A 1,063,282-nucleotide genomic window follows, 5' to 3' on the forward strand; every position below is an offset into this window, starting at 1 on the left:
TAAAGCTAGTATTTTTCTTAATATCGGGAAACAAGTCGTTTTCCGAGTGATTTTTATAAGAAAAATCAAATGTTAAGAGCTGTTACAAAGAAGAAGGTTTAATAATTATTTGGTAATTTTGGGAGAGTTGCGTTTTATCACCAAAAAAATTGGAAACCACCGGCCACATATTTAAGTGATCAATATCTTTCATGTAAAGGATCAAACTTATTCCTTAATTTATCAAATAATGCACTTTACTCAACTTGTGAAGCATGTACTGTGCCTTCAAAGGTGTCTCCTCAGATACAGAGAGCAGTTGATAACCTCCTGGGGCTAACCTGGTTTGCGAGCCAGAAAAATAACTATTATATATAAAAAAACTTTAACCTCCATTTTCTTAGAAAATGTATTATTTTTATGATTAATTTTTTTAAAAATTCGAAATTAATTTTTTTTTTTAAGCAATAGCTACGCTTTAACGTGCAGTTTTTGGAGATAAACATGTTCTATCAGAGTTGGTAATTCATAATTTTCCAGTATAATCTATTGGTTTACCCTGAACATAACAACATACTGTATATAGTCAGCTTGTGTTTTCCCTGCAATGCTTAACATCCTTTAAATAAACACAAACAATTATTGTAATTACAGTGAAAAAACAAACATTAATGCGTAGCAATATAATATTTAAATTTACGAGTATATCACAATATAATATTGTAAATTATTATTAATGTAAAATGTCCATCTGAGCTCGCAATAGAATATTATATTTATTTATGCATAGTTATTTTATTAGCTCATAATTAAAACAGCTAAATCATTGTTTTTTTATATGAGAACTTATTTTAGAAGTGGGCCGCAACTCAGTAACAAAAATTGCTTCAAAGTGAAACGCCACTCTCAACCACTTGTTCAATTTTATGCTATTTTGAATCTTTTTTCTTTACTCCACATTAATCTGAGAGGTTACACTGAAGCTTAAAAATACTCTTTAATGAATCACTTTTTTTAGGGGGCCGTGGATTATTATTTGTTTAAAATTTAATAGCTAAATCTGGAAATAAGAAGGCCGATATCGGCGCAAAACTGGCCATCCATCTCGGAGAAACACCGATAGAATCACTAACAATCTCAGATAAAACAGAACTTCTACAAACGTAGATGCTACTGTAAATGGAGTAAACTTAACTCGATTTCTAAAATCGTTAAAGGAAAATTCTACTTCTCAATCCTGGTAAAACCGAGATCCACTGAATATTCAGGAAGTAGAGTATTTTACATTGCCATAAGTAGGTTGAGATTCAATCGTAATTGCTTCTATTTAGCACTTATTGGTATCCAAACCCCATATGCTTGACCTGCAGTAAATAAACAAACGGTAGGGATCAGCTGTGAAGAGCAATATTACAGACGAACTACCCACATCCGACCAACTTGTCTGAGTCTGAGCAGTTAAAAGACTCCCAGTACAAACCTCAAGTGTCAAAAATTCAAAATCTAAATTTAAGAAACTTATTTCAATTCTTCTTAAAACTATAAAAAAAATTTAAATTATATTATCTAAAACAACAATTAAGGAGAGATATCCATCCCAGTCTTCCTGAAAAGGCTCTGGGCGCATGATCTCAAATGTACATATATGCGCTTATAAAAAAAAAGAAGTCGATTTAAAAAATAAAATCTTGAAAAAAATGATCCGGAAGTTAGATATCATTTTTCGGTTATCCGTGCATACCTCTTTGCCAAGCTCTGCTATATACTCGTAATCCAAAATTGACCCCAAATTAACAAGTTCGGACTTTCATACCCTTCCGACCTGGTTAATCATGGGATTAGTAGGAAAGTACCAGAGACTATTTTACATTATTCTTAATTGGTCAACTGCCCTACAAAGAAATGCTATTAACTTCCGAGAGTGTTCCCGATTTTTCGGAGGTTCCATTTTCAGCCCAGTCATCTCTGGGCCATGCATACATCAGGAATAACAAGACCATGATACCTTGGATTGGGCTAAGGAATCGCTGGTAAAGGTAGTGAGCAAAAGTCTTGGATATTATCTCGCTCTTTTGTACCTTAGCTTCCTTCTTACCTCCACAAACATCCTGCCTTTGTCCCCTTTGCAGTAAGATTAAATAAAATGAGATTGAGGGTTATCACAATACCAATTGTAGGATAAGTCCTTGTTGTTCCGATTGTTCGGAGTCATACAGCGAGTAGGTTGAGAACGGATTTGGTCTCCGAAATAAAAATGATAAGACATATGATCAGTTTTTAGTATCTAAAATTAGAATTTGTACAATATCGGTGGTACCATTTTTCTTAAAAATTACAAAAACAAAATATTTATATTTATTCGCAATTTTGGTTATCCAATTTTCTCCTGAAAACCTGGTAATAGTGAAATTACATTTAATGTATCTTAATAGAAGGTAGGACCGTATAGTTTTCCGATGAAAAAATTTAATTGGAAGGTGCAGTTCCTACAAAACGCTAAAAAATAAATTTCCATTGAAACTGTTTCCAATAATTAGGAAAGATCTGCAAGTGCCTTTTCATGGTCATTATCAGTAGTTTTAAAAAAATTCTTTTTTTTTTAAATCGTAAAACGCTGAAAACATGTTTTTTTATTTATTTAGAAATTTACGTTTTTGCATATAAATATACATATACAGTAAGTGAATCTGATGAGGTTAGAATATCGATGAAGGGTGATGCTCTTCAGCAAGGAAGTCCCAGGTTAACTGGCGATTTATTCCGGAATGACTGTACGAAAGTATTAGAGCTAGTAGTGAGAGCAGTATGGAACATACAATATTTTATCAATTATAGAAATTGAATGTTGACTGAAAATATTCAGTTTTCAGTTCACATATTGTGATGGAAACTTTCGAGACATGGTATTCAGTAGTAATATTGATCTTATGTTTATTTATGTATGCTCGAGGGATCTTGTAAAAGGGATGCAAGAATGAAGTACTTGACAAATTTATGTCAAAGCTTTTATCCGTCATATATGTTAGTCTTTGATATTTTGACCGCAATAGAAAATTAATCTTAATTTGCAGTTAAATTCTTTTGAAGTATTTTTACTCTAGGGGGAAGTATGCCTATTTTTGATTGTATTAATTACAATGTAACCAGAACTTTCTGAAAAATGTATATTTCTCGTACGAAGTCAGTATCGAAAACCCGAAAAAAATCGCAACACTTCTAATCTAATACTAAATTTTGAATCAATTGTCCCAAGAAGAAGAAGACACAGTTATCACTTTTACCTACAACTGATGATTCTCTTTAGTTCTTTAATATTCGATGCTTAGATCTACTCCATTGAGCCCTCATTGAAACGATCTCTTGCTTTTATCATCTAAGGCAATTGTGTTAAGTTTATATTCTGGTGGCACTGCTTACCTAAATATTCTTAAAAATTAATTTGGTGACTGTGACACCCGTTTCCTTTATATGTTCTTTCTATATTATCTTTAGATTGAAAATTGCTGAACATTCTGTTGTAGATTCTAAGAGTAAATAAATCTCTGAAGAGAAACTACAACCCTGCCAGAACAGACTCATGATAGTAGGGATTCAGGTTTTCTAAATTGTTATGTATCTTCTGTGAAAGGTGGATGTATTTTCAATCTTTTTTTCTTTCATGGGTGAGGAATTCCAAAACTTATCTTGTAACATGGTGTGCAGACGAGCCACTATTGCATTGCGTTGTACATTCGCTGGGTCACTTTAGTGTTGGTAGTACACAATGGGCGGCATGGTATAAGATATAGCGTGCCATTCTTGATGGGGTTGACCTACCTACAAGGAGAGTATTCTGTATATACTCTCCCTCGGCCATAGTAGATGTCATGTAACATGTTTCCTCACACAAATATTGGATGCATTTACGTGTCCGTAGGTTATGGCCTTCCATTGTGTATTTTACACTTTTAATAATATCTGTACCCTCTTATAGATATAAACTGGATTGACGACCGGTTATTGAATCTTTTCACCACGTCTTTTACTCTAGATGATCTTCCACGTTTAATAATTAAAAGCTAAAAAGAAGAAGAAAAAAAACAGAAGCTACGAGGGCTACGCTTAGTTTAGTGATAGAGGTTATGGTGCTGCTCTATTAGAAGTATGAGAATGTAAACAAATTTCAAGTAAATAAGGATTGTTTTTGTTTAGATTTTAATTATTTTCGTGATGAGATCTGAATAATTAATTTGGTACACTAACTGAAAGAGTGTGAGTTTATATGTGCGTTTAGTGTATTAATGCGTTCATTTTATAAGTATATCAAAATACAAAAACCTTTTTGAACCCAACTTTGCCTATTATTGGCTTCTTACCTTACTTTATGATTAGAAAACGCTTTAAAGTCTATGAAAATATCTTTAACATCGGAGAAATTAATTATAATTCTTATCAGGTAATCATCTAGAGGAAGGGAAAAAAGAAGCCAAAAAAGGAGTCCACGCAAAGTGTAATTCCAAGTCGGAAAGTTACAAATAGGTAATATATTTTGTTTTATTTATTCAGCAGAGGGCGTAACTGTCTTTGAGAAAAGTAATAGGATGTATTTTGTTTAAATGAGAGCAGATAAAACAAAAAAAAACTAGAAATCTCAGAACTGTAAGAATGTATTGAAGTACCACACCTCCTGTCAAGTTTATAAGATTGTTGGTCCAATCTGTTAAGTTAATTTTAAAGCAGTTTTATAACAGAACAGTGTTATTAATGGAAGTTGATACCATGGGTTCTGAAATTTTCCATGTATCACAAGAACCTTATTTACAACAAACATGTCACCTCTTGATTGTGGTGATTTACCCATTTTCTCCTTCAGGGGTCGAATCTTTTACGATTTCGTTGATTCTTCTAAGCAATGAGGAACTAAATTCAGCTGCTAGCTTTTTTAGGGATAGTTTTATACGTTCTCAGGTGTTGGCTCAATAGATATACCACCAATTAAAAAACAATTCAGTCCTCTACAGTCTAGACAGCGGTCAATAAGACCCTTTTAAATTCAAAATTAAACTTTAAGCATTAAAACATATTCGCACAATTTACCATTTCCTGGCAACATTTTTTTCAGTTTGTCCCTCATTGCTTCAATTGCATCAGCCTTCTTATGGAGACCTTCAATTGTAAGGTATGGTGTAGGTAGATCAATTATTTAATTTAGGAAGTGGCAGCTCTGGCTGGAGGATTGGACCCGTTATCATTGTTACATTTAGAAGCCAAAAAGCCAAATCTTGTTCTTCAACAATTCAATTGAACCCGCTATTGGGCAATATCCATACGGTTCTAACCATGTTCATTTGAATAATAATTCGGATGTTATAAAAAAAAAAAATTAAGCAATTCTTTTTAGTATTAGCCATTCAATTAAAGGTCTACTTCTGTCTCTCTTAACAGAATAAATTGTACCTGGTAATATTAGGTAGTATTTAGTTTTTGTAATATTATCCTCGTTCGAAGATCACAACAGTAAATCATTATGTTCTTATGAAAATAAGAGATTACCTTATTAAGTACACGCAATAAAAGGGAATGTCAAAAATAGTCGAAACTATGGACACTAACTTGATATTTGAATCAAAGATCATTATGAAAATATGAAATACTAGAAATTTTTTAACTAATAGAAATCATGGGAGGATGAAAAAGTTGTTTATAAGTCTAGTCGTTGTTTATGTAAATGTAAATTTACATTTCTACAAATACCATTTTGTAGAGACAAGATAAATTATAATTTTTATTCCTACATAATTTTTATGTCTTTAGTAAAATAAAATATTTTGTTCTTAATCAACTGCTATATGACTTTATTTTCAATAATTATATAACCTCATTTTATTTTTAACATCGCATTTCAGTTCATAACGTAGAATAATAGAATAATTATTGGTAATAGAATGTTTTTTTTTTTTCCAATCGATTGTAATAGCTTTATGTTTTAGGAACTGTTAATATTATTTTTAACCCTTTTATTAAAATTGTAATAAACGTTTTCAAAATAAACCCATATTAGTTTAAATTTATTTGTATATAATACGGGCAAGAAAGTAACTTTAAGATAGAAAATTGGACAGAATGTATAAGTAGCGAAGTTAGGTATCCAGGGCTTCTTAGAGGGCTGTTTTGCTTGGACTTTAACTCCAATCTTGTAAGTCTGCAAGATGTGGTGAGAAAGGGAATGGCTGGAGCCATAAATAGCTATACAGGTGAAAGGAAATGTTTGAAATGGTCTTGAAATCCCTCTGAGCTTACACATAAGTATACATTTAAAAGGAGACATTTTATTTAGGTTCATATAGATATATATATATATAAGAGAGAGAGATAAGAGGGGCGACGAAGCGGAAGGCTGCTTGATGTTTTCCAAAGAGTAAGAGAGTAGGAAAATAAGTGTGAAAGAGAAATGGAGGAAGAAGTCGGGCGTACGACGTGGGGTAATGCAGTGTTCATAGCAACAGTTCCAGAGTGAGACTGCTTCTTGCTTTCTAGTAAACTGCTAGTGGTCTCGGACTCCTGGGGATATGTGACACCCTCTTCCTTTGGCTGTAATGAACCTTCTGAACTGTAAACTACAGCAGCTTGTGTGCTCTCCCACACACCTGGAAGTATTCTAACGCACACAACTTACTACACCAACGGACCGACTGAAAATAGGCTTCTTCAGTTTTCCTTAATTCACTCCATTTGTTTTTCAGTCCCATAGTTTTACTTATACTTTAGAAATACATATATAGTATTCTGGAGATAATTATTCCGGATTGGATACTGTAAACTTTTATGCAGTATTTGAAATCTATAATCTACAATCAGTATATGAAGTCTATTGCTGTAAGGTGCTTTCAATTCTTTTTCAAATCTTATTTACAGTTACTGCACCACTGTCTCTTATTCTAAAATTTTAAGGTATAAAAGGATTGTCTCAACAGTTAGCAAGGAAAGTTAACTTGAAAGAAAAAGAGGCTCCCGTTGCAGTAGCGTCTTTTAGACTAATCACTGGTCAAGACTTTACTCCAGTTCCATTTCCAGAGAATCATCTCTACAGTTGTTCCCTGTTACAATATATGCATCCTGACGAGCCATTCTAATAGAATTGCACAAATACTTTCAATGGAGAATGAAACGAAATATAATATAATACAATTAACTTAATAGATCATAATGTTCTATATTTTGCGAAGTTGTTAACAGAAAATTATAACCTTAACCTTTGTTTTAATAACTGGAAACTAAATATTAGTATCACACTCTTGCTTTTAAGGGGTTATAACACACTTGCTTTTAAGGGGTTATACATAGTTCGTAAAAACTCATAGAATAAAACTTATAGTAATTTATTATTAGTGCATTCAGAGGAAGCAGTGTTGAGAGCAGTAATAGTGGAAGCAAAGCAGATTTATACAGAACAAGAACCAGGCAAAGTAAAGTATTATACGAGTATGTTTAAAGTGGATTTATTGTTACAGTTGAGGTTTAAGTTTTTGTCATTCACAACTGTCACATATTTTACTTGAATGGAAATAGAACTGTAAGCAAACTGGAAAATATTTCGAAGGAGAGGAAAAAAGTACAATTTTTCAAATACTTTTTGGCATTTAATATATAACCATTCTTTTGTCATTGTATAATTGATTGAAAGTATTTTCTTATAATCTTTTCTGTTAATTGTAATATTGTGGGTTCCTGTAGAGAATTTTTTAATATTTTATTAAACCAATTTCTACAACAAATACTTCTGGTAAATTATGTTCAAATGAGTCACTGTCTAGGAGTGAAGTTTATTTTAATACATCGTAAGTTTTCTTATCAGAGTTGTGATCTTAATCTTCTGGAAACTTGATGAGCTCTAAATAGACTAGCTGAGTAATGACCATGTTATATATAAACCATGCAAAAAACCAATGTACAATAGCATCAGACTTTGATTTTACAAAGAAATTTATAGCAGCGATTTTCACATAAAGATTTGTCCGAGCTAGAGGGAGTTCACTTAGTATACATTAAAGTTTTATTGAATAGTTCAATTTTTGATTTGTTATTAATTTAATCACATTCATTTAATAAGCAAAAAAAAAAAAAAAAACGGTACTTTTCCGTTAGCCGGGCGCAAATGTCACCAATTGTGAACCAAACCCGAGCCAAGTCAACGGAATAAAATTAGAAAACGTTCAACTATAAACAAATATTAATTAATAGAAAGCAAAACAAGTTCAACTATAAACAAATATTAATGAATTGTAAAGAAAACAGTTTTACCCAAAACTGTTAACCTGTTTGAAATAACTAAATTCATTTATCAGTAGACATGAATCTATTTATAATTTCTAATAACTTCGACATATTGATATAACTCATTGAAATGTCCAATTAATTAATTAAATATTGTACCGAAGTTCTCACTGTGTAAATATTCCTGGGGGTAAATACTCCTCTATGCCACCAAGAAAAATAACCTGCACTATATAAGTAACTCTTATGGCCAGTGTTGGACAAAGTTTGCAAATAGAAAACTAAAAGTAACCGAAGCGAATAAAAAAGAAAAAGTGGTACTGCCGGAGAATTGCTGCACGTCATACTTGAGCCAATTACTTGGCCAGTCTGTCAAGAGGTATTACTAGTCCACTGGATGTAGTCTAATGTTTGGTCGTACTGGTTCGAGAGCCCACAAAGAGGGTCGAGTTAAGTACTCTTGATGCCGGGACAACCGCACTTCCTTTTAGATACTTCAAGTTATAATTATATTAAAGGACCATGGGAATATTGAAAATAAACTTTGCAATTTTCTTTATGTTATTTTATCTTGTTTTAGAATAGTTATTCATTGCGCATGCTACATCCATCATTAAGAGTATTTTATGGTTAGAGGAATTTTTATTCAAGAAATAAATCTTTGAGCTGCTTGTAAAAAGATCAAACCCAAAACAAAGCATCAAGAGCATTGTCTGGAGAATTATGTTTCAGTAATCAGAGGTAAAACTTTTAATAAATTTCCAAGTTCTATAAAAAAAATTTGGTAAAATCCAACAAGTATCATGTATTTTAACATAAAGGTTAACTGTATAACAGTAACTGTTCTTTACTGAAAAACGCAGGTACTTTTGTAAACAGAACTCAGCATATCAGAATCTTGCACCAACAAAAAAAGGTTTTCAAAGCCGCTATTTGAGCAAAATAAATTTTGAATGCAACTATTTATCTCGGACTACAAAACAAAAATAAACTATAGTTAGAAAAAAGTTGATATGTTTTTAGCGAACTAGTTTTATGACACCTGTATTTTAGGAATCTAATTGGTTAATTTTGTTAACATAAACTGATATTTAATTATTAAAGGAATACCAAAATAAAAAGGTGCTTTAAATGTAATACTATAAACTACTGTAACATTTGTGTTTCTCACCTAAATTAAAACGTTTCTATTATCATTATTGCGTATAGACTACTGCGTGCCTTCATTTGTGTTATCATTAATATAGTTATAAATTTAGTTCAGTTCTCAAAATAATTAATTAAAAAAAAGAGAGTGAGTTAAGATAATAGATTTCTCAATTTTCAAGGTTATTGCAAAGATAATCTTCATGAAACGTGCAGAACAAGTGGATGTTTGACAGCGCAGACTGTTAAGTGGGAGATCTGACAACCTCCGACCTTTGTCTTCTTTGAGAATAAACATTTATTTCTCTTCATTTCTTACCATTAGCACCATCTCTGATATACTCGACTGTGGTTCTCTCTTGTTATTCGTTTTCTTTAAAGTCAGCTCTATAGTTTGCCCTCTAGTAGGACAATTAGTTTATTATTTTCAGTCGCATTCAGACTCGTAAGATTACTGCTTTGATAATGAAGAAGTATACAGTGTTAATGTTGTCTTTACTGATAGTTTACAGTGAATGTTTACCATTCAAAGATTTATCAAAAGAAGTGAAAATCAACGCTGATACGGGTCTTAGTGAATTTTATCCAGAAACTGATGATTCGCCAAGGGCAACCACAGTTGAGACATTACTAGAATCTACTACACTGTCTGCTCTAGTAACTGAAGAAACCACCTTTGACTTGGAATCTTTGAGAAATTATCTCCGGAGAATAATGGAACGAACGGGAACACTACCTCCACCCGGGGCAGCTATAAACGCCATTGATCTCTGTGATTCTGGTTTTCAAAAAGGTCCAAGTGGTAAATGTAGACGTGTTTTTGGTTAAAGTTTTGTTAGCTAGTTTTTCCAGAATGTTATTTTAATCACTTTTATTAGTACTAATAAGTAAATTTATAAAACACTAGATACAATAAAACATGTATTATTTCTTGTCGTGTCTATAATTTAATAATGCAAGTTACATCTACAATTAACTTACATAATTATTGATTGCTGTTTATTTAAATCGATTTTTAACAGTGCTAAAAGATTTCATGAAAGCTCATACTTTACTTTCTATTTCAATACTATGTTTAAGTTAACTATTTGTTTGTTTTTTGCACCAAAATAGTTAATTAAAGTTTTATTCATTTTGTGTGATGAGACATTTATTATTTACCTATCATTTTTACTGTCTGCTAACCAGTTCTGAACAGCAACGCGTCCATAACAGCTCAAGACAATTTAACAGAATTCAAAACTTTGGCTGTGCTCATAGTCATGAATGACAAGAAAAGAGAAATAAGCTTTGTTTATTTAAATAAAAAGATTCCTAGCTCTTCTACAGGAAAAGCAAGCACGCAGAGGATTGCAGTTATTCGAATTCCCCTTTATTACAGTAAGTACGTATTTTAGGCCAATACTATTACTCTAAAACTATATTTGTCTGTGAGGTATTTTGGAGAAAGCATTGAAAAACTTAAGTATCCACATAGTACTTTTGGAGAAGAATTTTATTGAGCTCGGAATTTTGATAATTTATCTAAATGTTGTGAGACAAGGCCATACACCAAAATGACATTTTGGAGGTAAGTCTAACAGCCATTTTCCCCCGAAGTGAAACTTGATCAAAATTCCTTGGATAAAAGTTTTAAACCAAGTTAAGTAATCTATACGATACATATATGTAGTTTTAGTGTCGAACCCCATATATTTTCTGACCACTTGCCCCTGGTACTGAACTGTAAGTTTAATGGTGAGGATGTAAAACGGCAGGTATTCCCTTTATTATATTGATGGATAGATCAATATAAAGATAAATATACGGTGAATTTGGACGAGAAGCTGCAAGATTGTGATTTCGAGTCCCTGACTGTGGAGAAACAATTAAATTATGTAATTCAAATAATTAAGGATTCATCTAATAACAGACTATACAGTGTTAGGGGTTCTGGTAATCTCCCGAAGAACAGATGGTTCGATAATCAATGTTCGAGAGCTAGGCGCGAGGTTTTTAAACAAAAAAATACCGAACTTCTGGATTGGAAGAAGATAAAACTCTCTAATTAAAACTTAACAAACAATATAAAAACGTATGTAAAACAAAAAAGAAGGAGTTTTATGATGATTCTATAAAGAAGTTGAGGTGCATTAAAGATTCTAAGAGTTTTTGGGAGGTTATTAAGACCATTAGGGGAAGTACAGTTAAATCTGTCGGTAATATTTCAGTTCAAGATTGGGTAGACTACTCTAGTAATTTGTATAATCCTCCACTGCTTTCGGAATGTGTAAGTTATGCTCAACCACTCATCTTAAATAATGAATTAGATAAACCGTTTACTATTGAAGATCTGAAAAATGTTTTAACTAGTGTTAAAAATAATAAGGCTCCGGGTATTGACCGAGTACCCTATGAATTTTTCAAAAACAGTTCGGAACTTTTCCAAAAAAAATTACTTAGAACGTATAATACTATTTTTGAAACAGGTGAAATTCCTACAAACTTTAAAGAGGGAATTATTTTTCCTCTTCATAAAAAAGTTAATTTAAACTTGGTGAGCAACTATAGAGGAATTTCCTTTATTTACTGGTCTGCTCTTAAACAAATTACAAAAATGGGTTTGTTGAGGATAATAGATTGAGGGAGTCATAGGCTGGTTTTCGTCCAAACTATTCTGCAGTCGATAATGTGTTTAATTTAGTTAGTTTAATTAAAATAAAACTAAAACAAAAGTAAAGTGTTTACGTTTTTTATAGATCTGTCCGCTGCTTTTGATTCTATTGACCGCCACGCTCTGATTTATACTCGTAAGTTATGTGAGTTAGGTCTCTCCACAAAGATGGTGCGTGTGATTGAACGGTTGTATCAGGAGTCGGCCAGTGGTGTATGGTGCGGAGAAGGGATCTCGGAATTGTTTGAAACTAAGATGGGGGTAAGGCAGGGCTGCCTGTTGAGTCCTTTATTGTTCGCTTTGTTCATTAATGACCTCGAGGATCATCTTCCGGATGGTTTATACATTGGCAATATCCATATAAAGTTGTTAGCGTATGCAGACGATATTGTTTTGATCTCCTCAGATGTAAAATCTTTACAAAAATCTATCAACGCATTTGAACGTTACTGTGAAAAATGGAATTTAAAACCTAATCTTTCAAAATCTCAAATCATGGTTTTTAGACAAGGGGGAAAACCAGTAAAATTCGAGAAATGGTGGTACGGAAAAGAGAAAATCCTGGTCGTTAATTGCTATAAATATTTGGGTGTCTTACTAACTCCAACTTTGAACTTTAAAAAGCATTTATTTGCGAGGCTTTCTAAGGCGAAAACTGGGCTTAATTCTATTTGAAAGAAGGTAATGTTGGATGCAAACGTAAGTTTTCTAGCAAAACACAGAGTGTTTAACTCAGTGTCCCCGTGCTGTCCTGTGTTATGGAGCTCAGGTATGGGATGGTAACTTGTATGTTGAAGTAGAGAAATTGCTGAGGTTTTTTATTAAGAAAATATTACAGTTGCCTCAGCATACGCCAACATATTTTATACACCTCGAAACAGAAATATGGCCGCTCTATATACATACTCTTAAATTGCACCACGACTACATAATTAAATCGTTAAATCTTGCTACAGATAGATTAGCCCGGTTACTGGCACAAAAAACTTTGATAGTAATACATATTGGTTTAAAGATATTCAAGATACATTAGTCAAATCTAACATAAACATTCAAATAGATTTTAGTGATACCATTTCTTTGAAAAAACAGTTCAAACAATTAAGGGATGAAGTTCTAGAAACTGCAGCTAGAAACACAAATAGATATTTATTGTATAAAGATTTAGATTATAATAAAAGTTATCTATATGATCTACCACTAAGTGATGCGATATGGGTTGTAAAAATCAGAGGAGAAAGTCTAAATGTAAATGCTAAACCAATTTCTTCTGTGATAGAGAAGATGTCTATAATCATTTCATAGCAATTTGTCCAAGGCTAGCCGGTGTTAGATCTAAATGGTTCAACCAGCAGTATTTAGAAGGGTATCTGTTGATGAACTATGTTAACGGAGATGACTGGTGTAGGCTTATCGGCTACTGTAAAGAGGCATGGATGTTAAGGCAGAGTTTATTGTAAAGTCTTCATCATGCATAACTTTGTTTTCTGATTATTAGGGAACGGATTCGTATGTATTTACATATTTTTGTCTAGACAATTTACAGACGTTTTTCAACTAGAAGTATTCATACTGACACTTTTTAAGCCGTTTCAGTCTACTTTTATTTCACATATTTCCACATATTTGGATGTTATCGCATATTTATACATATTTGATTAAAATAAATAAATATTTCTACATATTTAATCAAAATATGTACATATTTTTTCATATTTTTCATTTTGGGCATATTTTCTTAATTGGGAGGTGGTTGACAGGAACTGTGAACCACAGACTGTAGGGCTGTGAATCACATTGGGTACAATGGTTATTGTAATTTACACAGAATGCTGCTAAACAGTGACGGGCACTTGTTAGTTCTTTGAAGTTGTCTGTTCTTTCAGCTCGTTCGTTGAAGTGTCCAATTCATTTCGTTCGGTCACTTAGTGTATTCTTTTTTGGGTGAAATGCCTCAAACAAACAACAGGTTGCTAAATATCTTCGCGAGTTTCCAGCAGAACTTTTTCGAAGTGATGGAGACATTTTGTACTGCACAGCTTGTGACAAGCGCGTTTCTTGCTCTCAACGTTCCCAAGTCACCCAACATATTGCCACCGGATCGCACATAGAGAATAAAAACAGAAAGAAAGAGAGGACGTCCTATCAAGCCTTCCTTACATCTCCATGATCAAGTAAGTCTACTCTGAGTACAGATCTGTGTCGGGCTTTGGTTAGAGCAGATATCCCTTTCCACAAACTTAAAAATCCTCATTTCAAAGGATTCTTAGAGACCTATATTGGGAAAAAAATGCCTGACGAGGGCATTCTGCGGAAAAACTACCTGGAAGATATCTATAAAGATTTCATGTGGTTGCCAACAATTTCGAAGAGTGAAGTTTTCAAAATTGAAAATTTAACACATCTTTTTATAAACAGTAAAAATGTTCTTTTCTTGTATAAATAATTATAACCTGCCCCCCCCCAAAATTCCATTTTCATAAAAAAAATGTCCATTTTACTTAAATATTCCAGAAAATATTTTAATAAAATCACATATTTTCCACATAATTGACGAAAATAAATGCATATCTTAATTAAATATTTGGCATCTTTAAATACATAAAAATCCGTTCCTTACTGATTATACTGTTGATTTCGTTAGGTTTTGGTTTAAAAAAAAGAAAAAGTTATATTAAGTTGATGTGATTTGGAAGATTGTTTATTTGCTTATTTATTTGATTTGATTTGATTTGATTTTTATTTTTTGCAATTTATTTATCGTTCGCTTTTTCCTGTATCATAGAGTTGCAGCACCCTTGAACCCCCTCGGACGGTCATTTGACCATGTAGTATATTGTCTTGTTTTTATGTATTAAATTGAGATTGTAAATTCTTTTAAATAAAGACAATTTATTATTATTATTATTTATAAATTAGTTCAGTTTTCAAAATAATTATTTTAAAAAAAGAGAGTGAGTTAAGATAATAGATTTCTCAATTTTCAAGGTTATTGCAAAGATAATCTTCTTGAAACGTGCAGAACAATTGGATGTTTGACAGCGCAAACTGTTAAGTGGGAGATCTGTCAACCTCCGACCTTTGTCTTCTTTGAGAACAAACATTTATTTCTCTACATTTCTTACCATACCCACACTCTCTAATATACTGGACTGTGATTCTCTCTTGTTATTCGTTTTCCTTGAAGTCAGCTCTATAGTTTGCCCACTAGTAGGACAAGTAGTGTAATTATTTTCAGTCTCATTCAGTCTCTAAAAGTACTGTTTTGATAATGAAGAAGTATACAGTGTTACTGTTGTCTATACTGATGGTTTACAGTGAATGTTTACCATTCAAAGATTTATCAAAAGAAGTGAAAATCAACGCTGATACGGCCTTAGTGAATTCCGTCCAGAAACTGATGATTCGCCAAGGGCAACCACAGTTGAGACATTACTGGAATCTAATGAACAGCCATCTGAAGAAACAGCCACCTTAGCCCTCAAAGATTGGATCAAATCTCTCCGGAGAATGCAGGGAGGAGTGAGATACCCAGCTGTACCTGCGGCAGCTATAAACGCCATGGATCTCTGTGATTCTGGTTTTCAAAAAGGTCCAAGTGGTAAATGTAGACGTGTTTTTGGTTAAAGTTTTGTTAGCTAGTTTTTCCAGAATGTTATTTTAATTAAAACTGTCCGGTAGGACAGTTGTATAAGGGTTGACCATCAAAAACTGCACGAAAAAGTGTAACGTTGAAAAACACCCAACTTTGACAATTTTTTTCTATTTTTCTATAAAAGATAAAATTCCCAAATTTTCTTTATAATATAGGGCAAATCCTCCTTTATAACTGTAATTTTTTTGCAACCACCCAGATCTAATAGGTTTCGAGAAAAAAGTTGCCGAAAATGAGCAAAAACGGCTTTTTCAAAAAATGTTCTTGTTCTTGTTCTTGTTCTTCTTCTTCTTCTTCTTCTTGTTCTTGTTACCTTTTTTGTAAACAACGTAGCGCCTAAACGCGTGAACCGATTTTCATGAATGAGGTGTCATTCGATTCGGAATTTTATGTAGATGTGCCTTTTGGGGGTCTCGGCCCTGTACATCGAATGGGAGAGGAGTTAGCCCCCTTTATGTAAGGCCCCCTCCAAAATTATTATTACTAATTACTCTGTAAATCTTGGCCCGATTTTGATAAAATTTGGTAGGATGATAGGGTTAGGGCTCCCCTACCTAACAATAAAGCGACGATCTGCTCTTACACTTGTTAAGGGGAAGTATAGCAATCGTTTCAAATTATCGACACGTGAACCGATTTTCATGAATGAAGTGTCATTCGAATCGAAATTTTGTACAGATTTGTACTTTAAAAGTCTCGACGCTATGCCTCATAAGGAGGGGAGTTCGCCCCACCCAAATAAGGCCCTTTCTAAAACTATTATTACCAATATTTCTACAAAGCTTAGTCCGATTTTGATAAAATTTAGCTCAAATAAAGTGGTTAAAGCTCCTCTACGTGGCTGTGAAGTGCCACGCTTCACGCCATCACTCCCCCTATGGGTGCCCTCTCGCCTAAGCACATCCTTGCTGTTATGGCCTGCAGGGTGGCCGGCGTCAACCTCACCGGCCCCTTCGCCAGGTCTATCGCGCAATTGCGCAGTGACACATTACCCAAGGGGCATCCAGGATCTTTTCACAGCTTCACCACCTTCGCAGCTTCGCTGTGCAAGAATGCCTCCGCGCTGTTCACATCCCCTGTCACCGCTGCCTCTCAACGCTGTGTTGCCCCACGTAGCTTACCCTTCACGATGTGTTCCGATATCAAAACTAATTTCGTGTACGCACAAAACTCACTGTGCGAGCTGGGAAATCACCTCCATCATCAGCAACTTACGTTAACCATGAGGTGTACTCCCCCTGCCACAGTGAATAGCGGGCGGGTATATCCCTCGCAAGTCTGCAGTGTGGGCGACATGAAAGAGGCTCCATCTCAGTCCACGAAGCAACACCTCACGCACGCTATCAGTGATCTCCGCTTCTCATGTGAGAGATTGTTAAACATGGTGTTCAGGGTCGAGACCATCCGGAACTCCCCACCGCTAAGCGCTCCATCCTCGGATCCAGCCGCTTCTAAATCCAAGACTCCAGGACCACACTGGTTGCCTTCTCTAACTGCATCTCAAGGACGAGACCCCTCTACGGTCCATCCCGATCGCACCCGCCAGGAGAATCTCCGTAACCTTATCCCGCAGGCCTTCGGGAACCTTCCCCCGTTCAAACAGCTACGTACCACCGCCAACCGCTTCAGGGGTCACCCGCCGCATCTAGGCCAGACTCCGCTCCCCGCTCACGTCAAATTCACTGAAGCCAAGCCTTCAGGGCGGGCGGGATGTTCGGTCGTGACCGAGACCATTCGGCCAGTTTGACTGGCTTCCGACTCTCGCGGGTCAGCATTGCGCCCGCGCGCGTACTAATGTCCGCATCCGCCTTAATTTCCTTCTATCACTTATCACCAATTACTAAGTTATTATTTTACACTTTTTTATTCTCTTAAACTTTCTGTCTATATTAACCTGTTTCCGTTTCTTATGCCAAATGCGTCACTACCTATAGCTGCTATTTCCTTTATTTGTGTTTCTATATTCTAGACCCTTTACCCCACTACTTCCTTTGGACCATGTGGTCACCTTTCCAGTCTACGCAGTTCCCTGCTAGTCCTTGCTTAAGACGCCTCTCTGCTCACGCTTTAGCAACTTTTAACGCATCTCAGCCCGCTTCACTTCCGCTGACACCTAACAGTACGCATCATCCGCATCTAAACGCCTCTCCCGAATATCGCTTCACGCATATTCCACCGCTTATAGTGCACTTATTGCACTATTCCCCCTTTACTCTTCCGCTTACCTCATTTCCACTTCCGGTACGCTTCTCTGAGCCTGAGCCCAAATATTGCCTCCCTTTCTCAGAGCTCAACACACACACACACACACATTTACATAAACATATATACACGCTTCCGCTCCACAGCTTCCTTTCCTCTCATCGCTTCTCAGGCAGATTATCGACATACCTCACGCACATCGCTCCTTGCAAAGGGTAAGTACCTTCCCCTTTTTCTTTTATTTCTCTTTATTTTTTCTATTCTTCTTTGTCTACTATTATTACGCACAGCGCCCACTTGGGCATTTGGGTGTAGGCGTACTCGAGCGCCTACATTTTGGTCCTCCGGGCCGGATTCGGGGCCCATATACAGTCCACTTCTTCCGCATCGCTTAATAAAACCCACTATGGCGCCTAAAAAAGGGAAAGGCACTGCAGGTGCATTATCGATGGTTGCCCTCACTCGCTTAATCAGAGCAACTAAATTGGCCCTGGATCGCCATCTCGAGGACTTTGTCCAACGACTCAGAGTCGCTCCTCTGTCCTCAACGCTCATAGCTTCGATGACGAGATTAGTCGAGACCGACTTCGCCACCTTCCGAGAGCGAGTTGAGCCGTATCTGGATGCGTACCGGCCTCCTGAGGGCCTCTCGGAATGGCATTTGATAGACGGGTTCCAGCAGGTGCAAAATTTACACCTCGAAATTATCGATATCTTTGCGAAGGCTAATTCTGCTTCCTTGGTCACTACGCGGCCATCCACGCCTGCCAGCTCTCCACCGTCGGCAACCCCTGCTTCAACAGCCTCTCCCACGCCTCGCCTTGCTGCATCACTCCCTCCTGCGCTTCCAGCGCACCTGCAGCCTTCAGGTCTTCTCAAGGTCTCTGATGAGGCCGTAGGCATCCCTGCTGCTCGCCCCGGTTCTCCGCGCTCACCTGTTCGCCCCGCTGCCGAGAAGTCACACTCCTCATCTCCTTCACCTCACATTAGTGGGGTTGAGTACCCGTCTCCTCCGCCTTATATTACCAGAGTTAAGTGCGCTTCTCCTCCGCTTCACATCACTGGAACTGAGAACGCTTCTCCTTCGCCTCCTATCAGTAGGGCTGAGTACTCTTCTATGCCTCATATTCCTGAGGCTGAGGATGTCTCTCCTTCGCTCCCCTTATTTGAGGAGCTGCCCCCCGCATCTCCTCCGTCTTATAGTAGCGGAGTTGAGTGCACTTCTCCTTCACTGTACAACAGTGAAGTTGAATGCTTATCTCCTCCGCCTCATCACACTGAGGCTGAGGGCGCTTCTCCCCCGCAATCACCTTTACTTCCCACTTCGGAGGAGCCGCCTATTACGTCTCCTGCATCTCTTCCGCCTCTTACCGCTCAGGCAGAGGACGCCTTTCCTCCGCAATCAACTTTACTCACTGCCTCTAAGGAGTCACGCCCCGCACCTCCTCCATCTCGCATCAGCGGAGCTGAGTGTGCCTCTCCACACCGTGAGGCTGTGCGCCCCCCTCCTCCACTCCATGTCATCCGGGCAGAATGCCCTCCGCCATGCTGCACGGTAAACGCAGAACCTGTCTCAGGTTCCGTGTGTACATCCACCGCAGATGATCCAATTGATAGCGCCTTGCACAGTCTTACCCCGCCTCATCTTCAGGAATGCACCCAGGGGTCGAGCGGACCTGCTAGGCTTTCTGAGCCTCTAGACAATGGGCCTAGACGCCCCGCATCACCTGATTCAACCGCAATGTGTATGTATCAGGAAGCTAAACCACCAGTCAAGGTGGCTCTAGTGACCACTGCTCCTGAGGACAATATTATTTCCCAGTTCTCTTCATTGCTCCACCGCCAACGCATTACTGCGTATTGTTTACGCTTCGGGTTCAACTGCAGGAACCCCACCACGCCTCGCCATGGTGAGCTATCATCCTTGGAGCTACAAAACGCCTTAAGTCATATCATCCGGGTCATACATGAAGAGTATCCTGCTAAGAAATTACTAGAGGTTCATACTCCTTCCTCTCCGCCTTGCTTAGATCTGCAATTAAACCGCTCCTCGAACTCCAAGGATCCGCTGCGCGTACGTGGTCCTCTTACTGATGCACCACTACCCTGCGCGTTTCTCTATTCTATGCGAATGCCCGGGAATCAGTATCGCCCCCGGCTCATTCTTGATGCTACGCTGCACCGTCTGCTTCCCACTGGTGCCTTAGCCCCCAATGCTTTCGTCCACTGCCACTGCGCCATACCGGATGGGCGCAGAGGTAGCTGGCGCTGCCTAAACAACTGCAGCCAGTGCTGCCCCGCCACGCTTCACGCCATCACTCCCCCTATGGGTGCCCTCTCGCCTAAGCACATCCTTGCTGTTATGGCCTGCAGGGTGGCCGGCGTCAACCTCACCGGCCCCTTCGCCAGGTCTATCGCGCAATTGCGCAGTGACACATTACCCAAGGGGCATCCAGGATCTTTTCACAGCTTCACCACCTTCGCAGCTTCGCTGTGCAAGAATGCCTCCGCGCTGTTCACATCCCCTGTCACCGCTGCCTCTCAACGCTGTGTTGCCCCACGTAGCTTACCCTTCACGATGTGTTCCGATATCAAAACTAATTTCGTGTACGCACAAAACTCACTGTGCGAGCTGGGAAATCACCTCCATCATCAGCAACTTACGTTAACCATGAGGTGTACTCCCCCTGCCACAGTGAATAGCGGGCGGGTATATCCCTCGCAAGTCTGCAGTGTGGGCGACATGAAAGAGGCTCCATCTCAGTCCACGAAGCAACACCTCACGCACGCTATCAGTGATCTCCGCTTCTCATGTGAGAGATTGTTAAACATGGTGTTCAGGGTCGAGACCATCCGGAACTCCCCACCGCTAAGCGCTCCATCCTCGGATCCAGCCGCTTCTAAATCCAAGACTCCAGGACCACACTGGTTGCCTTCTCTAACTGCATCTCAAGGACGAGACCCCTCTACGGTCCATCCCGATCGCACCCGCCAGGAGAATCTCCGTAACCTTATCCCGCAGGCCTTCGGGAACCTTCCCCCGTTCAAACAGCTACGTACCACCGCCAACCGCTTCAGGGGTCACCCGCCGCATCTAGGCCAGACTCCGCTCCCCGCTCACGTCAAATTCACTGAAGCCAAGCCTTCAGGGCGGGCGGGATGTTCGGTCGTGACCGAGACCATTCGGCCAGTTTGACTGGCTTCCGACTCTCGCGGGTCAGCATTGCGCCCGCGCGCGTACTAATGTCCGCATCCGCCTTAATTTCCTTCTATCACTTATCACCAATTACTAAGTTATTATTTTACACTTTTTTATTCTCTTAAACTTTCTGTCTATATTAACCTGTTTCCGTTTCTTATGCCAAATGCGTCACTACCTATAGCTGCTATTTCCTTTATTTGTGTTTCTATATTCTAGACCCTTTACCCCACTACTTCCTTTGGACCATGTGGTCACCTTTCCAGTCTACGCAGTTCCCTGCTAGTCCTTGCTTAAGACGCCTCTCTGCTCACGCTTTAGCAACTTTTAACGCATCTCAGCCCGCTTCACTTCCGCTGACACCTAACAGTACGCATCATCCGCATCTAAACGCCTCTCCCGAATATCGCTTCACGCATATTCCACCGCTTATAGTGCACTTATTGCACTATTCCCCCTTTACTCTTCCGCTTACCTCATTTCCACTTCCGCTACGCTTCTCTGAGCCTGAGCCCAAATATTGCCTCCCTTTCTCAGAGCTCAACACACACACACACACACATTTACATAAACATATATACACGCTTCCGCTCCACAGCTTCCTTTCCTCTCATCGCTTCTCAGGCAGATTATCGACATACCTCACGCACATCGCTCCTTGCAAAGGGTAAGTACCTTCCCCTTTTTCTTTTATTTCTCTTTATTTTTTCTATTCTTCTTTGTCTACTATTATTACGCACAGCGCCCACTTGGGCATTTGGGTGTAGGCGTACTCGAGCGCCTACACTTATACTTAACTTTTAAAACTGTAAGTTTTTGTTAAGGAGATTACTTTTATTAGTACTAATAAGTAAATTTATAAACACTAGATACAATAAATTATGCATTATTTCTTGCCGTGTCTGTAATTTAATAAAGCAAGTTACATCTACAATTAACTTACATAATTATTGATTGCTGTTTATTTAAATCAATTTCTTTTTAGCTGTGCTAGAAGATTTCATGAAAGCTCATACTTTACTTTCTATTTCTATGCCATGTTTAAGTAATCTATTTGCTTTGTTTTTTGCACCAAAAGAGTTAATTAAAGTTTTATTCATTATGTGTGATGAGTCATTTATTATTTACCTATCATTTTTACTCAGAGTCATTAATGACAAGAAAAGAGAAATAAGCTTTGTTTATTTAAATAAAAAGATTCCTAGCTCTACTACAGAAAAAGCAAGCACTTTAAGGATTGTAGTAATTAGAAATCCCCTTTACTACATTAAGTACGTATTTTAGGCCAATACTATCACTCTAAAACTATATTTGTCTGTGAGCTATTTTGGAGAAAGCATTGAAAAACTGAAGTATCCACTTAGTACTTTTGGAGAAGAATTTTATGGAATTCGGAATTTTGATAATTTATCTAAATGTTGTGAGGCGAGGCCATACACCAAAATGACATTTTAGAGGTAAGTCTAACAGTCATTTTCCCCACGAAGTGAAACTTGATCAAAATTCCTTGGATAAAAGTTTCAAACAAAGTTAAGCATCTATACGATGTATGTATGTACAATGAAAAAATTATATATAACTGAATTAAAAACTTTAACAAGTTTGCCATGCACAATTTAACAGTTTTTATATATTTAGTGGATTAGAAAATTTTAACATACTTGTTTATTTAATTTGCCTTCAGAAAGTTTTGACACTTCAGTTTGAAACAATGTTTCTTCTGGTTTTCTTGTTTCAATTTTCGCGGAACATAAGGCCAATAAAGGAGAAAAAAATAATTAATTTATATACTATATATCCCAGACAGATTTTTGGTCAGAAGGATATAAATCAAGGTAGGTTACCCCTTTTGTGTGCCATCAGTCTGCGAATATTCTCCTCTTCATATTTCTTTCAACATTATGACGTTTTAACGATTTTAATGTTTTTAAGCTTTTCATTGCTATTTTACTAATACCAACTAGTACTTACTACCGCTTGTCTTCACCATTCTCTTTGAATAGTTCGAGTATATGCTGGTATTATGTATATATAAATTTCCTTACATTCACTCTTCAAAACATTAACATTTCCTGCTCTATATTACCACCGGATTCCTCTCTCAACCTCTGATGTCGTCCGCTACCTTTCGACAAGAAATAAACACACGATCCAGACATCTAGAGAACAAACGTCTTTCTTTAGAAAAGTTTACTTTTTTTTACAACACAGATTACACATACATTAGTTCATTAGAAATGACTTAATTTCATACTGATAATTTAAAATTGAGTCCTAAATGAACTAAATTGTAAGTAGGGCAGTTGTATAAGGGTTGATCGTCAAAAAGTGCACGAAAAAGCGTAACGTTGAAAAACACCCAACTTTGACAATTTTTTTCTCTTTTTCTATAAAAGATAAAATTCCCAAATTTTCTTTTAAATTAAGGGGAAACCCTCCTTTATAACTGTAATTTTTTTGCAACCACCCAGATCTAATAGGTTTCGAGCAAAAAGTTGCCGAAAATGGGCAAAAACGGCTTTTTCAAAAAATGTTCTTGTTGTTCTTCTTCTTGTTACCCTTTTTTGTAAACTGCGTAGCACCTAAACGCTTAAATCGATTTTCATGAATGAGGTGTCATTCGATTCGGAATTTTATGTAGATGTGCCTTTTGGGGGGGTCTCGACGATGTACATCGATTGAGAGAGGAGTTAGCATCCTTTATGTAAGGCCCCCTCCAACATTATTATTACTAATTACTCTGTAAATCTTGGCCCGATTTTGATAAAATTTGGTAGGATGATAGGGTTAGGGCTCCCCTACGTAACATTTAAGCGGCTATCAGCTCTTACACTTGTTAAGAGGAAGTACAGCAATGTTTCAAATTATCGACACCGGAACCGATTTTCATGAATGAAGTGTCATTCGAATCGAAATTTTGTACAGATTTGCACTTTGAAAGTCTCGACGCTGTGCCTTATAAGGAGGGGAGTTCACCCCACCCAAATAAGGCCCTTTCTAAAACTATTATTACCAATATTTCTATAAACCTAAGTCCGATTTTGATAAAATTTAGCACGAAGAAACGGTTAACGCTCTTCTGCGTGGCTTTAAAGTGCCATAATGCTCTTAAACCTACCAAGTGGAAGTACTGCAATCGTTAACATTATCAATGAGTAAACCTATTTACATTAATGAATTGTCGTTCTATTCAAAAAATTTGCCTCTTTTCTTTTAGGGAGAAGTACTGTATTCGCAGTTTATTTTTCTTACTCCTCTTAAAAGGAAGTACTGAAATCGCAGTTTAATTTTGCTATTTACGTACCTTCCTATTTTATTCAAAACGCTTTCTCAAAAAAGTTGTTGTTGAGGGTAGTTTGGGAACCGCAATTATAATCATTTATTCCAAATTAAAAAAAAAATCTATAAAGCAGAAACGTAACTTTGCAAAATATACAAAAAGGAAAAATCTATCCAAAAGGTACAAAAATCTCCTTAATAAAAACTTACTGTTTAAAATGTTAAGTATAAGGATTGATTAAACTACCTTTTGGCGTTTTAAGAAAATCGGTCAGTAGAAAACGAGATATTTAGAGTTAAATTTCAGTTTCGTTTGAAACAGTGAAATCATTAACTTCAAATATCTCGTAAACTACTCAATAGATTTTGTTTATATTTTACCTGTATATGAAGACAACTTTATTATTTAACTGTATCAAATTTAGTAAAAATCTATCCAGCAGAAAACGAGATATTTAGGGTTAAAGTTTGTTTTCGTTTTACAGAGTAAAACTTGAAATTCAAATATCTCGTAAACTGCTCGATAGATTTGGTTTATATTTTACCTTTATATGGAGACAACTTTTGTCTATAATTGTGTAAATTTTAGTAATAATTAGACACGTACAAAACAAGATATTTTTGGTTAAAATTTGGTTTCATTTTATTCAGAGAAAACTTTAACTTCAAATATCTGATAGATTTAACTATAGAGGTTTTGAATACAACTGTTATCACGAACTAGTTTTATGCCACCTGTATTTTTGGGATCTAATTGGTTAATTTTGTTAATATAAACTGATATTTAATTTTTTAAGAAATACAAAAATAAAAAGGTGCTTTAAATGTAATACTATAAACTACTGTAACATTTGTGTTTCTCACCTAAATTAAAACGTTTCTATTATCATTATTGCGTATAGACTACTGCGCGCCTTCATTTGTGTTATCATTAATATTATTATTTATAAATTTAGTTCAGTTCTCAAAATAATTATTTAAAAAAAAAAGAGTGAGTTAAGATAACAGAATTCTCATTTTTCAAGGTTTTTGCAAAGATAATCTTCATGAAACGTGCAGAACAATTGGATGTTTGACAGCGCAGACTGTTAAGTGGGAGATCTGACAACCTCCGACCTTTGTCTTCTTTGAGACTAAACATTTATTTCTCTTCATTTCTTACCATTAGCACCATCTCTGATATACTCGACTGTGATACCCTCTTGTTATTCGTTTTTGTTAGTTTGCCCCCTAGTAGTTCAAGTAGTGTAATTATTTTCACTCTCATTCGGACTCTAAAAGTACTGCTTTAATAATGAAGAAGTATACAGTGTTACTGTTGTCTATACTGATGGTTTACAGTGAATGTTTACCATTCAAAGATTTATCAAAAGAAGTGAAAATCAACTCTGATACGGCTCTTAGTGAATTCCGTCCAGAAACTGATGATTCGCCAAGGGCAACCACAGTTGAGACATTACTGGAATCTAATGAACAGCCATCTCTAGTAACTGAAGAAACCACCTTTGACTTGGAATCTTTGATAAATTCTTTCCGGAGAATAAAGGTAGAAGTGGGAACACTACCTCCACGCGGGGCAGCTATAAACGCCATTGAGCTCTGTGATTCTGGTTTTCAAAAAGGTCCAAGTGGTAAATGTAGACGTGTTTTTGGTTAAAGTTTTGTTAGCTAGTTTTTCCAGAATGTTATTTTAATCACTTTTATTAGTACTAATAAGTAAATTTATAAACACTAGATACAATAAATTATGCATTATTTCTTGCCGTGTCTACAATTTAATAAAGCAAGTTACATCTACAATTAACTTACATAATTATTGATTGCTGTTTATTTAAATCAATTTCTTTTTTGCTGTGCTAAAAGATTTCATGAAAGTTCACACTTTACTTTCTATTTCTATGCCATGTTTAAGTAATCTATTTGCTTTGTTTTTTGCACCAAAAGTGCTAATTAAAGTTTTATTCATTATGTGTGATGAGTCATTTATTATTTACCTATCATTTTTACTGTCTGCTAACAAGTTCTGAACAGTAACACGTCCATAACAGCTCAAGACAATTTAACAGAATTCGAAACTTTGGCTGGCCTTTTAGTCATTAACGATGAGAAAAGAGAAATAAACTTAGTTTATTTAAGTATAAAGACTCCTAGCTCTACTACAGGAAAATTTTTTAAATAAAATTATCAATCCTAAATTAATAATTGGAAGTGATTCTGATTCGCTGTTACCTCACATAACCTGCCAGATTGAAATGTAAATATAAAATAAATATCTTTATATTTAAATTTGAATTTGGCGTGTTATATGGTATCAGTGAATTAGAATCACTTCGAATTAGGCCATACCTCCGGTCGCTATTCTTGACATTTACCGTAAAAGCAAGCATGTAGAGCAGCGTTTCCCAAACTTTTTTGACCGCGGCCCGTTACGAGATTTTAAATTTTTTCGCGACCCACCTTATAAAAAAAACATTTATTTACAAAACAAATTTTATTTTTTAATAAAAATCAAAATTCAAGTTATTTGTTTGTTTATTTCATACACAAAAATTGCAAAATAATTACAAATATAACAAAAACCTAAGTAATTAAAGACAATCCTTTATCTTCATTTAAAACTTAAAGTAAATTTTGTTTTACATATTTTGACCTTAGTGCGAAGGATGATGTTGTTTTTCATCACATAGTAATTTCAAATTAGGACTTAATGATGTTAATTTGTTGTTTTGATAAACGTGAGTTTACGGCGCATGTACCGGAGAGGGCACTGAATGACGAATCGAAATCAGCTAATCAGAGCATCCGAATTTAAACGGTCCGGTAAGAAACGGTGGTAAAGGGTTGCCACCTGCAGTACTTGAAAAAGTTTCGAAAAATATTAAATTTAGAGCAAAATGTTATAGATTTTTGTGTGTTTTTACAATTTTTGGCACGACCCAGCTGAATTTTTCCGCGACCCGGTGCCGGGACGCGACCCACATGTTTGGGAAACGCTGATGTAGAGGATTGCAGTTATTCGAAATCCCCTTTACTACATTAAGTTCGCATTTTAGGCCAATACTAATCACTCTAAAACTATACTTGTCTGTGAGGTATTTTGGAGAAAGCATTGAAAAAGTGAGGTATCCACTTAGTACTTTTGGAGAAAAAGTTTATCGAACCCGGAATTTTGTGTGCCGTCAGTCTGCGAATATTCTCCTCTTCATATTTCTTTCAACATTATGACGTTTTAACGATTTTAATGTTTTTAAGCTTTTCATTGCTATTTTACTAATACCAACTATTACTTACTATCCCTTGTCTTCACCATTCTCTTTGAATAGTTCGAGTATATGCTGGTATTATGTATATATAAATTTCCTTACATTCACTCTTCAAAACATTAACATTTCCTACTCTATTATTACCACCGGATTCCTCTCCCAACCTCTGATGTCGTCCGCTACCTAGGGACGTACTTCCATAGGAGACTAACATAGTATACCTCATTAATTAATTTAAGCAACAAGAAATGAACACACGATCCAGACCTCTAGAGAACAAACGTCTTTCTTTAGAAAAGTTTACTTTTTTTTACAACACAGATTACACATACATTAGTTCATTAGAAATGACTTATTTTCATACTGATAATTTAAAATTTAGAGCTAAATGAACTAAATTGTAATAAATAAATGCCAAACTAAGTCAAGGAGTCCTCATTGAGAATTGAATTGATTTTGTTCTATAAACAGACAATTTTTTTTAGGTGAGTGGAAATAATCTTTTACGATATATGTATAGTATTATTATCATAAGAAAATAAGATAAAATTTAAATATAAGTATTTATTTAACACAGGGATTCCGTAAACTGTTTCTAAACTTGAGATAATAAATGACAATGTTTTCCTTCTTATTTTTTGACCGTTCTATATTTACATTATGTTTGTTTTTTGTCTATATTAATAAATTCTTAAAAGATTCACAAATTCGTTAACTTAAGCACAATTTTTTTTAACGTAGATAAGACACATATTTAGGCCAGAAAAGAATTAAATCTACTCCTGTTATTTTATTAATTTGTAGTTAACAAAAAATATTAAAATTCTCTTTCCGCTTAATAGAACTTCGTTTACGACAAGACTAGAGGGAAGGAACAATAAGACAGTGGTGAATTCTGTGGCGATTAATTTAGGAACACCTTGGCTGTCCGGCAGCGGGTGAAGTAGAATGACAGATTTGCATTTCTGATAGCGGTCTTTATTACAAACCTGGTAGGAAAATACCAATCACTTTGGTACTTGGAAAACTCTGTAAAAGTAAAAGCCGTTTTTAAAAATGGGGGCTTTTTGGCTTGTTGTAAACAGACGATTTAGTTTGAGTACAGAAAGTGAAACTATTTCAAAATCAGGTTGTATTTCTCTACATAATTGTAGTTACGACAAAAACAATTTTATAGATAAATTTGATTACATTATTATAAGCTATACATTGTCATGAGACCAATCTGTAACCACATCCTCTACTAAAACGTCAATATTGTAAAGTTTTCTCTAAAATAACTTTACTTACACAACTAATGCCTGCCACTAGTTATTAAATATGTGGGTTTGATTAAATAATAAAACTCGCTAAAGTTGTAAGTAATAACCTGATTTTAGGGAAGGGATTAGCTATGCGGTTAGCATGCTGGACTCCCTCGCGGAGGTCCCGGGTTCGAATCCAGCAGCTGACCCTTAGATTTTCTCTTCCTAGGAGCTTCTTACAGCTCACTGTCCGGTGATGGACAGTGTTGTCTGTAACGAGAGAACACTGTCCGGAGGCCGGCAGTGCACTGGAAAAAGCTCCGGGCGCTAATAACCTCAGCTGTTGATGCGCAAAAAAAAAAAAAAAAAAAAAAAAAAAAAAAAAAAAAAAAAAATAACCTGATTTATTCACACATTAACATTAACTAACATTAACATTTACTAGCAACTAACGCTATTCATTACAGTCACCATTTACAACAGTCACAACAGTTTACTGTTACTTACTCACTTCGTAACGCCACAAAACTGTTCCCCGACTGACCACTGGTCCGCACTGCACCGAATTGCACTAGTCTCAGCTGCACTAAAACAGCTCTACTCATCAACTGACTAATTTCCCAACTAGCTACCACTGAAGCACTCCACAACACTGACTCTCTCTAACTATGTCTCAACACTGACTCTCCAAGACTAACTCCAAAACTAACTGATTAACAACTCGTTAAGAACTCCTTAAAACTTGATTAAAAACTCTTAAAAACTGACTTCTCCAGCTGTGTCGGCCTCCTTTTAACTGCGTGCCTCCCTCCAACTGGGACTGCCCTCCTCCAACTCTCTGAGCATAAGTTTCCACGCCCTCCTGACGTTCATTGGCTGGAGTAAACATACTGCTACCACCTCAGCTGTGAGCCGCCTCCTCCCATTCTCCGTCTCTCTCCAACTCCGTCTGTCTCACTCTCACCTGTCAATCACTGGCTGGGAAACACATATGCCACCACCCCAACTGAGGCCTTTCTCTTGGCTGGCTTTTACACAGGTCACTAACTCCTTGAACAATCTAGCCCTTTCCTTTCTAGTTCAGGTATAGACCGGCCCTTTTGTCTACACAGTGGTGGCCTGATACCGACTTTGGTCGCTTAACCCCTAGAACAATCTAGGCCTTTCTTCTCTGCCACAGGTAGACACCGCCCTTTTGTTAATGCAGTGGCGGCCTGTTACTGACTTTGATCGCTCAACCCCTAGAACAATCTAGGCCTTTCTTCTATGCCCAGGTCAACTTCGTTACAATATGTTAACAGGCGTTTCAAGCTATTTCTAAACTGATTACTGCAGATCAAATTTCGATTTGTATCACAAACTAAGCAGCAAAAAGACCGATATGGTCATAAGGAGCAGAAGTATAGGACTTAACCAAACACAGAAATTCCAAAATCTTTCAAAAAAGATCCTCAATGGACCTTACTACATAACAAAGCTTAAGATTTACACTGACCAGCATAACCCTTTTGTCTCAGATCTAATTAAGTCTCGTTACCGCAAATTTCATAGCCAACTAGCTCTCCATCCTAATCCTCTCGTACAGCAGCACTCCTATCCTCTTTTTCTGGATAATTCTCCTCGACTTTTGAAGTTAAGAGTTAAGATTTGAACTTTCACAACTTGTTAAATCAGGCGTATATGTAGTAATAAAATGGAACTCCCTCTGTATTATATAATTCACAAATACTTATATACAATGTTTTAATAATATATTTTCTTCCTTTAAATTTAAAAGCTCTTCAAAAGAGCAAGATATTGTTCGCATAAAATACTATTATTTATTTAATTGAAATCAATAATCTCAGGGGACTATATTGAACGCCTAAATCCAGATTATCTTAAGTGAACAATTCATATTTAGCAAGAGGTTGCCTGGCAAGATAAGATCATAAATAGCTTTTCTTTCCTGATTCACGAATTATTATTAATTAACAGTGTTACTGCCAAGAGTGAAACCCTTTGATTTAATAAACTATTTTTACTAATAGAATAAATTGAATGATGTTTAAATGCAATTTAAAAAAATTAAGTTTATTCTCAGTTTTCAGTTAAATTACATTTACAGAAAGACCGAACAAAATCATGGTTGAAAACAAGTTTATAATGAAAGAAGTATTAGTTGTGGAGAAATTACAAAGGTATTTTTTGAAGAAATTGTACAAACTGCCCAACATCACGCCTAACTACATGTTGTTTCTAGAAACCTCTAGTCAGCCACTCTACAATTATACACTCAGGTTACATATTAATCATTTAAACAAAGTACTGAACCAAAGCCCTGATCGCTTAACTAACTTTCTTGCCAAAATCATTATCGAAAACAAGTTGTCCTGGTATAAAGCTTTATTGGTACAAGCAGGAAAATGTAATTTTGAAATCTCTGTTTCACTTCTAATTGACCGTCATTTGAAATGGTTGAAAGAGTTTATTGGCAAATTATGTGAACAACAGGCAACAATACTACAGGAAAAAGTTATAAACAGCGAATTCCACCATCAGTATAAATGTTTAAATTTGGAAAGTGCAAAAAGGTACATTAACGATACTAGTAATTTCCACCTGATCCAGATTATTTTCCGAGTCAGAGGGGAGTTATTGGAACTAAATTACCAACCGTGGAAAAGAGACAGAATCTTCATGTGCTCCCTCTGTAACATGGATGTGAACGAGGACACCTACCATTTTGTATCAGTATGCCCTGGACTAATTGAGTTTAGGTTACGGTTTTTTGGGAAAAAGAGATTGGAGTGGCAGGAATATGTTGATATATTAAATGGAAATAACAATGTCAATAGCTTATATAATTTATATAAATATGTCCGCGATGTATATCGTTACAGGAAAATGTTATGCTCTGAATTGGATTATAATAAATAATATAAAAATAAAAAATAAAAAAAAATTAATAATACGCAATTATAACATTATTATTATATTGTTTAGCCCCTCATCGCTTGTTGTGCACATTATTATTCTTTTAGTTTACATATATCATCCACTTTCAAACTTATATTTATAAACTTAAATAGAACTACTCGACAGACGGCCTACGAGCCATTGTCTAAGATGCGAAATTTATTTGATTTGAAAAGTTATTTTTGAATAGTGTACTTTTATTTATTTTTACATTGTTTATAATTTAATTTATGTTCAGTTGGATATCATTTTGTGATAAGTATTACTTTTCTGTTTATGTATTTTCATATATTTTGTAAATATACATCATTCATTCATTCATTCAACTACAGTTCGAAAAAAGTTCAAATGTTTTTAGCGAACTAGTTTTATGCCAACTATATTTTTGGGATCAATTGGTTCATTTTGTTTACCTAAACTGATATTTAATTTTTTAAGAAATACCAAAATAAAAAGGTGCTTTAAATGTAATACTATAAACTACTGTAACATTTGTGTTTCTCACCTAAATTTAAACATTTCTATATCATTATTGCTGCGTATAGACTACTGCGTGCCTTCATTTGTGTTATCATCAATATTATTATTTATGAATTTAGTTCAGTTCTCAAAATAATTATTTAAAAAAAAGAGAGTGAGTTAAGATAATAGATTTCTCAATTTTCAAGGTTTTTACATAGATAATCTTCATGAAACGTGCAGAACAAGTGGATGTTTGACAGCGCAGACTGTTAAGTGGGAGATCTGACAACCTCCGACCTTTCTCTTCTTTGAGAATAAACATTTATTTCTCTTCATTTCTTACCATTAGCACCATCTCTGATATACTCGACTGTGATTCTCTCTGGTTAATCGTTTTCCTTAAAGTCAGCTCTATAGTTTGCCCCCTAGTAGGACAATTAGTTTTTTATTTTCAGACGCATTCAGACTCTAAAAGTACTGCTTTGATAATGAAGAAATATACAGTGTTAATGTTGTCTATACTGATAGTTTACAGTGAATGTTTGCCACTCAAAGATTCATCAAAAGAAGTGAAAGTCAACGCTGATACGGCACTTAGTGAATTTCGTCCAGAAACTGATGATTCGGCAAGGGCAACCACAGTTAAGGCATTTCTGGAATCTAATGCACAGCCTGCTGTAGTAACTGAAAAAACCATCTATGACCATGAATTTTGGAACAATTTTGTTAAGGCAATGAAGGTAGACGAGGTATCACCACATCCAGTCGGGGCAGCTATAAACGCCATTGAGCTCTGTGATTCTGGTTTTCAAAAAGGTCCAAGTGGTAAATGTAGACGTGTTTTTGGTTAAACTTTTGTTAGCTAGTTTTTCTAGAATGTTATTTTAATTACTTTTATTAGTACTAATAAGTAAATTTATAAAACACTAGATACAATAAAACTTGTATTATTTCTTGCCGTGTCTACAATTTAATAAAGCAAGTTACATCTACAAATAACTTACATAATTATTGATTGCTGTTTATTTAAATCGATTTTTAACAGTGCTAAAAGATTTCATGAAAGCTCATACTTTACTTTCCATTTCTATGCCATGTTTAAGTAATCTATTTGCTTTGTTTTTTGCACCAAAAGAGTTAATTAAAGTTTTATTCATTATGTGTGATGAGTCATTTATTATTTACCTATCATTTTTACTGTCTGCTAACCAGTTCTGAACAGCAACGCGTCCATAACAGCTCAAGACAATTTAACAGAATTCAAAACTTTGGCTGTGCTCATAGTCATTAATGACGAGAAAAGAGATATAAGCTTTGTTTATTTAAATAAAAAGATTCCTAGCTCTTCTACAGGAAAAGCAAGCACGCAGAGGATTGCTGTTATTCGAATTCCCCTTCACTACAGTAAGTACGTATTTTAGGCCAATACTATCACTCTAAAACTATACTTGTCTGTGAGGTATTTTTGAGAAAACATTGAAAAAGTGAAATATCCACTAAGTACTTTTGGAAAAGAATTTTATGGAACCCGGAAGGCGCCACGGTTAAGAGGCGAGACCTGCAAAGGTAATATGCATTGTGGTACTGGGTTCGATTCCCGGTCTTGGCCTTGGATTTTATTTATTGGTTAAAAGAGAAATAGTAAAGTATGTATGCTAGTCGCCTTCGTCCACACCTAGTAAATGGCAGTAGGACGTTAAGCCCCGCCTGAAAATATAGTCGATTACTTTACTTTTTTTACTTTTTTATCGAACCCGGAGTTTTGATAATTTATCCAAATGTTCTGTGACTCCGCCGCATAGTAGACGCTCCGATTCTGTGTTAGCAACCACACAATTCATACAGATCTCCAAATTCTACTCAACACCGAACTTGCCAAAATTCGATATAAAAATTTTCACCAAAAACTCTCACTTCATCCCAACCCTTTAGCTGCAAACTTGTCTTCAACTACGCTACCCTCCAATCCTCGAAGACGGCTGAGGCGCCGTTGGCCCCGTGACCAACTGGCGGCCATCACTGGATGACCGTCATTCACGTTTGCCACGCTGTTCACATACGAGGTGTGTTCAAAAAGTAACGGGAATTTTCTTTTTTGAAAAAAATATTTATTTATTCATCTACATTAATATTGTCGCCTTCAAAGTAGTCCCCTTCGCATACAATACACTTGTGCCAGCGCTTTTTCCAATCCTCGAAACACTTCTGAAACTCGATCTTTGTGATAGCTTTCAGCTCTTTCAGCGATTCGCTTTTAATGTCATCTATGCTTGTAAAACGACGGCCTTTTAATGTTCTCTTTATGTTTGGAAATAGAAAAAAGTCACATGGAGCCATGTCTGGCGAATATGGAGGCTGGGGTATCGTTAAAGTTTTGTTTTTGGCCAAAAATTCACGAACAAGCAATGAAGTGTGAGCAGGTGCATTATCGTGGTGCAAAATCCATGAATTGTTTTGCCACAAATCCGGGCGTTTTTTTCGGATTGCTTCACGCAAACGGCGTTGAACTTGTAGGTAGTACTCCTTATTGATTGTTTGACCTTGTGGCAAGAATTCATGATGCACTATGCCATTAAAATCGAAGAACACAGTGAGCATAACCTTCACATTCGACCGCACTTGTCGAGCCTTTTTCGGTCTTGGCGATCCAGAATGCCTCCACTGGGACGATTGAGCCTTAGTTTCGACATCATATCCGTAAACCCATGTTTCGTCACCTGTTATAACACGTTTCAGTAGATCCGCATCGTTGTCGACTTCATTGAGTGACTCTTGAGCAACTTCCATTCTCCGCTGTTTTTGTTCGAAATTCAACAATTTTGGAACAAATTTTGCTGCCACACGTTTCATACCCAAAACATCCGAAAAAATTTCATGGCATGAGCCAATTGATATGGCAACATCATCAGCGACTTCTCTGATTGTGATTCGGCGATCGTTCATAACCATTTCTTTCACTTTTTTCACGTTTTCATCGGTTGTTGATGTGCTTGGACGTCCAGGTCGTTCGTCATCTTCAACGTTTTCGCGGCCATCTTGGAAACGCTTATACCACTCGTAAATCCTTGTTTTACTCATAGCAGACTCACCATATGCCTTTATTAACATTTCACACACTTTATTTCATTTTTTACGCAAAATTTAATACAAATTCTTTGATCCATTTTTTTTAACAAACAAAAATCGCCAAGCTCGAAAAACACGTCTAACCTTAACGGCTGCCACTTAAGAAGTAAACAATGAATATTACTGAAAATTTTATCGTACTTCAGGGGCATGTGTACCAACATAATAAAAAAAATAATTTTACAATCAGACTCTCCAAACCCGCGAAATTTAAAAATTCCCGTTACTTTTTGAACACACCTCGTACACTTATCGCATTTACCTATTGTACCCTGTAGGGTACAATAAAACAGCCAAGGTGTTTAAAACGTTTTCATTGTAATTATTATTTTGTCGCATCGATTGCAGCAGTCTGTTGCACTTTTATTAGCATTATTATTTGTGAATTTTAGTTCAATTCTCAAAAATAAAAAAAAGAATACAATAAAGCGAGTCAAGATAATAGATTTCTCATTTTTCAAGGTTTTTATAGAGATAATCTTCATGAAACGTGCAGAACAATTGGATGTTTGACAGCGCAGACTGTTAAGTGGGAGATCTGACAACCTCCGACCTTTGTCTTCTTTGAGAATAAACATTTATTTCTCTTCATTTCTTACCATTAGCACCATCTCTGATATACTCGACTGTGATTCTCTCTTTAGTTATTCTAGTTTTTCTAGCTCTATAGTTTGCCCTCTAGTAGGACAAGTAGTGTAATTATTTTTAGTCGTATTCAGACTCTGAAAGTATTGCTTGGAAAATGAAGAAATATACAGTGTTAATGTTGTCTTTATTGATAGTATACAGTGAGTGTTGGTTAATAAATGATGCATTGAAAGACGTCAAACAGAAAGTTGATAATATTCTTAGTGGAATACGTCCTGAAACTGATGATTCGCCAAGAGCAACCACAATTGAGACATTACTGGAATCTAGTAATAAGCCAGCTGTAGTAACTGAAGAAACAACAGCAACAACAGATGATAATATGAACCAGTTTTCTTCGACAGCGAAAGTAGAACTTACAACCCAAGAGACTAGGAGAGCTATAGATGCCAAGGAGCTATGTGAATCTGGTTTCCAAAAAGATCCAAGTGGTAAATGTAGAGGTGTTTTTGGGTAAAATTTTTGTTAGCTATTTTTCAAAAAATTTATTTTGATTACTTTTCTTTAAGTAACTAAAGTTATTGAACAAACCATATGATAAACTATGTACTATGTATTCTCCTGTCTATTACTTAATAAAGCCAGCTAATTCTATAATGAACTATTATTGATTCCTATTGATTTGCTCCATTTCTATTGATCGAATTGATCAATTTATATAGATTCATTTCTTTTTTGCTGACGATTTTGCTTAAGTAAGCTCAAAATTTCTATTATAATAGCATGTTTAAGTAAACCATTGAGTTTACAATAATCAGCTAAATTTAGTAATTTGGATGTGCAAATAATAATTTGTGATGAGAACTGAGAAATATTTCATTTATTTAAACATAAAGATTTTCTTGCCCAACTGTCAGTTATTGGGTCTTAAAGAAGGCTACTGTTACTCGAATTTCCCTCACTACATTAGGTATTTATAGGAAGATATAATCTGTCTAAAACAATATTGTTCTGTGAAATAAATAGAGAATTTAGGAGAAGATATTGAAAAAATCCATTTTTACATCACTTTTTTCTTAGTACCAACTATTACAAGTTTTACTGATCTTCAAAATTCTTTTTGAAAAGTTTAAGCATATTCTTGCATTGTGTAAGTTATTAGTTTTCGTCGCCATATTTTTTAATGAAGAATTTGTTTCCATTACGTTTGCACAAAAAATTGTGTCACTGTTAAATGTTTCTTTACCCTATGTTGAACTATCCTTTCACCAATTGAACAGTTAATTTAAATTTAAAAGAAAACTTAATTCGACTGCAATATGAAAATCAGAAGAAAATTTCTTAATTAGAAATAAATGCAAGCTAGTAGTTTTTCTTTGATTCTGGTGATTCACCATACACCCAGCCGTGTGGTTAGTATTTAAATTATTAATTAAAATATTCCACTTTTTTTTTTATATAATTGAATTCCTGGTGTAGCATATATGAATTGTTTACGGACTTTATTACATAATCCATTTTTTCATTTTTTTAACATTTCAGCTAATTTAATACCCTAACTTGTTCTAATTAAAATTTTAAACTTTCACAACTTGTAAAATCAGGCGTGTAGTATTAAAATGGAACTCCCTTTGTACGATATTATATAATTCACAAATACTTATATACAATGTTTTAATAATATATTTTCTTCCTTTAAATTTAAAAGCTCTTCAAAAGAGCAAGATATTGTTCGCATAAAATACTATTATTTACTTAATTGAAATCAATAAACTCAGGGGACAATATTGAACGCCTAAATCCAGATTATCTTCAGTGAACAATTCATATATAGCAAGAGGTTGCCTTGCAAGATAAGATCATAAATAGCTTTTCTTTCCTGACTCACGAATTACTATTATTTAACAGTGTTACTGCCAAGGGTAAAACCCTTTGATTTAATAAACTATTTTTACTAATACAATAAATTTAATGATCTTTAAATGTAATTTAAAAAAATTAAGTTTAATCTCAGTTTTCAGTTGAATTATATTTACAGAAAGACCGAACAAAATCATGGTTGAAAACAAGTTTATAATGAAAGAAGTATTAGTTTTTTAACCTCAAGATGCTTAGGGAATCCCCAACTTGACCAGCATGAGACTATTGCTCTCACTGCCCTGTCTAAAAGATTCTTATATGAAATAAATAAAAGTATAAAAGGCTTAACTTCAAACTCCCAATTAATAAACTGTCGTGGACGGATATATATATATTTGTTAATACTTCCCACGAATAAATTGTCACAAATTAAGTAATGTAAAAGCATTGAACGACAATCCATGATTTTAAAATTCTTCTTTCATTATTAATATTGTATTAATATAATATTAACTATAATGGAAATAGTTATTTAACGTTTTGAAGTAGCATATTATTTTTTCCAAGATATTGTGTAATAATTGGATTTTCCGAAATTTGTATTTAGCAATGTCCTACAAGTGTAGATAAATGTCATTTCCTTATTCCACACATTACCTGTCGTAGCAAAAGAAAAATGAAATTATTAATCATTAATTGCTAGTAATTGTGAGCTGTAAATTTTTCCTTGGTTTCTAAAATTGAATAAGTTTATATTTTGAAGGTTACGTTATTGTAGTGTTTACACTTTACTATTTTTCTTATAAATGCAAAAGAATTTGCAAAATTGAGAAATACATTATTGTTATATGTTATGCAGGAATATTGTGATTATAAGACAAGAACATCGAATGGTGATGGTTCACAATTATTGTAGAGGGAATGAATAAAAAATAGTTTAAACATGTAGAGTTAATAAAAACAAAAAATAAAAATAATTATTAAGGAATAAGGAGTAAAAAAGAAACAAAAATATATCAAATTGCAGTAGCATAAAAAAAGCAATTAAATGTTGTGCTCTGAAATAAAACATTGACAGCGATAATATAAAACCGCACTCTATTTAGGGTCAATTATTCTTTTGATTATTACATTGATCAGCTATCATTTAGAGGGCAAATTCATTTATTTACATTCATCCTAAATGGTATGAATAATGAAGTTTTGTATAAACACTCCTACAGAAATATGTTATCATGAAATACTAACCAGTAAATTAGATAACGTAGACACACCTGATTAAAGTGGGCAAGGCTTTTATCATTCGCCGTGTGTAATAGTGACCAGTATAACAGAAATGATTGAAAACTATGCTGAAAATTATTTTTTTTTTATTTTATTTTATTTGTTTTATAGGTTATAAACCTGTAACAAAAGGAGTTGGTTTTATCCTTAACAACAATGAATACAACTTGGTACAAAAAATACAAACAAAATAATAAGAATCTAACATACAACCAAATTCAAACTTTACTCATTCAACAGAAATGACCGTAACATTAGTATATTTTTAACATATTTGTACACGTTGTGAATGTTTGATTGAGAATAATCATTCGCTAATATTTCCATTTCTCTCGCTAAATTGTTGTTATCAAGGTTTAAACTTTGCCTATAAATGCTATATGCAGGACATTCTAAAAACAAATGAGCGATATTTTCACGCTGACCTCCATTACAAACCATACAAAATTTATTTGAATCTATTGTATATATAATATTTTTGACAGTAAACTTCAGTACATAAGGTCCTGACATTCTGAATTGAAAGAATAATTTAATAATATGAAATGATAATTTGTTATTAAGATATGGTTGTATTATTTGTTTATTAAGATAAGAGTTTTTAGTAAAAGTAAGAAAACTAGAATTTATCATTTTGTCATAGTCCATGGAAATTAAACTTTCTTTATACTTCTCTAACAGCGTGCGAACATGGGACTTATCTTTTATAAAGGATACCAAATCGTTTACATTTTCTAGATTTACGAGTACATTCAGCAATAAATTTGACAGTTGCGAATACCAATTATACTTTAGTTTATTATTAGATTTATCGTTAAATAAAACTAACTGAGAAAGACACAATTTAGAATAGTTCTGAGTATTAAGGTTTACAATTTTTAACAACAGATTAAGAGCAGATTTAACTATAGCATAATGAATCTTTAACCGTCCAGTCTCCAAACGAACAAGATAACCTGGTGTGTTACGAGGAATTTGGAATAGTCTTTTATAAAAATTTAATTGCACCCTTTCCAAGTCCTCTAAATGCCTGAGTGCCCATACCGGTGAACAATATATCAATGTATTTCTCACCAGAGAGTCAAACAGATACACCTGGGAATCCCACGATTTGCATTTACCTCTACATAATATTTGCATTACTACACTGGTTACTGCGTTACACTTACAAATAAACGCCTGAGAAGTTTGATTGTACAAAGCAGATTTAAAAAATGGTATACCAAGATATGTAAACCGATTTACCAATTCTATTTTAGTATTATTATAATAAAACTGTCTATGTCTGGCCGGACTTCTACCTTTACCAAACTTTAATATTTTCGATTTATTTACATTCACAACAAGCCTATTAATAGAACAATATTCCTCTAAAATCTTAATTTTTTGTTGTAAGTCAGTGAAACTATCACCAAAAATTACCAAATCATCTGCGTATGATAACAATATTACATCCGATTGGTTATTTATTCTAATTCCACCAACGTTCTTTTCTCTGAAAAAAGTCTCAATATCCACCAAATATAAGTTGAAAAGCATCGGACTTAATATCTCGCCCTGTATGACACCTCTGGAAAGGACCATCTCTCCAGTTCTGAACGTATTGCCCCTTATGCTTACCCTCATATTTTCATAAAGACACTGCATTATTCTAAACATTTTCCCATATAAGCCTATGGAACGTAATTTTTTCCAAAGTAGATCGTGAGGTATGGAGTCAAAAGCCTTTTCAAAATCAATAAAAAGACAGTAGAATTGCTTATTTTTTATTCCAAAGTGAATTTGTATAACTGAATTTAATATAAAAATGTTGTCAATACAACCCCTATTTTTCCTAAAGCCACTTTGGCTCTGTGGGATAATATTGTAAATTTGATCCAACTCTTCCAATCTAAATAAAATTACTTGTGTGAAAATTTTTGTAATACAATTAACTAAACCTATTGATCTATAATTATCCGGCAAATTTCTATCTCCTTTTTTAAATAGCATATATAAAATAGTATGTTGCCAATCATCTGGCAGTTGTTCGGCTTCTAAGATTTTATTAAAAAATACCTCAATATAAAGCAGCCAATTGCCAGGCAAGTATTTGAAAAATTCATATGATAATTGATCAACTCCAGTGGCCTTATTTTCCCTACATTTTTTAAGTGAACGTAAAATATCATCAGATGTAATATATCTATCTAAAATTTCATTTGCAGGATCAAAAAAAATTTCACGATTTACATTAGTTGGACTTAATTTTGCAAGTAAATACGCCTCCCATGAATTCGCGTTTATTGAATTCTTATTACAATCTTTATTTTTTATTTTCATATTATTTACAATTTTCCAGAACTGGGCAATATCTTTACAATTACTAAGTTGATTAGAAATAGTATTAAAAAATTCGGTTTTCTTGAATTTTACAAGTGACCTATAAACTTTCTTTTCATTAAGATAACGTTTTGTTACTTCATCGTTGAAATTTCTTTTCTTACATAAAAGTAGTAGTTTCTTAACTTCTTTCTTTGATCTGGCACAGTCATAGTCATACCAGGGATTTTTTCTTTTAATTTTATAAACCGAAGTACCGGTAGAACTAGATACTTTATTCCGTACCATTCCCAACACTTTTGCTGTTTCCCTAATTGTAGAAATTAAATTACAATGGATGTCCTCAACAGTTTTATCCCCAAAATTAATAGCTAAATTACCGCTTAACATCATGACATTTATATAGCGCTCAACCAAATTCGATTTCCATTTGATTACCGATTCATGTATCAAAGTTGCTTTTTCTGCAGGCAATTCAACTTCTTTTTGTATCCCCAGATTTAAACTAAACTGTAGAGGAAAATGGTCCGATTGCGAAACAAAATCAAGAACCTTTAAGTCACGAAAACATGACAGGCTGCAAACATCCATCCAAACCAAATCAATGACTGACCTACCGAGAGGTGTCACACAAGTAAACTGACTAGGATTGTCCGATACCGATCGACCATTCAATAATACAAACGATCTTTCATCCATAAAATTCATTAACTGACAGAATGATTGAAAACTATGCTGAAAATGAAGTATAACATTTTTTTAGTGATTTTTTGGATATTAGTGATAAGTATTGTACAATCAATAATCTTTAGACGTATATTAAAGTTTCAAGATTTATACGAATTGGAAGGCAACAAAATAAGTCTTGTTAGGCTAACTCACCCGCGCACCAGTTTCAGTATGATAAACGCACCTGTTATTCCACAAAGTTGTGAAAGAGGTTACAGAAAAGATCCTCGAGGACGATGTCGACTTGCTTGGTGAACTTACAGGTATGACATTCTCAAATTCTCGTACTTAATTTTACATAATTTGTCTATAGGTTAGAAAGTGCAATTATTATTATTATTTTCATTACATAAATCACTTTGAAAAATGTGACATAAACACTTCGTAAGAGTTTTATAACCTTAATTTCTGGGAACAAGGTGTGCGTTCTAAAAAGATACTTTACTTCAGTATTATGCTTCTTCGCTATAAAAAAAAATTATTATTACCCAAAGAACACCCTCAGAAAGTTACAATTTTCTTCAAGTGAAAGGTTTCATTTCTAACTGATAAACAAGTTTAAAACCTGTTAGCTCACGTTCAAATGAATCTCTCATAACTGCCTAGGAAATAGCGGTAAATGAAGAAGTCTTTGTGTAAAGTCGCAATACATTACAGTTTGACATTTCATAGTCAAATATTACACGGCTTTTTAGTACCATAATGCATTAATACAGCTGTATGGGAAAATGTTTTGTTTTAAATGTACTAGTTCTAGAGAAGGAAAGGTGTACTATACCACAGTCTGTGAATAAAAAATGTAAATCTCTTCAATAAATTTTCAGTTCCATTTAGTCGGTTATCTTCAATTTGAATTATGGTTACATTCTTACCTCATTAATATTGACTTAGTCCTTAAATCACACTGAAATGACCTTTAGAGAAAAAGCCAACCACCACACTAAAAGTAATCACTTTCTAACTTAGAGGACATCAAAGCGGATATTTCCATGAAAATTAGATATAAACTAGATTGGAAATTTTGCAGGAAAGAAATTAAAATGTAATTTTAATAAATTATTAATAATTTGTATTATATTGTTTACATTTTGGGCAAAGTCACCATAGCATTTTTAAGATTATTTATTAAATAACCATTTTTTTTTTGTGATTTTATTGCTACGCGGAAGTAAAATTTTTTTAAAAATGAATGGTAATGATTTTATAAAAAAAAAAAATGCAATTTTTTTGTAGGTATATATGTTCATAGATAAAGCAAATAAATGTAGAAATGGAACTAGCCTGACGGGCTGTGACGTTTAAGTTTTATGTAATATTTACATTGCACATAACCATTATTTCATTATATAAACAGATTATTACTCGTATTATTATAAATATAGTTCTGATAACTGTCATTTGTGCACTTTACAAAATAGCCGCTCATACATAAATAATATATACTGTACCTCGGAGGGAAAAGGCACCATGTCCATTTTTTTCGATTTTCAGATTTTGGCATCATTTTACAAATTTTTTGTTGCTCTTTCTACAGGTGTAAAGCACTATGTCCTATGTTTACTATTAAGCGATATATGTGTTTTTAAAAAGCGCTATGATACTTCATTGCTTAAGGGTAAAAGGCACTACATGGGCATAAATGTTTTTCACAATGGAGATCAAAATAAAATATTTTAAAATATGGGAGTTAAAGTGGCCATACCAACTATAATAATTATGGTGAGAAGTACAGGAAAGAGTACAACCGGAAAAGTGGAACAAAAAATGAATTTGGAAAAATATCTTTATTTGGCTCCCCTGTAAAATTTACTTTTTGTGACATGGTGCCTTTTCCCTCCGAGGTACTATATATATGAGATAAGAACTTGAAAATGGTTCCTCTTCTAATTATACACTTATCAAGGATTCTTCGATCGACATTTTATTGTTACTATTTTTTATTATTATAGGAATAGAGCCCTGTACCTCCAAGCATTGCAGGGCACAGCGGCTTGTTGTACGCTTCTCTTGTTATTTTAATATATCAAGGTTCTGCTCTTTACGTGTTCCAAATTTCTATTCATTAGTCGTTTTTGGGACATCTCCACTGGTCCCTATCATGCCAGATATGTATGTCGTAGCTTTGCGATGGTAATTCTCTGGCAAATAAGTAGGCCATCTTCTCCTTTTTTCTGATACAGTTTGCAAAGAATAAATCAACCCTTCCCAATTAAAATAATTTTAAATTTAAATAATAACCCTCGTTGAAACGATCTACTTTACAGTTGTAATAAAAAAGTAATCTCGCCATTTTACAAAGCCCAACAGATACACACCAGTTATTTTATACTTCAGTTTACTTTCATTTTATGTAAATAGAAGTAATGGTATTGCAAATAAAGGAAGCGCTATCAAATATCGTACATTAACAATTATAGTTTAAAGTGACGCAATATCAAGTGTAAAAATAGCACAATGCTCAAACTGTCCAGGTTTTAGCTTGACTATTATTATTTTCAAAAGCGCAAGAACCCAGTCAGTAGCGTCAGGAGCCTTTGCCAAGGCACTGCCATTCTAGGTTAGCCTTCTCACAATGCAATGTAAAAAGAGGCTTAGTTCATGGTTAATAATTAGTGATAAAAAATTATCAAATACAATTTTTCTATTTCTTACAGATGTTTCTTAACGTTGCGTAAACTTTTTATTTTTTATTAAAAACTGGTGAGTTAATTAATTTAAAAACAAATAATTTCAGGTACCAATCCCATGACGAAATAAAATACAAATTAAATTAAAATCTAACAAACAGGGACACAAAAGAAGATTAACCCTTACTGAATGTGGAAGGTGAAATTGGAAAATTTTGATTTCCCAAGGGATTTTAAAAAAGGAAAAATAAAATATGTAGAAGCAAGTTAGTTTAATTTTTTTGTTTTTGTTTTGAAATTATACTCTTTTTTTTAGAATCAAGAAACTGATATGAATTTAAAAAAAGATAAAAATAAATAAATCAACTTTTAAAATGAGTTAAAAGCAAACAACAGTGATGTGAAATCAATTTAGAAATTATTATCACCACAAGCAAAGAACTTAACATTTCTATTTTTTTAATTTGTTTAAGTGATTTTCATGGTGTAGACTGTTGTATTCTTTGGCCATTTTCACTTATATCAAAAGGTGTGAACTTAAGCAAGACTCATATTTATTGATGTGTGTGATCATTCATACTTCGCAGAAATAAATTGCGTAATTCAACAACATTTCGCCCTTTTAAATAAACACTTTGTATCTTTTTAAATACTCAATCAAATCTCTTATCTTTATGTCTGATTCTCTCTTTCTCAAATTAAGCTGAAAGGCTATATTGCTTTCGCGCATTAGCCTGTTTCCTGCAGGTACTCAGCAAATAACGTTCACCAAAGCTTTCACATTAAGGAGTTCTAGTCCATTAAAGAGATTCTAGGCTTTGAGAACAACAATTGTTGAATTTTTACTCGTACTGTTCTGGAGTCTCAGACTTCAGGCAGCTTGCTGAATTTTCCTTATCAGCCATCTCATTCCCTGCAATTCCAACCTAGCTAGGAATCATACAAAGATAAAATGGTATTGCCCTCAGATAATTAGTGATATCGTGACAGTCTTTGACCGAAGGTTTCACTAAAAAAAGTTTTAATTGAGATTCTGGGTAAGGATACAGTGAATCTAAGGTAACAAGAATTTGTTAGTGTTTTAGGAGATTTTGCAGTATAATAATGCTTGCCAAAGTGCATAATGTCCAGTTAAGTTTAATCAATGAATTACCTAAGGATCCTTGTGGCACGTTTTCTGCTACAAAAGGGCCTGGCTACTTCCTTACGTTTTTTGGAAGCTATAGGTACAAAAATGTAACATTCTGGTTATTATTTTTGTTACAATTTAATAAATCTCATCTTTTTTTTTCACTTTATTATTATATTTACAACTGCAACAAATGTTGCATCAAGTAAATTTGATAAAACTGGTTAAGTTCTCATGAATGTCATGTAAGAGCAACCACCCATTGATGGAACTCTTTCTCAGTGGATATTACACTCACATCAGTAGGTCTCTAGGCCACTTCCTTTGTCTGGAAGGTGAGAAGAGGGGAGTTGTTGTACAAGAGGATTAGGATGGAGAGCTAGGAGGCTGTGAAAGTTGCGGTAGGGAGACTTTATTAGATCGGTGGAGGTCAGTGTGACTGGTAAGGTTAGAAATGTAGTATAGAGCATTCAGGATTTCAGATTTTAGTGTCTGCAGGCGTTTGGAGTTGAGGTTGAACCCCACACTTCTGCTCCGTATATCCACATGGGTCTTAACAGTGTCTTGTAAATTGTTAGTTTGTGATTCAAGTCGAGTTTAGATCTGCGGTCAAGTAGTCTAGTAAGTAGCTTGTAGTGTCTATTCACGCCTTGTCGTTTCAGTCGAATATGTGGGTTCCACGTGAGTCTCTTGTCAATGTACAGTCCTAAGTATCTAAAGCCAAAATTTAGTTGTCTCTTTACCAGTGCTAACTATTAGGTCGGTTCTCTAATACTAGATTAATCAACTTGACTGATTAAGTGTTAATAAGTCCATGTACTTCGGAATTAGTTGCTCTGATTAACATTACTTACTCAGAAATCTACAGCATTTTGGGCGAATTTAATAATTATAGTTGATTATATTTGATTTACATTCCTTTACTGTACACTGTTCAAGGATAAATGTATAAATCTGTCTTAATTTTTGCAAATAAACATTTGAAATCTCTAAAAAACAAACCTTCTTTGGTTATAATTGTGTCTCTTCTTTTAAAAAATAAATTATTATAAATATTAATTTAATTCAAGTAAAAAATAAATTATGAGTAACTTTATCTCCTAGCATATTTATGCAACAAAAATATAAAAATATTCATAAATACGAAGTAAATAAGATCTGAAATATTTAATGTAAAAATTTAATTGAATGTTCTTCATATTTACTAAAAAATCAGACAATTAATGGTACTTTCTGTCTTATTAATAAATTATGTTGTTTTAACTATTTTAACTAAGTATTTTATTGTACATTAGTTAATGTGAAATGTAAAAAAAATAAAACTTTTGTGTGAGCAAATGTGGGTATTTTTTTGAAAAAGTATGTGAAGTATTTATCCTTCACTTGTATGATACCTCGTATAAAGGGCAGAAAAGAATCATAATTATGATAATTTTATGAACTACTTTTTTTTTTTAAAGGCCAACAAGGGCTTAGATATAAGAACCTCAAAATTTAATCAAATTGTAAATCGGGAAAGCATATTGCATTGTATCAAAAATATTGAAAAACACCTTCATGTTCTGTGGTTCCACATTTGGACTATTGTGGGCAGAGCGTGGTTGAGGATTTCTTCTGTCAAACAATTGTCAAGCAAAGTAGCACTATATATTTAGAATACAAGTAAAAAATGCTAGGCACTTGTTCACAATGGAAAGTATGAAGAGGTTATAAATCATAACAGAAGGTAGCAAAAAGCAGTGTTGCATTATAGTCTTTCACGGACTGATTAAAAACGAACAATAACTTTTATAGTATTCTTAACCATTTACAAGTTACATCTGGTTATGATTAATTCCGGAAAAAATAAAAATAAAAAAGTCGGCTTTAGCACACTTTTCTATAAAACATGACTTCACTGTCACTCTGAGTAATCAAATGAATGCGCTACATTTATTATGTGTTGCCAAGAATCATTTTGAAGATGCTACAAAGAAGTGTAAAAGGATTTCAATAATTAGGATAGTTCGAATTACTCATCCTTCCGTTTCTTACAACAAGCTACGATTAAAGAAGGCTAAATAGAACTGATCTGATCTTTATAATATTATCTGTTTGTCTTGTCAACTGTTTTAAATATTCTTCTGATATTCAACTATTAATAATAAATTTTAGTTGTAGATTTTCATATATTTATTTATTCATTCCTTTCCCTGATTTGTAAATATTGCTTAATATTTGTATTACTTTTATCTGTACAAAATATTTTGTAAATATTGGAGAGATGTTTATTTAAGGCGTTTGGTTATTCAGTACTATAGTAAATCCACACAAATGAATATGAATCAATAAAAAAAATGATCAAACTTGTTCATAAATTATTTAAAAAATATTTCTTTTTTTTCGATACTTAAAAGATTAAAAATGCGTGCTACGTGAGATAAAATTGCCGATTATATCTTATTAGCTTTAAATAAAAAGAAAATGGGCAAACAGTGGGTTCCATTGAGTTTCAAATTGCTGCTCTAGTAGGCAAGGATTCGACCAATTTTGAAGGTGGAAGTATCATCTATTGTCCTGCACTCACTGAAACAGTACGAAGTCCATCTTATGAAAGGATTAGCAAGGTTAATAGCTAATCAATCTCACTGCTCATAGAAGTCTAATAGACTTAATTGAGGAAAACTACCAAGAGTGTTGTTTTTTTTAAGATTAAGCAGGCATTAGAAGGTTTGCAAAACTTTTTATGGCTTATTATCCCAAAAGTACGATGATTATAGTACACTGTGATGGTGAGAGTACAGAATAATTCAAACATTCTGTATCCATTTTCTCATTAAAAAACATATATTTGTTATATTAATAAAACATCATTTTCAAGATAAAAATTAAAATCTAAAGATAAAGATTAATTTGTGGAATTATATTATCTTTGTATTTATGTGATGCTTATCAATTAAATTTAAAAATTATTTAGCAATTGGTTATCTAAAATTACTATTTCTTGTGAATGAATTAAAAAATAAAAAATGGTAAGGCCTTGGCATTATTAATCAGCACAAATTTAGTAAAGTTATTACTATTAAATTTATTGCGTAGGAGTAATAAAAATTTAGTATAATAAACATACTTTTTAATAAGCCTCTGATTTCAAGATTTACAAATTGTTCTTATATCTTTTTTTAAAAAAATTTGAGAACATAGTTTTTATAAGTATTGAGTCAATTTTTGGTCTTGTTGCATCATTTTATTTTATTGATCTTCCGTTTTTTTATTGGTGTTGCCATCGCTTGAACATACTAGATAAGAAAAATGACTCTTCAGCTTGTACTATTAATTATTGTCTTTACGAAGGTTGCCTTTATTTATTTGAAAACAGTATTCAAAAATATAAAAACAAAAATTTCAGCTGAATCCAGAGTTTTGAACTTAATTAGCAAATTAACAAATGAACTAACTACCAATGTTTCTTCAAAAGGAAAATATCAGATATGTTATTAAAGTGTTTGATTTTATTTACTTTAGCTATCACCTTGGTTTGCCCTTCAATCCCTTAAGAAAATGTTTCATTACCAATCTAGGATGTTTCTTTGATCTGGGGTTAGATAGATAGATAGATAGATAGATAGATAGATTAGATTAGAGCGGCCTCAAGGCCTACGCCATTGCGACCCCTTTGGATCTATTGTGGCTCCCCTCACTCTAAAGCTCACCTTCCAGACCTGTCCTTTTGATCTGGAGAGCGACTCTTGGGTAAAGCTCACAGGCCTTGGTTTTTCCTCTCCGAGAAGTAACATCCTTAGCCACACGAGCCCTTCGCACTGACACAACACGTGCAGTGCCGTTTCCTCCTCTTCCTGACAGAACGTACAGAGGCTATCATCTGCCTGGCCCATGCGATGCATGTGTTTTCTGAGCCTGCAGTGGCCGGTTAATAGACCTACAATCATCCTTATAGCCCCACGGCCTTGACGGATTATTGCTGCAGTCAGCCTCGGCGAATAGCCTTTAATGAACTCCTTCGCCTGTCTGTGCCCAGTGGTGGCAAGCGCTACCACTTCTGAGGCCTACTCTGCACCCATAAGTAATTGGCCGCCGTCTTAAGACACTTGGAGACCACAAAACAGGGCTTCGGGCTAACGAAGTGTCCCGCAGAGCCTTCCCGGGCCAATATATCTTCCACTTCGTTTCCCTTATGTCCTGAATGACCAGGTACCCAAATCAGAAAGACCTTATTTAGTTCACTAATTTCCTTCAGGGCACCTAGACAGTCCCAAACCAGCCTTGAGTTGACCTGGTAGGAACCAATAGCTCGTAGAGCAGCCTGACTATCCGAGAAAATCACGACCTTAGAATCAATAATTCCTCGCCCATTAATCTCGGTTGCGCAGAACCTAATTGCAGCTAGCTCAGCCTGAAAAACCGTAGCTAGTTTTCCTAGGCTAACCGAAAAGCTACATTTCGGCTTCACCCCGTACACTCCCGTTCACACACCCTCCTCCTTCTTGGAGCCATCTGTATACCTTGGATCTGGGGTGGATGTAGTAAAAGGCAAATTTTAGTAAGAATTTTCTGCCTAAAAAAATTGGTTTTGGATGTTCAGCAATATTCAACCATCTGGCGATTAAAACGTTTTATTTAATACCGCACCAGAAAACTGTTATCTAAAATCCAAACAAAATAAGCATACTAAGTGGTGTTAAATTAACAGAATAAGGAAAACCGGCCGACATAAAGCTAGTTGTAGATTAGGTACTTTGGTAAGTGTATAAGCAAGATTGTAAATTCATCTAAAACTATTTCTTCGAATTGAACGCACAGTCATTTTGAGAAGCAATTATTAGAAGCCGCCATTGAAACTGAAAACATGTGGGATAAAGGAAATATACCTAGACGCACAAATCATCAGTTGTTTAGGGTAATCATTATATAATGGTAATTTCCATACAGGAAAACCTAGCTGACGCTATTCTTAAATTAAATATGTTGTACGAATAAAACTGGTTTGATTTAAATTAATGAGAAGATGCGCAACTTTTTTCCCTCTTACAATGGAAAATTTCCCCATTTATAAATTATTTAATAATAGTTCATAAATAAGGGAATATGAGGTAATTTTCTGTCATCGGGGTAACAAGGTCAACCACTTTCATGGACAGTTCTATTCTCTTATTGTTAACAAAGTAAAGTTCACTAACTTCTCATTTAAAAAAAAAAATAAGAAACTGCAAATAAATAGTTGATATTTGTACTCTTTTAATGAAAGTCTAAACTCTGAAACTAAGAACACCAACAGCAACACTGGCATAATACAGCATAGCCTACGCGTAACGGTGCTCTTGTTTACATCCTGGAGTGGTAGGGATTCCAACGGTCAGTCTCCGTCCAGAAGTGTACACGATAATATGCTTTTATACCACAACGTTTCACTATAAACTTATTTCCATTGTGCTATTGTTTCTAGTAAGTTAGTTTGCTCGTAAAAAAATTTCAATTGATTATAAGTTAGCACCAATCAGTGTACAGTGTTTGTGTTATATTAACAATTAACAACCAAAACTGAAAGCTTTGTGCTTTTAAAAGTAAGACATCTTTTATTTAATTTGATTTCTTTAACAAGTACAGCATTGAAGAGTCTATATGTTCAATTTTCTGCGTAACTTTTGCCTGTTTATTAAATAAAACAATACTTTCACAAATTAGCATAAAATTTGTTGCAATAAGTAGATCATATAGAGAACCAATATTTAAAACCCAAACAATTACGAAATGGGCCTCAGTTTTGTACAGTAATCTTCTTAGAAAATCTTCCATATTTCAATTAGCAAGTTTTTTAGCTCAGATTGTCCAGTTCATTATGAGCAACAATAACTTATTTAGAGAAATATCAAAAATCTTTTGCAGAATATGAATAATTTTCACATAATCCAATATAAGTTTGGTCCATAGTTAAATATTTATTTTAATAAAAATTCTAAAGTGCACAAATTGTCTTTAAAGACAAATCTTTAAAATGATGAAGTTTTCGTTACTTTTAAGATTATAGAAACCAAATTTGCAAAGTTCCCAAAATTGTCACTATTGAGTGAAACCAGGATATCCTAGCTTTCTTAAAAAAATCACTGAGAGATAAATTCATTTTAAAAACAAAAAGAAACTCTATGTATGAACAGATTCCATTTTAAGTTTCAAAGAAACCCTTTGAATATTCTCAGCACAAGAAGTGCACTTTTGATTGACCTATTTTTTTTTTTCCTTATTTGCAATTCGATGCTACATTTGATTATACTGAATATTAGTTGAAGTGGATGATAAAATATTTTAAAATATATAATAAATAATTTTGATAACAGATTGCAGAGAAATGCTCCTTTTGTCACAGGAATTTTCAAGTACTCTGTATATTATGGAAGCTTTACAACTATAAAGTAATAATTTTTTTTAAATCAGTTTCGTGAAAACTAGAAAATCATGAAATACTGAAATTAATTCATTAAAGTAACCTGAATACTCCTATTTCTGGAACTTTACGAAACTGTCTTACTGGTTCCGGTTACTGAATATCCCCACGGAATTTGTAATAATAATTTTTGTTTGAAAATAAATTTTATGGAATTTGTTAAAATCTCAATTTAGTCCGAATTTTATTTGAATGTTTAATATTGCCTGTGCTTTTTTTACCTAATTTTTATTTGATTATTTGAGAATTTATCGTATTAAAATTAAAACGGAATTAACCTTTTAAATATTATGTTAATATTATATTAATTAAAAACCATCTTAATTATCTGTGAATGAAATCAATGGAATCATATTTCTTAGTTAATTCCGTTGACCTTTCAAACATTGTTTACATTAACCAAGCCTGTAAAGGAAGTTTCAAAATAACAGTTGTTAATTATTTCCAATCATATTTTACATATTTAATATTTAAAAACGGAAATTAAATTAATAAATTATTCGAGGACATTACATCTTGACTGAGTTGGTGCAGCATTAAATTCACTTTTCTTTTACTTGAATACTCTCATTTAAACAAATTTAAGTTTGTTACTTAGTTATCCACTATACTTATAACATGTATTTATGCAATTAGATTAAAGAAAGAAAGGTAACCTTATAAAATAAACTGTATACTCTCCTGGCAAAGTAGAAAAAGATTGATATTTGACATTTTATTGCTACGTGGGAAGTTAATTATTGCCAATAATAAATGGATTTTAAGCAAATCAAGTTGTGATATTCTAGTGTCCATTCCAAATTGTCCATTTTTTTTCTTCTTCTTTTTTTATATAACGTTTTATGTTTTATATAATTCTGTTTGCTAATTTTGGTAAATTTAGAATCTATTCCGGTTCAAAACGCCCTTAATCTTCTAAATGCTAGAACTTCTTAAATATTGATTATTACTAAAGAGAGAAGCAAAACTTTTAGTCCCCAGTAAACCCTTTATAATTTTTGCAACATTGAGAGTTTAAACCATTGTAACCAACCTATTTTCAATCGAATGAATTTGTGCTTTGTTTTATTAAGTAAACGTTTTTGGTAATATAATATGACGTGATTAGAAATAAGATATTTTAGAAATAATTAAAACATCTCAACGTTGGGTATTTTTTTACATAATATTAATTTAAACATCTCACTTTGGGTATTTTTTTTTAGCGTCAAATTAAGGAATGAATAAAGAAAGGTTGTTGACCGAAAACTTAATGCCTCAAGGATAGTCAGTTGTTCGAAAGTGCAGTCATTTATTTCAGCTTATTGACAAATTTTTTTCATATCACCTAAAAACAAATAGACTAAGGCCGTAAAAGTCTAATTTCTTTTATTTTGCCTTTCCTTTGAAGGGTCAGCCCTCTCCCCTTTTAGCCTTGAGAGCCCTATAAGTAGGCATTAAGGCTTGATAAAGTTAGCACTCGGCCTAGTCCGGGTTATAGCCAGCGTCAGTTGTCAAGCAAGATTTGCTTGACCGGCAGTGGTGAGTATTTACTTATAAATCGATTCCTGGCTAGGGTGTAGGTTGGAGGTTTCCCTTAGAACAGCTACTGCGTCCAAGAAGCCTCCACATTTACTCAAATTTAGGTCAGACATCCCAAACTGAAACGTAGTTCTAAAAACTAGTCTGATATTTCTTCCTGTTTTTTCCACCAGAGTCCCTCTTCATAGTGGATGGTTCCAATAACTGAGCGGCAGGGCATACCAGTTATTATGATATCAATGAATTGGCCTGAGAATGTTCTAGTAAATCTCTCATGAGACTGGAAAACGTTTGTTGTGTGCGCCAGGTTTGTGGTGAAATTAGTTATTTATGGCCACAGCGAATTTGCAGGCGGAGCATAACGTCCAACCACCTAATTAGGTGTCGTGGACGGAGGGAGGAAGCTCATACTTTACTATAAACAATTTTTTCGCACAAATAAAAAGTAGTCGTACGCGGGATTCGAACCGGTGATCTCCTACACACAGAGCCACGCTCTTGACCACTAGACCAACACTCACCTCATAGATGCCTAGTGGCGTGAACGGACCTTGGGCAAAGTTAATAGTGGGATCTGGTTAGTCAGAACCGAGGGATCTAATGAGCCTTAGTGGGTCTGTTAATTGGACGGGGGGGCTAGCTCAAAGAGTCTGATCGATGATAGTCATTGCAGATTTTGCTTGACTGTGGAAAAGACAACCGTTCCATGTGACAGGTACTACTCTGGACTGGGCGTTCAAACGGCGGCGTTGAGCTCTGCGAAGACGTCTCTCAAATCTGTGCATTTAATGGCTATCGCGTACTTTTAATAATTAATCATACAAAAATATATTTTCCAAAGTTTGCTTATTTGTTTTTATGAGGCTAAAATAAGTTGAGCGATTACAAATAAAGATGTTTTTCCTTTTGATTCTGAGAAGATTTTTAAAAAAAGTAAACAGTTCTAAGTAATAAGATGTCAATGAAACCTGCTTGTTCGACCTGCTTCTGATTCCAACCGGAATTCAAAATTGAACTCTCTAATTTTTTCGTATGAGTCAGAATGTGAAACACATATATGTTTCAGACAAAAAAAGTCCCCAGTTAACAAATCAACCTCTTAAAATCTTTTTCTTAAAGCGAGATGCAAAACGTGCTGGTATTTCCGATAAAATTCAAAATCGCAAATCTTTAGATCACATTAAGGTTGCTTAGAAGAAGAAGCTGGTAAAACTACATATTTTATGCTAATGAAGTATATTTTATGCACAATTTTTAAAGAAATAATTCTATCTACTTAAGTTGGGCTATAATCCAATAAATTATACAGATTTATGCGCATTCTATAGGTATAATCTAAGAAACAAGAGTCCGCTAAGTAATCGATAAATTATTTGAATTATCGTTTAACTTCTACAAATCATTCTTTCACGGAAAGATACAAACATTAACAAAAACAAAAACAATGGATTAATTCGGAATATCTTATTGTTGAATGAATGTTGATTTCACATAATTTAACTTCCTATTTCTTGGTCATTATTTCACTGAATTAAATATCTTAACGCCTCATTCATTCTTAGAAATTCAAACAATAAATATAAATAAAAACTGTTGCTAAAAACAACTTTACTTTTTTAAAAAAAAAGAACCTGGTCTGAGAATTGACGTCATTAGAACAGATGAGATCGTTTTCTCGAAGGCCAGCCTATTTCATTTCAAGGTACCATAACTTTATTTTTTTTTTTAATTTTTATTTTCTATTTTATCTTTTAAATGTAGTTAATCAGATCATTCTAGATCAATTAAATCTAATTGAACATGTGGACTAGCTATTAGTTTTGAGAAATAATTTAAATGAATTATTTAAATGAAAAAACAGCTATTAAATTAAATTGTTATTCAGAAAAATTGTAAGTTATTGCTTCTTCGGCAATATTTTAAATTAAAAAATTACAGTACCTTGAATTAAAAATTTTTACTGTCTAAATAACCAGACATTGTTCCCTAAATGTTTCAATAAAATGGAATGTCTATAGTCGCTTGTGGCAGTATTGGATAGATAGATTAAACTAGGGCGGCCTCAAGACCTACGCCACTGCGACCCCTTTGGATCTATTGTGGCTCCCCTCACTCTAAAGCTCACCCTCCAGACCTGTCCTTTTAATCAGACTCTTAATTCTGGAGAGCGACTCTTGGGTAAAGCTCACAGGCCTTGGTTTTTACTCCCCGAGAAGTAACATCCTTGGCCAGACAAGCCCCTTACACTGACACAAGTGCAGTGCCATTTCCTCCTCTTCCTGACAGAACCTACAGAGGCTATCATCTGCCAGGCCCATGTGGTGCAAGTGTTTCCTGAGCCTGTAGTGGCCAGTTAAAGTAAAGTAATCGCCTATTTTTTCAGGCGGGGCTTAACGTCCAACTACCAATTACATGTCGTGGATGGAGGCGATTAGCAAACATACTTTACTGTAAATTTCTTTTATTAACCATTAAAGGCCTAAGACTGGGAATCGAACCCAGTACCACAATACATATTCACAGCTTCGCAGGTCTCGCCTCTATCCGCTCGGCTACCGTGGCGCCCAAGTGGCCAATTAATAGGTCTACGGATTAATCCTTATAGCCCCACGGCCTTGACGGATTAATTCTGCAGTCAGCCTCGGCGAATGAACTCCTTCGCCTGTCTCTGCCCAGTGGTGGCAAGCCACCACTTCTGAGACCTCCTCTGCACCCATAAGTTAATGGCTGCAGCCTTCACACACTTCGGAACCCCAAAACACAGGGCTCCAGGCCAACGAAGTGTCCCGCAGAGCCTTCCTGGGCCAATAAATCTGCCGCTTCGTTTCCCTTATATCCTGAATGACCAGGTGGCCAAACCAGAAAGACCTTATTTTGGTCACTAATTTCCTTCAGGGAATGTCTGGGTAGACATTCCCAAACCTGCCTTGAGTTGACCTGGTAGGAACTAATAGCTCGTAGAGCAGCCTGACTATTCGAGAAAATTACGACCTTAGAATTAATAATTCCTCGCCCAGTAATCTCGGTAGCACAGAACCGAATAGCAGCTAGCTCAGCCTGGCAGTATTGGATTGGTAGACCCAACTTCGGAGTGCATTATACAAATACAGCTGCATTGGCATTGAAGTAACTCACTTAAGACTATATCTTTCTGAAGACCTCAGTGAGTGAACTTTCTCTAAGGCTTATGTGCCTAAGTTTATTATACCCGTTCTGGGAGGAAGGATTTCTCTGTTGACTTACTAACTGCTGGCAGCTAATGAGGCGTAAGGCCAATGTAGATCTTCCCAGATGCAAGGGCTTTACAGAGTCTTTCTTCTTATTCCAGTACACATACATAATAAGATAATGCAATAAATATGTTTATTGCTGTTGTTTATTTAAGGCTGTATAATATGTTACATGCGATGTTTTGCAAAACAATTAATTTGTACATATTGTAAAGTTTTTCCAAAAAAAAAAAACTTTACTTACACAACTAATGCCTGCCACTAGTTATTAAATATGTGGGTTTGATTAAATAATAAAACTCGCTAAAGTTGTAAGTAATAACCTGATTTATTAACACGTTAACATTACTCACATTAACATTTACAAGCAACTAACGCTATTCATTACAGTCACCATTTACAACAGTCACAACAGTTTACTGTTACTTACTCACTTCGTAACGCCACAAAACTGTTCCCCGACTGACCACTGGTCCGCACTGCACCGAATTGCACTAGTCTCAGCTACACTAACACAGCTCTACTCATCAACTGACTAATTGCCCAACTAGCTACCACTGAAGCACTCCGCAACACTGACTCTCCAAGACTAACTCATAAACTTGACTAATAACTATAAACTCTAATAACTCCTTAAAACTCGCTTGAAACTTGATTAACACTCAATTGAAAACTAGATTGAAAAACTGACTTCTCCAGCTGTGTCGGCCTCCTTTTAACTGCGTGCCTCCCTCCAACTGGGACTGCCCTCCTCCAACTCTCTGAGCATAAGTTTCCACGCCCTCCTGACGTTCATTGGCTGGAGAAAACATACTGCCACCACCTCAGCTGTGGGCCGCCTCCTCCCATTCTCTGTCTCTCTCCAACTCCGTCTGTCTCACTCTCACCTGTCAATCACTGGCTGGGAAACACATATGCCACCACCCCAACTGCGGCCTTTCTCTTAGCTGGCTTTTACACAGGTCACTAACTCCTTGAACAATCTAGCCCTTTTCTTTCTAGTTAAAGTAAAGACCGGCCCTTTTGTCTACACAGTGGTGGCCTGTTACCGGCTTTAGTCGCTTAACCCCTAGAACAATCTAGGCCTTTCTTTTCTGCCACAAGTAGATACCGCCTCTTTTGTTTATGCAGTGGCGGCCTGTTACTGACTTTGGTCGTTCAACCTCTAGAACAATCCAGGCCTTTCTTCTCCGCCCAGGTCAACTTCGTTACAATATGATAGATGTTCTGCAGATTACCTACTATTTACAAAACTAAAATGAATCTATTTTGCGCATATTAATTCATTTAGGTAATTTGTAGCTTTTGGCCCCAGTCTACACAACTTTGTTTGAGTTAAGGTTTGAAATTCGTTCTTGATATTGAAATGTATCGCAAAGAAGTGTACTTGCCAGAAAAAAAATCTATTGTACAATTTAAAAAAAAATCTGCTTACCTTCGACTATTTTATTATTTATTGATAGAATGAAAAATATTTTTTAAAATTTTATTTTGACATTCAGTCACCGTTGATTTGTAAAGTTTTGCCAATCCAAACATTATGTTGCTAATGTGTGAATGAAAGATCTTTTGTTAATTTAAGTTCCTAAGATAGTCTCATAGACAGGATATTGCACGGAAGTAGAAGATGAAGACGCCAGTTTTGGCCGTTTCTAAGCTAGATTATGATAAATGATATGACCAAAGAAGATGAATTGGAAATGAAGTTGAGGAGTATACGAGGGTCTTTGATAAGTCCGTGCAAAGTAAGAGAGATAGCACCACTGGCGCGTATCGAGGTTATGTTTACTTAGTAGCATCTCTTGGAAGAACACACACCAAGTTTCAGCCAGATCGGTCTATTTCTTTGTGTTTGGCATTCGTTTGAATCGAGGAAGTCGAGTGATTTTCAAAAAATGGACGAAAAAGAATTTCGTGTGTTGATTAAACACTACTTTATGAAAGGCAAAACGCCTCAGGAGACTAAAGAGAAGCTTGATAAACATTATGGTGACTCTGCACCTTCGATTAGAATAGTTTATAAGTGGTTTCAAAATTTTCGGAGTGGCCATATGGGCACAAGTGATGCTGAACGTTCTGGACGGCCTGTTGAGGTTACTACTCCAGAAATCATTGATAAAATCCATGATATGGTGATGGATGACAGAAGAGTGAAGGTGCGTGAGATTGCTAGTGCTGTGGGCATCTCGAATGAACGGGTACATAATATTTTGCATCAACATTTGGACATGACAAAGCTATCCGCAAGATGGGTGCCTCGATTGCTCACGCTTGACCAAAAACGAAATCGTGTAAGGACGGTTTGCTGCTGTTCCAGAAGAATGCGCAGGACTTTAAGCGTCGTTTCGTCTGTGGATGAAACATGGATACATCACTACACTCCTGAGACCAAAGAACAATCTAAACAATGGGTTACCAAGGGGAAATCTGCGCCAAAAAAGGCGAAGGCCGTTCCTTCGGCCGGAAAGATTATGGCGACTGTCTTTTGGGATTCGCAAGGAAGATGGGCGTCAGTTTATATGCGCAAGAGGCAGTCGACATGCAGGATCATATTATGGATTTACAGAAATCTCTGGACCACTAACTTTACTTAAGAATGCAGGTCGTTTAAGCGCGCTGAAATAATGATAAGAAAAGATCATCTCCAATCATTTTTCCATACCCTGGCTCTGGCCACTCGAACTGGTACGGGACTTCTACCGCACAGTGCGGCCAACAAAGCATACTAAACTAAAGTAGTCCTAGCATTGGTGAGTGTCAACTCAGGTCAGAGGCTGTCGAAAAATTCTTAGTAATCCCAACAAATTCCAGAAACTACTCAGACAATAACAATAATTTAGGCTACTTGACGACCGACAGCCGACTGAATTAACAATCCACAAGAAAAATTTCTGTTTACAACTTATCCTTTTCCTTTTCTGGTTTAAGTAGAATAACATTCTTAGGTCTAATGAGACAGGATGAAAGAAATGGTTCCAAATGAATGGTTATAAAACAAATCCACTGATGGCAAAGACTGATTGGGAAATCCCCAATGAATCTAACTTAATCTTCGATTCAATTTTTAGGTTAGAGAATTATGTTTAGAATGCAAAAACCAGATGGATTTATTTTTCTACCCAGAATTGAGTTTAATTTCCTAAATAATGCATATAGTTTATATTACAATTATACATTTTTTAGATAATATTATTTAAGTAAGATTGTTTATATTTATTTTAAAAATAATAATGGCCTTCATCAATAATAATTAATGAAATTCAAAGTAATTATCTTATAAATAGTCACTTTCATTGCAAAAAAAAAGTTTTATAATTCAAAGACCTTGATAAATACATACATATCGTCTCATTTCTATATTTATAACTTTATTTGTAGCCGAACCTATCAATAATTTCAGGTAATTTACAATTCAATATGACTAAGTAACTGTTCGGTAGTTTATTGAGTCATCTTCATTAAGGAATAAAAAACCGGATGTATTTTATCTGCCCTTTTAATTCAAAATCTTTAGAAAGAAAAAGGCAATTTGTGTTATACTAATGACCATCACCGTTGTTAACATTATCTCAATTTTATTGTATTGATATTTTATTTATTCATATCTAATTAAATACCTGTGGAATTCTCTCTTGTGCTCATATTGCTTAGTTTATACCCATAATATTGTTATTGTTGTTGCTGTTTTGATTGTAAGTTAGTCAAGTGTGTAGGTTGGTTGATAGAAGACATCCAGTACGCCATTGTGATATTTATCTCCTATTTTGTACCCTACATATGTAACCTTAATATAACCTATCCATAACTACTAAGCTCCATTATTATGATTTCACGATGTGTGACTAACATCAAAACACAAATCCCTAGTTCGCAAGAACTGATGGACAAGGCTGTTGATGTCCGAAGATGCTGCGATTGAACTTAGCTCTATTATTCAAATTCTTTAGTAAGGAATTATTATACTATTGTTAGATTTTTGAATTGGTATTTCGGTAGTAGAATAGCTTCATCTTTTAATTTCTTGATATACTGGATATCTTATCTTCCCCAGTTATTTTTAAAAAAGTTTGTTTACTTCAAATAGCTTCTTCATAATGATGGGAGTGGCCTCTCTCACTCTAGATTTGGTTAAATTTAGTCTATATATAGTCTATAAAAGTCTGTGCGAATTCTTTGAGGCCTAAAGAGACCTAAAAGTGGTTTCCCTTATACACAGATTGTAAGGGCGAGATGAGCTCCAGTTTGCTTGTTAGGTTTCGATAATAATCCTGTAGATTCACTCATAACTTCCTTCTTGTGTGCTACGTGATAGTGTTATTCTGAAGATACGAGGTCTGTAAATTAAGTGATGAGACTGATTTTTTTATTCAAAAAGAATTACAATTCTATATTGTCACCTTCAAAATAACTTCCTTCTGAAGCCACGCAGCGCTGGAGACGTTTCTTCCACTCCTCATAGCAGTGCTCGAACTCCGATACTGGAATAGCCTTCAGCTGGTCGGTTACAGCCCTTTTAATTTTTTTTCTACTGTCCCAAAATGAGTTCCCTTGAGGTGATTTTTCACTCGTGTCATTACTGGTGACGAGTCTTGGGTGTTTGAGTACGACCCAGAAACCAAGCACCAGGGCATGGAGTGGCGCACATTTCAACCTCTCCAAGGCCCCAAAAAAGCAAGGATGGCAAAGTCGAAGATCAAATGCATGCTGATTTCTTTTTTCGATATCCACGAAATCGTCCACAAAGAGTTTCTTACCTCAAGGTCAAACGGTCAATCGAACACTTTTACCGAGAGAGGTTCTTGAAAAACTTCGAAAAAAGGGTCATTCGTGTGACGACCAAACATCAAGAACAAGTGGGTGTTGCATCACGATAATGCTCCTTGTCCCACAGCAATTTCAATAAACCAGAGTTTTTGGCCAGTAGAAACATTCCTGTGGCTCCTCAGCCTCCTTATTCGCTTGAGTCCTTGTGACTTTTTTCTCTTCCTGAACTTGAAAAATCACCTCAAGGAAACTCATTTTGGGGCAGTCGAAAACATTCAAACGGCTGTAACCGACCAGCCGAAGGCTATTCCAGTATCGGAGTTCGAGCACTGCTATGAGGAGTGGAAGAAACGTCTGCAACGCCGTATGGCTTCAGAAGGAAGTTATTTTGAAGGTGACAATATAGAATTGTAATTCTTTTTGAATAAAAAAATTTAAAAAAATCAGTCTCATTACTTAATTTACAGACCTCGTATGTAAACCCAAAGTAATGCTAAGGTGTTAGAAGAAGTGGTTAGAAATTCTTTCACCTACGCCAGGGTCATTCCATGTCAAATCAACACGGGGTCTGAACCTCACCATCTCGGATTTTCTTGAAATTTGGCACATGTGTACTATTGGTATAGACTTGGAAAAATATGAAATTTTACTGTGATATGTCAACTGGTTTATGAGTTACAGGGCTGTAAAGTTGCCAAAAATGGGCCGAAAAACAGGGAACCCCGTGTTTTTGAATTACTGTAGAAGCTTTCCTAATTGAGCTATAGACTTGGGATTGGTGTCATTTTATAGCATATATAATGCCCTTTCCTGTGATATGCGACACCATATGGGTTAGGATTAATAAAGTTTGTTAAATTTAAATTTTAAATTTTTTAAAAAGTACATATTTTAAAATTTTAAAATTAATTCTATGAATAGCTAATAGTGGTATGAATCACTGGGCAAAATATTAATTTGGGACGACAATGGCTTCATTGTTAAAAAAAATTAAGTCTAAAGCTCCAATCCGATTAATTCAACTCTGAATTCATGTTAATATAATAATGCTAATAATAATTCCACTAATAAGTCCAAAGTAAAACATACTGTTAAGTAATAGGATCTCTTTATTATTTTAAGCTTAAAAAGGCTTCATTTGTTTGATATGCATCACTTTCTAGAAGGACATATGTAAGTTCTTCCTGTCAGAGTCACAGGATCAATTTTTATCAAAACATCCACTACTGAGACCCAAAGAATATCAGCATTTCTTGGATACGAGATAATTTAGAGGGTCCAGCTGGATGAAGAAAAGTTACTTTTACTTCATCAAGTTCTTCATTTTTCTCTAAAACATATCCAAGCCACCAGTTTCTTTATAGACTACACTGATATAACCTGAAATGTCGGCTAATTTTAGTTTATCAGGGAATTTTGAAACTTCGCAAGCTTCTGATTTCATAGAAACGTTTTTAACCAATATTTTGGATTGACTTCTGGGAATGAAAGCATGGTATTGCTGTGTTCCTTTAATAGCCAATGCTTGAGCAAACCGATTTTTTAAAAAACACTCAGATTCAACATAGTCTTCCTGGGTTGAATATGCAAAGTCTATGTTGGTGATGTTTTCTACTGCCCACTCAAAAAGTTGTAGTGAAGTTTGGATTTGATTTCCATAGGGTCGTTGCAAACTGGCACGAGCTGCCAGTCTCTTTACCGAACCCCCTACGCCATCACAAGGCCCTTTGCCGACTTAAACCAACTTAAAGAGGCTGTTATCTCAGCCAAAGAAGACTGTTCTTAAACAAAGATATTGAATTGAATTATTTTTGTATAATTTGATTAACTGCATAATTTCATTAAAATAATATATTATAATTAATATGAATAATTACTGTAATCATAATTATTAATTCTAAAAATGATTTCAAAATCAATATTTTAAAACTTAATAATTATTAATTATGATTCATTGATTCATTATTACTATTTTCAATTTATTTATTACTTTAATTTTATTAAAATATATTTTCCATGAAAAGGAGCTTTAGTCTTAAATTTTTTTAACAATGAAGCCATTGTCGTCCCAAATTAATATTTTGCCCAGTGATTCATAACACTATTAGCTATTCATAGAATTAATTTTAAAATTTTAAAATATGTACTTTTTAAAAAATTTAAAATTTAAATTTAACAAACTTTATTAATCCTAACCCATATGGTATCGCATATCACAGGAAAGGGCATTATATATGCTATAAAATGACACCAATCCCAAGTCTGTAGCTCACTTAGGAAAGCTTCTACAGTAATTCAAAAACACGGGGTTCCCTGTTTTTCGGCCCATTTTTGGCAACTTTACAGCCCTGTAACTCATAAACCAGTTGACATATCACAGTAAAATTTCATATTTTTCCAAGTCTATACCAATAGTACACATGTGCCAAATTTCAAGAAAATCCGAGATGGTGAGGTCAAAAATGGTCTTTTTTTGTGTTGATTAGACATGGAATGACCCGCCAGGCAATTATGTTTATCACTAAGCAAATTATTCAATAAAGTACTTATTATACGTAAGTATAAAGTTCTTAAAACTGAAAAAATAATTAAAGAAATTTAAAATGAAATACAATTGAATTTGTTAATTTGATTATGCCTTTTTTTTTATTATTTTATTTAATTATTTTCTTTATTATTATTTCAGCAGTGATTTTTTTAAAAATGCTTACCCATTAAACCTTCAAAATATAGTTGAATAATGTTGTTAAGTATAATAATTAATCGATAAATCTGGGTAACTATAGGTATGTTGTTCAGGCGGATGGAGACAACCTCAACACAAAGATGTACTTGTTGAACGTGTTGTTCTGGTTCTACGCCGTCCTAGCCATAACTTCCTGTATAAATCTATTCCCGGAAATAGATCGTAATGAAGAAAAAGGAAATGTAGAGGATAATAATGCTACAACGTTGCAGATAGTTACAGCACCAGTTAGAGACTGCCCGCCGGGAGAAAAACGACTAAATGGAAATTGTCGTAAAGTTTTCCAACCAAAAGGGTTTGTATTATTGATTATTATTTTGCTTATTTTAATCATTACTACCATATTTTATGTAAGATGAAGTTAATTGGTGACAACTTTACTTTTAAAAATAAGAGTTTTAGAGAGATTATATTAACTAGTGCAAGATTTTTTTTAATCTATTCGGCTTTCTACGACGTTAAAGCCGTACATACAGAACATTTTCTGGTTCTAAACACATCCACTTTAGGTTTGCTCTGAAGTATTATTAATGATACTTAGTTTGATCTTGTCATCTCTCATTTTTACTGGTTGTAGAACAGATAATCTATGTTAATAACCTGGAAGAATATATCTAAAGAGACATTCTAAGAGTCAGTTCCTAAAAATCTTAGGCTTACTTCGAAAAATCAACTTCAATGTATGCATCGATAACCTTGTAAGCAGACTTCTTAGCTTCGTAAAATGATTTCAAGTTGATTAGAAGTACTTTGATGCAGCAAGTGTCTGCAAAAGTATGAGAATTAAGACTTTAAAGAAGTGATTAGACTAAGTGTAGACTAGATTTCAATGCGGAGATCCAAGATTTGAATGCAGTAGCTGGCCTCTTAGATTTTCTCTTCCAAGGAGCTTCTTACAGCTCACTGTCCTATGATGGTCATTGTAACGAGAGAGCTTTGTCCGGAGGGTGTCAGTTCATTAAAAAAAAAAAAGCTCCGGGCGCCAACGATCTCAGATATTGACGCGCCTTAAATTAAAAATAAAAATTCTTGAAGTCGTTGGGATACAGGTATGCAAGTAATTGCAATTATTATTTGGTTTATTGTAAATACAATTTTTATAATCTTTTATTGTAATTTATCACTGCAACAGTTGTAGCAACAAGCAAATATGGTGAAAGAAAAAAGAAATAAAAGAAAATCATGAGTGGAGAAGGCACCCAGTGGTGCCACTCCAGTAACGTGCTTTGCTCTCACGATAAGAGAAGATCACGAGGCCATCTTCTCTTCAATCTCCTTAGAGGATTACCTGGTAATGTGGAGGAAGATTGGTGTTCTATGAGAGGGTTAGGATGAGCTGCTGTAGAGGAGTGAAATTTGAGGGAAACGAGTGTTAGCAAGAACCTGTAATGAAAGGGATTTTGAGGTCATTTAGTAAGGTTAGATACATAGAACGGAGCGTTAAGAAGTTTTCGAAGTATTTTTGGACTGTAATGCCTGGAGGCGTAGTGAGTTGGAACGCTTAGTCGATCCCCATACTTCGATGCCGTATGACCAAATAGGTCGCAGTAACAGAAGATATAAGAGTCTTTTGTTATGTAGGTTAAGTTTCTAATGTTTGTCAAGTAGTCTGGCGAGAAGTTTTGTAGCGTTGGTTAGTTTCTTGTCTTTTCAGTCTAGTATGGGGGTTCCTTGTCAACCATTTGTCTAGGTGCAGTCCAAGGTAGCGTACTTTGTCCACAGCTGGTATAGGAGTTTGGTTCAAGATGATGGGAGGTAGGATTTTCCGTCTGAGAGTAAATACTATAAACTTTGACTTTGTAACTTTGGTTTTGATTTGCGTATATGTTGTTTAAATTGTTCGTCTCTGTTTTGAAATTTAAACTGTTTTCTGTCTTAGATATGTACGAGGGTCGTTTGAAAAGTCCGTGCAAAGTCAGAGAAATAGCACCACTGGCGCGTATCGAGGTTATGTTTAGTTAGTAGCATCTCTTGGAAGAACACACACCAAGTTTCAGCCAGATCGGTCTATTTCTTTGTGTTTGGCATTCGTTTGAATCGAGGAAGTCGAGTGATTTTCAAAAAATGGACGAAAAAGAATTTCGTGTGTTGATTAAACACTACTTTATGAAAGGCAAAACGCCTCAGGAGACTAAAGAGAAGCTTGATAAACATTATGGTGACTCTGCACCTTCGATTAGAACAGTTTATAAGTGGTTTCAAAATTTTCGGAGTGGCACAAGTGACGCTGAACGTTCTGGACGGCCTGTTGAGGTTACTACTCCAGAAATCATTGATAAAATCCATGATATGGTGATGGATGACAGAAGAGTGAAGGTGCGTGAGATTGCTAGTGCTGTGGGCATCTCGAATGAACGGGTACATAATATTTTGCATCAACATTTGGACATGACAAAGCTATCCGCAAGATGGGTGCCGCGATTGCTCACGCTTGACCAAAAACGAAATCGTGTGAAGTGTTGCAAGGACGGTTTGCAGCTGTTCCAGAAGAATGCGCTGGACTTTAAGCGTCGTTTCGTCTGTGGATGAAACATGGATACATCACTACACTCCTGAGACCAAAGAACAATCTAAACAATGGGTTACCAAGGGGGAATCTGCGCCAAAAAAGGCGAAGACCGTTCCTTCGGCCGGAAAGATTATGGCGACTGTCTTTTGGGATTCGCAAGGAATAATCCTCATCGACTATCTGGAAAAGGGTAAAACTATTACAGGTTCATATTATTCATCGTTATTGGACCGTTTGAAAACCGAGCTGCAAGAAAAACGCCCACGATTGGCCCACAAAAAAGTCCTTTTCCATCACGACAACGCACCAGCTCACACCTCAGCAGTTGTGGTCGCAAAATTAATAGAAATAGGGTTCCAACTCGTTTCACATCCCCCATATTCTCCAGACTTGGCTCCCTCGGACTACTATTTGTTCCCCAATATGAAGAAATGGCTGGCGGGAAAAAGATTTTATTCAAACGAGGAGGTGATTGCAGAAACGAATGGCTATTTTTCAGACTTGGACAAATCCTATTATTCGGAAGGGATCAACAAACTAGAGCAGCGTTGGACGAAGTGTATAAGCCTAAAAGGAGACTATGTTGAAAAATAAAAAAGGTTTACCCCAAAAAATTAAGTAGTTTTTATTTTTGCACGGACTTTTGAAACGACCCTCGTATATCATTTCTTGCACTTTTCCTTTTTTGTGTGTTGGTTTCTGATTTAAGTATCTTTGTGTTTAGGAGATCGAAAGTGTACTTAATCGAATTTAAGTAAAATTTAAAAAAAGGAAAAATATTTTGGCAAAAAAAGAAAATGCTGCTTCTGTCTTTATTTTGATCTTATTCCAAATTAGACTGCGCTTTTCCTCCTGGTTTCATCAAAAAATTTTCGTAAAATTCGAAATACGAACTCGTTCAGAAGAACAATAGGAACTGTTCTTTTTTACTGAATACAAATAAACTGCCACTGCTTTATTGCGTTTTTTAATGCATGTACAGGACAAAATCAAGTCTTCATTTTCATCAATATTTCTAAAATTTAATTTTTTTTTTAATTTTTTACGGCTTTAAACTAAATTTGTGAGGTATCTAATTGAGTATAATAGTATGTAGAATGACAATGTTAAATTAATTTGCGATTATTTCTTATCTATAAGCAAAAAAGGTGAACAATATATTATTAATTGTAAAACTGCTACTAATCAACTAAACACTGATGCAGAACATATAAATATGCCCATTTAAGCACCTCACAGTACTTGATATCAGTGCCTCATTTTGGCACCAAATTTTAACCCCTCCTCAACTGGTATCGTCGGGTCAAATTTGACCCTCGCGTTTTTCTTTTGAGTGGCATTTTGTGAGGAATTATCTATAAACATCTCCCATTTCTCTGAATTCTCCTCTTTCATCCTCACCAACAATCGACCAGACAAATCAGTCGTTCTTGAGCAGTGCAAGTAAATAAAATATAGGTTTTGAATCAAATTTGACCCGTCAATACCATTTACGTTATAACTTTTTTCTTAATAGTTTCCTATTTTTATGTTTTGGAGTTTGTTTTCTGTTCTATTTTTTAATATTATTGCTAATAATTGGTTCTGTTCAGTTAAACTGGTTAACTAGGAAAGCTAAATTTGACTTTCTCGGGGACATTACGAAAAAATAAAAAAGAAAACCCCTCATATAATTCCAAATAAAAAAAACTACCGTCGGAGCTTCATTGTTTGTTTTTACTGGCAACAAAACGGTGGTGTTTTGTACCAAAACAAAGCCAGTAGGTTATACTCGCAGCATGATAATTCAGTACTTGCAGAATTATGCAGGTTATTATTATAGGACTTTTCTTGGAATGAACATCTAACTTTAAGAAAATAACGTTTTTCAGTAAATATTATTTTTTGTTTTTAGTTGCATTTTTTAACTTATTTTGTTTTTCTTAATCTTAAAATTCTGAATTTAATTTTCTTGCCTAATAATTTACCAAGACTTTGCTTGATTAACAGTGATACCAATAACAATGGCAAGACTAGAAATGTGTCCAAGTTGTATCTTGAATCCAGAGCGAACAAATGGTCAAAATTAGATTAAATCGTCGTTTAATCATAGGAAGACAAATTAATTTGCAACCAAAGGATGAATAACTGTTACAATAAGATCATTTATTTTTTTTTGTCTTTAGATTTTAGATATTATTAATGTTAATTTTGTCACAAAAATTTGTTGTATTTGTTTCATAACCTCATACTCTATTTTAAGCCTGCCTCCTAGATCACTTTATTTACTTCTCTAATAGAATTGATAACTTAGAAATGTCTAATTGACATAGTACAGGTTCAGGTACAGGTAACTTAACCGTATTCATCATGAAAAATAAAGGGAAAACTCCTGTTTTATTACATGATCTTGCTTTAATTTTCATGTTGAATTGGGCTAAAGTTACTTGAGGAAAAAACCCGTAGACTTCGCTGTTCGGTAATGTGCAAAACAAAAGCTACCAAAGGCTCATTAGGCGTCAATGAAATTAATCTGTTTTTATAATTTGAAAAAAAAAAGTTATCAGTAATGAAAACATTTAACTTAATGAACTTAAGCTATTATCTTGTGATAGAAACTCAGAATTGACCATTCTGTTGTTTCTCTAAGGGTTACTTTTTACCTTGGAAGTCTAGTTCTTAACCTATCAACAACAAAATATATTTAGCTATTAAAATTCTCGAACGCTTAATGTTTAATAAAGTAAATATGTGATCAATAATATTTGATACTTACGACTTTGGTGAACATAATAATTGTGACAGAAATTGATGACTGATATTATTTAGATAATTTTGTATTATAGTTTTAATTGAAATAATATTTGTTTATATTTTGTATTTGTTTATAAATTGTAAAAATTAATTTTAATATAAGGTTATTAACTTGCATTTATTGTTTTTTAATGAACTTAGTGTGGTTGGTTAAAACAAATTTTACATGTACGAGTATAGTCCCGGATTGATGAAAGAGCGCTCTCTTACACGATCTGGTGAGAGAATGAGGAACTAGACTGATAATACCGTCTGTATATTACTTTGGGCTGTATAATACATAAGTAAAATGGGTAGGGAGAACTAATGGTGTTCAGGGCAAGTTGGAAAGCATTTGTCCACAGAGAAAGGGATCTGATGTATGTTTCCTCCTTTAGCTAGTGGACGGGCCAAGTATAGTATCCAAGACTCCCGTGACCCGTCCACTTTAATGGAAAACTCTCTGGACATAATTTTCCTGTCAGTTGCGTCGTGGTGGAGGCGTGAAGAGTTTCCTAGTGAGTGAGTGAGATAGAAATTTTACAGTAAAGGCTTTCCCACGGGCGAACTGAGACGGTGTCTTTTCCAAACTCCTCTTCTTTGCTTTGGCACCATTACTTACTACGAAGTGGTTTCCATTGTACAATATAAAATGGTTTTCTGAGTGCATTTTTCAGAAATTTAAAGATTAATAATTAAGAAGTTGTTTTAACCATTTAGTAACCTACCAAGAGTAGGTGAGAAAAAGTCAGTTTTTTTTGTAAACAGAGCGTTACATTTAATTACTTCTGAAGTTGATTACCCAAGAAAGATATAAAATTTACTATCTTCTTTTGTGACACAGCAATACATTTAGACGGAATTATAAACAAAGATATTTGATATGTTAAGAAACAAAGACATAAAATTGAATTTTGGGGAAAAATTTAAAAATAGAATGATAGATTTGTATCTGCTTCAAACTTAAAAGAAATTCTGTCAACCCATTAAGGACCGTAACTATTTTATACAATTTATAATGATATTTTGTCAGATACTTCATAATAGTGAAAAATGTTTAAAATGATAGGTGGTAGGATTTTCCGTCTGAGAGTAAATACTATAAATTTTGATTTCGTAATGTTAGTTTTGATCCTCCAGTCCTGTAAGTGGTTGATGTGTGTTTGTAGAGCTCGTGTAGCGATAAGAGGATCGGAATGAGGAGATAAGACTGCTGTATCGTCAGCAATTTGACGACGGTATTTGGATGTTGAGGTATGTCTGCTGTATATAAGGAGTAAAGAAGAGGACCTAGGACACTGCTCTGAGGAACACCAGCTCGAGCTAGATGGATATCAGAGTCTGCTGCTCCACAGTTGACTCTGAAATATATCGATCTTTTATGTAGGATTATCCCATCATCTTGAACCAAACTACTGTACCAACTGTGGACAAAGTTGGACTGCCCCTAGACAAATGGTTGACATGGAATCCCCCATACTAGACTGAAAAGACAAGAAACTAACTAACGCTACAAAACTTCTCGCCAGACTACTTGACAAAACGATCGAAACTTAACCTACATAACAAAGAATTTTATATCTACTGTTACTGCGACCTATTTGGTCATATGGCATCGAAGTATGGGGATCGACTAAGCGTTCCAACTCACTACGCTTCCCAGACATTACAGTCAAAAATACTTCGAAAACTTCTTAACGCCCCGTTCTATGTATCTAACCTCACCATCCATAATGACCTCAAAATCCCTTTCATTACAGATCTTGCTAACACTTGTTTTCCCAAATTTCATTCCTCTACATCAGGCTCATCCTAACCCTCTCATAGAACACCTATCTTCCTCCACATTACCAGAGTAATCCTCTAAGGAGATTGAAGAGAAGATGTTCTCGTGATCTACTCTTATCGTGAGAGCACGTTACTGGAGTGGCACCACTGGGTGCCTTCTCCACTCGTGATTTTCACGTAATCTTTTTATCAGGTACCATATTTGCTTGTTGCAACAACCGTTGCAGTGGTAAATTCCAATAAAAGATTAAAAGCAATAACAAAAAATGTTTAAAAAAAGTTATTTTTGGAAAAAGTATGTTTTTCTCAATGTTTCCTTTCTTTTTTTTTTATAGGAATAATAAATATTTTATTAAACAATAAAACCTAATTTAATTACTAAGGAACGGATTTTTATGTATTTAAAGATGCCAAATATTTAATTAAAATATGCATTTATTTTCGTCAATTATGTGGAAAATATGTGATTTTCTTAAAATATTTTCTGGAATATTTAAGTAAAATGGACATTTTTTTTTATGAAAATGGAATTTTGGGGGGGGGCAAGTTATAATTATTTATACAAGAAAAGAACATTTTTACAATTTATAATAATTTATTAGGAACAAAATAATTTGTTTTTACAAGTTATAATGATTTATACAACAAAGAACATTTTTACTATTTATAAAAAGATGTGTTAAATTTTCAATTTTGAAAACTTCACTCTTCGAAATTGTTTGCAACCACATGAAATCTTTATAGATATCTTCCAGGTAGTTTTTCCGCAGAGTGCTCTCGTCAGGCATTTTTTTCCCAATATAGGTCTCTAAGAATCCTTTGAAATGAGGATTTTTAAGTTTGTGGAAAGGGATATCTGCTGTAACCAAAGCCCGACACAGATCTGTACTCAGAGTAGACTTACTTGATGATGGAGATGTAAGGAAGGCTTGATAGGACGTCCTCTCTTTCTTTCTGTTTTTATTCTCTATGTGCGATCCGGTGGCAATATGTTGGGTGACTTGGGAACGTTGAGAGCAAGAAACGCGCTTGTCACAAGCTGTGCAGTACAAAATGTCTCCATCACTTCGAAAAAGTTCTGCTGGAAACTCGCGAAGATATTTAGCAACCTGTTGTTTGTTTGAGGCATTTCACCCAAAAAAGAATACACTAAGTGACCGAACGAAATGAATTGGACACTTCAACGAACGAGCTGAAAGAACAGACAACGTCAGACAACTTCAAAGAACTAACAAGTGCCCGTCACTGTTTAGCAGCATTCTGTGTAAATTACAATAACCATTGTACCCACTGTGATTCACAGCCCTACAGTCTGTGGTTCACAGTTCCTGTCAACCACCTCCCAATTATGAAAATATGCCCAAAATGAAAAATATGAAAAAATATGTACATATTTTGATTAAATATGTAGAAATATTTATTTATTTTAATCAAATATGTATAAATATGCGATAACATCCAAATATGTGGAAATATGTGAAATAAAAGTAGACTCAAACGGCTTAAAAAGTGTCAGTATGAATACTTCTAGTTGAAAAACGTCTGTAAATTGCCTAGAAAAAAATATGTAAATACATACGAATCCGTTCCCTATTAATTACCATTTACACGAATAAAATCATTAATTACCTACTTGAGAATGAAAATTAAAATGTCAGAATTCCGTAAAACAAGTGATACATAGAACGATATTACATATTTTGCACTTTGTGCGGATAATTGATTTACTTCCGGTGGCTGCACATCTCCTTTTCTTTTTGCCTTCCGTTTGCGCTACAAAAGGCCCTATTTTGGGCATACCTAACTGAATGTCGAGGAACTAATTCAGCAGGAGCTAGTAACTGACAACCGGGTAAATGGGTAATATTCCCTCCTCCTCCTCCTCACCTGAATCTTCGTCTGTCAAAACAGAAGGCGCAGGGGATTCAACAAAAATTTATTCGGGGAACAACCCATCGTCGTAACTTCAACAGAAAAACCAGGCCTAAAATAAAAGAAGTTGATGTAGCACAAAGGCTCTTCGTTGCCATATGGCAACAGCAAACTTTAACTTGTAAATCCAATGTAAACATTGCAAAATTATTTTTTTGTCTAGAGGTACACCTACATCCACCAAAACGAAAAACTTTGAGAAATTTCTCTTAAAATTAAACAGTAAACAATTAATAATTAACTAACTCTAGGAGCTGCTGGAGATATTGGAGATCAGCCATTATTTTATCATTTTTCTCACTTAGTTACTCGTCATAAACTAAAACCAAACCTCTAATCACAAAGAAAAAGGTTTCCTCTAAACACCAATAACTGCTAATAATCGACAAACCTATCACAAGATGGGTGGTAACTTACGAAATTATAAAGAATTTTGCGTTGCCATTTGGCAACAAAGTTCCTTAATGGGTTGATACCTGAGTATTTTAGTCAGCCAGTCTTAAACTATAACAAACTACATCAAAGGTGACGAGAAGTAATTAGGGTCTCTTTCTTAAATATTTCAGTTTGCAGAATTCAATTATTCCAATGAAAATTGAAAGTGTATATAATCTAATATAATATAGTCTGTCCTAAGGCAGCGTTACCCAACTTTTTTTTGGCTCGCCTACCACTTGGTAGTATATCATGCTAAATTGTACCACTTCGTAAAAATTATTGTATTTCGAGAAAATTTGTTATTCCGAGTGTGTTATTTTATTATTATTATCTTTATTTGTAAAAATATACAACGTATCTGCTACAAAGGAGTTCATGTTCACTTTATAAACTTTGTGAAGTGTAAGATCTTAGTTTTAAAACTTTTTAAATAATTAAAAATTGTGTACATGTTTTTCTCTTCAAAATTATTAATTAATTAACAAAGTTCTACTTTAAGATTATTATATTTGTACCCAAATCTTATAAATTAATTTCTTTTAAGCATTCAACTACTGTAAGTACCAATTAAATTTAATGTTGCTTGGATAGAGCTTACTCATTACAATCAGTTATCATTTTCTGTCACATGATAATTCTATTAAATTTTCTTTATCTTTTATTGATAATGATGTAGCTTTTCCTAAATTTTCTTAATAGAGAGGACCTGAAATTCAATTATCATTTGTGTTTTCGGGTTTTGGAAAGTACTCCATGAAAGACAATTTTAATCCTGTTAAATGTGCTATTATATTTTCTCGTATATCTTCGAGACAGATTAACCTTATCACTATACACATTAACAACTTTACTGTATAATATTATTAATTAAAATAATTTTTATGTATTATAGGGAAAAAAGTTTCTATATTTGTATGCTTTAATTTTTAATTTTATTTTTTATGTCCGCCATTATTGATTATTTTTCGCGTACCACTAGGTTGGGAAACGCTGTCCTAAGGGATAGATAGCGCTGGTAGTACTGTCGACCCTATTCATTGCCAAACACTATTCTGGCAATTAGTGGTGCGATCTGGAGTTTAGGGTGTAGATTTTGTAACCAAAAAACCGAATCCACTACCAACTAAAAGATCTATTGTGGCACCCAAAGGTGTTACTATTTATATTTTTGAAAATACAACACTGGATGATATCTTTGCATGATACGATAATATCTTTTATTTTAGGCACACAGATAGGGATCATTAAAAGAAAAAATTTTTCGGATAAAGCTGACTCTAAAACAGAAATTTTACGTTGAAATATCAAAATCAAAATTCTGCACGATTACAAAAACTATTACTTAGTAAAGTGAGAGAAAGCAAAATGTTTTTTTATATGAAAAACAAATCCAGAATTTATGTACGAATTTAGAATGAATTCAATCGAAGCAGTTGGACTAATTAAAAAGATCGGTGAAGAAGAAGAAAACAGATCTAGTTAAATTACGAAGCAGGGTACGTGCCTCCTTGATTTAAATTATGTTTAGCAGCAGTATTTCGTCATAAGTTGGCGTGAAATGGTAATAAAAATAGATAAGAAAATTATCAAGAGAATACAAACATAAAAAGAGAACCAAAATATCTCCTAATCAGTTGTTCGTTTGATGCGCTATTGTATACAAAAGATAAATTGAATGAATAAAATGTCTTTTTGTATTTTTATATTTACTGTCGGTTTCTTGTGCATAATTCAGCAGATAAATGGCCATTCATATGAGGAAACATTAGCATCCTATCGCTCGTACGCACCACACAGTGATTCTAATATCACTAAAGTGAACTTAGTTCCGTATTCTAGTGAATTAAAAAAAACCTATAGTGATGAAATTCCTTCAGAAAAAAAGAAAGATTTTGAATCAGTATTACAAAGTTACATCAGTTATCAACAACCAAATGAAAGAAATAGAAGAAGTTATAACACCTACAATCGGTCGCAGAATAGAAGATTAAACAGTACAGGTAGAGTGGATAATTTTAAAACTCATGAAATGTACAATACTAATTTGCTTAGTGCTAGAAATAATGCCACATGGAATAGAAATGTTAATAACCGAAGCGTTCATTGTTGTAACAGTAGTAACCTTCAACGGAGACGGCAAGATGGAATGTTTTTAAACACAACTGCACCAGTTCGCAAGATAAATTCATCACATAATTTCAATTACGGCAGTTCATATCCAAGAGACAATCGTACATACAGTTCAAATTCTTATAATTACCAGCTGAATAATCGTAGCCATCCGTATAGAATAAATAATACTTCGCTGAATAACCGATGGTTTAGAAAGAAACGCTCTCAACCGAACAGTTATTATAATACTTTAAGTTACATCAATCAAGAACAATTATCAAAACATCATCAAGCTCAGGTTAAATATTCTAAATTAAGACATATCAAGAAAAGGGAACTAAATAATAACCTTGTTGTAGAAGACAACAGTAAGTACACATTGTCATTGTTAAAAAAACTGACAACACCAACAATTTTAAGCACCACTAAACAAACAAAGATAAAGAATGTGTTTATGTATGACGAAGTAAAAAACATGCATACTCTTCCACAATTTACAACACTATCCACTGAGAACAAACCTCATGATGATACTGTGTTAATACAAGTACCGCCTAGAGCTATCCATTGCAGCCCGCGAATGAAATTTGCAAATGGTCGATGCAGACACGTCTGGTAACCTGTACTAAATGGTATTGAGGTATGCATTCGAATTCAGCTCTGTTTTTTTGGGGGGCAGAAGTAATTAAGAGAGTGATTCTTCGATATTATTTCAATTGATTTCTTTATTTAAATGGGACAAACAAAAAATCACAAAATACAGATATTTTTTGGAGGGGAGGCGCCATATTTGCCCCCAAAAACATTATTTACTTCGATACTGGTCATACAAAACTTGGTTGATTCTTCTGTATTTTTTCATCTACTTTAGCACCTTGGCAAGTAAGAAGTGAAAGAGCCTCAAGCGGTTTAATTGGTGTCCACTTACCTCATCATTAAAATTGTCGAGGAGGAATGCGGTAACCTTGGTTGGTTGGAATGATTGATATTAATTAAACGACTTCCTCGAATTTTTTTAAGTACCAAAAATGTGTATGTATTTATTCAAGTGTACTGTTCAGTACAAAATTTTGAACAGATATGCGTATTTCTTTGGATACCAAATGTCCTATCCTTTGTGTAGACTCACTCATATGGCAGTTAAATTTCATTTATTGTTATTTTTATTTGGATGAAGTACTTTCATGAATACACTTTATCTAAAATACCAAATTATTGACTGTTATCATTGGTACTCCCTGAACCTCTTAAAATATTCTAATCTATAGGTTATTCACTAATTATATTACATAGTTATTACTGTAAAAATTTTGAATTAAAAAAGTAAGTAGGAATTATACATTCTTGTTAATAATCTCACAATTGGTTAGCAGCGCTGTGATAATCGATTTAAATACAAATATCGAATCAAATCCAAATAAATTCCAATTTTTCTATCTTGCAGCCCTTTTCAATTAAAGTTGAATAAAAAAATTAATTTGTCTTTGGCCTTTAATAATAATAATAAGTTACCTAATGCTTTCATGTCCTTTAGCAATAACTTTCTTTCGGTGACCTGCATTCTATGCTTTCTCAGAAGACTCTGCCCCACACTTCTATTTTATTATTAACAAATAGGAATAGATGCTCTATAAAATGGATGCCAAAACATAACCCTTGAGTAAACGGTAGCTTACATGAACTATCGAATGTCCACAAAGCCTAATCTAATCCAAAACTTGTCTTTTACTTATACTAAGACAGCCTATTTTAGGATTAGATGACCCCTCATGTGGTACAGATCAGGGAATTAAAATATAATTTGACTCCCACATCAGCTGTTCTCACTAATTGAGCTACAAATACTTGTGTGCAAGTTTATAAAAGTATTACATTATTCACGTTTTTGTAAAAATTATTTATAAAACAATGAATGGACTATTAGGTTATTAAGCAACATTGCAATCACAAGACGCATGCGTCATTGTAAATTATTGTAAGAAAATAATTAGTAGTTGTTAATTGCTAACTATAAAACATTATAACCAAATTCAATTCACTTTTTAAGTCGCAGTTTTGGTTTATTTAGTAAACATACAATGACTGAGAACAATGACAAATATTTAGAGGAATGCCTATGCCTTATCCATAACAATAATAATGAAACAGTTGGAATAATACCTCTAAATGTACAAAGTAATGTAAATAAAATAATTATTATGTATATTTATTTTTGATGAAATTCATTGACCTTGTTTCTGTGAAGGTTATGATGCCTTTTATCACTATTCTATTCTTTAAACTTTATCCATAGTTTTGAATATCACAATCAACATTAGAATGTTAAAATCTAGGATTCTTGAAAGTAAAATAAATTTGAAATATTGGTTAAAGTATTAAAGCATTATTTAGAATTTTATAATAAGTAAAAAAGTAATAAATAATAAAGTAAAAGACTTAAATTCCTTGCAAGTGCTATACATTCTGACGAAAAGAAATGCAATTAATATTAACTGAAAGATTGTTATATTGATTCCAACACCATCTTTGCGTAAAAGGATCATTTTTGAAGTAATAAGTGGTACCTAATCATTGGTGAAAGAAATGTTTTACATATTAACATTATTAATTCTTTTCAAGAATTATGGATTATTTGTACCACATATTTTGGTTATTTTTATGAGAGTTTACTACTCGAGAAAAGATTTAGAACAATCTTCTTGTTCTCTGGTTTCGAACAAAATATAATTTCACGTTGAGTAGAAAGAACATTGTTTTTCGTTTTTTTTTAATTAGCCAAGTTAGAAATAAAATATTGCTTTGAGTCTTAACAATCAGCCAAAGAAAGCCAGTGGATCTGAAAAAGTGTCAGATAATTTAGTGTAAGTGATTTAATCAATGTTTTCTTCAGTTATTCACATTCTGTTGTAACAATTAATTTCAAATTTATGTAAATAAAATAGTCTAAATCAATATTATATTTGAAATATAACTTTCTGGGAAACCTATTTCGTAGATTTCATGGAAAGAGATTTTTTCTTTTATTGTAGTTTCATTTTATAAGCTACTTATACTTTTAAAGTTTAAAGAAGAACGTTTAAAGAACTGCCACCATTTTTATTTATTAAATCACATTATTTTCTACAAAAATTTATACTTTTTTACAGTAATATGAAGACAATTTAGAATACTTTTTTCTTTTAAATAAAATTAAAACCTATATGAAATTTTTGGATTCACATTTGCGACGATTCGTTCAATAAATCAACTTTATCAATCGAGTTTACCATTTTACTTAAAGTTTGTTCTAGTGTGGTGAGTAGGTAGTGAGTTAAAAAACTGAGGTCTTTTTTGGAAGGCGCATAACGGCTCATGCGAAGAACATGTCCAAACCACAATAACCTTCTTTCGTCTACCCTATCCAGGAAGGTTCTATCTATATTGACGGCTTCCCTTATGACCCGTATTTAGGACTCTGTCAAGGACTGTCATAAAGGTTTTTTGCATTCAAAATCACCGCAGTCAGTGACTTTGACTTTCCAAAGACTGCCCCACTTTTACTACCTCTCATCGAGTAGCTGAAATTATCAGCAAGCTCATTCTTAAATGCCTAAAAAAAGAATCTAATTGGCTTTTTTTTTAACGAGTAAATTGTTTTGAGGAAAACAAAAATCATACTGAAGATGGGAATTTGAATAAAAATAGTACAACGACAAAAACTATTATCTCACTAATTAATTTCAGATTTTCAAGATATGATAGAAAAAATCAGTGACCTTTTAAGAGGAACGCTTTTATTTGAATTTATTTTAGGTCAATTGATTCCCAATAAATATCGAAGTCAGTGAAATATTTAGTAAAGATGTCAAATCAGAAGAAGCGCGTCCTTTAGGACCGATCAAAATTGAAGAGGAAGTCGCATAATTGTTCAGAAATTACTTAAATTACTCTAAAATAGCGAGAGAATTATTGGAATGGACACTGCGTACTGCCTCATTAATTGAACTGTGAGGTAAAAACTGATCCGTTCCTGAACGAAATGATCACGGCTACGATTATTGTTAAGTTTAGAATATGGTTGTCCTCATCGATAGTGAAACATGCGTGGATATCATGTGAACAATCCGTGACACATGTAATTATCTGTACACGAAGTAACAAGGAATGACATTGTGACATTATCTTTTTTGTAAAAATTATAAAATTGCATAGCATTGTTTTTAGTAATAAACTAACAATGTTACTGGTGTCTAGGTTATTATTACTATCGTTACTACCTTTGGCCGTTGTTTTAATAGAAATTGATAAGTAAGTGTTTAATATTTGTTAATTTTAATACAAATTATTAGTAAATCTGTTTATGGAATTAGTAGAAAAAGTGCAAACTTGCAGAATTCTTGGCAAATCCTTTTTAATTTAAAAGTCACTTTGCCGTGTATGTACGCTCAAATTTCATCCACTTCCTAATTTCAGCCCTCTGTAGAAACCATTAACTATTGTAATGTAGCAAAATAAACTTGCCATAACTAATCTTTTTAACCAGATTAACTTATAAAAATAAAAATTTACATATGTATACAATTAATAGCGAACAATCGAATGTCCTTTGCACCGGGAGTTCTGATTTTACAATAACTTACCTTTGAAGAATAATTTATCAAAAACTAAAATAATAAAGCCAAATGTCCGTATTTAGTACATTTTAGTGTCTTCGAGGATTGAACAGTATGAACACAGACGATAAATAAATAATTCGCTTTTGAAGTTTCTATTTTTTGTAAATTATGAAATACTAAAAACAAAAGGTAACTATTAGGTTACTAATTTTGAAATTTTGGAACTCGATGTTATTATTTAAGATAAATAAAGGAAAAAGCAATATTTTTTAACCAATTTTGTTCCTTTTATTATATCCAAAAACACGTGAATGTCCTTTTTACCTTCAGTTAAATTTAAAATAACAGGCGGAGCGTCCATTTTACCAAACTTTATTACTTTTTTTTTTTTGGAACCCTTGGTTTTTTAAAATTATTTTTTCTGCCAACATTAAATAAGGAAACAGACAATTATTTTAACTTTAAAACTCGTAAGTCTTCTTTAATTTTTAAAACGACAAGAAGTCTTGTTTGTTAATAAAACTTAAACGTAAACTGTTTTAATTTGAAATTGCACTGTTCACTTATTCTTTAATGGCACTTCGGCCTTCGAAGGACCTTGGCCTCTTCGATCACTCACATTCACTCCTGTCCACCATAGCAGCGACTCTTCACCACCTTCACTCTCTTAGCTGGTTATCTGCTCTTTGGCGTCATCTGGCTATCTTTTCCTGGTTCTTAATCCTGGTACTTTCCGTTGCCACCTTTTTCCTGGATCAACAATTTCTTCTTCTTTCGTAAGCTCCACCAGCAATTCCTAATTGACACTAGATTTCTGCATTCTTAAATTGCTTTTCCTAGCCATTTTAATCTTGCTCTTCTTATTCGACCCACCAAATTCAGCTCCAAATTCAGTATCATAATGCTTCAACTTTAGTTAACCTGTACCTAAGTTTCTCTTTCTTGATGAGCGAAAGATTTTTCTAAAGATCTTTCTTTTCAGAAAATTCAACAATTCGTTCATCAACTTTTGTGAGCACCGTTGCCTAATTAGCGAATGTTATGCTTGAAACTCAATATGGTTCTAGAAATTATCAATTTCGCATCTGTCGCTAGCCTTCAAACACTGATATTTTCAATTATTTATCGAAAGAAATTGATTCTCAAGAGTTGTAACATAATCTTGCTTTAATAATCAAAATCTTTGATAATAACACTGCAGCAAATTTATTATTTTGAAACAAATTAACCTTACACTTAACAGACAAATAGAAAACTGTTCAGCCACTCTTTTTTTTAAATGTTAATTGTTTCTTAAGGTTCCGGCAGACAAAACGTGACTTGTAGCGACGATCGAGAATATAACATTTCATTGAAAGCAATATCTTTGGCCAGCGATCCAGTGCTGTTAGTTTGCTCACTGGCCGTCAGATGATGCTACGTTTCTTTTAGTTTTGTATAATTTTTGTTACAATGGGCGCATTCAGCAGACAAGAGCGCTACGGAACTATCCGCTGAATGGCGCACTTTTAACATCGCTCTCACATGTGGCAGCGGACGCCATCTTATGGAGCGGAAATTTTCTATGCCACTTCGACGGAGCGGTGATCGCTACTAATTTTTAACCTTTTTAACTGTTATAATTAAAAATATCTAATTATTTATTAAAGTATTATTTTTATTTCTATATTCCTTTCAATTTTTATTTTATTTTTTAATATTCGTTTTTTAATTATTTAAATAAAATAAATTTAAATAAGCTTATTAGAGTTTTACAGAAAATATTTATGTTAATAACAAAACTTCTTATATCAAGGAAGCACAATAAAGTTTTTCCACTCACTTGTGCGGAAAGTGACACTAATGGGAATTTCCCCCCACTAGTGTGGAAAGTTGGGCATTACACAGCTGATTTTAATTGAGTAATGAGAACTTCCCTACATGGTTGCAGAAAAACGTATTTTTGCCTGACAAATTTTTATATCATTCAACGAATTGCAAAATAAACAAAGATCTAAACTAGGAATCGAACCCTGTACCGCAAAACATCTAACTTTGCGGCGAGTCGCACACTCTCTCACTTATAATAGAAATAAAACAGATGCCGAATATTTTCACTTAAAATATTTATTTCATGATTTAGCTTTTTGATTAAATTTATAGTTATTATCTGCATTTTTTTTTTTACTCAAGGTTTTCAAAAAATGTCCGGAATTAATTGATATTAAAAAACAAAGTAGTCTGTATTTTGTTTTCCTTCCTAGTAATAGTAAAGTAATAGACCATCTTTACGTCTAACTACCAAATTAGGTGTGGTGGACGGAGGCGACTAACAAACATACTTTACTGTAAAATTTCTTTTTATTAACCATTAAATAAAATCCAAGGCCTAAAGACCGGGAATCGACCCGCACCACAAGCTTCGCAGTCCTCGCCTCTAACCACTCGGCTACCGTGGTGTCTCCTTCCTACCTTTTCTTCTTTTTTCCTTTTGTTTCAGTTCGACACATAAATTTATCACTCTTTTTTTTTTTTGGTTACTAACTTTAAACAATTTGTTTCAAACGCAGAGCACTAATACAAGTACCAGATCGCAATTGCCAACAAGGTTACAAGAGAGATTCCAGGGGTAAATGTCATCGAGTCTTTATGCCAAAAACACCACCTCCTGAAGAATATAGTGAAGTGTATAGGACCATTTTTGGAAGTAGTAGTAGCACTTAAGGAATTTAAATTTTTTTATTCGCAAAATCAAATAAGGGACCAAAATAACGGACAACTTCTGGAATTTAGTAATTATACTATCTGTAGGAGTTATCAATGTACCTGCTTCTCACCACAAAGTGATGTTTTTAATTAGTGCTTGACATGATTTTAAAAATCAAAACTATAAAGTTAATTAGTTTATATAACCGGTTATGAATAATTATAGCAAGCTCTAACATTTATGTAAATAAATGCACGAGAGATAAGAATTTAAAAGAGAATGAAATAATTAATTTGTAAATCTCTCTTTTGTCTTACTTTTGTATTAAAATAAATAAATATTGCTCTGAATAGATCCATTTTATAATATTGTTATCCTTAAGAGTCTTAAAAGACTTTTCTTATTATAGAATCTTATTTAATAAATAACATTTCATAAATCTTTTGTATTCATTGTTTAGTATTTATTGAAAGAAAAGTTTATAAGACATTAAGTTGTCAATAAGTTCATGCTATTATTCATTCCCTCATAATTCTGTTTGTATTATTGTTTATTCATTTTCATTTTTGTTTTGTTTATTTGAGAATAAAATAGAAATCTACTAATAAAAAAAAAAACATTGGCAATACTTAAATGACCTTCAAAAATATTTATGAGTGTAACTTCATATAACATTGCACAATTGTATGACAGTAACCTTGTGTGTATCATCGCACGTTTATGTGGCGCATATTTTTTTTATGAACTGTTAATATTTTTCATTCATTCTTTTTTCTTATCTAACACTTGATGTTGGCAATTGCAACATTACATGAGTATTACACGAGGTGTGGCTATTAAATAACGAGACTGATGGTGTAAAACATTTTATTTTAAATTTATACATATTTAGTTATTATCACCTTCAATATACACCACTCCCCTATCCCTACAACGCTCCATGCGAATTTACCATTGTTCGAAACAGTGCTGGAAGTCTTATTCTGTGAGCTCCTGCATGACGCGTGCCGCTTTTTCTTTCACAGCTTCAACGGACTGAAATCGTGTTCCTTTTAATGCAGATTTGACTTTGGGGGAACAGATAAAAGTCACATGGGGAGCCAGATCAGGCGAATAAGGCGGATGGCCTAAAACTGGGATGTTGTACTTGGCTAGAAACGGCCTTGACAGACAATGCAGTGTGAGCCCGGCGCGCTGTCTTGATGGAGAACCCCGTGACTTGTTCTTCCACAAACTGGGTCTTTTTTTTCCTTATTCTTTCACGGAGTTGAGCAAGCACCTCACGGTAGTAATGTTGATTAATTATAATCGATATTTTTAATCTGTTTTGGACGTGGAAGGGCGACCCGGGCGGTCATCATCTCCGACGTCTTCTCGGCCATCTTGGAAACGCTTGAACCACTCAAAAACTTGTGCACATAATAAACATTCATCACCATAAACTTCTTTTAATAAAAGAAAAGTTTCAGTAGCGGTTTCACCAAGTTTCATGTGAAATTTCACGACCATTCGTTGCTCTACTACATGTGGAGCATCATGTTTTTCGGCAAAACGAAACTAACACCTCTTACACAAACGACGGTTCCGGTCAGACAGATTTCTCTACAAACATGTGAGACCGCTGCAATCGAAAGAGAAGGCTTTACACTGCAGAGCTGTCGGTCGTTAGGATTTGGCGCATGCATACGTAGTTCTTCTGTAGCAGCATCAGCCTCGTTATTTAATAGCCACACCTCGTATATAACTTAAATTAATAAGCTTCAGCGAGGGAAGGGATTGGCTCCGTGAAGATCGACTCCAACCTTGTTTTTTTTTTTATTTTTCCCTTAATAAAAGCTTCTTATAACTCACTGTTCAGGGATGTTGTATGTCCGAAGGATGGCAGTGAACTGAAGAAGGATTCATGCTCAAATGGACCGCAGATGTTGACGCGTCTTTAATTAAACGAAACAAAAATAATAAAAACTTCATCGAGGAATGAAATTATCTAGCGGTTAACTTCACGTTCCTGGCTTAACGCAAGGGGGTTCCACATTCAATGTACCGTCGTTGCAAAGTAGCCAGGTATAACTTGCTTTTCTTCAGAAGGCAACATTTTCCTCTCTGTTTAAGCACATCTGTCTGTTTAATAGCAGTAATACGAATGCTTTGCTCCATTTTGCAGAGTCAAATTTTTATTCTTAATTTACTTTAATTAATTATCGCTACACGAGCTCTACAAACACACATCAACCCTTACAGGACTGGCTTTTCAAATGGCGAATCAAAACTAACGTTACGAAGTCAAAGTTTATAGTATTTACTCTTAGACGGAAAATCCTACCTCCCATCATCTTGAACCAAACTCCTGCACCAACAGTGGACAAAGTACGCTACCTTGGACTGTACCTAGACAAACGGTTGACATGGAATCCCCCAGACTAGACTGAAAAGACAAGAAACTAACCAACGCTACAAACTTCTCGCCAGACTACTTGACAAACGATCTAAACTTAACCTACATAACAAAAGACTCTTATATCTACTGTTACTGGGACCTATTTGGTCATACGGCATCGAAGTATGGAGATCGACTAAGCGTTCCAACTCACTACGCCTCCAGGCATTACAGTCAAAAATACTTCGAAAACTTCTTAACGCTCCGTTCTATGTATCTAACCTCACCTTCCATAATGATCTCAAAATCCCTTTCATTACAGGTTCTTGCTAACACTCGTTTTCTCAAATTTCATTCCTCTACAGCAGCTCATCCTAACCCTCTCATAGAACACCTATCTTCCTCCCACATTACCAGAGTAATCCTCTAAGAAGATTGAAGAGAAGATGGCCTCGTAATCTACTCTTATCGTGAGAGCAGTATAGCAAGAGCACGTTACTGGAGTGACACCACTGGGTGCCTTCTCCTCACGTGATTTTCACGTATTTTGTTATCAGGTACCACATTTGCTCGTTGCAACAATCGTTGCAGTAGTAAATTCCAATAGAAGATTTAAAAAAAGTACTAAGTTTTTTTGTAATTAAGTTTGATTCATGGCGACCAGTGCTCTTTAGGCAGGCAATGTTCACCTGTTACAAAAATTTGTAAATGCACTGGAAATCTCAGTTATCGCTTGGGCTAGATTCTAACATTCTTGGCACCTTATTTAGCTTTTATTTCAGCTCCTGAATTAAGTTTAATCAATATTTCTTTATAATTAGATTAGATATGTTTTGGTTCAGAAATGGGAGATTTCATATCAAACTTTTAACAATATAATATAAAATATTCCCATCCTAAAGTACGAATAAACTAATTTTAATGAACCAAAATAATAATAAAAGTAATTTTTTTCTTCGGAAGAGTTTGAAAAATGAATAAAAAGACGTGCAAACAATTATTAGTTATCTAGCGCAAATATCCTTATCTTTAGAAGGATTAGCTATTTTTAGACGTCCGAATAGTTTTAAAAAGCATATTTCTTACATGACAAAATAATTCATTTTTTCTGCAACCATGTAGGGAAGTTCTCATTACTCAATTAAAATCAGCTGTGCAATGCCCAACTTCCCACACTAGTGGGGGGAAATTCCCATTAGTGTCACTTTCCGCACCAAGTGAGTGGAAAAACTTTATTGTGCTTCCTTGATATAAGAAGTTTTGTTATTAACATAAATATTTTCTGTAAAACTTTAATAACCTTATTTAACGTAACTAAATAATTAAAAAACGAATATTAAAAAATAAAATAAAAATTTAAAGGAATATAGAAATAAAAATAATACTTTAATAAATAATTAGATATTTTTAATTATAACAGTTAAAAAGGTTATAGTGTTACCTTATAGAAATTTAAAATGGATTCTTGTGATTCCTGTTTAGAAAACACTCCTCCATCAATAAAAGAAACAGCAGAAAATGTAATAAGTAATGTAAATACGTAAGTAATGTAAATAATTGTAATATAACAATAAATGTTTATAATAAATAAATTACTTTTTGTAGACTGTAAAAATGAAATTTTTAATTTTATTAGTTAATAAATGGTTGCAGAAAAAATATAATATTTAACTCTAGTGTAAAGTATTTTCCTCACACTCGGCAATTTGCACTTGCATCGCTTCGCTCGCTCGTGCGTGCAAACCCTGCCTCGCGTGAGGAAAAGTACTACTTTCCACACTTGTTAAATAAATAACTATTAATGCATAAACAAAACTTGCAACTTCAAACAATTTTAAGACTTAATCTAACAAAATAGCTTACAGTTTTACGTTATTTAAAAAATTATTTTCTGAAACGAAGCAAGGAAGAGACGAAAGGAAAAATGTGATTATTTTGCTTAAAATTAGTAGGGAAGTTAGTTACTAATTGTTAAAGTAGGATAATTGGAACAGTACAAGTTTTCTTATGAATTATTTAAACAAAAACTTCTACCAAAAATAAAAAGATATTAAAGACTTTATTTTTAAAATAGTCTCAAATATTCAAAAGCATGGACTTTAAAATAAAAAGAAATGTATTTGCTTGCCACATAATTTGATAATACTAGATAAAGCAACACTCGATATCAAAATTTTATAAAAATTTCCATAAAAAATGACAAAAGACTAGTCCATTTTAAGTACTGCGCAATATACAATATTTCCAAGTGTAATTCCAGTAAGAAAAAGTATGTTTACATTTTGGTGCTGTCATTTCTTCTTCATGATCTGAAAAAAAATAAATAATAATAATATAAAAATATAAATAGAATGTAAATGACTCTCTTGTAACAGTTAAGCCAGCTGAGTTTTCAGACATTTTGCTATTTACTTTGAACAGCAACGACTTCGAATTACAAAAAACTATAACTTGTTTCAATGTAAAAATTCCTTTGTGTAAATATGCTATAAATATACAGGGTGTTCATTTTAAGGCGGCTCAAATGCATTTTATGCTTAAACGGTTGATCTGAGCGAAAAATGGTAGAGGAAAAATTTGTTGCCCGTCAGGGGCCGTACTTAAATTACGTAACGCAATTTAAAGAGCTTTTTAATCCCTCCCCCCCCGATGTAACAGATCGTAACAAAATGTCAACCTCCCCTCCCCCCCTAGCCAAATGTACGTAATTTTTTGTTATGGAATATCGTCATTGCATAGTATTTAATTAAAATCAAACATATATTCTTTATTTATTACTTATTTAATTACATTATCACTTAGTATGAAGGTTGGCTATAGTAGAATTTGGCGCGAAAAATATCGTTAGTATTTTTCCATTAATGACCAAAAAATTATAGATTCAATTGGAAAAATTACGTACAAGCATTAAAAAAACCCCTCCCCCGAACCATAACAATGGTAACAATCGAGCCTTACCCCCCTCCCCCCTTGCGTTCGTTACGTAATTTAAGTACGGCCCCTCACCTCTAGTTTCAGAATATGTGACTTGATTTTAGATTCCTGCCCGCATACGTGGCTGACGCGCGACCAAAAGTGAGGGTTCGCAGTTGACCCCCATTTTCATATACACCGTTTTAAAGAGTATAAAAAGTTATGAAAGAAACCGGAAACCGCAATTCGATATCTTCAAAATTAAAGGTGCTGGGCCATTTCAAAAATCTGGTATTTATTAATCATATTTCAATTTTTTAACTTGTTATCAAAGAGAAAGAAGAGCACGCGATAGGTCATTTTTATGTATTTTTTCATCCCCTTTCTACTAAAAATATTGCCAAGGCCGTAAAGCTAGTATTTTTCTTAATATCGGGAAATAAGTCGTTTTCCGAGTAATTTTTCTAAGAAAAATCAAATGTTAAGAGCTTTAAATGTTCTCAAGCATACACAAAATGGCTAAAAATTAATTTTACATCTGTTACAAACAAGAAGGTTTAATAATTATTTGGCAATTTTGAGAGAGTTGTGTTTAATTAACAAAAAAATTGGAAACCTCCTGCCATATATTTGAGAGATCAATATCTTTCATGTAAAGGATCAAATTTATTCCTTAATTTATCAAATAATGCACTTTACTCAACTTGTAAAGCATGTACTGTGCCTTCAAAGGAGCCTCCTCAGACACAGAGAACAGTTGATAACCTCCAGGCTAACTTGGCTCCTATCAGGTTGATAATGAAAGTGCTTTGGCATTTCTCCTTTAAGTAGATTTATACTAATTACACATATTTACGCATATTTACACAAAGGAATTCTTACATTGAAACAAGTTATAGTTTTTTGTAATTCGAAGTCGTTGCTGTTCAATGTAAATAGCAAATGTCTGAATTCTTTATCCTTGGGCAGTAATAATTAGACCAACACAAAGGCACCAGAAAAATGGTTTCTTCGTAAGTTCGCCTACTTGTTTTGAAGAAGTATTGAAGAATTGATCAAATGATGGAAGTATATTCCAGCTTGGAGTGCTATAATGTTAGCTGTGTTTTTAACACTAAACCTACCACGACCGGTCAATTGACTGTTTTTTAAATTTGGTTTAAATTTTCTAATTACAGCGTCATCATACCGCCATTAAACTGCACGACTTTTCCTAAAATATGTATACAATTGTTTTTTTAACCCCTTAACGTGCACGCTCGAGTTAACTCGAGCGCGCTAAACTGGCCAAACTGTTCACACTCGAGATAATTCGAGCGGCGTTGCACTTTATGCTACTATAATTTTTCACTCTCGAATATAATCGAGAATTGAAAATAATGTGAAAGCAAAGAAAAGCAATCGTTTTATAGATATTTATCATTTACATGGGATTGTAAGCTATAACACTTACTTATTCAAATATAAAATATAGCGGTTTTTTTAAAAAAAAACTGTGCATTAAGGGGTTAATATTCACTTCTTTTCCTAATATTTGATTTTTGAGAAAAATATGTAGTCCGCCTTAACTACCGCGACCGGTCATTTGACCGGCTGAATATTTTCATTTTATTTACTTATTTTAATATTTTATTTTATTTATTTATTTTTGTATCAGAATTCTCTCGAAAACTCAATTTGATAATGCATTTATCGGATTATTGTTTGCATGTGGTGCACATGAGGCAAAAAATGTACGATATTGCCCTTTTCTATGGAACAAAAAATAGAGACGAGCATTCTTCTCAAACACTGTGAGCAGAAATGTGTAGACGGAAATTATGAGGTTTATTCGATTGGATCAAAGAAATCATCGCTTACAAACCGATAAATTTGCTTTGATTTCTAAATTTTGGAACAAATTCGTAGAGAACAGTCAAAACTGTTCTAACCAAGAGCATATATCTCTTCCAAGGACATTTGTTCCCAACAAAGTCAAGATGCAGATTTACTCGGTACATGCCAAATAAACCGGACAAATTTGGTATCAAATCTTGGCTAGCGTTCGATGTAATAAAAAGGCTTTCCCATATTTGGGAAAACGTGAAAGCAGAGAACCTTCAGTTCCGCTTGGCGGTGTTTGTCGCACTGAAATTAGCAGAAATGTATACAGCTCGTGAAAGAAATATAACCGTGGAAAATCTTGGAGATGGCCTCAACAAATAGTTTTCAATATCCTAGACTTAGCCTCGGGATAAATGCATGGATTTTGTATTAAAAAAAAACTACCGGAAGTGAAATTTTAAGGCAAAACTTTGTATTACCATTGGAAAAGCATGACAAATATTAGTACACGAACAAATGGTCGGAAAATAGCCAAAGTGCTGTCTAAACTGTAAAAAATACGTACGCGAGAAATGTGCAATTGAGAAGCCAATAATTATAAAAAATGATGCAATAAAGAGTAAAATCTACGAGATTTATTTTTAAACAAAAGAAACTAAGCTTTTTCATTGTTAAATAATTATTATCTTTATTCTATAATAAGGAATTTAAGTGATTTTAAAGTGCGGTCATTTGAGCGGTCATGGTAGGAATAGTTATGCATAAATGTCGGTAGGTTTAGTGTTAAATATCTGATATTGCCTTCACCGAGAAGTCTTTGACGATTCAACGCTTGCTTGTTTACAAATTCAATATAATAGTTGTGAAAGTCAAGCTTAAGTCTTGCTTAACATTCAAATCTCGGGCATCATCGAGTTTATTTAAACCATTACAATATTCAGATAACAGACCAGCGGATCTTTCATGATTCTAAATACTAAATTTTTAAAGCTTTTCTACATCGCAACTTCTCCTCATTCTGAAAAGTATGGGAAAGTAGAACGAATTCATCGTAACATGTATTGGTACTTGTTGGGTTACCAATTTTACTTTGCTTTATAAGTACATTTTTTTTTTTGTTAACTTGAATGACGATCGTGGACGGAAACTTCATCAAAAGAGCAAACTCTATTATAAATATTTCATATTACCAAATTAAAGCAACCCCAAGAGAAAAAAACACCAAGAATCAGATCATTACCACTTAAACAACTTTGCTCAGCTGTCCCATGTCTCTGATCATTCCAGTTCGCTTCTCTTTGACCGGATGGTGGTCCTGAAAATGAGGCAATATAACCATCAAACGATCTCTGACTAACCAGTCTTGTGTATCCAAGTAATGAAAACCCATTTTGGGCTTATATTCTCGTATAAAATGGGCTATTTGGTCCTAATCATTGTAGATAGGTTTGACGATGGCATATTTGCCGTCCATCTAATTAGTAAACGCACATTCTTTTATCGCGATTGCATTATTAACAAAGCGCCACGGTAGCCGAGCGGTTAGTGGCGAGAAGAAGTAAAGCTAATATGTACGAGGGTCGTTTGAAAAGTCCGTGCAAAAATAAAAACTACTTAATTTTTTGGGGTAAACCTTTTTTATTTTTCAACATAGTCTCCTTTTAGGCTTATATACTTCGTCCAACGCTGCTCTAGTTTGTTGATCCCTTCCGAATAATAGGATTTGTCCAAGTCTGGAAAATAGCCATTCGTTTCTGCAATCACCTCCTCGTTTGAATAAAATCTTTTTCCCGCCAGCCATTTCTTCATATTGGGGAACAAGTAGTAGTCCGAGGGAGCCAAGTCTGGAGATTAGGGGGGATGTGAAACGAGTTGGAACCCTATTTCCATTAATTTTGCGACCACAACTGCTGAGGTGTGAGCTGGTGCGTTGTCGTGATGGAAAAGGACTTTTTTGTGGGCCAATCGTGGGCGTTTTTCTTGCAGCTCGGTTTTCAAACGGTCTAATAACGATGAATAATATGCACCTGTAATAGTTTTACCCTTCACCAGATAGTCGATGATGATTATTCCTTGCGAATCCCAAAAGACAGTCGCCATAATCTTTCCGGCCGAAGGAACGGTCTTCGCCTTTTTTGGCGCAGATTCCCCCTTGGTAACCCATTGTATAGATTGTTCTTTGGTCTCAGGAGTGTAGTGATGTATCCATGTTTCATCCACAGTGACGAAACGACGCTTAAAGTCCTGCGGATTCTTCTGGAACAGCTGCAAACCGTCCTTGCAACACTTCACACGATTTCGTTTTTGGTCAAGCGTGAGCAATCGCGGCACCCATCTTGCGGATAGCTTTGTCATGTCCAAATGTTGATGCAAAATATTATGTACCCGTTCATTCGAGATGCCCACAGCACTAGCAATCACACGCACCTTCACTCTTCTGTCATCCATCACCATATCATGGATTTTATCAATGATTTCTGGAGTAGTAACCTCAACAGGGCGTCCAGAACGTTCAGCGTCACTTGTGCCCATTTGGCCACTCCGAAAATTTTGAAACCATTTATAAACTGTTCTAATCAGTCACCATAATGTTTATCAAGCTTCTCTTTAGTCTCCTCAGGCGTTTTGCCTTTCATAAAGTAGTGTTTAATCAACACACGAAATTCTTTTTCGTCCATTTTTTGAAAATCACTCGACTTCCTCGATTCAAACGAATGCCAAACACAAAGAAATAGACCGATCTGGCTGAAACTTGGTGTGTGTTCTTCCAAGAGATGCTACTAACTAAACATAACCTCGATACGCGCCAGTGGTGCTATCTCTCTGACTTTGCACGGACTTTTCAAACGACCCTCGTATTGTGGTACGAGGGGCACTACTTATATTTTGAGCCTTGGCAACACTGAGTGTTGTCAGGTGCTATCTGACGTTTCCACTTGAAAGTTTCGACATTTTTGACCATAACCTTCTTCAGAACGTTTTGTTACTTGAGCGCGATTTGTGTTGCTTACAATCACTTGAAAATTGTGTCTCAGCGAAAAAATGGAATTAACTCGTGAAAATTTTCGTGCAATGATTTATTACGACTTTCGACGTGGATTATCAAAACAGGAGTGCATCGATCAACTTACTTCCACTTTTGGCGATAAAGCCCCATCCTTTGCCACTGTGAAACGCTGGTATAACGAATTCAATCGTGTTCGTCGTTCGCTCACCTGACGAAAGTCGTGAAGGTCGTCCAAAATCAGTTGTTGTGTCAGAAAACATTGATGCTGTGCAAAAACTAATAATGCAAGATCGTCATGTGACATACTGTGAGATTGAGGCAACCTTAGGCATTAGTTCCACCAGCATATATAAAATATTGCATAATCATTTAGCCGTGAAAAAGGTTTGTTCTCGTTGGATCCCACATAATCTGACAAAATCTCAAAAAGATGCTCGTGTCGATTTGGTGCAAACAAATGCTTAAAAAATACAATGGCGGTGCTTCAAAAGACGTGTATAAGATTGTAACAGGTGACGAATCATGGATATATGCGTATGAATCCGGAAACTAAACAGCAGTCGACTGTATGGGTGTTTCAAGATGAACCAAATCCAACAAAAGTTGTTCGCGCTCGAAGCACTTCGAAACAAATGGTCGCCTGTTTTTTCGGAAAAACTGGTCATGTGGCAACAGTGCCTTTAGAGGAACGTAGAACGGTCAATTCTGAATGGTACACAACCATTTGTTTGCCGGAAGTCTTCGATGAAATAAGGAAAACAAACAAGCGCCGTCGGATCATTCTTCATCAAGACAATGCCAGCTGTCACACATCTCGTCTAACAACCGACTATTTGAGCACTCAAAAAATCGAATTAATGGGTCATCCGCCGAACAGTCCTGATTTAGCACCAAATGACTTCTTTTTGTTTCCGAACGTCAAGAATAAATTACGTGGACAACGATTTTCGTCGGCAGAAGAAGCCGTTGATGCATTCAAAAACCATGTTTTGGAGGTGTCTCAAGCGGAATGGGAAAAATGTATTGACAAGTGGTTCGAACGCATGCAGAAGTGTACAGATCATAAAGGAGAATATTTTGAAAAACAAAAGTCATTTTCAGTGACAAATTACTGTTTTTTTTATTACTAGTCTCAAAATATAAATAGGGCCCCTTACTGGGTTCGATTCCCGTTCTTAGGCCTTGGATTTTATTTAATGGTTAATGAAAGAAATTTACAGTAAAGTACGTTAGCTAGTCGCCTCCGTCCACGACACCTAATTGGTAGTTGGACGTTAAGCACGCCTGAAAAAATAGGCAATTACTTTACTTTATTAAGGTGCCATAAAAATTTCTTACTGTTAATAAATAATCAATCCCTAGTTTGAAACTAAAGTACGTATACAACTTTTAATTTGGTAATTAGAATTAGTTATTTTAGCTGAAAAAATTAAAATTAAACAAGATTTAGTAGAGAGTTTTACAATTAAGTGAGATGGTAAGTGGATTGAAACTGAGTTTACAAAGACAAATTTAAACAAACTTTGTGAAAATACATTCAGTAATAATTAAGTGTAGTATAATAATTATCTGTAGAAACTCTGAAATTATAATCCCAAGTATCGAATATCAAAACAATTTATAAATAGATTCTAATTAAAGCAAATAATAAAATTATCATTATAATTAAGAATACAACGGTTAATTATGTTCAATTAGCTTCACCAAACTAGCAACCTGTTACATAATACTTCGGTCAGCAACGAACTGGGCCAATTAAATGCGCAGGAATACTTTTTCTTTTTTCTCTTTATTTTTGTAACTGTAGTATTATTTATTTACTGATTTGTTGAAGTAATACGAGGGTCGTTTGAAAAGTCCGTGCAAAAATAAAAACTACTTAATTTTTTGGGGTAAACCTTTTTTATTTTTCAACATAGTCTCCTTTTAGGCTTATACACTTTGTCCAACGCTGCTCTAGTTTGTTGATCCCTTCCGAATAATAGGATTTGTCCAAGTCTGAAAAATAGCCATTCGTTTCTGCAATCACCTCCTCGTTTGAATAAAATCTTTTTCCCGCCAGCCATTTCTTCATATTGGGGAACAAATAGTAGTCCGAGGGAGCCAAGTCTGGAGAATAGGGGGGATGTGAAACGAGTTGGAACCCTATTTCCATTAATTTTGCGACCACAACTGCTGAGGTGTGAGCTGGTGCGTTGTCGTGATAGAAAAGGACTTTTTTGTGTGCCAATCGTGGGCGTTTTTCTTGCAGCTCGGTTTTGAAACGGCCCAATAACGATGAATAATATGCACCTGTAATAGTTTTACCCTTTTCCAGATAGTCGATGAGGATTATTCCTTGCGAATCCCAAAAGAAAGTCTTATAATCTTTCCGGCCGAAGGAACGGTCTTCGCCTTTTTTGGCGCAGATTCCCCCCTTGGTAGCCCATTGTTTAGATTGTTCTTTGGTCTCAGGAGTGTAGTGATGTATCCATGTTTCATCCACAGTGACGAAACGACGCTTAAAGTCCTGCGGATTTTTCTGGAACAGCTGCAAACCGTCCTTGCAACACTTCACACGATTTCGTTTTTGGTCAAGCGTGAGCAATCGCGGCACCCATCTTGCGGATAGCTTTGTCATGTCCAAATGTTGATGCAAAATATTATGTACCCGTTCATTCGAGATGCCCACAGCACTAGCAATCTCACGCACCTTCACTCTTCTGTCATCCATCACCATATCATGGATGTTATCAATGATTTCTGGAGTAGTAACCTCAACAGGGCGTCCAGAACGTTCAGCGTCACTTGTGCCCATATGGCCACTCCGAAAATTTTGAAACCACTTATAAACTGTTCAATCAGTCACCATAATGTTTATCAAGCTTCTCTTTAGTCTCCTCAGGCGTTTTGCCTTTCATAAAGTAGTGTTTAATCAACACACGAAATTCTTTTTCGTCCATTTTTTGAAAATCACTCGACTTCTTCGATTCAAACGAATGCCAAACACAAAGAAATAGACCGATCTGGCTGAAACTTGGTGTGTGTTCTTCCAAGAGATGCTACTAACTAAACATAACCTCGATACGCGCCAGTGGTGCTATCTCTCTGACTTTGCACGGACTTTTCAAACGACCCTCGTATTTAGTTCATAACCTATAAATCATATTACTGATTTAAATTATTATAATTAGTTAGTTATTTTGATGAAAAATGATTTTGTTTTTATTTACAGAGATGGTGATGAAGAAGAGAAAATTGAAGTAGATGAATACGAAATTGAATAATAAAATCCTACAAATGTTTGAAATGGCTATTTTACAATTTATTAAAAATTTTAAAAAATGGAAATTTTTGTAACTTTTCTAAATTAATTTAATTACCGCATTAATTTATTACATCCAATTTATGTTCATATTTAATAAAATTTTGTTCTAATTTTAATTTTAATTTTTTATAAAATTTAACCAAAACCAACTGGACACATGAATGTTTTTTGACTATTTCTTCTTTATTTTTTAAATAGAAAAAAAAGTGCTCCTAACAATCAATCAAGAAATCATCAATAATCAGCAGTCTTGAAATAAGGAAATTTCAGCAGTAATGCAATAAATATTTGCTGCTATCCGAAAATCATGTCTATCAATTTTGACTTTCACTCTTTATTGGAATTGTCCAAAATTATTTTCACTTTAGGAAATATAACCTGCGCACAAATTCATTACAATGCAGATCAAAGACTTACGATAGACATTGTCGGAATAAGAGTAGGTTACAAACACATTACTATAGATTACTCTCCTAACATTAATTTTACTCAAATCGTGAAAAAGCTTTGTATCTTTTGCGTAATTCCACTGTTCAAAAGTGAAGCCAGTGCATTATAACGAGGCTAATGTTTGCTTTTGGAAAAGTTAGCCTTGTTTGTATACAATGGGTTCTAATTTTTGGCAAGTTTCAGATTGTCTATTAAGTAAGTAATCGCCTATTTTTTCAGGCAGGCTTTACGTCCAGCTACCAATTAGGTGTCGTGGACGGAGGCAAACATACTTTACTGCAAATTTCTTTTATTAACCATTAAATAAAATCCAAGGCCTAAGAACGGGAATCGAACCCAGTACCACAATACATATTACCTCTAACCTCTCGGCTACCGTGGCGCCTAGATTGTCTATTTTTTGGAGGCTTCTAACTGACATAACCTAGAAGGTGTCTATAAACGAGAGATCGCAAACCAGGCCCACGTTATTCCGACAAAAAGTTCGATTAAGAAAAAATATTGCAGCCTTAATGTTGAGATTGTTTGCAATTTTGCAATGTTATAAATAAAATTTTCTACAAATCGGGTGGTCTGCAAAAAAAAGATGCTTGATGATATCGTCCAAAAACACAGCAAATAGGAACCGTGACTATTATGATAAAAGAATCTGAGCACAGAGCTTGATCACTCACTGCATTGCAAAAATCCGGAGCCAATTTGACTCCAAAAAAAAAATAGGAATGGTCTCTGTTTCCCCACATCTCATAGCTATCCCGAAATGCTCTTAGTTATGCTATAAATTATGGAGTCAATATGACTAAGTTCACCATTTGGTAGTCACGAGCTGAAGACCAATGGAATTCTTAGTTTCTTTTTGCAGATTAGTTTACTTGAACCATAAGAGTCATTTTGACTCCAGATTGGCATTACACGTAAATATATCGAAGTCATTTCAACTCCTGATTGGTAATATAAGTAGATTTTCTGTTATTAACTTGACTCCAGATTATTGCCTAAATGCTTATTTGATAAATTTACATAGAAAGTATCAAGGTACAAAAAATAGCCTCTTTCTACGATTGATTTTCTGTCCGAAATGCAGCAAAAACTTGCAAGGAAATTGGGTTATTTCCAATCCGTGTCAACAGCGAACAGTAATTGAAAAAATAGTAAATGTAATTAAAAAAATGAAAATGTCCCTGATCAGAAGGCAGTCAATCAGGGTTCTAGAAAATACTGAAATTACTGCGATCCTAAGTTGAAGTTAATTCCTTCTGCGTGAAATGTTAAAGCCGATTTGTGGACAAAATTTGTTTTTCCGTTCTTAATTCCTATTCTTTCTCATCCTTCAATGCAAATAACTGACTAAGTTCGAGCATTGGCAATGCAGTGTTAATCACTGATTGATATTCATGTAATTGTAAATTCACAGAGCACCCAGTAAGTATTCAACTCAATATGAAGCGAATATTATCAGCAAAAGTTCATTCTACGGTGTGCAAAATAATCATAATAATATATGCGCGGAGACACTCTTTCATTTTTTACGAATGTCTATGTGCTCACTATTTTATATTACCCAAGTTTTATTTTTAGGCTTAAAAAGGCAAACTTTAAGTCATCAAAATAATTTAGTACTATATTCAAAGTAGATCCATTTAAAGAGTTATTTTATTCAACCTAAATATACTTCCACAGAACTTTACCTATAAAAATAAAGACTTCCATTAATTCAAAAAAACGGGAAGAAAGTGTTACTTATTTATTATTTATACCTTTTAAAATAATATTTTTCTATGGAAAATGAAAAATCTATATTTTTTAGAGGAAAAACAAATTGTAAAATTGAAAATTATAACCCAAAAACTTACTTTAAATTGGTAGAAATGTTGCAAATTAAAAAAGCCACAGACATCAAATTCAACTAAAATTAAATTATGCTTATTTGCTATAATTATTTATTTATAAAACAAATTTTAGTTAATGACTCCTTAACAAAAACTTACAGTTTAAAATGTTAAGTATAAGGGTTGATTAAACGCCAAAAGGTATACAAATATACTGATAAGGTGTTAAGTTGGAACCGTAACTACCACTGGAGAGATCTTTTTAAAGAATGATTATAGTTGCGGTCCCCAAACCACCCTCAATAACAATTTTTTTGAGAAAGCGTTTTGAATAAAATAGGAAGGTATTTGTACGTAAATAGCAAATTTAAAACTTCCTTTTAATAGGAGTAAGAAAAATAAACTGCGATTACAGTACTTCTCCCTAAAAGGCAAAGAGGCAAAGATTTTGAATCGAACGACAATTCATTAATGTAAATCGGATCACCCGTTGAAAATTTTAACGATTGCAGTACTTCCTCTTAGTCGGTGTAAGAGCATGATGGCACTTCACAGCCACGTAGAGGAGCTTTAATCACTTCTTCGTGCTAAATTTTATCAAAATCGGACTAAGCGTTTTAGAAATATTGGTAATAATAGTTTTAGAAAGAGCCTTACCTGGGTGGGGCAAACTCCCCTCCTTATGAGGCGTAATGTCGAGACTTTGAAAGTGTAAATCTGTGCAAAATTTTGATTCGAATGACCCTTCATTTATGAAAATCGGTTCACGTGTCGATAATTTGAAACGATTGCTATACTTCCCCTTAACAAGTGTAAGAGCAAATTGTCGCTTTGATGTTACGTAGGGAAGCCCTAACCCTATCATCCCACCAAATTTTATCAAAATCGGACTAAGCGTTTTAGAAATATTGGTAATAATAGTTTTAGAAAGAGCCTTACCTGGGTGGGGCAAACTCCCCTACTTATGAGGCGTAGTGTCGAGACTTTTAAAGTGTAAATCTGTGCAAAATTTTGATTCGAATGACCCTTCATTTATGAAAATCGGTTCACGTGTCGATAATTTGAAACGATTGCTACACTTCCCCTTAACAAGTGTAAGAGCAGATCGTCGCTTTAATGTTACGTAGGGGAGCCCTAACCCTATCATCCCACCAAATTTTATCAAAATCGGGCCAAGATTTACAGACTAATTAGTAATAATAATTTTGGAGGGGGCCTTACATAAAGGGGGCTAACTCCTCTCCCATTCGATGTACAGCATCGAGACCCCCATAAGGTACATCTACATAGAATTCCGAATCGAATGACACCTCATTCATGAAAATCGGTTCGCGCGTTTAGGCGCTACGTTGTTTATAAAAAAGGTAACAAGAACAAGAACAATTTTTGAAAATGCCGTTTTTGCTCATTTCCAGCAGCATATTTCTCGAAATCTATTTAATCTGGGTGGTTGCAAAAAAATTACAGTTATAAAGGAGGATTTGCCCTATATTATAAAGAAAATTTGGGAATTTTATCTTTTATAGAAAAAGAGAAAAAAATTGTCAAAGTTGGGTGTTTTTCAACGTTACACTATTTTCGTGCAGTTTTTTACGATCAACCCTTATACAACTGTCCTACCGGACAGTTTTAATTAATATGCTGTCCCATCCTACTGACTAATTAATTCATAAAGAAAAATATAATTGTCAATTTCAAGCTTTCGGCCTAGGTCATCTTCAGGGTTTATGCTTGTCGACAATTTTAATGTTTACAAACCAGAAAATTTTAAAGCCAACCACACTCAGTAGGTAAGCCTAAACAGTAAAGGACAGAAGTCACATCAAAGCTTTGACGTTAAAAATTGTAAAAAAAAAATACAGTTGTCAACAATCCCTGAAAGATAACCTAGTCTCTATGACGAAAACTTAGAAAAGAAATACAAAATTATTATTATTTGCAATGTAACGAAAGAAATAAGAATCACAGTTAATCATCCGTAATAAATTGTAACGAATTAAAAATTAAATAATATTTTAATTGTTATGTCTCGTCAGCATAATGTCTTCTAAATTCGGGTATAATTTCACTCGCTGCTGACGACATAGTTCTTCAGTTATTTGAGCCAGACTCATGGATAAAAATATATTTATATGAAAATGAACACTCCTTGTTTTCTAACTTTATCTTAAATCTCAACTCAACTGACTCTTTCTAATTAAATAATCACAAATAAAAACTTAAAAGGTAAAATAAAATAAATAATAATATTAATAATAAAAAGAAATCTACTAACATAATCGTTTTCATCTGACAAATCAGCGACTGACATTCTTTGAGGGCTGAAGACCATCCTGCAGTTACCATGTATATCTCTTCGATACCCTTCAGGACATCTTAAAGTCCTCCTTGGGAAATACTGTGGTAGAGCGACTACTACTGCATTACTGAACAATGTGAACAACATAAAAATGAAAATTAAGCTTAAGTATTTCATTATTATTATTATTATTTTTTTTAAATTCTGGTATGAACTATCAACTAAGGCTTTCTCTGGCTATAGAAATACCAGCCTTGTTATTCCCTATATATAGAAGTTTCTGTAAAAACATACAAACACACCTACACAAAATACACAATATCACAATGTACAAATTACATCCTTGTGGTATTTACATTTGGTGAGCTGGTCACCGAATATTTCCTGTGATAAATAACCACCACTGTTAGAAATGATTCAGATATCTGTTCCTGCGTCATTAGTGAAAGAGAAACGTTTGACGTCATAATAGCTAAACAAAGAAAAAAAAAAAATTATTTTTAACGTTAAGATTGGTGAAGAAATTCAGTAAGGCCTATGGAATTAATACGATTATTTTGTTCAGTATTGTTAATAGTTTTTTGGTGTCTGATTCTATATACTAAAGGGAAGAAAGAATTTTTATACAATAAAACAAATGTTTAACAAAATATTCTTCCTTCCTTAGTAAAAAAAAAAAATTCGGTTGTTCAGAGCCATAAAAATTGTTTATCATAACTAGGGAACGGATTCGTATGTATTTACATATTTTTTCTAGCCAATTTACAGACGTTTTTCAACTAGAAGTATTCATACTGACACTCTTTAAGCCGTTTGAGCCTACTTTTATTTCACATATTTCCACATATTTGGATGTTATCGCATATTTATACATATTTGATTAAAATAAAAAAATATTTCTACATATTTAATCAAAATATGTACATATTTTTCATTTTGGGCATATTTTCATAATTGGGAGGTGGTTGACAGGAACTGTGAACCACAGACTGTAGGGCTGTGAATCACAGTGGGTACAATGGTTATTGTAATTTATACAGAATGCTGCTAAACAGTGACGGGCACTTGTTAGTTCTTTGAAGTTGTCTGTTCTTTCAGCTCGTTCGTTGAAGTGTCCAATTCATTTCGTTCGGTCACTTAGTGTATTCTTTTTTGGGTGAAATGCCACGAACATCGGCCTCAAACAAACAACTGGTTGCTAAATATCTTCGCGAGTTTCCAGCAGAACTTTTTCGAAGTGATGGAGACATTTTGTACTGCACAGAGAATAAAAACAGAAAGAAAGAGAGGACGTCCTATCAAGCCTTCCTTACATCTCCATCATCAAGTAAGTCTACTCTAAGTACAGATCTGTTTCGGGCTTTGGTTAGAGCAGATATCCCTTTCCACAAACTTAAAAATCCTCATTTCAAAGGATTCTTAGAGACCTATATTGGAAAAAAAATGCCTGACGAGAGCGCTCTGAGGAAAAACTACCTGGAAGATATCTATAAAGATACACTAACCAAAATTCGAGAACATATCAAAGATGGACCGATTTGGGTGTCAATTGATGAAACCACTGACGTTGAGGGCAGGTATATTGCCAATGCAGTTATTGGAAAACTTGACAGTGATGCTGATGTGGATTCAAAGCCATTCCTTTTGAACTGTGAAGTTCTCGAAAAATGCAATCATTCCACCATTTCACGATTTTCATAAAAAAAAATGTCCATTTTACTTAAATATTCCAGAAAATATTTTAAGAAAATCACATATTTTCCACATAATTGAAGAAAATAAATGCATATTTTAATTAAATATTTGGCATTTTTAAATACATAAAAATCCGTTCCTTAATCATAAGTCATGCAATTGTTACACACGCGCAATTATCATATCTCTAAATTTTGGAGGATTAATTTTATGTTATTTACGATTAATTGTCATATGCAGTTATAACTCCATTATATAATGCCAATTCTAATAAAATTTAATTTTCTTCAAAATTGGCTGCGTAATTAAGCTTTCACTTCCTTCTAAAGAAGTCATTTTTATCACTAATTACTCAATAAACACTGCCAAGCTGTGAGTTTACTTCTTTATAGGCATAAGTTACTCTTAAAGAAATGAATATTTAATTACTATTAAACTATTCTATGTCACTTACTCAATTCAATATCAGGCAGACCAACATAAAGTTAGAAAGTGTTAGCAAGTTGCAGTTGTCTAATACCCAATTGTGCGTCTCACAATCCAGTCATTGAGGATAGTTCGGAGATGTAAAACACTCCGCCTAATATAAGTTAGAAAGCAGTAGTTAAGTTAAGGAAACAGTAGGCAGAAGGTATTCTGAAACACACTACTGTTTAATATTTGTTTGGGTAACCTGGCTTGTCTTGCAGTAACCTTCCCTTGTTTTATTCTAAGTTTTCTGACTTATTGAAAACTCTAACAGAAAGTGTTCCTTAGCCAATGAATAGCCATTCAGATTTCGCCAGAGACCACAATGGATCGGTATCCAATGAGCAGACTACTCAATTAGCTGACCTGCAGCCAAGGATGTATAGGGTACGATTGCAACGGTAATAATTGCTAGACTCTTTCAATTTGCCCTATGAGTTCCTATAAAACTTTTTCCTAAGCCAGTTGGTGTCTGATTATTTTTTTTTTCTAATTTAATAAACTAATGATATGCAACTAAACAATTGAAATTGTGATTTAATGGAACTATAAAATGGCTCAAATGATGTTATGAAGCTTGAGCTGCTAAGAAATCATCTCATTTATTTGTAAGAAACTGGTCGTTTTAAATTGAAATAAATTAAAGGCACAACTAAATATCTTACTTTATGAAGGTGCTAGATTTATTATTATCTTTTTGATTGCACATTGCATCAACTGTTGGGAATTTTATTGAAATTTTATATTAAATAGCCGTATCTTCAACGCTTCTCTAAGTTAAAAGTTCCTTTTTATAAAAGGCAATTATTAGCTTTAATCAAATTATTTATTTGCAAACGTTGTAATAAATTTAATGGATCTATTAATAAATTCGTTTTAATTTCTGTACAAGTTATCCATGTCACTGACCCACCTACACTTAATGTAAAAGGTTGGTAAATTTACATAAAATAATTTGATGTAGGCGTAATATACTAGCAATGACCTATAAACTGAAGGAAATTCTGTAACAATTTAGTCTTAATTTTCTATACACCGTAATTCTTTAAACAGTGAATGGAAGTTCAACTAAGTGATAATTTTTATTGTTAAGTAAATTACTATATTGAAAAAAGTTGTTGACTTAAAACTGACAATGTGAAGTGTTATTTTTCATTCCATAAATAAGTCAACAGGTATATGATCTAGCACTGATTGGTTAAAAATTGGAGTCATTTAGGGCTATAAAGATTATTACAAAAGAATTAGTGAACTAAATAAAATAAAAAAACTGTCCAATTTACAGATTTGTATTCTATTTGACAATACGAAGACAAAAACAGATTAAAAGGATACAAAAGAAAGGAATTGTGGAAAAATGAATCGAATAGGAAACGTCTAAAATATGGTATTAAAAATTTAAGAATTGCTACAAAATTTACCAAATTAAAACTGTCCGGTAGGACAGTTGTATAAGGGTTGACCATCAAAAACTGCACGAAAAAGTGTAACGTTGAAAAACACCCAACTTTGACAATTTTTTTCTCTTTTTCTATAAAAGATAAAATTCCCAAATTTTCTTTAAATCTAACTCCAAACCATCCTTTATAACTGTAATTTTTTTGCAACCACCCAGATCTAATAGGTTTCGAGAAAAAAGTTGCTGAAAATGAGCAAAAACGGCTTTTTCAAAAATTGTTGTTGTTCTTGTTCTTGTTGTTCTTCTTCTTCTTCTTGTTGTTGTTACCTTTTTTGTAAACAACGTAGCGCCTAAACGCGCAAACCGATTTTCATGAATGAGGTGTCGTTCGATTCGGAATTTTATGTAGATGTGCCTTTTGGGGGTCTCGGCCCTGTACATCGAATGGGAGAGGAGTTAGCCCCCTTTATGTAAGGCCCCCTCCAAAATTATTATTACTAATTACTCTGTAAATCTTGGCCCGATTTTGATAAAATTTGGTAGGATGATAGGGTTAGGGCTCCCCTACCTAACAATAAAGCGACGATCTGCTCTTACACTTGTTAAGGGGAAGTATAGCAATCGTTTCAAATTATCGACACGTGAACCGATTTTCATGAATGAAGTGTCATTCGAATCGAAATTTTGTACAGATTTGTACTTTAAAAGTCTCGACGCTATGCCTCATAAGGAGGGGAGTTCGCCCCACCCAAATAAGGCCCTTTCTAAAACTATTATTACCAATATTTCTACAAAGCTTAGTCCGATTTTGATAAAATTTAGCACGAAGAAGTGATTAAAGCTCCTCTATGTGGCTGTGAAGTGCTATCATGCTCTTACACCTACTAAGAGGAAGTACTGCAATCGTTAAAATTATCAATGAGTGAACCGATTTACATCAATGAATTGTCGTTCGATTCAAAATCTTTGCCTTTTAGGGAGAAGTACTGTAATCGCAGTTTATTTTTCTTGCTCCTCTTAAAAGGAAGTACTGAAATCGCAGTTTAATTTTGCTATTTACGTACAAATACCTTCCTATTTTATTCAAAACGCTTTCTCAAAAAAATGGTTATTGAGGATGGTTTGGGGACCGCAACTATAATCATTCTTTAAAAAGATCTCTCCAGTGGTAGTTACGGTTCCGATTTAACACCTTATCAGGTTATAATGATAGAATAGCTTATTCCAAATTTTAAAAAATCTGTAAAGCAGACGTAACTTTGCAAATAGACAAAAAGGAAAATCTATCCAAAAGGTACAAAAATCTCCTTAACAAAAACTTACAGTTTTAAAAGTTAAGTATAAGGGTTGATTAAACGCCAAAAGGTACACAAATCAGCAGTTCCCAACATTTCATTAATACTTCATTGATATAATTTAAGTAATTTTACTGCATTAACTTTTCCTTCACATTTTTTAGAATTTATTAGATGTCACAGACCCTTATGCTGGCCAGTTCATTCATAATATTTTTTTATTATAATTATGATAAAATGAGTGATGAATTATTCTGAGTAGTCACATATACATGCATGTTAAAGTAGAAAAAAACAAAGTTAGAGTCGGCCACTTTTTAAATTTCAATCACGGAGGATTCAAAACAATATTTCAGTCTTAAATTCGTCTTACCGAAATATTCGTGAGCACAAATAACATACATTTAATAACAAGTAGATTATTCAACAATATTTACTCATTTCTCAATTGTAATTTAATTTAGTCCCCCTAATTTTACTTATGGTAAAATACTGGAATAATTAGCTGTCCTAAAAATATGCATATCTTTATTTTCTTTATTTTATATTACATATATATAACATTGTGGGAAGAACACCTAGATTGAGAATGTAATTGAAGAAAACTATATTATTTGCGATAAAGCCAGATTATTTATTACTTATTATTACAAACGTTTGACTACAACATAAAATAACAATTACTTTAATCAAAGAATGAACTTAAACCAATGATTTTTATTTAAAAATAAAAATAAATGCATAAAATCATTGATGTAAAAAAAGTTTATGAATTTTTTAGCCTCTTATTTTTTTTATATTTTTTATAACGTTTTCTTTTTCACCTGTGATTAATAGTTTGATTATTATAGATAAATAGATATTACAGTCAATCTAAGTTAAATGGTGTGCTACTTGAGTAAATATTTTGTAGACGAAAATGGCCAGCATAAGGGTCTGTGACATCTAATAAATTCTAAAAAATGTGAAGGAAAAGTTAATGCAGTAAAATTACTTAAATTATATCAATGAAGTATTAATGAAATGTTGGGAACTGCTGATTTGTGTACCTTTTGGCGTTTAATCAACCCTTATACTTAACTTTTAAAACTGTAAGTTTTTGTTAAGGAGATAGAATGTAATGAGAGTGAAGAAATGTGAATGCTGTTGCAATTGCATTCATTTTTAAAGAAATCTAGTTACTGAATAAAAATTTTCGGAATTCAAATATATGTAAATATGCTGAACTCTTATATCATTATAAGAAAGAAAATATTAAGTTAAACCCTTACCTAATTAAAACTGTCCGGTAGGACAGTTGTATAAGGATTGATCGTCAAAAAGTGCACGAAAAAGCATAACGTTAAAAAACACCCAACTTTGACAATTTTTTTCTCTTTTTCTATAAAAGATAAAATTCCCAAATTTTCTTTAAAATATAGGGCAAACCCTCCTTTATAACTGTAATTTTTTTGCAACCCCCCAGACCTAATAGATTTCGAGAAAAAAGTTGCCGAAAATGAGCAAAAACGGCATTTTCAGAAATTCTTCTTCTTCTTCTTGTTGTTGTTGTTGTTGTTACCTTTTTTGTAAACTACGTAGCGCCTAAACGCGAGAACCGATTTTCATGAATGAGGTGACATTCGATTCGGAATTTTATGTAGATGTGCCTTTTGGGGGTCTCGACGCTGTACACCGAATTAGAGAGGAGTTAGCCCCCTTTATGTAAGGCCCCCTTCAAAATTATTATTACTAATTACTCTGTAAATCTTAGCCCGATTTTGATAAAATTTGGTAGGATGATAGAGTTAGGGCTCCCCTACGTAACATTAAAGCGGCGATCTGCTCTTACACTAGTTAAGGGGAAGTATAGCAATCGTTTCAAATTATCGACAAGTGAACTGATTTTCATGAATGAAGTGTCATTCGAATCGAAATTTTGTACAGATTTGCACTTTAAAAGTCTCGTCGCTACGCCTTATATGGAGGGGAGTTTGCCCCACCCAAGTAAGGCCGTTTCTAAAACTATTATTACCAATATTTCTATAACGCTTTGTCCGATTTTGATAAAATTTAGCACGAAGAAGTGATTAAAGCTCCTCTACATGGCTGTAAAGTGCCATCATGCTCTTACACCTACTAAGAGGAAGTACTGAAATCGTTAAAATTATCAATGGGTGAACCTATTTACATTAATGAATTGTCGTTCGATTCAAAATCTTTGCCTCTTTGCCTTTTAGGGAGAAGTACTGTAATCGCCCGTTTATTTTTCTTACTCCTCTTAAAAGGAAGGTCTAAAATCGCAGTTTAAATTTGCTTTTTACGTACAAATACCTTCCTATTTTATATAAAAAGGCTTTCTCAAAAAAATTGTTATTGAGGATGGTTTGGGGACCGCAACTATAATCATTCTTTAAAAAGATCTCTCCAGTGGTAGTTACGGTTCCTACTTAACACCTTATCAGGTTATAATGATAGAATTGCTTATTCCAAATTTAAAAAAAACAGTAAAGCAGATATGTAACTTAGCAAAATAGACAAAAATGAAAATATATCCAAAAGGTACAAAAATCTCCTTAACAAAAACTTACAGTTTAAAAAGTTAAGTATAAGGGTTGATTAAACGCCAAAAGGTACACAAATCAGCAAGTACCCAACATTTCATTCAATCTTAGTTGATATAATTTAAGTAATTTTGCTGCATTAACTTTTCCTTCACATTTTTTAGAATTTATTAGATGTCACAGACCCTTATGCTGGCCATTTTCATCTACAAAAAATTTGTTCAAGTAGCACTGTAGATTGACTGAATATCTATTAATCTATAATAATCAAACTATTAATTACAGGTTAAAAAGAAAACGTTATGAAAAATAAAAAAAAATACGAGGCTACAAAATTTAAAAACTTTTTTAAAAAAATGCTTACACCAACATACATCAATGATTTCGATTATTTTATTTTTAATAAAAATCGTCTGTTTAAGTTTATTCTTCGATTAAAGTAAATGTTATTTTATGTAGTAGTCAAACGTTTATAATAATAGGTAATAATTATCTGGCTTTATCGCAAATAATATAGTTTTCTTCAATCACACTCTCAATGTAGCTGTTCTTCTCACAATGTTATATATATATGTTATGTAATATAAAATAAATAAGTATTGCATACTTTTAGGACAGCTAATTATTCCAGTATTTTACTGTAAGTAAAATTAAATTACAATTGAGAAATGAATAATTGTTGTTGAATAATCTACTTGTTATTAACTGTGTGTTATTTGTGCTCACGAATATTTCGGTAAGACGAATTCAAGTCTGAAATATTGTTTTAAATCCTCCGTGATTCAAATTTAAACAGTAGCCGACTCTAACTTTGTCTTTTTCTACTTTAACATGCATGTATAAGATGTGACAACTTCAGAATAAAGGGCATATTAAAGATAAATCAGAAGAATAATTTGGAATAGAGTTAAAATAAAGTACCTATTTAAAAACGAAGATATAATATACATTTTATCATAATTATAACCAAATAATATTATGAACGAACTGGCCAGCATAAGGGTCTGTGACATCTAATAAATTCTAATAAATGTGAAGGAAAAGTTAATGCAGCAAAATTACTTAAATTATATCAACTAAGCTTGAATGAAATGTTGGGTACTTGCTGATTTGTGTACTTTTTGGCGTTTAATCAACCCTTATACTTAACTTTTTAAACTGTAAGTTTTTGTTAAGGAGATACTGAACAAGTGATACAGATGTATTGGGGCTCCCCTGACCCCTTTAGAAATCTTCAAATCCACAATCAGGAGGAATGAAGTTAGTAAAAATGTTTAGCGAGTTATTGTTCAATAAAAGATTAATTTTATGGATAAAATCACAGAAAAGTAGCTACTAATTCTTTAGGTATCTTGCAGGAATCACTTTTAGCTACTGGTACACTTACATTTTAATATATCAACACTCACTGTTAGGCACATCGTATATTTAGGGAAGGATGAAATATTGATTGTGCTGTTAGCTATCGATATTGTCAAAATTGAATGCTAGTTCGGAAAAATAGGATTTTCGATAACGTTGTATTCGATGAATGTTGAATTAATTTGAAAATATGTGTTCCTTGGATAATATCTTTAAAAATTCTTATTCCATTAAATGTATTGCTCTCTTACAGAATAATTAAAAATATACTTAACAATTTAAATAAGCATTTACAATACACATTTATCTACTTACGTCATATTTGAGAGGAAATGAAAATAATTAAGAATTGTTTGACGTGAGTCGAAAGGAAGTTTTATAACGTTAACAAAATTTCCCTAAAATGATTACCGTTTCCGATACAGCTTTAGCTATCATTTACCAACCAGGATGTTTACAAATTAAAAATAAATGAAAAAAACAAAATATTCATTTCAACTTATTTAGAAAATATTCTTTTTATAGCTAGAAACGTATTTTAGGAGGTACTAATAATATTTTAAATTTAGAAAACTTGATGGAAGAGATTTTTGAAATAACAAATGATAAAAGAGGACTTCGAGCGTGTAATTGCCATTGTTTGTTTGTCACATACAATGCAGAAGTTGTCCTTGATTTTATTCTCGCATACCATTTTTAAATTAATCTGGTAATTAGTATTAATTATTTTACCTAATACACGAAAATATAGTAGCAAAATTTCATATTCAATACAATTAAATATTATTGTTTTTTAAGTCATTTAAACAAACATATAAATCGATAACTAATATAAAATTCATCTACGCTGCAATTATTCATCAAAGATTACAGAATATTATTAACAGTATTTTAAATATCTCGAAAAAGAATCAATATTACCAGGACATGGAAGACATCATGGAAAGATAAGGCAATATTAGATGGAGTTCCGAGGATTACTTTGGGAGATATGGAGGTGTAAAGTTAGAGTAAGTTGTAAATCCTGCGAAATTTCAATCTGGTGTATCTGCACTTCTAATGCAACCACAATGTTGATATTATTACCAATAGCGATTTGCAGTAAAAACTGAAGGTTTAGTATCAAACCGGTAATCAAAGATGAATGAATGAATTCACATATTACAGGAGATATCAAAGGCTGTGTTTAATATTCTGAATCGTAACATTCAATTTAAAAACAATTTTAATCATAAATAGAAATTTTAAACAATTTTAGTTTCCTGTTTTTAATATTATTATTTTTTTAATCTTATAAAAAGAATTATAGATATGATATAATTATCAAATATTTACTAGTGTGGGTATCGCTGCATATATTTATATGCGGTAATTGTGGTTATTCTCCTTTTAGGGAAACCACTGCCCATTAACTGACATTTCAGACTACGGTCGTATCTAATCATTTGTTCCCAAGTTATTAAATGTTTATCAACTAAATGGTTTTTTTTTTGTAACTAAAATTAGTATTTAGTTACGGAAATAAATTGTCTGAATCAAAGATAGCCTAGTGTCCTTTTTTAGGCTTTCAAAATCATGAATAAATATGGTAATGGAGTACTACTACAATTGGGAGACTATCCCAATTCACTAATCCAGCGTTTCCCAACCTTTTTTTATTTCGCCTACCTCTTAGTAGTACATTATGCTAAATTTTATCACTTCGTAAATATGATTGTCTTTCGTGAAATTTGTTAATCCGAGTGTGTTATTTTTATTATTATTATCTTTATTTGTATAGAGATACAATGTATCTGTTACAAAGGAGTTCAAGTTCATGTTCACATTATAAACTTTGTAAATGTAAGTTTTAAAACTTTTTTTAAATAATTAAAAATTGCGTAAATATTTTTCTCTTCAAGATTATTAATTAATTTACAAAGTTCTTCTTTAGGATTATTATATTTTTTTATATGGAGTGGGATTCTAAAACTTTCATAGACTGGGCAGCTGATAAACAATTAATGTTTCCGGCTCGTTCTTATTACACATTAAACAATGATCTTTGGGGTTTGATTGTATAAATTACATTATTGATTTTAAATTTAATAACACAAGGGGGCCACCCAATCTTATTTCAGAAAGAATTCTTATAACTTGAAAAGAAATGAATTTATCTAAATATTGTTGACCACCATTTTGTAATAAATTTTGAGAATTCCGAAATATATTATACATAATGTTATTTACTTTTTTTAAAATCAGTTAAGGGCAAATGTTCCCAGTTTTATTATAGAAATATTAGGTTTGTGATATAACCATTCTAATGAGCAATTCTAATTCTAGATGAGGTTTGGAATTCAATAATTATTTGGGTTTTCGGGTTTTGGATAATACTCCATGAAAGATAATTTTAATCCTGGTTAATGTGCTATTTTATTTTCTCGTATATCTTGAGACAGACTAAATCACTACTATTATTACTGTAGATATTAACAACTTTACTGTACAATATTATTAATTAAAATAATGTTTATGAATTATAGGAAAAAACGTTTATATTTATATGATTTATTTTTTTATGTCCGCCATTATTGATTATTTTTCGCATACTACTAACTAGCAACTCGCGTACCACAGGTTGGGAAACGCTGCACTAATCTATAGTGATTTAGTTTGTATAGTTCGAATGAGTTTTGCATTAATCGGAATATAGAATTAGCAATATAAAAAAAAAAATTGGAAAGAGATTTCATTTTTAGGAGCATTTTATCGCATGATCTTAAGTGTTTTCTTGCATCTTATTTATCCGTGGCAGTTGACATTATGGCAAACACCGAGTGTGCATTAGTAGGCAAGACCAGTATTAGAAAGAAGTAACCCACCTCTAGTGGAAAAAGCTACAAAGCTGAAGTGTGTTGTAACTTCTACTACTAAAAGCAAGAAGAGCTATCTCTATTCTTCCCAAAGATTGCTTTAGGCTATGAATTTATCTTTAACCAGTTGGAAACAATGGTATTCGATATTCCTTATTCATAGGGTGACTGGTGTGCGGCAGGAGGTTTAACATCGGTTTCCTTAAAGAGAAGTAACGTGTGCTCTTGACTGAAATATAGCTTTGATCGTAAATCATAGGATTGGCATGCAAAGAGCAAGCGAAGACTACCGTGCTACCTATCAGGAATAGATACTGTTTGTTAGAGTGGTTAGAAAAACAGTTATTTTATTTCTGCCTGAGAAGGAAGAGGTACGAGGTAGTTTCTGTGGTTTCGAGGACTATATTGAGGACATTTCTATATATTTTTATGTATTTATTTAAATAGTATGGTTGAATTTTATATTGGCTGTAAAATCAAAAGTATTTTTTGATTTGTTATTTTTAGTACTCTGTGCACTGCATACAAGGTAAATAAATGATTTTTACTACCTTTACTGCTGAGGTAGATCCAATAGAATACATATTTATTGGTCGCATCCAAAACCTTTTTCAACTGAGGGGGGTTTGCAATGCAAGTAAATGCCATGCTTCTACATTTTAAAACTACTCTTTCGATTCGGGTACATTACAATTATTTTCTAAATGAGATTTTATCTCAAATGTTTTTACATAATAATTTTAATACATAATAATAATAATTTTAGGCAACAAGATCACTTTAACCCATATGTGTGATTGGTGAAGAAGGTTGTACGCCAATTAAAGCATAACATAACCTGCAAGCCTGGAATTCTAACGAAGTCTTACCAGTGAGTGCAGGTTGCTGTTCAATTATGTTGCTTATATTGTTAATGGAAAACAATAATCAATACCAGAGTCATAATTATCTCAAACATCCAAGCAATTTTACTAGCTATCAAGTGCACCAGATACAAAAAAAAAATTCAAGGCAAGGTTAGTCTGCCAGCATAGACTTGTTGATAACAACTAATAATATTGTATGTCTGCCCCGACAAAAGCGTTTTGTGACTGCCAAGTCCGATAGGTTCTTCAAGGTACCTTCACAGAAGAGCCATTAAGAACATTTACCGTGCATTCCAAAAATCGTGGATGCACAAGTTTCAATGGTGGGCCAGTTGCAGGCGAAAATGTCAATTTATTCAGATAAAATGTCACACTATGAATATAATATATATATGTGAACTCTCGCAGAAATATATCATACCAACGTGAAGTCGATAGTTTGTTCATTTTTAAGGAAGAATCAACGAGATAATATCTCATGATTTGTCTAAATTTACTAATAAACATAAGTCATCTTTGACACCTAATTTGGTAGTCGGACGTAAAGCTATCCTGAAAAAATAGGCTTTACTTATGTTAACTATACATAAGTTTACTGTTTCCGCCATTATACATATAATGAATTTGGCTATTCAAAGATATTTCTTTACTTTGGTCCACTTTACGATATTCTAAAAATTAAATCAAACCGAATGTATTATTATTACAGATAACGATATCCTGTTAAATTGTGTAAATGTACTCGTAATACAAATAAAATCTGTAGCTACTTTCATCAAATCTTGTTTAATAATAGAAGAAGAAATCCAACGGTGCCTTTCAAACTACTCAACATTAAGTAGAGTAAATGAGTAAATAATGTATTATATTGATAGTTAATAAATAATAATTGAATTAATTAAAGTAATGCTTTTGTTTATATGCTATATTTTTGGTAATAGGTATTTATTACTAGAAGAGTGAATATTATTAGATATTTATGCTAGACTCCTGCTTTTTATAAAAATTGTAATTTTTTTTTTTTAAAGCTAATAAACCTATTATAGTTGCGGTCCCCAAATCATCCTCAATAACAATTTTTTTGAGAAAGCCTTTTTATATAAAATAGGAAGGTATTTGTACGTAAAAAGCAAATTTAAACTGCGATTTCAGACCTTCCTTTTAAGAGGAGTAAGAAAAATAAACGGGCGATTACAGTACTTCTCCCTAAAAGGCAAAGAGGCAAAGATTTTGAATCGAACGACAATTCATTAATGTAAATAGGTTCACCCATTGATAATTTTAACGATTTCAGTACTTCCTCTTAGTAGGTGTAAGAGCATGATGGCACTTCACAGCCATGTAGAGGAGCTTTAATCACTTCTTCGTGCTAAATTTTATCAAAATCGGACAAAGCGTTATAGAAATATTGGTAATAATAGTTTTAGAAACGGCCTTACTTGGGTGGGGCAAACTCCCCTCCTTATGAGGCGTAGCGACGAGACTTTTAAAGTGCAAATCTGTACAAAATTTCGATTCGAATGACACTTCATTCATGAAAATCAGTTCACTTGTCGATAATTTGAAACGATTGCTATACTTCCCCTTAACTAGTGTAAGAGCAGATCGCCGCTTTAATGTTACGTAGGGGAGCCCTAACTCTATCATCCTACCAAATTTTATCAAAATCGGGCTAAGATTTACAGAGTAATTAGTAATAATAATTTTGAAGGGGGGCCTTACATAAAGGGGGCTAACTCCTCTCTAATTCGGTGTACAGCGTCGAGACCCCCAAAAGGCACATCTACATAAAATTCCGAATCGAATGTCACCTCATTCATGAAAATCGGTTCTCGCGTTTAGGCGCTACGTTGTTTACAAAAAAGGTAACAACAACAACAACAACAACAACAAGAACAACAATTTCTGAAAATGCCGTTTTTGCTCATTTTCGGCAACTTTTTTCTCGAAATCTATTAGGTCTGGGGGGTTGCAAAAAAATTACAGTTATAAAGGAGGGTTTGCCCTATATTTTAAAGAAAATTTGGGAATTTTATCTTTTATAGAAAAAGAGAAAAAAATTGTCAAAGTTGGGTGTTTTTTAACGTTTCGCTTTTTCGTGCACTTTTTGACGATCAATCCTTATACAACTTCCTACCGGACAGTTTTAATATTATTATAACTTTAGATTAAATTACCTAAGAAACGAAGGTTTTCTAATATTAATAAAATAGATAAGCGAACCTCTCCATTTCCAATTGAACAGATAACTTATCTAACTTATAATCCAAATTGTAATTACAAAATTTAAAAAAGAAAAAGAAATTAATCATCCTGCTATCTGCTGGCAAAAAATGTAGGCATGAACACTATCAATTGGGAAGGTATTAGCCTATTGTATGTTCTTCTGGACATCCAACTGTTTCACTGTTTGCTCTTGTAATTTGTAAGTAAACTTAAAGTCATAAAGAGTTTAATATTTTCAAGCGGACTGTACTTCCAACTAATGATGAGTAGTCAAGAGAATAGGCGAAGTGATTGCTTATTTGACTATACTTTCACTTTTAACAATTCCTTTACGGCCCCTCGCTTCAAATGCCCAGCCACGTAACACTATTGCTGGTTTCTTATGTTCACTTCTTTGCAATTTATTAAGATAAGAGCAGCGGCCAATTGAAAGAGATTTTGGTCCTAATTCGACAGCAGGCTACAACAGTCTCTACATTTATAACCTTCCAATCCAGAACAGTTTGTTATTTAGTAAATCTTTTTGTTGAGTCACAAATCCAAGAAAAGATCAAAGTGCAGAAACCTTTTCTCACACTTGGAATTTCCAGGAAAAAAAACTCTCTTAGTGTCTCGAATAAATATTGTTTTAAAAAAAGATAAAAAAAAAAAAATTAAACATTAATAACAGCAGGATGTAGAGAAACCGTGACTACTGTCTACATAAAGAAAGATATTAGATAGAGATATTGCGTTCTCCAAACCATTATTCAAATTCGCATTAATACAGGAGTAATATTATAGAGATAGCCTGTCTACAACCTGAATACAGTCATATTCAGTGCTGCTTATATCTCTGGATAGATAAGTATTAGCCTGTGCTATACACTTCTTGCTACACTCAACTCTGCCGTTAGTATTACCTTTTATGCAGCAAATGAATTATTGATAACACGCCAACCTAGCTCATTGACCGTCTCCGTTTGTCTGCCGCCTCTGGCTGCTTTTACACTAATGTCGGACAGTTTCTAGTTTTTATTACTTTTTATTTTATAGCACCATCCTTCTTCTAGGAGGGGGAAAAAAGTTACTTACGTTAATTCGATCCATTCTTTTTTTCTATTATTATAATAAAAGATCAAGAAACATTCACTATCTGTGTACACACGTACCAGAGTTGGGCTACAGCTGTGCCACAATGGCACCTAATTCTGCCACCAATTATGAGCAGAAATACTTATTTTAATGGAGAATTCTGGATAAAAAAAATTAAAGAAATAATGATAACCATGTCGGGAACATTCTCGTTTATACAAAATACTGAATAGGAAAACAAAATTATATATTTTTCCTGCAACCATGTAGGGAAGTTCTCATTACTCAATTAAAATCAGCTGTGTAATGCCCAACTTCCCACACTAGTGGGGGGAAATTCCCATTAGTGTCACTTTCCGCACAAGTGAGTGGAAAAACTTTATTGTGCTTCCTTGATATAAGAAGTTTTGTTATTAACATAAATATTTTCTGTAAAACTCTAATAAGCTTATTTAAATTTATTTTATTTAAATAATTAAAAAACGAATATTAAAAAATAAAATAAAAATTGAAAGGAATATAGAAATAAAAATAATACTTTAATAAAAGGGAAGGGATTAGCTATGAGGTTAGCATACTGGACTCCCACGCGGAGGTCCCGGGTTCGAATCCAGCAGCTGACCCTTAGATTTTCTCTTCCTAGGAGCTTCTTACAGCTCACTGTCCGGTGATGGACAGTGTTGTCTGTAACGAGAGAACACTGTCCGGAGGCCGGCAGTGCACTGGGAAAAGCTCCGGGCGCTAATGACCTCAGCTGTTGATGCGCCAAAAAAAAAAAAAAAAAAAAAAAAAAAAAAAAAAAAAAAAAAAAAAAAAAAAAAAAATACTTTAATAAATAATTAGATATTTTTAATTATAACAGTTAAAAAGGTTATAGTGTTACCTTATAGAAATTTAAAATGGATTCTAGTGATGCCTGTTTAGAAAACACTCCTCCATCAATAAAAGAAACAGCAGAAAATGTAATAAGTAATGTAAATACGTAAGTAATGTGAATAATTGTAATATAACAATAAATGTTTATAATAAATAAATTACTTTTTGTAGACTAAAAATGAAATTTTTAATTTTATTAGTTAATAAATGGTTGCAGAAAAAATATAATATTTAACTCGAGTGTCAAGTATTTTTCTCACACTCGGCAATTTGCACTTGCACTCGCATCGCTTCGCTCGCTCGTGCGTGCAAACCCTGCCTCGCGTGAGGAAAAGTACTACTTTCCACACTTGTTAAATAAATAACTATTTATTGTATATTCAATTTAAATAGTATAGTTTAGTTTAGTTTTATTTTATTTTGTTTTATTATGTTTTCTTGGTTAAAGTACTTTTTATTTTTGTATTTTACAATTACATTTTGATTTTTGTTATTATCAATTACTTAATTTATAAATATTAGTATTAATACTTTTGAGTTGTAACAAAATGTAAGTCACAGTACCACTGTACCATCTATATTGTACAAATTCGTATTTTTTATAGATGTAATAAAATAATAACAATAATAATAATTTAAATATATTGACTGCTGTATATGCTTTTATTCAAAGCATAAATTATTATTATTTTGTACATTATGCCACAATCTAATTTTAATTTTTGATATATTATTTATAAATTTGTCAAAACACAACTTTTGTAACTTGTAATGTTATATTTCATTGAAATAAAAATTATTCGAAACAAAATTTATATATTTATTAAGTGACAGAATAACAAGTAGGTTGTTTGGCCATTATTAAATATTTATTGATCCATATTTAACATATTTTTATTAAAAGTGAAATTAGATTTGTTTCAACCTTTGGTGACCTTTACAAAGACTGAAATGGATGTTGCAAGAAGAATAGATGTTTAGGACACTAAATTCAGTTAGAAAACGTTGGCTTATGGAATTTTAATTTTCTGAAACTGACCAAAACGCAAAAAAAAAAAAAATCTTTTCTAAGACTGGGCAATAACTGTTACTACGAGGGTCGTTTGAAAAGTCCGTGCAAAAATAAAAACTACTTAATTTTTTGGGGTAAACCTTTTTTATTTTTCAACATAGTCTCCTTTTAGGCTTATACACTTCGTCCAACGCTGCTCTAGTTTGTTGATCCCTTCCGAATAATAGGATTTGTCCAAGTCTGAAAAATAGCCATTCCTTTCTGCAATCACCTCCTCGTTTGAATAAAATCTTTTTCCCGCCAGCCATTTCTTCATATTGGGGAACAAATAGTAGTCCGAGGGAGCCAATTCTGGAGAATAGGGGGGATGTGAAATGAGTTGGAACCCTATTTCCATTAATTTTGCGACCACAACTGCTGAGGTGTGAGCTGGTGCGTTGTCGTGATGGAAAAGGACTTTTTTGTGGGCAAATCGTGGGCGTTTTTCTTGCAGCTCGGTTTTCAAACGGTCCAATAACGGTGAATAATATGCACCTGTAATAGTTTTACCCTTTTCCAGGTAGTCGATGAGGATTATTCCTTGCGAATCCCAAAAGACAGTCGCCATAATCTTTCCGGCCGAAGGAACGGTCTTCGCCTTTTTTGGCGCAGATTCCCGTTTGGCAACCCATTGTTTAGATTGTTCTTTGGTCTCAGGAGTGTAGTGATGTATCTATGTTTCATCCACAGTGACGAAACGACGCTTAAAGTCCTGCGGATTCTTCTGGAACAGCTGCAAACCGTCCTTGCAACACTTCACACGATTTCGTTTTTGGTCAAGCGTGAGCAATCGCGGCACCCATCTTGCTGATAGCTTTGTCATGTCCAAATGTTGATGCAAAATATTATGTACCCGTTCATTCGAGATGCCCACAGCACTAGCAATCTCACGCACCTTCACTCTTCTGTCATCCATCACCATATCATGGATTTTATCAATGATTTCTGGAGTAGTAACCTCAACAGGGCGTCCAGAACGTTCAGCGTCACTTGTGCCCATATGGCCACTCCGAAAATTTTGAAACCACTTATAAACTGTTCTAATCGAAGGTGCAGAGTCACCATAATGTTTATCAAGCTTTTCTTTAGTCTCCTGAGGCGTTTTGCCTTTCATAAAGTAGTGTTTAATCAACACACGAAATTTTTTTTCGTCCATTTTTTGAAAATCACTCGACTTCCTCGATTCAAACGAATGCCAAACACAAAGAAATAGACCGATCTGGCTGAAACTTGGTGTGTGTTCTTCCAAGAGATGCTACTAACTAAACATAACCTCGATACGCGCCAGTGGTGCTATCTCTCTGACTTTGCACGGAATTTTCAAACGACCCTCGTATCTAATTACAAATATTTATGTTTTTAAAGAACTTTTAATTTATTAACTCGTTAAAACAATTATTTTCTGATGTTGTAGTTGAAGATATTAAGATTAATATGTTTGCTTAGAATAAAAGAGCACTGTGTTATTGCGAGAGAGATATGAAATGTGAAGTCTTGTTGATATGAAAGATAAATTATAAATACTCGTGAAGAATCGAAAGAAACTAAGCTATATGATATAAATAAATACAAATGCTATGTTATGACATAATTATACAATCTAATTAAGGATTCTAAAGCAAGTGATAGACATAGTGGGATTGTTCTATGAGATGCTGAAGATGCGAAGTGAATGGTTGAATTGGTGAAGATTTTTGGTCAGTTTGTAATAACAAGAGAATATGATATGTTTTCTCAAGATTACCTATTTTGAAAGAAAAAGCTACAATGATTTTTTATCTTAAATTACCCAAATTAAGTGGTAGTCTATCTTCTTATTGGAAACAATTACTGAGTATTTGTAAATGATTTTTAACATTTCTGCTTCACTCAGGATATTAAGGACAATTAATAATTGTTGTTCGAAGAAACTTTGACCTTTAGAAGATTAGAAACATACCAAAGGAGGTATAAGTTTGTTTACCTTTCTGATTTTCTAAAGACTTGTCCACAGAGACCAGATTAGATGTTCTTTTGATGTTGGTCAAGCTATAGAAATGACTTTAGATGGAGAAACCAGGTCATATCACAAACCTAGAGATATCGGTTTTACCCAGATAATTGTTATTGGCCTTCCCCCTTACCATTGCCTCTTCACTGGATCCGATAAGGAACTAGCAATTACCCAACAAGATATCTCTCTTGTTCGCTCACTTGAAAAACTTCCATGGATTAGTTCTTTTCCAGGCAACGATTTGATACATGATTAGAGTCATTTTTGTGGTTATGGTAGGATTCAGTGAGTATTGGTTTGAGCGAAAAAAAAAAATTAAATAAATAAAAGATACGAGAGCGGTATGCGGAAATGGGTAGAGGTAGGTTTCATTCCCCATTCTACTGTTCCCATAACTTGGTTTCCAATTCAATACCAGTACGCACACAGCGAAGCCATGGACGATAAGGAGAGCCCAATCTGTTACAGTGATCATTTACCCATTCCAATCTCCTTTGGGTCTGTAGGCTTACAAACTGTCTAGACTCAATTATCGGTCTGTTCTCTTAGACAAGCGGTAATTGTGTTGTATCGTACAACAAGTCCGCTATAACAAACCAACAGAACAAGGTAATATTAAAGCGTCAACTATAACCAGCCCAACCATCCTTTGTGACATCTACTAGCTTAGATAAGTAGGGATAACACAAAATTGCTTTAACCAATCAATGTTATTTTCCTCTTACAAAATTCATTTTAAGATAGTTAATTAAATTAAATTTTTATCATTAATTCTGTAACAGTAATCTAAGTAAACATTTTTGACATTTACATAATCATATTGTGCCCACAATTTTAAAAAAATTTGCTTGCAATTTAAGATCGATTAGTTGTAAATTTATGCAAATAAAGTGTGAGAGAATTCTAGGTTGCGTTGTACCAATTTTAGCTTTAAGCAACGGCCTATTATATTCCGAACTGAAACAAAACACGCCGTCAAATTAGCATGCGTACCACAAGTGGAGAAATTTGCACTTACCTTTGCTTAAGTTTACTTAAAGTTGGCTATTTATTTAAGTCTATTTTCTTTTATATTGTGATAATTTGTACTTTGTTTTAGGGGTAATTACATGACGTATTTTTTTAATTGTATTTTAGAGGGTTTCTTTTGTCTTTGGCTTTATGTGTTAGGTTGTTACAATAAATATATATTATTTAATTGATTAAACTCATATTATGCAATATTTCACAACTCGTTTTTTATTTTAGAGAACTTAAGATACATTTGTACTATTTTTTCAGGTGAATAGTTTGTTTCCTTTTTAAACTTATTTTATTTTTTTTATTTTGCTAAGTATATTTTTTTGTCAGAACATAGTTTTAAGTCCTACATTTCTCGAAGTACAAGAATTTAATTCTACAATTACTAGATGGCGGTAGCAGCATTTCAGTTCAACAAGTTTAAATTGGAGACAATTTGTATAAATAGTATTTTGTATGAACAAAATTATACTGCAATTCCTTATACTGATTATTATTATATTATACTGATATCTAACTACATGTTAAATGTTGCTAAATTCTACGGTGAAATTAATGTTTGTTATTATTTTTGTTTTAATTTAAGATACCTCTGAGGACATTAGCGCTCTTTCTGTGCCCTGTCTGCCTCAGTGTAGCGTTCTACGAGAGTCGTTTGAAAAGTCCGTGCAAAGTCAGAGAGATAGCACCACTGGCGCGTATCGAGGTTATGTTTAGTTAATAGCATCTCTTGGAAGAACACACACCAAGTTTCAGCCAGATCGGTCTATTTCTTTGTGTTTGGCATTCGTTTGAATCGAGGAAGTCGAGTGATTTTCAAAAAATGTACGAAAAAGAATTTCGTGTGTTGATTAAACACTACTTTATGAAAGGCAAAACGCCTCAGGAGACTAAAGAGAAGCTTGATAAATATTATGGTGACTCTGCACCTTCGATTAGAACAGTTTATAAGTGGTTTCAAAATTTTCGGAGTGGCCATATGGGCACAAGTGACGCTGAACGTTCTGGACGCCCTGTTGAGGTTAATACTCCAGAAATCATTGATAAAATCCATGATATGGTGATGGATGACAGAAGAGTGAAGGTGCGTGAGATTGCTAGTGCTGTGGGCATCTCGAATGAACGGGTACATAATATTTTGCATCAACATTTGGACATGACAAAGCTATCCGCAAGATGGGTGCCGCGATTGCTCACGCTTGACCAAAAACGAAATCGTGTGTTGCAAGGACGGTTTGCAGCTGTTCCAGAAGAATCCGCAGGACTTTAAGCGTCGTTTCGTCACTGTGGATGAAACATGGATACATCACTACACTCCTGAGACCAAAGAACAATCTAAACAATGGGTTACCAAGGGGGAATCTGCGCCAAAAAAGGCGAAGACCGTTCCTTCGGCCGGAAAGATTATGGCGACTGTCTTTTGGGATTCGCAAGAAATAATCCTCATCTGGAAAAGGGTAAAGCTATTACAGGTGCATATTATTAATCGTTATTGGACCGTTTGAAAACCGAGCTGCAAGAAAAACGCCCACGATTGGCCTATAAAAAAGTCCTTTTCCATCACGACAACGCACTAGCTCACACCTCAGCAGTTGTGGTCGCAAAATTAATGGAAATAGGGTTCCAACTCGTTTCACATCCCCCTATTCTCCGGACTTGGCTCCCTCGGACTACTATTTGTTCCCCAATATGAAGAACTGGCTAGCGGGAAAAAGATTTTATTCAAACGAGGAGGTGATTGCAGAAACGAATGGCTATTTTTCAGACTTGGACAAATCCTATTATTCGGAAGGGATCAACAAACTAGAGCAGCGTTGGACGAAGTGTATAAGCCTAAAAGGAGACTATGTTGAAAAATAAAAAAGGTTTACCCCAAAAAATTAAGTAGTTTTTATTTTTGCACGGACTTTTCAAACGACCCTCGTATAGTTGCAGAGAACACTGTACATAACCAGACAGTGAGCTGTAAAAAGTTTCTGGAATGAGAAAATCTAAGGGCAGGCAGATGGTTTTAATCCGGGAGCTACTCGTAGGAATTTAGGACTCTTAATACTGAGTTAATCCATTTTCTTATTGTAATCATTATCTTATAATTTATATCTTACGTAAATAAGATATAATATCTTATAATTAGTTCCTACCAGGTCAACTCAAGGCAGCTTTGGGACTGTCTGGGTGCCCTGAAGGTAATTAGTGACCAAAATAAGGTCTTTCTAGTTTGGGTACCTGGTCATTCAGGACATAAGGGAAGCGAAGTGGCAGATTTATTGGCCCGGGAAGGCTGTGCGGGACACTTCGTTGGCCTGGAGCCCTGTTTTGGGCTTTCGAAGTGTGTTAAGTCTGCGGCCATGGGTGCAGAGGAGATCTCAGAAGTGGTGGTTGGCCACCACTGGGCAGAGACAGGCGAAGGAGTTTATTAAAGGCTATTCGCCGAGGCTGACTGCAGAATTAATCCACCAAGGCCGTGGGGGCTATAAGGATAATTGTAGGCCTATTAACCGGCCACTGCAAGCTCATGCATCGCATGGGGCTAACAGATGATAGCCTTTGTAGGTTCTGTCAGGAAGAAGAGGAAACAGCACTGCACGTGTTGTGTCAGTGCGAAGGGCTTGTCCTGGCTAAGGATGTTACTTCTCGGGGAAGAAAAACCAACACCTGTGAGCTTTACCCAAGATTCTGATCAAAAGGACGAGTCTGGAGGCTGAGCTTTAGAGTGAGGGGAGCCACAATAGATCAAAAGGGGTCGCAGTGGTGTACGCCTTGAGGCCGCCCTAGTTCAATCTAATCTAATCTAATTATCTTATAATTATAGCGCTTCAGCTGTCAAGGCTATTAGCCCTTCACTTCAGTACTAGCATCATAAATAATCATTGTTGTCACGAACCAATCCACTATCTATCACCAGAGATTCATTTCATCCTATATCCAACACCCAACCTTAGTACACAACCAGAGTGGAATTATTATATTTCTGTAGTGATAGTTGCTCCAATACCTGTCTCTGCAGATCCAGTGAAAACTAAGTGAACGTGTTGGCCTGTTGGAGTCTGCAAAAACACCAAAATCTTCGCCGAATTATTCCACTTTCCGTTCAGCGTCGCAGTGGTTGTTAACTGTTCAAGGTAGATAAGTTTTTCTTTTTGTATTTTACCAGAGAAAGGTCAGTTTTAAGATAGAAAATGATGGTAATATTTACCCTTAAATGCATTAAGAGAAATAACTAAAATTTCAGGTTGGAAAAAATGTTTAAGATTAACCATAATCTGCAACAGCTAAACATCTTAGAAGTTTACTAAGCGAATGAAATAATAAATAACGGTATTTATTTGCATTTATTTGGAAGATACAATAAAATTTTAAAAATTTGCTGAATTATATCTGTTATTTTTGGCAGAGTACAAGCCATGCTGCAAACAGTATAAAGTAAAGCTGAAGTGAGATCTAAGATCCAATATTTACCGTTTAAACTCCCTAACCAGGACTTATGTCTCTGCCCTGGGAGGTCTGCCCTAGCCCAACCCCTTTATATGTGTTTATATACATCTATATATATAGCTGTTAGGAAAACTAGCGCTGGAGGTGGTTGGATGAAATAAGGAAGGTTTGGACTCTAAAAATATATATATCACCCCTCTGTTGGGGGCTCACTGTACGCCTTAAAAATCCCTTAGACTAGAAGGTAGAAGCGTATAGCCATAGCCCTGGCTGTTTGCAAAGAACCTCCCAGGTGGGCCTCCCAGTAGGATTAACCCAAGATATTTATCACTTGTCAACTATTATATGGTTCACACCTTCTTGGTTGTTGGAGGAGACTCCTGGCGGAAGAGAGGCGAACCTTATACCAATCTTAATGCTGCAATGTAACCAGCCCAAACTCTATCACTAAAATGCTCTCCCTTGCAGTTACTTCTTGTATTTTTATTTTTACTATCAATCCATGAGTAACCGCACATTTTCTTTTTAACGCCTGGTTAAATGTTGTTATTTTATTAATAAACGTCAACAAAATATACTCATCTCATTCTATGGCAACATAATACCTGTATGTAGTTAACATTAACCAAACAACAAACCAAAGTTGTTAACCATACTTCAATATAGTTCCCTTAACTGTGTCAACATTACTGTAACCGTTCCCCTACAAGGTAGATGAGTAGGTGGGTAATATTACCATATGGGACAGTCTTTTTATTTTACCTTGCATATTTTGAACACTACAGAATTTAAAATCTACTCTGTAGTAAAATCATGGGCATACATTATTTGTCTTTGTAAATTTGTATAAGTCCTGAGTGGATCACAGCAAGGAGACTGGAGTTACACTGAAAAAGCTTGTTGTGGTGCCATATTGGGTTTTCAGAAAGTGTGGTCGTAATATGGGATATCCGTAATAATTATAGTTAATGTTCTCATTTCTCCATGAATTGTAATAATAAGCCTTAAATATGCCACAAAACTATATTTCACACAATTATCGTATATTAAGGATAAAAATTAGGGTGTAATCAGTTTTCTTAGAGGAATGTCAAGACATCTTTGAAATGATCTTTTTAGGCCCTTTATAGTACGCTGTAGAAAAAAAATATTTATAAGACACTAGTTTCGTCTTATAACAATATAACCTCATTTTTTTCCCCAATATACATTCATATTTGAAATCCATAATACTGGCCATTAAAACTCTCTACTTTCAACATTTTTAATGTCTAAGGGAAATTATTCTAACTTTCCTCGGTATTAACCAAAAGCAGAGGAAAATCAACCTTAAGAAAACTTTTTAGCATTGACAAAATCAACATGGTCCTCTCTTGGACAAAGCTGCCTTCTACAGCAGACAAAGCCTACCCCAAAGAGTAGTAAGGCACCAAAAACTAACAGATAGCACTACAGGGTTTCACAAAAACAGGGGTGTCCCAAATTCCAACCCCGTCCCAAATTAGCACCTTCTCCTCTACTGGTTCGCATTTATTTCCTGCTAAAGAGGAAAATAATTTCCCGCTTCACTAATTATAAACTGGGGAAGAAACAGAGAGATAGGCTTTCAAAAAGAAAAGGGCTGAGGATAATGCTAAAATTCCTAAAGTAAGAATAACTAAATATTACTTTACAAAAATGGTTGTATAAACATTACAGTAAAAGCTCTTTATTCGCGGGGTATATGTTCCATAAATATGCCGCGAATACAGAAACCGTGAATACGGAATGGTAATTTATATGGGATTATAGGGGATACTATATTAAAGTGTGTTCCTAGGTGACAAAATAAAAAAAAAAATATATAAAAATATCAATTTAATTGAAGTTTTTGAACATTTTGATTAATTATCTTAAGGCTTAGGCAATGGTTTGAAGAATTTTGTAATTTTCTCTTGCTTGGCAGTTTTTAAAAGCTTTTGTTTGCAGTCAAAGTTTGAACTTGCCACTACAACTACCATCAGGTTCTTTAAAATGAGCGTAAAGATACTTTGCCTTCACCCGGACTATTGGACCACTCAGGGGCACCCTTTTTTGATTGCGGTCTTCGATCCATAATGGCAACGCCACTTCCATTTTTTCTATTGCTGGATCACGAACAATTGCTTTCATTCTGTGCGTTTACATTCTCAAAAACACCGATCGCGGCGAAGGCGGCTTATGTCAAAGTCCTCGGCGATATCATTTAACAACATACTTTAGGCAAAGTTGTAATAAGATCTATTTTACTTTTTTTATTAGTCCATTTGACGGCAAAGGATATTGGGTTGGATACCTATTGGAATCCTTTTATTATCATAGTGTACTTCCGCGAATATAGGAATTGGGTCGCATTTTTTTAATCCGCGAATAGTGAAAACGCGAATGAAGGAAGCGCGAATAAGGAGCTTTTACTGTACTTTTATTAATTGTATAATACAATACAGTTTGTATTTAAAGCAAATGTTCATAGTATATTTCAAAGTTTTGTCCAATACACGTTTAACAAAACTTCTCGACTTCTTTTCTTGCTGTGACTGAATGACGTCCTCTGAGTCAAAGTATTTTGAAGAATCGAACAGTCTCAAAGGCATACCGACAAGTTTGCTTTATTGTCTTAGTCTTCAACGAAGCTCTTATTGAAATGGCAATTATAGGTTCATCTACGAAAACCTGCGTTCACATTCACTTTCAAGATATTGGAATGATAAATCAAAATGCATATAAAATGCAATAGTTTTTTCTGGATATCTCTTTTCAAGAATGCAATCACGGAATGCATGAATCATTTCCTTTGCATTCAGTTGCAGTCTGATTGACATGTTTCTAATTTCCATTTCTCCGAATGTCAGTTAAGTAAGTAATATCTTTATGGCCAATATTTTTGCTCTAGTACATGAGACCAATACGTAAACTTATCGTCTTCCCTATTAAGCAATCTTCTTTCTACTGACTGTTGTAATTTTGTACAAAATGTATTTGGGTCGATGCGAGGGACCTTTTAAAATCTGTCGAAAAACGCTATTCCAAGGCGTTCTATGATAAACCAAAAAGCACTGAGCCCAAGAATATATTAAATTGCTAACTTGGTTAAAAAAAACTATGCAATTTAAAAACAATAATATATGTCTTTTTTTTTTCTTTTTTTTATTCTTTTCATCATCGAGTGTTTCATTTTGTGGATGTCATTCGTGTTTTTCAATCTATCGTCAACGATGCTATTTTTAACGATGAACCACTTAAATGTCTATTTGAAAGCAGATTGTCAATATCTTCAGTACAGAGAGTATATAAAGGGGAATTTTGGGATTCTAGTTACAAATATTTTATGATAACAGCTGATAAATTTATAATATTTTATGCATATAAATGTTAGATTTCAAAACTACTACATAATATAATATACTATACTACTACATACATATATATAACTATATTTCATTTTTTTTTTTTAATTTTATTTTATTGCCTGAACATATAAAAAATACAAAAGGCATGTCAAAAATGTTACATATACATATATATCAAATGGCCTTGTCTAATTAAATATAATAATTTACGACAAACCAAGATAACATTTGTTATATTCTTTATCTCTATTTTTATTAAAATCTTATATTTATTATTACTTTAAAATTGTATTTGCAAGTAAGTTTGATTATAAAGGGTTTAATTTTTAATAGTGTATTTTAGGCTGTATTTTTAGGGTAGCATTATTAGGCCAATTCTCTGGCATCACACTCATTGCCTTCTGTCAATATAACGTTCATTTTTTGAAGATAACAAAGAATCGTCACTCCATATCTCCTATTCTATGGAAGCCATCCGTGAATTGTAACTTCAATTACCCACTCTACTTCTTAAGCGATAGTTCATTAAATGAGACATAAAAATTAATGTTCAAAAGTGCTAGAATATAAAATATTAACCTTGGACGAAGCATAAGCTCTCCTGAAAATAAATATTTTGTATTGGACTGTATCTGTTCGAACCTACTACTGAACAATACCCTACAGTCTCACTGTAAACAACGACTGGCACAGGGCCGGCTCCAGGATTTTGTGGGTCCTTGCGCAACAGAGCCACAACGGGCCCCTTTGTAAAGGAAAATCATGGTGCTTCTTGATACAACTGCTTGATTCCCTTTAATCGCTCCTTCAAGGTTCTCCATCCGAGGGGGGGCCCACGTTGCTTCTCGGGGCCACCGGCACTTACCTGGGTAAGCCGGGTGCTAACGTCGGCCCTGCGAGGAATCCAAGTACAGTGGAACCTCGCATAACGAGCACCTCTCTTAACGAGTAATTCGCATAACGAGTAAAACAAATTGATTCTTATAGCGAGCGATGTTTCGCATAACGATAGTTTTCTAATGACATTTCGCTGACTGCGCAGTTTTCGCTGACTCATCGAAAACTGCGCATTCTTCGATTAGTCATCCCTGTTTACGCATATGCGTTTCATATTCTCCACGTATCTAATGCATTGATACAGTCGAAACCGAACTTCACCGAATGAGTGGTGTATAGGGGAAGTCCATATAGTGATATTTGTGTTTAAATATTATTGTGTTTATTTTGTTATCCCTCTAACAAAATGGTTTCGAAAAGAATTAAAATAAAGTTAGAATTGAAACGTAAAATCATTGAGAAACGAGAAAATGGTGTAAGTGTGGCTGATCTAGCAATTATCCCCTTTTATTTTAATTTATATAAAAAAATTGTTTCGCTTAACGAGTATTTCGCGTAACGAGTAAGGTTCTGGAACGAATTATGCTCGTTAAGCGAGGTTCGACTGTACTACATTCAAAAGACATGTTCCCCTCCAAAAAAAAACGTGACCACTTACTAGGTTCACTTTTGACAGATCATAAAAACTGCAGAATAACAATTTTAAAAAGCATACCTGAAACTGACGCGAGTTTAAGAAATCGAACTGATTTTGAACAGACAAGAATTTCTTATTTTTCCTTTTATTTTTGAATCGTAACTTCAAATACGTAGTACCCAGTTTGTACAAACCAGTTCACACCTGAAATTCAAATTACATTTTGAATTTAAATGAAATGAAATGAAAGCCATTTTTTAAATACTATACACAATACATTTAAATATTTACCCCAAGGGTAATTGGAGTTGCTAATTATAACATTTAAAGATAAAAATTTATCTATTCTTAGCTATCTATTTATTCTAAATTATTATCTTTAACTTAATCTGTATGTATTTTTAATTCAAAGTTATTTAAATTTAAATAAATTTACAAAAAATAAAAATATTATTAATTTAACAAAATTATAGTTATTACAACTTCAGAGGTGATCATTAACATCTTAATTTACATACAGCACTGCACTAACACACTAACACTAACCCAACATATTTTATTTTTATCAAATTTATCTCTGATTTAATTGTTTTAATTATTTATCTTGTGGTAGCCAAGCTTCTGCATACACTGAACTCATTCTTCACCTTTAGAATCATTCTGAATTACCATTACAAAATAATTGGAAAAATAAATAATTTTTGTCTAGTTTTGAACAAACCTTTTTGATTGCTGCTTCAGTGATTAATAACTAAGACAAAAATGTATTGTACTCACAGTTAAGCCTTTAATTAGAAGTTACGATTGCAGAATTAATGGGAAAATAGGTAATTCTCGTCTAGTTTCGATTGGAATGATCGATGTTTTAGTTTCAGTGAAATAATAATCAAACCAATGGAAGGTTATACAAGGTAAACCTAATATAAACTTGCAGAAGTGCCGGTAGCCCCTAGAAGCGTTTGTGGGCTTCAGCACACGACCGGTTAAGCCGGATGAGTTTTCTAGTAACTAAGTCTAACGCCGGCCTTGCCGGGAATTCATGTACTGCACTCAAAAGATATGCTCTCAAAAAAAATTACTCATTTACTAGTTTAACTTTTGTGAGATGATCAAAACGACAATAAAACAAGGTTTAAAAAAAAAACTCTATAATAGGGGTCTTTAAACTACAGCCCGCGGGCCACATGCGGCCCCCTGACACCATTTATCTGAAGGGGCATCTCTTTCATTGGTTGGTCAGTGAGAGGAGCACAGGATGCATCCGCAAAGCGTGGCGTCACTTACGTACAGTGTTACTTCCGATGACGCGGGACGCAAGCTTCAAGGCTCCGGAAGCAGTGTGAAATAACATCAGAAGTGGGAAGAAAGGCATTGCACTATAACTAAACCGGATATTGACCATCTAATTAGCCAAAAGCAGGTCCACAATTCCCACAGAAATACTGGGCAGTTTGGTGATTTAAATTTACTTGTTCTTTATTTGAAATATTCTATTTGTTCCCGTTTTGTTTTTTGTTTTTTACTTTAAAATAGTTTGTTTTATAGTCCGGCACTCCAACGGTCTGAGGGACAGTGAACTGGCTCCCTGGATAAAAAGTTTAGGGAACCCTGGTCTAATACATCACTTCTCTTTTATGTTATTTCTAAACAATGGCGGTGGCCATTCGATTTTTTTCGAAGATAAAGATTAGACCGTTTATTTTGAAAGTGGTGTAAGTCCATTTTTGAAAAAAATGAGATATCACGTAATTCACGCTTAATTTTATGTTAATTTTTTATGTTTAACTAGTCCGTGTTTAATTTCTTAAAAAATTCCCATGATTTGTAGAATTTAAAATTGGGCGGTAAATGAAATTGCATAATCATTGATTGTGAAAGTGGTGTAAGTCCAATTGACAGAGGTAGGCGGCTTAGCAGATGGTTGCCGATCAGTAGCCTGTTATTTTACATTTGTTTTATATTAAATACTATCAATATCTTGTAATTTTAACAATGTAATTAGCGTCTAAAATTAAAAATATTACTTCTATTTTATGTCGTGTCATTATTATTTGTAAACAAAATTGGATTAATATGAAGTATATTATTATTTATTAACATGAAATATTATTATATATTAGTAGGTATATTATTATTTGAAAATATATATTATTTGATTTTTCAAAATTGAAACTAAACGATTTTTACAATTGTCTAATTTGAAAGTGGTGTACGAGGGTCGTTTGAAAAGTCCGTGCAAAAATAAAAACTACCTAATTTTTTGGGATAAACCTTTTTTATTTTTCAACATAGCCTCCTTTTAGGCTTATACACTTCGTCCAACGCTGCTCTAGTTTGTTGATCCCTTCCGAATAATAGGATTTGTCCAAGTCTGAAAAATAGCCATTCGTTTCTGCAATCACCTCCTCGTTTGAATAAAATCTTTTTCCCGCCAGCCATTTCTTTATATTGGGGAACAAATAGTAGTCCGAGGGAGCCAAGTCTGGAGAATAGGGGGGATGTGAAACGAGTTGGAACCCTATTTCCATTAATTTTGCGACCACAACTGCTGAGGTGTGAGCTGGTGCGTTGTCGTGATGGAAAAGGACTTTTTTGTGGGCCAATCGTGGGCGTTTTTCTTGCAGCTCGGTTTTCAAACGGTCCAATAACGATGAATAATATGCACCTGTAATAGTTTTACCCTTTTCCAGATAGTCGATGAGGATTATTCCTTGCGAATCCCAAAAGACAGTCGCCATAATCTTTCCGGCCGAAGGAACGGTCTTCGCCTTTTTTGGCGCAGATTCCCCCTTGGTAACCCATTGTTTAGATTGTTCTTTGGTCTCAGAAGTGTAGTGATGTATCCATGTTTCATCCACAGTGACGAAACGACGCTTAAAGTCCTGCGGATTCTTCTGGAACAGCTGCAAACCGTCCTTGCAACACTTCACACGATTTCGTTTTTGGTCAAGCGTGAGCAATCGCGGCACCCATCTTGCGGATAGCTTTGTCATGTCCAAATGTTGATGCAAAATATTATGTACCCGTTCATTCGAGATGCCCACAGCACTAGCAATCTCACGCACCTTCACTCTTCTGTCATCCATCACCATATCATGGATTTTATCAATGATTTCTGGAGTAGTAACCTCAACAGGGCGTCCAGAACGTTCAGCGTCACTTGTGCCCATATGGCCACTCCGAAAATTTTGAAACCACTGTTCTAATCGAAGGTGCAGAGTCACCATAATGTTTATCAAGCTTCTCTTTAGTCTCCTGAGGCGTTTTGCCTTTCATAAAGTAGTGTTTAATCAACACACGAAATTCTTTTTCGTCCATTTTTTGAAAATCACTCGACTTCCTCGATTCAAACGAATGCCAAACACAAAGAAATAGACCGATCTGGCTGAAACTTGGTGTGTGTTCTTCCAAGAGATGCTACTAACTAAACATAACCTCGATACGCGCCAGTAGTGCTATCTCTCTGACTTTGCACGGACTTTTCAAACGACCCTCGTAAGTCCATTTGCAGCCCGTAAGTATACATCAGTTTAGTAAAATACGCCTAAAACAAATTTATATAACCAAATTACATATTGATAAAACAGTAGAAACATTGCCAGACTTCATATACTTTGTCTAAATTTTAAAATTAACAGATATGTTAACCTTTAATTTTCTCGAAATAACAGAAAATGGACTTACACCACTTTCAAAATAAACGGTCCAGTTAATAAAAATTACTCGTACATCCGGAGAGTAACCGCTAATGATAACTCAAATTTTACATCACTAATGATCCACTATTTTCTTATTGCAGGAGTTCCTGCTCTTGCTGTTCTAAATTAAAAAAAGAAAAACGATTTATATTTAAGTGGTTTTGGTAAGAGAAATGGAACTATCGTAAAGTCAATTACACAATAGACCTCTTTTAATATCCTAAGAAGCGTGTGAGTAATGTATACTTCAAGAGCTGAAAGATCCATTCTCACAAAATAAGTTAGAACTACGTACAAACAAAAAAACAAAAACAGAAAATAAATAGCAAGCGAGAATTGGGAAAATAGATGGTATCCTGAATGAGATGCAATGAGAAATAAACCGGTGCGATGCATGTAAGAGAACAAGCTCGAGATACGTTTTAATTAGTGGAAAATCGGACATGTTCCATCAGTCTCTTTCTGGGAAGGCAGACGAATGGGAAACTGAACGCAATGCCCAAAAAGAGATTAAAAAAAAAATAGAAAGAAAAGGAAAATAGCGACCCTAGAGAGAAGAAATTGAAAAAGCGTTAGTACAACACCACCGACGTTAACCACAACTTTCAATTTACTGTTAACCAGAACGGACTGGTCCATTTAGATGGGTCTGACTAGGCTAAGAAGCAACGGCAAACTTCTGTAAACAAACACCATCCAAACTCCTAATAGCTGTTGAAGAAAAATAAAAATAAAAAAAAAAGTAGAAAGTAAAACGATTACTAATTATTCTTTTCTTACTTTTTCTTTAGGATAGACAAAGTCAAATATTGTAAAATTAAACTTTTATCTATTAAACTAAAAGAAAGTGGAAAATATCGTCAGTTTGAGCAAACGTAATCAAAATATCAAAATTATTAATAATGAAAAAGAAGCGAGTAGCTTTAATAAAATATTTCAAATTTCTGAATAGATATTCATTTATTAATGATAATAAATAAATAAATAATGATAATAAATAAATAAATAATGATAATAAATAAATAAATAATGATAATAAATAAATAAATAATGATAATAAATAAATAAATAATGATAATAAATAAATAAATAATGATAATAAATAAATAATGATAATAAATAAATAAATAATGATAATAAATAAATAAATAATGATAATAAATAAATAAATAATGATAATAAATAAATAAATAATGATAATAAATAAATAAATAATGATAATAAATAAATAAATAATGATAATAAATAAATAAATAATGATAATAAATAAATAATTAATGATAAAGGATTATTTTACCATCCATTTAAGGTGATGAACGATTATTTATTTATTATCATTATTTTGGTTCATTATACAGATTGGTTTCCATTTTGAACAGCAGAATCCTATTCTGCAAACACAGGTAAGTTTGTCATCTTCTTATCAAGGCAAAAAAAAATGCACATTTTTTCCATTTAGAAGTTGTTTCCATCCTAAAAAACATTATATAAATAAAGAATCCTAGATAATATTTAAAAAAAAAATAAAATAAGTGTGTAGTACAAGAAAAAAATACAATTATAAACGAGGATATGTACAACATTTTAAAGAGAATTTGGGAATTTTATCTTTTGTAGGAAAAGAGAGAAAAATTGTCAAAATTTGGGGGTATTTCAACAATACGTTTTTTCGTGCACGTTTTGGACAAATAATCGTTATACAGTTTTAATGCATTTTCTATCAAAAAAAGCTATAAACCTCTAAGCCAGCGTTTTCCAACCTTTTTTGGCTCGCGTACCACTTGGTAGTAACAACATGCTAAATTGTACCACTTCGTAAAAATGATTGCCGAGTGTGTTATTTTATTATTATTATCTTTATTTGTATAGAGATACAAATGTATCTGTTACAAAAGAGTTCAAGTTCATGTTCACTTTATAAACAGTAAGATCTTAGTTTTAACACTTCTTTTTTTTTTTTAAATAATTAAAAATTGCGTACATATTTTTCTCTTCAAAATTATTAATTAATTTACAAAGTTCTGTCGAGCGGTTAGAGTCTAGACCAAAGCAAATATGAATTGGTAGTTGGACGTTAAGTCCCGCCTGAAAAAATAGGCAATTACTTACAAAGTTCTGCTTTAGGATTATTATATTTGTGCCCAAATCTTCTAAATTAATTTCTTTTAAGCATTCAACTACCTGTAAGTACCAATTAAATTTAATGTTGCTTGGATAGTGCTTACTCATTACAGTCTCTTTAAGCAGATTTTTACTCAGTTATCATTTAAGTTCTGTCACATGTTATTCTATTAAATTTTAGGGTTTGGGTGAGTAGAAATTAATTTTTTAATTGGTGCTTATAAAAATAGCAAATGCGAAGATTCTTTCAGAACTTCTGTGGGGAATTCTCTTAACAGGTTTTCGTTTGCTTTGCTGTATCATTTTACATTCTCCATTACCGTTGTTTGTTTCTTTCTCCACAATTAGTTAGCAAAGTCGATCTTTTAGTGTAATATCTTAACGAAGATTGTAATCTAAGTAATGTTTTTATTGATTTTTAAAATTACAGTAAAGGCGCTGAACAAAACTTTGATAAATGTGTTTAGTAAAATAGAGAATACAATGACGTCTAGAAGAGAGCAGAGAAGAACAGTGTGGGAGTAATGTGAGAGATAGCTGGCGAGAGAATTTATAGATTTGCTTCTGAATACGAAGAAGGAACGACTGCAGTTACCCTGGGCACCATGAATGCGAAGCTGTACGCCCTTCTGTAAATGAAAGCTTCAGCTAGAGCAACAATATGTAGTAGTGTGGAGGACAAGTGAAAAGGCAGTCATTCGCTTCCATCTAGGTTTTGATAGAAGCACAGCTTTTTGGGCGGGAGTAGAACGAGGAGTGCTCAGGTTTTCATAACAATACCACATTGTTGTTTGATTTATTGCGATCGTATAACATTGCATTCATGCTCTACCATTGTCTTAGATCTCTTTCACTCGATTTAAAAAAAACAAAGCAGTTTACATTTTGTTTTATTATTTATTCTGCTTTAATAGGAGGTGATTCAGTCGCTGAGAAATTATCGATGCAAGCAACTATTTCATTAGACTTTTAGTTTTCTTTTAAATGCATACATACATGAGACAAAAACTGGTTGGACATGTATAATTTTAGATTGAGTGTGCTCTAAGCTATGACATTGAAAGGGCACCTCACTCAAACGTTGCAGTAGAATGTACTGTGGACGTTTAAATTTTTAAAAATTAAATGCAAATAACTTTTCTGTCAGCAATTATGATTATTTCTTTTTTTTTTAAAGACACGTCAACATTTGAGATTATCTCTCGTTAGAGACAACACTGACCATCACTGAACAGTAAGCTGTAAGAAGCTCCTAGGAAGAGAAAAATCTAAGGGTCAGCAGCTGGATTCGAACCCAGGATAAACGAGTTAGAATTCAGTATAGGTATGCTACCCATTGAGTTAATCTCTTTTCTGGCAATTATTATTATCATTACCTCCTTAACTTGTGTTATTTTATAAAACTTTACTTTATTAAATACTTACAAATAATGGAGATTGAGAAATTTTTAAGCTAAGATTCACTAAGGCAGCAACCGAAGAAATATTAACCTGCACAAATATAACCCTACCCAAATTGTCTAACTAGAAGGTTATATATTTTGGCCATTAAGTTTGAGCTGGTCTTAGCTAACCTTTTAGGTGATAAGTTTATATCATTTTTGTTTCGTGCTTTATATTAGGAGTGATTTGTGTTGTTCTTATTTCTTTACTTAAGAACTTGTTTGTTTTACAATGCATGGTAACCATGTTTTAAAAAAAACTACTTTTTCACTTTCACGTGATCTTCAAACATGAGTTTCTGGTAGAAAATCAAAAATAGAAATCCTGCACGATTACGATATTTCCTTCAAGAAGAGTTAAAGAAAATAAAATGTGAGATTTTATACACTTAGAAAACCATCTGTAGGAAAGCAAAGAAAAGAGCACAATCATATAAAAATAATATTAGCAAGGTGAAGAGAGTGGGTCTGAGTGCGAGGGGTTGGAGGAAGTGAAGATTGTAGTCACGTAAAAGGCATATAAGAATCAAAAGTGTAAGAAAGGGTGGTTCTGGGGCGAGGAGGCCAGTCTGGAGGGTCTATTACTCCCATGTTAGTGCCCTTTCTGCGCTAGCAAGCACCCCCCACACAGAGAACCTAGTAAATACTCCCAACCCTAGTGTACTTAGAGCACCACCATACATGGAATAGAATCGCCAGAGCGGAGGAGGTAGGTGTAGCTTAAGATTTGTTATAATTTGATTAGTGTTGAAATTGAAATCCGCTGGCAAGAGGGGTAACGAGTTCCGTGCGTGACCCGGAATGTTTTATGGCTGGTCGCTTTCTTCTTTGCGCCATCAATCGATGATCCCAACATTAACTCTCCAGAGATTATACTCACACTCCTTACCACATGCCGTTAGTATAACTTTTTCAACTATCAACTTATAAAGATTTAATAACAATTTTATACCATTTTTTTACCACTTTATTTTTTATCTATTTATATTTATAAATAGAATTGAACTTTTAATTTCACCAACCTTTGAGAGTAAGATAGAACTACAAAATAAAACAAAAAGTACAAATATCGCGAACATTAATCGAACTACCAATGAAGGGATCCTTTCAATAAACTACCCCTTTCATGTCTACACAAACATGAAACTATCATTGCTTTCGAGATTTGAAAAAATAAAAATGGTACATTGATGCTACCTCGTTGAGGTTTTTTTTACTAATCAATCTTGAAGTGAAAGCAATATTATCTTAAGGGTCTCTCTCAATATTGCTTTAGGATTCCATCAAATTCTATAACACAACCAAACCCTTTAATTCTAACTCTTTTTGACTTTCTTTTTTTTTTAAACGTTATTGAGAAAACATCCATGTTCGTATTTAATAAAATCATTTCAAGCAGGATTTTGATGGCCAGTATTCTCGGCCCTTTACTGAACTGCAAGGCCCTTAATACTACAGTTAATAATTACACCAATAAGAATAAAATAAAAGGAAGGTGTTTAATAGCTCAGCGTTTAACGATTACTGAATTCCAACGGGAAGATCCCTTAGATTTTTTTTCTTTCTTAACAGCTTCTTGCTGGAGATGGACAGCGTTGTCTGTAACTTGAGATCACTGTTAAAAGCTCCAGAAAATGATTTCTGAATAACTATTCTCCTACAAGATTACCACTTTTTTTTTCCAATAGAATGAAAAAAATAACTGCCAGTTTCAGTCAAGATATATTTTTATTAAGCCGAGCTTTCGAGCTAGTGACTAGATCATCTTCAGGGCTAATTTACAAAGTAATATTTTACATCATGAAAAGGGTTGGTGTGCCTTCTGTCTTGTCTGTTCATGGACTTAATGTTGTAATTAACCCTTTAATGATGCAAAATATTACTTTGTAAATTAGCCCTGAAGATGATCTAGTCACTAGCAGTTATTTTTTTCATCCTATTGAAACTATGAATCAGTCACCAAAAATAATGAACACCTTTTTTTTTACTTTGCTACATCTTGCTTAGTTTATGTTGATTATTAAATAATAATTTTAGACTCGGAGAACATCACTTTTTTTCTTGTAACTTTCATTTCTGATCATTTCTGTTTTCTTGTGATTGGAAATAATTAGTGACATTGCCTCTGTTTAAAAGTAATAAAAACATTAAAATTTACTGTTTACTCATTTAAAATACATTTTATTAAAGTTATTTTCAAATTAAGAGGACAGTTGTTAAATCTGAATTTCAATGTTACCAGAGATGAAACTGTAGATTTGTGTTCCATGTGTAACCAGTCTGTTATTGAAGATACCTTTCATTATGTAAGTGTCTGTCTTGAACTATCTGAATTCAGTGTAAGATGGTTAGGAAAGAAAGCGTTATCTGAATCAGAGTGTATTGAATATTTAAATGGTCGTGACTGGGATAAGCTATTTAATTATCATATTAGAGCTTGGAAATACAGAAGTTTCCTCACACAAGAATATAACTGAAATTATGCGATAAGTTCTGGCTGCCATTGTAAATTGTAAATTTTTAAATAGAATATGGCCAAGCAGATGGACTGCTGTCCATGCTTTGTGTAAATATGATTTTCTGGTTATAAGATTATGCATATATTAACTAAAAATAAAACACTTAATTATTAAATATTATTATTACTGTTTACTCAGAATAATATAAAATTAAAAAAGAATAAATAAATAAAAAAGACATTGCCACCAAGTTACTGTTGGATTTTGTTTTTAATAAAAATTGCAAAAAGTCAGACTTTAAATAATAATTAATTCATATTAAATTTTAATCAAACTTATTAAAAGTTAATAATATTTTAATAACACTAATTATTATTAAATTGGAAGAAAATATTAAATAAAATACCTACTGCATATTACCAGCAATAATGCACGATTTTTTGTTTATTTCTGTCAAAAGAGTTTTTCATAAATAACTCTTAAAAATTGATGAAAATTAAGGTAATTAATCTTCAACTCTTTTGTTATTAAAAAGTAATTGTATTTTAATTATCGGAAAATTAGAATAAAGTTAATTATGTTTTGCTAGAGTTTTATTAGATCAATTAAGCTTATTCAGCTGATTTTCACCAATGACAGGCATCATTAAATCTTGACAATAATTCTGCATAATCATCTTATACCATCTAGCTTAATCTTAGTTGCCTTATACGGTATCTTATAGCATAAAATATTAATGGGTACATACGAGGTGTGGCTATTAAATAACGAGACTATTGCTGTAAAACATTTTATTTTAAATTTATACATATTTAGTTATTATCACCTTCAATATACACCGCTCCCCTATCCCTACAACGCTCCATGCGAATTTACCATTGTTCGAAACAGTGCTGGAAGTCTTTTTCTTTGAGCTCCTGCATGACGCGTGCCGCTTTTTCTTTCACAGCTTCAACGGACTGAAATCGTCTTCCTTTTAATGCAGAATTGACTTTGGGGAACAGATAAAAAGTCACATGGGGCCAGGTCAGGCGAATAAGGCGGATGGCCTAGAAACTGGGATGTTGAACTTGGCTATAAACCAATGCAGGGTGAGTCGGCGCGTTGTCTTGATGGAGAACCCGTGACTTGTTCTTCCACAAATCGGGTCGTTTTTTTCCTTACTCTTACACGGAGTTGAGCAAGCACCTCACGGTAGTAATGTTGATTAATTATAATCGATATTTTCATCCGTTTTGGACGTGGAAGGGCGACCCGGGCAGTCATCATCTCCGACCTCTTCTCGGCCATCTTGGAAACGCTTGAACCACTCAAAAACTCGCGCATGTGATAAACGTTCATCGCCATAAACTTCTTTTAATAAAACATAAGTTTCAGTAACGGTTTTACCAAGTTTTGATGTGAAATTTCGCGACAATTCGCATGTGTAGTATCATGTTTTCGGCAAAACGAAACTAAACACCTCTTACACAAACGACGGTTCCGGTCAGACAGATTTCTCTACAAACACGTGAGACGCTGCAATCGAAAGCGAAGGCTTTACGCTGCACAGCTGTCGGTCGTTAGGATTTGGCGCATGCATAGTTCTTCTGTAGCAGCATCAGTCTCGTTATTTAATAGCCACACCTCGTAGTTTCTATTTACGAGAAAGCTTTGAAAAAAATTAAATAAAATCATTTCTTTTTTGTATTCTCTCACAATTTTTATGCTAAATATGAGGTTTCATCTTACAAAACGTAGATGCTCTGCTTGTTTTCATAGCATAATGTATTGATGCCATTTTGTGAGATGTCGGCAATACTGCTTATCAATACAGATTTTTTTTTTTAGGTAAAAATGTCGAAAAAGAGACAACAGATTATTAAAAAAATAAGTCTTCAACTATTTATAGTTTTTTAAAAGCGAAACAATTAGAATTTTTTTATAAATAGTGAAATTACAGTAAAACTTTGACTTTAAAAGGCATATACTCGTAAGTTCTCTTATTTTCTTATTAGCAGTTTATGAAAATGTAAATATGCCTTTACAAAGCAAAACAAGAGATGCGATGATCAAATTACATTTTGCAAAAAAAGTGTTGGAAAAAATGTAAACAAAACAGATTTTCAAGCTAACTTGAAAGATTTTAAAGTATGATAAGTTGAGGAAGGCATATAATATATTCTACAGAATATTTACATAAGTTACTTATAAACTTGAATCTTACACACTCCGCCTGGATTTAAAGAGATGTTCTGAAGGATGGTTGGTCCAAGGATAATAAAACCAGCGCGTTAGATGAACTCAGTTCACTTAACTCTCTACTTTGTTTTCATAACCAGCCCCAATGTATATTCAAAATTATATTTTTAAGTGGATTAATTTCGTTATTATTTCATTTTTTTAGAAGAAAAAGTGCGAAACAGAAATTTGTAAAACCAAAATAAAATAAAAATTACCATGATAAACAAATAAAAATATAAAAAGTCGATTTATTTTATTTTGTGTGCCTTTAAGGATAAAAAATTTCCAAGCTTTCAGAACTTCTAAAATAAAATTAAGTTATTTACATCTGAAACGATGATATTGTTGGTCGTTGGGCAACTTAAAACATTTTTATAGCTGTGTGGTTGGGTAAAACCCAAAAACTGAATATTTTTTTCCCCTTCCACGAAGTTTGAGTCCTTAAAATTGGGCAGTCTTCACATAATATTTTTTTTTATTAATTAGCTCCTGAAGAAAATAATCAATGATTGTCAAAACATTGGGAAAATAAATAACATATAAAAACAATAATTTTTTGTGTACTGACTCAACAACACAATGTTTAAGAAGTAATCAATAATTAAATAATAACCTATTCGTAAGTTTCTATTTGTATTATATTTTTAAGGCTCAATAAATGTACAGTACTGTGATGAATTAATCAATAATTAAAATGAAGATGGTTATAGTTTAAGTAAGACCACCATCTTTATGCTGTATTCATTGGTGCATCTCTCTTGTCTAGTTTTGTATCACAATGGCGAAACTTGTCTTGAAGTTTGTGTATTCATCCCACTTCTTTTTTCTTTTGAATAAGGTACAATACATACTCTTTAGGAAGCAAGCAATCCGATATAATATTAATGTACCTGACTGTCCAGCCTGTCCATGCAGTGATCATTTCATTTAGAACAGGCTTTGTCTTAAATCAAGAGAACCTTTTATCTACAAACCACATTGCAGACTTTATTTTCCAGAATCTAAGCGTAGGCATCCTTAAGAAGCAGTCTTTTGGGATACTGCTTGAGAAAAGAACAAAAAACTAACCTCCCCAATAATGCAGCAGCTAAAATTTTGTAGTCAGAACTCAATTTCATACAATTCCATGTAGCAGTTAGGGAAAAAGAACAAAGAAGCACCAATAGAATATTATGTACTACGATGAAAATAAAATAATTAAGTATTCACATGATAATCAGACTTATAAGGCGGTCCACACTTAATGAGGGCTAATAAATGCTGTTTTTAAAAAATCAGTATCAGTATAAAATAAATGTGTATGGGGTCAGTGAGTGTTTGGGTAAGAGTATATTTTGTGAAGCAAATGGAAACGATTGATCTGAAACACTTACCTTCTAGTTTTAGCAGAAACTTAAATAAAATCCTTCTGAAATAATACTGTCCTCTCTTAGGTTGTGAGATTAAGTAAGTTGAAGTAACTGACTGGGCCATTACCTATCCACTAGTAGGCAATAGTTTAAATTATGCTATTTTACTAAAAATGCCTCCTAAAAGAGTTGTAAGATATTTGTATAATGTACGGGACAGCCATTTAAGTTTTCACCACTGTATTTACAACTATTTTTATTATCTCTTACTACACTATTTCTAAAATCTAAGCTGATCAGAAAAAGGGAATTTATCAACGTAGGCTGAATTAAATATAACATTACCAAAAATAACAGATCACCAAGTTTTTTTTTTTTTCTGAAAAACTGAGGTTTAAGATTTACGAAATACAGGCCAATTGCTGTTAGTAACAGTTGTAAGTTCCGAGGCCTTCTAAACGATATAGCAGCGCTATCTATTCCATTCTCCCTGTAACTACTATTCAATGTCTAAGTTTAAAGTCGGCCATTATTGAGTTTATAAACACATGGTGAGAAATAATAAGTATTAATCAGTGGCTAATCATTATGAAAGCGAAATTACTGTTTTTATGAAATTGTTCTTTATTGATTAGATAGTAAAAACAAATCTGAAAAGCCTTTCAAGGAAGTGTTGTAAGTATTTAACATTGATTGTATTGTTGATTATTCTCGTAACAAGAATATAATTGTAAAATCATTTTCTGTTGGTCGATAACAATTGTGCCTCTACTACAAGGAATTTCCTCAATATAATCACAAAAATTAATTCCTCTATAATAATATCAATGCAAGTCTTCTCACATGACCAATAGATCAGAGAAACAATCTCTACTGGGTTTCTGCTGTAGGTGGGTTCAGGCCCTTTGGAGTTGGCGTAAATGAAAAGTCTCTAAAACCCTGTCAGATTTCATCGCTACCATGCAGTATAAGGCATTTAATTATTAATAACAAGTAGTTGTCTCCATTAAATGTACAGTAATTCTTGAAGTTACCAAATAATGGAAAATATTGAGCTAAGATGAATGATATGAACTAAACCGTAAAATTGATGGTATAATTTATTTTTGTGTAGCATTCAGTTATCACGACAAATACAGAAAATATAAACTGACTAGCATCTCCTTTAATAATCACATCATTAACGACTTAAGAGAAGCTGCGGTCTATACCGGTTAAAAGAGAAGGAGTATGGTTCTTAATGATAGCCTAAGTTCACTTGTTCACTAGCAAAGATATTGTCAAGGATATTCCGCTATGTAAATACTGTTCATTGAAATGTGAATTACAAGTTTACAAGCCTAACCTATACGTGTGTATGGACTCATTTTGGAATAGAGAAAGAGAGGATATGTTGATGTTACAATCTGAGATTAACACATGTTAGAGGTTTTAGCAAAGATTTCTAAACCAAATTTGTTTATACACATACTCTACATCTCTCCATGATCTCACTCATCCCATCGGGATACGTATTTTAATGACGTAAACACTTAAGTAGTAAAACCATCTTATGCAAATAATTTACCAACAAGCAAAATCAATTCCAAGTCACGTATTTTGTTAACTATACTCATAATATGCAATCCTTAAGATAAATGTAATTAAAATTAATATAAAAAACTAAATTACAGAAAAAATAATTTGTTGTTACTATTAACTAAATTTTAATTAATATTTGAGTGAATATTACGAATTATTATTGTGTTAGTGCCTTTTCTGCTTAAAAAAGAAAATTAAAACCAGACAAAAAAATTTGTAAAATTAAAAATATCAAGAAAAACCGGGTTGGTTGATTTAATTAAACATTTTTAATTTGTTACCTTTATCAGTGATAACTAAGGAACGGATTTTTATGTATTTAAAAATGCCAAATATTTAACTAAAATATGCATTTATTTTCGTCAATTATGTGGAAAATATGTGATTTTCTTAAAATATTTTCTGGAATATTTAAGTAAAATGGACATTTTTTTTTTTTATGAAAATGGATTTTTTTGGGGGGGGGGCAAGTTATAATTATTTATACAAGAAAAGAACATTTTTACAATTTATAATAATTTATTAGGAACAAAATAATTTGTTTTTACAAGTTATAATGATTTATACAACAAAGAACATTTTTACTATTTATAAAAAGATGTGTTAAATTTTCAATTTTGAAAACTTCTCTCTTCGAAATTGTTTGCAACCACATGAAATTTCAAATGTTGGAACGTAAAGTGACGACGATCTGGGCGTAAGATGGACTTGTAACGACTAAAAGATCGTTCAACATCTACAGATGTTATAGGTGCCTTGCTGAAAGAAGTTATCTCGTTGGTTGTAAAGGGTACGCGATGTTCTGAGGTGACTTCTGTTCCACTGATAATATCAGAAATCTGGCAGATGGTCTCCCACCCTTTGTTCTTGCTCAGTACTTCTACCAGTTTTGATCTGATCAGATCTCCCTTACTCCCAGGTATTCCTTCCACCTTTTCGATGACTTTTTTAACGTTGGACACGTTTTCTGTCAGTCGAACATTTTGGGACTCAAGTTGGGTAATGGCTTGTGCAAGAAATACGCAATTGTCAGAAATGAATGCAAGGTCGTTCCTTAAATTAGGTTTCTCGAATAAAGACTTGGCTGTATTTATCGCTACTGCTTCGTCTTCGAGATGTGAAAGGACATTCTTGATTTTATTGTAGTTTTCATAGTAATACTGAGCTGCTTCCAGCCAAGTACCCCATCTTGTCAATATTGGTTCTGGCGGAAGGCACAAGTCTGGATAGAGATCTTTTAGCATTTTAATGCGACTTGGTGCTTTTAAAAACACTTTTTTAACCACTGTGATTCACAGTCTGTGGTTCACAGTTCCTGTCAACCACCTCCCAATTATGAAAATATGCCCAAAATGAAAAATATGTACATATTTTGATTAAATATGTAGAAATATTTATTTATTTTAATCAAATATGTATAAATATGCGATAACATCCAAATATGTGGAAATATGTGAAATAAAAGTAGGCTCAAACGGCTTAAAAAGTGTCAGTATGAATACTTCTAGTTGAAAAACGTCTGTAAATTGCCTAGAAAAAATATGTAAATACATACGAATCCGTTCCCTAGTGATAACAAATTAATTTCAGAAAGATTTAAAAAGAATGTGATAGGTGTTTTCTTATTAGACAAATGTTAAAAATCGGCTAAAAAGTAAGAATAGGAACAAGTTGATGTTTTTACTCGTATGTTGTTCTTGGTATCGAGAATGTCAAGCTTCTTTCGAAGTATCACATCTACATTGTTGAATAATTAAAACGTTTTTTTAGGATAGAATATGCACTGTCCGATTTATAATGAAAATACAAAGCTAATGAACTGTGAAAACGTGGAAATACAATAAATAATAAAACAAATACAATTTTTAATTTTTCTTATTATTTTACTTTCCAGTCAATTTCTGTATACATAGGCGCATACAAAGAAGTTTTATGGGTTGAAACCTCCCTTGAAAATATATGAAAAAGCAATAGTTTTTCGATAATAAGCTGTAAAAAAAGTAATTGTAACTTTTCACATTATTTTTTTTAATGTGTACAAAATGGAAAGATTATTAAGAAAATATTTTTACAAAAATATGAATTCATCTGTTACTATATTCTAAATATAATTCTCAAATCTAAAAATTGGACGCATTTAGATTAGATTCCTGGGATTAGCTAGTCAGTTGGCCCCCCTGTGCGCCAGGTGGGGGATTTATTGTGAAACCTTCTAGTTGCAGCACCCTCCAGTTGTTTGATTGAATAGACTTATTCAACACGAGGTTTTCTTATCCAAAATACTGAACGCTCAGCCTTAAACACTCTTCACTTCGATTGGAAATACTATTTATTTTTTCATTCTTTCAAAGCAATACTGGCCGTCCCTTGTTAGACGCACAGATTCATGTGTTCAGACATTCTGCGATGGCCTTTCAGAAAGTCTAAGATCGTCTTACTGGCCATTCACCTTAGAGCAGTGGTCGCCAAACTTTTGAGCGTGTGAGCTAGCAAAGCATTTATAAATCTTCTAGTGAGCTACCAAGGAATACAGGACGAAAGAAAGTACGCAAAACGGAATTAACACACGTTTATTGCCTACAAACATACATTTCTTGTATTAAAATCTACATATCTGACAGTAACAGTAAGTGTAACAAAAAGTTAAAATGTACATTTCAATGAGAGGAGTTTTTGGTCATCAAGTATTTTCTTGAAGTTTGGAGAGTATGTTGTAGCAACCATTCTGATGCAGTTGTCCAAATGTTCATCGGTCAGTCTGTTTCTATATTTGCTTTTTATGAACTTCATACTTGAAAAAGATGCTTCACACAAGTAGGTAGAGCTGAACATAGCTTTCAACCTCAATGCAACTTGAATTACAATTGGATATTTTTCTTTGGGGACTAGAGGCCAAATATTTGCAGTGGTAGAAAGGGTTCTTAGAGACAGATCATTTTGAAAATCGACAAATTCCATTTCAACTGCAGCCTGATCTCCACCCAAATGTTTTACAACACAAGCTGAGAAATCTTCTGCATCGATCTCTACAAAAGGAGAGTTGACGAATTGTGCCACAATCAATATGCTTTTAAAATCTTGGAATCGTTGATCGAATTGTTGTCTTAAGTCTGAAAGAATTTCAACGTATTCTTGGTTATTGCCGAGGTGCTGGGGAGGATTTTGTTTGTGGCCGTGAGCTACCCAAAATTACCCCGCGAGCTACCGGTAGCTCGCGATCGACTGTTTGGCGACCACTGCCTTAGAGCGATGCCATGGTAAACTAACGATTACGTAAGAAACTTTTTTGCCTTCATCTGGCTGAGGTTTTCCCCAACCTGGGTCATGGTTGTTGGTAAGTTTTTGCTTTTTTTGTCTGACTTGACAGAGATAAACTTTCTGAAGAAAAACAATTTCTGTTTTCATATTGTAGTTTAAAATTACTTCTTTTTAAATGTTTTTTTAAAGGATATTCTGTTTATATTTGGCTTAATATATGTAATATTATTAGCAGATGTCAACCACAAAGATGTAAACAGTTGGACATAAAATAATAATTATACTAATTATAATAAGAATATCTAGCCAGGGTGTTGGTCTAGTAATCAAGAGCGTGGCTTTGTAAGTGGATGGTCCCCAGTTCGAATCCCACGTATGACTACATTTTATTTAAAAAAAGTGTTATGATGTATTAAGTATTGTGAATGACTGCACCCACGAGATTCGAACTGGGAATCTCCCACTTACAAGACCACGCTCTTGACCACTAAACCAACACCTGGCAAGCTAGTCTTACCGTAAATCATAGGTCAAGAAGTCTTACATACGGGGTACATTAAAATGATGTGATGATTGCTTTTATTTGATGATAAAACAAATTTATCCTGATTCTCCCACAACCATTACATTAATCTACATTCTTTAAAATATTCAATTATTATTATTTTTGTTCTTTGCGTCAAAAATAACAAATTTTTTTTGCAGTCAGAGGACCTCCCAAAACGTGTATTTCTGGTGGAAAATTAATATTGAAAACCGTTCACGAATAAAGATAAAATTGTAACTTTGATCTTAAATATCTCGACTAATGTTAGGGATGTCGAAACGGGGTTAAGGTCATTTTTCACAATTTTTTGTGTAGTTTTCATAATCATTGTCAAAACTAGTGGTCCTTATGAAACCTCAATTAGGTTTTTGCTCGTAACTCCGCTAAAAATGAAGATACAGCATCGGGGTTGGAAAATTTGAAAACTAGACCAAAAAATAAATGGCTAACTCTGCCGAACTCCGACTCAACTCTGACTCTCTCCAACCGAGACTGACTGCAACTCTGTCTGGCTGCAACTCCAACTGCGACTCCCCCACTCCAACTGGGACTGCCCCACTCCAACTACGTCTGTCTCACTCCCACCTGCCACTCACTGGCTGGGAAAACACATGCTGCCCCCCACCCCAACTGGGGCCGCTCCCTTAGCTTGCTTTTACACAGCGGTGAACCGTTATAGGCTACGGTCACTAAACTCCTTGAACAATCTAGCCCCTTTCTTCTCCGGCTCAGGTAAAGTCTGGCCTGTTGTTTACACAGTGGTAGACCGTTATAGACTTCGGTCACTCCACTCCCAGAACAATCTAGCCCTTTCTTCTCTGGCTCAGGTAAAGTCTGGCCTTTTGTTTACACAGTGGTGGACCGTTATAGACTTCGATCACTAAACTCCTAGAACAATCTAGCCCTTTCTTCTCCGGCTCAGGTAAAGTCTGGCCTTTTGTTAACACAGTGGTGGACCGTTACCGACTTTGGTCGCTCAACTCCCAGAACAATCTAGGCCTTTCTCCTCTGCTCAGGTCAACTTCATTACAATATGCACCCCTGCAATTCTGATTAGAATAATATATTATAATGATAGCTCCGCAAAGCAGGTATGCTTCAGAAAAAACATCCGCTTTACTAGGCTTTCTTAGATTTTAGAAATGTAATAAATATAATTTGAATTACCATTGAGATTTTTATCAGCGTTTTTTTGAAGAATGACATCTAATTTATAAAGATTTAGCCTTAATTATAAAGACTCTCTTTCTTCCGAACCATTTTGTTAATGTTTGCCACTAAAAAAAAAAAAAGAAGAAGAAGATTTTACCTTATATTGTGAGCTTTATTTGTTTTAACTTTTATAACAGAGGTTACAATTCAAAGGGAACCCTTTGAATTACAAAGTGAAATTGTAGCTAACTGATACATGCAAACATATACATGAACAAAAGTTACTAACTCCATACATAACATATAACATTCTCACATACAAAATAATCTCTACAACCCCTTGTTCTCCAATCTAAATGGCTGGCACATATACACTCGTGGATGTATGAGTAGCCACACCGCCTGTGTGTCTAGCCAACCAAGCCACTGTGGCGGGTGGAATGAAGAAGGCCCTTGCCCAAAAACAAACCTGTGTGCTCACTCTTCAGTTACTTCTGACCGCCCTTTTCGCTCAATTAAAATTCCAATTAATACACTCCACTCAGGGAAGGCTTGGTGCTGTCAAGCCATAGATAGAATGGTGGCCAAAGCATGTGAAGAGAGAGGGTTTAGGTAATTTCTCTGACCCAGAGCCTGCTCCGATGGCCTGCTTTACTACTGTTCTGTTTTATTCTGAAGTGGTTGGCGAGCCGCTTCACTGCACTTCTAGGGTTCATTGACTTTTTCTCTGTTACAGTTACAAAAAACGATCTCTTTGCCTTGCCAGTAATTTATTAAGTTTAGAGTTACTAACCTCTCTTTCCAGTTAAAAAACAGCACAATTAGTCTCACAAACAGTCTCAATTAGCCAAGCTTTCTCGTCACAGATATAACATATTTCCACATAATTCAAAGGAAACGATAACCTCTTTGAGTTATTATCTAATTTTTATTTATATATTTTATTTAATTTTAATCGGTGTTTTCTACAATAGAATTCCAGTACTACATTTAAATGACCAAACTTTAGAATAGATACTATGAGAGTACAGTCAGCTGAAACTCACCCTTCCACTATTGCACTGTCCTCCAGAATAGCATTTATATCGATTTTATTTTCTAGAGTTGGAATTGCTCGATACAACTTTATAACCTCTCTGGTAGGTTTTGTTGAATGTTTGTTTATTTTTTTCAAAGTCAACTTTAATAGTTTTGTTTTTATATTTAGAATACTATTATCATTTACTATGTGGATATATTGAGTTTTCCTCACTTCAGGTTACCTTATTGTATCAGAATATTAATTTTAATGTACAGTTTTCAAAATAATAATGAATGATTTTTGGGGAATATCGATGTGCAGTCATCAATAAATAATGTAGAGCTATGTATGTAAGATTAAGATTAAGATTAAGATAGTAGACGGGACGGGACCTACGCCCCACGGCACCGCAGCCACAGAAGACTTATTGTGCCAGCCCCTTCTTAGTTCTAGTAAGCGAACCCTCTCCTACTAAAGAGGTTGAGGACTTTCCCTACTAGTTCTTTTTGCGCTACTATCTCCTTAGGCCTCAGCGTTCCAAAGGTTTCATAGCGCAAACGCTCGATTGCAACGCACTCGAACAACAGGTGGGAGGCCGTTTCCTCCTCTTCCTGACATAATCTGCACAACGGCTCCGAGCTGATAAGCCCCACCTTGCGCAGATGCTTCTTAAACCTACCGTGCCCCGTGAATAGGCCTGTAATCAGAGTAATCTGATTTCTGCCCAAACACAGGGTCTCTTTGGATCTTTGCTTACACAGCCAAGGCAGCAAGGTCTTGCTGTGTTTAACCCCAGGACACATCACCCAGTTCTTTTCGTGCTCCCCTCCAGATCCAACCTCTCTGAGAGCCGCACGAACCGAACCCCTGGTGATCCCCAGGACAGGCTCTGGGGCCGATGAAAGGAGTGTTAGCTCCATTCCTGGCCAGCTTTTTCATTCCCTCCACATGACCCGGCACCCATTCCAACCGAACTTTGTTGTGCCGCGCCAGTAGTTCTAGGGCCTTCCTACATTCCCAAACCAGGGAAGAGGTCATTCTGAAGGAATACGAGGATACTACAGTGCAGCCTGGCTGTCCGAAAAGATACGAATCTCCCTATTTCTAGGTTCTATCCGCAGGTTTTCCTCAGCACATATTTTAATAGCAAAAACCTCGGCCTGGAAGACTGTGGCGTATCTCCCAAGAGATCTTTCAATGAGTACCTCGGGTTTAACCCCATAGACTCCAGACCCAGTCCCACAGTCCATCTTGGAGCCATCAAATAATACCAAATAATGTAGAGCTATGTATGTATATCATCATAACTGTTGACAACAGTACATTAAACTTCATAAACCTTTTTATAATACCCAGAAGAAGGTAGTAAAATTACCGAAACGTTGATATAAAGCAAAAAAATTTGTATTTATTGATGACCGCACCTCGATGTCCCCCAAAAATCATCCATCAACAACGGCCGAAAAAACCAAAACCATCCATCGTATTAAATATTAAACCAACCTTCAATAAATTCAATTTTTTAGAGGAATGTCTAGAAAAGTAGAACTAGAACAATCTTGATTAGCTTTTTAGGTAAAATAAGGAAAAAAATTTTTTGTTTATATTTACGTATTTAAAATCTCTACATTTTTTTTTCTTGTGTTACAACCACTTAAACAAAATAATCTTCTTGAAATAAGGCTGAAATGCTCGGCTACCTAATTTTCACTTCACTCAAAATGAGTTTTATAATAATACTTTCGGTTATACTCCAGATTCAGTGCTAGCATGAACGTTGTTTATTCGTCAGATGTTCTGTTAAAATAAGAAAAACTCTCTAATGTAATTGTGAAAAGTAAGCATTTGAAATCTTGACTAATTCTATAAATAATTTAATTAACTTTCCCATCGTTTAGTTACGAATTTTTTAAACTCAGACTTGGCAAAATAATTTGATGCATTTCCCTAGCAAATTTCAAGTTCATCATAAAGTTTGTAATTTAGATTAGATTTAGAATTATTACAGTTAAATTATTAATTTGTCCAATTCACCTGACTCCACCTAAATAATGAAGAATAAACAAATAATCTTTTTTGATAAAAACTCATTATCAGCAATATTTAAAAAAAAAAAATATATGTAGACAGTTACAATGAAAATCCAAACCCACTGACCTGCGAAGTAACAGGTGGATCCATAGTACACTAGAAAGGGCACTGTGTCAAACTGACCCTTATTTCAATTAAGTTAGAAACCAATTGATTTAACCAAATAAGGCTTTTAAAAACCAAAACATTTTTGCTAAATTTACGTGTTATTTAAAATTAACTACCATTAAAATTGGCTTCTGAATTTATAAATAGACAGTTTTAGTGAAGATTATAAAAGAAGCAATTTGTCATCCAAGCAATCTAAATTTCATTGAAAGCAAGATGAACTTCTAAAATTTGGGTTCATCACATTTGTATTTTAATTTGAATTTTTCTGAATATTATTATTAAAAATGAGGTGGAAAGATGGAGAAAAAGTTGGAATTAGATGGAGAAATGGAAGGAATTGAGAATGTTCTTGTTGGAAGTTGAAATGATCGTTTATTTTTTAAGTTGAATCGGGGACAATGAAAGGATTGTGATGTATTGATTACTTGGTATCGATTGCTGAAATTAGAGGAAAGAAATAGGAAGCGAAGAAGGCAGGAACTAAAAAGAGATTTATTATTTTGATACTGCGAGTTTACTCCTCTACCTGAGGAGACTTGGACGATCTTTTAGAAAAAGGATATCCATGAAGAAGGCCGGGATGGTTGGAGAAAAGCATGAGAAGTTTAGGAAATAAGGTGGTCATTTAAGAGGATAAATAGTTCATCCAATTTAGTTAATGAATACGTACTGAGAAAAGGACATACAGAATATACAGGTTGTCCCAAGCTATATGGATAACGACTTTTTCTCGGAAACTAAGATAGCTAGAAGAAAACTAAAAAATACGTGTTCCCTTAGTTTTTTGTTAGAAATCCAAATTTAAGTTGTAAATTCTTTTTCGGTGCTTCCAGAAGCGAGATACAGGCATCAACTTCATTTTTTCAAATGGGGAGGTGGGGTTTTTATTTCAGAAATAGATTCCTCTATTTTTTTTTAAGAAAAATTTACTTGAACGGTTTTTTTTTATGAACAATATTTTAGAAGTTATGAATGAAAACATGATTCTTATAAAAAATTTCAAATAAGAATTGAAGGAATTGAAGGTGGTTTATGGCTAACAAGGCTTGAAAAGCTGATAATTGTTGGGAGTTGCACTTTCATGCACGTCAATCAATTCTTCAAGCATTTGGCAATAGTAATCAAGGATCGTAGAAGTACATATACGAGGGTCGTTTGAAAAGTCCGTGCAAAGTCAGAGAAATAGCACTACTGGCGCGTATCGAGGTTATGTTTAGTTAGTAGCATCTCTTGGAAGAACACACACCAAGTTTCAGCCAGATCGGTCTATTTCTTTGTGTTTGGCATTCGTTTGAATCGAGGAAGTCGAGTGATTTTCAAAAAATGGGCGAAAAAGAATTTCGTGTGTTGATTAAACACTACTTTATGAAAGGCAAAACGCCTGAGGAGACTAAAGAGAAGCTTGATAAACATTATGGTGACTCTGCACCTTCGATTAGAACAGTTTATAAGTGGTTTCAAAATTTTCGGAGTGGCCATATGAGCACAAGTGACGCTGAACGTTCTGGACGCCCTGTTAAGGTTACTACTCCAGAAATCATTGATAAAATCCATGATATGGTGATGGATGACAGAAGAGTGAAGGTGCGTGAGATTGCTAGTGCTGTGGGCATCTCGAATGAACGGGTACATAATATTTTGCATCAACATTTGGACATGACAAAGCTATCCGCAAGATGGGTGCCGCGATTGCTCACGCTTGACCAAAAACGAAATCGTGTGAAGTGTTGCAAGGACGGTTTGCAGATGTTCCAGAAGAATCCGCAGGACTATAAGCGTCGTTTCGTCACTGTGGATGGAACATGGATACATCACTACACTCCTGAGACCAAAGAACAATCTAAACAATGGGTTACCAAGGGGGAATCTGCGCCAAAAAAAGGCGAAGACCGTTCCTTCGGCCGGAAAGATTATGGCGACCGTCTTTTGGAATTCGCAAGGAATAATCCTCATCGACTATCTGGAAAAGGGTAAAACTATTACAGGTGCATATTATTCATCGTTATTGGACCGTTTGAAAACCGAGCTGCAATAAAAACGCCCACGATTTGCCCACAAAAAAGTCCTTTTCCATCACGACAACGCACCAGCTCATACCTCAGCAGTTGTCGCAAAATTAATGGAAATAGGGTTCCAACTCGTTTCACATCCCCCTTATTCTCCAGACTTGGCTCCCTCGGACTACTATTTGTTCCCCAATATGAAGAAATGGCTGGCGGGAAAAAGATTTTATTCAAACGAGGAGGTGATTGCAGAAACGAATGGCTATTTTTCAGACTTGGACAAATCCTATTATTCGGAAGGGATCAACAAATTAGAGCAGCGTTGGACGAAGTGTATAAGCCTAAAAGGAGACTATGTTGAAAAATAAAAAAGGTTTACCCCCAAAATTTAAGTAGTTTTTATTTTTGCACGGACTTTTCAAACGACCCTCGCATTTTAAGGGCTTACTTTAAGATTTACTTGTTATAAAATTAATTGTTTTTAAAGTATAAATGATTTTTTTTTATAAGGAAAGTATTAATTTTTTATAATTAATTAAATAATTATTAACTTTAATTCAGCTTGAAGCTTGATTTCAACCTGACAGTTTTTTGTTCAGAGTAAATATAGTGGCCCAGCCGATATAAGTTCGGTTTGATTTATTAAGTCTGTCTCGGTAGGAGATAAAAATGAAAAATAAATAAATACAAAACTGGAAGAAATAAAAAACTACCTCTCCACACAGAAAGTTAATATGGAGTGAGGGCTATTGATAGAATAATTAAACGCTCAGGTAGATTAATAGTTGCAAGTCTGTTAGTGACGCATATGGAGTTGAAGGTTTCAATCTGGTTTCAATATAAGCAGCGAGATGTGACAAGTGGTCAAGTGCTAGCCAGAAATTTATTTCCTAATTCCGTTGACATTTCTCTATTTCTGTACCTTCCACTCGTCCAATTTATCTAATGTTTTATAATCAATCACTCCTAATTGCAACTTCACTTGCTATTTAATATGGTTTAACTATCTTTATTTCATCACATTGTTCAAAATATTTATTCAGTATTTATTTTTATTTCCTTTTTACTAAGTATTAAAATCTAAAAAAGGTATCGGCACAAAACATTTGGTTTAAGTGGAACAGCATGAAAACATAAGCATTACAATAAATAGAGGATCACATAATCCATACTCCGAAGAACATAGTGAAATATGTGACTGTGCTTATCAAGTTGTAACGCCAGAAACAGCCAAGACCATCCAAACAAAATGAGATATCTCGTAGATTTTTCTTCAAGTAATACTTACAGGTAGGACTGTTTTTCTTTTTTACTTGTTTTAATTAAGGACTAACATGATGACCATTCGCGGTTGGAACTATTCTGGGCACTGGTGGATAGTTTTAGAAATCTCCCGGAATCAATAAACAAAATCTAAAAAGCACCTTAGAGACTTTGTGGTAAATCTTTACAATAGCCCACGGAGGTGTGGCCTAATATCGAACTGATTCTGATTCGCTGTTACCATATAACCCGCCAAATTCAAATGTAAATATAAAAATATTTCTTTATTTTATATTTACATTTAAATTTGGCGGGTTATATGGTAACGGCGAATCATAATCACTTCGAATTATTAATTCAAGATTGATAATTTTATTTAATTTACCCCCTTTTTGTGGGGGCTTTGCCCCACGCCCCTGATCTATTTTTTATTTTTATGGGGGCTTCGCTCCCCACACCCCCCTCACTACCCAACTAATCCAAACACAACACTAATTTGTAATTCAGACACATGAAAAACAAAAGAAAAGAAGCCTACCTTATTCAATGCAATCCCTATCCTTCTGTTTCTACACTTTATTTACTCCCTTAAATAATGCTCTCATTTGATCACCCATGGAATAATGACTCCAATTCATACTTATCACTAAGGAACGGATTTTTATGTATTTAAAAATGCCAAATATTTAATTAAAATATGTGATTTTCTCAAAATATTTTCTGGAATATTTAAGTAAAATGGACATTTTTTTTTTATGAAAATCGTGAAATGGTGGAATGATTGCATTTTTCGAGAACCTCACAGTTCAAAAGGAATGGCTTTGAATCCACATCAGCATCACTGTCAAGTTTTCCAATAACTGCATTGGCAATATACCTGCCCTCAACGTCAGTGGTTTCATCAATTGACACCCAAATCGGGTCCATCTTTGATATGTTCTCGAATTTTGGTTAGTGTATCTTTATAGATATCTTCCAGGTAGTTTTTCCGCAGAGTGCTCTCGTCAGGCATTTTTTTCCCAATATAGGTCTCTAAGAATCCTTTGAAATGAGGATTTTTAAGTTTGTGGAAAGGGATATCTGCTCTAACCAAAGCCCGACACAGATCTGTACTCAGAGTAGACTTACTTGATGATGGAGATGTAAGGAAGGCTTGATAGGATGTCCTCTCTTTCTTTCTGTTTTTATTCTCTATGCGCGATCCGGTGGCAATATATTGGGTGACTTGGGAACGTTGAGAGCAAGAAACGCGCTTGTCACAAGCTGTGCAGTACAAAATGTCTCCATCACTTCGAAAAAGTTCTGCTGGAAACTCGCGAAGATATTTAGCAACCAGTTGTTTGTTTGAGGCCGATGTTCGTGGCATTTCACCCAAAAAAGAATACACTAAGTGACCGAACGAAATGAATTGGACACTTCAACGAACGAGCTGAAAGAACAGACAACGTCAGACAACTTCAAAGAACTAACAAGTGCCCGTCACTGTTTAGCAGCATTCTGTATAAATTACAATAACCATTGTACCCACTGTGATTCACAGCCCTACAGTCTGTGGTTCACAGTTCCTGTCAACCACCTCCCAATTATGAAAATATGCCCAAAATGAAAAATATGTACATATTTTGATTAAATAAGTAGAAATATTTATTTATTTTAATCAAATATGTATAAATATGCGATAACATCCAAATATGTGGAAATATGTGAAATAAAAGTAGACTCAAACGGCTTAAAGAGTGTCAGTATGAATACTTCTAGTTGAAAAACGTCTGTAAATTGCCTAGAAAAAAATATGTAAATACATACGAATCCGTTCCCTAGTTATCACACTTCGGACCTACATATCTATTACTAACGAAACCAACACCCATTCAAAATTTTGAAACTTTCATCTCCATCCTCACTCATACATTCATGCTTTAAATAAAAGAAAAACTGTGGATTTTAAACGTTCATGTTTTATGAACTTTCAAAAAAAACGCACCTAAAGTTACACACGGGACACTGGCGGGAACTGATAATACGTTGAAAAGGAAGAAGTCACTTTGCAGTAAGTGTACTGCGCATGCGCGCTTAACATTTAATAGGTAAAAAATTCAAAAAAAAGTATCTACAGCACATTAGCGGGAAGTTGAAAAATTTAAAAAGAATATATTGTGAACATTGGCGGGAAGTAGTTTAAAAAGTCAACGGTAAGTGTGCTGTACTGCGCATGCGCTTAAAATAAATAGGCCACACCTCCGTGGGCTATTGTAAAGATTAACCCAGAATTTTTTTATTGGTAGACTTTAAATTAAAATGTTTAATCTTTCAAAATTACTGCTTGCTTCTGCATATCCTCGATCCTGCAAATCTTGATTCTTTCTTTGAAAGGAAAATAATGTTTTCTTTTATTTCAAAGGAGAAGGAAACAGAACAAAAATTGCATCTTTTTTGAACATCTTAAGTTTTATTTGCATTTATTCATTGATTCCATTTTTACATTTCACACAAAAGCGCTTTGGTTTTTTAAAATTATTTTTTTCTGTACAAAATATAAATTTATTGTATTTTTACTACAAATATTTTCAATTACATCGATTCTCATTAACAAAGAAATATTGCATCATTTTTACAAATGTAACAAACAAATAAAATTTTCTTTATTAAGTAATTTTGCATACTAAAATTTACTTTAAATTAAAAAAACATTTATTTTTAAAAAACTGTACTACCAAATTAGTTATTTTACTGAGAATTTCAACCAAATAAAACGATAAAATATTAACATAACTAACCAATACAAGATAATTCTTCTATTTTATTTCCTCTCATTTATTACAAGAAGTAATACTTCTTCATTACGTTCTGAAAAAAGGCTTTTGAAAACCTAGCTGTTTCTAAACAATGGTCTAGAGTTGCAGGAGGGCTCTTGTGGTGGGGTTATATCCAGAAATAAATAAAAACAATATCTGGTGAAGTGTGCTCTCGAAACATGACGCATGTAGGGTAAAAAAATAAAAAAGTTAAACGCGACAAAGTAAGTAATTGCCTATTTTTTTTCAGGCGGGGCTTAACGTCCAACTACCATTTACTAGGTATCGTGGACGGAGGCGAATAGCAAACGTACTTTACTATTTCTCATTTAACCATTAAATAAAATCCAAGGCCTAAGACCGGGAATCGAACCCGGTCCACACAATACATATTAGCTTCGCAAGTTTAAAGCACTCTCTAAAGGAGGTTACTTGCTTGTTTATACAACCAATTATATTTATGTTTAAATACAATATCACGTATAATTCATAAAACAACTTTTACTGTTTTCAATTTATACTATCCCTTAACTGTACTAAGAGAAGATATTGTAATCGTGCATTTTTAGAGATCCTGCAGATAGAGATATTCCATGTAAACATAACCTGACACTACTTTCTCAAAAAATATGGAGTAAAATTTGTTACATGTTTGTTAAAGTAGATGAATTACCACTACTTCATATTCTTGAAGTGTGATGTATTTTCCAGATAAACTGGATAGGTGTTATCTTTTGTTTCAGCACAAACGTTTGATAAATGGAACATACTGAAGCGGGAATAAAAATAGGAAGTTATTGTCCAGGTGCATTTATCTTCCTTCTAAACGAATGAAAATTCTAAGCGCCTGACAAAATGTTTGTAAATTCACCAAACTTTATAACCCTACCTTTATTGTAATATTTATTTTTTTTGTATTATCTTGTTAGATTTTGGTTCTATATTAGCAGTATTATTCTAACGTTAGTAAGAGTGTTATGTTTTAACTTAGATCAATAAGTAACTGTTACAAGATAACATAATGTTTATACCAACAGAGGATCTAGCCTAATATTTTGTAACTAATGAGTATTGAAACTTCTTTGATGTTTATTGACCTGAGTTTAAACAATTATAATAATTTATTTCATGAATACTGATTTTATTTTCATTAATGTTAAATCTTACAAGAATACAATAACACAAAATTGAATAACTTACCCACCAACAGTCCTGGATATAATAAGCTAGTAACTTAAGCTGCTGCACAGGTACATGCGAGTATATTTCAACTCTATCCTTAACACAAATATGAACGCTTGGTTAAAATCAATCAAGTTATTTCTGAGTCCATACACAAGTTAGCAACTTCAGGTGCATTAAAGGGTCCTCAATGCATGAATCCATCGAAAAACATTCCAGTCTAACAATTTATGGAATGTAGTCCAATTCAATGCAGTTCTTTCCGAGTGGATGAGCTTCAATTCATGGATTGAAAAAAAGCAAAACAAAGAAAAGGCTTTACTAAAGATGTGGGAAGAAGATGACCACCCACCGAACTATCTGTAGCTATCTGCCAATGCCTCTACATCCCCATAGGTAACTAGTAACTTAGATTGAGTTATGTTAGGGTTAAAAGGGAAAATAATAATAGTATATATGAACAAACAACACTTTAACTAGAAATGTTATAATTATAAACAAACTGAACACATTTTAAATATTAAACTTAACCTCAAAGGCATGTACAATCAGCACAGACAACGGTAGATATAAGGACTCCCTCCACATATATAAACCCCCACTCTTCCAATTGTACCAACCCACCAGACTTGCTGAAATACTAAATATTTTATTTCCTTAACAATTTCAATATCGAGTTAGATTAAATTAAGAACTATACCAAGTGTTAAAGCTATTTCCTGCATTTTTTTTTTTTATCATAAAACACAATTTGCCAATAAAAAATAATAATAAAATAAATATATATTACTTAATAAAATAATAGAACTCAGAAGCAACTCAGCATAATTTCTCTACATCTTCTATAGATACCAACAAATGTATTAACAATATCCTATTTTCGTTTCAATACTAAACAGCCTAAGTATCCAATTAACAACACGTAAATTATATATACAATTTTTGTTTTTGTTATATATGATATGTTTTTGCTTTATAAGCTGCATTAATTTTTTTTTTTAATTTCAATTTTTTCCTTCGCGCATCATATTTTATTTAGTTATTTGTCAGCAGGCTAAAAGCTAACAATTTATTTCAATTGCAGTATTTAAATAATTGTAACTTTTCGTTGATAATAAGGAAATAATTGTATTGTAAATTGAAGACTTTTACTTAAGTGGTTTCATTGGTTATTTTCTTTTGTTTACTAATTTGATTTTACATTGTAAACCTTTGTTACATTGTATTAAATTATTACAGACATCTTAATACCTAATATATTACATCGATTATGTTATATATATGTTAATATACCTGTCTCAAGTTTCAACATAAATTAAAAATTTATTGAAAATATATTATATTTACATTATTATAATATATATATTTATATAAATAAAAGGAGACAAGGCATTACAAATAAATAAAACTTAGAGGTTATTTTTATTTTCTTCTTTATTACACAAGAGATTACAATTTTCTATTTTCCTTAATTAGAATATTTATATACATATATATCTTTTATTATTATTTTTTGTAACTTATCTCTTTGTTTATTATTTCCATATAATAAATTTATTGCAGCAGTTCCTTTTTTTAATTAATTATAATTTTTTTTTACAAATTTATTAAAGCTATCCTAATCGAGTCTTAAACCTTGTTTATTTTACTTAAAAAAAAAATAAAAGTAAAATACAGTGAGATACGGGGGGTGTTAATTTACATTTTACTTTAATAGGCATAATTACCTTATGTCTATCAAAAGTTTAATGAGTTAATCAGAATAGTTCTTTAGATTTATGTAATAAAACTGGTCTGAAATTTATTCTGTTTGAACGGGTTTACTGACTTTTTTATGCAATTGTATACAGTTGTATTCAGTACTACAATTTTCCTGGTGTTTGAAACTGGGAACTGTGTATATTCATTCAGTTTTTTTTTGGCAATTTGTTGAGAGATTTTTAATTTAATTGAATTTAAGTAATCAATTCATTTTGGCATGATACAGAGTGCCTTCTAACATAATCTTGTATTTGTTACGTCAATTAGAGATATCTAGAAAATCCAAACAAGTTAACAGTTAACACTCCACAAAGAATTAGCTTAAGCTGATAATTGACAGTAACGCATATACTGTGCAGGTACTTTCTAAACAATGGAGGACCAGTCAGGACGCTCGGTTTGCTATTGCTTTGTAACCCTCAAGAAGGTTCTTCTATTTTGCTTTGTCTGTGTTTACTCTTCTGCATCTTATTCATCTTACCAATGTTTCCATTGTCATTCCAACATTCCACGGCCTGCCAAATATTCTTTCTCTTTCTCTTAACCTAACACAAAGATGTTTACATCTTCTTTTAAACCCATTTCGTAAATCTTCTGATCGTAACTTGTTTGAATGCTCACAATTTTCTGTTTATTTTTATTCTCGGTTTATAACCTCGCTTCTTTTAATCCTTTCATAAACAAATTTAGGAATGAAATTGAAAAGGTATTATGAATAATTTTGATTCGACAGGTATTGATTGCATGCTTAGTATATTACGGTATCCCTCGTAGTAGAAATAATTTCAACTCGAAACAAAAATGTGGAAAAAAAGGTGCTAAATGGAGAGAAATTATACAATTTTAGCAGTATAGCAGAATATAGCAATCTGATCAAATAACCAAGGTCGTGAATTGTCCTTCAAACTCCAGAAACGTATCAGTTGAACATCAGGATCATAAAGTAATCAATTCAGGACTTGGGAGATGAATGATCAGAAATCGGAACTGAAGGTACTTAATTTTAAAATTACTTAAATTTTAGTTTTCTAAATTCCATACGATTTAGTTTTTTTTTTTTCACCCGAACAAATAAATATTTTTTTTTTTGCAATCTAAAACTTATTAATTTAAATTAAATATGGGTTAATGCCAATTTAAAAATAATTTGCTTGAAGAATTTAATAAGAATGAATTTGCAATTACAAAATTTAATTTAAGCAAACCTTTTTTCCTTATAAGAGGCAAAAGTTATTAATTTAAATTTAAATATGGACTAGTTTTTAACAAGGTAACATCAATTGATTATTTTACTTCTAGCTGAGTTATTACTGTTTTGTCTAGGTATAGAATTAACGGGAACAGATGAAATAATATTATTCGTTCTAGTGAAAATATCTGAGCATTGATATCGATCAAAATAAAAGCTAGTATTACTAGTACTATTCATTAGATAGAAGAACTATTCCATCAACTCATTGATACTGAAACTAATAAACTAGTATATAATTAATACTGCACAAAATTAATTATTAAAAAGGAACATTAAATAAGCAAACTGAACTATAATTTGTTGTTGTCTCTAGAAGTTAATTCATTTCACGATAGAGGGCGTTCGAAATATCTTCTTTCTATTTAATTATTATACACATTTCATTAATCTGCTCACCAGAAATATATATATCACTATCATAATTATGCAATGATCTTTGTTGAAAATAAAGGAAATCAAATTGAATTTTTTATGCAATAACTGTCCCAAGAGTTAATAGTTTTTTCACTTGCAATAGAATTGACGAGTATTATTTTGTTTAATAAATTTTTGTTTTCTTTATAGTTTATTTATTATTTACAAAATGTTAATGCAGTTTCCAGTTGTTAGCTGTAAAAATTAAACATTAACAAAAAAAAACGTAAGTAAATCAGTTTTTGAATTGCTTTAAGCAAATTTTATTATTAATAAAGGGTTTATAATAAGAAGTAATTTTACTTCTTATTGATGATATTAGTACCTTTGTAATAGACTTCTTTGTACATGCTAGGACACTGTTTAGCTCCAGCCTGTAATTAGAAATACATTTATTATTAAATCGTTATTTTTTTTTGGAATATTATTTATAAAACTAAATTGGAAAATAAATCATTTTTCTGGATAAATTAATTCCTTCCGTTTCTTGGTTGTTTCTTTCTGCGACTCACTTAAAGGAAATTGCCATCAAAATAAAAATTAGGTTAATAGGAATTCATTGATTGTTCCTTAACTTAATTGGCTTTTTGATGATCAGGTGAAATGCCCTAAAAGAGGATATATTTTTCAATAATACAAACATTCTCCTTTAAATAAAAATAACTTTTGTATTTTACGAGGGTCGTTTGAAAAGTCCGTGCAAAGTCAGAGAGATAGCACCACTGGCGCGTATCGAGGTTATGTTTAGTTAGTAGCATCTCTTGGAAGAACACACACCAAGTTTCAGCCAGATCGGTCTATTTCTTTGTGTTTGGCATTCGTTTGAATCGAGGAAGTCGAGTGATTTTCAAAAAATGGACGAAAAAGAATTTCGTGTGTTGATTAAACACTACTTTATGAAAGGCAAAACGCCTCAGGAGACTAAAGAGAAGCTTGATAAACATTATGGTGTTGAAGCTGAACGTTCTGGACGCCCTGTTGAGGTTACTACTCCAGAAATCATTGATAAAATCCATGATATGGTGATGGATGACAGAAGAGTGAAGGTGCGTGAGATTGCTAGTGCTGTGGGCATCTCGAATGAACGGGTACATAATATTTTGCATCAACATTTGGACATGACAAAGCTATCCGCAAGATGGGTGCCGCGATTGCTCACGTTTGACCAAAAACGAAATCGTGTGAAGTGTTGCAAAGGACGGTTTACAGCTGTTCCAGAAGAATCCGCAGGACTTTAAGCGTCGTTTCGTCACTGTGGATGAAATATGGATACATCACTACACTCCTGTGACCAAAGAACAATCTAAACAATGGGTTACCAAGGGGGAATCTGCGCCAAAAAAGGCGAAGACCGTTCCTTCGGCCGGAAAGATTATGGCGACCGTCTTTTGGGATTCGCAAGGAATAATCCTCATCGACTATCTGGAAAAGGGTAAAACTATTACAGGTGCATATTATTCATCGTTATTGGACCGTTTTAAAACCGAGCTGCAAGAAAAACGCCCACGATTGGCCCACAAAAAAGTCCTTTTCCATCACGACAACGCACCAGCTCACACCTCAGCAGTTGTGGTTGCAAAATTAATGGAAATAGGGTTCCAACTCGTTTCACATCCCCCCTATTCACCAGACTTGGCTCCCTCGGACTACTATTTGTTCCCCAATATGAAGAAATGGCTGGCGGGAAAAAGATTTAATTCAAACGAGGAGGTGATTGCCGAAACGAATGGCTATTTTTCAGACTTGGACAAATCCTATTATTCGGAAGGGATCAACAAACTAGAGCAGCGTTGGACGAAGTGTATAAGCCTAAAAGGAGGCTATATTGAAAAATAAAAAAGGTTTACCCCAAAAAATTAAGTAGTTTTTATTTTTGCACGGACTTTTCAAACGACCCTCGTAGACTCTTTAATAACCATTAACAACTTGTACCGCATTAAACTTATATTTTGTTAAGATGAGATTGGCTTTCAATTCTTAACACAGCAATGCCATTCTAGAGTCAATTTGGCTCCAAAAAAATAGGAATACCATTCCTACATCCCACATCTCATAGCTATCCCGAAATGCTCTTAGATATGCTATCCCCACTCTCTCACCATTCGATAGTCACGAGCTGAAGACCAATGGAATTCTTAGTTTCTTTTTGCAGATTAGTTTACTTGAATCATAAGAGTCATTTCGACTCCTGATTGGTAATATAAATAGATTTTCTGTTATTAACTTGACTCCAGATTACCAATTTGGACTGCCCATATAGGGAAATTTACTTCTACTTCAAACCTTCTGCTGTCTTCCTCGCGAAGAATTCTGAGATTTTCCTCGTGATATTTTTGAGTGTCATAAAACTTATATTTCCATAGATTATGAAAATCGAAAGCAAGATTCATTCATGTTTATTATTTTTTGAGCTAAATGTTACAGCGGTATCGCACAGAGGGAAGCTCAATAAACTGGGTTGCTACACTCATCTTTACATAATGATTCAGTGAATCGAAATTTGTGTGCTAATCGTAAAACTTGAAGGTAGTCATTGTGTTTCTTTTTTTGATATGATCAACATTTATTGCCTAAATGCTTGTGTGATAAATTTACATAATTTATGTATCAAGGCACAAAAAAAAAGCCACTTTCTAGAATTTGATTTTCTGCCCGAATTGCAGCAAAAACTTTGCAGCGAATTGGGTAATTTCCGATCCTTGTCAACCAGCGGCACAGTAATTGAAAAAAATAGTGAATGTAATTAAAAAAATGAAAAAGCCCCTGATCAGAAGGCAGCCAATCAGGATTCTAGACAATACTGAAATTACTGCGATCCTAAGTTAAAGTTAATTCCTTCTGCGTGAAATGTTAAAGCCGATTTGTGGACAAAATTTGTTTTTTCGTCCTTAATTCCTATTCTTTCTCATCCTTTAATGCAAATTTTATTATTAAAATTGAAATCAATATAATAAAATATAAAAAATAATTTATAAAGTCAATAAGTTCGAGCATTGGCAATGCAGTGTTAAATAAGTTTCCCTCCAGGGATACTAAGGAAAAGCGAGGTCTAGGAAACAGTCGAAGTGAATTCGACGGAAAAGATTCTTTAGATAAATGAATCTTGATTGCAGTAATTGTAATAGTTAGAAACCCATTTCAGTTTTACATCATAATGTAATTACCGGAAGGCTGCCTTATCCCAAGCTCATTTCCAGCGATGATACTAGAAGAATTTAACAGCAATCAGTACTTGGGATTTCAAACAGAAATACAATCTTAAACTGCTTTTACATGTATAGCTTTCTGATGAGATAGCAGAAGATTGGTTTTTAACTTGTGAAATGTACGGAATCGATTGTTCATTAACGAAATGTTCATCTTATAAATTTCTGCATTTTAAAATTCCGCAAATTCAGTTACAAAGAAAGTGAATAAAAATAAAATCTAAATGAAGCCTAAATACTGGTTTCAAAACTGCTTGTTTTCAACATTCAGATTCTCTAAAGCAGTGCTTCCCAACCTTTTTCTGGTCATGGCAGTAAACGGCACACTGGAACTGTAATGCTCCCATTTCATTTTAAAATGACGTATTTTGCTTAACTAGTGCTGTAATAACAACACTATTACAATCCTACAAAAATACAAGTTTTCGTGGCAGGCTGTAACATTAATAACAAACCCAATCATTCACCCGTCTCTACCGTTCTCTGTCAATACAATTAACTACATGTACGAGTATACAGTAGCAATGAATCTTATGACAAAGAAATTCTTTATTTTAATGCCATTATTGATGTCAATAAGCAGGCTGAGAGCGAACCACGCGGTGTGCGGATCGTATCTACACAGGATCAACAAAAGGTCCTCTCCTCTTTGCGTAGATTGCAATGAGGAGGAGGATTTCAAACATGTAATAATGATATGTCCACGTTATGTGGTAGAAAGGAAACGAATGTTTGACGATATATACAGGTATTTAGATGCACCATTTCGCTACGAAGACATTATATTCTCCACCAACATTTATGTGCTTAAGTCGATAGCAGAGCTAGCAATGAAATATGAATGTATTTAAAAGCTATAGCCGAATTAGAATGAATGGAAGAAAATGCTTAGAGAAGGATTACGTGATTTTAATTTTGGTTAAGCTATAAGGATGGCAGGAGCACAGAGTGCTCCTGCCATCCATTAGCAGTAGTTTATGTAAATAGTTGTATATAGTAGAGGGATGAATGTGTGAAGCGAATAAGTAAGAATGGAGAGTGAGTGATATTCTAGTGATAAGCACCTAGACCAGGGGTCGGCAACCTACTTTAAGTAGAGAGTCATTTTTCCTTAAATAATTTTAATAAATCTTACCAAGAGCCGCAAGGATGATAGTGTGTAAACAAACTCTATAGATCATTTGTATTCATAAATTATTATTTGATGATATTCAATAACATTTAAATGCTTTAAAACTGTCCGTTTTATCGTCAAAAACTGCACGAAAAAGCGTAACGTTGAAAAACATCCAACTTTGACTATTTTATATATTTATTTTCACATATTTCAAAGTAAATAAACAAATAAATAATAACTAAACCTGTGATTGAATGAAAATGGCGGCAGTCTTTTATAATTACGTACTGTATTTTAATATAATTATATTCAATTTCAAACCAAATCTCATTTAAAATTCTTTTTGAAAAAATATCTTTTTACTTTAATAAATGAAATTTTCATTTGTTTCAATAAAATTGAAATATACAATATATTTTGGACAGGCTGAAGAGCCACAAAATTTGGATAAAAGAGCCGCATGCGGCTCGCGAGCCGCGGGTTGCCGACCCCTGACCTAGACGATGCTGGCTGTATGGCGAAAGCCAATGCCAAAAAAATGTAACAAAAAAAAAAGTGCCCGTAAAGTGATTAAAAGCCCCTCTAAATGAGATTAAAGTTACCAAAAACTAAACAGTCAATAAATAAGAACGAAAGCTGTGGACATATTTTACTAATTCTCTATCTTGAATCCTCTTGAAGCAAGTTAACTCCAGTCTTCCAGTGGTCAAGCTAGATAATGACAAAACTGCATTGCTTTAATTTATATTTGAGTAGCCTATTTTTGTATTACGTTGTTAATTTTATATTTATCAGAGCAATTGGAAATTAGGGAACTACTTAATGTGTGTTAAAGAAATATAGTTTTGTTATTAACTCGGAAAGCTAACTTTTAATGATATATTTTAGTAAATTGCGTGACATTTGTACTAATGCATAGGCCAGGGGGGTGGCGAACCTTTTTGAGACATGGATCAAATTTTGTTCTTTTATTTTTTAGTACTAGCTCTTGGGTCACTAATGCCCATTTGCACAAGAGTTAAGTTTAAAAATTTTTAAACTGAATATTTTCAAAACTAAACATCTTTAAAATTCAGTTGGCTTAACGGGGGTAAAACGGGACGAAACAAGTGCTATGGAAGTCTCTTTTTACAAACATAACTGAACAAAACCTTACAAAAGTGTGTTTTATCTGAAGAAAAATCTAAATATGGTTATTTGCTTTGGGTTGTCGATTTTTTTTTAACAAACAAAATATGAGTAAAATTATACATTTTATTTGATATTTTTGTAAACACTTTTGCTTTATTTCAAATACTACAAAAGCATTTGTCGTCATTTGCGTTTTAGAACTGTAATGATACAAACTAAAGGTTATAGATAGCATTTAAATTGCTTTTGTGTCAATGCGTGATTGAAAAAAATACAGATAGAATATAAATTATCCACCACAATTAGAAAATCTAAATCAACCCGCGTAAACAAACAAATGGTTGCCTAGCAATTGTGGGACAGTGAAAAAAGCTTGCGCGGGTCAGTGCATGACCCGCGGGTCATAGGTTCACCATCACTGGCATAGGGTAAGTACAGTAACTGGAATCAGTGAACGAGTTGTTGGAATCGATTCCAACCCTGGAGCTGATTCAAATCCAACGACTCCAAAGGTGGACTCGTTCTGCCCATCACTATTGCAAATTGTTATGGATCGCCACCGCCAAGCAGAACTGATGAAGTGAGGTTTGTTTTGTGTAGAAACTAATGGTATGTCCGCATCATTTTGTGTTTTATTTCATTATAGGAGTATGAGGTTATAATATTCTAACTTATAATTAATTTTAATGCAACGCCATTATAATTTTATATTTTTTGCCACGGCACACTTCTACCGTAGTCGCGGCGCATAGGTTGGGAAGCACTGCTCTGTGCGATACGATTAATAAAGTGGATCACAACATAATGGATATAACTTGAATATTATAAACAAAAGCTCTTTACAAAATTGAGAACAGATTAGAGTGGAAAAGTAAATGTAAAAATCGATTTCACTAATCTGATAGAAATAGAAATTTATTACCCAGGATACACGAGAGGAACAAAGACTCTACCACAGTAAATTTACATAAATAAATAATAATAACAGGGCTTACAATCCAGTGAAACATGACAAAAAGATACTTCCGTAAAGTAAATGGTTAAATTGTAGTGTTTTACTAGTGTGGCAACACACATACAAGAGAATTTATTTGTCATTTCATGTACGGAAGTTGGGTTGGTGTGCATTGTCTTAATAAAATATCCTTCGTACATAAATTTATGGAGATATAGTTAGCAGAAGGAAATGGAAACGTTTGTGTACAAAGTGTTGAACAGTTACATGTATTTTGTACTATAATGATAAATTCATATAGAAGAGGTAAATTAGTTGTCGTGGTGACAACTTATCTGTTTTACGGAGAATTACTCACATTCTACAATCTGTTTTACAATTAAAAATTTATTTTTTCTCTTTACTTGAAAATAAAAAATGCTAATTTTAACTAGTGATTTTATAAAGCTGCCAGATCTATTCTATTATTTTAACTTCATACGATTTTCCTATTTTAAGCATCACTGATCCGTTCTTAAAGATCCGTTCCTTGCCTATCGCTCCCTTCAACCCCATATAGCAGAAGTGGCCAACAAGTCGATCGTGAGGCCAGTTTTGATCGATCGTCGATCCCAGTATCACCAAACGTAGCGAATTATTCTTGTTTCGGATCTACCATACCTAAGCGAATCGGCATTTTTCATACTTGAAGCTAACGAAGACTAAACAACGTTCTGTCCCTGACTGATTCCCTTTACTGAAGACTCATTATTATTATCATTGTCCAGGATATACTCGTACAACTAATATAACCTTCCTTGGTTAGAGACATGCAAACTCAGTCTTCCCATTAATGTTAAGGTAACAAAGTAAATTCTAAATATGTCTTTATCTGTAGCTACTTTGAATTAATAAATATTGTTAATAATTATCCATGTTCTTTTAATTCCCCTGGATGTGAGTTTTTTGGCCCTTTAAATAATTATTGTTGTTGTTTTCTATCTATATTTCAGTACGAGCTGTACTCAGCGAGCTATTGATAGATTAGCAAAAAGTAAGTCACATTATTCTTTCACGATAAATTTTCCTGGCCCCAAAAAAACGCGAAAGTGAAATATTGAAATCAAATTATCAGCCATACTGTGCATTTTTATAACAACTTTTCCATATTTACGAACAAATAGTACAACTTATACATTGCAGTTGATAAAATGAATAAACTTGAATTTTAAGTTAGTAAAAATCTATCTTGGAAAAGTGTCGGAAAAATCGAATTTTTTAGGTACCGCATGTACGGAATGCTGCTATCAAAAGTTGGGTCTGGAAATATATTTTCTTCTTGAGCCTGTATCTCGGAAACTTTTTTTTTTTTTCACTTTATTTGTATATTTACAACTGCAAAAATTGCTGCATCAGGTAAATTTGATCTTACTGGTTCAGTTCTCTTGTAATGACATGGTTAGAGCAATCACCCACTGGTGAAACTCTTTCACAATGATTAATCACAACAGATCTCTAGGCCATTTTCGCTTCAAGCGACGAGGAGGATTGTCGGGAAGGTGAGGAGAGGAGAGTTGTTGGACAAGAGGATTAGGATGGAGAGCTAGGAGGCTGTGAAATTTGCGGTAGCGAGACTTTATTAGGTCAGTGACGAAAGGAATGAGAAGGTCAGTGTGTATTGTACGGTTAGAAATGTAGTATGGAGCATTCAGGATTTTCCGTAGGATTTTAGACTGTAGTGTCTGCAGGCGTTTGGAGTTAGAAGGTTTGGTTGAGCCCCACACTTCTGCTCCGTATGTCCATATGGGTCTTAACAGTGTCTTGTAAATTGTCAGTTTGTGATTCGAGTCGAGTTTGGATCTGCAGTCAAGTAGTCTAGTAAGTAGCTTGTAGCGTCTGTTCACGTCTTGTCGTTTCAGTCGAGTATGTGGGTTCCAGGTGAGTCTCTTGTCAATGTACAGTCCTAGGTATCGTACTACGTCAGCTGGAGGAATCGTTACACCGTTCAGTTGAACTGGTGGACTTGCAGATTTTCGTAAAGTAAACCTAATGTGCACAGATTTTTGTTCATTAATTTTCATTTTCCATTTTCGGAACCAGGTTTCGAGAAGATTTAAATGGATTTGAATGTTCTGACTTGCTTGTACCGGATCGGAGTGGGATGTAAGAACAGCAGTATCGTCAGCGAATGTTGAAACTATTGTATTTTGGGAAAGAGGTAAGTCAGCAGTATATATTAGAAAAAGGAAAGGGCCTAGAATGCTTCCTTGAGGGACTCCAGCTTTTATGGGTATAAAGGATGAGAGGGCCTGCCCTTGACGAACGCGGCAGTACCGATCGGTTAAGTAAGATTTTAAGATCAGATAGTAGGTGAAAGGAAGATGATTTTTAAGTTTGTGCAGTAAGCCCGAGTGCCAGACCCGATCAAAGGCCTGAGCCACATCGAGAAAGACACCCGAACAGTACTGTTTACGCTCCAAGAAAGAGAACCTAATAAGTGATTTAAAAAATAATATATTTTACTTATCTACCCATACCTCGCTGGAATGCACCTTATACTGAAACACAGTGTATAAACATAGTATGCATTTCACACCCCTTCTTCCCCCTTAGACTACGCCTATGACAACAAGTCGATTGCGACACACTTTTAAGATAAAAAGTAGATCTTATATACAGTAAAGTTGGCCACCCCTGCCGTATAGAAATCCCTTGAACCTTGGCTATAGAAATGGAGAATTGAAATAAATGAAAACAAATGTAATTGCATTTCATTCTCTCTAAGGCAAACTATTCTTCTAAACCACACTCCTCTTCACACAAAAGATTCTTTTGAGTACCTAGGACTCTTCATTAACAAACACCTAAACCTAGAATCCAAATACTAGACTTAAAAACAGATTTGGACGATGTGAAACTAATTCCCTTTGAAGGATTACTCAGAAATGGGATTAATTGGATCCCAAGAGGAGCCAGTATTAACAGTTCACATAATGTGGAGGAGAATAATCTTCTCCGGACTGGTATAAGGGATGGCAAACACAATAACGAGCAATGGACTTGGATGAAGTCCTGCAGTAGATCGGTAATATGTCTGTGACCAAAGAGCAAGGTGATTGAAATTACGAAAATATTTGTTTTCAATTTGAAAAATGTTAATACAGGGTTGGCAAATAAGTTCGTTCGGTTTTTGAGAGTGGAATAAATATCAATTTTTTTGATACACAGAATAAATTTTAATCAATTATATATTCATTATTCTTATTGATAACCTCTTGCCATCTTTCCACCAACTTCATTATACCACGTTCATAGAACGTCTGTGACTTATCGTCGAAAAACCAATCAAAATGTTTTTTGACAGTCTTCTCATTATCGAAAGTTTTTCCGTTCATGGAGTACTGCAACTATCAGAATAAATGATAATCAGAAGGTGCCAGGTCCGGTGAATACGGAGAATGAGGCAAAACATCCCAGCAGTTTATTCCGAGTGGTCAATGACGTACGCGGTCTGGCGTCGTCGTGGTGGGAGACGACACCTTTGCGATTTGCCAATTCTGGACGTTTAGTGCGGATTGCATGGTCCAGTTTGGTTAACTGCTAGCGTTATGCAGTTGAATCAATTGTTTTGCCTGACGGTAACAGCTCGTAATAGATGATACACTTATAATCCCACCATACGGAGAGCATAATCTTCTTCGGATGCAATTTCGCCTTCGAGCTTGTTTGCGGCGGCTCACTGCAGTGCTTCCATGATCTTTTGCGCACTACATTATCGTAGACGATCCGTTTTTCATCTCCCGTTACCACCCGCTTTAAAGATGGGTATTTTCTTGACGTTTCCGCAGCGAATCGCAAATGGATATGCGAGTGGCTAAGTTGGCCTCGGTTAATTCATGCACTACCCAAAAATTGAGCCCAGAAACGTATCCCAGCCGGCGCAAAGATCTTTGGAGCTCGTACAGGATATATTAAGTGCTGTTGTTATCTCTCTCACCGATTGGCATGGATCTTTATCGATTACACCCTTGTCATCATCTGAATTAATCTCAGTCGGGCGACCGGAGCGGGGCGCATCATTAATGTCAAAATCTCCAGAACAGACATTGACAAACCACTTTTGGCACACGCGTTCTGTTAGGGCATCATCACCATAAACACAACATATCTTTTTATGAGCCTCTGCAGCTCGTTTGCCCTTTTTAAAATAATAGAACAAAATATGACGAAAATGCACTTTATTTTCCTTCCATCTTTACTGCTACGCAGCAAGCGCAATAGTAAAGCTTGTTAAACCGAAATCCATAGAAAGGTTAAGCTTAACATAATCTTTCAAATGAACAATCGAGTTGTGCGCTTGCGCCGAGAATAAAAAAAGAAAATCCGAATGAATCTGTACCAAAATAAAAACCGAACGAACTTATTGGCCAACCCGATAATAATGATCAAAATTTTGACAAGCTTGTATTCAGAAAGTTGAACAACTTTGAAACCAAAAATTAGATTATTATAAACATACATTATACTTCTAGTTTATTATATAATACAATAATTCCCCACTCGTACTCTCCGTTTCTTTCAGCGAAGTGAGGACAATCGTATGAGATTTAAGTGCTAAGGAGGTCAGAACTTCCAGTCCAGAAGGGCAGAAAGATAACTAGGTAAATACAGTTAAAGTGAGTTAACCATGAGTAGTACGCTGCATTAACTCAGTAATGCAATTGGTTTAGGACTACAGGTCAACCATGAACCTCTTCCAAGTCCAAACCACCCAGTCAACTTTTAAAATTAACTCTCTTCACTAAATCTAAATTACCCTCTACTTTATTAGTTGGTATATAACAATTTAACTGTTTCAATAAACATAAACTTTATTGTTTCAATATTTAGCATTTATTTCATAAATATAATGGTTTAAATTTACAAACTAAATGATTTAATTAAATTTTGAAACAATAGACATGCGATGTTTAAAACAAACGAAGATATTTCAAGCATTATCAAACAAATTTTAGCTTCCCCCAAAAAATAATAAAAGTATAGCTTTACCTGTTTGACGTTGAAATCAATATTGGTCCTGAGCGGCCGGTGATGAAGCGGTTGCGGTGGCCTGTAATTGTTGCCTAAAGGTGCGGTAGCGTCATTACCTTGCATCAATCTTCTGAGTCCATGCAGCTGTCAACAATAATAGTTCATGAATTACTCACTTAATGAGCATTTTTAATTTTTTTTTTTTAAATTACTTTTATTCTGGGAAAGAATTTGAAACTACGAATTTGAAAACATAAAAATGAGTGAATTTTTTTTTTTTTTGAAAAGGTAAGTTTAAGTAAGGTTAGAATCAGAACAAAGGGGAATTTAGAGTAGGAACACAAATTTTAGATTTGCTTCATTTATTATTAAAAAGCTGCTGCTTATGGTCTAATTTTTGTTTAATTATCTTGGAAATTATTTCTGCGATCTTTGCAGAATCACAAGCGTTAGAATCGTAGAGCACTAGCAAAGACATTCTGTAATAAATTATTATATTATTGTAATTTATTGGGTTGTCCAGAAAATAACGCAGGATTTTACGTTTTCTTTAAAATACCCCTCCAAATACTAAACTTTTTATGTTTGTTGGACTTTTGACTTTTATAAATGTAAACACTTATTAATCCTCTTTCAAACAAAAATGTTTGTTTACCTCTGTAACATTTTGCTACTTGGAAATAATTCAGTCTTTACTAAGATGTCAAAGCGTGATTTTCGCATAATTTTGTTTTACAAGTTCAAACTATGCCGGAACGGGGCTAAAACGGCCAGAAATATCAACGATGTCTGGGGCGAAGGCAAGTATAAGTGAGAGTGTATTGTTCAACGGTGGTTCCAGAGATTTCGAGTGGGAGACTTGAGCCTTGAAGACAAAGAAGGAGCCGTGGAAGAAGTTCTGCCCTTGTGGACGATGTTCTCCGAACTTTGGTGGAAGAAAATCCTAGGACAACTGTTCCAGAGAACTGGCAGAGAAACTCGAAGTCAGCAAATCAACACCGTCGATGACCATCTCAAGGTGATTGGGAAGGTGAAAAAGCTTGAAAGTTGGGCTCCTCATACATTAAACGACCTCCAAAAAAGGTATGAAATTTGTGCTTCACTTCTTCGCCGAAACAACAGCGATCCTTTTCTGTCCAGAATTGTGACTTACGATGAAAAGTGGATCCTCTACGACAACAGCAGACGCTCAGGACAGTGGCTTGACAAAGGAGAAGCACCACGACATTTTCCAAAGCCCACAAATCATCAAAAAAAGGGTGATGGTTACTGTTTTTGGTGGGCTTCATTTGGTCTGATTCATTACAGCTTCATGAATCCTGGCGGAGCCATCAATGCCGAATCGTATTGCAACCAAAATTGACGTAATGCGGTCAGAAATTGGCAATAATGAAGCCATCTTTCGTCAATTCTGTTGCATGACAACGCTCGGCCACATATCTCACGTTTGACTTCCCGATAAATTGTTGGAGCTTGGCTATGAGACTCTGCCACACCCCCCTACTGATTACCATTTTTTTTAGATACCTGGACCGCTATTTACAAAATAAAAAATTTATTGACCAAAGAACATTAGAAAATGCATTTCCTGCATTTATAAATTCTAACGATTCCAAATTTCTATACAGAGAGTATGGAAAAAGTTACCCACACGTTGGCAGAAATGTATTGAAAGTAATGGAGACGACTATTTTGATTAATAAAAACAGTTATAAATAATTAATTTTTATTTTTTTTATTTTAAAACCACAATCCTGCATTATTTTCCGGACAACCCAATAATAACAGTGCTAGGGAAGGGATTAGCTATGAGGTTAGCATACTGGACTCCCACGCGGAGGTCCCGGGTTCGAATCCAGCTGCTGACCCTTAGATTTTCTCTTCCTAGGAGCTTCTTACAGCTCACTGTCAGGTGATGGATGCTGTCTGTAACGAGAGAACACTATCCGGAGGCCGGCAGTGCACTGAAAAAAACTCCGGGCGCCAATAACCTTAGATGTTGACGCGCCTTAAAATCATTTAAAAAAATAAATAAATAAAAATAAAATAACAGTGCTGACATTTTTCAATTTTATTTAAGAAACTAAGTAAGTAATGTACTTAATTAAAACTTGATAACAGTAGATTACCTCAGAATGAAATAGGTTACGTTCGAACAACTCATTTATTGTCATTTACATACTACTGGTAAATTGATGTGATCTATATAGCGAACATAAAACAAAGTGAATCAAGATTTATGGACTCCATGTATTACACCACCAAACTTCTAGGTAGTAAATGCTTGCACCATGTACCTGGTATACATGCAAGACACACCAGGAGTTTATACTTAGAGGGTTGATACAAGTCAGTAGAATGTGGAGGGAAGTAACCAACCGAAGCGAAGGCTAAACTTTTCCAACTAAATCCCTGGACAATGGAAATTGTAGTTTGAGAGAAGTGGAGACTGTATCTCAAAATCTCTTGGTTGACTCCTCCCCGTAGAGAGTATTATATAGTGTGTAGCTTTTGTGTCTGTATTAGTTTGAGAGGAAAAGTTTATTTTGGCGGGAAAGCTGCACCCTCCATTCTATAGTTTCGTTGTAAACTATGAGAGTATTTGCAATAGTTGTCCATTTAACTCAGACCGCACCTCGGATCCAGATTTTGTCGGCCAAGCTATGGCGTAAAGGAACCATATATTTGCTGTGCATTTTAGCTATACACCATGTGCCTAAAGGCTTTGTACACTGTCTAGTAGGAGTTTAATACAGGGTCTTTCTTACACCTGGACGAAAGGATTTTTAGGGCATATTTAACCGTTTAGTTTATTAGGAGCATTTGTAATATTTCTTAGACATATACTCGTACAAACACGTTCTTTGTTCACATCTTCTTTTTTCCACAAATAACACCGTTTTTTTCATAACCAGCAGCGCTGATTGCATACAGGGTGACCAGAGTTATATGCTCCACCCACTTTTTTTTTTAAAACGGCGGGAAATTTCGAAAAAATAAAAAACACTTATTTAATCATTTTTAGTCTAGTTTATTTTCAGTGATTGCCCCATTTTTTTAAACCCCTGTATCTCGAGATACAGTATCCAACTTTGTTTTTTCAAATGAAACGTTACATTTTTTTGTTGCATATTGTTATAGTATTTGAGCTCCTAAAAAAAAACAAAAAAAAAATTTAGTTTATTGTCAAAATTACGTTATTTTTTTAAAATAATCTGTTCAAACTGGACACAATCAACGGATAGGCAAGCCAAAACTTTGGACTACCACACTCTGCTTGTAGCAGCACTTATGGTGGCGAATTCAAGATCTAGGCAGGCTAGAGTTATTCGACGTTTCAGATCATCGACTGAAGCCACGTAGATTAAGGTTACTGTACACTTTATTTTTTAGATATCCCCACAAAAAGTAGTCCATTGGGGTTAAGTCCAGAGATCGAGGTGGCCATTGGATGGGCCAATGAGTCCCTAAGCACTTTTCATGGTAATTTCTGCCCAGGTAACCTTGAACAACTCTCGCATTATGTGCCGGGCAACCATCTTGTTGAAAATACATATCTAGCCGACGTTGTAGAGGAACATCTTCAAGCAGAACTGGCAAAATGTCTCTTAAAAAAAGTTAGATATCTTGCACTAGTTAAGTTCTCTCTGTAGAAATATGGGCCGATTAGTTGATTTCCTAAAACTCCACACCAAACGTTTGTAGAAAAAACAACCTGAACGTTGAATAACTCTAGCCTGCCTAGATCTTGACTTCGCCACCGTAAGTGCTCCTACAAGAAAAGCGTGGGAGTCCAGACTTTTGGCTTGCCTATCCGTTGATTGTGCCCAGTTTGAACAGATTCTTTAAAAAAAATAACGTAATTTTGACAGTAAACTGAAATTTGTTTTTCATATTTTAAATTACCATAACTTTTGAAAAACCTAACTGATTTCAAAATTTTTTTGTTGTTTTTAGGAGCTCAAATACTATAAAAATATGCAAAGAAAATATAACGTTCCATTTGAAAAAACAAAGTTGGATGCTGTATCTCGAGATCCAGTGGTTTAAAAAAGTGGGTCAATCACTGAAAATAAACTAGACTAAAAATGATTAAATACGTGTTTTTTATTTTTTCGAAATTTCCCGCCGTTTTAAAAAAAAAGTGGGTGGAGCATATAACTCTGGTCACCCTGTATATACACCTACTACATTTTAAGCAAATTTCTGTTTGTATCTATCGGCTGTAAATGGAATGTTTTTACACTTTCCACCAAACCGTGCCACCACCAAATGAAGCGCTACAGTAAATTTAAAGTTTGGCACACAAACTTTTCGAGTCTATACAACTTACATAGTGTTATTAAGGGATAGCGCAGGCAAGAGGGGCTCCTCACCCTGGTTGGGGTCGGTTCGCCAAGAGGACCCGCCGAGAAGTGTGGAAGCAAGTTTTCCAAAACATTAAACCCAAGTTACGATTAAACTTTCTCGCTTACTTCCAATATTATCACTTAACCTAATATCGGCAAACTTTATTTAAATTTACTAACGAGTTATGTATTATATATATTCCATATGAAGTAAACAACAGTAATTATAAAGTTTATTGATTCTATGGCTGCATATAAAGTAGGAAAATTATGCATTACATTGTGTATTAATGTTCAATTAGAAATATGAACTTATATAATATACTGAAGAGTATTGCCAATCGTTTTTGGTGACTGATTCATTAATACAAAAGGAAGAAGCAGTATTGCCAATTTTAGTCATTATTTTTTCTATACAGAGTGAAGCAGTAAGTATTGTCCATAGGCCTACTGTGTGTAGTACATCTAAAGTGGAGTTCAATGACGTATTAGAAAAGCTCTTTTTAGAAAAGCTTTAAATTATTTGTTTTTAATATTAACTAATATTAATGAGTGGTGTGTGAATAGATTTTAAGAGACGTTGTTTGCTTTTTTTACCCAATTACTTTACCCAAATTTTATTTCTAATTGGTTGCCCTTTTGCTTTGGAAAGTTCGAATAAAGATTTTTTTGGGTTAAAAAAAAGAACAAATTACTGAAGAGCGTTTTAGAAGAAACATTGCAGTTAATTGTTAAACAGCGGGTGAACGTAAAAAAGTGAGAAATTGGAAAAATATACAAAAGCGGACAGAATTTACCTCTTCTTCTTTCTTTTTTTGTGCAACATTTTAGCACAACCTCTCTGACAAGAGTTCCACAAAATAAAAATAAACCATTTTGTTGGCAAAGCCCATAAATGAAGCAAGTTAGGCTGGTTGGAGGCGGTAGAAATGTAGAAGAAGCTAGCGATGAAGAGAAAGAGTCCCCGGGTCCGCCAATCACGTCTAATTGCAAACAGTGCTCATGGGGGGTGTATGCTTCTGGTGCTGTTTGACTCGCGTGACCCGAACACATAAGTATGCCGAGCGCCTCATGTCCTTCACCCTTTCTCTGGTCCGAGTTCTTCTCCTCCAGCTAGCTAGCTGCCTCTTACCCATTCTCTGCTCGCTTACCTCTTTATCTTTACTACCTCATCCACATCATCTCTGTGGGACTATCCCCTAGACAACATCTAGTCTGTACACAGTTATTTACAGTGTTGATGTTTTTATATAGGTGAAACTTACGCGCTTTGAATTTACAAAATAACTTTTGATAAAAATAAAGTAACAATAAAAAAAATATGTCAAATATGATTTTTGTTTCATCCTTAAAAAGTTTTAACCACAATTTTGCACGCCCCCTCCAAATAAATAAATTTAACAGTTACTGATCTAAATCAGTGGTCGGCTCGTAGCAAGTTTTGAGCGGCGCACCCAGCAATAAAATTTGTTTATGGTAAACTAAAAATTAGGATTATTTTATTTATTTTTTATTACATTATTATTACTTATTATTTTTCAAAAATGAATTTCATAAATTCAAAATATAGAACGAGATTGACCAATGAAAATTAGAAAATACATTTTGAGGATTTCAGTTTCTCAAACCCAACTAGTGTTGTTCAAGAGCTGAGCTATAAGGCTATAAGGTTCCAGCCTTGAGCGCTCGAGCTCTTAGGGCTCAGCGGGTGGCTCGAGTCAGAGCACGAGCTGAAGTCTCCCAGTGAGTTCGGTGAGCCTCCAAGGCTCTGCTCAAAAGGCTCGAGCTTTTTTTTTATATACAGGGTGACCAAAGTTATATGCTCCACCCACTTTTTTTTTAACGGCGGGAAATTTCGAAAAAATAAAAAACACGTATTTAATCATTTTTAGTCTAGTTTATTTTCAGTGATTGACCCATTTTTTTAAACACTTGTATCTCGAGATACAGCATCCAACTTTTCTTTTTCAAATGGAACGTTATATTTTTTGTTGCATATTTTTATAGTATTTGAGCTCCTAAAAAAAACAAAAAAAAAATGTTTTAAAATCAGTTAGGTTTTTTCAGAAGTTATGGTAATTTAAAATATGAAAAACAAATTTCAGTTTGTTGTGAAAATTACGTTATTTTTTTTTAAAGAATCTGTTCAAACTGGGCACAATCAACGGATAGGCAAGCTTAAACTCTGGACCCCCCACTCTTTGCTTGTAGCAGCACTTATGGTGGCGAAGTCAAGATCTAGGCAGGCTAGAGTTCTTTGACGTTCAGGTTGTTTTTTCTACAAACGTTTGGTGTGAAGTTTTAGGAAATCAACTAATCGGCCCATATTTCTACAGAGAGAACTTAACTGGTGAAAGGTATCTAACTTTTTTTTTAAGAGACATTTTGCCAGTTCTGCTTGAAGGTGTTCATCTACAACGTCGGCTAGATATGTATTTTCAACAAGATGGTTGCCCGGCACATAATACGAGAGTGGTTCGAGGTTACCTAGACAGAAATTTCCAAGAAAAGTGCTTAGGGACTCATTGTCCCATCTAATAGCCCCCTCGATCTCCAGACTTAACCCAAATGTACTACTTTTTGTGGGGATACCTAAAAAATAAAGTGTACAGTATCCTTAATCCCATGGCATCAGTCGATGATCTGAAACGTCGAATAACTCTAGCCTGCCTAGATCTTGACTTCGCCACTATAAGTGCTGCTACAAGCAAATCGTGGGAGTCCAGAGTTTTGGCTTGCCTATCCATTGATTGTGCCCAGTTTGAACAGATTCTTTAAAAAAAATAACGTAATTTTGACAATAAACTGAAATTTGTTTTTCATATTTTAAATTACCACAACTTTTGAAAAACCTAACCGATTTCTAAAAAATTTTTGTTGTTGTTTTTAGGAGCTCAAATACTATAAAAATGTGCAACAAAAAATATAACGTTCCATTTGAAAAAGAAAAGTTGGGTGCTGTATCTCGAGATACAGGGGTATAAAAAAATGGGTCAATCACTGAAAATAAACTAGACTCAAAATGATTAAATACGTGTTATTTATTTTTTCGAAATTTCCCGCCGTTTAAAAAAAAAGTGGGTGGAGCATATAACTCTGGTCACCCTGTATATGAAGCATTTTATTGGTACTAATTAATAAATTCATTTCTTAAAATAAAATCAAGCTATAGCAGCTAATGAATTTTTCAAAAACATATTTTTTGTATAAATGAATACAATAATTTTTAAAATGTTCTTTGTTCATTGATTACTCGTCATTCCTTAAGAATTGAAAAAGGCTTGCACTTTATGTGAGCGAGCCTTCAACTCCAGGTTTATGAGCCTCCAACTTGAGCTTCGAGGGCTATAAGGCTCGAGCACTGAAGGCTCGAGTCGAAGCTCGACTCGGTTCAGCCTTCAGCTCGAATCTCAACTGAACATCACTAAACCCAACCCGACATAAATGAATTAAAAGTAAAACATGCAAGAAAAAAAATCTATTTAATTTTAATGTTATTTCTATGTGAATCAAATAATTATTTTCTTATTTAAGAACTAGCTGTACCCGTTCACACGTTGCTGTGTTTGAACAAAAAGGCAGTTTTGATACCTCAAACATAATTTATTAATGACCAAATGTATACAATACATCGAAATGAAAATTAACAATAAAATTACCCCTACCTCAGAGTACAGTAGTGTCCTTGCAAAGGTAGCATTTCTACATAATGTGAAAAATTCAGTTAATGTTGTTGGCGGTGGTGACGTTGCTCTTGCACGTACATTTTCTGATGTAAAATACACACGCTGTCCATTTTCAAGATGTACAGCTAAATGAACAACCGTTGAATATCGTTCATGAATGGAAAATGATATACAGGTAATACGCCATACAGCCTCATTGCTACTTATGAAGCGTCCCAGTTTATATTGGGTGACTTCATCGTTAGATGCAGTTGTATTTTCCACTCCAAACACTCCCATATCGCTTCCTTTGTTCACATATTTGCAAATATATTTTCTAGCTTTCACTGAATTGCAGTACTCAGCATTTATGTGCGCGTTATACGTTTTTAGTACTAATGGAGAATATGGTACTACCCAACGATTATCAACGTCAATAGTATTGTTGAGTTCTTTTAGTTTAACTGATTTTCCACCATCTTCGGTATAATTTATTCTCGTATTAATAATTGCAAAAAACTGTTTTTAATGGTTTTCATGGTTACACTTTCAACAAATATTACTAATTAAATGTTATTTTGATATTTTTGGGATATTTGTTCGGGTGTACCTAGAACCCCAACTCTGATTTTAAAAAAACTTTGCAAAAACCTTCCCGGGGATAATATACTACCACGATCAATACTCAAAACGTAAACTCTCTCAAAACAAAGCTATCCACAATGTGCTACTACAAATCTTCACACCAAACCTTGCAGGACAAGATTTTTTGTTTGATGCTCCATAGGTAAATAGAATCCCAATTTGAGTGGAAAACGCAAGTGAAAAGAACCAAATGTTCGGGCTGCTAATTGGACAAAGACATAAAAAAAAATCAAAGCTCTAGTTTAGTTCGTCTAACTAAGGGAGAATGCTTGTTTTTAACCCATACTTTTAATTACAATCGACTGATTATCGATCGATATAAAATTTTTGATTAATAAATTATCTGTCTATTTCTCAAGCGGGGCTTAATGTCCAACTAATTATTAGATAAATTTAAGAATAATAAAATCGATAAGCAAATGATGTAATAGTAATAAATGAAATGGAACGATTAATGAATCATTCTAATCGAACAGGACTTTAGAGATAGAAGCCTTACCCTAACCCGTAAATTTAAGTTCCAGTTTTTCAGAAATATTATATCAAAGAAATACTGGAGAACTTCATGAAGCGTTCTTGGTTAAATAAAATCAAGTTTACCTCAAAAATGTTCCATCAATAAAATGCTACTTTCAGATGAGCGATTTTAATCGCTTGGTGACCCTTAATATGGATAAAAAATCAGTTCAGAATAATTGATACGATAGTAATATTTGTTTTCAACAGTAAGAATGCAGAAGTAGAAGACACGAGCTGTTATAAATGAAAAATTATTGCTATCAGTCAAACATTTTAAAAAGATAACCTCTAAATAATCTTTCGTCACAAAAATAACAATTAAATATCGTCAATAACGATTGATATCACATAAAAAGATATATGTACATTTTAATGTAATAAGTAAATGTTTACCTAGCCGAGTGTGTGACCGTCGTGTATATCTTGCGTCATAATGCAATATCAATATGTACTTAATGATCAATGTACTTGCACATGCTTGATCAATAGTTCGTGTGCAATACTACAGCAAGCTTAATGTGTATTTAGCTTAAACGTCTAGGGTTATGTAAGTAGTTTAAGCAGCCAGGAGCAAGTTGTACTTAGCATGTTCCTGAAGTAAAAGTAATTTCAGTCTTTTAATATCTAGAATCAAAACAATTGTTTTTTATAAATTCCCTACAATATTTAACTAAATTGTAGCAAGTTTCCACCTTAGTATTTCCTGTTGGGGTGTTGTCATATTTCCTGCGTTATCTCCTGCGAATCTGCTATAATGAACACTCACTTGACTTTGCTAACTACTGTCCTTCAGTCTTGAAATGTTCTAACTTATAAATTATTGTTTAACTTTAATTTTTTACTGTTTAATTTTTATTCACTAATTTTTTGTATTCAGCGTGAAACTGGTTAATGGAGCAGCATCCAAAACTAACAAAGTTTTAGTATATAACATAAATTTAAAATAGTTTAGCCTAAATTTTAACAGTCATACTGCAATTATTAGAACTTAATGACTGTAATTCAAGTAAGTATGTAAATTGTACGTATGTTATTCAAGAAATTTCATATCCACATTTTATTACTAAGCAATTAACCAGTAACCAAGCTCTTTCAGAACCAATAAATTAGAAATTACTTTGTTTACAAGGTAAAAAGTAAGTAAAGTAAAGTAATCGCCTATTTTTTCAGGCGGGGCTTAACGTCCAACTACCAATTAGGTGTCGTGGACGGAGGCGACTAGCAAACATACTTTACTGTAGATTTCTTTTATTAACTATTAAATAAAATCCAAGGCCTAAGACCGGGAATCGAACCCAGTACCACAATGCATATTAGCTTTGCAGGTCTCGCCTCTAACCGCTCGGCTACCGTGGCGCCTATTGTTTAAGAGGTGTGGCTATTAAATAACGAGACTGATGCTGCTACAGAAGATCCGATAGCTGGGGCAGCGTAAAGCCTTTCTCTTTCGATTGCAGCGTCTCACGTGTTTGTAGAGAAATCTGTCTGACTGGAACCGTCGTTTGTGTAAGAGGTGTTAGTTTCGGCTCATTTTGTTCGTCTGACATTTATAACTACAAACACACACAAGTTGAGTACGCCAAAAACTAGCGTCTTTGTTTTATCGTTCAGTGATCATGTCGAGTTTTGTGCCTGAAGAAAGAACATTTGCGGCACGCATTGCTTTTTCTTATTTAATCAAAAAGAAAAAGGCTGTTGAAAGTCATCGTTTGCTGGTAGAAACATATAGGTGAACACGCTCCATCGTCTTTAGAACATGTGAGACATAGTTTCGACAATTTAAAAGTGGCGATTTCAATGTGAAAGACAGTGAGAGCGCTCTGGTAGACCAAAAAAATGCGAAGAAAAGCAATTGTAGGAGTTATTGGATGATGGCCCAACTCAAACTCAACGGCAATTAGCAGAAGCATTACATGTATCACAAGAAACAATCAGCAGACGTTTACGAGCAATGGGAAAGATCAATAAACTCGGTAAATGGGTCCCACAAAATTTGAATGAACGTCAAATGGGAAATCGCAGTCACTTGCTGCTTCAACGCCACGGAAGGAAGTCATTTTTGTATCGAATTGTGGCGGGTGAAGAAAAATGGATTTATTTTGAAAACCCGAAGCGAAAAAAATCGTGGCTTTCACCTTGGCGAAGCCGGTCCATCAACACCAAGGCAAAACCGCTTCGGCAAGAAGACAATGCTCTGTGTCTGGTGGGACCAGAGTGGTATTGTGTATTATGAACCGCTTGAAGCCCGGCGAAATTGTTAATACAAAACGTTATCGCCAATTTAAACCACGCATTAATCGAAAGACGGCCGGAATGGGTCAGAAGACACGACAATGCGCCGTCTCACACAGCAAAACCAGTGAAAGACACCTTGAAATCGCTTGGATGGGACATCCTTCCGCACCCGCCGTACTCCCCAGACCTGGCGCCATCTGACTATCACCTCTACAGCATCAGTGGGACCACGCGCTCGCAGAGCAGCACTTCAGCAATTTCGAGGAAGTTGGAAAATGGCTGGACGAATGGTTTGCCGCAAAAGACAAGCAGTTTTTCTGGCATGGTATTCCTAAATTACCTGAAAGATGGGCGAAATGGGTAGAAGCCGATGGCCGATATTTTGAATTAAAAAAACAAAATCAATTCCCTTGAAAATTACGTGGTTTTTTTTTTACCAAAAAAACGGAAAAAACTTATGCATACACCTGTTTGTATACGAGTTTCGTAGAGTCCTTTAAATAAGTTTCCAAACAATGTATAATCAAAGAAATCTAACCTCACTACTAAAAAATAATTTAGAGTGTTGACGGGTATCTATAATAATAAGTAGGGAACGGATTCGTATGTATTTACATATTTTTTTCTAGGCAATTTACAGACGTTTTTCAACTAGAAGTATTCATACTGACACTCTTTAAGCCGTTTGAGCCTACTTTTATTTCACATATTTCCACATATTTGGATGTTATCGCATATTTATACATATTTGATTAAAATAAATAAATATTTCTACATATTTAATCAAAATATGTACATATTTTTCATTTTGGGCATATTTTCATAATTGGGAGGTGGTTGACAGGAACTGTGAACCACAGACTGTAGGGCTGTGAATCACAGTGGTTAAAAAAGTGTTCTTAAAAGCACCAAGTCGCATTAAAATGCTAAAAGATCTCTCTATCCAGACTTGTGCCTTCCACCAGAACCAATATTGACAAGATGGGGTACTTGGCTGGAAGCAGCTCAGTATTACTATGAAAACTACAATAAAATCAAGAATGTCCTTTCACGTCTCGGAGACGAAGCAGTAGCGATAAATACAGCCAAGTCTTTATTCGAGAAACCTAATTTAAGGAACGACCTTGCATTCATTTCTGACAATTGCGTATTTCTTGCACAAGCCATTACCCAACTTGAGTCCCAAAATGTTCGACTGACAGAAAACGTGTCCAACGTTAAAAAAGTCATCGAAAAGGTGGAAGGAATACCTGGGAGTAAGGGAGATCTGATCAGATCAAAACTGGTAGAAGTACTGAGCAAGAACAAAGGGTGGGAGACCATCTGCCAGATTTCTGATATTATCAGTGGAACAGAAGTCACCTCAGAACATCGTGTACCCTTTACAACCAACGAGATAACTTCTTTCAGCAAGGCACTTATAACATCTGTAGATGTTGAACGATCTTTCAGTCGTTACAAGTCCATCTTACGCCCAGATTGTCGTCACTTTACGTTCCAACATTTGAAATTTCATGTGGTTGCAAACAATTTCGAAGAGTGAAGTTTTCAAAATTGAAAATTTAACACATCTTTTTATAAATAGTAAAAATGTTCTTTGTTATATAAATCATTATAACTTGTAAAAACAAATTATTTTGTTCCTAATAAATTATTATAAATTGTAAAAATGTTCTTTTCTTGTATAAATAATTATAACTTGCCCCCCCCCAAAAAAAAATTCCATTTTCATAAAAAAAAAGTCCATTTTACTTAAATATTCCAGAAAATATTTTAAGAAAATCACATATTTTCCACATAATTGACGAAAATAAATGCATATTTTAGTTAAATATTTGGCATTTTTAAATACATAAAAATCCGTTCCTTAATAATAAGTGTTTAGCAAAGTAATTAGGTCATTTTGTAATTCAGAGCTTTGGGGTTATTGTTGGGAGATAAATTCACACTCACATATTTACTGAATACTAAAAATATTTTTACTAAGTAAACCTTTAAAAAATATTTTTTTCTTTACTAAATCCTTAATCTAGGATGAAAATATTGATAAAAAGAGAAAATTGATAAAAAAAATAAAAGAAAAACGTTTCATCTGGCGCCCTGGTATTCATCATAAACGTTTTAATTAACTTCAACTCAAAGGAAACCGCTTCTTCACTAACTATGCAATTTAATATGTTTTCTTTTCAAACGAAAGTCAGACAGGGAAAAAAGTTGATAAAAAACACAGATTATTTAATAACCATGATTTGTACGTTTGCTTTTTTTTTACCTTTATTTAGAAATCAGGAGATTAAAGTTAACAAATCAATTATAAACATTTTCCTAATTGCCGATGTGGTCAATCTCACTCATAGTTTATTAAACTGTTTTTTCACAACGAATTAAACTTTTAAAAAAATGAATTTTTTTTAAAGGTATACAGTTGCTTTGAAGCTACACTAATTACCTGTTCAAAAAAATAAGATAATAGCGATAATAAGTGAAAACAGTGTACCAAAATTTAAAAAAACAAACAAAATTGGTCGAACTTAATGAACTGGATCTCATTCAGGCAGGACAAGGAGTGCTCGAATCGATTGAATGGAGCTCAAAGACAGCGTTAACATGATCGTATAAACAGGTTTGCCAACAAAGGTGTAATAAAAAAATTTCAAGAAAGTGAAATTATATTCAATTTCAGTATTAATATGAGGAATTCATAGTAAATTAAGTTCGCACCGTTCACGGCACCTAAATTAGGTATTTCGACGTAAAGCCCATCTTGAACAATAAAACATTTTTACTTCCTTTACTTAAGACGCGCCATTTTTGGATATTTAACGGAGATCTCTCACCCATAGATTGTTAATTAAGTTTTTAAATATGCAGTTAAGTATGGTTATGGATCGAAGAAAAAGGCGATTGAGTCTTCAAAGATACTTCACATTGCGTTCTTCCTTTTTATTCTTAGGAAGGGCAAGAAAAAGTAATATTATTACCTACAACCATTGGTAGGATTGTTTGTTATTATACTGAAATATTTATATGAACTACGAAGTATAAAGTGCAAGTTAGAAGAACGGTCTAAGAGAAAATAGGATGTAAAGTTTAAAATTTTTGGTAAGCCTTCGACCTAAAGCACTCATCTTCAGTCATATGAATGCTTCATTTGCCAAATCGATTAACCCCATAAAACAAAAAAGTTGAGAAAAATGAGAAACTAGTATAATACTGTTTTTTTAAAATTCCAGTTAAACAATAGATTCAAATAAACTATGTAGACTGTATTGCTACAGATGTATCTTTTATCTAACGACATATTGAAAGTATAAGATGGTATACGAGGGTCGTTTGAAAAGTCCGTGCAAAAATAAAAACTACTTAATTTTTTGGGGTAAACCTTTTTTAATTTTCAACATAGTCTCCTTTTAGGCTTATACACTTCGTCCAACGCTGCTCTAGTTTGTTGATCCCTTCCGAATAATAGGATTTGTCCAAGTCTGAAAAATAGCCATTCGTTTCTGCAATCACCTCCTCGTTTGAATAAAATCTTTTCCCGCCAGCCATTTCTTCATATTAGGGAACAAATAGTAGTCGGAGGGAGCCAAGTCTGGAGAATAGGGGGGATGTGAAACGAGTTGGAACCCTATTTCCATTAATTTTGCGACCACAACTGCTGAGGTATGAGCTGGTGCGTTGTCGTGATGGAAAAGGACTTTTTTGTGGGCCAATCGTGGGCGTTTTTCTTGCAGCTCGGTTTTCAAACGGTCCAATAACGATGAATAATATGCACCTGTAATAGTTTTACCCTTTTCCAGATAGTCGATGAGGATTATTCCTTGCGAATCTCAAAAGACAGTCGCCATAATCTTTCCGGCCGAAGGAACGGTCTTCATCTTTTTTTGCGCAGATTCCCCCTTGGTAACCCATTGTTTAGATTGTTCTTTGGTCTCAGGAGTGTAGTGATGTATCCATGTTTCATACACACTGACGAAACGACGCTTAAAGTCCTGCGGATTCTTCTGGAACAGCTGCAAACCGTCCTTGCAACACTTCATACGATTTCGTTTTTGGTCAAGCGTTAGCAATCGCGGCACCCATCTTGCGGATAGCTTTGTCATGTCCAAATGTTGATGCAAAATATTATGTACCCGTTCATTCGAGATGCCCACAGCACTAGCAATCTCACGCACCTTCACTCTTCTGTCATCCATCACCATATCATGGATTTTATCAATGATTTCTGGAGTAGTAACCTCAACAGGGCGTCCAGAACGTTCAGCGTCACTTGTGCCCATATGGCCACTCCGAAAATTTTGAAACCACTTATAAACTGTTCTAATCGAAGGTGCAGAGTCACCATAATGTTTATCAAGCTTCTCTTTAGTCTCCTGAGGCGTTTTGCCTTTCATAAAGTAGTGTTTAATCAACACACGAAATTCTTTTTCGTCCATTTTTTGAAAATCACTCGACTTCCTCGATTCAAACGAATGCCAAACACAAAGAAATAGACCGATCTGGCTGAAACTTGGTGTGTGTTCTTCCAAGAGATGCTACTAACTAAACATAACCTCGATACGCGCCAGTGGTGCTATCTCTCTGTCTTGGCACGGACTTTTCAAACGACCCTCGTACATCGTTATTAACACGACAATTTTTACGTGATTAAGGAAGTTAATCGATTCGGCAAGTGAAAGAAAATGATTAATTTAAATTCAGTCTTAAATTTATATTTCTATTACAGGAAAACTTCATTATATACAATTTTTTATTAAAGATTTTAGCAAAAATTAGTAATAACTGTTCTGTTACAAATACTACAAGTATTATTACTTAGTTTAAATTGATTCTTCAGCATTATAAATGATGTCTTCTTCGTTAGGTGTATTTGAGCTCCCGTCATGTCGATTTTTCCTTAAATTTTTATTAATTAATTAGATTTTTATTAATTTTTTCCATCTTAATGTTATAACGGTTTATTTTTTGTTTAAAAAGACTACTTACAGTGAAATTGAAATTCATAAGTACTTGCTTCTGTGGAAATTAGAATACACCTTATTAATCTTTTTTTTTGTGATAGGACAACGACAATAATTAGTCTCATGTTACATTGTAGCATTAAAAAGCAAAGTATAAGGTAAGTGGGGGGAAGATGCCACACTTAACACTTATTTCCGTTTTGTAGGAAACTGGGTTATCGAAAAACAAGACCAAATGTATCAACGTCCAGGTTATTTTTCGTATATATATTTCGTATATATATTAGTATATTTAATTAAATGCAAAACCGATAAAAATGCATTTGAATGAAATCTGGCAAAACTGGCGTCTTCCCCCATCATGTGGGGGAAGATGCCAGTTGATGCGGGGGAAGATGCAACAATATCTTAAGATATAAATTGAGAAAGAAAAAATTACAAATTTAATGTTAGGTAAACAGCAAAATATTCTCATTAAACACTGAGGGGAAGGAACACCGAACAAAAGACATTTTTTGTTTAATTTTTAACATTTTTTGCAATGCAAATTGTCTTTGCTGCAAATCTCTTGCATGTTATGCATTGAAGCCAATCGCATTTTGGGCCCTTCCTATCAGAAAAATATCCTTTACACTCAATACAAAAATCATCGTCCTCCTCTTCAATGTCACTCTCACCACTGGTCATTACCAAATTATCGGGAGCGGAGGATGATGAAGATGAACTGTCCTTCCTTTCATTTTTCTGCTGTACTTTCCCCCCCCTTTTTTTTTGTCGGCAGAGTAGCCTTTCTTCTCGATGCCTCCCGTTTCTCCACCGTCGTAAGGACTTCAGCAGTTTATTTCTTTCTTCGAGTTTGCTTTGGTTTCTGAAATCTGGGGATAGGACTAATTTATTCAAAAGAAGTGATGGCACCGCTGCTGCTTGTTGAAGCTATTGCCAGAGGTGCGTTAACTTCTTGTGTGGCATTCAAATTATATGTATATAAGAAGTCGTCAATTGCGTTTTATGAAGTGATTTAACTAAATTTTTATTACAATTTACAAATAGAGTATAGAGTTTTTAATCAGATTGGCTTCTTATTTCCGTTTTGTAGGAAACTGGGTTATCGAAAAACAACACCAAATGTATCAACGTCCAGGTTATTTTTTATTCTTTAATTACATATATATATTAGTATATTTAATTAAATGCAAAACCGATAAAAATGCATTTGAATGAAATTTGGCAAAACTGGCATCTTCCCCCATCATATTTAAAATATTTAATTATTCAATGGCTAAAATATTTTTTGTCATTTATTAGTGTTAATACTTATTATCAGCGAAATTTGTTTTGATTATTATACAGTTAGCGAGCCAATAAAGTGTTCAGACATTAAAATGTAATAAAAGTTCGAAAATTGGAGTTAATCGATTTGGCTAGTGAAGCATGCATATTCCGATTTTAATTAACAATTACAAATGGTTTTCATTAAATAATTTAAAACTACATTTTTATCGCTTTTTTATATGATAGCTAGCATTAAAATTGTGTTAACTTTACGGTTCTCTGTTGATAGTTTCTTAGGTTAAGATATTGGGAATATGGCAGAAAACACGAGCTATGCGATTTCGTCTACCTTGTGACGTAGCGTAAGCAATTTCTAAACCAAATTGATTAATGGATGATTAGATTAATATTTCAAGTTACTAAACGCCAAGTCTATAATAATAACATATACCTATTTATTACTATAGGGACGTTACGTCTCTAAAACCCTCTCTTATATTAATCTTCCACAACTGCAACCTTTTACAGACGACGCTGCTGTTGTTACCTGAGCTGGGTTAGCTTCCCGCTTCATCTGTTTTAATTACCCATGAGCACGCATTAAACAACCCTTTATCTAAATATTACCTTCCAGTTTTCCTCTGGGGCATTTACTGCCTTTTACACATCATATTACATGTTTAAATTATTTGATCTTTCATTATTATTATTATTATTATGCAATGAAATATAATGAAGCCTACAGTTGATAACTTGAAAAAAATCTGATGCTAATACGATTACGAATCTCTCTTACCACAATTAACGTAATAAAATGTTATTTAAAGCTGAAATTTGAGCGAAGAAATCGCTTAAACTATAATACTTATTCTGCAATACAGATTTTGAATTTCCGTAAGTATTATTCAATAATGTGATCTACCAATTCACTTAAAAGATACTTAAAGAGAAGCTTTACGTCTCTAACTTCTCTCCAAGAACTACCTTACGAAGCATTATCCTGCGAGATTGATTTAAGTAAAAGTTATGGGATTTACATGCATTGCAATATGCGCATACAAAGTGTGTTCAAATAAAATATGTTGGCCCAAATTCTGTTTTGCTTAAATTGCTATAAAACTAAGAGGAGTGACTGCTTAAGGTGATGTAATAATAACAAAGACATCAAAAATTCTAAAACAATTAGATTAGGATGTCCTACAAAACAGCTTACTGTTGACTGCCGCTCTGTAATCCAAAATGGAAGTAAAAGCGGTCCACATCATGTATAAGCTGTAGAAGATACGAAATTAATTTGCAAGTACAAATTGAAATCCATGTTCTCCATTAAATTTCCTTAATCCGTGTTTTTACACACTGTGTACAGACAAAATTGTAATTATAAACTATAACTGGCTTTCCCAGCTCTTTTGTGCATTTAACTGGATTGATAACCTGGCCAACCAAGATTTTGAGCAGTTCAGAAATAAAAAAGAAAAGAAAATAAGTCTGTCAGCGCGCTACTGCGCAAATAGAGGTTACGAAAAACTCACAATATGCCCAATTAAAATAATATTCAAAATTCATTAATTAAGTAATTATTAGCAGTATTACTTACACAATAAATTGCACATAATTGTGTAACATTTGCATTAGACTTATTCGACCTTAATAAGGTCTTTATAAGGGTTTCATTAATTGTAATTATTTGTAAATATACGAGGTGTGGCTATTAAATAACGAGACTACTGCTGTAAAACATTTTATTTTAAATTTATACATATTTAGTTATTATCACCTTCAATATACACTCCTCCCTTATCCCTACAACGCATGACACGTGCCGCTTTTTCTTTCACAGCTTCAACGGACTGAAATCGTGTTCCTTTTATTGCAGATTTGACTTTGTGGGGAACAGATAAAAGTCAAATGGGGCCAGGACAGGCGAATAAGGCGGATAGCCTAAAACTGGGATGTTGTACTTGGCTAGAAACGTCGTCTTGACAGACAATGCAGTGTGAGCCGGCGCGTTTTCTTGATGGAGAACCCCGTGACTTGTTCTTCCACAAATCGGGTCGTTTTTTTTTCCTTACTCTTTCACGGAGTTGAGCAAGCAACTTACAGTAGTAATTATAATCGATATTTTCATCCGTTTTGGACGTGGAAGGGCGACCCGGGTGGTCATCATCTCCGACGTCTTCTCGGCCATCTTGGAAACGCTTGAACCACTCAAAAACTCGCGCACGTGATTGCCATTCATTGCCATAAACTTCTTTTAATAAAAGATAAGTTTCAGTAGCGGTTTTACCAAGTATCATTTGAAATTTCACGACAATTCGTTGCTCTACTACATGTGTTCTAGTATCATGTTTTCGACAAAACGAAACTAAAATCTCTTACACAAACGACGGTTCCGATCAGACAGATTTCTCTACAAACACGTGTGAGACGCTGCAATCGAAAGAGAAGGCTTTACGCTGCACAGCTGTCGGTTAGTTAGGATTTGGCGCATGCATAGTTCTTCTGTAGCAGCATTAATCTCGTTATTTAATAGCCACACCTCGTAGTTAGTAGACAATTTTATTCTCTTGATCTTCAACCAACGGAAGAAGAAATCTTTTTTAATATTTTGCAGTAATGGATAACATTAACATTATTTCTGGTGAATGAGTTTTATTTTTAAATTTAAAGATTTGAAAAAAGAAGTTCATGTAATTCAAACCAAACAATTTATATAAAGCGAACTCCTTATAACAAATAAAGTTATTTTTATAGAGTTTTGGAACCATATTTCTTATTTGCTAGTTGTATATTATAGATATTTCAAGGAACTAGGTTATTTCGCTTTCCTATAAAATGAGGTTTCAACATTATTGGTTTAAATTAAGGGTACACAATCTATATACTAAATAGAGTGATCAAGAAAAACTAATACATCGTGGATACGCCTCTATATACCTGATCGACCGAACAGCCCGAAGCTTAAGCTAAGTTTAACTTAATATTCAATATTCTGTGTTGTCGGCTCTCTGCTACAAATAATCTGCTTAATCAATCAAAAGCCAATCTAAATCTTAACTAACTTAACTAAACACCTACCCAATAACTTCACGGTTTTACATTTAATGCTACGCTTTCTAGATGGTGGTTCATCAAAAAGCTTTTATATTAATTTATGATCAATAAAACAGGATCTGGTAAAAAAAAAAAAGAAGGGAATTATTAAGAGTTTAAATTTTTAGACACATCTTTGGAAATAAAATGTTGGAGTTATCTTCACAACTCGCAAGGAGAGTTTAAGATCTCAATAGTTTTGCTGGCGATATTATTTTCGATTGATACAATATGCTGAGATGGACTGATATTCTTTGGGGCCCTGCGATGTGTGATCTTTAAGGGCACAACTGTTACATTACCAGAATCTCACACGACCAATATTACTAATATTCTATCGAGATTCTAACTAACAAGAAAAGTATTTAGTTTGCCTCAGAATACTCATGTTTTTTTTTTGGTCTAGTTTTCAAATTTTTCACCCCCGATGCTGTACCTTCATTTTTGGCGGAGTTACGGGCAAAAACCCAATTGGGGGTTACATAAGGACCACTGGTTTTGACAATGGGACTAGGTCATCTTCAGGGCTAGTTTAGAAAGTAATACTTTTACATTTCAGGGTTGGTGTGTGACAGAAGACACAAGTAAAAGTATTACTTTCTAAACTAGCCCTGAAGATAATCTAGTCCCTAGGTCGAAAGCTCGGCAAAATAAATTTTACTCGACTGAAATGGCATTTATTTTTTCATCCTATTTTAAAACATGTAGTGCAATGTAATGGTTGTGAGTGAATCAGGATAAATTTGTTTTATCATCAAATAAAAGCAACCATCACATCATTTTAATGCACCCAGTATGCAAGACTTCTTGACCTATGATTACGGTAAGAATATCTTGCCAGTGAGGGGCGGGTGTTGGTCTAGTGGTTAAGAGCGTGGTTTTGTAAGTGGGAGGTCCCCAGTTCGAATCCCTCGTATGACTACATTTTATTAAAAAAAGTATTATGATGTATTAAGTATTATAAATAATTGCATACGCGGGATTCGAACCGGTGATCTCTCACTTACAAAACCACGCTCTTGGTCATTAGACCAACACCCTGGCAAGATATTCTTACCGAAATCACAGTTCAAGAAGTCTTGCATACGAGTACATTAAAATGATGTGATTACAGACTTGATTGTGATAGCAGATTTGATTACATGGACAAAGTTTACTTTTTGAGAATAATCAATCAAAGCTTTGTACGTTAAATAGATCACAAGACCACGCTATGCCATCTTGTTCGGCCAGTTTTTTTGGTATTTTCTTTATTATATTTTGAGTGTGGTTTTGACACTTATCTGAACAGTCTGCGCCTTACTATTCAGATAACTGCTTATTTGAAATTAAGCTAGAAATATTGATAAGTATGATTAGCTGTTAAACAAAAATAAACAGAAATAAACATAAATATCGCAAAAGACTTGCGAAGTTCTTACGTACTTTAATGAAGTCTTTATTAACCAATAAAAACGGCCCCTTTCACTTAGCGCAGCATAGAAGCTGGGTACTGTTTCATTGCAGGCAACAAGTGTGCATTATGGTTCTGCATTAAACAAAACCCTCCCTCCACTTATACTGCAAAATATTCAACTTCCGTTTAGCTCACTGTTTATTAAATATTTAATGCAAAGACAATTTTCAAAGTGATTGTTACAATGTTATTTTCATTATTATTGAAGCATCATCTTAAATTGATGCTGCTGGGATATTATCATCAATAATATTTTCTAAATGCAAAGAATTTCAAAAAGTAAAAAAAAAAAAATCTTGAATGAAATATTCACCTATTCTTTCTATTACTGCACGTTTAAAGAGGCATTGCAACTGTACAGTTTTATTTTAACAATTCTGGGCCCCCCCTGAGCCAAAAATGCAATAAAATAAAATATATACAGGGTGATCCATTTAAAACGCACCAATCGCAAATAGCTTTTTAGAAAAGCGGAATTTTGAAAAAACCCACGAAGTAAACTATATGTTTTTTTTTATCTAGTTTTCAAATTTTTCACCCCAGATGCTGTATCTTTATTTTTAGCGGAGTTACGGCCAAAAACCCGATTGGAGTTTCATAAGGACCACTGGTTTTGACAATGATTATGAAAACTACATAAAAAATTGTGAAAAACGACGATGACCCCGTTTCGATATCCCTAATATTTGACGAGATATTTAAGATCAAATTTACTATTTTATCAACTCGTGAACGGTTTTCAATATTAATACTCCACCAGAAATAGACGTTTTGGGAGGTCCTCTGACTGCAAAAAATGTTATTTGAGACGCAAAGAACCATAATAATAATAATTAAAGATGTAGTGTAATGTAATTATGCATCAGGATAAATTTGTTTTATCACCAAATAAAAGCAATCATCACATCATTTTAATGCACCCAGTATGCAAGACTTCATGGCCTTTGATTGCGGTAAGAATATCTTGCCAGTGAGGGGCGGGTGTTGGTCTAGTGGTTAAGAGCGTGGTTTTGTAAGTGGGAGGTCCCCAGTTCGAATCCCTCGTATGACTACATTTTATTAAAAAAAGTATTATGATGTATTAAGTATTATAAATAATTGCATACGCGGGATTCGAACCGGTGATCTCTCACTTACAAAACCACGCTCTTGGTCATTAGACCAACACCCTGGCAAGATATTCTTACCGAAATCACAGTTCAAGAAGTCTTGCATACGGAGTACATTAAAATGATGTGATGATTCCTTTTATTTGATGATAAAACAAATCCAAAATTTATGTACGAATTTAGAATGGATTTAATCGATGCAGTTGGACTAATTGCCAGGGATGGGCGGGTGTTGGTCAAGAGCGTGGCTTTGTAAGTGGGAGATCCCCAGTTCGAATCCCTCGGGTGCAGTCATTCTTATTACTTAAAAACCATAATACTTTTTTAAATGAGTAAAAAAAAAAGTAAAAGTAATCGCCTATTTTTTCAGGCGGGGCTTAACGTCCAACTACCAATTAGGTGTCGTGGACAGTGGCGACTAGTAAACATACTTTACTGTAAATTTCTTTTATTACTGGGAATCGAACCCAGTACCACAATACATATTAGTTTTGCAGGTCTCGCCTCTAACCGCTCGGCGCCCCACTTTTTTAAATGAAATGTAGTCATACGTGGGATTCGAATTGGGGATCTTCCAATTTACAAAGCCACGCTCTTGACCACTATGATTCATGATCGATATTTCGATACCAAGACTGGAAAATGTAAGATTTTGGTTAAACTTTGTCCATTAGAAATGCCACTTTACTGTAGAGATTTTTAAAATTCTTGAGCAAAATTTCGATTTCATCAGCTCGAAAAATGTGTTTTTTTTGGGGGGGGGATAAAGCTCAACAAACTGAATGAACTAGGCAAAACAATAAAATAAATTACTGTTTATTATTTCTGGTGACTGAATCATAGTTTCAATAGGATGAAAAATTAATGCCAGTTTCAGTCATGATAAACTTTATTCTGCCGAGCTTTCGACCTAGGGACTAGGTCATCTTCAGGGTTAATTTACAATATACTCGTACGAGGGTCGTTTGAAAAGTCCGTGCAAAAATAAAAACTACTTAATTTTTTGGGGTAAACCTTTTTTATTTTTCAACATAGTCTCCTTTTAGGCTTATACACTTCGTCCAATGCTGCTCTAGTTTGTTGATCCCTTCCGAATAATAGGATTTGTCCAAGTCTGAAAAATAGCCATTCGTTTCTGCAATCACCTCCTCGTTTGAACAAAATCTTTTTCCCGCCAGCCATTTCTTCATATTGGGGAACAAATAGTAGTCCGAGGGAGCCAAGTCTGGAGAATAGGGGGGATGTGAAACGAGTTGGAACCCTATTTCCATTAATTTTGCGACCACAACTGCTGAGGTGTGAGCTGGTGCGTTGTCGTGATGGAAAAGGACTTTTTTGTGGGCCAATCGTGGGCGTTTTTCTTGCAGTTCGGTTTTCAAACGGTCCAATAACGATGAATAATATGCACCTGTAATAGTTTTACCCTTTTCCAGATAGTCGATGAGGATTATTCCTTGCGAATCCCAAAAGACAGTCGCCATAATCTTTCCGGCCGAAGGAACGGTCTTAGCCTTTTTTGGCGCAGATTCCCCCTTGGTATCCCATTGTTTAGATTGTTCTTTGGTCTCAGGAGTGTAGTGATGTATCCATGTTTCATCCACAGTGACGAAACGACGCTTAAAGTCCTGCGGATTCTTCTGGAAAAGTTGCAAACCGTCCTTGCAACACTTCACACGATTTCGTTTTTGGTCAAGCGTGAACAATCGCGGCACCCATCTTGCGGATAGCTTTGTCATGTCCAAATGTTGATGCAAAATATTATGTACCCGTTCATTCGAGATGCCCACAGCACTAGCAATCTCACGCACCTTCACTCTTCTGTCATCCATCACCATATCATGGATTTTATCAATGATTTCTGGAGTAGTAACCTCAACAGGGCGTCCAGAACGTTCAGCGTCACTTGTGCCCATATGGCCACTCCGAAAATTTTGAAACCACTTATAAACTGTTCTAATCGAAGGTGCAGAGTCACCATAATGTTTATCAAGCTTCTCTTTAGTCTCCTCAGGCGTTTTGCCTTTCATAAAGTAGTGTTTAATCAACACACGAAATTCTTTTTCGTCCATTTTTTGAAAATCACTCGACTTCCTCGATTCAAACGAATGCCAAACACAAAGAAATAGACCGATCTGGCTGAAACTTGGTATGTGTTCTTCCAAGAGATGCTACTAACTAAACATAACCTCGATACGCGCCAGTAGTGCTATCTCTCTGACTTTGCACGGACTTTTCAAACGACCCTCGTACTATTTTACGAATATGAATATATAGGTTTCGTGACCGTAAATTGTTAAACTTAGGATGGATGATTTGCGAGGAATCGGTCAAATAAAACAACTCGCCTCTTTGCCAACGTTTCGACAGATATATTGTCCTCTTCAGGGCCTGGATATTACAAGTAATAGTAATTACAGGTTTACAATAGTAAAATACTATTTTACATCATTAAAGAGTTGGGTGTGCCTTCTATCTTGTCTGTTCATTGGTCGAAAGCTTGGCAGAATAAAGTTTTTTAATGACTGAAACTGGCATTAATTTTTTTTCATCCTATCAAAAAAATAAGGTTATCCTATTTTGGGGTGCCAGGGGCATGTTGGCGTGCAAGGAGATAAAGCGACATCTCAACTCCTTCAAATATCCGTTTCAAACTCTCTAATTTTCTAATTCATCTCATCTCTCACAACCGCAATAAATGTTTGCAAAGAATTGTTGTGAATTGACCAGGATTAATAAAAAAAGTAGTAGAAATAAACTTTTGGAACTAAAATTACTTTTCTCAAAAGCTCTTAATGAATTCCTTTATCGAAATAAACTGTTCGTATTCATTTTAAGTCAAATAAAAATGAAACCGGCTTTCTGTTTAGTAAATTTATATTTTGTATTTTAGTAAGAATAGAATAAAAGTGAAATAGACAAAAAGGAGAAAAACCTACTGTAAGTACTTTCGGAGTAATCCTGAGACCAATTTCAGAGCCGTTGTGGGAAAAAGTTGGTTGCTAGTTACAGGTTACTAGAAAACAGCACTCAATTTTAGAGTAGACGGTTACCAGTTGTTACACCTGCCTCTAATTCCGGAAGTACTGAGAAAAAACCTTCCTCTCATTCTCACTTGTTTAGTGTTTCCTTTAACTGTAATTCCAGCATCACTGCTCCTTCTTTAGGAGTTAGCAAACGTGTTTGTTCTATTGCTCCATTATCATTAACATCCACACTACTGGCTCAAACTGCAAAATAGTGATTCTCTTTCATGACCAGCATATATCCCGGGAAATATAATTTTCCAAGCACCATTTCTTTTTCCCATTCAGTTTTCTTCAAGTTATTTAAAAGTGTTCTTCTCCATTAATCTTAAATTTTGTTTTGCTTTATTCTCCATGTTTATGACCTATACTAGCAATGTAAATACTTCTTCAACATGTTTACAATATTTATTGGTTAAATAAAAAGTTAAATTAAACTGTGAGATGAAGAGGGCATTTTCTTGTCGATAGCAACTCAAATATTTCTTAGACTGAACCATGTCTTCAGTAGTTTCCTCTTTTACCTTCTTCTAGTCGAACGGCCTGTCCATGTTTTGTAATCTTACTTAGCGTCCGCGTCTTGTCAGATTAGTTGAGTCCGATGGTTTTATTTTTAGTGTATTGAAATTTTTTAAGTTTTCTTATCAAAAACTATTAAAAAGTACATTATTATCACTTAAAAGACAGTTTCCCATTCATTGATTATTTTTTTAATGAGTCTTTTTTGTAGAAAAACATTGAATTGAAAGTATGAGAAGGAGATTCGGACTTAAAACAATACTTCTCCTAACAAATATCTCCCTAACATTTTCTCAAATATTTCAGTGAGATCAGAAGTAAATGTTTAAAGTGCAATTTGTAACTTTTGGACTTCCTTATTTTAAGACAGCCTACTTTATTAAAATTGACTACTGGTCCATCTAAAAGAGTTTTCAATGAATTAAACAACTTGATAAACTAACACTTGTGTGCTCGTGAACACGTTTTCTTGTAAAAACAAACGTAATTTCTCGTACGAAGATAAAAGGAATCCTGGAAAATGATATACCGTTTGAAAGCCCATTAGACAAGGAAACTTTTACTAAAAAGTGGCCAGCACTTTGGTCGGATAATGATCACATAAGGGCCTAATGAGTTTTTCTTAAAAATTTCGATTACTTTTATTTTTCCAGTATCCAGGAGAAGATTGAGGCTGTTTGGACAATAACTTATGCTTCGAAATGGTGTCAATTTTTAGAAAATTTATCTGTCTTTCTAACCGTGTCAACAAGAATCGAATTCGGACTAAAACTTTCTGAGTAATAACATTTTTATTGGAAAAAAGTAATGATTTTAGAAAAAAAAACCTTAAAGTGACGTCACTCAAGAACAGTGGAAAATACGAAGTTGGCCAATACGTCATTGAACTCCACTTTAGATGTACTACACACAGTAGAGCCTATGGACAATACTTACTGGTTCACCCTGTGTATTTAGTTATTATTCAGATAATTAACAAACAAAACTAAATATTTAATCAAAAAGAGGAAAAAACAAACAAAATCACTTCTTTAAACGCCAAATAAAATAAAATATCATTGTTCCTCTTCATATTGAAACCAGATCCAATCATTGAGCATAGGCCTCTCCATCTCAGTCCATTCGCCTCTATTGTAGACTCTTTTGTACCACTTGTGTCCGGCTACCTTTACAATGTCATCCTGCCGTCTCATTTTATGCCTTCCTTTCATCCGGCTGTCATAAAAGGGCATCATCCATAATGTTGCATGTCAAGAACCATCTTCCATCATTACATTGCACAACGTGGCCAGCCAGTAGGGTGTTTCAAAAAATGATGACTTTTAAATTTTAAAGAGCGCCGGGCGGAAAATCAAAGTTCATTTAAAGACAAAAAGTTTCGTCCGTAGTAGAGCGAAATCGATTAATATTTAGAGGTCGCTACCATTGATCAAAAAATTTTTGTTTTGCTTTTTTTTTTTTTTATAAAAAATATTAATTCAATGTTTTGTATTTTTTCAAATTATTAGCGAAACATGTAATTGTACAAAGTTTATTTAAATATAATTTGCTATAAAGACAATGCAGTTGGAATCATTTAAATGGCCTTTTTACTTTCAAAGTTATGAATAATTAAAGAAGCTGTATTAAAAAAAAAAAAAAAATATTAAGAAAAATATACATTTTTGAAAAATTTCGATTAATTAACGTTAAAATCACTTCATTTTTTATGTGTTTCGAACAGAATTTAAAAAACAAATAATTTTAGTTACTGAAACGTCTAAATTAAGGAATATTTTGCATTTATTGTTATAATTTGAAATTAATTTACTATCAATCAATCAATTTCAAATTATAACAATAAATGCAAAATATTCCCTAATTTAGACGTTTCAGTAACCAAAATTATTTGTTTTTTAAATTCTGTTCGAAACACTGACATTTTTCATACGTTTCTAAAAACTTATTCATGAATATTAACAGATATTTGGGTCATTAATCTCACAGATTAGTTGCACCAGATGGGTGTTACAAAAATATTGCATCCGATGAAGGGTAAATAGTGAGTTATATTACTGTTCCAATACTGAAAAATACGAGCCGGAAAGATTATGGCGACTGTCTTTTGGGATTCGCAAGGAATAATCCTCATCGACTATCTGGAAAAGGGTAAAACTATTACACAGGTGCATATTATTCATCGTTATTGGACCGTTTGAAAACCGAGCTGCAAGAAAAACGCCCACGATTGGCCCACAAAAAAAGTCCTTTTCCATCACGACAACGCACCAGCTCACACCTCAGCAGTTGTGGTCGCAAAATTAATGGAAATAGGGTTCCAAATCGTTTCACATCCCCCCCTATTCTCCAGACTTGGCTCCCTCGGACTACTATTTGTTCCCCAATATGAAGAAATGGCTGGCGGGAAAAAGATTTTATTCAAACGAGGAGGTGATTGCAGAAACGAATGGCTATTTTTCAGACTTGGACAAATCCTATTGTTCGGAAGGGATCAACAAACTAGAGCAGCGTTGGACGAAGTGTATAAGCCTAAAAGGAGACTATGTTGAAAAATAAAAATGGTTTACCCCCAAAAATTAAGTAGTTTTTATTTTTGCACGGACTTTTCAAACGACCCTCGTATGCATTCAATTTTATGTATGTGCATAAATTGGTTGGAATAGAACAAGGTTCAAACTGTGTTTCAAAAAAAAGTGAGGGGATATATTTGCTTTACTAACCACATTTATAAATTATTTATAGAATAGCAACGATTAGGTAATTAAATTAGATTAGGTATATTCGTGAGTTAGTTATCAAAGGAATAAAATGGTGTAAATTTAAAATGAACAAATTACTTTTATCAGAGAGCATGCAATAAGTTGGTTCAAAAACAAGTAACAATTATAGTTCTTTGTTTTTATATAAAAAAAAGCCATTAGGATATTGTTAATTACTAATTTTAATTGTTACAAACAATTCGAGCATGTTGCATGCATACCGCTACTAATACTTGGTGCTATTTTAAATTGACTTATATAAATATGCCCCTTAATAACTAACCCTTTTGAGTATAAATAAAATTATTCATATTTTCTGAACTAATATGTAAATATGGCGTAAAAACAGGGAATTCAAATTCACTCATTCCCTTTTAAAGTGCTATTTAGTGCCTTATTTAATCTGGTAAACATTATTTATACAAACAAACTTGAAGGTTACTTTATTATTTACAATAATTAAATATGTTATTTTAACTTACATATCTCTTTGTAAAAATATTTTCTTCTTTTACAAACATAATAATGGAAGAACTATGCTTTTATGGAGGGAAATAGTTTTAGTACCACTAAAACTTTGAAGGGATGGTGAAAATTTTCTTTACAGGAAATAGCAGAAATAATCATATAAATGATAAAAGAAAAGGTTAGAATAAATACTATACAGGGTGAACCAGTAAGTATTGTCCATAGGCCCTACTGTGTGTAGTACATCTAAAGTGGAGTTCAATGACGTATTGGCCAACTTCATATTTTCCACTGTGCTTGAGTGACGTCACTTAAATTTTTTTTTTCTAAAATCATTAATTTTTTGGCAATAAAAATGTTATTACTCAGAAAGTTTTAGTCCGAATTCGATTCTTGTTGACACGGTTAGAAAGACAGATAAATTTTCTAAAAATAGCCTAAGCATAAGTTATTCTCCAAACAGCCTCAATCTTCCTCCTGGATACTGGGAAAAATAAAAGTAATAGAAATTTTTGAAGAAAACTCATTAGGCCCTTATGTGATCATTATTAGACCTAGGTGCTGGCCACTTTTTATAAAAGTTTCCTTGTTTAATGGGCTTTCTAACGTGGTATATCATTTTTCAGGATTCCTTTTATCTTCGTATGAGAAATTACGTTTGTTTTACAAGAAAACGTGTTCACGAGCACACAACAGTGTTAGTTTATCAAGTTGTTTAATTCATTGAAAACTCTTTTAGATGAACCAGTCAATTTTTACAGTAGATTGTCTTAATATAAGGAAGTCAAAGGTCACAAATAGCACTTAAAAAAAAAATTCTGTTCAATCTCTCTGAAATATTTGAGAAAATGTTAGGAAATATTTTAAACAAGTTCTATTTTTATAAACAAAAATTCATATAGTTTGTATTTACTCCAAATTACAATTTCACACACAACTACACTGCTGAAAAAGAAAAGAGAGCGAATAAACCTTAAACTTTTTTCTTTTTTTTTAAGTGCAATTTGTGACCTTTGACTTTCTTATTTTAAGACAATCTACTTTAAAAATTGACTACTGGTCCATCTAAAAGAGTTTTCAATGAATTAAACAACTTGATAAACTAACACTGTTGAGTGCTCGTGAACAAGTTTTCTTGTAAAACAAACGTAATTTCTCATACGAAGATAAAAGGAATCCTGGAAAATGATATACCGTTTGAAAGCCCATTAAACAAGGAAACTATTACTAAAAAGTGGCCAGCACCTAGGTCTGATAATGATCACGTAAGGGCCTAATGAGTTTTCTTCAAAAATTTCGATTACTTTTATTTTTCCAGCATCCGGAGGAAGATTGAGGCTGTTTGGAGAATAACTTATGCTTCGAAATGGTATCAATTTTTTAGAAAATTTATCTGTCTTTCTAACCGTGGCATCAGAATCGAATTCGGACTAAAACTTTCTGAGTAATAACATTTTAATTGGAAAAAAGTAATGATTTTAGAAAAAAAACCTTAAAGTGACGTCACTCAAGAACAGTGGAAAATATGAAGTTGGCCAATACGTCATTGAATTCCACTTTAGATGTACTACACACAGTAGGCCTATGGACAATACTTACTGGTTCACCCTGTGTAGAAAGCAATGCTAAGGTAAACTAGGACAATAAAATAGCAGGAATATATTGCAGTAGACTGAATGATAATACCGAGAAAATAATAAGTAATGAGTGACCTGAAATTAATGTGGTTAGTTGGTAGCGAATACAACAAAGGCTTAGATGCTACCTTCTGTCAGGTTATCTGCTGACTATTATAATTATTTTAAAGCGCAATCTTTTCTTAAACTGGCTAATATTTGTTAATCTATTGCCAAAAGAATCACTTTGTGAAACTGATTTTTTTTTTTAAAGCTATAAATATTTTCCAATTGATTCAAAATAGTCCACTACCAACAGCCAAGCGGTTAGAAGCGAAGCCCGCCAGGCTGTGATATATTGTGGCACTGGAATCGATTCACCGGTCCAGGCGTTCGATTTTATTTAATGGTATAAAAAGGCAATGTAATTAAGTATGAGTTATACGCCTCCATCCACGGTACCAAATCAATAATTAAATAAATAAACGTAAAGCTGTCTGAAATATGTTAAAAGATTTTTAATATTTAAATATTAAATAAAAATATAATAAAATAATAAATTACTAATACAATAAAAATGATTATAGTAGCAGTGGATTAATAGAATCTCGTCTTTGACATTTTAATGTGTGAATAAATAATGTGCGAATGGTTTATGGCCAAGTTATTATTGTGGGCAGAAATTATTAAATTATCTGACGAAAAATGATATAAATAAATAAAAAAAATACGAGTTTTGGTAAATCTTTAGAATAGCTCCCCAGAGGCGTGGCCTAATTCGAAGTGATTCTGATTCGCTGTTACTATAGAACCCGCCATATTCAAATATAAATATAAAACTATTTCTTTATTTTATATTTACACTTAAATCTAGCGGGTTATATGGTAACAGCGAATCAGAATAACTTCGAATTCTTTATTTATTTCTTAATGGGGGGCTTCGCCCCCCATACCCCCCTCCTAACCTACCTAATCACCCTCAATTTTTTAATTTGTGTCACACCATTCATTACAATAATTACACAGAACAACAAAAAAGAAACTACCTTATTCTGTGGAGTCCTTTTCCTGAGGAGGGTATACTTGTCGAACTCCATTCTTACTCACACTACAATCATGCTTTAATTTAAAAAAACCCGCAAATTTAAAACGCTCATACTCATAAAGTTACAAAAAAACGGCACCTCCGGTCACATACAGAACACTCGCGGGAACTATTAATACATTAAACAGGAAGCAGTTGCTATGCAGTATGTGTACTGCGCATGCGCGCTAAACATAAGCGCTACGAAATTCGCACCATCCGCACATTGGCGGGAGGTAGTTTTAATTTTCCCCGGTAGGTGCGCTGTACTTCCCACCCCCTAAAAATAAACAGGCCACGCCTCTGGGGCGCTATTCTAAAGATTAGCCCGAGTTTTAGTTCAATAAGGAAATGAATAATAAGTAAAACGGAGACTGACGTAGATCAATGTAAATCAGAAGGGATCATACTGTGACGACGAGATGAAGTGAGAAGTTTAACAGTAGTAAGTAATAACAAGTTGAGTTAACAGCGTTAATAGTGAAGTGTCTGGTGCCTAGTTAACATCACTAGTATTCGTTCGACTGGAATTAAATGTCATTAATTTGGCGTTAAGTGTATTAGAGCAGTTTTAATTAAATCTGTTTTGCTCTAGCGCAAAATCCAATAATGTTTTAATGAATTTTAGACAAGTCAGTATATATTACAGGTAAATAGTGGTTGATAAATGTTTAAAAAGGAGTAAATGCATTAAATGCATTTCTGTACAATTAACAGAAGATTATTTCATTTTGTTTATTTTGTAAAATAGAAGTTGTTTTAATGATGACACCAAATCAATTTCTTGTTATTTGCTCAGGTATTTGTAAAAAGGTCTAACTTAAAATTTTAAAGTTATATTTTTTTTGTAAGAGATAAGGGTCATAAAAAGATTATAATGGTCTTGGACAGGGGTCGGCAACCTATTTCAAATAGAGAGCCATATTTCCTTAAATAATTTTAATAAATCTTACCAAGAGCCGCAAGGATGATAGTGTAAAAAACTCTGAAGCTCATTTGTATTCGCAAATTATGATTTTATGATATTCAATAACATTTAAATGTTTTATATATTTATTTTCACATATTGCAAAGTAAATAAACACATAAATAATAACTAAACCTGTGTTTGAATAAAAGTATTATATACATACATTATTTTAATACATTTCTATTCAATTTCAAACCTATCACATTTAAAATTATTTTTGAAAGAATATCTTTACTTTAATAAATGAAATTTTCATTTCATTTGGCTCCTCGGATACAGAGAGCAGTTGATAACCCCTGGCTAACCTGTCTTGCGAGCCAGAGGAGGCACCTTTGAAGGCACAGTACATGCTTCACAAGTTGAGTAAAGTGCATTATTTGGTAAATTAAGGAATAATTTTGATCCTTTACATGAAAGATATTGATCACTTAAATATGTGGCAGGAGGTTTCCAATTTTGATGGTAATTAAACGCAACTCTCCCAAAATTACCAAATAATTATTAAACCTTTTGTTTGTAACAGATGTAAAATTAATTTTTAGCCATTTTGTGTATGCTCGAGAACATCTAAAGCTCTAAACATTTGATTTTTCTTAGAAAAATCACTCGGAAAACTACTTATTTGCCGATATTATGAAAAATACTATCTTTACTGCCTTGGCAATATTTTCAGAAGAAAGGGGATGAAAAAATACATAAAAATGACCTATCGCGTGCTCTTCTTTCTCTTTGATAACAAGTTAAAAAATTGAAATATGATTAATAAATACCAGATTTTGAAATGGCCTAGACCCTTAATTTTGGAGATATCGAATTGCGGTTTCCGGTTTCTTTCATAACTTTTTATACTCTTTAAAAGTGTGTATATGAAAATGGGGGTCAACTGCGAACCCTCAACTTTGGTCGCGCGTCAGCCGCGTATGCGGGCAGGAATCTAAAATCAAGTCACATATTCTGAAACTAGAGGTGACTGGCAACAAATTTTTCCTCTACCATTTTTTGCTCAGATCAACCGTTTAAGCATGAAATGCATTTGAGCCGTCTTAAAATGAAAACCCTGTATATTGGACAGGCTGAAGAGCCACAAAATTTGGATAAAAGAGCCGCGGGATGCCGACCCCTAGGGTGTGCACATTTAAGTTAGACATCAATGTATGCATTTCTTTTTCAAAGCAGTGGAGGAGCCAATATAACAAACAATTGGTCAGTGAATCTAAGGAGTTTAAATCAAAAAAGATGAATCGCATTTTCGGGGGGTTGAACGGTCCAAAAAAAATTTACTTTAAAATGTACTAATCACGTGTAAGACCATCTGTAACTGTAATTTGGAACATTATTGCCTGAAAAATTCATATTATTCAATTCAAACTTTATTTGAACAGAGATTCAATGTACCTGTTACAAAGGAGTTCCAAGTTCATGTTCACTTTATAAACTTTGTAAAGTGTAAGATCTTAGTTAAATAATTAAAAATTGCGTACATATTTTTCTCTTCAAGATTATTAATTAATTTACAAAGTTCTTCTTTAGGATTATTATATTTGTTTATATAGAGTGGGATTCTAAAACTTTCATAGACTGGACAGCTGATAAACAATTAATGTTTCCTGCTCGTTCTTATTACACATTAAACAATGATCTTTGGGGTTTGATTGCACAAAATTATTATTGATTTTAAATTTAATAGCATAAGGGGGCCACCCAATCTTATTTCAGAAAGAATTCTTATAACTTGAAAAAGAAATGAATTTATCTAAATATTGTTGACCAACATTTGTAATAAATTTTGAGAGTTCCAAAATATATTATACATAATGTTATTTTTCTGCAACCATGTAGGGAAGTTCTCATTACTCAATTAAAATCAGCTGTGTAATGCCCAACTTCCCACCCTAGTGTGGGGAAATTCCCATTAGTGTCACTTTCCGCACAAGTGAGTGGAAAAACTTTATTGTGCTTCCTTGATATAAGAAGTTTTGTTATTAACATAAATATTTTCTGTAAAACTCTAATAAGCTTATTTAAATTTATTTTGTTTAAATAATTAAAAAACGAATATTAAAAAATAAAATAAAAATTGAAAGGAATATAGAAATAAAAATAATACTTTAATAAATAATTAGATATTTTTAATTATAACAGTTAAAAAGGTTATAGTGTTACCTTATAGAAATTTAAAATGGATTCTAGTGATGCCTGTTTAGAAAACACTCCTCCATCAATAAAAGAAACAGCAGAAAATGTAATAAGTAATGTAAATACGTAAGTAATGTAAATAATTGTAATATAACAATAAATGTTTATAATAAATAAATTACTTTTTGTAGACTGTAAAAATGAAATTTTTAATTTTATTAGTTAATAAATGGTTGCAGAAAAAATATAATATTTAACTCTAGTGTAAAGTATTTTCCTCACACTCGGCAATTTGCACTTGCACTCGCATCACTTCGCTCGCTCGTGCGTGCAAACCCTGCCTCGCGTGAGGAAAAGTACTACTTTCCACACTTGTTAAATAAATAACTATTACTTTATTTAAATCAGTTAAATGCAAATATTCCCTGTACCTGTCTAAAATTATAGATATATTAGGAAAAATTCATATTAAGGAACGATTAATTGCAAACGTCCCTCTAACGTGCAATTTCAGAAAGTAACGGCCTCATCAACTACATTAAATATGAAACCACTAAATTTGAAGTATATCGCCCATTACTGGATGTGCCAATTACGGAATAATTTTTTTTTTTTTTCAGTTATTTGCGTTTTTATGAAGTTAAGTTATCATCTAAAAGTACAGCACAGTTCTATTACATCTATGGGATACATAGGTCTGGGCTAACTCTTCTCCCATTCGATGTGCAGCGTCGTGACCCCTCCCCTAAAAAGGCACATCTACATAAAATTCTGAATCAAATGACACCTTATTCATGAAAATCGGTTCACGCGTTTAGGCGCTACGTGGTTTACAAAAAAAGAGTAACAAGAAGAAGAACATTTCTGAAAATGCCATTTTTGCTCATTTTCAGCAAAATATTTCTCGAAATCTATTTAATCTACGTTGTTGCAAAAAAAATTACAGTTATAAAGGAGGGTTTGCCCTATATTTTAAAGAAAATTTGGGAATTTTATCTTTTATAGAAAACGAGAAAAAAATTGTCAAAGTTGGATGTTTTTCAACGTTACGCTTTTTCCTGCAGTTTTTGACAATAAACTCTTATACAACTGTCTTACCGGACAGTTTAAATATTTACGATTGTAAAAATGCCTACCCAAAAATTATGTGTAGTAAGAAGTAAACACGTTACTTCAAAAATTTTCAGTAATTTTCTAGATAGGCGCAAAAGAATTTGATTTGAATCCGGACTTAACATAGAATTAGACCATCTTTTTCAGGTAAGCTGTTTTAGCACGGTTTTAAAGCCACACATTATTCAGCAGCGCCATTTTCTTATAGTGAATTTAATATTTAAGTCAAAGGACTTTGTTTAGTCCAAATTTTAAATTTGAAGAACATTTATTTGTGTAAAGTGAATAAGAGAATGAAGTTGCCAAAGATTAAAACTACGAAGTGTTAACAGGTTTATTTACTCGTATTTGCGACAACTTATGCTGCATGCCACAATATAAAATATTTCCCGTGGATACAAAAATAAAAATTCATTCGTGTCTTTGTAATAAAAATAATAGTTATTTATTTAACAAGTGTGGAAAGTAGTACTTTTCCTCACGCGAGACGGGGTTTGCACGCACGAGCGAACGAAGCGAGGCGAGTGCAAGGGCAAATTGCCGAGTATGAGGAAAATACTTAACACTCGAGTTAAAAATTTAATTTTTACAGTCTACAAAAAGTAATTTATTTATTATAAACATTTATTGTTATATTACAATTATTTACATTACTTACGTGTTTACATTACTTATTACATTTTCTGCTGTTTCTTTTATTGATGGAGGAGTGTTTTCTAAACAGGAATCACCAGAATCCATTTTAAATTTCTATAAGGTAACACTATAACCTTTTTAACTGTTATAATTGAAAATATCTAATTATTTATTGAAGTATTATTTTTATTTCTATATTCCTTTCAATTTTTATTTTATTTTTTAATATTCGCTTTTTAATTATTTAGTTACGTTAAATAAGCTTATTAAAGTTTTACAGAAAATATTTAATAACAAAACTTCTTATATCAAGGAAGCACAATAAAGTTTTTTCACGCACAAGTGTGGAAAGTGACACTAATGGGAATTTTTCCCCACTAGTGAGGTAAAGTTGGGCATTACACAGCTAATTTTAATTGAGTAATGAGAACTTCCCTACATGGTTGCAGAAAAATAGACATTTTCTGAGATATAGTTCCTCCATGGTAAAAAATATTAAAATTAATAAAAAATATATATATATATATATATATATATATATATATATTAATACAAAATACCGTGTAATATATACATAGCGATAATAGAGAGGAAAAATATTGAAGGAAATATAATAAACTGTAATAAAATGAAAAGGAAATAAGAAAAGTGGAATATATTACTGTATATCTATATTAGACCGGAAGCGACTACAGAGCGGAGAAGTGTGATTCAGAAGTTCTGCCAGCATCAACAGGTGGTGGTGCTTGGCAAGGAGCAAAAGTAAAATGATACTTAGTGATAAAAATTAAAGCATCCTTATTTCTGTACAAAATATTTTCTCTCCTATGTACTTTCATCATTTCATTTCTTTTAGCTTATTTTCTTTGTTCTAGATGAATAAAAAATTTTTTTTTCATTTTATTTAATTTAGTTCATTTATTATTTTTTTCTTAAATAAGTGACGAAGACGTAGTCTTTAATGTTGTATTTTTTCATTTTATATTTCTTCTTTTCTATCTCTAATATTCTTAAATGCTTCTAAAACCTTTAAATTGTCCGTATTTTTGAAACACGAATCTCAAACTCAATTTAGGATGTTTTAATTTCTGCAAATACGAGGGTCGTTTGAAAAGTCCGTGCAAAAATAAAAACTACTTAATTTTTTGGGGTAAACCTTTTTTAGTTTTCAACATAGTCTCCTTTTAGGCTTATACACTTTGTCCAACGCTGCTCTAGTTTTTTGATCCCTTCCGAATAATAGAATTTGTCCAAGTCTGAAAAATAGCCATTCATTTCTGCAATCACCTCCTTGTTTGAATAAAATATTTTTCCCGCCAGCCATTTCTTCATATTGGGGAACAAATAGTAGTCCGAGGGAGCCAAGTCTGGAGAATAGGGGGGATGTGAAACGAGTTGGAACCCTATTTCCATTAATTTTGCGACCACAACTGCTGAGGTGTGAGCTGGTGCGTTGTCGTGATGGAAAAGGACTTTTTTGTGGGCCAATCGTGGGCGTTTTTCTTGCAGCTTCAATAGCGATGAATAATATGCACCTGTAATAGTTTTACCCTTTTCCAGATAGTCGATGAGGATTATTCCTTGCGAATCCCAAAAGACAGTCGCCATAATCTTTCCGGCCGAAGGAACGGTCTTCGCCTTTTTTGGCGCAGATTCCCCCTTGGTAACCCATTGTTTAGATTGTTCTTTGGTCTCAGGAGTGTATCCATGTTTCATCCACATTGACGAAACGACGCTTAAAGTCCTGCGGATACTTCTGGAACAGCTGCAAACCGTCCTTGCAACACTTCAATCGATTTCGTTTTTGGTCAAGCGTGAGCAATCGCGGCACCCATCTTGCGGATAGCTTTGTCATGTCCAAATGTTGATGCAAAATATTATATACCCGTTCATTCGAGAAGCCCACAGCACTAGCAATCTCACGCACCTTCACTCTTCTGTCATCCATCACCATATCATGGATTTTATCAATGATTTCTGGAGTAGTAACCTCAACAGGGCGACCAGAACGTTCAGCGTCACTTGTGCCCATATGGCCACTCCGAAAATTTTGAAACTACTTATAAACTGTTCTAATCGAAGGTGCAGAGTCACCATAATGTTTATCAAGCTTCTCTTTAGTCTCGTGAGGCGTTTTGCCTTTCATAAAGTAGTGTTTAATCAACACACGAAATTCTTTTTCGTCCATTTTTTGAAAATCACTCGACTTCCTCGATTCAAACGAATGCCAAACACAAAGAAATAGACCGATCTGGCTGAAACTTGGTGTGTATTCTTCCAAGAGTTGCTACTAACTAAACATAACCTCAATACGCGCCAGTAGTACTATCTCTCTGACTTTGCACGGACTTTTCAAACGACCCTCGTACATCTGTCAACCTCAAGAATTCAAGACATACCCAAGTCTATATTAAGTTTGGGTCTCTACTTAGACTAGGGGTCGCCAAACGTTTTTGATCATGGACTCCCTATATATAATTTTTCGAAATCTCCATCGACCCACACCATAAAAGTAATTTTCAGTTAATTAAAAATAAAACTATCTATTAGGTACTGGTGTTTGTACATTTTTATTTTATGATTTTAAACATTTATGCTCTGACCCTATCCTCGCAGTACGCTCACTACAGTCCCACCTTCACTCAATAGAACCTTGGCTAGAAAACTGGCGTATAAAAATTAACCCAACTAAGTCTAAATACATAGTCTTCACACTCAAACGTCGAACTCCACCACCTGTCTTCTTACATCATACACCTATCCCACCAGCCGACCATGTGCGGCTACCTTGGAATGTACCTAGACAAGAGACTTACCTGGAACCCCCATACGAGACTTAAACGTACCGAACTAAACAAACGATGCAAAACTTCTAGCCAGACTACTCCGACAAACGCTCAAAACTCTCACTACAGAACAAACGACGACTCTATACAGCTCTTCTCACTTCCAATATGGACTTACGGACTCGAACTTTACGGAACGGCTAAAAAAATCCAACATCAATAGACTGCAAACCCTACAATCCAAAATTCTCTACCGCACAGTAGACGTTACATTCTATGTTAGCAACTACACAATACATACATATCTCCAAATTCCACTCATCTCCGAACTTGCCAAAATTCGATATAAAAATTTTCACCAAAAACTCTCACCTCATCACAACCCTTTAGCTGCTAACTTATCTTCAACTACGCTACCCTCCAATCTTCGAAGACGGCTGAGGCGCCGTTGGCCCCGTGACCAACTGGGTGACTAATGGCGGCCATCATGACTGTTATTCACGTCTGTCACGCTATTTATATCACATTTATATTGTACCCTGTAGGTACAGGTATAAATTTCAATAAAAGGATATTAAAATAAAATTAATTTTACATTGTGTAACAATAGTTTTATGAAAAATATCTTAATGTTGAAATTTAAATACCTTAATATTTATTAAATAATAAATAATTATAATAAGTAAAAGTAACTACAGTATTGCTTCTTAATTAATGAGATAGGTGTGTCTGGTGTTTCTCTGTAAGGTTCGCTATACATATTGGGTTCGAAATTGTTTTTCCTTCGACCCCCTGGCTCAGATCGACCCCTACTTTTGTTAATACAGTTTATATAGACCACTTTGGCGACCTCTGACTTACGACAGTCGTCTAACATGGAAATCTCTCTTATGGTTTGGCGGATTATACACGTTACGTACTCTATTCAGGTGATTTCCTAGGCCCTAATTGCATTTTGTGTCACTCAGAAAAGCTATCACTTTAGAAAATACTTTTCGACTAATATAGGGACTTATGGATCAGAATTGTGGCGCTCCGCCAAACCTTCCAAATATCCAAATCTCTTTTACAATCATTTCATGTTAAAAATATTTCGCAAACTTATAAACGCAATAGTTCCCTATATCAATTGAAGTAATCCATACCCGATTCCAAAATTTCCGGAATCACTAGACATTATCTACGCACACTTATCCTGGAAATCCATCCACGCTGAAGTTACGTCATTTGACGCTTCCCAATCTCTACTTAAAAACTTTAAGAGATCTCATCACAAGAATCCGATTGCTTATTGCTGTGATTTTGCTTATATTCACACTACAATATAAACTGAAATGTTTGCTTTGAAGTTAAGTTAAGTAACCTTAAATTTTGAAAATTGATAAACTGAATCGTAAATAATTTTTTTAAAAAAGTAACGGAAGGTACATTTTTGACAAAGTTACCTCCATGAATAAGCAACTAATAATTCAAGAATGAGAATACTCTAGTGCAAATAATAAAGATTATTCGCAAAATTGGATAAAAGCCAAACCATATGAGGATTTCCCAGCACAACAATCCCCTAGAACCGCCAAAACTATGTGGTATATAGCACATTCACCAGAACTAAACTGCAAAGTGATTTATACTTTGCGTGCTAGTTTTAAGTTGATTCGGTAATATATCTTTCTTACAGGACAGCTTCTTGCTCTTCTTCTTCTGCTTCTTCTTGTAGTTCTTCTACAGATGGAAACCCGTGTACTTCTTCCCATATGCGCGTTACCACACAGCAACAGCGACTGTCTTCAACACATTCTACTATCACTGTACTTCTTGTGTGAACAGCCCAGTACAACAAAGAATGGTCTTACCAGTTAACCAAGTGCATACATTACACACACTCCGTTTGTTATCCACAATTCTTCCTTGTACCACACGTCCATATATAACATTTTTTTATATAGGCAATATGACTAACTGATGGTATGTTTTGAAATATATATTTGTCATGGTCAGGTAACGTATTACAGTTTGAATTATGGTAGCAAACAAGGCGGTATCCATACTTTTACAAGTCACTTGGTAATAACAAAACAAGGAGAAAACCTAACTTTTTACCTGAATGAAAACCCAGTACATTTCTCGAAGAAACATTTCAAATCATGAATTTGTAAAAGCCTTTCTCTGTAGGCTGACTACTATAATTAATTAACAGAATTCAGAATTAACAGAATGCCCACTACCTGCCAACTTATTGATGATACTAGCCAACCAAACCGATCAAATACACTTAAACATTTACAATTTTATAGAAAAACAATAATCTTAAATTATAGACTTACCGTTTTTTCCACAAACCCGATACAAATTGTTCAATACTAACAATAAAACCAAATTAAAAATAATAACAAAACACTAACTACAACATTAAGCCACAATAATACCACACCTTAGCAGCCTCATAACTTACAACAGTAAACCCTTTAAAGCAACATAACCTGTTTGCTAAGAACACAAGACCGAAAAAAATGCAGTTAACTATTTAACTAAACGATCTGATTAATTATAGCAGCCATTTATTAAATGGCGGCTCAAATATTGACAATAAATAATTAGAGAAAATTGCAAAATCATAGTGTTTTTTAAACTTACAGTTGGTAACTCTATTTATTTTTTGAGGCGAGTGTCCTAAGGCATAGATAAAAAATAATAAATATAACTTATAAATAGAATAGGAAATTTTGTTGTTAGGGTGAAGGGACCAGTAATTGACCGGGCACCAGTAATTGACATACCAGAAATAAACTGGTATTATAAGGGATATGAGCCGTTTTTAGTGGTGATTCTTTCAATTTCGTTATTGAGAAGCCTTTGGGCAGCAGTTCCAGAAAAATATTAATTATTGGAAGGTTCCTTGGTATCAGTGGAAGGTTATTTGTGTTAAAAGTTCAAAATCAAGGAAAAAACAAGCCGTTGCTAAGGAGGATTGATAAGAAAATAATTTTTTTTTTTCTTATTTTTCGTTTATTTGTTCATATATTCGTGTGGTTATCAATGTTCTGTTATAATTAGTATTACTTTTAGATTTCATTTATGTAGTTTTTTTTTTAATTATAAGAAGCGCTGAGGATTAAAATGGGGCTGTCAATCACTGGTCCTTGAAACGGCAATCTGCCCTGTAATTGACACGTATGTCAATTACTAGTCCTACAGCTTTTTTGTTTGAGACCAGTGATTGACTCCCTTGGAAAATGATAAGATAGGTTGGTAAATTTTATTATAATTAAAAATTCAATACATTGTAAAATAAAATCATTGATAAAAAATATCGGCAACATAAAATAAATAGTAAAACTTCCAACAAAATATGTTTAAATTAATGAATTTGCAAATGTACGCCTTATTTCAAGAGGGCATGCAGAATGATTATTCTGTAGAGAACAACAATGTATGGACAACAAACTGAAATAATCGTGATCGCCGAACAGCTTCACGAGACCTACGTGATTGATAAAAACGACGCCCACTTATCGGAGTTGGAAAATCTCTCATTCTCCCTCAGTTTTGGGTCCTTGCCACATGACAAAGAAGAAAGGGAGGAAATAGCTAAACCATAGAATTCCATCAAATAAAACGGCCAGGGGAAAAATGAAGCTCCCTCAAGAGAAGTACCAGGTGCGAAATCAAACATACGTGGAGAGTTGGTGACTTTGTGATGTTACACATTAATAACATAAAAATGTTTGTAAGATCTATTGTATTTACCAATTAACAGACATGTTGACCGAAGACGAATATATAGCATCCCATAGGCTAAATAGGCTAAACTGTATTAAAAAAAAATGAAATCGGTATGAAAACCATTTTTAATTCCCAAATAGGTGAAGGTTGGATCGCCCTATTCTACTTTATGGAGAACGTTACCAATTTAATAAAACCGTTGATGTGTGAGGTTTTCAAATGGCTTGTGATTTCAAGTGGCTAATTATCAATTACGTAAGATATATTATGATGTTCATTTCCTATGTATTCCGAAAGAATATTTTGTTTTTTCATTCATTTTTTCTTTTATAGTGTGCCTATTTTAATAACACATATTTTTGTCAATTGGTTACCTAGTTATGTGAATATCAGTGGTTTATTTGTAGGTATGTGTATATTAATACCTATCCTTTCCAAGTTAAAGAGTCAATAACAGATATATATTTTTTAATCTAGTTGTTTCTTCATTGACGTTTCATTTATTTATTACTGTTATAAGTGCGAATGCTTACAACCTGTGGCGGGACGCGATGAACGTGCACACAATGTATATATACATGTGCCCAAGAGGTAACTCAGTAATAATAAACAATAAAATACTGAATAGATGCAGAAAGTAAGAATGAATTACATTCAGATAGTTTGGTTTCGAAGCAAATGACACTGGCAGCACAGATTGTGGAAAATATTAGCGAAGCGCTCCAAAAGAAGGGAAGCTAGGAGAAATTTGGTTCACTAGAAAGCACCAACAACTCGAACCCAAAGACGCGTAGATGCCATCGGTAGCAGCGTTATAGGCGGAATGAATGAAACAAGGATGTGACCACATAGTCTAATCGGAAGTAGAGAGGGTAGTTTGGTAAAGTGAGAACCAAAAAAGTTCCCAAAAAAGGGTTTAAGTAACAAAATATTTAGCGGAAACTTGAAAGGATAAGAGAGCGGAAGAGTTGAGAGAAAGAGATAAAAGCGAGCCGACAGACATTGTGTACGATCTAACAAGCATTTTAGCTAATATCTCCTTGGTACTATTGAAAGTAAGGACTGTTCTTCAAATTACCTGTCTTGGTTTAAACTTAATTAAAATTGTCCGGTAGGACAGTTGTGTAAGGGTTGATCGTCAAAAACTGCATAAAAAAGGGCAATGTTGAAAAAATATTAGATTATTTAGGTTTGCCTATTTAAAAACTGATTGTAATTAATTATGAATAAGACTAATTTTTGTTATAAATCCAATTGAAAAAGTGATTTAGGTGATTTATTTAGATTTAAAAGTGATTTTGAATGCATACCTTATGTCGTTTCATGAATATATTTGTATGTCAATTACTGGTCCCACCCCATGTCAAACACTGGTTCCACCGAAAATTCGGTGTGTCAATTACTGGTTCATTGACATACTTGAAAAAAAAATCATTTTTGGTTGACATAAAGATCGAATTTACTGCTTTTAAAATATTAATAAAATAAAATACATCCTACTGGAGCGGTACAATTTTACAACCTTCACCTGGAGCCAAAATAACGGAAGTTATTCTATCTTAAACTCGAATTTTTTCTTAAGCAGTCAATTACTGGTCCCTTCACCCTAATTATAATTCAAAAATACAAAAAAAAGAGAATAGATACAGTACATTTTATAACTCCAATTTAAAAATTATTTCCATAAAAATATAAATTCTCACAACTTCGATAATTCAATAATCGATAATTCGATAATTACATTATGCTTGTACAGTCCACAAAACCAATCAAACAAACTACCAACATAAATAAACAAACATCTCCACTCCATAAATAAATAGAGATATTTGTAAACAAATAATTCCAAGTATACATAATTCCTTCTAAACAACTATTTTCTAATTTTAAACGTTAACATAAGGTTAGTTTACACTATTATAATATTATCTTAAAAACTGGCTTGAAATTCACAGACTTTCATTTACTGCAGTGTACTACTTATGGTTGTAAGTTACAAATTTGTTTGATAATAAAACCTAACCACTCTTCTTTCTTAAAACATATTTTCTGTGTGCGTTAATAAAAAGTAATCAATAATTAGCAATAAATATTGGATTTCTTAGGTAATAGTGCAAAATAAGAAAATTCTTCCTCTAATAAATATATGTATGTATGTACTATGTACATTACTATTAAAGCAAGAATTATGGTCTTTTTGCAATAAAATTGTACATTTTAACATAAATGATCTGAAAGGTACCTAAAAAAAAAATCAAAATATTATCTAAGGTTCAAAGTTCTCCTGGAAAGAAGTAAAAGAGAACCATAATTAGAAACAAATATCTTTACCCGACCTCGTCGTCTTTTTCCGACATCAAAGAAAATTAAAAAAATTGTGAAAGTAGAGAAAACGGAGAGTGAAATTAGAATTGAGATCGATGCGGAAATTGAATGCGGCTAGGATTAAACAATCTTTCAAAATATCTTTTACTTATTGCAACAAAATATTTCTCTGATACTTATTTGAGTTGGCAACACTGAGATAGGATTATTTGAATAAAATTAAATTTCTGTTTTCTTTAATCGTAAATAATTTATTTTTTTCCACTTGTTGCACATGTGCAAGATAATAAAATATTCCAAAAAGGACAACGTTTCAGACTTTCCTGACTATTTAACCACAGATTTTGCGTTTGAATCCCAAATTAAGCATTTATAATCACTGTTAAGACCGATATGGACATACGGAGCAGAAGCTTGGGGCTTGACCAAACCGTCGTAACTCCAAACGGATACAAAAAAAAAATTGCAGTCAAAAATCTTTTGGAAAATCCTGAATGCACCAAACTGCATATCTAACCTTACCAATCATACTGATCTTCACCTCCCTTTTGTCTCTAATCTAATTAACTCTCGAGATCTCAAATTCTACAACCTACCAGCTGTCCATCTTAATCCAATTGTGTAAATAGCCTCTCCTTAACTTCCGGATAATTCTCCTCGTCGCTTAAAGCGGAAATGGCCTAGAGATTTATTGATGTGAGTAAATTCATTATGTTTAGAGTTTCAACACTGGGTGATTGCACTAACATAACATTACAAGTGAACTGGTACACTAAGATCAAAAATTTACTTGTTACAACATTTGTTGTAGTTGTAAATATGACTAATAATGAGGAGGAAACCTTTTTAAAAACAATACCAAGGGATATTTAAGGCTTTGGTTTGAATTAGACCTGAAACAGGTTTGACAACGTGAGTTTGCTGCTTCAGATAAATGATTTATTCCAAGCTAGCCATAATTCAACTTATTTTGTTAGTTTTATAATATTTATTTTAGTTTAATTATTGATTATGATATTACGCACGAAAATTGCGAATTAAAGTAATTCAGTGTTATGATATTCTACGTGGTAATGTCCATTGTCCTTTTTTCTCTAGTAATATTTTTCTAAGTTTATGCTTGCTGTATAAATTAAGATTAAAGATTTTAAAATCATTATTGCATTTACTTAAATGCACTCTTGACGCATATGTCAGGCTTGAATCAGGTAGATATCAAGCGATAATTAATATCTTTAAAGGGTTTGCTAAACTGGTGAAAATGTCCGGCTGGTAATGGCCAGAATGTCGTCTCTCCAGATAATTGCATTTGAACAATTATAAAATGCCATTTAACTGGGTATTGGAACTCCAAAAATACTTAACTTCAATTGGGGGCAGTCCATATTTGGTGATCCCAAGATCTATAATTAATTAAGAATGATTTGAATAATTTATTAGAGACTTAAAGAAATAAATTACTAAGTAGAGATATTGCCAGTGTGTTAGAATCTAGGTATAGCGTTTTCTATAGAAATCTCAGTAGTCTAAATTCTGGAGAATATTATTTTAATTTTAATGTCCATATTGTAACGAAGTTGACCTGGGCAGAGAAGAAAGGCCCAGATTGTTCTAGGGGTTGAGCGACCAAACTCGGTAACCGGCCACCACTGTGTAAACAAAAGGCCAGACTTTACCTGAGCCGGAGAAGAAAGGGCTAAATTGTTTCGAGGAGTTTAGTGACCGTAGCCTGTAACGGTCCACCGCTGTAAAAGCCAGCTAAGAGAAAGGCCCTAGTTGGGGTGGTGGCAGTATGTGTTTTCCCCAGCCAGTGATTAACAGGTGGGAGTGAGACAGTCGGAGTTGGAGTGAGACAGAGAGTTGGTGGAGGGCGGCCCCAGTTGGGGTGGTGGCAGTATGTGTTTTCCTCGGCCAGTGAGCGGCAGGTGGGCGTGAGACAGACGGAGTGGGGCAGTTTTGAGTTAGTCTTGGAAAGTTAGTTTGGAGAGACACTTTGGAAGTGACAGTTTTTGAGAGAGTCAGTGTTGCGGAGTGCTTCAGAGTTAGCCAGTTGGGCAGGTAGCCAGTTAGTGAGTAGAACTTTGTTAGTGCAGCTGAGACTAGTGCAATTCGGTGCAGTGCGGACCAGTGGTCAGTCGTGGAACAGTTTTGTGGCGTTACGTAGTGAGTAAGTAGAGATTAGATTAGATTAGATTCCATCGGGGGAGTTGGCTATTCAGCCTACGCCACCGCGACACCCCAAGGATCTATTGTGGCATACCCCTAGTTGAAGACCCTCTCCCTATCCTGTCCTTAACCAAACTATGGAATTGGGGGGGGGGCTCCCAGGTGGTCGATCAGAGCACCTGCCATCAGAGCACCCTCTCGAGTTCTGCTTGCCTTAAAAGCCTTAATAGGTCCGAGAGAGGGCCCTGGCTGAGGCTTGTTGGCACCAGCTTCTCTTTGCCAAAGAGTCGGTACCTTAGCCAGACCAGCCCCTCGCACTGACATACCACATGCAGTGCCGTCTCCTCTTCTTCCTGACAAAACCTACACAGGCTATCCGTTGCCAGGCCCATGCGATGCATGTGCTTATTTAGTCTACAATGGCCAGTGAGAATGCCAACTGCTATCCTTATGGCCACCCGGCCTAGTTGGAGTAGTTCTGCAGTTAGCTTGGGCGAGTAGCTATGGATAAACTTTTTCGCCTGTCTCTGGCCTGGAGTTTTGACCCACCATTCCCTTGATCGGTCCTGCATCCATAGCTTAATGGATGTGCTCCTGAGACATCTTGAGACACCGCAGAACGGCTCCGGCCCGATAAGCGCTCTCATTGAACCCTCCCGGGCCAGGCGGTCCGCCGCCTCATTGCCTCTGTGACCCGAGTGCCCAGGTACCCAAACCAGGAAGACCTTATTATGGCTACTGATTTCCTTCAGTGCACCTAGGCAGTCCCACACCAGCCTTGAGCTGATCTCCCACGAGTCAATTGCCCGCAGAGCAGCCTGGCTGTCCGAATAAATGACAACTCTGGAGTTATACACTCCCCGCCTTCTTATTTCGGTAGCGCAGATAATAATCGCGACTAGCTCCGCCTGAAAGACCGTAGCTAGCCTTCCCAGGCTCACCGAGATATTACATCTCGGATGAGCCCCGTACACGCCGGCTCCCACTCCGTCATCCATCTTAGACCCGTCCGTGTACCACATAGATTCGCCTGTAATTGGCGGCCCATTCTTCCATGCCCCTCTGTCTAAAATCAGGACTTTGAAGGGTTTTTGGAAGTCATGCCTAGGAGTCATTATGTCCGTAGGCAGGCCCAAAATCGGGTCCGCCTCCAGCTCCTCCCATAGGTCTTGATATTTCCCCGTATGCCTGGGATAAATGGGCGCTTGTCCCTGTTGTAGTCGTGCCTAGTGAGTAAGTAACAGTAAACTGTTGTGACTGCAGTAAATGGTAGATGTAATGAATAGCGTTAGTTGCTAGTAATGTTAATGTGTTAATAAATCAGGTTATTACTTACAAATTGAGCGAGTTTTATTATTTATCAAACCCACGTATAAATTAAAATAACTACTAGTTGTAGCTGTGAAGTTTTTAGTAAAAGGACAAAAACTTTACAATATTAATAAACTCTTGGTTGCACAACTTCGGTTAGCTAATAAGTAAATCTGTTCTATTTATTTAAACTAAAGTAATTATAAAATTTGATGGTAACATTTGTAAAGTCTGCAGTTTGAATGAAAAGTGATAATTTAGCCCATTTTATTTCTATCTGCCCAACATTCACAAATTTAAGATATAAGTTTATAATTAAATAAATCTCAAATATAGACAACAAGTCTGAATGTTTAATTAAATGAATGATATTTATTTTTATTGTAATAGTATAGTATTTACTGTATTAAAATTAGGAAACTTTTGATTTAAATTTATTTCATGTATAATAACATATTGTTATTTGATTTTTTCTCTCCCTTATTAGTATATTTATAATTATCCTTCGGACAACAACGTGAATTGCCGAGACATGCATTACAACGTTGGGTCTTTTTGGCCCAATTCATTTTTTATTTGCAATAAGACCTGTTTGACATTTAAGGAAATAATAAAATCAATATTTTCAAAAATCAGACTTTTATTAACATGGTAGTGGAAACAATGAATTCTAATTTATTAGGTGCAAATAAAAAAAAAGTACTTAAATAGTTAATTTTAAAAAATAGGTACTAAAATTTACAAAATTCAGGTAACTCCAAGAAACAAAAAAATGAAAAACAAACACGAAAGAATAAAATAATTAGGTACCTAACATTTTATATCATTCTGCCCCAAGGGACTAGGTAACTAATTCTCGTCCATCTTCAATAGTTCCTTCCAGTCCACATCGAACGCACAAACGTTTAATTTTTTCGTTGTCTACAAATTGGTAAGGCACAGATATCGCAGGAATTGTATGTTTTCCTGTCGTTCTTGCACAGGTGGCATCTCGTTCTTGTCGCTGATCGGTCTCGGCAAGGAGGGGTAGATGCAGCTTCCAAAGATTCTGGAAGCCCCAGAACTGTTCTTATTTCGGTTCGTACAGTTTTGGGTAGCTTTGTGTTGTTCATTCTAAGCTTCATGAAAGGCTCCTCCAATAAGAACGCTAATGATTTCAAAAAGTCGGATCGGATGGTTCGATTCCCTGGGTTGTTATTGAGCCGATGAAATACGAAGGTGTTTATTCCAGCAGCATCTAGTACGCCAAAAAAATAGCGCATTGGCCATCTTCTGGAAGCTCTTTTGGCTGAATAGCTGTGGCATAACTTGTCAAAAACATCGACTCCACCTTTCGTCAAGTTGTAGAAGTCAATAATGTCAGGTTTTTGCGTGTTTTGGTTCACAGTTCCAGTAACGTGCATCGATGACAGCAGAAACAATTTAAGAGGGTTAACAAAAACGTAGAAACCTTCCAGGAAAAACAATAAAATGAATAATTTATAAAAACAGATTATTGAAAAACCAGCACATACGAGGTGTGTTCAAAAAGTAACGGGAATTTTCGTTTTTTGAAAAAATATATTTATTTATTCATCTACATTAATATTGTCGCCTTCAAAGTAGTCCCCTTCGCATACAATACACTTGTGCCAGCGCTTTTTCCAATCCTCGAAACACTTCTGAAACTCGATCTTTGTGATAGCTTTCAGCTCTTTCAGCGATTCGCTTTTAATGTCATCTATGCTTGTAAAACGACGGCCTTTTAATGTTCTCTTTATGTTTGGAAAAAGAAAAAAGTCACATGGAGCCATGTCTGGCGAATATGGAGGCTGGGGCATCGTTAAAGTTTTGTTTTTGGCCAAAAATTCACGAACAAGCAATGAAGTGTGAGCAGGTGCATTATCGTGGTGCAAAATCCATGAATTGTTTTGCCACAAATCCGGGCGTTTTTTTCGGATTGCTTCACGCAAACGGCGTTGAACTTGTAGGTAGTACTCCTTATTGATTGTTTGACCTTGTGGCAAGAATTCATGATGCACTATGCCATTAAAATCGAAGAACACAGTGAGCATAACCTTCACATTCGACCGCACTTGTCGAGCCTTTTTCGGTCTTGGCGATCCAGAATGCCTCCACTGGGACGATTGAGCCTTAGTTTCGACATCATATCCGTAAACCCATGTTTCGTCACCTGTTATAACACGTTTCAGTAGATCCGCATCGTTGTCGACTTCATTGAGTGACTCTTGAGCAACTTCCATTCTCCGCTGTTTTTGTTCGAAATTCAACAATTTTGGAACAAATTTTGCTGCCACACGTTTCATACCCAAAACATCCGAAAAAATTTCATGGCATGAGCCAATTGATATGGCAACATCATCAGCGACTTCTCTGATTGTGATTCGGCGATCGTTCATAACCATTTCTTTCACTTTTTTCACGTTTTCATCGGTTGTTGATGTGCTTGGACGTCCAGGTCGTTCGTCATCTTCAACGTTTTCGCGGCCATCTTGGAAACGCTTATACCACTCGTAAATCCTTGTTTTACTCATAGCAGACTCACCATATGCCTTTATTAACATTTCACACACTTTATTTCATTTTTTACGCAAAATTTAATACAAATTCTTTGATCCATTTTTTTTAACAAACAAAAATCGCCAAGCTCGAAAAACACGTCTAACCTTAACGGCTGCCACTTAAGAAGTAAACAATGAATATTACTGAAAATTTTATCGTACTTCAGGGGCATGTGTACCAACATAATAAAAAAAAAAAATTACAATAAGACTCTCCAAACCCGCGAAATTTAAAAATTCCCGTTACTTTTTGAACACACCTCGTATTACAGAACGTGGGGTCATATTGACCCAGTCTTAATGTTCTTAGAATTTTACAAAGTCACGTACCTTTGGTGTTGGCTATTGCCGCGTTAACATCTGCAGGAAAACTGAAAAGGAAGCTACTCAAAGTCCTTACCCTCTCCCGCCACTGACAACTGACGTACGCGCGTTTACGTACGTTGTAGTCCGAAGGTTATAACTTTATTTATTAAGAAGATTTTTATATTTCTAATTAATTTTGTGTGCAATGTTTCTATATGTTCTTAACTTTTATCGCCAACTGTCTCTGTAAGCCTAACGGCATGACAGGGTAAATAAATAAATAAATAATGATTAAACGAAATTAATATAGGTGTAATAAGTTTTAATAAACCTTGAGTGAAATTAAAAAATATTTGTTTCAATTTATTTCAATTTCGTTTAAGAATTTTCTGGCAATTATACTGCAGCAAAGTCCGCGAGAGAGGAGAATTGCAAAGGCGGCGTAATGACACTTTATCATCCTCAACGGCGATGAAGAAAGGAATGGTGACGTATATTAAAGGTTTAATCCATGCCCCCACAGTTGACTGTACACACCCCTACAAACACACCCAGGATCTTCAGACCCGACGACGACGACGACGACGAACAAGAAGAAGAAGAAGAAGTATGCTGGGATATGAAGCCCAGGCATCATCATTCTGTCTCACAACTTTGTCCTTCCACTTGCTTCTAAGAGGTGGTTGTTGTTTCTACGCGCACAGTGTACACTCTCTCTGTGGCAGGCCCATTACCACCCCCGACTGTTTCAAGAGAAGTAAAATGGCCGGTTTGACGTGGTGGATGAGAAAAGTGAGCGCCCAACTTCCAGCATGTTTTACCACTAATTACAGACATTTGTCTGGCTACCCAACAGTATCAGAACAAACAGTGCGTCCAGTACAGGAAGTAATGAAATACTTATAAAAGCTGCCAGCACACAAATACAAGCACACCTTGTGGTAACCACTTCCAACACAACAAAACCTTCTTCTACTAGGTTCTTTTTATTTATTTTTACTCACTCTGTCTCTTTCACACGTACGCGCACATTTACACACAGACTCATTCTTTCTCACCTCAACTCCCAGCAGTAACTGGCTGTTCTTTTTGTATTTCCTCCGACCTTTTACTAAAAGCTTAAAAAAAATAACTAACAGTACAAAAAAGCAAACAAATTTAACTTGCTCCAGCTTTATATATGTTTGTTTTGCTTCGCATAACTTTACATTAAACTGAAAACAATGCTTCTCCCTCTCTCCGTCTTAGCAAGTATGTGGTACACCTCTTTATGCAGATCCATTTTTCAGCTTGTTTTACCAGCTTGGAAGTCAATACATCTTTTTTTTTCCCCCTTCCTTTGACTCAAAATAATTTCCCAGTTTATTTTCATAAAGATATCAGTCAAAATCTCAACATAAGAAAGACAATGTTCTCCGGCGGTTTTCGCCAAGGTAGATAACCTCGTCTTGATTTTCCTGATTAAACAAAACGTTTTAAAATAAAATTGAAAGCATAACATCAGTCTTCATAATCGTTACCATGACAACACCCAATACTGAGTCTTGGTCTCTTTCAAGAACAAACTACAATCTTTTTCAGTCAAAATCAGAGGTTCACCATTTTCTGATACCAAGATCTCTGGTATCAGTGCTCCATATTATCTGTCAATCTGCGCTGAGGAAAACCTGCGGATGGAACCTAGAAATAGGGAGATTCGCATCTTTTCGGACAGCCAGGCTCTCGTATCCTTCAGAATCACCTCTTCCCTGGTCTGGGAATGCAGGAAGGCCCTGGGACTACTGGCGCGGCACAACAAAGTTCGGTTGGAATGGGTGCCGGGTCATGTGGGTATTGAAGGGAATGAAAAAGCTGATTTTCTGGCCAGGAATGGGGCTAGCACTCCTTTCATCGGTCCAGAGCCTGTCCTGGGGATCACCAGGGGTTCGGTTCGCGCGGCTCTCAGAGATTGTTTCTGGAGGGGAGCATGAAAAGAACTGGGTGATGTGTCCTGGGGTTAAACACAGCAAGACCTTGATGCCTTGGCTGTGTAAGCAAAGATCCAAAGAGACCCTGTGTTTGGGCAGAAATCAAATTACTCTGATTACAGGCCTATTCACGGGGCACGGTCGATTCAAGAAGCATCTGCGCAAGGTGGGGCTTATCAGCTCGGAGCCGTTGTGCAGATTATGTCAGGAAGAGGTGGAAACGGCCTCTCACCTGTTGTTCGATTGCAACGCTATGAAACCTTTGGAACGTTGAGGCCGAAGGAGATAGTAGCGCAAAAAGAACTAGTAGGGAAAGTCCTTGACCTCTTTAAGAGGGGAGGGTTCGCCTACTAGAACTAAGAAGGGACTGGCACAATAAGTCTTCTGTGGCTGCGGTGCCTTGGGGCATAGGTCCCGTCCCATCTATTATCTTATCTTATCTTATCTGTCAATCTGATCCTAGGACTTTCCACCTATTAATAATAATAATAATAAGGGAAGGGATTTGCTATGAGGTTAGTGTATTGGATTCCCACGCGGAGGTCCCGGGTTCGATTCCAGCAGCTGACCCTTAGATTTTTCTCATCCTAGGACAGTGATGGCGAACCTATGACCCGCGCAAGCTTTTTCACTGACCCACAATTGCTAGGCAACCATTTGTTTGTTTACGCGGGTTGATTTAGATTTTCTAATTGTGTGGATAATTTATATTCTATCTGTATTTTTTTTTCAATCACGCATTGACACAAAAGCAATTTAAATGCTATCTATAACCTTTAGTTTGATCATTACAGTTCTAAAACGTAAATGACGACAAATGCTTTTGTAGTATTTGAAATAAAGCAAAAGTGTTTGCAAAATATCAAATAAAATGTATAATTTTACTCATATTTTGTTTGTTAAAAAAATTGACATCCTTGTAAGGTTTTGTTCAAGTTATGTTTGTAAAAAGAGACTTCCATAGCACTTGATTCGTCCCGTTTTACCCGTTAAGCCAACTGAATTTTAAAGATGTTTAGTTTTGAAAATATTCAGTTTAAAATTTCTAAACTTAACTCTTGTGCAAATGGGCATTAGTGACCCAAGAGCTAGTACTAAAAAAAAAAAATGAACAAAATTTGAACCGCGTCTCAAAAAGGTTCGCCATCCCTGTCCTAGGAGCTTCTTACAGCTCACAGTGTTGTCTATAACGAGAGAACACGGTCCGGAGGCCGGCAGTGCACAGAAAAAAGCTCCGGGTACCAATAACCTTAGATGTTGACGCGCCTTAAATCATGAAAAAAAAGTAATAAATACTGTTGAAAAAAGTAAAAGTTCGTATTCTTCTTTCTTGAACATTTCTGCTTTAACATTACTTTAAAAATCAATTTTACATACTTTTTATCGATTAAAGTTAAGCTTTCGATAGATAAAAAACAATGGATGACTGCCTTCTTTTAAAATGTATTGCAAAACTTAGATCAAGGCTTCATTAGACGACAGCATTGCTAGAATGCTTTTAAGTAGTAACAGTAGTGCTTCTACGTAGGTAGGGAGTTTGTCTATTCTGACTAGGGTAAGACTGGAGACCGCAATAGCAGCCGCTGCTAAATTCTAAACTCACTCTGTACCAAAGTTCTGTGTAACCTGAACCACTTTGGCACGAAGAAAAGTGGTCTCGACCTCTTAGAGTTTGGCCAAGAGTGCCGGCCAGTAAACGATTTCCTTAGATTTTATTTTCCTAATGTATTTACGAGGGTCGTTTGAAAAGTCCGTGCAAAGTCAGAGAGATAGCACCACTGGCGAGTATCGAGGTTATGTTTAGTTAGTAGCATCTCTTGGAAGAACACACACCAAGTTTCAGCCATATCGGTCTATTTCTTTGTGTTTGGCATTCGTTTGAATCGAGGAAGTCGAGTGATTTTCAAAAAATGGACGAAAAAGAATTTCGTGTGTTGATTAAACACTACTTTATGAAAGGCAAAACGCCTCAGGAGACTAAAGAGAAGCTTGATAAACATTATGGTGACTCTGCACCTTCGATTAGAACAGTTTATAAGTGGTTTCAAAATTTTCGGAGTGGCCATATGGGCACAAGTGACGCTGAACGTTCTGGACGCCCTGTTGAGGTTACTACTCCAGAAATCATTGATAAAATCCATGATATGGTGATGGATGACAGAAGAGTGAAGGTGCGTGAGATTGCTAGTGCTGTGGGCATCTCGAATGAACGGGTACATAATTGGACATGACAAAGCTATCCGCAAGATGGGTGCCGCGATTGCTCACGCTTGACCAAAAACGAAATCGTGTAAGGACAGTTTGCAGCTGTTCCAGAAGAATCCGCAGGACTTTAAGCGTCGTTTCGTCACTGTGGATGAAACATGGATACATCACTACACTCCTGAGACCAAAGAACAATCTAAACAATGGGTTACCAAGGGGGAATCTGCGCCAAAAAAAAGCGAAGACCGTTCCTTCGGCCGGAAAGATTATGGCGACTGTCTTTTGGGATTCGCAAGGAATAATCCTCATCGGCTATCTGGAAAAGGGTAAAACTATTACAGGTGCATATTATTCATCGTTATTGGACCGTTTGAAAACCGAGCTGCAAGAAAAACGCCCACGATTGGCCCACAAAAAAGTCCTTTTCCATCACGACAACGCACCAGCTCACACCTCAGCAGTTGTGGTCGCAAAATTAATGGAAATAGGGTTCCAACTCGTTTCACATCCCCCCCCCTATTCTCCAGACTTGGCTCCCTCGGTTTACTATTTGTTCCCCAATATGAAGAAATGGCTGGCGGGAAAAAGATTTTATTCAAACGAGGAGGTGATTGCAGAAACGAATGGCTATTTTTCAGACTTGGACAAATCCTATTATTCGGAAGGGATCAACAAACTAGAGCAGCGTTGGACGAAGTGTATAAGCCTAAAAGGAGACTATGTTGAAAAATAAAAAAGGTTTACCCCAAAAAATTAAGTAGTTTTTATTTTTGCACGGACTTTTCAAACGACCCTCGTAGAATTGGTATATACAAAAGTCTGGATAAAAATTGCTTAAAGTGTAGATAAAATTATATTTTATTATTACGGTAAATAGTGATGATGAAAACGCTTCAATTTTAATTACAAAGTACCTAATAAAATGCTACCTTTGGGATGATTTTAATTAATCTTTTCAATTTATTAATGTGTAAAATTATTCCAGCTTATTTTAGTAGTATCTCATTTAATGGTATCTCAAGTTGTATTTCACGGTATCTCCTACACTAATGTATTTTTTCTTACTTGATAAAATTTCTAAACATTTCCTCATCTTTTATTCCATTTTATTGTACCAAAAATAGCATCAGGGTTATAGTATAATATATTGTGTATAACTGAGTGATGGTTACTACTCTACTCTGTACAAAACCTTATCCTGATATAACAGCACCGAAATGGAGTGACGCATCAAATGGTTGATTGCTTCAGTCACAATTTATTGAAACACTGTTACCATAGAAACGATCGTCAGGTTAATCTTTTTGCTTATTACGGTCACAATGTAAATAAATGTGTAAGTACAAGTTAAATTGTAAACAGATAGAGGAGAAGGTGGTAATATGGGACAGCCCTTTTTTTAACTTGCATATTTTGAACACTACTGAATTAAAAGTCTACTCTGAAGTAAAATCATAGACACACATTAGTCATTGTAAATGTGGGGTCCTGAGTGGATTACAGCAAGGAGTCTGGAGTTACACTGAAAAAGTCTGTCGTGGTGCCATATTGGGTTTTCAGAAAGTGTGGTCGTAATATGGGGACACACATAATAATTATAGTTAATGTTTTCCGTTTCTCCATGAATTGTAAAAAGTAAGCCTTAAATATGCCACAAAACTATATTTTTTGCACAATTATCGTAGATTAAGGATAAAAATTAGGGTGTAATCAGTTTTCTTAGAGAAATGTCAAGAAATCTTTGAAATGATCTTTTTAGGCCCTTTATAGTACCTACCCTGTGGGAAAAAAAGTATTTATAAGACACTAGTTTCGTCCTCAGTGCCACTTTTCATACTTGTTCGGCAGACGATTAACGAGGTTGTTATATAGGACAACGCTGTCCCATAATACCACCGTATACCGCGTACAATATAACCTCATTTTTTTCCCCAATATACATTCATATTTGAAATCCATAATACTGGCAATTAAAACTCTCTACTTTCTACATTTTATAATGTCTAAGGGAATTTATTCTAACTTTCCTCGGTATTAACCAAAAGCAGAGGAAAAATCAACCTTAAGAAAACTTTTTAGCATCGACAAAATCAACATGGTCCTCTCTTGGACAAAGCTGCCTTCTGCAGCAGACAAAGCCTACCCCAAAGAGTAGTAAGGCACCAAAAACTGAGCAGATAGCCACAAAAACAGGGGTGCCCCAAATTTCAACCCCGTCCCAAATTACCACCTTCTCCTCTACTTCCAATGAAAATTCAAAAACAAAATTTCACGACCGTAATACCATCTTTAAGAGAGAGGCTCAGAGACAGAAAAATATACCATCAATCGTAAACTACAGAAAGCATTATTCGGTTCCAAGTTAATAAGCACTCAGTTCTCATTTCAAGTAAAACATAGGCCGATCCTATTATCAACAAGCAGAAATACATTTCTCTCCACTTCTTATTTCCAACAATGTTCGATTCCATCTGTATTTAATAGCAACTGCCAGAGTCAACTAGTTGGACACACCTGCATAGCATTTCTTCTCTGCCAACCTGGCTGCATTGAACTCATTCGGTATTTCCTCGCTTTCCACATCTGTTATACAGTTTTATATCTATTTTTTCCCTCCATTTTTTTTTTTTTAAATCATTAACAATGTTTGGACTCCTTTCATTGGTAACATGTTCAAAATCTTGTTCCATATGGTTTCCTTCTTTGTAAGCAGTATAAATGTTTATAGTATTTTCTTATGTTATTTTTAAACTTTGAATTTTGTTTTTCTGTTATTTACTTTAATTTATTTTTATAAAAATGTAATCTTCATCTCTACTTTAAAAAAAACAAATCTCAAAAACAGATACACAGCTTTTTTAGAGTTGATAAAATATAGATTTTTGTTTTTAGTTTGTTTTGTTTTAAAATAACTTCGGTATTTTATTACAATAATCCCCGTTGTTACAGCTTACAACAGTTTTAATTAAAATTTAAAAACAATATGGATGCTTATATGGATTCAACAACAACTGGATTTTATCAAGAATTTGTTACAAAAAATAAATCGTCTGAATTAGAGAAGTACGGAGAGATATGTACGCCAGGAAAATTACATAAATTTAATTAAATTGAGCAGAACATTTACTTTAATTGATTCTTTTTCCTAAACAACCCTTACGAGGGTCGTTTGAAAAGTCCGTGCAAAAATAAAAACTACTTAATTTTTTGGGGTAAACCTTTTTTATTTTTCAACATAGTCTCCTTTTAGGCTTATACACTTCGTCCAACGCTGCTCTAGTTTGTTGATCCCTTCCGAATAATAGGATTTGTCCAAGTCTGAAAAATAGCCATTCGTTTCTGCAATCACCTCCTCGTTTGAATAAAATCTTTTTCCCGCCAGCCATTTCTTCATATTGGGGAACAAATAGTAGTCCGAGGAAGCCAAGTCTAGAGAATAGAGGGGATGTGAAACGAGTTGGAACCCTATTTCCATTAATTTTGCGACCACAACTGCTGAGGTGTGAGCTGGTGCGTTGTCGTGATGGAAAAGGACTTTTTTGTGGGCCAATCGTGGGCGTTTTTCTTGCAGCTCGGTTTTCAAACGGTCCAATAACTATGAATAATATGCACCTGTAATAGTTTTACCCTTTTCCAGATAGTCGATGAGGATTATTCCTTGCGAATCCCAAAAGACAGTCGCCATAATCTTTCCGGCCGAAGGAACGGTCTTCGCCTTTTTTGGCGCAGATTCCCCCTTGGTAACCCATTGTTTAGATTGTTCTTTGGTCTCAGGAGTGTAGTGATGTATCCATGTTTCATCCACAGTGACAAAACGACGCTTAAAGTCCTGCGAATTCTTCTGGAACAGCTGCAAACCGTCCTTGCAACACTTCACACGATTTCGTTTTTGGTCAAGCGTGAGCAATCGCGGCACCCATCTTGCGGATAGCTTTGTCATGTCCAAAGGTTGATGCAAAATATTATGTACCCGTTCATTCAAGATGCCCACAGCACTAGCAATCTCACGCACCTTCACTCTTCTGTCATCCATCACCATATCATGGATTTTATCAATGATTTCTGGAGTAGTAACCTAAACAGGGCGTCCAGAACGTTCAGCGTCACTTGTGCCCATATGGCCACTCCGAAAATTTTGAAACCACTTATAAACTGTTCTAATCGAAGGTGCAGAGTCACCATAATGTTTATCAAGCTTCTCTTTAGTCTCCTGAGGCGTTTTGCCTTTCATAAAGTAGTGTTTAATCAACACACGAAATTCTTTTTCGTCCATTTTTTGAAAATCACTCGACTTCCTCCATTCAAACGAATGCCAAACACAAAGAAATAGACCGATATGGCTGAAACTTGGTGTGTGTTCTTTCAAGAGATGCTACTAACTAAACATAACCTCGATACGCGCCAGTAGTGCTATCTCTCTGACTTTGCACGGACTTTTCAAACGACCCTCGTATGTTGGGGTTAATTAACTGTTGCACACTGCTAGCATATACTACTTTCAATTGCTACTGTATTGTGTATAAAGAAATTAAAATATTACAAAAGATCCTCTTCTCTTTGCGTAGATTGCAATGAGGAGGAGGATTTCAAACATATAATAATGATATGTTCACGTTATGTGGTAGAAAGGAAACGAATGTTTGACGACATATACAGGTATTTAGATGCACCATTTCGCTACCAAGACATAATATTCTCCACCAACATCTATCTGCTTAAATCTATAGCAGAGCTAGCAATGAAATATGAATGTATTTAAAAGTTATAGCCGATTAGAATGAATGGAAGAAAATGATTAGAGAAGGATTACGTGATTTTAATTTCGGTTAAACTATAAGGATGGCAGGAATATAGAGTACTGATCCATCCATTAGTTGTAAGTTTATGTAAATAGTTGTATATAGTAGAGGGATGAATGTGTGAAGCGAATGTATTTATAAGTAAGAATGGAGAGTGAGTGATATTCTAGTGATAAGCACCTAGACGATGCTGGTTGTATGGCGGAAGCCAATGCGAAAAAAAAAATAAAAAAATATATAACATCACAACAGAATTTGTGAACTATATTCTTAATTGATTTTATGAGGGTAAAATTGAAGGGAACGAGCTCCTCTGGTAGTATAGTGAGAATAGTATTCAGAAGAGGAAGGTTACTAGTCTGGCATATCTGCTTCCTGATTTTGAGCCGTTGTTTATGAGCGTACACTTTGGTCGAGTAGAGAACATCCTGGCGATCATTGTGTGTGTCGTTTCACCTTCCATTTGCGGTCCTTGGAGCTTTTAAACTTGAGAGGTAATCAATTTAGGGGGTCAATAAGTTTCATTCACCCTATTAGCTTGGGCTAGTCAAGATAAACGGTGTACCTGCAAGCAGTGCTGCATTGATACAATATCGTATACAGGGTGTTCAGCAATTTGATGTAGGTGAATTCCTTTCATAATGCCGACGCTGTTTTGTCCCCTATTTTTTGCAATTAATCAGAGATTTCTGCATCAATTTTTAAAATAACCACTATTCATAGTATACCTTTCGAAAGGTACGAATATTTTTCATGAGTAGTGCACGTTTTTAACATAGGATAAAGTCGGGTGAGATGGCCACCATTTTATTTGGAGTGTGCCTGCAAATTTTTGGTGAGGGCTAGGCTTACTTTATTATTATTTTTGGAAACCTCATACGCTCACAAACATAAGATAAGGTAAACATTTCATAAAAAATGCTAAGGGAAACATTTTTTTATTCTTACAAAAACAAAATAGCATTTGGCCATCTATCCCCACTGGGTTGGGTGAGTTGGCCAGAGTAACTTGGGAGAGATGACCACATATTGTAAACGAAATTGCACTAGTAAAACGTAAAAATAATAGAAAAAAATTAATGGTTACTTAATATTTACTTATTCTTCATCTTTTTAAATGCGCTTTTACTACAATTTTGGCAAGCGTATGCAAAAGAAGAGTATTTTTCGTGAAACCACTTCCGGCATATTATGCATTCCAACCAATCTTTTGTTTCTGGTCTTGTTCTAGCTTTCCCCATATCCTGTACATTCAGTTTCATCGATTTCTAAAATGGCATCACTTTCCTCTTCAAATTCAATTTCTGTTTCGTCCTCTTCATCGGAACTTGGGGAAGGTGAGCGTTTTCTTTTTCGGACAATCCTTTCTTTCAGAATTGTCTCTTTGGGGATGGTATTTCTTGTTGGTTTGGATTTCTTTGCAACTCTGTTTTTCACAATAGCAATGTGCTCGGGTGAAGTTAATAAAGTGGCAACAGACTTGGCTCGTTTTCCTGCAGAGACGACAGTTTTGGGTGTGGGGTTAATACGATCTCAAATTTTCTTCAGTATAATTTCCGCGGTTAGTGTTCTGTCTTTTATGCGTAATTGGCATTTTTCTGCACTGAATTGGAAACTGAGCCAAACTATAACAGAAAAAAAAAGAGTAAAAATAATTGGCCATCTAACCCTACTGTTTGATGGCCATCTGTACCGAATGCTAGAGCGAGATGTCCATCATGATAAACTAAACACAACGTATAATTTTTGACAGTTTTAGAGGATAGGATTCATTAATGTATATTGTACTTACCTAATATGTAGAAAACAACACTAAATTTCGTCACATACATTCGCTGCAGCACGCAGTATGTAACTATCATAAAATTTTTTGTTGAGGCGATAATGTTTTTATTCTCTGAGTTAATTAATAACGCTTTGACGCAGACCAAAATATACTCACTGTAGTCAGACATGAACGTTCATCACTTGAGAGGTCATGCAGCGCCGTCGGACGACATTTCGGTTAAATTTCGGCTGTTGGCCATCTCTCCCGATTGGCCATCTCACCCGACCTTACCCTATGTAATATTTTTGAGAATAATGAAGTCAAAGTTTTTGAAAAAAACTAGAAACTTGCTATTTCTTATGTTTGGGTCACAAAGTGAAATACTTAATATTATTATTTTGAAATATAAATTAGCTTATTTAAAAGGAAATTTAACCTTCTTTCTAATGAGCTTATTGAAATTGCTTTAGCTACAATAGTTTGAGAAATATAGACAACTGTTTGCTAAAAAGCCATAGTTTATATAGAATTTTTTGTTTCCAATGTCGCCCAGAATCACCTCCTGAAGTAACGGTAGTCTTATGCTGAACACCCTGTATATTATGGGAACAGTGGTACTTGGAAGTCCTGAGAGACAATACGCAGAAACGACAGATAGGCAATCTTGTAAAAAGGGGAGATTTTTATAATCTAGGTTTATTACTTGAGACTCCTTCTGTGGGTGAAAGTGGAGGAAACGGCTTGCGGAAAAATCTTATTAGACTTCTTTGGAAGTTGAAACCATAAGTGGCCATGGCATCGAAAGAATTGGAGTGTAAAACCCAAGACTTCGTAAAAAAGGGTGATTTGATCGATTTGATCTACGAGTCTAGTCGCAGTACTTTGGCTGCAGTGCCTCGGGAAACAGAAACCGCTCCTTAACCAAACAAAAAGTAAATAAATGGTTCAATTAATTCGATATAAGTATCGAACTTACAATCGGCTAGTTGATTTCTCTCGTTGTGTTATTTTTATCAGAGATCTGTACCAGGTTGAGTGCAAACTTGTAATTTTAAAGGTGTCAAAGGTGTGTAGCTGTTAATGTGCAACCTGTGGGTGCGCTGGCCTAGTTCTTCCACTTGCAGAGTAGTGGCAGAACAGATGTTCTTACAATTATAAGAAATAGTGAAAAAGGAATTGTATTAACTTTAATGGTGCTATAGCATTCATTCATGGAGACCTTAAGAAGTGTGACTATATCAACCCAACCGCAATCAAATCATTTAATTATTTCTTTTTAATTAAGACGCATCAACATCTGAGATCAAGTCTTTCTCAGGGTACTACTGGCCTTCAGGTAATGTTTCCTCGTTACACAGCGTAGCCCATCACTAGACATTGAGCTGGAAAAAAGTTTGCTAATAGGAAGAAAGAATCTTGGGTCAAATAAAGACTCGAACCAGGGTCTAAGCAATCAGTGACAGTGACTCACTAAATTTAAGGAAGTATTTCCGTTAGAGGCTACAGCAAACAACAAAATTAATTTCATCGAATCGAAAAATCCAGCCTGACATGAGGTTCTACGAAACCTAAACGTTACACCTCACCAGTTAAGGTTCAAACTACATTATTTATTCTAACACTGGCTATATATTTAACCTGAGAACATTTTAATGAATTAATGCATACTTTGGATAGAATTCTTATTTGTAAACTGAACTCGAGAGGGTAAACAACAAGATGAGTAATGGATGATTATATTTTATTGTAATGAAACTGAGAAATTTTAGAAAGAATTACAACTGGCCACGCTACAATCTACAGCTATTCACAATGCCAGCCCAGCTCGAACATAGACCTTGCTTGGACTGTTTCAGTAATGTCTCATCCATGGCCTAATAAGTTCACCAGGTACACGAAGTGGGCTATCTCACCATAGCGTTGTTGTTACGCTACTTGTTGGTACAGTCCTTTATTCTCGCTTCAGTTTCTACTATTATTTTCTTCTATGCTCATTGCTATTGTTCTCAGACATTACTCCTTTGTTTATTTATAGCGGCTAGATTTATTGCAAGACATAAAACCCTTTTTTGCACTACAATGCTGTTGGGATTGTCGCTACTTCTATCCACTTCAACCTTACCTTTTAAAACGCTCTCATCCTAAAACCTACAAAACACGTAACAAAGTTTTGTATTATCTCTTTGTAAATTAATCTTCCTTTATTTGTACCAAGGATTGTCTGTATACTGCTATAATAATTAAGTTTTACAGCGTTGATATGTTTAATTTACGATTAAATATTCATCATGTTTCATAAGTATTAATACATTTTTACCCGTAATGTGTATATGCACCCATTTATTAAATTTGATATATACTTTCCATGAAGGTGACTTAAGAATGGCTCGTTTTCCACACTAATCTTAAAAGTACAGAACTAAACAGACGCTATCGACTACTTAGGGTGCGTTCCACTAAGCGTTCACAACGATCACGCTCACGACCGCGGTTTTGCCCGTTCCACTTGCTTGCGAACGTTACAATCGAAAACTCAAGTGGACTGGACTACGGAGCGTTTTAACCGTTCTTGTAAACATTATAAATGGTGACCACGAAAATAAGACAGAAGCTTGAAGAGGTTGTTTTTTAATTTTAACCCCGTTTATATGCAGTTATAATAAACTTTATTAATTATTGGTAAAGTTGACTTAAAATATTAAAAATGTATACATATATAATTCAATTTTTATATTACATTTTCGTGGAGTATTTATAAAATTTACGTTTAAATAAAATTTAAATGCTTTTTGTGGCAACAGTTTGATATTTATTAATGCAACGTAATAATGCTTTAGAAAGTTCTTCATCTAGTTCCGATGAAAAGTGGAATGCAATTTTACAAAATCGCAATGGTGAAAAGCGAAAACTTAGGCCACTTACGAGTATTATTAACTATCAAAGTGTAATTGATCGTTATTCAGTGATTTAGTACGTAAAGGGATAAGTAATTTTTCATTTTATTATTTTTTTTTAGACTTTCGAGAAACACATTCAATTATTTTGCATGAGATAATATTTTCATTTACATGATATAATTTTTTCGGTCGTCATCGTTTCTTTTAAAAACTGCGCCAAATTTCTGAACGCCCACTTCGACCCAGCTTTTAAGGTGGGGCGTTGTGAGCTTCGCGTGAGCGAAAATAATGACGTCATTAGTGACGTTTTCGCCACGACCACTATGACCGCGGTCGTCAAGTGAAACGGCTGAAGGTACATTTTGATCGTTGCGAGCGCTTAGTGGAACGCACCCTTAAAAGACTCTTAGAAGATAGATCAAAACTCTCTCTGGACAACAGAAGACTGATTTATACTTCTATTTTGAAACCAACCTGGGCGTATAGAATAGAGCTGTGCGGTTCAACCAAATCTCCAAAGGACTCAATCTCTTCAATCTAAAATACTTCGAACTATTGCAAACGCTTAATTTTTTATGTCTCAAACCTGACTATACACAACTGACTTTAATATTCCTTATATCGCACAAGATAAACTTCATTTTAACCTGCAATCACATATAAATCCTCTAGCACAAAAATCCTTCTTCAAGAACTCTTCCTGACAACCCAACAAGACCCCTTAAGAGACAATGGCCTCGTGCTCTCCTCTCTAGTGAAGAGAGTGGACTTAATAGTTCAGTGTTTTGGAGTGTTACCACTGGGTATAACCGGAGGTATAAACTTCTCCACTAGTTTATACCTACCATTTACTTCTAACAATTTTAATTAAAGCGCCAAATGCGCTGATTGTAGCCCAAATAAACATACTGTAACGTTTAGTTTTTACCCCTCTTCTGATTTCTTGAAGAAAATCCAATATTTTAACTTATCCTTTTTATATGAGTCTCAAATCCGTTAAGTGGATTCATGAAAGGCAAGAATACTTTCAAAGCTGCATGGAAATCGTACGTTCCCTGGCAGGATGCTCGAAATCTTGTCTAATTTTTATACAGGGTGTTCATTTTAAGACGGCTCAAATGCATTTCATGCTTAAAAGGTTGAACTGAGCAAAAAATGATAGAGGAAATATTTGTTGCCCGTCACCTCTAGTTTCAGAATAATGTGACTTTATTTTAGATTCCTACCCGCATACGCGGCTGCCGCGCGAGTGAGGGTTCGCAGTTGACCCCCATTTTCATATACACAGTTTTAAAGAGTATAAAAAGTAATAAAGTAATGAAAGAAACCGGAAACCGTAATTCGATATCTTCAAAATTAAAGGTGCTAGGCCATTTCAAAATCTGCTATTTATTAATCATATTTCAATTTTTTAACTTGTTATCAAAGAGAAAGAAGAGCTCGCGATAGGTCATTTTTATGTATTTTTTCATCCCCTTTCTACTAAAAATGTTGCCAAGGCAGTAAAGTTAGTACTTTTCTTAATATCGGGAAATAAGTCGTTTTCCGAGTGATATTTATTTGTTACTGCACTTGGTGCAGGAGAAAAGCAAATGATTGTTTGTCGCCTTCCTTTCCTGTATCCATTACTTCCGCTAGAATACGACTTCCAAAATTTTCACAGCTACAAATCACCTTGCGTGCTGAAGAGCATTGAAATCCCCTCTTAGGATGATAGGATTGCAAAACCTGATTCAATAATTTGTTTCCATTTGTCCTCTGACATCTCATGCCCTAGTATGCAGTAGGTATTAAGAATCAAGATAGTGTTCACCATTATTTTAATTCCACAAATATGAATTCCATTATTGAAAAGGTTGTTCAGGGTTACGGGTTCGAAATGCAGTTTTGAACAGACATGGCACGAAGGAGAACATTAATGTACCGTAACTGCCTCGAATAGTAACGTGAGATAATATATTTAATTTTGGGAATGTTAGATCGCTTTGATCAACGATCTTAAGACTGAGGAATTTTGGAATATTTGAGGTGACCTCAAATAATACTCAAACCAGTCTTCCTCCGGTGTGTTTATGGTTTCGAGCAAGATATTCACTTTTCAATTTTTCCCAGGGTCATCCTCAAGACTCATCTCAATTCTTTTTTAGTAATGCTTTTGGCTCTTATTTGGTTTTGTTTTCAATATTGCTGGTTTTTCTTTTTTGCACCCTAGAGGTAAGTGGGATTCAGTTGTTCTAGCGACTGTGAGGTCTCACCTTAATCTCCTTACATTCTAGAATCAATCACTCCCAGGATTGTATCGAATACTGTGGACAGAAGAAGAGAAAAATGGAAAAGCCTGAAGATCTAAAAATAAATAAAAGTGAAAAGCTACTATACTCATTGCAGCTAACTCATTAAAGCAGTTAAAAATGTCAGTAACTTCCATATATAAGAAAGGCTCACGCCAGGACTGCTCTAACTACCGAGGAATTAGTGTATTAGGCGCGTTTCAAAAAGTGCTTGGTAGAATTATCAAAAGTCGGTTGGAGGCTGCAGTGGAGGGGAAAATCAATGAAACACAAAATGGATTTGTGAAGGGCAGAGGATGTACGGACGGAGTGTTTGTCCTACGTCAGTTAACAGACAAATGCTTAAGGAAAAATAAGAACCTTCACTAGAGTTCATAGATTTGAAGAAGGCGTATGATTCTGTTCCTAAATTTAAGCTATTTCTGGCATTAAGAAAAACGGGAGTTGGAACAGACTTAATATCACTGATTCGCTCACTCTACAGCAATACTACAGCAAGAGTAAATATTGGCAGAGAGTTGACCCCCGCTTTCGAAACAACGAAAGGCCTCAAGCAAGGATGCTGTTTAGCTCCACTGCTCTTTAATGTTTATTTGCAGGTGGCTTTTGAAAACTGGACGAGGAAATGTGAAAGAATGGGAGTCCCGTTAGATGAAGGAACCACGATCCATTCATTGGTGGACTTGGTCATAGTCGCGCAAGACGAGGAGGATGCCAGTTATATGACTAGCAAGCTCAAGGAAGAATGTCCAAAATGGGGCCTAGAAATAAATATGAACAAATGTGAATACCTTGTCATAGGCCAACCATATACACCTAGTTTGGTGTTAGACGGCGGCGAGAAAATTAAGGGTAGCTCTAGTGTCAGGTACCTTGGATCCTTTCTGAGTAAAGATGGCGGGTGTTCTGAGGACATGAAGGATAAGGTGATAAAGGGAAGAGCTGCGACGCGGATGCTTCATTCCGTAATCTGGAACCGTGCTTTGAGCATCCCCCACACAGAACCAAATCTACACTTCCCTCGTAGAAAGCCTAATAATGTATGGATCCGAGGCGTGGACATTGACAACTAAAGAGCACAAAACACTTAATTCGACCGAAATGGGATTCTGGAGGAGATGTTTAAGGAAAACTATCTTCGATAGAGTCCCAAATATGGTTATAAGGGAAGCCGTCGGTATAGATAAAACCATACTGGATAGGGTGGACGATAGAAGGCTGTTGGGGTTTGGGCATGTCCTTCGTATGAGCCGTTATGCGCCTCCCAAAAAAGGCTCTCTGCTGGCAACCTGCTGGCAGACAAAGAAGAGGAAGGCCTATGAACAGCTGGCTCGCGCAGGTAAAGGAACTAGTGATAGCGCGAGGTCTTTGCGAAAGCGACGCTCAGAATAGGGAAGGGTGGGTGCTTGGCGCAAGGAACCCTGGATAGGGAAACTCCTTGAAAGAAGAAGAAATGTCAGTATTCTAGTTTTTATGCAGCCATCAGAAAAGAAGGTTATGTAAAAACCAAACCAAATCAACACAAATATAATTAAATAATTAATTGTAAACAAAATTTAAATTGCCCATAAAAACAAGAGAGTCATAATAAATTGTAAAACATGGGCTAGTATTATACTATGAAGATTTGATTTGTATTGAAATCCAGGTGTGTAATGTGCAGCTATGTGTTAGTGAGATCAAGTTAACAAGGATGCTGGCCAGCTCCTATATCCGCCGGCTCTCGTGCATGGTTGGCCAGACACTTCCCTTCTGGTCTGAAAACCTCCATAATCCATTTATGAGGTAATCAGGCAAGGTGTTTTCAATCTTCATGCCTGTAATACTGTTGAACAATCTGCCCTGATGGAAAACAGTTACAACAACCACTATTTCAGGGCTTGACCAAATTAATCCTCTGAAATATTCCAAGTGTACAATTATAATATCCTCTACTAATCTGAAATTTAACTTAAGCTAAATTATCGAGATTAAAAATAATAATTTATTAAGCTGTTTTACGGCTGGATTAACTTATTTCTCAGGACATCACTTGGATAGGAAACTAAATAACAATAACCTTCTGGTCATAACCTCCTCGGAACGGATGAAGAAGTCGTAAACTCCCAAAGATAACAGCTAACTTTGGAAAACCAAGCAAGAAAATAAAAAGAAAAAAAACTAGAAAGCTTACTAAATATCTACTCCGCCATAATTCCATTCAAAATGAAGGTGTGTTTTGTTAACTTAAAAGTTTTTATCGCTTGATGAAACTTAGGGTGATTTAATTCTTTAGTTGCCAGAACTAAAGCGCTAATTCTAGTGGCAGTGAGAAGGAAACTAATTGGTCGTTATTAACAGATTATTTAAAAAAGTATTACTCTGATCCCCACCATAAATAATAGTTTCAAAATTAAATTTTACTTAAATTGATTTGCTCCAATAATCCTTGACTAATAAATTAGTCAAATTGAAGCAAGAATTTAATTTAATAATAACTTATTTATAGTTATGAATTTTCAACAGCAGTTGATATGTTCCTGATAATTGAACTACAACAGATATGTGGGTTAAAAAAAATGAATAACTCGCTGCAGTGTTATTTTTATGAATAAATTCATATATTGGTTGGATTCTTCTAATGAAAATAGTATTGCAATCGGTAACATGCCCAGTCCATTTAATTGACAGATCTCTATGTAAACCTAAACGTCACGTGTTACATGTACAATAAATGCTTTAATATTACATTTCTGTCAGATAGAGTTAATTAAAATTCAATACTACACTGTCATTGGCTATAATGATTATTTTGATTAAAATTATTTACAGCTGTCATGGCTAGTAAATATTATTAAAACCTTCAATAAATACGGCTTATTTTACTTTATTAAAATTTATATAACTAACCAACATTAAAAGCAAATTACAATATTAACAAACACTGAATAATAGCAGTACAAACTTTATATTTTATTAATTAAAGTTAATTAAATAACAGGAATTTCCTATTAGTATATTTGCAATGTATACATTTGCTTAATTATTTGATAATAATATACACATATATGTACTTCGCATATCGCATCCTTACGCAGTTTATTCACCAAAGTCATTCTCTCTGACAATTGAAAGTGTTCTCCAATAAACTGGTTAAAACTTCACATTATCACTGCCTAGTTAAAAAAATAAAATAAAGCTATAAAAGAAATTAGTTTGCATAATTTGGGTTTAAAGACAGAGGTACGTCACTGTTAAGATTCAAACACAACTGCGACAGAACATGTTTTAAGACAATCAGTTGAGATTCAATTACAACTGAGACAGAACATATTTTAAGACAATCAGTTGAAATTCAATCACAACTGAGACAGAACAAGTTTTAAGACAATCAGTTGAAATTCAATCACAACTGCGACAGAACATGTTTTAAGACAATCAGTTGAGATTCAATTACAACTGAGACAGAACATGTTTTAAGACAATCAGTTGAAATTCAATCACAACTGAGACAGAACATGTTTTAAGACAGGTGAGATTCAATCACAACTGAGACAGAACATGTTTTAAGACAATCAGTAAGAGATTCAATCACAACTGGGACAGAACATGTTTTAAGACAAATAATTGAGATACAATCACAACTTCAATCCTCATCACGAAGTTCGGATTGGTAAAAATATTTAACCAAGTTCACTTTTTACTGAAATCTACGCAGAACACATTATTTTAACCTAAGAAATATATTGAAAAGATCAATTCTAAAGCAGAATTTGCACTTCTCCCAAAGCTAGGCTACAATTTAAACAAAAGCTATGCCTACCTTCAACCTGTACAAAGATAAGTAAACTAACGAGTATTTTTTCTTCTGGAGGACTTTGTGTAGATGACGGATATATTTTTTTTGTTTGTTTGTTAAGTAACATGCCCGTCTGCGGACAGTGTTTTCTCGTTACAGACAACATCACCGTACAATGAGCAAAAAGAAGTGAAAAGAAGACGAAGAAGAGAAAATATAACAGTATATACAGTTATGATGATATACTCGAAGCTCTACATTGAACTTCACAAACTTTTTTTATAATTTAAGTCTTCCCAAAATATATTTATCTATCTATTTAATTTTATGTTTTAGAAATAATTTTTATTTATTTTTTATTTTTTTTCAATTTTATCTATATTAGTGTAATATTCCTTTTGTACAGACCCTGAAGAAAGTAGTAAAAATTTCCGAAACGTTGGTATAAAGCAAAAAAGTTGTTTTTATTCAAGACCGCACCTCGATATTCACCAAAAATCATTTTCAATTAATAATAACATTATTCAGTATTTAATAACAATGAAAATGTAACCTTACAGGTAGCCTACCTAAATAGGTATAGTACATTGGTAGATCTACGTTACACAAATTTTACAGAATTCAGCAATTTCCCTGAACGGAACGTAATTAATAAAACCGTATTAAATAAATAGAGGGAAGTTGAGATACATATTCTCTCCTAAGAGATCTCGAGGTACATATTTGTACATATCTCTGTATAATGTGTCTCTACGTAAACAACTGTTAAAAAAATAGAAACTAAGCACATTTAGGAGAGTGACTTACACTAACTTACTTATTTCTTATTTTGTAGAAAATATTGATTTTCAAAATATAATCTCCTTAGAATGGTTAAATCAATTAGTCAATCAATATGGCCAATCAGACAGATATATCACCTCGTTCCCCACCTGCACTAAATGTTAATCAATCGCAACTGACGGACATCAAATTCACCGCCTACATATCACACACATCAATAAACACATCTATAATGTCAGCAAGACAACTCAAAATTGTCTTGTCGATAAATTATATCAATTGTTCAACAAATGCCTTTGTTTTCCTCGCTTTTGTGCTGTCTGCCACCTTCATAACAGATTATTGTTTCTTACAAAGATGTTTTGGCCCACAAAGCTTTAATAATAAGTGGAAAGGGTGACTGAGCAATTGTATAACTGCCCACATCAATTTGCCTTACATCTACCACAGCACAGCTTTATCGCACAATTGTCTTGCTAAATAAAATTCATTTACAATGAAGAACAATTAATTAATAAAATGTTTTACTTATTTACTTTTATTGTATTTTGTTGCTGCTTCGGTAAATGATTCATTACCATTGTCAATCTTTCTACTAAAATATTTTAGATGTCAGTCATCAAACTTATTAAAGATTTTTTTAATTTGTATATTTACTTTAATTTTTTTAGTGACTCTAATAGACGATGCACGAGATATGTGTACAAACTTCATTCGTCATTAAAAACAAATATTCAAATAAAGATTAAATATCTGAGAGTGCATAAAGGTGAGAAATATTTAAAATATTGAGTAAATACACAAATACTAAAAGACAATTTTTTTTAAAGACTCTTCTAAATCAGAGAATGCCAGTATTTAATACAATTAATATTGATAAAAGGAATATATCTCAAATTTTAATAAGATACTTATAGGAAAAGAAAATTTAAGGATAGTCACTGAAATCAAACTCGGGATCATCGCGTAGGTCCAGTACACTAACCACTAACTAATCTCTTACCTAAATGTTTCTTTTATTTTAATATTATTTTGGCGCTTCGACAATTGTGATCATTAGCGCCTATTATTATTATTATTAAAAATATTGCTGTCAGTAATGCTGGTAATAATAAAGCTGCGTATTTATTCAAACAGCTACAAAATAATAGCCCATTATGTTTATTATTAATTTGAGGCACGTCGATATCTAAGGTCCAATGGCATCCGGGGATTTTTTCCAGTGATCTGCAGGGCTCCGGTATTTCATTTTTGTGGCTAGAATATCCGGTCTCTAGATTCAAAGCTCTCCCTTCTTTCAGCGACTTTAGTGACGAAGAGAGGTATAAGTAAGCTAATGAGGTATAAGGTAGGATTTCTACTTTGGCTAAGGGCTCAGTGAAACACACACGGACACAGTTTTGGTGGACGATAATGACTGGCGACCTATTTTGAAGATCTACGAAGGAAGAAGAATGACTGATCAGACAATGTAGTTGCTACACAGTCAACTCTAATTTTACTCCCTATTTGCTACAAACATTCCTACGACTGGTAGATTAAAATCCAAAGGGACTGGCCAGAAAGCCTAAGCCACTGCGATCTAAAGGGAGTGCACCCTAGACTTACGGAGTATGGGGAATCCTGGTTAATTCTGAAGGCATAAGATTTGTCTAACTCCAAAACGTACCGCAATGCCGTTTCCTCATCTTCGTGGCACAACCGCACAGGCTATCTACTGCTAAAGCGATGCATGTTTTTCCCAGTCATCAGTGGCTGATCAGTAGGTCTAGGAACTTCCAAACTACTTCGCGTGATACTTGAGGTATGCTGCCCAGCATTCCTGCGACTTACGAGGAACTATTCTTTGATAACTGTGCTTCATTTTGACATTTTTCAATGCAATCCCTATTGGATCTGCCACTTCTTTGCCCCTAGATCTTGAATGACTTATGGAAGATTAATTCTGGCCACCTAATTCTCTGAGTTCATAGGAATTGATAGCCTGGAATTAAATTTCAATTTTCCACCGATCACAGCAGCTACCTAACTAGAAAGAACTATATTATTATTATTACGATTATTATAATTAATTTTTTCAGTACACTGCCGGGCAGTGTTCTCTCGTTACAGACAACACTGTCCATCACCGGACAGTGAGCTGTAAGAAGCTCCTAGGAAGAGAAAATCTAAGGGTCAGCAGCTGGATTCGAACCCGGGACCTCCGCGTGGGAGTCCAGTACGCTAACCGCATAGCTAATCCCTTCCCTACTATTATTACTATTATTATTATTTACAAGATGAAAAAATAACTGCCAGTTTCAGTCATGATGTATTTTTATTATGCCCAACTTTCGACCTAGTGACTATGTCAACTTCAGGGCTAATTTACAAAGTGACTTGGTTGTTTACTTTGTGTAATTTTTTTTTTTTTGTAAGTTGGTAAACACAGATTTATTTATTTTGTAAAGAATCATTACAAATTATTTGTCCGGTAGAGCGCTCCACGATCCCTTAGAATGTTTACAGTCTTATAACCTGCACTCGCGTTCATGGTCGGGATCGTGGAGCGCTCTACCGGACATTTACATACTCGTATATCGTCTCATGACTCAAACTGGCAGTATTTTTTCATCCTATTGAAACTATGAATCAGTCACCAAAAATAATGAACAGTAATTATTATTATATTTTTTTTTTTTTTTTTGGCGCATCAACAGCTGAGGTCATTAGTGCCCGGAGCTTTTTCCAGTGCATTGCCGGCCTCCGGACAGTGTTCTCTCGTTACAGACAACACTGTCCATCACCGGACAGTGAGCTGTAAGAAGCTCCTAGGAAGAGAAAATCTAAGGGTCAGCTGCTGGATTTGAACCCGGGACCTCCGCGTGGGAGTCCAGTATGCTAACCTCATAGCTAATCCCTTCCCTCAGTAATTATTATAATTATTACTATTATTATTATTACTATTATTATTATTACTATTATCATTATTATTATTATTTTATAATGTTTTTAACAAAGAAAAAAAGAAAAGACTCACCTGCACTCATCATTAGTTGCAAATAATCTAATTACATATTAGCAACATTTGTTCAACATACCTGTTGTTTTGTGATGTATATGGGTTTATTCAGTATTACCCAAGTAAGCGTTTCATGGCACGGAGGCATAGTTGTGCTTCCATCATAGGTCATATAATACTCTGTGTCCGGTAATAGGCCCAGAACTGATAATCTTCTAACCTCAACTTCTTCGCCTACACCAGGATATCAGACAATAAAATAGACAACATCTAATCGCATAGCCGATCTGGGTAATTTTAACAGTTAATAGATATGGCAGTGATTTCACTGCTTCAAAAATCGTTATGTGTGCATTTTCTCTGAAAAAGTTGGATACTTTTTTTTGGGTTTGTTAATTATTAAATTCAATAATATAAAATCATTACTGTTTCAGACTAATAAAACGCAGTTTTAGCCTCTCAGGCTTAGCATCTTTTTAGGCTCGCCATTGAAATTGATTTCAATTTTCCTTTATTAATTTCATTACAGCCAATAATCGTCTAAAAGAGTTATAGTTGAATTTATACGAGGGACGTTTGAAAAGCCGTGCAAAAATAAAAACTACTTAATTTTTTGGGGTAAACCTTTTTTATTTTTCAACATAGTCTCCTTTTAGGCTTATACACTTCGTCCAATGCTGCTCTAGTTTGTTGATCCCTTCCGAATAATAGGATTTGTACAAGTCTGAAAAATAGCCATTCGTTTCTGCAATCACCTCCTCGTTTGAATAAAAGCTTTTTCCCGCCAGCCATTTCTTCATATTGGGGAACAAATAGTAGTCCGAGGGAGCCAAGTCTGGAGAATAGGGGGGATGTGAAACGAGGGAACCCTATTTCCATTAATTTTGCGACCACAACTGCTGAGGTGTGAGCTGGTGCGTTGTCGTGATGGAAAAGGACTTTTTTGTGGGCCAATCGTGGGCGTTTTTCTTGCAGCTCGGTTTTCAAACGGTCCAATAACGATGAATAATATGCACCTGTAATAGTTTTACCCTTTTCCAGATAGTCGATGAGGATTATTCCTTGCAAATCCCAAAAGACAGTCGCCATAATCTTTCCGGCCAAAGGAACGGTCTTCGCCTTTTTTGGCGCAGATTCCCCCTTGGTAACCCATTGTTTAGATTGTTCTTTGGTCTCAGGAGTGTAGTGATGTATCCATGTTTCATCCACAGTGACAAAACTACGCTTAAAGTCCTGCGAATTCTTCTGGAACAGCTGCAAACCGTCCTTGCAACACTTCACACGATTTCGTTTTTGGTCAAGCGTGAGCAATCGCGGCACCCATCTTGCGGATAGCTTTGTCATGTCCAAAGGTTGATGCAAAATATTATGTACCCGTTCATTCAAGATGCCCACAGCACTAGCAATCTCACGCACCTTCACTCTTCTGTCATCCATCATCATATCATGTATTTTATCAATGATTTCTGGAGTAGTAACCTCAACAGGGCGTCCAGAACGTTCAGCGTCACTTGTGCCCATATGGCCACTCCGAAAATTTTGAAACCACTTATAAACTGTTCTAATCGAAGGTGCAGAGTCACCATAATGTTTATCAAGCTTCTCTTTAGTCTCCTGAGGCGTTTTGCCTTTCATAGTGTTTAATCAACACACGAAATTCTTTTTCGTCCATTTTTTGAAAATCACTCGACTTCCTCGATTCAAACGAATGCCAAACACAAAGAAATAGACCGATCTGGCTGAAACTTGGTGTGTGTTCTTCCAAGAGATGCTACTAACTAAACATAACCTCGATACGCGCCAGTGGTGCTATCTCTCTGACTTTGCACGGACTTTTCAAACGACCCTCGTAATAATTTTGGATTAAAATGAAGTAAACTAATATAACTGTTAATAAAACTTGATCGGCTTCTTTTATATACTCTACATATCTAAAAATATAATTAGAAATTAATTTCGCTTACCTCCGTAACGGATTTTATCTAAATTATCAGTGAGAAGACGTAATTCTGGATTTGAAAGATCACCCAGCTGAAACAAACGAACAAATAAAATCAGTAATTCATGATTTTTTTAAAGTTTACAATATTGAATTATATGTAAATAATAATGTAAAAGGCAGATAGTAGACAATTTATAAAAATATTCTATTTTTTTTCCTTTGCGTGGGGTTTCAAACCTCGCGTTACAACACCGCATTCTGAAGTAGCTAATGCATTACCATCTTTGGGGAAAAGAACCAATCTTGCAAAAGCTTCCAATTTTAATAAACTTATTTTTTGTTCTTCTTCTACTGTCTCGGCCATCTTTCATTGGTCTGTCTAAGTCAGTGTTTCCCAACCTCTTTTGTGTCATGCCCCACCTTAACCTTTATAAAATTTTCATGCCCCCCCATGTAACATATATAATTTTTAACATTAAAAAATTGATTCGTTCACTTAAGAAACATAAATGATAGGTTCTAGGAAGAAATCACTCTGAAATTGTTAACAAAACACAGTAAGTAAAATTTCAAAACATATAATGAAAAACTGAAATTCAAATTCCAAATAATTTTAATACAGATTTTTCTATATTAATTTATTATTTTAATTTAGTGAGATCCTTGCGCTTGATGCTTGCTGCACAGAGATTTTATATAAGGTTCCAATTTGGTTAGCTGCAGTCTCAAGTCTTCACGTTGTGTTATATCCAGCCGATTTCTTTTTTTTACCAGTAAATCATTTACAGCACTAAATCCACATTCAGCTAAAAATGAAGATGGAAACGGTAGCAATAGTTTTCTTGCACATTTGGTTGAATTTAGGTATTTGATTTCTGTTTCCTCACAAAGCCATGCCATCGCTCATTTTATATTAAATAAAGTTTTAACTGACTCATCATTTTGCAATTCTGCAAGTTCTTCTTGATACTGCATATTTGATATGCAGCGATGGGCCAATTAAGTGTCAACAACTGCGCTGTTTAGCGAGTTTTTAAAACGTCCGGGGTTCCCCGCGGCAGACTGCACGCTCCTCGGTGAACCCCGGACGAAGTTTACTTGACGACGCCAATCACCCAGGGAATCGTCAAACGGAATTATACCTAATAATTATTTACCGCAATTATTTAAGAATTTGCTTTTTTTGTTAAATTTGGCACCGATATCTAGCATTGCATTTAAATGGCCCGGAGCGAAAGGGTTAAAGTCGTGTCGAGTCCATTTTCGAATTGCCCCCCTTAACTATCAAATTGCCCCCCTGGGGGGCGTGGGCCCCACGTTGGGAAACACCGGTCTAAGTAGTGGTTAGTTTGTCTGGTAAAAATAGGTATAGTTTAAACATCATTGTCAGCATATTTGTGTGATAGCGTACCATATCTTAATTTTATTTCTCATTATGAAATTATATAAGACTGGGTAACTGTTTGGGTAAGTCAGTATAGTGTTTAAGTTGGCCAGAAGTGGGCAATACGTCAGTAATATTGCCTTCCACAGCTAATTCCTGCAGTTCTTGTACTTGCTACATGCCAAGATGATGTGATTTGGCTTCGGCTGTTGATTCTTTATCGCAAGAACATTAAAAACTAATCTTATTACCTAAAGTTACTCTTTTATTTTTTTAAGATAAATTTACATTAGATGTTTCTATTGAGAAATAATTTTAGCAACTAAGTTTTGAGATAGATAATATTTGAAAGATTATTTGATAGTATGACATTCAAAAATGGTACAACCAGCCGAAAAGAGATTACTAGAATGAGTGCAGTATATCTTTTAATAATGCGCTATGAATTTTTGTTACTTTTGAGGTTTCTTATGAATATTCGATTAATAAAAAAAGAGTGCACCTTTATTTACTTAAAAAATAGTTCATATTTTTTGGACATTTACTCGTAATATTCCACATTAAAAAGGAGCTTCATTTGGAAATGCTTCATTTGTTTAACGTGAGCCAAAACGCTCTAATTAGGAGATAATAATAGATTAGAAAATAAGGTATATAAACACTTTGTGCTTTGTAGTGTGGTTTCAAATATATAACTAACCAGCAACAACCACGCCAATGTCTGTTGGGATTACTGACTCAAATAGAAGTATTACTGACGTCAAGAATTTTTTTGCTCTTACGAGTATTTCATTATTCATGTCCTACAAACAAATATAAAGCTAAATAATGAATATTTGAACACACAACCGGTGACTAATCTTTCTATCTAATAGCTCAATTTTTTTTCAGGGCTGAATTAAGGTCCATCTAACAAATAAGTTCCTTAAAATTCCAAATAAACAGGGAAATAGGAGTAGCTGGAAGTCTTTTAGATAGAAAGAAAAAAAGGTTATGGATAGAGTAGTTTATTAGTTTTTGCCTGATTAATTTTTATTTACTTTTTTTTTGTTTAACTTAACCTAACCTAACCTAACCTAACCTAACCAATCCTAACCTAACCTAACCTAACCTTACCAATCCTAACCTAACCTAACCTAACCTTACCAATCCTAACCTTACCTATCTTAACCTAACCTTACCTTACCTAACCTAACCTTACCTAACCTAACCTTACCTAACCTTACCTATCTTAACCTAACCTTACCTTACCTAACCTTACCTAACCTAACCTAACCTAACCTAACCTAACCTAACCTATCTTAACCTAACCTTACCTTACCTAACCTTACCTAACCTAACCTACCCTAACCTTATTTATCTTAGCCTAACCTTACCTTACCTTACCTTACCTAACCTAACCTAACCTAACCTTACCTATCTTAACCTAACCTTACCTTACCTAACCTTACCTTACCTAACCTAACCTAACCTAACCTTACCTATCTTAACCTAACCTTACCTAACCTAACCTAACCTTACCTAACCTTACCTTACCTAACCTAACCTATCCTTACCTTACCTAACCTAACCTAACATAACCTTACCTAACCTAACCTAACCTAACCTAACCTAACCTAACCTAATCTAACCTTATTTATGGTTTGAAATTATTTTAATTAAGACAGTGGTGTCGATACCAAAGATGAAACTTATATAAAAGAAAGCGAATTTGATGAATTGATTGGTTCTTTATTTTATTTTAAATTTATTATTATTATTTTAATCATTACTTAAGGGCTATAAACGAAGCTATGACTATACCTTTGACTGGAAATTACTATATCTATAATTACTATACCTTTGAAAAAAGTTACGAAAAATGTGTTTTTAAATCACGATTAGAATAACATTTGTTAGACTAAGGAGTTTAGAAGTTAGCAAGAAGACTAAGAGAGAAAAGATGGCCAGCGCTTTGTATTCAGGTGCGAGTGTGTAGGTCGTTATGGTGGAGGTTAGAGTGTGAAAATATCTTGATGGTATTGAAGAAAGAAGATGACTTAAGAAGGGTGCTAAAAGCCACCTGGTCCCTAGTTTGGCCCCTTAAACTGGCTCCCGCCAACCCTATTTCCTCCTCCGGCAGTTTGTGAATCGCCCAAAAGTCGACCATGCTCATCATACCTTCATAACGACTCATCCACTTTAGCCAACCTTTGCATCGTAAACACTTCTTTTTTTTTTTTCTGTTTAAAGTACAAGTGGTAGGTTAAGCATTTATTATAGTAAGGCTATCACATTATTTGAATATAATACCAAAAAAATTATTCTTATCACGGCTAGAAAAGCTACTCATGATTCCATTATTTGTCGCTCAAACGGTTATAGATATGATTGGTGGCTGTTACACGTTCTGTAGGAGATAGATGATGAAACTAGGGCAAAGTTGAGATCGGTTACTATGACCTTTATGCATGTAATCTATTTCAGTATGTTGTATTGGAATACCCACACACTACATGAGTAGAATGGCAACAAACATTGAATATAGATCAGTTTTCCCTATCAAAAGTTGATTCCATGAGAAACAATCTAATTTTTAAGGTTCATTTGAATTTGTTTACAGGATAATCCTTTATATCAATCAATATTTTCAATTTTACCCATTTTTCCAAAGGTTTTCAAAAGATAAATTATATTTCATATAACTGATAATGCTGCAAATATTAAATCGCTTTTTACAAATAATAGGGAAGGGATTAGCTATGAGGTTAGCATACTGGACTCCCACGCGGAGGTCCCGGGTTCGAATCCAGCAGCTGACCCTTAGATTTTCTCTTCCTAGGAGCTTCTTACAGCTCACTGTCCGGTGATGGACAGTGTTGTCTGTAACGAGAGAACACTGTCCGGAGGCCGGCAGTGCACTGGAAAAAGCTCCGGGCGCTAATGACCTCAGCTGTTGATGCGCCCAAAAAAAAAAATACAAAATGATTTACTATAGTTAAATAAATAAATTAAATAAATAATTAAATAATGTTACTATAGTTAACAATAAAAATTAGTTAAAATACAAATAATACCTGAAATAAAGTAAACAACGAATACTGCGGTATTCTCACTGGCAATAAGCCAAATCTATACCTTCAAATTAAAATATTTTTTCTGCTTAAACATTTAGTTACAGTAAGTAGTTACAGTAACCACGGTAGCCGAGAGGTTAGAAGCGAGACCTTTGAGAAAAAGTAAGAAAATAATAATCTTTCATTAATTTGGGCGTGGTCGTTGTAGTAGGGGCGTGGTTTCTTATTAGGGGCGTGATTAGTGTAGGAATTCCAGTGTACTCATTGGTCACTACGAAGAAAGGTGAACTTTCACTTCTTCACTCTGATTAGCCAATTTTTTAGTGCTAATTATTATCATGTTAAGTATAGTTTAGAACTTTTATATTAACTTTTACGGGTATTTTATTAATTTTGTCGATATTTGAAAAGTTTTCAGATTGTTAAATAAAAAATGTCGTCGTAAATATGATACCATCAAGATTTTCAGATCATAATTTTATTCAAATAAATTTTATTTAGTTCTCTCAAAGAATAAATTATTTTCTTAAAACTGACGTAGAAATATCTGGTATTTACGCATGGGCATAATGTAATAGTTTGGTTAGGACTCATTGATAGTAGTTAAGGTGACATGACCATAAACTGACTAAGAACAGAGTGGCTAATAAAAAAGTTGAAATAGACATTTAGGGTCGACAGGGACGTTTGTACGGATGTTGGCTACAAACTTGCATGTCCGAGTTCCCTTGCCACAGTGAATATGTACACTAAAACCTAACATTTATTACTTTTTATTACAGCAACATTTCTAAACGTATGAGATATTATATGACCTATAAAGTGTTCGAAGGAGGCAGGAATTGAGCCTGGAAAAACAGTGACATAAAACGGGTAGTAGCAGTCGGTAGGTAGACCAGCAAGATCATATTCGGATGTTTTCAATTTTTTTCCCCCTTTTACAATTCCATTCCAATTTCTGATGATCCAAAACCGATGGTTTTTTTAAATTTCCCTTTTGTTTAGAATTTCACACCTACATGCTACGTCTGAAACGATTACCGGAGATACATGTCATATATATTCTTTGGGAACAGAAACAATATTCTCGAATTTGATAAATAAGCTTGGATGGAACTACGGGAATGGTTTTTGGGACTAACACTTCGTACAACATACTACACTCGACAGACTACCCATTGCTATGCAGGTAGTCACGTACGAGACATCTGTCTTGCAATGAAGAGGAGCGGCTCTAACCCCCTCGTTTTACCTCTCTGTTTAGATGGTGGGCCAAAACGTTCTACTAATGACGTCACTCAGAGGACACAGATGGGACCACAAAGTATGAAGGTCGGACAGACAGTAGAGTGAGGCAATTATGGAGGGAGACAGAGATTAGAAGATGTTAAGAGCGAGAAGAAAGTGGATGGAAAAGGAAGTGGTCGGAACAAGAAACACACGTACACAAAGTTATCGAAAATGCTGCCAAGAGAGGAAACGCCATGAACATGCTCGTCTGCTTTGGGGCCTGGATGGTTGCAGGTAGGAGGTGCAAGTAAAACTTTACGCTAGCTAGAAATACAACTTCTTGTCGAAATGACTTTTTGACAAGCATTTGTCTATTTCTTTCTCAACACAAAGCAGATTCCACCTTTTTTTCTATCAAAACCATATAAGAAATCAATTTTCCTCTTTGTACGAGTATTTTCAGTTTTATCTTCTCTTACTAATGATAAGGGAAATGATGAAATCCTGGCAAATGCTGAGTCCTGGAGTTATCATTAATTTAAAAATATGGAAAGCTCGAATTCGACTTTTTTTTTTAGTGTAATTGATGATGAGCAAAAATAAGTCAATTGGAAACAAGGATCTTTCAACCAGTTTTAATTTTCTATGGATAATTTTTATACCGTAGTAAGGAGATATTCTCAAAACCTGTTCTCTTGGTTTCTCTTTAAATTTCATATATTATTGTTCTTCAGAAGTTTTAAAACTTTTATTTAACATATTATCCCGAGAAAATCCGATTAACTGCACTTCAGGGCGTGATGTACCTTAAAGTGTGATTAAGAATTATTTATTAAACATTAACAAGAATAAAATATTTAAAAATGCAACGAATTATGGGATACCTCTATGAAATTCAAAGTAGCTTCTAATTAGCCGCCTTCAAAGGAGACAGGCGAAGGAGTTTATTAAAGGCTATTCGCCGAGGCTGACTGCAGAATTATTCCGTCAAGGCCGTGAGGCTATAAGGATGATTGTAGGCCAATTAACTGGCCACTGCAGGCTCAGAAAACACATGCATCGCATGGGCCTGGCAGATAATAGCCTCTGTAGGTTCTGTCAGGAAGAGGAGGAAACGGCACTGCACGTGTTGTGTCAGTGTGAGAGGCTCGTGTGGCTAAGGATGCTACTTCTCGGGGAGGAAAAACCAAGGCCTGTGAGCTTTACCCAGGATCGCTCTCCAGCATTAAGAGTCTGGAGGGTGAGCTTTAAAGTGAGGGGAGCCACAATAGATCCAAAGGGGTCGCAGTGGCGTAGGCCTTGAGGCCGCCCTAGTCTAGTCTAAACAAATCTAATCTAATCTAACCTCACCATTCAGAATGACCTCAACATTCCTTTCATTAACGACCTTACTAAAACTTGTTTCTTAAAATTTCATTCCTTAACAGCAGCTCATCCTAATCCTTTAATTGAACACTTATCTTCTTCCACATTACCAGGCAATCCTCCAAGGAGATTAAAGAGAAGATGGCCCCACGACCTACTCTCCTCATAACCAGTATAGTGCATCTGTTCACGTTAATGGAGTATCGCCACTGGGTGCCTTCTCCAATCTTCATTCAAGACATTACATAACATCACATTTGCTTGTTGCAACAACCGCTGCAGTCGCAAATTTCAATAAAAGATTAAAAAAATAACAATTTTTATAAAATCTATAATAAATGTTTAGTAAATGCTCTTTAAAAATTTTTAATAAAACTTTTGCTTTGTTTTTTATATGGATTAACCATTTTAGACGAGGATATTTTTATTTCAGAGGAAACTTGAAAGTAAATAGAATTGGAAAAAGTGTAAAAAACAAAATATTTATATATGTTTGGATTATCTTTCAACTTCTTTTAGGGTTTGTGAGAAAAATCACTTGCATATACCACTCACTCACAACGTACATATTTATATATTATAAAGTTGATAAAGTGTTTGTATTGTTTTTGTTAGTTGTTTGTATTTTGTACGCCAAGTTGGAAAATAGCCTATATGCAGAACAGCATACATTTAAATGTCAATAAAATTTTTCCATGAAGATCGGCTGGGAAAGCCGACACATGGCTGTTTTAGTGTGTGTGTTATATGTACAAAAGAGAGAGGGTTGAATGAGAGAGTGTATTCTGGGTAGGATGTTGGCGGACTTAAGCCGGCGTCTCGGCAAGAAAAGTAAAGTGAGAACGCGAGCCCTGTTTCCCCATTCGAGCTTCTTTACCGATGAAAGGGATTTAACGCCAAAACTCTGCTTCCTACGTTGCCACTATTACTACACCACGCTTGCCAACTTACTTCACTAGCTTAATTTTAGTTTTGTTCTGCATACTGTTATTCAGTTACATATAACCAAACTTTTTCCCTTACTTTATTTATCTTTTTAACGCTTTAACCACTATTTCACCAAGTTAAATTACTTTTCTTTCCTTTTTTTTTAAATGCGATTAGCTTATTTAACTCTGCTTACAGATAACTTGATTACTTTAAGTTAAACCCTTCAAGTATAAGTTCAGAAATTATTCCTCAGTAAGCCCACACCTGCAACTGAAATAAAAAACAAATTGTTACGAATATTTGGGAGTAAGTTACAATATTTCACCGCTTTTATGGAACTATTCGTCTTAAGTAGTATGATTTAAACATTCATTTTTCTAGGCGCAAGCATTAGGCCCTGTATACACGCCATAAAAGTGACGTACTTTAAAGTTAGAAATCATTAGGTATAAACGCCATAAAAGTGACGTACTTTCAAGTTAGAAATCATTAGGTATACACGCCATAAAAGTGACGTACTTTCAAGTTAGAAATCATTAGGTATACACGCCATAAAAGTGCCGTACTTTCAAGTTAGAAATCATTAGGTATACACGGCATAAAAGTGACGTACTTTCAAGTTAGAAATCATTAGGTATACACGCCATAAAAGTGACGTACTTTCAAGTTAGAAATCATTAGGTATACACGCCATAAAAGTGACGTACTTTCAAGTTAGAAATCATTAGGTATACACGCCATAAAAGTGACGTACTTTCAAGTTAGAAATCATTAGGTATAAACGCCATAAAAGTGACGTACTTTCAAGTTAGAAATCATTAGGTATACACGCCATAAAAGTGACGTACTTTCAAGTTAGAAATCATTAGGTATACACGCCATAAAAGTGACGTACTTTCAAGTTAGAAATCATTAGGTATACACGCCATAAAAGTGACGTACTTTCAAGTTAGAAATCATTAGGTATACACGCCATAAAAGTGACGTACTTTCAAGTTAGAAATCATTAGGTATACACGCCATAAAAGTGACGTACTTTCAAGTTAGAAATCATTAGGTATACACGCCATAAAAGTGACGTACTTTCAAGTTAGAAATCATTAGGTATACACGCCATAAAAGTGACGTACTTTCAAGTTAGAAATCATTAGATTAATCTTTCGCGTATTAGAAATAATTTTTTTTTTTTAAAAAACTGTTATTAGGGAGCACAATGGTTGTTTAGCCTCAAGATTTTGAAGATTATGTTACGAAAAAGTGAATGGTATTTAGCTACTATGTGTACAGATAATGAGGACAATATGAATTTCTCATTTTTTTCTCTTTTTGAAAATTTTTCTCAACATAAACAAGCATAAATAACATACAAGAAAAATAAAAATTAAATTTAAGAAATAAGAGAAACCCTGTTGGGACTTGGTAACGTAGATTGAATTAATATCCATTTATTATATTTGTACAGTGTAGTCAATGAAATATGGCTTTTTACTTTTGTGAAGTAACTAAATACTAAATGGTTTCAGTTTCATGTTGAAGCTATATTTCATGACTTTCTAGCCATCTAGTAAAAACCAATTATTTCTAAAAATTCATACGAAATTCTACAAATAAAGAATTAAAAGTATTTCAATTGCAAATATTTTAGTTGATAAACAATCTTTGGCAATTAACTTTTCATTTCATTCTTAAAACTAAAAACTTCGTATTTGTTCATTTCAGTTCATAGATGTTATTTATAGAATACAGAATTTATTTTAAGGTTTTTAGTTATAACTACCATGCAATAATGCAATTGGAAAAAGCTGGCAAAGTAAGCTACATTGACTCCCATTAATATTGGGACAGTACATACAGAAGTTAAAAATTGACGAAAATTAAAAGTGGCACCCATTTATTCAAATTTTTATAAATTCATTTCATTTTATAATTACTATTAATTAAATAAAAACTATTTAAATAACTTAAATAAGTACATAAAAATGTTTTGGTAGATTAAAAAAAATATATATAATAATAAGAGCAAATTCTACCTCTCATAAATATTGGGACACTATTATAATTTATAGTTTGTCCAAGGTTTTGCCCGAATATTTATACAATCTGTAAATATATACCTTAAGCATATATTCAATATGAAATTAATAATTAAATTAGTTTATATAAATCAAGCCAGGTGTAACATGTCGCGCAAAAATACAAATACAACGATTGAACAAAGAAATATTATAATTTCTTTGCACAAAGACAATAAAAAGTGTTAGAGAGACAGAAAAACTGATCGGACCTAAAACATCTACTGTGTGGAACATCATTCAGCGTTACCAAAAAGAAAAAAGAATTGTTTCAACCCCACAAAAAGGCCGTCCTCGACTGCTCTCTGAGAGAGAGCAGCGTTATATATTAAAAGAATTAAAAAAGATCACCGACTTGGTGCTCCAAAACTTCTATGTGAAATTTTTGACATGTTCAGCGAGCAAAAAAGGAGCAGAAACAGTTCGGCGAGTGCTAAGAAAACTCGACTATCATGGTAGAGTAGCCTGGAAGAATCCTTTTGTCAGTAAGATAAATCGTGTTAAGAGAGTGAAATTTGCCGAAAAATATTCCAATGTAAATAGTGACTTTTGGAATGATATACTCTAGCGATGAATCAAAATTTAATGTTTTCCAGTCAGATGGAAGGGTTATGCTCTGGAGGAAAGCGAATGCTGAACTCGAAAAGAAGAATTTACAGCCAACTTTAAAGGGTTTTAAAGCTGCACCTCCGGGTGGAGGTGGGTCAGTTCTGGTTTAGGGCTGGATGTCCGCATCAGGATTTGGAGAATTAGTGTTTATTGATGGAATGATGCACAAAATGGTTCATAGTAATATATTAAAATATAATTTGAAAAAAGTGCCCAAACATTTGGTATTTTAGGGTCTTCTAAATTCTACCAAGATAATGACCCCAAACCTACGGCTTGGGTGATACGTCAGTGACTGTTATACAATTGCCCAAAAGTATTCCAAACCTCTCCGCAGTCACCAGATCTTAATCCCATTGAACATTTATGGCAATATTTAGCCAGTGCTTTAAGTAAACGAATAATATCTAACAAAAATGAATTAAAACGATGTTTCCTGGAAGAATGGGAAAAAAACACCACCTGAATTAACCAAAAACTTGTTTCACCTATGCCTGATCGTTTGAGGGCTATTGTAAGTCAAAAAGCAATTATTTAATTATTACCAACCAATTATTAAATAGTAGGAGATTTTAATATTGAACGTTTAAACACCAGCACTTCTGGTGTCCCAATATTTTTGAGAGCCTTATTTTACACTTTTTCCAAAAGTGCTACCTAACAGTTTGGAATTTCATCGATTTATACTTATATATAATTTCCACAGATGTTGCTAATGTAATTTAAAAAAAAAAAAATCCCAAACTTTTGTCTGTTGTTTTCATTTTCCTTTTAAATCATTTTGTAATAGGTGTCCCAATATTAATGGGAGTCACTGTATATTATAAGCTGAACTTTTTTCAGCAAGTGGGCTTCAGTAATCAGCCTGATGTACTGTGACTCATATAAATAAATTATAGTTATTATGAACAGATAAAGTGTCCATTGCATTATTATTATAATATTGGTGAAAGATAATTTAATGAATTTAAACCTTAGTGGATTACCAAAAAGAAAAAAGAATTGTTTCAACCCCACAAAAAGGCCGTCCTCAACTGCTCTCTGAGAGAGAGCAGCGTTATATATTAAAAGAATTAAAAAAGATAATTATAGATTTGATTATAGTCAAATGTAATCTTAAACTATTTTGTTTTATTTTAAACTAAATATGGATTTGAATGCATTTTTAGAAATATTTTTTACACTTTGTAGTAAATTACAACGTCACACTGTTCATGTATTTAATTGGAGGCAACTTTAATTTGTTGAATGGACCCTTTGGGTGCGTTCCACAACGACCACGCTTACGACCGCGATTTTGCCCGTTCCACTTGCTTGCGAGCGTTGCGATCGAAAACCCAAGTGGAATGGACTATGGGGCGTTTTGACCGTTCATGTAAACATTGTAAATGGTGACCTCGAAAATAAGTTAGAAGCTTGAAGAGGTTATTTTTTAATTTTAACCCCGTTTATAAGCAGTTATAATAAACTTTATTAATTATTGGTAAAGTTGACTTATATTAAAAGAATATATGTAATTCAATTTTTTATATTACATTTTAGTGGAGTATTTATAAAATTTACGTTTAAATAAAATTAAAATGTCTTTTGTGGCAACAGTTGGATATTTATATTAATAATGCTTTAGAAAGTTCTTTATCTAGTTCCGATGAAGAGTGGAATGCAATTTTACAAAATCGCAATGATAAAAAGCGAAAACTTAGGCCACGTATTATTAGCTATCAGTGTAATTGATCTTTATTCAGATGAAGAATTTAAAAGTTATTTCAGGTAAATGATTTTGTGTTATTCAGTGATTTAGTGTGTAAAGGATAAGTAATTATTTATTTATTTTTAGTAGTAGTTTGCTTTACGAAAATCTGTGAGTCCACCAGTTCTACTGAACGGTGTAACGATTCCTCCAGCTGACGTAGTACGATACTTAGGACTGTACATTGACAAGAGACTCACCTGGAACCCACATACTCGACTGAAACGACAAGACGTGAACAGACGCTACAAGCTACTTACTAGACTATTTGACCGCAGATCCAAACTCGACTTGAACCACAAACTGACAATTTACAAAACATTGTTAAGACCCATATGGACATACGGAGCTGAAGTGTGGGGCTCAACCAAACCCTCTAACTCCAAACGCCTGCAGACACTACAGTCAAAAATCCTACGGAAAATCCTGAATGCTCCTTACTACATTTCTAACCGTACAATACACACCGACCTTCACATCCCTTTCGTCACTGACCTAATAAAGTCTCGCTACCGTAAATTTCACAGCCTCCTAGCTCTCCATCCTAATCCTCTTGTCCAACAACTCTCATCTCTAAACCTTCCAGACAATCCTCCTCGTCGACTGAAGCGAAAATGGCCTAGAGATCTGTTGTGATTAAATCATTGTGAAGGAGTTTCGCCAGTGGGTGATTGCTCCAACCATGACTTTTCAAGAGAACTGAACCAATAAGATCAGATTTACTTGGTGCAACAATTGTTGCAGTTGTAAATATAAAAATAAAGTGAGAAAAAATAAAAAAAAAATTTTTAGTAGACTTTCGAGAAACACATTCTATTATTTACATGAAATAATATTTTCATTTACATGAGACAATTTTTTCGGTCGCCATATTTTGTTTCAAAAATTGCGCCAATTTCTGAACGCCCACTTCGACCCAGCTCTATAGATCGGGGCGTTGTGGGCTTCGCGAGAGCGAAAATAGTGACGTCATTAGTGACGTTTTCGCCACGACCTCAACGACCGCGGTCGCCATGTGGAACGCCTGAAGGTATGTCTTGATCGTTGTGGTCGCTTAGTGGAACGCACCCTATATCTGTTCATGATGACTTACTTATTGATTCTATTTAAAATACGACAAAATTCTACTCAATTAGGAGTACTTCTTCGTTTATTCGTTTTGTTTTTATTACAATATTAATGTAAAGGAAACTGAATTGTGACTGATGTTAAATAATGTTCTTTTTTTTATAAAGAAGAGATAAGGAGATGTTACTAAGAAAATAAAATAGTCAAAGTTAGCTAATAAAAATGGAATCTTTTAGATTGGTTACATAAATCTATTAAAGTAATCTAATTTAGAAAGAAAACTGAAAAGAAGAGAAATAAAGAGTAAAAGTTTTTCGATAACCTTTGTTTAAAAAACGACTTCAGGAATTTGGAACACAAATAACCAGGTACTTTTTAAAGTTAATAGAACGTCTTTAAAGTAAGTGGATAATAGTGATGTATATGAAAAGTTAAATTTCAACCTACTTCGATACTCTTATCTGAATTTCCTCTTTCCAATTTTACAGACACCTCCAAAAACAAAACTTTTCCTAGCCTCAGGAATCAACTTATTACGAGGGTCGTTTGAAAAGTCCGTGCAAAAATAAAAACTACTTAATTTTCTGGGGTAAACCTTTTTTATTTTTCAACATAGTCTCCTTTTAGGCTTATACACTTCGTCCAACGCTGCTCTAGTTTGTTGATCCCTTCCGAATAATAGGATTTGTCCAAGTTTGAAAAATATCCATTCGTTTCTGCAATCACCTCCTCGTTTGAATAAAATCTTTTTCCCGCCAGCCATTTCTTCATATTGGGGAACAAATAGTAGTCCGAGGAAGCCAAGTCTAGAGAATAGGGGGGATGTGAAACGAGTTGGAACCCCATTTCCATTAATTTTGCGACCACAACTGCTGAGGTGTGAGCTGGTGCGTTGTCGTGATGGAAAAGGACTTTTTTGTGGGCCAATCGTGGGCGTTTTTCTTGCAGCTCGGTTTTCAAACGGTCCAATAACGATGAATAATATGCACCTATAATTGTTTTACCCTTTTCCAGATAGTCGATGAGGATTATTCCTTGCGAATCCCAAAAGACAGTCGCCATAATCTTTCCGGCCGAAAGAACGGTCTTCGCCTTTTTTGACACAGATTCTCCCTTGGTAACCCATTGTTTAGATTGTTCTTTGGTCTCAGGAGTGTAGTGATGTATCCATGTTTCATCCACAGTGACGAAACGTCGCTTAAAGTCTTGCGGATTCTTCTGGAACAGCTGCAAACCGTCCTTGCAACACTTCACACGATTTCGTTTTTGGTCAAGCGTGAGCAATCGCGGCACCCATCTTGCGGATAGCTTTGTCATGTCCAAATATTAATGCAAAATATTATGTACCCGTTCATTCGAGATGCCCACAGCACTAGCAATCTCACGCACCTTAACTCTTCTGTCATCCATCACCATATCATGGATTTTATCAATGATTTCTGGAGTAGTAACCTCAACAGGGCGTCGAGAACGTTCAACGTCACTTGTGCCCATATGGCCACTCCGAAAATTTTGAAACCACTTATAAAATGTTCTAATCGAAGGTGCAGAGTCACCATAATGTTTATCAAGCTTCTCTTTAGTCTCCTGAGGCGTTTTGCCTTTCATAAAGTAGTGTTTAATCAACACACGAAATTCTTTTTCGTCCATTTTTTGAAAATCACTCGACTTCCTCGATTCAAACGAATGCCAAACACAAAGAAATAGACCGATCTGGCTGAAACTTGGTGTGTGTTCTTCCAAGAGATGCTACTAACTAAACATAACCTCGATACGCGCCAGTGGTGCTATCTCTCTGACTTTGCACGGACTTTTCAAACGACCCTCGTATATCTTCAAAATGCTCTGCAACTTTAAAATCTTATTAAATGAGAAAATAAACTGTGCAGTATGATTTTTTTTTTTTTTATTACAGTGAATCCCCCATATTTTAGCCGTCAATAAAATTAATTACTTTTATTAAAATCTTACAATTTTATTTTAAGTACTTAACTTGTTTTATGATATTAATTAAATACACTATCAAGGCTTGATTAATTTTTTATTAGAACAACTTTGTTAGTGTTCCTCTGGGAAAGAATGGAGGGTAAAATGAGGATAATATTTTTTCATTTTGTTAATTAATTAATTTACTGCAGCTGCATGAGTTTTAATAGCGATATGAAAATTAAAAGTTAATATTCGGATTATTCAAAGAAAAAGAAACCGCTAGAGTTATAATTCCATCTAGCAAGTCTTAAAATTACTGAAGGTAAAAATTCGGCAAACTTTTTTTTCATTTTCCTTATTTAAGAACTAGTTTTCAGATACTAAAATTTAGATTCCATGTTAGGAGGCAATGCCGAATTGAATCTTGTATTTTTGCCATAATAAAACCATTCGGAAATCGAATCACTAGGAACCTGTACTTGTAGCCCAGAAGAATGGAATGGTTTGACTTAAGTATGGGGAATTAAAACTGTCCGGTAGGACAGTTGTATAACGGTTGATTGTCAAAAACTGCACGAAAAGGCGTAAAGCTGAAAAGCACACAACTTTGACAATTTTTTTTCTCTTTTTCTATAAAAGATAAAATTCCCAAATTTTCTTTAAAATAAAGGGCAAACCCTCCTTTATAACTGTAATTTTTTTTGCAACAACCCAGATCTAATAGGTTTCGAGAAAAAAGTTGCTGAAAATGATCAAAAACGGCTTCTTCAAAAAATGTTCTTGTTGTTGTTGTTCTTGTTGTTACCTTTTTTGTAAACAACGTAGCGCCTAAACGGGAGAACCGATTTTCATGAATGAGGTGTCATTCGATTCGGACTTTTATGTAGATGTGCCTTTTGGGGGTCTCGACGCTGTACATCGAATAGGAGAAAGGTAGCCCCCTCCAAAATTATTATCATTAATTACTCTGTAAATCTTAGCCCGATTTTGATAAAATTTGGTAGGATCACAGGGTTAGGGCACCTCTACGTAACATTAAAGCGACGATCTGCTCTTACACTTGTTAAGGGGAAGTATAGCAATCGTTTCAAATTATCGAAACGTGAACCGATTTTCATGAATGAAGTGTCATTCGAATCGAAATTTTGTACAGATTTGTACTTAAAAGGCTCGACACTGTGCCTCACAAGGAGGGGAGTTTGCCCCACCCAAGTAAGGCCCTTTCTAAAACTATTATTACCAATATTTCTATATCGCTTAGTCCGATTATAGCACGAACAAGTGATTAAACCTCTACGTGGCTGTGAAGTGCCATCATGCTCTTACACCTACTAAGAAGAAGTACTGCAACCGTTGAATTATCAATGAGTGAACCTATTTACATTAATGAATTGTCATTCGATTCAAAATCTTTGCCACTTTTCTTTTAGGAAGAAGTACTGTATTCGCAGTTTATTTTTCTTATTCCTCTTAAAAGGAAGTACTGAAATCGCTGTTTAATTTTGCTATTTACGCACAAATACCACCCTATTTCATTCAAAACGCTAAAGCTAAAAAAAATTAGTATTGAGGATGGTTTGGGGACCGCAACTATAATCATTCTTTAAAAAGATCTCTCCAGTGGTAGTTACGGTTCCGACTTTACACCTTTATCAGGTTATAATGATTGATATAAATTAGTTTTCTAGATATTTGAAGTTAAAGATTTCACTCTTTCAAACGAAACCAAAATTCAACTCTAAATATCTCGTTTCCTACTCGACAGATTTTTACTAAATTTCATACAATTACAGACAAAAGATGTCTCCATATACAAGTGAAATATAAACGAAATCTATCGAGCAGTTTTCGAGATAATTGAAGTTAAAGATTTCACTGTTTCAAACGAAACCAAAATTCAACTCTAAATATCTCCTTTCCTACTCGACAGATTTTTACTAAATTTTATACAAATACAGACAAAAGATGTCTCCATATACAAGTGAAATATAAACGAAATCTATCGAGCAGTTTTCGAGATAATTGAAGTTAAATATTTCACTGTTTCAAACGAAACAAAAATTCAACTCTAAATATCTCGTTTCCTACTCGACATATTTTTGGAAAAAATTCATACAATTACAGACAAAAGATGTCTCCATATACAGGTGAAATATAAACGAAATCTATCGAGTAGTTTACGATATAATTGAATTTATAGATTTCACTGTTTCAAACAAAACCAAAATTTAACACTAAATATCTCGTTTCCTACACGACAGAAGTTTACTAAATTTCATACAATTATAGACAAAAGATGTCTCCATGTACAGACGAAATATAAACGAAATCTATCGAGCAGTTTTCGAGATAATTGAAGTTAAAGATTTCACTGTTTCAAACGAAACCAAAATTCAACTCTAAATATCTCGTTTCCTGCTCGGCAGATTTTTACTAAATTTCATACAATTATAGACAATAGATGTCTCCATATACAGGTGAAATATAAACGAAATCTATCGAGTAGTTTACGATATAATTGAATTTATAGATTTCACTGTTTCAAAAGAAACCAAAATTCAACTCTAAATATCTTGTTTCCTACTCGGCAGATTTTTACTAAATTTCATACAATTACAGACAAAAGATGTCTCCATATACAGGTGAAATATAAACGAAATCTATCGAGTAGTTTACGATATAATTGAATTTATAGATTTCACTGTTTCAAACAAAACCAAAATTTAACTCTAAATATCTCGTATCCTACTCGACAGATTTTTACTAAATTTCATACAATTACAGACAAAAGATGTCTCCATATACAAGTGAAATATAAACGAAATCTATCGAGCAGTTTTCGAGATAATTGAAGTTAAAGATTTCACTGTTTCAAACGAAACCAAAATTCAACTCTAAATATCTCGTTTCCTACTCGACAGATTTTTACTAAATTTCATACAATTACAGACAAAAAATGTCTCCATATACAAGTGAAATATAAACGAAATCTATCGAGCAGTTTTCGAGATAATTGGAGTTATAGATTTCACTGTTTCAAACGAAAACAAAATTCAACTCTAAATATCTCGTTTCCTACTCGACAGATTTTTACTAAATTTCATACAATTACAGACAAAAGATGTCTCCATATACAAGTGAAATATAAACGAAATCTATCAAGCAGTTTTCGAGATAATTGATGTGAAAGATTTCACTCTTTCAAACGAAACCAAAATTCAACACTAAATATCTCGTTTCCTACTCGACAGATTTTTACTAAATTTCATACAATTACAGACAAAAGATGTCTCCATATACAAGTGAAATATAAACGAAATCTATCGAGCAGTTTTCGAGATAATTGAAGTTAAATATTTCACTGTTTCAAACGAAACCAAAATTCAACTCTAAATATCTCGTATCCTACTCGACAGATTTTTACTAAATTTCATACAATTACAGACAAAAGATGTCTCCATATACAAGTGAAATATAAACGAAATCTATCGAGCAGTTTTCAAGATAATTGAAGTTAAAGATTTCACTCATTCAAACGAAACCAAAATTCAACTCTAAATATCTCCTTTCCTACTCGGCAGATTTTTACTAAATTTCATACAATTACAGACAAAAGATGTCTCCATGTACAGACGAAATATAAACGAAATCTATCAAGCAGTTTTCGAGATAATTGAAGTTAAAGATTTCACTGTTTCAAACGAAACCAAAATTCAACTCTAAATATCTCGTTTCCTGCTCGGCAGATTTTTACTAAATTTCATACAATTATAGACAATAGATGTCTCCATATACAGGTGAAATATAAACGAAATCTATCGAGTAGTTTACGATATAATTGAATTTATAGATTTCACTGTTTCAAACGAAACCAAAATTCAACTCTAAATATCTTGTTTCCTACTCGGCAGATTTTTACTAAATTTCATACAATTACAGACAAAAGATGTCTCCATATACAAGTGAAATATAAACGAAATCTATCGAGCAGTTTTCGAGATAATTGAAGTTAAAGATTTCACTCTTTCAAACGAAACGAAAATTTAACTCTAAATATCTCGTTTCCTACTTGACAGATTTTTACTAAATTTCATACAATTATAGACAAATGATGTCTTCATGTACAGACGAAATATAAACGAAATCTATCAAGCAGTTTTCGAGATAATTGAAGTTAAAGATTTCACTGTTTCAAACGAAACCAAAATTCAACTCTAAATATCTCGTTTCCTACTCGACAGATTTTTACTAAATTTCATACAATTACAGACAAAAGATGTCTCCATATACAAGTGAAATATAAACGAAATCTATCAAGCAGTTTTCGAGATAATTGATGTGAAAGATTTCACTCTTTCAAACGAAACCAAAATTCAACACTAAATATCTCGTTTCCTACTCGACAGATTTTTACTAAATTTCATACAATTACAGACAAAAGATGTCTCCATATACAAGTGAAATATAAACGAAATCTATCGAGCAGTTTTCGAGATAATTGAAGTTAAATATTTCACTGTTTCAAACGAAACCAAAATTCAACTCTAAATATCTCGTATCCTACTCGACAGATTTTTACTAAATTTCATACAATTACAGACAAAAGATGTCTCCATATACAAGTGAAATATAAACGAAATCTATCGAGCAGTTTTCAAGATAATTGAAGTTAAAGATTTCACTCATTCAAACGAAACCAAAATTCAACTCTAAATATCTCCTTTCCTACTCGGCAGATTTTTACTAAATTTCATACAATTACAGACAAAAGATGTCTCCATGTACAGACGAAATATAAACGAAATCTATCAAGCAGTTTTCGAGATAATTGAAGTTAAAGATTTCACTGTTTCAAACGAAACCAAAATTCAACTCTAAATATCTCGTTTCCTGCTCGGCAGATTTTTACTAAATTTCATACAATTATAGACAATAGATGTCTCCATATACAGGTGAAATATAAACGAAATCTATCGAGTAGTTTACGATATAATTGAATTTATAGATTTCACTGTTTCAAACGAAACCAAAATTCAACTCTAAATATCTTGTTTCCTACTCGGCAGATTTTTACTAAATTTCATACAATTACAGACCAAAGATGTCTCCATATACAAGTGAAATATAAACGAAATCTATCGAGCAGTTTTCGAGATAATTGAAGTTAAAGATTTCACTCTTTCAAACGAAACGAAAATTTAACTCTAAATATCTCGTTTCCTACTTGACAGATTTTTACTAAATTTCATACAATTATAGACAAATGATGTCTTCATGTACAGACGAAATATAAACGAAATCTATCAAGCAGTTTTCGAGATAATTGAAGTTAAAGATTTCACTGTTTCAAACGAAACCAAAATTCAACTCTAAATATCTCGTTTCCTGCTCGTCAGATTGTTACCAAACTTCATACAATTATAGACAATAGAGTCTCCATATACAGGTGAAATATAAACGAAATCTATCAAGTAGTTTACGATATAATTGAATTTATAGATTTCACTGTTTCAAACGAAACCAAAATTCAACTCTAAATATCTCGTTTCCTGCTCGTCAGATTTTTACCAAACTTCATACAATTATAGACAATAGATGTCTCCATATACAGGTGAAATATAAACGAAATCTATCAAGTAGTTTACGATATAATTGAATTTATACATTTCACTGTTTCAAACGAAACCAAAATTCAACTCTAAATATCTCGTTTCCTACCCGATAGATTTCTACTAAATTTCATTCAATTATAGACAAAAGATGTCTCCATATACAAGTGAAATATAAACGAAATCTATCGAGCAGTTTTCGAGATAATTGAAGTTAAAGATTTCACTCTTTCAAACGAAACCAAAATTCAACTCTAAATATCTCGGTTCCTACTGGACAGATTTTTACTAAATTTCATACAATTACAGACAAAAGATGTCTCCATATACAAGTGAAATATAAACGAAATCTATCGAGCAGTTTTCGAGATAATTGAAGTTAAAGATTTCACTCTTTCAAACGAAACCAAAATTCAACTCTAAATATCTCGTTTCCTACTCGACAGATTTTTACTAAATTTCATACAATTACAGACAAAAGATGTCTCCATATACAAGTGAAATATAAACGAAATCTATCGAGCAGTTTTCGAGATAATTGAAGTTAAAGATGTCACTCTTTCAAACGGAACCAAAATTCAACTCTAAATATCTCGTTTCCTACTCGATAGATTTCTACTAAATTTCATTCAATTATAGACAAAAGATGTCTCCATATACAAGTGAAATATAAACGAAATCTATCGAGCAGTTTTCGAGATAATTGAAGTTAAAGATTTCACTCTTTCAAACGAAACCAAAATTCAACTCTAAATATCTCGTTTCCTACTCGGCAGATTTTTACTAAATTTCATACAATTACAGACAAAAGATGTCTCCATATACAAGTGAAATATAAACGAAATCTATCGAGCAGTTTTCGAGATAATTGAAGTTAAAGATTTCACTCTTTCAAACGAAACCAAAATTCAACTCTAAATATCTCGTTTCCTACTCGGCAGATTTTTACTAAATTTCATACAATTACAGACAAAAGATGTCTCCATATACAAGTGAAATATAAACGAAATCTATCGAGCAGTTTTCGAGATAATTGAAGTTAAAGATTTCACTCTTTCAAACGAAACCAAAATTCAACTCTAAATATCTCGTTTCCTACTGGACAGATTTTTACTAAATTTCATACAATTACAGACAAAAGATGTCTCCATATACAAGTGAAATATAAACGAAATCTATCGAGCAGTTTTCGAGATAATTGAAGTTAAAGATTTCACTCTTTCAAACGAAACCAAAATTCAACTATAAATATCTCGTTTCCTACTCGACAGATTTTTACTAAATTTCATACAATTACAGACAAAAGATGTCTCCATATACAAGTGAAATATAAACGAAATCTATCGAGCAGTTTTCGAGATAATTGAAGTTAAAGATTTCACTCTTTCAAACGAAACCAAAATTCAACTCTAAATATCTCGTTTCCTACTCGGCAGATTTTTACTAAATTTCATACAATTACAGACAAAAGATGTCTCCATATACAAGTGAAATATAAACGAAATCTATCGAGCAGTTTTCGAGATAATTGAAGTTAAAGATTTCACTCTTTCAAACGAAACCAAAATTCAACTCTAAATATCTCGTTTCCTACTGGACAGATTTTTACTAAATTTCCTACAATTACAGACAAAAGATGTCTCCATATACAAGTGAAATATAAACGAAATCTATCGAGCAGTTTTCGAGATAATTGAAGTTAAAGATTTCACTCTTTCAAACGAAACCAAAATTCAACTCTAAATATCTCGTTTCCTACTCGGCAGATTTTTACTAAATTTCATACAATTACAGACAAAAGATGTCTCCATATACAAGTGAAATATAAACGAAATCTATCGAGCAGTTTTCGAGATAATTGAAGTTAAAGATGTCACTCTTTCAAACGAAACCAAAATTCAACTCTAAATATCTCGTTTCCTACTCGATAGATTTCTACTAAATTTCATTCAATTATAGACAAAAGATGTCTCCATATACAAGTGAAATATAAACGAAATCTATCGAGCAGTTTTCGAGATAATTGAAGTTAAAGATTTCACTCTTTCAAACGAAACCAAAATTCAACTCTAAATATCTCGTTTCCTACCCGATAGATTTCTACTAAATTTCATTCAATTATAGACAAAAGATGTCTCCATATACAAGTGAAATATAAACGAAATCTATCGAGCAGTTTTCGAGATAATTGAAGTTAAAGATTTCACTCTTTCAAACGAAACCAAAATTCAACTCTAAATATCTCGGTCCCTACTGGACAGATTTTTACTAAATTTCATACAATTACAGACAAAATATGTCTCCATATACAAGTGAAATATAAACGAAATCTATCGAGCAGTTTTCGAGATAATTGAAGTTAAAGATTTCACTCTTTCAAACGAAACCAAAATTCAACTCTAAATATCTCGTTTCCTACTCGACAGATTTTTACTAAATTTCATACAATTACAGACAAAAGATGTCTCCATATACAAGTGAAATATAAACGAAATCTATCGAGCAGTTTTCGAGATAATTGAAGTTAAAGATGTCACTCTTTCAAACGAAACCAAAATTCAACTCTAAATATCTCGTTTCCTACTCGATAGATTTCTACTAAATTTCATTCAATTATAGACAAAAGATGTCTCCATATACAAGTGAAATATAAACGAAATCTATCGAGCAGTTTTCGAGATAATTGAAGTTAAAGATTTCACTCTTTCAAACGAAACCAAAATTCAACTCTAAATATCTCGTTTCCTACTCGGCAGATTTTTACTAAATTTCATACAATTACAGACAAAAGATGTCTCCATATACAAGTGAAATATAAACGAAATCTATCGAACAGTTTTCGAGATAATTGGAGTTAAATATTTCACTGTTTCAAACGAAACCAAAATTCAACTCTAAATATCTCGTTTCCTACTTGGCAGATTTTTACTAAATTTCATACAATTACAGACAAATGATGTCTCCATATACAGGTGAAATATAAACGAAATCTATCGAGTAGTTTACGATATAATTGAATTTATAGATTTCACTGTTTCAAACGAAACCAAAATTCAACTCTAAATATCTCGTTTCCTACTCGATAGATTTCTACTAAATTTCATACAATTATAGACAAAAGATGTCTCCATATACAGGTGAAATATAAACGAAATCTATCGAGCAGTTTTCGAGATAATTGAAGTTAAAGATTTCACTCTTTCAAACGAAACCAAAATTCAACTCTAAATATCTCGTTTCCTACTCGGCAGATTTTTACTAAATTTGATACAATTATAGACAAAAGATGTCTCTATATAGTGGGAAAATATAAATGAAATCTATCGAGCAGTTTTCGAGATAATTGTAGTTTATGATTTCACTGTTTCAAACGAAACCAAAATTCAACTCTAAATATCTCGTTTCCTACTCGATAGATTTCTACTAAATTTCATTCAATTATAGACAAAAGATGTCTCCATATACAAGTGAAATATAAACGAAATCTATCGAGCAGTTTTCGAGATAATTGGAGTTATAGATTTCACTGTTTCAAACGAAACCAAAATTCAACTCTAAATATCTCGTTTCCTACTCGGCAGATTTTTACTAAATTTCATACAATTACAGACAAAAGATGTCTCCATATACAAGTGAAATATAAACGAAATCTATCGAGCAGTTTTCGAGATAATTGAAGTTAAAGATTTCACTCTTTCAAACGAAACCAAAATTCAACTCTAAATATCTCGTTTCCTACTCGGCAGATTTTTACTAAATTTCATACAATTACAGACAAAAGATGTCTCCATATACAAGTGAAATATAAACGAAATCTATCGAGCAGTTTTCGAGATAATTGAAGTTAAAGATTTCACTCTTTCAAACGAAACCAAAATTCAACTCTAAATATCTCGTTTCCTACTGGACAGATTTTTACTAAATTTCCTACAATTACAGACAAAAGATGTCTCCATATACAAGTGAAATATAAACGAAATCTATCGAGCAGTTTTCGAGATAATTGAAGTTAAAGATTTCACTCTTTCAAACGAAACCAAAATTCAACTCTAAATATCTCGTTTCCTACTCGGCAGATTTTTACTAAATTTCATACAATTACAGACAAAAGATGTCTCCATATACAAGTGAAATATAAACGAAATCTATCGAGCAGTTTTCGAGATAATTGAAGTTAAAGATGTCACTCTTTCAAACGAAACCAAAATTCAACTCTAAATATCTCGTTTCCTACTCGATAGATTTCTACTAAATTTCATTCAATTATAGACAAAAGATGTCTCCATATACAAGTGAAATATAAACGAAATCTATCGAGCAGTTTTCGAGATAATTGAAGTTAAAGATTTCACTCTTTCAAACGAAACCAAAATTCAACTCTAAATATCTCGTTTCCTACCCGATAGATTTCTACTAAATTTCATTCAATTATAGACAAAAGATGTCTCCATATACAAGTGAAATATAAACGAAATCTATCGAGCAGTTTTCGAGATAATTGAAGTTAAAGATTTCACTCTTTCAAACGAAACCAAAATTCAACTCTAAATATCTCGGTCCCTACTGTACAGATTTTTACTAAATTTCATACAATTACAGACAAAATATGTCTCCATATACAAGTGAAATATAAACGAAATCTATCGAGCAGTTTTCGAGATAATTGAAGTTAAAGATTTCACTCTTTCAAACGAAACCAAAATTCAACTCTAAATATCTCGTTTCCTACTCGACAGATTTTTACTAAATTTCATACAATTACAGACAAAAGATGTCTCCATATACAAGTGAAATATAAACGAAATCTATCGAGCAGTTTTCGAGATAATTGAAGTTAAAGATGTCACTCTTTCAAACGAAACCAAAATTCAACTCTAAATATCTCGTTTCCTACTCGATAGATTTCTACTAAATTTCATTCAATTATAGACAAAAGATGTCTCCATATACAAGTGAAATATAAACGAAATCTATCGAGCAGTTTTCGAGATAATTGAAGTTAAAGATTTCACTCTTTCAAACGAAACCAAAATTCAACTCTAAATATCTCGTTTCCTACTCGGCAGATTTTTACTAAATTTCATACAATTACAGACAAAAGATGTCTCCATATACAAGTGAAATATAAACGAAATCTATCGAACAGTTTTCGAGATAATTGGAGTTAAATATTTCACTGTTTCAAACGAAACCAAAATTCAACTCTAAATATCTCGTTTCCTACTTGGCAGATTTTTACTAAATTTCATACAATTACAGACAAATGATGTCTCCATATACAGGTGAAATATAAACGAAATCTATCGAGTAGTTTACGATATAATTGAATTTATAGATTTCACTGTTTCAAACGAAACCAAAATTCAACTCTAAATATCTCGTTTCCTACTCGATAGATTTCTACTAAATTTCATACAATTATAGACAAAAGATGTCTCCATATACAGGTGAAATATAAACGAAATCTATCGAGCAGTTTTCGAGATAATTGAAGTTAAAGATTTCACTCTTTCAAACGAAACCAAAATTCAACTCTAAATATCTCGTTTCCTACTCGGCAGATTTTTACTAAATTTGATACAATTATAGACAAAAGATGTCTCTATATAGTGGGAAAATATAAATGAAATCTATCGAGCAGTTTTCGAGATAATTGTAGTTTATGATTTCACTGTTTCAAACGAAACCAAAATTCAACTCTAAATATCTCGTTTCCTACTCGATAGATTTCTACTAAATTTCATTCAATTATAGACAAAAGATGTCTCCATATACAAGTGAAATATAAACGAAATCTATCGAGCAGTTTTCGAGATAATTGGAGTTATAGATTTCACTGTTTCAAACGAAACCAAAATTCAACTCTAAATATCTCGTTTCCTACTCGGCAGATTTTTACTAAATTTCATACAATTACAGACAAATGATGTCTCCATATACAGGTGAAATATAAACGAAATCTAACGAGTAGTTTACGATATAATTGAATTTATAGATTTCACTGTTTCAAACGAAACCAAAATTCAACTCTAAATATCTCGTTTCCTACTCGATAGATTTCTACTAAATTTCATTCAATTATAGACAAAAGATGTCTCCATATACAGGTGAAATATAAACGAAATCTATCGAGCAGTTTTCGAGATAATTGAATTTAAAGATTTCACTCTTTCAAACGAAACCAAAATTCAACTCTAAATATCTCGTTTCCTACTCGGCAGATTTTTACTAAATTTCATACAATTATAGACAAAAGATGTCTCCATATACAGGTGAAATATAAACGAAATCTATCGAGTAGTTTTCGAGATAATTGAAGTTAAAGATTTCACTGTTTCAAACGAAACCAAAATTCAACTCTAAATATCTCGTTTCCTACTCGGCAGATTTTTACTAAATTTCATACAATTATTGACAAAAGATGTCTCCATATACAGGTGAAATATAAACGAAATCTATCGAGTAGTTTTCGAGATAATTGAAGTTAAAGATTTCACTGTTTCAAACGAAACCAAAATTCAACTCTAAATATCTCGTTTCCTACTCGGCAGATTTTTACTAAATTTGATACAATTATAGACAAAAGATGTCTCTATAAAGTGGGAAAATATAAATGAAATCTATCGAGCAGTTTTCGAGATAATTGTAGTTTATGATTTCACTGTTTCAAACGAAACCAAAATTCAACTCTAAATATCTCGTTTCCTACTCGGCAGATTTTTACTAAATTTCATACAATTATAGACAAAAGATGTCTCCATAAAGAGGGAAAATATAAACTTAATCTATTGAGTAGTTTTCTAGATATTGGAAGTTAATCATTTTACTGTTTCACATTGTCAACTATTATTGAGTTATTATTGAGAAAATATAATTTTGAGTAATTGTTTAAATCTTTTTTTTTAGATTTTTCGACCTTCATTTTTTTTGATAATTATAACCAATTTGAACCTGAATCTTTAACCTGAAAAATGTTTTATTTTATCTTTGTTTCTTCTTTCAGGGAGAAAGTTGTGGATAATATGATTCCGAAGATTTTCAGTCTCTTATGTCGGCAATGTAAGTACTGTTTCACTTCGGAAAAATAAGATAAAATATTTAGAATACTTGCTTCAGGTAATTTAATTATTCTATTTTATTGATATTTTACGTTATGAGAAAGGGTTTCGAGAATCTAGGGTTATCACTTAATCTTGCAGTTAGGCTAGGATACTGGCCAAGGTTCTTGGATAAGTGATAATTTTCATTTGACCAGGCAACAATATTTGTAAATTTAAGACAAGTCTATTCGTATAAGGTTTCTTGCTAAAATGGGGAAATCTATAGATTTGGGGTAAAAGCAGTATATTATAAATTAATCTACCTTTTATTTTATTAAATAGTTCACAACACTTGAGGCGTATCACACACCTATTCTTAATGAAACATTGCCTTCCACATTTCCAGTGAAGTCATTAAATAGATTGCCCTTGCAAGATATTAGTAAAGACAATATAAAGGATGCCTATTTTTTTCTGGCGGACGTTCTACTACCAAATCAGGGTTTGTGGATGAAGGCGATTATTAGCAAACATACTTTACCACTAACTTCTCATAATAAACATTAAATAAAATCTATGGTTCTAGACCGGGATTCGAACCCAGTATCACAAAACATGTTAGTTTTACAGGTCACGTCTCTAACCCGCTCGGCTACCGTGGCACCTCAATATTTATTATATATCACATATAAAGGTATTTATTTTGTACGTTTTATGGATGAGAAGTCAAATTTGGTAAGCCATTTTGAAGACAGTGTACGAGTATAACGCTGAATAAATCTTCAAAAAATAAAATAAAATAAAAATAATATTTGTTCAATAAAAATATACAGATAATGGAAAGCAACATTGTTATTCATAAATATTTGGAAACGATTCAAGGGATCAGGTTTTTTTACTTGGAAGGAGAAAAGGCTAGAAGCCATCTCTAGCACAAAACAATTGAGAAACATATTCCATATGCTGGCGGTATGTATATATGTATGTTGGCTAAACTGTGGTGTAGACAAGAGATATGTCGGGTATAAGAGTATAAGAGAAGAACGACTTGCCGACTAGGGAATAGGATTCAATTTAGATAGAGGCTGGCAGGAGGTAGAAGAAGGTGGTGAGACTAGCGGAGTAGCTTATAGGGCAAGAACAAGACAGGTCAACCACTGGCTTACCGGCGTGCTCCATTGCTGACGAAAGGGGGTAACACGAGTTACTGGCGTCTTCTTCTTCCAGATCCTCTCACCATCTCATTCCTTCTGTCTCACTCTCGCATTTTATTAAGCGGCAAAAAAAATCAAATCACTTTATCATTACGGCAAGGAATCTGTGACACAACTTCATACAGTGTTTTTTCTCTCCATAGGAAATCTTGATATCATCATTCTGTGAAACAGCTCTGCTATGGCTCAACCGCACTTCCCTTATTTCGTATATATATTCTATATAAAAGAGTTCACCTTTATCTTTTAGGGAAGCTATTCTCCCATGATGTTACACAGGTACTACTTTGCATAATCTTTTTGACAATTATTTCACTATATTCATGGAAATTTCCATGTTGTAAACAGCTTATGTTATCTATATTTAAATCATACAAATTGCTGAGAAATGCTGGAAAGGAATTCTGGCAATCATCACAGTTTTAACGAGAAAAAACCAATTCACAAACTGAGAAAGTTTTGATGCTTTCAAGAGGATGATTGCTACAAGGGATTCAAAATATCTGACTCATAATGAAAAACCATTAGTTTTTATTTCTAAACTTTCATCTTTAATAAAAGTTCCAAAGAGAAAGATTAGTACAATAAGAGTATCTAGTCACCAGAGATCATTTGACACAAATTCATTTTTACACTTCTAAACTTCAAAACGTTACATCAAAATTATTAATAGCAGAAAACCTAGGATTACAGTAGATTTACGGACAGTTTTTGGATTTCCCCGTTTTACCCCTAAATTAAAACTGTCCGGTAGGACAGTTGTATAAGGGTTGACCATCAAAAACTGCACGAAAAAGCGTAACGTTGAAAAACACCCAACTTTGACAATATTTTTCTCTTTTTCTATAAAAGATAAAATTCCCAAATTTTCTTTAAATCTTACTCCAAACCCTCCTTTATAACTGTAATTTTTTTGCAACCACCCAGATCTAATAGGTTTCGAGAAAAAAGTTGCCGAAAATGAGCAAAAACGGCTTTTTCAAAAAATGTTCTTGTTCTTGTTGTTGTTGTTACCTTTTTTGTAAACAACGTAGCGCCTAAACGCGTGAACCGATTTTCATGAATGAGGTGTCATTCGATTCGGAATTTTATGTAGATGTGCCTTTTGGGGGTCTCGATGCTGTACATCGAATGGGAGAGGAGTTAGCCCCCTTTATGTAAGGCCCCCTCCAAAATTATTATTACTAATTACTCTGTAAATCTTGGCCCGATTTTGATAAAATTTGGTAGGGTGATAGGGTTAGGGCTCCCCTACGTAACATTAAAGCGACGATCAGCTCTAACACTTTTTAAGGGGAAGTATAGCAATCGTTGCAAATTATCGACACGTGAACCGATTTTCATGAATGAAGTGTCATTGGAATCGAAATTTTGTACAGATTTGCACTTTAAAAGTCTCGACGCCGTGCCTCGTAAGGAGAGGAGTTTGCCCCACCCAAATAAGACCCTTTCTAAAACTATTATTACCAATATTTCTATAACGCTTAGTCCGATTTTGATAAAATTCAGCTCGAATAAGTGGTTAAAGCTCCTCTACGTGGCTGTGAAGTGCCATCTTGCTCTTACACCTACTAAGAGGAAGTACTGCAATCGTTTAAATTATCAATGAGTGAACCGATTTAAATCAATGAATTGTCGTTCGATTAAAAAATCTTTCCTCTTTGCCTTTTAGGGAGAAGTACTGCAATCGTAGTTTATTTTTCTTACTCCTCTTAAAAGGAAGTACTGAAATCGCAGTTTAATTTTGCTATTTACTTACAAATACCTTCCTATGTTATTCAAAACGCTTTTTCAAAAAAATTGTTATTGAGGATGGTTTGGGGACCGCAACTATAATCATTTTTTAAAAAGATCTCTCCAGTGGTAGTTAACACCTTATCAGGTTATAATGACAGAATTGCTTATTCCAAATTTTAAAAAAAATCTGTAAAGCAGATATGTAACTTTGTAAAATAGGCAAAAAGGAAAATCTATCCAAAAGGTACAAAAATCTCCTTAACAAAAACTTACAGTTTAAAATGTTAAGTATAAGGGTTGATTAAACGGCAAAAGGTACACAAATCAGCGAGTACCCAACATTTCATTAATACTTCATTAATAGTCAAGTAATTCTACTGCATTAATTTTCATTAATAAGTTATTTTTTAGAATTTATTAGATGTCACAGACCCTTATGCTGGCCACTTCATTTATAATATTTTTTTGTTATAATTATGATAAATCACATATATACGTACATGCATGTTAAAGTAGAAAAAGACAAAGTTAGAGTAGGCTAATGTCTTGAATTCGTCTTACCGAAATATTCGTGAGCACTAATAATACACAGATAATAACAAGTAGATTATTCAACAACAATTATTCATTTCTCAATTGTAATTTAATTTAGTCCCCCTAATTTTACTTATAGTAAAATCCTGGAATAATTAGCTGTCCTAAAAATATGCATATCTTATTTACTTTATATTACACATATACAACATTGTGTATGAATACCTAGATTGAGAATGTAATTGAAGAAAACTATATTATTTGCGATAAAGCCAGATAATTATTACCTATTATTATCAACGTTTGACTACTTCATACAATAACAATTACTTTAATCGAAGAATGAACTTAAACCGACGATTTTTATTTAAAAATAAAAATAAATAAATAAAATAAAATCATTAATGTAAGTTTTTTATAAAAAAAGTTTTGAATTTTTTAGCCTCATATTTTTTTTTCTTTTTAACCTGTAATTAATAGTTTGATTATTATAAATAACTAGATATTACAGTCAATCTACAGTGCTACTTGAACATATATTTTGTAGACGAAAATGGCCAGCATAATGGTCTGTGACATCTAATAAATTCTAAAAAATAACTTATTAATGAAAATTATTGCAGTAGAATTACTTGACTATTAATGAAGTATTAATGAAATGTTGGGTACTCGCTTTGTGTACCTTTTGGCGTTTAATCAACCCTTATACTTAACATTTTAAACTGTAAGTTTTTGTTAAGGAGTACTTTCTATATAAAAGAACCTCCGCCTAACGGACACTCGACATAGCGACCGCGGACATTGATTTTCAGGGAACGGATTAAATGTTTCACCTCCCACCAACGACCACCTTATTATTAAAAGTTCGTTTGACGCGGTGATCAAAATAATTATCCCCTCTCAAGTTTTTGTTTTTTTTTCTGGTTTTTCCTAAAGTTTCCTATATAAGCTCCATACATCTTGTACCATTTTAATCATTTTTCAATATTACTTTGGACGAACAATATTATTTTTTCCGATATGTCTCCCAAACGAAAGTGGTTAACTCTTATCATCATGATAGTATGATGATAATTTCACCATAAATTATTAATGTTATGAATAAATGTGATGATTTTTATAAAAATTACTAAATAAGTCAATAATATGTAGTTTTTTGATAAAGTTTTTGGATAATTAAGAAAAACTTGATGCGTATCATATAGCTAAATAATTATGCAATTATGTACGCTTTTAAATCTATTAATAATAAACAATTTTTAAATAGATGTTTGGGAAAAAAACCCATATTTTTTCATTATGAAACTTGCCTACCTCCTTCTAACGACCACCTCCAAACAGCGGCCACTTTACTTTCCCCCGCCAGTGTCCGTTATTGAGAGGTTCGACTGTATATCATTTCTACACTTAAACTAAGGTCGAAATATACAAATATAAATAATGAACAACTAATCAAATAATGCGCTGAATTTGAATATCAAAAATATGTATACAAAATTTAGCCCTCACGTAAGCCAGAAAATATCTGTCTTTTTCCTGTCTATTCCCAAAAAATGGTGGTGGATAGCAGGAGGTAACAGTTTGACCTTGTATTGACCTGGAGATCGCGGCTTAGTGGATTTTGTGCGCAAGTTTTGCCATTTCAGCAAACCTTTAAAAGTACCCATTTCCTGTATCTCTATCTATTTTTGGAAACAGTTCACTACACATGGATTTTTCATGACAGATGATTATTAAAAACAGATGTTTCTATACTATACTACACATTTTCTAAGGGTGCAGCAAGAATTAGCAAATAATTGAATAGATGTTGTGGCAACATCATAATAAACTATGTTACAAAACAGACTAATCGAACTAACTATGTACAGGGTGTTCATTTTAAGGCGGCTCAAATGCATTTCATGCTTTGAGTTAATCTGTGCAAAAAATGGTAGAGAAAAAATTTGTTGCCTGTCACCTCTAGTTTCAGAATATGTGATTTGATTTTAGATTTCTGCCCGCATACGCGGCTGACGCGCGACCAAAAGTGAGGGTTTGCAGTTGCCCCCATTTTCATATATACAGTTTTAAAGAGCATAAAAAGTTATGAAAGAAACCGGAAACCGCAATGAGATATCTTCAAAATTAAAGGTGCTAGGCCATTTCAAAATCTTGTATTTATTAATCATATTTCAATTTTTTAACTTGTTATCAAAGAGAAATAAGAGCACGCGATAGGTCATTTTTATGTATTTTTTCAACCCCTTTCTACTAAAAGTATTGCCAAGGCTGTAAAGATAGTATTTTTCTTAATATCGGGAAATAAGTCGTTTTCCGAGTGATTTTTCTAAGAAAAATCCTCTGACTCGCAAGCCAGGTTAGCCAGGAGGTTATCAACTGCTCTCTGTATCTGAGGAGGCACCATTGAAGGCACAGTACATGCTGCACAAGTTGCGTAAAGTGTATTATTTGACAAATTAAGGAATAAGTTTGATCCTTTACATGAAAGATATTGATCACTTAAATATGTGGCAGGTTTCCCATTTTTTTGGTAATTAAACGCAACTCTCCCAAAATTACCAAATAATTATTAAACCTTCTTGTTTTGTAACAGATGTAAAATTAATTTTTAGCCATTTTGGGTATGCTTGAGAACATCTAAAGCTCTTAACATTTGATTTTTCTTAGAAAAATCACTCGGAAAACTACTTATTTCCCGATATTAAGAAAAACACTAGCCTCTACCATTTTTTGCTCAGATCAACCGTTTAAGCATGAAACGCATTTGAGTCGTCTTAAAATGAACACCCTGTGTAATATATAATCAGATTTTCTTTATAGAAACAGTTTTAAATAAATAAAAAAAATCATCTACCTGTAACAGCACTGATATGGCGACAATTCCCTGAGATCTGTGAATTGCTTCCGAAAAATTTGAATACAACTGCGAATTGAATCCAAATATTTGAATCTGAAAAAAGAAAACAAAAAACAAAGATTACTTTAAATTTAGTTGTACACTCTGATATTTTTCCAATAATACTGAGTAGATCTTTTTTCTATGAAAATTGAACGATTGGTCGAAGCTAATTTGTTAGCTGTGTAAGGCCATTCTCTACAGCTGGAGGATACATAACACTTGATACATAATGTGTGTAAACAAACACACGTTTTATTGTATGCAAGTAAAAAGAGAGAAAAAAAGAGACAAAACAAACAAAAACAGCAGCATGCATTATAAAATGCTCCTACTGAGATCATCTTGATCCAACAGTACAGCGATGTGCGTGGGGGCGAGTAAGGGTCGCCTTGCTGAGGGATAAAACCTCGTGGGAGATCGCTTGGACAACAGCAGGTGTGCCAACCAACGAGCCGGAAACAAACAAATATCCTGAAGTTGGTGGTACTTCTTCTCTTCCAGCATATCTACTACATACAACCCTGGTCTTTTCTCCTACACCCTCCTCCTTCTATAACTCTATATCCGTTATCTGATACCAAGGACGTAGTCTTAGTTCGTGCATGTGTGTGTATATAAGCTTTATAAATAAATAAAACTAGAAACATGTTTGTGTATACCATAGCTCTATTTTCTCTGGTTTTTATTAACTATTGTATTACTAATCTCAAGGTTATCATTTAAAAAACACTACAGACGGGGTTTTCGCTATGATTTTTTCTGGTAACTATTAAATCATCGACTCACAGCTAAAGAGTTTGTATACAGGGTGACCAGAGTTATATGCTCCACCCACTTTTTTTTTAACGGCGGGAAATTTCGAAAAAATAAAAAACACGTATTTAATCATTTTTAGTCTAGTTTATTTTCAGTGATTGACCCATTTTTTTAAACCCCTGTATCTCGAGATACAGCATCCAACTTTTGTTTTTCAAATGGAACGTTATATTTTTTGTTGCATATTTTTATAGTATTTGAGCTCCTAAAAACAACAAAAAAAATTTTTTTGAAATCGGTTAGGCTTTTCAAAAGTTATGGTAATTTAAAATATGAAAAACAAATTTCAGTTTACTGTCAAGATTACGTTATTTTTTTTTAAGAATCTGTTCAAACTGGGCACAACCAACGGATAGGCAAGCCAAAACTCTGGACTCCCACGCTTTGCTTGTAGCAGTACTTACGGTGGCGAAGTCAAGATCTAGGCAGGCTAGAAGTATTCGACGTTCAGGTTGTTTTTTCTACAAACGTTTGGTGTGGAGTTTTAGGAAATCAACTAATCGGCCTGTACTTCTACAGAGAGAACTTAACTGGTGAAAGGTATCCAACTTTTTTATAAGAGACATTTTGCCAGTTCTGCTTGAAGATGTTTCTCTACAACGTCGGCTAGATATGTATTTTCAGCAAGATGGTTGTCCGGCACATAATGCGAGAGTTGTTCGAAGTTACCTGGACAGAAATTACCATGAAAAGTGCTTGGGAACTCATTGTCCCATCCAATGGCCACCTCGATCTCTGGATTTAACCCCAATGGACTATTTTTTGTGGGGATATCTAAAAAATAAAGTGTACAGTAACCTTAATCCCGTGGCTTCAGTCGATGATGTGAAACATCGAATAACTCTAGCCTGCCTAGATCTTGACTTCGCCACCGTAAGTGCTCCTACAAGGAAAGCGTGGGAGTCCTGAGTTTTGGCTTGCCTATCCGTTGATAGTGCCCAGTTTGAACAGATTCTTAAAAAAAAAAATAACGTAATTTTGACAATAAACTGAAATTTGTTTTTCATATTTTAAATTACCATAACTTTTGAAAAACCTAACCGATTTCAAAATTTTTTTTTTTTTAGGAGCTCAAATACTATAAAAATATGCAACAAAAAATATAACGTTCCATTTGAAAAACAAAAGTTGGATGCTGTATCTCGAGATACAGGGGTTTAAAAAAATGGGTCAATCACTGAAAATAAACTAGACTAAAAATGATTAAATACGTGTTTTTTATTTTTTCAAAATTTCCCGCCGTTAAAACAAAAAGTGGGTGGAGCATATAACTTTGGTCACCCAGTGTATTTGGATAAACAATATTCGTATTTCTGATTCCAAGTATGTTGGTTGGTGCTAGCACGGCTAGCTCCGCTATAATAGGCAGCCCAGGCTGTGTCTTGGAGTGCCCGAATTGTAGCAATTTATTCCCTCCACACATGTTTTAATATATGCAACAAAGTTATTCTTAAACCTTATAAATCTCATTAAGTCCAGGTTTCCGATTTGTTGAGCATCACAGTTCTTAAAATGTTTTTTTTCGGATGTGACTTTTGTAGTTTTAAAACAAACTCTTGCCAGGAAAAAGAGAAAGCAGGGCTTCAAAACACAGTTTTCTGCTACAATTTTGTCATCTATTTTGTATTTTAAAATAATACAGTGGTTCAAGAGATGGGCTATAAAGCTTAATGAAACCAAGTCGCAAAACATCACCTTCACTCTTCGTCGCATTACTCTTCCTCCAGTCATCTATAACCTAACTCCTCTACCAGTAGTGAACGTTGCCCGCTACCTTGGGCTTTACTTAGACCGAAGACTTTCTTGGAACCCCCACACTAGACTTAAAAGAACAGAACTAAACAGACGCTATCGACTACTTAAAAGACTCTTAGACGACAGATCAAAACTCTCTCAAAACAAAGGACTGATTTATACTTCTATTTTGAAACCCATCTGGGCGTAAGGAATAGAGCTGTGTGGTTCAATCAAACGCTCCAATCTCCAAAGGATTCAATCGCTACAATCCTAAAATACTTCGAACTATCGTAAACGCTCCATTTTATGTCTCCAACCTGGACTGTACACACTGACCTTAACATTCCTTTTGTCACCCAAGTTGCTAAAACACGATACAGAAAACTTCACTTCAGCCTGCAATCTCATATAAATCCTCTAGCTTAAAATCTTTCTTCTAGAACTCTTTCTGACAACCCGACAAGACGTCTTAAAAGACAGTGGCCTCGTGATCTCCTCTCAAGTGAAGAGAGTGACTGACCATATAATGTTTTGGAGTGTTACCACTGGGTAACTTCTCCACTCGTTACCTTATCGTTTACTACTCTATTGTATCATTGTTACTTATAGCACTAATGCGCTGATTGTAGCACAATAAACGCCAAAAAAATATTAAATAATAATAATAAAAAATCGAATTGAACAAAAAACAACAAAGAATTAGGGCCTTGGGCGCACAGAAAGCGGTCTGTCGCGGCGGGCAACGATCACCGACCGAAGCGGTCAGGCGGTCTAGTAATATTACACAATGTTGCAACAATGATGCATCATCACTGTCAAACAGAACGCGGTCCACCACCGCTGGCTAGTCTTTGTCGCGACGACAAGCGATCTGGTAGTACAAAATTACAGATTTCAACGTGACCGCCTTGCCACCCTAGTAATACGAAATAAAGATTCCAAAGTTAAGAAACGTCATTACTCATTTTTTATTTCATTCTCGCGACATACGAAAATACTAGAAGAACCTATCTTCATGTGACTCCAGTTCGATACATAAGGCGGTGGTATTCCTCTAATTGTTCTCTCTTCCTATTGATTTCATGCACCTTAACTTCGTCTTTTCTTCTTTTTGCTCTGCAAAGCTAATAGCAGAAGGAGTTGCTCTTCGTCAGAACTCATTCTCAATATATAAAAATTAAAACAAAGAACAAGAAAACGCACTAAGACTTATCAAGAAGAAAGCGACCCCAAACTGGACCGCTCTAACAAAAGAATCGCGTCCTGTGTGTCCTCCTCATATCGCAGACCGCCTCGACGACCGCTGGATCGTTGCCCGCCGCGTGTGCCCAAGCCTTTGGTTAAGTTTCTAAGCGATCCTGAACTTTTGTTTAAGTCAAAACACGTGCGCAGTATCTAGATTTGTTACATAATAACAACGATGTTTTTCTTTTACTATTTTTGAGGATTTACAGCAAGACCTCCGACTCCAACTGCTATAAGCTTTCTGTGAATTGTTCTCGTCTTATTCAATTACGCGACGAGTTATTTATCAAATTATTCTTATTCTTAGATCGGTGTACCGGGGAGTAGTGTTCCTTGTGCTGGCAATCTGATTCTGGCGCGTCCTGTGTGACGTCCCCATATCGCAGACCACCGCGACGACCGCTGGATCGCTGCCTGCCGCGTCAGACCGCTTTCTGTGTGCCAGTTATAAAACTGACAGATTCGCATGCTCTTGAACCTCTTCTATGTGGCCCGTGAGTAGGTTATAATAAAATTTTTGATCATCCTTTTTGATACAAGACTGGTTTGCAATATTAAATTACTGTAATATTGAATTACTTCAGTTTAAAATCTAATTCGTTCAAATCGTTAACTTGTTTGGTATTAAAACATATATTTACTCCTAAGTGTTAATTTGTTTGACACATTGCCATAAAATGAAATATAACATGTTAAAATGGAGCAAATTGGACAAAAGAATAAAATTTTATAGAACGTTAATCATATTAATTAAATTAGTTCTTTTCTCTGTTTGTATTCTAAACTCTGACCTATTCAACTTGTTGCAAGTAATAACTATGCAGCTATAAAAGTTTTAATTAAACAAAAAAGTTATCTAGCTTTGAAATGAATTTATTTGAACTTCAATAAATAACTAAATAATAATAGCGATATATTTAATAAATTTAAAACAAATCTTCAAAAGGGAACAAATAATAACTATTGTTACCAGCTTGGGAGAGATGGATTAATCTTTGCAACTTCTAATATTAAATCTTTAAAAAGTACTAACTATGGACCAAGCGGGCGAAACTCAGCGCAGGAGTTATAAAAGGAAAGATTTTTCAACCACCAACCGGCAAGAGTAAGAAAGATCCCGGGGCAAAGCGTGTGCACAACCCCCGACCACTCGGCGGTCTGTTACAACGGATTGAGAAAGTTATTTCATCCGGCCATTACCAGCGTCATCTTCAAGACTGGAGAAAAGGAGGTGAGGTTTGAGCAGCAAGAGGCGTTATATTGGAAGAAATAAGAGCTAACGGTGTGAATACACCCTCTCCTTTCTATGACATCCTCTCACATCGAGCGCTCGCCTTGTTACCTCTTTCCACAGCCCATGGAATAAAAGCAGTTAAAACTTTACAGGTTATCCGGTGGCTCCCTCTCTTGGTAATAAGGTGAAAATAAAAACTGTTTAATCACACCTTTAGCCAAGATTGGCTAGCTAACTAAAACGTAACTCCTAACTCCATTACAGGAAAAAAAGTAACGAAAAAATCTACAATTTTCTTTACAATCTACGTGAATCCAATTTTATGCTTATTACTGCAAACAGTGTGCCAACCTTATCTACTGTTAGACATTCCACTTAAGTATAAACGCTTATTTGCTCATCTGAAATTAAATGGCAAACATTTTTCAAAATTTACTATAGACAATGTATGTTTCAAAATTAGTGGCCAAAATGTGTTGTAAGGTGTATAACAAAGAGGAGGCTGCCACTCGTGTGTTGGCCGTTTGTCCTGTATTTTCAGAGGCAAGAGGACACTTTTGTAGGGAAGCCTTTGATGGCCAGCTTAGCATGGAGAGCACTCGTTACTAATCAGAAAAAAGAAAGCCTATTTCTGTCAATGAACGTGTTCTCTTTAGCAGAGAGTCTCATGCCTAGCATACGTATGACAGTCTTCTTCAGTGAAAGAACCATTGGAATAAATACATTAGTGGAGCTGAAATCACAAGAAGAGGACCAACGGTTCAATTGTAGATAATTTGTTTCCTCATACATCCAAAGATTTATAGGCCATCATCTCCTGCCAAGTACATTTAAGGCTAGAGTGAGTTGGGGCCCAGGCATCTTCATGAGTATTGCTAAATATTGTTCCGAGCATTCAGATAATACAAAAAATAAGACGAGGTTCCGAAAGAACCTCCCCCAACAAAGACCATTTATCATTTACTACTTAGCGTAATGCCGCATTAAAAGCGGATAAAAGAAGTAGTGGACGTACCAGCAACTGTTGGTCAGTGGTAGGCGAAAAAGTTAGTTATTATCCAATCGTCCATGTTTACTATATTCGTGGGCAGCCAACCTGCGTAGTGAAATTGATACAGTGTTTTTCTCATTTCTCCGTACGCAAGACAAAACACTTTGTGTCTAGCTTAGTGGATTATATCACGAACTTCGTAGCCTTGAACATTGATTGAAAAGTTGAATAGTTTAGCATTGCTTTGTATAAAGAAAAACGAATGCTTTTAATTTCCTAATTAATCCAAAAAAGTTAATATTTTAAGTTGTAATAAGTTTCAAGTTCTAATTTTATAACTTAAACAAAGTGAAGAAAGGCTTTCATAAATTACTTTTGAGAGAAATTTCATGAGGACACCAGCTGTCACGCCACATATCTTTTAAAGGCAATACCTTACGAATACTTCTCTTCTTGCAACCAACCTTAAGATAGATTTTCTTTATAAAATGTACTGAACAGTAATTAGACAGATGGCTAGAAAATTCAGACTAATTACTAGTATAAGGAGAAGAGAAGGAAAACCACAACGGTACAAGGCGTGCAAATATTAATTAATACTAGGTCTGCGGAAGGAAGCGAAAGACTTGCTGGCAGCAATAGAGGAGAGGTTAGAGAATAGGGGTCAGGTTTAGAAATGGGTTACCATCTAAGAAGCGATTGTGGTTTTAATATGAGGCCGTTGGCTGTAAAGTCTCTGCGTAGTAAAGTAAGGAAATACTGACTGGGGGTTTCAGTTTTAGTATTTAGCCGTGAAATCTAAACCGCCAAACCAGCTTTAAGACTATTCAACATTTGTGTGCTTAAGTATAAGTTAAAGAGTTTTCTCATAAATAGAAGGCGCTACTATCTTGCCTTTTCAACTCCACAGTGTCTCACGTTTAGAGAGCAATATGTTTCCACTTTGTTAAGAAATAAATTTCTGTAAAACCTCTTTAGTTGCTAAAGCGCCCTGGCCTTAACCAGTTAACTGTTTATAACGAAGATATTCGTCATGAAAAAAGTGTAAAATTTTCTATTATGAGAGTATAGTCGTCATGCGTTTTCAGTATAGTGACCATCGGCAGTTAATTTTGCAATTTCAGTTAAAACTAAAATATATTCGTAAACTGCAAGAAGTTTGGAATATTTTGAGGCCGTGTCGAAATAAAAAGAACTTACAGATAGATATAAATAATATGAATTAGTTTTCGAAAATGTATCCTTGTCTTTTATTAGTCATCACTGAATCAATAACGAATTCATATATTGATGTTAGGCTAGACTATGCAGTAAATGGCGCGCCTGGTAATAAAAAACGGGATGAGGATCCTTTTGTTCCCTATTTACCTGTATTCAAGACGCGGAGCTTTTGGCTCATGTGCTCAAGATTCAGCGATCATCCAAATTGCTGAGTGGTGGGCTACTAACCTGCCAAGATATTTCCCTGCATAATTGTTTGTATTCTATCATCTGGTCAGGGATTCATTTCCATAAATACCAGTCAGTATGTTGTGACCTATACGGGATAATTGCAGCAGTGTGCATTCTTTGCAATTTGGTATTTATGCAAGGACAGAGTATTGAGTGAGCTGTTTAGTTTATTTAGTGCCACCAGGTTTTTCCGAGTTTAATGATTCTTTGCCGGATTTCCTCATAACACTTTATCATTTGAATGCGTATTTGAGATAATAAGGTAATTTAGAAAATATTTTTGTCCGATCGAAGAAAGTAAATCAGTGTGTAGCAAGCTGTTACCAGATCAACAACAATAGTATATTCGAGTGCAATGCAATTTATTATTGTTGTTTTTGGTTCCTATTTATGTTAATATAAATAAATAAATAAATGTAGATGAAATAAATAACGAAAAAAAAGTATAAAAGTCATTTCATTGCAACCCAATTTCATATCAAACATTCTCTGGGTTTGACGAATATATTCATCATCGCTTAATTTGTACGACGCACCTAGGGGACACATTTTCCAACAAGGCCAAAACAGTTAACTGGTTAAACTAAAGTTAGTTATCACGTCCAACCCACATATATATTAACCAATAGACCTCTGGACTACTTCAGGGTGAATCTCTTAGCCCAGCTTTATTTATCCTTTTTATTTCAGATATTGTAAATTACTTTAGAAGTAACGGAGCTTCAGGATTAAGGGTCAATAGTTCGAAGGAAGTTATAATGCTTTTATTTGCAGATGACCTGGTATTGTTGAGCCGCTCCTGGTCTTCAGCTCAGAAGAATTTGAAAATTCTGAATGAATATTGTCACAATAATTATTTAAAACTAAATCCGGAGAAATCAAAGGTTGTGCCTTTTCACAAATCAGGGAGAATTAAAAACCTAAAGCCTTTATTCTGGGGAAATTTGAAATTAGATTATGCAAAGGAGTATGTATACCTGGGTGTGCCATTTGCGGCATCTGGGAAATTTAAACGGGCTTCGGAACACTTCACTCGGCGTTCAGTGATCGCAAGTGCTAAAGTAAGGGAAATTCTTATTAGAGGGAGAAGTGATTCTTGGGATTCGAGAATGACCTTGTTCGACTCCATGGTTGTTTCTACACTTCTTTACGGTTCTGAAGTCTGGAGTTTGAGGTACTTTGAACCCTTGGAAGTGGTCCAGACGAAATTTTTGAAAAAACTTATTCTTATGGCCAAAATTTACCCCTAATTATATAGTACGACTAGAGTCCGGTAGGAAACCTTTATCAGTCCTAGTTTTCGGTAGGGTAATAAATTTTTGGATTAAATTGCTCCAACTCCCACTTGAGAGTCTCCCAAGACAATGCTTTGTACGATTGTGCCAACTGGATCAATGCCCCAGCAATAATATTGACTATAATTGGATATCACAAGTCAGGAATATAGCCATTCAACTAGGGGATCCCTTGGTGATGAATTCAGAGAATGCTAATATGGTTATTGAGAATAAGAGTGGACTGTTACAGAAGATGAAAAATAATCTCCTGAGTCTAGATATTGATAGAGCCCTGAACTCTGGTTATTCCTCAATTTTTCAGAAGTATTTGTGACTTTGCTGACTTGGAACCTCAATACTACTTCACGTTAATTGTTAATATTAATAAATTAAGGGTTATTAGCCAATTAAGAATAGCAAACAATAAGGTAGTTAGGCTATTGATAAATGGTGAAGTATACTACTTATATAAGGAAGAGGTTTGCAAATTATGCAAGCATTTAATATTGAATTCTGTTGAACACCTCTTATTGGAATGCCCTATTTATTCCAGCATTCGATCTAAGTTCCTGAAACAGTATATTGTATCTCATGACAGCACATCAAATTTGGTTAATATCTTAACTTTTGATACTGTTGAAAAAATAAATAATATTAGAGATCTGCGGATTGTCAGCTGAATTAAAATAAAAACCAACAGCATTTACAATATTAATAATTATTGTTTTATAAAGTTGAGGAACTCTGTTTCCAATAATTAGGAGCTTTGTTTTGTTTACTTTCCTTTTATATGCAACATGCGAAATTTTAATTTATTTTTCTATTACGTACCTTATTATTTTGTAAGTACATTGTTAAATTATTTTTATTTTGCAAAAGTCATTATTTTAATTGTAATAGAGAATGTCAACTCCATGCTAACAGGTGTATGTTCCTTTATAGCAATAAAATATATATATATATATCTGTGGCTTAGTGCAAGAAGTACCAATGTCAGATTTTGGCAAAAATGAGTTAAAGTCTGTTTTGATATATAAACCATCAGAATTTTTCTTGTAAGAAGTGTCAAAGTCAAATTCAAAGTAGTAACTGAGATATTGAAAGTTACTAGTGCCAATGTCAAAATTTAGCATCAATATCTTTTTTTGTCAGAACAACCAAATAGGACATAGACTCGTAATCCTAAAGTAATATTTGAGAGGAAAGTACCAATGTCAACATTGGCACTTATTGAATTAAAATTTTTTTCCTTCTAATCTATATTGGCTGCACTGCAATGATATGTTTTACCGCTTTTTTTATTCTGTTTCCCGCCTACCAAAGCTGATTTTCGTAACCTCAAGTCCTTCATCAGTTTAGTGCTCCAAAATTTCGCTTGCAAGTTTGGTATTTTAACTTTCATTTAATTTCTTTTTAGTAGTGGTTATTATTATTAGTGATATGTATTCAAGAAGCAAGAAGATTTTATCGCTATGCCAAGAAAGGAATGAAATAAGTATGATTCTTTTTCTTATACCATTTTACTGAATTAATTTACTTGTAACTTTTTTGTTTTTAATCTTTTATTGAAATTACTTGTAACTTATTTAGAAATTTAGCTTTATTAATTTTTCTAATTAATAAATCTTACCTATTTGTAGTTTTTGCCAAAAGTAATTTTTTTTTTTAATTTAAACAGGACACGAAAAAGCTATATTGCCTGCAACTTCGGTTAAAGAAAAAGAATGTATACCGCAGCAAAGTGATATTTCATCAGATATTCACGAAAAAGCTATATTGCCTGCAACTTCGGTTAAAGAAAAAGAATGTATACCGCAGCAAAGTGATATTTCATCAGATATTCACGAAAAAGCTATATTGCCTGCAACTTCGGTTAAAGAAAAAGAATGTATACCGCAGCAAAGTGATATTTCATCAGATATTCACGAAAAAGCTATATTGCCTGCAACTTCGGTTAAAGAAAAAGAATGTATACCGCAGCAAAGTGATATTTCATCAGATATTCACGAAAAAGCTATATTGCCTGCAACTTCGGTTAAAGAAAAAGAATGTATACCGCAGCAAAGTGATATTTCATCAGATATTCACGAAAAAGCTATATTGCCTGCAACTTCGGTTAAAGAAAAAGAATGTATACCGCAGCAAAGTGATATTTCATCAGATATTCACGAAAAAGCTATATTGCCTGCAACTTCGGTTAAAGAAAAAGAATGTATACCGCAGCAAAGTGATATTTCATCAGATATTCACGAAAAAGCTATATTGCCTGCAACTTCGGTTAAAGAAAAAGAATGTATACCGCAGCAAAGTGATATTTCATCAGATATTCACGAAAAAGCTATATTGCCTGCAACTTCGGTTAAAGAAAAAGAATGTATACCGCAGCAAAGTGATATTTCATCAGATATTCACGAAAAAGCTATATTGCCTGCAACTTCGGTTAAAGAAAAAGAATGTATACCGCAGCAAAGTGATATTTCATCAGATATTCACGAAAAAGCTATATTGCCTGCAACTTCGGTTAAAGAAAAAGAATGTATACCGCAGCAAAGTGATATTTCATCAGATATTCACGAAAAAGCTATATTGCCTGCAACTTCGGTTAAAGAAAAAGAATGTATACCGCAGCAAAGTGATATTTCATCAGATATTCACGAAAAAGCTATATTGCCTGCAACTTCGGTTAAAGAAAAAGAATGTATACCGCAGCAAAGTGATATTTCATCAGATATTCACGAAAAAGCTATATTGCCTGCAACTTCGGTTAAAGAAAAAGAATGTATACCGCAGCAAAGTGATATTTCATCAGATATTCACGAAAAAGCTATATTGCCTGCAACTTCGGTTAAAGAAAAAGAATGTATACCGCAGCAAAGTGATATTTCATCAGATATTCACGAAAAAGCTATATTGCCTGCAACTTCGGTTAAAGAAAAAGAATGTATACCGCAGCAAAGTGATATTTCATCAGATATTCACGAAAAAGCTATATTGCCTGCAACTTCGGTTAAAGAAAAAGAATGTATACCGCAGCAAAGTGATATTTCATCAGATATTCACGAAAAAGCTATATTGCCTGCAACTTCGGTTAAAGAAAAAGAATGTATACCGCAGCAAAGTGATATTTCATCAGATATTCACGAAAAAGCTATATTGCCTGCAACTTCGGTTAAAGAAAAAGAATGTATACCGCAGCAAAGTGATATTTCATCAGATATTCACGAAAAAGCTATATTGCCTGCAACTTCGGTTAAAGAAAAAGAATGTATACCGCAGCAAAGTGATATTTCATCAGATATTCACGAAAAAGCTATATTGCCTGCAACTTCGGTTAAAGAAAAAGAATGTATACCGCAGCAAAGTGATATTTCATCAGATATTCACGAAAAAGCTATATTGCCTGCAACTTCGGTTAAAGAAAAAGAATGTATACCGCAGCAAAGTGATATTTCATCAGATTCTGATATATTTGAAAAAAATAATAAGGAAAAACAAATATCGGTGCTCACAAAAAAGCAAAGAACTGGGAAAGGAGAGAAAGCAAAAAAATTATGTAGCGGAAAGAAAAAGCAGAAAGAAGAAGAAATTACTCGAAAACGGAGGCGCGATAGTTCACAATGGGAAAGAAATGTTCGCAAGTCAGCCAAAATTCAAGGTTTGGAATACACATCTACTGCAGGCGAAACTGTTCCTGCCAAAGCGTTGAAACCACCCTGCTCTTGTAGGCGCAATTGTTCTATGAAGATTAATGAAGAACGAAGAAATAAAATTTTTCAAGAATTTTACAAATTATCGGGCAATTCACAGAATCAATTTATAGCACAGAGAATTGAAGAAGTAGATAAAGTGGTGCAAAGGATTAGGAAGCCTGACAAATCAAAGAGTCGTCGAAATTTTACGAAGAAGTACTTCTTATCTGACAATAATGGAAACAGAATCCAAATATGCCAATTGATGTTCCTAAATACTCTAGATATAAAACTTGGGAAGATAAGGAAAATAGCTGAAAAGAAAAGGCTGTCAGATTGTGGAATATGTCTTGATGACAAGCGAGGCCGTCATGGCCACCAGAAGAAAACAAGTACAAATCAAATTGATTCTATTAAGAATCACATTGGATTATTTCCAGCTTATAAAAGCCATTATTCCCGTTCCCATTCCGATAAGAAATACTTAACTTCTGATTTAAGTATTTCAAAAATGTATAGAATGTATAAAGAATACTGTGAGGAGAAACAAATACAACCTACAAGTGAATCATTTTATCGTAAAGTATTTAATGAAAATTTTAACCTCAGTTTCCATCGTCCAGCAGTGGACACTTGCTCTAAGTGCGACAAATACCACTTAATGAGTAATAGTGCAGCCGATGATGTTGTTAAAGAAGAAATAAAGCAACAGCATGAATATCATTTAAGAATAGCTGAAGATGCTTATTTGGAAAAAAGAACAGATAAGAAACTCAGTAAGAAAGACAAGAATATAGCTTTTATATCTTTTGATCTACAGAAATGTTTAGCCACGCCACGCTTGCAAAATAATGTGGCTTTTTACAAAAGATCTTTATGGACTTACAATTTAACAGTTTATGGATACATAAACGGCGACAAAATTGCCCGTTGCTATCTATGGAATGAAACCATAGCTGCTAGAGGTGGCCAAGAAATAGCTTCCTGTTTACGAATGTTTCTACTGTCTCTGCCAGACAACTGCCAAGAGGTGAATATGTTCAGCGATTGCTGCCCAGGGCAAACTAGAAACATTTATTTACCCTTGATGGTGTTGAATTTATTTTGTGAATTAAAAAACACCAAAAATCTTCAGATTATAAATCATAAGTTTCTTGAGCCTGGTCACACTCATATGGAAGCTGACTGCATTCATGCGGCAATTGAAAAAGTTGCAAAAACCACAACAGCAACAATCGAATTAACAAGAGATTGGGCGAACTTGATGAGACTAGTCCCCAGAAATCCACCTATTCAAGTCATTGAGATGGAACAGTCACAGTTTATGAATTTCCAGATGCTGTTAAATAATGATTATATCCATCGCAAAATTAACACTTCCGGACAAAGTGTGGAGTGGGCGAAAGTAAAATGGATTAAATATAAAGCTGATTCACCGGGTAAAATGTTTTACAAGAATACCTTTAAAAAAGAAGAGCCCTTCCACGTTCTACAATTAAGCAGGACACCCCGAAGCAAACGATTTCCATCCAAATCTTCCATCACACAATTGACCCCTATTAATAAGTTTCCCATTCCTTTGCCTCGGAAAAAAGTTTCAGATCTGAAATTTTTATCAACATTTCTGAGCGGCACTAGCAAGACATTTTATCAGTCGTTAGCTAACAGCGAAGAAACTGAAGATATTTTACCTGGTGAAAGAAGTGACGAAGAATTTAAATAAAATGATCATTTAAATGTAACAATAACATCGTTTTATGTTTGTACAAATAATAAAAAATCAATTCATGCTCGTATATAAAAAAAAAAGTTTGCTTTATAGTCTATGTCTAAAAAATAAAAAATAAAAATTTATAGTAAAGGTGCCAATGTCAGGAGATTTTCCATTATTATCCAACATTTTCCGACAAAACACTGTCAATAGTTTGCATTCGAAATTATTTCAATAGGTACATAATTAGGAGTGACTAGGATTTTTGTACTATTTGTTATATACAAGTGAATTCTAACGTCTATTTTCAACTCCAAATTTCTCAAAACCAGAAATATTGACTTTGGCACTTCTTGCACTAAGCCACAGATATATATATTAACCCAATATCTTGCCAGTTGCAGAAAAAAGATTTAAAAAATCCTGCTAAATTATATCAGATTGAAAATCGTTGCACTTTTTTTTGGCGAAAAAGATAGTAGACCGTATTAAGGCCCGAGTTCAATTTTAGCCTGAAGGGTAAACTCGTGCAACTCATTGTCCAATGATGTTGCCGTAAACCATAGAACACTGTCCAAAGGCTGGCAGTGGGGCTGATAAAAAAATTGCCACGTGCACCAATGTCAGACGTTTCACCATTTTTAATAATAATAATAATAATGTCAACGTTTGCTAATAAAAATTCTGGCTTATCTGAATGATGAGATAGTCTTTGCGTGTCTATAGGCTACACGTTCTCCACATGTGTGACTGGAGGTATTAGACGAAGTTCACATGAAGTGGGGTAACCAGAGATCTGACGCATGATCTCTATCAATGCTGGATTAACTCTCTGCCCCATCCAATCAGGCTTGGAAGAATTGGATTTTTTTAATATTTTTTATTTTTACATCTATTATTGTGTTCTTGAACTACTTCCAATTCGTTTTTGTTACATTCCCTTCCAATTTAAAATTAATCCCTAGTTAAACCTTCTTTTAATGGATATATTGAACGTTTTTAGAATCAAATCTAGCTAACTTACCAAGTCTAGTTTATCGTCTATTACAAAATAGACAGGCATAAAAAATGGCAGATATTTGACTAGAAATGGTAAACATTGATAATATCAGAAATCTATTTACAAATTAGCTTTTTTAAAGGGTAGTGGAGAGGGGGCACATTGCAACATCACAGTTAAAATGTGCCGCCCTCCGACCAGCAAGTTTGTGACTTTTTTTTCTGTTTAATCGCAGAGAAGGGGAAAGTGGTCCGAAGCTACCATTAAGAAGCGCAACAAACCGAATATTTTGTTCAAACTTCCTAAACCCATCACACTTCGGGTACAACATCCCGAACTGAGTCATTCTTGATTTTTGAACTAGATTTCAGTGGTTTAAAAGAGAAAGTAATGTAGTAGTGAGAGAAATAACTGATAGAAGGTAGATTCAGAGTAAAGTAATATCATTTCTTTCTATTTTATATTGTGTTCAAAGCTACCTCCCCAGTGGGGCAGATATTAACATTGACACATCTTCTTTTTAAATTTGTTTATTTATTTTGCAACTGCATCCAATGCAGCAAGCAAAAGAGATGCGAGATAAGGATAGCGTAAATGCACATGCACGTATATACAGGGTGAGCCAGTAAGTATTGTCCATAGGCCTACTGTATGTAGTACATCTAAAGTGGAGTTCAATGACGTATTGGCCAACTTCATATTTTCCTCTGTTCTTGAGTGACGTCACTTTAAAGTTTTTTCTAAAATCATTACTTTTTTCCAATAAAAATGTTATTACTCAGAAAGTTTTAGTCCGAATTCGATTCTGATGACACGATTAGAAAGACAGATAAATTTTCTAAAAATTGACACCATTTCGAAGCATAAGTTATTCTCCAAACAGCCTCAATCTTCCTCCTGGATACTGGAAAAATAAAAGTTATCGAAATTTTTAGAAAACTCATTCGGCTCTTATGTGATCATTATCAGACCTAGGTGCTGGCCACTTTTTATAAAAGTTTCCTTGTTTAGCGGGCTTTCAAACGGTATATCATTTTCCAGGATTCCTTTTATCTTCGTATGAGAAATTAGTTTGTTTTACCAGAAAACGTGTTCACGAGTACTCAACAGTGTTATGGTACAATAGAAAATTTTGAAACCAAGTCTAACAGATAAGGGAAGTTTATTTGTAAGACACCTTGTTGAATTGGTTAACACCTAATTCAGATATAACGATTATCTGTTAGTGGGTTCAAAGGGTTGTTAAGGCTTATTCACATTTTTTTTCTTTTTCAACAGTGTAGTTGTGTGTGAAATTGTAATTTGGAGTAAATACAAACTATATGAATTTTTGTTCATAAAAATAGTACTTGTTTAAAATATTTTTTAACATTTTCTCAAATATTTCAGAGTTTAGATTTATTTATTTTTTTCTTTCTTTCTTTTTATTGCAATTCGTAACCTTTGACTTCCTTATTTAAAGACAGTCTACTTTAAAATTGACTACTAGTCCATCTAAAAGAGTTTTCAATGAATTAAACAACTTGATAAACTAACACTGTTGAGTACTCGTGAACTCGATTTCTGGTAAAACAAACGTAATTTCTCATACGAAGATAAAAGGAATCCTGGAAAATGATATACCGTTTGAAAGCCCACTAAACAAGGAAACTTTTATAAAAAGTGGCCAGCACCTAGGTCTGATAATGATCACATAAGAGCCGAATGAGTTTTCTAAAAATTTCGATAACTTTTATTTTTCCAGCATTCGGAGGGAGATTGAGGCTGTTTGGAGAATAACTTATGCTTCAAAATGGTATCAATTTTTAGAAAATTTATCTGTCTTTCTAACCATGTCATCAGAATCGAATTCGAACTAAAACTTTCTGAGTAATAACATTTTTATTGGAAAAAAGTAATGATTTTAGAAAAAAACTTTAAAGTGACGGCACTCAAGAACAGAGGAAAATATGAAGTTGGCCAATACGTCATTGAACTCCACTTTAGATGTACTATACACAGTAGGCCTATGGACAATACTTACTGGTTCACCCTGTATATGTACATACATACACGCGCTCTTGCATGTGCGCCAAGAGGCGTGAGTGGAGTGAACGACGACCATCCAGTGATGGAAGCCGTTAGTTCGCCAGATTGGCAAGCTCACGCAGCAATCATCCTAGGAGGTCGGAGTTTATATGTTGAAATGGTCGCGTGGCCGCCTTAGATTCTGCGCTGTGGATTTGAAGGAAGTGCTTGTAGTGGATATGTTGTGGATCAAAGGGCTAGATTAGATTAGACTAGGGCGGCCTCAAGGCCTACACGCCACTGCGACCCCTTTGGATCTATTGTAGCGCCCTTCACTTTAAAGCTCACCCTCCAGACCTGTCCTTTTAATCAGACTCTTAATGCTGGAGAGTGACTCCTCCCCGAAAAGTAACATCCTTAACCATACGAGCCCCTCGGATCAAAGGGTTGTAATGACTGTCTAGATTTGGATAGAGTTTTGTGTAGCGAGATTGGGCTATTTCAGAAACAAGAGGAATATTGAGATCAGAGTGTATTGTGTAATTTGAGACGTAGAAGGGAGCGTTAACTATTGTTCTCAGGATTTTAGACTGTAAGGTCTGAAGTCGATTGATGTTCGATTTTTTGGCACTTCCGTAGAGCTGTATTTGTTAGGGTTAAAGGGGGAAATAAGAAAGTATATACAGCAAACAACAACACAATAAATAATAACAGTTATATTATAATAATCATAACTAAACACATTTTAAGAATCAAACTTAATCACAAAGGCATGTACATACTAAACAGTGTTCAACACAAGAACATAATGGATTAGATATAGGAAGCGCGCAGCTTCTCCCTTTGCTCCACTCTTCTAATAGTACAACTAAGACTTCCTAATACTAAGTATTTTATTTCCTTAACAGTATTCCGTACGTCCATATTGAGGCAAGTAGGATAGAAACAACATTTTAAAGTTAAAAAATTATAGATACGTATGTATGTATGTAAAGGAATAGCTTTAGATCTGTTAAGAAGACTTGAAAGTTTTAGAAAAAAAAAATCAGGTTCAATAATTCGATTCTGTGCATTCGGTATCAGAAAATATAAATTCTGTTCAAAAGTGTTCCCCCCTCCACTACACGAAAAAATCTAAAATAAATTCAAGAGGTTGTTAAAAATGAAACAGTAGCTAATATAATGATTAAAGGGGCAGCTATAAATATATACAGAGCTAATGTTGAAATTACAATAAGTATAAGCACTCACTTTGTGTAATAAAAACAGTGAACGTAATTTGCTTCTGTCTACTTATCTCCTTAGCAAAAACTTACAGTTTTTAAAAAGTTAAGTATAAGGGTTGATTAAACGCCAAAAGGTACACAAATCAGCGAGTACCCAACATTTCATTAATACTTCATTAATAGTCAAGTAATTCTACTGCATTAATTTTCATTAATAAGTTATTTTTTAGAATTTATTAGATGTCACAGACCCTTATGCTGGCCAGTTCATTCGTAATAATTTTTTGTTTTAATAATTTTAAAATGTACATTACATCTTCATAAATAAATAGGCACTTTATTTTAACTGTATTCCAAATTGTTCTTCTTATTTAACTTTATTCTGAGTAATCACATATAAATGCGCGATAAAGGGTGCGTTCCACTAAGCGACCAGGGAACGGAATAGCTATGAGGTTAGCATACTGGACTCCCACGCGGAGGTCCCGGGTTCGAATCCAGCTGCTGACCCTTAGATTTTCTCTTCCTAGGAGCTTCTTACAGCTCACTGTCCGGTGATGGACAGTGTTGTCTGTAACGAGAGAACACTGTCCGGAGGCCGGCAGTGCACTGAAAAAAGCTCCGGGCGCCAATAACCTAAGATGTTGACGCGCCTTAAATCTTTAAAAAAAAAAACTAAGCGACCACAACGACCAAAACATACCTTCAGGCGTTGCACTTGGCGACCACAACGACGGTCGTGGCGAAAACGTCACTATTTTCGCTCACGCAAAGCCCACAACGCCCCATCTATAGAGCTGGGTCGAAGTGGGCGTTCAGAAATATGGCGCAATTTTTAAAACAAAATATGGCGACCGAAAAAATTGTCTCATGTAAATGAAAGTATTATCTCATGTAAATAATTGAATGTGTTTCTCGAAAGTCTACAAAAAATAAATAAATAAATAATTACTTAACCCTTTACATACTAAATCACTGAATAACACAAAATCATTTACCTGAAATAACTTTTAAATTCTTCATCTGAATAAAGATCAATTACAATGATAGCTAATAATACGTGGCCTAAGTTTTCGCTTTTTATCATTGCGATTTTGTAAAATTGCATTCCACTCTTCATCGGAACTAGATAAAGAACTTTCTAAAGCATTATTACGTTGCATTAATAAATATCCTACTGTTGTCACAAAAGACATTTTAATTTTATTTAAACGTAAATTTTATAAATACACCACTAAAATGTAATATAAAAAATTGAACTATATATATTCTTTAAATATAAGTAAACTTTACCAATAATTAAAGTTTATTATAACTGCTTATAAACGGGGTTAAAATTAAAAAAACAACCTCTTCAAGCTTCTGACTTATTTTCGAGGCCGCCATATGTAATGTTTACATGAACGGTTAAAACGCCCACAGTCCGTTCCACTTGGGTTTTCGATCGCAACGCTCGCAAGCTAATGGAAAGGGCAAAATCGCGGTCGTGAGCGTGGTCGTTGTGGTCGCTTAGTGGAACGCACCCAAAGTATAATAAAAATAGTGATCGTATTTTGTTTCTGTCTACTTAGTTATATCAAAAATTGGCTTTACCTTAAATCAAATTTTGGGTAATTCTTTTTTATAATTTTTGTTGCATTAAGAACAGAAATTATATTTTAATTTAAAAGAAATATGTATATTGAGAGAGACATAAGTTGATATTGTCATATTCTTTAGATTTATATTTTATTAAAAATGTTTCCCTTAGCTTGAAATTAGATATTAGTTCCAGTGTGATAAATTTCTAATTAGTTAATTAGCACTGAGTTGTTAAACAAAGTAAAAAAGAAATTGACAGAGAAGTTACTTTGTACGTGATATAGTTCTTTAAACATCAAGGGATAAAAAGTTCTTCCCCGAGTGGCCTAATTTTTCCACTTTATTTATACTTTAGCTTAAAAAAAAAATGTCCATTAAAAAGTAAGCTAAAAAAAAAGGAATAAACAAAGCACTAACACCCTCATGACGCCCCCTATATCTCTGTAAATATAAATATATATTTCGTGAGCTAAGGATATTGCATGCCACGAAGGTGAGCGTGCTATTCTTACCTTATTCTTACTTACACATTTAGTTCAACAACATCATCAGAAATAATATTAGTTTTATAATTCTATTCTTCCTTCTGATCTTCTTCTTACTTTAGCAATCATTATTCCGAGTCGTTACTTTATAATTAGTGAAATTATCTACTGAAAATTCTTTTCACTCCCACTTGGGTAAAGAATTTTTATTAAAAACATTTTAATTTAAAAAAGAAACCTAACCTCAATCATCTTGGACCAAACTCCTGCACCAACTGTGGACAAAGTACGCTACCTTGGACTGCAACTAGACAAACGGTTGACATGGAATCCCCATACTAGACAGTCAGTCTGACCGGAACCGTCGTTTGTGTAAGAGCTGTTAGTTTCGTTTTGCCGAAAACATGATACTACACATGTAGTAGAGCAACGAATTGTCGTGAAATTTCACATGAAACTGGGTAAAACCGCTACTGACTTATCTTTTATTAAAAGAAGTTTATGGTGATGAATGTTAATCACGTGCGCTAGTTTTTGAGTGGTTCAAACGTTTCCAAGATGGCTGAGAAGACGTTGTAGTTGATGACCGCTCGGGCCTCCCTTCCACGTCCAAAACAGATGAGAATATCGATTATAATTAATCAACATTACTACCGTGAGATGCTTGCTCAAAGAGTAAGGAAAAAAACGGACCCGATTTGTGGAAGAACAAGTCACATGGGTTCTCCATCAAGACAACGCGCCAGCTCACACTGCATTGTCTGTTAAGTACAGTTTCTAGCCAAGTACAACATCTCAGTTTTTAGGCCATCCGCCTTATTCGCCTGATCTGGCCCCATCTGACTTTTATCTTGTTCCCCTAAAGTCAAATCTGCATTAAAAGGTACACGATTTCAGTTCGTTGAAGATGTGAAAGAAAAAGCGACACGCGTCATGCAGGAGCTCACAGAAAAAGACTTCCAGCACTGTTACGAACAATTGTAAATTCGCTTGGAGCGTTGTATGGATATGGGAGGGGTGTATATTGAAGGTGATAATAACTAAATATGTTTAAATTTAAAATAAAATGTTTTATAGCAATAGCCACACCTCGTATTGTACATTTTATCATTATTATAACAAAAAATTATTACGAATGAATTGGCCAGCATAAGGGTCTGTGACATCTAATAAATTCTAAAAAATGTGAAGGAAAAGTTAATGCAGTAAAATTACTTAAATTATATCAATGAAGTATTAATGAAATGTTGGGAACTGCTGATTTGTGTACCTTTTGGCGTTTAATCAACCCTTATACTTAACTTTTAAAACTGCAAGTTTTTGTTAAGGAGATAAGTAGACAGAAGCAAATTACGTTCACTATTTTTTATTAACAAAAGTGAGAGCTTATACTTATTGTAATTTCAGCAATAAACCCACTTAGTTCAAAATATATACAAGAGATTCGTTAGCTTTGTAATAGAGACTGGTGTTCCGCTTTGGGGATAGAGTTTGCCAATTTATCGTAAAACATAACCGAAATACTTAAAAGAAGGAGTATCTTTTGCCATGGAGCTAAATAGTGGCAGTAGATTCCATTTTTACTAACAAAATACGAATTATAAGATTTCTGTCAATTGGTTCAGTTTTGTGTGTCTATTTCTTTGCCTTTTTATTCGTTAAAAATTTAAAGATGGACCGTTAAGAAATGTTTACAGTTCGGTAACTTACACACGATTTTGTACCATCTTCATCCATTGTTAAACCATACAGTATAGTCTGCAATTGGTATTGTCTATTGTCAGTTAAGTCCCTATAAACCTCACTTGAAAAGATTGTTCAAAAAGTGACCTGCCATATTTATAAACAGGTTTCAAGCCTCCTGAAATCGGTAAAAGAAAGACATAAGTGTGCCTCATGTCTGGTTTAATTTCCTACAGCCATAATTGTGTACAAGTATACTGACCTCTGCTGGGAATGTGTGGCCATTGATGGTATGTTCAGATCCCATACCATCATCCAGTCCATAGTGGATGTGTATGTGATGTAATTGGTACTTGTAGGATAGAGGACCCCCAGTGAAGTTGACATGCTGTCTAGTGGTGTTATCAACTCTGAATAGCACGCTGTGTCCTGTATTTGTTAACACACCATTCACCTGCAATTAATATTACATAATTGTATTATTAATATAGAACTATTCCATTTCTAATGTGAAGTTGGGCTCCTTTTAAAAACTACATTCCTAATATATTTTCTCAGCGAATAAAAATAAATAAATACATAAAAGAGGTAAATTCAAACGTTCTTTTTTTTATTTTAATAATAGTAGTCAATTTCAGGACGCGAAATTGCCCCTATCATTTACATAGATCATCTAAATCCTAGGTTTTGTTTATATACAGGGTGTTCATTTTAAGACGGCTCAAATGCATTTCATGCTTAAACAGTTGATCTGAGCGAAAAACGGTAGAGAAAAAATTTGTTGCCCGTCACCTCTAGTTTCAGAATATGTGACTTGATTTTAGATTCCTGCCCGCATACGTGGCTAACGCGCGACCAAAAGTGAGGGTTCGCAGTTGACCCACATTTTCATATACACAGTTTTAAAGAGTATAAAAAGTTATGAAAGAAACCGGAAACCCCAATTTGATATCATCAAAATTAAAGGTGCTAGGCCATTTCAAAACCTGGTATTTTCTAATCGTATTTCAATTTTTTAACTTGTTATTAAAGAGAAAAAAGAGCACGTGATAGGTCATTTTTATATATTTTTTCGTCCCCTTTTTACTAAAAATATTGCCAAGGCAGTAAAGCTAGTATTTTTCTTAATATCGGGAAATAAGTCGTTTTCCGAATGATTTTTCTAAGAAAAATCAAATGTTAAGAGCTTTATATGTTCTCAAGCATACACAAAATGGCTAAAATTTAATTTTACATCTGTTACAACCAAGAAGGTGTAATAATTATTTGGTAATTTTGGGAGAGTTGCGTTTAATTACCAAAAAAATTGGAAACTTCCTGCCACATATTTAAGTGATCAATATCTTTCATGTAAAGGATCAAACTTATTCCTTAATTTATGCAATAATGCACTTTACGCAACTTGTGCAGCATGTACTGTGCCTTCAAAGGTGCCTCCTCAGATACAGAGAGCAGTTGATAACCTCCTGGCTAACCTGGCTTGCGAGCCAGAGGAGGCACCTTTGAAGGCACAGTACATGCTGCAATAGTTGAGTAAAGTGCATTATTTGATAAATTAAGAAATAAGTTTGGACCTTTACATGAAAGATATTGATCACTTAAATGTGTGGCAGAAGATTTCCAATATTTTTGGTAATTAAATGCAACTCTCCCAAAATTACCAAATAATTTTTAAACCTTCTTGTTTTTAACAGATGTAAAACTATGTTTTAGCCATTTTGGGTATACCAGAGAACATCTAAAGCTCTTAATATTTGATTTTTCCTAGAAAAATCACTCGGAAAACGACTTATTTCCCGATATTAAGAAAAATACTGGCTTTACTGCCTTGGCAATATTTTTAGTAGAAAGGGGGATGAAAAAATACCTAAAAATGACCTATCGCGTGCTCTTCTTTCTCTTTGATAACAAGTTAAAAAATTGAAATATGATTAGAAAATACCAGGTTTTGAAATGGCCTAGCACCTTTAATTTTGAAGATATCAAATTGGGGTTTCCGGTTTCTTTCATAACTTTTTATACTCTTTAAAACTACGTATATGAAAATGGGGGTCAACTGCGAACCCTCACTTTTGGTCGCGCGTCAGCCGCGTATGCGGGCAGAAATCTAAAATCAAATCACATATTCTGAAACTAGAGGTGACGGGCAACAAATTTTTCCTCTACCATTTTTCGCTCAGATCAACCGTTTAAGCGTGAAATGCATTTGAGCCGTCTTAAAATGAACACCCTGTACTATACTGGCAAATATAATATTATACAGGGTGTATACGGTGGAGTGGTCGAAACTTCGGGAGGTGATTTAGCAGCTCAAATGCAACAAAAAATATTCTCTTCACTCTGGCCCGATTCTTAATAGTGTCCAAGATATTTGCATTTTTAACTTTTCCGTCGATATTCGCGTTTTCCGCCATAAAAACGACCGTAACGCCAGGAAAGAGCATTGAATTTCTTATAAATTTGCTTGGTACAGAGCCTCAAAACGATTCTTATAACAATGACATTTTTACTTTAATGTCTACAAAATTCGTTCTCGATGATTTCTGTTAAAATTTTCAACTGCATATTCTCAATGGTTAATGAATCAAGGAATCACATAATTTCAGAAAAAGTTGCGCATTTATTGAGCTTCAAGACCATATGGATTTTTTTGGTTTTTAATAAAACCCTACCCCGAACAGAGGGGTGTAAATGCAGAAAACTGGGATTTTGCGTAACCGACTTTTCACTACTAATTTACTCAAATGTCAATTTTTGGAGAAGGAACAAAAAGAAAAGTAACCATTTTAGTTTATAACAATTATTATTTAATAAAACGGAAGTAAAAAGTGAATAGAATATTTTTTGTTGCATTTGAGCTGCTGAATCACCTCCCGAAGTTTCGACCACTCCACCGTGTACACCCTGTATACTAAATTAGTACCTCGGAGGTACGCACACAGTTCATCTTTTAAAAATTTTTTTTTTTTACTGTTCCTAAAACAAAATTATTTTTTTTTTAACACAACCATCTAAATATTAACGTGCATCCATGTTACTTATAGTCCACCAGATTTAAGTAAAATATTAACTCCCGTGGACTTATAAGTAAGAAAAAACCGCGAAAAAATCTTTCATTTGCTCTCCTGTAAAAAAACTCTTTAACAAAAACTTACAGTTTAAAATGTTAAGTATAAGGGTTGATTAAACGCCAAAAGGTACACAAATCAGCGAGTACCCAACATTTCATTAATACTTCATTAATATTTAAGTAATTCTACTGCATTAATTTTCATTAATAAGTTATTTTTTAGAATTTATTAGATGTCACAGACCCTTATGCTGGCCATTTTCGTCTACAAAATATATGTTCAAGTAGCACTGTAGATTGACTGTAATATCTAGTTATTTATAATAATCAAACTATTAATTACAGGTTAAAAAGAAAAACGTTATAAAAAATAAAATAAAAATATGAGGCTAAAAAATTCAAAACCTTGTTTAAAAAATGCTTACACCAACTTACATCAATGATTTTGTTTATTTTATTTATTTATTTTTATTTCTTAAATAAAAATCGTCGGTTTAAGTTCATTCTTCGATTAAAGTAATTGTTATTGTATGAAGTAGTCAAAGGTTTATAATAATAGGTAATAATTATCTGGCTTTATCGCAAATAATATAGTTTTCTTCATTTACATTCTCCATCTAGGTGTTCTTCCCACAATGTTGTATATATGTAATATAAAGTAAATAAGATATGCATATATTTAGGACAGCTAATTATTCCAGTATTTTACTATAAGTAAAATTAGGGGATCTAAATTAAATTACAATAGAGAAATGAATAATTATTGTTTAATAATCTACTTGTTATTAACTGTGTGTTAATTGTGCTCACGAATATTTCGGTAAGACGAATTCAAGACAGTAGCCTACTCTAACTTTATCTTTACTTTAACATGCATGTACGTATATGTGATTTATCATAATTATAACAAAAAAATATTATAAATGAAGTGGCCAGCATAAGGGTCTGTGACATCTAATAAATTCTAAAAAATAACTTATTAATGAAAATTAATGCAGTAGAATTACTTGACTATTAATGAAGTATTAATGAAATGTTGGGTACTCGCTGATTTGTGTACCTTTTGGCGTTTAATCAACCCTTATACTTAACATTTTAAACTGTAAGTTTTTGTTAAGGAGATTTTTGTACCTTTTGGATAGATTTTCCTTTTTGTCTATTTTACAAAGTTACATATCTGCTTTACAGATTTTTTTAAAATTTGGAATAAGCTATTCTATCATTATAACCTGATAAGGTGTTAACTACCACTGGAGAGATCTTTTTAAAAAATGATTCTAGTTGCGGCTCCCAAACCATCCTCAATAACAATTTTTTTGAGAAAGCGTTTTGAATAACATAGGAAGGTATTTGTACGTAAATAGCAAAATTAAACTGCGATTTCAGTACTTCCTTTTAAGAGGAGTAAGAAAAATAAACTAGGATTGCAGTACTTCTCCCTAAAAGGCAAAGAGGCAAAGATTTTTTAATCGAACAATTCATTGATTTAAATCGGTTCACTCATTGATAATTTAAACGATTGCAGTACTTCCTCTTAGTAGGAGCAAGAGAATCAGCAACGTAGAGGAGCTTTAACCACTTATTCGAGCTGAATTTTATCAAAATCGGACTAAGCGTTATAGAAATATTGGTAATAATAGTTTTAGAAAGGGCCTTATTTGGGTGGGGCAAACTCCCCTCCTTGTGAGGCACGGTGCCGAGACTTTTAAAGTGCAAATCTGTATAAAATTTCGATTCGAATGACACTTCATTCATAAAAATCGGTTCACGTGTCGATAATTTGAAACGATTGCTATACTTCCCCTTAACAAGTGTAAGAGCTGATCGCCGCTTTAATGTTACGTAGGGGAGCCCTAACCCTATCATCCTACCAAATTTTATCAAAATCGGGCCAAGATTTACAGAGTAATTAGTAATAATAATTTTGGAGGGGGCCTTACATAAAGGGGGCTAACTCCTCTCCCATTCGATGTACAGCGTCAGGACCCCCAAAAGGCACATCTACATAAAATTCCGAATCGAATGACATCTCATTCATGAAAATCGGTTCACGCGTTTAGGCGCTACGTTGTTTACAAAAAAGGTAACAACAAGAACAACAACAACAACAACAAGAAGAACAAGAACATTTTTTGAAAAAGCCGTTTTTGCTCATTTTCGGCAACTTTTTTCTCGAAACCTATTAGATCTGGGTGGTTGCAAAAAAATTATAGTTATAAAGTAGGGTTTGGAGTAAGATTTAAAGAAAATTTGGGAATTTTATCTTTTATAGAAAAAGAGAAAAAAATTGTCAAAGTTGGGTGTTTTTCAACGTTACGCTTTTTCGTGCAGTTTTTGATGGTCAACCCTTATACAACTGTCCTACCAGACAGTTTTAATTAAAAATGTGACATAGTGTTGTGTACCTCCGAGCTAGTGTATAATACAGGGTGATCCATTTAAAACGCACCAATCGCTAATAACTTTTTAGGAAAGTGGAAATCCGGAAAAAACCCGCGAAGTAAACTATATGTTTTTCTTGGTTTAGTTTTCAAATTTTCCACCCCCCGATGCTGTAACTTCATTTTTGGCGGAGTTAGGGGCCTAAAACTGATCAGGGTTTCATAAGTACCACTGGTTTTTACAATGACTATGAAAACTATATAAAGAATTGTGAAAAATGGCGTTGGACGTGTTTCGATATCCCTAATATTTGTCGAGATATTAAAGATCAAAGTTACAATTTTTTCTATTCGCGATCGGTTTTCAATATTAATTTTCCACCAGAAATACACGTTTTGGGAGGTCCTCTGACTGCAAAAAATGTTATTTGTGACGCAAAGAACAAAAGTAATAATAATTGAAGATTTTAAAACATGTAGTGTCATGTAATGGTTGTGGGAGAATCAGGATAAATTTGTTTTATCATCAAATAAAAGCAATCATCACATCATTTTAATGCACCCAGTATGCAAGACTTCTTGACCTATGATTAGGGTTAGAATATCTTGCCATGGTGGGGCGGGTGTTGGTCTAGTGGTCAAGAGCGTGGCTTTGTAAGTGGGAGCTCCCCAGTACGGATCATATACTGTGCCTTCAAAGGAGCCTCCTCTGGCTCCAGGATAGCCAGGAGGTTATCAACTGCTCTCTGTATCTGAAGAGGCACCTTTGAAGGCACAGTACATGCTGCACAAGTTGAGTAAAGTGCATTTTTTGATAAATTAAGGAATAAATTTGATCCTTTACATGAAAGATATTGATCTCTCAAATGTGTGGCAGGAGGTTTCCAATTTTTTTGGTAATTAAACGCAACTCTCCCAAAATTACCAAATAATTATTAAACCTTCTTGTTTGTAACAGATGTAAAATTAATTTTTAGCCATTTTGTGTATGCTTGAGAACATATAAAGCTCTTAACATTTGATTATTGCTTAGAAAAATCACTCGGAAAACTACTTATTTCCCGATATTAAGAAAAATACTAGCTTCACTGCCTTGGCAATATTTTTAGTAGAAAGGGGATGAAAAAATACATAAAAATGACCTATCGCGTGCTCTTCTTTCTCTTTGATAACAAGTTAAAAAGTTGAAATATGATTAATAAATAGCAGATTTTGAAATGGCCCCGCACCTTTAATTTTGAAGATATCGAATTGCGGTTTCCGGTTTCTTTCATAACTTTTTACTCTTTAAAACTGTGTATATGAAAATGGGGGTCAACTGCGAACCCTCACTTTTGGTCGCGCGTCAGGCGCGTATGCAGGCAGAAATCTAAAATCAAATCACATATTCTGAAACTAGAGGTGACGGGCAACAAATTTTTTCTCTACCATTTTTTGCTCAGATTAACCTTTTAAGCATGAAATACATTTAAGCCGTCTTAAAATGAACACCCTGTATAATCATTGTCAAAACCTAAGTGGTCCTTATGAAACCCTGATCAGGTTTTTGGCCGTAACTCCGCCAAAAATGAAGACAGAGCATTGGGGGATGGAAAATCTGAAAACTAGACAAAAAAAAATATGTATTTGACTAATGGGGTTTTCCGGATTTCCGCTTCTTAAAAAGTTATTAGCGATTGGTGCGTTTTAAATGGATCACCTTCTATATATTTATATTTCTTCACAACATAAACAAGGAAATTGAGTTATTGCGTGTGAAGCACACAGAACCAACTGGGAACTTCCACAGTTCGACATGAAAAATGGTGCTAATAAATTAGCAACACCCCCTTGGCAGGATGGACTGAGCTTTCTCAACGCTTACTCTTAAACAGCGTGTGAGTTGCGAGTACACAGGGCTTCTGGATGATATAGAATCGAGTAAAGAAACGGATGAACTCGTGCTTCGCCTTCATTTTCTTTTCCACTTTCTTTCATTACGTCTAGCCTTGTTCGCTCATAGGATTTGTACATTGCAGAAGTAAAAAAGTACAGAAAAATAAATAATAAAGTCTACTTTCTTCTTACCGGAACTATATTTGCTTTTTTATTTACTTTACGCACCTCCTTTTTATTCAAATTACCATAATCTTTCTCCTTTACAAAATATTAAAGCCACGATAATATAGTTCTCTTTTACATTCGCAATGTTTCCGGAATTCGTGCTAGTTATTATTTTTCTCTTCCGTAATTTTATCTATTCCTTTCTACTACTTCTCTTTACAGTTTTGTCTATTCAGAAAGCAATGGTGGTGGGCGGCCAGCTAGAAGCAGGAAGTAAAGGTGGAAAAGTTTTTGCTGTGGTTGAATGGGTTCAAAGGCTATATAGCGCGGGTTTCCTTTAGCTAGAGAGTTAATAGACTGCCGCCTGTGTATGTGTAAAGGCGTGCAAGGCCATGGAGGAGCTAAAATATTTATGAGTTTAGACAAGGGCTGGTTTTTGGTTATTTGTCTGGGTGTGTTCTTTGTGTATATTCGTTCACAATGAAGGTGATTCCTTGAAAGTAGATAATTTGGTTAAATATTACGAGTATTCACAGAAAGAGAGAATTTTCTAACAATTCTAATTCTAACGCCCATCCTTGTCATGTTTTTGGAGCATCACTAGCTAATAATTAGCAGCGGCAGTTGATTCAATTAACTTTCTTTGTATGTTAAATAGAAAGGAGGGATTCCAGTGCAGAACAATGGGAAAGCCTAACTGGCCCAGTTTCACTTATTTATTACCATTAAAGCGTTCACTACAAGCAGGTCTTTATTTACAGACTGGTCAGTATGAGAAAGCATCCTACCAACGGGAAGGCAGCAAATTGCCCGAAGCAGATTTTCTTGTACATCCATTTCAAGGTTATTAAAAACGGTAGAGTAAAACGTCAAACAGAAAAAGCTCAATCAATTCCAAATAATGCCGAAGGCTAATAATACTGACTGGTACTGGCTAATAATTCGAAGTTACGTATACTAGCTGGAGATACGAGGTCTGTAAATTAAGTAATGAGACTGATTTTTTAATTTTTTTTTATTAAAAAAGAATTACAATTCTATATTGTCACCTTCAAAATAACTTCCTTCTGAAGCCACACAGCGCTGGAGACGTTTCTTCCACTCCTCATAGCATGCTCGAACTCCGATACTGGAATAGCCTTCAGCTGGTCGGTTACAGCCGTTTGAATGTTTTCGACTGACCCAAAATGAGTTCCCTTGAGGTGATTTTTCGCTGTAACCGACCAGCTGAAGGCTATTCCAGTATCGGAGTTCGAGCACTGCTACGAGGAACGTCTCCAGCTGTGTGGCTTCAGAAGGAAGTTATTTTGAAAGTGGCAATATAGAATTGTAATTCTTTTTGAATAAAATTTTTTTTTAAAATCTATCTCATTTCTTAATTTACAGACCTCGTACACACAAATGACGAAAGGTGTATAATATAACCGAACATACTTCATTTTAATTTAATTTTGATATTTTTTCATAGGCTGGACCTTTTAACACAAAAAAGATAATTTATGAATTTATTAGAAGATTCATTTAAATTTATTTTGAAATATAAAATAACGAAGAGTTTTGCCATTAAAACACAGAACTTCAGTCGCATCTAGCGTTTGATTTACAGTTTGTTGTATACCTAGCGATTAGAAAAATTAAAATAGTTATTAACCAATATTCTTTATTTATTAAGATAAATTAAGAATATTGATCTACTAGCATACATTTAGCACTTCCCATTTCCACCTAGATCGTAAGTAATGTAATGAGAAATAATTATGTAGCTGGATTTAACATTAGCAATGAATCTGTCGAGAACTATTTTATGAACTTTAGAAACCTGCTGATTAAAATACCCTTTCTACACCGCTACTAATAACTGAAAACCCAACTGCGAATTCCCGTGCAACATGTTACTATTTTAAAGCTCTCGAAGTACTAGAAACATAAACGTTAGTCAAAATATCGAATCATATTATAAAAAATAAATTAACAGCAGGTCAGAGAGGATTCTTCTAAATACGAATTCCGTATTACGAAAATACGATACTCGTATAATGCCTAAGTGAAGTCGAAATCTCTACATTAAACTAACTAATCTACTATATTATTAATCTAATTAATAGATTAGAGTCCAAAACCTATCAGGGATACAATAAACCTGCTTGCTAATCAGCAATTGTTTTGCTAGTTTTATAGACTTTTCCATTTTGTGATAGTGAATAGCTCGAAAAAGACACAAAATTGCGAGTTTTCCATTAACCTTGATAATACATTTTACTTACAGTAGTTCTCTCATCATTATACCTTACTCCAGAAATTTTAGAGCCATTTTTAAATTTTAAATATCAATGAATTTGTTTTGTTTTGCGCAAATTATTGAGAATGACCGAAAAGTAATTTAGCATATAATAATAAAGTATTACATTTACATGCATAAGTGTAAATTACTTGGAAATAATTAAAATATGGAAAGATTCACGTGTAATGCAAGTGTAAAGAAAGTGGACTGCATGTTGAAGTTCATGATGACACGGACAACAAATTCAACACGATAGTTCGCGTTTTACTCACCAGTCCTGCACTAACAACTGAGACTAGACCAGTGCCCTTTTTTATTCCCCTCTGTTACTTATTATTTATTTATTTTATGGTAATTTTATTACTATTTTTATTTAAAAAAGTGTCAAGAAATTAGTAGTTCTAGTCATTTATTAAACTTTCTTTGTCATTCCCTTTTTTCTCTCCTAAATCAATAGCGTATTATATTGAAATTGAAATATATGTGAGAAGTGTTAAGTAAAATGATTCATCTGACAAACCAATATTGACCAGAGCGCAAGTATAACAAAGTGCCGGGCCTAACAAAGAAAACACGTTTTTTTTTTTTTGTTCAAAATTAGCTTTATTCATCAACGTAATTTCCATCAAGAACAACGCAATCATTCCAGCGCCGCTCTAACATTTCAATACCACTTTTGTAGAACGATTTATCTTTTGGCTCAAAAGAGGGCCTCAGTTTCAGCGATAACCTCTTCATTCCAGCGAAATTTCTTACCGGCGAGCATTTTTTTTTTTTATAGGTCTGCGAACAGCCAGTAGTCGCTGGGAGCCAAATCTGGCGAATACAGTGTATGTGGGAGCAATTCGAAGTTCAATTCATGTAGTTTTACCATTGTTTTGATTGACTTGTGAGCAAACGCGGCACCCACTTTGTACAGAGCTTTCTCATAGTCAAATGCTCATGCAATATAAAACCAACACGTTCTTTTGATATCTTTACGATGTCAGCTAACTCACGCAACTTCACTTTTCGATCATTCAAAATGATTTGGTGGATTTTTTTTGTTAGTTTACACTTTAGAATACGCTGCTATGATGCTTCAAATAAAAAATCTAATATCATAGTTCAAGACTTCTCTTACAATTCCCAAGGTTCCAGGTTATTGCTTGTTAATAAACTATTTAATCTAAATTAAAACATTAAATTATCCTGGAATGACTTTTTTTTTTACAGGAAAGACTACCATAAGCTTTCGCCGAGGATTGCCTTAAAAGCTAGAATTATTCTAGAAAAGTTTTTCAAATAAATATTGATAATTTGAGTTGTTTAAATGTGACATATCCCAATAACTTTTCTTATCAGCAAGTAAGCGAAAATAAAAACAATATTACTTTTTGCAAGCAAAGGAAACTGTGTGTCTTTCGAAAATCAACGTTGCTTAAGATTTCTAATTTATTTTTTTAAAAAAAGCTGCACATTCAGCCGCCTTACAATGCTAACAAAAGGTCGATGACAATTTTATTGCTTTCCTCTATACGAGGGTCGTTTGAAAAGTCCGTGCAAAGTCAGAGAGATAGCACCACTGGCGCGTATCGAGGTTATGTTTAGTTAGTAGCATCTCTTGGAAGAACACACACCAAGTTTCAGCCAGATCGGTCTATTTCTTTGTGTTTGGCATTCGTTTGAATCGAGGAAGTCGAGTGATTTTCAAAAAATGGACGAAAAAGAATTTCGTGTGTTGATTAAACACTACTTTATGAAAGGCAAAACGCCTCAGGAGACTAAAGAGAAGCTTGATAAACATTATGGTGACTCTGCACCTTCGATTAGAACAGTTTATAAGTGGTTTCAAAATTTTCGGAGTGGCCATATGGGCACAAGTGACGCTGAACGTTCTGGACGCCCTGTTGAGGTTACTACTCCAGAAATCATTGATAAAATCCATGATATGGTGATGGATGACAGAAGAGTGAAGGTGCGTGAGATTGCTAGTGCTGTGGGCATCTCGAATGAACGGGTACATAATATTTTGCATCAACATTTGGACATGACAAAGCTATCCGCAAGATGGGTGCCGCGATTGCTCACGCTTGACCAAAAACGAAATCGTGTGAAGTGTTGTTGCAAGGACGGTTTGCAGCTGTTCCAGAAAAATCCGCAGGACTCTAAGCGTCGTTTCGTCACTGTGGATGAAACATGGATATATCACTACACTCCTGAGACCAAAGAACAATCTAAACAATGGGTTACCAAGGGGGAATCTGCGCCAAAAAAGGCGAAGACCGTTCCTTCGGCCGGAAAGATTATGGCGACTGTCTTTTAGGATTCGCAAGGAATAATCCTCATCGACTATCTGGAAAAGGGTAAAACTATTACAGGTGCATATTATTCATCGTTATTGGACCGTTTGAAAACCGAGCTGCAAGAAAAACGCCCACGATTGGCCCACAAAAAAGTCTTTTTCCATCACGACAACGCACCAGCTCACACCTCAGCAGTTGTGGTCGCAAAATTAATGGAAATAGGGTTCCAACTCGTTTCACATCCCCCCTATTCTCCAGACTTGGCTCCCTCGGACTACTATTTGTTCCCCAATATGAAGAAATGGGTGGTGGGAAAAAGATTTTATTCAAACGAGGAGGTGATTGCAGAAACGAATGGCTATTTTTCAGACTTGGACAAATCCTATTATTCGGAAGGGACCAACAAACTAGAGCAGCGTTGGACGAAGTGTATAAGCCTAAAAGGAGACTATGTTGAAAAATAAAAAAGGTTTACCCCAAAAAATTAAGTACTTTTTATTTTTGCACGGACTTTTCAAACGACCCTCGTATATATAAACATCCTGAGTCGATATTTTGGCACCAAACTTTTATCTCGATTTTTGATTGTTTCCACAGAGTGCTTGTTCCTTCTGTACAAAAACCTCGTTCTATCGCGTTATACTGTAAATTTAAGATATAATAATAATAATAAAAGCATACCCTATGTTTATCCATATGTAGAACCCTTAAATTTGGGTCAAATAATAATTTATTTGGTTCCAAATTGACTGGTGATTGTCTCCTTCCTTTGGTACACATACTCCATTCTGGATTTATAAGGCCCCAAAATGCTGGCCCTGAAACAATAAAAAAGCATTTAAGTACTACAATCTTTACTGCAGATAAATGTTTTGAAAATTAGCATTTTAAAGAATGCTTTGTAATATTTTTTTTTGGCAATGTGACAACGTAACTTCATCTTAGCACATCAATAATAATGCTGCACGAGAATCGAGACAAATCTAGGTCTCGTCTCGGTTTTTCAAATATTTATTTTTAGCTACAAAATTATAAAATTGTGTTCTTTATTAATAAATAATCATTACGGGTACCAAATTAATTATTAAAAGATACGATTTTATTATATACGAGGTGTGTTCAAAAAATAAGGTGAATTTTCATTTTTCTTAAAAAATATTTATTTATTCATCGATTTTTATTTTGTCTCCTTCAAAGTAGTCCCCCTCAGATATAATACATATGTGCCAGCGTTTTTTCCAATCCTCGGAACAGTTCTGATATGCACTTTTTGGTATGTCCTTGAGCTCTCTCAGCGATTCGGTTTTTATCTCCTCAATCGTCGCAAATCGCCGTCCTTTCATGGGTCTCTTCAATCATGGGAACAGGAAAAAGTCGCAGGGCGCCAAATCTGGTGAATACGGTGGCTGAGACATGATAATGTCATTCAACAATTCCTGAGCGATGCTCATGCGACGGTTTTTTTGATCAAAATTCAGCAATTTTGGAACGAACTTCGCTACTACACGCTTCATGCCCAAAATTTCCGAAAAAAATTGCAGGACATGTGCCAACCGATATGCCGACAACCTCAGCAACTTCTCTAATTGTGATTCGACGATTCTTCTCAACATTTTCATCGGTTGTTGATGTGCTGGGGCGTCCAGGGCGAGCGTCGTCATTCACATCTTCTCGACCTTCTGTGAAAAGCTTGTACCACTTGTAAACATTTTTTTGACACAGAGTACTCTCACCGTACGCCCCTCTCAACATTTCAACTGTTATTGAGCACTTAATTCCATTTTTTACACAAAATTTGATGCAAATTCGTTGATCCATTTTTTCGACAGAAGAAAATCGCCGAACTCGCAAAACACTTGTCTTATTTATGCCTCTAACATACAAACTAAACATGCTATATAGCTACAACTTTGAAAATATGTTCGAGACAAGTGTACCAACATAAAAAAAAAAGACAATCGAAATTCGAATGTACGTAGCCCGCGAAATTTGAAAATTCACCTTATTTTTTGAACATACCTCGTATGTTCAATAATACTACTTATATTTGACTTCGAATTACATAATTTGTTATATCATAAATTTCACTATCATTATTCATTAATCTAATACTTTAATCTTTGATATTATTTGATTTATATTTTAGATTGCGGGAAGTTTGTTTGTTTTTTTTCACGAATCGACCTGTCATAGCAGGCAGATATGATATTTGGGTCTTTCATTTGGCGCGTTTTTAACATCTTTTTGAAATTATATAAAGATATATAACAGTAATAGTAATATATGATGCATTGAAGTGTAAGTAGTTGTCTTCTTTTACACACATTTTCATTACCAATATATAAATTAAAATAATAACAATTTTTGAAAAGATTATTAATAGCAAACCATTTTTTTATTCATTTTGATTGCCTCAGACGAGGCGCTTGTCATACGAGACCGAGGCGAGATTTGCATAAAGTCTCGCCTCGTCTCGGTCTCGTGCAGCACTAATCAATAATACACAAATTGATCGCGCAGTTTAAAGATTCTTCTATAAAAATCTATAATCTTTATTTATACAGAAAGTGGTCAAAATTTTACTCTAAAATTGTCATCTTTGTTATTGAATCATTCGGATGACATAGCTCATTTCCTAATGCTTTCAAGCCTTTTTCTTCCTCAGGAACACATTTTAGGCACAATAATATTCAACAAGAGGTTATTGTCGGAAATTCCTCAAATTTCTTATAACCTATAGGCTAATCAGCCTTGAGACCAGCCATGTAAAGTAAACACCTGTATGTACTGAAAATAGACTTCAATTCCCCGTCTGATATTTCTTAAACATATATTAATTAAACATTGGCTTTGAGATTTAGGGATTGTGGAATGTCAGGTATTCAATCCCAACCGATTTTCAAGTGTATTTTTAATGAGTAAATTATGAGTACAGTGTAAATGTATTTACGTGGAATGCGAGTAATTTATTGGCATGTAAGTAGGTGTTAAGTATGTGTGGATAAGTTTTTGTAAGCTTAAGCGCAATTTTATCTCAGATGGAATCGCAAACAACACATATACTACTAGAGCATAACTTCAAGGTTCATAGCTCAAAAAAAAAAAAGCACCAGAAGGAAATGTGACATCAGATATAACAGATCAATGGCAAATTTTCCGAAATCTTGATATAAATGCAGTCCTAACAAATCGACAAAACTATTCTAGAAATAAACATTGGTCTAAACCATTGAATAACAAATCATGATGGAAAGATGAGATAAAAAAAGTAACTAGTACTTATGTAATAACGAAGGGTTATAATGTATTTCTGTTTAAATTCAACAATTTTTCTTATCAGTCAAAAATATTATAATTTCAAACGAACACTGTAATTTGATTCTAGATAATGTTCACATTATACTAACAACTTCAACATTCATGGTCGATAAATGTGAATAAAAGTAAATTTAGTAGCTGTCAATTTTTGTAAATGATTTATTTTTACAGTTCTTTTAATGATTACAGAGTTTCTTAAAGCAGATAGTTAAAAAATAAACTCAGTAGTACCTAGTTGTTTGTTTTTTTTTTAATATTATTTTAGGAATTCGTTTATTATGTATGGACCCAGTGAATCGACAAGGTATTTTACACAAAAGGTGGTTTAGCTACGCCTTCAATTTAACAACCTTAAAAACAAAGACATTGCATTCCATTTATTTTCGCAATTGTTTCTATAAGTATGGAACTTATTGGAAAGTTAACTTGAGTTAACTACTGAACTTGAGTTATACAAGGTACCATGGATACATATATCGGTCCTTTTATTTATTATTTACATTTACCCAAGAAAATTGTTTGTGATAATGATAACAAGAGTGGTAAGTATAATCATAACCAGTCTTTCTCTGACGTGCCACCACACAACATGGTATCAATACTACAGGATATTAAGCCTAGTTCCTATAAAGTAAGTAAAGTAAAGCCTATTTTTTAAGGCAGGCTTTACATCCAACTACCAATTAGGTGTTGTGGACGGGGGCGACTAGCAAACACACTTTACTGTTAACTTCTTTTATTAACCATTAAATAAAATGCAAGGCCTAAGACCGGGAATCGAACCCAGTACCACAATATATTGTGTAAAGTTTTTGTCCTTTTACTAAATACTTTAACTACGACTAGTAACTGCCACTAGTTATTAATATGTGGGTTGGATAAATAAATAAAACTCGCTAAACTTATAAGTAGTAATTTTATTTATTAACACATTAACATTCACTAGCAACTATCGCAATTCATTACATCTACCATTTACTGCAGTCACAACAGTTTACTGTTACTTACTCACTACGTAAATACTCCACAAAACTGTTCCACGACTGACCACTGGTCCGCACTGCACTGAAATTGCACTAGTCTCAGCTGCACTAACAAAGCTCTACTCAACTCACTAACTGACTAACTGCCCAATTGGCTAACTCTAAAGCACTCCGCAACACTGACTCTCTCAAAACTGTCACTTCCAAACTGCCTCTCAAAACTGACTGGCTACAACTGTGTCTCCCTCACTTCAACTGCGACTGCCCCACTCCAACTCCGTCTGTCTCACTCCCACCTGCGACTCACTGACTGGGAAATCACACACTGCCCCCACCCCAACTGGGGCCGCTTCCTTAGCTTGCTTTTACACAGTGGTGGACCGTTATAGGCTATGGTCACTAAACTCCCAGAACAATCTAGCCTTTTCTTCTCCGGCTCAGGTAAAGTCTGGCCTTTTGTTTACACAGTGGTGGACCGTTATAGACTTCGGTCACTCAACTCCCAGAACAATCTAGGCCTTTCTTCTCTGGCTCAGGTCAACTTCGTCACAATATATTAGCTTTACAGGTCTCGCCTCGAACCACTCGGCTACCGTGGCACCCAGTACATATAAAGTACAATAATAGTAAATATAAAGCTTAGATGCTACGTAGATTTTAAAAATTGAAAAAATGGTCAACCAGAATTCCAAATTGTTCCTCAAGAATTTTAAGTATAATGAATTCAGTCCTTAAAGCTTATATTTAGTTGAGGGAACATGTACAATACTCAAAATACTTATAAAATTTCCAGCAGCTAACAGATGTGAGCAGGTCTAGCTGAATTAGCTCAAGAAAGAAACACAACAGAACTATGGCCAGTTGACATTCAATAACTTCCTTGTTACCACCTCTGTAGCATCTTCTTGTTTATAAAGGCTAAAACAATCTTTTCTGTGAAAATAAGAATTTGATCCAATTTTGACCTCAAACAGGCAGCAGTAGATAATAATAAAACAAAAAATTTGTCAATAGAAATTTGTCCTTTTATTTATATCGATAACAATCCACACGCTAGTAACCACCAACTGGTGAAAATAGAATACTGTGGGTAGGACTGGAGGCTAACAAGCCTCTTTGAGGCTTTCATCTCTGTAGAACTTCAAATCTGGTTAGAGCCTCAATAATAAATGCTTTTGTTCTGTCAAATAGAGTAGGAAACTTTATTTATCACATATGTATTGTCCAACTTGATTGTGTTTTATTATTGGATTATCAAATTGACTAAAAAGAATTTTTGTTTTGTTATCAAAAGAAATTCAAGACATAATTTTTTGTGCAACAAGTTTTCTAAGTTTCTTGTTTTGTGAATACAGTGGAGTCTCGACTATCCGTCATGACCGAGACCGGACACGTGACGGATAGTCGAATAGACGGACAATGGGAAAAAACAGGAAAAATTTCCAGATTCTTTTGTTTAACGTGTATAAAACTTTGTATTAACTGGTATACATATTTTATACGTTTATACGCTTAAGCCTTAAAGGTCAGGTAGCTTTCATAATTCAATTCATTCTATTGTGTATTAAAATTAATGAATACAATGTCTGCGACATCTAATCGGTTTTGTGAGCGGTTTTGTTTGTGGTTGATCTTTTTAGGAAAAAAAAACCACAAACTGTCAAATGATGGACACGAGTATGTACCTAAAAGACAAAGGAAAAAATCTCAAAAGAAAATATTCACACTCTGCGTTGAATGTATTTGCTTTTGTGTACCGTATCAAATGGGGTAAACCCCAGATTTTTTTTTAAGACAAAAGGACTCTTTTTTTAAGGTTAAAGGACTCTTTAAAATTTCTGTACACTTGAAATAAATTTTTAAAAAGTTTTCTTTTTAAAATAATTTTTTGGGTTTTTTTTTTAAATTTTTAAATACTGAGGACAGTGACGATGGTTAATTGGAATAGACGGATAAAAGGGTGATGGATAACCGAGATCCACTGTATATAGGTTTCGTGACTGTAAATCGTTCAACTAAGGATTCAAGATTGGCGAGAAATCGATCAAATAAATAAACAAACTCGTCTTTTTGCCAACGTTTCGATAAATATATTGTCTTCTTCAGGGCCTGGATATTACGTAAGTTTCAATAATTAGGCTTAGATTGTTCTAGGGGTTGAGCGACCAAAGTCGGTAACAGGCCACCACTGTGTAAACAAATGGCCGGTCTCTACCTGAGCCGGAGAAGAAAGGGCTAGATTGTTCAAGGAGTTTAGTGACCGTAGTCTGTAACGGTCCACCGCTGTGTAAAAGCCAGCTAAGGGAGCGGCCCCAGTTGGGGTGGTGGCAGTATGTGTTTTCCCCAGCCAGTGATTGACAGGTGGGAGTGAGACAGACGGAGTTGGAGGAGGACGGCCCCAGTTGGGGTGGTGGCAGTAAATGTTTTCCTCAGCCAATGAGCGGCAGGTGGGAGTGAGACAGACGGAGTTGGCGTGAGACAGAGAGTTGGAGGAGGGCGGCCCCAGTTGGGGTGGTGGCAGTATGTGTTTTCCTCAGCCAATGAGCGGCAGTTGGGCGTGAGACAGACGGAGTGGGGCAGTCGCAGTTAAAGGAAGGCAGACTCAGCTGGAGAAGTCAGTCTTAGCAATGAAGAATTTATTGTATTTTACTGTTCATTTTTGTATTATTGATTTTTACTGTTTTTTCTATGTTACTGACTTTGTAAATTGTTTTGTATTTGTAATATCCAGGCCCTGAAGAAAACGATTTGTCGAAACGATGGCAAAAAGACGTTTGTTTTTTATTTGACCGATTCCTCGCTAACCTAGAATCCTTTCTAGTTTTGTTTTGCAATTAAACAACTTTTATGCCTTAAACAAGAAAAGCGTCTAAACTTTTGCAATCTATCCTGAAACAATACTGAAGTCAGAGTGGAAAAGAAAGCACTCTTTTAATAATGGAGTGTGGCAGATATTTTTATTTAAACTGTAAACGCTACCGGTCATTTGTAGTTGGTTGACAGCACTTGTTGGTAAAAAAAATATCTAGTAAAGTAAAGAGAAAGCAGAAACGGGTGATGTACATCGTTCAACAACAGTTCATTTCCTACATTCTCTGATCAGAAGGAAAAGTCTTGGAAACTATTGGACAAAGGAGGTAAGAGAGAGTAGAAATGTGATAGGAAGACAGATTGGACTTTGTACAGTGTATACAAACATCCGATATGGCGTGGTGAGGGAAATGAGGCAGTAACCTAGAGAAGCGGATGGTTGTAAAAACCAAGGTGGTCAAAAGAAAGCCCTAGACATCTGTGTTGACAGGGAAAAGCCTTCTGTATCCACCCCCGACCTTCGCACCTTTTTTTTTTAAGAAAAATAAAAAAAAAGAAGAAGAAAAGTTGTCCCTTTATAGTCTCAAAGCCAAAGTACTTCCAAACACTGTTCTACATTCAGAATGGTGGCAGTGGCAATGTCTGTGTGAACGATAACATTGTCACCCCACAGCTATTTCCTAGTCCTTGCCCCAATATAAACAAGTCCATCTAGTTTGGTTATACAAAGAGCAGGCTATACCCGCCTTTTTTTTGCCAAGGATACAATTCTTCCTTTTTTCATCCACATGTACACTTATTTATCGTATCCAATTTATACAACTTTATATTTTGTACATTCTACTGGAAATAAGTCATTCGTTTTAGTGAACTTCATCGATCTATATGGTGCCAACAGATATAATCAAGTGACCAGATAAATTTACTTTATGAAATATAAAATCGATAGCCTCTTTTCCTCTTCTGCAGTGATCACGTCACCATAACGTTGGGTGGTTTACAGAATGATATGCTAAAACCCTTCACTTACAACTTCATCAACTTCTTCATTGCTCCCTATTCCTAAATATCCAGGGATCCAGATGAGTTTACTACTCTTTTCTGTGTAAAATAGTCAAGATAACGAAAAAGCTGATATTGAAAAATGGAGAATCTTTTTTGTATCGATAAATTTGAAATTAATCGATGTATGTATTTTTGATGACTTGATATCTTGATTTGTATTTTAAAAATGTTTTAATCATCGATTTATCGGTAGTTCCTTATGTTTGGCGAGGTCGTTAAATGGTTTGGAGGGTATTTTTAGGTACCGTAGCCTTATTTTTGGGTATAAAGAATATTTTTTTTTCATTCATAAAATTTGGAATTTTATAACTTATGGGCATATTTATTTCTTAGGGTATCGATGTTGAAAAGTATACAATATGAATACAAAAATAATTAATTTTAGATTTTCATTTTTTAGAGTATTTTAGCTTTATATATTTAGAGCATGAGATTTTAAGTCATGTTTTATCAATTAATTTTGACATGCTTTAGGCTGATTATTTAAGTTTGTTTATTTAATCGTTGCGTTTATATCATTTTTATATAATTGTAAATCTATTACTATGTATAGAATCTTTTGTACTCTCTTCAACTGATAGCTGACTAAACTCATGCTTATGGAGCCTCCTGACTTTGAAGTCCATCTTGGATCTGGTCAACTTTCCCTGTTAAACCATGGCTTCTACGTTGAACTATCTGTGAAACAAATTATCAGTCTCCAACTCTGACACCTGAGACACTGCTGACTGCAGAATTAATCCGACAAGGCCGAGGGGGCTATAAGGATCATTGTAGGCCTATTAACTGGCCAACTGCAGGCTCAGAATACACATGCATCGCATGGGCCTGGCAGATGATAGCCTTTGTAGGTTCTGTTAGGAAGAGGAGGAAACGGCACTGCACGTGTTGTGTCAGTGTGAGAGGCTCGTGTGGCTAAGGAGTTACTCCTCGGGGAGGAAAAACCAAGGCCTGTGAGCTTTATCCAGGAGTCGCTCTCCAGCATTAAGAGTCTGACTAAAAGGACAGGTCAGGAGGGTGAGCTTTAAAGTGAGGGGAGCCACAATAGATCTAAAGGGGTCGCAGTGGCGTGGGCCTTGAGGCCGCCCTAGTCTAATCTAATCTAATCTAACTCTGACAAACAAAAATCCTTCAATGTGCAATTAGTTAGTCAATTTTCATCTCTTATTTGTTCATATCCAACTTTGAAACTAGGATTTAGTCTTATCTTTTTCACTTTTATTGTCTTAAGCTCAATTGGCTTGGAAGTGTATTTTTGGGTTTAATTACTAAGATAAAAATAGAGTGAAAATGACATGGCTTAACGCTCCATAAATGATACACCCATTACACTGCTGCCAATGAAGTTCTGACAATGTTTTATTTATACCTAGTCTGTGGAAAAGCATTTCGAATTTTAAAGTGTTCTCTGAGAGGTATGAGACTTTGAAGGGTTCAGCAATAAGAAAAATTAAACACCACACGTTTCAGGGAGTGTAATAAAAACGGGTCAGTCAGTGTTAAATATAGAAGAGAAGAGAAAAACACTAAGAAGAGAAGTACCCAGTTCAGGATGGGATTGTAGAGTCGAGAAGGGTTTGGTTGTACTGTAGTGCAAGAATATGGAAGCGGTACTCTATGTTTCCTTAGAATGGCTAAGAGTAATTGGGGTTTGAGGGTTGTGGAAACTGTTGAAGAGAACACTGGAGTTGGGTTTTTGCTGTAAGTGGAAGCGAGAGGCTTTACTGTCCAAGACTGCGATCTTTATTTTAACACAGAACAATGGTAGACAGCGAGAGTCGGTATTCTGAGCTCTCGGATTCTGGTATACTAGCCAAGCCAAGTTTCTCCGGCCAGTCCTACCAACTTTACGACTAATACTAGAACATCCTTTCCACGTCTTCACCCTTACGCAAACACCCAACAACATGTGTACTATTAAAACACACCCACACAAAGATACTTATTTTATATCTCCTCCTAACTCCTCCTCACTTGTTTTGTCGACCTAACTCCACTGTCCGTCCATAAGATTCTCTTTATTTACAGACTGGTCAGTATGAGAAAGCATCCTACCAACGGGAAGGCAGCAAATTGCCCGAAGCAGATTTTCTTGTACATCCATTTCAGGGTTATTAAAAGCGGTAGAGTAAAACGTCAAACAGAAAAAGCTCCATCAATTCCAAATAATGCCGAAGGCTAATAATATTGACTGGTACTGGCTAATAATACGAAGTTATACTAGCTGGAGATACACACAAATGACGAAAGGTGTATAAATATAACCGAACATACTTCATTTTAATTTAATTTTGATATTTTTTAAAATTTATTAAGGGGTAAAATGAAAATGCTTACACACCTACCAAAAAAAGACAAGAAAAAGCTTGGTAAGCTTGCAGCGTTACGGTTTTACTTCTAAATTAGAAGTAGAGCCAGAGGGATTACAAAGAAATCTCCAGAACGAGAAGGGTCTGTCGACAGCCTAAATGTTTAATAAGAAGAAATTATTCCAGACACTAAAACGTGTATTTCTTAGATCTGGGAAAGGAGCATTTAATGGTTCTGGTAGTGGTAATGACTATGCAACCAGAGCTGATCTCCTTGAATACCACAGGTTCCTGAAGTCCATGGTACAAGGTTTTTGGCACTAGCCAGATATTAAGGATGAATCTAGATAAGTTTAAGGGCAGTGATATTCTTAAACGTCGCATTGTGACTCATAGACTGACCTTTTAATACGAAAAAGATAATTTATGTATTTATTAGAAGATTCCTTTAAATTTATTTAAATAAAATAAAATAATAGAGTTTTGTTATTAAAACAGGACTTCAGTTGCATCTAGCGTTTGATTTACAGTTTGTATATACCTAGCGATTAGAAAAATTAAAATTGTTAATAACGAATATACTTATTTATTAAGATAAATTAAGAATATTGATCTACTAGCATACATTTAGCACTTCATTAATAATTGTTAATGAATAGCTTATATAATTGCTTAATGAACAGATTGCTTTTAACTGTATTTAATACGAGGGTTGGCTGAAAAGTAATGCACACATGCTTGCCGAGCGCGAACGAAGAGCTTCAAAAAGCCCGAGAGTTGGCATTTGGTAGTCACATTTCCCCTTATTACGTATGCGCAGTTTGAACTCGCTGCGTTCAGCCAGTGTATTTTTAGACGCCGAAGTATGGACACGTGTACTGGTGCTATGTCACTGCGAGATAAACAGCGTGCTGTTATCAGACTTTCTTTTGAATATTGTGACAGGGGACGAATCATGGGTCAATCATTACGATACCCAGAAGAGAAAAGACAGAGCACTGAACATCTACATGCGTCTTCTACTCGGCCGAAAATGGTCAAAACACAACCGTCCGCAAAAAAAAAAAAAAAAAATTCTTATATCTGTGTATTGGGATGCTCACCAAGTTTATGTGACCGATTTTCCTGGATCCAGGGGCAACGGTAAATTCTTCTCGGTACGTACAGACTCTAAGAAACCTTCAAAGTCGAGTTTGCAGTGTTAGAGGCAGCTTGGCACCAATAATCTTGCAACATCACAACGCTCGTCCTCACACCTCGCGCGGCGAAACTGCAGAGGCTCTGGAAAAACTGATGTTTGAACCAATTTCACACCCTACTTCTTCCCCGGATCTTGCCCTCTGCGATTTTTATTTGTTTCCTCTACTCAAGAGAGACCTCAAGGGTAATCACTACTCCTCAGACGAAGAGGTGAAGGCAGCTGTCAATTCCTGGATTCAAGAAAAGTGAAAAGAATTCTTCAGTGACGGAATGAAAAAACTTGTTTCACGTTGGGAGAAATGTACTAGCGTTAATAGTGACTACATTGAAAAGTAATACATAATTGTGAAGCCTAAGAATTGTACTTTAATATACTTTCTGTCCGAACTTGATAACACAATTCTTTCCCCCTCTCATAGCATGTGTGCATTACTTTTCAGCCAACCCTCGTATATAAAAGTATGAATTTGATTTGTAATACACCAATATCTTTTAGCTTTCTTGGCCAGTAATATTTATTTAGTTATTTTATATTTGTAAAGTCTATATTTTAGTTATTTATGTTACCGGACAGTGAGCTATAAGAAGCTCCTAGAAAGAGAAAATCTAAGAGTCAGCAGCTGGATTCGAACCCGGGACCTCCGCGTGGGAGTCCAATATGCTAACCACACAGCTAATCCCTTCCCTTATTATTATTATTATTATTATCTAGTACTTCCCATTTTTCAACTAGATCGGAAGTAATGTAATGAGAAATAATTGTGCAGCTATATTTGACATTAGCAACGGATTAGTAAACTTCTATGGATCTGAAGAGTACAATTTTATCAAATTTAGGAACCTGCGGAGTAAAATACCCTTTCTACACTAATACTAATAACTGAAAACGCAATTGCGAATTCCTGTGGAACATTTTACTTTTTTAAAGCTCCCAAAGTACTAGGAACGTAAAGGTGGTTCGTCAAAATATCGGATCATATTAGGAAAAAATAAATTAACAGTGATCGATGCAAGTAATCGATACAAAATGTTGGCAGAGGCGTCGCCAGAACATATTCGTAAGTCATATCTCTTCATCAGAACAAAGGTGAGCCAAGAGAGAGAGATTGTACATGTTTCAAGTTTTATCCTATTTAACGAGATCGGTTTCGTGAGATCTACTCATCAGTAAATGAGACCCGAAGGATGTTGGGGATATCTGATATTATTTGCAGATCAGATACGTATCGTAAAAGTACTGTCTATCTTTTTTTTTTAGTTTTTCTTCTTTAATGGAGCTACAATCTTGAAAGGATTTTATCATCCTCAAAATCACTATTCCTCTTTGCAAAACATTGTACACAATGAAGGAGGAAGATTTTGAAAATTCCAACACTAGTTTGCTGACGAAAGTAAAAAAACAGAAAAAGCGACGCTTAAGAAAACTAACAAAACAACTTGTCCTAATTTAGGTTGTTCAAATAAATAAACACTTCCATAAAATATAATTAAATTTTAAAAGCGTTATGGGATGAAATATTTTAATAAGCCGCAGCTTTCCGGAGAGAGGATGATCGCTTTGCTGAATGGTGAAGCTTGGAAGTTGTTTCAGAAGTATTGCAAAGATGCCTACAACAGTATTTCCCCAAAATGATTTCATGATTTTACCCAGTTTATTGTACAATTGTTACGTATGTTTATTGTTATAATTATTATTATTATTATTATTTTTATTTTTTCATATTATTTTATTTTCATTTATGTTAATGGAAACTGTTGTTTGAGTTTGTTTTTATTTGCCTTGTCTTAATGTTCAGAGATTTTTTAGTTTTGTTCCAGAAGTAATTATTTTCTTTAATTTTATTTCCTTAATGATTCAATGTATTTAACGACTCCACCGACGGTTATACCATGGTGCTGTCTTTATATTTGATATTTTGTTGTCTACTCTTTTTTTTCATAATGTATGTACTTAAAGTAAATAATAAAGACTAAAAAATAAAAAAAAGCGTTATGTAAAACAAGCAATAAACATTTATTATAATAGCGTGTATCCTTCCAATTATTCCCTTTCTTATTATTAATAAAATTAATGTTGATTTTTACACGAACATTTATCACAACCCGTATTCATATTCATAATAACCTTTGTGTGACTAATACTATAATTTATAGTTGTATTATTACGAAAAGTAATCAAATGTCATGCGGTTGTGTTTCATTTTGTGAAAAAAGTAATAATCACATGGTGGTTCCTAATAAAAGTATAAAACCTAACCCTTCATTTTTATGACCGGTTTCATGGTCATATTACGTTTTCAGACAACTATATATACCCAAGATATTAACCATGTCACGAACATCAGATGTCTTATTGTAATAAAAATTATGACTACAGTTTGGAGACGTAGTATAAATAAGACTAGCGGGGGACTTATGAATATATGACTATGTACATGTGTGGTAAGGTGTGTGTATTATTGTGTCTTGTATGTACCTTAGCATCGAGAATAATTATCTTTATTTTACAGGTAAAGTTAAGGATTATTTGTGAGCGCGGGAACTCCATGTTCTGAGTTGTCAGAGGCCATAATAAACATGGTTATTATTTACATAACTGTAATAAAACTTGACATGTTTAGTTACGGGAAATATAAGTTATGACTTTTTTTCCTCATATTTTTCATTACGTACTGTATTCGAACAAGCCTACATTGACATATATAATACAGGCTGTAAATTAAATGTAGACCGCTACTTAGGGAGCTTATTCTACTCGTCATATTGAACAAATAAGTCCCAATAAGAACCTCTATTCCTGTAGTTCACTTCAATAATCGCTATAGTGACAAATAAGAAACTTTTCAACCTTAACGGTAACCAGTCCCAAAAATCCAAAATAATTTGGACAATAAACGCTCCTTAATACATATCCAATCTAAACCATAACTGAGCCGTTTATTTTGAAATTGGCATAAGTCACTTTGTTTTTAAGTCGAGATATTTAAGGGTTTGCGTTTTAACACGTTTAAAAATATGGATGCTAACTTTCAAGAAGATTTACTTGTATTTGTTATCTCATGATGCTGATATTTTTCTCAGTATAAATAATTTCGTACAAACATTAAAAAATCACCATTTTTCATTACGGTAAAGTGACTTAAGCCACTTTCAAAATAAATAGTTTAGAAAAATGACTGACATATATTAATTTTGTCCGACGTATTTTACTGAAGTGATGTTTTGAAAGGGCAGTGATTTACTAAAATTGTTGAATAAATTACATATATAATAATAATTCATACCATCAACATATTTAATATAAAGGTTTGATATAGGTATTTTTTATTTTAATATTCATAAAATACAAAAATAATTGGTTTATTTTGAATCATTATGTAAGTATAAGTAATTTATATGAAAATACATCAGTTCAATTTAATTTTCGCCATCAATAGGAGTGATTAAGTCCTCGGAAATCGTGTTTTGTTTCAAATTTTTAAAATAACTGTGGTATAATGGTATAATGGGGGTATATAATTAAGCAAGTCCATCATGTCTTTGTATTTTGCTGAAGAATCTTGCATTTCTCTTCTGCTTTCTTGCTTGTATATATCTCCTTAACAAAAACTTACAGTTTAAAAAGTTAAGTATAAGGGTTGATTAAACACCAAAAGGTACACAAATCAGCAAGTATCCATCATTTCATTTATACTTCATTGATATTATTTAAGTAATTTTACTTCATTAACTTTTCCTTCACATTTTTAGAATTTATTAGATGTCACAGACCCTTATGCTGGCCATTTTCATCTACAAAATATTTTTTCAAGACTGTAGACTAGATTGTAATAGTATCTATTTATCTATAATAATCAAACTATTAATTACAGGTTAAAAAGAAAAAAAGTAGCAGGCTAAAAAGTTCAAAAACTTTTCTAAAAAAATGTTTACTCCAACATACATTAATGATTTTATTTTATTCATTTTTTATTTTTATTTTTAAATAAAAATCGTCGGTTTAAGATCATTCTTCGATCAAAGTAATTGTTATTTTATGTAGGAGTCAAACGTTTGTAATAATAAGTAATAAATAGTCTGACTTTATCGCAAATAATATAGTTTTCTTCAATTACATTCTCAATCTAGGTGTTCTTCCCACAATGTTGTATATATGTAATATAAGTGGCCGACTCTAACTTTGTCTTTTTGTACTTTAACATGCATGTGTATATGACTACTCAGAATAATTCATAATTCATTTTATCATAATTATAATGAAAAAATATTATGAATAACTGGCCAGCATAAGGGTCTGTGACATCTAATAAATTCTAAAAATGTGAAGGAAAAGTTAATGCAGTAAAATTACTTAAATAATATCAATGAAGTATAAATGAAATGATGGATACTTGCTGATTTGTGTACCTTTTGGTGTTTAATCACCCTTATACTTAACTTTTTAAACTGTAAGTTTTTGTTAAGGAGATTTTTGTACCTTTTGGATAGATTTTTCTTTTTGTCTATTTTGCAAAGTTACATATCTGCTTTTTTGAGAAAGCGTTTTGAATAAAATAGGAAGGTATTTGTGCGTAAATAGCAAAAATTAAACTGCGATTTCAGTACTTCCTTTTAAGAGGAGCAAGAAAAATAAACTGCGATTACAGTACTTCTCCCTAAAAGGCAAAGAGGCAAAGATTTTGAATCGACCGACAATTCATTGATGTAAATCGGTTCACTCATTGATAATTTTAACGATTGCAGTACTTCCTCTTAGTAGGTGTAAGAGCATGATGGCACTTCACAGCCATGTAGAGGAGCTTTAATCACTTCTTCGTGCTAAATTTTATCAAAATCGAACTAAGCTTTTTAGAAATATTGGTAATAATAGTTTTAGAAAGGGCCTTATTTGGGAAGGGCAAACTCCCCTCCTTATGAGGCATAGCGTCGAGACCTTTAAAGTGCAAATCTTTACAAACTTTCGATTCGAATGACACTTCATTCATGAAAATCGGTTCACGTCTCGATAATTTGAAACGATTGCTATACTTCCTCTTAACAAGTGTAAGAGCAGATCGTCGCTTCAATGTTATGTAGGAAAGCCCTAACCCTATCATCCTATCAAATTTTATCAAAATCGGGCCAAGATTTACAGAGAAATTAGAAATAATAATTTTTGAGGGGGCCTTACATAAAGGGGGCTAACTCCTCACCCATTCGATGTACAGCGTCGAGACCCCCAAAAGGCACATCTACATAAAATTCCGACTCGAATGACACCTCATTCATGAAAATCGGTTCACGCGTTTAGGCGCTACGCAGTTTACAAAAAAGGTAACAAGAACAAGAACAAGAACAAGAACATTTTTTGAAAAAGCCGTTTTTGCTCATTTTCGGCAACTTTTTTCTCAAAACCTATTAGATCTGGGTTGTTGCAAAAAAATTACAGTTATAAATGAGGGTTTGCCCTATATTTTAAAGAAAATTTGGGAATTTTATCTTTTATAGAAAAAGAGAAAAAAATTGTCAAAGTTGGGTGTTTTTCAACGTTACGCTTTTTCGTGCACTTTTTGATGATCAACCCTTATACAACTGTCCTACCGGACAGTTTTAATCATTTCTTATAAAATTTATGGTAGAGTAAGTATTATCTTCTGTATATATATATTAATTAGTTTTCGAGAAAAACGATGCGAAAAATGCACAAAAATTACATTTTCAAAAATTGTTGTTGTTCTTGTTGTTGTTGTTGTTGTTGTTGTTGTTGTTGTTGTTGTTGTTACCTTTTTTGTAAACTGCGTAGCGCCTAAACGCACGAACCGATTTTCATGAATGAGGTGTCATTCGATTCGGACTTTTATGTAGATGTGCCTTTTGGGGGTCTCGATGCTGTACATCGAATGGGAGAGGAGTTAGCCCCCTTTATGTAAGGCCCCCTCCAAAATTATTAATACTAATTACTCTGTAAATCTTAGCCCGATTTTGAAATAATTTGGTAGGATGATAGGGTTAGGGCTTTCCTACATAACATTAAAGCGGCGATCAGCTCTTACACTTGTTAAGGGAAAGTATAGCAATCGTTTCAAATTATCCACACGAGAACCGATTGTCATGAATGAAGTGTCATTCGAATCGAAATTTTGTACAGATTTACACTTTAAAAGTCTCGACGCCGTGCCTCATAAGGAGGGGAGTTTGCCCCACCCAAATAAGGCCCTTTCTAAAACTATTATTACCAATATTTCTATAACGCTTAGTCCGATTTTGATATAATTCAGCTCGAATAAATGGTTAAAGCTCCTCTACATTGCTGATGCTCTTGCACCTACTAAGAGGAAGTACTGCATTCGTTTAAATTATCAATGAGTGAACCGATTTAAATCAATGAATTGTCGTTCGATTAAAAAATCTTTGCCTCTTTGCCTAGAAGTACTTCAATCGCAGTTTATTTTTCTTACTCCTCTTAAAAGGAAGTAATGAAATCGCAGTTTAATTTTGCTATTTACGCACAAATACCTTCCTATGTTATTCAAAACGCTTTTTCAAAAAAAGTTGTTACTGAGGATGGTTTGGGGGACCTTAACGATAATCATTCTTTAAAAAGATCTCTCTAGTGGTAGTTACGGTTCCGACTTACCATCTTATCAGGTTATAATGATAGAATTGCTTATTCCAAATTTAAAAAAATCTGTAAAGCAGATATGTAACTTTGTAAAATAGACAAAAAGGAAAATCTATCCAAAAGGTACAAAAATCTCTTTAACAAAAACTTACAGTTTTAAATGTTAAGTATAAGGGTTGATTAAACGCCAAAAGGTACACAAATCAGCAAGCACCCAACATTTCATTAATTCTTCATTAATATTTAAGTAATTTTACTGCATTAATATTCATTAATATTTTTTAGAATTTATTAGATGTCACAGACCCTTATGCTGGCCACTTCATTTATAATATTTTTTTGTTATAATTATGATAAATCAAACATATGTACATGCATGTTAAAGTAGAAAAAGACAAAGTTAGAGTAGGCTACTGTCTTGAATTCGTCTTACCGAAATATTCGTGAGCATAAATATCACACAGTTATATCAAGTAGATTATTCAATAACAATTATTGATTTCTCAATTGTAATTTAATTTAGTCCCCCTAATTTTACTTATAGTAAAATGCTGGAATAATTAGCTGTCCTAAAAATATACATATCTTATTTACTTTATATTACATATTACATTTTTTTTATACAAAAAAAGTTTTGAATTTTTTAGCCTCATAATTTTTTTTTATTTTTTATAACGTTTTTCTTTTTAACCTGTATTTAATAGTTTGATTATTATAAATAACTAGATATTACAGTCAATCTACAGTGCTACTTGAACAAATATTTTGTAGACGAAAATGGCCAGCATAAGGGTCTGTGACATCTAATAAATTCTAAAAAATATTAATGAATATTAATGCAGTAAAATTACTTAAATATTAATGAAGAATTAATGAAATGTTGGGTGCTTGCTGATTTGTGTACCTTTTGGCGTTTAATCAACCCTTATACTTAACATTTAAAACTGTAAGTTTTTGTTAAAGAGATATCTATATATATATAGCCTTGTAAATATTTATGTACAATCTTTCTTGTAAATAGACACTTTGTTTAACTTGGGCTCTGTAACTGCTCGTCCCTCCCTTCTCACCAGAGCTCCTCCAAAGGAGAAGAATTAAAATCAGTTTTTGGTTATAATATAATTTACAAAACTGCACTATTCTTTCGCACTTATAAAAATAAGTCCAATGATCGCAACTTTTTTAAAAATACTGAAAATAATTCAAAACAATACTTCACACACACTTATCACATGTTTCTATTTCTTTCACACTAAGCCCCGTAATTAATTTCCCTGACAGCGACTTACGCCACTTTCAAAATAAACGTGTAATTGTCCAGTAGAGCGCTCCACGATCCCGACCATGAACGCGAGTGCAGGTTAGAAGACTGTGAAGGTTCTTAGAAACTTAGAGAGTGACGCTTAGTGACTTGATTGTTTACATTGTGTAATTTTTATTTAGTTGGTTGAAACAACTTGTAATTTAATTATTTAAATATTATTAATAATATAAATAAAACAAATAAACAGGATTTATTTGTAACACTATTATAATAATTTGTATTATTCTTTACAGAATAAATAAATCTGTGTTTACCGACTTTTACAAATTAAATTACACAATGTAAACAATCAAGTCACTAAGCGTCACTCTCTAAGTTTCTAAGAACCTTCACAGTCTTCTAACCTGCACTCGCGTTCATGGTCGGGATCGTGGAGCGCTCAACTGGACAATTACACATGTTTGTTATACCGTTAATTACCAACACTTCTCTCGAACAAATCTCAATAGTTCTCAACTTACGAGTATTGATTGCAAATTTTTTAAAAATGAAAAGATACCGTTCAATTAATTGTATTTAGTGTTGCCATTAACTCGATTTTTTTTGAAAAAGTGACTTATGCCACTTTCAAAATAAACGGCTCAACTATAACCTAAATTTCCTTCTTACAAGAAGATGTTTTCATTAAATTCAGATCTTCCGAAACCCCCATGGGCTTTATACGCCAATGGCCTTGGACATCCACTGTAATGTATTTTTTAGGGTTTCTGCCACTAGGTAATTTTCTATCTCCTTTTATTATGCATCTATTTGTTCGACCGTGAACTTAAGTTAACCTGCAAAGTAACCTCCTTAAACAATTTACAGTTCAGCGAGTATCAAATATCTAGCGAATTAAAAGTAACACAGTCGAACCTCCCTCACAGGACACTCTCATAACGACATATAACTCTTTCATTCAAAGGAACTCCTTTAGTTGAAAACGTAATTTTTCTTTATACGAGTTGATGCTATTAAATAACGAGACTATTGCTGTAAAACATTTTATTTTAAATTTATACATATTTAGTTATTATCACCTTCAATGTACACCCCTCCCCAATCCCTACAAAGCTCCATGCGAATTTACCATTGTTCGAAACAGTGCTGGAAATCTTTTTCTGTAAGTCCCTGCATGACGCGTACCGCTTTTTCTGTCACAGCTTCAACGGACTGAAATCGGGTACCTTTTAATGCAGATTTGACTTTAGAACAGACAAAACTCATATGGGGTCAGGTCAGGTGAATAAGGCGGATGGCCTAAAACTGGGATGTTGTACTTGGCTAGATACTTCTTGACAGACAATGCAGTGTGAGCCGGCGCGTTGTCTTGATGGAGAACCCATGACTTGTTATTCAACAAATCGGGTCGTTTTTTCCTTTAATCTTTCACGGAGTTGAGAAAGCACCTCATGGTAGTAATGTTGATTAATTATAATCGATATTTTCATCCGTTTTGGACGTGGTAGGGCGACCCGAATGGTCATCATCTCCGACGTCTTCTCGGCCATCTTGGAAACGCTTCAACCACTTAAAAACTCGCGCACGTGATAAACGTTCATCGCCATAAACTTCTTTTAATAACAGATAAGTTTCAGTAGCGGTTTTACCAAGTTTTGATGTGAAATTTCACGACAATTCGTTGCTCTACTATCATGTTTTCGGCAAAACGAAACTAACACCTCTTACACAAACGACGGGTCCGGTCAGACAGATTTCTCTACAAACACGTGAGACGCTGCAATCGAAAGAGAAGCCTTTTCGCTGCACAGCTGTCGGTCTTTAGGATTTGGCGCATGCATAGTTCTTCTGTAGCAGCATCAGTCTCGTTATTTAATAGCCACACCTAATACTATATATAACAACCTCAAAAATAGTTTAATTTCAGACGAAATGGGTTTCATTAACAGCAAACAACGTTCAGTACACAGCGAAATCATACGAATGAAATACTTATGCTTTCCAGTGTTCACTAATGAGTTATTCATCTAAATAATTACTATTTTACGACTTCAAAACAACTGAATACAAATTAACCAATCACACACTTTAAAAAGGAAATGTGAAATGTGATACAATTGACTGTTTTAATTAAGGCAGATCTATTCATTTTTATTTACCTGGAATACAATGAAGGCAAAAAGAGATAAACCTAAGACTTTTCTATTCCTTGGGACAGTCTAAATGGTCTGGGTGAATTCTTGATAAATTCAAGAAATAGCCAGAAGAAGGTTCGCGTGAGAATGTATACTAAACCTTAGGTAGGATAGACTTATTGCTTGCCGGGGCATAAATTAGCCAGTGGACAACTAGGAACAACATGGTAAAGTTGCTGCCGCCCGCGTGCTACCCACTCGTTTCTGACTCTCCCCCTTGGTGCCTGCAGCTCTTCAGGCCTTTAGTACGAAATATAGACGTGCATACCACGGCTACAAAATACTGGTGCACACGCCCCTTCTTACAGGCTGGAAGAGTGGCCAGCATAGACTCGTACCTCGTCACGCCTCTAACCTCACCTGACCCTGGCAATCCATTCTACAAAACGACAGATAACTCTTGGAAATCTAACGAAAACCTAAGTTGTAAATTTTCTCAGACATTATCTAGTTTAAGATATAGTGTAAGATGTGAAAAGAGCTATTGTTCGATGAACACTCTTGTAGCAAAACAAAAAAAAATTAGTCGTTGAAAAGTTTTGTCTATTGTTAATTGTTTGCGTGAAGCTAAAAATATCGAATAAGGTTGCAGAGATGATAAATCGATATGATCGATATAATCGAATGATAATCAACTATATTAATTTCATTGTATATTAATTTGAAATATGTAATTAATAATAAAATGTAAATAAACAGCCTAACTTAAGATCTTTACGAAATTATTGAACGAACCTAATTCTTTAATTTTGATTTGACTTCTACATGTCTCATGCAAAACCAGTGGCGCCGACTTGGAGGCGAGTTATTCCTCCTAAAATAAGTACAGTTCTGCAACTTGTTTTCGTAAAACGAAACATAAGTTAAGATTGTAATAGGGCGGCCCAAGGCCTACGCCACTGCGACCCCTTTGGATCTATTGTGGCTCCCCCTCTCTAGATCTCCAGACTCGTCCATTTAATCAGATTCTTAATTCTGAAGAGCGACTCTTTGGGTAAAGCTCACAGGCCTTGGTTTTTCCTCCCGGAGGAGTAACATCCTTAGCCAGACAAGCCCCTCACACTGACACAACACGTGCATTTCCTCCTCCTCTTCCTGACAGAACCTACAAAGGCTATCATCTGCCAGGCCCATGCGATGCATGTGTTTTCTGAACCTGCAGTGGCCGGTTAATAGGCCTGCAATTATTCTGATAACCACACGGCCTTGAAGGATTCAATCTGCAGTTAGTTTTGGAGAGTAGCACCTAATGAACTCCTTCGCCTGTCACACCCCAGTGATGGCCACCACTCCTGAGACCTTCTCTGCACCCATGAAAAAGTAAAAAAAAAGTAAAGTAATTGCCTATTTTCCCAGGCGCGCTTTACTTCCAACTACCAATTTAGGTATCGTGGACGGAGGCGACTAGCAAACATACTTTACTGTAAATTTCTTTTAACCTTTAAATAAAATTCAAGGCCTAAAGACCGGGAATCGAACCCAGTGCCACAATGCATATTAGCTTCGCAGGTCTCGCCTCCAACCGCTCGGCTACCGTGGGGCCTCTCTGCACCCATAATTTAATGGCCGCACTCTTAAGGCTCTTGGAAACTCCAAAATAGGGCTCCGGGCCAACGAAGTCTCCCGCAGCACCTTCACGGGCCAGCGAATCTGTTATACTTAAGTTTTTTTTATATCCTGAGTGACCGGGTATCCACACCAGAAAAAACCTTATTTTTGTCATTTGATTTCCGCCAGGGCACACACACAGTCTTGAGTTAACCTGATATGAACCAATGGCTCTTTGAGCAGCCTGGCTGTCGAGAAAATCACGATCCAAGACTTAATTATTCCTCGTCTAATAATTTCGGCAGCACAGAACTTAATTGCAGATAGCTGCGCTTAAAAACGAAACATAATAATGTACCATTCTTTTAAATAGCTCACAGATGGAAATTGCTTATGTTTGCAGTCACGATTCTTTTTTTTAATTTAAGAAGCGTCATCTGTAGACACTGGCATCTGAAGCCTTTTTCCGTTGCATTGCTGATCACTGGATAAGTAAATAAGTGTAAGAAGCTAATCCCTCTCCCAAAAAAGTAATTGAACAGACGGAACAAAAAGGAAGAGGTAAGTATCCTTCATGTCGCAGTGGCGAACTTCTGTGGAATTAAATCTAAGAATCTTGTAAGTAGACAAAATCTAACGACAGGACTCGGAACACTATCTTAACCCAGAATCGCCATAAACTTGGCTTGAACAAAATTCTTAAGATGCCCCAAAGGTTGGCTAACCCCTACATTCTTATCTTTCATTCACTCGTAGCTTCTCTTAAGACTCGTAGCTTTTTTGGATTTCGGACCCGGTAAATTGTTCAATTTTAGGCTCACTAAAGGCTCGCGAACTTTACCTAATAATTTTTTTTTTTTTTGCAAAATTACCTCTTTCAATTCCTTTAAATCTGACCTAGATCCACTTTTGTGGTTATTTTCGTAGTCTTTGTTCGTTGACATTTAACCTTTTAACCCATTGATCTTTCTATTCACATAATCAAATATGGTTTCAAAGTTATTCCTATAATGTCCATATTTAACGGTACCAAGAAACATTTACCATAGCTGCCGTAATGCAATAATAACTAAATCACAATCTCTCTACGCGTCAGCAGTTCACATTACTAATCCGACGCCTAGCTCGACAGCTGTTAACCAATTCTAAACATATCCTTCGCAAGTACCTTCTGCATCCACTAGAACAATCACGCCAAGTCTGCTGCTTGCATTATTATCATTAATTCGAATTCATAATTAAGTTAGCTTGGTATTTATAATACTTGTAACAGAATATTGTTTTAGTGTCCTTATATTTGATTCTGATATTCTTTCCACCAACAATTCTCTTTCAAAATAACACTGAATATTGAAGTTACGACCGAATAATGGTGAGTAACGAAGTATAATATAAGATAATTTCAGTAAGAAAAGGTGCGGTGATATTTTCATGCTTAATTGTCTAAAAACCACAATAGAACTTTGTACTATAAAGGTATAAAACATTAATTCCAACTATTTATAGAAAGTGGCCGACAAAAGCTCTTCATTGCGGTTCTAAACATTATTATTTAAATAAAGTGCATTCGCAATGAGCACAAATAACAATATGAACTGACAAGTCCTATTGTTTTGTTTAATTAAACACAATAGACCCTTCAGTCTATTATTATTTTAAGGTATTGTTTGGGGTATATTAGCTTATATTGATCGCGGTTAGAACGAGAATTGTGGGTTAAGTACTGCTTACAAATGGTCGGCTTTAACTAACATTTAGAGAAAAAGTTGGCACTATTAATTCTTTAAATTAACTTTAAATCAATTTCAAATAATTAAAGGGAAATTTAAAACTAATAGAAAGAATAAAAGCAATTGAGATCTGAAATATTGCAAATAGATTCTCCAACCTATTTTTAGTTTATTTTTTTGCTTATGTATTTATGTTTCTGGCAATCAATCTGGTAGTAAAAATTTAAAAACCACTTAAATTGTTTCAATCTTTGAGACTAGGTAATTGTTGGTAAAGCACAAAAACGCTTAAAACTTTTTCGTGTTATGGTTTTTACACGAAGTTTTGTCAATTATTACTAATCATTTTTAAAAGATAGAAAATTACAATTAAAAATATGTATGTGTACATGCTTGTTCAAATTTAGATACTTTAGTAGAATATACATATGTATTTGCGATTAAAATAAGTTTTTTTTTTTGTTTTTTTTGCCTACCAACAGTAGCCCTGCTGATAGGGAGTTTATTTACAGTATCGCATAACATGTACCACTGTTTGTACAACATGTTATTATATACAATGCAATCCATAATTAAATACTAAACTATACATACATAATAGTAATAATAAACTATATATACCTAATAATAATAATAATAATAATAATAATAATAATAATAATATTAATAACTAACTATTTATACATAATAATAATAATAATATACAATAAAATATATATACATAATAATAAACTACATATACATAATAATGCAGAATTATATCTACAAGTTCTAATATACATACATGCAATAAATAAAACTCTTTACAATATATAAATACACCCCAAATAAACAATATTTAATACAGACTAATATACAATATATTTATAATACACACTAGTATACAATATATATACATTTATAATACCTAACGCTATTTACAACATTTATACATATTATAATATTTTTTATATACATAACATAATACGTACTATTTCCATCAAAAATTTCAGTCAGTCTAGTCAAAAAATGTCTATCGATATTGAATGTATAAATTTGTCAAATGTTGGTAACTTTTCTCTTGATAGGAGTAAAGATCTCTCGATGGGCCAGTTGTGTCCTGTTGTCGTAACGTCTTGTATTAGTTGATGTCTGTACCGGTCCAGAAGCGGGCAGTCATATATTAAGTGGGTCCAAGTTTGTTCTGTAGTATTGTCGCAAGGGCAGCTGCTGTCGTCAATTATATGAAATCTGCGCAAGTAGTGTCTAGTTCGTCCATGTCCAGTCAGATCCTAAGGGACTAGTACTAGATCCTAAGGGAAGGGCACAATAAGTCTCTTGTGGCTGCGGTGCCGTGGGGCGTAGATTAGACTAGGGCGGCCTCAAGACCTACGCCACTTCGACCCCTTTGGATCTATTGTGGCTCCCCTCACTCTAATGCTCACCCTCCAGACCTGTCCTTTTGATCTGAATCTTACTGTTGGAGAGCGACTCTTGGGTAAAGCTCACAGGCCTTGGTTTTTCCTCCCCGAGAAGTAACATCCTTAGCCATACGAGCCCCTCGCACTGACACAACATGTCGTTTTCTCCTCTTCCTGACAGAACCTACAAAGGCTATCACCTGTCAGGCCCAAGCGATGCATGTGTTTTCTGAGCCTGCAGTGGCCGCCGTGTGGCGTAGGTCCGGCCCATCTACTATTCCAATTCTCTACTTTGTATTGAAATGGGAACCAAAATTATAGGGCAATTTATTTATGCTTTAAATGAAATTAAACATCTGAAACAGATAATGAGTATGAATATAAATTATGCTGTAGCTTTAGCATCAAAAAAATGAATACATAAAACAATTCACTCTAGTTTAGGAGCGTACATAAATATGAAAGAATGTTTTTTTATTAAACACTTTTATGTAAAAGAAAAATGAAATAATTTGTAATTGTTTTATAATAATTTTAATAATTTTAAATAATTGTTTTACGTTTGTTTGATGTTTCATTTGTAACAAAGGAATTATTTACTTTCTTTAATATGGAAAACGTAATTGAAAAGTCAGACTAAATAGAAATACACGTTTGTTACAATTAATTCTGTTAAATATTTACTGAGATTTTAACGCCGGCATAATTTTAAAAACAAACTTGGCAATGACCGGAAACAACAAAATTGGCGGTTTTTTGAAGATAAAACTATTTATAACCTTTGCTTTGCACAATTTTTAACGTAAGTTTAGTCACTTTCAATATTTTTCCTTTAAAAGGGCCACACTGATGTTAACCTATCTTAAAGCTGTTAGGTATTTCCACAGTTCTCAGCTTAGCCTTCCATTTGTATCTCACTTTCATAATGATTATTTTACGAATCTAAAAGATTTATTAATTTGAATCCAGCTGAAAGCTGGTAATAATTTACTATTTTTGTGTAAGAAGCGAAACGAATAATATCAGTTAACTCAAGACTGTCTGTGTGCACTGGCGGAAATCAAGTGTCCAAAATAAGTTTTTTTATGGTGTAGGTACCCGGTCATTCAGGATATTAAGGAACCGAAGTATAACAGATTCGCTGGCCCTTGAATGCGTTGCGGGAGACTTCGTTGGCCCGGAGCCCTATTTTGGAGTTTCCAAGTGCCTTAAGAATGCGGCCATTAAATTAAGGGCGCAGAGGAGGTCTCAGGAGTGGTGGCCACCATTGGGCAGAGACAGACGAAGGCGTTCATTAGGGGCTACTCGCCAAAGCTAACATTGGCAGGAGATTGAATCCATCAAGGCCGTGTGGTTATCTGGATATTTGTAGACCTATTAACCGGCCACTGCAGGCTCAGATGCATTGCATGGGTATGGCAGGTGAAAGCGGCACTGCACTTGTTGTGTCAGTGTGAGGGGCTTGTCTGGCTAAGGATGTTACTTCTCGGGGAGGAGAAGTAACCATGGCCTGTGAGCTTTACCCAGGAGCCGCTCTTCAGCATTAAGAGTCTGATTAAACGGACAGGTCTGGAGAGTGAGCTCTAGAGAGGGGGAGCCACAATAGATCCAAATAGCCCTATTAGAATCTTAACTTATGTACGAAAACAAGTTGCAGAATTGTACTTATTTCGGGAGGAATAACTCTTTGTCCCTATATAGTTTTAGAGAAGTCACAGATGCCCTGGCCTCCAAGTCGGCGCCACTGGTTTTGCATGAGTCATGTAGATGACAAATCAAAATTAAAGATTAAGGTTTGTTCAATATCTTAAGTTACGCTGTTTATTTACATTTTATTATTAATTACATAATACAAATTAATATACAATGAAATTCATATAGCTGATTATCATTCGATTATATCGATTTATCATCTCTGCAACCTTATTCGATATTTTTAGCTTCAAGCAAACAATTAACAATAGACAAAACTTTTCAACGACTAATTTTTTTTTGTTTTGCTACAAGAGTGTTCATCGAACAATAGCTCTTTTCAAATCTTACACTATATCTTAAACTAGATAATGTTTGAGAAAATTTAACACTTAGGTTTTCGTTAGATTTCCAATAATATAAGACTAAAAAAAGCTATCTGAAATGTAAGAAATACGTATGCGGGAAATTTGCAATTGAAAAGTCTATAATTAATTATAAAAAATGATGCAATAAAAAATAAAATCTCTTTTTCATTGTTAAATAATTATTATCTTCATTCTAAAATAAGAGATTTAAGTAATTTTTAAGTCCGGCCATTTGACCGGTCACGGTAGGAATAGTTATGCATAAATGGCGGCAGGTTTAGGGTTAAAGGTACTGTTTACCACTGTTGTGCTTACTACATACTTCAAAGAGGGTATACAAAGACGGCAATCAACGTTTGCTTTTTGTTTTAGAATAGTCCCCCGAAAATCGTACTCAGCGAAGCTCCATTCTAATAAGGTAACGTTTGTAACTAGAGGTAAACATCATTTAATTTTGTATTAATCACAATTTCCACTCAACAGTTATTTTATTTACTTCAACTAATAAGATTACCCGAAAAGTAATTCCTTCGTACCTAATTTTACGCCCCCTTTTCGAGAAGAAAGTGAAAATTAATATTTAATTGGTTGCCGGAGCTGGGAGTTTATTCTTGTAATAAAATTAATCCATCTTTATTTTCCAGGCCTTTTTTTCCCCCCCAAGCTGAAATTCTAGTGGCTCTCTGAGAATCTCCTGTTGAAAATTTAAAGCCTGAGATTCAATAAAGGAGGTCCTTCATCTCTCAGTTGCCAAGTCCGGATGAGAGGTACACTGGGTGCAACTTGGAGGAGAGGAGAAAAAGGATTAAAGAGAGGTTGTCGGGTAGAGAACTGGTTAATAACAACTATAAAAGGTTTTGTAATTAAGTCTGCTCCCCTGGATAATGAAGGAATACACGTTTTCTACATGGACTTTTTATTCTTTTGGCTATTTCTCTTTTTTCACGTGCCCAGTATGAAGTGACTTAAGCCTTTATGAAACAAATCCAACGTTCTTTTTTTTAATGCCTTTAACAATTTTAGTAAAAAAATTAAAGGCTTCTTTAATCGGATTCTAAATTTTTATTTTCTTCCGCTTATAAATTCTTAATTTGAAGTAGAATGTTAGGCCTGCCTAAAATAAAAATGCATCATTTTATATTCCTGAAACTGAATTCTTTACTGCGGAGAGTTGGATTTGCCGTACACACTTAGTGCAAGCTTTTGCTAAAACTAGGTAATCACCCCTATTATTCCTCCTCTTAGGCTTTTAAAATATTTTTTATTTTTTGTTTTTATTATCAAACACAGGCCGAGGTGCCCGCGATGCCGAGAAAGGCTGACAGTGTCGCACGTGTTGGAAGGGTGTCAGGCACTGTGTAGCCAAAGAGAAAGAGCAGGCCTGCCACATGATAAACGTGCAATTCTTCAAGAGAGTTCTCCTTACATAAGGACGTTATTTACATATATAAAACAAATTAAGTTATATAACAAAATCTAGGTTAATAATTAGGTTAGTTTTTTTAAAGGGGAAAGGAATATCGAGTACTTTCCCCTTGAGTGAAATGTATTTATTGGCGTGAATGTATTTATTAGCGTGATTGTATTTATTGGCATGAATGTATTTATTAGCGTGAATGTATTTATTGGCGTGAATGTATTTATTAGCGTGATTGTATTTATTGGCGTGAATCTATTTATTGGCGTGAATGTATTTATTGGCCTTAATGTATTTATTAGCGTGAATGTATTTATTAGCGTGAATGTAATTATTGGCGTGAATGTATTTATTGGCGTGAATGTAATTATTAGCGTGAATGTAATTATTGGCGTGAATGTATTTATTGGCGTGAATGTATTTATTAGCGTGATTGTATTTATTGGTGTGAATGTATTTATTGGCGTGAATGTATTTATTAGCGTGATTGTATTTATTGGCGTGAATGTATTTATTACCGTGAATGTATTTATTGGCGTGAATGTATTTATCGGCAAGAAAGTTGTATGAATGTTTAGGATAGATCATAGTCCGGGGTTGAAAGAATTTTTATAAAAGTATTTTAACCCCTCTATGTTAATTTTTTAGACTATGTTTATTTTAGAAAGTGCAGGAAAATTTGTTAAAAGTACTGCACATTATCATAGTTCTAAGGAAAATAGCCTCCTTATGGTAGATTAGGTGTCGTTCGGCAATAAAACATTTTTGGTTTTGTCTTTAATATCTTAAGTTGATGTAGATAGGGGAAGGCACAAAATATATTTCACTCTCCCCCTCGTCGACTGGATCGATGAGATAAGAGGGGATGCGTGGGATATATACTCCAACATACCTGGGCTCCACCCTACCTTGCTCAGCAAGGTGCAGTATGTGGAAGCCCGAAGGTACCGCGTGCCGACCCAGCTCGAGTGGCTAAAAGAAGAGAGAAGCTTAAAACGATTAGGGGCGCTAATGACTTCAGCAGTCGATGCGCCAAAAAAAAAAAAAATTATCAAACAAACTGTGGGATTCAACCAAACGTTCAAACCTCCAAAGAAACCAGGCCTTGCAGTTCAAAATTCTTCGCTCTACAGTAAACGCTCCTTTCTACGTCACTAATCAAACCATTCACTCAGACTTAAACATTCCTTTCGTCACATAAATGGTTAAAACACGTTACAGAAAATTTCATCTTAACATTCAATCTCATCACAATCTCACTTGTACAACATCTATCTTCCAGATTATTTTTCAGACCAACACTCCTAGACGTCTTAAAAGACGTAGGTGGCCTCGAGACCTCCTCTCTGATGACGAGAGTCAATAGAAAGTAAAATTTTTGGTTTTGGCGTGGCACACTTCAACCTCTCCAAGGCCCAAAAAAGCAAGGATGGCGAAGTCGAAGTTAAAATGCATGCTGATTTGTTTTTTCGATATCCACGGAATCGTCCACAAAGAGTTTCTACCTCAAGGTCAAAGGAGGTTCTTGAAAAACTTCGAAAAAGGGTCATTCGTGTGAGACCAAACATCAAGAACAAGTGGGTGTTGCATCACGATAATGCTCCTTGTCACACAGCAATTTCAATAAACGAGTTTTTGGTCAGTAAAAACATTCCTGTGGCTCCTCAGCCTCCTTATTCGCCTGACTTGAGTCCTTGTGACTTTTTTCTCTTCCCGAAGTTGAAAAATCACCTCAAGGTGAACTCATTTTGGGACAGTCGAAAACATTCAAACGGCTGTAACCGACCAGCTGAAGGCTATTCCAGTATCGGAGTTCGAGCACTGCTATGAGGAGTGGAAGAAACGTCTCCAGCGCTGTGTGGCTTCAGAAGAAATTTATTTTGAAGGTGACAATATAGAATTGTAATTCTTTTTGAATAAAAAAATTTTCAAAAAATTAGTCTCATTACTTAACTTACAGAATTCGCAGGTCTCGCAGTAGCTTTTGCCTGTAGCACCAATTGGCCCGTGTTGAGCTTGACACCCCTGTTTTTAGTTCGATTACGAAACTATTCTATTTTGATCTACCATAATTAGAAATTAAAGCATTCATTTATTACATTTTTTTTCTTTATTCCTCTATATTGAAGCATCACTATTCCAGCTAACTTGTTTTCCCCTAACTTCCAACTTCTAGTTGTTCGATAACAGTACTAAAGGATAAAGAACACTAGTAATCTTCCTGGCCGGCAATATGCAGTAACAAAAGGTATAGTCTAGAAAGAACTACAGTATTGGTTGGGGTCGTTAAAAAAAAAGGGAAGCTTTAATTGGTCTGGAGAGAGCGTGCAAGTTTAGTTTGGATTCTGAATTAAAGTCCATGGATTGAGTTTAATCCTATTTTCCACGGCTCTGTTAGTTTGGCGGAAGTTATCTCAATAGCAGCGATAGATAGGTTGGAAGGGTATACTGTAAAGGATTTAAAGAAAAGTGGAAGGGCTGAGGAGAGGCTAAAAAAAAGGCTATAACCTGTTCTAATTAAGCATAATTCTCAACTGGAGTTACTTAACTGTTTTCTATACAGTCTACTGTTTTAAGTTATCCTACATACTTTATCGTTTCAACTTTCAACGTAACTAAAATACCACCAGCAGGGGATTATTCATTTATTTTTATTTATTAATTTATTTTTTTGTCATCACAGATGTAGGCATCCCAGCTTAACTTTCACAAATAAGCCTCCATTTCTAATACTCCCACAAATAAGTATTGAAAATGTTTTGAAATTTTTATAATCAAAACAAAGGTTTAGAATTAATTTTGTTGGAGAAGAAACGTGGCTGGAACCCACAGAAATGCCACGTTTACTCTACGGCGTGGCTTCTGTCCACCTGTCCTCTTCAACTGCAATCCTCTTCCTTGTACAGGATCTGGTGCGCCTACCTTGGGCTCTACATAGACAAAAGACTCACATGGAACCCACATACTAAGACTTAAAAGACAAGCAATGACGAAACGTGCGAAACTGCTTTACAGACTTCTTGGACTACGCTCCAAATTGCCCATTGAACTCAAACGCTTAATATACAGTACTATTCTCAAACCTATGTGGACTTACGGACTAGAGCTGTGGGGTTCAGCCAAACCTACAAGCGTAAGGATGGTGCAAACATTTCAATCAAAACTACTGCCGACAGATAGTTGACGCTCCTTTCTACGGTGACTAACCTCACTCTTCCTCAACGACCTCAACATTCCCTTCATAGACCAACACGCCAAGACTAAATACCAAAAATTCCATACTAGTCTCTCGACTAGCTCTAATCCTCTTGTACAGTCTCTCGTCTCCTTGGACATCCCTAATACTCCTCGACGATTGAATCGTCAGTGGCCCCGCGACTTCCTTGTAGGCTGAAGAACTAAATCTCTCCTCTCTCCTACTCATATTCTCCTCCTCACATTCTCCTCTCTCCTATAGAGAGTGCTACCGCTGGGTAGCTTCTCTCCTCCTGCTCTTCCTGCACCAGTTCATCTCATTCACCTCCTATTTACTTATTGTATACAATGTATACAGATGGTGAATTATAAAATAAATAAATTAACAAAAAAAATTATTTTTAGTTTTAAATTCCAAAACAAATAAATTCGTCTATAACTTCTTTAAAAAAAAGTTTTTGTTACTGCCCTTGACAGTCCTTCTTTTTTGTTTTTGTTTTGCTTTTATTTTGAGTTAAATACAACCGTAATGTCTTAGTCTTGGTGATGCCTGTAGAATGTACTCAACAGTTTAAAATATTAAGGGCCCAAATTGATTCAGAAAATATTAAGTTCTAAATTGAATCAAGTAACGATTCAATTAGTCAGGCATCCAGAAAATAGCCCAAGAAATTTAAACTGAAAGAAGATTTAGAATTTTTTTTTTTAATTTATTAAGTTATCTACAATCTGTATGTACATATATACAATAAGTAAATATGGAAGTACTAAGATTAATTGGTACGTGAAGAGCAGGAGGAGAGAAACTACCGAGTGGTAGCACTCTCTACGGGATATAAGTCTTCAGACCTCAAGGAAGTCTTAGGTCGAGGAGTATTAGGGATGTCAGAGGAGGCGAGAGGACAGTTCAAGAGTATTGGAGCAAGTGGAGAGAGCAGTATGAAATTTTTGATATTTAATCTTGGCGAGTTGGTGTACGATGGGGATGTTGAGGTCGTTGTGAAGAGTGAAAGGAGCGTCAGCTATCTGTCGGAGGAGTTTTGACTGAAAAGTCTTGTACAGTCCGTATGTTTGTAGGTTTGGCTGAACCCTACAGCTCTAGTCCGTAAGTCCACGTAGGTTTGAGAATAGTGTTGTATATTAAGCGTTTCGAGTTCAATGGACAATTTGGAGCGTCGTCCTGTAAAGAAGTTCCGCACGTTTCGTCATTGCTTGTCTTTTAAGTATAGTGTGTGGCTTCCACGTGAGTCGTTTGTCTATGTACGAGGGTCGTTTGAAAAGTCCGTGCAAAGTCAGAGAGATAGCACTACTGGCGCGTATCGAGGTTATGTTTAGTTAGTAGCATCTCTTGGAAGAACACACACCAAGTTTCAGCCAGATCGGGCTATTTCTTTGTGTTTGGCATTCGTTTGAATCGAGGAAGTCGAGTGATTTTCAAAAAATGGACGAAAAAGAAATTCGTGTGTTGATTAAACACTACTTTATGAAAGGCAAAACGCCTCAGGAGACTAAAGAGAGGTTTGCTCACGCTTGACCAAAAACGAAATCGTGTGAAGTGTTGCAAGGATGGTTTGCAGCTGTTCCAGAAGAATCCGCAGGACTTTAAGCGTCGTTTCGTCACTGTGGATGAAACATGGATACATCACTATACTCCTGAGACCAAAGAACAATCTAAACAATGGGTTACCAAGGGGGAATCTGCGCCAAAAAAGGCGAAGACCGTTCCTTCGGCCGGAAAGATTATGGCGACTGTCTTTTGGGATTCGCAAGGAATAATCCTCATCGACTATCTGGAAAAGGGTAAAACTATTACAGGTGCATATTATTCATCGTTATTGGACCGTTTGAAAACCGAGTTGCAAGAAAAACGCCCACGATTGGCCCACAAAAAAGTCCTTTTCCATCACGACAACGCACCAGCTCACACCTCAGCAGTTGTGGTCGCAAAATTAATGGAAATAGGGTTCCAACTCGTTTCACATCCCCCCTATTCTCCAGACTTGGCTCCCTCGGACTACTATTTGTTCCCCAATATGAAGAAATGGCTGGCGGGAAAAAGATTTTATTCAAACGAGGAGGTGATTGCAGAAACGAATGGCTATTTTTCAGACTTGGACAAATCCTATTATTCGGAAGGGATCAACAAACTAGAGCAGCGTTGGACGAAGTGGATAAGCCTAAAAGGAGACTATGTTGAAAAATAAAAAAGGTTTACCCCAGAAAATTAAGTAGTTTGTATTTTTGCACGGACTTTTCAAACGACCCTCGTAGAGCCCAAGGTCTGTACAAGGAAGAGGATTGCTGTTGAAGAGGACAGGTGGACAATTCTCGCTTCGGCGGCACATATACTAAAATTGGAACGAAAGATTTAGTATAAAACGGAAGACAAGTATGAGATATATCATAAGAGTAAGAGTTAATAAAATTTTTTTGTCAATTTCGGTCATTATTCTAATTACTTTTGCCAAGCTTTCGACCTAGAGACTAGACCATTCTCTGGGCTTATGCTTGTAGACAACTCTATTTTTTTTACAGATTAAATTTAATTACTAACCTCAAAGGTAGATCTGTCTTCTAAACTGATTGTTTAGTTTTAGGATGACCAAATTCCAGGATCGAAAGCTTGGCAAGCAAAAAATTATAAAAAAAATTATGACTGACAAATAATTTCTCCTTCATTTGGGATCAATGATTCTGTCACCAAAAAACAATGAACAATATTCTACAACATGAGGTATGGTTAATAATATTCATTGCCAGATCTGAACTATATTTTGGTGTTGTCCATCAGGCATGGGTTTTCAGAAAAAATTTTAGTAATTAGGAAGTGGGTTCAAGGTTGATGAAATAAAGGTGCAGGGTGTGATAAATGTAATAAGAGTTACAGAGGAGTAAGGCCCTAGTTGCTAGGATGTAGAACCAGGTTGTGAGTAAATGTCGTAAATGTTACGAAAATTAATTTCAATCATTATTTGGCAAATATTTTATAAAAAAGTATGAATACTGAATGTTAGTGACGATGCACGTTTGAAGAGAAAACTGAAAACCTATTTTTTTTACTCTATTTTACTTCAAATAATTTCTCTAGTGATTTCATTAAAATATGAAATGAAATATGTACTTATAAATAGCAAGTAAAGTAATCGCCCTATTTTTTCTGGCAGGGCTTAACGTCCAACTACCAATTACGTGTCGTGGAAATAATTTGTAAATTTATAAGTCTACAAATTTCGGTTCTAACTTTCAAGTTCTACGAATTAAAAAATTGATTGTCCTAAATTATTTTAACTAAATTTCCTTGTAATTAATGAATTTTTAAGGTCACCTCTTAAAATATTTCTTTCTCTAAAAGAAAAGGATACCTATAAATCTTACCTAATTTATTCCTGAAGTAAAAGATTAAATTCTTAATTTTTGATTAATTCAAATTTATTACATCAATTCCTCCAATTCAAAAATACCAGTATTATGCGTTTATGTTCTTAGTCGAGTAAGGCGCCATTATATGTGGCCAAAATAATTTTATTATTTTTTGGGAATCATATCAGATATAACTGTAACTAAAGATACTGATTAAACACGTCAGAAACACCAGAAAATTATTTTAAATAGATTGGTTGAAAAGAATATGCATTACTTTAAAAGCAGTAAACTGAAATTAAATAAAAAAATAAACACAGAAAGTATAGTTTGATCACTGAGTAGCCATTGAACGCGTCACTCACAGATAGAGAGATATGTTGTATCAACACCCCGCTAGAGGGAACTTTTCTCTCCCTACCACTGCACTCCAGTGTTGACAACATCCTTTTCCCTGTACAGTCCAAGCGGGAATATACAATTTTATCATAACCAAGGATCGCAAATAATTTAGTGAAAACACATTCCAAAATTTTACACAAACACAAAAATTCGAAAGAGAAATTAAAGGAAGACTTTTTACAGAGAGAAAAAGGAAGAATGATTATTATATTTTGTAAAATAAAAAGAAGGTAGGTTGAAGGCAGGTTAGGAAGGGATGTAAAGATATGAAAGATTACGCTGCCTTCCTTAGAGTGAATGACGTAGAGATGTGCAACAGGTGGCTGTGATACAGTCGCACTCATAAGCGTTCTTTCAACCCAAAGAAAATGTAATATATCTTTCGCTATTATGTTCAGTTTCAAAAAAGTTTACAAAATAAAGCAAACGAAAAATAAAACTTCCGTTCCTATTGTACACATATTTATCTTACTAGACGAGGAGAGTATTGAGGTTATATTAAATTTTTGAATTTGATTTTTTATCGAAAATTTTGAGGCCTCCTATTCTCTTAATACGATGTATAATTTTGCGTGTTTTTATATTTTAAAGGAGGGTTATATGTGTTGACAAATCTCGAGTTTTTAACCAATTCTATACATAAATCAGAAAGTGAGAGGGGCCACATTTGAACAGAATTTACATTTTCTGTTACAGAGTGCCCAGAATCGTATTATTGAACCTTTTTATTTTGTTTTCTACAACTTTCAAGTCTTCTTAACAGATCTATATCAATAAACAGTTGGTACTTTACATACATATCTATATTTTTTTAATTTAAAAATTTTGTGTCAAATGTTAATATCTGCCCCACTGGTGGGGTAGCTTTGAACACAATATAAAATAGAAAGAAATGATATTACTTTACTCTGAATTTACCTTCTATCAGTTATTTCTCTCGACTACTACATTACTTTCTCTTTTAAACCACTGAAATCTAGTTCGGGATGTTGTACCCGAAGTGATGGGTTTAGGAAGTTTGAACAAAATATTCGGTTTGTTGCGCTTCTTAATGTAGGTTCGGACCACTTTCCCCTTCTCTGCGATTAAACAAAAAAAAAAAAGTCACAAACTTGCAGGTCGGTAGGGCACATTTTAACTGTGATGTTGCAATGTGCCCCCTCTCCTTCCGTAAAAGAAAATATAATATCCAACACTTTTTGCTAGCAAATAGACTTTTGTAAATACTAGATTTAAAAATACGGATTCCAAATGGTAATATGGACTAACAATACTTACACCTTCTCCACTATAATCTTCACAATACACTTCTAAAGCTGTGACAAAAATTTTACTTCCACCTTACAAAATAAAACATTCCTCAATTCTGACATTACAACCATGAAAACGAAGGGAAACTCTTTCGTTTATACAACAGGTCTACCACAACATATGGAGAAAAGTACTAATCATGAATGTTTTAAATATTTGGCGAGAAATTAAAGGCGCCCCCCTGTTCAAATTTGCTCCGCTCTCCTCTACTGTGTTTTACAGCGAATATATTGGTCTCAAGAAAATTATTTAGTGCTCCATCTGAAAAATCTGGGTTTTATTACGGAAAATGTTCTTTTAGATTTAAAATTACATGCTAAATTTCGTTTAAGTATGGTTTTTTTCGCTTTTAAGCAATACAGCGAGCACTAAAAATAACAAAAATGTTAACCATCTGTCAGTCGCAGAGATGTTGGGTCCTCTCTTATAAAATTGATCTTCCATTAACCTACAGGATCCAGGACATTTAGGCGAAACAAGGATAAAGAATTAATTTTTTACACATCCGTTTGTAAAAGTAAGTTAATATTATTCATTCAACATGTGACGTCATTGGCGCTCACAGCCTTTTATATTTCTTTTCCGTATCAACAAGGGCCCACAAAAGGTTATTGCCAGTGAAAACTAGATATTAAAAATTTTCATTTCGATCACTTAGTATACTTAAAGTTAAACTGAAATAGATCGCTAGATAATAATTTAAATATATTGAATAATGCTAGAAATAGCATTGCATATTTAACAAGATACATGTTAGTTGTTAAATACATTATAATTTAGCGGTTATGTTGTTGTCTGCAAGAGCGGAGGAAGTGGTGTAAGCGGGTGGTGTGAGGAGGCTGTGAAGCGAGAAAGACAGAACGGGGTGGCTTTATTAGCCTTCACGCCAGCACCACCTGTTGAATCAAACTCCACCGACTCTGAATCCGGAGCCACTCCACTTACCAACAAACCCTTACAATATTACTATTATAATAGCATTAGTAAAATTAATTTCTTTATTTAATATTTGAATCACGGTATCGGATTTGTACTAGTTACTAATTTGAATTAAATTACTTTTAATTAGATTACGAAAAGCGGCTATTTAAGAACAAATTAATATAAAGAGGAACATCAAATATCTTTTTAAAGAGGACTGAATAAATAAAATTTACCCAATAATTATTGAATTATCACAGAAGTATATCGATTTATCAAACAAACAGACAAATGTTTTTGTATAAATACAAAAGTATTAAAGGTTAAAGTTGTGTTGCCCAGTTCAGTTGGTATATTATGTGTGTTGTGTTCATTGATGTTTGCTTTTATTCTATAATCTGGTTTGGTTTACTTTGTTTTAATTTCAAGATTGCTCGGATTAACTTTTAGTTTTTATGCCAGGAAATATGTTAATAATATTAATGGGGACCACATTAGTATTGTGTTCAAATTAGTATACTTGAATTGTTGAACATCTCGACAGTCGGCCATAAGGCTATTGTCTACGTGTCTACGATGTAAAAATAATATACAAAAACAAAGTTTGTTTTTCTTTTGTAATTTTTGTAGAGATGTATTTTGTGCTAAAACTGTATTTTTATTTATAATATACATCATTATTCATTCAAATAACATTTTAATCTACAATTTTTTATTGTTTCATAACACCGTAGAATTGACTACTTGTAATCAGTTTTCTATTTATGACAAAAAATCTCAGTTTGATAAACATTAAAACGTAGTACGATATAGTTTACTGTATTATGATTCAATATTTTAATGGATTCAACGAAATACGACGAACATATTTAGACAAGCACGCTAGTCTTTTGTGTTTTTAGTTTGGAAATCAATAGTTTAATCCAATAGTTGTGACTGATTTCCTTTGTCTAAATTGATAAAAAGTAAACTCAAGATCTATTTGACTCAATTAATGTCAAAACAAATTTGTATCAGATGAGTTTCAACTTGATTCATTAGTTGAGTGTTGACGTTAAGATGGTGCTGTATAAATCGGTGCAAATTCTGCATGGGCTACTCTATGGAGCTGAAACTTGGACGATTATTAGTGAGGTGAGCCAGCGAAATAACAGCTTGTATATGGGTTGCATTATTAATATGATAAAGAGGGACTAAATATGCAATATGCGTGGCATATTTTGAAGAATCAGCAGCTGATAAGGCCTCGTTGTGAGTAAAGAAGGCGGTTGTAAAACTAAACCAGTTCTTGTTAGCTAGATTCCCTAGTAAGCGATAATTTGAAGTGGGCCTTCATTATGTGCAAGAACTACGTAGACGAATCAGGCCTCTATGGAAGCGATAAACTTGGATTGCTTCTCCTTGTGGCGCAACGAAGATATGTATTAAAGAAGAAAGGAATTCCAGTTGAATTGAGATAGTATTTTAAATAGTTCAAACTCTACGAATCAAGTTACACTTTACCTCAATTTATGGATGATATGTTGTAGGCTTTCTAAAATCAATTGAACGACTATCCTTCATTGCACGAGCTCCTTACAACCACCTATCTGGTCACAGGTTTTATTGGACTAAACATATTAATAGTACGTATACCATGTAGAAATTGTGGATGTTCTTTGTTACCTAATGGCAACACTGCTTTATACAATGCAGCAATCAAGAGTTAAATTGGTTTTCTCCAGAGAGACCCTCAGAAGGCCGGAATTTAAGAGGACAAAGTTCGGAATTTATTACATTGAGTGATTCCTTCCACTTGTAATATATTTGAACCACATCTGATAGGTAATGGATTTTATAGAACCAATTCAACTCGGTTTCAGCTTATAAAACTAACAAATTAAAGCTGGCAAGCCACTGAATTATTTGACGAAAGACCCATCGACTAAACTCGAGCATAAATACCAACTTAACTTCGACAAAAGGCAGACTTTCGCTTAATTGGCTCTCCAAACTTTACGTTTTACCATTCCCTAAAATCTTTGCCAGCTCAATAATTCCTCGTCGAAGGATGATCACTCGAGTTAAGAACCAAAACATGAAAGCTTTGTAACCTTAACGGCACATGATAACCATAACATAAATTCCGTTATATTTTTTAAGGACGGATATACAATCTTAGGAATGGGGAATGCCGGTTTAAGTTACTTGAAGCGTTAACGGAAGTTGAAGATTGATGCAGCAGCTGGTAAGCTGGCTGCTTACAAAAATTAAAAGAAGCACGAGATGAAAAGTATTGAATACCTAATAGCTTCCCAGGCGACAATATCCTCTTCTTTTGGAACCAGCCGTGCAAAGATGTCAAACGTATCTGGTAGATTTTTTAGCGACATGAACTGTGAGTTATCGGCTGCGGTGGATACCCGGGCAAGTAGGTCTCCCGATTATCTAACAAAGAATTGGTGCATCGCTGGTCCAACTTTTTCGTCTGGAACTGCAGCCATATTGATTGAATGTTCGATCTCTATGATCAAGAATTCTGAAGAGCGGCATTCTTGGAGATATCTTAAGGATTCTCACCGGCTCCAAGTTCGGTGTTTATTTCAATTTGTTAAGACAGCGTTTCCCAACCTTTTTTGGCTCGCCTACCACTTGGTAATACATCATGCTTAATTGTACCACTTCGTAAAAATGATTGTATTTCGTGAAATTTGTTATTCCGAGTGTGTTATTTTATTATTATTACCTTTATTTGTACAGAGATACAATGTATCTGTTACAAAGGAGTTCAAGTTAATGTTCACTTTATAAACTTTGTACAGTGTAAGATCTTAGTTTTAAAACTTTTTCTAAATAATTAAAAATTGTGTACATATTTTTCTCTTCAAAATTATTAATTAATTTACAAAGTTCTCCTTTAGGATTATTATATTTGTGCCCAAATCTTCTAAATTAATTTCTTTTAAGCATTCAACTACCTGTAAGTACCAATTAAATTTAATGTTGCTTGGATAGAGCTTACTCATTACAATCAATCTCTTTAAGCAGATCTTTACATAGTTATCATTTAAGTTCTGTCACATGATAATTCTATTAAATTTTCTTTATCTTTTATCGATAATGATGTAGCTTTTCCTAAATTTTCTTTTATAGAAGGGGTTTGAAATCCAATTATCATTTGTGTTTTCGGGTTTTGGAAAATACTCCATAAAAGGCAATTTTAATCCTGTAAAATGTGCTATTATATTTTCTCGTATATCTTGAGGCAGACTAACCTTATTATTGTAAATATTATTTTAAAAATTTGTTATGTCCGCCATTATTGATTATTTTTCTCGAACCACAGGTTGGAAAACGCTATGTTAAGAGTATTTTCTTTTCATTTAATTAAAGGAATAAGATTAAACTAATCAGAGTATATATATATCGTTAACTATATGAAGAAAGTAGACTATTTGTAACAGGATGGGGAAGATAAAGGCAAGATTTCAACGTCGATGACTAACAAGAGCAGTGAAAGTTTTCAAATCCCCTAACAAATGGAGTTTTAGCTGGTTAGTCTGTAGATGGACAGGGTCTGTGAGATGTGCTCTTACTCGCCTTAACCACGTTTAAGGGGCTTTATCCGCCAAGTATTAGAAGGAATAGTACCAAGGAAGTTAGGGTATGATGGTCCCCTGTTTAAGTAACCAAGGCAAGGAAAATTCTTAGTGGAAGTGTAGGGCGATTGCATGGCTGGCTGTTGTGTAGAAAAGTAAAGAAGAAGTAAGAAAAACTGTTGTTCTCAACCTTTCATTACTATTCCGGAACTGGGACTCCTTGTTAGCGGAAAGGAGAGAGGAAGCGACTGTGTTCTCCCTGCCAGCCTTGCCAGTCTCTTCAACAATCCTTTTTCCACCGCCAACTTTGACCACTCCTCCACGCCTCGCTAACCCAAACAACAACTCACTTGAGTTTGTTCTCAAACTAGTAGCCAGGCCTTTTCCGAACCCACTCTTGCCGCTTCCACTCTCTCTCGTTTAATTCCCCTGCCTTTCTGTACACTTCTTCGTAGTGCTTCGTGTCCAGACTTCGGTCAGCAGTATGAGGAAGTCCAAGTGAACAGTAATGCTGATTAAACTAAGAAGACTAGAGGCTAGTTACAGCCTCCTTAGCTAGCCTATAGTTGGCGTCGCCCCGCTCACCATACTCTAAAGCCCACATCTTAACTTTTCCTCTCAGCAACCTAAGAGGATGGTAGACAGACTTTAAGTGCGGAGAGGAAGGTAATATTACAAATAAATAAAAATCAGGCTCCGATACTCAACATCTGTCACTCATTCGAATTAGAAACGAAAAATGTTCTGAGAGGCTCAATCTCCGTCCAATAAATATGAATTTAGCTGTAATCTTCGTGATATTTCGCAGGTATAGACAGGGGAACCCGGTTTTGCCTGTGTAGGACAATTGTCAATATATGGTACGTTCCACTAAGCGCTCACAACGATCAAAATGTACCTTCAGCCGTTCCACTTGACGAGCGCGGTCATAGTAGTCGTGGCGAAAACGTCACTAATGACGTCATTATTTTCGCTCACGCGATGCTCACAACGCCCCACTTTAAGAGCTGGGTCGAAGAGGGCGTTCAGAAATTTGGCACAATTTTTAAAAGCAAAGATGGCGACCGAAGAAAATTATATCATGTAAATGAAAGTATTATCTCATATAAATAATTGAATGTGTTTCTCGAAAGTCTAAAAAAAGTAATAAAATGAAAAATTACTTATCCCTTTACATACTAAATCACTGGATAACGACCAATTACACTTTGATAGCTAATAATACGTGGCCTAAGTTTTCGCTGTTCACTATTGCGATTTTGTATAAAATTGCATTCCACTCTTCATCGGAACTAGATGAAGAACTTTCTAAAGCATTATTACGTTGGATTAATAAATACCCTACTGCTGCCACAAAAGACATTTTAATTTTATTTAAACGTACATTTTATAAATACTCCAAGAAAATGTAATATAAAAATTGAATTATATATATATATATTTTTAATATAAGTCAACTTTACCAATAATTAATAAAGTTTATTATAACTGCATATAAACGGGGTTAAAATTAAAAAACAACCTCTTCAAGCTTCTGACTTATTTTCGAGGTCGCCATTTGTAATGTTTACATGAACGATTAAAACGCCCCATAGTCCATTCCACTTGAGTTTTCTATTGCAACGTTCGCAATCAAGTGGAACGGGCAAAATCGCGGTCGTGAGCGTGATCGTTGTAAGCGCTTAGTGGAACGCACCCACGTTAAATAATGATGTTAAAAAAGGACAAGTGATAGAGAATTACAAGAAAGTGGATTTGTAAAAGTGATTAATATCTTCCCGTGTAAAATGATGCAGAATTTTTAAACTATATTCTTGGAGCTTTTAATTTTTTATTTTTTGAACGAGAAAACCCCTTAAAACAGCATAACCTCCCCCCCAAAAAAACTATAAACTCCTTTCAGTAAAATCACAATTAAAGTTCAAAGATTTGGGTCAAAACGTTAAAAATCCAAAGGGCTTAAATACAAATGTTCAGTTTCCTGTATTTTTAGTTTTCGAGTAAATCTTCCGATAGACCTAGAGATAGAATTGTTTCTTTTTTATTTTCTACGAATGAAAACTATATTTCGAAAATCCTTGATAACGCATCACTTCCACATTCAAGAAACACTCCTATTAGTGTGAAACATAAATTCGATATTTTATAAAATCTGAACCTATAAAATCAATATTATTTTCAAGTGAGAATGATATTTGGAGTAAATCTAGACTAATTGGAATACAAAATAATAATAATATTTTGGTAATTCAAACTAAACTCAAAAGCATTCTTACTCCAACACCTATAACTTGGACATTTCGCATAAATCATTAAGAAATGCTGACTAGGCTTAAATAAAATGTTTGGAAAATTGAAGATTTATGGCAAAATGATTGCGTTGACTGTCTTCAATAATAATGTGCTAAAAGCTAATATTAAAATTGGCCCTAATATTAACACGGCATTATTTGATAAAATGACAATATCATTATTAAAATGTATTATTCGCTGGACAGTGGAGTAAATACTGCCAAATTTAATGAAATCTGTCAGATATTAATAACATTGTAACATCCTTAACTGAATTACGTTGCTGTTGTGATATAACTGATAAATTATTATTTATCAGGTAAAATCAAGTCAGATCACCAGCGAATTCTCTCATTTCCATAATTATACTCTCTACATTAATATTGGAACGGATTTATAATCGGTTACTAGTTGATCGTATACACTAACAGCAGGGAAATCAAATGCATAAATGGAAGTTATATTTCGCGATTTTATTAGGAACTTTCCTGTTCTTTTTTAATGAAAATTCGAAGGAATTATTTAGGTTTTATTTAAATGTTTAAATAAATAGTAAATGCTACCGAAAAAGAGCAAATTGATTTTAGTTCAAATCAAATTATGTATAATAATACAAAGTAACCTTCTCAGCTAATGATAGAAGCATTTTAATCCGCTGACGAGCAGATTGGGCTTGTATTAAGTAATAATCATAATAACAATAGTTTGTTTTTCAAAATCGATCAGGAACAAAACTAGAAATCTCAACTAATTAAAGCAAAAAAATTTTTTGTTTTTTAAATCATTTATTTAGTTACAATCAACGCATTTTGCGTTATAAGCAACAATGATAACAATAAATAACAGAATAACAGAGTGGAGAAGTTACCCAGCGGTAACACTCCAAAAACATTTTACTTTCTACTGACTCTCTTCATCAGAGAGGCGATCGCGAGGCCACCTGTCTTTTAAGACGTCTGGAAATGTTCTTGAAGATAGATGTTTTACAAGTGCGTTATGATGTGTTTGAGTGTTAAGATGGAAATTTCTGTAACGTGTTTTTGCAACTTGTGTGACGAAAGGAATGTTCAAGTCTGTGTGAATGGTTTGATTGGTGACGTAGAAAGGAGCGTTTAACTGTAGAGCGAAGAATTTTAGATTGCAAGGACTGGATCCTTTGCAGATTTGAGCGTTTGGTTGATCCCCAAAGTTCGATGCCATAAGCCCAGACTGGCTTTAGTATACTTACATATATAAGTCTTTTGTTGTACAGAGTGAGTTTTGATCTGTTGTCGAGTAGTCTTTTCAGTTGTCGGAAGCGTCTGTTGAGTTCTGTTCTCTTAAGTCGAGTATAAGGGTTCCCAAGTAAGTCTTCTGTCAAGGTAAAGCCCAAGGTAGCGGACTACGTTGACAGCTGGTAAAGGAATAAGATTGTAAAAGACAGGAGGAAGAGTGATGCGTCGAAGAGTGAAGGTAATATTTTGAGATTTAGTTTCGTTCAGTTTGACAGCCCATTTTTTGAACCAATTTTCTAAGGAGGTGAGGTGAGACTGAAGGTTTCTATGAGCTATTATTGGGTCTTTGTCAGCAGATAAGATGGCAGTATCGTCAGCAAAGGTGAGAAGAGTAGTTTGAGGGTGAGTAGGTATGTCTGAGGAGTAGATTGTGTACAGAATGGGGCCTAGTATGCTGCCTTGCGGAACTCCAGCGTCAGCATGGCTGAATGGAGAAAGAATAGTTCCTACCTTCACTCTAAAATGTCTATCAGTCAAGTATGATTTCAAAATGAGGAAATAGGTGGCTGGAAGGATGGTCTTGAGCTTCCAGAGAAGTCCAGTGTGCCACACCCGATCGAAAGCCTGCTTCACATCAAGGAACACCCCAGAACAACACAAAGCAAAAAATTAAAACAAGTTTATATATTTGGGAAAAAAAGACTTGAAAGAACAAATTAACGTAATGAAGGGAAATGTAACATACCACGATAAATTAAGTTCAAATAATATTACAAAATTAATGGAGAATTCTCTTTACCAACTTTAGCGAAAACTCTGGCATTGTTTCAACCGAATGGAAATAGAAACGCGAAAACCACACAAAATTTGAAAATATTTACTTAGTTTGGCCAGTAATATCACTTTTTTATTCTACCTTTCTATTTCTAAGTCAGTGATAGATAGTACAGATTGTGATCATCCTAATGTGGAAGTAGTTTTGCAAAAACCACGTCAAATGTGGCAATCTTCTCTTAATTTGGCAAGAAATATTGCACTTTTTAGTATAACATTCTATTTTCTATTAAAATTAATACCATCATAAGAGGGTCGTTTGAAAAGTCCGTGCAAAAATAAAAACTACTTAATTTTTTGGGGTAAACCTTTTTTATTTTTCAACATAGTCTCCTTTTAGGCTTATACACTTCGTCCAACGCTGCTCTAGTTTGTTGATCCCTTCCGAATAATAGGATTTGTCCAAGTCTGAAAAATAGCCATTCGTTTCTGCAATCACCTCCTCGTTTGAATAAAATCTTTTTCCCGCCAGCCATTTCTTCATATTGGGGAACAAATAGTAGTCCGAGGGAGCCAAGTCTGGAGAACAGGGAGGATGTGAAACGAGTTGGAACCCTATTTCCATTAATTTTGCGACCACAACTGCTGAGGTGTGAGCTGGTGCGTTGTCGTGATGGAAAAGGACTTTTTTGTGGGCCAATCGTGGGCGTTTTACTTGCAGCTCGGTTTTCAAACGGTCCAATAACGATGAATAATATGCACCTGTAATAGTTTTACCCTTTTCCAGATAGTCGATGAGGATTATTCCTTGCGAATCCCAAAAGACAGTCGCCATAATCTTTCCGGCCGAAGGAACGGTCTTCGCCTTTTTTGGCGCAGATTCCCCCTTGGTAACCCATTGTTTAGATTGTTCTTTGGTCTCAGGAGTGTAGTGATGTATCCATGTTTCATCCACAGTGACTCCTACGGATTCTTCTGGAACAGCTGCAAACCGTCCTTGCAACACTTCACACGATTTCGTTTTTGGTCAAGCGTGAGCAATCGCGGCACTCATCTTGCGGATAGCTTTGTCATGTCCAAATGTTGATGCAAAATATTATGTACCCGTTCATTCGAGATGCCCACAGCACTAGCAATCTCACGCACCTTCACTCTTCTGTCATCCATCACCATATCATGGATTTTATCAATGATTTCTGGAGTAGTAACCTCAACAGGGCGTCCAGAACGTTCAGCATCACTTGTGCCCATATGGCCACTCCGAAAATTTTGAAACCACTTATAAACTGTTCTAATCGAAGGTGCATAGTCACCATAATGTTTATCAAGCTTCTCTTTAGTCTCCTGAGGCGTTTTGCCTTTCATAAAGTAGTGTTTAATCAACACACGAAATTCTTTTTCATCCATTTTTTGAAAATCACTCGACTTCCTCGATTCAAACGAATGCCAAACACAAAGAAATAGACCGATCTGGCTGAAACTTGGTGTGTGTTCTTCCAAGAGATGCTACTAACTAAACATAACCTCGATACGCGCCAGTGGTGCTATCTCTCTGACTTTGCACGGACTTTTCAAACGACCCTCGTAGAATCCGATAATATGCAGCTGTTATGCTAAAGTAATGATAGCGTAGTATTTAAATTTATTTATTGTTACAAAAAATCATAATATGGCATACGACAATTTATTATCAACAAGACGAGTGGGCGACAAAATAGAAATTTTGGAAACCACAGCCCTAAGTGATGCTAAATAGATGATCGAATTAATAAAAATTATTCTTTGGGAAATTATACGAGCAAAATAAAAATTAATCAAATATAAAGCTTTTGCTATGATAATATACATATTTATTATTACGGACAATGAGGATAATGGTTGGCCAGACTGTTTAATAACGTGATTAGCTATCCAATTAATTAATGTCCAAAATCATACGTCTAATAACGTTATTAACATGGAAACCGAGAGTTTAAATTTAAAAATTTCGATCTAAATTTTTATATTATCTTCTCTAATTACTATTGCTATAATTTAAGTTAGGGTATCACTTTTTTTAAAAAATGCTTAGTGCTATAATCATCAGTAGGGTATGAAACTCTACATTAACAATATCCTCTTAGGCCTTAGTCACCTATGGTTCACAGCTGTGTGAACAAATCTAACAAGAACCCTAAAGGGAAACAGTCTAAGCATCTCCTCTAAGTACTAATCCTAGCCTCCTCACGCCCTACACTATCCTTCTTATGTTTGATGACTGTTCCATTCTCCTTGGCATTTACAAGACTTACTGAACGAAATAAGTACTGACAAATTGTAAGAAATAGTTTGATCTGTTTATATTAATGCAAGAAAATAATGGCAATAAAGAAATAGAACAATACGAGGTGTGGCTATTAAATAACGATATTATTGCTGTAAAACATTTTATTTTAAATTTATACATATTTAGTTATTATCACCTTCAATATACACCCCTCCCCAATCCCTACAACGCTTCATGCGAATTTACCATTGTTCGAAACAGTGCTGGAAATCTTTTTCTGTAAGTCCCTGCATGACGCGTACCGCTTTTTCTGTCACAGCTTCAACGGACTGAAATCGTGTAACTTTTAATGCAGATTTGACTTTAGGGAACAGACAAAACTCTTATGGGGTCAGGTCAGGTGAATAAGGCGGATGGCCTAAAACTGGGATGTTGTACTTGGCTAGATACTTCTTGACAGACAATGCAGTGTGAGCCGGCGCGTTGTCTTGATGGAGAACCCATGACTTGTTATTCAACAAATCGGGTCGTTTTTTCCTTTAATCTTTCACGGAGTTGAGAAAGCACCTCATGGTAGTAATGTTGATTAATTATAATCGATATTTTCATCCGTTTTGGATGAGGAAGGACGTCTTGATCCACTCAAAAACTAGCGCACGTGATTAACATTCATCGCCATAAACTTCTTTTAATAAAAGATAAGTTTCAGTAGCGGTTTTACCCAGTTTCATGTGAAATTTCACGACAATTCGTTGCTCTACTACATGTGTAGTATCATGTTTTCGGCAAAACGAAACTAACACCTCTTTGCACAAACGACGGTTCCGGTCAGACTGATTTCTCTACAAACACGTGAGACGCTGCAATCGAAAGAGAAGGCCTTTACGCTGCACAGCTGTCGGTCGTTAGGATTTGGCACATTTTATAGGTCTTCTGTAGCAGCAAAAGAAAGAATTTCGCTGACATGAATTTTCTTTAAATCAGAGCAAACAAAATTGTTAGCTAATTAGGCAGTAAAAAAAGAAAATCTTGCACATAATGTAACTCTAATGCAGGAAAGACACACTAACCAGAAGTAAGAATGAAAAGAGCTAAGAAAATATGGCGGAGATAGAAGGAGAAACTGCTTAGTGGCAGTGTACAGGAAGTGGTTGAAAGATAAAGAGATGAGTGGCGTGTTTTGGGGCCATCAGTTAGCCGGCCGAGTGGGTGAGCCTCAGCAGTATGAGGCCAATTATGGCCTAGCTTGGTGCTATCAACCAGAGGCTCGCAGCCAATGAAGGGCGGACGGTAATGTGTTTGATGGTTGTAGAAACAGGTCAGACAAGGATGCTGACGTAATCGTTACTAAAGAGAGCGGAGGGGTAGAGTACTCGCCTCAATCTAACTATGGTAAAAGATATGGGCCATTAGTCAATTACCAGCTTGTTTGTTCACTTAATCAAATCCCTAATTATTAGATATGGAAGTTTGGGGAGATAAATCCATTGGAAAAGGCGTCTACCAGGCGCTGAAGTTAAGGTTTACCAAAGCTGAGCTTACCTCAGCGCTGGGAAACCTAAAACCAGGAGCGCTTATTCGCTCTGCCCACTACCTTATCTAAATAGGGTTAACTCTTCTTGGTTATGCCCAATAAAGTAATTACTGACTCGGCTTGTTTTTCTATAAAGCTCATCTTTTTCACTGAGCTTTCAAAGTATTTAGCTCTCCTCCACAGCAGATCATGTGCCTTGGATACGTTCATATCTCAACTCATTTAGAAGAAGTAAAAAAAAAAAAGAAATAGGGTAAAGTAGGGTGAGATGGCCAACAGCCGAAATTTAACCGAAATGTCGTCCGACGGCGCTGCGTGACCTCTCCAGTGATGAACCTTCATGTCTGACAACAGTGAGTTCATTTTGGTCTGCGTCAAAGCGTTATTAATTAACTCAGAGAATAAAAACATTATCGTCTCAACAAAAAATTTTATGATAGTTACATATTGCGTGCTGCAGTGAATGCATGTATCGAAATTTTAGTGTTGTTTTTTACATATTAGGAAAGTACAGTATACATTAATGAATCCTAACTTCTAAAACTGTCAAAAAGTACGCGTTGAGTTATGTTTATCGTGTTGGCCATCTCTCTCTAGCATTCGGGATAGATGGCCATACCAACAGTAGGGATAGATGGCCAATTATTTTTACTCTTTTTTCTGTTATAGTTTGGCTCAGTTTCCAATTCAGTGCAGAAAAATGCCAATTACGCATAAAAGACAGAACACTAACCGCGGAAATTATACTGAAGAAAATTTGAGATCGTATTAACCCCACACCCAAAACTGTCGTCTCTGCAAGAAAACGAGCCAAGTCTGTTGTCACTTTATTAACTTCACCCGAGCACATTGCTATTGTGAAAAACAGAGTTGCAAAGAAATCCAAACCAACAAGAAATACCATCCCCAAAGAGGCAATTCTGAAAGAAAAGGATTGTCCGAAAAAGAAAACGCTCACCTTCCCCAAGTTCCGATGAAGAGGACGAAACAGGAATTGAATTTGAAGAGGAAAGTGATGCCATTTTAGAAATCGATGAAACTGAATGTACAGGATATGGGGAAAGCTACAACAAGACCAGAAACAAAAGATTGGTTGGAATGCATAATATGCCGGAAGTGGTTTCACGAAAATTGCTCTTCTTTTGCATACGCTTGCCAAAATTGTAGTAAAAGCGCATTTAAAAAGAAGAATAATAAGTAAATATTAAGTAACCATTCATTTCTTTTTGTTATTTTTAAGTTTTACTAGCGCAATTTCATTTACAATATGTGGCCATCTCTCCCAAGTTACATTGGCCAACTCACCCAACCCAGTGGGGATAGATGGCCAAATGCTATTTTGTTTTTGTAAGAATAAAAAAATGTTTCCCTTAGCATTTTTTCTGAAATGTTTACCTTATCTTATGTTTGTGAGCGTATGAGGTTTCCAAAAATAATAATAAAGTAAGCCTAGCCCTTACCAAAAATTTGCAGGCACCCTCCAAATAAAATGGTGGCCATCTCACCCGACTTTACCCTAAGCTTCATCTGAGTTCAACTTAATAAGATCAAAGAAAGGAGTATTATTATTCAAAGCTAAAAAAGAAATACGATGTTGAAAAACTATAAACAAAGCTAAAACTTAGTTTTCAAAACACACTATCAAGTTGATTCGAGTATTTTCGAGCATCTTGTTATAATTCTTTTTATTATTTTATATTATTCCTTATAGAATAAACAATTGGGTGCCGTACGACTTTAAAGATATATGTTAAGTCAAACGACCCCCAAAAAGGGTAGAGAAACGCTGGCCTATTTATCTATTCAATAATTTCTAAGGCGCCACGGCCTTCTTGCTAAGATGCATTGCAGTACTTCAGATTCGATTCTTTGTCTTAGCCTTGGATTTTATTGAACCCAACTTGGCCTGAATTAATTTTTTTTTTTGTTTGAATGAACATTCTTACTATACTCTGCACCAAAAATAACGTTTAAAAATAGTTTTTTAAAAAAAGTATATTTACTTTTAACTTTACAACAAATTACCCAATGGTTACTTACTAAAGATCCATTGTTGTCATTCCAAAAATGGAGAAAGAATTATAGTAAAAACATTATATATCTTTTAAAACATTTTTTTTTGTGAAATGATAATGCTAAAAATGACGAACTTTAATTAATTAAATAAATTTTTATGAAAGGGCTAAAACACGGCTACCAACATTTATAATTTAATAATATAATACAATATAATTTATAGCGTATAATTAAAATATATATTTATTTATTACATGAGAGCAGTATAGCAAGAGCACGTTACTGGAGTGACACCACTAGGCGCCTTCTCCACTCGTGATTTTCACGTAATCTTTTTATCAGGTACCACATTTGCTTGTTGCAACAATCGTTGCAGTTGTAAATTCTAATAAAAATTTAAAAAAAAAAATGTATTAGGTACATAGTATATTTTTATATATTATGTAAATATAGTATGAAATATTTATTTATTTTATTATTAATTTCATCCTTTTTTACGAAATGATCTAAATAATCTAGGCAAGTTTCCTTAAAATTGTGCCCCTTATCTAGTAAGATAACCGAGGTATTCCTCTCCTAAATTGCTAAACTATCATTTCCTGTTTATCTATTTTGTGTTCATCAATTGTCAGACGGCATAATGATTCAATCAATCAAGGCCAAAATCATTTTCTGTTTTTTTTCGATAAATCGCAACATACTAATGCATTCGATTAATCACTCTTACGTACTTGTACATTTTTAAAATCAGGACAGTCGACTTGTATGTGATTGCGTTGTTCCTTAAATACTGATTTATTTGGAGTACGAGGTCTGTAAATTAAGACTCTCTTTTATTCAAAGAGAATTACAATTCTATATTGTCACCTTCAAAATAACTTCCTTCTGAAGCCATACAGCGCTGGAGACGTTTCTTCCACTCCTCATAGCAGTGCTCGAACTCCGATGCTGGAATTGCCTTCAGCTGGTCGGTTACAGCCGTTTGAATGTTTTCGACTGTCCTAAAATGAGTTCCCTTGAGGTGATTTTTCAACTTCGGGAAGAGAAAAAAGTCACAAGGTCTGAGGCTGAGGAGCCACAGAAATGTTTTTACTGGCCAAAAACTCGTTTATTGAAATTGCTGTATGACAAGGAGCATTATCGTGATGCAACACCCACTTGTTCTTGATGTTTGGTCTCACACGAATGACCCTTTTTCGAAGTTTTTCAAGAACCTCTCGGTAAAAGTGTTGATTGACCGTTTGACTTTGGATTCCGTGGATATCCAAAAAACAAATCAGCATGCATTTCATCTTCGACTTCGCCATCCTTGCTTTTTTTCAATTTCAATAAACGAGTTTTTGGCCAGTAAAAACATTCCTGTGGCTCCTCAGCCTCCTTATTCGCCTGACTTGAGTCCTTGTGACTTTTTTCTCTTCACGAAGTTGAAAAATCACCTCAAGGGAACTCATTTTGGGACAGTCGAAAACATTCAAACGGCTGTAACCGACCAGCTGAAGGCAATTCCAGTATCGGAGTTCGAGCACTGCTGTGAGGAGTGGAAGAAACGTCTCCAGCGCTGTATGGCTTCAGAAGGAAGTTATTTTGAAGGTGACAATATAGAATTGTAATTCTTTTTGAATAAAATTTTTTAAAAAATCAGTCTCATTACTTAATTTACAGACCATAATACTCGTAAGTTCGTTTGGAAATAATAAGAATTTGCTTGCTTTTCAGTAGTTTAAACTTGAGATGTCTCACACATTCAACGACCTCTGAGACAAGATATTACCGCTTCTACTTAGTAAAAGTCAAATTTTTTCAGTCAGACCTGAAGATGGATAAAAATAAGGAACCGGATACAATGAAAATGAAATAAGCATGCTCTAAAGTGGAAATAATTAATATTTTCCAGAAAGCGTAGGCTTAAAATAAGTAATCATTATAATATGACCTTAGAACTATTCAGTATTAAATTAGTTCAGTGATCAGGGGGTCTTTACTGGGTGAGAATAGAGTGACTATAGTTGATTAGTTAATATCTCCTAGATATGTCGTGGGATTTGGGTACAAAGTGTTTATACTATTACAGTGTAAGATGTTCTCCAGCCGTGTGTAGGTCGGGTAACCAAGAAGTAAGAGTATTAGAGAGCCCAGGGCTCCTGCACAAGCTTTGCTCGACGTCTAACTTTTGTTAATTAAACAATTTCTCCAGCAGTCTAATTATCCTTCTAGGTTGGTCCATGGTCTCTTTTCCAGAAGGGTTACAACAGTACAGAAAAGAGGATGAAGAGGAGAGGAGAGGAGGGGGTGAATTGAGAACAGAGGCAAGTGAAGGAGAAAACGGGTCGTGGAGGCGTTTTAAGGGGGATTGAGAAAGAGTGGTCGGGCCATGGGAACAGGAGACGGAGGGCACGTTCCTTGATTATTTGCCAAGAGTTATATTATTTATTGCAACGACCACTGCTGCTGCTGCTGCTGCTGCGTTGCGCAACTAACTGCTCCTGTTACTAACTCTAAAGAGAGATACAGAACGAAGGCCCTTCCACAACTTATTCAGCTGAATTTTAGGAGGAGAGTATTTTCGCCCATACTTGTAGCATGCCATAGGCAACCAACACTTTGCCATTCTAAACTGGAATTCCATATTTGCCAAACTTTGGATACTTTTATGTTATGTGTTAGTCCTCTCTTAGTCTACACCCGCTCTGTCCTAAATTTACTCGGGTAAAATAACTTCTCAAACTAACATGTATCAATGTTAAAACGTAAACCAATTAAAATCGAAATTATATCATTTTGTTTCTTACTGTATCTTGAAATTAATCATTTGAAGCTTAAAATCTAAAACTACTTTATACTTCGTTTAAGTTACTTTCCTTAAATGAAAAATAGGAGGCAGAAATTTCGAGACTAAATCAAAGATTGATATTTCGATAAATTTTAACAGGCTAGCTGCAGTGCTTTCAGGCGACACATCTGTTCTTATTACCAAAATCCAAAGAAATTTCAGGATCCCCTTTTTTCTTGAAAAGCAAGGTAGCCCTTAAAGTATATCAAGTCCTATGAAGTCTGTTCAAAACTGGTGTTTGGCTGATTAGTAATCCTGACGAGATTTAATAGAGGAAATAAGGATTTTTGATTGTCTGGGTTTCAGGGCAATTGAGATGAGGAGGTACTGAGAAGGTAGATCGTGTAACTTAGGGGGGTTCTGCAAAGTTTTCACATTATTCGAACTGTTTTGTGGCACTGCAACATACCTCATCAAAGAATGGGAGCAGAATACGTTAGAGGAATGGTAAATGAAAACCATTGGCCAGAGCAAGCCTAACTGTTTTTACGGTGTCACTCTAACAAAGCCAACTGACCCATTCCGTTAATCGTACGAGGTCTTTTGACATGCCAATGCAGACGGAGAAAATACATGCATCAATTAGGCATAAGCCTTTGTAGGTTTTATCAGGAAAATTAGGGAAATGGCACTCCTGTCTTGTAAGTTTCAAAGTACCGGTGTTCGGAAAAGAAAGATCCTATGCCTTCATATATCACGCGCAGCATTTTAACATAATCCTAAACGTAATCAACACTGCATTGCCAATGCTCAAACCTAGTCAGTCATTGCCAATGTGGAGTCATATTGACTCCATAATTTATTTTTATCTTTTTTTTGATATTGATTTCAATTTTAATAATAAAATTTGCATTAAAGGATGAGAAAGGATGAGAATTAAGGACGAAAAAACAAATTTTGTCCACAAATCGGCTTTAACATTTCACGCAGAAGGAATTAACTTCAACTTAGGATCGCAGTAATTTCAGTATTTTCTAGAACCCTGATTGGCTGCCTTCTGATCAGGGACTTTTTCATTTTTTTAATTACATTCACTATTTTTTCAATTACTGTGCACTGTTGACACGAATCGGAAATTACCCAATTCACTGCAAGTTTTTGCTACAATTCGGACAAAAAATCAATTCTAGAAAGAGGCTTTTTTTTTGTGCCTTGATACTTTCTCTGAAAATTATGTAAATTTATCAAATAAGCATTTAGGCAATAATCTGGAGTCAAGTTAATATCAGAAAATCGACTTATATTACCAATCAGGAGTCGAAATGACTTCGATATATTTACGTCTAATGCCAATCCGGAGCTAAAATGACTCTTATGATTCAAGTAAACTAATCTGCAAAAAAGAAACTAAGAATTCCATTGTCTTCAGCTCGTGACTATCGAATGGTGAGAGAGTGGGGATAGCATATCTAAGAGCATTTTGGGATAGCTATGAGATATGGGGCCATTCCAATTTTTTTTTTGGAGTCAAACTGACTCCAGATTGGCAAGGCAGTGTTAAACACACTAGAGGAAGTGCTTTATTACTGGTTATTGTTATTTTTGGCGACTAAAGCCAATAAAAATAAACAAAATATGACTAAAATTGACAATTATTTGTTTATCTTATTGAAAGTGCTTTAACTAATGGATCCTACAATAGTTCTTTTGTGTCACAAGCGTTGGCATTTTGGAATCTAATCTAAGTTTAAGAAGCAAATGATATTGTGGAGAAAATACAACCTTTTCTTGCTACAAATTACTGTGGCATTACTCAATTTCAACCTAAAACAGGTTATTCAAGCAAAGAAATATTTGAAATAGACAACTGAAAATATTTACTAAGCTAGTGAGGATGATAGTACATATTAAGCAGTACTATCAAAATTCTATTAATTGTGTTAGTTTTGTGATGAAGAGTGATTATTAAGAGTGATGAAGTTTTGTGAACTGAATCCGGCTTTTCTTTTTATCCCCTCCAATTAAAAGTAGGTTAAGTCATGATTAAAGTCAATCTTTAGTAAAACTGAAAAATTTGTAAAAGATCTTAAGTATTAATCCCCTAATTTCAATTATATTTTGTTCTTAACATAAAAAATTTAGCGTTAAAAAATTTGGCGAACAATGCCATTAAAAGCGAGGTTAATTTTTAGTTAGAACAAAGTCATTGTTGTCGTCGAACATTTTAAGAGCTGATGTAGAACTAAGAGTAAACAACATGAGAGGTTTTAAGGAAACAACAATAAATCCAGTTCTTCACTTTACCTTAAGAAGTCCTTTAAAACTTTGCATAGCCTTAAATCAAGAAATAATCTACTCCTTTACAGTATGGTTGATGGAATACTATTTGCAAACATCCCCACCGACTTACTACATTCTTGAAATAAGTTTTTAAGAAGAATTTGTTCTTGAGTTTAACACACTTTAAAGTTACCAACCTTTATCAGCCGCTGTACTTTAATTATATTTTTAAGTACAAAGAGAAATGATACCTCTTTCTTTAACTTTTGCTTTTGTAATTAAGACTAGTCAACATCTGAGATTATTGGGCGTTTGATGCTTTATTCGCAGTGTACGGCCGGCTTCTATCAGTTCGTTAAAAAACTGTATCGCCAATCACTGACAATTAACTGTAAGAGACAAATCTAACAACAAGCTGGGCATAAACCTGGGATATCTGCTAGAGAGGCCTTCGTCCTACAGGGAAGAGTCTTAGCTCCTCTACTTTACACAATTCTACACTGCCGACTTACCTTCTAACCTTAATACCTATACACCTTCGCTGACGACACTGCCATTCTCTCCACACACACTCGGACCCTATCCTCGCAGTACGCTCACTACAATCCCACCTACATTCAATAGAACCTTGGTTACAAAACTGGCGTATAAAAATTAACCCAAATAAGTCTAAATACATAGTATTCACTCTCAAACGTCAAACTCCACCACCTGTCTTCTTACATCAATACACCTATCCCACCAGCCGACCATGTGCGGTACCTTGGAATGTACCTAGACAAGAGACTTACCTGGAATCCCCCATACGAGACTTAAACGTACCGAACTAAACAAACGATGCAAAACTTCTAACCAGACTACTCCGACAAACGCTCAAAACTCTCACTACAGAACAAACGACGACTCTATACAGCTCTTCTCACACCAATATGGACTTATAGACTCGAACTTTACGGAACAGCTATAAAATCCAACATCAATAGACTGCAAACAATCCAATCCAAAATACTCCGCCGCATAGTAGACGCTCCATTCTATGTTAGCAACCACACAATACATACAGATCTCCAAATTCCACTCATCTCCGAACTTGCCAAAATCAGATATAAAGATTTTCACCAAAAACTCTCATTTCATCCCAACCCTTTAGCTGCAAACTTTTCTTCAACTACGCTACCCTCCAATCCTCGAAGACGGCTGAGGCGCCGTTGGCCCCGTGACCAACTCGGTGACTAATGGCGGCCATCGCTGGATGACCACCATTTACGTCTGCCACGTTATTTATTTACACACTTATCGCATTTACTTACTGTACCCTGTAGGTACAGGTGTAAACAATAAAAGGATAAATAAAAAAAAAGAAAAGCTTATTTCTAACTCCTTTACCATCCTTAACAATTGTTGGATATTCATTAGTTAATATCACAGTGCACACCCTTCTCGATTTATTTTCTGTAATAATTTGACTCTTAAAGAAAAGCAAAAATATTGTAAATACCCTTCTAAATTTACTACGTCATTTGATCTGAGTAGTGTAGTTTGTGTGGATGCAATATACAGGGTGAACCAGTAAGTAATATCCCTAGGCCTACTGTGCGTAGTACATCTAAAGTGGAGTTCAATGACGTATTTGTAACCTTTGACTTCCTTATTTTAAGAAAGCCTACTTTAAAAATTGACTACTGGTCAATCTAAAAGAGTTTACAATGAATTAAACCACTTGATAAACTAACACTGTTGTGTGAACACGTTTTCTTGTAAAACAAACGTAAGTTTCTCATACGAAGATAAAAGGAATCCTGGGAAATGATATACCGTTTGTAAGCCCATTAAACAAGGAAACTTTTATAAAAATTGGCCAGCACCTAGGTCTAATAATGGTCAGAAAAGAGCCTAATGAGTTTTCTTCAAAAATTTTCGATTACTTTTATTTTTCCAGTATCCAGGAGAAGATTGAGGCTGTTTGGAAGAATAACTTACGCTTCGAAATGGTATCAATTTTTAGAAAATTTATCTGTCTTTCTAACCGTGTCAACAAGAATCGAATTAAGACTAAAACTTTTTGAGTAATAACATTTTTATTGCAAAAAAAATGTTTTTAGGAAAAAAAAATTAAGTGGCGTCACTCAAGATCAGTGGAAAATATGAAGTTGGCCAATACGTCATTGAACTCCACTTTAGATGTACTACACACAGTAGGCCTATGGACATTACTTACTGGTTTACCTTGTATATACATATTTTGGGGATATATTTTGATAAAATTTTGTATCAGCATCAAAGAAATGTTGCTTTATTTTAAGAATGAATTAAAAACAACAGTTTTCATTTAGTACAAAAACATTTTAAAATTAAAATGAATGAACCATTAGCAAGTAATTTCAAGAAATAGTGATTATGCTAATGGCGGTGAGCAATATTTCAGAACTCGGAGGTAGTTCTTGCAAAGCTAGTATCGTTTAAGTACCTTCATGGACAAAAACGGCAGTGAACACTCACCTTACAGTACCACTTTTTCAAAATATCATCTGTAAAAACATTCTCTTAAGAGAGAGAGCATGCTTCAGAATATTTAGTTCCTTCTCTTTCTATCGGCTCCAACTACTTCTTTTTAAAGTTCTCCAAGAGAAACCTGTGGTGTTCGTTTCATTGCCAGGATTTTGCTTGGACTTACGAGGGTCGTTTGAAAAGTCCGTGCAAAAATAAAAACTACTTAATTTTTTGGGGTAAACCTTTTTTATTTTTCAACATAGTCTCCTTTTAGGCTTATACACTTCGTCCAACGCTGCTCTAGTTTGTTGATCCCTTCCGAATAATAGGATTTGTCCAAGTCTGAAAAATAGCCATTCGTTTCTGCAATCATCTCCTCGTTTGAATAAAATCTTTTTCCCGCCAGCCATTTCTTCATATTGGGGAACAAATAGTAGTCCGAGGGAGCCAAGTCTGGAGAATAGGGGGGATGTGAAACGAGTTGGAACCCTATTTCAATTAATTTTGCGACCACAACTGCTGAGGTGTGAGCTGGTGCGTTGTCGTGATGGAAAAGGACTTTTTTGTGGGCCAATCGTGGGCGTTTTTCTTGCAGCTCGGTTTTCAAACGGTCCAATAACGATGAATAATATGCACCTGTAATAGATTTACCCTTTTCCAGATAGTCGATGAGGATTATTCCTTGCGAATCCCAAAAGACAGTCGCCATAATATTTCCGGCCGAAGGAACGGTCTTCGCCTTTTTTGGCGTAGATTCCCCCTTGGTAACCCATTGTTTAGATTGTTCTTTGGTCTCAGGAGTGTAGTGATGTATCCATGTTTCATCCACAGTGAAGAAACGACGCTTAAAGTCCTGCGGATTCTTCGGGAACAGCTGCAAACCGTCCTTGCAACACTTCACACGATTTCGTTTTTGGTCAAGCGTGAGCGGCATCCATCTTGCGTATAGCTTTGTCATGTCCAAATGTTGATGCAAAATATTATGTACCCGTTCATTCGAGATGCCCACAGCACTAGCAATCTCATGCACCTTCACTCTTCTGTCATCCATCACCATATCATGGATTTTATCAATGATTTCTGGAGTAGTAACCTCAACAGGGCGTCCAGAACGTTCAGCGTCACTTGTGCCCATATGGCCACTCCGAAAATTTTGAAACCACTTATAAACTGTTCTAATCGAAGGTGCAGAGTCACCATAATGTTTATCAAGCTTCTCTTTAGTCTCCTGAGGCGTTTTGCCTTTCATAAAGTAGTGTTTAATCAACACACGAAATTCTTTTTCGTCCATTTTTTGAAAATCACTCGACTTCCTCGATTCAAACGAATGCCAAACACAAAGAAATAGACCGATCTGGCTGAAACTTGGTGTGTATTCTTCCAAGAGATGCTACTAACTAAACATAACCTCGATACGCGCCAGTAGTGCTATCTCTCTGACTTTGCACGGACTTTTCAAACGACCCTGGTATAGGGGGCCATAATTACGGTGACCTTTATTTAAGAGGACAGTTCTTTATTCAACGGCTCTGTCCTCTAACTTTATTAATTTTCTAAAATAGGTTCTTTATTTTGTAAAATCTTCGGTAGGTTTAAAAAAAAAAAATCGAATATTTTCATTGGTGAATATGTGGACGTATGAGAAAACCCAGTTAAAGGTAAGCACATTAGAAGCATGTATTTCCGTCAAATACAACTTTCAGAAGAACTGCACGGAATTTTATGACTTTTTAAAGCGTACAATGGCGCTATTAAAAGAAATTAATTCTACTGAAAAGTATCCAAATTAATGCTATTTAAATTTTTACTGTTTGTGTATTAAAATTGTTTAAAATTCCTAATTTTAATGTTTGCATTGTTGCATTGCCCTATTTTCGTAACAAATGTTACCAACTTATACTTACATTTAATAAGGTATTTTTTTATTTTCTTCGACATGCCCTTTATTCCCCCTCCCCCCAAAATATGGCCACCTTAGCCACAATAGATCTAACTAAAAGTTGCAATATTAGAATGCCCTAGAAACAAAATGGTACAAAGTTGAAAGTTTTTGAAAGATACCGTTTTATATTCGCATATACTCGTAATAATAAAGTAGCAACATTGCTAAACTAATCGATTACTATATGAAGTTATTTCCTTAGGGAATCCTCTTCATATACGATAGTTACAGAACTCTCTGTCCTGTATATTATACGTAGTATAAGTTTGAAGTTAGTTATTATGTCACACCTTCATGAGGTGTACCACCTATCCGTAGGGATTGTAGTTTTGAAACTGATTAGTTACTCTAAGTAATTCTTTGTTTTCAATTTAAAATTGGCTTAAAGTTTTTAGATTTATTAAGGTTTACAGCAATAAGAGTAGAATGGCCCTCTAAATAAAACTAATACCAAAAAAAAAGAAGACGTTCTCTGAATGATTGATTCATCACCATAAAACCGAAATCACTGGTTTTTTGTTTGAAACGTTGACCTCACTTTAAGAAAGAATTCAAAACTATTATTTTAGGAGAATGTCAACGTTTAGTCAGCCATGGCTGTAATAGCGTTAAGCAGGATTCGAACTGGGGATCTCCCACTTACAAAGCCACAACAGCCTTGTAACCTCTACGCCAACACCTGCCCAAGTTTGGCGTAAATTATTGTTTTCAAAATTGTGATTTACAAACTGTACATTAAATTACAAATTAAAAATTGAGAAGGAAATCTATTTCCAACCCTCCGTCGAACTGTCCCAAAATGAATTCCACATTGATCTAATATTACGAAGTGATCTTACTTATTAATTATTAAGGCCAATGATAGATTGTACTCTAGGGGGCGATCAAATTGGAAAAATGAGAAGTAAAAACTATCGGAAAAAACATATAGTCTTTGACTAGATAGCTGCTTTTTCTGTATTTGATAGTTAATATTAAGGCCAGTGATAGATTGTACATCTAGGGGCGATCTAATTTGAAAAAAAGAAGCAAAAACTATCGGAAAAAATACAGATTGTCTTCTAATTTGACAATGTAGCTACGGTTTCTGTATTTTATAGTTAATATTAAGGCCAATGTAGATTATACATGTAGGGTCGATCTTATTTGAACAATAAGAAGTAAAAACCAATGGAAAAAGTCAGAATTGTCTTATAATTTGAGTACGTAGCTACAGTTTCTGTATTTGATGGTCTATAAACAGCTTTGTTGGCAAAATTTACTCGATTTAATATATTCTGGGTACTCCAAACTTCCTGAAGGTACCTGAAATGCTCCAGTTGTACCAAGAATGCCGCTTCAAATTTTATCTGGAAAGTTTCCTGTGTCCTCGGCAATATGAATTCTTTCAGGTATGCCCATGTTAACGTTCACTTGAGCATTTCGTTCCATTCACTAACCAAACTCTGATTATGTGAATTCACTGTAAAGACCACATCATCTGCATGACACTTGTGATTGGCGTACACAAAATTTACAGATTTAACATTAAGGTTAACATAATCTTTTATTGTATAGAGTCAGGATTTAAAATTTTAAATGTACGTTACTTTATTACATATAAACCAAACTTGAGGGACAACTCGATAAACAACTCACGTTTAGATGTTTACCACAGGTGGGTAAACATTTTTATTTTAAACAGGATAACATTGTTAACAAAGTAATATACATATAAATTAAAAATTATAAGAAAAAGTAAATCTGAATGTTCGAATTGTAAGAAAAATGTATTCAATTCTTACACTGTTCACCCTGGACGAAGTTGTGTTTCTCATTCTGTGCGTTCTCTCAAGTCTTCTAGCTTTAGTTCCAGTTTCTCAGATAAAAGATGGTTGGCCATTTTTTTCATTGAATGAAGTTGAAACCCCCCTTAGGTATTTTCAACCTAATCACAAAAGAAGAACAGAACTGCTCTGTTCTCCCCCCACATTCTGGTTATACATTCTTTTTCTAGTACCACAAAAGCCACCTTGACTGGCAGAAATGAGAAACGGACAAGTGGCAACAGTGGGGTAGAAATATAGATGGCAGTGTATCGTAGATGGCAGGAAGGGCCGCTGCTGCAGTTCACATACGTTATTTTGTTCTCTTGACTAATAATTCTATCTTTTTTATTCCATTTTATTATTATACAATATATTTATATTTTTATTGTTTTCCCTTTTTTATTTATTGTGGCAAAGCTTAACCTTTAAAAACTTCATTCCATTAAAAGAAAATATTGTTGTCAAGCAGTTTTAAGTTTTGAGTTTTCCGTACATTCGTTTTGAAGGTCTCTTGAGACTGGGAAAGCGTTTTATACAGATTGCTCAGTATCGAGAGAGCAGGAAAGATGATATAGAGTGAACACTATAGCTCAAACACTGAAAATCGCTGAAAGTGCAAATATTATATTTAGTATCGGCTCCACACAATGATTCCCGATTCCAGGCTTTTAGCCAAAATTATCTGTCTAAAAGTTGCCAATTTATTGAATCGATTTTTTAATTATTATAGATTTCAAACACAAAAGTGATCAATTTTTTAAATTAAATTTTTTAAACTTCGTAAATATCTTCGAAAAGTAAACGAATGTAAATCTAAACTTTGCCAGTCAGTGAGAATACATTGAGGGCAAAGTTGGTTGAAAATTTTGAAAAAAGAAGGCGATCTAATAACAATTATCTGAGAGCAAGAAGTAAGGAGCACGGTCACGAAGTGAAAGAAACAAGAAATTGCTTAACAAGAGAGAGGGAACAAAATTTGAAAAACTGATTGATATACAGGGTGATCCATTTAAAACGCACCAATCGCTAATAACTTCTTAGGAAAGCGGAATTTCGAAAAAAAAACCCACGAATTAAACTATATGTTTTTTTTAGTCTAGTTTTCAAATTTTCCACCCCCGCTGCTGTATCTTCATTTTTGTCGGAGTTACGGCCAAAAACCTGATCGGAGTTTTATAAGGACCACTAGTTTTGACAATGATTATGATAACTACATAAAAAACTGTGAAAAATGGCGTTGTCCCCGTTTCGATATCCCTAATACTAGTCGAGATATTCAAGATCAAAGTTACAATTTTTTCTATTCGCGATCGGTTTTCAATATTAATTTTCCACCAGAAATACACGTTTTGGGGAGGTCCTCTGACTGCAAAAAATGTTATTTGTGACGCAAAGAACAAAAGTAATAATAATTAAAGATTTTAAAACATGTAGTGTAATGTAATGGTTTTGGGTGAATCAGGGATAAATTTGTTTTATCATCAAATAAAAGCAACCATCACATCATTTTAATGCACCCCTTGTGCAAGACTTCTTGACCTATGATTAGGGTTAGAATATCTTGCCAGGGATGGGCGGGTGTTGGTCTAGTGGTCATGAGCGTGGCTTTGTAAGTGGGAGGTCCTTAGTTCGAATCCCACGTATGACTTCATTTTATTTAAAAAAAGTATTATGGTTTTTTAAGTTATAAGAATGACTGCATACGCAAACATTTTTTGCAATCAGAGGACCTCCCAAAACGTGTATTTCTGGTGGAAAATTAATACTGAAAACCGTTCACGTATAGTAAAAATTGTAACTTTGATCATAAATATCTCGACAAATATCGAAACGGGGTCAACGTCATTTTTTACAGTTATTAATGTAGTTTTCACAATCATTGTCAAAACCAGTGGTCCCTATGAAACCCCAATAAGATTTTTAGCCGCAACTCCGCCAAAAATGAAGTTATAGCATCTTTGGAAACTAGACCTAAAAAAACATATAGTATATTTCTTGGGTTTTTTCGAAATTCCGCTTTCCTAAAAAGTTATTAGCGATTGGTGCGTTTTAAATGGATCACCCTGAAGGAGAACCTTCTTTTCAAACAACAAAAGCTCTGCACGATAAAATTTGGTCTAATACAAGAATCAAGCTGTTGATGGTTTGTTTAAAGTCTTATTATTATTTTTAGGGTAACCTGGACAAAACTATAGGTACATCTGGACATTTAATGGTTTTTTAAATTTATTTGATGACGCAAAAAATCAGTAGTAATAAAGAAAGGCCATTGGTTCTTCTAATACTCTTTCTAAATGAAAGAAACAAAATAAACCCTAACCCATTTTACAGTTACAAAATTAGAAAATATCTGCACACCAACTTCAGTCGACGTAATTGTGACTTAGATAGACAGGTGTCAATTCAATATCTCAAAAAAAAATATGAATCTTTTATTGAGATATATACATTTTGACAGGTTGAGCGAATAATAAAGGAGCTAACTTGCTAACACTCAATTACAGGTAGTGGAAAAAAATCACACGAACCATTAAACATAACCTGGTAAAAGAACAATTCACCACATTTTCTGAATACTCTAAAATTCATAATATAATAATTAATATTTAATCCGGGTTAACATTAAATAATAAGGTAAGTGGGGGGAAGATGCCAGTTGGAGGAAGATGCAAGTATCGTCAGATTTTGCATATCTACAACTGGATGGCAGCAATTCCTACGTTAAAGTGTGTAGTAAACAACTGTGAATACCGTGCTTGTGAGTATTTCTATTTATATCTAGTTTAATCGTCGTTAAACTGAAAATTCAACACTTTGAACTTGGCGAGGACACATTATAATATTTCGTTGTCGATACTTAAGGTTTGGTGACGGATTGACTGGTTAAACGTAATAATTCCGTGATATTTGTGTCGTGTACATCTTGGTGAATACGTGTTAGCTTGAAACAACATGACTGAAGCCTTAGTACAAAAATAAACCTATGTGGCGTCTTCCTCCAGTGCTTGGGGTAAGATGCCACCTATTGAAGTGTTTCAATTTCATATTGATTCTCATTCATTATTACATTATAATAATATATTTTATAATATAAAATCAATATAAAACAATTACTGACACACGAAATATAGTTTTTGTATAATACATTAATATTATTAACCCTTGAGCCGTCACCTTATGTGAAGTGCCATAAGCCGTCACCTCGGGCCATATTGACCCAGCATTAAAAACTATTAAATAAAAAGGAAAACTAACTAATATCATGTTATAGGGAATAGAAATCAAAGACAAAACTTTTTGGCAGCAGGCCCTTAACAACCCGGATGCAGAATCACCAGACTTCAATTTGGGTCTTTGCTAAGCGCCGCGTTGAATAGGGCAGTCACTGTTGGAAATGGCAGCGTAGGATTTTCTGCATGCGGAATTTATCCATACGATCCGCAAAAAATTCCAGAACATGGTTATACCATTTCTTACAATATGAAAGAAAATTTGAATGCCACACAAGAAGTTAACGCACCTCTTCAACAAGCAGCAGCGGTGCCATCACTTCTTTTGAAGAAATTAGTCCCCTATCCCCAGATTTCAGAAACCCAAGCAAACTCGAAGAAAGAAACAAACTGCTGAAGTCCTTACGACGGTGGAGAAACGGGAGTTATTGAGAAGAAAGGCTACTCTGCCGACAAAAAAGGGGGAAAAGTTCTGCAGAAAAAGGAAAGGAAGGACAGTTCATCTTCAGCATCCTCCGCTCCCGATAATTTGGTAATGACCAGTGGTGAGAGTGACATTGAAGAGGAGGACGATGATTTTTGTATTGAGTGTAAAGGATATTTTTATGATAGGAAGGGCCCAAAATGCGATTGGCTTCAATGCATAACATGCAAGAGATGGCTACATGAAATTTGCATTGCAAAAAATGTTAAAAATTAAACAAAAAGTATCTTTTGTTCTGTGTTCCTTCCCCTCAGTGTTTAATGAGAATATTTTGCTGTTTACCTAACATTAAATTTGTAATTTTTTCTTTCTCAATTTATATCTTGAGATATTGTTGCATCTTCCCCCGCATCAACTGGCATCTTCCCCATATGATGGGGGAAGATGCCAGTTTTGACAAATTTCATTCAAATGCATTTTTAATGGTTTTGCATTTAATTAAATATAATAATATATATATGTAATTAAAGAATAAAAAACAACCTGGACGTTGATACATTTTGTGTTGTTTTTCGATAACCCAGTTTCCTACAAAACGGAAATAGTGTTAAGTGTGGCATCTTCCCCCCTCTTACCTTAAAGTTTTTGTCTACTACATTCTGTATCTAGTTGTTCTTCCCATATTGTTGTATATATGTGTACATAAAGATATGCATATTTTTAGGACAGCCAATAAATTATTGAAAGTATTTTACTGCAGTATTAAAGGGTCTACAGTAAATTACAATAGAGAGAGCAATAATTGTTGTTGAATAATTTACTTGGTAATTAAATGTGTGATATTGGTGCTCTCGAATACTTCTAAGACGTGTCTTCGAAAGACGAGAACCCTTAAACAACTGTCCTACCGGACAGTTTTAATTAATGAAAATTTAAAATTACTTAAATTTTATAAAATTTGAATTTAACACACACGCTTTTTCGGCCATTTTTTAATAGCTGAAATTACGAGCTGAATTATAAATGTGCAGGATGGCACTTTAATGTCATGTAGGAAAGCTCTAACTCAGTGATTCCCAAAATGTGCGCCACGGCTCCCCGGAGCGCCGCGGTGCCGTCACCGCGCCGCGAAATATTCAATTAAACAATTCGGCAATTTGGTAGCATGGAACTTTCTGATTTTTGGATATCAGTAGAAAAGGAATATCCACTGCTTAGTGGTAAAGCTCTACGAATATTAATTCCATTTGCAACATCCTATTGGTGCGAAGCTGGGTTTTCGGAGGTCGCGGTAATACAAAGTAAACATCGCTCGAAAATTAACGGCGAACAAGAAATGAGGGTAGCCATATCCAATTTGATTCCGAGATTTGAGAAGCTGTGTAGTGAACATCAAGCCCATCCATTCCATTAATAATTTTAATAATGTTAATCATCAATGGACGTTCAATAAATTGTTTGTGACTTTAAAATTCGTGTTTAATTTATTTTCCTCCAGCTGACCTAGTACGATACTTAGGACTGTACATTGACAAGAGACTCACCTGGAACCCACATACTCGACTGAAACGACAAGACGTGAACAGACGCTACAAGCTACTTACTAGACTACTTGACCGCAGATCCAAACTCGACTTGAACCACAAACTTGACAATTTACAAAACACTGTTAAGACCCATATGGACATACGGAGCTGAAGTGTGGGGCTCAACCAAACCTTCTAACTCCAAACGCCTGCAGACACTACAGTCAAAAATCCTACGGAAAATCCTGAATGCTCCTTACTACATTTCTAACCTTACAATACACACCGACCTTCACATCCCTTTCGTCACTGACCTAATAAAGTCTCGCTACCGTAAATTTCACAGCCTCCTAGCTCTCCATCCTAATCCTCTTGTCCAACAACTCTCCTCTCTAAACCTTCCAGACAATCCTCCTCGTCGACTGAAGCGAAAATGGCCTAGAGATCTGTTGTGATTAAATCATTGTGAAGGAGTTTCGCCAGTGGGTGATTGCTCCAACCATGACTTTTCAAGAGAACTGAACCAATAAGATCAGATTTACTTGGTGCAACAATTGTTGCAGTTGTAAATATAAAAATAAAGTGAAAAAAAAAATTATTTTCCAACTAAACTAACCACATGGTGGTTGTCCCGTCTCGATATGGATATTACCGAAACAGTTGAAATTAGATATTTTATATTATCCCAAGGAAAATAGTAAGTATCTGTTTTTAATTTTTCTCTGTTAAATGGGTAATCTCTTTTGAAAAGGGAAAGTTTTCCAATTTTTCAAGAAAGACAAAAAAGGGATAGCGGAATAAGAGGGGTCTGGCGGCCCTCACCGGTTTTGAAACAATCGACCCAAAAACTTTGGAGGAGACCGAAAAAAAATTTTTTGAAATTTTTTCCGACCCTCTCCAACCCCACAAAAACCCGTAAACGAGAAAAATGTGTTTTTTTGATATTTTAATTTTTTTCGAGCGTTCTAATCCTTTTAAAGCGGTTCCAACGCAACTAAAAATTTATTTTGGATGTGTAGATGTTCCCTGAATTTTTTCGGTTTTTACTGTACAGTTAAATGAAGTGAAACATAGCTTAGAATCCAAAAAAATCGTTAAAAATCGGGATTTTATAAAAACAAGTCTTCGGCATTTTGGGCTGACTCGATGGAAAATGACGGCCTAACTATGGTTGAAAGATACACTCTTACTCTACAAAATGGCGCAATTGAAACTCAATTTGGTTGCTTGTTGTCTGCGATAACTCAATTTGAGTAAAACGCGAATTTAAAAGGTATGCGATTTTGGCCTATAAAATAAGTCACAATTTAATTAAACAAAAAAAGCACCAAAAATAATGTTCGTATAAAGGTATTCTAAATCGCTGATCAAGAATTTGATGTCAAAACCATGTTTCGACAATTGACAGCTGTTAAAAATGCTGTCAACAAAAAACGAAGAATTCATTTTTTTTCAATTTTTTTTAAATGCACGGATAATTGTTTTTATTTTCAATTCATTGAGGTAATTATAATCTTGAATTTAATGATAAAAGTATATGTTGATAAAACGTCATATCACATTTTTTTAGTTTGATTTTGTCGAAGATGTTAATTTTTTGAAATTTTTTTCGCTAAAACTGAGATGCCACCAAAAAAACGAAAACTTCCAAATGATGAATGAATGATGAACCTGTAAAAAGGATCTTCAAATCTTTTTCTGTCATTTCGGGAAAGTCTGATACATCGTCTGATGTCAATGGTTTGAAGATCCTGATGCTGACAAGTTTGAGAGTTCTGATAATTGTCGTTCCACACGATCACGATCTTGCGGAAAAGTTTCATGATGACTGTGGCTTGTTGATGGTAAATTCGGATCCGCACTGACTAGACGAGTTGAACGACGACATTTTCCGCACAGAACGTTTCCTACATCCACTTCTTTGTCCAGTTCAACCGAAAACAAGTTGGCTTCTTCTTCTGAAGTAATGACTTTTTTTTGCCCGGTGCCGTATCGCAACAGTAGGTCGCATTTTATGCACCTTTCATCATTTGGAAGTTTTCAAATCCAATTCCTCGGATTCGAATCTACCATCAACAAGCCACAAGTAGATTATTCAACAACAATTATTGATTTCTCAATTGTAATTTAATTTAGTCCCCTTAATTTTACTTATAGTAAAATATTGGAATAATTAGCTGTCCTAAAAATATGCATATCTTATTTACTTTATATTACATATATACAACATTGTGGGATAAATACCTAGATTGAGAATGTAATTGAAGAAAACTATATTATTTGCGATAAAGCCAGATAATTATTACCTATTATCACAAACGTTTGACTACTACATAGAATAACAATTACTTTAATACTTTTACTTTATATACTTTTATCATTAAATTCAAGATTATAATTACCTCAATGAATTGAAAATAAAAACAATTATCCGTGCATTTAAAAAAAATTGAAAAAAAATGAATTCTTCGTTTTTTGTTGACAGCATTTTTAACAGCTGTCAATTGTCGAAACATGGTTTTGACATCAAATTCTTGATCAGCGATTTAGAATACCTTTATACGAACATTATTTTTGGTGCTTTTTTTGTTTAATTAAATTGTGACTTATTTTATAGGCCAAAATCGCATACCTTTTAAATTCGCGTTTTACTCAAATTGAGTTATCGCAGACAACAAGCAACCAAATTGAGTTTCAATTGCGCCATTTTGTAGAGTAAGAGTGTATCTTTCAACCATAGTTAGGCCGTCATTTTCCATCGAGTCAGCCCAAAATGCCGAAGACTTGTTTTAAAAAATCCCGATTTTTAACGATTTTTTTTGGATTCAAAGCTATGTTTCACTTCATTTAACTGTACAGTAAAAACCGAAAAAATTCAGGGAACATCTACACATCCAAAATAAATTTTTAGTTGCGTTGGAACCGCTTTAAAAGGATTAGAACGCTCGAAAAAAATTAAAATATCAAAAAAACACATTTTTCTCGTTTACGGGTTTTTGTGGGGTTGGAGAGGGTCGGAAAAAATTTCAAAAAAAATTTTTTCGGTCTCCTCAAAAGTTTTTGGGTCGATTGTTTCAAAACCGGTGGGGGCCGCCAGACCCCTCTTATTCTGCTACTCCCTTTAGAAAAAAATCTTATGTATTAAAGGCGCCGCGGAGAAAAATCCGATTATTTAGGGAACCACAAACCGAAAAAGATTGGGGAACCTCTGATCTAACCACTTCTTCCTGCAAAACTTAGGCTAAAATTTACAAAATTATTAGTAATAATAGTATTTGAGCAGATCTTACTTGCGTTAAGCGAACTCCCCACCTAATGATGAGCAACCCTCTCAAATGCAAATCTAAATGAAATTTTAAATCAAATTTAAACACCTCCATTCGTGAAAATTCAAGAACACCAAGAACAACAATTTTGAATGCCATTTATTGGCCACTTTTTCCTCCAAATCTATTAAATCTTCGTTATGGCAAAAAGAAAATCACTTTTGTAAACGAGGATTTGCCCATTATTTTATCAATTTTATCTTTTATAGAAAAAAAGAAAAGAATTGGCAAAGATGGGTTTTTTTCAACGCTTTTTCGTGCAGTTTTTGTCTATCAACCCTTAAAAAACTGTCCTACCAGACAATTTTAGTACCTAATTAAAAACATAATACCTAATTAAGTGCTTATATATATTCAATGGTGAAGTAGTCGTCTCGTACATCGTGTGGGACCAATTAAAATACGAGATAAATATCTTGATTGATGTTTCATTTGTGGAAACATGAAAACAGTTTTTTTTACCTCCACCTCCTCTACCTCGCTCAGTAAAACTGTACACGAGTGTTTTATGCCACCGGTGAACACAGCCTAACCTAGCCCAAGTATCGATATCAGGGAACCTTCCATTTAGCACTGCTACCAACTGCCGCAATGTTCGTACTCGCGAGTAGAGAAATGTACCAATTCTGTGAATTATTTTTCCCAAAGATATTGTCTACACTTTAAATTTATTTCCCATTTTGCGATAATTTATTTCAATTGATATTTAGGTGAGATTGGAAATGCTTTAAAATGAAATATAAAATGAATGTACAATTGATTCTCTTTATTATCAATGTTTACTGTAGATAACATTTTCCAGCAAACACCATTCACCAATTCTACAAATTCAAAACCAGTCTCAGTAGTATTGGCGTTTATAAATTCAATAAAATTAAATAAAGAATACCCAGTTTCTACACCACGAAAAGCAGTATGTTTACTCGTTTATGAGAACTATATTCTTTACAACTTGTCAACAAATCGAATTACCTTGGATTGAAATATTCTAAATGTTTCGTTAGTGAGACAAGAAGTAAACTGAAATTGTAGACTGCAAGTCATGCAATCTAATTAAGTTAATGCCAAAATCCGTCTTCCGAAAGTGATAATTCTTTTGAAAAGATTCCTAAACTTTGTTTAATTTTACTATTGTACAGTAGTAATATTTAATTAGATGATTTATAACTTCTTTTTTTAAAAAGCTTGCAACAAGCAAATGTGGTACCTGATATAAAAATACGTGAAAATCACGAGTGGAGAAGGCACCCACTGTTGTCACTCCACTAACGTGCTATGCTCTCACGATAAGAGTAGATCACGAGGCCATCTTCTCTTCAATCTCCTTAGAGGATTACTCTGATAATGTGGAGGAAGATAGGTGTTCCAAGAGAGGGTTTAGGATGAGCTGCTGTAGAGGAATGAAATTTGAGAAAAGAGTGTTAGCAAGAACTTGTAATGAAAGAGATTTTGAGGTCATTATGGATAGTGAGGTTAGATACATAGAACGGAGCGTTGAGAAGTTTTCGAAGTATTTTTGACTGTAATATCTGGAAGTGTAAAGACTTGGAACGCTTAGTCGATCCCCATACATCGATGCCGTCGGACCAAATAGGTCGCATTAACAGTAGATATAAGAGTCTTTTGTTATGTAGGTTGAGTTTAGATCGTTTGTCAAGAAATCTGGCGAGAAGTTTTGTAGCGTTGGTTAGTTTCTTGTCTTTTCAGTCTAGTATGGGGATTCCATGTCAACCGTTTGTCTAGGTGCAGTCCAAGGTAGCGTACTTTGTCCACAGTTGGTATAGGAGTTTGGCTCAAGATGATGGGAGGTAGGATTTTCCGTCTTAGAGTAAATACTATAAATTTTGATTTCGTAACGTTAGTTTTGATTCTCCATTTGAAGAGCCAGTCCTGTAAGTGGTTGATGTGTGTTTAGAGCTCGTGTAGCGATAAAAGGATCGGAATGAGGAGATAAGATTGCAGTATCGTCAGCAAAGGTTGAGAGGATGGTATTTGGATGTTGAGGTATGACTGCTGTATATAAGGAGTAAAGAAGAGGGCCTAGGACACTGCCCTGAGGAACACCAGCTCTGGCTAGATGGATATCAGAGTCTGCTGCTCCACAGTTGACTCTGAAGTATATCGATCTTTTAGGTAGGATTTGAGGATGAGGTAGTATGTATGAGGAAGAATCTCCCTCAGCTTAAACAGTAGTCCCTCGTGCCACACCCTGTCGAACGCCTGAGCGACTTCAAGCAAAACACTCGGGCAATACAGCTTTCGCTCGAGAGAGATAGCGGTAGTGTCTATAATTTTTAATTTGAAAATTTTACCTGGTAAATTCTCTCAAGCAATGTTGAGAAAGAGGTGATAATAAATTTTTGATATTAAGCCTATACTTAATCCTAAATTAAGGAAATTGAAATAGTTTAGCTACATGAACAAATTTAAAGAAATGTTCTAAACCAGAAATAGCTCTTCATTACATGGATATTTCAAATGTATAAATTTTATTTAAATAATTATTTGTAAACCGGACACACAGCTTTATCAGAAAAGACCGAGCAAAAAAGGTCCCCAATAAAATCTAGAGATATACAGAATCCAGACAATTGATCTAGATTAACAGAGGAGTGAAAGGAAAGAGCAGAATAAAATCCAAATTAATCCAAAAGCTTAGATTATTATTATATATATTTAAACAAAAGTTATAAAAGTGCGGGGAAAAAATCAACGTAGTCTCAATATAGGAAGTAGTTTGTAAGAGGGAAAAGAATTTCAAGTAGGTGACAATACAAGTGTAATTGTGAGAGGGCGCTGGAAAGTAGAATACCACAATTATAGTGGCACTGGTCCGGAATAGCGAACAGTAGCTATAGAAATATATATACAAACTGTGGGAGTTTAAAAAATTCTCAACGCGTTCGACTTTGTGTCCAATAAAAGCGTTAAAAGTACAGAGGCCCGTCCAGCTTCATTTTAGCAAGAAGAACGAACTGATGGTTGGAAAAAAAAGGAAAAAGGAAAAAAAAGAGGACTCTATCCATCATGGGGCCATGCAGAGATGGTAAAATGGGAGGTTTGTCCATTTGTAAAGTCAATTGGACTGTAAAATTATGTGACCGAGGTTGGTCCGACTGGGAGAGACACAATCAACGATATGTACCAAACCGAAACTAACCTACACCAATTCAAGGTGGTTGTGTAAAACAGCATTTTAGTTAACGTACAAAAGACACAAAATACATTGCTACATTATAGGTTGGCTAACCTGTCATTTTCATTTTGACGGGGGGGCAAGTCATTTCTAATTTCTACATTTTTATGCATAAAATAATTTCTTCCTAACAATGCCAATCTATTATTTCACACAAGTTGCCAGCAATTGATACTGTTTTATCATTCAAGGTTCTTGTTTCTTCTTCTTCTTCTAAAATAAGATGTAAATCCTAAATACAAAGAACTCATGACCAGTCCTGGGCCAAGCACTTATAGGTAACAAAGCTGTCTGCAACAAGACTAGACGTCATTGGAATTTTACCCGCAATTTGCTATTTGGTTCCTTCCTATTATTCACCTTCACTCCATTATGTCATTAAAATATATTGCACAAACAATTGCAGTCAACTACTGCGTTTTATTGCCACTTTATTTTTCACGTCCGTTTTATTAAATAATGATTGTGAAAAACTAAAATGGTTACTTTTCTTTTTGTTCCTTCTCCAAAAATTGAGATTTGAGTAAATTAGTAATGAAAAATCAGTTCGCAAAATCCCAGTTTTCTGCAATTACACCCCTCTGTTCGGGGTAGGGTTTTATTAAAAACCAAAACAATCCATATGATCTTGAAGCTCAATAAATGCGCCTCCACGTTTTTTTTAGCAAAATAAATAACTTTTCGACAGTTTACCGAACAGAGAAGATTCGCAATTTGGTGTGGTGATATCTTAGAACCAAAATATTCTGTACGGAAATTGGATAATGTAGGACAAGTAATAAGAAAATGAAAAAGATCCTCAGGATCCTGTGAGCACAAAGGACAAATCTCCAGTCTCTGGATCCTTCATAAGCCAAGGGATCTTGTTCAACGCCAATAATTCCCCTCTAAGGCTAACCAACCACTTCAAATCGTCAAACTTAAGGTTTAAGTAATCGTCCCTCATAATTTGACGAAATTGAGGTTTAATATCCATCAGCGTTCTGATTTATTTGACTTGTTACCAATTCTCCTGAGTCTAACCTTCATTTGACATAATAAATAAATAAATAAAATAAGCATTTATTTCACAATAAAGTTATATAAGTTTGAAAATAATAACTTTTATAATTTTTTTTATACTTATATACAAATATACATATTAAAATAATGCTAAATAAAAAATATATACTAATCTTGCAACTGGGTTAACCATGATCATGAAATAATGAACCCGGTTACAAATAAGAAGGAGGTTATAAACAATTTATGAAAATTTAATGCCACCGTGAAAGCTCCAGGCGCAGGTAGAGCAAGTTTATTGCTTAAGTAAACTAACTACAATATTTTTGGTTTGTAATGTGAAAAATGCCAAGAATTTTGAATTGAAATAGAATCCTTAGAATAGGTTTACTTTCATTTTTTTTTTTTTTTTTTTTTTGTGGGCACGTTGAAGTGTGATGAAGTGAGAAGACGTTTAGTGAATCTGTGAAAGAGGAAGAAGGTAAACAGTGGAGATAACCTCCCTGGAGGTTGGCTGTGCCAGTGGAACAGTGGGCTGAGTATCTTGGACTAGATCCAGACTAAGCTATTAGCGTCCTTTTCAAAACCGCACACAATAAAGTAAGCTTTATAATTGATACACTTGAACGTTTTGGTCGGCGTCACACGCGCTGCCACTTCACCTGACGACGCGTTCTTAATGCTCTCTTCCAAACTGTTTCCTTTCGGCCAGACCATCGTTTAGCTTTCCATTTAACTAATTGTATTAAATTTCACACTCCACTCAGGGAAATTCGCTCGATATTGCTCTAAGTGTACTTTCGCACGTGGCAACTAGCTCGTGGCAGTAATTACTGTTACATAACTACAATCATAATCATTACGGTTCATCATTAAAAATACAGAAGCAATACAAATTTGTCATTCCGTATTTATTCATTTTAATTATATTGCTAACTACGAGGTGTGGCTATTAAATAACGAGATTGATGCTGCTACAGAAGAACTATGCATGCGCCAAATCCTAACGACCGATAGCTGTGCAACGTATATAGCCTTCTCTTTCGATTGCAGCGTCTCACGTGTTTGTAGAGAAATCAGTCTGACCGGAACCGTCGTTTGTGAAAGAGGGGTTAGTTTCGTTTTGCCGAAAACATGATACTACACGTGTAGTAGAGCAACGAATTGTCGTGAAATTTCACATGAAACTAGGTAAAACCGCTACTGAAACTTATCTTTTATTAAAAGAAGTTTATTGCAATGAATTTTTATCACGTGCGCTAGTTTTTGAGTGGTTCAAGAGTTTCCAAGATAGCCGAGAAGACGTCGGAGATGATGACCACCCAGGTCGCCCTTCCACGTCCAAAACGGATGAAAATATCGATTATAATTAATCAACATTACTACCGAGAGGTTCTTGCTCAACTCCGTGAATGTGTAAGGAAAAAACGACCCGATTTGTGGAAGAACAAGTCACGGGGTTCTCCATCAAGACAACACACCGGCTCACACTGCATTGTCTGACAAGACCGTTTCTAGCCAAGTACAACATCCCAGTTTTAGGCCATTCGCCTTATTCGCCTGACCTGGCCCCATGTGACTTTTATCTGTTCCCCAAAGTCAAATCTGCATTAAAAGGAACACGATTTCAGTCCGTTGAAGCTGTGAAAGAAAAAGCGGCACGCGTCATGCAGGAGCTCAGAGAAAAAAGACTTCCAGCACTGTTTCGAACAATGGTGAATTCGCATGGAGCGTTGTAGGGATAGGGGAGGGGTGTATATTGAAGGTGATAATAACTAAATATGTTTAAATTTAAAATAAAATGTTTTATAGCTATAGTCTCGTTATTTAATAGCCACACCTCGAATATAAAATATATGTAACATACATCAGACAAATTGCTCAGTGTAAAAGAATTACGAGTTACAAACTACACGGCGTAGCCGATACAGAACGCCACCCTAAGTACCCAGGAAAAGAGAAATGAGCTGGTGTTGGAAATTTTAATGTTTAGAATTATCTAGGAGAGAAGAACACAAGCTAACGTCGTTTTAGAAGTCGCGGAGGATTATCAGGAATGAGTTTTCAAGAGAAGAGTTTGGGTTCATAGGATTATAATTGGCTTCCAAGGCAAGTCTGATTCTTCAGTTCCTGCAACCCAGAGCCTTATTGTGCTAATGGTCTGATCTTGTGTCTTAGTTTTCCACCCAAATTAGTTGAGTTAAGTCTTAAAACTTTCGTGTATAGAGTTCCTTGATAGTCAAAAACTGGCAAAATAGAAACCCAGGTTGCCACTACATTCAAGGTAGGGAGATTTGCCTCATTTATAAATATTAACAATTACTGCAAGCTGCAGTACTCCTGTAAGTAAATAAAATTTTGGGATCAAAATGAAGAGGGATGAAACCAATGAGGATTAGTATATGGATTAGATTTCTGAACATTATGTTTTAAGGTCGTTTGAGTTTAATCCGTTTTAAACAACTCTATAAATGCAAAAATGTTGGAAGAGTACAGCAAGAAAAAGACGATAAATCAATTTAAAGATTATGGATATGAAGAACTTGCTTCAAAACATTCTGTAAAGTGAAAATTTTGTTAAATTTCAGTATAAAATTTATCTACAATAGTTTGAAATATTAGTTTAATTTTTAGACGATGTAAATGATGCAAACAAAAAAAATCATTTAGTCAAGACGATGTACATAGAAATTAAATAAACATATATAGTCATAATTTCTTACCTGAAATTCCATCATATGTCCACCATGATTCCCAACTAAGTCCCAAAACACCTGAAACAATAAATCATATCAACCATAATGCATTAGAGGATCTTATTGCTGCAACAAGAATTAAATTTGAGGTAAACTGAGTAGTATTGTTTCTGTCTGTTTAAAGTAGTAAATGATTCATTTTAATATGAGTTCATTTTAAGGAATCATATGTTGATTCAATACATTAAAAATATTTCTTTTTACATTTAACTCCTTAAAAATGTATTGGTAATCAGTTACAACTATTCTTATTTAACCAGTTGTGTAAATAAATCTTTTTTAAACGCAATTTTTTTTGTGTCATTAAGACTATTAACTAAGTCTGTTAACTAACTGTGGATGATCATCGAAAACTGGGAAAACGTAGTCAAATATTTAGAGACAAAACGTAAAATTAACCCCAATTTTATATTTGTTGCGTCAAACAAAAAATTTTTTAGAATCTAGACGACGCGGTCGCCGAGCTCTTAGAGGCGAGGACCACAAAGCTAAGATGTATATTGTTGGTTAGTAGGTTCGATTCCCGGTGTCTAGCCCATGGATTTTATTTAATGATTAATAAAATGAATTTATAGTAAAGTATGTTTTTGCTAGTCACCACCGTCCGCCACCCTTAATCTGGTAGTTAGACGTAAAACCCTTCTGGAAAAAAATAAGCGTTACTTTACTTTCTTTTTTTTTTTACCTTTAGACTCATAATATTTAATGGAAACACATTACCCATCGTTTCATGATATTGCAAAAATAACTAGAGACTATCATCATCTAACTGCCAGCTCCTGATCAACCATCCAGTTGAACAACTTGGGCGTAACAACTAATCCAGAAATATGAAAGGAAACAAACTAGACTTATAAATAATATCTTGCCTGATGTTTTATTTAAAACTAAATCATGTTTACCACAATGCCTTTTATAATATAATCTCAAATATTAGAATCTTAACATTAAATCGATAATCTAAATCGATTATCTAAAAATTTGCTTAACTTTTCTGATAAAAACTTATATTTCTTTTTATATTTCACTAAAAAATAATAATAATACATAATAATAATAATAATAATAATAATAATAATAATAATAATAATAATAATAATAATAATAATAATAATAATAATAGAAGGTATTGGAGAATTTAAATATTGATGGGATAACGTAGAAAAGAGCGGCATTGAGTACTATGGAAGCGAGTGGATTATTTTGTCAAGATGTACGACCCAATCTTACCATACCAATATCCATACTACGGCAATGGAATGGTATTGCTAGTGAGTACTGGGTACACTTTTGATATTGGTTAGAAAGGCACGCGGGGGCGCCGGTAGAGAGGACGTAGTCACATAATCTTCCAATAGGTTAGAAAGGAATATGAGTTGGCGTTGGAGAGGTACCAGCGAATAAGAGCATGGCTGTACTGCTCGCGAGTTCAATTTTTTTATTTTATTTTATTTTTATGTGTATAAACCAGCACACCTTGGAGTCCTTGCTTCCAGATCTCATAGCCTCCTGCAGCCACAACTGTTCATCAATGGCTTTTAACATACACTCACTCTGCTTAATATAAATAGATATTTATTTCTATTCATATAGTAAGCCATTAAATTTATTACATATCCTAATATTTTATCCAATGTAAGCACGCATAAGATTAAATGCAAACAACCGTAGTTAGAAAACGCAAGTTAGTAAGCGCTAAAAATCCAATAGTAATACAAAAGATTGAAATAATGAGTAATAATAAGTTAGTAAGCGCTAAAAATCCAATAGTAATACAAAAGATTGAAATAATGAGTAATAATAAGTTAGTAAGTGCTAAAAATCCAATAGTAATACAAAAGATTGAAATAATGAGTAAATAATGAGTTAGTAAGTGCTAAAAATCCAATAGTAATACAAAAGATTGAAATAATGAGTTAGTAAGTGCTAAAAATCCAATAGTAATACAAAAGATTGAAATAATGAGTAAATAATGAGTAATAATAAGTTATTAAGTGCTAAAAATCCAATAGTAATACAAAAGATTAGAAATAATGAGTTAGTAAGTGCTAAAAATCCAATAGTAATACAAAAGATTGAAATAATGAGTAATAATAAGTTAGTAAGTGCTAAAAATCCAATAGTAATACAAAAGATTGAAATAATGAGTAAATAATGAGTTAGTAAGTGCTAAAAATCCAATAGTAATACAAAAGATTGAAATAATGAGTTAGTAAGTGCTAAAAATCCAATAGTAATACAAAAGATTGAAATAATGAGTAAATAATGAGTAATAATAAGTTATTAAGTGCTAAAAATCCAATAGTAATACAAAAGATTAGAAATAATGAGTTAGTAAGTGCTAAAAATCCAATAGTAATACAAAAGATTGAAATAATGAGTAATAATAAGTTAGTAAGTGCTAAAAATCCAATAGTAATACAAAAGATTGAAATAATGAGTTAGTAAGCGCTAAAAATCCAATAGTAATACAAAAGATTGAAATAATGAGTTAGTAAGTGCTAAAAATCCAATAGTAATACAAAAGATTGAAATAATGAGTAAATAATGAGTTAGTAAGTGCTAAAAATCCAATAGTAATACAAAAGATTGAAATAATGAGTAATAATAAGTTAGTAAGTGCTAAAAATCCAATAGTAATAAAAAAGATTAGAAATAATGAGTAAAACAAATTTAAATAAATGAGCAGAGAATATTTTCTAATGAAATGGTAAAGTTATTTTACACAATTTGTGGATAAATTTTTATGTTTGTTTTGATTGCAAAATGTTGTAGAAAGAATTCTTATAAGGAACATTCCCAGGGCCGGATTTAGATGAAAAGAGGCCCTAGGCTATTCCACTTATGAGGCCCTTTCACCTCCCATTTTTAAGTTTGTAAATTACATGAGAGATAATAAAATACATCACTAAAACTGTGTTTTAGTGTTCACTGTTTTTAGAATAGTGTAATTTTAATTTTGCTAACAATATGAATGTAGGCCCCTCCTGATCTTGAGGCCCTAGGCAGAAGCTTAGTTAGCCTATAGGAAAATCCGGCCCTGAACATTCCCATCGCCAAGAGTCAAAGAATCGAAGGAAAATATAGCCTATTATTTTTAACAAAGGTTAGTCAAAGTATAATGATTTTAGGAAAGTCTAGTTTGAAATTATTCAACTCTAGACCTTTTATTTTGTTACCATTTCAAAAATTATAACAATATCTGAATTGGGCTAAAATGTTAAGCTATCGGAGATGAATATATTGGTTTCGTGACTGTAAGTTATTCAAGTAAGAATTCTAAATTGGCGAGGAATCGGTCAAATAAAAACAACTCGTCTTTTTGACAACGTTTCGACAAATATAATGTCTTAGTTTCTGTAACTCAACTAACCCGCATAGCCACGGGTTCTTTATTGAAGAAGACAATATATTTGTTGGAACGTTGGCAAATCGATGAGTTGTTTTTATTTTATCGATTTCTCGCCAATTTTGAATCCTTACTATTGGAGATAATAAGTGTACAAAAAAAAAGAGTTGATTTTCTTATAGTTTTATGACAATTGTTGTATCAAAGGTGGTTGAAAGAGATTCAATTCAGAATGTAATAATTAAAAGTTACGCCTTTTGCCATTCTAATTAGAAGCTAATCTTTAGATTCAGTCATGTTAAACTTGGCAAAATAATTGTAGAAGACAGTTCCAATTGTAGATATGGCTTTCGCATATTTTAACATTTAACAATTACACAGATGAACGTTCATTTTCTTACTTGAAATATGTTTAAAAAATCCCATCTGAACAACTAAGCAGTAAAGGAGACTGGATGTTTAAATCTCTTTTAAGTACAGAAGCAGATGTATGGAGGATATGTCTGGTGGTTTATATTTTAATAAAAAAAATCCATGAAAGCACAAAAATCTTTGAAGTGTTTAAGGTTCTTTAATGGTCTTAACCTGCCCAAGCATAAAATTTTCCTCCGTTTTTATTTTCAATGATTCGGAGGTTCATAAAGGAGTCTACTGCACTGAAGAATTGGATTTATTTAACAAGCATGCTTCTTTTGAAGATGTTTCATGAGGTATTAGGCATATCACAAGAATCAGTACAGTGTTTTGTACATCATGAATTAAATGTGAGAACACTTTTGAGATAGATGCTGAATTTTGTAATAAACCAATAATGATGGTTTACTTATAAGCAATTGGAAATCTAAGAGATTTAAAGTTCAATTTGATTAGAAAAACAAAATCCACTCTATTAAACAGATGTGGATTGTCCCTACTTATTCTAAATCTCAAGAAATTTGTGGCTGTAAAGAAAAGGTTAAACAAAGTAGTAGTTGAACAAAGAACAATGAACTAAATTCATTTTTGCCCTTCTCATTACAAAGCACAAAATTTTCCACATGGTCCGTTACTAAGTAACTTAGTATCAAATTTTATTCAATAATAATTATTTAAAAAAAAAATAGGGGTTCATAGTTAAATTTAGAACGTTTTCCTTCCTAATTTTAGTAAGTTTTAGGGTTTCAAATGATTTGTTTACTTAGGACTGTTACAGCTGGTTTCCCCTCAGAAAGTGAATCGTAGGGTCAGCACAGTTGGTAGGTAGCGTTACTTCTAGTGAAGGTTAGGCTAGTGAGTGTAGCATTTAAAATAGTTTGATATATTTCTATGAAGGTTACAGTTTTAATTTTATAATAAATTTTGTGTGAGTGTTTATTTTGAGTGAAATATATCTGGTACTGCCTGTTTTTAACAGGTACATCTGAAAACATGAATAACTACAATGGAAACTATTCGGCAAATAAATTAATTAGTTCCTTATTAAAACCACTTATGTTCAACCGTGTAATCTTAAAAAATAATTTTATAATTCTATAAATGTAACAGGAATTCGTACTGATGAGGACTTAATCGTAAAAGATCCTGAGTAAGAGGTTAAGATTATTGTTCATAGTTTTTGATGACTGATTCATAATTTCAAAAGGAAGAAAGAATATTTTAAATAGGCACAACCCTGAAGATGACCTAGTCCCTTAGGTCAAAAGCTTGGCTATAATAATGACTTAAAGTTGCAATATTCTTTCATCCTGAGTAGTAAAGGTTGGAAGGAAGGTTTACGTTATTCTGAATGAAATATTTTCTTATAGTTTTGTCTGTCTTATATCTAATTTCCCGTTTTTTATGAATGCGCCATTAATGTTTTACCTTAAATTTATTTTTTCCAATTCGTTCAGAACCATTCGCGTCATGTTGAAGAAGCAATTGCGTACGATTTGTTTTTTTTATAAGTTCCAACTAGGTCAAAGCGCAATTGAACTACTACTCGAAAATGAATGCTATTTATGCTGTTTTATAAATGCTAGTTATCAGTCCTTAGATTTCTTCTTTTAGGTTACAGCTTTCTGTTTGTCGACAGAGAATTGTAACGAGAGAAGCCTGTGCGGAGGAAAGCAGTGCACAGAAAAAGCTCTAGGCGACGATGTTGACGTTCCTTAGAAAATGAAATAAAAATCAGTTTAACCCATTGCCTGCCCTAGGCCCCATTTGGGAATCTTAGGTTTTTCTGTCGGCAGAATTGATTTGATATTGCAACCGTCTATAACGTTAATAAAACAGTGTGTAAACATTTTAAGTGAGTTTGGAATAACTAGCCACCTCTGGCTCGCAAGACAGGTTAGCCAGGAGGTTATCAACTGCTCTCTGTATCTGAGGAGGCACCTTTGAAGGCACAGTACTTGCTTCACAAGTTGAGTAAAATGCATTATTTGATAAATTAAGGAATAAGTTTGATCCTTTACATGAAAGATATTGATCACTTAAATATGTGGCAGGAGGTTTCCAATTTTTTTTTGTAATTAAACGCAACTCTCCCAAAATTACCAAATAATTATTAAATCTTTTTGTTTGTAACAGATGTAAAATTAATTTTTAGCCATTTTGTGTATGCTTGAGAACATCTAAAGCTCTTAACATTTGATTTTTCTAAGAAAATCACTCGGAAATTGACTTATTTCCCGATATTAAGAAAAATACTAGCTTTACTGCCTTGGCAATATTTTCAGTAGAAAGGGGATGAAAAAATACATAAAAATGACCTATCGTGTGCTCTTCTTCCTCTTTGATAACAAGTTAAAAAATTGAAATATAAGTAAATACCAGATTTTGAAATGGCCTAGCACCTTTAATACTGAAGATATCGAATTGCGGTTTCCGGTTTCTTTCATAACATTTTATGCTCTTTAAAACTGTGCATATGAAAATGGGGGTCAACTGCGAACCCTCACTTTTGGTCGCGCGTCAGCCGCGTATGCGGGCAGGAATCTAAAATCAAGTCACATATTCTGAAACTAGAGGTAACGGGCAACAAATTTTTCTTCTACCATTTTTTGCTCAGATCAACCGCTTAAGCATGAAATGCATTTGAGCCATCTTAAAATGAACACCCTGTATATTAAAGCCAAACAACAGTGTATTCCCTAGGAACATACCAATTACCAGTCAAATGTTGTGAATGGAAAAGAAAGTCATCTAATTAAAAAAAAGAGCAGAATGTATGAAAGAAAGAAATTTTAAATATAGGTACAGAACACTTTAAAATCTATAAAGAACGAGAGGCAAGAAATAACTTTAAAAGTTTTTCAACCTAAACCAACAACTGCCAGTAAGTCTACCGCACAGTAAAAAAAGAAGAAGAGGTATCTAAAGAAGGACGAACCCTAGCAACAGGGTCAATGAAAAGGCATTTGAAAAAGTTCCGGAGTTTTCTAAGTAAAAGTCTGTCGAAATTATCTTCGATCTTTAAGCTTCTCTGGGTTTAGATAGTTTTATACATTGATATTTTGATTTTACTGCAAACTCCTATTCTATTATTTTAATATTCTATTCTTTGACTTTAAACAATCTCATTGACCTTTAGAATCGTCGTAAATATTTTATGAAAACTGTTCATTGTACACTTCTTATGACACATTGCCTTTTCACACCTTTAGACTCGTTGCTACAGAGACTTGCAGCTACTTGTTAAGTACTCATTAAACTGGTTAATGCAGCGACAAAGTAAGTAGACCCAGAAGCCATTAAAAACCCATCATATTATAGTTGGGCTCGTCCATCAGTTATATAACCAGTTAATAATAAAAAAAGATTAAACAAACATCGTAAAACTTACGTACAATGAGGTAAATAGTTTTTACTACATAAATTAAATTTAATTTACCAAATCAAATATTATAAAATATGGAATTTAATCCGCGATAATCTACCTGCCTTGCAAGAGAAAGGAGAATATTGTCAAAAAGAAGCCAGTTTTATATAAAGTACATAATATAAAAGAAGTAGATAGATCATCCTCAGTAGTATATTGAAAAACCCAAATATATATAAAATTCTTGAACATGTGGTACAGCATATGATGCCGATAAGCAGTGTGAGTAGAAAGTGAATGTGGAGTATCAAGGTGAAAAGCAGGTAATCGTAAAACTAAGAGTACAAAAAAATCTATACCGGTTGGTTTCTTTTAAATAATGCATGACTATTTGCTGGCGAACACGTTGAAATCCAACCCTTGAGTGCCAAAACGTGAAACAGTAAACTTACAGCAGCCAGTGTGCAATATTTCTCACATATTTTGTATGAAAGACAGAGTGGTGAAACAAGAAGAAGAAGGAAATATTTAGAGACTCATAACAGTAGGTGGACAGTAAAAACAAAAGTGTCTAGTGCTGCTACCATCTGACAATGATCCAACTACTGCCACTCTCAGCATATCAATTTTATTTTTTTTTCCAAGCTGATAGTTATTTATTTTTACAAACTCGCACAGACAGAAAATAGTTATTTATTTAACAAGTGTGGAAAGTAGTACTTTTCCTCACACGAGGCAGGGTTTGCACGCACGAGCGAGCGAAGCAAGGCGAGTGCAAGTGCAAATTGCTGAGTGTGAGGAAACTACTTTACACTCGAGTTAAATAATTATATTTTTTCTGCAACCATTAGGGTTATTAACTAAAAAAAAACTAAACAGGAATCACTAGAATCCATTTTAAATTTCTATAAGGTAACACTATAACCTTTTTAACTGTTATAGTTAAAAATATCTAATTATTTATTAAAATATTATTTTTATTTCTATATTCCTTTCAATTTTTATTTTGTATTTTTAATATTCGTTTTTTAATTATTTAAACAAAATAAATTTAAATAAGCTTATTAAAGTTTTACAAAAAATATTTAATAACAAAACTTCTTATATCAAGGAAGCACAATAAAGTTTTTTCACTCACTAGTGAGGAAAGTGACACTAATGGGAATTTTTCCCCACTAGTGAGGTAAAGTTGGGCATTACACAGCTGATTTTAATTGAGTAATGAGAACATTCCTACATGGTTGCAGAAAAAAATTATTTACTTGACAGTCATGAACGTAAAAGCCACAATACAAGTCATCGGTTTTACTTGTTGGATTTATTGCGGTGCAGTTTTAAAAATCTCCCCACGATTCTGGTTGGTCCAGAATTGAAGCGAACTTTGAAGTAAAAAAAAAAGCTGCTCATTTTGTGATGAGATTCTTGCTGATGCAGTCTTCTATAGCAGCTCAGCGCTCCAAAAATGCGTAACAAACTACACATTAGGTACAAAACAAAATCTGAGTTTGTCTGCTAAAAAAATAGTTCTAATGAAACATTTTCGTATTGGTGAAATATTTTGGGCAGGTCCAGGTAGAGCTTGGCCCCAGTTAAGTGTTTTTCTACATTTCATAAACTTAACCAATGAGAGGAGGACGACGTCAACAAAATTTTGATGCATTACTTTTATTCGTCACTTTATAATAATTAAAATTTCTAGTTTTAATTGTAGAAAGTATAATGAGAACACAAAATTTTACAAAATGTAACACTTTTTGGGCATTAATATAACCTAGTAAACAAGGTTTATTATTTTTTTTATCAAAATCAATTCTAATAGGGTACTATGTATGGTTTTTTAAAAAAAAGACACGTCAAGAATAAAACAAAAAATACTTTAAAAAAGTTGCCCTCTATTTTAGTGGCATGCTGCCAGTCAATAATAATTTACAATTCAAATTCTATATGCTGCAATATCTAGTTGGGAGGATAGGACAGAGGCAGGAGATATTTCTCTAATAAAAAAAAAATGTCCCTTTTAAATTCTATTGAACAGTTATTGAGATTCCTAAGGGCATATCAGTCTTTGAAAAATGATGAAATCCATATGCATATAAAAATACTTTCTATATAAAGGAGAAAATTTTAAAATTTGAATTTAATTAGAATCAGATACATTTCTGATATCTGTGGTTGTCTTCAAGCCGAACAACAAAATGAAATGTTTATTGCAGATTGATATGAAGTTTTTCTTGGTGAAGACATCGGATTAGATTAGACTAGGGCGGCCTCAAGACCTACGCCACTGCGACCCCTTTGGATCTATTGTGGCTCCCCGGCTTTAGAGCTCACCCTCCAGACCTGTCCTTTTAATCAGACTCTTGATGCTGGAGAGCGGCTCTTGGGTAAAGCTCACAGGCCTTGGTTTTTCCTCCCCGAGATGTAACATCCTTAGCTAGGACAAGCCCCTCGCACTGACACAACACTTGCAGTGCCGTTTCCTCCTTCTCTTCCTGACAGAACCTACAGTGGCTATCATCTGTCAGGCCCATGCGATGCATGTGTTTTCTGAGCCTGCAATGGCCAGTTAATAGGCCTACAATCATCCTTATAGCCCCACGGCCTTGACGAATAGCCTTTAATAAACTCCTTCGCAAGCCACCACTTCTGAGACCTATTCAGCACCCATAAGTTAATGGTCGCAGTCTTAACGCACTTCGAAACCCCAAAACAGGGCTCCAGGCCAACGAAGTGTCCCGCAGAGCCCTCCCGGGCCAATAAATCTGCCGCTTCGTTTCCCTTATGTCCTGAATGGCCAGGTACCCAAACCAGAAAGACCTTATTTTGGTCACTAATTTCCTTCAGGGCACCCAGACAGTCCCAAACCAGCCTTGAGTTGAACTAATTGCTCGTAGAGCAGCCTGACTATCCGAGAAAATTACGACCTTAGAATTAATAATTCCTCGCCCGCTAATCACGGTACTACGATGCCTTTGCACAATACTAAACTCTTCAAGATTGTTAGCACAGCTGAAACTCATCAATAAAAAAATCTGTAACCTCCATGCACACCGCAATTTTTAAGACAGGCTTTTCCTGTAATTTACTGTGAATTTGCCAAACTGATTCATTTGAAGCTGATCTAATGGCGCACTTAAGCTTAAATGTCAGTTTAGCTTGTAATTTTTTCTTAATTAATAGTTTGGTTCGCAGGGAATGTGTTGCATCAACATTATTATAAATTTGATTTCTTTTTTTCTTTTTATTATGCAGTTCTAAGTTACAATTATATTCTTTAATTATGGTAAATTATATGGTAATTATGGTAAGTCATGTGAATTTCCATACGAGATTCATGAGAAAGTAAAGTGAAACTGTCGAATATGGCGAAAACTATTCGAAAAAGATCTTAACTTAATAACAAACTTCTGGAAAATTGAGAATGATGTTTTTTTTTTCGAATAATTTGTTAGCGATTTTTCTCAATATTTACGTAAGATTAACATTATTTCTTAAATAACCAAAAAAGATGAAGATATATGAGAAAATGATAAAAGATTTAGAAAAATAAAGGAAGGTATTAAAGCACGATTGTTTATACGCTTGTGATCAGCCATAACTGGTTATCATTGGACGGGGCGTGATTACACTGGAGGTGGGCATGACCCGCCCACTGTCTGCAACCCTACTGCATTGTGATTGGCCAATACTTTAAACGTAATTTTTTCTTTGAAATAATTGCTTTGAGATTTTTTTCCCAACATTTCCCCCATAGGTATTTGATAAACTTTCCAATAAAGCAAGAAAAAAAAATATTCCATTTAAAAATACCATAAATAATATTTCTTTTGGAATAATAGTTCATGTTTCACACAATTATCGTTAACAGAAACAAAAAACTTGAGAATTTTTATTGTTTAATCATGGAATAGACAAAAGAGAAATTGGCACATTGTAGATTGTAAAGCCGCCATTACGTAGTCGGTAAGCTTACTTTAAACTCCATCCGGTGGAGAACTCTAGCGGCAGTTTTTGTAAACCTAAATACAGATTCTACATTCTTATTTAATCATGTTTGACTTACATATGTAGGTCCACCTTACACACATATTTAACCGTGTTGACGACTCACTAGACTATATAGGTCTATCTTACCTATGGATCATGGGTGCCCCCACAAAACAATTGCTACAGCGATACGCCAATAGAGAGTCATCAGAACTTATTCCAAAGATCGGATTGCAATAATCCTCAAGCACTCTCCTCAACAAAGGTAGTTAACCTTACAATTTTTTGGAAAGGGTCTTTGGGAATAGATAGGGAACAATAGTTAAAGAGAGAAGATATTTCAAAAGTTTTTCCTGATTTCCCAAGCACTTTCTACAATTGATGGCACACGAATTAGTGGAATGAAGGTGCCGAGCTTGAAAAAAACGATATTATTGATATAGATGAGGCATTAGCTTGACAGAATCAAGGTGCATTGGCCCATCCTGGTTCAACCATTGGCAAAGTTGTGGTTATAAAAATGTAATCATCTAAATTTTGATAAAACTAAATAATTCAATCGTCTAGAGTGATTAAGACTAAATTTGGAATTCAATTCAATCAATTAAAATTCTGATTATTTAATTTCAATTTTTTATTACGAGTATTAAAAATTTTAATTGGTCAAATTCCAATTAAATTAAAAGGGAATTTAATTCAATCAACTAATTTTAGTCGATTAATTTTTTTAAATTTAATCATGATTTAATTTAATTACAAAAATAGGAACAAGTTGTGCTACTGCAAAAACCCTTCGATCTTTTTGACGTGAATACGTCTTTAAATTTGCTATCATATGGAGGTAATCCAAAAAACCTAATGATAACAAAATCGGGGGATACAGTTTGGCATTATAGTTTCGAATCTATCGTCTACATCCAAAATTAAATTAGACCACTAGATAGCTAAAGGATCAAAGAATTCATTACGATAAGCGAGGACTGTGTCGCATCGCGCGCGGTGGAGGGGGAAGCGCTGCCATTTTGAGATCATTTTGCTGCGTATCGAGATTTGCAATTAGTATAACTTTTGACTCGGAGAAGCAATGATGTTCGTTTAAGTTTTAATCGTCAGCTGTCGTCACAATCTATCGATTGTATATAAAAAATTAGTGTAAAATAGTGAATATAATAAGGTGTTAGAATAAAGAAATATTATCAAAATATATAGTCGGCCTATACGCGTCGAAAAGCCAAAACCAAATACAGAGATCGTATACGGTTGGAAAGGGCTTCTCAAGAACAATCGAATGGTAATAATAAAACACCATATGACCGATTCATTCGTATCACAGACCTATAATTAATAAAGTTATATTGTTACACAGTAATTATTTGTTTCCTTGATTTCATCCTAAATACATGAATAAAAATATTTTATATAAAAAATATAACCCGTTACGTAAACGTATTCAGGTACAACACACGGCCGTGTCCATGACACAGCGTTTATTTTATTTTATTTTTAAATAAAGTGAACCGAAAAATACGATCATTCCGCTAGTGATTATGATATTAGATTGCTTTTATGAGTAATGGATAAAACACTTTAGTATTATCTGAGATATGAAGTGTAATTCCTGTTAAGAGTTACTAATTTACAAGAATATGGCCTACCACCAAACCAAGTCGCTCCTCTTTTATAACAAGATTAGCAGCTGATTTTATTTTGATGTAAAATAAAAATAAAAAAAAATTAAAAATATTGTTGGCCAATAATGAAAGTTGGCTAAAAAGAAGGTGATTATGGGCAGTAATTTGTTGCAGCTCGTTACTATCCGGAGATAAGAGTTGTCTGATATGAGAACAAAAGGGATTCATTCTTCTAACTGCCCTACTCCTGCTCCACTAACACCTTTCCAAAGCAGCCAGTAGAGAGCATTACATTAGCCTAGATTAATTACTTTCACTAATTAGTTAATCCAACTTATCTATTTTTAGAAAACATTTACCCCTAAATCCTATCCACCAACCTTTATGACTCTGCATGGACATTTTATCTTCTGCTTTTCTTTTTTTTCGGGACAAATAAGGGCAGAAAATGAGAAGGTCAAATTAATTTATACAACCATGATTTAAACCTATCAAAGTAGACACTGCATGTACACTGTATTATATCTCCACTTAAATTGGTAGTATGCTCAAATTGTGTACCATCAAAAGTATAAAACTGTGGTAATTTAGCAATCAAAGTCACTACATCCTCGGTAGCAGAATAAAAAGTTACTTTTTGGTTGCTTTAGAGATTTTCATGAAATACAAACTATTTATTTTCAACTTATTATGTCATATCTTTCTATTAGATCTAACACTTTATTTCAGAATAATAATTAACCATATTTAATTTGGTAAGTTGGTAAAATAGAAATAAGCTGCTGGTCACAAATAAAGATGTTTCCCAAAATGTTTATATAATTAGGAGTTTAAAAAAAAAAATTATTAAGTTAGAAAATTTAACAATTTAAGAGGGTTTTCTTTCAATTTTAACTCATTTAATTCCTTAATGAGTTTTAGTAAATATCTCAAATTCAACAATTTAAGAGAAAGTCGTATAGGTTTTAATTCATTTCATTCCTTAATGAGTTATAGTAAATATCTCAAATTTAACAATTTAAGAGAAAGTTGTGTAAGTTTTCATTCATTTTTAATTCATTTAATTCCTTAATGAGTTATAGTAAATATCTCAAATTTAACAAGTTAAGAGAAAGTCGTGTAAGTTTTAATTTATTTAATTCCTTAATGAGTTATAGTAAATATCTCAAATTTAACAATTTAAGAGAAAATCGTGTAAGTTTTCATTCAATTTTAATTCATTTAATCCCTTAATGAGTTATAGTAAACATCTCAAATTTAACAATTTAAGAGAAAGTCGTGTAAGTTTTCATTCAATTTTAATTCATTTAATCCCTTAATGAGTTATAGTAAATATCTCAAATTTAACAATTTAAGAGAAAGTCGTGTAAGTTTTCATTCATTCAAATCTTTAATGAGTTATAGTAAATATCTCAATTAAGATCTGTTTTTGAAAAATGTCAGTTATAAAATTTTCAATTTCATGTAGGTAATTATCCATAGTAACGAACTTTATTTGATATATATTTTATATATAGTGTGAGTGAGAGAGCCACTGCACAAAAGAGAAAGAAATAAAATAAGAAATAAGTGGAGTAGCTCGGGGAAAGGGAGAGAGAAGACAATCAAATAAGAAAGGAATTGAATGTGTGTATACACAATGTAAGGTAGATTTTCCAATTTTCCAGCCTTAGATTCCTGAAGACAATTTACTGGCAATAAGCTTCACCACCGGAACTCGCAAGCTGTTTGGCTACAATCAGCTGGGTACCGCAGCTACGGAAATTTCGCCCAGCCTAAGGCTACAGAACTTCCACCCAGTGTATACATTGGTTTTCGCTTGTCCTTAATACAGGATACCTCCTCTATCTTTAACTTTGATAATTTTCATTTAATGTTTGTTAATATTTACATTATTATAATTAAATTATTATATAACTTTATTTAGCTGTATTATCTTAAGTCTAAACTGTTAGTCGTCCATTTATAATGATTTTTATTTATTTTTTAATGTTTCACCTTTTTGGAATTCTGGGTTGAAAATGGTAGATTGTACTAGTTTGATTCTACGTTTAGATACCAATTTTTATTTTATTTTATATCCTACGAGGAATGTGCGAAACTGCTCTACAGACTACTTGGACGACGCTCCAAATTACCCATTGAACTCAAACGCTTGATATACAGTACTATCCTCAAACCTATGTGGTCTTACTGGACTAGAGCTGTGGGGTTCAGCCAAACCTACAAACGTACGGACTGTACAAGACATTTCAGTCAAAACTACTCCGACAGATAGTTGACGCTCCTTATCACTAATCTCACTCTTCACAGCGACCTCAACATTCTTTTCGTACACCAACTCGCCAAGACTAAATACCAAAAAATCCGTACTACTCTCTCGACTAGCTCTAATCCTCTTGTACTGTCTCTCGCTTCTTCTGACATCCCTAATACTCCTCGCCGACTGAATTGCCAATGGCCCTGCGACTTCCTTGCAGTCTGAAGACCTAAATGTCATTCTTCTCCTATAGAGAGTGCTACCGCTGGGTAGTTTCTCTCCTCCTGCTCTCCTCCCGCACCAGTTCATCACTCTCTCCACATTTACTGATTGTATACCATGTATACAGATTGTAAATTACAAATAAATAAAAAATATATATATATATATATATATATCCTATGAGAAGTTTTCATTATCTATCATTATTTACTTTAAGATAAAAAGCGAGAATTACGGCAGGTAATAGGAGTTTCTGGTCCTTACAGAAAGTGTGCTTTAGAATCTCATCGAGAGAAACCAAATTGCATGCTTATAAGACGATTTTGAGACCTATTGTACAGGAGCGAAACGTGGGCTCTTATTAAGGAGGATGAACGCTTTCTTAATGTCTAGGTAAGTAGAATTTATGGCCCCATTCTGAAAGGGGACAGATGGAGGATAAGGACCAACAGGGAAGTTAGAGATCTTTATGCTGATCAGGACCTAGTTGGCCTTATCAACCAAGGAAGGATCAGATATTAGGTCACTTGGAACGAATGGTGGGAGGAAAGGATAGCCAAGAAACTTTTCTTGGACATTCAGGAGGCGCCTAGAAAGAGAGCGAGGCCTCGGGTGAGATGGCGCGACAGTGTTGAGCAGAATTAGAGAGATTTGGGCTTGAGAAGATGGAGAAGACGGCCCAAGAGAGTTACGAATGGCACAATACTATTGAAGCGGCCAAGGTCCTTCGTGGACTTCTTTCTTGATTTCTAAACTTAAAAAGTATATAACGATCTTTAAAGTTGATTTGACTGTATGCCTATACTCAATTATTATCTTTTTTACTTATGCCGATGACACGGCAATCCTCTCCCTTCTTAAAGACTCCGTTCCTTGCTTATCGCTCCCTTCAATTCCACATAGAATTCCTTGTGCCTCGGCTAAAATAAAAATGGACAATTAAAGTAAATGAAAACAAATGTAATTGCATTAAATTCTCCCTAATAAATAATAAAGCGAATTATCCTTCCACCTGTTTACCTAAACCACAATCCTCCACCTTCAACAGTTTGTGTTAAGTACCTAGGATTCTTCAAGGACAAATGCCTAATCTGGATTTTCTGTTATTGATGATTATAATGAGCTTTCAAAGTTTTAAAGAAAATCGTTAAGACCTTTTCCAAGAAAATTTTCAACTAAAAAATGAATTCAGTTAATTGGCACTTATGATTTGGCTGATTTCGATCAAAATCCTATTGCCCGGGTTCCATGTTGGTACCAATTAGAAATTTTAGATTAAATTTCCTCCAATTTTTCCGTTTTTGAGTTATGTTACGTCACACACGCAAATACTTAGCACACTACTTTATAAAAATTTCTTCCAAAACTCAAATCAATACGATCACCATACCTTCCCTTAATAGTGAGCAAGAGAAAGTAAAGTGACTGGGGATTTACCAATGAAGGCTTTCTTGTGTGATAAAGAGAAGATTTTCTTTCGACATAATTTGATAAAATCGAGTAAAACTAGTCGACAGCAAAACAAGATGCAATGATTGTTCATCGAAAAAAGCTTCGATGAGGAGTGTATAAGAAAAGAATATGGATCTATCATAATATAAATTGTAGGAATATTATGGAAACAGTTGTATGCGATAAAATATGGCACAGTATGGCACATTGCTTGTACAAAGTATGCTGACTAGATACTATTGTACTATGACATATATCCGGCGAACAAAAAAAAATATAAAAAATAAAATAAAAAGAAAAAGAAAGTATATACTAGGAGGCAGGAAACAGCACACTTGTGCCCAGTTCTGAGCACTGACTGCAGTAGCCCATTTATCAGAGAGAGCCAGTACAGTTGGTGCACAATAAGGTCTGCAGACTGGACCAGTTTCGGTGTCCCGGACAGCTAACCACATACACTTTAAATACTGTACAGCAAAAAATAGAAGCTAACTTTCACTTCCTCGTACACATTGCATTGTTCACAAGGGGAAAAGTTAATAAACTTCTTATTGCGTTCTTTTTTTTATTTTATTATAATAATTATTATTATTTTAGTTAAACACCTCTGGGCAAAAGTAAAAACAAGGATTAAACCAAGTTATTTCAGCCTCTTATTAAACAAAAATAAAATAAGAAAATCTGATCTAGCCAGGTTTTGTTCAGACTTCTACTTTATTAATACTGCATTGCCAATCCGAAGTCAATTTGACTCCAAAAAATTAGGAATGGACTCTGTTTCCTCACATCTCATAGCTATCCCGAAATGCTCTTAAATATGCTATCCCCACTCTCTCACCATTCGATAGTCACGAGCTGAACACCGTGGAATTCTTAATTTCCTTTTTGCAGATTAGTTTACTTGAATCATAAGAGTCATTTTGACTCCAGATTGGCATTACACATAAATATATCGAAGTCATTTCGACTCCTGATTGGTAATATAAGTAGATTTTCTGTTATTAACTTAACTCCAGATTATTGCCTAAATGCTTAATTGATAAATATACATAATTTTCATAGAAAGTATCAAGGCACAAAAAAAAAGCCTCTTTCTAGAATTTGATTTTCTGCCCGAATTGCAGCAAAAACTTGGCAGCGAATTGGGTAATTTCTGATCCGTGTCAACAGCGGCACAGTAATTGAAAAAATAGTGAATGTAATTTAGAAAAAATGAAAAAATCCCTGATCAGAAGGCAGCCAATCAGGGTTCTAGAAAATACTGAAATTACTGCGATCCTAAGTTGAAGTTTAATTCCTTCTGCGTGAAATGTTAAAGCCGATTTGTGGGCAAAATTTGTTTTTTCGTCCTTAATTCCTATTCTTTCTCATCCTTTAATGCAAATTTTATTATTAAAATAGAAATCAATGTAAAAAAAAGATAATTAATAATTATGGAGTCATTATGACTCCCACATTGGCAATAACTGACTAAGTTCGAGCTTTGGCAATGCCGTGTTAATAGCAAATGTTTGTTCTGAGGTTACATGAAGTACACAAAATGTTTTTTTTTTAAAATTGGTCTGCTCTTAACAAAATAGAATTGCATTTCAAAAATCAAAGAAGCTAATAAATTTACTTTTTCAATTTGGTCCCTTCAGAGAACCCGATTGTAACCTCTCCTATGCTAAAAAAGTAAATTTTACGGTGACAAATAATAAAGTATGTGGACAAAAAAAAAGTCACAATTAAATTTTTCACTACAAATCCATAAATATGTTAGAAAGTTTCGAAATGTTGACTCATGTTGAACGAAGGATGCTGAGAGTACCATGGACCGACAGCGTAACAAAACGTGGAAATCAGAACAGAGAAATGTTACTTAGCAAAACGAAAAGGAAATCCGCTTATTTTGGAAACCTAAGGAGAAATCCAAAATACTAACTGCTACAACTAATAGTCGAGGACAAGATTGAAGAAAGAAGAGGAGTAGAAAGAAAGCAAATGTCTTGGGCTAAGAAACCTTAAGAGAATGGACCAGGTTTAAGAACTATCGGAGATCTGGTACACCATGAAACGAATGGAAATTTGATCACCAACATCCAATAGTGTGGATAGGCAGATCAGCAAGAAGAAATAAAAGATGGCGGACTTAAATATTTTGGTCTAATGCAGGGGTCCGCCAAACTACGGCCCGCGGGCCACATGCGGCCCCCTGAGGACATTTATCCGGCCCTTGCCGCACTACCGGAAGGGGCATCTCTTTCATTGGTGGTCCAGGAGCTCAATGTACAGTGGTGCCGCAAAGCGCTGCGTCGCTCATGTACAGTACTACTTTCGATGACGCGGGATGCACGCGTCACGGCTCCGAAAACAGTGTAAAATAACAGTCAGAAGTAGGAAGAAAGGCAAAGCACTATAACTAAACCGGACATTGGCCATCTCATTAGCCAAAAGCAGGTCCATAATTCCAACAGAAATACTGGGCAGTTTGTTCGATTTAAATTTACTTGTTCTTTATTTGAAATATTCTATTTGTTCCCGTTTTGTTTTATTTTACTTTAAAATAGTTTGTTTTATAGTCCGGCCCTCCAACGGTCTGAGGGTCAGTGAACTGTGGCCCCCTGTGTAAAAAGTTTGGGGACCCCTGGTCTAATCACTTCGTAATTGTCTTAAGTCAAATTTGTGACTTTTTCTTTGACTTTTCTCTATGTATCTTTATTATCGGACATCGTAATATTCCTTCATCCTGTAAGAGAAAATAAAATTATGTAACCCAAGAATTATACGTTTACAATTTACATATTATTAAAATTTATTACAGCGTTAAATTACTAAGTATTATAATTTTATTCTATTATTCTCTTTTTAGTCCAGTTCTTTAATAAAAGCTGGAGTAAATTTATTTGTAGGATAATGTAGAAACACTAATTATATTTTTGTAAGAACGCTCTAGAAAAACTGGTTTAACTTAAAAGAATTAGTGGCTGGAGATAAAAATTATTTTTCAAGAACAAAAATGAAGTAATTTCACTGTAATTACTTAGCATAATTTACAATGTGCATTATTTACCAACAAGTTCTTTATTTTTTATTTTATTATTATTATTTTAATTTCAGCGGTAGATATAGTGGCAAGATTAACTGTAACTTGTTTGGAATTAAATTAATTCTGGCCGAGCGTGTAAGCTAGCAGCTTCTGGTCGCATAATGGCGGATTTCCGGCTTATTAAAGTTTACGATTCTTTTTGTAATCTTCCTTTTTAGTTTTTTGCTGGAATATTTATGTTTCCAACGAAGAGATTTGTTTAATCCTTTTCATCGTTTTTATTGCATTCTATTGCATGCTTAAAACAAAACAATATTTGATTTACTTTCTTGCAGATTTTCTATTTTGTCGTAGAAAAATTCATTATAAGGTTTACTGAATAGATAAGAAACTTTTCCTTTCAACTGGGGTCTTATCAAAACTGATATCTATCTTTAAAAAGGAGGACCCTACGGTACCAACAAATTATAGAGGAATGGCGCTTGTGAACTGTAACACAAAGATCTTTACCAAAATTCTGTGTACCCGGCTTTCTACTTGGGCTGAATCTAACAGGATACTCCCTGATGAACAGTTTGGTTTTAGAGCCGATAGAAGCTGTGTGGACGTTGTTTTCCTCTTGAATTCAGCTATTAATATCCAACTGAGGGCGCCCTCAACAGTCAAGTCTGGGTGATTTTTGTTCGATTTCATGAAGGCTTTCGACTCTTGTCTCCCACCAGCTTTTATACCTTAAGTTGCTCAGGTGTGGTGTAAGCCCAAAATTTATTAGAGTTATTAAAAAAAATATATGATGTAGCAAAGGTCATTCAATGAATTAAACAACTTGATAAACTAACACTGATGTGTGAACACGTTTTCTTACAAAACAAACGTAACTTCTCGTACGAATATAAAAAGAATCCTGGAAAATGATATACCATTTGAAAGCCCATTAGACCAGGAAACCTTTATAAAAAGTGGCCAGCATCTAGGTCTGATAATGATCACATAAGGGCCTAATGAGTTTTTCTTAAAAATTTCGATTACTTTTATTTTTCCAGTATCCAGGAGGAAGATTGAGGCTGTTTAGAGAATGACTTATGCTTCGAAATGGTGTCAATTTTTAGAAAATTTATCTGTCTTTCTAACCGTGTCATCAGAATCGAATTCGGACTAAAACATTCTGAGTAATAACATTTTTATTGCATAAAAGTAATGATTTTAGAAAAAAAATATTAAACGACGTCACTCAAGAACAGTGGAAAATATGAAGTTGGCTAATACGTCATTGAACTCCACTTTAGATGTACTACACACAGTAGGCCTATGAACATTACCTACTGGTTCACCCTGTATAAACAAATATAATAATCCTTAAAGAAGAACTTTGTAAATTAATTAATAATTTTGAAGAGAAAAATATGCAGGCAATTGTTAATTATTTAAAAAAAGTTTTAAAACTAAGATCTTACACTTTACAAAGTTTATAGAGTGAACATGAACTTGAACTCCTACAGATGCACTGTATCTCTACATAATTAAAGTTTGATTTGGATAATAATTGTTAATTGTGAATGATACAGCCGTTTAGGCTCAGTAATTAACTGAATAGATTAACGAAGATATTTTAAAACCAGGGAATCATGTTCCAACTGAAATAAGCACGAAGAAGGATGAAGATATTGGAAAAAGTATTTGTAAAATTCACAGAATCATTCACACATCTATGTACAAGTACGTAAAAATAGAAAGACATACGTGCTGGTACAGGATGTTATTTAAGTTGCGTTACTGGATTAGATAGATGGCGCTCCAGGGCTACACAATCAACCACTTTACTATAAACCTTTACCAATGCGTGAAAACTGTCCTCCTGCTTTTCCATTGGATGTTGAGGATGTACAACGCTTGGAAAGAGTATCCAATACACATATTGCAAATACTTGCTCGATGTATAAGCGCCAAGCACTTATTCGTCCAAACTTTCGTCTCTGCAGAAAGAACTACGTACTTCCCTGTAGCACACAATAAAACTAAACCTTCAAATACTCTGCTAAACTTTTTCCAAACAAATGGAAAAGAATATACAATATAAATTAAAGATTAAAACGCTTTTAAAGTACAATTTTTTTGTTTTTGCCTTCCAGTATGTATTAAATTTATATTAAACGTCGTGCACATTTTCTTAACCTCCCTGTTGTTTAGTTTTTTGGCAGTTACATTCTCTTCATTGTTTTGAACACACTGTCCGATGTGCCAGCTAACAATAACAACGACAATAATAATAATAATTAATAATAATGGAATAATAATAAGGGGGTTAATTAATGGAAGTGTGCCTACTGGCGACATGAGTCTCAAACCTGTGCTTGGGTGTGACAGATACAGATTGTTCTACGACCGACAGAACAGTCCAACGTCCAGACGTTCTACACCATTAAAGTATGCGAATCTAGGATTTGAAATAAGGAGGCTGTGGGAAGAATAGAGCTTCAGGATTTACCTTCAGGAGGTAAATTCGGGCTTTTCTTAAAAAACAAATAAAGTATCTAAAATCCAAAACTATAATTTCTCTGGAAGCCCTCTTGTTCTTTCTTTTTTTCATTTCTATGATTGTGGTGGTATCTTACAAGAAATTGTCGAGATGTGGATGACTTTTTCCAGCAGTCTTTTGGTATTTCCCTAAGCAATAAATAAGGTTAAGGCGCAAGATTGCGGAAGATAATCAGCCAGCTGCGGCCCCAGGTCCGTTTTAGGCCTTGGGGGCACACAGAAAGCGGTTTGTCGCGGCGGGCAGCGAGCCAGCGGTCTCGTAGCGGCGGTCTGCGATATGGGGGCGTCACACAGGACGCGATTCTTTTGTTAGAGCGGTCCAGTTTGGTCGCTTTCTTCTTGTGAAGTAGTAGTGTATTTTCTTGATCTTTGTTTTAATTTTTATATATCGAGTATGAGCTCGGACGAAGTACAACTCCTTCTGCTATTCGCAAAGCAAAAAGAAGAAAAGACGAAGTTGGGTGCATGAAGTCAATAAGAAGAGAGAACAATTAGGGGAATACCACCGCTTATGTATCGAACTGGAGTCACATGAAGATAGGTTCTTCTAGTATTTTCGTATGTCGCGAGAAGGAAATAGAAAATGAGTAATATAGTTTCTTAGCATTGGAATCTTTATTTCGTATTACTAGGTGGCAAGGCGGTCACGTTGAAATCTGTAATTTTGTACTACCAGATCGCTTGTCGTCGCGGTAGACCGCGTTCTGTTTGACAGAGATGATGCAACATCGTGTAATACAACTACACCACCTCAGTCGAAGATCGTTACCCGCCGCGAAAGACCGCTTTCTGCGTGCCCAAGGCCTTTGACATGAGAAGTAGTTACTCGTTGCCAACATACGAGACAAGTTCGTCCTACTAAGATCTGCTAGTAAAAGCAAATAGCACAACTCTTGAGAGGTACACTAGATAACTAACTAATAACGAATCTTGGCCTAAACTGAGCTGAAATGACTGTGTTGATCCAAAGCTAGCCTTTATTTTGAAAATAGGGCACAAAAAGATTCAGAAACGGTCTCTTTTTTTCAGGTTTTAGCAAAACCAACTAACAGAACTCCTGTGTACAGATGGTGGTGATAGCATGAGGAGGAAACGGCATCTTTGTAACCTGTTTGACAGCACTTGAAGAAGAGCAAATATTACCGTTGTGGAAAAAAAAAACCTGGATCTAAGGAAAAGGGAAGGTTTCTTTTTCTAGCCCTACAAGGAGATCGCCACTCTTCAGGCTGCGATTGCTGAGAGGGAAATGTTCCAATATAAAAGAATCTACATTCTTAAGGGTATTACCATAATAAAAAGGGAATTACTGATAAAATTGTAATTTCTGAACAAATTCCGCTTTAATTTGATGTTAGCGGAACTGGTTAAAATACAGGATATTTGTAGGTATACCAGTATACAGTTCTGCAAACTTACAAAAACAAAAAAATTTCGCAGCGTTACAGAAGCAAATACATAGTATATCCTGTAAAAAAGTGGTTTTTTTTTTCTCCTCCGTTGTAATACTGGAGGATTACAGGGGTTAAGGGAAAGAAGGTTATATATAACAATGTTTCACGGTATTATCCGTACAAGCTCGGACCTCTTACTTTTTTTTATGTGTTGTATAAATCGCTTTTATTATTTTATAGTATGTGCGCTTTCGCATAACATGAAAATACTTCTTAATAAGTTACATAACTGTTCCTTAAATGTTCAAACATAATGAATTTGCTATTTGCGGTAAAAACGCTGGACAATATTTATTAAGGCAAACTAATAAACGTTGCCAATGTCACAATCTATGCAAAGAGATTATTAGTACATTGATTCTCGATGAATCTAACTAAATAAATGATTTATTTTTCTTTTAACCAAAAGAACGAAGCATTAAATGATTCAATAAAAGAAAAAGTTATACGAGGGTCGTTTGAAAAGTCCGTGCAAAGTCAGAGAGATAGCACTACTGGCGCGTATCGAGGTTATGTTTAGTTAGTAGCATCTCTTGGAAGAACACACACCACGTTTCAGCCAGATCGGTCTATTACTTTGTGTTTGGCATTCGTTTGAATCGAGGAAGTCGAGTGATTTTCAAAAAATGGACGAAAAAGAATTTCGTGTGTTGATTAAACACTACTTTATGAAAGGCAAAACGCCTCAGGAGACTAAAGAGAAGCTTGATAAACATTATGGTGATTCTGCACCTTCGATTAGAACAGTTTATAAGTGGTTTCAAAATTTTCGGAGTGGCCATATGGGCACAAGTGATGCTGAACGTTCTGGACGCCCTGTTGAGGTTACTACTCCAGAAATCATTGATAAAATCCATGATATGGTGATGGATGACAGAAGAGTGAAGGTGCGTGAGATTGCTAGTGCTGTGGGCATCTCGAATGAACGGGTACATAATATTTTGCATCAACATTTGGACATGACAAAGCTATCCGCAAGATGGGTGCCGCGATTGCTCACGCTTGACCAAAAACGAAATCGTGTGAAGTGTTGCAAGGACGGTTTGCAGCTGTTCCAGAAGAATCCGCAGGACTTTTAGCGTCGTTTCGTCACTGTGGATGAAACATGGATACATCACTACACTCCTGAGACCAAAGAACAATCTAAACAATGGTTTACCAAGGGGGAATCTGCGCCAAAAAAGGCGAAGACCGTTCCTTCGGCCGGAAAGATTATGGCGACTGTCTTTTGGGATTCGCAAGGAATAATCCTCATTGACTATCTGGAAAAGGGTAAAACTATTACAGGTGCATATTATTCATCGTTATTGGACCGTTTGAAAACCGAGCTGCAAGAAAAACGCCCACGATTGACCCACAAAAAAGTCCTTTTCCATCACGACAACGCACCAGCTCACACCTCAGCAGTTGTGGTCGCAAAATTAATGGAAATAGGGTTCCAACTCGTTTCACATCCCCCCTATTCTCCAGACTTGGCTCCCTCGGACTACTATTTGTTCCCCAATATGAAGAAATGGCTGGCGGGAAAAAGATTTTATTCAAACGAGGAGGTGATTGCAGAAACGAATGGCTATTTTTCAGACTTGGACAAATCCTATTATTCGGAAGGGATCAACAAACTAGAGCAGCGTTAGACGAAGTGTATAAGCCTAAAAGGAGACTATGTTGAAAAATAAAAAAGGTTTACCCCCAAAAATTAAGTAGTTTTTATTTTTGCACGGACTTTTCAAACGACCCTCGTAGAACAACATATATGCAATTATTAAATTCCTACAGGGTGACCAGTAAGTATTGCCCATAGGCCTGCTGTGTGAAGTACATCGGAAGTGGCGTTCAATTGGCCAACTTCATATTTTCCACTCTTCTTGAGTGACGTCACTTTAATTTTTTTCTTCTAAAATCATTACTTTTTTTTCCAATAAAAATGTTATTACTCAGAAAGTTTTAGTCCGAATTCGATTCTGTTGTCACGGTTAGAAAGACAGATAAATTTCCTAAAAATTGACACCTTTTCGAAGCATATGTTATTCTCCAAACAGCCCCAATCTTCCTTCGAATGCTGGGAAAATAAAAGTTATTTTATAAAAATATATAAAAAATATTTTGTGAAAATTCAAAACTCAATAATCTGCATTGTTCCATCTTAAAATGAGTCTGAATAATTAAAATTCAGAAGCAGACTGTCACTCTAATCACTCAATATAATTTGAGAATGGAATGGAATTTTTTAATTAATATTATTATTTCTCTTTCAAATTATAGCCTTAATTAGGAATTATTGGAGCATTTCCACACTAAGTTTTAACCTACTTTATTAAAATAATGTGATATTGAGTAACACGACTCAACAGGCATATTTCTGATGAATTTGAAAAAAAAACTGAAGTCTTTTCAGCGTAGGGGATCAATTTTGGCCAAAATTATATTATAGAATTGTTTAGAGTTCATCTCTGTGATTTTCTGTGTATTGTTATAGAGTCGGTCATCCCGCAGAAAGAGAGGAATAGAGAACAAATTGTAAAAATGTATTTTTTTTTCACTCTGTAATGTATCAGAACGTACATTTGCAAATCCGCAACGATTGGAATACCTCTTGCGACAAGCATTAAGAAAAAGCAAAAAAGTGGATTCGCTAGTTCTAAAAATAAAATTCGTAAAAGCGATTCTTTAGTAATGAACAAAAACAAGTTTTAGGCTTATTGTGTGAAGTTTTTTTTACACTGTACATTTGTTTGGGAAAATTGTTTTGAAGTCCCATTAGTTTTTCATTTCACTTAAGAAAATATCTCCTTAAATTATTCAATTCTTTGGAGCGAGCACAAACTAATCTCTCATTTTGCCTAAATAAAAATACGTAAATTTCAATTATTAATTTTATTGTGCTGCATGAAATTAAATTCATTGTGCCAGAAGGCCTGTGAGAATTAATAAATATATCAAGAGTGTTATTCGAATTAATAAATATATCAAAAGTGTTATTCGAATTGATAAATACGAGGGTCGTTTGAAAAGTCTGTGCAAAAATAAAAACTACTTAATTTTTTGGGGTAAACCTTTTTTATTTTTCAACATAGTCTTCTTTTAGGCTTATACACTTCGTCCAACGCTGCTCTAGTTTGTTGATCCCTTCCGAATAAGAGGATTTGTCCAAGTCTGAAAAATAGCCATTCGTTTCTGCAATCACCTCCTCGTTTGAATAAAATCTTTTTCCCACCAGCCATTTCTTCATATAGGGGAACAAATAGTAGTCCGAGGGAGCCAAGTCTGGAGAATAGGGGGGATGTGAAACGAGTTGGAACCCTATTTTCATTAATTTTGCGACCACTACTGCTGAGGTGTGAGCTGGTGCGTTGTCGTGATGGAAAAGAACTTTTTTGTGGGCCAATCGTGGGTGTTTTTCTTGCAGCTCGGTTTTCAAACGGTCCAATAACGATGAATAATTTGCACCTGTAATAGTTTTACCCTTTTCCAGACAGTCGATGAGGATTATTCCTTGCGAATCCCAAAAGACAGTCGCCATAATCTTTCCGGCCGAAGGAACGGTCTTCGCCTTTTTTGGCGCAGATTCCCCCTTGGTAACCCATTGTTCAGATTGTTCTTTGGTCTCAGGAGTGTAGTGATGTATCCATGTTTCATCCACAGTGACGAAACGACGCTTAAAGTCCTGCGGATTCTACTGGAACAGCTGCAAACCGTCCTTGCAACACTTCACACGATTTCGTTTTTGGTCAAGCGTGAGCAATCGCGGCACCCATCTTGCGGATAGCTTTGTCATGTCCAAATGTTGATGCAAAATATTATGTACCCGTTCATTCGAGATGCCCACAGCACTAGCAATCTCACGCACCTTCACTCTTCTGTCATCCATCACCATATTATGGATTTTATCAATGTTTTCTGGAGTAGTAACCTCAACAGGGCGTCCAGAACGTTCAACGTCACTTGTGCCCATATGGCCACTCCGAAAATTTTGAAACCACTTATAAACTGTTCTAATCGAAGGTGCAGAGTCACCATAATGTTTATCAAGCTTCTCTTTAGTCTCCTGAGGCGTTTTGCCTTTCATAAAGTAGTGTTTAATCAACACACGAAATTCTTTTTCGTCCATTTTTTGAAAATCACTCGACTTCCTCGATTCAAACGAATGCCAAACACAAAGAAGTAGACCGATCTGGCTGAAACTTGGTGTGTGTTCTTCCAAGAGATGCTACTAACTAAACATAACCTCGATACGCGCCAGTGGTGCTATCTCTCTGACTTTGCACGGACTTTTCAAACGACCCTCGTATATCAAGAGTGTTATTCGAATTAATAAATGTATCAAGAGTGTTATTTTAAATAAATCGACCGAACATTAATTAAGAACCTATTAATAATAATAAATAAGAATATACTGAATGGAATTAGGAAAATATTTAAACATTGAATAATATAAATGGAATTATTACAATAAATGAAAACAAACAGCAAGTGTTGTGTTTTATAACAATAGGTGTGTTAGTGTGTAAAAGGAGTGAGTGTTGGTGTTTATTTTGAAGGGAAGTTATATTGTATGAGAGAAAGGGAAATAAATCTTAATATACTGTCTTTGTGCATGAACCAATGTAATTGCGTTTAGACATGCAAGTTAGTTAATTTTGTACTTGAGTTACAGGAACAGTGAGTTAGAAAATTAGATTTGAGATTTCAATTAGTGAAGCACATATATATCAAGAATTCTAGTTAATGTATACTTTTAATATTAGTAACAGAATTGGAATACTAATTAAATATTGTGGAATATATCAAACATTTAATGTGATAATAACATAATTATTAATAAACTTCGCATTAATTTTTCTTTGAATGAAAAACTGTACTTCTATTGTATTAGCTTCTAAAATAATTATTACTGTTCAGAAAATTCTGTGACTTTTTTCCTTACTAATTTTTCCTCTGGACTTTTCTTCCTTTGTCCTTTCTTAACGTGAGACGATTTCCCAGTGATTTTTTTTCAAGCATTCTATATGTTTATTTTGAAAAGGACTTAATACTATTAAGTAACAGCTCACAAGTGTTCGTGTAACTCTAAAATAATAGCAGACGCCAACCATCTAATACTGGAATGTGGTAACAACTCTAAAGGAAGAGAACGATTGTGGAGGGCTGTTCTAGCGACTGGATGTTCTTTACCTGCCAATCTAAACACTATTCTTGCATCTGATGATGGCAGTATTTACACACAATGCTTTGAATTCATAAAGCACAACAGGATAACGCTGTAATTAATCAAAATACTAAAGTCGTTCGTCATGTATGGGTTTATAGAGTGGACAACTAAGAAATCAAAAAGCAAAACTCAAAATAAGTCAAACAATAGATGTATAGAAGACAACTAAGTAAACATTTATAAGAATATTTATATTTATTTTGGATATATTAACACTTAAAGGTATTTCTTCGAACACCCAACATTTAAATGGCTGATTTGCTAAGTACAAGTGGCCAAAAAACAAGGAAAAATAAAACAACAACAGTGACTTTCATTAATTCTAAAATTAATAATTCATTCATTTTATTAAGCGATTGTTTGAAATTAAAGCTGTCATTATCTAATGATCCTAACCAATCATTTAGCTAACAATTCCATGCCCTTTCAATAACAGGATTTACGTATTTTGGAATGAAACTCTAAATTCATTAGAGACCTTCGTTTTGCTGATGCAAGATCCTCCTTTTTCGATCTGAATCTCCTCCTTCATCTTCTTCTTTAATTTGGAAGCAGCTACGGTAATTAAAGTAAGGACGCAAAACGCCTGAATGTATTAATTAACACTGCATTGCCAATGCTCGAACTTAGTCAGTTATTGCCAATGTAGAGTCCTATTGACTCCATAATTTATTTTTATTTATTTTTTTACATTGATTTCAATTTTAATAATAAAATTTGCATTAAAGGATGAGAAAGAATAGGAATTAAGAACGAAAAAACAAATTTTGTCCACAAAATCGGCTTGTAACATTTCACGCAGAAGGAATTAACTTCAACTTAGGATCGCAGTAATTTCAGTATTTTCTAGAATCCTGATCGGACTGCCTTCTGATCAGGGACTTTTTCATTTTTTTTAATTACATTCACTATTTTTCAATTACTGTGCGCTGTTGACACGGATCGGAAATTACCCAATTCACTGCAAGTTTTTGCTTTAATTCGGGCAGAAAATCAATTCTAGAAAGAAGCTTTTTTTTTTGTTGATACTTTCTATGAAAATTTTTCAAATAAGCATTTAGGCAATAATCTGGAGTCGTCAAGATAATAACAGAAAATCTAAAATCTGGAGTCAAAATGACTCTTATGATTCAAGTAAACTAATCTGCAAAAAGAAACTAAGAATTCCACAGTCTTTTCAGCTCGTGACTATCAAATGGTGAGAGAGTGGGGATAGCATATCTAAGAGCATCTCGGGATAGCTATGAGATGTGGGGAAACTGAGAACATTTCTATTTTTTTTGGAGTCACATTGACTTCGGATTGGCAATGCAGTGTGAAATCGCACAGATTTTTTCCCGTAAGCCAAAAGTAAGTAAAAGATTTATCTAAAAATAAGCCTTGGAAAACACGTGATGCAATGAACCACAACATCTAAAAATATTAAGATTACTATTTTTGGTGAAATAATAAGTTGTTACTCAAGATGGAACTCCTCCATCGAAATAGAACTTGAATAAAATCTAATTCAAGACGGCCTAGATGCTTTGTAGTATTACTGGGTAATTGAACGTAATAATTAGAGACACTAGAGGTAACTAATTGTAGACAAGGTCGCTAGAGACCGCTACATATACACACACTCGGCTGAACTTACAATCGTACAAACTGCATTATATATAAGTTAATTCAGCTACTTCTGTTACAACTATGTTGGGAGAAACTCTGGCAATGCTCCTCTTGAGTTTACTTTACCACACTGCCGCCTTCCTGTGACTTCTTCCGCCTCCAGCTTGTATAATACAACTAGCCTAGTACAATACATAACATAATCAAATTCCTATTTCAGTCATTTCCTTTAACTTTAAAGTTACACTTTACTCTCCTTTCTCTTGCATTCTCTCCTCTATTTACAACTACGTACATTTTTAGTTAATTTGCCTCAAACTTTATCCTAGAATTATAGTTGCAGATTCCAAACTGGATTCGGTACAATATCAATAACATAATATTTCATCTTAACACTATACACTGCAGTCAAAAAAAGAAGCTTATGAACACAACTTTTTATGGAAGTATGTTGGACAATCTCATCTTTAGATGTTTGAGACTCAGTAGAAAAATTAAATATGCGCTTTTTATCAATCTTTAAATGCACTTGAATCTCACTTTCACGCTAAGAAGTTTTGAATACTCAAGATGGCTCAAGATGAATTTCTGTTAAGTACGAGTATAAAAAGAGATCCATGAACGCAGATTTGTGTAAACTACTTTATTCATTTAGGTTAATCATATTTTTTTCATTTCAGAATGTGTTTTCAGACTCTTTTTTTGTGCTGTTGATAAAATAATTTTGTGAAAATAATAATATTTTTACAGTAAATAGGTTTTCTCCCCTTTCTTCTGCTCTTCTTTAAATATAAAGGCTTAACAAGGTTAAGCCTTAACAAAGGTTAACCTTAACTGGTATCCTCAAATATCTCAACTTCAACTTATATCGTCGGGTCAGCTTTGACCCGAAACTTTAAATGCACATTACTTTTAAAAGGTCATTGGTATAATTAAAGTTAATTTAGTTTTTGTTAGTAAATTTATTTAGCAAACGAAAATGATGAATATTTTGTTAAATTTGTTTCATAAGATTAAGAAAAACAAAAAAAAAAGTTAAAAATGACAAAAATTGCATTTTTTTTTTAAGTTACAAAAACAGAAAAACAAAAAATATAATTTGCTGAAAAACGTTATTTTCTCAAAGTTAGATGTTCATCCCAAGAAAAGCCCTAAAGAAAAACATTTTTTTTCCCCTTAATTCTGCAAGTACTGAATTATCATGATGCGAGTATAACCTACTGGCTTTGTTTTGGTACAAAACACCACCGTTTTGTTGCGAGTAAAAACAAACAATGAAGCTCCGACGGTAGTTTTCTTTATTTGGAATTATATAAGAGGGGTTTTCTTTTTTATTTTTTTCGTAATGCCCCCGAGTCAGACAAATTTAGCTTGCCTAGTTCATGGACCAGCTTAACTGAACAGAACCAGTTATCAGCAATAATATTAAATATTATGTAATATTTACTATACAGGGTGAACCAGTAAGTATTGTCCATAGGCCTACTGTGTGCAGTACATCTAAAGTGGAGTTCAATGACGTATTGGCCAACTTCATATTTTCCACTGTTCTTGAGTGACGTCACTTAATTTTTTCTTCTAAAAACATTACTTTTTTGCAATAAAAATGTAATTACTCAGAAAGTTTTAGTCCGAATTCGATTCTTGTTGACACGGTTAGAAAGACAGTTGTTTAATTCAATGAATTAAACAACTTGATAAACTAACACTGTTGTGTGAACACGTGAATGATATACCGTTAGAAACCCCATTAGACCAGGAAACCTTTATAAAAAGTGCCAGCACCTAGGTCTGATAATGATCACGTAAGGGCCTAATGAGTTTACTTAAAAATTTCGATTACTTTTATTTTTCCAGCATTCGGAGGAAGATTGAGGCTGTTTGGAGAATAACTTATGCTTTGAAATGGTGTCAGTTTTTAGAAAATGTATCTGTCTTTCTAACCGTGCTATCAGAATCGAATTCGGACTAAAACTTTCTGAGTAATAAACATTTTTATTGCAAAAAAGTAATGATTTTAGAAAAAAAATAAAGTGACGTCACTCAAGAACAGTAGAAAATATGAAGTTAGCCAATACGTCATTGAACTCCACTTTAGATGTACTACACACGGTAGGCCTATGGACATTACTTACTGGTTTACCCTGTATAACATATAATATTATAGAATAATATTAAAAAATAGAACAGAAAACAAACTCCATAACATAAAAATAAAAAATATTAAGAAAAAAAGTTATAACGTAAATGGTATTGTCGGGTCAAATTTGACCCAAAACCTACAATTTATTTACTTGCACTGCTCAAGAACGACTGATTTGTCTGGCCGATTGTTGGTGAGGATGAAAGAGGAGAATTCAGAGAAGGGGAGATTTTTATAGTTAATTCCTAACCAAATGCCACTCAAAAGAAAAACGCGCGGGTCACATTTGACCCGACGATACCAGTTGAAGGTTAAGAATCATTGTATCAATTAATACATGTAAAAGTGCCATCAGAGGGGGCTGCCGACAACACAGCCTGAAGGTTAGGTTATAGTCTAGGAAGGTTTAGCGTCATTTTTGAGTGTTTACGTTACAGTTTTTCATAGTGTTTAACGACGGTGAAATATAACTAGTAATTTAATGTGTAAGACGGTTTTTGAAAACCGTCTTACATACATTTATAAATACTTGACAAGGCGTTATAAAGTAAACCCTAAAGAGAAACAACAAACAGAATAATATCTCCTTAATAATTTTTAAGAACAAATCAGAACTTTAAATATGTAAAAAATATAAATTTTTCATGTATATAAAGTAAAGGCATAGAGTGTGAACAAATATTCCTTCTGTCGCTAGGAGACAATGAGGCTGACAAAGGTGAGCAATATTGGAAGTAAACATCCTCGGCACACTTCTCAGCTCCTCTACATGCCTCTTGTTTCCGCTGTTTACTTAACCATTTTCTTCTTTTTCTCAGGTTGTTTTCTTTTGATTAGCAAAAAATTTTCTTGCAGTACCAAGGCTTTAGTTTCCCTATACGTTTTTGGGATGTTTGTTTAAGCTTCATAATCCCGTTTTCTATTGTTTCAATAATTCAAGAATTTGTATATATATTTCTTAACTGAGTTCACAAGATACGAGGTGTACTAAATAAGGAGACTATCGCTGGAAAACACAACGCTCCATGCGAATTTACCATTGTTCCAAACAGTGCTGGAAATCTTTTTCTGTGAGCTCCTGCATGACGCGTGCCGCTTTTTCTTTCACAGCTTCAACGGACTGAAATCGTGTCCCTTTTAATGCAGATTTGACTTTGGGGAACAGATAAAAGTCACATGGGGCCATGGCAGGCGAATAAGGCGGATGACCTAAAACTGGGAGGTACTTGGCTAGAAACTGTTCTTGACAGACAATGCAGTGTGAGCCGGCGCGTTGTCTTGATGGAGAACCCATGACTTGTTCTTCCCCAAATCGGGTCGTTTTTTTCCTTACTCTTTCACGGAGTTGAGCAAGCACCTCACGGTAGTAATGTTCATTTAATTATAATCGATATTTTCATCCGTTTTGGACGTGGAAGGACGACCTGGGCGGTCATCATCTCCGGCGTCTTCTCGGCCATCTTGGAAACGCTTGAATCACTCAAAAAACTCGCGCACGTGATAAACATTCATCGCCATAAACTTCTTTTAATAAAAGATAAGTTTAAGTAGCGGTTTTATCAAGTTTTGATGTGAAATTTCACGTCAGTTGCTTTACTACATGTGTAGTATCATGTTTTCGGCAAAACGAGACTAACACCTGTTACACAAACGACGGTTCCGGTCAGACAAATTTCTCTTCAAGCATGTGAGACGCTGCAATCGAAAGAGAAGGCTTTACGCTGCACAGCTGTCGGTCGTTAGGATTTGGCGCATGCATAGTTCTTCTGTAGCAGCATCAGTCTCGTTATTTAATAGCCACGCCTCGTAAATATGAACACTGCTATCTCTTGTAACACCGACAAATACACGTAAATAAATGAGAAACTCTAGCATAGAGTTAGATACCTACTTTTTCTGGTACATAAATATATTAAAAATAATAATCAGAGGTTGAAAAGAAAATAAAATCAATTCAATTATATTAAAATAAAATAAAAATATTGCTTATGAAATTAAGGACTCAATATCCAAATTAGCAGTAATCTCAAAGAACAGAAACTACCCAAAAATATAACATCAACTTAGAATGAAGATCATCTCCTCTTAAATATAATAGTCCACAAAAGATAAATTAAAACACTTTTTCTCTGATAAAGGTAATTTTAAATAGTTATTTATTTAACAAGTGTGGAAAGTAGTACTTTTCCTCACGCGAGGCAGGGTTTGCACGCACGAGCGAGCGAAGCGAGGCGAATGCAAGTGCAAATTGCCGAGTGTGAGGAAAATACTTAACACTCGAGTTAAATATTATATTTTTTCTGCAACCATTAGATTTATTAACTAAAAAAATTAAAAATTTCATTTTTACAGTCTACAAAAAGTAATTTATTTATTATAAACATTTATTGTTATATTACAATTATTTACATTACTTACGTATTTACATTACTTATTACATTTTCTGCTGTTTCTTTTATTGATGGAGGAGTGTTTTAGTAGGAATCACTAGAATCCATTTTAAATTTCTATAAGGTAACACTATAACCTTTTTAACTGTTATAATTAAAAATATCTAATTATTTATTAAAGCATTATTTTTATTTCTATATTCCTTTCAATTTTTATTATTATTTATTTTTTTAATATTCGTATTTTAATTATTTATTTACGTTAAATAAGCTTATTAAAGTTTTACAGAAAATATTTATGTTAATAACAAAACTTCTTATATCAAGGAAGCACAATAAAGTTTTTCCACTCACTTGTACGGAAAGTGACACTAATGGGAATTTCCCCCCACTAGTGTGGGAAGTTGGGCATTACACAGCTGATTTTAATTGAGTAATGAGAACTTCCCTTCATGGTTGCAGAAAAAGAATATTTTAATGATTACTTGTTTCTTTGTAAAGGGTAGAAGTAAGCACATTTAGTCCTAGATAAAAGTCTAAGATACGCGATTCACAAAGTGTAGATGCATTCTAATGTTAAATTGGGATAAACACTAGCAAACATGAGTCTATACTCAACTGAATGCTACAATCTAGATGAAAGTAGTATAAATCGATGTCTAAATGAATTTATTATTTCCATTAACAAATGGTTAATAAATAAAATTAACAAAAATGTTAAATAAATATGGCTACAAACAAACAAAGAGGAGGAATGGGTGCTAAAAGAGTGTATGTCCACGGGCTGTGACTGTTGGTAACTGGAGATATGCCTTCTCATGCATGTGTCATGAAGTATGGTGCAGCGTGAGAATTTGCCAACAATTAGTCAAATATAATAAAATATAGTCACTGCCAACACAATAAATTGGTACATTAATCAAATTTTATTTATGGTTTTGTATCGCAATCATTTCTTCATTTTCTTTTATTTTTTTATTCAAAGGGAACGAAAATTAATTTAGTTTTAAATAATATTAATCTAACAATTCAAAATTTAATATTCAGTTCTCTTAGATTTTATTTTTTGGTTTTGTTATCACAAATTGACTAAACTGACCTTGAATTGAACATGTTTTTAAGGATTTTTGATTGCAATAACTGGGTGCACAGAGAGTTGGAACGTTTAGTCCAGCGTTTCCTAACCTTTTCTTGGTTAGTACATCCATGCTAAATTGTACCACTTCGTTAAAATGATTGTATTTCGTGAAAATTGTTATTCCGAGTGTGTTATTTTATTAAAACTGTCCGGTAGGACAGTTGTATAAGGGTTGACCATCAAAAACTGCACGAAAAAGCGTAACGTTGATAAACACCCAAATTTGACAATTTTTTGCTCTTTTTCTATAAAAGATAAAATTCCCAAATTTTCTTTAAATCTTACTCCAAACCCTCCTTTATAACTGTAATTTTTTTGCAACCACCCAGATCTAATAGGTTTCGAGAAAAAAGTTTCCGAAAATCAGCAAAAACGGCTTTTTCAAAAAATGTTCTTGTTCTTGTTCTTCTTCTTGTTCTTCTTGTTGTTACCTTTTTTGTAAACAACGTAGCGCCTAAACGCGTGAACCGATTTTCATGAATGAGGTGTCATTCGATTCAATATTTTATGTAGATATGCCTTTTGGGGGTCCCGACGCTGTACATCGAATGGGAGAGGAGTTAGCCCCCTTTATGTAAGGCCCCCTCCAAAATTATTATTACTAATTACTCTGTAAATCTTGGCCCGATTTTGATAAAATTTGGTAGGATGATAGGGTTAGGGCTCCCCTACGTAACATTAAAGCGGCGATCAGCTCTTACACTTGTTAAGGGGAAGTACAGCAATCGTTTCAAATTATCGACACGTAAACCGATTTTTATGAATGAAGTGTCATTCGAATCGAAATTTCATACAGATTTGCACTTTAAAATCTATACTTAACATAATCTTACTATTTATACTTAACATTTTAAACTGTAAGTTTTTGTTAAGGTTATTATTATCTTTATTTGTATAGAGATACAGTGTATCTGTTACAAAGAAGTTCTAGTTTATGTTCACTTTATAAACTTTGTACAGTGTAAGATCTTAGTTTTAAAACCTTTTTTAAATAATTAAAAATTGTGTACGTATTATTCTCTTCAAAATTATTAATTAATTAACAAAGTTCTGCTTTAGGATTATTTTATTTGTGCCCAAATCTTCTAAATTAATTTCTTTTAAGCATTCAACTACCTGTAAGTACCAATTAAATTTAATGTCGCTTGGTTAGAGCTTACACATTACAATCAGTCTCTTTAAGCAGATTTTTACATAGTTATCATTTAAGTTCTGTCACATGATAATTCTACTAAATTTTCTTTATCTTTTATTGATAATGATGTAGCTTTTCCTAAATTTTCTTCATAGAAGGGGGTTTGAAATCCAATTATCATTTGTGTTTTCGAGTTTTGGAAAATACTCCATGAAAGGCAATTTTAATCCTGTTGAATGTGCTACTATATTTTCTCGTATATCTTGAGACAGCCTAACCTTACTACTGTACATATTAACAACTTTACTGTATAATATTATTAATTAAAATAATGTTTATGAATTATAGGAAAAAACGTTTCTACGATATTTTTATGCTTTAATTTTTTTTAAAATTTTTCATGTCTCCGATTATTGATTATTTTGCGCGTACCACAGGTTGGGAAACGCTGGTTTAGCCGATCAAGGTGGCAGTATTAGGTCGGAATATCAGTAGTTATTTGAGGCTATTGTTATTTAGATTGAGTTTTGAACGTCTCTCCAGTAGTATAACTCGTGCACTCGATTAAATGCAAACTGATGTCATGTAAACCGTATTGAGGTAATCAAAGAACAAAATCATTGCTTAAAATTAAAATTGAATTTTGAAACATAATTTATGAGGTTGTCTCCTGAATTTAAGTAGACGAAGTTTTTTTTAATAAAATTATTTTTGAGTAAAAACATATTACCTTTTTTTTTTCTTTTGAACAATTTGGATGAAAAAGATAAGTTACTTTAAGGTTGGCTACACTGTAGACAACTTCCTTCCTTTTACCGAAGATAACGCGATACGACTAGCAATTACAGTGCCATGATGAGCCCATATACTTTACCTTTATAAGACTTGTCTCTCTTGTAAGCACCAAATTTTTACTCGGAGAAAACTGAGAAGCACCTAGAGAAAGACGGTTACGTAATGTTGTAGTAATGGTGGTACTGTAGGTGGGCAACAACAGTAGTGGGTTTGTACTTTGTTTGGAAAGGATAGAGTTGTTGCGGGCAACAGTTCTCATTGGGTGGAGCCGTAGACAACAAAAAGCAGTACCACTAACACAACTATTCTCTCCTGCTGCTCTATTCCTCCAACTGAACACACTTCGTAGTGTTTCTGTAACTGTAGTTGAGTAGCATGAGGAGTTGCAAAACCATTTCTCCTACCAGTAAGTACAATACACTCTGGTAATTCACGGGAGAAGTAGCTGCTTAGTGTGAGCAACAGTCGGACTAGGACAACAACAGACTATGAGGACAAAGACTCACGCAAACTACAATAGTACCGGACACGAAATATCTCAGGACATGCCGGGTAACCCACACTGCGCAACATCTTCCATCTCTTTCTGTTTCTGCATACTTCCTCTATATATATACGCATGTATCTTTTGTATCTAAAGTAATGTACACTTTAGTCAACCGTGCACAACTGTAGATAGTAGGCAAAAATATCCCATTTCTGTCCTACAAAACCAACACTGTTGGTTCGCCTTTTCATACATGTACAACCCCAGCCAGCCAGCTCTTTAACTTTTGTCCTTCATAATGTTAAATTCATGAAATGTAGTTTTGTAACGTGAAATTTCGGCAAATAAATTACTTACAATAAATTAGCAGGAAACTTGTTAGCTTTGCTCTATGTACGTATAACATTGCCTTAATCTCTATTATAAATCATAATATTTATATGAATAATAGGGTCACTGATGGTAATTTTAAATTGTCAATCATATTAATATTTTACAGGATTTGCCTGTACGATTTTTAGAAGACCACCTTTAGTGACATCTTTCGTATTTTATAGTAAACACATGTGCATTAGGGCGTTTCAAAAAATGTTGACTTTTAAATTTTAAAGAGCGCCGGGCGGAAAATCAAAGTTCATTTAAAAACAAAATGTTTCGTTCGAAATAGAGCAAAATCGATTAATATTTAGAGGTCGCTACCATGGATTAAAAAATTTTTGTTTTGCTTTTTTCTTTATAAAAAATCCTTATTAAATGTTTTGTATCTTTTCAAATTATTAGCAAAACATGTAATTGTACAAAGTTTATTTAAATATAATTTGCTATAAAGACAATGCAGTTGGAAATGGTCATTTTACTTTCAAGGTTATGAATAATTAAAGAAGCTGTATTTAAAAAAAAAAAAATATTAAGAAAAATATACATTTTTGAAAAATTTCGATTAATTAACGTTAAAAGCACTTCATTTTTTATGTGTTTCGAACAGAATTTAAAAAACAAATAATTTTGGTTGCTGAAACGTCTAAATTAGGGAATATTTTGCATTTAATGTTATAATACGAAATTGATTGATTGATATTAAATTAATTTCAAATTAGCTGAAATTGATTCAGTTCAAACTGCTTTAACGGTGAGAAGTAACATTCCAATCGACAATAATATTACAACCGATTTTTTAAACCAAAACATATTTTTAGCAACCCTAGTTTATGATAAAAATTAAACGTAATAATTCTAATATAACGAAGACTAAAATTCTGTGTGGTATATTTATTTAGTTGATTAAAAAAAAGTAAATAAAATATCTTTTGAAACTCACACATAGTGGACGGATTTAGCTTTTGAGAGCGATTGGTAGTACTGAGTATTCCCTACCCTCTGTAAAAGAACCTTTACACACATTTCACAATTCCAGTTAATGGCGATCATAAAAGTGAAGTAAGGTTTGTGTGGTAGATGGTATTTACTTTTTTAAACTGTGTTTGAACCACTGTACTGGATAATATTGGTAATAGCAAGAATGTTGATTTATATTCCTGACAGTTTTTAGATTTTCATTCATCATTAGAGATTGAGGTGAGTGATTCATTAGTTTGGTGAGGGAGAATTTGACATTCAACTATGTTTCTGACGAAACTAGCAGAAAATAAAAGTCAAGGAAACAGAAAATTAAACAAAAAATGACAAAATGAAAGAACAGGACAATCCTAGCTCTTTCCACATTTTTTAATTCCTCCATAACTTTGTGTAAATTTATCTGCATCTTAAAGAGAGGTTACCTCTCTTTAAAGAATTATTTGCGACCAGATTATCTCTGTAATAGCTCCTTAACAAAAACTTATAGTTTAAAAAGTTAAGTAGAAAGGGTTGATTAAACGACAAATGGTACACAAATCAGCAAGTAACCAACATTTCTTGCATACTTCATCTCGTAATTTCAGTCATTTAGAATCGTACGAAAAAGCTTATGTGTTTTATTTAAATTTGTCTCTAATTTTTTACCCATTTTTGTTTTAAAACTGATTTCTCTTTCTTGCCTGATTGAGGTTTTCAAAGTACTTCGCTTTTGAAGAATATTTTCACAAATCATTAAAGGAAATTTTTAAAACAAATATATGGTACTTCATAACCTTAACCGTACATTTATTTATTTTTTTCGAACTTATTTAAACAATCTACCGTGAACCCACAAAGTAGTGGAGGATTTATCGGATTTTTTGATAACCTAAGATTTGAAGCTGGCTGATTTTAGAAAAGCTGCCATGCGCCTGCGCAGAAATCCACCACTCTCGACCATCATTAAGTATACTTTCCAATATGGAAACCGAACAATATGTTCAAGTCAGCAAATGATCTTTAGCTGTATACTGAATTCCCAGTAACGTTATAATGAATCTAAATGTAAACTATGTTTTTGCAATAAGTTAAGAAATTCACAAAGAAAAATAATAACTAAAAATATAAAGTAAACATTATAATAATAACAAATGTATTGTAAAATGAAATTTTACAAATGTAATTATTTAATTCATGTTTACTACATGTTCACTAAAGTCTTGCCTTCTTCTTTATGTTGTCCCATTCCAAAAATTCTTACACATATTGTGTGCAATCTTCACAGAATATTAATCGATATATCTTAAAAATTTTAATGTGTTATTCATTCACTACAAAATTAATAATTCATTCTCTTCGCCAAACCATTTTATTAACGTGATTTAAAACCATTTTAATCCTATTCTCTGCTAACAATAATGAAGATTAAATCTACAGCATTATAAAGGCCACTTTGTGTTAGTGTATATTGTGATGGAAACTTCTGGCGGAAGTGACCATACCATTAAAGGTATAGATAATAGAGGAAGAGCCAACCAACGGATATGATAGCTAACGAAGGGATGTTTACAGACTATTACGGGAACTAACAATTTCTGTACTAACCGTTTACATAAGAAGGAAAGTGAATATTTCCTTTCAGTAATTATATGTTTTTCTACACGAGGATATTGTGACTCTAAACTCAATCTAAACGTGTTATTTTAGTTAAATAGATACTTCAACAAAGCAAAACAAAAGCAATCGATATTTTTTCAGATGAGGTTTGTTTCAATACATTAATTAAAACTGTCTGGCATGACAGTTGTATTAAAACTGTCCGGTAGGACAGTTGTATAAGGGTTGATCGTCAAAAACTGCAAAAAAAAGCGTAACGTTGAAAAACACCCAACTTTGACAATTTTTTTCTCTTTTTCTATAAAAGATAAAATTCCCAAATTTTCTTTAAAATATAGGGCAAATCCTTCTTTATAACTGTAATTTTTTTTGCAACAACATAGATTAAATAGATTTCGAGAAATACGTTGCTGAAAATGAGCAAAAACGGCATTTTCAGAAAATGTTCTTGTTATTCTTCTTGTTGTTGTTACCTTTTTTTGTAAACAACGTAGCGCCTAAAAGCGTGAACCGATTTTCATGAATGAGGTGTCATTCGACTCGGCATTTTATGTAGATGTGTCTTTTGGGGGGTCTGGACGCTGTACATCGAATGAGAGAAGAGTTAGCCCCCTTTATGTAAGGCCCCCTCCAAAATTATTATTACTAATAACTTCTGTAAATCTTAGCCCAATTTTAATAAAATTTGGCAGGGTGAAAGATGTTAGGGCTCCTCCTAAGTACCATTAAAGCGACGTTCTGCTCTTACACCTACTAAGGGGAAGTTCCGCAATCACTTAAAGTTATCGTTTCGTGAACTTATTTTTTTCAATGAAGTGTTATTTGGTTCAAAAAGTGAAGTAAATTTGCATTTTTTATAGGTTTCGACGCTAAGTATCTTTAGTAGACGAGTTTGTCCCATGCATGTATTCGCAGTTTAAATTCTCTTTGTCCGTGATTGCAAATCATTTTTCGTTCCCCTCTTTAGAAGTTATTGTGATCACAGCATGTTTTTTCTTACATCCCCTTCTGAGGCAGTAGTGATATCAAAATTTATCTTTTTTCTTTTATTGGAAGGTACTGGTAATTGCAATTTTCTTTCTACTATCCCTCCTAATGGGTTGTAATTATTCATCACTTAATTCCACAACACTTCTCGTCTCTCCATCTTCTTCCCACCAACTTGTTACCATTTCCCCATAACTTGTGTCAGTCTTTTTCATCCTAGATCTTCCAACTAATTATTCCCGATTACGTATATTTAAAAAATCATTGGATGTATAAATTTGTTCCAACCAATCTATCCAAAAGGTACAAAAATCTCCTTAACAAAAACTTGCAGTTTTAAAAGTTAAGTATAAAGGGTTGATTAAACGCCAATTTGTGTACCTTTTGGCGTTTAATCAACCCTTATACTTATAAGGAGTATACGAGGGGGTACCCAAAAATAACCGGAATTGCGTTGCCGCGCATGGAGCTTATGTAGTACGCATTTCTGCCGCTAGACGTGTATAGCGCAATTCCTTGCCAGTTCAGTCCTGCCTGTGTTGTCTGCCTGGCTTGTTCTGTTCATCTGCAGTGATTGTTTTTACCAGCGCTGTTTTGTTCTTTTTTCGTTTTTTATGATGGCAAGTTTAAGTGAACAACGTGCAGCTCTGAAATTTTGTTTTCTACTCGGCAAAAATGCTGCTGAAAGTGTTTTAATGTTGAAAACAGCTTACAAAGATGACGCTATGGGAAAAACTCAAGTATATGAGTGGTTTACTCGGTTTAAAAATGGCGACATGTCGATTGATGACAAACCTCGTTCTGGACGTCCATCAACTGCCCGAATCGACGAAAATGTTGAAAAAATTCGAGAGCTGGTGTTCACAGACCGTCGACAGACAATTGATCAACTGTCAGAGAGTAGTGGGTTATCTTGGAGCTCGGTTCAGCGAATTTTAACGGAAGATTTGGGGATGAAAAGGGTTGCTGCCAAGTTTGTTCCTCGAGTTCTGACTGACAATCAAAAAGAACATCGAGTTGAAACATGTCGTGCTTTGAAACAACAGCTTGAAACTGATCCAGACTTTCTGTCAAAGGTCATTACTGGTGATGAGTCATGGTGCTATGGTTATGACCCAGAAACAAAGCAACAGTCGAGCCAATGGAAGACGTCATCTTCACCCCGACCAAAAAAATGTCGTCAAGTCAAGTCAAACATCAAAACAATGCTGATTTGCTTTTTTGATGCCAAAGGCGTAGACAATTCAGAGTTTGTCTCCCCAGGTCAGACCGTCAATCAAACCTTGTATTTGGAAGTTTTGAAAAGATTGCGCAATAGTGTTCGCCAAAAAAGACCCGATTTGTGGCAAACAGGAGACTGGTTCTTCCACCACGACAATGCACCTGCACACTCAGCCATCTCTGTTACACAGTTTTTGGCTAAAAATGGCATGGTTCCGCTGCCCCACTCACCTTACTCGCCTGACCTGGCTCCGTGCGACTTTTTCTTATTTCCACGCATGAAAAAGGGCATGAAAGGTCACCGATTTGACAACATTGAAGAGGTCAAGAAAAAAACGAAGAAGGAGCTGTCAGCCATTTCTAAAGATGACTACAAAAAATGTTTCGAACAGTGGAAGCACCGGTGGGACAAATGTATTAGTTGTAATGGAGAGTATTTTGAAGGGGATAAGGTTGTTCTGTAAAAAATTTGTAAATAAATAGCTTTTAAAAAATAATTCCGGTTTTTTTGGGTACCCCCTCGTAATTATTTTTCAGTTACGTAGCCTTACTTAATATTGGTGACTTCATCATTTTGTGTTACTGTTTTGTTTTATTTTGTGTTGGAATCTTAATATACTTAAACTAACATCAGCGCCAAGACATTTCTGGAATCATTTTAACTTTATTCGTAAGGCTTAAATAAGGCTTAACAAAACAAACGTATTGTTATATTCTTAAAGATTTAACATTTCTTTGAATGAATAATTTTTTTTTTTTTGCCTTCTGCTTCAGAGAAAGTGCCAGCAAAACATCTTAAGTATTAGAATTTTTAGACAAAGATGAGTGAAAAACTTGTTTGAGAGAGGTTATTTTGTTTTAAGAAATCTACTTAGCGGGCCGTTGAAAGAAGACTTAGCATGGAGTTTAGATGGGGGTAACTCTAAGACGCAAAGAACTGACTTAGTGTCTCCTTTTTCACCACTAACTGTTTGGTTTTGTATCACTTTTCTTGCCACTTCGGATCCAGAAAAAAAAACAATTTCTTTTCAAATAAAGTTACTGTTCAAGTTGTGTCTTATATACGAGGTGTGTTCAAAAAGTAACGGGAATTTTTAAATTTCGCGGGTTTGGAGAGTCTGATTGTAAATTTTTTTTTTTTATTATGTTGGTACACATGCCCCTGAAGTACGATAAAATTTTCAGTAATATTCATTGTTTACTTCTTAAGTGGCAGCCGTTAAGGTTAGACGTGTTTTTCGAGCTTGGCGATTTTTGTTTGTTAAAAAAAATGGATCAAAGAATTTGTATTAAATTTTGCGTGAAAAATGAAATAAAATGTGTGAAATGTTAATAAAGGCATATGGTGAGTCTGCTATGAGTAAAACAAGGATTTACGAGTGGTATAAGCGTTTCCAAGATGGCCGCGAAAACGTTGAAGATGACGAACGACCTGGACGTCCAAGCACATCAACAACCGATGAAAACGTGAAAAAAGTGAAAGAAATGGTTATGAACGATCGCCGAATCACAATCAGAGAAGTCGCTGATGATGTTGCCATATCAATTGGCTCATGCCATGAAATTTTTTCGGATGTTTTGGGTATGAAACGTGTGGCAGCAAAATTTGTTCCAAAATTGTTGAATTTCGAACAAAAACAGCGGAAAATGGAAGTTGCTCAAGAGTCACTCAATGAAGTCGACAACGATGCGGATCTACTGAAACGTGTGATAACAGGTGACGAAACATGGGTTTACGGATATGATGTCGAAACTAAGGCTCAATCGTCCCAGTGGAGGCATTCTGGATCGCCAAGACCGAAAAAGGCTCGACAAGTGCGGTCGAATGTGAAGGTTATGCTCACTGTGTTCTTCGATTTTAATGGCATAGTGCATCATGAATTCTTGCCACAAGGTCAAACAATCAATAAGGAGTACTACCTACAAGTTCAACGCCGTTTGCGTGAAGCAATCCGAAAAAAACGCCCGGATTTGTGGCAAAACAATTCATGGATTTTGCACCACGATAATGCACCTGCTCACACTTCATTGCTTGTTCGTGAATTTTTGGCCAAAAACAAAACTTTAACGATGCCCCAGCCTCCATATTCGCCAGACATGGCTCCATGTGACTTTTTTCTATTTCCAAACATAAAGAGAACATTAAAAGGCCGTCGTTTTACAAGCATAGATGACATTAAAAGCGAATCGCTGAAAGAGCTGAAAGCTATCACAAAGATCGAGTTTCAGAAGTGTTTCGAGGATTGGAAAAAGCGCTGGCACAAGTGTATTGTATGCGAAGGGGACTACTTTGAAGGCGACAATATTAATGTAGATGAATAAATAAATATTTTTTTCAAAATTCCCGTTACTTTTTGAACACACCTCGTACATACAATATTGTGTATATATACAGGGTGACCAGAGTTATATGCTCCACCCACTTTTTTTTAAAACGGCGGGAAATTTCGAAAAAATAAATAACACGTATTTAATCATTTTTAGTCTAGTTTATTTTCAGTGATTGACCTATTTTTTTAAACCCTTGTATCTCGAGATACAGCATCCAACTTTGTTTTTTCAAATGGAACGTTATATTTATTTTTGCATATTTTTATAGTATTTGAGCTCCTAAAAAAAAACAAAAAAAAATGTTTTTGAAATCGCTTAGGTTTTTCAAAAGTTATGGTAATTTAAAATATGAAAAACAAATTTCAGTTTATCGTCAAAATTATGTCATTTTTTTTAAAGAATCTGTTCAAACTGGGCACAATCAACGGATAGGCAAGCCAAAACTCTGGACTGCCACGCTTTGCTTGTAGCAGCAGTTATGGTGGCGAAGTCAAGATCTAGGCAGGCTAGAGTTATTCGACGTTTAGGTTGTTTTTTCTACGTTTGGTGTGGAGTTTTAGGAAATCAATTAATCGGCCCATAATTCTACAGAGAGAACTTAACTGGTGTAAGGTATCTACCTTTTTTTTTAAGAGACATTTTGCCAGTTCTGCTTGAAGATGTTCATCTACAACGTCGGCTAGATATGTATTTTCAATAAGATGGTTGCCCGGCACATAATGACGTTACCTGGACAGAAATTTCCATGACAAGTGCTTAGGGACTCATTGTCCCATCCAATGACCATCTCGATCTCTGGACTGAACCCCAATGGACTATTCTTTTTGGGGATATCTAAAAAATAAAGTGTACAGTATAACGTTAATCCCGTGGCTTCACCAGATGATCTGAAAAGTGGAATAACTCTAGCCTGCCTAGATCTTGACTTTGCCACCATAAGTGCTGCTACAAGCAAAGCGTGGGAGTCCAGAGTTTTGGCTTGCCTATTCGTTGATTGTGCCCAGTTTGAACAGATTCTTTAGAAAAAATTAACGTAATTTTGACAATAAACTGAAGTTTGTTTTTCATATTTTAAATTACCATAACTTTTGAAAAACTTAACCGATTTCAAAAAATGGTTTTTTGTTTTTTTTTAGGAGTTCAAATTCTATAAAAATATGCAAAAAAAATATAACGTTCCATTTGAAAAACAAAAGTTGGAAGCTGTATCTCGAGATAATAATAATAATAATTCTTTATTAAATACATAGGAAAGTACAGGAATATAAGAAAAAGTACTATACGAAAGATCCGTCTGCCGGAGGTCGCTAGTTTTTAGAATTACAAACTTAATTAGAGTTTACAAATTGAAAATTGGTATCTCGAGACACAGGGGTTTAAAAAAATGGGTCAATCACTGAAAATAAACTAGACTAAAAATGATTAAATACGTGTTTTTTATTTTTTCGAAATTTCCCGCCGTTAAAAAAAAAGTGGGTGGAGCATGTAACCATGGTTACCCCGTAAATGCGTTATGCATTTCATTCCCGTTTTGTACTAAAGAAAAGAAAATTTTCTATCACTGATTCCACTTGTCTTCATTGAATCTTAAAAACAACTATATTCTTATGTTTCATCATAAGAATACACCAACACATTTCAACAGGTGTTGACAATATTTATATAGTAATGTATTTTCCCAGTACAGTCTGTTATAAAAATATTTCGATTCATTTTCCACACTTGCACATTCTCTTTGAAAAGAAAATAAGCAGTTTAATAAGAAGTCCTTTAAGACTGGAGGTAAAAGCAAATCGGACTTTACCAATCCGCTTAAAGTAGAGAGAGGAACCGATTGGCCAATAAAAGTAACCGAATAAGAGAGTATTGGGCCTTACCAAAAGTAATCCCAACGGAGATGAAAAGCAATCAAGGTAACCTTGTGGCCTGCTTTTAAATAAGGTGTTCCTTCTAGTTCGCTCCAACTACTAAACTGGATCTGGAGCAAAGATGACGGTACTTTCATCTGATGGGACTTCATTATTTATATCTTCTATTCAAAAATATATTTTATCCTGTATAATTTCCACTTTTTATTATATGATAGCACTCAAATGATATTGGTTACGTCGAAAATTGGAAATGTGAATTACTCTTTTCCAAATATAAATTATTTTCGATTGCACATATTTTAAGTCTTTTGGAGAGTTCTTCTTCTTACTTTCGCTTACTTCCATCAATAGAAAGAATTGAAATTGAATATATTTTCAATTTAAAGTTTATATCCAGCAGGCTCATCGTGTTGTAGTCACCATCGCTTCTTCACTCGAATGAAAAAAATACTGCGCTGGAGTATTCCTCGATATATCGCGACCGAGTCTGGCACGAAGGTCTACTGTGGAAACTCAAACGCATCCTTCCTAGCACTTATTACCTCATACTCAGCTCTTATCTCTCTGATAGATTCTTCCAAGTTCTTCAAGGCACTACTCACTCTTCCATCTATCCTGTCCTTGCGGGTGTGCCACAGAGAAGTGTCTTAGCTCCTCTACTTTACACAATCTACACTGCCGACTTACCTTCTAACCTTAATACCTCTACACCTTCGCTGACGACTCTGCCATTCTCTCCACAAACACTCGGACCCTATCCTCGCAGTACGCTCACTACAATCCCACCTACATTCAATAGAACCTTGGTTAGAAAACTGGCGTATAAAAATTAACCCAACTAAGTCTAAATACATAGTATTCACTCTCAAACGTCAAACTCCACCACCTGTCTTCTTACATCAATACACCTATCCCACCAGCCGATCATGTGCGGTACCTTGGAATGTACCTAGACAAGAGACTTACCTGGAATCCCCCATACGAGACTTAAACGTACCGAACTAAACAAACGATGCAAAACTTCTAACCAGACTACTCCGACAAACGCTCAAAACTCTCACTACAGAACAAACGACGACTCTATACAGCTCTTCTCACACCAATAATGGACTTACGGTCTCGAACTTTACGGAACAGCTAAAAAAATCAATCATCAATAGACAGCAAACACTCCAATCCAAAATTCTCCGCCGCATTTTAGACGCTCCAATCTAAGTTAGCAACCACACCATACATACAGATCTCCAAATTCCACTCATCTCCGAACTTGCCAAAATCAGATATAACAATCTTCAACTAAGCTACCCTCCAATCCACGAAGACGGCTAGGCGCCGTTGGCTCCGTGACCAACTGGGTGACTAATGGCGGCCATCACTGGATGACCGTCATTCACGTCTGACACGTTATTTATTTATACACTTATCTCATTAACTTACGAGGGTCATTTGAAAAGTCCGTGCAAAAATAAAAACTACTTAATTTTTTGGGGTAAACCTTTTTTATTTTTCAACATAGTCTCCTTTTAGGCTTATACACTTCGTCCAACGCTGCTCTAGTTTGTTGATCCCTTCCGAATAATAGGATTTGTCCAAGTCTGAAAAATAGCCATTCGTTTCTGCAATCACCTACCTCCTCGTTTGAATAAAATCTTTTTCCCGCCAGCCATTTCTTCATATTGGGGAACAAATAGTAGTCCGAGGGAGCCAAGTCTGGTGAATAGGGGGGATGTGAAACGAGTTGGAACCCTATTTCCATTAATTTTGCGACCACAACTGCTCAGGTGTGAGCTGGTGCGTTGTCGTGATGGAAAAGGACTTTTTTGTGGGCCAATCGTGGGCGTTTTTCTTGCAGCTCGGTTTTCAAACGGTCCAATAACGATGAATAATATGCACCTGTAATAGTTTTACCCTTTTCCAGATAGTCGATGAGGATTATTCCTTGCGAATCCCAAAAGACAGTCGCCATAATCTTTCCGGCCGAAGGAACGGTCTTCGCCTTTTTTGGCGCAGATTCCCCCTTGGTAACCCATTGTTTAGATTGTTCTTTGGTCTCAAGAGTGTAGTGATGTATCCATGTTTCATCCACAGTGACGAAACGACGCTTAAAGTCCTGCGGATTCTTCTGGAACAGCTGCAAACCGTCCTTGCAACACTTCACACGATTTCGTTTTTGGTCAAGCGTGAGCAATCGCGGCACCCATCTTGCGGATAGCTTTGTCATGTCCAAATGTTGATGCAAAATATTATGTACCCGTTCATTCGAGATGCCCACAGCACTAGCAATCTCACGCACCTTCACTCTTCTGTCATCCATCACCATATCATGGATTTTATCAATGATTTCTGGAGTAGTAACCTCAACCGGGCGTCCAGAACGTTCAGCGTCACTTGTGCCCATATGGCCACTCCGAAAATTTTGAAACCACTTATAAACTGTTCTAATCGAAGGTGCAGAGTCACCATAATGTTTATCAAGCTTCTCTTTAGTCTCCTGAGGCGTTTTGCCTTTCATAAAGTAGTGTTTAATCAACACACGAAATTCTTTTTCGTCCATTTTTTGAAAATCACTCGACTTCCTCGATTCAAACGAATGCCAAACACAAAGAAATAGACCGATCTGGCTGAAACTTGGTGTGTGTTCTTCCAAGAGATGCTACTAAATAAACATAACCTCGATACGCCCAGTGGTGCTATCTCTCTGACTTTGCACGGACTTTTCAAACGACCCTCGTACAGGTGGCAGTGGTTGTACAATTAACAACAACGGAATTTCAGTGGAAAGTTTGAACCTCTACCTACTCTCCGAAAACTGATTTGATTTAATTTTTCTGGTGATATAACAAATAAAAGTTACATTTTCCTTTTAAAATGAAAGTACACAAATAAAGAGACATTTTAAGTACAAATAACGAGACTGATGCTGCTACAGAAGAACTATGCATGCGCCAAATCCTAACAACCGACAGCTGTGCAGCGTAAAGCCTTCTCTTTTAATTGCAGCGTCTCACACGTGTTTGTAGAGAAATCTGTCTGATCGGAACCATCATTTGTGTAAGAGGTGTAGTTTTCGTTTTGCCGAAAACATGATACTACACATGTAGTAGAGCAACGAATTGCGGTGAAATTTCACATCAAAACTTGGTAAAACTGCTACTGAAACTTATCTTTTATTAAGAAAAGTTTATGGCGATGAATGTTAAATTACGTACGCGAGTTTTTTGAGTGGTTCAAGCGTTTCCAAGATGGCCCGGGTCGCCCTTCCACGTCCAAAATGGATGAAAATATCGATTATAATTAAATCAACATTACTACCGTGAGGTGCTTGCTCAACTCCGTGAAAGAGTAAGGAAAAAAAACGACCCGATTTGTGGAAGAACAAGTCACATGGGTTCTCCATCAAGACAACGCGCCCTGCTCACACTGCCATTGCCTGCCAAGACGTTTTTTCTGACCTGGCCACATGTGACTTTAGATCTATTCCCCAAAATCAAATCTACATTAAAACATGAACACGATTTCAGTCCTTTGAAGCTGTGAAAGAAAAAGCGGCACGCGTCATGCTCAGGAGCTGACAGAAAAAGACTTCCAACACTGTTCCGGAACAATGGTAAATTCGCATGGAGCGTTGTAGGGATAGAGGAGGGGTGTATATTGAAGGTGATAATAACTAAATATGTTTAAATTTAAAATAAAATGTTTTACAGCAATAGTCTTTTATTTAATAGCAACACCTCGTATTGTTCTATTTCTTTATTACCATTGTTGAGATAATTGAAAGAGAGGCGATTAAAGAAACTTTAGATCGATCCGGAATAAATGATGAATATATAATAATAATAATAATAATATTTATTCTTCATATGAAATATTTACAAATTACAAAATTAAAATATTGTCCGGCTTGGAAAATCGTCAGCCGGAGTCGATGTTACTATAATACAAAGAGAAAAGAAAAACAAATAAACCAAAAAATAATAATAGTAATAATAAACAAAAAATATAACCGACCTAGAAATAAAAATAAAACGAAATAGCCAATATATAACAGAATTATAAATTAATAATTAAACTCCTGAACCAGCTGATAACGATAAGACCAGGCATGGCGAGCATATTTAACAAGAGGTTTACAATTTGGCGTTCCATTTAGGAAAGAAATCAATTTTTCTCTCGTAAGTACTGAACGTCCGTGATAGAGTCTCCGGATCTCAGAAAGAATTGAGCAGTCACCAAGAAAGTGAACCACGTCCTCAGTGCACCTTGAATTACACAGAGAACAAAGTTCAATCTCCCTAGGCAGACATGGCGTATGATTCAGGTAGACAAGCTCACATCTTAACTTAAAGATCCAGCGGAGTTCAGTCATAGTTAGACCCAAGGAATGATTTTTTTTTTTTATTTTTATTTTTTGGCATTGGCTTCCGCCATACAGCCAGCATCGTCTAGGTGCTTATCACTAGAATATCACTCACTCTCCATTCTTACCTACAAATACATTCGCTTCACACATTCATCATTCTACTATATACCGATATTTACATAAACTACTGCTAATGGATGGAGCAGCACTCTGTGCTCCTGCCATCCTTCTACGAGCTTAACCAAAATTAAAATCACGTAATCCTTCTCTAAGCATTTTCTTCCATTCATTCTAATTCGGCTATAGCTTTTAAATACATTCATATTTCATTGCTAGCTCTGCTATCGAGTTAAGCACATAAATGTTGGTGGAGAATATAATGTCTTCGTAGCGAAATGGTGCATCTAAATACCTGTATATATCGTCAAACATGCGTTTCCTTTCTACCACATAACGTGGACATATCATTATTACATGTTTGAAATCCTCCTCCTCATTGCAATCTACGCAAAGAGGAGAGGACCTTTTGTTGATCCTGTGTAGATACGATCCGCACACCGCGTGGTTCGCTCTCAGCCTGATTATTATCAGCCAAGGAATGATACTCATTCAAGTGACAAAGATTAAATGAGTGGTCAAGTTCTCTGTATAAAAGGAAGCGGGACGAGAGAGAGACGCGGTCCAGAAACCCCCGACGATGAGCTGCTTTCATCATAATCAACTGGGAGGCTAATTGATCCTTCCATTCAGGTATACCTTTCACAGAGGCCACAAAATCGCAGGAATACTTCTGAGCCAAGTCTGCAATGATGAATATATAAGTGGCGTTTGCAGTGCGAATGCAAAAAAAAGCAAACGCTTCTTTGGTGAACTGCAATCTGGCTAAAGCCACCTAGTTGTTAAGCAACGGTTTATCCATTTTCGAAGGACACTTCTTCCTCTTTTAGCTAATTAGAAAGACCTTTTCTTGCTAGAACTAAGCACTATTAACACCGCAAATAGCTGTGGCAAAAACATCAAAAATAAAAATTGAAACCTACCCTATAAAACTTATAAAAGTTACGTACATGAAGTTAAACCTGGGGAAAATAAAGGGGTTTAAATATATGAATACTTATGTGAATAAAACTGCTTTAAAGAGAAACTTCTCGGATCGTTTGAATTCAGGAAGACAGGATGTGCAGGATAAAGGTAACTGGGAAGATAAAGTAAAATAGTCCTTAAAAAAGAGATAGGAAAAAAAATGAGGTAAAGGGGAAAAAAAGGAGCGAACTTAAAAGTAGAAGTGCAATCGAGTGAAAGAATAGAAGCAAAGTAGCACGGGCGAGGTTCAGCGCCACTTCCTTATGGGCCTATTAACGGAGACTATTGTAATGGCTGCCCGCCTATCCAACATTCGGCTCTTTCACTCTCACAAATCTTACTATTTAAAGACCCAGCCAAGGTTAATATCCCTTTTGTACTACTCTATTGTAATCTTTTCTTTTTTACTTTTTTGCTTTTTATATTTTATTTTGTAATATTGTATTTTGTAACATAGTGTGTTGAGTGGTGGGAGTCTAAGGGACCCGCCGCCAAAAGGGAAGGAGAGGGAGTTAGTTGTAGAAAAGTAAGGAGTGGACACGCACCTACCGTCCGCCAGGGCCCGAAGACCAATTGGTAAAATATTTTTTGAGCTCATTATTTTTAAATCTTAATTAACTTGATTATTTAAATTTTGTATTTTAAAGGAAACTTTAACCGTTTTATTATTTTAGTTTATTTATGGTTTATATAACTTGTTACCCAGCCGGCGTTATTATTTAATTTAAAGAAATATACTTTGGTTTGTTCAGTTTTGATATGCGTTTTTTTTATTTATTTATTTATTTGATATATCACCACCTCTGAGGACAACTATAACGTTGCAATTACTTAATTTTATATGAATCTAAATGAAAACCGAATAAGGCGGATGGCCTAAAACTGGCATGTTTGTACTTGGCTAGAAACGTCTTGACCTGACAATGCAGTGTGAGCCGGCGCGTTGTCTTGATGGAGAACCCATGTGACTTGTTCTTCCACAAATCGGGTCGTTTTTTTGCCTTACTCTATCACGGAGTTGAGCAAGGGTGGTAATGTTTATTAATTATAATCGATATTTTCATCCATTTTGGACGTGGAAGGGCGACCTGGGTGGTCATCATCTCCGACGTCTTCTCCGGCCATCTTCGAAACGCTTGAACCACTCAAAAAAAAAAAACTCGCGCACGTGATTAACATTCATCGCTATAAACTTCTTTTAATAAAAGATCAAGTTTCAGTAGCGGTTTTACCAAGTTTTGATGTGAAATTTCACGACAATTCGTTGCTCTACTACGTACATGTTTTCGGCCAAACGAAACTAACACCTTTTACACAAACGACGGTTCCGGTCAGACAGATTTCTCTACAAACACGTGAGACATTGCACAATCGAAAGAGAAGGTTTTACGCTGCACAGCTTTCGGATAGTTAGGAGTTGGCGCATGCACAGTTCTTCTGTAGCAGCATCAGTCTCGTTATTTAATTCAAAATTTTACACTATAAGAATTTGTTAAGGATATACAGGGTGACCAGTTATATGCTCCACCCACTTTTTTTTAAACGGCGGGAAATTTCGAAAAAATAAAAAACACGTATTTAATAATTTTTAGTCTAGTTTATTTTTAGTGATTGACCCATTTTTTTAAACCCCTGCATCTTGAGATACAGCATCCAACTTTTGTTTTTGAAATGGAACGTTATATTTTTTGTTGCATATTTTTGTAGTATTTGAGCTCCTAAAACACAAAAAAACATATTTTGAAATCGGTTAGGTTTTTCAAAAGTTATGGTAATTTAAAATATGAAAAACAAATTTCAGTTTACTGTCAAAATTACGTTATTTTTTTTAAAGAACTTGTTCATACAAACTGGGCACAATCAACGGATAGGCAAGCCAAAACTCTGGGACTCCCACGCTTTGCTTGTAGCAGCACTTATGGTGGCGAAGTCAAGATCTAGGCAGGCTAGAGTTATTCGACGTTTCAGATCATCTACTGAAGCCACGGGATTACTGTTACTGTACACTTTATTTTTTAGATATCCCCACAAAAAATAGTCCATTGGGGTTAAGTCCAGAGATTGAGGTGGCCATTGGATGGGACAATGAGTCCCCTAAGCACTTTTCATGGAAATTTTTGTCCAGGAAACCTCGAACCACTCTCGCCGGGCAACCATCTTGTTGAAAATACATATCTAGCCGACGTTGTAGAGGAACATCTTCAAGCAGAACTGGCAAAATGTCTCTTAAAAAAAAGTTGGATACCTTGCACCAGTTAAGTTCTCTCTGTAGAAGTATGGGCCGATTGGTTGATTTCCTAAAACTCCACACCAAACGTTTGTAGAAAAAACAACCTAGCCTAGAATAACTCTAGCCTCCCTAGATCTTGACTTTGCCACCAAAAGTACTGCTACAAGCAAAGCGTGGGAGTTTTGGCTTGCCTATCCGTTAATTGTGCCCAGTTTGAACAGATTCTTTAAAAATAATAACGTAATTTTGACAATAAACTGAAATTTTTTTTTCAGATTTTAAATTACCTTAACTTTTGAAAAACCTAACCGATTTCTTTGTTTGTTTTTTTTTTTTTAGGAGCTCAAATACTATAAAAATATGCAAAAATAAATGTAACGTTCCATTTGAAAAACAAAAGTTGGACGCTGTATCTCGAGATACGGGGGTTTAAAAAAATGGGTCAATCACTGAAAATAAACTAGACTAAAAATGATTAAATACGTGTTTTTTATTTTTTCGAAATTTCCTGCCGTTAAAAAAAAAGTGGGTGGAGCATGTAACTCTGGTCACCCTATATTATATATTAAAGCATTAGCTGTAACAATCTTGAGCCCTTAAATGCGAATTATTTAAAACAGCAAATTATTTACTCTAATTGTTGTCATCGTGGATACAGGTAGATAGACAATACATTAGTGTTGAATAAAAAGTAAAAATGTGAGAAGAGAGATTAACTTACTGAAGAGGGATCAGGATATTCATTGTGACTTGATCAAGAACTATTGTGAAGGCATAGGATGAGGAAAAAAAAATAAAATCACTTCAATACAGATCTCTGATTGTACAATCTGCAAAAATGTTCAAATATATTCAATAACACCAAAAAAGGTTCTCCAACTTCTGATTCATGTTATTTGCATTGCTAAACATTTTGAATTGAATTATAATAACCTCTCTTGGGCCAACAGCTGGCTGAGAAGTTCCGTTACAAAAAAAATGTCGGAATGAATTCACAACAATACAGATGATGATAGGCTTACTGAAGACCAGATAAATTATATATAAAAGTAAAGCAAGGAGATAGCAAGCCAAGAACGGAACAGTAAGAGGGACAAGCAGAACCATGAAATGATTTTTATCACGAACCTTACACACTCAGAAGAGAAAGACTAGAAGTGGTGAGCGCACCGGGGGAAGGGTGAACAGATGAAAAGAAAAGAGGAGAAACCTTTTAAACAGATTACTGGAATTTCTGTCTAACACGAAAAGCTTGGCTACTTCTTTTAGAATCCTTCTTCACTATTCAGTCATCATCCTGAAGCTCATTCACACTAAAAATCTACTAAATTCATCATTATTTGATTTCCTTTTTTTGGTTTTATTATAATAACAGGATATTTAATTAACTTTTGCACGTTTATTTGTTGGCTCTTAGTAGGAATCAAATCATCAAAGTAAAACTGGGTTATCGCAAACCAATTTTCATTTCCGATTTATTATTGACATAAAAGTAATCATCAATTTCCTTTCTTCAGAAAATAAAAGATAATTATTTCCTCCTTCATCAATAATAAACTTTATTACTCGTGAAATTGTCCATTTTATTTTGCACTGAAATCTTTAAGTAAAGTTACAACGATTGTCAAAGTTTGGAAAATACGTTTTCTCAGAGTTACACAATGTATTGATGCCAGTTAATATATTTTTGTTTAATCTTTTATTGGGATTTACCACTGCAACGGTTGTAGCAACAAGCAAATATGGTAAAAAAATAAAAATAAAAGAAAATCACGAGTGGAGAAGGCACTCCGTGGTGCCACTCCAGTAACATGCTTTGCTCTCACGATAAGAGAAGATCACGAGGCCATCTTCTCTTCAATCTCCTTAGAGGATCCGCTTAGTAATGTGGAGGAAGATAGGTGTTCTATGAGAGGGTTAGGATGAGCTGCTGTAGAGGAATGAAATTTGAAGAAACGAGTGTTAGCAAGAACCTGTAATGAAAGGGATTTTGAGGTCATTATGGATAGTGAGGTTAGATACATAGAACGGGGGCGTTAAGAAGTTTTCGAAGTATTTTTTGACTGTAATGTCTGGGAGGCGTAGAGGAGTTGGAACACTTAGTCGATCCCCACATACTTCGATGGCCGTATGATCAAATAGGTCACAGTAACAGTAGATATAAGAGTCTTTTGTTATATAGGTTAAGTTTCGAACGTTTGTCAAGTAGTCTGCCGAGAAGTTTTGTAGCGTTAGATAGTTTCTTGTCTTTTCAGTCTAGTATGAGGGATTCCATGTCAACCGTTTGTCTAGGTGCAGTCCAAGGTAGCGTACTTTGTCCACAGTTGTTATAGGAGTTTGGTTCAAGATGATGGGAGGTAGGATTTTCCGTCTGAGAGTAAATACTATAAACTTAGACTTCGTAAAGTTAGTTTTAATTCTCCATTTGAAAAGCCAGTCCTGTAAGTGGTTGATGTGTGTTTGTAGAGCTCGTGTAGCGATAAGAGGATCGGAATGAGGAGATAAGATTGCAGTATCGTCAGCAAAGGTAGAAAGAATGGTATTTGGATGTTGAGGTATATCTGCTGTATATAAGGAGAGATTATTTGAGATCCAACGAGAACAAACCTTTTTCACGGCTAAATGATCATGCAATATTTTATATATGCTGGTGGAACTAATGCCTAAGGTTGCCTCAATCTCACCAGTATGTCACATGACGATCTTGCATTATTAGTTTTTTGCACAGCATCAAATGTTTTCTGACACAACAACTGATTTTGGACGACCTTCACGACGTACCACGATTGAATTCGTTATACCAGCGTTTCACAGTGGCAAATGATGGGGGCTTTATCGCCCCATGAGTGGAAGTAAGTTGATCGATGCACTCCTGTCTTGATAATCCACGTCGAAAGTCGTAATAAATCATTGTACGAAAATTTCCACGAGTTAATTCCATTTTTTCGTTGAGACACAATTTTCAAGTGACTGTGAACAACACAAATCGCGCTCAAATAACAAAACGTTCTGAAGAAGGTTATGGTCAAAAATGTCCAACTTTCAAGTGGAAACGTCAGATAGCACCTGACAACACTCAGTGTTGCCAAGGCTCAAAGTATAAGTAGTGCCCCTCGTATCTTAAATAACTAAAAGTAATTTTTAGTCATGAGGCTGTCAGTGTTTTGAAAATTAGTTGGAGTAAAACAACAAACAAATTAGGGATTGCATAACTTGATGTTTCTATTCTTTTCACAGAATAGAAAAACAGAAAAAAGATCTTAGTTTAAATTAAGATGGCGAGGACTTTGAAAACAGAAGTAGAGAGCAGAAAACTAGGCAAATGTTTTACTCAAGTCTCAAGCAGGACTATTAAGATTAAAACGTTCACCATCAGCGGGGCAGGCCCAGCCACAGTTTTGGAGTAGAACGCGCCGCTTATTTAGAGCTATATAATGTAAAATAGAGAACAAGATCCTTGCTGCCTTCTTTGGCAATGCCTTCTTTATCTTACTTTTAAATCCTTTTACTTCCTTTTTTCTAAACCCCTAACCAGTGTCTCCGGGGCAAAGTGGGTTTTTGGAGTTTTTTTTTTTTTTTTGTCACCATTGAGCTCAAAGAATTGCAAATTCTGGGGCCCCCCCTTCATCGCCACTCACTGGTACTAGTATCCTAAGTCTTCTATCGGAATCTCATTGCTGATGAATGAGAAAGTAGTTGAAATAACACAAGGTTACAAAAAAAAAAAAATGTTTATATATTCCACTTTTTCTTTGTTCTTTTTAGAAAAGTGCAAGTATTTTTTGTGTTAGTTCCTATATAGTTGGCTGTGGCCAGCTTTAAGAAAGGCCTTTAGCCTTTTGCGTAACGCTTACTTGCACATTTGGAAAGCCAAGATTCAGGTCTGGAATAGCATCAATTTCCATTTTAATCCAGTTTCTATTTGCCCGAAGTGGAATCCAATAAAAGGGTTTTTTTTTTGCCCCCAGGAAGTGGTCGTTCATTACTTTCTGGTACTTCCCACCTGACCTACACAAAGGTGAAGGGTGTCAAGTGGTAATCTGGTTTTTCCCGCACCCATTTCTAGCTCTCTTTCTCCATATTTATTTTCCCCTATTTCTGCCCCTTAAGAGAAGAACTCATTTATTCTTCACAAGGTCTTTTGAGATTCAGTCAACCGTTTAATTATGATATCCCCCAACTTATGGTTTATTAACCGAATATATTTTTTTTTTTAACAGACACGCTCCCAACTTTTACAGCAAAAATAACTACCGTTTCTCATTGGATTAAACTAACCAACCAACTTTATATAATATTTCCACTTGTGGTAAATTCGTTTCCTTCGCCAAACCTCACCTTCTTCACTCAATAAAAAAAAAAAAAAAGATGGGGTCTTCTCTTCCAAAGTAAAATATTGCAAAGGAGTTTATAATAAGGTTTTTAAACTGGTTGAGTTTTCTCATCAATTTTTTGCACTTATCTCATTTCCTTTTCACATTTACTTGGTAAAATTAACAGTACCCCCTCTCTTCACTCTCTAAAAAGTTTTTCTTTTACTAACCAACGCAATTAATTTCAGATTTTTCGAGACTGCTCATATATTTTATTTGGAAAAAAAAAACCTAACAAATTAAATGAGTACATTTCTTCTTACCGAAATTCCAAAACTTTAAACATTTCCTTCAAAGATTAAATTGAAAATATAGTAGAAGGGCACATTATACGAGGGTCGTTTGAAAAGTCCGTGCAAAAATAAAAACTACTTAATTTTTTGGGGTAAACCTTTTTTATTTTTCAACATAGTCTCCTTTTAGGCTTATACACTTCGTCCAACGCTGCTCTAGTTTGTTGATCCCTTCCGAATAATAGGATTTGTCCAAGTCTGAAAAATAGCCATTCGTTTCTGCAATCACCTCCTCGTTTGAATAAAATCTTTTTCCCGCCAGCCATTTCTTCATATTAGGGAACAAATAGTAGTCCGAGGGAGCCAAGTCTGGAGAATAGGGGGGATATGAAACGAGTTGGAACCCTATTTCCATTAATTTTGCGACCACTACTGCTGAGGTGTGAGCTGGTGCGTTGTCGTGATGGAAAAGAACTTTTTTGTGGGCCAATCGTGGGTGTTTTTCTTGCAGCTCGGTTTTCAAACGGTCCAATAACGATGAATAATATGCACCTGTAATAGTTTTACCCTTTTCCAGATGATCGATGAGGATTATACCTTGCGAATCCCAAAAGACAGTCGCCATAATCTTTCCGGCCGAAGGAACGGTCTTCGCCTTTTTTGGCGCAGATTCCCCCTTGGTAACCCATTGTTTAGATTGTTCTTTGGTCTCAGGAGTGTAGTGATGTATCCATGTTTCATCCACAGTGACGAAACGACGCTTAAAGTCCTACGGATTCTTCTGGAACAGCTGCAAACCGTCCTTGCAACACTTCACACGATTTCGTTTTTAGTCAAGCGTGAGCAATCGCGGCACCCATCTTGCGGATAGCTTTGTCATGTCCAAATGTTGATGCAAAATATTATGTACCCGTTCATTCGAGATGCCCACAGCACTAGCAATCTCACGCACCTTCACACTTCTGTCATCCATCACCATATCATGGATTTTATCAATGATTTCTGGAGTAGTAACCTCAACAGGGCGTCCAAAACGTTCAGCGTCACTTGTGCCCATATGGCCACTCCGAAAATTTTGAAACCACTTATAAACTGTTCTAATCGAAGGTGCAGAGTCACCATAATGTTTATCAAGCTTCTCTTTAGTCTCCTGAGGCGTTTTACCTTTCATAAAGTAGTGTTTAATCAACACACGAAATTCTTTTTCGTCCATTTTTTGAAAATCACTCGACTTCCTCGATTCAAACGAATGCCAAACACAAAGAAATAGACCGATCTGGCTGAAACTTGGTGTGTGTTCTTCCAAGAGATGCTACTAACTAAACTTAACCTCGATACGCGCCAGTGGTGCTATCTCTCTGACTTTGCACGGACTTTTCAAACGACCCTCGTACTGTTGAACAGCACGTTAGAGAGAACATTAACCAGCTAGACCTTCCCAGAAGTGCCTTAATCAAATTTCAAAATGTTTTTTTGACGTGAATACGTCTTTAAATTTGAATCATATGGTGGCAATCCAAAAAACCTAATGATAACAAAATCGGGGGATACAGTTTGGCATTATAGTTTCGAATCTATCGTCTACATCCAAAATTAAATTAGACCACTGGATAGCTAAAGGATCAAAGAATTCATTACGATAAGCGAGGAATGTGACGCATCGCGCGCGGTGGAGGGGGAAGCGCTGCTATTTTGAGATAATTTTGCTGCGTATCGAGATTTGGAACTAGTATAACTTTTGACTCGGAGAAGCTACTATGTTCGTTTAAGTTTTAATCGTCTGCTTTCGTCACAATCTATCGATTGTGTATAAAACATTAGTGTAAAATAGTGACAGTGAATATAATAAGGTGTTAGAATAAAAAAATATTATCAAAAATATATAATGTCGGCCTATACGCGTCGAAAAGTCAAAACCAAATCCAGAGATCGTGTACGGTTGGAAAGGGCTTCTCAAGAACAATCGAATGGTAATAATAAAACACCATATGACCGAGTCAAGCTGTGCCGGGAACGTAAAAGAATGAATGCGGCCGAGCGGATCAACGACGGTGTCAGTACTTCTGCAGCTGGGGCGGTTGAAATATGCAAGTGGATAATGAAATCGTTTTCAACATCGACAACGGACTGTACAGGCATAGATCGTGTTCGATCGTCGATTTGTTTCCTTGATTTCATCCTAAATACATAAATAAAAATATTTTATATAAAAAATATAACCCTTTACGTAAACGTATTCACGTACAACACACGGCCCTGTCCATGACACAGCCACAGAATTTTTTTTTTTTTAATACAGTTAGGTGACAGGGGTGCACATTTGAACAGAATTTACATTTTCTGTTACAGAGTGCAAATATCTTGGACACTATTGAGAATCGGGCCAAAGTGAAGAGAATATTTTTTGTGGCATTTGAGCTGCTGAATCACCTCCAGAAGTTTCGACCACTCCTCCGCATACACCTTGTATACAGATACTATAGCGGGACTTACACGGGAATTTTTGTAATTACAATGGGACAGATACAATAGAGTAATTACAATGTTCAATTTTGACAAAAAAGTAATTATTATGTTCCGTTCTGGAACCTGGTCTCCAGTTCTGGCTCTTAGTTTCTGTAACTCAACCAACCCGCCTAGCCAGGTAAGTTTTCAATAATTATAAAGAATTTATTATATTTTATTTTATTATATTTTATATATTATTGTTTTTTTACTGATTTTCTGTGTTACTGTTTCTCTAAATTGTTTGTATTTGTGTATTTGTAATATCCAGGCCCTGGAGAGGACAATATATTTGTCGAAATGTTGGCAAAAAGACGAGTTGTTTTTTATTTGACCGATTCCTCGCCAATCATGAATCCTCAGTTACTGGTGAGATGTTGACATTTTAATCATTTAATTTCAAAAAGTTGGAGAAATAAATACTTTTTTCTGCAACCATGTAGGGAAGTTCTCATTACTCAATTAAAATCAGCTGTGTAATGCCCAACTTCCCACACTAGTGGGGGGAAATTCCCATTAGTGTCACTTTCCGCACTAGTGTGTGGAAAAACTTTATTGTGCTTCCTTGATATAAGTTTTGTTATTAACATAAATATTTTCTGTAAAACTTTAATAAGCTTCTTTAACGTAACTAAATAATTAAAAAACGAATATTAAAAAATAAAATAAAAATTGAAAGGAATATAGAAATAAAAATAATACTTCAATAAATAATTAGATATTTTTAATTATAACAGTTAAAAAGGTTATAGTGTTACCTTATAGAAATTTAAAATGGATTCTAGTGATTCCTGTTTAGAAAACACTCCTCCATCAATAAAAGAAACAGCAGAAAATGTAATAAGTAATGTAAATACGTAAGTAATGTAAATAATTGTAATATAGCAATAAATGTTTATAATAAATAAATTACTTTTTGTAGACTGTAAAAATGAAATTTTTAATTTTATTAGTTAATAAATGGTTGCAGAAAAAATATAATATTTAACTCTAGTGTAAAGTATTTTCCTCACACTCGGCAATTTGCACTTGCACTCGCATCGCTTCGCTCGCTCGTGCGTGCAAACCCTGCCTCGCGTGAGGAAAAGTACTACTTTCCACACTTGTTAAATAAATAACTATACTTTTTTACTTTACCTAGTAAAAGAGAGAGAAAAAAATTAAAGTTGTCTTAAAAGATAATATTTATACCATCAAGAAAGACATTACTAGCTCAGAATTAGAGCAACTGGATCTCCAACTGGTCTTAAAAGTCTTCCTGCAAGCAGCTTACGCTTCACTGTCTGGAGGAGGTCATTGTTGTCTGATGTGAAGAATGAGGAAACTACAGTGGTGCAATCTGTAGCCTAACTTTAAGTTACAAAATGATAATAAAAGCCAATCAGATTGCATATTTCATTCCATTTCCATTTTATGTTTAAATACGATTAATAATTAGTAATGTGGTTAGGTTCACTGTTGTGGATAATATTGTTGATTTTTACAGCCATAGCAATCATGTTTTGGATTTTTAACCATCAACATTGATTGATTTACCAATTTGGTGCAAATATTTTGACTAATTAAGAAATATTTATTGGTAAACAATAATCAAGAGAGAAACAGTCTCAAAATAAAAAGAGATCATGAAATAAAGTGGAGATTCCTCGAAAGGAGAGCGCACTCAGTAAGGAGTTCCATCTGGCTGCCGTCCAGCCTTTAATTCCAGACCGCCATTACATTATTTTCATTCCGAATAATTTTTTTCCCCCTTTTGTCAGACTCTCAGCGCTTTCTAGTGTTGTCATGTAAAACTATTAATACTTTGTCCCCTCTCAGTTTATATTACAAGTTTGTTTTATCTGAATCAAATATATGATCATCAGGAGCTAAGAGAATATATAAGATACTGAAACTGTTGTCATTCTACTGATATTAGTTACGTTTTTCTCCAACTTTTTGCTCATAACTTTTTTTATTTTTAATAAGCGAGCTGCCCACATGTCTGGCATGTTTCCAAACTGAGATGCTCTAATACTGTCTGTGTTGCTTGAATAAAATAAATATCTAGTTTGGCTCTATTTAAACTATAGCAACCCTTTTGTACTGGAATAGATAAATATTTCTTATTTGGTAAAAAGGGTTTTCAGTACTGGTGCCAACATTATTTCTTGTAGTATTTAATTGTATTCATTCACGTAGTTGGAACGTGGTTGACACTATCAAGCTTTTTTGTTTTTTAAGAATTAAGGCGCTTTTACGACTGAGACCAGTGGCGCCCAGAGCCATTACACTGCACTGGAGCCAGAGTTCTGTGTCTACTAGCTGCAGACAGCACTAGAAAAGGTCTATAACTTGTTTTTGCTTGCTCGTTGAAGGGAGAAATCAATCATTATTAACAGTTTATTTTAAATAAATTTGATGTATCTAAGTTTATATAAAATACATTTCAGAATGATGTTTTTTGGAAACAAAAGTGGTTTCGTTTTTAGTAAAGAACATAATATAATATGAACTTGATTGGCAGAAAATCATCTGTGCCTACAATTGTCAACTTCATAATTATTCTAGAAAATTTGTAAAAATAATTTGGATTTGGTTGATTTCAGAAGTAGGATTTTTATGTTTTGGTTTTGTATACGAGGTATGGCTATTAAATAACGAGAATGGTACTGCTACAGAAGAACTATGCATGCGCCAAATCCTAACGACAGACAGCTGTGCAGCGTAAAGCCTTCTCTTTCGATTGCAGCGCCTCACGTGTGTTGTAGAGAAATCTGTCTGACCGGAACCGCCGTTTGTGTAAGAGGTGTCAATTTCGTTTTGCCGAACACATGATACTACACACGTAGTAGAGCAACGAATTGTCGTGAAATTTCACATCAAAACTTGGTAAAACCGCTACTGAAACTTATCTTTTATTAAAAGAAGTTTATGGCGATGAATGTTAATCACTTGCGCGAGTTTTTGAGTGGTTCAAGCGTTTCCAAGATGGCCGAGAAGACGTCGGAGATGATGACCACCCCGGGTCGCCCTTCCACGTCCCAAAACGGATAAAAATATCGATTATAATTTAATCAACATTACTACCATGAGATGGTTGCTCAACTTCGTGATAGAGTTAGGAAAAAAAACGACCCGATTTGTGGAAGAACAAGTCATGGGTTCCCCAATCAAGACAACGTGCCGACTCACACTGCATTGTCTGTCAAGACCGTTTCTAGCCAAGTACAACAACCCAAAGTCAAATCTACATTAAAAGGAACACGATTTCAGTCCCTTTGAAGATGTGAAAGAAAAAGCGGCACGCGTCATGCAGGAGCTGACAGAAAAAGACTTCCAGCACGGTTTCGAACAACGGTTAAATTCGCATAGAGCGTTGTAGGGATAGGGGAGAGGTGTATATTGAAGGTGATAGTAACTAAATATTGTATAAATTTAAAATAAAATGTTTTACAGCAATAGTCTCGTCATTTAATAGCCACACCTCGTACATGTTCTTAAAAAATCCAACTATGGCCTAAAGTACTTTATATTAAATAGAACAATCCTACGCTGTGCAGGCTAAAAGTAACCGAATTCGAACTACAGCAAACTAATTTCCATTCAACAATTATACCTTTTATTAGAGACAATCTAAGTTCAGTTTTCAAGGGAATACTGGTGAGCAGAAAATGAACTTGAAAATACTCGTATATACAAAATATAAATATTTCCCAAATGTTTTAGCTGAAAATATTTTAAAGAAATATGATAATGGTGAACTGTGTTTATTTATGCTTCTTCAAAAGGAAAATTTAATCAACATTTTCATAAGTTGCCTCACTTTTTTCAAGTTTTATTTATTTTTATTTTTTATAGACTTAATTTTATGGATTTAATGATGGCTTCAGAAAGTAGAAAACTGATCTTTCTGGAACTGGCTTTACGAGGGTCGATTGAAAAGTCCGTGCAAAGTCAGAGAGATAGTACCACTGGCGCGTTTCGAGGTTATGTTTAGTTAGTAGCATCTCTTGGAAGAACACATACCAAGTTTCAGCCAGATCGGTCTATTTCTTTGTGTTTGGCATTCGTTTGAATCGAGGAAGTCGAGTGATTTTCAAAAAATGGACGAAAAAGAATTTCGTGTGTTGATTAAACACTACTTTATGAAAGGCAAAACGCCTCAGGAGACTAAAGTGAAGCTTGATAAACATTATGGTGACTCTGCACCTTCGATTAGAACAGTTTATAAGTGGTTTCCAAATTTTCGGAGTGGCCATATGGGCACAAGTGACGCTAAACGTTCTGGACGCCCTGTTGAGGTTACTACTCCAGAAATCATTGATAAAATCCATGATATGGTGATGGATGACAGAAGAGTGAAGGTGAGTGAGATTGCTAGTGCTGTGGGCATCTCGAATGAACGGGTACATAATATTTTGCATCAACATTTGGACATGACAAAGCTATCCGCAAGATGGGTGCCGCGATTGCTCACGCTTGACCAAAAACGAAATCGTGTGAAGTGTTGCAAGGACGGTTTGCAGCTGTTCCAGAAGAATCCGCAGGACTTTAAGCGTCGTTTCGTCACTGTGGATGAAACATGGATACATCACTACACTCCTGAGACCAAAGAACAATCTAAACAATGGGTTACCAAGGAGGGAATCTGCGCCAAAAAAAGGGCGAAGACCGTTCCTTCGGCCGGAAAGATTATGGCGACTGTCTTTTGGGATTCGCAAGGAATAATCCTCATCGACTATCTGGAAAAGGGTAAAACTATTACAGGTGCATATTATTCATCGTTATTGGACCGTTTGAAAACCGAGTTGCAAGAAAAACGCCCACGATTGGCCCACAAAAAAGTCCTTTTCCATCACGACAACGCACCAGCTCACACCTCAGCAGTTGTGGTCGCAAAATTAATGGAAATAGGGTTCCAACTCGTTTCACATCCCCCCTACTCTCCAGACTTGGCTCCCTCGGACTACTATTTGTTCCCCAATATGAAGAAATGGCTGGCGGGAAAAAGATTTTATTCAAACGAGGAGGTGATTGCAGAAACGAATGGCTATTTTTCAGACTTGGACAAATCCTATTATTCGGAAGGGATCAACAAACTAGAGCAGCGTTGGACGAAGTGTATAAGCCTAAAAGGAGATTAGTTGAAAAATAAAAAAGGTTTACCCCAAAAAATTAAGTAGTTTTTATTTTTGCACGGACTTTTCAAACGACCCTCGTATATTAGGGTTCAAACAAAGTGAAATCTGGATTTCTTTGGAGTAAGGTCTCGCTTTTCCTGGCTGAAATCATTGTTATAATTGAATTAGAGTTGATGAAAAAGAGATTATAAAAAGATGAAAAGCTTTTCAGAGTCTAGGCTGCGCTCTCTTGGAACAGCCTTGCTCAGTGAAATAGTTTGATGTTCCTCTTCAGGATAAACTGTGATGTTGGGCTAGAATGAGTAAACATACAAGCTGGATGTGAGTCATTGATACCGTTCTGTGATCATGTTCCAATGGTTCTCGTCACGAAACAATTTTGTATCAAAGATTAATGAATGGAAAGCATTCGTGTGATTTCTGATGAGACTTAAACGGAGTTGTAACCTTCAGTGCACTAGTTACGCTCGGTTTATTTTGTATGGGAAGGTTAGACTCTTATTTTAATGTTTCAAAGGTTTGAAACTGAGGGACATCTTGCAATATTTTAGGCAGACCGGTAGGATATTCCTGGAGGTCCAACCTTACTTCTTTTAAGGGACAGGAACAATAAGAGGTTATACTGTTAAGCACCTTCGACAATAATCGCAATCGATACTCGGATTTTATATTTATCCGAAATCTCTCTCTTTTACAAATTGTTTCCCGCAGAAAAAAAGAAGAAAAATATGCAAATGAAGTAATGGCGCTAGAAATAAATATGGTGTTAGCTTTTTAAGTTTAGAAGAACTCTGATTTAAACAAATAAATATTTATTCCAAAAAGTGTCTGTAAATAGCTGACCATTTCACTTGTCAAATTAAACTTGAGTTTAGGCTGAACTTATTGCGAATAATAAAGATTTATAATAATTTATTTCTCGCTATTTTCGTCTCTCTTTTGAGAGAGGATCTTTCAATGAGAAATTAAAAATATTTTTCTGCAACCATGTAGGGAAGTTCTCATTACTCAATTAAAATCAGCTGTGTAATGCCCAACTTCCCACACTAGTGGGGGGAAATTCCCATTAGTGTCACTTTCCGCACAAGTGAGTGGAAAAACTTTATTGTGCTTCCTTGATATAAGAAGTTTTGTTATTAACATAAATATTTTCTGTAAAACTCTAATAAGCTTATTTAAATTTATTTTATTTAAATAATTAAAAAACGAATATTAAAAAATAAAATAAAAATTGAAAGGAATATAGAAATAAAAATAATACTTTAATAAATAATTAGATATTTTTAATTATAACAGTTAAAAAGGTTATAGTGTTACCTTATAGAAATTTAAAATGGATTCTTGTGATGCCTGTTTAGAAAACACTCCTCCATCAATAAAAGAAAGCAGAAAATGTAATAAGTAATGTAAATACGTAAGTAATGTAAATAATTGTAATATAACAATAAATGTTTATAATAAATAAATTACTTTTTGTAGACTGTAAAAATGAAATTTTTAATTTTATTAGTTAATAAATGGTTGCAGAAAAAATATAATATTTAACGCTAGTGTAAAGTATTTTCCTCATACTCGGCAATTTGCACTTGCACTCGCATCGCTTCGCTCGCTCGTGCGTGCAAACCCTGCCTCGAATGGAACTACTTTCCACACTTGTTAAATAAATAACTATTTAATTGTAGTTTATAGATTTAATGATATATTTCTAACTTCGGTTCTTAGTAAGTCGGACGCTACTTCTTCTTTTAGAAGCTCAACATATTTCTATATTTATTAGATGTGAATAACAGAATTTTAGCCGCCATTTTTTTTTCAAATTGTTAAAATTATTTATTTTTTCCTAATAATGAAAACATCGATTGTTTAACCAGTTAAGCGCGTTTGACGTTTATACAAGTCAAAAGTAGTATCTCTATTACAGTGGGTTCGACGTGTATACTCGTTGTGAAAAAATATAAAATTGCCACTAACTATAAAAACACTAAATTTTAATAAAATGCAATAAGAACATTATTAGGCGGGATTTTTCCTTTATCTTACCAATAGAACTGCCAAGTATTTTATATGTAGGTGGGAGTCAGCCAAATGATAAGTGGTTGGTACATGTTTGGTCTCCGCATTAGAGATTGGGGAATTATGCACCCAAATAGAAGCTCTCAACCCTTGTGCAATGCCGTTTTTACCTTAGATAGAGTTTCAGACCTCAGTACGAGCATGATTTCATTTTGCACAGTATTCAAAGCTCTTTTCTTCCTTGTAATAGCTCTTGCGTCCCTAGTTAACTAGAGCAATGCATACGTGAAACGGTGCAAGATTTTGAATTGAGCACTCTGTAATCTCAAGCCCCAGAAATTGCAGAAAAATGCTTGCAGTGACTATTACGATTATTGTAAACTTTTGGTTGTTTTGCCCTGCGTTCGACTTGTATACACGTCATTGTCTGATTTTAATTCCGCACACTGGGGGCGGTTTTTTAAAAACTAAATTCCACGCTTAACTGGTAAAATCGGTTCAGTACTTTTAGAATACCACTTTTATTCTAATCCTAAATACCAAATAGCCTTATTTCCTAAACGGAGACAAGTAAAAACGTTCATGAAGGTAATATCCTTACGACACTGTTGTATCCGCATATTTATATACAGTCGAACCTCTCAATAACGGACACTGGCGGGGGAAAGCAAAGTGGCCGCTGTTTGGAGGTGGTCGTTAGAAGGAGGAAGGCAAGTTTCATAATGAAAAAATATGGGTTTTTTGCCAAACATCTATTTAAAAATTGTTTATTAAAACTGTCCGGTAGGACAGTTGTATAAGGGTTGACCATCAAAAACTGCACGAAAAAGTGTAACGTTGAAAAACACCCAACTTTGACAATATTTTTCTATAAAAGATAAAATTCCCAAATTTTCTTTATAATATAGGGCAAATCCTCCTTTATAACTGTTATTTTTTTAGCAACCACCCAGATCTAATAGGTTTCGAGAAAAAAGTTGCCAAAAATGAGCAAAAACGGCTTTTTCAAAAAATGTTCTTGTTCTTGTTCTTCTTCTTCTTGTTCTTGTTACCTTTTTTGTAAACAACGTAGCGCCTAAACGCGTGAACCGATTTTCATGAATGAGGTGTCATTCGATTCGGAATTTTATGTAGATGTGCCTTTTGGGGGTCTCGGCCCTGTACATCGAATGGGAGAGGAGTTAGCCCCCTTTATGTAAGGCCCCCTCCAAAATTATTATTACTAATTACTCTGTAAATCTTGGCCCGATTTTGATAAAATTTGGTAGGATGATAGGGTTAGGGCTCCCCTTCCTAACAATAAAGCGACGATCTGCTCTTACACTTGTTAAGGGGAAGTATAGCAATCGTTTCAAATTATCGACACGTGAACCGATTTTCATGAATGAAGTGTCATTCGAATCGAAATTTTGTACAGATTTGTACTTTAAAAGTCTCGACGCTATGCCTCATAAGGAGGGGAGTTCGCCCCACCCAAATAAGGCCCTTTCTAAAACTATTATTACCAATATTTCTACAAAGCTTAGTCCGATTTTGATAAAATTTAGCTCAAACTCCTTAACAAAAACTTACAGTTTTAAAAGTTAAGTATAAGGGTTGATTAAACGCCAAAAGGTACACAAATCAGCAGTTCCCAACATTTCATTAATACTTCATTGATATAATTTAAGTAATTTTACTGCATTAACTTTTCCTTCACATTTTTTAGAATTTATTAGATGTCACAGACCCTTATGCTGGCCATTTTCGTCTACAAAATATTTACTCAAGTAGCACACCATTTAACTTAGATTGACTGTAATATCTATTTATCTATAATAATCAAACTATTAATCACAGGTGAAAAAGAAAACGTTATAAAAAATATAAAAAAAATAAGAGGCTAAAAAATTCATAAACTTTTTTTACATCAATGATTTTATGCATTTATTTTTATTTTTAAATAAAAATCATTGGTTTAAGTTCATTCTTCGATTAAAGTAATTGTTATTTTATGTTGTAGTCAAACGTTTGTAATAATAAGTAATAAATAATCTGGCTTTATCGCAAATAATATAGTTTTCTTCAATTACATTCTCAATCTAGGTGTTCTTCCCACAATGTTATATATATGTAATATAAAATAAAGAAAATAAAGATATGCATATTTTTAGGACAGCTAATTATTCCAGTATTTTACCATAAGTAAAATTAGGGGGACTAAATTAAATTACAATTGAGAAATGAGTAAATATTGTTGAATAATCTACTTGTTATTAAATGTATGTTATTTGTGCTCACGAATATTTCGGTAAGACGAATTTAAGACTGAAATATTGTTTTGAATCCTCCGTGATTGAAATTTAAAAAGTGGCCGACTCTAACTTTGTTTTTTTCTACTTTAACATGCATGTATATGTGACTACTCAGAATAATTCATCACTCATTTTATCATAATTATAATAAAAAAATATTATGAATGAACTGGCCAGCATAAGGGTCTGTGACATCTAATAAATTCTAAAAAATGTGAAGGAAAAGTTAATGCAGTAAAATTACTTAAATTATATCAATGAAGTATTAATGAAATGTTGGGAACTGCTGATTTGTGTACCTTTTGGCGTTTAATCAACCCTTATACTTAACTTTTAAAACTGTAAGTTTTTGTTAAGGAGATTTTTGTACCTTTTGGATAGATTTTCCTTTTTGTCTATTTGCAAAGTTACGTCTGCTTTACAGATTTTTTAAAATTTGGAATAAGCTATTCTATCATTATAACCTGATAAGGTGTTAAATCGGAACCGTAACTACCACTGGAGAGATCTTTTTAAAGAATGATTATAGTTGCGGTCCCCAAACCATCCTCAATAACCATTTTTTTGAGAAAGCGTTTTGAATAAAATAGGAAGGTATTTGTACGTAAATAGCAAAATTAAACTGCGATTTCAGTACTTCCTTTTAAGAGGAGCAAGAAAAATAAACAACGATTACAGTACTTCTCCCTAAAAGGCAAAGATTTTGAATCGAACGACAATTCATTGATGTAAATAGGTTCACTCATTGATAATTTTAACGATTGCAGTACTTCCTCTTAGTAGGTGTAAGAGCATGATGGCACTTCACAGCCACGTAGAGGAGCTTTAACCACTTATTTGAGCTAAATTTTATCAAAATCGGACTAAGCTTTGTAGAAATATTGGTAATAATAGTTTTAGAAAGGGCCTTATTTGGGTGGGGCGAACTCCCCTCCTTATGAGGCATAGCGTCGAGACTTTTAAAGTACAAATCTGTACAAAATTTCGATTCGAATGACACTTCATTCATGAAAATCGGTTTACGTGTCGATAATTTGAAACGATTGCTATACTTCCCCTTAACAAGTGTAAGAGCAGATCGTCGCTTTATTGTTAGGTAGGGGAGCCCTAACCCTATCATCCTACCAAATTTTATCAAAATCGGGCCAAGATTTACAGAGTAATTAGTAATAATAATTTTGGAGGGGGCCTTACATAAAGGGGGCTAACTCCTCTCCCATTCGATGTACAGGGCCGAGACCCCCAAAAGGCACATCTACATAAAATTCCGAATCGAATGACACCTCATTCATGATAATCGGTTCACGCGTTTAGGCGCTACGTTGTTTACAAAAAAGGTAACAACAAGAACAACAACAAGAACAACAAGAAGAAGAAGAAGAAGAACAAGAACAAGAACATTTTTTGAAAAAGCCGTTTTTGCTCATTTTCGGCAACTTTTTTCTCGAAACCTATTAGATCTGGGTGGTTGCAAAAAAATTACAGTTATAAAGGAGGGTTTGGAGTAAGATTTAAAGAAAATTTGGGAATTTTATCTTTTATAGAAAAATAGAAAAAAATTGTCAAAGTTGGGTGTTTTTCAACGTTACACTTTTTCGTGCAGTTTTTGATGGTCAACCCTTATACAACTGTCCTACCGGACAGTTTTAATAAGTGGTTAAAGCTCCTCTACGTGGCTGTGAAGTGCCATCATGCTCTTACACCTACTAAGAGGAAGTACTGCAATCGTTAAAATTATCAATGAGTGAACCGATTTACATCAATGAATTGTCGTTCGATTCAAAATCTTTGCCTTTTAGGGAGAAGTACTGTAATCGCAGTTTATTTTTCTTGCTCCTCTTAAAAGGAAGTACTGAAATCGCAGTTTAATTTTGCTATTTACGTACAAATACCTTCCTATTTTATTCAAAACGCTTTCTCAAAAAAATGGTTATTGAGGATGGTTTGGGGACCGCAACTATAATCATTCTTTAAAAAGATCTCTCCAGTGGTGGTTACGGTTCCGATTTAACACCTTATCAGGTTATAATGATAGAATAGCTTATTCCAAATTTTAAAAAATCTGTAAAGCAGACGTAACTTTGCAAATAGACAAAAAGGAAAATCTATCCAAAAGGTACAAAAATCTCCTTAACAAAAACTTACAGTTTTAAAAGTTAAGTATAAGGGTTGATTAAACGCCAAAAGGTACACAAATCAGCAGTTCCCAACATTTCATTAATACTTCATTGATATAATTTAAGTAATTTTACTGCATTAACTTTTCCTTCACATTTTTTAGAATTTATTAGATGTCACAGACCCTTATGCTTGCCAGTTTATTCATAATATTTTTTTATTATAATTATGATAAAATGAGTGATGAATTATTCTGAGTAGTCACATATACATGCATGTTAAAGTAGAAAAAGACAGTCAGAGTCGGCCACTTTTTAAATTTCAATCACGGAGGATTCAAAACAATATTTCAGTCTTAAATTCGTCTTACCGAAATATTCGTGAGCACAAATAACATACATTTAATAACAAGTAGATTATTCAACAATATTTACTCATTTCTCAATTGTAATTTAATTTAGTCCCCCTAATTTTACTTATGGTAAAATACTGGAATAATTAGCTGTCTTAAAAATATGCATATCTTTATTTTCTTTATTTTATATTACATATATATAACATTGTGGGAAGAACACCTAGATTGAGAATGTAATTGAAGAAAACTATATTATTTGCGATAAAGCCAGATTATTTATTACTTATTATTACAAACGTTTGACTACAACATAAAATAACAATTACTTTAATCGAGGAATGAACTTAAACCAATGATTTTTATTTAAAAATAAAAATAAATGCATAAAATCATTGATGTAAAAAAAGTTTATGAATTTTTTAGCCTCTTATTTTTTTTATATTTTTTATAACGTTTTCTTTTTCACCTGTGATTAATAGTTTGATTATTATAGATAAATAGATATTACAGTCAATCTAAGTTAAATGGTGTGCTACTTGAGTAAATATTTTGTAGACGAAAATGGCCAGCATAAGGGTCTGTGACATCTAATAAATTCTAAAAAATGTGAAGGAAAAGTTAATGCAGTAAAATTACTTAAATTATATCAATGAAGTATTAATGAAATGTTGGGAACTGCTGATTTGTGTACCTTTTGGCGTTTAATCAACCCTTATACTTAACTTTTAAAACTGTAAGTTTTTGTTAAGGAGTTATTAATAGATTTAAAAACGTACATAATTGCATAATTATTTAGCTATATGATATGCATCAAATTTTTCTTAATTATCCAAAAAAACTTGTTAACCACTTTCGTTTGAGAGACATATCGGAAAAAATAATACTGTTCGTCCAAAGTAATATTGAATGATGATTAAAATGGAACAAGAAGTATGAGCTTATACAGGAAACTTTAGGAAAAACCAGAAAAACTTGAGAGAGGATAATTATTTTTATCACCGCGTCAAACGAACTCTTAAGAATAAGGTGGTCGTTGGTGGGAGGTGAAACATTTAATCCGTTCCCCAAAATCAATGTCCGCGGTCGCTTCGTAGAGTGTCCGTTAGACGGAGGTTCTTTTATATAGAAAGTGTATAGGGGTAAAACGGGGAAATCCAAAAACTTCTGTAAATGGAGGTGGCTGCTAGTGAGAGTGTCCTCTATGGGAGGCTCGACTGTATATATATTTTTCTATTTTAAGATCTTAAAATCTTTTAAAACTCTTTACGAGATCTGTGAAAAGCGTAGGTCAAGACTTAATATATCTCGAATAGCAATTTCACACACCCCTGAGAGTAAAATAACCTGTTCTAATGATATTTTCCTCCTATCTACCTGCAATCTGTAAGACTTCCTTCGGCCTCTATTTTCCAAGACAACCATTCTTCCGGTTATACCTAAAATTATGCTTATCAACAATAACTTTAAGAATTGTGCAATTACCCTACAACAACAAAAACAATTAAAAAAAATGAATAAAATAAAATTTCCACGAAAAGTGAATAAATAATAGTAAGGCTGGAAAATTGAAAACCTAATTTCCCAAGCATAACCGGGTTCTTTAAGCTGCTAACTTAAGACTGATGAATTAAGAGCGCTCTCTTTAGAAACTCGTTCCAACTAATCAGCATAACGGATTGAAACAATGAGTAAGTATAATTAAAGGATTCTGTTAAGCCAAGATGTGGCTAGTGGGGGTGAGTTTGGAGTTAAGCGATGGCGTTGTGATCTTTTAAAAGTTTGCTGGTTAATTTTCGCTTGACTTTTATTTTGTGTTTTGTCTCTCTGTCTTTTGTTTTCGTGTGTTTTATTTTTGCATTTCTTTACATTTTACAATAATTATATTTTTAATTAATCAACTTGAAATAATATTTATTTATAATAGGGGGCGTGCTCTTTATAATTAGGGATCCTTAACTTACATTGTCACTAAGAGATTCACTCTTCTCACGTAAAATGTCTAACTGACCTCTTTGAATACTGGACACTTCTAAAAAAGATCTAATTTTCTGTCAGAAATAGCTTTAAAAAAGCTCTACTGAGGCTGGGTCATGGACACGGCCGTGTGTTGTTCGTGAATACGTTTACGTAACGGGATTTTTTATATAAAATATTTTTATTTATGTATTTAGGATGAAATCAAGGAAACAAATAATTACTGTGTTACAATATAACTTTATTAATTATAGGTGTGTGATACGAAAAGTACGACTTAAATGGCATACAAGATACATTGAGATTTCTGGTAAACGTTAAATCAATATAGGTATTACTTAACGTTGTTGGAGAAGTTTCAATATAAGACAAATTGAACTCGCTGAGCATGAAGTCGGGCAATGAGCGGTTTTGTGAGACATCAACATTAAAGTCTCCAACTATCATAATTGGTGTAATAAGATCAGGCTCGTAATCGGGTATAATTTTAGAGATGTTTTTGGGATATTTTAACAACGATCGTAACATAAAGAGTTTAATTTCTCCTAACGCTGTGCCCGGATGGATATACACACACCCGAGTACGAATTTGAAGATGCCATTAGCCTTTTTCGTTTACTAGACACACATCACCAGCTTTTGCGTCTTTCATTTCCAAATAAATTTACGAAATGTCAATGTTAACTCGTATTACAATCAGTGAAGCTATTGATGTTGCGATATATGGCGACACCACCGGCTTTGCAACTTTTACCATTCGATTGTTCTTGAGAAGCCCTTTCCAACCGTATACGATCTCTGTGTATTTGGTTTTGGCTTGTCTACGCCTATAGGCCGACATTATATATTTTTGATAATATTTTTTTATTCTAACACCTTATTATATTCACTGTCACTATTTTACACTAATGTTTTATATACAATCGATAGATTGTGACGACAGCTGACGATTAAAACTTAAACGAACATCGCAGCTTCTCCGAGTCAAAAGTTATACTAATTGCAAATCTCGATACGCAGCAAAATTATCTCAAAATGGCTGCGCTTCCCCCTCCACCGCGCGCGATACGTCACAGTCCTCGGATATCGTAATGAATTCTTTGATCCTTTCGCTATCCAGAGGTCTAATTTAATTTTGGATTAGACGATAGATTCGAAACTATAATGCCAAACTGTATCCCCCGATTTTGTTATCATTAGATTTTTTGGATTGCCACCATATGATTCAAATTTAAAGACGTATTCACGTCAAAAAAACGTTTAAAGCTCTCACCGAGCTTACCTTAAGGAATGACGCAGATCTGTGATTGTAATTACATTTATTCCTCACAAATACAGAAAGAGTACTAATTTTCTAGTTGAAACTAAATTAAAACTATAATTTTAAAAAGATAAAACTCACCTACAATAATAAATTCACGAAGGTCTAATTTTCATTTCCGACTTGCTTGTAACTTGTAGCAAAAACACTGCTGTAACAATACGGCAAGCATTTTCGGAATTGACAAAAAAAGAAAAGCCATCTATTATTTTGGAGAATGAGGATTGGCTCTGCCTTGCAGTCTAACCGAGTTCGAGTACGGAAGAATTTCCCCTCTTAAAATCTCGATACTTCATTTCGAAAAACGATATAAAAATGTAAAATAATCAAATAACATTGTTATGGCACTGTACAAATCAATAAACAAACATTCGAAACTGATATTCGCTACAAAATTCAACTGACTACAGTCGAGCCTTCCATAAAGTGCACTCTCACTAGCGATCACCTCCATATACGGACAGTTTTTTGGATTTCCCCGTTTTACCCCTATACACTTTCTATATAAAAGAACCTCCGTCTAACGGTCACTCTACATAACGGCCGTGGACATTGATTTTCAGAGAACGGATTATATGTTTCACCTCCCACCAACGACCACCTTATTATTAAAAGTTCGGTTGACGCGGTGATCAAAATAATTATCCCCTCTCAAGTTTTTTTTTTTTTTTTTTTTTCTGTTTTTTCCTAAAGTTTCCTATACAAGCTCCATACATCTTGTACCATTTTAATCATTTTCCAATATTACTTTGGACGAACAATATTATTTTTTCCCATATGCCTCTCAAAATAGCGGGTAACTCTAGAAGAGAAAATAAATGTGTTTGGAAGATTTTGCAAAAACCAAATCGAGCCATCGTCAACTTGCCGAAAGGTTTGTTCTATTTTTCTAATAATAGATGATAGTATGATGATAATTTTACCATAAATTATTATTGTTATGAATAAATGTGATGATTATTATAAAAATTATTAATTATGTCAATAATATGTAGTTTTTTGATAAATTTTTTGGATAATTAAGAAAAACTTGATGCATATCATATAGCTGCAATAATTATGCAATTATGTACGTTTTTAAATCTATTAATAATAAACAATTTTTAAATAGATGTTTGGAAAAAAAACCCATATTTTTTCATAATGAAACTTGCCTACCTCCTTCTAATGGCCACCTCCAAATAGCGGCCACTTTGCTTTCCCCCGTCAGTGTCCGTTATTGAGAGGTTCCACTGCACACTTTCAGAACCCAAGACTTGCGGTATTGAACTATACGGTATCGCTCGCATCGATATCGCATACAAATCATCCAATCTAAGATCGAACACTTCCTTTCATTTCCAACCATATTGTATACACCCAGACCATCTAAATTATGGTTCAGACATCTGTACCAACTAATCTCACAATAAAATCCCTTAATCCCTAGCCCGCTCAACCCTCTTTCTCCCTACTAATCCACCCTAAGAATGAAACGTCATCACCTCTGACGGCCATGTTATGCCTCGGTCGTCTAGTAAATCTCCTGCTGAAGAGACATATTATTTTGTGACAGCTATCTTGGGCTGGCCGCAGTTCACGTGTTGGTTTTCTGTGAACAGTTCCTCCAAAAATAATATTATTTCATAATATTTTGCTGCTGAATATCTTAAATGAAAATGATATCTTAAAAAGAAACGCTTATTAAAGCTTATTAAGTATATTAAGTGGGAGCTCAAGCTAACAAATATTATTATTAAGCTGAAATATTAAATCTTTAATGAACTGATGATTGGATTAAGAAAAGAAAATTGTACGGAAAACCTTTCAAATGAAATAGCATTAAAAAGCAAGGAATAAAGCGCGTCTCACTAATCACTTGTTAACGAGAGCTGATTTTATAATATTTTCTTATAAATTCATCAAAAAACATCTCTTAAAAGATTTCTAATGAATTATGAAAATAGCTTTAAGAACTCTCGATTTTACCTTTTCACAAATTAAAGCTAACAAAAGGCTTTATTATTTCCGCTCTTTTCTTTCACAGTAAACCTCTCAATTTCAATCTATGGAAAACTAAAAAAGGTAAAAAAAACGAAATGAATAAGTGGACAGTTCACTGAAAATGTTTAAGGAAAATGAATAGAATAATATTTCTGGGTAATTTTCAATTCTATTCTATCTAAATTATGTTTTTAAAACAATCAAGTAATCCTTTATTCTTTAGTAGCTGTCTAAATTTATTAATCCTTACCATTATTATTACTATTATTATTATTTCATTTCTGACTCCTTATTAGGGAAATCACTTAGGGGGGTGGACTTGGCCACAACCCCTTATCTAAATTACATAATCTATCTCTCGGAGTTAAATACTAGATCCAAATAATATCGGGCTGCTCGCGGCGATTGGCTGTATTGATCTGCTTAAAGGGCAGCACTCAGGAACTTTCGGACGATACGGACCGTATCTAGGAGGACCGCCTTCTGCGCCTCTACAACCAGATCAGTGGATAGGCCCAACTCATTGACAGCAGACACCGTTGTTCTGGGCACGAGGCCACTCGTGGAAAGTATTATAGGCGCAATCGTCGTTTTGTCCAGGTTGTACATTTCCCTTAGTTGGTATCTAAGGTCCTGGTACTTCCGGATCTTTTCGCCCCCTGCTTTTCTGCATGTTATCATCATTGGGTATGGCGATATCGACGATATGTGCCACTCTACCCTTTCTATCCATAACTAGTATGTCCGGCTTGTTGTTAGCAACACTCCTATCCCGTTACTACCTGAGTGTCCCAATATACTTTTGTGTGTGCATTCTGCAGCAGCGTCGGTGGGTTATACGAGGATCGTTTGAAAAGTCCGCGCAAAGTCAGAGAGATAGCACCACTGGCGCGTATCGAGGTTATGTTTAGTTAGTAGCATCTCTTGGAAGAACACACACCAAGTTTCAGCCAGATCGGTCTATTTCTTTGTGTTTGGCATTCGTTTGAATCGAGGAAGTCGAGTGATTTTCAAAAAATGGACGAAAAAGAATTTCGTGTGTTGATTAAACACTACTTTATGAAAGGCAAAACGCCTCAGGAGACTAAAGAGAAGCTTGATAAACATTATGGTGACTCTGCACCTTCGATTAGAACAGTTTATAAGTGGTTTCAAAATTTTCGGAGTGGCCATATGGGTACAAGTGACGCTGAACGTTCTGGACGCCCTGTTGAGGTTACTACTCCAGTAATCATTGATAAAATCCATGATATGGTGATGGATGACAGAAGAGTGAAGGTTGCGTGAGATTGCTAGTGCTGTGGGCATCTCGAATGAACGGGTACATAATATTTTGCATCAACATTTGGACATGACAAAGCTATCCGCAAGATGGGTGCCGCGATTGCTCACGCTTGACCAAAAACGAAATCGTGTGAAGTGTTGCAAGGACGGTTTGCAGCTGTTCCAGAAGAATCCGCAGGACTTTAAGCGTCGTTTCGTCACTGTGGATGAAACATGGATACATCACTACACTCCTGAGACCAAAGAACAATCTAAACAATGGGTTACCAAGGAGGGAATCTGCGCCAAAAAAAGGGCGAAGACCGTTCCTTCGGCCGGAAAGATTATGGCGACTGTCTTTTGTGATTCGCAAGGAATAATCCTCATCGACTATCTGGAAAAGGGTAAAACTATTACAGGTGCATATTATTCATCGTTATTGGACCGTTTGAAAACCGAGCTGCAAGAAAAACGCCCACGATTGGCCCACAAAAAAGTCCTTCTCCATCACGACAACGCACCAGCTCACACCTCAGCAGTTGTGGTCGCAAAATTAATGGAAATGGGGTTCCAACTCGTTTGACATCCCCCCTATTCTCCAGACTTGGCTCCCTCGGACTACTATTTGTTCCCCAATATGAAGAAATGGCTGGCGGGAAAAAGATTTTATTCAAACGAGGAGGTGATTGCAGAAACGAATGGCTATTTTTCAGACTTGGACAAATCCTATTATTCGGAAGGGATCAACAAACTAGAGCAGCGTTGGACGAAGTGTATAAGCCTAAAAGGAGACTATGTTGAAAAATAAAAAAGGTTTACCCCAAAAAATTAAGTAGTTTTTATTTTTGCACGGACTTTTCTAACGACCCTCGTATTTATAATATGGCACTTCTGTCTTCAGCAGCCCAAACTTTGAGCAAAGTGTGCTTTATGGATAATTTTAGCCACATTATTATGCCTGAAAAGGTACTCCTTCGGCGCAAGTACTGAACATCCTGAAACTATGTGCTGTATGCTTTCCGAAGTGGAGTTGCACATTCTGCATTTATCGTGCACTAGACTTTCCCCTAGAACCCATCTTCGGTACGCCTTCTTAGCTATCACCTGGTCCTGCATCGCCATTACGAACCCTTCCGTCTCAGGGAATAGATGGCCTTTTGTGAGCCATTGGCACGAGGCTAAGCTATCAGTTCCTTCTGCAGTAAGAAGGGCATAATACCTGCCATGTAGCTGCTTTTGGCCCCATTCATTCTTCATATCCCTTTCTAACCGCACAACGTTATTTCCTGGCTCACGCAAATTCAAGGCTGCAAAGCCTTTATCTAGAGCCTTCATCTTTGCAAAGAGGAGGACTTCTTGTTTTATTATTATTATTATTATTATTATTATTATTATTTGTCAAGTTCTCTCGCTACATTGTCCCTCATCGGACAGTGAACTGGAAAGGTTCCTAGATCAAAAAATGAAAGCCGATTTAATGATACTGAAAGTTAGTGACCCACTTTAAATAAAATTCTCAAAGAATAATCATATTATTTGTTTATAAACAAAAATTGAAGAATGGTTTAAAGAAATAAATGATTATTGCTAAATATAATATTAAAGAAAGATTCGGTTATTGTTTTGGTGTATTTTTCTAGTCCACTATGTAAGTATAGTAAGTAAGCAAAGTATTTGCATGTGTCTTATTACTCTAATGCAGTGCTTCCCAACCTTTTTCCGGTCATGGCAAGTCAGATACCAAACAGTAAACGGCTCACTGGAACTGTAATGCTCCAATTTCATTTTAAAATGACGTATTATGCTGAACTAGTGATGTAATAACAACACTATTACAATCCTACAAAAGTACAAGTTTTCGTGGCAGGCTGTAACATTAATAACTGTATACAGTAGCAATGAATCTTATGACAAAGAATTTCTTTAATGTCATTATTGTTGTCAAGAAGTGCCTGTAATTCATGTAAAATTGTAAATCCGTAACTAAAAGAAAGTGATTAAAAGCACCTCTAAATGAGATTAAAGTTACAAAAACTAAACAGTCAATAAAGAAGAAGGAAAGCTGTGACATATTTTACTAATTTAGTTATCAGTGTGTCCAACAGTGTGTTAATGCGACGGCTGGATTTGCAAGGACCGTGAAAGTGTTTCAATTTGAGCGTTAACCTCAGTTGACAAGCACACTCTAAGTCGTAACACCCTCTGTGTTTCGTTTTGATCCGTGTCATCATCGCTGAGAATGCCTTCTCACACAGATAAGTAGTGCCGAAAGGAAGCAGTATTCCCACTGCCTTAAACCCTTTCAATGTGAATTCTTTTTCAACCATAATCCAGAACTCTACTAAATTCATTTTCAGAAACTTCAATCGCAGCGTACTGTCAGCTGCAACGTCAATAAGCTGTTCCTTTTCCATTAATTGTAGGCCAGACATATCAACTTGGATATGAAATAGATTTCTGGTCCAATCTTTGTCAAAAAAGAGTTAGACTTTGAAAGTAGTGTTGCAACTTCTCTTCCAACTGTGATAAATGTTCATTAACTATGTCATGTAACACAGCTGCACCAGGATCAACTTCAACAACCCGACGAAACATAGCTACTGAATTAGTTGCTTCTATTTCATGTGACCATATTCGAAGTAGTTTGTCAGTAACAGAGAGTATGTTTGATTCGTTGCCCTGCATACTCGAATTCAATGCATACATACTCGCATCATTTTATGTCTTATTTCATTATAGGAATATGAGGTTCCAGTGATGGCGAACCTATGACCCGCGCAAGCTTTTTCATTGACCCACAACTGCTAGGCAACCATTTGTTTGTTTACGCGGGTTGATTTAGATTTTCTAATTGTGTGGATAATTTATATTCTATCTGTATTTTTTTCAATCACGCGTTTACACAAAAGCAATTTAAATGCTATCTAAAACCTTTAGTTTGATCATTACAGTTCTAAAACGCAAATGACGACAAATGCTTTTGTAGTATTTGAAATAAAGCAAAAGTGTTTACAAAATATCAAATAATAATTTTACTCATATTTTGTTTGTTAAAAAAATCGACAACCCAAAGCAAATAACCATATTTAGATTTTTCATCAGATAAAACACACTTTTGTAAGGTTTTGTTCAGTTATGTTTGTAAAAAGAGACTTCCATAGCACTTGTTTCGTCCCGTTTTACCCGTTAAGCCAACTGAATTTTAAAGATGTTTAGTTTTGAAAATATTCAGTTTAAAACTTTTTAAACTTAACTCTTGTGCAAATGGGCATTAGTGACCCAAGAGCTAGTACTAAAAAAAAATGAACAAAATTTGACCCACGTCTCAAAAAGGTTCGCCATCCCTGGGTTATACTATTTTAACTTATAATTAATTTTAATGCAACGCCATTATAATTTTATAATTTTTTGCCACAGCACACTTCTACCGTAGCCGGAAGCACTGCTCTAATGATTGTCGACTAATACAGCGTGATCAGTTCACTGCATTACTGCATTGATACATTCTAATTTTGGATCTGATTTATTAGAAATCAGAAAGCATCATCCTAGTGTTACTTAACGAATCATTGTGTATTAAATATTGTTGTCAACCTTTTTTTAATAATTAGATACAATTTTGTTTCAAAGTGCCGTATTTATCAACAACTCTTGCATAGTCTATACTTGCATCTTGTAGGTTATGGTCAGCCTAAAGTTCTCAACTTACTTTTCATTACTACACTTGTCCAATAAAATTTATTCAATTAGCATACAAATAAGATGGTTTATTGCTTAATTAAATGAGAAAATAAAGGGAAAAAAACTGGACGAAAACAGAGAAGAAAACTATGTCCACTTTCCTCGCCGTTTTCCCTCTTGTTTAATTACACTCTTCTGGTTGTTTATTTCTCTCCGCGCTGCTTCAACTTAATTTCCAGCAATTTCTCTTAGAATAGAAGTTATATGACTGGAAACTTATGGTTTGCTTCTTTAATTTAGTTTTGTTTTCAAACGCTCTAACTAAAACTTGTAAACATAAATATAGCCCTTATTATTCCTTGAGAACAAAATTCCGTAATTTAAGCTCTTTACTGCACTGGCAATTTCTGTACGTTAATTTGTCTAAGGAAAAGAGAGAATATTATGAAAGGACACATTTGAACAGAATTTACATTTTCTGTTACAGAGTGCACCAGAATCGTATTATTGAACCTTTTTATTTTGTTTTCTACAACTTTCAAGTCTTCTTAACAGATCTGTATCAATAAACAGTTGGTACTTTACATAAATATCTATATTTTTTTAATTTCAAAATGTTGTGTCAAATGTTAATATCTGCCCCACTGGTGGGGTAGCTTTGAACACAATATAGAAATGATATAACTTTACTCTGAATCTACCTTCTATCAATTATTTCTCTCACTACCACATTACTTTCTCTTTTAAACTCCTGAAATCTAGTTCAAAAATCAAGAATTACTCAGTTCGGGTCACCCGAAGTGATGGGTTTAGGAAGTTTGAACAAAATATTCGGTTTGTTGCGCTTCTTAATGTAGGTTCGGACCACTTTCCCCTTCTCTGCGATTAAACAAAAAAAAAGTCACAAACTTGCAGGTCGGTAGGGCACATTTTAACTGTGATGTTGAAATGTGTGCCCCCTCTCCTTCCATAAAAGAAAATATAATATTCAACACTTTTTGCAAGCAAATAGACTTTGGTAAATTCTAGATTTAAAAATACGAATTCCAAATGTTTATATGGACTAACAATACTTACACCTTGTCCACTACAATCTTCACAATACACTTCCAAAGCTGCAACAAAAATTTTACTTCCACCTTGCAAAATATAACATTCCTCAATTCTGGACTTTACCGAACAATGAAAACGAAGGGAAAGTCAGTCAATGATACAACAGGTCTACCACAACATATGGAGAAAAGTACCAATCATAAATATTTTAAATATTTGGCGAGAAATTAAAACTGTTCAGAGGATTTAGATTTAATTTTTTTTATTAATTGATTGTAGTTATAACTAAGTACACGAGAGAAAATTATAGATTTTCTGAGAGAGGATTTAGGTAGATTCCTTCTAAAATGGTAAGTATTACATATAAATCAAACTTTTGAAGTTTAAAAAACGTTTTGGGGTTTGAAGAAAATTTCGAGATAACTTGAGTTGTTAGAGAAAATAGTTTGAGGTTTACGCTAGATTTTTATCCTCATTTTGCTGAAATGTTATTAAGATTACTGGATGGCTGGTTACATCCTGAGGGTTAGAAGGTGAGATATGAAGATAACAGAAAGTGTGATATTAGAACTAGTGGTGGCGGTGGCAAAGTAGAAGAAGAAGTAAGGTTGGCATCCTGAGACAGCAGGGTTTAACGGAAGCAAACGGGAGTGTGAGACGGTGGTTGTGATGTGCAGCTAGTACCACTACTCCCGGTGTAAACCTTTAGCCTGACAGTGTATTCCCTCATCTGTCTGTATATTACCAGCCTCGGGGGCAAATTCATCTACAACATCCCCTAATCCTCTACTACTCAAGACCTATTCATCTTCCAACACATGCACACACCTTCTCCTCTCATAACATTTCCTATTTCTTATCATTTCCGGCCTGTAAGCGACGTAAATTAAAAACTATACGACATTTTGAGCCTTTCATATCATTTACAATTATAGATAAACTACTTTCTTTTAGCCAAAATAAATTTTGTATTATCCAACAGGTAAACTTTCCAATATTGCTTTAGGAGGAGATACCATGATTGGGTCAAATGTTTTCAAGTGGATGAAATCGTTCATTCTAATGATCAGAAAGAGACATTGAAGGAAAGGACCAAAGATCAGAATGCCAGCACAAGGAACAAAATAATTTGCTAAATAACACATCGCGTAATAGAAAAAGACGAGAACAATTCACAGAAAGCTTAAAGCAGTAGAAGTCGGAGGTCTTGCTGTAAATCCCCACAAATAGTAAAATAAATAAAATATAATATTTGATATTATGTAACAAATCTAGATACTGCACGTGTTTTGACTCAAACAAAAGTTCAGCATCGCTTAGAAACTAAACCAAAGGCTATTTTAGGCCTTGGGCACACAGAAAGTGGTCTGTCGCGGCGGGCAGCGAGCCAGCGGTCTGCGATATGGGGACGTCACACAGGACGCGATTCTTTTGTTAGAGCGGTCCAATTTGGTCGCTTTCTTCTTGAGAAGTAGTAGTGCGTGTTTTTTGTTATTTGTTTTAATTTTTATGTATTGAGTATGAGCTCGGACGAAGAAGAACTCCTTCTGCTATTAGCTTGGCAAAGCAAAAAGAAGAAAAGACGAAGTTGGATGCTTAAGAAAGAGAACAATTAGGGGAATATCACTGCTTATGTACCGAACTGGAGTCACATGAAGATAGATTCTTCTAGTATTTTCGTATGTCGCGAGACTGAAATAAAAATTGAGTAATAAAGTTTCTTAACATTGGAATCTTCATTTCGTATTACTAGGTGGCAAGGTGGTCACGTTTAAATCTGTAATTTTGTACTACCAGATCGCTTGTCGCCGCGACAAAGACTATCCCGCGGCGGTAGACCGTGTCCTGTTTGACCTGTCAGATTGTTGCCCGTCGCGACAGACCGCTTTCTGTGTGCCCAAGGCCTAGAAAACTCATTAAGGAACTGAATTTTATCAATCAAATTATTAATGAAAATGGGCCTCATCGCAGTTTAGATTGTTGCTAATCGGACGAGCCCTAATTTTAAAAACGAATCATGCGTGGAACTTTCAATTCGGTGGAAGGGAGCTTTGTGGCAACTGTAGTTGTGAACATAATTTTGACAAATCTTCAAACCATAAAGCTTTGACAATTTTTTGTTATCATTTTAGGCAGTCTGTGATCAGGGAGATTAAGAACTTTCAAAAATGTATTTAATATGTAATATTAAGGCAGAGGTTGCTAAAGTGGTCTATATAGACCTCCAGGAGTCTATTTAACAATTTCGAATAATTATATAGGGGGTCCATGATCAAAAAAAGGTTTGGTGGTGACCCCTGTCTTAAAGAGTATGTAAATATACTAGTATAAACCAGATTCTAAATTTATAATATAATTTGATATATTGATTGGCAGATTAAATACCTTTTTTAAAATAATAAATCTTAATAATTTTGTCCACTGTATTGTCAACTTGAATACTGGCGTTAACCTAGACTAGATCAATAATATTACCTAGATTAATAAAAAATAATACTAGCGAAAAAATGTCCATGTATTAAAAAATAAAATATGTAGTGCTGTGAAAAAGTAAAGAAGCAATAAAGGTGATTGTTTTTAATGCAATGGTGGGCGGAAAGAGTAGAAGAAGAAGTGGACGTAAAGTTGATGGAGAGCAAGCCTGCAAGGTAGCCTAACTAGGAGGGACCTAATCCGATCAAGGATGACATAACTGAACCTGCATCCAGCCGTACAACGAGCCTGCTACTGTCGTATCCCTAGGGAATTTCATCATCTCTTCTCTCTGCCCCATACTCAAAATTTTCTTCTTATTCAACTGTACTTCCTTATTGGATTCACATTTTCAAATATGTAGTAGTCGGGTCTACTAGCTCACCATTATATTAAAAATAATTGAAGAGGCACATCAAAATACGGGAGCTAGCAATATCAACTTTCAAAAATATTTGTATTTTCATACCAAGATAATTTCGTTTGTTGTAAGTTCTTGGCCTCCTCTAAGTCTTCAAGCTAATCCTTTGGTAAATAAAATTTAGCCTCAAAGCTCATAAAGATACTCCACTTTTACTTCATTATTTTCTCTAAACACTGGATCTATTATTTCAGCCTAAATTCTTACGGTTGAATCTTAGAATTCCTATTCAAAAAAAATCAATTGCCAGGATTCTTCAGATGTTACTGTAGATGCGCTATAAATTGATTTTCATTAAAATATTTTTTTCAAACCACTGAACCCAAATAAATTTTGAAAGTTTCCTCGTTCATACTTTGGATTTTCTCAGAGTCCGGCGTGTCCTGCTTATACCGACAATCAACACAGAGAGGATAATTAGGCAGGACTTAACATAATGTCAATTCTACTTTAGAATTGTAATGGAAGGCACGCTACATGGGAAATTTAGTTTTTGAATAAATGTGTTAACATAAAAACGTGCATGTGCGCTACAATTACAGTACAAGCTCGATTAACCAGGCTGGCCTCCGGCTGCAACCACCCCGGAAAACTGAAATCCCGATTAAACCGAATACACAGGATTACATAGTAATACATTACTGTTTCGTCCCGGAGATCAACTCCTATCTAGACGGCAATCTTTTTCTTGATGTTTGGTCTCACACGAATGACCCTTTTTCGAAGTTTTTTAAGAACCTCTCGGTAAAAGTGTTGATTGACCGTTTGACCTTGAGGTAGAAACTCTTTGAGGACGATTCCGTGGATCAAGAACAAGTGGGTGTTGCATCACGATAATGCTCCTTGTCACACAGCAATTTCAATAAACGAGTTTTTGGCCCTGTAAAAACATTCCTGTGGCTCTTCAGCCTCCTTATTCGCCTGACTTGAATCACCTCAAGGGAACTCATTTTGGGACAGTCGAAAACATTCAAACGGCTGTAACCGACCAGCTGAAGGCTATTCCAGCTATTCGAGCACTGCTATGAGTGGAAGAAACGTCTCCAGCGCTGTGTGGCTTCAGAAGGAAGTTATTTTGAAGGTGACAATATAGAATTGTAATTCTTTTTGAATAAACAAATTAAAAAAATCAGTCTCATTACTTAATTTACAGACCTCGTACATAATGACCCTTCAAGAAAATCAGGTATAAAAGAGTTGCTGCCACGCCTACAATCAGGGGCGGCTCTAGCTCGTGTAGCGCCCGTGTGCAATGAAACCCTGGCGCCCCCTAGGCCTGACCCCCCCCCCTCGCGGCTAAAACTATTAACTAAGTTATCGCGTTTGATAACTGCCGCCACCGCGCTGGCTGGCCGCTTCTGTCATATCATTGATGTACCATGATGGTCCAAGACGATGCTCTTAGCAGTCTCAGGGAGCGCCGCGGCGCCCCCTGAGACGGCGGCGCCCGTGTGCATTGCACACCCTGCACTATAGGTTAAGCCGCCCCTGCCTACAATTATGTTACATCGGAAGACAACAAATTTTCCTGTCGCCACCGAAAATTAACTTTTGTTTCAGCGCCGATCCAGGTGTTCTTATGATGACTTAACATGATCCCGGTTAATCGAGGTTGTACTGTATATATTTATATTTAATAAAGGTCCTTCATGAAGAATTTCTTGTGTTAACAGAGTTTCAAATCGCTCACAATTCTCTTCTTATCAGTAAAAATTTTAGGATTAAAATAGGCAATTTTAAGTTCAAAACTTGTCTTCATTATCAGGAAAATTTGGCTCGTTTTGTTTATTATATCGTGTATAATTTTCTAAAGTAGCGTTCTACATTGATTTAGATCACCCCATTCTGTCCCAACCACTCCACAGTCTGGGAAAATTCGAAGTAATAAATATCCCTGTTTACCCAGTTTATATGGATATCGCATCAGTATTATCTTGTCCATAAGAGATTCTGTTTTAAGAAAAACTTTTTTGGGGGGAGTTTTCTCAATAATGTATTGGAATACAAATCTTTTAAAACCATAATAATTATACAGTTAATAACAAAACAAAGTTAAGAATTTTCTGAAAACTACAAAAAGATAACTCAAGTGAATACGAACGTAGAAGACGTACGATTATATGTGAGTCACACTTGTTGATCTTAATACTGATGCATGTACTAGATTGTAACTGCAATTTGGAGCTGCACTAATTATCAAAAGTACGTTACCTTTTAGTATTGTAATTGAGTTATTCTTTAGGATGTTTTTTTTACACCTAATTTTAACTAATACATTTTGTTTGTCCACTGAAGTGAAAGGTGTGAGGATAATGTTAAATTTTCTTATTTGGAGGTTACTTGAACAAGGAAAAAATTACTTTTAGATGTGAGTATCATTATTCAGATATAAAAAACCGCTTCTAAAGTCATTGGCGACCAGAGCTTTTTTCAGTGCAAATGCCAACCTACACTGTTTTCTTATTACAAACAACAGTCCATCTACTGAAACTGTAAGAAGCTCCTAGGAAGAGAAAAAGCTAAAGGCAAGCAGATGGATTCGAACCCGTGACCTCCACGTGGGAATCCAGTTTTGCTAACGATTAAGCTAATCCCTTCCCTGATTATAATGATTATTATTATTTTAGGTCCGCTGCACTGCAGTTTGAAAGCTTTTGGCCTAAAAATAAATCATGAAATTAATGCAAAGATAAATAAAGTGAACTAATGGTTCGGTAGTATTATTAGCTTTAAAAAATTGTCAATTAATTAAAAGATAGAATTTAAATAACTTCATACATGCTACAATCAGCGCATTTGGTGCTGTTAGCAACAATGATAGAAGTGAATGTTAGAAGCAAAGAGAGGAGATGAGTGGCAACACTGAACTATTAGTCTACCACTTCACTAGAGAGGAGTTCATTAAGCCATTGTCTCTTAAGACGTCTTATTAGGTTGTCAGAAAGAGTTCTAGAAGAAAGATTTTGAGCTAGAGGATTCGCGTGTGATTGTAGATTGAAGTGGTATTTCCTGTATCGTGTTTTGGCGACTTGTGTGATAAAAGGAATGTTGAGATCAATATGTACAGTCCGGTAAGAGAAAAAAAATGGAGCGTTAACTATGGATCGAAGTATTTTAGATTGAAGAGACTGAATTCTTTAGAGATTGGTGCGTTTAATTGAACCCCACAGCTCTATACCATAAGTCCAGATAGGTTTTAAAGTAGAAGTATAAATCAGTCTTTTGTTATCTAGAGGTCTGTCGTCTAAGAGTCTTTTAAGTTGTCGACAGCGTCTCTTTTTAGTCTAGTGTGGGATATCATCAAATTAAAAACAGAATATTATAATCATAATTACAAATGTATGCAAACAGTAGCTAACTATTAGGAGGAAGTATTCAATCGTGTCAGTTTTCTAATATAGGGTTTATAAATTAAGTGTATGCTCAGAATACCACTGTCATACACGATTATACGAGGTGTGGCTATTAAATAACGAGACTATTGCTATAAAACATTTTATTTTAAATTTATACATATTTAGTTATTATCACCTTCAATATACACCCCTCCCCTATCCCTACAACGCTCCATGCGAATTTACCATTGTTCGAAACCGTGCTGGAAGTCTTTTTCTGTCAGCTCCTGCATGACGCGTGCCGCTTTTTCTTTCACAGCTTCAACTGACTGTTCCTTCGTGTTCCTTTTAATGTAGATTTGACTTTAGGGAACAGATAAAAGTCACATGGGTCCAGGTCAGGCGAATAAGGCGGATAGCCTAAAATGGGATGTTGTACTTGGCTAGGAACGTCTGGACAGACAATGCAGTGTGAGCCGGCGCGTTGTTCTTGATGGAGAACCCTGTGACTTGTTCTTCCATAAATTGGGTCGTGTTTTCCTCACTGTTTCACGGAGTTGAGCAAGCACCTCACGGCAGTATTATTGATGAATTATAATCGATATTTTCATCCGTTTTTGACGTGGAAGGGCGACCCGGGCGGTTATCATCTGCGATGTCTTCTCGGCCATCTTGGAAACGCTTGAACCACTCAAAAACTCGCGTACTTGATTAATATTCATCACCATAAATTTCTTTTAATAAAAGATAAGTTTCAGTAGCGGTTTTACCCAGTTTCATGTGAATAACTTCTTCTGTAGCAGCATCAGTCTCGTTATTTAATAGCCACGCCTCGTATTTCTTTTGAGAGCACCCACGGGTCTAAACAGTATTGGAATCAGATATTTCAAAAAAATTAAAACACAGTTTACACTTTCTTTTATCAATAAGTATTAAACTTATTTCATTTTCTTGGTGAACTGTACAAGTAAGTTGGAAAAGTACTGAGGTAGGAGATTGATAAGATTTTAGCGTTGCTTTGGAAAGTTTGTCCGTGATTGTACACTTGTACACATGTGAACTGTGCGGTTTAAAAGTGTATTGATATGTAAATGTGTCTATACTCGGTTCTGGGAAGATGGAAAAGGGGGACGGACGGAACACCTTAACAAGTCTAACCCTCTCTCTGAGCAGCGTTGTGATGCAGAAAATATTCCTTAACTTTTTCTATTAGGGAAAAATTTATTTCACAGCATTGCAATGATGAAAAAGCTGTGAAATATCTTACTTACTTAGAAATATCAAAAGTTACCTTCCTCTGAACAACCAACAACCCCTAACTAACAGTGGAAACTTCGACAGTATGTATTACTGATAAAAGTAATCAAAGAAGTTACAGAAATTTGGAGACATGTCACGTCAAATAGAAGTCTTATTTTTGACTTTCTGAAATTCAATTTAAAGTGACCAGGTATCTTAATAAGTGAATATTGTTAAACTTCCAGCCAAAAGAAAATGTATCCTTATCCAAATTAATCTTCGTAAAAATGAAGAGTAATATTATACACGAGGTCTGTAAATTAAGAAATGAGATAGATTTAAAAAAAAAAAATTATTCAAAAAGAATTACAATTCTATATTGCCACTTTCAAAATAACTTCTACACTTTGATCTTAGCCAAAAGTGGAGAACTGTTGGTTAAAATCAAGCTTTTTTATCATAATTATAATTCTTGTTGAGTGTCGAAATTTTATGTTTTATTCTTTGTGATATTTCATTTATTCATTTGGAATTGGCAATAATTGAAATGACTGAGGGCATCAAAGAAATATTATCTAAACTTGACGAGTTTAAGCAAGATATGAAAAATGACATTAAACGACTAGAATCGTCTTTAGATAATTTGAATTCTCAAATAACAGAATTTAACAAGAGAATACAAAATTTGGAAGACAAGTATACCAGTGTTAATACTAAACTTAAGGGCTTGAATAGAGACAATTACTTTATAACAAGGTCTAATAAGGAACACAATATTATACTTTATAATATCGCTGAAAGTGAAAATGAAAAGAATGAAGTCTTAGAGAATATTGTACTCGACTTAATAAAAGAAAAACTAAAAATAGAAATTCAATTAATGGAAATTGACAGGACAAAAAGGCTTGGTATACAACGCACTGGTAAAAGACCTGTCTTAGTTCGATTTACTACTTACCGGAAAAGGCTTGAAGTACTAAAGGCATCTATTAACTTGAAAGATTCTCCCATAAGAATGTCTAAGGATTACACTTATGAAGAAAGACAAATAAGAAAACAATTGATTCCATTTATGATACGAGCTAGAAGTCATAATTATAAAGCATCACTGATAAATGATAAATTGTTAGTTGAGAATGAAATTTTTTCTTTAGAAAAGTTGCAAAGAATGGAATTAGAGGAAATTTCGTCTATTGGCACCTCTACAGGTGCATCTCTTGCTTCTGATGTTGACACTTCAGGTAAGGAAAAGGGAAAAAAACTAAGAGCTTCAAGAAGGATTCTTAAGAAGGAAACGCCTAAAGGATCTGCTTCGGGAAATGCTGAAACAATAAAACTTTGGTTAAAAAAAGGAGGGACAAGCAAGAAGTTGCCAAAGAGTAGGAAAGATGCGCAGAGTCCAACTTAGCCATTACATATTATAGCTCAGGACACCAACCACCCCCAAGAAGGAAAACGATCCGGTATTTCTCCGGAATTTCAAGAATTTTCTCAGAAATTGTCAGGACATTTAGTTGGGGTAAATAGAAATCATAATATCAAAGTATTTTTTCAGAATATTAATGGTTTTAATAATTTATTTGATATAGATTTAGATATTTTAAAAAGATTAGCAAAATTTGATATAATAGGTTTATGTGAAACTTGGAAGGTAAATGAAAATATTAAATTGCCTCTTTATTTGGATAATTTTGAAACGTTTGTAAGTCCGGCTGTTAAAGAGAAATCTGTAGGTCGAGCTAGTGGTGGCCTCATGTTATTAATTAATAAGAATTGTAAATTTAGTTCTAGTATTGTTTACAAAGATAACAACATCTTAATAATAGAATTAAACTATGGGACCACTAAAGTTATAGTTGCCTTAATTTATTGGAGGCCTGGTAGTATATTTGATCTTTATGTAGAAACTTTAACTGAAATTCTGAAAGATTTATCGGACACATATAATTGTCCTATTATCTTGGGTGGTGACTTTAATTCCCGAATAGGAAACCTAAATCTGATAGATGAAAATGTTGTTGAGAATACAATTTTTTATCCCTTGCGTAAATCCTCCGATACAATTATTAATAGAAGAGGGAGATTGCTCATTGAAATCATGGAGGACAACGGTATGGTGGTTTTAAATGGCCGCTCCCCCTTGGATAACCCGGGAAATTTTACTTTCATTTCTGCTCAGGGATCAAGTATAGTCGATCATATCTGGTGTAACTATGATTCTTTGGCCTTGATCCAAAATTTTGAAATAATTAATCTCTTTTATTCTTTGGACCACCAGGGTTGTACCATTAATTTAAATATAATAAGCGAATATATGAATGCTTCCTCTTGTGTGACTAATCTTAAATTGAGGTACAGATGGGTGGATCATTTGAAACGAGATTATTGTAACTTTATGGCCAGTACAGATTTATTATATTACCATAGTTCAAATACTGAAAATCTATATTTAAATATAAATTCAGCAATTAAAAATGTCGCTGACTTGTTAAATATGATTAAAAAAGTGCCAACTATTCCTTCTTTTCGAAGGGGTAATCTGTGGTTTGATGCCGATTGTCTTTCCTTGAAAAGAAATTTAATTAAGATTTTAAAGTTGTGCAAAAAATCAAATTTTGAAAAAAAAAATTTAAATCAATATATAACTCAGAAAAAACAATATCGCATTTTAGTCAAATTGAAAAAGAAAAATTATTATAAAGCTAGAATAGATAAAATTTCTAACATAAAGAACACAAAAGATTTTTGGTTGGCAGTCCGTGAAGCTTCTCCTATTAAGTTAGTAAAACCAGTAATAGATATAGAGACTTGGGAAATTTATTATAATAATTCTTATCCCCCTAAGAAGATAGTTGATTTACCTAAAATATTTTATTCTAATCCACAATTGGAAGCTAGTATTTCTTTAGTTGAATTGCAGCAAGCATTGAAAAATTGTAAATTAAATAAAACTCCTGGCCCAGATGACGTTCCATTTGAGTTCTATAAAAATTTCCCACCGTCTTGGGATCATTATTTACTGAACGTCTTTAATACAGTCTTACTAAATGAGAGAACCCCAAAATCTTGGTCACTAATACACTTAAAAACGTTACATAAAAAAGGTTCTCTCAATGACCCCTCAAATTACAGGGGGATAGCACTCCTAAATAGTGTTCCAAAAATATTTACCTCCATATTGCTTAAGAGATTGAATAATTGGACAGAACAACATTCTATTATACCTGAGGAGCAAGCAGGTTTTAGACCTGGTAGAGGTTGTCAGGACAATCTTTTTACTCTTTCTTCAGTAATTAATATCAAATTGTTCAATAATACCTCTCTCTTTGGAATATTTATAGATCTTAAATCTGCCTTTGATTCGGTCTCTCACTCATTATTATATGAAAAACTTCTAAGAGTAGGAGTGGGTTCAAAGCTAACAAATGTTATAAAATCACTATATGACAATGCTAGACTAAGGATTCTAACTGAGAATGGACAAACAGATGATATTCAAGTTTCGGCAGGAATACTTCAGGGCGAACCTCTTTCACCGTTGCTTTTTAACTTATTTCTTTCGGATTTGACTAGATTTTTCACGGAGAAAGGTGCCACTTCGATTAAACTGGCTAACTTCAATAATTTCTGTATGTTATGTTACGCGGACGACATTGTCATCCTTGCTACTTCTATAATTGACGTAAAAGAAAAGTTATTAATTCTTGAAGAATACTGCTGTTTAAACTCCCTGAAAATTAATACATCTAAAACAAAAATTATCTATTTTTCAAAAAGTACACGCCCCAAAAAATTTAAGCAAGTTTGTATAAATAATACTCCAATAAACATTGTAAATACATACACTTATTTAGGTGTTCCTTTCAGTCTAACTGGGAAATTCTATCAAGCATCCAAACATTTCATATCAAAAGGTAAAATAGCAACAAATCGGGTAAGGCAGATTCTAATAACGTCTAAAGCAAATTCCATCAAACCCATCAGAAAGTTGTTAGATGCTGTTGTAAAGACTTCTTTACTCTACGCATGCGAAATATGGGCTTATAGGTATGCCGACGATCTGGAGGCAGTGCAGGTGCAATTCTTAAAACAAATATTTAATCTGCCGAGATCAACTCCTAATAGTTATCTCCGCTTAGAATGTGCAATATTTCCAGTTAAGCTGACTATAGTCAAATCAATGTTAACCTTTTTAATAAAACTTCTTGAGATGCCCTCTAATAGATTGCCCCGTATTTGCTTTGATATACTTCTGAGCTTGGACTCATTGTCAAGCACTAAATCTTCTAATTGGGTTTCCCAACTCAAATTGGAACTATTCTCGATTGGCCACCTTGACACTTTTTTATCGCTGGACCCAGTAATAATTAAGAGATCTTTATCAAATATAACTGATGCCTTAAAGAATAGATTTTTAAGTAATGACATTGCTTGGGTTATAGATTCTAAATATAATACAGTTTACAGAAACTTGAGTACATTTGGTCTTGGTGAATTTTACTTGGAGACTAATTATAATTTATCTAAGTCCAGAATTATTATTCAGCTAAGACTTGCAAATCTAAATAAAACAAGTATTTACATTAAGGGTACTAAATATATTTTTGATTCTTCTGTTATTTGTACTTTGTGCAAGCTTTTTAAGCCTGACTCACTCTTTCACTTTATGTTTGAGTGCCGACCTTTTGCGCCACTTAGAATTCAGATAGCAGAAAACCTAAACATGGATATGTCCTGCCATAATAATTTATTTGAATCATCACTTTTAATTGAGTCCTTAGTTCAGGCCAACTTGATATATAACTATTTCTGTGCAGCCACAGCACTCAGAAGTTTCCTATTAAATGAGTAATCTCCCTCTGTTAATATAAATTTGGACGGGTTTGTAGTTAATTTTGTATTGTCTAGTTATTATTTTAGTATTCTTGGTACCAGTTCTATATCTAGTTTGTTGTCTTAGACTTGTATTTTTCAGTTTTTCATCTTTTTGTAACGTTTGTTTATTTATTTTTATGAGGATGAGATAGCTGTGTTACATCAATCAACATATATTTATTTTATTATTACATTGTCATATTATATTAAACTGATTTTGTTTTTTTGACTTTCATGGTATTACTTTTATGTTTTATTTAGTTTTATTAACAGTGATTTAATTTTTATTATATTAAAATTATGTGGTTAATTTATTTTTGTATTGTATATATTGAACAGATTTGTATTTAGTTAATTTTTTATATATTTTGCCTAACTCGTGTTATGAGTTGTATTACTCAAAAACAATAAATTTTGATTTGATTTGATTTTGAATAAAGAAGTGGAAGAGTAAAAAAAAAAAAAAAAAAAAAAAAAAAAAAAAAAAAAAAAATAACTTCCTTCTGAAGCCAAACAGCGCTGGAGACGTTTCTTCCACCCCTCATAGCAGTGCTCGAACTCCGATACTGGAATAGCCTTCAGCTGGTGGGTTACAGCCGTTTGAATGTTTTCGACTGTCCTAAAATGAGTTCCCTTGAGGTGATTTTTCAACTTCGGGAAGAGAAAAAAGGTCACAAGGACTCAAGTCAGGTGAATAAGGAGGCTGAGGAGCTACAGGAATGTTTTTACAGGGCCAAAAACTCGTTTATTGAAATTGCTGTGTGACAAGAAGCATTATCGTGATGCAACACCCACTTGTTCTTGATGTTTGGTCTCACACGAATGACCTTTTTTCGAAGTTTTTCAAGAACCTCTCGGTAAAAGTATTGATTGACCGTTTGACTTTGAGGTAGAAAGCTCTTTGTGGATGATTCCGTGGATATCGTAAAAAACAAATCAGCATGCTCCTTGACACACAGCAATTTCAATAAACGAGTTTTTGGCCAGTAAAAACATTCCTGTGGCTCCTCAGCCTCCTTATTCGCCTGACTTGAGTCCTTGTGACTTTTTTTCAACATCTTCCCGAAGTTGAAAAATCACCTGAAGGGAACTATAAATATTAAAAAATACTAATTTGCACTTCTTGTGCCCTATGAAGCTCCTTATAGGCGGTTATAATCTTTTTTACAAACATTTTATGTAGTAGAGTCAAATCTTCTTGTAACAGGGTAACGCAGAGCAAAGAAAATGCATTCTTTGAGAAAAGTTGCTTTTAAGAAAGTTACAAGTTGGTTAAGAGAAAATGTGGAGTTTAATGCAGTGCAGAACATTTGCAATGAAGATGCAGTTTTTGAGAAAAATAGTAATAATGCACTCAAAATATAGAAATAGGAAAATATTTTTTTGTTTCCTTAGTTCTGTTTTTTAACTTTTCTATTCCTTCAAGTTCGGTTTCTTCGTGTTCTTCTTTTTCTTCACGAAACCATCTCATGATTAACGACCATTTCTCTTCCACAATGCGGCTAACACTTGCCTTTGAAAAAAAAATAACCTTCGGCAATCCTGGAAACAACCATTTTTAGAGCAAGTGGTAGGGCGATAGGTTGTAAATTATTCTAACTGAAAGGTGAATACTAAATTAATTTAACCATTTCCACCGGATGTATACTTTATCATTTCCACTCTAGTCGTTGTGATAAACCGATTCATTGCAAAGCTGAGGATAGTTGAACATTAGATAATGCGGATGTAGTTATTGAAGAAGTTTACAGTATTAATGATATATTGAAGGTAGGCAACGAGAAACAGTGTTAAATTCTTTTACCCAACAAAGTTGATTAAGCCACTTTCTGCGCAAAATGAATATTAATAGAGCTTTACTTTATTTTAATTCTCTTTAAGAAAAAGTGCTACATTTTTTTCAGTTTTTGAATTAACACTTCTTAATTCTGAATCCAGTGCACAGAAGCAGGCAGGAGTTTTACAGAGAATTATCCTTGGTACTTTATACTCCTTGAACACCTGATATCCCCACTCATCCAACAGTCCTATCCTTCTTCGCTGTTGATAATAAACCTGTCTCACCAATTTGGTTATTGCTATGATGAGACAAGAACAACTATGTAATCAGAAGAATGGTGACGTAAATAGAAAATTAATGAGAATGAAACTAGAAGCATCTTTATCTTATTCACTGTAAGTAGGTGTAGTTTTCCCCATCTATTTCAATCAAGTTCCCATTACGATACGTGGGAGTATACTTTGATGGTCAACGTGGGATCCCCTACATTAGATACAAAAGTCAAGACTTGAAATACGATACAAAATCACTACAGCCAGTACTCTAAGAACTATCTCTACAAAATGAAAACTTATGCGCATTAAATATCTAGACTACAAATCTAAACTATGGAATTCATATACATGATTCACTCATTCCAATCTAAAATCCAAACTTAGCCATAAAAAAATGAGATCTTTAAACCCACTTATATATGGTTACCTTTCCATTTAGGGTATTATTCCCAGGCTTTTCCCCTTTTGTCAATTTGTTAACATCTTCATTATAAGGTACTATCCCGTTCCTGAAAACCCAAAGCTTGCAGCAAGCAAAAGTGCCCTCGAGATCACTTATGTAACCTAACTTGCTTGACTTGGGAATGTACACCGCTGAGGTTATTAATAACGAGACTGCTTATGAAATAGTTATTTATTTAACAAGTGTGGAAAGTAGTACTTTTCCTCACACGAGGCAGAGTTTGCACGCACGAGCGAGCGAAGCGAGGCAAGTGACAGTGCAAATTGCCGAGTGTGAGGAAAATACTTTACACTCGAGTTAAATATTATATTTTTTCTGCAACCATTAGGGTTATTAACTAAAAAAAAAAACTAAACAGGAATCACTAGAATCCATTTTAAATTTCAATAAGGTAACACTATAACCTTTTTAACTGTTATAATTAAAAATATCTAATTATTTATTGAAATATTTTTTTTTTTTTTTTTTTTCTTTTTTTTTGGCGCATCAACAGCTGAGGTCATTAGCGCCCGGAGCTTTTTCCAGTGCACTGCCGGCCTCCGGACAGTGTTCTCTCGTTACAGACAACACTGTCCATCACCGGACAGTGAGCTGTAAGAAGCTCCTAGGAAGAGAAAATCTAAGGGTCAGCTGCTGGATTCGAACCCGGGACCTCCGCGTGGGAGTCCAGTATGCTAACCTCATAGCTAATCCCTTCCCTCTTTTATTGAAATATTATTTTTATTTCTGTATTCCTTTCAATTTTTATTTTATTTTTTTAATATTCGTTTTTTTTAATTATTTAGTTACGTTAAATAAGCTTATTAAAGTTTTACAGAAAATATTTATGTTAATAACAAAACTTCTTATATCAAGGAAGCACAATAAAGTTTTTTCACTCACTAGTGAGGAAAGTGACACTAATGGGAATTTTCCCCACTAGTGAGGTAAAGTTGGGCATTACACAGCTGATTTTAATTGAGTAATGAGAACTTCCCTACATGGTTGCAGAAAAAAGAGTTTTATTTTAAAAATTATTTTACAATCGAATGTTCCCCTTCAGGGTACTCCCCTCGCCTCGCCACACACCGTTCCATTGGTCAAAGCAATGCTGGAAGTCTTCTTTTGTAAGAGCATTTAGGAGCTCTGCCGATTTTCGCTTCACCTCTTCCATCGACTCGAACCGGGTTCCTTTTAAGGCAGTCTTGATCTTTGGAAACATGAAAAAGTCACAGGGTGCTAAATCGAGGCGAGTTCGAGCACTGGAGTGCCTCTAGCGGCTAAATAACGCTTCACAGACAGCGCTTTATTGGGCAGGTACTTTATCAGGCTTCATCGGCGTTTACAGTCTCAGCAATCATCCGAGAATGTTCATACGACGATCTCCGCGCACAATTTCATTGATTTTGGTCCACTGTTTGCGGGAATTGAAACCAGAGACAGGTCGACTTGGACGTTGGTCATCTTCGGTGCTCTCTCTCGGCCTTCAGAAAACCGTTTACACCATTCGGAAAACACGCGCACGAAATAGAGAATTCTCACCACAGACCTCTTTCAACAACTTATGGCACTCAGTCGCGAGTTTTTTTTTTTAATTTAACGAGAAATTTTACATTGATCCGTTGCTCGTGTTCTTCGTCACACATTGTTATCGGCACGAGAAAGAGACACGTTCGTTTCTAACCTCTATAGAGAAAATACTACTACAGCGACAAAAACCTGTTTTCATCCTAGTAGACACTTCCAGCTATCCAACGCAGCATTCGTTTTCCACCCTACCCCTCTAGGGAGTCTCGTTATTTAATAGCCAGACCTCGCATATGATCGTAAATATCTCTCCTTACTTATTTTGCTACATTGGCAGTTAAAATCAATATAATAAGAGATATTGGGAGAGTTAATACAGGAAATATTCGTTTTAAAAAGCTCCTCTAAGTGGTTTTTACAAATTCGTCTGCAAAGAAAACGTAACGTTCAAAAAACTCCACAATATTTTCATTGTTGTTCATTCTTTTTGGTGACTGATTCATAGTTTCAATAGGATGAAACAATAATTGCCATTTCAGTAGAGTAAAATTTATTTTGCAGAGCTTTCGACCTAGGGACTAGGTCATCTTCAGGGCTGTGGAACATATTTACAGATTGTTAAACAATGATTCTATTAAAATGAATATGTATAATGTAACGAAATTTACAAAAATTATTTACCTAGTTTACAAAGTAATACTTTTACATTTCAGGGTTGGAGTGTCTTCTGTCTTGTCTGTTCATGGACTGAGTGTGATCGGTCTATGTGTAATATGTGTTAGGTTGTGTGGAAGTCAGTGTTGCCAATTGTCAAGTATTTTGTAGTAACTTTGCATATATGTTGTTTAAATTGTTGGTGTCAGTTTTGAAATTTAGTCTGTTTTCTGTCTTAGATATGTATATCATTTCTAGCACTTTCCTTTTTTGTGTGTTGGTTTCTGACTTAAGTATCTTTGTGTTTGGGAAATCGAAAGTGTGATGATTTTCTGTGCTGTGTAATTGAATACGAAATTGAATGCAAAGGCTGTCACAAAAAATATATAGGCGAAACATCACAGTATTTAAATAAAAGACTGTACCAACACTCTTACGACACAAAACTAAAAAAGAACACCATAGCACTTTCCTTACATATTCATTTTAATAGAATCATTGTTAACAATCTGTAAATATGTTCCACAGCCCTGAAGATGACCTAGTCCCTAGGTCGAAAGCTCGGCAAAATTAATTTTACTTGACTGAAATGGCAATTATTTTTTCATCCTATTCAATATTTTCATTCTTAAAATAAGTTAGTTACAATATTAAATGATATTACAGAAATTGCCAAACACGAATTTCAATAAACTCTAATTAGCCATAAGCGCTGTTGGTGAAGGATTTGATTCTTTCGTCCACAAAAATATTAATAATAATAATACGATTAGCCATGTAATTAGAGAGGTTATGCTAAGACTGAGTGTTATCTTTCATCAATACTACCTACTCAACATTTTTACTAAAAATAAAAGGGAAGACAAGGTACGAACGGTTTGGTTATGGCTAAAATCACCTTTAAGCTAAATAGGAGTACTTTTTAATTGGGATAAAGTGGACGAAGAGAAGAGGCCAAAAGGAATAAAAGAGGTAAAAATCATCAAGGATTGGGTTGTAGGCGAAGCGTTGAAAGAGAAGGAAGATAGAGCGAGAAATGAAGTGAAGAGGTATTCAAACCATAACTTCCAACTCTAATTAGCGCTGAAGAAAGTTTCTGGGTATACCACATAACCTAAAAAGCTATTCAAGGCACTCTTTCGCTCTGTTAAGCGATCAAGGGATCTCTGCTCGTAATAAAAAATATTTAATCTAAAAAAATCAAAGTAAATGGAAGAGTTAAAAGCTGAGGCAAGAGGGATAATATTTTTAAAAAATATAAACTTATAAATATTAACTTCGTCGTATACCAATTAATGTTGATGTTAAATTAAGGCCGGACTTGTTATTTTTCACTCAAGTTAAACCTTCGTCTAAAGAGTTCACATAATATTATAAAATAATGGACAAATCCTAAAAAGACCTTTATATTGGAAATTAAGGGCAGAAAGACTTATCTGTATAACCATGGCTTAAAACCTTAGTCCTTTTTATAACGTACTAAACTTTATCATAAAAGAACAAAGATCTGGGCGTGTTTAGCAGGTATATACTTTTACTAGATAATTCATTCAAGGAATATTTATGTTTTAAAAGAAAAACTAACTTGAGTATTCAAACAGAAATCTAATTACCATTGTATAATCAGCTTCATTAATCTGGGAAATAGCTTCGGCCATTTTTTTTTTCTCGTTCCTTATTATCTTTTATTAATTAGTGATTAATTTTTAACAAAATAACAGGCGCAACAGGCCGTAAAGTTTGGCGGAAGGGTTCTTTTTTATAGTAACGTGTAATTTCGTTTTTCTCATCGCCAAAATGGGTGGCACTCTTGGACGAAACCTGGACGGCTCACATTTCACGCATTATATCTGTACGAGGTGTGGCTATTAAATAACAAGATTATTGCTATAGAACATTCTATTTTAAATGTATACATATTTAGTTATATTTAGTGTTGGAAGTCTTTTTCTGTGAGCTCCTGCATGACGCGTGCCGCTTTTTCTTTCACAGCTTCAACTAGACTGAAATCGTGTTGCTTTTAATGTAGATTTGACTTTGGGGAACAGATAAAAGTCACATGGGGGGGCCAGGTCAGGCGAATAAGGCGGATGTCCTAGAAACTGGGATGTTGTACTTGGCTAGGGGAAAGTCTAGTGCACGATAAATGCAGAATTTGCAACTCCACTTTGGAAAGCATACAGCACATAGTTTCAGGATGTTCAGTACTTGCGCCGAAGGAGTACCTTTTCAGGCATAATAATGTGGCTAAAATTATCCATAAAGCACACTTTGCTCAAAGTTTGGGCTGCTGAAGACAGAAGTGCCATATTATAAATACGAGGGTCGTTAGAAAAGTCCGTGCAAAAATAAAAACTACTTAATTTTTTGGGGTAAACCTTTTTTATTTTTCAACATAGTCTCCTTTTAGGCTTATACACTTCGTCCAACGCTGCTCTAGTTTGTTGATCCCTTCCGAATAATAGGATTTGTCCAAGTCTGAAAAATAGCCATTCGTTTCTGCAATCACCTCCTCGTTTGAATAAAATCTTTTTCCCGCCAGCCATTTCTTCATATTGGGGAACAAATAGTAGTCCGAGGGAGCCAAGTCTGGAGAATAGGGGGGGATGTGAAACGAGTTGGAACCCTATTTCCATTAATTTTGCGACCACAACTGCTGAGGTGTGAGCTGGTGCGTTGTCGTGATGGAAAAGGACTTTTTTGTGGGCCAATCGTGGGCGTTTTTCTTGCAGCTCGGTTTTCAAACGGTCCAATAACGATGAATAATATGCACCTGTAATAGTTTTACCCTTTTCCAGATAGTCGATGAGGATAATACCTTGCGAATCCCAAAAGACAGTCGCCATAATCTTTCCGGCCGAAGGAACGGTCTTCGCCTTTTTTGGCGCAGATTCCCCCTTGGTAACCCATTGTTTAGATTGTTCTTTGGTCTCAGGAGTGTAGTGATGTATCCATGTTTCATCCACAGTGACGAAACGACGCTTAAAGTCCTACGGATTCTTCTGGAACAGCTGCAAACCGTCCTTGCAACACTTCACACGATTTCGTTTTTAGTCAAGCGTGAGCAATCGCGGCACCCATCTTGCGGATAGCTTTGTCATGTCCAAATGTTGATGCAAAATATTATGTACCCGTTCATTCGAGATGCCCACAGCACTAGCAATCTCACGCACCTTCACACTTCTGTCATCCATCACCATATCATGGATTTTATCAATGATTTCTGGAGTAGTAACCTCAACAGGGCGTCCAAAACGTTCAGCGTCACTTGTGCCCATATGGCCACTCCGAAAATTTTGAAACCACTTATAAACTGTTCTAATCGAAGGTGCAGAGTCACCATAATGTTTATCAAGCTTCTCTTTAGTCTCCTGAGGCGTTTTACCTTTCATAAAGTAGTGTTTAATCAACACACGAAATTCTTTTTCGTCCATTTTTTGAAAATCACTCGACTTCCTCGATTCAAACGAATGCCAAACACAAAGAAATAGACCGATCTGGCTGAAACTTGGTGTGTGTTCTTCCAAGAGATGCTACTAACTAAACATAACCTCGATACGCGCCAGTGGTGCTATCTCTCTGACTTTGCACGGACTTTTCAAACGACCCTCGTAGTTTGTTACTTGATGTAGAAAATATTGTAACAGAGTGTTAGAATTTAAAATACTTTTCGACCTTGTGGACTCTATCCAATCCACTGCTAGAATGATCAGGTTTAATTTTCTTTGAACGGTATCCATGATGCTGTAATCTGAGAGAAGAATATTCTAAAGCATTCGGTGTAGGGCTGTTACTTCTGAAGTAATAAAAGTATATTTCAAGAAAATTGTAATATAAATTTTTATAACGAAAATGAAATGTGAATAATCTGAGTTGTAAATATGGGTAGGTGACGCCAGGTCGCACATGTTAGACACTTCTCGTTGAATGACCGTCTGACAAGCATGAGAGATTCTTTCTTTATGGCAGATGTTACTGGAACTTCCTCAACGCCTTCTTCAGTCAGAAACATATAAGAGGACCAACAAATTAAACTGTGAGATGAGGTTGGTATACACAGGCTGCTGTAGTCGGTGAGAAATCTTGGTGTATCGTGCTCTTTTTTTTTTCCCAGAGTGCGTCATTCACAATGTGTTTATATAACATTTTTATATTTCCTTTCTCTAACCCGAGTTTTCTACTTCACACTGTCTTACTCCTTTTCAACCACCCACGCTTTTTCTTTTACTTTCCAGTGGCAGGTCCCGTCTTGCCGTCCCCCGGGGAAGACAGATTTATAGCCCGCTCCGCCTTTACAACCGCACACCCACCTTTGTTGACCCTTCTACTCTCTTCTCTCTGCAAACAGAATTAGTGCTACCAACTCCTGGATTTTTCTCCATCTTATTCTACTTCACCATTCCTGTAGTTTTACTTTCTGATTCAAGGTATAGAGCATCTCTTTACTAAGACGTATTACAGTGAAAAACATTACTCAAGTTTAGAGAAAAAAGACTAGTGCTGCACTTTCTTCTTTTTTGTTTCTCGTTTTTCGCAGGAACAAAATGTAAATAAGATATTGATATAACTGTTCTTTTTGGCCAATCCCTTTGAAAAATTAATTGTATCGTTGGAAAATACAGTGCAAGGGAAACTAAATCTCTGTGGGATTCTCTACTTAAGGAAAAGCAAACCATTTTTCCGTCTTGCCGCTTGCAAAGAGAACGCAAGGCCTCAGTGTTCCTGATTTTCCATTTTTAGGTATTTCAATCTACCCCATATAATAGGGCATATGAAATGAGAGAATTACTTATCCAATTAGATTGTAGATTGTATTAGAAGGGCGGCTCCACCAAAAAGGGGAAGAAACGCAGGCAATCCAAAATGCTCGTTGTTACCCGCCCACCCCTCATCTCATGAGAGATACCGGGGCTTCAATAACCAATAAATCCGGCTAAAAATTGTCGTATAACTGTGGAATAAACTATTAATGTAGCAAAGGGACACTAGAGAGCATGGCGTCTCAATCGCCCAGTGCACTGAATAAACCTAGAAAGTTCGTTAAGATTACCAGATGCCACAATCTCCGGTAGGGAGACATTTGACCTTCCGAAGGCGAGAAATCTAGTTTTAGAATAAACGGGACACACCTCTACAAAGTGCCTCACAGTCTCATTGGACTCACCACAGCCGGCGCCAATTGGCGAGACTGGATAAGGCCGCATTTGAAAAGATGGTACGCTAAATTCGCATGTCCACTTCAACACCTGAACCAACTGGCGGATCCGGGACCTGCTAAAAACCGACTATAGCCGTTTTTGACTGACCAAGGATTTCGTTAGCCTGGCGGCAGTGGGAAAGGGATCTCCACCTTTTCTGATGTTCCTTCAAAATTCATTGCTACACCTCTGTTCTACAACGTCGATAGGATACAGGGATAATGGGCTGAGGAGTCATTGTTTATCAACGCAGCTCCTTCCTTTGCTGTTTCATCAGCCAGTTCGTTACCCGGAATCCCAGAATGACCAGGGGACCAAGCAACCGAAACAGAATTCAAAGCTCCCAACAAATTGAGAGCAACATGGCAAGAATTGACCGAAATTTGGTTCTTACTAGGAGAGGCCAGAGCTTTAATTGCATCCTGGCTATCCGTGAAGAACCTAATATCAGTATCGGCAAATCCCTTCCAGCGGAGTAAGGTAGCTAACTCCGCCTGAAAAACAGATGCATAATTACTTATCCAATTAGGTCAAAACTACATGTGGGACAATCAAAATTTAAGAGTAATATATAAATCATTTAGTAGAAACTATGACAAATCACTGTTTAAGTTTAGATGTGGAGTCCGCTATTAATTCCTGATTTAATTATTTTTATAGAAATGTAAGTACATTTGGCCTAGGTGAGGAATATACCAGATCTTTTTTTACCTTATTTATTTTCACAACTGCAGAATAATTCTGCAACAACTGAAGCTGATACAATATGATTACAGAATAGATATATGAATAGCATGAGGGGAGAATTCACCCATTGGTGAAACTCCTAAAGAAGAACAGTTCACTATTGTCGACTGGCACTTACTTCATTTAGAAGATCGCGTGGCCACCTGCTCTTCAACCGCCTGGGAGAATTTCCAGGCAATGCAGTAAGTTGGGACACTAGTGGATTAGGATGTGGAGGTGATTGATGTGTGGAATTTAATATAACGTGATCTTATAGCTTCTGAAACTTAAGGAACAACGGAAATCTCGGTGCAAGGTAGAGTTAGGGACATGGTAAGGAGCATTTGCGATTCGACGGAGTGTTTTTGACTGGAAGGATTGGATTCTTGTAGATATTGGAAGCTTTGGCTGAGCTCCAAAGTTCCATTCCAGTAAGTCCAGGCAGGTTTCAGTATCATAGTGTAGATAAGACGTTTGTTGTTTAATGAAAGCTTAGATCGTTTGTCGAGAAGCCTAGATAGAAGTTTGATTTAATGTTACCAGGTTAATGTTCACTTCAACAAGATCAAAGTTATAGCTCGAATCAGGTTAGCGCCAGGGGTCGGCAAACTATTTCAAGTAGAGAGCCATTTCTCCTTAAATAATTTTAATAAATCTTACCAAGAGCCGCAAGGATGATAGTGTAAACAAACTCTGTAGATCATTTGTATTCGCAAATTATGATTTTATGATATCCAATAACATTTAAATGTTTTATATATTTATTTTCACATATTGCAAAGTAAATAAACAAATAAATAATAACTTATCGAATGAAAAGGCGGCAGTCTTACAATATAAATCAAGTACTTTATTTTGATATTGTATAATTCCATTCAATTTCGAACCTGTCGCATTTAAAATTATTTTTGAAAAAATACCTTTGAGAAATGGAATTTCCATTCGTTTCAATAAAATTAAAATATACAATATATTTTGGGCAGGCTGAAGAGCCACACAATTTGGATAAAAGAGCCGCATGCGGCTCGCGAGCTGCGGGTTGCCGACCCCTGGGTTAGCCAGTTCCAAATTCCCGAAAAGCATTTATATTTGAAATATAAATTAGATGTAAATAAATTTAGTATCTGCTGTAAATTGCGACAACCTGATTCTGTTACACATTTTTTACTGGAATGCCCCAGATTTAGGAAATTATATTTATTGAAGTATTTCAATCCCAACAGTTCTGAGCAAAAAATTAGTTGTTTACGTACTATTGATGCTATTCAAAAGGTTGATGATGTTTATTTATGTATACTTAAGTCAATAAACTTCAGAATTATCTTACAAATAAGGTTACAGTTATGTTATTATCTTATTATTTTTTCTATTATTTGTATTTTTTTCTCTTTTTTACGTAAAATTTCTTTTGTGTAAAATGAGTACTCTAACTCTTTGCTATGATATATTTCTAAAGTAAATTTGTATTTCTACAAATTAAACAAGAATTTGCTAATTAAACACGACAGTATTAAATTAAAAACAATCTTTTGGATATACCAGTAAAGTGTCTCTGTTTTCTGGACAACAATTTGTCCTTTACTACCCACGTACAGGACAAAGTGATTGCCCTCAAAATGATTCATTACTTATTATGACTCGTCCCATATACTTTCACCGGCTCAAGATAGCTGTACAAATCGAAACTCCATATTTAAAATGTAGTTCAGGGCGATGTAACACTGTCAGGTAGTAATAATATCATTCCAGACCACCCAGAATATATTTTTCAAACTTGCGAATCCTTCACTACACTCTAGAAGCGCTTAACTCCAAGAAAAAAGTCTTTTATAAATTCCAGTACTACTCCTTTAACCCAAACCGTCAACCGAAACTAAACTCTAGATAAGTGGGTCTTCTACATTTATAGATCTGTGCACAAAATAACTAGCTTATAATTGAGAAAAACAAAGTGTACAAGAGAACAAAATTTCATACGAATACGTGCTTCACAGTGGGAGATATAGAACGGCCATAATTTTACACAATTTCATGACCCAAAAAATTTTCAACCCTTTATATCTTCTACATTTATAGATCTGTGCACAAAATAACTATAGCTTATAATTGAGAAAAACAAAGTGTACAAGAGAACAAAATTTCATACGAATACGTGGTTCACAGTGGGAGATATAGAACGGCCATAATTTTACAGAATTTCATGACCCAAAAAATTTTCAACCCTTTATATCTTCCACATTTATAGATCTGTGCACAAAATAACTATAGCTTATAATTGAGAAAAACAAAGTGTACAAGAGAACAAAATTTCATACGAATACGTGGTTCACAGTGGGAGATATAGAACGGCCATAATTTTACAGAATTTCATGACCCAAAAAATTTTCAACCCTTTATATCTTCCACATTTATAGATCTGTGCACAAAATAACTATAGCTTATAATTGAGAAAAACAAAGTGTACAAGAGAACAAAATTTCATACGAATACGTGGTTCACAGTGGGAGATATAGAACGGCCATAATTTTACAGAATTTCATGACCCAAAAAATTTTCAACCCTTTATATCTTCCACATTTATAGATCTGTGCACAAAATAACTATAGCTTATAATTGAGAAAAACAAAGTGTACAAGAGAATAAAATTTCATACGAATACGTGGTTCACAGTGGGAGATATAGAACGGGTATAATTTTACAGAATTTCATGACCCAAAAAATTTTCTACCCTTTATATCTTCCACATTTATAGATCTGTGCACATAATAACTATAGCTTATAATTGAGAAAAACAAAGTGTACAAGAGAACAAAATTTCATACGAATACGTGGTTCACAGTGGGAGACATAGAACGGCCATAATTTTACAGAATTTCATGACCCAAAAAATTTTCTACCCTTTATATCTTCCACATTTATAGATCTGTGCACAAAATAACTATAGCTTATAATTGAGAAAAACAAAGTGTACAAGAGAACAAAATTTCATACGAATACGTGGTTCACAGTGGGAGATATAGAACGGCCATAATTTTACAGAATTTCATGACCCAAAAAATTTTCTACCCTTTATATCTTCCACATTTATAGATCTGTGCACATAATAACTATAGCTTATAATTGAGAAAAACAAAGTGCATTCTAATACTGGAAGGAGTTGCATTCTAATACTGGAAGGAGTTGCATTCTAATACTGGAAGGAGTTGCATTCTAATACTGGAAGGAGTTGCATTCTAATACTGGAAGGAGTTGCATTCTAATACTGGAAGGAGTTGCATTCTAATACTGGAAGGAGTTGCATTCTAATACTGGAAGGAGTTGCATTCTAATACTGGAAGGAGTTGCATTCTAATACTGGAAGGAGTTGCATTCTAATACTGGAAGGAGTTGCATTCTAATACTGGAAGGAGTTGCATTCTAATACTGGAAGGAGTTGCATTCTAATACTGGAAGGAGTTGCATTCTAATACTGGAAGGAGTTGCATTCTAATACTGGAAGGAGTTGCATTCTAATACTGGAAGGAGTTGCATTCTAATACTGGAAGGAGTTGCATTCTAATACTGGAAGGAGTTGCATTCTAATACTGGAAGGAGTTGCATTCTAATACTGGAAGGAGTTGCATTCTAATACTGGAAGGAGTTGCATTCTAATACTGGAAGGAGTTGCATTCTAATACTGGAAGGAGTTGCATTCTAATACTGGAAGGAGTTGCATTCTAATACTGGAAGGAGTTGCATTCTAATACTGGAAGGAGTTGCATTCTAATACTGGAAGGAGTTGCATTCTAATACTGGAAGGAGTTGCATTCTAATACTGGAAGGAGTTGCATTCTAATACTGGAAGGAGTTGCATTCTAATACTGGAAGGAGTTGCATTCTAATACTGGAAGGAGTTGCATTCTAATACTGGAAGGAGTTGCATTCTAATACTGGAAGGAGTTGCATTCTAATACTGGAAGGAGTTGCATTCTAATACTGGAAGGAGTTGCATTCTAATACTGGAAGGAGTTGCATTCTAATACTGGAAGGAGTTGCATTCTAATACTGGAAGGAGTTGCATTCTAATACTGGAAGAGTTTGTGTGCTCTGTGATTTTTATCTAGTTTGGAGTGGTTAGAAGTTGAATTTAGATTTGAAATTTGGCGCATTTATTGTTTTATGTGAGTTGAATTTATGTGTAAATTTTTGAAAAAATTGATCGAGCCGTTTGTTTGTGTTGGAACCCCAACTTCACTTTGCTGCATAATTGAACAGCTACATAATTTTTGTAAATAGGAAGGATATAATTTTTTATATGTATATAGAATTGTTTATTAAAGAAAAATAAAAAAGGAAAAGAGGCAAATAGCCCATTTTAAAAAGTCTTTCTCAAGACTCTGGAATGGCAATGTGGTTCTTTGGACGGTACAGAGATAGCGTCGCAGTCGCGACGCCAGGGCGCGGCACGGTCGACTTCGCTATAAAAAGGGCAGAATCGGCCGTGTCTGCATCAGTCTAAGAAAATTTTTCAACTGGAAGACATCCACAATAGCTACCTTAGCTGGAAGATTGCTGACTGGACCTTGCTCTCAAAACCTGGATCTCTGTACCGGCCAAAGGACCTCACTGTCCGGACCAGAACAAAAATCGATCACTTAACCCCTGTATTTTGAAGAAAGAAGAAGGAAGGAAGTGCAGCACACGAGTCGCCCAGTTCACCAGCTACGAAGGCAAGCCGAATCACCAGCGCTGCCACAGTGTGAGATACGAGCGAGGACCAGGCCAATTGGTACCGGGGCTTATCGGGGTGCTGGCCACACTGCCGGGGCTCCCAAAGCCGGTTGACTGGTATTAGCGAACGGCCCTTTTCAGGGCCTCTCACATCACTTTTGCTGTGGCCTCGCGCTGGGAGCAAGCCATTCCCGGAGCGGCGCAGTCACTTCAACCAACAGTGTGAACGGCCCTTTTCAGGGCCACCCAACTGTACGGCTACCCCGCTGGGGAGCGCCATAGGCGAGTCAAGCGCCAACGTATTTTTTGGGAACGGTCCTTTTCAGGGCCATCCAGTCACTTGTACCTGCGAGCGGTGAGAAGAAGAGCTTGTATACTGGACTTCATCCCTTGGCCGCTTTTGTATACAACAGTTTGTAATTAATTAAATAAATAATTTATCTTTACTGTTGACTGGCTCAGAACAGTACATTAGTTATTGGAGTGGGGAGTGAATAGAAGAGAGGTGAATTGAAGAGAAGAGAATTGTCTTAAAAATAAATACAAGAACTCTCTCGAGAAAGATATGTGTTGATCTGTGGTTGTTTCTATGCGTATTTTTGTCGGTCTATGTGCTGATATATTCACTGACTGCTAATATTTAGAGTCTCAGTTCAAAGTCAAATTATCTTTTTTTATCAATAAATATCTGTGACACAATAAAATACTTTATTTAAATTCTACTGAATAATCATATAAAATTCCAAAAAAAAAAAAAAAAAAAAAAAAAAACTTTACTAATAAAATGGGAGACAAAGAGCCCAATTTAAATGATTTAATGGCTTTAATTAATCAGTTACGTACAGAGTTGAGTCAAAAAAATGATGATCTGATTGAAAAAGTCAAAAGTACTGACAAAAAGATAAATCTGCTCTTGCAAAAAAGTCGTGAACAAAGTGACAAAATTACAGAATTAGAGGGACGAATTAAACAATCTGAAGATGTTCACAAAAGAAAAAACTTACTTCTATTCAATTTCCCTGAGAAAGACAACGAAAAAATCTATGATTTAGAAAAGGAAATTGAATCTATTTTCCGGGATGTGCTGAAAACAGAAGTCAATTTGAAAGATATTGATGCAATAAGGAGAGTTGGTATTAATAAAAGAAATAATCGGCCAGTTTTAATAAGACTTTTAGCACTGAGATGCAAATATGAGGTATTAAGATCTGCGAAAAATTTGAAAGGTACAAGTTTAGTTTTAACTGAGGATTTTCCTCTGAGCGTTAGAGAAACTAGAAAGAAGCTTTACCCTTTTTGGAAGGAGGCACGCAGTGAAAATAAAAAAGCTTTTATGTACTATGATAAGCTGAAAATAGATGGTAGATTCTGGAGTCTGGACCAATTGCAGAAAAAGGGAGATGCAAGCTCTCTTTCACCCTCGGAAAGTGAGAGAGAAGATGATTCCGTAAGTACTGGACTAGATAATGTTTCTGATGGAACTTTACGTAATTGGATTAGAGAAGGAAGATTGATGAGAAGAAAGAAACCTCAGAAGAGGAAAGCAGATGATCCGCACTTACAGCAGCCTTTTCGTAAACCACAAGCAATCGAGAGGAAAATTTCAAAAGAAAGTGGTCGTGAAAAATAAAATTTTCGTCAATGAAGGTAATGAGTTCGCTTTTACGATTCTTGCTTATAATATAGCGGGCTTTAAAAATAAGAAGGATAGTTTTCTTTTCATAAATTTTATTAAGGGTTTTGATATTGTTTTACTCTTCGAGACTTTTTTAGAGGAAAATGATTCAGAATTATTTGAAAATTATTTAAGAGATTTTCATTTGTTTATAATTCCAGCAGTACGTCATAATATTTATGGTAGGGCAATTGGTGGGAATATTTATGGATTCAAAAAATCAAAATTTAAGAGTAATGAAATAAGCTTTATACGAGTAAGCCATACTGTGGTCATTAAATTTGTGCAAAGTGTTGATACCGTAATTTATATTGTGCCAGTTTATATCAATTGTAATAATTGGGAACAAGATTTTGTAAATTTGGAGAATTTGTTTTGTGAGGCTGAGGTAAATAATTTTATTGTTATGGGATATTGTAATGTACGTATTGCAAACAACCAAGTTATGCGATCTGAGTTAATTTTTTCGAATACAAATATTAGTTTTGAACGTAAATCTAAAGATAAAAATTTAAATTCTAGAGGTAAACAATGGCTTGAATTCTGTGACAATAATGATTTAATTATTTTAAATGGTAGAACTAAAGGTGATGAAGAGGGGGAGTTAACGTTTATCGGAGCTATGGGGTCATCAGTGAATGATCTTTGTTGTGTCAGTTTTTCGCTTTTGTCGACAATTAATCAATTTGCAGTGTTACCGGAATTTTTTTCCGATCACTGTCCTATTGCTTTAACAGTTCATTTTTCAGGTACCCATACAAATGATATTGTAAACACCCCGCTTTTACCAAAATTACTTTGGAGTGAAGAAAATGGTTTGAAATATAAGCAAAAACTTCAAAATGAATTAGATAAATGTGTCTTCAATGGTGACCCCGAAAAGTCTATGTCGACCCTCACTCAATGTATTAAAAATGCCGCCCCTAAATGTCAATACGGTAAACCCCTGTTCAAAAAACAAGAATGGTTTGACTGGCAATGTTTCAAGGAAAGAAAAAATTGTTTTAATTTGTTACAAGTTTTTAGGCGAACTAATTGTACAGTAATTAAGAATATGTATTTGGAATGTAAAAAAAATTATGATCAGCTTTGTAAAACTAAAAAAATAGAGTATTATGATTCTGTAATAAACAATTTAAAATGTGCTAAAGATTCGAAACAGTTTTGGAATGCGATTAAGATATTTAAAAAACAGAGCTTTATATGTAACAGTAATATTAGTGTAGATCAGTTTAAAATTTTCTTTGAGAAGCTGTATAATTCGTGGTCTCGTGCTCCCTTTATATTATATGCCGAACCCCTTGTAATTGATCCTTGTTTAGATAAAGAATTTACTGTTTCTGAATTAAAGGTTGTTTTGAATAAAGCAAAGAACGGTAAAGCCCCCGGTATAAATAGAGTAACCTATGAATTCTTTAAAAATTCAACCGATACTTTTTTGTTGAAATTGGTTTCTATATTCGATGAGATTTATGACTCTGGAAGTATACCCTCTAATTTTAAAGATTCTTTATTATTTCCATTACATAAAAAGGGGGATACGAAGCTGGTAACAAACTACAGAGCCATCTCTTTTATTGATGTAGAGGCCAAGTTGTTTACTGGTTTACTTCTTAATAGACTAATTCTCTGGCTCGATTTTCATAATGTAATTACAGAATTCCAGGCAGGCTTTCGGAAAGATTATTCAACCATTGACCACATTTTTAGCTTAGTAAATTTGGTAAAACTGAAATTAGAAGAGGATTCTACGAAAAAAGTGTATTTGTTTTTTGTTGACCTCAAATCTGCTTTCGACTCTATTTCGCGACATCTATTGTTTTTTAAGCTTTCTCAAATCGGCTTGTCAACTAAATTTATTAATATAATTAAACGTTTGTATTGTGATACACGGGCTGCTGTTTGGTGCGGAGAAGGTATTTCTGAATGGTTTTGTACGGCCTCGGGAGTCAAGCAAGGCTGCCTACTTTCTCCTACCCTCTTCTCCATTTACATAAATGATATTACGGATGCAATCGGAGGTGGTGTAAATATCGGAGGTTTAATTGTTCGTGCATTGTTATATGCAGATGATATTGTGTTGATTGCTGATAAACCGGCGGTATTACAAGAGATGATTAACTCGTTAGATTGCTACTGTAAGATGTGGGGGCTGGCGGTCAACTTAGAAAAATCAAAAATTATGATCTGTAAAAAAAGAGGGGGAAGACATGCTGTATCTGAAAAATGGCATTTTGATGGTCAGAATATAGAGATTGTGAAAAGTTATAAATACTTGGGGATAAATCTGTCGCCTTCATTGTCTTTCGATAAGCATTTAAAAGATAAATTGGGAACTGCTAAATTTGGTTTAAATTGCACATGGAGCGGGATGCTGTCAAATTCAAATATACCTCTAGACTCTAAGTTCAAGATTTTTTATGCCACTTCTAGAGCCGTTATGTGCTATGCAGCCCAGGTCTGGGGGTTTACCCGATATGAAACTGTTGAGAAACTTCAGAGGTTTTTCCTCAAAAAGTTATTCTCTTTACCTCCCAATACGCCCAACTATGTGCTAAATTTAGAGATTGGCATGTCTAGTATGTTTATCTACACGCTGAAGTTACATTTCAATTATATTTTAAAGTTATTTAAGTTGCCAGAATGTAGATTGCCTAGAATAATAGCCGCGAAAGTAATCTCTAAAAATTTTTATTGGTTTAATGATTGGAAGCTGTTGTGTGCACAGTTTCAATTTCCTGCGGTAAATCTTGATTCTAACTGTTTGGAGGTTTGGCAGGCCAGTTTAAATAGTTTAGTTTCTCAAATAGAACAAAATGATAAATTAAGTGCCGAATGTAAAGCCAGACAAGCTGTACATCATAGGTTTTATTCGAAGTTGAGCTATGAGTGTAATTATATCAGCACACTTTCATTTAGTGATGCCAAGCTCATTTTAAAGTCCAGATGTGAAGCGCTAAACTTAAAATAAAACATTTTAATAATGACGAGTGTCAGCTTTGCTCCATGTGCAATTTGCGAGAAATTGAAAATATGCATTTTATCGCAGTCTGCCCTATTTTGTCTTCTTATAGACTTAAATATTTTAATAGAAAGGTGCTCACAGAGGTAGAACTTTGCGAGTTCTTAAATGGAAAAAACTGGAATAATCTGTGCTCATTTCTAAGAGATGCATCCAGGTATAGAACTTGGCTGTTGGAACAATGGGATTATTAACCTCTTTTCTCTGTATTAATTTAAAAGAAAAATAATTTTATTTTTTTCGCCATTTTGTTTTGTAAAATCTTAAAAATTTAATTTGGTAAAATTTCAATTTTTTGTTTCTTCATTTATACCACATTATATTAGTTATAAAATTTATTTTTTCAATAGTAAAAAAGAATTTTAAGTTTTTTCATTTAAACATTATAATTTTTTGGTTAACATTTTTAATTTTTATTGCAATTCATGCAGACGGAGTAAAATCCATGCATTATTTGTGTTTTGTTTTTTATGTTTAATATTACTGCATTATTTTTTGAATGAATAAACATTTTATTATTATTATTATTATATTATCTTCTACATTTATATATCTGTGCACAAAATAACTATAGCTTATAATTGAGAAAAACAAAGTGTACAAAGAACAAAATTTTATACGAATACGTGGTTCACAGTGGGAGATATAGAACGGCCATAATTTTACAAAATTTCATGACCCAAAAAATTTTCAACCCTTTATATCTTCTACATTTATAGATCTGTGCACAAAATAACTATAGCATATAATTGAGAAAAACAAAGTGTACAAGATAACAAAATTTCATACGAATACGTGGTTCACAGTGGGAGATATAGAACGGCCATAATTTTACAGAATTTCATGACCCAAAAAATTTTCAACCCTTTATATCTTTTACATTTATAGATCTGTGCACAAAATAACTATAGCTTATAATTGAGAAAAACAAAGTGTACAAGAGAACAAAATTTCATAGGAATACGTGGTTCACAGTGGGAGATATAGAACGGCCATAATTTTACAGAATTTCATGACCCAAAAAATTTTCAACCCTTTATATCTTCTACATTTATACATCTGTGCACAAAATAACTATAGCTTATAATTGAGAAAAACAAAGTGTACAAAGAACAAAATTTTATACGAATACGTGGTTCACAGTGGGAGATATAGAACGGCCATAATTTTACAGAATTTCATGACCCAAAAAATTTTCAACCCTTTATATCTTCTACATATATAGATCTGTGCACAAAATAACTATAGCATATAATTGAGAAAAACAAAGTGTACAAGATAACAAAATCTCATACGAATACGTGGTTCACAGGGGGAGATATAGAACGGCCATAATTTTAAAGAATTTCATGACCCAAATAATTTTCAACCCTTTATATCTTCTACATTTATAGATCTGGGCACAAAATAACTATAGCTTATAATTGAGAAAAACAAAGTGTACAAGAGAACAAAATTTCATACGAATACGTGGTTCACAGTGGGAGATATAGAACGGCATAATTTTACAGAATTTCATGACCCAAATAATTTTCAACCCTTTATATCTTCTACATTTATATATCTGTGCACAAAATAACTATAGCTTATAATTGAGAAAAACAAAGTGTACAAGAGAACAAAATTTCATACGAATACGTGGTTCACACTGGGAGATATAGAACGGCCATAATTTTAAAGAATTTCATGACCCAAAAAATTTTCAACCCTTTATATCTTCCACATTTATAGATCTGGGCACAAAATAACTATAGCTTATAATTGAGAAAAACAAAGTGTACAAGAGAACAAAATTTCATACGAATACGTGATTCACAGTGGGAGATATAGAACGGCCATAATTTTACAGAATTTCATGACCCAAAAAATTTTCAACCCTTTATATCTTCTACATTTATATATCTGTGCACAAAATAACTATAGCTTATAATTGAGAAAAACAAAGTGTACAAAGAACAAAATTTTATACGAATACGTGGTTCACAGTGGGAGATATAGAACGGCCATAATTTTACAGAATTTCATGACCCAAAAAATTTTCAACCCTTTATATCTTCTACATTTATATATCTGTGCACAAAATAACTATAGCTTATAATTGAGAAAAACAAAGTGTACAAGATAACCAAATTTCATACGAATACGTGGTTCACACTGGGAGATAGAGAACGGCCATAATTTTAAAGAATTTCATGACCCAAAAAATTTTCAACCCTTTATATCTTTTACATTTATAGATCTGTGCACAAAATAACTATAGCTTATAATTGAGAAAAACAAACTGTACAAGAGAACAAAATTTCATACGAATACGTGGTTCACAGTGGGAGATATAGAACGGCCATAATTTTACAGAATTTCATGACCCAAAAAATTTTCAACCCTTTATAACTTTTACATTTATAGATTTGTGCACAAAATAACTATAGCTTATAATTGAGAAAAACAAAGTGTACAAGAGAACAAAATTTCATACGAATACGTGGTTCACAGTGGGAGATATAGAACGGCCATAATTTTACAGAATTTCATGACCCAAAAAATTTTCAACCCTTTATATCTTCTACATTTATATATCTGTGCACAAAATAACTATAGCTTATAATTGAGAAAAACAAAGTGTACAAGAGAACAAAATTTCATACGAATACGTGGTTCACAGTAGGAGATATAGAACGGCCATAATTTTACAGAATTTCATGACCCAAAAAATTTTCAACCCTTTATATCTTCTACATATATAGATCAGTGCACAAAATAACTATAGCATATAATTGAGAAAAACAAAGTGTACAAGATAACAAAATTTCATACGAATACGTGGTTCACAGTGGGAGATATAGAACGGCCATAATTTTACAGAATTTCATGACCCAAAAAATTTTCAACCCTTTATATCTTTTACATTTATAGATCTGTGCACAAAATAACTATAGCTTATAATTGAGAAAAACAAACTGTACAAGAGAACAAAATTTCATACGAATACGTGGTTCACAGTGGGAGATATAGAACGGCCATAATTTTACAGAATTTCATGACCCAAAAAATTTTCAACCCTTTATAACTTTTACATTTATAGATCTGTGCACCAAATAACTAAAGCTTATAATTGAGAAAAACAAAGTGTACAAGAGAACAAAATTTCATACGAATACGTGGTTCACAGTGGGAGATATAGAACGGCCATAATTTTACAGAATTTCATGACCCAAAAAATTTTCAACCCTTTATATCTTCTACATTTATATATCTGTGCACAAAATAACTATAGCTTATAATTGAGAAAAACAAAGTGTACAAGAGAACAAAATTTCATACGAATACGTGGTTCACAGTAGGAGATATAGAACGGCCATAATTTTACAGAATTTCATGACCCAAAAAATTTTCAACCCTTTATATCTTCTACATATATAGATCTGTGCACAAAATAACTATAGCATATAATTGAGAAAAACAAAGTGTACAAGATAACAAAATCTCATACGAATACGTGGTTCACAGGGGGAGATATAGAACGGCCATAATTTTAAAGAATTTCATGACCCAAATAATTTTCAACCCTTTATATCTTCTACATTTATAGATCTGGGCACAAAATAACTATAGCTTATAATTGAGAAAAACAAAGTGTACAAGAGAACAAAATTTCATACGAATACGTGGTTCACAGTGGGAGATATAGAACGGCCATAATTTTACAGAATTTCATGACCCAAATAATTTTCAACCCTTTATATCTTCTACATTTATATATCTGTGCACAAAATAACTATAGCTTATAATTGAGAAAAACAAAGTGTACAAGAGAACAAAATTTCATACGAATACGTGGTTCACACTGGGAGATATAGAACGGCCATAATTTTAAAGAATTTCATGACCCAAAAAATTTTCAACCCTTTATATCTTCCACATTTATAGATCTGGGCACAAAATAACTATAGCTTATAATTGAGAAAAACAAAGTGTACAAGAGAACAAAATTTCATACGAATACGTGATTCACAGTGGGAGATATAGAACGGCCATAATTTTACAGAATTTCATGACCCAAAAAATTTTCAACCCTTTATATCTTCTACATTTATATATCTGTGCACAAAATAACTATAGCTTATAATTGAGAAAAACAAAGTGTACAAAGAACAAAATTTTATACGAATACGTGGTTCACAGTGGGAGATATAGAACGGCCATAATTTTACAGAATTTCATGACCCAAAAAATTTTCAACCCTTTATATCTTCTACATTTATATATCTGTGCACAAAATAACTATAGCTTATAATTGAGAAAAACAAAGTGTACAAGATAACCAAATTTCATACGAATACGTGGTTCACACTGGGAGATAGAGAACGGCCATAATTTTAAAGAATTTCATGACCCAAAAAATTTTCAACCCTTTATATCTTTTACATTTATAGATCTGTGCACAAAATAACTATAGCTTATAATTGAGAAAAACAAACTGTACAAGAGAACAAAATTTCATACGAATACGTGGTTCACAGTGGGAGATATAGAACGGCCATAATTTTACAGAATTTCATGACCCAAAAAATTTTCAACCCTTTATAACTTTTACATTTATAGATTTGTGCACAAAATAACTATAGCTTATAATTGAGAAAAACAAAGTGTACAAGAGAACAAAATTTCATACGAATACGTGGTTCACAGTGGGAGATATAGAACGGCCATAATTTTACAGAATTTCATGACCCAAAAAATTTTCAACCCTTTATATCTTCTACATTTATATATCTGTGCACAAAATAACTATAGCTTATAATTGAGAAAAACAAAGTGTACAAGAGAACAAAATTTCATACGAATACGTGGTTCACAGTAGGAGATATAGAACGGCCATAATTTTACAGAATTTCATGACCCAAAAAATTTTCAACCCTTTATATCTTCTACATATATAGATCAGTGCACAAAATAACTATAGCATATAATTGAGAAAAACAAAGTGTACAAGATAACAAAATTTCATACGAATACGTGGTTCACAGTGGGAGATATAGAACGGCCATAATTTTACAGAATTTCATGACCCAAAAAATTTTCAACCCTTTATATCTTTTACATTTATAGATCTGTGCACAAAATAACTATAGCTTATAATTGAGAAAAACAAACTGTACAAGAGAACAAAATTTCATACGAATACGTGGTTCACAGTGGGAGATATAGAACGGCCATAATTTTACAGAATTTCATGACCCAAAAAATTTTCAACCCTTTATAACTTTTACATTTATAGATCTGTGCACCAAATAACTAAAGCTTATAATTGAGAAAAACAAAGTGTACAAGAGAACAAAATTTCATACGAATACGTGGTTCACAGTGGGAGATATAGAACGGCCATAATTTTACAGAATTTCATGACCCAAAAAATTTTCAACCCTTTATATCTTCTACATTTATATATCTGTGCACAAAATAACTATAGCTTATAATTGAGAAAAACAAAGTGTACAAGAGAACAAAATTTCATACGAATACGTGGTTCACAGTAGGAGATATAGAACGGCCATAATTTTACAGAATTTAATGACCCAAAAAATTTTCAACCCTTTATATCTTCTACATATATAGATCAGTGCACAAAATAACTATAGCATATAATTGAGAAAAACAAAGTGCACAAGATAACAAAATTTCATACGAATACGTGGTTCACAGTGGGAGATATAGAACGGCCATAATTTTACAGAATTTCATGACCCAAAAAATTTTCAACCCTTTATATCTTCTACATATATAGATCTGTGCACAAAATAACTATAGCATATAATTGAGAAAAACAAAGTGTACAAGATAACAAAATTTCATACGAATACGTGGTTCACAGTGGGAGATATAGAACGGCCATAATTTTACAGAATTTCATGACCCAAAAAATTTTCAACCCTTTATATCTTCTACATTTATATATCTGTGCACAAAATAACTATAGCTTATAATTGAGAAAAACAAAGTGTACAAAGAACAAAATTTTATACGAATACGTGGTTCACAGTGGGAGATATAGAACGGCCATAATTTTACAGAATTTCATGACCCAAAAAATTTTCAACCCTTTATATCTTCTACATTTATATATCTGTGCACAAAATAACTATAGCTTATAATTGAGAAAAACAAAGTGTACAAGATAACAAAATTTCATACGAATACGTGGTTCACAGTGGGAGATATAGAACGGCCATAATTTTACAGAATTTCATTACCCAAAAAATTTTTTCAACACTTTATATCTTCTACATATATAGATCTGTGCACAAAATAACTATAGCATATAATTGAGAAAAACAAAGTGTACAAGATAACAAAATTTCATACGAATACGTGGTTCACAGTGGGAGATATAGAACGGCCATAATTTTACAGAATTTCAAGACCCAAAAAATTTTCAACCCTTTATATCTTCTACATTTATAGATCTGGGCACAAAATAACTATAGCTAATAATTGAGAAAAACAAAGTGTACAAGATAACAAAATTTCATACGAATACGTGGTTCACAGTGGGAGATATAGAACGGCCATAAATTTACAGAATTTCATGACCCAAAAAATTTTCAACCCTTTATATCTTTTACATTTATAGATCTGTGCACAAAATAACTTTAGCTTATAATTGAGAAAAACAAAGTGTACAAGAGAACAAAATTTCATAGGAATACGTGGTTCACAGTGGGAGATATAGAACGGCCATAATTTTACAGAATTTCATGACCCAAAAAATTTTCAACCCTTTATATCTTCTACATTTATATATCTGTGCACAAAATAACTATAGCTTATAATTGAGAAAAACAAAGTGTACAAAGAACAAAATTTTATACGAATACGTGGTTCACAGTGGGAGATATAGAACGGCCATAATTTTACAGAATTTCATGACCCAAAAAATTTTCAACCCTTTATATCTTCTACATATATAGATCTGTGCACAAAATAACTATAGCATATAATTGCGAAAAACAAAGTGTACAAGATAACAAAATCTCATACGAATACGTGGTTCACAGTGGGAGATATAGAACGGCCATAATTTTAAAGAATTTCATGACCCAAATAATTTTCAACCCTTTATATCTTCTACATTTATAGATCTGGGCACAAAATAACTATAGCTTATAATTGAGAAAAACAAAGTGTACAAGAGAACAAAATTTCATACGAATACGTGGTTCACAGTGGGAGATATAGAACGGCCATAATTTTACAGAATTTCATGACCCAAATAATTTTCAACCCTTTATATCTTCTACATTTATATATCTGTGCACAAAATAACTATAGCTTATAATTGAGAAAAACAAAGTGTACAAGAGAACAAAATTTCATACGAATACGTGGTTCACACTGGGAGATATAGAACGGCCATAATTTTAAAGAATTTCATGACCCAAAAAATTTTCAACCCTTTATATCTTCCACATTTATAGATCTGGGCACAAAATAACTATAGCTTATAATTGAGAAAAACAAAGTGTACAAGAGAACAAAATTTCATACGAATACGTGATTCACAGTGGGAGATATAGAACGGCCATAATTTTACAGAATTTCATGACCCAAAAAATTTTCAACCCTTTATATCTTCTACATTTATATATCTGTGCACAAAATAACTATAGCTTATAATTGAGAAAAACAAAGTGTACAAGAGAACAAAATTTCATACGAATACGTGGTTCACAGTAGGAGATATAGAACGGCCATAATTTTACAGAATTTCATGACCCAAAAAATTTTCAACCCTTTATATCTTCTACATTTATATATCTGTGCACAAAATAACTATAGCTTATAATTGAGAAAAACAAAGTGTACAAGATAACCAAATTTCATACGAATACGTGGTTCACACTGGGAGATATAGAACGGCCATAATTTTAAAGAATTTCATGACCAAAAAATTTTCAACCCTTTATATCTTTTACATTTATAGATCTGTGCACAAAATAACTATAGCTTATAATTGAGAAAAACAAACTGTACAAGAGAACAAAATTTCATACGAATACGTGGTTCACAGTGGGAGATATAGAACGGCCATAATTTTACAGAATTTCATGACCCAAAAAATTTTCAACCCTTTATAACTTTTACATTTATAGATCTGTGCACAAAATAACTATAGCTTATAATTGAGAAAAACAAAGTGTACAAGAGAACAAAATTTCATACGAATACGTGGTTCACAGTGGGAGATATAGAACGGCCATAATTTTACAGAATTTAATGACCCAAAAAATTTTCAACCCTTTATATCTTCTACATTTATATATCTGTGCACAAAATAACTATAGCTTATAATTGAGAAAAACAAAGTGTACAAGAGAACAAAATTTCATACGAATACGTGGTTCACAGTAGGAGATATAGAACGGCCATAATTTTACAGAATTTCATGACCCAAAAAATTTTCAACCCTTTATATCTTCTACATTTATATATCTGTGCACAAAATAACTATAGCTTATAATTGAGAAAAACAAAGTGTACAAAGAACAAAATTTTATACGAATACGTGGTTCACAGTGGGAGATATAGAACGGCCATAATTTTACAGAATTTCATGACCCAAAAAATTTTCAACCCTTTATATCTTCTACATTTATATATCTGTGCACAAAATAACTATAGCTTATAATTGAGAAAAACAAAGTGTACAAGATAACCAAATTTCATACGAATACGTGGTTCACACTGGGAGATATAGAACGGCCATAATTTTAAAGAATTTCATGACCCAAAAAATTTTCAACCCTTTATATCTTTTACATTTATAGATCTGTGCACAAAATAACTATAGCTTATAATTGAGAAAAACAAACTGTACAAGAGAACAAAATTTCATACGAATACGTGGTTCACAGTGGGAGATATAGAACGGCCATAATTTTACAGAATTTCATGACCCAAAAAATTTTCAACCCTTTATAACTTTTACATTTATAGATCTGTGCACAAAATAACTATAGCTTATAATTGAGAAAAACAAAGTGTACAAGAGAACAAAATTTCATACGAATACGTGGTTCACAGTGGGAGATATAGAACGGCCATAATTTTACAGAATTTCATGACCCAAAAAATTTTCAACCCTTTATATCTTCTACATTTATATATCTGTGCACAAAATAACTATAGCTTATAATTGAGAAAAACAAAGTGTACAAGAGAACAAAATTTCATACGAATACGTGGTTCACAGTAGGAGATATAGAACGGCCATAATTTTACAGAATTTCATGACCCAAAAAATTTTCAACCCTTTATATCTTTTACATTTATAGATCTGTGCACAAAATAACTTTAGCTTATAATTGAGAAAAACAAAGTGTACAAGAGAACAAAATTTCATAGGAATACGTGGTTCACAGTGGGAGATATAGAACGGCCATAATTTTACAGAATTTCATGACCCAAAAAATTTTCAACCCTTTATATCTTCTACATTTATATATCTGTGCACAAAATAACTATAGCTTATAATTGAGAAAAACAAAGTGTACAAAGAACAAAATTTTATACGAATACGTGGTTCACAGTGGGAGATATAGAACGGCCATAATTTTACAGAATTTCATGACCCAAAAAATTTTCAACCCTTTATATCTTCTACATATATAGATCTGTGCACAAAATAACTATAGCATATAATTGAGAAAACAAAGTGTACAAGATAACAAAATCTCATACGAATACGTGGTTCACAGTGGGAGATATAGAACGGCCATAATTTTAAAGAATTTCATGACCCAAATAATTTTCAACCCTTTATATCTTCTACATTTATAGATCTGGGCACAAAATAACTATAGCTTATAATTGAGAAAAACAAAGTGTACAAGAGAACAAAATTTCATACGAATACGTGGTTCACAGTGGGAGATATAGAACGGCCATAATTTTACAGAATTTCATGACCCAAATAATTTTCAACCCTTTATATCTTCTACATTTATATATCTGTGCACAAAATAACTATAGCTTATAATTGAGAAAAACAAAGTGTACAAGAGAACAAAATTTCATACGAATACGTGGTTCACACTGGGAGATATAGAACGGCCATAATTTTAAAGAATTTCATGACCCAAAAAATTTTCAACCCTTTATATCTTCCACATTTATAGATCTGGGCACAAAATAACTATAGCTTATAATTGAGAAAAACAAAGTGTACAAGAGAACAAAATTTCATACGAATACGTGATTCACAGTGGGAGATATAGAACGGCCATAATTTTACAGAATTTCATGACCCAAAAAATTTTCAACCCTTTATATCTTCTACATTTATATATCTGTGCACAAAATAACTATAGCTTATAATTGAGAAAAACAAAGTGTACAAAGAACAAAATTTTATACGAATACGTGGTTCACAGTGGGAGATATAGAACGGCCATAATTTTACAGAATTTCATGACCCAAAAAATTTTCAACCCTTTATATCTTCTACATTTATATATCTGTGCACAAAATAACTATAGCTTATAATTGAGAAAAACAAAGTGTACAAGATAACCAAATTTCATACGAATACGTGGTTCACACTGGGAGATATAGAACGGCCATAATTTTAAAGAATTTCATGACCCAAAAAATTTTCAACCCTTTATATCTTTTACATTTATAGATCTGTGCACAAAATAACTATAGCTTATAATTGAGAAAAACAAACTGTACAAGAGAACAAAATTTCATACGAATACGTGGTTCACAGTGGGAGATATAGAACGGCCATAATTTTACAGAATTTCATGACCCAAAAAATTTTCAACCCTTTATAACTTTTACATTTATAGATCTGTGCACAAAATAACTATAGCTTATAATTGAGAAAAACAAAGTGTACAAGAGAACAAAATTTCATACGAATACGTGGTTCACAGTGGGAGATATAGAACGGCCATAATTTTACAGAATTTCATGACCCAAAAAATTTTCAACCCTTTATATCTTCTACATTTATATATCTGTGCACAAAATAACTATAGCTTATAATTGAGAAAAACAAAGTGTACAAGAGAACAAAATTTCATACGAATACGTGGTTCACAGTAGGAGATATAGAACGGCCATAATTTTACAGAATTTAATGACCCAAAAAATTTTCAACCCTTTATATCTTCTACATTTATATATCTGTGCACAAAATAACTATAGCTTATAATTGAGAAAAACAAAGTGTACAAAGAACAAAATTTTATACGAATACGTGGTTCACAGTGGGAGATATAGAACGGCCATAATTTTACAGAATTTCATGACCCAAAAAATTTTCAACCCTTTATATCTTCTACATATATAGATCTGTGCACAAAATAACTATAGCATATAATTGAGAAAAACAAAGTGTACAAGATAACAAAATTTCATACGAATACGTGGTTCACAGTGGGAGATATAGAACGGCCATAATTTTACAGAATTTCATGACCCAAAAAATTTTCAACCCTTTATATCTTCTACATTTATAGATCTGGGCACAAAATAACTATAGCTTATAATTGAGAAAAACAAAGTGTACAAGAGAACAAAATTTCATACGAATACGTGGTTCACAGTGGGAGATATAGAACGGCCATAATTTTACAGAATTTCATGACCCAAAAAATTTTCAACCCTTTATATCTTCTACATTTATAGATCTGGGCACAAAATAACTATAGCTTATAATTGAGAAAAACAAAGTGTACAAGAGAACAAAATTTCATACGAATACGTGGTTCACAGTGGGAGATATAGAACGGCTATAATTTTACAGAATTTCATGACCCAAAAAATTTTCAACCCTTTATATCTTCTACATTTATATATCTGTGCACAAAATAACTATAGCTTATAATTGAGAAAAACAAAGTGTACAAAGAACAAAATTTTATACGAATACGTGATTCACAGTGGGAGATATAGAACGGCCATAATTTTACAGAATTTCATGACCCAAAAAATTTTCAACCCTTTATATCTTCTACATTTATATATCTGTGCACAAAATAACTATAGCTTATAATTGAGAAAAACAAAGTGTACAAAGAACAAAATTTTTACGAATACGTGGTTCACAGTGGGAGATATAGAACGGCCATAATTTTACAGAATTTCATGACCCAAAAAATTTTCAACCCTTTATATCTTCTACATTTATATATCTGTGCACAAAATAACTATAGCTTATAATTGAGAAAAACAAAGTGTACAAGATAACCAAATTTCATACGAATACGTGGTTCACACTGGGAGATATAGAACGGCCATAATTTTAAAGAATTTCATGACCCAAAAAATTTTCAACCCTTTATATCTTTTACATTTATAGATCTGTGCACAAAATAACTATAGCTTATAATTGAGAAAAACAAACTGTACAAGAGAACAAAATTTCATACGAATACGTGGTTCACAGTGGGAGATATAGAACGGCCATAATTTTACAGAATTTCATGACCCAAAAAATTTTCAACCCTTTATAACTTTTACATTTATAGATCTGTGCACAAAATAACTATAGCTTATAATTGAGAAAAACAAAGTGTACAAGAGAACAAAATTTCATACGAATACGTGGTTCACAGTGGGAGATATAGAACGGCCATAATTTTACAGAATTTCATGACCCAAAAAATTTTCAACCCTTTATATCTTCTACATTTATATATCTGTGCACAAAATAACTATAGCTTATAATTGAGAAAAACAAAGTGTACAAGAGAACAAAATTTCATACGAATACGTGGTTCACAGTAGGAGATATAGAACGGCCATAATTTTACAGAATTTCATGACCCAATAAATTTTCAACCCTTTATATCTTCTACATTTATATATCTGTGCACAAAATAACTATAGCTTATAATTGAGAAAAACAAAGTGTACAAAGAACAAAATTTTATACGAATACGTGGTTCACAGTGGGAGATATAGAACGGCCATAATTTTTCAGAATTTCATGACCCAAAAAATTTTCAACCCTTTATATCTTCTACATATATAGATCTGTGCACAAAATAACTATAGCATATAATTGAGAAAAACAAAGTGTACAAGATAACAAAATCTCATACGAATACGTGGTTCACAGTGGGAGATATAGAACGGCCATAATTTTAAAGAATTTCATGACCCAAATAATTTTCAACCCTTTATATCTTCTACATTTATAGATCTGGGCACAAAATAACTATAGCTTATAATTGAGAAAAACAAAGTGTACAAGAGAACAATATTTCATACGAATACGTGGTTCACAGTGGGAGATATAGAACGGCCATAATTTTACAGAATTTCATGACCCAAAAAATTTTCAACCCTTTATATCTTCTACATTTATATATCTGTGCACAAAATAACTATAGCTTATAATTGAGAAAAACAAAGTGTACAAAGAACAAAATTTTATACGAATACGTGATTCACAGTGGGAGATATAGAACGGCCATAATTTTACAGAATTTCATGACCCAAAAAATTTTCAACCCTTTATATCTTCTACATTTATATATCTGTGCACAAAATAACTATAGCTTATAATTGAGAAAAACAAAGTGTACAAAGAACAAAATTTTATACGAATACGTGGTTCACAGTGGGAGATATAGAACGGCCATAATTTTACAGAATTTCATGACCCAAAAAATTTTCAACCCTTTATATCTTCTACATTTATATATCTGTGCACAAAATAACTATAGCTTATAATTGAGAAAAACAAAGTGTACAAGATAACCAAATTTCATACGAATACGTGGTTCACACTGGGAGATATAGAACGGCCATAATTTTAAAGAATTTCATGACCCAAAAAATTTTCAACCCTTTATATCTTTTACATTTATAGATCTGGGCACAAAATAACTATAGCTTATAATTGAGAAAAACAAAGTGTACAAGAGAACAAAATTTCATACGAATACGTGGTTCACAGTGGGAGATATAGAACGGCCATAATTTTACAGAATTTCATGACCCAAATAATTTTCAACCCTTTATATCTTCTACATTTATATATCTGTGCACAAAATAACTATAGCTTATAATTGAGAAAAACAAATTGTACAAGAGAACAAAATTTCATACGAATACGTGGTTCACACTGGGAGATATAGAACGGCCATAATTTTAAAGAATTTCATGACCCAAAAAATTTTCAACCCTTTATATCTTCCACATTTATAGATCTGGGCACAAAATAACTATAGCTTATAATTGAGAAAAACAAAGTGTACAAGAGAACAAAATTTCATACGAATACGTGATTCACAGTGGGAGATATAGAACGGCCATAATTTTACAGAATTTCATGACCCAAAAAATTTTCAACCCTTTATATCTTCTACATTTATATATCTGTGCACAAAATAACTATAGCTTATAATTGAGAAAAACAAAGTGTACAAAGAACAAAATTTTATACGAATACGTGGTTCACAGTGGGAGATATAGAACGGCCATAATTTTACAGAATTTCATGACCCAAAAAATTTTCAACCCTTTATATCTTCTACATTTATTTATCTGTGCACAAAATAACTATAGCTTATAATTGAGAAAAACAAAGTGTACAAGATAACCAAATTTCATACGAATACGTGGTTCACACTGGGAGATATAGAACGGCCATAATTTTAAAGAATTTCATGACCCAAAAAATTTTCAACCCTTTATATCTTTTACATTTATAGATCTGTGCACAAAATAACTATAGCTTATAATTGAGAAAAACAAACTGTACAAGAGAACAAAATTTCATACGAATACGTGGTTCACAGTGGGAGATATAGAACGGCCATAATTTTACAGAATTTCATGACCCAAAAAATTTTCAACCCTTTATAACTTTTACATTTATAGATCTGTGCACAAAATAACTATAGCTTATAATTGAGAAAAACAAAGTGTACAAGAGAACAAAATTTCATACGAATACGTGGTTCACAGTGGGAGATATAGAACGGCCATAATTTTACAGAATTTCATGACCCAAAAAATTTTCAACCCTTTATATCTTCTACATTTATATATCTGTGCACAAAATAACTATAGCTTATAATTGAGAAAAACAAAGTGTACAAGAGAACAAAATTTCATACGAATACGTGGTTCACAGTAGGAGATATAGAACGGCCATAATTTTACAGAATTTCATGACCCAAAAAATTTTCAACCCTTTATATCTTCTACATATATAGATCAGTGCACAAAATAACTATAGCATATAATTGAGAAAAACAAAGTGTACAAGATAACAAAATTTCATACGAATACGTGGTTCACAATGGGAGATATAGAACGGCCATAATTTTACAGAATTTCATGACCCAAAAAATTTTCAACCCTTTATATCTTCTACATATATAGATCTGTGCACAAAATAACTATAGCATATAATTGAGAAAAACAAAGTGTACAAGATAACAAAATTTCATACGAATACGTGGTTCACAGTGGGAGATATAGAACGGCCATAATTTTACAGAATTTCATGACCCAAAAAATTTTCAACCCTTTATATCTTCTACATTTATAGATCTGGGCACAAAATAACTATAGCTTATAATTGAAAAAAACAAAGTGTACAAGAGAACAAAATTTCATACGAATACGTGGTTCACAGTGGGAGATATAGAACGGCCATAATTTTACAGAATTTCATGACCCAAAAAATTTTCAACCCTTTATATCTTCTACATTTATAGATCTGGGCACAAAATAACTATAGCTTATAATTGAGAAAAACAAAGTGTACAAGAGAACAAAATTTCATACGAATACGTGGTTCACAGTGGGAGATATAGAACGGCCATAATTTTACAGAATTTCATGACCCAAAAAATTTTCAACCCTTTATATCTTCTACATTTATATATCTGTGCACAAAATAACTATAGCTTATAATTGAGAAAAACAAAGTGTACAAAGAACAAAATTTTATACGAATACGTGGTTCACAGTGGGAGATATAGAACGGCCATAATTTTACAGAATTTCATGACCCAAAAAATTTTCAACCCTTTATATCTTCTACATTTATATATCTGTGCACAAAATAACTATAGCTTATAATTGAGAAAAACAAAGTGTACAAGATAACCAAATTTCATACGAATACGTGGTTCATACTGGGAGATATAGAACGGCCATAATTTTAAAGAATTTCATGACCCAAAAAATTTTCAACCCTTTATATCTTTTACATTTATAGATCTGTGCACAAAATAACTATAGCTTATAATTGAGAAAAACAAACTGTACAAGAGAACAAAATTTCATACGAATACGTGGTTCACAGTGGGAGATATAAAACGGCCATAATTTTACAGAATTTCATGACCCAAAAAATTTTCAACCCTTTATAACTTTTACATTTATAGATCTGAGCACAAAATAACTATAGCTTATAATTGAGAAAAACAAAGTGTACAAGAGAACAAAATTTCATACGAATACGTGGTTCACAGTAGGAGATATAGAACGGCCATAATTTTACAGAATTTCATGACCCAAAAAATTTTCAACCCTTTATATCTTCTACATATATAGATCAGTGCACAAAATAACTATAGCATATAATTGAGAAAAACAAAGTGTACAAGATAACAAAATTTCATACGAATACGTGGTTCACAGTGGGAGATATAGAACGGCCATAATTTTACAGATTTTCATGACCCAAAAAATTTTCAACCCTTTATATCTTCTACATATATAGATCTGTGCACAAAATAACTATAGCATGTAATTGAGAAAAACAAAGTGTACAAGATAACAAAATTTCATAAGAATACGTGGTTCACAGTGGGAGATGTAGAACAGCCATAATTTTACAGAATTTCATGACCCAAAAATTTGCAACCCTTTATATCTTCTACATTTATAGATCTGTGCACAAAATAACTATAGCATATAATTGAGAAAAACAAAGAGTAAAAGGGAACAAAATTCCATACCAATACGTGGATCACACTGGGAGATATAGAACGGCCATAATTTTACAGAATTTCATGACCCAAAAAATTTTCAACCCTTTATATCTTCTACATTTATAGATCTGGGCACAAAATAACTATAGCTTATAATTGAGAAAAACAAAGTGTACAAGAGAACAAAATTTCATACGAATACGTGGTTCACAGTGGGAGATATAGAACGGCCATAATTTTACAGAATTTCATGACCCAAAAAATTTTCAACCCTTTATATCTTCTACATTTATAGATCTGGGCACAAAATAACTATAGCTTATAATTGAGAAAAACAAAGTGTACAAGAGAACAAAATTTCATACGAATACGTGGTTCACAGTGGGAGATATAGAACGGCCATAATTTTACAGAATTTCATGACCCAAAAAATTTTCAACCCTTTATATCTTCTACATTTATATATCTGTGCACAAAATAACTATAGCTTATAATTGAGAAAAACAAAGTGTACAAAGAACAAAATTTTATACGAATACGTGGTTCACAGTGGGAGATATAGAACGGCAATAATTTTACAGAATTTCATGACCCAAAAAATTTTCAACCCTTTATATCTTCTACATTTATATATCTGTGCACAAAATAACTATAGCTTATAATTGAGAAAAACAAAGTGTACAAGATAACCAAATTTCATACGAATACGTGGTTCACACTGGGAGATATAGAACGGCCATAATTTTAAAGAATTTCATGACCCAAAAAATTTTCAACCCTTTATATCTTTTACATTTATAGATCTGTGCACAAAATAACTATAGCTTATAATTGAGAAAAACAAACTGTACAAGAGAACAAAATTTCATACGAATACGTGGGTCACAGTGGGAGATATAGAACGGCCATAATTTTACAGAATTTCATGACCCAAAAAATTTTCAACCCTTTATAACTTTTACATTTATAGATCTGTGCACAAAATAACTATAGCTTATAATTGAGAAAAACAATGTGTACAAGATAACAAAATTTCATACGAATACGTGGTTCACAGTGGGAGATATAGAACGGCCATAATTTTACAGAATTTCATGACCCAAAAAATATTCAACCCTTTATATCTTCTACATATATAGATCTGTGCACAAAATAACTATAGCATATAATTGAGAAAAACAAAGTGTACAAGATAACAAAATTTCATACGAATACGTGGTTCACAGTGGGAGATATAGAACGGCCATAATTTTACAGAATTTCATGACCCAAAAAATTTTCAACACTTTATATCTTCTACATTTATAGATCTGGGCACAAAATAACTATAGCTTATAATTGAGAAAAACAAAGTGTACAAGAGAACAAAATTTCATACGAATACGTGGTTCACAGTGGGAGATATAGAACGGCCATAATTTTACAGAATTTCATGACCCAAATAATTTTCAACCCTTTATATCTTCTACATTTATATATGTGTGCACAAAATAACTATAGCTTATAATTGAGAAAAACAAAGTGTACAAGAGAACAAAATTTCATACGAATACGTGGTTCACACTGGGAGATATAGAACGGGTATAATTTTAAAGAATTTCATGACCCAAAAAATTTTCAACCCTTTATATCTTCTACATTTATAGATCTGGGCACAAAATAACTATAGCTTATAATTGAGAAAAACAAAGTGTACAAGAGAACAAAATTTCATACGAATACGTGGTTCACAGTGGGAGATATAGAACGGCCATAATTTTACAGAATTTCATGACCCAAAAAATTTTCAACCCTTTATATCTTCTACATTTATATATCTGTGCACAAAATAACTATAGCTTATAATTGAGAAAAACAAAGTGTACAAAGAACAAAATTTTATACGAATACGTGGTTCACAGTGGGAGATATAGAACGGCCATAATTTTACAGAATTTCATGACCCAAAAAATTTTCAACCCTTTATATCTTCTACATTTATATATCTGTGCACAAAATAACTATAGCTTATAATTGAGAAAAACAAAGTGTACAAGATAACAAAATTTCATACGAATACGTGGTTCACAGTGGGAGATATAGAACGGCCATAATTTTACAGAATTTCATGACCCAAAAAATTTTTAACCCTTTATATCTTCTACATTTATATATCTGTGCACAAAATAACTATAGCATATAATTGAGAAAAACGAAGTGTACAAGATAACAAAATTTCATACGAATACGTGGTTCACAGTGGGAGATATAGAACGGCCATAATTTTACAGAATTTCATGACCCAAAAATTTTTCAACCCTTTATATCTTCCACATTTATAGATCTGTGCACATAATAACTATAGCTTATAATTGAGAAAAACAAAGTGTAAAAGGGAACAAAATTCCATACCAATACGTGGATCACACTGGGAGATATAGAACGGCCACCATTTTACAGAATTTCATGACCCAAAAAATTTTCAACCCTTTATATCTTCTACATTTATAGATCTTTGCACAAAATAACTATAGCTTATAATTGAGAAAAACAATGTGTACAAGAGAACAAAATTCCATACCAATACGTGGTTCACAGTGGGAGATGTAGAACAGCCATAATTTTACAGAATTTCATGACCCAAAAATTTGCAACCCTTTATATCTTCTACATTTATAGATCTGTGCACAAAATAACTATAGCATATAATTGAGAAAAACAAAGTGTAAAAGGGAACAAAATTCCATACCAATACGTGGATCACACTGGGAGATATAGAACGGCCATAATATTACAGAATTTCATGACCCAAAAAATTTTCAACCCTTTATATCTTCCACATTTATAGATCTGTGCGCAAAATAACTGTAGCTTATAATTGAGAAAAACAAAGTGTACAAGAGAATAAAATTTCATACTAATACGTGGTTCACAGTGGGAGATATAGAACGGCCATAATTTTACAGAATTTCATGACCCAAAAAATTTTCAACCCTTTATATCTTCTACATTTATATATCTGTGCACAAAATAACTATAGCTTATAATTGAGAAAAACAAAGTGTACAAGATAACAAAATTTCATACGAATACGTGGTTCACAGTGGGAGATATAGAACGGCCATAATTTTACAGAATTTCATGACCCAAAAAATTTTTAACCCTTTATATCTTCTACATTTATATATCTGTGCACAAAATAACTATAGCATATAATTGAGAAAAACGAAGTGCACAAGATAACAAAATTTCATACGAATACGTGGTTCACAGTGGGAGATATAGAACGGCCATAATTTTACAGAATTTCATGACCCAAAAATTTTTCAACCCTTTATATCTTCCACATTTATAGATCTGTGCACATAATAACTATAGCTTATAATTGAGAAAAACAAAGTGTAAAAGGGAACAAAATTCCATACCAATACGTGGATCACACTGGGAGATATAGAACGGCCACCATTTTACAGAATTTCATGACCCAAAAAATTTTCAACCCTTTATATCTTCTACATTTATAGATCTTTGCACAAAATAACTATAGCATATAATTGAGAAAAACGAAGTGCACAAGATAACAAAATTTCATACGAATACGTGGTTCACAGTGGGAGATATAGAACGGCCATAATTTTACAGAATTTCATGACCCAAAAATTTTTCAACCCTTTATATCTTCCACATTTATAGATCTGTGCACATAATAACTATAGCTTATAATTGAGAAAAACAAAGTGTAAAAGGGAACAAAATTCCATACCAATACGTGGATCACACTGGGAGATATAGAACGGCCACCATTTTACAGAATTTCATGACCCAAAAAATTTTCAACCCTTTATATCTTCTACATTTATAGATCTTTGCACAAAATAACTATAGCTTATAATTGAGAAAAACAATGTGTACAAGAGAACAAAATTCCATACCAATACGTGGTTCACAGTGGGAGATGTAGAACAGCCATAATTTTACAGAATTTCATGACCCAAAAATTTGCAACCCTTTATATCTTTTACATTTATAGATCTGTGCACAAAATAACTATAGCATATAATTGAGAAAAACAAAGTGTAAAAGGGAACAAAATTCCATACCAATACGTGGATCACACTGGGAGATATAGAACGGCCATAATATTACAGAATTTCATGACCCAAAAAATTTTCAACCCTTTATATCTTCCACATTTATAGATCTGTGCGCAAAATAACTGTAGCTTATAATTGAGAAAAACAAAGTGTACAAGAGAATAAAATTTCATACTAATACGTGGTTCACAGTGGGAGATATAGAACGGCCATAATTTTACAGAATTTCATGACCCAAAAAATTTTCAACCCTTTATATCTTCTACATTTATAGATCTGTGCACAAAATAACTATAGTTTATAATTGAGGAAAACAAAGTGTACAAGAGAACAAAATTTCATACGAATACGTGGTTCACAGTGGGAGATATAGAACGGCCATAATTTTACAGAATTTCATGACCCAAAACATTTCGTAATTGTTCAAGTAAAAACATGCTAGAAATCGAGTAGTGATGAGTAGTGATTACATTTATCGATTTTGTGATGGTATAACCTATATAGGAAGTATTAGATTTAGTTCTGCAATAATAATACTGGATTTTTTTAGATTTTGATGTTAATTACGAATCTTTGTAATAAATCACGCTAATACTTGGTGTTTATTCGTTAAAACAAATACGGATACGATTTATACATTACGATAATAGAGATTTATTATGGAAAGCTCTTTGTACGGATTATATTATTCTGCTTTGTTGCACTGCTTCAAAGTTGCTAAAAAGATGTATAGTTTTCGGTGTAAAGTTTTTACCTGAAATAAAGTTAGTGACTGAAATTTTTTGTATCACTTTATTTTGAGCTGCACACGGTTTTAGATAACTTGTGCATACAGCGAAGTAAAAGATGCTGAAGTTCATAGAATATGTATGTAGAGGTAATAAGATATATGTATGTAGTTTCAAGTTTACGAGCAAAAATGTTGACTACATTAGTTAGCACAAAATACACACTTTGTTTGAAGCTATATACTGAAATAGTCAATCTATACAGTGTGCTGCTGCTGTGGGAGAATGAGGCATTAAGTGTAACCTCCTCTAGGAGTGAGGTAAGGTTTTGACTGGAAGATTTGTATTATAATAATGGTGTATCAGCACACACATAGACACACCTGTGTAGTGTTTATAAAGAGCTAAGTGAGTAATGAAGAGTGCCATACTGGAGTAAATAAAACAGAAAAGGTCGATTAACTCGGTTTTTGTGTGTGCCGGTGAGCAATGCCGTTAGGCTAGATGGCCTCACCGTGGATGGTGGGTTTCCCTCCAGTTGGGAGTATTGATGGCTGGACCCTCCTAATACCCAGCATAACTCACTATCCCTATTTCCCAAAGCTTCATCTTATTCCCTTTCCGTACTCACTCTATTTAGCCAACCACTGAATTTCTTTTCCGCTTTCCAATTGCTATTAAAAATAGATTTAAAAAGAGATATTAAAAATAATAATGGCGAAGAATCATGGGATTTTACGTTGGCGTTTTTTTTTTTCACCACAATTACAGGTAATTGAGCTTATTTAAGTTTGTATTTTGATTAGGTTGTGTTTATTAAAAAGTAAATCAAAAATAGCTTTACATCAAACTTTGTTTCGCAATTAATTTTAATCGATTTAGAAGGAACTTACCCACTCGCTACCTCAGAATTACTGCCAACATTATTTTAAGAGCCCTAATTTTACATTTATGTGTGAGTAAAAAAAATACATCATAGGAATCGTTAGCGAGAAAATCTCAAAAAAACGGAAAAAGAATCTATTTGGTAAAGTGGCAATTTCGGTCGGCATCTTTCTTCAAATTTTGAAATTCAGTTTGGATTTTTATTGATATTATACAGATGGCAAGACCTCATAATTAATTATTATAAAGGCACTTTATAAGTTAGGTAAGCATATTACCCATCATTCCCAGTAGTGTTCATAATCTAATTTAATTGGTAAAGTGTTATATATTTTTATTTTATTTTAAATAAAAAACGGATCAATAATCCAATTCAACAATTTACAAAAACAGAAATTATTAATATTAATAAAATAGTTTAAAGAAATTGTTGACATTTGCCTTTATTTATAAATTTTTGTATATCAGTGCCATAAATTTGTATAAAAATTGGATAGATTTTACGTGTATGCTGGTACACTAAGATTAAGAAAAAGTTTATCTACTTATTTATTTTCTTTTTTGCCAGTTTTTTTAAAACTATTTCACAGAAATATCCTGTTTAAATTGAAATCAAATCTCCAAGAGTTTATAGTTTTCATTACTTCTTCACTTGCCAACTGTAAATATAATTACAGTCGAACCTCTCAATAACGGACACTGGCGGGGGAAAGCAAAGTGGCCGCTGTTTGGAGGTGGCCGTTAGTAGGAGCTAGGCGAGTTTAATAATGAAAAAATATGGGTTTTTTTTCCAAACATCTATTTAAAAATTGTTTATTATTAATAGATTTAAAATCGTACATAATTTTTTTTTTTTTTTTTTTAAATCTTTTATTGCAATTTAGCACTGCAACAGTTGTTGCAACAAGCAAATACGGTGAAAGGGAAAAGAAATAACGGGAAATCATGAGTGGAGAAGGCACCCAGTGGTGCCACTCCAGTAACGTGCTTTGCTCTCACGATAAGAGAAGATCACGAGGCCATCTTCTCTTCAATCTCCTTAGAGGATTACTCTGGTAATGTGGAGGAAGATAGGTGTTCTATGAGGGGGTTAGGATGAGCTGCTGTAGAGGAATGAAATTTGAAGAAACGAGTGTTAGCAAGATCTGTAATGAAAGGAATTTTGAGGTCATTATGGATAGTGAGGTTAGATACATAGAATGGAGCGTTAAGAAGTTTTCGAAGTATTTTTGACTGTAATGTCTGGAGGCGTAGTGAGTTGGAACGCTTAGTCGATCCCCATACTTCGATGCCGTATGACCAAATGGGTCGCAGTAACATTAGATATAAGAGTCTTTTGTTATGTAGGTTAAGTTTCGAACGTTTGTCAAGTAGTCTGGCGAGAAGTTTGTAGCGTTGGTTAGTTTCTTGTCTTTTCAGTCTAGTATGGGGATTCCATGTCATCGTACATAATTGCATAATTATTTAGCTATATGATATGCATCAAATTTTTCTTAATTATCCAAAAAAATTATCAAAAAACTACATATTATTGACTTAATTAATAATTTTTATAATAATCATCACATTTATTCATAACAATAATAATTTATGGTAAAATTATCATCATACCATCATCTATTATTAGAAAAATAGAACAAACCTTTCGGCAAGTTGACGATGGCTCGATTTGGTTTTTGCAAAATCTTCCAACACATTTATTTTCTCTTCTAGAGTTAACCACTTTCGTTTGGGAGACATATCGGAAAAAATAATATTGTTCGTCCAAAGTAAGTTTGAAAAATGATTAAAATGGTACAAGATGTATGGAGCTTATATAGGAAACTTTAGGAAAAACCAGAAAAGAAAACAAAAACTTGAGAGGGGATAATTATTTTGATCACCGCGTCAAACGAACTTTTAATAATAAGGTGGTCGTTGGTGGGAGGTGAAACATTTAATCCGTTCTCTGAAAATCAATGTCCACGGCCGCTATGTAGAGTGTCCCCTTAGACGGAGGTTCTTTTACATAGAAAGTGTATAGGGGTAAAACGGGGAAATCCAAAAACTGACCCGTAAATGGAGGTGGTCGCTAGTGAGAGTGTCCTTTATGGAAAAAAAGAAGTTGTTACGATGGTATTTATTTCAGGGACGAATATATTTAGGTTGTAATGTTCAACAATTACGATTGTAACAAAAAGATTGCAACAAAAAGATTGGAAACCATTGGTTTATGCACATTTACTATGCACTCTCCGCAAACGTGAATTTAATCACTAAGGAACGGATTTTTATGTATTTAAAAATGCCAAATATTTAACTAAAATATGCATTTATTTTCGTCAATTATGTGGAAAATATGTGATTTTCTTAAAATATTTTCTGGAATATTTAAGTAAAATGGACATTTTTTTTTATGAAAATGGATTTTGGGGGGGGGGGGGCAAGTTATAATTATTTATACAAGAAAAGAACATTTTTTACAATTTATAATAATTTATTAGGAACAAAATAATTTGTTTTTACAAGTTATAATGATTTATACAACAAAGAACATTTTTACTATTTATAAAAAGATGTGTTAAATTTTCAATTTTGAAAACTTCACTCTTCGAAATTGTTTGCAACCACATGAAATTTCAAATGTTGGAACGTAAAGTGACGACGATCTGGGCGTAAGATGGACGTGTAACGACTAAAAGATCGTTCAACATCTACAGATGTTATAGGTGCCTTGCTGAAAGAAGTTATCTCGTTGGTTGTAAAGGGTACACGATGTTCTGAGGCGACTTCTGTTCCACTGATAATATCAGAAATCTGTCAGATGGTCTCCCACCCTTTGTTCTTGCTCAGTACTTCTACCAGTTTTGATCTGATCAGAACTCCCTTACTCCCAGGTATTCCTTCCACCTTTTCGATGACTTTTTTAACGTTGGACACGTTTTCTGTCAGTTGAACATTTTGGGACTCAAGTTGGGTAATGGCTTGTGCAAGAAATACGCAATTGTCAGAAATGAATGCAAGGTCGTTCCTTAAATTAGGTTTCTCGAATAAAGACTTGACTGTATTTATCGCTACTGCTTCGTCTTCGAGATGTGAAAGGACATTCTTGATTTTATTGTAGTTTTCATAGTAATACTGAGCTGCTTCCAGCCAAGTACCCCATCTTGTCAATATTGGTTCTGGTGGAAGGCACAAGTCTGGATACAGATCTTTTAGCATTTTAATGCGACTTGGTGCTTTTAAAAACACTTTTTTAACCACTGTGATTCACAGTCTGTGGTTCACAGTTCCTGTCAACCACCTCCCAATTATGAAAATATGCCCAAAATGAAAAATATGTACATATTTTGATTAAATATGTAGAAATATTTATTTATTTTAATCAAATATGTATAAATATGCGATAACATCCAAATATGTGGAAATATGTGAAATAAAAGTAGACTCAAACGGCTTAAAAAGTGTCAGTATGAATACTTCTAGTTGAAAAACGTCTGTAAATTGCCTAGAAAAAAATATGTAAATACATACGAATCCGTTCCCTAGTAATCACTAATCACACATTATGGGTTCATTTAAAGTATTATTTATAGACTGAAAATATCTTTAAAAAAAGTAAAATCAACCTGGCGAAATTGCCCAAAAACATCTTGACAAGGATTTGTTTTTGAATGAATTCTTTCTACTAAGAAATAAATTTTAAAATGGAATCAAAATATCTGGAAACACTCAAGATGTGTTTGAAAAAACGGATTCCTATCAAAACAAAAGACCATTTCAAAAACTAAAACAAAAAATAAATAAAAGTAACAAGTAATGCAAGATAAAACATTTCACCAAAGGGTGAACACTGTTGGAAGCAAAATAAAAGAGATGGACTGCAGAAATAGAAGGAACCTATTTAAAAAGGGCTTTTCTTCCTTTGATCTGGTGATAACCAGTGTTTCCTTTTTCACACTGAGGAAAAGCAACTTATTTTTCTCTTTCAATATGTCAACACCACAAATTTCAAGTCAACACAGATGGCAGTGTTTAAATGACAAAAGAAGTCTGATCTTGATATGTATATATATTGTTTATTTTTTTGCATTGACGCTTTTTATTTTTCTACAGCTCAACTGTTAAGAAGGTATTGTTGAACAAAGAGAATAACAAAATCCAGAATCTTAGTAATGTAACTCAGTTTACACCGTCCTCTTCTCATTTAACTTGACAAACGTGATATTGTAGCATGTTACGGTGTTGAATTCCAAAGGGCTTTTATTATATTTGAGATGTTTTGCGGGTATAGTATTTAGTTGAGTTAAAGGTAGAAGTTTGAAGTAAATACTTAGCTAATATATGAGATTTGAATTATATACACTGTACTATTGTCAGGTCAAAATGAAATAGACTTATTAGACTTTGCTCCTACACCCTTTGGTGTAATCTAACATTACAAAATAACTCCAGACTGCAGATGAAATTGAATTATACTAATTAAACTGAAAATTCCTCAAAAGATAAATTACAAATTTGAATATATGACAAAGTTTAGATTGAAATACATTTTATTTTTGTTAAAATTCCAATGTTGATGGAATCATGGAAAAGGATTAGTTCCATATGGCGCTGGATTAACTCGCCAGGAATCATGGAAAAGGATTAGTTCCTTATGGCGCTGGATTAACTCGCCAGGAATCATGGAAAAGGATTAGTTCCTTATGGCGCTGGATTAACTCGCCAGGAATCATGGAGATGGACTAGTTCCATATGGCGCTGGATTAACTCGCCAGGAATCATGGAAAAGGATTAGTTCCTTATTGCGCTGGATTAACTCGCCAGGAATCATGGAAAAGGATTAGTTCCTTATGGCTCTGGATTAACTCGCCAGGAATCATGGAAAAGGATTAGTTCCTTATGGCGCTGGATTAACTCGCCAGGAATCATGGAAAAGGATTAGTTCCTTATGGCGCTGGATTAACTCGCCAGGAATCATGGAAAACGGATTTTACCTGCCAACCCTTTGACGCTGCAGTTTTCCACAACGGTCTAACACCTGGATCCCTTCAACGAACATGTTCTACTCTTCCTTCGGCATGCATACTCGCATCTTCTCACTTCAATTTCTCTTAATTTGTCTTGGATAATCTTCCAGTTAATCTCAAGTGAGGACATCCGTAGCTGTGCTTTCCTTCAGGTCTACCTTTTCTTTTCCAAACGTTAGCTTGGAAATCTACCAACAGGAATCCGTTTTTCAATTACCAAGCTTGTTCTTCGGTACAAAAGATGCTAGAACTGGTTCTTGGAACTTTTGACACGGTTCTTCATTCTTATGTATTTTTCTCTATCCATTTTCACTGATACGAGGGTCGTTTGAAAAGTCCGTGCAAAAATAAAAACTACTTAATTTTTTGGGGTAAACCTTTTTTATTTTTCATCATAGTCTCCTTTTAGCCTTATACACTTCGTCCAACGCTGCTGTAGTTTGTTGATCCCTTCCGAATAATAGGATTTGTCCAAATCTGAAAAATAGCCATTCGTTTCAGCAATCACCTCCTTGTTTGAATAAAATCTTTTTCCCGCCAGCCATTTCTTCATATTGGGGAACAAATAGTAGTCCGAGGGAGCCAAGTCTGGAGAATAGGGGGGATGTGAAACGAGTTGGAACCCTATTTCCATTAATTTTGCGACCACAACTGCTGAGGTGTGAGCTGGTGCGTTGTCGTGATGGAAAAGGACTTTTTTGTGGGCCAATCGTGGGCGTTTTTCTTGCAGCTCGGTTTTCAAACGGTCCAATAACGATGAATAATATGCACCTGTAATAGTTTTACCCTTTTCCAGATAGTCGATGAGGATTATTCCTTGCGAATCCCAAAAGGCAGTCGCCATAATCTTTCCGGCCGAAGGAACGGTCTTCGCCTTTTTTGGCGCAGATTCCCCCTTGGTAACCCATTGTTTACATTGTTCTTTGGTCTCAGGAGTGTAGTGATGTATCCATGTTTCATCCACAGTGACGAAACGACGCTTAAAGTCATGCGGATTCTTCTGGAACAGCTGCAAACCGTCCTTGCAACACTTCACACGATTTCGTTTTTGGTCAAGCGTGAGAAAATCACTCGACTTCCTCGATTCAAACGAATGCCAAACACAAAGAAATAGACCGATCTGGCTGAAACTTGGTGTGTGTTCTTCCAAGAGATGCTACTAACTAAACATAAGCTCGATACGCGCCAGTAGTGCTATCTCTCTGACTTTGCACGGACTTTTCAAACGACCCTCGTAAGTCCTGAATTCTTTAGAGCACTTTCCACTCCGTTTAAAGGCCGCTACTGGTTCTTCAGGGAAAGTATTATTAAGCAGCGGTAAGTGTTTTTCTTTTGTTAGCTTCAATGAGCGCAGAAACCATAGACGATCACTCACATCATACTTATGTCCGAATGGATTGTTGACAAACGTCGTAGTGAAATGTGCACTAGCTGCTGCCCAATGTGTCTTCATAATCGACGATCGAACACAATCTATGCTTATACAGTCCGTTGTCGATGTAGAAGCGATTTCATCATCCACTTGCATAATTTCAACCGCCCCAGCTGCAGATGTACTGACACCGTCGTTGATCCGCTCGGCCGCATTCATTCTTTTACGTTCCCGGCACAGCTTGACTCGGTCATATGGTGTTTTATTATTACCATTCGATTGTTCTTGAGAAGCCCTTTCCAACCATATACGATCTCTGTATTTGGTTTTGGCTTTTCGACGCGTATAGGCCGACATTATATATTTTTGATAATATTTTTTTATTCTAACACCTTATTATATTCACTGTCACTATTTTACACTAATGTTTTATATAAAATCGATAGATTGTGACGACAGCTGACGATTAAAACGTAAACGAACATCGTAGCTTCTCCGAGTTAAAAGTTATACTAATAGCAAATCTCGATATTTAATTTTGGATGTAGCCAAACTGTATCCCCCGATTTTGTTATCATTAGGTTTTTTGGATTGCCTCCGTATGATAGTAAATTTAAAGACGTATTCACGTCAAAATTGGAGATGATTGCAATTTCTTAGTACGAGAAAATAAAAATACGACTTTAAAATTAGATTAACCCCCTAGTACATTAAAGGTTGACGAAACGTGCTAATTATAAACATCACCTCGAAAACTGGCAAGTGTGTAGTAGATGAAAAGACGGGAATGGAAAAAAGAAAATACGTCCTTTTACAGGAAACACAACTCTGTAGAGATGACAGTGCAAACAGAAAGATTACTGCAACAGTATGAGGGGGATGCTTCTGAGTGGACCAGAAAATGGATTTAAATCACATTCAACGAGGAGCAAGGAGCAAAAAAAGGAGCAAACTGTAGGCATGTATATACAAAGGTAAAAAGAAAAACACTTTTTTTTGTATGTTCTTGAAGTTTTTTTTTTTATTTTTAGCAAGGATCTAAAGAAAATCACGTCTCTTGTATAAAAACAAAATAAGACATGTTTTCTGCTGTATATAAACAATTTCACTTTGGTGCTTGAAGATTTAGTACATTCAAGGCATATACGTGTTTTTGCAAAAGAGTTAATTTCTCTTTTCATTCACAAAAACACCAGGGATTATTGTGGAAATTTAAGAGAACTCTCCCTTCTCAAGTTATTGCTTAATTCTAAAATCTTAAAAAGACAGATTCTTAGTTAGTGAATGGCTAGACACTTAGTACTACTCACTAATTTACTCTGAAGTCCTTTAATGGTATCCTTTGATCATATTCAGCAAATACTGCGAACTCAGTAAAATACTACATCAATTTGTATTACGCTGATGATACCATCTTTCTTCCATGTAGTTCTGACCCACAACTGTCTCCACATCTTTTACTGATTCACTTAAACGAATTAGAAAATTTACGCCAAAGAAAGATTAATAAAATTTAATGTTCAAAAATGTCAGCACATAGGATTGCCAACTGCCCTTTTTTGGAAAGGACAGTCCTTTTTTGAACACTTGGTTGTCCTTTCTTAAATTAGGAAAGGACGCCTTTTGTCCTTTTTTCAGATATTATTCACACAAATCTAATTTATATTGTATTTTTGATTTAAGTTCTGACTTCTGAGACTTCTTCATTTGGCGTGTTGTTTTTCTGTCCTAACTGAACTGAATAGGTCAACAGATTATTGATGTAACGATGAACAAAATGCAAAAAGTGGTACTGGATTTGATGATTCTGATCAATTATATGCTTATGGTAGATGAATTCCTTTCATAATGCCGACGCTGTTTTGAGGCCTACTTTTTTGCAATTAATCATAAATTTTTAAAATAACCCCAATGCATTGTATACCTTTCGAAAGGTGATTGTATGTAGATGTTTTTCATGAATAGTACACGTTTTTTACATACACATATAATATTTTTGAGAAAAATGAAGTCAAAGTTTTTGGAAAAAATTAGAAACTTGCTATTTCTTATATTTGGGCCACAAAGTGAAATACTTGATATTATTATTTTGAAATATAAATTAGCTTATTTAAAAGGAAATTTAACCTTCTTTCTAATGAGCTTATTGAAATTGCTGTAGCTTTAATAGTTTGAGAAATATAGACAAATGTTTGCTAAAAAGTAGTAATACCTTGAAAAAACATTAAAAATATCTATAAAACGGAGCCGAATCATGCCATAGTTCATATAGAATTTTTTGTAGCAAACGATGCCCAGAATCACCTCCCGAAGTAAGGGTAATCTTATGCTGAACAACCTGCGTATTCCCGGGTCCCAAAATCCTGTCGACAGCCCTGAATGTACCTAATTTTTTTTAGGGTGTCCTTTTTTTTTTGGAACTTCATAGAGTTGGCAACCCTATCAGCACATAAACTTTACCCTTCTATTGAAGCTCTTACCTTTTTTTGATTCAATATCAATTCCTAGATTTGGTTCGATATCTTGGCATGTTTATTTACAAAAGAATCATGTGCAACCTCTGTGCAAAACCTTAAAAGACTGCGGGTTGAACAAACGTACCGAATTCTAGGAAGGCGATTAAACACAAGCAACTAAATTTATATTACGTATGAATTATCAAACACCAATGTAGACTCGCGGAATAGATCTGTAAGGTTCAACCAAACGCTCTAAAAAATCAGACCTTTCAATCTAAAACTCTCCGAAAAATGTTTTGGGGCGCTCCTAACCACGTATCTAATTATAATCTACACAAAGATTTCAACTTTCCGTACATATTTGCCAAAACAGCCAAATATAAGTAACCAAAATTCCAAAACGCTCTTCTTTTTGATTTTCATCAATTAATAATAATAATAATAATAATAATAAAACTTGCCTCCATTACAACTCCGGATAACCTTCCGCGTCTGCTTAGTCGCTGTTGACCTAGCGACCTCCTTCAGTGGAAGTGTATTAACACTGCATTGCCAATGCTCGAACTTAGTCAGTTATGGCCAATGTGCAGTCACATTGACTCCATAATTTATTTTTATCTTTTTTTTTTTATATTGATTTCAATTTTAATAATAAAATTTGCATTAAAGGATGTAATGGTTTTTGAGGAGATGTTGGTTGTAGATGTTGATGGATAAATAACACTTTTAGTATCGCTATAAGACTTTATATATTTATATGACTGACTGCCAAGGACTGTATACTTTACACTACTAGAACAGAACAGACTGACTGACGTGGCTAAACGATGTGTACAACTCAAGTGTAAGACTTTGAACAGAATATCAGAATCTTCTTTTTGACTTTCCTCTCGTTCTTATATCTCCTTAACAAAAACTTACAGTTTAAAAAGTTAAGTATAAGGGTTGATTAAACGCCAAAAGGTACACAAATCAGCAAGTACCCATCATTTCATTTATACTTCATTGATATGATTTAAGTAATTTTACTGCATTAACTTTTCCTTCACATTTTTAGAATTCATTAGATGTCACAGACCCTTATGCTGGCCATTTTCATCTACAAAATATTTGTTCTAGACTGTAGATTGTGATATCTATTTATCTATAATAATCAAACTATTAATTACAGGTTAAAAAGAAAAAAAAAATTAGGCTAAAGATTTCAAAAACTTTTTTTAAAAAAAGTTTACACCAACATACATTAATGATTTCATTTTATTTATTTTTATTTTTAATAAAAATCGTCGGTTTAAGTTCATTCTTCGATTAAAGTAATTGTTATTGTATGAAGTAGTCAAACGTTTATAATAATAGGTAATAATTATCTGGCTTTATCGCAAATAATATAGTTTTCTTCAATTACATTCTCAATCTAGATGTTCTTCCCACAATGTTGTATATATGTAATATAAAATAAATAAGATATGCATATTTTTAGGACAGCTAATTATTCCAGTATTTTACTATAAGTAAAATTAGGGGGACTAAATTAAATTACAATTGAGAAATGAATAATTATTGTTGAATAATCTACTTGTTATTAACTGTGTGTTATTTGTGCTCACGAATATTTCGGTAAGACGAATTCAAGACTGAAATATTGTTTTAAATCCTTCGTGATTCAAATTTAAACAGTGGCTGAATCTGACTTTGTCTTTTTGTACTTTAACATGCATGTATATGTGACTACTCAGAATAATTCAGATCTCATTTTATCATAATTATAACAAAAAAATATTATGAATGAACTGGCCAGCATAAGGGTCTGTGACATCTAATGAATTCTAAAAATGTGAAGGAAAAGTTAATGCAGTAAAATTACTTAAATCATATCAATGAAGTATAAATGAAATGATGGGTACTTGCTGATTTGTGTACCTTTTGGCGTTTAATCAACCCTTATACTTAACTTTTTAAACCGGAAGTTTTTGTTAAGGAGATTTTTGTACCTTTTGGATAGATTTTTCTTTTTGTCTATTTTTCAAAGTTACATATCTGCTTTACAGATTTTTTTTAAAATTTGGTATAAGCAATTCTATCATTATAACCTGATAAGGCGTTAAGTCGGAACCGTAACTACTGGAGAGATCTTTTTAAAGAATGATTATAATTGCGGTCCCCAAACCATCCTCAATAACAATTTTTTTGAGAAAGCGTTTTGAATAAAATAGGAAGGTATTTGTACGTAAATAGCAAAATTAAACTGCGATTTCAGTACTTCCTTTTAAGAGGAGCAAGAAAAATAAACTGCGATTACTGTACTTCTCCCTAAAAGGCAAAGATTTTGAATCGAACGACAATTCATTGATGTAAATCGGTTCACTCATTGATAATTTTAACGATTGCAGTACTTCCTGTTGGTAGGCGTAAGAGCATGATGGCACTTCACAGCCACGTAGAGGAGCTTTAATCACTTCTTCGTGCTAAATTTTATCAAAATCGGACTAAGCTTTATAGAAATATTGGTAATAATAGTTTTAGAAAGGGCCTTATTTGGGTAGGGCAAACTCCCCTCCTTATGAGGCATGGCGTCGAGACTTTTAAAGTACAAATCTGTACAAAATTTTGATTCGAATGACACTTTATTCAAGAAAATCGGTTCACGTCTCGATAATTTGAAAGATTGTTATACTTCCTCTTAACAAGTGTAAGAGCAGATCGTCGCATTAATGGTACATAGGGAAGCCCTAACCCTATCATCCTACCAAATTTTATCAAAATCGGGCCAAGATTTACAGAGAAATTAGAAATAATAATTTTGGAGGGGGACATAAAGGGGGCTAACTCCTCTCCCATTCGATGTACAGCGTCGAGACCCCCAAAAGGCACATCTACAAAAAATTCCGAATCGAATGACACCTCATTCATGAAAATCGGTTCACGCGTTTAGGCGGTACGCGGTTTACAAAAAAGGTAACAACAACAACAAGAAGAAGAAGAACAATTTCTGAAAATGCCGTTTTTGCTCATTTTCGGCAACTTTTTTCTTGAAACCTATTACATCTATGTTGTTGCAAAAAAATTTCAGTTATAAAGGAGGGTTTGTCCTATAATTTAAAGAAAATTTGGGAATTTTATCTTTTATAGAAAAAGTGTCAAAGTTGGGTGTTTTTCAACGTTACACTTTTTCGTGCAGTTTTTGACGATCAACCCTTATACAACTGTCCTACCGGACAGTTTTAATACATTCGCCGAGCCTCCCTTCTCTGCGTCCGAGGGGGCTGTCTCTCTCTCTCTGGCTAGAGTGGGTGAGTGGTGGGGTTTCACTACCCCTACAAAGGATGAGAAAGAATAGGAATTAAGGACGAAAAAACAAATTTTGTCCACAAATCGGCTTTAACATTTCACGCAGAAGGAATTAACTTCAACTTAGGATCGCAGTAATTTCAGTATTTTCTAGAACCCTGTTTGACTGCCTTCTGATCAGGGACTTTTTCATTTTTTTAATTACATTCACTATTTTTTCAATTACTGTGCACTGTTGACACGAATCGGAAATTACCCAATTCACTGCAAGTTTTTGCTACAATTCGGACATAAAATCAATTCTAGAAAGAGGCTTTTTTCTGAAGATAATGTAAATTTATCAAATAAGCATTTAGGCAATAATCTGGAGTCAAGATAATAACAGAAAATATACTTATATTACCAATCTGGAGTCAAAATGACTCCTATGGTTCAAGTAAACTAATCTGCAAAAAGAAACTAAGAATTCCATTGGTCTTCAGCTCGTGACTATCGAATGGTGAGAGAGTGGGGATAGCATATCTAAGAGCATTTCGGGATAGCTATGAGATGTGGGGAAACAGAGACCATTCCTATTTTTTTTTTTTTGGAGTCAAATTGACTCCGGATTTTTGCGATGCAGTTTTAATTTATTTCTTTTTCTTTTTAAAACTATTTTTTTCGTTAAGGATAAAAGAGAAACACCTTTTAACAAGATTGTTCCTGAAAATTAATTCTAGGGCATTTTGAATAGTGATTCACACTGTGGATATTGTTTTACTAAGTATTAATTTGAAATAAAATTAAACAAAAAATAATGTATACGTTATAACCTCGAGTCGAGTGACTTCAATACACATTTCTTTAAATTCTATATCGTTCAGATTTACTTGGTCCGCAAATAGCTGTACAATTAAAGAGAAGGATTAAAAGGAAGAACGAACTAACGTTACAATTATAAATAAAACTGCTATTGAAAAACAGTATGTAAAAGTGCCAACAGAGGGGGCTGCCGACAACGCCACACAGCCTGAAGGTTAGGTTACAGTCTAGGAAGGTTTAGCGTCATTTTAGAGTGTTTACGTTGCAGTTTTCATAGTGTTTAACGACGGTGAAATATAACTAGTAATTTAATTTGTAAGACGGTTTTCAAAAACAGATTCTTCACAGAATAATAAAGTCTGTTTTTTGAAAACCGTCTTACAAGTATAATTGTATAAAATTATAAACAATTTATAGAAATTGAGAGAAATCAATAAAACTTGCAGATGAGACCTCATTCTGCTGCTGAAAACTGAGACCCTGTCGCCACTAAATATTAATAACAATGTCCGCAGCCCTTTTCAATGTTCGCTTGCCATCTTCAGAACGTGCTTTCTATTTGGAACAATGTTCCACCGTTTTCCAGCAGCCACAAGACAATAGAAATAAACTCAAACCATTTTCCTTGTCACAATTCTGTACAATCTTTTGTATTGTTTTGTTTGACTGAGAAGCTTTTGTCATATCGGTTTCATGTAAATCGTTGAGAGTGGTGACAGATAGATAGCTTCCTAGCTAACAATTCTAACCTATAATTGTTTTACGAGAATTTGTATTATTTTAGTTTTGCTGACTTTTAATTAGTATTTTACAAATAATTTAAATGAAATCTCAGTTTGTTTTCGATGGAAAACTTGGGAATTACCAGCACTCGCCGCCAGTTGAAAGATGCTTCGACAATCCTTAGACAGAAGCTTTGAGCAGCAACTAGGGGATCTGTGGGCTTACTTCTCCTGAAAGTCCTGAAAGAACTTTGTACTGATTGTAGAATGTGACAGAAGTTTTGTAAATAGATGTCGAATTCTTTATGATTGTTAAAACCGAAATTGGTCGAAATTAAAGTAATCAAGCCACGCAAGCTTTTAAAAGATGAAATTCAAGACCATCTGACTTCTTGTAAGTTCAAAGTCGTTTCGAATTATTTTGCCAAAAGCTGAAAAACTATTCATTAACGCGTCAATCATTAATTTATTTATTTTATTTAGAAATAATAGAACCTTTCAAAAAGAAAAGGAATACTAATGCAAGAAGTTAGAAGGAAAGAAGTTATTAAAACTGTCCGGTAGGACAGTTGTATAAGGGTTGATCGTCAAAAACTGCACGAAAATAGTGTAACGTTGAAAAACACCCAACTTTGACAATTTTTTTCTCTTTTTCTATAAAAGATAAAATTCCCAAATTTTCTTTATAATATACGTCGAAACCTCCTTTATGAATGTAATTTTTTTCGTAATAACATAGATTAATTAGTTTTCGAGAAAAACGTTTCGAAACATGAGCAAAAACAACATTTTCAAAAATTGTTCTTGTTCTTGTTCCTCCTCTTCTTCTTCTTGTTACCTTTTTTTTGTAAACTGCGTAGCGCCTAAACGCACGAACCGATTTTCATGAATGAAGTATCATTCGATTCGGAATTTTATGTAGATGTACCTTTTGGGGGGGGGGCCTCGATGCTGTGCATCGAATGGGAGAGGAGTTATATACACGTTTACAACTCATTCCAAGGGAAGCACTCGAAAAAAATGGTGGTCAGTGATCTACGTATTTGTTTTGTAGCCGAATAATTAAGAGTAAACACTTTTATTTATTAAAACAATAATTATTATCCTGTAAAGAGCAAAACAAATGTATGCTCTTGTAATAAGTGTTTTTTTTAAAGGTTATTACTTCACTAAGTTAATAAGAAAAAAAATTAACGTCTGGCTGTGTCATGGATACGGCCGTGTGTTGTACGTGAATAAGTTGACGTAACGGGTAATATTTTTTATATAAAATATTTTTATTTATGTATTTAGGATGAAATCAAGGAAACAAATCGACGATCGAACACAATCTATGCCTATACAGTCCGTTGTCGATGTAGAAGCGATTTCATCATCCACTTGCATAATTTCAACCGCCCCAGCTGTAGATGTACTGACACCGTATTCTATCACCTTATTATATTAACTGTCACTATTTTACGTTAAATCAATATAGGTATTACCTCACGTAGTTGGAGAAGTTTCAATATAAGACAAGTTGGACTCGCTGAGCATGAAGTAGGGCAATGAGCGGTTTTGTGAGACATCAACATTAAAGTCTCCAACTATCATAATTGGTGTAATAAGATCAGGCTCGTAATCGGGTATAATTTTAGAGATGTTTTTGGGATATATTAACAACGATCGTAACATAAAGAGTTTAATTTCTGCTAACGCTGTGCCCGGATGGATATACACATACCCGAGTACGAATTTGAAGATGCCATTGGCCTTTTTCGTTTACTAGGTAGATATCACCAGCTTTTGCGTCTTTCATTTCCAGATAAATTTCCGAAATGTCAATGTTAACTCGTATTACAATCAGTGAACCTATTGATGTTGCGATATATGGTGACTCCACCGGCTTTGCGACTTTTACCATTCGATTGTTCTTGAGAAGCCCTTTCCAACCGTATACGATCTCTGTATTTGGTTTTGGCTTTTCGACGCGTATAGGCCGACATTATATATTTTTGATAATATTTTTTTATTCTAACACCTTATTATATTCACTGTCACTATTTTACACTAATGTTTTATATACAATCGATAGATTGTGACGACAGCTGACGATTAAAACTTAAATGAACATCGTAGCTTCTCCGAGTCAAAAGTTATACTAATTGCAAATCTCGATACGCAGCAAAATTATCTCAAAATTGCGGCGCTTATCCCTCCACCGCACGCGATGCGTCACAGTCCTCGATTATCGTAATGATTTCTTTGATCATTTAGCTATCCAGTGGTCTAATTTAGTTTTGGATGTAGACGATAGATTTGAAACTATAATGCCAAACTGTATCCCCCGATTTTGTTATCATTAGGTTTTTTGGATTGCCTCCATATGATAGCAAATTTAAAGACGTATTCACGTCAAAAACGATTTCTAGAGTAGTTTTTTTGGTAAGCTGATAAGTTCATAGTATGTTTTTGATAATAATTTTGGGGAAAACGATGGCATCCTCAATATTAATTAAATATTATTAAAACGATATGTATAAAATTCAGTGTAATTGTAATTATAGTTATTATAATTATAATGTAATTATAATCTTTATTTGTTTAGTTAATGAGTAATATATTAAAGATAAACTTGTTTCTATCAATTTGAATCCATTATCATAGAGTACAAAAATGTCTTAAGTTTTGGAAATTCATTGGATTTCTTTAATGAATAAAACAGTTCTACCTAATTGAATTTTTTGAAGTAAAAAAATAATATTCTTTGTACAATAAGAGAATTTTTTAATTAGTTTTATGCCTAGTATATTCTCTTTGGAAAAGAATCTAGTGAACAAAAAATTGTTTGTATGATTTCTTTGGGTTGAACAAGTTCATAATTGCCGGTCAATTATAAACTAATACAATACAAGGGAGGTTACAGGATTGGCTATTGTTTTGGATAGAGCGGCAACAGCCGGTTGGCAAGCTCCAACATGGGAGCACTTTCCTCAGTATGTGGAGATTATCTCTATCTCCCTCTGTTGGCTCTCTTTCTCTGTTGTCTGGGTGGTGATGATTGTGTTCAGTGAGGCTTACATTGTGTTGTGCTGAATAGGAACTACCACATACACTAGAAGGTATGCAAAAAACATGTTGCTTCCATCACAGCAGCTCTGCTCTCTAAATAATATACCTTTAGCTAAAATACTCCCTTTATGGCTTTTAAAGACTTTTGTCTGTTTTAACATTTCAATGTTTTAGTCATTTTTGTTTCAGAAAATAAAGAAAAGAAACCTTAAAAATACATAGATTTTAGAAGAAATAGTTGCACACAAATGCGAAATTTTGATTCTATAATTGAGCCGTTTATTTTGAAAGTGGGGCAAGTCCATTCTTGAAAAAATGAAGATAATAGTATTTATAGATAAAAGTAAAAAATTCAGAATCCTAATATTTGGGAGATTGAAGTTTTAGCTCTTAACAATATTGTAAATATGTTTAATTTGAAAATGGTGCAAGTCCATCTTAGGTTGAAATTATTTAACCGTACAGCAAAATTTAACTCCTGTTGCTGTATGGTGAAGCAAATGTGATGGTTTAACATCATGTCTTATCTATCTATCTTTGATATTGGTAATCGGTGATTCTACAATATTTCATAAAATTTATTATTATTTAATAATAATAAGTACATCTTAATTTTGTGTTTCGATAATAACACCAACATCGGGAAATTTTAATACTATTGGCAACACTGTGAAAAACTGTAAATTGTATAACATTCGACTTATATTATCGGCTATCAAGTAAGTTGTGTTGTTTTGTGCTCGGTGTACGAAAAAAGTTTCATTATTTGAAAATTAATAACGGATTGTGGTTTATTTTATAAAAAGAAAAAATGGCTGATTACCGATTACAACGGTAATTATAACTCTGATGCATCAGAAAGTGAATTTGGTAGGAACAAAAATAAAATAGAAATACTTTTCTGGGTAATAACGCCATTTCAATAAAATCCTCATTTGCAAGTAATTTTATTATGTTTGTAGAAATAAGACCCATGACAATCGGTAATAAAAGAAGAATCTTGGAATCAGAATCTGAATACGAAGGCAATTCAGACCAAAATGATTCAAAAAAATTCAAAAAAAGAAGAAGAATAGTTGATAAAAGACTGATACGACTGAAATATTATCCATTTAAATCAACGATTACAATAATTCATTAATTTTGAAAGTGAGGCAAGTCCATTTAGTTATAATAAAACCTTTATTTTTTTTAGTCAGCACTATAAACACTATTGGATTATAAACTTACATTATCTAACACCACAAAATACAAAAAAATATGTCTATTAATATTTACCAATATTTTTAAATTTATTGAACCGCAAAACGTTAAAGAGCTCGAAATACCAAAAAATAGGCTTGCCCCTCTTTCAAAATAAACGGCACAATTAAAGAGTGAATTCTAAACAGAGTCCAAGAGATATCCATGAAAGCGTCCCAGTGAATCTTTATGCAAAGATACTTCTCAAGAACTTATAGAAACAAGTACTAAGAGTTGAGTCTAATCCAAAGGTTTTTTGAACCTTATTGAAGCTTGGGATGGTGTTAAAAAGTTTTCAGGGAGTTGAGATGACAATTTCTGACTTTTGATCCCAAAAATATGACTCTTAAGGGAAATAATACATAAATTGATGTAGACCTTCAAATACTTAATGAATTTATTGTGTGCTTTATGATTGGCTTCAATCACATTTAAGCTCACTGAAGAAAAGCCAAATTGCAAGTCCATGTGAAAAGTTTTCTGCCAGAATGAAAATGCTTTTCTAAGTTGATTTAGATTTCCAAATTCCATTTTATCCAAACATTTTGATTAATATCTAAATTTGGTCAAAAGCTGTTGGTAACATCATACCCAAATCTGATTGCAGCTGAAAATTCTTATGCTTCAATTATGTAAAGTATATTCCATTATATTATTAACCCCCAAAAGGCACATCTACATAAAATTCCGAATCGAATGACACCTCATTCATGAAAATCGGTTCACGCGTTTAGGCGCTACGCAGTTTACAAAAAAGGTAACAACAACAACAACAACAACAACAACAACAAGAAGAAGAAGAAGAAGAAGAACAAGAACAACAACAATTTTTGAAAATGCCGTTTTTGCACATTTTCGGCAACTTTTTTCTCAAAATCTATCAGATCTAGGTTGTTGCAAAAAAATTACAGTTATAAAGGAGGGTTTGCCCTACATTATAAAGAAAATTTGGGAATTTTATCTTTTATAGAAAAAGAGAAAAAAATTGTCAAAGTTGGGTGTTTTTCAACGTTACGCTTTTTCGTGCAGTTTTTGATGATCAACCCTTATACAACTGTCCTACCGGACAGTTTTAATATACATTTATTTGTGAGCGAATGCCCTAATTTAATATTTACCAGTAATAATTAGCACACGATTGTATCAGATCTTTACAACAATCTTATTTCTCTTCCATGCTTCTATTTCCTCTGGGTTTTGGTTCTAACACTTATGTAATATTTTCATTATGAAAATTCCGTATGGAAAGAATAACCTATACCGTAACAGCTTATTCTCGGTTTATGTAAATTTTTGTAGCCAGTTGCCGAAGGATTCATTATACGTGAACAAAGCTGATCAACCGGCCAGGAATGGAGCTAGTACTCCTTTCATTGGAACCAGTCCTGGGGATCACTAGGGTGTGCAGTTCGTGAGGCTCTCAGAGATTGGATCTGGAGAGAACATGAAAAGTACTGGGTGATGGTTCCTGGGGTCAAACACAACAAGAGTAGGATGCCTTGGCTATGTAAGCAAAGAACCAAAGAGACTTTGGGTTTGGGCAGAAATCAGATTACCGTGGTTACAGGTGTACTCACAGGGCACGGCAGGTTCAGGAAGCACCTGCACAAGGTGGGGGCTTATTAGCTTGGATCCGTTGTGCAGACTGTGTCAGGAAGAGGAGGAGACGGCCTCTCACCCTCTGTTGTTCGATTGTGTTGCAATCGAGAAACTGCGCTATGAAACCTTTGGAACGCTGAGGCCGAAGGAGATAGTAGCGCAGAAGGAACTGGTAGGGAAAGTCCTCAACCTTTTTTAGAAGGGGAGGTTTCATCTACTAGTATATTGAATTTTATTGTAAAATAAAAACTAATAATAACTGCTGCCGTTTTGTATCCCATTTCTTTTTTTTCTCACCGCCTTCACTACTTCTACCATTGCCTTAGGATTCCATTGCTTAGGTTTTGCCATCTAAATCGAAAGCAAATAATCAACTGTTTTCTATAACTATTTCAAATATGAAATAAAAATAATTTAGACTACTTAAGGGGACGGAATTAGGAACAATTACATTTTTAAAGATGGCTACCACTATAGAAACAACACATGAATGACTGGCGTTTCGTTGAAGAATTTCAAAATAAAGACAATATGTGACATGCCCAAAGCAACATCAATATTTTAACGAACCTTTAAAAGACTGGAATACGTTTTGAAACACTACCAAATATAACAACTTATTATGACTAAAAATATAACACTTTAAAACTCGGCTGGACTAGGACCGTACCTCGAGTTGACGTTTCCAAACGATTACTGCTGCCTCAATGTAGCTTCCTTAAAATTGCCGTTAGTGTGCAATACTTGGCGATTGTTTTAAATAGAGGGACGAAATTTGGGCACTTTACCCTAATAAGAGAAAATCGATTGTGTTCCAATCGATTATTGATTTAAGCAGAAGTAATACCGTTTACTAAAGAAAAAAAGAAGAATTTAAAGTATGGTGAAAAAACAATTTTTATTTGATAATTTGTTATCAAACAGAGAAGGGATAAAAATAAATTAGTTAATACGGAAATAAAGATTACAATACTAAGGGAGGCCAAAGTAAGGGGTTCCATTTAAGGGAGAACTTAAAAACCTCGTTTGCTGGAAAATTACAATTCCAGCTGAGTCACTAATTCTAGTGAGAATAAGGGAGGCTGAACAAGGCAGGAGGCGGAGGTTACAAAAAAAAAAGGACATCCCTAAGGAATAGAACAGGGCGACATAGCCCTGTGTTTCCCTTTTATATACAGTCCAGAGGGTTACTACGTAAAGGCTACAACCAACTGTGTGTCACAGGAGCTGTGAAAACTCTGCTCTGCTCTTTTATAATCGGTTAAATTTTGTCTTAGTAAGACTTTATTATTGTGAACACAATAAGTTGGGGGATCCCCTTGCATTCTTAGATATACGTACCTATATTAAACCTTCTCCCTCAAATAAACCACAAGTTTTCTACATTCACATTCATCGTTGTGCATAAGAAAAATGTAGCGTGAAGTTTTTTGAGGTAAGCTTCAAGGTGGAGTGCAGGCAGCCGTGAAATGAAACCAGCTTTTACAGTCGTAGGAGAAAACGTTGTGTTTTGTACACATACACACACACACAACTTTACTTTACAACCATTTCCTTACAAACACAAACCAGAAACTACTGACCGCATCACTAAAACACGAGGATGTACTTGTACGTTTCAAGCGCAATTTGCTGAAGACGCTTTACCTCTACAGACAATGCCCTAACCATATAAACATCGTAACAATGGCTAAAATAACGCCATGTTGTTCCCTGTTGGTGACTGTATTTAAATACATTCCTTTAAACTAATCTATTATGTATTACACTAAGTGGATAATTTTAATTTACATATTTTGACCCTCTCTCAGCATTTTAATTTATTAAAATAAATTCCACGAAACTTAAATGTAAAAAAATCTTGAATGTAAATTAATTAGAACTTTAGAATTAAAAATAAGATAAAAAATAATTTAGAACTGAAAAGAATAGATGACTAGTAAGATTACAAATGTTTACTGCAATATTACCGTTGAAAGATTTCACCACAGCCTTATAAACAATAACCACAACTTAAATGTAAAAAATCTTGAACGTAAATTAATTAGAACTTTAGAATTAAAAATAAGATAAAAAATAATTTAGAACTGAAAAGAATAGATGACTAGTAAGATTACAAATGTTTACTGCAATATTACCGTTGAAAATTTCACCACAGCCTTATAAACAATAACCACAACTTAAATGTAAAAAATCTTGAACGTAAATTAATTAGAACTTTCGAATTAAAAATAAGATAAAAAATAATTTAGAACTGAAAAGAATAGATGACTAGTAAGATTACAAATGTTTACTGCAATATTACCGTTGAAAGATTTCACCACAGCTTCCAAAATATCACACTACATTCTCTGAGAAAGTGTTTAAACCAAACAGATGGACCTCGCGCAAGATTTGCCCATTCACCAAAAACTAGATTGACCGGATAACCAAAATGGGTGGATACTAGGTTTAAAGAAATGGTTTTGCAACCAATTTTGGGAGAAATTGTCTCTTTTGGTGTATTGATTTTTCTACAAATTAGGAATTTCAATACCTATTTGATTCGTAGTAATAGTTAACAAGTCATAACCTCAAAAAAATAAAATAAACATTAAGCAGTGTAATAACCATTTATTGTTTATGCACACTTAGTTATTCATCTCAGTTTTCTCTTTGTAGAATTAAAATTGAATATAAACTATGGAAGTTCGAAAGCATTAAGTATTTGAGATTAAGCTGGAGTTCGGCTATCCTTCAAATAAAGTTTAAACTTCCGATTTTGCCTGCAATCAGCTCCATACGAGGTGTAGCTATTAAATAACGAGACTATAGCTGTAAAACATTTTATTTTAAATTTAAACATATTTAGTTATTATCACCTTCAATATACACCCCACCCCTATCCCTACAACGCTCCATGCGAATTTACCATTGTTCGAAACAGTGCTGGAAGTCTTTTTCTGTCAGCTCCTGCATGACACGTGCCGCTTTTTCTTTCACAGCTTCAACTGACAGAAATCGTGTTCCTTTTAATGCAGATTTGACTTTGGGGAACAGATAAAAAGTCACATGGGGCCAGGTTAGGTGAATAAGGCGGATGGCCTAAAACTGGCATGTTTGTACTTGGCTAGAAACGTCTTGACCTGACAATACAGTGTGAGCCGGCGCGTTGTCTTGATGGAGAACCCCGTGACTTGTTCTTCCACAAATCGGGTCGTTTTTTTTTTTGCCTTACTCTATCACGGAGTTGAGCAAAGGTGGTAATGTTGATTAATTATAATCGATATTTTCATCCATTTTGGACGTGGAAAGGCGACCCGGGCGGTCATCATCTCCGACGTCTTGGAAACGCTTGAACCACTCAAAAAACTCGCGCACGTGATAAACATTCATCGCCATAAACTTCTTTTAATAAAAGATAGGTTTCAGTAGCTTTTTTACCAAGTTTCTTGTGAAATTTCACGACAATTCGTTGCTCCACTACAATACATGTGTAGTATCATGTTTTAGGCAAAACGAAACTAACACCTCTTACGCAAAGGACAGTTCCGGTCAAACAGATTTCTCTACAAACACGTGAGACACTGCAATCGAAAGAGAAGGCTTTACGCTGCACAGCTATTGGTCGTTAGGATTTGGTGCATGCATAGTTCTTCTATAGCAGCATCAGTCTCCTTATTTAATGGCCACTCCTCGTACACCCACAAACACTTTCCTTTTTCTATTATTTATTTTTTTTATTTCTTAATCCTCAAAACTAAATTTCTTTTGACAGGTAGATAACAGCAACATGGCAAGATCGAAATACCTCTTCTTTAAGAGAAACTTAAAATATATTTAAAGTCAATTTTTTAGACTGTGTAACCAATGGGTAAAAGTTCTTTTTAAAAGGTAACTGATAACCAAAAAAGAAAAAAAGAATCAAACCAACAAAAATTACGGCAGTCTGTGCCAAATTTGTTGAAGCAATTAGTTGGCGATATCAACTGAAAATGGTTTTCTGTTTTAAGAGAAAAACAATTTCCCACGACTGTTTCTGACAGTAAATAAAATTAATTATTTATGTATGCAGTATTCCATTTGTTATTTGTGACAAGAGATTGATTTACATATAAGCCAATACATTTTACCCAAATATTTACAATTTTGTTCATACTTTTTTATTTTATTTTGTTGTTTTGTTGATCCATAATTTATATTGTTTATTCTTGGAGTTTCTAAATCGAAATATCTAGATTTAATGTTATTTGTATTATTACTTCTATTATATTATTCTATTTTATATATTTATTTTTATTTTTTTTGTAAGATTCTTTATTTTATTTATGTTATTACCAACGTATTGTAACGAAATTGACCTGGGCATAGAAGAAAGGCCTAGATTGTTCTAGGGGTTGAGCGATCAAAGTCAGTAACAGGCCGCCACTGCATAAACAAAAGGGCGGTATCTACCTGTGGCAGAGAAGAAAGGCCTAGATTGTTCTAGGGGTTAAGCGACCAAAGTCGGTATCAGGCCACCACTGTGTAGACAAAAGGGCCGGTCTCTACCTGAACTAGAAAGGAAAGGGCTAGATTGTTCAAGGAGTTAGTGACCTGTGTAAAAGCCAGCTAAGAGAAAGGCCTCAGTTGGGGTGGTGGCATATGTGTTTTCCCAGCCAGTGATTGACAGGTAGGAGCGAGACAGAGAGTAAGAGGAGGGCGGCCCCAGCTGAGGTGGTGGCAGTATGTGTTTTCCAGCCAATGAGCGGCAGGTGGGAGCAAGACAGGCGGAGTTGGAGTGGGACAGAGAATTGGAGGAGGCGGCTCACAGCTGAGGTGGTGGCAGTATGTTTTCTCCAGCCAATGAACGGAGGGCGTGGAAACTTATGCTCAGAGAGTTGGAGGAGGGCAGTCCCAGTTGGAGGGAGGCAGACACAGCTGGAGAAGTCAGTTTTTAAGGAGTTATTAGAGTTTTAATCAAGTTTTTAGACAGAGTTTTTAGTGAAGTCTTTGCAGACAGTTATTACAGTTTTTAGTCAAGTCTATGAGTTAGTTTTGAGAGAGTCAGTGTTGCGGAGTGCTTCAAAGTTAGCTAGTCAGGCGGTTAGTCAGTTGGTGAGTAGAGCTTTGTTTGTGTAGCAGAGACTAGTGCAATTCGGTGCAGTGCGGACCAGTGGTCAGTCGGGGAACAGTTTTGTGGCGTTACGTAGTGAGTAAGTAACAGAAAACTGTTGTGACTGTTGTAAATGGTGACTGTAATGAATAGCGTTAGTTGCTAGTAAATGTTAATGTGAGTAAAGGTAATGAGTTGGTTATTACTTACAACTTTAGCGAGTTTTATTATTTAATCAAACCCACATATTTAACGTAACTAGTGGCAGCCATTAGTTATAGGTAAAGTTTCTAGATAAAAGGTAAAAAAACTTTACAGTATTTACAAAACATTTAATGTGAATACTCTTAAGATGCTATTTATTCATAACAATATTTACATATTGTTATTGTCTTTATAATTTTCTAGGTTGGCTCTTCGGATACAACTTCAAATAATAAATTCAATTGGACTCAAAATCCGAAACCGGTTTGAAAACCATAAAAACATGCATACTGTAACGAAGTTGACCTGAGCAGAGAAGAAAGGCCTAGATTGTTCTGGGAGTTGGCTGACCAAAGTCTATAACGGTTCATCACTGTGTAAACAAAAGGCCAGACTTTACCTGAGCCGGAGAAGAAAGGGGCTAAATTGTTCAGGGAGTTTAGTGACCGAAGCCTATAACGGTCCACCGCTGTGTAAAAGCAAGCTAAGGGAGCGGCACCAGTTGGGATGGGGGCAGAGTCCCAGCCAGTGAGTGGCAGGTGGGAGTGAGACAAATGGAGTTGGAGTGGGTCAGTCCCAGTTGGTGTTGCAGTCGGACAGAGCTGCAGTCAGTCAGTTTGGAGAGACACTTTGGAAGTGCGGATGCATTTGTCCAGCATTGCGGATGTGTCATTAACTCATTGACTTCTTAAAAATTCAAGGTATTATCTGCTTAGCGTTTTCAGTTTTCTTTAAAATACTGCATAAAATTATAGAGAAATTTCTTCTTAAATGTATCTATTCTATTCTTGTTCTTCAAAATATCTAACATCTCTTTAAATTTGGATTTAACTTCGTCTCTCCACTATGCAACAATTTCACTGCTAATTAAATCACATTGCCTTCAATTCTGAGCGAAATTAGTATTGTTTGGGTACCTTTCTCGACATTGCGTAAACATCCGAGTTCACTATGGAAACTCAAAATCTTTCCTACTCACACCTAATGTTTCAATCCTTGTTTCTTACTTTTCTAACCGATATTCTGTGTTCAAAAAAAAAAAATAATAGAAAACTCTTAGGGAAGGGATTAGCTATGAGGTTAGCATACTGGACTCCCACGCGGAGGTCCCGGGTTCGAATCCAGCAGCTGACCCTTAGATTTTCTCTTCCTAGGAGCTTCTTACAGCTCACTGTCCGGTGATGGACAGTGTTGTCTGTAACGAGAGAACACTGTCCGGAGGCCGGCAGTGCTCTGGAAAAAGCTCCGGGCGCTAATGACCTCAGCTGTTGATGCGCCAAAAAAAAAAAAAAAAAAAAAAAAAAAAAAAAAAAAAAAAAAATAGAAAACTCTTTTTTATCCTGTGAGCTTTTGGCTTCTTCACAGAACCGTTCTTTGAACCATTCTGTTCATAATAATATCCTCTTCGGATCTTCCAATTTACTCACATGGCCACTACCTTTAAGTACGCAGGAGTCGCAGTCATCATCTCTCCTCTTTTAGGCATTCTTTCAATTTACAACTTTAATTCTTCCAGAAAAATGATTTCAAAAACTAGCTGCAGATTTTTCCTTCCTTTTTCCTTGCATTCTTTATCCTTCACATCTTAACCTTTCCGCATACCATTGTTAAGAAGGTTATAATGTATTGTTTATTGGCACTTCATGTTTGTATTTATTATACATGCTTATAATAAAGATTATTTAGCTACCTATCTATTATCAAAAATAAAAACTAAAAATATCAAACATAGTCCATATTCTTACAGCTGCTTCTGTCCTCTAGTGTGGGTTCGATTCCCCTTGTAGGCTTCAGATTTATTACATAATATGGTTAAAATATTGTAAAGTTTTTCTTGTCCTTTTACTAAGAAAGAACTTTACTTACACAACTAATGCCTGCCACTAGTTATTAAATAATATGTGGGTTTGATAAAATAATAAAACTCGCTAAATTTGTCAGTAATAACCTGATTTATTAACACATTACCTTTACTCACATTAACATTTACTAGCAACTAACGCTATTCATTACAGTCACCATTTACAACAGTCACAACAGTTTACTGTTACTTACTCACTACGTAACGCCACAAAACTGTTCCACGACTGACCCCTGGTCCGCACTGCACCGAATTGCACTAGTCTCAGCTGCACTAACACAGCTCTACTCATCAACTGACTACTTGCCCAACTAGCTACCACTGAAGCACTCCACAACACTGACTCTCTCTAACTATGTCTCAACACTGACTCTCGAAGACTAACTCCAAAACTCACTGACTGACTAGAAACTACAAGACTGTAAAACTCTTAGAACTCGATTAAAAACTTGATTAAAACTCTTTTAAAACTGACTTCTCCAGCTGTGTCTGCCTCCTTTTAACTGCGTGCCTCCCTCCAACTGGGACTGCCCTCCTCCAACTCTCTGAGCATAAGTTTCCACGCCCTCCTGACGTTCATTGGCTGGAGAAAACATACTGCCACCACCTCAGCTGGGGCCGCCCTCCTCCTACTCTCTGTCTCGCTCCTACCTGTCAATCACTGGCTGGGAAAGCACATATGCCACCACCCCAACTGAGGCCTTTCTCTTAGCTGGCTTTTACACAGGTCACTAACTCCTTGAACAATCTAGCCCTTTCCTTTCTAGTTCAAGTAGAGACCGGCCCTTTTGTCTACACAGTGGTGGCCTGATACCGACTTTGGTCGCTTAACCCCTAGAACAATCTAGGCCTTTCTTCTCTGCCACAGGTAGATACCGCCCTTTTGTTTATGCAGTGGCGGCCTGTTACTGACTTTGGTCGTTCAACCTCTAGAACAATCTAGGCCTTTCTTCTCCGCCCAGGTCAACTTCGTTACAATATGGTAAAGCTGGAGCTTTCGGTCTTTACTAGAATGTAATTCCTTGCAGTTGCACTATCAGAATTTATGTGGACATACGTTTTACTTGAAACCCACATCTATTATGTACTTGCAGACTTTTTGACAGACGATCAAAATTCAGAGGAAAGAACTGATATACAGGGTATCCCAAGCTGTATGGATAACGACTTTTTCTCGAAAACTAAGATAGCTAGAAAAAAAAAACTAAAAAATACGTGTCCCCTTAGTTTTTTGTTAGAAATCCAAATTTAATTTGTAAATTTTTTTCGGTGCTTCCAGAAGCGAGATACAGGCACCAACTTCATTTTTTCAAATGGGGAGGTGCGGTTTTTATTTCAGAAATAGATTCCTCTATTTTTTTTAAGACAAATTTACTTGAGCGGTTTTTTTCTGTGAGCGATATTTTAGAAGTTATGAATGAAAACATGATTCTTATAAGAAATTTCAAAATGATAATATTATAACGGTTTTTTGATTGAATAAGAATAAAAGTATTATTTTATTATAAATTTTACCCCTCATTAATATTAAAGATCATGCTCGAAATGGCCTTCACCATCCGGGTAATGTTCTCTCATTACAGACTATATTATCTATCATCGGACTCCTAGGAAGAGAAAGTTTAAGAGCGGGCGGCTGGATTCGAACTGGGATCTTTTTGTTGGAAGCCATTGAAGTGATCCTTTCCATTGATTTTATTATTGATTATATTACTTTTTTTAATTTAAAAAAATAAGCGTTAACATAGATTGAATGTAGACTTACCAGAAAGTATGAGAGCAGCTTGTAATACTAATTTGAGCGATGTATGCATCTTAATTTTTTTTAACATTTATCTCCTCAAATATTACGAAATTCTCAGGAGAATTCGGGAAATTTTTTTAACATTAACACCACCAGCATCCTGTAAAACAAAAAACATTAAGAAAAGTTAGAAACAGATTATTAACTTTCATAAATAATATTTTATAAATAGATAAGGTAATTAGACAGACAGATAAGCATCTGTAAGCTTGGTGTGCTAACTGCGAACATGCTGATCTATAATTTGTATTTGAAATATTGCCTATCAAAAATGTTATTTAGGTCTGGGAGAAAGGTTCTATGGTTAAGCTGCCCTACAGAAAGTGCAATATCAGTATAATCTTTGGTTACACAAACTGTTTAGGTTAATAAGAATTACAGACTGGTATATTCATATTTATAAAATGTTCTCAATTATGGCATTTACTTCTCATACCCGTGAATAAATCTTTCTGTGTCTTATAATCGACTTCCTGTTTTTACTTATAAGCATATGCATTGGGTCAAAATTCTGGTTACGCCGCTGGGTTTTCAAAATAATCCCACTTACAAGATAAGGAGAACATTGATCATCTGATTTCAAATAATTTTATATATGTATATTTATTATTTAATCTATATCATAGTATCGAAGTAGTTGATCCTGCTAATTATTATGGTCTAACAATTGATCAGTTCCTAAAATGTAAACACTAACCGTTGATAAATCTTTACTATTAAAAAAAAGAAGAACATTGTCAACATATAACCTAATAGCCAGCCATAAGCTGGTATAAAGACAAACCACACACCGATATCAAGTGCATAATTGCAAAAGCAATACTAAAAAAATGGCAGACAGATTACAGTAATGGTAATAAAGGGAGATTCTATAAAAACTATGGCAGATCAGTTACCTAGACAACCATGGTTTAAGGGGAACTGTCACTAATAAATGGGTTGTTTACGACAATAAGCAGGCTGAGAGCGAACCACGCGGTGTGCGGATCGTATCTACACAGGATCAACAAAAAGGTTGCAATGAGGAGGAGGATTTCAAAAATATAATAATGATATGCCCACGTTATGCAGTCGAAAGGAAACGAATGTTTGACAGCATATACAGGTATTTAGATGCACTCATTTCGCTACGAAGACATAATATTCTCCACCCAAAATCTATGTGCTTAAATCTGTAGCAGAGCTAGCAAAGAAATATGAATGTATTTAAAAGTTATAGCCGATTAGAATGAAAATGATCAGAGAAGGATTACGGTGATTTTAATTTCGGTTAAGCTATAAGGATGCAGGAGCACAGAGTACTGCTCCATCCATTAGCTGAAGTTTATGTAAATATTTGGATATAGTAGTGGGATGAATGTGTGAAGCGAATGTACATATATATAAGTAAGAATGGAGAGTGAGTGATATTCTAGTGATAAGCACCTAGACGATGCTGGCTGTATGGCGAAAGCCAATGCCCCCCCCCCAAAAAAAACCATTAAAAATTCAGATTATTTTGAAATAATTAATTTAACGTTTTGAATAAGCGAAATTTATGATAAAAAACCAAAAAAAATGAGGTGGAAGATTATAAAATATAATGATTAGACAAACTGAAGTAAATAATGCGTTGTTAACAGCTGAAATTAGACCCTTCTGACTGCTAGTGAAGTCTTAGGTCTTGGTAAATCCCCTACGAGGTTGGGTAAATCTTTTTATTTTTTTGCCTTTCTTCACGTTAATTACCTGCTTACAGTGCTCCGAAACTCCGTGTAACTTGAGTTTTCTAGAATATTAAAATTATTTTTAAATTACTGAATTCTTTTTTTTTGAATTCTCAGCTTTTCGTCTGAATCTGCTACTGAATTGCACGATTCGCTAATAGCTGTAGTTAATAATGCTACACTTTAGTGCGGACTTTTAAGGTTCACATTGAATTGTAATAATATGATTATCATTTACTAAAGTGGAGTTCCCAGAACAATGTCTGAGAGACAAGAGAGAGATTGTAGGAGACATTTGTTTGTATGAACATCAGTGAGAAGCCTTACATTTTAATTGTTTAAAGCGGTTGCCATGGGAGACAAAGAACAAGGTCCACAAGCAAGATTTTGCCTACTCTTGTCTACAAACTTAACAATTACACCGATGTTGAACAATTGGCCTGTTGTATAAGTGTATTCTAACAATCTCTTGAGTTTACTAATACCACAGATTATAAATAGATTAGCAGGCCACAAGATTTCAAATCGTGTAGACAAGACTGGAGCATCTCTGAAGGACACATCAAACCTATTGTTTGAAGGTTTGACGACGATTGTTACAAATTACAATTGGCTTTAATTGCTGAACAATTCTCTTGCATTATATAATCGTACAAAACATTTATTAATAAATAAATAATTCGAATTCAAAGTATGCATTACTAATAGGGTAAAGTGCCCAAATTTAGTCCCCATTAAGTATATTGAATTTGATTGTACAATAAAAAGTAATAATAACTTCGACAAAATTTCTATTGTTGCCTTGAAGATTCAGTTAGTGATTTTTGCAATAATATTGTTTAAAAAATTCATACAAGAAACGCAAAAAATATAATTAAAAAAGTACACTTTTAGTTGTTTAAAAAAAGTGTTCTTAATTTCGTCCCCTCGGCTACAAGTAAAAAAACAAAATAAAATGAAATATTGGGTAATAATTAAATGAATACGTAATGAAGGAAATGAATATTGTGGTTATATACTATATAAATGATACACAAATCTCAAATTAGATGAAAAGTCAAAACTCTGAACAAATTTCACAATTTTTTAAAGAATTTTTTGTGAAAAAACTGTCATGTCTTTTGTTTGAGAAATAGCCGTACTCATTTTCAACCCGCTTTTTGATTTGTCGCAGAAAAAAGGTGAGGCAAATTGTTCTTCTTAGCTAACTGAAACGCCATACGAGGCAAGTCTCCGACAGTTAAAGTTAACCCGTAGAAGTTTTCTTCTATTGTCTGCAAGCATTTGCTCGATGACTTTGGGCAGAACTGTTGGTCGGCCAATATTTCTATTAACCATATCCTCTGGTTCTAATGAAGATTTGACATGATCCTCCAGCGTTGCTCTTGGAACTTGGAATGGACGTTTTGTATCCGATTTCTTTTTTTCTCGTCGCCTTCACTGCTTCTACCATTGTCTTAGGATTCCATTGCTTATGTTTTGCCATCTAAATCGAAAGCAAATAATCAACTTTTTTATATAACTTTTTCAAATATGAAAAAAAAAATCGGGACGAAATTTAGACTACTTAAGGGGACGGAATTAGGAACCACTCAGCTATCCCGTGGGGGCTTTTTTTAAAGGGAAGGGATTAGCTATGAGGTTAGCATACTGGACTCCCACGCGGAGGTCCCGGGTTCGAATCCAGCAGCTGACCCTTAGATTTTCTCTTCCTAGGAGCTTCTTACAGCTCACTGTTCGGTGATGGACAGTGTTGTCTGTAACGAGAGAACACTGTCCGGAGGCCGGCAGTGCACTGGAAAAAGCTCCGGGCGCTAATGACCTCAGCTGTTGATGCGCAAAAAAAAAAAAAATTACATTTTTAAAGATGGCCACCACTATAGAAACAACACATGAATGAACTGGCGTTTCGTTGAAGAATTTCAAAATAAAGACAATATGTGACATGCCCAAAGCAACATGAACATTTTAACGAACCTTTAAAAGACTGGAATACTGGTTTTGAAACACTACCAAATATAACAACTTATTATGACTAAAAATAAAACACTTCAAAACTTGGCTGGACATGAACCGTACCCCGAGTTGACGTTTCCAAACTGCTACCTCTGCAGATTACTGCTCCCTTAATGTAGCTTTCCTAAAATTGCCTTTAGTGTGCAATACTTGGCGATTGTTTTAAATAGGGGGGACGAAATTTGGCGCAGGGACGAAATTTGGCGCAGGGACGAAATTTGGCGCAGGGACGAAATTTGGGCACTTTACCCTAATTATTTCATTAAGAAAATCGCTACACCTACTTCCCAACAAAAGGCAGATTTTTCACGTTTCCTACGCGGATAATACTGCATCATCCATCCCTTATATGGCTCTTTATAGCTACTAGCCAATTCCAAAATGGAGAATCAAGATAATAACGAAAAATTCAAACACAAACTAAGAATCCTCAGCCAGATATTTGAAGAGCTCTTTTCAGGACTTCGCAAGTTTCAAGTTCGGACTCTGTACAGGAAAACATACAACAAGAAAGTACGATTTATATGGAGTCGTTTTAAGAACGTTTATTACTAAATGGTGGAAAAATAAAGTAATTTCTTCGTTCGAAATACTTAAGGGATCCATTCGGTGCAGTAAGGGTTTCACTACAGCCCTGGAGTAATACATTTTGCAATGTGTAATTTATTATTTAAGGTGCATAAAATAAATAGAATAGAGAAGTGAAGTGGTTCCATTTAAAGTAGCACAGGTGCACTTGAACCTTCGGCCAGTGGGATACTGGAGGACCTCGTTCATAACTTGGCTAGGTGAGGTAAGTTTCGGTCGACTCCGGCCGTCTTTTACTAAGTGGCCGCGGTAAATATCTTGTCCCGCGCTGTAAAACTAACTCGTCTACCCTACTTAGAAATTCTGTATCACCAAAACCTCACCACTCTCTTCTTCTACGTCGCCTTCGCCGCCTATGATTAACAAAGAAACGTGTAAGCATACTCGACCATCTAGATTACCGCCTGTTTTTACGCTCTTTCATAGGCATTTGCCTGTAAAAATAACTGTCTAATAAAATTACCCTGTTTATTTTCTTTTCTCGAAGTAAACTTGGGAAAATTAAAAAAAAAAAAAAAAAGAGTTGCGAGTTTTCTCTTAAAGAAAAACAGGGAAAGTGGAATAGAATAAGGCTAACAAAAAAAATGGGGGTGAACGAGTCCAAAAAATTCTCCTGGTACAACCTAACTTCCTTTATTAAAGTTTTCAACTCGGCTGGTTGGTCGCAGATGTAAGGGATTTCTTATTTTCTATCTTAGAAGATGGTGACGCAGTGTGCGGGTTTGGAGAATGAACGCATGCGCAATGATATCTAAAAAATTCACTCTTCCCAAACACTTTTGAAAGTAATGCCCTTAAAATGCTGGATTACAAACACAACTAACTAGATTCTAATTTACATTTTTTCTATTTCATTTAACTTTATTCTACCCCTTGTTCCACACAGACCGGCTCATGTTTTTCTCTCTTTTACCCAACTCTTTTTTGTTTTTATTCTAATTCATGTCTTTAACTTAGCCCAACTTCTGTTATTCCAGAAAATGAAAATATAAATTTATCGCAGAGCAAAGATAATAATCTTCTATTTTAATTCTTGTTTAACGTAAATCTTTGGTAATATTGTACCTTAAAAATTTCACGTACAATTTTCATTTTCGCCAAATTAGATACCCGTGCTTAAAGTACTTTTTCCGTCATACAAATGGCAACAGTATACGAGGTTTGGCTATTAAATAACGAGACTATTGCTGTAAAACATTTTAAATTTATATACCTTCTAACCTTAATACCTCTATTTACACCTTCGCTGACGACACTGCCATTCTCTCCACACACTCTCTCTACAGTCCCACCTTCTCTCAATAGAACCTTGGTTAGAAAACTGGCGTATAAAAATTAACCCAACTAAGTCTAAATACATAGTCTTCACCCTCAAACGTCAAACTCCACCACCTGTCTTCTTGCATCATACACCTATCCCACCAGCCGACCATGTGCGGTACCTTGAAATTTACCTAGACAAGAGACTTACCTGGAACCCCCATACGAGACTTAAACGTCCCGAACTAAACAAACGATACAAACTTCTAGCCAGACTACTCCGACAAACGCTCAAAACTCTCACTACAGAACAAACGACGACTTTATACAGCTCTTCTCACTTCCAATATGATCTTACGGACTCGAACTTTACGGAACAGCTAAAAAATCCAATCCAAAATACTCCGCCGCATGGTAGACGCTCCATTCTATGTTAGCAACCACACAATACACACAGATCTCCAAATTCCACTCATCCCCGAACTTGCCAAAATTCGATATAAAAATTTTCATCAAAAACTCTCATTTCATCCCAACCCATTAGCTGCAAACTTATCTTCAATTACGCTACCCTCCAATCCTCGAAGACGGCTGAGGCGCCTTTGGCCCCGTGACCAACTGGGTGACTAATGGCGGCCATCTCTTGATGACAGTCATTCACGTTTGCCACGCTATTCATATACACTTATCGCATTTACCTATTGTACCCTGTAGGTACAGGTGTAAATTACATTAAAAGGATAAATAAAAAAAAAAATTATATATATTTAGTTATTATCACCTTCAAAATACATCTCTCCCCTATCCCTACAACGCTCCATGCGAATTGTTCGAAACCGGGCTGCAAGTCTCTTTTCTTTGAGCTCCTGCATGAGGCGTGCCGCTTTTTCTTTCACAGTTTCAACGGACTGAAATTCGTGTTCCTTTTAATGCAGATTTGACTTTGGGGAACAGATAAAAAGTCACATGGAGCCAGGTCAGGCGAATAAGGCGGATGGCCTAGAAACTAGGATGTTTGTACTTGGCTAGAAACGTCGACTTGACAGGCAATGCAGTGTGAGCTGGCGAGTTGTCTTGATGGAGAACCCGCGACTTGTTCTTCCACAAATTGGGTATATTTTTTCCTTGCTCTTTCACGGAGTTGAGCAAGCACCTCACGGTAGTAATGTTGATTAATTATAATCGATATTTTCATCCGATTTGGACGTGGAAGGGCGACCCGGGCGGTCATCATCTCCGACGTCTTCTCGGCCATCTTGGAAACGCTTGAACCACTCAAAAACTCGCGCACGTGATTACCATTCATCGCCATAAACTTCTTTTAATAACAGATAAGTTTCAGTAGCGGTTTTATGAAGTTTTGATGTGAAATTTCACGACAATTCGTTGCTCTACTATATGTGTAATATCATGTTTTCGGCAAAACGAAACTAAACATCTCTTACACAAACGAGGGTTTCGGTCAGACAGATTTCTCTACAAACACGTGAGACGCTGCAATCGAAAGAGAAGGCTTTACGCTGCACAGCTGGCGGTCGTTAGGATTTGGCGCATGCATATTTCTTCTGTAGCAGCATCAGTCTCGATATTTAATAGCCACACCTCGTATAGTTTTACAGCTCGGTTATAGGCAGTGGCATCTGCTTTTCAATGAATTAAGACTGTTTTTGGTAAACAAATTCATTTACAGCCATTTCAGTGTAATTCCCATCTGGGGTACGGAAGCTCCTAAAGTAAGAAAGCACTAGTCAAATATATTTTGCTTTTTTAGTATAAGTTATGTACCTATTAGTGATTTGTTTGCCTCTTGCAGTTTTGTGAAAGATTTTTTACAAAATAGTTTTGGGGTTTTATTAATTGACATACACACTGTGTCTTATCTAGTACCCACTTACGCTTTCTAAGACTTAAAACCCGGCCGCAAGGAGTTGCAAGTTTAGTTTTCTGGCATATTTGTTGAAATACATTTTCAATAATTATATATGGGGCTAGGGTCTTCAACCATTGGATCGTTCTTCTTTTTTTTAAATCACTTAACGAGTTATTATTACGAAGCCTCATCAATTTGGTAAGAACAAATCCTGGCAAAACAATTAAACAAAGAACCGTTTCGGAGTTATTTGGTAAAGCATAACCAAAATCTGTTCGTACGAACAACTAAATGGACCAAGATTTGAACCTGGGATCTCTTCAAAAGAATCAAATGTACTCTCCGCTCAGCTGATTCCTTCTTTTGATGACGTTATTGTTCTGAATCCAACTCTAATTGGCTTTCTTCAAAAATAAATCATCGTGATAAGGTTGATAAGTTATTTTTTTGTAGCTTTCACATTCGTATGCGACATTTATTCATTATAGTAGATATGTCTGGCAAAATAGTAGTCGGAAACACTTATTATAAATCATACACTTACAATAAATCATAATCGTAATAATGATAAAATAATATATTGTCTTTATGCGAACCGCAGTGACAGAGCAATCACAAATAATACCAGCATGTGATGGGAAAAGAAATAAGTTTAAGGCGATCAATTGAAAAGATTGATGGTAAATTCGTGACAGATTATTCAAATAGTCAATTTGCGAAAGTATTTTGACAAAAATTATAATAAAAATACTATCGATAATAAAATGCAGAATTAAGAGTAGGGAGGGGGCAGAAGTGGATGTGAGGAAGCCAAATTCTATAAAATATTCAGACAGTGCTGCAATCTTCAGCAGAGAAATATAACCAATATTAGGAAAACTTTAAAATAAAATAAGAAATTATTTAGTTAAACAAAATGTAATTTAAAAATCAACACTGATTATTTTATTTATTTATGATTTTAAAATTGATTCGGAGTAAAACCTTTCTATGAACTGGTTTCAAAAACGTCATGCACTAATAATTATGATTTTTTATTTTCTTGCAACGTCCTCAGGTCTTTTAAAAAAGTGTTTAAGTTGTAATTATGTGGCAGTCTAAAGAATCTTTATTATGAATATAGGGTCTATTCTCTTTTATAAATTTGGGGCAAAAGAAACAACAATAAACAATATTAATACATTAATACACAAGTAATAACTTTGCAATCCATTTAAGGGGTTATAGGCAGTCAGAGGCGCCAAAAAAGTCATTTTTTCAATTTTTTGGGGGGGAAAAAGTGTTTCTTTTTTATTCGGGAAATTTTGCGTCATATCAGTCTATGTTTAAAGAACTTATTGTAATTTTTTCGTTACAAATTAATAATAATTGTACTAATGGCGAATATTTTAATGCAACACGTCAAAAAAATGCAACCCTCTCGTGGACATGATATCTTGAGACTGGGTCATCTGAAATCAAAATTTCGAAAAGATTTCGTTAGTAGATGACTTTATCTCGTACTTGACCGAAGGATTTAGAAAAAAAATTGAATTTTTAATTTTTGGGACAACTTTAAAGTTTGAGTCACGATTTTCACTAAAAAAATTGACCATTTTATGTTTGTAAAACAAGTTCTATTCATTGAAAAAAAAATCCTTCGTCCAATTACGATTTTAATATGTGTAAAAGAAATTCGTAAAATTTCAAAAAGTTCGGTGCAGTAGATTTTGAGATATCGTGTCCACCGTCTTTGAAAACGTAGTTTTGAGAAAAACGTGTTTCAAGTTTTTCAGCGGTTAAAGATTTGCGAATAAAACCTGGATAATCTTTTTTTCAACTTACACAGTATCATCGATTCCAGGCCCATAAAATAAGTCCTCCATGTCTTCCAAAATGTCCAAGTTTTCCGATTTGTGCTGTCTGCGTAGGATTCTTGCCTCCCGCTTAGCAAGTTGAGCTCTGTGCTCAGCGATGGTAATTCGAACGGTCGGGGCTTGTAAACACTTTCACTCTTACAATTTTGCTCGGATCGAATTGAAATTTTAGGACAACATTCCTGAGATACTATACTTTAATATATATATATATATATATATAAAAATCGATTTTTTTCAAATTTCTGACTGCCTATAACCCCTTAAATCAATTTTATAAAAGTCATAACACAATGTACAGTGTCGTTATTTTTGATTAATATTTATAAATAATTATTTATGATTTATTGTACATATTTTATTTGTTTATTTTCATTTCTTTTATTTGTATTTTATTTTTAAAATTTGAAAACCTTGAGGATGTAGCGAAAACATTAAATAAATAATGTGTTTTTTTTGTTTTGGACTGAATATGGCGGTTATTTAACTACAATACGTAGAACGGTCAATTCTGAATGGTACACAACCATTCAGTTTGCCGGAAGTCTTCGATGAAATAAGGAAAACAAACAAGCGGATCTTTCTTCATCAAGACAATGCCAGCTGTCACACATCTCGTCTAACAACCGACTATTTGAGCACTCCAAAAAATCGAATTAATGGGTCATCCGCCGTACAGTCCTGATTTGCCACCAAATGACTTCTTTTTTGTTTCCGAACGTCAAGAATAAATTACGTGAACAACGATTTTCGTCGGCAGAAGAAGCCGTTGATGCATTCAAAAATCATGATTTGGAGGTGTCTCAAGCGGAATGGAAAAAAATGCCTTGATAAGTGGTTGGAACGCATGCAGAAGTGTATAGATCATAAAGGAGAATATTTTGAAAAACAATAAACTCATTTTCACTGACAAATTACTGTTTTTTTTATTGTTAGGCTCAAAATATAAATAGTGCTCCTCTTAGCATCAACCGTCTTAAGAAGGTACAGAAATTGCTCTTATTGCTCTACTTTTCGGCTGCTACGGTGCCAATCGTCTGGTGCTTTTGGCCTTTTTTTTTTTTTTTAATATTAATAACAGTAAAGGAAGGGATTAGCTATGTGGTTAGCATACTGGACTCCCACGCGGAGGTCCCGGGTTCGAATCCAGCTGCTGACCCTTAGATTTTCTTTTCCTAGAAGCTTCTTACGAGTACAGCACACTGTCCGGTGATGTAAAAGGTCTGTAACGAGGAGGCCCGCCAGTGTACTGAAAAAAAGCTCCGGGCGCCAATAACCTCAGATGTTGAAGCGCCTTAAATCTTAAATAACAATAAAATACTAATAAGGCAAAAAGAATTTCATTGGTGGACATTCAAGCGGGTATCACAGGTTCGACTACAACTGGCTGCCCTTAGATTCTCTCTTCGTGGAAACCACTTTCAGATTATTGCTCAATGATTGATTGATAGCTAAATCAATGTCTCGTTTAAATACTAAAAATATATGCGTTTATATTGTACGTATACATTTTATATACTAAATAATATTCGGTATGATATTCATAAACATGCTCAACAAATAAGAACAATTCTGCGATGTATAATACTGTCTGCCAGTTCATTATTAGTTTAAATCAATACAGGTCATAGTCTACTTCGAACTAATATGTAGTTGTTGTATTAGAGTGTTAAAAATAAAAAGAACTTTTTTAAAATCAGATACAATTTTAATTTTTTTTTTTTTTTTTTTTTTTAATTTATTTAGCCATTTACAATCTGTATAATACACTATACAATAAGTAAATAAGGAGATAGAAGTATAGAGGCGTGAAAGGCAGGAGGAAAGAAACTGCCCAGCGGCAGCACTTTCTACAGGATATTTATTTTAGGCCTTCAGACTGCGAGGAAGTCGCGGGGCCACTGGCGATTCAGTCGGCGAGGAGGATTGTCAGGGATATCAGAAGAGGCGAGAGACTGTACTAGAGAATTGGGGCAAGTGGAGAGAGCACTATGGAATTTTTGATATTTAGTCTTGGCTAACTGGTGTACGAAGGGGATGTTAAGGTCGTTGTGTAGAGTGAGGTTAGTCACGTAGAAAGGAGCGTCAGCTATCTGTCGGAGGAGTTTTGACTGAAATGTTTGTACAGTCCGTACGTTTGTAGGTTTGGCTGAACCCCACAGCTCTAGTCCGTAAGTCCACATTGGTTTGAGGATAGTACTGTATATTAATCGTTTGAGTTCAATAGGTAATTTGGAGCGTCGTCCAAGAAGTCTGTAAAGTAGTTTCGCACGTTTTGTCATAGCTTGTCTTTTAAGTCTAGTGTGTGGGTTCCACGTGAGTCGCTTGTCTATGTAGAGCCCAAGGTAGCGCACCAGATCTGTATGAGGAAGAGGATTGCTGTTGAAGAGGACAGGTAGACAGGAGCCCCGCCGGAGAGTAAAATTTTAAATTCTAAATTATTTTCTGCACAGTATTGTTATAAATGCACAGTTACTTTATTTTCTAAAATAAGGTATATAACAATTTTTTTAAAAACATTTTAGAAGGATCAGAGTATTATTTAATGTGCAAATGCCAATTGCCAGAAAATTTAAAACGTTTTTTTGATAGAATGCCCTTTAAATGAACCTCTAAGATTGCAGTATCTGGCAAAATATCCTTTCCTACTGATAAATAATAAGAATTCTCAATAGGATGAAAAAATAGTTGCCATTTCAGTCGTGATACATTTATTCTGCCGAGCTTTCGACCTAGGGACTAGGTCATCTTCAGGGATAGTTTACAAAGTAATATTTTTACATTACAGGGTTGGTGTGTCTTCTGTCTTGTCTGTTCATGAACTGAACACAAGACAGAAGACATACCAACCCTGTAATGTAAAATATATTACTTTGTAAACTAGCCCTGAAGATGACCTAGTCCCTAGGTAGAAAGCTCGGCAGAATAAATAATGTATCACGACTGAAATGGCAATTATTTTTTCATCCTATTGAAACTATGAATCAGTCACTAAAAGTAATGAACAACAATACAAATAAACATTTTCAGTAAAAAGAACGTTTTCTGTAAAATTAACAAAACCAGCTTTAGGTATATAGGTTATTTTCAGCTCGCCAAAACAACCCAGTCCTGCCTTAAAAAATACTAATTATACTAATTGCTTCACTAAAATATAATAAAGGACGTCATGCAACGCTCTTTCGTTATCTAATTAATCTAAAAATACATTAATTATTTACAACCTTTAAAGTAGGAACAGCGAAGTTAAATCCGTAGAACAGGCTTTATGGTAAAATATTGCTATGTTTAAAGATTTGCAAAGATAAGCTAATTTTCAAATACAATTTTATATAATTTATGTTTACTTTTCTTTTATATTAAGTAGATTTAAATTTAAGACAAGATTATCTATTACTAGATCGAAAACACAGCTAGTGATTGGAATTTGGTCAAATCTCGAATCAGTTGGAATGCTTCTGTATTGATTGCGCTTATTTAAAGTGAAAACATATTTTCATTTTAAAGTAAAGGAAATATCAGACTTATTGATCATGATGGCGCCATGATTTATCTTTACTGCTTTACCTTTTCGGGTTGACTATCTCCTCGACTATTCATGAATGGAATTCACTCTCTTAGGGATTTAGGGATGGCTCCAATGAGTGGTTATTGCTTACTGCTGGTCCTCCCATCTTTCTGGAGCTTCTTTCAAAAACGATTTAAACTAGCGTACATTCAGTATCTATCAATTTGAAACAGTCTTCTTCAGATATCTTGGAAATTATTGGAGAAGATTGGAAGTTATTGACTGCTGTTCCCAAAACATCCTTGATGAAACTGGTTCCCTTCATCCGGTGGTGCCATCCTTGGCAACAGCTGTCAAGTTTTTTTGACGTGAATACGTCTTTAAATTTGCTATCATATGGAGGCAATCTAATGATAACAAAATCGGGTGATACAGTTTGGCATTATAGTTTCGAATCATCGTGTACATCCAAAATTAAATTAGATCACTGGATAGTTAGAGGATCAAAGAATTCATTACGATAAGCGAGGACTGTGACGCATCGTGCGCGGTGGAGGGGGAAGCGCCGCCATTTTGAGATCATTTTGCTGCGTATCGAGATTTGCATTTAGTATAACTTTTGACTTGGAGAAGCTACGATGTTCGTTTAAGTTTTAATCGTCAACTGTCGTCACAATCTATCGATTGTATATAAAACATTAGTGTAAAATAGTAACAGTGATTATAAAATGGTGTTAGAATAAAAAAAAAATTATCAACAATATGTAATGTCGGCCTATACGCGTCGAAAAGCCAAAACCAAATACAGAGATCGTATACGGTTGGAAAGGGCTTCTCAAGAACAGTCGAATAGTAATAATAAAACACCATATGACCGAGTCAAGCTGTGCCGGGAACGTAAAAGATTGAATGCGGCCGAGCGGATCAACGACGGTGACAGTACATCTGCAGCTGGGGCGGTTGAAATTATGCAAGTGGATGATGAAATCGCTTCTACATCGACAACAGACTGTATAGGCATAGATTGTGTTCGATCGTCGATTTGTTTCCTTGATTTCATCCTAAATACATAAATAAAAATATTTTATATAAACAATATAACCCGTTACGTAAACGTATTCACGTACAACACACGGCCGTGTCCATGACAGAGCCACAGTTTTTTTTAGCACAGCAAGTTGACGATCTCTGACTGCCAGCTTTAGGATCCTCCTTCTGTACTAGAGATTCATGGTAACTGAAAACTTAGTGTGGTGTGGCAAACAGAAGAATAAAATATAGAATTTGGTTTGCAATGAGTGACAAAAGATTGCAATGAGTGACAAAAGATTGCAATGAGTGACAAAAGATGGCGGAATATTGCTTTACTCGACTCTCACTTAGATGGCATTCTTTAGATGCTTTGTACTTTCTGGTATTTTCTATGATGAAGACTAAATACATTAAAAAATTTGGAAGCCCTTATTGTACAATTATGGCCATTTTAAGATGTTGATTTGGTATAATTTAATTCGTTTTGATTTATTGGAATTAGTTTGTACTTTAAAACAAGTTGTAACTTCTATTGAATCGAAATCCAAATTTGTTTATCTCTTTCAAATTTTTGTAATCTTTATTTTATAGATAGGTTAATAGATTAAAAACAAAATCAATGGATTCTCAAGCTATCGGCAGCAAATAAATATGATGGACTTTAAAAAGTTTGTAGCTGGCAGTCTAACAGGTACAGAGTTCACTATAATCCTATTTCGTATGTTTAAATGTTGTACGCAATATTTCAGACACCACTTTAACTGTCTGGCATTTTAATTAAACGGTTGGATGGTTGGACGCGATGTGTAAAAATACTGTCCAAACAGTGTAGCAGTATTTCCCTCGGGGGTTTGCCGTAAACGTGTACACCCATATCTACGGGAGAGCAGGGCACAAGTTGTACATGTGGCAGCTGCGAGGGAGTTGAAAGCTAGAATTGGCTAGACCAATTATCTGGTAGAGTATCCACAACATAGCCGGCAGGTTATAACCTCCTCCTCCTCATCTCTCTACTCTTCTCGTACACAGAGTCAGCCAACTGTAGTGCACAAATCCACGATTTTCTATCCGTACATTCTCCTGTTAACAGGTTTAGTCAGGCAGTTCATTCGCACTGTCCTCCAGTTCACAAACACATACATATGAGAGCACAAATTCTCTATACACATAGAAATTTCCACTACATACCAAAGGTATCAGAGCATAACGCTTTGGGGTTTACCTGAATGTTGTCGTACATGTGTTCGCATTCCCTGGTATTCACACCCCTATAAAGAGTTATTATCAAATAACTCTTAAGATAATGTGGTTCACCTGTTAAAGTAAGTTCCTAAATTCTAAATTATATTAAATTAAGGTAACCCAATTTCAGTCTTACCAATTCTTCCAAAAAAAGAACAAAAACTCCACTTTATGTTATAACTTATAACCTTCATTTAAATAAATGTATAATATACGTATTATAAGCTCGCAAGCCAGGTTACCCTGGAGGTTATCAACTGCTCTCTGTATCTGAGCAGGCACCTTTGAAGGCACAGTACATGCTTCACAAGTTGAGTAAAGTGCATTATTTGATAAATTAAGGAATAAATTTGATCCCTTACATGAAAGATATTGATCACTTAAATATGTGGTAGGAGGTTTCCAATTTTTTTGGTAATTAAACGCAACTCTCCCAAAATTACCAAATAATTATTAAACCTTCTTGTTTGTAACAGATGTAAAATTAATTTTTAGCCATTTTGTGTATGCTTGAGAACATCTAAAGCTCTAAACATTTGATTTTTCTTAGAAAAATCACTCGGAAAACGACTTATTTCCCGATATTAAGCAAAATACTAGCTTTACTGCCTTGGCAATATTTTTAGTAGAAAGGGGATGAAAAAATACATAAAAATGACCTATCGCGTGCTCTTCTTTCTCTTTGATAACAAGTTGAAAAATTGAAATATGATTAATAAATACCAGATTTTGAAATGGCCTAGCACCTTTAATTTTGAAGATATCGAATTGCAGTTTCCGGTTTCTTTCATAACTTTTTATACTCTTTAAAACTGTGTATATGAAAATGGGGTCAACTGCAAACCCTTACGTTTAGACGCGTATCAGCCGCGTATGCGGGCAGGAATCTAAAATCAAGTCATATATTCTGAAACTAGAGGTGACGGGCAACAAATTTTTCCTCTACCATTTTTTGCTCAGATCAACCGTTTAAGCATGAAATGCATTTGAGCCGTCCTAAAACGAACACCCTGCATATTGATATTTATATAAATATATATATATATAAATTTATAACTTATAAATTTAAAACGTTCCTGAAACTGTAACATTTAAATCTCCTTAATTCATTGAAAAACTAAATCTCAGCACTAATTCACTCATGCAAAATGTTGCCTCCCCTCGATCCAAACTGGGTTCTAATTTGGCAGCTTTTCGCCTTTAATTTAATCCAGAAAGACGACTAAACAATATCACGTTCGCTTATTAAATTTGTGTTGAAGACTGTGGATAGCAAATTCAAAAAATTCTGGCTAGAATTTGATTTTCTTTTACTATAATGCTCGGGATTATAACTTATTCATTTTTTTTCGAACTTCAAAAAGTCAAAATTTATTTAATTGCCTAAATCAAAACTTTTTTTTAGGAGCAGGAGGGGAGCAAGAACGTTTCTTTCTCAAAGTAGACATTAACACTGACAAATAAATTTGGAAGATTTGGTAATGATTGGTATTCTTACCAAGTAAGACGAAAATAAAAAACTAAAATCGGATACAATAGCAATGGTTGTTGGCTCTTTACTTTCAGAAAAAGTTACAAATTATTCATAACCTTATAAATTATTACCTATTTGAGTAGGTTATTTATTTTATGAGCAAGTGTTTTATTAAAATTTTAAACAGGGAGTTTATTTATGTAAGTGGCAGATAGGAGGAGCGATGCGGTGTTTGTATGTTTGATAATGTACAATGTGTGTGTCTTGAAGTAATAGTGGGAGTTCACAAAGGAGTTGAAGACGTAGTGTGAACTCTAAGAGATCCCTTGGGAGACGTAAAAAGTTGATCAACGTAGAGAACTTGGAATACGTTCAAGACTAAAACCTTAACACAAAATACATACATTTATACTTTTACCCAGACAAATACACATGCGATCCTCAGAGTTATTTTCAACTCTTATATAGCTTACAAGAAGTTACACACGTACAAAAGCTGAAGAAGCTCTCACCAGTCGGCTGGGTTTCCTAATTTTCCACGGTCGACTTGTTTATCTGTATAGGTAATGCTAGCGCGTAAGGGAAATACCTTGGCCATTGCATTCGTGTTCTTCTACAGTCCATCGGCTGCCTCACATGTTTCCAAATAACGTCCACCACTTACGTATATCTTAGCTGAAGAACACAACTATAGTACACATCCCAGTTGGTACGTGCTCGCACACCTTACGTACCACATTTGCTCACCTTCTCCGTTTAACCAACACCATCCCCAAAGAATGTATACAGATCCACATGTTTATAGAAAGGTTCTTTCAGCCCTGTATGTTTATAGCTGCAATTGGATACTGTAACCAATTGGATAAGCAGCAGGAATCAGTACGTACGTACGTAACATATATGAAAAAATAAATATATTTAGCTGTTTTTATAAATAATACTAGGTTTTAATATAAATATTTATTTTCGTGTTTATTTTAGGTTCAATTTGTGACGATTTCCATTCAAACAAATAACGAGACTGGTACTGCTACAAAAGAACTATGCATGCGCCAAATCCTAACGACCGACTGCTGAGCAGCGTAAAGCCTTCTCTTTCGATTGTAGCGTCTCACATGTTTGTAGAGAAATCTGTCAGACCGGAACCGCCGCTTGTGTAAGGAGGTGTTAGTTTCGTTTTGCCGAAAACATGATACTACCCATGTAGTAGAGCAACGAATTGTCGTGAAATTTCTCATCAAAACTTGATAAAAACCGCTACTGAAACTTATCTTTTATTAAAAGAAGTTTATAGCGATGAATGTTTATCACGTGCGCGAGTTTTTGAGTGGTTCAAGCGTTTCCCAGATGGCCGAGAAGACAACGGAGATGATGACCGCCCGGGTCGTCCTTCCACGTCCAAAACGGATGAAAATATCGATTATAATTAAATCAACATTACTACCGTGAGGTGCTTGCTCAACTCCGTGAAAGTGTAAGGAAAAAACGACCCGATTTGTGGAAGAACAAGTAATGGGTTCTCCATCAAGACAACCGGCGCCGGCTCACACTGCATTGTCTGTCACAAGACGTTTCTAGCCAAGTACAACATCCCAGTGTTTTAGGCTGTCCGCCTTATTCGCCTGATCTGGCCCCGTATGACTTTTATCTGTTCCTCAAAGTCAAATCTGCATTAAAAGAGACATGATTTCAGTCCGTTGAAGCTGTGAAAGAAAAAGCGGCACGCGTCATGCAGGAGCTCAGAGAAAAAGACTTCCAGCACTGTTTCGAACAATGGTAAATCCGCATGGAGCGTTGTAGTGATAGGAGAGGGATGTATATTGAAGGTGATAATAACTAAATATGTATAAATTTAAAATAAAATGTTTTACTGCAATAGTCTCGTTATTTAATACCCACACCTCGCATATTGCCAAGAAAGGTATGGAAAATGAAATCAAATAATTGCAAAATTTTATTTGTTTTCAAGAATTTTGCTTTACAAGGAGTTGCGTAGAATACAAATTTTATTCAAAAACATTCTTTTTTAGAATGATAAAAAAAGAGTCTTCTTCGACGACGCTCTAAATTGCCTATTGAACTCAAACGCTTACTATTCTCAAACCTATGAGGACTTACGGACTAGAGCTGTGGGGTTCAGCCAAACCAACAAACGTAAGGACAGTACAAACATTTCAATCAAAACTCCTCCGACAGATAGCTGACGCTCCTTTCTACGGTGTCTAACCTCACACTTCACAACGACCTCAACATCCCCTTCATAGACCAACTCGCCAAGACTAAATATCAAAAATTCCATACTGCTCTCTCGACTAGCTCTAATACTCTTGTACTGTCTCTCGCTTCCTCTGACATCCCTAATACTCCTCGCCGACTGAATCGCCAGTAGCCCCGCGACTTCCTTACTGTCTGAAGAACTAAATCTCTCCACTCTCCTCCTCACACTCTCCTCCTTAAATTCTCCTCTCTCCTATAGAGAGTGCTACCGCTGGAGGAGCTTCTCTCCTCCTGCTCTTCCCGCACCAGTTCATCTCATTCACCTCCTATTTACTTATTGTATATATTTATACAGATATTAAATTACAAAATAAATAAATAATAAATAATGTTTTGTATTGTTTCGTCCCTAACGCCGAGAAAATGTTCTATTTTAGGGTTGGAGGATTATAGAAATTTCTCTGTATTGGTGTGCGATTAAGTATATGTTGGTGGTATTTGTATTCATGGGCGTTACAGAAACGGTAAGTAGTTGAGGGTTTAAGAGAATAATGTCTGTCAGTAATGCGTTGTGAAATATGATAGTGTACTGTTTGGAAGATACTATGTTTGTTTAAGGTGTATACACATTTAAGCTACATATACAGGTAGTTGTAAAATTTACTAAAGCTCGAGTTATTAGGTGAGTCTATTTCTTGGTTCTTCAGATGAAGTTTATATTTCGACTGCACAAAAGGAATTATCGCTTTAAGTTGATTTGAGGTTTAGTCTGTTACATATATTAATGTCAACAAACAGAAGTGCAAGTTAGTAGATCTAATTATATCTGGATAAGAATTATGTATTATATATCAAAGAAATTTATTTAGACTGGTGGCTATGTGCTTGAGAAGAAGTTGCGGAAAAGCCATGGTCCAAGGCAAAACTTCTAGGAAATTTGTAGATCAACACGGGCCTCAGGCAAGGGGACCCGATGTCGCCAACCTTATTTAATATTGTCTTAGAGGCGATTATCATGAGAAGGTTATCAGTCAATCTAGGCGGGAATTTGTACACTACGATGGTACAGGTGTTAGCCTATGCTGATGACGTGGCTTTATTGGCAAGATCTCAAGCAGAGCTAAAGGCGATATTCTTTTAATTGGAAGCAGCGGCCAAAGAGTTTGGATTGGAGGTTAACTGCCAGAAAACCAAATATTTGGTTGTGACAAGAAAGAGAAGGATATTTCGGAACCTACGGGTAGGGGAATATACCTTTAAGGAGTGAGGAATTTCAAATATTTGGGTTCAGTGTTCACGTCTAGAAACGATGTAACAGAAGATATTGCTGGACAAATGGCTGCTGGAAATAGTTGTTTTTTGGCTCTTCAAACGGTGTTTAGAAGTTAAAATGTGTCAAGAGCAGCTTCTTAAAACAGTGCTGAGGCCGATTGTCACCTAAGGCTCAGAAACGTGGGCTTTGACCCGAGCAGATGAGGATACGCAGGTGGAAAAAAAAAATATTAAGGAGAATATTTGGACCTGCTAGGACAGAGGAAGGCTTCAGAATCAGAACGAACCAAGAAGTGGCTGAACTGTTTGGTGAGCCTGATATTGTGTGTCTTGCATAAAAGGCAGGAAGACTGCTATGGTTGGGGACACATACACCAAATGGAGGATTAAGGGCTCCAAAAAGAGCTTGTATGTGCATCCTGGCGGGAGAAGGCCCCGAGGCAGACCAAGGCTGAGATGACTGAGGGACGTGGACGATGATATTGAGGCGGTCGACCCTGCAAGGTTGGAGAACGGCTGCGAGGGTCTGTGAACGTTGGAAAGCTGTTGTGGCTGAGGTCCAGGCCCTTCATGGGCTGTGATAGCCAGGGTGTAGTAGAAGTAAAGAAATGTATTTAATGATTGCAAAGATTAGCTCCAATAAAGTAAGAAATATTCATTAATTTCTCTCGCTAGTTAGTGATACTTTATTTACACAAAAATACAGTAATACAAAAAGTATTAATCGGCACGGAAAATTTCGTTTAGCGGAGAAGGTTACACATAATGAACACTTCAAAAAGAAGATGATATATAAACCAAAAAGAAAAAGAATACATACTCTTAGAGAAAGAAAAATCAAAAATTGTATCTCTTGAATTAATTCAAAGCGTTAATGCCATATATGTCGTGCATATGCGACAAGATGCTTACAATTATCAGTATGCAGTATGTAAAAAAAAATAAGCTAAGACTTAGTAAGAGAGCGATGACCCAGCCTGAGAAGACGCAGTTCTGTTAAAATATTACTTCTGCTAGAAAATTGAAGACGTCTACTCTAGCTCAAGAATTACAAAGTGAACTCATCTCAATATCTCTCACCATTAAATAAATAAGTTCTCCTCTCAGTTTAAACAACCATCGAAGCTCACTCAGGCTAGGACTGGAAGGCAATGCAATGTTAAGGTTAAAAATTGAACGACTCTAGGGTCAGAAAATTCGTTATACAACTGAACCCGGTCAAGAAAAGGTCGGCCATTCAGATATATTGTATTATCTAAAGAAATGTTTAAATCCTGGTTAAATTTGCCAAATAGTACTTTCCGTAGCCTAAACCACGAAATATTAAGATCGACAACTTCAAGCGCAGCAATTTTAGGAAAACGGAAGTCCTATATGGAAAGAACTCTTAGGATATATTCAAAGTGAAGTCTCAGGATGAAGAGGAGATAGGTAGGTGAACGGAAATGGGGACAGGTAACACATTGAAGTTGTCAATCAAGGATATACGTAGAATCATAAAAGACACGGCAAAGATCGTTCACTGACACATCGTACCGATAAAGGTAAAAACCCCATCGAGATTAGAAGGAAAACAACCGTTTAAAACAACCACTTTCGCTAGTTTTGAAATAAGTAAATAATGTTTTAGAAGCTTTTTCTGAGTATTGAGTAGGCTTACTTTAATAATACATTTACAGTAAGTAGTAAATAAGTAGTAAGGTCGTGCCACCGTAGTTTTGTCAGTAATTCACTCAGGAACTCAATATTCTTCGGATGCTTGAAGAAAAATTATGCAACAAGTGCCTTTGAAGAAATCTTGGTACCAGAGCTTATAAAAAAGAAAAAAAATCTGTTGAAAAAATTTATATTCTTATTCTCTCAGAAGCTCAGACAACTATCGGAATAGCCTTCAAAGAATAGTACCAAGTAAACCAGCACTTTATCAGCTGTTAAATTTGATGTTAGAGAGTTATTCAGACATCTAAGAATATCAGAAAGACTGCTGAAATTCAGAAAGGTCTGATTCTTCAAGAATGACTCTGGAGACCGATGTTATTCCAGGAAACCTTCAAATCCTTTTTTGTTTTATTTGTTATTCACAATCTACAAAAAAGAATAAAAGTTATCAGTGAATATGATAAAAGAAGACTTCATGACTGGGTCAGTTTGAGGAGAGAAGCTGCCCACCGGCTGGAGTTTTGTACTACTGAAGTTCGTGGAGGACGATCTGGTATCGTTTTGGAGGCAAGATTTTGAACACGAGGATTTGTACAGAATGGAAGAGAGTTAAAGAATTTTAGATTTAGATTCGTCAGTTACTTATGAGATCTTATGTCCTTATGGAGGATGGAGATAGAGACATAAAATGGAGAATTCGTAATCTGACGCGAGTTTTTGGATTGGAAGGACTGGATCTTTTGTAAATTGAAAAGTTTGGCTGAACCCCACAGTTCGAGTCCGTAAGTCCAGATCGGTTTGAGTACGCAGTTGTATATTAGTCTTTTAAGTTCCAGTGTCAGCTTAGATTGTCTGCCAATTAGTCGTAACAGTAATTTGTTTTGTCGGTTGAGTTCTTTCAGTTTAGTGTGCGGATTCCAAGTTAATCTTTTGTCGATGTACATCCCAAGGTAGCGAACTAAATTAGCAGAAGGAAGAGGAATGGAGTTACAACTTATAGGGGGTTCAAATCCTTATATACGTATAAAAAGTGAAAAGATTTACTTCGTCAAAATTTATTATAAACTTAAAATATTTGAAATATGAACTTGTTTTTCTAAAAATTTCGGAATGTTTCACCAAACTTCTATCAGATTTAAGAAAGTTCAGATTATGTTTCCATTTCTTAATAATTTACGTATACCTAACGTTCAGACATTTCATGCAGAGTTCATCACTTCACGACCATTCTCCACTTACGCCACCTTTCAACTGAAAAAAAGTTTCTAGACATTTAGAATTGTTATTGATAAAAGGCTAGAAAAGGATTACATTTCGCTTTTTTGCCAGAAAACAAAAAATAAAATATAAATTTAGAAATAGATTACTATACGAGGGTCGTTTGAAAAGTCCGTGCAAAGTCAGAGAGATAGCACCACTGGCGCGTATCGAGGTTATGTTTAGTTAGTAGCATCTCTTGGAAGAACACACACCAAGTTTCAGCCAGAACGGTCTATTTCTTTGTGTTGGCATTCGTTTGAATCGAGGAAGTCGAGTGATTTTCAAAAAATGGACGAAAAAGAATTTCGTGTGTTGATTAAACACTACTTTATGAAAGGCAAAACGCCTCAGGAGACTAAAGAGAAGCTTGATAAACATTATGGTGACTCTGCACCTTCGATTAGAACAGTTTATAAGTGGTTTCAAAATTTTCGGAGTGGCCATATGGGCACAAGTGACGCTGAACGTTCTGGACGCCCTGTTGAAGTTACTACTCCAGAAATCATTGATAAAATCCATGATATGGTGATGGATGACAGAAGAGTGAAGGTGCGTGAGATTGCTAGTGCTGTGGGCATCTCGAATGAACGGGTACATAATATTTTGCATCAACATTTGGACGTGACAAAGCTATCCGCAAGATGGGTGCCGCGATTGCTCACGCTTGACCAAGTAAAGTGTGAAGTGTTGCAAGGACGGTTTGCAGCTGTTCCAGAAGAATCCGCAGAACTTTATGCGTCGTTTCGCCACTGTGGATGAAACATGGATACATCACTACACTCCTGAGACCAAAGAACAATCTAAACAATGGGTTACCATGGGGGAATCTGCGCCAAAAAAGGCGAAGACCGTTCCTTCGGCCGAAAAGATTATGGCGACTGTCTTTTGGGATTCGCAAGGAATAATCCTCATCGACTATCTGGAAAAGGGTAAAACTATTACAGGTGCATATTATTCATCGTTATTGGACCGTTTGAAAACCGAGCTGCAAGAAAAACGCCCACGATTGGCCCACAAAAAAGTCCTTTTCCATCACGACAACGCACCAGCTCACACCTCAGCAGTTGTGGTCGCAAAATTAATGGAAATAGGGTTCCAACTCGTTTCACATCCCCCCCTATTCTCCAGACTTGGCTCCCTCGGACTACTATTTGTTCCCCAATATGAAGAAATGGCTGGCGGGAAAAAGATTTTATTCAAACGAGGAGGTGATTGCAGAAACGAATGGCTATTTTTCAGACTTGGACAAATCCTATTATTCGGAAGGGATCAACAAACTAGAGCAGCGTTGGACGAAGTGTATAAGCCTAAAAGGAGACTATGTTGAAAAATTAAAAAAAGTTTACCCCAAAAAATTAAGTAGTTTTTATTTTTGCTCGGACTTTTCAAACGACCCTCGTACTTCATTCTAAATTACCCAAAAGTCCCTATTACTGAATGGTTTAATTTATGTTAGAATTTACTAATTTTGTACTTGATTGCTCTATTTGTTCGAAGCTCAGTAGAAATATAAAATGAATAAAACAACCTTTTAAATTAGCTATCTGCATTCAGACTTTACAGTCAAAAATACCACGAAAACTTCTTAACGCTCCATTCCTAAATTTCTAACCTCACCATTCCATAATGATCTCAAAATACCTTTCGTTAAAAGATCTTGCTAAAACTCGTTTCTTAAAATTTCATTCCTTTACAGCAGCTCATCCTAACCCTCTCATAAGAAAACCTATCTTCCTCCACATTACCAAGTAATCCTCTAAGGAGAATGAAGAGTAGATGGCCTCATGATCTACTCTCATTATAAGAGCAATAAAATACTAAATATAATGGAGTAACACTAACGGGTGCCTTCACCGATCCATATTCATGTTATTGTTTTATTTTATAATCACATTTGCTCGTTGCAACAGTTGTTGCAGTTGTTGCAGTTGCGAATTCCAATAAAAGATTTTTTTTAAAAAATTTAACAGAAAATACATTTTACGTAATATTTTTTTGTCAAGGTATTTTTTAGTTATATAAATTGTTGATTTAAAGAGAAAAATTATTTAAAAAAATAATTATTATGTGAATAAAATGCGCGTACGTGATAAACCTCATTTTTGATAGATATGAATTTGTTTTTCAGGCATTCGGCGCAGACGTTTCTGAAATGGATGCTACTGTTCTAAAACTGTTGGTAAATATGCACCATCTTTTTAATTATTTTTATCTTTTTCATCAGTAGGTATTTTTCTATTTTATTCGCTCTTTTTGAAGTCTGAGAAATTAATAGACAAATGTGGATCAGTTCATACCTAATGATCTTTATTCTAGTTTATTTCTATTGATCTAATTGTACAACAATTGTATTTTACCTAATACTTAGCCAAGCTAGATATTTAATAGTTTAACTCAGTCTTTCCTAAAGTGGGCAATAACGCCCCATTGTGGGCCATTGGAGGCCTACAGGACGGCGGTAAGGTGCCCAGAGAAAATTGAGGGACGTTTAAAATTGGGGGATTTGTGTTTTATCTACTAAAATTATAAACTTTTTTTTTCTTTCTGATCGTTCATTTAGTTACAATCAACGCAGCATTTTATAGCGTTATCAGCAACAATAATAACAATAAATAACATACACATATCAGAGTGGAGAAGTTACCCAGCGGTAACACTCCAAAAAACATTCTAAATTCTACTGACTCTCTTCATCAGAGAGGAGATCGCCAGGCCACACTGTCTTTTAAGACGTCTAGAAGTCTTGGAAATGTTCTGGAAGATATGTAGATGTTGTACAAGTGGATTGAAGGCTAAGATGGTATTTTCTATTTAATTTTGGGCTACAAAAGCCAATCCCCCGCAATTGTACTCTGGATTGTGGTCCACGATTTTTGATAGCATTCCCATAGTTGTATTTGTGTGAACGTAGATTTAGTGCTGTGGCAACACTGTTAACTAGAAAGAGAAATCGTATGTTACCGAGAGCGCGGTAACTTACCGGCTGTTTTTTTGAGTAAATTCCAGTAATATTATCAAACTTGTTAAAAATTTAAATTGAAATAAAGTTGCATTTTATTGCTCTCATTAGAACAGTCTCATTTAAAATGTAAGTTCGAACTCAGAAACAGGATAAGACTCATATTGGCACGCTAGCAATTAAATCAAAGTAATGATTGCGATTGTGATTTTTAAGATGTGGTAAAGTTAACATTTTTAATGGGCGCTAGAAAATAATTGATTCTCAAAAAGTGGGGCGATAGGCGAAATAAGTTTCGAGAACCACTGGTTTAACTTAAATAGATGGAGAATATATAATATTTAAATGATTAATTAGGCTTTTCTTCTGTTGTTGGTAGCGCGATCTTGAAAGCAATCGGCATTGCAGCCAAAATCGTTTCCCGTAGATTCAAATGGCAGAGATTAATTTTTTGTTACTGCTAGTTTTATCGAAGCATTGTAGTAATTGAAATTAACCTGTCGATTGAAAGGGTCCCTTTACTGAGTCGCTCTGCACACTTGGGTAGGGTTTGTAGCTTCTCCTCGCTTAACTACCTACAGACCTGATATGCGGTGTGGCTATTAAATAACGAGACTATTGCAGTAAAACATTTTATTGTAAATTTATACATATTTAGTTATTATCACCTTCAATATACACCCCTCCCCTATCCCTACAACGCTCCATGCGAATTTACCATTGTTCGAAACAGTGCTGGAAGTCTTTTTCTGTGAGTTCCTGCATGACGCGTGCCGCTTTTTCTTTCACAGCTTCTACGGACTGAAATCGTGTTCCTTTTAATGCAGATTTGACTTTGGGGAACAGATAGAAAGTCAAATGGGGCCAGGTCAGGCGAATAAGGCTGATGGCCTAAAACTGGGATGTTGTACTTGGCTAGAAACGTCTTGACAGACAATGCAGTGTGAGCCGGCACGTTATCTTGATTGGGGAACCCATGACTTGTTGTTCCACAAATCGGGTCGTTTTTTCCCTTACTCTTTCACGGAGTTGAGCAAACACCTCACGGTAGTAATGTTGATTTAATTATAATCGATATTTTCATCCGTTTTGGACGTGGAAGGACGACCCGGGCGGTCATTATCTCCGACGTCTTCTCGGCCATCTTGGAAACGCTTGAACCACTCAAAACCTTGCGCACGTGATAAACATTCATCGCCATAAACTTCTTTTAATAAAAGATAATTAAAAGATTTTAATAAAGTAGCGGTTTTACCCAGTTTCATGTGAAATTTCACGACAATTCGTTGCTCTACTACAATGTGTAGTATCATGTTTTCGGCTAAACGAAACTAACACCTTTTTACACAAACGACGGTTCCGGTCAGACAGATATCTCTACAAACACGTGAGACGCTGCAATCGAAAGAGAAGGCTTTACGCTGCTGCACAGCTGTCGGTCGTTAGGATTTGGCGCATGCATAGTTCTTCTGTAGCAGCATCAGTCTCGTTATTTAATAGCCACACCTCGTACTCAACTACTTCTTCATTTATTTTGTCTTTCTATCATAACTTTAACGTAAGTGTGTTATACTCGTATGTCTGACACATGTTTAGCGCAATTAGATTCTGCTAAAATATTATCTCGTTTTAGATGTGTGTCAATGATTTACAAAGTCCACACGAAGTAACCATTTCAACTAACCTGGACGAAAAATCCGCAACACCTAAATTTAAATGTAATGTAAACATTTAATTTTTTAAAAAAAGTTCTATTCTTGGAAGTTAATTACTGCGGAAAAACAGTTTTACAACAGATTTGTGTTTTTTTTGTATTTTATTTGATTAACAAGTTGCGACAATGATGCTTTAAAAGAGAACATAAAGTGTTAATCAAAAAGGCACAGGATTGCCCATAAAAAAAAAATAGTAACTGTAAAAAGAAATAAGAAGTAACAGAAAGCAGATTTAAGAATAAAAAAACGCTAACTTGATTTGACATTACAGCTGTCACCGGTATTACTTCATGTAAAATTAATTAACCAAAACAAACACTTTGAATGGGATACACTTTAATGGCCGCCTTTAGTTTGTTCTTTCCTTATTTTTTTTTGTTGCGGACTCGTTTCCATGAAAATAAAACGCTTGTTAAACAGGACTTTGTCAAAAAAAAACATTTATTTTCCAAGAAAACTTTATTTATTGTTAATTTTTGAAAAAAAATATACACAACTGCAGATCTGCAGTGGTGGGAACAGATTAACTCAGTGGATTACCGCGAAAACCCTTGTGTTTATTATGATAATTAAACACAGTGTTGTTGGTTATCACTAAGGAACGGATTTTTATGTATTTAAAAATGCCAAATATTTAATTAAAATATGCATTTATTTTCGTCAATTATGTGGAAAATGTGATTTTCTTAAAATATTTTCTGGAATATTTAAGTAAAATGGACATTTTTTTTTTATGAAAATGGTTTTTTTTTTGGGGGGGGGCAAGTTATAATTATTTATACAAGAAAAGAACATTTTTACAATTTATAATAATTTATTAGGAACAAAATAATTTGTTTTTACAAGTTATAATGATTTATACAACAAAGAACATTTTTACTATTTATAAAAAGATGTGTTAAATTTTCAATTTTGAAAACTTCACTCTTCGAAATTGTTTGCAACCACATGAAATTTCAAACGTTGGAACGTAAAGTGACGACGATCTGGGCGTAAGATGGACTTGTAACGACTAAAAGATCGTTTAACATCTACAGATGTTATAGGTGCCTTGCTGAAAGAAGTTATCTCGTTGGTAGAGGTTACTTCTGTTCCACTGATAATATCAGAAATCTGGCAGATGGTCTCCCACCCTTTGTTCTTGCTCAGTACTTCTACCAGTTTTGATCTGATCAGATCTCCCTTACTCCCAGGTATTCCTTCCACCTTTTCGATGACTTTTTTTAACGTTGGACACGTTTTCTGTCAGTCGAACATTTTGGGACTCAAGTTGGGTAACGGCTTGTGCAAGAAATACGCAATTGTCAGAAATGAATGCAAGGTCGTTCCTTAAATTAGGTTTCTCGAATAAAGACTTGGCTGTATTTATCGCTACTGCTTCGTCTTCGAGATGTGAAAGGACATTCTTGATTTTATTGTAGTTTTCATAGTAATACTGAGCTGCTTCCAGCCAAGTACCCCATCTTGTCAATATTGGTTCTGGTGGAAGGCACAAGTCTGGATAGAGATCTTTTAGCATTTTAATGCGACTTGGTGCTTTTAAGAACACTTTTTTAACCGAGGAGATTAAGGAATCTACGTCACTGAACAAAGATCGGACAGTTTCTGCTATTCGATGCAAGGCATGAGCAATACACGTCACATGAATTATCTTAGGATAAAATACCTGAATAGATTGCCCAGCCTTGACCATGTTGGGGGCAGCATCAGAGAGAAACAAAAGAACTTTTTCGTTCAAAACTCCACTGGGCCATAGGATATGCATTGAGGCATCGAAGAATCGTGAAATGGTGGAATGATTGCATTTTTCGAGAACCTCACAGTTCAAAAGGAATGGCTTTGAATCCACATCAGCATCACTGTCAAGTTTTCCAATAACTGCATTGGCAATATACCTGCCCTCAACGTCAGTGGTTTCATCAATTGACACCCAAATCGGTCCATCTTTGATATGTTCTCCCTATGCCCTACAGTCTGTGCCCTACTGTCTGTGGTTCACAGTTCCTGTCAACCACCTCCCAATTATGAAAATATGCCCAAAATGAAAAATATGAAAAAATATGTACATATTTTGATTAAATATGTAGAAATATTTATTTATTTTAATCAAATATGTATAAATATGCGATAACATCCAAATATGTGGAAATATGTGAAATAAAAGTAGACTCAAACGGCTTAAAAAGTGTCAGTATGAATACTTCTAGTTGAAAAACGTCTGTAAATTGCCTAGAAAAAAATATGTAAATACATACGAATCCGTTCCCTAGTTATCACAGTACAATATTTTATTCATTTTTAGACATCATCTTAGAGTTTATTTTCTTTCCACATTTCATGATATTGTGAAGCATATTAATTTTTTAATTAATACTGAACGGGGAAAATGTTGAAGTGTTATAAAATTTATTTAAATTGAAATGAAAATGTCCCCGCCAAGATGTTGGTTTCACAAATCTTTCAAAACTGTTTCAGAGTGTGGCTATTAATACGACTTAGGCGAGGCTTTCGTTCTTGTATGATTTTTTTTCGGAAAGAAGTCGAATTTAAATCCAACCCTGGCCCTACTTGCTGCAGAATTGGCCTTGTTTTATTCCGTTAGACGGTGTCTCCAAAAAAAACATTATTTGGGATAATGAATTAAAAAAAGACCTCAAGTGGTCTCCATCTGAACAGAAAGTTTACCATTCTATTTCTGTTTTTAGAAAATCCATCTTATAAGCGGTTTTGAGACTTGAGAGTTAAGAGCGAAATTCTACGATATGCATTCGATGTAGACGGTTTTCTGGAACTATAAAGTAGTTCATCACGATTCATTTTCGGTAAAATTTAGACCTTTCTGCCAACTACTAGATAGAATATACTTTTAACGACACATCGATTTCCCAGTTTTGGCAATGGTAAACAAGTTTTATTCCAATATGAAAAATTTGACTACTTCTCAAATGAGATTAAAGAAAACGTTTTTGAACCTGATTGCATTGAACTTCGCACAATCTACATTTTTTTTTTCTTTCATTTTTTGCTAAATACCTTTCCGAAATCTTATGACAGCCTTCTGACTACGCTTTTACGCCGAATGCACGGATACCTAGACAATATGTACCAACACTCATCGTAATGAACCTCGCAGACTGTCTCTGAATGAACTTAATAGAACAAAACTGCCAGCAGGATTCATCTGGGTTTCAAATTACTATTCAGGAATATTTTTTCTCTTCTTCTAGTGGCTGACTATGAAATTAATGTTTACTTTATAGCTTAACGAGATCATGTTGCCTAAATTATTTTGTGAATATTTTCTCAGAAATAACCTTATTGAAAGTGACAGTGTTGGTTATATCCACGATTGTGTCCTATTCTAATTTTTTTTTTTAAATGAAAAAGTAATGCATTTAATTTTACTACCATTATCCCCAAAAACAATTCCTTTGGTTACGAATGAAAATGTATATCGCATTCTGAGTCAGGGCAAAAAATTAGTGACTCTAACAGAAAATGAAATCCAATTTGGTAATAATTAGAAATATTATTAAAGAATCAGAAGTCTAATATGTTCTGGAAACATTTTAATTATTTAGGCCCAGACTTGTGTATAGTTAGCGTTTAACAGTTAACATCTTCTATTTGCTTAAAATTTTCTAATTTTATTTTACCATTTTGTTCTTCCAACACAAATTAAAATATGTATAATTTTGGATTGTTTGTTTTCAGAATATAAAATTATAATCACTGTCTCCTGATAGGCAGATTTTTTTTTTTTAAATCATTTTAGTGAGTGTACTATTTTTGTATTTCATTATTTTTGTGAATATTTTCCCAATAAAGTGTGTTTTCTATCGATTTGAAAAAGTATCGAACAAAATATCGATTCAAGACGGGAAAAGAGCGTAATAAAGTACGGATAGTTTATGATTACACTAATTTTTACATCCCACAATAAAAGAAATGGCTATTTATTAATATTATTTTATAAACATTACAATAAATATTAAAGTACGTTTGACTTGTGCCATAATCCGAATTCTTTTCTCAAGATTCTTTTAGTATTCAGATAATAGAATGAAGATAAGGAAGTACGCACTATTTCGGACAATTTCAATTTTGTCCCAGTTCAAAATTTAATTTCATCTTTAAAAATATTTAATAAGAAAGTAATAAATAAGTACCTAATATTTCTAGGCAGATATTAGTACATCGTATTTTGAGAACTAATTTTAAAAATAATTCTAAAGTATTGTCGGATTATAAGGTTAAAGATCTCTTGAGTTGGTTGGAATTCTTAAGACAGTTTTAAAGACCATACATACCCAATAAATTGCCAACTGAAGGCACTATGAAATAATAATTATAAAAAAAATCATTTCTTCCATTAGAATTTGGTAAAAGAAAATCTCTGAACCATTTAACTCCATTATTAATCATTTTTTCCCCCAATATTAAAAGAATAATTAAATAAATACACTGATGGACAAAATTAACGCACCACCCTTATTTTTTTTTATTATTTCCAATTTGTGCAAATTTTGGACTTTCAAAATATTGTTGGCTGAAAAAATAAGCCATTTGTAACTACGGCCATCTGAAGAATTTAGGCCTATTCTCACCTCTGTAAAGAGAACTCACTTCCAGTTGTCTTAAGTCCAATTCACATGTTCACTTGCAAACTGAAGCCTGGTCATTTTGTTAACTGTGGTAAGGAGAGGGCCACGAGCAGGATGTCTGGCTCTAAGTTTACTTTCATTAAGTCTTCTTCTAACAGTCCTACTGGAGATGGAAACATTTCAAACTTGCCTTATGAGACTTTTTATCTCATTTCACGTTATGCTCCTGTTTCGTAAAGCCAGGTGCCGGATGTACCTATCGTCTCTCTCTCTCTGCTGTACATCTCATCTTGAATGACCTCTTGTCTCCCTAAATCGCTTTAGACAAGTGATGTACGTCCAAAACAAAAGCGGAAAATAATTTATTTAATTTTAACTAAACAAAAACTGAGTGGTGCGCTAATTTTGTCCATCAGTATATTTATTACCACAGTGTCTAAAATTTTAATATTTGTATAACAATATATTAAAAAGCTATATTGCCAACTTAGAAAACATAATAATTCGTATAATTTATCTAGATTCCCGTTATCGCTAATTACCGTCCTGGCGTAAACAAATTATACTACACATTCTAATTTTAATTTAATTTTGTTCTGTATGATAATTCAAGTTTTATAAGCTGTCAAGGTTTTTATTGTTAATTTATATTGTTTATTTCTTTCCATTTTAGTCAGTAAAAGTTATCTAAAATATCATTCAGCTGATTTTTACTTGCACTTATCTTTTAGCTTAACTGATTGGCCGACGTTTTTCGTCATTTTCAGCCTCAAGCAACTATACTGTGAAAGAGAAAGAGAAATAAAAAGTATTCTTTAAATAAAGGTGATTCTCTAAAAGGGTAATACTCCCATTGTATTTAATTAGCTTGATTTATAAGAATATAATATATTTTTGCAAACTTTATCTGTAGTTAATTCAGACATAGTGTAAGGAAAATGATATTTTATTTGCTATAATTGTTCTATAAAGTTATTAAACCAATTCTGGGTTATTAAAGTAAAATTAGTAACTCTAAAATCTGATTTATTGCAACAAAAAAGCGAACTACCCAAAATTTTATACGATCGCCCATTTTTATTTCTCTTTCTATTTTCTCTAGAAAAATGGACTAGCTACCATTTAGGTAACTCACTTCTAGATAGTTTTAACTATTTGTAAAATAAATATGCGCCCAAAGGATAATTTTAGTTTCCCAAAATGATAACTATAATATCGTAACAAAAAAAAAAAAAATTTTATAGTAACGCAAACAAATTAATAATTTGTGTAAACAAATTTGGTGTAAAATAATTTAAAATTTGAAAATATTAATTTTTTAAAATTTTAATCTAAGTGTAGACGAAAATATTTTTTGAGTATTTGAGTAAAATACTTTAAAATAAGTTAAAATTGTCTAATGAATTGTTTAAATTACACAAAATTTTAAAGAATATTTTGTAGTGTGTTTTGGGATTCATATTTCGAATAAAGCGAACATCGTCTTTCGTGTACAAAAATAAGTAAGATTTCTTTTTAAGTATATTTCTTTAATATAATAATATTTTGAAAATAAAAATAATTTCTGTAACTAGACAAAACTTAGTAAACGGAATTTTGCGAATTCAAGATGTACATACAAAAAAATTATTACAAATTGTCTTTAAAAAAATAGACGTACCTAATTATTAACGTTGTTAAAAACAATACGTGGAGCTGGTAGAGTGTTAATTATTAAAAAAAATTATGAGAGAAAATTTTTTGGACACGTGCTTGTTATATAATTCGCGTGCTGTTTAGAATTTTATAAAATAAAATTCAGTAAATACCCTCTTGGTATGAACCGAACGGAGTCTGGCCCCATACTAAGCTTACGTCTATAAACCGGCTAGCTGCCTCGCTTACCACGCACATAAAAGGGAGGTTGCAACCCAACCGCCTCCAACCACGCGAATGGAGTGGGTGTTTGTGTCCCAAAGGTGGGAATCGCGACTGCGTCAAAATGCGCAGGCTCTTCTGCATTCTTCTTTGTGGTTTTTTTCTTCTTGTAGTCTGGAATTCTTTTTACTTATGCTCTTGCATTCCGTTCTTTCCCGCAGGGTATAAGTCATTTTTTTGGGAATAGCAATTACCAGCGGTAATAATTCTAATCTATTAACAAATTTACCCTGAATAATGGATAATGTTTAAAATGTAATAATTTAAAAAAATAAATAAAGTAAAATTCACTCAACTTTCTCGCAATTTGAAGACAGTTACGAGGGTCGTTTGAAAAGTCCGTGCAAAAATAAAAACTACTTAATTTTTTGGGGTAAACCTTTTTTATTTTTCAACATAGTCTCCTTTTAGGCTTATACACTTCGTCCAACGCTGCTCTAGTTTGTTGATCCCTTCCAAATAATAGGATTTGTCCAAGTCTGAAAAAAAGCCATTCGTTTCTGCAATCACCTCCTCGTTTGAATAAAATCTTTTTCCCGCCAGCCATTTCTTCATATTGGGGAACAAATAGTAGTCCGAGGGAGCCAAGTCTGGAGAATAGGGGGGATGTGAAACGAGTTGGAACCCTATTTCCATTAATTTTGCGACCACAACTGCTGAGGTGTGAGCTGGTGCGTTGTCGTGATGGAAAAGGACTTTTTTGTGGGCCAATCGTGGGCGTTTTTCTTGCAGCTCGGTTTTCAAACGGTCCAATAACGATGAATAATATGCACCTGTAATAGTTTTACCCTTTTCCAGATAGTCGATGAGGATTATTCCTTGCGAATCCCAAAAGACAGTCGCCATAATCTTTCCGGCCGAAGGAACGGTCTTCGCCTTTTTTGGCGCAGATTCCCCCTTGGTAACCCATTGTTTAGATTGTTCTTTGGTCTCAGGAGTGTAGTGATGTATCCATGTTTCATCCACAGTGACGAAACGACGCTTAAAGTCCTGCGGATTCTTCTGGAACAGCTGCAAACCGTCCTTGCAACACTACACACGATTTCGTTTTAGGTCAAGCGTGAGCAATCGCGGCACCCATCTTGCGGATAGCTTTGTCATGTCCAAATGTTGATGCAAAATATTTTGTACCCGTTCATTCGAGATGCCCACAGCACTAGCAATCTCACGTACCTTCACTCTTCTGCCATCCATCACCATATCATGGATTTTATCAATGATTTCTGGAGTAGTAACCTCAACAGAGCGTCCAGTAAGTTCAGCGTCACTTGTGCCCATATGGCCACTCCGAAAATTTTGAAACCACTTATAAACTGTTCTAATGGAAGGTGCAGAGTCACCATAATGTTTATCAAGCTTCTCTTTAGTCTCCTCAGGCGTTTTGCCTTTCATAAAGTAGTGTTTAATCAACACACGAAATTCTTTTTCGTCCATTTTTTGAAAATCACTCGACTTCCTCGATTCAAACGAATGCCAAACACAAAGAAATAGACCGATCTGGCTGAAACTTGGTGTGTGTTCTTCCAAGAGATGCTACTAACTAAACATAACCTCGATACGCGCCAGTGGTGCTACCTCTCTGACTTTGCACGGACTTTTCAAACGACCCTCGTATTAGTCTGTTTAGTAAGAGGTAATGATTTATGAGTTCTTGTATGCGGATATCAGGAGAGTCGTCCAAGAGAGTCGTCGTTCTGTATATGCGTAAGAAAGTGTAGTCTGACATAAGTTGATGGCTCGTTTAAGAATGATTGTTATCTTTTAGCATTTTTCAACATTAACTTTGATTTTCGAAGATGAAAAAATAAATGCCAATTTCAGTCATATTTTCTATGCCTTCATGAGCAGACAAGTCAGAAGACACACCAACCTTTAATGATGTAAAATATTACATCATTCCATTAGTCTATTAGCCCTGAACACCTCGTCCCTAGATCGAAAGCTCGGCACAATAAAAAATACAAAATATGACTGAAATTGGTATTTACTTTTTCATTCTATTGAAACAATGAATCAATCGGTTTTAGTTGAAGTTTACAAATGACCCGGTGAGAATGAAAGTGGCGTAAGTCCATTTTGAGCAGTTTTGTGATAAAATGAGTTTTGTGTACTGCTCTGTAATAAAATGCAGATAATAAAAATAGCTTTATTATTTTTGTTTTTATTATTATTAAATAGAATCAAATTTTTTGGTGCATATTAGAATGTAATGGGATTTTGAATTATTTTAGGAAATGCAAAATAGTTATTTATTTAACAAGTGTGGAAAGTAGTACTTTTCCTCACGCGAGGCAGGGTTTGCACGCACGAGCGAGCGAAGCGATGCGAGTGCAAGTGCAAATTGCCGAGTGTGAGGAAAATACTTTACACTAGAGTTAAATATTATATTTTTTCTGCAACCATTTATTAACTAAAAAAATTAAAAATTTCATTTTTACAGTCTACAAAAAGTAATTTATTTATTATAAACATTTATTGTTATATTACAATTATTTACATTACTTACGTATTTACATTACTTATTACATTTTCTGCTGTTTCTTTTATTGATGGAGGAGTGTTTTCTAAACAGGAATCACTAGAATCCATTTTAAATTTCTATAAGGTAACACTATAACCTTTTTAACTGTTATAATTAAAAATATCTAATTATTTATTAAAGTATTATTTTTATTTCTATATTCCTTTCAATTTTTATTTTATTCTTTAATATTCGTTTTTTAATTATTTAGTTACGTTAAATAAGCTTATTAAAGTTTTACAGAAAATATTTATGTTAATAACAAAACTTCTTATATCAAGGAAGCACAATAAAGTTTTTCCACACACTAGTGCGGAAATTGACACTAATGGGAATTTCCCCCCACTAGTGTGGGAAGTTGGGCATTACACAGCTGATTTTAATTGAGTAATGAGAACTTCCCTACATGGTTGCAGAAAAATGTGATTTACTTCATTGTCATTCTTAGTATATCTGGCGCAAGGTTAAACAAAATGGCATTTTAAAACCAATGATAAGGGTTTTATTCCATAAACCAATGCTTCAAAATGCAGAAGACTCACCACAGAGACTCATTTTACTAGCAGATCTTATTTCAACATAACCGACTACTCTATCCACAGAACTGATCACCCAGATGATGAGGGCACTGCAATAGTAATAAAAAACTGTCTTCAACACAATCTGATCCCAACTAATCCTACCAATTCTCTTCAATCAACAGTCATCTCTTTCCCAATAAACTGAACAGACGATTCAAACTTCTCTCTAGACTTCTCGACAAGCGATCTAAACTCTCACTACAGAATAAATGACTTATCTACACTATGATACTGAAACCTGCCTGGACTTACTGGAATGGAACTTTAGGGCTCAGCCAAAGCTTCTAATATCTACAAAAATCCAATCCTTCCAGTCAAAAACACTCCGTCGAATCGCAAATGCTCCTTACTATGTCCATAACTCTACCTAGCACCGAGATTTCCTTGTTCCTTATGTTTCAAAAGCTGTAAGATCCCGTTATATTAATTTCCTCACATCAATCACCTCACATCCTAGTCGACTAGTATTCCAACTTACTACTCTAACAGGAAATCCTCCCAGACGGTTGAAGCGTAGGTGGCCACGCGATCTTCTAAATGAAGTAAGAGTGCCACTGCACAATAGTGAACTCCACCTCTTTGGGAGTTTCACCAATGGGTGAATTCATCCCCTCATGCTATTCATGTACTTATCTATTATCAAGTTGTATGTATCAGCTTCACTTATTGCAGAATTATATTGCAGTTGTGGAAGTTAATAAAGTAAAAACAAAATAAAGATTCTTCTTTTTGCAGTTTATTTATATTTTGTCTACCCCTGGTATCCTTATCAGAGAACCTTTTATTCTAAAAGTCCTCAAAAGTATCCATACACTTGAAGAACATAAAATTACAGATGTACAAAGAATAATGAAATAATTAAGTTATGTTATTAGTGCTTCATACTCATACATACCCAAAAATACACACGTACGCACACGTAACATTTATTATTATTTATTTATTAATAACTGGTTTTTTTTGCGTTTATTTTTGCTACAATCAGCGCGTTGGCGCTATAAGTAACAGTGATAACAGTAACAACAATAACAGAAGAATACGAGTGGAGAAGTTACCCAGCGTTAACACTCCAAAATAGGCTATTAGTCGCTCTCTTCATTTGAGAGGAGATCACGAGGCCACTGTCTCTTAAGGCGTCTTGTCGGGTTCTCAGGAAGAGTTCTAGAAGAAAGATTTTTAGCTAGAGGATTTATATGAGATTGCAGGTTGTAGTGGAGTTTTCTGTATCTTGTTTTAGCAACTTGTGTGACAAAAGGAATGTTTAGGTCAGTGTGTATAGTCAGGTTGGAGGCATAAAAAGGAGCGTTTACAATAGTCCGAAGAATTTTAGATTGTAGAGATTGAATCCTTTGAAGATTGGAGCGTTTGGTTGATCCCCACAGCTCTATTCCATACAACCAGATGGGTTTTTAAATAGATGTATAAATTAGTCTTTTGTTGTCCAGAGAGAGTTTTGATCTGTCGTCTAAGAGTCTTTTAAGTGGTCGATAGCGTCGGTTCAGTTCTGTTCTTTTAAGTCTAGTGTGGGGGTCCCAAGAAAGCCTGCGGTCTAAGTAAAGCCCAAAGTAGCGGGCAACGTTCACTACTGGTAGAGGTGTTAGGTTATAGATGACTGGAGGAAGAGTAATGCGACGAAGAGTGAAGGTGATATTTTGAGACTTGGTTTCATTAAGTTTAATAGCCCATCTCTTGAACCACTGTTCTAAGGAGGAGAGATGTGACTGCAGATTTCTGTGAGCAAGTACAGGATCATGATTAGTGGACAGTAAGGCGGTGTCATCTGCGTATGTGAGAAGTGTAGTGTTAGTATCTTAGTGTTGGTATGTCTGAAGTGTAAATGGAGTAGAGAATAGGACCCAGAATGCTGCCCTGTGGAACTCCAGCGTCGATATGTTTAAGTGGGGAGAAAGAAGATCCTATTTGCACTCTGAAGTATCTGTCGGACAAGTAAGATTTTATGATTAAATAAAACGTGGCAGGTAAAATATTTTTAAGCTTCCACAAGAGGCCAGTGTGCCATACTCTATCGAAGGCCTGCTGAACATCAAGGAAAGCCCCTGAACAACATTCTTTCTTTTCAAGAGAGGATGCAATTATGTCCACTATTGTTGAATAGTAGAGTGGTTACGTCTAAATCCAAACTGATGATCTGGGATCACATTAGAGTTTTCGAGGATAGGAAGGATTTGTTTGAGAAGAAGTTTTTCGAAAATTTTTCCTAGTACAGGTAATAAACTAATTGGACGGTAAGACGAAGGATGTTGATGAGGTTTTTTAGGTTTTGGGATAGGACGAATTATGGAATACTTCCACAAGACGGGAAAGTAGGTTGTTCGGAGAATTGCGTTGTATATGGAAGTCAGAAATACCATGGCTTTTTTGGGAAGATTGCAGAGAATGGTTGGAGTAATGAGATCAAATCCAGGCGCTTTCTTACGTGAAAGATGATTTATGACATACTGAACCTCAGAAGGTGAAAATGGTTTGGGTGGGAGTGAGAGAGGAAGAGGTGTGTCCAGATCTTGTAGGAGAGATTTTTGGAATTGTGAGTCGATAATGTCAGAATGTGGAGTGAATGCATTTAAAAAATGAGAATAAAAGAGAGCAGCTTTATCGCCATCAGAAGTAGCCCATGATCCATCGCTACGTCGAAGTGGGGAGGGTACTGGTTTGTAGCGGAGGTTTCTTTTTGAAGCGGTCCAGAGAGATTTGTCTTCGGTAGTCAGTGATAATGTATAGTTTTCAAAACGTTCATTTTTTAAGAGCTGTAGTTCAGTCCTGAGTAGATGAGTAAGTTTGTTAAAGATTTGTGTGTCTGAGGGATAGCGGGAGCGCTGCCATACGGCTCGTGCTCGTCTCTTATCTGTGATGAGTTGTCTTATGTATAGTGGTAAATTAGTAGTGTGATTATGTTGTTTTCTGATATGTGATGCAGATTGATAAATGGAATCTTGTATTGATGTTGTGAAGTGTTGTACAGCGTTGTCTATGTCTTCACTTGTTTTAAGTACAGTTTGTAGATTTAATGAGTCCTCTAATTTAGATTGAAATTTCTTCCAGTCGACCGGGCCACATATCAGAGATGGTTTAGGAGTACTAAGAAAAGGATTTATGTTGAGAGTAATCAGTACGGGGCTATGATCTGAGGAAGGTTCAGTTAGAGTGGAGATTTCATAGTATTGAGACATCCGATAAGTGACAAAAATATCTAGGATATCAGGGAGCTTAGATAGAGATGTAGGCCAGTACGTAGGATGATTCGGTGATATTACGCTGTAATTTCGGGCGAGAAGAACATTTAGTATAGTATGGCCACGTGGATTTGTTGTGCGGCATCCCCATTGTTGGTGTTTGGCGTTGTAGTCTCCACCGGACAGAAATCTGGGACCAAGTGTTTTGAAAAATGAAACAAACTTTTGTTGAGATATGGATTTGTTTGGAGGGCAATAGACAGCTGCGAGATTAAAGTTATGAGGATGAGTGGATAAGGAGATACTGCATGATTGGAGATAGTCAGTAGATGTTGGAGGAAGGTTATGATGTGAGAGAGTACTGCGAATTAGGATTGCCGCACCACCGTGGGCTGTGTCATCGGGATGGTCAGTCCTGTATGTTTTGTAGTCAGTGATGTAAAAGTTTGATCTACTAGTAAAGTGGGTTTCAGTAAGTAAAGCTATGTCAATAAGTTTGTCGTGTAAGAATGCGTCAAGTTCGTCTCTGTGGGAGTTCAACCCATTGGCGTTCCAAAGTAGGATGGTTAAGGATTGTTGAGTTGGAGAAGTCAAGGGTTGAGACGAGGAAGTAGTTGACTAACTAAAGTGTTTAGAAGATTAACGAGTGGAGTGAGGAGGGATTCGAACCTTTGGAAAAATGAGTTGAGAACTGTCGTTATGTCGGGTTGTGTAGATGGAGGTTGAGGAGGAAGAGGTGAGTACGGAGAATAAGACCTCGTGATCTCCGAATAAGAGAGTCCTCTGGTAGCTGGTTGGTTGAAGGGCTGCTGCAATGGGTGTGATTGCTGCTGAAGGTGTGACTGCTGTTGCAATTGAGGCCGATTCTGTGGTTGCTGAGGTCGTTGGCGCGCTGTTTTCGGGAGAGCTGGGAAATCCTTGAAAGCAGACGTTTGAGGAGGCTGAGGGTGATGGCCTCTACAAGGTAGGTGACCTCGGGCAATCTCTCTTTCCCGACGAACTCTTTGTGAACTTCACAGCCTCGGAAGGCAGATGAGTGAGCTCCAGAGCATAGAGCGCATGTGGGAGGTGTATCAGGAGTTTTGCTGCAGTTTTCCCATAGATGAGGACCAGCGCATTTAACGCATCTCGGGGCTACGTGACAGTAAGCCAGCGTGTGTCCGTATTGCTGACATCTCTTGCACTGCGCTATTTCTTTAGTTTTGTAGGGTTCTTCTACCTTGATTATTGTATTGAGTAGCCCAGTGACGTTGAATATATTTTTATTGTGGGTATCTGGCTCTAAGTCAACATAAAATAGAGGCAGCGGATTTTTGTGGACAGGGTGTCGGATGTTTGTTACGTTTCTTACGTTGAACCCTATTTGTTGAAGTTCTTCTTTAATCATCTCTGGAGGAACTGTGTAGTGCAGGTGTCGCAGAACCACTCGGAATGCTTTATCTTTCTTGAGCTGATAAGTGTGATACTCAATTTTTTGGTCATTGAGATAGTGGACAACTTTCCTGTAGGCCTCAATAGTATGGGTAGTCACCAGTATATTGTCCAAACGAGACGCACGAATAATTATTGGCTCCTATTAAGTTCTTCAGATGGTCATTCAACACCACAAAATTATTGATTTTGTACACGTGTAGTGGCTTATTATCACTGGTGGATGGATCGCTAACCTCTGGCAAGACGCTAAATTTATAGTGGGTGGCAAAATCGGATCTGACGAGTTAGTGGCGGCGAAGAGACCGGAACAGTCTTCTTACTTTGTTTCTTTAGTTTTCCTTTCCCAGGAGAGAGCTTAGCCATCTCTGAAGACCGTTTTGGTTTGTTCACTGAGGAGGTAGTAGATTCGTCCCCTGAGGTAAAACCCCCCCCCATATCGGTGTCACTTAGAGCCATTGTCTAAGCTGGCCGAATATGGGATTTCTACACTTTATTTTATTGTTTATATTATTTTGTAAAAACCTGTATAATTGCCTAACCTTTCTAAAGTATCACTTCTCCCTTCACTGAGCAAATTGTTTGCAAAGATCTAGGCGAAAGATAATTATAACGAAGAATAAAGTATCTTTTTAAGTTTATTGAAAAGAAGGAAAGAGAAGAGAAGTCAGAGGAAAGAAAAGAAAAGTCATGTAAAGTTAATGGAATAAGTAAACTGGCAATAACACTAATAAACTAAATATATATATACACAGAACTAAAAAACTATAGTTAACAAATGTTTTAGAACACAAAATTTACACTAAAATCCAATCAACTGTTTAAATACAAATGTATATAACATTGAAATTTGACACAGTAAACAATAAAATAAAATAAAACTGTATGGATTATTACAAACATAGAGAATAAAGTGCGTAACTTTTAATAAACATAATAGAATATTCCAAATAATGTTATGATCTCACTCCGTCACTTTCTAATATATTAACAAATAAAAAGAACATATAATATAATTACATAGTATATAGTATACATAATATATACATATGTATAGTATAATTATTTATACAATACTGAGATGAACTAAATCAATGAACTTTATAATAGGATAAAAGAAAGGTTATGACAAATTAATGAATAATAATTTAAATAAAAAAATAGCACAATCTTTGATAACTAATACAAAATGCTAACTAAATTGTTAAATATTTAACTAACTACGAGAGTAACCCTTAAATGGAGAGCTTTTACAGTGAAATAAAAGATATTATTAAATTTTTTCCAAGGTGTCCACAGTTAACAGAAACAAATAAGGCTCTGCACTATAAATATTAATAAATATTTCTCCCGTTGGGAGTTAAGAGATGGGCACGCTAAAAAGAAGTGGACTAGGTCGTCTGATTCCTTCAGGTTACACAATATAAAATTCCTTTTTATATCAAATTTAAATTTCTGCCCTTGTATAAATATATAGATGGATATTTTTTCGAGGCCAAACGAATTTGGGCTATTAATTTAATTTTGTTAATATAAACTTTATTTACAAGATATGAATTTTACACAATTAAAGAGGGTAAACTACTTTTAAAACAAAAGTTGTAGGAGGAGGTTAACGCTTTGTCTATGTCTACACTTATACAGTTATTATTGAATCTCGTCAATAAATTTTGGAATTGTTACGCACAAGTAACATGCACTTAAATGCTTCTTACTTAATTAATCATCTCACACGCGTTAAGTATTAATTCCAATCAATACTACGTCACTGTTACAACAAAATACTGTAAATGAATTTTTGGCTTTTGTAACAGTCTCTGTTTATTAGATTACTGTGCTCGGTCGGCCATCTAGTACCTACCGCAAGTTTTATCTTTTCTTTTTTTTTACCAGTGAAGACCGTTTTTGTTCCGAAAGCCTGCAATTAAACAGATTGTGACTAAACTACTGATTAAAAGAATAATAATAAAACAGAAATAAAATGTTAATGTAATAAACAAAATTTAATATAATTTAGCATTGCTATTAATAAATACCAACATTATCAGAATTGAATGACTATTAATTCAATAAATCTACAAACAAGGTGACCTTGTAGATTAATATATTCTAATTATTGTCATAGGCATAATGTTAGTGTTAGTTTACATTTTAGTATACAAGTATCCTCGTAGATATTAGTTATTTTACCATGAGGTATATGTTTCTGGATTTGTAACCATATTTTACTGAAAATTGTTGACAGAATCATCTGTTATTCCACCTGATAACTGAGATGGTGCTGTAAAATTTATAGAGTTATTGTTAAATCGTTAGATATGCGCAATTAATTTTATGCTGGATTTAATTTTAGTCATAGAATCATAATTTTTGATGATGAATTTCACCTTTAGGTTTAATAATAATAGTAATAATCAATCAGTGCTGTAAATTGATGACTATCGATAATTTAATTCCGTGATTTGCAGCAAACATATCCACTAATTATATTATTTGATTCGTATAACATTATTGTTGTCCTTTGGATTATAGTATTTTATTAGAATTTTCCTATTATTTGGGAATCATTTATTCGTTTCAAACTTCAGAAGTGTTTTTTTTACTAGATTCAACTCAAATTCATCACCAACCGCCTAGAGATTATTAGGATGACAAAATCTTAAGTGCATTACGTCTAGGCGGAGCCTGACAAATAGGGAGCGAGATATTGAGAGTTAAATTTAGTTCGTTTTGCAAACGGTGAAAACTTAAGATGCTTTTATCTCAGAAACTAATACATTGTTGTGGTTCATACTTTACATTTAAATGGGCACTAGTTTAGTCCATAATTGTTATATTGGTAAATGGAGTGGTTATCTCCATTTGCTGGTTCCTCGATCTTTTTGTAGAACTTTCTTGGAGATAGAACTGAATTTGCTTCTACACATTTATTACTACTTTTTTTAACGATTTAAGGCACGTCAACATCTAAGGTTATTGGCGCCCGGAGCTTTTTTCCGTGCACTGCCGGCCTCCGGACAGTGTTCTCTCGTTACAGACCACACTGTCCATCACCGGACAGTGAGCTGTAAGAACCTCCTAGGAAGAGAATATCTAAGGGTCAGCAGCTGGATTCGAACCCTGGACCTCCGCGTGGGAGACTAGTATGCTAACCGCATAGCTAATCCCTTCCCTTATTATTACTATTTATTATTATTGTTGTTACCATTGATTGAAGTTTTGCTCAACTATGCTATTATTATTATTATTTTAATTTGAAGGAGCTTTCTTCAAAATAACTTGAAAGGCATGGGAGAGAAAACGTTTAGCGGAGAGATTGGTGATCCCAAATTCCTGACTTTCTTCTTCCAACACATCGCTGATGAAACTGGTTCCTTTCGTGCTCAAAACATCAGTGGAGGATGGATTGTTAGCTTTAGGGAGTGGATATTCCCAACTGTTATCTTCTTCTTAGGGATCCCTTGTAGGACCTCCATAGTATCTAGTTTGAAAGAGGTATATTCCTTATCCTTTCCAGTCTCTTTTAATTTAGGGAGTATCTTCTACAGAAAATCTTGGATTACCTTTAGAGAGGAAGTACATGTTGTCGCAGCGGGTGGGTGATCCTCTATATATTTCTAGGACGTCTCAAGAGAACCTGGGAGAATGATTTCAGAGACCAACTGATGATGAAGGGAACTGAACTAAACTGAAACTTTTATGGTTTATCAGACGGAATAAGTTCAAAATTTGACGCAGCTTGAGTGGGTAAACTGCTTTTCATCAATAGTTGTATAATGAACCCTAATTTCTGTTTAGTTTGAGCGGACGATAAGGTTTGTAAACCTGTTAAATATTCCTGATTAGGTGCTAGTTATGCTGTAGTTTTATCTGTCGCACTCTCTCTGTTTTTAGTTAAATAGTTTTATCAGAGTTAGGGGCTTTCTTATTCTTAGAGAAAGTGTTGGGGAAAAAGAAAAATAGAAAGGACACGGAAATCTTGGAAAAGCGGTAGGAAAATCTCTAGTTTATAAATATGCTTTCTTTTTTCTTTTTTATTGATAGGATTGAAATGGAACGGATCCACATCGGCAAGTCTGTTTATGTAAGGAACCCTGTTTCATTTATTTAAGAAAGGGCGTACGAAGGACAAAAAAGGTTTTTATTGACTAGAGATGGAAGATAAAAGAAAGAGAAGGAAGGAAACCTAAAGGATCTTTGGTGAAGAAGTGAGTTGGTGAGGTGGAGGGCAGCCGGAAAATGGTTAGTCTTGGGTGGGATAGGAGGGGAATGAAGGAGAATGCGTTATGTAAATTTCAAGAAAAAAAATCTCCTTACGTTGTAGAGTAAAGGATAAGTGGAGGAAGGATCGTGAAAAAAGGACATTTCCTTTTGCTATCCAAACTGCCCCATCAAAACAATTTTCACTTCTAAAGGAAATCTTTTATTATTGGAAAAAGCTTTGATGCTAAATAAAAGAATCAGGAGCCTAAGTAGAACTTCTTTTGTTTTTGTTTAATGGTAACCAAGTTGGGCCGTGCTATTTCCTCAAATTAATAGGCAAGCTATTTTAGGGTGGTACCCTGGAAGAAGGATTGAATTAAGATGGTGAGTCTGCTGAAATATTTTCTCAGCAAACTGCATTCAGATACCTGTGCCAGACAGATATTTCAGCGAAGCAGAGCCTCCATACTGCAAGCCGTTGGACACTTCACCACCCTAACTCCATCAACAAAAAAAAAATCACTGATTGGATTTCTGGCAGACGCTACTAACTGTTACTCTCTGTGGTACAAAAATTTCTAGCCTCACTGGTGTACATACGTACGAGCCGCACAACCCAATTATACGCGCGTTGAATTTTAAATCAAGATAATTCGTTTAAAAGTGTGGTTCGCTAGATCTTTGTCACGCTTGTCGGAGGGTGTCAATTTCCCGCCAGTCTAGTCGGGCACTTCTTTTTTAAAGCTCTCTGCCGCCAAACAATTTCAATTACAGTGTATGTGATGATGACAGCAAGTTTCATCTGCCGCTCTAATAATATTTCCTTTCCACTGCCTTTTTTATTTTATGTATATATTGGGGTTAAAAGATAATTTAATTAAAAAAATTTCCTACTTCTAATTAAATCATCTTTATTCCCAAATTGCCACACTTTTAAATCTCAACCAAATTATAATGTTGCAAAAAAAGAGACCTCAATAAAAAAATTAAATTTAGGTGCCTTACAAAACAATACTTAATATTTAGGGCCGTTGCTATTCCCTGCCTTAAACAAATGAGAGAACTATAATAATTTTAGTATCTCATTTTTATCTTTTATTACAAGCAATAGATTGCAGCAAAAAGTATTAATTTAGTCGTTCACTAAAAGCCAAATGAACGAATCTACAAATAATAATAAGTGTTTGGATCAGATGAAATGGTTAATATAATAGATATTTAGCAGCTGATCCCCAATGTTGTCCACACTTCAGGAATTTCCTACTGGTGATTTCCAAAATTAATAATAGAGGCTTATTATTATTTTTATTTTAATGGTTTAAGGCGCGCCAACATCTGAGATTATTGGCTCCCAGAGCTTTATTCATTGCACTGCCGGCCTTTGGACAGAGTTCTCTCCGTTACTGACTACACTGTCACCGGGCAGTAAGCTGTAAGAAGCTTCTAGGAAGAGAAAATCTAAGGGCCAGCTGCTGGATTCAAGCCAGGGATCTCCGCGTTGGAATCCAATACGCACTTATTGGTATTAATTGAAGAATTCATTAGGAATTACTAAATGTCATTCTTTCAAGCTAAAATTTTGGTCTCTACTCAATTTAAACTCTCTATCAATAGATTAAGATACATAACCTATTCCTTTTGTGTAATTAAAACGAACCAGAAACTCTGATACATACGTAAATTAGTATTAGTAATTACTTGCTCTTGCTAAGTAAAGAAAGCACAGCAAAAATTCAGATTTTTTATCCTTATTTTCATCATAAATATCCGTATTTGCGTTCTTCTAAGTAAAAGTCAAGAATTCCCCTAATTTGTCAGGCGGAGCTTAATGTACATCTACCAATTAGGTGTCATGGACGAAGGCGGAAGATCATACTTTACTATAAACAATTTTTTTTTAACAAATAAAAAGTAGCCGTAAAACAGGATTCGATCCGGTGATCTCCTACACACAAAGCCACACTCTTGACCACTAGACCAACACCCGCCCCTATTTAATACATATCTATATTTCTCTATTAATGCTTATAAGTACTTTTTAATGTTTCTGTTTAATGTTTATCTCTGGCAAATAGGACACCATCTGAATAATGCATTTTAATTAGAATGTATGTAACTTCATTTATTTATTTTTATTTTATTTGTTATTTATTAATTTTATTTTTATTATTTGTAAATAAAACAGTATTATTATTACAGGCTGTTTGTTGGCCGTTTTAAGAGGTTTGGTGCCCCAAAATTAGCAGCTTTTTCCACTGCTGAAGTTCATCAACTTATATGGATAATGCAAGTACCTTTAGACTGTAACTTGCCCGTGAAAGGATACCTGTCTCTAGTGTGCAATCTAACATTTATAATAAAATGAGTTACCTTATAAAACTACAATAATGAAAACAAATAAAACTCTTTTGGTAGCTATTATTTACTCTTCCTGGGTAAATGTTTTTGTTGGGTTCGTGAAAGGTGAGAAAAGTAAAGTGTGCATGTAACCATGATAAATAAATAATAATGTTTTAAAGGTGTTCACGCACATTCTCACAGGCTATACACTGCCAGGTTATAGTGGTGTGTGTGTGTGTGTTAGCTGGGAGGAGGGATGTGATAGTGTGGTGGTATGGCAGACGGAGGCGAGGTTAGTGCTGCCTTGGACGATTAGTACATCAAATATTCACCAACACTAGTGCTGGCCCCCTACCGGGTAGATACGTTCCCAGCCCAACAACCATCCGGGCGCATGCACTCTTCTATCCAAGAAAATATCACAAAACTTTTGACTTTTACTCTTCAATAATTTGGTACAATAACATGATCTTTGGCAACGTGCTGCACGATAATGTCTCCATGACATATCAGATGACTGGAGTAAACAAAAATAGCTTGTTCAGATTTTAAATTATTCCTGAATCTAGCGATGAGACTAATATAGAGAGGGCGAGTAAGTATCTTCTATAAGATTTGCATCCGAAATGGATTTTGAGTTGGAAGAGTATAATTTTGGGACCGAATTTTCGACGTTACATCAGTTGCTAACAAAGAATTCAATGAAGGAACTTAGAAATTATTTTTTTGAAGGGTGTATACCAAGACTATTGGCCTATCCTGTTTATTATTATTACTTCAAAGAAGTAACATGTCGGCTCAAACCTGGACTAATTGGCGGATCCGTTGACTGCCTAGATCTAGTCAGGCGAGAATCTTCCAGGCCCGATGCGACAATTTGAGTATCATCTCTTCTTGCAATGTTTTAGAACCCACTAATCCACTTATCGTTCTGCAGCGTTGATAGAATAACAAGTTATTAACTGGTTGAGCCCCCTCACGCACCACCAAATCAACTAATTCATCTTCTAGGATCCTAGAATGCCCAGGAGACCAGGAAATCAAAATAGTACTAACAAAGAATTGAGAGCAGTATGACAATTACTTACATAAAATCCATAATAGACCACAAGGCTTGATGTCTGGCTGTAAAACATCAGTCTTTACAAATCCTCTCCACCGGAGTTCTGTGATTGTCATTGCAATATCCACTCCAGTAAGACAGAGATGTACAATTACCAATGTTGCAACTGGCATGCTCCCAAACTGAAAAGCACAGATACAAAACCAGCCCCAGCTGAATCAATTATCAATAAACAATTCTTAAAAAAACAAAATTGGTATTTGATAATAATTAACCAGCCAAAACTCTCACTAACTTATTTAAAGCAAAGATATGATTGAAATTACATTTATGTACAAAAATCTTTCTTTAAAAAATTTGTTCTTGAATTCTCGGAATAGATGTTAAATTGTTTACCATAAATTCTTAGTAGTTTTCAAAACAAAATATTAAAAAAATGGTAATTTGAGTGAGAAAATAACAAACTATGACTTTACAGAATAGAAATAATAACTTTAACCTCTAAAACCAATTAAAAATAATGGCCCAAACCAATGATGAAAACAGATATAACACATTAAAAAATTATTACACACTTGTAACCTAAAACTAACCTTCTTTTATTTTGTTGTTGTTCCAGTTGGAGTTTCAGCAAATGTAACAGGATATTCAATTAATTTGACTGAAAATTTATTTATAATTGATGGAGACAGTGCCAACAGTACCACCGGGGCTTACCAAGTTAAATTTTTTAGATTGTTAATTACCGACAATTATTTTTGCTCGCGTTCTGGTGAAATCACTTGCATGAAAATAAAAAAAAAAAAAAAAAAAAAATATGTGCGTGAACACTCAAATGGCTATTCCTCATTACAATTCTCAAGGTTCTAAATCTTAAAATTAATCGTCAATGTTGAAATTGGAAAACATATTTCATTGTGTTTACACTAAATTGTACTTAAATGAAACAGAGTGAAGCCTTCCCATCACTGTTGTCTCTTCTAGAACCTTACTTACATAGAACCTTACATATAGAAATAACTATTGTGCAAATGGCAGTTACAGAGAGTAATTATTGAAAATTATAGGCGCTATTTTTGAGAAAATATCAACAAATATTCAGGCAACTTTCTTCAAACTAGGAATTTAAGCAATGAATATGATCCTCTTTAATATAAGTGAAAAGGCCGTACATAACCCTAAATGTAAGTACATTTAATCGTATTTTTCTTGTAAAATGTGATTCCAAGCCTCCTCAGTGAGCCGTTGCCATTCAGCTATGTTCTATGTAATAACTAGGGAACGGATTCGTATGTATTTACATATTTTTTTCTAGGCAATTTACAGACGTTTTTCAACTAGAAGTATTCATACTGACACTTTTTAAGCCGTTTGAGTCTACTTTTATTTCACATATTTGGATGTTATCGCATATTTATACATATTTGATTAAAATAAATAAATATTTCTACATATGTACATATGTTTTCATATTTTTCATTTTGGGCATATTTTCATGACATGACAAGAACTGTGAACCACAGACTGTAGGGCTGTGAATCACAGTGGGTACAATGGTTATTGTAATTTACACAGAATGCTGCGAAACAGTGACGGGCACTTGTTAGTTCTTTGAAGTTGTCTGACGTTGTCTGTTCTTTCAGCTCGTTCGTTGAAGTGTCCAATTCATTTCGTTCGGTCACTTAGTGTATTCTTTTTTGGGTGAAATGCCACGAACATCGGCCTCAAACAAACAACTGGTTGCTAAATATCTTCGCGAGTTTCCAGCAGAACTTTTTCGAAGTGATGGAGACATTTTGTACTGCACAGCTTGTGACAAGCGCGTTTCTTGCTCTCAACGTTCCCAAGTCACCCAACATATTGCCACCGGATCGCACATAGAGAATAAAAACAGAAAGAAAGAGAGGACGTCCTATCAAGCCTTCCTTACATCTCCATCATCAAGTAAGCCTACTCTGAGTACAGATCTGTGTCGGGCTTTGGTTAGAGCAGATATCCCTTTCCATAAACTTAAAAATCCTCATTTCATAGGATTTTAGTCGTTACAAGTCCATCTTACGCCCAGATCGTCGTCACTTTACGTTCCAACATTTGAAATTTCATGTGGTTGCAAACAATTTCGAAGAGTGAAGTTTTCAAAATTGAAAATTTAACACATCTTTTTATAAATAGTAAAAATGTTCTTTGTTGTATAAATCATTATAACTTGTAAAAACAAATTATTTTGTTTCTAATAAATTATTATAAATTGTAAAAATGTTCTTTTCTTGTATAAATAATTATAACTTGCCCCCCCCCCAAAAAAAAATCCATTTTCATAAAAGAAAGTGTCCATTTTACTAAATATTCCAGAAAATATTTTAAGAATATCACATATTTTCCACATAATTGACGAAAATAAATGCATATTTTAATTAAATATTTGGCATTTTTAAATACATAAAAATCCGTTCCTTAGTGATAACCTTTGACAATAGATAAACATATTTAAATGTAGATGTGTAAGTTGGCGGGGACCAACTTAATTTCTTTTTCCACCCCTTAGAGGAAAAATCCCAGTAATCGATTTTGCATAATCAACGGGAATATTTGTTTTTTTAAATGTTTGTTTGTTTAGAAACTTTAAATTCAATTTATATGAACAAGATGAAAAATCTGGAACTTGTTAGAATTAAGGAAAAGAAATATTCTGTGTAGGATAAAATCTTAGGTACAAATGCTTCCGAAGGAATTACTTCAGGTAGTTAACATGAAGTCAACTGACCTCAGTTGAATGCAGAAGTCAGAAGTCAAACTTTAAAAAAAAAAAAAATTGAAAAAGAAAAAGTAAAGGGGAAAAAGCATGCAATAATATACGCAAACCACAGCATAACCGCCTTTTGTAAGTTTCTTTACTTCTTTTCTAACTGGTGAGGTTTTCAATAAAAATTCACAATAAGAATTGGAAAAGTTTTATTCTATATTTTCCTTTCGTTTATATAACCTTCTTATTTATTTCTTTCTAAACAAAGAAGAAAAGGTTTTTATCTCAACTTATACCCACCATATGATGTGCAAAAAAGTTTTAAATTCTCGTTTCCAGTTTTTTAACATTCTCAACGTCAAAATTATGGCTACAAATTCAAATATCTGTCCATATGAAATGCATTAACTTAAGCAAACTATTTGAGAAGGATCAGAATAATTTCATGATTTAATAATACGAGAATAATCGTAGCTTTACTAACATTTTTTATAAAATATAGCTGCTTATCTTCCTTTGCATTTAAAAACAGTAATTTCGACTTTTGCTGATGATACAGCAGTCCTCTCTTTTAATACCGAACATATTTTGGCCATTAGACTCTCAAGAATATGTCCTTTAACAAAAAAAAAAAGAAAGTGTTTCACTAAATAGAAGATCAAAGTGAATGAACAGAAATGTATTCAACCTAATTGAAGAATTTGGTGCAAAAAGGAGTTATCTACATTTTTTTCAGGTTTAGTGTGCCCTCTAGTGTATGTTGAATTCTACATCTTTTGGTGCATAAACGAGTCTTTATGCAGACTCGTTTATTATTACATATTCTCTAACCTAGGTTAGATTTGGAGCAAAAAAGAGTTTTCTACTGCAGATAACTTTCTTTTGCTCCAAACAGAAAAGATGACGCAATCAATTTATATTTAATATTTATATTAGGTAGATATTATTATTTTTCTTTTTGACAGGCATAATAATATATCTAACATTCGCTTTGAAAAGACACAAAATGCCACTTAAAAGCTCAAAAACAAGAAATCTGTTCGACTAAAGTGCTTAATATGTACTCAAGTTTTACTGAAAATTATGATTTTGGTGCAAAAAAAAGAGTTAGCTGCAAAATAACTTTTGCTTATAGCAAGCTTAAAAAATGCCCTAGAAAGTTCAAATTGAGCCCCAAATGACCCCATCACAATATATTAACTAATCCTTACAGCAGACACAACATAAGGAATACATCTTAAAGCATATTTAGTTTTTTTGTTCCTACTAAAAATTTTAAAAAACTGTAGATAACTCCTTTTTGCACCAAGCTCTTCATATTTTTGTTCTGATGTTATATTAAGTTGCTATTATTTCTCACAGAGTACGCTAGCTTCGGTTACATACGAGGGTCGTTTGAAAAGTCCGTGCAAAAATAAAAACTACTTAATTTTTTGGGGTAAACCTTTTTTATTTTTCAACATAGTCTCCTTTTAGGCTTATACACTTCGTCCAACGCTGCTCTAGTTTGTTGATCCCTTCCGAATAATAGGATTTGTCCAAGTCTGAAAAATAGCCATTCGTTTCTGCAATCACCTCCTCGTTTGAATAAAATCTTTTTCCCGCCAGCCATTTCTTTATATTGGGGAACAAATAGTAGTCCGAGGGAGCCAAGTCTGGAGAATAGGGGGGGATGTGAAACGAGTTGGAACCCTATTTCCATTAATTTTGCGACCACAACTGCTCAGGTGTGAGCTGGTGCGTTGTCGTGATGGAAAAGGACTTTTTTGTGAGCCAATCGTGGGCGTTTTTCTTGCAGCTCGGTTTTCAAACGGTCCAATAACGATGAATAATATGCACCTGTAATAGTTTTACCCTTTTCCAGATAGTCGATGAGGATTATTCCTTGCGAATCCCAAGACAGTCGCCATAATCTTTTCGGCCGAAGGAACGGTCTTCGCCTTTTTTGGCGCAGATTCCCCCTTGGTAACCCATTGTTTAGATTGTTCTTTGGTCTCAGGAGTGTAGTGATGTATCCATGTTTCATCCACAGTGACGAAACGACGCTTAAAGTCCTGCGGATTCTTCTGGAACAGCTGCAAACCGTCCTTGCAACACTTCACACGATTTCGTTTTTGGTCAAGCGTGAGCAATCGCGGCACCCATCTTGCGGATAGCTTTGTCATGTCCAAATGTTGATGCAAAATATTATGTACCCGTTCATTCGAGATGCCCACAGCACTAGCAATCTCACGCACCTTCACTCTTCTACCATCCATCACCATATCATGGATTTTATCAATGATTTCTGGAGTAGTAACCTCAACAGGGCGTCCAGAACGTTCAGCGTCACTTGTGCCCATATGGCCACTCCGAAAATTTTGAAACCACTTATAAACTGTTCTAATCGAAGGTGCAGAGTCACTATAATGTTTATCAAGCTTCTCTTTAGTCTCCTGAGGCGTTTTGCCTTTCATAAAGTAGTGTTTAATCAACACGCGAAATTCTTTTTCGTCCATTTTTTGAAAATCACTCGACTTCCTCGATTCAAACGAATGCCAAACATAAAGAAATAGACCGATCTGGCTGAAACTTGGTGTGTGTTCTTCCAAGAGATGCTACTAACTAAACATAACCTCGATACGCGCCAGTAGTGCTATCTCTCTGACTTTGCACGGACTTTTCAAACGACCCTCGTATGAACAAACGATTAATTTGGAATACTCTCACCAGACTGAGAAGGTAAAACTAAGAAACGATTTTGTTTACTATCAAGGCTATTTGATAAATGATCTGAATTGAATTTTCTAAACACACTTACCTTGTACAAAAACTTGATGTGATCTTCAAGTACGAACTAGAAGAGTTATGTCCCTTTAATCATTTAATCCTTTACAGAATAATTCAATCCAAAAACCCTTCGAACAATGTCAGTGCAGTGCTTTTAATTATTTCTCTAAAAAAACCTTTCGCCATCATTGATTCCACAGCTCTTACATTACAATCCTATCCAAATAACCAGTGAAACTATCAGTTCTACTTTCATGAAACATGATTGATTTCACTGCAAACCTTATGAATTGTTCTCAACTTTATCTTGGTGTATTTAAATATTGTTATATCGCTAAATAATTTTGCAAATCATTCAGAGCAATCTTTTCTTTTACAACCAATGTACTTAAACAGCAGATTACTGAACTAATCAGCAGACAATTGGCTGACAGTAGTTGCCCTATCAAAGATTGATCGTGATTAGTAGAATAATGTTTTTCTTCAACATTCCCTATGCCAGGGAAAGCATTTTTACGTCTATGACAATTTTCGTTTCTTCTTCTTTTTCAACTTCATTCAGATTACTACATTCAAAGCTTACCAGGAATAGTTATTTATCTAACAAGTGTGGAAAGTAGTACTTTTCCTCACGCGAGGCAGAGTTTGCACGCACGAGCGAGCGAAGCGATGCGAATGCAAGTGCAAATTGCCGAGTGTGAGGAAAATACTTTACACTAGAGTTAAATATTATATTTTTTCTGCAACCATTTATTAACTAATAAAATTAAAAATTTCATTTTTACAGTCTACAAAAAGTAATTTATTTATTATAAACATTTATTGTTATATTACAATTATTTACATTACTTACGTATTTACATTACTTATTACATTTTCTGCTGTTTCTTTTATTGATGAAGGAGTGTTTTCTAAACAGGCATCACTAGAATCCATTTTAAATTTCTATAAGGTAACACTATAACCTTTTTAACTGTTATAATTAAAAATATCTAATTATTTATTAAAGTATTATTTTTATTTCTATATTCCTTTCAATTTATATATAATTTGTTAATGTTCGTTTTTTAATTATTTAAATAAAATAAATTTAAATAAGCTTATTAGAGTTTTACAGAAAATATTTATGTTAATAACAAAACTTCTTATATCAAGGAAGCACAATACAGTTTTTCCACTCACTTGTGCGGAAAGTGACACTAATGGGAATTTCCCCCCACTAGTGTGGGAAGTTGGGCATTACACAGCTGATTTTAATTGAGTAATGAGAACTTCCCTACATGGTTGCAGAAAAAAAATATTTTGCATTCATCTCCACTTCTTCTGGTGGAAATAAATGTTTATCATTTCAAATTGTGCCCACAATCAAGATAAGCAACATCTTGATGAAAAGTATCTTCGTTAGAGCAAAACGAAAGTATTGAATTGAAAACATAGATCTGACTGCAACGCCCATAGACACCTGCAGGTGCCACTGAATTTCATTTTCTTGTAAAAATATTATTTTTAAAACCTTCAATACCATTTTCATACAAAATCTTTGCATTTTTCTTTTTTCTCCTAAAAAGAAAAAGTAAGTTTCCAACCATTGTCCTTATTGGTGCAAAAAAATCTACAAAAAACAATTTAAAGAAAAAATTTTCTACCCACTAGCAATTACGAAACTAAAATGAGGTCATCAGGAAAATTCAAATCAATACTGTGGGATTTTTTATTAAGTAATACCACAACTAAATAGTGATATGTAGGTGCTCTTATCAGTAATAAGAAACATTGTTTTTGTAACAATCTCACTTACTTCAATACCACCATTTCATTTATCATAAAATCGTTTATAGATTGCAAATATGAACAATATCAAAAAATATATTGTTTAGTTTAGATTTTTATAATTTCAGAGTCAGCCAATGCCATTACAGAATAAATCCCTGTATTAGACTGTTTTGTTATTGCGTTTAATTTAGTTTAGGATGAATTTAAAAACAAAGATTTATTCAAAACGATTGTAAAGACAACGTTTCCATTTCCAATTAGAAATTGGATTTAAAAAAAACCAATTTATTCTTTCAAAACAGTTAACCAACTTTTACAAAATTTTAAAAGGGGATTTAAAGATATATAATACAATTGAAAAACTTACGAGGGTCGTTTGAAAAGTCCGTGCAAAAATAAAAACTACTTAATTTTTTGGGGTAAACCTTTTTTATTTTTCAACATAGTCTCCTTTTAGGCTTATACACTTCGTCCAACGCTGCTCCAGTTTGTTGATCCCTTCCAAATAATAGGATTTGTCCAAGTCTGAAAAAAAGCCAAGTCTGGAGAATAGGGGGGATGTGAAACGAGTTGGAACCCTATTTCCATTAATTTTGCGACCACAACTGCTGAGGTGTGAGCTGGTGCGTTGTCGTGATGGAAAAGGACTTTTTTGTGGGCCAATCGTGGGCGTTTTTCTTGCAGCTCGGTTTTCAAACGATCCAATAACGGTGAATAATATGCACCTGTAATAGTTTTACCCTTTTCCAGATAGTCGATGAGGATTATTCCTTGCGAATCCCAAAAGACAGTCGCCATAATCTTTCCGGCCGAAGGAACGGTCTTCGCCTTTTTTGGCGCAGATTCCCCCTTGGTAACCCATTGTTTAGATTGTTCTTCGGTCTCAGGAGTGTAGTGATGTATCCATGTTTCATCCACAGTGACGAAACGACGCTTAAAGTCCTGCGGATTCTTCTGGAACAGCTGCAAACCGTCCTTGCAACACTTCACACGATTTCGTTTTTGGTCAAGCGTGAGCAATCGCGGCACCCATCTTGCGGATAGCTTTGTCATGTACAAATGTTGATGCAAAATATTATGTACCCGTTCATTCGAGATGCCCACAGCACTAGCAATCTCACGCACCTTCACTCTTCTGTCATCCATCACCATATCATGGATTTTATCAATGATTTCTGGAGTAGTAACCTCAACAGGGCGTCCAGAACGTTCAGCGTCACTTGTGCCCATATGGCCGCTCCGAAAATTTTGAAACCACTTATAAACTGTTCTAATCGAAGGTGCAGAGTCACCATAATGTTTATCAAGCTTCTCTTTAGTCTCCTGAGGCGATTTGCCTTTCATAAAGTAGTGTTTAATCAACACACGAAATTCTTTTTCGTCCATTTTTTGAAAATCACTCGACTTCCTCGATTCAAACGAATGCCAAACACAAAGAATTAGACCGATCTGGCTGAAACTTGGTGTGTGTTCTTCCAAGAGATGCTACTAACTAAACATAACCTCGATACGCGCCAGTGGTGCTATCTCTCTGACTTTGCACGGACTTTTCAAACGACCCTCGTATATTCTTATCTGATATATTTTTCAAATTAATCGCCTACGTATTTTTTCCCCAGTTTTAAGTTCTGCGAAAAGGAATGATTAAGGGAAAAAAAAGGTTATGTTTCAAGCTTCTCCCTAAATTAATGGACTATTAAAATTAGCTGTATTATTTGTTTTTCAAGCCCCTCGTGATGATATCTTCCAACAAAGAAAGCCCAATTTATAATAGAACTTGAAAAACAAGTGGGAAATAAAATCCAACAAATTTGTAATCATGAAACGTTATTATTTTAAAAACAAAATTCAAGTTATGAGCCCACAATAGGCGTTGCCAACTTAACATTAACACTTAATGTTTATCTACACAAATAATCATTTAGTTAATGTGACGTACGTCAATTAACCTTAATGTATTATATTAAACCCATTTTCACTAATAGTAGAAGTGCATGTATGTTTGATTAAAGCATCAATAATTGATAGACATGATTATAATTGTCTAAATCATATATTGTAATCATGAAAAGGATTTATTAAAATATACATATATTAGAGATGTTATGCCTGTCCACAACACCTAATCTATAGTTGAACGTTAAGCCCCGCCTCCAAAAGTAGTAGGCGATTACCTTACTTTTTATTTTTATTAAAAAGAGATAATTTTGAAGAATTGAGAGAGAATATGTACGATTTTTACTACATTGTGGGATATTTTAAGAACTACATTTATAGTTTCAGAAATAGTGTTTTGGATTCGTGCAGTGGAAGGATTCTGTTATGGATTTTAAGTATATAAAATACCTAAAAGGCTTAAAGTGCGAGAAAATTTGATATTTTCCTGAAGACTCGTTTTTTCTTCCCTTTATAGTAGTATAGTTTTATTTGGATTATTGATTTTAGCAAACATGCTTGACCTTCTGTGGCAACTTTATAACCTTCTAAGTTAACTTCGTAGAGATAGAAAGTAAGGGTCCCAGATCCCTTCAAGGAGCATTCCATTATTGAAATAACTAAATTTAATTAAATAATTTACTAGTTTAATGCTGAAAGGTATGCCTTCTATTAGTAAAGTTGAAGGAGACATTTAGAAACCAAAGTTCATCCATCTAATGATGAGGGAAAATGATCTTTTAATTTATTTATACAGGGTGATCCATTTAAAATGCACCAATCGTTAATAACTTTTTTGGAAAGCGGAATTTCGAAAAAAAGCCACGAAGTAAACTATATGTTTTTTTGGTCTAGTTTTCAAATTTTCCACCCCCGATGCTGAATCTTTATTTTTAGCGGAGTTACGGCCAAAAACCTGTTTAGGGTTTCAAAAGGCCACTGGTTTTGACAATGATTATGAAAACTACATAAAAAACTGTTAAAAATGACGTTAACCCCGTTTCGATATCCCTAATATTAGTTGAGATATTTAAGAACAAAGTTACTATTTTATCTATTCGTGAACGGTTTTCGATATTAATTTTTCACCAGAAATACACGTTTTGGGAGGTCCTCTGACTGCGAAAAAATGTTACTGGTGACACAAAGTAAAAAAAAAAAAAATAATAATTGATGATTTTAAAACATGTAGTATAGTGTAATGGTTGTGAGTGAATCAGGATAGATTTGTTTTATCATCAAATAAAAGCAATCATCACATCATGTTCATGTACCCAGTATGCAAAACTTCTTGACCTATGATTACGGTAAGAATATCTTGCCAGGGATGGGTTGGTCTAGTGGTCAAGAGCGTGGCTTTGTAAGTAGAAGATCACCAGTTCGAATCCCGCGCTTGCAGTCATTCTTATTACTTAAAAAAATCATAATACTTTTTTTTAATAAAGTGTAGTCGTACGCTGGATTCGAACTGGGGATCTTCCACTTGCAAAGCCACGCTCATGACCACTAGAGCAACACCTGCCCCTCCCATCCAAGATATTCTTACCGTAATCATAGGTCAAGAAGTCTTGCATACTGGGTGCATTAAAATGATGTGATGATTGCTTTTATTTGATGATAAAACCAATTTATCCTGATTCACCCATAACCATTACATTGCACTACATGTTTTAAAATCTTCAATTATTATTACTTTTGTTATTTGCGTCACAAATAACATTTTTTGCAGTCAGAGGACCTCCCAAAACGTGTATTTCTGGTGGAATATTAATATTGAAAACCGATCACGAATAGATAAAATAGTAACTTTGATCTCAAATATCTCGACTAACATTAGGGATATCGAAACGGGGTCAACGTCAGTTTCCACCATTTTTTATGTAGTTTTTATAGTCATTGTCAAAACCAGTGGTCCTTATGGAAACCCCAAACAGGTTTTTGGCCGTAACTCCGCCAAAAATGACGATACAGCATCGGGAGTAGAAAATTTGAAAACTAGACCGAAAAAAACATATAGTTTACTTCGTACGTTTTTTCGAAATTCCGCTTTCCTAAGAAGGTACTAGCGATTGGTGCGTTTTAAATGGATCACCCTGTATATTATATTTTTTGAGAAAGCACTCTAAGGTTGGATTCCATAATTCATCTACTTCTTGGGTCCTATCTCTTACATCATATTTTAAACTAAGAAATATCCAAAGAAGATTTCTAAGTGCTTTGCTATTTGTGGAAGTGCGGCAGTCTCACTTCTAAATGTGGGCACTATTGCAAACTGAATATAAAACCATATAGAAATGGTAAAATAAGCAAAATTTTTAATTTTTTAATTTCAGAAAACTTTGGAGATCTATTTTTAAAAAAATTAATACAACGCTTTTAAGGGCTTGCCTGATTTCGTAATTTTTTGGAAAATATTTTCCACAGTTTTTCTTTTTGTTTGAATTGTCACTACAATTTTTAAATTTTCTTGTTACTAAATGTACAGTGATACTAATTCAGAATTTGAAATTCGATTAGAATAATGATAATTTCAAAAAGGAAATAGATTTAAAAAAAATAAATAAATAAATAATGAGATGGTCTATTAAGTTGGGAGAGAACTACTGTTTTGATTGATGGTAAAACATAGTTATCACCTGATAAATGATTTATTTCCGATTTCTTGTCTACAGCCAAATAGAACGGAATAATATAAGGTTCATTCACAGCTGGAGCGTTTTCCTCCCCAATCTTCAATATGTAAAAAGGAGTTGCAATGAAGTAGCGTGGAAATAATAACGGACAGAGCACGAAAAAAATTGCTTTATTTTACTTGTAAATTTCGAGAGCTTATTTCCATTTATTTACTGTTACTTCTCACAGTCAGTGAATAGAATTATCAAAACTAAACCATCATTCTAATTTTCAACAATATAAAGTTTTTGTCAAAAAATTGGATAACCGAAAAGATTGATTTGGTCTTTGCTCAAAAAAAAGGTCTTCGATGAATTTTTATAAATTTTTAACATTCATTAGAAAAATGTAGAATAAATTCTATTTTTAAAAAATATTTTGGAAACGACAACGAATTGAGCCGTTTATTTTGAAAGTGAGGCAAGTCCATTTTTGACAAAAATGAAGATAATGGTAATTATAGATAAAACTTAGTATGATCTTTTTATCTGTAAACAATTTAGAGTAAAAAAAAACACAGAATCCTAATATTTGGGAGATTGAAGTTTTAGCTCTTAACAATATTGTAAATATGTTTAATTTGAAAATGGTACAAGTCCATCTTAGGTTGAAATTATTTAACCGTACAGCAAAATTTAACTCCGGTTGCTGTATGGTGAAGCAAATGTGATGGTTTAACATCATGTCTTATCTATCTATCTTTGATATTGGCAATCGGTGATTGTACAATATTTCATAAAATTTATTATTATTTAATAATAATAAGTACATCTTAATTTTCTGTTTCGATAATAACACCAACTTCGGGAAATTTTAGTACTATTGGCAACACTGAAAAACTGTAAATTGTATAACATTCGACTTATATTATCGGCTATCAAGTAAGTTGTGTTGTTTAGTGCTCGGTGTACGAAAAACGTTCAATTATTTGAAAATTAATAACGGATTGTGGTTTATTTTATTAAAAGAAAAAATGGCCGAAACCGATTACAACGGTAATTATAACTCTGATGCATCTGAAAGTGAATTTGGTAGGTAACGAAAAAAAAATAAAAATACTTTTTCTAGGTAATAACGGCATTTCAATAAAATCCTCATTTGCAAGTAATTTTATTATATTTATTATGTTTGTAGAAATAAGACCCATGACAATCGGTAATAAAAGAAGAATCTGAATACGAAGGCAATTCGGACCAAAATGATTCAAAAAAATTCAAAAAAAGATGAAGAATAGTTGAACTATCGATTAGTATTTAGTTTTTATTGTTAAAAAAAGACTGATACGACCGAAATATTATCCATTTAAATCAACGATTACAATACAATAATTTTTGAAAGTGAGGCAAGTCTATTTAGTTATAATAAATCTTTATTTTTCTTAGCCAGCACTATAAACACTTTTGGATTATAAATTTACATTATCTAACACCACAAAATACAAAAAATATGTCTATTAATATTTACCAATATTTTTAAATTTATTGAACCGCAAAACCTTAAATAGCTCGAAATATCAAAAAATGGACTTACCTCACTTTCAAAATAAACGGCAAAATTGTCGAATATTGTTAAATTTTCATCTCATAACATATAAATGTTAGTTATAAATTCCAATTTAAAATACTATAAATAGAGGTTGAAATAAGAGAGTAGAAGGACAAATCCAGCAAGGGAAGTGTGAATGATGGCATACACTAGTGAGGGCGAATTCTTAGGTAGAAGAGAAGTTGTACCTATAGGGAACACTGGCTGGATAATTGACGGATAACCCTTATGGGAGAATTAAAGTCTATGTGAACAGCTATCCATCTGATGAGTGTGGTACACTTGGGACTTGGGATAAAATGCCTCCGTCTATTTTAAACATTTAACTTATTGCATCAACTAAGATAAATATATTATACAGAGTTTGTGCAATAAAAGCTTTGTGTCCACGGTTAGATGGAAATGTCAATAAAATAAATATAGACACCACTATACCGTCTGAAACCACCTGCTGTAATTTATCTCTTTTATGTTAGTTACCTTGTAATTCGTCCAGCTTTATGCTACTCTGCAACCTTTTTCTTCGTAAGAGAATACAGCGAAATGGGCACATTGTAGTGAGTTGGAATGAAAAAAAGGGAATGTAAAGAAGATTTATGTGTCGATGAATATATGAACATGAAACGATAAGAGTAATAAACACATATAACCTCACTAGGCTACATATTCGATACATAAATAACTACAATCGAGATAATTTATGATTTAATTATGAATGTTCGATTCAGTATAATTAATGATGTAAAGCTAGAAATAGATACGAATCGATTGTTACTGAAGTACTTGCGAAATTATTTTTGTGTTGGTGAACTGCTTTCACCCTGAATTGATAATGAATATTGTTATATCCGTCTTCTATTAAGTAATTTTCTTGAAGAATGTGACTTTTGGCTGTTTACCTATCGATTTTGTGTGTGTTGATTTATCCCGTGCTGAATATAGATTGTCAACATTCTTAACAATTTTGTGGTCCAGCTCGGTGACATTTTTAACATCTACTCGTGTAATTTATCAAATTTTATTCAGTTCTAAGTACTTAGTTTCGTAAAAGGATTGCTGAAATACCTGATTACTTTTTAATCTTATCGTTGATTAATCAAAGTCCAATAAAATTTCTTACTTTGAAGGTAACTGACTATTTGAAAAGGTAACAACTGCTCTCTATTCAACTTAAACCTTGTTGCATTTCGTCATTCCATTTTGCATTCTGTCTCCTTGGGTGGAGTCTCTTAAAAAGTCTCAAAAACTTATCCTATTTGAGACAACTTAGTAGGAACAATATAATGTTTTAAATTTGCCTACTAAACGTGTGTTTTATTAAGTTATCATTAAGCTCACTTGAGAATCCAAACTCCACTAGGGTACGTATATAAAGTGCTTTTGAATGTGAAGTATGATCTTATCCAGAGAATCTTTTTGTTATTTAAAAAGGAAAAGAAGGGTAGCCGAAGATGCTGAAACAAGGTTTGTTATATCTATCCTACATTGTGTTTGGAGATGTATGTCACTATCACAGATACCTAGAGGATATGAAGTGTCTTGTATCAAGTAGGTTGATTGATTAAACTCCTTTGTGTTGTTTAATCTTTTGTTTTTCAAGTGCACTTCGTGCATTATGTTAAGTGCATTGTAATATAAAATTTACTGATACCAAGGGAAGAAATATTTTTTTTAGTTGTTTATTTTTAATTTTTTTTTTTTAACGCATTAGTAAGAAAATGCGCACTTTGTGTGAAATTTCACAGGGATAAGATGTATTCATGTCAACGAAATTTTGAATTATTTTCTTATTCACTTTCTCATGAGTATATCTAACACAATAATTTTTAGTAATTGATATCTGATGTCAATTCATTTTTTTCAGCTACAAAACCAAACGGATGGTTAATGTGTAAATAAAATCCAAAAATAGGAAGTGAAATATTTTCAATCTATTTATTTTTTGAAATTGATCATCTTTTATCCTCTCTTTTTCTGATTAAAATCCGAAATCAGGGGTTTATAAAGAGAAAACCAACAATTTCAGGTTTCATTAAAAACTTTAAGAAAAAGAAAGTCCAAAATAAGGAACTGTCTTGTAAATAGGATAGTGACTTGTGGAGGGCATTTTAAAAATATGAAAATTTTAATTGTTAAAGTTAATGGAAACTATTTTAAAATGTATACTTTTTGAATATATATATATATATATTTATTTTAAGTGAAATTTATTTTTTCTCAGGAGCTGTTTCTTTTCCAAGTTTTTCGAGCGCCAGCTATCACACAGGTGTGTAACCTTCTCCAAATGCTATAAAAGAGAGTTGAGTAAACTTTACAAGTTTCTTCAGTGAGATACTATAAATTTAATATCAGTTTGCGGAGTGCCACATAGACCCTAGTTAACTTGAGCTCTACTCCTGCAGGTTTTTGGGTGGAAGGGTGACGCTGGGTTGGACCACCGAGAGCGCTGTTAGCTTGGGGTAGCAGTAGTCCCTTCATACCAGACGCTGCATGAGGGTGTTAAATATTTAGCAATGTGGCCATACCTCTCGCCCATATCACCAGCGTTTATTCCAAGCTAAGTGGTGAGTTGGGATAGTATAGGGCCAGAAGTTCGGTGTATAGCACAGTTACTTCTTCTTAAACTTATGTATACAGTTCACCCCAGTCTTAACAATTTCTACCCTGTCTTATCCCACCATCAGCTTATCATTAGACCAATAGTAAGTTGAGAAGATTCTCCTGATCGTACCATGGATGTTCAAATATTGACTATTTCAATGTTCTAGAGCTTTAAAGATTGCAATGAAGGGGATGGTAACTTGCTATCTCTAGTTATACAGATGTGGATTATCATAGACCGAAGTAATATTAGTCCATTTCTTTTTTAAATATATCACGTAAATATAGCTGTAATCAAATAAATACTCCTTTTACCAATTATTAAATATCTTTAAAAATTGCATGGTTTACCAATGCTTATAATGTAACAGGAATCCCAGATTAGTAACCTACCTACTTTGTATCACCAACTGATTCAGAAAATGAGAGGATTGTCACTTACCATCAATTGCGTTATTTATTTTTTTAAAGGTAATTCTTAATCCTTAATCAGAAGTGAGTTTCCATAAAAAAATGTATACTTATTTTTCTAGAGTGATGGCGGTGAGAGATTTGCGAATGACTAATAAATCAATCTAACGCCTACATGCCTGTCATGAAGGGCCTCAGTTTCACTCCAATTAAAATCTTATTTGGTAAGCGAAAAGTTATACAAACAAGTATAATATATGTATATTATATGTATGTATGTATTATATATATGTATATGTATATTTGTCATACAATCCTTTCTGACTTGTTTGGATATTCTCAGACATATTATTTACATAGTTCATATTTAATGAACATTTTCCTTTGTTTTGATCACTCTGCAATAAACTGCCAGCGCACGATTGCATTAACACATTATTAAAAACAGAATGAAATTAAAATTAATTTGTGACGTTGAAAATTACAATAAGCTCTTAATGTAGCTTAATAATTTTGTAAGGATTATACTCCAAAGCAAGGTTAACTTTGAAACTTGCCAAGAACACAAAAAAAAAATATCAATGAAAACTATTAACATAGCTTTACAAAAGTCACTGGATAATAAGGTGAAGATCAATTATTAACAAGTCTCAGATTTGGAAGTCTATCTTTTCGTTATATCTAGTCGTGTAATTGGCAGGCCGTAGCACACTATTTTGGTTCGTATTACACTTCAGCTCGATAGAAGTTCTTTCGCAAAATAAGCTCTTTACATTAGTAATATCTAAGTTTGATATTTATGGAAAATTATGCTTATTTGCTATCCACTGGACTAGAGCAAGCTTTTGGAGTTGGCTTATTAGTTATTCCATAATTTAATCTATATAAGCACCAAATTTGTTACTCTGTGTCATTTTATTTAGAATACTCTGGAAGCTAGGATTTGTAAGAAGGAGGTTCCCAGTTCTAACCTCGCGATTAGCTACTTTTTAAGTGTTAGAAAAAAAAAATAGTGGAAAATGAAGTGGTACCGCCCGAGTTCAAAATAACTAATTTTTATTTTTACTAGGTCAACATTATAAGATATTCTAGTGGTATTTTTAAGCAGAAAACACAATATTTTAAAACAATATTCATGACTAGTTTTAACTATTTTATTACAAAGTAATTAGTATTAAAGTAAAGTATAAATAGTACAATATTTTAAATGCAACTAAAAATTAATCAAGTTGCAACTGAGGTATCAGTCAAAATTACTTAAATGGTTGTTTCGATTTACATTTTACTGTTCCCACCAATAGTTTGGCTTTATAATTTTAAATTTTGTTTAGATTTATTAATGAAGTTTGTTGGTATCTTTAGGTTCTTTTGAAGTCGGCTGTTTTATGAATGAACCACTGCTATTCTTAGGGTACGTTCACAACGGAGCTGTGATAGATGATAGGAATGATGCATCAGCGCTTAAAGAAAAACATAATACATTCGAATGTGAGCGTGCACAACGCAGCTGCGACTAGTGACTCATACGCGCTGCTATAAACGAGCATAGATGATAGAATTAAATATTTCATTTTTCTGCTAGCTGAACTCCAGTATCGAAGCTTCAAAATGGACGTAGAAAAATTAATTAGTGCTGTCTTTACTCATTATTTTTTGTTATTTATTTGTAAACAATATTTTGTTTTTTAAATCGTGCTTACATTTATTTTTATGTGTATTTATTTGTTTTTTCTCAATAAAACCATTACTTACCTAAGAGTAATCAGTAGTTTTTCTTCTATGGTTACAGGATTTCCATGACAATTTTTCCGTTTTCTTAATTTTGACCCTTATTTTTTCTAAAATATAGTCGAAAGTGGGTGGACCCATCCTCACATATTCAAAAAAAACGATATGGGTAATTTCTAAGTTCCTTATATAAATAGTGAAATTCATCCAAACTACTTCGTTTTTTATTTATGGGATGTACATGATATTTTCTAAAGCGTTTTTTCTTTAAAATATACCTTTTTGTTGCTGCTGAACATAAAAACTCTTCTTCACTTCTCGGACATGTTGGATGTATCACAGCTCCGTTGTGCACACTAATCAGCGATTATATTTTACTCTATCAGTTATCATCTCTGCTATCATCTATACTCACAGCTCCGTTGTGAACGTACCCTTAGAATGAAAGAAAAGTAAGTTGACGACCAGAAATCAGATCAAATTTTACGGATATCGATTCTGCCTCTTGTCCGTTATTGAAAACAAGTGGAGAAAATTTGGTAGGTTATAACTTCTCCTTACCTGTTACATTATTAAAACTTAAGGAGAATTGTGGTTAACAGTTGGACGAGTAAATTTAAGAATAGGAAATTCCTCTACTCTTCCTTAGGGTGTTTATCAGGTAAGAACTTATTTTAAATTTTTGAAATTTCCTGCGATGAGCTAAATTAAAGTAAATGAGTGTTGAGTCTACAGGAAAGATAGATCTTGGTAGTTTCTTTCAGTCTGATTTTATATATAGTATAACAAATCTAATAAATCTTATATATTACATCCAGACACCTAATTTTATAGTTGTCCTACGAGTAAAGAGATAATAAATGAGTGTTTGGAAAAAATAAATAAAATAGGGAAGACATTTCAAGACATTTATACTGTCAATGCTAGAATCCTAATTTAATTTTCTTTTCATCACAAATCCTATAAACGAGAAATAAGGAAAAGGACACGTTTATACGATAAAACTCACAAAGACAAGTAATTTCTGTGTGTTGAAGGCTGGTTTGAGGGATAGCCTAGGGAGCGACATGTTATTTTGTTGAGATTACACATCTTGAGCATAGAGACGTTGAAAGAATGGAAAGATGCGGGCCTGAAAACAAGAAAACTGTTGGAAAAAGCCTGTAATAGGAAGAACGAGGTGACACATTGAAAGGATTGTTGCAATGGCCATCCATCAGGATGACACCCGTACTTTTAACATAGCGTGAAGACAGTGGTAAAGCTTACTGAAACAATTAGAGTGTGGATATTTCTGTTTTTCACTACCATCGCGCTGTTGGTTTTATATCCCTCTTACACCAACACTTTCTAGTGCCTCCCGCTGGTTTTTCCTTACTCATTCCGCACAGAACATCTGGATGTGATCCTACGAAAACCTTCTTCGCCCACTTGCAAGGGTTCTCTCTCTCTCACTCTCTCTCTGTCTCCCAGTTTGTGGGCAATTGCAATAGGATTTATTCAGTCGGTTGGTGGGAGAAGATTGATAGCCAGCCAAGCTTCCAACACCACCCTCACATCTACACTCTCTCTCTCCGACAACTCACCCTCCATGTGGGTTAGTGCGCCCTATTGGATTCGCCCTTCCCCCCTTTTTTTTTTTTTTGCCAATCTAAGTTTGCTCCAAGCTATGGCAATCTTCATCTCGTATCTCCGCAAACATTTCTATTGGACCTCATACACATTCTTTACAATAATGGCACCAACTTCTAATAATAACCGACGTTTGCTTACATTTTGATTTATGTCATCAATTTAGGAAATAAGAGAAATTTTTTGTAAATTTTTTTTTTTTTTTGTAACAATACAACTGCCCTCCTTCGATTTTTCACGGAAAATCGATTCTTCAGAACATTGTGTAAATTAGAAACTTGGAACTGTACTAATCGATAATATTATTAGATTAAATACTGAATTAAAAGGGGCCTTGAACGTGGCTTTGTTTGTAGGAAATCCCCAGTTCGAATCCCGCGTATGGCTACTTTTTATTTGTTAGAATAAAATGTTAATACTAAAGTATGAGCTTCCGCCCCCGTCCACGACACCTAAGCGATAGTTGGACGTTAGGCCCCATCCGAAAAAATAGGCGAATACTTTAACATTTCTTTTACTAAAGTATAATCTTAGAAACAAAATGGTTGTCTGGTAGAAAACTCTCACTATACTTACTGAGACCAGAATTTAAAAATAATAAAACTTTTTTGAAACGATTTTGGGCAAAAAAATCGATTAAACTCCAAAAATTAATTCAATAAAGTTACTTACTTTTAATCTTACTTACATTATACTTGCATATTTGATTTCACTTAATATTAAGCAGGAAATAGTTCGCTCATTATTCTTAAATGATACCTCTTAAGAGGTATGCTTGATCCAGTTTTCATCCAGAATTGTTTTAAAACTTTTAAACTTTTAAAAAAAACTTTTGTGTGTAATGAGTGAACAACATTTAAAATTCCAAGTTTCAAATCTAAATACATTTTTAATCTCCTTAACAAAAACTTACAGTTTAATAAGTTAAGTATAAGGGTTGATTAAACGCCAAAAGGTACACAAATCAGCAAGTACCCATCATTTCATTTATACTTCATTGATATTATTTAAGTAATTTTACTGCATTAATTTTCATTCATATTTTTTAAAATTTATTAGATGTCACAGACCCTTATGCTGGCCATTTTCATCTATAAAATATTTGTTCAAGTAGCACTGTAGATTGACTGTAATATCTAGTTATTTATAATAATCAAACTATTAATTACAGGTTAAAAAGAAAAAAAAATATGAGGCTAAAAAATTCAAATACTTTTTTTTAAAAAATGCTTACACCAACTTACATCAATGATTTTGTTTATTTTATTTACTTATTTTTATTTTTAAATAAAAATCGCCGGTTTAAGTTCATTCTTCAATTAAAGTAATTGTTATTTTATGTAGTAGTCAAACGTTTATAATAATAGGTAATAATTAATCTGGCTTTATCGTAAATAATATAGTTTTCTTCAATCACATTCTCAATCTAGATGTTCTTCCCACAATGTTGTATAAGTGTAATATAAAAAAAATAACATGCTTATTTTTAGGACAGCTAATTATTCCAGTATTTTACTGTAAGTAAAATTAGGGGGACTAAATTAAATTGCAATTGAGAAATGAATAATTATTGTTGAATAATCTACTTCTTATTAACTGTGTGTTATTTGTGCTCACGAATATTTCGGCAAGACGAATTCAAGACAGAAATATTGTTTTAAATCCAAAAATATTGATTCAAATTTAAACAGTAGCCGACTCTTAGTCTTTTTCTACTTTAACATGCATGTATATGTGACTACTCAAAATAAAGATAAATCAGAAGAATAATTTGGAATAAAGCTAAAATAAAGTACCTATTTAATAACGAAGATATATTATACATTTTATCAAAATTATAACAAAAAAATATAATGAATGAACTGGCCAGCATAAGGGTCTGTGACATCTAATAAATTTTAAAAAATATGAATGAAAATTAATGCAGTAAAATTACTTAAATAATATCAATGAAGTATAAATGAAATGTTGGGTACTAGCTGATTTGTGTACCTTTTGGCGTTTAATCAACCCTTATACTTAACTTTTAAAACTGTAAGTTTTTGTTAAGATTTTTGTACCTTTTGGACAGATTTTCCTTTTTGTCTATTCTGCAAAGTTACATATCTGCTTTACAGATTGGATTTTTTTAAAATTTGGAATAAGCAATTCTATCATTATAACCTGGTAAGGTATTAAGTCGGAACCGTAACTACTACTGGAGAGATCTTTTTAAAGAATGATTATAGTTGCGGTGCCCAAACCATCCTCAATAACAATTTTTTTTTGAGAAAACGTTTTGAATAAAATAGGAAGGTATTTGTACTTAAGTAACAAAATTAAACTGCGATTTCAGTACTTCATTTTAAGAGGAGTAAGAAAAATAAACTGCAATTACATTACTGCTCCCTAAAAGGCAACGGTTTTGAATCGAACGACAATTCATTGGTGTAAATCGGTTCACTCATTGATAATTTTAACGATTGCTATACTTTCTCTTAGTAGGTGTTAGAGCATGGTGGCACTTCACAGCCACGTAGAGGAGCTTTAACCACTTCTTCATGCTAAATTTTATCAAAATCGGACATAGAAATATTAGTATTAATAATTTTAGAAAGGACCTTACTTGGGTGGGGCAAACTCCCCTCCTCTTGAGGCATAGCGTCGAGACTTATAAAGTGCAAATCTATACAAAATTTCGATTCGAATGACACTTCATTCATGAAAATCGGTTCACGTGTCGATAATTTGAAACGATTGCTATACTTCCCCTTAACAAGTGTAAGAGCTGATCGTCGCTTTAATGTCACGTAGGGGAGCCCTACCCCTATCATCCTACCAAATTTTATCATAATCGGGCCAAGATTTACAGAGTAATAATTAGTAATAATAATTTTTGAGGGGGCCTTACATAAAGGGGGCTAACTTCTCTCCCATTTGAAGTACAGCGTCGAGGCCCCCAAAAGACCCATCTACATAAAATTCCAAATCAAATGACACCTTATTCATGAAAATCGGTTCACGCGTTTAGGCGCTACGTTGTTTACAAAAAAGGTAACAACAACAACAACAAGAACAAGACCAATTTTTGAAAATGCCGTTTTTGCTCATTTTCAACAACTTTTTTCTCGAAATCTATAACATCTGGGTTGTTGCAAAAAATTACAGGTATAAAGGAGGATTTGCCCTATATTTTAAAGAAAATTTGGGAATTTTATCTTTTATTCAAAAAGAGAAAAAAAAATTGTCAAAGTTGGGCGTTTTTCAACGTTACGCTTTTTCGTGCACTTTTTGACGATCAACCCTTATACAACTGTCCTACCGGATAGTTTTAATAAAATTGTTTAAATTTATGTAGCAAATTATAATGTATACTTATATGGGGGGCCGTACACTGCACAAAATCGATTAACTGCAGTTTTTGAAATATCTTAGTGTCAAAACACTTCAGTCATAGCTTTTTATATTTATAATAAATTTAATAATAAGGATTAACACCATTAAAGGACAAAATGTTTTTGACCATTGAAGCCATTTTGTTTACCACAGTGCTCTGAAGTAAATCGTTACAATAATTCAATCCAAATTCAGTAGCAGCCGCTGAATGATAACGGTAAATTTATTTGGATTTATATTATAAACTGGAGTTTTAAAGAAACAATGTACATTATTTCATCGCATTTCTCCACGTTTTGTTTTATGGAGTTAAATCGAGTTGTCCAATTACGGGGTAACAATCGATACAGGTTAATGAAAAGAACTTTTGCTTTTTTAATATTGTACATAAAGTCGTGATATTTGCTAAATATTTTGTACAGAAATCATTCTGTTAAACTCAATGAAATTCCTGCATTCTAGCAAGTAAGATTCGGGGTTTTTAAATGTACAAACGTTCAAGTGTTAAAACAAGCACGAATAACTTTATTTATTTTTGTTCAAAAGCAATTCTCGCGAGTACATTACGAAATAAGGGAAATTTTTTATTTTTTGTAACAATACAACTGCCCTCCTTCGATTTTTGCACGGAAAATCGATTCTTTAGAACATTGTGTAAATTAGAAACTTGGAACTGTACTAATCGATAATATTATTAGATTAAATACTGAATTAAAAGGGGTCATCCTTTTTGAAACTTACTACTAATAAAATATACTGAAATGATGAATAATTGCAAAGTCATCAAATTTGATGGATAATGTTTTTTGGAAATAAATTCGCAACTGATAGTCTGAGTTTGGTGAAATTAACGTTTAAAAAAAAAAAAAAAAAAATAGGTAGAAAACAAGACCGTAAATTTCGGTTAAACAAAGTATACCCTTGGGACATTGTCGATGTGCAATTTTTATAACGGACTATTGCAAGAGAAATAGAAACGCACGCGCGTATATGTGTATATATCTACTGGAGTGATGTAATACTAGGTACCCCAAAGTTGGGTACAGCTAAGACGTATCCTAAACTCCTATTTGGCTATATGCTGTCGGCCGAAGAATTTATGTGAGTGGTAGACGTTAAGTCCCCCAGCATTTTTTTTTTCTTCTCCTTTCCTTACCGCTTTTCTTAGTAGGTTTTCCTCTGTACGCTTTTCTTTTTTTAACCCTATCCAGGATGCAGGATGTTTAAAGAAATAAGGCACCAGGTATAAATGTACATAACCTGCATTACCTCCCCCTAGTTGAATGTTTTTACCCGCTTTTGGTAACGGCGAAATAAGGCTGCCACCCTTACAGCTTCTATCGTCTCCTACTACCGACACATAAAGTTATAAGCATGTATTTTCATCTTATATTCTCTTTACAAGGAAAGAGAAGTCTGGAGAAACGCTACATTCAGAACCCGAAGTGAGGCGCACTAACACAAGAAACTGGATTCAGATAATACGTAAACAACTAGCTATATGCTCTACCCAGCATGTTTTACTGTCGTTTCCTAGCATAACTGGTGCGCCTAACCTTCAAGTTATTACCATGTAAGGCTTAGCATGGGGATAAGCCCTAACCTCTACATGAGATGTATCCTTAAAAATATAATTCATTTTTTGTTTTCCCGAAACATTTTGTTGGCTAAGAAAAAGTGAAATAAAGAAAAATTCAATGAATTTTGTTCAATTTACTTCTTGAATCGGTTAAGATAATAAGTCAGAGCGATTAAAAAATAAAATATACATTACTGAGGCTCCAAAAAAGCGTTTATTCATATACATACATCTATGTTTTTTTAAATAATAAGAGATACATCCCGGAGGACAAAAAATGTTAATGATATTATTTGAGAGTAGCCTAAGAAGGCAAAAATGTCTAGATAATTAATTTAGATGTTTTATCAATTATTTGTTAAAGGTATAAAGCATACAAATTTATATTTAATTAGTAGATATATGATATATGATGATATTGGCTAAGATCTGATAGCTGCGACTGAGGGTGTTCACACAACAGAATATAAAAAATAATCACAGGGAACCCTGGATCTATGACGTGATTTATACAAAGTAAGGATATCCATAATTACAAAAAAAGGAACCCTTGAACTGATGTAATGATCGTGAGTCGTTGTATACACAGCAGCGCGCCACTCACTCGAACGATTGACTACTCACGACACACTGTGGGTTACTAACTGCTTGGTACTAAGTACCTTTGTTATTACTTCGTCATTTGTAGTGAAACATCAACAAATACGACTTCCAAATTTTATGTTAAAATAAATTTATTAATATTTATTTATAAATACAGTCCATAGGCCTACTGTGTGTAGTACATCTGAAGTGGAGTTCAATGACGTATTGGCCAACTTCATATTTTCCTCTGTTCTTGAGTGACGTCACTTTAAAGTTTTTTTCTAAAATCATTACTTTTTTCCAATAAAAATGTTATTACTCAGAAAGTTTTAGTCCGAATTCGATTCTGATGACACGGTTAGAAAGACAGATAAATTTTCTAAAAATTGATACCATTTCGAAGCATAAGTTATTCTCCAAACAGCCTCAATCTTCCTCCTGGATACTGGGAAAAATAAAAGTAATAGAAATTTTTGAAGAAAACTCATTAGGCCCTTATGTGATCATTATCAGACCTAGATGCTGGCCACTTTTTATAAGTTTCCTTGTTTAATGGGCTTTCTAACGGTATATCATTTTCCAGGATTCCTTTTATCTTCGTATGAGAAATTACGTTTGTTTTACAAGAAACACGAGCACACAATAGTGTTAACAGAAATGGTGTCAATTTTTAGAAAATTTATCTGTCTTTCTATCCGTGTCATCAGAATCGAATTCGGACTAAAACTTTCTGAGTAATAACATTTTTATTGCAAAAAAGTAATGATTTTAAAAAAAAAAAATTAAAGTGACGTCACTCAAGAACAGTGGAAAATATGTAGTTGCCCAATACGTCTTTGAAGTCCACTTTAGATGTACTACACACAGTAGGCCAATGGACAACAGTTACTGGTTCACCCTGTATTAAAACTGTCCGGTAGGACAGTTGTATAAGGGTTGATCGTCAAAAAGTGCACGAAAAAGCGTAACGTTGAAAAACACCCAACTTTGACAATTTTTTTCTCTTTTTCTATAAAAGATAAAATTCCCAAATTTTCTTTAAATTATAGGGCAAACCCTCCTTTATAACTGTAATTTTTTTGTAACAACCCAGATGTTATAGATTTCGAGAAAAAAGTTGTTGAAAATGAGCAAAAACGGCATTTTCAAAAATTGGTCTTGTTCTTGTTGTTGTTACCTTTTTTTGTAAACAACGTAGCGCCTAAACGCGCGAACCGATTTTCATGAATGAGGTGTCATTCGATTCGGAATTTTATGTAGATGGGCCTTTTGGGGGCCTCGACGCTGTACTTCAAATGGGAGAGGAGTTAGCCCCCTTTATGTAAGGCCCCCTCAAAAATTATTATTATTAATTATTACTCTGTAAATCTTGGCCCGATTATGATAAAATTTGGTAGGATGATAGGGGTAGGGCTCCCCTACGTGACATTAAAGCGGCGATCAGCTCTTACACTTGTTAAGTAAGGGGAAGTATAGCAATCGTTTCAAATTATCGACACGTGAACCGATTTTCATGAATGAAGTGTCATTCGAATCGAAATTTTGTATAGATTTGCACTTTATAAGTCTCGACGCTATGCCTCATGAGGAGGAGAGTTTGCCCCACCCAAGTAAGGCCCTTTCTAAAATTATTAATACTAATATTTCTATGTCCGATTTTGATAAAATTTAGCATGAAGAAGTGGTTAAAAATGATGTATAAGAATACAGTACTGGTTCATTTACTTTTATTTTCTTTTTTAAACTCTGGATTTTATTTCAATAAAACCGCAAGTGATTGTTATTCATAGTAGATCCTCAAAAGCTCGGAAGATTTTAAGCAATACTTCCAGAGTGAAGCAAGAACTAGTATATATAAAGACTATGTATGTAATGGAGAAGAGGTGCTGAGAAAATGACCATTGTTAAAGTGAGTGGTCAATCCACAGGGATATTGTCATTCAGGGCACAGAAGGCCCCGGGATTGGGTAAATAAGTTTGTTTACTTAAACGATGGGTTTCAATGCTGTAACAGAAGCAAAGTAAAGGGTGGCAAGTGGAAGGAAATAATCTCTCTCTGTGGCGGTATCAGTCTGAGGTAACCTGCACTGCTGCTATACCAACACAACCTTCTTTCTACAAAAATAAATTGATAGCTTGCAATTGTCTGAGGATTCCTGTTTTTGATACATTTCACCATTACTTACTTTTCTTGATAAAAAGTTTATGGCATTTCGTTAGCTGAGTGTTGTTGTTTTTAAATTTATGCAGCCTAATAGGGAATACTGTATTAGCATAGGATTGTTGATAAAACATAATATTAAATTGTTGGGTTTATTATGATTAATAAAAGTTGCAATTCTTGCTGTAATAACTAATACAATGGCCGGTTAAAAATGATGAAACTCACATTAATTTGAATTACCATTATTTACAAAATATCTAAGTTATGAACATATTACTTAATTAAAATGTATGTATACAGGGTGACCAGAGTTATAAGCTCCACCCACTTTTTATTTTAATCGGCGGGAAATTTCGAAAAAATAAAAAACACGTATTTAATCATTTTGAGTCTTATTTATTTTCAGTGATTAACCCATTTTTTTAAACCCCTGCATCTCGAGATACAGCATCCAACTCTTGTTTTTTTTAGTGGAACGTTATATTTTTTTTTTGCAAATTTTTATAGTATTTGAGCTCCAAAACAAAAAACAAAAAATTGAAATCGGTTAGATAATTCAAAAGTTATGGCAATTTAAAATATGAAAAACAAATTTCAGTTTATTGTCAAAATTATGTTATTTTTTTTTAGAGAATCTGTTCAAACTGGGCACAATCAACGGATAGGCAAGCCAAAACTCTGAACTCCCACGCTTTGCTTGTAGCGGCACTTATAGCGGCGAAGTCAAGATCTAGGCAGGCTAGAGTTATTTATTATTCAATTATAGATAATCGTTGTCTCCATATACAGGTAAAATACAAAACCAAATCTATAAAGTAGTTTACGAGATATTTTAATTTAATGTTTTTACTGTTTTAAACTTAACCAAAATTCAACTCCAAATATCTCGTTTTCTGCTCGATAGATTTTTACTAAATTTTATACAATTATATATTAATGTTGTCTCAATATACAGGTAAAATATAAACCAAATCTATCGAGTAGTTTTCGAGATACTTGAAGTTTTCACTGTTTCAAACTCAACCAAAATTCAACTCTAAATATCTCGTTTTCTGCTCAATAGATTTTTACTGAATTTTATACAATTATATATGATTGTTGTCTCAATATACAGGTAAAATATAAACCAAATCTATCAAATAGTTTCCAAGATATTTGAATATCAAATTTTCACTCTGTAAAACGAAAACAAACTTTAACCCTAAATATCTCGTTTTCTGCTCGATAGATTTTTACTAACTTTTATACAATTATAGACAAAAGCTGCCTCCACATACAGGTAAAATATAAACCAAATCTATCGAGTAGTTTACGAGATATTTTAATTTAAAGTTTTCACTGTTTCAAACTCAACCAAAATTCAACTCTAAATATCTCGTTTTCTGCTCAATAGATTTTTACTGAATTTTATACAATTATATATGATTGTTGTCTCCATATACAGGTAAAATATAAACCAAATCTATCGAGTAGTTTTCGAGATACTTGAAGTTTTCACTGTTTCAAACTCAACCAAAATTCAACTCTAAATATCTCGTTTTCTGCTCAATAGATTTTTACTGAATTTTATACAATTATATATGATTGTTGTCTCCATATACAGGTAAAATATAAACCAAATCTATCGAGTAGTTTTCGAGATACTTGAAGTTTTCACTGTTTCAAACTCAACCAAAATTCAACTCTAAATATCTCGTTTTCTGCTCAATAGATTTTTACTGAATTTTATACAATTATATATGATTGTTGTCTCCATATACAGGTAAAATATAAACCAAATCTATCGAGTAGTTTTCGAGATACTTGAAGTTTTCACTGTTTCAAACTCAACCAAAATTCAACTCTAAATATCTCGTTTTCTGCTCAATAGATTTTTACTGAATTTTATACAATTATATATGATTGTTGTCTCAATATACAGGTAAAATATAAACCAAATCTATCAAATAGTTTCCAAGATATTTGAATATCAAATTTTCACTCTGTAAAACGAAAACAAACTTTAACCCTAAATATCTCGTTTTCTGCTCGATAGATTTTTACTAACTTTTATACAATTATAGACAAAAGCTGCCTCCACATACAGGTAAAATATAAACCAAATCTATCGAGTAGTTTACGAGATATTTTAATTTAAAGTTTTCACTGTTTCAAACTCAACCAAAATTCAACTCTAAATATCTCGTTTTCTGCTCAATAGATTTTTACTGAATTTTATACAATTATATATGATTGTTGTCTCCATATACAGGTAAAATATAAACCAAATCTATCGAGTAGTTTTCGAGATACTTGAAGTTTTCACTGTTTCAAACTCAACCAAAATTCAACTCTAAATATCTCGTTTTCTGCTCAATAGATTTTTACTGAATTTTATACAATTATATATGATTGTTGTCTCCATATACAGGTAAAATATAAACCAAATCTATCGAGTAGTTTTCGAGATACTTGAAGTTTTCACTGTTTCAAACTCAACCAAAATTCAACTCTAAATATCTCGTTTTCTGCTCAATAGATTTTTACTGAATTTTATACAATTATATATGATTGTTGTCTCAATATACAGGTAAAATATAAACCAAATCTATCAAATAGTTTCCAAGATATTTGAATATCAAATTTTCACTCTGTAAAACGAAAACAAACTTTAACCCTAAATATCTCGTTTTCTGCTCGATAGATTTTTACTAACTTTTATACAATTATAGACAAAAGCTGCCTCCACATACAGGTAAAATATAAACCAAATCTATCGAGTAGTTTTCGAGATACTTGAAGTTTTCACTGTTTCAAACTCAACCAAAATTCAACTCTAAATGTCTCGTTTTCTTCTCAATAGATTTTTACTGAATTTTATACAATTATATATTAATGTTGACTCAATATACAGGTAAAATATAAACCAAATCTATCGAGTAGTTTTCGAGATACTTGAAGTTTTCACTGTTTCAAACTCAACCAAAATTCAACTCTAAATATCTCGTTTTCTGCTCAATAGATTTTTACTGAATTTTATACAATTATATATGATTGTTGTCTCCATATACAGGTAAAATATAAACCAAATCTATCGAGTAGTTTTCGAGATACTTGAAGTTTTCACTGTTTCAAACTCAACCAAAATTCAACTCTAAATATCTCGTTTTCTGCTCAATAGATTTTTACTGAATTTTATACAATTATATATGATTGTTGTCTCCATATACAGGTAAAATATAAACCAAATCTATCGAGTAGTTTTCGAGATACTTGAAGTTTTCACTGTTTCAAACTCAACCAAAATTCAACTCTAAATATCTCGTTTTCTGCTCAATAGATTTTTACTGAATTTTATACAATTATATATGATTGTTGTCTCAATATACAGGTAAAATATAAACCAAATCTATCAAATAGTTTCCAAGATATTTGAATATCAAATTTTCACTCTGTAAAACGAAAACAAACTTTAACCCTAAATATCTCGTTTTCTGCTCGATAGATTTTTACTAACTTTTATACAATTATAGACAAAAGCTGCCTCCACATACAGGTAAAATATAAACCAAATCTATCGAGTAGTTTACGAGATATTTTAATTTAAAGTTTTCACTGTTTCAAACTCAACCAAAATTCAACTCTAAATATCTCGTTTTCTTCTCAATAGATTTTTACTGAATTTTATACAATTATATATTAATGTTGACTCAATATACAGGTAAAATATAAACCAAATCTATCGAGTAGTTTTCGAGATACTTGAAGTTTTCACTGTTTCAAACTCAACCAAAATTCAACTCTAAATATCTCGTTTTCTGCTCAATAGATTTTTACTGAATTTTATACAATTATATATTAATGTTGTCTCAATATACAGGTAAAATATAAACAAAATCTATCGAGTAGTTTACGAGATATTTCATTTTAAAGTTTTCACTCTGTAAGTATTACAAATGAAAAAAAAAAAAATGAACCTAATATCTGAGGCAATCAAAATGAATAAGAAAATGGGTTATTAATAATATTTTCAAAAATTGTTATTATTTTCTAATAATTATATTAATTTGTATATTGATATAAAGATAAAAAAATGTGTATAAAAGAAGATAAGTATACTTCAATGCATCATATATTACTATTACTGTTATATATCTTTATATAATTTCAAAAAGATGTTAATAACGCGCCAAATGAAATCTAAATAACATATCTGCCTGCTATGACAGGTCGATTCGTAAAAAAAAAAAAAAAAAAAAAACTCCATTCTAAAATATAATTCAAATAATATACTAAGTTCAAAGCATTAGATTAATGATAGTGAAATTTATGATATAAAAAATTATGTAATTCGAAGTCAAATATATGTAGTATTATTGAACATCGTATATAATAATATGTATCTTTTAATAATTAATTTAGTTCCCGTAATGATTATTTATTAATAAAGAACACTATTTTATAATTTTGTCAAAGTTGGGTGTTTTTCAACGTTACACTTTTTCGTGCACTTTTTGACGATCAACCCTTACACAACTGTCCTACCGGACAGTTTTAATAAATGTTAAGAAATGCAAAGGTCTAGAAGCTACCTCATTTATCTATAACCTAATTTAAGAAAATGAATTAAATGAAAGATTATCAACCAAAATAAAAATTATTTTTGTTAGAAAACAATTAATTTTTTTAACCGATTTGTTAAAAAATAATTAACTGCTTACAGAGTTTCACAGTTTGTGTAAATGCTAAACCGAATTATTAACACCCACCAAATAGACCTAGGATCTTGGAAACAACTAGAACATCTGAATTTGTGTTTCCGATATTTTGATACAATAAATAAAATTTATTTGAATTTTTACAATTTTTTCTGCTACAAAATGAAGTAACTTTGAACCAAATTTTAAAACAAATTCTATACATTTACTAAGCGCAATAAAGTAACACAAAATACTATTTACTTTCTAAAAAATAAGTTGTTGGCCTAATCACTTTGCTTCAATATTTAAAACTTTCAATGTTAGGATCCATCAACCGTAATTAAAATCATTATTCAATACAATGTCAGTAGAGAGGAACGTTGTTTGAAGCATCATAGCTGCAAAATGATTTCAAGCTGTTTAATCTGCATCAACGCAAAGTAATAGACACTAATTTGCAAAAAGATGTTATTAGATATTTGTTCTGCCATTTTTAAAGTTTACGGCTATATTTATTGTCACCGTTAACACCATCTTAATTGTTCAAAAAAAAACAAAACTTTTTTCTACATTTTGAGCCAGAAAAAGTAGGTAAGAAAGAAATTGTTTAAGTTATATATTTAAAGATTCTTACACTTTATCCGAAGAATGCTATTTTTTATTATTTTTTTAAGTTAAGGTAATTAAATTTATTAAAATTTAATTAATAATAAATATTTTTACAAGAAAATTTTAATTTCTGTAATGCCTATCATGAATATAACATACATATAGTTATAACAACAATATAGTACAAAAAAGAAGATAAAAGAACATCTCAACAAAACAAAACGTTTTTATTGAGAATCTATAAAAAATAGTAAGTAGAAATCATTATTAATAACTTAAAATATTACTTACGTCTATTCCTTGAAATTTCTTAATATTAAAATAATGAATAGTTGCCAGAGTAAACGCCACTGCTATCTAGCGGCGTTTGCTAGAACTAGAAAGACAGAAATACATTAGATTTAGTTCTAGCCGTTGCTGCTAGATGGCATGGATATTCACTTTTGCACACTAATTTCAAGTCGTATTTTTAAAGTTTTGTAGTGAGTGTAGTAATAATGCTCCTTTTTTTTTAACTTTAAAGAATTTAAGATAAAAGAAGTTATTTAAGTGGTTTTAAATTTGCTAATCTGGTAAAAGTCTTTAATGCAGTAAAGCTGCAAAAAAAAGGATAATTTTCCAAGGACAGCTTATAAATTCTCGATGTTGAAGCTGCATCAACATTAAAACTGTTATTCATGCACAAAAATAATAAACTTATATATTTGTTTTAAATCTCAGTAATGTTGATGTAAGAACAGCACTGCCTATAAAATATTAATAATAATAATACGAAATTTAGTTTATGAATCTATTCATCAATTACGGTATTCTAGAAAATGTTAGAATATATTTTATTACTAAATACACTTTTAAGAATCTATAATAATTAATGTAGTGTCAGATAATTTTCTTACTTATATATTTCAGCCAAATAGGATATAATTTTTATTTTGTTCCAGCTGTGGAAAATGCCCGAATAATTTTGGCTTACTATAACATTAAAGGAAGGATATAAATTCACGTCGAAGGTATAAAACTCGAATGATGTATTCTAATGTGGTGTAAATAACTATTAACTAAAAATATGTGAAAAAAATTATGAAACTTTCACTTAATGAAATGGCTACCTATAACTTCTTTTTTTAATGCGCTGAAATTTTGCTGGCCTTAAAAATGTGCAAAGGAAACTCTTGTGGTTTATTTTTGGTTCACTTGATCTTGTTTCTTTTGGTAAGAATGGAAATATATCTTCAATGAAGAATCCTTTATCCATTTTTTCACATATTTATCACTCGTTAGTACTTTTTTTAACGCTGATTCAGGTTTTTCTCATTTCTTTATTTTGATTTTATGGGTCTTTTGTCTGAGTCCAATGTTTTCAATTTAAGTAATTTATTGGAAAAAGAAAAACCGATCAACGAAGTCAAAATGAACAAAGTAGCTAGCCTGTAGGAACCATATTAGAAACAACATAGTAACAAACAAGAAGTAAGCAGACCCCAATTGGGTCCTGACCTCAGACTTGTGGCCAGTCCTTATTAACTTGTAACCAAGGATTAACTGCCCATTATCTTGTATTTATCTGATTGTAGTTTGGCCACATTTCTAAAACAGTGAAATGTGTAGTTAGGGCAGTGTTTCTTCTTTATATATATATATATACATAGTAGATAGCATAGCCCCCCTATTTTAGATTGCTGGAAAGCATGTGAGAGGGCGCACTCTATCCGAGTTTACAAGAAACATAATTAACCTTATATTGGCAAAACCAACTAGTTCCTTCTCATTAAGCTACCGCCCTATCTTCATTAACACTTTCTTGTAAAGTTTCTAGCCAACTAATATTACATTTATTCACTTGTTTTTACGCTGACTAATTTAAAGGGTAACTGCTTAGAAGTTACCCTTTAAATTAGTCAGCGTAAAAACAAGTGAATAAATGTAATATTAGTTGGCTAGAAACTTTACAAGAAAGTGTTAATGAAGATAGGGCGGTAGCTTAATGAGAAGGAACTAGTTGGTTTTGCCAATATAAGGTTAATTATGTTTCTTGTAAACTCGGATAGAGTGCGCCCTCTCACATGCTTTCCAGCAATCTAAAATAGGGGGGCTATGCTATCTACTATGTATATATATATATATAAAGAAGAAACACTGCCCTAACTACACATTTCACTGTTTTAGAAATGTGGCCAAACTACAATCAGATAAATACAAGATAATGGGCAGTTAATCCTTGGTTACAAGTTAATAAGGACTGGCCACAAGTCTGAGGTCAGGACCCAATTGGGGTCTGCTTACTTCTTGTTTGTTACTATGTTGTTTCTAATATGGTTCCTACAGGCTAGCTACTTTGTTCATTTTGACTTCGTTGATCGGTTTTTCTTTTTCCAATAAATTACTTAAATTGAAAACATTGGACTCAGACAAAAGACCCATAAAATCAAAATAAAGAAATGAGAAAAACCTGAATCAGCGTTAAAAAAAGTACTAACGAGTGATAAATATGTGAAAAAATGGATAAAGGATTCTTCATTGAAGATATATTTCCATTCTTACCAAAAGAAACAAGATCAAGTGAACCAAAAATAAACCACAAGAGTTTCCTTTGCACATTTTTAAGGCCAGCAAAATTTCAGCGCATTAAAAAAAGAAGTTATAGGTAGCCATTTCATTAAGTGAAAGTTTCATAATTTTTTTCACATATTTTTAGTTAATAGTTATTTACACCACATTAGAATACATCATTCGAGTTTTATACCTTCGACGTGAATTTATATCCTTCCTTTAATGTTATAGTAAGCCAAAATTATTCGGGCATTTTCCACAGCTGGAACAAAATAAAAATTATATCCTATTTGGCTGAAATATATAAGTAAGAAAATTATCTGACACTACATTAATTATTATAGATTCTTAAAAGTGTATTTAGTAATAAAATATATTCTAACATTTTCTAGAATACCGTAATTGATGAATAGATTCATAAACTAAATTTCGTATTATTATTATTAATATTTTATAGGCAGTGCTGTTCTTACATCAACATTACTGAGATTTAAAACAAATATATAAGTTTATTATTTTTGTGCATGAATAACAGTTTTAATGTTGATGCAGCTTCAACATCGAGAATTTATAAGCTGTCCTTGGAAAATTATCCTTTTTTTTGCAGCTTTACTGCATTAAAGACTTTTACCAGATTAGCAAATTTAAAACCACTTAAATAACTTCTTTTATCTTAAATTCTTTAAAGTTAAAAAAAAAGGAGCATTATTACTACACTCACTACAAAACTTTAAAAATACGACTTGAAATTAGTGTGCAAAAGTGAATATCCATGCCATCTAGCAGCAACGGCTAGAACTAAATCTAATGTATTTCTGTCTTTCTAGTTCTAGCAAACGCCGCTAGATAGCAGTGGCGTTTACTCTGGCAACTATTCATTATTTTAATATTAAGAAATTTCAAGGAATAGACGTAAGTAATATTTTAAGTTATTAATAATGATTTCTACTTACTATTTTTTATAGATTCTCAATAAAAACGTTTTGTTTTGTTGAGATGTTCTTTTATCTTCTTTTTTGTACTATATTGTTGTTATAACTATATGTATGTTATATTCATGATAGGCATTACAGAAATTAAAATTTTCTTGTAAAAATATTTATTATTAATTAAATTTTAATAAATTTAATTACCTTAACTTAAAAAAATAATAAAAAATAGCATTCTTCGGATAAAGTGTAAGAATCTTTAAATATATAACTTAAACAATTTCTTTCTTACCTACTTTTTCTGGCTCAAAATGTAGAAAAAAGTTTTGTTTTTTTTTGAACAATTAAGATGGTGTTAACGGTGACAATAAATATAGCCGTAAACTTTAAAAATGGCAGAACAAATATCTAATAACATCTTTTTGCAAATTAGTGTCTATTACTTTGCGTTGATGCAGATTAAACAGCTTGAAATCATTTTGCAGCTATGATGCTTCAAACAACGTTCCTCTCTACTGACATTGTATTGAATAATGATTTTAATTACGGTTGATGGATCCTAACATTGAAAGTTTTAAATATTGAAGCAAAGTGATTAGGCCAACAACTTATTTTTTAGAAAGTAAATAGTATTTTGTGTTACTTTATTGCGCTTAGTAAATGTATAGAATTTGTTTTAAAATTTGGTTCAAAGTTACTTCATTTTGTAGCAGAAAAAATTGTAAAAATTCAAATAAATTTTATTTATTGTATCAAAATATCGGAAACACAAATTCAGATGTTCTAGTTGTTTCCAAGATCCTAGGTCTATTTGGTGGGTGTTAATAATTCGGTTTAGCATTTACACAAACTGTGAAACTCTAACACACCATCACATTGAATTGATTTACATCCATCTATTAGCACATTTCAACGAAATTATTTATCTTCAAGCATCAAGTACATAGTTGTTTACTAAAGATTGGTGGCCTACATTAGTTTTAACAATCGCCGCTAGGCAGCATGAGCATGTACCTTTGAATCTTAAACTCTCAAAGCTGGTTTATTATTCTTCATTTTTTAAAATGTTTATTCTCTTATTCCTATTTCTATTAGTAATTATTGATATATGTACTGTATGTTATGTTTTTTTTAGCCATTGATAATCATTTAATAATTTATACAGAAATTTTAGCATTAAACACTTCATTCTATTTAGAAAACGGTGGAAAAATTGATAAAGACCACGTAGATTGGTAGAAATCTGTACCGATTGAAGTAAGAAATGTGTACCAATAGGTCCAAAAAAGAAGGATGCCTATACTGGGATTGCTGTCAACGAAATGGCGGACGACATCAACGCTAAAAACATAGGTTAGGATGATAATCTTATCAGTAAAAAATAACAAATTTCCCACTTCATATCTAAAAAAAGAAAAGTTACGGAAAAATTCTCTAAGTTGTGGGAACAGTTATGGAGTAACTGCTGTTACATAAATACGAGGGTCGTTTGAAAAGTCCGTGCAAAAATAAAAACTACTTAATTTTTTGGGGTAAACCTTTTTTATTTTTCAATATAGTCTCCTTTTAAGCTTATACACTTCGTCCAACGCTGCTCTAGTTTGTTGATCCCTTCCGAATAATAGGATTTGTCCAAGTCTGAAAAATAGCCATTCGTTTCTGCAATCACCTCCTCGTTTGAATAAAATCTTTTTCCCGCCAGCCATTTCTTCATATTGGGGAACAAATAGTAGTCCGAGGGAGCCAAGTCTGGAGAATAGGGGGGATGTGAAACTAGTTGGAACCCTATTTCCATTAGTTTTGCGACCACAACTGCTGAGTTGTGAGCTGGTGCGTTGTCGTGATGGAAAAGGACTTTTTTGTGGGCCAATCGTGGGCGTTTTTCTTGCAGCTCGGTTTTCAAACGGTCCAATAACGATGAATAATATGCACCTGTAACAGTTTTACCCTTTTCCAGATAGTCGATGAGGATTATTCCTTGCGAATCCCAAAAGACAGTCGCCATAATCTTTCCGGCCGAAGGAACGGTTTTCGCCTTTTTTGGCGCAGATTCCCCCTTGGTAACCCATTGTTTAGATTGTTCTTTGGTCTCAGGAGTGTAGAGATGTATCCATGTTTCATCCTCAGTGACGAAACGACGCTTAAAGTCCTGCGGATTCTTCTGGAACAGCTGCAAACCTTCCTTGCAACACTTCACACGATTTCGTTTTTGGTCAAGCGTGAGCAATCGCGGCACCCATCTTGCGGATAGCTTTGTCATGTCCAAATGTTGATGCAAAATATTATGTACCCGTTCATTCGAGATGCCCACAGCACTAGCAATCTCACGCACCTTCACTCTTCTGTCATCCATCACCATATCATGGATTTTATCAATGATTTCTGGAGTATTAACCTCAACAGGGCGTCCAGAACGTTCAGCGTCACTTGTGCCCATATGGCCACTCCGAAAAACTGTTCTAATCGAAGGTGCAGAGTCACCATAATGTTTATCAAGCTTCTCTTTAGTCTCCTGAGGCGTTTTGCCTTTCATAAAGTAGTGTTTAATCAACACACGAAATTCTTTTTCGTCCATTTTTTGAAAATCACTCGACTTCCTCGATTCAAACGAATGCCAAACACAAAGAAATAGACCGATCTGGCTGAAACTTGGTATGTGTTCTTCCAAGAGAGATGCTATTAACTAAACATAACCTCGATACGCGCCAGTAGTGCTATCTCTCTGACTTTGCACGGACTTTTCAAACGAGCCTCGTATACTTTTCTTCTGTGAGTATAAACTGCAAGCATTGCACCGTACTGAATTTGTTTAACAGACTTTGAAGTTTTAATTAGACTTTGAATTTGATTAGAGTCAGAAGAAGGCCAAGCTAATGGTCTAACCAGCAGAAGCGCAAAAATAAAAAAGATAATTGTATAACTGAATTTAGAAAGGAAATAATAAACCTAAATCTCTTCTGTTCATTGAAATATTAAAAGTATTGTTAACGTCGTGTGATCGTAAAATCTTTAATTATGAGGAGAAGGTGTTTTTGGAAATTGCCTGACGATTTTGAAGTCAGAACACGTGTTGAAAATTTTATCAAATTTTTTAAATCTAAGGAAACTTACGCGTCTTTAAATTTTCTACTGAAAGTAAAGGCAGTGAATCCTTTAGCTGATGCTAAGCTCTTCAAAAGTATAAACAAATATTTTACTTGATTAAGCAGTTTACAATTTCGGCATTATTAAATTCGTAGAAAATAAAAGTAATCAACTGCAGTAGTAATATGTTAAGCAAGAAGGGCTTTACCAGTTATGGAATCTGATCTCAATGGCTTCTATTTATTACGCTTACATTTCTAAGTTTTCTCTTCACTCATACATAGATGTCTAAACTTGAAGTTTATCTTTTAAAGGCAATGTACTCTTTATCGTTCACTTTTTTAATGCACTAAAAATAAATAGACACAGGTTGAATTTTTTAAAATTAGGTATCTCCAGTGATGTTGGCCAGAAAATGAATGTTTACTTACTAACTTTTAATTACCTGCTAAAATTATTAGTAAATTATAATAATTTTAATGATTCTTGGTTTTTGTTTCAGTTACAATAAAGAGAGGGACTGATGATTGACTAGGCTTGGTTAAATCCAAGACATTAAAAGATTCTGTATAATGAAGAATTCAAAATAGATTATTTGTCTTGGAATAATTTTGCGTTAATAATTTTACATTAAGATATAGAACTTCGTGCTGTTAACACCTTAATATGTAATAAAAATAATTTACTTAACTATTCAACTTGTTTATTTTTGTTATGCAAATATTTTGCATCGACCTGAGGTACTTTAAAGCATATTTAAGATTTTCATTACTAAATTTTAAAACCAAACTGCAGGCAAGAATATCTTATAACCTTATGTTTAACTTGTAAAGAAAATCCTTACCGTTTTACCAATCAAATAACTCATCACAAAACCATCGTATTTACAATGATCAGTATGCAATGGCTGTAGTAAAAAAACACGCATCCTGACAAGTGACTTCATCATATATGCGTCAGATATGTGAATGATCACTACGTCAATTTAATGGCATCACAAGCACGCTATATATCATACAGTAATAATATGTGAGTAGAGTTTGTAGGGGAAGTTAATCTTATCACGGTCTTCATAACATCTATAGTAACCTAGTTGTTCAGAGGTTCACAATGTCCCCTTTATTATACTGATATATGAAGATGGTAGGTTATTTAGATGGTTATAAGGCTAAGTATGTAAATCATTTGGTTATAAAAAGTCAGATTTAGGGAGTGCAATATTTATAGAACGGCTGTCCCGAGATCAATATTATTTTAGTTCCTTAAGTAAGTATAACTTTAAAAAATGTGTTTCAGTAGTTTGATAATATTACGGGTAAAAAGAATTTTAAAATTCCAAATTTGAATTAAATAGGATACCCAAACAACTTTTGCTGTGTAGGCTTTTGATTTTTATAAAATTATGCTACAAACGGTACCAACGATTATCATTAGCGTGCTAACTGCTGGTACTCTTTATCAAGGAATCAAATGTCACTGATTGAGGGAATTAATTGCGCTTATACTTAATAAAACTAAAACTTGATAAATCTGACTCTTGCAAGGAGTAAGCTTTGTATTAAAAACAATAAACCACCCCGTCGTTTGGTAAACAAACAAAAATGGGATACTGAACGAGACAAGAAAAAACCTGGGCTTCAGATTTGGGATAGAAAAGATTTAAGAAGAATATTTAGACCCAAACTGGAGAATGGAGCTTGGAAAATAATTAAAAAAGAAGTTAATTAGCTGTACAAATGGTCTTTATACGTTGAAAGTAAAAGAAATTAATTGGTTGGTTTGGAAAGGTGGAGAGAATGGAAAAAGCAACAGAACAGTTTAAAAATAGAGTAAGAGTATTTCTGAAGGAAAGAAAAACGTGGGAAGACCATCAAGAGTTTTTTTTATCGTGGTACATCCGCAAGATGCTGACCTTTAAGATCTAAAAGAATATGCTTGGAGGAAATCGAAGATGATTTGAGGTAGTTGAAAGTACTTGATGAAGATCAAAAGCCAGGAATAGAGAAAACTGGTTGAGGATTACTAAGGCAGGGTTGTCAAACTAGCGGTCCCCCGAGGTAATTTTTTGTGGCCCACTTTGTTCTGAAATAAAATGAAAATACAAACAAAAATGGTTATGAAGAAAAATAGCGCTTAGGGGAATCGGGGCACTATCGAAGACACAATGCCCTCCCTCGTTAACCCTTTAGCTACTGAAGAGGAGTGTACACGTGGCCCCAGTGCCTTACCTGGAAGCCTGCGGGCTTGTATAAACGCGCTGACTCAGTTCCGGCGACGTTGGACATATCGATGTCTCTGCCACTTTAAGTGGGATTCCAGAATGATCCGGCTTTAAAAGACAAAAAGAAGATGTAATTCCCAAAATGTATTCTTACGTTCTCAGTCTTTGAATCCAGATGTAGCAAAACTTGTTCGAGAAAATCGCTGGCCAAGTTTCAGGTAAGAAAGAATAAATTTCGTTTTATAAATACAATTGCAATATAGTGTTTTAATTATTCTATCTATACTCTTGAATCCTCCACTTCAGAATATAAATTTAACGAAATTTGTAAATGTGATGTGGCCCATGTGAATCCAGTTGGCACGTATTTAAATTAAGTTTGACACCCCTGTACAAAGGGATCAAAGACATTTCAAGTTTTATGCGGTAAGAACAAGAGTTTTGATTTAGACTTATTGTTTCAAGGTTAACTTTGGATTTTATTTGAACACTGGTTAAGCTACTTTAAAACTTAAGAGATTGAGATAGCGATATGGTTAACCGAACTTATTTCTCCTTTACTCTAACGTCTAATAGAAATATTTTATTTCCATTTTCACGTTTATTGCTAAAATATTTTTCTTGAACAATTCCATTGAAATCTCAATTACAAAAAATTATCTTCTGCACTATAATCTAAAATCTGGAGCACTGTTTCTTAACTGGGGAACCTGTAGACATATTCTTAGGCGCAGTAAGTTCATCACATTGTTATGAAGCTTTAAGTACTAAGCGACAATGATAGCCTATAAAAAAAATGCTGATATTTCTATCCGTTTATCATGTAGAACAACGTTTCCCAATCTGTGGTTCGCGTACCACCTGTTATTGATGACCGCACCTCGATATTCCCCAAAAATCATCTACCAACAACGGTCGAAATAATCCAAAAACCATCATAACTCATAAACTAAAAGCCAAAGAACAATTCGATTCGCTGTTTCAATTTATTCGCGATCTGAAATCACAAATGCTTCCATTTTAACACTAAATTTGCATTTAACGGCTGAAGGCACTGTAAAATAGGTATTTTAAAGTAATTTATTTAGACAGAAAATTTCACCCAGTTGGATAAGATAACCTAAAGCGAAAGCCGGAAATTTAACTGTATGTAAGTAATGTAAAATAACATGTAATTTCAGGAGAGTGCAATTTAAACGAGGTGACCACTTCAAAGGTAAGAAAGATGACAAAATTACCCAACTATGCTAACCTAACTAGGAAATAACCATAATATAAAACTAGTAATTAACGTGTACACAGTAGCTTCATGAAGTTTTTTTTTTCAGAAATAATTTGCATAATATAGACTACTTTTTTTTCTTCCTTTTAACTTGACTCTCAGTGTTGACCTGTCTTTTGTGCACGCAATTGAGGATGCAAAAAAAAAAAAAGAAGTGGGTATAGCGATAATAAATAGTTTTCTGGATAAATTAACTTTGTAATTTTTGACTAAGGAATGAGACTTGATGCAAGTCTATTGGGATATCTGAATTGCTGCGTTTTAAAACTTGAGAGGAGAGATGTTTTATAACCTTCAAACCCCTTAACACGATTAATTGTCATCATTTTTTGTAAATTATTGAGGCAATTTTCTCTAAGATATTCTAAAGAAGACTTTACTTCAAATTAAAAGGAACTGGGACGATGCTAGATAAATTTACTACCCTTTAGAACCTGGTAACTTACCCAGATTCTCAGAGAAAGCCCTTTTAGATCCTAGAAAGGATATTTCTTAAAACAAAAACAAAAAAGCTTCAAAAAGTGTCAACAAATGTCAATGCGACAAAGTTGCATGGTTGGGTAATCAACTGAAAAAGAGACAAGGAATGAAAATCAGATCAAATTCTAAACTTTCCATACTTTGGAAAATAGTTTTTGTTAATAAATTATTTTAAAAAGTTACGGCAGATCTTTCATCAAGAAGTAACACTCCAGAGAACCGTTGCGAACTTCTAAAATAGTGAACTTCTTCTAAATTGAAATAAATTATTAGATTAACTAACTAAGGTAAAGGTCGCCAAAGTGGTCTATATAGACCTCCAGGGGTCTATTTAACAAAAGTAGGGGTCAATCTGAGCCAGGGGGTCGAAGGAAAAACAATTTCGAACCCAATATAGCGAATCTTGCAAAAAAAACACCAGGCACACTCATCTCATTAATTAAGAAGCAATACTGTAGTTACTTTACTTATTTATAAATACTTATTATTTAATAAGTATTAAGGTATTCAACATTAAGATATTTTTCATAAAACTATTGTTACACACTGTAAAATTACCATGATAAATGTTTAAAATCTTAAAATAAATGAACAAACGCAGTACCTAGTAGTTAGTTATATTTTAATTAACTGAAAATTACTTTTATAGGGGTCGATGGAGATTCCGACAAATTATATAGGAGTCCATGATCAAAAAAGTTTGGCGGCCCCTGAACTAGGGATAGAAGATATCAGCAGAAGAGGATAGTCTGAAAAGATTAGCTGAAAAGCACGCAAGATTTAAATCTTCCAATTATAGTACTGCCTTTAGATACCTCTTGCCACAGAACTATACATACTAGTACTGTCCGAAGACGGAAAGAAAAGGCTCTGGGTGCCAATAAACACAGCTGTTGAAGCGTATTAATAAGAAAAAAAGTAATATAGTTTCATCTTATGGACTATTTTCAAATTAAAACCGTAGATCCGACAAACAGAATATACAAGAATCTTTATTTATTTTTTTTACCATTAAAATGTTGTTTTCATTATTCATAATGGAATAGATAAATTTTTAATAGCCTATATTCATCAAGAACATTAAAAATGGTAATAATACAATAGTAAATATACACAAGTGCACACAGTATTAAAGTAGTTAATGTCACCTTGTCTTGTTAATGCCACACGTTACAGAAAGATATTTATGTGAATAGATGGTGACAATGAAGGAGAGTATAAGATGTACAGACACCTGCCTGGCACACAAAACATACAACCACTCTTAAATCTTCACTTAAACCATATTTGGGATGTAAAAAGAATTTTAAAAAAAAATACGTATGTTACATATACATTATTATTTTGGGCAATGGCAGGTGCTTATTTTGTAATTCCTTCCACCACTTAGACTGAATTTGATGATTGAGTGAAATAACTAGATACATCAACTAAATCTAAACACTTTTTCTGTTAATTCCACCCAACATGTTGCAACTATACTTCTTGTTCACCTTCTATCTTTTACAACAATTCCTATTTGATATCTTTTAGAACAATCAAAAGTATCTTTCTCACCTGCTCTTAAATTCTTTTAGATTCTTTCAACTAATTGAGGGTGGATAAGAGGTGAAAGATCTCGCTATTATAGTGTTAGTTGTGTGCCGCCTTGTCTAATTAACTTTCGGCTACTTCACACTATTTATGAATTCCTGTTTAGAAGTAGAAACCAAGTATAAATTTGTAGAAATGTTTAATAGATTCGATTTGTTATTTCAACCTCCCATTAACTTTAGATAGATGATTCTTTTTTAAAATAACTAACTGTACGGAATTCCTACAGAGTAAAATCAATAGAATAAATAATAATTTTTCTATTCTTTTGCCATAAATATCATCTGTGACTAAGTTTTGTTTTATAAGAGCTTGTAAGGGATTCGCACATTAATCGTAAATCATTCAGACTTCAGAGAAATCACTCTAGTAAAAGATAAATATATGGTTGGGAAGACCTCTTACAGTATTTTTTTCTTACAAATTTATTTGAGGCTGCCAAGAATTGAATCCAAAAATGCGACAACTGATTTTAAAAATTCAACTCGGTGTTAAATATCTTCGATAACTGACAACCATAATTGTATTGTTATTAGCAATGGTAAAATAGAAAGTAGAATTTTATTTATACTGCCCAATTATCGTAGGATTAAGTTGTTCTCTATTATTATTTCTTCTGTCCAGATAACAAGTTGAAAATAGCAATAATATATCATGAATTTAAGTACATTTCATCTCTTGGACTGGTGGGTTAAGTGCAGTTTGAAGTTCACTGTAATATGCTGAGAGGTGGTAGCAAAAGAAATAACTCTTCCTTCTTTACACAGTGCTGCTATCTCTCGTAGTACAAATCTGACTTCTTCTTTTCTTTGTTATTCCACTTTATTTATTTGCTGTGATTTACTCTTTTTTACAAAACTGCTAACCACGCACAACTGCCTACTCGTCTATAAGTAGTTGGAAATGGTAATGCTCCGTACTAAAACCTACAAATATTTAATAATGTTTCTTTAAGAATTAAATTTTCTTCAAGAGACTTTAATTTGAATTCACTCCAACATTATTTTACAAACTCGAATGCTTGTAATAATTAATTGTATGAAGAATGTTTTACACATAGTGTTTGGTCAACAATGCTGGATAATATTGGAACTAATTTACATTATCACATATTGCCCTAAGAAAATTCTGTCGTTTTCAGAACTTAGTGAAAAAAAGACATATTCAATTTAGAATCATTGACTACTGCAGCAAAACTTACAAGTACTAAAATGAATCTAGAACTTTAATAAGAAAATAAAGAACCCCAACTGTGTACAATAATTGTTAATAAATTATTGAACCAATAACTGAAAGTTAATCAAAAAGTCTAAAATGAAAATAGAATAAAAATTAAACCAAAAATTAATAAAGTGAATTTAAGAATACAAATTTCTGCCAATAATATACAAAGATGTAGGGAGATGAAAGTAGAAATCAAACTCCTTAACCTTGGTTAATTTCTTTTTGGTTCCAGGTGGATTCCCAAAGTTTAATGCTTTCCTCGTATAAGACGATTTTTGAGGGTAAAACATTTCCAATAATAGACTATAAAAAAAGTAATTGTCATGTCGGCTACATATTTTTTCAAGGAAATTCAAGCTCTGAATAGATAAAATGGTTAAACTGTTACAACACCTGTGCCGAAACACGGTTGTGTTCGTTCTAATTCTCTAATCTGACAATTGGACATAAGTTTAGATTAGAATAAGTTCTGTGAAAATTGACTTTTGTAATAATCACAGCTCTGGAAGTTTTTTTTTTTTTTGCACAACCCATCATTTCTATCTTTATTTTTTATTTCTGTGAACTTCTCATGGATAAAGCTTAAAGACACAAGTTTTGCTTCTCCAAAAAGCCGAACTCTATCATTAACGACTTTCACAAAGACAGTAAATGCTCAATGTACATACTGCTGGTTTTTCTTTTCTGTCAAACCTAAACAGGCTGTCCGTTAGCAGCCCCAAGCGATGCAATGCAAGAATTCGCTCAGTCTGAGGTTTCCATCAAGAGGTTCAGGTGTTCCTTTCTACCAAACACTCAGAAATTTTTATCATCTTGAGGATAACCAAACTACTCTTTATATCTCAGTTTAAGATTTTTCTTTAAAAGATCTAAATTTATTGGGCTTCTTTATTTCTGAATGTTTCGGCGAGATACGGTCTTCATTGATAATAAGAAAAAGAAAATTATCAGTAAATTTTGTTAAGTAGCCCTGATATGTAACGAAATCAAATTTAAGAGGAAATTATTGAGTTCAAGAACTACAACTTGTGCGTGGATTTTTAGAAATGTTCTTCCATTTAATCGAAAATCTAGAAACAGAATTGGTTCTAGAACTCATCATAGACTTTGCAAAAATGAATTAAAGTATGTCTTTTTTACAAGAGTTATAAAAAAAGAGTAGTTGATAAAGTGAAATATTGTGCTAAAATGTCCTAAAATGAATTTTAAAATTCATACAATTCTAAAAGGAATGAATTGTTGAATCTGGGAAACTTTAGGTCTTAGAATAAAATATCCTTTTTAAAAAAAAATACTGTAGATAAACCACATTTAATTTAAGGTTATCAAGCACCAAGCGACAAAGTAACAATTCTATTTTAAATAGAAAGAAATACAGTATATTACTGGTGAGTACATGTTCAAAAGATTTAGTTGGTAGCTGTGCAACATTATTATAAACTAGCTTGGATATGTGGGCAGATGTCTGTTAAAATTATTGATTCAAGTTGTTGGTTTTGTGTACACATTATTTGTTGCTAGTGTAATAAAATTCTTTCAGTTCTATTGTTAGAGACAATGGCGTAGCCAGTGTTGACACTCGGGGCACAATATTATTTTTTCATTATCTCCTAATTTTTGTTAACCAGTAAAATTTATCAAAAAACAATAAACTACCATCAAAAGGTTTATGAGAATGATTGTACACTTGAATGTAACATCAGGGTTTCACACATTGATTGTATAGGGTAATATACTGGCAAAAAATAAAACGAATTTGTTTTTTCGTTTCAAGAGTGCACTTGCTGTAGATCCCTTGAGATGAAAGTAGAAACAGGGTGTAGAATTGAAGATAATTTATTAAAGAATATTTTAACAGTTTAGTCATCATACTGCTCTTAATGAAACAAAGTTTGGTGATTAAGTTATTTCAGATTTGAAAATCATGGTATTTGTTATACAATAGTATTTTTACTGCACTTTTGAATTTATTAATCTAGTTGTGTTAGGAGCGAATAAAAATAAACTTTTTGAATATGCATCTCAAGACCATTTTAAGAAGCAAACAATTAAGGAATTTATTTCGTTTTAATAAGAATCTAAATGTGAAAAATCTTTTTTTTAGTGCAAGCAATTATTTTAATTATATTTAATGAACGATTCAGAACTTATACCTGAATTATAATTTAATTTTTTATTCTATCAGTTTCTTCTTGAGCATTAGTTTTTTGTATGTAAATTTTTGTTTATATCAATGAAAAAGTGGTCTGAAAAAAGCAGATATTAAATGAAAAATAGGTGCACGCTCTTTGGGCATGATAACTTTAATTGTTAATTAATTTAATGTGAGCAGAATATTATCTGTTTGTTGTAAAATAATAAGTATGTTTTAAACGTCAAGTTTTGACGTATCTGCTAGGTAATTATGCAATAGATATTTTATATATACGAGCATTATATATACTCGTATAGGGCATTAAAATGAAAATTATAATAATTATAATTAGCGGAATAGTCTTTCATTAAAGACTACCTTTTATTTCCATGTTTAAAGGTAACTGAAAAACTGAATTATAATTACATAACTTTGATGGTTCTATCATCTCTGTTCGATACAAAGGCTATGGAGCTATTCGAAAGAATTAATTTAAAGGAGTCATTCCTTTGCTAATAAGAAAGCAAGGTTAGTCATTCTAAAATATGCAAGATGGGCACAAATCTAAGAAAAAAGTGAACCAACCATAAAGACGTATTTCCATTTTAGAAGTTTTCCTATACTACTAATTTTAAGCAAACCTTAATAGTACATTAAAGATAGGAACTTACTTTACACGAATAGTGATTATAGAAGAAATCCTTTACATTGTTTTAGCCAGGGTTAGGCTCATTTTATGGACTATATTTATGTTTTCTTTTACTCTTAATTCGCCAGTTTGATTAAAATTGTTTAAAATTAAATGTTTTAAATTTGAAATATTAATACATATATAAAATATATTATATTTTAGAATAGCTATTTAATTATTTACTAATATTTTGTCTTTGAACTAATTAACTTTCTTTGTATATATTTATAACAATTTTTTTTTTTTCTTAACCAATAATTGGTTAACGCTGAGTGTAAGTCTGCGTGATCCAAGGCCTTTACATGTATCTAATTGTCTCCTACCAGACAGAATTATCTACCAGAAGTGGTACTAGTTATAAGTGTGTGGCGTTTTTAGTGCATACTCATGCACATGACAACTGATTTTATTTTTTTTACAAAGCATATAAATAGTTCTTTGTTTTAGTTGCATATACATTAAATACATTTAAATGTAAACAAAAAAATTGATATTCGAAACACAGAAGATATGATAAAAAAAAATATTGAAATTTAAAAGCTAGTTCTTCAACATATGTATATTCGTCAATTGAAAGGATCTTTTGTTGGTTATTATCTTAGTAAAGTTGTAAAATGTAAATTACAAAATGTAAGGTAAGTAAATTTAGTTAACTTCCTGAAAGTCCCTGTTTAAATGAGTTTAATTAGAATTATTCATTTGATTAAAGATAAACAGTTGGTGAATTGTGCCATCATTCTAATCTTTTCTTCTCTCTACCGACTTTTGACTAGTTGAGGGAAGCTTGACTTTTCATCAGGGAATTGATGACCTAGCGGCCATTCCAATTGAACGATGCAAACAACCAATAATCACCAACAATTTTTTGCCGAGGACTTAAAGATTCAGTTGCAGATATTCTACTAGGATTAGCCAACCAACTGATAAACTCTAGCTTATCATTTACTCTTAATAACATAAATACCTTTTTGCCCAACTTTGTTAATCGCACGATAAGTTTTACTACAATTTTAGAATTTTACAGTATACAAATATTCAATACTACAAATTTACGGGGAAACCTTTTAATGTAAATAACTGCAAGTAGGTACACAAACAAAATAAAATAAAACAACTTACTGTTTTTCCTTACTTGTAAATTACATTACATATGTTCGTATATTTCATTTATAAATACACTTTTTAGTTTGACCTTAAATAATTTTGGAGTGTGGCGCCATTACTCAGTGGAGAGGGCTACCTTACCCTCATTTTTACAATTTACTTTTTGTGTCTGGTCCTAGGTTATTTTTTTAATTACATCATTACCATGTTTCATTTATAATTAGTAGTATTATTTCTGAAAATTAAAACAATATCCTTCCTCTGAACTATTATTCTGCATACGCCATTGCTAAGATGCAGAAGCAAGTATTTAAACCAAAACAATTTATGCAAACCCTCTCACAACTTACTACAAAAAAAAAAGCCTTATATTTTGCTAAACTTAGCTTTTTTTTTTTATTTATTTGTTAATTTGTTAATTTTATAGATTTGTTAATTATATGTGAAAACTAAAGATGGAAAGCTCTTCTAGTAATGTCATTAAATATAACTGGGTTTCACAGATAAAATGCTATTTTATAGCGTTAAGCTATGACTGGCTGTGGGAAAGCCAGCGGGCAGATTTAATGAAAAAATTTAAAAACAAACTGTTCGGTGATTGGAGGCAGAAATCTATTTCAAATAACCTAGAGAGAGCACATTCTTCCTCGTATAGTACATTGTATAAGGAAATCCTGCACGCAAAATATGAGCACTATTACTTGTTCTATAATATTGGTTTGGAAGCCGTCAGGGTGTACAGCCAACTCAGGATTAGTTCTGCTAAAAAATGTACAATTTATAAAAAAAAAAATAATAATAATAATAAGCTATAGCGTTGAACTATCTGAAACTTGTAAATTATGCAGAGCAAGCGAGGAATCTCTCGAACACATATTTTTAAAATGCCCCTATATACAGTTTATATAGAAATAGATACATTAATAGTCAGTCAGATACTTCTTTAACAAACATACTTGTTTGTACAAACAAAGTTCAAGTATTTAACGTGTATAACTTTATTACTAAAGCAATGAGATTACTTTGATTTCTTTGAGAGTACTTGCAGTACTTTGCTACAAGAGTAATGTCCAGTCTGTGCTCACTAGAACTATTGTGCAATGTTATTTCAGTGATTAATGCGAAGGATTAATTTATGATGTTTTACTACCTAGATTCCTATTTACTATTATGTGTTGATGTTATTTTCCTGAGCTAACACTTAGTTTGTTTCCTTTCGTATATGACCAAAAAAAAAAGAACAGTTTATGTACTATTAAGTGTAATTTTCCTTTTACTTTTTAAATTCATCTGCAGTTGAATTACGTTTAAGTTTTGTATAAATTTGTTTATTTAAATTATTTTTAAATCTTAATTCTTATAGTACAGTAAAAGGCTAACTCTTTCTGTAACATGAAACTTTGTATAAATAAATAAATAAATAAAAATAATAATAATAATTATTATTATTATTATATGTGAAACATTTTTAGAAACAAATTTATTTATGCGGCGTATACGAGGGTCGTTTGAAAAGTTCGTGCAAAGTCAGAGAGATAGCACTACTGGCGCGTATCGAGGTTATGTTTAGTTAGTAGCATCTCTTGGAAGAACACACACCAAGTTTCAGCCAGATCGCTCTATTTCTTTGTGTTTGGCATTCGTTTGAATCGAGGAAGTCGAGTGATTTTCAAAAAATGGACGAAAAAGAATTTCGTGTGTTGATTAAACACTACTTTATGAAAGGCAAAACGCCTCAGGAGACTAAAGAGAAGCTTGATAAACATTATGGTGAGTCTGCACCTTCGATTAGAACAGTTTATAAGTGGTTTCAAAATTTTCCGAGTGGCCATATGGGCACAAGTGACGCTGAACGTTCTGGACGCCCTGTTGAGGTTACTACTCCAGAAATCATTGATAAAATCCATAATATGGTGATGGATGACAGAAGAGTGAAGGAGTAGATAGTCAGAATATAGTTCTCTTCTATGACTACGTAACAATAAAATATTTTAATAAAAAACAAATTATATCTCCTGGGCAAAGATAAGTTTGCTAGAAATTAGATTTATTATATTTGATGTAAACTTTGTGTGGTTCCCACATTTTAAAATTAATTTTCATTGGTAATGTAGCTTAAGGCAAAAAAAATAATTTTCGTAAAAGATCTCTGTCTACTCTTCCAAACCAAAATCACGATATATGTATATATTTTATATTTTTAAAATTTTTGCATAATCAGAAAGTTAGCAGCTATCACGATTTTTATAAGAAAAAAAAAAAAGGGAGAAGTCAAAGTTGTCACGATTTGATAAAACTAGAAGAAATAAAACGTACCAAATAAACATGAAGGTGGAGGACCACATATATATTTTTTTAAAGCCGTGGGAGAACGATTGCGTTTCCTGTGGAGTGATTTCCATATTTCTTTTTTTAAGTAAAACACCATAGAGGGGCTCTATTTGAGTGCTAGCTAGCTATGGCATAGTTTAGTGAAGCCTTGATCACGGATCTATCAATTGGTTGCCAGAATATTTTGTTTGATTTTTTTTCTCTTATCGATGTAAATTCGATTAGATTGTTTTTTTAGTGAAAGTACACGAAAATTCGTATTGCTTCAAGCTTTCTTTTCAGTATGGTTTAGGGTTTTAAGTTAATGAATTGTCCATTTGTAACTGAGATATCGTTGTTTTTTATCAGCACAGAAGGCCAAATTTGAAGTTTGAGGGAATTAGTTTTACTTTTGATTTTATTCAATTTTTCTAGCAGGAAAACATTTCTTGAAGATCGTTCCTATTCGTCAAGATAAATTTAGTCCTCTTATACAGGGTGGAACCGGATAAGTGACGAAATTTTTTTTTCTGTTAAACTACATTCAAAATGTAGTACAACGGCGCCTGAACGAGTGTCCTATCTCTAACTGTTAGAAAGTTATAATTTTTTCAGGTTTTCTTCGACTAAACCCGACCTTACGGGGTCCATTAACCTGGCGGCACTTTGGTTGAATTTTGAGACAAAACTTTTGCACCGAGCTCGAAACACATTGCACTCTTATGCACCACCAAAAAAAAATCTAAATTCGCCAAGGAAAAGCCACAATAAGCAATTAAAGTTTTTTTCCCGCCAAAAAAAATTTGGCCGGATTTGATTGAAACTTACTTCATTATGTTAAGTACACTTTGCACTCCATTGCACCACTTAAAAAAATTCATTAACTTTAATAATTACGGAGATATGGCCATTCAAAAGATCAAAGGAATTTGCCGCAAACACTGAATTTCGAACCGCGACTTAGTATACAGGTAGAGGAGAGCTAGCACCAGCTAGAACCACAAAAAAAATCTAATAAAATATGCACACATTCAGAAATATAAGGAATTAAAGTGCTAAAAAAAGCATTAACTTGGCGGCACTTTGGTGGAATTTTGGGTAAAAAATTATTGCACCCTGCTCAGAACACTTTGCACTCCTATGCACCACCAATAAAAAAGCTAGCACCACCAAGGAAAAGCCTCAATTTTCCATTTAAAGTTCCGCGCGAAATTTAAATTAAAAAAAAATGAGTCTTATTTGCGGGAAAATTGGAGCGCTTTTTTCCAAAATAGCAAGTACTAGTATTAGAACAACTAGCCCCACACAGGAAATGCCAAAAATTAGCATATTTTCAAAGTAATTTACAAATTATTCAACCGATTTTCCCGCCAACTTACCTTTAACCGGAAGTGCTCTAAATTGAATTGAAACTCATCCTATTTTGTTCATGGTAGCTAGCACCAATATGCACCACAAAAAGAAATTTTGAATTTACACTAAAAGCTGATATATTGATAATAAAAGATGCACTGACAGACGTGACCATTAACTTTGCGGCACTTTGGTGGAATTTTGAGAAAAAAATTATTGCACCCAGCTCGGAACACTTTGCAATGCCAATAATAAGCCAGCAACACAACGGAAACTGTAAAAATTCACCAATTGTACGCCAAATATAACTTTAACCGGAAGTGCCCTAAATTGAATTGAAACTCATTCCATTTTGTTCGTGATAGCTAGCACCAATGTGCACCACAAAAAGAAATTTTGAATTTACACTAAAAGCTGAGATATTGATAATAAAAGATGCACTGACAGACGTGACCATTAACTTGGCGGCACTTTGGAGGAATTTTGGGTAAAAAATTATTGCACCCTGCTCAGAACACTTTGCACTCCTATGCACCACCAATAAAAAAGCTAGCACCACCAAGGAAAAGCCTCAATTTTCCATTTAAAGTTACGCGCGAAATTTAAATTCAAAAAAAAATGAGTTTAATTTGTGGGAAAATTGGAGCGCTTTTTTCCAAAATAGCAAGTACTAGTATTAGAACAACTAGCCCCACACAGGAAATGCCAAAAATTAGCATATTTTCAAAGTAATTTACAAATTATTCAACCGATTTTCCCGCCAACTTACGATTAACTTGGCGACACTTTGGTGGAATTTTGAGAAAAAAAATTATTGCACCCAGCTCGGAACACTTTGCACTCCTATGCACCACCAATAAAAAAGCTAGCACCACCAAGGAAAAGCCTCAATTTTCCATTTAAAGTTACGCGCGAAATTTAAATTAAAAAAAAAATGAGTTTTATTTGTGGAAAAATTGGAGCGCTTTTTTCCAAATTAGCAAGTACTAGTATTAGAACCACTAGCCCCACACAGGAAATGCCAAAAATTAGCATATTTTCAAAGTAATTTACAAATTATTCAACCGATTTTCCCGCCAACTTACCATTAACTTGGCGGCACTTTGGTGGAATTTCGCGCGTAACTTTAAATGGAAAATTGAGGCTTTTCCTTGGTGGTGCTAGCTTTTTTATTGGTGGTGCATAGGAGTGCAAAGTGTTCCGAGCTGGGTGCAATAATTTTTTTTCTCAAAATTCCACCAAAGTGTCGCCAAGTTAATGGTAAGTTGGCGGGAAAATCGGTTGAATAATTTGTAAATTACTTTGAAAATATGCTAATTTTTGGCATTTCCTGTGTGGGGCTAGAGGTTCTAATACTAGTACTTGCTATTTTGGAAAAAAGCGCTCCAATTTTCCCACAAATAAAACTCATTTTCTTTTAAATTTAAATTTCGCGCGTAACTTTAAATGGAAAATTGAGGCTTTTCCTTGGTGGTGCTAGCTTTTTTATTGGTGGTGCATAGGAGTGCAAAGTGTTCCGAGCTGGGTGAAATAATTTTTTTTCTCAAAATTCCACCAAAGTGCCGCCAAGTTAATGGTAAGTTGGCGGGAAAATCGGTTGAGTAATTTGTAAATTACTTTGAAAATATGCTAATTTTGGCATTTCCTGTGTGGGGCTAGTGGTTCTAATACTAGTACTTGCTATTTTGGAAAAAAGCGCTCCAATTTTCCCACAAATAAAACTCATTTTTTTTTAAATTTAAATTTCGCGCGTAGCTTTAAATGGAAAATTGAGGCTTTTCCTTGGTGGTGCTAGCTTTTTTATTGGAGGTGCATAGGAGTGCAAAGTGTTCCGAGCTGGGTGCAATAATTTTTTTTCTCAAAATTCCACCAAAGTGCCGCCAAGTTAATGGTAAGTTGGCGGGAAAATCGGTTGAATAATTTTTAAATTACTTTGAAAATATGCTAATTTTTGGCATTTCCTGTGTGGGGCTAGTTGTTCTAATACTAGTACTTGCTATTTTGAAAAAAAGCGCTCCAATTTTCCCACAAATTAAACTCATTTTTTTTTGAATTTAAATTTCGCGCGTAACTTTAAATGGAAAATTGAGGCTTTTCCTTGGTGGTGCTAGCTTTTTTATTGGTGGTGCATAGGAGTGCAAAGTGTTCTGAGCAGGGTGCAATAATTTTTTACCCAAAATTCCTCCAAAGTGCCGCCAAGTTAATGGTCACGTCTGTCAGTGCATCTTTTATTATCAATATCTCAGCTTTTAGTGTAAATTCAAAATTTCTTTTTGTGGTGCACATTGGTGCTAGCTATCACGAACAAAATGGAATGAGTTTCAATTCAATTTAGGGCACTTCCGGTTAAAGTTATATTTGGCGTACAATTGGTGAATTTTTACAGTTTCCGTTGTGTTGCTGGCTTATTATTGGCATTGCAAAGTGTTCCGAGCTGGGTGCAATAATTTTTTTCTCAAAATTCCACCAAAGTGCCGCAAAGTTAATGGTCACGTCTGTCAGTGCATCTTTTATTATCAATATATCAGCTTTTAGTGTAAATTCAAAATTTCTTTTTGTGGTGCATATTGGTGCTAGCTACCATGAACAAAATAGGATGAGTTTCAATTCAATTTAGAGCACTTCCGGTTAAAGGTAAGTTGGCGGGAAAATCGGTTGAATAATTTGTAAATTACTTTGAAAATATGCTAATTTTTGGCATTTCCTGTGTGGGGCTAGTTGTTCTAATACTAGTACTTGCTATTTTGAAAAAAAGCGCTCCAATTTTCCCACAAATAAAACTCATTTTCTTTTAAATTTAAATTTCGCGCGTAACTTTAAATGGAAAATTGAGGCTTTTCCTTGGTGGTGCTAGCTTTTTTATTGGTGGTGCATAGGAGTGCAAAGTGTTCCGAGCTGGGTGAAATAATTTTTTTTCTCAAAATTCCACCAAAGTGCCGCCAAGTTAATGGTAAGTTGGCGGGAAAATCGGTTGAGTAATTTGTAAATTACTTTGAAAATATGCTAATTTTGGCATTTCCTGTGTGGGGCTAGTGGTTCTAATACTAGTACTTGCTATTTTGGAAAAAAGCTCTCCAATTTTCCCACAAATAAAACTCATTTTTTTTTAAATTTAAATTTCGCGCGTAGCTTTAAATGGAAAATTGAGGCTTTTCCTTGGTGGTGCTAGCTTTTTTATTGGAGGTGCATAGGAGTGCAAAGTGTTCCGAGCTGGGTGCAATAATTTTTTTTCTCAAAATTCCACCAAAGTGCCGCCAAGTTAATGGTAAGTTGGCGGGAAAATCGGTTGAATAATTTGTAAATTACTTTGAAAATATGCTAATTTTTGGCATTTCCTGTGTGGGGCTAGTTGTTCTAATACTAGTACTTGCTATTTTGAAAAAAAGCGCTCCAATTTTCCCACAAATTAAACTCATTTTTTTTTTAATTTAAATTTCGCGCGTAACTTTAAATGGAAAATTGAGGCTTTTCCTTGGTGGTGCTAGCTTTTTTATTGGTGGTGCATAGGAGTGCAAAGTGTTCTGAGCAGGGTGCAATAATTTTTTACCCAAAATTCCTCCAAAGTGCCGCCAAGTTAATGGTCACGTCTGTCAGTGCATCTTTTATTATCAATATCTCAGCTTTTAGTGTAAATTCAAAATTTCTTTTTGTGGTGCACATTGGTGCTAGCTATCACGAACAAAATGGAATGAGTTTCAATTCAATTTAGGGCACTTCCGGTTAAAGTTATATTTGGCGTACAATTGGTGAATTTTTACAGTTTCCGTTGTGTTGCTGGCTTATTATTGGCATTGCAAAGTGTTCCGAGCTGGGTGCAATAATTTTTTTCTCAAAATTCCACCAAAGTGCCGCAAAGTTAATGGTCACGTCTGTCAGTGCATCTTTTATTATCAATATCTCAGCTTTTAGTGTAAATTCAAAATTTCTTTTTGTGGTGCATATTGGTGCTAGCTACCATGAACAAAATAGGATGAGTTTCAATTCAATTTAGAGCACTTCCGGTTAAAGGTAAGTTGGCGGGAAAATCGGTCGAATAATTTGTAAATTACTTTGAAAATATGCTAATTTTTGGCATTTCCTGTGTGGGGCTAGTTGTTCTAATACTAGTACTTGCTATTTTGGAAAAAAGCGCTCCAATTTTCCCGCAAATAAGACTCATTTTTTTTGAATTTAAATTTCGCGCGGAACTTTAAATGGAAAATTGAGGCTTTTCCTTGGTGGTGCTAGCTTTTTTATTGGTGGTGCATAGGAGTGCAAAGTGTTCTGAGCAGGGTGCAATAATTTTTTACCCAAAATTCCTCCAAAGTGCCGCCAAGTTAATGGTCACGTCTGTCAGTGCATCTTTTATTATCAATATCTCAGCTTTTAGTGTAAATTCAAAATTTCTTTTTGTGGTGCACATTGGTGCTAGCTATCACGAACAAAATGGAATGAGTTTCAATTCAATTTAGGGCACTTCCGGTTAAAGTTATATTTGGCGTACAATTGGTGAATTTTTACAGTTTCCGTTGTGTTGCTGGCTTATTATTGGCATTGCAAAGTGTTCCGAGCTGGGTGCAATAATTTTTTTCTCAAAATTCCACCAAAGTGCCGCAAAGTTAATGGTCACGTCTGTCAGTGCATCTTTTATTATCAATATATCAGCTTTTAGTGTAAATTCAAAATTTCTTTTTGTGGTGCATATTGGTGCTAGCTACCATGAACAAAATAGGATGAGTTTCAATTCAATTTAGAGCACTTCCGGTTAAAGGTAAGTTGGCGGGAAAATCGGTTGAATAATTTGTAAATTACTTTGAAAATATGCTAATTTTTGGCATTTCCTGTGTGGGGCTAGTTGTTCTAATACTAGTACTTGCTATTTTGAAAAAAAGCGCTCCAATTTTCCCACAAATTAAACTCATTTTTTTTTTAATTTAAATTTCGCGCGTAACTTTAAATGGAAAATTGAGGCTTTTCCTTGGTGGTGCTAGCTTTTTTATTGGTGGTGCATAGGAGTGCAAAGTGTTCTGAGCAGGGTGCAATAATTTTTTACCCAAAATTCCTCCAAAGTGCCGCCAAGTTAATGGTCACGTCTGTCAGTGCATCTTTTATTATCAATATCTCAGCTTTTAGTGTAAATTCAAAATTTCTTTTTGTGGTGCACATTGGTGCTAGCTATCACGAACAAAATGGAATGAGTTTCAATTCAATTTAGGGCACTTCCGGTTAAAGTTATATTTGGCGTACAATTGGTGAATTTTTACAGTTTCCGTTGTGTTGCTGGCTTATTATTGGCATTGCAAAGTGTTTCGAGCTGGGTGCAATAATTTTTTTCTCAAAATTCCACCAAAGTGCCGCAAAGTTAATGGTCACATCTGTCAGTGCATCTTTTATTATCAATATATCAGCTTTTAGTGTAAATTCAAAATTTCTTTTTGTGGTGCATATTGGTGCTAGCTACCATGAACAAAATAGGATGAGTTTCAATTCAATTTAGAGCACTTCCGGTTAAAGGTAAGTTGGCGGGAAAATCGGTCGAATAATTTGTAAATTACTTTGAAAATATGCTAATTTTTGGCATTTCCTGTGTGGGGCTAGTTGTTCTAATACTAGTACTTGCTATTTTGGAAAAAAGCGCTCCAATTTTCCCGCAAATAAGACTCATTTTTTTTGAATTTAAATTTCGCGCGGAACTTTAAATGGAAAATTGAGGCTTTTCCTTGGTGGTGCTAGCTTTTTTATTGGTGGTGCATAGGAGTGCAAAGTGTTCTGAGCAGGGTGCAATAATTTTTTACCCAAAATTCCACCAAAGTGCCGCCAAGTTAATGCTTTTTTTAGCACTTTAATTCCTTATATTTCTGAATGTGTGCATATTTTATTAGATTTTTTTTGTGGTTCTAGCTGGTGCTAGCTCTCCTCTACCTGTATACTAAGTCGCGGTTCGAAATTCAGTGTTTGCGGCAAATTCCTTTGATCTTTTGAATGGCCATATCTCCGTAATTATTAAAGTTAATGAATTTTTTTAAGTGGTGCAATGGAGTGCAAAGTGTACTTAACATAATGAAGTAAGTTTCAATCAAATCCGGCCAAATTTTTTTTGGCGGGAAAAAAACTTTAATTGCTTATTGTGGCTTTTCCTTGGCGAATTTAGATTTTTTTTTGGTGGTGCATAAGAGTGCAATGTGTTTCGAGCTCGGTGCAAAAGTTTTGTCTCAAAATTCAACCAAAGTGCCGCCAGGTTAATGGACCCGACCTTACGTCATAAAAACACTATTTCTCAACTTGTGCCTCACTTATTTACATTTTTCACCTCATTTTCGGATTCAGCATTAAATTTCCTATAATAATAGATCAATTTTGTAGTTATTTAACTTTAATCAGATTCATTTATTACAATAAGAACGTTACTTTTTTTTAGGAATTTAGAATTTTCATGAATTTTCAAAAATTAGCCTCTTCGACAAAATTGGTCTTAGAGGCTGTCAAATTTCCCAAAAACTGCTCCTCTTAATACTCTTTCCAGTGATATAATAATCAGTTTGAATAATAGCTGTTTTCTTTGATCTATTACTGAGAAAGTGCTGAAAAACACGGTGTTAGCGAAGGAAGCAAAGGGGACTGGATGAAGCGTACTCGCATATCAATACTATTATTTATTAACAAAATCATTTCTTTAAGCATGTAGAATACATAATTACTTAGTAATTATTGATGTATCATGTTCTCTCATGTTCACGAAAAACGAGTTTCGTGCAGTAAGAACACATGCTTTAGAAAAAATGGAAAATTACAGAGGGCTCTAATTCTTTGATTACTTTTTAGTCAAGATCACTTACAAATAATATGGGTGATGCTCGTATATCTAGATTGTGTTATTACTAGGAAACGGATTCGTATGTATTTACATATTTTTTTCTAGGCAATTTACAGACGTTTTTCAACTAGAAGTATTCATACTGACACTTTTTAAGCCGTTTGAGTCTACTTTTATTTCACATATTTCCACATATTTGGATGTTATCGCATATTTATACATATTTGATTAAAATAAATAAATATTTCTACATATTTAATCAAAATATGTACATATTTTTCATTTTGGGCATATTTTCATAATTGGGAGGTGGTTGACAGGAACTGTGAACCACAGACTGTGAATCACAGTGGTTAAAAAAGTGTTTTTAAAAGCACCAAGTCGCATTAAAATGCTAAAAGATCTCTATCCAGACTTGTGCCTTCCGCCAGAACCAATATTGACAAGATGGGGTACTTGGCTGGAAGCAGCTCAGTATTACTATGAAAACTACAATAAAATCAAGAATGTCCTTTCACATCTCGAAGACGAAGCAGTAGCGATAAATACAGCCAAGTCTTTATTCGAGAAACCTAATTTAAGGAACGACCTTGCAATCATTTCTGACAATTGCGGATTTCTTGCACAAGCCATTACCCAACTTGAGTCCCAAAATGTTCGACTGACAGAAAACGTGTCCAACGTTGTTAAAAAAGTCATCGAAAAGGTGGAAGGAATACCTGGGAGTAAGGGAGATCTGATCAGATCAAAACTGGTAGAAGTACTGAGCAAGAACAAAGGGTGGGAGACCATCTGCCAGATTTCTGATATTATCAGTGGAACAGAAGTCACCTCAGAACATCGTGTACCCTTTACAACTTCTTTCAGCAAGGGATCTATAACATCTGTAGATGTTGAACGATCTTTTAGTCGTTACACGTCCATCTTACGCCCAGATCGTCGTCACTTTACGTTCCAACATTTGAAATTTCATGTGGTTGCAAACAATTTCGAAGAGTGAAGTTTTCAAAATTGAAAATTTAACACATCTTTTTATAAATAGTAAAAATGTTTTTTGTTGTATAAATCATTATAACTTATAAAAACAAATTATTTTGTTCCTAATAAATTATTATAAATTGTAAAAATATTCTTTTCTTGTATAAATAATTATAACTTGCCCCCCCCCAAAAAAATCCATTTTCATAAAAAAAAAATGTCCATTTTACTTAAATATTCCAGAAAATATTTTAAGAAAATCACATATTTTCCACATAATTGACGAAAATAAATGCATATTTTAGTTAAATATTTGGCATTTTTAAATACATAAAAATCCGTTCCTTAGTTATGACAGATTGTGTAAATTGGTTAACTGCCACTTAATGCCCTTTAACTGGTGTAGTTCTCTTTTGTGTTCACTTGAAAAAATTGGAGCAACGGATTTTATGGAAGTCTAACAACTATAATCAGGTCAAAAAAAATATAGAAATAGTTTAATTAATGCTTATAAGTTGCACTTGATTAATTTAGATATTAATAAAATCTATAATTGTAGATATAATAGCTACATCAGATGATGAATCGTATTTAAGGTTAAATGTAGAGTTTGAATTTGCTAAAACTCCTTCACAAATTAGAGTAGCCAATGAAAAATTTCCACGGATTATTTTAAAAAATGAAAATTTACAAATTCAATCCTGAAATTAACTGCATTAATTATTGTTATTTAGACCGGTTAGATTTCCTCTTAAATTGTGTTAGTAAAAAACAATTAAAATCTGTTGCTTTGTTCACAAAAATATGTGTAATGTATAATAATAAAAGAAGAAATCCAACGTTAGCTATAAATCTACTCGATATTAACTACTGTATCGATATAGTGTGATATATCGATAATTAATAACTAATTAAAGTAATGATTTTGTTTGTATATTAGAATTAATTTGTTTACCTACTTGTGGTTTGTTTGTATTTTGTGTATATCGGATGATTAAATACTGTAATTTAGGCTAGTCTCCAGCTTTTATAAAAATTGTATTTTCTTAAAAAAGGTAAATAAATTTATTATAGTAAAGTTAGACTGAAAAAGATTTATTTCGCCAATTCGGATTTGGCTGAGGTTTAATTTTCTTTAACATGGCGAAGGGTAAATACTTTCTTTTTTGTTAAGAATTCTCAAAGAATTTTCTCGCTGGTACACCAAACATTGTCTCAAGCTCGCATGCAGTTTTCGAGTTCAGTTAAACTGCACTAACGTTCTTGTTTCACAGTTATTAGGTTTCTAATTTCAGATAGCTAGAGCTTTGTTGAGATACTCTCGCATTAGAACGATACTGATGAGTTGAGAGCATTACTTTTTGAATAGACTTGGCAACAAAACTAATCGACTATTTATGACTCAGCAATATCCTTCTCCGTTCTAACTTAAATAGGAGAAAGCATTATTTCTCTTCACCTACCATCTTATTGTCCAAACGCCTTCTTTTGTTAGGAAATGAAAAACCAATTAATTCATGAAAGTAGTTTTGAAAACGCTAATTTGGTTGAAGAAACATTTCATCTACGCTTTTATTAATAAACAGGAACCCGCAGGTGCTTGTTGAACTTTTCACCAATAGTACCAACATAATAATGGTTAGGAAGGAAGACAAATAGTTTTACACTATCTAGTTAGCCCTTTTTTGTTCTTAAATTATTTTCTTTCACAACTTTAGCACAGTTTAAACATTGATATTGTTTATGATAACTATATTTTGTATTTCTCATTTTTAATTTGGTACGAAGTTATTATTATCTTCTGTTTATTTAAGGTGTCGATGAAAGAGGATAGATTAAATAGCATGAAAAAATAATTGCCATTTCAGTCAAGTAAAATTTATTTTGCCGAGCTTTCGACCTAGACACTAGGTCATCTTCAGGGCTTTGGAACATATTTACAGTTTGTTAACAATGATTCTATTAAAATGAATATGTATAATATAACGAAATTTACAAAAATTATTTACCTAGTTTAGAAAGTAATATTTTTACATTTCAGGGTTGGTGTGTGTTCTGTCTTGTCTGTTCATGGACTGAGTGTGATCGGTCTACGAGTATGTGTAATATGTGTTAGTTTGTGTCAGTGTTGCCAATTGTCAAGTATTTTGTAGTGAGTTTGCGTTTGTATGTTGTTTAAATTGTTCGTGTCTATTTTGAAACAATCTGTACCAAACTTAATTTGATCGGTTAGAATAGACAATAGAAGATTTGACCAAAGCCTCTTTGATCATTAACAAACTCCGTATATTTCTTCACTTACCTTGGCTCTGAAACCAGGAACAAGAACAGCAGAATCAGAAACATCTATTCAGGATGCACTTCACTATGAGACATACTTATTTAAATATGTTCTTCTAATGTAATTGTTAGTTAAGTATAGCTCTTTGTTATATTTAATCAGCATGTTTTATGGTATGATGATAGTTTTAATATTCTGTTATACATTTACAGGGTGATCCATTTAAAACGCACCAATCGCTAATAACTTTTTAGGAAAGCGGAATTTCGAAAAAACCCACGAAGTAAACTATATGTTTTTTTTTTGGTCTAGTTATCAAATTTTCCACCCCCGATGTTGTATCTTCATTTTTCGCAGAGTTACGGCCAAAAACCCTGATTGGGGTTACATAAGGACCACTGGTTTTGACAATGATTATAAAAACTACATAGAAAATTGTGAAAAATGACGTTAACCTCGTCTTGATATCCCTAATATTTGTCGAGATATTTAAGATCAAAGTTACAATTTTATCTATTCGTGAACGGTTTTCAATATTAATTTTCCACCAAAAATACACGTTTTGGGTGGTCCTCTGACTATAAAAAGTGTTATTTTGTGACACACAATTTTTCTATGTAGTTTTTATAATAATTGTCAAAACCAGTGGTCCTTATGAAACCCCAATCAGGTTTTTGGCCGTAACTCCGCGAAAAATGAAGTTGCCAGCGTCGGGGGTAGAAAATTTGAAAACTAGACCAAAAAAAACAAACATATAGTTTACTTCGTGGGTTTTTTTCGAAATTCCGCATTCCTAAAAAGTTATTAGCGATTGGTGGGTTTTAAATGGATCACCCTTTATAATTAAATTTATTGAAATAAGGAAATAAATAAGTTAGATCTTGTTTCAACTTACTAGCTGGTCATGTAGATCTCTTTTCAGCAGAATTTTTATTAGTATGAAGGATTATTAGTAGTATGAAGGATTTTAGATTTGGATGCAGTTTAGAGTGATCTGGAACAAGTTTTGTTCTTAGTGCTAGTATGAGGTTCCACTATTAGTCTTTTATGAGTGGGATTCTGTTAAGGTAAAGATTTAACGTAAACATATATTTTACACTTTAAAAGCCAGGAGCTTAAGACAGATTTCACTATAAAAATCTTTATTCCTTAAAAATTTATTCCTTGATCACAGAGCATGCGCAAACTGCATCCAATTACTCATCAGCTGATGATATTTTACGACTAAATCATTATCACTAATTGCAGCGCTTATTTATTTCCATCATCTTGCTAATTTCTCTGTATTTTTTATTTTATTTAAAAGCAAGCAATTGGAGATTCGCTCTGTTACCTACTTAATTTTTATAAGAGAAAATGTCTTATTTTAATTAAGTGCAATTTGTGCAAAAAAAGAACTGGATGCGCCACGCAAGTGAGCAGGAGCAGTTGCATGCATCTTTCAAACTAATGCACACATACTCTCATTTATAGCATTATATTAATCAGGCAGAGAGAAATATAACTAGGCTAACACGCCAATCGTATGTTGAAATAACACTTCTTTCTTTGCTGCAGCTATACAATTATTATTAGATACTATGTGCACTTAAATACACGCCTATTTCCGACAAACGTTAGATGCGATTTAAAAATGATAATAATAATAAATAATTATTTCTATGAAATATTTATTAAGACATGAATATATTTAATAATGGTTTAACCTTCATTTAATCTGAAGTTTTGTTTAGCAAAAAAAAAAAACAGCATTTTGCGAGCTGAAAAATAATGTAATAAAAAGAAATAATTACAAAAAAAATTGAATAGTTTTTGCAAAATACATGAACCTCTACTCCTCTCGATTATATAACTATTCTTATCCAAACTAATATTTTTCGCAGTTAATTAGAGTTGCATTATGACTTAAAAATTGACGAAATCTTGCTAAAGTTGTACAGTTTTATGTGAGATGCTTAGTTTTAATTAGTACAACAAACTTAAAACCAAAAACAAACAAAAATTAGAGTTGTTTATAAGCACCAAATTGGTATGTTTTGCTTTCTTTAAAATCTTTATTAATTTATAGCACAATTTTAATTCAACTGTTAAATATTGAAACTGATTCAATACCAGCTTCTTCTGAATATTAATTATTATTTTTTTTTGGCGTTTATTTTGGCTACAATCAGCGCGTTGGCGCTATAAGTAACAGTGATAACAGAACTATGAGTTACAGAGGTAAACGAGTGGAGAAGTTACCCAGTGGAGAACACTCCAAAACATTAGGCTATTAGTTGCTCTCTTCACTTGAGAGGAGATCACGAGGCCACTGTCTTTCAAGACGTCTTGTGCGGGTTATCAGGAAGAGTTCTTGAAGAAAGATTTTTGAGCTAGAGGATTTATATGAGATTGCAGGCTAAAGTGGAGTTTTCTGTATCTTGTTTTAGCAACTTGTGTGACAAAAGGAATGTTTAGGTCAGTGTGTATAGAAGTCAGGTTGGAGACATAAAATGGAGCGTTTACGATAGTTCGAAGTATTTTAGATTGTAGCGATTGAATCTTTTGGAGATTGGAGCGTTTGGTTGAACCCCACAGCTCTATTCCATACGCCCAGATGGGTTTTAAAATAGAAGTATAAATTAGTCTTTTGTTGTCCAGAGAGAGTTTTGATCTGCCGTCTAAGAGTCTTTTAAGTAGTCGATAGCGTCTGTTCAGTTCTGTTCTTTTAAGTCTAGTGTGGGAGGTTCCAAGAAAGTCTTCGGTCTCAGTAAAGCCCAAGGTAGCGGGCAACGTTCACTACTGGTAGAGGTGTTAGGTTATAGATGACTGGAGGAGGAGTAATGCGCCGAAGAGTGAAGGTGATGTTTTGAGACTTGGTTTCATTAAGGTTAATAGCCCATCTCTTGAACCACTGTTCTAATGAGGAGAGATGGGGCTGTAGATTTCTGTGAGCAAGTACAGGATCATGATTAGTGGACAGTAAGGCGTTGTCATCTGCTTATGTGAGAAGTATAGTGTTAGGATCTGTTGGTATGTCTGAAGTGTAAATGGAATAAAGAATAGGACCCAGAATGCTGCCCTGTGGAACTCCAGCGTCCATAGCTTTAAGTGGGGAGAAAGAAGATCCTAGTTGCACTCGGAAGTATCTGTCGGACAAGTAAGATTTTATGATTAAATAAAACGTGGTTGGTAAAATATTTTTAAGCTTCCACAAGAGGCCAGTGAATGTAATAAAATTTTTATTTTAGTATACGTCACTGCATAAAGAGGCAATGACCTTAAACATTTCATTTGTACGTTTATCACAATTACTGCTGTTTAAATGAAGATGGCACCTGATTCTTTTTTTTCCAATTCATTTGTTGAGTAACAGCGCTAGCTGCACTATCAGTAACAATATTAATAATATTGATAATACTGTACACTCATTAATTGAGCGGAGAAGTAACCCAGTAACTTCTTAGAACGGTAACACTCCCTAAATATGTCTCCAGGATTAGCCACTCTCTTCAGAAGAGAGAAAATGGCTAAGCCACTGGCGTGACCTGAACTGAAAATTTATTTTAAAACAGTCTGGTACCACTTACTGGTAATTTCTGATTATAATTAAGAGATAAGAGTAAAGAAAGTGGAGGAATTATGGGTAAGGAAGGTGATAAATTTTGTGAAATGAGTTAAAATCAAATATTTTCAAATTTACACAATTCACGGAAATTCACTCAAAAGGTTAAATACTTTAATTAGTGTACTTAGAACTAACAATTTCAAATGGAATGTCATTTCACCTTCCTTACCCATAATTCCTCCACTTTCTTTACTCTTATCTCTTAATTATAATCAGAAATTACCAGTAAGTGGTACCAAACTATTTTAAAATAAATTTTCAGTTCGGGTCACGCCAGTGGCTTAGCCATTTTCTCTCTTCTGAAGAGATTGGCTAATCCTGGAGACGTATTTAGGGAGTGTTACCGTTCTAAGAAGTTACTGGGTAACTTCTCCGCTCAATTATTGAGTGTACAGTATTATAAATATTATTTTTACTGTTACTAATAGTGCAGCTAGCGCTGGTGTTACTCGACAAATGAATTGGGAAAAAAAAGAATCAGGTGCCATCTTCATTTAAACAGCAGTAATTGTGATAAACGTACAAATGGAATGTTTACGGTCATTGCCAAAAAAATAAAATTGCTTCGTAGAAATAATTATTTAATTTTGAATTTTCTATAAAGGTTTAATGCTCAATTTGTCTTTATAACATTCAACGTATCAATGGATATCAATTGAAGGAATTACGTATGTTTGGTGATCGTAGGGATATTCCAGCTTATCACTACAAAACCCTCAACCTTCTTCACTGGTATAGAACTATGGCAAGAAGATTGGTAACAAGGAGTACGTCCAAAGAGTTCGTGGAGGCCATTCAGGAATAGATAATAGGAAATAGATTGGAGTTCACCAATAAATTAACATTAGAAAGACTAAACTAGACGGAAAAGACCTTAATTTTTGGTTAAATAGCTTAAGAATGTGATAAATGGTTTCACGGGATTATCAGGGGCAGAATTCTAGATTCTAGAAGGTACGAGCAGAACTGTGAATTGATTTGCCACAGTTCGGACTAACTTATGCGGAATTATATAGGCGCTAAAGAAGGTTCAGAACAATCTTTGGAGATCTGGTTCTTTCTAATTGTGAATGCAACTTTATTAGCTCTAGCTATTCTCAGTTGGTATTCTAAAGCAATTAGAAAATGGCAGATCTCTGACTATTTGGCTCAAGCAAGGATGGTTAGACTTTACTGGTTCCAATTCTTTCTTGGCAATCTCAAAGTGATGTACTGGCGGATTATCTAGAAGGAATTAATAAGGACACTACGATATACTGGAAAAGGCGCATTTAATGTGTAATAGTGGGTGATGACTGGCCATCCTGTTGTGGTTGGTCACCTGAATATCAGCGAAAGGGAGCAATGCAATTTGTACAAACTTTAAGGATGCTGCGAATGAGAGCTCTTTCTGAGAGCCCAGTGTAGGATATTTGCAACTGGTCAGTTATTTAGGGAGCATCTTGATCATTTATTAGTGATATTCTCAGATATTGCACTGAAATCGGCAGACAAATTCGAGGGGGCACTTTCTTTGTGAGAGGGGTAAGAATAGACTAACAGGAGATTAAACTTCCTCGCTTTTTTGAAGCCTTAACAATATAATAAGTCAAAAATTGAAATGAAATACAATCAATTCCGACGCAGTAAAATATATGTAAATAAAACTTAAAAAAATGTTTCCTTTTACTACGCAACATCACAAATAGAATGACATTCTCCATAATCGTTGAATCAGTAATTTACCACACGCAATCTGCCTTCTCTTCTTGACACTTTCACTACAAATAATATTTTATTTTAAAGTTTGTAATAATAAAACCTGTTAGCAAATGAACCAGTTCACTGTTCTTTAATTTATGTTCACAAAAAATCGCAAAAACCAATCTATTTAATAAATTCTTGAAACCAATGGGTAAAGGAAGTTTTTTGTATTATATGAAAAAGATAACCTAAATAAAAAGTTTCAATTAAATAATTTGTGCGAACCGATAATCATTATCGATTTTTCACTAAACGATTCAACCGTTACTCCATTACAGGATGCATGCTGTTTTCAGTGCTTGACATATCACGTTTCAAGAGAAATAAATGGAATATTTTTTTAAAATACGAGTAATGGTGGGGAAGAACAATCTGCCCTATTTCCTAAGGATATTGGTATACTTCAACAAGTATATTATTTTTCTTATAACCTTTATTTACATAAATACAAAAGTGACAAGTACAAAAGGTATACAGCATGGCCAATGGCCGTCTACTGGAGTAGCTATACATAGGAATAAATGAAAAGTACATACAGATAAATTAATTACAAAGATATTTATAAGAATGTTATTAATACATTAATGAGAACGAAAAGAAAAAAACAATTTTATACAATTACACTTTATAATTACATTATACATTATAATTATTATATTATATTATTTACATTATAATACAATTATAAAATGAAAAATAAAACATAGAGAGTAAAAATTAAAAGTAAGTTTTACCACAGGGTGTGGCACGAGGGACTTCTGTTTGAGCTGACACATACTTACTATCTCATCCTCAAATCCTACCTACAAGATCGATATACTTCAGAGTCAACTGTGGAGCAGCAGACTCTGATATCCATCTAGCCAGAGCTGGTGTTCCTCAGGGCAGTGTCCTAGGTCCTCTTCTTTACTCCTTATATACAGCAGATATACCTCAACAACCAAATACCATCCTTTCTACCTTTGCTGACGATACTGCAATCTTATCTCCTCATTCCGATCCTCTTATTGCTACACGAACTCTACAAACACACATCAACCACTTACAGGACTGGCTTTTCAAATGGAGAATCAAAACTAACGTTAAGAAATCAAAGTTTATAGTATTTACTCTCAGACGGAAAATCCTACCTCCCATCATCTTGAACCAAACTCCTACACCAACTGTGGACAAAGTACGCTACCTTGGACTGTACCTAGACAAATGGTTGACATGGAATCCCCCATACTAGACTGAAAAGACAAGAAACTAACCAACGCTACAAACTTCTCGCCAGACTACTTGACAAACGTTTGAAACTTAACCTACATAACAAAAGACTCTTATAATCTACTGTTAATGCGACCTATTTGTTCATACAGCATCGAAGTATGGGGTTCCAACTCACTACGCCTCCAGACATTACAGTCCAAAATACTTGGAAAACTTCTTAACGCTCCGTTCTATGTATCTAACCTCACTATCCATAAGGACCTCAAAATCCCTTTCGTTACAGGTTTTTGCTAACACTCGTTTTCTCAAATTTCATTCCTCTACAGCAGCTCATCCTAACCCTCTCATAGATCACCTATCTTCCTCCACATTACCAGAGTAATCCTCTAAGGAGATTGAAGAGAAGATGGCCTCGTGATCTACTCTTATCGTGAGAGCAAAGCATGTTACTGGAGTGGCACCACTGGGTGCCTTCTCCACTCATGATTTTCTTTTATTTTTTTATCAGGTACCACATTTGCTTGTTGCTACAACCGTTGCAGTGGTAAATTACAATAAAAGATTATAAAAAAAAAGAAAAGTTTTACCACAAGATTCTTCTCTGATAAACAAAATAAACTAAATAAAATTAATAAGTAAGGTGCTTTAATCTATAGTTCAAGTATAGTTTACTGTATATTCTTTAACTCGTCTAGGATTTGCTCTTTCCTGATAAACTAACCGCTCCCAAGGGCCTACTTGCCTTGAAAGTCTAAACCTTAAGTAGGGAAACCCTTAAATGACAGTTATTCTTTCACTCAAGGCATTTACCTTAGAGCGAAAATGCGCAACAGGACCAACAGAAAATGTATCATAAACAACCTTTTGGTCCTAATAGTAGCATGTACTGCTCCTCAGGTTACTAACTAAGCTGGCCTCCTAAATATTAACTATCAGATACAAAATATGTCACCAAATTGCACTGTTTTTCTTTTTCTAAATCAAACACTACGGTGAGAATTTCATTTACAGTCAATAACTCATTTACTACTTCTCAATTCTCGAAAGCACAATACACTGAGAATTCTTGCGGTGATTTTGTTGCGTTTAAAACATTATAATTCCACGAGGGAGCCACAAAAAAACTTATCAAAGAGTGTAGATAACAAACGGATAAGGAAGAGAGAATCTTTTACAAAGCCATTTGACTCTGATTAGGGTCCGAAATCGCCTGCTAATGTCAGCGTGTAAAGTTATCCGCTAGCTACACGATTAATGTCCAGATTCATACGTATAATGGAAGTATTAAGATTTTGGGAGATCACAATCATTATCCAAATTCAGTTCAGCTTAGCATGACAGGTTAAATCAGCTTTTAGAATCTGTTCATTGACAATAACATTAGACACCAGATTTGTTTAGTAGAAAAGTAATTTATACCATTAAAATAAGTAAAGTATGGCTTATATTTTTAGGCAGGTTTTACGTCCAGCTACCAAATTAGGGTCGAGGACGGAGCGAATAGAAAACATAATTATAAATTTCACTTATTAACTATTAAATAAAATCCAAGCCTAAGACCGGGAATCAAACCCAGTACAATACATATTAGCTTTGCAGGTCTCACCTCTAACCGCTCGGCTACCGTGGCGCCTATAGTAAAGTAAAGTAATCACCTGTTTTTTCAGGCGGGGCTTAACGTCCAACTACCAATTAGGTGTCGTGGACGGAGGCGACTAGCAAACATACTTTACTGTGAATTTCTTTTATTAACCATTAAATAAAATCCAAGGCCTAAGACCGGGAATCGAACCCAGTACCACAATACATATTAGCTTCGCAGGTCTCACCTCTAACCGCTCGGCTACCGTGGCACCTAATATTTACGCGTAATGCTAATCTGGAGTCAAAATGATTCTTATGATTCAAGTAAACTAATCTGCAAAAAGAAACTGAGAATTCCATGGTCTTCAGCTCGTGACTATCGAATGGTGAGAGAGTGGATATAGCATATCTAAGAGCATTTTGGGATAGCTATGAGATGTGGGGAAACAGAGACCATTCCTATTTTTTTTGGAGTCAAATTGACTCCGGATTGACAATGCAGTGTTAATACGAGGGTCGTTTGAAAAGTCCGTGCAAAGTTAGAGAGATAACACTACTGGCGCGTATCGAGGTTATGTTTAGTTAGTAGCATCTCTTGGAAGAACACACACCAAGTTTCAGCCAGATCGGTCTATTTCTTTGTGGTTGGCATTCGTTTGAATCGAGGAAATCGAGTGATTTTCAAAAAATGAACGAAAAAGAATTTCGTGTGTTGATTAAACACTACTTTATGAAAGGCAAAACGCCTCAGGAGACTAAAGAGAAGCTTGATAAACATTATGGTGACTCTGCACCTTCGATTAGAACAGTTTATAAGTGGTTTCAAAATTTTCGGAGTGGCCATATGGGCACAAGTGACGCTGAACGTTCTGGACGCCCTGTTGAGGTTACTACTCCAGAAATCATTGATAAAATCCATGATATTGGTGATGGATGACAGAAGAGTGAAGGTGCGTGAGATTGCTAGTGCTGTGGGCAACTCGAATGAACGGGTACATAATATTTTGCATCAACATTTGGACATGACAAAGCTATCCGCAAGATTGGTGCCGCGATTGCTCACGCTTGACCAAAAACGAAATCGTGTGAAGTGTTGCAAGGACGGTTTGCAGCTGTTCCAGAAGAATCCGCAGGACTTTAAGCGTCGTTTCGTCACTGTGGATGAAACATGGATACATCACTACACTCCTGAGACCAAAGAACAATCTAAACAATGGGTTACCAAGGGGGAAACTGCGCCAAAAAAAGGCGAAGACCATTCCTTCGGCCGGAAAGATTATGGCGACTGTCTTTTGGGATTCGCAAGGAATAATCCTCATCGACTATCTGGAAAAGGGTAAAACTATTACAGGTGCATATTATTCATCGTTATTGGACCGTTTGAAAACCGAGCTGCAAGAAAAACGCCCACGATTGGCCCACAAAAAAGTCCTTTTCCATCACGACAACGCACCAGCTCACACCTCAGCAGTTGTGGTCGCAAAATTAATGGAAAAGAACTGGCTAGCGGGAAAAAGATTTTATTCAAACGAGGAGGTGATTGCAGAAACGAATGGCTATTTTTCAGACTTGGACAAATCCTATTATTCGGAAGGGATCAACAAACTAGAGCAGCGTTGGACGAAGTGTATAAGCCTAAAAGGAGACTATGTTGAAAAATAAAAAAGGTTTACCCCAAAAAATTAAGTAGTTTTTATTTTTGCACGGACTTTTCAAACGACCCTCGTATCTTCGATTTCAGTGCTGAAGAAATAGTCATCCTAGAAACAAAAGTTCAGTAGATAAAGTAAGAAAACTTAGTGTATGACCACTGTACGTATGTATAAGATTGGATGAAAGATTTGGTCTTTTCAAAGCGTTTTCTTATTGAAATACCGTATTATTGGTCCGGTATTGTTTATTGCGGTATAACGCCAATTTCCGTCATGATGTTTTTTAATTCGGCCGAGCTTTCAACCTATCATCTTCAGGGCTATGAAACATATTTTACAATACAGTTATAATAATTGTTTTATAATAAACATTTGTTTACCTCGAACATATGATATTGCAATTTCCTTCAATTATTATCTCATCCATTCATTCTTAACCCATTTGTTTCCAAAAAAAAAAAAACCTGTTTCAGGAGTATGCACAAATGGTACAGCACCGTCAGTTAGCTCAATAAACAGAATCTTAAGAAACAGAGCTGCAGAACGAGCGGCCGCCGAATTCGCTAGAGCTGCTGGTTACGGCCTTTATCCAGCTGGATATTCACCCTGGCCATTGTGGGGTGTTCCGCAGAGTAATGGATTTTCACATTCAGACCAGCCGCGTACACATCAAGGTAGAGAAATCAACAATTTAGTATAAGCCTAAAAGGAGACTATGTTGAAAAATAAAAAAGGTTTACCCCAAAAAATTAAGTAGTTTTTATTTTTGCACAGACTTTTCAAACGACCCTCGTAAGTTGTTTAAGTGAATAAGTTGTAATTTTTCATTATTTCGTACTTAACACAAGAGCTTACGGGGAGAGAAAAGACAGACAAAATATTTATAATATAATTGCTATACAGGTTTCCCTAAAACCTGCATTTCCAATGAAGATTCAATTTGTCTCTTCCTCACATATCTTCTGTTCAGTAAAAAATAAAACGCTATGATCTGTTAAATATTTAAGGTGTTCCTAAATGACTATTTAAGCTTTAATGGAAAATATCGCATCGATCCTATTTAATAGCAGGTATAAAATACATGCACTAAAGATTAAGTTGTTTAGTTGTTTGGAACGATTAAATCTGGGTCGTCTTTACATGGAAACGTCATCAACTCTGAGATAATAAAAGCATCTAAGTATAATTTCTTTCCTCTGAATGAGGAGATTACATTAATAGGATTAAACCGAGTAAACTATAGTCTTTTTAATTTCAGAAAAACGAGTTTTTGGTATTTTGTTTTTTTCGTAAAAGAGGCTGATATGAAAGGAAAAGAATGAAGTGGAATAATTGAAAAATCTGCTATCTTTTTTTTTTTTTTTTTAATATAATTTTGTATTTCCATTCAATTTAATGTGTTTCTTTGGCTGCACTGCTGTGGAGAGTATAACAATTTGGGAGGTTCGAAAGTTGATTTTATCACCACCACACTCACTTATTACTTAGTATTAATAAGTTCACTATACTCAAGGGATTTGTTAGTTAAATTATTCAAATTAGTTTGTTTCTTTTAATTTCGGAGGCTGTAATTGTAACTAATTTTCTAAAGTGGGCTTTAGCTTTCAGTTTTATCGTTTATTTAGCGAATAACGAATTGCTACGATTGCTACTACGATGAAAAGCTACTCCGAAATGCTAATACGATGAACCCCTTAGAGAAGTGGATGCCCTAATAAAGCACCTACGTGATCTATACAATTTTGTAGCTCGTTTGTAATTCAAAAACTAAATTTCTGCTAAATCTAAGCGCCCATCTTTGATTATCTTGCACTCCTTGTAGAGGGTTGCTCCCTAATGGTTGGAAAAAGTTCCCTTAAAGAGAAATAGATTAGCCACTTCTCCCTTTTTTGGCCACCTTTGCGAACTTAACCTGCCACAACCCTCCGTTTGGAGTGTTTACTCATAGGATCTGTAGAGATAAATTTGATTGTGTGCAACTATTTGAGATTGGTTCGTTATAATATACATCTTATGTACATGATTTTATATACGTATAACTTTCTATTCACCTAAATCATGGGTCGGCAACCTGTTGCAAGTAGAGAGCCATTTTTCCTTGAATAATTTTAGTAAATCTTAACCAAGAGCCGCAGGGATGATAGTGTAAACAACTCTGTAGATCATTTGTATTTTCACAAATTATGATTTTATGATATTCTATAACATTTAAATGTTTTATATATTTATTTTCACATATTGCGAAGTAAATAAACAAATAATTAATAACTAAATCTATGTTTGAATGAAAGCATTATATAATTACGTTCTTTATTTTAATATAATTCTATTCAATTTCGAACCTATCACATTTAAAATTATTTTTGAAAAAATACCTTTAATAAATGGAATTTTCATTTGTTTCAATAAAAGTAAAATATACAATATATTTTGGACAGGCTGAAGAGCCACACAATTTGGATAAAAGAGCCGCATGCGGCTCGCGAGCCGCGGGTTGCCGACCCCTGACCTACACTAAATTTTATGGTACCACAACAGATCATTTAGGTGGCAATGGATTTAACTTATCGCCTCTGTACTTAAAGTGTACGACGACAATCGACCATTGAAACGAAAGAAAAAACGCCATTTTAAAAATAAGCGATTTCACTTATTCCTGTATTGCATTGTAAGCCTTCAAAACTGAGCTTACACAAAATATTTTTTATAAAAAAAAGATAACATTGTCTTCCTTAGTTTTTTATCTACAAAAAATCAGCACACAAATACTCCTATTGTTTGAACTGTTCAGGAAGTACTCAAAATCTGTGCACTGATTTAGCCTCCACCTTCAAATGCCAGCGCTTTTGTTGCCAACCAGATCTTTTGAATGGAACTTCGGAAACGACTTTATAAACTAGTCTTTAAACGGATTTCAAAGGATGCTGTAAAAGACTGGTATCCGGTGTTGAATGTAGGTAGTGAGAATTGGAGAATTAGAGTCTTCCAACGAGTAAGGACATCCGTCACGAAATAAATAAAATGAGCTTTGATTTTATTCAGTCCTGCGGTTCTCTCCGGTTTGGAGCCATCTAGGAAGGATACCAGAGAAGCTACTTCCTACCAGATGGCCAATAGAAGAGAACAGACCTTGTCTGCGATGCATGAACAACGTAGAGCCGAGCAGTAATTGTGTAAATAACTGTACGCCATCGACTACTTCTTCCTTTCTTGGTTTAGTACAAGAATACCTAACGTACAAAGAAATTTTCTGAATTATACGTAATTAAAACAAAGAAATTCATTTGACCTTCAGATTTTTCTCCAGATATTACAGTCAAAAATAGTTCGAAAACTTTTTAACGCTCCGTTCTATGTATCTAACCTCACTATCCTTAAAAACCTCAAAATCCCTTTCATTACAGGTTCTTGCTAACACTTGTTTTCTCAAATTTCATTCCTCTACAGCAGCTCATCCTAACCCTCTCATAGAACACCTATCTTCCTCCACATTACCAGGTAATCCTCTAAGGAGATTGAAGAGAAGATGGCCTCGTGATCTGCTCTTATCGTGAGAGCAAAGCACGTTACTGGAGTGACACCACTGGGTGCCTCCTCCACTCGTGATTTTCTTTTATTTTTATTTTTTTACCAAAATTGCTTGTTGCAACAACCGTTGCAGTTGTAAATTCCAACAAAAGGTTTAAAAAAAAAGAAGATTTTTCTTGAAATGTAATACTTTTTCTTAGAATTTATTGGGTTAGTAAAAACTGACATTCGTTATTTGATAATATCCTGATAACTGTATAATTATGCGACTTTAAGGTTTGTGTAGGAATATATCCTAAGTGTCTACACCTGTATTAGAGATTTTTCTATATCCCTGTGACAAACCATTGGTCTTCTAAAAGAAGCATGTAACAATTCATAATTTGAGAAATATTACAATTTATCTACGATGTTAGTGCGGTAGACAAAATTAATTTTCCGTTTTAGTTCAAATGTTTTGTAGATGATATTACACTTTTTCAAGCTTATAATCATAGCACTTTAAATCATAGAGTTGATCTTTAATTATAATCTGCTAATTATAACGGAGAACAATTTAATTAAAATCAATATCTAGGTCTATAGTTAATCGAGAAAGTACTCTTAACTAGTTAAATGATGGAGCTTTGTTCGCGAGTTTTATGGGAAGGCCCGCCAGAGAGAGTTGAGGAGTATAAACATTTAAACAATGGGTTATCTCTTTGGAGTTGTTGTAGTTACCATTGTAAGCACTATATATATATATCTTTTAAACAACTAATTGATTATTACAGGGCCTCCACTGGATAGTCAAAACGTGTCTAGTCATCTTCTGCCCATTAGCACCTACTCCTGGGGGTGCCTCCTAGATCGTACTTGTAATAATAATACTGGCTTGCCCAACCCATGACACACTTTCATATCATACTGTAGAAGTTCGGGAGATTCCTCTTTTATTTCTCTTTCAATCTATTCTTATTAATCTTATTCACTTTAAAGCCTGTTATATCTCACAGTTGTGCGCGTCCGCCCATTTCTCTCTACAACATTCATTCGCGCGTCACCCTTCGCCACTTCACCTCGTGTGCCGCTTCTGTTCACAATAATGTTCTTTTATAATTCTTCTATTATCATGAATTAGGTCTCATCTTATTATCAAGAACAATTACTATTAATTTATTAGTAATGTACCATTGTCTTCGGTTAACAGCTTCTTCTCTATTCATTGGATAACCACTGTAATCTATGGATTCCAAAGATCTTGGAGAATTTATATGATGAGGTACCTTCTGCTGGATATTCAGCTTCTTTGTAGCGAGATAGAAAATAGAATACTCACTTTACCCACATTGCGTCTCCACTTAAGGGGAAAAAACAGCTCACATCAGCCCTGTATTATTCACGAACTCCAGGGCAAAAGCGAGAAATGGCTTCGAACCCAATTTCAGCTACGGATTACATGCACCACACTTTGGCAATCGTTTAAAGCATAATGCACGTACACTCCCAGGGTAGGCATTGTTTCAAAACCCTTGGCAATATTCCCTACAAAGCTGTACTTAATAAGCTTATTAAGCTGTTATACTTAATAAGTCTGTCGTGGTGCCATATTGGGTTTTCTGAAAGTGTGGTGGTAATATGGGACACACATTAAAACTGTCCGGTAGGACAGTTGTATAAGGGTTGACCATCAAAAACTGCACGAAAAAGCGTAACGTTGAAAAACACCCAACTTTGACAATTTTTTTCTCTTTTTCTATAAAAGATAAAATTCCCAAATTTTCTTTAAATCTTACTCCAAACCCTCCTTTAAAACTGTAATTTTTTTGCAACCACCCAGATCTAATAGGTTTCGAGAAAAAAGTTGCCGAAAATGAGCAAAAACGGCTTTTTCAAAAAATGTTCTTGTTCTTGTTGTTGTTCTTGTTGTTACCTTTTTTGTAAACAACGTAGCGCCTAAACGCGTGAACCGATTTTCATGAATGAGGTATCATTCGAGTCGGAATGTTATGTAGATGTGCCTTTTGGGGGTCTCGACGCTGCACATGGAATGGGAGAGGAGTTAGCCCCATTTATGTAAGGCCCCCTCCAAAATTATCATTAATTACTCGGTAAATCTTAGCCCGATTTTGATAAAATTTGGTAGGATGACAGGGTTAGGGCTTCCCTACGTAACATTAAAGCGGCGATCAGCTCTTACACTTGTTAAGGGGAAGTATAGCAATCGTTTCAAATTATCGACACGTGAACCGATTTTTATGAATGAAGTGTCATTCGAATCGAAATTTTATACAGATTTGCACTTTTAAAGCCTCGACGCTATGTTTCATAAGGAGGGGAGTTTGCCCCACCCAAATAAGGCCCTTTCTAAAACTATTATTACCAATATTTCTATAACGCTTAGTCCGATTTTGATAAAATTCAGCTCGAATAAGTGGTTAAAGCTCCTCTACGTTGCTGATTCTCTTGCTCCTACTAAGAGGAAGTACTGCAATCGTTTAAATTATCAATGAGTGAACCGATTTAAATCAATGAATTGTTCGATTAAAAAATCTTTGCCTCTTTGCCTTTTAGGGAGATGTACTGATATTCTAGTTTATTTTTCTTACTCCTCTTAAAAGGAAGTACTGAAATCGCAGTTTAATTTTGCTATTTACGTACAAATACCTTCCTATGTTACTCAAAACGCTTTCTCAAAAAAATTGTTATTGAGGATGGTTTGGGAGCCGCAACTACAATCATTTTTTAAAAAGATCTCTCCAGTGGTAGTTAACACCTTATCAGGTTATAATGATAGAATTGCTTATTCCAAATTTTAAAAAAATCTGTAAAGCAGATATGTAACCTTGTAAAATAGACAAAAAGGAAAATCTATCCAAAAGGTACAAAAATCTCCTTAACAAAAACTTACAGTTTAAAATGTTAAGTATAAGGGTTGATTAAACGCCAAAAGGTACACAAATCAGCGAGTACCCAACATTTCATTAATACTTCATTAATATTTAAGTAATTCTACTGCATTAATTTTCATTAATAAGTTATTTTTTAGAATTTATTAGATATCACAGACCCTTATGCTGGCCACTTCATTTATATTATTTTTTTGTTATAATTATGATAAATCATATATACGTACATGCATGTTAAAGTAAAGATAAAGTTAGAGTAGGCTACTGTCTTGAATTCGTCTTACCGAAATATTCGTGAGCACAATTAACACACAGTTAATAACAAGTAGATTATTAAACAATAATTATTCATTTCTCTATTGTAATTTAATTTAGTCCCCCTAATTTTACTTATAGTAAAATACTGGAATAATTAGCTGTCCTAAATATATGCATATCTTATTTACTTTATATTACATATATACAACATTATGGGAAGAACACCTAGATGGAGAATGTAATTGAAGAAAACTATATTATTTGCGATAAAGCCAGATAATTATTATCTATTATTATAAACGTTTGACTACTACATAAAATAACAATTACTTTAATCGAAGAATGAACTTAAACCGACGATTTTTATTTAAGAAATAAAAATAAATAAATAAAATAAACAAAATCATTGATGTAAGTTGGTGTAAGCATTTTTTTAAACAAGGTTTTGAATTTTTTAGCCTCATATTTTTATTTTATTTTTTATAACGTTTTTCTTTTTAACCTGTAATTAATAGTTTGATTATTATAAATAACTAGATATTACAGTCAATCTACAGTGCTACTTGAACATATATTTTGTAGACGAAAATGGCCAGCATAAGGGTCTGTGATATCTAATAAATTCTAAAAAATAACTTATTAATGAAAATTAATGCAGTAGAATTACTTAAATATTAATGAAGTATTAATGAAATGTTGGGTACTCGCTGATTTGTGTACCTTTTGGCGTTTAATCAACCCTTATACTTAACATTTTAAACTGTAAGTTTTTGTTAAGGAGATAATAATTATAGTTAATGTTCTCGTTTCTCCATGAATTGTAAAAATAAGCCTTAAATATGCCACAAAACTATATTTTACACAATTATCGTACCATTAATGATAAAAATTAGGGTGTAATCAGTTTTCTTAGAGAAATGTCTTGACATGATAGGTGTGGACTGGACACAAAAATCACAGGCAAATGACTCGATTTCACACGCAGTGCATTCCATATGAGCCCAACGACAACAAACAATGCACTTTGAGATCTTGAACTTTTCTCCGTAAAAAACAGCAATCCGCATCTTCAATATCTGGTGTCGAATTCTGGGGTGGAGTGAACAAATCCGATTCACCTGATGATACTGAAACATCAGAATCGTCTTCAGAATCTGTTTGTTTTGATAATAGACGATGTAATGTTGACTTTTGGACCCTGAAGTGAAGTGCATATTTATAATTGCATCCTATAAAAATGCTTCTTCAACAGCCTGATCCCTTTAGGAAGGAAGATCCTGAAGTGTCACATCCTAACCATACTTCTCCTTAGAGAATATGCATCCTTTTCTCTCACAGGCCGTTTTAATAAGAAATAAAGTTTGAGACCAGTGGGTATCCGCCAGAGACGTCTACAAAGTAGCGAACTGAAGTTTAACCTGTGGGTCTCAGTTCGTGCAACGATTCCGTGGTGGTGAACCAATCAACATTGAGAACGCTAAATAAGAAGAGTCGGAAGTGGACTCAGAAGCGGGCGATGGACTAAACAAAATGTGTTTTACAAAGCCATATTTTGATATAAATGAACCGAAAATTACATTTATTTGCAAACATTAGGTAGTTTTATAAAACAATTCTCCGATTTGTATATCAGAAGGAAAGATTCCGATAATAAAAGAAAGAAAATTAGGAAAAATTATATTTGTATTGTAACAAACAGACAGATGGAATCAGCGAAAATTTCCGCATAACTTAAAATGAAAATTTTATTAATAATATTATTAACAAATTGAGAAGTATTCAAATTAAAGCATGTACTCAATTAAACGTTTATTTAGTGTATAAGTAAATAAAAACTATGCATTTTTCAATCAATGTAGGTAAAATGCAACTAAAGTGCATTGTGAAATTTCAGTTTTACATTTGAAGAAATTTAAAAAAATTAACTTGAAACTTAAATATTGCTGTGATAAAAACAAAAGGGGAAATGCAGGTTATGTTATGTAGGGAAAAGAAGCTATTTTGTTTAATTATCGTTTTTAATTATTATTTTTTGTTAGTTTAGTTTTAATTGTTATTATTCAGGGACGAACGTATTTCCTGACCATGTCACGACATCTGATTTCCTAGATATGTGATTTTTGTCCAACGATCCTATTGTCTAGTTTGTTTAGATTCACTGAATTTTGTCTCACTTTGGGCACATAAATAACACGAATGTAATTTATCTGGTCACAGTTTATTGCCGAGTGTAAATGGGTTCCACACGTTCTGAAAGCGTTTTCACTTGTTTCGCATTTTTTTTTAAAATAACTTTTTTCTGCAACCATGTAGGAATGTTCTCATTACTCAATTAAAATCAACTGTGTAATGCCCAACTTTACCTCACTAGTGGGGAAAAATTCCCATTAGTGTCACTTTCCTCACTGGTGAGTAGAAAAACTTTATTGTGCTTCCTTGATATAAGAGGTTTTGTTATTAAATATTTTCTGTAAAACTTTAATAAGCTTATTTAAATTTATTTTATCTAAATAATTAAGAAACGAATATTAAAAAATAAAATAAAAATTGAAAGGAATATAGAAATAAAAATAATATTTTAATAAATAATTAGATATTTTTAATTATAACAGTTAAAAAGGTTATAGTGTTACCTTATAGAAATTTAAAATGGATTCTAGTGATTCCTGTTTAGAAAACACTCCTCCATCAATAAAAGAAACAGCAGAAAATGTAATAAGTAATGTGAATACGTAAGTAATGTAAATAATTGTAATATAACAATAAATGTTTATAATAAATAATAGTTATTTATTTAACAAGTGTGGAAAGTAGTACTTTTCGCACGAGCGAGCGAAGCGAAGCGAGTGCAAGTGCAAATTGCTGAGTGTGTGGAAAATACTTAACACTCGAGTTAAATATTATATTTTTTCTGCAACCATTAGATTTAGTAACTAATAAAATTAAAAATTTCATTTTTACAGTCAACAAAAAGTAATTTATTTATTATAAACATTTATTGTTATATTACAATTATTTACATTACTTACGTATTTACTTTACTTATTACATTTTCTGCTGTTTCTTTTATTGATGGAGGAGTGTTTTCTAAACAGGAATCACTAGAATCCATTTTAAATTTCTATAAGGTAACACTATAACCTTTTTAACTGTTATAATTAAAAATATCTAATTATTTATTAAAGTATTATTTTTATTTCTACATTCCTTTCAATTTTTATTTTATTTTTTAATATTCGTTTTTTAATTATTTAGTTACGTTAAATAAGCTTATTAAAGTTTTACAGAAAATATTTATGTTAATAACAAAACTTCTTATATCAAGGAAGCACAATAAAGTTTTTCCACACACTAGTGCGGAAAGTGACACTAATGGGAATTTCCCCCCACTAGTGTGGGAAGTTGGGCATTACACAGCTGATTTTAATTGAGTAATGAGAACTTCCCTACATGGTTGCAGAAAAATTACTTTTTGTAGACTGTAAAAATGAAATTTTTAATTTTTTTAGTTAATAACCCTAATGGTTGCAGAAAAAATTTAATATTTAACTCGAGTGTAAAGTATTTTCCTCACACTCGGCAATTTGCACTTGCACTCGCCTCACTTCGCTCGCTCGTGCGAAAAGTACTACTTTCCACACTTGTTAAATAAATAACTATTAAACTGTATTTTTGTTTCATTAGTAACATTAATATTTGTAAAAAACATGAACAAATATATGTGTGTTATGAAAAATAGAAAAAAGATTTGTTAATTATTGCTAGTTTATTAAGAATATTTCATAAAGAGCATGGAATACCGAGAGGTTGCACAGTCATCAGACTAACAAATAACTGAATTGATTCCTGGATTAGTTGGAATTGAAATTTGTGTAAAACTTTTAGCTTTTAAATCAATTTTCCTCTAAGAACACTAAGATTTGTAACAGATTTTCTTTCCTAACTTCCACTCTTAGTCACCCAACATGAACAACACTCAGTTTAGGAAAAGCGGAAATGAAAAAAAAGTAACACAACTTTTAAGAAATAGAATAAAACAAATTATGTAATATTATATGATTATTAACCTATTTTTAATTAGAGAATTAATTGATGTTTGCGGCCAATGATTTAGTCTTCATGTAGCACGCATTCTGTATGACATATATGTTAGTGCATTATTTGTACATTGCATGTGATTCATTAGAGTAAATATTTATAAATAATGCATAATATAATTTAATAATAACGTAATCTAATATAAAACAACTTATGCATTACGCTATTTTTTTTTTTTTTTTGTTACACAAGTTAATGTTAATTTCTTCATGTGCATGGTGTTCTTTATTTCTTCACATGTCTTTTAAATTTTTGTACATTAATTGTACAAAAATATTTATTTACATTGCAATGTTTTTCTACTTTTTTGGACTTTGTATAATTTCTGTACGAAGTGCCTGCGAGTACGGCTCATTTAAGTAGAATTCACCAACGTAAATCTTAGAGGAGAAGGTGGTAATTTGGGACGGCGTTGGAATTTGAGACACCTTTGTTTATGTGAAACCACTAGTGCCTATCTGTTAGTTTTTGGTGCCTTAATACTCTTTGGGGTAGGCTTTGTCTGCTGCAGAAGGCAGCGCCGTCAATCGAGTGGCAGCTTTGTCCAAGAGAGGACCGTGTTGATTTTTTCAATGCTAAAAAGTTTTCTTAAGATTGATTTTCCTCTGCTTTTGATTAATACCGAGGAAAGTTAGAATAATTTCCCTTAGACATTAAAAATGGATTTCAAGTATGAATGTATATTGGAAAAAAATGAGGTTATATTGAATGCGGTATATGATGGTATTATGGGACAGCGTTGTCCCATATTACAACCTCGTTAATCGTCGGCTGAACAAGTGTGAAAAGTGGCACTGAGGACGAAACTAGTGTCTTATAAATTTGTTTTCTTCTACAGGGTACTATAAAGGGCCTAAAAAGGTATGCCTAAAACAAAATTAGGACCATCGCCGAAAGGCAAACGTAAAAATTGGGATGAAAAGGAAATGGTTGATGCTATTAAAACTGTAAGGGAGAAAAAACTTGCTATTCGAAAAGCTGCACTTCATTTCAGGGTCCCAAAGTCAAAATTGCATCGCCTATTATCAAAACAAACAGATTCTGAAGACGATTCTGATGTTTCAGTTTCATTAGGTGAATAGGATTTGTCCACTCCACCCCTAAATTCGATACCAGATAATGAAGATGCGGATTGCATTGTTTGCGGAGAAAAGTTCAAGAACTTAAAGTGGATTGAGTGCATTGTTTGTTGTCGTTGGGCTCACATGGAATGCACTGCGTGTGAAAAGGAGTCATTAGTTTGTGATTTTTGTGTCCAGTCCACCTATCATGTCTTGACATTTCTCTAAGAAAACTGATTACACCCTAATTTTTATCCTTAATTATTGTGTAAAATATAGTTTTGTGGTATATTTAAGGTTTATTTTTACGATTCATGGAGAAAGGAGAACATTAACTATAATTATTATGTGTGTCCCCATATTACGGACCACACTTTCTGAAAACCCAATATGGCACCACGACAGACTTTTTCAGTGTAACTCCACACTCCTAGCTGTGATCCACTCCAAGGACTTCAAATTTACAAAGTCAAATAATGTATGTCTATGATTTTACTTCAGAGTAGATTTTAAATTCTGTAGTGTACAAAAGATGCAAGGTAAAAAAAGACTGCCCCATATTACAACCTTCTCCTCTACATTGTAGGGGAACGGTTACAGTAATGTTGACACAGATAGGAAACTACATATATTGTAATATGGTTAACAACTTTGGTTAACTACATAAATGTATTATGTTCCCATAGAATGAGGTGTGTGTGTATATTTTGTTAACGTTTCAATTTGTTCAATTTTCAACAGTTAATCGAAGATCGATCTTAACAAAATATGTGGTGATTCTATTATAAAACTCTTGGGAATAGAAAAGTAGTGATTGTAATTTGGAGCTAAGCTCGTAAAATTTCGGAAATATATACTATCTACGGAATAGATTTGCAAAGAAATCAAATCTGAATTTCGGATCTTTTGAAAATACCCTCAACTTTTACTCTCTGTACCCTTTTACAGATTACGAGGGGGTACCCAAAAAAAACCGGAATTATTTTTTAAAAGCTATTTATTTACAAATTTTTTACAGAACAACCTTATCCCCTTCAAAATAATCTCCATTACAACTAATACATTTGTCCCACCGGTGCTTCCACTGTTCGAAACATTTTTTGTAGTCATCTTTAGAAATGGCTGACAGCTCCTTCTTCGTTTTTTTCTTGACCTCTTCAATGTTGTAAAATCGGTGACCTTTCATGCCCTTTTTCATGCGTGGAAATAAGAAAAAGTCGCACGGAGCCAGGTCAGGCGAGTAAGGTGCGTGGGGCAGCGGAACCATGCCATTTTTAGCCAAAAACTGTGTAACAGAGATGGCTGTGTGTGCAGGTGCATTGTCGTGGTGGAAGAACCAGTCTCCTGTTTGCCACAAATCGGGTCTTTTTTGGCGAACACTATTGCGCAATCTTTTCAAAACTTCCAAATACAAGGTTTGATTGACGGTCTGACCTGGGGGGACAAACTCTGAATGGACTACGCCTTTGGCATCAAAAAAGCAAATCAGCATTGTTTTGATGTTTGACTTGACTTGACGACATTTTTTTGGTCGGGGTGAAGATGACGTCTTCCATTGGCTCGACTGTTGCTTTGTTTCTGGGTCATAACCATAGCACCATGACTCATCACCAGTAATGACCTTTGACAGAAAGTCTGGATCAGTTTCAAGCTGCTGTTTCAAAGCACGACATGTTTCAACTCGATGTTCTTTTTGATTGTCAGTCAGAACTCGAGGAACAAACTTGGCAGCAACCCTTTTCATCCCCAAATCTTCCGTTAAAATTCGCTGAACCGAGCTCCAAGATAACCCACTACTCTCTGACAGTTGATCAATTGTCTGTCGACGGTCTGTGAACACCAGCTCTCGAATTTTTTCAACATTTTCGTCGATTCGGGCAGTTGATGGACGTCCAGAACGAGGTTTGTCATCAATCGACATGTCGCCATTTTTAAACCGAGTAAACCACTCGTATACTTGAGTTTTTCCCATAGCGTCATCTTTGTAAGCTGTTTTCAACATTAAAACACTTTCAGCAGCATTTTTGCCGAGTAGAAAACAAAATTTCAGAGCTGCACGTTGTTCACTTAAACTTGCCATCATAAAAAACGAAAAAAGAACAAAACAGCGCTGGTAAAAACAATCACTGCAGATGAACAGAACAAGCCAGGCAGACAACACAGACAGGACTGAACTGGCAAGGAATTGCGCTATACACGTCTAGCGGCAGAAATGCGTACTACATAAGCTCCATGCGCGGCAACGCAATTCCGGTAATTTTTGGGTACCCCCTCGTATTCTAAATAACTTTTAACATTCACCATGACAATGACAATTGACCAGCAGTTACTTTAATTCAGTTCTCAAGTTCTGCATAGCTTCCTAGCGCTGAGCTCAGTTTTCAGTATTATCTTTCAAATTCTTTTAATTTACGAAATTCATTTAGTTACAAGGCATAACCTTCATTTGTTAATACTGATTAATTTGCAAAAAAAAAAAAAAAAAAACTGTGACTGTGTCATGGACCCGGCCGTGTGTTGTACGTGAATACGTTTACGTAACGGGTTATATTTTTTATATAAAATATTTTTATTCATGTATTTAGGATGAAATCAAGGAAACAAATCGACGATCGAACACAATCTATGCCTATACAATCCGTTGTCGATGTAGAAGCGATTTCATCATCCACTTGCATGATTTCAACCGCCCCAGCTGCAGATGTACTGACACCGTCGTTGATCCATTCGTTTCTTCTTGAGAAGGCCTTTCCAACCGTATACGATCTCTGTGGTTTTGACTTTTCGACGCGTATAGGCCGACATTATATATTTTTGATATTTTTTTATTCTAACACCTTATTATATTCGCTGTCACTATTTTACACTAATGTTTTATATACAATCGATAGATTGTGACGACAGCTGACGATTAAAACTTAAACGAACATCGTAGCTACTCCGAGTCAAAAGTTATACTAATTGCAAATCTCGATACGCAGCAAAATGATCTCAAAATGGCGGCGCTTCCTCCTCCACCGCGCGCGATGCGTCACAGTCCTCACTTATCGTAATGAATTCTTTTATCCTTTAGCTATCCGGTGGTCTAATTTAATTTTGGATGTAGATGATAGATTCGAAACTATAATGCCAAACTGTATCCCCCGATTTTGTTATCATTAGGTTTTTTTGGATTGCCTCCATATGAGAGCAAATTTAAAGACACATTCACGTCAAAACGTTAATTTAATTCAGACTTCACTTTAAAACCACAATAGTCTTGGATAACACCTTTCTCGAGGCATAACAGTTAGCAATTATTTAGAGACAGCCACCGTTAGAAAATATTTGAACATTTTCAATTGCAGGAAAGAAAGAGTTCGTTTTTTGTTACGTTTTTTAGCTCAACAAATAACAATTTAAAAAAAAAACATTCAAAATTGTAATCCTAGAAACCCTTCATTTTATTTTACTGTTTTTTAATAAAATAAAACTTAATAAAACATTATTAATGCTAATAATTCTTTTAGTTTTATGGCAAAAACAATAATAAATGAAATCAATGCACACTCACATACTTAATAATTTATTTTTTATGAAAATCTGATTTACAAATTCATTGGGTGTAAACAAAAACATTACCCTAATCGGTTTGCGTGTATAGGAGAGGCACCATCCTTCCAGGTAGCAGCACATCTTTGGCCGGTAAGTATTGTCTGGGAAACAGGCGTCCTTCATGTTCTAGAACACTTACCACATTCGTGGAATTCATCCTAACTGAATTGATTACAATCAACAAAATAGTAAAAAAAAAAAAACTGTTAAAAATATATAAACAAAATTATGTATTAAAATTTTGTTACTGTGTTTTTTAAGAAACGTGGCCCCCCCCAAAAAAACGAAAAGTTTTGTTTACAATCAGTAAAATAGAAAATATAAACATAATAGGACTTGTGCATGTAAAATTTTGAATGAAGTGACGTTCATGGTTGGCTAAACTGGTTACTGATCTAAGAAAATTTAATAGGTTAAAAAGAATGTAAATTAGAATACATTAAAAATATAAAAAGTGCCAAAAAAAAGCATTATTTGTGGAAAAAGTATTTTAATGAAAATTTGTGAATGCAATTAGAAGACAGGGGAGTTTCCTCATTGTCCTAAAATTAAGTAAATACAAAGATGATTATCAGTTCTTTTTTGGTTAATAAATGATTGCCACAATGCAAGGGTCAAACTATTCTCTAATTTAAATTCACTACTTAGATTTAGATAAAATTTCACACTTTATAAGTTTTAGCGTAAAAAAGTACTGGATCCCAGGACATACAACTCACTTTTTCTGACAGATTAATCACCATAGAAGACTGTGAATCATAATCCTTGACTGATCATCCTACTAATTTCCTCTCTATAATTATTTACTTAATTTGAATCGTAGATAAATGTTGACTGTGTTTTTTTTATCATTTATCACGCATTTCTGACATTAGCTTCTATATTTTGTAATAATACAAAACTTTGTTGTAATTACTGGACAGAAGTAGACTTCAACTATTTCTTTTCTACTAATTATATCAAATGATAAAAAAAATAAATTATTTCTTAATGTAAAGGAAATGCAATACTACAACAGATTAAAAAGAAAATGCATGCAGACACTAGCTGTTTCATTCTATACATAACTTAAGATTATAATCTTTCAACAAAATACTAAGTGCACTCTGCTAGTTACATTATTAGCCATTTATTTATTAAAATTACCTTATTGTTTATTATACTCCAAGACTGTAAATGAATCAAAATGTTTCTTAAGTTCTTTCTGGGTACGTTTGCTGTTCCAAAAAAACTTCAACTTCACTTTATTTTATGAGAGGTTACATATTTGTTTATATTAGTAGATAAATGGGCATAACCCAACACTTTGCACATGAAGTACAGTTTATTGATTCTAGGTTAACATAACCTTCTACCTAGCAAGGAGTTTTTATTAGTTGCTTGTGATCAATAATAATAAGTTACAAAATATTTACTAACTACAATTACATCTATTTTGATTATACAAAATTACCAGAAAATAAGTTGATTCTTGATTGATTAATCACAACTTAGAATAAAATCCAACTACATATATCCAACAAAGTAAAACTCTTTGGACAAAATTAATAATAATGTAAGTAATCTTAATTTATTTTATTTTTTCTTTTAACCTTTATACCTTCTTCCAATGTTCCTCTATTTGTTCTCTTACTTTCTTTTAAAAACTTGTACTTAAACTAAAAATCAAAATTGTATTGATTCAACCAACTTGAGCTTAAGAACCAAAGATTGGCGCTTAAATGTCCCAACCTGTGTAACAGTACAACTTGTAGGATATTTGCATGCCATTATGCTATTAGGAATGCACTGTTAAATATGTAATATTTTTCAATGCTCTTATGTAAGATGGAAATTTCAAGAGGTTAATTAAAATTGGGTGTTTACAGGCATCCTGAGTAGCTAAATATAGTAAAAACCATTATAAATTCAGAGTTTTAGATCTTTTAAAATAAACAATATTGAATATAAACAAATGTTCCCAATAATTTCATTCTTATAAACTTCTCCCCGTTTTGTCTATTACAACTTTCGATTGTACAAACTCACCAAACAGACTACAATAATAATAAATGATCAGTGGTTCGCCAATCATTTACCTAAGAATCAAAAGGAATAATACAAAGCTTTAAAGTAATAATTCAGTTCTGTTTGTTGTGAACAAATTTAAAAAGAAAAATAACAAACTCATTATACAATTTTTGTTAGTTTATTTCTTTTTATTTGGATCACATGCAGTTAGCTTTTTGAACAATAATAGAGGTTTTTTTTTATTAGCATTTCCTTTTACAATATGTAATGGCATTATATAATGAATAAAATACATTTCTTTGAACAATAACTTTTATCAAATTATCTCTCTTTTATAATTTGTCAATTCTATTGTACCCTCCGGGCAATTGGGTAATTTTTGGTTCTATCTTTTATTGTTTGTTTTGATGTAATAAAGTGTAATTACCAATATAATTTAGGATTTTGTTGATCAAAGCTTGCTTGGCATAATATTTTTATTGTCAATGTCCAATTCTTGATCACTCTTTTTTATTATTATGGGTGCCAAACTATTCCAAGAAAGTTAGGAAGTGAAATACCAAAAAAAAATATTTTAATTATACTAATTAGAGTATAAAATTTATTTTTTCTTTTGATTATTAGCTGCATTTTCTTCGTATTTTCTACTTTTTTCGGTATTGCTGCTTAATGTTCTCCATTTCCAATCTTTCTAACTTTGTAATGTGCAAATCAGTGTAGTTTGTGGTTAGAGATGTAAAGATACATAAAGAAAATACAGCACTTTTAAGGACAGAGGCTGATTCTAGGATAGAGAGATTCTGATTCCAAGCACTGAAATCACCGCTTCGACATTTTGGATCCTCTCGTGTATATATTTATCACTCAAATTGGAAATTAAACTTTTTTCTGATTTTAACTCAAAATCAATTCTTTTTTTTTTCTGGGCCCTCCAAATTTATGACATTACCGAAACTACACAATCTAGTTTTTCTGGGATGTGAATATTTTACCTTTAACACTGCATTGCCAATGCTCGAACTTAGTTACTGCCAATGTGGAGTCATATTGACTCCATAATTTATTTTTATCTTTTTTTTTATATTGATTTCAATTTTAATAATAAAATTTGCATTAAAGGACGAGAAAGAATAGGAATTAAGAAGGAAAAAACAAATTTTGTCCACAAATCGGCTTTAACATTTCACGCAGAAGGAATTAACTTCAACTTAGGATCGCAGTAATCTCAGTATTTTCTAGAACCTTGCTTGGCTGCCTTCTGATCAGGAACTTTTTCATTTTTTTTAATTACATTCACAATTTTTTCAATTACTGTGCGCTGTTGACACGGATCGGAAATTACCCAATTCGCCGCAAAGTTTTTGCTGCAATTCGGACAGAAAATCAATTCTAGAAAGAGGCTTTTTGTGCCTTGAAAATTATGTAAATTTATCAAATAATCATTTAGGCAATAATCTGGAGTCAAGTTAATAACAGAAAATCTACTTATATTGCCAATCAGGAGTCAAAATGACTCCTATGATTCAAGTAAACTAATCTGCAAAAAGAAACTAAGAATTCCATTGGTCTTCAGCTCGTGACTATCGAATGGTGAGAGAGTGGGGATAGCATATCTAAGAGCATTTCGGGATAGCTATGAGATTTGGGGAAACAGAGATCATTCCTATTTTTTTTTTTTTTGGAGTCAAATTGACTTCGGATTTTTGCAATGTAGTGTTAAAGCATACCCATATGAATTATTATCCATTATTCTTTCGGTCCTAGAAAGAGTATTTCTCTGATTTCTGGTACTTATCTTCATGTACGTTGTAGTTTCATTCCCAGCTATAGATTTGTTGAATCGAGCAAAGTTCAGATTTTGTTTCCCCAATTGTTGCGGTCATCTTGTTCCAGACAGAGAACATCTATGAGTTCTAAAGTGACGGCAAGTGAAATTATATAGTGCCAGTGACCAAAAAGCAAAATTACTTTTCACGGCTACCAGACATCTTTAAATCTTATCTTACTTTGCCTTGCCCTAGAGCAGGGATTCGCGAGCTGCATACAGCTCTTTTATCGAAATGTGTGGCTCTTCAGCCTGTCTAAAATATATTGTATATTTTGATTCTGTTGAAAAAAATGAAAATTTCATTTATTAAAGTAAAGATATTCTTTCAAAAAGAATTTTAAATGTGATTGGTTTGAAATTGAATAGAATTATATTAAAATACAGTACGTAATATATAGGACTGCCGCCATTTTCATTCAAATACAGGTTTAGTTATTATTTATTCGTTTATTTACTTTGCAATATGTGACAATAAATATATAAAACGTTTAAATGTTATTGAATATCATAAAATAATAATTTGTGAATACAAATGATCTTCAGAGTTGATCACACTATCATCCTTGCGGCTCTTGGTAAGATTTATTAAAATTATTTAAGGAGAAATGGCTCCCGACTTAAAATAGGTTGCCGACCGCTGCCCATTATGATCGCGCTTCATGAGTAACACAAGAAGTGCGAGTTCATCAGACCACTGAAAATATAACTTGTACAGTACGGGTTTCAGGATAATTTGAAATTTATTAGACAGACGCCTAGGGCCGGATTTTCCTATAGGCTAACTAGACTTCAGCCTAAGGCCTCAAGATCAAGAGGGGCCTACATTCAAATTGCTAGCAAAATTAAAATTACACTATTCTAAAAACAGTACCAATAGCAACATGTTTCATTTAACATATTGATATGTATAACAGTAATGATGTATAATATTATATCTAATGTAATTTACAAACTTAAAAATGGGTGATGAAAGGGCCTCATAAGTGGAATAGCCCAGGGCCTCTTTTCATCTAAATCTGGCTTCGCAGACGCCCCAAAGCGTTTCATGACAACTTGGATGAAATTTTGCAGCAATAAATTTTGTATAATATTCATGGAGTCCCACCATCTTTTTTAGAGAACTATTTCTAAATTCCAAGATAATTTAATCACTGTGGTTGGACGAGGTTACAGAAGACTTTTTATCTGACAATAAAACCAATATGCAAAGCTAAATTATTAATAGCTGTTCATTATTTTTGGTGACTGATTCATAGTTTCAATAGGATGAAAAAATAAATGGCAGTTTTCAGTCGTGATACATTTAATCTGCCGAACTTTCGACCTAGACACTAGGTCATCTTCAGGGCTGTGGAACATGTTTACAGATTGTTAACACAGATTCTATTAAAATGAATATGTATAACGAAATTTACAAAAATTATTTACCTAGTTTAGAAAGTAATATTTTTACATTACAGTGTTGGTGTGTCTTCTGTCTTGTCTGTTCATGGACTGAGTGTGATCGGTTTTATGTGTTAGGTTGTGTGGAAGTCAGTGTTGCCCAATTGACAAGTATTTTGTAGTAAGTTTGTGTATATGTCATTTAAATTGTTCGTGTCAGTTTTGAAACTGTTTTCTGTCTTAGATACAGACTGAACTAAATTATTAAGTAAAATTCTTCCATTGTTTTCATCTCTCCCTTCACTCTAAAGCCTTAATTAAACTGCTCCACAAAAAAAGTGGCGCACTTTGAAAAAAGCGTTTATTTTTTGTTTTATCACATTTTGGGGAAAGATTATTAGTTTTAATTATTTTCATAAACTGTCAGGGAACAATTAATCGAATCAAGGTCCAAAGTTTCTTGTAAATAGAGAAGCAATTCCTCGTTTAATCCCCTTCGGTCTTTTTGTGTAAACAACAACGTGAACTTTACCTCAACAGTAAATAAATTTATTGACCTCTACAGTTGCGTTTCGACTTTTTTCAAGCTGAAAGCATTGCAAACTCTCAATTACAGCAGAGCAAGTGGCCCGTATTATTGCATTAGTTGAGGATGGACGCAGTCAGCGGTACGCAGCACGAACGTTAGGGTTGCCTGAGACCACCGTCCGTAGAGCCATTCATTGTTACCAGGAGACAGGCCTCTGCACTCGCAGACAAGATTCGGGTCGACCAAGAGCCACAGAAGCACTTGATGACCGATTTATCAGAATTCACACTCTGAGAAATCGTACATCAACTGCTTCTGAAACAGCTCAAACACTGCTTACTGTTCGTGGAGTTACAGTCAGTGCCGAAAATGTACAAAGAAGGCTCGCTGAAATGAATTTACGCCCTAGGAAGCAAGCCACAGGACCATTGTTCACCGTAGATCATCGGAGAGCCCGTCTAGAGTTCGCTAGGGAACACCGCAACTGGTCTGGGAACGATTGGAGAAACGTTCTCTTTTCAGACGAGTCCCGTTTTGCTCTCTACGCAACTGATGGGAGGCGACGAGTTTACCGAAGACCTGGGGAGCGCTACGCTCCGTGCAATATTTCTGGTAGACTACCATTCGGAGGTGGTTCAGTGATGGTGTGGGCTGGGATTTCTATGGGGGCTTAAACTGAGCTCCACGTGTTCAACAGGGCAATCTTGAGTGCAGATGTGTATGTGAGGGAAATTTTCCAGCAATATGTGATACCCTATGCACCATTTATTGGGGAGAATTTTATTTTTATGCAAGATAATGCCCAACCACACACTGCCGCCTGTGTTCTTCAATATCTCCACGATACTGGCATTCGTATTCTGAGATGACCAGCACGCAGCCCGGATTTAAATCCAATTGAACATCTTTGGGATGAGCTGGGTTGGCGATTAAGATGGAGAAATAATCCTCCCAGGTGCTTAGAAGAGTTGCGAGGTGCTCTGGTGGAGATATGGGAGGAATTAACACAAGATTTCGTGAGAAATTTAATAAGGAGTATGCCGAGGAGGTTGGATGCAGTAATGCGAGCAATACACGTTACTAAAATTCTTTTTCTCCTTTTTTAATCGGAAGAAATACTTTTTTTTTCAAATTCATTTTTTGCCGAGAAGTACTTTTTTGTTAAATTAAAAGTTTTTATTTCTTTTAGATCATTTTTTATTTTATTTTAGCCCTTCCCTAACTTTATACTTCTTATATTTGCTAACTAAAATAAAATGTAGAACAAAAAAGTTACAGAGAAAAAAAATAACGCATTTTTAAAGTGCGCCACTTTTTTTTGTGGAGCAGTGTATAATAATTATTTTGGAGTTCTAAAATTGATGCAATTTCTATTTAAAGAAAAATCTTTACTAAATTTCGTGAATCTTTTGATTTTTTTAAAAACAAAAGAAAACACAAAAATTGCCTGTTAAAATAAACTACTCAAAAGTTGCTAAGGAATTGCAATAAAAAGATCAAAAAAAGACAGAAAGAGTTATATTTTTTTAAAATAAAAGTTGCTTCATTTGTCTTTTAATATCACATTATCTTTAACAACGAAGATAAAACAGGATTTAACAAAAGCCGTGAGTGTCGCCTATCAAATTGTGGAAAACATCTCCACTGGTTTTTCCACAATTTTTATTTTGTTAATCCAATTAATAGTTTTTCAGTACCTGGTGTAGCCTCCTCTTACTCTCTGAACAGCTGAACAACGGTTTGCCATACTCAAAATAACGGCAGCTATTTCTTCTTGCGGAATTTCTTCCCATAATAACGTTAAAACGTTAGCAATCTCTCCGGTGTTCCGGGGTTGGGGCTGATGGTTATTTAGTCGTCTCTGTAAATTGTCCCAAATGTGCTCTATTGGGTTTAGGTCTGGTGATAGTGCTGGCAGTGGTAAGTGGGTAAAGCCGAGACGACGAATTTCTTCAAGAACACATCTGGCGCGGTGAGGGCGGGCATTGTCGTCGAGAAAAACAAAGTGTGGCCCAAAATTGTCTCGGAAGTCTGAGACAAACCCCCGAATAATGTCATCTCTGTATCTGATCCCATTTAAAGTGCCCAGAATGATGTGTAGTTCAGTACAATTGTTGAGAGTAATTCCACCCCCACACCATGACACCGCCACCGCGGTGTGCTGTTACCGGTTGGATGAATTGTGGCTCAAAACGAGTGTTTGGCCTTCTCCATACTCGCAAACGTCTGCTATCACTCGATAAACAGAATCTTTACTCGTCACTAAACAATACAAATTCCCAGTTTTGGTTCTCCCTCAACCTAGAGTTTACCCATTCCAATCTTGCTCTTCTGTGCCGTGTATCCAAAGAGGGCCTTCTAACTGGGCGATACGAACGCAAACCAACCTCTCTCAATCGATTTCTAATCGTTTGATCAGATACTTGAGTCCCAGAGGATTCAAAAAGACGATTTTGTAAATGTCGGGCGGTCAAAAAAGGGTTTCTACGGGCATTCATCCTCACTAGGCGGTCTTCTCTTTCAGTGGTTCTTCGAAAATTCCCACCGCCATGGCGTCTTTGTGCAGTTCCAAACTCGCGGTATCTTTGCAATGCTCGGCAAACAACACTTGGCGCAATGTTCAAAGCATTAGCAATTTCAAGCTGAGAAAGGCCCTGGAAATGAAACTGGACAATTAAATTTGCCCTTTCATCACTTAGAGGTCTTCTTTCCATGATAAAAAATTAGAATTGAGAAGAAAAAAAAGTTCGCTCACTTTCAAATGTATTAGAATACTGAATCATTTTAAAGGACAAAATTAGCAATGTTTGTTTTTGGGGTTTATCAAAATGAATTAACCTTTGTACGACTAACAAGTGCATTAATTCCTTAATATAATAATAATAAATTTATTTCTGCTTATAAAGTAATACAAATACTTGTCGCAGGGAGTTGGAATAATTCAATATATACGTTATAAAATATTACATTTTAACTGCATGAAAAAGAAAAGAAAATATAGAAACGAACTACAAGAAAAGATAAATAAATAAATGAAATAGAAATAACACTACAAATTCAACACTAATACATGTTGGTTTATATCTCTGATTGACTGTGAGACCAAAATTATATATATAATCCTTAATTAAACGAGAACCAATAAATTCAAATAGAGTACATTCTTATCTCCCTCTCTTGCGACAAAGACTGAATAATACAGCATAAGAGAAAGTAAAACTTAAAAAGAAAACATAAATAACTGAATTCTAGTGATTGCCGCACTTGTTGTGGCCCTCTTACTGTTACATATGCTAGTGAAGTACAATTAATTAATTTTTATCATCTTATTAAATTAATACAACTGTTACAAAATGAAAAAATGCTATTTATACGATGAGTATCAGTAATAATTAACAGATCAGCAATATTCTCATGGATCACAAATTCTGAAAGGTATCTATCTCTAGGATCTGAAAATCTCGAACACTTAAAAAGAAAGTGAGTTAAATCATTATTGCCATTATTACAAAATTGACATACATTTTCAGGAAAAATATCAATTTTCTTTGAGCCTATTTTCAAAGAGAATCGTTTTTTATTCGACAATCTAAGTTGTGCGACTACTCTTAATTTTTCTATACTGCCAATTAATTCTAAATAAGATTCTGCAGATGGCTCCAGTGCACTTATTTTCCTGTAAAAGTTGTTGAAGGAAGATTTTACAGCAAAATCAACATCACAACTAAACATGTGATTTTTATAAGAGGCAATCAAGTCATTTTTATACTTTAATATATCTGTTACATTCGATATTGTGATTAATTGTTCATAACCGATTACATTTAAATGAGTCCGTAAAACAGATACCCAGTTAAATGGTAATGTAAAATTAGATTCTAATTCTAATAGCCTTGAGAAACACAATTTCGGGAGTCGGTCATCAGACATGCTTAGAATAGCAACCCAAAATAACGAGATAATATAAACAAATATTGAATGCCAAAATAACGAGATAAACATCAAAACATTGTGCAAGTTAATTATATTTGATGTTATTTATAAATTCCTTAGCAACTTTTGAGTAGTTTATATATAAAAAGTTGCTTTGCTAGTTAGAGATTAAATATTTTTTTAGAAAACCCCTAATTTGTATATATCTTAATTCTAAGTAAGCTATGTAATTAAGTAAATTGAACAGACAAAAGTTAACGAGATTAAAAAATCCATGACCGGGATTCGTCAATTAAATTAACACCTTTCACAAAATCTCGTAGAAGTAAGATTATTTATTTTTTCTATTTTATAGTATTTTAAGTAGAGCTCCACCGTTATCTTAAAAGAGTTTAAATCACCAGCCGGGTTAAACCAAAAAGCAATGAGCTAGATTTTTGGTTTATAATTTACTTTTATCCCCTCCTTTTGTAGCGATTTTTAGAGTAACCAAGAACTGTTATTTAATAAAATCGTGGATAGATTAAATATATATATTAAGATTTTTTAAAAAAATAAATAAATTAGAAGGTTAGTATTCGAAAAGTTAAGACCAGTAGCTACCTTATACTTGCATGAATACCCATTTTGATAACTATTAACTGTTGGTATTCACTATAGTTAATTCGCTGGCACGCAATATCTCATGTGCTTCGGGCGTTTCTTCAACTTCTCTGTCTTGTCAGACTAGCTCTCTAAGTTCACCACACTTAGGAGCTATATCTTCCCAGTCTTTACTCTTTAGCTATCATGTTATAAAAGGTGCTTCTCATTTCTAAGTAATTTAATGATAGCCTTCTACCGCTAGTTTTTTTTCTTTAAGTGAGAGCTATGTCGGAGATCAAGAAGCAATACAGTAGCCTAGCTTTGCCTATTTTACATGTTGCATTCGTTTTCTCCCTTTTATACTTTAGCGTTTCTTGTTTATTTTTTCCCCTTAAAGTTAAATCTTTTTAAATTATATACTGTTCATTTAACTTACAAAACTTGTAGGAAACGATTCAATAGTTTAGAAGAAAATACAATTTCAGGAACAGAAAATTTGTATTTCTATCTTTTAATTGATTAATACATTTTTGGCTATATTTTACATCGTCATTTAGGTTTTATTTAATGATTTAAAAGGTATAGTGATTTTTTTTTTTTTTTTATCTTTTATTGGAATTTACCACTGCAACAGTTGTTGCAACAAGCAAATATGGTGAAAGAAAAAAGAAATAGAAGAAAATCATGAGTGGAGAAGGCACCCAGTGGTGCCACTCCAGTAACGTGCTTTGCTCTCACGATAAGAGAAGATCACGAGGCCATCTTCTCTTCAATCTCCTTAGAGGATTACCTGGTAATGTGGTGGAAGATCGGTGTTCTAAGAGAGGGTTAGGATGAGCTGCTATAGAGGAATGAAATTTGAAGAAACGAGTGTTAGAAAGATCTGTAATGAAAGGGATTTTTAGGTCATCATGGATAGTGAGGTTAGATACATAAAACGGGAGCGTTAAGAAGTTTTCGTAGTATTTTTGACTGTAATGTCTGGAGGCGTAGTGAGTTGGAACGCTTAGTCGATCCCCACATACTTCGATGGCCGTATGACCAAATAGGTCGCAGTAACAGTAGATATAAGAGTCTTTTGTTATGTAGGTTAAGTTTCGATCGGTTGTCAAGTAGTCTGGCGAGAAGTTTGTAGCGTTGGTTAGTTTCTTGTCTTTTTAGTCTAGTATGGGGATTCCATGTCAACCGTTTGCTTCTAGGTGCAGTGCAAGGTAGCGTACTTTGTCCACAGTTGGTATAGGAGTTTGGCTCAAGATGATGGGAGGTAGGATTTTCCGTCTGAGAGTAAATACTATAAACTTAGACTTCGTAAAGTTAGTTTTAATTCTCCATTTGAAAAGCCAGTCCTGTAAGTGGTTGATGTGTGTTTGTAGAGGTCGTGTAACGATAAGAGGATCGGAATGAGGAGATAAGATTGCAGTATCGTCAGCAAAGGTAGAAAGAATGGTATTTGGATGTTGAGGTATGTCTGCTGTATATAAGGTCCTCTTCTTTACTCCTTATATAGTGGATTTAAAATTATTTCTATCGCTAGTTACTTGGTTATTTAAGCTGTACAATTTCATTTAAACAAAGTTTGTCTATCTAAAATACTGTTAAAGACTAATAAAATCAAATATCAGACGTTCATTTTCTTTTGACAGTACCTAAATCTCATTTCCAGTCCACGCACGACCCATTTGGAAAGCAAATTGTGTTTTCCATTGAGCCTTTGATGGTTAAAGTAAATTTTAATAACTTAATACTAAAATTTACTGTTAAACTTGATCTCCTTCTTCACTAAAGACAAAAAACTTCGCAAATGATTCAGTGTGACCATGGAGAAGTTAATGATGATACACTTTTCTATCAATCCAGCAATCAGGATTGCAACTTATTTGTTTAAAGATAGAACAGAACTACAACAACCTCCTTTTTTTTTCCTCTTTGGCGCAAGAGACCATGAATGTCCTGGATCGCCTCTACGTAGTACCCAATTACACTTGCTAGCAATCTGCAACCTCAAAATTTCAGCATCCACAAATCCTTTTCCTAGTCATCCTTACACTTCCGTCTAGAATGATAATAGTCATCACCACAAACACCCTTCTTTAGCACAAAGAGTGTACAGTTCCTTCGTTTTTACTGAAATGTATACCAAAATCATCTATCCTCGGCCTTAATAGCAGTTAACATCTTCCAAAACACTTGTTTAGCACAAAGTGTGTGTCAGTTTCCAGTTTTTCCTTCGTTTTTACTGAAATGTATACCAAAATCATCTATCCTTGGCTTTAATAGCAGTTACCATCTCCTAAAACACTTGTTTAGCACAGTGTGTGTCAGTTTCCAGTTTTTCCTTCGTTTTTACTGAAATGTATACCAAAATCATCTATCCTCGGCCTTAATAGCAGTTAACATCTTCCAAAACACTTGTTTAGCACAAAGTGTGTGTCAGTTTCCAGTTTTTACTTCGTTTTTACTGAAATGTATACCAATATCATTTATCCTCGGCCTTAATACCAGTAACCATCTTCCAAAACACTTGTTTAGCACAGTGTGTGTCAGTTTCCAGTTTTTCCTTCGTTTTTACTGAAATGTATACCAAAATCATCTATCCTCGGCCTTAATAGCAGTTAACATCTCCCAAAACACTTGTTTAGCACAAAGTGTGTGTCAGTTTCCAGTTTTTACTTCGTTTTTACTGAAATGTATACCAATATCATTTATCCTCGGCCTTAATACCAGTAACCATCTTCCAAAACACTTGTTTAGCACAGTGTGTGTCAGTTTCCAGTTTTTCCTTCGTTTTTACTGAAATGTATACCAAATTCATCTATCCTCGGCCTTAATAGCAGTTACCATCTCCCAAAACACCCTTCTTTCTAAACAAACTGTTTATAAGTTTCTAAATTTTACTTAGCTCAACTTTTACCTCCACTCAAGAGGAAGTCTCTACCATTCTTCAGCCATTCTAAAACAACTTTGTTCTGCACGTAAGAAACAAACTTTCAAACGGTAAACTCAACATTTTGGCCTTATCCTTTCCAATAATCTTTGGTTATATTCCAATCAAGGCTTGCGCTACTTAACTAGAAACCTTTGTTTTTTGTTTATTTGCATTAGTGGATGCACATTCTCATACTGTTAACGAATATTCTCTAATTGCAATTCCGATCGGATTGATTTTTTTTTAATTTAAAATAATGTTTTTTTTTTTGCTCCAATCAGCGCGTTGGCGCTATAAGTAACAGTGATAACAGTAACAACAAATAACAGAAGAATACGAGTGGAGAAGTTACCCAGCGGTAACACTCCAAAATAGGCTTTTAGTCGCTCTCTTCACTTGAGAGGAGATCACGAGGCCACTGCCTATTAAGGCGTCTTGTCGGGTTGTCAGGAAGAGTTCTAGAAGAAAGAGTTTTAGCTAGAGGATTTATATGAGAATGCAGGTTGAAGTGGAGTTTTCTGTATCTTGTTTTAGCAACTTGTGTGATCGAAAGGAATGTTAAGGTCAGTGCGTAATAGTCAGGATGGAGACCTAAAAAGGAGCGTGTACAATAGTTCGAAGTATTTTAGATTGTAGAGATTGAATCCTTTGGAGATTGGAGCGTTTGGTTGAACCCCACAGCTCTATTCCATACGCCCAGATGGGTTTCAAAATAGAAGTATAAATTAGCCTTTTAATGTCCAGAGAGAGTTTTGATCTGTCGTCTAAGAGTCTTTTAAGTAGTCGATAGCGTCTGTTCAGTTCTGTTCTTTTAAGTCTAGTGTGGGGGTTGAAATAATGAACAATTTTTTTAGATAACGGTAAAATTATTACAATTTATTTTTTAGACATTTCCAGTTACATTGCATTGAGTAAAGAATGCTGGAAAGCAATCCAACACAGAGAGATAGATGATTTCTAAAGAACTACAGAATAATAGTTAACCACATAAATAATCATTTAACCATAAACCAGTTTTAATATGGCTCATGCGTTAACCATTTAGACAGAACAATGCCTAGGTGTTAACTATTGTAAATAAGTATTTGATAAATAATTGTAGAGTGACTTTGCACTTTGTTTACAATTTATATTGTTTCACTTAACACCTAGCTGAGAAATGTAGGAGATGGAAAGATCATTTATTTTTCTACCATAACTTTAGACAAACTATACAAGTAGCTGTTCAGGTAGAGGCAAAAAAAACTTTAGGTGTGCCCAAAATAAATTACCTGCTCACTAAATTTTGAAACCAATTTTCACCTTTCTGTTCTTAATGTTGTTGGAACAGTTGAATGATTAAATTTGCGCCTTCGCAAAGTAATTTTAAGCTTTTTACTGTAACCTGAAATTGTAATCAACTTTACGGAAATTCATACGAATATCTGTTTAAATGTATGATAAAAGTTTGAGGCTTGTTGCCTGGATTAAAAGGGGAAAAAAACGTGTGAGTAATTTAATTTTCTGCCGAAATACATCTTCAAAGTCGCACTTTATTTTCAGGAGTTTGAATCGAAACATTCCGTTCAGTAACTAATTAGAATCCAAAGGAATCAAATGTACAGCTTCCTTATTGGCTCTAAGGTCGATTCTACCAAAATACATCTTCAAAGTCGCACTTTATTTTCAGGAGTTTGAATCGAAACATTCCGTTCAGTAACTAATTAGAATCCAAAGGAATCAAATGTACAGCTTCCTTATTGGCTCTAAAGTCGATTCTACCAAAATACATCTTCAAAGTCGCACTTTATTTTCAGGAGTTTGAATCGAAACATTCCGTTCAGTAACTAATTAGAATCCAAAGGAATCAAATGTACAGCTTCCTAATTGGCTCTAAGGTCGATTCTACCAAAATACATCTTCAAAGTCGCACTTTATTTTCAGGAGTTTGAATCGAAACATTCCGTTCAGTAACTAATTAGAATCCAAAGGAATCAAATGTACAGCTTCCTTATTGGCTCTAAGGTCGATTCTACCAAAAACATTGCTTTTGTTTCTTTCTCCTGGCACCATAATTTTCAACTATTTTTCGACACACATAACCTATTTTGTCCGATACACCATTTTGCATCACGTTCTATCCAAATAAGTATACACCGAAATAAACATATTGTTTCAGCCCCAAGAACTTCCACACATGTAAGATGAACTTTTTGAGTAGAATGGTGATATGTAGAAACGATTTTGCCATCATTTGCAGGCGATATTCATAAAATGAGGTTAATTGCTCGAATTAGGCCTCGTTAAATCCAAATTTCTAAACTTATTATACAGGGTGTTCATTTTAAGACGGCTCAAATGCATTTCATGCTTAAACGGTTGATCTGAGCAAAAATATGGTAGAGGAAAAATTTGTTGCCCGTCGCCTCTAGTTTCAGAATATGTGACTTTAGTTTAGATTCCTGCCCGCATACGCGGCAGACGCGCGTCCAAAAGTAAGGGTTTGCGGTTGACCCCCATTTTCATATAAACAGTTTTAAAGAGTATAAAAAGTTATGAAAGAAACCGGAAATCGCAATTCGATATCTTTAAAATTAAAGGTGCTAGGCTATTTCAAAATCTGGTATTTATTAATCATATTCCAATTTTTTAACTTGTTATCAAAGAGAAAGAATAGCACGCGATAGGTCATTTTTATGTATTTTTTCATCCCCTTTCTACTAAAAATATTGCCAAGGCAGTAAAGCTAGTATTTTGCTTAATATCGGGAAATAAGTAGTTTCCCGAGTGATTTTTCTGAGAAAAATCAAATGTTAAGAGCTTTAGATGTTCACAAGGATACACAAAATGGCTAAAAATTAATTTTACATCTGTTACAAACAAGAAGGTTTAATAATTATTTGGAAATTTTGGGAGAGTTGCTCCTCAGATACAGAGAGCAGTTGATCTCCTCCAGGCTAACCTGGTTTGCGAGCAAGAGGAGGCGCCTTTAAAGGCCCAGTACATGCTTCACAAGTTGAGTAAAGAGCATTATTTGATAAATTAAGGAATAAGTTTGATCCTTTACACGAAAGATATTGATCACTTAAATATGTGGCTGGAGGTTTCCAATTTTTTTGGTAATTAAACGCATCTCTCCCAAAATTACTACAACTCTGTTTTCCTCCAAGAAGCACTTTTTCCCCCAAAAAAGTATTAATTTTTGGAAACATATTTACCTGGTAGATAAAATTTTTTAATTCAGTCAATTTTATAATTCCATTGAAGGTCATAGTTTTATTTTAGATTAATTTACACGAAGAAGGTTAATGTAAATTACTTAATCAAATAATTTCAGGTTTAAAAATGGAACAAACAAAAAAACGAATCGCATGTCTTTTAATCAAGGACTCTTTTTGAAATGCTAAATGAAACTGTAAACATTCAGTTTTAATTGACTTACGCTGAATCTAATTTATTATTATTTTTAATTAATTAACAATTAAATTTACCCACGTAACTTTTGTTTTTTTTTTGTTCGAAACCTCATTTTGTGGGTCAACTTTTTATTTACAAAAATCATTAACTGCGTTTGCATTGGCTGTAAAAGTGAATAAATGAAATTGAAAATGAGTAATTCAATGCATATTGAAAGTATTTAAGTAGACCTTAGATTTTAGATTTTTTTAAAGGGAGATTTGCATTTTTTCGGACAGTCAAGCGGCACTGAAGGCCCTCTCTTCCTTCAGAACTACCTCTTCCCTGGTCTGGGAGTGTAAAAAGGCCCTAGAACAATTGGCTCGACACAATAAAGTCCGATTGGAGTGGGTGCCGGGCCATGTGGAGATTAAGGGGAATGAATTAACAGATGAAGTGGCCAGGAATGGAGCTAGTACTCCTTTCATTGGCCCAGAACCAGTCCTGGGGATCACTAGGGGTACTGTTCGGTGAGGCTCTCAGAGATTGGATCTGGAGAGAGAGCATGAAAAGTACTGGGTGATACTTCCTGGGGTCAAACACAGCAAGAGGGTTATGCCCTTCTGGTGCAAACAAAGAACTAAAGTGACTCTAGGTTTGGACAGGAATCAGATCACTCTGATTACAGGCCTATTCACAGGGCACGGAAGGTTCAGAAAGCACCTGCACAAGATAGGGCTTATCAGCTCGGAACCGTTGTGCAGATTGTGCCAGGAAGAGGAGGTGTAGGCCTCTCACCAGTTATTCGATTGCTTTGCAATCGAGAGACTGCGCTACGAAATCTTTGGTACCTTGAAACCAGAGGAGATTGTAGCGCAGAAGGAACTGGTAGGGAAAGCCCTCAACCTTCTTAGAAGGGGAGGTTTCACCTACTAGACTTAAAAGGGTAGGCACAATAAGCCTCTTGGTGGCTGCAGTGCCGTGGGGCACGGGTCCCGTCCCGCCGTGTAAAATCTAAAAAAAAATCTAATCTAAGTAGACCTTACTCTGCATATTGATCTGCAGTATGTACTCGTATTAGATAAAATCAGTTTGCTGGTCAAGCAATCGTAAATTTTTAAAAACTAAGCAGAGAATTGAAGTAAACCTTCTAAGCGTTTCCAATAAATATTATTATACGAGGGTCGTTTGAAAAGTCCGTGCAAAGTCAGAGAGATAGCACCACTGGCGCGTATCGAGGTTATGTTTAGTTAGTAGCATCTCTTGGAAGAACACACACCAAGTTTCAGCCAGATCGGTCTATTTCTTTGTGTTTGGCATTCGTTTGAATCGAGGAAGTCGAGTGATTTTCAATAAATGGACGAAAAAGAATTTCGTGTGTTGATTAAACACTACTTTATGAAAGGCAAAACGCCTCAGGAGACTAAAGAGAAGCTTGATAAACATTATGGTGACTCTGCACCTTCGATTAGAACAGTTTATAAGTGGTTTCAAAATTTTCGGAGTGGCCATATGGGCACAAGTGACGCTGAACGTTCTGGACGCCCAGGTTGAGGTTACTACTCCAGAAATCATTGATAAAATCCATGATATGGTGATGGTTGACAGAAGAGTGAAGGTGCGTGAGATTGCTAGTGCTGTGGGCATCTCGAATGTACGGGTACATAATATTTTGCATCAACATTTGGACATGACAAAGCTATCCGCAAGATGGGTGCCGCGATTGTTCACGCTTGACCAAAAACGAAATCGTGTGAAGTGTTGCATGGACGGTTTGCAGCTGTTCCAGAAGAATCCGCAGGACTTTAAGCGTCGTTTCGTCACTGTGGATGAAACATGGATACAAACAATGGGTTACCAAGGGGGAATCTGCGCCAAAAAAGGCGAAGACCGTTCCTTTGGCCGGAAAGATTATGGCGACTGTCTTTTGGGATTCGCAAGGAATAATCCTCATCGACTATCTGGAAAAGGGTAAAACTATTACAGGTGCATATTATTCATCGTTATTGGACCGTTTGAAAACCGAGCTGCAAGAAAAACGCCCACGATTGGCCCACAAAAAAGTCCTTTTCCATCACGACAATGCACCAGCTCACACCTCAGCAGTTGTGGTCGCAAAATGGAAATAGGGTTCCAACTCGTTTCACATCCCCCCTATTCTCCAGACTTGGCTCCCTCGGACTACTATTTGTTCCCCAATATGAAGAAATGGCTGGCGGGAAAAAGATTTTATTCAAACGAGGAGGTGATTGCAGAAACGAATGGCTATTTTTCAGACTTGGACAAATCCTATTATTCGGAAGGGATCAACAAACTAGAGCAGCGTTGGACGAAGTGTATAAGCCTAAAAGGAGACTATGTTGAAAAATAAAAAAGGTTTACCCCAAAAAATTAAGTAGTTTTTATTTTTGCACGGACTTTTCAAACGACCCTCGTATAATACTGACACCATTGGTGCCTAGATATCTCTTCGTCCAACAATCAAGTCTTCAAAACAGAATACTTTAAAATAGAAATTCTAAATTTAAATACAAACTGTAACTAAATTTAAATACCGCAGTTATTTTGTGAAAGGGGGATTTAAAAAAAAAATGTCTGAACGAAATACGAGATGTCCGTCATTTATTATAGGTTAATAAAAAAGAACTACTTCAGGAATTTCGTGACAGACAACATTATACTGATTATCTACATCAATAATTTTTTAAAATAAGTTTTGAATTACAAAGCAGGTACCTTCTTCCTCTTACCTGTACTGTTTATTTCTTAAATTATTTATTTTTTTCTTTTTAACCTTTATGAATGCTCGCTTACATTAATTTTGTCGTAGTTAATGACAAGTAATTGATGATGAATATTATATAAACAAAACAAAAATAGAAGATAATAGGTGAAACAAGACGAAGTAATAGTAAAAAAAATAAAAAATAAATGAAATTTAATATATATGATGTTTGTGTACACGTAATCATGCGTGATGTTGAATGTGGTTCAGGCTAACCGTGAGAAATAACCAATCAGTGACGAGCTTACACAGGTATATCTTTTTCTGTATTTACTACTAGGGTTTTGTTCTTTGTTATGGGTGAAAAAAAGAAGCGTTCTATTTCGGTTGTTTAATTTATAAAAATCTACATTTCATTGCATGCATTACACATCTCTCAATTATTTCCTCTGTCTGCAACTGGCTACTGGTCTACTCTGGACCAAACATTACACTTAAAATTAATTCTTCCTCCATTCAATCCGCCTGACCACCGATTTAACCACTTTTCTTTTGTTTATCAGTTTCTGTACATTGCATGCGTTTTAATAACAATCCTTATTGGCATATTTTACGCCACCAATAAGTAAACATGATTATGTAAATACAATAAGGATTTTAAATACATTTACATACATACTAAGACTACAATGTGACACTAAGTATACAAGGTTTATTGTCAAAATTACGTTATTTTGTTTAAAGAATCTGTTCAAACTGGGCACAATCAACGGATAGACAAGCCAAAGCTCTGGACTCCCACGCTTTGCTTGTAGCAGCACTTATGGTGGCGAAGTCAAGATCTAGGCAGGCTAAAGTTATTCGACGTTCCAGATCTTCGACTGAAGCCACGGGATTTAGGTTACTGTACACTTTATTTTTTAGAAATCCCCACAAAAAAAGTAGTCCATTGGGGTTAAGTCCAGAGATCGAGGTGGCCAACAAGATGGGACAATGAGTCCCCCTAAGCACTTTTCATGGAAATTTCTGTCCAGGTAACCTCGAACAACTCTCGTATTATGTGCAAGGGCAACCATCTTGTTGAAAATGCATATCTAGCCGAGGTTGTAGAGGAACATCTTCAAGCAGAACTGGCAAAATGTCTCTTAAAAAAAAAAAAAGTTAGATACCTCGCACACCAGTTAAGTTCTCTCTGTAGAAGTATGGGCCGATTGGTTGATTTCCTAAAACTCCACACCAAACGTTTGTAGAAAAAACAACCTGAACGTGGAATAACTCTAGCCTGCCTAGATCTTGACTTCGCCACCATAAGTGCTGCTACAAGCAAAGCGTGGGAGTCCAGAGTTTTGGCTTGCCTATCCGTTGTTGGTGCCCAGTTTGAACAGATTCTTTAAAAAAAATAACTTAATTTTGACAATAAACTGAATTTTTTTTTTTCATATTTTAAATTACCATAACTTTTGAAAAACCTAACCGATTTCAAAAAATTGGTTTTTGTTTTTTTTAGGAGCTCAAGTACTATAAAAATATGCAAAAAAGAAAATATAATGTTCCATTTGAAAAAACAAAGTTGGATGCTGTATCTTGAGATACAGGGGTTTAAAAAAATGGGCCAATCACTGAAAATAAACTAGACTAAAAATAATTAAATACGTGTTTTTTATTTTTTCGAAATTTCCCGCCGTTTAAAAAAAAAGTGGGTGGAGCATGTAACCATGGTTACCCTGTATATTTATTTTATTTTTTTATTTTTTTTTTCTGCCGGCGCATCGACGTCTATGGCCATTAGCGCCCACTACACATTTTCTCTTTTCTTATTCAATGGCCACTGGAGCTGGGATGGTATCTATTGGCCTATCGGGCTACCACATACATATCTTGCATAGCAAGGCAAGGTGGAGCCTAGGCTATCGGATATCGGACCGCGCTCCCCTCTTACATCATCGAACTGGTCGACGAGGGGGAATGCGGTTTCGCCGATGGTACCATCCCTTAATTCTTAAACTCACATTTGGTCAAGCATCAATCAATTAAAGTAAATTATTTGGGTTTAGCTTCAACTAAACATATATACTATATAATCACGATGCCTTATCCGCTTCAAGTATATAGTCTATCGTAAGGAGGCTATTTCCGTAGAATCTAACTCGAGTGTGCAGTACTTTTAACAAATGTTCCTGCACACTCTAAAAGTGGGACCTAATCCTAAATGAGTTTAAACCTAAGGGGGGTTGAAATACTTTTATAAATTTCTTTCAACCCCGGATTAAAAGCCTAAATCTAACATTCGTACCAACATTCTCGCAATAAATACACTTATACTGATAAAATCATTCATACCAATAAATACATTCACGCCAATAAATACACTCACGCTATTAAACACAACATACTACTCAGTCATACAAGGGGAAAGTACTCGATATTCCTTTCCCCTTTAAAATTTCTAAACTAAACTAACCTAATCTATACCTAAATTTTATTATAATAATTTATGTTTTTCAAGAAATCAAATAGCCTCCTTACATAAGGAGAACCCTCTCGAAGAATTGCGCGTTTGTCATGTGGCAGGCCTGCTGATTCCCTCGGAGTTCGCAGTGCATGACACCCTTCCAACACGTGCGACACTGTCAGCCTTTCTCGGCATCGCGGGCACCTCGGGTCACCCTGTATAAAGTGATTTAACTAAATTTTTATTAAAATTTACAATAGAGTATAGAGTTTTTAATCAGATTGGCTTCTGAAATAAATTATGTAATTATTCAATGGCTAAAACATTTTTTGTCATTTAGTAGTATTAATAATACTTATTATCAGCGAAATTTGTTTTCAATAAAGTGTTCAGACATCAAAATTTAATTAAAATCTGTTTTTAAAAAAAATTCACTTTGTAAATTGCGATGTTATTTATTTCTAGTTAAATAATAATTGCAAATATACAAATATTTTAAAGAAATTATTTTTGTTTCAGTAATAAATTATAGAATTGGCATTTCTTCTACATAAGGCAGTGCGTTCTAATTGCGTGTGTTTAATGTGTATTACTAACCCCTCCAATTCTCCGTGCAGGTCTTGCCAGGAACGATCTTGCTATTCCATACTCAGCTTCCACCTCCCTTATGGTGGTCCAATGTCGTGTGGAGTTGCTCCTTTACACTTGATGATGAAATAATGTTACCTCTTTACTTCCTTCTTCTACATTACATCAAACTTCCACTAATCTCATATCCTTTAAAAAATCTTACGTAATCCTTGTCTTCAATGTTACAAGTCTAGCTAGGCTGCATCTTCGATTATAATCTGTCCTTTTTCCATGATCTTCTGTCGCGTCTGTACTTTTCTGTTGATCGACCAGAAGTATCTTCTAAAGTCAGAGCTTTTCAGATACTTCTGCCAGACATACTGGTGACAAGGCAATTGGTTCGTCAATAGCGTTCCAATGACTTCAAAAAAGGGCCACTACAAATCTTTGATTGTTTTAAAGCAAATTTTATCTACGCATATTTGACAGTCGCCATTTTCTTTCCACAATTTCAACAAATGAATCCATAACCAAAATTAGTATTCTGATTTGTGTAAATATCCATAAACGGATAAGCTAAATTATGTGAGTTTAATTATAACTTATGAAGGAAGATACCTGTTTTTTCATCTGCGTTGTTTGAATTAGTATACTCGTATCTAAATGCAGTATTTGGAAAGATCTTATTAATACTAGGTTTTGAAAGTGTAGCACATTACTTAAGTCAATTGTTGGAAATTTTAAATACGTGTTTTAGATTGGAATTAGAAAAGCCCTGGTATGACCACTCACACGTTTTTCTGTTACTATTTTTCTCAAGGTTTCAACTCATTAATATTCACCTAACTCCGAACGTTAGAGTTATTTTTATCTTTTATCAGTTTAAAAAAAATCTGTTCCCCTTCTCTTTGATAAATTTGATTTTCAGGAAAATCTTTTCAGTAAAAATTATGTGAATTTATTCTTTTTTTGGCATTGTCTTTCGCCATACAGCCAGCATCGTCTAGGTGCTTATCACTAGAATATCACTCACTCTCCAATCTTACTTATAAATACATTCGCTTCACACATTCATCCCTCTACTATATACAATTATTTACGTAAACTACAGCTAATGAATGGATCAGTACTCTATATTCCTGCCATCCTTATACGTAGCTTAACCGAAATTAAAATCACCGTAATCCTTCTCTAATCATTTTCTTGCATTCATTCTAATCGGCTATAACTTTTAAACACGCTCATATTTCTTTGCTAGCTCTGCTACAGATTTAAGCACATAGATGTTGCTGGAGAATTGTACATCTTCGTAGCGAAAGGGTGCATCTAAATACCTGTATAAGACGTCAAACATTCGTTTCCTTTCTACTACATAACGTGGACATATCATTATTATATGTTTGAAATCCTCCTCAATATTATGAAGCTTAAACGTCATCCTCCTCAAATGTAGGAGCTTACAAAAAAGAACTGCTTAACTTCTCAGAAATATGTGTAACTCGAAGCTTCATCAGAGAATCTTCTGCACTTATTTCAATTCAATCCCCATTAAATGTGGCCCAGATTAAATGAATAATGGTCTAGAATGATGCAGTGTCTTGATTCCAGGTATGGTACATCCTAGGTGTAACTTAAACCTGCTGAGACATCTAGAAGGCTTAATTTGTCGGAAGCTTCAATCAAAAAACCAAAATTAATCGATGGAATCGATTTACCCATTACAACTTTGAAGTTAAAGGTATAAACTGTAATCTGCGACAGTCTTACAACGTACTACCATCTGATTTGTGAATTTGGACTAGCTTCCATTTCACTCTTAATTGTAGAAGTAGGGGATAAATCTCAAATCTTATCCATAAAACTTGTAAGCAAGAAAAATGTATTCTTATGCATTATTATGCAGTCTGCACTGCCGTTATTATGACGAAATATCCACAAATATATTCACAATAACTGTTTATATGAATTGTTATGTATATACTTCCTTACAATGTTTTTTTATGTATACACCTAGAGGATGTATAACGAATGACACGCAATAGTCAATAATAAGACAGAAGTTTAGGTTTTCAAGCATTAATATTTCTTTTTCTGTTTTGTGTTTCGTGACTACTTTAATTACCTCGGTGAAGGAGAGACGGTGTCTAGAAATGTTCCGGCAGCAAAAAAACAAAAAAAAAAAAGACAACCAAATTAAATGAAAATAATGTCCTTACTTACCATGTCCGTTCATTAGTAAAACATTCATGTCAGAGATAATTATGTCTGCGGTGATTTAATTAGTTTTATTGTTTAATTATAATTAATATTACCGCTAGAAGGTCTCTGCTGCTGCTATTGGTCGTTTAAATTATCCAAAAGAAATGTACACAGTTGAAAAAATATCACTAAAAGTCTTCGCGGTTACTGAAAGAGCGTTCTATACGAGGGTCGTTTGAAAAGTCCGTGCAAAGTCAGAGAGATAGCACTACTGGCGCGTATCGAGGTTATGTTTAGTTAGTAGCATCTCTTGGAAGAACACACACCAAGTTTCAGCCAGATCGGTCTATTTCTTTGTGTTTGGCATTCGTTTGAATCGAGGAAGTCGAGTGATTTTCAAAAAATGGACGAAAAAGAATTTCGTGTGTTGATTAAACACTACTTTATGAAAGGCAAAACGCCTCAGGAGACTAAAGAGAAGCTTGATAAACATTATGGTGACTCTGCACCTTCGATTAGAACAGTTTATAAGTGGTTTCAAAATTTTCGGAGTGGCCATATGGGCACAAGTGACGCTGAACGTTCTGGACGCCCTGTTTAGGTTACTACTCCAGAAATCATTGATAAAATCCATGATATGGTGATGGATGACAGAAGAGTGAAGGTGCGTGAGATTGCTAGTGCTGTGGGCATCTCGAATGAACGGGTACATAATATTTTGCATCAACATTTGGACATGACAAAGCTATCCGCAAGATGGGTGCCGCGATTGCTCACGCTTGACCAAAAACGAAATCGTGTGAAGTGTTGCAAGGACGGTTTGCAGCTGTTCCAGAAGAATCCGCAGGACTTTAAGCGTCGTTTCGTCACTGTGGATGAAACATGGATACATCACTACACTCCTGAGACCAAAGAACAATCTAAACAATGGGTTACCAAGGGGGAATCTACGCCAAAAAAGGCGAAGACCGTTCCTTCGGCCGGAAAGATTATGGCGACTGTCTTTTGGGATTCGCAAGGAATAATCCTCATCGACTATCTGGAAAAGGGTAAAACTATTACAGGTGCATATTATTCATCGTTATTGGACCGTTTGAAAACCGAGCTGCAAGAAAAACGCCCACGATTGGCCCACAAAAAAGTCCTTTTCCATCACGACAACGCACCAGCTCACACCTAAGCAGTTGTGGTCGCAAAATTAATGGAAATAGGGTTCCAACTCGTTTCACATCCCCCCTATTCTCCAGACTTGGCTCCCTCGGACTACTATTTGTTCCCCAATATGAAGAAATGGCTGGCGGGAAAAAGATTTTATTCAAACGAGGAGGTGATTGCAGAAACGAATGGCTATTTTTCAGACTTGGACAAATCCTATTATTCGGAAGGGATCAACAAACTAGAGCAGCTTTGGACGAAGTGTATAAGCCTAAAAGGAGACTATGTTGAAAAATAAAAAAGGTTTACCCCAAAAAATTAAGTAGTTTTTATTTTTGCACGGACTTTTCAAACGACCCTCGTACTTACTTGGTGGCCAAGACTTAGCGAACAGTAGAGCCTTTATCACCAACGAGGAAGGATCATGCTTTTTTACCACAAGAGAAACAACGATGTCTTTTAGTTGTTCATTACACCATTTAATTTACTTCTTTATCTTATTTTTTTTTACAGAAGTTTCACTAGGATTTTCAAATGCTAAAATCTTTAAAGTGAACTTTTCTTCTAATTTAACCACTTTTATGAGTAAAATTTGTTAAGTACGTAAACTGTGCGTTAAAAAAGTTGCATTACCCCAGTGGCAAGTAGTGAAATGATTGAAATGAGGTAAAAATGACAAACAAATAATGTATATAATGTGGAAATTAGGTTGTTTTGATAATAAACTATAGACCGATTTATCCTAGAAAAGAAGAAAAATCGGTTTTTATAGTCAAATTCTTCAGTAAAAGTCACTGCAACACAAGAAAAAAAACTCTCAACTTTCATTCTGTATTTGGCGAGTAAACCTAAGAGATATGTAAATTAAGTAATGAGACTGATTTTTTTAAATTTTTTTTATTCAAAAAGAATTACAATTCTATATTGTCACCTTCAAAATAACTTCGTTCTGAAGCCATACAGCGCTGGAGACGTTTCTTCCACTCCTCATAGCAGTGCTCGAACTCCGATACTGGAATAGCCTTCAGCTGGTCCGGTTACAGCCGTTTGAATGTTTTCGACTGTTCCAAAATGAGTTCCCTTGAGGTGATTTTTCAACTTCGGGAAGAGAAAAAAGTCACAAAGACTCAAATCAGGCGAATAAGGAGGCTGAGGAGCCACAGGAATGTTTTTACTGGCCAAAAAAACTCGTTTATTGAAATTGCTGTGTGACTTGGAGCATTATCGTGATGCAACACCCACTTGTTCTTGATGTTTGGTCTCACACGAATGACCCTTTTTCGAAGTTTTTCAAGAACCTCTTGTGGTAAAAGTGTTGATTGACCGTTTGACCTTGAGGTAGAAACTCTTAGTGGACGATTCCGTGGATATCGAAAAAACAAATCAGCATGCAATTGATCTTCGACTTCGCTATCCTTGCTTTTTTGGGCCTTGGAGAGGTTGAAGTGTGCCACTCCATGCTCTGGCGCTTGCGTTTCTGGGTCGTACTCAAACACCCAAGACTCGTCACCAGTAATGCACGTTCTAGCGGCATTCAAACATTCAAACGACTGTAACCGACCAGCTGAAGGCTATTCCAGTATCGGAGTTCGAGCACTGCTATGAGGAGTGGAAGAAACGTCTCCAGCGCTGTGTGGCTTCAGAAGGAAGTTTTTTTGAAGGTGACAATATAGAATTGTAATTCTTTTTGAATAAAAAAAATTTAAAAAAATCAGTCTCATTACTTAATTTACAGATCTCATAACTTAACCATCCTCAAACAATTCACAAACGCGCGCAAATAAACCAAAATAAAAAATAAAAGAAAGAAGACACTTCACTTTTACAAGCATTTTTGGGCTTCAGTAATCTTGAGTTCACTTAGTGTTTATACGTTTTTAGAACAATGCCCTGATCCGTTATACTTTCAAGATGGTTTCATAAAGAAGATTATTTATTATATTTAAATACACGAAATTTTTTCATTGAATTGAATAATTAGTAACAGAAAGAATCAGAAGTAAGCTTCCATAACTTGATTTGTTTTATTCAAAGTTTTATTTAATGGATAAACTTAAAGCTGAAGTGTTGGTTAGAGTGTAAATTGTTTCACAAGGACTAATAATCTGATTTTTTTCTATTTTTTTTTAACCCTCACTAACTAAGTTTTAGATGAATTGATAAAGATTATTGAACACTTAAATCTCTGAAGTTTCACACATGGTAAAGAAGCCTAATAAATCCATTCATTGCAGGAAAGAAAGAAGTAGTCTAAGGCTTATTCCGTTGACTTAATAATTGTACGTTGACTAAGTGAATTACTGGCCTCGACTTTCTTAAGAAGTTCCTTCTATCCTCTACCTTCTTTCTCTTTTTGGTCTTCTATTGAGTTCTGTTCAAATATAAAAAGAAAAAACTCAACCTGAATGTTGTTTCCACCACTGTTATCTCGCCGTGTTATGGTATAAATCTCCTTGTACCTTAATGAAACGCTTCTAGTCCTAACAATTTTATCAGGTCTAGCCAATAGGCAATCCTGCGAGATTAAGACTGTTTAATGCAACATCCTACTAATTTGTCCATATATCTGCTTTTAAAACCTTTAGAAAAAACAACAGAAAAACAGTATTTTTAAATTCCAATAATATTTGGGCAAAACCCACAAAGTGATTATCTTAAAGTTATAATTGCCAAACAAAATGCAGAGAACCTAAATTTTCAATTATATTCTAAATTGGTCTCATACAAACAATAGCCAATTCGATTGCGTGCCAATTATATTATTCTACAAATCAGAAGGTTATTCTCATTTTATAGTCTAGGTTATTAAATTGGTGAGCCAACAATCGGTGGTATAACTCCTTTCACGTCACATGACCAGTAATTTTAACTATTTGATGCAGGGACAATTGTACATGCAGTTATAAATTTCAATAAATTTAAAGAAATATATATGTATTACATAATTTTGAAGCTAATTTTTTCAAATTTGTACTAAAACGTGAATGTATACACACATCAGACATACCTGACAACCCTACACACTACTCTGTACATATGAAGACGAAACAGCCATATTAGCTTCAAGTACTCATCCTACATCAGCTTCATACAAGTTACAGACACACTTACATAAAATAGAATCCTGGGCCAAGAAGTGGCGGATTAAAATGAACCCACAGAAATGCCAGCATGACACGTTTGCTCTCCGGCGGGGCTCCTGTCAACCTGGTCCTCTTCAACGGCAATCCTCTTCCTTGTATTGATCTGGTGCGCCTACCTTGGGCTCTTTATAGACAAAAGACGCACGTGGAACCCACATACTAGACTTAAAAGACAAGTAATGACGTAAAAGTGCGAAACTGCTCTACAGACTACTTGGATGACGCTCCAAATAGCCCATCGAACTTAAACGTTTAAAATGCAGGACTATCCTCAAACCTAAGTGGACTTACGGTACGGACTAGAGCTGTGAGATTCAGCCAAACCTACAAACATACGGGCTGTACAGACATTTCAGACAAATCTACTCCGACAGATAGTTGACGCTCCTTTCTACGTCACTAACCTCACTCTTCACAACGACCTCAACATTCCCTTCATACACCAACAAGCCAAGACTAAATATCAAAAATTCCATACTACTCTCTCCACTTGCTCCAATTCTCTAGTACAGTCTCTCGCCTCCTCTGACATCCCTAACAATACTCGCTAACTGAATCGCCAGTGGCCCCGCAACTTCCTCGCAGTCTGAAGGCCTAAAAATCATATCCTATAGAGAGTCCTACCGCTGGACAGTGTCTTTCCTCCTGCCTTTCACGCATCCATTTATCCTCCATTCTCCCTATTTACCTATTGTATATTATATTATACAGATTGTAAATAACGAAATAAATTTAAAAAAAAAAACTTCTATTACGTTTTATTTTTTTAAATACGAGGTGTGTTCAAAAAGTAACGGGAATTTTCGTTTTTTGAAAAAAATATTTATTTATTCATCTACATTAATATTGTCGCCTTCAAAGTAGTCCCCTTCGCATACAATACACTTGTGCCAGCGCTTTTTCCAATCCTCGAAACACTTCTGAAACTCGATCTTTGTGATAGCTTTCAGCTCTTTCAGCGATTCGCTTTTAATGTCATCTATGCTTGTAAAACGACGGCCTTTTAATGTTCTCTTTATGTTTGGAAATAGAAAAAAGTCACATGGAGCCATGTCTGGCGAATATGGAGGCTGGGGCATCGTTAAAGTTTTGTTTTTGGCCAAAAATTCACGAACAAGCAATGAAGTGTGAGCAGGTGCATTATCGTGGTGCAAAATCCATGAATTGTTTTGCCACAAATCCGGGCGTTTTTTTCGGATTGCTTCACGCAAACGGCGTTGAACTTGTAGGTAGTACTCCTTATTGATTGTTTGGCCTTGTGGCAAGAATTCATGATGCACTATGCCATTAAAATCGAAGAACACAGTGAGCATAACCTTCACATTCGACCGCACTTGTCGAGCCTTTTTCGGTCTTGGCGATCCAGAATGCCTCCACTGGGACGATTGAGCCTTAGTTTCGACATCATATCCGTAAACCAATGTTTCGTCACCTGTTATAACACGTTTCAGTAGATCCGCATCGTTGTCGACTTCATTGAGTGACTCTTGAGCAACTTCCATTCTCCGCTGTTTTTGTTCGAAATTCAACAATTTTGGAACAAATTTTGCTGCCACAAGTTTCATACCCAAAACATCCGAAAAAATTTCATGGCATGAGCCAATTGATATGGCAACATCATCAGCGACTTCTCTGATTGTGATTCGGCGATCGTTCATAACCATTTCTTTCACTTTTTTCACGTTTTCATCGGTTGTTGATGTGCTTGGACGTCCAGGTCGTTCGTCATCTTCAACGTTTTCGCGGCCATCTTGGAAACGCTTATACCACTCGTAAATCCTTGTTTTACTCATAGCAGACTCACCATATGCCTTTATTAACATTTCACACACTTTATTTCATTTTTTACGCAAAATTTAATACAAATTCTTTGATCCATTTTTTTTAACAAACAAAAATCGCCAAGCTCGAAAAACACGTCTAACCTTAACGGCTGCCACTTAAGAAGTAAACAATGAATATTACTGAAAATTTTATCGTACTTCAGGGGCATGTGTACCAACATAATAAAAAAAAAAAATTTTACAATCAGACTCTCCAAACCCGCGAAATTTAAAAATTCCCGTTACTTTTTGAACACACCTCGTATAGCTACTAATTATTTCATTTTATGAAGCTATTCGGTTAATCATGCCGGCTGGTTGCGTCATTTTACCGGGACCCAGTTGTAAGCACCTCCAAAAACAAAGCATACATTGTGCTTTAACGTGTTAAAACATGTATAAAAAGTTCGAAGAATCTGATTATAATGAACCATCAATATCAATTCAAAAAAAGTGCCTATTTTGTGTTCGTTTTTTGTTAATATAATAAAGTCAGTATTTAAATAAGAATGAAATTGAGTCATCATGAAAAGCAGAAATTAAGTTAAAACATGCAAACAAAATAACAACTAAAATAAATAAATAAATAAGAATACATTTTTATCTAATGAGCAAAGTTACGATTTAATTTGTGATAGCGTTGAGACCAAATGAACATGGTTAATAAAGAATGTTGGCCAGATAAAATTAAAGCAAACATTAGGCGAAGAGAAGAAAAAGACATCAGAATCATTAATTAGACGGACAAATACACTATTAGGTGTGAAGATTGATAGGAGCAGAGGAGTCTGGACCACAACCAATCGCTGCCCACATTTTGTCACAATAATCCGAACTAGATCTTTATTTTCTCCCTGATAAACTACTAAATTCTGTTGCCCCATCTAATCATTGGACCCGGCCGTGTGTTGTACGTGAATACGTTTACGTAACGGGTTATATTTTTTATATAAAATATTTTTATTCGTGTATTTAGGATGAAATCAAGGAAACAAATCGACGATCGAACACAATCTATGCCGATATAGAAGCGAATTCATCATCCACTTGCATAATTTCAACCGCCCCAGCTGCAGATGTACTGACACCGTCGTTGATCCGCACGGCCGCATTCATTTTTTTACGTTCCCGGCACAGCTTGGTGTTTTATTATTACCATTTGATTGTTCTTGAGAAGCCCTTTCCAACCGTATACGATCTCTGTATTTGGTTTTGGGCTTTTCGACGCGTATAGGCCGACATTATATATTTTTGATAATATTTTTTTAATTCTAACACCTTATTATATTCACTGTCACTATTTTACACTAATGTTTTATATACAATCGATAGATTGTGACGATAGCTGACGATTAAAACTTAAACGAACATCGTAGCTACTCCGAGTCAAAAGTTATACAAATTGCAAATCTCGATACGCAGCAAAATGATCTCAAAATGGCGGCGCTTCCCCCTCCACCGCGCGCGATGTGTCACAGTCCTCGCTTATCGTAATGAATTCTTTGATCCTTTAGCTATCCAGTGGTTTAATTTAATTTTGGATGTAGACGATAGATTCGAAACTATATTGCCAAACTGTATCCCCCGATTTTGTTATCATTAAGTTTTTTGGATTGCCTCCATATGATAGCAAATTTAAAGACGTATTCACGTCAAAAAGTATTCAATTATTTTAACTTTCTTTTTTCGTTGAATATCATTGAATAGTTCATGAAAGTAAGATTTTATCAAATAAAGTATTATTAAAGAGAAAATATAGAATTGATCAATCTGGACAACACTGTTAAGTGGTTAAATGAGTAATATAACCTCGAAAATTTGAAACCATATTTATTTTCGGCCTTCTTCACAATAATACAAACTGTTTTGAACTACTCTTAGCCCTTAAACTTGGATGTACCTTGCTATCACACTCCCAACACCTTAACTTTCAATCCTCAATACCATAAATATAATTACTAATATATTTCGGGATATTAAGCACGATGAATCATGCAAAAAATCTCAAGCTTTATTTTGATCAATTTGTAGTTTATTTAAAACTTTGTATTCGCAGTGAAACGCCAAACTTTCGCCGTCATAACTATAAAAACAAATGGTTTGATAGTAACTTTGTAAATTATTTGCTTATTCTAAGCAGACAAACCGGAATCACGCAAATTATTTTTGGCCTTTTAAGATTAATCTACGAACTTTAAAAATAAAGAAATTGTTCAAAAAGTGAAAGGCTGGAATTTTGTTCAATAACCTTACCAGTTTTACGGAAAGTCATTTAGAATCGTGAAAAATATGAACAAAGTAATGTGGTTAAAGTAATGCATCTACTATCAATCTTAAAACGGAAGTTACATGTTAAATTTGGAGTTTAATACAAAATCCGTTTTCCGCCACTTAGTTCACTCTTACTTCGTCACTTTTTCTTCAAAATATGAATTAGTAAAAATACTCTTTCCACAATATGGCTGATAATGATTCATTTAAATCAATATGAGAATGAAATTGCAGTCCTTATTTAAAATTCATGATACTTACTGCAATACCAGAGCTATATATTTAATGAATTCTAAATTAAAATACAATTCATTTCTGGAATCCTTTAAACGAAAAAACAAAGTAAAGGAAGAATATTCCTGCAAAATTGGACGGTAAAGTACGCAAGGTTAATGAAGACAAGTAAATACAGTGACAAGGTAGGTTACACTGTGGTTGTTGTGTGAAGAGATAAGAAAGGATAAGAACATAGCGGCTATACGAGGTGCTGCCTTCTGGAGATAACCTGCTCAACACAACACATAAGGCTCCAGAAACTAGAGGAGAGAAAGAGTACCAAACCTCTCAACAACGGCTGCATACTAAACAGCAAGACACGCTCCACTAATTGTCCCTATAATTCAACCGACCCCTGGCCCGTCACTAGTGGCGGCCGGATGGAATAGAGGCTGCAACACCATTCTAGTCTTGGAAGTTGTGCGTCTCTATTATCGTCTTATTTTATTCTCTGGGTTGAGAAACAATCTTCTACAGCCACTTCTTTTCAATTTCTTCTTTTCTGTTGTGAATACCATTTTTCAGATGCTATATGTAGCCACCAGAATGTTGTGCTACATTTATCTATTTACTCCCTCTCTGTAAATCATGGGTACTTCCTGTCTGTAATTGATAACACCTAAAAGATTAAACCATAAAGAAGACCTAAACAGCGCACCTCTGTAAATTGAGTTAAAATTATGCAGTACGAAATAAAGAGTTACTTGCATATTAGAAACCCGCAAACCGCAAAGAATACCCAGTTACAGCTAACTTGTTGTATTCATCAGAAATGCGATGGATAAAATGCATTTAAATAACCAGAAAACACAAGCATTCTGGGCTACCGACCACGAATAGCCTTTACAGGGTGAACCAGTAACTATTGTCCATAGGCCTACTGTGTGTAGTGGAATTTCAATGACGTATTGGCCAACTTCATATTTCCCAACATTTTCTCAAATATTTCAGAGAGTTTAGAATTTTTTTTTCGTGCAATTAGTAACCTTTGACTTCCTTATTTTAAGTCAATCTACTTTAAAAATTGACTGGTCCATCTAAAAGAGTTTTCAATGAATTAAACAACTTGATAAACTAACACTGTTGTGTGAACACGTTTTCTTGCAAAACAAACGTAATTTCTCATACGAAGATAAAAGGAATCCTGGAAAATGATATACCACGTTAGAAAGCCCATTAGACAAGGAAACTTTTATAAAAAGTGACCAGCACCTAGGTCTAATAATGATCACATAAGGGCCTAATGAGTTTTCTTAAAAATTTCCTTATATTTTTCCAGCATTCGGAGGAAGATTAAGGCAGTTTGGAGGATAACTTATGCTTCAAAATGGTATCAATTTTTAGAAAAATTTATCTGTCTTTTTAACCGTGTCATCAGAATCGAATTCGGACTAAAACTTTCTGAGTAATAACATTTTTATTGCAAAAAAGTAATGATTTTAGAAAAAAAAAATTAAAGTGACGTCACTCAAGAACAGAGGAAAATATGAAGTTGGCCAATACGTCATTGAACTCCACTTTAGATGTACCACACACAGTAGGCCTATGGACATTACTTACTATAGAACGAGAGACAAAAAAGATGCTTCTTGAGCCGGCTTCTTTAGATTAAATGAATGTACAGAGATGCCAAAGAATATTAGTAATGACCCGGTTAATTGATGAAATGATTTCTGCTGAAAAGGCTACTAGCACTGCATACACAGTGTATTCGTTTATGTAAACCGAAAGGGGGACGCATCCTGTAGCCTAAGGTACTAAAACCGCAGTGGCTTATTTGTACCATCTCTTTGAAAAGTCTAGTAGATTTAGGCTCCGCTCTTTATGAGCCACAAGGTTCTACCCTTTAGTGTATTTATAGTATGGTTCCCTCTAGCCCCAACAAGTAGTGGATTTATTAAAGAGAGGCAATTTTCAACTCTTCCTGACACAGGCTGAACAGGACTTTAGGTTAATCAAACCCAAATGAATGAAAACGCACTAGTTGTAAAAGACCCATGATTGTTCCAAATACAAAAAGCTTCGCATTTTTTTACAAACCTCAGGATTTACCACTATTTGTTGTTGCGGATGGTCTCCTCTGGACTCTTAAGTGTGTACTAAGCAATTGCGATATATTCTGACAAGGATTTTTCGAGGTGTTTCTTTTCATTCTGTCATAGTCTTTCAAGAAGAACTATCATGCTATTTACTTCTCTAATAAAAGGGGCTGAACCTATCGGAACAAATCGTGCTTTATAAGTCGACATAGGCAGTCTGCCTAGGCCTCGACCAGAACCGCGTCTACTTGTGAGACCAGTGGGATGAACTTGTAAGACGCACGCTGGATTTAAGTAATTATCACTACAGCTCAAAAGTACCATGAGTTTTAGGTGAATAGCATCCATCTTTCGCTACTACCACATGATTAGAACACCAAATACCTTCCAAAAGACCTTCTACGTCGTTCCAAAATTAGGTAGCAGCATCCTAAGCGTTAGTCATCTGTCTTCTCTAAGTACTAATTCTTGCTACCTCTTCCAGACACCCAGAAATTCATCGAACTAAAGAGAGGAACTCAATAGTTCCATAACCAGCATTGAAATGTACTTATTGTCATAAAAAAAAATGCCATATAGAGAGAATTTGATAAAAATAAACAAAAATAAGGTTGTAAAAATTTATTAATAAAACAAAACGAAAGATATTCGATTAAGTTGCACCTTCGTATCAGCTTTCTTTTCATTCTTACGGCCCAAAATGGTTAGACATTTAGTCCCAAGAATGACACTACGATGTTTGGGTATCTGAGAACACAATTAAAGTGATGTTCTCTTTAGGTCCGACTACTCCTTAAATAATCTAGAAAAAACCAAAACCAGTTCCGGCCTCTAGCCGCCACAGTTTTATTTCCAAATCCTGTCACCACACCAACCTTCTCAACAAGAAGAAGAAGATAAAAAATACTCCCAAAGTTCATCTCAATTCTTTTTTTCTTTTTTTGATTTAGAAAACAAACTAATTTATATGTTAAAACTTTTATCTATTTGACTAAAGGTACAAAACGAAGATTGTTTGAATCAATAATGTGTTTACACTTGACAGAAGATCTGAAGTCTATTTACCGGCCTTATGATATTCTAATTTAGTTTTTATTATTTTATTTAGTTATTTTCTTCTATTTTTTTATTTAATATTTGTAAGCCCGCATCTTATCCTACTCTCAATTTCTCTTTCGATCTTAAATATACAAACACTTGTCATCTTCTTAATCAAGAGCCAACTTGTTGACAATGGATTATTATAAATGAGATTTAATTAATATTTAATCAAATATGGATTACTTTTTTTCCGTTTAGGTCCTTTCTTATCCCTCTTAGAGAATATTTTAAATATTACCTCGCAATAAACTTCGCTAGATTCATTTTATATCCTCACTTCCGTTTGTGTGAGACTTAAATTTTAGATATGTTTGTTTTGTAGCAAATATTAAAGAGGATTTTCAACTGTTATATTGGCCTAATTACCGGACAGGATAAACTCCCGTAAGATTCTAATAGGGCCTACCCCTTTGGATCTCCCACTCAAGAGCTTGCCCTCCAGATCCGTCCCTTTAATCAGACTCTTGGCTCCTGGGTAAAGCTCACAGATCTTTGGTTTTTCCTACCCGTAGAATTAACGCCCTTAGCCAGGACAAGCCCCTCACACTGACACAACACGTGCAGTGCCGTTTCCTCCTCTTTCTGACAGAACCTACGAAGGCTATCACCTGCCAAGCCTATGCGATGCATCTGAGCCTGCAGTGGCCTACAATCATCCTTATAGCCCTCGCCGAGTAGCCCGATTGAAATAGATTATATCACCTAAGTCAAAATCAGGTGTATGAGGCACAAAGTATAAGTATTGAATCCCTCTCTCTGATATGAATGCACTTGCGATCGTATAGTTCTTGGACTTCTGAGAGAACGGGGATTTTAAAGTTTTGTGGCCAGAGACCATGAACTCCGCAGCCACATAAAGATTTCTTATCATCTTCCAGTCATAAATTCACGTTATAGAAAGAGGTTTTTAGTCAGACTAACCTCGATAGGAAATATTTGAATTAGAAGACTATTTATTGTCCTTTTTTGCCTGCCAATGTAGAGCTGTGCTGCAATGTCATCAGCTCAAAAATGGTTTGGGAATATCTTGGCAAACTTACTGGATCTAGGTAAAAAAGAAAAAAAGTCAATCAATCTACTTTGGGTGTCGTGTATGTTGACGTAGAAACGAATAAGACGGCCAGACCTTTAAGAAGAAAAACGCCAAATCCTCTCTTATGAAACCTGAAACGTTCAGCTGGATACGGTACAGCGCTCTCCAAGAGAAGCGCGTGAAGGTGGAAAAGGAGTCTAGAGTCACCCTCTGGAACAATCTCCCAGGCGAAAATCTGTCTGTGTAAAACTATAACCGGTAAAGATCTAAGCCGTTCCTCGGACTTTGCAACCACTTTTCCTCTGTGCGTCGCCAACTCAGAGAATATTCCTGGTGGAAGATCAGTTTTTGAGTTTGGCATGGTCTCAACACTTACTTAGAAAGCAAAAGTAAAAATACAGACTACGGGTATGGATATTACTCGTAAATAACGAGACTATTGCTATAAAACATTTTATTTGAAATTTATACATAATTAGTTATTATCACCTTACACCCCTCCCCTAACCCTACAACGCTCCATGCTAATTTACCATTGTTCGAAACCGTACTGGAAGTCTTTTTCTGAAAATCCTCTGCATGACGCGTGCCGCTTTTTCTTTCACAGCATCAACGGACTGAAATCGTGTCCCTTTTAATGCAGATTTGACTTTGAGGAACAGATAAAAGTCACATGGGGCCAGGTCAGGCGAATAAGGCGGATGGCATAAAACTGGGATGTTGTACTTGGCTAGTAACGTCTTGACAGACAATGCAGTGTGAGCCGGCGCAGAACCCGTGACTTGTTCTTCCACAAATCGGGTCGTTTTTTTCCTTACTCTTTCACGGAGTTGAGTGTGCACCTCAAGGTAGTAATGTTGATTAATTATAATCGATATTTTCATCCGTTTTGGACGTGGTAGGGCGACCCGGGTGGTCATCATCCCGACGTCTTCTCGGCCATCTTGGAAACGCTTGAACCACTCAAAAACTCGTGCACATGATAAGCATTCATCGCCATAAACTTCTTTTAATAAAAGATAAGTTTCAGTAGCGGTTTTACCCAGTTTCTTGTGAAATTTCACGACAATTCGTTACTCTACTACGTGTAAAGTATCATGTTTTCGGCAAAACGAAACTAACACCTCTTACACAAACGACGGTTCCGGTCAGACAGATTTCTCTACAAACTCGTGAGACGCTGCAATCGAAAGAGAAGGCTTCACGCTGCACAGCTGTCGGTTGTTAGGATTTGGCTCATGCATAGTTCTGCTGTAGCAGTATCAGTCTCGTTATTTAATAGCCACACCTCGTATAGTTATAGTGTAACGCGGTAGTTAACACGGTATGTGCATTTCTCAGAATAGATCTTCCATTTCTCTTATTTTTCAACGTTCCCTGCCAACTTTATGTCTTCGTTCGGTAACCAAGTAATTCTCCTCCATGGCGCATTGTCAACTTCCTCATTAGTGCCGTCTCCACATCTAAAACCTCTTCTCTTCTAATGGCACCTTCTCTTCCCTCGCTTCATCCAGTACAGCTTCCTCTGGGAAGTAGTATGGAGCCGAAGGATACTGAAGCGTATCGCACCTCTTCAGCCCTAAGTAACTAAGTCATATTTATATATTTGTGGCTTTTAAGAACTTGATAAAGATATTTGTGACCCCTCTCGCTGCTGCGTTCTGCCCTGTTAGTTGCCATTTGGAATATAATGTTGTATGGTGACATTCCAGATTATCAGTACAGCTGTACAAAATGTACAATAAAATTTGTAATAACTCTACTATTACAACGGAAAGACTCTAGAATTGTTTCAGATATTTTTTAATTGGGTTTTATACAATTTAGTATTTTAACTCAACTTAACATACTTTTTTATATCACATGGAAATTAATGCCAGTAACCAAACAACCATATAACACATCTCCCCTCTGAATTCGCTTGCTATCTCTCACCACTCAGTCTTTTCTAAATCGACGTCCCGAACGTGTGACACTTACTGTCTCTGGCAAATCTCCCTGCTCGAAAACTGCCGTGACATCACCTCACACAGCTGCTCATAGCTTCTATCTTTTGGCAATTCCGAGGAACATAAATCCCTAAGATACTTATAGGCTGCCTCTCCTAACAAACTTAAAAATACCTTTTTGCTTTCCGGAATATTATTGGCGATGAAGTATTGTTCCAACCGTTCTTCATAGATCTGCCAATCATCCGTCATTATGTTGAATTCCGGAATACTTCCAACCTGATACATTATACCTGTTTTAGGTGCTTCACCTTGACTCTTCCTACTCTTTGGAGGCGCCATTACTCTACTATTACAACGGAAAGAACTCTAGAACTATTCCATATATTCTTTATTAGGTTTTTATACAATTTAGTATTTTAACTCGACTTAACATACGTTTTTTATAACAAATGGCAATTAATACCTGTAACTAACAACTCTATTGCACAAAATTTGAGTAAGAATCTTAAAAATATTGGTTAAGTGATGTGAATTTTCGCTGAAGATTTCTTATTTTTACTTAATAATACACGAAATTAATGTGTATATTATTTATTTAATGACTTTTAGTTGAAAATAAAATTAATTTCATTTACTTTGAATGTTTTTAGTCTCCATATCTAAAATTACAAAATACTCTCAGTGCTAATCAATTTCAATCCGATTAAAATACCACGCTATAAAATACATTCGATTAACTGGTTTAAAGTTGCTCTCAAATTGAAATGTCTCTAAAGATACTATTCAAGTGGGTGTTGTAAAAGAACGGAAATTAATAAGGGGACATTCTAGTTTCTGTAATGGTATTACTTGTTTAGAAACGTAGGTAATAAATACACTGTGGTGAAGAGGAATTGTTAAAACCAACTACCTAATCTTGGGTTCTCAAGTAGATCAGTATGAAACATATAATGGACCAAACGTCGATCTTCAATCTTCTACTGGCCAGAACGCTAGTATATTATAATGATATTTAAATTGGTCACAAGGTAAACATAAAACTCTGTAATGTCTGAATGAAGTGTTGAAGAATGCGCTAGAGTTAGTTGTCTCTTTGCTTTGCCCACCGTTTCCCTAAATCTAATGGTCTATAAATTATGTTAATAAGAAAACACATACACTAACACAGACTCGTACTCTCCACTTAAGTTGTCCATCTTGTCCTGTGGTCACTAGATATTACAATTTCCATGATCATATAAATTGGTGATTTTTATTAGTTCCACTAAAATTATATTACCATTTGTCACTAAACTTGATCTTCAGATAAATTTAAATTTTCTTATTTTTATAACTTTTAAGTATTTTGACTACTCTCTTAAAACTTATAATAAACAGTTTATTGTGATTTTTATTGCCCAAAAATCGATTCGTAATCGATTTATTTCTTAATTAACTCTAGAATTCTGAAATTAGAATGACTTTCAATTGTTTTTACAGCTCATTTCCATGAATTTAATGGATTTTTTGTTTTGTTTTCGAATTCCTCAGCATATCATTATCAGTTTGTTAATAAAGAATTGGGTAATAAGGCTACAGATCTCTTGGCTCGGAAGGAAGTAATGCGCTGTTGTTAGGACCTTTAATCTCTTGTTTTTTTTTGTTTTTTTTTGCCTACCAACAGTAGCCCTGCTGATAGGGAGTTTATTTACAGTATCGCATAACATGTACCACTGTTTGTACAACATGTTATTATATACAATGCAATCCATAATTAAATACTAAACTATACATACATAATAGTAATAATAAACTATATATACCTAATAATAATAATAATAGTAATAACTAACTATTTATACATAATAATAATAATATACAATAAAATATATATACATAATAATAAACTACATATACATAATAATGCAGAATTATATCTACAAGTTCTAATATACATACATGCAATAAATAAAACCCTTTACAATATATAAATACACCCCAAATAAACAATATTTAATACAGACTAATATACAATATATTTATAATACACACTAGTATACAATATATATACATTTATAATACCTAACGCTATTTACAACATTTATACATATTATAATATTTTTTATATACATAACATAATACGTACTATTTCCATCAAAAATTTCAGTCAGTCTAGTCAAAAAATGTCTATCGATATTGAATGTATAAATTTGTCAAATGTTGGTAACTTTTCTCTTGATAGGAGTAAAGATCTCTCGATGGGCCAGTTGTGTCCTGTTGTCGTAACGTCTTGTATTAGTTGATGTCTGTACCGGTCCAGAAGCGGGCAGTCATATATTAAGTGGGTCCAAGTTTGTTCTGTAGTATTGTCGCAAGGGCAGCTGCTGTCGTCAATTATATGAAATCTGTGCAAGTAGTGTCTAGTTCGTCCATGTCCAGTCAGTACTTGCGTTAGTTTGTAGTTAATTTTAAGATGTCCCATTTGTTTCCGGTCTTGTATCGTCGGTATGAACTTGTGTGTCTCCCTGCCCTTAGTCGTGTTCTGCCAGTCTTCCTCCCATTTCTCCACACCTAACGCTTTCAGTTTGTTTTTCAGATAAGTTTTAGGTGCTTTGTGGTAGTAAGACTGTAGTTCATGTTGCGTTGTCGCTTCTTTAGCCAGAGTGTCAGCTAACTCATTGCCTAAAGTCCCGACGTGTGCTTTGTCCATTGTATTTTGAGTGTGTTATTTGTGGTGAGAATTGTCTGTCTGATCTGTTCTATAAGTGGCCAATGTATGTCTCTGTTTTTAATACTGTCTATTGTAATCTTGCTGTCAGTCTTGATTATAGCAGTGCAGTCTGGCTCTTGCATTCTGTGCTCCAGAAACCATTCCACCGCTTTGAGCACCGCTAGCTGTTCGGCTTGGAAGCGGAGCCGAAAAAGGTTAAAATGTTCATCACCAGCTAGCTACTTGCCCCAAACTTAGTGTTGCATTATTGCAACAAGGCAGGGGCGCCCATTAAAGTTGATTGTAGTACCTCTTCGCAGGCCATTACAGTCTGAAAGAAAGTCTGGGTTCGGCTCTTTGGCAACGGAGAAATCCATAAAATCTTACATTGCCTAGAAACCCTTCGCCGGACTAGAAGCGGTGCTTTCAAACTAGTGTTGCAACAACCTCTAAATCGATTTGGTGTTAGCCATCTCTTGTGGAATCTTATTTAATTCAATAAAAGAACCACAAATCTTTGTAACGAATACTAAAGTTACAACTTTGAAGTTTGCTGGTGTACTCGTGTTTTGGATTAGTGGGCAGGTTCGCAGATACTATCTCATTGGCACTCCAGAAGGCTTAAATATTATGGATAATATTTGACAATTTAATTAATATCAACCTTAAACAAGAATATGTTGCATTAAGATCCCCAAAAATTGTGTTATCGCTGTAAAAAAGAACATATTTGTGGTCTTGAAGAATTAAGTTACCACAATAGCCGAGCGGTTAAAGATGAGGCCCGCAAAGCTAAGAAGGATTATGGTACACGTTTCAATTCCCGTTCTAGGAATTGGAGTTTATTTAATATTTAATGAAAGAAATTGATAGTAAAATACGTTTGCAAGTCGCTTTCGTCCACTACACTTAATTTTGGTAGAGTTGGACGTAAAGTCCACTTGAAATAGTTAAGCATTACTCTACTTGAAGAATTTCCTTTGCAATGGAATATACTAACGTAAGAGGTATTTCCGAACAAAAGTTGTCATGGATTCCACGCCTAAATAAATTTTGTAATGACGCGACAAGAAATTGCTTTCAATGGTTTTTAAAATTCTGTTTATAATATAAATTCATCATTTAGTGCCTGAATTTAGTGAATTTCATCCTGAATTTAAGATGAATTATTACAACGATTTACATTAGAGCAGCGTTTCCCAACCTTTTTTTTGGCTCGCGTACCACTTGGCTATCATGCTAAACTGTACCACTTCGTAAAAATAATTGTATTTCGCGAACTTTGTTATTCCGAGTGTGTTATTTTATTATCTTTATTTGTATAGAGATACCAAGTATCTGTTACAAACGAGTTCAAGTTCGCGTTCACTATATAAACTTTGTAAAGTGTAAGATCTTAGTCTTAAAACTTTTTTTAAATAATTAAAAGTAATTAATTAATTTACAAAGTTCTTCTTTAGGATTATTATATTTGTGCCCAAATCTTATAAATTAATATCTTTTAAGCATTCAACTATCTGTAAGTACCAATTAAATTTAATGTTGCTTGGATAGAGCTTACTCATTACAATCCAGCCTCTTTAAGCAGATTTTTACATAGTTTCATTTAAGTTCTGTCACATGAAAAATTCTATTAAATTTGCTTTATCTTGCATTGATAATGATGTAGCTTTTCCTAAATTTTCTTAGTAGAAGGGGTTTGAAATCCAATTATCATTTGTGTTTTCGGGTTTTGGAAAATACTCCATAAAAGGCAATTTTAATCCTGTTAAATGTGCTTTATATTTTCTCGTATATATTGAGACATGCTAAACTTATTATTGTAAATATTAACAAATTTACTGTAAATTAATTTATTAATTAAAATAATTTTTATGTTATTTAGGGGAAAACGTTTCTTTGATATTTTAATGTCCGCCATTATTGATTATTTTTCGCGTACCACAGGTTGGGAAACGCTGCATTAGAGCATGGAGTTAATCAAAATGGCTTCTGAAATAAAGTATTTATTATTCAATGGCCGAAATTAATGGTTTAATGGTAATAATCTTTATTATTTGGAAAATTTATTATGAATATAAAAAGCTATTACTGAACCTAGTGCTTTGACACTTAGAGATACATATTTCAAAAAGTGGATTTAATCGATTTGTGCAGTGAACAGCTCATTTATTACTCATTCAGGAAATCATGCAAAAAAAATAGCTACAAAAGACTAAATACAATAACACTAATTTTACCTGAAACAATAAAATAGTTGAAGCGCTTTAATTAAGTTGTCCATACAAATAAAATGTTCATGAAAATAAATATATAAATAAAATAAACTAAGATAACCAATTATGGAAATTCAAACTGGTTATCTCGAGAGTTTGTGAGAGGAAAAAGATTTTTTTTTTAAAAAAAAGGGTAAAACAGAACAGTTTATCTCGCTCCGTTGATAAGTGTTATTGCTTAACCTATGTGAATGGTTAATGGATTTGGTGTGCGTATAGAAGTGTGTATGTGTGAGTGGAGTGGACTACACGAACCAAAAACATGTTAAGTGGTACAAGGAGAGCCCGGTACACTGGACTGGTAGAACTATCTTTCCAATTAGGGGAATATTCTCTGTTGCACTCAATGGAGACCAAAAAAGAAAATAAAATACAAAATAAACCAATAAATAAATAAAATAAAAAAAAACTTATCTGGAACAATCTTTGTCTTTTCGTGTTTAACCTTTCAAATTATAAACCAGTAAACAAGCCACAATCACAATTAAGTTTATAGTAAAGATAAAATAAAATGGAATCAATTAAATGGAAAGAGAAAAATCACTAATTGCTAGATTTGTAGAGGAGATGACTAAAAAGTAAAATTTCTAGCAATAAAACTAAGGTTTGAAGATTGGCGAGGAATTGGTCAAATAAAAACAACTCGTCTTTTTGCCAACGTTTCGACAAATATATTGTCTTCTTCAGGACCTGGATATTACAAGCCAATTGCTACAATTTTATCATTAAACAATAAAAAGCTATCCAACTTCTGTACATAATTATTGCTGTGTTTTGTAAATTTACTTCTAATCATTTGGTTCTTATGGTATTTAGTTCATAAGGGATTTTTTGGTTTTTCCTGTTTGTTTTTGTATTAAAAGAAATTTCCCAATATCTATTTTATGTAATCTTTTGTCAAATTGAACGTGGTTATTAGTCTATTGTATCTGTCCAATTGTAATTACCAAAATTCCCGTGTAAGTCCTGCTATATCTGTGTATACAGGGTGAACCAGTAAGTAATGTCCATTAGCCCACTGTGTGAAGTACATCTAAAGTGGAGTTCAATGACGTATTGGCCAACTTCATATTTTCCTCTGTTCTTGAGTGACGTCACTTTAAAGTTTTTTTCTAAAATCATTACTTTTTTCCAATAAAAATGTTATTACTAAGAAAGTTTTAGTCCGAATTCGATTCTTGTTGACACGGTTAGAAAGACAGATAGATTTCCTAAAAATTGACACCATTTCGAAGCATAAATTATTCTCCAAACTGCCTTAATCTTCTTCCGGATACTGGGAAAATAAAAGCAATCGAAATTTTTAAGAAAACTCATTAGGCTCTTATGTGATCATTTTCAGACCTAGGTGCTGGCACTTTTTATAAAAGTTTCCTTGTCTAATGGGCTTTCAAACGGTATATCATTTTCCAGGATTCCTTTTACCTTCTTATGAGAAATTGCGTTTGTTTTGCAAGAAAACGTGTTCACGAGCATACCGCAGTGATATTGTATTGTGTTGTTTAATTCATTAAACTCTTGTGGATGGAGCTGTAGTCAATTTTTAAAGTAGATTGACTTAAAATAAGGTAGTCTAAGGTTACTTATTGCACATAGAAAAAAAAAAAAAAAAAATCTAAACTGAAATATTTGAGAAAATGTTAGAAAATATTTTAAACAAGTGCTATTTTTATAATCAAAGGCTAATTTGCTTAGTTTCAAAATCTAACATTTTGTCAAATATTTCAGTTTAGATTTTTTTTTTTTTTTTTCTATGTGCAATAAGTAACCTTAGACTACCTTATTTTAAGACAATCTAATTTAAAAATTGACTACAGCTCCATCCACAAGAGTTTAATGAATTAAACAACACAATACAATATCACTGCTGTATGCTCGTGAACACGTTTTCTTGCAAAACAAACGCAATTTCTCATACGAAGATGAAAGGAATCCAGGAAAATGATATACCACGTTAGAAAGCCCATTAACCAAGGAAACTTTTATAAAAAGTGCCAGCACCTTGGTCTGATAATGATCACATAAGAGCCTAATGAGTTTTCTTAAAAATTTCGATTACTTTTATTTTCCTAGGTTCCGGCGGAAGATTAAGGCAGTTTGGAGAATAATTTATGCTTCGAAATGGTGTCAATTTTTAGGAAATTTATCTGTCTTTCTAACCATGTCAACAGAATCGAATTCGGACTAAAACTTTTTTGAGTAATAACATTTTAATTGGAAAAAAGTAATGATTTTAGAAAAAAAAAATTAAAGTGAAGTCACTCAAGAACAGTGGAAAATATGAAGTTGGCCAGTACGTCATTGAACTCACTTTAGATGTACTACACACAGTAGGCCTATTGACAATACTTACTGGTTCACCCTGTATATACCTGTTCTCCAGTTCTGGCTCTTAGTTTCTGCAACCAACCCGCAAAGCCACGTAAGTGTTCAATAATTATAAAGAATTTATTGTACTTTACTTTTTTATTTTTATATTACTGCTTTTTTACTGATTCTCTATGTTACTGATTCTCTAAATTGTTTGTATTTTTGTATTTGTAATATCCAGGCCCTGAAGAAGACAATATGTTTGTCGAAATGTTGGCAAAAAGACGAGTTGTTTTTATTTGACCGATTCCTCGCCACTCTTGAATCCTTAGTTTAATAATTTATGGTCACGAAGCCTATATATTCATATAGATACTATCAATAGCAATTGATAAGATCTATTGTGGCTCCGTAGTCATACTTTTACTTAAAATAGTAAGTTCAGCTCAATCAGTGTTTTTTTGTAGAGTTGAGCTTAATGACCTCAGTCATTGTGCGATCTCCGTGTTGGCATTGGAAGTGAAAGTAAGTAGATTAATGGACAATTATTGATGTGAGCTTTAAATTTACAAAACAGGTGTCTAAACTAAGGCAGATAGCTCACATTCTTTGCTAAAAAGTTTTCAAATTACATACGACTCTAAATCTATAATTAAACTCTGCTTTTGCAGTCCTTGACTATAACCATTATGGTGGTGCCCAACTGCTGAAAGTAACTGAATGTCCTACTACTAAATTAGGTGTCTGGGATCCGTACAATACTATTATTAATATTACTAATGAAATAAAAAGCAACTAAATGTTACCACTTAACCACTGTTCAGCTTCTACTGCATGTGAAACTCTATGCAGGATTCTGCACTAGGATTTCCGAAAAAGCATCTACACTACAGCCTCCTTCCGGAAAACCAATTGCTATACTAGATATTTCTTCCTTAAGAAATTTTCAATTTTCTAAATAATATTAAAGATGAAAATAAAAATAAGTTCAATGCAAGTTATTGAAATATATGACCGAGCTTTTAACACATTTTTTATACAAAATAACCTTCTCTCATCATACTTTGGCTTGTAGACTTTGCCAGGCTGCGATCATTATCTCAGCCTAGCTTAATTAGCACTGCATTGCGAATCTGGAGTCAATTTGACTCCAAAAAAAAAATAGGAATGGTCTCTGTTTCCCCACATCGCATAGCTATCCCAAAATGCTCTTAGATATGCTATCCCCACTCTCTCACCATTCGATAGTCACGAGCTGAAGACCGTGGAATTCTTAGTTTCTTTTTGCAGATTAGTTTACTTGAACCATAAGAGTCATTTTGACTCCAGATTAGCATTACGCGTAAATATATCGGAGTCATTTCGACTTCTGATTGGTAATGTAAGTAGATTTTCTGTTATTATCTTGACTCCAGATTATTGCCTAAATGCTTATTTGATCAATTTACATAATTTTCATAGAAAGTATCAAGGCACAAAAAAAAAAAGCCTCTTTCTAGGATTGATTTTCTGTCCGAATTGCAGCAAAAACTTGCAGCGAATTGGGTAATTTCCTATCCGTGTCAACAGCGCACAGTAATTGAAAAAATGAAAAAGTCCCTGATCAGAAGGCAGTCCAATCAGGATTCTAGAAAATACTGAAATTACTGCGATCCTAAGTTGAAGTTAATTCCTTCTGCGTGAAATGTTAAAGCCGATTTGTGGACAAAATTTGTTTTTCCGTTCTTAATTCCTATTCTTTCTCATCCTTTAATGCAAATAACTGACTAAGTTCGAGCATTGGCAATGCAGTGTTAATCAACTCAACGATCCTGCTAAAATTAATGCAGTCAAGTCCTCCGAAGTACCAGTAATTACCTCGTGGTAGATGGCTTCAAGTGCATTCGCCAGCGCTACTTCATTTGCCATGACCGCAATTCATACATACAAACAGATATCTGGCTGAACCTGAGTCGACAGGGCTTTAAGCCAAGTTCTGTTTTGGCTTAAGATCTAATAACCAATCCTTTTGTCACAAGGAGTTCATTCCTGCACATTGAATTGTCGGATTTAGGCTAGCTCATTGGTCCACTTGGGTCAGGAGCTATTCCTCGTTAGGGCCAACTAGTGGTTAAGATTATCTTTCAAAATATTGCATACTTCAGTCAATTGAGATGCTGTAGCTCTGAGTCATTAATAAGTAGTGTTACAGTTTTCTATTTTGTAACATAAAACATCTAAGTTAGTTCTTACTAGTCTGGCATACTTGCTACTTAAGTTTGGGTTTAATGGGTCCCAAGGGGGAAAGAATATGTAGGGCAATCTTGGCCAACCAACCCTCTCTTAAGCTGGGCAATCTCTGATTTATGCAAAAGTACCGATATCTGTTCCAAGAGAAACGGCTGGCTCTACAGTCCTTAGAACCATTTTAGGCTGAAGAAATTCTTAGGAAAGCTTGCGACATTCAAGACCATCTCTTTACGTTCTGCTATTAAGGTTCATCAGGGTATGTTCGGACATAGCTCTAAGAGTTACATTGGATAAGTCGCCATGAATATTAATTCATAAAATGGCATACAATATTCATAAATTAAATCAATAATTGATTATAACTATTCAATAAATACGCTAAAGAAATGAGCAAACATTTATTCCTTTTCACATTAAAACATAAAAATAAAATAAATAATAATATATACAGTAAAATTACATAAATAAAGAATTTTAAATTATATTGTTCTCTCAAGAAGTAACATTTCATATCATATCTGAAAGGGTGAACGACTACCAACACAAACGCAATACTCAGCATGAATATCGATTGATTTTGTCTGTAAAAATTGATTTAATATCTGTTTGTATTTGGTGTGGCTAGAATACAATTACGTTACACTCAACTAAATACATATTTACGTACATTTAGTGGTTAAAATCTACTTGGTAATTCCTATCTAAAAATAAAATATGTAATGACATGAAATCATTAATTTTTATTCGGCCATACTTGAGAGCCGCCAGCCTTCTGTTCAGTCTTGTTAATGTACAATCGATACAAAAATATCTTAGATAAAATAACACCCTGTGATTGGCAGTGATAGAGGGGGCTAGATGTGAGCGTAATGGTGGTGTTTTCTCTTAATTGCAAGGTGAAACGAATGTATTTCTTTATCAATCGAAAGTTAACCATGATATTATCGTGGCCTGTTATTCGTGGACACTATAATACTTATAAATAAGGAACGGATTTTTATGTATTTAAAAATGCCAAATATTTAATTAAAATATGCAATTATTTTCGTCAATTATGTGGAAAATATGTGATTTTCTTAAAATATTTAAGTAAAATGGACATTTTTTTTTATGAAAATGGAATTTTTTGGGGGGGGCAAGATATAATTATTTATACAAGAAAAAAACATTTTTACAATTTATAATAATTTATTAGAACAAAATAATTTGTTTTTACAAGTTATAATGATTTATACAACAAAGAACATTTTTACTATTTATAAAAAGATGTGTTAAATTTTCAATTTTGAAAACTTCACTCTTCCAAATTGTTTGCAACCACATGAAATTTCAAATGTTGGAACGTAAAGTGACGACGATCTGGGCGTAAGATGGACTTGTAACGACTAAAATCCTTTGAAATGAGGATTTTTAAGTTTGTGGAAAGGGATATCTGCTCTAACCAAAGCCCGACACAGATCTGTACTCAGAGTAGACTTACTTGATGATGGAGATGTAAGGAAGGCTTGATAGGACGTCCTCTCTTTCTTTCTGTTTTTATTCTCTGTGCAGTACAAAATGTCTCCATCACTTCGAAAAAGTTCTGCTGGAAACTCGCGAAGATATTTAGCAAGCAGTTGTTTGTTTGAGGCCGATGTTCGTGGCATTTCACCCAAAAAAGAATACACTAAGTGACCGAACGAAATGAATTGGACACTTCAACGAACGAGCTGAAAGAACAGACAACTTCAAAGAACTAACAAGTGCCCGTCACTGTTTAGCAGCATTCTGGGTAAATTACAATAACCATTGTACCCACTGTGATTCACAGCCCTACAGTCTGTGGTTCACAGCTCCTGTCAACCACCTCCCAATTATGAAAATATGCCCAAAATGAAAAATATGTACATATTTTGATTAAATATGTAGAAATATTTATTTATTTTAATCAAAAATGTATAAATATGCGATAACATCCAAATATGTGGAAATATGTGAAATAAAAGTAGACTCAAACGGCTTAAAAAGTGTCAGTATGAATACTTCTAGTTGAAAAACGTCTGTAAATTGCCTAGAAAAAAATATGTAAATACATACGAATCCGTTCCCTACTTGTAAATAATGAATTGGTTTAGTGAATGTGGATTTCAAGATGGAACAGAAGGTTACCTGGTAGTAAGTACATTTATTTAGTGGGTAGGGTTAGGGAAGAGAAAATGCTTAAAGTAAAATACAGTTATACTTTTTCCTTTTTTGAAATGGTTACAAAATATGTTGTTTACTAAGGAAATGTACGTACTTGCCTGACATTAAGCTTCAACCAAAAAGCCTCCAACAGAAGGCAGTGACTTTCTTAGCTAGGACTCTCCTTAGGTCACCGCTGCACTTGGAACCCTTAAGCTAGACTTAAACTACAAAATTCGTTCACTAGGACGATTAATGGATGGATAAAAACAACTGACGTTGACTTAGATGGCCATAATTACAGCTACATGGCTGTGAAGTTTGGGCATGCAACTATTTAACCTCAACAAAACATAAACCTTTCAGTTCTAAATTGTTAAGTTTCAAATCGTACGCTACACTGCCATACTTAACATACATTTTAGTTAATGATTTCATTAAAACAAAATACAAAAAAAAAAAAAACAACTGTGGCAGTGTCATGGACACGGCCGTGTGTGGTGCGTGAATACGTTTACGTAAAGGGTTACATTTTGTATATAAAATATTTTTATTTATGTATTTAGGATGAAATCAAGGAAACAAATCGACGATCGAACACAAGCTATGCCGATATAGAAGCGAATTCATCATCCACTTGCATGATTTCAACTGCCCCAGCTGCAGATGTACTGACACCGTCGTTGATCCGCACGGCCGCATTCATTCTTTTACGTTCCCGGCACAGCTTGACTCGGGGTTGAATGGTGTTTAATTATTACCATTCGATTGTTCTTGAGAAGCCCTTTCCAACTGTATACGATCTCTGTATTTGGTTTTAGCTTTTCGACGCGTATAGGCCGACATTATACAGGGTGAACCAGTAAGTATTGTCAATAGGCCTACTGCATGTAGTACATCTAAAGTGGAGTTCAATGACGTATTGGCCAACTTCATATTTTCCACTGTTCTTGAGTGACGTCACTTTAAATTTTTTTTCTAAAATCATTACTTTTTTCCAATTAAAATGTTATTACTCAGAAAGTTTTAGTCCGAATTCGATTCTGATGACACGGTTAGAAAGACAGATAAATTTCCTAAAAATTGACACCATTTTGAAGCATAAATTATTCTCCAAACTGCCTTAATCTTCCACCGGAACCTAGGAAAATAAAAGTAATCGAAATTTTTAAGAAAACTCATTAGGCTCTTATGTGATCATTTTCAGACCTAGGCGCTGGCACTTTTTACAAAAGTTTCCTTGTCTAATGGGCATTGAAACCGTATATCATTTCCCAGGATTCCTTCTATCTTCGTATGAGAAATTGCGTTTGTTTTGCAAGAAAACGTGTACACGAGCATACAGCAGTGACATTGTATTATGTTGTTTACTTCATTAAACTCTTGTGGATGGAGCTGTAGTCAATTTTTAAAGTAGATTGTCTTAAAATAAGGTGGCCTAAGGTTACTTATTGCACATTAAAAAAAAAAAAAAATCTAACCTGAAATATTTGACAAAATGTTAGAAAATATTTTAAACAAGTGCTATTTTTATAATCGAAGGCTAATTTGCTTAGTTTCAAAATCTAACATTTTGTCAAATATTTCAGTTTAGATTTTTTTTTTTTTTTTTAAGTGCAATAAGTAACTTTAGACTACCTTATTTTAAGACAATCTACTTTAAAAATTGACTACAGCTCCATCCTCAAGCGTTTAATGAATTAAACAACACAATACAATATCACTGCTGTATGCTCGTGAACACGTTTTCTTGCAAAACAAACGCAATTTCTCATACGAAGATGAAAGGAATCCTGGAAAATGATATACCGTTTCAAAGCCCATTAGACAAGGAAACTTTTGTAAAAAGTGCCAGCTCCTAGGTCTGAAAATGATCACATAAGAGCCTAATGAGTTTTCATAAAAATTTCGATTACTTTTATTTTCCTAGGTTCCGGTGGAAGATTAAGGCAGTTTGGAGAATAATTTATGCTTCAAAATGGTGTCAATTTTTAGTAAATTTATCTGTCTTTCTAACTGTGTCATCAGAATCGAATTTGGACTAAAACTTTCTGAGTAATAACATTTTAATTGGAAAAAAGTAATGATTTTAGAAAAAAAATTTAAAGTGACGTCACTCAAGAACAGTGGAAAATATGAAGTTGGCCAATACGTCATTGAACTCCACTTTAGATGTACTACATGCAGTAGGCCTATTGACAATACTTACTGGTTCACCCAGTATATTTTTGATAATATTTTTTTATTCTAACACCTTATTATATTCACTGTCATTATTTTACACTAATGTTTTATATACAATCGATAGATTGTAACTATAGCTGACGATTAAAACTTAAACGAACATCGTAGCTTCTCCGAGTCAAAAGTTATACTAATTGCAAATCTCGATACGCAGCAAAATGATCTCAAAATGGCGGCGCTTCCCCCTCCACCGCGCACGATGCGTCACAGTCCTCGCTTGTCGTCATGAATTATTTGATCCTTTAGCTATCCGGTGGCCTAATTTAATTTTGGATGTAGACGATAGATTCGAAACTATAATGCCATTTTGTTATCATTAGGTTTTTTGGATTGCCTCCATATGATAGCAAATTTAAAGATGAATTCACATCAAAAAAATCCATGAACCCTTAGTAAAACGTAGAATGTTCAAGCATTCCTAAAAACACAGCAAAGAGGTCTAAGAATAACCTGGGCAACTAAACTGCCTCGACGATGGAGTACCATCTATAGATGGCTTCTACACTTATGCCACCTAATAATCAACATAAAAAAAAAAAAGTAATCCCAAATCAACTCTCTCGTTTCTCATTAAAATAAAAGGGAAATAAATAAAACTAATGATCAGATTTATGCGAATACAGTAGATGACCGCAACGTGAGAGAAGGATCCAAATTGGTGCAGATAATGATCTAATGAATCTTTTTTATTTGTAAATGATTCTAGCCGTTAATACACTACTAGAGGTGCGCCTTCAAAAAAAAAAACAATCCAATTTATTGATTGGCTTCGAAATAAAATAAATAATAACCTTGGCCCCACACTATCCAGAAGCAGGGAATTAAAAATATTTAATTGCTTAAATGTTTAACTTAATTAAAAACAACAAGAAAAAGGTAATTATAAACAAAAGTATTTTTTTAAATCAATTATATACATAGATATTTAATTTGAACTGACGATGCGGTGTGGGGGGAGATGTGAATTAGTTAAAAGAGGCGTGACCACTTTTAGTCGAGATCATATTTGTAGATAACTTTGTGGTTTGTTGTTTAGATTTCTGTATGATAGTTTTGCTTATTTATTTCATAGGGCGCTAAGAAAAGGTTGGTTAAATAATTTACCTTTAATAATTTAAAAAAAAAGGTTGGTACGAGTGAGCATAGATAAACAGCTTACTGGTCAATTAAATAGCAATACACATTCGCAATCTATGCAGGATACCGTAGTTAGTAATAATTCTTTCACTGGAGCCCATTTAGCTGTAAGAAGGTGCGGTCACTTAGCTACCAATCTCAACTTTATTATACCTACTGCTGAAATCCAAGGTCAAATTCTTAAACTGCTTTACACAGGTTATTATTACAGCTTAATGTCAGTCGGAAAAGTAGCTTGGAATGTGACATTAATTATTATATCTAATTAGCAGTATGACCTAGAAAATCTTCCGCGATTCGCTGAGTGGCCTATTTGTTAAATTAAATGTTTTCGCCAGCAAAATATGAAATCTTGGGGTAAGTTCAGTTTATATAAAAGAAGATTCTGATCCTAAAAGGATGAAAAACCAACCGCCGCTGTAAATTTCTATCAAGACTTCAGGGCAGACGCTCCTAATTCTCTGACGAACTTGAGAGCAATTGCAACATTTATTAAATTTATAATTTAAATCAATCTGGGCTTTCAAACCAGAATTATGGAGTACTACCAACAGTTGTAAATTTTGGCGAATCCAATCCATTCAATCCAGAATCCTTAAAAAAATAGTAAATACATTTTAGTGTATATCTAATCTTACTTACTATTAATAATGATAGTTTTCCACGTACTTCCTTCTCTAAGAGAAGGGCACCCTAAACTATTAATCGAACATCTTCATTTAAATATAATTCCAGATAATCCGAGGTGTCTGAATTGATGATTGCCTAGATAACTTCTTTAATTGCTTGTCATATACTCGACTGAAACGACAAGACGTGAACAGACGCTACAAGACTACTTGACTGCAGATCCAAACTTGACTTGAACCACAAACTGACAATTTACAAGACACTGTTAAGACCCATATGGACATACAGAGCTGAAGTGTAGGGCTCAATCAAACCCTCTTATCTCCAAACGCCTGCAGACATTACAGTCTAAAATCTTACGGAAAAATCCTGAATGCTCCATACAACATTTCTAACCTTACCATACACACTGACCTTCACATCCCTTTTGTCACCGATCTAATAAAGTCTACCTCAACTTTCACAGCCTCCTAGCTCTCCATCCTGATCTTCTTGTACAACAACTCTCCTCTTCTCACCTTCCAGACAATCCTCCTCGTCGCTTGAAGCGGAAGTGGCCTAGGGACCTACTGATGTGAGTGTAATATCCACTGAGAAAGAGTTCCATCAATGGGTGGTTGCTCTTACATGACATTCATGAGAACTTAACCAGTTTCATCAAATTTACTTGATGCAACATTTGTAGCAGTTGTAAATGTACTGATAAAGTAAAAAAAAAAAATTGCTTGTAACACCATATATGTAGTTTGGAATTTCAAACTAAAAAGGATGCACTTAGGACTATTACATCTTGCTACTCTTATTTTTGTGCAGGATTCATTTATTACAATAATTAAGTGTAGTGCTTGGGTGGAGAATACCATTCTGGTTCCATAACAAGCTGAAGAAAGTCAGTAGGCCAATGTCCGTTGAAGCGCTTTACAGAGATTTAATTCAAATGGCCAGCTTCTCAAGATGATTCTTTGGCCAAATTCCCAATATTGTATTGCATCATCAAACGGCCAACTAGTAGTATAACACAACCATAAAGAGCTTGGCATCGCATTGCTTCATACGCATCTGGCTAAAAGCGGTAGTTGAATAAATGAGAAAAACTGTGAGATTCGAAATATTTGAATTAAAATCTCCTCCAACGTGATCAGTTAAGCCTTCCTCCTTCAAAAAAATCTTAAGATTACACTTTAAAAATTTGGAAGCTTTTCAATAATTATTCATAATATTTATTAGTAAACCCCTCTAACTCTGGTTACTATCCAGGCTCTTAATATGTGGGGCAGTAAAAAAGATCTGACGATCCTATTCTGTGCAAGACTTTGGTCTCTTTAATTCGACCATTCCACTCTTACTTACTGCAAGTCTTAGCTGCAGATCATCCTTTTACATCTTGCAACCATCTAAAGGGCTACAAAGTTTTACCAAAAACTAGTGAATAAGTGTTACAAAATTTATAGAAACTCACGATTTCAGGGTCTTACTCATATTGACTGTGAGACGAATGTTCTTGCTTAAAAAAAACACCAACATTTAGGTTATATTTACAAACAAAAAAAAATATTTTAAGTACATTAGAACGTTTTATTTTTTTCTTTGCGCACGTGGGTCTCAAAATGTAAATAAAAATAAATAAAATAAAGAATTTATAAAGGGAACCATCTACTGCGACTAAAACTCTACTGGAATAAATATGTTGAAGGCGTAGGCGCAGAATAAGAGAATTTATTTAACCTGGTATCTTAACTCACCGCACTTCAGCTCTTGCTCTTTTTTTAAAAAAAAATAAATTCCCATAAATATACCCAATATCTTAGAAAATAAAGCAGATATAACAGTTCTATAACAACATGTACACTAGGGTGGGTCAAAAAAATCGACTATTTTTTTTTTTACAAGTGCAACGGAAAAATGGGTTCCTAGACACCTTAAAAAAATTCCCACCAAATATGAGCTCTTAATTTTGAAGGGAAGATCCTCCGCATCGCAGTTTTTCATTTTTTTTTTAGTCCAATAGAAAAAAATTCATACCTCTCTATTAATTGACTGTACAAAAAAATGTTTCGAATGAATTTTGTAGGAAATTTAATGCTCTACAAAAAAGGTACCTTATATTTTTTTCGTAAACCTCGCCATTTGAAAGATATAAAGGATTTAATTTTGATTATTTTATGACAAATTTCATTTTTGTTTATGAATTTTATAACTCGACAATAAATGACTTTTACGAAATGCAAAATACCAATTTTTGTTGGAAATTAACTGCTCTATAAAAATGGTTTCTTATGTTTTGGCGATATAATTAACCGTTCAAAAGATATTCATCATCAAACTTTCATGTGTACGGATTTTAAAAGTTTTTGATTAGATATTCGAAAAATTTCAATTTAATTTATGATTTTTAAGAAAATTTACACGAATTTTAGTTGTTATCGATTGAGAAACGTCAAAATATTTTTTAAGTTATTATTTATGTTTAAGTATATTTGTCTCGATTTATTATCGACAATATCAAATAATGCTTTAAGTTCGTTCTGAAATTTTATTTCATTTTTGCATCGTCCTGATGATTTTTTTCGCGCAAAAGATTTTTGCAATTTCAACCATCGATTATGATAGCGAAGAATTTTTTTTATTACACTAGTCGATTCACTAGTCGGAATCTGGTTGTTTTTCCATAATTCAATAACTTGATCAACTGCATTTTTGGCACTTTGTTTGACAGAACATTTCAAAACTTTGAGCTGATGAAAAAAACACTCATAACCTCTTTCACTGTTGGTAACTTACGTTCTGAAAGTTTTTGCACAAGTTTTCCGATCAAATGGATTTCTTTATCCATATTTTCGATAAATATCAAGTTAATTCACGTAGTAACCACAATATTTGTAAATAATTAATCGAATGATCACATATACAAGACCATAAATTTTGGAAACACTAAAAATGCTGTAGAAATAAATGTATACAAACCAACGACAACATAACGATGAAGTAAAAAGTAGGTGGTGCTAGTTCAAAGTTCACAATTCAAACAGATGAAATAAAATACGAAACAAAAATTCTCTAGAGAAGAAATTTTCCCTAGGATCTCGTGATTTCTAATGATTAAAACTAAAATGTTTAGAATAAATGAAGAAAAATTTTGATAATTTTGAAAATAAAACTCAAATAATACTTATATTAATGACAAGAAATGAAATTTATAAATTAAATTGAAATTTTTCGAATATCTAATCAAAAACTTTTAAAATCCGTACACATGAAAGTTTGATGATGAATATCTTTTGAACGGTTAACTTTATCGCCAAAACATAAGACACCGATTTTATAGAGCAGTTAATTTCCAACAAATATTAGTATTTCGCATTTCGTAAAAGTCATTTATTGTCGAGGTATAAAATTCATAAACAAAAATGGAATTTGTCATAAAATAATCAAAATTAAATCCTTTATATCTTTCAAATGGCGAGGTTTACGAAAAAAATATAAGATACCTTTTTTGTAGAACATTAAATTTCCTACAAAATTTATTCGAAACATTTTTTTGTACAGTCAATTAATGGAAAGGTATGAATTTTTTTCTATTGGACTAAAAAAAAATAAAAAACTGCGATGCGGAGGATCTTCCTTTCAAAATTAAGAGCTCATATTTGGTGGGAATTTTTTTAAGGTGTCTAGGAACCCATTTTTCCGTTGCACTTGTAAAAAAAAAAATAGCCGATTTTTTTGACCCACCCTAATGTACACACTTACACGAGTTGCTTTATTAATATTATTGGATTACATTAAAATTCATCACAATTTAAAGTCAAGCTTTTAGATATTGTACATATAATTTTAATAAATAAAAATAATAATATAAGTTGCAGTTGTTTATCAAAATATTATTTTAAAAATAATAATAAAATAAATTAAGAAAATAATACCAATTGTATAATTTATGAACTTGAACTATCAAATAAAAATTGTATATTTATTCTGATATCATTGCATTAAAAAATTCAATCTGTAGATTGCTAAGATTATGCAGACTGGTCTAAAACCCGTCTTATATGGGTGTTGCTGCTATGATCTATCTAGACTGGCCCAGGCGAATGTTTAAAAGAGGTCCAAGGAGTGTCTTGTAGTGAAGAAGTATTTTGAGCTGTGTGTTTTTGGTAATTAATGACTTGTTTCAGTTGAGTGTATGCTTGTTGAAGTTCAACAGGTAGGGAATTTCTTGATTTTTTAAATTTTAATAAATAAAAGAAAGAAGTTGTATGAATAAAAACACTGGTTCATAGAAATGAACCGAGATGCTTTCTTCGTAAATAACGCACTGACTCCAGCAACTACTGTCCTGTTGGTAGCGCTAGTGTCGATTATCACTTTATTTATTCTTAACAATCAAAAATACAATTTAATAGAATTTGATATACACAATTTATGTCTTAACAGAAGTATAAAGAGAATTTTTGGGAACCTTACCAATTCGACTCATAACTTTCTTTATTATGAGTTATTTAAATAGAGCAGATTATTCATTCAAAGCGAATGCACTTTAACCTTCAGAACATGAAATATCTTTTCAATAGTTTGTAAAATCTAATAATACCAAGGATTCAAGATTGGCGTGGAATCGGTAAAATAAAACAACTCTTTCTTTTTGCCAACGTTTCGACAAATATATTGTCTTCTTCAGGGCCTGGATATTACTTTATTTTTATTTTTATATTACTGATTTTTATTGATTGCCTATGTTACTGATTCTCTAAATTGTTTTTGTATTTTGTAATATCCAGGCCCTGAAGAAGACAATATATTTGTCGAAACGTTGGCAAAAAAGAAGTGTTTGTTTTTTATTTGACCGATTCCTCGCCAATCTTGAATCCTTAGTTTAATAATTTATGGTCACGAAACTAATATATTCATATCTGATAATACCCATCACTTTAGAGGTTCCATTTAATTTTTTTGTCCTTAATATTGACACCGCACAAAAAAGAAATAATTGATTTTCTGGTTCGTTTAAATTGCACAAAACGCATGGAATTCTTTGTTTATATAATAAATTTTGTATATTATTTTATTGCTCGTGAGTTTCTTAAAGTAGGGGCCTAAGATTTAACATTTTTTTTAAACTGAATAGCCTAGGAGATATTTCTGATTAATCCGTTTATTCCAAAATATTTTTTTAAAAGAGTCTTTGCGATTCTTTCCAAACAGTTCTGATTTAAATATCTTATGAAAGTTTCTGAAACCAATGTCTTTAAAAGTTAATGTAATGGTACGTTTATTTATCACTAAGTTAAAATTGGCAGTATTAGTCAGCCAAACATCGTAAACTCTTGATTTTTTTTGTAATTTTAAATAGCGGCCGTGTTGTAAGAAGAGATCTGATCATTAGCACTGATCGATGAAAACTTGTCTTATAACATACTACTTTAAACAAAATGTTCTGCTTGAGTGACTAAGTATTCAGGTAAACAACTTTATGTACCAGCTACTTTTCAAATAATACAATACTAAAATGCAATGTAAACACGATTGACCAAAAACCTATTTAATATTGGTGTGAATCTCAGTGTGAATGAATGAATAGAAGTTTATAAAAGATAGTATCGGTGAGCGACTTGGGAACTAACAAGTATAGAAAAAGGAAGGTAACAAGTCTAAAGGAACAGGGGCGGGCGTGTGGTGAGATTGGAGCAAGAGATTTCACGACTGAATGGAAGAGTAGCCGGCCTGTGATCACGGCCCAACTGGCACAAACATTTGATCTAGCTGGACACCACCGACCGTACAGTAGTAGCTTCAAGATATTATAATTAAATATGTCTCGTATATCGTCTTTGGTCGTCTTCCATGATCATAGCTGTTTATTTCTGTAGCTACCTTCTGCTGCTGTGCCGGCCAGTCGACCGCTAACCAAGTCAGTCTTCGTTTTTTACACTCTTTTTGTTTCATTCTTTTCCTTTTTTCCACTTCTTTCTTTCATCTTTTTTTTATTCTTCCAGGGCTTGGCATATTTTCAAAGAAGTCTGTGAACTGGTGCTTTGAACCAGGTCCTTCCCCAGTCATGCCAGGTTAGTATGGCCTTTTTCTACTTCTTCAGAGTTGATGGTAACTGTCGATTTGGTTGTCTTCTAGCGCTCTCAACCTCTTAAACGTAATATCTATCTAAACATCTACTACTCGTCTTAAGACTAGCTTAAAAAAAAAACAAAAAAAAACACGTAATCTGGTTCCTTCCTGTGCATTCGTGCAATAACTCTTTCCATCTATTCTCTTTTTGCTCTGGACTCATCGCAACACTTTCAAAGAATTATATTTTCTTTTGCAAGGCTTAAGCAACTAGGCAAGCAAAATGTGAGCCTTAGTATCCTGGGCCCCAACAGAGATTTCTCAGTTCCACGAACATCCCTAATTTTAACACACCATGTACCACAGTAGTTCTTTTAAGAACACAGAAAACTAAAACTCTCTAATGAATCTAAACCTAATAAGATTTCTACTGAACTATTTGTTTAAAAAACTCTTTTGATTAATTAACTCAAATAATATTATAGACGCCACCATCAAACTGAAAATTGAGGAAGTACGAGGGTCGTTTGAAAAGTCCGTGCAAAGTCAAGAGATAGCACTACTGGCGCGTATCGAGGTTATGTTTAGTTAGTAGCATCTCTTGGAAGAACACACACCAAGTTTCAGCCAGATCGGTCTATTTCTTTGTGTCTGGCATTCGTTTGAATCGAGGAAGTCGAGTGAATTTTCAAAAAATGGACGAAAAAGAATTTCGTGTGTTGATTAAACACTACTTTATGAAAGGCAAAACGCCTCAGGAGACTAAAGAGAAGCTTGATAAACATTATGGTGACTCTGCACCTTCGATTAGAACAGTTTATAAGTGGTTACAAAATTTTCGGAGTGGCCATATGGGCACAAGTGACGCTGAACGTTCTGGACGCCCTGTTGAGGTTACTACTCCAGAAATCATTGATAAAATCCATGATATGGTGATGGATGACAGAAGAGTGAAGGTGCGTGAGATTGCTAGTGCTGTGGGCATCTCGAATGAACGGGTACATAATATTTTGCATCAACATTTGGACATGACAAAGCTATCCGCAAGATGGGTGCCGCGATTGCTCACGCTTGACCAAAAACGAAATCGTGTGAAGTGTTGCAAGGACGGTTTGCAGCTGTCCCAGAAGAATCCGCAGGACTTTAAGCAGGACTGTGGATGAAACATGGATACATCACTACACTCCTGAGACCAAAGAACAATCTAAACAATGGGTTACCAAGGGGGAATCTGCGCCAAAAAAGGCGAAGACCGTTCCTTCGGCCGGAAAGATTATGGCGACTGTCTTTTGGGATTCGCAAGGAATAATCCTCATCGACTATCTGGAAAAGGGTAAAACTATTACAGGTGCATATTATTCATCGTTATTGGACCGTTTGGAAACCGAGCTGCAAGAAAAACGCCCACGATTGGCCCACAAAAAAGTCCTTTTCCACCACGACAACGCACCAGCTCACACCTCAGCAGTTGTGGTCGCAAAATTAATGGAAATAGGGTTCCAACTCGTTTCACATCCCCCCTATTCTCCAGACTTGGCTCCCTCTGACTTCTATTTCTTCCGCAATATGAAGAAATGGCTGGCGGGAAAAAGATTTTATTCAAACGAGGAGGTGATTGCAGAAACGAATGGCTATTTTTCAGACTTGGACAAATCCTATTATTCGGAAGGGATCAACAAACTAGAGCAGCGTTGGACGAAGTGTATAAGCCTAAAAGGAGACTATGTTGAAAAATAAAAAAGGTTTACCCCAAAAAATTAAGTAGTTTTTATTTTTGCACGGACTTTTCAAACGACCCTCATATAACTGGTATTCTTATCCATATTAAAAAGCTAGCTTTATTAATTTCGTGTAAATGATTTAAATTGAGCTTACCTATCATTCAATTAGAATTATTTACTATCTTTTTTCATCTCTATTCTTCAGTCAATTTTTTTTTGCTTGTATAATATTGTTTGTTATTGTTCAGTTATTTAATCCTTTACTTTTTTGTTTGCGTTTTGTAAATTTTATTTTTCCAACATTTTACAATATTTATCCTTTACAAGAATAGAAGCTTTTAAAAGTTTGAATTTAATGTTTGACGCATTTGTTTTAATTGCAAAATAGTTGATAGCCGAGACCACACTCCTTATGATTTAATAGTTGTAGAAGTAGGCGCCACGGTAGCCGAGCGGTTAGAGGCGAGACCAGTAAAGCTATATGTATTGTGGTACTGTGTTCGATTCCCGGTCTTAGGCCTTGGATTTTATTTAATAATTAATAAAAGAAATTTACAGTAAAGTATGTTTACTAGTCGCCTCCGTCCACGACACCTAATTGGTAGTTGGACGTTAAGCCCCGCCTGAAAAAATAGGCGATTACTTTACTTTTGCTTTTTAGTTGTAGAAGTCATGAAAGAGAAGTTAAATGCCCTTAAAACAAGTCCATTTCTCTGCTACTGTTTCTATCGAAATAACTTACTAGGGCGAATTCATTGAAAAGAAGTATGCTCTGAGCATGCTCACTAAAAGTAGGATGAAAAGTATCACCTGCTGTTCAGCATTTTGTTATGTCCAGAGGCGTATTCTCCAAGAATGCTTGTCCTTGAATTATTTTATATTTTATTTATTTTAGGGCGACATTGTAAGTATTCTCTTTCTGACAAACCTATTTTTTAACGTTTTTTGAAAATATGTATAACCAGAGTTAAAAAAAAAAAAAAAAAACCTGACGTTCAGCGCCACTATAATATTAAAAAATTATGCTGATGTCAACTGGAAGAGCTTGATCCAATATAATGGAAAGGTAAGTTCGTCGGTAAATGGCTGGCAGGCGATTTTACAAGCGCATGCAAGACACAGCTTCTAGTCGCTGCAATAACTAGAGTTAGCAGCGCATTGCAGGTGAATTCTTGGGAGAACTGGTGACTTTCTTGCCAACTAAATAATCTGAAATATCCCATAAATCGTTGGTGTTTTTTAATTTATACCAAACATTGTATTGGTAGAAATTATCGTACATTCGTTTGAGAAAGAATTCGGAATTCATGTAATGAGAGATTTCAATTGAACTCATTCTTTTTTTGCCCCTAATATATTCGTTTATAACCTCAGACATAATTTTATACCAGTAAGCAGTTTAGTGCACCAGCTTAGTATTTTTTAGTAAGAGAATTGCGGGCAATAAAAGAAGAGCCCCCATTAAATACAGTAAATTGTTTGTTTTTATTTAAGACACGTCATCTGTGGTTATTGGTGCCCGCAGCTTTTTTTGGGGCACCTTCAGGCAGTGTTTTCTTGTTATAGAAACTGTCCATCACCGGAAAGTAAGCTGCAAGAAGCTCCTAGCAAGAGAAAATCAAAGAGCCAGCCGCTAGAATCGAACCTAGGATTTCCACATTGGAATCTAGTATATGCTCACCATTGATCTAATCTCTTCCCTTCAAAGGTTGATTGTTATTAATAAGAATACTTTATGTCCAAATTCAGGTTACGCAATGAGTTATGTAACTGTTTATCATTAATGTTTCATGTTTATACTTCCATTTTGAAGAACACAATGGGTTCAAATCCTTGGATATTACATAAAAAAGAAATTATTTTCTCTGACTGATACCTGATATCTTGTAACACCAAATCAGCAACCTGTTGAGCTGTTTTCAGAAGTTCAAATCTTATATTAGTTGCTGTGAATTAAAAGCGATTGAAATCGCCCAGCTTACTAGAGGTAAAACTTGGGAAAATTACAATAATTAATAAGCCAATTATAATTGTACATATATTTGCAACAATAAAAAATAAATTACAATTTGCACAAGAATTTGTTTTTATTTATTTAAGTTTTTATTAGAAAAGACAACATTTAATAGGTTTATTCTTTTAACTTTTATTACTAATAAATACAATTTATATTGCCATCTGTCAGTCACAACTGCGAATTTGAAATAGAGAAATTTAAAGGGTTCTATCTCAAAAATAAAACAAACTGAAATAATAAGAGACAAGGACTTTGTTCCAACACATTAAATTCTGCCACCTAAATTATTAAATATTTACAATATTTATAGAATTATATTATATAATAATTTGCTATAAAATTAAAATATAAAATAAATTTCCTTTAATATTTATTTTTAAACATTACTAATCAACCCCTTCATATATTTTAAAATAAATAGGAGCACTAGTAATACGAAGAGTTTTTCTAATTATTTATTTAAATAAATAATTACCTAAAGCGTTTATCACAAAATTTTATGCACAAAATAAAAATATATAGGCATTTTATTGTTTTAATTACATATATTTACATATTATAATTTGACAGATAAAAAAAAAAAATTGTTTATGCTGTGAGAAATTTTGTTCCTAGTTTATTATCATCATTATTATTACTATTTCTGGCAGTATTCTACAAATCACCTAAATAATTAAAACATTATCTTTTAAATTTTAAAATTTTGTTCAAATTCTGGGAAAGACAGCCTTATTTTCAAATGAGAAAGTTTCATGATACCATTATATCAATATTATGTTTTAATATGTATAAATTGGTTTTATCTTTCACTGCATAGTTGCTAGCACTTTGGTTTTTCCAAAAATCCAAGCAAATTTTCATCCAAAGAGAGTTCTTTGTGATGATTCAACTTTCGGATTAGGTGAAATTCTAACCTGTTCAGTTCACTCACAAAGCAGTATCAAAACTTTTTCCAGTTTTACTGTTTCAATTTGAGCCCATCTAAAATGTATATTGTGAATGTCGAATTAATATTATTATTTTGATATTTTTGTTTATCTCACTTATTTTTCATATTATATATTTAATTAAGCACTAGGAACACTGCAGTCCATTTATTAGCATCAATCCAACTTAATATCTTTCCTACAATACGAAGTACACACCGTATTGAGCTGTAACGATAATTACGTTTTTTTTTTTATAGATTTTATGTTTGAAGAAAATTTGCCATTAGCATTTGAGATGCTGCAAGAAATCTTAAATTTGAGTCCCAAATCAGATTTTCTCAAAAAATATTTTAATTACGAATTAACCAAATAAGAGGTTTCACTGGACTTCTACAAACGTTTGTCTTTATGTACTTACTTTATTATTGAATCAAAAGAAAGAGGTTTGTGCTGTCTTTACTGTTGACATTAAAAATATAAAAGTTATTAACGTTGCTAGTTTGAAAACGAAGACAAACTAAACTTGTGTGAATGAAAATTAAAAATAAACGGTGAAATTGGTTATAATAATCTATAACTTTATTCAAAGTATCCTATCTCGATGGTATTTAGTTAGCTGTAAAGGTTGCAGGTCTCTGAGTGCGGCCATTTCTCGCCAAGACTGTATGGACGCTCTTATCTCACCTTCTGTGGGCGATTGCAGACCTTCCAGCGATGTCCTGTTAGAGCTATTACCACAACCACCAACACCACCACCACCTCCTCCACCTTCTTCATCGTCCGTGGTCACGTTAATCTCCTCAGAAGATTCGGATAATCGATCAGAAATGTCGTGCATGGCCGGCGCAGGCGCTTTAAAAGCTGAATTCTCTCCGCCCATATTTGCACTGCCTCCGACAGTGTTTGAACTGTTGCGCCAGTTGTCGTGACGATCATCTATATTGGAGGCGGACGTGTTACTTGTTGTATTACTGCTGGCTCCACCGCCTCCACTGCTAGTAATTCCTGTACCTCCTCCTCCGCTGCTAGCGACTGAGGCTTGCTGTGATTTTAAGGCGTTCATTCGTTGATGTCGCCTCCACTTGGCTCGTCTATTTGAAAACCAAACCTATAACATTATTAGTTGCTTTATTTATAACACAAAGGCGAGTGAATCTACTTATTGTACAGTAAAATAATAGTAGCATGAAACAAAATATTAAAGAGATTCTCTTAATACTGCAGTTTTGAGACAGAACTGCAAACTATTTATCCCCTTTTAGCAACAGTCTTTCCTAAAAAGTGCGACACTTAAAAAAGTAGAAACTAAAATATTTTAGCAAATACATAACTACTCTAAGATTTCACAATCTAATTATATATAGTTGTGACTGTTGATTGAGGGAACTGTTTACTTTTTAAAATAACTAACTATTGGTCATTTAAAAACGAGAGGAAGAAATTATTTAAACACGAAACAGATAATAATTATGTTTTCGACACATATTTCAACATTTAAATAATATTGAAAACAAAAATACATTCTAAATTGGAAATACACGAAATTAACTAAAGGTAAAATCAATTTAATGATTCAAATATATTAACTACTTAAACTGAAGTAGCGACAATATTTACTGAGATTTTGAACAAAAGATATGGGGAACTGTTTTAATATTTACTTCATTTTATAAAACTTACCTGCACTCTGGCTTCTGACAAACAGGTTTTAGCTGCCAACCTCTCTCTAGTTGAAACGCACGGATAATGCGATTTATCGAATTCTTTTTCTAATTCATCTAATTGATCTGGTGAGAATGTAGTCCTATTTCTACGAAACTTTGGTTGTTCTGAGCCTTCACCACCACTACCTAGACTCTCGTCGTCCTTGCAGCTACCTTCGCCATCTGGTCATAAAAAATAAAAGAAGTGCTTAAGAAACAATACGACTAAGGATAACCAGAGTGACAATAACCTACAAGTATTCTCTGAAGTGTGCAGTGTAAAATAGGTGCATTAAATAGGAAGGTAATATCGATCTTTTGATTGATAACACTCGATTTTTTGATCGATAACACTCGATCTTTTGTCTATAGAGAAGGACGCATTCCGTGACCAGAATATGACTGATCTAATAATGTACCATTGTTGATACGACATTATCAGTGATTGTACAGATTCCTTTAACAACTCCTAGCAATTCGCGATTTGATTTATTTATTTATTTTGTTTCATTTAGATTTTCGCAATATCCTTAAAAAAAAAAAATACTTTCTGCACTAATTGCATTTAATTAAGACTGATCATTTTTGATTTTACAAGGAAAATTTTTTTGTGTGTCTTTAAGTACACGGAAAAATGCCAACAACATGTATCGCTTTTATAATACAAAACAGTTTAACCAATCTTGTGCGCATATAATGGCTGTGTGAATCTATGAATCTCATGTCCGCCTATTATGCAATATCGTTAGATGGACATGAATGCCTTCATTAAAGGAAATTGGAAGGTTGCAGTGCCGAACAAACATTATCACATCATCTGCCCCCGTTCAGGCAAGTATAAAGTTTTGAAAGATTAGGAAAATTTGTATTGGTTATATCCACGAAAAAAGATGGAAAAATGGGCGATAATGGAGTGCGCTTTCAAAAATAGACAATAATCTACAAATAATATTGAAAATGTGATCAAGTACGCATTGCTAGAATTAATAACTCTCTTATAAAGTTAATTAATCTTTTATAAAAAATGTGTATTTCTTAATAATTTTCTGTCTAAAATTAAAAAAACAGATTCAAACAAAGGTCATGATTTCCATGGAGCAAACACAGGAAGAAAAGATAAGATGCAAATACTATCGTGTTCTGTCCAAATCTACCAGGTTAACAGTTATGTAAATTACTAAAAACGTTATTGAAAAGATACTGGAAGGACATGTTTTTTTTGTCTTTTTTATTTAGTTGGCCTAGTGAATTAGCTTTAGCAGTAATCTTCTAGAGTGTTACACGAACATTGTAGAGAACTGGGCGACACATAAAAAAAAAATATGTTTAATAATTAGGTGTTGCGAATCAGGTTAAACGCTTGAAAACAAGCCTATTTTGATATATATTTTTTTTTATTGTAGGCATAAAAAACAGTTAGCACTAATGCAAGATAACTGTAATGCATAAAAAATAATTTCTAAGAAAATTCTAGACTGACATCTTATTAAAATATTATTCAATTATTTGACACAAAAATCACTTAGTAATTAGATCTAAATCTAAAACAATGTATAAACATCTAAACGACCTACAAATTCTCTAACTTTTTAATGACAAATTTTAACCTTTAAAGATGGAATTTTGACTATTATTTTAAAATTAAATATTATGTTTTTAGTGCAATGAAACTAGGGTTGCCAACTGCCCTTTTCTGGAAAGGACAGTCCTTTTTTAACAGATGGTCGTCCTTGTCCTTTCTTAAATTAGGAAAAGACGCCTTTTGTCCTTTTTTTCAGATATTATTCACACAAATCTAATTTATTTTATTGTATTTTTGATTTAAGTTCTGACTTCTCGAGACTTCTTCATTTGACGTGTTGTTTTACTGTTCTAACTGAACTGAATAGGTCAACAGGTTATTGATGTTAACGATGAACAAAATGCAAAAAAAAATGGTACTGGATTTGATGTTTCTGATCAATTATTATATTCTTATGGTAGGTGAATTCCTTTCATAATGCCGACTCTGTTTTGAGGCCCACTTTTTTGCAATTAATCACAGATTTCTGCAACAATTTTTAAAATAACCACTATTCATGGTATATCTTTCGAAAGGTATTTATATGTAGATGTTTTTCATGAATAGTGCACGTTTTAAACTTATATAATATTTTTGAGAAAAATGAAGTCGAAAGTTTTTGGAAAAAATTAGAAACTTGCTATTTCTTATGTTTGGGTCACAAAGTGAAATACTTGATATTATTATTTTGGAATATAAATTAGCTTATTTAAAAGGAAATTTAACCTTCTTTCTAATGAGCTTATTGAAATTGCTGTAGCTTTAATAGTTTGAGAAATATAGACAAATGTTTGCTAAAAAGTAGTAACACCTTGAAAAAACATAAAATTAAAAATATCTATAAAACGGAGCCGAATCGAGCCATAGTTTATAGGAATTTTTTGTTGCAAATGATGCCCTGAATCACCTCCCGAAGTAACGGTAGTCTTATGGCTGAACACTCTGAATATTCCTGGGCCCCAAAATCCTGTCGAAGGCCCTGAATGTACCTAATTAATTTAGGGTGTCCTTTTTTTGGAACTTTATAGAGTTGGCAACCCTAAATGAAACCGACTTTTCAGATATTCGTGTTCCTTCCAGCTTCTCATCTCAAAATAAGTATTTTTGGGGGAAATAATTTTTAAAAAAAATGGGACTTGTCTTTGAGTAGAGGAATTTGAAAATTAAATTGAAACCATCTAAAAGATTCAATAAACTTTCATAGACAATTAAGGGAGTTTAGGGTGTGGTATAATTAAGTTCTTTTCTTTATTGTATTCATGTTGTAACATGTAAAAATAATTTAAGCTTCAGTTTCTAAAATTGCTTGTCGTACGATGTACCATTGTCTAAAGCAGCGTTTCCCAACCTGTGGTTTGCGAGTTGCTGGTTGGCGGTACGCGAAATACAAGGTGTGTTCAAAAAGTAACGGGAATTTTCGTTTTTTGAAAAAAATATTTATTTATTCATCTACATTAATATTGTCGCCTTCAAAGAGTCCCCTTCGCATACAATACACTTGTGCCAGCGCTTTTTCCAATCCTCGAAACACTTCTGAAACTCGATCTTTGTGATAGCTTTCAGCTCTTTCAGCGATTCGCTTTTAATGTCATCTATGCTTGTAAAACGACGGCCTTTTAATGTTCTCTTTATGTTTAGAAATAGAAAAAAGTCACATGGAGCCATGTCTGGCGAATATGGAGGCTGGGGCATCGTTAAAGTTTTGTTTTTGGCCAAAAATTCACGAACAAGCAATGAAGTGTGAGCAGGTGCATTATCGTGGTGCAAAATCCATGAATTGTTTTGCCACAAATCCGGGCGTTTTTATCGGATTGCTTCACGCAAACGGCGTTGAACTTGTAGGTAGTACTCCTTATTGATTGTTTGACCTTGTGGCAAGAATTCATGATGCACTATGCCATTAAAATCGAAGAACACAGTGAGCATAACCTTCACATTCGACCGCACTTGTCGAGCCTTTTTCGGTCTTGGCGATCCAGAATGCCTCCACTGGGACGATTGAGCCTTAGTTTCGACATCATATCCGTAAACCCATGTTTCGTCACCTGTTATAACACGTTTCAGTAGATCCGCATCGTTGTCGACTTCATTGAGTGACTCTTGAGCAACTTCCATTCTCCGCTGTTTTTGTTCGAAATTCAACAATTTTGGAACAAATTTTGCTGCCACAAGTTTCATACCCAAAACATCCGAAAAAATTTCATGGCATGAGCCAATTGATATGGCAACATCATCAGCGACTTCTCTGATTGTGATTCGGCGATCGTTCATAACCATTTCTTTCACTTTTTTCACGTTTTCATCGGTTGTTGATGTGCTTGGACGTCCAGGTCGTTCGTCATCTTCAACGTTTTCGCGGCCATCTTGGAAACGCTTATACCACTCGTAAATCCTTGTTTTACTCATAGCAGACTCACCATATGCCTTTATTAACATTTCACACACTTTATTACACTTTATTTCATTTTTACGCAAAATTTAATACAAATTCTTTGATCCATTTTTTTTAACAAACAAAAATCGCCAAGCTCGAAAAACACGTCTAACCTTAACGGCTGCCACTTAAGAAGTAAACAATGAATATTACTGAAAATTTTATCGTACTTCAGGGGCATGTGTACCAACATAATAAAAAAAAAAAATTTACAATCAGACTCTCCAAACCCGCGAAATTTAAAAATTCCCGTTACTTTTTGAACACACCTCGTATAATCAATAATGGCGGACATAAAAAATTAAATCATAAAAATATCAGATACGTTTTTTCCTATAATTCATAAAAATTATTTTAATTAAATATTATACAGTAAAGTTGTTAATATGAACAGTAATAAGGTTAGTCCGTCTCAAGATATACGAGAAAATATAATAGACATTTATCAGGATTAAAAGTGTCTTAAAAGGAGTATTTTCCAAAACCCGAAAACACAAATGATAATTCGATTTCAAACCCCTTCTAGAATTAGAATTACTCATTAGAATGCTTATATCACAAACCTAATATTTCTATAATAAAATCGAGAATATTTGCACTTAACTGATTTAAAAAAAAGTAAATAACATTATGTATAATATATTTCGGAATTCTCAAAATTTATTACAAAATGGTGGTCAACAATATTTAGATAAATTCATTTCTTTTCAAGTTATAAGAATTCCTTCTGAAATAAGATTGGGTGGCCCTTGTTTAAAATCAATAATGTAATTTATACAATCAAATCCAAAGATCATTGTTTAATGTGGAATAAGAACGAGCAGGAAACATTAATTGTTTATCAGCTGCCCAGTCTATGAACGTTTTAGAATCCCACTCCATATAAACAAATATAATAATCCTAAAGAAGAACTTTGTAAATTAATTAATAATCTTGAAGAGAAAAATATGTACCCATTTTCTAATTATTTAAAAAAAGTTTTAAAACTAAGATCTTATACTTAACAAAAGTTTATAAAATGAACGTGAACTTGAATTCCTTTGTAACAGATAAATTGTATCTCTATACAAATAAAGATAATAAAATAATACACACGGAATAACAAATTTCACGAAATACAATCATTTTGACGAAGTGATACAATTTAGCATGACGTACTACCAAGTGGTAAGCCAGCCAACAAAAAAAGGTTGGGAAACGCTGGTCTAAACAGTTTTGCATTGCAGTTGGACATCATAACTCATGTTAAGCGTTAGTTAGCCATACTTTCAATATTCATAAAATATTGATATCGATAAAATATCGATTGGTTCGATATTTTTTTGTCAGAAAAGAAATTAATATTTTGTTGGGTTCTATTTTTTAGCGGATCTGTAACGCCTCGCTTCTTTCAACAGAATAATTTTCTTACAGTTAAGTGTGAATTACCAAAAAAAGAATAATAATTGACTAAATTATATTCTGGAATTAAGTACACTAACTTGTAAAAATTACGTTTCAGATAACATTAAAAACAAAAAACAAAAACAAAATGATTAAAAAACAAAACTTACTAACTACATAAATATTTAAGGAGACCCCCACCCTGTGAAAGTAGTTTACAGTTAAGTTCTGAATTACAGACACAATTTACTGAGTTAACTATGGGGCCCTTCAAGAAAATAATTGAAAAAATATAAAACCGCAATGTCAATTATTAAACAGCGAATTATCTTTGAAACTTAACTTTCAATTTTTCCCATATATTATTTATTTAACGAAATGAAAAGGAAACGTATAATTTCAGTTTATACTAGTTAATGGACCAATAATTAGTATTAGATTATTAGGTAATAAAAAGGGTTAATACGAGGAAATGAGACCAAATTATATATCTTGTAATTTGTGTATCAAAAGTTAATTCTCTAATTTAGTTTTTTTTTGTTTTTTAATTAACAGAACGCTCAAGTTAATTATTGGTCTTTTTTTTTTTAAATAATGTTTCTTAATTTTGAATGAAATAGTTTTATGGCTGGCATTTAGCAACCAAAATGGGATTTCAGCACTATTTGTTTATCTATACGAGGGTCGTTTGAAAAGTCCGTGCAAAGTCAGAGAGATAGCACCACTGGCGCGTATCGAGGTTATGTTTAGTTAGTAGCATCTCTTGGAAGAACACACACCAAGTTTCAGCCAGATCGGTCTATTTCTTTGTGTTTGGCATTCGTTTGAATCGAGGAAGTCGAGTGATTTTCATAAAATGGACGAAAAAGAATTTCGTGTGTTGATTAAACACTACTTTATGAAAGGCAAAACGCCTCAGTAGACTAAAGAGAAGCTTGATAAACATTATGGTGACTCTGCACCTTCGATTAGAACAGTGAACAAAATTTTCGGAGTGGCCATATGGGCACAAGTGACGCTGAACGTTCTGGACGCCCTGTTGAGGTTACTACTCCAGAAATCATTGATAAAATCCATGATATGGTGATGGATGACAGAAGAGTGAAGGTGCGTGAGATTGCTAGTGCTGTGGGCATCTCGAATGAACGGGTACATAATATTTTGCATCAACATTTGGACATGACAAAGCTATCCGCAAGATGGGTGCCGCGATTGCTCACGCTGGACCAAAAACGAAATCGTGTGAAGTGTTGCAAGGACGGTTTGCAGCTGTTCCAGAAGAATCCGCAGGACTTTAAGCGTCGTTTCGTCACTGTGGATGAAACATGGATACATCACTACACTCCTGAGACCAAAGAACAATCTAAACAATGAGTTACCAAGGGGGAATCTGCGCCAAAAAAGGCGAAGACCGTTCCTTCGGCCGGAAAGATTATGGCGACTGTCTTTTGGGATTCGCAAGGAATAATCCTCATCGACTATCTGGAAAAGGGTAAAACTGTTACAGGTGCATATTATTCATCGTTATTGGACCGTTTGAAAACCGAGCTGCAAGAAAAACGCCCACGATTGGCCCACAAAAAAGTCCTTTTCCATCACGACAACGCACCAGCTCACACCTCAGCAGTTGTGGTCGCAAAATTAATGGAAATAGGGTTCCAACTCGTTTCACATCCCCCCTATTCTCCAGACTTGGCTCCCTCGGACTACTATTTGTTCCCCAATATGAAGAAATGGCTGGCGGGAAAATGATTTTATTCAAACGAGGAAGTGATTGCAGAAACGAATGGCTATTTTTCAGACTTGGACAAATCCTATTATTCGGAAGGGATCAACAAACTAGAGCAGCGTTGGACGAAGTGTATAAGCCTAAAAGGAGACTATGTTGAAAAATAAAAAAGGTTTACCCCAAAAAATTAAGTAGTTTTTATTTTTGCACGGACTTTTCAAACGACCCTCGTACACAAAGAGAACACAAATCTAATTCAAAATTTAAGAACAAATGAAAAAGTTATTTGTATAAATTTTGCCAGTGCCTCCTAGAATAAGAAAACATATCATATAGAAATCCCAAATTCATTTTCTTCTTCAAGAACTGTCCAACTCGGTTACTAGAAAAGAACTCCGAGTGGTATGCGAAATGTTGGTCAAATAAAATTCGGTTTATGGGCAGAAAAAGTTCTGTTTTTTTTTGTCTTCGGCCAGCATATTTTTAACTTCATTCAAGATTCACTGTTATGGCTTACCGAATAAGCCAAGGGAATAAACGTACGAGGTCTGTAAATTAAGTAATGAGAATGATTTTTTTTAAATTTTTTTATTCAAAAAGAATTACAATTCTATATTGTCACCTTCAAAATAACTTCCTTCTGAAGCCACACAGCGCTGGAGACGTTTCTTCCACTCCTCATAGCAGTGCTCGAACTACGATACTGGAATAGCATTCAGCTGGTCGGTTACAGCCGTTTGAATGTCTTCGACTGTCCCAAAATGAGTTCCCTTGAGGTGATTTTTTCCAACTTCGGCAAGAGAGTCACAAGGACTCAAGTCAGGCGAATAAGGAGACTGAGGAGCCACAGGAATGTTTTTACTGGCCAAAAGCTCTGGTTTATTGAATCGTTTATTGCTGTGTGACAAGGAGCATTATCGTGGTGCAACATCCACTTGTTCCTTGATGTTTGGTCTCACACGAATAGACCCTTTTTCGAAGTTTTTCAAGAACCTCACAGTAAAAGTGTTGATTGACCGTTTGACCTTGGAGGTAGAAACTCTTTGTGGACGATTCCGTGGATATCGTAAAAACAAATCAGCATGCATTTGATCTTCGACTTCGCCATCCTTGCTTTTTTTGGGCCTTGGAGTGGTTGAAGTGTGCCACGCCAAAACATTCCTGTGGCTCCTCAGTCTCTTTATTCGCGTGACTTGAGTCCTTGTGACTTTTTACTCTTCCTGAAGTTGAAAAATTACCTCATTTTGGGACAGTTGAAACCATTGAAAAGGCTGTAACCGACCAGCTGAAGGCTATTCCAGCACTGCTATGAGGAGTGGAAGAAACGTCTCCAGCGCTGTGTGACTTCAGAAGGAAGTTATTTTGAAGGTGACAATATAGAATTGTAATTCTTTTTTAATTCAAAAATTTAAAAAAATCAGTCTCATTACTTAATTTACAGACCTCGTACTTATTTTGAGTGACAAGCATCGACTGAGGCACAAAATTATTGTATAAATTTTAAATAATTGCGCGATTTGTGGAGTACTTTGTAGAAATTACGGTATTTATTGAGAATAAGGATCTGGCAAACTTTTCTCTGATCAATAATCATAAAGAGGATACATTTAATACAACCTTTTTTGCTACTATGGCGGCAAATATCAACAAATTATAAAGATTTCTGTGGCACGGCACCAGTGTTCAGTTAAGATCTGTTCATGCCATATCTGTTCTAGATTCATAACTGAACAAACTTCCAATTAATAAATCAGTAATATCAATAAATGAAATTGAACATTTAGAAAAATAAAATTATTGTTACATTTAAATACCAATTTTACCATATTTAAGAAATAGATTTTTAGTAATTTAAGCCACAAAATACATCAGAATAATTATGAAAATATTTATGGAAATACCTTCATAAGTTTATGATTTTAGAAATTTTTAACCTATTTGGTAGGCCAAAATAAAGTATACTTTGTAAAGGCCAAGTCCTGAGTCTCCTGAGCTAGTATTCTATAATTTATCCTTATTTGTAAAGAATTACCTTTACCTTCTTTCTATCCTGCTCCTTTTTAGAAACTATCTTTTTTCAGTTGTGGATGAATTAAAGGAGTTCGATTTATAACTTCACGGATTATCCCTCTCTCAAATGAGTACAAGAAAAATAAAATAATTTAAATCTTAGCACACTCTATAGGAGAGTACGCGCAACTCTTGCTCCTAAGAGAGAGTTATAACAGATTGGATATTTATGATTTAACCTTCTCACAGGCTGAGATATTATATTATATTTGTGGCTACTAGTATATACTCTTTAGTCCCACTATTTACACATGCTACCTATATCTTTATAGATGTTTTTTTACATATACAGATATGTATGTAGTTTTTCTTGGTCGCTTCTTATCCTTAATCGTAAAACTTCCGCCGTATATCTCTATGTCTCACATAATCATTGTAGAAAGAGAGAAAGACGGTTTTTGCTTCCTACTTTATGATACTAAACTGCCTTCTTATATCTTTCTAAAGATAGTTTATCATATCCTATTTACATTTTAGTGTCCGCAGACTTGTTCATTGGCGCTTTACTAAAACTAATATCACAAGTTAAAATTAGATTTATTATTATAGTATTAACTTAGCATTAATCCTTTTCATAGAAACAAGCTTGAATATATATTATACAGGGTGAGCCAGTAAGTATTGTCCATAGGCCTATTGTGTGTAGTACATCTAAAGTGGAGTTCAATGACGTATTGGCTAACTTCATATTTTCCACTGTTCTTGAGTGATGTCACTTTAATTTTTTTTTTTCTAAAATCATTACTTTTTTGCAATAAATATGTTATTACCCAAAAAGTTTTAGTCCGAATTCGATTCTGTTGACACGGTTAGAAAGACAGATAAATTTTCTAAAAATTGACACTATTTTGAAGCATAAGTTATTCTCCAAACAGCCTCGATCTTGAATCGAGAATGCTGGGAAAAATAAAAGTAATCGAAATTTTCAAGAAAACTCATTAGGCCCTTATGTGATCATTATCAGACCTAGGTGCTAGTTATCAAGTTGTTTAATTCATAGAAAACTCTTTAAAAAATTCAATGAATTAAACAAATTGATAAACTAACACTGTTGAGTGCTCGTGAACACGTTTTCTTGCAAAACAAACGTAATTTCTCATACGAAGATAAAAGGAATCCTGGAAAATGATATACCGTTTGAAAGCCCATTAAACAAAGAAACTTTTATAAAAAGTGGCCAGCACCTAGGTCTGATAATGATCACATAAGGGCCTAATGAGTTTTCTTCAAAAATTTCGATTACTTTTATTTTTCCAGCATCCAGGAGGAAGATTGAGGCTATTTGGAAAATAACTTATGCTTCGAAATGGTGTCAATTTTTAGAAAATTTATCTGTCTTTCTAACCGTGTCATCAGAATCGAATTCGGACTAAAACTTTCTAAGTAATAACAATTTTATTGGAAAAAAGTAATGATTTTAGGAAAAAAATTAAAGTGACGTCACTCAAGAACAGTGGAAAATATGAAGTTGGCCAATACGTCGTTGAACTCCACTTTAGATGTACTACACACAGTAGGCCTATGGACATTACTTACTGGTTCACCCTGTATAAAACAATCTGCTGTTAAACTGTAAAAATACTCAAGAATAGAGGCAACTGGACTTCTTGATAGATTACACGACTATCTGCAGAGCAAATACGAGGGTCGTTTGAAAAGTCCGTGCAAAAATAAAAACTACTTAATTTTTTGGGGTAAACCTTTTTTATTTTTCAACATAGTCTCCTTTTAGGCTTATACACTTCGTCCAACGCTGCTCTAGTTTGTTGATCCCTTCCGAATAATAGGATTTGTCCAAGTCTGAAAAATAGCCATTCGTTTCTGCAATCACCTCCTCGTTTGAATAAAATCTTTTTCCCGCCAGCCATTTCTTCATATTGGGGAAGAAATAGTAGTCCGAGGGAGCAAAGTCTGGAGAATAGGGGGGATGTGAAACGAGTTGGAACCCTATTTCCATTAATTTTGCGACCACAACTGCTGAGGTGTGAGCTGGTGCGTTGTCGTGATGGAAAAGGACTTCTTTGTGGGCCAATCGTGGGCGTTTTTCTTGCAGCTCGGTTTTCAAACGGTCCAATAACGATGAATAATATGCACCTGTAATAGTTTTACCCTTTTCCAGATAGTCGATGAGGATTATTCCTTGCGAATCCCAAAAGGCAGTCGCCATAATCTTTCCGGCCGAAGGAACGGTCTTCGCCTTTTTTGGCGCAGATTCCCCCTTGGTAACCCATTGTTTAGATTGTTCTTTGGTCTCAGGAGTGTAGTGATGTATCCATGTTTCATCCACAGTGACGAAACGACGCTTAAAGTCCTGCGGATTCTTCTGGAACAGCTGCAAACCGTCCTTGCAACACTTCACACGATTTCGTTTTTGGTCAAGCGTGAGCACCTTCACTCTTCTGTCATCCATCACCATATCATGGATTTTATCAATGCTTTCTGGTGTAGTAACCTCAACAGGGCGTCCAGAACGTTCAGCGTCACTTGTGCCCATATGGCCACTCCGAAAATTTTGAAACCACTTATAAACTGTTCTAATCGAAGGTGCAGACTCACCATAATGTTTATCAAGCTTCTCTTTAGTCTCCTGAGGCGTTTTGCCTTTCATAAAGTAGTGTTTAATCAACACACGAAATTCATTTTCGTCCATTTTTTGAAAATCACTCGACTTCCTCGATTCAAACGAATGCCAAACACAAAGAAACAGACCGATCTGGCTGAAACTTGGTGTTTGTTCTTCCAAGAGATGCTACTAACTAAACATAACCTCGATGCGCGCCAGTGGTGCTATCTCTCTGACTTTGCACGGACTTTTCAAACGACCCTCGTAATGTTTTAAATTGCGGCGTTTGAAAAAAATTGTCTGAGAATTACAGTGAAAGAAAGTCGTGATTGATTCTTTTTCTTTCTCAGCTCTGACGTAAAAAATCTCATTAAAACAAAACCAAAAATTGCGTAAAGTGATCTTGAATATTTAATTTATTGGAGAGCTTTCCCCTAATCGTCACAACCAAACCAATGGGAACCAAACTAAACCGCACTGGTTATTTTTTTTTTATGTTTTATTATTATTTATTAAAATAATAAATTAGTCTATAATTGAAATTACAATAAATAAATAAAAATTCATAAAGAAATGAATACGACCTGTAATCGTAATTCGAATTGAGTCAGATGTTCGTGGAATAATAAAACAATTTCATAAACATTCTCCATTTCGGTCATAAATTGTAAATCAATAATCTACCTGGCGCGTTAACAAGTTTTCGCCTGAATCAATTGTTTTATTATTAACTAGATTCTGTTAGAAGTTAGTGGTTTTCATATTTTCTACTTTATGTAATAAAAGTTTATGTAATAAACGTTTGTAATTTTATTAATAAAAAGTTAAAAAGAAATTGCCTAAAAACACATTATTCAAGTATTACTATTCAAAATTGAACACAATAAAGAAATTTACCTGTAACCTTCATTGTGCGGCCAATATTCATGAAAGTATAAACTAAAAAAGGTTAGTTTACCTTCATTCAGTTCTTTTTTTGCTTAATTTATCATAAATTCATTCACATTACGTTCAAAAGTTTGGTTAATTTTTGACTTCCTCTTACTAGGTAAGAGAAACTTCCGTTTTGAAGTTCTCTGGGTCAGGAAAAAAAAAATGATTTTTTTGAAAAACGAGGTGAATAAAGCACATGTGTTAAAAACAAATATTCGCGAATGATTAAGATCTATATTTCGAGAAGCCAAATATAATCCTAAAGAATACGAGGTGTGGCTATTAAATAACGAGACTGATGCTGCTACAGCAGAACTATGCATGCGCCAAATCCTAACGACCGACATCTGTGCAGCGTAAAGCCTTCTCTTTCGATTGCAGCGTCTCACGTGTTTGTAGAGAAATCTATCTGACCGGAACCGTCGTTTGTGTAAGAGGTGTTAGTTTCGTTTTGCCGAAAACATGATACTATACATGTAGTAGAGCAACGAATTGTCGTGAAATTTCACATGAAACTTGGTAAAACCGCTACTGAAACTTATCTTTTATTAAAAGAAGTTTATTGCAATGAATTTTTATCACGTGCGCAAGTTTTTGGAGTGGTTTAAGCGTTTCCAAGATGGCCGAGAAGACGTCGGAGATGATGACCGCCCGGGTCGCCCTTCCACGTCCAAAACGGATGAAAATATCGATTATAATTAATCAACATTACTACCGTGAGGTGCTTGTTCAACTCCGTGAAAGAGTAAGGAAAAAACGGATCCGATTAGTGGAAGAACAAGTCATGGGGGTTCTCCATCAAGACAACGCGCCAGCTCACACTGCATTGTCTGTCAAGACGTTTCTAGCCAAGTACAACATCCCAGTTTTAGGCCATCCGCCTTATTCGCCTGACCTGGCCCCATGTGACTTCTATCTGTTCCCCAAAGTCAAATCTGCATTAAAAGCTACACGATTTCAGTCCGTTGAAGCTGCAAAAAGAAAAAGCGGCTCGCGTCATGCAGGAGCTGACAGAAAAAGACTTCCAGCACTGTTTCGAACAATGGTAAATTCGCATGGAGCGTTGAAGGGATAGGGGTGGGGTGTATATTGAAGGTGATAAAATCTAAATATGTATAAATTTAAAATAAAATGTTTTACAGCAATAGTCTCGTTATTTAATAGCCATTCTAAAGAAATAAGGGCCTTCTTCGATAGTCAAGTAGCTATAAAAGTACTAGCCAATACCACAGTATGTTCTAAACTAGTAGGAGATCGAAGAAAATGCCCTGTCCGCTTAGGGAAGGATGGATACGACTTTTCTGGGTCTCTCGATTTCCAGAGACTGAAGACAATGAAAGAGTTGATGAACTAACTATCAAGCGAACGGTTTAGCATATATTTAATGGGCTAGAACTTGCCTTACCAATCTTGAAGTGATATAGTATCTGGATTATCAAGACGTGAGGGGTTGACTCTAAACACTCTTAGTGAGGTGCTATCGACAGGATAAGAGATTTATACAGGGAATTTAATCCTAGATACTTGGTACTTTTAGGGTTTTTTTAGACTAGGCATGCTTTTGTGGATGATTACCTGCATACAATATCGGAAAGAAGACATCAACATTTTGCCATTGATGATGATAGGGTGTAAAAGTTCCGTTTCACCATTGTTTCGCTTCTCAAAGACTAGTAAATAGGATATTTGGTATTAGCCCTGATATTAAGGGAAGACCACGGCCACCTAAAGATCAGTGATATTCATAGATATTGCATTGATAATCTTGGAAATGTTCTTCCGGGTGTATTTAGGGACTCAGGCTATCACGATTTCCGGTCATAACAATAAAATAACCTCTTACTATTCGATTTTAATTAATAATCAGAGTTAAAATAACTAGGAAACTATAAAGAATCTGTTTCTAATTCAATTAAACTAATTAGAGTTACTTTTATTACGTTCTTAGAAAGAATTATTTTTTTAAATGCTTCTTCTAATTACATTTTATTGTTGATTTTTTGTTTTTAAATTATTTTCTAAGAAAATAATCTGGAATCTACGTAAATTATCTAACAAACGACATGCAATCCTTCCACAGTGGGAGACTCCATGAATATTGCTTGCTACAAAAAGAATTACTTCGGCTAGTTTATCTCTTACTCTTAAAAAACAGAAAACTGAATGTGCTTTAGCATCTAACATTTTATTTGCAATCAATAAAAATAAATTTTCGAAAATATTGCCAAAAAAAAATATTGATTTCTCTACCTTGATGTGTACGCTGTTGGTCTGAATGTGAAAATCCATTACTCTGCGGAACACCCCACAGTGGCCAGGGTGAATATCCAGCTGGATAAAGGCCGTAACCAGCAGCTCTAGCGAATTCGGCGGCCGCTCGTTCTGCAGCTCTATTTCTTAAGATTCTGTTTATTGAGCTAACTGACGGTGCTGTACCATTTGTGCATACTCCTGAAACAGGTTTTTTTTTTTTTTTTGGAAACAAATGGGTTAAGAATGAATGGATGAGATAATAATTGAAGGAAATTGCAATATCATATGTTCGAGGTAAACAAATGTTTATTATAAAACAATTATTATAACTATATTGTAAAATATGTTTCATAGCCCTGAAGATGACAGGTTGAAAGCTCGGCCGAATTAAAAAACATCATGACGGGAATTGGCGTTATACCGCAATAAACAATACCGGACCAATAATCCGGTATTTCAATAAGAAAACGCTTTGAAAAGACCAAATCTTTCATCCAATCTTATACATACGGACAGTGGTCAAAAAAAAGTATTCATACACTAAGTTTTCTTACTTTATCTACTGAACTTTTGTTTCTAGGATGACTATTTCTTCAGCACTGAAATCGAAGATACGAGGGTCGTTTGAAAAGTCCGTGCAAAAATAAAAACTACTTAATTTTTTGGGGTAAACCTTTTTTATTTTTCAACATAGTCTCCTTTTAGGCTTATACACTTCGTCCAACGCTGCTCTAGTTTGTTGATCCCTTCCGAATAATAGGATTTGTCCAAGTCTGAAAAATAGCCATTCGTTTCTGCAATCACCTCCTCGTTTGAATAAAATCTTTTTCCCGCCAGCCATTTCTTCATATTGGGGAACAAATAGTAGTCCGAGGGAGCCAAGTCTGGAGAATAGGGGGGATGTGAAACGAGTTGGAACCCTATTTCCATTAATTTTGCGACCACAACTGCTGAGGTGTGAGCTGGTGCGTTGTCGTGATGGAAAAGGACTTTTTTTGTGGGCCAATCGTGGGCGTTTTTCTTGCAGCTCGGTTTTCAAACGGTCCAATAACGATGAATAATATGCACCTGTAATAGTTTTACCCTTTTCCAGATAGTCGATGAGGATTATTCCTTGCGAATCCCAAAAGACAGTCGCCATAATCTTTCCGGCCGAAGGAACGGTCTTCGCCTTTTTTTGGCGCAGATTCCCCATTGGTAACCCATTGTTTAGATTGTTCTTTGGTCTCAGGAGTGTAGTGATGTATCCATGTTTCATCCACAGTGACGAAACGACGCTTAAAGTCCTGCGGATTCTTCTGGAACAGCTGCAAACCGTCTTTGCAACATTTCACACGATTTCGTTTTTGGTCAAGCGTGAGCAATCGCGGCACCCATCTTGCGGATAGCTTTGTCATGTCCAAATGTTGATGCAAAATATTATGTACCCGTTCATTCGAGATGCCCACAGCACTAGCAATCTCACGCACCTTCACTCTTCTGTCATCCATCACCATATCATGGATTTTATCAATGATTTCTGGAGTAGTAACCTCAACAGGGCGTCCAGAACGTTCAGCGTCACTTGTGCCCATATGGCCACTCTGAAAATTTTGAAACCACTTATAAACTGTTCTAATCGAAGGTGCAGAGTCACCATAATGTTTATCAAGCTTCTCTTTAGTCTCCTGAGGCGTTTTGCCTTTCATAAAGTAGTGTTTAATAAACACACGAAATTCTTTTTCGTCCATTTTTTAAAAATCACTCGACTTCCTCGATTCAAACGAATGCCAAACACAAAGAAATAGACCGATCTGGCTGAAACTTGGTGTGTGTTCTTCCAAGAGATGCTACTAACTAAACATAACCTCGATACGCGCCAGTGGTGCTATCTCTCTGACTTTGCACGGACTTTTCAAACGACCCTCAAACAATGAATTTAATGCTCTCATTTTCTTTTATAAACATAAAGAATTGAGTAAAAAGCAGAAAAATAAAACTCTTATTGAAAACTCTTGTTTGGAGCGAAAAATTCGAAAATTGAAATGTTCTTCCAGAAAAGAGCTCAGAACCAATTTAAAGAAATCATGGGCAGAAATCACATCTCAAGAGATACCAAAACCTGGTGGAATCTATGCCAAGGAGGCTTCAGGCAATAATAAATGCAAAGGGATTGCTTACAAAATATTAGTTCTTTAGTTTTGCGTTAATTATAACATTCAGACTGAGTGTATGAATTCTTATTTTGCGTACAATAAATTATTTTTCTGCTTTTTAATCAATTCTTTATGTTTATATAAGAAAATGGGAGCATTAAATTCATTGTTACTATCTTCGATTTCAGTGCTGAAGAAATAGTCATCCTAGAAACAAAAGTTCAGTAGATAAAGTAAGAAAACTTAGTGTATGAATACTTTTTTTTGACCCACTGTATATTTAAATTAAAAAATGAATTTGTTTCAGGATATAAGCAATATAAATGGTGAAGTGCTATAGTGATACATGCATTGAGTATAATGTGCATGTAGAAGCCCACAAAACAGTGGTAAAGACATGCATTAAGGCATGTTCACCTTCTACTACATAGCTTCATTGTTATCTGGTTACATCACACCTCACTGTTCCATAAATGGATGACAATTCAGTATTTATATTACCTTTCAAAACGACTATTTTGTATGAAATAAAATTTAATGAATAACTATAAAATAAGAATACTTTATTATGTTATTAAAATTTACCGCAAATATTTGTCCTGGTATTGCAAAATTTATTTTTAATAATTTGAAAGATTACCCTTTCCAAAAATTTGCTCGAATTGCTCCCGAATTTGCGATGACTAATTTATGATGAATCTACACGTCTAATATTATTGACAATCTTATCTTAATGACATAATGGAGGTTTTTTTTTTTTTTTTCATCAAAGCTTATAAATAATCATTCAAAACTAATCAATTTTTGGAGAAGGAACAAAAAGTAAATGACCATTTTATTTTTGAGTTATTATTAATTAACTTTGATCGAAAAAACCTCCATTACATCATTAAGATAATTTACACAAACAATTGTAGTCAAGAAACTAAAAATTTGCGACAATTCTTTCCCACTTCCTTGTTTCGAAAAATTCGAACAATTTTTGTAGCGATTTTAGGTATTTTATTACTATTGTGCTTTATTGCTACCGTATTTTTTACTTCCGTTTTATTAAATAATAATTGTTCGAAATTAAAATAGTTACTTTACTTTTTGTTCCTTCTCCAAAAATTGACATACAAGTAAATTAATAATTTGATATCAGTGAAAAGCCAGTTTTCTGCATTTACACCCCTCGGTTCGGGGTAGGGTTTTATCAAAAACAAAAAAATCTATATGGTCTTGAAGCTCAATAAATGCGCAACTTTTTCTGTAATTGGGTGACTCCTTGTTTAATTAATCATTGAAAAAATACAGACGAAAATTTTAACAAAAAATCATCGAGAACGAATTTTTTAGACATTAAAGTAAAAATTTCATTGTTTAATAGAAACATATTGAAGCTCTGGGTTAAGCAGATTTATAGGAAACAGAAGCAATAGCTCTTTCGTTTGGAATGAGCAGATTTGTGGTAGGATAAAGGATAGAAAAGTTACGACCGTTTTTTATGGTGGAAAACGCGAATATCGACGGAAAAGTTAAAAATGCAAATATCTTGGACACTATTGAGAATCAGGCCAAAGTGAATAGAATATTTTTTTGTTGCATTTGAGCTGTTGCATCACCTCCTGAAGTTTCGATCTCTCCTCCGTGTACACCCTGTATAATCAAGATATAGTAACGATTTCTTACATCAAGGCTGTCCATGAAAACGCAGAGTGATTATGACAGATTTCCATGGAAATATAGAGGTAAGGCAAGGCGCTGTATCCTTTACTGTACGGTGTGACAAGCCCTGGGAGTGATCTCCTAGAACTGAGGCAAAGAAGTAGATCTACTTGGGTGCAAAATTGGCTACATATGCTGACAAGGTTGCCCCCGAAGGCCCAAAACAGACACCTAAAGAAGCTCAGCCAGGAATTTGGATGTAGATTCGTGAACAGATTCGCCTTGGTCTTTCAAAGAAGATTGGATGTTCAGGTAGTATATCTAGGTAATGGAGAGGGATATACTATTTGCTGAAACTATCCCAGATTCTGAAATCTCCCAGATATCCCAATTTTGGGTAGAGCGAGCAATATATGTGCACTATATGGCCTAAATATCTTCAAAGATTTACAATTTCTGGGAGTCAAAGTGTTACAGAAAAAACAGAAATACTAATATCTTATTATAATGAAATACGAGTAACTAATCCAGATCTAACATTAGATAATGTCATTAGTTATTAAAATAAATTGAAGGAAGTACATGTTAAAACTTAAAAAAAAAATGGTGGCCGGAAGTTATGTTTTTGGAAGAACAATAGCGTAGCAAAAGAAATATTAATAAATATATAAAAACGCAAAAGCAAAATGGTAGTAGTACAGATATGAAAGATTATAATTTCTCAACAGTACATCTTTTGCCGCTATTTCCCTTGCTAACTCTACTGTTTTCCTCAATGAATATTAATCTTTTTCACTTATCATCCATTTAAGATCCGCTAATGAATAAATAACAGTACATAATAACCTGGCGATAACAGTCTTGGGAGGGCGGTTAACCTCCCCTTCACCGCAAGAAAATGGTGAAAGACAGTAAAGAAGTCAATAGGTTGTTTCTAAGAGGTTTTTTTTTCTTCTCCTTTTTCTTTACTATTAACAAAAGGAAGTGTTTGATAAACGGAAGTATAAGCGTACACTTCCTGTACAAAGCGATAGCAATTAATATGATGACAATGATAACCGTAGTTTGTATACAATATACAAATTGGGTCAACTTCCTAAACAGTGTTAATTTTATTCTAATTAAAGGAATGATGGAGAGAAAAAAAATTGTAAAGGAACAACGCTAAAGAAAGACAGAACAAATACAAAGTGGGGATAATTTCGGTACATCTGTTTTTCCCTGTACATATTAATAAGGCATTTATTCTATTATTACGATTAATTAGTATGGCAGTGGCTAATAGCTTGGAAATTACTATTTTTAACGAAAAATTCTATTAGATCTAGATTTCGTCAGATCTGAACGATAAGATTCATGACCTAGACGCTAGTGTAGCTCTTACTCGTACTTTCACCTAAATCAAGTGTTAACCAACCTGACTTTGAATATCGTCTGAGCTCTGCCGTGGATGCGTTATTGGATTGGAATGGGTTAGTGTAATATTCAATAAATGCAAACTCAGGGAAGGTTAATGTGTTTACTATCTGGTTACAATTCAGTCCAGACTTCTAAAGAGGTCTACCGCCATCTTTAATCTTTCGAATAGAAAGAGGTTTGTTTTTTTCATTAATCTTTTATAAGCTCTCGATCTAGGGTCTTTAATTTCAGATAATTTTTACAATTTTCTTAATTTTTTTTCTTATTGCTGTGTAGCATGTGTTAACCTCAAACCGAATTAGGTGAACTTTTAAAACAAAAAATGAATCATTAGGTTTTGAGGTAAACATACTATTCAGGATCGTTTAAAGATTCACAAATGAACCGTTCACTGAACAACTCGATTCAACTCCATAATACTAAAAAAAAAAGTTAAAGAAATGCGATGAAATAATGTTCATTGTTTTTTAAACTTCTGTGTTTATAATATAAATTCAAATAAATTTACCGTTATCATTAAACGCCAGCTACATGAATTTGAATTGAATTATTGCAACGATTTAAATTAGAGCACGGAGTTAATCAAAATGGCTTCTGAAATTAATTAATTTATTATACAATGGGCAAGAACATTTTTTGCCATTTAATGGTTCTTATCATTATCATAAGGATTCAAATAAAAAAACAACTCGTCTTTTTGCCAACGTTTCGACAAATATAATGTTTTAGTTTCTGTAACTCAACCAACCCGCATAGCCACGCCCTGAAGAGGACAATATATTTATCGAAACGTTGGCAAAAAGATCGAGTTGTTGCTTTTATTTGACCGATTCCTTGCCAATCTTGAATCCTTATTTTAATAATTTACGGTCACGAAGCCTGTGTATTCGTTCTTATCATTATTAAGTAAAGTAATCGGGCGGGGCTTAACGTCCAACTACCAATTAGGTGTCGTGGTCGGAGGCGACTAGCAAACATACTTTACTGTAAATTTCTTTTTATTAACCATTAAATAAAATCCAAGGCCTAAGACCGGGGAATCGAACCCAGTACCACAATAAGTATTAGCTTCGCAGGTCGCGCCTCTAACCGCTCGGCTACCGTGGCGCCTATCATTGTTATTTGGGAAATTTATTTATAAATATAAAAAGCTATGACTTAGCCAAGTGCTTTGTCACTTAAATTTTATATATTTGAATAAGTGGAGTTAATCGATTTAAGCAGTGAACGGCTCTTATAATAATTAATTTACGTAAGCCTGGAAGATGACCTACTTCTTTGGTGGAAAGCTTGGCAAAGATAAATTAAAACCGTCCTTAAAACTGTTGTGTACAAAGGGTTGTTCGTCTAAAAAACTGCACGAAAAAGCGTTACGTTAAAAAAAAACACCCAATTTGGACAATTTTTCCTCTAGTATTCTCTAGTGTAAAGTAATTTTTCTTTAAAAAAAAAAAAGAAAAAAGATAAATAGTTTTCTACTATTTTTTAGTTTTCTTCGGCATTATACGAATAGTTCTTACAAGATTTTCCGTCTTAAGAAAAGTAGGATAAGCTGCTCTGATAGTATAAGACAAAACAAAAGTTTCTAGTTCTATAATTTTTTCCACGAGCAACTTCAACAGATGTTAGACCCAATATTATGACAAGTCAGGGTAATTTAGACCAATCTAATTCCAAAAGGACATCGATATAGATTCCAAATTGGTATAAAGGGTAAAAGAGCAAAAAAAAAAGAGGTCCTCTTGAGTGAGAGAGGATGAAGGCCCTTTCTTTTGTAGGACTGCGGCCCAGCTAGTGCATCATGGAAGGCAGGTGAAGCTCTAAGACTCGACACGCAACCAGGCGACAGTTATTCCCAATGTCAAGCACATGTTGGTGACAGTCCCAATTCTAGACGTATATAAAAATATTCAAATAAATTCTAAACTTCCCTGGGATATAATAACTCTATTTTTATTAATTGTGCATTTAATTCTAAATAGTCAGATACATTTAGATCAATTTTCAGGCTTGTCCATGGGACATATTTTTCTGTCCCATCCCATCCCATCCCATGGCAATTCATGCCTGTCCCATCCCATCCCATCCCACGGGATTCCCATTATAATATTAATATGGAATACAGTTCAAATAAAATTATTAAATTTATGAAAATTTACGTTTGGTGTCTACTAAATAGGACTACATGTACGAAAGAGACATACAAAATGACAAAATTTATTAACTTTATTAACTTTAACACTCAAAAGTATAATCTAAGTATGACAATTCAGTATCACTCTGACACTCTCATTCTATTTCTGAGTCACTCTGCTCATTCAGCACACTATCAATTTCCTATCAATTTTGTTGCACTTACGCAACTGCAAATTTCAGCCTAAATTTATTTTACAATATCAAGTATCGACTACCATGGGAAATACAAATGTGTGCTGTCCCATCCCATCCCATGGGACGTTTCCCATGGGAATAACATTCCTATGGACAACACTGTCAATTTTTCATCAGATATACAAAAATATTAATTTGAAAAGAAAAGTGCTAATTCAGCGCTCAATTGAGTTAAATTTGGAAAACGGAAGACAACAAAGAAGTTCCAATTATATCTTACCTTCACCAAAACCACTCAAAAGCTACAGATTGTCCCTGTTTCTGTTTCACAACCAAAGTTCCCAGATTGAGCCCTATAATCTAGATGATACTCCTTAGAAGGAGATAAAAGCGCCATCTTTGGATTCATGCAGCAATTGGATTCGATCTTCGTGAAAGCAATAGACAGCAACATCTTTCACTCAGCCAAAGTATATATTCTTTAATCTGCAGGATTCGAACCTTTTTTTTTTGTCACGGTTAAACACAATGTGTTTTTGGAAAACTCCTTACCACAGTACTTTGGGAATTGTAAAAATTAGAGAGAGGGAAAACACAGCCTACCCGCCTTCACATTATGACAAAACATCTAGCAACAGCCTAGAACAACATCCAGTTTAGAAGGACCTCCTTGATTGGGGATAATCCTTCCAATATTTTTGTAAAAAAAAATTAAGTAATCGCCTATCTTTTCAGGCGAGGCTTAACCCCTAACTTTCGAATTATTTGTCTAACTAATTAGGGCGGAATCTAACTTTAATATTAACACTTTACAAATAAACAAAAAGAAGCTACTAGCTGGACATTAACTAGAAATCTCCTACAAACTCAATCACTATACTAAACTAGGTTAAAGTTATAGCAGTAGTCACGGTTATAAAATCATTTATAAGTTACCATATTTGTTCTTATTATTATTACATAGAATCAATTTTTTGTTGCATATTAGAATATAATGGGATTTTAATTTATTTTAGAAAATGCATAAATGTGACTTACTTCATTGTCATTCTCAACATATCTGGCGCAAGGTTAAACAAAACGGCATTTAAAACCAATTTTAAGGGTTTTATTCCATAAACCAATGCTTCAAAATGCAGAAGACTCATTACAGAGACTCATTTTACTAGCAGATCTTATTTCAACATAACCGACTACACTATCCACAGAACTGATCACCCAGATGAGGGCACTGCATTAGTAATAAAAAACTGTCTTCAACACAATCTGATCCCAACTAATCCTACCAATTCTCTTCAATCAACAGTCATCTCTTTCCCAATAAACTGAACAGACGATTCAAACTTCTCTCTAGACTTCTTGACAAGCGATCTAAACTCTCACTACACAATAAATGACTTATCTACACTATAATACTGAAACCTTCCTGGACTTACGGAATGGAACTTTGGGGCTCAGCAAAGGTTCCAGTATCTACAAGAATCCAATCCTTCCAGTCAAAAACACTCCGTCGAATCGCTAATGCTCCTTACTATGTCTCTACCTTGCACCGAGATCTCCCCTTGTTCCTTATGTTTCTGAAGCTATAAGATCCCGTTATATTAAATTACACACATCAATCACCTCACATCCTAATCCACTAGTATCCCAACTTACTGCATTGCCTGGAAATACTCCAAGACGGCTGAAGCGCAGGTTGCCACGCGATCTTCTAAATGAAGTAAGTGCTAGTGCACAATAGTGAACTCCACTTTGAGAGTTTTCTTTGGGAATGGGTGAATTCTCCCCTCATGCTATTCATGTACTTATCTATTATCATGTTGTATGTATCAGCTTCACTTATTGCAGAAATATATTGCAGTTGTGAAGGTATTAAATAATGTAAAAAAAAATTCAAATTAAAATTTAACTAATAACACCAATACTGAGGCTTATTTTTAATTTTTAGTTAACTAAAACCATATAACAATTCACTAATTAACACCACACGACAATAAACTTCACCAAGAAAACAGTCATAAAGAAACAAACAATCTGGTGGACTTACGCCACTGTCTTTCTCAACAGTATGAGCTTTTGATTAAGTACTAAAACTTTGTGCTTCTCCTGATGGCCAATAAGTGCACTAAGAACTTACTGCATTGTCACTCTCAACAGTTGTTGTAGAATACAAAGCTGTCGTTACCTTGATTTCAATAAAAAAATGGACTTACGCCACTTTCATTCTCACCGGGTCATATGTCTGCCTTAGATGCAGAAAAAATGATCATAGACGTATTTAAATATTCTATCCCAAGGTTATTAATCAAATTTAATGTTCTTTTTCTGTTAAATTGAGTTCTTGAATTCAGAAATTTTGGTGATGGATTTTACTTTCCTATTATCCAAATTGTAGTCAATATCTTATTAAAATTATAACTGAAACGTTCGGTCTTAAATTCTTGATGTTTTGACAGCTCATTCGCCAGCTCCAGTGTTGAGCCTAATTTTTAAGTTGCTGGCCGTTTTCAATGTCCACAATCACTGTCCAATATGTATGAGGGTCGTTTGAAAAGTCCGTGCAAAAATTAAAACTACTTAATTTTTTGGGGTAAACCTTTTTTATTTTTCAACATTGTCTCCTTTTAGGCTTATACACTTCGTCCAACGCTGCTCTAGTTTGTTGATCCCTTCCGAATAATAGGATTTGTCCAAGTCTGAAAAATAGCCATTCGTTTCTGCAATCACCTCCTCGTTTGAATAAAATCTTTTTCCCGCCAGCCATTTCTTCATATTGGGGAACAAATAGTAGTCCGAGGGAGCCAAGTCTGGAGAATAGGGGAAATGTGAAACGAGTTGGAACCCTATTTCCATTAATTTTGCGACCACAACTGCTGAGGTGTGAGCTGGTGCGTTGTCGTGATGGAAAAGGACTTTTTTGTGGGCCAATCGTGGGCGTTTTTCTTGCAGCTCGGTTTTCAAACGGTCCAATAACGATGAATAATATGCACCTGTAATAGTTTTACCCTTTTCCAGATAGTCGATGAGGATTATTCCTTGCGAATCCCAAAAGACAGTCGCCATAATCTTTCCGGCCGAAGGAACGGTCTTCGTCTTTTTTGGCGCAGATTCCCTCATGGTAACCCATTGTTTAGATTGTTCTTTGGTCTCAGGAGTGTAGTGATGTATCCATGTTTCATCCACAGTGACGAAACGACGCTTAAAGTCCTGCGGATTCTTCTGGAACAGCTGCAAACCGTCCTTGCAACACTTCACACGATTTCGTTTTTGGTCAAGCGTGAGCAATCGCGGCACCCATCTTGCGGATAGCTTTGTCATGTCCAAATGTTGATGCAAAATATTATGTACCCGTTCATTCGAGATGCCCACAGCACTAGCAATCTCACGCACCTTCACACTTCTGTCATCCATCACCATATCATGGATTTTATCAATGATTTCTGGAGTAGTAACCTCAACAGGGCGTCCAGAACGTTCAGCGTCACTTGTGCCCATATGGCCACTCTGAAAATTTTGAAACCACTTATAAACTGTTCTAATCGAAGGTGCAGAGTCACCATAATGTTTATCAAGCTTCTCTTTAGTCTCCTGAGGCGTTTTGCCTTTCATAAAGTAGTGTTTAATCAACACACGAAATTCTTTTTCGTCCATTTTTTGAAAATCACTCGACTTCCTCGATTCAAACGAATGCCAAACACAAAGAAATAGACCGATCTGGCTGAAACTTGGTGTGTGTTCTTCCAAGAGATGCTACTAACTAAACATAACCTCGATACGCGCCAGTAGTGCTATCTCTCTGACTTTGCACGGACTTTTCAAACGACCCTCGTATTTGATTTTGAGTGATTTCCTTTGTAATTTCATGACATGATACAAACATTCCTCATGTAATTCTTTCAATTCTATGTTCCTTTTAAGGATATAATAAATCTCTGTACTCGAGTGCCCAGGTAAATGTTGGAAAATTCCTTTTTTTGTAGACTCTCCTCTTTTTGTCTGTCTTTTAACACGCCAACATGTTTAACGGATATTTCATTTAAACCCTACACTTCAGAAGACCTATTGTGTAATAGTTATTGCTCTTCACAGATTAGAATCATGAACGACAAACGATTATATTTTTATTAACCAAAAAATGAAAGATATTAGTTGCATGTCTCTGTAAATAATAACATGTGAACATTTGTCACCTTTATCACACCTAGCAGCTAATAATTTTTCCCTCAGATTAACCTTAATAGTGGTGGTACACCTGCAAAGTTTCCTTTCTAGCTCCTAGGTGTTAGTTCATTACATGTAAGGAAGCAACAGAATAAAACATTAGAAAAAAGAAAACAGATAAAAATAAATGTAAAAAAATAACAAAATGATTGGTAGGTGATTAAGTTCTTTGCACGGTAGATTTATTTCTACACGGCAGTTTCAACCTTTACACACAAGAGTGCTCTGAATCATTACTATAGCAACTATCTTTTACAGACGCTCCTTTTTTTCTTTTTTGCTACAAACGATGTCAATAGGTGCCGCACCTAAACTATACTAATACACCAATAGCTTAAATGTTTAGAAATTGAGCAGTTATCGTGCTTTCAACCAAAGATAATGATCCTTACTTTTTATATCGCCAAGATTACCTGTACATATAGCTTAAATAAGCGTTATTCTGTGGAAAAATCTTTGGATCTGTGAAATTACTGATTATTTGGCGATTATTTTTTCTTCTTTTGAAGGTGAAAAAAATATCTATTTTAATAACCCTTTATACGAGGGTCGTTTGAAAAGTCCGTGCAAAGTCAGAGAGATAGCACCACTGGCGCGTATCGAGGTTATGTTTAGTTAGTAGCATCTCTTGGAAGAACACACACCAAGTTTCAGCCAGATCGGTCTATTTCTTTGTGTCTGGCATTCGTTTGAATCGAGGAAGTCGAGTGATTTTCAAAAAATGGACGAAAAAGAATTTCGTGTGTTGATTAAACACTACTTTATGAAAGGCAAAACGCCTCAGGGGACTAAAGAGAAGCTTGATAAACATTATGGTGACTCTGCACCTTCGATTAGAACAGTTTATAAGTGGTTTCAAAATTTTCGGAGTGGCCATATGGGCACAAGTGGCGCTGAACGTTCTGGACGCCCTGTTGAGGTTACTACTCCAGAAATGATTGACAAAATCCATGATATGGTGATGGATGACAGAAGAGTGAAGGTGCGTGAGATTGCTAGTACTGTGGGCATCTCGAATGAACGAGTACATAATATTTTGCATCAACATTTGGACATGACAAAGCTATCCGCAAGATGGATGCCGCGATTGCTCACGCTTGACCAAAAACGAAATCGTGTGAAGTGTTGCAAGGACGGTTTGCAGATGTTCCAGAAGAATCCGCAGGACTTTAAGCGTTGTTTCGTCACTGTGGATGAAACATGGATACATCACTACACTCCTGAGACCAAAGAACAATCTAAACAATGGGTTACCAAGGGGGAATCTGCGCCAAAAAAGGCGAAGACCGTTCCTTCGGCCGGAAAGATTATGGCGACTGTCTTTTGGGATTCGCAAGGAATAATCCTCATCGACTATCTGGAAAAGGGTAAAACTATTACAGGTGCATATTATTCATCGTTATTGGACCGTTTGAAAACCGAGCTGCAAGAAAAACGCCCACGATTGGCCCACAAAAAAGTCCTTTTCCATCACGACAATGCACCAGCTCACACCTCAGCAGTTGTGGTCGCAAAATTAATGGAAATAGGGTTCCAACTCGTTTCTCATCCCCCCTATTCTCCAGACTTGGCTCCCTCGGACTACTATTTGTTCCCTAATATGAAGAAATGGCTGGCGGGAAAAAGATTTTATTCAAACGAGGAGGTGGTTGCCGAAACGAATGGCTATTTTTCAGACTTGGACAAATCCTATTATTCGGAAGGGATCAACAAACTAGAGCAGCGTTGGACGAAGTGTATAAGCCTAAAAGGAGACTATGTCGAAAAATAAAAAAGGTTTATCCCAAAAAATTAAGTAGTTTTTATTTTTGCACGGACTTTTCAAACGACCCTCGTATGTTCACAATAAGTCCTTTATTTTAATATTAGATTGTAAAGGAAGAGATTCGTTCAGTCTGTGTCAGTTATTTAACAGTTTTATTCTGTTTCTGTTCAGATAAATCAAAGAGTCGTCGCCTGAGAAAAAAGATAAAACATAATTTAAGAAGTAATCTTCTGGTTTTTGTCTTCAAATTTTTATCACATTTAGTTCGTAGCTGGAACTAAAGGAAATATAAGAGCGAGATTTGTTGCGGCCATGTTGCTTTAATAAGCTTTAAATTAGCCAGAATTACTGTCTCATAAATGATGTACAGTCGAACCTCTCAATAACGGACACTGGCGGGGGAAAGCAAAGTGGCCGCTGTTTGGAGGTGGTCGTTAGAAGGAGTGTAGGCAAGTTTCATAATGAAAAAATATGTTTTTTTTTCCAAACATCTATTTAAAAATTGTTTATTAATAGATTTAAAAACGTACATAATTGCATAATTATTGCAGCTATATGATATGCATCAAGTTTTACTTAATTATTCAAAAAATTTATCAAAAAACTACATATTATTGACTTAATTAATAATTTGTATAATAATCATCACATTTATTCGTAACAATAATAATTTATGGTAAAATTATCATCATACTATCATCTATTATTAGAAAAATAGAACAAAACCTTTCGGCAAGTTGACGATGGCTTGATTTGATTTGGTTTTTGCAAAATCTTCCAACACATCTATTTTCTCTTCTAGAGTTAACCACTTTCGTTTGAGAGACATATCGGAAAAAATAATATTGTTCGTCCAAAGTAATATTGAAAAATGATTAAAATGGTACAAGATGTATGGAGCTTATATAGGAAACTTTAGGAAAAACCAGAAAGAAAGAAAAACTTGAGAGAGGATAATTATTTTCAACGCCGCGTCAAACGAACTTTTAATAATAAGGTGGTCGTTGGTGGGAGATAAAACATTTAATCCGTTCCCCAAAAACAATGTCCGCGGTCGCTAGTGAGAGTGTCCTTTATAGGACTGTGTTACATGGAACGTTTTGAACTTAATTTTAATTTCAGCCTGGTGGAAACCAAGGGAAAATACAGAAGTTGCATAAAAATGTATAATCAAATATCAGGGTAAGATTTAGGATTATAATTTATTGAAAATTTAGTAAAATTGGGTATGGCTTTCTAAATATACACCAGATAAACCTAAATTTGTTTTAATGTTGTACATTTCATGTTATTTTACTTCCTTTTTGTTCACAACTAAAATTAACATCGAAATATTTCATTTTTTAAAAAAAAAATCAAATAAATCATTTATGTCAACGTTTCCCAACCTTTTTTGGCTCGCCTACCACTTGGTAGTACATCATGCTAAATTGTACCACTTCTTAAAAATGATTTTGTACTGTCATGCAAATAAAAACACTTGTAAGTACAATTACTTTATTTAACCTTATTGCGCAACATGTATATCTCCTAGCTCTCTATCCCAACCTCCTCACTGTTACCTCCAAGCTGCCAACTATCTAATCCCAACACTACATCCTCCCCGTTTTAATAAACCCTATGTTGGCGGATTGTGCCTAGTCCTAGAAATCCGAGTCTGAGTATCTCTTCGGTGGTTTAATTGTTCTTCCACTCCTTTCCCTTTTCCCTTCTTCCTGAGTCTGTTTAGTTTCTTCTTCTTCAACTCTTTCTCCCTTCGCTTGCTTTTCTTTTGCTTCTGCATTTTCATCCGGTTCATCTTCTGCTACAACGATAATATGCTTTCTGTTTCTTCTCAATTCTCCTGATGGGGTTTTTACAATGTAAGACCTTGGTTCCGCAGATGGTCTTGCGACCTGGCCATACTTTTTCATATCAGGAATCCAAACTGAACTGTTGTTCTGCAACTGAGGGAGAACTTTTACTCCATTCCTTCTGTCAAAGTTTTGCTTATTTCTTTCTTTCAGCTGAGCATCCTTTTCTTTAAACTTTATCATCTGGTTACGACTAACCCGCGCAAAGTTTTTAATTGAAGGTAGCGTCGATCTTAGCTTTCTTCCGTACAATAATTAATTAATTTACAAAGTTCTTCTTTAGGATTATTATATTTGTGCCCAAATCTTCTAAATTAATATCTTTTAAGCATTCAACTACCTGTAAGTACCAATTAAATTTAATGTTGCTTGGATAGAGCGTACTCATTACAATCCAGCCTCTTTAAGCAGATCTTTACAAGGTTATCATTTAAGTTCTGTCTCATGATAATTCTATAAAATTTTCTTTATCTTTTATCGATAATGATGTAGCTTTTCCTAAATTTTTCTTTATAGAAGGGGTTTGAAATCCAGTTATCATTTGTGTTTTCGGGTTTTGGGAAATACTCCATGAAAGACAATTTTAATCCTGTTAAATGTGCTATTATATTTTCTCGTATATCTTGAGACAGACTAACCTTATTACTGTACATATTAACAACTTTACTGCATAATATTATTATTAATTAAAATAATTTTTATAAATTATAGAAAAAAACGTTTCTATATTTTTAAGATTTAATTTTTGTATGTCCGCCATTATTGATTATTTTTCGCGTACCACCAACCAGCAACTCGCGTACCACAGGTTGGGAAACGCTGATTTATTTGACTGTATTTTAGGAAATAATTGTTTTTTTTCTGACCAGGAAAGGGTAAAACGTATACTTCTGGTGTGGAGAAAAATGAAAAAGCTGCGCGATTGCAATGAAACCACATTTATTTGGCAAGAGAAAGTTGAGTGATTGCCTATTTTTTGTTAAGCAAGACGAGCTCATTTCCATGAGTGAATAAGAAGAACTGTAATTAAAAGAAAACCAAACAGGAAAAGGGAATCATTTTAAAAGATTCAAGATTTCTTTGAATCTTTTACGTCGAACATTTAGAAAATATTTGGTTTCACAAATTACCAAGGCAGTGAAAATAACAAATCACTATCTAATTCTACAAAAGAGAAATCTTATTTATTTCTACCTAAATGTTGAATAGAGTTTATTTTAGATTATAGTAATAATCTGCCTAACATTTCCCCTCTTACATTACTGTTGGTTCCTCCCTAGTTACCGCCCGTTGGTAATAATGGTAACTCCGCCATCTTGCTGCAAACTGAGAATGCTAACTAAAATCATATAATTTTTCATTAACTTCTTATTGGCATTCAACGATAAGAGCAGTTTTATGTTTTTCTTCAAATTGTTTAAAGTATCATAAATCTTTTGTTAAATTTTACTTATAGTTTTCATATTTTTTGATTTCTTGACTTCAATTATTATTATGTAGATACACTAATTACCGGACGTTTTCATTCAAAATAAACTCCAGCATACATAATACAAATTCCATAAAACGTCACCAGTTTGCAGCCAAAATATTTCTGTCGAATAGATAAATATCACTAAATCAGTTGATTCACTAAATGATTTAACCTATTAAGTGTGGTTCGACGTGCATACACGTTGTGAAAATATAAAATTGCCATTAACTATAAAAATTCGAAATTTTAATAAATTTTTGTTTTTTGCGTTTATTTTGCTACAAACAGCGTATTAGCGCTATAAGTAACAATGATACAATAGAGTAGTAAACGATAAGGTAACGAGTGGAGAAGTTACCCAATGGTAACACTCCAAAACATTATATGGTTAGTCACTCTCTTCACTTGAGAGGAGATCACGAGGAGACTGTCTTTTAAGACGTCTTGTCCGGGTTATCAGGAAGAGTTCTTGAAGAAAGATTTTTGAGCTAGAGGATTTATATGAGATTGCAGGCTGAAGTGGAGTTTTCTGTATCGTGTTTAAGCAACTTGTGTGACAAAAGGAATGTTAAGGTCAGTGTGTATAGTCCAGGTTGGAGACATAAAATGGAGAGTTTACGATAGTTCGAAGTATTTTAGATTGAATATATTGAATCTTTTGGAGATTGGAGCGTTTGGTTGAACCCCACAGCTCTATTCTATACGCCCAGATGGGTTTTAAAATAGTAGTATAGATCAGCCTTTTGTTGTCCAGAGAGAGTTTTGATCAATCGTCTAAGAGTCTTTTAAGTAGTTGATAGCGTCTGTTTAGTTCTCTTCTTTTAAACCTAGTGTGGGGGTTCCAACAAAAGTCTTCGGTCTAAGTAAAGCCCAAGGTAGCGGGCAACGTTTACTACTGGTGTTAGGTTATAGAAGACTGGAGGAAGAGTAATGCGACGAAGAGTGAAAGTGATGTTTTGCGAATTGGTTTCATTAAGCTTTATAGCCCATCTCTAATGAGAAGAGATGAGATTGCAGATTTATAAAATACAATATGAATATTATTTGGTGGGATGTTTCCTTTATCTTACCAATAGGGCTGCTAAGTATTTTATACAGAGGGAGGTGGAGGGAGTTAGCCAAATGATAAGTGGTTGGTACATGTTTGGTCTCCGCATTAGAGATTGGGGAATGAAGCTCTCAACCCTTGTGCAATGCCGTTTTTACCTTAGAAGTTCAGACGTCAGTAAGAGCATGATTTCATTTTGCACAAAATTCAAAAAGCTCTTTTCTTCCTTGTAAAAGCTCTTGCTCTTCCCTAGTTAACTATAGGCAATGCATACGTGAAGCGGTGAAAGATTTTGAATGAGCACAGAATGCTCTGTAATCTCAAGCCCCCCAGAGATTGCAGGAAAAAGTATTTGCAGTGACTATATTACGACGTTGTAAACTTTTAGTTGTTTTGCCGCTGCGTTCGACGTGTCTACACGTCATTGTCTGATTTTAATTCCACACAATGTGTGGGTTTTTTTTAAAAAAAACTAAATTCCACGCTTAACTGGTTAAAGTAAATGAATTTTTATTTTACGTTTTCAAAGGTTGTAAAGTATTGATCGCTAATGAAACTACAGATAGATTACAACATGATGTTACCAATCTTTTATTGATTCTAAGATGCAGCAGCCTTTAAGTCTTGCTTGTAAGGCATCGTAAGGCGACATAACCTTCCTTTGTAACCTGCCAATGACATACGGTTAAGCCAACAATTGGTTGGACATACTGAACGAATCTTCTTTCAGTATTGGGTCAAATTTTAGGATCCATGTGAATGCGGAACACATGATTTTTTTTTATCTATTTTTGAGAATTAAGTTGTGTTCGGAACATCGAAATATGTAGTTCTAGTGTACAAAAACTCCATTACAATTGACCATCCTTCTACAGCTGTTCCACTCTGTGTAGTTACTGAGGAAAATCCAATTTCCCAAGGGTATTTCCCAGGCTATCTTTTTTTAAAAAAAATGTTGAACGTAAATTTGCAGTTAAATCGGTTTTTAGTTGTGATGTACTTTTGTTGATTCCTCTTCATGTTTTTATACTTTGACAAGAGATTGTATGATCTATCGAACTATTGTTGAACTTCTAGTAGAATCATAATCGATTGCCAAGCATAACACAAAGGTGGTTTGTAAGTGACTGACAGTCACAACCTAAAGCGTACAGTTCACACAAATACTTTATATAGTAAGTACATGTGTGTAAGTGATAGTGTGTTAAACCACAATGGAGCAATAGCCCAAGTCAGTCCCAACTGGGTGCCTTATTTCCACTTGTTCAATAATTCTCTTTCATTCCCCTATCGATATATCTAACTGTTAGTTACTGGCTCGCTTCTAACTCCTACGAGTAGAGCCTCATCCAAAACTCAACCTTCTTCCTTTTTATCAACGGTTATACGATTAGTTTCTATCAAAGAACACGTCGAATTCCTTTATCTTTTTTATCTTTTTTATTCTTCCATTTGATTGCCTTTTCAGTTTCTTTTCTTCTAGTGTCACACTAGTAATCTTGTTTATTGTGTGAGGCTGAGATGCAATTTCTCTCGTCACTAAGAAAATAGTCATAACAGCTAATTGAACTCATTTACAGAAAAATAAGGTGACCTTAATTCTAATTCAGCTGTAACAATGTTTTTAAAATGAAGCTCGATTAATAGATCGATTTAAAGTGACGAATAGAAAAAAAGGAGAAGTCAAAAAGTTAAGTTACTAAACGCAAAATAAAGACTAAATAAAACCTTTCAATTTTAAACCACCATTTGATGAACTAATCTCACAAATTTGTTTTTCTGTAGAGCTTCTACCTGGCAGAGATTTTTAGTTTCACCAAATAATAATAAAGTCAAAAGTGTACATGAACACGACTTATGATAATTCTTTTACAATGTAATTTATAAAATTTATTTTAAATCATTTTCAATTCATAAACACTATCCACTTTTGAAACTACAAAATATATATAGAAGTGACCACAATGTCATAAAGAAAATATTTATAACTAAGGAACGGATTTTTATGTACTTAAAAATGCCAAATATTTAATTAAGATATGCATTTATTTTCGTCAATTATGTGGAAAATATGTGATTTTCTTAAAATATTTTCTGGAATATTTAAGTAAAATGGACATTTTGGGGGGGGGGGCAAGTTATAATTATTTATACAAAAAAAGAACATTTTTACAATTTATAATAATTTATTAGGAACAAAATAATTTGTTTTTACAAGTTATAATGATTTATACAACAAAGAACATTTTTACTATTTATAAAAAGATGTGTTAAATTTTCAATTTTGAAAACTTCACTCTTCGAAATTGTTTGCAACCACATGAAATTTCAAATGTTGCAACGTAAAGTGACGACGATCTGGGCATAAGATGGACTTGTAACGACTAAAAGATCGTTCAACATCTACAGATGTTATAGGTGCCTTGCTGAAAGAAGTTATCTCGTTGGTTGTAAAGGGTACACGATGTTCTGAGGTTACTTCTGTTCCACTGATAATATCAGAAATCTGGCAGATTTTCTCCCACCCTTTGTTCTTGCTCAGTACTTCTACCAGTTTTGATCTGATCAGATCTCCCTTACTCCCAGGAAAAAAGTTCTGCTGGAAACTCGCAAAGATATTTAGCATCCAGTTGTTTGTTTGAGGCCGATGTTCGTGGCATTTCACCCAAAAAAAAATACACTAAGTGACCGAACGAAATGAATTGGACACTTCAACGAACGAGCTGAAAGAACAGACAACTTCAAAGAACTAACAAGTGCCCGTCACTGTTTAGCAGCATTCTGTGTAAATTACAATAACCATTGTACCCACTGTGATTCACAGCCCTACAGTCTGTGGTTCACAGTTCCTGTCAACCACCTCCCAATTATGAAAATATGCCCAAAATGAAAAATATGAAAAAATATGTACATATTTTGATTAAATATGTAGAAATATTTATTTATTTTAATCAAATATGTATAAATATGCGATAACATCCAAATATGTGGAAATATGTGAAATAAAAGTAGACTCAAACGGCTTAAAAAGTGTCAGTATGAATACTTCTAGTTGAAAAACGTCTGTAAATTGCCTAGAAAAAAATATGTAAATACATACGAATCCGTTCCCTATTTATATGTAAGTATTTAATATTTCAATTACCGACAGTTAATTAACACTACATCGCCAATGCTCGAACTTATTGACTCCATAATTTATTTTTACATTGATTTCAATTTTAATAATAAAATTTGCATAAAAGGATGAGAAAGAATAGGAATTAAGAACGGAAAACAAATTTTGGCGCTGTCCACAAATCGGCTTCAACATTTCACGCAGAAGGAATTAACTTCAACTTAGGATCACAGTAATTTCAGTATTTTCTAGAACTCTGATTGGTTGCCTTCTGATCAGGGACATTTTCATTTTTTTAATTACTGTGCGCTGTTGACACGGATCGGAAATTACCCAATTCGCTGCAAGTTTTTGCTGCATTTCGGACAGAAAATCAATTCTAGAAAGAGGCTTTTTTGTGCCTTGATACTTTCTATGAAAATTATGTAAATTTATCAAATATGTTAAGCATTAAGGCAATAAATGTTGATCATATTAAAAAAGAAACACAATGACTACCTTCAAGTTTTACGATTAGCACACAGATTCGATTCACTGAATCATTATGTAAAGATGAGTGCAGCAACCCAGTTTATTGAGCTTCCCTTTGTACGATACCGCTGTAACATTTAGCTCAAAAAGGAATAACCATGAATGAATCTTGCTTTCGATTTTTCATAATCTATGGAAATATAAATTTGTTGATACTCAAAAATATCAAGAGGAAAATCTCAGAATTCTTCGCGAGGAAGACAGCAGAGGGTTTGAAGTGTAGAAGTAAATTTCCCTGTATTTGCAGACCAAATTGATAATCCGGAATCAAGTTAATAACAGAAAATCTACTCATATTACCAACCAGGAGTCGAAATGACTCCGATATATTTACTTGTAATACCAATCTGGAATCAAAATGACTCTTATGATTCAAGTAAACTAAATCTGCAAAAAGAAACTAAGAATTCCACGGTCTTCAGCTCGTGACTATCGAATGGTGAGAGAGTGGCGATAGCATATCTAAGAGCATTTCGGGATAGCTTTGAGATGTGGGGAAACAGAGACCATTCCTATTTTTTTTTGGAGTCAAACTGACTTCGGATTGGCAATGCAGTGTTAAAGCATATCCATTATTCTTTCGGTTCTAGAAAGAGTATTTCTCTGATTTCTGGTATCTTCATGAACGTTGTAGTTTCATTCCCAGCTATGGATCTGTTGAATCGAGCAAAGTTCAGATTTTTTTTCCCCCAATTGTAGCGGTCATCTTGTAAGGTTCCTTCCAGACAGAGAACATCTATGAGTTCTAAAGGGACGGCAAGTGAAATTATGTAGTGCCAGTTGGCCAAAGCAAAATTACTTTTCACGGCTACCACATCTTTAAATCTTATCTTACTTTGCCTTGCCCTAGAGAAGGGGTTCGCGAGCCGCATACGGCTCTTTAGCACTATAGCAAATAAAGTTCTTTAAAGAAAATTGCTGGAGCCATTTTACGAAATATTTCAAAACAAAGTAAAGTATAAGCAAGAAACATTCTGTCTATCTCTCGTAAATAAGTGATTTCAATGGTCTGCATTTATAAAATAATTTTCTATTTACGGGGCAATGAATTATGTTACAATAAAAACACCCCAAAAAAAAACAGCGGCTAAGCTTTGTGAACAAAATGGCGTGCCGGATGTTGGTTGACATATATCAAAATATAACGAGCCAACGCTACTCTTTGCTATATAATTGTATTAAAGGTAATTTAGTAGAAATAACTATGACACAGAAAAAGCGACCTAACTGTCGTATACATGGTGGAGAATTAGTGTTGTATCCGCGCCCGTTTGGTAACCACAATGGATGGTAACACAGACTAGGTTACCAACAATTACCTAGCTCCAAGATCATTTCATGTAGGTTCCATTCCCTATGAACTCGACCATAGAATATTTTATAATAAGTAAATTATGTTAATTTATCTGGCTAGCTCTTTTTTTTCTTTTTTTGTTATTATTTATTTTTGTTGTACAGTCAGAGTTAGCGAGCATATGCACTAACAAGGCTACTGAGGTAGAGGGGAGAAAACGCCCTGAACCATAACCAATCTAAAACTGCACTTCATTCAGCAGTACTAAGTATTTATTTCTAATAGTGACTCCGTTTAGAATATTTTATTTGAGTAGATACTGAATTTTACTTAATTTTTATTCCAAAGTAGATTTTTTGGCCCATGATAGACCGAACAATGGTACTAACTTCATCAATAATGCTCAGATGACATATTGGAGATACAATTTATTCTCTTTGCCACAAGGTTTTGTTTTGTTTTGCATTATGATAACCTTTACATCCTGTAACCTAAAATGAACTTTGACCCAACCAATAATCTGCAGCAATTATTCATATAAAATGCACGTATTCATTCAATAACGTTCAACTATAAGCAGGTTGTAGCCTGCTTAAAATGTTGTTTTTTTTTTAAAGGAAATCATTTTTTTTTTTAAAAAAAACCATCAAGAAGGACTTGCAGAAGTTAAAGTTTAAGGCGTGCAAAAATGAGCCTCAATGAAAAGTATATATTTTTTAATTAATTTGTTAAGTTACACCAGTGCTAGATGCACTATTAGTGACCATGACAATAACTGACACCACTACAAACTCACTAATTGAGGGGAGAAGATACCCAGTGATAAAACTCCCTAAGTCGTCTCCCAGGATTAGCTACTCTCCTCAGAAGAGAGAAAATCGCGAGGCCACTGGCGTTTTAATCGCCTGGGAGGATGATCTGGATGGTGATGAGATGATAAATGACGGACAAGAGGATGACGGAATGAGAGTGCAAGTTCTGATGAAAGTTTCTGAAGCGAGTTCGGGCAACCTGGACCAACGAACGGAATTTCCAGGTCTGTGTGGATGGATTAGATTGGAAACTTAAAATGGAGCTGTTTAACGATAGTGCGGAGAATTTTAGACTGAAGTGATTGAATTCGTTGAAGATTTGGAGCGTTTCGTTGAACCCCACAGTCCAGGCGGGTTTTAGTAAGTATAGAATTGTAAATCAGTCGTTTGTTATTAAGTGAAAGTTTTGAACGTTGGTCTAGCAGTCTTTTAAGTAGTCGATAACGTCTGTTAACTTCTGTTTAAGTCGAGTGTGCGGGAATGAAAAGTAGAAAAACAAATAAAAAATGAAACCTACAAGCTCAGCCAAAATTCTGCGAAGAACCTGTTTGAAGGGATTGAGTTGAAGGTGCTGAGGTATATTTTATGGTCACTTAATTATAATTATTTGCGTCCTAAAAAAGAACTGGGTACTTTTCCGTTAGCCGGGCGCAAATGTCGCCAATTGTGAACCAAACGCGAGCAAAGTCAACGGAATAAAAGTCGAAAACGTTCAACTATAAACAAATATTAAATTATAGTAATCAAAACAAGTTCAACTATAAACAAATATTAATAAATTGTAAAGAAAACAGTTTTACCCAAAACTGTTTTTCGCTTGCGCCCGGCTAACGGAAAAGTACCAAGAACTGTTTTGGATATAAATATTATCTTCTCATGAAAGGATACAGCCTTTAAAAGGATTCGGTTGGCAAAACTGAACGAATACTACCAACATACTGTCCTTATCAATAGAAGAAAAGTCAGATTCCAGACGGATTTGATCGAACCGAACAAGAGTATGGTGCCCTAGGCCAAAGATTGCTGCATGAGCCAGTTGCACCAATAGAGGAAGATGACTTATTTAAAGAAGTCGAAGTTAGATGTAATCACAACAAATATTTGTCTTGCGTTGTTACTGTACGAGTAATATACGAGTTGGAGAAAATGAATTAACCATTTCTTCAGAAGTTTTGGTCTCACAATAGATATCACAGTATAACAACAGGCACTTAATAAGACAAATCTTTGGGTTTAGAAAATCCACAAAGAATCTCAAGTTTACCACCTTCAATAATAGTCCACCTGCGTTTACAAAACCTTTTACAAATGAACATCAACATTGAAAGAGGTTACAGAGGTTCAACCATTGTAAGCATTGTTCTGTATAAATTTAAATCATTATTATGAAAATAATAAAATTCTACCTTCAGATATAAGCCTTTCACGTATTTCCCAAGCAAATATTGTAGGATTTTCACGTTTGTATTGTTCTATTTTGGAGACTACAGCAGGCGTGGCAACTTTTGGTTTACTTCCGCCAATTAATCCAGGAGGCCGTAACGTGCCTGTAACAATAAAAGGAAATCCATAATTAGACACATTCGTAAAAAAAATAAAAATTTATTGATCTTAGTTTCTTTTAAAAAAAGCTTATAATTTTTAGACAACCATTAAACTTTATATAGTTTAATCTCTTTCATTATTAAGTTATCTAAAATTTGACCGAAATCTTACAATAGTTTATATTTGTTTTATTTAATTTCATATACCTATTTGGACTCTATTATCCAAATCAAAGTGAAAGAAATATCGATTTAGGTTCCGTAAAATTGTTTTAGTCAACGTGTTCTAAGTTTGTCATTGTAGAGGGAGGCTGATTTGCGAAACAAAATAAAAATATATATTGGTTTTATTGATCGTAAAAATATTATATTAAGGATTCAAATTGGCGAGGGATCGGTCCAAATAAAAACAACAACTCCGCCTTTTTGGCAAACAAAATAAACTCAAAAACAGAAAACCAGAACAAGTTTTATATTTCTTTTACGAATTACAAGCGGTTCCAATTAACCCAATAAAGATAATGCCATTCTCTAAAAGTGCTAGGGCAAACCCAAGTGGAGTTCTAAGTCAGTAGAAGAATGTACAAATAACGTTGGGGTTTAATGGGCACTATTTATATTTTGAGCCTAATAATAAAAAAAACAGTAATTTGTCATTGAAAATGACTTTATTGTTTTTCAAAATATTCTCCTTTATGATCTATACACTTCTGCATGCGTTCCAACCACTTGTCAAAGCATTTTTCCCATTCCGCTTGAGACACCTCCAAAACATGGTTTTGGAATGCATCAACGGCTTCTTCTGCCGACGAAAAGCGTTGTCCACGTAATTTATTCTTGACGTTCGGAAACAAAACGAAGTCATTTGGTGCCAAATCAGTACTGTACGGCGGATGACCCATTAATTCGATTTTTTGAGTGCTCAAATAGTCGGTTGTTAGACGAGATGTGTGACAGCTGGCATTGTCTTGATGAAGAATGATCCGACGGCGCTTGTTTGTTTTCCTTATTTCATCGAAGACTTCCGGCAAACAAATGGTTGTGTACCATTCAGAATTGACCTTTCTACGTTCCTCTAAAGGCACTGTTGCCACATGACCAATTTTTCCGAAAAAACAGGCGACCATTTGTTTCGAAGTGCTTCGAGCGCGAACATCTTTTGTTGGATTTGGTTCATCTTGAAATACCCATACAATCGACTAGTTTCTGCATATACGCATATATCCATGATTCGTCACCTGTACACTCTTATACAAGTCTTTTGAAGCACCGCCATTGTATTTCTTAAGCATTTGTTTGCACCAATCGACACGAGCATCTTTTTAAGATTTTGTCAGATTATGTGGGATCCAACGAGAACAAACCTTTTTCACGGCTAAATGATCATGCAATATTTTATATATGCTGGTGGAACTCATGCCTAAGGTTGCCTCAATCTCACCAGTATGTCACATGACGATCTTGCATTATTAGTTTTTGCACAGCATCAAATGTTTTCTGACACAACAACTGATTTTGGACGACCTTAACGACTTTCGTCGGTAAAAGAATGACGAGCACGATTGAATTCGTTATACCAGCCGTTTCACAGTGGCAAAGGATGGGGGCTTTATCGCCAAAAGTGGAAGTAAATTGATCGATGCACTCCTTTTGCAAACTGCACGAAACTTTTCACGAGTTAATTCCATTTTTTCGCTGAGACACAATTTTCAATGTAAACAACACAAATCGCGCTCAAATAACAAAACGTTCAGAAGAAGGTTATGGTCAAAAATGTCTAAACTTTCGAGTGGAAACGTCAGATAGCACCTGACAACACTCAGTGTTGCCAAGGCTCAAAATAAAAGTAGTGCCCTTCGTATTATAAAATCAATCCTAAAGTCCTAATCTGATGTAATTCGTTTTTTAATACAAAATTTCAGAGAATTTTGAATTAATTATTTGAAAAAATAATGAAGTGTTCAAATTAATGAGTCAGCCATTACACAAGTAAATACAGGAACAACATAACGGAGATAGTCATCAAAATTGTACTATAAAAATATACACCAGAGGAATAAATTAGACAATCATTTATTAAATACACAAAAAATTATAATAATAATAATATATACATCTTTCATTATTCATAAGTTTACTAAAATGTTTTTATAAAGTACTTTATTACGTCATTTTTTATTTTTATTGTTTTTCATTTGAATTCTTTTTTATGTTACGGCCGCACAAAACTGCACCCTGAGGCAGCCTGTAAACTCTTTTAACAATTGAGAACCAATTAGTTATCGAGCTCAGTGTTCTCTCCTAAACGGACAGCTCTCCTTTCCTTCTCTCTAAACTAACTAATACAATTAACACCCTCAACATCCTGTCTGAATATCCTTACCTTTGTGTTGTTAATATCACTATAAATTATGAGTATTTTATTTTTTTTTTGTAACTGTGTGTATGAACATACACATTTAATATTCAGTGTACTTCATTACGGTTTGTTAGTAACAAGCTGTTGATAACAGCAAGATTAAGGATCCGGATATAACCAATTAAATGTTTTAGTCACACACAAAAAATATGTAAATTTAATCCCTTATTTCTATCATTTTGATGATATTAAATGTCCAATGAAGTCATTTTAATTTACTATTATCTTCCATGATTTAATACAAGCAATCGATAAAGAATTCGATCAATTTCCTGCAAATAGTAGTATCGAACTGTGTATAATTGAGTAACGGTTTTATGTGTACACCAAAGAGCTCACAATATTGAAGGCTACAGTGCAGCAACAGCAAGCCAAGGGCTAGAGGTCTGTAAATTAATTAAGTAATGAGACTGATTTTTTAATTTTTTTTTATTCAAAAAGATCTACAATTCTATTTTGTCACCTTCAAAATAACTTTCTTCTGAAGCCACACAGCGCTGGAGACGTTTCTTCCACTCCTCATAGCAGTGCCCGAACTACGATACTGGAGTTATATACAGGGTGCTCTTTTTTAAGACGGCTCAAATGCATTTCATGCTTAAACGGTTAATCTGAGCGAAAAATGGTAGAGGAAAAATTTGTTGCCCGTCACTTCTAGTTTCAGAATATGTGACTTGATTTTAGATTTCTGCCCGCATACGCGGCTGACGCGAGACCAAAAGTGAGGGCTTGCAGTTGATCCCCATTTTCATGTACACAGTTTTAAAGAGTATAAAAAGTTATGAAAGAAACCGGAAACCGCAATTCGATATCTTTAAAAATAAAGGTGGTAGGCTATTTCAAAATTTGGTATTTATTGATCATATTTCAATTTTTTAACTTGTTATCACAGAGAAAGAAGAGCACGCGATAGGTCATTTTTATGTATTTTTTCATCCCCTTTCTACTAAAAATATTGCCAAGGCAGTAAAGCTAGTATTTTTCTTAATATCGGGAAATAAGTCGTTTTCCGAGTGATTTTTCTAAGCAATAATCAAATGTTAAGAGCTTTAGATGTTCTCAAGCATACACAAAATGGCTAAAAATTAATTTTTACATCTGTCACAACCAAGAAGGTTTAATAATTATTTGGTAATTTTGGGAGAGTTGCGTTTCATTACCAAAAAAAAATGGAAATCTCCTGCCACATATTTAAGTGATCAATATTTTTCATGTAACGGAACAAACTTATTCCTTAATTTATCAAATAATGCACTTTACGCAACTTGTAAAGCATGTACTGTGCCTTCAAAGGTGCCTCCTCAGATACAGAGAGCAGTTGATAACCTCCTGGCTAACCTGGCTTGCGAGCCAGAGGAGGCACCTTTGAAGGCACAGTACATGCTGCACAAGTTGCATAAAGTGCATTATTTGATAAATTAAGGAATAAGATAAATTAAAATATTGACAAGTTTTGTCGAAAAAGTTACTTTCCACCATCTAAATTATGACAGAATATTTTTAACTGGTAATTATTTAATGAAAACAATAATATTTACATTTAATTTGGCATTCATAAGTGTTCATTAATTAAAAACGGAAGTTATGAAGCACCAATATCTTGCAAATTATTTGTTAAGTACCGTTAGATATACAGTTTTAAGCTTAGTTTAAACCGAGATGTTCCGGAATGTAAAGGCTAGATTATCCAACAATAAAATCAATTAGACTTCCTGAATTACACTTAAACTTTCAAGCAATGGCGTGAAGTAAATCTACAATGTGGCATGAATTACAAATGGTTGAAGCCATAAATCATTAAACATTTTATTAATCAATATAATCGGAACTAAATAATTATAATATTAGAAATGTTAATGAAAGGGGAGTGCTGTTTGAGCTTTCATACGGTTAACATCGTAAGAAATTGGAGTTATTAGATCGTTCAGTTAGAATTGTTTGTTTGTGATAATTTTTGGCCTGCTTAAGGTTTTTGTGTTGATATTTAATACTGCAAATTTTTATAAAATTCTATTGAGCCGTTTTGCCGTAATTAGTAATTTAAAATAATTGAATTTAAAGGCCTTGAGTAAGTTCAGCTTGGTTTAGTGCAGTGGTGGGGAGACAGGTACTGTAAGTTTGTTTGTCTAGTTATTATCTGAAGTTTGATCTGTGATTTATTTTGTGAACTGTTTATTTTTTGCTATTTATTGACATTTTAAAAGGCAATTTATTGAAGCTGCAACACTTTTCTTACGTTCATGTCGAGATCATTGAAAGATTTTGTTATTTCTTCGCCAAGTGACTCTCGAACTAAACGATCTCGTTCTTCACCGGAAATAAAAGAAGAAAAGTTGAAACAAAGAAAAGCCAGTTTAGTTGATGAGAAGGTTGATATAATGGATAATGAATTAGAAGTTGGTAAAATCTCAATGAAGAATTTACTTAAGCAGTTTAGTTCTCTAATTGATGCTAAAAATTTAGCTCGTAAGGAGGATATTAATGAGTTGAAGATTAATATTCAAGTTTTGCAAGAAGAAAATAATAGCCTAAAAAGTACAGTTCAGAATTTGGTGTCTAGAAATAATTTGTTGGAAAAGCGCCTAGATTCTTTAGAGACTTTTTCAAGAAGAAATCATTTAATATTTTCAGGCCTTGATGACACAAAAAGCTCAAATGTAGAAAATGTTAGTAACTTTTGCTCCGAAGTGCTGGGAGTTGATGTAGCCTGCAATGATATTGATGAAGCAGTCACCATCAATGTGCCCAATAAAAAGAAAAAGCTAATAAAAGTTATATTTAATAAAAATAATACTGTTCGCAACATACTGAATAATACAAAGAAGCTCAGAGACACAGGATATTTTGTTAATAAAGATTATTCTTATGCAATGAGATTTAAGCGGCAGAAGCTTTTTCAATTTAAAAGGGAAATGCTTCAGCAGGATAGAAATAAGAGAATATATGTAAGAAATGATACTCTATTTATGGACGATAAAGCTTATTATTGGGATATTATGGAAAACTGTGTGAAGATCAGAGAGGACATTGCTGATACAAGGATGAAAAGCCCTGATGGGGGACGAAGAGGAGTGAAGAAAAGAGAGGAGCTGTTGAGTTCATCGGCATCCGGGTTTGTTCCAGACCGGCCTTCTACTTCTCGAGATACGAGTACTGATGCTAAGTAGCTGCTAACGGCTGTCTGTCAAACTGTATCAATTCATAATGATTCTGTTGTAAGTAATAATGTTCTGAATATTTTAAGTTATAATATTTGTGGTTTAAAAAATAAAGTTAAAGACAGGTTTTTCATTAGTTTTGTTCGAAATTATGATATTCTTTGTTTTTGCGAAACTTTCACTGAAGATAAAGATGTAAATTTCATTTCTAATTATTTTCAAGATTATAATTTAGTGTGGGTATCAGCAACAAGAGTTTCAAATTTCGGTCGCGGAATTGGAGGTTTGTTGATTTGTTGTAAAAGGGAACTTATCTCTAAAGGTTTATGTAAATTTGTAAAAATTAATAATATTGATTTAGTAGAAATTCAAACTAATAAAATAAATAAAATATACCTTTTGCCAATTTATCTAGGCCCGAGTAATTGGAAAGAAACAGTGAGTTCCCTTACTGATTTTGTAAATGAAAATAATAATTTGCATTTCTTATTATTAGGCGATTGGAATGCTAGAGTAGGAGAATGTCAAAGCTTTGATGAGGGGTTGTTAAATTTTGAAAATTGTGATGAAAAGAGAAGGTCAAGAGACAAAAAGCTTAATTCTGAGGGTAAAGTTGTTCTTGACTTTGCTGATGAACACAGTTTTTTAATTATAAATGGGAGGACCGCTGGAGATGAATGTGGAGAATTTACTTACATTGGAGCACGGGGTTGTTCTGTAATTGACTTAGCGTTGGTATCATTAAATAGTATACACGTAATTAAAGATTTCCGCGTGATTAATGAATTTTGGTCAGATCATATGCCAATAGAGTTAATTTTGGAAATTGATGTGGATGAGCAGACAGAGAGTCTCTTGCCATTGATGCCCCGGTTAATTTGGAAAAATTCTAGTTTGGAGAGGTACAGAAATAATATTGAAGAGAGATCAGTAGATATAGAGAGAGTTGACTTAAATTTAGTAAAACAAGTTGTAAGAGCCAGCGCTAGGAATATGCAGTCTTTTGGGGATTCTTTTAAACCAATCCAGCCTTGGTATGATAGAGAGTGCTTTAAGAAGAGACATAGAATTTTTAAATTATTAAATTTATTTAGAATAACTGAGTCAAGGTTAGTAAAAGATAAGTATATGGCGGAAAAAGTAATGTATAAAAACCTCTGTGAGCATAAACGGAAAAATTATTATAATCAGGCTGCTATCGCTATTAAGGAGGCGGGTAATGCGAATGAATTTTGGTTGCAGATTAATAAATTTAAAAAGAGAAATTATAAGTGTGGGGGAAATATCCAAATGGGTGATTGGGTAAGATATTTCCATCAATTGTATAATCCGCCTCTACATGCGCTGAATGTGCAATATGCCATCCCTTGGGTAATAGATGATTTTCTAGATAGGCCGTTTGATATCTGTGAGCTGAAAAGTGTTTTAAGCAAGTTTAAAGACGGTAAAGCACCCGGGTTAGATGGTATACCCTATGAATGTTACAAGTATGCACCGGATTCCTTTTTGCAAATTTTATTAAATTTTTATAACAATTTCTTTAAAACTAGTTCAATTCTAGAGAGCCTAAATGAAGCAATAGTACTCCCTTTATTTAAGAAAGGAGAGGTCAATCTAGTAAACAATTACAGAGGGATCGTCCTACAAGACACAATTAAAAAAGTATACACTAGTTTGCTAGCGGAACGGTTGAAATCTTGGGTGAATAGTAAGGGTCTACTGTGTGAGGAACAAGCTGGTTTTAGGGAGGGCTACTCGACAGTGGACAATATTTTCATTCTTACGAACTTGATCGAATTGAAGTGGCATGAAGGAATGAAGAAAATTTACTGCTTCTTCATAGATTTTAAGGCCGCCTTCGATTCCATTAACAGGAATGCTCTTTTATTTAAGCTCTCACAATTGGGTCTCTCCACTAAGTTTATTAGAGTCATATCTAGCCTATACACTAATACTAAATTGTCGGTCTGGGGAAAGCTGGGTCGTTCTGCCCCCTTTGAAACTCTATCTGGTGTTCAGCAAGGTTGTAATCTCTCACCACTTTTATTTATTTTGTTTGTGAATGATCTGAGAGATTATCTTAGTGGAGGAATCAGGCTTCAGGGTTATAAAATCAAATTATTGCTTTATGCAGACGACATAGTTGTTTTAGCGGATAGTGCGGCAGCCCTTCGTTATATGATAAAAGATGTGGAGGAGTACGTTAAAATGTGGAATTTGACAGTAAATCTAGATAAGTCCAATATTATGGTTTTCAAGAAAGGTGGAGGGAGGCTAGGTAAAAAAGAGTGTTGGAAATTTAATGGCCAGCCAATTAAAGTGGTTCACGCTTATAAATATTTAGGAATAGTGCTATCGTCATCTCTCTCATTGACTTCCCACTTTGCTGAATGCTCTCGACATGCTCTATTGGGGATTAACTCTGTTTGGTCTAATCTATTTCTAAATGATCTCATTCCCCTTTCTTCTAAATATGGCGTGTTTAATTCGGTGATGCGGTCTGTGCTGACTTATGGTTGCCAATTCTGGGGTTATCGTTACGTGGATAAAATAGAAAAAGTTCAAAGGACCTTTATTAAAAAACTCTACAGACTTCCCAAGAATATTCCGGATTATGTGATATATTTGGAGGCTAAATGTGCGCCTATTTATGTCTTCACATTTGGCCTTCATTTAAGGTACATAATAAAAGCCCTAAATTATAAAGATTTCCGCCTTACCTCTTTAGTAGCCAAAGAAATAATTAAAAAGAAAATACTGTGGTTCAAGGATTGGATGAATTTGGCTAACAAATTGGGATGTGTTCTCAGCGAAAAATTTGTCTCAGTGGAACAGCTGGAAAGGGAAATGAAAGTTATAAGGGAAGGATTAGTGCCCCATTACCATTTATCTTATAAACAACGAGCCTCCAATGGTATGTACCACAATATATATAAGAGACTGTCCCTGGAAGTGGATTATTTGAATCTGGGACTGGAGAGGTCGCAAATCAGTAGTTTGATTAAAGTGAGGGCTGAAGCCCTCAATTTAAATTTCAAACCTTATATTGTTGGAGGAAATTACAACTGCTCGATGTGTGACCTTAGGGAAGCCGAGGATGTTTTCCACTTCTTGGGCCGTTGTAGAATTCTTAAAAAGATAAGATTGAGGTTCTTTGGGGCACAGTCCTTAACGGAAGAGGAAATGTTGGGGTATTTGAATGGCGCAAATTGGGCGGTGTTGGCTGGCTATATAAGAGACGCTCTAGCCTATCGCTCCTTTTTGGTTAGCCACTTCAATTATTAATTGCTGGTTGGATTAGCGATAATGTAAAATAAAAATTATAATTTTAAAGAGAAAAATTCTTTACTTTTTTATTATTTTAATTTTGTTGTTTTCTTATTTACATTTTGTTATTATTACACTTTTATTATTTTTTATTATTTTCTTATTACACTTTTCAGTTCAATGTAAAAAAAATATATATATATATATATACATTATTATTTTAAATTAGCACTCCTGACAGACAGCCAATGGCTATGTCAGTTATTACTTTTCTGAAATTTTTTCTTTGTAAATTATCTATGCTGTAAATAAAAGTTTATCTATCTATCTATCTATCTATCTGTTAATGAAAGGACCAAGTTGTAATCGTGGCATAACTAACGCTGTCTCGCCACAAATTGCTTTTATTACTGAGAATTAGTAATTATTACTATTTTATTAGTAGATCATTTTAATTAACAGCGATCGATTTTAGTCCTTAATTTTTGAGGTGTTTGCTTAACCTCTATGCTATTCCTTGTGGAAATTTTGGATGAATAGGTTAAGAAATCAGCTTTCGAGACTCCGTTTCAGGTGATCCTCAGATCGAGGAATGGTAAACTGGACAGAACAGTGCCAGAAGGGAGCCATGTGGTTTACGGATGGCTCCAAGATGGCCTGTGGGATCGGAGCTGGAGTGTATGGGGGCTAAACCTAAGGCACTCATTGAGAGTGCTCTTGGGAGATTTGCCACCGTCTTTCAGGCCGAGGTCTTTGCCATTAAAACTTACGCTGAGGAAAATCTGCGAACGAATCTTAGAAATAGGGAGATTTGCATCTTTTCGGACAGTCCAGCGCCACTGAAGGCCCTTACTTCCTTCAGAACTACCTCTTCCCTGTTCTGGGAATGCAAAAAGACCCTAGGAACAACTGGCTCGGCACAATAAAGTCCGACTGGAATGGGTGCCGGGCCATGTGGGGATTAAGGGGAATGAAATAGCTGATCAGTCGGCCAGGAATGGAGCTAGTACTCCTTTCATTGGCCCTGGGGATCACTAGGGGTGCAGAGATTGGACATGAAAAGTACAGGGTGATGCTTCCTGGGGTCAAACACGGCAAGAGATTCACCCTTCTGGTGCAAACAAAGAACCAAAGTGACTCTGGGCTTGGACAGAAATCAGATTACTCTGATTACAGGCCTAATCACAGGGCATGGCAGGTTCAGGAAGCAGTTCTGTACGAGGTGGGGGGGGGGCTTATTAGCCCGGAACCTATGTGCAGATTGTGCCAGGAAGAGGAAGAAACGGCCTCGCACCTATTATTCGATTTGCAATCGAGAGACTGAGCTACGATATCTTCGGAACTTTCGAGATCAAAGGAGATTATAGCGCAGAAGGAACTGGTAGGGAAAGCCCTCAACCTTCTTAGAAGTGGAGGTTTCATCTACTAGTCCAGGGGTCGGCAACCTATTTTAAGTGGAGAGCCATTTCTCCTTAAATAATTTTAATAAATCTTACCAAGAGCCTCAAGGATGATAGTGTAAACAAACTCTGTAGATCATTTGTATTCACAATTTATTGTTTAATGATATTCAATAACATTTAAATGTTTTATACATTTATTTTTACATATTGCAAAGTAAATAAACAAATAAATAATAACTAAACCTGTGTTTAAATGAAAGTGATACATAATTACGTACTGAATTTTAGTATAATTCTATTCAATTTCAAACCTATCACATTTAAAATTCTTTTTGAAAAAATATCTTTACTTTAATAAATGAAATTTTCATTTGTTTCAATAAAATTAAAATATACAATTTATTTTGGGCAGGCTGACGAGCCACAAAATTTGGATAAAAGAGCCGTATGCGGCTCGCGAGCCGCGGGTTGCCGACTCCTGTACTAGGGAAGGCACAATAAGCCTCTTGTGGCTGCGGTGCTGTGGGTCCCGTCCCGCCTTTCAAAATCTAAAAAAATCTAAAAACTCAGCTTCTAAAGAGCACTAAGTTCGTGTATCTTTAACTCGAAATCCAGGGCAGAAATGGTCCAGATGATTGGAGGATGTCTGTTTTCCAGAAGATTGTTCTTCTAGTCAGAGTGCTGAGTGATATGGTTGTTTCGGGGGTAAGATGACGTGTATAGGATGTCCGAATTTGGTACGAATCTTGTCTTTATCTTGTCTCAAACAATCTTCTACTTCTACTTCTTCTATTTTGGTCTCATGGCTAATCGTGAGTTAAATTCATGGAGATCTGATTAAATCAGATCATTGTGGTCAATTCTTGAATGAGAAATAACAATTAAGATCTTTAGCACATCATCAATTTAGATTAATAGGCCAAAATTTGGGGCCATTAAAACATACATCTCCACTTCTTTTTTGACAGTTTCTTCAATATTATTTCTGTAACATTCTTGAAAATGTTATTATACCTAACGGCCAAACAAACAGACAAAACAAAGAAATAATTTTCTAAAATTGGTACGCACTGGAGCAACTGTCGCTGCTGACATTGTCGTTATTGGGACCGTTCCTGGTGGCCACATTTCTATGTGTGCTTGATCATGTTTAACAATGTGTCACCATATGTTGACAAATAATTGCAGCCAAAAAAAGAAAGAGGAAACATTGGTGGGCTTGTAAACGTCATAAAATAACCACAAAAGGCCCCTACTGAACCCCTTCGCTCTGCCCATTTCAATTCCATACTTGAGCCTGCACATTACGAGGCTGGGTTGCTGTGGTAACGCCAAAGTTTATTTCGTTCGCATAGAAACTGCAGTATACTCTCAATTTTTGATCGTCTAAGCCAAGCATTTTCTTGTATTTTGAAAATTATTGATGCTTTATTTGTTTCTTTTTCCTTGTCTCGGATAAAATGACGATTACCGCCTCCAACTGTAAACAATTAATGTATTCTTACCCTAAGAGAAGGAGTAATGTTAGAACGTAAGTCGAAGTTCTACGATTTATCAATTATTTGAACACACTAAACATATTTTGAGTTCAAGTGAAAACCAAAAACATTTTTTAAGCATAAATATGTACGGGTGTGCTATCTGTGAACAGGAAATCCTAATAATGGAAACTATGAAAAGAAAAAGTCGCTAAAACGCTAATCCTTTTTGGTAACTACCTCTGCTTCTGCCATTGTGGCACCGAAAATAAGATTTTTCACTCTAAAACTGGTACCAGAAATGCAACTTTTCTAGAGCCAGTTTTCAGTTTGACTGTTACTTCCTCTTATAAAGAGTCTTCGTTAACGAATAGTGTTGTCTGCATCAAGAGATCATTGCCAGGATGCTGGCAGTACTAGGCTGAAATTATTAGGCATCACTAACTTTTGTTGTAGGCCCGAAATTTTTTTGAAAACTTTATTTACAATTTAAAATAGTTATACAAATATGTATATACTCGTACAAAAGGAGGTTTCAGGCTGCACTGCCTATATACAAGGCGCGGCTATTAAATAACGAGACTATTGCTGAAAAACATTTTATTTTAAATTTATACATACTTAGTTATTATCACCTTCAATATACACCTCTCCTCTATCCCTACAACGCTCCATGCGAATTTACCATTGTTCGAAACAGTGCTGGAAGTCTTCTTCTGTCAGTTCTTGCTTGGCGCGTGCCGCTTTTTCTTTCACAGCTTCAACGGACTGAAATCGTGTTCCTTTTAATGCAGATTTGACTTTGGAGAACAGATAAAAAGATATATGGGGCCAGGTCAGGCGAATAAGGCGGATGGCCTAAAACTGGGTTGTACTTGGCTAGAAACGTCTTGACAGACAGTGCAGTGTGAGCCGGCGCGTTGTCTTGATGGAGAACCCCGTGACTTGTTCTTCCACAAATCGGGTCGTTTTTTTCCTTACTCTTTCACGGAGTTGGGAAAGCACCTCACGGTAGTAGTGTTGATTAATTATAATCGATATTTACATCCGTTTTGGACGTAGAAGGGAGACCCTGGCGGTCATCATCTCCGACGTCTTCTCGGCCATCTTGGAAACGCTTGAATCACTCAAAAAACTCGCGCATGTGATTAACATTCATCGCCATAAACTTCTTTTAATAAAAGTTAAGTTTCAGTAGCGGTTTTATCAAGTTTCATGTGAAATTTCACGACAATTCGTTGCTCTACTACATGTGCTCTACTATCATGTTTTCGGCAAAACGAAACTAACACCTCTTTACAGAGGATTTCTCTACAAACACGTGAGACGCTGCAATCGAAAGAGAAGGCTTTACAGCTGTCGGTCGATAGGATTTTGCGCATGCATAGTTTTTCTGTAGCAGCATCAGTCTCGTTATTTAATAGCCACACCTAGTACTCTCCTCAACCATAATATTTACACAGATATGTGGTCCAAACTTAATAAAAGGCAAAAAACATAAAAAAAACCTTACTACGTACATTTAATTAAAGCAAGATATGCTTAAACCTTTTATGCTTGTATTTTTTATAACTAAGTGAACTTAAGTTATAGGCTATAATACTTCTTAAGGGTAAGGACTACGTGTACAGGAAGTTACAAAGTTTTCCGTAGCATTGTAGATAAATGTGGATACGCTGGGAACATCAAGTGCTACATGCTTGTAGTCTATGGGTATCCAACCGGAGATATGACCCAACTAGTCTTAAGCATTTATTTTGAACTCTTTGCAACTTCCCGTAGTGAGACCCGCAATAAATTTTTTAAAAAAGTAATTATTACCAAGAAATAATCATTGTTATGTTTTGTATTTAAAAAAAACGAGATTTGAATTAAAAGTAATAATAAATGACGTCTCATTTTAAAGTGGTATCGATCAAATAATTCTATTACATAAGGCAACACTCAGTGAGCTTAACTTTTCATGCCAAGTCTGTTAGATGGAACTGTTCATGAGATAAAATTCTGTTCTAAAGTAATAATATTATGATAATAGCACTAATAAACAAAATTATTATAATTATCAATATAAGAAGTATTAAAAAACTTCACGAGTTCCTTTCTTTCCTCTGTCTCATTTTATTCTGCTTTATTTTTTGAAATATAACATAGAAATTATCGGCAAGAGTACAATGGCAAAAAATAAAATATAAACTCTAATTACCAGTTGATTAACTTCATCTTTCACTTAACAAAACAAAAATCATCTGTTCTGTAATACGACTGAATGGTTAGGCACTCGCTGACTTCAATGAAAATGCCGCACCTTTTGTAAAGCTTATGGCTACCACCCTAGTTATTATCCATTATACCAGAGTGTTTAATTATCTCCCAAAATACTGAGGTGTGCCCAAGAGATGTGTATTAATGGTTAGTTAGCCGCACAAACAAATGATCAAGGTGGGCGTGTCATATATACCTAAACACATACAAAATACAGAGCTCAAAAACGTTCCTGGTTTTGCTTACTCTTGCACAAAATAATTAATAATTATAATTAAAAAGAAATACGTGTTCATCAATAACAAAAAGGCAATGTAAGCACGTGCCTTTGTTTTTTGTTCTTTTTTTAAAGTTTTATTTGATTAAATAACGAACAATTACTCGTTCCTGTATTTAATAAAGAAAAAAGGAAGTTTAAATACTCAAACTGATAAGTTACTGACCAGGACATGGCCGAAAATTGAATAAACAAAATCATTTTCTTAAAAAAGTTGAATCGAAAATTATTCGGACTATAAATTAATAAATAGCACCATTATTTGTGCAAATCAGTAACAGCAATCTGTTACAGTAATCTCACAACCCATTTTACGCAAATTACATTATTTATACAACTGTAGGAAAGGACTGGAGCCTTATGTTAACAGAAGCCCACAGAAAACGAGTCTAAAAATAACCTTTTCCGGAACGTGAACCTCTTTAGATTCTAAAAATCACCTTCAAGGATGATGCCCGTATTCTTACAGCTTCAACAGGATCCTTCCGAAGATCTTTACTCTGCCAAAGAGCTGAGCCGGACAAAACCAAGCTTACCTGCCAACTCATATTTAAGAAAATACGCACAATGCGGAAGTGTCCAAAATTATGCTTTCGGAACGAAGACCAAGAAGAGAGAAGAGAGCTCAATATGGCCGCTCTTTGTACTCACTCAAAAATCACTTCCCCAATCATCCATTTACTCCTCAACAATATTGCCGCGATGTTAATTGAATCCTGATTCTATGCTTCAAGTTATTATAAAGAATTATATCCGGCTTATAATGTATGTATGTTATACCTTGAAATACCGAAATTGGAGAATGACAAGATTCACGACAGTGAAATATTGAATATTTGGTTTGTAGGTTATTACAATAAATAGGATCACGTCAATCACATAATTAGGTTTATTATTGGTAAAAAAATATTTTTTTTTTACGTTTTTAAATCATAATTTATTATTAAAACATATGATTGAAAGCTTAAGTAACAGCAAATGTACTTAAATTCAACTTAAAACTGTTGAACTTAAAATGAACAGCACGTTCTAAATTTTTTTGTTTTCTCTCTTTGTTATTGGTCTCTTGAGCTAGCAAATCAGCCATTTACCTCCTTCTTTCAAAGCTTCTTTAGTAAATTGAATATTTACAGAGTTATTTTCTTGTTTGTTAGGAACTCAAAGAGTTCTGTGTAAATGCTGCCATCATCAGCTGCCAGAATAGTATTTAAATTAGCAGGTAACGGACATCCAGTTGTTATCACAGCCCTCCACAATCGGTTCTCTTCCTTTAGTGTTGTTAGCACAATCCAGAATTAGATGGTTGGCGTCTGCTATTTATTCCAGAAGTACAGGAACACTGGTGAGATGTTTCCACACCAATCCTGGGCTAGATGGTGCGGCGAATAATTGTGATTAAACCGCAATTCTAATGACTGTGCTAACAAAACTTCCTATTGTAGTTCTTATATCTGAAAAACCAAGGTCTTTTGGGGGACACTAGATTGGATGGCTGTGTAAAATTGGGCCTTTTCTCGCCTTTGACAATTCGTATATCCGCTGCCATTCTGTATAGCACTCCGCTTTGGCATAATTTTTAAATATCGGAGACTAACATTGAATATGGAGATGTATGTTGTAGGGAGATCGCTTCCTTGGCTATACGATCCACGATTTCATTTCCTCTCAGACCTGTATGGCCCTTAATCCAGATTAAATATACCCGATTTGCCTTTTCTTAGAATACTATTTAATAATTGGGGAAGTTTCTAAGATTAAAGCGGGTGCAATGTTCTAAATTAGAAAAGAAAATAATCCCAATAATAAACTTAATTATGTGATTGACGTTATACAATCTTATTAATTACAAGAACCTAAACCAAATATTCGGTCTTTCTTAGACGCATTCATCAAGCGAATCTTGAGATTTTAGGTCTTTCATATATTCTTTTTTGGTCGTTAGTTGCTAACAACTGAGGTCTTTGCATCTACTTAAATAATGCGATAGTTATCTTACTTTTCCATTAGGTTACTCTAGAACTAATGTAAAAACTCATACATTCAAGCATCATTCGATCTCATAATCATGCTGTGGTGCATCAGGTTCTCTTTCAAACTCCAAAGAGTAGAAAGCAATTATTCTATTCAAATTATTGCCACAATTGACCTCCTTATCAGTCGTTGTAATCCATCCTTAAATTATCTTGTTCTTACTCTTATCTATGGTTATGCATAAATAAATACTCGGACTCTATTATAATAAGAGTCAGATCAAACTCACCTCATCTACAATTAACATTCAATATAACCTTGTTAATAGAGTAATGGACATTCTTAATCAATTTATTGAGGTTGAGACAGAAAACTGATCATTGATTGGTTACTAAGCAACTAAAAAGAAAAACTATTAATATGAATCAAATAAAAACTTCCAAATTACCAACTTGTTATTCTTTGCGCAAATAACATTAAGAACTATTATGAAAATCGATTATAGTAACTGATTATTAATTTATAAATAGTAAATAAAAATAAAGAGAAAAGCATAGAGAAGGAGGGATAGAAAAACAAACATTAAGTCCCTTATAAGGGCTAGTTAGTATTAGTTATAGTTTGACGAAAAGTTTGTTCAAGATGGGGGTGTATATTGTAGTTAGAATAATTGAATAACCAAAGCTAGAGTTTGTAAAGTTTTTTTTAACATGAACCATTTGGTGAATAAAGTAGCTATTGTTCAATAATAATCGCTTACAAAACTAGCCTTAATGATTGTAACATGCCTAATAGAATTTAGTTGGTTGGATTTAGCTTACGGTCTTGCCTTAATGAAGGATTAAAAAAGTTTGGCAAAAAGTAGTTCTGAGTGGACGCCAAAGGATCAGAAATGAAGAAGAGGTCGTCTATAAGTTGTGAGATGGCCGTCAGAGTAGGTTGTGGATAGTGAACCACAGTAAAAGACAATTTTTGATAAGACAAAAAATTTTTTTTGAATCTGCAAAGATTTATTAATGAATAAAAAAAGTGTTTGTTATTTCTTTTGTTAATTATGTAGGCCATTTTTCTCAGTTTCATTTACGGTATTTTATTCCACAAATTATTTCATTTCATTGAATTCCCAGTTTGCTTAATTATTTATGTTTTCTGTTGTTTGTTCTCGTATAGTGTTTTTTATGTATTTTACTGGTTCAACTAGTGTATATCTATTAATTATTTGTTCTATTCTTAATTTCAGATTATATTAGTACAAAATTTTAATTTAGAATTTACAATTCCAATTCGTAAACCTCCAAAAACAGAAACAGAGTTTACTCTGTAAAGAGTTTAACTAAAGCTTATTATTATTTAGCTTACAGTTTGCGCGAGAAAACTATACTGGTAATTAATCAAAGTTATCTCTAGTTAATTTCCTGATCTGTTTTAATTCTACTTGTTGTGACAGTAATTATAATTATTATAAAAATGACCAACTGGCTACTAGTTTTAAGAAGCTTACTGCCCAGGGCGTTCATTTCATTGCAATTAGTGTGTCAGGAAACCTCAATCTACTGAATAATGCAGATTTTTGTATTTTTTTTAAATTTTATAACTGAGCAATTTTATAAATTACATATAATTAACAGTTAAAACATAAGTTTTAAAGTATGCTGTGCATCAAGATTACAAAATCTTACAACATTTTTCATTGAATATAAAAACTAATAACCTTATGTAAACTGTACAAAACAGCGTATTAGTTTATTTAGGTCAATAAAAATCCTCTTTTTTTCCCCCCTCTCAGGATTAAGCAATCTGGAATAAATGTAATCCAGATGGTGGATTAGTTTGTGGATTAAAAATAAATTAACATTGACAAATGGCGGACAAAGAATAAAGAGTAGTTAAGCAACTAAGTTCAAAATTGTATTATGCACTTTTTCTATTAAGATAATATTTGTTGATATTATGGAGTGCATATTAAATAAATCCATTCTCCCCTACAAGTCCGACGAAGGAACAACATGGTAATTTAATGCAATTTATATTAGAAAAGAAACTTAATGAGTTAAATGTAAGATGAATTTCGAACTGAATACGTACAAATATTTAATGTAGGGGTTAACAACTATTTTGAACAGAGACAGTATCCTAAATCAGAAACGTATATAACGTTATAATAATTACAAGCTATATTAAAAATTAATTAAAGCTAAAGCAATATTTTTAATTCAAAGAGAAGATTAACGTTGTTTGCAATGCATTGTAAGATTCTTTCAGCTAACATATGTTGCAAGTGACATTTGTCCCTAGCCAGACCACACCAGTATCTCTGGTTCACCCTAACCTCCGCTATCTTATTTCTCCAAACTGTCCCTGCCAGCATTATTAAGAGAAAAACATGAAACCTAAATTAATTTACTAAATTAGATGTATTTATTATTAGATATATTATTTTTAAATAGATAAAATTATTACGCACAATTAATTTCATTTATTGAATTTGTTTAGAACAGTTTTGGATTCGTTTTTCTATGCACAATACATTTTTTATAAATCTTACTGTACTTAATTCAACGTTGAAAAGTAGCAACATCTGTTCTACTTGTATACATCTTTTGTACGACTATTTATACAAATGATTTCATCAATAAACTCTTCTAAAGATAACAGAACTCCAAAAGAAACATTGGTTAATCCATTCTCTTAATGCGTAAAATGCTGGACGACAAATTTCCTTCAAATTTTGCAATTAATCTAGAATCTCTTTCAAATTTTTCGATAAAATGCTTGAAATAAAAGTGTTGGATTTCAAATACGTATTACCTAAGCTAGCTTAGGATTGTTCTACTTACTCGATACTTAAATAATCTTAGCACAATTGATTTCTTTTGTTTCTGGGAATAATAGAACAATAAAATCTAAGCAACTTTTTAACTGAACGGTGAAAATAAACAATGGCTGATTTTATTCGTTAGTAAAAAAAAAACAAAACGGGAACAAATAAATTTAAATCACCAAACTGCCCAGTATATCTGTGGGAATTATGGACCTGCTTTTGGCTAATGAGATGGTCAATGTCCGGTTTAGTTATAGTGCTTTGCCTTTCTTCCTACTTCTGGCTGTTATTTTACACTGTTTTCGGAGCCGTGACGCGTCATCGGAAGTAGTACTGTACATGAGCGACGCAGCGCTTTGCGGCACCTCCACGTAATAGTGCTCCACTCACTGACCACCAATGAAAGAGATACCCCTTTCCGGAAGTGCGGCAAGGGCCGGATAAATGTCCTCCTCAGGGGGTCGCATGTGGCCCGCGGGCCGTAGTTTGGGGACACCTGAGCTACATCATCAAACCAGTACACTACTTGAGACAGCCTTTCACGGTTTCATACCCTAAATTCTTAGGGTACGTTCACAACGGAGCTGTGAGCATAGATGATAGCGGAGATGATAGCAGCAGTGATGCATCAGCGCTTATAGAATAACCTAGTACATTCTTATGTGAGCGTGCACAACGAAGCTTCGACTAGTGACTCATACGCGCTGCTATAAACGAGCATAGATGATAGAATTGAATTTTTCATTTTTCTGCTAGCTGAACTCCAGTATCGGAGCTTCAAAATGGACGTAGAAAAATTATTTAGTGCTGTCTTTACTCATTATTTTTGGTTATTATTTTATTATTTACTTTTAAACAATATTTTGTTTTTTAAATCGTGCTTACATTTATTTTCATGTGTATTTATTTGTTGTTTTTTTTCAATAAAATCACTACTTACCTAAGAGTAATCAATAGTTTTTCTTCTATGGTTATAGGATTTCCATGACAATTTTTCCAAAGTTTTCTTAATTTTGACCTTATTTTTTCTAAAATATAGTCGAATGTGGGTGGACCCATCTTCACATATTCAAAAAAACGATCCGGATAATTTCTAAGTTTTTTTTTTTTTGTTTTCTTTTTTTGGCATTGGCTTCCGCCATACAGCCAGCATCGTCTAGGTGCTTATCACTAGAATATCACTTACTCTCCATTCTTACCTACAAATACATTCGCTTCACACATTCATCATTCTACTATATACCGCTATTTACATAAACTACTGCTAATGGATGGAGCAGCACTCTGTGCTCCTGCCATCCTTCTCGCTTAACCAAAATTAAAATCACGTAATCCTTCTCTAAGCATTTTGTTCCATTCATTCTAATTCGGCTATAGCTTCTAAATACATTCATATTTCATTGCTAGCTCTGCTATCGACTTAAGCACATAACTGTTGGTGGAGAATATAATGTCTTCGTAGCGAAATGGTGCATCTAAATACCTGTATATATCGTCAAACATTCGTTTCCTTTCTACCACATAACGTGGACATATCATTATTACATGTTTGAAATCTTCCTCCTCATTGCAATCTACGCAAAGAGGAGAGGACCTTTTGTTGATCCTGTGTAGATACGATCCGCACACCGCGTGGTTCGCTCTCAGCCTGCTTATTGTCGTAACAACCCATTTATTAGTGCCAGTTCCCTTAAACCATGGTTGTCTAGGTAACTGATCTGCCATAGTTTTATAGAATCTACCTTTATCACCATTATTGTAATCTGTCTGCCATTTTTGTAGTGCTGCTTTTGCAATTACACCCTTGATATCGGTGTGTGGTAATTTATAACTAGCCATTTCCCCACTATTGGTGGCTTCCTTTGCAAGTGTATCAACAATTTCATTCTCTTTTATACCACAATGACCCCTTACCCACAAAAAATTAATGCAGACTCCCTTCTCTTTAAAAATGGCAATAGTTTCTACAATCTCTGCGATAATGTGATTCATTCCTGCAGACTGGTTGTGTATATGTGATAATTTACACAACGCACTCTGGCTGTCACTAATAATGGTATATTTTTTCTCCGACAACGAATAAATATATTTTAAAGCCGTTAAAATAGCAATTAGCTCCGCTGTATAGATGGACGCCTCATCTTCTAATTTAATTATCGTAAAATAGTTCCGAACCGGATCATACACAGCACTTCCGACTTTATTATTGATTTTGGACCCATCTGTAAATAAACGATATGAGCCCGGATAATGGGAAGAAATGTAATCTTCGAAGGCCGCAGTTCTCATCTTTTCCGGTACCTTTATCAAGTCGAAGGAAGTGTTAACACTTAATTCTAATTTCTAAGTTCCTTATATAAATAGTGAAATTCGCCCAAAGTACTTCGTTTTTTATTTATGGGATGTACATGATATTTTCTAAAGCGTTTTTTCTTTAAAATATACCTTTTTGATGCTGCTGAACATAAAAACTCTTCTTCACTTCTCGGACATGTTGGATGTATCACAGCTCCGTTGTGCACACTAATCAGCGATTATATTTTACTCTATCAGTTATCATCTCTGCTATCATCTATACTCACAGCTCCGTTGTAAACGTACCCTTACACTGCAATGGAGTAGTTAGCCACTGTATCGCACGTTAAGGCTTTTTAAAAATATTACTTCATTCTGCTACAAGTAACTTAGCAATAGATAGAAAGATATAAGAAAATATTTTGCCGTCTTAATGAAAAAATAACGCAAATTAGTTTACTTAGATTACCATAGATAGATTTTTTTATGTCAGATTAAAAGAAAACATCGTTTTGTCTGATACTTTAATATTAATTAAATTAATTTATTTATATTTAGCGCAAGATACAGACAGTTTCAGAGGGACGGGACAATATGTAAGTAAACACGCATGCGTGTTTTGCACACAATGCAAGATGATTGGTTGAGCTTGCACACCTGGACCTTTTCCTTTCTCTGTCTTCATTTCTATCATCACTTTCTGCAACATCTCTCGTTGCATTCTACTGATGATACAATCAAAAACAATTGTTCAGTGTATTTATTTTATTCTTCTTAACTTTTTTGTTTTTTGTTTTCTGTTTTTTTGCTTTGCGTACGTACATCCTACAACTGTCCTAACCTGACCATATCAATTCAATGCAAGGAAATACAAGGTGTACCCTTGGTAATATTTCTTGACTTGGTTAGCCACCGGTCTTGAATAAATTTGGTTAAAACATCTCTATATTCTTTTGTTTTTTATGTACCTTTTTCATAGTCATTCATCTCATCACATCTTTCAACAGTAGCTCTATTAACATTTTCAAATAATAGCTTCATTTTATGTAGCATTCAACAATATGCACATTTATAATCTGCATACAAAGGGAAAATTAATTATGGTTACTTGCATTTTTTGTTTGTTTTTGTTTATCGAGAATCGAAAGGTGGATTGCAGCAGTGCATTTCTTGCTCTAAAATTATGTGTTGACAAACTAAATTGCCTGTTCCTTTATACAGTCCCCTATTCAGAAGTTATACTTCACTTAAAATTTAGGAATTATTTTTATTTCTTGGGGCCGGTCCCGTTCCTAAAGAAAACAGCCAGAGTAGCTTATCCCCTAGATAGTCTAGTCTAGCTGGTAAATCCTCCACTTCTTACAAAGTTCCACGATCTTGCCCACAAGTTTCTTGTCACAGTATTATCTTTTCTAGTTTCAAGGAGAATCAACTATCTCATAACGCTCTTCCAAGGAAGTTTCTTATAGCTCACTGTCCGGTGATGGACAGTGTTGACTGTAACGAGAGAACACTGTCCGGAGGCCGGCAGTGAACTAGAAAAAGCTCCGGGTGCCAATAACCTTTAGATGTTGACGCGCCTTAAATCATAAAAAATAAATAAATAAGCCAGTCGTGACTTATGCCTCCGAAACATGAACGCTATATACCAGCGTTTCCCAAAGTCGCAGAAAAATTCAGCCGGGTCGCGGCAAAAATTGTAAAAACACAAAAAAATCTATAATATTTTGCTCTAAATTTAATATTTTTCGAAACTTTTTCAAATACTGCAGTTGGCAACCCTTTACCACCGTTTCCTACCGGACCGTTTAAATTCGGATGCTCTGATTGGCTGATTTCGATTCGTCATTCAGTGCCTTCTCCGGTACATGCGCCGTAAACTCACGTGTATCAAAACAAGGTTAGGTTTGAATTTTTGTTACCTATTTTATTTGACAATAGTTATTATTTCCTATTATTAAAAGCAACTTCATATTGGTAAGTAATAAAAAATAGATGCTTAATCTTAGTGGACAAGAAGTTGATAATTTAATTGAAATTTCATGCGACGCCGATCTTAAAAAAGTGTTTGAAACTGTACCACTAATTAATTTTTGGTTGCGCTGTCAAAAGGAATATCCAAGCGTAAGCGAAAAAGCGATACAATTTTTAATGCCTTTTGTCACCACTTATACGTGTGAAACTGCGTTCACAGCCTTGGTGTACTTAAAAAATAAGTATCGAACCAGATTGGATGTCGAACCTAATTTGAGAATAAAATTAACATCATTAAGTCCTAATTTGAAATTACTATGTGATGAAAAACAACATCATCCTTCGCACTAAGGCCAAAATATGTAAAACAAAATTTACTTTAAGTTTTAAATGAAGATAATGGATTGTCTTTAATTACTTATGTTTTTGTTATATAATTATTTTGCAATTTTTGTGTATGAAATAAACGAACAAATAACTTGAATTTTGATTTTTATTAAAAAATAAAATTTGTTTTGTAAATAAATGTTTTTTATAAGGTGGGTCGCGAAAAAATTTAAAATCTCGTACCGGGCCGCGGTCAAAAAAGTTTGGGAAACGCTGCTATATACGGTTACCATGAAAATGTTGAAAGTCTTCGAAAGAAAAATGCTGAGGAAGATTTATGGAGGATAAGAAAAAATATTGAGCTGTACGAGCTGCATGAAGAATGTGATATTGTTAAGTTTATTAAAGCTAGAAGAATAGAATGATTAGGCCATATAATAAGAATGCCGGACGATAGTATGCCGAAGAAAATCTTTTTATCTGCTATGCAAAGCAAAAGATGAAGACGACGTCCAAGAAGACGTTGGGCTCAGGATGACGAAAACAACCTAAATATATTGGGCGTCACAAACTGAAAAAGGAAAGCCGAGTGGAGAGAGCAATGGCTGAATGTTGTTATGGAAGCCAAGGCCCACCCCGGGCTGTAGTGCTGTACAGTAAGTAAGTCCTAAACCAGTGACTGACTGTTAGACCCCAATTTTGGAAACCATTTCTCCTCGAATGTTAGAGAAAATAGAAAAAAAAGCTGACTTCTTAACTAAAGCACCAAATCTTTCTACAAGTCATAGTTCAGGGTTCAACTTCTCCTCCAAGATGAATTACATGTATGGTGGCGAACCCATAAATATTACTAGTACCCAAAAAGAAGGGGGGGAAAAGTTACAAGTTACTATTTTGGGAAGCCTGCCATAAAATAAGGTACTATCCTGCTGAAGAAGTCACCATGGCAACGCGTAAACAACAATCCCACCTACTCATAATTGATTCTTATGGCGGCACCCACAATTACATACATTGTAGAAGAGGAAGGCCGTGAATAACAGGAACTTGGATGTGTGTGAGTGTGGTTTTTTTAAAGGGTTGTGAGGGGTAGAAGACAACCTCAAAGTGATAAATCATTAACGACCTCGGACTGTTCACTCGCTATCGTTTTACCTGGCCAATTCTTATTCTATTATTCACAAACTTTCAAAGCGTTACTTTAATAACTTTTTTATTCTCGTATTGTATTGAATTGAATGGCTATATTTGAATACCTCAAAATTAGGCTAATTTCTGGTTAAAGCTACTTCACTAAGTGTAGCAATGATCACTTCTTTCAAAGTAATTTTGTTCCAATTGCAATGTTAGCATTTCTCTGAAATAACTTGAAATTGGATTCTAATTCATATCTCAATTTTTACGTAATACTACATAAAATTATTTGTTGAATAATTGAATAATTATAACAGTTATTTAAGCTTTTCTGCTGTTTAAAACGTCTAAAGTTGTTTTTACTTTCAAAGATTTAGGCGATTTTAACTGCAAAGAAGTTCTAAGTAAAGGATAGAAACAATTTAGTAGTTCTCAACTTACTGGAAAGGACCCCGAGTATAACGAATAATCCGTGTATCACTCACAGAGTTTCAAGATGAAAAATATTAATTCCGTCACTGAAAGAACTCTTTTTTAATTTTTTTATTTTTTTTTGACCGAAAACATGGTTCGTAACTAAAAATTAATTAACCAAGTAAAATATTTTTATTTATTTATTTGAAACTGTTCAAAATAAACATCTAGCAAAAGTGTAGTACAAAGAAACATTTAATTGTGCCACAGAGCTGGCTCAGTGCCACAACCAGGAAGACGGGATGAGAGAAACCAGCCAGCGCTGGAACTCTCTAGGAACTTATTGGGGTTTAGAAAGCAATGAGGTCACGTGGCCAACGCCGTTTTAGACGACCTAGAGGATTGTCAGGGTGGGACGATGTGGATAGTGATTGAGCCAGAGGATTTGGGTGATCAGAGAGAGTTTGCTGTGGAAATTTCAGGAATCGGGTGTGGATTAACTTCATTTACATACGGAATATTGAGATCATGATGGAGGGTGCGGTTGGAGATTTTAGAATGGTGCGTTAACGATTCGGCGGAGGACTTTAGACTGGAAAGATTGGATAGGTTGGATGTTGGATGGTTTGGCGGAGCCCCACAATTCTGCTCCAGATGTTCATATTGGTCGTAATAGTGTTTTGTAAAGTGTAAGTTTGTTTTGTACGTTCATGGAGGATTTCGGTCCAAGGAGTCTCCTTAGTAGTCCGTAGCGTCTGTTCAGTTCTTGTCTTTTAAGACTTGTGTGAGGGTTCCAGGTTATACGGCTATCTAGGTACAGCCCCAGATAACGAACCTGTGTGGAAGTCGGTATGTCAGTATTGTTAATAGTTAGTGGAGGGCAGGTCTGTCTTCGTAATGTGAATGTCACCTGTATACATTTGGTAGTGTTAAGTTTAATCCTCCATGTTCGGCACCAAGCTTCTATGAGCTCAAGGTGTTCTTGGACAATGTTAGAGACTTGAAGAGGATCAGATTGGGAAGATAGTATGGCGGTGTCATCGGCATAGGTTGTGATTAGGGTTTAGATGTCAGCAGTATAGATTGTGTATAGGATCGGTCCAAATATGCTGCCCTGTGGCTACCAAGTAAAATAGAGTTGCGATTTCTGATGCAGCTTCATCCGAAAATCTGGAATATAATAGGTTAAAGATTGAGACGGTGAGATACGTAGAGTATGGAAGGGGTCCAGGTAGTTGGAGAGGGGCAGACTAAAACGAAATTGGTCTGGCTAGGCCACGTTAGAAGAATGAGACCAACGAAGTGGCGTTGTAGGGCGTTGAATTTGGACTCTTGACGGGAAAAGAAGGAGGTTTTGGCCGAGGTGAAGGAGTGTTCTACTCTTCTAACTTTAGGGGTAGTTGGCAAATCGTAATCTGAGCGATGGAGACTGATTGTATCGTGGAAAAAGGTTATTGTCATCAACGGGATCCTTAGTAGCTAGCGAAAAGCCAGTAAAAGTGGTTAATAGGTAAATATAGAAGAAAAAATAATCAAATCAGGACTAAGGAAAATTGATCTGATCTTATTTTTCCTGGTTAACCAGCGTTAGCCAGTGGTCCAGAGCTCACAGCTCAGAAGCAGATCCTTCAGACACTTCATTTAGCTTAATATCATAGGTGCTTTAATGGCCAGATAGAGGAACCGATGGTTTTTTGCAGCAGCAATGTCTAGAATGAGCACTTCATTTTCCAAAGTGTAGACTCCTTTTAGAAAAACAAAAAAGCCTCTAGCTTTGCGATTCTAGTTAAGCAGATCTGCCGATACCTCTTTAGAATTTTATTGGAAGTATTCTCATCGCATGCTTTACACAGTACACTTCTATGTACCACGCAAGAACAAAGCGGACTTGGAAGTTGGGTCCCCAAACTAGAGTAGCTACGTTTTATTGCTTGGAAAAATGTTAATATTAAAGTACGAGGTGTGTTCAAAAAGTAACGGGAATTTTTAAATTTCGCGGGTTTGGAGAGTCTGATTGTAAAATTTTTTTTTATTATTATGTTGGTACACATACCCCTGAAGTACGATAAAATTTTCAGTAATATTCATTGTTTACTTCTTAAGTGGCAGCCGTTAAGGTTAGACGTGTTTTTCGAGCTTGGCGATTTTTGTTTGTTAAAAAAAATGGATCAAAGAATTTGTATTAAATTTTGCGTAAAAAATGAAATAAAGTGTGTGAAATGTTAATAAAGGCATATGGTGAGTCTGCTATGAGTAAAACAAGGATTTACGAGTGGTATAAGCGTTTCCAAGATGGCCGCGAAAACGTTGAAGATGACGAACGACCTGGACGTCCAAGCACATCAACAACCGATGAAAACGTGAAAAAAGTGAAAGAAATGGTTATGAACGATCGCCGAATCACAATCAGAGAAGTCGCTGATGATGTTGCCATATCAATTGGCTCATGCCATGAAATTTTTTCGGATGTTTTGGGTATGAAACGTGTGGCAGCAAAATTTGTTCCAAAATTGTTGAATTTTGAACAAAAACAGCGGAGAATGGAAGTTGCTCAAGAGTCACTCAATGAAGTCGACAACGATGCGGATCTACTGAAACGTGTTATAACAGGTGACGAAACATGGGTTTACGGATATGATGTCGAAACTAAGGCTCAATCGTCCCAGTGGAGGCATTCTGGATCGCCATGACCGAAAAAGGCTCGACAAGTGCGGTCGAATGTGAAGGTTATGCTCACTGTGTTCTTCGATTTTAATGGCATAGTGCATCATGAATTCTTGCCACAAGGTCAAACAATCAATAAGGAGTACTACCTACAAGTTCAACGCCGTTTGCGTGAAGCAATCCGAAAAAAACGCCCGGATTTGTGGCAAAACAATTCATGGATTTTGCACCACGATAATGCACCTGCTCACACTTCATTGCTTGTTCGTGAATTTTTGGCCAAAAACAAAACTTTAACGATGCCCCAGCCTCCATATTCGCCAGACATGGCTCCATGTGACTTTTTTCTATTTCCAAACATAAAGAGAACATTAAAAGGCCGTCGTTTTACAAGCATAGATGACATTAAAAGCGAATCGCTGAAAGAGCTGAAAGCTATCACAAAGATCGAGTTTCAGAAGTGTTTCGAGGATTGGAAAAAGCGCTGGCACAAGTGTATTGTATGCGAAGGGGACTACTTTGAAGGCGACAATATTAATGTAGATGAATAAATAAATATTTTTTTCAAAAAACGAAAATTCCCGTTACTTTTTGAACACACCTCGTATATGCTTCCACCTTTGGACCACGATTCCTAATTTATAGATGGATATTTAGCGCTGGCCGAAATTGGGTCAGCTTCTTTTTACTTCTTTATAATAGTATAAAGCCACTCACAAAAATGTAGATTCTCCACAACATTTTCGTTTAAGATTACTGTTTTAGGTGGCACAATCATCTGTGAACCAAATTCATTCATCCTAATCATCTCAAACACAAAAAAAAACATCAACGTTAATTAATCGAAATATCTTCTTTTCTTTTTGATATTCTTGCGATTGTTAGGAATTAGAATCCCATCTTTTTAATAAAGATATTGCTATGATATAGGTTTTACTTCCTAAAGATTTTATCTCAAGAAACCCGAACTGATCTATACACAATCAGTTCTATCAACTTGATCCAATTTTCTCTGAATAACTCTAAAACTCATTTACCAAATATAGATTAGTTTTTAACGTTATTGTTACAGTAAAAAGATACCTTCGTTTACAAAATATCACACGTTATTAATTTAGTATTCTTAAATTCTTGCAAAAGTAGAAATTGTTCTTAACATTTTTTTTAAAAAATCTTTTATTGAAATTTACAACTGTAACTACAGTTGCAACAAGCAAATGCGATCTAATATAATGTCGTGAATGAAAATAGGAGAAGGCACCCAGTGGCGACACCCCATTAACGTGAACAGATGCACTATACTGAGTAGGTCGCGGGGCCATCTTCTCTTCAATCTCCTTGGAGGATTACTCTGGTAATGTGGAAGAAGATAGGTGTGTTCTATGAGAGAGTTAGAATGAGCTGCGGTAGAGGAATGAAATTTTAAAAAAAAACGAGTTTTAGTAAGGTCTTTAACAAAAGAGACGAAAAATCCTAGCTCCCATCATCTTGAACCAAACTCCTGTACCAACTGTGGAGAAAGTACGCTACCTTGGACTGTACCTAGACAAACGGTTGGCATGGAATCCCCATACTAGACTGAAAAGACTAGAAACTAACCAACGCTATAAAACTTCTCGCCAGACTACTTGACAAACGCTCAAAACTTAACCAACAAAACAGAAGACTCTTATACCTTCTGCTTCTGCGACCTATTTGGGGTCATACGGCATCGAAGTATGGGGATCGACTAAACGTTCCAACTCTCTACGCATCCAGACTTTACAATCAAAAATACTGCGAAAATAACTTAACGCTCTATTCTATATCTCTAATCTCACCATTCAAAATGACTTCAAAATCCCTTTCATATCCCTCAACAACTTATAATTAAAAAAAAAGAAGCTTATTTTTTGTATTTACCTAATAATTTAGTGACCGCACCCTGTTGATGCGATAGTAGATCATAATGCCTAAACCTGGATAGCTCTAGGAGCCTCTGCTGGTGGGAAACCAACGATGCCAGAGGTTGCTGGGTCGCTGCTAAAGCGTACAGTTCTCGTAGAGTATTCGCATTTCCACCACCACCTCCAACTGTGAAAAGAAAAAGATGAAAAGAGATTATGCTAATCATGAATTAGTTTAAATTCTGAGGGATTAGTTGGCTAAAGCCGGTACGAGTAAAACTCACATTATTTACCATCATCATTCATTAAAGATACTGGTTCACAATTTCAAGTTCCACCTCATCACAGAATGCTTCTGAAATAAGATCAACGGAAAGAGTTTCGAACATATGTATTTATCGTTTCAGAGCTAAATATCATTGGAACTTCTTCAAAATTCTCAGTCCTAGAAACTTAGAAAACTATTTGGTAAACTAGCATCCTTAAATTAGATTTTTTTCAATTTTGAAATCTTAGGAATTATAATCAATAGTTCTTGGCATCATTTATCACTAATTTGGGAATCTATACATCATCTTTAAAGGAACTACTGCGTTCCAATCAATTCTTGACCTTACAAAAATGCTAAGAGAACCCAGCTGTGAATAAAGTGAAAATATAATAAATTATAGTGATACGATTCACCTCTCCTAGAAATACCAATCTCTCTTACAGAAATTTTCTCTGAGAGAAAAGGTTTATTTTTCTGTTTTTACAAACTTATCGCCACAAGAATACTTTGTCCATCGATGAACACAAGACTAATTCACTAATTCATTCAAAAGTAAAATTATCTGTGACATCCAAATTCTCTTCAAATCCCTTGTAACATGCGCTCGTATCTCCCAATAAATAAAAATAAAAAATATTCGTTTTACAAAGCCAGAGAGCTGTGATTCTGTGACCGTTTTAATCTTTAAAATTATTATAGCTAGTATTTGGAATACATCTACCAGATGCCGCTCCTTATTAGAGTAACTTCTAAACTAAATCATCCACTTTATTTATCAAAAGGTGTATAATCACTGACTTTACGACTTGTGTTTCCTCCTTTATACATCTTGCTCCAAAAATAAGTTATCTTATAATCCCCAATACTAAGTTATAAGTAATTTCACGTTCGAAATTTCGTACATCCACAAATAGTATAAATGGTTTTGTTCAAGGTTATCTTTTCTTCTTTTTAAATAATCAAAATGCATTGCTTCATTGCCCTAAAACGCATTTAATAATTATAATAGAGATATTAACGTACTGGAAATCCCTGAGCCACATTTTGAGTTTCCTTCTCAAGTAAAGGAAAATTCTTTTAGCAAATTATCTCGTTTATTTCTAACTAAAACATGAACTCTTACAATGATAAATCTTGCGAACTCTGTAAATCTGGGGAAGCTGATAATTTACAGCACCTCCAGGTTATTTGCACTGTTTTTTTTCCTTATTCAGATAGATAGGATCTTATTTTGGGCGACATCAATGATGAAACTAAATTGAGCAATGTTTAAATTTTATTGATTAATGGTCTAGAAATTAAGGAAATTCTTAAACGAATAGTGATGTTCTAAGGTTTTTGTTTGTTGATAATCTTTGGAAATAATAATGGTGCTTCTCTATAGGGTAAAGTCGGGTGAGATGGCCACCATTTTATTTGGAGGGTGCCTGCAAATTTTTGGTAAGGGCTAGGCTTACTTTATTATTATTTTTGGAAACCTCATACGCTCACAAACATAAGATAAGGAAAACATTTACCAGAAAAAATGCTAAGGGAAACATTTTTTTATTCTTACAAAAAAAAAAAAAATAGCTATTGGCCATCTATATCCACTGGGTTGGGTGATTTAGAATAAGCAATTCTATCATTATAACCTGATAAGGTGTTAAGTCGGGACCATAACTACCATTGGAGAAATCTTTTTAAAGAATGATTATAGTTGCCATCCTCAATAACAATTTTTTTAAGAAAGCGTTTTGAATAAAATAGGAAGGTATTTGTACGTAAAAAGCAAAATTAAACTGCGATTTCAGTACTTCCTCTTAAGAGCTTGATGGTCCTTCACAGTCAAGTAGAGGAGCTTTAACAACTTATTCGAGCTGAATTTTATCAAAATCGGACTAAGCGTTATAGAAATATTGGTAATAATAGTTTTAGGAAGGGCCTTACTTGGGTGGGGCAAACTCCCCTCCTTATGAGGCACAGCGTTCAGACTTTTAAAGTGCAAATCTGTACAAAATTTCGATTCGAATGACACTTCATTCATGACAATCGGTTCTCGTGTCGTTAATTTGAAACGATTGCTATACTTTCCCTTAACAAGTGTAAGAGCTGATCGCCGCTTTAATGTTACGTAGAGGAGCCCTATCTCTATCATCCTACCAAATTATTTCAAAATCGGGCTAAGATTTACAGAGTAATTAGTAATAATAATTTTGGAGGGAGCCACACATACATGGGGCTAACTCCTCTACCATTCAATGTGCAGCGTAGAGACCCCCAAAAAGGCGCATCTACATGAAATTCCGAATCGAATGACATCTCATTCATGAAAATCGGTTCACGCGTTTAGGCGCTACGTTGTTTACAAAAAAAGGTAACAACAACAACAAGAAGAACAAGAACAAGACTAATTTTTGAAATGAAAAAGCCGTTTTTGCCCATATTCAGCAACGTATTTCTCGAAATATATTTAATCTATGTTGTTGCAAAAAATTACAGTTGTAAAGGAGGATTTGCCCTACATTATAAAGAAAATTTGGGAATTTTATCTTTTATAGAAAAAGAGAAAAAAATTGTCAAAGTTGGGTGTTTTTCAACGTTACGCTTTTTCGTGCAGTTTTTGACGATCAACCCTTATACAACTGTCCTACCGGACAGTTTTAATGAAATTGCACTAGTAAAACTTAAAAATAACGGAAAACAATAAATGGTTACTTAATATTTACTTATTATTCATAAGTAAATCCAAAATGAACTCACTGTAGTCAGACATGAAGGTTCATCACTGGAGAGGTCACGCAGCGCCGTCGGACGACATTTCGGTTAAATTTCGGCTGTTGGCCATCTCTCCCGATTGGCCATCTCACCCGACTTTACCCTAATATAAGTAAATAATTATGTATACATTGTATCACAAGATGATTTGTGATGTGTATAAGTACATAAGCTTTTACAATTTTTGTACAAAAGAGTTCTTATTTTTATTTTTCGATGAAATATTGTTAATTTTTTGTTTTTCTTGCTTTTAGTACAGACTAAGCTATATAAATCATTTTTGTCAAACTCTTGCTGTAGACCAAACCTTTATAAGCAATAAATTCAATACACTGCAATAACAAAACGTATCGATATTGCAGAAATTATTAAAACAGATTGGGCGAGAATGATTTTAACCCATTCAGAGATAGACAGACAGTTGTCTCCAATTCCATAATAACTTCTCTCATTGTACGTAGAAAGGATACAATGTGTCCAGTTAGTTACAAATAACTGTACATTTCCATATAATGTAGTTCAATTTACTGTAAGCACGTACAATTACAAGACCACTCGCTGTGATAATTTACATACACCAATGATATAGAAGTACTATGCACCAGTTCAAAGCAATAAAGCTCTTTATTCTTGCAGACAATAAAATAATGGAAAGGCAGGTGTGAAATCATTTCGACTCTAGCTAAAGGATTACTTCTCTTTAGATCTCTTTTGTCCATTTTGTTTTTTTTTTTATTTTTTGTGGTCATTTTTCACAAACAATAATTAATTATATGGATTATGTGTGATTTAATTCACATTGAACATTTCTGCACTGCTAGTTTCCGTGTTTGGTTTATTTAAAATAGATATAATAATTTAGACGCTTCAATAACAGTGGTTGTTGGATTCCAGACGTTACAGACCACGCTGTAAGACTATATCGGTCATTATGCAGCTGTAAGAAGCTTCTTAAGAACAGAAAGTCTAAGAGACTTGAATCTAGAAACTCCGGTTCTGAACTCCGGAGCCTTAACACTATATTGCTTGCAAGATAATCACATTCTTACTGTAAACCTTTTCACTCTATAGTATTTTTACCCTATAGTAAAGTTAGAAAGGTATTCTATCGTGCAAATATCACATTTTGAGGTCCGCTGTATACGAAAAGCTGTTTTTACAAAATTTTCTGTGTTTATTAATAATAATAAGTGGTCTTAATTAAATTTTAGAAATAACAAACTTAATATTTCGTTAGGTACCTTTACCGTACGCGACAATAAGGTTATGACCAAAATCTGACCACCGAAAAAACAGTCTACTAACTACAGTTTCTATGTCTAAAACTTTTATTTTAAATATTTTCCCCTTAAAAATTCGGTTAAGAATAACTTTGAGAAAAGAGTAATGGATAGCTTTCCCCAAAAATCCCATTTCTGGATATTTTACTTTCTCACCATCTACATAATATAACAAAAAATTCGTAATTAAAAAAAAAAAATTGGTTAATACTTCCGTTTTTCTAAAGTAATAGAAACTAAATAGCAAAATTAAGAATACAGATCATCTATTTTATTCCTGGCCAAAGAGGGCGTGGTATATGGAAGGTAGGCGTGGTTTAATAAACAGTTCTCACTTCTCATTGGCTCTTACAACCAACCTAATTTTCAGAACTCCATTTTTCACTGTGATTAGCCAATTCTTTATTGGTAATTATTTCTATGAAAAATAAAAGATTAATTTTTTTTATTAATTTTTCCCCCATAGGTATTTAATAAAGTATCAAAATATGCAATCAAAAATTTCCTCAATAAAAACGTAAAAAATGAAATCTTTTTCTTACAGTCTTGTTTTAATAACGTAAAAGTAAACAGAAAATAGGTAATAATGGTTATCTCTTGCGAAGCAGTTAGGTAGGTTTTTTGTGATTATTGTTTGAGAATTGCTAAATGATTAGAGCATTTTTTGGTAGCGCTCAGTGACAAGTTTAATGTAGAAAATAATATTTATCTCTATGTTTATTCTGCTCTAAACTTTTCTAGTTAGACGTTTTAATAATAGAATTACCACGATTAAATCAAGTAGCCTGTAGAGACTTATTGCTAAACATACATTTCTAAAATAAGAATTGAATTTGGTAAATAAGTAAAAAACTATTTTTATTCAAAGAAGATAATTTAAAACTGGACGGCAGTAAGATGAAAATTTGTAATGATAAAATAAAATACGAGCATTACAAATATAAGTAGAAGAAACGCTCTTCCAATTTCTTGAAGCATAATCTAGTGAAAATCGTTCGTGTTGTTCCGCTAGGATATTTTTTGTTTTCCAAGATTCTACGTATTATGATATAAATAAATGTATAATGCACGATAAGAACGCATCTATGCCCGTCTGAGTGACAGAATTAGGGTAAAGATTGCGCTAATTTGACATAATAATACCATTATTCTCCTGTTCTCCATTAATTGTAGAATTGTTCAGCGAAAAATTGTCGAAGGAAGTGAAAAACTAGAACGTATAGTTACTATTCTTTTAAAACTCTTGTTACGCATAAACTTCATTCTTTTGTTTTGCAAAGAAGTAGAATTATGTTTATATGAACTGATTTAGTTTATTATATTTTGAGATGTGTACATCTATAGAAAAAAGATATACTTAATCATGAATTTAAATCAATCATTTTATTTGTAATAATAACAATTATAAATTATAGTATTAAAAAATATTTTATATTATTTATGTATTATAACATAACCTTACACATTTTAACCATACCCTGAAAGAAGGTAATAAATTTACCGAAAAAAGAAATTTGTCTATACATTTTAATGACCGCAGCTCAAAATTCCTTAAGATAATTAATAATTTATTTTTGTGGGCCACCTCTTAAAAGAAAACACATTACTTCACTATAAGATTAGGTATGTATTGTTCTTAAAATTATTATTAGAGTTGGTAGATCCTAATATCTTCAAACTTAAGCTAGTTTAATTAGGGCAAAGTCAGGTGAGATGGCCATCATTTTATTTAGAGGGTGCCTGCAAAATTTTGGTAAGGGCTAAGTAGCTTTCCCCATATCCTGTACATTCAGTTTTATCGATTTCTGAAATAGGATCACTTTCCTCTCCAAATTCGATTCCTGTTTCGTCCTCTTCATCGGAACTTGGAAAAGGTGAGCGTTTTCTTTTTCGGACAATCCTTTTCTTTCAGAATTGTCTCTTTGGAGATGGTATTTCTTGTTGGTTTGGATTTCTTTGCAACTCTGTTTTTTCACAAAAGCAATGTGCTCGAGAGAAGTTAATAAAGTGGCAACAGACTTGGCTCGTTTTCTCGCAGAGAAGACAGTTTGGGTGTGGGGTTAATACGATCTCAAATTTTCTTCAGTATAATTTCCGCGGTTAATGTTCTGTCTTTTATGCTGAGTTGGAATTTTTCTGCAGTGAATTGGAAACTGAGCCAAACTATAACAGAAAAAAAGTAAAAATAATTGGCCATCTATCCCTACTGTTTGATGGCCATCTGTCCCGAATGCTAGGGAGAGATGGCCAACATGATAAACATAACTCAACGCGTACTTTTTGACAGTTTTAGAAGTTAGGATTCATTAATGTATACTGTACTTTCCTAATATGTAGAAAACGACACTAAAATTTCGACACATACATTCGCTGCAGCACGCAATATGCAACTATCATAAAATTTTTTGTTGAGACGATAACGTTTTTATTCTCTGAGTTAATTAATAACGCTTTGACGCAGAGCAAAATAAACGCACTGTAGTCAGACATGAACGTTCATCACTTGAAAGGTCACGCAGCGCCGTCGGACGACATTTCGGTTAAATTTCGGCTGTTGGCCATCTCTCCCGATTGGCCATCTCACCCGACTTTACCCTATAATAAAATTAAAATAAAGCTTTGTACAATACAGCTGCCCTACCGAAGAGTTTTTTAAATATTTAAATAATTTCTTAAGAACATTACATTTCTACACATTTAAATCATCTTTTGTTCAAATAAGAAAGCATTAAACGTCAATTATTTAGTTCCTAGACGACTAAATAGTTATATTAAAAAATGTTATTTACAAATGAACGACACTCGCTGGTATATCTAACCTTATCTCACTACTAATAGCTTTTGATCCTGAGAACTATATTTATTCCTATTTGATTGGTCCATTTTAATTGGTTTTAATAGAGGGTTTTTTCCTTTTTAAAATTGTTTCCATGGTATTTTCTATTTTTAACTGGTGAGTGCATCTATTAATTTACTAACAGCTGTTTTAAATTAATTTTGTATCTACAATGGAAGCGACTTCATCTTTATTTTCGGATTTATTCTCACCTTAATTATCAACTGAATCAGCTTCCTTAGATGGCCTTTTTAAGTAAATAAGATTAATTTTAAGTAATTAAATCGTAAGATAGTCTTCTAGTTCTATTGATAACCTTGGATAGCCATTGTAAGTGTACTCATTTTGGGAACTTCGTTTCTAATATTGAGACAGAGGCAAGGCTAAAAAGAAAGTTACAAAAAAGGCAAACTTGATTTTTCTCAAGTGAGTGAAAAAAAGCAGTCATTGGCGAATGGTTAAGGATTTGGAAATACATTTCTTTGTTTCACTAGTGCGAAAAAAGATACATTTCCGCACTCTAATTACTCCTGCTGAGAAATGTATTTTAAAAATTGGTATTTCCGTTTTTACGAGGGGCACTACTTATATTTTGAGCCTTTTGAGATTTTGTCAGGTGCTAACTGACGTTTCCACTTGAAAGTTTGACATTTTTGACCATAACCTTCTTCAGAACGTTTTGTTAATTGATTTTTGTTGTTTATAGTCACTTGAAAATTGTGTCTCAGCAAAAAAAATGGAAATAACTCGTGAAAATTTTCGTGCAATGATTTATTACGAATTTCCGACGTGGATTATCAAGACAGGAGTGCATCGATCAACTTACTTCCACTTTTGGAGATAAAGCCCCCATCCTTTGCCACTGTTATACGCTGGTATAACGAATTCAATCGTGGTCGTCGTTCGCTCACCGACGAAAGTCGTGAAGGTCGTCCAAAATCAGTTGTTGTATCAGAAAACATTGATGCTGTGCAAAAACTAATAATGCAAGATCGTTATGTGACATACTGGTGAGATTGAGGCAACCTTAGGCATTAGTTCCACCAGCATATATAAAATATTGCATAATCATTTAGCCGTGAAAAAGGTTTGTTCTCGTTGGATCCCACATAATCTGACAAAATCTCAAAAAGATGCTCGTGTCGATTGGTGCAAACAAATGCTTAAGAAAAGAAATACAATGGCGGTGCTTCAAAAGACGTACGTATAAGATTGTAACAGGTGACGAATCATGGATATATGCGTATGAGATGGAAACTAAACAGCAGTCGACTGTATGGGTGTTACAAGATGAACCAAATCCAACAAAAGATGTTCGCGCTCGAAGCACTACGAAACAAATGGTCGCCTGTTTTTTCGGAAAAACTGGTCATGTAGCAACAGTGCCTTTAGAGGAACGTAGAACGGTCAATTCTGAATGGTACACAACCATTTGTTTGCCGGAAGTCTTCGATGAAATAAGGAAAACACACAAGCGCCGTCGGATCTTTCTTCGTCAAGACAATGCCAGCTGTCACACATCTCATCTAACAACCGACTATTTGAGCACTCAAAAAATCGAATTAATGGGTCATCCACCGTACAGTCCTGATTTGGCACCAAATGACTTCTTTTTGTTTCCGAACGTCAAGAATAAATTACGTGGACAACGCTTTTCGTCGGCAGAAGAAGCCGTTGATGCATTCAAAAACCATGTTTTGGAGGTGTCTCAAGCGGAATGGAAAAAATGCTTTGACAAGTGGTTGGAACGCATGCAGAAGTGTATAGATCATAAAGGAGAATATTTTGACAAACAATAAAGTCATTTTTCAATGACAAATTACTGTTTTTTTTTTATTATTAGGCTCAAAATATAAATAGTGCCCCTCGTACGACTTTGGACAAAACTATCAAAATTAAAATTTGTCCTAAAATCTAATTGAGTAGACAAAGACACAGAGAGACTAATTTATAAAACCCTTTTTTTTTTATGAATATACGCAGGGGAACTCGAAATTTATATTTTGGTGAATATTCTAGATCAAAAATCCGGAAGACTTCAATACATCCATTAAAGAAGAAAGAGGAAGCCCAAAAACTTCAAAATAATTCTTAAAAAATTGTTTATAACGATGACGAGTAGCTTGTTAAATCAAACAAATGTTGAAGAGAATTAATTGAATTATAATTTTCTGATTACTGGTTGGCTAATTGATGACTAATAAGTGAACAGGTGTTCCAAAATATATTCAAATTTACATCAGGTATGCATTCTACAAAAGATTTAAATAAATTTTTGAAATCATTATCAACCAAATTACCTATTTCCTAAAAAAAAAAAATTAAAAGCATCTTTTAAAAAAATTGCATTCGCTTTTTAGTTAACCTGAATGAACCTAAAACATAATGATTGCTCTATTTTACGCAATCATTAATTATTACCTTCTGATTGGCGAGTTGTGTACGAATAAAAGAATATGGAAATACAGTTTTCAACCATCACGATAACTGGAAGGAACGAAATTCTTGTTTAGGGTTGATAAATAATGTCAAGTTAGCCCTTCAAAAAATATTTTATCCCATTATGCGAATAATGTAAGTGGACATTTTAAATAACTTTGATCAAACACTCTAAAATTCTCTATTCGCCTATATTTATATATAGTGGAGAAGGGGGCACCTTTGAACAGTTTTAATTTCTCGCCAAATATTTAAAACATTCATGATTGGTAATTTTCTCCACATGTTGTGGTAGACCTGTTGTATAGTTGGCAGAGTTTCCCTTCGTTTTCATTGTTTGTAAAGTCCAGAATTTAGGAATGTTATATTTTGTAAGGTAGAAGTAAAATTTTTATTGCAGCTTTTGAAGTGTATTGTGAAGATTGTAGTGGACAAGGTGTAAGTATTGTTAGTCCATATTAACATTTGGAATTCGTATTTTTAAATCTAGTATTTACAAAAGTCTATTTGCTTGCAAAAAGTGTTGGACATTTTCTTTTAAGGAAGGAGAGGGGACACATTTCAACATCACAGTTAAAATGTGCCCTACCGACCTACAAGTTTGGGACTTTTTTTTTTGTTTAATCGCAGAGAAGGGGAAAGTGATCCGAACCTACATTAAGAAGCGCCACAAACCGAATATTTTGTTCAAACTTCCTAAACCCATCACTTCGGGTACAACATCCCGAACTTCTTGATTTTTCTTGATTCTTGATTTTTGAACTAGATTTCAGGGGTCTAAAAGAGAAAGTAATGTATTGGTGAGAGAAATAACTGATAGAAGGTAGATTCAGAGTGGAGTAATATCATTTCTTTCTATTTTATGTTGTGTTCAAAGCTACCCCACCAGTGGGGGCAGATATTAACATTTGACACAACATTTTTAAATTAAAAAAATATACGAGGGGGTACCCAAAAATAACCGGAATTGCGTTGCCGCGCATGGAGCTTATGTAGTACGCATTTCTGCCGCTAGACGTGTATAGCGCAATTCCTTGCCAGTTCAGTCCTGCCTGTGTTGTCTGCCTGGCTTGTTCTGTTCATCTGCAGTGATTGTTTTTACCAGCACTGTTTTGTTCTTTTTTCGTTTTTTATGATGGCAAGTTTAAGTGAACAACGTGCAGCTCTGAAATTTTGTTTTCTACTCGGCAAAAATGCTGCTGAAAGTGTTTTAATGTTGAAAACAGCTTACAAAGATGACGCTATGGAAAAAACTCAAGTATACGAGTGGTTTACTCGGTTTAAAAATGGCGACATGTCGATTGATGACAAACCTCGTTCTGGACGTCCATCAACTGCCCGAATCGACGAAAATGTTGAAAAAATTCGAGAGCTGGTGTTCACAGACCGTCGACAGACAATTGATCAACTGTCAGAGAGTAGTGGGTTATCTTGGAGCTCGGTTCAGCGAATTTTAACGGAAGATTTGGGGATGAAAAGGGTTGCAGCCAAGTTTGTTCCTCGAGTTCTGACTGACAATCAAAAAGAACATCGAGTTGAAACATGTCGTGCTTTGAAACAACAGCTTGAAACTGATCCAGACTTTCTGTCAAAGGTCATTACTGGTGATGAGTCATGGTGCTATGGTTATGACCCAGAAACAAAGCAACAGTCGAGCCAATGGAAGACGTCATCTTCACCCCGACCAAAAAAATGTCGTCAAGTCAAGTCAAACATCAAAACAATGCTGATTTGCTTTTTTGATGCCAAAGACGTAGTCCATTCAGAGTTTGTCCCCCCAGGTCAGACCGTCAATCAAACCTTGTATTTGGAAGTTTTGAAAAGATTGCGCAATAGTGTTCGCCAAAAATGACCCGATTTGTGGCAAACAGGAGACTGGTTCTTCCACCACGGCAATGCACCTGCACACACAGCCATCTCTGTTACACTGTTTTTGGCTAAAAATGGCATGGTTACGCTGCCCCACGCACCTTACTCGCCTGACCTCCGTGCGACTTTTTCTTATTTCCACGCATGAAAAAGGGCATGAAAGGTCACCGATTTGACAACATTGAAGAGGTCAAGAAAGAAACGAAGAAGGAGCTGTCAGCCATTTCTAAAGATGACTACAAAAAATGTTTCGAACAGTGGAAGCACCGGTGGGACAAATGTATTAGTTGTAATGGAGAGTATTTTGAAGGGGATAAGGTTGTTCTGTAAAAAATTTGTAAATAAATAGCTTTTAAAAAATAATTCCGGTTTTTTTTGGGTACCCCCTCGTAGATATGTATGTAAAGTGTAACTGTTCATTGATATATATCTGTTCGGTCGTGACTAACTTCCGACTCCCGCGGCTCAGTCTCGCGCCCGCGCGCGTACTAATGTACGCATCCGCCTTAATTTCCTGCTATCACTATCGCCAATTACTAAGTCTTATTTTTTATTCAATAATTTTCAGTATATTAAAATCTTAGTTTCCGTTTCTTATGCCAAATGCGTCACTACCTATCACTTCTATTTCCTTTATTTGTTTTTCCTATTCTAAGCCCTTTGCCCCACTACTTCCTTTAGGACCGTGTGGTCACCTTTCGAGCCTACACAGTTCTCTGCGGGACCGCGCTATTTACGCTTCTGTGTTTCTGTGCTAATACGCTTATATTCAACGCTTCACTCATCACTTCACGCCTATCATTTTCAATCTGCATCTAGTGCCCTTAGTACGCTATTACTTTCATACTTCCGCTGACACCTAACAGTACGCATCATCCGCATCTAAACGCCTCTCCCGAATATCGCTTCACGCATATTCCACCGCTTATAGTGCACTTATTGCACTATTCCCCCTTTACTCTTCCGCTTACCTCATTTCCACTTCCGCTACGCTTCTATGAGCCTGAGCCCAAATATTGCCTCCCTTTCTCAGAGCTCAACACACACACACACACACATTTACATAAACATATATACACGCTTCCGCTCCACAGCTTCCTTTCCTCTCATCGCTTCTCAGGCAGATCATCAACATACCTCACGCACATCGCTCCTTGCAAAGGGTAAGTACCTTCCCCTTTTTCTTTTATTTCTCTTTAGTTTTTCTATTCTTCTTTGTCTACTATTATTTCGTACAGCGCCCACTTGGGCATTTGGGTGTAGGCGTACTCGAGCGCCTACATTTTGGTCCTCCGGGCCGGATTTTCGCACATATACAGTCCACTTCTTCCGCATCGCTTAATAAAACCCACTATGGCGCCTAAAAAAGGGAAAGGCACTGCAGGTGCATTATCGTTTGTTGCCTTCACTCGCTTAATCAGAGCAACTAAATTGGCCCTGGATCGACATCTCGAGGACTTTGCCGAACGACTTAGAGTCGCTCCTCTGTCCTCAACGCTCATAGCTTCGATGACGAGATTGGTCGAGGCCGATTACGCTACATTCCTTAAAAGCGTTGAGCCTTATGTAGAGGCAGACTCGCTTCCTGAAGGCCTCTCAGAAGACCAATTGTCGGCTGAGGTCCAGCAAGTGCGGGACTTACACCGACAGATAATCTGCACCTTCGAAGAAAGTTGCCCCGCTTCATCCGCTGTCGGTGCAGCGACCTTCGCTGCCCCGCTCCTCCCCCCACTACCGATACCGGACTTTTCCGGCAATATCCGGGAGTGGCCGCACTTTAAGGACCAGTTTGCGTCCCTCATTATCGCCAACCCCGCACTTTCCGGGGTGCAGAAGTTTACCTATCTACGGGGGGCGCTTTCCGGGGTTGCGTGCTCTATCATTTCTCACATCCCCCTCCAGGAAGCGCAATTCCTAACGGCGTGGGATTTGTTGTGTGGCCACTTTGACAGCCACCGCAACCTCGCCTTATCGCTGCTCGACCAGTTACTTCCCCGCGCTCCTCAGACCCCCCCGCATACCACACCTCAGCATCTGGAGGCCTTGCTGGAGCAGGTGGGGTGTGCAGAGACGTTTCTTAATATCCCCGCGGATGACCCGGCCTCTTTTCTACTGTTTTTGCTCCTGTCTCGCCGCCTTGACCAGGAGAGTCAGCTCGCTTTCGAGCTGGCCTACGCTGATGAGCCCTTTCCCACCGTAAAACACTTACGCACGTTTCTGCGTAGGCGCTCGCTCGCCGTCACTCGGGTGACCTCTTCCGGTCCCCCTGTTCGCGCGGCCGTAACCCCTGCCTCCGCATGCGCTTCCCCCCCTGCGCCTCGCAGGGCATCCGCGCTTAATCCCTCCGCCTCCGCTCGCACCCCCCTGTATCCGCCCCGTGGAGCTATTGCCTCTCGGGACCCCTCCGCGCAATATGTAGCCCCTGCGCCCCCGGTGTCTGTTTACAGCTGCGAATACTGTGCAGCTAAGCATTCTATTCGGCAGTGTCCCCGGTTTAAGACACTGTCTATCACCCAGCGCCGGGCATATATAGATGCTCACCGATTATGCAGGAATTGCCTCTCCGCTAAACATCTGACTACAGCCTGCAGATCGGTGCAGTCCTGCCGCGTCTGTAACAAACGACATCATACGATGTTGCATCCCGTGTCTTCCGATTTCCCATCGGCACCCTTGTCTCCCACTGACCGCCCAGTGGCCCCGCAGATTATCCCTTCGACCTCCCCGCCCCGCTTACCGCTTGCCACTCCGGTGGACAACCCCACTGCCACCTCGCCACACCGTTCACCTGCCTCAGCGTCTCCCCCGTCGCGCTTTAGTTGGGCGGACTGTCCCTCCCCCCCCGCGTCCGAAGATGAATCGCCCCCCTTGCCCGCTCTTCCTAACCCGGCTGAACTCCCCCCCTCTCGCAGGCATATCCGCTCCCGCGTTCCCCGCCCCTTATTGGACGCGGAATGAGGGTTTCCGCCAACCCCCCTCGCCTTTACCATCCCCCCCGCGTATCCATACCCACTTTTGCCTACCATCACGGTACACGCTGTGAATCAAAACATTCACGGTTTTGTGCGCGCCCTAATTGACACTGGAAGCCACCAAACGCTCATTACGCGTCGGCTCGCTAACCACCTCCGCTCCCCCTTTCACCGGTGCTCCTCCGATTTGCTCACGCTCGGCGGCGCTGTTACCGCTCACTCCCGGTATCGAACCAACTTCTTTATCTCCCATTGCGGAGATCCCCCCCTGTTGCGGGTCCATGCTACCGTCCTAGAGGATATCATTCCTCCGCTGCCCACGCGGCCTTTTGCTTGCAGTTGGCCCCATCTCCAAGCTCTCCCCCTGGCAGACCCCTCATTTAATTATCCGCAGCCCATTGAGCTGCTGTTGGGAAATGATGTGTTACCGCACCTCATGCTCACTGGGGTAATTCGCCCCACGCTTCGCGCGCCGGGCGCTTTCCGCACTACCTACGGCTGGGTACTTCATGGGCCATACCGCCCAGCGCTGTCTAGGAATATCCACGTAGCCACCAAGGCCGTTCATTTTGAAATCGCTTCGGAGCTCTCAACATCCGCGTTCCTCGCCGCCTTTAGACGCTTCACGGCCCGCCGCGGACTTCCCACCACGGTGTTTTCCGACAACGGAACTAACTTTGTCGGGGCCCATCACCAGCTCCGTGATCTCGGCCGCTTAATACGCAACCCCCGCCATCAGCAGTTATTTGTTGATTCCGCCTCCACGCGTGGTATTGATTGGCGTTTCATACCACCCGCTAGTCCTCACTTTGGCGGATTGTGGGAGGCCGCGGTTAAATCCGCGAAGCACCACCTCTCCCGCGTGATTGGGAAGCAAACGCTAACGTATGAGGAGCTGCTCACTGTGGTTACTGAGGTCGAGGCAATCCTTAATTCTCGCCCCCTCTGCGCTCTCTCCTCTGACTCCGCGGATCCGGAGCCGCTGACGCCGGGACACTTCCTAATTTTCCGCCCCCTAACCGCTCCGCCTGAGCGCCGTCTTACCCATCTGGCACTCAACCGCTTGTCCCGGTGGAATCTGACACAACGTATCCAGCAGGACTTCTGGACGCGCTGGAGTCAAGAATATCTGCATACGCTGCAGCAGCGTGAGAAATGGTTGCTACCCGCCACAGCCATCTCGCCGGGTACTGTCGTCATTCTTCGCGAAGACAATGCTCCTCCCCGCCAATGGCCGCTCGGCCGCATTACCGCCTTACATCCCGGACGAGATGGCGTCTGTCGGGTGGCTGATGTGACCACCGCGTCCGGCACTTTCCGCCGACCGCTAAACAAGCTCTGTCCTCTCCCATCGCAATAGAGATTCCGCTTATCAATCTTCGCTGAAGCCAAGCCTTCAGGGCGGGCGGGATGTTCGGTCGTGACTAACTTCCGACTCCCGCGGCTCAGTCTCGCGCCCGCGCGCGTACTAATGTACGCATCCGCCTTAATTTCCTGCTATCACTATCGCCAATTACTAAGTCTTATTTTTTATTCAATAATTTTCAGTATATTAAAATCTTAGTTTCCGTTTCTTATGCCAAATGCGTCACTACCTATCACTTCTATTTCCTTTATTTGTTTTTCCTATTCTAAGCCCTTTGCCCCACTACTTCCTTTAGGACCGTGTGGTCACCTTTCGAGCCTACACAGTTCTCTGCGGGACCGCGCTATTTACGCTTCTGTGTTTCTGTGCTAATACGCTTATATTCAACGCTTCACTCATCACTTCACGCCTATCATTTTTCATCTGCATCTAGTGCCCTTAGTACGCTATTACTTTCATACTTCCGCTGACACCTAACAGTACGCATCATCCGCATCTAAACGCCTCTCCCGAATATCGCTTCACGCATATTCCACCGCTTATAGTGCACTTATTGCACTATTCCCCCTTTACTCTTCCGCTTACCTCATTTCCACTTCCGCTACGCTTCTATGAGCCTGAGCCCAAATATTGCCTCCCTTTCTCAGAGCTCAACACACACACACACACACATTTACATAAACATATATACACGCTTCCGCTCCACAGCTTCCTTTCCTCTCATCGCTTCTCAGGCAGATCATCAACATACCTCACGCACATCGCTCCTTGCAAAGGGTAAGTACCTTCCCCTTTTTCTTTTATTTCTCTTTAGTTTTTCTATTCTTCTTTGTCTACTATTATTTCGTACAGCGCCCACTTGGGCATTTGGGTGTAGGCGTACTCGAGCGCCTACAATATCTGTTAAGAAGACTTGAAAGTTGTAGAAAACAAAATAAAAAGGTTCAATAATACGATTCTGGGCACTCTGTAACAGAAAATGTAAATTCTGTTCAAATGTGCCCCCCTCTCCCCTATATATTTTAAATTTACTTATAACCAATCTCCAAAGTTATAAAGCTACAATCTAAAATACTTCGAACTATTGTAAATGCTCCATTTTTTTAGTCTCTAATCTGACTATACTCAGACCATTAACATTCCGTTTACAAGACAAGTCGCCAAAACATGATTCAGGAAACTCCATTGCAACCAGCAAGCACAGGTAAATCCCTCTAGCTCAAAATCTTTCTTCAAGAACTCTTCCTGATAACCCGACAAGACAGTGGTCTCGTGATCTCCTCTCTAGTGAAGAGAGTGACTAATAGCCTAATGTTTTGGAGTGTTACCACTGGGTAACTTCTCCACTCGTTACTTTATCGTTTGTTACTCTGTTATCATTGTTATTTATAGCGCCAACTCGCTGATTGTAGCACAAATAAACGTAACAAAAAAGTTTAATTATTTAGAGCAGATCTATTACAAGTAAATGGTGAAGAATGAAGTGAAGTGAGAATATTTATCACCCAGAGGAGGCACTCTCCAATTGTGGTAGTTATTTACAGCATCCCAACACCCAGCACTTTCAGGAAAGGTTTGTTGGTAAGAAATAAAGAAGATAGGCGATGAATTTACGAGTATTATGACGATCAGTAAGGCAAGATTGAAATTTTTGGTGACTAACTGTACGAGTATGTTAATAGTAATGTTTAGGTCATACGAATAGTTGAATTTGACCCGTAGTATGGGATCGTAGATTAATCTACAATGAATTTTAGACAGCAAAGAGTGAATAACATATTAAAATATAGTGATATAGCATATTAAAATGGCTGACCACCATAGGCCAGAGATATAAAAACAACAATGCTTTATAATCAGTACCTTGCCTTTTAATGCCCGTTTTTGATCGTCTATACAGTAGTCGTGTTAACAAAATGGTAAATATTTTGAGTTTTCTTGTCTTTGGACCCTGGTTTGGAGATTTTACGTAAAACATTTGTCGAATTAGCGATCTAGTTATAGTTTTGTGATGTGCAGTCTGATAGAAACTATGCAGATCTTACAAATATATTTTTTTTTAGGTTTTCACAACACTGACGTGTCCAGCAAGATCAGCCATATTTGATGGTCTCAAGTTACCTGTGCACAGTTTTTTCCTTTCAGTTATCAATGTTTATTTTTTGGGGTGTTGGAGAGGGCAGCCTTTTTTTTCTGCTTCCCTCCTAATCCAATAGGATTTTTGGCCAACCTTTTAACGTAGCCATGTCACTTTAGGCGCACTGTAATAATGTGCAGAATATTTAAATTCACATCAGCCTCTGTTCTAATTTCAACAGTTGGCTGTAATCTGAAATCCCCAACAATATATTTCCCAAAATCCATTTTCAGATCTAATTACCACCATTTCTGCAAGAAAAAGTTTATTAGCGGCTACTCGCCCAAACATCAAACTCCATTTGAAATTATGCCATCAAGATCGAGTGGCCATCAGGTGAATCATAGAATGAACAATTACAGCTTTGCATGGTTTATGATCTGTTGTTATTCCTGTCAAGAAGAAAACCAAACATCATAGCTAGTATTAAGTCCAATATAAAGAGCTGGTTTGGCCTCAGAACTCGGCTCTTCGTAAAAGAAATTATCCACCTTTTCATATTTCACCCAGGAGGTAAGTTTATACAAGACAGGACTAGATGGAGGGCTTTAATTAATGAGTAGATCCTCTGGGTCAAGGAAGCTTTTTGGCCAACCCACAAAGTATTCAATCTAATCTTTAACTGTTTATAAAACTACCGCAATAACCAAACACCAAAACAATGCCATTACAATCTGAAATTATATAGGTTACGCCCCCTATTCCTTGGCTAATGAATAACAAAAGAAATTGGTAAAAAGCAAAAAAAGAGAACATATTCCGTGATGTAAGCCAAATTACCCGATATCACAATAATTTCTTTACTTATTTATTATTCTTATTTAAACTGTAAAACATAAGAGCACTACGTAATATCACCCCACGAAAGTACACAGAAGTTGCAACAATATAATGTAATTATTAGTTGTAATTTAGAGAATAATAATTAGAAGGTGTAATAACATAATTTATTGTAATTGTAATACCATGTTACGTGACACCCATTCAATGAGCACATATGGCCTTTAATATAATATTAATCTTTTGTTTTCCTCCGCCTTGAACTTGATCATCACTCCTCTGGTTTGAGAAAATATCTTTATCCAGGATAAGGTAATTCTTTCTTCTTTTTTTTTTTTTTTGTTGCTTCAGAAGAAACAATATAATTTTTTTATTTATAACCAAGCCATTAATTTATTTTGTCATTTCATATTATTATTATACGAGATATATAGGCATTATCTGAAAGGAACTCGCTTCTACATTCAAGACTATAATAAAATATGACCTCTCTCCATTACATTTCCTCTCTTTCTAACTTCTATTATTCAGATGTTCGCAAATAAGTTACAGACAAAAGCTTGCCTCTGAAATCGATGTCGTTTTATTTGTAGAGTTGAAGCACCCATTCTGGACACCAAAGAGACTTAACGAACAGCTACAATTGCTTTCACATTTTACAATAAAAACAACCTATGAATACTACAATGCCTCGCTGTGAGAATTGGTTTTTTCTATTATTTATAGATACAGTGAGTGATAGACATAGAACGGATTAAACAAAGCAATTTATATAGTATGTAGATTGTAGGTTTGAAATTGAAGATCAATGATTTCATTTTTGACAAGAAGAATAAAGGTAACACTATTTTTAATTGATAAAAAGAATTTTCAATCACTTACTGATAAACTTATGAGAAAAAATAAATAATTTTCTAAAGAGTTCTATTCAAATTAACTATATTAACCCATTAACTGCCAAATTTTTTAAATGTATTTATTTTGCTCTATCATGTTTAGTTTGAGTCAAAATTGTCATTAATAAGTGAAATTTATAAAATAATAGTGTTCCCCAAGGCTCAGTCCTGGGGCCTACACTTTTCAACATTTTTATTAATGACGTCACCAAGGTGAAACTCAAATCCAGTTGCTCCCTGTTTGCTGATGATACTGCCTTCTTTATTTCTTCCTTCAGAGTTGACACAATAGCCAAACAATTATCGATAGCCCTTGAAAAATGTTTCAAATACTTTGCAAAATGGTAAATAAGGCCAAACCATGCCAAGACACAAATTATTTTGTTTACACGCCGCAGACCGGTTGTGAATAGATTTGTCCAAATTAACGGCGACTCCCTTCCGTAGAGTAAGGAAGTTAAATACCTCGGGTTGGTGTTAGACTCCAAATTAACTTTCACCAAACACATAAACTCAGTGTGCGATAAAGCGGTAGGAATTATGTGCAGTCTCTTTCCTCTTTTGAACCGCAACTCTAACTTAGATTTTCTTAATAAAAAACTTATCTACTATCTCTATATCCGCTCCGTACTACTATATGCAGCCCCTGTGTGGTCCAATACTTGTTGCACCAATTACGGGAAGTTACAAAGAGTCCAAAACAAATGCTTAAGGTTAGTTGGGTCATATCCCCGGTGGACACCCATAGATTACATGCATGCAGCACTTGATGTTGCCAGCGTGTCCACATTTATCTACAACGCTAAGGAAAACTTTGTAACTTCCTGTACACATAGTCCCTACCCGCATATAAAAAGTATTATGGACTATAACTTAAGTTCTCTTAATTATAGAAAATACAAACACAAAAGGCTAAAGCATATCTTGCTTTAATTAATCTTATGTAGTAAGGTTTTTTTTAAAATTTTTTGCCTTAGCATTAAGTTGGACTTGTACCCAATGTAAATGTTGATATGTTGTGGAGAGGATATAGGCATGCAGCCTGAAACCTCCTTTTATATATATTTGTATAAAAAAATTTAAATTGTAAATAAACATTTTCAAATTCAAATTCAATAAAATAATGCATTATATAAAAAAATAAAAGGTTTTTTAAAAAAAGTCCCATTTGGGGATCGTGGCAGATTGGATGTTCAAAACTGAGTACAAGTTGTTACGTCTTATTGAAACATGTATTTATTAGCTCTGTGGATTTAACGGGTTTTCTTATTTGTCAGTAATAGAAAATTTAAAAAAAAAGTAATAGAAAATAGATTTGAAGGATTATCAATTATTGAAATATTTTTCAATATGACGGAAGCACCCTAATTTTCAACTTGAAACGCACCGTTTTGTTTGCCTTCGTATTATTCAGCACGAAAACAGTAACCGGTTGCACATGACCCCTTGCTTGAAGCCAAATCGTACTGGTTTCCCTCTTATAAACTGATTCAAAAAGTGATGACCGTAATATCGCACCATCTGTACAGCATTGATCTGATTTGGTGGGATATAATTGACAGTGTCGCCTGGTTTCATAAAAGAGGACGCTACAGAAAAATTACTGGAATGAAGCTCCAATATCTCCGGGATATCCTTTGGTTGGCAATGAACTAATTCATTTTCGTCAATTTCTTCAACATCAGAAACAATATCTAGTAAGTCCGGAGGCTGTTCAATAATATCTATTGTTGAATCAGTATCAGACTCAAAGTCAAACTGCTCTAAAAAGTGAAGGCCCTTTACTGCTTCTTCTAGTTCACTGAATGTATAAAATTATTTGGTTCCCATTTCTATAAATAAATACTAAAAGTATTCTATAACTCGGAAATTTGTTCACCCTATATGCCACGATCCCCATTTGGGGATCACTGTTCAAACTCCATTTTCTCTAATTCTCTAAAATATTTATGGAAGATAATATTGTTTCTTACAACTAGAACCTTTGAATTAACTGTGCTAAAACGCTTAGTTTAATTATTACAAAAATAATTGATAAAAAACAAACTTGAAAAGTAACATGGCTGCTATGAACGACTAACCTGGAAATTTTCACTTTGTTTTCTTATTGACCAAAAAAACTAGGCAAGAAAATGTAAATGTTTACCATCAACACGGTATACTAATTACTGCTTTAAATTAATTTGTTATTTGCCGCCAAAAAACAGTTCTACAAATTTTTAAAAAAATATTTAAAAAAATATCCCCAATTGGGGATCGTGGAAGTTAATGGGTTAAAACTTCCCGGGTAGGACAGTTGTATAAGGGTTGATCGTCAAAAACTGCACGAAAAGGCGTAACGTTGAAAAACACACAACTTTGACAATTTTTTTCTCTTTTTCTATAAAAGATAAAATTCCCAAATTTTCTTTAAATTATAGGGCAAACCCTCCTTTATAACTTTAATTTTTTTGCAACAACATAGATTAAATATATTTCGAGAAATACGTTGCTGAATATGGGCAAAAACGGCTTTTTCATTTCAAAAATTGATTTGTTCTTGTTGTTACCTTTTTTGTAAACAACGTAGCGCCTAAACGCGCGAACCGATTTTCATGAATGAGGTGTCATTCGATTCGGAATTTTATGTAGATGTGCCTTTTGGGAGTCTCGACGCTGTACATCAAATGGGGGAGGAGTTAGCCCCATGTATGTGTGGCTCCCTCCAAAATTATTATTACTAATAACTCCGTAAATCTTAGCCCAATTTTGAAAAAAATTTGGCAGGATGAAAGGGATAGGGCTCTCCTACGGAATAGTTGAAGCGACGTTCTGCTCTTACGCCTATAAAGGGGAAATATGGCAATCGATTCAAATTATCGACGCGTGAACTGATTTTCATGAATGAAGTGGCATTCGAATCAAAATTTTGTACAGATTTGCATTTAGATTGTGCCTCTTAAGGAGGGGGAGTTTGCCCCCCGCCAGTAAGACCTTCTCTAAAACTATTTTTACTAATATTTTGGCGTTTAATCAACCCTTATAGTTACACTTTTAAAACTGTAAGTTTTTGTTAAGGATATTTAATAAGTAAATTTAAGAATTTTTCAAATATCTATCTTCAATTTTTACTTTCATAAACAGCTCGCTTCAATAGCTTCGTTAATTTTCTGCCACAACATTAAATCCATTACTTTGCAAATTATTAAAAAGAAGTGGGTAAAAAGGGTTGAAGTAGGCAAACTTGTAACAAATCAATGCCGTCGATTAAGGTTTGGTAATATTATTGCTGTTTACAATCACAGCTTTTTTGGATAATTAAACTACTCTCTCTAAAAACCAAAAACTCCTTTACTTTCAATAATTTTAGAATAAATTGTCTATCATTTTGTACGAGGGTCGTTTGAAAAGTCCGTGCAAAAATAAAAACTACTTAATTTTTTGGGGTAAACCTTTTTTATTTTTCAACATAGTCTCCTTTTAGGCTTATACACTTCGTCCAACGCTGCTCTAGTTTGTTGATCCCTTCCGAATAATAGGATTTGTCCAAGTCTGAAAAATAGCCATTCGTTTCTGCAATCACCTCCTCGTTTGAATAAAATCTTTTTCACGCCAGCCATTTCTTCATATTGGGGAACAAATAGCAGTCCGAGGGAGCCAAGTCTGGAGAATAGGGGAGGATGTGAAACGAGTTGGCACCCTATTTCCATTAATTTTGCGACCACAACTGCTGAGGTGTGAGCTGGTGCGTTGTCGTGATGGAAAAGGACTTTTTTGTGGGCCAATCGTGGGCGTTTTTCTTGCAGCTCGGTTTTCAAACGGTCCAATAACGATGAATAATATGCACCTGTAATAGTTTTACGCTTTTCCAGATAGTCGATGAGGATTATTCCTTGCGAATCCCAAAAGACAGTCGCCATAATCTTTGCGGCCGAAGGAACAGTCTTCGCCTTTTTTGGCGCAGATTCCCCCTTGGTAACCCATTGTTTAGATTGTTCTTTGGTCTCAGGAGTGTAGTGATGTATCCATGTTTCATCCACAGTGACGAAACGACGCTTAAAGTCCTGCGGATTCTTCTGGAACAGCTGCAAACCGTCCTTACACGATTTCGTTTTTGGTCAAGCGTGAGCAATCGCGGCACCCATCTTGCGGATAGCTTTGTCATGTCCAAATGTTGATGCAAAATATTATGTACCCGTTCATTCGAGATGCCCACAGCACTAGCAATCTCACGCACCTTCACTTTTCTGTCATCCATCACCATATCATAGATTTTATCAATGATTTCTGGAGTAGTAACCTCAACAGGGCGTCCAGAACGTTCAGCGTCACTTGTGCCCATATGGCCACTCCGAAAATTTTGAAACCACTTATAAACTGTTCTAATCGAAGGTGCAGAGTCACCATAATGTTTATCAAGCTTCTCTTTAGTCTCCTGAGGCGTTTTGCCTTTCATAAAGTAGTGTTTAATCAACACACGAAATTCTTTTTCGTCCATTTTTTGAAAATCACTCGACTTCCTCGATTCAAACGAATGCCAAACACAAAGAAATAGACCGATCTGGCTGAAACTTGGTGTGTGTTCTTCCAAGAGATGCTACTAACTAAACATAACCTCGATACGCGCCAGTAGTGCTATCTCTCTGACTTTGCACGGACTTTTCAAACGACCCTCGTATTTTACAGTAATTTAAATCAACTTTTAATGTACGTACTTAAAGTGATAAACGCAAAAACCCATTCTATTTTGGTCTATTTTAGTAATTTGCAATTGGGAATTCTAATCCTTTTAGACCAAAATTTGTTCTTCTGGCTTTATTTTAAAATAGGCTTCTATTTTAGTTTTGCAGTATTTTAGTAAAAAGAGCTACCAATCTTATCAGATTGATGAAATGTCCAAGCTGAGATGCTTATGTCATTATTCTAGAGTTTCAGTAAAACTTTACATTTACGTAGCGTCAGATATCTTTTGCCTTAAACATTTTTTTTTTTGCAATAATTTGATGACAAAATTCATGTTCAAGTTTATTTCCCTTAATGAGTAACAAAAACTGGAAAAAACAAAAACAAATAATCACAATAAAATAGTAGTAATGCAAAAAAAATAGAACCGAGAGGAATAATGGAGACAAAACGGCCATCTTTAACTGTTCGTAGTTGCAAGTAAGGGATATTTTTACATAAAACCGGTCTGTGGGAACCAGCTCTGACTGCATGGCGGCCTCTAACAGTAGTTCACTTCATTGTGTGTACATGTATGTTCTTATGTTAAACCTAACTTACATGTACCAGCGGAATATACTTGCCAACTCACTAAACAATCTAACCAACATTGAAACCGTTTACAATAATCATTATTTTCATTTTTAGTTAATTTCAGTAGTTTATAGTTGTGCGAGATAGAATAAAAAGAAAAAACAAAACTGCAATAATAAATAAATACACAATTAACCTTCTTAGTTTGCTCCCCGTACGCTACAACTTAGAAATCTGTTCTGAAATAATGCCTTGTTCTCAACTAGTTTGACCGAATTCAAAGAATTTCTAAATACCTAGGAGGTATGAAATCGATATCTTCTCTAAAGTGACATTTTGGGGACTCTAAACCATGAAAATGAAATGTCTAACCAGCTCAGGCTTAGAAAGCAGCTCAGTATACCGGAAATCAGATTTTATAGAAAGACTTTTACGTCATAATCTGTCATGTTCTAGAAATTGCCAGAGGTTTTCATTCGAACGTGTTATAAACCTATCAGATTGGTATTTTCTTACAGCAAAACGTGTATAATAATGAAGTTAACAGTCTTTGTATTGGGTTGGTGCAAAAATAATGCAGGTTTTTATATGCCAAAAAAAATAATTATTATGATTTGTATAAAACTAAGATTATTTATTCAAAATATTTTCCATCATTATCAACACATAGTTGCCAACGTGTCAGAAGCATTCTTATTCCAGTTTCTAAAAAATCTTTATTTAAACTCTCAATAAACTCGCGGAAGGCATTTACGGTTTCACTTCGGTCCCTAAAATTTTTTCCTCTAAAGAAGTTGTCCAAATGTCTAAATAAGTGGAAGTCCGTCGGCGAGAGATCGGGGGAGTATGGAGGGTGCGGAAGTGTTTCATATTTCAATTCCTGAAGTTTCCTGAGAGTTGGCATTGCGATATGTGGCCTGGCGTTATCGTGAAGAAGAATTGGTCCTTTCCGATTCACCATTGCTGGACAAAGATTTTGCAATTTCCTATGCATTTTGTCAATTTCTTGACAATATGTTTCAGCCGTGATTGTTTCGCCAGTATTTAGGAAGCTGTAATGAATAACACCTGCAGTAGACCACCACACTGTCACCATTACTTTTTTCGGGTGCAGGCTTGGTTTCGCGAAATGTTTTGGTGCTTCATCCTTGTCCAGCCACTGGCCTGACCGTCTCCTGTTGTCGTATTGGATCCATTTTTCATCACATGTCACGATTCGATTAAGAAATGGTTCATTTTGGTAGCGCAACAGAAGAGAATTGCAAATTTCAAAACGCCAATGTTTTTGGCTCTGGGTCAATTCGTGAGGTACCCACGTGTCGAGCTTTTTAACTTTACCAATTTGTTCGAGATGGCGAACGACTGTTGAGTGGTCAACAACAGAGGGCCTACCGCGACCTTCCTTGTCTTCGAGATCAAAATCTCCAACACGAAATTTTTGGAACCATCGCTGCACTGTACATTCACTGATGCTTCCTTCACCCCAAACAACATTGATGTTACGCGCAGTTTGAGTCGCACTTCGACCAAGTTTGAACTCGTAAAAATAAATTTGACGAAAATCTTGTTTTGACATGGTGAATATCGGAGGTCTTAACTCATACAAAATGGAACACAAACTAAACTGATATTTGAGGAAAAACAACATTAATAAACATTGTTTATAATCCATTACCTAGACTGGAGGATTATCTTTGTTTACTTGGCAAGCAGAAGTAAACAAAAGATGAAAGTTCAAAAACCTGCATTATTTTTGCACCAACCCAATATTAATAAATTCTTCTTTTTAAAATCATTTATTGTAATTACGTGAATGCTGTGGTATGGAAAAGTTGTAAGAGTGTTAACACCATATTGTTTAATATTTCACTGATAAGACAGTAGTTACAATAAGAAGATGTAAACAGAATTCAAAACTGCTTCAACTCCACAAAAAAGAAGTAGACTCTAATTGTGCAAACCTTTTGGATTAAAATAAACTTTAACCAGTAAAAATGAGCTACAAATTTCAACATTATGTTATTTAAGTTCTTCAGGCGTGAAGTAATGTCTTTACTCTGACATTTCCCATGAAAATATTACTAAGTAATATAAGATTAATGTTTTCCCATGGCATGCAGTTTGCTATGTTGCATGGAGCATGCATCCGACAAAAAAAAAATAATAAAATGCAGTTTCATGTAAAATAATTTTATGTACAAGATGCATCTATTTACTGAGTAGAAGCCACCTAGTGACATTAAATGATTTTAAATTTTCTTTAATTTGAGAGCCACCGATGTATGGTAGTAACTCCTCTGTCACATGTTAGGTTATCTTCTTGTCGGGTTAAAAAAGGGGCAATTGTGACAACAGTAAATTTCAATAAAGTTATTTTTTTAAAAAAACAGTGGTTTTAAACATTACGAATATTTTTACTTTTCTTATTTCTAGCAGAGTTTGAAAATCATTCTTACGTCAAACACTGAGAATTTTGAATGAAATGAGGGGCACTTACGCCATTAGTCTATTAATTTGAACTAAAAACATTTGTCAAATTTGAATGCTTTGTCAATGTCGAGTATCACATCGAAAAATTCGGTCGTCAAATTCGGATAATTCACTGCTTTCTTCCTGTATTGATATATTTTTATTTTATTATTAGATTAGTGGCTTTAATTGAAAACGAGAATTTAACTAAATCTCTATCTTTCTTCACTCGCTAAAACTATTAAAACTAAAAGATCTACGCGAAATCTCTTTTTTAGAAATTTACTAATTACTTCCGTAAACATTTCTTTCGTATGTATTTGTATCAAGAAATTGAGAAATGTTATTCAGATTTCTCTAAAAAATAAATATTTTAAGGGATGTTTCTCTAAAAAAGGATAACTACCAATATTTTTCTCATGATTTGTATTTTAAAACTTCAACATATTCGAGACCAATTATCCAAAAGTTTTACTGATTTAAAATAAGATTCACCCTAGCTAAATCCTAACTTAACTTGGTTAGTTACAGTCAACGCATTTTGCGTTTTAAGCAACAATGTTAACAATAAATAACATCAAGAGTGGAGAAGTTACCCAGCGGTAACACTCCAAAAACAATCTAAATTCTACTGACTCTCTTCATCAGAGAGGAGACCGTGAGGCCACTGTCTATTAAGACGCCTGGAAATGTTGTCTGGAAATGTTTTGGAAGATAGATGTTGTACAAGTGGATTGTGATGTGTTTGAATGGTAAGATGGAATTTTCTGTATCGTGTTTTCAGCAAACTTGTGTTGCACGCAAGGAATGTTCAAGTCTATGTGAATGGTTTGATTGGTGACGTAGAAAGGAAGCGTTTAATTGTAGAGCGAAGAATTTTAGACTGCCAAGGACTGCTATCCTTTGCAGATTTGAGCATTTGGTTGAACCCCACAGTTCGATGCCATAAGCCCAGACTGGCTTTAATATACTTACACATATAAGTCTTTTGTTGTGAGTTTTGATCTGTTGTCGGAGTAGTCTTTTCAGTTGTCGGAAGCGTCTGTTGAGTTCTGTTCTCTTAAGTCGAGTATGAGGGTTCCCATGTAAGTCTTCTGTCAAGGTAAAGCCCAAGGTAGCGGACTACGTTGACTACTGGTAAAGGAATTAAATTGTAAAAGACAGGAGGAAGAGTGATGCGTCGAAGAGTGAAGGTAATATTTTGAGATTTTGTTTCGTTCAGTTTGATAGCCCCTTTTTTGAACCATTTTTCAAAGATGGTGAGGTGAGACTGAAGGTTTCTATGGATCTTTGTTAGTAGATAAGATGGCAGTATCGTCAGCTTAGGTGAGAAGAGTAGTTTGAGGATGAGTAGGTATGTCTGAGGAGTAGATTGTGTACAGAATGGGGCCTAGTATGCTGCCTTGCGGAACTCCAGCGTCAGCATAGCTGAATGGAGAAAGAATAGTACCTACTATTCACTCTAAAATGTCTGTCAGTCAAGTATGATTTCAAAATGAGGAAATAGATGGCTGGAAGGATGGTCTTGAGCTTCCAGAGAAGTCCAGTGTGCCACACCCGATCGAAAGATTTTTAAAAGTGAAAATATTTCTGTGATTCTGAATTATTTTTAAAGAAAGTTCAACATTTATTGAATCTAAATACAGTTCTTTTAAAAATTTAACCCGTTACCACAGTAAATTAACTTAACCATTACTAAATGACCGAATGAATTAAACCTATTTTACAAAATGAAATTTGAATTACGGCCTTGCTAATTGATATTTTATTGGCGTCTAGATTGCTGAGACGCTATTGTAGTTATTCGAGCGACATTACCAACTAAAGAGTAGTTTTCTGTCTTTTTAAACGTGTGCCCTGGTTAACACTTTAATAATAACCTTTTAAAAAACACATTTTTTTTGTTTCTTTTCTTTTACGATGTTGTTGTTGTTGTTGTTATAGTTGACGTCCTGCTGTTGTAACCTCCGCACGCAGTTACAATACAACCTGTTTAAGATGATGATAAATGGGCTCTTGATTATATCCTGGATACTCCTAGGAGTCTGAGCGCGTGTTTTGGCTATTCTTGTATGGTTAAACTTCTTTTTAATTCAATTTTTATTAACCTTTCTAAATTTAAGCGATTAGTAGATTTAAGTCCACCTTTGCGCCATCAGATTTTACATGTAAAAAGTTATACATCTCTATTTAGAAATAATAATAATTGATCTTTCATATAGCCCAAAACCTTTGCTGAATTATCCACTCACACTATGCCAGCATTATACCATTCATAAGTTCTAAAAACATAATTTATGAAATTCTCACTGATCATACAAATCCTCTAAATCAACAGCTCACATTATATTTATAAAGATATAAAAATTAAGTTTCGATTGATTCAATCATAAATGAATGAGTTAATTAATCGCTATTTAGTTCTGAGCATTTTCCAGTGCCATCTAGAAAGTGATTTGACCACCACAGGTATAGCAGACTAAACAGTGAAAGAGGGAAATGCAGAAGACACTTCTTCTCGGCAAACAATGCAATTCAGTATCTCCCAAAATGCATACAGATACCAGTAGAGGTGGTTCGGAAAAGTATGCAATTACAGAACAACCTCGATTAACCGGGCTGAGCTCCGGCTATACCCACCCCGGAATACTGAAATCCCGGTTAAACCGAATACACAGTATTATCTAGTAATACATTACTGTTTCGTCCCGGAGATCAACTCCTATCTTAGACGGCAATCCTTTTTTTGTATTTTTTAAAATAAATTCCAAGAAATTCAGTACTAATTGCACCATATTTTGGGTATTTACATACATACATAATGACCCTTCAAGAAAATCAGGTATAAAAGAGTTGCTGCCACGCCTACAATTATGTTATATCGGAAGACAAAAAATTTTTCCTGTCGCCACCGAAAATTAACTTTTGTTTCTGTTATATTATGTTATTATTATTAAGGAATTGGGGTATTCACAGAGGCGGGCCAAGGTGTGTACACTATCAACTCTGATTATTAACTAACATGTTACATTAGTAATTAGGGTGGGGATATTAGTTCTAAGTACAAACTATAAACATAACATCTTCCCCATAACTAAAATTAATTATATCTTTTTATTTAATTAACCAACTTTAATTAAATTGTGAAAAACACAAAACTAATATCAACTATACTATTTACAAAATTAACTATTATCAATATATTTTTATTATTCAATTATTTTATTTTAATTGTTTTTTTACATAATTCAAATAAATTCATAAAATACAAATAACTATTAACAAAATTCTTAACGAAATAATATCCTCTATTTTGGATATTTCTGGGGCTTGATGGTCAGCCTTCCCCTTGCGGATCTGTACTGGACAACGTCTCTGTTTATACTTGTATCATCCCTAACGCTACAATTGTTCTGATTATTAGTGCTGTCATGACTGTCATATGAAGGTCTTATAAGAAAGGAATTCCTTCTAATTTTGTTATTATTTTCGTTTATTAAAACGAACGATCTGGGATTTATTTTCTCAACTATCTTCCCTTTCTTCCACTCCTTACCATCTCTATAATAAATTTCCTCATTCACTTGGAATTCTTCTCTACGTCGCGTTGATCTATTATAATAATCTCCCACTTTATTCCGATATTTAGACAGAAATTCTGTAAACCCCTTCACTACTTCCGGTCTTAATAATGACTGTTTTATAGGAATCTTAGACCTAAGAATTCTAGATTGTAATAGTTGAGCAGGTGCCCACTTACAACCAAGAATAGGGGTTACCCTATATTGCAAAAGGGCAGCGTCAAGGTCATAATTTTGAGATTTACATTTTTTAAGAATTTTCTTAGAAATCTGTACACCCATCTCGGCCATTCCATTTGACCGCGGATATCTAGGGCTGGAATATTGGAATTGAAAATTCCACTCCCTTGCAAAATCCTTACACATGTTTGAGCCAAATGGCATATTATCAGCTACTACTAACTCGGGTATACCAAAGGTAGCAAAGATATTTTTTAAACATTTTATTATTTGGCTTGAGTCTTTCGATTTTATTCGCCTCAATTCTAGCCATTTGGAATAAGTTTCGGCGCCGATCCAGGTGTTCTTATGATGACTGAACATGATCCCGGTTAATCCGAATCCCCCGGTTAACCGAGGGCCGGTTAATCGAGGTTGTACTGTATTCGAATCCAATATGCCCGCAGACGAACTCTAGCTAATCCATACACTCTTACATATAAATATTCAACAATTTACTTGATCATCAACACTTATGGGGAGCCACAATAGTTCTGTTAAGTTTCAGTGGATTTGACTTTGTAATTTCCACTATACAAATCTCGTAAATGAAGTATTTTAGTAAATTTAAGCATGTACTGGTAAATTACAAACACACAATTGTTTTAAGCTAAAGCACATGACGTACTTCAGGTAAGTAAATGTCCACAACTTTGTTTTCATGATTTGAAAGTCTTAAAACGCTAATTTACATAGATATCTCAAGATCCTGAAAGATATTCTTTTGAGATGTTCCCCAATTTATTTTGAAGAGATAGTAAAAGAGCAGGTTATATCACAAGAGAATATGTGAATTTATTGACGAGTCACGGCTGTAACAAAACGATTCTATAAAAATCAAATTTATATTTTTAACCACCATTAAATACAAACAGCAGCCATTACCGGGCTTCATTACAAGCGTTTATGGAACCACAATTAAGGTATCCAAATTTAAAAAAAAAACGGGAACCATATTGTTGCAATCTTTTCTAGTGCAAGATTTTTTTTTATTTCCTTTATATGTTGGAAAACTGATCAATGTTCAAGGAAGAAAAGTAAAATAAGAAAAGTGGATAAAGGAGGAGAAAATCGTTGGTACATGTTGGATGGTTATAAGCGGTAAGAATTACAAAGCGATTTCATGAGGCATCAATAAAAAGATGGAAAAAAAAGAAAACATAAAACCACTAGTGTGAGTTAGTTTGAATGTGTGAACGTGTTAGTTGTTATTGTTCCTCCATATCTCACTCTGGTGCACGGTGCATTAGAAATCTAGAACTGATCAGAGAACGTGGGAGAGACTCCAAACACTCTTGGCAACCTTCTGAGTACTCCCCAACATCGAACTGATCACCCATCATCATTGTGTTCAATAATCATATCGCTCCTCCACAACTATCGACTCTTCTTCTACTACTTCTTGCTACTTTATACATCGCCTTCTTCAGCGTAGAGGTCTTTTTTTATTTTTGTATCTTTTCTTCGCTATCCACATCTGTACACATCACTTTGCACCATTAATGTTCTATTTCCTGATAATTCACCTTTAGAAAACTAGAATTCTGTACAGATTTAGCCTAGAACCTTCTTCACATCATTAAAAGAAACAAAAACATTTGTGTAGTACATAAATGAAGTTTAGGAACAAACGTAACGGAAAATATTTGAAAAACTCTACGAAAAATAAAAGAAAAAGTGGTACTCAAGGTTATTGCAATTTTAGCACAATTTAACAATCAATTTAAATTTGAAAACCAATAGAAAGGAACATCTTACTGAAAAGATACAAGCTTAGGAGAAGGTTTTAACTGAAATTTGTTTTAAAGTGCATATTGCAGGAAGGTTAACTAAAACTAAAGCGGGACTGAATTCAGTATTTAGTATTAAAACCTAAGCAATACTCAACAATCTACAAATTATATTAATCTATTATCTTTTTATAAAGTTAAATGGATTTTCAAAATTGAGAAGGCAGTTGTTAAAATTTAGATTGGTAGCCATTTAAAAGGTAATAATGCTTTTCGCTCAATGTGCAACAGCAATGACTCCGAAAAGCACGTATCACTTTTTTTGGCCACCTATCAAATTCCTATTTGAAAATAAAATGGTATAATAAAAAGAACTTGACTTGAAATTAAGCAATAGATTTGCTAAATCTTTTTATCATTTTAAAATTTATGAACTTAGTTTGACAAGTAATTCGCCTTTTTACGTACATTCTTTGAAACAATAATTTTCGTTTTATTTTCTTAAACAAATTGCTAGGCCCTTTTTGAAAATAAAGCTTCGGGCGCTTGCCTTCCTTGAGATCCACTTTTGCGTCTAATTTAAAAATAACTATAATAGATTAATATAAAAGAAATTTTTTAAACCCCATTAACAATGGTAATGTACTGTAGTTCAGAGGTCGGCAACCTATTTCAAGTAGAGAGCCATTTCTCCTTTTAAATAATTTTAATAAATTTTACAAGAGCCTCAAGGATAAGAGTGTAAAAAACTCTGTAGATCATTTGTATTCACAATGTATTGTTTAATGATATTCAATAATATTTAAATGTTTAAAAACTGTCCGGTAGGACAGTGGTAAAAAGGGTTGATCGTCAAAAACTGCACGAAAAAGTAGAACGTTGAAAAACACCCAATTTTGACAATTTTATATATTTATTTTCACATATTGCAAAGTACGAGTAAATACTCGTAAATAAACGAATAAATAATAACTAAACCTGTATTTGAATGAAAATGGCGGCAGTCTTTTATAATTACGTATTGTACTTTAAAAGAGAGCTTGACCACTCATTTAACCTTTGTCACTTGAATGAGGATCATTCCTTGGGTCTAACTCTAACTGAACTCCGCTGTATCTTTAAGTTAAGATGTGAGCTTGTCTACCTGAATCATACGCCATGGCTGCCTAGGGAGATTGAACTTTGTTCTCTTTGTAATTCAAGGTGCATTGAGGACGTGGTTCACTTTCTTGGTGACTGCTCAATTCTTTCTGAGATCCGGAGACTCTATCTCGGACGTTCAGTACTTACGAGAGAAAAATTGATTTCTTTCCTAAATGGAACGCCAAATTGTAAACCTCTTGTTAAATATGCTCGCCATGCCTGGTCTTATCGTTATCAGCTGGTTCAGGAGTTTAATTATTAATTTATAATTCTGTTATATATTGGCTATTTCGTTTTATTTTTATTTCTAGGTCGGTTATATTTTTTGTTTATTATTACTATTATTATTTTTTGGTTTATTTGTTTTTCTTTTCTCTTTGTATTATAGTAACATCGACTCCGGCTGACGGATTTTCCAAGCCGTACAATATGTTCATTTTGTAATTTGTAAATATTTCATATGAAGAATAAATATTATTATTATTACTTTAATATAATTCTATTCAATTTCAAACCTATCACATTTAAAATTCTTTTTGAAAAAATATCTTTACTTTAATAAATGAAATTTTCATTGGTTTCAATAAAATTGAAATATACAATTTATTTTGGACAGGCTGAAGAGCCACAAAATTTGGATAAAAGAGCCGCGGGTTGCCGACCTATTATGTACTAGCTACAATGTAACTATGCCCAAACCGTTAATTTAGTAAAAAGAATATTATTTGTACTGAAAACTTAGTACTTTAAAGTTGAAGGACACTTTGAAATAACTTATTTAATTACCAGAGTAAATAAATCTTAATATCGATTTATAATCAAAAAAATATGGTGTACAGGTGTACCAATGTTATTATTATTTCGAATTCTCAGCTTTCATTTGATTCTGTTGCCATTAGAACACATTAGGGAAAGAGTTATTAATTTAAAACTCGTCTATTTCTTTTCAGACAAAATGAATGCGATTGTAAATTGATAAATGTAAACTGAATTCTTTGTGAGGTGAGGCTGGCCACAAAGTCTATTGTTGCACACTGTACTTTTAATAGAATTCTCGCTTATGCATTTTCTTCTGTTATGCGCTGTAAAATTTGGCGTTACATCGAGGTAATTTTTAAAATTTTAAGATTAACTTAAAATGCTTAACAATTTTTAAATTATGTTAAATCGAAACGCGGTAAAAAAAAAAAAGTACCATATTTTACCAGGTTATCTGAGCCCTCATGCGTCCTTAATTTTTGAAGGCATTATTATATATTTTGTGTCACGTTGTAAGTTTATGTTCAATCTGAATTGTGAATCAATATTTCTTAAGTCGTTCACACATCTGTTAAACAGTTTCAAATGATATAATTAGAGTTAGAGATGCAAGTCTTAGGCTGGAAACATAGTGGAGCGGCGATGATAGCGAAGAGCAAATCAAACACAAGTAAACAAATGGGACCGCGCATAGTGGCGAGCAAAGCGAAGATAAAGCAACGCTATCTATAAAGAGTGGAGCAAAGCGTTATGACATGTTTGATTTCTTCGCTCTCATCGCGCTCAATTTGTAAAGGTTATTTTTCAAAGGTTATGGATATTGTTACATTTATTGGTTTAGTTTGTTTAAAGAAACCTCTGTGGGACCATAATATTTACGAAGCTACAACAGTTTTTAAAAATTAATAATTAATCGTTAAAATTAATTAACAATTAGTAGTTAATGGAGAATTCAGGTAATTTTTGCTACATTTAATTTGGTTCTCAATCCCTTAATGCTAACTTTCATCTAAATACTAGGCAAAATTAAATTAAATTTTCACGTCCTACTACTTCTGATCAGAACGAATTCTCCAATCCTTCTTCTGTAGCGTCGTACTACTCCAGTTTTTCAGCTGAATAACATTAATTTACGACTGATTTAGTAATTATTAGTAATAATAAAGTGATTTAATAAAATTATTGTTTTTTTTAATTGACTAATTTCTTTTTATCTGCATATATTTCTATTTTGTTTTTATTTATTCTTTTCTAACCTTAAAGTAACTGCTAGGATTAATGGGGTTACACAGATCTGTATTTAGTTAATTTTTCCATATTGTGCCTAACTTTTGTTGTGAGTTGTATTATTCAAAAACAATAAAATTTGATTTTGATTAATGGGGTTACACTGGGCTAGTATGTAATCAAATGTTGATATAGACATTCGAAAATACGCATGAAACTTGCCAGGATGCTGCCGAAGTTGTTGGTACAAGTGATGAAATTCACCAAGTTCATTTCTAGACTTATTTATGTCATGAACACTGCAGCTCCTACTACTAAGCTGCTGCAAATACCAAAGTTTCAACGAAGAATTTTCATATAAAAATAGTTCCTCCATCTTGTTTTGTCAAAAGGAGAACGCGACTAAGCTCGTCACTATGTGCATGCGACTCTTTGCTCGCTGCTCGTCGCTCTCTTTGATCTGAAGCAGCTATCATCGCCGCTTTGCTCGCCGCTCCACTATGTTTCCAGCCTTAAGAAAGCCAATTAATAAAAGTATTACAATTCATTAAAGTATATTTCACTGACTTCCCTTGCGTGTGGTCTGATATCTGAACTATAATTATTACGAAAAGATAATTGTTTCTAACCAGAAAAATGAAAATTCCAAAAAAAAATTAATTTGCGAATTAATTCCAGGAGAAAAACGAAAAAAAAAAACTACACGAAAATTGAAGGTTAATTAAACAAAAGATTGTGATTATGATATTATCCTTCAAAATTGCACCACAATTATACTATTTCATTTTTAACAAGAATTCAACTTGATCTGAAAATGATTCAACTCAGCACTTTAATTCAACTATAAAACAGATGGTTGCAATTTTGTTCTTTTTAAAAGAAAACAAAATGTTGGTAAATGCACAGTTATCTCCTAAACTGTGGCATCTCACTTCCGTTCAAATATTCGTGCAATGGCAGCGTTAATTGATTTACCTCACCACTTTTAACCTGTTCTTCCAGCGCATATTTAAAATATATTAACACTTAATATCTTCACATGACTATACAAGTTGAATAATTTGTAAAAATGGTAAAGAATTAGAACGATACCATCATTGAAGAACACACAGAGTTTTTAATAATTTTCGGTTTCAATCAAAGTCATCGATCAGTTGTGAGTTTATTGCATTTTTAATTAGTTTCATCTACCTTTATGCAGTTCAAATTCTGTCTGTCATTTGTTTGTTTAATATTATCGTTTATTTCTTAACTTAATTTTTAGCTTTTCGTGATTACAGCGCTTTGACATGTCCAGGTAAATCCATTGCCCATCTTAACTCTCCTTTATGCCATGACACCAAGTCCAATGAGGTCTTCCTCGAATCCTTCTTCTTTATATTGGCCAATTATAAACCTCACTTGGCTATCCTTTTCTGATGATTAATCCAGAAATCAATTTTTGACGCCAGTGACTTTTTTTTGCAGATTTTTCTTAAACTAAAATATTACATTCCAAATAATGTAAAGATCTTCTGATTGGATCCAATTTGACAGCAATAACTTCTCCTTTTCCTTTTTGGAAGGTACACTTCCAAATGATTTTGTATGGTAAGGTGGATATTTTTTTTATTTTTATTTTATTTATTTTTTTTTTTTGGCATTGGCTTCCGCCATACAGCCAGCATCGTCTAGGTGCTTATCACTAGAATATCACTCACTCTCCATTCTTACCTACAAATACATTCGCTTCACACATTCATCCCTCTACTATATACTGCTATTTACATAAACTACTGCTAATGGAGGAGCAGCACTCTGTGCTCCTGCCATCCTTATAGCTTAACCAAAATTAAAATCACGTAATCCTTCTCTAAGCATTTTCTTCCATTCATTCTAATTCGGCTATAGCTTTTAAATACATTCAAATTTCTTTGCTAGCTCTGCTATCGACTTAAGTACATAAATGTTGGTGGAGAATATAATGTCTTCGTAGCGAAATGGTGCATCTAAATACCTGTATATATCGTCAAACATTCGTTTCCTTTCTACCACATAACGTGGATGGTGGATATTTCCTGAAAGAAAACTGAAGGATGTTGAGAACTTAATTACAGAGATTTCGTACCTTGACTTGGCGTTGTACATTTCCCGGATGATGCTAAGAGTTGTATTGTTGATTATCTGCAGTGGCTATCACAGTAATTTGCATGGAACGCTGTCGAATGCTCCCCAGGCTTGTAAAGACATTTCTACGTCTTTTGAAACAATCTGTTTTTCTAGCAGCAGGAACCTCCTGCTATACACTTTGGTCCACCAGAAAATTAGAATACTTGTTCCAAATAATTCCTTACGATCGTGCCAAGTAAGTTTAAAATTCTGTTCATCATTAATTTTTGCAAAGCTACTTATTGCCATTCTTTAAGATGTACTAGATTAGATTAGACTAGGGCGGCCTCAAGGCCTACGCCACTGCGACCCCTTTGGATCTATTGTGGCTCCCCACACTCTAAAGCTCATCCTCCAGACCTGTCCTTTTAATCAGACTCTTAACGCTGGAGAGCGACTCTTGAGTAAAGCTAACCAGGCCTTGGTTTTTCCTTCCCGAGAAGTAACATCCTTAGCCCCTCACACTGACACAACACGTGCAGTGCCGTTTCCTCCTCTTCCTGACAGAACCTACAGAGGCTATCATCTGCCAGGCCCATGCGATGCAAGTGTTTTCTGAGCCTGCAGTGGCCAGTTAATAGGCCTACAATCATCCTTATAGCCCCACGGCCTTGACGGATTATTGCTGCAGTCAGCCTCTAACCCATCATCTCAGAGGGTATTTCTTTTTCAATTTCATTGTTACTTCCTCAGCATCTTACCTTTGTTCTTGATACCTTCTTGATTTCTTTACTGAATTGTAGAGAAAAGTTAGATGTAGAACTAATATAAACTACAATGATTTAGTGATAACAGCTATTGAGATATAGAAGGTTAAATTTTAGAGGTTTTCAAATACCTTCAAATTTCAAACCTTTATATCTCTCTTTCTACTGTTTAGAATTCAAAGATTTCTCCAAATACTTCTCGGTCTTTATTCATGAGACCCGTAAAATCTCTCAAGATGATATCCAGTATTTACTTCGGTGTTTTATTTGAGTTCTCAAATCTTTCTGATTGCACTAACAACTGTGTTAAAAAATGAGATAATCAAATAAATGTTAAACCCGCACAAAATGTTAAATTCTATAATCATTCAATAATATTATTAACAATATTAAAATATAATGCTGAATGATATTATTCCTTACGTGAATATATTACACATTTCATTGTCTATTTACTGGTAAATAGAATCAGAAATATGCAAAGAAGTAGCACTTTGATAACCTGACAATGAAGTATACAATTGGTTGAATTCAATTAAATTTAAAAAAGGAAACGTCCCCATTTCCATTGCAGGGATCCACCTTTTCTAACACTTGCTTTGTTACGCTATAGTTTAGTACGATGCGGTGGTTGTTGAAGGTGACTAGATTTCCACGAATCTAGTTTCATAGTCGTATTATTCAAAGATACAAACATAAGTAACAATAACACTCGCATAAACATCCACATAAACCACATAGTACATGACATATTCAAGCACTAAAAATTTACCGTTACAATTCTTCAGTGAGATATGGAAACTCAATACAATACGATCATTTGAGATAAAAAGGAGTATGGGCCCCAGGAACTTAGAAGTGAAGATAGGATAAAGGAGAAGGAGTTGGTCTTGTTATTTGTGCGGCACTAATCTCATACACTTGCTACCACTTTGATGACACTTTGAAGCGTAAAAGCTGTTATCCTGTATTAAACCTCTTGACTGCTAAAGTGCCAAAGATGGTGGACATTTGAAAGACGTTCGTAAAAAAAGAAAAATAAATCGAACTGAGAAAGAGAGGTGGAGAAATTGTCACTAGCTATAAATCCATACACATCGAATCAAATCAGTAATGATGGATAAGTTGGGCGATAACAATAGGTGTCGTGAGAATCGCCAATGCCGTTAGATGTACCAACTGATAGCTATACGATTTTTTTTTTACCAAGAATTGGTACAACTGTCAAAAAAAAAAAGTATGAAAAATTATAATTACTAACTATCTAGATCAAGTTACCCACTGGTTTGGTAAATGGTGACAGGATGTGTCAGTTATATAGAAAATTTACTTCAACATGGTTTTTCTTCCAAATTTTAAGGCGTACAAAACAGATTTTTGGGTTTCTATTAATTTTAAAAGCATCTATTAAAAATGAAAGCTTTAAACCAGTATTCCTCAATTTGTTATTACCTACGTTAATTTTTATTGCGAACCTTTCAGCAAAAACATTGATGATTGGCTATTTTACTTCAATAATTACAGATTACCTATTTTTTGATACAAATAATTTCTATTTTTTTGAACGTTGCCCGCTACCTTAGGCTTTACTTAGACCGAAGACTTACTTGGAACCCCCCACACTAGACTTAAAAAGAAGAGAACTAAACAGACGCTATCGACTACTTAAAAGACTCTTAGACGATAGATCAAAACTCTCTCTGGACAACAAAAGACTGATTTATACATCTATTTTGAAACCCATCTGGGCGTATGGAATAGAGCTGTGGAGTTCAACCAAACGCTCCAATCTCCAAAGGATTCAATCTCTTCAATCTAAAATACTTCGAACCATTGTAAACGCTCCATTTTATGTCTCGAACCTGACTATTACACAATAACCTGAACATTCCTTTTATCGCACAAGTCGCTAAAAAACACGATACAGAAAACTTCATTTTAACCTGCAATCTCATCCTCTAGCTCAAAATTCTTTCTTCTAGAACTCTTCCGTGATAACCTGAACAAGACGCCTTAAAAGACAGTGTCCTCGTGATTTCCTCTCAAGTGAAGAGAGTGACTAACAGTTTAATGTTTAGGAGTGTTTCCATTACTTCTGTCTACTGTTCACTATTATCATTGTTACTTATAGCGTCAACGCGCTGATTGTAACGCATATAAAGGCAAAAAAAAAGTTTAAATTGTAATTTTTCTATTTTATGCAAATTGAATTATACCACTAAATAACACTGCATTGCCAATCCGGAGTCAATTTGACTCCAAAAAAATAGGAATGGTCTCTGTTTCGCCACATCTCGTAGCTATCCCAAAATGCTCTTAGTTATGCTATCCCCACTCTCTCACCATTCGATAGTCACGAGCTGAAGACCAATGGAATTCTTAGTTTCTTGTTGCAGATTAGTTTACTTGAATCATAAGAGTCATTTTCACTCCAGATTGTAGATTTTCTGTTATTAACTTGACTCCAGATTATTGCCTAAATGCTTATTTGAAAAAAATTAACGTAATTTTCATAGAAAGTATCAAGGCACAAAAAAGCCTCTTTCTAGAATTGATTTTCTCTCCGAATTGCAGCAAAAACTTGCAGTGAATTGGGTAATTTCCGATCCGTGTCAACAGCGCATAGTAATTGAAAAAATAGTGAATGTAATTGAAAAAATGAAAATGTCCCTGATCAGAAGGCAGCCAAGCAGGATTCTAGAAAATACTGAAATTACTGCGATCCTAAGTTGAAGTTAATTCCTTCTGCGTGAAATGTTAAAGCCGATTTGTGGACAAAATTTGTTTTTTCGTTCTTAATTCCTATTCTTTCTCATCCTTTAATGCGTATTTTATTATTAAAATTGAAATTAATATAAAAAAAGATAAAAATAAATTATGGAGTCAATATGACTCCACATTGGAATTAACTGACTAGTTCGAGCATTGGCAATGCAGTGTTAACAGTTGTGTTCGAATTATTCGAAGACATTCTCCACCAAATGATACTTTTACTTCCAAATTTTGATTTCTCGTAACTTGAAGAGAAGCGCTAAATGTTTTATTCTTTACAAATAGGCTAAAAAGTTTAGAAGCATAGGAAAAGTTTTATTAAAACAAATTGTCCCTCAGTTGATGTGGAAAAACAAGTAAGAGATTTATCATCGAGTGATCTAATCAAAAATAATTTCACTTTTATTAATAGTTTGACTTTTGGGGTTTAATTTTCATTGTGAATATTACTCTCTATTGTAGGCAGAGCTTTTTCAAATATTTATTAAATTTCCAAGATAGTTGTGAAACTGGATTTGCTGTAATAGCTTTCTTAAAAACAAAATATGGATCTCGGTTAAACGTAGAAAAAGAAGAAAGATTATTGCTAATTCCAGACCTTTCGACGTAAAACTACACTAACTTTAGGGCTTAATGTTTGTTTACAAATAACAATGTTTTACATTGTCAACATTAATGATTGGTATGTCTTCTGTCCTGTCCATTTAGGCACTCATCTTCTAGACAATCTTTTTAGATTAATGAATCAGAGACCAAAAAAGGTGAACAGTAGAAAGAATATTATTGTTCATAACTTTATTTTAGTTCATTTTCTAGAAAAAACGAAGTTTAATTTGCAGTTCTTGAGAAAAGAAATCGATTTGTTTCCAGCAAAAGAGCTATTAATGTGTACGAGGGTCGTTTGAAAAGTTCGTGCAAAGTCAGAGAGATAGCACTACTGGCGCGTATCGAGGTTATGTTTAGTTAGTAGCATCTCTTGGAAGAACACACACCAAGTTTCAGCCAGATCGGTCTATTTCTTTGTGTTTGGCATTCGTTTGAATCGAGGAAGTCGAGTGATTTTCAAAAAATGGACGAAAAAGAATTTCGTGTGTTGATTAAACACTACTTTATGAAAGGCAAAACGCCTCAGGAGACTAAAGAGAAGCTTGATAAACATTATGGTGACTCTGCACCTTCGATTAGAACAGTTTATAAGTGGTTTCAAAATTTTCGGAGTGGCCATATGGGCACAAGTGACGCTGAACGTTCTGGACGCCCTGTTGAGGTTACTACTCCAGAAATCATTGATAAAATCCATGATATGGTGATGGATGACAGAAGAGTGAAGGTGCGTGAGATTGCTAGTGCTGTGGGCATCTCGAATGAACGGGTACATAATATTTTGCATCAACATTTGGACATGACAAAGCTATCCGCAAGATGGGTGCCGCGATTGCTCACGCTTGACCATAAACGAAATCGTGTGAAGTGTTGCAAGGACGGTTTGCAGCTGTTCCAGAAGAATCCGCAGGACTTTAAGCGTCGTTTCGTCACTGTGGATGAAACATGGATACATCGTTACACTCCTGAGTCCAAAGAACAATCTAAACAATGGGTTACCAAGGGGGAATCTGCGCCAAAAAAGGCGAAGACCGTTCCTTCGGCCGGAAAGATTATGGCGACTGTCTTTTGGGATTCGCAAGGAAAAATCCTCATCGACTATCTGGAAAAGGGTAAAACTATTACAGGTGCATATTATTCATCGTTATTGGACCGTTTGAAAACCGAGCTGCAAGAAAAACGCCCACGATTGGCCCACAAAAAAGTCCTTTTCCATCACGACAACGCACCAGCTCACACCTCAGCAGTTGTGGTCGCAAAATTAATGGAAATAGGTTTCCAACTCGTTTCACATCCCCCCCATTCACCAGACTTGGCTCCCTCGGACTACTATTTGTTCCCCAATATGAAGAAATGGCTGGCGGGAAAAAGATTTTATTCAAACGAGGAGGTGATTGCAGAAACGAATGGCTATTTTTCAGACTTGGACAAATCCTATTATTCGGAAGGGATCAACAAACTAGAGCAGCGTTGGACGAAGTGTATAAGCCTAAAAGGAGACTATGTTGAAAAATAAAAAAGGTTTACCCCAAAAAATTAAGTAGTTTTTATTTTTGCACGGACTTTTCAAACGACCCTCGTAATTCACAATTTTAAAATGTTAATTAAAAAGTACTCGTATCTTTCGAAACATTAGGAGCTACGTTTTAGTGAACATACCAGATTATTTTATGGTTTCAATCCATCCAATTGAGGTTAAAATCATAATATTGAGATAAAGAAACACAGTTAAAGCAGATATTTGTTAGTTTTTTTTTAAAGTAAAAATGAAGTAGAACTTTATGATTCCCATTTAGTACTGGAAAGTGTTCTGCAAAGTAATGGTTAATGTTTTTGGTAGATCATAAACCAAAATAAATGCGTTTTAATTTTAATAGTTTTTATTTTAAGGGAAAAATTAAAAATCATAGCTGCATATAATTAAACAATTCTTGGAAATGAACTTATCTTCCTGCAAAAACAGAACTGAGAAATACAAAAAATAAGCAGTAATCAAATAGTTATTCACATAATAAACAATTAAAATTAATAATAAAGGTAATTTCTCTTCCGGCAAATTAACCACATGAAACCAAACTAAGTAATAACCAAAGTAAGATTAAAATTAATTGAACCCATATACTAATAACAATTCTTAGGAAACTATTATAATTAAAGATTCTCACATGAATTGATCATAATTATTATTTGCTAATTATTAATGATACCAACTTTAACAATCAACAACATTGGAAAATGTTACGAATAATAGATTATTTTGAAGTGAATCGTTTAATTTAGAAGGATATAGGATTTTTTTAAATTTGCTGATTTATTTTGTGGGGGCCATTAATATTTTCAGCCCCTTCTATTTGTGGGGAGAGAGGGGCTCCTCATTTCGCCTTAAGAACTGAATTTTAATTTTATTTATCTGAGAAAATATTTCAATGAAGGTAATAGATTCGTATGTGAAAGCAATCTAATCTTTATTTTAATCCACTAGTGTTGGTCTGGCATTGACAGAGGGATTATTGTGGCATGTGCCCTGTTATGTTCAGAATTATATATATATTTTTTTTGGCATTGGCTTCCGCCATACAGCCAGCATCGTCTAGGTTCGATACTCCAGTATCGAAGCTTCAAAATGGACGTATAAAAATTAATTAGTGCTGTCTTTACTCATTATTTTTTGTTATTATTTTATTATTTACTTTTAAACAATATTTTGTTTTTTAAATCGTGCTTACATTTATTTTCATGTGTATTTATTTGTTTTTTCTCAGCGAAACCATTACTTACCTAAGAGTAATCAGTAGTTTTTCTTCTATGGTTATAGGATTTCCATGACAATTTTTCCGTTTTCTTAATTTTGACCCTTATTTTTTCTAAAATATAGTCGAAAGTGGGTGGATCCATCCTCACATATTCAAAAAACGATCTGGGTAATTTCTAAGTTTTTTTTTTTTTTTTGGCATTGGCTTCCGCCATACAGCCAGCATCGTCTAGGTGCTTATCATTAGAATATCACTCACTCTCCATTCTTACTTATACTCGTAAATACATTCGCTTCACACATTCATCATTCTACTATATACTGCTATTTACATAAACTACTGCTAATGGATGGAGCAGCACTCTGTGCTCCTGCCATCCTTATAGCTTAACCAAAATTAAAATCACGTAATCCTTCTCTAATCATTTTCTTCCATTCATTCTAATCGGCTATAGATTTTAAATACATTCATATTTCATTGCTAGCTCTGCTATCGACTTAAGCACATAAATGTTGGTGGAGAATATAATGTCTTCGTAGCGAAATGGTGCATCTAAATACCTGTATATATCGTCAAACATTCGTTTCCTTTCTACCACATAACGTGGACATATCATTATTACATGTTTGAAATTCCGTAGATACGATCCGCACACCGCGTGGTTCGCTCTCAGCCTGCTTATTGTCGTAACAACCCATTTATTAGTGACAGTTCCCTTAAACCATGGTTGTCTAGGTAACTGATCTGCCATAGTTTTATAGAATTTACCTTTATCACCATTATTGTAATCTGTCTGCCATTTTTGTAGTGCTGCTTTTGCAATTATACCCTTGATATCGGTGTGTGGTAATTTATAATTAGCCATTTCCCCACTATTGGTGGCTTCCTTTACAAGTGTATCAACAATTTCATTCTCTTTTATACCACAATGACCCCTTACCCACAAAAAATTAATGCAGACTCCCTTCTCTTGAAAAATGGCAATAGTTTCTACAATCTCTGCGATAATGTGATTCATTCCTGCAGACTGGTTGTGTATATGTGATAATTTACACAACGCACTCTGGCTGTCACTAATAATGGTATATTTTTTCTCCGACAACGAATAAATATATTTTAAAGCCGTTAAAATAGCAATTAGCTCCGCTGTATAGATGGACGCCTCATCTTCTAATTTAATTATCGTAAAATAGTTCCGAACCGGATCATACACAGCACTTCCGACTTTATTATTGATTTTGGACCCATCTGTAAATAAACGATATGAGCCCGGATAATGGGAAGAAATGTAATCTTCGAAGGCCGCGGTTCTCATCTTTTCCGGTACCTTTATCAAGTCGAAGGAAGTGTTAACACTTAATTCGCTCAATAAATGTTCGTATTTTAAGTTGTACACATCTAACTTATTATTCGAATATACCTTATCTCTAAAGGTAGAGATTCTAATAAAACTTTCTGTGCAAATGGGGCCTTTCTTTTTTGTCCAATATTTGTGAGTGAGGACTTCGGTATTTAATTGGCTTATTTTATTATAAATTATCCGGTTCGTGGCTAATTTTTTTAAGACATATCGATCGGACAGTACTTCTATACTATAAGCGAGTGGTAATTCGCCAGCCTCTGCGTACATTACGTCCACAGGTGTGCTGTTCAAGAATCCGAGACATTCGATTTTGATTTCAAAAATATGTATTTCCGGTAAACTATCAAAATAAGAAAATCTCCAAAGTAAAAAGTAAATATAATAATGGTGATAAAGGGAGATTCTATAAAACTATGTCAGATCAGTTACCTAGATAAGCTTGGTTTAAGGGGAACTGTCACTAATAAATGGGTTGTTTACGACAATAAGCAGGCTGAGAGCGAACCAAGCGGTGTGCGGATCGTATCTACACAGGATCAACAAAAGGTCCTTTTTGCGTTGAATGCAATGAGGAGGAGGATTTCAAACATATAATAATGATATGTCCACGTTATGTGGTAGAAAGGAAACGAATGTTTGACGATATATACAGGTATTTAGATGCACCATTTCGCTACGAAGACATAATATTCTCCACCCAACATTTATGTGCTTAAGTCTATAGCAGAGCTAGCAATGAAATACGAATGTATTTAAAAGTTATAGAATGAATGCAAGGAAATGATTTCAGAAGGATTACGTGATATTAATTTCGGTTAAGCTATAAGGATGGCAGGAATATAGAGTACTGATCCATCCATTAGTTGTAGTATATGTAAATAGTTGTGTATAGTAGAGGGATGAATGTGTGAAGCGAATGTATTTATAAGTAAGATTGGAGAGTGAGTGATATTCTAGTGATAAGCACCTAGACGATGCTGGCTGTATGGTGGAAGCCAATGGCAAAAAAAAAAAGTCTACAGTAAATTACAAGAAATATTTAAGAGAAAGAAAATGTTAATTAAAAAATTTTTAACAATTTAGGTACTAGTTAATGGAATCGTAAACAAATCGTGAAGGCACTCATGCCCTTCTTTTAATCCAAATATTTTATTGGGTTGTTCGGAAAATAATGCAGGATTTTATGTTTTCTTTAAAATACCCCCCCAAATAGTAAACTGTTTATGTTTGTTGGACTTTTGACTTTTATAAATGTAAACACTTATTAATCCTCTTTCAAACAAAAATGTTTGTTTACCTCTGTAACATTTTGCTACTTGGTAATAATTCAGTCTTTACTAAGAAGTCAAAGCGTGATTTTCGCATATTTTGTTTTACGAGTTCAAACTCGGCCGGAACGGAGCTCAAAGGGCCAGAAATATCAACGATGTCTGGGGGCGAAGGCAATATACATAAGTGAGTGCACTGTTCAACGGTGGTTCCAGAGATTTCGAGAGGGAGACTTGAGCTTTGAAGGCAAAGAAGGCCGTGGAAGAAGTTTTGCCGTTGATGACGATGTTCTCCGAGCTTTGGTGGAAGGAAATCCCAGAACAACTGTTCCGAGAACTGGCAGGGAAACTCGAAGTCAGCAAATCAACCGTCCGATGACCATCTCAAGGGAAGGTGAAAAAGCTTGAAAGTTGGGTTCCTCACACATTAAACGACCGCCCAAAAAAGATCATCGGTATGAAATTTGTGCTACACTTCTTCGCCAAAACAATAGCGATCCTTTTCTGTCCAGAATTGTGACTTGCGATGAAAAGTGGATCCTCTACGACAACAGTAGACGCTCTGGACAGTGGCTTGACAAAGGAGAAGCAGCACGACATTTTCCAAAGCCCCCAAAAGGTGATGCTTACTGTTTTTGGTGGGCTTCATTTGGTCTGATTCATTACAGCTTCTTGAATCCTGGCGAAACCATCAATGTTGAATCGTATTTTGTAACCAAATTGACGTAATGCATCAGAAATTGGCAATAATGAAGCCATCTTTAGTCAGTCGAAAGGGGCCCCATTCTGTTGCACGACAACGCTCGGCCACCATATCACACGTTTGACTACTCCACAAATTGTTGGAGCTTGGCTATGACACTCTGCCACACCCGTCCTACTCACCGGAGACCTCTCGCCTATTGATTACCATTTTTTTTTTAGACACCTGGACGGCTATTTACAAAATAAAACATTTATTGACGAAAGAACATTAGAAAATGCATTTTCTGAATGTATAAATTCTAAGGATTCCAAATTCTATACAGAGGGTATGGGAAAGTTACCCACACGTTGACAGAATGTATACATAGTAATGGAGAATATTTTGATTAATAAAAAAACAGTTATAAATCATTAATTTTTATTTTTTCTCTTTTAAAACCATAATCCTGAATTATTTTCTGGACAACCCTATATAACATTACAATGACGAACTTTTTAAAAACGTTTAGTTTCCACAAGTAAATATGGTTTCCAAGAAGTGTAGATTGGTCAACATTCTCAAACGCCCCATTAACACATGAAAACAAAGCTTACAACGCTACATATGCTTAAGTCAAAAAACAATTTAAAAAAATAGACGTGTAGGACGGCAATCAATTAAGAAAGATGAAAGTAAATCGACGCAGCTATTTTAAAAAAAAAATCTATTTAGTAAAGTATGCATCGACTTCACCGATTCTGGCTTAATTCCAGATCTTGTAAATTTACTTTCATAAAGGTCACGAATTTTGGTAATTAAAAATCTATTAATCTTAATTAGGTACATTAATTTACTTAAATAATTATTCTTTTTAATACAATACAAAGACAATACAAACAAAGAATTGAAAACAAGATGAACATATTGTAATAAATTTACGCATGCGTTGGCCAGATGTTAATTGAGGTCACATTCGTTATTAATTTATTAGCAACCATATGTCGTCACTTCGGGCATTCAAATTATTAGTTATTGTATTAATTATAGAAGATTTATTTAAATTATTATTTAAAAAATGTCAATCTGTTTGGATTTTAATAGTAAAGTTCAACTTTAACGTAGGCACAACAATTTACCAAAAGTTATAAAAAATGAACGTAGTGTAGAATACGATAAAATCGTATATTTTCCGATTGTTAGTCGTGCCACATATATTCTCAAATCAATTCATGGAAACCTTTTTATCTAAATACTATAGTGATTACTATACGTTTGTATATATATATATATATATATTTGTATATATATATATATATATATATATATATATATATATATATACGAGGGTCGTTTGAAAAGTCCGTGCAAAAATAAAAACTACTTAATTTTTTGGAGTAAACCTTTTTTATTTTTCAACATAGTCTCCTTTTAGGCTTATACACTTCGTCCAACGCTGCTCTAGTTTGTTGATCCCTTCCGAATAATAGGATTTGTCCAAGTCTGAAAAATAGCCATTCGTTTCTGCAATCACCTCCTCGTTTGAATAAAATCTTTTTCCCGCCAGCCATTTCTTCATATTGGGGAACAAATAGTAGTCCGAGGGAGCCAAGTCTGGAGAATAGGGGGGATGAGAAACGAGTTGGAACCCTATTTCCATTAATTTTGCGACCACAACTGCTGAGGTGTGAGCTGGTGCGTTATCGTGATGGAAAAGGACTTTTTTGTGGGCCAATCGTGGGCGTTTTTCTTGCAGCTCGGTTTTCAAACGGTCCAATAACGATGAATAATATGCACCTGTAATAGTTTTACGCTTTTCCAGATAGTCGATGAGGATTATTCCTTGCGAATCCCAAAAGACAGTCGCCATAATCTTTGCGGCCGAAGGAACGGTCTTCGCCTTTTTTGGCGCAGATTCCCCCTTGGTAACCCATTGTTTAGATTGTTCTTTGGTCTCAGGAGTGTAGTGATGTATCCATGTTTCATCCACAGTGACGAAACGACGCTTAAAGTCCTGCGGATTCTTCTGGAACAGCTGCAAACCGTCCTTGCAACACTTCACACGATTTCATTTTTGGTCAAGCGTGAGCAATCGCGGCACCCATCTTGCGGATAGCTTTGTCATGTCCAAATGTTGATGCAAAATATTATGTACCCGTTCATTCGAGATGCCCACAGCACTAGCAATCTCACGCACCTTCACTCTTCTGTCATCCATCACCATATCATGGATTTTATCAATGATTTCTGGAGTAGTAACCTCAACAGGGCGTCCAGAACGTTCAGCGTCACTTGTGCCCATATGGCCACTCCGAAAATTTTGAAACCACTTATAAACTGTTCTAATCGAAGGTGCAGAGTCACCATAATGTTTATCAAGCTTCTCTTTAGTCTGCTGAGGCGTTTTGCCTTTCATAAAGTAGTGTTTAATCAACACACGAAATTCTTTTTCGTCCATTTTTTGAAAATCACTCGACTTCCTCGATTCAAACGAATGCCAAACACAAAGAAATAGACCGATCTGGCTGAAACTTGGTGTGTGTTCTTCCAAGAGATGCTACTAACTAAACATAACCTCGATACGCGCCAGTAGTGCTATCTCTCTGACTTTGCACGGACTTTTCAAACGACCCTCGTATTCGATCTATCACGATATATTGTCAGAAGATATCGATTAAATAAGGAACTTGTTTTACGCAGCAATAAAAGCGTCAAAATCAATTGTGATTAATATTATTAAATGAAGATTACTGATTCAAGTTGAGGCTATTAAAATAGTGATGCCACTGTTTACTCATTCGTAGAGAATAATTATTTAAAAAAACTACTAAATAAGTAGGTATGTTATTAAAATAAAGGCGGCAGATGGTACCAAATTTTGTAAGAAATTAGTATAATGAAGGGTGATGATTTGGTGATAAGGCAGGAGATGATGTCATCAACGATATCATCAATTTGTTTAATGAGTGAGGTATTATTACAAGACTTAATCATGATAATGAAAATAGTATAGCTATATCCGATTTAATATCAATTAGTATGTATATTGTATTTTTTGTAATACATATATTTATTTAGTAAGCTGTTTCCGTCATTATGTGCTATGTTTACTCGCTACAGTACAAACAACTTCGAAATAAACAATTAATAATCTACCTAACCTTACTGGCATGCTAGATAAAAAGCATGTTTGATCAACTTTAAAGAAGAAACTCTCCGAGTAAAAGCCATGCAACTTGAAATTTTTGGAACAAAAATAAGCTTTAATATTGTTGTTTTAAACGAACATTTTTGCAAACTGCTAACTCTCATATTGTACAAATGTTAGCGGCATTTAACAATCGTTATCATAAATATTTTTGCAGATTTTTTGTTTTAATTTTTGATTTTAAAAACAGTTTAAAAACAACTGTGGAGCAGCAGATTCTGATATCCATCTAGCCAGAGCTGGTGTTCCTCAGGGCAGTGTCCTAGGTCCTCTTCTTTACTCCTTATATACAGCAGACATACCTCAACATCCAAATACCATTCTTTCCACCTTTGCTGACGATACTGCAATCTTATCTCCTCATTCCCATCCTCTTATCGCTACACGAGCTCTACAAACACACATCATCCACTTACAGGGCTGGTTTTTCAAATGGCGAATCAAAACTAACGTTACCAAATCAAAATTTATAATATTTACTCTCAGACGGAAAATCCTACCTCCCATCATCTTGAACCAAACTCCTATACCAACTGTGTACAAAGTACGCTACCTTGGACTGCATCTAGACAAACGGTTGACATGGATTACCCATACTATACTGAAAAGACAAAGAAACTAACCAACGCTACGAACTTCTCGGCCAGACTACTTGACAAACGTTCGAAACTTAAACTACATAACAAAAGACTCTTATATCTACTGTTACTGCGACCTATTTGGTCATACGGCATCGAAGTATGGGGATCGACTAAGCGTTCCAACTCACTACGCCTCCTGACATTACAGTCAAAAATACTTCGAAAACTTCTTAACGCTCTATTCTATATTTCTAACCTCACCATCCATAATGACCTCCAAAATCCCTTTCATTACAGATCTTGCTAACACTCGTTTTCTCAGATTTCACTCCTCTACAGCAGCTCATCCTAACCCTCTCATAGAACACCTATCTTCCTCCACATTACCAGAGTAATCCTCTAAGGAGATTGAAAAGAAGATGGCCTCGTGATCTACTCTTATCGTGAGAGCAAAGCACGTTACTGGAGTGACACCACTGGGTGCCTTCTCCACTCATGATTTTCTTTTATTTTTTTATCAGGAAGTTACACGATAGATACGTTCCCAAAAAATTCATGTAAAAAGAGAATTAGGTGTACTTTATACGGTTTAATTAGTAGATTAATACTTTTACATCGTAAAATTTTACAGTGCCTACATTCAAACACTAAAAACTAACAACAACAGACTTTTCAAGTCGTAGTGTAACTTTACAATCAATGCCGTCACAAATCTAAATCTAAATTTAGGGTTCATTTTGCCTCAGTATCAAGTATAAACTAAACTTGATTATCTGGGCGGGAAAAAGAAAAAGTAATATCTATGATTTTGGGCGGGTTTTATGTCAAATTAGGTGCCGAGGTCGAAGACGACTAGCTAAAGATAAACCATCAAATAAAATCGATGCCCAGCAAATCAAACGCAAAAACCACAAAAACTTCTCAGCTTTTCGGACTAGCTTCTAACCACTTGGCTATAATGAAGTCATCTTTGCAGTTAATGTACTAGGATTAGAAAAGATATTTAGAAACCTTTCGCAATTTAACCTCAATTTTCTGATGGATTGATTGACTTTTGCTGACAAATTGGTCTTTTCAGTTCAAAGCATACTTCTTAGCTTTATTTTTACATCAACGTATAAAAGACATAACTCATGACGAATGAGTTTAGCATCTAAAGCTAAATATGCGGAAGTAATCAAAAACTGCAATGTATGAAGGACGTACAATATGCACGCAATTGGTTTTGAAAATGTCAAGTATTCTTAATTTTTTAACCGATAAACTGTCAAGGTAACCGGTAACCAAAGTTAACAAAAAAATGAACTCAAAAAAGCAATGCACATTTTCAATATATCGTATTATTATTTTAGTTTAGTTTTTTAAAGTTACGCCTATTTTTTTCTGACGAACTTAACGTGAAACTAACTCTGTCGTGTAGATATCGAAGAAGGATTATAAGCATTTTTACAGTAAATTTCTCGTAAACTACGTAAAAAGTAAAATGGAAGGTCAAGACGGGTAATCGGACCAATCACAGTCCAACAATACATCTAAACATACCGGGTTTAGTAACATTCAGCGCCTTATTATTAAAACAAAGTCTACAGATTTTTGTTCAGTACGCGGTTTGTATAAAAGTTATTTACAAAGATTTTACTGTCCAGGTTATTATACAAGTTCATATTTTAATTCTTTTAGAATAGTCGCCCCGAATGAGAGGCTAAGGTAAAACTGTTCACAGTTCGGACTTCTCCAAATATTTGTTACGAATAATGCAATGTACAATGTAAAATGAAAAATTTTATTTACTAAATGGCTACAAATGGAGCTCTGATAAGCATGTTAAAAACCCATCATTTCACAAAAATTCACTTATATTGCAATTAATCCACAGAACCAAAGAATAATTACACATAGTAGTTTATAAAAATTTCAAAAAAAAATTATAGGATTAGCTCATCCGTTAAACTATAGATTCCCAAGCGAATATTTCGGCTTAAATTCGATTCGCCTGCACTTAGGTTTTATTTTCTGACAATATGCCAACTGTCTGGTATTAGACCCGTGATGGTGAACCTATGACAAGCGAACTCAGTTCGCTTAAATTTAGAGAATATAACGATTTATAGAGAACTTCCGATAAATTACTTGAACTAAAATTGCAATCTTTCTCCTAAAAAAATATTGTTCTCTTATACACTTTGTTTTCCTCGGTTATAAGCTATAGTTCTTTTGTTTATAGATCCATAAATTTAGAAGATATAAAGGGTTAAAAATTTTGTGGGTCATGACATCCCACAAAATTGCGCTCGTTCTATATCTCCCATTGTGAACAACATATTCGTATGATATTTTGTTCTCTTATACACTTTGTTTTCCTCGGTTATAAGCTATAGTTCTTTTGTTTATAGATCCATAAATTTAGAAGATATAAAGGGTTGCAAATTTTTTGGGTCATGACATCCCACAAAATTGCGCTCGTTCTATATCTCCCATTGTGAACAACACATTTGTATGAAATTTTGTTCTCTTATACACTTTGTTTTCCTCGGTTATAAGCTATAGTTCTTTTGTGTACAGCTCCATAAATTTAGAAGATATAAAATGTTGAAAATTTTTTGGGTCATGACATCCCACAAAATTGTGCTCGTTCTATATCTCCCATTGTGAACAACACATTTGTATGAAATTTTGTTCTCTTATACACTTTGTTTTCCTCGGTTATAAGCTATAGTTCTTTTGTTTATAGATCCATAAATTTAGAAGATATAAAGGGTTGAAAATCTTTTGGGTCATGACATCCCACAAAATTGCGCTCGTTCTATATCTCCCATTGTGAACAACACATTTGTATGAAATTTTGTTCTCTTATACACTTTGTTTTCCTCGGTTATAAGCTATAGTTCTTTTGTTTATAGATCCATAAATTTAGAAGATATAAAGGGTTGAAAATTTTTTGGGTCATGCCATCCCACAAAATTGCGCTCGTTCTATATCTCCCATTGTGAACAACATATTCGTATGAAATTTTGTTCTCTTATACACTTTGTTTTCCTCGGTTATAAGCTATAGTTCTTTTGTTTATAGATCCATAAATTTAGAAGATATAAAGGGTTGAACATTTTTTGGGTCATGCCATCCCACAAAATTGCGCTCGTTCTATATCTCCCATTGTGAACAACATATTCGTATGAAATTTTGTTCTCTTATACACTTTGTTTTCCTCGGTTATAAGCTATAGTTCTTTTGTTTATAGATCCATAAATTTAGAAGATATGAAGGGTTGAAAATCTTTTGGGTCATGACATCCCACAAAATTGCGCTCGTTCTATATCTCCCATTGCGAACAACACATTCGCATGAAATTTTGTTCTCTTATACACTTTGTTTTCCTCGGTTATAAGCTATAGTTCTTTTGTGTACAGCTCCATAAATTTAGAAGATATAAAATGTTGAAAATTTTTTGGGTCATGACATCCCACAAAATTGCGCTCGTTCTATATCTCCCATTGTGAACAACACATTTGTATGAAATTTTGTTCTCTTATACACTTTGTTTTCCTCGGTTATAAGCTATAGTTCTTTTGTGTACAGCTCCATAAATTTAGAAGATATAAAATGTTGAAAATCTTTTGGGTCATGACATCCCACAAAATTGCGCTCGTTCTATATCTCCCATTGTGAACAACACATTTGTATGAAATTTTGTTCTCTTATACACTTTGTTTTCCTCGGTTATAAGCTATAGTTCTTTTGTTTATAGATCCATAAATTTAGAAGATATAAAGGGTTGAAAATTTTTTGGGTCATGACATCCCACAAAATTGCGCTCGTTCTATATCTCCCATTGTGAACAACACATTTGTATGAAATTTTGTTCTCTTATACACTTTGTTTTCCTCGGTTATAAGCTATAGTTCTTTTGTGTACAGCTCCATAAATTTAGAAGATATAAAATGTTGAAAATCTTTTGGGTCATGACATCCCACAAAATTGCGCTCGTTCTATATCTCCCATTGTGAACAACACATTTGTATGAAATTTTGTTCTCTTATACACTTTGTTTTCCTCGGTTATAAGCTATAGTTCTTTTGTTTATAGATCCATAAATTTAGAAGATATAAAGGGTTGAAAATTTTTTGGGTCATGCCATCCCACAAAATTGCGCTCGTTCTATATCTCCCATTGTGAACAACATATTCGTATGAAATTTTGTTCTCTTATACACTTTGTTTTCCTCGGTTATAAGCTATAGTTCTTTTGTTTATAGATCCATAAATTTAGAAGATATAAAGGGTTGAAAATCTTTTGGGTCATGACATCCCACAAAATTGCGCTCGTTCTATATCTCCCATTGCGAACAACCCATTCGCATGAAATTTTGTTCTCTTATACACTTTGTTTTCCTCGGTTATAAGCTATAGTTCTTTTGTGTACAGCTCCATAAATTTAGAAGATATAAAATGTTGAAAATCTTTTGGGTCATGACATCCCACAAAATTGCGCTCGTTCTATATCTCCCATTGTGAACAACACATTTGTATGAAATTTTGTTCTCTTATACACTTTGTTTTCCTCGGTTATAAGCTATAGTTCTTTTGTTTATAGATCCATAAATTTAGAAGATATAAAGGGTTGAAAATTTTTTGGGTCATGCCATCCCACAAAATTGCGCTCGTTCTATATCTCCCATTGTGAACAACACATTTGTATGAAATTTTGTTCTCTTATACACTTTGTTTTCCTCGATTATAAGCTATAGTTCTTTTGTTTATAGATCCATAAATTTAGAAGATATAAAGGGTTGAAAATTTTTGGGTCGTGTTAAACTTCGTCTATTTTCTTTTTATTTCAGTACATCGTGAGCCACATGAAATTACCTTGGGTGCCGCCAATTTGTTTACTTTGTTGATTAAGCTGCCATTTGAAGAAGTTTTTCTTTTAGTTAGGCCACTGCCTATATGAAACTTTTTAAACAGTTTTGTCTGAAATTATTAGCGCACAGTAAATCATCTAAGATGACATCCTAAATTAATAAAAAAGATTAAGGATGAAACATATATGTAGCTGTTTATTTCCTCACTAACCATGGATGGTTTCGACGGCTAGGTGTTAAACATACTTCCCGGTGAAATTGTAAAGATTGTTACGAGAAGTGAGTTTCATCATGATACGGCAATAATGACCAAAGAAGTTGTTGCGCCAAAAAGAAAATAATAATAATATTGGATAAATGGGAAATAAGATGCACACTAAGTAGCATATCCTATCTATATGTGTATGCGACAACTGTACATTTAACGTGTGAGAAGTTGTTTACATCTAAGCCGAGCGTGTGTCTCGAGAATATATTTATTGTATTGGAGAATTTATAAACTGGCCAACTTTATCTATATTAAAGTGATATATGTAGAAATAAAGTAGAGTTCTCGCCATTAAGTTGGAAGTGGTGACCTTCTGGCCGTAAGAGCCAGTCACAGTACAGTATAGATAGTACTGGCGCGCGCGCGATAGACTGTCTTGTCTGTCTCCAAGATGTGGATATAAATCTCTGTGCACATTCTGCTGAAGTAGGAGTTCTGCTCCTGAAACAAGTCCTCTAGATCTTAGTCCATCGGCAACCCTCTCTCTTCATCCGCCTTTTTCTCACTGACTCCTACAAATGTGTTAAGAAGTTTCATTTTCTTCAGCTCTTATCTCTAAAAGTTTAGAAGTAAGAATAAAAACAGTGTTAATGGTAGAAAGAAATCATATTTAACAAGCTAATAACTTCATTTCAATTTTTATTGTCTTTTAACAAAATAATAAATGGTCATTACTTTGTTGGTAAACTACTTCACTGTTATGCCAATAAATATGATTTGATAACAATATTCTTTCTAGCTGCTCTGGAAGCAAGCATTCATTTACATTCTCAGTTTTTGAAGCAAATGAAGTTCTTATGAAGCGCCAGCTAAATACAGTCGAGCCTCCCATAAAGGACACTCCCACTAGCGACCACCTCCATTTACGGACAGTTTTTGGATTTCCCCGTTTTACCCCTATTCACTTTCTACATAAAAGAACCTCCGTCTAACGGACACTCTACTTAACGACCGGCGGACATTGATTTTCAGGGAACGGATTATATGTTTCACCTCCCACCAACGACCACCTTATTATTAAAAGTTCGTTTGACACGGTGATAAAAATAATTATCCCCTCTCAAGTTTTTTGTTTTTCTTCTGGTTTTTCCTAAAGTTTCCTATATAAGCTCCATACATCTTGTACCATTTTAATCATTTTTCAATATTACTTTGGACGAACAATATCATTTTTTCCGATATGTCTCTCAAACGAAAGTGGTTAACTCTAGAAGAGAAAATAAATGTGTGGGAAGATTTTGCAAAAACCAAATCGAGCCATCGTCAACTTGCCGAAAGGTTTGTTCTATTTTTCTAATAATGATAGTTTTATGTATTAGTTTTTTGATAAATGTTTTGACTAATTAAGTAAAATTTGATGCATATCATATAGCTAAATAATTATGCAATTATGTACGTTTTTAAATCTATTAATAAACAATTTTTAAATAGATGTTTGGGAAAAAAACCCATATTTTTTCATTATGAAACTTGCCTAGCTCCTCTTAACGGCCACCTCCAAATAGCGGCCACTTTGCTTTCACCCACCAGTGTCCGTTATTGAGAGGTTCGACTGTATATATATTTTTTTGTTGAATTACTTAGATTTTATTGAACAACAGCTTGCTTAAAATATTCGGAAAATGAAGGTATGGATAAGAGAAGAAGTAGCCGTCACGTGATCAACTAGGTGGTGAAATGTAGTTCCGGATCTAAAATTATGACTATGATCTATGGCATATCTATGAACATTCCGAATATTTATTAGGAAATTAGAGAAACAAATTAATCAATCAAGATAATGGAAAGAGATATTTTATTAATGTTACGTTACTCCCTGAGTTTTTCAGAAAATCCCTTGGAGAAGAAACTGATTTTGAAACAAAAAATTAATTTGGGAGATCCTTATTCTTCTTCTTCTTAATATGGAGGATATCTTTGTGGGCATTTGGAGGAGCTGCCAGCGGCGTGATGATTCCTGTCTTTGACTCACGAAAATGAAATAATATTTAAGAAATTTAACGACAGGAGTGTCTGGAAGAAAACTATGCCAAACATCGAGGAAATGAGATAGTGGCCAAATAGTAGCTGCAAAAAGTGCAACAAGTCTGAACGCTTGTGCATAGTGAAAGTGTTACAGAAATTACTACAAAAGTTTAATCAACATTCTGCCACTACATTTTGTTTAAAAAAAAGAATGTTTAGTTTTTTATTGTTCTGCTTGTAGAACTAGTTTGATTAACAAAGCTAACATTTTATTTTTATATAAACACTTGATTAAACTATTGACAGCGAACGCCATTGTCTATATTATTATTGGACGAATAAAATACAACTTTAATATCTTTGAATAAAACAGTTAAAGCAATCAATTCAATACAGCGCGCCTGGTCATGCCAAAACACTCTTTGTCTCTGACGGAGAACGAAAATAATCTTGAATTCCAAAGCAATCAAGACAAAATCCAAGCCCTGATTTCGTAAATCTTACTATTAGATAAAGGTCCTACTTATTGAATTGAGTTCTTCTGCATCTTCTTTATTGATTAAAATGAAGTTAGCTATTGATGATTAGGGCATTGCAGCTCAGCCTTATAATATTTGGCTCTCTAAATTTGACTGGACGCCAAAAATAAGGTTTCATATCCCTCTCGGCACTGATTAGACTAAAGAATTGGAATGACGATTCAAAAAAAAGTTATTAACGAATGATTCTCAAATAATTCTTGCACTTATTAAACTCAGTAAGAAGTAATATTGAGATTGGGTTAAATTTTAAATTTGCTTAAATTTAAATGTTGAAAAGACTATTCGACAAACGATCAAAACTGACGAACAAACGAACACTATATACCGCCCTACATGCCCCAATATGAAATACAACTCTACGGAAGCGCCAAAAAATCGTACATCAACCGACTTCAAACCTTACAATCAAAAATTCTAAGAACAATAGTTAACGCTCCCTTCTACGTCTCCAATCATACTATACACTCTGATCTAAATATTCCTCTCGTTACTGAAATAGCCCAATCTCGATACGCAAAACTCCACTCAAATCTAAACAGTCACTACAACCCTCTGATCCACAACATGTCCACTACAAGCACTTCCTTCAAATCCACAGCGCAGACTGAAGCGGCAGTGGCCACGCGACCATCTCAACATTTAACGCCGACCTCCTAGGATGGTTGCTGGGTAAGCTTGCCAACGTGGCGAACTAACGGCTTCCATCAATGGATTAAGTATGCAACCAGAATTTCATATATGGAGACCACTGGCTAACCAGAAGAGACATCCCACTGAAAAGTCTTTTGTAGTTCGTAAAGATTCTTTTATTTGAAAATGATACCATTAAAGTAAAACTGTATAAAAATTATGTCAGCTTCTTTATATTCAAATCGCAAGTATCAAGAGGATTTAATTACGCTAACTGGGGTCCAAGAGAGTCGTGTGAGTGGTCACGTGACTTTTTTAAATTTAAAATACGCTGTACACGAGTTATTTACAATTGCGCTCAAGAAAATGCTACACAACTTAGGATTCTGCACTTAATTCTTTCGAGCTTTGGAAATTTTAACACGTGATTTAAAAAATCTGGAGATTCAAATTATGAGAAATTAAACAAAAATATAAAAATTAAATATTTCTATTTGAGCAAAATATGTTTATACTTTTACACATCAAATTTGAATTCAAAGCACACTTAGTCTCGCAGAACGGATTGTTCAAGCAACAATATAATAGACTCTGGCCAATTATTTTGACTAACCAGGAACCTATGCTTGTATCTTCTTTAGCATTTACTTTAATTGAACTCAGTACCATTATTTCTTATTGTTTGGTCCTTTAATTAACAAAAATATATCCTCTTTGTTTATGATGTGAGAAGTTTGAATCTTGCGTGCCTCAAGAAATTCGTGTTTGAAAAATTATTAGTTGCAGATTCCCTTGAGTTTTATTGCATTTATAGTTGTTTAATTATGCCCATCGTTATAGTTAGTTTTACTCTTATATTTTAATAATCTAGGAGTAAAATGCACGGTTCTTCACCAACAATAGTTCTGCAACGTTAATTCTAATCTATTATTTAAAGTTCTAAGCCAGAGGTTTTCAAACTTATTTCGTCTATCGCCCCACTTTGAGAGAATCAATTATTTTCTAGAGCGTCCTAAAATTTTTATCTTTACCACATCTTAAAAATTAAAATCGCAATCATTACTTTAATTGCCGTATGAGTCTTAATCCTGTTTCTGAGTTCGAACTTACATTTTAAATGTGACTCTTCTAATGAGAGCAATAAAACTCTAATTTAGAAATAATATTTAGAAAAACTTTCATTCAAATTAAAACAAACATTTCAATTTAAATTTTAAAACTAATCTAATGTGAAGGATGAATCCGATGATTTTTAACCAGTTTAGTTAATATCAGGCTCGAATTTACCCCAAAAAAAACAGCCGTAAATCACCGCGTTCGGTAACATACAAACGATTTCTCTTTCTAGTTAGCAGCGTTCACAACAAATACGACGATGGTTATGCTATCACAGAAATCGTTGAACAATCGAACATAATCCAGGTTACTACTGCAGGATTGGCTTTTGCTGCCCAAAATTAACTAACAACAAATTATAATCGATGTAGTATAGTAAGGCAGGTTTTGATTTTAGTTTAAAATATTTTGGAAATCTGACCGCTACTATTTTGAAGGCCCTTCAGAAAAAAAAAAAAAAGCAATGACAAAGAGCAGAGATTGACGCAATAAGTTAGATCGTCGTATTCATTGGATACTGTTGACTTTCTATGCCCAACATATGCGATTTACCGTGAGAGCATTATAGAAATGGATTGGTAAATTCAAAGTAATTGAAAAAATTGCATTTAGTTACAATTGTCACTTCCAACATCCAGGTTTTTGCGGAAACCCGTCCAATCGGAAGTAAGTAATGAAAAAGAAATACCCAAAAACAATGAAGTCCACTACGTTAAATGTTTTAAAAAGTCAACAAATTTGAGGTAAGTAACATTTATGTTAATTAATTACTATTAAAATGCTGCATACAGAAGCTGAATTAGATAGAGCAGCATTAAAAGTCCCGTTCTTTACTCTATTCACCTATAATCTCTATGATCCTAATACCACATACGCAGATGATACATCTTTAAATTCCACCAATCGTAGATCTGTAAACAGGACGAAGAAACCCGCAACATGTCGCTCCTGCTTAGAACAGTGATTCAAGAAATGAGCTGTTCGCCCGAACATAAGTTTAGAAACATCATTTACACTTATTGTCACATTAATGTTTCTCAAGTCTGCTATAACCTAATAATCTCTACCAGTAGTCAACGTCGTCCCCTAACTTTGGCTTTACTTCTTAGGCAGAAGACTGTTTTGGGATCCCTCACAATAGACTTAAAAGAATAGAACTAAACTGACACTTAAGTTATTTTAAAAGACTACGATAGTTGTAAACTCATCCAAGATAAAATAGAAACGAGTAACATATTTTAAAATTCATCTGGACTAAAGGAATTGGGTTATGATGTTTAACCACCAAAACGCACGAATTTCCAAAGATTTCAATAACTACAATCTAAAATACTTCGTAAAAGCTCCTTTTCACGTACAAACCGATTTGTTAATATTCTTTTTTATCACCTATGTCGCCAAAACACGATAAAGGAAACTCCATTTTAGTCTGTACGAGACCAACTAGCAAATTCTCCCTAGTTAAGATTCCTGACCATCTTAACACTGTATTGCCAGTGCTCGAACTTAGTCAGTTATTACCAATGTGGAGTCATATTGACTCCATAATTTATTTTTATCTTTGTTTACATTGATTTCAATTTTAATAATAAAATTTGCATTAAAGGACGAGAAAGAATAGGAATTAAGAAGGAAAAAACAAATTTTGTCCACAAATCGGCTTTAACATTTCACGCAGTAGGAATTACCTTCAACTTAGGATCGCAGTAATTTCAGTATTTTCTAGAATCCTGATTGGACTGCCTTCTGATCAGGGACTTTTTCATTTTTTTAATTACATTCACTAGTTTTTCAATTACTGTGCGCTGTTGACACGGATCGGAAATTACCCAATTCGCTGCAAGTTTTTGCTACAATTCGGGCAGAAAATCAATTCTAGAAAGAGGCTTTTTTTTTTGTGCCTCGATACTTTCTATGAAAATTATTTAAATTTATCGAATAAGCATTTAGGCAATAATCTGCAGTCGTCAAGATAATAACAAGACTTATATTACCAACCAGGAGTCGAAATGACTCTAATGATTCAAGTAAACTAATCTGCAAAAAGAAACTAAGAATTCCACGGTCTTCAGCTCGTGACTATCGAATGGTGAGAGAGTGGGGATAGCTTATCTAAGAGCATTTCGGGATAGCTATGAGATGTGGGGAAACAGAGACCATTCCTATTTTTTTTGGAGTCAAATTGGACTCCGGATTGGCAATGCAGTGTTAAAAGACAGAGGCCCCATAATCTCCTCTCTTACGATTGTTACCACTGCTCCATTCGTTTCTCTCTTATTATTTACTTAGTTACAATGGTTATGCAAAATAGGTTAACACGCTGATCGTAGCACAAATAAATGAGAAAACAAAATAACATCTACAGGCTCTAATTGCATGATTTAAATATTAGAGAAAATTCTATCAAAAACTAAGCAAAGAGATTAAACTATAATTTTTTAAATTTATTACAATTTTTTGCAATTATATGGTATTAAAAGAATATGTATTATGCACATCATAAATATATCAACAGAAATTATATTCTGTGCAACAAATACAGTAATAAATATTGTTAATATTTTTTTTTTAATTCTGAAATAAACAAAATTAAAAGAGTTCTAGCGGAGGGTACCAGCTGGATAATCTTTAAGAAGTACAAGGTAATCAGAGTGGAAAGCAGTATATCTAGATCTATTTAGTGTATAATGACAACATATGTAGCTTTATATGTAATAATTTATTGTATATGACAACCTTATTATAGAAAAATATATCTTCGATTATACAACTTGTATAAGTTTGCACATAATTCTTATCTCTTTCTCCCTTCGCCTTTATAACAGGGCAACTTTTTTTCTTGTAAAATGAAATTCTTTTTTAACTTTAATAAACAAATTTACTTATTTTATGCTAGAAAAATGAAAAAAAATTAATTTACACATTAACCTGGACACCTTTTAGGTACATGCACGGTAAATAGCTGAACAAATTCAGAACTATCTAGTACACATGTTCTTTAAGTAACCTTTCGTATTCTATCAGTTTATGTAACAACATCAAGATTCTGTAAAACACGATCTGATTAAAATGGAAGGTGACTGATCTATAGGAATGTTTGCTTTTTGGTGGATTAAAAAATGCCGCAACTTCTTGTCTTAGAACTTGTTTTTTTAAAAAAAATAAATTCATTTAAGAATCACGCGACCAAATTAATTATTCTAGCACAAATACAAGCTTTGAAAGAGTTCCAAGGAATGAAACTCGAATATTGTCTCGAAGTTTTCTCATAATTCTCCACTTGATTCTCGAAAAGTTGAACCTCCATTCAGCCGCAAAGAAGTTAAGTGGAAAACTTAATAAATCAGTTTAAACTATAGAGCATGCTCTCTATTACTCTAAATTTCCTCAAAAGTGATTTTGGAGTACAATTTGTCGTAGAACGTTTGTTCTTCTTGATGTTGATATGTATAGTAGTGTCTACTCTAACAAGAGAACGTTCTCCGGAGCTTGGCAGTCTCCAACCGCTAATGCCTTCAGGGATTAACGAGAATTATATTTAAGAAAAATAAAATAAAGATCGCCAGGAAGGTAATCGCAACTAAGTGCGGTATTTGCTAGCAAAATTTTCCTGTAATGATGCCCTAAATTTCTAGAATTAAAATTGGTGCTTATTTCATTTATTCTTAAATTAAGAAATACATGAAAAAGAATAGATAAATTTACAAAAGCCACATAATCGTAAAATACTGACTTAAATGAATTCAGAGATTCCCTGTAATGAATTTTTACCAACTACCCGAAAAGGGAAATTCAATTTTGTTCGATAATAAAATGAAAAAAACAAAGTGTATTTAAGGAGTCAGAGAAGTGGGACTTGAATGTAAAATTCACCGTAAAAGCCGGGATTTATAAGTTTTCTCCTGAGTTTATGGTTAAAAGTGGTCCCACTTAATGGATGTTTTTATAAATATATTTGAGCGTTATGTCTTAAATTTATTATCAGTTTATATATTCATAAAGCAATTATTGATTTTATCTTCAATTTAAGCTTATCATAAGCTTAAATAACATCTAAATATTCATGCTAAAAAGTAGACGAGAGGAAAGAAAACATTTATTTAGTTTTAAAACCTTAAAGACATAAGATTCAAAATCATTGAAATCTTAGTAATGTTCTTAATGTTCTTTTAAGATTAGGTTTAAATTTTTTTTTAAAAAATACTGTTCCACAATTTGGCATTTAAATTTTTGTTTATCTTAAGAAGTTTGAAGTCTTTATTAACAAGCAATTAAACTTTTAGGTTCATTTAATGGATTTAGTGTATTATTAGAATCTTCACTAGTGAAAGATTTTTCAATAATGAAATTACTGAAAATGCATGATAGTAATCAGGCTGATCTATTTCGTCTCATGATACTTAACGTAATATTTTAAGTTAATTTCTGTTTGATTATTTACTATTCCTTAACAAGCTGATTCTGGCTTCAATAAATTTGGGAAATCTTAGAAAGAAGTTATGATAACGGATTTCGGGCACCGAGCTTTTTTTGTAGTATTCAATAAAATAATCCACAAATATAAAAGTAATTTTCACTATTGTAATTAAAATGTTAATATTGATTGAGCGTATTATACTAATTGTATTAAATGCTTTAATTTTAGAAGCTTCGAGTAATTTTGTATTTCTACAAATATCATTTGATAATCAACTTCTCGCATTTTCTTATTTTTAAAATGAGAATTTTAAATGGTTTGTAAATATATTACTCACCTGGTGGTTGGGTAACCGATGGTAATACAGGTAAAGTAGCGGGCACCGGTAAAGAATCCAACCGCCAATTGGTGACAACAGCATCCGAAGAGCCCGAAGAAGGTGGATTTGCAGGTTCTGGCGATGTACGGCACAAGGCGGACACAGAAAAATCGGATAATTTTTGTTGCTGCGGTGTAGAAGCTGTGCTTGAAATTAGCATGTTTTAAGATTTTTGTTTTCTGTCTCTCTTTCTATCGTAAAATCACTCGAGTGAACTAAGAGTTATTTATATCCGTAAAAAAAGGATTTTTCTTGATAAGGCTTTCAAAATTTAGTTAAAATATTTAAGGACTAAACAGTACATAATTTGAAATCTCGTGTAAAAAAAAGAAAAAAAAAAGAAAAAGCACACAAATAATCGATACATAAAACTCAGGTGCGACTCACAGGTAGCGTAGTGTAAGACTAACAAAGGCGCCACACCGATCATGCCCCCACTACTATCAACTTAGCAATATCTCCCCCTATCCCCACCTTCCTAATGTGGTTCAGGTAAACGAGATAAGGTGTACTCTGGATGATTGTTGGTGGACCTGCCTTCTCTTTAACACACCTACTGTTCACCTCACCATATCTCCTTTCCCCACTTCTTTTTCTGCACAGGATCTCCAACAAAGTAATCTTTGCTGTGTTCTGATTTGCATTTCTTTCAAACTGCTCTTCACAATATCAAAAACTAAATAGTTTTTACCTTCTCAGGCTGTCCATAATAGTAAACTAGCATATTTCAAAATAGTTTTGTTTTACGTCAATACTTTTTGTAAATGTAAAAATCTCTCTCTTTCATTATTTGTACGCATGAATCCCCAAAATTGCAGGCAGTTTTTAACTTTAACATTTAACCCATGGGTTTTTATTTAAATGAATACTTTTTCCAGGTAATATGGTTGGGCCTACATCGCTGGAAACATCTTTAATTTTAACTGTCGTAACCCTCATGTTTTTCTTGTTTTTAAGCAGGAAGTGCACGGAAGACACATTTAAAGTCGAATTCTCTACTGATTATCGAAGGAAATCCAAAATGGATCATTTACAGCAAACTTATGCGTGCTGTGAAGGATAAAATTAATGAATATGTTCCAGTTTCGACCCATACACTAAGACAGAGACTTAGAAAATGAATCAAAAGAGTTTTTTTTTTTTTTGATAACTTTGGCATTTAAACGAGTCTCGCGTGATGAAAAGCTTTAAACCATAAGACATGAATGACCAGCAATTCGTAATGGCCATTTCTTGCGCTGTCACAGAAATTTGGATTAGAATCCGAGTTATTGATGAAATTTTAAACTAAATCTCATGTTTTCAGACAGGTATACATATGTATCAGGCAGAAGATGGATCCTTCGAGAACTGGAACGTCACTAAGGTAAATCTATTACAAAACACTAGCTGAATAAGGGAGTTTCTGGTTTTGAATGCGGAGAGGAAAAACCTGCAGCTAGTGTAGAAAGTTAGAGTAGGATATGTTTTAGTCTACTGTGCCTGTATGTTGTAGAAGGATCTGTAGGAGGCTATGTAGCGGCAGAGTGGATTAGGATGGCAGTCTAGGATGGAAAGGAGTTTGAGCAGACGATTTTGGATATAGGAGTACACGGGAATAATGGACGCAGTCTCCGTGGAGTGAGTCAATGACTAGTGCATCGTGGAGAGTCATTTTGTTTTTGTTTTGCGTTGTCCTGAAGTTGCTTGATGTTGCTACTAAAAGTCCAGGCTCCAGGCGGAGCAGGCATAGAGCAACATCGGGGCCTAATGACTACTTTGTAGAGGAGGAGTTTGTTGGTCACACAGTCATTTTGGAGTCAAGTGAGAGAAGAGGAAATAATAGTCTTGTAGTCCAGTTTGCCTGCGTTTACTTTGTCCTGAACGTGCGTAGTGAAAGTCAGTTGGTTGTCTAAAGTTAGGCCTAGGTACTTAACGTGGGTAGACCATGGAATGAGAGTGTTATTATGTCTTATAAGTCGGTTAAAGGAGGGTCTGCGTTTGGTGAAGAGTATAGCATTTGTCTTGTCGTGGTTAATTTTAATTTTCCATTTGCTGTAGAATTTTGTAAGTCTGTCTATTGCAAGAGTAAATCTGTTTGATGATGGTGTCCATTCTCCAAGACGTCATCAGCGTACAAGACAAGGTTGACATGAGGAGTTTTGAATGCAACCTGATGGGCAACATCTATTAACTAGCCTTAATCAAATTTGGAGGTTTAATTGATAAGCTTTGGGTTCTAGCTCTGACAACTTCTCATGTATGAATGTAAAAAGGGATACTCAACCGCATAAGTCATTCTACAAATATTTGGCAAATAGGAACTTGTAACCTGTCTGTTCCAAAGAGGTCATTTATGAATATCAACGTTTTAGACAATTTGTTTCATTAGATCATCTTCAAAACATTCGCTAATTGGCCATTGAGTGTGAACAGAGGCAAACTGCACTCGCCACTTTTTAAATTAGGGTCCATTAATTGGTAAGATTTTGGGTGCCGAGTCTATACAACATGAATCACAAGAATTAATGTGAAGCGTATCAGGAATATTCCCATCTTGCTCTAGCTTGTTCAATTTCCATTTATTCAATCATAACCTTCGTCATACACCAGTGGTACCTAGATACTTGTAACTCTATCAAACTTTCATCTTCCCAACCTACATCATTCTATTCAGGAAATAAAAAAGAAAAAAACAGTGAACTTTGTTTTTTTTTAAACTTTTATAAAATGAGGATTTGATTTATTGATTTGATTTATTGATTTGATTTATATTTGCATATTGAAGTGTTGGAAACAACTTCACAACAAGTTAAGGTTGCTTTTGGTTTCATTCTTGTCAATTATCCCATTAATAAAACTGCGCTTTAACCCTTAACTGGTATCCTCAAAATCTCAACTTCAACTGGTATCGTCGGGCCCGCTTTGACCCGAAACTTTAAATGCACATTACTTTTAAAAGGTGATTGATATAATTAAAGTCAATTTAGTTTTTCTTAGAAAATTTATTTAGCAAACGAAAATGGTGAATATTTTGTTAAATTTGTTTCATAAGATTAAGAAAAACAAAAAAAAGTTAAAAAATGCAAAATGCAATTTTTTTTATAATTCTGCAAGTGCTAAATTATCATGATGCGAGTATAACATACTTGTTTTGTTTTGGTACAAAACACCACCGTTTTGTTGCCAGTAAAGACAAACAATGAAGTTCCGACGGTAGTTTTCTTTATTTGGAATTATATAAGAGGGGTTTTCTTTTTTATTTTTTTCGTAATGTCCCCGAGTAAGACAAATTTAGCTTTCCTAGTTCATGGACCAGCTTAACTGAACAGAACCAGTTATTAGCAATAATATTAAAGAATAGAACAGAAAACAAACTCCAAAAACATAAAAATAGAAAAAAAGTTATAACGTAAATGGTATTGTCGGGTCAAATTTGACCCAAAACCTATATTTTATTTACTTGCACTGCTCAAGAACGACTGATTTGTCTGGTCGATTGTTGGTGAAGATGAAAGAGGAGAATTCAGAGAAGGGGAGATGTTTATAGTTAATTCCTACAAAATCTGACCCAACGATACCAGTTCAGGGTTTTAAGATCAGTTAGAAGATCTTCCAGCAGTAACGATATAAAGGTAGAGGATAGGTTTGTGTCAGGTTGAAGGAATGAAGTGTAGGGAACACTACTCTGTAAATTAGCATCTAACCAGTAAACTGAGAAGTGGTTAGATCCTGGCTAACTTACGAACAGTGTTAGGTTGGATGCAAGAAAGAAGTCATGAGTTTTGGGAAGAGCCTTTTGAACTTCTAGAGAGCCCAGCGTACAAACTTTCATAAAATCGAACCATGTTTCCATTCATTAAACAACGTACATCGCCAATTGTTAAAGATAATGTCAGTTGATGAGAAGGTGTACACAAAATTAGTTCTAGATTTAAAGAACTGCGTGGGATAGATAATGGTTTCATTTGAAAGAAGAATCGCTTAGAAATAATAACGTTTAAAGAGCGTTTGGGCGCAGAGGAATGCACTAAACTGAACCAGTGTAAATGAGAGTATTGCTCAACAATCCAATTACATTAGAGAAGACCTGACACGCAACCATCACATCCTTGTTTTCACTAAATAATTTTCAAGACGCAATAATTCAAAAACTCTTTATATGTACAATAATAATTGTAAAATTATCTCTCTCCTATACAGATATTTTTCTTCGCTTAATGTATTTTAACTTCTTCGTTGGAATTCAAATTATATTTTTCGGGTTATGCAGATAATTATTATTATATATTTCGTTTAGTTTAATAAGTATATTCATTACGGCAAACAAAACCAGATGTTATTAAGAAATCTATGTACATTTTAAGTAGTAAAAAGTCTCGGTAATTATTAACAACGTTTCTTATTACAAATGTCACTTAAAAACTTGTGAAATGAATGAGTGATTTCACATCTTTTAGAAAGAAATCGGCCTAGTTTCTTCAGTTGATTTCAAAATTTAAACTCATGAATGAGAGCAATTTAAGGCAATTTCTTTTTTAAAAAAGCCTGGAAATTAAAACACAGGTTCTGTTGTTGCTATCTGTTCCAAGTCTAGCGAAGTACGAGTGAACAGAACTACTTAAAAGACTCTTAGACGATAGATCAAAACTCTCTACAGACAACAGAAGACTGATTTATACTTCTATTTTGAAACCCATCTGGGTGTATGGAATAGAGCTGTAGGGTTCAACCAAACGCTCCAATCTCCAAAGGATTCAATCTCTTCAATCTAAAATACTTCGAACTATTGTATACGCTCCATTTTATGTCTCCAACCTGACTATACACACTGACTTTAACATTCCTTTTGTCACCCAAGTTGCTGAAAACACGATACAGAAAACACCACTTCAGCCGGCACTCTCATATATATATCCTCTGGCACAAAAATCTTTCTTCAAGAACTCTTCCTGACAACCCGACAAGACGTCTTAAAAGACAGTGAGTGGCCTCGTGATCTCCTCTCAAGTGAAGAGACTAACCTTATAATATTTTGGAGTGTTACCACTGGGTAACTTCTTCAATCGTTACCTTATCGTTTACTACTCTATTGTATCACTGTTACTTATAGCGCTAACGCGCTGATTGTAGCATAAATAAACGCAAATAAAATAAAAAAATGCAAGCTTAAAGTAAAAACTCTATTTTGGAGAAAAATTACAAATAGAAAAATGGAATTTCCAATTTTATTCCAATAGTTTGTGTGTATGTCCATCGACTCTTCTTCAACACTTCCTTGGCTACCAAGGAAGCCTTTACTGGACGCAGTGACTTCTTTGCTGGCCGTGCTTATTCCTTAACTGAAACTCAGTAACGTCTTCATACACTTATGCTCCTGAATACTTAAAGTAATTAGAGATGATAGCAGCAAGAATTTGAAGAGACAAACAAAGAAGGATTTTAATAATTTTTAATGGAAAAATTAGGTCAAACAATTTACTTAATTCAAGAGAAATGTAAAAAATAAAGTGAGAAAATTACTAAAAGAAATCTTCTTCATCATTGAATTAGCTCTTAAAAAAAAAAAAAATTATTGTTACGATTTTAAGTGAGAAAGGAAATGGGAAGATAATCGTTGATTCCAGCGTATCGAGGACGGTAAATAGAGTTAACAGTTAGAAGTGACTGCCTGTATATCTTCTGTATTATTTTATTTACAGTACTAGCTGGGATCTTGTATAGAATTTTGTATGCAACCAATTCTCATACAACGGTGCTTATTCTGTTATGAAAAAGATTACAATATTCCTAACGCTTTTAAGCAGTTCCAGAAATGTTTGTCTGTCTGTCACAATGTAAAAACACCAACACTATTATTCATATTTTGAAAAATAGGGCACTACTTTTCTTTATGTTTTTTGCTTGTGTGTTTTTTATCTCAATGTAGCTTTTTCCTAAAGCAACTTGTGAAGAGCAATTTGGGCTATATTATGCGTATGTAACGTTAAAGCAGGATGTTAGGGTTCACTATTACTGTTCAATAAGCTATTAGACTTCCTGTGCGACTTTTATGCTAAAACAAACTTCTAGCTGGAGCCTTAATTAAAATAACATAGCACTAAGATCAACAAATACTTCTTCTTCTTTTTTTGACGTGAATACGTCTTTAAATTTGCTATCATATGGAGGCAATGCAAAAAACCTAATGATAAAATCGGGGATACAGTTTGTTCGGCATTATAATTTCGAATCTATCGTCTACATCCAAAATTAAATTAGACCACTGGATAGCTAAAGGATCAAAGAATTCATTACGATAAGCGAGGACTGTGACGCATCGCGCGCGATTGAGGGTGAAGAGCCGCCATTTTGAGATCATTTTGCTGCGTATCGAGATTTGCAATTAGTATAACTTTTGACTCGGAGAAGCCACGATGTTCGTTTAAGTTTTAATCGCCAGCTGCGGTCACAATCTATCGATTGTGTATAAAACATTAGTGTAAAATAGTGACAGTGAATATAATAAGGTGTTAGAATAAAAAAATATATAATGTCGGCCTATACGCGTCGAAAAGCCAAAACCAAATACAGAGATCGTATACGGTGTGGAAAAGTCTTCTCAAGAACAATCGAATGGTAATAATAAAACTCCATATGACCGAGTCAAGCTGTGCCGGGAACATAAAGGAATGAATGCGGCCGAGCGGATCAACGACGGTGTCAGTACATCTGCAGCTGGGGCGGTTGAAATTCTGCAAGTGGATGATGAAATCGCTTCTACATCGACAACGGACTGTATAGGCATAGATTGTGTTCTATCGTCGATTTGTTTCCTTGATTTCATCCTAAATACATAAATAAAAATATTTTATATAAAAAATATAACCCGTTACGTAAACGTATTCACGTACAACACACGGCCGTGTCCATGACACTGCCAGTTTTTTTTTTTTTAAACTGTATGTACTCGTATAACATCAGAGTATTGTACAATTCTTACGGAATGTAGTAAAAGTTAAAGGGTAACTAAATATTTAAGCGTTTTAAGAGGCGAGAAGGATCTACACTTCTCTCCTCAAATTTCTTCCTTTATTTCCGTTTGCTTCTAGTATGTCGAAGAGGTGGTTGTAATAATATTTAGAGCAGTTTCTTGTAAACTTTGTAAATTCGTTGCATACATGTAGATGTAAAACTTTTATTTGTGACATTAAGGATAATGTCTTTTGGTTTGGTTTTAAGTGCTGCGTCATTTGCATGGGCTGTATCCTCTATTCCAGCGTTTCCCAATCTGTGGTACGGGAGTTGCTGGTTGGTGGTACACAAAAAATAATCAATAATGGCGGACATAAAAATTAATCATAAAAACGTTTTTACCTATCATTCATAAAAATTATTTTAATTAATAATATTAGGCAGTAAAGTTGTTAATATGTACAGTAATAAGGTTACTCAGTCTCAAGATGTACGAGAAAATATAACAGCACATTTATCAGGATTAAAATTGTCTTTCATGGAGTATTTTCCAAAACCCGAAAACACAAATGATAATTGGATTTCAAAGCCCTTCTAGAATTAGAATTGCTCATTAGAATGTTTATATCACAAACCTAATATTTCTATAATAAAACAGGGAACATTTGCATTTGACTGATTTAAAAAAAAGTAAATAACATTATGTATAATATATTTTGGAATTCACAAAATTTATAACAAAATGATGGTCAACAATATTTAGATAAAGTAATTTCTTTTCAACTTATATGAATTTATTCTAGTGAAGGGAACTGTCACTAATAAATGGGTTGTTACGACAATAAGCAGGCTGAGAGCGAACCACGCGGTGTGCGGATCGTATCTACACAGGATCAACAAAAGGTCCTCTCCTCTTTGCGTAGATTGCAATGAGGAGGAGGATTTCAAACATGTAATAATGATATGTCCACGTTATGTGGTAGAAAGGAAACGCATGTTTGACGATATATACAGGTATTTAGATGCACCATTTCGCTACGAAGACATTATATTCTCCACCAACATTTATGTGCTTAAGTCGATAGCAGAGCTAGCAATGAAATATGAATGTATTTAAAAGCGATAGCCGAATTAGTATGAATGGAAGAAAATGCTTAGAGAAGGATTACGTGATTTTAATTTTGGTTAAGCTCGTAGAAGGATGGTAGGAGCACAGAGTGCTGCTCCATCCATTAGCAGTAGTTTATGTAAATAGCGGTATATAGTAGAATGATGAATGTGTGAAGCGAATGTATCTATAAGTAAGAATGGAGAGTGAGTGATATTCTAGTGATAAGCACCTAGACGATGCTGGCTGTATGGCGGAAGCCAATGCCAAAAAATAAAAATAAAAAAAAAAACTTATATGAATTCTTTCTGAAATAAAATTGGGTGGCCCTTATTTTATGAAATTTAAAATCAATAATATAATTTATACAATCAAACCCCAAAGATCATTGTTTAATGTGTAATAATAACGAGCCGGAAACATTAATTGTTTATCAGCTGTCCAGTCTATGATAGTTTTAGAATCCCACTCCATATAAACAAATAAAATAATCCTAAAGAAGAACTTTGTAAATCATTTAATAATTTTAATTGTTTAAAAAAGTTTTAAGATCTAACACTTTATAAAGTGAACATGAACTTGGAATCCTTTGTAGCAGCCTATATTGTACCTCTATACAAATAAAGATAATAATAATAAAATAGCACACTTGGAATAATAAATTTCACGAAATACGATCATTTTTACGAAGTGGTACAATTTAGCATGACTACCAAGTGGTACGCGAGCCAGAAAAAGGTTGGGAATCGCTGCTCTATTCTGTTCTTTGAATGGATCGAATAACGATGTTGTTTAATGGTAAATAGATAAAGTAAACCTTTTAGTGCATTCCGTTAATAATGTGAAAAATCAATATGAGTTTAAAAACAGTTCTTTTAAGATCCAAGTGGCCTGCTATTAGAATTTAATTTTATTACTAGCGAAGCATAGAAAGTGCATTGAACTGCAAATAACGGGTGTATAATAAGTAAACACCTAAATGCATATAAAGGTAAATCGATTTTAAAATTGAGCCAACTAAATATATACTGGAAATTATTATTATCGCACGATCTAAGCTGTGTCTTGGAGCTGAGGAGCGGAGGTAAGTGTCCTAGCAAGTTGGCGTGGGCAGTTTATAAGTGAGTTCTGCTCGCACTAAAACACACTTACCGTGGTAACTGGCAGAAGGAGTTTGTCTTAAAAAGATAACAAAACATACCAATACAAAACAAGAGTAAATAAAAGCCCCCAGATATATATACATATATATATTCTACTTTGAATACTAAACAGAAAGCAATTAGGTACAAAGTTGAGAATTTATAAATGTACATACTGGTGGACATGTTAGCCAACACCACTCTCCGCTGGTCGCCACTGAACATATCTCACTTCTTCTGCCATCTATAGTTGCCTTAATATCAATATAATCTTGCAATGGTAGAAGGCAATTTTCTACTAAGTAGCCTACCTTTATAAAATATCTACACACCCACTAGTAACGAATAAATCCATTATCAGCGTTGTGAAGGACTTTAACAACATAATCCTCAATGTTGAAGCCTTGGTTAAAAACATTTTCATTGAAAAACGTTACTTTATACTTTCTCTAATAAAACATTTATTAGGCAATTGATTTATATGTTACTATTTTGATAATCAAATAAGCTTTAAAGCAGGACGGGATCTATGCCTCACGGCACCACAGCCACCAAGAGGCTTATTGTGCCTTCCCCTTTAAGTCTAGTAGATGAAACCTCCCCTTCTATGAAGGTAGAGGACTTTCCCTACAAGTTGCTTCTGCGCTACAATCTCCATTGGCCTCAAAGTTCCTAAGATATCGTAGCGCAGAATAGCAAGTGAGAGGCCGTTTCCTCCTCTTCCTGACACAGTTTGCACGACGGTTCCGAGCTGATAAGCCCCTATCTTGGGCAGGTGCTTTCTGTGAAAAGGCCTGTAATCAGAGTAATCTGATTTCTGTCCAAGCCCAGAGTCTCTTTGGTCTCTTTGTTTACACAGCAAGGACATGGCACTCTTGCTGTGTTTGACCCCAGGAAGCATCACCCAGTACTTTTCATGTTCTCTCCATGACCCAATCTCTGAGAGCCTCACGAACTGCACCCTTGGAGACCCCTTTAAATGCCTAGATATATATTTCCTTTACCTCGCATTTATTTGGCTAACTTTGAAACTACTTAGGAATTTGACGAAAAAATAGAAAGAAACCATAAAAATTTAGACGATAAAATGGCACATACACTCTACCGAGTGACTTCATGTTTGGAAATTATATGAAATAATAAATCTTTAAAGAAAGGGCAGATATAGTGCTGTTACAAGATATAAGTAATAATAATAATCATCATCATCATCATAATAATAATAATAAGATGATAACATGCAGAAAAGCAGGGGCGAAAAGATCCGGAAGTACCAGGACCTTAGTTTCCAACTAAGAGAAATGTACAACCTGGACAAAACGACGATTGCGCCTATAATACTTTCCACGAGTGGCCTCGTGCCCAGGACAACGGTGACTGCTGTCAATGAGTTGGGCCTATCCACTGATCTGGTTGTAGAGGCGCAGAAGGCAGTCCTCCTAGATATGGTCCATATCGTCCGAAAGTTCCTGAGTGCTGCCCATTAAGCAGATCAATACAGCCAATCGCTGGGTGCAGCCCGTTATTATTTGGATTTATAGTTTTTAACTCCGAGAGATAGATAGTAATTTAGATAAGGGGTTGCGGCAAAGTCCACCCCCTAAGTGATTTCCCTAATAAGGAGTCAGAAATGAAATAATAATAATAATAATAATTCATTATTTTGTCTTGAGGAATTCCTCATACAAATAGAGTCGAGTGACAAACAAAAAAACAGAATGCATTTCTTAGAATACAAATAAAAAATAATTTTTTTTTTTTTAATTTATTTTGTTATTTACAATCTGTATAAAGTATACAATAAGTAAATAAGAAGACAATATGGTGAACTGGTGCTGGAGGAGAGCAGGAGGAGAGAAACTCCCTATAGGAGAGAGGAGAATGTGGGGAGGAGAATAGAGGAGGAGATACGAGGAGGAGAGAGGAGAGTAATAATTTAGGTCTTCAGACTGTAAGGAAGTCGCGGGGCCACTGGCGATTCAGTCGGCGAGGAGTATTAGGCTGGAAACATAGTGGAGCGGCGAGCAAAGCGGCGAAATCAAACACAGGTAAACATATGGGACCGCGCATAGTGGCGAGCAAAGCAAAGATAGAGCAACGCTATCTATAAAGAGTAGAGCGAAGCGTTATGACATGTTTGATTTCTTCGCTCTCATCGCGCTCAATTTGTAAAGGTTATTTTTCAAAGGTTATGGATATTGATACATTATTGGTTGTTTGTTTAAAGAAACCTCTGTGGGGCCATAGTATTTGTGAAGCTACAATAGTTTTTAATAATTAATAGTTTAAATTAATTAACAATTAGTAGTTAATGGAGAATTCAGGTAATTTTTGCTACATTTATTTTTAATTTATGACAAATCATGGTGTAGTGATTTAATAAAATTATTGTGTTTTTTTAATTGACTAATTTCTTTTTATCTGCATATATTTCTATTTTATGTTTATTTATTTTGATTTTCTTATCTTAAAGTAACTGCTAGGATTAATGGGGTTACACAGATTTGTATTTAGTAAATAACCTAAATAGTTAATTTTTCTATATTGTGCCTAACTCATGTTATGAGCTGTATTACTCAAAAACAATAAAATTTGATTTTGATTAATGGGGTTACACTGGGCTAACATGTAATCAAATGTTGATATAGACATTCGAAAATACGCATGAAACTTGCCAGGATGCTCCCGAAGTTGTTGGTACAAGTGATGAAATTCACCAAGTTCATTTCTAAACTTATTTATGTCATGTACACTGCAGCTCCTACTACTAAGCTGCTGCAAATACCAAAGTTTCAACGAAGAATTTTCATATAAAAATAGTTCCTCCATCTTGTTTTGTCAAAAGGAGAACGCGACTAAGCTCGTCACTATGTGCATGCGAATCATTGCTCGCTGCTCGTCGCTCTCTTTGATCTGAAGTAGCTATCATCGCCGCTTTGCCCGCCGCTCCACTATGTTTCCAGCCTTAGGGATGTCAGAGGAAGCGAGAGACAGTACAAGAGGATTAGAGCTAGTCGAGAGAGTAGTGTGGAATTTTTGGTATTTAGTCTTGGCTAGTTGGTCTATGAAGGGAATGTTGAGGTCGTTGTGAAGAGTGAGGTTAGTCACCGTAGAAAGGAGCGTCAGCTATCTGTCGGAGCAGTTTTGACTGAAATGTTTGTACAGTCCGTATGTTTGTAGGTTTGGCTGAACCCCACAGCTCTACTCCGTAAGTCCACATAGGTTTGAGAATAGTACTGTATATTAAACGTTTAAGTTCAATGGGCAATTTGGAGCGTCGTCCAAGTAGTCTGTAAAGTAGTTTCGCACGTTTTGTCATTGCTTGTCTTTTAAGTCTAGTATGTGGGTTCCACATCACTTGTCTACGTAGAGCCCAAGGTAGCGCACCAGATCTGTACAAGGAAGAGGATGCTTAGGACAGACCTTACAAAAAAATAAACATTATCAATTTTATTCGTATTATCAATATTCATTAAATTAGAAAAAAATGTCATCCAAACTTACATTACAATCTACATATGTAGTTAGAAATCTATCAAGAGAGCAAGATATAAGTATTGTATAAGATGAAATAAACATAAATTTGTCCTGTTCTTTCATTCTGTGACATTTTTATTACGATTCTTGTTTCTGTGACTTTTTTCATGGATTCTCAAACAAAAATTTAGTTTATGTTGTCAGACTGGGATTCCCGTAAGATCGATAAGATAGGAAAGGGTGCGCATCATAGAATGATCGATTTTTTTGGGTGAGTTTTGGAGAGTTGATGAGAGAAGAACTAATATTCTTTTTTTTTTATTGTGCCGACATTTCGATTATCAATTCAAAACATCTTTTGAGCTATAAACAGGAATGAATTGTTTTTATGAATTCAATACAAAGTTGTAGTCCTGTTCGATTGTAATAAACAATCGAAACATTGGCAAAGTAAAAAGGAATTTCTATTTAATCCTGATGACCGTCCAAAAACCAAAAAAAATCTTCTATTTATTCCCAAGTAGTTGTGAATAAAACATTTTATAATGGCTAATATTCGAAACTATTACCAAAAACTACTGAAAATGAAACTTTGAACTTAGAATACTAACTTGAGCGTTGTTTTTGATGATGATAGAATAAGATTTCATTCTGTTTCTGTAACTTAGATGTTTCTTTCTAGGTTTTTTCACAGACTTAACCACAATCTAATCAGCCATTGTGATTTTTAAAGTGGCTCACAACTGAGAGATGAAACATCCAACAACTGAGAGATTAGATTCAGAACCTTTGGTGGAACAGCATAACTGTTGAAGTTATTAGCTGAATCCGATTCAGGTTTTTGTCCCACTTGTAGCTTCTGTTCTGAATCTGAGTATGTCCAATTCCAGAATGGATTTTTGTCTTCAACTGAGCTCCGTTTATCGTTTTTCTTTAGGCTTGCTATTCGGGTCTCAAGGATGGACGGTTAAAAGTTCATTACAGTCAATAATATTAGAATTAAAACAAATTTTTAACAAGTCAAATTTATTACCAAGAGTTAGTCAATTTTTAACAAAAGCTACGTATTATATTTTTATCATTATCAATTGTTTTGTCGGTAACCAAGTTGTGTTTGAGTCAGTCAAGAAAAGATTGCCAGAAATTGTGATCAGGATGAATTTTCTATTCAATTTTCTGCTATCTAAATTTAGCCCGATGTGGAAATGCCTTTCGCAAGGCAATTACTCGGATATAGCAGCCAACACTTTGGGCCCACATCTGATAATGGTGCCCATCTCTCTTAAATGAGACCTGAAGCGAGGTAATCAAACAATTATATTCAAGTTTTATCACTATTTATTAAACTATCAAACGTTTTCATCAGCTATTAACTGGCACCACTTGACTTGTACATATTGGCACCACAGTATCAGGATACCATTTTACTCGTTTTTCCTTTCCTAGATTCGGTAAATTCGTTTTAGCGACAGTTTTTTTAAATAAATTAACCGTCTAATGTTCTTATCTGATCAAGAAATAGTAACGAGAAACAGTAAAATTAATAGACAAAAGTTAACAATGTAATATCTATTCTTTTATTAAATTTGCATCTATTTTGCAAAAGTAGACAAAAGTTAACAATGTAATATCTATTCTTTTATTAAATTTGCATCTATTTTGCAATTAATTACAAAACAAACATATGTTTATTCGTAGACATTTTACAGGAAGCCACGGAAACAACAAATAATTATATTTTTTCAAATATAAAGAAAGAAAAATTAATCATTTCGTGAGTTTAATAAGGAAGGCGAATAAACCAATATAGCAATACAATTAGAAACATCCTTTTTACGATTCATTACTAATCAGTTTAAATCATTTCCTTTTACAAAAACAATTCATTCTTTGCTGACAGTCTTCCGGTTTAAATTGATTACTTTTTCTAATGTCTAATAACAGGAAATAGAGTATTTGAGAATATGTTTTTTGCCTCCACTGGAAATTTCCATTTTGTTATCATCTAAGAATGAAAATGGTTTTTATAAATTGATCTCAAAATGGTTTGAAAGAATGGGGTCGATTCGGAAATGAAAGAGCAAGAGGATCACTACGAGGAGAATCGCTTGGATAGCAGCGCGGATTTTGCGAAAATTGGTGTTATTAGAATGTCTTCGACATTGAAAAACCCCTAATACTGGACATTATGGTTTGAAATTTTTCTTTGGGCATCCTGAAGTGGGGCTCTGGAAAGAGTTAAGAGTTGGGCACATACTTCATTCCGCAAACCCTATTATGCGTTTATTTACTTATGTTGCGTCAACATCTGAGGTCGTTGCAGCTTAGAACTTTAATTTTAATGTCCTGTACGTCTTCTAACAGTGCTCTCTCATCACAGAAAACTCCATCCATCACCGAAAGTTAGCTGTAAGAAGATTCTAGGAAGAAAAAAAATCTATAAAGGCCCTCAGTTGGGTCGAACCCAGGATGGGAATTCAGGAGCAGCTAATTCCTTCCCTACTACCAGATTATTACATTTCGGCAAGTCAACATCGATAACATCGAAACCATCTACAGTCGAGCCTCCCATACAGGACACTTTCACTACCGAACACCTCCATTTACGGACAGTTTTTGGATTTCCCCGTTTTACCCCTATACACTTTCTATATAAAAGAACCTCCGTCTAACGGACACTCTACATAACGACCGCGGACATTGATTTTGGGGAACGGATTAAATGTTTCATTCACCTCCCACCAACGACCACCTTATTATTAAAAGTTCGTTTGACGCGGTGATCAAAATAATTATCCCCTCTCAAGTTTTTCTTTTTTTCTGGTTTTTCCTAAAGTTTCCTATATAAGCTAGCTCATACATCTTGTACCAATTTAATCATTTTTCAATATTATTTTGGACGAACAATATTATTTTTTCCGATATGTCTCTCAAACGAAAGTGGTTAACTCTAGAAGAGAAAATAAATGTGTTGGAAGATTTTGCAAAAACCAAATCAAATCGAGCCATCGTCAACTTGCCGAAAGGTTTGTTCTATTTTTCTAATAATAGATGATAGTATGATGATAGTTTTACCATAAATTATTATTGTTACGAATAAATGTGATGATTATTATCAAAATTATTAATTAAGTCAATAATATGTAGTTTTTTGATACATTTTTTGGATAATTAGGAAAAACTTGATGCACATCATATAGCTGCAATAATTATGCAATTATGTACGTTTTTAAATGTATTAATAATAATAAACAATTTTTAAATAGATGTTTGGAAAAAAGACCCATACTTTTTCATTATGAAACTTGCACTACCTCCTTCTAACGACCACCTCCAAACAGCGGCCACTTTGCTTTCCCCGGCCAGGGTCCATTATTGAGAGGTTCGACTGAGTTATATAATGAGCAAAAATATGTAGAAATAAATATTAGAATCATTTGCTTTGTACATTCTAATAATTCAAAGATTAAGCCAATTTTAGAGACTTCAGAGCAACATTTTTATCTTTTTAAGACAAAATACTATAAATTTTGTCACATTAAGTTCAATATATTTGGCCCAAGCCCAACGTTGCCACTGTAGCTTTCACTATAATCAGTTGGTATTTTCTCAAGAAGTCATGGTATTCGGTAATAAAACAAAACGTAACCTAGACGATCTATAATTACCAAATGTGGCCGTTCCAGTTCTGTAATTACAGCAAAAGGAAAACTAGCCATTTTGCTTTAGAATTAGCGCGATGCTATAAATTCTTGTTACGCTTTTTTGAATGACGGCGTTGAGCAAAGAGACGCATTGCAAATAGAATTGTATTTCATAAATAACTTTGAAACGTGAAAATGTAAAAAAGGGATTAATTGGTGGTAATTTCACATTCGCTTAGATAGTTTTTGATAACATTAATTACAAATTCCTTTTAAGGAGAAGTGGATTGCCTAGGACAGGGGTCGGCAACCCGCGGCTCGCGAGCCGCATGCGACTCTTTTATCCAAATTTTGTGGCTCTTCAGTCTGTCCAAAATAAATTGTATATTTCAATTTTATTGAAACGAATGAAAATTACATTTATTAAAGTGAAGATATTTTTTCAAAAAGAATTTTAAATTGAGATTTGGTTTGAAATTGAATAGAATTATATTAAAATACTTTGCAATATATGAAAATAAATAGGATAGAATTGTCAAAGTTGGGCGTTTTTCAACGTTACTCTTTTTCGTGCAGTTTTTGACGTCAACCCTTATACAACTGTTCTACCGGACAGTTTTAATACATTTAAATGTTATTGAATATCATAAAATAATAACCTATGAATACAAATTGATCTACAGAGCCTTTTACACTATCATCTTTGCGGCTCTTGGTAAGATTTACTAAAATTATTTAAGGAGAAATGGCTCTCTACTTAAAATAGGTTGCCGACCCCTGGCCTGGAGATTTGAAGTATTTAGGATCAGAGAGGCTGTCGGAGCGGTTATGAACGATTTGCTGAACGAAGTAGACTGAATGAAATATTAAGAAGGCAGTTATCAGTTAGGTATACAGTCGAACCCCTCAATAACGGTCACTGGCGGGGGAAAGCAAAGTGGCCGCTGTTTGGAGGTGGTCGTTAGAAGGAGGTAGGCAAGTTTCATAATGAAAAAATATGGGTTTTTTTGCCAAACATCTATTTAAAAATTGTTTATTATTAATAGATTTAAAAACGTACATAATTGCATAATTATTTAGCTATATGATACGCATCAAATTTTTCTTAGTTATCCAAAAAATTTATCAAAAAACTACATATTAACTTAGTTAATAATTTTTATAATAATCATCACATTTATTCATGACAATAATAATTTATGGTAAAATTATCATCATACTATCATCTATTATTAGAAAAATAGAACAAACCTTTCGGCAAGTTGACGATGGCTCGATTTGGTTTTTTGCAAAATCTTCCGACACATTTATTTTCTCTTCTAGAGTTAACCACTTTCGTTTGAGAGACATATCGGAAAAAATGATATTGTTCGTCCTAAGTAATATTGAAAAATGATTAAAATGGTACAAGATGTATGGGAGCTTGTATAGGAAACTTTAGAAAAAAACCCAAAAACTTGAGAGGGGATAATTATTTTGATCACCGCGTCAAACGAACTTTTAATAATAAGGTGGTCGTTGGTGGGAGGTGAAACATTTAATCCGTTCCCTGAAAATCAATGTCCGCGGTCGCTAAGTAGAGTGACCGTTAGACGGAGGTTCTTTTATATAGAAAGTGTATAGGGGTAAAACGGGGAAATTCAAAAACTGGTCCGTAAATGGAGGTGGTCGCTAGTGAGAGTGTCCTTTATGGGAGGCTCGACTGTAGTATTTTTTTTCAGGGCAGAAAACTTTAATTTGTTTACAATAGTAATGTTTTAGAAATTCTTTAGAAAATTTTAATGATTTTCATTTAAAATGGTTATTTTAGAATTCACTTCTTTTACTCACCAATTGATTCCTACTTTGTTCTTTTTCAAGTTTGTATTATTTTTATACTTGTACAGTAAAATCATCTAACCTATATTTCTCGCAGAAGGTCACAGCGTGAAAACTTTACACAAAATTAAATTGTAAGATTATTTTATACTTTGCTACTTTTGCTAAGCGTCAAACCTTGAAACTTGTGATTCTTCAAGGGTGAAGCATTTATTATTTTCCTTCTCGTTAAACAATCTCAAAAGGGAACGGAGAAAAACGATCAAGAAGATCTTGATAAGAAGCAGTGGTATGTTAAATAAAGAATTGATGAATTTCTGTATTATTATATATAATTTTAAGGTAAATATGTAAAAAACATTAAAGTATAATTTACATGCTTATATAAAAAAAAACTATTATAAGCAGTTTCATATGCAAATTAGGCAAGGAGAAAGAGGAAGGTAAAATTACTTAGGTTAATCATGATAAAGAAAATGGTGAAGTAATTTGCGATTTGCATGAATAAATAAATAATAATGCTCCAAGTTGAAGAAAAAAAAAAATGAAATGGGAGTGGAGCAATTTGGATCCGTTGGTGGGAGGCAATTGGTTCTTCGTACCTAAAGTTGAGGAAGTATTCGTTATAAAAGGAAAGGTAAAAAGGAAAAAAAACCATTGCCCAGAGATTTTATATTTAGTTAGTGCTTGACAGGGGTCACTAGGGGCGGTAGTGTCGAGGCCAGCAGTTTCACACCGACAAAAGTGCCGACAATGATAAAAATGCCGCACTTTTTTTCCCCCCCTTCCACTCGTTTTTACCAACCAATAGTGGGGGATCCTGAAACCACCCATCTACCCACTCAGGTGGGCGGTCTCGGTTTTTAGTACCGCCCATCGGTATAGTCGTCACCCCTTCTTTAGCATTCTTTCGAGGTAATCAATCCGGAGTAAACGTCCAATAACCACTCGCTACCTGCACAGCTCTTCCGTCACCAGCTTCATTCCTCGGCTTTAGTTAATCTATCCCTTCTACCAATCTCTTATTCTAACACTCTTTTTGCAGGGGATTACGTTAAAGAATTATTGAATCATGATAGTGCTAATATAAAAGATAAAAGTTAATATATTTAATTGTAATACTTATAGGTCAGGAATGACGAACCTTTTTGAGACGTGGGTCAAATTTTGTTCATTTTTTTTTTTTTAGTACTAGCTCTTGGATGACTAATACCCATTTGCACAAAAGTTAAGTTTAAAAATTTTAAACTGAATATTTTCAAAACTAAACATCTTTAAAATTCAGTTGGCTTAACTGGGTAAAACGGGACGAAACAAGTGCTATGGAAGTCTTTTTTTACAAACATAACTTGAACAAAACCTTACAAAAGTGTGTTTTATCTGAATAAAAATCTACGTAAATATGGTTTTTTGCTTTGGGTTGTCGATTTTTTTTTAACAAACAAAATATGAGTAAAATTATACATTTTATTTGATATTTTGTAAACACTTTTGCTTTATTTCAAATACTACAAAAAGCATTTGTCGTCATTTGCATTTTAGAACTGTAATGATCAAACTAAAGGTTATAGATAGCATTTAAATTGCTTTTGTGTCAATGCGTGATTGAAAAAAAAATACAGATAGAATATAAATTATCCACACAATTAGAAAATCTAAATCAACCCGCGTAAACAAACAAATGGTTGCCTAGCAATTTGTGGGTCAGTGAAAAAGCTTGCGCAGGTCATAGGTTGGCCATCGCTGTTATAGGTAATACTTATACTCTTTTTCAACAGAAACTTCGATTGGTTCTACTTTTCGGGTACCTTTGATGTCCTATAGGAATGGGAGTGGTTACCGAAACTTCCGTAACGATGTCCGAAACGTCGAACTAATACTTTTCTGTTTATTTATTTTATTTTTTTCCTGTTCTAACCTGCAACAACTTGTGATTGGCCAAAAATTAATTTAATTAATCTGTTAAATGTATACAATTCATTTAATTGTGTTATTGACAAATTTACTACTGCAACAAATTTGAATCTGGTAAATGTGAAGAGAGGAAAAGTTGGATGCAAGAATGGAGCAGCTATCTACTGACAACCCTCCGAGATAATTATTTACAAGTAACGAGCGATAAGAAATGTGCAGGCGATAGATAGTGAATGAAATGAAGGTATTTACTCGTAGAATTAATGGAAATGAGAGTAATTAGTAGAATAAGTGCGCTAAGAGTTTAACTGTATGAGAAGAGATAAGAATATTTTACATATTTTTAAAAAATTGGACAGTACATTCGTTCCTCAGTAGATCTCTTAGCAAACAGCGTCTCAGTCGCTGCTCGTGATGTATCAGGCTGCAAGAATCGAATCAGGCCAAAGTTCTAATTTTAATGAAAAATTTAAACCTAGGTTATTCAAAAAAAGGTTTATGGTAGAATAAAAGTGGGTATAAAGCTTACGATACGCTTACAAGCTTATGAAGAAGGTTACGAAAATGTTAACTGTTTTTATGAAGCAGTCATAAGTCTAGGTTGCCCTCTTCTTTAACCAGTTAAGCGTGGAATTTTGTTTTAAAAAACCCCCCCACAGAGTGCGGAATTAAAATCAGACAATGACGTGTATACACGTCGAACGCAGGGCAAAACAACCAAAAGTTTACAACGTCGTAATAGTCACTGCAAGTACTTTTTCTGCAGTCTCTGGGGGCTTGAGATTACCAGAGCATTCTCTGTGCTCATTCAAAATCTTGCACCTCTTCACTTATGCATTGCTCTAGTTAACTAGGGACGCAAGAGCTTTTACAAGGAAGAAAAGAGAGCTTTGAATTCTGTGCAAAATGAAATCATGCTCGTACTGAGGTCTGAACCTCTATCTAAGGTAAAAACGGAGCATTGCACAAGGGTTGAGAGCTTCTATTTGTGTGCGTAATTCCCCAATCTCCAATGCGGAGACCAAACATGTACCAACCATTTATCATTTGGCTGACTCCCTCCACACCCCTCCGTATAAAATACTTGGCAGTTCTATTGGTAAAATAAAGGAAACATCCCACCAAATAATATTCTTATTGTATTTTATTAAAATTTCGAGTTTTTATAGTAAGTGGCAATTTTATATTTTTTCACGAGTATACACATCGAACGCACTGTAACAGAGATTTGGTCAAACACACTTAACTGGTTAATTCAATGATTTTTTTTTTTTTCTCTTGGATTCACGAATCTTAGTTCGCGCAAGTCTAGACCTCGACTTTTTGTGCTAGACCCAAGCTTGTTCGAGAATAAATTAAGAATAACAAGAACAGTATTACTTCGCTGCTAACTAATTTCTTAAAATAAGCTAATTTAAATAAACATGCATGTTCTCTAGCTGTGTTTTAGTTGAGAATTTACGATAATAACCGCTTAAATTCAAGTTAATAAAACTTGACCTAATGCTGATAAGGATTTGGCCACACAATACAAATTAGGTCTCCTTTAAATGGCTTGACAGTAGGAATAACATTTAAGATTCATAAAAATGTGCTAAAAAATGAGGATATTTCATAAAGAAAGAAATAAGAAAAATAAGCTGCTATAAATTTGCCTTATTTATTTAGCGTTTACATGTACGAAACTCGTTTTTATTTGCAAAGATAAGAAATAAATAGAAACGCCAACCTTCTTTCCATTTGTGTATGACCTTCTTTTCTGATATACAATATAGATTACATTATATTGTATGTAATAGGTACCACCATAGCCGAGCGGTTAGAGGCGATACCTCCACAGCTAAAAGGTAATGGGTTCGATTCTCGGTCTAGGCCTTGGATTTTATTTAATGGTTTATAAGAGAAACGTATAGTAAAGTAGGTTTGCTTGTCGCCTCCGTCCACGACACCTAATTGGGCGCTGAATGTCAAGCACGTCTGATAGAACCTTCATTGCGTAGTATAAAGGAAACTTTAGGATGGGATGGCAAGGATAGAGCATGCAGGGAAAAAGGACGGAAAATCCTGCAGCCAGTAGCAAGTCTGGAAAAATAAAGGCATTACTTTACTTTCTACGGATATAAAGTGCATCACTGTTTTCTCGTTAAGGAGAATACTTCACAGCATCGTGCTGTATATTACCTACAATTATTTGGTATTATATTATCATTAAAGAGAGCACACAAAACTTACGTCATTTTTTAAACATTTTTTAAAGCACCTTCAACATTTTTTGTCGGCCTTCAAATAGCATTCTCTCGATACAAATAACACCTTCACCAGTCAGTGAGCTGTTAAAGGCTTCTAGGATGAGAAAATTTAAGATCAGACAGCTGAGATCTACGCCGGGTATCCAGTGCTCCCTAAATATAACCTCTTTACTTACTCCCTTCCATTTCTTCTATTAAACATAGATCAAATTAGTGTACCAAATATTAAGCAATCTTTCAATTAACAAGAGAGAAATATGAGAAAAAAAAATAAAGCATAACTTTTTTGTTTTTGAAAAAGTGTGGCCCCCCCACCACTTCTTTCGGTTAGCCTCGGGCCCCTTCGGAAGCTTACGTGATACATGTGACTGTGGCTATTATACTCAGAATAATTCATCTCAAATAGATGAGGAAGTAGTTATTTGTTGAGCTATATTTATAGAGAACTCTTCTAAACGTCATTAAAACTGATTATTACCTGAAATTTGATTTTTTAAAACATCAGGTATAGAATATTTACACGATTTTTATGATCAGTAGTTTTAGAGAAATCTATACGAAGCATTTTTTTTTTAAACAATCTTAAAAGACATTAAAAAAATCTATTTATCTATTTGTAATGTATTCTTCCAGTACTTTTGGTCATATATTTATTATTTTTCTATGAACTCTGAATTTCATCAAGACATTTAACTCTTCTTTATAATATAAAACACGAAAAAGTCGCACATTATATTGAAATGATTCTTCCGAGAGAAGAATTACATCGATGGTTCTCCTCTTTCAAATTCTCCTGACCAAATTTCTCAAATAAAAGTTTCAGTTTACTATGAGTGCCTGACCGAGGTACTCAATGAGAGATCTCTTGGGAGATACACCTCCGAGATTTTTGCGCTTAAAATATGTGCTGAGGAAAACCTGCGGATGGAACCTGAAAATAGGGAGATCTACATCTTTTCGGGCAGCCAGGCTGCACTGTAGGCTCTTGTATCCTTCAGAATGACCTCTTCCCTGGATTGGGAATGTAGAAAGGCCCTAGAACTACTGGCTCGGCATAATAAAGTTAGGCTGGAATGGGTGCCGGGTCATGTGGGGATTGTAGGGAATGAGAGGGCTGATCATCTGGCCAGAAATGGATCTAATACTCCTTTTCATCGGTCCTGGGGATCACCAGGGGTTCGGTTCGTGCGGCTCTCAGAGATTGGATCTGGAGGGAGCACGAAAAGAACTGGGTGATGTGTCCTGGGGTTAAACACAGCAAGACTAAGATGCCTTGGCTGTGTAATCATCTGCTTGGGTAGAAATCAGATTACTCTGATTGCAGGCCTATTCACGGGGCACGGTAGGTTTCAGGAAGCACCTGAACAAGGTGGGGTCTTATTAGCTTCGGAACCGTTGTGCAGATTGTGTCAGGAAGAGGAGGAGACGGCCTCTCGCCTGTTGTTCGATTGTGCTGCAATCGAGTGGTTGCGCTTTGAAACCTTTGGAACCTTGAGACCAAAGGAGATAGTAGCGCAAAAAGAACTAGTAGGAAAGTCCTCAACCTCTTCAGCAGGAGAGGGTGTGCCTGAACAATCCTTTAACAGTTCGGTACCCTGAGGCATCCAATCTAAACATAAAATTTCCACCTTCCTTTAAAGTTTTAGTTCTTGGTATATTCAGGGGTCCTTAATTCGGGTTTTACAGGTAAAAAGAGTTTAAATCGAAAACCTGAAATGATCGCAACACATTCATCGCCTAATAAGTGAAAATAATAATTGCAGAAATTAACAAAAATGACTCAAACTATGGATAAATCTAATCAACAACTAAGAGAAACAGGTTCCCCATTAAGAGAACATTAAACATCTTTCGTCTTTTAAATATTTAATGGCAGACGATCCGCTTTACGGAATTCCTCTTTGAAGATGAAGAAGATGATATATAATAAAAAGAAGAGTTAAAATTGGTCAAATTATCCAATGTGAGGCCTAAATTAATTGCCTCTTTTTAGTGCTTGGAAGAGAATTTATTGATAACGGAAGAGACATCAATATTAAATGATTGTAAATAGGTGACAGGTTGATGGTAAATTGAGTACTTCAGGAATAAAAAAGATAAAATGTAAAAAAAACCTTCCGCGATAAGAAGAGGCGCTGCCGGCGGTGGACATAACTGATATTTAGCCAAGACCAGGTGTCCTCTTGTCCAACTGTTTTCTTTGAAGCTACCATCTCCTCTGGTCGATTGATCAGATCTTAACGGTAGATAATATTGTGATGTTAATTTTTTTTTTAATATTTTGGTCTTCTTACTTCTAATTTTGATGTCCCGTCTTCAACTACTTACAAAACCCTTTAAGGATGGCATTTCTTTTGCCTCTGTCTCTATTTAATTCGCAGCTTTTTTTAACAAAAAATAATTTCACATCATGTTTCAAACGTTGTCATCAAGTTACATCTGATACTCAGCAACAAGCGCACAATTTAGCCTAATTGTTTTTCCATGTTTGCCTCGACATTTTGTTGATAATTATTCTCACAATAATTTGCCTATATTTTGGTCGATATCGAGTTCTGATTGCCTTTAACAAAAGAAAAGAAAAAGCATTCCGAATTATGTGCACTACGAATAAACAAAGCTTGAACGTTCAACCAAAGGCTGGGGCACTTTTGGCTGCATCTTGCTAATGTGCAGTTGTTCATTTCAGATTTGATTACTGATTGATTAGAATCGGAAGACTAAAAAAAACATCCTTTTGCTGCCCGCGAGAGTAATTGGGAAAGATAAGGGGCGGTTAAATCATACTTTATTTTGAACTTTAATAAGCAGAAACAGGGAAGGGATTAGCTATGAGGTTAGCATACTGGACTCCCACGCGGAGGTCCCGGGTTCGAATCCAGCAGCTGACCCTTAGATTTTCTCTTCCTAGGAGCTTCTTACAGCTCACTGTCCGGTGATGGACAGTGTTGTCTGTAACGAGAGAACACTGTCCGGAGGCCGGCAGTGCACTGGAAAAAGCTACGGGCGCTAATGACCTCAGCTGTTGATGCGCCAAAAAAAAAAAAAATAAGCAGAAACGCTCTGAGACAGTCCTGTCAAAAAAATCCAATCGTTTGTGACCCTTTTATAATTCCAAATCAAGCAATCAAGCCACGGTAGGCGAGACCTGCGAAGCTAATATGTACTGTGGTACTGGGTTCGATTCCCGGTCTTAGGCCTTGGATTTTATTTAAAGGTTAATAAATGCAAGTATGTTTGCTAGTCGTCTCCCTTCACGACACCTAATTGGTAGTTGGACATTAAGCCACGCCTGATAAAATAGGCGATTACTTTACTTACTTATTATAATATAGTTCAAAATGGGTCTTTGCGCGTCCCATCTCTACGACAATTCCATTAGTTATCCGAAATGTTAGCCTTCACACTCCTAAGACTGTAAAACAACTGAATTGGAACGCTGCGCTATTGAAGAAGGATGCGAAAAGGGACATTATTTGGTACAATTTTTGAACGCAATTTGTTATGTTGAAATATTAGTAGGTAGCTCTAAAGCACTAATTTTGGGTGGACCCCAGTCTTGGAACCTAATAGGCAGCTACCAACTGTAGCTAACTGCAGGAAAGCACCCGTTAAGGAGATAGCATGATTAAGTAGGCAATTGCTAGCATAATAATTAACACCTTAGCTTGAACTGCTATTTCTGGTCTCATCCGGTTTTGGCAGTGACAACGAACTAAACGTGATTATATACTTAGTGAAAATGAATTATGAATAGTTAATCATATTAAGTTAGCGGTGAGGAGGGGGCCATTAATGATGTGTCAGTGTCACCCTTATTTGGTAGCGCATGTGTTCTGTAGATAGAAGCCTCACAGCATCAATTAGAATATTGGTCCATCCTTATCTTGTGGATTGTATCAATTTGCTAATAAGCTAGAACTTCTACACACAGTGGACAGTTCCAAACATAAGAACCAAAGTCCGTTCTACACACCTGCCGAACTCTCTTGTTGCTGCAGGCTACCAGAACGCAGTTCCAGTTTGATCAGCCGCACTCTTCTTGTTTTTATGATCTATTCAATATTCCTTTTGTTTACTTCATTATCAATCAAGCAACATCAACATCATTTTTTTCCAACTATTTACATTTATATAGTATTTTAGGAAGTATAAATCAAATTGGTATTTCGTGCATGTTATTTCTACAGAAAGTTTGTTTCTGTTCGTTTGCGAGGAAGACTTTGAAGAACACATAATACTTACTGGAACCCACAAAGCGCACCAAAAGGCAGTTAAAGTGCTATTTAGAACCTTTTTTCATGAACTGTTTGATTACAGAAGTCGGGCCATTTAAAGTATGAATGAATGACGTATATTTACGAAATATATGAAAATACATAAGCAGAAAAGTAATACTTATCACAAAATGATATCCAACTGAACATAAATTAAATTATAAACAATGTAAAAATTAATAATAGTACACTATTCAAAAATAACTTTTCAAATCAAATAAATTTCGCATCTTAGACAATGGCTTGTAGGCCGTCTGTCGAGTAGTTCTATTTAAGTTTATAAATATAAGTTCGAAAGTGGATGATCTGTAAACTAAAAGAAGATGAAAAAATAATTGCCATTTCAGTCGTGATACATTTATTCTGCCGAGCTTTCGACCTAGGGACTAGGTCATCTTCAGGGCTAGTTTAGAAAGTAATATTTTTACATTACAGAATTGGTGTGTCTTCTGTCTTGTCTGTTCATGAACTACAATATATTTCATATCTCTCTTCTTTGCTAATAAAAGGACGAATACTTCATAAAAGATAGATCTGCGAAGAAACAAAATAAGATAAAATGAAGCAGCAGAAGGAAAACGATAGCCAATTTTCCAAATCGAAGAACCACTTGAAATCTAAACCGAACTATTGAGTAGCAAATTTGAATCATGAACTCTTCAAGTAGACATTATTTCCAGTAGGTATAAAAAAAAGCTGATAAAAATGGCTGTTCTAGTTTTTTCATCCAAGAAACTATAAAACCGCAACTGCTCATCCTAAAAGGGACCATGTATCATTCACTAATAACAGAATTTGCATGCTTCTGTAAACCAAGAGTTTGTTAATAATTAAGTTTCATTTTGTTAATTACAATTAAATTCTGATTTATTAGGTAGATTACTTCTAGATTTATTATCAATAAACATTGGTTGCAAATAATGTGTGAGACTTTCACACCTGGTTTAATTTTAGGTTGAAATTAATAGGCTTACTAATAAATATTGCAAATTTAATTGCATGCAAATAGATAATTGTATGCAAATATCTGCTTATAGTTACACACCGGCGAAGATATATAGTTAGCACGTCTTGCAATAATAATATGGTTTGATCGTATTCATGTGGATAAAGTTAATTTTATTGGTGCATCAAGGAAGGAAGTTGTGAAACTTAACGTTTGTGTATACATCATCACTATAAGTTGCATTAACTTTAATACCAATTGTAATTAAAATGCAAGTTGCGTGCAAATGCATTCTACTACACTACAATAAGGATGCATGCTACAAACTGCAGTTACTTGCAAAAGGGAACTTAGATAACCATATAATATAACCTTAATGGGGAGAGAATTATCATTAGCTGTTATTTGCTTCCCAATAAACTCTCTTACGCCCTAGATTCTCATACTCTTAAGTTCTACTTCATACACGCATACTAATCGTTACTTACAAACTTGCAATAAATTTGTCTGAAGTTCAACGATTTGCTCTTCTTAAAGTTCGACATTCGAAGTCCCCATCCATTCTCTGAAACGTCGCCGGAACTGAGTCGGCCTGTTTATAGACGCCCGCAGGCCTCCAGGTAAGGCACTGGGCCACGTGTACGAGGTGTGACTATTAAATAACGAGACTGATGCTGCTACAGAAGAACTATGCATGAGCCAAATCCTAACGACCAACAGCTGTGCAGCGTAAAGCCTTCTCTTTCGATTGCAGCATATCAACGTGTTTGTAGAGAAATCTGTCTGACCTGAACCGTCGTTTGTGTAAGAGGTGTTAGTTTAGTTTTGCCGAAAACATGATACTACTGTGACTTATCTGTTCCCCAAAGTCAAATCTGCATTAAAAGGAACACGATTTCAGTCCGTTGAAGGAGTGAAAGAAAAAGCGGCATGCTTCATGCAGGAGCTCACAGAAAAATGGGAGTCTTTTCGAACAATGGTAAGTTTTCAGTTTTCGTTTCCTGGAACGTATTCTATTAATATACCTACATATTAATTGTTAATTTGCCCTGGGTAAAGCCGGCTAGCTACAAAATTTCCGTCATCGTGAGTGGTACAGTATTCAAAGGCAGAATTTCTTTTAATGTGCTAAAGTTCATGAATTAATTAATAAAAGGGTTTGTTGGTGAGAGGTGATCCCCGACTGCCAGCTAGTTTCTTTACATCTGGCGAGGAGAACATCTGGAGGCATTATGAGTATATTTCGAGAGTGCGATTTGAAATATTTGGCTAGAAGAAATCACAACAATAAACTATTTAGTAGCATCTTGGAAACTGCAAGGAGGCTAGGATTTTCCTATTACACTATTTAGGGCTAGGTACAAAGAACCTCTTTGGGTGAACAGGATCGAAATCTTGCTTGTAATTTTCATAATTAAAACTGTCCGGTAGGACAGTTGTATAAGGGTTGACCATCAAAAACTGCACGAAAAAGTGTAACGTTGAAAAACACCCAACTTTGACAATTTTTTTCTATTTTTCTATAAAAGATAAAATTCCCAAATTTTCTTTATAATATAGGGCAAATCCTCCTTTATAACTGTAATTTTTTTGCAACCACCCAGATCTAATAGGTTTCGAGAAAAAAGTTGCCGAAAATGAGCAAAAACGGCTTTTTCAAAAAATGTTCTTGTTCTTGTTCTTCTTCTTCTTCTTCTTGTTGTTGTTGTTGTTGTTCTTGTTACCTTTTTTGTAAACAACGTAGCGCCTAAACGCGTGAACCGATTTTCATGAATGAGGTGTCATTCGATTCGGAATTTTATGTAGATGTGCCTTTTGGGGGTCTCGGCCCTGTACATCGAATGGGAGAGGAGTTAGCCCCTTTATGTAAGGCCCCCTCCAAAATTATTATTACTAATTACTCTGTAAATCTTGGCCCGATTTTGATAAAATTTGGTAGGATGATAGGGTTAGGGCTCCCCTACCTAACATTAAAGCGACGATCTGCTCTTACACTTGTTAAGAGGAAGTATAGCAATCATTTCAAATTATCGAGGCGTGAACCGATTTTCATGAATGAAGTGTCATTCGAATCGAAATTTTGTACAGATTTATACTTTAAAAGTCTCGACGCTGTGCCTTATAAGGAGGGGAGTTTGCCCCACCCAAGTAAAGCCCTTCCTAAATCTATTATTACCAATATTTCTATAACGCTTAGTCCGATTTTGATAAAATTTAGCACGAAGCAGTAATTAAAGCTCCTCTACGTGGCTGTGATGTGCCATCATGCTCTTACACCTACTAAGAGGAAGTACTGCAATCGTTAAAATTATCAATGGGTGAACCTATTTACATTATGAATGAATTGTCGTTCGATTCAAAATCTTTGCCTTTTAGGGAGAAGTACTGTAATCGCAGTTTATTTTTCTTGCTCCTCTTAAAAGGAAGTACTGAAATCGCAGTTTAATTTTGCTATTTACGTACAAATACCTTCCTATTTTATTCAAAACGCTTTCTCAAAAAAATGGTTATTGAGGATGGTTTGGGGACCGCAACTATAATCATTCTTTAAAAAGATCTCTCCAGTGGTAGTTACGGTTCCGATTTAACACCTTATCAGGTTATAATGATAGAATAGCTTATTCCAAATTTTAAAAAATCTGTAAAGCAGACGTAACTTTGCAAATAGACAAAAAGGAAAATCTATCCAAAAGGTACAAAAATCTCCTTAACAAAAACTTACAGTTTTAAAAGTTAAGTATAAGGGTTGATTAAACGCCAAAAGGTACACAAATCAGCAGTTCCCAACATTTCATTAATACTTCATTGATATAATTTAAGTAATTTTACTGCATTAACTTTTCCTTCACATTTTTTAGAATTTATTAGATGTCACAGACCCTTATGCTGGCCAGTTCATTCATAATATTTTTTTATTATAATTATGATAAAATGAGTGATGAATTATTCTGAGTAGTCACATATACATGCATGTTAAAGTAGAAAAAAACAAAGTTAGAGTCGGCCACTTTTTAAATTTCAATCACGGAGGATTCAAAACAATATTTCAGTCTTAAATTCGTCTTACCGAAATATTCGTGAGCACAAATAACATACATTTAATAACAAGTAGATTATTCAACAATATTTACTCATTTCTCAATTGTAATTTAATTTAGTCCCCCTAATTTTACTTATGGTAAAATACTGGAATAATTAGCTGTCCTAAAAATATGCATATCTTTATTTTCTTTATTTTATATTACATATATATAACATTGTGGGAAGAACACCTAGATTGAGAATGTAATTGAAGAAAACTATATTATTTGCGATAAAGCCAGATTATTTATTACTTATTATTACAAACGTTTGACTACAACATAAAATAACAATTACTTTAATCGAAGAATGAACTTAAACCAATGATTTTTATTTAAAAATAAAAATAAATGCATAAAATCATTGATGTAAAAAAAGTTTATGAATTTTTTAGCCTCTTATTTTTTTTATATTTTTTATAACGTTTTCTTTTTCACCTGTGATTAATAGTTTGATTATTATAGATAAATAGATATTACAGTCAATCTAAGTTAAATGGTGTGCTACTTGAGTAAATATTTTGTAGACGAAAATGGCCAGCATAAGGGTCTGTGACATCTAATAAATTCTAAAAAATGTGAAGGAAAAGTTAATGCAGTAAAATTACTTAAATTATATCAATGAAGTATTAATGAAATGTTGGGAACTGCTGATTTGTGTACCTTTTGGCGTTTAATCAACCCTTATACTTAACTTTTAAAACTGTAAGTTTTTGTTAAGGAGATAATAATATGGAAGAGATGGGCTGGCTTTAGGGAATGGATTCCCAGGCTTGAGAGCCCCCGAGTAATTATCAGATGCTAAAGAGGTATATCCTTATTTAGCGCCTTGTTAGTTTCTTTGAACTTTGAAGACTTTTCTTAAGAATATGTTGAAGGGTTAGCGTAAAAGGAGAAGTCGTGAAAGGTAAGATGATCTCTTCCTCCAGCCGCTTTTTCTAGTACTTCATTGGAGAACCTAGATGATTCTGGAGGTGCTATATGGCAGGGATGTCAAATTGGCGTCCCCCGAGGTAATTTTTTCTGACCCACTTTGTTCTGAAATAAAATGAAAATACAAACAAAAATGGTTATGAAGAAAATAGCGCTTTGGGGAATCGGGGCACTATCGAAGACACAATGCCCTCCCTGGATAGCCCTTTAGCTACTGAAGACCAAGTATACACGTAGCCCCAGTGCCTTACCTGGAGGCCTGCGGTCTTGTATAAACGCGCTGACTCAGTTCCAGAGACGTTTGGAAGCGATATTTCTGCCACTCTAAATGGAATTCCAGAATGATTCGATTTTTTAAAAGACAAAAGGAAGTAGGAATTCCCAAAATATATTCTTAAGTTCTCAGTCTTTGAATCCGGATATAGCAAAACTTGTGCGAGGAAATCGCTGGCCAAGTTTCGGGCTAAAAAGAATAATTTTCGTTTTATAAATACAAAGTAAAGTAAAGTAATTGCCTATTTTTTTCAGGCGGGGCTTTACGTCCAACTACCGATTAGGTGTCGTCGACGGAGGCGATTAGCAAACATACTTTACTGTAAATTTCTCATTTTAACCATTGAATAAAATCCAAGGCCTAAGACCTGGAATCGGACCCAGTACCACAAATACATATTAGCTTTGCAGGTCTCGCCTGTTAACTGCTCGGCTACCATGCCGCCTTATAAATACAATTATATGGTGTTTTAATTTATACTATACATATTCTTAAATCCTCCACTTTTTATTTGAATTTAACAGGGATTTGTAAATGTGATGTGGCCCACGTGAATCTTGCCTGTAGCACCAATCGGCCCGTGTTTAAAATGAGTTTGACATTCCTGCTATAAGGTCTCAGTAGTGTAAGGCTTAATAGAACTATTTGTCTATCGGATCCTACGATGGTAACTAAATCAAATATCAAACCTGAACTCTTTAATATCTTTTGCATTTTTACTGTATGTTAACCAACCACTTTGACAGGAACAATTACACAGACTAATTTTGATTAAAACAATAAAATAAACTTCCTTTTACCCAGGGCAACCCAAAAAAATGTTTTCCCGGCCCAAACTAACCACAGAAAATCTACGTGATTCCTGAACTCTAACGAGCGGGACACGTCGCAGGAAGTAAGAACGTGTTGTGGCACATTTTGAAATCTTTTTTCTTTTCTTTTTTATTGTAATAAATTGATTTTAATGAAAATTATGCTTAATTACTTTTACACCTGGTAATTACAGTTTGTGTAGGTTTCGTACAGAAGATGCTTGGAAAGATATTATTTGGAAAGACAGTGTTCTTTTTTTACTTTTTCTTTTTTAATTCTCGGAACAATTTTTATACAATTAACGATGTGTTGGTGTGAGTAAGATGCTGAGATAATGAGGTAGGGTGTGAAGTGGCAACGACACCCAGGCATCAACCTAAGTGGCTGCCGATATAGAACACCCGGCCTTTCTGCAGCAAATTGTTTAGCACAGATGATCCTTTTGTAGACCGCACTGGACACGCGTACTCTTTTTTAGCAATAAAATGATCATTAAGATTACATTAAATTTTAATTAATATTACAAAAAAAAGTTAATGAAATAATTAGATACTTTTTAATATGCACATAAGTACCTACATACGAGGTGTGGCTATTAAATAACGAGACTATTGCTGTAAAACATTTTATTTTAAATTTATACATATTTAGTTATTATCACCTTCAATATACACCCCTCCCCTATCCCTACAACGCTCCATGCGAATTTACCATTGTTCGAATCACTGCTGGAAGTCTTTCTCTGTGAGCTCCTGCATGACGCGTGCCGCTTTTTCTTTCACAGCTTCAACGGACTGAAATCATGTTCCTTTTAAAGCAGATTTGACTTTGGGGAACAGATAAAAGTCACGTGAGACGCTGAAATCGAAAGCGAAGTCTTTACGCTGCACAGCGGTCGGTCGTTAGGATTTGTCGCATGCATAGTTCTTCTGTAGCAGCATCAGTCTCGTTATTTAATAGCCACATCTCGTATGCTAGCTGAATTGTCCAGTATTGCCTGTATAATAGAGCAAGTTGATGAAAATTAAGTAATAGCACAAACAATATTAAAACTGTCCGGTAGGACAGTTGTATAAGGGTTGACCATCAAAAACTGCACGAAAAAGCGTAACGTTGAAAAACACCCAACTTTGACAATTTTTTTCTCTTTTTCTATAAAAGATAAAATTCCCAAATTTTCTTTAAATCTTACTCCAAACCCTCCTTTATAACTGTAATTTTTTTGCAACCACCCAGATCTAATAGGTTTCGAGAAAAAAGTTGCCGAAAATGAGCGAAAACGGCTTTTTCAAAAAATGTTCTTGTTCTTGTTGTTGTTCTTGTTGTTGTTGTTGTTACCTTTTTTGTAAACAACGTAGCGCCTAAACGCGAGAACCGATTTTCATGAATGAGGTGTCATTCGATTCGGAATTTTATGTAGATGTGCCTTTTGGGGGTCTCGATGCTGTACATCGAATGGGAGAGGAGTTAGCTCCCTTTATGTAAGGCCCCCTCCAAAATTATTATTACTAATTACTCTGTAAATCTTGGCCCGATTTTGATAAAATTTGGTAGGGTGATAGGGTAAGGGCTCCCCTACGTAACATTAAAGCGACGATCAGCTCTTACACTTTTTAAGGGGAAGTATAGCAATCGTTGCAAATTATCGACACGTGATCCGATTTTCATGAATGAAGTGTCATTCGAATCGAAATTTTGTACAGATTTGCACTTTAAAAGTCTCGACGCCGAGCCTCATAAGGAGGGGAGTTCGCCCCACCCAAATAAGACCCTTTCTAAAACTATTATTACCAATATTTCTATAACGCTTAGTCCGATTTTGATAAAATTCAGCCCGAATAAGTGGTTAAAGCTCCTCTACGTGGCTGTGTAGTGCCATCTTGCTCTTACACCTACTAAGAGGAAGTACTGCAATCGTTTAAATTATCAATGAGTGAACCGATTTAAATCAATGAATTGTCGTTCGATTAAAAAATCTTTCCTCTTTGCCTTTTAGGGAGAAGTAATGCAATCGTAGTTTATTTTTCTTACTCCTCTTAAAAGGAAGTACTGAAATCGCAGTTTAATTTTGCTATTTACGCACAAATACCTTCCTATGTTATTCAAAACGCTTTTTCAAAAAAATTGTTATTGAGGATGGTTTGGGGGAACGCAACTATAATCTTTCTATAAAAAGATCTCTCCAGTGGTAGTTACGGTTCCGACTTAACACCTTATCAGATTATAATGATAGCATTGCTTATTCCAAATTTTAAAAAAATCTGTAAAGAAGATATGTAACTTTCTAAAATAGACAAAAAGGAAAATCTATCCAAAAGGTACAAAAATCTCCTTAACAAAAACTTACAGTTTAAAATGTTAAGTATAAGGGTTGATTAAACGCCAAAAGGTACACAAATCAGCGAGTACCCAACATTTCATTAATACTTCATTAATAGTCAAGTAATTCTACTGCATTAATTTTCATTAATAAGTTATTTTTTAGAATTTATTAGATGTCACAGACCCTTATGCTGGCCACTTCATTTATAATATTTTTTGTTATATTTATGATAAATCACATATATGTACATGCATGTTAAAGTAGAAAAAGACAAAGTTAGAGTCGGCTACTGTCTTGAATTCGTCTTACCGAAATATTCGTGAGCACAAATAACACACAGTTAGTAACAAGTAGATTATTCAACAATAATTATTCATTTCTCAATTGTAATTTAATTTAGACCCCCTTATTTTACTTACGATATAGTAAAAAATACAGGAATAATTAGATGTCCTAAAAATATGCATATCTTATTTACTTTATATTACATATATACAACATTGTGGAATGAATACCTAGATGGAGAATGTAATTGAAGAAAACTATATTATTTGCGATAAAGCCAGATAATTATTACCTATTATTATAAACGTTTGGACTACTACATAAAATAACAATTACTTTAATCGAAGAATGAACTTAAACCGACGATTTTTATTTAAAAATAAAAATAAATAAATAAAATAAACAAAATCATTGATGTATGTTGGTGTAAGCATTTTTTTAAACAAGGTTTTGAATTTTTTAGCCTCATAATTTTTTTTTATTTTTTATAAGGTTTTTCTTTTTAACCTGTGATTAATAGTTTGATTATTATAGATAAATAGATATTACAGTCAATCTACAGTGCTACTTGAACATATATTTTGTAGATGAAAATGGCCAGCATAAGGTCTGTGACATCTAATAAATTCTAAAAAATAACTTATTAATGAAAATTAATGCAGTAGAATTACTTGACTATTAATGAAGTATTAATGAAATGTTGGGTACTCGCTGATTTGTGTACCTTTTGGCGTTTAATCAACCCTTATACTTAACATTTTAAACTGTAAGTTTTTGTTAAGGTTATGCAGTCCACTCAGGGAGCGGTAGAATAAGAGAGCAGATTTTCGAAGTATGTCCCGTGGTTGATGGCCAATCAGTATTGTGATTCGATGTTAAATGGAATCAGCAAGATTGGCCCCATCTCAAGAAGGAAGACTAAATTGGCAGCACTAATAACCAATGAAGTCAATAAAAAAATAATAATATTAACCATTAGGAGCCAATCTGAATCTCTCTTAAAAGTTGCATTCACAATAGTCCAAATAATTCTGCAGTATTCCTTGCAACTATTATTTTGTGGTATTTAGTTCAAAAACATGCAGTTATTTTGTTTAAATTGAATATAAGAGGTGTGGCTATTAAATAACGAGATTGATGCTTCTACAGAAGAACTATGCATGCGCCAAATCTTAACGACCGACAGCTGTGCAGCGTAAAGCCTTCGCTTTCGATTTCAGCGTATCACGTGTTTGTAGAGAAATCTGTCTGACCGGAACCGTCGTTTGTGTAGGAGGTGTTAGTTTCGTTTTGCCGAAAATTTGATACTACACATGTAGTAGAGCAACAGATTGTCGTGAAATTTCACATCAAAACTGGATAAAACCGCTTCTGAAACTTATCTTTTATTGAAGGAAGTTTATGGCGATGAATGTTTATCAGGTGCGCAGGTTTTTGAGTGGTTCAAACGTTTCCAAGATGGCCGAGAAGACGTCGGAGATGATGACCGCCCGGGTCGCCCTTCCACGTCCAAAACAGATGAAAATATCGATTATAATTAAACAACATTACTACCGTGAGGTGCTTGCTCAACTCCGTGAAAGAGCAAGGAAAAAACGGACCCGATTTGTGGAAGAACAAGTCATGGGTTCTCCACCAAGACAACGCGCCGGCTCACACTGCATTGTCTGTCAAGACCGTTTCTAGCCAAGTTCAACATCCCAGTTTTAGGCCATCCGCCTTATTCGCCTAACCTGGCCCCATTTGACTTTTATCTGTTCCCCAAAGTCAAATCTGCATTAAAAGGAACACGCTTTCAGTCCGTTGAAGCTGTGAAAGAAAAAGCTGCACGCGTCTTGCATTATTATTATTATTATTATTAGTCTCGTTATTTAATAGCCACACCTCGTACAACACTTTACTTCTTTTTTTGGCCCTCGATTTCACCAAAACCTTAAAGTTTGGAAGATTGACGAAACTTTCGCCATCTGTCTCTATGAAGCGCCAATGTTTAGGAATCTGGCCATCCAATTCTGGCCAGGTCTATGGGTTCCTTTTTATTATCTAACCAATTTATGTTTGTTCTTTCTCTGGGATGCAAGACACCCATATTGCCTACTTCTATTGCGTTGAAGTTCCTTCATTCACAGCGGAACCACCTCTACTGTAACTTTTCAATTTATTTAATTAACATTTTAACGTGGCTCTGATACTAATGTTCCTGTTATGGTCTCTTCAGATCTTGAAGGTATCCTGAGTATCCTTGGTCATTTCTCCTTTACTGAGTTTCATCCAGGAATTCACTCTTATCAAATGAACACATACCATCAAGTCCAATGTGAAGAACATAGCGTGTAAATAAATGAAGAATAAATCATTTTGATCGTTTGTGCTACTCCGGACGTACTGTAGCCCCAGACTAGAAGTTACAGTTTTGAAAGGGTTAAAACTTAACCTCCTAAGATTTCTAACCTCCACAAATAATATTTCAATTGTTCAAGAAATTTTCACAGTTGGCGGCAGTGAATGTTATCTTTAATTTGAAATTTATAAAAGTTATTTTATGTAAATACTCTTTTTGTTCGCCTTTCGAACATACAGTTCAGAAATACGAGGGTCGTTTGAAAAGTCCGTGCAATAATAAAAACTACTTAATTTTTTGGGGTAAACCTTTTTTATTTTTCAACATCGCTGCTCCAGTTTGTTGATCCCTTTCGAATAATAGGATTTGTCCAAGTCTGAAAAATAGCCATTCGTTTCTGCAATCACCTCCTCGTTTGAATAAAATCTTTTTCCCGCCAGCCATTTCTTCATATTGGGGATCAAATAGTAGTCCGAGGGAGCCAAGTCTGGAGAATAGGGGGGATGTGAAACGAGTTGGAACCCTATTTCCATTAATTTTGCGACCACAACTGCTGAGGTGTGAGCTGGTGCGTTGTCGTGATGGAAAAGGACTTTTTTGTGGGCCAATCGTGGGCGTTTTTCTCGCAGCCCGGTTTTCAAACGGTCCAATAACGATGAATAATATGCACCTGTAATAGTTTTACCCTTTTCCAGATAGTCGATGAGGATTATTCCTTGCGAATCCCAAAAGACAGTCGCCATAATCTTTCCGGCCGAAGGAACGGTCTTCGCTTTTTTTTGGCGCAGATTCCCCCTTGGTAACCCATTGTTTAGATTGTTCTTTGGTCTCAGGAGTGTAGTGATGTATCCATGTTTCATCCACAGTGACAAAACGACGCTTAAAGTCCTGCGGATTCTTCTGGAACAGCTGCAAACCGTCCTTGCAACACTTCACACGATTTCGTTTTTGGTCAAGCGTGAGCAATCGCGGCACCCATCTTGCGGATAGCTTTGTCATGTCCAAATGTTGATGCAAAATATTATGTACCCGTTCATTCGAGATGCCCACAGCACTAGCAATCTCACGCACCTTCACTCTTCTGTCATCCATCACCATATCATGGATTTTATCAATGATTTCTGGAGTAGTAACCTCAACAGGGCGTCCAGAACGTTTAGCGTCACTTGTGCCCATATGGCCACTCCGAAAATTTTGAAACCACTTATAAACTGTTCTAATCGAAGGTGCAGAGTCACCATAATGTTTATCAAGCTTCTCTTTAGTCTCCTGAGGCGTTTTGCCTTTCATAAAGTAGTGTTTAATCAACACACGAAATTCTTTTTCGTCCATTTTTCGAAAATCACTCGACTTCCTCGATTTAAACGAATGCCAAACACAAAGAAATAGACCGATCTGGCTGAAACTTGGTGTGTGTTCTTCCAAGTGATGCTACTAACTAAACATAACCTCGATACGCGCCAGTGGTGCTATCTCTCTGACTTTGCACGGACTTTTCAAACGACCCTCGTGTGCTTTTTGAAGTTGAGGCAGAATTTTGAATTTTCAGAAGACGCCTAAGAAGTCATTATTTGCCAAGAATAAGGCTTTTATGAAATTTTAAAAATGTTATTACTAAAATTTGTGCTTCCGTTCTGACTTGACTTCCTCTTACAAAAACTGTAACTTCCTGATATCAAATATTCATCAAATTCAAATTTTTACTAAACCATCAATGGATTTTGTATTCCTCTTAATTATCGACAGGGTCAGGATTTCATATGGCACTTAACGCAATTTATTGTATAAATTAAAAATCAATAAAAAAAAATATCTATTTCAGGGATGAAAACTTATAAAACAAAAAGAGATTTAAAACAGCGATATTACGTACGATATAATGTTTGATGTCGGATATAATTCATTCATTCGCTTTTATTACTTTGTCGTTACAGTTGATTGCACTAAATACTATTACGTATTTAACGTATTGTTTTGGTCAATTATTTAAATATCCAGTTTTGTGATAAAGTTAAACTTTTAGGAAAACAAAAAGTAAAAAAACTATTGTTATTGTTTAGTATTTTTATGAAGTGAAGAACTGTATCAAGCAATTTCTCATTTCAGAAATACAAATAAAACATTCAGAATCTGTTTGGAGAAATCAAAATTAAAAGTAAACAACTTTATTTGAAAACTAGAATACATGCAACAACGGGGAGGGAACAATAAATCAATGAGTGTGAATAATAAAAAAGTGCTACAACGATATCGTAGCGACATTTGCTTGAATTAAACTTAAACACATAGTAAAATTTGATCGTTACTTAGTGATTAATAAAAGATGGGCGATAGATGTCACTCAACACATCTATTTTGAAATAATACATAAAATGTACTCAATATTGTCCATATTTAAAAGTTATTTGAGGTGTGAACCGAACTTTATTTAATAAATATTATATGAAAATAGTCAAACATAAACTGAGTGAAACTTTCAAGGTAAATTATTTATCAAAAATGTCGTATCTTTTTTTTCATATACGGTTAGCTGTGAAAAATATTTAATTTCTGTACAATTTAAAACTTCAGTCCAAGTTCGAATGGATGGGTACGAAATGGAGAGCTTGCCACGTATTTTACACACTTTCAGCGTTACTGCTCATTGCTAACACTGCTAACTTGATATTAAAGGTTATAATTACAAGAAAGATTTAATAGGATACTGAAAAATTTTCAAAACACCCCGAAATAATTTAGTTAAAACATTGGTTAAATAGTTACCAAAACTGAGTAAGGCCGTCTCGACCGATGTTCTGGGTTAGCTCCGATATTGCTGAGCAGGATATTTTTTATATCCAGAAGTAGCCAAATCATCAAGTTTCTTGAATTTCTCAGATTGATATCGCAAAAAAAACCAAACAAACAAATATTCAAGTGAACCCACAGAAATGCCAGCATGACACGTTTACTCTCCGACAGGGCTCCTGTCCTTTTCAATAGCAATCCTCTTCCTCGTACAGATCTGGTGCGCTACCTTGGGCTCTACATAGACAAACGACTCACGTGGAACCCACATACTAGACTTAAAAGGACGAGCAATGACGAAACGTGCGAAACTGCTCTACAGACTTTTTGGACGTCGCTCCAAATTACCCATTGAACTCAAACGCTTAATATACTGCACTATCCTCAAACCTATGTGGACTTACGGATTAGAGCTGTGGGATTCAGCCAAACCTACAAACATAGGACTGTACAGACATTTCAATCAAAACTATTGCCGACAGATAGTTGATGCCCCTTTCTACGGTGACTAACCTCACTCTTCACAACGACCTCAACATTCCCTTCATAGACCAACTCGCCAAGACTACATATCAAATATTCCATACTGCTCTCTCGACTAGATCTAATCCTCTTGTACTGTCTCTCGCTTCCTCTGACATCCCTAATACTCCTCGCCGACTGAATCGCCAGTGGCCCCGCTACTTTCTTACAGTCTGAAGAACTAAACGTCATTATTCTCCTCTCTATTACTCATATTCTCCTCTTTATATTCCACTATCTTATATAGAGTGCTAACACTGGGTACCACTGGGTCCTGCGCTTCGCGCTCTAGTTCATCTTATTGTATATATTGATACAGATTGTAAATTACAAAATAAATAATAATAATAAAATATTCAGGAAGCTGAGAATTGTCTTCCATCGGACAAAATTATTCAACAATTAATGAAGATATTCAACTCAAAGAAAATGAATTCAATTATTTTTTCGTCACAAATTATATATTTTCCATTTATTTTGGAAACATAATACGCACCAGTTTATCCTCAATCTGCCGGAAACGCATCTAGTCTTGTTAGGTTGGCAACTATTGCACTTCCGCCTTATTTATTTTTATATATTTACACCTGCGGTCGTAACGGGATTAACAGAGAAAAAAATAAATAAATAAAAAGAATGCTCTTTCGAAATGGACATAGGTTTTTGTTCTGTAAATCATTAAGTTGGACGAAGTTCTTTTTGTTTTATGTCTTGGATGATTAAGCTAGTGGGTCTAATAGGCGGTTTCCTTAAAAGGCAAGAGGACTTATTTGCAGATGCTTAAATTGCTACATAGCCTTCAAACCAATACAGTATAAATACAGTAATCATTATAAAAAAGCTATGAAAGAATTTTATCAGTTTTAGCTCTATTCGAAAGCCCAAAACTATTGCTGTTATTATTTTCTATTTTAATTAAGGGCTCAACAGTTAATGTTAGCGCCCAGAATCATTCCAGAACCTATGAGCTACAAGGGGTTGCTAGGAAGAAAATCAATCTGGTAGCTATGCATCCCCTTTGGAGCTAGAATTATGAGTTGTACCATCGTAAAGCTCAAAACAACAACAAAAATGCAACGTTAGTTGATGCGATAAAAGTCAGGAATTGTTGGAATGAAAAACAAGATGGATTTTTCAATTAATGCGAGTAAAAATTATGAATACTTTGATTTGAGAGAAGGAGTCTCCAATTCGGCAAATTATAGGTTAAGAAAACATAATCGATCTCTTATTTGCGCATAACAATCGAATTCACACAATGTGAAGTGGTTTCACTTCCTGTTATGTGATGCACTAATATTTAGTTTCTCTCTAAATGAACTAATCAAGAGACTTCATTTTGTTCTTAATGTTCAGTAAACCGACAGCAGGTTGTTTTATTTCAAGAAAGAGTCGAGGGAATTAAAATAAATTTCAATGAATCTATTGATTCAGCCTCATAAGTCCATATTTAGCCTTAGCCAAAAAATACGAGGGTCGTTTGAAAAGTCCGTGCAAAGTCAGAGAGATAGCACTACTGGCGCGTATCGAGGTTATGTTTAGTTAGTAGCATCTCTTGGAAGAACACACACCAAGTTCCAGCCAGATCGGCCTATTTCTTTGTGTTTGGCATTCGTTTGAATCGAGGAAGTCGAGTGATTTTCAAAAAATGGACGAAAAAGAATTTCGTGTGTTGATTAAACACTACTTTATGAAAGGTAAAACGCCTCAGGAGACTAAAGAGAAGCTTGATAAACATTATGGTGACTCTGCACCTTCGATTAGAACAGTTTATGAGTGGTTTCAAAATTTTCGGAGTGGCCATATGGGCACAAGTGACGCTGAACGTTCTGGACGCCCTGTTGAGGTTACTACTCCAGAAATCATTGTTAAAATACATGATATGGTGATGGATGACAGAAGAGTGAAGGTGCGTGAGATTGCTAGTGCTGTGGGCATCTCGAATGAACGGGTACATAATATTTTGCATCAACATTTGGACATGACAAAGCTAACCGCAAGATGGGTGCCGCGATTGCTCACGCTTGACCAAAAACGAAATCGTGCGATGTGTTGCAAGGACGGTTTGCAGCTGTTCCAGAAAAATCCGCAGGATTTTAAGCGTCGTTTCGTCACTTTGGATGAAACATGGATACATCACTACACTCCTGAGACCAAAGAACAATCTAAACAATGGGTTACCAAGAGGGAAATCTGCGCCAAAAAAGGCGAAGACCGTTCCTTCGGCCGGAAAGATTATGGCGACTGTCTTTTGGGATACGCAAGGAATAATCCTCATCGACTATCTGGAAAAGGGTAAAACTATTACAGGTGCATATTGTTCATCGTTATTGGACCGTTTGAAAACCGAGCTGCAAGAAAAACGCCCACGATTGGCCCACAAAAAGGTCCTTTTCCATCACGACAACGCACCAGCTCACACCTCAGCAGTTGTGGTCGCAAAATTAATGGAAATAGGGTTCCAACTCGTTTCTCATCCCCCCTATTCTCCAGACTTGGCTCCCTCGGACTACTATTTGTTACCCAATATGAAGAAATGGCTGGCGGGAAAAAGATTTTATTCAAACGAGGAGGTGATTGCAGAAACGAATGGCTATTTTTCAGACTTGGACAAATCCTATTATTCGGAAGGGATCAACAAACTAGAGCAGCGTTGGACGAAGTGTATAAGCCTAAAAGGAGACTATGTTGAAAAATAAAAAAGGTTTACCCCAAAAAATTAAGTAGTTTTTATTTTTGCACGGACTTTTCAAACGACCCTCTTATATAAAACTTCTAATAGACCAAAGAGTTTATTGACCGCTCTATTTCTATAAGATTTCGTGTTAATTTACATAATCAAGTGGAAAAATCAAAAAATTAATTAAGTATTCTGTAACATGTTAATATAATATAACTAATAATATGACGTAGGACCATCTGCCATTTTTTTAAAAACATAATTTATATCTTATAATAAATTCATAATGGATTATCTATTAATTATACTGAGACAGTGAAGAATATTTATGATACACACTCACAAAAACACATTTACTCATTCGTTGGCAACATTATGAAATAACAATTTACTAAATGGCCAAAAAATTATTAATATTCCGATGCATTTACCACATCAAATTCAGGGTTATAACTTTAAATCATTTTTATGTTTTTAATTTAATAGTTTCGTTGAGTTATAAAACTGTTTTTTTATGATAATTAATGTAAAATTTAAAATAATACTCTTTGAAATTATTTTTATGTAAATAGAAATACATTTAAGTACGCGTATCTTTCAGTTTAGTATTTAAATTACGATTACTCATTAAGAACTGTGCTGACTGCTTCGTAAAAATGCCTGTGCACAATAAAAAATGGTAGAAATGAGGATTCGAGTGTTCAGTTACCTGTATCAAGTAACCAATACTTTACAAACAGCGGAAGAGAAGAATAAAGGACACAGGATGAGCCAGTTGTCTGTGACAAGAGAAAGCTCCGCTTCGGAGTCCAGCAGCCTTACTAAAAAAGGCTCCGAAAGATTTGACGTTCTTAAATTACAATAAAGTACAGATTTTAGGAGAAGTAGCCATTTTGTTAAGTCTGCTATGAAACAAAATGAACATTTCTTCAGTGATTCTCATAGTTTTAATGCAAGAGTTGCCATAACTTTAGGAATTTTCACTAATTGTTTAGTTCCCACAATTCTTGACGTAATGTATTCCAGCCAACTCTGGAAGTTGACTTGCTACCTGTGAGATTTTATAGAGACAAGCCAATGGTGTTGGCTTTCTATTTTCTCAGACCTTCTAAAATGAAGTACGCGCCTTCTAAATGTCAAATAAAACATTATTTCTAAAAATAAAGAATAAATTACGAATTAAAACTGTCCGGTAGAACAGTTGTATAGTCAAAAAGTGCACGAAAAAGCATAACGTTGAAAAACACCCAACTTTGACAAATTTTTTCTCTTTTTCTATAAAAGATAAAATTCCCAAATTTTCTTCAAAATATAGGGCAAATCCTCCTTTATAACTGTAATTTTTTTTTTGTTTCTTTGCAACAACCTAGATCTAATAGATTTCGAGAAATACGTTGCTGAAAATAGGCAAAAACGGCATTTTCAGAAATTGTTGTTGTTCTTGTTACCTTTTTTTGTAAACAACGTAGCGCCTAAACGCGTGAACCGATTTTCATGAATGAGGTGTCATTCGATTATGAATTTTATGTAGAAGTGTCTTTTACACAGTAAAATCGATGTAGGTTGAATGGGAGAGGAGTTAGCCCTATGTTAAAAATAACAGATTTCTAAAAAGAACATCCAGTCATTTCCACTATCCGAGGTTCTACCTGAAGAGCAGACTTATGATGACGTTAAAATATTTAAAGCTATTGAAATAAATATGATATTCTGTAAACAGAATCATGCAAATTTGGTTGACGGTATGATAGAATGTTTCTTATTATTGAACAACCAGTTAATATCAGAGGCAATAACAAATTTCATTTTAATTTTTTCAATTCAATTTTATTTATTTATTATATAGGGGAAGACCCCATACAAAGGAGCATGGTGGTGATGGTGTTACATTTCAGTAACATAGAATTTATAAAGAAACCAAAAATTAATAAATACCAGTACAGATAAGATAATAAATGAATTATCTTATGCAGACCAAAGTTACATACGTATAAGTTTTTACTTATATTGAAAGAAAATGTCTTAATTTCAAAATGCATGTTACATACGAGGGTCGTTTGAAAAGTCCGTGCAAAGTCAGAGAGATAGCACCACTGGCGAGTATCGAGGTTATGTTTAGTTAGTAGCATCTCTTGGAAGAACACACACCAAGTTTCAGCCAGATTGGTCTACTATTTCTTTGTGTTTGGCATTCGTTTAAATCGAGGAAGTCGAGTGATTTTCAAAAAATGGACGAAAAAGAATTTCGTGTGTTGATTAAACACTACTTTATGAAAGGCAAAACGCCTGAGGAGACTAAAGAGAAGCTTGATAAACATTATGGTGACTCTGCACCTTCGATTAGAACAGTTTATAAGTGGTTTCAAAATTTTCGGAGTGGCCATATGGGCACAAGTGACGCTGAACGTTCTGGACGCCCTGTTGAGGTTACTACTCCAGAAATCATTGATAAAATCCATGATATGGTGATGGATGACAGAAGAGTGAAGGTGCGTGAAATTGCTAGTGCTGTGGGCATCTCGAATGAACAGGTACATAATATTTTGCATCAACATTTGGACATGACAAAGCTATCCGCAAGATGGGTGCCGCGATTGCTCACGCTTGACCAAAAACGAAATCGTGTGAAGTGTTGCAAGGACGGTTTGCAGCTGTTCCAGAAGAATCCGCAGGACTTTAAGCGTCGTTTCGTCACTGTGGATGAAACATGGATACATCACTACACTCCTGAGACCAAAGAACAATCTAAACAATGGGTTACCAAGGGGGAATCTGCGCCAAAAAAGGCGAAGACCGTTCCTTCGGCCGGAAAGATTATGGCGACTGTCTTTTGGGATTCGCAAGGAATAATCCTCATCGACTATCTAGAAAAGGGTAAAACTATTACAGGTGCATATTGTTCATCGTTATTGGACCGTTTGAAAACCGAGCTGCATGAAAAACGCCCACGATTGGCCCACAAAAAAGTCCTTTTCCATCACGACAACGCACCAGCTCACACCTCAGCAGTTGTGGTCGCAAAATTAATGGAAATAGGGTTCCAACTCGTTTCACATCCCCCCCCCTATTCTCCAGTCTTGGCTCCCTCGGACTACTATTTGTTCCCCAATATGAAGAAATGGCTGGCAGGAAAAAGATTTTATTCAAACGAGGAGGTGATTGCAGAAACGAATGGCTATTTTTCAGACTTGGACAAATCCTATTCAGAAGGGATCAACAAACTAGAGCAGCGTTGGACAAAGTGTATAAGCCTAAAAGGAGACTATGTTGAAAAATAAAAAAGGTTTACCCCAAAAAATTAAGTAGTTTTTATTTTTGCACAGACTTTTCAAACGACCCTTGTATTTATACAGAACATGAGCTGAATTGACAGTGTCTGGGTTCAACAATTTTTCAATATGCTCCCCTACATTATCAGAATGGTAAGTAAGCTTTTATAAGGTGCCTTTTGTGGGCCTCTTCCACACTGCGGGCAAGCTTTTTAACTCAACACAATTTAGTTAATTCTGTTTGGATGAGGTAAGTCTTAGTTATTATTAAAAGTTAAAAAAAGAAAAAATGCAATAATATAAAAGCTGTAATTTGTCGCTCCAGTCGTTCATGATCCACTTTTACTTTCGTTCCAGGTTGTAGTGGTTACAGGAAGTGTCACGCTGGTGACTAAATTTGTACTTTTTATTGGTCGGTGAGTAACGCTACGTTTTATCGCTCTTATTTCTGAATTTTTACAAACGTTTATCTAATAGTAACCATTTTATTTTTTTCCCAATGAAACTTTAATATTTGTAATTTGAATTTAAAGGGAATCAAAGTCATTCTACATCAATAAGTATAAGGCTGACATTTGAAAGCAAACTAGCCACCAAATAAACAAACTATTGGCGGAACAGTGAGCACATCTAAAACAACTACTTAAACTAGCACCTAAAATTCTTCTCATCTCTTTCTCAAGTACATTTTGAGTTCAGAATTTGGCGTGTTCGAGTACGGAACTGGATAATGTTAGATAGTTAATGAAAAGTTTGGAAACCATTTTGCGCCACTTATTTGTTATGAGTGGAAAATTCACTAATCTTTTCTTTGATCCTTTGCAATAGCAAATTCGTTAGTTAATCCTGAAATCGTGTTGGTGGTAAGATGAAAAATAAGGAAGCAAAGCATTCATTTACATCTTGGTGTAGCAATTGGCGTCGCTCCTACATTTGTTTTGAAACTGACTTAAGGCAAATATTAACGAATGATCTGTATTGAGATTGTGCAGATGAATAAGTGCTTTCATTTAGGTATGAATCCCAGCTTGTAGCTCCCCAAAATATCCTTTTTTTTTTTTTTGTTTTTCCTAAAGAAGGCAGGTTAATTTTGTTTTCAAGAAACCTTCCGTACAGTTTTTTAAACATTAAACGTTCTGCTCCAGGGTTTTTGGTTTGTAGAAACCACGTCCAATATCAACAAATGATAAGAGAATAAACCAGGTCTAATTAATATTTCTAATCATAGTGGGTGCCAAAGTGGTCATGTAGGCATCAGAATTTAGCGAAGTTTTTGATCATCTGACAACTAGTTACGGACAAAATCTCTTATTTGCGAGCTCAATGAAAGTAGATTTTTCCAAAATAACAACATATTTGCCCAATAAATTGCTTAAAAGAAAATCCAAATTACATTTCACTGAAGCAGTTCTTAGCTCTAAATGTCTTTTTAAAAAAAACAGATACGCGACTATCTTATGCATAATATGGTCAGCAAATTTAGTACTGACAACAATTTACATAATTTGCAGCAAAATTCGAGTCATTCTAAATTCGGTTCTAAAAATGTAGTCAGGGGTACTTCGAGATGGTTGAAACAATCTGTACAGTAGATCAGATGAATCCTTTCCTACAAAGTCGACGTACCTTTAACTCCTCATTTGTGCTCTTAACAGTAATAATAATAATAATAATATTTTATTGCTTTTAGAGTATACACTCATAGCAAGAAGTTGACCCATGCAATTACAATCGATACTCTAAACAGTATTAAACTACGTGCAATCGATTTAAATACGCTCAATCTTGAGTCCCAACTATCACCTTTTGATTTTGTTAATACTTATATGTATTTGTAATTAAACTGCAACGATATTAGTCTGGCCGATTGCTGATCTAGCAGTCTCTAGAAGCAGTTTGCTTATGGTGCCCAAATAAATAATGTTTCCCCACAAAGTTTGGTTCAACTGCATAATAACCTTTCTGTTTTGTACCTTTCAGTACAAAATATTCATCAGCGTTAAATTTTAAACTGCTGAAGTTTCATTAAAACATCTATTCATACATTGGGTTTTTTTTCATTATAAGTGAGAATGCTAAAAAATAGAAATTAAAAGAATTTAAATAAAATTCATGATTAATTTGAAGAAAATGATGTAAAAATTTGTAAGAAATTTTAAATAAGATGGTGCAAGATTTTTTTAAATCACTGCAGAAAGTTATTAACGCATTTTCAATAAGAAAAAGGGGAAAAACAAATAGTATTTCGTGGTACACCAAAAGACAGAAAAACCTAAAATGCCCTTCTACGTGTAAATAAAGTAAACGACAATTTAGGCGATTGTTTTGACAAATTGTTACGATCTACTAGATGTAGTAACTTGCAAGGCAGGTGTATCTGATAAATTGTGATGACTAGAATCAGTATCTTAGTCTATATAATACACCTGTCGCCCACCACAAAAACACATCAATGCTTTTGTCTAAGTTCAAGTAGCACAAGCTGAAATCTAGCCGAAGGTCAAAAAACAGATTAACGTATTCTACATAGTCTTCGTATTTCATATTTTTTAATAATTTATTGTTTTTCTAGAACGAGTAAATTGTTTCTGATGTATCCAATATTTCAACAGTTTAGAAGAAATTATTGTTCCATAATCTCTGATATTTCTAAATGATTATTAAATTTTCAAAACATCTAAAATTATTTATCTATTCAAGGTTAAAACCCTGTGTAAATGTTCCTAAGCTGTAAATTCTGTTTGATACTTTTTTTTTTTTATTACTGTTTGGAAGAATCAGCTGCCGGATGTACTCCACAGCCTCTAGGCAATGCTACGCTCGATTTATTACAAATCAGTAAATTATGCAATCAATAACAAGTGATTCAAAACGTACCATCTAATAGGATCCATTGAATGCAGAAGTACAAGAAAGGCAAGATTCTATTTTGGTTTTATTTTTATGGATATTATATTAATCTCTTAGTTCCCAAAATTTAGAATTTAAGAGATGAATATTATTCCTTTTTACATAAATGCACAGATGCAACATTTTGTTTTATGCTTTTTTGTTGTCAAGGTGGTACAACCATCTAACAACACCTAAATTGTTTAAGCGGACTCTATTGTAATGTGTAATTATTTTTAGACGATTTATCGTCTAAAGCAGTGGTTCCCAAACTTTTTTGACCCATTGACCCCTTTTTATAGTCAAAACTTGCCCATGGACCCCTTTTTATAGTCAAAACTTGCCCATGGACCCCTTTTTATGGTCAAAACTTGTCCATGGACCCCTTTTTATAGTCAGAACTTGCCCATGGACCCCTTTTTATAGTCAAAACTTGTCCATGGACCTTTTTTTATAGTCAAAACTTGCCCATGGACCCCTTTTTATAGTCAAAACTTGCCCATGGACCCCTTTTTATAGTCAAAACTTGCCCATGGACCCCTTTTTATAGTCAAAACATGCCCATGGACCCCTTTTTATGGTCAAAACTTGCCCATGGACCCCTTTTTATAGTCAAAACATGCCCATGGACCCCTTTTTATGGTCAAAACTTGCCCATGGACCCCTTTTTATAGTCAAAACTTGCCCATGGATCCCTTTTTATGGTCAAAACTTGCCCATGGACCCCTTTTTATAGTCAAAACTTGCCCATGGACCCCTTTTTATGGTCAAAACTTGCCCATGGACCCCTTTTTATGGTCAAAACTTGCCCATGGACCCCTTTTTATAGTCAAAACTTGCCCATGGACCCCTTTTTATGGTCAAAACTTACCCATGGACCCCTTTTTATGGTCAAAACTTGCCCATGGACCCCTTTTTATAGTCAAAACTTGCCCATGGACCCCTTTTTATAGTCAAAACTTGCCCATGGACCCCTTTTTATGGTCAAAACTTGCCCATGGACCCCTTTTTATAGTCAAAACTTGCCCTCGGACCCCCAAGTAAAAAAGCTACATAAATGCATAGTGTAAAAATTACCAATTTAAAAAAACATTTCGTTGAAGAAGTATTTATTGAAATTATAACTTTTGTTTAAAATAAAATTAATAATTTGGATGAACGTGATGAGATGTTATGAGTGTATTTATATCCGGCTCAATGTTTGTGAGTAGCTACCGCAAATCCCCACGAGTAATCTTTGGTTCAGGACTGAATGAAGAGCCGTTAAGTGTTCGACAGTAAGCAAGCAAATTTTCATCCCTATTTTGCAATTTCTAAAGATTTGGAAACTGAGAACATTCTCTTCTTCCCAAGTTTGGCTTTACAGAAAACGTTTTGCAACAACCACAGATATTATGCTTTTAGTTTTGATTAAATTTAATTGGTCACCTTGTTATTCCCTAATTTCCATAATAATAAAAATGGATCACATTTTATATTAAACCTTGCGCGGACCCCCTGACGTTGTTCAGGATCCCCCCAAATCAATTTTAATTTTCCACGGACCCCCTGAATGATACCGGGACCCCTGGGGGTCCGAAGGAACCACTTTGGAAACCACTGATCTAAAGTAAATTGGGCTTCTCTTTACCCTGGCCTTTGAATCGTTTTTTTTTTTTTCTTGCTTGATGGTGAACTGCAGAGGCTTCTAAGAAGAGAAAAACTAAGGTTAGTCTGCTCACCTAAAGGTAAAGGCGGCATCTGTATCCATGCACCGCAAATAACTGCATTTACTGCAACAATGCCCAAATTCAATATCTGCAGTAATTGCGTGCAATTTTTCCTAGTTTTAAAAAAAAAACATTGCAATTTAAATATTTAAGAAGTGTGACAAAACATTTATTTTAATACTTTCGCAACTTATACCCAATTCTGAGGTTATTTTTTTTTTTTCAAAATATTGAGATTTGGTCTAATAAAAGAAGCATAGTTTTTCTATAATTTACAATAGTTAACGTTTCGACAAATTTTTTGTCTTTATCAAGACAGTTGTGAAATTTTCTTCGTAAAAATCTTTCAATAAACATATTCTTATTTTAAGTGATAATACTAATTATCTTTAAAAAAACTTAAGTGTGGCTTTAAAAAAGTATGCAATGAATTTAAAAGTCAATTTCGTTTATTTAATTGTAACTAATAAAAATTCTGTTATTAAAATATAACGAGTTTATTATTTTTAAAAACATGGCGTTTTTCCATTTATTTTTAAATAGAACGAATTGATTGATCTATTGATTAACAAACATTGTTAATTTGCTCTCAGCTACAGAATACCATTTCTTATTGACAGCAAATCTAACTCTGTAAAAACGATTCGGTTCATCCTCTTAAACACTTGTCTCCTATTTTCCGTAATTGTATCCGCACGTTTTGTGCACGATCTGAAATTCTACAATACATAAATACGTGCGGAATGATGGCTTTATCTTTGACAAGTCGCCGATATCAACGAGCTTAGGACACAATAATTTCTTCCTGAAGTTTTGTATTTTGAAAGAACACCGTATAGTATACCTATTCAGGTAGGAAATTAAGGTATATATTAATAATAATAATAATAATATTTATTCTTCATATGAAATATTTACAAATTACAAAATGAAAATATTGTACGGCTTGGAAAATCCGTCAGCCGGAGTCGATGTTACTATAATACAAAGAGAAAAGAAAAACAAATAAACCAAATAATAATAATAGTAATAATAAACAAAAAATATAACCGACCTAGAAATAAAAATAAAACGAAATAACCAATATATAACAGAATTATAAATTAATAATTAAACTCCTGAACCAACTGATAACGATAAGACCAGGCATGGCGAGCATATTTAATAAGAGGTTTACAATTTCGCGTTCCATTTAGGAAAGAAATCAATTGTTCTCTCGTAAGTACTGAACGTCCGAGATAGAGTCTCCGGATCTCAGAAAGAATTGAGCAGTCACCAAGAAAGTGAACCACGTCCTCAATGCACCTTGAATTACAAAGAGAACAAAGTTCAATCTCCCTAGGCAGCCATGGCGTATGATTCAGGTAGACAAGCTCACATCTTAACTTAAAGATCCAGCGGAGTTCAGTTAGAGTTAGACCCAAGGAATGATCCTCATTCAAGTGACAAAGGCTAAATGAGTGGTCAAGCTCTCTGTATAAAAGAAAGCGGGACGAGAGAGAGACGCGATCCAGAAGCTCCCGACGATGAGCTGCTTTCATCTTAATCAACAGGGAGGCTAATTGATCCTTCCACGCAGGTATATTTTCCACAGAGGCCACAAAATCGCAGGAATACTTCTGAGCCAAGTCTATCCAATGTCGAAACCAGAAAATCTTTTTATTGATAATCTCCAACGCTAAGATTCTCGTTAAGCGGCACTGGGGGAGATCTAAGACTCTTAAAATATATTTAAAATGGAGTTTCAAAGTAAATACCTCCAACAGGTCCACAGCGGTCTCAATATATAACATATAATTAGGCGAAGATGAGGGAAGTGCAAATAATTTTTTAATAAAAAATCTTTGGAGACTCTCTACAACATCATACCTTTGAAATCCCCAGACCTGGGCAGCATAACATACCACTGAACGACAAATGGAGTTAAAAACTTGGAATTTAGTAAGGAATATATTATTACTAAGATCAAAAACCATTTGTAGAAACTGTATCCAAGTGATGGAAATTAACATCATGAAGCAAAAAAAGTCGGTCCAACATTGCCTATTATATATGATTCGAAAGTAAAAACAGAGATCCATAACTGTCAAAGATGATACGCAGATGAGCACTATACCCAACACACCTACACAATGAGTCTTTCCGGTAATAAATTTGTATTTAAATGAATCCAGGGGACAAAAAAGAAGAAGAAGAAGAACGCCATGGATAAAGGTGTCCATTTTGACGTGAAGACATAGCCAAAGCAGATGACAATGTCTCTTCTTTTGTAGTTGTCTGAGAACTGGTGAAGGGGACTTCACTTTCATTATTCTAGTTCATGCACTTATAAACACCAACAAAAAAATTCACCTGCTGTTCAATAATGTCGAGTACTACAAATATGTCCCTCATAGTTCGGACAAATTATTCATTTAAATGTAAAATATTATTCCTTATAAATTAGAATATTATTCAAAGAATCAAGATTGTTCAAAAATCTATTCATTGTGTTAATAATACATTTTGTTTTTTATGATTATTTTTTGTTCCGAGGTCAGGGAAGAATAGCAATCATGCCAAATTTTTGGAATAGTTTTTTCACCGAAAATATTAGTGTTTAGAACCTGAGATCTAAAAAATAGTTTGTAGAAAACCGTCTAATTTTTATTATTTATTATTTTTAATCTCTATTTTATTAAGTTCCACAAAAGTGAGCTACATTACTAAATATAGCGCTTAAAATAATTTACTTTTTTCCTCCCAAAAAATACAACATTTAAACATAAATGAAATAACTAGGAAAATATAAATTAAATATTATTCAATAACCCTAAATGATTTCAAAGTAAATCTCATTAACAAATGCACACAACTGTTGAACACGATTGTTCAATTGAAAACAAGCTCTCAGATTTTCTTAAAAAAAATTTATACAAATTGTACACTCATGCTGGTAGAGGAGAAGTTGGTAATTTGGGACGGGGTTGGTATTTGGGACATCCCTGTTTTTGTGAAACCCTGTAGTGCTATCTGTTAGTTTTTGGTGCCTTACTACTCTTTGGGGTAGGCTTTGTCTGCTGCAGAAGGCAGCTTAGTCCAAGAGAGGACCGTGTTGATTTTGTCAATGCTAAAAAGTTTAAAGTTGATTTTCCTCTGCTTTTGGTTAATACCGAGGAAAGTTGGAATAATTTCCCTTAGACAGTAAAAATGTAGAAAGTAGAGAGTTTTAATTGCCAGTATTATGGATTTCAAATATGAATGTATATTGGGGAAAAAAATGAGGTTATATTGTAGGCGGTGTATGGTGGTATTATGGGACAGCGTTGTCCCCATGTAACAACCTCGTTAATCGTCTGCCGAACAAGTGTGAAAAGTGGCACTGAGGACGAAACTAGGGTCTTATAAATATATATTTTCTTCTACAGGGTACTATAAAGGGCCTAAAAAGATATGCCTAGAACAAAATTAGGACCATCGCCGAAAGGCAAACGTAAAGACTGGGATGAAATGGTTGATGCTATTAAAACTGTAAGGGAGAAAAAACTTGCAATTCGAGAAGCTGCACTTCACTTCAGGGACTCAAAGTCAACATTGCATCGCCTATTACCAAAACAAAGAGATTTTTGTTTTGGTGAATCGGATTTGTCCACTTCACCCCAAAATTTTGACACCAGATAATGAAGATGCGGATTGAATTTTTTGCGGAGAAATGTGCATTAATTTGTTGTCGTTGAGCTCACATGGAATGCACTGCTTGTGAAAAGGAGTCATTAGTTGGTGACTTTTGTGTCCAGTTCACACCTATCATGTCTTGACATTTCTCTGAAGAAAACTGATTACACCCTAATTTTTATCATTAATGGTACGATAATTGCGTGTAAAATATAGTTTTGTGGCATATTTAAGGCTTATTTTTACAATTCATGGAGAAAGGAGAACATTAACTATAATTATTATGTGTGTCCTATAATTACGACCACACTTTCTGAAAATCCAATATGGCACCACGACAAATTTTTTCAGTGTAACTCCAGACTCCTTGCTGTGATTCACTCAGGACTCTAAATGTACAAAGATAAATAATGTATGTCTATGATTTTACTTCAGAGTAGATTTTAAATTCTGTTGTGTCCCATATTAACACCTTCTCACCTATCCATGGAGGTACCTATTTTGCAAGAGAAAGTAGTGTTTACTTTAAACAAATTATTTAAATCATTAATATAGTAAAAATAAGAGGCAGTTTATAGACAAAATTTCAAAAACACAATTGGAAGTTGGTAAAGAATCGTTCTTATACAGAGAAGGTTGTAACAAGTTTTAGAAAGGCATCATTTCCGTTTTTATATCTGTAATGAAAATATACAAGTATGATTATTATTGGCTCGTTTGTAACGAAACATTTGCCTTCTCGAGTTTAGTAGTTAGTAGTGTAGATAACAATAAATTAATGACACTTCTTCGAGTTAAAAGTGTTGTGTTTCCAGAATATTAGTGAACGATTTTTTGGACAGATAAAATAGAAAGTTGAGAACTGAAAGGAAGAGGGATGTTCCCAAAATGTAAGAAAACACCTGCAACTCGGTATTAAAGCGAATTTTTAACGAGAGTAATATTTGACATTAACAAGTATCAACACGCTTATTATCACACTAAAAACATACTATGTACACTTTTTGTAATTTTGAGTAATTAATTTATTTTACAGCTTCTTATTTTCCTGTAACATCTTCTCTGTGTGTACGTTGGAATTAATTGATAATTTTACATATTAATTACACAGCTGTCTCGTTTGTAATTACTACCACATCTTGAGATTTAAATCAGCTGATTATTATTATTAATAAGAGAATCACTGATTGTGTGGGCAAGTTACAAACAAAATTTTGGAAATCATTTGTTACTTGATATTAAACAGCAAACCACCAAAAATGTGTTGCACCAAGGTTGGTAGCCCTGTCTCACATTTCATTCTACCAATCAACAAGACTTTATAATTATTGGGAATTTACATTTTCTTCAGACGGGATTTAAGTTAACAGCTGCTACCACCTGTTTCAGATTGCAACTTTAACAACTAAAATTAATTAAAAGAAATTAATCTTAACAACAGATGGCCTAAAGATAAAGCAATTTTCTGTTTTCTAGTGAATTTATTACGTAGAATTTCTATTATGTGCTTTTGAAATGATACGATTGCAATTGCTGTCCAAGTTAGATGATTTTAAATTCTCAATGTGTACCAGATCTTCGTTACTGGATTGCACAATAGTGCATATTCATAGATTTAATGTTTATTTATTTTTTTAACCTGATTCATCTATTGTTAGATGTATCTGTTATCACCAAAATATGTCTATATCTCTATTCCGTAAATAAGTTAAATACGAGGGTTGGCTGAAAAGTAATGCACCCATGCTTGCCGAGCGCGATCGAAGAGCTTCAAAAAGCGCGCGAGGTGGCATTTGGAAGTCACATTTCCCCTAATTACGTATGCACAGTTTGAACTCGCTGCGTTCAGCCAATGTATTTTTAGACGCCGAAGTATGGATGCATGTACTGGTGCTATGTCACTGCAAGATAAACGGCGTGCTGTTATCGACTTTCATTTGAATATTGTGACAGGAGACGAATCATGGGTCCATCATTACGACACCCAGAAGAGAAAAGACAGAGCACTGAACATCAACATGCGTCTTCTCCTCGGCCGTAAAAGTTCAAAACACAACCGTCCGCAAAAAAAATTCTTCTGTCTGTGTTTTAGGATGCCCACCAAATTTATGAGACAGATTTTCTGGAACCAGGGGCAACGGTAAATTCTTCTCGGTACTTATAGACTCTAAGAAACCTCCGACGTCGAGTTTATCGTGTTAGAGGCAGCTTGGCACCAATAATCTTGCAACATGACAACACTCGTCCTCACACCTCGCGCGCGAAACTGCAGAGGCTCTGGAAAAACTGAAGTTTGAACCAATTCCATACCCTCCTTATTCCCCGGATCTTGCCCCCAGCGATTTTTATTTGTATCCTCTACTCAAGAGAGACCTCAAGGGTAATTAGTACTTCTCAGACGATGAGGTGAAGGCAGCTGTCAAGTCCTGGATTCAAGAAAAGTCAAAAGAATTCTTCAGTGACTTGTTTCACGTTGGGAGAAATGTACTAGCGTTAATGGTGACTACATTGAAAAGTAATACATAATTGTGAAGCTTAAGAATTGCACTTTAATATACTTTCTGTCCGAACTTGATGACTCTTCTCTTTCCCCCTCTCCTAGCATCTGTGCATCACTTTTCAGCCAACCCTCGTATTAAGTAGCTTTAAATATGATTTATTATATAATTTCGTTCACAGTAGTTAAGAATATTTTGTTTAATGCATTTAATTTTTCTGCTTCTGTCTGTAATGAGACTATTTTGCCTTATTAATTTTATTTTCATTTCTTTTGTGGTTTTGTTTTTCTTTGTTGTTCTTTTTATTTAATTGTTCGCTTTAATCTCTGATTAGATGGTTCTTGGATCATGAGTATTTGTCTGTTACTATATAATTTAAATAAACAAATATGTTATATTGTAAACATTTAAATAAAGACACTTTATTATTATATTATTTTGTTAACTTGGCCAAGATTTCAAACAGGTATTTCCGTTGGAAATACGAGGGTCGTTTGAAAAGTACGTGCAAAGTCAGAGAGATAGCACCACTGGCGCGTATCGAGATTATGTTTAGTTAGTAGCATCTCATGGAAGAACACACACCAAGTTTCAGCCAGATCGGTCTATTTCTTTGTGTTTGGCATTCGTTTGAATCGAGGAAGTCGAGTGATTTGCAGCTGTTCCAGAAGAATCCGCAGAACTTTAAGCGTCGTTTCGTCACTGTGGATGAAACATGGATACATCACTACACTCCTGAGACCAAAGAACAATCTAAACAATGGGTTACCAAGGGGGAATCTGCGCCAAAAAAAAGGCGAAGACCGTTCCTTCGGCCGGAAAGATTATGGCGACTGTCTTTTGGGATACGCAAGGAATAATCCTCATCGACTATCTGGAAAAGGGTAAAACTATTACAGGTGCATATTATTCATCGTTATTGGACCGTTTGAAAACCGAGCTGCAAGAAAAACGCCCACGATTGGCCCACAAAAAAGTCCTTTTCCATCACGACAACGCACCAGCTCACACCTCAGCAGTTGTGGTCGCAAAATTAATGGAAATTGGGTTCCAACTCGTTTCACATCCCCCCTATTCTCCAGACTTGGCTCGCTCGGACTACTATTTGTTCCCCAATATGAAGAAATGGCTGGCGGGAAAAAGATTTTATTCAAACGAGGAGGTGATTGCAGAAACGAATGGCTATTTTTCAGACTTGGACAAATCCTATTATTCGGAAGGGATCAACAAACTATAGCAGCGTTGGACGAAGTGTATAAGCCTAAAAGGAGACTATGTTGAAAAATAAAAAAGGTTTACCCCCCAAAATTAAGTAGTTTTTATTTTTGCACGGACTTTTCAAACGACCCTCGTAAAAGGAAATTCACTCCCAAAAAAAGTGAAAGTAATGTAAAATTTTAAAACTAGATATTGAAAAATTGCCGCAAATGATTCAATATTATCAGTGAAATTAATCTTAATAACAGTTTTTATAGAAAATTATTAATTATTATTTTTCTTTTTTTTTTAAAATTAGAAGTTTTGTTTTTGCAGTTATAAATTTGATTTTCCAAGCCGATAATAAAGGTGGGAATGTTGGGTATACCAATAAATAAAACAATAAACAACAAATAACAACAACAACAAGAGAGCAAAATAGAGAGGCAATATTAGGGAGTTACCATGTCAAAATATTTAATTATAAGTATAAAAGAAATATAATATATTCAAGATGAGAGATGGATTGACTGTAAATTCATTTATTCTGTTAATATATTTCAGAAATGGAAGAAGGTAGAGAAATGTCTGATTAGAATATTAGATTACATCATGTTGGAAAGTATTTCCGTTTCAACGCTTATCAAGGATGATACTAAAACTGCGTAAATATAACTCACTTCTGTCCTAATTTTTTTGGTTTTTGTTTTAATTTTTATAACAGCTAATCCATGGCTTTAAGCCGATTCTTTTTAAACAAATATCTTTGGCCATTTATAACAGCTAATCCATGGCTTTAAGCCGATTCTTTTTAAACAAATATCTTTGGCCATTTATAACAGCTAATCCATGGCTTTAAGCCGATTCTTTTTAAACAAATTTCTTTGGCCATTTATAACAGCTAATCCATGGCTTTAAGCCGATTCTTTTTAAACAAATTTCTTTGGCCATTTTTTGTATTAATATCAAAAAATTTGTCTTCAACATTTCAATTTCATAATGTGCTTAATTTAAAGAGTTATATTTGGTAACTAACATATTCCCTTTTATAATGTGAACAGTGTTTGGAGGTAAATCTGGCGAAATCTAAGATTGTTGTTTTTAAAAGAGGAGGTAGGCTTTCGTCCAGGGAAAGTTGGAGATTTGGGGATATGCCGATGTGGTTAATTCTTACAAATACTTGGGGGTTACTTTGACACCTCGCCTTTCCTTCCAAACGCATATTAAGGAGAGAGTCTGTGAGGCTAAAATGGCCCTTAATACAGTCTGGTCAGTCCTTGTTGCTCAGAGTACAGTTCCCATGTCCCATAAGTTCCAACTTTTTAATACTGTCTTCAGATCTATCTCTTGTTACGCCGCTCAGGTTTGGGGGTTTAAACAGTATGAGGTATTGGGAGAAATTATTGCGGTTTTTTTTTTTATTAAGAAATTATATTCCCTGCCTTAAATTACTCCAAACTTCATGCTGTTTCTTGAAATTGGTGATTTACGTTTACTTTAAGGCTCCACTTCAGATACGTTTTGAAAATCCTTGAATTACCGGCTAACAGACTTCCTAGAGTAGTTGCACTAGAAATCGTGAAACACAAGAATTTTTTGGTTTGACAGCTGGATAAAACTGTCTGAAAAATACAGTCTTAATTTCAGTTTTTCCTACAATAATGTGACATTGTGGAAGAATCAGTTTGCTATTCTGTCGAATAAAATGAATCATAAAATAAATATACAAACACAGTACCTAATAGATAGTTTTATTTTTAATTAACTAAAAATTACTTTTATGGGGGGTCGATGGAGATTTCGAAAAATTATATAGGGGGATCCATGACCAAAAAAGTTTGACGACCCCTGTCCTAGCTTACCTCCTACGCCCCACATCCTTTTTGTCGTGGATTTTTATCCGTTGTATCAGTCTTGAAGAGTTGCATTTTATGTTTTGTCCCAATGTGGCCATCCATTTTATTTTCTTTTGAAGTTCCCGAAACAAATTCTACTTGAAACACAGAATGAAATCATTTCATGGGCCTACAACAAAGTGGAGCATTTTTAAAGCATTTTTTAAAACCTCCATTGCAGAGAAATACTTTTAAATCTTTGGAGCACGTTCCATACTTCCTCATTTCTTCCATTTCTAAACTTTATAAATGTTCCAAGTTTCTAAAGATCTCTGAATACCTGAACGTTAATGTCATCTTGTATGGGCAGCCGGACTTCAGCTGATAAAGCAGTAAGAAGGACCGTGAGTTCAGCATTGGAAAATGCTAGAAGTTCGTTCTAATTGGCCCAAAATAATTTAGACTAGTTCCGCTAATGTTCTAGCGTGGCACTCTATATTAACGCCCATCACTAATTAATTTCAGAAGACATTACTACTGTATGTTACAATAGATACAATAATAAGCCTTGTGAAAAATTATGTTAATTTTATAATAGTTTTTTTAATTATAAAACGAAAACATACATCCGCTATTCTATCCTGGAGTATTTTCTTAATCAAACCATCAGTGAGATGTTATAACTGTTCTTGTCACCAACCCTCTTTCTACTTCTATCGCGTAAACACCTTTCTGTTTCCATTTTTAATTTGCTAAATTAATTCATTAGTTGCCAGTGTATCTAGTGTGGTGTATTAATGTGATTAGTATGCAAATGTGATGCAGACTACATTAATAGTCCATTTCAGATCATCTACTAAGGATTCACCTGCAAATATAACTATACGTGCCTACTAGTATAATCTATATCTTTCAACATTCATAACTGTAATTCTACATTGTTGTCTTTTATCATTCATTTTTGATCTTTCATTGTTTGTATTGTAATGAAATGGCATTTTAATTGGTTCTATCTAAAAAGATTTTTGTTTTAAGAAATCAAGAAAACAGCTGGTAATTCTAAATTGTAATAAAATCAATTGATATGATTGCAATAAATAATAAATAAAGTGATTAGGGCGCATTTCAAGAGAAACCCTTCACTCATAGTACATTTACGATCTCATAAACTTATTCTATTTAATATGAAGGGCAAAATTCACTTGTAGTTTGCAGTAAATTAACAAAAAATAAAGTAATAATAATTCAGGCCTGGGTTCTGTGATTGCCTTGAACACCCCGAGGAGATGCCTCTTTTTTTCTCAACAAATATTATATTGCATTAAAAAATTGAATCATATTATAAATTACGAGGGTCGTTTGAAAAGTCCGTGCAAAAATAAAAACTACTTAATTTTTTGGGGTAAACCTTTTTTATTTTTCAACATAGTCTCCTTTTAGGCTTATACACTTCGTCCAACACTGCTCTAGTTTGTTGATCCCTTCCGAATAATAGGATTTGTCCAAGTCTGAAAAATAGCCATTCGTTTCTGCAATCACCTCCTCGTTTGAATAAAATCTTTTTCCCGCCAGCCATTTCTTCATATTGGGGAACAAATAGTAGTCCGAGGGAGCCAAGTCTGGAGAATAGGGGGGATGTGAAACGAGTTGGAACCCTATTTCCATTAATTTTTGCGACCACAACTGCTGAGGTGTGAGCTGGTGCGTTGTCGTGATGGAAAAGGACTTTTTTGTGGGCCAATCGTGGGCGTTTTTCTTGCAGCTCGGTTTTCAAACGGTCCAATAACGATGAATAATATGCACCTGTAATAGTTTTACCCCTTTCCAGATAGTCGATGAGGATTATTCCTTGCGAACCCCAAAAGACAGTCGCCATAATCTTTCCCACGCAATCTTACGCACCTTCACTCTTCTGTCATCCATCACCATATCATGGATTTTATCAATGATTTCTGGAGTAGTAACCTCAACAGGGCGTCCAGAACGTTCAGCGTCACTTGTGCCCATATGGCCACTCCGAAAATTTTGAAACCACTTATAAACTGTTCTAATCGAAGGTGCAGAGTCACCATAATGTTTATCAAGCTTCTCTTTAGTCTCCTGAGGCGTTTTGCCTTTCATAAAGTAGTGTTTAATCAACACACGAAATTCTTTTTCGTCCATTTTTTGAAAATCACTCGACTTCCTCGATTCAAACGAATGCCAAACACAAAGAAATAGACCGATCTGGCTGAAACTTGGTGTGTGTTCTTCCAAGAGATGCTACTAACTAAACATAACCACTATACGCGCCAGTGGTGCTATCTCTCTGACTTTGCACGGACTTTTCAAACGACCCTCGTATATCTGTAGGGCCGCGTGGGATGGAATCCGCGGCTCTTCAACAAAATGATTTTACCACAAATGTTGGCCTCCGGAGTTCAAAAGATTGTTGTATCTCTGACACATAATGGAAAACAAGTCTCCCTAATTCTTCTCATTTACGCCAAAGGTAAAGCTAAATAGTAAACTTTTTTTTAAAAAAAAATTATTTATTTAGTAATTTACAATCTGTAAAAAATTAAAATGTCCAGGACAGTTGTATAAGGGTTGATCATCAAAAAGTGCACGAAAAAGACCGTTGAAAAACACCCAACTTTGACAATTTTTTCTTTTTTTCTATTTACAATGTGAAAATAGGAGATAAATATGATGAACTGGTCCAGGAAGAGCAGGAGGAGAGAAACTACCCAGCGGTAGCACTCATTATAGGAGAATAACGATGGTTAGGTCTTCAGACTGCGAGAAAGTCGCTGGGCCACTGGCGATTCAGTCAGCGAGGAGGATTGATTATTAGTGATTTCAGAGGAGGCGAGAGATAGTACGAGAGGATTAGATCAAGTAGAGAGAGCAGTATGGAATTTTTGATATTTAATCTTGGCGAGTTGGTGTACGAAGGGAATGTTGAGGTCGTTGTGAAGAGTGAGGTTAGTCACCGTAGAAAGGAGTGTCAGCTATCTGTCGGAGGAGTTTTGACTAAAATGTATTGTACAGTCCCGTATGTTTGTAGATTTGGCTGAACCCCACAGCTCTAGTCCGTAAGTCCACATAGGTTTAAGGATAGTGTTGTATGTTAAACGTTTGAGTTCTAAGGGCAATTTGGAGCGTCGTCCAAGTAATCTGTAAAGATGTTTCGCACGTTTTGTCATTGCTTCTCTTTTAAGTCTAGTGTATGGGTTCCAAGTGAGTCGTTTAGAGAAACATCTATATAGAGATGTAGAGCCCAAGGTAGCGCACCCAGATCTGTACAAGGAAAAGGATTGCTGTTGAAGAGGACAGGTGGACAGGAGCCCCGCCGGAGAGTAAACGTGGCATTTCTGTGGGTTCATTTTAATCCGCCACTTCTTTGCCCAGGATTCTATTTTATGTAAGTGTGTCTGTAATTTGTATGAAGCTGATGAAGGATGTGTACTTGTGGCTAATATGGCTGTGTCGTCTGCATATGTACAGAGTAGTGTAGAGGGTTGTACAGGTATGTCTGATGTGTATACTGAGTAGAGAATGGGGCCAAGTATGTTCCCCTGTAGAGGAAGCTATAAGGATGGCAGGAGCACAGAGTACTGTTCCATCCATTAGCTGTTGTTTATGTAAATAGTTGTATATAGTAGAGGGATGAATGTGTGATGCGAATGTATTTATAAGAATGGAGAGTGAGTAATATTCTAGTGATAAGCACCTAGACGGTGCTGGCTGTATGGCGAAAGCCAATGCCAAAAAAAAAAAACTATAATAAAGAATAAATGCCAAATAAATGAGTAAGAATCTAAAGATTTGTTTTGTTTTCCTTCGTTCAAAGATTTTAGCAAACGGAAGCTTTGTGTGGAGCAAAAAACTATTCACATTATACCTTCAATTTATCAAAAGCTAAACTTAATATCAGATTTTCACGGAGGCTAGCAAATCAATTAAAGAACTAAGAATTGTAGGTGGCTAGTTTTGTATAGGAGTGGATGTGAGAATCAAGAGACAAACTACCGTGACCGTGTGAAGTGATTCAACGCTAGGCACCCATACGCACGCTACGTGGTGGTGTGTAAAGCGCCCACAGGTTTTTCTTTCCACGTCCTCCTAGTTGCTTTAGGTACGATTAGGGTGATTGAATGAAGAAGATTTATATAAGCCGTATCCCATTCTTGTTGTTTACTTTGGACAAAAACTTTGGGAACTGACAAACGTACCGTGAGATGGTGAAAGATCAGTGGAAAAACGGAATCGTTTAACTGAACAAAACTCCATACAGATCCTTTAGTTTTTTTTAATTTATTTTTCATTCAAGTTCTCTATGAGAAGAGAATTGAGGAATAATCAATAATTATTATGATTTAAATAATTTTACAACCAACTTAAACAATAGATCTGAGTTTAATCATACTACAGTTTGTTGCCCGTAAAAGGGCGAGCCATGAATGATTTAGTATCGATTAAGTGGTTCCTAGGTTCCAATAAAAGTGAATGGTAATCGATTTATTACAATAAACAGCAGAATATTGGATAGCTGAATCTGCTTTAGCTCGTCAAATACTAAAATTCAGGAACTGACAAGTATTCCGCACTATGATGTCAGAATAATGTTGATTGATCAAAAGAAATGGCTTCTGGTGAAGTATTTGAAGCAGTTTTTATTATTTTCTTCGTAAAATAGCCCTTTTTTAATTTTTAAACAAATACAACGCACGCAAAATTACATATCATGCTAATGAAAAGCGTGAATACCGTCTCGGATGATTTACTTTTTCTGAAACAGTGAATATTTCAAAATTTAAATATTGTTTATCATCAATCTGAAAATTGGTAATATATAGATTTAAATAGGGTTCATACAATGCATGCTCTACAAAATTAGAGAAAACAAGCACTTTACCATATGCGTTTTGGTCATAGATTCTTATAATATTTTAAAATATATTTTAGTTCAACCAGAATACTGTTTAGGTAACGATATTCAAAGACTGGAAATGCATTTTTCATTTTATTTAACTTTAATCAAACAGATAGAGTTAATCTCCAGTTTCTAAATCAAAATAGTTTCTACTAAGCCCACGAGCATTTATGGTTACTGCTACTAAGCAAAGATGAACAAAAATTGTTATAATTGAGTGCTTTTTCGTACGGTTTTTTGGTAGTCAACCTCTGTACAACTGCCCTTCCAAATAGTTTTAATGTCGCAAAGCCACTGTAATGGTGTTTGCAAACATCCCCTACCAAAAAAAAAAAGTCAATTGAGGAGTAAAACAAAAACGTAAGCAATAATTCTGTAGCCTTCTACCCTGCTTCAATGATTTTTAAGATATTTGAAAAACAGTAAAACAACTAGGGCGGGGATTAGCTACGTGGATAAAGTATTCGATTCACACGCGGAGGTCCCGGGTTCAAATCCAGCTGTTGACCCTTAGATTTTTTTTTTTCTTTCTAGAAGCTTCTTACAGCTGGACTGGTGGCCGGCAGTGCACTGAAAAAAAGCTCCGAGTACTGTAATACTGCAGTTTAGTTACTGGTACTAATTGCCAAGTGATTTAACCTATGTTAAATTGAGTTTAAAAAACTGTATTGCATAAAAACCTAATAAAGAATATCTGGAACAGTTCTGGAGTTCTTTCCGTTATAATAGTAGAGTTATTAGATTACACTGGTGACGAGTAAAAGAAATTATGGCACCTCCAAAGAATAGGAAGAGTCAAGGTGAAGCACCTAAAACAGGTATAATGTATCAGGTTGGAAGTATTCCGGAATTCAACATAATGACGATTGATTGGCAGATCTATGAAGAACGGTTGGAACAATACTTCATCACCAATAATATTCCGAAATAAGCAAAAAGGTATTTTTAACTTTGTTAGGGGATGTTGACGCGCCTTAAATCATTTAAAAAATGTATTGTATATAAATAAATAAATAAAACAACTGCAAGTCAGTAAACAGATTAATGATACGCGAAGGCACCTGTTTTGCTAATACGAGATACTACTACACTGATGCTACACAGTTAACTCAATAATAAACTTCATGAAAGAACAAACTTAGCATTATAGGATGTATTTTCTTAAATATTTAAAATAGTATGATTGATAGAAACGAGCATGTTTAATAAACTCAGATTAAGTGCTTGATTAAGCGTGAATGAAATCATTGCGGAACGAGTTGTTCAATGAAGTGAACAATTGTAACAGCACATGAGCGTTACACTGTCAAGCACTAATTGGACGATGAGAAACAGATTCTTTTTCTGATGAATACAGGCTTCATTCTAAAACCTTTGGTATTTAGTGGTAACATAGATAATTAACCATAAAATTGTAGGTATCTGTTTTCTGAGATAATACTATAAAAAACTCTTTCAGAAGAAGAAAATTCACTGCTAACCATACAGTCACTCTTACAATCGAAACAATCATAAAATATCTGTCGATTATATCTGAGATAGTGCTCTCATTAAATCTAGTTCAGATTTTATCTTAATTTATCTCGTATGTGAAAATAGGTTATTCGGAAAACTCTATAATTAACATTAATATGAACGTCTAGAATTTGGGTGCCAGCCAGGTGGATGCTCTAAGCGACCATTGAAGAAAATATCTCAAAATGTAGTTAAATAATTTAAAATAAGTAAAATTGTGTTGGTTACTAATAAAAGAAACAAAAACCAAATTCCAGTCGGTGACTACAAAAAAAAAAAGGTTTAATGTATTCCTGTAATTCTAAAACAGCTTTAATATATATTAGGACAGGTGTCTGAATAGATTAAAATCAAAGATGTTCATTTCAATGGAAGATCTGCCAAATGTTAAATATTTACCCCATTACTAAAACATATTTAAAGTACTTTACTATATTTTATTTTCTTATATCTTCACTAAATCAAGTATTTTACTTATTTTGACAATTATTTATAATTTAGATAAGTTATATTGGTTAGAAAACCATTATATTCATTTTGAGGTAAAAACGAGGTTTAAACAAACTTTATTTACTTTCTTTATAACTCATCCATGTATTATTTATCCAATTTAAAGAAGAAGAATGTCTAAAGTTTTAGACTATGACTATGAAATTGTGTTGAGATATTATCTCTTCAGAAAAATGTTCTTGCCAATCTTGTTCTCATGTCCAAGATGTAATCATTTCATTGAAACTGTAAACTCTAAAAAAAAATTATAAATTTGATTAAATAACGCGCTTTAATAATAAAATAATGAATACAAATTATTTTTAAAAACTGATAATCGCAAAACAGGAATTCAAAGTCGTTATAAGACAGACAACTTCTATTCAATAATCTATTTTTTAGATTTATACAAATAATGTGAGGTTTACTTACATTTGATTCATTTACCATAACTGTAAAATTACCTTTAGTTAATGGTATAGAAGTCTAAGATATTTGATAATGGATATGAGTGGCTAAAGGTGCTACTATGGATTTCACAAAGCTCAAGGAAAACAAAAATTTATTGAGAGGAACAAAAGTTGTTCTCTTTAAAATCCTAATCCGATCGATCCGTCGATGCCAAAACATTATCTCACAAACTGCGAGCTCTATACTAGGAGCCCATCATATCAAGACGAGTGAAAGGATCGAAAGATTGAGGCCGGTCAATAATTAATTGGGTAGACAAATTTTGCTTGCTTTAAGAAACAGTTGTAGATAGCATTCTGAGCAGGTTTCAGAAAGATTGTTTTGTCAATAAAAGATATAAGTTATGCAAAAAAATAAATAAGTAAAGGAGATAAATATTAAAAAATAAAAATTAAAAGTATATTTATTTCAAAAATTAATGGCACAGGTGCCCGGTGTCATCTAAAACTCTCGTAAACCATAAATAGAATATTAAAAGATATCGTCAGTTATTCACTCTGTGGATAACACACATATTTTTTATAATATTTTATTAATGGGTATAAAAACTTATACCACTCTAATTTATTGCTAATTTAAATTCATTGTTTATCCATTATGTGTATTCAAAATTAGTTTGATACCTTCCGTTTGATGGTTTTAGTTTCTATACATGAAGGATATCCATTACTAAAGTTAGCGGTTTATAAATTTAAGCATTATCTGAGGATGTTAAACTGAACTATTAGAAAAATACTATTAGAAAAAAATGAAAGTCCATGATACTTTCAGATATCTCCGACGAGTGATGTAGCTCAAATTATAGCTTTAATCAAGCTTTTTTAACTATTATTTTCAACAGAAAAGCATTGAAACGCGAAGTTCTAGTGTAAAAGGAACGTCAATTAAGACTCAGTAGGTGGAAAGTAAAGTAGGTAGGATACATGCAGCTTCAAAAAGTAAAATTGTAGAAGATTGGTTATTAAGCATCATTCTTTTGGAATGGAATAGAGATAGAGAACATTTTATCCACTTAGGATAACTTAAGACACCGCTTTCGGAGTAATCAATGTTACAGTCAAATCAGTTGTAATTCAGGGAAATCATAACAAAGTTTTGTTTGATGGGTGAACAGTCATTAAAAACAATAAGACGGCTGATCAATTAGCTCACGTCGGTCTTCAAGGGCCTTTATTTGGCCCTAAGCTTTTTTTGAGGACATCAATGTATTGATTATAAGAAAATAATAATTATGCTAGTCATCATAAATGCTAGATGTATCCAAATCCGGCATTTAGAAACGAGTCAGAGGCAACAAGATTCAAGCCTTAATTTATGGCAAAACTACTCATTGAAGGCCAGTGACATGGAGATTAGCCATTGTATCTGTTTAATACAGATTTAGTAGGAGTACTAAATAGGTTTAATAGCTTGTAATCACCGAAGAAAACTAATTAAATGTAAATCTTTTGAATTCAATCAACTCCTATGAGTGGAAAACTCAATAGTTTTCTTATTTTCGAATCATAGAAAAGAATCGGTTGCTAAAATATTGATGTTTCTTGTCTAGATGCTGGGGTATCCTGGGCGAAGAAGGCAGACCAATCTTGGAAGGAGGCAACGAAGCTTTCATAAACTAGAACCAATACAGTAAAAGAGCAAGTGGGCTCAAAAAGTTCAGAAATGGTGGATGGAAACCCCAGGTTAGGCACAAAAAGATGTCCTAGACTTGGACGTTGATGTTCTGCATCAAAAAAATAGTTTTTTTCATTAAACCTTGCGGTGAATTGGCATATTAATTTTTAGTTTAATATTCTATTATTATAGTTTTAATAAGACTTAAAAATAATAAAATACAATTTTAGAGATGATTAAAATACTGCTTGTTTGTTCTCTAATAGTTTTAGGGCATTAATTTTGAAAGTATTGTCTTAATGTAGTTTAATAGCGTATTAGTCTTTATGTATAGAACCTTAGATTTAATTTAGTTAATGCGTAGAAAAAAGGTGAAGACTCAAGAGCATATGCAACTCTATTAAGCAGTAAATAAATGAACACAAATTAGGGAAAGATCCATAATTGAACACATATTTAAGTGTTCTTGAAGCAAATCAGAATTAGAGGCCGACTCCAAAGCAAAACCATATTTAAAGTGACAAAGTTTGAACGCCCAATCCATCCCAGCCTTTTTTCTTTTTTGAATCGAGGTAAGTATTCATGCTTAATTAAAGCCATATTGAAAACTAATCTATAGGACAACCATTGCTAGATAATATTTGAGTACGTTTCCACTATGAATTCTAGTTACAAGTGAGACTAGATCACGTCATCCCTACTGTCAGTGTTTAACAATTGAAAAAAGTAATTTACATTTAAGTCATGAGTTGACTCGGGTGTAGATAGAAGCTGATGTCACCTGTGCTTCTATGAGTGTCTGATATATGGCAAGACGAAGAGTGGAAACTTCACAAAGAGGCTGAATAACAGATGAGTTATAATAAGAAGCAGTTAGTTCTGAGTTTAAGCAATTGTTACATTCAGTGAAATTCTCACAATAATAACAAAACGGAGTAACTAACTTATACAAGATTACAAACGTGAAGTAGATCTAGGCTAAGGTTCATAAAATGAACATATAGAGAAATACATAATAGAAACAATAACTATACTTAGTTGAATTAAAGATAGAAGGCGTGGCCTATCATTTGAAAGACAATTGTTGTGAAGACAAACCAAGTAAGAATGAAGGAACGAGGAAAGAAAAGAAAGAAAAAGAAGAGACCGCCATATAAACAAAGTGAGACAGAGACCAGTTAGAAACATTTGTGTAACAATGAATAGAAAATGGACATGATAACACATGACTCTAAGGAGAAAATACACATGGTGCATTTGGTTGGTGGTTGGGACTGGTGGAAATGAAGGTGTACTCAACCCTGGTTAGGTAATTGCTACCCCACAGTTCCTTGCATGGATGCTAAGCATAAATTATCAATTTTTCACGTTCGACAGAGCAAACGTACGGTGGGATACCCTTCAGTTCCTTCTGTTCATCGTCACACTACACAAAATGTCTACCAATGTATTATTATTAATTTTATGTTTTTTTTATAATATGGAAATTAATTTTTTATTCTACGAAAACTTTTTCTATTTACTTCAGAATAAATTACTTTTCATGTGAGGCATTTAGCAAACATCTTTTTCAGCAACCGTTAAACAATATGACAATAATCAAATCAAAAGCAGTGCGGTAGATGCCATTAGTTTTTCTGGTCTGTATCCTAAAAAATATTTAATCTGTTATGTACTGATTCCATTTTCTCTTTAACAAGAGAATGGTAGTCTATTCTCCAAGTTCCAACTCTGAGAGTTACTTCTATTAACTCTGGACGTTTGAGTCTCATTTGATTCTTATCATTTTAGAAGAAATCTATTCGCCCATTCTCTCAGAATCAATCAAATTTTGGGGAGAAAATGTTTCAAAGAAGATTTCTATCTTTCTAATTGCTCAAAATTTAAATAAAATGGTAGAAGCTGATCACAAGAAAATCTTAAAATACTGAAAAACCTGTTTGATAAAGTGACACTTATAAGTCAGGCAATTTGCTTCAAATTTAAAAATTCTGTCCCACAATTCATTCTAATGAATATTATGCAGGAGGAAGCCAGTACAAAGTACAGGAATAGCACATATAGTAAGCGCTTTAGGAAGCCTAATACCTGTAAATAATTTTCATGTACGAGTAAATATGTTCCAAATAAAAGTTTTAGAACTATATGCAACTAATAAATCAAGTTTTAAGATAATCGTTGCAGAGAAAATTTTAAAAACTGAAATATTAAAACAGTAGGTACAGCTGTAACGATTTTAATAAAAACCTTAGTGTAGCATGCTCTATATACATCTAAGCTAAATATCAAATTTGAAATTTCTGAAATTCTTCCTTTTTTTGAATTACAGTGGATAGAAACAGATAAATCACATTCACAGAATAAAAAAACTCTTTATTGTGTCATGGAACAGTAACATTCCCTTAAGGACAACATATGAGATATAAATAATAGCCTCTCTGTGCAAAGTGGTAAATTTGACAATATCAACTTGAAAATACAAATAATTATTAATTGGTTATTATGCCAAATTTAAATAACGTTAAATATAAATAAATTTACTACTTGGAGTTATCTTTGAATGGCTGCAATAAATAATTATATAATTCACTTTTAAACGATGCTATAAATGATTTGTTGATTAAAAGAGGAGATAAAGATTTCCAGAATAAAGAGGATCGAATTAGGAATGAGAATAAACAGTATTAACTTGAGAATTATTTTTTTCAAGTAACTGTTCTGTAAGGAGATTTATAGAATTGAGTATTAATTGCTTTGGTGTTTCTTAGATTTAATTGGGCTTTACAAATTAACATTTTTAGTACATTTTGCGGATGCTGATTTCTGATAAGCTTGAAGACAACATTGCAAAAGAATTTTCTTCCTTCTGTATTTCACATTCTGTTAATCAAAAAAAATTAAATGAGAAATAATATTTTCTTTGCATTCAAAACTATTCGAACAAGAATTCAAAGAACTTTGCAATTTCAAAAATTCAGCTCTGCACTTTAATCATTATGAATTTATCCAAAAGACCCAAACCTTTGGTTCCCAGCTGAGAGGTGAACACTAGAAGTGTGATTTAAGGGATAGAAATACTTCAGAAAAATGAGTACCCATCTGTCAGAATAACGCACTACCCTGAACAGCAAAAAGTAAAGAGCTTGAAGATATTCAGTTATAAACTCACTTCGCGTAGAACTAGACCATCAGATCATCATTTATACAAAATTTAGTTTAATTCAAGGCACAGCTTAAGTTCAAGAAATCTTTGCTTCTAAAGCAAGTGTTTGATATCGACTTTGAATCGTTTGCAGAGATGAGTAAAACTGCTGAGCAGTCCGTATTACATTTTGTATATTGTCATTAAGTTGTCAATTTTAATAAATCAAATGAAATTCAATTATAAAAACCGAAAGGGAGGATTTAGTTCAAGCAAGTCATAGGACCCAGGTTGAAATCAAGGTGTACTGCTCTATTGATCAGTAAGTTCTGGTATGGAAATTTTGAAATATACACATTCTACTTCAGTTTAATGAAATAATTCGCACGGTTCAAACTAGCGAACAGTAATATTTGTGGTGGACAATACAAAATGTATCCTCCTGCGTGGGGATGTTCAATAATTATAAAATAATTACTAATAGAGACACTAGTTGTTAAAGTATTCAAACATTATTGTGTTGAGGCTATGATCAAGGACTGTTTCCCAGTTCCAAGTAGTTCGCTGCGCCCTTGAAGTTAGTCCCTCACATTATATCTGTAATTAGGAAATCCACACCGGCCAGGTAATTATTTAAACTGCCATCTACTTATCTAACTTACTGTGATTAGTATTATTGGAAGGACTTCAGTTCAATTTTTTTTTGTTTCTAGTAATATACTTAAACAAACACGAGGTACGTTGAAGAAACTGTTCGCTTATTAATACACACATAATTTTTAAAGCAGCACTGTTTCCAGCAATCCTCTTAGCTCTCTTCTCTGCGGTTTTCTGCAAACAAGTCTAAATTATTTTAATGAAATATACGCAAAGTTGTAAACAAAAATCTTAAATGAATCTCGCTTGACTTTCCTTTACCACAAAGTAACTAAACGTTTTTGAAAATTAAAATTAGTTCCAGGCATTTAGTTTGGCTCCTTGCCACTAGCGTTTTGCGACATTTGACAAAAAAACAATCCTTTTTTGCTGTCCCATTATAAGACAGCGGTTAGCAAAACTTAATGTTTTATGAGTGGTGTTCCTGCTTCTTCGCCTCCGCTGATAGAAATCTTTTGAGGTCAAATTTAGACGGCTGTAGCTACACTATGATTAACGCTTACACTATCTCTTTGTAAGCTGAAATAAGTTGATGATTTCCAGCTGCTAACATGTTTTTCATCAACATCCATCAGGCCCCAGGCTAAGACAGCCTTTAAATAGTAACTATAATGTCAATATTAATTCAATAAATCACACAAATTTATGGTTAATGTTGTAGATTAATGCCTAATAAAAAAAAAACATCAATAATGCTAAATAATTTTAATGTTACAAAATAAAGACTTTCGGAATACTGTTTTTGTGATTGAACCAGCGATTATTTTCATTTTATTCTGCCCTAAAAAATTAGATTAATTCCCACAATTATATTAAGATAATCTTCTAAGATTTAGACCAGTGATTTAGAAAGTGTGAGCCGCGGTGCAGTCATAAGGGCGCCGCGAAATATTCAATTAAACAATTCGGCAATTTTCTTGGAATTTCCAATTCTCGAATTTTTGCGCCTCAATCATGTATGCTGTGACAAAATTCCAAGAATTTAGCAACTTTCGAGTCTTTCATTGTTTTCTTTCCAATCCGCATCTTTTGAAAGTGCGCAAGCACGGCTTCCCCACCCAAGCTTTAGTCACGAAGAAGAAGAAGAATCTCTTATTGACTTGTCTTGTGATAATATTTAAAGTTAAAATTTGGTAGCATGGAACTTTCTGATTTTTGGATATCATCCACTGCTTAGTGGTAAAGCTCTACAAATATTAATTCCATTTGCAACATCCTATTTGTGCGAAGCTGGGTTTTCGGCGGTCGCGATAATAAAAAGGTAAATATCGCTCGAAAATTAACGGTGAACAAGAAATGAGGGTAGCCATATCCAATTTTATTCCGAGATTTGAGAAGTTGTGTAGTGAACATCAAGCTCTTCCATTCCATTAATAATTTTAATAATGTTAATCATCAATGGACATTCAATAAATTGTTTGTGAATTTAAAATTCGTGTTTAAATTATTTTCCAACTAACCTAACCACATGGTGGTTGTCCCGTCCCGATATATGTAGATATTACTGAAACAGTTGAAATTAGATATTTTATATTATCTCAAGGAAAATAGTATCTGTTTTTAATTTTTCGCTGTTAAATGGGTAATCGCTTTTGAAAAGGGAAAGTTTTCCAATTTTTCAAGAAAGTCAAAAATTTAGAAAAAATCTTATTTATATTAAGGGCGCCGCGGAAAAAAATCCGATTATTTAGGGAACCTCAAACCGGAAAAGATTGGGGAACCTCTGATATAGAGTATAAAAGGGTCCAAATGAAATAAGAATGGGGCTTTTGTGTGAAGTATTAGGTTGATTTTGTAAGGATGGATGGACTTCTTTGCAGAATTTTCTAAACATGAAAATTAATAAAACAGATTTTAGAATCAGGATGTATGTTGTTACAGGAATCATTTTCAATCATTAAAGTCGCCGAATTTATTTTTTAATGTTTGTTCTAGGGCTGAACCGTCAGTGTAGACATGAAACCAATCGGGTGAAGGATATCGATTAATAATGGTTTCTAGAGCTATTGTCTTTAGCTCCCACTCAGGAGTTATTCCTTTTTTAACAGCTCTAGTTAACTGAAGGTTGCATTGTACCTGCGCTAATCTTAGGGGGCTTTATGGGTATATAAATGCCTCTCGGTTTGTGCAGTCTAGCTGCAGGAGCTCCATTACTTCTTTGACATTAGTTAAAAATGTCTTTTGGCTTTTCAGTCTTTGTGTTGGTGCCTGATATTGAGACCAACAATCAGTGGAAGACCTTCGTACGCGCTCGTATAGGCTCAGGCACGCCATATCTCTTCTACTACCCAGGGGCTCAATCTCAGCTTGTAACTGCATGGCAGCAATAGGTGTTGAGCCAGGGCCACCAGTTATTAACCTAAGAGCTTTATTTTGCATCTTTTCAAGCTTCTCTAAGGCGGTGGATGAAGCCGTGGCAATTACCTCGCACCCATATTCCATAGCAGGGAGGACGTAGCTTTTATAAGCTAGTTTTAAAACGTCTTGGGAGCTTCCCCACTTTTTCCCCGCTAGTCTCTTCAGTAAATTTAATCGACTTTCCCCTTTCTCGACCAAATTCTGTATATGTGAACCCCAATTCAGCTTGGTATCCAGTTTTACACCAAGATACGTCGCTTTATCGGTTCGTAGTAGCTCATCGTTATTAAATCGAAGTGAAGTCGGGTGATATTTCGGGGATAGAGTAAAAAGTTGATACTCTGTTTTAGCAGTATTTACCTACATTTCATTTGACTCAGTCCATGTTTGCAGGAATGTCAGAGCTTAAAGTAATCGTTACTTTTACTTTAACCAAAAATTGGGCCAATATTAATTAAACTATAAATTAAACTGGGCTATAATTAGAGACACTTTATTTTCTAGGTTAGCTGGTCATTTTTATAAGGCCCTTTTTATCACAATTAGAGGTAATGAATAGGGCACCTAACATGTAAGTATATATTTTAAAAAATATATCTAACACACAAGACTTCAGGTGAGTCAAATAAAATCTGCGCTAAACACGGAATGAGTTTGAATAATTCAAAAAAAGTTATTTATTTTTTTGTTCCTAAACCCACTTTTCTTTTGTGTTAACCCCCCTAACTAAACTACCTTTCTAGTCCAGCCTTAAAATGAACCGGTAAAGAACTCCAAATTATGGTCACCCTGACGATAATGGATGTCCGTAAAGGAGGAAATAGCGTGATATACTGTTCACCATGCCTTGTGATAAGGGGCCCCAAGCGTTCTTCACCATATTGTTACCCTCTCTCGTTCATTAGAGCCACCCCCTTGTTGCCGCCTCCATCGCCAGCCCCTCCACTTTGGCTGTGTGCTGTGGTAGTTTCCATTTCGACCACAACAAAATGCACCACTACCAAAGCACAAAGAAAAGTATACCTCAAGTTCATTAAGTATTGCTCAGCTGGTTTTTTCTGTAGAATACATTTGAATATATTTTCCTCTTTATCAGCTAGAAAGAGCAGGCTAGTGAGTGCTTTGTGAAAGAGCGATAGAGGCAAAGAACTCTTACAGAGGTAATGGGCCGTTCTGGAAGGCGTGGAATATTTAAGCTAAGTGCTATGAAGGTGATCACGAATCTACATACAGATTCAAGTCCAGCCCTCGCTGTGCGCGCGCTACTCATTGCCACCTTCTTTTATTTTAATTTTTTTTAGTTTTTTGTTTGTTCCTAAAGTACGTTTACCATTTTCATGCGCTCCTTTTGTTATGCAAGACTGTTCCCATCTGCATATAAAACATACATTCATTTTGCTTAACAATAATCTTGCTTACAAAGATAGTTCATGAAGGATAAATACATTTGCATTCATTGCTACCATACCTTTCAGTAACAGATAATAACTTTTTTAAATACACAAACTTTCGACATTATTATGCTTGCAAATTAATCCTAACAACACTTTAAATTAATGCAAATGTATTTATCCTTCATATTAAATAATAGACAGAATCGTGCCCTGCAGTTGCACATTTGAGAGATGCCTGTAGTTGTAATTACCTGAACACAAATTTCAAAATAAAAGTAATGGACCATTGGGTCCAAAGTCTAAGAAAAGCAGCAGGGAACTGATAATTCGCTTCATTAAACCCACTCTTCTCAAGTTTTGTCTAAAATACTTCGTATCAGAAACGAAAAAAGTTCCAAATCGGTTAGATAAAATAAGTAAGATATTTTATATCTTAATTATCCTTTATATACTTAACTATACAGGGTGTTCATTTTAAGACGGCTCAAATGCATTTCATGCTTAAACGGTTAATCTGAGCAAAAAATGGTAGAGGAAAAATTTGTTGTCCGTCACCTCTAGTTTCAGAATATATCTCTTGATTTTAGATTGCTACCCGCAAACGCGGCTGACGCGAGACCAAAAGTGAGGGTACGCAGTTGACCCCCATTTTCATAAACACAGTTTTAAAAAGTATAAAAAGTTATGAAAGAAACCGGAAACCGCAATTCGATATCTTCAAAATTAAAGGTGCTAGGCCATTTCAAATTCTGGTATTTATTAATCATATTTCGATTTTTTAACTTGTTATCAAAGAGAAAGAAGAGCACGCGATAGGTCATTTTTATGTATTTTTTCATCCTCTTTCTACTGAAAATATTTCCAAGGCAATAAAGCTAGTATTTTTCTTAATATCGGGAAATAAGTAGTTTTCCGAGTGATTTTCTAAGCAATAATCAAATGTTAAGAGCTTTAGATGTTCTCAAGTATACACAAAATTGCTAAAAATTAATTTTACATCTGTTACAAACAAGAAGGTTTAATAATTATTTGGTAATTTTGGGAAACCACCTACCACATATTTAAGTGATCAATATCTTTCATGTAAAGGATCAAACTTATTCCTTAATTTATCAAATAATGCACTTGTGCAGCATTTATTGTGCCTTCAAAGGTGCCTCCTCTGGCTCGCAAGCTAGGTTAGCCAGGAGGTTACCTTTGAAGGCACAGTAGATGCTTCACATGTTGAGTAAAGTGCTTTATTACTTTTTGTTTATTTGTGCTCTACTATCAGCGCGTTGGCGCTATAAGTAACAATGATAACAGTAAACAAATGAAGCAAACGAGTGGAGAAGTTACCCAGTGGTAACACTCCTAAAACACTGTCTTTTAAGGCGTCTTGCTGCGGTTATCAGGAAGAGTTCTTAAAGAAAGATTTTGAGCTAGAGAATTTATATGAGATTGCAGGTTAAATTGAAGGTCAATATATTTAATTATTTAAAATGTTTTTTAGAGCAATAATATTCCGTTTTCTTTAATTATATATGAAATTTGTGTTCCTATATTTCATTGAATTAAGACTTTTCTTCTATTCAATTATAATTGCTCTTAATAATATCATTTAATAACCAAAATAATACCTAATCATTTATTACTTTATACAGATTATTAATATTTAACAAAAAACAAAAACGGGGCACAGTATATAGCATTAAGTAGTCAATAATTAAAATATTTTCATAAATCTGATTTAATGATACTGTATTAGCGAAACTCTATTATCGATCGTTAAGTTGTTAGACTTTACTAAAATAACATTGATATATTATTTATTTAAATTTCCGTCCACGACAACTAGTAAATGGTAGTTGGACGTTAAGCCCCGCCTGAAAAAATAGGCTATTCCTTTACTTTATTTATTTAAATCATTATATTCATATGTATCTCCGAATAATAGATCATTTTGTAATTGAATATTTTATTTAACAAATAATGTCTTATTATTTAAATGTATAGGTATCTCCAGCTGTAGTTACTTTTCTACTCTTCGTAAAATGGAAGTCTTGTTCTCGTACAGATTTTCGATGTTTAGTAAAAAATGTTCATGTTACCTGGATGAGATGGTTTTGAATTATTGAGTAATTTTTTTAAAATTTGTTCTCAGACACTAGACACATAAAGGTGTACCCCGATATTAGAATTATCTTTCCGGTAATATTCATTCATATTAGAAGTGTCGTAGAGGGTGGAAATTAAACACAAGCTGTTCTTAGTTCTTGCATTTTCTTCAAGCTGTACCAAATTTTTTTTTAAACATTGTATTTAAACAATATTAAACAGTTTCATCACTTTCTTAAAAACAAAAACAAAAGAAAACATTTGATGAAGTTTTAAGTAAGAAAAGATTAAAAACAGCTAAACTCCTAATGTCTTGCACTGTATGACCACACTGATTCTTGAGATATGTTGTCCAATTCTTCAGAAAGGCTCCTGAAATGTTCTTAGGCTTTCAGATTGATGTCCCTAGCTCTAATTCTTCTTAAAGATTTCCCCATATGTATTTTGTATTTATTTTGGATTCATTTTAGTCCAATTTCTGCTGCAGATTTGGGCAAGTTAAGCCATTATGCGTGTACGAGGGTCGTTTGAAAAGTCCGTGCAAAGTCAGAGAGATAGCACTACTGGCGCGTATCGAGGTTATGTTTAGTTAGTAGCATCTCTTGGAAGAACACACACCAAGTTTCAGCCAGATAGGTCTATTTCTTTGTGTTTGGCATTCGTTTGAATCGAGGAAGTCGAGTGATTTTCAAAAAATGGACGAAAAAGAATTTCGTGTGTTGATTAAACACTACTTTATGAAAGGCAAAACGCCTCAGGAGACTAAAGAGAAGCTTGATAAACATTATGGTGACTCTGCACCTTCGATTAGAACAGTTTATAAGTGGTTTCAAAATTTTCGGAGTGGCCATATGGGCACAAGTGACGCTGAACGTTCTGGACGCCCTGTTGAGGTTACTACTCCAGAAATCATTGATAAAATCCATGATATATTGATGGATGACAGAAGAGTGAAGGTGCACGAGATTGCTAGTGCTGTGGGCATCTCGAATGAACGGGTACATAATATTTTGCATCAACATTTGGACATGACAAAGCTATCCGCAAGATGGGTGCCGCGATTGCTCACGCTTGACCAAAAACGAAATCGTGTGAAGTACATATTACAAGGACGGTTTGCAGCTGTTCCAGAAGAATCCGCAGGACTTTAAGCGTCGTTTCGTCACTGTGGATGAAACATGGATACATCATTACACTCCTGAGACCAAAGAACAATCTAAACAATGGGTTACCAAGCGGGAATCTGCGCCAAAAAAGGCGAAAACCATTCCTTCGGCCGGAAAGATTATGGCGACTGTCTTTTGGGATTCGCAAGGAATAATCCTCATCGACTATCTGGAAAAGGGTAAAACTATTACAGGTTCATATTATTCATCGTTATTGGACCGTTTGAAAACCGAGCTGCAAGAAAAACGCCCACGATTGGCCCACAAAAAAGTCCTTTTCCATCACGACAACGCACCACTCACACCTCAGCAGTTATGGTCGCAAAATTAATGGAAATAGGGTTCCAACTCATTTCACATCCCCCTATTCTCCAGACTTGGCTCCCTCGGACTACTATTTGTTCCTCAATATGAAGAAATGGCTGGCGGGAAAAAGATTTTATTCAAACGAGGAGGTGATTGCAGAAACGAATGGCTATTTTTCAGACTTGGACAAATCCTATTATTCGGAAGGGATCACAAACTAGAGCAGCGTTGGACGAACTGTATAAGCCTAAAAGGAGACTATGTTGAAAAATAAAAAAGGGTTTACCCCAAAAAATTAAGTAGTTTTTATTTTTGCACGGACTTTTCAAACGACCCTCCTATATTGGCATTCATTGAAACATTTTCAATAATTTTTGAGGAACGGTACGGACATATTTTAATCCCACGAGTTGCTCACTACTCAAAGCATCTTTTTTGAAGCAAGTGAAGATTCTGCATTCTAATTTGAAACTACGGTTTCAAAATGAAATAAGATTTAAGGTCAAATAGGTCAAAGTTTTCCATTATAAGTTGTTGTAAGAGAAAATCTAGTGAGTTTTTAATAAAAAACTGTTATTTTCGTCTTACATCACTGTTGTGACGATTCAGATTGTTTACCAGTTAATATAAAACAGTCAATTCTCTGAATATCCTTAATATTTACTCTCTAGACAATCACTTTCGGCGGACACATATATCATCTGATAAACTCAACTTACCCTTAACTTAGTCTAATTATAACTTTCTAAAGTAGTCTTATCAAAGCATAATATCTCCAGTTTTCTTCTCTTTTTTTTTTTATCCCTTAATAGCTTTTATTATTCATTAACTTTATCCATCATTGTATTCAAGGGAGGAATAATTACCAAAGAGGTCGCTCAAGTTTTTCCAACCATAACTATTTCTATGATAATTAATCTAATTGCATTAGGCGTGTAAAGAAAATTGTATATTATAGCTGAGTAACAAAATAAAAATAATAAAAAGAATCTAGACTGCCAGGAAGGTTACAATTATTACATTATTATCTACTTTTAAAAGTAGCACGCAAAAAATTAAAACACGAATATAACAATTACTTGATGAAGTATAAGTAAAATACTAGTTTAGAATTTCCTTATAAAATATTAAATATAAGTAATTATTTTTAAGCAGAATTAATGAATTTGTTAACTTTATTTAAAATAATAATAACCATTCTCTTAGTTGATAATAATGTTTGTTCCAGGGACAGGATTAGTTAAGTGGTTAGTGCATGGGATTCACACGCAGATATCCCAGGATTCTGGGGAGCCGTAGCTTCTTTTTCTATCCCTTTTCCATCTTAATGTTCAATGTGGTATACAGGGTGTTCAGCATTTTTTGCTCAGATTAACCGTTTAAGCATGAAATGCATTTGAGCCGTCTTAAAATGAACACCCTGTATATTTTTATTATGCCAAGTTTTCGACCTAGGAACCTTGGGCTAATTTACAATGTAATATTTTACATCATTAAAAGGTTGGTGTGTCTTCTGTCTTGTCTGTTCATGGACTGAGTGCGATCGGTCTGTCAAAGATCCTATTGAAACTATGAATCAGTCATCAAAAATAATGAACATTAATTGCTAATAAATATAGTTTACATTAAAATTTAACTAAGTACCTGAAGATGTCTCTTTCTGACGCCAAAAGGACTGAGAGTGATCTACAAATAGAGCAAGAAGCATTTTGACTGTCAATGAAGTATTTTATGTCGATATTAAATTAATTAATCCAAGACTGTTCTCTAAAATAACAAAAAGGAGACTGAAAACGAAGAAGGATCAACATTGAGTTAAGGAATATAACGGGCAATGAAGATATAGTGAATTTCATTAAACTGAAGCCAAAAAAAGGTCGTGCGAAGAAAGGTAATTTTCGAAAGAAGCCTGAATGATACAAGGAGAAGATAAGGCAGGCGTTGATAGGACTATGTTCAGATTCTCGAATAGACATCAGTTGGTTAGACCAGGGCCATCAAGGGAAGAGCGTATTTGTAGGCCTCAACAAGGTTGCCTTTTGAACCATTTTGTGAGACTGCTACTCTACTAATTTTACTTTGTGGTTTTGAAAATACTTTGTGGGTAACATTCGTGATCCATATAGAATTGGTTGAGTGATCAAAGAATTAAAATAAATCCGTAGTAACTGCCGACAGAATAAGTTATAAAAACTGAATCAATTTACAGACATTGCGCGCACTGAATAAAGTTTTGTAGTTGACAATTGATTGGCCAGCAGTAGCTGTTTATAGACCAATGAAACAGTAGGATCGATCTATAATCATAAAAAAAAACGGAACTTGCGTTGTACAAGGCGCGCTCGCTGAACCATGGTGTGCGGCTAGCGGCGACATTGTGTAATGTACAATTAAAGTATGATTATTTCATGCCATCGCTACTCCACAAATCCATTGCCATAATTCAACACTGTTCAACTGACCACAAAAACAAACTGAACAAAACTGTACATCGATGAGAGGGGCCTCTCTGTATTTTGATTTTTCCATTTTTCTTTCAAAGATTCATCAAATTTTCAACAAAACTCTTGTTAAATAATTATCATATCTCTGTTTTGTTTGCAATGAACAACTGCAAAGTAAGCAAATCTATACTCTTCACTAAAATACATAACAGCGGATTCCAAAACATGGGTTATCATTTATTCAAGTACTTTTAGTAGTAATACATTCAGCCCAACTGGTTTCCGTCCCCTTAGCTTTCATTAGCTGCCAAAAAGTCAATCTTTAACATTATTTCAACTCACTATAGGGCGACAATTTTTTGTACTTTTTATTCCAGTTAATAATAGTAGGTAAATATGGCGGAGATGTTGATGGTAGGGGCAAGCTTAGGTTCTCTGTTTTATACTCAAACAATAAAGAAATTGTTGTCACAAATATCTCGAAAAAGGTATTGGTCATGATGAGAAATTTGTAGTACAGCACAAGCGCGCTCGCTGAGCCATGGTGTGCGGCTAGCGGCGACATTGTGATTACGGTAAGAATATCTTGCCAGGGTGTTGGTCTAGTAGTCAAGAGCGTGGCTTTGTAAGTGGGAGATCCCCAGTTCGAATCTCGCGTATGCAGTCATTCCTATTACTTAAAGAATCATAATACTTTTTTTAATAAAGTGTAGTTATACGCGGGATTCGAACTGGGGACCTCTCACTTACAAAGCCACGCCCTTGATCACTAGACCAACATCCGCCCCTCCGTGGCACCGTAATCATAGGTCAAGAAGTCTTGCGTACTGGATACATTATCATGATGTTATGGTTGCTTTCATTTGATGATAAAACAAATTTATTCTGACTCACCCTTATGGGTAATGGTTATCCATTACATTTCACTACATTTTTTATCATCTTCAATTCTTATTATTTTTGTTCTTTGAGTCTCAAATAACATTTTTTGCAGTCAGATGACCTCCCAAAACGTGTATTTCTGGTGGAAAATTAATATTCAAAAAGCGTTCACGAATACATAAAATTGTAACTTTGATCTTAAATATCTCGACTAAGATTTAGGATATCGAAACGGGATAAACGTAATTTTTCACAGTTTTTTATGTAGTTTTCATAATCAGTGACAAAACCAGTGGTCCTTATGAAATCCTAATCGGGTTTTTCGCCGTAACTCCGTGAAAAATGAAGCTACAGCATCGGGGGTAAAAAATTTGAAAACTAAACCCAAAACTTCATGGGTTTTTTTCGAAATTCCGCTTTCCTAAAAAGTTATTAGCGATTGGTGCGTTTTAAATGGATCACCCTGTATATCAAACTCTCTTTCTAATCCTTTACTCAGGAAATCAGCCTAGGAGGTGGTTGCTGGGCGCGAGATACTCTTTCACACTTCTGAGAGGAAGCTAGTGTTGATGGTCTAACAAGACGTTGCAATGTTAACGGGCTGGGTACGATTTGTACCTAGTTAAGTCTAGATTCTATTCTAAATCTAGATTTCTATTTGTTACGGAATTATTAGAGCGGCTTTGATTCACTGGAATCGGGTTATGACCAACTTCTTTCAAATCTCTAAATTTTGTTTGAAGTGTTTCTATAGGTGTATCTATTGGTTTCTCGTCTGAAATATTTACCATTGATTGCTATTGAGAATAAAGAAGCAAGTCAATTAAACACGAACACTCTAATTGACAAATTTGCGGCTGCAAAATCTGGACGACAAAATCAATTAAATAACTTTTTATACTTTGTTTACATACAAATATGTTTTGTTTTTAATTTGTAATCAGTTTTCTTTTAAACGTTTAATCCTCGGATTTAAATGTAATTCAAAATCCTCAAATATATGTATAAATGTTTCAATTAATATACCTATTTCATTCTCTGCTCTTCAGTTAAAAAATAATTTTCCTTTGTATAAACAGTTGAAATAAAAGAAATGTTAGTAGGGGCCCCTTAGTTAGAATTTGCTTATGGGCCTAAAAAAATCTAGTTACGCCATTGGTTCTGTCGTTACTTGTTGGCGGCCATATTCTTATATGTTGTGATAATACCCCGTCTTGATAACTCTAATTTTGATCACTCCATCTTCCAACAATGATCGAAAGACCCTCTAAACTGAATATCTTCTCACGGAGACCAATCCAAATATCCTGTTAAATAATCAACCTTTCGATTGTAGAAATCGTGTTGCATTTTTAGTCTTAAAATTCTTAATTAGCCATCTTACAACAACTTTACATACATACTTATCCTCCATTACACTTCTCTTTTAATAATAGTAATAATGAACTGCTGTAATTAAAAATAGGAAAATTACAATTTTTCTAAAATATATTTTTTTTGAAAGTAGTTCATGGCGAATATTTCTGTAATTAAAATTAATTCTAAAATAATTTTATTTACTAATTGCTGTCCTTAGTAACAAGTGAAAGTGCACTAAACAACTAGTACACTCAATTTTATCTTCTTTTTTCACTTACTAGCAAAATTATTATTTGGTATCATCTGTAAACTATCATGTAAGCACGAATATTCCTACTCAGGCAGCCATCATTATATAAGAACATACTTTCATAAATATTAGTATATGATTAACATATAATTGCGCATTACTTTCAATAACAATTTGTGGAAAAGGTTGGAAATTCGTTTTATACAAATAAGTATGTGTCACTGAAAATCACAAGAATTAGGACCTAGATTGGTTTAGACTTGTGTTAAACTTAGGTGTTAGATACGTAATCCTTAGATATAATTCTCTAAATCTATTTGATCTGCAATGGAGCATATAAAATTACTCTTATAATTATTATACTCTTATAATAATTTATAATTACGAGGAATTGCCCTATATTTTAAAGAAAATTTGGGAATTTTATCTTTTATAGAAAAAAAAATGGTCAAAGTTGGGTGTTTTTCAACGTTACGCTTTTTCGTGCACTTTTTTTGACGATCAACCCTCATAGAACTGTCCTACCGGACAGTTTTTAATACATTTCTTGAATTTAAAAACTCTTTGTACAGCCTTGAAACTCTCAACAGCCAGATCTACACAAAATTTTGAAACAATAGTGTCACTCGTATTAGGCACTGGTTGTATACAAAAAGGTAACAATAACAATTTCTGAAATCTTGGGTTGATGTACATATTTTGACAACGTTTTTTCTGAAAATCTATTTGATCTACGTTGTTACAGTAAAATACACTTATAACTAGGAAATGTCATTTATGTTAAAGAATCTTTGTAATTTTATCTTTAATAATTAGAGATGAAAAAAACTGACAAAGTTGGGTCAACAAACGTTTAATTTTATTTAATTCTGTCAACGTTTTTGAAGATCAATCCTTTTACAACTGTTCTACAGCACATTTATTTCGCTTAAGTACCTTTTTCACGACATCCGACCAAAGAAAAATTATTAATAATCCCAAGGATTCAGAAATCATTTTCATATATTAATTGAAGACGTCCTTTTCAAACTAACAATTTTATCGCACACTTCTTGAAGAAATGTTGTTTTTCAGTTAACAGCACTGAAAAAAAAAATAGACAAATAGTTACAAAATGTGGCTGATGTTTAAGCAAGCATTTCTTTTTTAATGATTATCGCTTTCTTTTTCAATACAAAAATCCATATAACAAAGAGATAGAAATAAATTCAAGATAGCAGTTGAGAAAATAGCAGCAACTTCATCAATCATTTACTGATGTTATTTAAAATTGAGGATAGAGTTGGCGTGTAACTTATATACATCATCGCTTAACTTTGTATAAGATAGGTCGATAGCGACGTAAGCATATGTTTACTTGTGAGAAATAACCTGACCAAAATGGCACAAGCGTAGTTTTTTACAATCAAATATTTACTTCAAGAAATGGCTACTAGCATCAAATCAAGTTACTTCATAAATATTTACTTTAAAGAAATGTTTCTAAAGCGCCAATTATTTATTTTGGAATTGCTAGGTCAGTTAATGGATACAAAAATTCTGCACTTTTTTTATTTATTAGTCGAAACTTTTTTTTCCATTGTGTCCTTGTTTTATTTGTTGAAAAATTGAATACAAAATCAAGTTTCCATTGGAGGGGTTCTGGTCGATTAATTGACATATGGTGGCCATATTTAATTTAAGGAGTGATTTCTAAATGGAAGGGAGACTGACTACAAATATCCCCTCACACTCGCCATTATATTTAATATATCCACATCACGGAAAATAATAATAGTTATAATAATAATACTAAACAAAAGAAGAAAAAAAAAATATTTAATTATTAATTCTAAAAATCAATTCTACAACATGGAATATTCAATGATTACCGTCACTCTTCAATATTCTAGGCACCAATCCGAAATGAGGCTATTGGAAAAACAAATCCAGATCGATTATTTTTGCTGCAATTAGTAAGCTACTTAAAATATAAGAATCGATTTCAATTATATATTCTTTGGAAATAATTTCGATTAAATAGATAATTTATTTTTCTTTCTTTGCACGTTGCCATGGTATTTCAGAAATCACCTAATGGCACCTTATACCTTCACCACTGTCTGTTCGCCATCCGTTGTTAGTCTCTCCTATACATCCTGTAAACATCTTAACTTGGATTCATCCTTGTGAACCGCCTACAATCCGTCATTCACTTTCCAGGCACTCCTTTGCCATTTCATTCTTTATGATTGTTCTAGCCAGCGTAATCGTTTCTTACTTCATGGTTAACATACTAAGAAGTGATCCGCCCAAATAAGCTTCTGTATTCCTCAAATTTGGGAATTAAATAGATTTTCGTATCCTTCATTAGTCTGTAAATTGTCCATGATAATTTGAACTCCTAAACCTCATTCCGCCTCATTTCTTATGCAGACATTTAACTCCAGATTTCCGACCCATTGAGCAACTCAGGACTTAGGTTGGTTTCAACTGCCATTCGAGTTCTCACTCTACCTTTGGAGTCGTTGGTTTTGAATCAGTTCCAGGGTTGGAGTCGATTCCAAAAACTCCTTCACTGATTCCTAAGTGCACTGATGCATTAGTAGAAATGTCATGCAATTTATTAAAATATATCATTAAAAGTTAGCTTTCCCAGTTAATAACAAAACTATATTTCTTTAACACACATTAAGTACTATCCCTAATTTCCAATTGCTCTGATAAATATAAAATTAACAACGTAACACAAAGTTCTAGTCTGAGCATTTAAGCCAGTTGTAACTAGTGTTCGTTTTGATTACCGGATACGATTATCTTCAGGTATACGTGTTTAGGATTGGGCAATTTATACTCTGCAGGACCGCGCACTTAGCAGGGAATCATCTCTTCGTGTGCGATAAATCATCTACTGAAGAGCTCTCTTCGATGGCAGATATCTATTAGGCTGTAAGTCTTCTACTGGAAGAGCACATGGAAAACAATCAATAAACTAAATATTGTTACAGACAGTAAAGTGACTGTCAAATAATCAGAATTAGGTGATGAAAGGCAACCAACAACGCTGTTTTTTATAAAAAAAAAATCATTCAATTGAACAAAGAAAAAGACAAAGACTACAATTATTATTATACTTTTTATTGTCAGCAGTTTTTCTTCGACGGAATCAACTGTTTAAAGCAGAGCTTCCCAACCTATGCGGCTACGGTAGAAGTGTGCCGTGGCAAAAAATTAAAAAAATTATAAAATTATAATGGCGTTGCATTAAAATTAATTATAAGTTAGAATATTATAACCTCATACTCCTATAATGAAATAAAACACAAAATGATGCGGACATACCATTGGTTTCTACACAAAACAAACCTCACTTCATCAGTTCTGCTTGGCGGTGGCGATCCATAACAATTTGCAATAGTGATGGGCAGAACGAGTCCACCTTTGGAGTCGTTGGATTTGAATCAGTTCCAGGGATGGAATCGATTCGAACAACTCGTTCACTGATTCCAGTTACTGTACTTATCCTACGCATTAGTACAAATGTCACGCAATTTATTGAAATATATGAATAAAAGTTAGCTTTCCCAGTTAATAACAAAACTATATTTCTTTAACACACATTAAGTACTATCCCTAATTTCCAGTTGCTCAGATAAATATAAAATTAACAACGTAACACAAATATTAACACAAAAATAGGCTAGTCAAATATAAAAATTAAAGCAATGCAGTTCTGTCTAGCTTGACCATTGGAAGGCTGGAGTTAACTTGCTTCCAGGGGATTCAAGATAGAGAATTAGTAAAATATGTCCACACCTTTCGTTCTTCTTTATTGACTGTTTAGTTTTTGTAACTTTAATTCATTTAGAGGGGCTTTTAATCACATTACGGGCACTTCTTGACATCAATAATGGGCATTAAAATAAAGAATTTCTTTGTCATAAGATTCATTGCTACTGTATACATGTAGTTAATTGTATTGACAGAGAACGGTATAGACGGGTGAATGATTGGGTTTCTTATTAATGTTACAGCCTGCCACGAAAACTTGTATTTTTGTAGGATTGTAATAGTGTTGTTATTACAGCACTAGTTGAGCATAAAACGTCATTTTCAAAATGAAATGGGAGAATTTCAGTTCCAGTGTGCCGTTTACTGTTTGATATCTGACCAATGTGCTATGACCAGAAAAAAGGTTGGGAAGCACTGGTTTAAAGAGTAAATTTATCTATGAGTGGGTGAAAGAGCTAGAGGTTTGTCTGCGTCAACTTAGAAATTATCACTAAGCAGGTCTCATGAGTATTTAAGGAGCGTCGTTGTCCTACTGAGCCCTTTTTCAAACACATTGCCACCTCTGAACAGTGAGCTGTAAATTCTTCTAGTCTATTCTAAAATGCTAAAAGCATGCGACTAGACTCCAAGGGATCTCGGTGTGGATATTCTAATCCATATGAGCAAATCCATAGCCTCCCATGTGATTGTTGGAAGTATCAAAACTAAGTTAAGCAGGAATATCCGTGCGGTACACCCACATCCTTGAGATATTATTTACCAGCCACCATTTATATAATTCCTATATTTAATTTTTACTAACAACATACTTGTACAAGAAGTATATTGGCCATGAAATTAATCAATATGCTTCATAACTGATGAGAGCCTAAACTTGACAATAACCTCATTTATAAGTACAAACCCCCTTCTGAGACACAAACTAAACTTCACCATAAGCAAGCATAAATAAATGATTAAAATTAATTATCGAACAATCAAGTATACAGCATTTATTTGTGATGTCAAAAATCATTAATCGTATCCAATAAAAAAATGCTTATGTTACTTTAAAAGGGTGCCGATTTGTTATGGTTGTCATTACAATGGTTGCTTAGTGTTAACGATTTCAAATGATTTTTTTAGATGTTAGCGGTGGCCATGTTTAACACTAATTTATCCAGGTCATAGGGTTACATAGTAACGAGACCGCACGTTTCACAATACAGTTGATGAAGCAGAAGTAAGAGTGAGTTTTTATATTTTATTTTCATTACAGTTGTAGAAACTATTAATCATTTAAAATCTATAACCAAACATTTGTACTAACACGTATACGTATATTTATTTATAATAACCTCGTAAGTGTAGAAGTAAAACTTATATCTATGTGCCTTATAATTATATATTTTCTCTGGATTGCGAGGTAAAAACCAAGTTTCACTGATTGTGAAAGAACGATTTCACCCGTACATGCGGTTATTATTCTTTGTTATGTGAAAACGATTTAGTTAAGGCACACCTGAATCAACTATTTATTATGTACTGACACTCATCTCATTCATACACAAAGTACTCTCTTAAAAGTTTATCCAAAGTAAAGCTGTATTAGTAGAATATTTTTAACGATAATACTGATTACGGTTTTTCTTTGAGAAATGATACATCTATTCCTGTCCATTTTTCATGTACATCTCGTTGGATTTTTGAAAATCGTTTGTGAAAATTGTACAATATGACTACACTTTTAAGTGACATGTTTGCAATAGTTCTATGGGCTAAAAGGACCACTCTTACCTTTCCGAGGAAATTAGAAGAAAACTAAAATTAGTTACCTAAATTTTGAAATTCAGACGATATTGGAAATTTATAACGCTGACGAAGTGAAGAAGGAAATATTTTTTAGCAATTGACTGTACAGTATTATTTAAGAATTTCTGTGTTGAAGATATGCGCGTTGAAATTATGAAAATGTCGTTTTTTGACGTGAATACGTCTTTAAATTTGTTATCATATAAAGGCAATCCAAAAAACCTAATGATAACAAAATCGGGGGATACAGTTTGGCATTATAGTTTCGAATCTATCGTCTACATCCAAAATTAAATTAGGCCACTGGATAGGTAAAGGATCAAAGAATTCATTACGATAAGCGAGGACTGTGAAGCATCGCGCGCGGTGGAGGGTGAAGCGCCGCCATTTTGAGATCATTTTGCTGCGTATCGAGATTTGCAGTTAGTATAACTTTTAACTCGTAGAAGCTACGATGTTCGTTTTAGTTTTAATAGTCAGCTGTCGTCACAATCTATCGATTGTATAGAAAACATGAGTGTAAAATAGTGACAGTGAATATAATAAGGTGTTAGAATAAAAAAATATTATCAAAAATATATAATGTCGGCCTATACGCGTCGAAAAGCCAAAACCAAATACAGAGATCGTATACGGTTGGAAAGGGCTTCTCAAGAACAATCGAATGGTAATAATAAAACACCATATGACCGAGGTCAAGCTGTGCCGGGAACGTAAAAGAATGAATGCGGCCGAGCGGATCAACGACGGTGTCAGTACTTCTGCAGCTGGGGCGGTTGAAATTATGCAAGTGGATGATGAAATCGCTTCTACATCGACAACGGACTGTATAGGCATAGATTGTGTTCGATCGTCGATTTGTTTCCTTGATTTCATCCTAAATACATAAATAAAAATATTTTATATAAAAAATATAACCCGTTACGTAAACGTATTCACGTACAACACACGGCCGTGTCCATGACACTGCCACAGTTTTTTTTTAAACTGTATGTACTCGTATAACATCAGAGTATTGTACAATTCCTTCGGAAGGTAGTAAAGGGTAACTAAATATTTAAGCGTTTTAAGAGGCGAGAAGGATCTACACTTCTCTCCTCCAATTTCTTCCTTTATTTCCGTTTGCTTCTAGTATGTCGAAGAGGTGGTTGTAATAATATTTAGAGCAGATTCTTGTAAACTTTGTAAATTCGTTGCATACAAGTAGATGTAAAACTTTTATTTGTGACATTAAGGATAATGTCTTTTGGTTTGGTTTTAAGTGCTGCGTCATTTGCATGGGCTGTATCCTCTATTCCAGCGTTTCCCAATCTGTGGTACGGGAGTTGCTGGTTGGTGGTACACAAAAAATAATCAATAATGGCGGACATAAAAATTAATCAGTTTTTTTTTTGGCAAACTAGCTTAAGAGAAGCTGGAAACTTATCTTTAAACAGCAGTGTCAGAGGTGAGTGACCCACAGAGACAGTAGCAGACTTATTTTCAGTATACATTTAATAAAAAAAGTCAAAAATTCAAAGACTATTTGTTAGTTCCTACATAAGTACAGCCAGATGGTACTTGAACCGTTCGGTATGAGCTGGCTCTACCGATGATGCAATACTTGCATTATTAACACGGAACAGCAAAAGTGCATAAATTAAAAAAAAATTGAAATGAAACTAAAAACCAATTTAAAACGGTTATTTTCTTCCTTATTGAAAACAAACGAGTGGTTTCTTACACATTTTCTGGGAAGGAGATTGAGATATTTTGTTAGGAGATTTACTGGAGATGAAATGCTGTGAGTTGATGAGGTTCATAAAGATTTTTGGCATACGCAGAAGATGGGGATAAATGGCAAGATCCTGCAGTGACATGATAGTACCTAAATTAGCATTGTCAGATCCGTAAAGAAATGAAACTAGAGACAGAGTATGTCTCAAGTACATGCGCAGAAAAAGATTGATGTAAGCCAACAAGTGTTAACTTAGAAACAGCCGTGGTATAAAATATAGACTTGGCTTATTAGAGGAGAGGATTCAATAGAAGGTTTAGCTAGCTGGAAAAGAACCGCACCATGGTGTTGAGTCTTGAAGAAGCCAAGATTCTAACAGTCGGCTATTGAAATGTCATAACGAGGAGCAACTTATGGAAGCGCACCTCAAGAGTAAGCTCGAGATTGCGTTAGTGCTCTGATTCCATTTAAAATCGGAAATGAATTTAATAAAAAGGAAAAAAACTTCCTTTTAAAAATATTTTACAATAATAATCTTTCAGGTTAACTAAATAATGCCAACACTATGTAAATATAATACAGGAGCCACGGTAGCCGAGGGTTAGAGGCGAGACCAGCGAAGCTAAAATGTATTGTGGTACTGGGTTCGATTTCTGGTCTTAGGCCTTGGATTTTATTTAATGGTTAATAAAAGAAGTTTACAGTAAAGTATGTTTGCTAGTCGCCTTTCGTCCACGACACCTAATTGGTAGTTGGACGTTAAGCCCCGCCTGAAAAAATAGGCGATTACTTTACTTTACTTACTTACTTTATAAATATAATATTAGTTGATTACTTGTTCAATGACTATTTGTTTACAACATTTAAAATACCAGTCAGATGATATCAACCAGCCGTATTATAACATACGGTAAAACTATCACCAAATACTGTCAACTCTGACAGCTAGCTGCGTCTTGTTTTTCGCTAGGCAACAACAGGAACAATATAAAACCATCCTTACAGAGATTCGTTTGATCATGAACACTCTCACGAAGGTCAGATCGTGCAGAATGAATCTAGAACCCCAAAATTCATCTTTAAAAAAAACAATGTCCTACACTGAAATACGGTTCTGAAGCGTGGGGTCACCTCTAAAGAAGATAAAAATATTCGCGTCTTAAATTGCTTTCATTGGGAAATGTAGGTACGACAGACATGTTTTTTTTTTCATCGCAATATGTTCCTTTATTATACATGTTGAATGTAACGTTATTGTAATTAATTAACAACCGTTTACATATATTATTAGATATTAATTTGATAATTAGGTGTTTCCTTTTTTATTTTCTTTTTAAGTTAATAAATACTTACTTCCGGCCAATATGAAGAAAAAAAAATGAGTGGAGAAGGCGATGTTAAAAAAAAAAAACGGAGCCCAGTAAACAATGTTTGATGTGGCGTTGAGGGGTGAAGGTTCTAGTTTTGTTATAGAGGATCAGACCGCCAGTGATCGCTGCTACATCAAACATATTCAAATTATTACTCTGTCGGTTTATTATTATTATCCAAGTGAGTGTAGATATGTAGCAAAGCATGTGATTAGTATGTAAGCAAGCCTTTGGTGCACAGATGTCCCACAGCAGGTGTCGCTAATTAAACGTTTTTAATGTAATATATTTACTGTTGTATCTTCCGCCCCCTCCAAGACTGTTACATTTACTCTTGTTTATCCCCACTAAAACTCTACAATGACACAAAATAAATATTTAAAAAAATAAATTAAATAAATAAAAATAAAGTTGTACTGTTTGCTTTAAAGAGTGTCATCCTTAAACTACGAGTACAAAAATTCTCTCACGTTATAACTTGGTTCTTTGCAGTTAAACTCTTTTTGTTTAACCAATTGCTATATTTGTAAAATGAATACAATTTAACTAGTTATGTGTATTACAAAACTATTTATGTTTGTTTATTGAATGATTCATTGACTATTCATTGATTATTCATTTGATGTATTAGTTATGAGAGCAAACTATCTTTCATTATTTGTAAGGAGGTATTTGTTTGTTATTTGCATACTCATTGTACTAATATGTGCATTGCAAATGAATGGACTTTCCCACGAATTTGTCCCACTTTTTGGGCCTTTTTAAAGGATGCCCTAAATTTGAAGAAAACTTTTTACCACCAAAACGAGTACACGATTAATGATAAATTAAAGCACTGCGAAATACAACACCAATTGAGGACTTCCGCGGCGTTATACTGTACATTATACTCGTAATTAAAATGGTACTAAAGATTGGATACACAAAATCTTCTCTTAGCAGGTAGAAAACCGAGGACGTATCAACTTATTGGAAGTGTTCTGGCCCTGCATAAAGCAAAAGTAAATAATGTAATATCTATCTATTTGCCAAATTAAATGTGTTAGAGAAGGCGACTAGCAAATACACTTAACTATACACTTTAAATAAAAATCATTAAATAAAATCCAAGACTGAGACCGGGAACCGAATCTTGTGCTTTTGTTCGTTGGTCTAAAAGGGGATTTATGGTACCAAAGCACTATATCTTCAAGGCCTAAAGTATCTTGCAGTTAAGAAATCTTGGCTTAATGGTATGAGATTAAGTGCCATCTCAATCATAATACGAGAGGAAAAATGCATTGTGAGGTGCTAATGATCTATGCTAGTCGAAGCTCACATAAATATATTATGTTGCGATATTATGAGTATAGGTTTTCTAATCAGGGAAAGCCTAAAAACAAAAATATACGAGTATATGTACTTTTAAAACATATATTATTTAGAGGACGATTGGAATTAGTTTAGGGTGGGATTAAAATAATTTTCTTTATGTATGAGATTAATAATATAAGCAAGGGTAGAGGGCATAATAACCCATTGGTTCATTGCCCCCCAAAAAATAATAATAATAATAAAATGACAGAAGAGTGAAGGTGCGTGAGATTGCTAGTGTTGTGGGCATCTCGAATGAACGGGTACATAATATTTTGCATCAACATTTGGACATGACAAAGCTATCCGCAAGATGGGTGCCGCGATTGCTCACGCTTGACCAAAAACGAAATCGTGTGAAGTGTTGCAAGGACGGTTTGCAGCTGTTCCAGAAGAATCCGCAGGACTTTAAGCGTCGTTTCGTCACTGTGGATGAAACATGGATACATCACTACACTCCTGAGACCAAAGAACAATCTAAACAATGGGTTACCAAGGGGGAATCTGCGCCAAAAAAGGCGAAGACCGTTCCTTCGGCCGGAAAGATTATGGCGACTGTCTTTTGGGATTCGCAAGGAATAATCCTCATCGACTATCTGGAAAGGGGTAAAACTATTACAGGTGCATATTATTCATCGTTATTGGACCGTTTGAAAACCGAGCTGCAAGAAAAACGCTCACGATTGGCCCACAAAAAAGTCCTTTTCCATCACGACAACGCACCAGCTCACACCTCAGCAGTTGTGGTCGCAAAATTAATGGAAATAGGGTTCCAACTCGTTTCACATCCCCCCTATTCTCCAGACTTGGCTTCCTCGGACTACTATTTGTTCCCCAATATGAAGAAATGGCTGGCGGGAAAAAGATTTTATTCAAACGAGGAGGTGATTGCAGAAACGAATGGCTATTTTTCAGACTTGGACAAATCCTATTATTCGGAAGGGATCAACAAACTAGAGCAGAGTTGGACGAAGTGTATAAGCCTAAAAGGAGACTATGTTGAAAAATAAAAAAGGTTTACCCCAAAAAATTAAGTAGTTTTTATTTTTGCACGGACTTTTCAAAGGACCCTCGTAAAGTTTGGAAGAATGGAAAGTGGCGAAGTTAGGGCACAGTGCTTCCTAAGTTCGCCACTCAGTCGGAGAAAGAAAACGCAAGTTCCAGATCAAGAAATTTTTATTATTTCATAAGTAATAATAATTCGTTTTTATTCAGAAATATAAGACAAAATAAATGAAAAATAAAATACATTCTTGTACACATACCTCACTGGTCCATGACATTATTTTACTAAACACTATTTTACACCCTCCGGACACAAAAAAGTTTCTTTGTCTTTCTTTGTCAGCCCTACACATTCCTCGTGAACAAAACGCTGACATAAGCTACAATATCGCATATCCAAAACTCTGTCCTCCTTGCAGCTGAAACAGTACCAGCTCTCTTATGTTTTCTTGGCTTGATTTGCCGTGGAATGAGAATTGTAAGGTTTAAGTGATTGTTTTCCTTTGGGGGCTAGATGTTGATGGTATGTTGATGGAGAACAAGGATTTTTTGAAGCTTAAGAGCTCGGCTATTGATGGGTGGCCGGTTTCTCTTTTTTGCAGTTTTCTTTTCAGATGTAGGTGTGGAAAGAATTTCTTGGAAAGATACTCTGCTTCAAGGTTATCAGACGAATCCTCAGAGTTCCAGTCACTACTTTCATCTTCAGCATCTACATTACCTTCTTCTCTAGCAACTGGCAATGCTGGGCGCGGAACTGAAGTCGTCTCGTTAGGAGCAAATGCTTCTTTCGGAATCTTGTTTGGGTTGAAGGGAGAAATCCCACACACGCTTCAAAACGCAGCTTTCACATTTTTTTTTTTTTGGAGTAGCACATTTGTCTCAAACAGGTGTGAAGACATATCCAAACCTCTGTTTATTGAATTCTCTGTCTTCATAGGCAGAGCAGAAGGTTATCTTTGCATTAATTATTATGTGTGGTATTTGTATGATTATTTGTATGAATGTTATTACTATTATTGTTATTTTATATATTGCATTTTATTTTATTTTTTTGCATACAATTGCGTAGTATGTTGTATGCATTAAGTATTAACTTGTAATTTCTTTACATTTATAGAAATATTCTTTGCATGTACAGTAGTGTTTTTAGGTTATAACAGAGTTTCAAACCGTTGATGAAAAAAATAAATCTTACTCTGGTTGGCTGAATTAAAAATATAAAGATTAATTCTAAGGAATCTGTTACTCATTCTTACTTGCCACTCTTAAAAGTTAAATTATTGTCTTCAAAAATTTGCTTATTTTAATCAATAATTGCAGTAATTTCAAATAGAGAGTAGAGCTAATGCATCTACTACCTTAGTCTTCCAATTTAGATTAAAAATGCAGAGAATTTTTTTTAAGGCTATCTGCTAAAACTATTCTTCTATCTTGAAAATCTATTTCTACTTTACAAACAATAGTAAATGCTCTAGTATTATTATACTAGTGAAGAAAAAAACAAAAACCCGTTCACTTCTAACTTGTTACATTTTCCACATATTGTGTTTTCATCGATGTGGAAATCAATTTTTTCTCACCTTCCCTAAAATGTAAAACTTCATTCTCTCTTCACATCTCCTTTTTTTTATTAGAGGGTAATTGATTGTGAGAAATGAAACTGGAAACAAATATAAACGTTAATTATGTAGAATCTAAACGGTTCTCTTATTATTCATAGTTTGTGGTTCAGCAGCTCTCTCTTGCATAATCTTGTCAAGAGAAGAAGAGAAATAGAGAGAAATGGCACAGTTGCTGCATGCACTGTCCTACATAACATTTACTAAACTGTTATCAATCATACCAGCCAAACAATTAATATAGATAGTGGATCTTCCCAAATCAAGACAATAAGACGTGTGAAACATTACCACTGGCCAGTACCAACCAGCATGAGGAGATAGCCAAAACCTTCCATCTATTATTCATAAGATAGCATTGTTCTTAATAACTGTGAGTGCCGTTCGGTGCTACCCGAGTGTGTAATATGGCTGGCTAACTGTTCCATCAAAATAGCGGACTTTCAGCATCCGCTCTTAATTCTTTGGACAATTTTTAATTAACTTTGTTTTGTTTTTTTTATCGTGGTTGAACTCAGAAATATTTCTTAAGCTCTCATCGTTGTCTACAATAAGTAAAGCTTGTGTTATATTCAGAGGAAAGCACTAATGCTCAACGGCATAACGTGAGGGAAGTCCTGAAACCAGACATCCCCAGTTATTCGAAAGAATAAGTAAAGATAACCATAAAAAAGTAAATTGTAACGATAGTAATTTAAGAACAGAAATTTATTTGCTTTATTTTAAACAAAAAACGCGTTTTGAGAAATTGATCGAAACATCAAAAAATAAATCTTCTATTCAGCCTTCAATCACTTAGATGTCTAGTTTAAAGATCAGCTCTCAGTTTGAAGCCGTTGTAAGTGTTTCGCAAACTTTTATAGAGATCTTTTAAGTACTTTTAAGTAAATGAGGCTCCGTAATTAAGCTTTAAGTTTTTAAATTTAGCTCATTATTTATTTATTTTATTTAGAGCCCGTCAACATTGGTGTACAGAATATTTTTAAAGTGCTTTGTCTGTTTCTGGACAGGTTCTTTCGTTACAAACAACATGTCTATCACCAGACAATGAGTTGCTAAAAGCTCCTAGGAAGAAAAAAAAAATTAGAACCAGTTTTTAAACTTTTTCTTATATTATAAATGACGAACTAATTTAATTATTACTTTACCAATTTCTCAAGTTCAAATACTTTAATTTTATGCTTAAACAGTTTACGTATTAGATCTTTTAAACAGCTGTTAATATTCAATTTCATTTTGCTTTTTTCCTGCAAGACTTCTGGATAATGAATTGCACCATAAACGATTAATTTTTACTTTTTCGAATGTTTATAAACAGACTGGCAATACATACGAGGGTCGTTTGAAAAGTCCGTGCAAAAATAAAAACTACTTAATTTTTTGGGGTAAACCTTTTTTATTTTTCAACATAGTCTCCTTTTAGGCTTATACACTTCGTCCAACGCTGCTCTAGTTTGTTGATCCCTTCCGAATAATAGGATTTGTCCAAGTCTGAAAAATAGCCATTCGTTTCTGCAATCACCTCCTCGTTTGAATAAAATCTTTTTCCCGCCAACCATTTCTTCATATTGGGGAACAAATAGTAGTCCGAGGGAGCCAAGTCTGGAGAATAGGGGGGATGTGAAACGAGTTGGAACCCTATTTCCATTAATTTTGCGACCACAACTACTGAGGTGTGAGCTGGTGCGTTGTCGTGATGGAAAAGGACTTTTTTGTAGGCCAATCGTGGGCGTTTTTCTTGCAGCTCGGTTTTCAAACGGTCCAATAACGATGAATAATATGTACCTGTAATAGTTTTACCCTTTTCCAGATAGTCGATGTGGATTATTTCTTGAGAATCCCAAAAGACAGTCGCCATAATCTTTCCGGCCGAAGGAACGGTCTTCGCCTTTTTTGGCGCAGATTCCCCCATTGTTTAGATTGTTCTTTGGTCTCAGGAGTGTAGTGATGTATCCATGTTTCATCCACAGTGACGAAACGACGCTTAATGTCCTGCGGATTCTTCTGGAACAGCTGCAAACCGTCCTTGCAACACTTCACACGATTTCGTTTTTGGTCAAGCGTGAGCAATCGCGGCACCCATCTTGCGGATAGCTTTGTCATGTCCAAATGTTGATGCAAAATATTATGTACCCGTTCATTCGAGATGCCCACAGCACTAACAATCTCACGCACCTTCACTCTTCGGTCATCCATCACCATATCATGGATTTCATCAATGATTTCTGGAGTAGTAACCTCAACAGGGCGTCCTGAACGTTCAGTGTCACTTGTGCCCATATGGCCACTCCGAAAATTTTGAAACCACTTATAAACTGTTCTAATCGAAGGTGCAGAGTCACCATAATGTTTATCAAGCTTCTCTTTAGTCTCCTGAGGCGCTTTGCCTTTCATAAAGTAGTGTTTAATCAACACACGAAATTCTTTTTCGTCCATTTTTTGAAAATCACTCGACTTCCTCGATTCAAACGAATGCCAAACACAAAGAAATAGACCGATCTGGCTGAAACTTGGTGTGTGTTCTTCCAAGAGATGCTACTAACTAAACATAACCTTGATACCCGCCAGTGGTGCTATCTCTCTGACTTTGCACGGACTTTTCAAACGACCCTCGTAAATAAGTAAGAAAAGGTGGTTATAAATTAATAAACATAATTGCATTTTGGTACTGCATATATTTGCATAATTTCGACAATTTCAATATCATGTACGTATACGAGGTCTGTAAATTAAGTAATGAGACTGATTTTTTTAAATTTTTTTATTCAAAAAGAATTACAATTCTATATTGTCACCTTCAAAATAACTTCTTTCTGAAGTCACACAGCGCTGGAGACGTTTCTTCGACTCCTCATAGCAGTGCTCGAACTCCGATACTGGAATTGCCTTCAGCTGGTCGGTTACAGCCGTTTGAATGTTTACGACTGCCCCAAAATGAGTTCCCTTGAGGTGATTTTTCAACTTCGGGAAGAGAAAAAAGTCACAGGGACTCAAGTCAGGCGAATAAGTAGGCTGGAGGAGCCACAGGAATGTTTTTACTGGCCAAAAACTCGTTTATTGAAATTGCTGTGTGACAAGGAGCATTATCGTGATGCAACACCCACTTGTTCTTGATGTTTGGTCTCGCACGAATGACCCTTTTTCGAAGTTTTTCAAGAACCTCTCGGTAAAAGTGTTGATTGACCGTTTGACCTTGAGGTAGAAACTCTTTGTGGACGATTCCATGGATATGAAAAAACAAATCAGCATGCATTTGATCTTCGACTTTCGCCGTCCTTCCTTTTTTGGGCCTTGGAGAGGTTGAAATGTGCCACTCCATGCTCTGGCGCTTGGTTTCATTTTGGGACAGTCGAAAACATTCAAACGGCAGTAACCGACCAGCTGAAGGCTATTCCAGTATCGGAGTTCGAGCACTGCTATGAGGAGTGGAAGAAACGTCTCCAGCGCTGTGTGGCTTCAGAAGGAAGTTATTTTGAAGGTGACAATATAGAATTGTAATTCTTTTTGAATAAAAAAAAATTTTAAAATCTATCTCATTTCTTAATTTACAGATCTCGTATCTGTGAAATCACACAGTCTCTTCTGGCGTCCCCAGATTAAAATACCACTTTTCGCCACTTCTTATATTGCTGCCAGCTAAGATATTGGATATTGAATAAGACCGTGAAGTTTGCGGGCTGCAAGGTTGGGCTTTGAGTCAAACATTGTTTATCCTTCATGTCTTCAGCGACACTCCAGAAGTTTGAAAACCACCATCGTGTGGTTTTAGCATAAACTTGGCGCTACTTAGTTTACATTTTCGTTTTTAAGTGAGTGAGAAAAAAAAAATCTTTGCCTCTTTCAACAATTTAAAGAGGTCTTCTACTATAAATGTTCTACTACCGATGTTACATGTTAAATATTGAGAGATAAGGTTAAATTATGTTTAGTATCTTATTTAAATATAAAACATACTTGGGAGATCTGTTGCAATAAACACTGAAATTCTTGCCCGAAGTAGGACGAGCCTAATGCGCCTTTTGTCTCCATTAGCGATAATCTCAAATAAAAAGCAAAGTTTACGCTCAAAAGTAGCCTGCAATATTGTAACCTATCCTTTAGCTTCAGATCTCCAAGATATTCCTTCTGAGAATACGCCTTTTCAGAATCACTAGACCTAGTTGGCAAATTGAAGAAATAACATAGATATTGCTGAATCGTTTCCCTTAATACCTTACACAATTCTGACATTCCGGAACTCTCCATCCTTCTATTGCGAGCAAACTAGTGACTAGCTTGTCAGCCAACCCACTCTTAATTACAGCCTTCTCCAGCGAGAAGAGGCATTTTCATGCTTCTCTGTCTAAATCCTTACAGAATCATTTTAGCTGAAAACACCATTTCTAAAAACCTTCAGCGATTATTCAGTTCCTTATACTCCAATTTTTAATGGAACTGATAAAAATTCTGTGCAACGTTTGTGTCTGGATCACTAATTATTGGTGAAATTATGAAGAATTTAGAAGCATCGTTAAAAGGTTTAAGGAGAAATCGCTAATTCTAATCACGTACTTAAAACTAAAGGCGTAAGAAGCTATTTGCGTTTAAATTCAACCTATTTCTTTTTAAAAAGAAGAAATCAGGCGAAAATTTAATGTCGCCTAGTAATATTAGTGCTGGTAATACATAAAACACTGAGCGATAGAGTCACGCAGCCTATCGTGACCGCCGGTAAACTATTCTAATTGTTCTTAATCTGCCACCGTTTCTAACTTAAAACTGTAATTTGCATCTGGGCCACATTAAAACTATTTAACGTCCACTCCTTCTTTTCTAAAGTAAATTGTGAGGTGGGTTGAATTGCTAGACAGGATGGGGAACTAATTACTTTTAAAACTTGTCTCTAATTAACTCTTTTATTTTAAAGGGAAAAAAATTTTACTAACTCTTCTAACCCGTTCACATTACATTCACTGTTACAAATTACAATCCTCTAGTCCATCACTGTCAAATGCTGCGCACAAAAACGATCTATTTTTTTTTTTTTTAATTTGTGTTTCTGCTCATTGCGCGTTCCGGGGCCCGAATTTTGGAAGTTGATTTTTTTTTTAACTAAAATCGAACACAAATGTGCCACGGCTATGATAGAAGTGTGCCATGGCAAAAAATAAAAATAAAATTATAATGGCGTTGCATTAAAATTAATTATAAGTTGAAATATTGGATCAGAAACCCATTTCATATCCAAGTTGATATGATTGGCCTACAATTTAATGGAAAAGGAACAGCTTATTGACGTTGCAGCTGACAGTACACTGCGATTGAAGTTTCTGGAAATGAATTTATTAGAGTGCTGGGTTATGGTTGAAAAAGAATACACATTGATAGGTAGTAAGGCAGTCGGAATACCGCGTCCTTTCAGCACTACTTACCTGTGTGAGAAGGCATTCTCATCAATGACACTGATCAAAACGAAACACTGAGTGTGCTTGTCAACTGAGGTTAACGCTCAAATTGAAACACTTTCACGGTCCTTGCAAAGCCAGCCGTCGCAATAACACACTGTTGGTCACTTGACTAGTAACTGTTAACTAAATTAATAGAATATGTCCATAGCTTTCGTTCTTCTTTATTGATTGTTTAGTTTTAGTAACTTTAATCTCATTTAGAGGTGCTTTTAATCACTTTCTTTTAGTTACGGATTTACAATTTTACATGAATTACAGGCACTTCTTGACATCAATAATGGGCATTAAAATAAAGAATTTCTTTGTCATAAGATTCATTGCTACTGTATACAAGTAGTTAATTGTATTGACAGAGAACGGTATAGACGGGTGAATGATTGGGTTTGTTATTAATGTTACAGCCTGCCACGAAAACTTGTATTTTTGTAGAATTGTAATAGTGTTGTTATTACAGCACTAGTTAAGCATAATACGTCATTTTAAAATGAAATGGGAGCATTTCAGTTCCAGTGTGCCATGACCAGAAAAAGGTTGGGAAGCACTGCTTTAAGCAGTTCTCTAATGTGACACTTTGTTTATGTTTCGGTTTTACTAAGTGACTGAGGGTCATCAAAGTAAGGAAAGAATTTTTACGCAAAATAATTTCGTATAAATTTGTGACAGGCCTAGTTAATAAACTGTACACATGCATTGTAAAACAAGTATTTGTAGATAATTGTCGATTGAACAAAGTTCTCGCCATATTAACCAGTTATTAATTTCAATTTTTATTGTTGTTTTACTTATACATAAACGAAAAGAAGTCTGCTTGATGATAAATCTTGTTTAAAAGCATTTCCGAGAGTAATATTTCAATAGGGATCACGTCTACAAAGATTTCAATTTTGAGTGGGAAGAACACGGTTATATTAGGCAACCAGATACTCAATTAACAAGCAAACTCTAAAGATACTAGTTAAGTAAGTGCCTATTCAGTCTCTTAGTTAAATAGGATCAATACGTTGCGGTTAAAAAAGTAATTTAAAAACAAAGCAAAAAGAAAAATAGAATGAAAGCCAGTAGTGGGTCGAAAACTTATAACGTCTACACCTTCGCTTGTTTCCCTTCTTTGACAAGTTCATCTTAAGTTTATTGCGGTAGCATCAACACTCATACGAGCAAAGTAAACGTTTGGGACAACTAATGACTGACAATTCATACCTGCCAAACTGGAATTATCGTCTAAAGTGTTACTAATGCAGCGTACATGGTACATCAATAAAACAGTTGAAACACCGTTCGCTTTTACTTCATTTTGTATTCATGTCTCGAAAAATCTCGATAAGTGTGTGTGTATATGTATGTTTATCTACGTGTTTGTGTGAACTCGATCCCTCTCTCTAACTAGTTTGTTAGATAAATGCGAGAGAACAGTGCGCTGGCTACATTGATCAGAGGAAGCTACTTATTTTAGATTTCTCTTTTATTTATAACTCTAATCAACATTGGAGTTTCTCAGCGGTTTAATTATACTGAGATTCATTCACTTTGCTGTAAATCTATCTTCAAATTACAAATAGTTATTCATCCTTTCTTTAACTATATATATCTCTATCCACTATGCTATTGATCAAGTTAGTTTTTTTGCTCCTTATTTACAATTTTTATAGATCATTATGTTGATTCAGTCAATAATTTACTTATAACACAGATTAGAATTCATTCAAAATTTCATTTTATTAAAGGAGTTCAAGAGAAAATGATGCACCAATGAAATATCAAATCGTATAACAGAATTTAAATTAAGCTTAATGGTCGTAAATAGAAAATATAAAAATTGTTTGCCTGAATATTTGCTTCTTTTATGGTTAATATATAACAAATTTGAACTTAATAAATATTTGTAAACAAAAAATTACTATTATATTAAGGAATATTGTAAAAAGAGGTTACAGTTTATGACAAAATCTATATTTTTTGTGATTTACTTATTAGTATCGATCTTATCTATCAATTATAATCAGCTTACAAAATCGTTCATTGATTTAGCAATTAGTTTATACATAAAGAGACATAACGCTTCATCATAAATCTTTTTAAGTAATTTCGTTTTATTGTTTTTGTATATTTGGTTCAATTTCCAATCTTTGACTTGGATTTTACTTAACGTGATAAAGAATTTAGTTATCTGCCTCCGTCCGCAATTAAAATGTTGTAACATGTAGGCAGACAAATAAACTTGAAATTGCAGTACCTATCGGATTATTACAATGTGTAAATCCACAGGGCTGAATCAATGACGCTGAAAGCTATTTACATGATTACTAACTTTACTAAGCAAAGAATCACCCATGTGAACACAACAAAAATAGCGTTTCATTTGATGGGGAAAAATTGTTAAGTTAGAATCCGAAACTGAATGTTGCAGGAGTACATCCTACAGTGTTTAAAAGTGTTCTGAATCTTCAGGTTTTAAAACCGACCAAGAAGTGAAAGGACGATTGTGCAAGCTTCTAGTTCTCCAAACTTTTGAAAAGAAAAAGCTGGTTCGAAAGAATGGAAAGAAAAGGTTCCTAAAAATCCATTGTTAATTGGGAAACGGGAAGGAAAAAGACGAAGAAGGCCTTGAATTAAGTGGCTAGAGAGAGCATGAACGGTTGTAGTTACGGAACTAAGAAACACAGGACAAAATCCTTCCGAATATTAATGTTTTTTTGTTTTTATACAATGATCAAATTACATTATCATTTTTATTACATACTTGCGAGCATATTTAGGCAGGTTCTAGCATAGAGCGATGACAGGCATTCTTAATTGGCACTTTGCTCTCAAACCCTAGTGAGGTGTTAATTGGAAAACACCTTGGCTTTTTTGAGAGGTTTTTTTTAAATTCATTTTCTTCTCTACAATGAACTAGCCGAACTATGCAACTTGATTTAGACAATTAGGTGCCACTTTCAGGTAATATTAGGGCGTGCTAGACTGTTAATGAAGATCTCAACTAATTAACTACGTGATCAGCACGTGGCAAGGTGTTGTGAAGGTGGTATACAGCAGTACAGGTAATAAACTACTACAAATTCTGTTGCGTTAGCTTTGTAATATTAGAGAAATGTCAAAAAAAGATATGACTTTTTCATGTATATTTTCTTTCCTTTTTTGTACAGACAAGTTTGCACCTGTTCTAATTTTTATTTATATTTATGAGGTGGCCATTCTAAGTGTATTATTTAGTCTGATGGACATGTTTTCAGACCGTGACGTGTCTTCCACACCCCGCAAACAATTGTGGACATTTCGCCAGAAAGTTTTTAACTAAAGTTATTATCTTATTAAAATGAAATGTACTTTTTAGTAATTTAACTTTTAACAATTCGGATTTCTTTAAGAAGCTTTAATTCCTAAAACGTTATTCTACGAAAACATTCTTGAAATTTATCCATATTTCGATAATAATATAATAAAAATATTGGATTGAATATATCTAAAAAACATAAGAACGGGCGAATTAGCTAGTATAAAAGCTTTATTGTAGTATAAAATTAAAATTCTTCGGATGGTCAAAAACTGCACGAAAAAGAGTAACGTTGAAAAACACCTAACTTTGACCTCTATAACTCTCTTCGTATTCTTCAGATTTAAATGAATCTTTTACTGAATTGTAGAGAAAAGTTTACTCTATAACTGACTTAAATAGCAATGTTTTAGTTATAATATTTACTGAGATATTGAAGGTTAAATTTTGGAGGTTTTGTAAATCGTTAAAATATAAACATCTATATCTCTTTTTGTATTGTTCTGATTTTGATTAATTCTTTAATGAATTGTAGAGAAAAGTCTTCTCCATAACTGGTATTAATTGGAAAGTTTTAGTGATAATAGTTATTGAGATATAGAAGGTTAAATTTTGGAGTTTTTGTAAGTCGTTCAAATTTCAAACCTCTATAACTCTCTTTATATTTTTTTTTTTTTGGCGCATCAACAGCTGAGGTCATTAGCGCCCGGAGCTTTTTCCAGTGCACTGCCGGCCTCCGGACAGTGTTCTCTCGTTACAGACAACACTGTCCATCACCGGACAGTGAGCTGTAAGAAGCTCCTAGGAAGAGAAAATCTAAGGGTCAGCTGCTGGATTCGAACCCGGGACCTCCGCGTGGGAGTCCAGTATGCTAACCTCATAGCTAATCCCTTCCCTACTCTCTTTATATTGTTCAGATTTTAATGAAATCTTTACCAAATTGTATTGAGATATGGGAGGTTAAATTTTAAAGGTTTTGTAAATCGTTGAAATTTCAAATTTCTATGTCTCTTTGTATTGTATAGGTATATACAATATGTAAATTAGAAAGTATATTTAGATAAATAGATGCATGAAAAGCAGAAAGAGAGAAACTACCCAGCGGTAGCACTCTGTACAGGATATTAATCATGTTTAGGTCTTCAGACTGCAAGGTAGTCGCGGGGCCACTGGCGATTCGGTCTGCGAGGAGGTTTGTTAGACACTAAGAGAGGATTAGAGCAAGAAGAGAGAGCAGTACGGAACTTACGATATTTAGTCTTGGCGAGTTGGTCTATGAAGGGAATGTTGAGGTCGGTGTGAAGAGTGAGGTTAGTCACCGTAGAAAGGAGCGTCAGCTATCTGTCGGCAGAAGTTTTGATTGAAATGTCTGTACAGCCCATATGTTTGTAGGTTTGGCTGAACCCCACAGCTCTAGTCCGTAAGTCCACGTAGGTTTGAGGATAGTATTGTGTATAATAACCGTTTGAGTTCTGCGGGCAGTTTGAAGCATCGTCCAATGTTACTAATAATAAATTTTGAACAAAACGCTGGTCAGTTTCTTAAGTAGAGATCACTTTCAGACTGTACGCGTGATTTTTATCGGTGCTCTGGGATCGTAAATTGGGCTCAAATCTCTGATATAAATGTAAATCAAAGTTACAGGACGAAATAATCACTCAAAAAAGAGAAATGACAATAAAACTGAAAGGAAAACCAGAATATATAATCAAAGAGAAATCAGTATAAAAATCAACAAGTATAAATTATTTCAATGGGTAAAATATGATGGGTGAAGGAGCTCGTTCATGCGTACAAGTGGTACGCACAAACTCGATGTGTTCCTAATGTAATGTATGTAGTGCCGATGTAGTGAAGGTAAAGAGTAGATTCGAGCCGAGTACTCACTCGGCTTACATTGGAACATGGCCACTCTGTATGTATTTAGTTAGTTAACTCTAGCGTGTCCCTTCGCTGCTTATTATACAAACGGAAGTACACACTATGGTTAACATTAATATGGCCGACTAATTCTCTAACTCTCTTATTCTTCATTCTCTAACATTATTACATTCTTTAATTTTTTATTAATATTAAAGGCAGTGGATAATCTGTATCTTTACTTAATATCCATTACGTTTCAAGCAACCTTACTTTTCTAAAATTTGACTTGCTTATCAAAGAAAAGCTCCATTGATTTATCTCCAAAATTCTTACGCTCATGGCTTATTTACAGATCTATTACTTTTAATCTGAAACATCTTCCAAGGTATATCTTCAGAAAGTTCTGTCGGAGAAGTGTTGTAAGCTTCCCTTTTATCACTTAAGTGAAATGAGCGGCCATATTCCCTGTATATCATCAATAGTGATTAAAAGATGTAAGGGTGGAAACGTAGTGGAGTGATAGTGGCTTCAAATCAAAGAGAGCGACGAGCAACGAGCAAAGTGTCGCAAGCACAGAGTGGCTAGTTTAGTCGCGTTCTCCTTTCGACCAGACATGATGGAGGATTTGTTTCTATACGAAAATTCTTCCTTGAAAATATTTGGTATTTACCAGCAACTTAGAAACAGGAGCTGCAGTGTTCATGATGTGAACAGGACATGATCATGACGAATTCCATCACTTGTACCAACAACTTCGGGAGCATCCTGGCAAGTTTCATTCGTATTTTCGAATGTCTATTTCAACATTTAATTACTAACCAGAGTTGAAGGCATGTTAATCAAGAATTGGACGAATTTCAATGTTAACCCCATTAATCCTGTTGAGCGCCTAGCAGTTACTTTAAGTTAAGAAAAAAAATAAATAAATGAATTATATAAAATAGAAATTTATGCAGGTAAAAAGAAACAAGTCAATTCAGATAAAACAATAACTTTTTTTTATTAAATCACCACCCCATTTAAGAAAAACGGTTTGGTTTGTACCTAAGCATTTTCAAAAATGAACAAAAGCAATGTCACGATAATGACAAAAGAAAAAGTGGAGGTAGAACTATAATTAGAACAATATAAAATGCAGTACAGTTGTATGTTAATGTTGAAAATAAATGAGCGAAGAAATGAAACATGTCATAACGCCATAACTCTCTATAGATAGCGTTGCTCGATCTTTGCTTTGCTCCCCACAATGCGCGGTCCCATATGTTAACTTGTGTTTGTTTTCGCCAAACCCAAAAATATTTAAAAGGAAGAAAGAATATTACCAATTTCAGTCACAATTTTAGGGACTAGGTCATCTTCAAGGCTTACGCATTTAACGATTACAATATTGTTACATCTAAGGTTGGTGTAACTTGTGTCTTCAGTACCTTAACAGTTTGGACAGAAGACAAGAAACCTTAGATGTAACAATGTATTGTAAAAAAATACAATAACTATAGCGTAAGCCCTAAAGATGACTAAGTCCCTATAATTATGACTAAAATTGACAATATTATTTCTTCCTTTTAAACACTTTTTTGGTTTTTGGCTAATTTTTCAAGAAAATTTCATTTCCTACGTATCAGAAATAGTAAACAATTCGCCACAGATTGTACATTCACACAACGCCATCTTTGTACAAGACAGTTGTTGCTAATTGATTAACAGCTGATATAAATATGCTTTTGTTTTAATTATTTAATGGTTTACGATATTTAAATAAAATATGATAAACTTAACTTACATTCGTCTGATTTTTTTTGTTTTCCCTTTACAAAACCAAAATTTTACTAAATTTTCTTGTTTTGTAAACATCTTTTCTTGTCATTTGCGTAACTATCGCTCCATTTCCAACTTACAGTTATCTTCACAATGTAATCTATTACCTTGCCTCATTCACCACGGACTCACGGACTATTTCCCTCACCCCTATTCACCAACACTATAGTTAGTTTTTAAAAGGCTAAACGGAAGTTGAATAAAACTGTTAACGTTTAAAAAAAAAATAATATATATATATATATATAGTAATAGTAATAAAGAATAATATTAATAAGAAAAGGAAGTAAAGAATAAAGAGGATCGTCTTTAGAAAATTTTTAATAAGACCTCATGCAGAGATAACAATGCTTTTGAAAGTTGTACACAGTGAAATGGAACCGTTTTTATACTATAAATGTGCTTAATATAGTCTACAATATAGTTTTTTTTTAACATTCGTTGAACTGTTTTGCAGTTTCTTACAACACAATTCTGTAGTTAATTCTCATTGTCTTTAATTTGACAACTTCAATTTGTTTAATATCGTGATCAGACCCTAAGGCTTTTAGCACCCTAGAATAACTTCAGCGCAGTTTTACAAAATAATAAAAAAAAAAAATAGGTTTGATAGCCCTAACTACAATCTTCTATTAATATTCTTAAGGTTTTAATTCACACATTTTCTTTAAATTCCGAATATTTGAAACTAATTAATTTTAAAAAATTACCTAATTATAAAACCATAATTTACACTAATCAAAAACCTTTAAGGAAAATCTACACGACCTTGTAAACCTCAAAAAGTGAAAAATCAATTCATTAAAATGTTTCCATCATTTGAGAAATTTTCCTCATATTCTGATTATAAATGAAAACTGTCCGGTAGGCTACTTGTATAAAGGGTTCCAACAGAGCCAACGTTTACTGAAATAGCACTTTAGAGGAAATCCCCTTTTTCCGGAATACTATCAGAAGTACCCGTAATCGAATTTTTTGTTTATTAGTTGTAGACTATTCCGACTCCTGTAGCGGATACTGTTCGTTATATTGGAATACACCTTGACAAGTGACTAACGTGGAATTCCACATACTTCGACTCAAACGACTTGAACTAAACAAGAGATATCGAATGCTCAAGAGACTGACGGTCAAAACTGACTCTCACAAACAAGAAACGACTGTACACAGCCCTACTCGCTCCTATCCTGGACCTACGGACTTGAACTGTACGGAACAGCTAAGCGTTCGAACCTAAACAGAATCCAAATCCTTCGAACCATTATCACTGATGCACCCTTCTATGTGAGCAACCATACCATCCACACAGACCTGCGAATCCCATTTGTTTCAGACCTTGCCCAGTCCCGCTACATCAAATTCCATACACCCTTAATCAGCAACTTGTCCCTGCACTAACTTCCCGTCAAATCCTCCTCGCAGACTGAGGCGCCGATGGCCTCGTGATCACCTGGTCGCGAGATAAACAAGGCCATCCTTCGTATTCAAATCATTCGATATTTTACTTTAACCGACTTAAGATGGACTTCATTCATGCCATTCCAGTGAATTTTTTTTATTTACTTATTTATTTATTATTTTATTTCGTTTTTCTATTTCACATTTATGATGTACTATATACTATAGCTATCATATTTGCTTGTTACGTTTATGTATTACGCAGTTGCGAATTTAAGAATAAAGGGCAACAAAAAATTAGTTGTAGACTAAGAGTTTTAGATATCTGAAGAATTATACTAGGCCTCTGTGTAGATCGACTACAACAAGAGGCGACCCTGCTCTTAACGCTGAATAATAAATGTTTATACTTCCCAAAATCGCACCCTATTGTTCGTTTCGAAAGGTGAATGTTAATAAATTATTTTTTTTGAACATTCGAATATAAAGAATTTAAAAATTAAAATTAAAATAGTAATCACGGTGATTAATCCAATACATTCGCGTAATTATGCGTTATGCTTCTGAAAATTTGTACCTAACTTATATATATACGAGGGGGTGCCCAAAAATAACCGGAATTACGTTGCCGCGCATGGAGCTTATGTAGTACGCATTTCTGCCGCTAGACGTGTATAGCGCAATTCCTTGCCAGTTCAGTCCTGCCTATGTTGTCTGCCTGGCTTGTTCTGTTCATCGGCAGTGATTGTTTTTACCAGCGCTGTTTTGTTCTTTTTTCGTTTTTTATGATGGCAAGTTTAAGTGAACAACGTGCAGCTCTGAAATTTTGTTTTCTACTCGGCAAAAATGCTGCTGAAAGTGTTTTAATGTTGAAAACAGCTTACAAAGATGACGCTATGGGAAAAACTCAAGTATACGAGTGGTTTACTCGGTTTAAAAATGGCGAAATGTCGATTGATGACAAACCTCGTTCTGGACGTCCATCAACTGCCCAAATCGACGAAAATGTTGAAAAAATTCGAGAGCTGGTGTTCACAGACCGTCGACAGACAATTGATCTACTGTCAGAGAGTAGTGGGTTATCTTGGAGCTCGGTTCAGCGAATTTTAACGGAAGATTTGGGGATGAAAAGGGTTGCTGCCAAGTTTGTTCCTCGAGTTCTGACTGACAATCAAAAAGAACATCGAGTTGAAACATGTCGTGCTTTGAAACAACAGCTTGAAACTGATCCAGACTTTCTGTCAAAGGTCATTACTGGTGATGAGTCATGGTGCTATGGTTATGACCCAGAAACAAAGCAACAGTCGAGCCAATGGAAGACGTCATCTTCACCCCGACCAAAAAAATGTCGTCAAGTCAAGTCAAACATCAAAACAATGCTGATTTGCTTTTTTGATGCCAAAGGCGTAGTCCATTCAGAGTTTGTCCCCCCAGGTCAGACCGTCAATCAAACCTTGTATTTGGAAGTTTTGAAAAGATTGCGCAATAGTGTTCGCCAAAAAAGACCCGATTTGTGGCAAACAGGAGACTGGTTCTTCCACCACGACAATGCACCTGCACACACAGCCATCTCTGTTACACAGTTTTTGGCTAAAAATGGCATGGTTCCGCTGCCCATGCCTGACCTGGCTCCGTGCGACTTTTTCTTATTTCCACGCATGAAAAAGGGCATGAAAGGTCACCGATTTGACAACATTGAAGAGGTCAAGAAAAAAACGAAGAAGGAGCTGTCAGCCATTTCTAAAGATGACTACAAAAAATGTTTCGAACAGTGGAAGCACCGGTGGGACAAATGTATTAGTTGTAATGGAGAGTATTTTGAAGGGGATAAGGTTGTTCTGTAAAAAATTTGTAAATAAATAGCTTTTAAAAAATAATTCCGGTTTTTTTCCCCTCGTATTACCTTGAAAGGAGAAAGAAAACCAAATCAGAAAAACCGCTGGATGAAAAGAACACTACTTAAATAATAATAAACTGCAATCCGACCAAAGGGGATATCTTTAGTGGTTTTTCTCTTATTTCTCTATTATCGTTCTTGTTTTCTTTCTTTATATATTGTCTTATTCGGTATAACAATCGAGATAATAACCTATTGTAGATCGTGAACGTATGCATGATACGTATAATATTTTGGAGCTTTGACTTTTATCGCCAAAGTTTAAAAACATTTGCAATTTCAATAAAGCCGCATCTGTTCTCTTTGTAAAATATATCTTCAACATTCAATAATATAATAGTCAATTCAAATTCGATTCTTCTCTTCAATTCTTTGGAAAAGAGTTGATTTTTTTTTTTCCTATTTGTTTTCTTATTTTAGGATTCTGCATAATTTCTTTGTGTAAATCATTAATAATAGCATTTTGTAAGAAAGCTAAACTTACTTTATTAAGGCTCTGAATCGTTGTTCTTTAAAATAATTTTATCTAAATCTTTGAATCGATAGTGAATCTCTAAGACAAACTAATGGCTAAATTTGATCTTTTAGAACCAAAAACTGGTAATGTGGCGAAAATATTTTTAAGAGATTTATTAATTGTTTATTAACAATGCTCGTTAGTTTAATTTACAGTTACATCTGCACTGCCTCCAAGATAAATGGCTTGTCAGATTTCAGAGATAATAATTTTTAAAAAGTATTTTCGCGTCGAAAATGAAAATTCCTTTTGTCACCTTTTCAAAAAAAAAAAAAAGCTTCGGCATATTTTGGAGAGATGCTTGAAAGAAGGAATGAAACATGCTTGGTGTTCCAAGCCCACTAATGTTGGCTGGTTTAGTTTGTGGTTAAGGTGGTATAGATTGCAGGAATAGTTAAGTATATATGTATATATACTATATACTTAAAATAGAGACCCTTTAAATTCAAATATTGATCAAATATATCAAATTCAGTTCTGAAACAGCTTGCTACTCACCAAATTATCGGTTTCATACCGTTTTAACAAAATAGAAGCAATGAATTACGATAAAATACGGACAAAAGAGTTGATTAAGTTAGTAATCTATCACACTCTTAAAAAGTTTTAGATGTTCAGTTCATACTAATACCTGTCGATTAGAAGTTAGGAGAACTCGTCTTAAACAGTTGAGAGGCTCCTTTACATTATAACCTTGGCTTAAGATCACTTGCAATCAATCAGCCATCTATATATACTAACCTTCTTCTCCTACTGAAACCGACTAACCTCTAGCTATTTAACGATGAGACGCATGAAGACTCCCTACAGGCGGGAAAACATCAATAAATGTCGCGCCCACCTGCTGATCCAAAGAATAGGTTAAAAATCTTTGTGAAATGATTGAGCCAGTAGCAGACATTTTGACGTGTATAAATTTTTCAAAAAAAAGATCAAAAGAAAAACAAATTTAAAAATTACAAACTATTATTAATGGATATAATGTAATAATAATTTTTTGGTAGAAATTCTCAGTCTAAATGAGTTCTTAGTTTTTATTAACTTATTTTAATAGTTTAAGTACACTTAATTATTAAAACTCTGCAGAATGCAAGAAATAATTATGCTCCGTCCACACTAAAGAGTGCAGATTTACTAAATGCACATTTCAATTAAAATTTAGGCAATTGTCTAAGCTACTGAAGTAGTCTGACTATCAGCCTGGACTTTTGCAATAAAAGCAGTTAACTTAGCACTTGATGATAGCCTACCATTTTGTAGCATGTTTAAATCTTTTATGAAGAGCCTAGATTGCAGAAGAATTAAGTTTTGCTGCAATAATCGTAAAATAATTAAAAGAAAAGTATGAATTAGCTAGAGCAGTTGTATCAATACTGGAATTTTCTTCCCAAACTGCATAATAGGAGCTTTTTTTAAAGTTAGCTTTCACAAAAGATGCCTCTGCAATATTTCAATAAAAGCATCCTAAGATATAAGCATTTTTTTAATTTTATTTTAGAAGACATTGGTCTTTGACTCCGGACAGTGTGCTCTCTAGTTTATAAGAATCACTGACCATAAACAGTCAGGAGCTATACCATTTAAAGAAAAGAAATCTCAAAATGCGAAACCCAGAATCACCGCTGGGTTTATTCACCGCTGATTCATTCCCTAAATTATTATCTATTACAATTTTTTGAATCACAAACGTTGCAACATCATTTTTAAAACAAATTATTACCCTTTCTACTAGATTAATCCCTTTTATAAATATTTTCAATTATTTTGAACCATCAATGAGATTAGCTCAATCAAGAGATTAGTTCTGATATTAGTTTCCCTGATATTGACGTGCCGTAATTGATAACAAAAAAAAATGTACGCATTTATATTCATTTTATTCCAAAGAAACATCAACCATTTTTAATAATAAACTACCATTACTTATTACCAAGTTCTGAATTATGCTTACAATTATTAATTTATTTTCCGTGTCAAATTTGTGATCAAACTTTTTAAATTATTATTAAAATTCTTTTTCTTTAAAAAAAAAGAAATATTGTATTGGATTCAGATCAAACACCAGAATTATGTGTAACGGAGTTTATTCTCTCATAACTCATAACTCGTTTCTATAAACAATAAATATTTTTGTACCTATCTGAATAATAAATGCTAACAAATTAACAATTAATATGGTACTCACCACATTTTGCCTCTTTCTCTGGCAAAACCCAAGGTAAATCTTTAGAATAGCACCCCAGAGGCGTGGCCTAATTCGAAGTGATTCTGATTCGCTGTTACTATAGAACCCGCTATATTCAAATATAAATATAAAACTATTTCTTTATTTTATATTTACACTTAAATCTAGCGGGTTATATGGTAACAGCGAATCAGAATCACTTCGAATTCTTTATTTATTTCTTAATGGGGGGCTTCGCCCCCACACCCCCTGATTTTTTTCTTAATACCCCCCTCCTAACCTACCTAATCACCCTCAATTTTTTTATTTGTGTCACAAGATTCATTACGATAATTACACAGAACAACACAAAAGAAGCTTACCTTATTCTGTGGAGTCCTTTTCCTGAGGAGGGTATACCTGTCGAACTCCAACCTCATTCACACTACACTCATGCTATAATTTAAAAAAAAACTGCAAATTTAAAACGCTCATACTCATAAAGTTACAAAAAAACGGCACCTCAGGTCACATACAGAGCACTCGCGGGAACTATTAATACATTAAACAGGAAGCAGTTGCTAGGCAGTAAGTGTACTGCGCATGCGTGCGAAACATAAGCGTTACGAAATTCGCACAATCCGAAACAGTTCATTCGCGGGAAGTAGTTTACATTTTCACCGGTAGGCGCGCTGTACTTCCCACCCCCTAAAAATAAACAGGCCACGCCCCCGGGGCGCTATTCTATAGATTAGCCAAACCCAAAACCAGATACCAAATTAAACACAATTCTGAATACTAATAATGTTCTTAAAACACAAACCACATGTTAATTATTCTAATACTCTGAAGCAGAAACACATATGTTATATTCTGCACTAACAAATATTGGTTAACATAACTTCTCACAATTTCGGACAAGTGGTCCAGGATTGTAGCATGAAGACCAAAGAAGCGTTTGGAGAAGTACACGGAAGGTGTACCGAAGAAATTAGCCACAATCATACGAAGTTTCTTCTCACGGAACAGGTTTTGTCTGTTGTACTGGACAGGATATGCAAGAATAATCAGATTTTTACGCAAGATTGATGGATGAATGACACCATTGCGATGTATAAGTTGAAGAAACGATAAATACGAGTGCTTCCTAGATCTGTGTGTGGGATATCAAGGGAATTCAAAGGAATACTGGGCAGATTTATAGCTTATGGATATCTCCTGACATTGATGGCAAACCTGAAGGCCTGCATGGTCTTTTTTTGGCGAGTTTAGATCTTGAAATGGTAGGGTGAAAAGCCTCATCAGTTCATGCTCTCGCATCTTTGGACTTCCTATTAATGATAATAATAATAGCATAATTTAGGATACTTAGTGGTTTATTAAACAAGTAGAAAAAAGGGAAGTTGAGAGAAGAAGTATTTAAGAAAAAAGCAACGAATGTAAAATTGTTCTCATTCTTAAAATTCTTCGAATATCACTTACTATAATTATCTTCTGTAATATTATAACCTCTAACAAACAGACATTTAAAGATTAACAAAAAATATAGAAGAATAGGCAAAAATTATAAGTATTACATATCTTCGAACCTGATAGACGGCCTGTCGCCGAAGATAACATCGATAAAAAAAAGGGGCACTGGGAGGTATTAAAGAGTTTTGTATTTCTTTACCTGTCAAGTAACTCCTAACAATGGGGTAATGTTATTAAATGTGTAAAGAAAAAAAAAATCTATAAAACCAGCAGCGGTTGAATGCTGTAAAAACTTGCCAGTGAATAAAAAGTTTATAATGTTAATGAACAGCTACTTACAGTAAACTTATAGATACAATAGGATTTTTGTTGAGAAACATGCTTTCAACTATTATAATCCAAAATCCATAATGTAATATTATGTAGTAATTTACTGAGAAGAATGTAGAGGTTTTTAATTATTTTCCCATTTAAAGTATTCAAGCCGACTGTTGGAAAATTTAGAAAAGCCTTGTTCCTCAAAAATTTTGCCCTAGTTTTGATGTAATTATGTAACTATGTAAGAGTTCTTTACGAAATATTGGGGGTTCTTAAAAACTTTATAATTCCGGGATCCACTTTAAAATTGAATTTGAGAAAATCTGTCTCTAGTTGTTTAAAAATTACAAATGAAACTAAGATCCTTTACCACAGATAATAAAAGCTTATGTCAGTTTTAATTAGACAAAAAACAAGCTTAAAAAAAAAAAATTATATTTATTTTAGGATACATGATACATCCAATAGATGTGTTATCAATGAAGCCTTCTTAGCAATTCCTGGGAATCCTCCAGGACATTGAAATGCCATTGGCCATACGACACTGACTAGTTTTGTTAGAATTCATTGGTAAAATTGATTTTACAATTCTATAGTTAATTATAACCTATGAGCTTGGATCACAAAGCCCTTTTACCAAAGAAAAAAAAGAACAAAATATACAGATTAAAATACAATTAAGGGTCACCTCAATCAAAAGCTTTTCCCAGTGTCCATATTAAGGGCATCATCCTTTTTCTATCTATAAATTAAAAAACATCATGGTATTAAATATAAGGATTCTACATCATCCTCTTCTTAAACGTAGTATTGCATTATTTAGTAGGCCCTATAAAAACTTACCTTTAGGAAATTTTTTTAATATTGTAATAATTTTATAATAATTGTAATAATAAGAGAAATGGGGAAACGAAAGTAAGAATATTGCCAATTTCAGTCATAATCCAAAGGACTAGGTCATCTTTAGAGATTATGCTATTAACAACTATAGTTTCTTAGACTGTTAAGATCTAAAGTTGGTGCCTTGTGTCTTCTAGACAGAAAGTTAAATAATATAAGTTAAATCATAGTTGTAACAATGTCAAAAGTATAATTATTATCAAACTTAAGCCCAGAAGATAACCTAGTCCTTAGATAGATAGATTAAACTAGGGCGGCTACGCCACTGCGACCCCTTTGGATCTATTATGGCTCCCCCCACTTCTTAAGTTCGCCCTCCAGACCCGTCCGTTTAATCAGACTCTTAATGCTGGAGAGCGACACCTGGGTAAAGCTCACAGGCCTTGGTTTTTTTCCTCCCCGAGAAGTAACATCCTTAGCCGTACGAGCCTCTCGCACTGACACAACATGTGCCCTGCCCGTTTCCTTCTCTTCCTGACAGAACCTACAAAGGCTATCATCTGCCAGGCCCATGCGATGCTTGTGTTTTCTGAGCCTGCAGTGGCCAGTTAATAGGCCTACAATCATCCTTATAGCCCCACGGCCTTGACGGATTAATTCTGCAGTCAGCTTCGGCGAATAGCCTCTAATGTACTCCTTCGCCTGTCTCTGCCCAGTGGTGTTAAGCCACCAGTTCTGAGACCTACTCTACACCCATAAGTTAATGGCCGCAGACTTAAGACACTTCGAAACCCCCAAAACAAGGCTTCGGGCCAACGAAGTGTCCCGCAGAGCCTTCCCGGATCAATAAATCTGCCACTTCGTTTTCCTTATGTCCTGAATGACCAGGTACCCAAACCAGAAAGATCTTATTTTGGTCAATAATTTCCTTCAGGGCACCCAGACAGTCCCATACCAGCCTTAAGTTGACCTGGTAGGAACTAATAGCTCGTAGAGTAGCCTGACTATCCGAGAAAATCACGACCTTAGAATCAATAATTGCTCGCCCACTAATCTCGGTAGCACAGAACCTAATTGCAGCTAGCTGAGCCTGAAAAACTGTAGCTAGTTTTCCTAGGCTAACCGAAAAACTGCATTTCGGCTTCACCCCGTACACTCCCGCTCCCACACCCTCCTCCTTCTTGGAGCCATCTGTGTACCACATTGAATCTCCCACCACTGGTCCACGTCTCCAAGCCTCCCGGTCACCAATACAGACTCTGAAAGGCTTGTCGAAGTTATATTTGGGAGTCCTTAAGACAAAAGCTGAGACAGATTATCTCTGTTGCTTGTTTTGAACGAATTCCTTAAAAGAAACAAACTTCTTTTTAAAAAAATTGGTCTCTTTTGCTTCTTCAGCCAGTTTTTATTAACTAATCCTTTTTTAAATTGCCATTACTTTTAATTAAAATTGACATTACCCGACCAAGTTGTAATGTCTAATATGAGAAATCTTCATAAAATTCGCTGAAAAAATTTGTTTTCTTTGGATGTAAAAGATAAATAAATAAAAAAGATTAGATTTGAACGCCATCTGTCGCAGGGTAAGTTATAACGTAGACCTTTCACAGTGGACAATATATGACACAAGTTAATTAATGCTTGGCGTGACAACCGAATTCAGTAATTTTTTTCTTCTATTCTTTCTTTATTTAATTTATATAGTAAGTTTATAATAGACAGTGAACCCAGCAGACCCGAGTGTTAGCTAAACAATGGGGAGTGTGTCGCGTGTTTTAAGAACGTTCTCCAAGAACCCCAAAAGATCCTCTTTGTATCCTTAACCAATCCCCCATTGTTTGTATTGTCCGCACAGGTAATAAGATGGCAACTTCCATTTCTCCTTTTGGGTGTTCATTAGGATCTAATAGTGCGTAATTATACTTTTTTGGTAATCGCCTATGGTTTTGACTGTAAACGTATTAACTTTTTTTTTCATCTCTTTTTAGACTCTTCTTTGTTAAACAATGAAATAATTTTTTTGCTATCTCTTCTTGCATACATTAAAATAAGAAAGTAAGTAAACAAAAATATCCTCAATTCATGACTTCTTAATTTATTTCTTAAGCAAAAGGTAATTTCGCAAATAATCTTAACCCTGTCATTATATAAGATGTAATACAAATTAGTAACTACAAAAGTAATATCTTTTTTACTTTCTATTTCATTTTTCGTTCCTAAATAAATTTATTGAACATTGTCACACCTTTCTATGTAAAACTGTTACAGTTCCTGCGATTGCATTTAGTTTCAGCGAAAAGGCTAGTTGAGCCGTTCACTGCACAACTCGATTAACTCCATAAAACTAAAAGTGGAGAAATGCGATACATCGTTTTAAAAAAAAATCCGTTTATAATATAAATTCAAATAAATTTAGTGTTATCATTCAGCGCTAGCTACTGAATTTGAGTTGAATTATTGCTACGATTTACATTAGAGCACGGAGTTAATCAAAATGGCTTCTGAAATAAATTATTTATTATTCAATGGCCAAAACATTTTTGTCATTTAATGGTTCTAATCTTTATTATTAGGGAAGTTTATTATAAATACATTATAAAAAGCTGGGTCTGAACTTTAAGGACTTCGCAGTGCATCTAGAAGCGTTGGATGCTTAACGACCAACTAAGAGGCCACTCACATCGGCCCAAAATTATTCATCGATTGACATTTTTGTGATAAAATCGTTAAAAAAAAAAACTGAAGAAAATGAGATATTAAAATATCTTTAGCCCTTATCCCGTAACTTTCAGCTAAAACCTGCAATGAGGAAGCTGATGAAAAACCACATGGCTATCGACTGAATTTTTTAGAAATACCAACACAGAATCATTTACAAATGTTACCAGATGACCTACAATCGAAACTACCATTCGAACACATGCGTTTAATGAACTATGGGTCAAACAATCTCACAAAAAACAAAATCAAGAATCAACATATTTGCATACGTAAACAAATTTAAATGTCACGTAAATTTTTTTAAATGGACCTTTCAGTTGTATTCGTTCGTTGGATTTGCAGTTTATTCACAGACACTATCTTTCATTCAGACTCATAGCAGAGAAAGGCTCAGAATACTGAAAAAAACAAACTGGTTTTAATTGCTCGAATCACAACGAGTGGATCCTCTTGATTATGAGGCCAAATGTCATAACTGGGTATAAATAACTAATGATTATTATTGAGAAATGAAAAGTAAATTTATTATTAGATTTATAATACAAATAATTTAAATCATAACTTTAAGAATAACAATATGTAAAACAGTCATCGGCAAGTTGAAAATAAAATATATTTAGTTTAAATAAATATTTATAAACGAATAAAAAAAGATCCGATCTTTGGAGCTGATTGTGATCATTCCAGTTAATGATTCTTGGCACATTCCAAAGGACGACTACCGTCCCCAGAAGCTGCTTGACACGGTCACGAAATTTGATACAGTTTGCCACCTACCTTGTACCCTAAACTTGTATTGTATACTAATACCAAACTAACATTCTGAAACGATAAAGAAAGTACGTAAAAAATGTTATACAAGAAGCCACGTAGTCAAGGAATGTCTAATACAGTTAAAGTATTAAGGTGTACACAAAGAAGTTGTTAAAGATTTTTGGAGGATAGAAGTTTACATTTTTATTTAAATTCCTATTAACATATCAGACAAACACACTTTAGTTATAATAATGCATTAATGTTAGCTTGACCGTCATTAAAGTACTTCTAGAACAAGCAAAATAAATTAAATATATATTAAGATCTTTAAGAATGAAAATATTAATATCAATTGAAGCCATAAAATTCATTATACTTTATTAAAAAACTGTAATGCGTAAAATTTCGAAATGACAAATAAGTATTTGCTACCTAAGAATACCTCTTATAGTTGTATTAATAGACATTAATACAAGCTACGAAGCAACAATACTTGGACCACAATTAATTCAGAATAAAGTTCCTGACTGGAAAAATTAACAGAGAATTATAAAAGAGCGTCTCGTACTTCCATAAAAGCCGGGGTTAGTCTTAAGAGTGAAGAAATGCGCATTAGACTGAGGCTGAGACGAGACAAACAAAGCTTTTGTCTTAATTCGTAGTCTTTTAGAAGTCGTTTCTATAAAGAACGCATTTCAAATGTATTTATCGATAAAAATTACTATAAACATATGTTTATATAAATATAATCAAGAACATTTCTTTAAAAAAGATACCAAATTCAATGTTTTCTCCTTTCTAAATATAAAAACCATGGGAAACGCTCGGCCCTTTAAAGTGGATAGAAAGCTACACCAATGAGGGTTAATCAGCTGAATTTATTGTGGAATAAAATGAATACAAAGTTAGAAAGGAATTTTTAAAAATGTGTAACCGAACCAAGTGTCAGTTCTTGCTTTTACAGGCCTCGCCTCTATCTGCTTGGCTACTGTGGCGCCCTATTGTCCTTGTTTATTGCGGTAAAATTTAAAAACAAAAAAAATTAAAGGATTTATTTAGATTATAAGACTTATTTTGCATGAAGAAGCTTTGAGTTTGAAAGCCCAATTATTTAACAAATTTATGAAAAATTCTCTAATAGTGGATAAAAGGCGAAAATCTGCCTGAATTAAAGATATCAAGCGTGTGCAAAGGATTACATCAATAATACGAGTATTATCCGGTGCTACTGAACAAACTACAATACTTTCCAAATCTGAGACTTATTATTTTACTTAAGAATTATGATTATTTTCTTTCTTTTAGTGAAGTTTAAAACTCAATAACTCATTTAAGAACGATTATAATTAATATATATCAAAGTAGAAGAATTCCATTGTTTATATTCAACTAATAAGAAAAGATTTTTGTACTTTTTTTAGTTCTAATTGTTATTCAATTGCACTTCATATTTTCAATTGTTTTTATATTTGTAACATCTATAAATATTTAAAAGAAAATACGTTAATAGTAAGAAATGAAATAAATAATCCTTTGCAAGGCGCCATAGACTTTTGCTGAAAGTAAAAGATAATGAATCTAATCGAGTATTAGTACATCAACAGCAATAAATGGCTTATTATTATTACATAATAGTGAAGAAAGTTCAATTTACAATCACTTGTGATTAATATAATACTTTCAATCACAAATTATGCAGTATGTGAATTACAATATACAATGCAGAGTACTTTTCATCTTGCTTTTTCATCAAAGTTTCATAATGGAATAATTTTATTAGACTATTTGGACTGAAGTAGTCGGAGTTGGATACATAAAGAGAATTAAAGTTATAAGAAATCTGTTAATAATTTATTATATTAGTAGGAGTGTTTAAAGCCGAGTAGTTGTAGATGAAGTTTTTAGATACGAGAAGAGCCGACGGCTAAACATCCTTTAGTTAGTTAATAGCACTCACATGTAAGTTACTTTTGTGTTCAACTTCTCTTATCTTTAACTGATATCTTCCATTAATACATAACACCTGCGATTTTTTTTTATTTGTATTTTTTTCATTTGATTAATTTATATTCAATCCATTAACTGAAAGTAATATTTAAATAGATCTTATTTTGTGATCTAAAATTGAAATAAATTGAAGGTGAATTTCATAAACGTGACCTATGTTGCTAGTTTAACCATATTTACAATCTAGTTTTATACAAACTATTCCATCAAAATTGGAATTGTTGATTCAACTTTTGATTTTTTATTATTACAGATGCTTGCTGAAAGATGGATTCGTTTCAGAGCCGATATTACTAAGGTAGCAGGGTATCTGAAGGACGGAAAGCAAATCCTATTCATCAATATTGTTGCCAGTATCCTTTGATTGCTAATTATAATATTTGATATGAAGTCAGAGGTATTGTGTCTTGATGGCTGTTAGATCAGTATTTATTCAGACCCTAATTATTGTCAAAATCAACAAGATTAACGTGTACACAACAAAATATGGGATGCATTGGCTAAAAGAAAGTATTACTTGTAAATTATTATGATGTATATGTTTCCGTCACAAATAGATTATTTATAAAAGTAAAGTAAAGTAATCGCCAATTTTTTAGGCGGGGCTACCGTGGCGCCTTGCAAATTGAATTTAATAAATAAAGGCTGAATGAATAAAGGATTAGTTGTTAATTCCTAATCAGAAGTGGTATTGTAGACATCAGTTGGATAGGAATAGTGACACTTGATTGATTAGATTTAATAAAATAAGTTTTAAAATGAGTGAAAAAGAAAGATCTAAGATGGTTTTTTAAATTGGTAGGAGACATAACTGAGGAAGGCGCTACGGTAGCCGAGCGGGTTAAGAGGCGAGACCTGCAAAGCTAATATGCATTGTGGTACTGGGTTCGATTCCCGGTCTTAGGCTTTGGATTTTATTTAATGGTTAATAAAAGAAATTTTCAGTAAAGTAAGTTTGCTAGTTAGTCGCCTCCGTCCACGACACCTGATTGGTAGTTGGACGTTAAGCCCCGCCTGAAAAAATAGGTAATTACTTTACTTTTTTTACATAACTGAGGATGAAGAACGTGACGGGAATGGTGAAGAAAAAGGTCGGAAAAAGAAGGTTGAAACTGAAGAAGTTGAAGTAGCAGAAGGTTTGTGATGATGTTAAAGGCAGTGACGTTAAAAATAAAGAAGTGCAGAAAGGCAAAATTGAAAATAAAAATAATTAAAATTTCAATAAGGCCTAAAATTGAACGTATTTACAAACTTATGGTCATGACACAGAAAATTAAAATTTGAATAGAGGAATTTTCAGTTTATTTTTGTTCTAAATAGTGGAATTGACTGTTTTACTCATATCTGTCTGTGACCATAATTGTTTTGCTCATCTTTATTTCTAGACATTGAAAAGTGTGAAATCTTGAACTGGAGTATCTTGAGCATATAGCTGTTAATTGAACTATAGCAACAGAGTCTTAATTTAAGGATGTAGATGGAGTGCGCGAGTAAATAATGATTAACTGTTGCCCATACCTTTCATAACACGGCGGGCACGAAATCTGTCTAGTGTTTTTTTTTTTAAATATATTTCCTGAAAAAAGAAACGATGCAGGCGAACACAGTTCACCAATGCACTAAGAAATAAACGACTGACGGATTAAGAGATCAACTTTTGCCCATTTAGAAGGAGAAAAGTGGAGAAGTTAATCTTAGGTTAGTTCGAGAGAAGATTGATTGTGAAGCGGCAATCGCGTTTGGCCACAACTTTTACAAACCCCTCCTAGCCACCAGAACTTCCTACAACTCTTTGGTTCACCAACTCGCCTTCGGGCAATCAACCATTTCAATACTGATTTATTATTGAACCAATCTCCATTTAATAAACAGGCGACAGTTTATTCAAGGATAATTTTTTCTTATTCTTACTTTCACCTGCCCGCGTAACACTGAAGAATTGTTTTTGTACAAGTTTTGTGAATTTTTGCAAAGAAAATCTAAGTTTAGGATCCTTTGAGCCAGAAAATAGGAAAGGACATGTTTTGAAACTATAGCTTTTGCATTAATTAAAGTTTTCCAGCAATATGCTAATAAATGTAACATAGAGTTCATACATTATTTAGAAGATTCCAGCTTTAAGAAAAGAATTGAAGGCTCAACTCTACTTCATCTGTACAGAAACACGAATCCATCTGTTCTCTGACATAATTTTTTAATCTAAATTAGGATTGAAGTTTTCTTGGAGGTTAGCCTGTTAGTCTACGAGACAGTGACAAGAGAAATACGAGGTCTGTTCAAAAGTATCGCGAATTTTGTGTTTTTTCAAAAAGGATTTATTTATTCATGAATATCTATTTTGTCTCCTTGAAAATAATCCCCATCAGATATTATACACTTGTGCCAACGTTTTTTCCAATACTCGAAGCACTTCAAAAAATCATTTTTTGTGATCTTGTTCAGCTCCTCCTTCGATGCCGTCTTTATCTCCTCAATCGTAGCGTAGCGTCGTCCTTTCATGGGCCTCTTCAGTTTCAGGAACAAGAAAAAGTCACAGGGGGCAGATCTGGGGAATACGGTGGCTGCGGCATCATTAGTGTGTTGTTTTTGGCCAAAGATTCGCGTCGAAATTGAGCAATTTTGGTACGAATTTCGCGGCGACCCCATCTCATGCCAAAATCATTGGTAAAAATCGAATGGCACGAGCCAATCGATATGTTTAGGTCCTCAGCAACTTCTTTAACGATGATTCGACGATTGGCCAATATATTTTCTTCACTTCATCAATGTTTTCAACTGTTGTTGACGTGCTCTTCGGCCCTTTGAGAACATTTTGTACCACCGATAAACGTTGCTTCGGTCCAAGGTAGCTTCACCATATGTCGCAGTCAACATTCGAAATGCATCCGCGCACTTAATTTTGTTTTTCACTCAAAAGATTCTTTGATCCATTTTTTGGAATAGGCAAAAATCGAAGACGAGCCAAAACACGAGCAAGCAAAGCAGCTGTCAAAAATTAACTGAACATTCAAAATGACCAAACTTGTCGGCATAAGTGAGAGACATGAGTACCAACATAACGCCACAAAAAAATCGAAAATCGAATATACGTAATCCGCGGAATTTCAAAATTCGCGATACTTTTTGAACAGACCTCCTATTTTCTAGAACCATTTTGGTTGGTACTCACCTCCAGTTCCATTTGTTTAATTAGGCTTTAGACATATTATAGATAAAGCTTGCGGGCACGAATTGCTCCAAATTGCTGAACTCTCTGATCTTCCCCAATGTACGGGAAATAATCAGACTCTGTAGTGTCGTTTCCTCTTCTTTCCGTCAAACCTTTTTGTACCTATTTCTAGTACTATCGCTAATACTCCAAGATGGAGACAGAAATAGCATTTTTTGTTCAAACTAGAAAACAATTCTGTATTCTTTTCTTTTTTTACCTTCTATTTTTTAAATAAAGGCTATCCTTTATGTTTCATCCAGTTCTGCTTTCAATATCTGCTAAAAAAGCCAGAATTAGTAGCGTTCTCGTCGAACTAGAAAAGAATTCCTTGATTTTTTCTCTCCATTCTAACTTTAATTTTCCAAACAAGGACGACCATATTTGTTTTCTCTACCACTGACCTAAATAACAACTGTTGGAGACGGAAAACGCAACATTCTGGTTGAACTTATGGACAAATTCGTGTTTTTCCATGTTTTTTACTTTTTATTTTCCAAATGAAGACGACCCTATTTGTTCATTCCAGTTCTGGCCTTAATAATCGTTGATAGAGGCCGGTAATAGCGTCTTTTTGGTGGAATTAGTAAACAGTTCTATGTTTTACTCTCGTGTTTTACGTTTTATTTGTCAACTTAGAGTTACCCTATTTGTTCCATTCTGCATTGGTCTAAATACTTGCTGACGGCATTTTGCTCGAACTGAAAGACAGTACCGTGTTTTTAACTTCTTTATTACCTTTTATTTTCTAAATGAGGGCTACCCTTTTTGTTCTATTTAGCTATAGTAACAGATGCATGCTTATAGTTAACAAAGCATGATTTTATTAAGGCTGCAGTGGCTTGACAAAAGCCTGTTATTGTCCAAAGGCCCTCAGCCTTGAACAGCATGCCGTGAATATCCTACTGAACCATGAAACTTTCGGCCTCAGCCTTTTTTGGTCAGGTCCTTTGAAGGTGGATAAGGCTGATAAAGTTTTTTTCCTCAAAATGGCTCAGGATACCCAGGCCGTCTCACCCTGCCCTGAGCTAACTTAGTAAGGACATGTCAGCTAGTACAATCGCATGCATGTGTGAAGCATTGCAACTAGCTCTGAATGAAAGAATTCCTATTCTTATCGCGATGTCTTACATCGAATAAGCGCAACTTAATACAAGTATGACTTGAAGCTTCGAGACATAACAGGATAAAGTAATTATTAATGACTATTAATTACTGTTTACTTTATAGCTCACAGAAATCAGGTTACCTAAATTATTTTGTAAACATTTTCTCAGAAACAATTTTATTAAAAGTGATTGTGGTTGTGATCTAAGGTTCTTTAAAATAAAAAAAAAAGCAACTCTGTCGCATTTCAAATTCGAAAAACCACTTATTAGGCACAAGGGGCCCTCAAAACGGATGTATTAGGCTGAAACTATATCGAAAAGCTGCACAATCGTAATATATCTTCTCCTAAAATAGGAAGAAAAACATTGGTAAGAAACAATGCGCACATAATTATTTCATTTAAGTTGGTAAGTAAAAAAAGAACTCACTTAAACAGACTTGAAGGTAGAAGAAGAAAAATAATATACCAACTAATTCATGCAAGCCATTATCTATCAGTTAAAAACCACGCCTACAATTTTGTTCAATTTTTTTTAACCTCCTTTTTATCCGATCCGTCTTCACATGTGTATATGGTACTGTTTCTTTAACAGGTCACCTTTTGTTTAGCCCTACTTCTATCATCACCCGTTTAGATATGTGTATAATTTTTTTTTTGCTTTGTATATTTCTTTTTAAACTGGTCAGACCAGCTGTTCTTTCTACTTCTTATAGTACTCCACAAACAGCATCCCGAGCACTTCCTTAACATTATGTCTGGCTAGAATTTTTTCTTAATAATTCTTCTTTGCACCACTTGCACGCTGCATTTATTGATCATAGATTTTCATATCAGATGATCTTGTTTTTTTTTTTAATTCTATAATTATTCAAGCCAGTTTGTCTCTATAAATGAAACCCTAGCAGAACAATTTGAATTATTAATGAGAGAATTATATAGTTCTTTTTAAGAATGATAATCCATTGTTCAGTAATGTGCAATGATTACAACTTTTTTACTCTTCTCTCTGTGTGAGTAAGTCAGTTAAGTAACTTAACTGGAATTAGGTAAAGAGGATTAAGTACGACACAACAAATAAGTAACCTCCGCGAATGTGTTTTTTATTCGGGTCAAATTTTATGAATAGAATAAGAAATAATAGTTATGTTGAAAGGTAACCTGTCATAAAGCCTCCAAGTGTTATGTGGTGTAACAAAAAAAAATAACATATTTTTCTATATTATTGTAAAACCAGATGTTACTGAATAATAATCAATCTTTATTTTTTTTGGGCAGAGCGAAAGGGATAAAATGATTGTAAATGAAATGCCTGAAGGGTAGTGTTATTCTCAAAAGTGCCTAACTTAGTTCCTAAAAAAAAAAACCTTCATTTACATAAGTCGCCTGAAAATTTTGCAAGCATTTTGCCCGCCTTTAAACTAAATCCACCCACTCTCTAATGCAATTTTCTTATGTAATCTGATATTTAACTTACCAGTATACATATTTACAATGTACAATGTGTTAGAGTGTGGTTTGTGTTCCTTTGTTGAGAATAAGTATGAATAATCATTATTGAAATAGTGTTTCTAAGTAAGTTAATTTATTAGCAGGCTTAACTTAACATCTAACAAGCACAAAAGTGTCTTCTCATTGAAGACCTTTTATATTTAATAACGGAAGATAAATAATCGAACATTTTTTCAATTTTCTCAACATAGACATCTAAAGTAAGATATCAGAACATATCCACATTGACGACATATACAGGTATTTAGATGCACTATTTCGCTACAAAGACATAATATTCTTCACCAACATCTATGTGCTTAAGTCCATAGCAGAGCTAGCAATGAAATATGAATTATTTAAAAGTTATAGCCGATTAGAATGAATGGAAGAAAATGATTAGAGAAGGATTATGTGATTTTAATTTCGGTTAAGCTATAAGGATGGCAGGAATGTAGGAGATCCATACATTGGTTGTAAGATTTATGTAAATAGTTGTATATAGTAGAGGGATGAATGTGTGAAGCGAATGTATTTATAAGTAAGAATGGAGAGTGAGTGATATTCTAGTGATAAGCACCTAGATGATGCTCGCTGTATGGCGAAAGCCAATGCCAAAAAAAAACCAAAAAAAAAAGATACAAGAAAAAACCAAAGGGTCTATTCGCAAAAATTGTAATAAAACTGTTAGCTCTAAGGCTTTAAGAACCATTTGGCCTGCGAATAATTGCTTTGGGCTCAAAAGCCTATGAGGCTACAGAGAGCCTGACATTTTGACAAAGAACAGGGCACTACATCCATCGCAGTTCATACTAAACTACCTGTACGAATAAAAAAGTGGTTTAGGCGGAAATGCTTACAAGCGGAACTTGTGAACTCCAAGAGGTTTTTGAAAACCCTTGAAAAGCCGAATAGAACTAAAGTTAAGCCAAATAAAATTGCTCTTAGGGCATTGCCTTTCCAGAACCATTTTATAGGAAATGAAACTCAGTTTCATCTCTTTCAAAACTCAGTTTCTAAAATAAATCTAGAGTATGAGAATAAGAAAATGAATAATTGAAAAATTATTTATTAATAAACAGAGAAAAATTGGCATCTTAAAATTCTACAATATTTGTTTCAAACAATATGAATTCAACTTTAAAAATTGATGAAGTTAATGATCATAAAACTTAAATTGTTCAAATAAATTATTACTTAATTTCTAACCAGAGGTTAAAACATGTAAAATATTATTTGGCTAAAACTAAAATAAATATACATATATTAATGAAAGATATTTTATTAATATCTTTTAATATTTATTTTTAATAATATCGTTTATTCTATTAATATCTTTTATTTATTTAATATCTTTTATTCTATTAATATTTTTTATTAATATACATATATTTATTTTTCTCACTTTAATGTAAAATAGGCATTTCATTTGTTTTGAAAAATGTATAATTTGTTCAAGTTGGTCTGGGTGAATTTATATAACTAAAATTGTAACTAATGGCACCTTAGGTGGCTACAGCTGTGGCTGATTAAATATTGTAATTCTATGAACAAAATTTAAAAAAATGGCTTATCATCATCATTAACTGAGATCGGAGTTCTCACTTACTTGGCCTGGCGTTCTAATAAAGGAATTACACCTTCATTTCTCTTCACTCTTAAGCAAACAATAGAAACCCAAGAAAAATTAGCATCCACAATAATCCATCCCAAAACATTCTGGTTTAAAAAAAATAAACAGCCTTATCTCTAATTACAATCTCAGTGAACGTTTCGTAATCAGATTAAAATTATCTTAAACGAATAAAACAGATCTTCTAAAACTGTTTAATGATAAAATAATTATTTAAAAAGTCAATTGATATACCCCATTCAAACTCCCTTTTCTTACTCAATAAAATTTATTGCTCAAAAGCAAAGAGAAACTTCGTGAACGGGCGATTACCATGAATACTCTTTATACAAGCAAAGAGATTTCGTGTTTTAGTTAAAATATCATTCTGTACAAAAATTGATTAATTAAAGCGTATTATATTGTTACTTTTTTCTTACAACATGCTGAACAGTTAGTACATGAAATATTTGTGCATTCCGAAAGGAAATTATACTTTATTTTATTAGCAAGTCTTTTCCATTTCTTTGGCCTAATCCGAGCTTATTCGAGACATGTATTTCAAAGTTGCACAGTAATTCGTTACTTTTAATAGAATTTATTGGTACTTTACATGTGAGGGACACAGTTTACATAAATAAAAACAGAAGTGAGCTGGATAATGTACGACAGGAAAACAAGAACAAATCATTAGTAATTGTGTTAAGGAACAAGCAAGTAATAACAATGGGACACTAATAGCAATGCGTTGTAAAACATAAACTCTTCTACCTGCTGCTGGTCTACGTTCTTTTCAATATTTTCTCTTTAATATTTTTTTTTATTTCTAATTCTGTAGCTTGTTGTGACAGAATAGGAATATCACACAAAGTAGTTTTTAGAATGACTCCAACTGAACTAAACTTAGTTGGCAGTCCCCCCCATTGTACCAACACATTGACACGATCCTACAAAACAAGATACAATTCCTGGTTCTTTGTCATACTCAAGCCCTTACTACCTGCCGTTCAGCTGAGGGCAAGAAAGATAAGCTGTAAAAATAGCAGCTGAAAAAAAAAGAGGTCTTTTCAGAAGAGGTAGCAAAGGGGATTAAATCTTGTTGACTTCTTTTTCAAGCTACGGAGGTTTTGGTATTTTGAGTGTCGAGTGCTATTGTTTGCTGTCCACTTAAATCGGCCTAATTTTATTATTTTATATAACTAGGTTAGTTTTTCTTTTGCTCTGAATCCTCAAAAAAAAAAATGTGCGTAAGCAGAAAATCAGACAAGAATTTAAACAAATAAATTACATTAGTACTTACCATGTCTCTCGGTACATTATTAGATCCTTTCGGCCAACCTTGGAATAATGTTCACCACGGGTTGTCTCGATTCCGAAAATTCCGAATTCTCGTAATCAAAAACAACCAGATCATATTCTTAAAAATCGTACACTCTGCAAATGTCATCAAACTTTCTGAATAACTTTGAAATAACCTTTCTAAAACACAAACAATTTGCTGAATAAATTTGCTCTCGATTAGCCGTAGCTATTTATTATTAATTTTTGTTTATTACTCGAAGAAATACTGTTCTCCATGGTACTGCAGCAAACCCGTTGAAAGATAATAGATCAATCCTCCAATCGTTGTGAAGTTCAGGATTTTAACCTCTCTCCTCTGCTCTCTATATGCCAGAGATAAAATGCCGCAACTTAATGATTGCTACATTAACAGGGGATGCCATTTCCTCCTTTTACAAGAACTCTAGTAGGTCAATTACTTTACCCTGGAAGGTTAGAGGCTTATTGGAATAACCGCTTGTTGTACTGAAGGATAAATCTCACCATTTTAGAAAATCCAGGCTTTCCACATCAGCCCAAATTTAGGTAGCCAGAATCAAAGACTAGAGTCCTAAATCTCAATACTAAACCCTGTTAATGAAGTGAGAAACTTCTGCTTCTTTACAAACGTTTGGTGAACCAATTGCCTAAAAGACCTTGGTTTAAAGGTACAGGCATGAACAAAAGATTGGTTACTACAATTAGCAGATTGAGAGCGAACAATGCAGTCTGCGGGTCGTACCTACATCGAATCGGTAAACGAGCTACTCCGTTGTGCGAAAAGTGTAAGGAGGAAGAAGATTTTAAACATGTCGTCATGGAATGCCCACTTTATAAGAAAGAAAGAGATGAGCTGTTCATCTCGCTGTACAAAACTTTGAGTGCGCCTTCTAGATACGAGGACATCATCTTTTCTAATAATGTCTATGCCCTGAAACCTGTTGAAGATTTGATTAACAAATATACTTGAGGATAGGAAGTTACATAGTTAAGATCAAATATCCTAGGAAGGAATAAGCTTTGAAGTTGGCTGTACGGTGAAAAGCCAATGCCAGAAAAAAAAAACTTCTGCTTGGTGAAGAGCAGCTACTTCTTGCCACAACTAATTAACTATAGCCTTCAGAAATTCTGCAGTAAGCTGTGAGAAGAGCGTCAAAACGTTTCAGCATTATCCACAGCATTTACTTTGGAATACCCACACTATCTAGAAGAATCTATTTTAAAAGAAAAATCTATTTTGGCAGTAAATTGTAGTAGAGATAGAAGTAACAGAGTGTTGCTTTCCTTTTGTAAAATTCTTCAACATCCATGAATGCAATGTTTTACTTTACAAAAGCACCGCCAATATCAGGACGTTGTTCTCAAGTGGAAAAATAAAAGATCTAATTCCCAAAAAACATTATTTATTATTTTTTTTATTGCTAGAAATTAGCCTAAAACGTGATTCAGCTGTAGCTGATATTTTTTTGTAGTGAATTAAGTTATTTCCAGGCGTTGTAAAGGTAAATTACCAGAGTTCAACAAGTTATCATAAATTTGAGGTGTAAATAAATATGTTCTTAAACATAATAATGTGTACATGGGATACAAATGTTGTGTTATAAAAGAGGTTAAGTTAATGCCTAACAGGCCTCATGATGTTAACCTTAATAACTAGGTATATAACTTTGATAAAATATTTTGATCCATGTTGGAAGAATTTTTTGACCTACGACCAGCCATATGAACAACACGAATGTACTAACTTGTGCCTGAGTGTGTAAATGCTTGTGCATGACCACCATATACTAACAGAAGAAATCTACTAACACCATGATCAAAGAGAAATAGATAAATCTTGCGATGATGTAAATCTTCACACCTCTATATCTAGGTCTATATCTAAAGGTATGGGTGTTTATGTGAATATAGAGATCTGGACTAGAGGAAAGGGTAGGCTACACAAGGCTAGCGCACGGTGCCTAGAGATCAGTCATGATTTGTAGTTCAGTTACGGCCCACCCTACTAATTCACTCTACTCCAGCACTCCTCTTATGGGATCCCACCTGTCATATTCTTTAATATTAATCTCCAAAAAAGATTTCCATACCTACAATCTTGTAACCATGGTCCCACTTCTTTAAACATGTTACTTGCGGCAACACTCTCTAACTATGTTGTTAAGAGTTTAAGCTTCATAATCTTGTAATTCTTGAACTTTTATCTTCTTCCTTTTCTTTTTTAAATTATCACTAATGCTCCGTTTTCTTGTTTGTTTTTATTTTATTTTTTTCCACTGCTGCATGATACATTGAAAATTAATCTAAGAATGAGTCAAATATTATAATTCGTAAAGTAGTGATTAGTCGACAAACACTAAAACCATTGTTTTAAATAAGACTTTCAATAATCTAACATATTTCAATAAGAAGCTTTGATTATCACCAGTTTATTTTATTGTTTTGTTTCTGTGTATAACTTATACTTATTTCTAAAAAAGTTAAGTTTTATTTGATAATAAATATTAGCTCTTACATTCAGAGCTCAGACAAGACTTGAATCTGTCCTCTTTGCAATTGAGAAGAATTCATTGTGACTTTATACCATTTTCTGAACATTTCATACTGCATTATTTTGAAACTGTTAAATAGATAAAAAGTAGTTTTCTAATGGAGCAAAATAGCAAGGATAAATTCTGCATGTTGTTCTTTTTCCTGAATGCTCCTTCCAGAATATTCTGGGCACAGGAAAACTCGAGAAAGAGGATTACTTTTCTATTAGAGCCCATTGTTTTACAAAGAAAAACATAAACTGTTTATAAAGATCTACTTTGTTAAGTGTGGACTAAAGAATTTGTTCGCCGATTTGTCTTCTTTTTTGACAAATCAAAATGTAAACTAATGCTCAAAGATATTTCCGATGTTTTATCACGGTATAAAACTGAGATTCGTATACCATCAATGTGAATTATTACCTCCTTTTCGGGCAACAGAGATTAAAATATCTTTCTCAAGTCTAGTCTGATGACGCTTTGTCTCAACCTAGTGATTAGGGTGCAGAATTTAAAAGAGATTAAAATTGTAATCTATATTTTTGTTATCTCAAAGTTCATAGTTAAAGTTATTTTTGATAATTAAAAGAATTAACAGCGCAATACTAACTCTGTTACAAGTTAAGTATAGTCTTCCTAAACGTCTAAGTCTAGAGTTTTAACAATTAACCATCTTGTATTTTATCTTTTGCTCATATCACAGTCACTATGTGTATATTTATGTGCGGTGGTAAATAACTCAATAAACATTTTTAAAAAATAATCAAATTAAAACTATCCTTAAGATGTAATTTTTGGTTAGCGATCGCCTTTGATAAACTAGCTTTTTAAAATATATATATGTATGCTACAAATTGGAATATAATGAATTGAAAAAAGAGCAAAAATATTTCTGGCAAACAAGTATGAATGTGCAGACTGAAAAATTATTCTGTAATAAAATTATCAAAGATTTATCTTTATCTTTAATCATTAAACTAAGACACAAAATTGTATACCTGTATGTACAAGCATTATTCAAACAGTTAATAATAATAACAATTTGTCATTATATTGTATAATGTTTATAAAATCTTTACAATTCAAAAGAAAAAATAAAAATTTCTATCTTGTTTTAAATAATTTCAAATAGAGCAGTTTAACAATCTTATCCAACTTTTTCCCAGTCATAAATTTCTTAAATTCGTTAAAGAATAAAAACGCCTAACTACTTAAATGTTAAACTCTTAAGATAAACTTCTTTAATATTTGTTATTTAATAAGAAAATTTGGGTATCTTTTCGATGAGATAAGGTATCTAAAAAAAATAATTACTATACAGTTTTAGAGTGTAAAGGAAAGTAGGCATAACATAAGTTTTTATGTAAAGAATATTATAAGTTGAATTATTAGGTAAATTGAAGACTCTAGAATGTCAAACCATATATTTGCCTCCCAATTTTGAGCCTTTTACGGTTCTTAATGCAGCACTAAGGCTATAGTATTTTTGGTTTTATATAAAAATACTTTATTATTCTTTAATAGAAGTGATATTTCCTTGATGCCACAGCTAATTCCTTTTGAAATTCCAAATAAAGTTGAATTGCTTTATTATGGAAATTTTTTTTTTTAAGAATATTTAAAAAGAGTAATGCTTGCAGGTAGAAAGATTGACTGACAAAAGTGTAACATATGCAAAGGGAAAAGATTATGTTCAATGAAAAGGTAGGTAATACCAAAATATTATTTAGCTTTTTGTCTCCATTTTTTTTTTTCTGAACATATTTCCACTTAATTTTTTCTGTTTGCGTGACAAGTGTTGGTGTGATAATGAATAGGAGAATCTGTTAACCATAATGTGTCAGTAAAGAAGAAGAAAAAGAACCTTCTGGTAGCATTGGCATGTCGCATTGTACCTGTATACCATAAAGATACATGAGAAACATTTCTACCGGAAGGCTCACAACATGCCGTGTTTTATAAATTCATCACAAAATATCAAGTCTTTACAGGAAAGAAACAGTAGTTGTTTCTCTTTTATTCCACATTGTCTATTTCCAGCGTAAAGACTTCAAACTTACTTCTGCTACTAACTCGTTCAACACCTGTCTTCAATCGTTTAATTAATAAGGGAACCTTTCTTCTTCATTTTATTTTTTTTTCTTTGTGGTCATCTCTGTTTGTACATAGATTACTAAAAACACACACCATCTAGTTAACACCCAAATAATTATAATTTATTACCGTTTCCACATTATCCATATGGTTTGTATATTTAACAAATTATACAGCCATTGTGTTCTAAAATAAATTATACACTTCTTATTGTCTTTTTCTTTTTCTTGTTAATTACAACTAGCATGAATTATGTTCCTTTCGTAACAGAAGGATAAGACACTGACTAGCAATGTAATGGGTTGTATTGAGAAATCACCAGAGAAACATCATTTTCTAAAGACATAGAGAGTCATTATTACCATCTCTTACTCATTGTAAGAGGAAGTCAGATTTTCGAGAGACAAGAATCTCTTCCACTTGCCAAAAACAACTACCATTTCAGTAGTCCTCTTAACAGAATCATGTTTAGCAGATTATCCATACCAGACAGGTTACTTTTCATCTGACAGTTCATTTATGACAATCTTCACTACCTAGGGTGCGTTCCACTTGGCGACCACAACGACCAAAACATACTTTCAGGCGTTCCACTTGGCGACCGCGGTCGTTGTGGTCGTGGCGAAAACGTCACTAATGACGTCATTATTTTCGCCCACACAACGACCACAACGCCCCATCTATAGAGCTGGGTCGAAGTGGGCGTTCAGAGTTGGCGCAATTTTTAAAACAAAATATGGCGACCGAAAAAATTATCTCATGTAAATAATAGAATGTGTTTCTCGAAAGTCTCCAAAAAATAAATAAATAAATAATTACTTATCCCTTTACACACTAAATCACTGAATAACACAAAATCATTTACCTGAAATAACTTTTAAATTCTTCATCTGAATAAAGATCAATTACTCTGATAGCTAATAATACGCGGCCTAAGTTTTCGCTTTTTATCATTGCGATTTTGTAAAATTACATTCCACTCTAATCGGAACTAGATAAAGAACTTTCTAAAGCATTATTAATAAATATCCAACTGTTGCCACAAAAGACATTTTAATTTTATTTAAACGTAAATTTTATAAATACTCCACTAAAATGTAATATAAAAAATTGCATTATATATATTCTTTTAATATAAGTCAACTTTACCAATAATTAATAAAGTTTATTATAACTGCTTATAAATGGGGTTTAAATTAAAAAATAACCTCTTCAAGCTTCTAACTTATTTTCGAGGCCGCCATATGCAATGTTTACATGAACGGTTAAAACGCCCACAGTCCGTTCCACTTGGGTTTTCGATCGCAACGCTCACAAGCAAGTGGAACGGCCAAAATCGCGGTCGTGGTCGTGGTCGTTGTGGTCGCCAAGTGGAACGCACCCCTAGTCAACTGAAATTTCAGCAAACAAAAATTATAGAAGACAAATTGTAAATTTAAATGCAATGATGTAAAAAAGAGAAAGTATTGGGGAGTATTTCTCACAGAATGTATATTAATTCTGTAGTTGAACATATATACATATAATAAGAATTTAATAGGTGTCTAATTTAAACTTTGTAATAGGCAAAACGGCGAGTTAAGAGCAATGGAGATGGCCTAGGTTGTAGCTTCAGGATATCCAAACCACAAAGAATCGAAAGGAAATTATAGGACAGGAAAGTGGAAAATCTCTGTAATGGATTGGCCTTTTAAGGTGTATGGAGGATGAAAGTTGGCCAATAACATTCTTAATAAGATAATGGAATTGGGACAATGATACCTGTGTATCTATATACATTAAGAATGCAGATACAATATATAATAAAAGTTCTACAACTACCCGACCATCGTCTGCCCAAAATTATTGCACAAAAAGTAATAAATAAGAAGCTATATTGGTATCGCTCGTGGCTGGAATTGTCGGATCGTCACGGTTGTGGCGTCGAGAGGTTTCTTGAAGAGCGAGTAAAGTTGCCTGATTGGAAGAGTACAATTCTGCAATTGTTTGAAGATCGGCATAAAAGAGATATGTTGTCACTGGCCGACCGCTCGCAGCGTTACTCTCTTTATAACCAGCTATTGAGTCAGGATCTACCTGATAATTATAAAAATTATATGTCAGACGAGGGTAGTTTACATCTAAAGAGAGTAGTGTTTCGGGCGAGATGCCAGCTATTAGATCTGAACTTTAAGCCGTGGACAAATGAAAATTCCCGACTTTGCACTATTTGTAAGTTGGGTGTTGAAGAGAGTGTTTTCCACTTCCTTGCCGTGTGCCCTGTGCCCAAAGGGAGTACAGGGAAAGGTGGCTTAACAAGGCTGAGTTGACCAGTGACGAGGTTATTAGTTTTTTAAACGGAAAGGGCGATTGGTGCCCATTATATTCATACGTACAGACCGCTTCCATTTATAGAGCTTTCCTGATTTCACAATACAATGGATAATTTTATTTTACACTTCAATTGTTTATTTTTATTTATTTTATTCTGTTTTATGTATTTTATCTTTAAATTCACACGTTGAAGAACTCGTTATTTTTGTTTTATTATTTTTGGTTGCATTAAAGAAAAAGTGTAATTATTATTTAATTAAGTAATACATTCTAAAATTAGAAGTAAATATTTTCAGTTGTTTTTATGAGGTTAATTTGGCAGATGGACAAATGTCCATTGTCTATAGTGTATTTATATACTATATGTATTTTGTAAATTTGTAAATAAAAACACTATCTATCTAAATTGGGAAAGAACTGCCAAGAAAGAAAAGAGAATGCCATCTCGAGGAACAGTAATTCTTGAACAGAAGGCTTGCCTCGAAGGTATACGGGGAGCCATCAATAAATACAAATTCGTTAAAATAATAATTATAATAATATCTTAAAATGATTCAATTTTCGTACCAAAATTGTAAAACCCCAAAAATTTATTCTTAAAATGTTCTTGGTAAGTACTTTAAGAAGTTCTTTTGCAAAGTATTTTCTTGTTAGCCTTATTTCGTTTATTAAGCGGACAGTTTAATTTCGGCGACAAAGTAGATAATTCAGAATTTAAGAATTTTTGGTACTAGAAAGACATACCTAATGATTCTTTTTCTGTTATAATACGAGTATACTCCAACTTTCGTATACTATAGTTAACTTTATCTTCACGAAAATTAAGGTTGCCAAAGCATCACGATGCATTTATTTATTCTTATGCCAGAATACAAAATTGCAAAATTATCAGAAAAGCAAAGCTAATTACACAATTTTGTTTACGTTCCTGACATTAAATAAAAATAAAAATGCAGAAGGTTAGAAATGCCTGACGGATGCGTTATCATTGATTGTTATATAGCGTGTAGGACAATCGTTCCGACATAATTATAGACAAACTCCTCTTTAACTACCCATCAAATAACCGTCGTCCTTCTCTTATAGGCCCGGACGTACAAAATGACACATTATTTGTTTGGTACACCATGTGAACAAGCGTACAAACTATTTATCACTGTGGTTAATTGTTATTAGTAATAACTGCTAAACGTAGAATGTTTAGACCTTGTTCAATGTTATTAAATATAGTTATTTCTCAAGGTTAACCCTAAAAAAAAAAAATAATAATAAAATGGTGTGTTTTTGTTAATTGCGTTGTTAATTGTTAACTCAAGAGAAAAAAATAAATAAATAATATGGAGGAAAATTAGCATTGCCAGTTCTCTCCCACCAGAACAAATAGAAATCCACCATTGCGCAAATTATTAATTATCGCTCTTTAAAATTTACTTCCAGTGTAATTATATTTAAAGAGTTGAGTATTTTTCGTTAACATTCTTGTAAACCTCATGATATTTTTACTTTAAAGAAATAATAACAAAAAACATTAGTTAACGAGAGTAGGTTTCTTTTACCTAATTGGTTTATGTGTTCACTTGGCAGTCTCCACTTCGAACACATTAAAATTATTCTTAATCTCTCTTAACTGGGTCATACTATACGATTATACAGATAGAATATATTTGTTGGGTAAGCTTAGCTTATCCGAAGATGTGCACAAGTTTTTTGTATTCTAACACAATAAAAGAAAAGATAAACACGTCTGTTACGACGGAATTTTCTACGACATAATTTTTATTTAGAAAAATATTAAAAACTTAGCACTAAAAGATTTTTTTTTTAATTAAAGACGTATAAACAGCTGAGTAATTGCACAGATCAATTTGTAAAAACAATTTTTCGGCTCGAGTAACTATAAAATGGCTATTAACTATAAAACAGAAAGGATGCACCCTTCAGTTGCCAAAAAAACTCTTTTAGCGGAACTATAAATTTTAACTACTTTTAGTTGTTACTATAATATCTTTCGGGATAATCAAATGTAAAAATTGTAAAAGCTAATTGCACAGAGATAAACCTGACCTGAGACACAATTTAACTTAAAGGTAAATCTTATAAAACTTCAGTTTCGATCATTCGACTGACAGTTCCTCTTAAACAAAGAAAATAACAGCATTAATTCAAAATCAATCTCTGAACAATTGAAAATTTACTAATTTAAAACAGATTACTATCTGTTTTCTTATTGACATAATTATTGTTTATAAAACATCCTAAGAAGTTAGAACGGACATTTTATACTCTAATCTAAAACAAAACGAATCGAAAAATGTTTCACTTCAAAAAATAAATCATTTTATATATGAGAATATCAATACGAGCAGAACAAAAAATTAACCACCCACCCATAACTACAAATTAATGGGGAAATGGCAAATTAAAAATTACCACACACCGATATCAAGTGTATAATTGCAAAAGCAGCACTACAAAAGTGGCAGACAGATTACAAGTAATGGTAATAAAGGGAGATTCTATAAAACTATGGTAGATCAGTTACCTAGACAACCATGGTTTAAGAGAACTGTCACTAATAAATGGTTTGTTACGACAATAAGCAGGCTGAGAGCGAACCACGCGGTGTGCGGATCGTATCTTCACAGGATCAACAAAAAGGTCCTCTCCTCTTTGCGTAGATTGCATTGAGAAGGAGGATTTCTAACATATAATAATGATATGTCCACGTTATGTGGTAGAAAGGAAACGAATGTTTGACGACTTATACAGGTATTTAGATGCACCATTTCGCTACGAAGACATAATATTCTCCACCAACATCTATGTGCTTAAATCTGTAGCAGAGCTAGTAATGAAATATGAATGCATTTAAAAGTTATAGAATGAATGCAAGAAAATGATTACAGAAGGATTACGGTGATTTTAATTTCGGTTAAGCTATAAGGATGGCAGGAGCACAGAGTACTGATCCATCCATTACCTGTAGTTTATGTAAATAGTTGTATATAGTAGAGGGATGAATGAGTGAAGCGAATGTATTTATAAGTAAGAATGGAGAGTATTCTAGTGATAAGCACCTAGACGATGCTGGCTGCATGGCGGGAAGCCAATGCCAAAAAAAACAAAAACAAAAAAAACTACAAAATCAATGGTTTCAGAATTAGGAGAAAACCAAAATTATAGTTCTGTACCAAATTTTAGGCAGTAACCATCCCGTGGGAAGGAACTTCTGTCTACCACTTAGATGAGGGTGTTTGCCACTGAAGGACAACATCGCCAAATTACTTCAACACACGCACCTACTATTAATTTTCAAAAAGGACCCTTTCGCTAAAATTCTGTAGGATACCTGGATAATTGTTTTGAAAAAGTAGAAGGCAAGCCTGTTGAAGACTTCCCATTACTGGCCAGGCAATTGGTATTCATTCCAAAAAGGACAGAACAATTAAATTAGAATAATCTATTATTTTATTTTCAGCAATTACAGATTCGAATATATTCATTATTTTTGATTAATCTAACAATAATAATTGATTACTTGGTTTAAAACTAAACGTAAAAACGGCTCAGTTTCAAATGATTAACATTGCTACGCGAAAACAAAGCAAAGAAGCAGCATATACTAAAGAAATAGAAGCAATAAGATCTCAAAGGGGTTGGTCTAAAAGCCACAGGGCTACAGTGACACAGTCACCTCTTCAAAGCATCTCGTCTAATTAATCTATTTAATTATGCTTAGAGCTCCTTATAAGTTTCTAAGTTAGAAGTTTTTTGATTCTACCGATCAAATGTCCTAAGCAGAATGATTGATTCAGTGACTGAATATTCATACTGAATGATTCAGTTAACTAAAAAACATTGAAGTATATCACAAACCAAAACTGGTATCTAGCAAAAATGGTGCGACTGTAACATAGTCGACGAAAGAACCTTTAACGCTATCTATTGGCCTGTTTCATAAACACCATTAAAAACGTTAAAGCAATTTTCAGTCTGTTTAAAGCAAACTTCCTTTACAAAAAGGTACCGTGAAGTTGCGTTATAGTTGTTTCAATATAATAACTATTATTTTATAATAATTAAAATATTGAAAACCTAGGCATGAATTACAAAAAAAAAAAATTACAAAATAAAGGAAAGACCTTTCTGCGCTATCTATTGAGCAAATTGAGAACTAGAAGTTAGAAGTTATTACCTAATTCATTTAATTCATTTTTTTTTTTATTTAACTTTCTCGCTGTACCTCAAAACAATTTAAATTTAGTATTTTTTTTTTACTGCATGTATGGAGCACAGTTTTATTTAACTGCCTGGATAGAATTTCTGTTGATTATTGCTAGCGCATTCAGTACGAAAACTTAATGAAAAAGCAGTTTACCTGACCTACGAACTTTTCCCCATGGTACTTTTAAAGGACCTGCTCCTTTTTTGGTGAAGGAAAATGCTACTTTATGCAGAACATAGTGTTGAAATAACATAAATAGTTGAATAGCCATTTGGTGATTGAAAACCTCCGATCAAATGCGAAAAAAGTTCATTAATGGCAAAAAAGCTTAAGTTTTCACTTTAACAGCATCACTCTAACAAGTCCGGAGGCAATTCGTATTATCGTAGGCTTCTTGAAGGGCCACTTCAGTCTGAGTAAACACATGTATTTTGACTATTTCAAAGGATAGCCTTAGTAGGTTTGTCAGAAAGAACAAGAAACGGCACTTACATTTTGAGTAGTTCATGTTGATATAAAGAATGAACACGGCTGAGAGTCTTGTCATTAAAATTAGTGCTTTATAGTTTTACCAAGGAATTCCTCTTCAGATTCTTTCGTCTAATCAAGCAGATAGAACTAAAGAGTCTCTATCTTGAGACTGTCTCAACAATCCAAGCATAGCGGCGAACTAGGGTGTCTAGCTGATCCCCACGAAATCTTATCTAATTTTTTATCCTCAAGCCTATCTTTTAGATCAAAGAATTGTTTTGAGAATGTGGACAACAGTTAGATTCATTTTTCTAAACAGATTTAAGATAGCCAGAATTTTCTAAATAATAATAATAATAATACTTTATTTTTAAAAGTATATAAGTACATTAAATTTTTAGTACAAAAGTATAATAGGCATGGCTACATGCAGCCGCCTGCCAGACTATTGTTTACTATTGTTTAAATGAAAAAACTCTTTCTCAATAAAACAAAGAAAGCTAGACCTAAAAAGATTAAAAATGAAAATGATAATATAATAATAATAACAATAATATAGCAAGGGAAGGGATTAGCTATGCGGTTAGCGTACTGGACTCCCACGCGGAGGTCCCGGGTTCGAATCCAGCTGCTGACCCTTAGATTTTCTCTTCCTAGGAGCTTCTTACAGCTCACTGTCCGGTGATGGACAGTGTTGTCTGTAACGAGAGAACACTGTCCGGAGGCCGGCAGTGCACTGGAAAAAGCTCCGGGCGCTAATGACCTCAGCTGTTGATGCGAAGAAAAAAAAAAAAAAAAAAAAATAGCTTTACATTAAATTATTATTATTATTATTTTGGAAAACATTTATTATTTCATATATTTTCAGGGAGAGATGCGTTGGGTCATACAATAAATTTATTGCTTTCAAGTTTTCACCATAGCATGGGGTTGAGCATACAAAGCTGATAACATAATAAACATTATAAAATATTAATTTGTTAATTTGACATTAGTGCAGGGTTCTCTTAAATCATGTGAAAATAGTGAAATTTACATAAAAAATACATATGGGTATAAGAAACCTTATTTAGACAATATAATGGAAATCTTCAGCATCTTAACATATAGATAAATGGCAATAATTATAATGATATTTTGAAGAAATGAATGTTATGTCAGAGAATAATTCAAACACAAAAGTACAAAAGAGACTACAATAGTACATGTTTAAGCCCTACAATAATAATAATCTTACTCTTAGTCCCTCGTTAGTAAATTTACAAATATTGTTCCCTTTGATGTCATCTAAGCACAATACTTTTTCAAATTGGACCAAGTTAGAAACCTGCTCCTCTTGAAAATGAAATAGTAAGAATTTATTTCTCAGCCAATCTAAAATTTTACATTCTGTAAAGAAATGACAAAGATCGTCCTTAGAACTGGCCTCATTACACAATTTACATTGGCTTTCAGGAAAAAATTTGTATTACAATCCATTAATAAATAATCGAACAGATATTTTTAGAAGCTAGTCTAATCTGAGAAATAATTCTGATTTGACTGATTTGAGGAATTGAATTCAGGAACGTTTCTTGGCCAACCAATAAACTTATATTTCTGTAGAACAAATTAAAAGTTAAAATTTATAGCAAAATCTATATCTTTGCTCAACAAATGGTTACTGAATGCGCCATTTGTTCGCAAAATAATGAAAAATATTATCTAGAACAATTTAGTGTCTATAATTTATCTTCATTACTTGAGAATAATTAAGTTTAAATTTATTTAATTAATTTTAATATAAGAATTGAAGAGTCAGTTTTTTTTTTTATCTAATTTTTCACAAAAGATTTTTTGTGTCATAAAGTTGATTCAAATCCTATTCTATAATATGGATCAATAGTTAATACTAGATTGCATGTTGATTCTCAAAAGAATATTGACCACTGGAAAAACAGCAAGAGAATGTCTTTTGTGTAAGTCAATATAATTTGAGGGGAGAAGACTGTGATTAAGTTTGTCTGAGAGAATTGTCCTTTCTTCCCTTTAAAAAAAAATCAGGTAACTGTGGCTAAAAAAAAAACTTGGTATTTATTTCTTTTCAGTTTAATTTTCTTGAAAAAGCACCGTGCTAGTTGTTTCATTACAATAAGGTGGTGACATGCCCCACGGTAGCTGTTCTCTGTTCCTTAAAAAATAATAATAATAAGGTTACCAAGAAATGTCCTATCTATCCCTTACAAGTGGCACATTATTTACGCAGGGATTTCTTTGTCCAATTGTAGAAATAATCTAAGATACAAAATAAATTAACATTAAATTACTACTTTCCTTAGTTATGACCATTATTCGGTGCACGATTGCTTAGCATTGTATTAGATCATGTTTTAAATATCTATTAGTAAAAACTTTTAACCTGGGCAGAATCTTTACACAACTTTCTTTTATTGTATTCGTTTTCGATCATTTGTATAGGTTAATGTGGTGAGGTAAGTAGAGATGGATAATAAAATCAGCGACAGATAATAGGGTACTTAATACTTACTGCTGTTTCTTTTTCTTCTTGACAAATCTACAATAGATCCATCTATGTATCTGTCAATAGATCCATCTGACGCTTGTGTTTATTCAGTCTGTTGGGGACTTTTAACCTGTTAAGTGTGTTTGACACGTCAAACCAAATCTCTATTATGGTGCGTTCGACGCAGTGAAAAATATGAAATTGCCATTAACTATAAAAACTCTACATTTTAATAAAATACAATAAGAATATTATTTGGTGGGATGTTTCCTTTATCTTACCAATAGAACTGCCAAGTATTTTATACGGAGGGGGAGTGGAGGGAGTCAGCCAAATGATAAGTGGTTGATACATGTTTGGTCTCCGCATTAGAGATTGGGGAATTACGCACACAAATAGAAGCTCTCAACCCTTGTGAAATGCCGTTTTTACCTTAGATAGAGATTCAGACCTCAGTACGAGCATGATTTCATTTTACACAGAATTCAAAGCTCTTTTCTTCCTTATAAAAGCTCTTGCGTCTCTAGTTAACTAGGCAATGCATACTTGAAGCGGTGCAAGATTTTGAATGAGCACAGAATGCGTTGTAATCTCAAGCCTCCAGAGATTGCAGAAAAAGTCGATTGCAGTGTCTATTACAACGTTGTAAACTTTTAGTTGTTTTGCTCTGCGTTCCACGTGTATACACGTCATTGTCTGATTTTAATTCCGCACTCTGTGGGGGGGTTTTTTAAAACTAAATTCCTCGCTTAACTGGTTAAGAGTCCTATGATTATTCGAATGATCTCCCGATCTTGTAGTTATAAATGTTTTATATCTTTATTTTATTAAATAAAAGTGATAGATTTATATATGAAAAATTAGCGCAGCAAATTTTCAGACGTTTTTCAGAAATTTGTAAAAATCTAATAAAATCTATTGAGTAAAGTTACTTTTTATGGTTAACCATTTTTGGCCAAATCCTTATTGAGACATTCTTTGTTGGCATGTCTCTCTCACTCCCACCCTCTCTCTTAAATTCACAGAGACTTAGTGATAAAAATTAGTTTTTCGAACTCAAACGACGTCAATAGGAATATATCTGGTGAAAATACAAAATTTAAAATCTGCAAGAAAACAGAACCTTCTCTAACTTAGTATAGTAGATACTTTTTTTTCTGCCCAGCTTGGAACTCCCTCAGCATGGAGGCTAACCTGCACCACAGCCCTGTTCCTAAGCCCCTGAACACTAGGAATAGGAGCGTACTCTCCAGTAAACAAGTTTTAAGCTAAAGGCTCAAACAACATCTGTTAAAGAACTACGCGTCAATTATTTTATGGTTTATAAAGAACCCATTGGACTTTGGAATTTTGAAATGTTTCAATTTTATAAATATTTTTATTAGATACAGTAACTTTTATTGTTGCTGACAATAATTAATAATTAGTGGCAGAAAAATCAAATTTGAACACTCACAAAATTCCTCACAACAAATATGCTAAATTAAATTGTCTTGAAACTTAGAATTTGATCTGAAATGATAGTCGACTTCAAAATAATACATACAAAATACATAAAATAATACAAAAATATTTTCAGTGTCGTTTTTCCTGCTTGGAATTTTTAATTAGAAATTTCATAATCGATAATAATGCAGGTGTTAGAACCGTACAATATCACAAAATGGTACTTTCTTTCTTTACTAAATTTTTTCAAATTTAGTACTTTATTTGCAATTTATTTCGTATTATTTATTTTGTAGGTGATAGAGCCGTGCATTACGCCGATATGTCACTTTAGGGAAGAACTTCTGCTACAAATCTCTGAAAAGTGCCGTTCTATTCATATGCATATTCTGGTAGAACATCCAGTTGATTTGCTGATTTTTTTTTAAAGAAACTTACAAGCCGACCTTCCTTAAATTAATTTAAATTACGACTTCTATGTCAGAGAAATAATTAAAACTGAACCCTTGATAGAAACATCGAGGATCGCTTACTGAAAAAAAAAGAAAAAAAAAGCTTCACTTTAAAGCGAATAGCCAAGATCAAATTTCAACTTCTTCCTATATTTTCATCACATCTTTTGGTGGTCTGCCGGTTTAATCTGGGAAAGCCAAAAAAAAAAACGATTCTCTATGATTACTAAGACCCTTTCTTTTCGGGAGCCATCAGTGACTGAAAAGGCTCAGGCGC

The 1,063,282-nt window shown here is 34.3% G+C and overlaps 5 protein-coding genes and 6 long non-coding RNA genes across 30 annotated transcripts; 7 read left to right on the forward strand and 4 right to left on the reverse strand.

Moving 5' to 3' along the window:
- The first annotated feature begins 51,245 nt into the window (after positions 1–51,245).
- Positions 51,246–97,034, forward strand: LOC141461022 (uncharacterized). 5 transcript variants are annotated; one of them, XM_074141629.1, is made up of 3 exons: positions 51,246–51,519; positions 64,699–64,953; positions 96,826–97,034. In XM_074141629.1, exons 2-3 carry the CDS (start codon positions 64,739–64,741, stop codon positions 96,875–96,877), a joined length of 267 nt encoding a protein of 88 aa, XP_073997730.1. In that variant the 5' UTR covers positions 51,246–51,519; positions 64,699–64,738; the 3' UTR covers positions 96,878–97,034. The 5 variants fall into 5 exon arrangements, 2 of the variants coding, with proteins under 2 accessions (XP_073997730.1, XP_073997729.1); XM_074141628.1 differs by lacking the exon at positions 96,826–97,034 and adding an exon at positions 69,157–70,077 and having other exon boundaries at positions 51,256–51,519; XR_012462467.1 differs by lacking the exons at positions 51,246–51,519; positions 64,699–64,953 and adding exons at positions 75,082–80,496; positions 83,354–87,084.
- LOC141461024 (uncharacterized) lies at positions 87,908–101,792 on the reverse strand. The gene is made up of 2 exons (XR_012462471.1): positions 101,473–101,792; positions 87,908–88,176 (listed from the first exon to the last, which is right to left on the reverse strand). It is a non-coding gene; the product is annotated as an uncharacterized lncRNA (long non-coding RNA).
- A 547-nt stretch (positions 101,793–102,339) lies between these two features.
- LOC141461028 (uncharacterized) lies at positions 102,340–107,258 on the forward strand. The gene is made up of 2 exons (XR_012462476.1): positions 102,340–104,060; positions 104,945–107,258. It is a non-coding gene; the product is annotated as an uncharacterized lncRNA (long non-coding RNA).
- Positions 107,259–125,346: 18,088 nt separating this feature from the next.
- On the reverse strand, positions 125,347–137,836 carry LOC141461026 (uncharacterized). Of its 2 annotated transcripts, none has more exons than XR_012462474.1 (4): positions 137,741–137,836; positions 135,492–135,667; positions 130,575–130,700; positions 125,347–129,623 (listed from the first exon to the last, which is right to left on the reverse strand). It is a non-coding gene; the product is annotated as an uncharacterized lncRNA (long non-coding RNA). The 2 variants fall into 2 exon arrangements; XR_012462473.1 differs by having other exon boundaries at positions 125,347–129,915.
- Positions 137,837–144,324: 6,488 nt separating this feature from the next.
- On the forward strand, positions 144,325–160,881 carry LOC141461025 (uncharacterized). The gene is made up of 3 exons (XR_012462472.1): positions 144,325–144,463; positions 156,642–156,842; positions 160,354–160,881. It is a non-coding gene; the product is annotated as an uncharacterized lncRNA (long non-coding RNA).
- A 2,658-nt stretch (positions 160,882–163,539) lies between these two features.
- CARPB (Carbonic anhydrase-related protein B) lies at positions 163,540–621,883 on the reverse strand. Of its 14 annotated transcripts, none has more exons than XM_074141636.1 (12): positions 621,506–621,882; positions 620,938–621,094; positions 571,389–571,527; positions 401,980–402,030; positions 323,180–323,316; positions 310,701–310,892; positions 288,260–288,355; positions 253,896–253,964; positions 252,013–252,171; positions 175,657–175,782; positions 164,545–164,593; positions 163,540–164,414 (listed from the first exon to the last, which is right to left on the reverse strand). In XM_074141636.1, the coding sequence occupies exons 3-12, from the start codon at positions 571,453–571,455 to the stop codon at positions 164,392–164,394; spliced, it is 969 nt and encodes a 322-aa protein (XP_073997737.1). In that variant the 5' UTR covers positions 571,456–571,527; positions 620,938–621,094; positions 621,506–621,882; the 3' UTR covers positions 163,540–164,391. The 14 variants fall into 14 exon arrangements, 13 of the variants coding, with proteins under 13 accessions (XP_073997737.1, XP_073997733.1, XP_073997739.1 ...); XM_074141632.1 differs by adding an exon at positions 620,654–620,864 and having other exon boundaries at positions 163,540–164,593; XM_074141638.1 differs by having other exon boundaries at positions 252,013–252,167; positions 253,898–253,964; positions 621,506–621,880.
- Positions 297,274–302,826, forward strand: LOC141460312 (uncharacterized). Its single transcript, XM_074140201.1, has 2 exons — positions 297,274–297,358; positions 298,735–302,826. The coding sequence occupies exons 1-2, from the start codon at positions 297,274–297,276 to the stop codon at positions 302,466–302,468; spliced, it is 3,819 nt and encodes a 1,272-aa protein (XP_073996302.1). The 3' UTR covers positions 302,469–302,826.
- On the forward strand, positions 441,817–467,445 carry LOC141461027 (uncharacterized). Its single transcript, XR_012462475.1, has 5 exons — positions 441,817–442,188; positions 455,876–455,994; positions 464,604–464,898; positions 465,031–465,128; positions 466,983–467,445. It is a non-coding gene; the product is annotated as an uncharacterized lncRNA (long non-coding RNA).
- An 89,414-nt stretch (positions 621,884–711,297) lies between the features above and the next one.
- LOC141461462 (uncharacterized) lies at positions 711,298–774,778 on the forward strand. Its single transcript, XR_012462880.1, has 4 exons — positions 711,298–711,500; positions 770,922–770,990; positions 774,276–774,417; positions 774,523–774,778. It is a non-coding gene; the product is annotated as an uncharacterized lncRNA (long non-coding RNA).
- Positions 774,779–775,847: 1,069 nt separating this feature from the next.
- On the reverse strand, positions 775,848–913,874 carry LOC141461461 (paired box protein Pax-6-like). 2 transcript variants are annotated; one of them, XM_074142599.1, is made up of 6 exons: positions 913,412–913,874; positions 847,244–847,414; positions 817,340–817,480; positions 792,283–792,483; positions 777,336–777,541; positions 775,848–776,763 (listed from the first exon to the last, which is right to left on the reverse strand). In XM_074142599.1, exons 1-6 carry the CDS (start codon positions 913,611–913,613, stop codon positions 776,239–776,241), a joined length of 1,446 nt encoding a protein of 481 aa, XP_073998700.1. In that variant the 5' UTR covers positions 913,614–913,874; the 3' UTR covers positions 775,848–776,238. The 2 variants fall into 2 exon arrangements, with proteins under 2 accessions (XP_073998700.1, XP_073998701.1); XM_074142600.1 differs by lacking the exon at positions 792,283–792,483.
- LOC141461460 (uncharacterized) lies at positions 859,117–861,692 on the forward strand. Its single transcript, XM_074142598.1, has one exon. The coding sequence runs from the start codon at positions 860,033–860,035 to the stop codon at positions 861,635–861,637; it is 1,605 nt and encodes a 534-aa protein (XP_073998699.1). The 5' UTR covers positions 859,117–860,032; the 3' UTR covers positions 861,638–861,692.
- Positions 913,875–1,063,282: the final 149,408 nt, after the last annotated feature.

Source organism: Rhodnius prolixus, unplaced genomic scaffold (genome assembly GCF_049639745.1).
Source record: "Rhodnius prolixus isolate KJV_2025 unplaced genomic scaffold, Rpr scaffold_6, whole genome shotgun sequence".
Classification (NCBI taxonomy): domain Eukaryota; kingdom Metazoa; phylum Arthropoda; class Insecta; order Hemiptera; family Reduviidae; genus Rhodnius; species Rhodnius prolixus.

Bases quoted from the DNA above. Each gene is read 5' to 3' on its own strand.
- LOC141461022 (XM_074141628.1), top strand. From the start codon at position 64,739: ATGTACTTGTTGAACGTGTTGTTCTGGTTCTACGCCGTCCTAGCCATA. The intron at 64,954-69,156 runs GTTTGTATTATT...CTTGATTAACAG, and splicing joins AAAGTTTTCCAACCAAAAGG to TGATACCAATAACAATGGCA.
- LOC141460312 (XM_074140201.1), top strand. From the start codon at position 297,274: ATGGTTATTGAGAATAAGAGTGGACTGTTACAGAAGATGAAAAATAAT. The intron at 297,359-298,734 runs GTTATTCCTCAA...TAATTTAAACAG, and splicing joins TGATAGAGCCCTGAACTCTG to GACACGAAAAAGCTATATTG.
- CARPB (XM_074141631.1), bottom strand. From the start codon at position 571,455: ATGTTAAAAAAAATTAAGATGCATACATCGCTCAAATTAGTATTACAA. The intron at 310,893-323,179 runs GTATGCTTTTAT...TATTAATTGCAG, and splicing joins TACATATGGATAAACATAGG to GTGAATGGTGTGTTAACAAA. The intron at 252,172-253,895 runs AAGCGAAATTAA...TGATATCCTGGT, and splicing joins ATAAAATCCGTTACGGAGGT to GTAGGCGAAGAAGTTGAGGT.
- LOC141461460 (XM_074142598.1), top strand. From the start codon at position 860,033: ATGGCGCCTAAAAAAGGGAAAGGCACTGCAGGTGCATTATCGTTTGTT.
- LOC141461461 (XM_074142599.1), bottom strand. From the start codon at position 913,613: ATGCTAATTTCAAGCACAGCTTCTACACCGCAGCAACAAAAATTATCC. The intron at 777,542-792,282 runs GTAGAGAAATCA...TTTTATGACCAG, and splicing joins CCAACAGCGTACACATCAAG to ATGGCGAAGGTAGCTGCAAG. The intron at 776,764-777,335 runs GTAAGTTTTATA...ATAATGTTATAG, and splicing joins TGTCAGAAGCCAGAGTGCAG to GTTTGGTTTTCAAATAGACG.